General features: G+C 42.1%; 4 protein-coding genes and 1 long non-coding RNA gene across 15 annotated transcripts; 3 read left to right on the top strand and 2 right to left on the bottom strand.

Moving 5' to 3' along the window:
• Positions 1-21,879: 21,879 nt before the first annotated feature.
• Positions 21,880-54,285, top strand: NR1D2 (nuclear receptor subfamily 1 group D member 2). 2 transcript variants are annotated; one of them, XM_074945651.1, is made up of 8 exons: positions 21,880-22,242; positions 27,419-27,679; positions 37,640-37,728; positions 38,565-38,709; positions 40,267-40,895; positions 42,725-42,910; positions 47,871-48,081; positions 50,183-54,285. In XM_074945651.1, exons 1-8 carry the CDS (start codon positions 22,227-22,229, stop codon positions 50,377-50,379), a joined length of 1,734 nt encoding a protein of 577 aa, XP_074801752.1. In that variant the 5' UTR covers positions 21,880-22,226; the 3' UTR covers positions 50,380-54,285. The 2 variants fall into 2 exon arrangements, with proteins under 2 accessions (XP_074801752.1, XP_074801753.1); XM_074945652.1 differs by lacking the exon at positions 21,880-22,242 and adding an exon at positions 27,843-28,109 and having other exon boundaries at positions 27,563-27,679.
• A 34,185-nt stretch (positions 54,286-88,470) lies between these two features.
• On the bottom strand, positions 88,471-372,413 carry THRB (thyroid hormone receptor beta). Of its 4 annotated transcripts, XM_074945650.1 has the most exons (10): positions 372,322-372,413; positions 261,908-261,993; positions 260,901-260,991; positions 163,794-163,857; positions 121,490-121,590; positions 117,391-117,538; positions 113,209-113,414; positions 103,656-103,802; positions 96,685-96,943; positions 88,471-93,988 (listed from the first exon to the last, which is right to left on the bottom strand). In XM_074945650.1, exons 4-10 carry the CDS (start codon positions 163,798-163,800, stop codon positions 93,747-93,749), a joined length of 1,110 nt encoding a protein of 369 aa, XP_074801751.1. In that variant the 5' UTR covers positions 163,801-163,857; positions 260,901-260,991; positions 261,908-261,993; positions 372,322-372,413; the 3' UTR covers positions 88,471-93,746. The 4 variants fall into 4 exon arrangements, with proteins under 4 accessions (XP_074801751.1, XP_074801750.1, XP_074801748.1 ...); XM_074945649.1 differs by lacking the exons at positions 163,794-163,857; positions 260,901-260,991; positions 261,908-261,993; positions 372,322-372,413 and adding an exon at positions 162,897-162,983; XM_074945647.1 differs by lacking the exons at positions 163,794-163,857; positions 260,901-260,991; positions 261,908-261,993; positions 372,322-372,413 and adding an exon at positions 143,337-143,778.
• Positions 372,414-372,493: 80 nt separating this feature from the next.
• Positions 372,494-409,074, top strand: LOC141981674 (uncharacterized). 3 transcript variants are annotated; one of them, XR_012637877.1, is made up of 5 exons: positions 372,494-372,808; positions 398,393-398,493; positions 402,056-402,198; positions 402,297-402,347; positions 408,820-409,074. It is a non-coding gene; the product is annotated as an uncharacterized LOC141981674 (long non-coding RNA). The 3 variants fall into 3 exon arrangements; XR_012637878.1 differs by lacking the exon at positions 398,393-398,493; XR_012637876.1 differs by lacking the exons at positions 398,393-398,493; positions 402,056-402,198.
• A 98,555-nt stretch (positions 409,075-507,629) lies between these two features.
• On the top strand, positions 507,630-1,005,488 carry RARB (retinoic acid receptor beta). Of its 2 annotated transcripts, XM_074945645.1 has the most exons (12): positions 507,630-507,764; positions 520,936-521,030; positions 627,520-627,627; positions 718,318-718,831; positions 857,209-857,256; positions 907,857-908,005; positions 934,177-934,318; positions 978,402-978,562; positions 985,846-986,022; positions 996,474-996,678; positions 998,188-998,346; positions 1,004,154-1,005,488. In XM_074945645.1, exons 4-12 carry the CDS (start codon positions 718,654-718,656, stop codon positions 1,004,348-1,004,350), a joined length of 1,416 nt encoding a protein of 471 aa, XP_074801746.1. In that variant the 5' UTR covers positions 507,630-507,764; positions 520,936-521,030; positions 627,520-627,627; positions 718,318-718,653; the 3' UTR covers positions 1,004,351-1,005,488. The 2 variants fall into 2 exon arrangements, with proteins under 2 accessions (XP_074801746.1, XP_074801747.1); XM_074945646.1 differs by lacking the exons at positions 507,630-507,764; positions 520,936-521,030; positions 627,520-627,627; positions 718,318-718,831; positions 857,209-857,256 and adding an exon at positions 874,800-875,414.
• On the bottom strand, positions 1,004,444-1,132,709 carry TOP2B (DNA topoisomerase II beta). 4 transcript variants are annotated; one of them, XM_074945642.1, is made up of 36 exons: positions 1,132,303-1,132,512; positions 1,092,752-1,092,925; positions 1,087,754-1,087,844; positions 1,079,017-1,079,080; positions 1,077,493-1,077,638; positions 1,070,448-1,070,545; positions 1,069,029-1,069,241; positions 1,068,774-1,068,947; positions 1,055,289-1,055,390; positions 1,055,058-1,055,195; positions 1,052,857-1,052,995; positions 1,050,527-1,050,684; positions 1,049,965-1,050,090; positions 1,039,672-1,039,782; positions 1,039,476-1,039,581; positions 1,039,184-1,039,293; positions 1,036,771-1,036,863; positions 1,036,559-1,036,673; positions 1,034,253-1,034,374; positions 1,033,200-1,033,348; positions 1,031,516-1,031,747; positions 1,028,903-1,029,037; positions 1,028,184-1,028,384; positions 1,026,284-1,026,479; positions 1,026,046-1,026,137; positions 1,024,032-1,024,187; positions 1,023,805-1,023,888; positions 1,017,743-1,017,940; positions 1,017,231-1,017,378; positions 1,015,612-1,015,770; positions 1,013,693-1,013,897; positions 1,012,807-1,012,886; positions 1,012,266-1,012,376; positions 1,009,796-1,009,918; positions 1,006,257-1,006,354; positions 1,004,444-1,006,024 (listed from the first exon to the last, which is right to left on the bottom strand). In XM_074945642.1, exons 1-36 carry the CDS (start codon positions 1,132,351-1,132,353, stop codon positions 1,005,863-1,005,865), a joined length of 4,860 nt encoding a protein of 1,619 aa, XP_074801743.1. In that variant the 5' UTR covers positions 1,132,354-1,132,512; the 3' UTR covers positions 1,004,444-1,005,862. The 4 variants fall into 4 exon arrangements, 3 of the variants coding, with proteins under 3 accessions (XP_074801743.1, XP_074801742.1, XP_074801744.1); XM_074945641.1 differs by having other exon boundaries at positions 1,004,447-1,006,024; positions 1,012,807-1,012,889; positions 1,132,303-1,132,511; XM_074945643.1 differs by lacking the exon at positions 1,132,303-1,132,512 and adding an exon at positions 1,132,597-1,132,709 and having other exon boundaries at positions 1,004,488-1,006,024; positions 1,012,807-1,012,889.
• Positions 1,132,710-1,148,657: the final 15,948 nt, after the last annotated feature.

Here is a 1,148,657-nt window from a genome sequence, read left to right as displayed (position 1 = left end):
AGCTGCCTCCCTTCTGTGGCCTTAAGAGCGGCTGAGTAGGAAAGCAGGGACAAGAAACACTCCTGTATCTGGTGGGGGGGCTTGCAGAAGGATCTCTGTCTTCTGGAGTACGAAGGTCCAGCAGAACAAATTCTTGCTCCACAGGCATTTAGAAACCTTACATGCCAGATCTGCAGTCAATATAGGGGAGACAATGTTTCCTACTGGATAGAGCAGTGGACTTTAAGGAGTCCTGGGGTCTGTTCCTGGTTCTATCACTACCCTGGGGGGTGGCCTTGGGCAACTCACCTATTACCTCTGTGCCTTGGTTTTCTGGGGATAATACTATCCTCCTTTGTAAAGTGCTGTGCAAGAGTGAGGTATTTGACAGAAGCATGCCAGTTTCTGTGGCTAAAAAATGACCACTTCGCCAGATTAGCTGAATTTCAGTGCTGTGAGAGATGATAAATGGATTCATCTGAGAGTGGTTTGGTGGGATGTGTAAGTATCTTTTCCAGCAAAGTGAAGGCATGTTTCAAGATACTGCCTGTTCACCTCTAGCCTTCAGGAAGTCTTAATTGCCTTGAAAGCAGTCGTCTCACATCAGCAGTGTCTCTTACTCTGTTAAACCTTGTCATTATCTTGAATTGGAAAGGGAGAGGGAATTTAAATATTATAGGTATGTATGGGGCCAGGGGGAAGGTACGTGATCAATATTATGTGCTTTTTCTCTCTAGTATCATATTTACATACTGTTAAGGAATCACATGAATATAGTTTAAAAAAAGAAACTGGGATAGGAGTGTGAAAAATCTCAATCTTTTTAAAAAGAAAAGGAGTACTTGTGGCACCTTAGAGACTAACCAATTTATTTGAGCATAAGCTTTCGTGAGCTACAGCTCACTAGCTGTAGCTCACGAAAGCTTATGCTCAAATAAATTGGTTAGTCTCTAAGGTGCCACAAGTGCTCCTTTTCTTTTTGCAAATAGAGACTAACATGGCTGTTACTCTGAAACCAATCTTTTTAAGTCAGTCTGACTCTAAACAGATTTTTTTTTTCTTTTAAATGTAATTGAGAACAAACTGTCTGGTACTTTTTAGACCACAAAGAATGGGTACAGCAATTAAATTCCAGAACAATAGCGCTTTGTAGCAAAAAAATCTCTCAGCTGTTGCCAAGTGCCATCAAAAGCAGTCAGTTGTAAGCTTTTACCACCTGAAGTAGTATCAGATGCATTTTTAAGCCTCATGTATTAACCACTCACTTAGCATGAAGTTAAAGGTGAGTGCTAGAAATGCAACTTAATTTTAACTATGGTTCAGACTTAATTCATTCCTCTCTAAGGATGGTAAGTGTTTAAAAAAACAACAAAAAAACCTGTTAAAATTGATTAAATGGTGTAGTTTAGCTGGTGCTCTGACCAAGTTAGAAGAGCTTACTGGCTGCCCTACAGTTGATAGAGATGTTCATTACTTGGCAATGCTGGTTAGGCTGAAAACTGCAGGACACACTAATCAACAGTGAGTTTAAGTTATTGTTTCCATACATTGTTTTCTAATCACTGACAGCCTTTCTGTAATATAGTATGTAGAATGTAAGGCTTATAGATTTACATTTAATGGGGTCAAATGAGCTGATGTTTGGGAGAAGAGAATTGGGAACCAGCATTAAACCAATATTAAACTAGATACAGGGCAGACAGAATCAGCTTTGTGCAGTTGAGCAGACCTGTGGAAGTGTAATTCTCTGTTTCAGTACTGGCATTTGTGCAAGATGAGGCAACTGACTTGGGAGCAGGGTTGTCAGGGTTCCCTCCCCACTCTGAACTCTGGGGTATAGCAGTGGGGACCCTCATGAAAGACCCCCCTAAGCTTATTTTTACCTGCTTAGGTTAAAAACTTCCCCAAGACACAAATTCCTTTCCTTGTCCTTGGACGGTATTGCTGCCATCACCAAGTGATTTAGACAAAGATTCAGGAAAAGGACCATTTGGAGTCCCTATTTCCCCAAAATATTCCCCCAAGCCCCTTACCCCCTTTCCTGGGGAGGCTTGAGAATAATATACTAACCAATTGCTTTTAATAAAAATATAGACCAGACCCTTTATGTTTAGAACACTAAAATCAATCAGGTTCTTAAAAGAAGAACTTTATTATGAAGAAAAAAGTAAAAGAAGCACCTCTGTAAAATCAGAATGGAAGGTAATTTTACAGGGTAATAAAAAGATTTAAAACACAGAGGATTCCCCACTAGGCTCAACTTCAAAGTTACAAAAACAGGAATAAACCTCCCTCTTAGCATAGGGGAAAATTCACAAGATAAAACAAAAGATAATCTAACGCATTTCCTTGCTATTACATCTCAAATTACAGAAATTGTAAGTATCATTTCAGTAGGAGCTGGGTTACCTGCTTGGTCCCTCTCTCTTTGTCCCAAGAGGGAACAAAACAAAGAGCACTAACAAAACCTTCCCCTCCTCACCCCCCCCCCCCCCCAGATTTGAAAGTATCTTTCCCCATTGATCCTTCTGATCAGGTGCCAATTAGGTTAATTGAACTGATTAGCCCCTTACAGGTAAGTGATTCTGTACCTCTGGCCAGGAGGGATTTGATGTTACTCCATACATAAAGGTTGTTACCCTTCCCTTTATATTTATGACAAGGGTAATATCCTAACCTGTTCTCTCATCTCTCTCCTTTAATATACAATGAAACAGTCACTTGCCTGTCTAGTTGCTGCAACCCAGTGAGAAAAGCAAAAGCATACAATTAGTCCAGTTGATCCGTCTAATCAATCACAAATTCTCTTTTCTGCCCTTTGATTAAATTGGGAGAAATATAATCTCTGTCCTCCTGCAAATATTGTCTATTACATGGCCAGAGTGGTAATACATCAGGCTATCATATTGAAATATTTAGTTCTTTGGAAACTTTTCAGATCAAAACAACTTGGATCTGAAGCCAACCAGGTGCTGCGAGCGAATTTAGGGGCTGCTTGGACCCATTCTTGCAGACTAAGTTTTGAAAATTATAGCTCTCTAAAGGGATCCACGTTCTGTAGGTTGCTGTCCTCTTCCTAAGCCAGATGTTTCTGAATCAGGTTCAATTATATATATCTAATTACATACAGAATGTTAAGGTTGCAGAGTAAAACAAATTAAGAAATGCCTGAACTAAGCTGCTTGTGCAAATTTAATTCAGTCTTCTTGTACTTTATAATAGTATTGTTCAGCATCACATAGGAGGTCTGTAGCAGAGCCAGGAAGAGACCCTGGCTCTCCTGGGTCCTAGTTCAGTGCCTTATCATTAGGGGAACATCTTTTTCTCCTCCTGCAGACCTCCTGTCTTTATTGCATTGTGCAATGAATGAGGCAGGGGTCCCATGTAACAAATGGTTTGTTATCATGTAAGTAAAGACTGCTACATCAGGAATATGCACCATTTGTCTGAGATTTAAGCAGAATGAAATCTAGCTAATGACAACCAAAGCAGACTTGGCTGTGTATTTCATATTTCAGCTAGAAAGAGCCAAGCAGAACTACCTTAAGTATCAGCTCTGAGAATTGTGTGCTGCAAGATATACTATGCAAGTTATTTTGAGTGTACAGGTTCTGCCACGTCTTCATAGTTTTAATCAAATCTTGAGACATTTATATATTAATAAACAGTTGTATGCCAGTAGCTCCTAGAGGCCCAGTCAGGAATTAGGGTTCTAATATGCTAGGCAGTGTGTATTAAGCTGCTAGGCTATGCATAATGAGAAATTTCAGAGTAACAGCCGTGTTAGTCTGTATTCGCAAAAAGAAAAGGAGTACTTGTGGCACCTTAGAGACTAACCAATTTATTTGAGCATGAGCTTTCGTGAGCTACAGCTCACTTAATTAGCCCCTTACAGGTAATTAGCTCATGAAATTACCCTTACAGGTAATGTAGCTCACGAAAGCTTATGCTCAAATAAATTGGTTAGTCTCTAAGGTGCCACAAGTACTCCTTTTCTTTTTTCAATGAGAAAAGAGCTCCTTCCCCAAAGAGCTTACAACCTAACTACAGGAAGGAAGCAGCATCTTAGGTCCGTGTTCATTCATGCAATCATTTTTCTCTAATGTACATCATCTTCTGGCATTGTTCATTTTCATGACTAACAAGCAGTTGGTTGAGTCCCTTTTTCTCATAAGAAACAGTACACAGAGCCCCTGCTGTTATAATGCCTGTCTCTCACCAATGGCATCATTAACCAGCTAAATGGAGCTACTGAGTTACATGATCCTTATATTGTCTTTACTACCTGGATAAAAACCCAATGTTTATAACGAATGTCATTAATAAAATGAGAACTGTATCTAGAAAGGCTGAAATAAAATTCAAGAAGATGCTTTGGTGTTCACAAATATTTCACTGGGAATCAATGATTATTCAATGTACAGTGAAACAAGCTTATAATGAAACTTTATAGTGAAGTAGTACGCTCCAAATTATTTCAGCATAGTTTATTACAGTGGACCTGCTGCTGTTTGGGTTATAGAGAACCTGCTTACAGTTAACTTTTTCTTTGAGGGGCGGTAGGGGAAAGCCTTTGTTAGAAAAAGGAGTAAACTATATGTAATAAAAGATCAGAATAGTTTTAGAAATAAATTAATTCATATTTCTACAAAGCTTTAGGAATTCATATGTTAAGCAAAACAACTTCCTTAATTACTTGGAAGAATGAAACAGACACATTTTTATTGATTTGGAGATGGTGGGTTCCCATAGCAGTTTAAGCAGATGCATCTGATTGATGTCTAGATGTCCATTCTCAATAGAACAAAGTGAGGTCAGTTTAAAAACTGATCTCATTTGGTAAGAGGATACTAAATTCTCGGTGTTTTGGTCGTTGATTTGAATTTGGAACATGGTGTGCCTACAACTGAACAAATATTGCAAAATTTTAAAACAAATTTGCCAGGCTTGGATTAGTGTCCTTTTATGTTCACTTTCTCTGAATATTCACAGGGCTGTTCACCAAAGCAGCAAATTTTAAGCAGTCATTTTAGAATAGCCATGGGAAACACATCAGATTTATTATTGTGAATATTTACACTAGTAACTGGATTCTAAGAGTCACACTCATCCAATCACTAAACAAAAATGTGTCCAACTGAAACAGCTTGATATCTGTACGGATTTAATTTTTTTTATTAAAGCTAATGTTAAAAAACTATATAATAGGTTAAGAAAAGAGTTGTCTGTACATCTGGGTATAGTGCTTAGAGATTATCCACAAATACAAAGTTTGTTTTAAGAGTCATAAGATACATATAGTACACAATCAGCAATCACCCAAATTTAGGTGAATAAATGTAACAATACAATTTAGATATTAGCATCCAAGTATTTGGGTACATCACTAATGGAAAATTATACAGAGAGTTAGTTGTAGAAAGTATTACAGCAAAAACCACTGTAATATGGGTACTGCCACAGGATATCTCAGTGAACAGGCAAAGATTATATAAGTCTGGAGACCGAATGACCATTTGTTGCTAGTGACAGTCCCACTATATCAGGGTTGAGGCACCTTAGAAGATGGTATAAGGAAGCTTACACTGCCACTGCTCTTACTCAATAGAAGATTTTGCTTTTCAGTGGGAGTCATTCTGGCAATCTTCATGAGTCCTAAAAATGCACTTAAAGGAGAAAAAATTATTTCAATCTAAGGAAATGAGAGATGTTTCAGTCACAGGAGTGATTTTTGAGCCAAATTTAGCCTGAAAGCTACTACTAGATAGGAATGAGCTGGATGGGAAATTGGGATTAAAGCCCAGATGATACCAAGGCCCAGACCCGCAAAGGAACTTAAGTGCCTGTGTCCCCATTTTAGGCATCAGTGCAATCCACAAAATCTCTGCTTAGCTGATGCCCAGACTCACTCTGTGACTACATTTTGTTGTAAGAATTCCATAGGCACCTACGTTTCTGCCTCTAGGCATGCATGCTGCAGCTTCCCTCGAAGGGTCCAGGCACCTATCTCCTGCCTAAGCCCCAGTGGATCCCCAAAGCAGGAGAAGACAGGTGTTCCTCCCCCTTCCCCCAGGGACTGATCCTGAAGGTTGTCTGAGCACACCTAGCACCACACAAAATGGTGGGGGGTGGAGGAAGAGGAGGCCTCTCACAACCTTTAGCCTAGTGGTTAGGGTACACACCTGGGATGTGGGAAATCCCAGTTCTTTTCTCTCCCTTTCCTTGATGAGGAGAAGGGATTTAAACAGGGTTTCCCCACATCACAGGTAAGTACCCTAACCACTGGGATAAAGATTAAGATGGAGGCTGTCTCCTTCTTCCTCCACCTCTTGCCCCAATCTGTTTTGTGTGGAGTTAGGCAGGTGCCTAACTCATTCACACAAGAAACACCTTCGTGCCTATGCCGCCTAATTCTAGGAGGGGGTTCTTGATTTGGGGCTCACTAACAAAGATTCATAGATATTTAGGTCAGAAGGGACATTATGATCATCTAGTCTGACCTCCTGCACAACGCAGGCACTTTGCTGCAGCCCTGATTTAGGTGCCAACCTCTGAGAGGGGGTGGGGGTTAGGACACACCCCTTTTGTCAGCATCTCCCAATAGTTAGCTCAGGCAGCTCCGGGCCTAGCTTCCTGGCTTTTGTGGATCCCATTCTAAGGTATCTATCTGTCCTTGTGCATTGTATAGGTGCCTAAGTCATGCTTAGTAAATTATGTTGTTCCAGTGATTTTCTAGGCACCTTGAAGTTAGGTATTGCAGTGCCTAAGTCCTTTTGTGGATCCAGGCTCAAATACTGGAACGTATGGAAGTGGGCAGGCAAGCTGTCCATAATCCTTTAAAAAGCTGTTATGTGTCCCAGTAAAAAAAAATCACTTTGACACTGACATTCTTGCTAACTACTGATGTTATCAAATATCCCATTTTGGGAGAAATTAATTGAGAAGATTGTGGCAGATCAGATCTGGCAATGTTGGGAATCTTTGGAGTTGTTTTAGACCCTGATTTTGAGCAGAAACTGTGGTTATTTGCATTGATTGATCTCCTAGCAGTGAACAAAGAGTCCATGATGATTTTATTAGAGCCGTCACCTGCCTTCAGTACCAGTGACAGTGAGGTTCTGTTGGGCTGCCTGTGGTCACCAGTAAGAGTGAATGAAGTTGCTCTTGAATAGTTCCATTCGTTCTTAGTTAGGAGATCTCAAAGGGAGCAATTGCCCCAAGCCACCCTTTATCTGGGATGTTGCAGGGCTCAGTTTTCCCAGAGCTGAGGCTGCTCGGTGAATGGGTGGGGAAATGTGTGCTATACTGAATTTAATAAGATACTGATACCCAACACTGTTTCTATCACATCAACCAAGTCTGGTCCAGTTGCATGAATAGCCTGATGTAGGAGATGAAAGAGGACAAGTTGGCTAAGGGCTAATCCAGAGAGGACTGAAGTGGTGATGTGGCCTGGAAGATGCCCCCAGAAGAATTGTTGAGGGTGGTATCTGCACTCCTGGGGAAGGGAGTGCAACTTTGGATTTGTTTGGACCCAGAGCTTCTTTCGGAAGATCAAATAACAGACGTAGCCAAAAACGTATTTTCAGGCTCTATGAGTGTAAGTCGGATCTCTCACTGGTCTTACACCATTGTAACTCCACTGATTTCAGTGGAATTATTCCTGATTTATACTCACCCAAATGAGATGAGAATTGGGCTCTATATTTGCAAAATAGTTCGTTGCATAGCTAGGAAGTATTTCTAACAAGCTTAGGCTCATACCAACAAAGTCTTTTGCATGCTTTCATAAGGGATGTTACATGGTTTTAATAGGTAAGGTTTTATAGATGGAAGCAATTTTCTTTAGCATTTCAGAGGCTCTTTGTGACTAGAGAATATTTGATTGAATAACTAAATATTTGAGACCTGCATGACATAATCATTTATAAAGCTTCTTCTCTGACAGTTTGGTGCATATCAGGCTTATTTATTTAAAAGGTCACACAATCATATTTTACCACTGGTAATGGCATTTTTATCCATTTAAAAGGCATATCCTAAATCATATAAATTTCTAATGCATTTTACTCTGAAGAAACAGAAGCAAATTAATTCTTTTAACTCTTAGTTGCTTTTAATAGGCTGGAGAGCAAACCAAATAGAGTCTCTGGACTTTGATTTCATCAATCCTGTGAAGTGCCAAGTATCTTCAATTCCTGATGATGGATGGCACTCACCCCCTGGCAGCTTCAGGTCTTAAATTCTCTGTTCTCATTTAGACTTCTTATTTCCCAGGTTAGCCACATTCAGAGGGAATTCACATGAAAATGACACAGTAAATAGAGATGCTAAGAAACTGAAGCAATTACAATTCCTGTATTGCCAACTAATCACCTCACTGACTTTTAAGGCAGTGGTTTTCAAACTTTCTAGGCTGCGTACCCTTTTCCAAATAATGAGTCTACTGCGTACCCCCACCTGAGATAGGGTCATAATATACCCATGATTAGCTTGCCAAGTCTTACTAAATAAAGTGCGTTGTCTGCCATTACAGGATTTTTATCGCGTACCCCGACAAGAGCTCGCATACCCTTAGGGGTACGCGTAACCCAGTTTGAAAACTACTGCTTTAAGGCATTCATTTATAGGAACTCTCTGGGCTAAATTAAGCTCTCTTACACTGGTGTAAATCTCAGAGTAACTCCACTGACTTCAATATATCTGCTTTGGGCTTACGATGGTGTAAAGGAGCAGAATTTGACCTACCTGGCCTGACCTGGAGATATGCTGATTAACACCAGCTGAGGAGCTGGGCCATTCTATTTAACTGTAACGGGGGGAAAAATTCAACAATAATATAAATAACAACATCATCATCAGTTGAAACATTAGTTTCTTGCAGTCTCAAGAACAGCCCTTGGATTTCTTTGGATCAGAGCTATGTAGACAGATTGTCTCACAAACACCATCCCTTCCTCATGGGAGTGTGCAGACCACCTCTCTTCCCAGTCAAAATCACATGACCTCCCTGAATGTATTTTTAGCTTCTTTTAATCTACTTCAGCACTGGAACCAAGGAGGAGAGCCAGCACCATATGACCGGCCTGCTCTCCATGGGTGGGACCCCAGCAAGTGTGCCGCGGACCACAGTTTGGGGACCACTGGTGTACAGAATTGGGGGGGCTGTGCTTTCTGCCTTATTAAGCCATTTTCAGCCCAGGTGTGAATGAGAGTTTCATCTGTTTTAGACTGGACTGAATTTCGTCTATTGACTCTCTAGTAGATTACACGAATCAAGGTTCTCAAACTTCTTGTACTGCGACCCCCTTCTAACAACAAAAGTTACTACGTGACCCCAGGAAGGGGGGGGACCAAAGCCTGAGCCCGCCTGAGTCCCGCAGCACCAGGTGGGCGGGGGCCAAAGCCCAAGGGGTTCAGCCCCAAACAGAGGCCTGTAACCTGAGCCCCACCACCCATGGCTGAAACCTTCGGGCTTTGCCCTGGGCGGTGGGGCTCAGGCTTTGGCCCCAGGCCTCAGCAAGTCTAATACCAGCCCTGGCGACCCACAGTTTGAGAACCACTGTACTAGCATGATAGTGCTGCATGGCTCCAGAAGGGAAAAGTACAGATGATATGCAGGAATAATAGAAACCTGTGAGGAACTTCGGCAAAATGTGGGGATTTCCCCCCAAATCTGCAGAAGGATATTTATTTTTATTTTCGTTCTACTTAGGCCTTGAGCTAATATTATTGTACGATGTTGCCCTTCTGTAGGTACCTCACCCAAGGATCAACCAGGTTAACAAAGAAGAGAAACAAAATGAATTTAAACTGGTGGCAGCCAGACCTGAGGAGGGAAATACCTCAGGGCAGTTGAAAAGAATTAATGTAATTGGGCAACAATTATTTTGCCCCTATGACAACACTACTACTGCATGGGTTTCCATGGAGTCCATCTCAGGTTTTATCCTGAGCCCAGTTGCATGTTGGGACAGGACTTTGGGAGATTTAGTGAGTACTTGCGTGCATACTCATGCAGTGCAGTAGTGATCAATAAAGCCTATAGTTTATGTACTTCACTGGTGAGTCTCAGTGCTTTAAGACTCTCTCCAGCAATCTGTGACAGTTTTAAGTCAGTTTGAAAAAAATCAAAGGAGAAGAGGACATATGAGGAATGTTTATTGTTTCACAAATTATATTACATGGAGGCCTCTCCTGGAGAGAATTCAGTGAAGGAGGAGAAAAGAAATGCAGCTGTTCTACACATAGAGCAGCATCAGCATCAGCATCACCTGGTTGTGTACTGACTGTATGACTTCATTAAAACTGTTGTGATATTTCTCAGGGAAAGCAAAATGTATTGTTAGAAATCAGCTGTTGTAAGAAATGCAAATATTGGTGCAATAGTGCATGAGAGAAAGTTAGGGGTAGTTTATTGTGCTTGTGTAATCCATTATGTTGCTCCCCAGGAAACCACAATCCACATAATTAAATTATAATAGCATTATTTCTCTCTTACAAAGCAATAATTCAGTTCTCTGGTACATAAATTGAGTTTGGAGGCCAAGTAATTTATTACAATGAAAGAAAAATATGGCTGAAAAAAACTGAGCCATGATGACGTTGTTATAACACAGGATTAATTAATAAAAAATTAATATATCTTGTCTTTAACGCCTAAAAATAGAGGCCCATGTCCTGGTCTTCCATTGAAATCCGCAGTGACAGCTGAGGCTACTTGTATTGTTCAGGAACTTGGTGATCTTACCTGAGTCTTTTTATTGTGGCTAAAGTAGATGGGAGTAATTTTAGCACAATATAAAATGATTTGTACCCTTCATTTTGATTGGCCTAGTGAGTCCATTTGCATTAGATGTTTATATGAGTCACAACATAGTAACATTACATAGGATAAAAATGTCGGAGGGATATAAACTCTCATGGTTCAGGCCACAAACAAACCACTAGTCATGTGGATTAGGAAGAAACTTCTCTTATATGCCTGTTAGTACATAACTGAGAGACAAGGTGGGCGAGGTAATATCTTTTATAGGACACACTTCTGTTGGTGAGAGAGACAAGCTTTTGAGCTTCCACAGAGCTCTTCTGCAGGTCTGGGAAACTCAGAGTGTCACAACTAAAACAAGATGGAATAGAATGTTTAGCATAAGTAATAAACACATTTGTCTCTTTCACCAACAAAAGTTAGTCAGCCATTTGTCTCTTTCACCAATAAAAGATATTAGCTCACCAACCTTGTCTTTTTAATATCCTGGGACCGACGCAGCTACAACTATACTGCATACGTTAGTACATAACTGTCCATTAAAGGGTTTTACACCTTCCTGTGAAGCATCTGGTTCACTGGGCACTGTGAGACATGGGATATGGGACTAGATGGATTATAGGGCAATTCCTGTGTTATAATTCCTATTAGAATACTCATATTCTGTATTTATCTCAAGCTTCTTCCTAAAGCATTCTGGATACACACAGGGATGCAGTGACAGGAGAAAGAGCAGAGGGAACTCTTATTAAGGTTTCTCTTCACTAAGAAAATGAGGTGCAACAATTCTAAAAAAATTAGACATAAACATAAAATCCAATTGGAAAATAAGCGAGCAAGCAGTACAGTGCACTTGCAGGGACTGATCCAAAGCCCATTGTACTCAATGGAAAGATTCCTTTTGTCTTCAATGATTGGTACTTAGCTACACCATTAATTTAGGAAAGCAGTCATGGTTATAGTTCAATTGTATTAGAGCCTGCCATTATCTGAATTATAGAGGACAATATTTAAGCTGATAGCTGAAAATATTAAACAGATTAGTCTTTTTTTTAGATTAGCTATAAATATAATACAGGGATAGAAGTTTTTTTACTTCAGTAGCCTTGTCCATAGTTAGGGCCCTACCAAATTCACAGTCGTGAAAAACATGTCACGGACCGTGAAATCTACTCAGAGTTCGTCTCAGAAGAGCCCACACTGACACCAAAACCACAGGTTTTAACAGATCTTTCAACCCTTCTAAACGATGTTCACCTGAAAGGAAGTTCAGTTTGTTGCCAAGAATGCCACAGGACTGATGGATTTAATCACTTGGTTCAAATCTCGACATGTCACAATCCACGAAGCTTACAACAAAGTAATGGATGTACTGTTCTGGGCGGACACACAGTCAAACAAAAATCACTCTGACAACGCTGAGTTAAATGTCAGGGCTCAGCAGGTGTTTTCTTGCATGGCAAAGAAGCTTAGACAATATTACTGCCACGAGGAAGAGTCAAGCGATGCAGAAAAAAACACCTCAAAAGTTTCATCAACCTGTAGCAGGGTTCCTAAAGCTGTGCATATTTTGACCCTGCACAAATGCACCTGTTGACAGTGGATTAACCTCGCTTAATGCAGCTCCTGGCTTCAACAAGAATTGTAGGCTGGAGACTCCTTCTTACAAAAATATTGTGAAAGAAGCGGATTGTACTTTGCCTGTGCCACAGCTTTGGAACTCAGTGGAAGGCAGAATCCCTCACCTCTCAAGGCTAGCTTGGCCGCTCTCTGACAATTCCAATGAACTCCGTGGATGCAGTGAGAGGTGTATCTAAACACAGACAGGTACTTTCAGCGCAGAGACAGGGAATGAAGAAAGACACAGTTGCAGGATGCTTCACGCTCACATTCAACCACTGACTTCAGTAAGTAAAGAGTGTGACAGACAGCTTTTCACAATAGTTTTTGAGTTATTGTCAGACAATGAATGACAACTGAAACCAGAATTTTTTTTAACCTGCTTTCATTAACTTAAGCGCTTTACATGTTTATATTTTGCCGTTTTAAAATACATGTTCATGCTTTGTTGTAACACTGTGAAATTTAAGATTTAAATATATGAAACTGTGAAATTCAAGATTTTTAAAATGCTTTGACTGTGAAATTTATGAAAATGGACTGTGACTTTGGTAGGGCCCTATCAATACTAGAGAATTGCATCAGTGCGATTGAACTTGTGCTATCTGGAACTATGCAGCCCAGCTACATTAATATGTTTTGGGTGCACTATAACCACATAAAACACTCCCTGAAAGCATTGCATCTATCCCACAATTCCTGGCACAGACAGTTCCCCAGAGAATTGCATACTGTCCACGGTATAGACTGACTTTTTGCACCTGTTCCCATTTTTGGTTTGCTCTATTGCCAGTTTTGAAAGGTTCTGTCCTGCATGAGGATCATCATGAGAGACAGGTTTCAGAGTAGCAGCCGTGTTAGTCTGTATCTGCAAAAAGAATAGGAGGACTTGTGGCACCTTAGAGACTAACAAATTTATTTGAGCATAAGCTTTCGTGGGCTACAGCCCACTTCATCGGATGCATAAAATGTAACATATAGTAAGAAGATATAGATATACATACAGATAAGTTGGAAGTTGCCATACAAACTGTGAGAGGCTAATTAGTTAAGATGAGTGATTATAAGCAGGAGAAAAAAACTTTTGTAGTGATAATCAAGATGGCCCATTTAGACAGTTGACAAGAAGGTGTGAGGATACTTAACATGGGGAAATAGATTCAATATGTGTCGGACAGAGCAGGAGAGCAGCTGGGTGTTGCAGTCCTCCTGCAGAGAAGGTGCCAAGGCTCCCAAAGCCAGGACCACACCCTATGGTCAAGCCACAGCAGACCCTTCAGCCATGGGGGCTGAGGACAACGAACCGCAGCAGATAGAGGGAGACCTGCTGGAGAGTCACCTGAGAGAACGTCAAGTGATACCAGCAGAGGACCAAAGCTGGGGTAGGAAGTGGCCCGGGGAGCAGGGTAGGGGCACCCATCTCCTAGACTGTGCATTTTGAATGACTGTTTCTTTGGGCCCTGGGTTTGAACCAAGTGGAGCAAGGAGGGCTGAGTTCCTCTACCCCCTGGCTCCTGAGTGCCACTCGGTGACACAGCTGCTGAATCCACCCACTAGGCAAAGCAGCCACTGACTCTCACCACCGGGTGACACAGTCTGGGGTATCGCCACTAGGCGGTACTGCTAGCCTTGGACTCAAACCCCACCCCCCCCCCCCCCCGCCCCTATGACATGTGGTGGAGACTGTGGTCATTTCCCAGGTCTTGTTAAAAGGACTACCACAACAGCAAGGGAACGACTCTAAAGAGAATCATGGATATGGAAAAACTGCTGAAATGGATGCTCAAGAACCAGCAACAACAGAGGCAGATATTGCAAGAGATTGCAACCGAGCAACAACAGCAAGCGGCCCAACAGCAACAATACCAGCAACAGCTAATTCGGGAGCTGGCGGCTCAACACCAGGCACAACGAGAACGCCTGAGCCAGGAGGTAGTGGCACTACTACAGCCCCTTGGGGGCATCCAGCGCTACGGCGCCTGGACCTATGGGAGATCCCAGTCTGCCAGGCTGCCCATATGGCTCAAGAAAATGGGCCCTGGAGATGACCCCAAGGCCTTTCTTGTCACCTTTGAACAGATGGCTACCATGGCACGTTGGCCACCAGAACAGTGGGCTACCCCGATAGCCCCATACCTGTCCAGCCCTGCATAAGCTGCATATGGAAGCTTGGGCCCTGTTGAGGCACTGGAGTACACCAAAGTAAAAACTGGCCTACTTGACTCCCTAGGTATCAGCCCTGAGATGTTCTGTCAGAGGTTTTGCCAGGAGAGATACCCGCCAGGAGCTTGACCTTGGGTAGTGGCTCAATGTCTGTGGGACCAGTGTTGGAACTGGTTAGACCCGTAAAAGCAGACCAGAGTGCAAGTGGCGGAAGTGACCGTATTAGAGCAATTCACCCAGATTCTCCCAGCCACAGGAAAGGGGTGGGTGAGGTGCCACAGACCATCAGTCTTGTCAGAGGCCGTGACCCTCGTGGTGAACTATGTGTCTGCCAAGGATCTGGCCTCAATAACGCTGAAATCAAGTGCCCCTGGAAGCAAGACTCCAACCCTTAGCGGAGGCTCAGCAAGGAGGGAAGATCGAGAACCGCTAAACAAGCTGACACCACAAGAAGTGCCCCTAGCCGGAGGGCAAAACCTGATTGCCAAAGTGGAATGGAAGGGGGACTAGGGTCCCTGAAGAGGGGAACATACTCCACCCAGAAGACTCACTCCCTAAGAAGTGAGCCAGCCAACTGTGATGTCAAAGAGCCCGTGCTTTGAGTGTGGGCAAGAGAGATACTTCAGGCAAGAAGGCCTCTTCATGGACTGTAGTTATGAATAGGCATGGGCGGTAGGCTCCTGAGTCTGTAAACAAGGCCCATCCAAGCTGCTGCTGCCAATATGGGTTAACGGCACCCAAGTGATGGGCCTAGTGGATTCCGGATGTAGCCAGACAATTGTCCCGACAAGTCTGGTAAAGTCCCCTGACACAGTGGGTACTCCTATCTACCTCCAGTGCATCCATGGTGATGTGTGGCCCTACCCAGTGACCAAAGTATGACTGAAAGTAGAGGGCCACATGGAAATTTGCCAAGTTGGCTTAGCAACCACCCTGGCCTACCCTCTGATATTGGGGTGAGGCTGCAAGTGGGTGGGGGAGCTCCTGCAGCAGAAACCACCCCATAGAAACTAACTGAGAGGGGATGGAAGATCCGGGTAAAGACCCCTCAGGTCAGGCAAGAACACTGACTCAACATCCCACGAGGCTATTGGAAAATGGGGACCTCATGCAGGAACAACAGGAGGACCAAACCCTGAGCTGTGCTTGGGAGCAGATAGGGCAAGAGGGTGGCACCCAACAGATCAAGCAGGGTCCCCATTTTGAGCTCTGGAGTGAGTGGCTGTACCAAGTGATGAAAGATCCCCAAACTCAGAAGACATTGTGACAACTGCTGGTACCCAAAAAGTTCCAGTGGAGACTACTACATCTAGCTCTCTCAGTACCATGTGCCAGACGCTTGGGGAGGGAGAAGATACTGCAACGGATGGTCCTCAGATTCTTCTGGCTGGGCATTCATGAGGTGCACGATTTCTGTGCCTTGTGTCCTGAATGCCAGCTAATAGGGCCCAAAAGGACACCCAGGGCCCCCCGATCCCACTCCCAGTGGTTGGAGTACCCTTCGAATGAATAGGGATGGATCTGATGGGACCCCTAGAGAACAGCACATTTGGGTTCTGATATATACTGGTGATAGTGGACTATGCTACATGGTACCTCAAAGCCATCCTCCTACATACAACAAACGCACCCACCCTAGCGGGTGAACTCGTGAAGGTCTTTGCCAGGGTTGGGATACTGAAGGAAATATGGACAAACAGGGGATCCAACTTCTCATCCAAAACGATGAGAGAACTGTGCGAGTTGCTGAAGATCAACACTCTCAAAATGTCTGTCTACCACCCACAGACCATTGAGCTGCTGGTGCAGTTCAATAGGACCTTGAAGTCCATGTTGAAGAAACTCATTGACACTGATCCATTGGACTAGGACTGGTTGCTGTCATCATTGTTGTTCGCCACATGTGAGGTTCCCCAAGCCTTCACCGGGCTTTCCCTTTTAAGGAGGCAACTCAGGGGGATCTTGGACATCCTCTGAGAGACCTGGGAAGAACAAGAGTCCTGAGTCATGGGCACAATGTTGTACGTGCTTCAATTATGGAAGCGACTCAAAATGCTAGGGGATTTGCTAAAGAAAACCTGTTGAGAGCCCTGCAGACACAGGAGAGCACATATAACCACAGAGCCCGATTGCGAATATTCAAACTGGGTGACAGGGTGTTACTGCTGCTCCCATCCTCCAAATAAAAGCTCTTGGCCCAATGGAAAGCTCTGTGTGAGGTGGTCAGGAGGGTAGCTAGGACCTCTTGACTATGAGATCCAACAGCCTAGGAGACAGAAAGAGACTCAAATCTATCACATCAACTTCCTGGAGGCCTGGAAGGCACAGGAGACCTTGCTGATAGCCCCGTGCCCCCTAGAACCAAAAACTGAGGCCCAGGACCGGCTCTAGGCACCAGCAAAGCAAGCACATGCTTGGGGCGGCACAATTCCAGGCACGTGCTTGGGCAGTCGCGCTCTCGGAGCTTGGGGCGGCAAAAAACCTAGAGCCGGCCCTGCTTAGGCCTCAGGCATTGGTCCCTCCCAGATCCAACCCCACAACTGATGGGGCCAGAGCTCAGCCTGAAACAACAAGCCCAAATAATACAAATGACTCAGGCCATCCCTGAAGTGTTCTCGTCTCTCACAGGGTGGACACACTTAGCCCACCACCACATTGCCATGACACTTGAACAGAAGGTTCAAGACAACCATTGACCCCTGCCAAGGAAAATGTGGGAGGTCATCCATGAAGAACTTCAGGCTATGCTGGCTCTGGGGGGACGTTATCGAAGAATCTCTCAGTGAATGAAGGAGCCTTATCATACTGGTGCCAAAGCCTGATGGATCAACTAAGTTCAGCACTGATTTTAGAAAGGTCAATGTGACATTGTGGTTTGACACCTACCTTATGCCCTGGATGGATGAGTTACTGGAGAGACTGGGAAATGCCAAATACATATCCATGTTGGACCTTACCAAAGGATACTGGCAAATCCCTCTAACGAGAGCATCCCTGGAGAAGACGTCTTTCCCTACTACCTATGGCCTCTACCAATGTGTAACCATGCCATTCGGCCTGCATGGAGAGACCACCACCTTCCAGTGACTGATGGATCAACTACTGTGACCCCACAAAGAGTATGCTGCTGCATACATTAATGACATAGGTCATCCTCCCAGTTGGCACTAGAGATGACTATGTCACTTCTCAGCGGTTACCCGAGCCCTCGAGAAGGCAGGACTGACTGAAAACCTGGCCAAATGCTGCCTGGGCCAGAAGGGAGTAACATTCTGTGGGTACACCGTAGGGCAGGATACACCCTGGGGGATGAATTCCAGGTGAAAACTAACTGCCCAGCCCCTCAACCAAGAGACAGGTGAGGTGGTTCCTCGGGCTGGCAGGCTAGTATAGGTGCTTTGTTCCTGGCTTTGCTGCAACAGCCGATCCCCTTTCTAACCGTGTGAAAAGTACCCGACCCATGAAGGTGCAATGGACCAAGGCATGTGAGGTGTGACAGAGCTTTCCAGGCTTTGAAGGTCCGGCAAACTCGGGGACCTGTTCTCTTTCACCCTGATTTTGCAAAACCATTTATCCTTTAGATCAGTGGTTCCCAAACTTTAACAACCTGTGAACCCCTTTCATTAAAATGTCAAGTCTCATGAACCCCTCCTAAAAATGAATATTTCCAGGGATTTTCTCATTTACCTGAGTATAAATTATAAAAACAGTGATCTTGGAAATATAAAATTTGTTTTTATGACATGCTTATTACACACTATTTATTATTAATTATTATTTATCATTATTTTTATTACACTATGAAAACGGCAACACTTTTCCAAGATCTCACTTTCGTAGCTTGTATCACTTTGAATAAGCCTGTTATGAGACAAGGCTCTTATGTTTCATCAAGTTGCATACAGGAGGCCATGCCCCACCCCTTCTGGGCATGCTCACAGTGGAGACAGAGTTCAACAGGGAGCAGCTCAGCTCAGTCTGCCAGACAGAGCAGGAGAGCTCTTGGGTGTTGTAGCTTCCTGCAGAGAAGCTGTCGAGGCACTCCTAAGATGAAATATCACATCAGATGTGAAACAGCATGAAGGTATTTAAGAAGCCAGCTCAAAGAGTTCCTCCTACGCAAGCATTCAGGTCTTGAGCAGTCCAAGCAAACAATGCATGTTACCACAAAGCTTAAACTTGTTCTTCATAATAATTTTAAAAACAATACTAGCTGCCTATTTAGTTTTAAAAACAGCAAAAAATATCCACCTCCCTTTCCATTTCTTATAAAGAGTCTTGAAGTTTAAATCTCCTGAGTGTGATAGATATGCTTGCTTTGACCTGCTTAGCTCTTGGAAGTCCAGGGGCTCCAGGCTGCTGGCCCTGTGCTGCCCGGGGTCCCTAGGGACAGCTCTGTCTGCCATTAGGGATTTTTTCCCCGAGAACCCACTGTAACATTTTGCGAACCCCCAGGGGTTGATAAACCCCAGTTTGGGAACCACTGCTTTAGATGGACACCTCAGACGTGGGTCTTGGGACCATATTATCCCAAGAGGTAGATTGTGAAGAACACTGGTGTTGTTTTTGAGTAGGAAGCTGTTCCCCAGGGAAACAAACTACTCAACGATTTGAGGAGGAGGAACTGGCAGTGAAGTGGGCCAGAGAGGCCCTACGTTACTACCTGTTAGGAAAACCCCTTTTACTCCTCACGGGCCACACCCCTCTACACTGGCTAAACCTGATGAAAGACACCAACACCTGGATTCAGAGGTGGTACCTCTCCCTGCAACCTTATGACTTTCAAGTGCTCCACTGCCCAGGAAAGGCGCACGCCAACACTGATTTCTTCTTGTGGGAGGGAGGAAGAGAGCAGAAGGAATGCTCACTGCCCGGTTCTAGCCGGAGCGGGAGGGAGTGCGATGGGGTGTATGAACTCCACACCATTGAAGTGAGGGTTAAGAGGTTGCTCTGGACACAAGAGGCCATGCCCCACCCCTTCTGGGCATGATCACAGTGGAGACAGAGTTCAACAGGGAGCAGCTCAGCTCAGTCTCCAAGACAGAGCAGGAGAGCTCTTGCATGTTGTAGCTTCCTCCAGAGAAGCTGTCAAGGCACTCCTAAGCCAGGACCAGACCCTACATTCAAGCCACAACAGACCCTTCAGATGCAGGGGCTGTGTATGACAAACCACCACAGATAGAGGGAGATCCTCCAGAGAGTGGCCTGTGAGAACTCCAAGGGGGACTCCAAGACAGACTAGTGGCACCAGCAGAGGATCCGAAGCTGGGGATGGAAGTGGCCCACGGAGCAGGCATAGGGGTACCTGTCTCCTAGGCCAGCAGTTTTCAAAGTTCAGGTCGCGACCCAACTGGGCATGTCAGGCACTGGGTCCTCTGGTTGTTAAAAAGTCACGTTGGCGGTGCTGTCCAGCTAAGGCAGGCTAGTGCCTACCTGTTTCGACACCGCACTGTGCCCTGGAAGCGGCCAGCAGCGGGTCTGGCTTCTAGGCAGGGGAGCCGTTGGAGGTAAGTCCGCACCCCAACCCCATGCCCCAATCCCCTGCCCCAGCCCTGAGCCCCCCCAAACCTGGAACCCATTCCTGCACCCCAAACCCCTCATCCCTGGCTCCACCCCAGAGCCTGTACCCCCAGCCCAGACCCTCTCCCGTATCCCAACCCCCAGTCCTCAGCCCCCCAAATCCAGAGCCCCCTCCTGCATTCCAAACCCCTCATCCCTGGCCCCACCCCAGAGCCTGCACCCCCAGCCCAGAACCCTGACCCCCTCCTGCACTCCAACCCCCTGCCCCAGCCCAGAGCCCCCTCCCACACTCTGAACCCCTCATTCCTGGCTCCACCCTGCAGCCCTCACCCCTGTACCACAACCCTCTGCCCCAGCCCTGAGCCCCTCCCACACACAAAACCCCTCATCCCCAGCTCCCTTGGGACACGGGCATCAATAATTTTCTTCAACTGCGTCCCCAGAAAAAAAGTTTGAAAACCACTGTCCAAGACCAAAGGTTTTGAATGATTATTTCTTTGGGTCCTGGACTGGACCCTGGTGGAGCAGGGAGGGCTTGAGTTCCCCTGCCTCCTGGCCACTGACTCTTGCCACTAGGCGACATTGTCCAGAGTATTGCCCCTAGGTGGTAGTGCTGGCCTTGGACTCAGTCTCCCCCGATAAGCCCCCAGATGTCCACTTTCCCACCTAATACAATGCAGCCACAAAGGATACTTCACTCCTTAAAGGGAACAGGGGTGATGAATGGGTGGTGGGGGCAGCATAGGGAAAGAAAGTAAGTGGTTTATTTCAGGGTAGGGGGGTCATGTAACCTATCTAAACCTTTTCTGATTTTTCCATCTACATGTGACTGGCAGGGGAGTGGCTTAACAGGGAGGAGAACCAGTGGGAAGGATTGCACAGGGAGGACTAAGTGCACTCTTGCAGTCCCAGTATTCACATTTCCATTCACTCTGCTGCACTGCAGTAGTCCAGTGACACGGTGGCAGATGACACAGCGCTTAGCTTTGCTGCACTCTTGCAAGTACTGTTGTGTGTGGACACATGCTTTGCGATGGAGGCTGGCACTGCCGGTTGCAACAACAATATGCTCTGATGTAGCCACGCTTACTGAGAGTCTAGGTGCTCTCGTGTGGGGGCCTAATTTGACGACCTGATACAGGCAAAGGACGGAAAGGCTCCAACACCATTTATTTACCCCGGCCTCTTGTGTTAACCCTTGGGCTGCTGTTCCAAATATCAACAAGGGATGGGACTTCTTACTACGTCACAGGGAAGGGGCAAAACGAACATTACCTTTCAGTTTGGCGTCAGGCCACGCAGGGAAAGCATGGCAGATGCTCTGCGTGTGTGTGTTGTGTGCAAACAGCGGGAGTGAGGCCACCAGTACTTCTGCTCTCCCCTCTCAGCGGCTGCCAGGACTCTGAGTGCTGGTGGCTGCTCCCTGGCCTGATCCCTTCCCCCAGCCGCGACCGCATGTAACAAGTTGGGGATGGGGCGAGCACGAGTGCACGAAGTCCTGCAGCCGCGCTGAGGGGCAGGAAAGGGCTGCAGGTCGGCGAGGGTAACACCCCCCCAGCCATTGCTGGCCCCTATGCACCCCCACAAGCACGTGCGCACCACCCACGCACGTGGGTGCGGCCCGCGCCCCCCTCTAGCCCCCAACTCGGGACTGCAGGGCAGTGTGTCCCTGGGTAAAGCGGCCGGGCCAGGGAAGGAGTGGGGAGGCAGCGGCCGGGGGAGGAGCGGGGCCGGCACTGCCCAGAGCACGAGGAGAGAGGGGGGCCCGCGCAGGGAGGGAAGGGAGGCGGTGGAGGTGAGTCACATGGTCAGTGCCGCACTCTGGCTCTCCCCTGTCTCAATCGCTTTTGTTGTAAAGGGGAGGCAGCCGAGGAGCAAAGCAGCAGCAGCAGCAGCCGCCCTGCCAGTGGCCAGCCCAGCCGGAAACCTCCCCAGCCAGGCTCTGCTGCTGCTGCTTTGCAGAGGGGCGCGCAGCCAGGGCTGGGGCAGGAGCGCCCGCGCCGCAGAGACAGCCGCGGCACCGTGCCGACTGGCGGGCAGCCTGGGGGCACATGTAGAGGGGCAGCGGCAGCGAGCAGGAGAGTCGGGGGTGTTAGTCCTGCTTGGGCGCAGAGTGGCGCGCCCGCCAATCCGGAGTTTCGCGGTCCTTGGTGCCGTCTCGCCGGAGGAGGAAACTATGGAGGTCAATGCAGGTAAGAGACTTGCTAAGCTGCTAGTACGGGGTGCTGAGGTGTGGGGGGGGGGGAGCCGCAGGGCGGGTGCTTTGGGGTTAAGCGGGAGGGCGCTGTGTTGGTCACTGTGGGGCGATCTGTGGATTTGGGGGTGGGTGATCAGCGAGCCCCATGTTAGCGTCGGGTGGGTGAGTGCCGGAATGGGGGCACTGGAGGACGGCTGCCGCTGTCAGGGTAGCGTCTCGCGTCAGCAGAGCGCCTCGCGGGTGGGCTGGGCAGCTGCCCCCATGTTGTGGGGGCTGGGATCCCCCTGGGGTGGGTGGGGTTTGATCCCCGCTTGGGGGGGGGTGCTAAGTCACCCCTCCCCCCACTCCTCGGATGCTCTTGTCCCCTTTGTGTGGCGGATGTTGGGGAGCCTGGGTTGCTGCTGCTGCCCCCCACGGCCTGATGCCCGTTCCCCGCCCCCCTTCCTTGCGGATCCCGTGGCCGGCGCCTGCCCTTCCTCACATGGACCCACTTGCGGAGCCATGTGTGTCTTCTGTTTACGTTCCGCGCTGCGTGCCCGCTTATTGGCCGTGCGGGGCTGTGACGTAGCGATTGCATAATAGGGCCGGGGCGGGCCAGCTGGGTGGCTGCCGGCGCGGACACGTGAGGCCCGCCAGAGGCCGCTGTTTTGGTGACCTACATTCATCGAGTGTGATGGGACAGGCGTGCGCAGGGGACACGTGGGGCGGAGGAGGCCCGATCCCTGCGGCGCTTCTGACCACGCCCACCGGAGCGCCAGGCGGGGCGGGGTTTGCACCGTTCTGACCCCGCCCCCACAGGTGTTCCAAGGTTCTGACCGCTCGCCTTTTGGAGTGGGAGGCGCCCTCTCTAGGCGTTGTATTGCGGGCGGGGGCAGGTATTCTTTTTCCCTTCGGAAGGGGGCGTGGCTAGAACCTTGGAACACGGAGGGCGGCTCCTTCCGCATGGGACGTGGTTAGAACGCTTGCAGAGTGGGGTTGGGGGGTCTGTCCTGCCGTGGGGGTAGGGGATTGCTGCCCCCTCCCATTCACCTGGTTTATACTCCAGGGGTCGGGTGTGCAGGTGATGGTGGCTGGGCAGGGGAGAAGTGCTGCCCTTGCTCCCCCGCCCACCCCTAGTGCTTGGAGGTTGCCCAGAGCTCTGGCGAGTAAAAGCCATAGGTACTTAGGGTCCCTGAAGTACGGTGACCAGATAGTAAGCGTGAAAAATCAGGAGGGGGTAATAGGTGCTTATGTAAGACAAAGCCCCAAATATCAGGACTGTCCCTATAAAATCAGGACATCTGGTCACCCTCCCCTGGCATAGGGCTGGCCCCCGGGCGGCAGTCTTACTGGCTTGTTGCAGCATAGCGTGTTGTATTTGTGTGCCTGCCCATGTGATTGGAATGAAGACACATTTAAAATTCTTCTCACGTGGACAGGCTCTTGCAACAGCAGGACTGTAACAGGTGAAAGAGGGGGGCAGACCCGCCTTCGATGATGGTTGCGCTCATGTAATGAGCCCAGCAAGTCAGATGGCTGGACACGTCCAGATTACAGCGTGTTACACAAAAGGATCTTGGGTCCCGCCTGACCGTATGGGAATTAGAATGTCTGTCTGGGCTTTATGGGAAGGTGGGGGAATTACAGCTTTACAAAAATAGCAGAAAAGTAATTGCTAAGTAAGGACGCAATGGTTCCTGCATCTTCCCTTAAAATAAATTGAGTGAAAAGGCGGGGTTTTATTATTCTGTATATAATAGTGGCTGATTATGTAACAGTTCCTGTGGCTCTAGTGAAAAACATCGGGCAGTGCTTTATGAAACAGAATTGACTTTGGAAGGACGCATTTGCTGTGCCAGCAGCTAAATAGCCATTGGTGTGACTGTTTAGAAATTATTTCAGCAAGAGCTGATAATTTAATGTGCCGGTTTTGCTATTTTAAAGAGTGTTCCTTTGTCCTAGAATGGGATGATTCCCTTTTATTGAACCTAAATGTGATAATCTTGTACAGTAGAAAATTCTTTATAGCAGAAAGACCAGTTAGCTTTCCTTCTCTTGCCTAAAGTCTTCTCTTTTTACCCTATGTCATTTCAACTATTTTCATTGTTAAACTTTTATGTCAAAGGTGAAAGGAAAATAATCTAAACTATTGCAACAACAATAGAGGCTGATACTAAAATAGCATCTAGGTAGGCTGAACTCTGTTTTTTGCAAAGATTTAATAATCTGCTGAAATATAAATAACAGGGTTGTCATCATTAATAAGTTATATAACTTCCTGCTCAAAATACATGTTCGCATATGAGCTGGTGGTAGTATATCATTTGGAATTCTAAATTTATTTGAGAATCCTTTGTGGATATGTCTAAATAAGCATCCAGAACTAGTTTCACATCACAACAATTCAGTTTAGGATAAAATAAAATTCCTTTGTCTTCTATGTTAGCAAATTCTATTTTAAGAGTCAAGAAGTTTATGTCTGCAGCGCTGACTCGCCGATACAATATCAGGACCTGCTGCTTCTGGGAAATGTTTTTTTCTGTACCGCATACGTGGGTTTTTCTGAAATGCAGGTATAACCTAGTACTTACAGTTAAATAGGAAAGAATATTAAAATCTGAACAGAGGATTTCTGAGGAGCCACAGAATCTTCCAAGATAGTCTCAATTTTAATATATTTCTCAATAATATGACAAGTAACCAAAAAGTCCCTAGTATACAGAAATAGTTAGTATACCTAGTGGGCCTTAGATTCACAAGGGGGACTCAGGCGCCTAACTGCCCAAGTCCAACATTTACGCACAACTGGCTTTCACAGAACTAGGGCTCAGCTGCCACCCGATCCTGTAGCTGCCAAAGTCCCAAGGCATTCAAGTCCCACTGGTAAAGTCCTTAAGTCTGTGGGTGGGGATGCACAAATCTGCCTAAGGCCTGGCATTGCCAAGCAGCTCAACGCCTAACTCGGGCCAAAGCTCCAGCAGCATTCACAAACGAGGAATTCCCTTGCCTTTCTCAGCTGCTGAGCCCAATCTGGTAGCTCTGTTCTGAGTACACCTGCCCCACACAGAAGACCATGGAGGAGGTGTCCTTATATTCGCCTGGTTCAAATCCCCACTCTGCCTGCTGTGGAGCAGGGACCAGGCCTCCCCCTGCCCAGGTGAGTTCCTGAACAACTGGGCTACTGAGTATTCTGGGGTGGCTGTCTTTCAATCTGTCCTAGTGAAGCAGTTCCACCTTGTATAAATAATTAAATAGTCATTGGGCCAGAGAAAGCATGAGGATGACCGGCCTAGTGGTTAGGGCACTCACCTGGCTTCAAGTCCCTGCTCGAGATCATGGCTTTTGTTCAGTGTGCTGGTGTCTGTGAATCTCTTTTTAAGTGCCTCTCACCATGCGTGTACAGGGAACCTGTGCGCCTAACTTGAGCCTGTGAATTCTACTAGGCAATAGGGTGCATAAGTTAGGCTCAGCATGGCAAGGCCTAGGCCCCCCCCTTGTGAATCTAGCCCTGGGTCTTTTGGTTTTGAAAACCTCATTAGGAGGGGAAAAGTTAAAATGAATTTGCTGTACAGTACTCCTCAGTTAGGTCCTGTCTTCCACCTGTTCAGGGGAGAAGGAGCAGCTCAGTACCCTCTATCCTATAGGGCAGTAGTGGGCAACCTGCGGCCCGTCAGGGTAATCCGGTGGTGGGCTGTGAGACAGTTTGTTTACAATGACTGTCTGTAGACATGGCCGCCTGCAGCTCCCAGTGGCTGCGGTTCGCCGTTCCCAGCCAATGGAAGCTGCGGGAAGTGGTGGCCAGCATGTCCCTGTGGGAAGCAGAGGTTTAATTAAATTTACAAAAGCAGTGAAATTCCGAGTTACTATCTGTCTTTGATTGTTGTGCCAAGTATTGCAATTTTTATGTTGTATAGGATCACTCAGTGTTCTAGAAATTATTTATGTATCACAAGGGTATAAAAGAGTAGTGTAGGACAGAGTGGCAGCATTTATCTTCAAGTGTGCTATAATTAACATAAGACACTATGACCCAGGACCTGCTGTACTGACTTAATCTGTTGAGCAAGCATTCCTTGTCATTTGTAGCTTTTACTGGTTTAAGGCATATGCATCATCTTATTCTGGTATGTAATAAGTCATATGTAAAGGGATCTGCCACATCAGTACAAAGGGAGCAGATAAGGAATTAAACACAGTTTTTAAATTGCTTGGCTTTTGCCAATGAGCTTTTTACACTTACTAATTTTAGTGTGAAATAGCAAATGCTTTGTAGTGGCTTTTAAAATATCAGGTCTTGGAGATGGCAACTGACTTGGTTCTCAAAAGAAGAGTAAAGAATTGTTTGTGTCCTTTGCAAGATCATTCTTTTGGCACATAACCTGGGGAAGGGGCCCTATGAAAAACAAATCCATTTCCATGCCTGAAAGAGAGCAGGTAGCTGTTTTCTCCAAAAGTATCTCAAGAGTTTAAGACTAAACAGCTTCCCTGTCCCGCAAGTGGGAGTGCAGTGCCTTGCAAAGAGCCTGGCAACTGAAACTATATTTAAATGAGCTACAAAGACTTGTAATGTGTCAAGTGGTACTTAAGGAGTTCAGTTCTGGTTTGTTTTTATATTATTTTCATGCTCCATCCCCTTGATCCATTGCTGTGAATACCACCAATCTCCTCCCTATCTCAGGCCTGTATCCTGGGTGTCATCTTTCACTTTGCCCTTTGTCTTATCCTAATCTAAATGATCTCTGCTTCTGTCTCCATAACACCTCTAAGATCTAGTCTTTTCTCCCCATCCAGTTTGTACCTCCTACCCTGAACTCCCTTCAGAACAGGTTTTGATCAGGTTATATCCTCCCAGCTTTGAGTCCCTCCAGTGACTCCCCACCATCCACCACCTCAGATGCAAGCTTTTTACACTTGCTGTTGATCCCATCCCCTGCTCCCTCTTTTATCTAATCTCATTTTCCATTCTAGGAGGTCAGGTGTGAGGGCAAGAGAAGATGGGGTGGAAGGGGAGGTCAATCGTTGGAAAGCTAATGGAAAGAAATGAGCTTGGGGGAGGGGTTTGAAAGAGGCACATGTAAGGACAACTTGGCATGCTGTGTCAGGTAGTGCCAGCTCAGGAAGTGGATCATTTGCAAGCTGTGTAAGGACATTTGGTATTTCGTCATTACAGTCTTTTCTTTTCCTTCCACCAGGGGGTGTGATTGCTTACATCAGCTCTTCAAGCTCAGCGTCTAGCCCAGCCTCTTGTCACAGTGAGAGCTCAGAGAGTAGTTTCCAGTCATCCTCTTCGCCTGTACCATCTTCACCAAACAGTTCCACCTCTGAGAGCAGCTGTAACAGTAGGAGCAGCGAGGGTTCTGACTGCGCACCAAAGAATGATCAGCTAGATGATGCCGTTAAAACAAGTCGGTCGAGTGCTGCTGGATTGACCAAGGGCCATGGTGGACTTACAAGTATGTATGTTTTGAAGTATCATCAGGCAGATAAACATGCACTGTCATGCTCCACTGTCTCAAACTGATGGCTGGTCTTACCGGGCCTGAGGACACCCCCAGCCTTCATTCTGGAGACCACAATTTTCTCTCCACTCTTAATCTCTAACTTCCTTCCTTCTAGACAGCGGTAGCTATGGTGCTCATTCTCTGGCCAAGATGTTGAGCAAACAGCCTCTTGCTAGACAGAAGCCACAACTTCAGCCTGAATCAGCCATCTTTCCAATCTTTTTTCAACCCTACTCCTTGAGCTCAAGCTCATCACCTCTGCTATGTGCCTGAGTTTTACTGATCCAGGATATGAAATGCACTGATGCCGCTCCCAGACCTGGAACTGCTTGCTCACAGTGCAAAGTGGTGCCAACAGGCCATATTGTCCTTTGGCCCACAAGTAAGTTTAAATCAAGAACTCTCACTAATTTTTTATTTTTTTTATAAAAAGCCCCAACAGTTTTGAAATTATGTTAAGTGCTAAAACAAAGTCTACTACAAGTCTCTCTTTGTCCTCCTTTCACTGAAACGTGGCCAAATACCATTTTAAAAGACAGTTTAGTCCACAGTCTCAAACCTAGGAACAAATTCTTATTTAACTCAATGTTTATCTTTAATTACTACAGAGATCAGTGGAATCATTTTATAAGTTTATATTGTGGTAGCAGTTAGGAGTCCCAGTCAGGGCCCAGGACCTCATTGCGCTAGCCACTATACGTGCACACAAGTTTCTTCTCCAGGAACTACACCAGACTTACACCAGTAAAAATGGGTTCAGAACGTGTGCACTAAGTTCCAGCTACAAGTGATTTTATTTTTTTTAAACCACGAATAAAATAAAATTAAAAGTTGGTATGGTCAGAACTACAGGGGTGCTGATCGTTTCAACTATATTGTAGGCTTCGACTTGCTTTAGTTACTGTGTTTCTGCATTATATATTCTTTGATAATCAGAAGTTCAGCAATAAAGGAATTTTTTTAAGCAATCTTTGCAAGCTAAAAGTGATCCCCAGTTGTTTTTTGTTTTTTTTACAAGAATGTTGACATTGAATAGTGAGTGCAGCGATATATGGGTCGGAAGATATTTCAATAAGCTTTTAATTTGAATTTAGATGTTTTTCTTCTGCCCGAGACACACAATTTTTTGCAAGTCAAGCTTTCTGGACAACCCTCCTATTAAGGGGTGCTGGAACAATTTTTATAGTGGGGGTGCTGAGAGACATTGAACCAAACTGTAAACCCTGTATACCCTTCAAGCCAGGGGATGCAGCAGCACCCCTAGTTCCAGCACTTATGCTCATATTTTGTGTTTTGAGGGCATTATGAAGCCAAGCCTAAAGTCTGATCATTGTACTTCAAAAAACCTTCAGATTATTTTAAAAAATATTTCTCTCCCACCCAACCCCCACCCAAAATAAATAAATCCAAGATCTTAGTAAGACCTTTCCCCTCCTCTTCTGCTTTGTACATTGTTTGGCAAACATGGAAGCACTCAACGGGACTGCTCATGTACAGAAAGCTGCTGTTTGCAAAATCAGGGCATAAGAACCTGAAAGTGAAATTGGCTGTAAACAAAATTGAGATTGATTTAACTGATTTTTAGGGTGGGATTTTTAAAAGCGCTTAGTAGAGATATGCAGAGGACAGAAATTCCCTTTCGCAAAGGATTTCAGGATTGACATTTGTTCGTGTTCTGTTTAGGGACTAAATATTGTAGCAGGATTAACCTGCTTGCTTGCATATATATCTTTTCTAATAGTTTAAGTATTTTGTCTGTTGTAATAGGTTTATAGATTTATATTGAAATAAGTTTGGCTGTAATGCTATATCCTGTATGTTAAGTTAAGGCAAAGTTAGTATATCTATGTCTGGGACCTTTCACCCAGATAGCAAAGTTGGCCTACATCTTGAGATCTTTTATCTAAATAGTAAGCCACCCATGCATGTCTAGGACCTTTATCTAGACAGATAGACAATGGAAGAATGGTAGGGGTTTTTTCTTGTAGCCACAGACTTAACAGGTACACCACAAGGAAAGAATTGAAATGACTAAAAGAACAGAAATAGTATATGTGCGTATGTACATGTCGTCAATTTGCATGAACGTATTAGCCTATGGAGTAAGGGTACCCTAACATTTTTGAGGCATATTTGGGCATAGGAGGAAGGATTCCCTGCACTTGAGCCCTATAAAAGAGGTGACCCACCTCACTAGCTTATGCTATCTATCCACTACGACTACTAACTATTAGTAGGTTGTACTCATTTTCTTTTCAAACTTTTAAGTTCCAAGGGTAGGCTAAGCTTGGTTTCCCTAAACTTTTGTTCTTAGTTTTGTTTATTAGGTTTTAAGTTTAAGTTAGTTAAGTAAACTCTAAGTTCGCTTTGATAGCTCTTAGCATTAGTTTCTCCGAAGCTCTGCACCACTCACGCAAGAGTTGAGAAACCTGAACTGTTAGAGGTGAGGCTGGTCCTGTGTCTCTCACCACCAGGTCATCAAGGAAGGTTGTGAGTATATTAACCAAAGCTTTGTAGCATATAATACTGTATTACCATATGTATCTTTCGAATAACAGTAATACAATTGTAACTTTGTAACTCTGATTATTTTACCATTTACTTACTATTTCATTGATTTTAATAAAAAGTCTTTACGGCTGTATCTGTCTCAGTGTGAGCTTCCTGTCACACCCCCGAGGGTCCTTTGTAAATTCTGTGGAGCCTGATTTGGGACAAGAACTTTTAACTTCTGATCAAATAGATTGGCGAGTCAAACCCCATACTATCCAAATTAATAATATTAACACACCCTAGATCAGGCTACAGACTGGCAAGCCAGCCAGGAGACTCGAGAAGTATGTGACAGGAATTTTCAGGGATTCCAGGCATCCTTAGACTCCTAAAAATCTCACCGGAGGCATAAGTAAATGGTTAAAGTTACAGAAAGTTAGAGAGCAACATTGTGTGTCTCAGTCACTCACTCTTAAGAGAACAGGAGCCTGATTTCCTGTGACTGTGGCTTGGCAGCAGTCCCAGTATTTCCGGTTCTGTATTGTGGTTTGATTTAGAGTTTTACTTTAGAAGGTTTAAATTTAATCTTGCAAGATAGAGTAATATTATAAACAGTAAATCGTGTTATTATTTAAAGTGATATGTGCTTTTAAGTGGCTTTGTTAAAGGTTGAAGTTATAATGAATGGTACTGATAAGATATTAGCAGTAGCACTGGATCCAATGACCCACACTAGTGGTGGCGGGGGAGTTGATAAACCTAGGTATTAATTGCCACCAAGAGGCTGCAATAATTCAGAACTTGAACGGTTCGAGCTACCTTATTTCAGTCCCCTCAACTCTCCTGGGCTGCACCTCTGATCCATCTGCCTCAGTATTCCCCAGCTGTTTGGCAGGTCCCGACAGAGGGAAAAGACCTCTTGATCAGCTACGAGCCATCAAGGGAAGAAAGGGCACGTACCCCACCTCTCTACTATTTATTTGGGACTTATTGAACTAAGTGTAAAAACCGGTTTGGGATGTTGTTTCTGTGAAGGGACTCCTTCAGTTTCAGATTAAAAACAGCAGAGTATTCATTATAGTTTATTACATAAGCTAGTGAAGTTTTAGAATTAAAGTGAGTTCTGTGTTACGTATTAAGGTGAGTGGAGCAAGGGCAAGAGTAGAGTCTGTTGGAGTTGCCCGTACTATGGCTTTAGAAAACTTTGCCAGAAAAAATACATTCAGCAACATGGAGGAGGTTTAGAACAGTTGAGAAATAGCGAGATGATCTCTGAGCATTGTAACCCATGGGGTTTTGTGAGTGAGGTATTTGATGTAGAAACAGAGCAGAAAAAAAGAACGACTAAACTGGTAAAGGGAATAGCTGTTGAATGTCTGCTCGTGGCTTGTAGTTTGCTGGGAAAGAAATTGAATAAAAAATTAGAGTTACTCAGGAAAGCCCAGCAAACTTTGGATGGCAGCTTAAAATCGCTGGAGGGCTATAAATCAGACCACGGACAGCTGTTGGAAAGAATCAGAGAATTGGAAAAAAGAGAAGATGTGTTAGAGGAGGATAAAGAATCGATTCCCATCCCTATTGGCATGGTAGAACCAACGGAGATAGAAAAACCTGCAGGGCCAATTTCTAGAAGTAGGCCAAGAGAATTAGCTTAGGCTGATACAGTACCTTTAGGAGCAGAGTTGGAGATTGAATCTGAGGAGCCACTGGGAGAGTCAGAAGAGGAAGGTAGCAGTGCAGAAGCTAACAGCAGTCTGCAGATAGAAAAAGGAAGTCCCAGGGTGGCACCACAGGAGGTGGAGTTGAGTGGCATCATAGAGGAGGCGACTAGTGATGTAAAGAATGAGATGAGCAGAGCAAAGGGGGAGGAAATATCCTCTCCTCTGTTAGTGTCCTCCCCTGATAGTGAAGAGGGAGTGCCTTTAGAGTCTGTGATTGTTCAGGGACTAGAAGATGCAGTGTCACAAGTGACACGAGTAGCTAATGCATGTGATGTAGTAATCTCTAAGTTACAACAGAGAGATATACAACAACCAAGGAATGTAATTCCTGCTCCTCCGCCCAGTGTTACACTAGCACCATATAGATCAGGAGATCCAGCCCCTTTGGGTGGACATTTATTGGCATTTGAGCAATCATCAACATTGCCTAGGTCCTGAGAATTTCGTGGCCCCTCTACACTCCCTTGGTATATGCTAGTATCACCTGGTTTACGGGTAGAACACCCTACTACACCAGACCTTAACAGACTAAGAGATGTCCTGCGTCAGTGTGGAGATGCCTTGAGTATAGGACATAGAGGTTATATGGAAAATTATCCTGCTCATCCAGGATTATCTCCATTGGAAAGTGCTGATAGCTCAGATGAGGAAAACGTGAATTTGGGTAGAAGAAGTCAAAACAGAGAAGTTATAGATTCAAGCTCAGATAGAAGTCCAGATCCTGATCTGGAGAGAAGATCGTCAGATTCTAATTCTGATTTTCCTGAAGCAGTTGTTACAGACATTAAGACCCTAGATCTGGTAGCTAAGCAAGTAGGGATGATGGAGGATTCTTCAGTTGCAATGCATGCACAACGTGTACAAGAAACAGCAGAAGTGTTTGGCTTACCAAGGGAAGATAGAGTTAAAATCTTACAACTCACAGTAAATCGAGCATTATGGAGTACTTTGCCACCTGAGTTTAGGGTAGGGGAGAGATCTTTTAAAGACACAGTAGCCTTATTGGAACACAATCAACATCCAGGGAAAGCTGGTGTGGCCATCCTGTCGAACCTAAAGCAGAGATCTAATGAGTCCCCACATCAGTTTCACCTGCGGTTAAGTGCAGCATGGCACAGTCACATGAAAGAGGAAACAGATGAGCCACCATACGTTAGTTTGTTGGTTAGTAACTCTCTTCCCTATTTATGGGAAATGGTGAACATGCATATAACTGATGATATTTCTTTAAAGAGGCATTAGCCTTGCTGGCCAAGGCATATTCTCAGGGAGGCCCTAAAATAGGTTGGCGGGGAGCTCCTGTTGCAGTACTTCACAAACCACGAACGAATCCCACTGTGAGGATTGAGGGACCTCAACCAGGGTTAGGTCGAGGGGTTCCTAAATTCCCTAGGTACCAGCGTTGGTAAAATGACCCTAATCCACATAATAATCCTGGACCTTCGAGTGAGCGTGCCCCTCAACAGGGTTATGCATTTGGATCCTATCTAGGGGCCCGGGACCATGTTCCTTTCTTTTCAGATGCCACACAGAATACTTCTCGCCTGCAGAGACCCAAGTCACCGCCTCCCCACAAAGATGAGGACTCAGTTGTAATGATGTTTAAAACAGTGCAGCAGACGCTTGAGGCTCAACGACGGGATATTCGAGAACTCCAAGCATGCGTGAATGAGCTGATGATGGAAGGCCAAGGCGCAGCACCCTAAAACCGTCCAGTGGCCTCCGTTGACCCATTTCCTTTTCTCCGGTGGACAGCCTCTCCTCCAGAGTTGGCTGCCTCCGAAGAGATAGAAGGAGAGCCTGTAGATTATTTGTCTGCATACTCTACAAAGTATTCGGCATGATGCCAATCAACCCCGAGCGTAGTCATAGCCCCTTTAGACAGAGATGCAAGCGGGAGACCCACAGTATCTGCAGTGGTAGGGGGCCAGCACAGGGATTTTATTGTAGATACTGAGGCAGCAATCAGTATTATCCATTTTAAGGATCCTAGATCCTCTTTTCTGTCATCAGGGCGTACAAAAACACTTGCAACTTTTGCAAGTAATCAGGTTGTTACCACACTTTCTATACCCATTGAAGTACAGATAGGTCACCTAAGAAAGGTTCATACCTTTGCGTTGATGAAATTAGCAGACCCAAGGAATTGCCTGTTGGGAACTAATTTCCTATACAAACGGATGTGTTCTTAATTTGGGTAACCAATTGTTGTGCCTTACCGTAGAACAGGAAAAGAATAACTCACCAGTGATCATACCTGACTGTGGCATGGTATCTCCAGTGGTGGACTCTGAACCTGAGGGTTATGATTTAAACAAAATAGCGGCTAATCATGCAGACCAACCTGAGTTACGGGAGTCAGATGCCTGTTGATGAGTTACAGTTACATGCAGATGCCTTTGCTAAACACAAACATAATTGTGAATGTATGGCAGTCACTATTGTTGTAGAAGGAGAAGATATGTCAGCCCAAAGACAATATCCTTACCCAGAACAGGCAAACCCATACATAGAAAAGACTATCAAGTCTTTACTGACACAGGGAATACTATGTAGATGTACTTCAACTGCCAATTCCCCTATTTGGCCCATGAAGAAACCAAATGGTTCTTGGCATCTCAAAATTAACTATAGACGCCTGAATCAGGTCACACCCACTTGTGCCCCTACAGTGGTCAAGATGCCAGATTTAATCAAGTCCTTTGATCCAGAGGCTGTGTGGTTTACTTTCCTTGACATCAGTAACAGCTTTTGGACATTGCCGTTGGCCCACATTTCACAGTACCCTTTTGCATTTCGTTTCCAGGGAGTCCAATATTCCTGGACACGTTTACCTCGGGGGTATAAAAGTTCTCCAGCTTTATTCCATGCGCAAATAAGGCAGGCACTGTCTCAATTTTCTAAACCAACTGTTCTGTTTCAATATGTAGATGACCTGTGTTTAGCAACACGGACTAAAAAGAGCATCTAGAAAGGCTTGATGAGCTCCTACAGATCCTAAAGGAAGCAGGGTTAAAGTGCAATCTGGCCAAGGCACAGCTAATGGCTAACTGTGTCTCTTTCTTGGGTCTCACCCTGACAAAATGGGGTAGAACCCCAGCACAACAGAAAGTAGATGCAATCCAAACATTGCCGTTACCACAGGACCCAACGGCTTTAAGATCCTTTTTGGGTTTAACTGGGTATTACAGGGATTTCATTCCCAATTTTGCTTCCATTGCAGGTCCCTTGTACCAAGTATTAAAGAAAAGTGTCCGATGGAAATGGTCTGAGCAACACACGGAAGCAGTATCCCAGCTAAAACAGGCCATTTCAAGGCTCCGGTGTTGATCACTCCAAATCCTGAAATACCCTATCATCTGGAGGTAGCAGTGAGTGGGAAAATCGGACGTGGGGCCTGTGCCTCATGTTTAAATGTCATCAATTGAACTTAAGTATAACAATTGTGAAAAGTACCTATTGGCAACCAGTTGGGCCATACAACACTTTTCTTTTCTAATTGGCCTCAGCCCGATCGTACTACACTTATCACACACTCCCCTTCAGTTCTTACTGTCCAATGGGGTAAAAGATGGGCAAGTCTCAAATGCTCAGCTAGCCCACTGGGCATTACTGCTGCAAGGGAAAGATATTACAGTAAAACCTATTAGGACACCATTTTTGTTACCAACTGCCCTACTATATGAAGGAGAGCCACACGTGTCCCGATCTTGATCGATTGGATCTAAGGGGGGAGGAAAAACAAAAGCTTTTCCAACCATTGATACAGAAGACAGAGTCCATTATTAGGTATCATTTCTTTGTTGACGGTTCTAGTTATTACCATCAAGGCAAACCTTGTACCGGATTTGGAATCTATGCAGTTCCTCCCGAGGAGAAAGGAGAGCATTGGGAGAAGGCATATTCATGTATTCCACATTTGGCTTAATATGCTGAATTAGCAGCAGTGGCTTGTGTTTTGGAGTACTATGTGCAGTTCTCCATCACCACCACATACCGAAGTATCCGTTTTCAGACTCTGCATGAGTATGCAATTCTCTCACAGAGTTTCTACCATGTTGGGAGATAAATGGGTTCACATCTTCAGATGGCACGCCTATTAAGTGTGCATCGCTGATGAAATACATCTGCTGGTTATCAGTAACAATCACTGTTCCAAGGTGGACGATTAAAGTGTAAAAAAAAAAAAAAAAAAAAAGCTCACTGGAAATTAGACCCCTATGCTACAGAAAATGGGAAGGCTGATAAATTAACCCGAGAAGGAGCCCGATCAGGGGAATTCTGGAAAGAAAAAGATCAGGAATGTTCTGTTACTGCCCTAGTCCCAGATGCCCTATAGCGACAACTAAATTTGTACAGGCTGACATACTGGATTTAAAAGACACGCAGAAATTGGATAGGGACTTAGTGAGAGTAATCCTAGAGCTTTCCAAAACAAAAAAGAGAAGGGTTGCTAACAGTAGATCCTTTGTACAAAAGATATATATGCAAGCAAGCAGGTTAATCGTTTAGGCTACAATATGAACTTTAATGAAACTGCAGTCTCAGGTGGAAAATGGGTTCCACTGAAATTTTTCCAACTGGCTCTAGCGCTCAGCATTAGTCCAACTCTGCTCCCCTGAAGTCACTGGCAGAGTTGGCAATGCTGAACACTTCACAACGTCCCATTCTTTATTATCCAAGCTGGAACAAAACATGCAAAATATAAAGAAAGAGCATAAAAAGTGGCAAGCAAATTGGACTTAGAAAATCCTTTCACCTTTAAGAATGTAAGGTCCTGTTTCTGCAAGTGCATCTCAATGGGGAGGCTCTGTGTGGCTATGGAGGACTGCCTGCATGGAGTCAATTGTAGGATGGGGCCAAAGTTTTTATTAGTAAAAAGGGTAAAATAACTTATTTGTTTGCTACATGTGATTTTGAAGTTAACGGTGTCTTTTAATATTTCTGTTTTTAAGAAAAGATCTTTATTCTCAGTTGGGGAAACTGCAACATTTATATGGGCTTCCTTGTCCTGATGGGAAGACAGATTGAGCCCAAACTTTGGTGACCTAGTTTCCTAAATGATCCTTTTAAAAATTCATAAATGTAAGCAGACTTTTTTTTTCTACCATTGAGTGCAATGCTACTTTTATTAAAAATTCAGTGTTAGCCCAGTGTATGTGTGTTCTCCCCATTCTATCCAGCGATTGTTCCTAAATTAATCCCTGCTGAGTCGTGCAGGGTTTTCCTGTGTTCTTGTTTTTGTCTCCTCTCTTTCTTGTTCATTGAACTGATTTGCAGTATCTCATTTGCAGAGCGCATTTTAAGGGGCAGAAGCGTGTTCTGTGGGTAGGTCTGCACTTGCAGTGGCATGTAGAATACATACATTGCACACCCAGCTAGCGCAGGTATAAATAGCAGTGGAGACAATGAGGTACTGCTTAGGCAAGAAGACTAGAGACCTGGCTGAACCCTAGGGTATATACCCTCTGCGGCTCTCTATGTGCCCAAGCAGTGCTCCCTATTTATGTTGCAATGTAGTGTCCCACTGTCAGAGCCTTTCCTCCCTGCAGGGAAAGGCTCCAGCAGGACCATGCTCTCTTTCATTGGGGTGTGTAGCTACATGTACCATAAGTACCGCCACCAGCATAGACAAGGCCTGTGAGGGAGAATGTTACCGTTGGATTTTCATGCTCACTGTCTTCTGTTCTATTTCTAGAATTTAATGGCATGATCCTCCTGTGTAAAGTCTGTGGGGATGTTGCTTCAGGATTTCACTACGGTGTGCATGCTTGTGAGGGTTGTAAGGTAAAGTATAATAGTCTCCTTTCTGTTGTGGATGCTGGCTAGTTTTCAGATCACTGGGTAGTTAACAACTGGAATCATAGGGTAAGCAGGTGATGATGTTGAAAAGTTAAATTTATACTAATCTATTAAAACATTAATCTGAGAAAGTTCAAAATATACACAGGTTGCTTTAAAAAGACAAGCTGCTTGGGAGTACACCATTCCTTCCCATGGGAACAACTAAACTAGTTGCCTGCGTGTCCTCTGATTGATCAAAGGTCTGTTCTCAGACAGTGGAACACCATGAATGGTCCATTCTGTGAAGGAGCTTTTGGCAATAATGGCGTTATATGAAAGCTATTTTCTTGAACGGAGGAGGCTAGACATTGTGCAAGAGGTGGTCTTGTGGCTAAAATACGGGGCTGGGAGTCAGGAGAGCTGGATTCTATTTCTATCCCTGCCACAGGTATCCTGTGTGATCTTGAGTAAGTCACTTAACCTCTCAGCTCTGCTGGTTCCCTGTCAGTATAATGAGGATAATAATACTGAAGATCCTTGGATCATAAGTTCTGACTGCTGGGGAAACTTTTAGAATTTATTAGTTAGAAACAAGCAGTTATATATAGTTAGAAACAACCAGTTTATTGTATTAATCCTACCGTGTTCTTCCTTACACGTTATGCTTCACTATGCTAGCAAAACTGTCTGAGAGAAAACCAGTCATGAGAAGCTACGAGTGGCGCCTACTTCTTATGGCTCCGAAAGTAAATATGAGGAAGTGAAGCTTACTTGCAAATGTCCGGATCTTCATAGAAGATTTGACATGTACGGTAATAGGCTGTGGTTTTTATCTGCAGGGTTTTTTCAGAAGAAGCATTCAGCAAAACATTCAGTATAAGAAGTGCTTGAAGAATAACAACTGCTCTATAATGAGAATGAATAGGAACAGATGCCAGCAGTGCCGCTTCAAAAAATGTTTGTCTGTTGGAATGTCAAGAGATGGTATGTTCCTAAATTGAATAACGACATTGTAAAAGTGAATTGTGCTGCGTACGCCACCCATCTCAAAAGAGCATGTGTCAAAGATCGTAAGGAGGCAGAAACGGACAGCTGAATCCTGTTGTACTCTGACACTACTGTTGTCTCTTACATGTGGATTAGCTAGTCTTCTCACTGTGTGGCTATGCTGAGCGCCATATATAAAGTAGCTAAGAAAGCCCTCCCTTCTCTGAGCATCTGGAGTTGAGATTAATACAATAGGATGCACTGCAGCTGCTAGATGGACGGACTTGATGTAACAGTCTTAGTTTATTTTACTGAGTTAAACAATATTTTAAGCTCCTCTGTGGGTATTAGGCTAGGTTTTGATCTCAGTTACGCTGGTGTAAATCCAAAATAACATTCTTGGTGGCAGTGGGGTTATTGTGGAGTTACACTGGTGTAACTGAGATAAGAATCTGAACCATCCTGTCCAGTGTATTGCATACATTTCCTCGGTTTTATTTTTAAACAAAAGGAAATGTTGCCCAATCTAGCTCTCACTGAAGTCAATGGAAAGACTTTAATAGGAGCTATGTCAGGCCCATAGCACACTATCTTTTTATTGTCACTTAACGTAAGGCTATTACAGAGAGTAGAGTTTCAGGAGTAAGTTTTCAGTGCAAGGAGAAAGCACAGAGCTGCAGTACTTTAATGGTAACTGAAACTGCACTGCTAAATCACCGTATGCCTCACTGAAAGTCTGCCTTGTGCCATGATTTTTAGTGAGGTGCTGAAAATGTAGATTGTTTGTTTGGCTTCCAAAGCACAAAATTTCATTGAGCTGAGAACAGCTCCCCCCCCCACCCCACCCCCACATTTCACTTTTTATTTCCCTCAGATTCATACTGAACAGGAACAAATTTAACACTCATTGGGCAGGGGGAATTAACCTAGAACTTTATTTAAAAGAATTGTGCTGTCATTCTGAGTATCATTGACTACAACCCATATGGGGCTGTCTATACACAGGCTGGTACCCGATTGATTTAAGTAAACCAGTTTAATTAAATGCCAAACTCCTGGGCAAGCACACGTATGTCGGTTTAAAACTAACTATGTCGGGTGAACTAGCCCTACAAATGTAAGCTAGCGCGATATAAACCAGGTTTAAAGCAATTTCAGAGTGTCCACAGACAAAGTTGCACTGATTTAACTACATCAGTTTTAAAGCACACATTTGGGTGCAACTGTGTGTATAGACCAGGCCTGGTTTGGAATAACCAAGAAAAGGGACATACAGATACTTTTGTTATATTTTTTGTTGCCTTCATTTTACATATAAACAGTGGTGCATAACAAGATGATCTTGGACCCGATTCTAATGTGACACCAGCTTTACACTGGGTTAACTTTACTGACATCAGTGGAGTTACTGCTGATATACAGCCATGCCAATGAGATCAGGATTAGTGTCTGAGCGTAAAAAGGCAAGATTATCCGTTTTGTGTGTAGTGGTTTTCATGACTGAATTTGGTGTGCCCGTGGGTAACTAAACCCTTTTTTTTCCCCCTTCCTTAGCTGTTCGATTTGGCCGCATTCCTAAACGTGAAAAACAGAGGATGCTGATTGAAATGCAAAGTGCCATGAAGACCATGATGAACAGCCAGTTCAATGGTCACTTGCCAAATGAAACATTAACAGAACATCAGGAGCAAGCGCTGCCATCGTCTCAAGAAGAGCTTACATCCAAACCCCAACAAGAGCTGGAAAACATCAGAAGTCCATCTCCTCCTCCTCCCTCTGACATTGCGAAGGAAGAAGTGATTGGTTTGGTGACCAGAGCCCACAAGGACACCTTCATGTACAACCAGGAGCAATCAGAAAACCCAGCTGAGGCCAGGCAGCCCCAGAGCGGGGAAAGAATTCCAAAGAACCCTGAGCAATATAGTTTGAATAGCGACTATTGTAGCAGTGGGCTTAGTGACACCCATTATACCGAGAGTGAGCAACTTCTTGCTGGACAATACAAAGGGAGACATGTAATGCATTATCCAAATGGGCGCACCGTTTGTTTCACAAATGGCCACTGTATGAACTTTACCAATGGTTATACTCAAAGAATGTGTGAAAAGATCCCAGAAGATGGGTTTTCGGCAAATGAGAACATACATATATACTCATGCAACACTGGAGGGAGAATGCACCTGGTACAGTAATGTCTGTTGTTGCTGGTTCAGGGAGACTTTTTTGCCATGTTTTTTAATGATCTGTCAATACAGATGGGGCCAAATGTAGCTTCAGAATCAGTGAAGTTGCACACAGATGAATTTGGTCCATAGTGGAGACCCAGATAGCACCAAACAGAGTTTAGGGGCAAAGAACTACTAGATAGAGATCAACGGCTTACACTGTGTATGGGATTTGAAATCAAGCAATTGATAAGGTTCTTCTAACAACACTTTTAGCTGCCAGATCATCTTTTATGTACTTTAGTTGAAAATAGACTTAGTTGAAAATTGGGTTACAGTAGGTTTCTTGGAAAAGTGAGCCCTATGAATCATTAAGTCCTTTTCCACCCTTTTCCTCTTGGGGATAAAACCTCTAAAATAATTTACAAAGTTAGATACACTAACTTGAAATATATTTTTAAAAAGTATACAAGCACAAGTTCTGAGGTGCAACTTTGGCCTCCTGGAAGTCAGTGAGGACTTCAATGGGGTCAGGATTTCATCCTTAGAGACAATTTAGTTGATTTAAGTCTGTTTTTACCAGGGTCTTTTAGTACTTGCTCACCTTGTCAGGCAGGTCATTTTTTAATTTAATTTTATTGTTATTAGGACTAGATTTATTGATTTATTTATTTGAGAGCAGGTGTTTTTATGGAAACTACTTAAAACATTTGGATTTGGAGGGTTCTAGGCTGTCCACAGCAAACCTATCCTTCTACCCCTACAACAAGTTAAACTCTGAGCCAGTGATAGGATTTACAGGTATGGGTCCTCCCTTTCTTTATCCCTGTTCATCTAGGAGTGTCCAGTAGCAGCATCATACCAGAAAGCATTTCCTTATCGCAGCCTCTTTGATCACCCTAACTGATTTAAGTCAAGCAACAATGCTGCATATTTCCCTCCCTTTGCCCCATTTTTAAATCCCCCCCACCCCTCTTTACCTTGCAGTAGCTGCCTCTTTTCCTTAAAGTAGACTCTCTCTCCCTTTCTAGATGGAACAGACTGGGAGGGGGAACATAGGAAATACTCCAGTTCTTGTTCTGTGATGCTCCATAATTGCAAACCCTCAAGTACAAATTGGCTACATTTTTCCACCTCCTAGTTTTTGACAATCCTTCAAGCTTTTCTCAGCTTCCTGAGAATCCCCTTATTTGTAAGCTGCTACTTTATTGTATGTGGCCAGTGCCTAGTCCAGTGGGGTTCAGACCTCCAGTTGTGGCTGTAGGCCCTACAGCGTTACTTATCATTCTCAGTCTTGTTAGTCTGCCTAGATTTCAGACAAGCCTGGTGTATCATGATTACTCTCCTAAACTCTGAGCAGAGCTTGCTTGACACTGGGGTTTGTCTTTGTCACAGCTGTCCCTGAAATGACAACAGGATGACAGCCAGGGTCTGAACATGCTTTCCCACCAGCATTCTCTTCCCCGCCCATTCCAGCAGTAAAAGAGCAGTTTAGATTCTTTGATCCTCGTTTACAGTGGAGTAAGTGAGGGCAGATTCAGGGATAACTATAGAAGACAAAGAGAGTGAGATCAGAAATGGGGTGTTCAGTTTCGATTCCCTGCATGGTAGCAGCTTTCCCTAATTACATTGTTGGAGCAGTCAAAGTTAGGAAAATTTTAAACTGATATTTAATGGAGCTGCATGAAATATCCTTGTTACTTAACTAATGAATATTCCTATTTTATCTGTTGTATCATTAGCGCGATGATTTCCTCAACGAGTCTGCTTCTTTCAAAGACTGGTTAAAATGTGGAATATAATTTGAAGAGGGTTTTTGTGTGTGTGTGTGTGTGTGGAAATTCTAGGTTTGTCCAATGAGCAAGACTCCCTTTGTGGACCCAAGTAAGTCTGGCCATGAAGTCTGGGAAGAATTTTCGATGAGCTTCACCCCTGCAGTGAAAGAAGTGGTGGAGTTCGCAAAACGCATTCCAGGGTTCCGAGATCTTTCCCAGCACGACCAGGTCAATCTTCTAAAGGCTGGGACATTTGAGGTGAGAATCACAGTAAATGCCTTGCCAGCATCCTTCATGCTTTAGATGTTGAGCTGACTGTGCAGCAATCTTATGCCTTATTAACAGAGATGCATGTGTCTCGATCTAGAATCAAACTTCCCCCAGGATATGCGATTGCTCCGTTAGAGAGATGGAGCCAGATTCTCAATGGGTATAATGGCATATAACCATTAAGGTCAATAAAGCTATAACAGGTAACACCAGCTGAGGATCTTGTTCGCATCTGGAGCCTATTAACTTAATTTAAGCCCCAGCAGGGTTCATGGTTTTGTGTTAGCTCAGCAAAACTTTTCAACGAGAAACCCTTTTCCCAAACTTAGACAGCTGAGAACCCTACTCCACCTCCTCCCTCACCCCAGAACTCATCATTTATTTCTTTTAAATAGCTACCTGCAGGCAGCAACCTTGCTTCTGTGGGTCTAATCTGAATTATTCGCCGCACAGAGGCTCAGTTCCCTGTTCTGCACCTGTTCCCTCTGCTGCCTGAACTCTCTCCTGCAGAAAGACCTGATGGGGCTAGAGTGATTCCATCTGTGCAGGAGTCCCTCCAGTGGTAACTGGGGGTACTGCAGTCACTGGAGCCTCCAGTATCCCCTGGTGTCAGTAGCTGGAACTTTACTCAGCAATACAGTAGCTACACTGTAGATCAGAGGTGGGCAAACTACGGCCCGGGGGCCGCATCCGGTCCTCCAGACGTTTTAACTCGGCCCTCAAGCTCCTGCTGGGGAGCAGGGTCCAGGGCTTGCCCTGCTCCAGCCGGGGAGCAGGATCAGGGGCTTGTCCCGCTCCACGCGGCTCCCAGAAGCAGCAGCATGCCCCCCTCCAGCTCATAAGCATAGTGGCAGCCAGGGGGCTCCGCACACTGCCCGCTGCTCCAAGTGTTGCCTCTGCAGCTCCCATTGGCCAGGAATCACGGCCAATGGGAGCTGCGGGGCAGTGTTTGAGGACTGGGCGGTGCCTGTGGACAGGGCGGTGACTGCAGACAGGGCAGCTCACAGAGCCAGAGGGGGGACATTCTGCTACTTCTGGGAGCTGCTTGAGATAAGCACCACCCAGATTCTGCACCCCTGACCCCCTCCCACCCCAACCTCCTGCCCCAGCCCTGATCCCCCTCCCACCCACTGAGCCCCTCAGTCCCAGCCCGGAGCACCCTCCTGCACTCCTAACCCGTCGTCCCCAGCCCCACCCCAGAGCCCACACCTCCAGCCGGAGCTCTCGCCTCCCCCACTGCATCCCAACCCCCTGCTGCAGTCTGGAGCCCCCTCCAGCATCCTGAATGCCTCATTTCTGGCCCCACCCTAGAGCCCGCATCCCCAGCCAGAGCCCTCACCCCATCCCGCACCCCAGCCACCAATTTCGTGAGCGTTCATGGCCCGCCATACAATTTCCATACCTAGATGTGGCCCTCGGGCCAAAAAGTTTGCCCACCCCTGCTGTAGATACTACATAGTGTCTGCAGTGTGGCTGATAGTTGGGTCATTAGTAGTGGGCCTTAGCACCGCCAGCTCTTTATTACAAGACATACTTACATATGGTCATTATGTACTGTACGTAAATTGGTAGCAGCTGGTTAATAATGCAAGGATTCCTGATGTGGTGTTACAACTAGTCAGTGTCTCTCACTTGATGACCTTTATTTAGGGGCCTGGCCTCCTGTGTGTGTGATGCACACTATTATTAGTGGAGTTAAAGCTTGCATGACTGGAGGAAACCTGACCCCACAGAATTCAAGGTCTCATTCAGACAGGTCTGGTTTCTGTAACACTTATTTTTAAGCAGGGATATAGGACTGTGTGTTTACTTGCACTGAAGAAATTATTTTCTCCTGAAAGTTGTTGGGTCCCTTGCTTTCTTCACTGATAATGCATTAAATTATACAGCTCTAGAATGGTCAGTTGTTGGAGTGAGAGGTACCTGTTACACTGTGAAACTCAGACCCAGGTCCTGGCCTCCTCTGTGCTAGTTTCTCTTTGCTTCTGACTGCTCCTCCTTCCAGTGCCCTGCCTTATGTTTTCATTGCCATATTTGTACTTAGCCTACACTATCACCTCTCCCCAGCACATCTTTGCCTGCAGTAACCATTAAAACTCTTGCTCGAATTACACAAAAAGACGGATTCCTGTCTGAAAAATTCTACACGTTTTAGACTCTGCTCAGGTTCCACAGAGCGGAGACCTTCATCAAGCAGGGGGATAACTTAAAACAGAACCACCACATTAGCAAATTTAAACCTTCCCTCTGGCACTGGAGCTGTGGTTAACATAGATTGAAACACTGGGGAGCCAAATTTTCTAAGTACAGCCTCTCTTTGTACCTGTACCGTCACTTGTGTGTAGTTTTGTGCGTGAGTACTTGTACATGAGTACAAATGAGATGCCTTCCAAGACACAGTCATGCACAAGCACAAATGGTTGAGGCCCCTTTTGAAAACACCAGTTTGACATACTGTCTAAAATTCCTATCTGGAGTCTAGATTTTATTTTACTCTCTGGATTTTAGCTCTAGCTCCTCCTCTGGTGTCAACAAGCATAGCCTCAAGCGCTTCAGTTGAACTGTGCTGGTTTACAGCAGCTGAGGAGTGGGCCATATGGTTTGAAGACCAGAATTAATATCCTGTTCACCTAGAAGAGTCATTATTTTAGGCCAGTGACTCCACGCTTCTGGAGCTCAATCCTGTGAAGTTCTGAGCATTTTCAGTTTCCAGAGAAAATGGTGGCGGCAGGGGGTGTTCAGCACCTTGCAGTGAAATTCCCCCCTGCAGAAGGCCAGCCCCAGACCTGTCCACTGTTTATGTCCTATTTAAACTGTAGTTTGCAGGCTTCATTGGTGCATAGGCTTCTGCATGGTGCTAAAATTCACCACAGCATATATTTCTCTGTTGAAAGTGAACCCATAATGTTATAGTGCTCATGGGCCAGATCCATAAGGGTATTTAGGTGCCTTACTGCCTCTATAGGCACCTGAGTCCACCATTTAGGTGCCAGTTACAACTTGTCAAAGTCAGTGCTCAGCTGTTGCCTAACCACATAGAGTTTCCACCTGCAGGCATGCACAGAGCCACCTAGGTCCTGATGCTGTCCCACAGCTAATAAGCTGCACCAAACCCTTGCTTAAACAGAAGCCTCTAGACTGCCCCTCCTTCCCCATGTCCCCAGCAAGGCCCACTCCTAGAGGCATTCTCAGAGCACGCTTAAGATCCGCTGCTTGTCATAAGAGACAACCGGGATGGGATTAAGTTGTGTGAGTAGGGCACACCCCTGGGATGTGGGAGACCCAGGTTCAGGTTTCTGCTCCAATTAATAGCTGATAAATGGAATAACTTCAAGAGGAGAGATTGACCAAGCCCCCAGAAAAGCCAGGAGCCTGGTGGTTAGGGCAAGCACCTGGGATGTGGGTCATGTTGGTTCATGCCCCTGCTCCAAATCAGACAAAGCAGAGGCTTGAAATCAGGCCTCCCGTAGCACAGATAAGAGCTCTAACAACTGGGCAATCAGCTGTGTGCGTGTGTGTCTCGTTTTCTATGAGAAAGGTCTTGGGTTTGGGCTGCTGGGGCATGGGCTGACCTGGCTTAGGTGCTTAACTCCAAGAGAGGGTCCAGCTGAGAATCGTGAGCCGAAGGACATGCCTAGTTCTAGCCTGTCAGTCAGTTGCCTAAGGCCCAGATCAATAGGAGTTAGGCACTCAAATGCCTTTGTGGATCTGGTCCTAATCTCCCTCCTATTCAGCATTTCACACCAGGTGGCTCCCCCCACAACTTACTGGCCTTCAAGGATCCCTTTCCTAAGCACCTAATCTTGCATTATACAGGTGCCCTGGTGCTACCAAGAGTCCCTGCCCAAAGAACTTACACTCTGACGGTCAGACAAGAGATGACAGGTAGATACAGACAGATAGGGGAGTGCAAGTAAACAGTAAGACAGTACTGGTCAGGGTGACAGGCAGTCTCTGCACACCAGCAGCCTGTTTTGATTTTCAGAGGGGAAAAAAATCAAGGCCATAACAAAAAGCAAGAAGTTAGACATTTTAAAATGAAGTTTGTTTTAGTTTATCCAAATCAGAAAGTAGCAGTTTTGCACATCATATTTAAACAATGGAACATGTCGGGGGTTGTTAAACATTGAGCAAATGGAACCTTACTAGCCATTCCACATGGAAAAAATTCACAGTGCAGCTGAGAACAAGGAGGCGAAGTTTGACAGTTGTAAATGCTCAGAAAGAGGTGCCTATATCAAAAAATATATCCCCAATTGGTAGCTACAGACAAGGTGTAATTTCAAGCTCTGTTGTGTTAGCCTTTCCAAGGACACACATTCTGTTCTTTTCCACCGGGGCTCACTAACATTGCCTGTAAAAACCCAGCAGTGGCATGGTGCTTCTACAGACAACACACCATGGGCTAGATCCTCAGCTGTTATAAGTCACCATAGCATCATTGAAATCAATGGAGCTATTCCAGTTTACTCGAGAAGAGGATCCATCCGATGAAGTGAGCTGTAGCTCACGAAAGCTTATGCTCAAATAAATTTGTTAGTCTCTAAGGTGCCACAAGTCCTCCTTTTCTTTTAGCTTGATACTGTTACTTGCTACCCACAAACACAGGGCGAAGAAAACGTTTCTTCTAATATCATGAATTTTTTGTTTGCTCCGTAACTATAAACAAGTCCTCATACCAATGCATTTGTGAACAGTGTTTTCTTTATGGCTCAGGGTGTCTGAGGCTTAAGTTTTACTTCTGCTATCCCTTCTACCCCCAAACAGCAGCTAATTTTCCTTATTCTCCCAGATTTCAGGGACGTAGCTTGCATCATTCTTTAGAGCTAAGTGGGGTATTGTCTATTTCTAATCAAAATAAGTGATAGGAATGAACTATTACATAGTTGTAAAATTAGTTTATTTTCTCATAGATCTATACAAATCTGCCTATATTTTCTTTTGCCAGGTTTTAATGGTACGGTTTGCATCTTTATTTGATGCAAAGGAACGTACTGTCACCTTCCTTAGTGGAAAGAAGTACAGTGTGGATGATCTGCATTCAATGGGAGCTGGCGATCTACTCAACTCCATGTTTGAATTTAGCGAGAAACTAAGTGGCCTGCAACTTAATGATGAGGAAATGAGTTTGTTTACAGCAGTTGTCCTGGTCTCTGCTGGTAAGGAAAGAAAGTTAATCTATACCTTTGCCAAACTTTGAATACAGTTGTCATTAGAGTGAAGGCCTCTGTAAAATATATATATTAAGCCTAATTAAGTTGGCTTGAAGGATTTAATGGGCCTCTTCTAAATTCCTGGCGGCCTGTAGTTTAAACTTCTGTAGCTCTGGACAGGGGGAAATTGCATACGTGAAAAACAGTTCTGATTTGCAGATATTTAGGACTTTTCTGCTATTACTATGGAACCCAAACTTCTGTTTAAAAGAAAAGAAAAATATCTGGCTTTTTCTGCTGCTGTCTCACTGCTGTAGTAAAATACCCTTTCCAAAAAGTGTCAGAAGCCAGACAAGTAATAGGTCGAGAGTGGGAACTATGGGCCCGATTTTCCCCTCGCTTATGCCAGTTTTACACAGGTGTAACTTGACTTCTGGGAAGTTAATTCTGACTTACACCAGTGTGGGTAATTGGAGAACCAGGTCCTTTTTACCTCAGAGATATCTTCAAAGCCTGGTACATAGCTTAGTAGTTTCACTTTTTTTGGTAAAGTCTCTATCCTGCAATTGGATCGGAACCTCTATTAGCAATAGGGTTGTCTACATCATGAACCATACCTTATGCAGTTGAAGAGCCCATCAAGTCTTTAAAATGATGACCAGCCTTAACTATTGAAATCAGTGGGAATTGATGACACTCAATTCTTTGCTGGAACTGACCCAGTTTTCCTAAAATGGTCACTTTTAGTCTATCTGGAACTTGATAAAATACTTTAAAGACCATCAAATTGTGTTTTCTGCTGCCATAAAATGTTAAAATATCGGAGTTGAGATTTGGGCCCCAAGTTGCATTCCTGCCACATCCCAAACTCCCAATGTGGTTCCTAGTATCACTGGGAGTTTCCAGGGTGTAAGGAATGCAGGACTGGCCCTTAAACAGTTCCCAGGTTATTGATTTTTGAGTACACCATCAGACCTAGCAATTCATTTTCTAAGGGTCACATGGGTGAGCAGTTATTCACTTGAATAGTCCCACTGGTGAGTAATCCCATTCTCTCCAGTGTTGCTGCTGTGATACATTAAGTGTTTAAAAAACCAAAACAGCACCAGCAGGTGGAGGCTGCTGGCCACCTTCTACAGCTGTTTGGGAATGCAGCTTATTCTCTCCTTGTCCCCCATTTTGCTAGCCAATACGTAAGAGACGCTGGAGCAGTGGCCATGCCTCCGTTCCCATCCGCCTTTGGGATTCCACGTGCCCAAGGAGCGTAGGGAGGGGATCAGTCCCTGTGCTCCCAAGTGTACAAGGGCTGCATTTCTGCCTGAGCCATGTGAGTGTGGGGAGAAGGCTCCTTAGACGCTCTCACAAACTGCACCCATGTTCTGTGTTTGAGACAGGCAGAATCTGAGTGGAATATTTTTTCTTGAAAAAGGGAAGGATGTTGAGAGCTTTATATAGTAAACATGTCTAGTGCAGCAGTCTCCCGGGAGGTGTTCTGTTCTCAGTGCTGGCTAACTAACTATAACTTGAGATAGGGCCCAGTCCTGTAAAGTGTTGAACTGGCTCTGCTTCCATTCATCAGTGGCTGCTGAGCCAAACACTTGGCTCAGATAGCTTCCCCAAGATGATGGTCAAAAACAGGACTTTAGAGCTAGGCTCTTAAATTCTTTCTTAGACCTGATTTTCTGCAGTGCTGAGCACTTGCGGTTCCTGTTGAAGTCAGTGGAAGCTGCTGGCTGTGCAGCACCTCCAAACTGTTAGGCTACTTTCATTATGCAGCTAAGGCCCTGATTCAGCAAAGCACTTTAGCCCATACTTTCCTTCAAGCATGTGCTTAAATCCATCTCTCTTCAGTAAAGTACATAAGTGCTTTGCTTTGCTGAATAGAGATGGGACTGCCTGCCTGTGTCTGAGCTTTGCTGAATCCGGGCCTAAATAAGGATGTGGGAGACTTGCTTGAGCCACCCAGGTTTGAAAGTCTTGGCTCACATTTTTTCCTATATTGGTTGATGTGGACAACTGACTCGTACTGCTTTTTATCTGCAAGCTATGTCTGCCTGCCTTTTCTCCCACTCTTTTTTTTTTTTTTTCCCCCTCTCTTTCCCTTTAGATCGATCTGGAATAGAAAATGTTAACTCTGTGGAGGCGCTGCAGGAGACACTAATTCGTGCACTAAGGACCTTAATTATGAAAAACCATCCAAACGAAGCCTCTATTTTTACAAAACTTCTTTTGAAATTACCTGACTTGCGTTCCTTAAACAACATGCACTCTGAGGAACTCTTGGCCTTTAAAGTTCACCCATAGGCCTTTAGCTCTTATTTATACATGAACTTGCCTCATGTTAAGCTGTATATTTTGTGCTAAAATACTTATTTATATGTTTGTACCACTTGTTGGAGAAGAAAACCTCATTGACTCTTAGTGATTGGTTGATACGCCGTAACCTTGCAATAACATTTCAGAGTGAGTACGTCCAGTGGTTAGCAACGTGGCATTCAGAGTTCATCAAAATATCCAGAGTCATCAGTATGTTGACTGTAAAGTTTTTCACTCAACAGAAAGACCTGTCAGCTTCCTCTGGTGAAAATCAAAAGCATAGTGGCTGTGTGGGAAATGAGAGAAATGACAGTTGGGCTTTCCCATATCTAACGCATGTAGTCTTGCTTGTCTGGAAAGCTCTTACTAATTAACTAATGACCTATATAAAGTACAGAATTGTGTGTGTGTGTGTGTGTGTGTATATATATATATATATATATATATTTGTGTATGTATATAAATTGTTCTACATAAAAATATAGACATAATTTCTTCACAATATTTTAAACTGTGAAGGAGTTAAACTTGCAAAAGCAGATTATCTATGGAAAGAACCAAAATAGGTGCACTTTGTGTATTGCTGAACTAATTATCTGACCATTTATAATTTTTAGAAAACAGCAAATTTGCATTGATATGCTATATTTGTTAATAAAAGAAATCCTGTGACACCAAAATTGCAGTCAGGTCCAACTTTATAACGAGAGCTATTAACTGAAAGAGAATTGTTCAGGGTACTAGTTAGATTGATTATTTGTTGCAGCTAAGGTTCTTACCTTGTGTTGATAGTGGTTAAAAAGCTGTTGGACACTAGCATAGCTGATGAGCAACAGAATCCATCAATTCCTCCTAAAGAATCAAGGAAAATTTTCAGGAAAAGTGTATCCATCTAATATCCAGATTGCAGGTTTGTTTGTTTTTTCTTTTGGGTTTTTTTTTTTTTTTTTGGCATGTACATTTCTGTGTCCATTTCTTTCTTACGCTACACCAATTTGCTACTTGACTGCTCAATAAGATTTGAATACAGAGCTGAGAGAGACACCTTGGTCTTTTCCTGTTGTTTTACCGCCAACCTTAATATGTATATAAATATTGGAGCTGTATGCTTTTTAAAGAACATTTTTTGTGTACGGAAAACAAGTGCACTCGATTGTTGGATATCATGACTCGCTTAACAAAACAGAGAGTTTTGGGGGTTTGGGGCTCTGTTTATTCCAGACAGAAAAATTCCCAGACTTGAGGGTCTGTTTTGTATTCTGCTGCTTTCCACCCTAAAAGGGGGGAGGGGGAATGTTCCTCATGGAGTTGAATTTCTTCTGTTATAGCAGGAAGTGACACCACAGACTCGTGATTTAAAAAGCCAAAGCAGTAATGTTATAAATAGTCATGTTACTGTCATATACTGTGGGAGCAGAAAATGCTCTTTTTACCTTCATGTTTAGTTGACTGATGTTCAAGTTTGACCCTCTAAGGTCTTAAAATTGTGTAACACTAACTGTTGTCAACTGATAGAGGGTTGTTGCTAAAGGGTTAATGTGATGTGTAAGGGCACAGTCCCTCAAACTTTCTGATGGCAGAACTCCCATTAACCTTGCAGGTTCAAAACGCTATGGACTTCTGCAAAGCCAGTTGAAGTCAGTATGAGTCTTCCCAATGACTTCAGTAGGATTTGGATCAGGCCCTGGAGATCCGATCCTGCACCATGCAAGTCAATGGCAGTTCTGCCGCTAACGGTAGTGGTGGGGGTGAGAGGAGGTTTGGGCTGCACTGTAGCATGAACATGGGGCCATCAGTTTTTAAGCAGAAATCTCAGTTGAAAGGGATGAGTTCTGCCCAAAAGTGAATGGCAAGGGAGTCAAACTGAAGGGGATCTGGAAAGAGTGCAGCTATGTCCTTGCTTTGCCAAAAAGCAGAGGGGCACAGCCTTTCCCAATAGCTCCCCCTCCTCCTCAGCTGGTGGGGTGAGAGCTCTCCTCCTGCTTCAGACTACTTCAACCACTGGAAAACAGCCCCCCTTTTTTAAATGTTTTCAGCAGATTACATTTCTAGGGCATTTCCCCCTCATTTCAGTAAACACTGCATTCAACCAATATTATTAGTTTTAAAGCTTCACTGACGTGTATTCTAAAATGCACATTTATGAAAGGACACAATTGCATCATTTGTTTCTGCAAGGAGTCAAGGTGGCTCTTTAATATACCCTGTTTCAAAAGTGACGGTCAAACTGACCCCTGATTTTTGGCTTCTTATAGAGGCCTCCTCACCATCTCTCTCTCTCTCTCTCTCTTTCTTTCTTTCTTTCTTTCTTTCTTTCTTTCTTTCTTTTCTTTTAAAACTTTTATTATTAAGCCTTTAGGAATGTATAACCAGGACTGTGTAAGGATTGCTTATTAAAATTTTAGTTAGATTCAATATATATGCAATAGATAAATATTCTGATGTGTGCAATTTCATTTGAATGAAATCTTCCTACATGTAATGCAAATCGAACTTATATCAGCTGAAAAACCCCCAGATTCATGCCAAAAGGTTTAATGAAAAAGAAAAAGCTATTCAAAATGGCTCATATTTCGTGAACTCCATAACTGAACTTCAGAAAGAAGTTACTTTAGCCATGTATTGTGAGCTCACTCTTTTACTGTGTCACTGGTTATACACTTGTTAAATGCTGAGATAATAGTCTTCATGCAAGACATTTATGAGTACTGTAGATGGGACTTTGCGGAACGATTAATATAACGTACTCTATGAATTTATTGAAATGTTATTGATTGTACAGGTTTGAAAAGATTAAATATGGGCATTATGTTAGCAAACAAAGCTGTTTCCATACTGTTGTGTATCTCTATACATATAAAGTCTACATGGGGGAGGGACAGTACATATGCTGAGGCACAATGAATCAGAATGCCAGTTGGTGTAAGGTCAGTGGAGCTGCGCTGATTTGCAGTGGTATAAGATACTGATTTTTTCCTGCAAGGTGGATGAATGCTTGGTTAGTTGAAGATGATTTATGATTACCAGCAGGGTAGGAGTAGATTTCTATCCTTTTAATACCATTTTAAAACCTCTTCACTGCATTGTAACTGAGTAGGGTACATGGTTTGTTTTCCGTAAAGCTAGTCTCAGGGAGACAAATGTGCCCAAAAGCAACCGATGAGCTTTCATTTTTCCAATTTAAAATTTGCGGATTGTCAGTGAAGGGTTTGTCATTTCAAGCTGTCGGTTCTGGAGAGCTGGGAACACAATTTAAAGGGGCACTGTCAAACTTCCCTGAAAATTGTGTAGCTGCTGCTGCTAAACAAAATCATCCACACCAGAGCCCCCATTGTTGAAAGAAAATAGAGAAACCTCTTGCCATTTTGCTTTGTGTATTGGCCTGCTTTAGTCCTGCCATGAGCGCCTCATGGTCTGAAACCCATGCCCACGCAGAACCTTTGTGACTCCAGCGGTGTTCTGTGCAGGGAGCTCATTGCAGAATCCCAGCTTTAGGCAGAGCACTTAAGCATTGGCCTTGGGAAGTTTCCCACTTTGTGGGAATCTCTCACACAGCATCCTACGGAGGCGGGGTGGGAAGTGACACAAAGTCCTCCAAAATAGGCAGGGAGCCAGGTGAGAAACAACTTTTAACTCATTTGGAGAAACTAACTAGATTTCAAGTTGACAGTGCCCCTTCAAATGAGGATCTTGCCTTGACTTGGTCCCAAATTCTGATTTCCTGTTGTTCGTGCACTAACAGAAATAAATGGTACCTTTTACAAGGAAAACGGATCTAATATTGTAGTCAATATCTGGGTACAATTTATTATTAAAGTATAAATGGACATGGGCATAGACTGCATCTCATCCTGTTTCTGAATCATCATCTGAAAACTGTATTGGAGGTACAGAGAATAAAGATCATTTCTAACCAACTGTTTTGTGGTTTAATTGTTAAACACTTTCTAAAAGTAAGTGGAAGTAATCATTACATCCTTCCCTTGAAGAGCTTTCCAAGCCCTTAATCTTTGAATTTCTGTTTAGGTTGAAGTGAACACAGATGGTGACTCTCCTGAGAGTCTCCTGTCTTAATAAATTGTTCTCAAGTAACATCACCAGGGTCCACTTATATGCTGGTAAACAGGAGGAGAGGCAAATGAAATGTGTTAAAAGCCTCTCTGATTCATAGAAGTTGCAGCTAACATGTACAGAAGTCCTGCATCAGGGTGGGTCACACTGTAGTTAAGGTTGAGATAGGTACTCCTTTCTGAGCCCCTGTTTTCAAACACTCGAGTTATTCCCCAGTTTACCTTTTGTGTTGTAATAGGTCATGCTTATGCTCAGCTCAAAGCCAATTTGTGTGTATTTATATATGGGAAAATCATAAAGGCATTTTTTAGTTATTTTTAACATAGGAAAAAAGTATGTTACATTTTTGAATTGGGGAGGGAGGGAAGGGGTAAAAGGGGCCCTCTCAGGCCTCAAAACTGGCTTTGTTTAAAAAAATCACATTTAGCAAAATGCCCACCACTTGACTGTGGACCTTGTTAGGGTTACCAAAAAATTGGTTAAGATGTCCAAGTTGACATCACCTTCCATTTACCAGTAGCAGTTTAGGGTCAGCTTCAGTGCTCATGTGTAACTGTAAACACACAGCAGTGAGACCTTGCACAAGTTTGAAGTTAGGCCTCACGCTTTAGACTTCCTCATGGTATGACAGGAATTCTTCTGTCCTGAAGAAGACAGGGTGGGTTCCTAACATCATCTTCTTGCATCAGGAAAACTCTACAAGCTGCCCTCAACTTCAGTTTCTGCTACTTACGTCTGTCAGGTGATACTAATAGGCAAGGTGTCAGAAAGCTATTTTTAAAATGCTGTAAAGTGTTAGCCATTTTCCTTGGCCGGCCACCATTTACAGGCCATGTTCTGTGAGCCAAGGACAGGGAGCACTAGAGCCGTTTGCTGCATAGGATAATTGATACCTTCTTCCTGTTACAGTTTTAAATGTAGCACACTTTACATACAGGAAACTTTTTTTTTTAATGAGACAAGCACCATAATTCTCAATTACATGAATGCCTCTTTATGCCATTCTGGAAGTTTAAATGCACTTCAAATTCAGCAGATATGGCCCTACTGCAAACTGGTGTAGAAAAGCTCTGCAGTGGCCCTGCTCCCAGCCTCTGGCGTGCTGGATGGGATGGAGGCGTCAGCCAAGCACAATATGGCTACTCGCGGGGGCCACTCATCTTATTTTAGGGGCTAGGGTAGGCCTCTGTATGGCCCCAGAACAGTGGCAGCACAAAGGTGGTTTAAAGGGGCCTCCTTCCCCCCAATCCTGCTCCAAGTGCAGGAGCAGCATCACGTCCAAAGGGCATAGTGCTCCAGCTAGCTTGTAAAGCCTGTGCGGTGCAGGTGTCCAGGCAGGGAAGAGGCCTAAGCGAGTGTCTGGCTAAGGCGCTGCTTACCTAGCATGCTGTCCTGTACCCCGGGCCCACAGTTCAGATGCACCTCATTTAAAGGGCTGCACTTCCCAGTGCCCGAGCAGGTTCTTCTGAGGCAAACCCTCACTTGTGGCTGGGACTTGGAGCAGGGGCTGTTTCCAAACAGATGTATGCTCTTCACCTTTCACCCACTTCCCCTCCCCCTCCCCCATTGCTCAACTCCACTCCCTTGTTCATCTCTTCCCCTTAGCTCAGGACTTTCTTCTGTGGTTGCTCTAGTTCTGTCTTCCTATCAGCCCTTTTCTGTCCTGTCCCTTATACAAAGTCACCAGCGTAATCCATACTGGTGCCCTGCCACTATCCCCCGTACCTTTGTAGCCCTTTCTCATTGCACGGCTGAGCTATTCAGTGGCATGTCTGAGCCCCCTCTAGTGGCTAGTTTGATGCATGGCCCTCAAAGTGCAAACTGGTGCCGCTCTGCTATGGTTGGTTTCAGAGTAGCAGCCGTGTTAGTCTGTATTCGCAAAAAGAAAAGGAGTACTTGTGGCACCTTAGAGACTAACCAATTTATTTGAGCATAAGCTTGTTAGTCTCTAAGGTGCCACAAGTACTCCTTTTCTTTTTGCTATGGTTGATTATATATGCGCTTCAGGGCAGGGACTGGCTCTGCCTCTGTATTTGGCAGCACCTAATTCACAGTGAGCACTACCACTACCTAAAGCATTAATTAGCATTTGGCAGTCGTTAATTTCCTGGGTGGTCTAGCTCAGTGCTGCTCTTCCAGTGAGCCCGGCATGCACACAAGTGCCCGCTGTGATACAGCACTGGTGCTAGTTGCAGAGGGACCAGCTGGCAGAAACCTGGCACCTGAGAGCACAGGACCAAGCCAGGCACTCTTTTCCAAGGCTCTTTCCCTGGACGTGCAATTAGCCTGTCAGGATGGGGCTTGCTCCTTGCTGAACAAACCACAGGTCTGGGAACTACACTCTTGGGAAGCCTTGGCGTCAGCAGGAGACCAGCTATACCAGGGCAGATCTGTGCCACCGTTCCTGAACCGCCCATGCCATGGCAGCACCATTCCTGGTAGCTTTTGTATAACTCAGTGATTGAGGCTTCCCGCCCCCATCTTTTAATAAATAAACTCACTTATCCCTGGCTGCTACTCATGTACCTGCCCATCTGAGTTTCCTGAAACCACTTGAGAGCCCTGCAGCTGCAGGTTGTCTGAACCAGCCCGCTAACAACCTATGCTCATGTTTCTGCATGAAAGGCTTCAGTTTCCCAAAGAAGAGCGAGCCCCACAACCTGATGTTGCCATGAAACAGTCATTTGCTGAGGTTCCTGCATTTTAATGACCAGCAGGAGCTCATCACGGTACCCTTACTTGGGCTGGCTAGGTGCTGGGCTTGGTCTGTGCTCAACACCTTCAGCCAGCCAGGAGCGCCATCTTAGCTCCCCCAGTCTTCGGCAGCCCTGCCCGCACTGAGCTGTTTGTGGTCCTGCTGCTCTTCCACCCAGCCAGGCATCCCAGTTCCTGCTTTTCCAGATCCAGGCAGGCTGCACCTGCACATGGCACCTGATTGGTTGCTCCAGCAGCCCCCTCTGATTGACTGCTTCCTTTGCAGCCACGCTAGGCTGCCTGGAGGATTTCTCCTCTGCTTTTTTTCTGGGGCTGGGTAAGGCAGGGACACAACTCCAGTAGTGGGGCCTCGGGATCTAGCCCACCCCACCACCCTCCCATTGAAATCTGGGCCCGTGTCAAGCAGTTACAGGAGAGAATGGTCATCTCACAGCACTACCCTTTTCTATTTTATGGCTTTTCTGCTGTAGTTTATCATTTGCGAGGCTGTACAATTGCTATGGCAGACTGCACTGCCTCACGCTCAAAGCCAAGTTCACGCAGTGACAATAGCATTATGCCAGGGGTCAATTCCTCTTAGTATGACATAATTTACTGTTTAAACCTACAATTAACATAAAACACAAAGAAATTGTCCATGCACATTATGATAGTGACACTTTAACTGTGAGCATGAATTATCTCATTGCAGAAGCACGCATAGTTCAGTCTCGTACTCTTTCCAGCAAACTCCCAAACGCTGATACTTTGCACTTACGACGTACCTTTCACTGACCTCCGGGTGTCACCCTAACTGAAATGACAATGAACAGGGCTTGTCCTTGTATAGACTGACCACAAACTGACCAGGGTCTGCCTCAGTACAACTCTTTGATGATGTGTTCTCTCATGATAAAACTGTAAAGACAAGGCTTGAAGTAGAAGAGCTGGCTCTATCACTGAATTGCTGTGGGACCTTGGGTCAAGTCACTTAACCTTACTGTTCCTCAGTTTCGCTGTCTGTATAACAGGAAGGTAAATACCATAATATCTGCTATGAGACTTCACTGAAAAACATTTCTAAATTGCTTTGAGATTCTCATGTAGAAGGTGTTGTAGAGATGCAAATTGTTACAAAGGTGTCTAGGAGTATGTCTCCACTACAAAATTAGGTCAAATTTATAGAAGTTGGTTTTTTTAGACATTGTTTTTATATAGTCGATTGTGTGTGTCCCCACACAAAATGCTCTAAGTGCATTAACTCGGCGGAGTGCTTCCACAGTACCGAGGCTAGCGTTGACTTCCAGAGTGTTGCACTGTGGGTAGCTATCCCACAGTTCCCACAGTCTCCGCCGCCCATTGGAATTCTGGGTTGAGATCCCAATGCCTGATGGGGCAAAAAGCAGTGTCGCGGGTGGTTCTGGGTACATGTTGTCAGGCCCTCCCTCCCTCCGTGAAAGCAAGGGCAGATAATTGTTTCGCGCCTTTTTTCCTGAGTTACCTGTGCAGTAGCGATACCACAGCAAGGATGGAGCCCACTCAGCTCACTGTCACCGTATGTCTCCTGGGTGCTGGCAGACGTGGTACTGCATTGCTACACAGCAGCAGCAACAACCACCCATTGCCTTGTGGTAGCAGCTGGTGCAATAGGCCTGAAAACCATTGTCATTGTGTCCGAGGTGCTCCTGGTCTCCTCAGTAAGGTCGGTCAGGAGCGCCTGGGCAGACATGGGCACAGGGGCTAAATTAGGAGTGACTCGATCAGGTCATTCTCTTTAGTCCTGTAAGCAGTCCTATTGCACCATCTTCCGCCGAGCAGCCAGGAGATGTGGATGGCTTGCAGTCCTACTGCACTGTCTGCTGCCAGCCAAAGATGTAAAAGATAGATGGAGTGGATCAAAACAACAAACAGACCAGATTTGTTTTGTATTCATTTGCTCCCCTCTCCCTCCCTCCGTGAAATCAACAGCTGACAGTTGGTCTGTCTGGGGCACCTTGAAAACTTTAATGGAAATTCAGTCCTGCCTGAAATACCAGAGGGAGGGATAGTTTAGTGGGTTGAGCATTGGCCTGCTAAACCCAGGGTTTTGAGTTCAATCCTTGAGGAGGCCATTCTGTGTGACAGTTGTTTTTGTTTCTCCTTGATGTAAAGCCACCTCCCTTTGTTGATTTTAATTCCCTGTAAGCAAACCCTGTAAGCCATGTCGTCAGTCGCCCCTCCCTCCATCAGAGCAACGGCAGACAATCGTTCCGCGCCTTTTTTCTGTGCAGACACCATACCACGGCAAGCATGGAGCCTGCTCAGATCACTTTGGCAATTAGGAGCACATTAAACACCACACGCATTATCCAGCAGTATATGCAGGACCAGAACCTGGCAAAGTGAAACCGGGCAAGTAGGCGACATCAGCACGGTGACGAGAGTGATGAGGACATGGACACAGACTTCTCTCAAAGCACGGGCCCTGGCAATGTGGGCAGCATGGTGCTAATGGGGCAGGTTCATCTGGTGGAACGCTGATTCTGGGCCCGGGAAACAAGCACAGACTGGTGGGACCGCATAGTGTTGCATGCGTAATGGCACTTTCATGGAACTTTATGACTTGCTTTTCCCTGCCCTGAAGTGCATGAATAACAAGATGAGAGCAGCCCTCACAGTTGAGAAGCGAGTGGCAATAGTCCTGTGGAAACTTGCAATGCCTGACAGCTACCGGTCAGTTGGGGATCAATTTGGAGTGGGCAAATCTACTGTGGGGCCTGCTGTGATGCAAGTAGCCAACACAATCAAAGATCTGCTGCTATCAAGGGCAGTGACCCTGGGAAATGTGCAGGTCATAGTGGATGGCTTTGCGGCAATGGGATTCCCTAACTGTGGTGGGGCCATAGACGGAACCCATATCCCTATCTTGGCACCAGACCACCAAGCTGGCGAGTACATAAACCGCAAGGGGTATTTCTCAATAGTGCTGCAAGCACTGGTGGATCACAAGGGACGTTTCACCAACATCAACGTGGGATGGCCGGGAAAGGTACATGACGCTCGCATCTTCAGGAACTCTGGTCTGTTTCAAAAGCTGCAGGAAGGGACTTTATTCCCAGACCAGAAAATAACCGTTGGGGATGTTGAAATGCCTACAGTTATCCTTGGGGACCCTGCCTACCCCTTAATGCCATGGCTCATGAAGCGATACACAGGCACCCTGGACAGTAGTCAGGAGCTGTTCAACTACAGGCTGAGCAAGTGCAGAATGGTGGTAGAATGTGCATTTGGACATTTAAAAGCGTGCTGGCGCAGTTTACTGACTAGCTTAGACCTCAGCGAAACCAATATTCCCACTGTTATTACTGCTTGCTGTGCTCTCCACAATATCTGTGAGAGTAAGGGGGGGCATTTATGGTGGGGTGGGAGGTTGAGGCAAATTGCCTGGCCTCTGGTTACGCGCAGCCAGACACCAGGGCAGTTAGAAGAGCACAGGAGGGTGCAGTGTGCATCAGAGAAGCTTTGAAAACCAGTTTCATGACTGGCCAGGCTACGATGTGAAAGTTCTGTTTGAAACCCCCCGTCCCTTGGTTCACTCTACTTCCCTGTAAGCTAACCACCCTCCCCTCCTCCCTTCGATCACCACTTACAGAGGCAATAAAGTCATTGTTGCTTCACATTCATGCATTCTTTATTCATTCATCACACAAATAGGGGGATAACTGCCAAGGTAGTCTGGGAGGGATGGTGGAGGAGAGAAGCACCAGGAGGGGTGGTGGAGGAGGGAAGGACAAGGCCACACAGCACTTTAAAAGTTTAAAACTTTAAAACTTATTGAATGCCAGCCTTCTGTTGCTTGGGCAATCCTCTGGGGTGGAGTGGCTGGGTGGCCGGAGGCCCCCGCACCGGGCTCTTGGGTGTCTGGGTGAGGAGGCTATGGAACTTGGGGAGGAGGGAGGTTGGTTACACAGGGGCTGTAGCGGCGGTCTGTGCTCCAGCGCCTTTCCTGCAGCTCAACCATATTTGATCCTCCAGTAGCCTCAGCATTGAATCCTGCCTCCTCTCATCACACTGTCGCCACCTTTCAGCTTCAGCCCTCCGCTTACTCTCTTCAGCGCACCACTTATTCTCTTCAGCCTGCCACCTCTCCTCCCGGTCATTTTGTGCTTTCCTGCACTCTGACATTGTCTGCCTCCACGCATTCGTCTGTGCTCTGTCAGTGTGGGAGGACAGAATGAGCTCAGAGAACATTTCATCGCAAGTGCGTTTTTTTCGCCTTCTAATCTTCACTAGCCTCTGGGAAGGAGAAGATCCTGTGATCCTTGAAACACATGCAGCTGGTGGAGAAAAAAAAGGGACAGTGGTATTTAAAAAGACACATTTTATAGAACAATGGGTACACTCTTTCACGGTAAACCTTGCTGTTAACATTTCATACATAGCAAATGTGCTTTCGTTACAAGGTCACATTTTGCCTCCCCCCACCACGTGGCTAGCCCCTCCCCCCTCTCTGTGGCTAATAGCAGGGAACATTTCTGTTCAGCCACAGGCAAACAGCCCAGCCCAGCAGGAACGGGCACCTCTGAATGTCCCCTTAAGAAAAGCACCCTATTTCAACCAGGTGGCCATGAATGATATCACTCTCCTGAGGATAACACAGAGAGATAAAGAATGGATGTTGTTTGAATGCCAGCAAACATACACTGCAATGCTTTGTTCTACAATGATTCCCGAGTACATGCTACTGGCCTGGAGTGGTAAAGTGTCCTACCATGGTAGACGCAATAAGGCTGCCCTCCCCAGAAACCTTTTGCAAAGGCTTTGGGAGTACATCCAGGAGAGCCGCAAATGCCAGGGCAAATTAATCATTAAACACGCTTGCTTTTAAACCATGTATACTTTTTTAAAAGGTACACTCACCAGAGGTCCGTTCTCCACCTGGCGAGTCCGGGAGGCAGCCTTGGGTGGGTTCGGGGGATACTGGCTCCAGGTCCAGGGTGAGAAACCGTTCCTGGCTGTCGGGAAAACTGGTTTCTCCGCTTGCTTGCTGTGAGCTATCTACAACCTCATCATCATCATCTTCCTTGTCCCCATAACCTGCTTCCTTGTTGCCTCCATCTCCATTGAAGGAGTCAAACAGCATGGCTGGCGTAGTGGTGGCTGAACCCCCTAAAATGGCATGAGGCTCATCATAGAAGCAGCATGTTTTGGGCTCTGACCCAGAGCAGCCGTTCGCCTCTCTGGTTTTCTGTTAGGCTTGCCTCAGCTCCTTAAGTTTCACACGGCACTGCTGTGGGTCCCTGTTATGGCCTCTGTCCTTCATGCCCTGGGAGATTTTGACAAATGTTTTGGCATTTCGAAAACTGGAACGTAGTTCTGATAGCACGGATTCCTCTCCCCATACGGCGATCAGATCCCGTACCTCCCGTTCAGTCCAGGCTGGAGCTCTTTTGCATTCTGGGACTCCATCATGGTCACCTCTGCTGATGAGCTCTGCATGGTCACCCCTGCTGATGAGCTCTGCATTCACCTGCAGCTTGCCACGCTGGCCAAACAGGAAATTGAATTTCAAAAGTTCACGGGCCTTTTCCTGTCTACCTGGCCAGTGCATCTGAGTTGAGAGTGCTGTCCAGAGCGGTCACACCGGAGCACTTTGGGATAGCTCCCGGAGGCCAATACCATCTAATTGCATCCACAGTACCCCAAATTCGACCCGGCAAGGCCGATTTCAGCGCTAATCCCCTTGTCGGGGGTGGAGTAAGGAAATCGATTTTAAGAGCCCTTTAAGTCAAAAAAAAGGGCTTCGTCATGTGGACGGGTGCAGGGTTAAATCGATTTAACGCTGCTAAATTCGACCGCAACTCCTAGTGTAAACCAGGGCTAGAACAAACAAGGAATGTAACCAAACTGATTAGCTACTAGATGTTTTTTCCTAAGGACCAGAAATGAGCATTGAGAGTCCATCAGTTCAATCTATTTATTATGCTAATAGAATCTGTGACACACTGTATAAAAATGTACTACAGACATAATATTATTTTCTTACATGAAGAAAGTCATAATTAAGCACAACATTAAAAAAAACACAACACAACACGTTCTGTAATTTTCTAACTTCACCTTATTCACAAAAAGAAAAGGAATACTTGTGGCACCTTAGAGACTAACCAATTTATTTTAGCATAAGCTTTTGTGAGCTACAGCTCACTTCATCGGATGTAGCTCACGAAAGCTTATGCTCAAATAAATTGGTTAGTCTCTAAGGTGCCACAAGTACTCCTTTTCTTTTTGCAAATACAGACTAACACGGCTGTTACTCTGAAACCTTATCCACAGTGCCTTGGAATTGGAAGGAACAATGTAATGATGGTTTCAGGATCCCAGGCAATTTATATTACCCTTAACACAGTCCTTCTGTATTGTCCTTTCTCCTGAAGACTAGTTCAGAGCTATATAGCTCACATTCTAGTTTCCATGGGATAAATGTCTCAAAATAAAGAACCGGTTTCGCGGAGGGTCCCTGTACTGAAGTCACAGATCACACCATAACTCAAATTCTCAGGCAGTTTGATGGTGCAGGAATCTATCTATGCTTCAGCATTCTATTGTAGACACAGTCTGGACCAAGTACCTAGAAAATGTCAATGTTAGGGTTTTAATAAACCATTGCAAAGGATAAACCTTGTTTGCACAGTTGGGGCCAAATGCGCTGCATACATTTTTTTGAGTACTAACTAGAATTCACTGGCGCAGAACCCATTTTCCCCAGACAGAACGTATACAGATACAGCCCACTGCCCATGAGCCGGTGTTAGAATCTAGCCACTGTGCGGGCAGACAAAGTGTGGGTGCAAAGTTGTTTGCGCAAAGATAAGGGCTAGATTGAAGCCCTTTGAGTTCTAAACCTTAAAATGTTGACTATGATAACTGGTTCCCCACTAACCTTTAAATACAGTCCTCTTGTAAAGCCTCACCCTCCATGCAAGGGAACTAATACACATCCAACATCCTATTTTAACAACTTTCTTTATAGCTGGAAAAAAAAAGGGGACATGATGTTTCCAGTATCAGAGGGATAGTGGTGTTAGTCTGGATCTGTAAAAGTGGCAAAGAGTCCTATGGCACCTTATAGACTAACATACATATTGGAGCATGAGCTTGCGTGGGTGAATACCCACTTTGTCAGATGCATGATGTTTCCAGTTATCTCCACAAGGGGGCACTCTACCACAAGGAATGCCATCAACTGGGCCAATTTATGGCTGCAAGGACATTTTCTGCTGTCTGTATCGCAGCCCAAAAGGAAAGCTATTAGGAAAAATAAACAGATTATCAGGCTTTGAGGCAGAGACATTAGACAAGAGGGATTAAAGTGCAGCTCTGGGGACAAGATAATGAAGCATGCATTTATAGAAATGTCAGGACAAATGAGAATGACATAACCAAATAATCAAAAGCAGGGAGCAGGGGGAAAGCAGCAGCAATGAGAAAAAATTAAAATCACAAGCACATCACAAAGAGCAGCAATTATCCCAGACTGGAGGAAGAGAAAATGCATAGCAGAAAGCGAGCGCGTGAGAGAGGTACAGAGCAGGAGTGGAAGAGCTCTGCTCACAATGAAAACAATACAAACAAAATAATTCAAACCACCCAGATGCACTTAGAGTTCGGCTCAGATACCAAATTCCCAGAATAATTGGTTCCAGCTGCTCATCCATTTCTTGCTGCACTTGTAAGCTTTTGTATGGGGAGGGGATGGCAGCCAGTCTTATGCCGCATACCTGGGGGGGGGGGGGGCTGGTCCCGAGGTATGGAAGGGAGGACAGGAGCAGGGGAAAAAGGATGGAAAAAGTTCAGGCAGAGAGCAGTGAGTCTACAATGTAAACCACCCCCCCCCCCATTCCTACCATGCCATTGAGAATCCCTTCCATGTGAACACAGAGCCTTCGGGTGGCTGATGGGAGGTGCTTCAGGGAAGAGCCAGGCAGACAGCACTGAGTTGGTCAACAGTGTACTCTCTCTCAACGCTCGGATATCAGACATTATTTGAAAGCTTATTATGGCTACTTTAAGATGAGGTGTGATGTGGAGCTCTCAAGTGCTGCTGTTATCATAGGAACAGGGACACACAACGACAATCAATCAACACATTAAAATGACAGGTTTCAGAGTAGCAGCCGTGTTAGTCTGTATTCGCAAAAAGAACAGGAGGGCTAGTGGCACCTTAGAGACTAACCAATTTATTTGAGCATAAGCTTTCGTGAGCTACAGCTCACTTCATCGGATGCATCTGTAGCTCATGAAAGCTTATGCTCAAATAAATTGGTTAGTCTCTAAGGTGCCACTAGTACTCCTTTTCTTTTTGCACATTAAAATGGCCACTCTGAAATATTTGCATTTGTTTCTGTTAGTTTAACAACTCTATGCATTATTTCAAGACATAAAACTGGATTGGTTTGTGACCTCAAAGCATCACAACAATCTAAAGGGTAAAAGAAAAATCTAGTAATAAATTTGTATAGGTGTAATTTACAAAATGCACACTCCCAGGTGCATTTTGAACCATACATTCACAGAGGAATTTTACAAGTGACTGCTGGTTGGATGCCATGTTTAAGAAACTTTCCATGGAGGCACAAGGCATCCACCGATCAGCTGGTATTTCTTGCATCTGACCTTAGATCCTGTCCAGCCCTGTCTTTCTGAAGTTATCATAGTTTACTGTTGTTGTACCTGTCATAGACTTTGATGACAGAATTAGCGTTGTCAAATCCTTTTAGGACCTGCCTCAAATACACAGCGGACAATTCAGCCAACGTGTGGAATTAATCTCCAGCCATCATTGGTGTGATAACTATGGCATCTCTGATCTACACTATGGTTTCTTTGTTGCATGCTCTTAGCTCATGGATTTTTTTTAGATTGAGTTTCCAGCTGATGCTCTAATTCAGCTTTGTCTGTTCTTCTTCTTGTTCCATCAGCATGGAAGAGGGACATAGACACAGGTCCTATTGGGTGACTAAGAAGAGTTGCCATTGAAACATCATCTCTGCATCTTGCTAAGGACAGGGCTCTGCGGAAAACAATTTCTAGATTGATAGCTGCTGTGATGGTCCTTCCCTTGCCAGACTTAAGTTTGGTTTCTTGCTGATGTCAGCAAATATTTTGATGCCAGATTTCTTATCTGGGCTGACGAACCTACATGTCCCATCACAATAAAATGCACCTCTCACAGATCTCTCCAACAATCTGCTATTTTCAGCACAGACTCTTGTACATCTGATATTACATATGGTCCAATAGATACATTGATGTGATGTGATCAGAGTCAAATGGGTTTGTCATATTGTTGATGACATGGTTGGTAAGAGCTGTAACATGCTCTTCAGTGCAGGGGCAAGGACTTGTTTGTGGACTTTGTCTTCACTACTTCTTGTTAGGCCACATCTTTCAGAGCTTTTGCTATTCATAATATGAAGTTATGCATTGTCATCTCTAACACTAGTACTGACCTGTGCATAAGTGTCATTGAATTAAAAAGCTAGTTTCTAGAATATTTCAAAGGCTAGTACTGCATGCATTGGCAATCACAAATTAAAACCTTCTACCAGGCAGACTAGATGCTACACTGTATGTACAAAAGGAGAAACATTACATTAGGAAAGCACATACATTCATATCTACCCACTATGCAGCACCAACTATGGGCACGCAATCTACTGGTACTGATGCACGACCTTCAGTGAGAGACTGATCTGGGGAGGTGGTGGTCCTATACTGGCAGAAAAAGCCCTTCTGTCAACATACACTGCGCCTACACTAGGAGGCTATGCTGGCATAGTCTCTTTAGTGTAGACATAGCCCCACTCCACAAGGTCAGGAATAATAAGGGTGCAAAGGTGTCTTCCAGCTGGGGAACTCAAAGTACTTTACCACCTTGAATGCAGCCTCGACCCCTTTAGCCTTGGACAGGCTTCCATAAACATACACTAGGCCTCTCCTTCCTTAAATAGCTGCTTCTACAATCATTCCACCTCCAAGGACAACAGACCATACTTTGGTGGACTACATGGTATGTGTTCCATGTTGTTAGAGCCTGCATAGTAGTCATGTTTGCCTGGGGTGTCTGTACCCTAATTAGGAGCAGTATTTGTGCTCTTTTGTGTGGCACACTCAACCTGTGGAAAGGTCCATCTGCACACAAGGCCCCAAATCCTGACTTTCTTACATGTGCAAAAAAATGAGCACAAAAGTTTGTGCTTGCATGTGTATGTGCAGTTACCTCTCTCCAATGTTCATGCACAAATACCCAGTGTGAACAAAGGTGCTAATCAAACATATAAATGGCTATTTATTTGCATGTGTAAAGGTGCAGACAATCCATGCACACCCCCTTGCAGCCCGGTTTGGTGCTGCAGGTGTGCCCCGCCTTAATTTCTCCTGGTTGGGGTGGTAATAAGTTTGCTTTAACAACTTGGGAGGGTGAGAGAAGAAGCCAACATATGCCAACACAAATAACATGTCCTTTTTTTATAAGGCCTCAGGCCAGGACCAGCTTAAATAAACAGTTCATAAGGCTCTCCTCTCAGAGCCTTGGTTCAGCTCCCAAACTTCAATGGATTCACCCTGACTAGTGCTGATGTACTGAAGCATTTGTGTTTAAACTGTTTCAATACAACCAGTTCAATACTCTAGAATGCACAAGGTCTAAGGGAAAGGTCAGGTGAATACTGTGAACACATGAAGTGAGTGAACAATGCTGCATTTATGTTGCTAACATGGGTGGAGCTGCTCCAATAAGTGTGTGCACTGATGGCAGATTTTAACAAAAGGGCCAAAGAACTATGAGCGAAGTAGGCCAATATTCCAGCAATGACTGAATCAAAAATGTGATACAGAACATGAAAGAGTCTCCGTAGCCATCCCTGGGATTCTGTACTGGCTTGTCATAGTAGAGATTGCCAAGCATTCTTTTTTCTTTGTGACTGGAGTTCTTCTTTGGGACTTGAACAATGTTTTCACTTTGAATTATGGTCTGCCAGGTTCTCAAAAGCTCCTGTACCGTACAGCTATTTTAGTGATTAAAGCAGTAAAGCTGGCAGTGGACAAACACAGTAAAGAACTTTGAAATCCCAAATCGCAAAGGACTTGTATATGGCTAGGAATACAGAAGGTCTCAATAGAGTCTACTGACAATTGTGTCTCTGACTTGAGTTCTGCCAAACCAGCACTGAGAACCAGTTCCTCAAGAGTACTCGATTGTGTCAAAGAAAATATTAATTATTCTTATGACTGCTGCTTTTACTAATCAATTTGATGCAGTTTGCACTCACGAGGTCAAACGGAAAAATAAAACACAACAGTAAGGAAAACCTTGAGGGGAAAAAAAAAAGTGGCCCTGAAGAGATGTGTGCCAAACTTTGCCAGTGAGTCGCTTTCCTTGTGCTGTATTCCATTACCTTTCTTCACTCAGACCATTTCTATATACACTGCAAGTCTTTCAGGGCAGGGACCTGTAACCCTTATTGCTGAGACTGTTTATGCGAATAAGGGCCGAAGAATCACATCCCTTGTCTTCTTACCTCTCTATAAAGTGCCTAGAATGCTTTGGGAGCTGGTCCTACATACATGAAAAGAATTTCAAGAACAGACTTGAACATTTGATTTAAAAACAATCCTCAAAAGTTCAGATGCTTCTCTGAACCTCCTGACCCTCTGAACAAAGTTGTGCTGGAACCATGCCCAGTCATGTTTTAAATGACTTAGGAACCTAGGGAGGCCCACTGACTTTCACTGAGACTTAGACTCCAAAATTACTTAGGCACTTTTGAAAATTTTACCCCTTGTCTAAATGAGACAAAGACTGAACTGATTTAACTAAACTGGTTTAGAAACAGGTTTAGTTAAATTAGTGCAACCCCTTGTACGGAACATTTGGTTCAGTTCAAGAGTGACTTGTATCAACTTAGCTTAAGTCAGGAAGGAATTAGCTTAAGGAGAGATCAGCCTCTTTCATGATCTGACAGCACTTCAGACTTCTGGTGAGGTCTGGAAACGGTATGTCTACACAGCACAGAGAAGCAAGTCTCCCAGCCTAGCTTGACAGACTTGGGTTAGTGGGACTCACACTAGTGCTCTAAATAGCTGTATAGCTGTAAAAATGGCTAGGGCTCTAAACCCTAGGGATGGGGGGCATGTACAAACACCTATAGACGCTAATGAAATGAAATGAAATACAGTGCAGAACTCGTACAAGCTTTTGGAATGGTTTGGTTCAGGTTCAGCTTGGGTTTTAGGGGATGTTTGGGTCCCTTCTTTGACATGTATACATTCAGCCATCCCCAAGGCCTATTTATTTTATTATAAGCATCCAAATATGTGCTGAATATTTTACAGGACAAACATCAGTCAAAATAAACCAGTGGTGTAGTTTGGATTGCTAGAATCCTACCATGCGCTGGATATGGTGTGTAAGTAGCCAATGTATTTTTCTGGAATGTGCGTTCTGCTCATATACCTTTGCTCTTTTTGGCATCCTTTAAATCTCCTCATTCATTCACGACAGTTATGCTATACCCATCTGTCTTGTTCCCAGTGGACAGGATTTAATGTGCTAACTCCTCTGAGAGTTGTCAGGCAACAAGAGATGACCAGTATACAGCTTCACAATCTCTCCCTTCAGAATTCCACTCAGCATTTCAATGGCTGTATTTATGCACTGCCCAGTATGACACAGTTCCTTCCTACATGAAGCATGAGGACTGCAGTCCAGCATCGGGTGGATAATACTTGCCTGGCCTAATGTCAGGGATAACAATTTACCTGACGATGAATGAGAGGATGCATGAACTCATTCTGAGATGAGTGTGCAGTCTACCAGGGCTGTCTGCAGTCATACACCAAATCAAGACAGGCTCATTCTGAGCCTCATACTTCCATTATAAACATTCTTTCCTGAGCATTTGTATGAGCTTGTAAAGCAAACGCTTCAGGAAGCAACAAACAAAATATCCTGTTACCTCGTACGTTCAGCTTTCACTTGACCCTGGGAAGACCATTTAATGAGTGCAGCAGAACGATGAGCAAAGATTCCGATTACCCACTGTCATCATTTTAACTGACGCATGCTTCCTGCTCAGACACATTGAGGTGTGTACTCATGAAGCGTGCAGCAAGAACCCATGTGCTGCAGACACATTTACTACGCAAGTCACAGGCAAAGAGCTAGGCCTAGAAACACGTCTCTCAGACAACAAAGGCCTCGGCTACCTTAGCTTAAGGAGAGCTCATCTAGTTTGCACTGCTAGTAATTCCCTTAGCCTCTCACAGGCACCACCACTCACTCACACACACACCACCAAGAAATTAGAGCAGGAACGTTTTTGCACTTCCTGAGGGCCTGATTCATCACAATGGTCTGTCAGTTATACTAACTTTACCATGGTGACTCAGGTCCCAGATCTTTGAGAGAGGTTATTCAGTCAGAACAATTGATTCATTTGGAACAGGAAAGACAAGGAACACAGTAAAAGGTTTTGGAGTGTTGCTGTAAATTAGCTCTGAAGAATCTGATAAAAGGAGCCATGTTTAGCACACCTTCCGGGGCTATTCATTGAAACAAACCAATCAGATTCTGAAGCTTAGCTCAACACATTATACACAAAGGGTGATGTTCATATGTGGTGAGCCTGGCTGGTGAGAGGATCTTCTGCACCATGCAGAGGGGCTGTGTGTGGGCTCTGCAGACAGAGTGGCTGCACAGAGGTGCTTGTGCATTCCTTATGCCTCACACAGAGGGGATCTGGGACAGCCTACATCAGCTAAACAGAACCAGTGCTGCCAATATCCTACTAACCTGGTACAGAGGGGCTGAGGTTACCTTTCTAGGTACGTACATGTCCCTCATCACTGCAGTATCCGAGCACCTCACAATCATCAGTGCCCCCATGAGGTAGGGAAGTATTCTCTCCATTTTACAGGCTGGGAACTGAGGCACTGATTTACAGTAGAACCTCAGAGTTACGAGAACCTCAGGAATGGAGGTTGTGTGTAACTCTGAAATGTTCGTAACTGAACAAAACATTATGGTTGTTCTTTCTAAAGTTTACAACTGGACATTGACATAATACAGCTTTGAAACTTTACTATGCAGAAGAAAAATGCTGCTTTTAACCATCTTAATCTAAATGAAACAAGCACAGAGACAGTTTCCTTACCTTGTCAAATCTTATTTAAAAAAACAAACCAAAAAAATCCTTTCCCTTTGTTTTTTAGTAGTACTGTCTTTGCGCTTTTTTGATCTCTGCTACCTGATTGTGTACTTCCAGTGTCAAATGAGGTGCGTGGCTGACCGGTCAGTTCATAACTCTGCTGTTCATAACTCTGAAGTTCTACTTTAATTAAGTGATTCGCACAAGCTCACACTGGGATTCTCCGTCTGTGCTAGAAATTCAACCCCGACCTTCTGAGTTCCAGTTCAGTACCCCATCCACTACAACATCCTTCCCACCTCTGTGCTAGTCCAGACTATGTTGCATAGGTGGATACAGCAGTCACAGGAGTCTGTGCAGCATGACTCAGGGTTGGGACTTCGCCTCCCCATCTGCTCCACACTCTCTCTGCAGAGAGCCAGGACACTGAGCTGTAGGTGGGTGGAGTGAATTCCACCCACAGAGAATTGCTTATCGCCACACCACAATGAGCCTTGGGCAACAAAGCATTCATCTGGCGCCTTCAACACATGAAGAGGAACCTGTGCTTTATTTATGTTGTATAGGACATAGAGTGTGTTTCGCAAAGGCCAAAAGTCCTCTGCGTTAGTGAACCAAATAGGCAAGGCAATGAGTAATCCCCAGTACCAAGATTATTTTAATGTACAGAGTATTATTTACCTTGAATGGGGCATTTGAAATGGGAACAATTCACAACAAATACATTAAAAAAAGCTGATTGGGGTTCGAGAATGTGTTCCAGGTTTGATGCTGATCAGATTGTTCCCTAGTCTTTCTATTTCAGTCTCCACTGAGAATGACGTAGGAGGAAGCAAATACTCATTTACGCTACCCCGGGAGGCTTTTCTTCATGGCAATCAGCACACCTCTTTGGGAGAGGTGCTAGGATTCAGAGTGCATTCTGCTGATCATCACCACGCTCAATTAACTCCATCCTGCTGGGTTGTTAGAGGGGTAGACGAATGGATGATTGCAGAGGCAACTTGCTTCCAAAATGTGATCTACCAGCACAGAAGTGCAATTATAGGACTCAAAGAAATGAAGCTCTTATTATTGCCCTTACAGACTTGACCTTACCAGGGGGAAATCTAAACGAGGAGCTTTGAGGGAAACAATGGCCATTAACATTTAAAACACTGAGTCTTGGAGGTCTTGTTTCTCAGCGAGGCTCTGTTATGGGCTGATCATTGCTTTGTTAAATGCATGAGTCTGAAGGGAAACATTTGGATAGTTAAGCATCTCACAAGACCCCATGAAGGAGGGGGAAAGAAGTACTATTATCTCCACTTTGGAACTGAGGCACAAAGAGATTAAGACCCAGATCCTCACAAGGTATTTATTTGATTTCAGTGGAAGTTAGGAGCCTGAATGCTTGTGAGGATCTGGGCCTAACTGACTTGCCCAAGGGCACACACAAAGTCTATGGAAAAGCAGAGAACTGAACATCTCAGCCCATATCCTAGGTCCTCTGTCTCTACAGAGCCACTCTACAGAGCCACTCTCATTTTCTTTACATCCAGGTGGGTTAACAAGATACCTGCAAATGTGAGTCAGAAAAATACACAACACTTTTCAGCAGGTTAATCACAAGAGGTTCCCAAGCCAGCAGTATCAGCCTGTTACAAAGTTAACCAAACTTTTGCTTCTTGAAAAAGTTTTGAGTTTTAAAACCTAAGAATAGCCGTACTGGGTCATATCAATGGTCCATCTCTCCCAAAAATGGACTAATATGGTGATGGACCTAATCTCCATACATTTATCTCATTCTTTTGTGACTCCAGTTGTACTTTTGGCCTTCACAACATCCCCTGGCAATGAGTTCCGCAGGTTGACTGTGTGTTGTGTGAAGAAGTACTTCCTTATGTTTGCTTTAAACCAGCTGTCTAGTAATTTAATTGCATGGCCCCTAATTCTTGTGTTATGTGAAGGGGTAAATAACACTACCTTATTCACTTTCTCCACACCAGTCATGATGTTATAGACCTCTATCATATCCCCCCCTTCAGTCGTCTCTTTTAAAAGCTGAACAGTCCCAGTCTTTATAATCTCTCCACAGATGGAAGCTGTTCTATATTACTTAGGCAGAGGTTCACATCAGTTCTTTCCTCATCTTTATACAGTGTAAGTGGAACAATTCTTCTTGGCTCCCCCCTAGCCCCCAAACAATAATCATTACAACGTCCTTCTTGGACCAGATTCTGAGGCCTTTACTCACACTGAATAGTACCTTACTCCATGTGTTGCTGCATCACCTTCAATAGGACTATTTGTGGAGTAAGGTGTTACAAAACTGGAGCAAGGCTACCAGAATTTGGCCCTATACTTTTGGTTTCCCAAACACCTATTGCATCCTCTCCGCTATATCTAATGCAAGAATGCGTATGTCCTGCAAAATCAGAGAGGATAATTGCTAGGGCTGGCAATGCAAGATCTAGCTATACGTATCTTCAAGAAATATTTAGGGCCCAGTCCTGCCACCAACATCTACTACAGGACTCGGAGCCCAATTCATGTTGCCTTGCACCTTGTATTGTCATTTATACCAGTGCCCAGCGAATGCAAAGTGGGTGTTTAATGCTACCGTTAGGAGCTGGTAGTGTTTTACACTCATCTTGCACTGGTTCAGGGCAAGACAGAATGGGACCTTTGCATTGTTTAGGCCTTATCTACAGGGAAATTTGCACTGGTGTAGTTAAACCCCTGAGTGGACAGTCTTATTCTGGTTTAAGAGCAGCTTATCTGGGGTTAGCTTAACCCTGTTCCTAATCAATTTCAGCTAAATAAGCCTGGGGTTTAAACCAAAATGGAATGTCCACACAGCCTTTTGCACTGGTTTCATGTCACACCTTAAGGTACATTGGTGCTCCTTTGAAAATAGTCAAGCCCTTAGTATCATGCGCAGTTCCAGTGGGACTAAGTACATTTTTGCAGGATTGGGCCCTTCATTTCTTCCACATATTTCATGTGCTCCAGAAAACTACGGATGCAACGCAGGCAAAAATGCCAATGTTCTGTTAGTCATTAAGAAAAAAAACGCTACTTTTCAATGCTATTAAAAACATTTTAGAAAAAAAAATCACTTCCCTCAGAACTATGCTCATGGCAATAATTTATGGAGACTGCAGTCTATCTGATGCAAGGAACATATTTTTCTACACACCAGCTTTATACCCAGTGCCATGCTATTGTGCTAGCAGCTTTTAGACCTGACCCCAACTCCATTATCCACTCGTCAGGTCAATGCTGGAACCAGATGGATCTTCAGCCATCACTTGCCTCCAGGCTTGCTTGATCCAGTGTGTAATTTTAATTCAATAACTATAATCTTGGCATTATAAAAAGCTTTAAAGTAATAATTCCCCATTTAAGTAGTCTGACTGTGTATCTGCATAATAAAATGAGGCATTTTATATTGACAGTCAAGGGAATGGAAAGATTTTTCTAAAGCCTCCTTGGCACGAACCTTAAGAGGGAGACTGAGGCTCCAATTCTTTACATTGGGGTCTCCTTTCATTAATCAGCAGTTAACTTGGAGTCTTTAATATTCATCACTCTTAAACTCACTGTATGCCATCCTCCCATGCCCCTCTACTGCACGGACTCCCTATTCTCCCCCTATACCAGTTGCTCTGTGTGCATCTCCATTCCCACTTCCCCCTCATTCCCTCCGTTTCCCCTTTCCCCCATGGCAGGGGTTCTGTGTGCCCCCTTTCCCTATATCAGGGTCCCCAGTTCCCCCCCCCAGGGTTCTGCTCCCCCCCATGGTACCCTATTCCCCCTCCATGACAGGGGTTCCATGTGTACCCACACACCCCCATGCTTCCCCTTTCCCCCTAGCAAAGTCCCCCGTTCCCTCCACAGGGGTTCTGTGTGCCTCCAGTCCTCCTCCCCCCTTAACAAGGTCCTGCATTCTCTCCCTATGCCAGGGGCTCTGTCTGCCCCATCTGTCCCCTGCCCCCAGCCAGGGGCAGTATTCCACATACCCCTTCAATCAACAGCATGAGGACAGTTTGACTACAATGGTGATCTGTACAAATGTAGCAGTGGGGCTACATGTGGGTGTAGCAGTTCACCTGCTGTCAGCTGCTGGACCAGGGCCTGGATTGCCTGATTTTCAGAGGTATTTAGCATCCACATTGAAAATCAGCTCATAAGGACTTTAATTCAGGTGTGGCTCAGAAAATCTCAACCTATTCACAGTAGAAATTTTTCAGATCAATTGGATTGGCCCTAAATTTTAGCATTGTACTTTGAGTGCAGGCTTGATATACAAACACAAAATCTCCACTAAGACCAAATTTCTATTCCTGTGGCTCTAAGTGAGATAGTTCTCCCTGAGTCTTCCCTCATAATGTATGTCTAAAACATTGACCAGAATATTCAGCACTTGTTAATAATTTTTAAGTGCTCTCAGGATGTATCTGAATGAATGAAGAACAAGGGAAGAGCACTATGTTTCTAGTAACTAGTAATTAGTAACTAGACGCATATGTTAATACTGTAGTAATACTTTGCACTTATAGAGAAGAATACTTTGTATTTATGCTTTTAAAAATGTCTCCAGTCAGAAGATGTGCATTCTATTCCTGGCATTGCCACATATTTCCACTGTGCAGTTACAACTGCTTATATGTTTATACCTATATGTAGCACAGATATAGTTTTACTCTGACAACAACCATATGTTACACGTAATTGTATACATACATTACTAGTAGGGCTGTCAAGCGATTAAAAAAAATTAATTGTGATGAATCGCACTGTTAAACTATAATAGAATACCATTTATTTAAATATTTTTTGGACGTTTTCTACATTTTCAAATAGATTGATTTCAATTATAACACAGAATACAAAGTGTACAGGGCTCACTTTAAATGTATGTTTGATTACAAATATTTGCACTGTAAAAAACAAAAGAAATAGTATTTTTCAATTCATTTAATACAAGTACTGTAGTGAAATCTCTTTATCATGAAAATTGAACTTACAAATGTAGAATTATGTACAAAAAATAACTGCTTTCAAAAATAAAACAATGTAAAACTTTAGAGCCTATAAGTCCACTCAGTCCTACTTCTTGTTCAGCCTCTCAGACTAACAAGTTTGTTTACATTTGCAGGAGATAATGCTGCTTGCTTCTTGTTTACGATGTCACCTGAAAGTGAGAACAAGCATGTTCATGGCACTGTTGTAGCTCATGTTGCAAGATATTTACACGCCAAAGGTGCTAAAGATTCATATGTCCCTTCATACTTTAATCACCATTCCACAGGACATGCGTCTATGCTGATGACGGGTTCTCCTTGATAACAATCCAAAGCAGCGTGGACCGATGCATGTTCATTTTCATCATCTGAGTCAGATGCCACCAGCAGAAGGTTGGTTTTCTTTTTTGGTGGTTTGGGGTCTGTAGTTTCCACATCGGAGTGATGCTCTTTTAAGACTTCTGAAAGCATGCTCCACCTCATCCCTCTTAGATTTTGGAAGGCACTTCATATTCTTAAACCTTGGGTCGATTGCTATAGCTAGCTTTAGAAATCTCACATTGGTACCTTCTTTGCGTTTTGTCAAATCTGCAGCGAAAGTGTTCTTAAAACGAACAACATGTGCTGTGTCATCATCCCAGACTGCTATAACATGAAATACATGACAGAATGAAGGGAAAATGGAGCCAGAGACATACAATTCTCCCCCAAAGGAGTTCGGTCACAAATTTAATTAACACATTATTTTTTTAATGAATGTCATCAGCATGGAAGCATGTTCTCTGGAATGGTGGCCGAAGCATGAAGGGGCACATGAATGTTTAGCCTACCTGGCATGTAAATACCTTGCAATGCCAGCTACAAAGTCCCATGCAAATGCGTGTTCTCACTTTCTGGTGACATTGTAAATAAGAAGTGGGCAGCATTATCTCCTGTAATTGTAAACAAACTTATTTCTCTTAGCGACTGGCTGAACAAGAAGTAGGACTGAGTAGACTTGTAGGCGCTAAAGTTTTGTATTGTTTGTTTTTGAGTGCAGTTATGTAACAAAAATCTACATTTGTAAATTGCACTTTCACGATAAAGAGATTGCACTACAATACTGGTATGAAAAATACTGTTTCTTTTGTTTATCATTTTTACAGTGCAAATATTTAATAAAAAATAATAATATAAAGTGAGCACTATACACTTTGTATTCTGTGTTGTAATTGTAATCAATATATTTTAAAATATAGAAAAACATCCAAAATATTTAATAAATTTCAATTGGTATTCTATTGTTTAACAATGCGATTAAAACTGCGATTAATTGTGATTAATTTTTTTAATCACGATTAATTTTTTTGAGTTAATTGCATGAGTTAACTGCGATTGACAGTCCTAATTACTAGATTCTTCAGCAAAAATGACTTCCACAAAATGGGCTTGTCTTGTTTGAACTTCAGCACATCTACTATATACAAGACACATTGAAATGGACTCACAAGGCACCGGAACATATTACAGCAAAAATGCATCCATCATTTCACTGTTAAAGACAAAATAATCTATAATGAGACATGTTGTAAGAATTTATATTAGTCATTCACTTAAAAAACACATTGTCTTTTGAGTCACATCCATCACGTGCTGAATTGCGAGTTCCACTTAAATCAAGTGCACCAGTATAATCATGAATCACATTAATTGTTCCTAGGAGCTGTGCACTCATGTTGCCTTCCACTCTTATACTTTGCCTTACTGATCTTCTCTTAGCAACATGCAAAATTTGAGGCCACGTTTATGGGTTGCTCTTATCTGCACAGCTGTCAATAGATCTCTAATTGTGTGTACCATTACCGTAGTATCTGATATTCTCTGTCACAATACACAGGGAAGCTCTACCAAGAGTGTCAATGATGGCAATTTTTTATTGGGATATTTCTTGTGTATCTACAATGGCTTATTACAACAATCTGTAGCCCACTAACCTCCTCTTTTGTCCTATGACTACAGGGGTAGTTCACCTTGAATGGTCCCTTAGAATATGAGCTAACTACTTATGCTAAACTATCTGTTCCACCTTGTATTTAGCTACCTTTCCCAGATCTGACCTGAAGAGCTCTGTGTAGCTCAAAAGCTTGTCTCTCTCACCAACAGAAGTTGGTCCAATAAACGATATTACCTCACCCACCTTGTCTTTCTAATATCTCTTGTACAGAATTTGACAGGATAGCTCAACGCACCTATACTATTCAATTCTACAGGGTTTTAGATGATTTCTATAGCACTCTATTGGTTCATTAAATTCTATAGGACTGGTCTATAATGGGGGGTATTTAGTTCCTCTGAAAGATACTGGAACAAAAAAGGAAGAAACTAAAGACCTCTGTTTTTCTACAGAATAGGTACAGAATTTGCAGTGGCAAAGAGGAAGTCACCCCACCGTGCCAATGTGATTTAACCTTGTTTGAAAGGGAACATTTTTAGGAACATGTTTAAATCCAAGTGAGTAAGTAGGTCCAAAGGAGTCTCATTGAATGTAAAGGGGTCTAATTTATGTGTCATCTCTGTGTTAGAAATATGGCCTTCGGCTCTAATGAGCCTTTACAGTTCAGAGGAGGAAGTGCCCAAGTGCTCCCTCTTATAAGCCTCAGGTGTAAACACAACAAACGAAAGTTGGACAGGATTAAATAAGAAGTGGCTGCTTTAGGAGAAAGGGTACTAACCCAGAATGCAGGAGATCCAGGTTCAATTCCTTACTCCATCACAGACTTCCTGTGTGACCTTGGTCAAGTCACTTAGGGCATGTCTACACTACTGTCTTAAATTGACTATGTTAGACTGACATATAGCCACCACAGTAATTACTGGGAGCCCAGCGAAGCCATGAAATTGACAAGACAGCCAAGAGCCAATGTAAGGAATGCAATGTCTACTCTGCATCGGAGCAGGACACTGCGTCGCCCTAACTACACCGATGTAAGCCTTACGCCTCTCGTAGAGATGGAATTATTCTGTCAGTGTTGTAGGGCACTTACATCAGCGGGACCAAGGCTGCAGGGTGTACACTGACATAATTAGGTCGATGTAAGCTATTTTACGCTGACCTAACTGTGTAGTGTAGACAAGGCCTTAATCTCTCTGTGCCCCATTTCCCCATCTGTAGGTTGGGGACAATAGTACTTCTCTACCTTACAGGAGGATTGTGAGGATAGATACGTTGATGACTGGGAGTTGCTCAGGTACTATAGTAATGGAGGGCCACAGAAATACCTTAGATAGATCTGCTTAGGTGCGTTCTACAGAAGATAACATCCCTTGTCCAAGACTTATTTGCATCTCATTCACCTGAAGAAAGGCAGCAAGAAAGAGTAATTTCACTGACAACCCATTATTCTATCACCCCTCCAAACTTTTGGTCAGTCCCTGTCTCCATCTTGGAACTGGTTTCCTTTCACATTCCCTTGACCTGCTTTGACAACTCCAGTTGGCTCCTTCTCTGACAAACATCGTTGGGCCTTCTTCCATGCTGGAAGACCCTACACCACAGGTACCAACTTTCTAATATACTGGTGGTGCTTCCCCCAGGTACTCCCCAGGGGTGCTCCCCCTGGCTCTGCCCCAGGCCCCATGCCTACTCCACCCATTCCAACAAGCCCCACCCCTTCCCGCCCTGCCCTGACCCCACATACCTCTTCCCACCCCTCCCCCGAGCATGCAACCATTCCCCAAACATATTGGGTCAGTTATTCAGCTGGTGTAAACTGATGTAAGTGGAGAAACCTCAGTTTATACCAGCTAGGATCTGACCCATTGCCTTAACTGAGCCTACTGATGTGAATGAGGATTACTCTCATGGAATAGGGGTTGCAGGCTCAGGCCTATTGTCTGTCAATACATGGACTATTCATGGGCAAATAGCACAAGATTTCTCTTCTGTCCACTAATTTAGGTCCATTTAGGACAAAAGAATATCCGAGCATGTGATGGATGGCTGCTGCTTGGCAGGTTGCTGTGGTGTAGCCGAAGGCGCAAATGCTGCTTTTGCTGATGTTTGGCAAAGCGCTCCTGCTTGAAAGCGTTGGCTCCAGGATATGGTTGATGTAATTCTTCCAGGGCTCCTCTGATAGATTTAGAATGGCTTCCTTAGCAAGGCCAGCCTAATGGGTGAATGCCATTTGTTCAGTGCTAGCAAGCTGTTTGAGGAGGAGGATCTGGTTCATTCCAAGGAAATAGTTAGATTTAGGAAAGAACATGAGCCAGTAGTCTGGGTTAGGGAACTGTTTTCCATCTTCAGCAATGGCATGGTTAAGGACTTGATCGATTACAATTGGTCCTGAGAGCATTGGTATCTCAGTATCAGACCTATGCCAAATTGCTTCTCACAACACTGAATATCCTAGAGGATTTTCTTGACATTAACTTACACTCACCACAAACACTACTTCCAGAATGGTTCTTTGCATCTGCAGAAGCCCTGATTTCTGCATTCGCTCAAAGGAAATTAGCACCCTTCTACATCTGAATGGTAACTTCAGTCACAATGGAGACAAGAAAATGACAATTCAGAATTTCAGAAGCTGCCTTCAAAATAAAATACCTTCACCATGGAAACAAGACCTCTGAGGCTGGTCCTGTAGAAGCCCCTTCCTGGGATAAATGGAGGTCTCCAGCGTTGTCACGCCTCAGAAGGCAGTCATGAGTAAGAAGTAAACTGCTTAATTCAGCTTTACAAATTTTATATACTTGAATCAATTTCCAGGAGCACTAATTTCACTTCCAGCTGTCTCAGTTGCCTTTTCTTCTCATAAAACAGCCTCACCATAATGCTTTGATGTGGTGTGCTTCCCAAACCCCTCATAACACTGGAGAATAGCTAGTGCTATTAAAAAGCCTGCCAGTGAAAGTTGAATCCTTTTTATTAGGCTGGAGGAACACACAGCATGGATAACAAATGACTGAGACTTGGAAACAGAATATTCAAGCCACATGTGACTGAGCCCTTATTGGTCTGGACACACTGCAGCTACTTTCTGCAAAATGCGCCTTGCCTCATTTTGGGCTACAAAAATTTGCCAGCTTATTTTATGGCTCCGGGGGTGACTATGGAACTCTGGGAAAGTGGCTCTGGTTTGGGTTGGCCTAATGTGCCCTGCTCCCCAGTGTGCTATGAATTTTGTCTATTACGGACAATAAATTCTAAGGTTAATCTGTCAAAGCAGTGCACAGAAAATATAGGGACAGAACATGCTAACAAATATGACGGCTTGTCTCAGCCACCCAGAACCAAACAGAGAAAGAAAAAGCAACTGAATTCTTTTGTGTAGAGAACCACCTGAATGCAGTATATGAGCACACTGGGGGCTGCGAAGAACAGGCGTATATACCACCCTCTAAAGTCTTACTCTTCTGATAGAGCATTTCCGGGCTTTGGGGGAGTAAGACGGATTCCTAGTATTAATTCTGAAGAGTTTGGGGGTCATTAAATCCCTTTTTAATGGCTTTATGGGGACACTTCCACATGGGCAAAACTTACTTTGACCCATATGTTGCAGTAGCAACTCTATGTTGGCTACTACTATGGGCCTGACTCTGCAGCAAATGAATAGACTTAATTAAGTAAGGACTATTCCTATGAGTAAGGTTTTCAGGCATGTGCCTATGGGCTCTGTAACCCTCTGGTGAGTGTTGTTACAGGTCCCTCCCTTGTGCCCAATCCACAGAGGATATGATTGTCACAGCCTTACCTAAGGAGTTTGGAGTCTTTCAGTTGCTCCTGCTTTTAGCTCCACAGATCTCTGGTTCATTTCGCAGTGTGTCAGTCAGGACGTCAGCCATCTCATCTTTACACAGTATCATGTAAAAAGAAAAGGAGGACTTGTGGCACCTTAGAGGCTAACCAATTTATTTGAGCATAAGCTTTCGTGAGCTACAGCTCATTTCACTGGATGCATCCGATGAAGTGAGCTGTAGCTCACAAAAGCTTATGCTCAAATAAATTGGTTAATCTCTAAGGTGCCACAAGTACTCCTTTTCTTCTTGTGGATACAGACTAACACGGCTGCTGCTCTGAAACCCGTCACAATATCATGTGTTAGTCTTTTTATGGAAACTCTCTTGAACTCAGTGGGGTAGGCACTGTTTTCATTCGGAAACAAGATCTAGCATAGTCAAAATAATATACACAATACTACTGTGCGGATTGCACAGGAGAGCAGTCTTGCCTCCATGGCTCCAGAAGGTCCACCAGGGCCCAGACAGTGAGTGAATGCAGGTCATGGGTGGGCCCAGAGAGTGGCAAAGCCAAAGCCAGATTCTCCCATCTTCCTGGCTGCTGCAGGTGGACAGGTAAGGGATAGCTGAAGTGACTCCAGCAGAGGCCACTCACCTCTGTCCGGTTTGCCCTCACAACTGCCTTGCCCCAGAAAGGTGTTATGATCACAGACAACAGCCCAGCTACTATTTCATTCTTTACCCAGTCTGGGCCTGATTCTGCTCTCATTTACCCCAGAGGAAATCAGGTGTAACTAACTTCATCAGAAGCAGTGCATTTACACTGCAGTAAAATTGCTAGACCTGTGATAAGGACCAGCCTCTAGTTGTTTAGGTAACAGTGTTTAGGTTTTAGTTTAAACACAACGGGCCTGAGAGCAATGGAGTAGAGAATGAAACAGTAGCTGGGAAAAAAGGGCTGCTTATAACTCAGACATTATTTGAGGTTGCCAAAAATTTTATGCAAAACCCAAACATTTTTGGCAGAAAATGGCATTTTTTCCTTAACTGAAAATGTTAATGTTTTTCAACAAAAACACACACACAAAACCTTCTTTTCTTTCCCCGCTTTGACTGCCCTTTTCCATGGGGGAGGGGGGAAGGAGGACTAAAATCCACAGTGATTTTTATGGGAACATTACAAAAAAAAAAAAAAGAGAGAGAGCGCGAGACTCTTAACATTTCAGGGAAAACAATTAACTTTTTCCAAACAGCTCTAGCACTATTATTATTTTTATTACTATTTACATTAAAATAGGGCTTAAAATACCCTGATATTTGGGGTTGTTCAATTACTGTGTGTATTTTTTTTTTAATACACGGGTAGCAAATGACCAGACATGCCCAGATTCAGCTCAGTGTAATGTGGAAATGTCAAGCTCTAAACATTAATATTTTTGCTGAACATTTTGCTCCAGCAGTTGTGTGAACCCACAGCTGCTGTTTTTCAAAGGTTAACAGCTAGCCACTTTAAACTGTTTCTCCCCTATCCATTACCCGCCCCATCCCCCCATCTGTTAACATATGGAAAACCATTTTGAACCCAGTTGTGTGTGGTGCTAAACGGAGATATTCTCACTCAGGTCATGTCTAGCTGAAGAAGACGGGGCCTGTTTTAAAATGCTTTAGCTTCTAGCTGACATGATTTTAAACAGGACCTTTAGACAGGGCACGGTATCTTTAAAAATGTTAGCTGGTTGTGGTCAACCCTGGGGGACAGGACCCGATGTTCTGAGCCTAGACATGGTCACAGTGGGAGTTGAGGATGCTCAACGCCTCAAAGTAACTGCTCAGCACCATGGCAGAGTTGGCCTTTAGGGACAGATTCTGCCAACCTTACTGAGAGTGCATAGTGATTCCACTGGAACCACTGGGAATACTCAGGAAGTAAATCACTGCTGAACGTGAGCAAGGATGGCAGAAAGTGACCCTTAGTGTACGTACAAGAGTATAATCTTCTAAAAATTATTCTAAGAACCATAGTTTTAAAAAAATCTAGATTTGGTTTAAGAGCATCGAAATCTGCTCAAAATACAATCTTTATATGTTGACTTTATGACTTCAAAACTGAGCTGATTAAAACTAATCTTCATCAAAACAACAATAAAAATTGGCATGTGGATAGATACCCTATGTGTGCAGCATTCCAGCCAGATGCAATTAAATTAGGATTTATTTTAAATTGGAAACTCTTAACTAGGGCTGTGCTGCTGGGCATGGCTCTAATAAAATGATTGCAATGTTAATATACCAAGTGAGTCATACGGTTATATAATTTATTTGCTATATTTTGCCCTCACTCAAAAATTTCTCTTTGATTCTGGCAAATGGACATGTTATTCCTGGCAAATCCTTTGCTTCTGTGAAAGTTTCTGTTAAGGCAGCTAGCGTCAACAACAGCAGGGTAAATGCTCTCCCCAATGACAGAGATGTTACTGTGAGATCTGTTTTGAAAGGGAATCCACTTTTATGAAAAACAAACCAAACAACCCATTCACTTAATTTTCAGAATAAAGAATTAATGTGAGATGATGAATATATTGGAGAAAAACATTTCCCTCTCTCATTTCCTAGAAAACCCAGGCACCTTAAGACTCACAGAATACAGTCTGTGTTGCTCCCAATCCGATTAAAATGATAACAGCCTTCCCTGGCTGTCCACTGGTACGGTGTTGCTCAAAGCAATGTATACACTGTATGGATACTGGAACCAAAATACCCGAATCAGTTGTAATGTACACCTAGTTAGTGTGGTGAAAGTCTGTGTGTAGACACTCTTATTTTGGAGTAAGAGTGAGGTGTTTGATGCAACTTATGTCACTAAAGATATTGGCCTATATATATATATATACACACACACAAGACCAAGATTAAAGAAAAAAGATGCCTGAAGTTAGGCTTCCAACTCCATATTTAGATAGAAACATAAGTGGCCCCGTGTTCAAAAGGGAGGAGCACCCAGCCAGTTCCATTGAAGTTAATGTACAAAAAAGGATGTGATCATGTAGTTCAAGACTGCCTCCTAGTGCAAACACTCATAAAGGCTGAATTAAGGTTGCACAGGCACCCTTAATACTGACATTTCCTAACCTCTAGGTGGTGAATTTGCAACTTTAACATGCTTTTAATTTTTTAATGTAATTATTTATATATATAATCACACGTGCACGCACATGAACACACACACACACACAAGTAACAATTTTGACCGCACATGAACATCACACTCCTATTTGCTGGTGTTGGTATTTGATCCAATTTGACCTCTCTTTGTGACAAACAGAGAATTCACCAGCTAAAACAACAAAGCTCAAGGCAGCAGAACCCACTGAAATAAGCTCTGTAAATAGCAGCAACTTTATCTTGAGCATAATTCTATTTTAGATACATATAACCAAGGTGTTAGGCAGCAAATAATTCAGTCGCTGCTGGTAAAAGGTTACCTTTATTTCCCCTTCATGCATGGTCTGATCCTGTGAGGTGCTGAGCACCCTCCTTCGTTATTGATGTCACCTCAGCGCTTCAGAGGATCTTGGCCAAAATTTTCAAAACTTGGGTACCTAAAATTAGATGCTTAAATATAGATTTAGATGCTTAACTTTAGGTACCAAATTTGAAAATGTCCTTTTACTTAAGGGCCAGCTCCTGTTCTCATAGATGGCAATGGGAGCAGGTGCAGACCCTTTAGGTGCACATGGGCATGAAAGACCTGACCCTGCAAAGTGCTGAGCACCTACATCAGTGAAAGTTGACAAAGCTCAGCATCTTGCTGGAGATTCTTGGCACCAGGGATGCTGTTGGGGTCGGGTGGACCCAGGACCATTATCCTGGGCACAGGCTCAGCCAGTGGAAAGCCTGTGACAAGCACCCTGAACCTACCTCCTAACACATAGGTTTCATCAGAAAGTATTGGGAAACTATATCCACTACAGGCTCCAGATCTAGCCCATCCCCATGAGATAGATAAGAGAGAGATAGAGAAGGGAAAGACAGAAGGCCTGTGAAAGGGGAAGGATGGAGAAAGAGAGAGAGAGTGAAAGAAGAGAAACAGCACCAAGAGGGAAGAGAGGGAGTGTGTGCATGTGAGAGAGAAATGGGGCATGTGAGAAGACAGGGGACCTCATTCTCCCCTCACACTTGCACTGTCTAGACTTGGAATGTGGTATACTGAGGATTGACTTGAAATTGCAAGCTAGCAATTTAAGAATTGGGGTGGGAGTGTTCCTGTTAGTGCTTGCAGGTGAGGGGGCTTTGTAGGGAGTGTAGGATCAGTTTGCAGCTACCCATCCTAGAGTAAGATGGGGTGAATTGTGCCTCTTTGGTTTTTAGAGAGCAGCCTGTTTTGTCTTTCTCTGGTTTTGGGATCTTGCATTTAATTAGGGCTGCCAAACAATTAAAAAATAATTGCAATTAATTGCAAGATTAAAAAAAAGTTGTGCTTCATTGCATTTTTAATTGTACTGTTGAACAATAATAAGATACCAATTTAAATTTATTATAAATATTTTTGGAGATTTTGCTACATTTTCAAATATATTGATTTCAATTACAACACAGAATACGAAGTGAAGAGTGCTCACTTTATATTATTTTTGATTACAAATATTTGCACTGTAAACCCCTCCCAAAAGAAACAGTATTTTTCAATTCACCTCATACAAGTACTGTATTGCAATCTCTTTATCGTGAAAGTGCAAATTACAAATGTAGAATTATGTTTAAAAAATAACTGCATTCAAAAACAAAACAATGTAAAACTTTAGCGCCTACAAGTCCACTCAGTCCTACTTCTTGTTCAGCCAATCGCTCAAACAAGTTTGTTTACATTTACAGGAGATAATGCTGCCTGCTTCTTATTTACAATGTCACCTGAAAGTGAGACAGTCTGGTTCTGTTTGATAACAAACCAAAGCAGTATAGACCAATGCACCTTTATTTTCATCATCTGGGGTCACATGCCACCAGCAGAAGGTTGTTTTTCTTTTTTGGTGGTTCAGATTCTGTAGTTTCCACATTGGAGTGATGCTCTTTTAAGACTTCTGATAGCATATTCCACACCTCGTCCCTCTCAGATTTTGGAAGGCATTTCAGACTCTTAAACCTTGGGCGGAGTGCTGTAGCTGTCTTTAGAAATCTCATATTGGTACCTTCTTTGTGTTTTGTCAAATCTGATTATAGCAGAATGTGGGTAAAACCACAGAGCAGAAGACATACAATTCTCCCACAAGGAGTTCAGTCACAGATTTAATCAACGCATTATATTTTAACCAACATCATCAGCATGGAATCATGTTCTCTGGAATGGTGGTCAAAGCATGAAGGGGCATACGAATGTTTAGCATATCTAGCACATAGATACCTTGAAACATTGGCTACAACAGTGCCATGTGAATGCCTATTCTCACTTTCAGGTGACACTGTAAATAAGAAGCAGGCAGCATTATCTCCTGTAAATGTAAACAAACTTGTTTGAGCGATTGGCTGAACAAGAAGTAGGACTGAGTGGACTTGTAGGCTCTAAAGTTTTACATTGTTTTGTTTCTGAGTGCAGTTATATTAAAAAAATAATTCAACATTTGTAAATTGCACTTTCATGATAGAGATTGCACTACAGTACTTGTATGTGGTGAATTGAATAATATTATTTATAATAAAAATAATATAAAGTGAGCACTGTATAGTTGGTATTCAGTATTGTAATTGAAATAAATATATTTGAAACTAGCAAAACCTCCAAAAATATTTATTATAAATTTAAACTAGTATTCTATTATTGTTTAACAGTACAATTAAAACTGTGATTAATCACAATCAATTTTTTTAATCTAGTTAATTTGTTTTGTGTTAATTGCTTGAGTTAACTATGATTAATTGACAGCCCTATGTGTAATTGGTCTGAATTCTCCGAAATACAGTAGTGTTACATTGCGGCCTTCCAGCAAGAGTATTTATGTTTTTAATCTAACTCTTCTGGGTGTATGCTTCCAACATAACAAGGAAAAAAGGTGTTCATTTAAAAACATAACTAAGGTAAATCAGAAGTAAATCCACTGAAGTAAATTAAGTTAATCTGGTATGAACAAGAGGAGAATCAGAACCATTGTAGGAGAGAGTGTATTTGAGAGGAGAGATGATATATGATGGGAAGAGCCTAAAAGAACAGAAGTGTGAACAGGTCGGGGAGCAACATAAGGCTCGTCTCAAGCCCCATCATTCCCAGTGTAGTACTGCATAGTACTTTACAACTATGTAGCAGCCCAGATTAAATGTTCTGGAAGAAAAAAGAGAGAGACTGAAAACATAGTTCAGTTATAAGCTTTTTCATTTTAGAATTCAAGCTTACACAGTTATCTAGGCCCACTATATTCATAATTACATTTTAATATCTGCATACAAAAGCTATGTAAAAATTATTTCCCCCCCAAATATACAAATTTTCTCTTCGGATAGTTTAAAACATTTGTGGTCACAGATTTTTAATATATATATATTTTAGGCTGAAAAAATATTACTGATATAGCATATCACTTACTCCTGTTTGCAAAAAAATACATCATCCAAAGTACGGTCTTTCATTACATCATGTAATGTTTGTCTTACCCTCAGGGCATGAAACCAATAGTAACAATAAAAAAAGTCAACCTTTTGTCTCTTTTAAACAAATGGCATGAAAGACTAATTTGATGTAGTTGCGAACAAATTAAAAATGAAGAGTTAAGAAAGTATGAAAAGATAAAAAGAAATTACAGTGTGTCAGCTAGTTCATGCCCTGATATTATCTATACCAACATTAAATGTGTAATTAAATAAAGTGTCTTTTAATGTTTTACATTGTGCTCAGTAATTTAAACAAATTTAATCTACACCCTCTGGCTGATGCAGATTTATATGTGATTGTCTTGTGCATAAATAGGGTTAGCTTTTAAGTAGGTAAACTGTGCAATGGGCAGTCACAAAAAACTTATTACCTGCACAATATTGCTTTTGAAGGCGACGGCAGTCAATGTGGATACACACAAGAAATGCATACTCTTTGCATTTGCTAAACATTTATACAACACGGTAAACCTTTGTGATAAGGCCAGACCTTTTGTGTGTGTTTTTTTAAACAAGATTATTCTGTTGCAAAAAAATGTGCTCACTTTATTTTGAATCTTTAGGTGGAAAATAAATCTCTATTGCACTAGAATAAAATTTCTATCAAGTTTAAAGAGGGATCATATCATAGCAATATCAAAAGGAAACGTCTGGTAATCAGTTCCATATTATTACAACAGGACAAATTAAGAGCTTGTTTAGGTCCTGGAGGCTCTATGTCAGTGAAAAGACAAGTGTTAGACACTTTTAACTGCTCTCACAGTGAGAGAGAGAAGAATGTTCCTTGGTTGCTGATTTTAATTCTGTCACTGAAAAAGGTTTAGCCTTATAAATGTTGGCTACGTCTCAAAACCATAAGACTGATTTTTATAGTGTATGATTCATGCAGCAAAACGTCAATATGACACATACAGGTTAGAGTTCCATAGCATAAAAATACATCACTAACAATGACATGCTCTGCTTGTGATCAACAGCCCTACCTAGGCCGATTTCTGATTTCTCCCTCTGGTCATTTTTTTTTCTTTTTTCTTTCTGAAACCAACCCCTGAAGGAGCAAGCATTTACCTCAAAGATGATTTTGGATCTTAGAGCTCTAATTCTAAAGTCTACATTTTGGCAGAGTGTAAACAAAAATCATTATCACGCTGTATATACGTTATTTTAAATATCGGAACTAAGTTGGGATGCCAGATGAAAGGAATAGGGCAAAAAACAGTGAGGATGACAATGAAAGAGCTAGGTTGACAGAAAGAATCATGAATAAAAGACCCCACTTGCTATACCTCTAGACCACAGAGCAAAAATGAGAGTTATGTGGCACTATCAAACACAAGAGTATGGACTGCACTGAAAAGTTCAGTTCTGTTGCACTCAGTCAGAAGGCCTTATTCTACAAATACTACAGGGTGTAGTGCTTACTTCTGGGAACAGTCAGTCACACTAAAGTCTGTTACTCACAGTAGCAAGCACTATGTTCTTGAGCCTGCAAAGACTTGGGACTACGCATGTATGCAAATTTAAGCATGTGCATAAGTCATTGCAGGACGGGGGGCTGAGTCCAGTAGCAAGCGTTCGCAAGATCAGAGCCTAATATAGGTTCTAATTCTGCACTGGTGTAAATCAGGAGTAATATCACTGAAGTAAATGAAGTCAGACAATGTAAAACTGGTATGGAAGCAGGGCCTTAGATGTCACTAAGATCACATCTGTTAAACTAAGAAATGGATATTGGTTTTGGATTGATAAATACTGGTAATTCACCGCAATGAATTGCTGCCACATCCCATACCTTTAATATAAAAAAGGTTAAAAAAATACTGCTATATGTACTCTTTGCTAAAAACACTGACCAACATTTTCTGGCTTGTTTTCCTAACGTTAGGCACCGAAATCCATGTTCAGTCACTTAAATAGAGGTGAACTGATTTTTCGGGATACTGAGTAGTCACAGCTCCCAATTAAGTCAACATCTTGGAAATTCAGCCACTTATTCAGACATTTAAATACAAATTAGGTGCCTAATTCCAGGCACTCATTCATGTAATCTACTAAATCTAACACTTTTAAACCTCAGTGTTTTGCTTGTTTCATTTAATGGGGACAGGTTCCCGTACCAGTAGCTATTTTAACAGCAGCCAGCCTGTGAAGTGTTTATTCTCAGCGCTGGATCAGACTGATGAAGCTTTCCTGAGTCAGATGACTAATCTTTTTTGTTTTTGTTTTTTGTACAACTCTTACCTTTTCTACGCTATTTACTTTGAATATCTCAGTGTTGCCAATCCCAAGGCTTCAAAAATCATGAGCCAGGCCCCCAAAATCACAAGATTGGCTTAAAAATCGCGAGAGTTCTAAATTGTCAATTTTGAGTTCTTATTTGCCTTCTAAGTTTTGAATATTTGGGGTTCACATTTTCAAGCTTTTTTCTACAACCAAAAGCACCAAAAACTTTTTTTTTAAAATCACGTAACAACATGATTTCCAGGGCGGGGGCTATAAGAAAAACAGCAGATATCTGAAGACTGGCAATAAAATTGTGAGTTGCCAATATTGATAGCTGCCAGGAAGAAGAATGTTTTTCTCTCTCTTTCACCTGCAGCATGATCAAATTTTTGTACACTAATTTAGTCATAAATAGCCTTAGGAGCATGTGTGGGGTTCTCACTGGCATCAGTGGGAGTTTCCCATGAAGATTAAGGGCAGAATACAGCTCTAAAAGGTTTGTACATTTCATTTATTTTTGCTTAGCAGATCTGGAAAACAGAAGCAAGATATGGATCAACTATTTTATTTAATTTCTACAGGTATCTGTCATTTTAACTAATTTGATTTTAAAATGTGTGCAATTATTTTTCTTTTAATGTATGCAGTTAGGATCTGCTTATGCAAGCCCTGACTCGCGTAAGCAGTTCTCACACTACGGAGTGACTTTCTTGAGACTGCACATCTGAGGAAGAGTTTGCAGGACCAAACCCATAATTCTCATTATTTTGTATGGGCTTTGTTTCTAAGTATAACCCCCAGTATTCTGGATGATGTCCCTGACCCCATGACGTACTCTGGGTTTTCCTGCAAAACAATCTGGAAAATGGTGACATTCAAACATTTGCCTTGGGGTGAGGTGGTTTTTTTTTTTAACCTCATACAAAAACCAAACATTCAAGAACAAGTTTCCAGTAGCCTGGCTTCCCTTGTGCCTGCAAAAAATTCAGCTGGGTGTTTTACACCCACAAGGAATTGTGGGCACAAATATTAGAAGTCCAATATGTAACTACTAAGATTAATGCTCACAACCCATTGCAAGTCTAGATGCAAATTGCACCAAAAAACATGGAGGCAGGGATTCAGCCTGGCTGAAAATGTGGCCCTTAGTATTCCAAATGCTTTCTTCCCATTGCAGCAGGAGTGAAAATCATTTCAAAATTCCCCTGGAGTTTTGCCCACAATGAAAGTTTTCCTAGTACCACATTTTCATGAGTCAAACACTTAGGGCTAGATTAGGGCCTTTAGCTTTGAATGTCCAGCTATAAGAATGCCTGTCCAGTTGGGCAGGAAAAGATACTTCCTTCTGTCTTTATGTATTGATATGTGAATGAACTATGCAACAGAGGGAGGCTGTACTAAATCTTTTCTGTTGCCAGGAAGAGGATGATCCTTCTGATGTATCCCACTTATAGATAAACCAGGAGACTTACCTGGCCTGGAGTTTATAAAACTTCAGAGACAATCACCCTGTGATGAGGATGGAGGAAACAGAGGACTCTCTACTCATAATGCCCTTGAAAAAGGCCCACATGAGTGCCAGGAGTGCTGACTGGCAGATTTCAGCAGCAAGACATCCTGTTGTTGCTCAGTTCAGCTCCTACTAATGCAGTCAATAAAAATAAATGATTTCAGGGAATTGAGAGAGAATCTAGCCAATCAAAATAAAAAATGCACCAAAAAAGGTACAAAAAGATGGCAACATGTTTAAGACAGATGCTGAAGTTTCCTTTGTATTTATCTATCAGAAATTACTCTCAAGACATACTCTACATGTTACTGGGATAAAGTTGTACAGTCTGGAGCATAACTAGTAATAGGGTAGGTTTCTATCTTATTTGGAGATCATCATAATCATTTTTTTCTCCCTGTGATCATTTGTATCTTTGCATAACCCTAAGCAAATCCTGCAGTCAGGATAAAAGACCCATTCCTGCAGAGTGCTGAGTGCATATCGAGACCTGCCGAGTGCCCACCCCTTCCAGTGCCACTTGGATGTTGATGTGACATCCCCCTTCACTTCCTCTCCTGAAACCAACCTGAGTTGAGGGCTCCCAGCACCTGTTGGAAGAGCTCAACACCTCACAGGATCAAGCCCAAAGTCTCTATTCCAGTAGACCTGCCACTGAAGTCATCTAGAGTTTTAATTGAGCAAGGGCTGAAGGATTTTGCCTTCATTTCGTACAAATGAAAAAAATATATCAACCCCTCCTTCCCACTGGGTATTTGAAAAAAGATTTGATTGTAGAGGATACAGATATTTATGATCCATGTAATAATCCCAAAGACGTGATGCAATCACAGTGATGATGGTATTCTTAGGTCACAATGGTAATGGTTACACTTAGAATGACCATGGAAAACTAGACACTGTATCTCACTTGTGGCTTGCAAAATGAGGTAATACTGGGAAAAAGGCAGGGCAAAGTGCTTTGCCTTGGAGGCCTGTTTATTTTCTGCCACTTCAATTTTAACTCCCCATTTCCCCAAGCAGTTATAGATGTGAGCTGGTGACCACTTAAGTGCTGGTGATCGAGATTGGTTTGTTTGTGTTTTCACTGTTAAGCTGTCAAAGCATTCACATCAAGGGACTGAAGGACAAAATGCAATAGTCACAAGTACCCGCATAAAAGGGACATTTTCATCCATGTCTATGCAAAAAAAAAAAGAAACAAACAAACCAAACCAAAACAAAAAGAACAGAAGAAGAGCTAGGCAATGGAATGAAATGACAGCCAGTAGTGCTATAGGAATTCTGAGAACCACTCCAGTCTTTCTAATCCTCAAACACTTCCAAGAACAAAGGGGGAAAGAGTTCCGTGGGGCATTCCACCTTCATGTGCAGGAAGCGGCTGGCGTGGCAGGCTCCAATCATTCGTAGATCTGTCACTTTCATCAGCAGTTTTGGCCAAAAGTGTGCAACGTGGTGTTTTCTGTAATTAATGTAGTGTTCAAAGGCCAGGAGGAAACCTTCTTGACATTTTTCTATCCTCTCCACACTGAGGAGACCTGGACGATCTGTAGGTAAAAAGAAACAGGACGAATGCATTCATTTACAATAATAAATTCCTAATCACAATCAAGAGAGGAAGGACGGCCATATAATAAAGGCACTGGACTGAGACTCAGGACACCTGTGTTCAAATCCTGCCTCTGTCATAGACTTCCCATGTGACCTTGCTCACTTAATCTCTCTGTACCTCAAAGATAGTAATGGTTCCTTCCTCCAACCCTCCAATGGTTCCTTCCTCCAACCCTTTGTCTGTCTCATCCACTTAGAACGTAAGTTATTCAGGCAGGTACAGTCTCTTATTATTGGAATGTTCATTGCATAATGGAGACCTGATCTCAGCTGGGGCCTCCAAGTGTTACTGTATTACAAATAATTATGAATAAAAACTTCCTTCATCAAAAATCCCACCCCCGCACCTCTAAATTTCGATTCTCTCCTGTCTTTGTTTTCCCTTTCAATGGCAGCCCTACAACTGTGACCCAGGAAGCCCTCAATGCCAACGGGCAAGAAGGATACAGGAATGTCCTGATTCTGCTGTGTACATTCGAGTTCACCAAAGAACGTCACTTCAGATCTTAAATGAAACTCGAGTCACATGGTCTTTAATGACGTTGTGAAATGTATGCACAGATACTAGGTAAGGAGTTCTGTACAGATACTGAAGGTACGCTTATCTGCAGTCTGCAGCAAGGTATTAGCCACCAGCAGAGATGAAAAAATTGGTTTTCTGTTAGACAAAGAGATGTTTATTCACTGGTCTCTCTGTCAGGATGTAAATCAAGCATTATAAACCAACACAATGGATGCCCATTTACATACGAGTCAACGAAGAGAGGTGAAACCAACGGCGAAGCAGCAGAGACACAAAACAAGCCACAGCTGGTTAGCCTGTACTCTGACTACTGACAATGAACTTTGGGGATTTATGTAGAAGGCAAAGAAGACAGCCCCTCATCCTGCTGACTACATCACTGTGACAATTCTTGGGGTACCTAGGACTGTGAGTCACCTTGTTCCCCCTGCATCCAGTGTCAGGGAGTCTTGCTTGTGCTTAGCTGGATGTTAGTTTTCTAACATCACCAGCCTTGTAGCCCCCCAAGCACTCTCCTCTGTGCCATGCCAGCCCTTACTGTGCCTTACAGGTTAACAATAGGGGCACCCCAGTCCCCTAGACACTTTGAAGCATTCCCCTGTGATATCCAGCCCCTGACTACTTACAGAAATATTATGTCCGCTGTCCCCAAAGGAATAATATGTACACCAGCTTATAAGATTCAGCTCAGGACCAGTATTTTACTTAACACCACAGCACTGAGATATATTTACAGTGAAAACAAGAATAAGTTTATTATCAAAGTCTAGAGATTCAGGAGATGGTGAGTAAGAATATTGGAAACACATGGTTACATAAAAACCAAAATCCTAACATGCTTTCTAGAGACTAAACTTAACTATCAGATTAACCTCCTATCTAACGAAGTTTATCTCACCCAAAGTCTTCTGCAGCTTTTCAACCAAGATTGGCTGAGATCTTGGGTTTACAGGCAGTGAGTTTACATTCATGAAAATGGGATGGAGGATCCCATGGGAAGGCACAAGGTGAGCAGGCCTCTAGGAACACCTATGAACTGCACTCAGTGGTGCTGGCAATTCAGCAGACAGTGCTCCTCCCTCCAAATCAGCACTGAAGCAATGCGCCAGCCTGGCTGTGAAAATGCTTCCTTTATGAGAAAACATTTAAAGGTCACTTTCAGGAAAGAAGTTCCTATGGAAATGCCTTCTGAAACAACTGTTTTACAAGCCAAGGCTTTGGAAAATAAACAGAGACCCAGACGTTTTCAGTGGAAATGTCAAATGAATGCAAATGATCAGGAAGGTCAATGTAAACCCCTGTCCTATGTATTGTTTACTACTCAGGGATTAAAGCACTCTCAACCCCTCCTCCCCCTCAAGTTGCCAGGTCTGTCATTGCCCAAGAACCACATTCTCAGTCCTGTATGTTACAGCACCCTGGGCTAGAGCAAAAGAGCACCTCGGGCTTGTCTTCAGTACGGGGTAAGTTGACCTAAGTTACGCTACTCCATGACGTAGCTGGAGTCGACATAGCTTAGGTCGACTTACTCCGGTGTCTTCACTGCGCTGCGTCGACAGGAGATGATCTCCAGTCGACTTCGCTTACTCTTCTCTGAGAGCTGGCATGCTGGCATGGACTGGAGAGCACTCTGCCATCGATTTAGCAGGTCTTCAGGAGACCTGCTAAATCGATCACAGCAGCATTGATCTCCCAGTAGTGAAGCCCAGCCCTTAGAGAATTTACCCTGAGGATGGCTGATGCTGAGCGCTCTATTTGTAAGCCAGGGAATGTTGGCCCAGACTCAGCTACATCACTGATCCCTTTCCAGCAACCAATCCACCTCAGACCTCTACACTGTTTGCACATGGTCTGAAACCAAGACCATTGTTATCTATCATAAAGGTTTTTTTGTGTGTGCTTATCCACACAGTTTCTAAGCCCCAATGTGATGCAGAAACCAAGAATTTCAGCTGCATCATTCTAGTGACGCCTTAGCCAGTGCTCCTATATTTAAAATACCCTCTGTTTTCTTTTAGAGAGAGATTTGCTGCAGATACAATGAACCAGAACTTCACACAGGAATGGTTATAAAAGCTCCGGTGGTGCCCAATATGTTCTCATTCTCACCTGATGACATGAGCAGCACAGCCTGGAGCAGGGCGACCTCTGTGTCATCCAGGTTAAATGAAGACAGCGACATGCCCAGGTCGAAGATGGCATCAGACACTACGCCGAGACCCCCGTTTTTCAGCTGGCCCCTTGTCACTGCCATCTCCCCATTTAGTGTTAAAGTCTCACTCTCGGGGTCGTAGCGCACTGCTGCTCGGAGGGACATAATCTCCATACAGCAGCCTTTCAAAAGGATTATCTGGTCTTCACATGGCAGCTGCAGAGATTACACATGATAATGAAACAGTCTGCACTAACTAGGGTTTTCAAGCAAACTTAGTTTTGAAATACAATAAAATCCATGTTACTCTCAATAAACATCAAGGGCTGCTAAATGTACTATTAACGCTGTTACACACCATACAGCTGATAGACTAAATACTCCCAAGTATGAATGACACACCCTAAAAGCTAACAACCCTGTGTAGTATATGCTGCGCCATCCCTCTGAGTGGGTTCATTCCACCCAATTTCTGTTGGAGATTAAGACACCATATCGTTATAAGGAAGTACTAATGGGTTCGAATTTCAGAAGACCTCAGCTCCCGTTAAGGCACTAAAATGAAGGGATCAGATTTTCAGAAGTGCCGTTCTGAGTGGGGACTGCTGGGGGCTGAGCAGGTTTGAAAAGCTAGCCCAATACATTTTCATAATATCACTTTCCATTTGAAAAGCATTTTGCAAGCTTTAATCGACAAATTAATACTATCAATTGTTTCTTTGGTTACAACAATACTGCACCTCTTACTTTTCTGACCTAGGAATGGGGGGGAAATGATCACACATGGGAAGAACTATAATTGTGGGCTGGTTTTTAGTAAAAGTAGTAAAACAAATATTGTCTCTGGAGAAGATTTTAAAAAATGCCTAAGTGATTGGGATTTGTGCTCTTTCTTCCCTTAATCACTTTTGAAATCTCCCCCTGTAATATTTTGGAAACCATCAAGAATCAGCATTTAATAAGAGACAATGAGCCAGATTCTGCTTTCAGCTTTAGAAATGTAACTCAGTAGCCTTTAGTGGCACTACTCCAATGTTATGCTGGTGTGACTGACAGCAGAATTTGGATCATTATCTTCAAGGCATGTTGCAAGGCTCATCTTTTTCCCAGGGTTTGAAAATGGTAGGAGGGAGTGTAGGGAGTGAGAGGGAATTGTAATGCCAAAGATGGGGAACTATTTGAGCAGGATTTGCTGGAGGGTAGTTCCTGAATTATTGTACTTAGGTTGTATTTATACGTTATTTCTAAGGTGTCTGCATAATAGGAATAGGTGCCCTTTTTAGCATTTCTATAAAGCTATCTAGCTACATAAATAAATGATAACGAAAGAAGAGTGAAATCTCCAAGACTGTTTTGAAGATGTCACTGTAAGTCAACATGAGCAGCTACGATGACAGACATAATCATGTGAAGACGAAGCTAAATCCTAATTGGGTTCTAGAATGAAGAAAATCTGTTTCATTTTGGGTTCATGTTAAGATATGATTTTTTTACTTTGACTCTCAAGTGAAGTAAACGTGTGTGGTTTTGGCAGTCGTGCACTCACTCGCATAATGATTACATTTAATCTGGTAGAAAAACGTACAGCATGGATGATGGACAATTGGCTGACAGAGGCAAAAGCAGTGTTCTGTGGGAGAAGAGTTTTAAACATGGAGCCAGCGGAAAAGAGAAATTGACTAGGATTGCACAGTTATTTTTGATGTGTCGCCAGTGTCAGGTCTGAAATGTTAGATACATAAGGAAAACGACACCTTCCAGTCAGGGCAAGTCAGCTTCCTTCTGCATCAAGCTCAATGGTTGCACATAGATGGGCTGAATGGGGAAATTGGCAGTTTAACTTCCCAAAGGAAGTGCTGCTGTTTGGCTGCTGAGATCCAGTGAGAGGGGAGAGAAGGTGAAAGAAAAAAAAAAGGAGAAAGGAAGCAATTATAAAAAGGTGGCAAATGGGAAATAAATGCAGAGAAAAAGGAGAGAGAGAAAGAAAGGGGGGGGAAACAGAGGGGGAATAAAGAGAAAAATGAGAACTGTATGGAGAGACAAGGAAGGAGGAAAGAAACAGAGACAAAGAGAAAAAAGAGCGGCATAGTGAGATACATAGCAAAAAAAGTCAATAGTGGGATATAACGTGAGCAAATAACTCATTATTTTTTCCACTGATCTAATAAACATAAAGAAATTCCTTTACTTTCCCACCTCTCCCAGACCCCCCTTGTAACTTCTTTATGGTGCACCTTTTCCCATAATGCTGAAGGAAACACTGCACAGGCCATGGTTCAAGGGACACTGCTAGGTTAAATTGTGTCCAAAGTGTAGGCTTTGTAAAAAATAAGGTTTTACCAAACTGAAGACCAATAGAAATGGTTCCTTGACTTAATTTGTTTAAAAAATACCACAATTTTATTTTTCTTAAAGAAACAAACACCCTCAGTGCTTGCAGTAGCCTGCACACTGTAGCACACCATGGCTGGGTCTGGTGGAAGTTGAGTGGGCATTCTGGCAAGTTTTAGGGACTTGTTTCTTTTAGCCTTTTTCCCCCTTAAAAAGGCGAGAGAGATGGACATAGAAAATAACCTGTAATTCATCAGAAAGCATGTAACCTCCTGGCGGCTGGAGCCCAGCCCCCGACAATGAAAAATAATTCCTTGTCTATCACAAACATTCCCTTCCCCTACTCCCTCCCAGCTCTATTCGTCCCCTCTATATCTTCCCGGTCTCTACTCTTCTTTGCCTGTCCATTGCTCCCCTGTTTTAACCCTCTCCAGTTCTTCTTCTTTTCCATCCGTAATTGCTCCCCTATTTTCTCACCTATCTCCTTATTTCTGGACAGGACTTGGATCCTACCTCTGTATGCAATTAGCCAGCCTGACAGACCAGGCAGGATCCTGCCAGCCAGGGCCAAGACTGGCTTCCTCCTAGCCTGCATGGAGTCCGGGCTGTCCAGGCTACAGTTGATGTTGGCACTGGCATCAGGACTCTCATCTTCTAGCAGCAACACATGCCCACCAGAGACTGGGGCTGCAGCTCCAGTTGACTGTGAAGGATGAGCTCATCTCACTGGGCCCCTTGCTGGCCACAGATATGAACTCGGCTGCTCACAATTTAATTTTGAGACTGAAATGACCTAAAACTGCATTGGCAAAACTCAGTACAGCCTTAGGCAAACTGGGACCGCTGACAACTGTGATACCATGCCACTAAACCATGAGCCTTTGAAACTGGAATGGTCTAGCAGCTGTGATGAATGTGATGGATGAAGTGAGCTGTAGCTCACGAAAGCTTATGCTCAAATAAATTTGTTAGTCTCTAAGGTGCACAAGTACTCCTTTTCTTTTTGTGAATACAGACTAACACAGCTGCTACTCTGAAACAAATAAAAATACAGTGTGTATCCCCTCTTGCAGCAGGCAGGGCACTGGGGAAAAGGGCCATAGTCCTTCCCTGCTCTGTCTCTTTTGCAGAGGTTAGCTGCACTGTCAGCTCTGGTCCCATGACAGCAGGGACTGTGATTGTGTCTGAATTTTGTGAAGGGGCGTACAGGGGAAGGGAAGGGCTTTTCCTCCCAAACTGATTCACAGCCGGAGTCTGGCCCAGGCAGGATTATTTGTAACCGAAGTAAAGACACCTGCATTTTTTAAAAAGTGAATCATTTTAGCCAGACTGTGTCCCTTTCAAATAAGTACTAACGTTTGCCATTCCCATTCCTTTATTTCACAACTGCGGCCACATGAGAAGGCAGCTCTCCCGACCCTTTGTATTCACTGTGAATTGTTTCTCATTCTATTGTCAGATATTGGTGTCTGTAGGAGCAAAGTTTAAAAGGTGGCTCAGCTGCGGGGGAGGCCTGACCTAGCCAAAACGAGTAACATACAAAGGTCATGCCCCACAACTCCTGACTCATTTGCTTCATGCTTTCCACTCGCTTAAATTGTGGAGCATGTGGTCCTTGTGTGGCCAGGAGGGATAGGAGATGTCAGATAGGCATTGCAGCCTGTTATCTGATGGACCAGGTTTTTTAATTAAAAAGACTGCCTTGGAATGTCACTGCAATTTCCCACCACAAACAGTAAATCGATGCAGACAGCTCCCCTCAGACACTGGAGTGCTACAGGGGCCTCTCAATCTCTTTGGATTTTTAAATCTTCATACTTGGCCATTGTTTCATCCTTTCTTCGCTGACAGAGCCAGGGAGAGCTATTTACAGTGCACCAGCTATTGACACTTACTGCACCCTCTTTTGTAGGTGCCAGGGGAGGCAAAGGGCATTACCTGATGTAACAGCTCTCCTTGACTAACCTTAGAGATTGAGCTATCAGCCAGGGAAAAGCACAATGGTGCGCCTGCCTTAAGCTTCTTCCCTGACTGATGTTCAGTCAGTGGGGGGAAGAAGTGGTTCCCATGTCTGGATTTCGGATCATCTCCCTGAGCATGCTCACAGTCATTTCCAAGGTCATTCTCTTGCCATATAACCAGTGGGTCAAGTGCAGTTCTGCAGGAGGAGATAGTAGGGCGGCAGTCCACCGCTGCTGCAGAACTTCCATGGCTGTGGATTCCAGGAGACTCTCAGGTGTCAAGGTTAGTTTCCAGTCGATTCAGCCCAGAATTTAAGTTAACATTTTTTTAAGTCAAGAGAACAATCATCATCATTATCTACTGCTCTCAAATTTACATTCATTCCCAATTTGCACCAGTGTGAGTGAGATCAGAATAGGGCCCATGCACATCCTAATTACACTAAAATTTAATTTTAAATATTCCTCTTATAGTATATCTCACATTTGAATATCCTTCTGGAGCGAAGTGTTATTAGTTGCCTCCACATCTAACTTACATTTCACTCGTGGTGATGTCTGAGGGGCAGATTGTGGCCTGGGTTTTTGCTGACATCCCATCCACTATAGATGAGCCAGTGAGGGAGGTATCTTAGTCCTGGATTCAGGAAGGCACTTAACTCCATTCCTACGTAGGAAAGCATTTAAGTAAATGCTTAACTTTAAGCATGTACTTAAGTCCCAGGGGGTTAATGGGCCTTAAGCATTTTCTTAAAGTTATGCAAGTGATAGGGAAGACTTATTGATTTTGCCACTGGTATAGGCCCATACAAAAATCACAAAAAAGGGATTTGGTTGATCATAGGAAACAGGAAATTAAATGACAGGTTTCAGAGTAACAGCCGTGTTAGTCTGTATTCGTAAAAAGAAAAAAGAAAAGGAGTACTTGTGGCACCTTAGAGACTAACCAGTTTATTTGAGCATGAGCTTTCGTGAGCTACAGCTCACTTCATCGGATGCATAGCATATCGTGGAAACTGCAGAAGACATTATATACACACAGAGACCATGAAACAAAACTTCCTCCCACCCCACTGTCCTGCTGCTAACAGCTTATCTAAAGTGATCATCAAGTGATCATCAAGGAAGGCCATTTCCAGCACAAATCTAGGTTTTCTCACTCTTCCCCCCCCCCCCCACACACACACAGACACACATACAAACTCACTCTCCTGCTGGTAATAGCCCATCCCTCTTTGAAACCTCTCTTTATAATGCGCATGATAATCAAGGTGGGTCATTTCCAGCACTAATCCAGGTTTTCTCACCCCCCCCCCCCACACCCCCCCTCCAAAAACCACACACACAAACTCACTCTCCTGCTGGCAATAGCTCATCTTACAATGTGCACAGCAATAATCCAAGTTTAACCAGAACGTCTTGGGGGGGGGGGGGGGTTTGTAGGAAACAAACAAGGGGAGATAGGCTACCTTGCATAATGACTTAGCCACTCCCAGTCTCTATTCAAGCCCAAATTAATAGTATCCAATTTACAAATGAATTCCAATTCAGCAGTTTCTCGCTGGAGTCTGGATTTGAAGTTTTTTTGCTTTAAGATAGCGACCCTCATGTCTGTGATTGCGTGACCAGAGAGATTGAAGTGTTCTCCGACTGGTTTATGAATGTTATAATTCTTAACATCTGATTTGTGTCCATTTATTCTTTTACGTAGAGACTGTCCAGTTTGACCAATGTACATGGCAGAGGGGCATTGCTGGCACATGATGGCATATATCACATTGGTGGATGTGCAGGTGAACGAGCCTCTGATAGTGTGGCTGATGTTGTTAGGCCCTGTGATGGTGTTCCCTGAATAGATATGTGGGCACAGTTGGCAACGGGCTTTGTTGCAAGGATAGTGAGTTTGTATGTGTGGTTTTTGGAGGGGGTGTGTGTGTGTGTGGGGGGGGTGGTGGTGAGAAAACCTGGATTAGTGCTGGAAATGACCCACTTTGATTATCATGCGCATTATAAAGAGAGGTTTCAAAGAGGGATGGGCTATTACCAGCAGGAGAGTGAGTTTGTATGTGTGTCTGTGTGTGTGTGTGTGTGGGGGGAAGAGTGAGAAAACCTTGATTTGTGCTGGAAATGGCCTTCCTTGATGATCACTTGATGATCACTTTAGATAAGCTGTTAGCAGCAGGACAGTGGGGTGGGAGGAAGTTTTGTTTCATGGTCTCTGTGTGTATATAATGTCTTCTGCAGTTTCCACGATATGCTATGCATCCGATGAAGTGAGCTGTAGCTCACGAAAGCTCATGCTCAAATAAACTGGTTAGTCTCTAAGGTGCCACAAGTACTCCTTTTCTTTTTTCTTTTTAGGAAATTAAATGATACTGAGATTATTTTTAGCCTATTTTTTTATTTTTAATTCTTTTAAGCCATCTGATTTAAAACAAAGTGAACTGATTAGTAAGGTCTAACCTCTTCACTTCATTCTTGCATGATTCAAGTCAACAGGAAGTGGAGGGATTTTATGAGGCTCAGATATAATTTTGTGTGTTTTCATGTCACAATGACACTACTTTCTATTGTTTCTCTTGACAGGTCCATTTAGAATAGCATGAAGCAAACAAAAAGAAAAAAGAAATTCTTACCTCACAAAACATAGGCAACTTTTTGGCAAAATCCACCACTCTTGTAATTGCTGGTGTGATAATTTTTGTAAACTGGCTGAAGGCTTCTAAATCCACTTTCCCACTTTCTGGGGCATTAACCATTGGTGCTTGCCCAATATCTTCAGGCTAAGGATATTAAGAAATACATTAAAAGGGAAAATTTGTTTCATTCAAGTCATCTTTCATAAATGTTTATAATATGGTCGGGATTATATATAAAGTCCACCACTCTGTTCCTATGAAATTAAACAATAACATTAACCATTATTTATGCAGGACCTATAGGGGCAATTTTTCTAAAACAAGCCATAAAATGTGCAGCTGTCTGTAAAATAGGTGATTACATAAAGAAATGGGTGATCAATGTGCCATTACACCCATTTTGTGTGAGCAGCTGCATATTTTACACATGCATTTATCTGTTTGTGTCTATGCATATTTCGTGGGAGAAGTTTAGGTGTTTCTGCTTGGAAATTTAGGGCTGATCCTGCCTCCTTCCACTGCTCAGCACCCTCAAGGGTTAGTTGAAGATACTCATTACCTCTTACCTAGAAGATGCTCAGCACACTGTAGGATTGGGCTCCTTGGCCTACCCAGTGTTATAATGTTATAATATCACAAAGACCACAAGCCAACTGCCAAGACCTATTTACAGAGGTGAGCTAACATGACTGAGACTAGGGATGGGCTGAAATCGGAGGTCGTTTGGATCAAATAAGAACTCCCTAAACATTTGCTCATTTAGGTTGAAATTTGTTCCTCTGCAGGGCTTCAGCACAAGGTTTATGCAACATGTAAGTCCTATTTTGAGGATTTAAGTGGGGCTTATATGATGTATAAGCTTTATCCTGAAACCCTGCAGAGGGGTGAATTTCACCGCAGTTGAATTTAGACTTGCATACTTTCTAGACTTGCATACTTCTGTTTTTTAAAAAACCCACACATATCCAAAGCTGTTCTTCCGTGTTCAAAGTAAGGCTTTGCAATTGCAAAAGACCTGCCAAACACTATGTGGAGGGAGCATTTTGTTCAATTACTAAGTATAAAACTGCTCAGGAGTCAGAGAAGAACTCCTTCAAGACAGCTGAGGTGTATGAAGTTTACAGAAGTACCTTTGAACAGTGATGCTGAAACTGCTGTTTGAATAATATAAATAACATAGGCTTAATAGGTTTTTTTTAAAGCAAAATGTCAAAGATTTTCCTACAGTTCTGCCATCAGTCAAAATCAAAATCTAACTTCTTTCAGAAGAAAACTGGTGCTCTGTATAAAGCACATAAGCATCTGATTTGGAAAGAATTGGGAAAACCACATGCTATGTAACCCAACATACTAATCCAACTGAGGTTAGGGAAAAAAATTTAGTACACAGGATCCATGTTCTTGCCCTTTTAAACCAAACCAAACAGCAAACTTTGCTAGATAGTAATTTCAAAAACAACTACATCACTCTTTGCAATATTCACTGACTTTGTGAATATTGTCTTTGTGTTATCTTCTTTATGTCCTGACACAACAGTGTGTGACTGTACATATAGAAATGTGTGATCCAAGGTTGGAACTGAGTAAACATTGTGACAGAGTCAGGCCAGATGGCTATAGGAGAATAATTTTTATTTTTTTAAAGCAGAAAAAAATTTTATTTGTATAACACTTACAAAGAATCACCAAAAAGGAAAAAACAAAACTATGCAACAAAACAAAAGCAAACGCAAGGTATAGCACAGCAGCCTTCAGGAGGGAGAAGTGTTCAGGCTAGCCTGGGCCCAGAGCCGGGGGGCTTCCTCGACACTCGTGGTCTTCCATCCTCCTGAGTTACCTGGTGGCCTAGAGCGGGGGGGCTTCCTCGACACTCGTGGTCTTCCACCCCCTCGAGTTACCTAGTGCCATGCCTAGTGCCTCTCCTGAGAGTGCCCGACAAGATGGGCACAGCTGCGGGGTGGGCAGTTTGGGGGGATGGACGGATGTACACCCACGTGTGATAGGACCCCTCCTAGGTGACAGTAATGATGGTATACACAGCGGCAATGGCTGGGGCTGGGGTCTCTCTCTCTTCCCCTCAATCAAAGGGTCAGATGGAGGGAACCGGACGGGGTCACAGAGCAGAGAACCTCGGACAGCGCCCACCACTCCTCGAAGGCGTCAAGGGAGTCGTTGGACGCTGCCCAGAGGAACTCCGCCCGGATACGTGAATGTACTGAGGATCGGAAAACGGCCCTACAGACGCAGGACGCTTCATTGGCCAACCTCCTCTCTCTGGTTTTATAGATGGCTGTTTTAGCTAGGGCTAGGAGGAGGTTAACCAGGAGATCCTGCGACTTTGTGGGGCCACGGATGGGGAGTGTGTAAATAAAAAGGTGAGGGGAAAAGTGCAGCCAAAAGCGTAATAAAATATTCGTGAGGAGCTGAAAAAGGGGCTGCAGCCTGGCACACTCTAAATATATGTGTGCCAGGGTTTCCCTCACATTGCAAAAAGGGCAAGTATCCGAGATGGGGGTGAACCGCGTCAAAAAAACGCCCGTGCTCACAGCTCCGTGAAGGAGCCGCCAACTAATGTCCCCGATGGGCCTCGGGACCAAGGTGGAATACAGGCTGGCCCACTGGGGCTGCTCACCCTCCAAAGGTGGCAGGAGGTCCCGCCACTTTGTATCGGGGAGGGACACCAGGGTGAGGGCGTGAAGGGTGTGATGCGTGAGTGTGTATAGATGTTTCCTTGGCGCGGTTTGGAAGCTGACCGGCTGCAGTTCATGCAGCCGGCTCGCAGTGAAAGGGTGAGGGGTTTGCTGGGATCTACGGGGTAGGGGCCCAATTGAAAGGTCCGGCGGGCCTGGGGTAGAGGGTGGGCAGGGTGCGCCCTCGCGCAGGGCTCGACTGAGATAAGCCTGAGCAGCAGGCGTCAAAACGGCCTTCACCTCCTGAAGTACGCGCCGGGGGGTACGAGGTCTGGAGAGCCCCATGCGCCGAGCAAGCGTCAGGGGATCCAGCCAGTCTCCCCGGTCGTAGTCCAGGCGGTCTCCGACTCTTGTGACTTCCACCAGGACCAAACTCTGGTGCACCGAGCGGGACTCCGCCACCTGCACACGGAGCTGGGGGTTGTGTAGCAGGGGCTCCGCGAGGAGATCTGCCCCCACGGTGGCCGCCACGGACCTGGTCGTTGAAAACAGTTTCCAGGTCCGGAGGAGGTCCTGGTAGAAGACCGGCAGCCCAGAGAGGTCTCGCGGAAAACCGCTTGGACAGAGATAAAAGAGCTGCCGGTCGTATCGGAGACCTTGGAAGCGGTGCAGGAAGGCGTGCGCTAGTATGCTCCACGTCGAACTACCTGCACTATAGAGGAGCCTCTGCAGGGTCTGGAGGCGGAAGACACGGACCTGAGTGTGCATTCACTTCAGGCCCTGTCCTCCTTCCTTCAGGGGTAGATGAGGAACCCCAACAGGGATCCAGTGCATTCCTGACCAAAAGAACTCTAGATTCGATGTCCGGAGGTTGGTCAGGAAACCCGGGGCCGGGACCAGGGTGTTGAGCCGGTACCAGAGCATGGACAGGACTAGTTGGTTAAGCATCAGCGCTCTCCCTCGGAGGGAGAGACATCGGAGTAGCCTCGTCCATTTCCAGAGCCGCTCTATCACCCCGCCTTCTAAATTTTGCCAGTTCTCCGGCGGAGAAGGGTGCGTGGCAGAAAGGTAAATGCCTAGGTAGAGCAGCGGACCCATGCTCCACCGGATGGCCTGAAGCGCGGGTGGGAAGGAGCTCACCTGCCACCAGTCCCCTACCACCAAGCCAGAGCTCTTGACCCAGTTGACTTGGGTGGAGGAGGCTGCCGAACAGATGGCCTGGCAAGCCTCCACCCGCGGCAAGTCGCCCGGGTCCTGGACCACGAGGAGTACGTCATCGGCGTACGTCGACAGGACCAGCCGCAGCTCCAGCTCCCACAGCACCAACCCTGTCAACCTCCTTCGGAGGAGACAGAGGAAGACTCCATCGCCAGAGTGTACAGACTGGCCCGAGAGGGGGCACCACTGCCGTACTCCTCGCCCGAAGCTGATCGGTTCGGTCAGGGTCCAGTTGAGCCTAACCAGACACTCCGCAGAAGCATACAGTACCTGGACAAAACTCACAAACTGAGGTCTGAATCCAAACGCCTGCAGAGTGCCCAGGAGGTACCCATCGTCCACTCTATCGAACGTCTCCTCCTGATCAAGAGACAGGAAGGCGAACGACGACCGTCTCTACGCCCGAGTTCCAAAAGGTCTCGGACTAGAAATAGGTTGTCAAAAATGCTGCGGCCCGGGACAGTGTAGATCTGGTCTGGGTGGATCACGACTGCCATCACGGACCCTAGCCGCAGCGAGATTGCTTTCGCTACGATTTTGTAATCTGTGCTAAGGAGTGAGACGGGGTGCCAATTTCGTAAATCGCGGAGGTCCCCCTTCTTCGGCAAAAAGGCGAGCACCGCTTGCCTGCACGAAAGAGGAAGGACCCCGCCCTGCAAGGACTCGGCCCAGACAGTGGCTAGGTCTGGGCCAAGGATGTCCCAGAACGCGCGGTAGAACTCCACGGTCAGCCCGTCCATGCCCGGAGATTTATTGGTGGGCGTGCGGCGGAGGGCTTCCGAGAACTCGGCCAGGGTGAGAGGCCGCTCTAGTCGGTCTCGGTCGCCCACGCTGACTGTAGGGAGTTCCTTCCAGAGCACCCTGCAAGCACCAGGATGGGTCAGATCCGGGGAGAAAAGGCTTGTATAGAAGTCATGGGCCCTCCCACACATCTCCACCGGATCCGTGAGGTGGGTGCCGTCTTCTGCTAGAAGGCAGGTGACGTGTTTCTTGGCCCCCCTCATTTTCTCCAGGGCGTAGAAGAAACGGGAGCCGCGATCCATCTCCCGAAGGAGGCGGATGCGGGATCGAACAAAGGCACCTCGGGCGCGATGGTCCTTGAGGGCCCAGAGCTCCTCCCGCTTCTCCCGGCACGCTCCGCAGAGGAATGGGTCCTCGGGGCTGGTGGCCAAACGCCTCTCCATCTCTAAGACCTCCCTTTCCAACTGCTCTATCGCCGCATTTCTCCGTCGGCTGGTGCCCCGGGTGTAGTCACGGCAGAAGAGCTTGCCGCGCACCTTTCCTAGATCCCACCATCGCCGCGCCGAGGGAAAGGCACGCCGCTGCTCTCGCCAGGCCAACCAGAACTCCCGGAAGGACGTCACGAAGCCCTCATCCTCCAACAGGCTGTTGTTAAAATACCAATAGGCCGGCCCCGGCCTCTCTGCACGGAGGGAGGCTGTTATGGTGGCTAGATGATGGTCGGAAAATGGGGCCGGCCGAATGTTGGAGGAGTGGGCTCGTGAAAGATGGAAACGGGATAAGTAAATATGGTCCAACCGAGAGTGGTGTGACCGATGGGCCTCCACCCAGACAAAGGTAAACGTGGAAGTGTCATCCGGGTGGTGGTCACGCCAGATGTCAACTAGGGAGTGATATTCGACTATTTCTCGGAGAATGTTCGCGGCGGCCGGGCTCAGCTCGGCCCCCGAGCGGTCCTGCTCCTCAAGGGTGGTGTTAAAGTCCCCTCCCAGGACTAGGCACTCGTGAGAATCTAGGGTGCTGAGGAAGTCGGACACCCGCTGGTCGAATTGCGGCCGCTTCGGGCTCGTTGTCGGGGCATAGATGTTAATGAGGTTGATCACGAGCCCCTCCATACGGGCCCAGAGATGCAGCAGGTGGCCCGGCACAGCCTCAGTGACTCCTAGCACCTCGGGTCGTAGGTCGGGGGAGAACAGGGTCGCCACTCCAGCCTGTCGAACCGTGAAATGGCTAAAGTAGACCCCGTCCCCCCACTCCAGCTGCCAGCTGTCCTCGGCGGTCGGATCCGTATGGGTCTCCTGCAGGAAAACCACAGAGTACCTCTCCTCCCGAAGGAAAGAGAGCACCTGGGACCTGCGGAGAGCCATCCTACAGCCCCTGGTGTTCAAAGTTGTGATAATGAGAGGCGTCATGCGGAGGGCTGGGGGGGTGGGGGTTCCTTGTTGGCGGGGGTGTTCGCGGCCCCCAGCGGGTTGTGCAACAATCCGTGACCAGTCCTGTAAGTGAGTAATTTATCATGGAAGCTGCGGACCCGCCCGTAGGCCACGGCACCTTGCCTTCCTGTCCCTCTATCCTCTCTTATAAGGGCCCTTGTGGCTTGGAGGATTTGGTCAAAGTCCCCCCATCACTGGAGAGCTAGCTGTACCTTGTTTCAGGAGCCACAGGCGTCTTCTAAAAACTCCCGCAACGCTTTTCGCAGCTCATGGGGGGGGGTTTTGCGATTTCTCGGTTATTCCCTGGTGGGGCTCTTGGTGCAGCCTCGTGGTCCGCTGAGGCGGGCAGGCAGGGTGCGGACCACCGACGGGGCGTCTGACAGGCTAAAGTTATTAGGTCCGTCTCAAGCCTTGGGGTAGAAGGGGATGGCGGAGGGAAAATTGCAGCTCCTAATGGGTCGCGGCAGGAAAATGCAGAGGCTGCTCCTTGGGGGGGATCCGCAAAAAACGGGAAGGAAATAACCCCAGGGGTGGCAATAGCATTGCAGGAGGAGGTGGACTGGGCAGGGCACCAGGAGGCAACGGACGCCGTCATGGTAGGAAAGGGGCCCCAGCCGCTATTGATGGTAGCGGAGGTGGTGGGTGCTGCGAGATGACGAGGTGGCAGGCGGGGGGGCTACCGCCGCCCAGGCATACGCCCTGGGGGCCGGGGAAGGGTCGCTCGCAGAGCTGGTGGAGGGAACAGCGGGGAGGGACGCCATGGTCGATGAGGAGGCCACAGCGGTGGGGGCAGCCCCTGCCATGGAGGGCCCGGTGGTTGTAGCAGGGCCCTTTCCCTTCTTCACACCCTGGCCTTTCCGGCCAACTGGGGGGGCTCTCCTAGAATCTGGGGGGGCGGTGGGCGTGGCAGAGGCGATAATCGCCCCAGTGCCTCCTGCTGCCGATGCCCCAGCGGGGGCGGTGGCAGGTGTTTTGGCAGCAGTGGTGGGGGGAGAGGCTTGGGGGTTGGGCAGGGGGGTAGGTGGGGGAGGGGCAGATGAGGTTGTTAGAGGGGCCTCACCCCCTCACTCCCCGCCATCGTGAGCAGGGAGAGACGGGGAGACACCAGAAGGAGGTGGGGGGAGGGGGAAGCAGATTAACCACTTCTCCCTGTTGGGCTGCAGGTGTGTGGGGGGGAATGGATCGGACTGGACAGGGGGAGGAAACAGGAGTTGGGGTCAGGTAGTAGGGGCAAACTGTGGGGTGGACAGTCCGGGGGGGGGGACGACGGACGTGAACCCACGCGCGTTTGTCCAAAGAGTCTCGTTTGGTCGGCTGTTGTTTCTGGTCCGGACGGTGGAATCAGAGTGAGCAGCTGAATCCAGAGGCAGATGGCAGGCTGCCAGCAAGGACGGACGGCGCGGGGGCCGTGACGGTTGTAGTAGTGTTGGGGGGGGCACCGATGGATCGGGGGCAGCTCCGTGCCACACCCCCTGTGCCCTAACAAACGCAGTCAAGACACAGTCAAACCTCCCCCCACACGAGAGTACAGTTCAAAAGTTACTCAGTCTTACGGCCCCCTCTACGATGGTTCGTAGCTTCCCTGGGTGGTTTTTCTGCCAGCTATCTTCTCTTCTGGCTTTGTAGCTTTAGACAGCGAGGCTTTCAGCAGACCAGGAATGTCGAGTAGATAAGAAGATTCCTCTCGGCCCGGTACGGGTCCAGAAACAAACAGCAAAACGGTTGGGACTGGGGGCTTCCACTCCCCTCCTCCAGGGAGTGGGTCGGCAGTCCCCCTCCCCCCCCGAGGGTTTCAGCCAGAGCAGTAGCAGCGTCCAAGGGCAGGTGTGGGGGGGGCTGGCAGCTAGCTGGCAGCCGACCAGCACTCAAATTGCAGCAGAAAAACAGCAAAAAAAACAAAACGAAGAAAAAGCGTCTGGCCCGGTCGGGGGGGAAGCTGAAGCAGGGGCAAAAAGTAAGAAAAGCCCAGGCCAGGGGGCTACAGGAGAGGAATAGAAAGCAGATAGATTAGCAGTAAGCGAAGGAGGTCCCTTTTCCCTGGGTAAGGGAGCAGGGAAGGTTCGAGAACAATCAGGAACCTTCTGGAGACAATTAAGACAGGCTGATTAGAACACCTGCAGCCAATCAAGAAGCTGCTAGAATCAATTAAGGCAGGCTAATCAGGGCACCGGGATTTTAAAAAGGAGCTCACTTCAGTTTGTGGTTGTGTGTGAGGAGCTGGGAGCAAGAGGCACTAGGAGCTGAGAGTGAGAACGCGGACTGTTGGAGGACTGAGGTGTACAAGCATTATCAGACACCAGGAGGAAGGTCCTATGGTGAGGATAAAGAAGGTGTTGGGAGGAGGCCATGGGGAAGTAGCCCAGGGAGTTGTAGCTGTCGCACAGCTGTTCCCGGAGGCACTCTAGACAGCTGCATTCCACAGGGCCCTGGGTTGGAACCCGGAGTAGAGGGCGGGCCCGGGTTCCCCCCAAATCCTCCCAAGTCCTGGTCAGACACAGGAGGAGTCGACCTGGACTGTGAATTCAGAAAAATGGCCAAGCTGAGGGCTGCCATGAAGCTCTAAGGTGAGTAAATCCGCCAATAAGCGCAAGACCCACCAAGGTAGAGCAGGAACTTTGTCACAACGTCAAAAAACTGATCAGCTGACTCAAATGCAAAACTTCCTGTAGTGGGCTTAACAATGGCTCAAGGGTGGAGTACGCTGCAGGTGTCTGTGCATATAGATATGAGAATTTCCACCTGGAGGTCATCCTATGGTCTGGTGCACCTTGGACTGAAGTAGGTTTCACTTTCCTTTGAGGCCCTTTGGTATTTGTGTGCTGCAGGAGCATTTGGTATTCTGCATTAAGTTCCTTTACAAATCAAATTTAGAAAAATAATCAGAAATGAAACAAACCCTTTTTAGGGGCTGAGCCTTTTATTTTCTAGGCTGAACCTCAGTTATCACTTATTCAATAGTTAGACCTTTCCCCTGAAAAGGTCCCCAGGGTCCTTCTATATTTTGCAATCCCAGTGATGTACTATCCTGTTTTTGCTGAGCTTAATTCCTCCTCCCAGAATTTTTTTTTTGGTTTAAATAAATGTATCCATTTTTGAACAAAGGGGCAATAAAAACACAATTTAACAAAAATCTGATTTTTGTGTTATTACCTGAAAAAAAGGTTTTTATTCACAACATGAAGCCGTGCTGGATATTAGTCCATACATGGACAAATGTGTCTGAATACACATGCACACACATAACCATTATTTATATTATGGGCTGACATCAGCATATAAGGAGTAAGATGTACTTTTTATTTTTCCTTACTCTACCAGAACAGGGGGTTCCCGTTTTAGCTGCATAGTTTGATCAGATGACCAGATTCACAGAAGTTGGCAACCACTAATTATGAAGTTCATGTGATTTTTCATACAGTTCACCAGTCAACATATAAACAAATTTGGGGGTGACAGTGCTGGGAAGGGGCTTATGAGGGAATAAAAGAAATTGGCAACAAAAGCAGAGTACAAGGCTTCAGTTCCTACCAGAAATTTCCTTTTTTGTTTCCAGTGACTTCCTTGTGCATTAGTGGCCACATGCGCTTCAGTGACAATTTTGATCAGCTCCCATTCCTCATCTGTTGGCTCGGGTCTGTGCCCAATTGTTTTTTGTAGCTCTTCCCGACGTCTCTTCTCTCGGTTTTCTTCTATCAGCTTCCTTTTTGCTAACCGCTTGCTGTCATCCAGCACCACTATCAGGAATAAAAACAAAATAAAAAGTAGCAAAATGGACACCTGCTCTTGGGAGTGTCTGAATTTTAGTCTGACTTATCTCAGATGTGCTGAGAGAACTAGAAACAACTTGACAAGGCAGTTGGTGAAGAGGTCTGTCAGCCAGCCTGGAAGGTAGCAGAGCTAGTCTTTCTTACCCCACACTTATTCTCTCTAGATCCTGAATGATTTACTTACACATGTGCTTAACTTTATTCATGGAGAGTAGTGCCATTGTCTTCAGTGGAGTCCCACTATGTTCAATGGAGTCCCATTATGTTCAATGGGACCACTCACAGAGTGTAAAACTATGCAAGACTGAGAGTAAATCGGACCCCCATCCACTTGTTAGTGTATTCCAAGCTAGAAAACGAGGGGTCTTTCTTTTTCATTAAGAAAGAAAAGAAAACAAAAAAACAGCCAAGCCAGTGCTCATGTTACAGTCTCCCACTGAAACTCATGTTGGGGCACTACATATTTTAGTGGTTTATTTCCCCCAATAGAAAATCCATTTCCCAACCACTTAATCCCTCCTCATACCCTCTAAAGACTCACATCTTAAATAGCATCCTCTAGTAAAGGAGACTGAATGGGGATCCCTTTGGAGCCCATCAAAACCAATCTTTATAATACAGAAACCAGAGTTGAGTAATGTGAGACATTCACTTTCCCACAAGGGCTAAGCTGGCTGCTTCTATGCCATTCTCAGTGGATCACATTACATTTGAAAAAGTTATCTATCACAATAATTATGAAATATGAGCCACATGACATGCAAATTCCTTCAACTTCCCTTTTTATAGTAATATAACAAGTTTTTTTTAAAGAGAGAGAGAAAAAGAGAAATAATTGTCATGTTTAAATGTCAAACCAAGGAGGGTTAAAATGCTGCATTACAGGGATTTCAACAGCTTAATTTTGGAAGGCATATGAGAGTCTCCAAAAAAGATTACTAATATGAAATAAACATCAACTTTCCCCCCAAAAAGTTAGTTTCAGTTGCATAATGCAAATGCAAAATGCATAATGCAGCAGTTCTCAAACTGTGGGTCAGGACCCCAAAGTGGGTTGCGACCCCATTTTAATGGAGTCGCCAGGGCTGGTGTTAGACTTGCTGAGGCCCAGGGCCAAAGTCCCATCACCCACCGCCCAGGGCCAAAGCTGAAGCTCATGCTTCAGCCCTGGGCAGTGGGACTCAGGCTACAGTCCCCTGCTCTGGGACTGAAGCCCTTGGGCTTTGGCTTTGGCCTCCTGCCTAGGGCGGCGAGGCTTGGGCGGGCTCAGACTTCGGCCCCTGCTCCTGGGGTCGCGTAGTCATTTTTGTTGTTAGAAGGGGATCATGGTGCAATGAAGTTTGAAAACCCCCGACCTATACCAATTAAATGAAATTGGTTGTGGGCAAACACAATTATGGAATGAGGCAGGGCTCCAGAGATTGCCTGCAGAAGTGTGGTGTGTATCTAGAGACCCAAGCAACATCTGAGCCAAGGTGCCGCAGGGTTTGAGGGTCATGGAGACACTATAGAGGAAATTTATTGTTGCCTTGATATAATCTAGCTTCTCTTCAGCCTCCCTATTTTGATCTCTATGAGACCTCACTTTCCTAGAGTACAAAAGGGAGAAAGTGATGACAGCAGTTCAAGTCTATACCATGGCAGAATGTAAAGTAATAAAATATTTAGAGTCCACTTCAAGAGGAGGTTGGGAGGCCAGTCTACATAGTACAGTCAGGCTCTCTAAAGGACTGTCGACCAGATCAAAATACACACCTCTTCCAAAGGGAACAGCCCTACTCTATATGGACAGCTCCAATGCCTTCCTCTGCTGTTGCTCCTAGCTTCCCCAAGCTGCAAGGTTAGATTAATCTGTTGCCTCATAAGTCTCACCATTGTCCACAGGACTCCAAATAGCCTCAGTTTAACTGATAGGAAATTAGACAATTTCCCACTGGTGCAACCTGGGAAAGCGACGAGCAGCAGTGGAGGCATTAAAGTCTGCAGAAAGAGTTCAGGAAGACAGTACTACCTCAGTTTCCATTTGTCTCATGTTCACAGGTTGCAGACAAAGAGCCAGAATCTTAAATTTTGTAAATGAGATTAAATTCTGCATAATTTGATGGCACTTGTCTGTGAAAGCTTTCTACTGACCATGAGCAAGGGTAGTTTTCAAACCCTGAATATAGGATTTCATTTCAAGGAAGTTACTGCAGAGAATGTATTTTAACTGTGAGTGCTGATTTTCCTATAACAAACTCCTAGTTGCCTCTAGACCAGCGGTTCTCAAACTATGGGTCAGGACCCCAAAGTGGGTCGGGACCCCATTTTAATGGGGTCACCAGGGCTGGTGTTAGACTTGCTAGGGCCCGGAGCCAAAGCCCAAGCCCCACAGCCCAGGGCCAAAGCTGAAGCTTGTGCCCCACTGCCCAGGGCCGAAGCCCAAGGGCTTCTGACCTGGGTGGCAGGGCTCAGACTATGGTCCCCCGCCCTGGGGCTGAAGCCCTTGGGCTTTGGCCCCCTACCCTGGGCAGTGGGGCTCAGTCTGGCTCAGACTTCAGCCTCCGCTTCTGGGGTCACATAGTAATTTTTATCGTCAGAAGGGGGTTGCGGTGCAATGAAGTTTGAGAACCCCTGGTGTAGAGGTTGACTAGGCTCTGTGACTACACAAAGATGATAAATGACCTGGAATATTATTTGGTCATATAAATTTCCACCACTAACAATTCCCCTCACCCTTATTCCTGTAGGCTTTTCTAATTTTTTCTGAGTCTAGTTCTAGTGACACATATCGCATTAGACAGCCCTAGAGATGGATCACCTCTGTTTATCCACAGAGAGAAAAATCCTCCTTGCCCTACTCACATGAGTTGTCCCATTTAAGTAGACTGAACTATTCAAGTCGGAAAAGAGAGCAGGTTTTGTCCATAACTGGTACTACATAGGGAGCACCAACGCTTCCTGTACCTTGTCCCAGTAATATGGATCAATTCTAAACTGGAAGGGTCACCTCTACTGGTAGAGGGAGAGTTTGGCTGTCATGCTCATTCACTCCTCTACTGGGACTGCCCATTAATGGTGGTGTTGACATCTTCTAACAGGAACCAAACTGAGATCAATATCTCATTTTAAATAGCCACTAAACAGCCAATGGTAGTAACTTTTGGTCACTGCCAGTCTGGGCTGCATTCGAACTGGTGGCCTAGAGCCACCCAGTCCCCTCTCATGCCATTTTCATTGGGAATGATGAAATGACAGATACTTCATTCTATTCAACGCTTCCGTGTATAAGTAAAACATTATAATTCCTATTAGGACAAACAAACTTAGCACATTTTAGTTGCGTAATTTCTCCTTAATGGGTCTTTTCTCACTTTGTTTTTCTGCCGGGGATTACACTGGTAACAATCATTAACTAATGCGGGGGGATTTATGTAAGTTACTCCCATTTATACTAATTGAAGTTATGGTGTAAATCCCCTGTGCAATGATGGGAAAACAAGACCCCTAAGGGTTAATCTTGCAGCCATATGTCCTGGTTCTCTAGAATTTGAGTAGCACTCTCTCTCAGTACATACGTCCTTTATGGCTAAAAATAAAACAAACTACAGGATGACTCATACAAACATACATTCAACTTCACATTCTCTAGAAATTTCTAAACAAGATGTTTTTCCAGCAAGGCATCTATCCAAATGGATTCCCTCTCCCACACTAGAAATTAACATCCTTCATGTTACATAATGTGGTTAAGGCCAAGAGAAGGTCCAATCTATTAAAAGTAAACAAAATATTACCACCCTATGACAGAAATAGTTTGGTATAATAATAAACATAATTTCCAAACACTACATTATAAAAGGGAAAATTTGCTGGTGTGTCTGTTCTGTTCAAGCAATCTTCACCAGTCAACACATTTTAAACAAAGAGCAAAATTAAAAGAAGAAAAAAGAAATCTACTTACAATCTGTTGCCATGCCAACATAGATGCATTTTTTGAAGCGACATTCCTGACACTGGTTTCTTGTCACTTTGTCTATCACACATTTTCCTTCATATTTACAGGAATAGGTTGGATGGAGATTTTTCTGAATGGTTCTTCGAAAAAATCCCTAAGTGGGAAAGAAAATTCAGGAGGCATTAGTGTTCTGTGTTTTTTTTTGGTGTTGAAAGGTACTTGGGCTTGGTACTGATGCAACCATGTATGCAAGATGGAATATTTTGTGTCATAAAGTTCTAGGATATTTAATGAGCACATCAATCCTTTAATATAGGCTCCTTACTTTTTTGGGTTGCAAGAAACATTTTGGGTTGCAAGAAACATTTTCCCCTAAAATTAAAACTAGAGATAGACCTGGGATGTCTAGATCCAAATGTGGGTGAGGTACTGTTCAGATGCAGGGTGCTAGTTTTGCCTCTTTTTGACAGAGGTACCAATTGCAGTATTTGCATCTAAACTCAGATTCTGAACCACCCACAAAGTGTGTTCAGAGCTGGTGTTTTCGAGGAGTCCTATTGTAAACACAGAGGCCAAGTAAGGAATTCTGATCTGCATCCAGGTTGAGATTCAGACCTCCCAAAAGCCCAAGAGCATTTGAATCTGGGGGTTTAATTCAGGCCCATCTCTAAATTAAAACATTTATTTCTGACTAAAGGGAAACATCTGCTTGTGTGCAAGATGCTTGCGTGAAAGTAATTAAGGCTACCGAGAGAATTAAAAACAAAAACACATGCAGCAGTAGCATTTTGCCAGAGCCAAACAAAACTTGCCCATCAGAAGTTTTGAGCTCAAGCCTAAATATTGAACCCACAATTTTCAAGTGGACTATAAATCTGAGGAAATGAGTACACCCTTACCTATGCCCACCTTTGTAGTCAGGACAAAATGTCACATGTAAGATTATCACCATGAATTGCAGTATGTATTTGGGGCCAGCTGGCATAAATTGATACAGCTCCACTGACGTCAATGATTTACATTAGTTGAGGATCTGATTTCTAGAGAAATCAGATACCGCCTTCTCTCTGAACGTTAAGGACCTGAATCTGCTATCATTAAAGTCAACAGGAGCTTTGCCATTGACGTTAGAGACAGCAGGATCAGGTCCTAAAAGGGTATGCAACTACGGTGGGGGCAATCAAGATGGGAGCAAAGCATGATGTTCAGATCTGTATTTGATTCCAAATCGCTCCATAGCCTGAGAACAGTTTCGGCCCACCTCTAGCTACCAAACACATTATGGACCTAAAAAACCTGAAGCACTGAGTCTCAGAGCCCCAGGCAATTGACTCAGTGTCACAGGGCTTGGGTGGTGGGGCTATAAATTGTAGTGTAGATGTTTGAGCTTGGACTAGAGCCTCAGCTCTGAGATCCACCTAGAACTCAGTCTCCATCCCAAACCCGAATGTCTACACTGCAATTTTTAGCCCTGCAGCCAAGACTTCCAAGTCTAAGTCAGCTGACCCAGAACAGCCGTGGCTGTGCCATGGATCTTTTAATGCTGTGTATACATAACCTAAGGCCCTGACCCTGCAAAGACCTGCACACATGCTTAACTTTATGTACAGTGGGTGAAATTCAGTGGAGTCAGGATGTCACTCAGTGAGTAGTCTTTTGGGTGTAACGTCACAAGGAAAAAGGTGCATTCTTAACTCAAGCTAGCTAACTCTAAGTAAAATCCTAGTGAAGAAAAGGCAGTTTAGCATTCACATGAGTTAACAGGTTGAGTTAAAGCTATAGGGGAGCCTAGTCTTTAACTCAACCTGTTAACTCATATGAACACTAAAAACTGCCTTGTCTCCATAGAATTTTACTTCAAGTTCAGTAGCGGATTAAAGATTTTGTCGCCCCTAGGCCCTGAAATAATTGCCCCCCACCCCAGCTCACCTCTGCTCTGCCTCAGCCTCCTCTACTGAGCGCGCCGCCGAGTCGTGCTTCTCCCTGCCAGTGCTTGTGCGTGAAACAGCTTTGCAAAGGAGGGGGGAAGAGCGGGGAATGCGGTGTGCTCAGGATAGGAGGCGGGGTCGGGGTGGGGATTTAGGGAAGGGGACCAATAGGGGCAGGGAGGGGGCGGGGAATGGGGGGTGGGGAAGGGGCGGAGTTGGGGTGGGGCCAGGGGCAGGAACCGGCACCAGGGGAAGCAGCCTCTGGCTGCTATTATAAATTTGCCGCCCCTGCAAATTTGTCGGCCTAGGCGTTAATATGCCACTATTCAAGTTAGTTAACTCGAGTTAGCTAGCTTGAGTTAAGAGCACACCTTTTTTTCCCTAGTGAAGATCAGGCTTTTGAGGTCAATGCAACTCTTCACAATGCATAACATTAAGCATGTCTGGAAGCCTTTGCAGCATCAGGGCCTGTGGGCATAAGCCAAAGCCCACTGACATCAATGGGAAGTCTTCCACTGTCTTCTTTGGGCTCGGGATCAGACCCCAAAACAATAACTGGATTTGAAAACTTTCTCAATCCCATAATGAATGCACATTTTAATAGGAACAGAGAGCCTGAATCTCTTTTTATTTATGCTGGTTTTGCTCTGGTGTAGCTCCATTGACTTAAGTGAAGCTACTCTTTCATTACAGTAGTATAAGTGAAGAGGGATGGAGGCCAAAGCGATAGAAAGCAGCTCTACAGATCAGCATACATTGGAACTCTGGGTAATTATGGTTAAAGCAGGAGATGGTATATGATCCCTGTGAGCCCTAGAATGCAGTGCTAAGGTTTAGCTTCCCCAAATGCTTCTTGTCCTTAGTGTGGCTTTGGCTTTATAATTTTTAACATTCTTACCCAAATAAGCTACTCAGATTCTGGTTTCTGATCCAGCCCCTTTGCACTGCTCAGAAACTTTTAGTTAAAAACATTCCCATCAGCTCTAGATTCCATAGGATGCAAACACCAGTCACAGTCTAGCCTGTTCTTCAATGCTGGCATTTTTTATTTTATTATTTACCTATGCTTTATAATATATGTGCAGATTGATACAGATAACTAGTTACACACACAGCCAAATTTTGCCCCTTTCAGATGTGTGGATCTTCCCTTGACTTCTATGGGAGTTGCTAACACATATACCAGAGGGCTGAATAGGGCCCAGGAACACATTACATTATAAGGCGATGGCTATACTAGAGAATTTACAGCGGCATAGCTGGACTAAATTGCGCCCTATCTCGTATTCTGGGTTTTGGGGAAATAAAGATCTGCATCTGATACCTGTGACTCAACCATCTCTTTGTATGACACCAGAGTATGTACTGTGTGGTCCTGTCTTCTTAAAATGCCTCCTTTTCTGCAGGAAGGAAATATCTTGTTTACAGGATCCCAGTGTTATTCAATTGAATTCACTGCAGCAAAGGAGTTCTTTTGAAAGGACGTGCCTGTATCATGCAGTTTTTTACATTTGTTTGTCTGAAACAACCCCTGTCTTCATTTAAAACAAACAAACAATTGTTCATATAATTTTAAAAATGCAGTTCATGGTTTAAAGTATATTTCATTAGTCATGATACAGAAGGTAAAATAGTAAAAGTAAAAAAAGCATAATGTATTAGTGGCAATAGATTCTAAAATACTTCATGTTGTGTTTGCAAGTGCCTGTGTGGGGGTTTTGTTTGTTTGTTTGTTTAAAACAATAATTATCAGAGACACAGGAATACTGGCATTTGTCAAAAATAGTTCATACCAACAGATGAGGTTCTTTCCTGGTGTGATTTAGCATAGCTCCATTGAAGTCAATGGAAGTATAGTGCTTTGCAACAGGTAAGAATCTAGTCAAAAATATTTTTAAAAATAGAAAACAGACTCCTAAAATTTAAGCTAGAAAAATATAATTGTATTGTCCTCTTTTCAGTTGTGAACTGTCTGCAAAAATACACCTTATTCGTGATGCATATAAGAATCAGTAACATAACCAAACACATGGATTATTATGTGTAACAGATGTTCTTGTTCTCTCCTAATCTGCCTTTATATTTTATGTGACAGCCAAGTACAGTAGCTTTTATGTGACTGGAACATGAACTAGAGGGCCATTTCCAGGTCCCAGCTTCCCGCCCTGGCTATTTACCTTGCATCCTTCACAAGTGATGCAGCGATAATGATACCCGGTGGCTTTGTCACCACATACTACACATAGCTCGTCCTTGTCTAAGTAACTGGGTATGTATCCTGTAAAGGAAAAGAGAAAGTGGCATGAAAACACCAACTACATTAAAATAATGCAGATCTTCTCTGCCTAGTCCCTACTTCTGACTTTTCATAGCAACTGATTGACACTCCGGGTTAAAAATGTTACACTAGAAATGTGACAGAAACATATAAAAATAATCTACAATTTCCAAAACTGCTGTTTCAGTATCTGCTTGTAACAAAAGTCTACAGAGGCAAGTCAGCAACTTGTTCTTTGAATGAACAAAATATTATTTGATACAAGTCAATATAGCATGTTTCACTTTTCAACTCAAAGTCTTAGGTAGGAAAAAATAAATGCAAGCAATACAACAATATTTAATTTTTCTCCATTTTGTTCTGTGTAATCTGATATGCTTGTAGCATAAAGTAAGATAGTTCCAGGTTACTTAAAAGACTCAATATCCTATCAATCAGAAAAGTTTATTTACATTGTATTCCTTTCCAACTATTTTTGCAGGCATGATTCAGCATATAGCCAAAATGATATCAATCCTACTTTACATAGGTGTGTACTAGAGTAACTTATTTAGTGTAGGTGGAATTTAAAACAGAACATAGTCACTCTCTATGTGAGAATCAAATATGAGTGTGTATCTCTCTCTATGAGTGGGAGAATGACACATTTTTTCTCATTCATGTGATTTACCATACATCCAACACCTGAAATTAACATGGATATTATTAAGTAAAACAGTTGCATTGATTGGTTCTTTTTCCATAATAACATATTAGATTTTAGTTTTATAAAAGTATTTAAAGAATTTAAAATTAACTTTAAAAACAACACAAAACATAATTCTAAAGGTAACAAAAATGTATTTTTAAACTAGGGAGAAATTTAAAACCAAAGTCAAACATAAGACAATTAGAACAAAAGTTTTGTTCAAACAATTTAGAATTAATGAAATTCAAAATGTGTTTCTTTAGGATGGTCTCTGCAAAAGGATAATCCCATACAGGGATTTCCAGGAGAGATTCACTTTGTGGGAGCTATGGGAAATTGTAATAATTTCCACATGACTCTGGAAGAATTATTAAAACAAAAACAAATACAAAACATATTGAACTTATACACATGATATGTATATATAGACAAAACAAGGAGTGGTTTTGGTTGTGCAAAAGGTTTGCAGTACCCAAACAAAATAAGGTTTTTATCCACATCCATTTTATCCAAGCTTGCAAAGTTCGGGGGGCAGGGAAGAGTTAGACGAAGGTTTTCAGTTTTATATTGTTTCTAATAATGTAAGGGATAGTGTATAGCAGTGGTTCTCTACCTTTTTTAATTTGCAGACCCCTAAAAATTTCAAATGGAGGTGTGGACCCCTTTTGAAATCTTAGACATAATCCGCAGAGTCCCTGGACTGCAGATTGAAAACCACTGTTTAATGTTAATGACAACTGCTTATGGACCCCTTAGACACAGTCTGCGGACCCCCACGGTCTGTAAATCACTGAAAAGCACTGCTCTATAGGATCCCCATTGAAGAGTCCCCGAGAGAGAAGATACTGTGCCACCTATAGGGGAAAAGGAGAAACTGAACAGAACGTTTACTAGTTTACTAATGCCTGGTATTGAAGTGGTTGCCCTGGTTTTTAGAAGGCAGGATTATTTCTAATGCAAAGGTTTGTAAATATATCTTTTTAAAAATCTTTCCTGTACTGGGCATTTTTAAGGCTGGGTTGTTACCAAAACCAGTCAATAAAACTGAAAAACAAATGCAATTAGAGGGATTCTTTTGGATGGAGACGTCTGTAAACATGACCCCTTCCACTTGTTTGTTGAGCCTCTTTGTGGTGTTTTGTCTTAGACTAGACTGTAAGCACTTCGAGGCAGGGGCTGTGTCACTTTGTGTGTTCATACAACACTCAGGGTATGGCTCCATAGCCGCCGGGAGGTGTAATTCCCAGACAAGTGCTAGTTCTCCTCGAGCTAGTGCACTAAAAAGAGCAGTGTGGCCATGGTGGCATGGGCAGCTGCTTCGGCTAGCTGCCCCAGTGCAAACTCACCTGATCCCCTGGATGTATATACAGGCAGCTAGCCCGAGCCACCACCTGTGCATGTTTACCCAGGCTCGGATTTAGTCCTCCCAGCTGCTGTGTGGAGGTACCCTCAGACCAATATGGCCTCAAACCTGAGCGGGGACTCAGCAGACCACCACAAGGCAAATAATAAACAATAATCATAAAACCAATAAAAGGCAACTACTGGGGCTATGCTACAAGGTGGACTGCTGTTGGTTTCTTGTGCCTAACGCATCAGAGGGGCAAGCCCCAGAAGGAGAGAAATGAACTAGGAACTAAAACTTCCCTTTGAAAGATGACTTTAGGAGAATGAGAAGGGATCTGTCCTGAGAAGAATGGGATCAGGATGGGAAGTAGGACTAAACTGAAGGCATATTGAGTGGAGATAGACCAAATGAGGGTGTTCGAGAGTTTCTGGCCAGCCCCAGGACAACTTGGGGTTACTGATATGCCACTTGGAGTGTGGAATTTGAGGAAGTTATCAATACCTTACATTATGAAGACACTGTTGAAAGTAACAGGTCCCAAGGGACCTAGTAAATTGCCAAGTATTTAGGTTTAGGCCATCATTCTCACTGTGTCCAAGCTGCACATACAAAGCTCATCATAGTTTCTTGATCTCTGGCTGCCTGCCTCAGAGACAGCAAGAGCAGCTGGGAGTGCATTCTAATTTATACCACAGACTCCTAATGGAGCTTCTTCCAGTGAAAGATTAAAAATAGTGGAGCTCTGTTCCACCACTCCTCCTCCCACTCACACCTGCCTCCACATACATCATGGTGGGCTAGACCAGGAGGACGCAGAGCTGGCAGAGAGTTCCCCTATGCAAGGCTACCTGTTTGAAATTGCTCCTTATATAAATGTATATATTAGGGCAGATAGGCGACCATTCTTGTTATCCTTCTCTGCCTTGGAATTCCCCACTTTTAAGGATCAGAGCAAACTTTTTCTTACATGGCAAGAAGGCAAATGAACAGCAAGCCCATGGCCCTAAAGACACACTCCAGTTTAGAAAATAAAAATGGCAATATTGAATGTGAGAACAGTCCAAAGTAAGATGGGTTTCAGAGTAACAGCCGCGTTAGTCTGTATTCGCAAAAAGAAAAGGAGTACTTGTGGCACCTTAGAGACTAACCAATTTATTTGAGCATGAGCTTTCGTGAGCTACAGCATCCGATGAAGTGAGCTGTAGCTCACGAAAGCTCATGCTCAAATAAATTGGTTAGTCTCTAAGGTGCCACAAGTACTCCTTTTCTTTTTGCAAAGTAAGATGGATTGTTTGCACCCAGTATTAAGTGTTCAGTGTACTGATCATAGACAAGTATAACCAGACCCTATGATGTGCTAAGTGCCCTCTACTCCCATTAATTTAAAATGTGAAATGGGGTGCTCAGCACTTTGCAGGATTATGCTCCTAGTCTACAATTCTGTGAATTCTGCAGTTAGGACTGGTGCTGCTCTTCTACTAAGTCAATAAGAAATATTGGCAGAGAATTCTTATAGCAGGCACTTGTGTGGATTGAACTTTTGGAGAAGTGAAAGAGATAAACTCTCTTTTTTATATTTCTGCTCCAAAATCTTTGTATTCAAAAAAATCTGAGAATCATATTCATTTTCTTATTTGGCTTTTAACCTTTCTCCCAGCAACTTATTGGCCCACCAGTTACTGGGGAGGAAGAAACAGGGCCCTGAGCAGTGTTTTAAAAAAATCCACATGCTCCAGGTAGGCAGGAATCTAGCCAAAGGGAATGAGGGGTCCTACTTAATGAATTCCTATAAATCTAAGTTTTTATTACATAAATACGTTTCTAGCCATTATGGGTGTGATGATAACCTTCCAACTGTGATCTGAGCATAAATCAATGAAGTGTTGTTTTCCAACAGCAGCCCCCGTGCTTTTTGCTATTGCTTATAGCTGGATCAAGCAGCAGGAGAGAGAAATTAATTGCTGCTACTCTAACTCTGTCAGGAGCATGGAAATTATGCGTTACTGCACAGTGCTGCTGCTTGGGAAAACTGTGGGCAGCAGTAGAATGGCATTAGATTTATTCCCAGGGAAAAATAACCCAAATAACTTAAACTGAGTTTCAGGAAGGGATAAAGAAGCAGACACCTCTTCCATTCCCTTCCAGCAGCAGCTGCCAGGAAAGAGACAGAGGAATGGTAGATGGAGACTTGTCCCTGGCTGAAAATATAATTTCCAACGTTGGAGAAGCAGACATTGTCTGGACAGGATAACCCAGGTGTTCTGCCACCAGCATATCCCGGCCAATGCAGAGTCCTCAGTGAAGTTTGCAGTCTCGGAACCTGATTATTTTTGCATTCCTTAGTCAGAATCTGTGCTCAACAGTCAAGCTGGAGCCATCCAGCACTAAGAAATTTGTAATGAAAACAACATCTATATCACTGCAAGGTATAATATTAACCAACTTTATTCCCTGGTCATTTCAACCCAGGTGTACTGTGAGCCTGGCAACCTCATCTGACAGACACAGCATGCTGCATTCCTCTTGGTGTCTGCTCCTCATTGTTCTCCATATATCCATCCGGTACAATTGACATTGTTCACCTTAAAACCCAACTGAAAACCTTTGTTCTGAATGGGAGCTCACAAATAAATGTTAATGACCTTGACCTGTCATATGTCTGGTATTTCTCTTGCAGTCTAAAAGATAACTCCGTTGCCTTCCAGCCTACCACCTGCCAGTCTGACTAATCTTACTCCCTTGGCAAGACTAAATGCTCAACAGAATAGTTGCCCTTACCTTGGAGGAATGTGTGTCATAATCCACTACGTGCAATCCTGTCTTCAATCCATAATACCTGAACAAATTGAGTTTTTCCCTATAGCATCTTTCTACAGGTATGGCAGGAAAAGTTTACTTCTCATAGGACACACTACCTGTAAAATGGTTATCATCCATAAGAGCGGCCACACTGGGTCAGATCAAAGGTCCATCTAGCCCAGTATCCTGTCTTCCGACAGTGGCCAATGCCACGTGCTTCAGAGGGATTGAACAGAACAGGTAATCATCAAGTGATCCATTCCCTGTCACTCATTCCCAGCTTCTGGCAATGCTGAAAGAGAACCAGATCTGTTGATCTATGGAGGATGACCCATGCTGTCATACTTTCTGGTCTGTTTTTGAATGCTACACGTGTAGCATAATCTGAAGAGCTGACAACTTGCAGCAGCACTCCTGGCCCATGACATTCTTTCAAGGTTGAGGGGAAATGGAACAGATAACAGCTTGCTATTCTTGCCACTCCCTCAAATACAGTTAGGAAAAAGAATAAAGAAAGAAAACTCAAAAATACTTTAGCGAAACCTGTCTACAACCACTCATAAAACCCAGGAGGATCTTATCGCCTATACATTTTGGCCGTGCCCTGCTTTTCAAATATACATCTGTTGGTAGGTGGTCTGTTTCTGCTTAGTCAGCTCTATGTGGGTGGAATTGTCTGTTTTATAGACTGTTAGATTGTCCTGCAGCTTTTAATTGCAATGGTCTTAATATTATGGGACCAATCTCACAAGGTGCAGAATGCCTCCTGTGAAAGGCCAATTGTCTTCAACATCCACTTACAGCCATTGGGAGCTCACAGAGCTTTATGCTCCATGAAAGGCACTCGGAACCTCATAGGATCAATCTCCTAATCAAAAGAAAATGCCTCCCCCCCTCCATAAAATGCCCTTGAACTCTTGCTGGGGAAAAGATATCTTTTCTAAATGTTTCTGTACTCCAGAGAAATTGGAAACCCATTTTGAGAGAGTCAAAGAACAAACTTCAGTTATAATAAAAGTTAAGAACTTCTCAAGTTGTGGGGGCACCAGGCCTTCAGGTTTGAGCCTCCCACTCTGCTGACAAATATGTCAGATGCTTTAATATTAGGCTAGCTAATAAACTGCAATTCAGAAAAACTCTATGACCACTTTCGCAACAGAAGAGTGGGATGTGTGACATAGATCTGAAAAAATAATTCCTACGTACCAATAGTTGTTTACTGTTACATTCTTGCTGCTGCAAAAGAGCCATCTTAGATTCATTGCTTACAAGCAGAAAAACCCATTTTAGCCTTTGCACAGGAAAAGAGATCTGTTTTTAACAAGATTAGTATTTTAGTGCATTTTCATTGTATCAATGTGCTACAGCATATGTAGGGCCCTACCAAATTCATAGTTCATTTGGGTAAACTTCACGGTCATAGGATTTTAAAAATCATAAATTTCATGATTTCAGCTATTCAAATCTGAAATTTCACAGTGTTGTAATTTTAGGGGTCCTGGCCCAAAAAGGTCACAAGGTTTTTGGAGAGGGGGTTGCGGTACTGCTACCCTTACTTCTTTGTTGCTGCTCGCGACGGCGCTGCCTTCAGAGCTGGGCAGCTGGAGAGTGGCAGCTGCGGGCCAGGAGTCCAGCTCTGAAGGCAGAGCCACCGCCAGCAGCAGCGCAGAAGTAAGGATGGCATTGTATGGCATTGCCACTCTTTCTTCTGCACTGCTGCCTGCAGAGCTGGGCCCTTAGTCAGCAGCTGCCACTCTCCAGCCGCCCAGCTCTGAAGGCAGCAGCATAGAAGTAAGGATGGCATGGTATGGTGTTGCCACCCTTACTTCTGCTCTGCTGCTGGTGGGATGCTGCCTTCAGAGCTGGGCACCTGGCCAACAGCCGCCGCTCTTCAGCTGCCCAGCTCTGAAGTCAGCACAAAAGTAAGGGTGGCAATACAGTGCCCCCTAAAATAACCTTGTGACCCCCCCCGCAACTCCCTTTTGGGTCAGGATCCCCAATTTGAGAAACACTGGACTCCCCCCATAAAATCTGTATAATATAGGGTAAAAGCACACAAAAGACCAGATTTCACTGGCTGTGATGCGTTTTTCATAGCCGCGAATTTGGTAGGGCCCTAAGCATATCCTTACTTCCCCCACTAGGACTAATTGCATAAGAAAGGGCTTCTCATTAATAGAAGTGTTCTGGGACTTGTCCCTAAGATAGTACTGACACACTCTGCATTGTACTGTGAAAATGAAGAAAGAAAATGTATTACTATATTGACCTATTTTGTACTGTATCAAACCTGAAAGATAAATTTACATTAATGTTGTGATGATTCAATCTGACACTAACATATTTTAACACCCGACAATTATAAAAAAGTGACCAGAATCAACCAAATGCAGAGAGAGGTTGTGTGTGTGTGCAAATGCATATTATATATAATCTCTTGAGATTTGCATGGGATAAGGCACAGGGCTGTGAGCCAGGGAAATTGAGTTCTATTCTGTTATGGGCACTGAATTGCTGTATTACAATAGGCAAGTCACTTCATCTTTCTGTCCCAAATGTTTCCCTTCTGAAAAATGTGAAAAGATACTATGGATTATTATTATTTATCTCCAGTTTTTTGTTTGATCAGTTTTGACTGGGACTCTCCAAAACTGTCTGTTTTCTCTTCCTCATTTATTCAAAAGTTATCTTTGAGAAACAGTGCTTCATGTTTTGTAAAGCACTGAAGTAGAGAAAATGTTATTAAACAAATTCACACTTCCCTGGACAGCTGATCAGCTTTCTGGCCTGCGTTTTTGACTTTTCTTTACATTATTCTTTGTCTCACAGTATGACTAAATTCTGGTAAGCGACTCTGCAAAGATGCCATTTCAGGGCCCACTGTTTATTTTCTTTACAGTGATTCCAACTGTGCTCAGTTTACAAGTAAAGATGTGACTTTTTTTAACAAGGGCTAGCCCTAAACACTTAGGCTGGGCTCAGCACCTTTATCGATAATATCACAGTTTGAGCAAGTGTTTTTGACATGGAACAGTTTAGCCCTATCTGCACTAATCACTTACACTGCTGCCAGCATTCGAGCAATTGCATCTGTTGCTAACTATAGATACAGAATGTGCTAGTGTAAATAATGCTAAAAAGTCAAGCCATGTTCTTTGTTACTTGGGCCTCATTACCAATATTAAGCATTCTGCATTTGGGACTTAAGGTATAATTTTCAGAGAAACATCTAAGTGACTTGGGAGCCTATGTCCTATTTTCAGAAGTGACTTAGGAGCCTAACTTTCACTGAAAGTGAATGAAACAGTATCTTAAGTCACTTAGGTGCTTTTGAAAATTGTACACTTAGTTAACAATTTTGCTGGTGATGTGCAAGGCAAATGTAGAATCCCTTTTGCTCTCCCAAAGCTGTTTTGGTTCTGGAGGGTAACAGTGGTAAAAGGTAATCAAAACTTTTTTTTGTCACTGCAAAAAAATCAAGCAGCTATGACTCCAAATGCACATTGATCTGTTCAGTTGCAAAGATGCCCCTTTTCTGATCACAATCATCCCTATATTACTCACTCGAGCCAGGAACACCTATTTTTTGTAAGCCCTGAAGATGACAGCTAAAATGCAGGCAGTTGTTTTATTGCAAAGGCCAGAGATGACAAAATGATCGGTCTCTATTTACTGTTTTGTTAATTGTGTGTATGTTAATTAATTAAATTATGTTATATTGCTCTTCTAAGGAGACATTTTGACAAATAATTCTCTACGTCACATTTTCTTGGTGATTCAGAAAATAACCCAATGACCTTCACACTGTTAGGAACTCAGTTTGGACTAATTAACTGGTATCCTGTGACAACTATACTGTATGCACTTTTAGTTGCATGCAAATTGGCAGAAAAGGTATAGAGAGAAATAATAAGAATAATACTTTAAAAATACACAGCACCTCTGATCCCACAATACTAAAGAGTTTTGCAAATATGGACTTTAACCTCATTGTAAAGATGGGGAAACTGAGACACAGATAGGTTGAATGTTTTGTTACCATCTGACCTTGGACTCAGAGAGTCCCAGCTTGCAAACCTTTATTGACATGCATAATTTTGACTCACATGGTGAAATTTACTCCGCACGCATAAAGTCTGAGGGTGAAACCCTGGCCCCATTGAAAATAATGGGAGTTTTGCCACTGATATCTCTGATGCCAGGATTTCACCCAAGTACATGAGCTTTATGCAGCTGGGGAGATGAAATCCAACCCCAAACCTAGATTCAGAGAGGGGGCTGTTCTGCAGTCCCATCCCCTGTTTCAACCTACAGGCGGGAATTGCATACACAGTTTCTTCAGACCAGTTTCATGGGATACTGGGGCTTCTGGACTTGTATAAACATATTTTCTATGGCCCCTCAACTGGTTCATCCCTACCTGCCCCAATGCATTTCTCCTCACTGGCCTACGCAAGGCTGGTGCAGAGATGGTACATGGACACCCCTGTCTAGGAACTCAGCTGCCTGACAGCCATGTAGCCCCTATGCAAGGCTTAAATGATAAGGAAGACCTTATGTTGGCCCCCTTCATCGGGCTGTACTAAGGTTGAAGTCCATGGAACAGAAAACTTGATATCAGCTGACTGGTGTTTTATTCTCAACTATGCCTCAAAGGCCTGATCCCGCAAAGCTTTACTTTATGTGAGTAGTCCACTGAAGTCAGTGAAACTGCTAGAGGGAATACAGTTTTGCAGGTTACGGCCCTTTTGCGAAGAGCACTCAGCTCTCTCTTCTAATGGCTAAAAATAGCTACTTCAGACAGAAGCAGAGCAAGTTATTGTGTCTGTGTCTGCCTTGCCTGTTACATCGGGTTGTGGCCTCTAAGCACGACCAACATACAAACAATAATTTCTCAGAATAATGTGCTGCCATCTTTCAATAATGTGCAGTACAGTACAGAAGTTACTGACTGCCACAAAAACTAGGAAGCAGACACCACCCAGCTGCCCCTGATTTTCAGGAACGTACACAATTTTTCCTTAATATTCACGTGTCTCATCAAGGACTGTGATTTAAAACAGACAATAATGGGATTGTTAGTGTGCAATGGTAGCTAGGAGTAGGATAAGGTGTTTTCTGATGTCTTAGATCATTTGGCTTAATTTTCTAAGAACTTATTATTCTCCTTTAGTAACTATCCCTCATGTCACATGGGCCTTTTGTTCTTGATTTTTATTAGTGAATCCCTCAATTTCTCTGTGAGGGGTTAAGAGGTAAGGAAGGCAGTAAGGACCCATTTATTAACATTGGCTTTCTTTAGCATCTGAAGGATTTGAACTTTTTAAATCTTTTAATAGGAAATAAACCGAAGACTAAAAGTTCAGACAGCTTTATTACTGGAGAACACAAAGTGAACAGCATGAACATTATTGAGACTAATAGGAATTTCATGGAACTAGCAGAAAGCTCAGTTGCAACAATAAGGACTGCTCAAGGTCACCTGCCTTGGGTCTTAATTTTGCCCTAATGAGCTATTACTAAGGCTTCACTAACAAACAAAAAAATCAATTTTGGATTAATACAGACACACACACGTCCTGTGCTGTGCCTTCTGTTGTCAGGACAGGATAAACAGATGTGTTAACTTTATGACAGTTTGGCTGAAAGCATCACATAAAAAAGAAATACAAACATGCCTGCAACTTCTTAGATTTCTTCTGTTTGGCAAACATAGCATTTGACTAGGTTTGATATTTTATTGCTGTCCACTGAGCTCAAGGTTTAAAGAACCCATAAAAACTGTGCATGTTCTCTGTAAATGATCAATTTGCAACAGGCACCAACATTCAAGTGTGATTGAAAGCCTGTTCCCAATGAAAATCTCTGAGACTTCTGATGAAATTGGTGCAATGTATTGCAAACACTGAACAGGGAGTTTTTAAAAATGATTACACTATATTCGGAAATTAAGCCCTACCAACAGGTGGGAAGATTGTTCATGGATTACTAAAAATATCACGTCTGTGTGCTAAAACAACTTGTTTTAAGCCTTGACATAGACAATTATTACTTAGGATCCTTTAACACAGTAAAATGACACATGAAGTGGTAAATCCCTATTTTATATGATAAATTCATCATGACTAGTATCTTACTGCTAAAGAGAAAGATATGAACAAAGTCTACAACAAAGTTGCAAATTTATCACTTAAAACCACCTAGTTTGAAAGACCTTTAAAATGTTACAAGTAGAAAAACATGCACTATTTAATCTTTAATATGATCACGTTCTCTTGGTTTTCTTTTCCTAGATTTCAAATACAGTACAGAGGTATTTTTTCTACTGAAGTGACAGATTTATTGCACCAAGTTCTAATGAATATTTCCTATAGGGTTTTCAGTGTTCCTAATAAGATGAAACAGACTACTTTTCGTTACAGAGCCACTTTAAAATAGCAAATAGTGTCTGTTCCCTAGCTAGTTACATCAGCTCCACTAGGCTTTTGATTAATTGCACACAAGTCTTAACAACTGAAGGGCACCATGTTGATACAAATGATATTGTCCTTATATTCTTTAATTAGACTAAGTGAAATATATCTTAATGCAGATATATTTAATGTATATTTCTAAAATGCCTGCATCAAGTTTTAAGCTAACTTCAAATACAATGCATAAGGTTAAAATATTTGCACACAGTTGCTGATATTCTGGGTTCTTTTTGAAAAATTATACATATTTTATCCATTTAAAAACAACAGGGGAAATTCTATAAAGCAATGTTACAGAAAATTTAAAAATGAACAGTGATTTAACCCGACGGGGAATGGATATTACAATTGGATTATATTCTACAAACATTTTGATTAGATCAACTTTTTGGAGGGGAAAATAAAGTATCATTATGGCATTATCTTTTATTCTTGAATTTCCAGTCTTTACTGCCTTAAATAATTAGAAACTACATGCTTTTCAGCTTTTCATTTTAAGCACATCAATTATATTAAATTAAATCATTAATTTTTTTAATGAACATTTACAGTTCTAGTTTCAACAAATTCTATTTGATATGGAGCTACTTAGTAATTAAACACTATTTACATTTAAAGATGTCAAGGAAAAACACAAATTATATTTATATAACCAGAAAATATGAAGCACATCCAAACTGAAGGACACACAGTAAACACATCTTGCAAGGGAAACTTTCTCAATCAGTCTGATAAAATACGGTAAATGAACATAATGAGCATGCGATACACAGAACTAGCGATATATTTGAAAATGGCTTTTACAGATTAAGAAAAAAGTGCTTGGAAATCCCCATCATTCACAGAAAATCTTTCAATCACCTAGCAACCTGCTGCTGCTTTCAATTTTGAACAGGCAGCCTTCACATTCACAGATGTATCTGAGCCAACGGATGCAACTGCAAGTTTAAAGCAAAACAAAAAAACAAAACCAGATCTTTTTGTGTGGTTATTTAAATAAATTGCCCCTACCTTTCTTCTGAGAGTATGATGGCGACTGCACTTGAGAAAAAGTAGCTTTTTCTTCTGTGAAATATTCAAGTTGGTTGTACGGATTCAGGGCCATGTCCATGCCAGAGTACTCGCTTTTAAACACGTTTCCAGGGTAACTACAGGTATATGGCTGATTCACCGCCCAGGCCTGTTCCATAGATATGTTGTTATTGTGCAGGACCTGAGCATCACAACTGCTGTAACCCTGACTATCTTCAATATATGTGCAATAATCGGCGGACTGCATGGAGCAATTGCTACCAGCAGCAGGATGCACTTCATATATTTCTTGCATACAGTAGCTCATTTTGTTATCCGATCTCAGCTTCTACTTTACATTCACACACACACACGCATACATGCACACACAGACATGCATACACATGGAATGGGAAAGGAGAAATGAATAAACAACGCCAACAAAGTCGATTGCAAAACAGTGTGTTTTACTTTGGGGCCGCACCTTGTGTGCTAAAATCCTATTTATATTGGGATGCCTTGTGAGCTTCCCTGCCAATCAAACATATTGGGAAGCAGATTTATAACAGTCAAAGGTCTTAATCTGTGATTGTAATTCCTGGGGAAGATGGCAGACAGGTAGCAATGACCACCAGACAAAGGCGGCTATGGCCAGACAACCCCCTCAACTGTTTGTTAGAAATAATCATTTGTAAACCATTTCAGCCCCTTCCAATATGATTAGACAATGATTACTAAGGCAAGGACACAGTTATGTCACTATAGTTGTCAATTTAAGTGTGAAGCATTATAAAGACCTCCTAAGAGGGGATATGCTGAAAATCCCTAAAATCAATAATCCTGTTTTTCAGCATTAACCCATAGAAAATCCAATAGTGCTGTGTTGTTGACCCAAACAGTAGTCTAATTTTACAAATTTTAGCATCTTAATCTGTCATCAGCTTTATTGATTTTGTTTTACAGAATTATCTGCATGAACCTCCCATGCCTCACACACATACATGAACTCCCTGCTGCTTGTTAATGCATTTACAGGAAAGCAGCCTTTTTTAAACTTCAGTGATTTTGGTAGGTAATTTCTATTAAGTTTAACAGGTGGGAAACTTCAAAATAATTTGTCTTGATCAGCAAATAGGATACTGCCAAAATAAGCTAATTGGTTTGCCGTTACATTTCATTCATCTTGTTTGCATGTTTCAGTAATGAAGTATTGAATGTATATTTGATCGCAAATAGAGTGTAATTACAGGCTTTCCCCAGTCATTTTATTCACACACTCAAGTTATAAACATATAACACCATTAGTTCAGAAACAGAGTTACTATATGATTTTATAATAATTCACCACCTCAAATGCTAGTACTAGTACACCCATTTTAATCTAATCTCTCTCCCCCCTTTTTCTTTACACCAAAAATAATTTCTGTTGTCTCTATTTTTACCTAGACAAAGAATTTTCCTTCAGTGGCATGCTACAATATGGCAAGATGTTTGTGAGAACAGGAGCATGATTGTATTATTCATTGGATCACTAAGTTCTTGTTACTGAGAAGCAAAAATAATATTAGCAATATTAACTAAAGAAGAAACTGTTTCTTACTGTTATTGTTTCACTGATGTTAAATAATATTCACCACTCTTAAATATGAACTGAAGTAAGGCACCCCCTTCAGCCATGAACTAAAACCTGGGCCTAACTACCTTGCTGAAATGAGGCCGAGGGTCTTAAAAAGTACTCTTGAAAGGCCAAAGAATGGGACTTGAGGAGGACACATTGTTCCTTAGTTGGTTTCATGGAACATTTTAGAAAGATTTAAAGAGTACATGAAGGAACACTCCCTCTTCTTCCAGACACAACTTACCTATTTTATTATGGGCCAAATCACTAAATCCTGAGCAGTGCAGAGCACTATCAACTCTCACTGACGCCAGGGCAGGTGCTCTTCACTTCTCAAGATTTGATGCATTCTGTTTCACCCGCTGATTACTTTACATTTGTTTTTCTAACTATAAATCAAAAACTGAAGTCAACAGAGTTGTTTCAGGAATGAATTGTTAACTCTCATCGTGGAAAGCATCAACACACTCCTTTTGGAGCAAGGAATGCTTACTAAAAACTTCAGAAATAAGTTCCAAAACACCATACACCTCTGTCCTCTGTTTTTCAATGTCTCAAACTCAACAAAATATAATTTAAAATTAACCTTTCAGTAATATACTTTATAAAAACACATTGCAATTGTAATTTTGGATTTAGCTGGAATTTATGCCATAAGTTTTCAAAACTAATGAGTGGTTTTGGGTGTCTAACTTGAGACACCTTAAATAGACTGCTTTTTTTAAGGATGGATGCAATTTCTGAAAAACAGTCCCCTTTTGGGTGTTTTAAGTAGGGTACTGAAAAGTGAGCCCCACACATTACTATGTTGATTTGCTTGTGTTTGATGTTTTTCCTGCCATATTATTAATTTCTTTAAAGGCAAAAAAAGCCCAGTTTCTCTTCGCCCTTGAGAACAAAAGCAACGTCTTTACCAAAAAGTATTAAACAGAGCCAAGGCCACAACTAAAGCTGAAAATGTACATTAGAAAGCAATCAAAAAAATTTTGGTGGAAACATTTTGGGAACTATTTTCCTTTATGATTTATTGTATGTAAAGATCAAATATGAGTGCACAAATATTTTAGTACTTGTCACAGTTTCCTTCTTTGACAATATCACTGACACAAAATGACCAGAGAACTTTGCAATTATTTATTTATGCAGAAACACATGAAACATATCAGGCTTTGTGACTAGTTTGTGTGTCTTACACAAACACACCTTTTAATCTACTGAGAATACAGTACCCTCATTGCCCAGAAACAAACCATTCCATACATGCAGTAGGGTATTTTCTTTTGATTGCCACACACAACTCCCGTTACCCCTAACGTGAATTTATGTAAAAGCTCACAACAAGATGAAACTATACACTACAGAATAACTGTTCAGGGTACCTAAGCATATTTTTTCCTCAAATGTCCAAATGTTATTCGTTGGTATGTCTCAAGCACTGTTTACCTGAATAAATCTTCAGTTATTTAATTTAATAACGAATTATATATATATATTAGAAGCTTGACATAATCTGAACTATGAAATTAATTATTAGCAAATGTTCAGTCTAATTTTTTTTTGAAAATATTGTCATTTTAAATACCATCACCACATACATCACTAATCCATTTACTTCTGTTTAGTTTGGTACTAACAAGGAAGTCATGAACTGACCTTTTAAAAAAGAGTTTAAATAGTCCTTTGCTTATCTAGTCAAGACAGAAAAGTTTTATTACTGTCTGTACAGGAGCCATTTCGAATACACCTTTCCTGCTATCAGCTTGGGTAGACCTGTAACATTGTGTGTATTTTATTCCATATATACCATGGATATAGAATCAACAGATTGTTAAGGATAAATTTTGCCATCAGATGCTTTTGTAATTTCAAGTAAAGTGAGCCTGAATCCGAGCTCCACTCAGATCCCGAGGCAACATTTGTCCCTAAGCAATTACTACCTCTTCTGAGTAAAGGTGTGTGTTAGTAATACATTTTATTCTGAAAAGACTAACAAGTGTATCTCAGTTAAATTATATTTAGCAAGTTGTAAAGATAACGATTATGTAAGTGTCAATCCTACTTTGACTAAATCTGCATGGAATTTAAGTTTTTCATTATTCTCGGAAAAACAAGCAGATACTTATTTCTTAAAAATGGAGAAAACTAACTGACATGGTGCACTGGTAACTGTTACAATATTCATATACCCAGAGTGAAATCCTGGCTTCACTGAAATCAATCTGAGTACATCTTAGACTTCAATGGGGTCAGGATTTCACCCCAACACTTTTCTTTAAAGTGAGTTTGGGGGAAAGACCTGAACAATACATGTTCAGAAACAGACTAATTTAGATTAGAAAATAAATAGGATAAAGTTTAAGGGATACAGACTTGAAATTAAACCTTTTATTTAGTGTGGAGTGGGGAACTGAGCAATCGCATCCATTCAAACTGAAAGACTAGGCGTGTTGTTGAAGATTTATGCAACATCTAGGTGGTTAGCACTACCTATTGTGTATTGGGTCTGTCATATATAATGTATAACATATATGTATTTTTGAAAACTGTGCTCCAGCAATTGGAAGAAAAATCTCGCCTAGAGCCAGAGAACAGATTGTTGTACTGAGAGAGAACAGACTGTTGCACTGAGAGACTCTGACATGCCAGAGAGGCCAGGTTTCATTTGCAAGACAACAAAGAAACTTGTGGGCCACACTGGTCTGCATCTACACAACAAATTTAGTTCCTGCATTCCCCCAGTGTAGTGGGTCAGTCCAAAAGCCACCTGGCCAAGTGGTCAGGCCATGGTTCCATAGTTCTTTTTAGTCTCTCTGTTCTGGAGGGGGCCCTGCCAGGTCATATATGGGAAGAATCAGCCCCTCTTGATTCCCTTCTCCTCAGGGCTGTCATGATAGGGGGGAGTCGGGAATAAGGAAGGGGGACCCGGGCTATCCTGATCCACCAGGACCCAACCCAGGGCTTAATGTCCAGACTACTTGTTGGTCCATCCCAAGTCACATACCTGCTGGGTCTCTTCCTTTAGGGAGTGGTCACAGTCTTAGTAGCAGCAGTTTAGTCTGCCCCGGGGATGGGGGCATCCTGCTCTTTGGGGCCTCTCGTGGGTTCCCAACTCTAAAGCAGGGGGTGGGAGGAATCTGGATCACTGCTTCCAGCATATTCTTACCAGTGTCATAGTCACACTGTCCAAAGCTCCAGGCACCGGCCTCATTCCTGGTGCACCCTGTAGCTCCTTCCGCCCTTTCCCTGGGCTGTCTGTCCCTTTTTAAACTATCCCTCCAACTGGAGTATGCCCCACAACCCCCGAAGGGTGGGGCCTCCCTACCCCAATACTGTGCCATGCCTTGCTCTGGTTTAGTGCGGGGTCTGTAAACCCCATCACACCCAGCCAGTGGTCGTAACTTTGGAGGCTGTAGTGTAGACAGGATTCAGACATTTTTAGCACTGGGTTGTCTGACCCTGGCAATTTGTCTTTCGCTTACTGAAGCACAGTTATCTGGCACTGTTTGGTTCTTACCGTGTTTAAACCACCAGTCACAAATATCCATGGGACAGTGGTAAAAATGGCTGCCTTGTCCACACTACAGCCTCCATGGGTGCTACTACCGGTGAAGCTACAGTTGTGAGGAATTATGGATCCTAAATGTGCCAGGGTAGATGCAGTCCCGATTCCATCTCTGAAAGGAAGGGCTTGGTATATGATCAAAAAAAGGACAGAATATTTTTGATGTGTAATATCTGTAGGGCGGGATACGCTGATGGAGGGGAGCAAAAAGCAAGCGGAAAAGTGGAAGGTTAGGCTGCAGTGTGGCATGCCAGGCTCCATGCATTACTGCTTTGGGATCTGCAGGGAAGCAGCCAGAATTTCGCACGAAGACTTAGAATTCCCTGGGGATTCCAGAATGTGGTGCTTCTTCCTAGAGAGAGGAGGGAACTATGTGAGGTGAAGCTTGAGAACCCAATCCTGTAACGTGGTGAATACCCTCAACAGCAGATACTTTCCCCTTCTGATTTTGTTTTGACAAATGAGGCAATCAGCTTCTTAGTAATTATCCTTCACCCATCTCTTTTCCTCACCCATTTAATTTAACTTTCTTGTCTGAAAATAAATAGACTTGATATAAAAAACCACTATGGAGAGATTGGTGCCAATACATAACCCCTAGGATAGAGAATCTATGGCTATGATATGGAGAACTCTGTTAAGAGACGTCTCTCTCTATTTTAAGATCAAGTCTCATTTTACTTGTTTTTTGTAATAATATCAATAATACTTATGCTACAGAATATGCACTGTTTTTCTGAGAGTAACTACCACAACACAAGGAAATCATGTCACAAAAGACTGGGGAGAGTGTGAAAAAGGGCCCAAATGGTAAAGGCCAGTTTTGACCAAAAAAAATGACAAGAAGTACCGGGGCATGAGTGTCTCCACTTGCAATACGCTAGTGTTTTAGCTGTCGACATAAAACTCAGGTTGATAGTCCTGCAGACACTTGTTTCCCTAGAAACAAATCAGATCATAAAACAGTGCCAAAAATTAACATCTCTATTAGAACTGAAATGTTGCTGAAGCATTTTCATTTGAATCTCTTAGGGCCTGATCCAACAGTCCTCACTCAGGTCCCAGAATGGGACTAATTACCTAAGGAAGTATCGCAGGACTGGGTCCGAAGAGTCTGGAAGCAGAGTTGAAAACAACACACACAATTTCTACTTCAGCCATTTCTTTTGTGTATTGTATCTGCATTTTGGTTTTTTGGTTTAAATGGATATTGGATTCTTTCATTCATGAATAAAAACAACAAAAAATAACTTACATAAACATTAACACAAAACACTTCTGTGATTGTTCCTACTTAGGCAATGGTTTCATCAGCACAGTGTCCAAGGCAACCCAGAACACTGACACATGCAGAAGCAGAGCCATTAAACACATTCAACACCTGTAGAGTATAATTTACTATTTGAGGGCCTTATTCCCCAGAAGAGTTATATTCTCTTGACTGTTTGCAAACTGAATGTGTCTGGCTATAGTCTATGTTATCTCAGTTCTGTGCACAACACCTCTATCCCTCTTTTTAAAAACATTCTGAATCACCATCATATGGATTACATCACACAGCATACGAATTATTCAGGACTCAATGGGGATCCCCCTCAGGACTATAGGGAAGGGTCTTATGATGTCTTTGGCGCTTCCCTACACAGAGGGAGAAAAATATTTATGTGGTCAAATACATTTTTGCACATTTGAACATTTAGCATGAAGGATTACAATATATTTCAGAATTCTAGTGTTGTTGTACAAAGTAATATTATCATCTCCTGGCCTTTGAATACAATTATATGCATTTTGTTTCTTTTGTGTTATTATGGCCATTATATTCCTTTCTTTGTGCCATCTTTATATGATTACGAGTGACAACACAGTATTGTATTTTAAAATACTAACCCACACATCACTCATTAGTCACACCAATTTGACGTACTTTTACCTTTAAAAGAATGCCAGCATACGTTCTCTATGCCAGCTCTGACAAAACCCACTATTCTGTACTACTCTTTGAAGAAATTACAATGCAAACTGCCTGCACGCTGTGGTCTCATACTGCACAGTTGATTCAGGACAATGTTGATCTTTGTGTACTGTAAAGAAAGTACAATTTACACCATCAACTGTTCTGTTTTGGCAGATCTATTAGTGTGGCTCTGGCTCTAGAAAAGGTTTCAACCATATCTGTCTCTGCCAAATACACCTATACCTATGCCCATATGGTGTAATGAGTCCCTACTTTTTTAAAAAATGTGTGTTTTTGATCTACTTGACTCTTTATTTTGTATTACAGTTATATCTATCCCACGCTTGAGGCTCAGGACACTGTTCAAAATACAAACTTTTATCACAGAACAAGTTTTAAAAGGAAAAAAAAACCAATTCTTAAACGCCAACCCAATGACAGATACAATCTCTGTTTGATGTGCCTAGATATCAGCTGACCATATTAGGTTCCTACTTCTGGCTCTCCAATTCCTATATTATGCTGGATAACACAGAAAACGAGATTTATTTCTTAAATAAAGATATGTTCAGCTCAAACTTCAGAGTCCAAACAACATATTCAACACTTACATGAGCAGAAAGTGCAATCTATATAGTACTTGCTCTATTTCTAACCACCAATGTGTGACTATTATAATCACAATGTACATATATCAGATACTACGCATGGTTGTCACATTTTGACATTAGCATTTGGTGGTTAGTGCCATGCATCTCAGTGGAATCAAAGGCCTATTAAAGTATAGCATTTTGGCTATGACATTCCACCAAGACTGTAGTAAGGTTTAGATAAAACACCAATATAATTTGTCTTTCATTCCAAGATTTAATATCCCTTTTTCTATTTGGTTACCTAAAACTAGTTAATTTTATACTGAAAGGTTCAGACTTGTCATGAACTTAGTCCTCAGTTAGAATAAGTGCCCTTGGTGAATTTGAAGAAATTTGGTTTACAAAGAATGAAGTTGTCTCTTTTCATAATCCAGAATTTTCTATAGGCTCACCCTGGCCATTATTTGATTATTTCCTTATAGCTCATTTCCAGTGTAGGATGTTCTCGTGTCTTGTCACAAATAAATTGCTTATTGATAGTTTGCTGACAAATTCTTTAACAGTTTTTGAAAACTTTTAAGACTAGTACTGAACAAACATTGGTAAGTACAATTATAGTCCTGTGACACAGGCAACCCAATTTCTTAAGTCCCCTCATGTCTCATAATCAGAAGACACTGTAAAAGACATTAGTTAATTAGACAGCTTATCTCTTGACGAAGCAACTACTGCTACTTAAAATGTGCAACTTTTTTCAAGTTCTCCCCCTTCAAGACAATTTTGAGGTAAAAAGTTCTTTTCATTCAAAAAGGAAGAAGAACGGATAATTGTATTAAAACTGTTTGACACACAACATAATTAATAGAACACTTGATGGAGCAGTCTGGATTCCGCAGACTTCAGACAGCAATTAGTAAGACGTTAAAGCGATCAACACCTGACATCTGTTAGCTAGAAGGCATTCTGAGGTAAAGAGCAGCTAAATCTAAAGAAATCAGGTACTTAGACCAGTTTAACTTTTTCATGAGGTGATATCCTTCCTGACACTATAATCTTTCCTTCTGGAGTGACGCAAGACTTTAAGTAAAAGAAAAGAACTTGTTGTCCCTCCCTCACAGCATAATGCACAAATATTTATTTCTTTGAGAGAAGAGCACTGACAAGCTATTTATTCAATTTAAAAAGGAATATAAACCACAGAAACACCAAATTTGTGGTGACAGTTACGCATTTACAAGGCATAACACCTCCCTCGCAACTCTGCTCTAGCTTGGACAAACAGGACTTCCTAAAACAGAACTTTCAATACTACTGCCTGCTCAAGAAAAACAATAGTCACTATACCAAAGTCCAGGCACAAAAAGAAATAATTTTGGTCAGGATACCAAGGGTGGGGGGGACCTTTTTAAAGGGACATCTGGAATTAGTTATATACTGTATATAGCAAAATTAATTTTTAAAATAAATTTCAAAATGTACATCACTTTAGCTCTTTACAAATATATTAAAACATACAAAGATGAAATACTCTCAGGATAAACTGAAAGCCACAACTATTGCCATGAAAAACATCTGTAGCTAGATTGCCCCATATTACAAAGCTGTTATCTATGGCCAAAGCCTGACCAACTCCACAGACACTCTGGCTTCTTTTCTTTTTAAATATTTGTTATGTTCTGAATAATAATTCTAATTACCTTTACATTTTTTTTCTTCTCTATCGTACTCCTGGGCACTTGACATGCCTTGAATATTCACTTCTGTATGACCTGGATGTAATATTGAGCTAGTCCAAACTGAAGCATGTAGAAACTGTGAAGACTGCTGTCCATTTCCCAGCATATCATTTCTGGAATGTCTTTTCCTACACAAGTGATTTTCTGCTATATCACAAATGGAATTTTGTAGATGTCTGTCACGAAGATGTACCAGCCTGTCCCAGGCTGGAAGGCCATTTTTTGGAGGGTTGATAAGCACTGGTTGACAAACTGTTGGCATTGTCAAGATCTTGCTGAGCTGTGGAGTTTTGGAAAGCAAGTGGTTTCCCAATTCTCTTGATCTGGTGGTATTCACAAGCATCTCCACTTGACCGCATTGATAAGATGCAGAGCTTTTCAGCCATGCACTTTCAGCCACCATAGTCAGTTTCCCTTCAGTGCAATTAAATGTAATGATTTCCCCCTCTATTAAGCCTGAAAAGACAGCTGGATCTACACGCACAGGTTACCACTAGATGCAACTTTCATCAACACCACAACTAGAACATGGGCCCGGGGCAAGTTACCATCAATTTATTGCCTCGCTCATATGATCATTTGAGGTCTTGTGGGTCGAGGCTGGTCGTGTACAATTTTCAGATACTTAAAACACAAAACATCAAGGATTCAGCCTTGCTTGACTTTGCTCTTAGCGTAGGCTGACCTGAGGGACACTCTGTTACCTAAGTATGACATTCTTATGTGGGCATGCTTAGCAGTTCCGCTCTTGCTACCACTACCTTTCTCTAGTTGAGGTTACCAGAGCAATATCAGAGAGACACATTTTATCTTGTGAGTTTTAACACTGTGGTCATAAGCAAATAACAACTACATGAATAATAATAAATAACAAGGCAACAATTATAGTTAATTAACAACAGTCCTCAAATGTGTTTGTTTTAGATAAAACATTTAAATACTGTCAGTTCATAAAACTACATGTCTAAAAATAACTCCTTTTTACTACTGGACAGCACAGCTAGATTCTACAGTAATGTCATTCCATAGCTGATGTTCCAAATATTCACAAATGTTTATATTTTAGATTATATGAATCAAAATTAAAATGTAAATTGTTTTATAACGTGTACTGAACATCTTAAGTCATTATCAGTGGATGTCAATTTGATATTCATTGCTACATTAATCATGATGAAATTCTGCTATTCTTATGGATTGAACAGGTAATTTTGCAGGAATTTCACTCAAGAGAATTCTCTGTATACATATCAATAATTGGATGCATATTAACTATGCAAGTGGGTAATAAAGCAGTTTTAAAACAATTATGAGAATCAGATTTTTCAGATTTCATATATTGTTAAAAGTTCTGAAAGTTATCTCTATATACTTTAGTAAATGGAATATTGCTATTGTAGGACTCTTGAAAATGCGAGTATAGTCAGAAAAGTGACTATTAAATACTGTTATCTCATGTTTGTTCTTATTCCCATATATTTCATTCCCAAATATCACATTTACTCAATTTGTAATTCAAAGCAATCCTTTTCTAATTGCTAACAATGCATACTCAGCCTAGTATTTGGAAATCAAGCTGCATTCTTTCTGTTCTGTGTATCTCTATTTGTTATCTACAAAAGTATTCTGAAACCAGAACCTGGCTAGCAACGTAGTGACTATGTCTGAGGTAGGAGAAACTAAAATACAGTTTTCTCCTGTGTACCTTTTCTAGCTCTATAGTTCTCACCATAGTTCAAACTTGATTTTGTCAGTAACTACAGCACATTAGACCAAAAAACACACAAAGAGCAGGTACAATGACAAGGCATCATTTGTATGACGCATGATATTCAGAAAATGTTAGACACAAATATATAAGAATTGAAATATTAAAACACAAATATTTCAGCTTTTATATTCTGAACATGTTTACACCTTGTAAATTTCAAAACTTGTTATAATCTAAAGGAAAAGATGTGTTTGTTATGACCACTATCTGTATGCACTTATTTGCAGCTATATGAAAATAAACACTATCTAGGGACATTCTGAAAATTTTTGAGGCCCTACCATACAGGAAACTGTAGGGAACAATGTGTTGTAATGCAGTTTTCCACAATTCCTTGCATAATCTCAAAAAATACAACCTGTTAAATTAATTTCACTTTCCAGTGGTCTCCCTGTATGGCTAGTACTGTATATCCACGCCAATTACAGGATCAAAAATTGGCAAGACTACACAAATACGCAGACCCACATACATATTTTTATATTTTGTTATTCATATTTCACGAACAGGCCACTGCAACCCTGGCAACCTCACACAACATGAAAAAAATCAGTTACATAACTTAGTAGTTGATTTAAGGACTGAAACTGAGATTCATAAGCTAAATAGTTGTACCTTTTCAGACTAAATTTCTGCCTTTTTCACCATTATTTTTAACACAAAAGTCCATCTACCATGTTACTCTACCATATACCATGCGGCTCCGGTTTAGTTCTGAAGTGCATTTAAAAATAAACAAGAAGGAAAAAGATGGGCTACTGAGCCACCACAGTTGGAGAGACCTGAGATGTTCTGAGAGAATGCTTTTCAATACCTCTGTATTATTAAATTTACCAAGGAATTGTCAAAGAAGTCTTTAAATTAAAAAAAAAAGATTAAAGGTATTTTTCTTTTTGTGTTTCTGAAGCATCCCAAGGACTTGTAGACTTGAATATTAACCTTTGTAGCCTTGCAAGCTTGTAAATGTGCGATGTCGCTATAATGGCTGTGTGAGCAGAGCTGTAATTCTTTGAAATTTGTCTGTGCAGTTTTGGATTTCATAACTCAGCATCAAAATGGTCTTTTCTTTTTTGACATATAAACTTTGAAAACTGTCTCATTCTGATGTCCATGGTGGTTGCAGTTTATTTAGTGTTGTAAGGTTCCTCTTTACTTAACTAAGGCTCCTGAGATGACAGTGGTTCTCGCCTAATGGCTGTTGCATTCAGCTTTTGTCAACACTTCTTTGAATTCAGCCTTAATTCAGCAATCTCAAAAGAAATTAAAAAGAAAACAAAATTGGAGAGGTGTATTCCCAGCTGAACTATATTAGTGAACAGGCTAGAGACTGGAAGCTAGAAGCAGTAATAGTGTGGAGGGCAGGCCACTGAGAATAGCTCAAGATGGAAGGTGAAACTATTCCCAGATTCTCCATAAAATAAAGCCTAACACAGAGCACGATACAGCTGATTGGAAATATTGGGCCAAATACATCCTTACATAATGCAACTCCATTAACCTTAGTGAAGTTAGACCATGGATAAATTTGGACCACTGTGTGTAGAAAGACATGAAAGGGGAAAAATTGCTTGAAAAAATTTGCATCTCAAAATCTCATTTCTAAAATAAAAGCTTTTGAAAAAAATGATTTGTTATAACTAACATCACAACAGGAAGCTTTCCATGTAAGATAATGTACCATTTTCAAATCATTTCTATGCATGGTTCTTTGGTTGTTGAGATTACTCATACACAAAGATGTGCCAGGGTGCAGCAACTTGCATGATCAGGAGTTTACCGTCTACAGCTAGCTGTTAACAGATAAGGCCAGTCTGTGATACCCTCACTTTTACTGAGTAGCATTGAATGAGCAGTGCCACTGAAGTCAACGGGACTGTTGTGGAGTAAGCTATTACTCAGCATGGGCAAAGGCATTACTTTCTGGCTCACAATGAGAGTCTGGTTTTGAAAACAACAAAAACCCAGAGCAATGTGCAAACAGAGCAATTATGATTCCATGACTGTGTGTGTGTTTGGTACCCAACTGGCCATTTGCATGCTTAAATACCAAATTTGCATTTGTCAATCACAGCACAGTAACTGTATGTGAAAATCAGCTGTGGAGCTGCACCCTTATTTTTGTGTATTGCTCCTGGGCTCTGACTGTTTGAAAATTTGCCTGTGAATGTTCAGTTAGAAAGGAAGTAGAATTTTGCTGTTGCTGCTGGGCCAAATCTTGCAATGTTTACTGAGGTAAAACTCCTATTAACTTCAGGGGAGGTTGTGCCCCAAGCACAAGCTAATGCAAGGCTGCAGAATATAGTCTAGTGAGCAGCCATTACAGATGGGCTCTTGCTGTGTTGGGGAAAATATTTAATTTATGGATTAGTTAATTTAGTAATCATCTTTTAAAGGGCCTGATATGTCTATCTTCTCTTATGAACATGTTGGCATTTCTCATACTTTCAAATTTCTACAAAGGGAAAGGACCTGCCACAGAGGGATCACTCATTTTGTCTTCTTTTCCCATGTTATTACGGTGTGGCCTTTTTCGATATTTCATTACGGTTTAGCTTGTTAAAATGTGGGTTCATTTCACCATTACAGAACATTATTATTTATCTTACACCCTTTTCTTCAACATGTTGTGCCTTAATTTGTCAGCAGCATTTCCTCCAATAAAGAGAACATTGTGAACTTCCTACATTTATGTGAATTCTTATTCTGGGTTATGCCAAACAAATAACCCTCGATAAGGGAGGACAGCAAGGTTAGTGTTATGCCAAGTTCCCAGTTATAAGACAAGAACCAGCATCCCCTTCCAGGTATTGTTAAAATGGCCATGCTCTGGGCAGAAAGCATGAAGGCATCTTGGGATGAACCATAAATAAAAAAGAGGCCCTATTTCAAAGTGAACAGAGCTTAATAAGAGGGCCTAGAGCATGGGTCCCAAACTTTTCAGGGTTGCACCCTCCCTTACCCCTGTCCTTCCCCCACTCCTCGGAGCCAGGGCTGCAACTGGGGGCAGGTCTGGGGCCAGTACTGGGAATGGAGCCCAAGCCAGGGGTTGAGGCTGAGTGTGGCGCCGTCAGGGGCTGCAGCTGGGGCCGGGGCCGGGGCCGGGGCCGGAGCAGAGCTGGGAGAGGAGCAGGGCTGGGTGGTGCTCCCTCCCCGACTCCTGTGGGGACTGGCCCGGACCCCACTGTACCCCCCTGAACGTTCCTCCATGCCCCCCTAGGGGGGCGCGCCCCACAGTTTGGGAATTCTGGCCTAGAGCTCTTTTTATGGTCTAGATGGAGGATTCATCTGGTCACTGCAGAGATGTTATAATAGCATATACTGATAATGAGTAATTACTGCTACCTGAGCAGTCAAGCGTTCAAAGGATTTTCTCAGATTCCTATCAAGAATGTCTCCAAGGGTAAAATTTCCCTAAAGAGGAAACAAAGTCTCAGCTAGGGAAGAGTCCATCAAATAAAAAAGTTGCCTTTTCTATGGAAAGTCTAGACAACCAGTCCAAATGGGTGTGAGATGAGAATTTGATGTCAGTGGGATGTAAGGGTAGAGCTATTATTGCCCACTCTTCCTTTTTATGCAATCAACAATGACTCTCCCCAATTACAGTTAGTAGCCCAGAAGGGTCAAAACAAAATTTTTGCCTGGTGTTTCCACAGGTATGGTGAATCTTCCATTATAATATGCTTGGCAGAATATAGTTTTGTCTCTGCACCTTCTTCCTAAGCTCCTCAAACTGGACCTGCAACAGAGGCACCGATAAACCTTCTCACAGGGAGACTGTCACTGCCTAAGCCATCCTCCTCACACTCTCCTACTTAGGATGGGGTCTGGTCTGGTGACCACATTTTGGGAGGGAGTTAGCGGGGTTGTTAATGAACAGCCCATATGAGATACAGCCTGGCCCATAGGAGTGAACATATCAGAATGTCTCGAATTGTATTCCCAGCTTTGTGGTGCCCTGAGTGAGTCACTTCATGTCTCTCTTCAGATTCCTCTGTAAAATGGGGACACTGCTATTCACATACATATCTAAGAGGGGAATACTGAGGATAAACTGGACGGAGCTGGAGTCCATGGACAGCTCTGCAAGAAGGGGTGGCTGCAAGGAGCTTTCCTTCCCTTCTGCCCTTATGTAGGGATCAGGCACTACCACAGTCCCTATTCTTTTGCCCTCTACTGAAGGGGAGGAGTATTTCCTTGAAATAAGAATCAGCTTCAACATCTGTAGCCCGGGGAATCTGCAGAGCTTTCTTGGTGCTTTTTCCTGGACACAGCCCAAAGTAAATGGCATTACAAATATTTGCAAACAGGATCTGTGACTAAAGGTGAAGGTGGAAAAAACAAGGAAAGAAGGTAAACAGAAAATATGTATATAAAACCAGATGCTATACACAGAGTTTTATTTGAACTTCAATATATACAGGGCTATCAAAGCCCCAGTGACTACAGCCATCATTCGTTTATTAACTTAAATAAACCTACTCACATTTTTTCCATTTCTCTATTTCAATGTACTAATGGGTACTAATGGGTGTGCTCGTGGAGAAGAGGGCACAGCAAGCTTCCACATTCTCCTTCCTCCTCCTTGGTGCATCTGGGCAGTAAGGAACCATAATATGGCTGCTACCAATAAATGGGAGGGGCAAGGCTGCCATCAGTGAGTACTGACTCCAAGAGGTGTTTCTGAGGGTGGGCTGAGGGGTGTGGTTATGGTCCTGATCCTGTGCACTGACAAGCATTGGAGGAGTGCAGGATGGTTTGAACAGCAGCTGCTCTTCAATGCACTCCTCACAGTGACCCTTAAAACACCGAGCCAGATCCTACACCAACTAAAGATCTAGCCCATTACACCTTATACAGGCATTTTATGACGATGATTATTAAACATCTATATTGTGGGAGCACCAGATGTTAACCAAATTGTTTCATTGTGCTAGGTGCTGTACAAGCATATAGTAAATAACAGTCCCTGCTCCAAAGATCTTACTCCATCGATACCACATTGGTGGTACAGGTATTTTCTTCCCTAAAAGAGGTGAGTAAGATGCAGACTGAGGTATATATATATATATATATATATATATATATATATATATACACACACACAAGATTGAATTGCTATTTTTACTGTTGCACAGCAATCTGCTCTCATTGAAAAAAATTATTTTAAACCTAAAAGGAGTTCAAAATCTATCACAGTTTCTGCTTGGACATGAACAATGCAGTTGCAGCAGACAAATAGATTAGTCTCTCTCTTGCATCTAACTGATTTGCTTGGAAAACAAATGACCCAAAACAGTGAATCTTTTACACAGCCTTACCTCCTCTGATTTGAACATTTTATAATAAACTGGGCAGCAAGTGCAATGGTGTTTTTTCAAACCCCCCCCCCCCTTAAACATACAAGCATCTAAGGGCACAAAAGTAGGCTGGTAGCAGAGAGATCAGCTAAGGCAAATGTAATCAGGATTACGACGAAGGGTACACGGTAGGTTGACCAAGTAGGCTAGATTTGCATGGACCCAATCCAGTATATCTGGATGATTTTTAAACAAGAAAGGCACAACTAAAGAACAAGGAAAATGAAAAAACAAAACAAATAAGCAAAATAAAACTAAAACCCAACTCATCTTATGTACTAATGTCTTGGGGCAGAAGGAGTTTACCAGTAGAAGGCTTTAATGTGTGTTACGCTCTAATTTGCTATGAGTGATAAAACTGTCTGTTCTAAGCAAGGTTGAAGTTTCTTTTCTTCCTGTGAGCTGCACTTCAGAGAACATTTTTTCTCTTCCACAGGGCATCATGGTAATGTTTCCTTCCCCAAGAAATATGAAGAAATTTCCTACTTGGAGTTTTCTGAATATTAAACTATCTGTTGTGTTTAATGTTTGCAAGGGGAAGAACTAGTACAGAAAGACCTGCTTTTTATGCATAACACCAGCTCTGTCGCTTCATTGGCCAGAGGTACATATGGTTTTCCACATAACAAATGTAAGCATATGAGTGTATATGTGGATTATAGTCTAATTTTCATACATATAAAAATGTCAAACTCAATACAGACAAAAATCTCTAATCTAGTGATGAAACGACTATAGCCTGGTGCCACCTCCATTGGCCTTCTGGTATTTCAGTAGAGAAAAATAAGGGCACGCCTACACTGCAAAAAAACAACCAACCAACCAAAAAACATGGCAGTGAGTGTCAGAGCCCGGGTCAACTGACTCGGGCTTGTGGGGCTCCAACTATATGGCTAAAAATAGCAGTGCAGGCATTCCTGCTTGGGCTGGAGGAATGGCTTGCATGGCTCTGAAATCTGGTGAGTGGGGAGGGTCTAGCTAGACTTTGCAACTTTAACAACATTCTTTTAACAGTTTTGGGGAGTGGATTTTCTTCAGGTTTAAAAAAAGAAAAGTGAAAAAACAAAGAAATTCCCCTGTGTGTAATGGTAATGAGCCACCCCCCCCCGGTCCATGTGGGTTGAAAGCAGGGCCTGAACTCAGGACCATCAGATCCATGTCACAGTCCTCTATGACTTGAGTTGAAGGAGTAACTCTATTATCTGACGGCACTAGTATAATATGTAAGCAGAGACCAAGTATGGGAAATTCTGGCTTGAATAAGTGAAGTTTGTCAAAATTACAAGCAACTGAAAACAGAGTTACAATGAAAACTGTTTGCCTACCTTAACTACAGGGATCACTACTGCTCCACCTATAATATACAACAACTTTTAATACAGAAAGTAATGCAGAATTTTCACTGCATACATTTAATCGAATAGTGAACACAATGAAAGATAATGTCCTTGAAAAAGAACAGAATCCTTCACAAAGATCAGTGGCGGAAAGTTTCATAATTCACATCATACTCAGCCTCAACAGCCTTTTTTTGCGGCTTACACTTAAAGGTAATTACATGACAGGAAAAACAGATTTCATTTTTGGAAGCAGTGACTGTTGCAAATGGTGTTCATATTAATGTGGAACAAACGCTGAAGATAAAGTCTGCAGCTGGCATTGTGACCTATCCAAAAGTACAGCACATACTGTATTACCTTTCTATCTGGTTGTTGTTGACAGATATCATAAAACAACAAGCTCTTCAGTACAAACCCATGCAGTTGCTTTTTTAATGGACTATATCAGTGCCAGCTACCATTTGCAGTGCAGATACACTGGGGATTAAGTTAGCTATGTATATCTCCTAAGGAACTCGGGCAGGATGATGCTCAAGTAAACAGAAGTTCCTAATTACTTACAGGGAAAAATGAATGAGAGGAAAATAATATCTAGAGGGATATGGTAACCCATTTGCAAGTTAACCAGCAGCAACGGCCTCATGTACTGAAGCACAGGGTCTGATGCTCTCACTTCTTGACAAAGAGGGGTAAAATTCTGGCCCCAATGAAGTCAACTGGAGTTCTGCAGTTGACCCAGGGCCCAGGATTTCAACCTAGATTTCAATGACTGAATATGTAGTGTTGTGACAGCTGATGAAAGAAAAAAATACTAAAGGAAAAATAAATGAAAAAATGGAGGTAAATGGGAAGGAGTGGCAAACTGTGATGATATGCAATACAACTGGAGAGTTGCCATAAAACAATCCAGGCACATAAAAAGTTAGTTTTATTGGATTCTTTCAGATTTCCATGAGGTAGATGAAATCCACATGAGGAAGAAGTTTAAAAAATGACACACCATATTAACGCATTATTATTACATTTATACTATGGTCAAAGGTATACTAGGTGCCTCTTTTCATTCTTGGTGACAGGCTGAAGGACCGTTAGCAAAGTAAAAGGAAGAAGCAAAAGCATCATTTGCAGAAAACTACATTTGAACTTGATCCGCTGTGGTCTTACAAATTTGTATGATACTTTACTGCAGCTGTGAGAAAAATGAAGTGATTTTTCTCCTTCTATGCCCTGGCTTTCTGGCCATGAGTCATTCAATTAATTCAGATTGTCTTTGTCCAGTCTCAGACTGGAATATCACTCACTGCAAGGAGCTGGCTTCTTTTCTAAAGCTTCTGAATTATTATGATACAATCTCTCTGATTCCACGAGTTAGCATGGAAGTCAGGAATGATCAAAAATGAAAGTAAAGAATATCTCACTTAGGCAAAATTTGGTCAAAACACTGGGGTTAACACTACTACTGTTTTGAAAAATGTCATAGGATCTTTGATGACCACAAAAAGTCAGGAGTTCAGTATGAGATCTCATCTGAAAGTAAACATTGCCAGCAGTACAACACCCAGTAACAGCGTGCTGGTTCCCTGGTTCATTACTGGCTGAAAGGGAAGCATGCTACCTACTGAACTGCCAATATCACTTCCTACAGTTGTAGGTTTTCCTTGAGATCCACCACTGAGGTTATGCTGGATTTAGTGATATGGGTACCACAGTGCAGGGGAAAAATCTGAGCCTCCAGTTTTTAAGGTATATCATTTCAATTCAGTGGTTAGAATACCAGATGAACACAGATAACAAAATAATAGAACCATAGAATATGAGGGTTGGAAGGGACCTCAGGAGGTCATCTAGTCCAACCCCCTGCTCAAAGCAGGACCAGTTCCCAACTAAACCATCCCAGCCAGGGCTTTGTCAAGCCTGACCTTAAAAACCTCTAAGGAAGACGATTCCACCACCTCCCTAGGTAACCCATTCCAGTGCTTCATCACCCTCCTAGTGAAAAAGTTCCTGCATGCCTGAGCAATATTTTTATACTCCTCCCTGGTCATTTGTCCAATCTTCCACTTCTTGTAAGCTTCTTTTTTGCACTTAAAATCAGCATGGATTTCACTGTTAAGCCAAGCTCGTCGCCTGACATATTTACTATTCTTTCTACACATCGGGATGGTGTGTTCCTGCAACCTCAATAAGGATTCTTTAAAATACAGCCAGCTCTCCTGGACTCCATTCCTCCTCATGCTATTCTCCCAGGGGATCCTGCCCATCCGTTCCCCGAGGGAGTCAAAGTCTGCTTTTCTGAAGTCCAGGGTCCATACTCTGCTGTTCTCCTTTCTTCCTTGTGTCAGGATCCTGAACTCAACCATCTCATGGTCACTGCCTCGCAGGTTCCACTTTTGCTTCCCCTACTAATTCTTCTCTGTTTGTGAGCAGCAGGTCAAGAAGAGCTCTGCCCCTGATTGGTTCCTCCAGGACTTGCACCAAGAAATTGTCCCCTACACTTTCCAAAAAATTCCTGGATTGTCTGTGCACTGCTGTATTGCTCTCCCAGCAGATATCGGGATGATTGAAGTCTCCCATGAGAACCAGGGCCTGTGATCTAGTAATGAACTAATTAGAAATGATTAATGAACATTGCATTCATTAATTATGTCCACTTTGAAGACACCTTTGTTCTTATAATTAGATTCTAGGACCAACACTTTCAATTCTGGAAAGTTAGGTTTCTGTGTCCATATTTAGGCACCTAATAAGAGGCCTTACTTTATTTAGGACCTTAAATATGGTCTTAGTGTTCTGCTTTTGGCACACAGGTTTGAAAATTCTAGGCTATAATATTTGTGTGTGTGCATGGGTGTTTGTATATAGAGAGAAAAATGCTGCCATTAAAAACAAACAAAACAAACAGATGACAAACCATCAATTATTTTACCAAAGCAAACAGTATGTGGGCGCAACATGGAACAGTAGTTGGTACATAACATCACCAACTTAAGAGGAATGGGCCATTTACATGGTGGCAAGAAGTGAACTATTTAGTAGTTTAAGAAAGCAAAGCAATAGAAGCATGTGAAAAAATCATGAATAGCTTTAAAAAGGCCAACAACAATTTTGCCAGTTGTAATTTTGGGTGGAGGAATTATATGTTATTGCTTTGTAAGAGGTATGCTAGGGTTACAAATTATATATACAGTGTGCACATATATAGTATATATTCTATGCTATCCACCTCCATTGATTATCACTCCAATCCAAATGTTCTGCAGCAGGAAGAGAAATTTTCATCCAATCTCTTCCAGAGTTTTAACCTCCATCCCCGTACAAGATAGGGAAACAATCATAGACACAGAAAGTGAAAAGCATTTAAACAGAATGAAAAACTTGATGCTGAAAGGCTTCACCACAAAGGCCTTCAGATCCAACCTATAGGGACGTGAAAAAGTGTGGAAAGATTTCCACATGACTGCTAATACACTTCTACTGTGAAAGTTGGGAACAATTAGAGAATGGCTTTTTGAGCAACTGAAAAGGGCATGAAGCTCTCATTAGCCAGTCATTCACACAGGGAAGGTGCCTGTCTTCTCTTCAGAGGTCTGAAGCTGTTTCTGTTGCTATCATGATCTTATGAAAATGTATGGAGTTGCGGCCTGGATTCAAGGAGGAAATTTGTAAGTGTTGAATCTCATCTTTAAATCTGTGGAATAGACAGATTATGTGGCCAAGGTCCACTGAGGCCTTATAGATGCCAAAGTCTGGGGCAACGTGTACACAGCTAAGCATTTTGTTCTTCAAGGTCTAATTTAAGATAACTTGGTTTAAGCCATTTTAGTTCTAAAATTTGAAAAAAACTAGTACCTTGAATGAAGCCCATGGAAAAGCTTTTGCTCAGGAATTTGATCTTGAGCTGTGATCATGCATGGCAAGGATAACCAACTTGTGGCCCGTGGGCCGTTCACAGCCCACCAGAGCATTTAATAAAGCCTGTGGCCTGCTTGAACACGATATACTAATGGCCAATTCATTAGCATTTTGTCGTCATGTTTACACCATTTTAATTTACACAAGGAAATATATAGAATCTGTTTGGCCCACACAAGGTTGTGTTTAGGTTTATGTGGTCTCCCGTGTAATAAGGTTGTGCACCACTGATGTAGGGTATTTCTACACAGCAATTAAACAGCCATGTTTGGCTGGTGTCAGCTGAGTTGGGCTTACGGGGCTTGACTTCTACTCATTAGCCTGAGTCAGCTGACACCAGCCAGCTGTGGGTGTTTAATTGCAGTGTAGATATGCCAGTAAAGGGCAACTGCTAAAACTAATAAGCTGTGGCAAAGCTTTAAGAAACCCATGAAAGAAAATATAGATAATACCGAGAATGCTTGTCCAAATAGGCCAACAACAAACATCTTTGGAAAGAATGTGTAATCAGGATGTGAAGAGAGGCTTCTTTTACACCTACAACTCTAAGAAGTTCCATTTAGAATTTTTAAAGGCCTTATGAATGTGTTCACATTCTGCAAAGCCAGAAGCAGCCCATAGCATCCTTTCTTTATCAACACAGTAAAATAATAATAATTCCAAGACAAAAACAAGCTAGAATTGAGTGGGTAAATAAATAGCCATTAATTTAGGACATTAATACAATTATCATTAGAATGGCCTACAGTAGTTATGAAAAATCCTAACTATTTGAGAATGAGGACATTTGTAGCTGAAGCTCAACAACGAACCTTAACTTTGTTGCCGATTCCCTGCCCATTATATATTTACATATCTACCAACATTTCTAAAGTGACTATCACTAATACTATTAGCCACCTACCTGGGGTGAAACTGTATTATAATTATAAAAAGAAAAGGAGAACTTGTGGCACCTTAGAGACTAACCAATTTATTTGAGAATAAGCTTTCGTGAGATGCGTCCAGTGAAGTGAGCTGTAGCTCACGAAAGCTTATGCTCAAATAAATTGGTTAGTCTCTAAGGTGCCACAAGTTCTCCTTTTCTCTTTGCGAATACAGACTAACACGGCTGTTACTCTGAAACCTGTCATTATAATTATACATTTTTTCAATTATTGACTGCAAATAAAAACAGTACGTTCTGAAGATCTGTCAACTCTTTTCTTCCCATGATAAATAAATGTTCATTGTTTTGGTGAATGAGATCTATCGCGTGAATCGGATAGAATTGGCTATGTTCTCTGTACCTGAAGGGTGGATTCTTTGACTCATGTGTGGAGGATAAGTATGAAAGGAAGATCTAGTGGGGTTTCCAGCCAGTACAGGGAGATGCATGGTTTAGATTGTTTTTGCTAGCTCCTAGTGAAATAGGAGATAGGGGAAGGAGTTAGTTTAGATATTATCTGGAGATTAAGATGGAGCTCTCTTGACTACAGTATCACAGAATCATAGAATATGAGGGTTGGAAGGGATCTCAGGAGGTCATCTAGTCCAACCCCCTGCTCAAAGCAGGACCAATTCCAAACTAAATCATCCCAGCCAGGGCTTTGTCAAGCCTGACCTTAAAAACCTCTAAGGAAGAAGATTCCACCACCTCCCTAGGTAACCCATTCCAGTGCTTCACCATCCTCCTAGTTAAAAAGTTTGTCCTAATATCCAACCTAAACCTTCCCCACTGCACCTTGAGACCATTACTCCTTGTTCTGTCATCTGCTACCACTGAGAACAGTCTAGATCCATCCCCTCTGGAACCCCCTTTCAGGTGTTTGAAAGCAGTTATCAAATCCCCCCCTTTCTTCTCTTCTGCAGACTAAATAATCCCAGTTCTCTCAGCCTCTCCTCATAAGTCATGTGCTCCAGCCCCCTAATCATTTTTGTTGCCCAGTAGGAAGTTGGAATTGGGTAGGATCAAATCCTTGGTGTATATATATGGAGGGTAAGTGATATTCTGGTGTCTCTGGACTGTAGTAGACATAAATAATGGTCTGTGGTTGGGTCTATGAAAAATTTGTGGTGGGTGGATAGTAGTTTTGAGGTCCTTTTAGAAATGGCTCTGTATTGGTTTCTGATCTGCTGGCTCAGGCTGGGAAAGAACGCAGAGAAATAGACTGATTTAGTTTGTTTTTTTAACCATTTCAAAATTGTTTTTCATTTGAAATTAACAAACAAACAATAATGTAGCTCAATCACTTCAATTTATGGGGGCAGAGTGACAGATATAACAGAATGACAACTAGCTAATGGCACAGCTGCAAATGGAATCCAGGACTCCCTACTCATAGTTCCATGCTCTAACCACAAGGCAATGTTTCAGGAAAACAAAGTTCCAAAAGAAAACAGCCTTTGTTCCAAATGAAACTGACCAGTCTAATTGTCGAGGAAGTGGCAGGCTGAACTATCCAACATTTTTGAAAATAAGAAAAGATTTTAGAAACAGACCCAAACATACTGTTTTGCTTATTGAGAGCACTAGAAAAGAAGAGAGCACCAAGACTCTAAAATAATGAACCATGCTTGAGAAAATGGCTAGCAGTCTTCATGGAGTTTAAAAAAAAAAAGATGCATTTGCTTCCCCCATTCATTATTAAAATTGACCTAAATGCGCTTTTATTTTTTGAAGACAAAAGTGCCTTTCGTCTGGAAAAGGGAATGGTTGTTTAAATGAGTTATGACAGCAATATTAAATAAAGCATCCAAATTGGGCACCTCCACGGGTGTACAGAGATAAGCCCTTCTTGTTTTGTGAACATGGAAGTGTTTTAGTAGAAACTTGTTTTCTATAAAGCAAAAACAATCCCAGTGCAGTGCCAAGAAATAGTATCTTTAAAGGTAAAAACCCTGGATAAATAAAAAAGCATCAGTTACACAAAAAGAATAAAAATTAACAACAGCTACCATGTCGACATAGTACCACCTATTAAATACGTTATTTTTAACTGCACATTAGAAAATACATCTTCCCAAGTAAAAAGGGCCTTTGTGGAGTGATTCACAGCTTCATGCAAAATCAGCCCACATTATAAATCTTGCTAACCTTTTGAAAATCCCCAAGAGCTTACTACAAAGCTGCTGAATCCTCGACTAACCAAACCTTACATTAAAGTATTTACTGTCCTTCTAAAAACTCCATTAGTTAAAGGAAGTAATACTTCTCAGTTGGTGGGCTTTTGTCATGGTCTGCTGGACAATAACAGGGAGACAACTTGCTGTGCCACACAGTGATATAGGTTAAATTAAGTTATCCTAAGAAAATCATTCGGGGAATTTATGAGAAATCACTCCTAAAACGATACTTGACAATCAGCTGTTTTCCATCTGAATTGTTGCAGAGTGCTACAGGTTAATGAGCATTACAGAGAAACGGACTACACAGAAAAGGTGACTGTTTTATCTGAAACTATTACGTTTCCCAGTTCTTTGAAATTACATAAATTAGTCTTGCAGTTACTCATTTGCAGATAGATTTGTTTTAATAAAAGCTGATTAATTTCCTTCTCCAAATGAGTGACCTATTACAAGAAATATTACATATTAAGTTCTGCTTTCTGAAAATATGCATTTATGACATTTAAATTCTATTCCCCAACATAAGCACTTAATTATATGCTAATACCTATCTTGATTCAACTTAATGGTCATTCTCAAACAGAACTGTATTAATATCTGGGAGTTGAAGCCGAATTTCTGGATACATTATGAAAACATATGCGCTCAGGGTGAAATCCTGGCCCCACTGAAGTTAATGGCAAAAAATCCCTGTGACTTCAACAGGACTTAGTATTTTACTTCAGTATATCGCAAGCAGAAATTAATGTGAATTTATGGTACACTGCAGCTGTTATTTACTTGCTCACACTTTGGCCCAGACTTGATTCCTTGCTCAGTTCACACTATAAGTGAAGTCAGTGTGAGTTTTGCCTGACTTGACCCTGCCTGCACCAATGGTGTCAATGGGTATTTCACCACTGACTTCAGTGGGAGCAGGATCAGACCACCAGTGAATATGTTACTGCTACTCAGGGGTGTTGCTTCAAGCATCAGCTCTGCTAGAATATTTGAACAAAGGAAAATTTTGTTATAGAGTGTGCTTCACATTCTTGCTTATTTATTGGAAAGTATATCGTCTCAAAGAGAGAGTACCAGTTCCAAGCCCATATTCTATTCTACATCTGTATTACAGTAGACAAAGTTATAGTTATAGCTGAAAAGGCAGTTTCTGTATAAGCCCTTGTTTCCAAGGCACTTATATCTTTCTGCAAATATTACTCTTTGAGTTGACATTTCTCACTGCAGCAGTTATGAAATTTTTTTGGGGGGTCGGGGTGGGTAAATACTCACTTGGGCATTTTCTAGCGATCTGTGCATAAATAAGACATTTAAGACATTTCTGGTGCAATTAGAACATGGCTTCTTTAAAAACATGTAATTTGCTATGGAGTTAATCAGAAATGAAAATAAGTGCCTTTAACATGTTTAAAAGAATTTGCTTTTGAAATAGCAAAGTTATAATTATACATGCATGTATATTTATACCAGGGATTGGCAACCTTTGGCATGTGGCCCATCAGGGAAATCCACTGGTGGGCCGGGACGGTTTGTTTACCTGCAGCATCCGCAGGTTCGGCCAATCGCAGCTCCCACTGGCCACAGTTCACCGTTCCAGGCCAATGGGGGCTGCGGGAAGTGGCAGCCAGCATATCTCTCGGCCCATGCTGCTTCCCACAGCCCCCATTGGCCTGGAACGGTGAACCGCAGCCAGTGGGAGTTGTGATCGGCTGAACCTGCCTATGCTGCAGGTAAACAAACCGTCCTGGCCTGCCAGCGGATTTCTCTGACTGGCCACGTGTCAAAGGTTGCCGAGCCATGATTTATACCGTCCATGCATCATACAGAATTTGTTATCATTTATTTATGTGCTACCAAGCTGAAGGCAGCTATTTGAAGGTACCAACGTGCATGTATTTGAAGCCACGCTCAACTCTGAATCCTACCTGCAGTGTGTGAAACTACCCCTCTTCTTGAATTTCCCCTTTATTTGAATGTGTGATCATTATAATCAGTACTAAAAATGTGTGTCTCTAAATGCATGCATCATATAGACTGCAAATTTGAGATTCACAACTGATAATGGTAGTAAAGATGTATAGACCAATGCAATGCATGCCTGACCTGCCGCAAGATGGCAGGGCCCTGCAGGTCTAGCTTTTCAGCTGACCCCTTCCCATAGCCAGAAATTACAAAATTTCAGGCACTCTGTAGGACTACTTAGATTCCTGTGGCTATGCTCCAGGGTGAATTAAATTTATTATGAGTCTGCATTCTAATAAATGCACATTCACATTTATGTAAGAATTTATTTTTTATTTTATTTTCACTTGGCTCTCACATAAAAGCACTGCACTATAGTGCCATTTTCAGTTTCTTATTTTATACATTTACATACAAAGGAGTCCTGCTTTCTGAAAATCAAGCCCCATAAAGTGTGTGTCACCAAGCCAACTGCCTCCTGTCCTGAACATCCCCTTGTGGCCTGAGGTCAATCTCCAGACTGCCTGCCTCAGTTTCTCCCTTTCAGGACACTTACTTATTAAATACACTCAGGCTTTTTGTCCAATAATGCCCCTTCTCCCAGGGTCTACTTTATTGACATAAGACAAAACAAAACTCAGTTCTGGGGCTTCTCTTCTTCCCCGGAGTCTGCTCTCTGCAGCATTTCCCTGCAATGGCAGGCCACTCTCAGCCATACCTGGCTGGAGATATTTCTTACTCCCATGGAGTCTGTTCTCCTGGCCACTTAGCCTTCTTCAACCCTCTGGCTCTGGCTTCCAGGCCCAAACCTCCCCCGTTCAAGGGTCTCCTGCAAGAGCCTCCTGCTCGGGGCAGTTCTGCACTCTCTGCCATACCTTTCTTTGACTGTTTCTCCCTGAGCATCCTCCTCTTTCTGCAGCTTCCTGCTGCTCTTGAAGTAGAATCACCTGATCCCTGCTCAGATGTGCCTCCTGAATAATTAGGGGTGACTGCCCTCAGGCTTTCAGCCCTTAAAGGAGCAAGCCACCTAAATTGGACATCCAAAGATTGAGGCACACAAAATCATTTTGGAAAATTTGGCATTTCTCTTTATCTTTATGTCTAGCTAGAGATACAACTAGAGAGACAGACAGATATACACAGCACACACACATGACATTCACTTCAAAATAATCACACTACTACAATGTTAAGGTTGAGATTTCGAATGCACCAGAATAAAATAATTCAAAAATAATGACTTGCACAGTAACTGTGACTTGGTTATACCACACAGAGTGTCAAATCCTGCAATCCTTTCTCAGGCAAATCTCCCACCGATTTCAGTAAGGACCAGAATGTTTGACCAATATCTACTAAGTAATCAACAGTAATAAAAAATGCAGCATACATGCGAGGGGGCCATATATAAAAAAGTAAGTAGATATACGTTCAGTATAATACAACATATAATTTGAGGCAATCTAACACATTCTGGGCAAGATTTTGCTCTCAGTCACATGGGTGTAAATGAATGGAAACTCCATGGACTTCAGAGAGCAGAATCTAGACCTTTATTTTAATTCATTAAGGATGACCTCCAATCTGGCTTTAGACCTTTCTCTAGCAATGCTGTAGCCAAAGATTTGAAAAGCTTTATATTCCAAGCATGCTCCTTTCTCCATTCTCAATCATGCAGGGGATTACAAGCTCTTTTAATAAGAAATGAAAAATTAAAATGGATTGGGATGAAAAACACTTGAAAGCGGCAGCTGCACTGACACTTTTAGTTTAAAATCAGTTTCTTTCACCTAGCCATTTTTGCTTTACACACACCTGTGGTGTTTACTCCTATTTATAAATGCTAAAGAGCCAGGTTATGCCATTTAAACCCTTCCCTGCATCCAGGGCAGTTCAGTCACCCTCCCCCTGGAGAAGCACAATGAGACATTTTGCTTTGGGGAGTCATAATGTCTCCAGGAGGTCCCAGTGCACAAGGCCAGAGTACTGGGTACTTTTGTGCCCATTGTGGATGCAGCTATCTACCCTCTGCTGCACAGTGCATGGGGGGAGGGACAAAGCCATGACCTACCTCTCCTTGCCCCCTTTGGGGCACTGGGCATTCCCAAGGGAGTAGAGATGGAATGCCCCCTGAGCACAGTGACCGGAATTCAGTCTGACCTGTGATGACTTCCCCAAACCAGCTCAAAATTTGCATCCTGCATCTCACATGGGAGCTTTTAAAATAAAACATGCAAGTTTTGAAATGATAAAAAGCTATTGACAAATACAGCAGAACCCACAGCTTCTTTTTGAAAATGCGAATTTAAAAAAAAACTAGAAATGTGCAGTGAAAGTGAGAGATTCTCTGGGATTCAACATCATTTCTGTATATTGCATCTTTGTAGACATCCCACTCTTGGATTACTATTTTTTTACACCCAAAATTCTAATGCTAAATGAACATTCCCATATTTTATATCTAAAAGGGGACAGGCTGGCCAAGGAGACTTGAAATGAAGTCCAGAGCCTTTCGCCTTGAGGGCCTCAGCCTCAGTTTAGCCCAGGTCAATAGTAATGAAAACCATTTTTACAGGATGATTGCTTGATGGTCTGAGTTTATTTCAGTCCAGTCCTTAGAGGACATGTCCTCATCAGACAAACCACCATGATCCATAACACAGTTGGTAGCAATTGCCACCCTGTTGGCAGTTTCAGCAGAGGAGTCCAGGAAGTAAAGGTCACAGAGAATGAACTACTCTCTCCCTCCCTGGAGCAGGCCCCTCCAGCAGGGGAGTTGAGGCATATCAGCAGGGTGGTGTGGGGGAAATCTTGCTACCCAACTTATACCTGTTCTGGGGGTACAAGGAGAACTTCTGTCTCCAGGACCAATTCATTTCAGAACCTTTGAGAAGCACTCAATGCCCATAAAATATTATATAGCATTTTATTTGACACTGTGTAGAGACTTCGTATGAAATATGGGTACCTGACATACTGCTGGGAGTTATGGATAAGTAATCATTCTCATTCTTCTTTTTCACCAATATCACCTGCCAAGAGGAGAAAAAAATATATATGTGATACATCCACAAATGCAAAATAGTTGGGCTAACATTAGTGTGTAAACAGGATAAGACATTTTTGGTACTGGATGCTACAGTCCATGTCTGCTGGCATTTCACATTGCACCGAAGCTGAGGTGACTTGCACCAATGCAGAGGGCAACAAATGTGAGCTACTGCCAGAATCCTGGCAGAGTTGTGGAAGACCAGGTCTCCAGATAGGTTCCTGGGTTAGTGTTTTTGTTGCGTGGTGTGTGGTTGCTGGAGGAACCTATCCTTGCAACAAAGCCCGTTGCCAACTCTGTCCACATATCTATTCAGGGGACACCATCATAGGGCCTAATCACATCAGCCACACTATCAGTGGCTCGTTCACTTGCACATCTACCAATGTGATGTATGCCATCATGTGCCAGTAACGCCCCTCTGCCAAACTGGACAGTCTCTACGTAAAAGAATAAATGGACACAAATCAGACATCAAGAATAACAACATTCAAAAACCAGTCGGAGAACACTTCAATCTCTCTGGTCACTCGATTACAGACCTAAAAGTGGCAATATTACAACAAAAAAACTTCAAAAACAGACTCCAACGAGAGACTGCTGAATTGGAATTAATTTGCAAACTGGACACCATTAAATTAGGCTTGAATAAAGACTGGGAGTGGATGTGTCATTACACAAAGTAAAACTATTTCCCCATGTTTATTTCCCCCGCCCCCACTGTTCCTCACACGTTCTTGTCAACTGCTAGAAATAGCCCACCTTGATTATCACTACAAAAGGTTTTTTTTCCCTCTCCTGCTGGTAATAGCTCACCTTACCTGATCACTCTTGTTACAGTGTGTATGGTAACACCCATTGTTTCATGTTCTCTGTGTATATAAAATCCCCCCACTGTATTTTCCACTGCATGCATCCGATGAAGTTAGCTGTAGCTCACGAAAGCTTATGCTCAGATAAATTTGTTAGTCTCTAAGGTGCCACAAGTACTCCTTTTCTTTTTATAGAATAGGGGTGTTATCTTAGTGCAACCTGCTTATTTTAAACTATATACTTCAGTTCTGGGACAGAGGTGCCACAAACAGCGCACAGGAATCTCAGCCCAAACACCAATGCCCAGTTCCTAAGGAGCAACTCTGCCCCAGCCTTGACTCTAGTTACTGACATGATGACAGAGGACAAATTCTTCTGCCTCTTGCAACAGACCCTCCAATGAGAAATGACATCACAAAAATAAAAACAGTGCAGCATTTCTTCCAAGACTGAACAGTGCTCAGATACTAAGGAAAAGAACCACAGGACTATATGTAACAGCACCATCCGGTGCCTTATCATTTATCTCCCTTGCTGTTTCTCCCACCACATCCATTTCTATCTACGTATTTCATTACATCTATCAGAGAATGTGTATGTTTCATCAGAAAGGAAAATGTGTGAATGTAAAGGTTTAAAAATGCAAAGATGCCTTTAGAAGTTCATAATATCTTGCAGGGACCATGTAAGTTACTTGCGCTTTCCTCCCACTATTCAATGAAAGCTTTTTGGACGTGTATTCTTATTTTCTTTAGATTTATTTGGGTTCTAGGGACACTTCCTCCCCTTCTTGAGAGACAGTGAGCCTGATCTCCAGCTAAGGTTCTGCCCATAAACTTTATAGTAAAGTTGTTAGCATTATTTCACAATAACCAATACATCCATTACTTAGCCCTGGTCTACACTGGAGGGTTGGGGGGATCGATCTAAGCTATGCGACTTCAGCTATGTGAATAACGTAGCTGAAGTCGAGGTACTTAGATCGACTTACTCTGGTGCCTTCACCATGGTGAGTCGACTGCTGCCGCTCCCCCGTCAACTCTGCCTGCGCCTCTCGTGGCGCTGGAGTTCAGGAGTCGACAGGAGAGCGCTCAGGGGTCGATTTATCGCGTCTAGACTAGAAGTGATAAATCGATCCCCGCTGGCTCGATCGCTGCCCGCGGATCCGGCGGGTAGTGAAGACATACTCTGAGTTCTTGTGTGGCGTCCTTCTTATAGACAAGTACTACAAAACATAAAATTTCCTTCAGTAATTAAATCAAATAACTTAATTGTAAAAGAAATGCAAGCTTTAGATATTGTAAGCAAGAAGATGCTATATGGACAGTATAATTACTTTAACTGAAAATCCCTTTAAAAATTAAACCAGAGGATACATTGTTAAAAGAAATACGCCTGTTTCCTATATTCTTTACCGCACCAGTTGCAGTGTGGGAAAGTAAATGCTTGGGGTAAATGTGGGCTCCTAACCCACAAAAGCCAGAGTAATCAATCAGGCTTTGAACATGGAACTCCATGGGGACTTGGAGGATCAGAATGCACCACCACCCAAACTGTGGCATAACTTCTCACTGTCTTTATTTCAACCTAGAACCTGGAACACCAGCTGTACACCATCTGCACCATCTATGTGGAAGGTTTGGGCCCTGGGTCTCTAGTAGCCCTCTGTGTTGGCCTACAGGGGCCTGGCATGGAACCCCCTCTGCAGGGTGTAGGGGGCACAAAGACCCCACTGCATGTCTGCTCCACCTGTGATCCCCTCATACTGGGCTACCATGGGTGTAAGGCAGTGGTATAAATTCATGTGATGTCACGCCAGCAAATATTGAAAATCAGCCAATCATATTTTGAGGACCCATGTCAGAGTCCCCAGATAAAGTCAGTCTGATGTGTTTTTTAAGGTAAAACAAGAAAAATCTTTTTCCATTTATCAGGCCCACCTGTCCACATTACCTCTTCTTGATTAATTATAGGTTTCAGAGTAACAGCCGTGTTAGTCTGTATTCGCAAAAAGAAAAGGAGTACTTGTGGCACCTTAGAGACTAACCAATTTATTTGAGCATAAGCTTATGCTCAAATAAATTGGTTAGTCTCTAAGGTGCCACAAGTACTCCTTTTCTTTTTTTGATTAATTATGTGGCTGGAACCCCTTACTATAATTTGGCTGGCATCACGTTATCCTCTAGCTCCCTCTAGTGCACCATTGATATCAACCATGAACAGGATGTCATACCCAGCTGTGAGTTATGAAACTGACCCAGTCAGATCCACTAAAGCACGGGTTCTCAAACTGGAGGTTGGGACCCCACAGAGGGTCACGAGGTTATTACATGGGGGGTCGCAAGCTGTCAGCCTTCACCCCAAACCCTGATTTGCCTCCAGCATTTATAATGGTGTTAAATATATAAACAAGTGTTTTTAATTTATAAGGGAGTTTGCACTCAGAGGCTTGCTGTGTGAAAGGGGCCACCAGTACAATAGTTTGAGAAACACTGCATTAAAGTGACAGGGGAAGTGTGCTCCAGCAAGGAAGAAAGTACAACAGTACTAATGTGTTAAAGGAGTGACACCCCGGGGGTAGAAAGCTAGCAAGAAACAGTCAGTAGTGGGAGAAAAAGGAGACGGGAGCCAAAAAAGGATTAGCAGGGACTCATGCAGAAGTGCATATGTAAGCAGGTGAAAGAAGCTCTCATTGGGAACCTGGGAAGGGTACACATCTGAATTTAGAGCCACACATGATACAAATAAGAAACAGCTGCATTTAATCTTTTGAGTCTCCTTGAGCTTCACTCTCATGATTTATGACACTGGCACAAACCCCTAATGAAATGATAGCCCTATCATTCTCTCTTGACATGATTAGAAACCTACTAGTCCAAGGTCAGGATTTTTCAATGTGAGTTTAGCCCTCATAACGTAATGTATTTGTATACTGTCTTCATTTTAACTTGTTCTTAATTTGTTTTCGTCATTTAACCTGACATATTTGATAAACTTAACAATAAATTAATTGTTATTCCAAAGTCTGGAATTGCTACACCACGTTCCCAAAGTATTTAAAGGATCTCAACTTTTGTGGTAATTATAACAGCAAGTAAGAAAATAAAACCTGCTGGGTGAAGGTTTTATGGGACAAAAGGTTAAAATAATCAGCCTTTTTGCATGTTCTGATGTGTCTCCTCTTTTCTTCCCTACAGGCTGCCTGAAAGCAAATCGGGACTCTTCTTAGAAATAACAGTATGTCCTTTAATCTTTAGGTGCAAAACAGATATTCTGTTTCACTTTTGCCATGTACAAACAAGTATAAACAGAGGCTACAAAGAAAACTTTATTCTCTTTCTATTGACATCTTGTGGAACTCTGAGGTATTTTATACTGTGCCAAACAACAAATTAAACAGGAGACTAGTAAACATAGATCAGGTCTGTTCCTACTTCCATTCAAATCAGGATCAGGCCCCTTCCAACATGCCAGTGGAACTAGTGAATCTCACCAATAAATCATTTGCCTGAATCTAACTGTGGTTAGGTGACTTACTGACAATCATATACAGTACTCTTAAAAACAAATAATCAAGTTTTGGAAATAAAGCTTGTCCCTCCTGTAAATAATTAGTTACTAGTCTTAAAACTATTGTCTACAGGCCAATTTAAAAAAAAAAAAGAAAAGAAAAGAAAAGAAAAGAGAGAAAAGTAAAAGCTTTTTCACCCAATTATGTTTTAAGGGCCAAAACTCCCCATTGGGAGTTTTGCCATTTTCCTCAATGAGACCAGTATTTGGCATGAAGTAGTCACTCGTGTAAAAATTCATGAGGAAATGAATGAAAGGAAAGATGGCCATTTGTGTAGGGCACTACACTGAGACTCGAGAGATCTGGCACTGCCACAGACCTCCTGTGTGATTTGGAGCGAGTCACTTAATCTTTCTGTGCCTCAGTTCCCTGTCTGTAAACCTGAGAGACTACTTTCTTCCTCTTCCTCTTGTGTGTGTAACTCACTGGGGCAGGGACTGCCTCCTGCTCTGAGTATATACAGCAACAAGCACATTTGGGCCCTGATTGGTTGAGGTTTCTAATTGCTGCTGTATTACAAATAATAAATGGAATGGGTTTTTATTAGTTGTTTTATAGATGACAATGATTTTAATAGTGTTTCTTGATTCAATTCTGGAATTAATAATTAACGTTTCATTCTGCATTTTATTTGCAGTAAATAAAATAACTTCCTTTTAAGGAATGTGGCAAGTTGCAGGGAACAGTTCAGTCTGTGCTGTTTATCTGTTTTGTTGTCCCAAAAGTCAAATGTCTTTGTCCACAGATCCACAAGGGCATGCTTCGCCTCCAACTTTTAGACAATCTCTGGAAAATACCCCTTTTAGTGCTGGGCCTTAGGTCTCCACTTTTGATAAGGAGGAGCCCACTGGCCCTGCTATACCACTGACTTAAGCACCTCCGTTTCTCACCATGGCTCTTCCAGGCAGTCCAAAAGAACAGGAACTCCGGTTACAGATTTTACCCCTTTGGGAAGCTATGCAATCAGCAGATACTTGAAGGGACACAGTGCAGCCTTTTCAAACCAAGGCAGCTTTTATTATGTCTACACTTAAACCTCAACGACGGCACCACCGCAGCTGCACTTCTGTAGCATTTCAGTGAAGACGCTCACTACAGCAATGAGGGGGGGCTCTCCCATTACTGAAGTTAATCCATCTCTGTGAGAGGTGATATTTGGTTGATGGAACAAACACTGGGTGTTAGGTCACTTAAATTATGTTGCTCAGGGCTGTGGATTTTTCACACTCCTGAGCAATGTAGCTGGGTCAACCTAACTTTTTAGTGTAGACCTGGCCTGAGACAACTGGAATATAGTATTGAAGTGTCCTTAGGCTAGGATGGAAAGAGTTCTGATACCCAAGTGCTCACACCTCAGTCCTTTGTTCCCAGTCCCAGTTAAGCGGCTTCCACATTTCCTTTCCCTTGGCTGCCAGTTATTAAAAGTTAATGTCCAGTCACTTGTCTTCCATTGTATCTCCAATGCAATCCTATCCATATGTAGACAATTCTTGGTAGTTCATTCATACCAGCTCAGACCCACCTACTTGACTCTTTTACCCATTCTCGATCCCAAGAAAAAAATTAGTCCCTTCATAACCAGTGGGTAACAATACAAAACGAGAGGGGAAAACTGAGCTACGCATATTTTTTTGTTAAAATAATGCCCAAATGCCCCACATTCTTCATAGTTTTCTCTGGATCTAGTTTTGTAAGCTGTTGGAAGGGTGGGTGGTGTCTAAATTAGCTACAGAACTTTCCTCCTTGGAGGCTGGTTAAGTGTGGAGGATCTTAGAGAAAATCTGGTCCCCAGTCAAAATCAGTTACTGATCTAAAAAGGTTGTAAAAGGGTACAAATAGCACCCAGGTGGGAGATTTATGGGGCAAATCCCTTCTCCACACCAGACCAGTAATGTATGGGATTCATACATTCTGAACATTGGTGCCTAACTTTCCCTTTCTGTACTCCACAAATGATACAACTTTTACATAAAAGAGAAAAGGTGGATGATGATTACGGTAATATCTTCTGGTCTGGGAAAGATAATCAGGTGGGTCACAGCTAAATACAAGGTAGAACAGATGGTATTTAGCTGTGACACTCTGATTACCTGTCCCAGACCTGAAGAGGAGCTCTGTGGAGCTCAAAAGCTTGTCTCTTTAACCAACAGAAATTGCTCTAATAAAAAATATTACCTCACCCACCTTCTCTTTCTCATATCCTGGGACCAACACAAATGCAAACAACTTTTAGATTTCCACTCTTAATGTTAGCACCCAGGAAGCAGTCTCTAGCAGATGAACTTCTGTGCCTTCAGCTCTCTGTCTAGTGTTTTTGCAAGACGGCTAGCCAAGGTCTCACTCTTTCTTTACAATCCAATCTTTCCATTCATGAAGGATTTCCCTAGACTACAATCTTGAGATAAGCCCCATCCCAAAGCATTAGTTGCAGACATATGACAGTTAAGGTTGCAAAAGATTTCTCCTGTCCTTTCAATGGAGATATTCTGAACCTTTTCCCCAGCCTCCAGATTTGCAGCCACATGCTGTGTGTATGATTCAGTGTCAGGAAAGGAAGATTCAGGGTTTTTCTTCACTTGATGTAGCGTACCTGGCGAAGATGCAATATGTCAACAGGAGAGCACGCTCCTATCAACTTAATTACTCCACCTCAACAAGAGGCAGAAGCTATGTCTGTACAGTGAAGATGGCACTTTAGGGCTTTGTCTACACTGGCAATTGAAAGACAAAACTTTTGTCATTCAAAGATGTTAAACACCTCCCCGAAAGACAAAAGTTTTGCTGACGAGAAGTGCTGGTGTGAACAGCGCTTTGTCGGCAGAAGCACTTTCCTACCAACAAAGCTAGCGCTGCTTGTTGAGGGAGCTCTCCTGCTGACAAACAGCAGCTACACTGCGCACCTTTTAGTGGCACAGCCAAGTTGCTAAAAGCTGCGTAGTGTAGATAAAGCCTAAGTCAATGTAACTTACGTTACTCAGGGGCGTGGCTTTTTCACACCCATGAGCGACGTAAATTGCATTGACTTAAGCGGTAGTGTAGACAAGCCCTCAGATTTGTCCAAACACAGAAGGAACACTAGAAATGGCTACATACTGTGCCTTGCCCCTTACCATATCTTCAGGACTCCTAGGGCTTGTCTACAGTACCTGCCGGATCAGAGGGCAGCAATTGACCGCTGAGTGCTCTCCCGTCGACTCCAATACTCCACCAGATCGAGGAGCGCAAGCGGAGTCGACGGGAGAGGGTCAGCTGTCGACTTACCACAGTGAAGATGCCACGGCAAGTAGATCTAAGTACGTCAACTTCAGCTACGCTATTCACGTAGCTGAAGTTGTGTATCTTAGATTGACCCCGTGCGGTAGTGTAGACAAGCCCCTAGTCTCCACTGGCCAGAGAAAGGCACATTTGGAATTCATTCCCAAATCTGGGTTTCCAATTTAGCAACACATCAGTCTGTTTGCCTGACAAGCCATGTGCCAGTTATTGTTCTTACCTTTTTTCATCATCACAAAAGGTGATTAACCAATTAACTTTAACCAGTCTGGTTAAACACACGCCTCACCAAACTCCTCCTCTCTCATACAAACTCATTGGATTAAACAACAAACCTGTGAGGGATCGAATGGCTCAAAAGATTAGGAATGGGGTACTGAGGCCTTTCACCTCTAAGCCACTGTTTCAGATCTAAGCAGTGGCTGATAGTCTTTAACATCTAATGGCTGTTTGGTGAGGTATGCCGAATGATTTTGCGGTTTGAGTTCAGTCCCCTGTGGACAAATGTTCGCATCACAAAAGAAAGTCTTACCGGAAAATGTCAGCAGAGATGCCAAGGACTGAAGTGGCTTCCATTAATGTACTGCCAACTATTTCTTGTGTATGTTGAATCAAAAGTGACCTTGACTCAACATATGACTTTATAACATGACAGACAACAGAAATGCCCATGCATTTCCCCATGGCTAAGCTGAATGTCGACCACACGGGAGCTAATAAAATGAGGTGCTGAGTCTTGGGAGGGTCTATGTATATTTAAATACCACTGATCAGAGGTCACTCAGCAGCACTTCCTAGTCCCAAGGGGTGTGCAGCAAATTAGATTATTGTGCCCTTTAAGAAAAATTGGGGGACTTGTCCATTCATTTTCAGCTAGAAGAAAAGGCAGTTCTGACTCGGCCACTCAGTTGCTATGTGACCAGAGGAAAGTTACGTATCCTTTCTGTTCCTCAGTTAGCCCATCTGATAAATGGGCATAATAATATATACCTCCGTCAGAGCGGTGTTATGATGCTTAAATAAGTAGCACAGGCCTGGATTATCTCCAGATATGATTCTTCCCATGTCAATAGGTGGGCTAGCAGTCTCCACAACACCATCCCTCCCTCTTCTATATCCCCCAGAGGGTGTTCTGTGAGTCTGGAGTCTGCAACAGGGGAGAAGGTGAAGGAAAGCAATGCGTGGGTTAAGGATGGTGCAGCGCAGTGCTCCACTTCTGTCCTAGGTTAGGATGGCTTCTCCTGAGTCTGGCTGCCCTGTGGCTCTGCTCACTCCCATCACCCATGCCGCACTCAAATGGTGTGGGCTAAATTTGAGAGACGAGTGGTGTTGCGACTGGGCACACTGGGTCCCAGCGCCACTCAGGTTTGGCCCAGCTGCCTGTCCATCATGAACCTGTGTGCCAAGTTGCAATGCCAGGCACAGAAATTTTGCCTGGCTGCCCCCGCAATCCTCCCATCATGATGGAAGAACAGCCAGGCCAAATCTGAGTGGCGTTGTGACATCTGAGTGCCCAGTCGCAGTGCCATTCAAATTTGGCACATCCAATATCACCGACCATATTTAAATCAAGATTGGATGTTGTTCTGAAAGATCTGCTCTAGGAATTACTTTGGGGAAGTTCTATGGCCTGTGTTACACAGGACGTCAGACTTCTGGCTTCCTTCTGGCATTGGAATCTCTACATCTTCTGTGTTGGAGAGGATGATCTGGTCTATTTCTACAGTTTTCATAAGAACATAAGACATAAGAACGGCCATACTGGATCAGACCAATGGTCCATCTAGCCCAGTATCCTGTCTTCTGACAATACATGGGTGAATCACGATATTGTGGAATCTGACCTTTGATTTTTGAAGGCTTGCAGCTGGCAATACTGCTTCTATCTCAGTCATTTCCAGAAGATCTGACTGTGATCACATAAACACAGGATTATGTCTTGAATGCAGGGTCAGTCAGAAGGGAAAACTGAGCTATGAGGTAGAATGTCCTTATTTAAAACATAAATATCCTAAGCAACAGGGAACACACAAAGGTAGTAGCTGTTGTTTTTGTTGTTTAAATATTTTTAGATTCATACAGTCAGAATGGGCCATCATGAGCCTCTAGTCTGACCTGCAAAACAAAGGCCATAGCATTTTACACAGTGATTCCTGGATAGAGCCCAATGTTCTCCCTTTCAACTTTGTTCTAATGTAAAAGTCCCTTCCAAAATGCAGTTCTTATGGTTCTGTAATTGGGAACTAGGGAAGTGAGGGGGAAAATGCCAGTTAATTTTGATCAGGTGTTCCAGGCGATGAGCCCTTACATTTTGTTTTGGCACAAGATATGGCAATTTTATTTTTCTTGGGGGCTATCTTGGCTTTGTGGTGAAGGATTTACTTGATGTATCATCTGAACATTTTGTTCTGTAAACTTTCTCCACAAAAGCTACTTTCATTTTAGCCTCCACTTTCTCTGAGAAAGTCTGAACTGGAGACGCCAACTGCTATTTATGAAAAACAGTCAGTAGTGCATGGGTAGCGCTTATTAGTAATCGAATATGCTTGAAATATATTTTTAATAGTAAACCAAAGTCAACATTTTTGGGGCTATGTTATGTGCGAGATTCTTTTTCACTGGCTGCTTTAGTGGAATATTCTTAGGCCACAGTTTATATTAGATGATACCTACAAAGTAAGCAAGCAGCATTCTCTTTTTTCAAAAACTGGACAACTTCGTGCCCTATGAGAAATGACATCAGTTCAATACCTGGCAAAGTTCAATACTATCACAAAAGCCACTATCACAATTACATTTTGAGGGGCCGTCTCTGCAGGGAGCTCGACTACTTCCCCAGTGAGATCATTTTGAGCGCCAGTTTCCTCACAAAATAATACTGTGTAGTAAATGATAATTGTATAAGTATGATTGATATACCTTTCACATAAACATTTTCATTCTCTTATCCTTCAGCATCTGATAATATTAGCAAAGAGACACTGTGCCCTACAATTAGGACATCTGCCAGTAGTACTTTCTATTCCTAGTCTTTCCTTTTTCACAGTGGCAGTATTCTAAAGTGACAGTCTTCTTTCCAGAGGGGTACTTTATTACCATTGAGCTTCAACTTTCCCTTATTTTATCTTGTCACTAATCTACCCTGTGAGGTGATGAGCACTCACAACTCAACATGAATGGTTGATCCTCTGCATCTCTCTGGTTCAAACCTTAAAATAGTTAATGTTCAGCTCTGTACTGAAAAGTACAGAAAGGCCCTGAGTTTCAGCAGGTCTTTTACAAGTCTGAAGTAAAAAGTAAAAGTCTGAAAATTGTTACATGCAGATAGTACTTTTAATAAGCTATTATTGTAACCTCAGCCCCAGCCTCCTCATGTGGATTTTTGAAAGCATTTGGATTTCAATTAGCACAATTGTAGAATGAACAGTGTTAGTTCAGATGGATAGAAATAAATTTTAAGAAGTACAGTGCCAATGAGGCTGCTATTCTTCTACATGGCTTTCTGTGCATGATGATGTCCGTGTGATACATGAATATTTCTAGAGATAGGTTAGATAGTCTGCAGCCTCCGGAAAGGTGGCATAATTCAATAAGGTTAGGGTTCCATTTGTGTTTATCAGAACCTGCTGTATGCAATTATTTTGGTATGTTTATTTGAATAAGACCTGTCACCGACTGGAAAATATCATTAATTAATCTGTCAGGCAGCAGGGGAATGCGGAAAGAGAGCTAAAATATGTTTTCCATTCCCCAAAGGTTCTAAAACACGAGTATCATCCCTTTGGCTTAACTGAGCAAAGAAAGAGCTGTAGGTTGTCTTTCAGCAGGATGGATAATAAGCCGAAAATGTAACAAGTCAGTACTAGCTATAAATTAAAGTCATGCTTGCCTTGCTTAATACGTGCTGCACAGATAAAGATACCACACTTACAGAATATATGATCTAATCATCATTTGGTATCACAGTTATGGATTTGATAACATTAGATATATAGCTCTAAAGGCTGTATATGTGCTGCTTAAACACCCCAGTAGGTTAGAAGACATATCCCTTTAGGGTTGTGGAGCACTAGGTGACATATCACCAGGATCAAAAAGCTCCACCATTATCACCTCTGAAAATGTGAGCAACAAAGAGCAGGATTTCATCAGTCATGCCACCTCCCTACAAAATTGTCCCTGGAAGCCCATAAAAACCCTCCTTACAATCCACAAAGAGTGTATGTGTGCCTTCACGTAGGCATACAGTAGGTGGTTAGAAGATGATCAGCAGTACTGGAGCTGGAAGCCTCACTTCACAGATAACTTTATTGTGCCAGGCAATTCATTTTTGAAAATTGGATTTTGTGCCTCTCTCTCATTGTTTACGAAGCATAAAGACTGGAAAGGGCCTTTTTGTTTTGTATGTTGTTTTACATATTTTTTTCTGCTTGTTTTTAGACTCAGAAATATCAGGAATGTCAAATCTTGTCATCCCTGGGTCTGCTTCTCAGAGATGTCTGTTGTGAGCCCAAAAGAGCAGGGGGGCTGAAACACTGACAAAGATGACCTTGCTTCCAATGCTCTTTGGCAAATGAAAACGTTTGGTAATGATTCCAAACTTTGAAAAAAATATTGATAAAAATGTCTCAGAAGTGGTCACAGAAAATGGGTCCATTTCAAACCCTGAAAGATGGAAACCAATTTATACATTTCTGTATTTCCCATTAAATGGTTTCTTCATTTTTCAGACAGCTCTGCCAAAAATCCTTTCCCCTCATAATAGCTCAGTCTCTTGAATCTTGTGATGTTGTAATGTCACTAGTTCACCAGTCACTACAGAGTGAAAGTAGATAAAACCTGAACTTATAACATATCCAAATAAATAAATAAAATAAAATAGTCACAACCCCCTCCACATCTTCTTATGAAAAAAAATCAATCAATCAATCAAACAAACAAAAACTTACGTGCTTTCTTTGTATATCTCATAGATCTAAAAAAGGGCATGAACCCTATATTTTACCTGTACAGGTCCCCTTTAACAGAAAGCATTTTAACCAAAGCTAGGTGCACTCACAAAAGTTCTAGCTGATTTGCAGTTGTGTATTAAAGATATTTATAAATTTAGTGATTTAGGCCTTGATTCAGAAAGGTAATTAAGCACATCCATAAGTATCTTGCTTAATAAGCATCCTAGTGGGGGGCTACTGGAGATGTAAAAACATAAATAAAATAAAAGAGTTTAAATGTAAGTGGTTATTCTCGTATATGTTTTAAATGTAAATGTATTTGTTTTAAGAGCACTGGAGATACCACATGGCTTTGACATAAATTTTTTCTTATTTTTGTTTTCTGTTCTACCAATTCACGACACATTAGCTCTCATTTAAATTTCAATAAGGGAGAGTTTATCTTCCATGTTAATTTTCATCACTGCTCATTGTGCAGTCTGTAAGTGATGAACTGTTCCCTGAAATTACTTGCAGGTCATCTTGAATTACCCAGTCACTCTGTACAAATGACTAATTACAGATAACCATAAAGATAGTAATTTTCAGACAGTTTTATCGAATGTGGTAAATTTTCCATCATTATTAACTGGATATTAAAAATTACATTTTCTAAACCTCTGGCAGGATGTGTCTGAATGAAAATTGTCAAAGGAAGACAAATTTTGTTCATGTGCCTCGTGTGTGTGCTGTGCCCATAAGTTTAGTGAAGCAGAAATAAATATGATTTGAACTGCAAATGTCACTTTATTGAATGGAGATGAGAAATACCTTAAAAACTTATATTGGCATTTGTTTTGAACTATTTCAGAGGTATTTCAGCAGGATTAATATAGCTTCAGGCTAGCTGCTTTCCTTAACCAAAGCTTTATAGATACCGAAGTTTGCTTTAAAAAGTAAATCTAACTACTGAAAAGTCATTTTCCATAACAAGGGTCTCAGAAATCTTTTATGGTGGCCAGCTAATTAGAGCTGCATAGAAAGCATTGGATGAACGAATGGAGGAGATTCAGTTATAGGCAGAAAATCAGACCCATGGTTTTGCACCAACTGAATTTGGGGAGGTTCAAGACCTGAATCTGCATCTGAATTTTCCACATGGTCCCCATCTTTATAACTGGACAAACTAAAACCTTAGATCCAGACGCCCATATACTTTGGAGTGTTCAACACCTGAGATTTGTGGGATGAGTGCATCTCTAATTATGGTTTGGGGAAAATTTCTGAGGTACTGTTTAATGTAAATAAAATTTAGATTGTAGGACCAGGACAATAATTAAGGTAGTAGAACCAGTTGCCTCTTCTCTTCTGAATGTTTACAGGCAGCAGAACTTAGTAAAGAGGGATGTAGGAAGGGTGAAAATCTGTCCAGCCCATTTCTGGGGACAAATTGGTTGCACGAATTCTGTAGCATATCAGCGTACTGCTGCATAAAGAGGGAGAGTGAGAATGCATATTGGCCATGAGCTTACCATGTAATAGGGCACCAAAGAAGGGTAATGAAATTTTGGGATGCATAAGCAGAAGCATCATGTAATGCAGCAAGGAGGCAATAATCTCTCTCTGTTTGGCTTTGGTGAATCCACAACTAGAATACTGCCTTCAGTTGTGGACATCTCAGTAGAAGAAAGATAGTCATGAATAGAGGAGAGTTGAGAAAAGAAAAATGATTATGGGGTTGGACAGACTGATTTCTGAGGAGAGAATAAGAGAGTTAACCCTGGCTTGACTAAGTGACAGCAAAGCACTTGATAACCATATAGCCATAAAGAACGAGAGCTGATGGCTGAATGCTCTTGCTATGGAGATTCCAATCAAATCGCTGCTTAGCGTTACTGGTGGGTATGTAACTACGTTAAAAGGGTAGGTATTTTTAAAAATGAAAATTCCCTCCTGTTTTTAACAGATATTTTGTAACAGAGCAAGCCCATACGGCCATTTTGGAAACTTAATCCAAAGCTTATTTTTCAACAGAACAACCCAACGAGTCCAATAATAATTAAAATTTCTTCCCCTTTCACAAACATACTGAAACTCACTTCCCAAAAACATCATGACATATGCCTCACTTGTTCATTAGAATGATGGTTACTAGTATTACTCACTGATGATTTCATTACCTCTCCCAAGGAAACAACACACATAGGGAACCTTTTAACCTGTTCCCTTCCTTCCTCTCCCTATTGAATTATTTATTCTGTAATTAACCAGTTAGGCATCCATCATGTTATTTTAAAGTGAATCACTATAATTGCTAGCAAGTAGGGTTTGTTTGATTCTCAGTACCGGTGTTATGGGCTCATGCAATGGGGCATTTTGGAACCACAGAGAGCTACAGGTGGCTCTCTGCAAACTGCTGATGGTTTTTTTTGGTAAGCTGCTTTTCTTTAACTGATTTGATTTTTAATTTTTTAGGCATATTTATAAGGTGCACAAGTTTACTACAAAAATACATTTTTTAAATTTTTCATTCCTTGTGTCTTGGTCACATGTGACACTACTTTATTCATCTCTGTCATTTTTTCAAGGTAAGATTTTAAAAAATAAAGTAATGAAGTTACCCCCACAAGAGCATCTAGGTTGCTGTATAATAAAAACTCTGTAAAACACAAACCCCTTTATAATAAAACTCACGCTACTTGAAAGTCAAATAAGGAAAACAAGTGGCAAGGATCTGACACATGGGAAAAAGGGAAAAAGTTATACGTATGGGGCCAATATCGATCACAATAAAAATTTTAAACAACATAAAAACTCAGGTATGATATAAAAGATTTTGCTCTCCATAAGCAGGTCCAGCTTACTTTGTCCATCAACTTGATTTAAAGAATCAGCATGAATGCAAGGTTAAAAAGAATTAGGTCTGATCTACACTAGAAAATTAAGTTCGCTTAACTATGGCGTTCAAGGACATGAAAAATCCACACTCCGATCAGCATAGTCAAGCCAACTGAACCCCCAGCACAAACAGAGTTCTTCCATCGACCTAGCTACCGCCTCTCAGGGGTGATTGCCTATGCAAACGGGATTACCTACAGCAGTGCAGTTCTGCTGCTGTAGCATTTCAAGTGTAGAAAACCCCGCAGACATTCCAATTATGAGTAATGACTTGGACATTAGACATTCCAAACCTGATTTTCAGAAAGGCTTACCATCCACAGCTCCCACTGGCATGAGTGCTGAGCACCTCTGAAAATCAGCCCATCGGCCTAATTATCAAAATGACAAGAGTGCAATGTTCGGCATCTAGATTGCATTAAATGAAATGAAATATCATTACTGAGTGCTAAAACCATGGGGATCTAGGGTATATACCTATGAAGTAAGCACATCCCTCCTATTCTACCATGTTGATCTTAATCAGCATGCAAGGGGAGCCTGCACAAAAGAGGCTTCTGATACTGTGACATGCTCTCTCCTTTTCCACCAAGAAGCATGCCAGTGGTGTTCCAGCTCCTGATTCAATCCCCCACTGAAATCAATGGCAAAATGCCCCTTGGCCTTGGGTCAGACCCTAGATTCCCTCACCTACCTGTGGGGGAACACAGCTCAGGTTTATACCTGCTTTTTTAACTTGGGTTGTTTCCTCTCTGTGCTTTGCAGCTGCCTTTTATTAGACAGTCAAAGCATGGTAATTTTTTATCTGCAGCGTGGATCTCTGTTGCATATTCTGCTCTTGTTGATCTCAATGGAAGTTCCATGCAGACACTGACTGCAAATTATCAGTTAAGGTTTCTGAAGTCCTTTGAGGATTGTAATCTTTAGCACTTAGGAACAACTCTGAGGTTTTGTTACTCAGACATTCCTCAAAGAGAGGCTTGGAATGTAACAGACCAAAGAACCACACACTTGATATTAATTATTAAAAAGACTGATGATCAAATCAAAATAATAATTTGTTCAGATATCAAATATGAGAAATAAATGGTAACAGTGTAATACAAATACAATGTCAAATCCAAGTCAGGCTAAACTTCTTTAATTAGAGAGTTTTACAGACTCTCATTGTCTAATCCCTTGTCCACACTAAAATTTACTTTGGTATAACTTATGTTGCTCAGGGATGTGAATAATCCACACCCCTGAGCAATGTAAGTTTTAGTAACATAAGTGCTGGTGTAGACAGCGCTATGTTGGCAGGAGAGCTTCTCCCGCCGACATAGCTACTGTGGGAGGTGGAGTAATTAAGCCAATGGGAGAGCTCCTGTTGGCTTAGAGCGTCTTCACCAGAAACGCTACAGCAGTCCAGCTGCAGTGCTTCTAGTGTAGATGTAGCCTAAGTCGATCAATGAAACTGTGAACTTTTTTCTGTCTTTTCATCATTTTACCCTAATGGAAGGCATTATGTAAGTCCTAAGTATTATTATTATGACTGTTATATGCACTGGACACCTCTAGTGTGAATTGGAAAAGAAAATCTTCCCCTTAGTACTGAATCAAGTCAGGAAACTGGTAATGGTGCCCGGGACATCAGAAGACATGTTCTGTCATGAGTCCTCATCTGTGCTCCAGGGATAGCTATTTATCAGAGAAACTAATCTGTATGGCCATAAGCATGAAGGCCAACAAACCTGGGTTGTTGGGTCTCCCATATAGACTAGAATCAGAGGTCTCATTAATGTTACCACAGTCTAAGTCTCAAGTTTTAGACATTGTCCTTCCTATTTCTTTAAAAAAATAAGTAAATTGAAACCATGGATGTTTGCTGAATGCATTAAATAAATGTATTTCCGAAGACAGTCTTTTCATCAAATTACATTAGGAAAAAATCACATTAAAACCCTGCTGCCGTATATATATAACCCAGCAGAAAATTTATGCATTCAGTGCACTTCTGCTGTCAGTGAAAACTGTTAATTACTATGAAAACATGTGGCTCCTGGATTTAGAGTTTGGTGCTCATTGCTGCATTTTGATGCTGCCAGACTTCTACTACCACAGTCATACCAATTTCTTCCTGACTAGCACAAATCCATGCTTCATCGAGCAGGATACCTGAGGAACATATTTTACCATCTTTCTATCTTTTCTTTTTCTGTAGTACCACTCACTACAGTATCTGATCACTGCATACACTTTACTAGTGCCTTCACAAAAGGACAGAACTCCTGGGTGCAGAGAGGAGGAGCAGATACTGCAGAATGATGCAAAGGAGAAAAGGAGACAAAGTGGGGCCAAGCAAAAAAGGGGGGAGAAAGGGACAGGAGAGAAACTGTGAAACAGGGCTAGAGGAGTAAGAAAACACCAAGAGGGAGGAAGGACAATCTTGTCATTAAGTTACTGGAATAAGATTCTGGAGATCTAGGTTCAATTCTTTGCTCTGCTACAAATTTCCTACATGATCTTGGGCAAGTCAAAGGGGGCTTGTTCTAATGCTCTTCCTCCCTCGCCCTCATTACTGCAGCCCCACCATACTCCCCTTCCTGGCCTCCTTTTCCGTTCCGGAAAGAGAATCCACGAACCTCCTCCGCATTCCTCTGGCTCCCTTAAAAGTATAGTATTAGGGTGTGTCCCCAAGTGGGAATTAATTATTTTTTTTTTATTATGGCAGCATCTAAGAACACCATTCAAGGATCACGGCTCCATTATGCTAAGCTTTGTATACACATGATTAAAGATGATGGCCCACAATCGAGACAGCTTGCAAACTAGGTCTCAGACAGGGCACAACAGGTGGATGAGACAGATGAGAGGAGGTGGAGTTGAGATGATGAATTAATAATAAAAAAGAGTAGCATAAAAGCCGAAATCTCAGCTCACTACTTGCTTAAAAAATGCCTCACAAAGATGATTTGTAGCCATCACCGCAGAGGGATGCGTGAAGGAGATATTAAAAAGGGACTATGAATTTAAGAATTTTGATGAGGAGCCCTGGCAGAAAGCATAGAGGTGCCTGTGGAAGAAGCAGATAAACAGGCAATTGAGGCTGGCTGCAATATTTGGCAGGCCTTGACAGCTCACTAAATTGATAGGTCTGTAAGACAGGGTGAGGTTAGATGATGTAAGATTTTAAAAGCAAAGACAAAGTTCATGTGTTTGGTGGGGTGGAGGAAAGGAGCCAGTGAAGGGATGCCAAGATGTGACTGGAGTGACTAGCCAGGCAGCTTACGTTTTAAGTGCATTTGAGGGAAATGGCGTGGCTGGTGTCAAGGCCAGAGAGGAGGAGATTACAGTCATAGTGCAAAAATGATGAGGGCATAAATGAGATCTGGGGCAGCCTGGACAAGTTGAAAAGGCCAAATATTTGGAATGTTACATAGGTAGAAGCAGCAAGATTTGGGCACCGCCTGTATATCTGGGCAGAGAGAAGGGCCACGTTGAAGAGGATGGACCTGAGTGACTGGGAGGATGGACCTTAGTGGTAGGTGAAGGAGAAAATGAGAAGAGCTTGAGGGGAAAGCCCCATGCTTACCCACTGCCTTACCTGGGTTGCTGGTTACTTCCCTGTGGCTCCCCTGCTCTCCCCACTTTGCCAGCAGTGCGTGTGTTTCTCCCCCTCCCAGCTTCAACAGTAGCTGTAATCTGCTCCTCCCCCATGCAATGCTTTATGACCTAAGGGACTACTGACTAGAGCAATGAGGGAGGTGTTCCTGGCAGGGAAAAGTGAGGTTGAGTTGGGACTAGTTCCTCTCTAGAGTCCTGACTAGTGTGACCAGGTGTCTGGTTTTGGACTGGAACACATGCAGCTGAACATCTGACGACAGTCGTCAGAGAGAGAAAGGCATTCTCTGCATTGCCCGGAACACTTACACAGAGGAACTTGAAAGTCAGGAATGAGACTTGGAATTTGACCTAGTGTTCTACAGAGCAGCCATTGCAGTGAGAAATGAACGAGAGGGACGTGATTTCAGCAATCAGTGTTGCATTTTGGACTCACTGTTTTAAAGTTCATACCTATGAAAACTGAATTGGATTAATCAAGCCTTGAAGTCACAAAGGTGTAGATTAACAAGGCCAAGTCATCAACATACAGGATGGGTGCAGTCTAGCTTCTCTTAGCTGGGGAAAAAGTATTGTGACCATCCTCCAAACAGTGAGGGCCCAAGGGCGTTTTGACAGTATGGGGAAGATTCACTCCCTAGATAGAAGGTGACGTGGTATAAGTTGCTACTTTTTCCAAGTGTTTCTTTCTTCCAGATGACATCACCTCCATCTACCCAACTTTCAGCTTCAGCCAGTTGTTCTTCATGCAGGTGCTAATTTCGGCCAGGCATTCAGAAAATTGTGACAGAGATGGTGCTATTTGCATCAGTGGTAAAGGAGATGCAGACCTGGGTACAATCTGCGTACTGCTGACATTAGAGACTAAGGCCTCTCACAATTTCCCCCAACAACTTCATGTAGATGTTACAAAGGACCCTGGAGATAACTGAGGAGAGACTCCTCCATAGGGGATAACTCTGGAAGTGAAGGTACAATCCATCATCTTAATCTGGGAGCATCTCAAAAGAAAGGATCAGAACCATTTCAGTCCTTTCTAGCTGACACCTGCAACATCTTGGAAATGGGACATAGCATACCATGGTCAGGAGTATAAAATTCCACAAACAGATCCCAAGTATAGGATGCACATCCTCCTTTTCAATGGACAGGAGGAGGTCACCTATTCCTGCTACTTTAGAACTAGCCAGTTTAATAAGAGTTAATATAGGGACCTAGTTTGTATTCTCCCCTATCCATACCCAGTTCTATAAAATGAAGAGAAACAAAAATGAGACACAGGAAAAATAAATTTTAGAGGATGACCAGTGGTGGCCCACTAAGTAGAGAACTGGACTGGGACCCAGGAAACCAGTTCCGCCTCTTACTTCTCATGTTTGTTTGGGAAGTCACTTATCTTTACTGCATCTCAGTTTCCCCACCTGTAAAGTGAAGATAATAATGCTCATCCCTACTTTCCTAAAACAATTGATGTACATCTATAAATAAAGTGCTAAGTATTGTTATAATTAATAACTTACTTAGGAGTTAGGAGTTGTTCTTGACTCAAAACATAACTTTATATCACGTCTGGGCTGTTTGGTCTATTTTCATTATTTGAGGAATTAGTTTCTCATAATTTGGCATAGATATTTTAAATTGATTTACTACATTTGGGCTTATTTCTTGCACTTAGATTTTACTGCACTGACTTTAATTCCATTTTACAGTTTATTAGTATTATGGGAGTTAGGTCTCTTTATGACACAGGAACAGAGCAGCATGACAATTCAGCAAACATCAGTTTTATGGACTAACCAAATACAACAAACTATTTTTTGTTGTCTCCCAGAACCACAACAAGCAGCCAATTTGATATTTAATAAGGAAAATCACAAATGGAGCTATTACTTCCTGGCAAGATACAGATGTAAAGATTGCAAAAGCCAATGGTGGAATTTTCCTGGAAAAGTCACTTTATGGAGGTTTCTGAACTGTTCCCGTGTGAGAGTCTGAAACAAACATGTTTACTATATAAACCAGATAAGCAGAACCATAAAAAGCAAGAAATAATACATAGAACTGAAGGTATTGACAAGATCACAGAATATATTTTTAAAATATATTAACCCCTTCATCTGTGGTAGATATGTGTAACCTCCTGTGCAAAAGGAATTTTGTGATCTTGGGACTTAACTTCTTCATAGCTCCATTATGGGGAGAAATGTTGTTTGGTGGGACAAGCAGGGAACTGTGAGTCAGGACTCATAGGTTCTACTTCTCATTCTGTCATTTACTGGTTATTTTGGTCATAATTCTGTAATCCTTTTGGCTCCATAAGATGGCCATAATACTCACTGATCTCTGAGGGGTGTGGTGATGCAAAATTAGTTAGTTTTTGTGAAGCAGTTTTGAGATCCAGATAGAAAAAGCTCTACAAAAGGGCTTCGTATTAGCATTTTCTTTGAGCTTTGTCCACAAACAATGTACTTTTTAGTAACTTTGGTTTTTAGATATCTTTACCGTTCTCTTCACAGTGGAGAGTTCAGTTACTGCATGCATCAGAAAAAAATATCAGTGCATGCACAACATCTATAGCTATATATTCCAGGATACATGTTGTGCGACTGCTCTAGTTTACACTCAGTAAAGTGTAGGTAAGTATAATCCAAAAGGCCGGGTCAAGAAAATCCTGACTAGAAAAGCAGGAAGCCCTAGCTCCTAGATTCATGTGAATATGTAAGAATCTCAGCTTTCATTTATAAAATCAAAAGTTTTTAGCCCTCATGGTGGTGGAGAAAAGCACACCCTCCGAAAGGTAAAAAAACAAAAAACAAAACCCAAAATTAATTATTTTAAAGAATATCGTTATTTTGAAACCAGTCTCATGATTTTTGTGGCTTCACTCATGATTTCTGAATGCCTGATGTTTAGAGTCCGGGAGCATTAACAGTGTTTTGGGTCCTACAGAAATCTCTTCTCCCATAACATATGTGATATTGTGATATCATTGCAATCAACCTACCTGCTGGAATTCACAACTGTACTGCCATTTATATTTCTTGTTATTTTACCAAAGTTACATGAAGGAACAATGCAAATTAATGAACTTTTCCCATATTCAGTGATATTAGTCCATGCTGAGGAAAGAGTAAGAGTCTGATCCTGCAAAGACTTAAGAACCTACTTTACTTTAAAGCTCCTGAGTAGTCACAGTTAATTAAGTATAACCTTAATGGATCTAGTCATGTACTTACAATTAAGCATCACGTTTAAGCATTTCCAGGCCTAAGGCCTAAGATACACTGTAATGCGGGGAGGTGAATTTTGCAACCAGGAAACCTGAGTTTAGAGTGGTTTTATCTGGGCAAAATTATCATTGCAAATGAGCTTATTTTCATTTTTTTCCAGGCGAAATAAAGATAATTACCGATTATTATTATTGTGAATCATAAAATGTGTGACTGAGTAACTCAGTGAACAAAACATTCTAGTTTAGAAATATAAGCTAAAGTGAGGTTTAATTTTCTTGTGCATAGTAGCAATCACAAACCGGGCATCAAATTTCAATATATATCTTGGCCAGAATTTCTCAGTATGGGCTTCCCCATGCTACTGCACTGGTTGATGCTAATAAATCCTGACCCACAAAAGCAAGGCCTTTGAGTTGATCTATTTAGCTTTTATTTAGTTTATATTTCTCTGTATTGATTCTATTCACCATTCAAAATGTTACTGTATGTCACATTGGGGAGGCAGGGTTGGGCTGGATAATTGTGGTGGTCTCTTCTGGCCTTGGAATCTGTTCCTCTCCTGTTCATCTCCTTATTTCACAAAACACAAGGAGAACAGAATTGCCTGCATTGCCCCCAACATGCTCATAACTCCCGCAACTCTGCCATAAGACAATGTCGATAATAAAATTTCATGCTTCAAGGCTTCAGCTGATCACCTGCAGGAGTCAGGAAGGAATTGTGTTCCCCAATGCACAACTTGACAGCTGTATTCTGGGATTTCCCCCTGCCCCCCACTTTTCTCCAAAGTATCAGAAATTGGCCACAGCTGGAGATGGGACATCGGACAGGCTGGACCAATTCTCTGAGGCCATATAGAAAATCCTCTTTTTTACATGCCTGTCTGGTGGCTCTTGCTCACATGCTCAGGGTCAAGCTGATTGTCACATCTGGGGTCGGAAGGAATTTTGCTCTAGTCACATTGGCAGGGCCCTTGGAGGTTTACCACCTTCCTCTGCAGCATGGGGTGTGGATCACCTGCTAGGACCCTCCCAGTGCATCTTACCTAATCAGTGGCCTGTCATTTCAGGAGCTCAACCTAGATGATCTAATGATGCCTTCTGTCCCTATTTTAGGGGTATGTCTATGTGCCAAAAATAACCCCAGAGGCAGTAAGTCTCAGAGCCCAGACTTAGGCTCATGCTACGGCACTAGAAATAGCTGTGTAGATGTTCTGGCTCAGGCTGGAGCTCAGGCTCTGAAACCCACTTACTTCCCTGGGCTTCATAGTCCAAGCCTGAATGTCTACACATCTGTTTTTAGCACCTGTAGACCTGGGCTGAGAGACTTGCTGTCATGTTTGTTTGTTTGCCAGGTAGACACACTCTGTGAAAGTGTATCTAACTGCTGCATCTCACAAGGCCATTTCTCTGGTTCATAATAACTCAGAAAGAAATAAAGAGAAAAAAAAATGTAAAAATTCAATTAATATGTGGGTTTGACCCATAGATTCTGCCACTCTTGCTTGTGTTGAGTAGTACCTCAACCCACAAGGAGACCCACTAAAATCTACTCTTTGAGTAAAGCATCGCTCAACATAAGTAAGCCTGGCAGAAAACGAGCCACAAGGAAGGATAGTCGAGAGGTTAGGGAGCTTGCCTAGGATTTGAGAGACGTGGGTTTAATTCCCTGTGTTGCCACAAACTTCCTGGGTGAGGCTGGCCATGTCATTTTAAGTCAGACTTTCAACAGTCAATAAGGCACCTAGTGGGATTTTCACAACTCCATAGGTGCCTAAGTCCCACTGAATTCAGTGGGAGTGAGGTGCTTTCACAAATTCCACTAGGTGCTTATCTGCACCATTAGGCATTTAAATACCACTAAAATGTGCCTCAGTTCCCATCTCTAAAATGGGCTTGGCAGGTTTCAGTGTAAATTGTTAGTCATCGGTAAACACCAGTTTCACTTGACACACAGAAAATGACCCAAAATATATATATCTATCAATAACAATCAGCAAGTGCAGGCTCCCTTGCACTTGCAGGGATCGGGTGTCATCAGCCCCATGGTTATGCACGGAGCCCACTGGCTCACTCCTGCGCAGGAGTGGGGGGCCCATCCCTGGACAGGAGCCATTCAGCAGCACGGTGGCCTCCTCCTTGCAAGCCCTGGCTGGGGGACTTGGTGCCGGTGGGCCAGGACTGTATGCTCCCCTGAACTTCCCGTCTGGGTGTCTTGGGCCTCACAACTATACAGAGAGCCCCCTGCAGCCCCATTTTCAGCACTGCCCTAGATCCAACCTAGCTCCACCTTAATTTCCTGCAACTAAATCGTTAAAAATAAAAAAACCCTAAAAATAAAAATTTCTATTAATGATTGAAATTACAAAACAATAAAAATTGAATTCCGCTAAGCCTAAAAATGATGATTATAGCACTGCACTTCCCTGCCCTAAAGGAGTGCAGTAAGGGTACATACATTAAAGTTTGTGAGGTATCCTTTCATGGGCAGTTATACGTGGGCAGGCACAAATCTGCACCTTTGCAAATATGCAAAACTGGAGTCTGGGTTGATGACTTTAAAAAAATAAAATTAGGTGCTCAGGGCCAGATGATACACAGTGCAGATGTGATGGTACAGTAGCTCCAGGATTTGGCTGAAATATATATTGGGCTGACAACAGCCTCCTTATCTAACTGAGGATCTTTTAGTAGGTTCCTGTCCTCCAAAAGGTCAAGTCTCTGGCTCTATGTCCTCCATTGGCATACTGTTAAGAAATGGTTCACAAGGAGTGTAGTATCACCAGACACGGGGAGAATCAACACAAAAACAAGCCAACCTTGTCACACCTTAGAAAAATGAGAATCTGATACATTTTGAGCATGACCATAGCTGGAATAATTTGCTTTGTTCAATATCTGCTGCACTTTAGTTACTAGGTACCAATTGGGCTACATTTGTTGCTTTTTCTGTCTATCAGCTAAATCAGATATCAAAATGTAAAGATTTAGCACTGAGGAACATCATGTACACCCCACACATGCCTGACTCGAGAGCCATAAACCACTGCATAAATTCAAGGAGACACAAATGCATTATTTAAATTTGAGAGAGCTAATCTTGGTTCAGTATTATTCATGTGTCCATCCTCCTTTGATCAGCACTCTGCCATTGTAAAATGTAAGAAGCATCTCTAGATATAAATAATGTTCTTTAGGCAATAATCTTGCACTGGTGGAGGGATGGTTAATATGAGCTAACAAAACTCAACAAATCTTTTTCGTCTCAGGCCCTGATTCAGTGTAGCCTTTAAGCATATGCTTCAGTCCATGCCTATTCAGAAAAGCATGTAAGCACGTTTAACCTTAAACATTATAGTAAAAAGGGCATAAGACATGTTGAAATGCTTTGTTGATAGGGATGGTATGCTGAACCTGGGCCTATATTCTGTGCTTTTTAATGAAACATACTATATTTGACAGTTAATCTGAAACTTTTAAAACTTTGTAGTTCTGGGGTGCACACACAGATATAGGTTTTCCCCTCCTCACTGTTTTACACCATACGTCACTGAACAAAATACACTGCTTATCCGAAAGCAAGATAGAATGGCATCATTTTGGAATACGATTCATGTATGAAAGTAAAGTGAAAAGCATGTTACACACACAATTTTGGGGGGCTCATGTCATACATCAGCAGTTTCATACCTGAAATTAGAAAAATGCAATAGCAGGTTAGGTGACATTCTACAGCCTAAAAGCATGTGTGACAAGCCTCTCACTTCACTTACGTATTTGTAACATGCTGCAGAATGTTTCATCATGACTGCATACCAGGGCCGGATTAACTTTTTGTGGGCTCGGCGCCAAACATATATGTGGGCCCCCATGGGGCAAGGTGCAGGGGGACAGGATGGTCAGTCTCCAGAGTGAAGGGCGGGCTGGGCGCAATGAGGCACAGTGCGGCGGGAGCAGCCCTGCTCTGCGCAGCCCAGCAGGAGGGCACTGTTTACGAACCTACAGCTGCCAGACGCACACTGGCCTGCCCAGCCCTGTAATGCCAGCATGCCCCTTCCCTTTGAGGGCGGGCCCGCACCTCACCACCCCCTGCCCAGTGCCCCACCCTTATGCCCAGCGCCCCCTCGCGCAGAGACCTCCACCACAGATCTCTATGCCCAGCCCTCACCCCTCCCAGAGATCTCCCCCGTTGGCCTCCCACCACACCCTGCACACCACACCGCTCGTCTCCCGCCCATAGACCTCCCCACTGCCCACCACCTTCCTCACAGTCCCATCATCACAGCTGCACCCCATATTCCTGAGGGGTGGGAAGAGGCCGGGCAGAAGCAGAGGCTTTGTGGAAGAGGCGGAGCAGGGACGGGGGCAGCTTTCCTGGTCGGCTCAGCTGGCCGGGGCCCCTTCTGACTCTGGGCCCGGTGCCATGGTGCCACTGGCGCCATGGTAAACCCAGTACTGCTGTATACTATTGCATATATGAAATTGCTGGACCATATAGTTTAGTTTTTGGATTACCCAGAACTGTCATACACTTGCAAGTTGACCAGCTGTCCCCATTTACCAGGACTGTCTTTGTTTCATGGGACTGTTCTGGTTGATTCTAATGAAACATTGCAATTCTTTATCCCTTCCCACTTTACTTTTGAAGTCAAGTTCATTGCTACCTCTCTCCTAGCCTGATGTGCCAGCCACAGTCCATCTCTCTCTTGGTGCCCAAAGGAAAACAATAATTGTGGGATTCACATACTAAAAACTCATTGGGATCCGTATTATATCAGAAATACCATTACATAAAAGTATTATTGTTAGAGAACCATATTGTAAATAGTGACAATACCTATATTTAGAGGAGGTTAAGAGGCAAGCAGCACGACTCACACACAATTGTACCGTATGTATATATAGCTATCTATCGTACATCATCACTATAATTTCATTACACAGAAAGTAAAATAAAATATCTCCATTGCTGCCCAAATGTATGTTAATAATACACAAGCTATTAGTAAGTATATTTCTGAGAGTTTTAATAGTCAATAGCTGTAGCCCAAACAAGAAATACGCATCCATTTTCTTTTTCTTTATTTTGCCAATATGATTTCTAATAGTAAAGGAAATTCTAACACAGTTCTAGAAACGAATTACAACTGATCTTCATCGACAAATTCAAAATAACTTCATTGATATTAGATAAATGTCATTTTTAGAACTCTCAGGGCTTGATTCAAAGCCCACTGAAGTTAGTGGGAGTCATTCCAATGACTCCAATTGATTCTGGATCTGACCCTTAGTGTGAGAATAGGCATATGTAACAAATAACTTCTAAGCCAAATTTTTGACTCATTTCCTGATGTTCAGTTCATATTCAAGCCAATGGAATTGGGTCTAAGACCAGAATTTTTTGTTTAATATGCAACAAATGAAACATTAATTGTGAAAAACTGTTATTTTAAAAAGTAACAAAGTGTTTTCCCTTCAATTTCTGTTTCTTCCATTACACAACATTCTTTTGTTTTTTAATCTATTCCTAGTTAGAATACTCAGAAAAACCAATGATCGCCTCACAGTTATTATCATTTATGTACTGCATAAATGTTTTTCCTGTGAAAGCTTAGGTAGCTCCTGATCAGAGAGACAGAGCTGCAGAAACAAATATCGCTTACAAAAAAGGAAGGTTGCTGACCTTGGTCAACAAACTGGCAAAGGCTTGGGTATGTTGCAGATAAGGGAGATGCTGTCTCCATAAGTCAGACAACCTATGAATGTGAATTAAAATATGGCAGTACATTAGGGGAAATAAAAAAAAAAAAGGAGCTATGCTAAAAGAGTCAACAACCTGGAAAAGAAAGGGGAATTCCTGTAATTTCTCAAGTGGAAGGAAAAGACAGGAGAAGAGGGACAGGGGCGTTGCTCCTTGTGGAAAGCATTTATTAAAACCCTCTGGAATCAACTTCTCACAACAAGAAGCTGTTGACCAAGACAACAGCTAATATAGCTTAAACCCATAAACAATGCCTAGCATACCTCCCCTGGCTCTCTTTAGGGTGTTTCTGAAAAAAAATTTTTCATCTAGACTCTGCTGGACTGATTCTCCACTGCCTTTCACTGTGTATGGTCATTTACATCCATGCAAAGTGGGCGTGAAATGCTACAAAAATCAAAAAGGTTGCACTTACACCCAGTTTGCACGGGTGCAAATAGCTACATGAGGCATACAGCCCTGGAGAATCAGACCCTTTATAAGAAGAATCTAGGGCAGTCTAATAACAGCATTTATTACCATTTTTCTTGTTTGATATAATGAGAGATTATAACAATTAACAACACAACAGACTCTTTGTAACACTCTCTCCTTATAAAGGAATATTTAATTATAATGCCAGCTTGTTACAAGAACATGGTAATAAGCTCTACTAGAGAGAAGACCATGCCTCAGAACTTTAAGAGATCTGTACATCATTCAAATAGCAAATAGGCAGAAAGAAGAACAAATTACTGCCGGAGTGAAAATCACATCTTCTAAGCTAAATAAAGGAGAATGCATTACAGGTATTGTATATTGGAATTTTACAGTTTTTGGGAGAATTTGTGACAAAGGAGTACACAGGTGAAATCATTTTGTTTCCTTTTTTAAAAAAGAGATTCTGAAATTAAACAAAGCAGATAGGAAGATATTGCACTGATTTCATGAAGTATATCATGATGCAATTCCACTGTAGGCCAGATCAGGGATAGTGCCTTTGCTTAAACCCTAGAAACAGAAATTATACTTCTCTGGATTTTGGATCCAAAACTCAAATCTCAGTTTGGATCCAGATATGACATTCTGTAACTGGACACCAACAAAGTTGAGGGATGTTCAAACCTGTTGTTCCTGTTCAGAATGATTATCCAGCTCCCAACCATTATATAAAATGTGTATGACTGTGAAACTGCTCTTGAAGGAAGTTACATTTCTGTGTATTTTACCACGAGCCCTTGATGAGCTGAGGATTATCTATTTCTCTCAATATTTGTTCACAGCTGATGCCATGTAAGCTAACTCTGAGATGACTTCTATTAAAGAGATGGGGAGTCAAACACACCAAGTGCAGAATGTCTCCTGGGAAAGACTGAGAACTCTGACCTTGTACTGAAGTCAAGGGAATCAAGGGAACATAGCCCCTCCCAGGAGGAGACAATTAAGGAGGGACTTGATTGAGGCAATTCTGCAAGGCACTGAGGGCTAGATTCATGAAAGGGCTTAAGTGCCAGGTACCTAAATACCAGAATAAGGCCCCACTGGGATTCCCAAACCCCTATTCAGCTGCCCCCAAACCTTATAAGCACCTAAACTCGCTCATCACCTACATTTTCATAGTAAAAGTTCCCTAGGCACCCATGTTTTTCCTTCTGAGCATGGGCGGTAGGTAATGGAGGCTGGGGGAGGCTAAACCTCCTCAAACCTCCACTAATGCTCCCTGCCACAGCTCCAGGGCCAGACTGTGACTAGGCTCAGAGCTCCTCTGGGTGGCTTAGGCTCAGGGCTCAGCCCCAGCTGGCTGGCTGGGGCTCGGGGCTCCTCCGGACTGCTCCGAGCGCCGGCAGGCCAGCTGGGATTTGGGGCTGCTCCGTGCTCAGGGCGGCCTGGGCTCAGGGCTTCACCCTGACAGTCTGGAGTTCGGGGCTGCTCCGGGCACCAGTGGGCTGGCCCGCTCTTGGGGCTGCTCTGGGTGGGGTTCAGGGGTACACTGATGGGCTGGCCAGCGAGAGCGGGGGGGCCCAGAAGGGCCAGAGTGGGGGTGGGCCTCAGACAGAGTGGGGCAGGGCAGGGGCTAGCCTCCTCAAACGGGGGGTGCACACACCGCCCATGCTTCTGAGCATGCATACTGCAGTACCATACAGACGCTTAAGCCTCAGAGCACTGCATGAACCGGGGAGGAGATAGGTGTCCCTCTGCCTAACCTGCCTGTGGGGACTAATTTGGTAAGTGTGCTTAGACCTCCCCTACTGGATGGGGCCGTCCTAGACAAGTTTACACAAAATCGCTGTGAGAGAGGGAGGAAAAGGACCTCCTGCACAACTTTTAGCCCAGTAATTAGGGTACTTCCCTGGCATGTGGGAGACTCCAGTTCAAGTCCCCAAGGGCACAAAGGGATTTGAAGAGGGATCTGCATAGGTGTCCGCCACCTCTCAGGTGAGTGCCCTAACCACTATGCTGTGGGATCTGGGGCTCCCGTAGTCTCTGCTGTTGAAGCAGTTCCACTGTGAATAAATCATTTTTTAAAAGTCATTGGGCAAAGCGGCTGGATCCTGGGTCTCCCAGGTCCTATGTGAGTGCTTGAACCTTCAGGCTACAGAATCATGCTCATGCTGTGTGTGCTCTTGCATTCTCTCTCACCCAATGATTCTTTCATTATTTAGTCACAGTGTAACTGCTTCAGTAAGAGAGACTGAGTGAGGCCAGCACCAGAAAACCCCATAACCTATCTTCTGTCAGTTCATGCATCACTCTGGAGCTTAGGCATCCAGGCACCAGGCTACAGTGTGCAGGCCCAGAGACAGATACATAGGTGCCTAAGGAACATTTACTGCTAAAGTGTAGGCAGCAAGCAAGTTTATGTTCCTAAAGCATTCTGGGGCAGCTGAGCAGCGGTGCTGTGAATCCCAGTGGGGCCTGATTCTGGGATTTAGATGCCTAAAGTGGCAGTTAGGTGCCCAAGTCCATTTGTGAGTCTAGCTCATCCTCTGTTACCTCTGCACTTGGATTGATTCTGAATTGCAAATAAATCTTTTAACTTTTTTTTAATAGAGATTTCTAGCCTTGGCCCTACAGTGGTTTGACTTTGGAATAGCACTGCATTACTCAATATGTTCTAGTTTTCTTACTCCCTTCCCAAATTTCCAGTACATGTCAGTCCTACCATTGAATATAACGGGTTCTCTAAATCTTTGCAATATTTTGTACCAGGTCATGTGTTACTGAACAAGACATACTGGCAACCTAGACAACTGTCTATAAAAGTTACAGTGTGTTGAGATGTCTTGCCCATTTCTCAGAGACTTAAGACATGAAGTCCACCACTATGTGATGTGGGTGCAAAGACTGAAAAGTAAATAAAAAAGCCTTTGGTGGTAGTGTAGTGCTAGGAAGTCACAATAAACATGCAAGTGGAAGGGAAAGGAAGCCTGCTTGAAGTTTCCCAGAAGCTATTACAACTGATGGAAAGATAACCATTCAATACCATAAAAATGGGCGATACTTTGCACATTATACCATCTCTGTGACCTACATAAGGATCTCTGCACCACTGAAGCCAAATTTAAGCCTTGTGCAAGGGCTTATGAGTGGCTTCATGGGGTATAGGGCTTTGTGGGGGCCCCGCTGCATTAGGGTGAATTTCATTCTCTGTATATAAACATTAGCTCTGATCCTCAAGGATTTGCTTGGTCCACCCATATGGACCCAATAGCAGGACAGGGGCAGTTGTAACTTTTGCAATTTGTGTTGGAGGGATGGCAGGTAGGCTTTTAGGGAAGGGATATGGTAGAAAATGAAAGTGAAAAGGGCCTACCAGCTCCTGGAGGAATCCTGGTATGTTCCTGAATATTTTGACCTGTCTAGTTTTAAATGACTCATGCACTGAGTCGTTCACTCCCCCGCACAGTGCGATAGATATAATGTAAGCTGAATACGAGGAGATATTTCCTTTGCTTAATTTCACCCCATTACCGATACTCCCTTCTTTCTATTTGCACTCTTTGAATACTAGCAGATGTCTGATTTCATCTCCACAATTTATGTCAGGATTTGTTGACATGGGGATATTGATCAATAGCTTTTCTGGAATAACTGTTCCATTATAGCTGCTCTGGAATAGCTCCCTGTTTGGACACTATATTCCAAATAAGTGACTATTCCAATATAAAATCCTTTTAATCTCAGAATACAGCATTCACATAGGATTTGGAAATTATTCCAAAACAGCGAACAGGGGCAACAAACAGGGGCGTTTGTGAGGGAACATGAGAGGCAGATACTCTATACTTAGGCCAATCATCCCAAAAAACCTGCAGGAATGAAAACAAATGCAGGCAGAAGCCCAGCAGCAGAGTCAGTGGAGGTTATCCAATTTGTTGCACTGAATGCAGTATGTACAATTACCTGCCTTGTGGACAGGTGCCGTGTGTGCATGCGGTGCAAGCAACTCATGACCTTCATAGACACAGTATAGTCTCCTAAGGCCAGCGTGGCTGAACTGGAGGAACTAAGACAGATAGGTTCATAGAGGAGACTTTCAGGGATACAACAGAGCAGTCTCACCTCCAGGCTGACAGCTGCTGTGCTGTTAGGGAGGATGAAAGTCTTAGGAAAGGAGAACATCAAGCTGGACTGGTGAGAAATAACCCAAGAATTGGGAATCCTCCTTCCAGATGATGTCATGGTATCATCTTATACTGAGGATACCCTCCTCAGATACACTGAGAGACCCAAAAAAATCACTAGAAAGAGCAAGATAATAGCAATGGGGGATTTGATTATAAAAATATAGATAGGTGGGTTTGTGATGAGCAGGAGAACTACATTGTAGATTGCCTGGGGGCAGCGAAGGCTGTGGATCTCACAAGACATCAAGACAGACCTATGTGCAATGCTGGGGAGGTACCCGTTGTTATGGTACATGTAGATACCAATGACATAGAGACAGATAGAACAGAACTGCTAGAGGCCAAATTTAGGCTGCTAGGTAAGAGATTAAAGCCCAAGACCTCTCTGGTAGCATTCTCTGAAATGCCTCCAGTTCCATGAGCAAGGCCAGAAAGACAAGCAAAACTACACAATCTCAATAGGTGGATGAGACGATGGTGTAGGGAGGAGGGGTTTAGGTTTATTAGGAACTGGGGAACCTTTTGGGAAAGGAGGAGCCTATATAGGAAGGATGGGCTCCACCTAAACCAAAATAGAACCAGACTGCTGGCATGTAAAATCAAAAATGTTGTAGAGGATATTTTAAACTTAAGTCTGTGGGGAAAGCTGACAGGTATTGAAGAGCTCATGATTGGCAGAGGCATCCTTTAGGGATGAATTTATTAAAAGGAGAACTTTATATCCTGGTAAAGAGGATAGGAGAGAAGATTGTAAAGTCCAGGTAGGAGTTAGTGAGGAACAGTCAAACACGAAAGTCCCATTTAAATATAATATGTGCAGGCAAGCAGCCAAATATTGACAAAATATATAAATGCTTACAAACAAATGTTAGAGGTCTACACACTAATATGGGTGAACTAGCATGCTAGGCATTAAATGAGGATGTTGATATAATAGGCAGTGCAAAAACTTGGTGGAATGAGGATAATCAACAGCCCATGGTAATACCAGAGTACAAAGTATATAGGAATCATAGAGTAGGTTGCGTTGATGGGGGATTGGCACTATAATCTGAAAGAAAGCATAGAATTAAATAAAGTAAAGAACTGTACCACAGAATCACTATGGAGAGAAACTCCATGCTTGAACAATAAGAGTACAGCAGTAGGAATTAATTGATCTTCGACTACTAGCGGTAGATATGCCCAATGGCCTGTGATGGGATGTTAGATGTGGAAGGATCTGAGTTACTACAGAGAATTCTTTCCTGGGTGTCTGGCTGGTGAGTCTTGCCCACATGCTCAGGGTTTAGCTGATCGCCATATTTGGGGTCAGGAAGGAATTTTCCCCCAGGGCAGATTGGCAGAGGCCCTGGGGGGTTTTCGCCTTCCTCTGCAGCGTGGGGCACGGGTCACTTGCTGGGGGATTCTCTGCACCTTGAAGTCTTTAAACCACAATTTTAGGACTTCAGTAGCTCAGACATAAGTTAGGGGTTTGTTACAGGAGTTGATGGGTGAGATTCCGTGGCCTGCGTTGTGCAGGAGGTCAGACTAGACGATCATAATAGTCCCTTCTGACCTTAAAGTCTATGATTCTGTGACTAGATTTAAAAATTTTATTAAAGCGAATGTTAAAAAATTATGTAATACATAGGTTGAGAAAAGAGTGTCTGTACATCTGGGTATAGTGCTTACATTATCCACAAATACAAAGTTTGTTTTTAAAGTCATAAGATACATATAGTGCATAATCAGCAATAACCCAAATTTACTGGCCACCTGACCAGGATGGTGACAGTGACTGAAATGCTCAGGGAGATTGGAGAGGCTACAGAAAACAGGGGATGTCATCTATCCCCATATTGACTGGGAACACGTCACCTCAGGAAGGGAGGCAGAGAGCAAATTTCTAGACACCATAACTGACTGCCTCTTGAAGCAGCTTGTTCTGGAACCCACAAGGAAAGAAGCAATTGTTGATTTTGTCCTAAGTGGAGCAAAGGATCTGGTCCAAGAGGTGAATATTGCTGAACTGCTCGGTACTAGCAACTATAATGTAATTAAACTTAACATCCTTGTAGGGGGGGGAAATCTCAAAGAATCCCTCCACACTAGCATTTTTCTTCAAAAAAGGGAACTAAACAAAAATGAGGAAGCTAGTTAAATGGAAATTAAAAGGAACAGTCACAAGGTTGTAATGCCTACACACTGCATTGAAACTATTCAAAAACACTAATACAGTGTCAAATTACATGTTTACCATTCACCCCTGCCAAATAAAAAATAAAAACACAAAACATTGTCAGAGGATCAACAAAATGCCACCATGGCTAAACAGCAAAATAAAGAAGGCTGTTGAGGCAAAAAGGCATCCTTTAAAAATTGAAAAATCAGATCCTACTGAGGAAAATAGAAAGGAACAAACTCTGGCAAGTCAAGTGTGAAAATATAATAAGGCAGGCCAAGAAAGAATTTGTAGAGCAACTAACTAAAGACACAAAAACTAAACAGAAAAAACAATTAAGTCCATCAGAAGCCAGAAGTCAGCCAAACAATCAGCAGGGCCACGGGACAACTGAGGTGCTAAAGGAGCACTCAAGGAAGACAAGGCCATTGCAGAGATGCAAAATTCTTTGCATTGGTCTTCACTGCAGAAGACATGGGAGAGATCCCCACACCTGAACCATATTTTTGAGGTGACAAATTTGAGGACCTCTCCCAGATTGAAATGTCAGAGAAGGTTTTGAAATAAATTGATAACTTATTACTGTTTAATTTATCTGGACTAGATGGTATTCACCTAAGAGTTCTGAAGGAACTCTGATTTGAAACTGCAGAACTATTAACTGTAATGTGTAACCTATGGCTTAAATCAGCCTCTGTACCAGATGACTGGAGGGTTGCTAATGTAACAATGATTTTTTAAAAGGCTCCAGAGGCGATTCTGGCAATTATCAGCTGGTAAGCCTAACTTCAGTACCATGTCTGAAGCTATAATAAAGAACAGAATTATCAGACACACATACAAAATGTTGGGTAAGAGTCAACATGAGTTTTGTAAAGGGAAATCATGCTTCACCAATCTATTAGAATTCTTTGACAGTGTCATCAAGCATGTGGGGAAGGGTGATCCAGTGGATATAGCATTCTCAGAGTTTTAAAAGCCTTTGACAAGGTCTTTCACCAGAGACTCTTGAGCAAATTTAGCAGTCATGGAATAAGAAGAAAAGTTCTCTCATGGATCAGTCACTGGTTAAAAAAAGGAGGTGGAAGGGTAGGAATAAATGGTCAGTTTTCACAGTGAAGGGAGGTAAATAGAGAGGCTCCCCAAGGATCTGTACTAGGACCTTTGCTGTTCAACTTTCATAAATGATCTGGAAAAGGGGGTGAACAGTGAGGTGGCAAAATTTGCAGATGATATAAATTACTCAAGATAGCTTTGAATTTAACTTACTTCAAAGACTTATAAAGGGATCTCATTAACTGGGTGACCGGGCAACAAAATGGCATATGAAATTCAATGTTGGTAAGTGCAAAGTAATGCACATTGGAAAAAATAATCCCAACTATACATACAAAATTATAGGGTCTAAATTATCTGTTACCATACAAGAAATATCTTGGTGTCATCGTGGACAGTTCTCTGAAAACAGCCACTCAACATGCAGTGGCAATCAAAAGTGCTAACAATGAACCATTAGGAAATGGATAGATAATAAAAACCAGAAAATATAATAATGTCACTGTATAAATCCCTGGTATGCCCACACCTTGAACTCTGCGTGCAGTTCTGCTCACCCCAGCTCAAAAAAGATAAATTGGAGTTGGAAAAAGTATAGAAAAAGACAACAAAAATTATTAGGGGTGTGGAAGATCTTCCATATGAGGAGAGATTAAAGAACTGGGACAGTTCAGTTTACAAAAAGAGATGACTAAGGTGGGGGGAGGGTGAGTCTGACAGCAGTCTATAAAATCATGACTAGTGTGAAGAAAGTCAATAAGGAAGTGTTATTTACCCCTTCACATAACACAAGAACTAGAAGTCACCTGATGGCATTAGTAGGCAAAAGGTTTAAGACAAACATAAGAACTTACTTCACAAAGCAAAGTCAACCTGTGGACCCATTGCCAGGGGATATTGTGAAGGCCAAAAGTACAACTTGGTTCAAAAAAGAATTAGATAAATTCCTGGAGAACTGACCATCTTGACCACTGATGGACCTGAGACTCAGCCTGCTCTGGATGTCTCTAAGTCTCCAACTGCCAGAAACTGGCACTGAACAACAGGGGATGGATCTCTGGAATTTGCCCTGTTCTGTTCATTGCCTCTGAAACATCTGGCACTGGTCACAGTTAGAGGACAGGATAATGGGCTAGATGGACTATTGGTCTTACCCAGTGTGGCTGTTCTTATATTCTTATGTAATAGCTAAATTATATTGGAATAGCTATTGTCAAATAGTTGTGCTGAAATAGCTATGATCAATTTGTCCCATGTAAACAAGGCTTATTCATCTCTCTTCCACGTCTCATGTCCTCTCTGTCAATCTTCATTTAGTCCACCTATATATGGATTTAATCACCCAAGTATGAAATGTATATATACACATGTCAAACTTAGGTGATTAAACACATATTTGGGAACCTGAATAAAAATAATCTAATGTTCAAAGGTTCTCAACATCAGTTACTCCTGCTGAAGTCAATAAGGAGGTGCAAGTATTCAGCACTTAGAATCATAAAATATTAGGGTTGGAAGGGACCTCAGGAGGTCATCTAGTCCAACCCCCTGCTCAAAGCAGGGCCAATCCCCAATTTTTGCCCCAGATCCCTAAATGGCCCCCTCAAGGATTGAACTCACAACCCTGGGTTTTAGCTTTGGAAAACAATTTTTTACTTGCAGGTAGAAGGTAAATATCACAATTTCATTAATGTTATGAATTGATATGTGCTGTTCTCTTAAAGATAAATAAGTTTAAATTCACTCAAATTTATTTGATGGGAACATTCATTCATAGCATATAAAAGGTCACAGTGGAAATGTACTATGTTAAATATGGACCCCGCCTCAGTAATAGCTACTCAACTGAATGAAACTGGATAATAAACACAAGTTTATCTCTATATTTTAACTTGGGAAATGTGTAGCTGTATTAAAATCTGAGGCTTGGTTCTAAGAGTAAGAGAGGTTGTGAACTGAAGTAATGGGGACATAACACTTTGGGTCATTAGGCATGTAACCTACTTGTATAAAATTGTACCATTTGTATTATACTTTTTCGTCCAGAAAAACAAACACTAGTGATTATAATCCAGATTATTTCACTTTTATTGAAATTGCAATCTATTTGAAAGGTTAAAAAACAAAACTTTTCCTTTTCCAAACAAGGCACAATAAAAAAAATTGTAAATGTATTCTATAAAGTTAAATGCGCACTAAAACAACATTTTCAAACTTATTTATTTGTATATGTGCCTGAAATGCCCACTGCATGAATAAATACAGAATTTGCTGAGCATAATAGTTGTGTGTATGCATTTTTGATGCACCCATCCACAAACCCCTTTAAGATCTCCAACCCTGAAATACAATACAGTCTAAGGTTAAAAGAAAAGGAGTACTTGTGGCACCTTAGAGACTAACAAATTTGAGCATAAGCTTTCGTGAGCTATAGCTCACTTCATCAGATGCATCCGATGAAGTGAGCTGTAGCTCACGAAAGCTTATGCTCAAATAAATTTGTTAGTCTCCAAGGTGCCACAAGTCCTCCTGTTCTTTTTGCGGATACAGACTAACACGGCTGCTACTCTGAAACCAGTCTAAGGTTCTGATCCTGCAACAGTTTACATGAGAGCAACTCTCCCCAGTTGAGCAGTCACAGATAATTCTGTAGGACTACTTTTTTGTGATAAAGTTATCCACAAGAATAACTCTTTCCAGAACAAGGTTCTATATAAATAGCAGCCTTATTGTTTTGGTTTTTTTAAATATTTGTGGCTCTATTTTTAAATACAATTGTCAATACAGAAAATTAACTGCTTACTTCTACCTCCAAGATATCAATTCTCGATATAAACATGATATTCAGAATCTGTCCTCAGTTGATTTTTTGTGCATAGATATTATAGAAGTCCCTAGATCATACCTAGGAAAAATAAAGTGAGTTCAGGGTGGCATAATATTTAGCTCTTCCATATTACCTTTTATCTGAGAATCACCACATCCTTTATACAAAAGTTACATAATTAAAACCTCAGACTATGAGTGTTAGGTACAGTAGTTCAGCTACAGATAAAGTTCCACCATCCACCACTGGAATGCAGCCACTTTTAGGGCGAAACATGGAAGTGCATCAAGTCTACACAATTTATAGCAAGAAGTAATTTAGAACGCCATATTCAATTACAATTGCAGGGGGAATTTAGTCGGTCAGACTGCAATTACCTGAGTTGGAATTTTGGCAGACCAGTAGGATTTTAAACACACCTGCACCTACTAAAAGTTCACTGACTGCATATGGTCGGGACCTAATTTTATGGAAGTCTCACCCAAAGATGGTACCTTGCCTCTACACCGAGCTGCGGCATTTGGTTGGTTCTAATTCAGATGGAAGAACATCACCTACTGAATCCCCAAAAATCACTTCCTGCAGTACCTAGAGCAGATATTCATTGGAGGTCTTTCACTCAAGTACACATATAGCCTAGCCTGTATGGTCAGAAAGGCAACTTTTATTCTTAATTTCCTTGGCTTGCCAATTTAACTTAGTCTTTTGGTGCTAGATCATCCAAGAATTGTGAAATTAATACATATATCATACATTACCATTCTAATGAACTCCTTGTGCAGCCATAAGAGTGACTTTTCTGCCTATATGCAGAACATGTTATGACTGGTAGCAGAGGTATTACATAAAAATTCCCCCTTCCCACTATTACTCACCTCTTTCTCCATTGCAATAAAAAAGAAAGAAGAAACAGTAGTTTATATGATGAGGGTACCTTTCTGAAGAGCTTATGTGGAAGAAAGTTCTTAGTTTGAAAAAAGCATATCCAATCCTATTATGAAGTTGTAACGTACTGCAACACATGCCAGCATACAGCCTTATGTTTATAAAGCACCACTTTTAGGTGGTGTACTTGCCACTGTAGTTCTACATACACTGATGATTTAAAACTAAATTTTCACTGTAATGGCTAAAGAATTTTGGCTGACTGGTAAGAAGATGGCACACAAATGCAACATTACAGCTATTCACACCCTGTTTTATTGTTTGCTTTCTCATGTTAAGACATGAAACATGATTATGTACCCAACCAGAGAAACATGAAACAACCTAATAAAGAAAAAGTAATCTGAAGAACGAAGATAATGTATATTTTCTTTGAGGTGCTCATATACATATTGCTCAGATATTTACTGTATAGGTAAACAAAATTAAAAATAATGTCAGACATAAATCTGAGAAGTCTTATTCCAGATGGTTGTAATATACTGAGAAATGGTACATTTGAAACCTATATTATGGTCAAACTAACGGGGGAGGCGAATAATTTGTTATTTTTTTATAGTTTCATCTTTGTCTAAAGAAAGAAATTACCAAGGAATGTACTGTTTGCAGTGTTGTTGCAGACGAGTTGGTCCCAGGATATTAGAGAGGCAAGGTGGGTGAGGTAATAACTTTTGCTGGACCAACTTCTGTTGGTAAGAAAGACCAACTTTTGAACTACAATGAGCTCTTCTTCTGCTAGTGTTTGTTTTCAGAAGAACTTTCCCCGATATGTTTTTTTACAGCTACAATTTTTTAAAATGATAATTTCTCAAAACACGTATTGTTCACAGTAAAAATGCCTGATGATCCATAACATTTCTGGTTTCAGCCCATCACTACAAACCATGCACGTCTTTTTAGGATGTTTTCTCCGCTCATGACCATGGTTTGTAGAGATGGGCCTCAAACCAAAACCCAGCTCCCAGGAATTCTGAAAAAATTCTATTCAGAATCCAGACTCAGATGTTTGTAGCTAGCTTCTATAATGTATTATTGCTTATGGGCTGATCAAAATCCCAAATCTGACGAGTAGCAAATTCTTGGAAAACTCAGGTCTAGATCAGAATGCTAGAATCCAGACCCATCTCTAGTAGTAATCATAATAATACCCTTTTGTAAGTTCAATTCTTTACATTTTAAAAGAAAACCAGAAAAGCTCTGACCAAATCAAAATATAGAATTAGGAAAAAACTAGCTTCCCATAAATCAAATTATTATACACAAAATTTTCCATGGTTTCACAACGTAAATCTGAAAGGAAGGAGGGGAAAGAAAGTCACATGAAACAGAAAAACAAAACAATAGTTAAAAACAAGAGCCAAGATTAATTCCTTTCTTTCCTTTGAAAGAAATTAGTACTCCAATATAAATATCACTTGGAGCAAGACAGATGCCACAATAAAAAGACGTAGTATGCACCAAAAATTGCTTAGTGCTCAAACAGGCATAATAAAAACTGAATAATGATCCTGAATAGAAATTTAATCCTCAGTGAATAATCCGTAGTTTAACTGGATAGAAACTAAATAAAAAAGTAGTTAAGTCATTTTGTCCACATACAGCTCACAATACTGTAATAAAATTTTGTCTTAGATTTTTTGTTGTTGTTGCTTATGATAGATCTAGATGGAAAATTATCTTTTTTTGCCAACGCATATTTTCTTCTCTGCTTAGGCAACCTGAAAGACGTCCTAATTCAAAAACTTTGTCCACTGTATAAAGGTCAGTCTAGCTTTTGGGGTTAAAATCATGGATGAAGTAGAACCTCATTTTAAAACCTGAATTATTGGTTTGGCATATCACGGTGATAAGGACAAACCTTTCAATATCCAAATGATGATAGATCATATATTTCTTACAAGTTTTAATCAAAATGTGTACACTTGAGTCCATAATGTCAACACCAGAGGGTAAACCAATGACGCAAAAGTCACCGCTTTAGCGTTGCCTGGTTTGCTACTAATAGGTTATACTGAATTATACTACTGGACTTTAGCTATGTTTGGGCATTAATTCTGTTGTACATTTAAACCATGCCATGAGTGCTGACAGCATATGGATAAGTGCTCTTTTTTCAGGTCTGGATAAATCTAAACAAATGGTTTTGGGTTTTTTTGCTCTGCTTTTCAGTGTGAGTTGCCATTCTCCTGAACTAGCACATCACTAACCGCACCATAACTCATTTACGCTGACTCACATCCATTGCCAGTTTCTCAGGATCTCTCATTTTGATGTCTACTGCCTCCTTTTTAGGGTAGTTTAAAGATCCATAACTCTCAGGGTAAATACATTCATACAAAATACATTTTATACAAAAAGCTGGCATAGCACTTCATATAGACTTTAATGAAATAGCTGTAATTCATAACTCTTGAGAACTTTTCTGAGCTGGGGAAAGGAGCAGTTACTTAATACAGAATTGCCTGTCTGTGTCCTTCTCTCCCCGTATCTGACCCGCTCTTGTTTAGGACCTAGGTTGAGGAAAACCCACCAGAAGCTGGCTGGCCTTCCTTTTTAAAAATAAAAACAACCCCCCCCCCAAAACCTACCCTATAATTACACCTTGAACAAGAAAAAGAGGAGAAACATACATGTGGAACTGAACCCACCGACTGGAATGGTGCCTGCAAACTAGCAACAGGGAAAAAAAAGTAAGAAATAACTCACCATGATAAATTGTTGTGAAGGGAAGACAATTTGATAGCACCTCTCAAGTCAACAGTCTTAGAGAGCCCATATTCTCTTCTCCAGTCTGTTCTTTACTCAGTCCTCCACCCCACATAGGGGAGAAAATAAGGAGGAAAAAGAAGCCAAGGGACTTCAGTGATTGTGAAATAAACAAACAATCAGATCTTCTTGTGCCAACACTTCTTTTAAAAATATTCACTAATAAAGCTCCCAGAGGCCAGCAAGAGGCAGAAACACCAGCACACCGTGCTGTTACAGCACATTTAATACAATGTTATGAGACACTTCATACCTTTCCCTTCATTGCTGAAACTCCACCCCTTTCCTCACCACAGTTGAGGCCAAATTCTGCTCTTTGTTACCCTCATACAATCCCATTAAGTCAATAGCTAAACGATGACAAAATCTGCCTCACTGTTATTAACAGCCTTGGCCCTTTTCAAAGTTTTAGCAGCATCTCACTTCTGCCCCTTTCCCATGCCTAATGCAAGGGGGACATCAATCTCCAGAATTGCTAATATGAGTTACCCCCTTAGTCTGTTTTGTAAAAAAACTATCAGTTAAGTGGGAACTGGACAGTGCTGGGATAATGAGCCTTTTAATGTCTAGGCTGCTGGTTTGAAACAGCCCAGGTCTGTAGGGACTGATTGAATTGTCATCAGATGGCAATGACTGTGATCTATATGAAATAAGCTGGTTGACTTAGTCCACTTCTTTAGTTCAGTTCTTAGTGGGCAAGTGTTGACAGTACAAAAACCACCACCAGTACTGGCATAAATTCATGATCACAGCAGAGGCCACCACCTGAATGAGTCTGGCGACTTAAGAGCCTCTCCTGGAGAGTAGTGAAGGAAGATTCCCTCCAATATGAAGAATTTTGGCTACCAGAGCTAAAGGATAAAGCTATTAATTAGCTCTGTTCTTCTATTTACCTAGAAACTCATTATTCAGCCACCCACTGGCATATTTTCTGACTCACTCACTCATGTTTTCACATGAATTTAATAATCCTGAAATGTGAAAAGTCATGCAAGACTTTTTATTAAGTAAGAATCCACATCCCCACACACAGACTTCCTCTTCATGCAATACAGAGGACTGGTCACCCCTGAAACCCTAATAGCAGTAGGGAGACCAACAATTAGCATTGTTCCTAACTCTCAGCTCTTTCACATATTTAACCCAAATTTCCATTTCCCTTATCCTCATGTTTATACATGTTAGTATGATTGGTTAATGCCAGATTATAAAACATGAAGGATATTCAAATGTATTCTTTACATATAATGGATTTTCTTGATTGGGGTGGGCAAACTTTTTGGCCTGAGGGCCACATCTAGGTGGGGAAATTGTATGCAGGGCCATGAATGTAGGGCTGGGGCTGGGGATTGGGGTGCGGGAGGGAGTGCGGTGTGCAGGAGGGGGCTCAGGGCAGGGGGTTGGGGTGCAGGAGGGGGTATGGAATGAGGAAGAGGGCTCAGGGCAGGGGGTTGGGGTGCAGGGTGCATCAGGGGGCTCAGGGCAGGGGGTTAGGGGGCTCAGGGCAGGGGATAGGGGTGCAAAGTGTGGACTCCAGCCTTGTACTGCTTACCTCGAGCGGCTCCCGGGTGGCAGTGGCACGCAGCGGGGCTAAGACAGGCTCCCTCCCTGCCCTGGCCCTGTGCCGCTCCTGGAAGTGGCCAGCATGTCTGGCAGTGGCTCCTGGGGTGGGGCAGAGCAGGCTACTCCGCCGTGTGCTGCCCTCGCCTGTGGGTACCATCCCCAAAGGTCCCATTGGCCGTGGTTCCCTGTTCTCAGCCAATGGGAGCTGTCAGGGGTGGTGCCTGAAGGCAAGGGCAGCACATGGGGCCCTCTGCCTCCCCTCCCCAGACGCTGCAGGGACATGGTGCCGGCTGCTTCCAGGAGTGGCATGGGGCCAGGGCAGGCAGGGAGCCTGCCTTATCCCTGCTGCGCCATGGGGCTGGCAATCCCATGGGCTGAATTGAAAGCCCTGATGGGCCAGATCTGGCCCATGGGCTGTAGTTTGACCTCCCCTGTTCTAGATCACGTCTTGTTAGTCCATCTCGTTTTGAGTAATTTTGTTGTGTTTTGACAAAGTATTTTCCCATTTGTGCCCTTAAGATATTTGACAACATGTAAAATAGATGTCACCAACCACAAAAAAGAAGATTATAAACCAGGGGTGGGCAAACTTTTTGGCCTGAGGGCCACATCTGGGTATGGAAATTGTACAGCGGGCCATGAATGCTCACAAAATTGGGGGTTGAGGTGTGGGAGGGAGTGACGGCTCTGGCTGTGGGTGCAGGCTCTGGGGTGGGGCCATAAATGAGGCGTTCAAGGTGTGGGAGGGGGCTCTGGGCTGGGGGACTGAGGGCTCCAGCTGCGGGCTCTGGGGTGCAGGAGAGTGGAACAGAGGGGTTTGGAGGGCAGGACATGGATCAGGGCTGGGGCATGGGCGCTTGAGGGGGTCAGGAGTGCAGGCTCTGGGCAGCACTTACCTCAAGCAGCTCCCGGAAGCAGCGGCATGTCCCCGCTCCATCTTCTACGTGGAGGCATGGCTAGGCAGCTCTGCACCCTGCCCCGTCCGCAGGTGCTGCCCCTGCAGCTCCCATTGGCCACAGTTGCTGGCCAATGGGAGCTGCAGGGGTGGCACTTGGGGCCGGGGCAGGGTGTGGAGCCCCCTGGCTTCCCCTACGCATAGGAGCCGGAGGAGGAGCAGAAGCTGCTGCTTCTGGGAGCTGCACAGAGCCATGGCACACGTGGAGCGGGGCAAGCCCTGGACCCCACACCCCAGCAGGAGCTCAAGGGCCAGATTAAAATGTCCGGAGGGCCGGATGCAGCCCCTGGGCTGTAGTTTGCCCACCCCTGTGATAAACCATTTAGAAATCAACCACATGTGCTCTTAGGCCAGGGGAGGGCAAACGATGGCCTGCGGGCTGGATCCAGCCCGTCAGAGCTTTCAATTTGGCCCGGGAGATTGCTAGCCCTGGGGCACAGCACACCCCTCCTGCACCCCAACCCCCTGCCCCGAGCTCCCTCCTGCACACCGCACCTCCTCCCATACCCTGCACTCCCTCCCGCACCCCAACCCCCTGCCCCAGACCTACATTCATGACTCTGCATGCAATTTCCCCACCCAGATGTGGCCCTTGGGCCAAAAAGTTTGCCCACCCCTGTCTTAGGCCAAGATGGTCACTGGCCCGAAATACAGCCATGCTGAGGAGCAAGGAGTCATCAGCAGCTCTCCTCCTACCTGCACCACCTGTTTGGATTGCCACTTTGGACGTAGGGGAGGCTCTGCAGGGCTGTTACTCTGCCCACGAGTGAGTGGGTGAGAAGCAGGCTTGGAGGAGAATGGGGGAAGGTGCTGGTAGAATAAGGGAAGTAAACTGTATCCTGTGAAGGGCTAAATAACTTCCTTTGCCCCAGTAGCAAGGGAGAACAGGGAAGGAACGGTGAGTCACAGTTCTTTCCTAGAGCTGGCTGCTCCTGAGGTGGTGCAGCTACGTGCTGCCACCCAATTCAGGGCTAGATGTTAAATCTCCATTTCAAGGGTGCAATTGGTATGTTTTGTTAAGAGCCTGATAGCTCAGGACACAAACAACTTTTCCTTTTATAAAAACTAAAACGAGAAGGCAGCTGAGTGAAAACATCCAGTTATTCACTATATATGTACAGGTACCTTTCCCCTTCTCACTAATTTAGCGAATTTTATAGCCTGAATTTCTAAGAAGGCAGAGCACCTTGCCAAATGTTCTTTACCGGGCTATTTTTGCATTCATCTCCCTCAAGCAGCACTGCTGTATCATGTATCAAAACAACCACTTGTGAGGATTTGAGAGCCTGCTAAAAAGTAAAGGTTACCCATAGCTACAGCAATTTGAGCCCTGACTGGAATTTACAGCTGATTTTCCTGGAGTACCTTTCACTTTTGAGTTTGCTATAAGGCTTTACTCTCCTTTCCCCATGAAAAACTCCCCTATACGCTGCCACCTGAACTCCAAGTCTGACTTCCTTTCCCTACACTCACACTGAGTGACCTTCCTTCTGGTGAACAGAGCTGAATAGGATTCCTTGACTGATCCTCCCCACTGGGGCTCAGTGTGGGTTTCTGAATCAAGCTAGCCCTGCAGTTGTAGGAGCTAGTTGTAGCAAAGTGAAGACTGACCGGCATGGTGCCTCCTGCTGGTCGTCTTGGGAATTAGCTATCTAGCCTACAGAGCGCCTCCTCCTGGCCAGTGACTCACCTGCCTTTGACTCCCATGTCCCTCCCAGACCCCAGTGCCCCTTTACCTTGGGGTGCTGCCCCCAGCAGTAACCCACAATCTGGGTCTCCCCTCCCAGGGGAATCCCCACCCTCTAGCCCCACCTTGCCTCAGTGGCTACTGCCAGTCATCATCTAGCCCCCACTCACTGGAATAGACTGCAATCTATAAACCACTTGTCACGGGCAAGGGGGGTTTGGATCTGCTGCCTTTCCGTGCAGCCCAGTACCTCTCTTTAGGCCTTGCACAAGGCCTGCAGCCTGGGGAGTTGCCAGGCTGGAGCTCCTCTTGCCTTTCCCCAGAACTTCTCTACCTCTAGTACCCTGCTCCCAGGTCCTTCTCTCTTCACCGCTAGAGAGAGACTGACTTAGCTTCTGGTTCACAGCCCTTTTATAGGGCCAGGTGTGGCCTGATTGGGGCATGGCCCCAGCTGTGGCTGCTTCCCCAATCAGCCTAGCCTTTTCTCTCCGGAGCAGGGTAACTGCCCCCCTACACTAGTGACCAGAGTTGAGAGTTAAACCAAGGTCTCTAGCACTGAGCCCTTGCCACATGGGCACTGGCCTGTTCAGCTTCCTCCTTTTTATTGTTAATTTCACTTGATATGATTCTGATATCATATTCCTATGCTTTCCCTGCCCAGCCCCCCCATTAACCTGTTTTTTCCCTGTTTCATCACTTTTATTTATTGCCCCTTAGCAAGTTTCCTGACACTCACTTAACTCAAGAGTATCTAGTAACTCAGCTGTTACCCTTTCTGACCACTTAGTACCATTTAAAGCGAATTACAGTGTACACAGCATATAATTCTCTTCTTCTTGTCCAAGATCTCAGAGGAGGGACAAAGTTACCACCCATTTGTTCTTAGATTTTGTTTTCATCAAAAACTGCCAAAAGATGTTTTTCCTGCAGTGACACCAAGCTAAGCAAGCAATACTCCTGACGATGTTCGCAAATCTATGGTAGGCTGTTAACTCTGAAATTCAGGGCTGGGCCAGGAACATTTAGAAGAATGCCAAAACAGCAGAAAGAACTGACTTGCTCAAGAAATTAAAGCTCTTCTATCTTCCAGAATTCTGGTGAAGAAAAGGAAGGGAACCAGAGAGACTCAAGAAAAATGGACAGAAGCCCAGCTTGAAGGTTTAAGCCAGAATGGTTGGCGAGTAAACAAATGAAGGCTTTATTACAGGCTTTCGTAAGCAACATTATAAATACTACATGAAAAAAGTCAAGCCATTTAGATTTCAAGCACCAAGATAGGATTTACTCTAGAAACAGAATTTTGTTGGTTGATATCTCTTCAAACATTTCAGCTGAACGTCAAAACTTTAGGACAACTTTACCAAGTGAGAATACAAGGAGCTATTGACAACTACAATATTCAAACATTTAATCAAATGTAGAGCACAATAGGGAAAGTGCTGCAGTCTGTCCACACTGACAGCTGCAAGCAAACTGGCGTGTCCACATTTGCGGCACTCGCAGCAGCATTGGGAGCGGTGCATTTTGGGCAGCTATGCCACAGAGCACCTCTTCCCATTCTGGCACTGTGGCTTGTGAGAAGGGGGTGGGGAGTGCGGGGCATTCTGGATCCTGTCCCAATGCCCCGTGATGCATCCGTTCGTATCCCAGCCATCCCTGTGCTTCCGTCCACAACTGGCGCCATCTTTCAACATTTTTTGTACTGCGCGCTCTGTCTTCCCTTTCGGTCTGCGGGAGTGGACCCCAAACTGCTGAGGAATATGCTGACGAGTCTCGCCAGCACATCACGTTTGGCAGTCGAGTTATTCCTTAAGCTCCAAAGTGACAGTGAGGACTCAGATGATGATATCGATGCGAGTAACGCATACGACACGAGATTGCTTGTGGCATTCACAAACATGCTCACCACTGTGGAATGGCGCTTTTGGACTTGGGAAACAAGCACTGAGTGGTGGAATCACATCGTCATGCAAGTCTGGGATGACGTGCAGTGGCTGCAGATCTTTCGGATGAGAAAAAACACTTTCATGGGACTGCGTGAGGAGTTCACCCCCCACCCTGCGGTGCAAGGACACGAGATTGAGAGCTGCCCTGATGGTGGAGAAGTGGATGGCTATTGCAATCTGGAAGCTGGCAACTCCAGACAGCTACCGATCGGTCTCTAACCAGTTTGGAGTGGGGAAGTCGACTGTTGGAATAGTGTTGATGCAAGTGTGCAGGGCTGTTAATAGCATCCTCCTCAGAAGAACCGTGACTCCGGGTAACAAATATGACATTGTGGATGGCTTTCCACAAATGGGTTTCCCTAACTGCGGAGGGGCGATAGATGGCACGCATATTCCAATTCTGGCACTCGCCCACATAGCCTCGGAGTACATTAATCAGAAGGGGTATTTCTCTATGGTTCTCCAGGCGCTTGTGGATCACCGTGGGCGTTTCATTGACATTAACGCAGGCTGGCCCGGAAAGGTGCATTAAACACGCATCTTTCGGAACACTGGCCTGTTCAGGAAGCTGCAAGCTGGGACTTTTTTCCCAGACCAGAAGATCACCGTAGGGGAAGTCAAAATGCCTATTGTGATCCTTGGAGACCCCGCTTACCATTTAATGCCATGGCTCATGAAACCCTACACAGGGAGCCTTGACAGCAGCAAGGAGTGGTTCAACAACAGGCTGAGCCGGTGCAGAATGACTGTGTAGTGTGCTTTTGGCCATTTAAAGGGCTGCTGGCGCTCTCTGTATGGGAAGCTGGACCTGGCCGATAACAGCATCCCTGTGGTTATATCCGCGTGCTGTACCCTCCATAACATTTGTGAAGGGAAGGGTGAAAGATTCACTCAGGCATGGAATTCAGAGGTTCAACACCTGGAGGCTGAATTTGAACAGCCAGAGAGCAGGGCTATTAGAGGGGCCCAACGCAGGGCTGCAAGGATTAGGGATGCCTTGAGGGAGCAATTTGAGGCTGAAAGCCACCAGTAATGTCTGGTGCCCTGCACGGGAATGAAGTGCAGTGGTTCCAATGTTAGTAGGAATCTGTTTGCGCTACACTGACTTGCAATGTCTGTTGCTTTCCTGGGCTAAGGTATCTTTTATGTTATGCAATAATAAAGAATGTTTTCAAAGCAAAAAAATCCATTTAATGAAAAGAAAATGCATTTATTGAAAAGAAACACAACTGCTTGGGAAACAGAAAGGGCAAGGGGGTGGGGTGGGGAATGGTATGCATATGTCCTGTTATCATACTCAGCCTTCCTGTCTGAAGTGCTTTGCAATGAGTACTGCACTTCAGGATGGCTATACTGCATGGTGATGGGGGTTGAGTGCAGTGGGTAAGGGTCGTAGTTTTTAGGGCTGGGTGGTGAAGCTTCAGGTGTTGGAGGCAGCTGGTGGAGATAAGAACCCGGATGTTGGGGAAAGTGGGTTGGAAGTGACATGGGGGCACAAGGGAAAGAGTTTTGGGACAACGGCTGGGGGAGGAAGAGGGGGAGGGATGCGGTAGTGCTCTGTCTGCATGGGCATGGCTACGAGAGTCTAGATCGAGTCGGCTTGGCGCTCCATGATGCTTATCAGCCATTCTGTGCTTTGGTGCCAATGATCCACATTCTGCTGGTGGACCCTCCTTTCACTCTCCCTCCACTCCTGCACTTTTTGATTTTCATTACTTGAATGCTGCATGACTTCATGCAACATGTCTTCCTTGCGTCTACGTGGCCTCTTTCTGATTCTTTGGAGTCTTTCGGCCAGTGATAACACGGACGGCTGAGATCTCAAGGTTGCATCTGTAAAGGCAAAATGCAACACTTAACAGAGGCAGCATTCTTCACACCAGACAGATCAATGATTCCCCTGTACTTAAGGGCAAGAACAGTCTACACAATCGCATAATTTGCCTGTCCCAAAGCAAGCGCACATAACCCGCGGAAGCCCCAAAATGGTGAGTAAGCATAGGGTCAAGGGGGACAGATTCTTTCATGGCTGTACTTTCCCTTGGGTTTCTGTGCCTTGGGAAGAGCCAACAGCTGCAGGGGGCCCCTATACTGAACACTGTCCCCACATTTTCCACAGGAGTTCATCCTGGAAGATATCTCGCTGCTGAGGGTGACCTGGGAAGCAAGGGAGGTCTTCTCCTGCAATGTGGATTCCACCCTGGCCCATATGCAGCTTGCCTATGTGCAGCAATGGTCCCCCTGCCCCTCACGCACAGTGGCGCGGACATGTTAGCCTGACTGGGACAAGGACCACAGTGGCTCGCCCACAAAACCTGCACAAGCGCATTGCCCAAGTTCTGGATGAGACCTTTGAAGAGATCACTGAGGCCGATTACCGTGATGTGAGAGAGCACATCAATGCCCTATTCCACATCTAGGCATGCATGCAGCCCTAACCCTCCTTGCCCCAAGAGCCTGCACTGAATAACTTCCTTCCCAAAATAAAAGCCACTTACCGGGAACCTCCTCTGGTGTTTGTCCTTCCCCAAGCACTGGCCACTGCGACTGGCTACCTTCCTCCTGGCTTGAGAACAGCTCCTGGCTGCATGCATCTAGGGATGCCAGGGTGTCTTCCTCCGCCTCGGCACCCTCGCTCCCGCTTTGCTCCTCCTCCTCCTGCCTTGTTGAACTGGGCTCTGAAGTGTCCATGGTGGTACTTGGAGTGGAGGTGGGGTTGCCCCAAGTATCACATCCAGCTCTTTGTAAAAACGGCAGGTCGAAGGGGCAGCATCGAAGTGGCTGTTTGCCTCGTGGGCGTTGCAGTAGGCATTTTGCAGCTTCTTCACTTTAACTCTGCACTGCAGTGCGTCCCGGTCATGGCCCCTTTCCATCATGTCCCTTGATATCTGTCCAAAGGGATCGTAAGTCCTATGGCTGGAGAACAGCTGGGACTGGACAGCTTCCTCCCCCCAGACATTGATGAGGTCCAGCACCTGGCCATTGCTCCATACTGGGGATCGCCTGGCACGTGGAGGCATGGTCACCTGGAAAGACTCGCTGAGAGCACTCCACGCCCAGCTGAGCAAACAGGAAGGGGATTTTCAAAATTCCCAGAGAATTTAAAGGGTGGGTCTGACGGTTGGTCACCTGAGGGAAGGGCAGTAGAGTTCAAAGTGATGACCAGAGTGGCTAGAAGAGGCACTTCTGGAGGCGGATCAGCGTGCACTAACAGACCAGGGCATCCACACTGGCACTGCGGCGCTCCAGCAGAGGCACACAAAATGTTATTCCACTCGCCGAGGTGGAGTACCAGCAGTGCTCTAGCTGTGGAGTCAGAGCGCTCTGCGTGCCTTGCCAGTGTGGATGGGTGGTGAGTTAGAGCACACTGGGCTGCTTTAATGCGCTGTAACTCACAAGTGTAGCCATGCCCTTAGTTTGCACCACTCTGGCAAGGTAAAGAGCCTTAATTGACTACGAATGGGAACAATTAACTGACAATTAGCAGCCTGCCTGCTTAGCTGTTATATTTCTGCTCTGCCTCTGGGACAGAGTCTGCTTCACGCAGCCCAGGTTACAGCAACAGCGAGCGAGAGGGACAGAGTGAGACTCTCTCACTCGTTGGTAACACAGGCATGGGCCCAGCCCCATCTGCTTAACGTCTCTCCACGGAAGCAGGCGTGCACACCCAGCCTCCCTCCTCTCCTCCATGGTGATCTGCTCTCTGCTGCCGGCTACTCCCAGCAGACGCACTAGAGCTGCCAGGGAAGGGGCACAGATTTCCCCACAGATTTCTTTGCTCTCCCATTTTTCTGCGGGGAGCCAAGAAATCTGCAGAAGGTATTAATTCTGTGCCCACAGGGGCACAGAATTCCCCCAGGAGTAAATGGAGTGGAGACTGTATGGGTTAGAGGACTGTGAACATCTTATTCCTCCTGCAGGCGGAATGTCCTATGTCCCCCATGCAAAGCCCACTTACCCTGCCTTTGTTGAGGGGAGGTGACTATCACACCCAAGCAGGGGCGGCCCTAGACTAGCTGCCAGCAAGGCGAACCATGCAATCGAAGCCCCGCACCACCAAACCCCAAGGGAAGATCTAAGCTGAGGTTTTTGATAAACTGGGAAACATTTTGCCCCTTTTTTCCTTTTAATGTTTTTTAAGCATTTTTTCTTAAACAGAGTTTTAATTATTCGGTTTGTCTATCTGTCCAACCAATGTTTCTGAGATCAGATAAAATAGAGACATGAAATTTTCAGAATAGATTTGTACACGACAGCTAGATGATATTTTAGTCCAATTTCAAATAAAATGCATTAAAATGTCAATTATAATTTTTATTATTACAAATCCAAAATCATCCATTACTCTATCCTGCTTTAACTGCCATTACCACCACATCAATGTAAAAAGAAATAAGAAAACTCTTCGATTAACTTTAACCTGTATTTACAAAACACTCTGAATAAAAAACACTCTGTGCTCTTAAAACATGACTTTTCTTGCTTTAAGTTTTGAAAATTCAGTCACTAGTTCTTTTAGATTCAGTTTTCCAGCTATTTCATGCTCTATTGACATTGTGGCAAGTCCAACAAGTCTCTCTTGCACCACTGTTGAACGCAGATATGTTTTTATCAATTTTAACTTTAAGAAGCTATGTTCCCCATTAGCTATGGAAACTAGCAAAGTTAAAAGAATGCGTAGAGCTATAAAAATGTTTGGAAAACTGTCTGTAAGTTTATTTTCACAAACAAACTTCAGTACTTCTTCAGGAGTGGAATGTTTCTTAAGTCGTCTTGAAAAAGCCTGAAGCTCACTACACAAATCTGTAGGATCAATGTCTTTTGAATTTTCATGAGTCAATGCCGACTCCAGTTTTATACAAAATTCTCTTATCTTTTTTACAAGCTGTGGATATCATATAGAAAGCCAAATACTGACTCTAGCTGCTGCGTCTGTTGAAATCTTTCATCAACCAATGAACAGCAGTATCAAGGACTGCGAAGTAGAAATTCGCTTCGAACCTTTGTTTTGGGTTCTGAATGGGTGTGTCTCGTCCTTCATACAAAAACTACTGTTTCTTTTGCAGAATGTGAACTGGCTCTGGGTCAAATTCTGTCAGAAAGTCTATTTCTTCAGCAAGCTCAAGAGAATCTACCAGTGTTCTTTCGAACCCTTCATCACTTCTGAATTCCTCCAGAATATTTTTAGTTTGCTGCAGTTTCTGAATAGCAGAATGTATGTTCAAGTTCTTTTCCTGAAGCTGCTTACTAGTGAGGTTAATCTCGAAAAGGAAATTATTCCATAAAATGAGTAAAGTCACAAATTTGAACTTGGAAAGGCCATTTGCAAGAGCTTCTGCATCTGAACGTGCCGTATTACCAGATGATCCAGTAAAGGTAGTATCATCAGAAATTTCAATTAGGGCATCATAAATGTTTCCAAGTTCATAGCAAAGAGGCTTCAAAGCATCAGTGTGACTCTCCCATCTGGTCTAAGTGGTTTCACAGTTAGAGAATTCACATGGCGAGTCAGAATCTCCCAACAGCGTGTTGAGCCTGAGAAAAACACATAAACACGTTGCACCGGGTCAAAGAAACTGCTTGCCTCCAAACAGCATCTAGCAGCATCATTGACAACCAAATTCAGAGAATGCGCACTGCAAAGAACAAAAAAGGCCCTAGGATTGATTTCCATCATTCTCCTTTGCACACCATTGTCTTTACCCTTCATATTACTCCCATTATCAAACCTTGGCCACATAATTTTTCAACCGTAATGACAGTGTTTCAAGCTCTTGTAGAATAGTTTCAGTCATAAATGCTCCAGTTGTCTTCTTCAGTGTCTTTTCTGTGGATGTGAGCTACCCTCATCTCAAAGTGATATACCTTCATCTTGATGTTCCAAACTGCTTTCCTGCATATGTGAGCTAACCTCCTCTCCAAGTAAAATTCCTTCATCTGGATGCTCTGAACTGCTTCCATCTTTATTTGGATTAAAGAGAAGATATTTCAGGAAGGATCCCTGTTGTTTTGTTTGGTCCTTTTCCTTCTCAGCCTTTCATTTACGATACTCAGCTCCTGAGGGTTTTCTTTTTCTTCTTTCTGCCATGGGGCATTTGAATATTGTTATGTACTGTGCTCCCAACTGCAACTATAACAGCATTATAGTGTTGAGGATGGCTGACACACCACATGGTTGGTGATTTAAACCACATTGCAGCCATCCCAACACGTCTTTTCACTGCTTAAAGTGACATACACTCACTTGCCTATTAAAACAGTTAGTTACAGAGTTTACACGGAAACAAAATTACCTTTTTTGACATTATAACTCAACACCGGTTGTTTGGAAAGTAACCCCCTTCCTCACGGTTAACTGCTTGGAGTGTGACATCATCACTTTTGTAGTCTATTAAGCTTTAATGCTGTTACTTTTCTTTTATGGACCTTATTTATTACATGTGAACCAGTTATAACAAAGAAAAGTTCATAATTATTGTCATAAATATAAAGGGAAGGGTAACAAACTTTATGTATGCAGTAAGATAAAATCCCTCCTGGCCAGAGGTACAGAATCACTTACCTGTAAGGGGTTAATCAATTCAATTAACCTAGTTGGCACCTGACCAGAAAGACCAATGGGGAAAGAAGATACTTTCAAATCTGCGGGGGTGGGGAGGTTTTGTTTGTGCTCTCTTTGTTTGTTCCCTCTCGGAAGAGAGAGAGAGACCACACAGGTAAACCATCTCTTGAAAAGATACCTTAAAATGATACATCTAAAATTACAGAAATTGTAAGTAAAGGCAAGGAAATGCATTAGATTATCTTTTGTTTTAGCTTGTGAATTTTCCCTATGCTAAGAGGTAGTTTTATTCCTGTTTTTTGTAACTGTGAAGTTGAGTCCAGAGGGGAGTCCTCTGTGTTTTAAATCTTTTATGACCCTGTAAAGTTACCTTCCATCCTGATTTTGCAGGTGTGATTCTTTTACTTTTTTCTTTTTAATAAAAGTTCTTCTTTTAAGAACCTGACTGATTTTTAATGTCCTAAAAACCCACGGGTTTGGTCTGTGCTCACTTTGTTAACCTATTGGTTAGTATATTATTCTCAAGCCTCCCCAGGAAAGGGGGTGAAGGGGCTTGGGGGGATATTTTAGGGAAATAGGAACTCCAACTGGTCCTTTTCCTGAATCTTTGTCTAAATCACTTGGTGGTGGCAGCAATACCATCCAAGGACAAGGAAAGGATTTGTGCCTTGGGGAAGTTTTTAACCTAAGCTAGTAGAAATAAGCTTAGGGGGTCTTTCATGCGGGTCCCCACATCTGTACCCCAGAATTCAGAGTGGGGAGGGAACCCTGACAATTATACAGCCCGATGATAATGCTAAGGTTTAATAACACTTAAAGATACTCACATTTTGGATGTATAATGCTGAAAGACATTATTCTTTATTCTTTGGCACAAAGAAACACAATTTTCCACCGTATTTGCACAATTCTTAACCATCTACCTGCGACATGTGTTAAAATGACCATTTGACATGTATCAACTCATGATATCTCCACTATACATGACTTTCCGGCTATGTGACCTTGATGTAAATTCGAGTTAGGTGTTACTAGCATTGCAGCTCTTGCCACTGGCAGATGTGTTTCATTGTGGCTGAGTTATTGCTTATCAAAATTGCGAAGTGGGTCATCTTGACCCTAAGTCACAAATTGGAAAAAAAATATCTAAAATATTATTTATTTCTGCAGTAAATGAAAGATTTGACATATTAATAAATTCTCAGAAATGTAGAGAAATGAATTATAATTCATATTCCCTCCGTATGTGCATGGGAATTGAAATAATGACATCTTCATTATTTTATTTGTATTTTTTTCATCTTTTTCATTTTTCTTCTTTTTTTTTTTAATTTGATTTTTTCCTCGAATTTGGCGCCCCATTTAACTTGGGACCCTAGGCGACTGCCTAGTTCGCCTATATGGACGGGCCCCTCCTGCACCCAAGGAGTAGTGCTGGGGGTCACTCACTATGAAACATCAAGCAAAAAGAGTCTGAAATATCTCTGTGCAGAGTGTTAGAAACATTCTGAGATTCAGCCTAGAATTTCTGAATATCTTCATTTTTAACAATGAAACATTAATGATTGCATCCTGTCTCCTGAATCTTCCTGCAGCCCAGGACACGCTCATTACTCTTCCAAGTTATATTTCCTAACAGCTAAAAATAAACAGACACCCTCAGCTATTCTGCCTGCTCATTTCCTCCAGTCACCCAGAAACACACCTGCAAAACAGGAACGCTTTCCACAGTGCCAAAAATAGAAAAAAAAATGAGCCAAGAAAAACCTCAAAATACAGAATTAAAAAAGGAGTAACTTCCTTTTGGCTAAATATAAAAAAACTAGTTTGAAGTTTAAAGAATCTGAATTTTTGTACCATTTTATACAAATGCAATAGACATAGCAAAATGTGAATTTTAAAATTCTTGTAGAACTCTTGGTCCCATAAATCACACCATGAGATCTGTTTACTGCATACTGGATATAACTGGAATGAAACAATGGTTTCATATTTTGAAATGACATACAAATAGCATATCTTCCACATTAGTTTTTATTTAAGTTAGCATTATATCTTAGACATATTTGCTCCAAAATTTTCTAGCTGTAGACTTTTTTATTTAAAGCTACCGGTCCATTACAGGCTCTGTGCTGTGCAATAAGCAGTTTAAACAGTCCATATAATCATATGTAAGTAGAAGCCATCAGCAAAATGCTGCTTGGCATGGGGTAGCTTAAACACTGATGTTGCAATATTATTTTGCTTTTCCTATATCAGGAATGAAACTATACTCAAACTAAGCATATGCTCATAGTTAGATAAATGTCAGTCATTATTTAGCATTATTAATCTAAGGACTCTTTAGCATTCAACAAACTATGGGTCTAATCCTAAAAGCTTTACTCACATACATAAGCCTTTCTCATTCATATATAGAGCTAAGTGAAGAACTGATTTTTGGTTTGCTGGCAGTTCTAATAAATAGGTGAAAAAAATGGTTTGACCCAAACCGAATGAGAAAAATTAAAATGTCAGTGAATTGAAAGAGGTGACAAAAGCTTTGTTTCGGGTCAAATTAAGCAACCCAAAATGAACTGTTTAATTTTATTTCCTAGCACTTGTTAACATAAAAGCAGAGGAAACAAAAGCCTACATTCCCAAAATGGCTGGAGGAAAAGGAGATGGTGGTGTTAGTGCTGCTTCCTGGTTATAGGCTATTCTGGGGTGGGGCTCTCTCAATCTCTCCTGTTGAAGCTGTGCCATATTGTATAAAATACTTGAATAGTCACGGGACCAGAGAGAGTGAAAATGACTCTATAACCCAGGGGCCAGGGCACTCCACTGCAATGTGGGAGACCCTGTTCCACAACAGACAGAGGGGGAAATTGAACTTGGGTCTCCCACATCCCAGGAGAGTACCCTCATCACTGGGATAAAGGTTATAAGGCTGGTGGTAGCACTACCACTGCCTTCTACTCCAGCCATTTTGTGAATGGCACCTAAGTCCCGAAAAAAAAAGTACTGGCCAAAACAATTAGCTGAATTTGTGACTAGTTTCAGGTTGACTGAAACTTCATTTTTCAGTGAATAAACCATTTGTCCAAAAAATTTCACTCAGCTCTACTCGCGTAATCCCACTGGGTTCAAATAGACTTCTTACATGAGCATGGATAACTCACAGAGGGTAATTGTTGCAGGATGGGAGTTTATGATTCTGGCTACAACCAGAGGTGGAAATATTAAAGTACACAGACAAAGCTATTTGGGCCATGATTGGAACCAAGGACAACTGGAAATCAAATAAAATCACTCTCAAAAGATTACCATCCCAACGTCTAGCTAAACCAAAGGGTGTTTGAACAAGCATCCAAAATGCTTGGCTGCTTATGTTGGACTGTTGACCTTTGGCTGATGCTAGTTAGAACATGGAACCAATGCATGCATCCATTTCCAGAGATTTACTATTACTTTGCACTTATATACAGCCTTCTATCCAAGGATCACAGAGTGCCTTACAATCTTTAATAAATTTAGCCTCAATATACCTACACACTTCTAAGATTAGAATTATTTTATATCTGAGAATATTCATGCAATGGGACTACTTGGTTATGTGTTTGCAGGGTTGAGCCCCCAGTGACTAGTGTTTGTAAAATCAGGTAGACTTGAGATTAAAACTCGGGTCTCATAATTCTCAGTTTTATACCTTAATCCTGCAACCAGCCTCCCGGGCAATAGCACACAAAGTATTGCCCTAATAAACAAAATGAATGGGAAAAAATTCTACAGATAAAAAAATTGGGGGGGGGGAGTGGGAGGAGGAGGAGGCAGGCAGAGATGTTTAAAATTATTGGTTTATTTCTACCTGTTTGTAGCACAAATCAATAGAAAATATGATGCAATGGAATTGGCAAATGAAAAGAGCTTCTGGTCCTGCCTTACATCTAGGTCTTAATATGCTTTGACCAAAGCAGCTACATGGTCCAGTGGTCTGATCACAGGGTTAGGGGCCAGGAATCCTTGAGTGAGCTTTCATTTCAGCTCTGCCACTGACTACCAGTGAGGCCTTGGGCAAATCATATAAGCAAACTGAGGCAGGGAAGTTATCTGTCAACTAAGGTCAATAAAACCTGCTTCAAATGGATGTTCATTAATGTTTCTACAGTCCTTGGAAAATAAAAAGCACTATTTGTTTGGGCTAGCTCTGAAAACATCCACTCAATGTGCAGCGTCAGTCAAAAAAGCAAACAGAATGTTGGGAATCATTAAGAAAGGGATAGATCAGTGGTTCTCAAACTGTGGGTCGGGACCCCAAAGCGAGTCATGGCCCTGTTTTAATGGGGTTGCCAGGGCTGGTGTTAGACTTGCTGGGGCACAGGGCTGAAGCCAAAATCTGAGCCCCACTGCCCAGGACTGAAGCTGAAGCCCAAAGGCTTCAGCCCCAGGTGGCAGGGCTCAGGTTACAGCCCCTCTGCCCAGGGCTTAAGCCCTTGAGCTTCGCCCCCATGCCCCACAGGAGGGCAGGGCTTGGGCTTTGACCCTCCTGCTCGGGGCAACGAGGCTCAGGCTTTGGTCCCCCTTCCTGGAGTCGTGTAGTAATTTTTGTTGTCAGAAGGGGTTGCGGTGCAACGACGTTTGAGAAACGCTGGTATAGATAATAGGACAGAAAATATCATATTGCCTCTATATAAATCCATGGTACGCCCACATCTTGAATACTGTGTGCAGATGTGATCGCCCCATCTCAAAAAAGATGTATTCGAATTGGAAAAGTTCAGAAAAGGGCAACAAAAATTATTAACTTCCATATGAGGAGATATTAATAAGACTGAGACTTTTCAGCTCAGAAGAAAGATGACTAAGGGGGAATATGCCTAGAGGTCTAGAAAATGATGACTGGCAGGGAGAAAGTGAATAAGGAAGTATTATTTACCCCTTCTCATAACACAAGAACTAGGGGCCACCAAATGAAAATGAATCGGCAGCAGGTTTAAAACAAACAAAAGGAAGTCTTTCTTCACACAACGCGCAGGCTGGGGAACTCTTTGCCAGAGGATGTTGTGAAGGCCAAGACTATAACCAGGTTTCAAAAAGAACTAGATAAATCCATGGAGGATAGGTCCATCAACGGCTATTAGCTAGGATGGGCCGGGATGGTGTCCCTAGCCTCTGTTTGCCAGAAGCTGGGAATGGGCGACAGGGGATGGATCACTTGATGATGACCTGTTCTGTTCATTCCCTCTGGGGCACCTGGCATTGGCCACTGTCGGAAGACAGGATATTAGGCTAAATAGACCTTTGGTCTGACCCAGTATGGCCATTATATGTTCTTATGATTGTTAATAATTAGCCTGTCTGGGATGACATGTACAAGAAAAGTCATTGTGTTACAGCAATTTGATCCTTTCCTTGATGCAAAGTTTAAATACTGGCTACACGACATTTTTCAATATTGTTTGCATGCCACATGATTTAGCTATACACTAGAAGGCATCATTTAACATCAGACAAAAAACAATGCAGAATGACATGTGACACTGCACCCCCTATTCTTCATAGAAATGTTACGATGATTATGATTATGGCATAATTCTGATGTATTTTGTGCACTATAGGTCATGAGATATCATTGGAAAGGTTATGATTTACTGAATATGGTTATCCTATTTGTATGCAAGTATCATTTTTGTATCTGAAGTTAGAAATATAGACTATGGGCATGGCTACACTTGCAGATGTAGAGCGCTTTGAATTAAACCTGCGTTCGGAGAGCGCAGTAGGGAAAGCGCTGCAGTCTGTCCACACTGACAGCTGCCAGCGCACCGGCGTGTCCACATTTGCGGCACTTGCAGTGGCATTGCGAGCGGTGCATTATGGGCAGCTATCCCACAGAGCACCTCTTCCCATTCTGGCGCTATGGCTTGTGGGAAGGAGGTGGGAGGGGCAGGGTATTCTGGGTCCTGTCCCAACGCCCCGTGATGCATTGGTTCACATCCCAGCAATCCCTGTGCTTCTGTACACATTTAGCACCATCTTTTAACGTTTTTCTACTGCGCGCTCTGTCTTCCCTTTCGGTTTGTAGGAATGGATCCCGAACTGCTGAGGAGTATGCTGACAAGTCTCGCCAGTGCATTGTGTTTGGCAGTCGAGTTGCTCCTTAAGATTCAAAGTGACAGTGAGGACTCTGACGATGGTATCGACGCAAGTAACGTATACGACACGAAATTGCTTGTGGCATTCACGGACATGCTCACCACCGTGGAACGGCATTTGGGGCTCGGGAAACAAGCACTGAGTGGTGGGATCACATCATCTTGCAAGTCTGGGATGACGTGCAGTGGCTGCAGAACTTTCAGATGAGAAAAAACACTTTCATGGGACTGTGTGAGGAGCTCGCCCCCACCCTGTGGCGCAAGAACACAAGATTGAGAGCTGCCCTGCCAGTGGAGAAGCAGGTGGCTTTTGCAATCTGGAAGCTGGCAACTCCAGACAGCTACTGATCGGTCGCTAACCAGTTTGGATGGGAAAGTCGACCGTTGGAATCATGTTCAGGAAGCTGCAAGCTGGGACTTTTCTCCCAGATCAGACCAGAAGATCACTGTAGGGGAAGTCAAAATGCCCACTGTGATCCTGGAAGACCCAGCTTAGCCTTTTATACCGTGGCTCATGAAACCCTACACAGGGAGCCTTGACAGCAAGGAGCCGTTCAACAACAGGCTGAGCCGGTGCAGAATGACTATGGAGTGTGCTTTATGCCGTTTAAAGGGCTGCTGGTGCTCTCTGTATGGGAAGCTGGACCTGGCCGATAACAGCATCCCCGCGGTTATATCCACGTGCTGTACCCTCCATAACATCTGTGAAGGGAAGGGTGAAAGATTCACTCAGGTATGGAACTCGGAGGTTCAACACCTGGAGGCTGAATCTGAACAGCCAGAGAGCAGGGCTATTAGAGGGGCCCAGCGCAGGGCTGCAAGGATTAGGGATGCCTTGAGGGAGCAATTTGAGGCTGAAAGCCACGAGTAATGTCTGGGGCCTTGCACGGGAGTGAAGTGCAGTGGTTCCAGTGTCAGTAGGAATCTGTGTTTGCTATGCTGACTTGCAGTGCCTGTTGCTTTCCTGGGCTAAGGTATCTTTTACGTTATGCAATAATAAAGAATGTTTTCAAAGCCAAAAAATCCATTTATTAAAAAGAAACACAAATACTTGGGAAACAGAAAGGGGTGGGGAATGGTACAATCACAGATTTGTGTATGTCCTGTTATCATACTCAGCCTTCCTGTCTAGAGTGCTGTGCAATGAGTGCTGCACTTCAGGATGGCTATACTGCATGGTGATGGAGGTTGAGTGCAGTGGGTAAGGGTCATAGTTTTCAGGGCTGGGTGGTGAAGCTACAGGTGTTGGAAGCAGCTGGTGGCGGAAAGAACCCGGATGTTGGGGAAAGTGGGTTGGAGGTGACATGGGGGCACAAGGGAAAGAGTTTTGGGACAAGGGCTGCGGGGGGGTGGGGTGGGGTGGGGACGGGGACGGTACTGCTACGAGCGCCTGGATAGAGTGCGCTTGGCACTCCATTATATTTATCAGCCAATCCGTGCTTTGATGCCAGAGCACCGCGCTTTTGTGCCAGCACTCCTCATTCTGCTGGCAGATCCTCCTTTCACTGTCCCGCCACTCCTGCACTTTTTGATTTTCATTACTTGAATGCTGCATGACTTCATGCAACATGTCTTCCTTGCTTCTACGTGGCCTCTTTCTGATTCTTTGGAGTCTTTCGGCTGGTGATAACACGGATGGCTGAGATCTCAAGGTTGCATCTGTAAAGGCAAAATGCAACACCAAACAGAGGCAGCATTGCTCACACCAGACAGAGCAATGATTGCCCCATACTTAAGGGCAAGAACAGTCTACACAATAGCATAATTTGCCCATCCCAAAGCAAGCGCACGTAACCCATGGGAGCCCCAAAATGGTGAGTAAGCACAGGGTCAAGCATGACTGATTGTTTCACGGCTGTACTGTCCTCTGGGTTTCTGTGCCTTGGGGAGAGCCAACAGTGGCAGGGGGCCCCTATACTGAACACTGTCCCCACATTTTCCACAGGAGTTCATCCTGGAAGATCTCTCACTGCTGAGGGTGACCTGGGAAGCAAGGGAGGGTCTTCTACTAAAATGTGGCTTCCGCCCTGGCACATATGCAGCTTGCCCGTGTGCAGCAATGGTCCCCCTACCCCTCACTGCACAGTGGCGTGGACAAGGACCACAGTGGCCTTACTGGGATAAGGAACACAGTGGCTCTCCATAGAAACCTGCGCAAGCGCATTGTCCAAGTTCTGGATGAGACCTTTGAAGAGATCACTGAGGCCAATTCACACGATTGAGAGAGCACATCAACGCCCTATTCCACATCTAGGCATGCATGCAGCCCTAACCCTCCTAGCCCCAAGAGCCCGCACTGTATAACTTCCTTCCCAAAATAAAACCCGCTTACCGGTAACCTCCTCTGGTGTTTGTCCTTCCCCAAGCACTGGCCGCTGCGACTGGCTACCTTCCTCCTGGCTTGAGAACAGCTCCTGGCTGCATGCATCTAGGGATGCCAGGGTGTCTTCCTCCGCCTCGGCACCCTCGCTCCCGCTTTGCTCCTCCTCCTCCTGCCTTGTTGAACTGGGCTCTGAAGTGTCCATGGTGGTACTTGGAGTGGAGGTGGGGTTGCCCCCAAGTATCGCGCCCAGCTCTTTGTAAAAACGGCAAGTCGCAGGGGCAGCACTGGAGTGGCTGTTTTCATCGTGGGCTTTGCGGTAGGCATTCCACAGCTTCTTCACTTTAACCCTGCGCTGCAGTGCATCCCGGTCATGGCCCCTTTCCATCATGTCCCTTGATATCTGCCCAAAGGGATCGTAAGTCCTACAGCTGGAGCGCAGCTGGGACTGGACAGCTTCCTCCCCCCAGACACTGATGAGGTCCAGCACCTGGCCATTGCTCCATACTGGGAATCACCTGGCGCGTGGAGGCGTGGTCACCTGGAAAAATTCACTGAGAGCACTCCACGCCCGGCTGAGCAAACAGGAAGGGGATTTTCAAAATTCCCAGAGAATTTAAAGGGTGGGTCTGACGGTTGGTCACCTGAGGGAAGGGCAGTAGAGTTCAAAGTGATGACCAGAGTGGCTAGAACAGACATTGTGGGACACTTCTGGAGCTCAATCAGAGTGCACTAACAGACCAGGGCATCCACATTGGTGCCACAGCGCTCCAGAGAGGGTGCACAAAATGTTATTCCACTCGCCAAGGTGGAGTACCAGGAGCGCTCTAGCCATGAAATCAGAGCGCTCTACGTGCCTTGCCAGTGTGGACGGGTAGTGAGCTAGAGCGCCCCAGGCTCCTTTAATGCGCTGTAACTCACAAGTGTAGCCAAGCCCTATATATCAGTATTACAAATATGTTTACACCTAAGGAATACCCCCTAGGCAAAAGGCAATCAGTGTAAATGGCTGGCTGGGAAGGGCCCATTCAGGTTAATGAATCATTAAGAAAATAATAGGCCTTAGAAGAAGCTTTTCTTCCGGAACCTGGGGAGTCTTCCTGAGGACACTACAAACAGCCTCCGACTCATGGCTGCTGTAACACTACAGAGACATGTGACCAGGTCACCTGGTGCTGGACTCCATCTTGGGATACCAGTGTTTTTCCAATGACTGGTGTGGGAACCAAGCTTTGAAACAAAGAGTTCCCGCCATATGCAAAAGCTATATAAGGCGGGGAGTGACATCATCAGAGTTCTTCACTGACTCCCCACCCAAAAAGACTCTTGGAAACACCTAAGGAACAGGGAGACAACTGGGGGAAGTGCTGGACCCAGGCTAAAGGGATTTTTAGCCTGTGAATAGAACACCTGGGGATTTTAAGCTGTAAATTAGTGTAAATTAAGCTGTAAGAATCTGCAGCCTGCTGGTATCATCACTTAGGGTGAGGATCTGCTATTCATATCCAATCCCTTTAGTATATTAATCTGAGTTTGCATGTTTTGTTTATTTGTTAGGTAGTCTGCTTTGATCTGTTTGATATCCCTTATAATAACTTAAAATCTATCTTTTGTAGTTAATAAACTTGTTTTTGCTTTGTCTAAAACCAGTGTGTGTTCAAATCATAACTCAGGGCAGAAAGTTGTTTTATATTTCCTCTCCACATTGAGAGAGGGGGTGAATTTCATGAGCTTATGCTGTACAGTTCCCTGTGCAGTGCAAACCAGTATAACTTTGTGTTTACACTCCAGAGGGGGGTGCCAGGAAGCTGACACCTGAGTAGCCAGGAAGCTCCTTCGTTGAAGCCTCCCCATGCGGAGCTGACTACAGCATCTGCATATAACTGCAGTTGGGTGTGCCCCTACCTATATGTGTGCTATTGTAAGTGCAGACTGGAGCCTGGGAGAGGGCTTAGCAGGCTGGGCACAGCAGTACAGTGTAAAGGGAGCCCAGGCTGATGGGTCGGGGGCTCAGTCATTCCCAAGTTCCAGGCAGCATCCCTTGGGGGGAACCCATCACAACATCTATTGCTGCATTGTCTGCAAAGTGTCTGTTAGTGCCTCAGTGAAATAGGGTTATTTCTCTCCCCGAGCTCCTGCTGACAGATCTATGAATTTCCAGGATTCATTCTTTTTAAAAGACCATAGTACTTGCCTGAACTAAGCACACTTCTGCCCTATATTGAAGATACTTTACTGCTATTAAGCCCGATACTGCAACCTTTACTGCCCAACTAGTCTCACAGAAGTCAAAGCGACTCTCGCGTGAATAATAACTACTCACATGAGCAAGAGTTGTAGGATTAGTTCCTTAAATAGGAAAAGGACACTTCTGCTCTTGTTAAGTGATACTGTTTATGGTTATGCACCTTTACTTGTGTTTAGACATTGGGCATACCCTTTTTTTTTCTTTACAGAATGCTATAGGAAGATTTTTATCATCTTAAATGGATTAAATTTACAACACATTTCGTACAAAACTAAAAGCACATGTTAAATTAAAGTGCATCATCTCCACTGGGCCATTTTCTGGGAGCAAGGCATTTGCCTATCAGTCAAAGGAATTCCCTAGCCCCCTGACAGAAAGACTTGTAGTGAGACAGTAAAGTAATACAGCAATGAACAAAGCCAGGCCATGGTTTCTGATGTGCAATTCTTGGTGTGTCATGTGCATTATTCCATGACTTAAAAAACCTGCCACAAAATAATTCAACATTTCATGCCCTGCGATGAATGTTACACACAAAACCAAGTAAGAGTAAATCCTGCCCTGTCTTGGGACAAGATGGCGGGGTGGGTGGGGGGGCGGAGATAAGGAAGTGGAAAAGATCTCCTGTTTACACAAGCAGGACAAAACCCCTCCATAGCACTCAACTAATCCCAAAGAGAGATAGCTGGCTAATATGCTAGCTTGCATATCATCAGCTGAGGGGTTTGTAATCACTCCCACCTGCCCCCTCCCCAAGCAAGGTTGTGTATATTCTGCCATCAGTAACAGCACCAGCTGGCAGTAGTAGGGAAACATGTTGTTCTATTCAGAAAAGCAGCAAAGTTGCTCTCCACAGCATATTCCTCCCAGTGTGCTGGCAGGATTTCTGTCAAAGATAAGATTGCAGGTAGCATCTCTACACCTTAATGCACTGGCCAGGGCAGAATTTCAGGATAGTCTACTGCAAATCCTCACCAGCCCCACTTCCTGCCCACATATTATGGAATGAAAAAGTTGCAGTGCTCTTGGAACACTGCAAATCTTTGATCTGAGAAAAACAAACCAGGAGCACCTATTCCCCACTGACTTGCAACCCACTCCCCTCCCCGTCATCTACCTCTTTCTCTATCCTACCCCACTTGCGAGGCACAGCTCATCTCGCTGCTGGCAGCACCACCTCGTCTCCCTGGCATCTCTCTGTATTGCCCCCTTCCCTCTCTGGCAGCCAGCCTGGGGAGTAGTCAGAAGTTGTCCTAGCCTAAACAGTACTCATTTTGTAAAGTGCTCAGATGTTATGGTGATGAGCACCACAGATATGCTTATAAATACAGAGACTCTGATTACTGTCCAGAAAAATGTTCTCCCCACAACTTAATAATCGGATGATGCTTATTCACAATAGAGTGAAATTCAACCCATGCATTGAGGCTGCATAGACCTTACACACCAATTAAGCCACACTTGAACTATTAATATGGGATTTGTGTGGGCTCTTTACACTGCAGTGAATTTCACCCAGTAGTGAATAATATAGTTAATTGAAGCGAAAATGAATATCTGCAAAACTAACTCATTATCCTTAAAATCCCTCTTTGAAAACTTTCCTTTCCCATAAAGCTTACAAAAAAACAAACTTGACAGTGGCAAGGCTGCCGATCTGTCCACAACCTATCATGCTGGCCAAGACTGTCTCATTGTTTCCTTGTACTCCTCTGTCTGTCTGCCTGCCTGTCTCCATCTATTGTTTCTTGCCTTATACTTAGATTGTAAGCTCTCTGCAGCAGGGACTGTCTTTTAGTCTGTTTGTACAGAACCTAGCACAGTGAGGTCCTTGCCATGACTTTGGCTCCTAGGCACTGTAATACTATCATCATAGGAACATTCTTTGCTGGGATTCTCTTTTTAAATAATTATTATACGATTACACAAAATATCCACAATAATACAAAATGCTACATACTTGCATCTGTGGTTGTCTTAAGTCTGAATTACTTAACTACTGTGTGATTAAGATCTCAGCCTGCTAAATTAACACAGGGTTTTTCATACTTTTTAAAAAAAAAGATAAAAATATCAAAATCAATACACCAATGTTTGTAAAAGCACTCTAGGAGCCCCAGATAAAATTGCTCTATAGAGCAAATGTAAAGTATTGTTATGAAACAAAGGTGACAAAGGTATGCAAACAGATGTGCAGGAAAAGGTTCTGTATGAGATGAAATAGCAGCCATAGTAAGATACACAAAAGTTACGTGTGTCATGGACTGGCTTTTTCCTTGGAAGTTTCCTATCTAATACTGACCTGGCCCAACATGGCTTATCTTGTGCTATTTAACGAAGGCACAATCTTCGGTGGTATGCTGCAGGGTTTTGTGTATGCATTCGCTATCTACTGTATTCACTAAAGTTCCAGGGACTGAGAAAACAGCAGCAGGAATCAAACATATAACACTGCAGAACACCAGAAAGGCCTTTGGTACATAAAGGGTGAAAATGTAGCCTCATTGAAGTCCATGGGAGGTTTACCATTGATTTCATAAGGCCAGCATTTCCCCTGAAATCTTTCAGTCTAATTTAAATATATATGATATCATTAAGCAAAGCCAATGCTACCAGCAACAAACCTAGAAATGGTGATGTTCTTAAGCAGTCACCATCCATTTACTGACCAGAATCAAACACTTTTAACTTTCAAAATTGGGCAAGGGTCCAATGCTGTTTTCATTGAAGTCAAGGAGAGTTTTGCTATTAAATTTACTGGGCAAAGGAACAGGCCTAAAAGAGACCTACACATTAAGGCTACTTGTTTTAAAGCAGTCATCAATTCCTAACCCTGAAGCTGTAAATTACTCTAACTCCCATAATTTATTCATCCCATGATTCATTTATAAATATGCAATATAATTATCATACCACTGGCTTTAAAATGTTATAAACTGCTGCTCTTGCTGCCATGAGAATGTGGTCTTTCAAATCTCTGTGAGTATAAATATTCTGGGCATTCGCCCTGGTATCGCTTTCTGAAGTTAAGGGGAAAGATGTATTTGTGCACAGTACAGATCAGTGGTTCATAACAAAAAAATAAATAACACCATCAGGGAACCTGAGTGTATTATCTTTTCTATGGAACACCCCTACTCTGTGGGTCTGAGAGGCCATCACACAAGGAAAAGATCATGGTAATGCAACCTCAGTGGAGTCACACTGCCAAGGAAGGGGAGGCATCAGAGGTCACAGCCAGTGCAGGGGCAAGGGGTCTCTGCACAGTAAACCCTGGCTCATGGAACTGTCTAGAGGTTCAGCAGGTTTGTGATGAGTCTGGTGGTCTACTCCATGGGGTGCAAACATTCTCCCTGATGGAACACTCAAGAAGAAATTCTGCCAGACAAACCTCAAAGACAGAGGTTCTCAACCTGTTCCATACAAAGAGCCCACTCCCAGCTAGCCAGGAGCCTCCTCCCATTTAACTATATGGGAAGAGCACGGTGGCTGTGACCCCTTGATCCCTGTTCTTGACCTGCTGCAGGTTGTGACTCCCTGGGATGAGAACTCATGGTCAAAGACATTTCATCTATTGAGCCCATTTTTTCATGGGTTTTTCACAATGGGAGAGGTAAATCTGGGCCAATAATAAATAAATAAATAGATAAATAAATAAATAAATAAATAATAAACCTTCCAGTTAGATTTGCGTTTATATATAAAAGTAAATGTTTAAGTTGAAGATGGAGCTTCAATAATGCATTGTTGCATAGCAGCATCATTTTTGAAGAGACTGGTGTAGGCATGGGACTGGATCAATGTGGGGGAAGGCCCATTGAAAGTGCAGGCAAAAGTCCAAGGAAAAATGTATTCTAATAAAATGGTTAACATGTTATGCAAACACTTACAAAACTATGCAGAGCCCGTTTTACGTCATCATCTTTGATACCAATTATTAATTAGAGACTATTCTATTTTGGCAGAAGGGATATCAAGAGAAGGATGTGTGCTGCATCAGCTCTTAGAACTGGCTTGTTTCCTTCTGGATGAGTACTGAAGCTTCAAACTACTTTGAAGAGCAAAGAGCAATGGGCCAAGAGGTGCATGTCAGACATGCCAAAGTGTAAGGGAGGAGTTTTGAAGCACTTTGCTATTTCCCAATTAACTTCATCAAATGATACAGGTTGATTGACAGGAAATAACAGGGGAAATGGTTCCAATGAAAAGGTAAATTGGCATCTGGGTGCTCTCCAGGAAGCAATTCTCTCCCCAGATAAAAAATGTACTACTGTTGAGAAAGGCCTTTCTGAGGTCAAGGACACAGTGGGAGGAACAGAGGTCTTCTCAGAGAGGCAGACCTCAATGGAGTTGAAAAATAAAGCAGATACTGGATTACCAACACTGTGAAGAAGGGATGGCCTCGTACTATGGTAGGGAATGCCCTTAAGAAATGTATCACTACATAGTCTATATGAATACCCTAGTGTCAGAGCCAGGCCATAGGCAGCCAGTGTGCCCTGGTCAGAGGCTAAGTTGTAATTGGGAGACGAGTCTCAGGGTCAGGAGCAAGCCAGGTCAGAATGCCAGGAAGTCAGGGTCAGGCATGAAGTTGCAGGCAGATAGAGTCAGAGTTGAGCCAGGTCAGGATATCAGGAAGCCGGAGTCAGGCACCAAGTTTTAAGCAGCAATCAAATAGGAAAGTCAAGGACAAACTGGGGTCACAAACCACAGTCTACCACAAGCACAGTCTGGAGCAGAAATCAACCACAAATGGACTTGAACCCTCAATCTTCTGATCTAAAGTCAGATGTCTTATCTATCTGGCCATGCGAAATAGGCAGGTAGCCTGCCTCGTTGCTCAGACAGCTCCTCTTGCTGACATCTGGATTTAAATACTGGGTGTTGGCCAATCAGTGGGTTGTGAGGTGTGCTGTGAGGCCCTGCTGTGTGATACTTCCTGCTAAACCTTGCTTCACAGATCTATTGTAGTGGCGCAGCTACTTCAGCAGCCTAGAGCCCCCCATAATCCCAATGTTCTTACACCTACTCACACAGATTTTTTTGAGACAAAGATCAAGTAGATTCTGTCAGACTGATGTCTCTAAACAAACTGAAATTTGGGACTAGAAAAAGAAAAGCAGTGGTCACCTGTTCAAGTACAAACTGCCAGCACAAGATTTTTACAGCTAGCCAGGAAAACCACAAAGCATTTATACCAAGCATCACAGATTTTATTTTATCCAGATTACATCAGTGTACTGAAGAGAAGAGAAGGAACAGGATGACTACAAAAAGGAACACAAAATCTGACTTATGTTCTATAAGTGAGACTGATTTTGAGGATGTTTTTGTGTGACCTTACTTTCCTTATAGAAACAGCTGTATCTTTCTTGCATTGAAGATCCTGAAAGAGAGATGAACTCAGACAATGGAGAATCAGATGGCTCAGAGATTCAGATTGCTTTTTTTTATGCTTTTCAATGTTTTATAAAGATTTGTCTGGTACATACCTAAAAATTATATAAAACAAATTAATGAAAATAACTGATAAAAATTATACCAATACACTAATGATCAGATACAGGTAATAGTAATAAGATATTTAAGAAATCATGAATATTGCTCTTGGAAAACATCCAAAACCAAGGATTTAATCAACTAAAAAAGTGTGACTTCCAGCTGCTTGAATGGAAGCAATGTTACCATTTATAAATTTTACTTGAGGATTATGCTAAGGTAGACAGTAGACATGCTTTATTACACTGATCCTACGCAGAGTTTGTATTTCTTCTCTACATTTACTGTTCTGATCATGAATTACTTTAGAAAGCAAGCAAAAATACCAGCATGTGGGCTGCAGAGAGTTTATGGGAAGATGATTGAGGACACCCAACGAGAGCCAGCACAATTTTGTGGGAAGGAAGGCTGCTGGAAGCCCACTCCTCCCATGAAGAGCAAGCGTCCCAGACTAAAAGAAAAGGAGTACTTGTGGCACCTTAGAGACTAACAAATTTATTTGAGCATAAGCTTTTGTGAGCTACAGCTCACTTCATCTGAAACCTCTCATTATGCAAGGCACTGAATTTAGCCGTCTGGAGTGGAAATCTATCAACTTCAGGAATGCATCTGATGAAGTGAGCTGTAGCTCATGAAAGCTTATGCTCAAATAAATTTGTTAGTCTCTAAGGTGCCACAAGTCCTCCTTTTCTTTTTGCGGATACAGACTAACACGGCTGCTACTCTGAAACCCGTCCCAGACTAGTGCTCCAGAGATCCATTAAGGAAAGCTTCTCCCAGTTTGAGATGCTGAGGCCTTCGCACAAAGAGCAGTTTCTCTATTAAGTCTGTGCTTTAGACACTCCTGAGACACACCATATAGAGACTTCTTCTGTCTCAGGCCCCAGAACCTTCACATAAAGCAGTTTCCCTATTTAATACCAAAGCCTCTTCTCCACAGATTCTGTCAGTCTAACCAGCATGCCTAAACACTGACTACAAGAATATTAGTAAATGAGGCCATCAGAAAACAATCTTGTTTGACCAGTGGCCAGTGGGTCATTTGTTTAGAAATGCAGTCACAAACAAGAAAGGAAAGATGTCTGAGTTTAACAACAAGATTAATATGTAACTCCCCAGTTCTAAGAGGTATGTCGGAACAATAGTGCTCCAAAGGCAATAAAAAGCATTTAGTTTTTGGATATGGCCACAGGACTACCCTCAGAATATACACCTAAGGGAAGTGTGGAGTTATCCAGTATTAGGTATTTAGAGGAATGAAGAGTTGAAGGCTTTCTGCCAAGCTATTGTTTTCTGCCTTCTTCATTCTTGTGAAGATTTTCATGTCATAACCATCTTTTTTATATGTCCCAGTGACATTTTCTGTTATGTTTTACTGCACAGTTTAAGAGATTGATGAATGGCAAACATCTTATAAATATTTAACAGTATCCTGGGTGTTTAGTTATAAGAGGCATTGAGCATCTGGACCTCAATTTGATATGATAAAAAAAAAAACCAAGTTAGGCAATTAGCTGATAAGCAATTAACAGGATTAACAACATATGCAATTAGCTACAGTCAGAGCAGGATGGCATGATTTTATGCACATAAGCAGATTATTTAGTTAAGTGATAGGCATTAAGTAGAGTGCACAGTATCAGAAGTGTGTATGTTTATTTGCAGCCTTGTCTAAAAGAAGGGTTTCTTGACTATCCAATAAACAAATTACAGTTATGTGTGGGGCTGGTTGCACCATCTATTTTGAAGATTGCTCAACACTTCCTACTATAAGACCCTATTTTCAGTTGCTTATAAAACTTTGCCAAATTGCAACCATTTGGGCTGAAATTGTCCATGCTGGGTGTCTGCCACAGCCTGAATTTTGGAAAGTTTCAGCCAAACCACTTGAGTCACTTCCAAGAACGCGGCTAGGAAATGTTGAGTTGGTTTACAATGTTAAAAAAAAAAATCTGGTCACCTTGTCTTTGGAAAGCTGTAGTTCCCTCCCGCTTTGGATCAGGACTTGAAATGACGGGGAAGGAGGGTGGGAGGAGGAGGCATGGCCTTTATGTGAGGGAAGTGCTTTGGCATCCCTGTGAAAATCCACCAAATTTGGCCAATTTATAAACCTTTGCAAAATCTCAGTTTGTGCATATTCATTAGACTTAGAGTTTAGCAGCTAAAGCCACCAAAACTTTTGTCCTCACTGAGCATACTCCATCCCCTCACAACTCCTAGCACTGACCAGTCTGGGCATACAGCATTCCCACAGAGAGATGGTACATAATCGTAATCTGGGGCTACAGGGGCTCACTAAGACTTCTTCTGTAATTGCTGCTCTGTGCAGGGGTGGGCCCAGGCACTGGAACAGAGAGCAGTTCTTCTGTGCTCCCTATGCTCCCTCTCTGCTGGCACCCAGGCAGCGTAGAGGAAGAAGTCACCTGACTCAAAGGAGACTAGTGAGACTGGAACTGGAGGGATATAGGGGAGATCCAGAAGCTGTGACTGGGAGTTTTTTTGGGGGGAGGAGGCTGTGACTGGGGGCTGGGTGGAAATTGGGACTGGCTGGGCAAGGAAACTGGGAGCTTGGTGTTGGGATGGGATGGAGAGGAAGCTGGGGCTGGTTGGGCAAGGAGGCTGGGACAAGGAACTGGGGAGAAGGTGGGGAGAGAGACTGAGATTGTATGAGGAACCTTTGGAAAGATCTTTCCTGTATACTGAATAAAGGCAGGGGTCCTGTGGAAAAAACAGAATCATAGAACTGGAAGGGACCTTGAGAGGTCATCTAGTCCTGTCCCCTGCACTCATGGCAGGACTAAGTATGATCTAGACCAGTGGTTCTTAACCTTTACTGCAGCCTGCACCCCTTTGGTTCTCAAAATATGTTCTCGCACCCCTTATCAAAAATCATTGAAATAGGTCAGTTCTTTAAACTTAGATATATTTTTGTTTGTGTATTACAGTAATCATTAAAAATGTATAACGTTAATAAATACAGAGGTTTGATGAAACAAAGTAGTTGTACTTACATGCCTGTGCTTAAATTTGTGTTTTCGATGATTTACCTTCTAAAAACTTCTGGCATGTCTCGCACCCCCAGAAAGGGCATCTCACACCCCCAGGGGGTGCATGCACCCCAGGTTAAGAACCACTGATCTAGACCATTCCTGACAGGTGTTTGTCTAACCTGCTCTTAAAAAACTCCAATGATGGAGATTCCACAACCTCCCTAGGCAATTTATTCCAGGGCTTAACTACTCTGACAGGAAATTTTTCCTAATATCCAACCTAAACCTCCCTTGCTGCAATTTAAGCCCATTGCTTCTTGTCCTATCCTCAAAGGTTAAGACCAATTTTTCTCTCTCCTTCTTGGAACAACCTTGTATGTGCTTGAAAACTGTTTTCGTGTCCCCTCTCAGTCTTTTCTTCTCCAGACTAAACAATAGTATAGGATCATGTAATTAAAGATAGTATAATAATGCGTAAATTCAAGGGAGCTGAATGAAGTTGAAAAAGCCCTGATCTTCAAAGGACTGATCACCCATAATTACAGTTGGAGATAGTGGGTCCTGAGCACCTCTGGTTATTAGGACCAAGGTCTTTTTAAAAGGATGACTAAAGTTAGGATCCCAAATCCATATTTATAACCCTATATAATGATTGGGGTTTGGGAGGGGAAAAGATTTTCAAAGGTACTTAAGTACCTAATTTCCATTGTCTTAGCCCTGGTCTACACTACGAGTTTAGGTCGGATTTAGCACCGTTAGATCAGTTTAGCCCTGCACCCATCCACACTACGAAGCCATTTTTTCCCGACTTTAAGGGCTCTTAAATCCGGTTTCTGTACTCCTCCCCAAAGAGTGGATTAGCACTGAAATCGACCTGGCTGGGTTGAATTTGGGGTAGTGTGGACACAATTCGACAGTATTGGCCTCCAGGAGCTATCCCAGAGTGCTCCATTGTGACCACTCTGGACACCACTCTCAACTCAGATGCACTGGCCAGGTAGACAGGAAAAGCCCCGGGAACTTTTGAATTTCATTTCCTGTTTGGCCAGTGTGGTGAGCTCATCAGCAGAGGTGACCATGATGGAGTCCCAGAATCACAAAAGAGCTCCAGCATAGACCGAACAGGAAGTACTGGATCTGATCGCTGCATGGGGAGATGAATCCGTGCTATCAGAACTCCATTCCAAAAGATGAAATGCCAAAATATTTGAAAAAATCTCCAAGGGCATGAAGGACAGAGGCTATCAGAGGGACCCGCAGCAGTGCCGAGTGAAACTTAAAGAGCTTAGGCAAGCCTACCAAAAAACCCAAGAGGCAAATGCCCACTCGGGGTCAGAGCCCCAGACATTCCGCTTCTATGATGAGTTGCATGCAATTCTAGGGGGTGCCCCTGCCACTGCCCCACCCCTGTACGTGGACTCCTGCAAAGGGGGAGTCTCACACAACAGGGATGAGGATTTTGGGGACGAGGAAGATGATGAGGAGGGGGAGGTTGAAGACAGCGCACACCAGGCAAGCGGAGAAACTGTTCTCCCCAACAGCCAGGAACTGTTTATCACCTTGGAGCCAATACCCTCCCAACCCGGACCTTGAAGGCAGAGAAGGCAGCTCCGGTGACTGTACCTTTGTAAATATAATACACGGTTTAAAAGCAAGCATGTTTAATGATTAATTTGCCCTGAAGACTTGGGATGCATTTGCGGCCAGTACAGCTACTGGAAAAGTCTGCTAATGTGTATGGGGATGGAGCGGAAATCCTCCAGGGAAATCTCAGTGAAGCTCTCCTGGATGTACTCCCAAAGCCTTTGCAAAAGTTTCTGCGGAGGGCAGCCTTATTCCGTCCTCCATGGTAGGACACTTTACCACGGCAGGCCAGCAGCACGTAGTCTGGAATCATTGCATAACAAAGCATGGCAGCGTACGGTCCCAGTATTTGCTGGCATTCAAGCAACATCCATTCTTTATCTCTCTGTGTTATCCTCAGGAGAGTGATAGCATTCATGGTCACCTGGTTGAAATAGTAACAGCAGTTGGCTTATAGGGAAGTAGAGTGAACCAAGGGCGTGGGTTTTCATCAAGGAGAAACAAACAGAACTGTCACACCATAGCCTGTTATGGAATTTTATTCAGGCGACATTCAGAGGTGGCCGTTCCTGCTGGGCTGTTTGCCTGTGGCCGAACAGAAATCATCCCCACTTTTCCCACGCGGTGGGGGGAGGTGTGAAGCAATCATCCCAGAGAATTGGGTGTGTGTGGGGGGGGGCGGGGGGTTAGTTGGGTTTGTGCTGCACGTTAACCTGAAAACCGCAGCCCCTCCTTTTAAATGGCCAAACCATTTTAAAGGGCCAATGCAAAGGGTGCTTGGTATGTGAAATGAGGGTGCTGCTGTTTGAAACCACTCCCACATGTTAGGAAGGTTAAAGAAGCCAAAAGACTGTAGCTTACTATGGCTGCCTGCAAGCCAAATTCTGTTGCCCGCCGGCCCTGCATGTGTGATCTCTCATACCAGACCGGCAGGCCCTCGATATAAGAGGCAAAATGAGACCTTGTAAAGAAACCACACCTGCTATGTAATGTTAACAGCTTGGTTCACCATGAAAGAGTCTACCCATTATTCTCTAAAATGTCTCTTTTTAAAGACTAATCTCCCTTTTTCCCCCTCCCGCATCTGCAAATGTTTCAACACTCCCCCTAACATCTCTGTCCCAGAGGCTATCAAAGATTAGAAGCCGAAAAAAAAGCACTTGCAATGAAATGTTCTCTGAGCTCATGCAGGCCTCCAACGCTGAAAGAGCCCAGCACAATGCATGGAGGCAGACAATGTCAGAGTCCAGGAAAGCACAAAATGAATGCAAAGACAGGAGGGACGAGCGAGAGGAGAGGAGGGACAAGCGAGAGGACAGAAGGGATGAGTGAGCGGAGAGGTGGCGTCAGCGTGATGAGAGGAGGCAGGATGCAATGCTGAGGCTACTGGAGGATCAAAATGATATGCTCCGGCATATGGTTGAGGTGCAGGAAAGGCAGTAGGAGCACAGACCGCCGTTGCAGCCCCTGTGTAACCAACCGCCCTCCTTCCCAAGTTCCATAGCCTCCTCACCCAGAAGCCCAAGAACGCAGTGGGGGGGCCTCCGCGCACCCAACCACTCCAACCCAGAGGATTGCCCAAGCAACAGAAGGCTGGCATTCAATAAATTTTGAAGCGCAGTGTGGCCTTGTCCTTTCCTCCTCCCCTACCCCACCCGGTGCTTCCCTCCTCCCCCACCCCCCTCGGGCTACCTTGGTAGTTATCCCCCCATTTATGTGACGAATTAATAAAGAATGCATGAATTTGAAACAACAATGACTTTATTGCCTCTGCAAGCGGTGATAGAACGGGGGAGGGGAGGGCGGTTGGCTTACAGGGAAGTGGAGTGAACCAAGGGCGTGGGTTTTCATCAAGGAGAAACAAACAGAACTGTCACAGCATAGCCTGGCCAGTCATGAAACCGGTTTTCAAAGCTTCTCTGATGCGCAGCGTGCCCTGCTGTGCTCTTCTAACTGCCCTGGTGTCTGGCTGTGAGTAATCGGCGGCCAGGCGATTTGCCTCAACCTCCCACCCCACCATAAACGTCTCCCCCTTACTCTCACAGATATTGTTATTACTGCTTGCTGTGTACTCCACAATGGGAATATTGGTTTCACTGAGGTCTAACCGAGTCAGTAAACTGTGCCAGCGTGCTTTTAAACATCCAAAGGCACATTCTACCACCATTCTGCACTTGCTCAGCCAAAAGTTGAAAAGCTCCTGACTACTGTCCAGGGTGCCTGTGTATGGCTTCATGAGCCTGGCATTAAGGGGTAGCCTGGGTCCCCAAGGATAACTATAGGCATTTCAACATCCCCAACAGTTATTTTCTGGTCTGGAAAGTAAGTCCCTTGCTGTAGCCGTTCCCACAGACCAGAGTTCCTAAAGATGCGAGCGTCATGTACCTTTCCCGGCCATCCCACATTGATGTTGGTGTAACGCCCCTTGTGATCCACCAGTGCTTGCAGCGCCATTGAAAAGTACCCCTTGCGGTTTATGTACTGGCTGCCTTGGTATTCCGGTCCCAAGATAGGGATATGGGTTCCGTCTATTGCCCCACCACAGTTAGGGAATCCCATTGCAGCAAACCCATCCACTATGACCTGCACATTTCCCAGAGTCACTACACTTGATAGCAGCAGCTCAGTGATTATGCTGGCTACTTGCAACACAGCAGCCCCCACAGTAGACTTGCCCACTCCAAACTGATTCCCGACTGACCAGTAGCTGTCTGGCATTACAAGCTTCCAGAGGGCTATCGCCACTCGCTTCTCAACTGTGAGGGCTGCTCTCATCTTGTATTCTTGCACTTCAGGGCAGGGGAAAGCAAGTCACAGAGTTCCATGAAAGTGCCCTTATGCATATGAAAGTTTCACAGCCACTGGGAATCGTCCCAGACCTGCAACACTATGCGGTCCCACCAGTCTGTGCTTGTTTCCCGGGCCCAGAATCGGCATTCCACAGCATGAGCCTGACCCATTGTCACCAGGATGGCCAAATTGCCAGGGCCCGTACTTTGAGAGAAGTCTGTGTCCATGTCTTCATCACTCTCCTCACCCTGCTGCCGTGGCCTACTTGCCTGCTTTTGCAGGTTCTGGTTCTGCACATACTGCATGATAATGCGCGTGGTGATCTGAGCAGGCTCCATGCTTGCTGTGGTATGGCGTGAGCAGGAGAGCAGAGTGGCAGCGGAAGCGGTGGGTGGATGACGTTGCTGACAGCAATATGGCGCCCGCATGGAAAAAGGCACAAAATGATTGTCAGTCGTTGCTTTCACAGAGGGAGGGAGGGGTAGGCTGGCAGCAGACAGTCCTGCTGGCTGGGAGAGCTATCCCTCTCTGCCAATATTCCAGGCAGGACTGAATCTCCATTAGACAAAACTTAAAGAAGAGATTGACCTGAGTCACTCCCATTTATGTGCAGGCGCCCTGACAGACCTTACCAAGGTCCGCCAGGAGCACCCATGTCTGCCCAGGCACCCCGACCGACCTGACCAAGGCCGGCCAGAGCACCCAGGAGATGACGAGGACAGCTACTAGTCGTACTGCTCTATCTGCTGCCACAAGGCAATGAGCTGCTGCTGTGTAGCAATGCAGTCCCATGTCTGCCAACACCCAGGAGACATACGGTGACGGTGAGCTGAGCAGGCTCCACCCTTGCCGTGGTATGGCGTCTGCACGGGTAACCCATGAAAAAAGGCGTGCAACGATTGTCTGCCGTTGCTTTCACAGAGGGAGGGAGGGAATGGGAGCCTGACGACATATACCCAGAACCACCCGCAACAATATTTTTTGCCCCATCAGGCATTGGGATCTCAACCCAGAATTCCAATGAGCGGTGGAGACTGCGGGAACTGTGGGATAGCTACCCACAGTGCAATGCTCTGGAAGTCGACGCTAGCCTCAGTACTGTGGATGCACTCCACCGACTTAATGGTTTTAAGTAAGGACACACACAATCGAGTGTATAAAATCACTTTCTAAAAATTCAACTTCAGTAAATTCAACCTAACTTGGTAGGGTAGACATACCCTTAGATATTGGTGATTTCAGCTCTGCAGCATGTAACAATACTCTCACTTGAGTCTAAATTAGCTCTTTTATTATACCATGGAGAGAGGAAGGGTCAAATGGTATCTAAGACCCTTACCTAGAGCCCACACCACCTGGTACACATACATCTCCCCATCCTCTCTCAAATCATTGGGCTTTGGAACCCATGTCCCCTGCCTAGCAAGTGCCATTAAGTTGAGGGTGAGTTCCTCCAATGTGGTATGCCAGGTTCAGTTCTGCTGCCCTGGGTTCACACAATAATGGTAATAACCCTTTATTACTCCTGCCCAAATAACAAGGAGACTGGGGATCCAACACCAGCCACAAGTGATCATTTGAGCAAGCAATCCCATCATGCTGAGCACCTAGGCAGGCTGGGTGTGTCCATGCAAATGAGATCTGTTCCTGAAGTCTTTTTCCACAGCTCATCACTAGATGTCAGGGGAGAGCTCATTAGGACTCTGCTTACATTAATATTAAATTAAACAGATACTAAGATTTAAACCTGACTGTTGCAAGGATTTGTTACTATGCATAGCATACGTTACGCTTAAATATGAATTTAATACCAGTTTAGTCTGTTGGGTAAAAGCAAAAGTCATTTGAAAATAGTATATGAATATAATTCTTAACCACACACACACACACACAAAAATCCTGTCCATGAGTTTCCTAAAATTACCTGACTCAATATTTTAATGGTGCCTCTACATTTCCACTGGGGAGAAAATTAGATCAAGATCAGTTTCTCTTGGAAAGGTGTATGGTGCTAATCACACCACATGACCTATATTCCTTAGTCTTTGCTAGGAGGATGGGCATGTAGAACTTGGCCTGCAAAGTTGATCAGGGCTAGACAGGCCAGGGAAAACCTGTTCTCATTTGCTTGGATGTGTTGCAATAAATGCCAACAACAAAAGGAAATACGTTAAAACTTGTCTGTAGTAGTGAGTTAGATGGGTAAATATTATCATCTTTGTGGTGCCCACTGCTTTATTCATATAGAATTGTGAACATTTTATCCCAGCCAGATGAAAAATATTTTGGAACATAATGAAAGATGGGCCAAAACTGGAATAATTGATTAAAGCCCCCAAAATTTTGGGGAGGAGGGGTGGTAAGATAAATGGGACTTAAATCTGAACCATTCCTGGCTTTGGTTTAGAATTTGAGGCAGTTTTAAAATAGAAAAATGAAATATGTTGCCACCATATGATGGTTTTTTTGCTTGCATGGGTATAACCTGTGGGCATCAGCTACACATAAGCAGTAAATCAGTGAGAGAGAGACTCTAAGACAGAACAGATGGAGGAAAGGAAAAGAGGTTTTACTGATGGTATCCTCAACATCCAAAAAGAACTCCACCACAGCTAAAAAATAGGAGCAATTTTTTCAAGAGCTAACAGAACTAGCAAGGCCATCTGCATGATTTGCAGTAATATCACACACAGAACCAAATAAAGTTTATCAAGTCTACTATTTACATAAACTTGACATTTGCTCTAAATAAATATTTCAGAACAGTGCTATTTAACTTCAGGCCACATTGTTCAACCATAGGCTTCATAACAAAATGGTTATAACTCCTGTCTCTCAAGTGATTTATTAACACAGCTAGCACAATAGTTATCCTTTCCTTTGTAGCCTACTAGCTTGTGGCTTGAGATACTGTTTTGCTTTAGGGGTTCCTGAAAGCATGGCGAGGCTTTAGCACTCTATACACTGCTCCCTCTTTAGATATGAATGTAGCTGGGCTGATGCTATTTCATGCGTTTTAGCAAGGTCTACTACTTTATTTAAATCAAACTTAGCTTCCTAAGTTATCAGCTTTTCCCAGACTTTTTCTGAATTTGTCCCAAGCACTCTCCTGTCCCATTCATGTCACGATCCTCAGACAGACACTATAGCTATATTGCAGACTGTCCTGTGGGTTCACTTATGCTTCATATTCTGTTTATAGAAATTGTAGCAAGCAAACATTGGGTAACTTGGGTTGACATACTCTTCAAACTTATTGTAATATACTCCTGGTTCTTTTGTGTCTTCAGCTGTCATCGCTGTCCAATTATTATAAATGTCTCTAACTTCTCTCCAATAAAGCTGCCAGCTTTCTCTGAGGCGGAACACAGTATCCATTTGCTATAGAAACACTAACAGCAGGTCTTTTATAGGAGGGAAAGCAAAAGAGTTATCTCTAAGTCAATCTACTGTGGGAATTTGGAGAAGCAAAATGTAATTAATTACCCAGTCTGAATTTTGGCCAATATACTACTTACCCAACAGTTGCATTTTATCAGTTTCTTTCATTCTTTGTTTTTTGTTTTGGTGAGAGAACAGGTGGGGGAAGGGGGGACACCAGAGCCTGATTGTATATTAAGACTCGGTAATTTTTATTTCTACTGTGTGAACATGACTCAGTTTTTTAGCTGTTATGATTTTTATATTGTAAATTGTGCTGCTTTATGTGACTTTTTCGGATGAAAAATTAGGAATACAATACAGCCCTGAGGCAGAAGTTATTTTCAGAAACGGAAAGATTAGTTAATTATACATAAAGCAACCTCACAAAAAATAACCAGAGCATGAAACAGCTACACTGCAGGTCCTCTGCCTTTCACCGACCATTTCCAACTCGCTTGGTGCTTTGTGTTGCCTTTCTGCAGCATTTTTTTTCACCACCTGTACGTGCACTGACAACATTTTCATTTTAATTTGTTGATAGTAACTTTGGGGCTGGATCTAGTGAGTCCCTTTGCAGTTATCTAGCAGCTAATTTAAAAAAATAAAACAAGGTGTCATGACATAATTGTGTTGTAAGGTTTTGCCATTCTTTTTCACTTTCTCTGTAACAAGAAATATGTTAGTGTTGTAGAAAGGAAATTACTTTTATGAACGCTTTTGCCTCCAAAATATTTCAGCTACTGGCTAAGATTAAGATGAAGAGAAGAAATTATCAAAGGCATCACCTTCTTTTGGATCTTCCTGGGTGCCTTCTCTTTATACATCTGTCTTCTAGATTGATATCTCTGACTTGTACAGCACCAAGTACTTTGTCAGTGCCTAAGAAATAATAATAATAATAGTAATATGCTGAGAATTAGGTTTTTGTGAATGAAATGATGGCTCCATTTTGGGAGGGGTTCTAACTTTGTTGGTTTGTTTTTGGGTGGTGTAGCTTTTATGATCTCATTTTTATGCACAACTCCCATGAAAATCAACGTGAGTTGCATATGTACATCTTATGCATGTTAAGTATGCATCTTCTTTTTTAAAAATTCCTATACTTACAGTTTGAGAGGAGAGTCAGTCAGGATTGGTTGGCTAATCAAAGGACGAGGTATACATGAAGGGTGAGGGTCTAGCTCTGGCAGTGAAATCACAGCTTCTTCTTTTCTTTTTTTGAGGGTGGGAAAGGCCAGGTATAGGCATCTTGGTGATATCATTCTGACTGTAGGCCTCATCCAAGGCCCCATTTGAAGTCAGTGGAAAGACTCCCATTGACTTCAGTTGACTCTCTAGCACTAGATTCTCTTGACCTGGTGCAACCACCACTTCGGAGAGGAATTTTATATTTAATTTTTTATTTCCTGGTCCATTTGTCCACTGTACTATATAAAATACAGAAGCTTTATAAAGTTATAAGGAAAAATGAACACCGACAAATCCTTGTCTACTTGGGAGACTCACTTTGACATGAATTAGGGTCAGAAGCAGTTTCCAAACAATCCATTTAAAATACTGCGTACAGGTCTACATACTGCAGTATGCTTTTCTGTATGTAAGTGACCGTGGATTATAAAACTCTAGTTGTTCATGTTCATATTGCCTTACCTGACGAGTTTAGAGCATTTTTCTATGCAACGGTTTACTGCTGACCTTTTAAAATAAGAATTGCTTTGCCCTTTTAAAATAAGTGCTTAGAAATACAACAATGATTATGAAATTGCAAACCATCTTTCTAATAAGAGAAGGTGATTTTCTTCACTGCAGAAAAGCTGGCATTAATAAGCTTATAATCAGTGATAAAAAAAATGGTCATAATGGGTATTTGAAGTTTACATCCAACCAGACCTCTCAACAAGCCAGAAAACTATAATGTGGAGATCAGGAACAAAAGAAGAAATGTAGGGCCTGCATAGCCTGTATGCCTTTCATATGCTTTATTATAGTCTGAAATGCTCTAAGACCAGTAAGTGGTGTAAGACGCATTCTCCGCTTTGTACTCTTTGGAAAAGAACAGGTAAACTGCACTGTCATGGAGAAAATGTCTCCAGTAATTGACTGAAGAATACAAAATATCTACAGATGGCAGCCATTTGTTTTAGTCAGTTACATACGGTTTTATTTGTACCCATAGGGCCTGATCCAAAGCCCAATGAAATCAACAGGGGAGACTTGAGTGGGTTTTGATTCAGGACATAAGAACATAAGAATGGCCATACTGGGTCAGACCAAAGATCCATCCAGCCCAGTATCCTGTCTACCGACAGTGGCCAATGCCAGGTGCCCCAGAGGGAGTGAACCTAACAGGTAAGGATCAAGTGACCATTCTCCTGCCATCCATTTCCATCCTCTGACAAACAGAGGCTAGGGACACCATTCCTTACCCATCCTGGCTAATAGCCATTAATGGACTTAACCTCCATGAATTTATCCAGTTGTCTTTTAAACCCTGTTATAGTCCTAGCCTTCACAACCTCCTCAGGCAAGGAGTTCCACAGGTTGACTGTTCGCTGAGTGAAGAAGAACTTCATTTTATTTGTTTTAAACCTGCTGCCCATTAATTTCATTTGGTGGCCCCTGGTTCTTATATTATGGGAACAAATAAATAGCTTTTCCTTATTCACTTTCTCTACACCACTCATGATTTTATACACCTCTCTCATATCCCCCCCTTAGTCTCCCCTTTTGCAAGCTGAAAAGTCCTAGCCTCTTTAATCTCTCTTCATATGGGACCTGTTCCAAACCCCTCATCATTTTAGTTGCCCTTTTCTGAACCTTTTTTAATGCCAGTATATCTTTTTTGAGATGAGGGGACCACATCTGTACGCAGTATTCACGATGTGGGCGTACCATGGATTTATCTAAGGGCAATAAGATATTCTCTGTCTTATTCTCTATCCCTTTTTTAATGATTCATAAGATCCTGTTTGCTTTTTTGACTGCCACTGCACACTGCGTGGATGTCTTCAGAGAACTATCCACAGTGACTCCAAGATCTTTCTCCTGATTAGTTGTGGCTAAATTAGCCCCCATCATATTGTATGTATAGTTGGGGTTATTTTTTCCAATGTGCATTACTTTACATTTATCCACATTAAATTTCATTTGCCATTTTGTTGCCCAATCACTTAGTTTTCTGAGATCTTTCCGAAGTTCTTCACAGTCTGCTTTGGTCTTAACTATCTTGAGCAGTTTAGTATCATCTGCAAACTTTGCCACCTCAATGTTTACTCCTTTCTCCAGATCATTTATGAATAAGTGGAATAGAACTGGTCCTAGGACTGACCCTTGGGGAACACCACTAGTTACCCTTCTCCATTCTGAAAATTTACCATTTATTCCTACCCTTTGTTCCCTGTCTTTTAACCAGTTCTCAATCCATGAAAGGATCTTCCCTCTTATCCCATGACAACTTAATTTATGTAAGAGTCTTTGGTGAGAGACCTTGTCAAAGGCTTTCTGGATATCTAAGTACACTATTGTCATAAATATAAAGGGAAGGGTATACCCCTTTAAAATCCCTCCTGGCCAGAGGAAAACTCCTCTCACCTGTAAAGGGTTAAGAAGCTAAAGGTAACCTCACTGGCACCTGACCAAAATGACCAATCAGGAGACAAGATACTTTCAAAAGCTGGGAGGAGGGAGAGAAACAAAGGGTCTGTGTCTGTCTATATGTTGCTTTGCCGGGGATAGAACAGGAATGGAGTCTAAGAACTTTTAGTAAGTAATCTAGCTAGGTATGCGTTAGATTATGATTTCTTTAAATGGCTGAGAAAAGAATTGTGCTGAATAGAATGACTATTTCTGTCTGTGTGTCTTTTTTGTAACTTAAGGTTTTGCCTAGAGGGATTCTCTGTGTTTTGAATCTAATTACCCTGTAAGGTATCTACCATCCTGATTTTACAGGGGTGATTCCTTTACTCCTATTTACTTCTATTTCTATTAAAAGTCTTCTTGTAAGAAAACTGAATGCTTTTTCATTGTTCTCAGATCCAAGGATTTGGGTCTGTGGTCACCTATGCAAATTGGTGAGGATTTTTACCAAACCTTTCCCAGGAAGTGGGGTGCAAGGGTTGGGAGGATTTTGGGGGGAAAGACGTGTCCAAACTACGTTTCCCAGTAAACCCAGTTAGAGTTTGGTGGTGGCAGTGGTTATTCCAAGGACAAAAGATAAAATTAATTTGTACCTTGGGGAAGTTTTAATGTAAGCTGGTAAAAGTAAGCTTAGGAGGTTTTCATGCAGGTCCCCACATCTGTACCCTAGAGTTCAGAGTGGGGGAGGAACCTTGACAACTATGTTCACTGGATTCCCCTTGTCCACACGTTTGTTGACCCCCTAAAAAAACTCTAATAGATTAATAAAACATGATCTCCCTTTACAGAAACCATGTTGACTTTTGCGCAAAAATTTATGTTCTTCTGTGTGTCTGACAATTTTATTCTTTACTATTGTTTCAACTAATTTGCCAGGTACTGACGTTAGACTTATCGGTCTGTAATTGCCAGGATCACCTCTAGAGCCCTTCTTAAATATTGGCGTTACATTAGCTATCTTCCAGACACTGGGTACAGTAGCTGATTTAAAGGTCAGGTTACAAACCAGAGTTAATAGTTCCGCAATTTCACATTTGAGTTCTGTCAGAACTCTTGGGTGAATGCCATCTGGTCCCGGTGACTTGTTACTGTTAAGTTTCTCAATTAATTCCAAAACCTCCTCTAGTGACACTTCAATCTGTGACAATTCCTCAGATTTGTCACCTACAAAAGACAGCTCAGGTTTGGGAATCTCCCTAACATCCTCAGCCGTGAAGACTGAAGCAAAGAATTCATTTAGTTTCTCTGGGATGACTTTATCGTCTTTAAGTGCTCCTTTTGTATCTCGATTGTCCGGGGGCCCCACTGGTTATTTAGCAGGCTTCCTGCTTCTGATGTACTTAAAATACATTTTGTTATTACCTTTTGAGTTTTTGGCTAGCTGTTCTTCAAACTCCTTTTTGGCTTTTCTTATTACATTTTTACATTTAATTTGGCAGCGTTTATGCTCTTTTCTATTTACCTCACTAGGATTTGACTTCCACTTTTTAAAAGATGCCTTTTTATCTCTCACCGCTTCTTTTACATGGTTGTTAAGCAAAGGTGGCTCTTTTTTTAGTTCTTTTACTGTGTTTTTTAATTTGGGGTATACCTTTAAGTTGAGCCTCTATTATGGTGTCTTTGAAAAGTGTCCATGCAGCTTGCAGGGATTTCACTTTAGTCACTGTACCTTTTAATTTCTGTTTAACTAACCTCTTCATTTTTGCATAGTTCCCCTTTCTGAAATTAAATGCCACAGTGTTGGGCTGTTGAGGTGTTCTTCCCACCACAGGAATGTTAAATGATATTGTATTATGGTCACTATTTCCAAGTGGTCCTGTTATAGTTACCTCTTGGACCAGATCCTGAGCTCCACTCAGGACTAGATCGAGAGTTGCCTCTCCCCTTGTGGATTCTTGTACCAGCTGCTCCAAGAAGCAGTCATTTAAAGTATCGAGAAATTTTGTCTCTGCATTTTGTCCTGAAGTGACATGTACCCAGTCAATATGGGGATAATTGAAATCCCCCACTATTATTGAGTTCTTTATTTTGATTGCCTCTCTAATCTCCCTTAGCATTTCATCCTCACTATCACTGTCCTGGTCAAGTGGCCGATAATAGATCCCTACTGTTATATTCTTATTAGAGCATGGAATTACTATCCATAGAGATTCAATGGAACATGTGCATTCATTTAAGATTTTTATTTCATTTGATTCTACATTTTCTTTCACATATGCCTGTCTACCTGGCCCTGCGCGTGGAACTAGAAGCATTTCTGAGAATGCCACCATAGAGGTCCTGGATTTCAGTCTCTTTCCTAGCAGCCTAAATTTGGCCTCCAGGACGCCTCTCCTACCCTTCCCTATGTCATTGGTACCTACATGTATCACGACCACCGGCTCCTCTCCAGCACTACACATAAGTCTATCTAGATGCCTCGAGAGATCCGCAACCTTTGCACCAGGCAGGCAAGTCACCATACAGTTCTCCCGGTCATCACAAACCCAGCTATCTATGTTTCTAATGATCAGCTCTCCCATTACTAACACCTGCCTTTTCCTAATGACTGGAGTTCCCTTCACCGGAGAGGTAACCTCAGTGAGATAGGGTACCCCATCATCATCTGGAAGGAGGGTCCCAACCATGGGAAGGTTTCCCTCTGCTCCGTTGACTGCTTTCCTTCTCTGGGCCTTTCATCCTCCTTAACAGCACTGGGACTGTCTGACCGGAGGTGGGACAAATCTACAGTGTCCCAGAAAGCCTCATCAACATACCTCTCTGCCTCCTTTAGCTCCTCCAGTTCCGCCACCCTGGCCTCCAAAGCCCGTACATGATCTCTGAGGGCCAGGAGCTCCTTGCACCGAATGCACACATACGCCACCTGCCCACAGGGCAGGTAATCATACATGCTACACTGAGTGCAATCAACAGGATAGCCCCCATTCTGCTGCTGGGCTTCTGCCTGCATTCTCTCCTACAGCTACCTAGGTTAATGATAGGGTTTTTGTTTAAATCAACAAGTTTTGATTATAGTTTAAAGGTTTTAAAGAACGGCAAGTGTACCTCGCCCCCTTTCCAAACTCCCTCTCGAAACTCCCTGTTAGCGGTCCCTGGTTGCTCGCTCACTGCTTTATAAAGCCTTGGCCTTCTTGATAGCCCCGCCCCCTGACTAAGGCTCAGCCAATGAACAGAGGCTTCTAGATTTCAAACCTTGTTTACACGCTCACAGCTTCCAACTGATGGCCACAGCACATGGTCCTTCAAACAAAACAAACAAACAAACAAACACACACACACAAGCTCAGCACACAGCAAGTAACCCCCAAACACAAACACACACTACAGACAGCCATTTACCCCAAGGGTCCCGTATTTGTTCCTCCTTCACCTGGAGAACTCCCTCTTGAAACTCCCTGTTAGCAGTCCCTGTTCGCAAAAGGGCCATAATGTATACAACAAAGAAGTTCACTCATTTCACCAGTAAATATAGCAAAGGTATAAATGATTTAAATTTCAACTCCATCTAGACACTTCCTCTCAAAGTACTGTGCTGGCTATCACCCAAAATGTAGAAAGTCAAATTTCAGAAAGTTAATGAAACTTGCAGAAATTCTCTCACTAGATCAGAGCATGTTTCCCATTTCTCAGCATACAGAGGACACATTAGGACTCCCCATTCTCTACTGGCTGGTGACTTTTTCTCTCAAAACTTTTATCTGGCTTTTGACGCTGAACTCTTACTCATTCTTTGAAGTCAGTTAATATAAATGTGCTAGTTCAGTTTCCTTTTTTAAAATTAACACACTACAGCCAGTGTTTTCAAATGCGGGCGACGTAAGTTAAAATCCTAGGCGAAGAATTCCAAAGGCAGAAATGGCAATTGGGTATCTAACTCCCTTGGGTTTGACAGAAAACCTAATAGGGATGTGACAGATGTAAGACCTAGGAATTCAAAAGGCTATACTGAAAATATGCCAGACACATATGGACTTTTGGAACAATAAATGTTAATGGATTTCCTGAGGAATCCTCAGTGAGAAATTAGTACAAATTCCCAAACTCCAGTTATGCAAAAACCCAGCCTTTTGAAGCTACGCCCTGAGGAGAGGGTCATTTTCTGCTGATTACCTATTACTGAAGGCCAAGATCAAAAGCCTAAGCTGTACAAAGAAACTGACGATCTGCCCAGCCATTGTCCTAGTTTGGATTTAAGATGGATATGCACTTGGAAAACCCAGTTGTGGGTTTTGAAGGACTAAAACCTACCAGAGCCCTAGGCTGGAGTTGGGGGTGACCTCTGGTAAGCTTTTCGCATGTGTGTAGAAACTTTTATTCTTTTTATATGTTTTCTCTGTAATGCTTTTACCTTAAGAATAAATGTGCGTGGTTAGAAGGAGCTATATAGTAACTTATACCTGTGGGCAATATACTTGGAAGGTAACTTGATTCCTCTTTGATACTGGCACGGGGAATACACCTCCCATAAATGACTCCATTTGCATTTTGGCTAACACAGTCTCTTGCAGGTCTGAAGCTAACTCATTGGGCCTGATTCACCCCCTCTGCTTTTAAAACCATAATATCATTCCTCAGAAGTAAACAATACAGAATATTTGACAGTACACCTACAACCAGCACCCCAACCCTTCCTGGTCTGTATAGAAATCTGTGATGTAGGTAGAGTGACGGCTTTTACTCCAGAAATTTTAATCCAGATTTTACAACGTGCAAGCATTAGATGGGGTTTCATGACGTGGGGCTTAATTACAGTTTTAGCAGTCCCAGAATTTATCCATCCAATGAATGTCTCTCCACTGACTACCATCTTCTGTTCTTACTAGCGATCCAATGGCTCTGCACCCAGGAGGTTGCAGCATGACATGTGGACAGTGGTTTGGGGAGTGAATGGCTCAGCATGAACGTTAGATGCCATCGGCAGACTCGCTGTTTGACTCCCTCCCTTTGGTGAATCAGGCACACAGTTAACTCTCTGAGGTTCGGGGTAGAACTGGCATTTCCATTTCCACTTCCACACTGGGCTTCAGCAGGTGGAGTAGGCAATCCCAGGCAAAAAGTGAGCCAGCTGGTCACAGATGAGACAGTGCTTTTCCCCACCTGTTCTGGGGCTTTTGGGAGGTGGCTTCCCTCCCCCCTGAGTGTGGTCTCCACTTGAGCCCATTCCCTGTCCTCTGATCCCTTTCCATCCCTACTAGGTTTTCTATCAAACCCAAGCTAACTATCCACACTAATGCTAAATAATTGATGGAAGTGATCTCTACGGGACTAAGTGCACATCCTGTGTCTCACTAGATGAAGGGATGCTGTCAATAGAGGTTTGACTCTAAATACAAAGGAAACTGGTTGATGCACACTTCAAGGTGCATAAAAATGAACTGGCCACTTGCTCCCCACGTATTATACTTCAAGAAAACAAATTCAAGAAGATTCTTAAAAATGTTAATAAAACAGTACTCAGGCAACTGTAAATCTGTGTTCTGGCACCGTCCAGAAAGTTGGGTTTTAATTCAATGCGTCCTAATGACAGTGAAGGAATTATGTTCTTAAATGTCCCAATCTGATACTCAGACTGATGCTCGCAAATGTCTCTTTAATGTGTCTCCTGCAGTTCTTTGGAGCACATGATATTAAAACACTGTGATTTAATTATTAACCCTCTAAGTTATTAACCAATCAGGATGCTTTTACTATGTTATTAGCCAAATGTAGTTGATAAACTAATAATACTTGGTAGGTCATTTTGCTGTGAGAATTAAATACACAAACACACACACACTAAACATTCCCCGTCACACTGTTTAAATATGACTAGATAGTACTATAGTAAATGAAACAATGAATTCACACTTCTATGGCTCTTTTGGGCAATACTGATCGCTAATTTGACTCCTGAACCACTGAAGTCTGAGTATCACTGGTCCAGATGATTGGCCAGATAGAAATCTATCAATAGTTCTTCTCAAGCTTTTAAGGTGTGCTGCTTCAATCCAGCTGCCAAGCATGTGCACTAAGCCAAAAATCTCACATGGAATTTTGCTTTATTAAGAAGTTTGTGTGTACAGAACAAAGTTCATTAATAAACAAAGCAAATAGGTCATATAGATAGATACATAGATAGATAGATATAGATATATATAGTGATGCAGTAGTAGGCGGCACTCTTTTTTCTGTGTTAATGTTAAGCCCATGGTCTGTCCAGCATATAGTGTTAGTGGTACTGTGAAGGCCTGCTGGGCTCTTTCAGATGGAACGTAAACCTAAGCCCCTGACTACTTGAGGTAATTGATGATCCAATGGCATATTTCATAAGAATAGAGGTGTTAATCCTGGTATCTTGGCCAATTCCCAGTACACAGTAGGTAATGCAACTGCTCTGCCTAAATAACTTCACCCTGCAGTTTCATATGAATACTGTTTAGAGTTGCTGTGAGCTGTTTTACAAATTGCTACATTAAAAGCCAGAGGTATGTAAATTTGGATAGATAGGGAAATACATAATGGTGTAATATAAAGGCTTTATTGGCATGAGTTTGGCATGCGTGCATTAATTATGATTGGAGAACCCATGTGTGAGTTACGTAGGTCATCTCAAATAAGTGCTAATAATATCTTTGTTCCACGTCCCAGAATTATGTGTTTTATATAAGCTGCATACAGTCTTGGCAATTTACAATTCAACATATCTTTCAATGGATATACTACCTTGCTGAGTGAATTCCACTGAGCTCCAGTAAATAAGACACTACCTTCCTTCAGAACAGGGGGAGTTTTAAGACTCCATGACTGGATGGTGCCAAAAAACTATTTTACAAATATTTCAGACCATTTAAAAAGATTTGATTGGGATTATTTTTTCTTATCCTTACACCTGTAAATCAAGGCTCCCCTTGTTACCATGAATCCTGCAGAACAAGGCTTGCAGGGAGAGAAATTCCGATACTGATAAATATAAAACACCTCTAGAAATACCTAAAATGGCTTATCTACACTTAAAAATGTCACACATGTATAGTTTGATATTACATGTACTAACTTGTGAATTTTAGAAAAGTTTAGCATTCTAATAGTCTTATTAATGTTGGTGTGGCTGTAAAGATGTGTATGTGTGTGACCATGCACGTGCAGCATGGACATAAAACATTTCATTAAAATAATTTGAACTGGGAATTATTTTTTAAGACTTTTTCCCCCTACACATTTGGGTATTTATTTATATTCATTAAATGTGTTGGATTGAAAGTTCTCTGCTTGGCTACAGATCAGGAGCAGCGAAAACTTCCTTGAACTGTTCCATCAATGGGCCTCAATCTTGCTTTGGAGGAAGCATCTCTTGAAGAGAGGCTGTTCAATCTCCATAGCTCATTCAGTCTCCAATAGCTCAGATTGCCAACAAGGACTCCAATCAGTGTCAACGGCAGTGATGATTTTTGTGATGTGGATGATTGTCCACTGGAAACCAGACAAAGACCAGACAGCACTAAGCTCATTTCATATGGACACCTGAACGGTCATTAGATGGTAACCATTTTTGATCACTACTGATCCAGTCTACATTCAAGCTTAGGATTTTTTTTTTCAACGTCCATTGTTCTTTTATGCAGTTCAAAAGGGAAAGTGAGCGGTGACACTGATATGGGTAGATATAAAAATGTGTTTTTAAAGTTTTCACTTTCCCTTTTATTTTCAGTTCTGTTGTGCTATGCTAAGAGTTTATTTCAACTTCTGTTTATAGTGCTTTTGTGTGTGGCCCATGCTTCACACCCATCTCATTCTCCTCCTCACTCTTTGCTGACAAGCCAAAGTTTCTACTTTTTGTTTCTTTTTTTTCCTTTTTTTTTAATAATCAGAGAATGAGTCACAACATGACTGCGCAAGAAGAAAAATTGAAACATGTGTAAATTGGTTCATCATTTTGAAAAATATGTGAATGACCAACGACAGAATACCATAGACTAGCTTTGGCTTTGAGGCTTCAAAAGGAGTATTGTACCTTCACTCCACAGCAAACCATGATAAAATGTACATAATACAACAAAAAGGGTAGAATTATTGACACATGTAGTGGCAAATAATACTGACTTTAAGAACAAATCTGTTACCTTTTATTATCTAGTAATGCTTGAAGTAACAGGCTTGATAATGAATAACAACATTTTTGAATGACTGACAAGGAATTTTTCCAAATTATTTTTTTTCTTTTTACTATTTCTTTTAAAAACCCCTTGAAAATTTGAAATGGAAGAGTGTACATACACACACTGACTTCTTATTGCAGTATTGCTCACGAACACCTAACTGCTGGCATTTGTTACAAAGTCACATATAAAGATACATATGGACTTTTCAAAAGATAAAAAACCCCAAACAAACACACACAAACAACAACAAACTGGGCAGGTCAAATGTTTGGTCTATCTGCTCTAAAAGAGTCACTTAGTAGCTTTTTTTCTGTTTTTCAAACCATGGACTCTAGGTATCATTACAGAGATCATGTAACAACTACAAATTTTTGCAGTTCTACAGTGGATTAAAAATGGAAGTAGAAAGTCAGTATGCACTTGACTCCCCACTGATTCACTGACTCACCATATGTTCCTTTTCTAGTCTATTCTGTTCTATATAGGTTCTTATACTGTGCTCATCACTGTTGTATCTGAGTGCCTTCCAGTCGTGCATTAAACAATATGACTACACGTCTGTCACAAAGGTTTGTCCTTTCATCCTCTTCCCATGGGGAGAATTGTGTGGAGTGGAGTGTTTTGGTCTGGAAAATCTTTATAACATACCCTACCCTCCAAACCCACCCCAGTATGTTTATGTTAGAGAAAGTAAGGTCAGAGAAATGCAACTTGCACTTGGAGCGGAAGGTGGTGAGGGTCGATACTTAGTTCCTATTGGAGCTCATGTCTCTTTGGTGGGCTGGCACCTGAGAAAGTTCTGTCTCTTGTTCTACAGTGAAACCAGCTCTAGGGACCACTTCTGTTCGGCCACTCATCTTAAATGGTCACTTTACAGTATACAAGGCTTTTAGGATACCTTTGTTTAAAGGCCATTGTTAGACCAATGAACTTTGCTAGTCCCTTGGTAAGTCCTTAATGATAGAAAAGTAGAGGAAGCCTGTTTTAAGATGCAGTGTTTGAATAATGTTAGAATACGCTTTAATTCTGAAAATATATTTTTTTAAAAAACAGAAGCTAGACCAGCACCAACAGAGGATGCACTCCACAAAGGCTCTACTACGCATCATATGTCAAAGCCAAAAAGCTGTAAGTAGAGGAATGTGATGCACGAGAGACAAAAGGATTTAGGGACCGTCAGTTAAAAAGTACCAGGGTAATCAAAGAAGGCCATTAAATCAGAGATATGAGCTAGTATAAAGTTCAAAGAAAGAAGACCTTAGAGGTGAAGAAGGGTGTGGGGAAGTTAGAAGGAAAATGAATCAGTGCCAATATGAAATATCTCCAATAGTGGATGAAAACAGAGCAATTGAAACAATGTCTCCTGCTCTTTAGTTGTATCTAGCTTTATTTCCAGATTAAATGAAAAGCAATGGTACACACATGCTTCAAAACCACACCTAACTAACAAGTAATTACCCACTATTGGCCATTCTGAAAGTTAGCTATTGATTTCTCAGTCACAGTACAAAGACATTAACCTAGATAATACTTAGTCCTGTCAGGAGAGCTAGGGACGGGACTCGATGACCTCTCAAGGTTCCTTTCAGTCCTACGACTCTATGATAATGAATATTAAAACAAATCTATGCTGCTGACTTCTCATTACAACAACAGAAGTTCTGGCTTTTTTTCTTTTTCTTGGTTCACTGAAAGACTACAGGATTTCAGGGCAAATTTGCTGTGTCAGGCAATTCACTGACAACAGGGTTCTCCAGCACTATGGCTATTCAGTAAAGGTATGCCCTTTCTTTTTTTTGTTTTCTGTTCAAAGAAAGATACACACAGTCTAGACAAACAGACAAATGTAACAATTTAATCAGTGAATACCAACTAATTCAGGACAAACAATAATATTAAGTACTGTTGCTGTTTCATTTTATCCCCAAATGAATCAACTGTAATCTGAATACAGCTTTAATTTAATAAAATTTAAAATTGTTCTCCACCTCAGATATCCAACCTGATTTTCTCAGGTAAGAAATTAACATAATAGAGTCATAGACTTTAAGGTCAGAAGGGACCATTATGATCATCTAGTCTGACCTCCTGCACAATGCAGGAGGCAGAATCTCACCCACCCACTCCTGCAATAAACCTCTCACCTATGTCTGAGCTATTGAAGTCCTCAAATCATGGTTTAAAGACTGTTTGTAAATTGATACTCCTGATAACCTTTTAATGACATCCGAATGTCTAAAATCAGCTTAAAAATGCTGATAATCTTTTGATCTCTGATGGCAAAATCAATGTCAATATTTTATCCTCAGTGATCAATATGAATAATTGCACCATATTTCTAACTGAGTGGGTACATTTAAATTAATCACATTATTCAGTCACTTGTTACAAGGGTCTATATTATATCTGTCTTCACAAACTCACTCACAGACACTTGTTATAATCAATATCTAAAACATGGTCCTTTTGTAGTCAAGTAGTGATATCATTCCAGAAATTAATGAATTTCTATGAAAATTATTAGATTGATTGTAAAGGGGTAGATGTAATGACAGATAAAATAAAGCAATGTTACTTTGCCAAGGTTGTTCTGAGGAAAATGTAATACAGACCCAGACTGCCTTAGTTTTTCCTAGTAAACTCTGCTGGGTACAGAAATATGGATCTGCATCATCCTGGCTCCACCTTGGCCTGCCTAGTCCGTACTGTGTCCCTCCACATGGACCCCTGACCAGCACCGAGGTCTCCATGGGATCAGAGGGCAAGGGGATACTGCCTCAGAGATGGCTGAGTTTGGGATGAAGAAAGAACTGCACATGGAGGATCTTTTCTACATGTGGCTCTAAGGGACACAATCCCCTTTTAGTTACAACATGGTTAAAATTTATAGTGTAGACAAGAACTATGTAGTAACTGGGCTACATGACCAAGGCTTTAACACAGGTATGGAGCACAATGGCCTGCTAACAGTAAAAAATTTAATCATGCTGCAACCAGCTTAGAGGACAAACAGTAATTTAGTGCCCTGACTGGGTTATTTTGTTAGGTTTAAGAGCCTTTAGACAAAACACAGTAAAAAAAAGTGCACATCAGCCCAAACTTACAGGAACTGCTCTCCCCCTCTCTCTCTTCCTTGGAACAAAATTATGTCATCCTCCAGGAGATAAAGGTCTTCATTGGATTTACATAAAACTCCTTAAAGAGAACAAAAGGCATGTTGTTCAGAAACGTTAGGAAGACCCATCTTAGACTGAGTATATAAGTCTATGTTTATTCAGCACCTCATAAGAGATTAAAATTATGGAGCTGGTCAAAAACCAGTTTTTTTCTCAACAGACAATTTTAATTTTTCAGCAGCAATTCGAATACTGAGAAATTACAATTTGGAGCTGCTGCCACAGTGCCTCATGAAAGTTGTAATTTGGGTGCCTAATGTGCCCATTTTCCTCAATAGGCCAAGCTTCCCAGTCAGACTACATCTCCCATAATGCACCCTGGGCTCCCACCTTGGAGAGATGTTATACATCATGTGAGATAGTTTTCAGCTGAAATTTTTCGGTTTGGGGCCACACGTTTTTGATTTCTCATTTTAAAATATCCATTTTTTTCATCAGACAGCAAACATTTTTCACAAAAAAATTCATTTGGTCAAACCTCCAATTTTATAGCAAAAAACAGTTTAGATAAAAAATGTTCCATCCAAACAGCCAGAAGCTGGGACTGGACAACAGGGATGGATCACTCAGTAAATCTTCCCCTCTTTCTTCATTCCCTATGAAGCACCTAGCACCAGCCACTCTCAGAAGAAAACGATACTGGGTTAGATGGGTCAGACCATTCTTATGTTTTTATGTGATGTTCAATTAGCCCTAGATGGCAACCATATTTAATAATAATTTGTCAGACACAAACAGATATATTATTCAATGGCAAAAACTATGTTAATGCAGAGTTAAGGTTGCATGGTGGTATGTCATTCCCTTGCAGAATGCTAAACTGAGCAAAACCTCAAACTTCTGAAAACCAGGGAATGCACGGTTAAAGTTGCCTGTGCAACCTTAACTCTGCCCTCTTACAGCAATGCCCCGAAATGCCCCATTTACCCACATACCTTTTTGCCAGCCCCACAGTTGCTGAAACATATAAGCTCTTCACCTCCTTTTCCATTCACTCTCATCCACAGGATTCCATCTAACACTATTAAATGACAAAAAGAAGAGTGAAGTTATTTGTGTTAACAGGACACACTGGGGCACTGCTGAAAGAGAGCAGAGTTAAGGTTATATTTTGACTCACATCTCAGCAATAGTTTTCTTGTTAGCTCTACACACATACACACACAAACCCTAGAAACTTTTTGAAAAATGGCTATTTTTTCCAAGGCTTATATTTCTGGTGTCCTTGGCGCAAATGACCCTACATATGGGTCAATAACTATACTCTGCACTCCCACAAGGTGTTGCTAATTTCAAGAATATCTGTGAAACTGTGGGGATTTTAGAGCATTTTGAAGTGTCATCCTTTAAACAAGAAGGATAGACGGACCGTGGAGGGAACAGGCTCTTCTACACATCCATGTGCAGCGCAGCAGTCTCTGAAAGAGATGAAATGGCCCATTCATCCCAATGTGATGTTCTCAGCTGAATGAGAACACCCTGTGGAGATGAACAGAACTGAAACAATATCGCTGAGGGCAAGTCTACATGACAAAATTAAGTTGACATAAGTTATGTCGATGTACAGCCACAGCAGTAACTGAATCACTTTTACACATCCACACTATGCTTCTTGTGTCAGTGTCCTCATCAGGAGCACTTGCAGGGCCTTGTAGGACAATTTAAGCAATGCAATTTAATGCAGTGTCTACACTGACACTGTGTCAACACTGTGTCTACACTGACACTGTGTCAACCTGACTACATCGACTTAAGTACTATGATTCTCGCAAAGGTGAAGTTATTAAGTAGGTATAGTGAGTGAATGACATTGGTGAGAGCTACATTTTAATGTAGATGCTTACAGAGTTAGGTCGACATAAGCTGCCTTACGTCGACCTAACTGTTCGTGCCAGTGGCCTCTGGCTCAGGCGCCTCTGAGGCATCCGTGGTCCACTGTTGGCCTCCCTGGGCTTCTGATGTGCCTGACACAGTTCCTTTGCTTTCATGTGGCACTGCTGCTGGTTCCTATTGTATCCCTTCTCCTGCATTCTCCATGCAATCTGCTCCTTGGGGTCCACGTTTCTACAGCTGGTCTGTAGCTGTTCTTGCACCTAGCTCTTCTCGCCTCCAAGTTGGAGCGCATCTGGAAATGCAGCTGGGCTGTTGCACACAACAATGGAGAGCTGCTAAAGTGTGCTTGCCAAGCTGGACAAGCAGGAGAAGGCATTTCAAAAATTTGCAGGGCCTTAAAGGGTAGTGGGGGGCTTCTGGTCTCTGGGACCCCTAGGCAGTGGACCAGAGTAGTCAGTGCCAGGCATTGTGGAAGAGCTGCTGGAGGGCTGTTAGTGTTAAGATAAGAAACGCAGTCTCTACACTCGCATCAGCCTCAGTACATCGATCATGGCTCAACGCCACTTGGGGAGGTGGTGCTACTGTATTGTTGTAATGGGGCGACACAGTGGGAGACAAATTTAACTGTAGACACATGCATGACTAGGTAGACACAAGGCAGCTTACATCAACCCAATTTTACAGTGTAGATCAGGCCAATGGTTAAGTAGCTAACCACCTTTTGCTCTGTTTAATTTCCCTTTAAAGCCACTTCAGTGCATCACTACTAAGTGAAGTCTATTTTAAGACTCAAGTGAATGGAGGTGCAGCAAGCTGAAGCATTGTAACAAAAAGACAGGGAGGCAGAGATCAGAATCAACAGCAATGAACATGGCAAATTATTGGTATTGATTTTTTATACATTTAGTTGGTCACTTAACTCCTGTGGTCCGGTTTTAATACCTTTATTGACTGTAACTTTTTCAGAATGGGAAAAATCAGAGTGATTTCAAGATGGCCATGCAAACATTTCTGGTGTGAACCTTCATGCGAATATGTATTTAGCAGACTTGTACTTTCTACAAACAAAACATAAAAATCACTTCTATAAATGTTTGCGGAAAACAAAAAGAATTGTAAATACCATCAAATCAAATTCATGTTTCTATTTTTTATCCTAATCTAACTGTCAAATCCTTTTAGTAGCATTTACCCAGATCAAATCAGCTGACTGGGTAAAAGATAGCAAAGGGGAGGAATGGGGGACTGTGACAGGTTTCAATCGGTCCACTGAGCCCCTAGGGGGCGATGGAGAGCTATGGTCCCACGGGCAGGCCCTAGTCACACCGTTCGGGCGCCCCTCGGGCCCCGGGGAGCGCCGGCCCCAGTCTGCGGCGCGCCCCTCGGGCCCCGGGGAGCGCCGGCCCGGGTTTGTAGCGCGCGATTCTGCTACCCAAGGCGGGTTGGCCGGGGTAGGGGAACGCAGGCCCACCCAACTCCACTGCGTTCCAGCCCAGGGCCCTGACAGTGGGTGCCATCCGCGCTCCGCTGACCAAATACACCCACCCCACGGTGCAGTTCTGCCCCTGGGCTACTTCCTACCCGGTCTCTCAAGCGGGCCTCTCCGGACCCTCCAGCTCGTCCGGGTATTCAGCTGCTGGCAGCTCCAGCTCCCCCTCCGTGTCGGGCTCACGCTGGCCCGGGTTACAGCCTGGCCCCTCCAGGCCCTCTGGGTACTCGGCGGCAAGCAGTCCTGGTCGCCACAGGCCTTCCTCCAGGTCAGGTTCCTCCTGGCCCAGGGGCCTCCCCTGGATTGCGAGGGAGCAGCCAGCAGCCTGTGTCTGTCTCCCTCCCTGATCCTCCTCTCACTGGGCAAAGGGCCCCTCCCTCTGTACTTCCTGTCCCATCTCTCCCCTTCCGGGGATTGGCGTAAGCTTGGTCTGGCCCCGCCCACTCAGGCTCAGAGGGTGGCTCTTTATCCTCTGGTTCGGAGGGAAGCCACCCTGGCTCCCTACAGGGACCCTGTAATCTGAATGAACTTCAGACTGATCGTTTGCAGTGTTGTTGTAGCCATGTTGGCTTCAGGATATTAAAGAGACAAGGTGGGTGAGGTAATTTATTTTATTTGACCAACTGCTGTTGGTGAAAGAGGCAAGCTTTTGAGCTTACACAGAACTTTTCAGCTCAAAAGCTTGTCTCTTTCAACAACTGATGTTGGTCCAATAAAAGAAGTTACCTCACTCACCCTGTCTTTCTTCATAATGATGGCACTTAACCTTAACTATGAACTTTTTAAAGTAATTGCAGCCCTGAGTAAATTCCACCCTAATTTAACCACTGACTTCCACTCTTTCTTCATCACTGAAATCCTATTTTCTTGCACAGAAGAAATGACTTACATTGGAAATGTGTATTCAATGCAGACTTAAAACAAAGGGCCACTGCAACATTGATGACACCACCTTGAATAATGTGATTATTGTAAGCGTGAATGCCCTGAACCTCGAAGAGTCTGAGGCAGAGGCTTCAAACTACGATCAATCACACATATACAAAGCACAGCTGACTATTGTCACTCAGATGGCAGTACACAAGCATTTAGTGACACTCAAATGTTCTGTAAAGGGAATTGCAATGTGAATAGTGTACAGAGAAATTGTGCAGCTAAATGGAAATTACTTCTGCTACCATAATATTTTATTAAATATATATTTTTCACTCTATTGCTTTGGACAGGCATGCACTCATTACCAGTATTACTGCTCATTATTTTAGGCATTAACTACTAGGACAAAGTATTTGAGATTATAAATGTAGAAAGCAACAGATCCAATCCTGCCAAATGCAGAGCACCCTGTAAAATACTCACATACTCAATTTCTACCAGGCTAAAGGCACAATGCTGAACAGACAGAGGAAGAGACAAGTTGACCAAGTAGATAATTCCAGTTTCTATGAATCTACAGATTTTACAGAGACACTTCCTGTTGCACTAAAACCTGGCAATGGCAAGCAAATAACCAGCAAAAATTCCAGGGAATCAACATTAAAAATATAATGTAATTGAACAGTGTAGTAGATCATTAAAACAAAAAACAGGAAAATGCTAAATTCAATAGGATGTCATCTGAAATTTATCAGAATATGTAATTATTCCTTAATAAGGTGAATGGATTTTCATTAATACCACACTCTCAATTCAAGCTGAACACACAATTTATTGTAAATTAAACAGGTTGCATTATGCAGATTCGTAGGGGCTTTTAAGCAACTTACTTAACCAAAGATGAAAGCTGTCATGTTTAAAAAAATATATTTGAAATATTTTATCATTATAATCTTTGAAATATTAACATAATTTATAGCATATTACAATAATTTAATTTATGCCAGCACAATCCATTTTAAAACACATTGCTTTCCCAGAAAGTAAGAAATAAGGCCCAATTTACCACTGCATTATCCCAATTTAGACTGCCATAACTCCATTGATTGCAGCCTGTTGACCTGTTCCAAAACCCACTGAAAGCAACTTCTGGGGGCTTTGGATCAGGTACTATGCCCTGCACTGGCAAGAGAACAAACTTGACAATATAATATTGATGGTGCCCTTTATCATGTGATGGTGAACATGAGTAAAGGATGCACAATTGGTTCCTATTCTTTTCTAAAATGCACTACATATATTCCTGTCACTTTTGGACTTCTTTACAACATGGATTTTTAATACAAACAAGAATTCAGTGTGTCATTCTATCCTGAATACAACTTCATGTTCTCATTACATTGCAAATGACAACTGTAAAAGAAGGAAGTTCTTTGTGGAGTTTTCTGTAGAAGAACATGATTTATTAGCCTCTTCTGAAAAAGAAACTTTCAGGTCTGAAGAATAATGGCAAAAAATTACCATTAACACTAAACAAATGTTAATGGTTCAAATGAGCCAGTGCCTAAGATTTCAGTGATTTTTAATTATATGGCAAGTTTGCAGTGTTTATATAATTCTGTTATTAACACAATTCAGGACAAATAAGTGGTGCAATGCAGGTTGCTATACTGCTTAAAGGACTCATTTGTAATTACCAGATTTACTTGTAAATTTTCAAATATTTCATTCTGTACTTAAAGAGTCAATGCTGTATTTTGGGGAATGGTATGCTGTATTCTTCATAAACAACAGAGTAGTTGAATCACTGCTTTAAGTGCAAATGTCATCTCAACCTTACCTATGGACCTGCAATCAGCACTTCCATATTATTATAAATAGAAGGTTAAATCTAGTCCCCACCGAAGTCATTAACAATGCTCCCATTGACATCAGTGGGGACAGGATTTCACCCAGGCACTTTTCAAAACAGTGATATAGACCTGATAGACTGTTCTGAATCAAATCACAGTTATCTTAATTCATTGTGCCAGTACAGCTCCAATATATGCACGTTCTAGTCCAAACTTAGCCCTGATGAAAACAGGTGCTGTAAGTAGGGTTGCCAACTGTGTAATTGCACAAAGCCAAACATCCTTGTCCTGCCCCTTCCCCTTCCCCTGCCCTGCCCCTTCTCTGAGGCCTCGACCCCTGCTCACTCCATCCCCCTCCCTCTGTCGCTCATTCTCCCCCACCCTCACTCACTTTCACCGGGCTGGGGCAGGGTGTTGGGGTGCAGGAGGGGGTGCGAGCTCTGGGCTGGGGGGTGGAGGTGAAGGGTTCAAAGTATGGGAGGAGGCTCTGGGCTGAGCCTAGGGCAGGGGGTTCAGGTACAGGAGGGGGTGAGGGCTCTGGGAGGAAGTTTGGGTGCGGAAGGGGGCTCAGGGCTGGGGTAGGGGTGCAGAAGGAGGTGTGGGCTTTGGGAGGGAGTTTGGGTATGGGAGAGGGCTCAGAGCTGGGGTAGGGGCTTTGGGGTGCAGGAGAGGGTGTGGGGTGCAGGCTCCAGGAGGCACTTACCTCGAGCGGCTCCCAGAAGCTACCAGCATGTCTGTCTCCTGGCTCAAAAGTGACCAGATGGCTCCTCGCACTGCACCAGGTAGGCACCGCCCCCGCAGCTCCCATTGGCCGCAGTTCCCGGCAAATGGGAGCTGAGGAGTCCCATGGCTGCCCCTGGGCTTAGGAGCCAGATATTCCGGCCACTTCCAGGAGCCGCTCAGAGCCAGGGCAGGCAGGGAGCCTGCCTTAGCCCCATTGCGCTGCCGACTGAACTTTTGGCTTATTAAAATCTTCCAGATTGCTTTTAATAGTCACCAGAAGATTGAGGTTGATTCTGGTAGACTCCTGGCCAAATTTGAGAGGGTTGGCAACCCGAGCTGTAATGGTGTCTCACCCTTAATGACTGGAGGGCCTGGGAGAAGCCAACCCTGACTACTAAAGGAGGCATACCTGTGTGAAAGAAGCTGATTCCCTATAAAGAGCAGCAAGTGCACACTGGGGTCAGGCTGGGCAAACCTAACCCTATCTTGAGAAGCTGTAGTTGGCTAGAGGAAGCAGAAGCTGCAGGGTGCAAGACTAGCTCTTGCAGAGATATTGAATTGTGCCCCACCTCTTGAAAAGAGGGCTGGGAAACCCCATCCCCCAACTAAGGGGAGAGAGACACTGAACTGGGGTTGGGGTCTGAAGCGCCAGTATATATCTGAGGACTAAATAAATTGGACCACAGGAAGGGAAATGTTTTCATTTCCTTTGGCCTGTGTTCCATTTGTTTGAGGAGCCCTAAAGAAGGGGAAAGCAGAGACAGGAGGCCATAGAGTGACCTCTGGCCATGGGAGAGTACTCAGCTGGTGGCTGACCCTGTTACAGGTGCAAAAACTGAAGTTAATGGAAGCTGCATTCATGCTAGGCTAGATTTGGTACTGTGGTTCTAGTGAAGTTGTGCAAGGTGCAAGTCAATACATAATTTGGCCTTTGTAGTATTACAGTACTCTACTGAATAGTAATCAATTTTAGCAACACTGGTTTGAAAAAACTTAGATATCTAATAAGCACAAATTTTTTTATACAAGATAACTTATCTAGACTTTGTTTCTTTATCCCAAAAGTGGTATTAGTATGCATTGTGGATTAACGGCATGGAGCATTTCAGTTTTAAAATAACCAGATTGTTTTTGAGTAATAAGAAAACAATGCATTTGAAAATCACTAATGGAGTATAATTCTACTTCTTAAAACTTTAAAATGAACCACATTTAAAAAAAAACAACTGTAGATGTTTTAGGTGGAGATTTTATATGTCAGGTTTCTACTAGGAGTAGAGAGAAGTTATAAATCCTTGCAAATCAGGGTTTATAAAAATGCTGACAAAACCTTAACTACTGTACAGTAGCATAATAGAATCATTTTAATAAAAAAAATCAAACTGTGATGAGTATTCTTGATCCAAGTTATTAGGAGTGGTAAGATATGAAGCACAGTGAGGGTATTAAGTAGAGCACATATTTATTTAACTGTAAAAGTTTGTGACTTTCCTCATATGACCTTCCTGGCACATAGCCAGAGCTCAGCTCCTGTTGACATTTAATCTGAACATAATCCCTGAAATCTCTCCACTATTGCTGGGTTGCTGGGGAACAATTCTTGGGCAATGCACAGAGGCTTATGTTGGCAAGTTTTATTTTCAGCTTGTGGCTAGTCTCTCTTTTTCTCCCAGATGTTGAAAATGATTTGTTTTAATAAAAAATGTATGTCCCTTATTTATTATAGAAGAATGGTATCTAAAAATAGAAAACAAAATCAGAGGAGAAGATTCAAACAGAAATAACTGTACCATTTCATTCCAGATGATTTTATTCTTAACGCTACAATAGTCTTTTAAATGTGCAAACACAACACAAAGCTCATGACCACCCAAGGAAATGAGCCAAAGTGACCAGAAACAGAATCAGATCTGTTTGAGAAAATATATTCACAAAACCTAACAAAATAGTTAAATAGCTTTTCTATATTTTCTCCCTAAAGCCTCTAATCTGGGTGCCCTGTCTTATGCCCAATTCTGCACCAGAGGTTCTGCATGGAGTTCTATTAACTCCCCACGGATATCAGTGTAAGATCAGGACCTTAGTGTGTGGAAGTAATAACAATTCCAATAGGAAATGTACACATTTAATTATCAGGTTTGCTCTTTGTATGAGAATGGAAAATGGTAAATATTACATTTTTATTACGAAGAAATATTACTTAAAACTCCAGTGAGCCAGCATCCCTGGAAGCTATTTTTGTCACTAGTACAGTGAGAGTCTCAAACTCAATGATTTTCATGTTTTTTTTAAATATATCCATGATTTTTTGCATTTCAGGATTTGTTTGCACAAGACTGGGGAAGCTTGTGGGTGAGGTGGATTGGATGGTAAACAGTTGAACAATATTAATAGAGGCTAAGAGAGAACATGACCTCTGTGACACCAAGGACTAGACCAGTGGACACTCAGGCTGAAATCCTGACTGCATTGAAGTCAATGGCAAAATTTCCATGGACTTCAGTGACACCACGATTTCACTCTAGTGAGAGCTCTAATTGCCCAAGTAATCATGAAATTCTCCCTTCCCTAAGACATACAAAATGAAAAGGGAAGATAAAATAATCTCCCCCAAATACTGAATGTATAGCAAAGTTACTATGGATCATGCATTTAAGTAAAACCTGTTTTACTTTTTAATCAGTGACCTCCAGCAAAGCCTTTCCCCAGCATCATACAAAATGGCACCAGACTCCCCTCTCTGTATTTAAACCTCTTCCTACAAACAAGACTTTCCAGGAAGTGAGTGTTGTGGGAGAAGAGGAAGCGTTCAAATCATTGTGGATACTTTTATAAACCCTTCTTTCTCTTCAAAGTCTGATGGGATTAGCTGTAAAATATTGTTAAATTCAGTGTTCAATTTGTAATGAAGAGGTGCTGGGGCTCAAGCAATTTTTTTTTACATTCATAACAGATGCAGCAAGCCCAGAGATATCGGGGCTATGAACTGTCAAGCCTAGAGGTGTCCAGGCTCAGCCCTGGTGAACCCTGGCACAAATTAAGCTCTGCTTATATTCAGCAGCAAGACCAAGGTTCTTGAGTCTATTTTCTACGGTCTCTGAAGTAGGAATGGTTTCATGTAAACTTCCTCTCTTGTCATCACCACTTTCCTCTGGTCTAGTGTCCCTCTAGAGCTTTTCAATACTACTTTTTTTCAAAGGTCACCTGCTCCTTGCAAGCAATATGTGCTAACCAGTGGCCTGATCCCACTTCCGCTGATGCCAATCAACAGGCAGATAGTTGGGTTAGATCCTCGTTGAGTGAGAAGCTGCACCCAGGATTTGAACCTCAGCTCTTTAGTACAGTACAGTATCATCACGAAGTCACTGGGTTGCCATAACGAAACCCTTTTAAAAGGAATATCTGAACAAGGAATTGATTAATTAAATACAAACACTTTCCACATGTCAAAGAGGGGAAAACTTGGCAGTTTTTTTCATGGCAATTTTTAGATGAAGGCATGGGAGGGTCAAGGCAAGAAAGTAATGGAAGAATCTTTAAAATTTTCAAAAGACTCACAGCTATTGAGCGTGATTCACCTCCATGGGCACCAGAAGATACAAACTGCCAGCAGAGGTCACTCTATCACAGGAAGAATCCACCCATGGTGAAAGGCAGAATTTGTTTGCACAGCCACCCATCCTTGGGAGTTACATCACTTAGGATCAGAGGTGGTTTCCTGCCAGAGCTTCCTAAGAGCTCCACCTGCAAGACTTGGGGGATGTGCTGAACCAAGGCATTCCCAGATACTTTGCTTATGTCCCCCTCCCTGGCCAGGACTGCTAACTTTTGCAGCTCTAGGTATCCTGCAGAGCAAAGGCTGTAAGCACCTCAGTCAGCGCAATCCCTCCAGATAGACTTTTCAGTGCCAAGGACTTTTAGTTGAGAGCCTTGTTTTTGTTCCCAAAGTAATCTTTCTTATAATTGTAATGCAAATAACAAGAACAGTGTGTATGCTGCGCTAACATTTTAAAACATATGTTATAAACGCAGCTCTCCACTTTTAGATTTTTATAAAGAAGATCTTATAAGTTACCTTAAAGCCTTTTCTTCTTTATAAAAATCTTTGCATCACTCTTATCAGCGGGACTCTTATGAGCCTCAAACGAAAACTGTTCACAAAATCTTCTCCTAACCCAGAGACCATCATTTCAGCCAGTGCTGACACAGTGAACCCTTTCTGCTCCACGTTTTCAATCCCTGAGATAACAGCACTGTGCACAAAACATAATAAATAAGAGTTAGATTGGTTTGTCTAGTGACTCAGCAACAGCTGCTTACATTGTTGCTTCAGAAACATACTCCAGAGCCTAGGTCTTGCTGCTGAATATAAGGATATTGTGCAGGCAATCCCATCAGGCTTTGAAGAGAAAGAAGGCTTTGCATAGCCTACAGCAATCACTCATACATGATCCAGGAAGAGATATCAGCAGTGACTATTTGAAGAAGGCTCTGTTCATCATTCATTCTCCATTTACAATGAGAAGGGGAGGTGTCAGAAAGCAAAAGTCAGGGACCCTAGAGAAATAAACACAAAGAATATTATACACAACAGACATTCAGCTACAAGCTGTTTTAATGTAACAAACTTGTGTTCAGTTAAAGCATTAATAATGCTCTACACCTATGTGGTACCTTCCATCTGATAATCTCAAAGTGCTTTATAAACAACAACTCTCACAACACTCCTGAGATGCAGACAGATATCACCCCAGTTTTATATATGGCTAAACTAAAGCAACACAGTGAGGATAACAGCCTGATCAAAAATGCATGTGTGTAGTGTGTGCCTGATTTGTTTGCATATACAATCACAGTAATTGTGCACATCAGGTACTCGTACACAAAAATGGAATGGTGTGTCTAACTGGTCAAGTGCATGTGCCAATACCTGGTTTACGTGTGCACCTGTGGTAACTGTGCATGCAAACTAAGTGCACACTGGAAAGTGAATGCAAACTACATGCATTCCTGAGAAATAAGTTTCTAGGCAAATTGATCAAGTTCACACAGAAATTATGGGGTAGAAAAGGGGCAGAGCCTACGGGCTTTGACTCCAAATCTCACGGGCCAGTAGCTACTAGATCACACTCTCGAAATACCATAATAGCAAAGGGGGGGGGAAACAAGTCATTTCTAAATGTAAAGTCCAGTACTTCTCTGCAAATTAAAAAACTGGGAGAGTAGAGCTATAATGCATATAGGAAAAAGCAAAGAAGAAATGTGAAATGGATGTTTTTCAAAATTTAGTTTGGTAAGACTAACATCATTTTACAAATTCATTGTGGGTGGACCTGTTCTTGTTTCTGGCTCAGACTTTGTGAGCATCCTGCTATATTTCCTTTACCGTGGTCAGAATCTTCTGTGCTAAATGTTGTTATTCCAGGTTCCAGTTTTCTCTCATTTAATCCTAGACTCCCCAATCTATAAACTCTGTACTTGACCCCTGGGTAGGAGTGAAGACAAGCAGATTAATGAGAAGCCAGAACAGCACACTAAGATATACCTATTTTAAGAAAAAAGAAAAGGAGTACTAGTGGCACCTTAGAGACTAACCAGTTTATTTGAGCATAAGCTTTCGTAAGCTACAGCTCACTTCATCGGATGCATAAAAGTGGAAAATACAGTGAGGAGATTTATATACATAGAGAACATGAAACAATGGGTGTTACCATACACACTGTAACGAGAGTGATCACTTAAGGTGAGCTATTACCAGTGGGAGAGCAGGGGGGAGGGGAGGGAGGAACCTTTTGTAGTGATAATCAAGGTGGGCCATTGCCAGCAGTTAACAGGAACGTTACCCATGGCAGTGCTGCTGATTTGAAGGTATACAGGGTACTCGCATGGCCCCACAGTATGCCAACATTTTAATGGCTGACGTAGAACAACGCTTCCTCAGCTCTCGTCCCCTATTGCCCCATCTCTACTTGCGCTTTATTGATGACATCTTCATCATCTGGACCCATGGAAAAGAAGCCCTTGAGGAATTCCACCATGATTTCAACAATTTCCATCCCACCATCAACCTCAGCCTGGACCAGTCCACACAAGAGATCCACTTCCTGGACACTACAGTGCTAATAAGCGATGGTCACATAAACACCACGCTATACCGGAAACCTACTGACCGCTATTCCTACCTACATGCCTCCAGCTTTCACCCAGACCACACCACACGATCCATTGTCTACAGCCAAGCTCTACGATACAACCGCATTTGCTCCAACCCCTCAGACAGAGACAAACACCTACAAGATCACTTCAGCAGGTGGGTATTGTAGTTGTAAGAATGCTTGATAGAGAAGAAACAAACTGACAGAGCCAGAAGAGTACCCAGAAGTCACCTACTACAGGACAGGCCCAACAAAGATAATAACAGAACACCATTAGCCATCACCGGCAGCCCCCAACTAAAACCTCTTCAACGCATCATCAAGGATCTACAACCTATCCTGAAGGATGACCCATCACTCTCACAAATCTTGGGAGACAGGCCAGTCCTTGCCTACAGACAGCCCCCCAACCTGAAGCAAATACTCACCAGCAACCACACACCATACAACAGAACCACTAACCCAGGAACCTATCCTTGCAACAAAGCCAGTTGCCAACTGTGTCCACATATCTATTCAGGGGACACCATCACAGGGCCTAATCACATCAGCCACACTATCAGAGGCTCGTTCACCTGCCCATCTACCAATGTGATATATGCCATCATGTGCCAGCAATGCCCCTCTGCCATGTACATTGGTCAAAGTGGACAGTCTCTACGTAAAAGAATAAATGGACACAAATCAGATGTCAAGAATTGTAACATTCATAAACCAGTCGGAGAACACTTCAATCTCTCTGGTCACTCGATCTCTGACCTAAAAGTCGCAATATTACAACAAAAAGACTTCAAAAACAGACTCCAACGAGAGACTGCTGAATTGGAATTAATTTGCAAATTGGATACAATTAACTTAGGCTTGAATAGAGACTGGGAGTGGATGAGTCATTACACAAAGTAAAACTATTCCCCCCCCCCATTCCTCAGACGTTCTTGTTAACTGCTGGAAATGGCTCACCTTAATTATCACTACAAAAGGTTTTCTCCCCCTCCCCACCCCCGCTCTCCTGCTAGTAATAGCTCATCTTAAGTGATCTCTCTGGTTACAGTGTGTATGGTAACACCCATTGTTTCATGTTCTCTGTGTATATAAATCTCCTCACTGTATTTTCCACTGAATGCATCCGATGAAGTGAGCTGTAGCTCACGAAAGCTTATGCTCAAATAAATTGGTTAGTCTCTAAGGTGCCACAAGTCCTCCTGTTCTTTTTGCGAATACAGACTAACACGGCTGCTACTCTGAAACCTATTTTAAGAGTGTTCCACTGTAAGTATCCCAAGGCACTATATAAAAATGAGTGTCTGCAAATCTCATTTGAGCCTAATCTCACAGAGACTGGAATGTCTTAGTTGCTTGTAAAAAGAAAAGGAGGACTTGTGGCACCTTAGAGATTAACCAATTTATTTGAGCATAAGCTTTCGTGAGCTACAGCTCACTTCATCGGATGCATAAAAGTGGAAAACGCAGTGAGGATGTTTTTATACACACAGACCATGAAAAAATGGGTGTTTATCACTTCAAAAGGTTTTCTCCCCCCACCCCACTCTCCTGCTGGTAATAGCTTATCTAAAGTGATTACTCTCCTAGTTGCTTGTAAACACAGATACAAAGATATATAATCAAATGTCATTTGGGAAAGATTTCCAAAGCTTAGGGGCTATGTTAATACAGGCCTTGTCACCTACCATCTCAGGTCCACATATAGCAATTTGCTTCAGCCTTAAAGCTGAAATGTCTTTGGCCAGGTCAACACTAAAAAGTTAGGTTGACAACTACATCGCTCAGAGGTTCAAAAGAGCCGGTGCAGCTGTACCACTATAGACATAGTCTTTGTGAGGACCTGCTGACAGGAAATATGTCCCTTTATACCCAGTAGGCAGACGAGGGAAAGAAGACAGCATGAGAATAGTTACAGCAATTGGTTGGTTCAGGTGGCCCCTGAGCCTTCCCCTAGCAGGTTAAAAGGAGTGTGCCATGCACCTTTTACATGTAGCTATCAAACTTGTTCCTGCTTGTTTCTTTGGCTCCACAGTTGCAAGAAGTTCAGGTAGAAGAGCTATCACCTGTAGTGACACGGGCTCAGCCTGGGAGCAGCAGCAGTAGGCTGGGGGACAAGGAGAGGGGAATAGAGGAAGGTGAGAGTGTGAGACCTCTGCCCACATACCACCCCGCAGACCCGCCACGCTTACTATAGAATGCCCAGCCAGAATGCCTCCTGCCATGCTCTGGCCCCTCGAGTCCTTTGCAGAAGGCCCACACTGAACACAGCCAAATGTTGCAACAACCCTAGCTGAGGCAGCAGCAAGCGACTCAGGGAAGGGAGAGGCAGAGCTACAGGGACAGGGCTTAGAGTTAGCGGAAGAGCTACTTGCACATGCACACCAGGCCCTGGGCTACCCTCTGTGTCAGTTTCTGTGTTGCCAGCTCTCACGATTTCTTTGTCAGTCATGTGAGTTTGGCTGGTCTCAGCATGGTGCGAAAAGTTCCAGTCCTCACTCAAATTTCAGTGCTGTCTAGGGAAAACCCCCTCTGATTGGCTGTCTTCTCCACTGCCCCACCTCTGGGTGGAAGAGTGGCCAATCAGAGCTGCTGGAAGCAGACAGAGCTCTCTCCTCCTCTCCTCAGGAGCTGACACCATTATTACAAGGGGGTGAAGGGGTGGAATGGAGCTGAAAGAGCCAGGCAGCTCAGCTCCATCCTTCCCCTTCCCCTCCTGTGAGCAACGGGATGGCTCCTCTGCCCTTCCTCCTCCGAGTCCTCCCCCTCCCTCCCTGCCAAACCCAGCCTGGAAAGGGGCAGAAGGGTGTGAAGAATTCCCAGAGCTGTGGGAGGAGCGGAGGGGAAGCTGGGGAGTAGAACTGGTGGGGGCTAGGAGAGAATTAATTGTTGGACCAACAGACTGGCAGATGTGGGGATGAGGGCTCCTACAGGGGAGGCCCAATTCACCTTAATGAATTTGGGTGCACTGACAACACGAACTGTTGCACACACAGTGTGTGTGTGGCGTGGGGGGGTGGAGGGGAAGTTAAAAAACCAGAAGGCAGATGAAGCCACAATATCATCTTTTTAAAAAAGAAATCTCAAGATTTGGGGGGCTGGACTCGCGATTTTTGAATCTTTAGGCTTGGCAGTACCTCCATTCTGGGCTCAGGAGCTGCCCTGGAAAAGGGTCTCAGGGATGATGATGGTGGAAGCAAGCAGGTGCACCTCCATCTGCTGGCTCAGCAGGACAGCACAGCTCTACTGCTGCTGCACTGGCTCTCCTAGCAGGCAAATGGCTTCAGTAGAATTTACAGTCCCCACTTCCTCAGCAAGGGCAGCAGTGCTCCTCAGGAGGCACCTTTCAGTACTTGGGAAAATTTGATGGCCAGGGTATAGAACAGCCACTCAGTCCGGGTTCTTCTAACTTGGCCTACTACTCTACTGACCTTGGGACCTCCAGATGTACCTCCCAGGAGGCAGAAATTCCATCCTGTCCATCTAACTAGGTGGTACTGACTAGCCACCAGCTACAGATTCCCCCATTTGACTACAGACAAACAAGGCAAAGCCCCTTGGTTACGCATGGATGTGCCTATTCCACCACTGTCATAAATATAAAGGGACGGGTAACCACCTTTCTGTATACAGTGCTATAAAATCCCTCCTGGCCAGAGACAAAACCCTTTCACCTGTAAAGGGTTAAGAACAGTGGTGAGCTGGAGCTGGTTCACTAGAACCGGTTGTTAAATTTAGAAGTCCTTTTAGAACCGGTTGTTCCGCGAGGGAGAACCGGTTCTAAAAGGGCTTCTAAATTTAACTGGCCAAAAGTGGCGCCTTAGACGCCACCTCCATGAGTGCTCCAGCCCTGGAGCACCCAAGGGGAAAATTTGGTGGGTGCAGAGCACCCACCGGCAGCTCCCCGCCCCACCCCCAGCCCCAGCTCACCTCCGCCTCCGCCTCCTCCCCTGAATGCGCTGCCCCGCTCTGCTTCTCCACCCCCCCCCAGGCTTCCCGCAAATCAGCTGTTCACTGGGAAGCTAGGGCAGGCTGAGAAGCAGGCCGCCAGCTTCCTGCTCAGGCCCAGGGATGCGCAGATGAGCTGGGGCGGGGGAGCGCGAGGAGGGCCACCTGCGCTGCAGCAGGTAACCCGGGGGGGGGGGGCGTGCAGGGGAACCACTCCCCGCCCCAGCTCACCTCTGCCACCCTTGGCCTGAGTATGAAGCCGCCGCCTGCTTCTCTGCCCCCCCGGCTTCCCGCTGAACAGCTGATTCTGCGCGGAGAAGCAGAGCGGGGCGGTGCTGTCAGGGGAGGAGTCGGAGTGGAGGTGAGCTGGGGCTGGGCGCGGGGTGGGGAGCTGCCGGTGGGAGCTCTGCACCCACCAATTTTCCCCGTGGGTGCTCCAGCCCCAGAGCACCCAGGGAGTTGGTGCCTAAGGCGCCACTTTTGATGTGATCAGTGGGGGAGCAGCCGCTCCCCCCATAGCTACGCTCTCCCGCCCCTAGGAGCCAGAGGGACCTGCTGGATGCTTCCTCTGGTAAGCATCTCCGGGACTCCCCACCTCACCCCCCGGCAGGTACCTCTGGCTCTTAGGGGTGGGGTGGGCACCCAGTATGATGGCCTACGAGACCCTCCTGCCCAGTTCTGGGGGCAGTCAGGGGACAGGGGAGAGGGGTGGATGGTGCAGGGGTCCTGGGGGGGCGGGCATCAAGGAACGCTGAGGGGTTGGATGGGGCAGGAGTCCCGGGGGGCGGGGGTGGGCAACGACCCCCTCGTGGGGCGAGGAGGGAACCCGTTGTTAAGATTTTGGCAGCTCATCACTGGTTAAGAAGCTACAGTAACCTAGCTGGCACCTGACCCAAAATGACCAATGAGAGGACAAGATACTTGCAAATATGGAGGGGGGGGGGCAAAGGGTTAGTCTGACTGTGTGATGCTTTTGCCAGGAACAGATCAGGAATGCAGACTTACAACTCCTGTTAAGTTAGTAAGTAATCTAGCTAGAAATACATTAGATTTCCTTTTGTTTAATGGCTGGTAAAATAAGCTGTGCTGGATGGAATGTATATTCCTGTTTTTGTGTCTTTTTGTAACTTAAGGTTTTGCCTAGAGGGATTCTCTGTGTTTTGAATCGGATTACCCTGTAAGGTATTTACCATCCGATTTTACAGAGGTGATTCTTTTACCTTTTCTTTAAATAAAATTCTTCTTTTAAGAACCTGATTGATTTTTCATTGTTCTTAAAATCCAAGGGTTTGGGTGTGTGTTCACCTGTACAATCTGGTGAGGATTCTTATCAAGCCTTCCCCAGGAAAGGGGGTGTAGGGCTTGCGGGGATATTTTGGGGGAAGACGTCTCCAAGTGGGATTTTTCCCTGTTCTTTGTTTAAAACGCCTGGTGGTGGCAGCATACAGTTCAAGGACAAGACAAAGTTTGTACCTTGGGGAAGTTTTTAACCTAAGCTGGTAAGAATAAGCTTAGGGGGTCTTTCATGCAGGTCCCCACATCTGTACCCTAGAGTTCAGAGTGGGGAAGGAACCTTGACAACCACCATCTGAGTCTGTGCTTTGGGTCTCCAGACTGTGAAAAGATCACAGTGGCTTAAGCAAGTGTTTGTCCATTGAGAACCTGGATTAATTTACAGCAGCCATTTCCAAGGATCGTGTGGTAGGGTGGGATGTCAGGAATCTGAATCAGGCCAGAAAGACCATCAACAAGGAGATGAAGACATCTGCCCATGGGAAGGAAGGCCCTGGTTACTGTTCAGCTGTCAGATTCTGAGGACTGGACACTATTGTTCCATACCTAAAACCCAGCTACTGGAATTACAGGATTATTATAGCAGAATCTCATCTTTCACTGAAAAAAAAAATAAAACCTCTAGTCCTCATGGCTGTGAAGAAAACATTGAAAACATGACCTGAAGGTAGACAATGAGCTTTGCCTGAACCTGCAAACAGCCTGAAATAATAGCTCTCAGAAGAGGGAACTGACTCACGTATTTCAATGGGTTGTTAATTTCAAGTCCCATTGCTCTCAAGGGCTCTGCCAACATCATGCCTGCAAAAGACTCTGTGTAGCAGGAGGATAAGAGTGCAGTAGGCCCATCCCATCCATCTACGTAGGTCAATGGTCTTCAACCTTTTTTCATTTGAGGACCCCCTAAAATATTTCAAATGGAGGTGCGGACCCCTTTGGAAATCTTAGACATAGTCTGCGGACCCCCAGGGGTCCGTGGACCACAGGTTGAAAACCACTGATATAGATACATCCTGGTCGCTGGCATAAGTACTGGGGCTTCTTCCCTGATGTCTCCTCTGCCTCTCCATGGAAGAGAGGGATCCTCAGGTGCCACCCCTGCTACTCCCAAGGGGAGGGGATCCTGCTGCTGCTACTCTGGGGAGATAACGTGCTGCCCATGCCCACCGTTAAGATTATCTTCAGGAGTGGAGTAGAGTTAGTACTGTGACTTGTGCATCCTTTCACAGTCTTGGCCATGTTTACGTAGCGGTTATTCAATATCCATTTCATATTTTGTGGTTCTTATTTCAAATGACATACTGGAATGAATTTTCAGTACCATTTGTGGAATATCAAAACAAAGTTTCAGGTTTCCACCATTTTACCGAAACATTCATTCCAGTAGGCCATCCAAAATTAGAACCACAAGGTATGAGACGGATACCAAATAACAGCTACATCAACATGACCAAGAGTGCGATAGGATGCAAAAGCCAAATGTTGAAACCCATTCAAGAACTTATGGGAGAGCAAGAAAGTGGATGAAGTTGGGATGAAATATGATCATATTTTATGCTGATAATTAACTTTGCTTCAGTGTCCTGGAGAGAAAAGGTTTCAGGCCTGTAATATTTCTGAAGTGATGAAAGGAAACTCTTTTTGTAGCCTCTGATTCAAGGGTGACTTAAAAAATAAATAGGATTTGAAGGTGGCTCCCTATCTTCCAGCAGCAGAGAAAAGAGCTATTCTAGGGTAGTCACAAGTAAAAGTAAAACGGGAGAAACAACAAAAGGAAGAAGAAAGTAGCCAGTGATAAATACAATATGGAGGTTTGGCTGTTTATATTTTAAACATCTGAAAAATTCCATGGCCTTCATCTAGTGATAGGTGGATCCCTTCTCTATGGATCTTTTTGATCTTACATGTTCACTTTGAAAAGTTGGCAGGCGGGCTTCCATACTCATCAGCATGGCACTCATTCCACTGAATGCTATTTATAGAAATGTACAAAAGACCAACAAAACCAAGACATTTGATAAAAAGGCACCACACTTTTATCACCTCATATTTAAATTCAATCATATCTAAAGCACAAAATATCTGTTAACTTAGCCACATCACTCAAAACACTGCACACAGAATGAGGAGATGCAGTTTGCCCCATGAATAAAAAAGCTGAAGAACCACTTCATCACTACTAGTTTTAGATCTGTCTGAGTAAGGAAAGTATCAAATAGTTACACATTTACTATTTATTTATATATTTTCCCAGTCAAAGGTGAAGTTAGTTTCCATCTTCAAGCCTGACTTTTCAACTCCACTGTAAAATACCACAAAGAATATCTGGAATTTCACAATGCCACATTTCAACCCAATGTAGAAATTTTGGAAACATTTTGGGGGGGCATGAGTGGGGGAATCAAGGCTGGAGTTTTAAAACTCCTTTGTTTTCAAAATTATCCTGTCCCTTTTTGTGGGGCAGGGGGCAGGGGGGGAATGTTCTTAATGCTTTTTGTTTCCTCATGTCTCCCAAATGGTTTATCTATAAATGCTAATTTATTTTCTCTATCCATCCATCCATGTATTTATATGGTCTCATTACAGTAGTATCTGAGCACCTCCCAAGTACTTAAAAACTGAAATAAGAAATAATCTCTTCTTTTTTGAGCTCAGCTAGTAGAAGAAATAGACTGATTAGTTTATAGGGGTATTTTAATATGTCGATGTGCATTAGTGTGTCCAAAGAATTTATTCAAATGTATTTTGTATTTAAATATGTAAGTGGCTCATGGTTTCATGGGCCAGACTGTACCACTCTGATCATCTAATTTGCTCCTGCATAACACATAGGCCATACAACTTCCCTGAATTAATTCTTGTTTGAACTAGAGCATAACTTTTAGAAGTGTTGAGGTCTGTCATCATTCTTTTCCTATGCATGAGCAAGTTCCATAGTCTAAAGTCCAGTTCCTGTGAAAGTTCTGTCTCCTGCACGCAAGAGTTCCCCCGACCCCTTGATCAACTGTATTGTTGTTCCAATGTAACAGTTGTTTTGGGAGGCCATGGTTATGGAACTAGCGCCTGTCCCATGGAGAGCTCTGAAAATCAAGACAGTGACTCTGAACAGGACTCTGTTCAATGGAGCGAGTGGAACAAATGGGGCGATGTGTTTGTACTTGGTTTTGTTAGACTGTCTGAAAAAAGGTGCCTTTAGTAATTTTTTCAGGGGTGAGATTGCCTAGTGGTAGAATCACAAACATATATCAGAGATCACAAAGACCCCTTTATCCAGTTCTCACTGCTCACCCAGCATTAAAGGGATACTGTTAACTTGAATTATAAAAAATGACTGGTATTTTAAAAATTCAAATTTCTTATAAGACACCCTGTAAGTAGCATATACAGACTTTTTAAAATTCCTTTTTAAAAAAACGAATCAGGTTTTTCCTGCACTCCTGCTGATATTTATAAGGATCTTTCCAGCACAGAAGAGAGGACAGACCCAAGAACAATGTCAAACATTCCCTTTCCTTCTCCAAGCACATATAGCGTGCGCCTCTTTAGTTTCAGTTTCAATTTATCCTTTAGATCTTGGAAAGAGTCTGTGGGGGATTACAGTGATGTAATCATGCTAGGTCATGATTCAGGAAGTGCAACTATGCAGAAACAAAAGACAATGAAACTGGCAGTACGCGATACATGGACGGCAAATTCAAAAAGTGAAACAAGAGAAAAAATACCAAAAACTACATTTTTTTCTAATCTTTTTCAGTTATACACAGTAATCTTGGGTTTTACTTGTGAACAATAGTAGGTTGCAAATTTTCAGACAGATAAGATGCTTTTTAAGTTGATGGCAGCCCTAACATTTTCACCTCCCTAAAATCTACAGAAAAAGTATGACTAGATTAAAATAGAAAATGGGATTTTATAATTTCCTATAAATTTGTTATTTTAAAGGGTCCACGCCCAACGTACCATAATACTAACATACGGAAAATTAATCATGACAAAAAAAACCTCTACATGTGCCAGTTGCTATACAATATAGCTAAAAACACAAACTTGAAAGCTTTAAATGTATTTACATAAATCTGGATGAATTCTCTTCATAAAGTTCTGCGTCACCAGCACATCAGACTTTGAGGAAGCTGACAGATCGCTGACATGACAATGTGCCAGGTGACTATGTCCTTTATGAAATCCTTACCAAGCAGTCAGGGCTTGATTTTTATAGGTTCTGATCACTGATGTTGCTGGGAGCTGGTGGATGCTCACACATTTGAAAGACAGGCCCTTAACAAACTATGTAGCATCAACAGTAAACAGCCAATAACACAGTCCCAGTAAAGAGCAAATCAGAGAGACAAAGTTAAAGTTGAGCGGATCTGTGTAGGTGGGGTGGGATGATACTGAGGGATGAAGGACTGAAAACATGGCAGAGGGGAACTGGCTAGATCCCCTAACCATTCATTTCCAGACATGTCAACATTTGGCTTTTTGGAAGCTGTAGAAGTTTTGCAAAGAAAATGTAATTTACTGTGGGGTGTCACCTGAACTCAACTGAACTACACCTTCTGTGCTAACTCTTTTTTAACAGAGTTAGTGTTTGGGAATAGATAATGTTCCTGAATCAGGTTTTGGAAAATCCAAGTGAGAGGTACTGCACTTCTCCAATAGGCCAATTGGTTTGCATAGCTTATTTTGATATTCAAGTGACCCTTTCCCATTACAATAAAAGGACATTTAATATACACTGCCATTTAAAAACAAAATAAATTAACTACTTGTTGGATGTTTAGAAGAAAAGAAGGATCATGTCTGCACCACTGGAAGAAAGGAGGATGAGACACTTGTAGGTTAGGTACCATATGTGATAAGAAGTCTGACAAATGTTATTTCACTGGACCTTAAATGGAAAATAGTAGTTATAGTGGGGATTTGATGTCAGCTCTTAGCCCCAGAGGGTCCAAAAATGACAGTTTGTATTATCTTCATTCTGTACTAAGATCTTGTATACTGAGAGATATCTCTGGATGCATGTGAAATAGGAAAAATAGTTCCGATGTTTATGTCTTTGATGAAAAACACGAAACAGACACACAAGGCAAATATTAATATTTTCTGCAGAATTACAATATAGCACAACAGTATCAACAAACAGTCCAACAAGAATTTGGGGCAGTCAATGGAGCAGTACTTACTTCTGTGAAACTATTACAATTTATACGAGCTGAGGATATTGCCTCATAATATTTTTAATCTTTTTTGCAAAGCAAAATGCTGAAAATAGTCACTCAGCTATTCTAAGGTTTCAGAGTAGCAGCTGTGTTAGTCTATATTCTTTCAGCTATTCTAAACAACTTATACAATTGGATTAAACCACTGGGATACAGAATCTAAAATACACTCATTGGATTTTTTTTTTTAATAAAAGTACCAGGATTTTATGGGGTAAGGGCTGAGAAAGGTGTAAAATATGAATTGCACACAAAGAATTTGTGGACACCCATGAAATAGACTATATAGGTTTGGGATCTAAAAAGGAATTTTACATCAGCTCCAAAAATATCACTGCACTTTACGATTTATGCTAGCAGGTCAATTTCTACCCACTGTCAGAGACTTCAATTTTTCCTATATCTAAAATAAATAAATATTTTTTAAAAATTAGTACACGTACAAGGCTGTCCCAAATTGTTTGGTTTATCTCCAAAATATAGAATTCAGCGCTGCTTCTATAAAGCAAGATATGAACTGCAAGAGCAGTCTGGGTATTTACATAGACATTAGAATCCATGTACCTCATTTTATTATAGGGGATATTTTCAAAGGGACAAATGGAAATCCGGTGCCTAATTCCCATAAACTTTCAGTGGGAGTTAGGTGTCTAACTACCATTTATGCTTTTGACAGCCTTTTCCATATCTCAGTTCGTATCTCCTATAGTGTGAAGCAGAGCAAAAATTTAATAACTAAACATATAATAAATTGCAAATAATGTATATTAGCAAAATGCAAGAAAAATGCTCATTGCTATGAATCCTCCCTTGTTAGACCTTCCCAGTAAATTAATTTCCAACCGTGGACTGAATGCCAGAATAATTTGACTTTATAACACCTCATAGGTAAAGATTTAAGTAATCTGTATACTCAAAGCCTTGTGAAGAGTTCCCAAAGGTGAACATCACCGGTATAAGAAAAAAAGATTTGGGGAATTACATTTCATGGAGCATGTGCACCCCCTCACTATTCAGACAAGCTACCCAGATAAGGAAGTATAATATATAACCAGTAACTGTGCAGACTCATTGCAGAGAAAGCAGTTGTCTCTCCACTGGAAGTGTAATACCATGTGGGACACATCCAGAAAGCTTGGTAGGCGAAAGGTTAATTCCTCTGTGGAAAAGTTGCTTCGCTACTCTTTGCTGGTGATGGAAGTCTCAGAACATGTACAACAGATGAAAATACAATGTAATCAGTAAAAGCTAATTATCCCTATCTAGCAATCGGCAACCAGGTGTTCTGAGTCAGAGAAAAGAAATGATAGAGAAAACAACTGGGGGAGTTTTCCTTTGGCTCCGCGAGTAGATGTGAGCAAGCACTCTTTGACTATACCCAAAGGCACTATCTACAAAAGCAGCCATTGTTAAACTCAGTTGTGGCTGAAGCAAGTTATAGCACATTTTGCTCCTGCCTGCATGGCCAAAGCCAAACCGTGAAATAATTTGGTTTTTAAAAAAAATCATCATGCTTTATGGTCTGATCCAAAGCTCACTGAAGTCAACAGGAGTCTTCCCCTTGATTTTAGTAGTCATTGAGTCTGACTCTTAGACCAGGTCTCAAGCGTATTATTAAATTGCTGAATTACAGAAGTGAGAGGTGGGAAAGACCTAATAGCTCTGCCAGCCCCTCTCTCACCATGCAGATTTGCTCCTTAGTCTTTAGAGTATATTTTCCAGCATGTTGCTCAGTCAAGTTTTAAATGTCCCAAGCAATGGGCCTTCCACCACTTTTCTTGGAAGATTAGTCCACCACTATCCTTGGGGGAAGACTTCAGCAGCCTAATACATCTCAACAGCATGCAGCTTTTGCTGATTCCTCATTTGCCCTGCTGTTTTCAGTTTCATATCACTTGTACTCCAACACATCATCCAAAATAATTCCCCTCCACCCTAGGTGTTTAGACTGTTATCAGGGCCTTGATCCCACCATTCTCTTAGATGAAATGTACTTATTTAGCTCTCTTAATCTGTCCTCAACAATGTCCTCAAGCCTACTGATCATTTTTGTTACTCTTCTCATGACTCCATTTGACTGTGCCATAGACTGGATAAAGAAGTATATTAGTAACACAAACACTAGTATAGCATGGGAAGACAGTAAACTCTTGAGCAGAGAGTGCCTGAGGACAGAATGAGAGAGCACAAGACAGAGCAAGCTACCAAAGTAAGTAGAATTTGGCTGCAGCAAAAAGTTGAATGACAGCAGGAAGAGGCTGAGGGATTATAATCATTATTACTCCTGGGGGAATTCCGCACCACTGTGTGTGCACAGAATTCATGTCCCCCTCAGATTTCTTTGCTTCCCCACAGAAAAATGACTTTCTGACAGGGAAGCAAAGAGACGCTGCAAGAGCAGTCATGCACCACTCCCTAGCTGTGCAGGTGCATCGTTTCAGGTACCTTGAACATCCGGACACCCCAGCCAGTGTCCCCTACTCTAAGCCAGGATCAGCTGCTAGTTGCGGCTGGGCTGGAGGCAAGAGAGGACGGGATTTCCTCTTCCCCTGCAAGAAGTGGCTGGGGCTGTGTCAGATCCACCCCAGAAACCTTCCCCAGCTGCAGGAAGTTCACCATCCTCCCCTGCTTCCTGCCCCCATCACTCCTCAGTGCAGGGGGAGGGGTCATTGTACGGGGAGCTGCTCCCCCATCTGCCCAAACCCTAACCCTGTGCATCTGGATCTCCCATACCCAGACACCCTTGCCAAGCCTGACCCTCACCCAGAACCCCCAAGCCCTCCATACCCAAACCCCATCCCACTGAACTTCAACTCCTGCATCTGGAGCCCTCCTGCACCCAGACCCCTTGCCTCCGGACCCCCATCCCTGCACCCAGACCACCCCCCACTGAGCTCCCTGCACTCAAACCCCCACCCTGAAAAGCCTGAGCCCCCACATCCAGACCCCTATGCAACTGACACCCAATTGACTGCACCAAGACCCCCACCCCACCAAGCCACACTTCCCCAGAACCCAGATTCCCGTGCTGAGACCCCCACACTCAGACCTCTCCACTGAGCCCCAACCACTTTCACTTGGAAGCCCCTGCCGAGTCCCATTGCCCCTGCACCTGGAAGCCCCCCAACGAGCCTCTGTGCATCCAGATCCCCCCATATCTAGACCGCCCCACTGAGCTGCCTGCACCCAGATTGTCCCACACAGAATCCTCTCACCCCACACCTGGATCCCCCCACACTGAGCCCCTCCACACTTGGATCCTGCCTGGTTGAGTCTGCCTACCCCACACCCAGTGCACCTGGGGCAGAGGGGCAGGGCCCCAGGGTATTTCTGGGACAGGCCCAGGCCTTGTGCTGTGTCAGGGTCGGGTGCAGCCTCATTGAGTCCGTGTCCCAGGAGTGGGGAGGCTGCAGGGTGATCTCCCACCTTCGTACAGCCAGTCGTCTGTGCTCCCCACTGCCATGCTGGAGCCTCTGCACTTATTTATTGACAAAACTTGCAAAATTTTAAAATATTGTGTGCAGAATTTTCAATTTTTTGGTGCAGAATGCCCTCAGGAGTAATATGCTAACTACTAGAAGGGCACCAGAAAACCCGCCTAGAAAAGAAACCGTGGGCTGCTGTGCGGGGTGGGGGGTTGGGTAGGAGAAAGAGAGAGAGAGAAGATGCAATGCACCTAACAAATATACTCTAAACGTAGGCCAATAACCCTTCCAAAGCCCAAAAACCAAACCCCGACAGGAGTAAAAATAATGCAGACAGAAGTTCAGCAGCAGAGTGGAGGCTATCCAGTTTGACGCACTGAATGCAGCATGTTTTATTACCTGCCTTGTGGGCAGTTGCCATATGTGCGCATGCGCCACAAGCAACTCATGGCCCTCAGAGACACAATATGGGCTCGTAAGGCCAGAGTGGCTAAACTGGAGGAACTAAATGAGACAGAGAAGTACACAGAAGAGACTTTCAGGGACACAATAGAGCGGTCCCACCCCCCAGGCTGACAGCCTCCATGCTGTTAGGGAGAATAAAAGTCTTGGGGAAAAAGAACATCAAGCTGGAATGGAAGCAAACAATCCCATGGTTGGGACCCTCCTTCCAAATGATGTCATGGTATCCTCTCACACTGCGGATACCACTCCTGGGGAGGGAACCCCAGTTTCTTTAGAAAGAACAAGGTAATAGTAATGGGGGAGTCAATTATTAGAAATATAGATAACTGGGTTTGTGATGGCTGGGAGAACTGCATGGTAAATTTCCTGCTGGGTGTGAAGGTTGCAGATATCACAGGACATCAAGAAAGACCAAGATGCAGTGCTGAGGGAGGAGCCAGTGGTCATGGTTCATGTTGGTACCAATGACAGAGACAGGTAGGAGAGAATCCTGCAGGTCAAATTTAGGCTGCTAAGTAAGAGATTAAAGTCCAAGACCTCCATGGTAGCATTTTCTGAAATGCCTCCAGTTCCATGCGCAGGGCCAGAAAAACAGGCCGAACTGCAGGGTCTCAATGTGTAAATGAGACGGCGGTGTGGGGAGGAGGGGTTTAGGTTCATTAGGAACTGAGAAAGGAGGAGCCTATACAGGAAGGATGGCCTACACATAAACCAAAACAGAACCAGACTGCTGGCATGTAACATTTAAAAGGTTGTAGAGGATATTTTAAACTAAGGGCTGGGGGTCGGGGGGAGGGAACCAACAGGTGCAGAGGAGCACATGGTTCAAGCAAGGACATCCCTTCATCATCAACAAAGAGAGCTGAGAAATTATCAACCAGCAGCTTGTTTCCACCAGCGTCTGAAGGAAGCACTGGACATATTTAGGGCATGTACTCCGATTTCCGACACACAGACTGCCACATAAAGCTGTCAAGTGAAAACCAACTGGTGTGAGGAAAGAAGGGCGTCCAAGAGAAACCTTAAGAAGAACCCTTAGGAGGGAGGGTAGAACAGTTGATCTCAACGCTCTAGAACTGAAGGAAGCAGCAGTAAATGACACAGAGGAATGTAAGAGACAAACGTGATCCTGAGGGTTCTCTCTCAACTTACCATACCCTATAACCTACAAACAAACTGCAATTTATGCTTTAATCAGGGACCTGTGATGTTTTGCAGAACTTCAGTGCTGCTTTCTGCATTAAGGTCAAAGGTTTTTGAGAAGGACTTGTTTCCTGGATTTCTATGTCACTTCAGTGCAGACCTGAAAACATGCTAACCTCTTACGATGCACACACAGGTTTAAAGGGTAGATATCTATTAGATTATTTTCTCTGCAATGTTATGTTTTTACCTTTACTAGGCAAATGAACATTCTGACTCTAGGAGAGGGTAGATTTTTTTTAAATTAACTGCCCAGAAAAGAGTTTCACAAAATGAGAGTAAAGCAAATGCTGCTCATGGTCTTATTCTGACCCAGGGGAGAGAAGGGAAAGTGTTTGTAACTGGGCAAAACTTTAACAGCTAGATCCAGCCAGTAAGATTGACTTAGACAAAAGCCCAATGATTGTCTCTGGACCACTAGTTCCAGGAAGAGATCCTCCTATCACACTACATAACAAACACAAGTTGTTATCAACCCTGGATTATACGATCACCTGTTTTTGTGCAGATGAGTAGGAAGGGAAAGCAGCGCAAGGATCCTCTCCCACATAAGGGCAAACATAACAGAGACTGCTCAAGCCTTGCTCCTTCGGAGGAGCAAATCACCAAAAAAAAAACAACACAAGGAAGGTTGGGTAGGATGAGAGTCCATGCCCTCCATCCTCACGCTGCTCAAATCCCTGGCACAGGGGAAGTGTTCTGTTGGGGAGCAATCTGCACTATGCTAATGGCAGTCTGCACTCCTGTTTGCACCAAGCAGCCCCAAAATAGTTTGTGTCTCCTGAAGTGGTGCTCCAATTAGAGTGGTGTGCACCTGCACTTACCCCTACTCACGGATCTGCGCATATTGTGCAACTGAACCCTCTCTGTATAGCAGTTAGTATATGATAAAAGGCTCAGGAATTTGAAATTGGCCCATCAGGGTGGCTAATGAAGGTCACTCACACCTTACAGTCCATCCTCTGAGGGAGAGGAGTGGAGATGGAGCTTTGAAGTTAAAAAGAAAAACACCCTTTTTAAAGGATCTTTTTTCTTTTTTTAATTGAATTTTAAACACCTTTTCCTTTTTTATTTCCTATTTTATTTTATCCTTGCCAAGATAAACCATCCATGTTCTGAAGGTACCTAAGCCTCCTTCTAACTACCTCTGGACACGCAGAGCAACAGTTTTCTTTAAGCTTATGCACATAAAGCTGCACATTTCTACATAATAGTTAATTAACTCTTACTTTGAATAAAAAGCTAAAACATCGGCACCTCTCACAACCGCTGGGGAGGGGAAAATATTATTATTGACTACATATTTCTTTTGTAGAAATATGCTATCCTATTACGCTAAGAAAATTATTTTTGACATCTACTTTTCCAATATGGTTGTGACTTACAGCTATATCTTTGCCTCTAGTAAGTTGCACACTCAGTAAAACTACATGTGGGTTGAGGAAGCTGTGTTTTCATTCTGGCAAAACATAAATCACTGTGTTCTGGTTTTGCCAGCACAGGTAGAGTCTTGCCCAGTTCTGAGTTGGTTTTGGATTCACTATCTATCAGTGACGTTTATTAACAAGCAGAGAAAGATTCTAAATTTTCCTATGCAAGTCTAGTAGAAGCTCACTGACTTGCACACCCCACAGTTTGAACACGAATAAATGGTTGTATTTTCTCACTGCTCAGAAAAGATATTGTAGCAAAAAGTTATAGTTGAATCTCATGTTTCTAAGACTTCAATCCTACTACAATATAACAAATAATTAACTACACCTGTCAAATGAGTGAATAATGTATATTTGGTGCTGGAGTATACACTTTTTACTGTTTGTTTGCTTACTTAATTTACAAAATTCAATAATTTGCAATGTGTCTCCCATGCAGTATTGCAAACTAGCGAGGTCCTAAATTATGAGAAGAGAGGGCTATCGGACTCCAAGAACCAGAGAACACAGGAAACTGATTAAAGGAAGAGTACTGTATAGAAGGTGAATTAAGCAAAGCCATAGAGGGGAAAATGGAAACAACAGAACAAAAGTTAGCTCCACGGATGATGATGATGATGATGATGATGATGATGATGATGATGATGATGATGAAGAACAAGAATGACTTAAAAGCATTTGTAGATTTCAGCACAAGATCAGCAGCAGTTTCTAGATAGCCCACCACTGAGGGTATGTATACACTGCAGTTAGACAACCATGGCTGGCCCGTGCCAGCTGCCTCGGGCTCACAGAGCATGGGTTGTGGGGCTGTTCAATTGCAATGTAGACATTCCAGCTCAGACTGCAGCCTAAGCTCTAGGACCCTCCCACCTCACAGAGTCCCAGAGCTCAGGCTGCAGCCCAAGCTCGGATGTCTACATTGCAATTAAACAGCCCCTTAGCTTGAGACAGCTTGTGCAGGCAGCTGCGGGTTTTAATTGCAGTTTAGACATACCCTCAGGGACCTGGGGTGGGGGCAGGAGGGTGAGGGAGTTGCTGAAGGTTGAATGGAACTAAGGACATTCAATGGGCAGTCAGTCACTTTCCCACAATCTCTAATCTACCCACTGGCCCACACATCTGTGGTTATCCGTACGCTTGAAACTGCACTTGACTTCAAGGCCTTTGCCACATTTTCATGCAGTTCAGTGAATGACTAGGGGACTGCATTTGTTCAGAAATGCTTTCTGGATAGTCGGGGTGCAGTAACCCGAAACGTTGCGGTAGAAAGGGCCCTTGCAGGTAGACAATAGCTGCGATGCTGAGGTCCCTGCTTTGTAAAATGAGAGGAACTGAAGCAGCACCACAGCCACTTGCCTTTCCAATGTGCCCATCAATTAAGAGCATGCTGACATTACGAGAGAAGAACAGGACTTCTCATATGCTCTGTTTCCCCGGTTCCTTCCCTCCTCCAATGGTTGACTTTATGTGCCCATATTGTACCCTGGAACGCATCAGATTAAAGGAGTCATGCTAAAATGGCATGCCACTCTCCCATGCTGACAGTAAGTTCATCTGTTTGGCTAACTTGGCAATTTTACAAAGTTGTGCTGTAAAACTCATTTAATAAAGAGCACTGCATAAATGCAAATCTCTCCCAGTGCCTGTAATACACACCCTGGATCATTACTGAAGCCAGATCCATCTTTCTAAAATGTGAATGAAGACAAACATGTCCCTGATGCACTGGAATTACTTCAGTACTTCCTTGCTACAACTACAGAGTTGGACTCAATGGCTAAATAGACTTAATAGCTTCTTATTTTTAAAAAATGAACCACAAAACGTGAATTTTCCATTCAGCAAAGAGAGAACATACCAGCTGATCTAGTTCTCTCAATGCAGCAAAACTCCACTGAATCATCAAGAGTTTGTGTTGTGCAACAGTGAACCCAATATTTTTAAATCTTATTTGAACAGACCTTCTAAATACAGTGTATGCATCAGAGTGTTCTTCCACCACTGAACTCAAGTCTAACCCAATATATGAACTAGAACGAAAGGCACATTTATTTTAAGATGCCAGTGTGCTCCCTAGACAAAGTACAGAATTGTCTATGGAGACTGGAAATAATTATGTAAACAAAGACCACAAAACAAGATTTTCAATAACTTTTGAACTCAGTTAGATATCTTCAGTCTTTTTAATATGAATACAAAATCCTGGCCCAGCAGTGCATTTACAATGAGTCACAAGAACACCCCTGACCACAACTCAACTGCATTTCGCTTTCATTTATTTTTGAGTGCTATCATGCTCCCATAGTAATGCTATTTGAAAACACCAAGAAATGCCATCTACGATCCTTCATGATTTTCTCAATTAACTGCCCCACATCTGATACCATTGTTCAGTAGAATAGTTTTTTCTTTCGTCCTGAAGACTATTTCATTTACATTAAGTTCCTGAGCTATGAACTTTCCTTCAGAAGGAAGCAGTAACAATTTGATGCCTCAAATAAATTTGATAATGGAGCCCGCAATTTTCTCTCACTGCACAAGAAAAAATGCTCGTTCAGAATTGAGATGCCATTCTTCAGAACTGAGATATCCTTTAACAGTGACTTTGTGGTAGTAGTTGATGATTTAAGGAGTCTATTCTGAACAATTGATTCTTTACCCCACAACCCTTTTCTTCCCATTTCTTTCTCTTTTGAGTGTTATGAATAGCGTTGCTACATTTTCCCATTTGAAGATCAATATACTAGAACGCTAAGAAATCTTCTAGTAAATCCTGAAAGTTTGGTTTTCCACCCAACATAGAAAACCCCTCAACCACATGCAGGAAGAAAGAACATCTAGAGTTAACCAAATGCAAACCAAACTGAACAGATCATCCACCTCCCTTGTTTATAAAATGCTGAAGTTGTGGCTGCCTACAAGTCCAAGTAGTTAAAAACACTATGAAGGCATGATCGAAAGCCCATTGAAGTCAAGGGGAGTTTTTCTACTGACTTCGCTCGTCTTTGGCTTATGCCCCACATTCAGAACTAAAATAATTTCTAGTTTGTTGTGAAATAATTCTGATAACTAGTATTGTGGCTATGTTACTGATAAAATCTTGAACATTTAACATACATTTTAAAAATGTACTGTGTCTGAGAAGAGAACGAATGACAAACAATACTCACCATTATACAGTGAAAAACTTGTCAGAAAATTAACATTTCTAAAACTAAGAGAGACAAGGTGGGTGCGGCAATCTCTTTTATTAAATCAATTGTTCATGGAAGATACAAGCTTTGAGCTACCCAAGAAAGCTGGTCTCTTCCATCAACAGATGTTGGTCCAATAAAAAAAATACTACCTCATCCACCTTGTCTCTCTCATATCCTGGGACCAACATGGCTACAGCACTGCAAACAACAATTTATAAAAATATATATTTTTAAAAGGTCCTTCTATTTTTGCCTTCATGAGATGCACCATATTTACACTTGAGTCACCACTAACCTGGAACTCTTCTCCACTTCTTTCCTCCCATCTCCTACCATGAAATCATGAATCTCATCTCTATGAATAAGAGCATCTCCATTCCTGAGCTCCCTCCAAGTTCTGTCAGTCTTAACCCAAAACTTTTTCTTCCTTTATGTGAAGTCTGCTAGTGGAAAGTTGCAAACCCCTTCTCCCCTATCCCCCGCCCTCCACACACATTCCAAATGTAGTTCATCTCACTAACGTTACTTTGTAATACCCATAGTGATGGTGCTTCAATGTCCTCTCTGAAAATTATTCCATTATCAAACTCAACTTGCTGTTAGACAGCTTTTCCTAATTTCTAATTTAAACTGCTGTGGTCACCATTAAAATATCAGCATTTACCAAACACTGGGTACCTGGTATAGCACAAAATGTTTCTGTATGTCTCTATACTTACAACAGTAAACAACTGCATTATCTCAGACACATGGAGTCCGGTGCTGCACCAAACCGACCCCATATTAAGCTCACGTTGCCACTGCAAAAACTCTGTTAATATGTGCTTTTATTCTAGATGACCATGGCCCCATTACTGAGGAAAATAATAGGCGTAATCTGTGTACAGAGCATGCTCAAAACCTATTGATGGTTCGAAGGGCATGCATGTTGAAATACAAGGATCAAGTCATCTCATCCCCTAGGCCTCCTTCTGGAATGCCCCTTTTATTAGGCTTTGAAGCATATCCAGAATTGGAGTAGAAAATTCTGTCTCTTGACATTTTTTGGCGGTCACATACTGCAACCCAACAGTCAGTATTTTACCCATAGCTTTAGGTCATTACTCCTCATTATAGCATGTTGTCCAAAATAATACCGATTCCTTCCATAGACGCTAGATCATCTAGGTTCAATAAGTGCATTAAGGATGGAGGATCTGATCCTAATCTCATTTAGACCTATTTTCCACCAGCATGACTTCACTGACTTCAGTGAAGTTACTCCTGGTTTAAGTGAGATCAGAATCAGGCTTACAGTGTCAGTCTTACTGTTGAATTTCCTTGCTTTTATTATTTAGGTCAAATTTTCAATATTGTAGAAAAGATTTTGTATGATATATAAATAACATTTAAGAAAGTGCTTGGATATTAAAGTTAATAATATAATGTACACTCATAGGAATGAGCCTACCATGTTAATAGAAAAGGATCAGAGCTCTATATATTTTTTCTGTACAATATATCAGGTTCCCTCTTGACAGTAAATAAAATTATTCTTCAATAAACCCTTTAAAAGCCATTTCTCCTCATTTGCTCACTGAAGGATCTGCTGTCTTCAGTCCAATAAAATTAGGATGCACTTTCTTGTAGCAGATAAGAATTGAAGAGCCTCTCCTCCTATACTATCCAAGGATTCAAATGCAGGGCCCCAAGCAAAGCTGTATATCTCCAAACATTTTCAATATTCTGCAAAGTGGTTTACAATTAATTGGGAGTTCTATCTTATCTGCTGAAAATTTACCCTATATGGTCTAATGGTATAGTAATTTCAGATACACCAGACCTGAAATAGCTCTTTTTCAAAGAATGGCATTTACAGGATATTGTCAGAATAACTGGAAAAAATTCTCACTGTATTTTAGGGAGAAATTAAGGATTTCCTAATTAGACCACACAGGCGGCTTGGTAACCATCACATATAAACTACTAAATAACTTTAGTATGAACTGCAAGTCATTGAATAAATTAGGCTAAATCATGAAGCCGTCATACGGACAGATAAGAGTTTTGTCTTGAGTAAGGACTGAGTAAAAACTGAGCAAGAACTTCGGGATCTGGCTATTTAAAATTATTATGTATTGCAAATGTGCATGTCACTTAATCAGCTGCATTCTGCCCACTGTCTAATCAATTTCTTCAGGGATTAATTCAAAGACTCTTCCTTTTTCAGATGATATCATTCAGTCACCATAAAACAATAGCAACCTACCTCAGTGACAGTATTGAAAATTCCATAGAATCATAGAAGATTAGGGTTGGAAGAGACCTCAGGAGGACATCTAGTCCAACCCCCTGCTCAAAGCAGGACCAACCCATGTCTGTGGCAGCCTATATTGTATAAGGCAGCGGTTCTCAAACTTTAACAACCCAAGGACCCCCATTTTGATTTTAAAATTTTCAGGGACCCCCAAGTCCCCTCGCTCAGCCTTGCCCTGCCCCCTTCCCTGAGGCCATGCCCCTGCCCGCCCCCTTCTCCAAGGCCATGCCCCCACTCACTCCATCCCCCCTCCCTCCATCACTCGCTCTTCCCACCCTCACTCACTTTCATCAGGCTGCAGCAGGGGGTTGGTGTGCAGGCTATGGGAAGGAGAAGATTAGGGTGCAGGAGGAGGGTATGGGCTCTGGGAGGGAGTTTGGGTGCGGGATGGGGTGAGGGGTCTGGGAGGGAATTTGGGTGCAGGCTCTGGGCTGGGGCAGGGGGTTGGGGTGCGGGAGGCAGTGAGGGGGGCGGCGCTTACCTTGGGTGACTCCCAAAAGCAACTGGCACATCCTTCTGGCAGCAGCTCATAGCTGAGGGGCATGGGGGGTCTCTGCACGCTGCCCCTGCCCGCAGGCACCACCCCCATAGCTCCCACTGGCTGCAGGGACATGCTGGCCACTTCCAGGAGTGGTGCGGACCCGAAGTCCCTGCTCCTCCCGCTCCCTCCTAGCACCTCCTTCAGGACAGGGAACAGCTGGAGGCGCTGGGAGGGAAGGAGAGGAGTTGATTAGCAGGGCCCACAGAACCTCTGGAGTACCCTCGGGGACCCCCAGGGGTCCATGGACCCCCATTTGAGAAACTCTGGTATAAGGACCTTTGTTCACAGATATTCAGATTTCTAATCCGACTTCCTGCATGGCACAGACCACAGAACCTCACACACTAATTTCTGTAAGAAGCCCAATAATTTGTGGTTGAACTAGGGAATATCTTTCAGAAAGATAGTCAATCTTGATTTAATAACTCGAAGTGATGAATAATCTACCACATTAATTGGTAAATTGTTCCAGTGGTTAATTACACTCACTGTTAAAAATGTGTGCTTTTTATTTCCCGCATGAATTTATCTTGCTTCAAATGTCAGCTATTGAATCTTCTTTAGTTTAGATTAAAGAGGCCTCTAATGTAAAATATCTTCTCCCTGTGTAGATACTCAGAGACAGACTTGGCAGAATTCAATATTTATATTTTTTGTAATTTTGACAAATAGTGTTTATTTTAAGCATTTTTTTCCCTATTTTTACCATTTTAAATTTCACATTGTGGGGAGGTGTCAATAATGGTGTAATACTGCCATTACAACACATTTTATGCACGTTAAGTTCTCAAACAGCATTTTTCTCATCTTGTCTATCTGTAAATTCCAACCATCATCTAAGGAAATATTTTTTCATTGGTTTGTGTGTTCATGGTGAAATTGATGTTTACTGACATTTACTGATGAAAAGTCTAATCCTTTCAAACCTATTTATAGACCATAATCAAGTTGCCTCTTAAAATTGTCTTCAGGAAATTAAATAGATTGAGTTCCTTAAGCCTGTTGGAGTTTCAAGCATGTTTAACAAGTTACAACTTGGAATGGAAGGACCAGGTTAGGCTGCTGCTGGTGTGGGACAGCTGCTGTGATGTGTTGTTACAGGGGGATTGTGTGGTGTTAGGCAACTGAAGAGGGATTACAACTCAGTACCCAGAATCCTCAATTCAAATAAATGTCAGAGAAAAGGTATTAAAAACATTTGTATCAAGTTTTCTAATATCTGAGTGTACTATTTCCCGTCCCCTTGCAGGCACAGATGTCTCTGGCTACCAGAAGTAATGGTATTTTACATTCCCAAGCCCTCGTATATTTGGGGAAATGAAAATGGGATACAGCGCCTTTTATCTTCAGTCTACCAGGTCAGTTCAAAATCAGCCCAGGATGGTAGTTACCAAAAATTGTTGTTGACCTCTAAAGGCTACTTGGTGTCCTGTGGCAAACACATTGGTGGTCTCACGGGAGTGTCCAATAATCGGATGTCAGCATCACAAAAACCATTATTAAACAGGACTAACAAGCTCTTTTCTTGGTTGTCCCAGGACAGATGCTCAGGAGTGAACAAAAGGGGGAGATTGAACCATTTCCATTCATGATCCCACCAGAAAACTGAGAAAATTTATTGGGTCAATGTGAGAAAACTTCCGCTGCTGTTGTAATGTCATATTAATTAGTGATTTCTATTTACATTACAGGAGCATACCAGAGCTTTCATCAAGGCCCTCTTGTGCTAGGTGCTGTACCACAAACACAAACACGCTTAATTCATGTTGGGCAATATTGTGCCCAGTCCTTGTGCAGGTGAAAAAGCAGGGCAAAAGGAGCCTTCTGCCTTGTATCCTCATTTAGAAGTCAGGCATGATGGCAGCTGTTGCACTCAGTGTACAAGGGCTGCTCAGGGCTAGGGCCACTGCTGGGACTAGTTCCTTGAAAGGAGGCAAGATGGAGTGGGTCCTGCCCCTCCACCCCAGCCAGCAAGTTGCCCAACACCCATGTTAGCACTGCACAAAGTACTTGTGATGGGAGTATTCCCTAGGGAGACTATCAGTCCCCTGGCAACCAATGGCTGGTGTGAAGGTGGCACAGTACAGCAGGGAATTCACCCCATTCTCTCTCAGAAGTCCCACCGGCACAAGCTGCTGCATACTACCCAGAAAATGGGGCTGTGATCAAAGGCACAATTCAACTGTCAACATTTAAAAAATAAATTAACTCCACGTAAAAGCACAGAGTAAGATGCTCCAGAGTGACACTGCTTAGAGATCTGCCGTTTGCATTTATTATAAACATTTTTTATATTTTCTACAACAACAACAAAATGTGTGTCGACACCTTGCTACTTTTTCACCACAGTTCTGATCGTGGGTTTTTTCATTAATATTTTGCACTACTGTTGACTTGAGATTTCAAAGAGTTTACACTTTGCACAGTTTTTTAATTTCTTCTCAACGTGCCCTCCTCCCTATTCCAGCTGAAACCAGAAGCATCAACTTATGTAAATACAGCAGCGTATCTTGGTTTTAGAAGTCAGCAGGTCTGACAAAGCTCATCATGATGCACTGCTAATTGGAGGAAGTTTGACTTTGAATCAGTGCAATGAATCCAGGTAGCTATTCTGAAAGCTTCTATAAATTAACAGTTGATAAGGGCTAAAATGGTTAACCTGGGGAGCAGTGTTAGGAAACAATAACAAACAGAAAAATCAGAACGTTTTGGATGTCTATGAAAATAAAACTGCTAACAGAAAAATAGCACTTGAAAGTACTTAGGTATTTCTCCAGCACTATAAAAAGGGTCATGCTCAGTTGCCTGTCAGAACAATTTACCATCAAATATTTGATTGTATGTGATTTGACTTTGCTGCTGCTTATATTTGTGCAGGTTTTCTGTAAATAGATCCCATAACATGGCACATGCATCTCAGCATCCTCATCAGTAAGTGAACAGATAAAAAAATTAAAAACATGCAACATTGTTCTTCCAGTTGGTAACATTTACCTTTTTTGTGCCTTCCTATCTACCTAGCAGACATATACAAAATCCATTTCCAAAACGTAATCTGACTTGTGTTGTAAGGCGAAGCCAAGGACAACGGTCTTAAGGAGAGTATTCTTGTTTGGATGCACACGGTCTATTTACTCATGTAACTTTCATTAGCATTCATGGATGTTATACACACTAGTAACCATGCAACAAGGCAAGTACATATAAACGTCTCAAAACACAAAGACTTTCTGGGCACAAAGACATATCTTTTAGTGGCAATAGCATTGGTATTTCATTTTCAGACTGCAAAACAACACTCTTTTCAGGCAAACAAGTTAACCGTCAAAATAGCAGACATTGTACCATACACTGGAAAAAATATTTTTCACTTGATGGCTTAGGACCAAACAAGTTTCAAAATCTGGGCAGTCAGCCTGCTGGGATTTAGAAACTTCACTAGGGAGGGGAACAAAACAAAAACATGCCGCAACATCTGAACCAAATCATCATATTAGTGGATGTAATGACTTCCCCTTTTCAATCTATACTTTAACATATTGACTCAATCTAACTAGTACCAACCCTAAAATGTTAGACAGTTTTGTTAAAAATCAGCAGAATTACCTGAATATTTCACTGGAAATAGTATAATGAAATGTTACCTCATTAGAACTTCATTTTCAATACCTTTGCTGAAAAGAGTAAAGAAATCCTGTATTAAAGATCCATTCTGTAAAAGGTCTTTTCTGAAACTATTCACTAAATGATTGTAACGTGTCTGGTGCAAAGAAAAAAAGGCAAATGAGAATGGCAATGAATTGTGAGCAAACCAAAGCTTCTCAGCCTCCAGCACCTACAGTATGTCTCATTAACCATCAATAATTCCATTTGTAATTTAATATGTAAAGAAAACACAAGTAAAAAATAATTCCCATCCCTTTTCTCAAGACTGAATTTGAAGCTTGGCCTCAAAGCATGGGATCAATGTAATATAATCACACTGTTCAACAACTGAAGTTCCATCTTCTTCTTCTGACTTTAATAATGTGATTCTTAGATGGCTGGGCTGAGCTTATCAATGTAAGGCATATTACCCTATACCAGAATCAGCTCCTGCCATAACTTATAGCCTGTTTAACTACTGCTTTGTAAAAGGCCTTTAAAAATCTATCTAGCACAGAAATAGAATGTTTAAACTTAAAGAAACAGATTCTTGAAGTGGAAGAATTCAGGAAGTCAAATATACAGTTTGAGAAAAGGTATAAGATCTCATTTTTATGGTCCAGATCCTCAGCTGGTGGAAACCAGTAATTTACATGTACACAAACCTTACAAATATTTCCAACACAGATCCCAAGGAAAAGGAGTAACAATAGGTCCATTTCTTTACTCAAGAAAGATTATAAAAATATTGTGGGTGTATTCCAGCAGCACTAAGCACCCACAGGTTTTTCTGAAAAACAGGCATGATACTTACAAAATTAACAGCTACCAGATTACTTGATTCACACTTCCCAGTAAGGCTTTAGGTCTGGGATACCAGCTATAGACACCTTAAGGAGGGTTTTGCACACATTACGGAAATCAAGAGATAAATTCAACAGTCACTGTATCACTGGATTCTACCCATAGCTTTGATAAGATTGAGTTGGATTTATTCTAGCATGAGCCAAATCCTGCTCTCCCTTCTCACGCAAAACACCCACTGAAGTCATGCACAGTGTAACTGAGGACATAACGCATCCCAGATTCTTTACAACTGGCTGACCAACCTTGATAAGAAAGTGGTCCCTCACACAGAGTAAACACAGAACATGTGCTGAATTCTCCTTTGTGGACAAGGAATGGAGTACCTTGCTGGATATACTATTTCAACTACTGGGCCAGTAAGGAAGCTAGCCTGGGGATGAAGGATGGTCTTTTAGTAAGACACGATGCTGGAAGTCAAAAGAATTGGGTTCTGTTCCAAGCTGTCACAGATTTCCTTTGTGACATGAGGGAAGTTGCTTTATTCTGTGCTTCAGTTTCCTAAGGGGTAATAATACCTACCTTATGTAGGTGTTACAAGGTGGGAGAACTTTGAGATCAGTGAATGGACTTTATTATTAATCATCATTATCATTTAACCCTTCCTGCACACTGCACCCCCTCCCACACTCCACATAAACTAGCTACATCAGATGCCAGAGGGATTTAGAAATTAATAATTAGAAGTACCAATTTATATTGGTATATGGTCACCCAGGAACTTATATCAATAGATTCTGGGCTTGTGGTGCGATCCATAGTTTTTGAAGCAAAGCTGTGATAAAAATGATTCCCACCATAAATACACTTACAGCCAGCAGTGCTTAAAGACACATCTAACTGATGCTGCATACTTTTAAAAGAGGAGTTAAAGTTGATTATGGATGGTTTTAGATCTACCAGAAAATATCCTAATGTACTGAAAGATAAAGCTAGGCTTACACTGAGTGAACAGATCCAGATAACAGACCTCATCTGATCCAGATGTTTATTAAAGGGCAGGCTGGATTAGGGCAACCTACGACCATACGTGCATCCCACTGTGCCCTCCCCCTCCCCTCTCCCCCCCAAACCCACTCCCTCCTTAGGCTGGTGAGGTCAGGAGCCACTCACACAAGAGCTATCTTCTGGAGGAGGGAAGGCCCCACAACTGCTCCTCTTGATGCAGGCTGGGGCCTCTCTGTCTTCAGATGAGAGACACGCTGTCTTCTACCCAGGTGCAAGGGATTTTCAGCTGCACCTCACCTGAAGGCTCTATGTGTGGGGGTTTCCACCAACCAACCACCACAGCAGAGGGTTGTGTGTGGGCCCTCCTGCTACCCCAGCAGAGGGCTCTGTGTGTGCAAACCTCCTGACAGCCCAGGAGAGGGCTACATGTGGGCATTTAAAAGTCACATGCAATATTAATTATAACAGTACACCATGCTCTCATGCTTGGCGATATTATGTTCCCTCATAGGGAGGGGAAGAATTCTACAACCAGAGCTCATAGATTTCCTTCAGATATTCAGATGTCACATTTCTTTGATCAACAAAGTACTTTTTCTTCTAACTGTATTCCAGGATACGCGCCATCAAATGTATTAACTTAGAATCATTCTGCCATGTATTGGGCTTCCAATTAAATATATCTTAAAAGTCCATTAAGTACTACTTAGAGAAACAAAAGCAATTGATTGCTGCCAACACTAAGCAACAAAGATTCTTTACATTCAGCAAGAATTTAATGTACAGCAAGGCGTTTGACATTGTCCTTTCAATTCATCTTAGGAAAATAATAAATCCCTTTATAAGCTCAGGGCTTTTCTGAACATCTCTTTATAAACCACTTTCATAAATTGTAAAACTCATTATTAGCAAAACAAATGCCAGAAATTGTTCCTATGAAGGCACTTTGCTACCTGCCCAGTTTACAAATTTACTTACAAAGAGCCCCATGATCCATCTTACTCCTGTTGAAATTAATGGGAGTTTTGCCATGGACTCCAGTTTGTGAGGAGCAAGCCCAAATAAAATATTACAGTATAACATTGTAAACATTGTTATTTTTATGCAGTTGGCAGAGGGAAGATCTTGATCTGTTGCAATTTTGTTGCTAGTCCTCCGGAGGATTAGCACTGCTAAACTAACCAGTTGCAGCCTTCTAATCATATCTATACTGCATGTAAATATGTTAGTGGTGCAGGAAAATTTGTTCCTTCTACCAGGTTGAGAAAATAAATTGAATTGCATTGAGATCTAAAAATATAAAGGCCATAGTCTTGTTTTAATCAGTATTGTTTCATGATTTTATGTTGTACATTAAATCCTGCGAAGGTGGAGGTACAACAACATAGCTCAGCAATAACCAGAACTTCCTATATAGCCACATAACAAATATACTCAAATCGCTAAAAATGGGGTTTTACTCTAGCATCTCTCTCAGCCATGTCCATCAAGTGATCACGGTGTGTTAACCATTTGCTAGGTGATAAAAGAAAAGGCATCAATGAAGACTTTACATAATGCAGATATTATTGCCACATTCTGCTTCAGAGGTCTTTGAGCAAAGAGCCAAGTGCATGTATCAGGGCAGTATTTTTCCATTTATACATACAAGGAAGCATCGCCTCCATTCTCACTCAAGTCCCCTCATTCCACATTCACTTCTGGATCCAATTAAAAAAATGCCTTCTTTGTTTTTGAAACCCTCCACTGACTACTCTCACTCTTTGTTTTCCTCTTGGTTCCTCCTCATGATCTCATCACATTGATGAGATCAATGCAAATCAATCCGGGGGCGGAGACACAATAAATCTCTCAAAGTTACTAAAACAGCTTAAAAGTCCTAGTCTTCTAGTCAGATTCATGTCATGTAGCATTTATGTTCATTTACTCTGGCACAAATCCTGGTTAAAGGCTCTCCTGGTGGAAAGACCAGGAGACTAGCTGAGCAAAGGGGCTGCACATGAGGCCACTGGAAGCCAACACAGCCCAAGAAGTGGATGATAGTAACTAGAAAAGGAGAATAGTCAGGGTGACTGAGAATGTACTAATTCAGGGACAAACTCCTGCTCCCAGTTAAGATTCCCACCAGTGGAAAATCCAAGGAAAGGCAGCAGTAGAAACCCCACCTAAGCTGCCTCAAGCTAATTCTCCCTTAAGATGCAAGGAACTTCTCTGGTACAGAGACATAATTTAATTCTTCCTGTTCCAGCTTTACTGAGTCGGGCCTATTAGATTTCACTGTTCCAGAATATGCATGGGAGAGAACACTACAGAATGAAGATTGCTCATACAGCACGTGAGAGGGGACTGCAGCAGTTTGCAAGCTGTGCCATGCCACTCTGTGAAGTGAAAAGCTCTGGGTTTAAAGCCCTGGCATGCCAAAAATCTAGATTGTGACATGCCTTTTACTTCTCTGAAATGCACACTGCAATCCACGAAATGCTCAAGCTTTTCTGAAAATGACACTGTCTATACTAGCACCGTATTGCTAGGCTGTATGCACATTTGTTTGAAACAATTATAAATATAAATATGTATGTTGGACTAAGCTCTTTGGATCCAGCAGATGCAACTGAAGAATGTTTACTTCTCATACAATGCTAATCACGATTATTATGCTGGTTTATGTTATCTCTAGGATCAAAAGCTGGAAAGCCCATTTTTGGATTAGGCTGTAAGGACAAGTTCATGACTAGAAGAGAAAAAACATATAAGAATCCGAACAAAGCATAGGTACGGATTAAAAAATAACCATCGTTGCCAGAAAGCGGAATATGGTAACCCAGCCCATAACTACATAGGTACATGCATCTCTGCCAACAGCAAGAACAGCATATGGTGTAAGTTCTGCTGCCCATCCAGCATGAGCAGCCAGAGTTCATGTTTCAAGTTATGCCATTTTCTTGAACAAAGAGCTGAATCAGACTCTGAGATGCACATACAAGGATTACACACATTTCTGTTCAACTCTGGTTTTCCTCTCTTCTCAATCTTTATTTATTTCCTTGATTAATCCTAACAAGTTATTTGGAATTCATTTGTTATGGCTTTGGCTGGTTGGCTATCATAGAAGTCACGAATTATGTGGCTTCTTGCTTTTTCAGGACCTCTATGAGTTCTTGCTATGTAGCTCTCTGCCGGGGTCTGAAGAAGCCACTGCTTCCATCTGAGCAGCCTGTGCCACCTGCAGAGGAATAAAGATGTCATCACTTTTGCTTTGCACATTGCCTGTGACCCCTGCAGGGAGCTGAAGACCTACTGTTGCGAGTGCCCAACCCTCTGCAGGGGGTGAAGATACCCATGTATGGCTGAGAATGTGTAGTCCAGTGCCACGCGCCCTGTGAGGAAGCAGAGGATCCACAGCCCCTAACGCTATTCTTCTGTTCCTGGTCCTTTAACCGTTTTTGCGCATTACATAATGTGACCTATAAATTCATTTTTTTTTTAAAAGCAAAATCATAACTTTCAAATTTTCCCCATGACAAAGCCTTCATTTTTCACATTCTTTGCCATGACAACCAATCAAGTGCAGAACAGAATCTCGTTGACCCTTTTTTCCTCCCTCTTCCTTCTCTTTTCCCTCAAAGACTCTACCGCGTTTTCTCTTTGACCATCTCCAAATCTTTCTGACCTATGCACGAGAACTGTACAATTGGTCCAGTGATTTCCCCTTTCCTGCACTCTTTGGTTTCAGTAACACATTCACACTGCATTGTAAATTACTTGCAGAATTTCTATTATAAACTCTATTTAAATTTATAGTTGAGGAGATGAAAAGGCATTTTTGCCACCATAATGCAGCTCAGACTTCAAGTTCATTTATGCAGAATTTCTCTATTTTATGCATTTTTAGTTTCTTTTTTTAAAGTTTTCTTTTTTACTTAAAAAAATTAAATTAAAGTAAGAGACAACCAGACATGCTTTGTTTTTAAAAGGAAAAATAAAATCTTACTACAAAAATAACTACATCTGTTAAATCCATGTCAATCTCATTTCTCTAATTTTGTTCATATAATTTGATTACTTTTGGCATTAAAATGAAGAGCAAAGGTAAGATTCTGATGCTGAGATTTCATCAGAAGTCAGCACTGCTAAACTGTGCTATTTTGGTCACTCACACAACATTTTTGAAAGCATGTTCTCAGCAGTGGGCATCCATTCTCTCTGGGGAGAACCATTACCATGTGTTCAGGAACCAGCTTTGTTCTTCTGAAACATTTACAAGAATTTCATGCATGTAGGGCCCAATCCAATACCCACTGAAGTCAATGGAAGGACTCCCATTGGACTGAGAAGAAATGCCCAAACTACAGATGGGCTCGGGATGCTAAATTCAAATCTGGATACAGATTTTCAACAACTCGGTGTTCACACTTTTTCTGATCTGGGTGTTTGCTAAGAAAGATGGGGACAATCAGGGCTAGTCTCAGGGGAAATGGTGCCCTTCCCCTGGCTGCACCTACCCAGGGGCCCAAAGCCCCCCACCCATAGTGTTCTGCTGCACCATTCCACACAGGGGAATCCTCCCCCACAGAGTGGGGCAGAACCAGGGGGCTGTGGCTCTCTACCAAGGCTCTCTCCTTCCTCCTCCCCTCCCCTACTCCTGCTCTGCAGTGATGTGTAGCTCTTCCCCCTCTCCCCCTGCCCCCCAATCACCTATCCCTCTAGATGAGCAAGCACAGGGACAAACCTTGGGACAGATGATTCTGTGGGGGAGGCCAAAGGGGGAAGATCTCCTGGAAATGGGCAGGCAGGCGTTAGCCCAGCTCTCTACTCAGGCAGCTTCCCCACTGCCATCTGGGCTGAAGTAGGTGAGAGAGACAGGGCAGGGCAGGGCAGAGCAGGGGACTGCCTGCAGCTTGCTCGGGCTGCAGGAACCAGCATGTGCTGGGGAGGGAGCAGGGATGTGCAGCCACATGCAGCCCCTGGCTGCCGGCCTGAGTGCATGGCAGCGGGGGCCGCAGGGAGGAGCAGGGAGCCTCACAGCAGCTCCACAGCCCTGCACCTTCTAAACCCCCCACAGCTGGGCCAGGCTGGGCGTGGCAGTCCCCCTCCATCACTCCCTGACTGTGTTAGACTCCGGCAGCTGCGCTTCACCCCAGCGAGCCAAGGGAGCTGCTGCTGCCACTGCTGCCATCACCGAGGTGACTTAAACCCTCTTGACCATGGCGCCCCCTGATCACGACGCCCTGGGCAGTCACCCACGTTGCCTACCTGTAGGTCCAGCCCTTGAGCCCTGGGGACAACTAGCAAAATTCACATCTAGATGCAGGTTTGCATTTTAAATGCAACATTTGGAAGTATTGAGATTGGAGGGTTTCTTTCTTTGTCCTTTCTTGATTCTGAATGAATGTTTTCAAGCAACATCCATGTGCCTGCCTAAGCATGCATTACAGCAGTGTTAAGACCAAGTTGTAAACTGGATTTCAGAGAAACCCCCCAACATAAGGCTACTTCTCTTTCATGGTTTTTAAATCATAGGCATGACATACATTTATCTTTGTATGTCTTCTTAACTCACATTAATAAACACATGACTTGATCAGTCGTAGTATTTTATGGTATGTAAAAAGAAGGATTGACATCTATGCACAGCTTCAAAATATCACATTCAGCTCTACGTATGAAATCATGAAAGAGATTGTGGGCTTGATTCCCATTTACACTAAGTTCCCTTTATATGAGTGACACCTCCTTGAAGGCTTTTTTACAGTGCCAGAGAAATGTAAAGGGGCCTCAGTCCCACAATCTAAGCAGGGTGACTTTCTTTTTAAAATTAGTTATGTGCTTTACATTTCCTGTTGTTGTTTCCTGGTGCCACCAGAGCCCCTCAGAATATTTATAGCTTTGTAACTCCCTATTATTAATTCTATATTTATAGCAAAAGACCTTTCCACTGAGTGACAGCTGTGATATTCCACAAACAGAATACAGAAGTAATACCTATAATATAATTGAAAAACAAAACCACATTTTCTTTAATTATACAGAAATTCCTAAAAGAATCATTTTAAATTGTGGAGTATCTGATTTGTGGAGGAAGACATTTTTTCCATGTTTCTCTCACACAAGAAAGATTTCAAAATAAAAACTGGCCATTAAAGAGAGAATAAGTCAATCATAATAAATCATGTAAATCAATGTTGGACTAAAACATAGTAGTTTGTGTTCCTATCTCCACTGATAAAAATAATGAAAAAAGACAAATACTAAAAAATAGCTTTGATACAGCACTGTATAGATACTTGAAGAAATGCAAAAGCACTAAACACACCATTTCAATTCCTAATCCAGTTTAGCTCAGTCATGCCTTTTAGTTTTCCAGAAGATCTTGGCATTAGCTCCAACAAGAAAGGTAAATATCAGTTCTGAGGGTTTTTATCTTGTTAGGCTACAACATCTTGCTGGAGGAGTTTAAATAAAAAATTGCCTGAGATTAGTCATATTTGGCCATCATCAGCAAATGTCACTGCAATCACTAGGAATGTTTACCACCTCCTCACAAACCACAGCGAGAAACTTAGACAGCTCTGAAAAGAAATTAAATGTTAAAAATGGCGAGTAAAGTTAAAATGGTCAGACTTGACAGTGAAACTAGGGCCTAAAAGAACTAGCTGCTCTGTTCATTCCCTCTGAGGCACCTGGCATTGGCTACTGTTGGAAGACAAGATACAGGGCTAGATGGACCTTTGGTCTGACCCAGCATGGCCATTCTTATGTAAAAATACTGTCATTGAGGTCTGACAAAGATGTCCAGTTATCCATGTGGCACCCTTTTAACCTTAATGTCTTTCAAAGAAAATTTCTGTGTGAGAATATATTCTATTATATATCAATGAATTTTCCAAAACTCTTTTTAAAAATACCTGTCACTATTTCAATATTTTCATTGTCACTAATAGTCTCAGCAAAAGCTACCATTTGAACAATATTTCCCAGTAGGAAAACCAGAGTGATGATAATATAACCTGCTTTAGAACAAATTTCATAGTCTGTAGCATTCCATATAGGTTCTAGTCTCCCTTAATCCCACTCTACATCATACTGTCAAATAGAAGCTTGGTATTTTATTAATTCTTAATAATTTATATAGTCCAGTAATACCCAAAATGTGCTAGGCACTTTACAGATCTATAAAAGCAATTCTGTACACAGATCATACTATCAATAAGAACATAAGAATGGCCATACTGGGTCAGACCAAAGGTGCACCTAGCCCAGTATCCTGTCTTCTGACAGTGGCCAATGCCAGGTGCCCCAGAGGGAATGAACAGAACAGGTAATCATCAAGTGATCCTTTCCCTGTCACTCATTCCCAGCTTCTGGCAAACAGAGGCTAGGGAAACCATCCCTGCACATCCTGCCTAATAGCCATTGATGGACCTATCCTCCATGAATTAATCTAGTTATTTTTTGAACCCCATTATAGTCTTGGCCTTCACAACATCCTCTGGCAAAGAGTTCCACGGATTGACAGTGTACTGTGTGAAGAAATACTTCCTTTTGTTTGTTTTAAACCTGCTGCCTATTAATTTCATTTGGTGACCCCCCAGTTCTTGTGTTATGAGAAGGAGTAAATAACACTTCCTTATTTATTTTCTCCACACCAGTCATGGCCATAACTCTCCAAGGTATGTAAGCACATGGGACTACAGTAAAACCTCAGGGTTACGAACACCAAAGTTATGAACTGACCAGTCAACCACACACCTCATTTGGAACTGGAAGTATGCAATCAGGCAGCAGAGACCAAAAAAAAAAAAAAGAAAGAAAGAAAGAAAGAAAGAAAGAAGCTAACACAACACAGTACTGTGTTAAATGTAAACTACTAAAAAAATAAAGGGAAAGTTTTTAAAAAAGATTTGACAAGGTAAGGAAACTGTTTCTGTGCTTGTTTCATTTACATTAAGATGGTTAAAACAGCATTTTTCTTCTGCATAATAAAGTTTCAAAGCTGTATTAAACAATGTTCAGTTGTAAAATTTTGAAAGAACAACCATAGCGTTTTGTTCAATTATGAACATTTCTGAATTATGAACAACCTCCATTTCCAAGGTGTTCCTAACTCTGAGGTTCTACTGTACTTATGTATTTAAAATTAGGCATGTGCTTTATAAGACAAAAAGAAATAGAAGGTGGGAGAAAGAGGTACAACATACAACCAGATTGGTCAGAATAATGATTGGCACACACATCTAAATTTCCATTTTATTTTAATAAACTATAAAACAATTTTAAGTGATTTTCTCATCTTTATAACTAGATGCATCAATCAGAATATCTTCTACATTACATGAGAGCTTTCCCTTAAACTTTGATTTGCAATCACCATGACAGCTGCACTCCACTGTGTAGGTGTTAGTGGTGTTTTCAGCTGTTCCAGGGAAAACAGAGAACCATGAACTCAGTTATTACAAAATGTATTTGAAAGTATGCATGTTGGACTTATCAGAGTTAGTGGAAGCAGCCAGGCCTTAGGATCTGGGACTGATGGCATGCAGATGACATCTTGGAAGAGACACCATGCCACAGCCTGTCATGTTTTGTTCCAAAGCCCACAATACACTAATGGTGATCATTGGCCAAGGGTATCATTCAGTGACATGTATCATGTGGTATTTCTTAAAGCTACTGAGCCAACTTCATTCCCCCATTCCATCAGAGATCAAGTAAGAGAAACTAAAAGACAAATGAAATAACCCTCAGTGCACTGGGGGTGGGCTGGGGGTGGAGGGTGGAATAGAAAGGCACAGCTTGAAGCACCTACCAATGCAAGGCATAAAGGCCCGGAAGAAAAGAATAGGTTTCATGCCAAAAATATGTAAAACAACTCCAAAGCTGGACGATGTACTCCAGCACAGCCAAAATGCATCCGTTGCATCAAGTCTTGACAATGAAAATGGAAGCAGAGCCCAAGAGGAAGTAGATAGTACCTGCAGCCTCCCACAGCATGCCCTGTCAAGCACCTGATGAGTCAACTGAAGCCAATGCAGTGACAAATCAGGAATTCATTAACTTACCCATCCCAACCAAAGGCAGCAATGGCTAGTGACCTGAGGTCTTAAAGATGTTGACCACACAAAAGATCTTGCAGCCAGCTTAGAGTCAGTATATCAATGGATCAACATTTATTTAAAAATAATAATTAAAGGCTGGGTTTTTGACCCTTTCACCAACCTAGCCTTTAATTATTATTTTTAAAAGGTATTCTAACAGGGAAGCTGCGGGCTCTGCAAAGCAGGGGAATCCCTGACTGACATAGCCAGCCTTCCTGGTCCTCTCTGCCAGAGAAGGAATGTTGAGGGTACAAGGGGGTGTGACAGGAGCATAGTGATTTCTGGAGATATCCTACTACATACTGTCACTTAGGGGACATTACCAGCCACTGTAGGGGCAGAACTGCCACCCAGGTGTTCCCAGGAACAGGGAAAGCCAGAGAAATCTTTAAAATTCACCATCTGAATTAAAAGACACATTCATTTTTCTAGCCTTCTGGCACTATATTTTATATAGGGAATTTAACAGAGAAATTGTTCCACAATATATGACCACAATCTTTATTTAATTTAATGAAGACTGTTATGATTTCTATTCTTGTAGAGTCAGCAAGAATTCCACATTTCCTCACATAATTAAAATATTAAGTAAGGGATCACAAACAAAATCAATACATTTTGTATAAAAATATATTGGGATCATCTGGTCCTAGAGACTCTTTCATTGTTAGCTGACTTTCCATTTGAGAGAGTCAGGGCAACATTAAGAAAGTTCACTACCAGAAGTAAAACAGGTACAAGAATGAGTTTTCTGACCTCTTTTCTAAGGTCATGATGCAAGATCTGGTCTAATTTCTGTAAGCAATTTCTTATTGGCAGGCAGGAGCATGCAGAATAAGTACTGGCTTTTAAGGTTAGCCTTAAACATTCAAAAACAATTATTAATGCTGCATGTGACTTAAAATCAACTGGATTATTATTAGCATATATTATTTATATTGTGATCCTGTAAGGACTGCAGCCCCATTCTGCTAGATACTGAGGGGTGCTGGAACAATTTTTATGGTGTGGGTACTGAGAGCCATTGAACCAACTGTAAACTCTGTATATGATGGAAACCACTTCAAGCCAGAGGGTGCAGGCAGCATCCCTAGTTCCAGCACCCTTGCAGATACTTTACAAATACACAGGATAACACAGTATTAAAGAGCTTACCGTCTAAGGCTCTGATCCTACAACTGGCTCCACATGGGCAAATCTTTATGCCAACAGGAACCTCACTGATTCCAACCACATGGATCCAGCTAGAGGATGAGGGCCTAATGCAAGATACCACAAACAACCAGAAAAGAAAAGTGGAGAGAAGGAGGAAGGATAAGGGCAGCAGAAGTAATATCATATAGTTACATAGACTAACCATGGTCCTGATTCACAGAACCATCTCTATGTATATCTGTACTATCCGCCGGATCGGCAGGCAACGATCGATCCAGTGGGGGTCGATTTATCACGTCTAGTCTAGACGCGATAAATCTACCCCCCAAGCGCTCTCCCATCAACTCCTGTACTCCACCGAAGCAAGAGGCGCAGGCAGAGTCAATGACTGAGCGTCAACAGTCGACTCACCGCAGTGAAGACATCGTGGTGAGTAGATCTAAGTATGTCGACTTCAGCTACGTTACTCATGTAGCTGAAGTTGCGTAACTTAGATCGATCTCCCTCCGCCCGCCCCCCCCCCCCCAGCGTAGACCAGGCCTATATAGGAAGGGTGCTTAAGCACAAACAGGTGCTTAAAGGTATGTGTTAGCATTTACCTTAATAGCACACCCTTACATGCTTTCCTGAATTGGGGCCAAAATGCACAACTTGATGATTTTGCATCATAGAAACAATTTTTATCAAAATTGTATACATTCCCTATCAAACTATAACCTCCTTGAGAGTTGCTTGCCCCAACTCCTGGAAATAGGACCATGGTCTATTATATTATTTATTGTCTGTTTCCCCCCATCTAAACAGATTATCCTCAACTGCCACTCTATCCATCATTCTTAATTCCATATTAATTTTTATATATGTTGTTGTGAGCTAGGTGAAACTTTGTTATGGGTTGAGTGAAAGCCCCACTGAGGTTGATATGTTAATTGAAGGATGAGTTCATACCTATCTGCAAACATAAGCCCCACCTAAGAATAACAGCATGTGTGAACCAACCCAGAAACTTTTGGGTGGAGTACTGATTTAGATCGGTGCATGTGGGAAAGTGAGAGAACACACAGGGTATGTCTACACTGCAGTAAAAATAACCTGAGGCCGGCCCATGTCAGCCGACATGGGCTTAGGCTGCAGGGCTCTAAAATTGCAGCATAGACATTCAGGCTCAGGCTGGAGCCTAGGTTCTGGGATCCCATGAGGAAGAGCTGTGTGTAGCTCAAAAGTTTCTCTCTCTCACCAGTAGCAGTTGGTGCAACAAAAGATACCATCTCACCCACCTTGTGTCTCTTTTATTAAGAAATTTAGTGTCCTTGTGCTTAAATTAATGGACATCACTAGCCACAATATTTTCTAGTTCCTCTTTCAAGCTTCCATTCTTTGGCAGAGAAGTCTTTAATGCTGGCGTTTGCTATTTAGCTGTCAGGAAGAAATTCTTTGTATGAGAAAATGTCAGAAGTGTAGGATGATAAAATCACTTGACTAGTGTGTTTAACTTGATATTTTCATTTCTCTGTGGAGCGTGCAGCAGCTGTTGCTTGATCATTCAAAAAATCTCAATGATAAAAAATGGTAATCATGCCTAGAATCAGTGCAGAACATTAACCAGAGATTTCTTATCCCAACCTGAGCATAAAGTGTTAATTTCAACCGTGTAAAATCAATCAAATATTTGAATTGGCAGTCTGCCACCTGCTGGGCTGTTAGCCTTGTCAGTCATAGGAGAAACGAGAACTCTCATTAGCGGCTGACTCAGATGAATCAGCATAATTAGGACAAAATGGCTCAGGCAAAGTATCATTAAAACATTGAAGTAGTTATGTTATAATTATGGTACTGAGCATTCTCATTCTGAGGTGTAGTTTTTAGAAGTACTTTCTGGAAAAATTGCCCTTTGGGGTGACATACTTGTTCTTAATCACAAAGGTAAAGGTTTTAGAACTTTGTTCAAGTTTCAGTCAGATTTTTTTTAATTATCCAAGCCGGGGGGGGGGGGGGGGAAGAGGAGATGTTTTCCAAGTTTTGAGAAATTTTCCAGACGCTTTTTTGGTTGCATAGATAAATCAAAAACAGTTCAATGTTAAAAGTGCATGCACTTGAGCCAATTTAGCAGCCCTCTAAGAATGTAGGACAATGTTAAGTCATTAAGTATGAAAGATTCTCATTCCCTGGAGACAACAAGAATTTATATTTTCATAGTCTTGACTTACTATCTAGTGTCTCTTTAAACAAGTATGACAGCAGTTGTAGAAATCTGTGGTGATTTTTTTTTAAAACTCTTTTTTTCCCCATTTGCCTTTCGATTATGTCACCGGCTATAAGACTTTCTTATATTTTGTACCTAAGTGATGGCTGGTGTTTTTGAACTTTTGTTTATTTTTATGTTATGGCCTGAATACATTATTGCATTTGGCTCATCCATAGTCACTTCACATGAAGAATCAGTGAAAAGTCTGCTGCTGCTTTTGAAAAGTGGCTCTGTAAAATGGAAACTGTAGGCTCATTCCTGAGCCTTTATTGGCTGCCAGTGATTTCCCTAAAATTACAAGGTGAGTGAGATAATATCATTTATTGGACCAACTTATGTTGCTGAGAGAGGTGTGTTCAATTTACAAGTAAAATTATTTTTTTCCCTTGACTGCCAGCCTTGCAGATTCAGTCTGAGCTCTGAGACCCAAAGCTGAGTTCTTTACCTCTGAACATTATCATCAGTAACAAAGGCTCTGCAGGCCAAATTAGGTGTTAAGTAACACTTATGCAATGCCATTGTCTGTAAATTTTGCCTTCAGTGATATATGTTTATCTTCATTAGTTTCAAGAGAGTAGAATTCTAGCTCTTGACTTTTAAACGTTAGGAGAGAAGGAAGGAACTCAGAAAAATGTTACATCAAACATATTTTAACCTCCCTTTACTATTTCAGGCTCAACCTATGACCTTTGTGTTTAAGATTAGTCATGTGGAACATGAAATGGAAACATTCCATAACTTCTCTGAATCATTTTTTAATTTTTGTCATAATGCTGTTTCAGTTCTTTGTTAAATTAGATCAGGACAGATTTTCTTGTTGTGCAAAATGCATATTTTAATCAAAGTCTTGTGCTCAGTGAAAATTTCAACATGTTTGTGGTAGCTGGATTCAAACATAGAGTCACAATCTTCCTAAGAATTCCACTGGGGATCGCTGGAAAGTTGCAACATCGATCCACCAGCTAAAGGACTGATAGAGGGTGCAGAAAGGTTTTTGACCTTTAACTTTCAGTACAGTGTTACTTCTTTCCCTGTGAGGTTAAATAGTGGGCTGAACACCTATATGTCAGAAGTTTAGGGTGATTGCCCCTGAGAATTTCCCTCAGCTTTTTCATTTTATTTTCAGTCTCTCAATAAGGGCAAAGACTTCCTTGTGATACTTTATTCTGCATTCTTGGGTGGCATCTTCAGTAATCTGGTGACAATATTATTTGGTTTTCTCAGATGTAGAATCAAAACTATTGAATATGAACACATTTTTCCCTGGGTGCTTGTAGCCATTATCAGGTGTTTCTGATCCTCTATCTACCAGTTTGCGCTAATAGCGAAGTTGATTATTTTTGTTCTTCCTTTAATTTTTCCTCTGTTTCTCCACTCATAACAGCTGGTAGTGACCCTACAAGTTTAAACCTGTCAGGAGGAGTACATCAAGGGTGAAGTGCCTCCAATTTAAAGACATTGCTCATTTGAAATGCTGTGTTGAAAATGATGTTGTTAACATCAAGGATAGTTGTGACGTTCTCATCAAGTTTAATTTTTTGTTTTTATGACTAATCAATCTGTGCCATTGTTTGGGTGTTGAAGACAAATAGAGACTGTTTCCAAATGAAGCTAATGTGAATCCCTGTCAGTAGTTCTTCAGCATTATCATCGTCAGCATTATCACCGTCAGCATTATCATCGTAGCTATTTATTGATGACAAAGATGGATTTAAAAATGTATCATTTGCAAGATCAGACTCGGTGTTCTGCTTTTCAATGTCAATAGACGAACTGTCATTCAATGGCACATTCGATCTTGAAGAATCTGAAGAAACAAATTTTCTTCACTTTCTATAAATTCTTAAATCTTGCTACTAAAAAACTCTTGACAATGCTTACATTTTACTTTAGAATAACTGCCTGTTGTCATTACTTCAATCCATTGAACAACTTGTTTCCTACTACTCCCTTCAACTTCTGGCTTGCATAATCATATAAACTCATACAAGGATGTTTGGTAAACACTGATCACTTAAAAGCAGCAAAGAGTCCTGTTTCAGAGTAGCAGCCGTGTTAGTCTGTATCCGCAAAAAGAACAGGAGTACTTGTGGCACCTTAGAGACTAACAAATTTATTAGAGCATAAGCTTTCGAGGGCTACAGCATCCGATGAAGTAGGCTGTAGCCCACGAAAGCTTATGCTCTAATAAATTTGTTAGTCTCTAAGGTGCCACAGGTACTCCTGTTCTTTTAGAGAGTCCTGTGGCACCTTATAAACTAACAGACGTATTGGAGCATAAGCTTGCGTCCGATGAAGTGGGTATTCACCCACGAAAGCTTATGCTCCAATACGTCTGTTAGTCTATAAGGTGTCACAGGACTCTTTGCCGCTTTTACAGATCCAGACTAACCCGGCTATCCCTCTGATACTGATCACTTAGTAAATTCAACACTATGAACACTGAAAAATAAGATGAGCAAGAAGAGTTACATTACCTATTAATGTTTTTGACCAATTAAAGTTTCCAGTCATGAAACCAGAGCCTAACAGCCTATATTTTCAAAAGCACCTAGTGAATTAGGGTGCCTTAACTTTTTGGTGCCCAAGTTGAGCCACCTTAAATGGGGCTAATTTTAAGAAAGTACTAAGCTCATGCGATCTGAAAATCAGGCCCACTTTAAGATGTCTCAAGTTGTTCACCCAAACATGGAGTCACCCAAGTCACCAGTTGCTTTTAAAATTTAAGACAATGTTTCCTGATCAAAAACCTGCAAAAATACAGTATGTTCATGTAAATACTTCAGTGACACAAAGGTTAAAAAAATAATGAAAAACCCACTGGGGTGGCTTTTTTTCTGAAAAACAAAAACAGGTTATTTCCAACTGGCAACTACAGAAAAACTTTATAGCCTTTCTTAGATAGAGAAAATAATCAGTCGTGCTTTCTTTTAATATTTTACATTTTGAGAACCCAAAAGGCATCTGCCTGTTTATTAGGAGATAAGACAAAACAGATGCAATATGTTGTCATCTTGTCATAAGTGAAAGAAAAGTAAAATGTCTTGTACATGTATTGGAATACACCAAAACTTCACTTAGGTTTAACAGGTTGAGCTCTGATCTCTGAAACAGAAGTGTGGAAGCTGCTTTTAGAAGACAGTGTTGACCTAAACAGTAAGGCTAATACTTTTGTCGATATAACTTCTGTCACTTGCGGGGGGGGGGGGGAAGAGAAGGGGTGAAAAATCACAACACCCCCTCCCCAAGCAATGTAAGTTACACCAACAGAAGTGCCGGTACGGAGAGCGCTATGAGCTTCTCCCGCCAACATAGCTATCGCCGCTCCTGGAGGTGGTTTTATTCAGGGGCGCTGGAACAGTTTATATAGTGGGGATGCTGAGAGCCATTGAACCAAACTGTAAATGTCAAAAACCACTTCAAGACAGGGGGTGCAGCAGGCACCTCCAGTTCCAGCACCTATGGTTTTATGATGTCGATGGAACAGCTCTCTCCCACTGGCATAAAGCAGCTACACGGGAGATCTTACAGCAGCGCTGCTGCATTGGTACAGCTGTGTCACTGTAAGCTCGCTACGAATACACATCCACCTATGTGAGATCAGAATTAAGTGCTAAACATAGTCCCTTCACGTCCCCACCCTATCATTTCTCATTAAGTAGTGAAATGTCCGCTCCTACCTTTGATGGACCCATTATGCCAGCCTCCATTGCCTACCAGTTAAATTTTCAAACAAGCACTTTTTTGCTTTCTTTCATGCTGCCCCTCACAAGTAATCAGAGCTCCCTACAACCACAGCAAAGCTACATCATTATCCACCTTCAAATTCTCCTTTGCTATGAGGCCTACAAAAACTTGACAATGGTTAGAAGTTGCTGTGGTGATACCACCAACTAGCATGCCGATCAATATTGTTGCACTGTTTCTTTGTACTCCTACAGCTATCTGTCTGTATCCATTTGTTGTCTCTTGTCTTATACTTAGATTGTAAGCTCTCTGGGGAGAGACTGTCTTTTTGTTCTGTGTTTGTACAGCACAATGGGGTCCTGGCCCATGAGTGGGGTGCCTATATGCTACAGTAAAAACAAAACAAAGTAATAATAAATATCAGATTTATAGCACTGAATGCACAGACTAATTGCCAAAACCTGAAGTATTTACCAAAACTCCCAAGCAAAAAGGAACACAATGGCAGTTTTGTCTGTATAGGAACTGAAGGATTTGGCTGTGCTTTTTTAATACTAGTAAATACTGCTTTGCCCTTGATCTGTATACACTGGTGCTTAAAAGCTGGCAATTTTCATTCAACTATGTAAGGTTTGTGATGTTCAAGCCATGTTCATAGGGAGTGTAAATCTGGCATATAGTTTCAAAAGATTTCTTCAGTAAGGTACCTGAATTAGTAAGAGAGTGGACAGAGCTACCAGGCAGGCACACAAAAAACCAAACCTTCAGAAACACTATGCTCAATGGCCACTGTCATTAGGCAACTCTAGAAGAACGAGACCTACACCTAGGACACATTACATTGTTTATATATGTAAAACATGTTTATGGTTTCTCCAGAACACATATTATACTGATAACAACCGACTAGGTTTGTGTCATATCAGTCTTCCAACAATGAGTATATGTAAACTTGCCCCCTACTAGTTAAAACATTGTGTTGTCTTTCCTCCTTCAGTGTGTACCGTGGCCTTCTACTGCTGTCCACAACATTCATATTCTAAAGCTCTAGAGCAGAGGTGGGCAAACTACGGCCCGCGGTCCACATGCAGCCCACAGGACCGTCCTGCCCAGCCCCTGAGCTCCCAGCCGGGGAGGCTAGCCCCCGGACCCTCCCCCACAGCCTCAGCGCACTGCGCCACCAGCACTCTGGCCCACCGCTCCTGCCGGGCAGCGCGGCAGTGTGGCTGGCTCTGGTATGGTAAGGGAGCGGGGAGTCCCAGCGGGCAGTCAGGGGACAGTGGGCGGTTGGATGGGGAGGAGGTTCTGGGGGGGGGGGCAGTCAGGGGACAGGGAGCAGGGGGAGTTGGGGCAGGGGAGTGGACAGGGGTCATGGCAGTCAGAAGACAGGGAGCGGGGGGCGGGTGTTGGATAGGGGGTGGGGTTCCAAGGGGCAGTTAAGGGCGGGGGGTTCTGGGAGGGGGCGGTCAGGGGACAAGGAGCAGGGGAGGTTGGATGGGTTGAGGGTTCTGAGGGGGGCGGGAAGTGGGAGGGGGTGGATGGGGGCAGGGGCCAGGCTGTTTGGGGAGGCACAGCCTTCCCTACCCAGCCCTCCATACAGTTGCGCAACCCCGATGTGGCCCTCGGGCCAAAAAGTTTACCCACCCCTGCTCTAGAGGCAAGACCATTAGGAGAAAATCCTGACTTTTTCACCTGATGTAGCAACATGCAGCCTACAGGCAAAGGAAGTGCTCCGTGGCTTAACAGCCTGCCTAACAGTATAAAAGAATGAAAGAAAGACACTCCAAGCAAATAGCCAGTTTTGTGGATTGCAATTCTCTGTCCTAAGAAGAATTCTTGGTGTGCTAGGAGAGCTACAAAGTCTAATGGGCACTAAGGTCCAACCACAGGTAGTTCTCAGTTTTGTGCCTGAGGCTCTATTGGTCCTCTAAATAGAGGCGTGACCTATGTTAAATCTGTATTCCCAGCTTTTCTGTTACAGTGAAAAGGTCCACAGCGTGATCAGAGTAGCCAAGTATGTCTGTGGACACAGATGCCATAGCAGAAGAAATGGTGGGCAATGGCAATACATATGCAGGAGAAACTGTTTACCTCTCCTATGTATGCAGAAATCCCATTATGTTCAAAGAGAGCTAATAATTAGGTGAATGACAGGGACTTCAAATGGGGTCTGTATGATGCCTATCCCAGAGCATACATTTCTCTTGATCTTAATCTCCAGCAAGGTATTTTTGTTTTAAATAAAAAAAGACTGATAAAAAGATTGAGGATGTCCACTGGATGTATAGGGTTACATAGAGGGAAGTGGCTGATACTCTGACTCTCTTTTTAAAATGCTGTTTAAATTTGAAAAACACAATGGAAAGCAAAAGAGCATTATGTTGTCTCAAAATAAAGGTGATGGTTTTCTCTTGCTAAAGCCACAAAGATGTAGTACTTATGGTGGTTCAAACATTTCTCAGGATTACAAGGGTGGGAGAAACTGGTCTCTTCCAGTGCAAACTCCAGGCCTGGGCAAGGTGCTAAAGGACTATCAACATTTTCCCCTTACCCAGTTCTCCATTCTAGAGGCTAAAAAGCAAGAAGATATATTCAAATCAATTGCTGGGATGCTTCTCCCAGTATGGAGAATTCTCCAGTATGAATTGGCTTCTCCAGGTAGGCTGCATAGGAGAGGTTTTCATTTACTAGATACCACAAAAGGCTTATCAGAAGTCTTAAAAATTGTTGGTCAAAAGGATAGCATGATTTTTAACATCACACCAAAGAAAACTGGGGAATGGCGCAGGTGCTGATGTGGAAAACAGGAAGAGTGGGGGTTGTCATAAATCTAAAACTTTAAAGGGACACTCACCTGAAAACCTAGTTAATTTCCATGAATGAGTTTAAAGTAGTTTCAAGTACTACACCTGCCCGAGTCCACTTTGTTGCACTGGCAGGTTCAAAAAGTGAAAGTAACTTTCTGGAAGTTAAAACTTTAGTCATAGACTTCTGGCTCAAAACACTAAAGACAGAAAGACAGTTTCATTAGTTAAGCTTTGTACTTCTGCTTTGGATTTAGTTTTTCCTGATGCTATTTGAAATATGGTACTTATTGACTGATGGGTGTAGCAGCCCCTAGTCCATGACTATGGTTTTAGTCTTGCTTCAGCACGGGCAGCTGCATGTTAGATTGGGAAAAGAACCTTTATTTCCTATCCATCTTATGATCTAAGTTTCCCTCCTTTTTTTTTTAAACCATTTGTGTGTAATTACATTATATATGTTTTGTATACACACACACACAATCTAACAAAATACTTAAGGCCCAATTCTGTCATGAAATACACTTATGCAGTTCCTATACTTCAACAGGAGACGCGCACAGATAAGAGAGGGCAGATTTTAGCACTAAATAGTAACAGGCTTCCTTTTCACAGAAGCCATTGATTGTGTGTTTTCATCTTTTTCAAGTACTGGACCAAATCATAAAGGCCCAAGACAACCAAAGAGGAGCAAGTACAATCCATAAGGTAAAGCTTGAGTCACATGTACTGAAGATACCATATCACAGAGACAAAAATATATGGATTTTAAGAAATCTACTTTTTTCTTCATAAATAGGATGGGGAACGGGGTCATCTTCTATTTTCTCATAATTATGTGTGGTGGATTTCTCTCTCTTTACATTCACAATTTTTTAAAATACATTAACTTCTCATTTTGTTATACCGTATTACTATACACCATGGTGCATTTCCTGGAAAGCAGAATTATGCAGTTTATTAGGGTTTGCGATTTGTAAGCTTTGTTGTTTCTTCAAAAACATGAATTATTCTGGCTCAATATCTGGGGTTGATCTTAGCTTGCAGAGGGCATTTTATTTGGGTAGGGATTTTGATTTTGAGGAATGAGGTCACTTCCCATCTTGTGAGACTAAGGTATTGTTACCTTGTGTGTTCGATGGATTGTGTGCAAAAGGTGATTACCCCTGAGTAAATAATGAGTCATGAGTCCCTTGAGATAAAAGGCAAATAGACAAGGGTTAAAGAACAATTTTTAAAAAGGGCAAACAGATAGCACTGAAAACCAAACCACACATTCAGAAAAATTGAATAGGAGGGGATAAATAATAGGAAAGGATAAAAACATCTGCTATTTCCCATCCAGCATCCCCCACCTGTCGTCTTGCGTGTACCTGTCTTCCCACATGTCTGTAAAGCACCATTCACACCAATGGTACTGTATAAATAATAATAAAATGAAAATACAAATGCATAGTGCAGGCTCATCTGCTTTTACCTTCTAAGACCTAAGTGCAGTTCTCCGCTTCCCCTGCAATAGCTGATACAGCTGATGATATTTCAAATACACACATTACACACAGTTAAATTCCTGACACATTACTGGTGTAATCCGCTTATGGAGGGCCTCATCCAAAGCTGACTGAAGTCAATGGAATTTTTTCCATCAGGCCCAGAGGTCCTAATCATCTAAGATGCTGAGCTCATTCAAGTCTCACTATGTCCTCAGTCCCCATTGAATTCACAATGGGAGTTGGAGATGCTTGGCATGTTACAAGATTTGGCCCTTCAGAAGACACCCCTTGAAAACAGGTCTTGCCACTTAAGCAAAGGAATATCTTATTTTCAATAATCAGATTTGATAATCTCTATCTATAATTTATGTACATATGCACTTAGTAAATGATTTGGACTCCTGAAGCAGAATTTACACCTAAGAAAATAAGGTTTTCAGTTCAGCTTTAAAAGGCCATCTGTACCTGGCCCGTGTTCCATGCATGCAAGTGTTACTTGGAAAAGGTTTGTTTTTAATATAGGGTTATCTATATCTATCCAGTACTGGAGTTCAGTTCTCACAACAATGTGGGGTTGAGGGGAGAAGAGGGAGACACTTATTTAGCATGACCTCACATTGAGAGACCTGCATTACTCAGGACTACTCCTTGAAAGGTGTTTCATTGGGAACACTGCAAAGGGATCTAGGCCAACATATTATCTAAATGCAATTAAATTTATTTTGCTTGCCTCACATTCTTAAATATATACAGGGAGAAACAGCATTGTTATCCTAGTGTCATTGTAAGCACATGGCTATTATAGCTTAGCACAAACTAATTTAGTCATCCCTCTCTCCATAGCTAAATAAATTACAATTGTAAACAAAATGGAATGTTGAAATTCTACATGCCTACTGGCTATTGTGCAAAGACCAGTATGGTAAATATAGTGTGTAACTTGTAATTTTCATTACATATAACTAGGTAGTTTTCTATTACACTGTTGTTACAATTACAAACCATGAAAATATAAACACTTGCAGGTTGGGCATTCACCACTAATTAATGACCAGCTGGGTTAAAGGTCTGAGGCAAAGTTTTGGGTCTTCAGCATCTCCAGCCAGTCCAAGTGCTGTGAAATGCCCTCACGCAGTCATTATTGCTTAACTCATCCCATATATTTTCTTTCTGATATCACTAGTGCAGACTATTGTAAGTCCACAATAAGGCTTCAATACCTTGCCCTATGGGAGAATCTAAGTCAGCGGTGGGCAACCTGCAACCTGTCAGGGTAATCTGCTGGCGGGCCGCAATACAGTGTTTACATTGACCGTCCGCAGGCATGGCCACCCGCAGCTCCCAGTGGCTGTGGTTCACCATTCCCTACCAATGGGAGCTGCGGAAAGCAGCGGCCAGCACGTCCTGGCCAACTGGAGCTGCGGGAAGCAGCGCAGGCCGCAGGGACGGGCTGGCAGCCGCTTTCCACGGCTCCCATTGGCTGGGAAAGGTGAACCGCAGCCACTGGGAGCTGCGGGAGGCCATGCCTGCAGACGGACAATGCAAACACTGTCTTGCGGCCTGCCAGTGGATTATCCTGATGGGCCGCGTGCGGGCCTCAGGCTGCCCACCACTGATTTAAGTGTTCAAACTACACTTTCATCTTATCCATTCCAAAATAAGGGAGAAGACATTTTGAACAGTTTACTCCCAGATATTCTGAATAGAAGACTGAAGATCTGTAAGAACAGTCTATAGTTTTAAATAAAAAATAAGGTGGATCTTGCTATTATAATGCCTCATCACAAGCTATTATAGTAGTTGTCCTGGAAGCAACTGCTACAGTTAAAGGTTGCAAATACTTTCTATTACAATCCCACATTTTCTCATAACTTTAACATTCTGAAATATTCACCTTTTGGGGCTGAAATTTACCAAACCTGGGCTTTGCTCAAAGGTGGTGTGTGGTGGGGGTTTTTTGTTGTTGTTGTTTTGGTTTGGTTTTTTTTAAAAAGTTTAAGGAAAATCCATTTCGCTACTTCTGAGTTATGGGGAAAGAAGAAAAAATAGTTACCCCACTTAAAAAAGACTGTGGTTAGAATTTTTAAACACAGATACACCAAAAAGAGATTTAAAGTTTGATAGCTGAAACTTAGCATGAACACCATTCAAACTTCAGGACTAGTGCTATTTTGCTTGACAAACAAAACTATTAACAATGCCAGGAGTATTTGAAAACTGAATTCTGAGCATGCAGAATGTTTTCATGAAACATTCACAGGAAGTTTCTTTTAAGGTTGAGAAATGCACTCAAATTTTCCAGGAGCTGTTCAGAGATTTCATCTTAACCTACAGTCTTTCATTCCCTGGCCAATCCTCCAACTTCTGCATCATCCTTCCAATTAAGGCTTGGGGGCTTTTAAAAAAAATAATAATAAAAATAAAACTATATAAGGCCTTAAAGCAGATTAAACAAAAAAACAAACCAAAACACAACAACAACAACCACCACCACCATGTAAACATTTCCAATAACACAATTAGGGAGGAGGACCCGATGTTGGCTGGAGGGCAGGCCATGAGATGGATAACACTTAACCTGCTTAAAAGTTTCTTAAACGACATACTTATAAGATGAACTGAAGTCATATGTAGGCACTAGTCACCTTTTGGCTGAATGGTGATTGCCAAATCATCAATTTACTAATGATGAAGCTATGCATTCATTTTGTTTAGCTGATTGTTGACAGTTCTAGAACAGGAGACATTGCTTCCCCCACCCCAATTTAAAAAAAAACTGGAAAAATGCAAAAAAACCTATCACTGTAATGTGAATGTTGCCTACTTGTGCTGGGATTTTCAAATGAACCCAATCCCCTTTAGGGCACTTTAACAATCCTAGCCTTAAGCACTCAGAAGTCAAGAAATATCAAACTTAAACATGCTACCTTAACTCCACATTACAATACAGCTTTTGAATTGGTGGTCATCTATCTTAGGAACAAATGTGTAACTAAGGTTCTGCAACTAAAATGTGCTGGCTGGGGCTCCAGATAAGTGTATGCTCCAGTAAGAAACTGTATGATGTGATCAAATAGTATTAATCAAATATTAAGTCAGCAATATACCGCATACACACAAGGGCAAAGATCAGGTGGTATATTCAATTTTAACTTCTGTATTTCCAGACTCTCGAGTAACGACTATGCAACTTTTTCATTGTGCTTCTTTCCATTTAATAACGTTGATTTAACCCACATTTACACAGTGTGTGTCTACCTCTAGTGGCTGGTTTGCCCTGCTTTGCAGAAAAATATGCTTTATATCGATGCATTCAATGATCTTTTGCAGCTTGAGGGACACTTTGTTACAGCAACAGTTTCATGTAAATGGACAGAGAAAATACTAGGTATTACCTTTACAAAATTGTTCTTTTATTCATAAAGAAACCATTCAAGATTGCAGATTACAAGCAATAATACAATCAAAATAGTTCACAGATATAGATCAGGCCAAAATAAAAATACAGTTTACTTTAAATAACTTCGACTCTATAGAGAACATTTTCCTGACAGGCTTTCCAACTGTAACACAGAATTGTTATAATAATATTAATCACATGCTATTAGATCCAAAACAATCTTTGTTAAAAGAACATAAGGTTGGAAAGAGAAACACTCAAAAATAAGGAAATGTCAGAATTACAGTTCCCTATATGCATTATCATAAGTTCTTTAATTACATGACCACATACTACCTTTTTCCACAGGATCCCTGCCTCATTTTGCATAAGATGGACCTGTTCTGGGAATTAATCAGGTTTTGTGCAGAGAATGAGTCCCTGTTACACCCCGGTCGCACTTGTTGCAGAAGATGTGTAGCGAACAAGACTGGAAAGATTATGAAAAAAAACAAGAAGTTGTGCCAACACATATATAATCACTTCTTAGAAAAAGAGGTTATTTCATAACAAAGAGAGCAGCTCTTCATGATGAAACAAATGCTCTGGGGCAAATTCTCCTAGATATGGAAGGGATACTGAAGGCCTCAAGCCAAGCAAACCATATGGTTTCATCATGCAGGAAGATGAGATGCTGCATAGCAGCATCATAAAACCCCCAAATGCTGTGGAACACAGCTCCATGATTTCCTCCGTATAGAACAGAGAGAGACGGAACAAATTCTAAAGTTTGCGGATGATACCAAGCTGGGAGGACATGCAAATGCTTTGGAGGATAGGATTAAAATTCAAAATGATCTGGACAAAATGGAGAAATGGTCTGAAATAAATAGGATGAAATTCAATAAGGACAAATGCAAAGTACTCCACTTAGGAAGAGACAATCAGTTGCACACATACAAAATGGAAAATGCCTAGGAAGAAATATTGCAGAAACGGATCTAGCGTGTCATAGTGGATCACAAGTTAAATATGAGTCAACAGTGTAACTCTGTTGCAAAAAAAAAAAAAAAAAAAAAAAAAGCATACATTATTCTGGGATGTATCAGCAGGAGTGTTGTAAGCAAAACACAAGTAATTCTTCCACTCTACTCTGCGCTGATTAGGCCTCAACTGGAATATTATGTCCAATTATGAGGGCCACATTTCAGGAAAGATTTGGAGAAAGTCCAGAGAAAAGCAACAGAAATTATTAAAGGTCTAGAAAATATGACCTATGACTGAAAAAACTGAGTTTGTTTAGTTTGGAAAAGAGAAAACTGAGGGGGGACATAACAGTTTTCAAATACATACAAGGTTGTTACAAGGAGGAGGGAGAAAAATTGTTGTCCTTAACCACTGATGATAGGACAAGAAGCAATGGGCTTAAATTGCAGCCAGGGAGATTTAGGTTGGACATTAGGAAAAACTCCTAGCTGTCAGGGTGGTTAAGCACTGAAATAAATTGCCTAGGGAGGTTGTGGAATCTCCATCATTGGAGATTTTTAAGAGCAGGTTAGACAAACACCTGTCATGGATGGTCTAGATCACAGGGCACCAAGCCGTCGATCGCAATCGACTGGTCGATCCTGGAGCTGCTGCCAGTCAATCATGATCTCCACGGCCGGCGGCGCAGCAGGGCTCAGGCAGGCTGCGTGCCTGCCGTGGCCCCATGCCACCCCCAGAGCGGCTGGCTGCTGGCATGTCTCTGTGGCCCCTGGGAGGAGGTGGTGGGAGGGAGAGGTGGCTCTGTGCGCTTCCCCTGCACCCAGCACCATCCCTGCAGCTCCCATTGGCCGGGGACCTGCCAATGGGAGCTGTGGGGGTGACACTTGTGGGTGCAGGCAGCACACGGAGACCCAGTGCCCCCCTCTCCCCCAGGGGCCGCAGAGACGTGCCAGCAGCCAGTCGCTTCTGGGAGAGGCGAGGGGTCCCACGGCAGGCACGCAGTGTGCCCGAGCCCCGCTGCGCCGCCGACCGGGAGCCACCTGTGGTAAGTTCCTCCCAGCCAAAGCCTGCGCTTGGCACCCCCTCTTACACCCCAACCCCCTGCCCCAGCCTGGAGCCCCCTCCTGCACCAAACTCCCTCCCAGAGCTTTCACCCCTCACTCCTGAACCCCAGCCCCCTGTCCCAGGCTCAGCCAATGCACACCCCACAGTTGAGAATGTTATACTGATTTGAGACAATCCCTAAAGGATTTTGAATCTATAAACCACAGATGACACTAATAAAAAGTAAAACTCATGAAATGTCCTATGGATTCTATGAGATTAGGTGCAGTGTGACCACATGACCCCTGCACCCAAACCCCCTCCCAGAGCTTGCACCCCTCACTCCTGCACCCCAACCCCAGGCTCAGCCTGGAGCTCCCTCCCATACTCTGAACCCCTTGGCCCCAGCCCAGAGTCTGCACCCCCTCCTACGCCCCAAGCCCCTGCCCAGTGAAAGTGAGTGAGGGTGGGGGAGAGCAAGCAACTGAGGGAGAGGGGAATAGAGGGAGCGGGCCAGGGCCTTGGGGAATAGGTGGGGGAGATCCTGGGTTGATCTTAAATACAAAAAGTGATCTTGTGCGTAAAAAGGTTGCAGACCACTGGTCTAAAGAATACCTAGTCCTGCCTTGAGTGCAGGGGACTGGACTAGAAGACCTCTCAAGGTCCCTTCTAGTCCTACCATTCTATGAAATAACAGGGCCCATTTTTAGCATGCTTAATTATCCTCAATGCAACTGAGGAAAGCTCAAAAGGAGAAGTCACCACAGGCCACCAAAATGAGTGAAAGTAGCTGATGGGTTCAAAGGGAACTTCAGACCACCTTCAATAGTAAACATATTTGGACTGCATCAAACTATTGGAATGGCAAGATGGGGTGGGGGGGGGGGGAAATTACATGCATGTTTTTTGCCAAAGCCTGTGCACGAAATTCAAGAATGCAGCTTTCACAGAAGTCAGTAGAGTTATATGCACATAGCCAGGGCCTTGCTTGTTTGGCCAGCTTAAAAAAATACTTGCCCTAAAGATCACTGCATTATACTAGTTTGTTCTATCATTCATTTGGCATTTTTATGTAATTAATATACTAATATATAGGCTAAGTTGTTGGTTTTTTAAGTGACTAGTGCTATTGGGTACTTCAATTTTTGGATGCTCAACTTCAGGTACCTTAAGGGGGCTCAATTTTTAGGAAGTACTGAGCAGCCGCCTTCTGAAAATCAGATTAGGCATCCAAACAGACAGGCACTAAATACCCTTGGTCACTGAGCTGCTATGTGACCTTGGGCAGTCACTTAACAACTCCATGACTCAGTTTCTCTGTCTGTTATATTAAGATAAGTTTTTTTTTTACAATGCATTTTGTGATCTACTGATGAAGAGCTAAGTATTGTTATTTTAAAAGTCCATTTGATATACTATTCCTATTTCATGTTGATTTTTAGCTCTTGAGTCAGTGAATCCAAATGCTACTTAAAATGTGAATAGATTTGTGTACAAGTCCAGGAGCAAATACTGCATTGGGATTCACTACTGCAGACCCGTGCAGTCATCCAGAGTTCCACCTGGAGTCAATGAATTTCACACTAGTGGATTTAGATGCAGAACTAGGGCCTTAAATGGAGTCAGGGATTTATCACATCTCTAATTCTGAAACAGTAGTTGAAAAAAAAATAACAGGTCTACTAGCAGGAAAGAAAAAAAAAATCACAGAATTCTGATATTTGTTTCTGGACAAATATGTCAAATTCTTAACGACTGATAAAAGGTAGAAAGTGAGGTTGCCAGGAAAAGCAACAAGAAATGGGAGGAAGAAATGAGAGAAAGTGAAACAACAAAAACTAAAGTGGCAGAGCAAGCTTTATATGTTTAATAAACATATATCTATATACCATGTTTATCATAATTGTATAAGCACAGTAGAAATACCTAATTAGATAGATATTATTTCTATGCCACTCAAGCATTGGTGCTCAGAAACCATAGTGATTAGAAAAAGTAGTGTCTTACATGACTGGTGGTTTGGGGTATCCAGCTGGAGGTATCTTAGAAGAGCTTGCTTTTTTGAAAATGCTGAGCAGCTGCCCCCTGAAAAAATCTGAAGGCGTCTCAAGTTGGGCAACAAAAATGGAGGCACCCAATATCTCTGGTCAGTTTTGAAAATATATACATCTAGATTGGAGCCCTGTTGGCTTTTTTGTATTGTAATGTTTTATTAAGAGAACTCAAAATATATATTTTAAATAGGAAAGTTAAAATTATTTAAATATTAATATTTCCCCCCCTTTTTTTTGGTCTTTAAATTAGTCTTCTGACATATAGGCCTCATTGTCTCAGTGCTACAATGACATTATATCACAGAGGATTCTGCTCTGGGCATGTTTTAAAGTTCAAACCATATTTCTTAAAGAGCCACCTCGCGGAGCCAGAGAAGTCAGAGATGGAAGAGGCCTGCTAGGTTATCTAGCCCACCTCCAGGCCAGTGTAATATCATTCCATATTCTCTGGTTGAAGGTGTTTTGTTCAATCTAGATTTAAATGTTTTCCACCACTTCTCTTAAAAGCTTCTTCCACAGCTTAATAGATCTCACGCTCAGGAAGACTTTCCTGGCATTCAGACTAAATTTCCCCCTTTCTTAATTTCATTCTATTACTGCTATTAATATCAACCTTTATTATGCTGAATAATTCCTTTCCCTCGAGTGTTGTTCCTTTCAAATATTTGCAGATAATTATGATGCCCTCTCCTCCCATCACCAATAGCTATCTATATACTTCCCTATAGTCTCTCCTCATGTCATTCTCTCCAGTCTCCTTATCATTTTTGTAACTCTTCTCAGAATGCAGAAAGTATATTTCCAAGACTGGTCACATCAGAGCCAGAGAAAGAGGGAGGAAGATAAAGGGAGACAGACTACAACATCCCTGTGCAATACTGTATACAGCCATAAGTTATACCAGCAAAAAGGTCAGGGTATTATATTACAAAGCATTGTCTAACTTGCTTTCTACTATTACCCTTAAGCTTCCTTCTACTCTACTGTTTCCAGTTTTCTCCCTCCAATTTAGTATCTCCGTTCAGGCCAAATACTTGTTCTCTCCTGTATTGTTAAACTATGGCTCAGAACAGATTCTGCCAGCAGTGCAACCAATGCCAAGCATCTGCCCTGTAATGGAAAAATCTAGGCCCGGATATCTAAACATGCCTGAATTTTATATTTAAATCAAACTGAACATAGGTTGTGTGAGAGCACAAAAAGTGTGTGTATAATATATACGAACAAAAATAACTAACAATTATTGATTTTGGGCAGAAAATAAAGATTATCAAATCAAACAATAGCATAATCGCTGAAGAATATAGAAACTGAAAGACAATATAATGATGCAATGTTATCAGGTGCTCAATATATAAAGATAAGTATATGTAATGTACCAAATACAACAATCATTTTAAAATACTGCATTCTGTATTATTGGTGATCATATGCTACATTTGTAGAATTTTCATAATGTTGACTAGAAAATATGAATGTGTATCAGAAAGGAAAGAACTCAATTATTTCCTTGAAATACCAGCATGACCAATTAACAAAAATTCAAGGGTTCACAAAGACATTATGTGTCACTTGTACCAACTTTTAATAAAGATAACAGTTACAAATGACATGGAAAAAAATTAACTAAATTTCCATATTACAGCAGTCACAAATGGCAAAATAAAAGTCTGAGGAGGACCAAGAAGAAGTTCAAAAACAAACATGCACATAAATCTCAGTTCCAATGTCAATATTTTAGGCTTAGTAGTCCTATATTTTGTAAAATCAACTACTGTGTTGACATGATACAGTTGCAGGTCACTTGAAATGGGAATCAAGTCCAAAACATGGAAGGAAGTGTGTTGGCTGATCAAAAACTATATTCTGATTTTGAGGGGGTAAAGAAAACTGCATAGCAAAAAAAGTTGTATTTGAATCAGGTAAAGAAGTAGATTGACAAACATCTGTTGCTGGGCCAAATGATGCTAAAAGCTATTTCAGTTTAAAACACAGCAATGGTTTGTTATTAAAATGAATGCTATGAAAAGTACTTGGCAAATCTATACAATTAAGTCAGCACAACTTTCTTTGGGGGGGGGGGGAGGAATTACTATTAGTAAATATTTATATTACCATAGTATACCGCTTGCCCCAATTAGGCCCAGGCCCCCTTTGTACTAGCCACTGAGCAAATACTTAAAAGACACTGTCTACTCAAACTCTTTCAATTTAATCCAAACATTAATCTCTTCTTTGTCATGATTAAATAACTAATGCTACACTTGTCTATACATCATCGTGGCATATTTTTTCTAATTAACCCATCTAAATTATTATTAAAAAGGATGGTGTCAATTTACAACTTAGATTGTAAGTAAAATGACACCGTCATCTTAAAAATATGTTGTAAACAAATAACTTGACCTGCAATACTGATAATGCTTTTTTTGCCTCTGTCTTCACGAACAAGGTCAGCTCCCAGACTACTGCACTGGGCAGCACAGCATGGGGAGGAGGTGACCAGCCCTCTGTGGAGAAAGAAGTGGTTTGGGACTATTTAGAAAAGCTGGACATGCACAAGTCCATGAGGCCGGATGCGTTGCATCTGAGAGTGCTAAAGGAGTTGGCGGATGTGATTGCAGAGCCATTGGCCATTATCTTTGAAAACTCATGGTGATCGGGGGAGGTCCCGGACGACTGGAAAAAGGCTAATGTAGTGCCCATCTTTAAAAAAGGGAAGGAGGAGGATCCGGGGAACTACAAGCCAGTCAGCCTCACCTCAGTCCCTGGAAAAATCATGGAGCAGGTCCTCAAGGAATCAATTCTGAAGCACTTAGAGGAGAGGAAAGTGATCAGGAACAGTCAGCATGGATTCACCAAGGGCAAGTCATGCCTGACTAATCTAATTGCCTTCTATGACTAGATAACTGGCTCTGTGGATGAAGGGAAAGCAGTGGACGTGTTGTTCCTTGACTTTAGCAAAGCTTTTGACACTGTCTCCCACAGTATTCTTGCCAGCAAGTTAAAGAAGTATGGGCTGGATGAATGGACTATAAGGTGGATAGAAAGCTGGCTAGATTGTCGGGCTCAACAGGTAGTGATCAATGGCTCCATGTCTAGTTGGCAGCCGGTATCAAGTGGAGTGCCCCAAGGGTCAGTCCTGGGGCTGGTTTTGTTCAATATCTTCATAAATGATCTGGAGGATGGTGTGGATTCCACCCTCAGCAAGTTTGCAGATGACACTAAACTGGGAGGAGAGGTAAATACGCTGGAGGGTAGGGATAGGATACAGAGGGACCTAGACAAATTGGAGGATTGGGCCAAAAGAAATCTGATGAAGTTCAGCAAGGACAAGTGCAGAGTCCTGCACTTAGGATGGAAGAATTCAATGCACCGCTACAGACTAGGGACCGAATGGCTAGGCAGCAGTTCTGCAGAAAAGGACCTTTACAGTGGGCGAGAAGCTGGATATGAGTCAACAGTGTGCCCTTGTTGCCAAGAAGGCCAATGGCATTTTGGGATGTATAAGTAGGGGCACTGCCAGCAGATCGAGGGATGTGATCGTTCCCCTCTATTTGACACTGGTGAGGCCTCATCTGGAGTACTGTGTCCAGTTTTGGGCCCCATACTACAAGAAGGATGTGGAAAAATTGGAAAGAGTCCAGCGGAGGGCAACAAAAATGATTAGGGGACTGGAAAACATGAGTTATGAGGAGAGGCTGAGGGAACTGGGGATGTTTAGTCTACAGAAGAGAAGAATGAGGGGGGATTTGATAGCTGCTTTCAACTACCTGAAAGGGAGTTCCAAAGAGGATGGCTCTAGACTGTTCTCAGTGGTAGCAGATGACAGAACAAGAAGTAATGGTCTCAAGTTGCAGTGGGGGAGATTTAGGTTGGATATTAGGAAAAACTTTTTCACTAGGAGGGTGGTGAAACACTGGAATGCGTTACCTAGGGAGGTGGTGGAATCTCCTTCCTTAGAAGTTTTTAAGGTCAGGCTTGACAAAGCCCTGGCTGGGATGATTTAATTGGGGATCGGTCCTGCTTTGAGCAGGGGGTTAGACTAGATGACCTCCTGAGGTCCCTTCCAACCCTGATATTCCATGATTCTATGATAACCCCTTAAAATTGTTAAATATCAATGATTGTCAACAGGCAATTTGTTACTATTTTCTATCCCTCCCCCATTTATCCCAGCTCAAACAATAAAAACCAGTGGGTACGTCTACACTCCATGCTTCTTTTGGCAATGTGTAGAGTACATACCTGGATACGACATACCAGCATAGGCAGTGATGCATGGGTTAGGCAAGTACAATAAAGGCATACCTGAATGGTGTGGACATACCTTACACGGCTCGCTACTCACTTAACCATGCCTTCCAATCTACAGTGCCTGTACTAGTCCCCAAGCTTAGCCTTTCCCTGCTGCCTCCTCCCTACCAGGGCCTTTCACTGACATACAGCTATACACCACAGTGCAGACAAAGCTTGCTTTTCACTGCTCTGTGTAGCTACACATACCCTACACACCTATGATGCCAGTGGGGCATAGTGTAGACGTATCCTGTGAAACGAGTTTCACTTGTGCTTACTGTGACTTTCTCTTTCAGGTTATCAGTGCAGCATTGTTTGAGTTTCTAACATTACTGGGAAATGTTTTTGTTTAAAAACAACTGTTTTTAATTGAATTTTAAAAATATATATTGGAAGCGTTTAAAAACTGTTTTCTCCCAATATTTCAATTTTAGGCCACATTGAAATTCACACTGTCCTTTTAAATATTTACTCTAACTGATTTTTAGCATTGAAATGAGAATAACTTCACCTCTCAGTCACTAGAGTGATTATTTATGTATTGTTATTAATAGCATTATTAGGAACTTGCTTGAAGAAATTATCTTCCAACTATTTATAATCAGAGAAGCTAAGTGATATCTCAAAGTCAGTTGGCATTTATCCATCACACATCCTCTTGGGACCTCGAGAATGCCATTCTAATATTGTCAAGGGAGGGATTAACACTGCTATTGCTTTATTTCCATGTGCCCCATTATATTTTCTAGGCTTAATTATAAAGCTCTAAATTTAAAAAATCCATTTGAAAATCTATCAAAAAGGCATAAATCAAACAAGATTCCTAAAAGAATTTCCCACTTCAGACTGGCTCTAAATCCTCCAAAGATGCAACATGAATAAGCTTCTCAACTATATCATGCTCTGTCCCATCAACCTGTCTTCCCCTGATTAACCCCACTACCCAGGTGGGAAGACAGGTGAGCCTTGCATTAGTCACATATAACTGTGCAATTTTCCGCCCACCTTTATCCACATAGAACTTCTTCCACATCATCACACACGTTGTGAAACTGGAATCACAGCTCTTGTTTTCCATAGAGGTGTCGGTCAACTTCAGTCATATTGTTAGCTTGAAAATGTCTGCAGTGATAGAGCTCTCAAACTCTTCATGGATGCTATTCTTATCAAGTTTAGATTTTAGAGCTTTGGAAAAAACTTATATATACACACACACACACACACACTTTAAGGTCTGAGTTTTCAGAATTCTAATTTGAAAACTTGTTTTTAAGAGTAGGTAGACATACAGCTAACACTGCAGGAACTCAATATTATTATTATTTCTTAAGCACTGGTTTGCTTGATACCGCACAGGACAGAAATAAAGACAATACCCTGGCCTGCTGTGCTCACAATGTAAAGCCATGATCCTGCACACTGCTCCATGCTGGTGCACCCCCAGTGCCCACATAGAGCACCACTGACTTCAATGGAACTATGCACAGGTGTGGGGTGTTCCCCCTATGCAAAGCAACTCACAGGAACAGGGCCTAAAGAAACACAGATCAGATAAAACAAGATGCATTGGGAAACCCATTAGAAAGCAAAATGCATGGCACCGAGATTATAGGTTTGATCTGATAGGTCTGGAGCTGTGACTGTTGCTTATTTGAAATACCTTTCTTGCACCACCAATTCATTTATTTGATTTTACTGCCATGATTGTTGGGAACAAATTAGTCTTTCCAACACAGTAACGCTCCCATATTGGTTAAGAAACACAAGGATGTGTTTTGAATTCTAATGCTCTGGAGATAATTTAAAAATCAAACACTAGTTTACATATCTAATTGACAATTAATTTATTATACACAAATAACAAGCATTTTAACATATCAAACTTTTATAAAGTAAATAATGGTAAGTTACTTGATAAGTTACACAAATTCTATTACTTTTTACAGCACACTTTTTAAACACAAACACTTCTATTATATGGCATTAAAAATGTGTTTTCTCCTAAACTGCCTCCTCTTGATTTGTCTCCCATTCATTCAACCCTAGCATACTTTAAAATTGAAAAACATTTTCCATAATGTGATGTGGCAACTTTTGCTCTCTGTTACACTGGTGTAAACTCCGAGTAAGTCCACTGATAGAGGCAGGAATGAGAAGCCTGAGTGGAGTCTGGGACTGTGTAGGCAAGGAAAATGGGACTGGAACAAGGAGTCAGTGGTGAGGCAAGAATAAGGATAAGTTGAAGGGGACAGGGCAGAAAGGGTCAAGTTTGTATGGAATCGACAGAAGAGTCTGTGCATGTTAGAACACATTCCCCTCCAAAGCCTGAAATGCAATCCAAGATTACCGCATCTCACCACTCCTGTGCTGTCGGAAACTGTGTCCATAAAAACCATTGGCAAAGTATGTGCCTCATCCCACTCCAGTTCTGGTACACATAGAAGATGACAACCTACTATTGCTATCAGTCCCTCCGTTAGCCCAAGAGGCAATGGTCTGTGCACTGGATCTACAGGTTCCAACCCCATCGTGACCCATGTGTTAATATGATGTCACATGATGGAATTCGTTTTTTCAGCTTGCTTTTTAAAAAAAACCTTGGAAATTATACACAAAAAACTATGTTAAAAAGATTATTATTAAAGTTGCAGTATCAAGAACTGAAAAGAAAATGAAAAGTAAGATTGCTTGTGAAACCTTAATTCAGCCCTGTTGTGCACATGCAATATGAGCCAGGCTTTAATTACACAATCACATACTATTTTTGCCACAGGAGATCTTGCCACAGTGAATCTTGGGTTACATTTCAGGCTCTGGAGGGGAATGCACTCTGAGCTGCACAGACTCCTCTGTCCATTCCACCCAAACTTGACCCTTTCTGCCCTCTCCCCTGCAACCTGTCCTTGTTCCTTCGCCATCCCTGGCTCCTTGTTCCAGTCCCATTTTCCTTGCTTACACAGTCCCAGACTCCACCCAGGCTTCTCATCCCTGCCTTTGGAGTTTTCTGAGGGTTGTATAATGAAGGAGCCTGTTGTCTGTAGGACCACTGCCTCAGTTACTGCAGAAGTTCATAGGTGTGTACTGAATGAGGCAAGGGTTTTCAGGAAGAGAAAGGATGGTCTCATGGTTAAGGCAGTTGAATACTATCCTGGAGAAGTGGATTCTATCCCTGCCTCTGCCACAGAGTTCACGTATGATGCTAGTCAAGTCACTTAAGCCAAACTTGTCACAAGTGGTCACTAGTTGTGTATTCCTCGTTGTCTGGGTGCCCAACATGATAACTTGGGGTCTGATTTGCAGAAATGCTGAGCACTCATAGTTGTAATAGAAGTTAGTGGGAGCTCTGCTTGAATATATAAAGTGCTATAGTACCTATAATGCTAGGTACTCTGAAAATGTATTAATTAAAATCTATTAATCTCAAATTTAAAACCCCAAATTAGTGGACACATCTGACCTTAATTTCTGTGCCTCTGCTCCACATATGTAAATGGGGGGTGGGGGGGGGGGGGTACTGCCACCTCCCCACCTCACAGGAATGTTGTAAAGATAAATTAGTTTGTGTTTGTGAAGCACTCAGTTACTATAGTGATGAGCACCATAGAAAAGCCCATGAGGAAATAAATTAATTTCTTCAGAGCAGGGTTTGACTAGTGTACAGTAAATAAGTCCTGGGGCCACACATTGAACAATCAGGAGCAAACAAAATATTGAACAGCTGCTCATTAAGTGAGCACTGTCTATCCTATGCACTGAATGAGGCAGACGTCCTGTGGAAAAGTAGTATGATTCTGCAAGTAAAGACTATCGGAGTGCATATGCACTCATAATTGTCTTCACGCTCAAGTCCCTTCACAACCTATCATCTCTCATTCAGTATCGAAAGGTCAGCTCCCTCCTTTAATCAGCCCCTAATGGCAGCTTCCATTGTCCATGTGTTACACTTTCAAACAAGCACCTTTGTGCTTTCTACCATGCTGCTACTCATGCCTGGGAGATCCTCCCAGAAATATGAGCAAAACTCTCTCATTATCTTTCAAATCTCTCCTTAAAACCATAATGCCTACAAAAAAATTGACAATAGTTAGGCTGCTGGTGTGCTGAGGCCACAGCAATATTGTCTCATTGTTTCCTTGTATTCCCCATCAGTCTGTCTGCATCCATCTGTTGTTTCTTGTCTTATACTTAGATTGTAAGGTCTTTGGGGCAGGGACTGTCTTTTTGCTCTGTTTGTACAGTTCCTAGCACAACATTCTCTTGATCCATGACTGGGGATCCTAGATGCTAGAGAAATACAAAGAAATAATAATAATAATAATAATTAATAATAAGGTTACAAAGACAACCTGAATCTGGCATTGCCTAACTTTTGAGTGCTTTGTGCAAATTAATAATGTTCTTTAAATTCCTTTTATTTTATGATAGTCTGGATTTATACTGTTGTAAGTGAGTACAGAAACTTGCTCTGTATGTCTGATATAATACTGTGCTGAAATGGTATATGTTCACACTCATGTTCATCACCTTACTTTCTTTAGCAACAAGCAGTCGGGGTGAGCACTAAGAAAAAGAATCCTTTTTGAGAAGATCAGGATAATCAAATATTTCTATAATATCTTCCAAATCCATGCAAAAGTTATACTAACTAATATAAAGGAATGGTACAGAGAGAGTCATGAACAGCCAGTGCCACTCTTAAGTGAACAAGCCAATGCTTCATTCAGAGAAGGAATCTTCCCTTCTTCCTTCAAATATGCAATAGTCGAAGTAACACTGGAGAAACCTACCCTACCCTGGACATTTCACTTCTAGCCAACTATCAACCAGTGTAAAATCTCCCATTCTCGTGCAAACTAACAGAGAATCTAGTAGAGCAGCCAGTTACAAACTCAGCTTATCGAAGGTGACATTCTAGACCCAGCACAATCTGGCTTCAGGCCAGGACACAAAACTGAAACTGCCTTAGTTCCACTGATGGACGATCTCCATTTGTCAATGGATAGAGGACAGACATCAATTCTCATCCTCCCATAGCATTCTGCACTGTTAATCACAAAATTCTACTGTCTCACCCGAGAGAGGTGGCAAGAATCCAGGGTAATGAATGAACATGGTTTGAGACCTTCCTGGAAGGATGCACCCAATGAGTAGTGATGGGTTGAGGTGCAGTTTCCCTCTCACTTGTGGAGTTCCACATGGATCAATTCTTTTCCTGTTCCTTTTTAATATCTACATGCAACCACTAGGTGAACTGGTTAGACAACATGAACTCAAGCACCAGCAGCATGCAGATGGTACGCTACTCTATATCCTTTACCACATATAACCACACCACTAATACCAACATGGTCCAGTGCTTGGATGAGATCAGCTCATGGATGAGGAACAGCTGGGGGAAGCTGAACCCAAACAAGACAGACAATGCTGGTAGGCATAGGAAAGTGCTTTTTGAAGAGCTTGCAACCACCGTACAGTCTCCATTGGTTGAAGAGACACATCCACAATTGGTCAATTCCATCCATTGTCTAGGAGTACTCTTGGATTCCTTGCTGATGCTAAGTTCCCACATAGCAGCATTTGTGAGTAGCACTTTCTACCATATCCATTTGGCTAGCAAACTCCATCCCATTCTGATGGATAAAGACTTGGCCTCAGTTATCATGCTTGTCACCTCTCAGCTGGATTACAGCAATGCAATATACCTGAGCCTGAAGCATTCAGCACTGTGGAAACTCCAAGTAGTACAGAACATTGCAGCAAGTCTCCTTAGCAACAGAGGCTCCCACTAACACATCAAACCCATCCTCTGCTCTCTGTGCTGGCTTCCCATAGAATTTTGAATCAAGTTTAAGATTTCAGTCCTTTTCTTCAAAGCACTCCACGGCCAGAGCACAGGATAGCTAAAAGGTCATCTAAAGCTCAGGCACAAAGACCACAGTTGACTAGACTCCTCTGCCACAATGGAATTCACTACAAGAAGAATAAAGTTTCTTTGCATGAGAGACAGAACTCTCCCCAGGGGCAGTCCAAGACTCTGAAATGAACTCTCCCAGGAATAAAAGGACCACAACAAACTTAATCACTTTCCACTCCAAGCGCAAAGCACATTTCTTTGACCTTGCCTTCTCTACCATAAACATATAGCAATAGGCATATTAATATTTAAACAAAACAAAAACCCCACACCCTACCAATCTAAGATATTATTGCACATGCTTCTCCCTATGAGGAAAGGTTGAGAGAACAAACAACATGACAGATGTGTAGTCATCCTGCTTAACACACTTCTGGAAGGTGCTCCAATATTATTGTGGTGAGCACAGTATAAGAACCTATATAGAATACAATAAAAATTTATTTAAGTAGCAGCTTTTATGCAAACTATATCCCTAAAATTTTAGTGTCAACATTTAAAAAATTAAAGCAGAGGGAAAGTGAAATGATGGGTAAGGGAAGGAAGATGTTTTGCAGATGAAACTTGAAACAAATGACAGGTTTCAGAGTAGCAGCCGTGTTAGTCTGTATTCGCAAAAAGAAAAGGAGTACTTGTGGCACCTTAGAGACTAACAAATTTATTTGAGCATAACCTTTCATGAGCTACAGCTCACTTCATCGGATACATTCAGTGGAAAAAAACAAATGGTGAATCAAGGAAGCAGAGGGCTGCATGAAAGCTATCCCAATGGCAAGAGTTACAAGGGAGAAGGCTCTCAAAGCAAGAGTGGTGACGTCACGTGAAGGGCCAGAGGGGAAGTGAACACCAGATAAGCAAAGATCTGTGAAGTAAGCTGGAACAAATCCAGATAGTTTTAAATTTTGAACTAGATCCTAAAATGAATGAAGAGTTGGAAGAATTATTTTAAGACAGGCGTGATAAAGTCACACTTCTTTGTATGGCTAAGAAGGTAAGCAGCCTTCTGCACAGTCTGAAGTCTGGAGAACTGGCTTGAATAAACTAGAGAAAGAAGTTGGCATAGTCTAGTCAAGAAGAGATAATGTAAATTCATTGAATATCAGTAGAGGTGGGGTAAAATCAGTAACATACTGAGAAGGACAAGATGCAGGGGTAGCAAAAATGGAGATGCATAGATTTGTAGATATAGAAGATGTGGGAGGAGAAACAAAAGCACAGAGTCCAGAAGTATTCTACAGTTGTAAAGAGGCAAGGCAAACGTAAGGCTTGACAATGGAATTGATCCACTACTAGATGGAAATGGCATCAATAATGATGCAGAAAAGGCAGAAGCGTTCAATTAATATTTCTGTTCTGTACTTGGGGAAATAAAAACAGATGGTGATAACACTCTTTACATTCAACCATCAGCATCTCTGGATGATGTTAAACAGAAGCTGCTAAAGGTAGATATCTTTAAGTCAGCAGGTACAGATAATTTGCACCCAAGAGTTTTAAAAGAGAAAGCTGAGGCGCTCGCTGGAGTGTTAATGTTGTCTTGGAGCACAGGGGAAGTTCCAGAAGACTGGACGAAAGCTAATATGCCAGATTTTAAAAAGGGTAAAACAGGATGACCCAGGCAATTACAAGCTTCTCAGCCTGACATCCGTCCCAGGTGAGATAAAGGGGGGTAATTTAATTAATACAAATAAACATAGGTTTATAGAAAATAGACCCTGTCAAACTAAGGTGATATCTTTTTTTTAAAATGAGATTACAAGTTTGGTTGATAAAGGTAATAATGCTGACGTAATATACTACTGTAAGGCGTTTGCCTTGGTACCACATAACATTTTGATTAAAAAGCTAGAATGATATAAAATTAATATGGAGTACATTAAAGGGATTAAAAACTAGCTAATTGATTGATGGGTCTCAGAATGTAATTGTAAATGGAGAATCATCACTGAGTGGGTGTGTTTGCAGTCGGGTCCTTCAGGGACCAGTTCTGGGTCCTATGCTATTTAACATTTTTATCAATGACGTGGAAGAAGACATAAAATCATCACTTACAAAGTTTGCAGATGACACAAAAATTGGGGAAATGGTAAATAATGAAGGGGACAGGTCACTGATTCAAAGCTGGATGCAAGCAAACAATGTGCATTTTAATATGACTAAGTGTAACTGTATACATCCAGCAACAAGGAATGTAAGCAATACTTACTTACAAGATGGGGGATTCCATCCATCCATCCATCCTGAAAAAAAGATTGGGGGTGTGTGGTGGATAATCAGCTGCACATGAGCTCCCAGTGTGACACTGTGCCAAAAGAGCTAATGCGATTCTGGGACGCATGCACAGGATACTATCAAGTAAGAGTAGAGGGGTTATTTTACCTCTCTATTTGGCACTAGTATGACTGCTGCTGGAATACTGAATCCAGTTCTGGTGTCCACAATTCAAGAGGAATGCTGATAAATTGGAGAGGGACCAAAGAAGAGCCACAGGAATGATTAAAGGATTAGAAAAAATGCCTTATAACGAAAGACTCAAAAAACACCATCTATTTCTCTTAACAAAGAGAATATTAAAGGGTGACTTGATTACAGTCCAAGTATCTACACAGGGCTCTTCAATCTAGCAGAGAAAGCACAATCCAGTGGCTAGAAGTTGAAGCTAGACAAATTCAGACTGGAAATAAGGCATACATTTTTAAAGTGAGGGTAATTAACAATGGGAACAATTTGCCAAGGGTCGTGATGGATTCTCCATCACTGACAATTTTTAAAATATGACTCATTTAAAAAAAAATCAGAGAGAGAGAGAGAGAGAGAGGGTGGGGCTCTAGGAATTATTTGGGGGAAGTTCTCTGGCCCACATTATACTAGATGATCACAGTAGTTCCTTCTGGCCTTGGAATCTACGAAGTATCAAGAAGGAAGACCGGAGAGTTTGGAATTGTGTTGCAAGATGCTGCTCTTGCCTAAAGAAACACTTGTGTCCTGTGAAAATCTTTTTTAAAATTCTTAACTAAGTACATACAATTATCTACAAATTTGCACTTGCCCTATAATTCACACTGGTGATCCAGTTCTAAATCAAAGCTAGAAGCTAGTTCACAAATATTTTCCTCTTTCCTCAATTACTCCTTTTTGAATAGTACCAAGTTCACGCTGAAGCATATTACAGGGTCAAATGGAGTTATTGTTGTACATGACCAAGTGCTCTATAATGAAATCTGTGTATCACTGTTCATTTATAGCACCATTCATTTCTACAAAGAAATCTGGGCTGCACTGAAGGTCACTTATGTTAAACAAGTCATGGATATCATTTTTAAAAAATCTGTTAGAATCAATGATCTTTTATCCGTGATTTTTAACAAATGTATTTCATCCATGCAACTTGATTCTACAAAGACTGTTACTCTTTATTCATGAAACAAATGGAAGTTTTGCATTTTGACTACACATTCACATCCTTCTTTCTACTTATCTTTTACATAGCTTGACTCTTAGGACACTTGATTCCTTTACTCCTCCCAATGGAAAACAAAACCCTACTTTATTGGTTTAGATTCACCTGAAGACACAGGACAACTTTGTGATCCAGAAACAGACTGCTTTCATCCATATACCCTACTTATATTATAACAGTGATTTTATTTTATGTGTGAAATTGATTAAGGATCTGCACTGTAGCTAACTATACATTCAGAGTTACTTGAGGATATACATTATGTCTTGCCTGCAATTTCACCCACACCATTGCGTTATAGCAAGCTAATTTATCCCGTAAATTGTAGAACAGTCTTATTTCCTAATAATCTACAGTGGGCTACTAAAGTAAAATTAGATAGGTCTTTATAATTAGTATGCTCAGAATCAGTCACTTATTTAAAAAGCACCCATCATCTTTTCTTACAATAGCAATTGGACAAGATTCAGTGTGTCAGATGCTTCTTGGTAGTATAACAAAAAATTGGAAGGGATAACAAAAGGACTGACTCTTTCCCCCAATCTTTCCACCTAATTTTTATTCCCCAATCATAAAGGAGCTTAAAGTAAAGAAGTCCTGATGAGCAATGGAAACAGACACATGAAAGAGACAGTTTATCTAAACCTCAGTAATGATTATTCAAAATGTCCCCTTGGGCAACATGTAACTAGTAGAACAACAGTCTTGAAAATATACCAAATATTCTTACACCGAGTTATCATATGGTCTGCTGCTTGAATGCATGACAGAGGGTTTTGTAATATGCACATTACTGGTGTATGACATAATGACATGACAGACTTAGCACTGCAGAATACACAGAAGTAAGAGTCTATCTGGAAGAGGATACAAACTGAGGTGTTAAGTCAGTAAACAGATATAATGACGACTATATTTCTAACCATGCTGAGTTCTATTGACATGGGCCTAAATGTTTACACTAGCACATCTGTTTGTGGGATTGGAACCCAAATGGAAGAGACTTGGGTATGTGGTCACTTGCAAAACTAGGAAAGGAGGCAGAAGGAAAAAATCATGGAAATCTACAAACATATTTTTGGTGGGTCCTTAAACACCTGGTCTGATGGCAGAGCACACCACAAATTGAGGTTTTCCAAATTTAGCACCAGAGCCAGCTCTAGGTTTTTTGCCTCCCCAAGCAAAAAATTTGCCACCCGAAGCTCTGAGAGTGAAATAAATAAATAAATAAAAGGGTGGCCGGAACACTGCCCCTGGAATTGTGCCGCCCCAAGCACGTGCTTGCTTTGCTGGTGCCTAGAGCCGGTCCTGTTTAGTACCTCACTGTATCATCTAGATTTGAAGGTAGAAAGGGCACTCCGCACACAGATTGCCCCATGCTGTGCAGAATGATAGGTGGGGGTGCTCAGCTGCAGCTCTAGCAATATTTCCTGTCTTCCTCCAGGTCCCACGAGGAGCTCCAGGGGTCCTGGGATACAGGCAGGGAGAGGGTCAAGCCAAGAAAGACAAGGTATCTACACTTTAATCCTCTGCCAAACCAGTGCAGATCAGGGTGAAAAAATAATATTCCCATCTATTTCCATGCCCTCTCCTTCCCTCACAGTGGAGATCCTACTTAAAGGACCACACTGCTTGGGTGGGGGAATTAGAGCTCCCAGAGACCTAGATGCAGCACTGAGGTATATGATTTCCACAAAGATGTCATTAGCCTTCCATAGATCCTTTTCAAAGCCTCAGCCTATTTATTCAATGCTGTGTCTTGCTTTTATATCCACTCTGCTTTTCTGTTCATACCCCTCTGTTATTATAATAACAAAGAAAAAACAAATGCAGTAAGTGAGACCCTGAAGTGGGACCTGCAGAAATCCCCTCCTTTAGAAGGACTACCCTGACTAGACACACCCTGCCATTAACAAACAAGATTCTGGCTCCAGGGAGTCCTGCTCCACGCCAGGGAGCTTTGTTGGGGTTTTAACCCCTTATTTCCTTCCAAAAAAAAAAAAAACAGAACTCAAATCCTGTTGTAGTAGACACAAAGTATAACAAACTTTTGAGATTTTTTTTTTTAAACTTCATTGAATTTTCTTCTCCCTCCTTTTCTCCCAAGCTGGAGAATAACTAAAAAGTTTTTACATGTAGCTGAGGGAATACTCTTGTTCATCATCAATAATTTATGCTGATACAGAGAGAGAGAGAGAGAGAAAGATTATGAGTAGAAGTCCCCAACACACTTTGGTTAGTATGAATTGCCAACTGCCACAATAATTTATATTCAAAATGTAGATGCTGCAATTAAATGAGCTTCTCCCACTCACAATAATGCACCACCTGGTCCCTACCCGATCACTTGATCACTTAATACGTTTCATACGAGTGGCTACAAACATCTTTAGAATGCCCTGTCACATAATTTACTCATCATGGAAACTTCCACTCTGTACCAGCATCGCACTGGTAATGATGCCAAAGACATTTTACAGTGATTTTGTCAATAACCCGGCACAGGCTGTGCGGAGCCATCACTCTCTTTAAATATTAAAAACAAGCCAACCATACAATGATGAAATAATCGCAAGGCTGGAAAAATCACCATTAACTGTGTAAGAGGCACACTCACACAGCTGTTGCCTTTCCCACTGATCAAGGCTAAACATAGTAGCTGCGAGGTAATGAAAACTATCTTTATTACACCCTCCCCCCACAACAAGAAATTATTATTTGAGAAATATCTCAAAATCCCATGCAGGAACCTCCCTGCCTTGCAAACCTGACTGCAATACTTGGGAGCCTGTTGTAATTTAATGAGACTTAATTGACCCAGGTTCTAAAAATACCCTTGATACAACCATTGAGCTTGGGTAACATCTGTCTACAGCTGCGCCCTTGGCCAAGCACCGAGGTCAAGTCTTGTCCATGTCCCCAGTTAATGTATATTTGTATTCTTCCCCACGGAGGACTGAGAGAGCCCGGAAATCACTTACCCAGAGATGAGGGTTTCCTTCGCAGCTATTTCACTCCTGAGCTTATAAAACGTGTCATCATGTTTTAAGGCGTACTCTCCCCCCCACCCCTCCTTCCCCGCCTGGTGCCCAACTCCTGAGTCAGTGTCACTCCTCGAGCCGGTCGCTGTCTCTGGATGTGACCTGGATTCCCCCCGCGCCCCTACCGGGAGCCGGAGACGCCGCAGCAGCAGCGTGGAAAGGAAAGGAAAGGAAAGTGGCAGCTCAGCTGAGCCTGCCCCAGCAGCCCCGTCACCCCGCAAGGCGGCACGAGAGTAGGGCAGAGAGGCGGTGTAAAGGGACCGCCAAGCGCGGCCAAATCAGGACCCTGGGAGCCTCTTCTGCTGGGGTCCCCCCCCCGACACCCCCACTCCCCGAGCACAGGCGGGCGGACAGAGCGGAGCCGCTTCCTTTTCTGACCTGCCGTAGGGGGCTGCGCGTCTCAGCGCCCAGCCTCTAGTCCTCGCCGCGAAGCAGCACAGCCCAAAACAAAGCGACACTGGATTATGCAACGCGCAGCCCCGCGCCTGGCTCAGCTCTCCCTCCCGGCGGGAGCAGTTTGCGTTTGCAATTCCCACCCAGTCGGCTCATCCCAAGTGGGGAGCTGTACACAGTACTGGCGAGCAGCGCGGGGAGAGAGGAGGGGAAAGGCCAGGTACTCCAAAGTCCCACTGCAAAACGCCTTGAGCCTCACCTACTGCAGATCCCGCCTGACAGCCACAGCCATGGTCAGAGCCTCCCAAGGCACACTGCAGACCACTTGTGGCTAGGCTAGCCCTGCTCTAACTCCCCCACGACAGCGGGGCTGCTCTCCAGCGTCCCGGTTTCCAGAGGAAAGGAAAATAACGACCTTATCTCCACCAGGGAGCCCATCACCTCCAGGGGGTTTGTTGTAAAGGGCAGAAAGGCGTTCACAGCACTACCCATCGTCTGCCTGCCAGTGGCCCTGTGGCTTTGGGCAAATCGCCTCCTCTCTCTACCACAGTCTAATCCTGCTCCCCCTGAAAATCAATGATAAGAAAAACTACCACGGCGAAGGATCCGGCCCCAGTTACGGCATCTTTAGAAATGGGGAAAATTAATACTTATTTCGCAGGATTTATTAGTCAATTCTTGCACTGCCCTTTCACCGTGCTACATAAGGGTATTCAAGTTTATTTAAAAAAACAACACCTTAATCAAGTATTTTAAAATAAAAAGTGAAAATGTAAACCAATTATAGCATTTTAAGCACTGAGAATTTCACAGATTCTCTCTGAGCTAAAATTTTGATTCTCATCAGAAATGTTAACTAATTTCAAAGAGAAAAGCTTTGTACGAAGTGTTTCAATGTGAAATTAAATTAAATATAAACTAAGAAATGTAGCTGTGGCTTAAATAAATATCAGGTCCGGAATTTAACTTTTTAAATGTTTCACAAATGAACAGAGATCAGGCTGGAAATGCCGATTAAGAGTTTTAGCCTGGCGTTAGGGGGAGAGCAAAAAAGACAGTTTAGTGACGATATCACAACTAAATAACTGCATAGATCTGCCAGCTACTCAGCAATCCCCTACACAAAACGGACAGAGTCCCACCAAAGGAGAATACAAATTCCTGAATATTCAGAGGCTACATACAGTTAGACAGCAGTACAATTAACCGCTGCAATTATTATTTGTAACTTTCCCCCAAAAAACATACGTCATGTATGGAACAGTAGCCATTAGCACGCCGTCATCCGATTTTATTTTAGTGCAAATATACAAGCTTAGGGCTGTCTATTTTACATACTGCTGGACTTTTCTGGTTTATTATAGTGAATTTCCGACCTATGTTTTACAAAGATCGAACATTTTCAGAGGTTCAATCAACTGCTTAGCAGCTTTGGCATCTCGTTGGCTCAGAATTAGTGCCACCGCTCTTGGCTGGCAAGCAGAGCATCCTACCTGAGTTTGAAGGTTGGACCTTTGTTTCAAGGCAGCCTGGAGGTGCACGATGAACGATAGAAGGGAGCGGGGGTGGGGGAGTCTGACTGCTGTACCAGTGTCCCCTTGCTGGCCAGCTGATGATGATGGGACTCTCCTCTCGGATGAGGAGAGAGTTGGAGGGTCTATCCCCAGGCTCTTTATGCAGGAAAGGCAAGGTAGCGCCCAGTCACGCAGTAGTACTCCAACACACCAAACCCGGCTAACTTCTTGTCATCTTCAATTGTGTGGCTCGTTTAGAGCAAGCCCTGCACATTATCCATGAGAACAATCACAAACCTGCTAGTTCTGCATGCTTATATACAAACACTTTCCAGAAATGTTCCTTTCATCATGCTATTATAATTTAATTGAACCAAAAGAACAATGAGTTTATGCTAACAAGTCCTTTGCCTCTAGTTGAGTTTGATAGTGACCAACAGGGCTATAAATAGAACACTGAATTTCTTTGACCAGAAGCTGAAAGATTCCAGGTTATTCTGACAGAACAGCTGGAAATTTTGTCTAAAAGAAACTTTATTGCAGGTTGTTTCACCACACAGATCCTCTGCCCAGTTTGTAATAAGGACACTGGGCTAATATGTTTTCCAAGTAACAACAAATAAGATTGCTTGAGGAGGCAGGACAGTGGCTTTCAGTTGTGCACAGAAGGAACTGCTACAGAGAAAATGACAAATACTGTACCAATACTGATTCCTTATGTACTCAAGAGCGAGGAGAGGAAGGTAAGAGTGAAAAAGGGTCTAGCATCCTCTGAATAAATACTAACTTCAGACAATTAGATGGCATCTAAAGTAATAGGTATGAAAAACAGCTATTTTAAAAAGTAAGACTGATTTGTTTTCCCTGAAGGAACTATAGGAATATTAAATGCTATTTGCAATTATAAATCATTTAATGCAAATCATTTAATCCAAATAGAAATTTACAGACTCACAAGGATCTCTCATTTTGCTAGGAATGAGTCATGTACAAATAAAATGAAATCAACCAAGAAAAGAACTCTCATACCATGTGTATGTGGGTGATGCTTTGAAGAACTCCTAATTTATTATTTAAATTCTACAGCATCCAGCAAGATATGTTTATGATGAACAGGCTAGAGTGCATTGATAATTGGACTGTAACCAATGTTCATTCTATCTATGCAATAGAACACCACCAGTTCCTTTACCAGCGGTGGGCAAACCATGGCCTGCAGACCGCATCTGGCCCACCAGCGGTTTTAATCCAGCCCTCGAGCTTCTGCTGGGGAGTGGGGTCTGGGGCTTGCCCTGCTCCAGCTGGGGAGCAGGATCTGGGGCTTGGTCTGCTCCGGCGCTCCAGCCAGGGAGCGGGGTCTGGGGCCTCTCCATGTGGCTCCCGGAAGCAGTGGCATATCCCCCTTCTGGCTCCAATGCATAGGGGCAGCCAGGGGCCTCCACTCTGCACGCTACCCCCACCCCAAGCGCTGCCCCCACAGCTCCCATTGGCCAGGAACCATGGCCAATGGGAGCTGCAGGGGCGGTGCCTGTAGATGGGGCAGTGCACAGCACAGGCGCCTGGCCGCACCTCTGTGGAGGAGCTGGAGAGAGGACATGCTGCTGCTTCTGGGAGCAGCTTGAGGTAAGCGCTGCCTGTAGCCTGCACTCCCGTGTCCCAACCCCCTACCCCAGCCCTGATCCCCCTCCCACCCTCCGAACCCCTCAGTCCCAGCCCGGAGCACCCTCCTATACCCCGAACTCCTCATCCCCAGCCCCTCCCCAGAGCCCGCACCCCCTGCCCCAGCCCAGAGCCTCCTCCTGCACCCTGAACTCCTCATTTCTGGCCCTACCCTGCACCCCCAGCCAGAGCCCTCACCCCCTCCCACACCACAACCCCAATTTCATGAGCATTCATGACCCGCCATACAATTTCCACACCCAGATGGGGCCCTTGGGCCAAAAAATTTTCCCACCCCTGCTTTAGACAGACAAGGTGGGTGAGGTAATATCTTTTATTGGACCAACTTCTGTTGGTGAGAGAGACAAGCTTTCCAGTTTACACAGAGTTCTTCTTCAGGTCTGGGAAACATACTCAGAGTGCCACAGCTAAATACAAGATGGAACAGATTGTTTAGTATAAGTAATTAACACATATTTCAAGGGACCATTCAAGGTGAAGTGGCCCACTAACACCCCTCCAGTCACAGGAGGGTAGGGAAAGGAGGGGAAAGGCAGAGGGTTGAGCTGTTAGTGGGTTATAGAATGTTGTAATAAACTCTAAATTCAGTTTCTATTCAGTCCATGATTTTTAGTGTCCAGCAGAGTTATGAATTTAAGCTCCCAGGCTCATCTTTTGAAAGTGTTGTGCAAATTACCTTTGAGTATGAAGACTAATATGATCAGATATAGACGATTGCTTTGTGAAAAGAGTTCACCCAAGAGTGATATGAGGTTTTTGTCTTTTATCATTTTGCTGAGAGAGTTCATTTGAGAGTGTAGTAATTGTCTGATTTCACCCACAAGTTAGGATTGGGACATTTAGTGCACTGGATGAGGTAAATCACATGTTGTGATAGGCATGTGTAGGGCTCAGGGATCTTGTAAAGTTTGTTGTTGGTAGTGTTGATTGTTGTAGAAGTGGAGATATATCTGCAGATTTTTGCATCTGTTCTGACAGAGTCTGGTGCTACTATGAGCTGGTATGTCCTGGTCTGTGGGGAAAATAGCTTCTGATGATGAGCTTGGAGAGGTTAGGGGGTTGTTTGAGGGCCAGAAAAGGGGGTTCAGGAAAGATTTCCTTCAGGATGGTGTCCCTAGCAAATATGGGTTGTAACTGTTTGATGATACCCTGTATGGATTCCAGGGTGGGCTGACAGATGGCAACTAGGGGTATGAGTTTGGAGGGGGATTTATTTCTGTATTGAAGCAGGTTCTCTCAGGGTATTTGTGTGGCCCAATCCACAATGTGATCTACTTCTCTAGTGGAGTGTCCTTGTCTAGTGAAGGTAGTTTTGAGTGTGTTAAGGTGTTTATCCCGGACTTTCTCCTCAGAACATATTCTGAGTACCTGGCTGTAGATAACAGATTTCTTGTTTGGGGTGATTACTGGATCTATGAAGGTAGGTTTGGTGATTCATGGGTTTCTTGTATAAACAACTGAAATTGGTCCAATAAAAGATATTACCTCACCCACCTTGTCTCTCTAATATCCAGGGATCGACATGGCTAAAATACCCTGAATATAAGAGCTACTTTGTCAGTCCAAGAACAATTGTAATGGTGACACTAACTTATATTTGCAAGAAAGAAAGCTGAGATTCTGGCCTTATCAAGGGACTTCAAGATCTGGCCCCAAAATGTCGATGTCTTAATCTGACTCTGAGATGAACCAGCAGAAGATTGGGGATTGTACAACTCCACTGCACTAGGTTTTTCCTTGGATGACATAAGGTTCCCATAGGTGTAACAGGTTTTTTCTTGCCCTCACCACCTAAAGAGAACACCTTAGGTGTTTTGTTTGTTTGTTTTTTACAAATTTGCACTCTGTTTGTGTAGCTCCCATGCCTGGTTTCTTTATGATAGGTCCATCCATTGGCACTATTTTCCCCCATTGCTCTTTGTCTGTTGCTTATTCTGGATTCTCACTCTTGGGTTTAGATCTGACCATGACTTGGATCGGAAAATAATTTCTTGCTAGGTTTTTCCTGCCAAATCTACCTCTGACGGGGGTTTTGACATAAGTGGGTTTGCATCTTCCTTACAGATACTACCCACCCCATATGTTTTGTTTTTTTCACTTGTTTGTTTGTAGTATGTCAAGGTTTCTCCCCCACTCTGAACTCTAGGGTACAGATGTGGGGACCTGCATGAAAACCTCCTAAGCTTACTTTTACCAGCTTAGGTTAAAACTTCCCCAAGGTACAAATTAATTTTATCCTTTGTCCTTGGAATATCCACTGCCATCACCAAACTCTAACTGTGTTTACTGGGAAACGTAGTTTGGACACGTCTTTCCCCCCAAAATCCTTCCAACCCTTGCACCCCACTTCCTGGGAAAGGTTTGGTAAAAATCCTCACCAATTTGCATAGGTGACCACAGACCCAAACCCTTGGATCTGAGAACAATGAAAAAGCATTCAGTTTTCTTACAAGAAGACTTTTAATAAAAATAGAAGTAGATCGAAGTAAAGTAATCACCTCTGTAAAATCAGGATGGTAGATACCTTACAGGGTAATTAGATTCAAAATACAGAGAATCCCTCTAGGCAAAACCTTAAGTTACAAAAAAGACACACAGACAGGAATAGTCATTCTATTCAGCACAATTCTTTTCTCAGCCATTTAAAGAAATCATAATTAACGCATACCTAGCTAGATTACTTACTAAAAGTTCTAAGACTCCATTCCTGGTCTATCCCCAGCAAAAGCAGCATACCGACAGACACAGACCCTTTGTTTCTCTCCCTCCTCCCAGCTTTTGAAAGTATCTTGTTCATTTTGGTCAGGTGCCAGCGAGGTTACCTTTAGCTTCTTAACCCTTTCCAGGTGAGAGGATTTTTCCTCTGGCCAGGAGGGATTTTAAAGGGGTTTACCCTTCCCTTTATATTTATGACACAGTACATGCAATAAAACATGAGCCAAGGAAGTAGCTGGGTCATGTGACCTGACATCTTAGTGCATATTTTCTGGAGGGGAGAGAGTCTTAAACCTAAAAGCATCTACAAGTTAAAGCCTTGTCATTCAATAAACAGTCCTTGTGCAGCACTCACACGATACACCAGCCAGTAGATCACTGCAGCTATCACACAACAGTGCTACCAATGAATGTTAGCCTGGGACGAGTTTAGCATGCATCTTTTAGCCTAGGTTAAGGCCTGTTTATTTTTAACGAAAGCTGTGGCCAATCTCATCCTAAAAGATGTGTAATAAAAGTAGAAAGGCTAAAAGCCATGCAACACTTTGAAAACATCATGGTGTTATTTGGAGGACCAAATCCTATTACTCTTACTTAGGCAAAATTTCCATTGTATCCTACAGTATTAGCCCTGAATGACATCCTGATGTTATTTTACTGCAACTCTTTCCATCTTCAAATCCCATTGTTCCATACATTGTAATGCATTTTATTTCAGAGTGGGCAATCTAAAAATAATTCAAGGTGATATTATGATTTTTGTTTTGCCCAGAGATTCACTTCTATTCTATCATCAAAAATTTCAGGGGGAAAACAAAGTGTGCATATGAGAGAGGGAGAGAAATGAATGAAAATGAATATTTAAAAAGTTAAATAATGGGAAAGAAACCAAGAGAGAAACAAACAAACCTAGAGGTACAGTCTAACCTCCAATGCACACTGCATATCACCATACATTTCAACAAAGATCAATTTTTGATCTTGCATCTAGACACACAGCAGGCGATTTTTCAAGTTATGCAAGGATGCACAAAGCAAATAGGTTAGTGTGTGGTCCTCAGAACTAAAAGAACAAAAACCTGAAAAAAAATATGTAGAAGGGAAGGTGAAAGGAGAAAAAACATTAAATTATTAATCAAATCAAAGCTGGGGTTTTCAAATTGTCATCATAAAGTAATCAGGTAGACAGTCTTTGCCTTGCTAGTATCTCCATTCAAACAGGCAACATTTCACCCTAAGTAATAACTTGCACATATTCTTGGGCAGTTGCACCTGTTTTACTGAAAGACTGTATGCCCCTCAGGCACCCATCCTGTTTCTGAATAGTGCTAGGAGATCAAATTAGACAGTCACCAGTCACGTATTTCTGAAGGGTCTTTGACTTATGGGCCTCATCTCAAGGACTATGGGCCTGTGTCTGATCTTACAGCATTGTGTAACAGGAATAACTCAGTTTATGTCAACAGAGTTAGTGTGTAGAATCAGCTAAGTAGAGATGTTGGGCCCATTTCTCTTAATGTGTATCTCTCCCTTAGTAATGGATTGCCAGTATCAGACTGGAGTCCATAAACTTGCACTGATAATCTTCTGAGCCACTAGCGAGAGAGCTCACAACTATGTGCAGGCAGCTGAAATTGTGTAAACTCTCCCACGGGAACTCTACCAGTCTGAGTACAGACTCAGCTCTCCAGGAGGCTGGATCAAAGTACACAAGAGACTAGATACTATTCAGGAAAATTTGCCAACTATGAAGAAAAGGAGTTGAACCAATCTCAAGTGAAGTCCACAAGACTGGGTGACTGACTGGACAACGTCAAGGGCTTTGGGCATGCTACCCCTTTTCTTAGGATGTATAAAAAGACAAAGGACATTACATTCCTTTCAAAAAAAGTCAAAGCAAGAGTGAATGAAGATCTCTGAAAAGGCAGATCGAGCAGATGAAAGCTGTTCTTTTACTGACTGGATAACAGTCTTGTTGGAACCAGATCCCTTGTCCCAAACCACTTTGGTGTCAACTGGAAGATTACTGCTTGGTAGGCCAGTTGCAGTTGTAATCTGGCCACTGTGGGGACAAAATAAAAAGTTATCAGGAAGAAATTTGATTTTTGAAGACCAGACAGAAGCTAGAACTTTCCTGGGAGTTAACATTAGGTTCCATTTTCAGTCTCTTGTCCCTAAGCTGTGAAGGCATCAGCTCAACAACTATCTGGGTAGACGTATTGTCTGAGAGATGGGGCAGCTCATATAACTCTGAATCAACCTGCTGTTCCCGAATGAGCATCAATATTGAAGGGGGGGGGGAGAAATATGGAGAGATCCCAGGTGATTTCCTCCATCTTCAGCTACAAAAGGTAGAGTTTTATCTAGTACTTAAGAATCAACAGGCTAAATTGGACATTTCCACTAAACCCAGACTGGAAAGTAGAGGACAGACATCTCTTCTCAGGACATGACTGCAGAGGAGGTAAATACTCATTACGGCAAGTAAAACCTGCAAGGAAAGCTGTTTGGTCTTTTAAAAAAAAAAAAAAAAAGAACCACCAGCACCACCACCAGACCTGGACCCAGTATCGTGTCATAGCAGTAGATTCAATTATCCTGAATCTACTGAATAGTTAATATCGCCATCTATTAGACGTGTATAGAGTTCATTGAAACATGTAGGCCTCTATCCTCTCTTCTGTGATGTGGAGCAGAACAGAAGCCCAGAGTTCACAGGCAAATAGAAGCCAGGAGATGCAGAAAGATGCAAGGTATCATGTAGCCACCTTCTGGCCTTCTGTAGAAACTGTGACTGAGTCTACACTCAACTTTTTGACAAGTTAATCCACCATTGCTGTAGCACTGGTGCTTGCAACAGTGTGAAAACGAATTCAGACCAGCTACATCCATTTTTACTACTGTATCGTATAGACCTACTTAAAGCAACAGCACTACATTAGTACTGCACTAGTACTGACATAGTTGCTTTCACTGGTGGAGTTACAACAGTGGAATCTTTCAGAAAAAGCTCAGTGTAAACAAGGCCTGTGTGTGGTTTCTGGGGGAAGGAGTCAGTTCTTGAATGCCACGTTGTCCCTCATACTAGGATACCTCAGTTGCATTTTGCAAATAGATCCTTTAAAAAAGGAATTAATTCCTTTGTGCTGTGGGACTGATGTTTTAATGTTGTACTGAACACCTCCTGTAAGATGTGGAGAACTTTCATTTCTCATTGACTTCTTTGCAGAACTGAGCCTTCCATGAACACAATCAGTGTGTTCCCAGAACTACTGTTACAACAGTGGGACTATCAGCTACGAAGTGTGGGAGCCCATATTCTGGGGAAGGAACACAAATAATGATCTCTGGGCCCAAGTCATCGCTGTCCTGCACCTAGTGTAGTCATCTATACTATTGCAGGGAGAAAGCAAAGTGGGTATAAAATGCTACCAAATGAAAATAGTTGCTTTTGTACACATTTTGCCTTAGTGTAAATGACTACATGAGGTGCAGGCAATGGTGAATTGGGACCTCTGTCCTTGGCCTAAGATCTACAAGGTCTCCATTGTCTAAGTCCCTGCAGCTTTGAGACCAGCATGCAATACAGAGATCTCCTCTTCTGCACTGTTTCCAGGAATCTGGTGATGAATCCAGATTGATGAAAAGCCAAGGGGCTTTGTGGATAGATTTTTCCCTTCAACCCCAATGGATCTGGGTGATTTTGAACTTGTAGGAAAGCTGATTCTAATGCCTAATGGGTTCATTATTTTATGGTACTGATTGCAGTACTAATTATCCCTTAAGATATCATTGAATATAATATCCATAATTAAAATGATATTCTTCTAAAATGTATTGGCTGTGTGGGGGTGTTTGTATACACATATCCAGCTTTTTAATTTTAAATGTAAAAGGTTAAATGTATTCTCTTTATTTTGTTGGCTATAAAACATATTTAAAAGCCATTATGTGTCCTATCAGCTAATATATCTGCCTAGCCCACTTCAATTTCTATTTTCTGTGCCTTACTTTTGGCCGCGATTTGTAACAGATTTCCAGGTTTAGCATGAGATTTGCTGACCTGCAAAATATTGAGACATTTTCTCCCCTTTTTATTTAACTGAAACAGCTTTTAAAGAAATCCACAGAGTGTGTCATCAGCCATTTATTTCACTATTTTGTAGCGGAGTAGAGAAAATGTTGTAGTTTATTAATGGAATGACAGTCCACCACATTACATAAGTGTATTTTATATTTTCCTAAGATTCCAATCCTTCCAAAATTTATGGACATGCTTAACTTTATGCATTAGAGTAATCCCACTGAAGTCAAGTTAATCTTCATAGGTCAGATTCAGTCACTAAACTAGTGAGTTTACAGTGGCACAGCTGTACCAATGCAGCTGCGCCGCTGTAAGATCACTCGTGTAGACAATTCTCCCATTGACATAACTAAACCACCTCCAACAAGCGGCAGTAGCTACGTGGGCGGGAGACCATCTCCCGCCAACATAGTGATATCCACACCGGCGCTTCTGTCAGTGTAACTTATTCATTCAGGGGTGTGTTTTTTTCACAACCCTGAGCAACATAAGTTATACTGACAAAAGTGCTAACATAGACATAGCCTAAGAGGCATAGCACTGAACTTGCAGCCCGAGGAGAGGGGCTATGGTGGCTTTAAGACACCTTTGTGCCCTCAAGCCTTGGCTTCTCTGAGAGCAGGAGAGGCTGCTGGAGTAATTTAAAAGTGTAAGGGCCTTTCTAATTTACTGCAGCCTCTCCTAGGTTGCCTTATGGGCCATAGCAATGCCTCAAATCTCTGCAATACCATGTGCTGCTGCCCCATCACTGGCACCCTCCCTACACCAAGGCATGTATGGGGGTCCTCAGAAGTCAGCCTTATGGAGTCTCTGCAGTGCCTGCAATGGGAGAATCCTTCTCCAGCTGAAACGGAGGCTTTTAGAGCCCCTTTATGCTGCTGTGGCCCTTTTACTTAGACTAAAGTGGCTGGAACACTGGGTAAGAATCTCACCCCACGTATGTGTTTGCAAAGGACAAAAATAGCTTGACAGAAGCCCTAATATTATCTTCAAAAGAGCAAGTATACCAGGTCCATGGCACTGCAAGTGAGGATAACCACATTTTCTGTGGTAATTCACAGATCCCTTTGTGATCATCTAGTCTGATCGACTGTCTGACACCGGCAACAGAACTTCCCCGAAGTAATTCCTAGAGCATGTCTTTTAGAAAAATATCCCAATCTTGATTTCAAAAATTGTCAGTGATGGAGAATCCACCACAACCCTAGGTGAATTGTTCCAATGGATAATTACTTACACCATTAAAATTTTACACCTTATTTCCAGTCTGAATTTGTCCAGCTGTAACTTCCAGGCATTGGATTGTGTTATACCTAAGGCTAAGATTATGTCACAGAGGTCACGAAAGTCATGGAATCCATAACTTCCGTGATCTGTGACATTTTCCGTTTCAGCCCCAGGGCGCCGGAGCTGGAGCTGTCAGCCAGTGTGGGCCTGGAGCTCTGAGCCAGCATGGGAGGCGGGGCCCTCATATCACTCAGCCATTGGAGGGGGATCTGGAGCCCTCCATCGCCATGAGAGGCAGGGGACCGTGGAGCTCTAAGCCGCTGGCCCCAGATCTACGAGCCACCAAGGGAGATAGGGGTCCCTACAATTCCAAGCCACCATGGGCAGTTGGGGGACCCCAGAGCTCCCAGCCACCACGGGGACCCCAGAGCAGTCAGCTGCAGCAGTGACAGGTGATGGACCCCCTGCCCGCAGCAAAGCTAGGGCTCAGCCCCATTTTGTCGAAGTTATTTTTAGTAAAAGTCAGGGTCAGGTCATGGGCTTCAATGAATTTTTGTTTATTGCCTATAACCTGTCCATGACTTTTACTAAAAATAACCATGACAAAATCTTAACCTTAGTTATACTTTTCTCTGCAGATTGAAGAGCCCATTATTAAATATTTGTTTCCCACATAGATACATAGAGACTGTAATCAAGTCACCCCTTAATTTTCTCTTTGTTAAATAGATTGGCTCCTTGAGTCTGTCACTATAAGGCATGTTTTCTAATCCTCTAATCATTATCCTGGCTCTTCTCTAAACCCTCTCCATCCTTCTTGAATTGTGGTCACCAGACTAGGACGCAGTATTCCAGTAGCAGACCCAATGCCAAATAGAGAGGTAAAATAACCTCTCTATTCCTACTCAAGATTCCCCTGTAATCATTTACTGCTAACAACAACTGTCTGAACAGGGGCAGCAGACAGCCATCAAATAAATGTAAACATATCTATTTACTCGTTTTTTGCATAGTGCAGTTTGCATACAGGAGTAATTTTGATTTTCACCTAACATAAATCATCTGAGGCTCCACTATTTTAGTTATTTGGTCATCTAAAACTCATTCGAACAAAAATTAAGAAAATACAAGAGGCAACTGCAATGACAGGTCAACACTAACACGTAAAGAACCCACCCACTGTATTCAAACCCACAACTGTGCCCTCCTTTCCTCTGTACTGAGAAATTACACACTGGAGTCATTGCAACAGTTGAATATTTTACTTCTTCAGGACACAGCTGCACCAGCAAAACATGATTAAAAAAAAAAAAAGATGACTGAGATAGAGAAGCAGCCCTTTCCCTGGGCAATTCACATAGTTGAGTGAACTTCAATGTGCCAGAGCCTTGTGACTGTGGACTCACTGACTACATTCAGCCAGCCCTTCCTCAGGGCAAAAAAACTGTCAGATGTGTACTTAGATACTATGGTGATGGACAAATCAGAAACATATACAAGTAGGCAGATCAACACACACACACACACACACACACCCCCACTTAGTTTTGGATTTGTTTCCATAAAGATGAAAAATGCGAAATAAAATCCAGGTTAGTAGTTTTGTGAGGATTTACGGGCTATGGAAATTGTGATGGGGTACACAACCTTATTTTTATTAACGGCATTTTTCAAAAACATATACTTTCATTTCTTCTCACTCAACTTCAGACATGTCAAAGGCACTCACTTGTTCTTAATAGAGACTAAATTTATAGAAAGTCCAAACTTAAACAAAGCCACTTTTGAGTAATACAAAAAGAAAAACCTTTGAAAAATTCTCAACTGATAAAATCACTTTTTATTGCTCAAATTTAAAAAATAATGAATTTAAAAAAAAAAACGTCATTGCAAAGTAGAATGAAAGTACTCGTTCAACCCTGACTATAAAAGTCACAGTAACAATACAATGATCATCTGCACTTTGGAAGGAAAAAGTTTCTCAAGAACAAATGGTTTATTTACTGTTAATTATAGTACCATGCTTCATCATTCAACATTAAACATGCATTTAGCAATTCTTTTATAACATTTCTGCTTCAATATCTTCTTTTCAGAACTCTAATAGATCCTCCAAATGAGCTTTATTAATCACTGATGGAAAATTGGCAAAACCCTACTGCATGCCTTGACCACCTTTCAAAATGTCCAATTAGGTCAAACCAAGAAAGCTCTAGAAACCAATTATAACATGAGTTCTAAGCCAAGAAACCTCATTGTACTTTGAAGCAAATGCAACTCTATAGCAAAGAAAAGCAAAATATGTAAGGTCATAAAAAGTATTGTGGCTGAAATCTCAGTTCTATGCACGATAGTTAACCACTCCTTGAATAATGTCATTTTATCACAGATTTTTGCCACTTTATTATGAGAAATGGAACTAAACAAACAGTTTCTTATTTATCTAAAAAGAAAGCATTGACTCTCCATTAACAGTTTCTTCAACATCCTAAATTTATTCCACTAATACCAAGAATTTACAAGTCTAGACCTTAAATTTCACAGGCGCCATACCTCACCTATTAACATCCAAATGTAGACTAACAACATTGCTGACAATATGATGCAACTAATCTTGGCTCAAACAATATTACCTACGTTTAGCTCTTCAATAAAGACTTAGAACTTACTCAGAAGTTTATGCAATATACCCCTAGATAGTGCAATAGGTATGTGATGAAGCAGAGAAGCTGCCCACCAGCACAGCAGGGGTTAAGGAGAATCTTTGGACCCAGTCGGTCCCGCCTCGTTATACCTGCAGCCAATGCCAGGCCTGGAGGGAGCAGAAAAGGAGAGAGCCTACCCCAGTTCAGGGCTCATGGGTGAAGAGGTAGGAGCTAACTACTTCCCTACCTGATTGGAAGGGCCACCATCTTGCCAGCCAAGGCAGACACCAGGGAGCACATTCTGTCTCCCAGGCAAGGGAGGCAGACCTAGGAGCTTCTGGCAACTGAGGTAACTGGGTGACTGGAGCCCAAAGATATTGTGGGGCTTGGCTCCAGCAAACTTATGGCTGCCCCACCCAAAAGAGCCTGGGACCACAGCAGGGTGCCATCCAAGATCCATGAGAGGGCACCACAGGAGGCAAGCCATTCCAGTAAATTGGACTACAGGGGCCATTCCCCAAATTGGAGAGACTCTGTTAGGAAGTAGCCCAGGGCAATGGATTTAGACTCCCTGCTTGAAGTGCCACCCATTCAGGGGTCAACTAACTAAGAGCCCTGGGCTGGGACTTGGTGAAGTGGAGGGCCTGGGTCCCCCTACCCCACTGCCTGAAAGACTGATGCACCTTGACCAGGGAAACAAAGAGCTGAAAGTCAGGTGCACCAACCACTAAGCCACCTGGCCCTATAAGCACCATGTTATTAGATGCGACTGGGTTGTTGGAGAACCCAAGTCTGAACTTGCACATCCACATTGCAATTTTATAGCTCTGTAGCCAGAGCCGTGTGAGCCCAAATCAGTTGAAATGGGTCAACTGCAGGTATCTTATTGCTGTGTAGTGCCAAAAGCAGAAGACCCTCACCCTTGCTCTAAAGAAGCACTCCTCTATCTGTGAAACAGTAATAAGCTTTATATAGTCACAACAATCAGCAACTAGAGGGAAACAAGGTCACACACACTAGCCCAGTGTATTATTTTAGCATTAATTAGTTTTGCCGCAATTAATACATATTCTGTCTCCCCATTCTGTCATTCTGCCCTTAGGTTAGCATTTGGTAAGATTTGTACATTCCTGCAATCACTGGATCTCAGCCTTTACCACAGCTGCTTTACCCTGCTTGGCAATATTTTCCTTGTAATTCCCTACCCATTCTTTGTTTCCTCCAAATTGTGTCTCTCTCCAGTGTCTCTTGCTGGAGTTTCAATTTTTGCTCTTTAACATTTTGTCCTTAGATCAGAGAAGATCGTCCCTCAAATAAGTCTGGATCAGCTATTTCCCCCCAGCTCGCAGCCTTTTTGGACTGCTTGACAACAGCCCTCAGCACCTTCAGTATTGCCTACATTAAGCTGTTTCACCATTCATCTGTGGTGATTTTCTCCTCCACATCTTCACTGGGCCAGAAAACATCATCCAGTTGAACTTGGATAGCCTGGCGACAGTCACCGTATGAGATTTTTTTTGAGTTTTGTTTTTGAAAATTAGCTGCCATCCATTTAGCATGGCTGAGTTCCATCTCCATATCATGGTGGTTCCACCTCATCTCTTGCAACTTCAGTACCTCAGCCCAGCTCCTGTATGTCTCCAGCAAGGCTTGCAAGGACTCCATTAAAGGCTTGTGTTTCTTCTTGGCTAGACCCATCTCCTATTCCTTTTCTATTATTATTATTTACTATATGTATTCTACAAGCTTCCTCATGGTTTCTGCCTTGATCTGGTTGATCTCCCATTGAGTCAAGATCATTTTACCTTTTTTTATGCCCAAGGCATATCTTGGTCTCTTGAAGGACACATTACAGCTCCATATTCTCAGCTTCCAGCTGCTTTCTGAATACTTCTGTCTTGTGAATCCTTTTTCAACTTGCCTAATGATGGACAATGAGATCAGAGATTTCCTTTTGAAATTCTTCTCTTTTTGGGATGCCTAGTAAGAGTTCTCCACCGTGCTCAAAGAAATTTCCTTGGATTTCATTTCTTTCCCAAAGTTCTTCCTCAAAGAGCCTTTCAGTTAATCTTTTACCATGAACTGTACTGCTGTATAATCATGTTCTCATTGTTCCCTTTCACTAGGCCAGCTTCTGCTTGCAAGAGGTTTCCTTCATAAACTAAGACAATTGTTCTTTCTACCATTTCCCTAATATTCCCCCATGCCATTTCTGATGTGTTCTTTCACATCTAACAATGGCTTTTCATTTATCTATCTTGTTCAAAGCTTCATGCCAATTGTCCCATATCACTGAATAGTGGAAGTAGCAGATTTTTCACTTTAAATTCATTGATACAATGACAGAAATCTTGAACTTTTCCTGCTCAACACACTTTTCTGCTTTAAGTTCTTAGCTATAGGAGCAATGAGTCTTATATCACAGAATCATAGAATATCAGGGTTGGAAGGGACCTCAGGAGGTCATCTAGTCCAACCCCCTGCTCAAAGCAGGACCAATCCCCAACTAAATCAAATATCCCTTTGGTAAAGCTTGGTTCTCCCTTTTAAAAGTTTCAAAATCTCTTATGTAAGAGGCTTATCAACCACACAGATGTAGAACCTGAAGATGTCCTGTTTTCCTCTGTAATTTTCATTCAGCCTCTCAGGGCTTGTCTTCGCATACAGCGCTACAGCGGTGCAACTGCGTGCTGTAGCGCTTTAGTAAAGATGCTACTACGCCAACTGGAGAGTTTCTCCCATTGGCTTAGTTAATCCACCCCTCTGAGAGGCAGTAGGTCTGCCAACAGGAAAAGCTCTCCCATCGACACAGCACTGTCTACACAGAGGGTTAGGCTGGTATAACTACATTGCTCAGGGAGGGTCACGGACAGGGCAGTATTTCCAATTAGGCACAGTAGGTACGTGCCTAGGGGCCCTGGCATTCTAGGAGCATCTAAAAGTTAAAAGTGGGTTAAAAGTTTCATTTTTTCAGAAAACATGAAGGTCGCTGAAGATGCTGCGCCTAGGGGCGTGTAAGGTGTAAATCTGGCCCTAGTCATGGATTTTTCTTTTTTTACACGCCTGAGAAACGTAGTTATGCTGATATAGGTCTGTAGTGCAGACCTAGCCTTAGTCCCTTGCTATATTCTTCCCTCCATTGTTTCTTTGAAAACAATTTTTCTTTAATATATAAGTCTCTGACCTCATACATTCCTACAAATGACATCCACATTGCCTCTCTTTATAAAGAATACATCCCACCTTCTATTCTGCAACACCTCATAGTTGCTGTAGTACAGGGGTGGCCAACCTGAGCCTGAGAACGTACCAGTGTATATTGCCAAAGAGCCACATTAATATGTAAGCAGCCCCCCCATCAGCTCCCGCTCCCAGTGCCTCCCGTCCACCGGAAGCCCCACTGATCAGCATCTCCCCCTCCCTCCCTGCACCTCCTGATCAGCTGTTTCGTGGCATGCAGGAGGCTCCGAGAGGGAGGGAGAGGAGCGAGGGCATAGCAGGCTCATGGTAGGGGGCAGAGCGGGGACAAGGCCTGTGGCAGAGCCAGGGGTTGAGCAGTGAGCACCCCCTGGCACATTGGAAAGTTGGCGCCTGTAGCTCCAGCCCCGGAGTCGGTGCCTATACAAGGAGTTGCATATTAACTTCTGAAGAGCCGCATGTGGCTCCGGAGCCACAGGTTGGCCACCCTTGCTGTAGTATGTACAATCTGACAATCAACTTTCCACCATTTAGCTAGATTTTCTCCTGTGGCACCAATATTCTCTCCAGAACACATGAGGACTATTTAGAACCTGAAAGCCTCCCTCCTCTAGTCTGAACACTGTTTTTCTAGTGTTCAAAGCCAGATGACTGGTATATTAAATTCTTTTTCAGATTTGTTTCCTCTTTCTGTTATATAGAAAACTCAGGTATTCATAAGCGTCTCTAGTGCATAAGGAGTGCCTTTACTGCATTTTGCTACTGACTTCAATAGGAGTAGGATCTGTCATTACTGAAGGGAGATTTCTTTTGTGGTAAAGACATATGACAGTCAGGGAATCTGATTTTTCTTCTCAGCTCTGCCATGGATTTCTGTGGGACCTTGAACAAGTTACGTCATTTCCCTGTGTCTTGAGTTTTCAATTTTTTTCCTTATTAAGTCTTATGTCAATTCTTCAGAAGTAATTACTAGAGAAACACATGACTCAAACATATATTGTTGCCAAAATGTACTGTCTTGGCCACCACACTCACCAGGAGGCCACTTGTACATATTTTTAATGGCATTGATTATCCTTCAAACCCAGAAGTGCCAGTGACATACTATGTCATTATAGAGATTGCACAGTACATTAATGATCACACAGTATTACCTTCAATTACACAACTCTACATTTACATGTTGGTTTGTGACATGAACTTAACACTTTTTCAAAATCTTTAAAATGATAGTCTTGTTCAGCTGCAACTTTTAGTTAAACTTAAGCTGCCACTCACACAACAAACAAACAAACAAACAAACAACAAAAGTATGGTCCTTTGGAAAGAAGCACTGCTATTCTACTAAATTATATACAGTATCACAGAATATACAGAAAGGGATACTCTTGTTTAAAAAAAAAGTAGCTCACATTTGAGCATTATTTTGTTTACAAAGACACGGTCACAAAAATAAAAAATATTTGCTAAACTAAGAGACTTGGAGAAACTAAACACAGAAGATCCTTACTCTAGCATTAACAAAACCACCTGACTGGTGATTTAAGAAATTTCTGGGGTGGAGGGAAGCCACACAATCATCAGGAAGCTGCTTGAAGTAAGCAGTGTCTCATGATACACTTAGCAAATGACAAAAGTCAGTGAAAAGCAGGGTTTGATTTTAAAAGAGGTGAAAGAGGAGTTTTCACTGGTTCCTGTGATGGGGTCTGTCAGGCCTTCTCTGCTTCTTGCTGGAGGCATCAGCACCTCAATACTCCCTACCCAAGAAAAATCTCCTAAGATGGGGCAGCTAACAAGATAGTCCTCCAGAGGCCTAGAAGAGGCAGGAGGAGAACCAGCAGGCCAGTTAAGAAGGCTTGACTGCTTTTGCTCAGGAGCACACCTAGGTGAGACTGAGACAGAGGAAGAACTCCTCCAGGCTAACCTAGAACTCAGGCCCAGGCCAAGGCCTTGCCTTAAGAGTGCTGCATTTGAGGGGAGAGGGGTTCCTCTTTGTTTAAAGGTTCAGCCAGCTGAATCCTGAGTTCCTGTTTTGTTACTTGATTGTTTGAAGACTGACACCAAGCTTACCCCACAAGTTATCCTGCCCTACGCAGACAGCCAAACCTTTCAGATTAAAGCAGGGAGCATCATGCACGGCCCTCAAAAGAGCACTATAGAGCAGCCGTGTCTCCCACAACTTGGTACAAGAGGTGGGGTCAACTCCCACTTTTCCTGTAAAGACGAACCATGGAGGAGACCATATGACTCCTAGCTCAGCAGCAGCAGGCCCAGCCAGAGGCCCAGGAGCTTTTCCTGGAAGAGCAGCAGGACACTCAGTAACCCAACCAACAGCATCAAAATATGTTCTTCAAGCTCTCGCAGCAGCAGTTTCAGGAAGCAATACTGGAGCACATCACTGGCCACCCGCCACTCTGAAGTGACTCTGTTGGCACCAGCTATCACCTTTTCCAAACTGGGCCTGCTGATGACCCCAGAGGCATATCTTGTTAGTTTGAGCAGGTAGCCCATGCTGCCCAATGGGAGAAGACCACCTGAGCTGCACAACTAGGCCCTTTTCTAACTAGGAAAAACCCAGAAGCCTACCGGGCCTTAGATTATGAAGCTGTGAAGGACTAGGATACCCTGGAAGCCGCCATCCTCAGCCAACTAGGGGTATCAGCTGTGATGTACTAGCACTGATTCTGGACAATTGCTCACCAGAGCCATGACCCTGGCTGTGGCTCCAGGGCTAAAAGTGAGTCATCATCTGGCTCTGGCCAGCTTCCTGCTCTCCAGCGGAGATTGTGGGGTCGATGGTACTCAAACTGTACCCAGATATTTTGCCGACCATCATTCAAACCTGTCAACCTGGGTATGTAAATACAATCCCAATACATTGAAGACTTTATGACAGCAGATTGGTCCAGCCAGGGTGGATGGCCCAGGTTGGTGAAGCAGGAGTTAATCCGGGGTACCAGAAAAGGGCCAGGGGGCTCCCAGGGAAGTCTCAAAATGACTGCCAGTGAAACCCAGAGGACACCCCACAACACCACCACAAGAACTACCAAAGAGGAACTGCATGGAGTCCCACGTGGGAGCAGGCCAAGGACCTGGCCAAGAAGCCTCCCGTATTTGGACCATCAGACAGGATACTAGTTTAGATGGACCATTGGTCTGACCAAGCATAGCCATTCTTATGTTCCCGCTGTGGGAAGCCAGGGCATGCCAGACACTTGTGCCCCTCATGGAGTGTGATTTTGTGAGCCTGTGGCTTTGCACTTGACAGTTGTAGCTCCAGTAGTACTTGGGGAGCTGAACAATGACAGGGCTAACAGACTCTGGGTGACCCCAAACCCTGATCCAAGAGATCCTATTGGATCCAGAAGAGTAGCGAGAGGATGACCAGGTGCATGTGATGTGTATCCACAGGGACACTCAGGCCTACCACCCAGCACAAATACATTTGAATACAGGGAAACAGGCTGTAAGATTTCAAGTTGGTATAACCCCCAACTTGCTGTGGGAAGTAATAATCAGAAGGGTTTGGCAACATTTGTCCTCATTACTACTGCATCACCCAGAGAACCCAGTTGCCACTTGAGTCTGATTGTCTGACATCTTTCCGATTCCTGTATCTGACCTTTGTGATGGCTCATTGTAAGCCAAGAAGACTCTGAAACAGTGACAACTAGACAGGAAGGACTGGTTGCAAACTGCCTTTGCATCTGATGAGCTGTCTGGCAGCCCAACAGAACCACCTGAGGGCAATGCTCTTCCTAACACTGACTCAAGAGTAGTAGCTAGGATCTTTGATCTGGTTCAGGAGTAACAAGGAGATGACAGCTTTAGAGAGGCGTACACTTGGCTTGCATTGGTTAACAGAATCATCGTGCGGAAGGCTCAGGTCTCCCAATTTCCCCCACTTTGAACAACAACAACAATTCACTTTACTGCGTGGAGAAGAACTCCCAGACAGGTGAGATATGCCTCCAGCTTCTGGTGCCCCAAAGAATTTGAAAAGAAGTATTGTGACTAACATGCTGAGCCCCCTTTGCTGGTCACTTGGGCAGAAATAAAACCCTAGAAAGGGTGCTAGATAAACTTTTGGCCACAAGGAGGTGGCAAACTTTTGTGCAATCTGTTCCAACTACCAACAAGTAGTATGTGAGGGACACCTCCTGGCTTCCTTCATCCCCTTACTACTCATAAGTACCCTGCTTTGAGCAGTGGGGATGGATGTAGCAGGGCCATTTGAAAAAAATGCAAGGGAGCACCAGTATGTCTTGGTAGTAGTAGATTATGCAACTTGCTACCCTGGAGGCAGTTCACCTCTGCTCAGTAACAGCCAAGACCTTAGCCAGGGAGTTAGTCCTGCCTTTTGCACAAGTAGGCTTGCCTACCAAAGTCCTCACAGGTCAAAGGCGTAGCTTCACCTCCCACCTAATGCAGGACATATGACAGCATCTTAAGGTTAGATCCCTCCAAACTTCAGCATACCATCCCCAGACTGATGGTTTGGTGGAAAGGTTTAACTAGACCATTAAGCAAATCCTGAAGAAATTTTATGATGATGGACCCCAATGCTTGGAATCAGCTACTTCCTTATCTTCTCTTTGCCATACAACTACCACCTCAGGCCTCAACAGGCTTCTTGCCCTTTGAATTGTTCTGTGGCTGACAGTCTCAAGGACTCCTGGACCTCCTTAAAGAGCCCTGGGAAGAGCAGCAATCATACTCTCAAAACATGTTACGTGTGACCCACACACCTCCTGGGTATGGTGTTCTGTCCCCTCTAGTGGAGGGCAGGGGGAGTGAGAGACTGCTCTACAGCCAGTTGCCTTTTAGCTCGTGCAGTAAAGGCTCACACACTAAGCTTTTTAGCTCATGCAGTAGAGGCTCATGCACTAAGCTCCAGAGGTCCCCAGTTCAATCCTGCCCGTCAACGACTGGGATCTGTTGGCCTTACAACAGCATATCCTCCTACAGATGTGCAAGCAGCTCAAACGAGTAGGACAATTTGTGAAGGAGACGCTCCTGTGGGCCCAAAAAACCCAGGCCCAACACTATAATAAAGGAATTTGGGAGGGTTTTTTCCAGCCAGGACACCATGTGCTGCTATGCCTCCCCACCCCAGACAGCAAACTCCTGGCCAAATGGCAAGGATCCTATGAGGCTGTCAGGCAAGTTGGAAAAGTTGATTATGAAATTCACTGTCCAGACAAAAAGAAGAAACACCAGATATTCCATGTAAATAGGTTAAAACCGTGGCAGGCACAGGAAAGCTTGTTCACAGATCCCAGGGGTCTCCCTGAGCATCTGGACCCCCAGATACAAGAGCCAGCAGGCGCTGAAGATGTGCAAATAGCAGAAAGTCTTACTCCTAAGCTTACGCTGGCAAGCCAGAAACATATTGACCCACTACGACACGGTATTCTCCACCCATTCTCAGCCAAGGTGAACACATCTACTGAAACACTGACTCTAAACCTGCCCAGAGGTAAGGCCTGATCATGTAACTTATTGCATTCCTGAGCAGGAGGTACAGGCCATATTGACCCTGGCATCATTGAGGAGTCCTATATGTAGCCTTGGTGTAGCCTGGTGGCTTTGGCTCCCAAACCCTATGGGATCACTTGATTTTGCATGGACTTCCTGAGGCTTAACTTAGCATCACAGTTTGATGCCTACTCAGTGCCACACATCGATGAACTCCTCAAACACCCTGGGAAGCCTAAATGTATCACCACACTTGATTTAACGAAGGGTACTGGCAAATACCCCAGATTCCAAACAAAAGATGGCATTTGCCACACATCTTGGGCTTTTTCAGTTTACGACCATGCCTTTTGGACTGCCTGGGCCCCTATCACATTCTAGAGGCTTATGGACTGAGTCCTACACCATCACAGCCAGTTTGTAGCAGCCTATTTGGATGATGTATTTAATTTTAGTATGACCTGGCAGTCACATCTGGTACAGGTGGCCTCTGCATTACAATCACTGCAGGAGGTGGAACTCACCACTAATCCAAAAGAATGTAAGTTTGGGATGCAGGTTTCCTGCTATCTTAGGTATTTCATAGATAGCCTCGATCAACAGCCTGACCTATGGTGTCTGGACTTCTCATTCATGTTTATATTACAAACTGATGCTTCCACAGTTGGACTGGGAGCAGCACTGTCACAAAACTTCCAGGGGGTGGAATATCCAATACTATACCTAAACTGGAAGCTGCAACATCAAGAGACCAGGTAGTCCACCACTGAGAAAATGTCTAGCCATCAAATGGGCTGTGGGGCATTACACTATTGCCTTTTAAGGGCTCCATTTGACCTTGTAACAGACTGTGCACCCCTTAAATGGTTGCAGGTGATGAAGGGCAATAACTTTCACATTACTCAGCGGTATTTGGCATTACAGCCTCATGCTTTTTGTGCACGACACCAACCGGGTTCACAGCACCAGAATACAAACTTATTTTCCCTGAATCGTGGCCTTATTGCGGAGTGGAAAGAACAGGCCCCTGGGCCTGTTCTATGGAGACTGGTGTGTAACAGGATCGGTCAGGCCTTCTCTGCTCCATGCTGGTGGCATCAGTACCCTGACACTCCCTGTCCAAGGAAAATCCACTTAGAGTGGGCAACCAACAAGACAGTCCTCCAGAGGCCTAGAGGAGCCAGGAGGAAATACTCAGTGACCAATCAAGAACCATCAGGCCAATTAAGAAGGCTTGCCTGCGTTATCTCAATAGCGCACCTGAGTGAGTCTGGGAGAGAGGAGGAGTAACTCAAGCACAGGCAAGAGCCTTGCCCTAGGGGCTGCAACTAAGTATTTGCATATGAAGGGTATTTTCCCCGTCTCTCTTTGTGTAAAGGTACAGACAGCCTGAATTGCTATTGATTGTTTAGAGACTGATGCCAAGCTTAGGGCATCCTTCCCCAAGCAGACAGCAAAAGCCTGCAAACTAAGTCAGGGAGCACCTGTAGTGCCACACGTAGTCCTGCACAGGGCACTGCAGAGCAGCCCTGCCGTCCGCCATTTCTCCCCCCTCCCCACCAAATCACCATGCAGGTATCCGAAGCCATCCTCCACTCCATATTCGACACTGCTCTACAAACTGAGTACTGTAGGGCCTAACGTTTCATGCAAGGACAAACTGAAGCAGCCCCTGAATGGGAAGCTGGGTGCCAAGATCGTGGGCTGGTCTCAGCACAACAGTTCACATTCAGCTGGGGCGGGTGCACCTTTGCTGTTTGTTTGCACCTTTGCTGCTGCAAAGTTCTGAGGAGTCCCCCAGGCCAGCACCAGCTACAGCTAGTGTAAACGGTAGTGAAATAAACAGGACTAGCAGTCTGCTGAACCTGCTGCCCCCCTCTTCAAGGCCTGTGCTACCCAGCACTCCCAGATCTCGGGGGCCCAAGCTCCCAGCACATTCTCTGCCTCCAGCCTTTGTAACCTGGGAGAGGCAGGGGGAGGCTGCACTTAAAGCCCCCAGCTGCAGGAGTCTAGCGCAGCAGCTGGGCAAAGGCAAAGTCAACCCTTCCCCCCCTGCACTTGAGATCCCAGAGCAGAAAACAAGGCAGCCCTGGAAGGGCCCTGCCCACCCCCGGGTACAGCGCTCGGCAGCATCCCGGGCCCCCCACCTTTCCAAGGGGCTTCTGAATCGAAACCACTTGTGGCGACTGGCAGCTCCCTCCGCCTCGCCTCCCCCCGCAAGCTCATTGCTGGCTTGTAAAGACTTCTTTGCACGCCGCCCGCCGCAGCCTCCCCCTGGTCTCTGCGGGGCGATTTCCTTGCAGGGAAAGGGCAGCCCCTAAGGAAGCGCGGAGGGGGAGCTCTCACCTGACAAACGCCAGTCTGAGCGCGGGAGACGCCGGGCAGGCTCCTGCAGCGCTTCGGAGCGAGAGAGGCGGGCGGTGTCCTGAAATAACCCTGGAACTAGGGCGGCGCGGGGGGGGGAGCGCGGCGGGGGGAAGTAACGCTAAGCACGGGCTGAGGGAGGCGAGGCGCAGCTAGAGAGCGGGAGCGAGGCCGGGCTCTGTTTCTCTTTCCATTCCCCCGGGGAGGAGACGCCCGGGCATTGCCCAGCCCCTGCAGATGCCTAGCACGCGCCCCGTGCCCCCACTCGGCGCTGCGGGACAAAGGTGGACGGGCACAGTGACCGCGCTGTCGTCGCCTGCTCCCCCAGCCGGGCAGAGGGCATGTTGAGAACGGGGCGGGGGTGGGGAGCCCGGGTGGCCTGTCCCTTTTTTGGCAGATTCCAAGACCGCCTCCTTGCTCCTGTTCGCTCCGTTACCATATTCGCTCTCTCTGTTCGCGGGCTGCAACAGTAAGTATAGGTTTCAGCGTAACAGCTGTGTTAGTCTGTATTTGCAAAAAGAAAAGGAGGACTTGTGGCAGCTTAGAGACTAACCCATTTATTTGAGCATAAGCTTTCCCGTGAGCTACAGCTCACTTTGTCGGATGCATGCAGTAAGTATGTGGCGTGGCCTCTGAACCTCATTTCTGCTGCGGACTAGCCAGGCTTGGGAGGCAGCCCTTTTTGAGGGTCCCTCCCTTTATGCCACGTGTCCCCAACATTACAGAAGTCGTCGGGCATCTACTCTAGATCATATTTGCTCTCTCTCAAGATAGAGCATGAATCCAGGGTCCTTGTTCATCCTGGTATTATAATTGTGCGCAATGGCCTATGGCTAAGATGCTATGTTGATTAACTTCTGTGTTCCAGTTATTATAGCACAATTATGTGTAGTTACCAGTTTATAGTCAGTGAGCATTTTCTTCATCTGTGAAATAGGGGTAATGATACCGACTTCCTTAGTAAAGCACTTTGAAATCTACTGCTGAAAAGTGCTATATAACAGCCAGGAATTAATTATTTTATTTAGAAGATGGCTAATGAGAGCAGTGATTTGTGATCTGCATATAGCTCAACTGCTTGCCACAGAGAGAGAGGAAGGTTGTAACTTGGAAAAGTAACTAGCACCCAGGGTCAAAGTGCAGAAAAGTCTGTGGAATTCTATTCATGCTGACTCACCATATCCTTTGCCTGATGGCTGCTGTGTCTTTTGTCCCTTCCCTCAGAGGCTGCACCTCTGTTCCCCTCCACTTTCCTTTGGTGACTGTCCCATTCCCCACCCCATCCCTGCTTCCCCTAGTGGCTGCTTCCCACTTTCCTCCTACTTTGGTGATTGCTTATTCCCTTTCACTTTCCTTTTGGCTTCTGGCCTTGTGTTCCCTTCCCTTTGGTAGCTGTTGCCTCTTCTGCCCATTTCCCCCTATGCCCATTTCCCCCTAACCCTGCCAGCTCCCACTTTACTTCCTTCTCTGGTGGCCGCTCCTGTGCCTCTTTGCCTCACTTCTCTGGTGACTGTTAACCACCACCACCACATTTCCTGCTGGCTCATTTAGAGCCCTGGACTATTGTCAGGAGTAATGGGAGTAAATTTGTAGAAGGCGCATTTAAACTGGAAAAATGGAGGAAAACATGCTAATGGAGATAATCATTAGACTGGGGTGTAACCTCCACAGGGAAGTGATGGAAGTCCCATCACTCTGAGCACTTTAAACCAGATAAAGCATTAAAAATGTACTGTAGGGAAGAGTCCTTCAGTGAGCCCATGGAATGGATAAAAAGGCCTGTTGTAAGGCTTTTCCCTTTCTAAATTCCTCAATATCCAACACATCAGATGGATGTTTCTGCTAAAATGATCAGAGGAGCAATTAAGAATGGTGGCAGTCAAATTGAAATCATTAGCCTTCAGATGTTGTGGTTAATAGAAGCTGTTCTAATATTTCAGGCTGTTTGCAGACTCCGGAAGAACCTGCTAGAAAATTAATTGTTTTTAAATGAAATCTTAAATTATTCAGAAAGCACTGGGGCTATTAGAGAAATGCCAGAATAGTGCTCTGGCCTATTTCTATTCACTTTGAGCTCTGACTGCAAATATATTTGAATGGGGGAAGCTATGACTGCATAATAATAGTCCTCTAGGCTTATGTTCCTTCTCGGTGGAGTCTTTTTTTTTTTTTTAAAGGACACTGAATTACATTTTTCTTCCAAACTGCAAAGAATGGATATTTTTCTCACAACAGTTAAAGAGAACTCAGTGGCATTTCAGCATTGGCTGGATGCAGGTGTTGATAAACACAGTAGCCAGTATATAACCACACACTCACCCACTTCACAAATGTCAGGGTTTAATTGACAGGAAGATGATAACACCTTACTTTCATTGTCAGCGTCATCACTGATGGCACTTTTAACACATAGGAACAAAAATAAGGACAAAGTAGTACCTAGATACCATGGTGATGCATGCATTAGAAAACCATAAATAAGATAAACATCAACATTACTCTTACTGACGGATACAATTAATTTGATTAGACATTGTAATAAGACGCCAGCTGAGACCCAAACACTGTTTGTTTGTTTTTTTTGAAGCAGAAAAGAATTAAAACAACATTACAGTTTTCATTTAAACCTTTAGAACTCGGCACCCTCATAGTGCAATTCTATTCTGAAAATGATTATACAAGTGGCTTCATGGGATTTTGTATTTATTGTGATGATTTCTGTATCATATGTGCTCAATTTACAAGTAAAAAAAGTTGGATCTACTAACTTCCACCCCTGCAAACTCACTCGGGAGCTGAAAGTCAACTGGAATCTTCTCAGGAATCACAGTAATCATGTTTTAAAAATCTAATTGAAAAAATATGTATCCCTTTATCTTCAAACAATTGTCTTACAGGACTTCCTTTTTCCAAAATAGACCATAGTGGGTTTAGAGTTTAGCAAAACTCAGATCATAAACCTTTTACTTTTTTCTGCTTACATCGAGAAAATCGCTGAAGAGGTAGAACTGTCATGGTGTTCGGCCCTAAATGTGACCAATTATTTGCAAAGACCATGTAATCTTTTGTGTTCTGTTTTTAAAAAAAGGTGTCAGGTTCTTTTTTTCCTTTGAATTAAAGAGCTACCTGAAAACTTTTTATGCGCTCTGTCTGCATTATACCATAAAACAAAACTATACAACTTCTACTTATTTAAAAAACCCTGCTAAAATTCCATATTTTAAACCAGGGGTGGGCAAACTTTTTGAGGGCTACATTTGGGCGGGGAAACTGTATGCAGGGAAGGGGGTTGGGGTGTGGGAGGGAGTGCGGAGTGTGGGAGGGGGTGCAGTGTGCAGGAACAGGCTTAGGCCAAGGGATTGGGGCAGAGGAGGTGTGTGGGGCGTATGAGGGGGCTCAGAGCAAGGGATTGGGGTGCAGGAGGGGTGTAGGGTGTGACGGGCTGGGAGTTGGGGTGCAGGGTGCAGCAGGGGGCTCAGGGCAGGGAGTTGAGGTGCAGGAGGGGTGCGAGATGCAGGCAGAGGGCTTAGGAAAGGGAGTTGGGGGCCGGGGTGCAGGAGGGGTTCGGGTTCCACCCTGGCGCCACTTACCTAAAGCAGCTCCAGGGTGGCAGCGGCGTGCACCAGGGCCAGGGCAGGCTGCCTGCGTGCCTGCCCGCCCTGGCCCCACGCTCTGGAAAGCGGCCGGAACCACGTCCCTGCGCAGCCCCTGGGGGAGGGGGGCACAGGGCTCCACCTGCTGCCCTTGCCGCGCCTCCAGGTACCTCCCCTGAAGCTCCCATTGGCTGCGGTTCCCCGTTCCCGGCCAATGGGAGCTGCGGGGGGCAGTGCCTGGAAGCAAGGGCAACGCACGGAGCCCTCTGCCCCTCCCCCCACAGCTCCCATTGGCCGGGAACGGGGAACCGCGGCCAATGGGAGCTTCAGGGGAGGTACCTGGAGGCGGGTTCCACTTACACTTACACTGTGTACCATCTCTGAGGAGAAAAGTAAAACAGGTTGACTTAGGAAGCTGGACTTTTCTGGGAAGGTCACAGTGTAGGCAGGGAGGTGTGCTGCAGGGAAATACAGCAAAGAGGAGGGAAAGACATGGCTCTCCACCCAACAGAAGTGATGACTGAGGAGCCTGGAGCCCAGTATGGGTCTCCTTGCTGGGACCACAGGGGGGAATACAGGTGCAGTTGCCCCCTACTGCGACAGGCATCATGGAGACAGATTTGACCTTATGGATCATCAGTTCAAAGAGATGTTCCATGCAGAAGGAACAATGTGGAAGACTACAAAGGAAATGTTTGTGTGAGCAGCCAACAAACAGATGGACAAAGTTGGTATTGTTGGTAGAGCAGAAGAAGTGGAGAGTGACTAAGAAAGAATCAATAGCTGGCAAAGATGGAGAGGCTTAGTTCTGAAGGCTCCTGTAGGTGAGGGCAACAACCTTCACCCTTATGGAGTGAAGTAAGGGAAACCAATTGAGAGACTCAGTTGGGGTGATGTGGTTGGAGGGATGGGCAAGGAAGATGATCATAGAGAAAGAAGAGAATGTGTTATTGGCATGATATATCATAAGAACCATACCTAGAAGTTTTCTTAATCTAGATTATTAGGCCATTTCTACATTGAGGATTTCCCCAATTCCAACCGCAGTGGCCTGCCACTAATGTAAACCTCTAGTATAAACAAAGTAATCGGCAATTTGTGCTGATGCAGTTTACCTTAGCTACACCAAAGGTTTGCAGCAGTGGCTGGGTACCGCTGACTGAAACTGGGACAAATTCCCAGTGTAGACGAGGCCTAGCTTTATGGAAAAAGAGTGTCTGTGTGTGGGCCTAAAGCCTCTGATACTTATGTCACTTTATACAGCGTCCTTGTCTTTTCCACAGAACATTACAAATAGCAATTTACTAAGTGTAGTACTAGAAAATGATTGAAAACACATTACTGTTATTTTGTATTTGTATTACCCTATGACCTGTCGTTCTACATGTTGTTAAAACACAAAGGTGCCCCAAGGAGTTTATAGCCTGCATGCCTTTCATTTTCAGTATTTCATTTTAAACGTCTGAATGAAAATATTTGTAATTGTTTTCTGAAATCAAACTTGTTTTTCAGTTTGAAAAGCAGACCTCTTGGCATGGGTACAGCAGACTAACCTGTAAACTAGGAGAGTCATGGAAGAAGTCAAGTTTCCAGGGCCCAAGTGAGAGCTGTCCTTGGTCACAAACTGGAAAGGGGATAATTCTTGCTCAGTTACATAGGGTAGCCTATATACCTACTATAGGGTATTCTTTGATATACTCTATATACCAGGGGTCCCCAACGCGGTGCCCGCGGGTGCAATGGCACCCACTGGGGCAGTTGTGTGCGCCCGCAGGACACCGCACTGCCGAAATGCCGCTGCCGAGTGCAGCCGCCTGAGAACCGCCCACCGAAATGCCACCAAGAAGCATTGCCGTTTCTCGGCGGCATTTCAGCGGCGAGGCTTCTTTCTGCTTCCACTTCTCGGCAGCATTTCGGTGGCAGAGTGTTTGGCGCCCGCCACAGTCTGTTGGGAATAGGAATGTGCTATTCCCACAGAAATGTTGGGGACCACTGCTATATACCATAAACTGGTAGTGGAGTTTCACACTTTCTCATGACGGAAACATCCATCCTACTTTCTATTGGCTGTCATTTATGTAAAAATAATTGAGGCAGAGAAAAGAAAGTGTATTGCTCATAGGACCAAGTTGAGAAATCCTTATTCTGAGTCAGCTCATTCTCTCCTGTGGGATTTATTCTGCAAAAGAGAGATAAAGGGTCTGGAAAACATTGTGAGGTTTAGTCTATGGAATTTCCTGGCATTTTTCCCTTAAGGGGGAGGGATTTGAGGGGCAATGGAGTTTGGGCAGGGCAAAGCCTCCCAGCCCTGAAGTTTCCCCAGATCTACGGAGGCAGGAATGGGCTGCCTGGATAGCTCCTGCCTTCACTGTTCTGCTGGCCCCTCCTTTCCCTTGTTGCATGGCTCCTACATTCTGCTAGTGGTGGGGTTCTCCAGTGACCATTCTTCCTCTTCTAGCTGTATTAACTCTCTCCCAGATTTCTGTATGTGGATCCTATGGGGAGAGAGGGGATGGTGTTGTGGAGAATGACCAGTCCCCTGATTCTCTGATTCCTACATCTCTCTCTCAAAAGGCTGAGCCTCCTGGCTTCCCACTCCCTCCCCTGCAGTGGGGAATCTGCAGTAAAGGGGTCGGGGGGTGGGGGGGAGGAAGAGAGGAAAGTGCACAGGTGGGAGGAAATCTGCTCAAGGAGATGGAGATGAGGGTGGGGGAGGGGGAGAGCGGCTAGGTCCTGGATAGGGTTTGCTGTTAACATGGTATATAAATACATTATGGACTTGGAACAGATTATGATTGTATGAGCATATGGCTGTGGAGTAAAATAATTTTGGTTTAACTAATGGTAGAAGCACCCAGAGCTTGGGGAATGTGCTTCTAGTATCCGGGTCTGATCCAAAGCTCACAGAAGTCAATGGAAAGACTCCCACCGACATCAGTGGGCTTTGGATCTGGCCCTTAAATGTCTTAGAAATCTAAATAAATAAATATCTTCCTTATAACATGCTATTATGGCTAGTAAGCCTGAAGAAAATTTCAGCAGCACAAACAAATTGTAAGCTTCACGGTACTATTATATTGCTGGCAGGAAGGGAATTAGCTTAGCAAATAGGAGGTTATTTTTCATTCTTTCATTCAAGGATCCTTTAATGAATAGAATCCCCTGGAACCGGAAAGATAGAGGGAAAGAAAACAGCCTTTTTCTGTTCTTTGTCTCCTTTAAGTACCCTAAAGTGTCCAAGTACAGAAATAATGCTTTAAACCAAACAGTAAAGGGAAATGTTAGTTATAGATTATAGTGGTGCGCCAGCCCCCTCCTCCTTCAAATCCCTCCTCAGAGCTCACAGCTGCTGTGAGGCCTACAAGAAATCAGCCAACTAATGATGGCTGGGCTGAGGGCAGGGCCGTCCTTAGGCATACACAGCATATGCGGCTGCATAGGGCACCCGAAAATTTGGGGCACCACTGGGACAGCAGATAAGAGCAGGTTGGCTCCTGCACACCCAGCGCACGCTGCAGTCTCCTTAGGCAGGGGCCATATTCCCTCAATATCCCCCCTCAGGAGCCCCCGCCTTCCCCTCCCCAGTCCCTCAATATCCCCCCCTCAGGTAACTTGGGGGTATACAAGACAAATTAGGTTCCTGAAAGGGGTCTGGAAAGCTTGAGAGCCCCCGCTGTAAATAGATCAGTGGCATTATCCAGTTTAATAAGCTGGGTTTCCAAGGAGCAGAGAAGTAGATATTGGTGAAGAAAGAAAAAAAGTCTGTGAAAAAGGATGCTGATGTTAAAGTTTTGGAGACTTTGTGGGATTTCATGGAGAGTTCATGCACAGCTCTAGAGTAGAAGGAAAAAAACCCAACCCTACTTCTAAAAAGTCTTTCTTCACCATTGGACAGTCATTGTAATGGCTAGCCAAACCTGGCATTATAATAAGAATATCATCTGCAAAAAGATTTTCAACAGTTACAATTTTAACATAGCGACCATGGGTATTAACGATTGGCAAATTCTTAGTCACACATTACCACAACATGAAAAGATACAACACCACATTGAAAGTATGCACAAATGGTGTGAGCTGAGTGTAAGGTTAAAAAATCAGACAAGTCTTGATGCCCAAAAACAAAGATTGCTGGAGTCAGAGAAGCAGCATTGGCGTTGTGTTCTTGAACGTCTGTTATCTATTGTTGAATATCTATCAACAAACAATCTTGCTTTTAGAGGAGGTGTTGAGAAATTATACCAACCCCAAAATGGCAATTTTGGGGGCCTTGTACAACTGCTGGGAAAATTTGACACAGTGATGAATGAACATCTCCAAAGAGTATCTGAAAATGAAATACATGACCAATATTTGGGACCAAGAATTCAAAATGAACTGATCATGCTAATGAGTGGTAAAGTGAGGGACAAAATTGTTTCATTGGTTTCTTTAGCAAAATATTTTGCCGTAATTCTAGATTGCACTTCAGACATAAATAATCAAGAACAGATGTCATTAGTAGTGAGATTTGTCGACATTAGTGATTCAGCACAGATTCTAGTTAAGGAATAATTTATCACATTTTTAGAAGTAGAGGACAGAACAGGTTTTGGACTTCTTCAAGCTCTCCTTGAACGACTGGGATTGTCCGTAATGAACATTGATAATGGTGCCAATATGAGAGGACACATTTCTGGCGTGCAAGCGGCGGAAAATCCACAAGCCTTTTTTTGTTCTGTGTGTATGCCACGGCCTTAATTTGATTTTGTGTGATATGGCAAAGTCTTCTGTAGAAGCTATTTCTTTTTTTGTCTTGCTGCAATGCATTTACATGCTCTTTTCAGCTTCCACTGAACAATGGCACATATTCAAAACACATGTCAGTAGTACTACCGTTAAGCCTCTATCTGAGACACTCTGGGAAAGCAGAGTAGAAAGTGTAAAAACGTTGAGATATCAATCTGAGGAAGTTTACGAAGCACTGGTTACTATTTCAGAAGAAGCCAAAGCGCCAAAAGCTAAAAGTGAAGCACCGTCATTGGCCTCTGAAATATCCAGCTTCAAGTGTCTAACATCTGTTGGAATCTGCTATGACATTCTTGTTAAAATCTCAAGTGTAAGCAAAATAATACATAGTCCAACAATGCAGCTTGATTCAACACTTACCTTACAAAGCAACACACAAGACTTTTTAGTGAAATACAGAGAAGCTGGCTTCAGAGAAGCATAGGTTATAGCAAGAGAGTTTGCAGAGGCACATGATGTAGAACCAAAATTTCCATGTCCAAACGTGACAAGAGTTTTGAGGAAAACACGGCAAGCAGAATATAAAGGAGCAGACGAGCCCATAGAAGATCCAGAAAAGAAATCTGAGGTTGAATTTTTTTTAATGGTGCGAAGGGTCAAGCAATATCTGCCATTGATGAAACGTTTAATACCTTACAAGCACACCATGAACAGTTTGAATTTTCGTATGTGTAGCGGGGTAGACACCCGATCCTGCCCGGAGGGGCTTAGAACAGCCCCAGAGAGGGCTGTGGCTGGGCACAAGAAGCCTGGGCTGATTGGGGAAGGCAGCAATAGCTGGGGCCACGCCCCAATCAGGGCCAGCTGGCCCCTGTAAGAGGCTGCAAGCCAGGAGTCCAAACAGACTTTCTCTGCCTGTAGAGAGAGAAGGGCCTGGCTGCTGGGGAGCCTAACCAAGTGCCTAGAGCGGAGCAGGGCTGGGGGAAGGCCAAGGGAGCTGGGGAGCTCCAGCCTGGAAACCCCCGAGGCTGCAGCCTAGTCGAAGGCCAGTTAGGTACTGGGGTTGCAGGGGGCAGCCTGCGGGTAGGCAGAGGCAGCAGGTCCAAACCCCACTTGCCTGTGATGAGTGGCTTATATACTGCAGTCAGCCCCAGTGAACGGGAGCTAGATAGTGACTGGGCAGTAGCCAAAGACTGAGGCGAGGTGGGGGTTGGGGTTCCCCTGGGTGGGGAGACCCTGCAAGTGAGGGGTTACTGCCAGGGGGCAGCACCCCGGTGTACAAGGGGCACCGGGTCTGGGAGGGTGCTCCAAGGCTGGAAGTAGAGCTGATTCCCAGGACACCAGCAGGAGGTGCCGCAGGGGTGAGTCCCACACGCTTACAGTATGACATAACTAAATTCAGCGAAATAGGAAAACAAGAGCAGCTAATGACAAAGTGCAAGAACCTAGAGAGCCTCCTGAAGCATGGTGATAGTTTTGATTTAAATGGACTTGAACTGTATGAAGAATTGAGTACACTGTCCTCAATGTTGCCACATACAAAGTCTGTGATGGACACTGTACAGTTTATTCATACCAACAAACTTGTTGACATATGTCCTAATTTGCACATTGCCACTCGTATTCTGCTGACAATTCCTGTAGCAGTAGCATCAGGAGAATGGAGTTTCTCAAAACTGAAGCTCATTAAAAACTATCTCCGCTCTACAATGAGTCAGGAACGCCTGTCTCGTCTGCTATTCTTGCAATCGAACAAGACATCACTTCATGTTTGCCATATGATGACATTATTACTGATTTTGCTGCCAAGAGAGCCAGAAAGATTGCTTTTAATTAAAAACAAATCTTTGTTTCAATACCTCTTTACAATAATTTCCAATAAAATGTTGACAAATTTAAAAAAAATTGCATCATTCTGTCAAAAAATCAGCATTTTTTCTATATCATTTCTTTAGTGCAAGTATAGTCCATCAGCATTATAGTGTGCTTAATTTATTTAAACTGTTCTTAATAAAGTGCACGTGGCAAGTTTTCCAATATTGTAAGCTTATGTTTGTGTTGCTAAGAGCAAGTCAGGCAAGGGGCACCAGGTAATAATACTGCGTAGGGCCCATAAATCCTAAGGAAGGCTCTGGCTGAGGAAGCAGTAATGGTTAAGCTAAGATTCTGTCAGAGATATTAAAATGTTTTAAATATATAAATAAAATAAGCTGATTTGGATCTAACTGTTACACTCACTTGTGGTCTTTTGAATTAGCTTGAAAACTCTTCAGAGCAGGGACTAGGTCGTGTGATTTGCACAGCACATGATGCAATGGAGTCCTGATCCTTACTGGGCACAACTGCAATACAAATAATATTTCACAGATGGGGAAAAGAGAGCAGAGAGAATTTAGTGACTTGCTAAGATTTTACAAGTCATTGTCGGAGATAGGAATAGAGAACCCGGGTCTCCTGGTGTCTGGTCTAGGGCCCTGTCCACTAAACATTGGGCTTTCAACCTGTGGTCACAACAAGTGCCAAGGGGTCACTATGATCCAGCCCTTCCCATATTATTATATGGAAGGGTGGTCTTACCTAGATAAGAGTGAGGTGCCAGGGGATCCAGGTACGGGAAAGGATAAGTAGCATTTTACTACACCACACTGCCTCCCTTCAAACATGTCTTGTTTTAATGTTCTGATTTCAGCGCAGCTATCATGATTAATGATGAAGCAATCATTACTTTCTATTTTTGTACCAATACAAATATATGTTCTGGCAAATGCTACCTTTTGTAGTTACTATTTTCATAGGTTACATGGACATTTAGTAAATGTTTCCATGGCAATGCAGCAACAATTTGTCACGGATGAAGGTTGGTTTTGGTATTCATAGACAAAGGTTCTGCATTTTCTTTTTGTTTTTAAAATCTTTTAAAATGTAACTGTGTAGGAGTGTGGTCTATTAAAATAACAATGCTCGCACAGGATATTTTTTATGCAAAAAAGTTTAGGTTTGGAGATACCTGTTAAAAATATTCTATTTAAAAGACATGTTGAAAACACATTGGGGTGAGATCCTCAGCTGGTGACTGGAGGCCCAATATGAGTAAGGCCAAGCAGGGAGGGTGTGGTTTTGGGACGGTGAGAAAGGGGAGAGGAGGGATTTATTCTCTCTCATTCCCCTGTGTGGCCAAAAATAAGAGCAGAGACAAACTAGCCCACTGAGAGTTACTCACCCAAACAAATGGGTCTTACAATCAGAGGACAGCTTCTGGATGCAATTATTTATAACCATGAAGGTACAGAGGAAACTATTTGCCCAGTTGCCCTGAGAAAAGAATGCAGGCTGCTGATATTCTTGGGGGCTCCTAAACAAAGTCATTAAGAATGTCTAGAACCTTCCAAACAAAGTCTTCTCACCCCCTGCCACTATCAGAGTTAATGTTCTTCTGAAAAGGAGGCTCCAAAGTAAAAAGCAAAAGGACAAAACAGGGATAAACTGTGGAGCTTTGAAGGCGATTAACAAAGTGAACCTTGGCACAGTTGCTGGTAGACTTGGCCAGCTTAATAGCTTAGCCATTTTATGTATTTCATTCACAACAGCCAACACACTGCTGTATGTTATACAGATAAACTGAGTGTATCTTTGGAAATGAACTTAGACATTCCACAGGAAATGTGTGGGAAATGAGAACTATAAAAAAAAAAAAACAAACAAAGGAGGGGGGAAAAAGTCAAGTCAGTTAAACTGCAAAAAGAAAGATGCCACTCACTTTTGTGGATCTGAAGAGACCTGTTAAGAAAATAGAGATACGTTCTGTTCCAATACCTTTATAATAATAATAATCCTTTACATTACTTTGTAAAACACCTAGACAACAAATGATTTTCTATTAGTCTAGTAAAACTGAATCAACTAGTGTTTAGTATTCACAGAACACAGCAGTCGGCTCATGTATTTTAGTCGCTCTACAATATTTATATCACTTCTTAGTCCAAACCACAAATTGTCATTGGCTTTTTTTGTGTATATGTGAGAGAAGAGAGAGAAAAGGAGATGTGGTCCACAGAGAAGATCAAAGTATAATTTATCTAGCAATTGTATCTAATGTCTGTAGCATATCAATTTGCTATAATGCTCCTTATTCTAGTCTGGGAGGCTCCTCATCAAATAACTCTAACTATGGCAAAGTTTGTGGTAGGTTTTGATGCAGCTGAACATCCAATTGGGACTCTACTGAAAACACTAAGAACTAACCTATCCCTAGGCCTAAAAAGGTCACTCAGTGGAGTAGGAAGAAATGAGGGCTTCCTTGTCTTGTGAAATTAGGGTTATCTGGATTGCAGCTCTGGGCACAGGAAGGAGTAGAGAGAACAGAGTCTGCTGTTATACCCCTTAGTAAGCAAATGAGTGGAGGGGCTGAAAAGTGAGGGGGGATGCACAGGATGTGCTGCTGGCTCTTACTCAAGACTTAGCCTAGAAGCTCAATCTATTTCTAAAATTATTAGAGATTTAGGACAAGCCTATATCTCCAGAATTGCAAGCCAAGCGCATTTTAAAACTAGATTACCTCCTCATCCATTACGTCATCTTAATTGTTCTCTCTCACTTACGAGTTCACATTTTTTAAAAAAATGTTGAAAACTGATCACTGGTCAGTATATCACTTTGTTAGTACTAATACTTGCCTATCACGATGGAGAGCTGAAAGGCTCAATTAATACTTGTAAAGCACTCTGAGATCCTCAGATGAAGGCATTATACAAATACATAAAATTATCTTGCTGTTTACAATTTCCTTCACATTTTAAAAATAGTCATAACATCATCATTTTGTAACTATTACAGATAACTGCCTTGGTTGGTTGCTTCCCACACTGAATGTATAATCTGAAGGGAAATATGAATCCTTTTTGAACTTATGTTGTAGTCTATTTGCCAGAAGTATTGCATTTTTTACAGCCCCGTAAGCTCAGCAAAGACCTTCAGGAGCTGTTTCTGCGCATCTCAAGACATGTTTGTGTTATACTATTAATTCAAGACCAATTCATGTTGTCTCCATAAGCTTCCAACCTCAGAGACGCTGGAGCAAGAGACAGAACTGGTGACATGCCAGAAACTGAGCTGCTTAAGAAAAACGTCCAGTTCTTCTACTCCTATAAACAAATAAAACTTGCCATGTTATTAATGCTGTTTCTTTGTTTTGGTCTGGTTTTTTCATTTGCTTTTTTTGCCTTCAGTAAACTTAAAGTAAGGCTCTAAAACTGGCAAAACTGTTTTTTAAAGGGGCTGGAGCAATGCATACCGCTGTATGTAGTCATAAGATCTTATTTGAAGCCTCATGCCGAGAAACTGGAGTAGTTTCAGATTTCATTACACAAGGCAATTTGGCTTCTTTTCAGGTCAGTTGCCCTCTTATTCAGTGCCAGCTTTGACTTAATTCCTTTACTAAAAGGAAATATGTTGCATCCTCTTTTCAAAGCAGTTTTTCACACCAAGTGAGTTATAGGTGCACGTGTTTCTATAAAAGGGGTGTTTATAGTTTTGTCGTCTCAAAATAGGAAGGAAAGTTTGCCAAACAATGGGATTTAGTTATTACATAACAAGATATTAGGTCTCAGACAACTTGTTTAAAAAATGTTACCTCACCAGTGGCAAACACCATAACCACTTGAAAAAGTCTCTCTTTATTGCTAGGTCTGCAAACCCAGCCCACTTTATAATTTGTGTGAGAGGCAGATATGTTTACCAGACTTCTAGGTTGCTCTGCAAGGCAGCATGATCAGTGTCTCATCATTGGATTGGGAGCCAGGAAACTTGGGTTCTATTAACAGCTCTACTATTGACTCACGCTGTAACTTTTGGGCAACTGGTTTAGTCCATCTGTGCCTTAGTTTCCCTAGGTGTAAAACTGTGGTAATAATGTTTGCACATCATTAAAGTCATTTGAAATCAACAGATAAAAAGTGCTAAAGTATTGTTCTTTTTACTAAACTTAGCTACAACTTCAGTGTAAAGCTAAAGATAATAGGTACGCTGATCATCTAAAAACAATTTAACAATATACTGCATTCTCTGTATAATTCAGAGTATTGAAATGAAACATTTTCAATTTTAGGTGGTTGGCACCCGAGTATTGTAGCAAAGAAAATCTTATAAGTCTGATAAAATGCCTTAAAACAAAGTACACGTGACTAGTAAAATACCAAACACAGATAGAGAAAAGATATGGAAGAAACTGGAGACTAATTTCTAACCCTAACTGTAATAGTCCCTCACTCTCCCGCTCAGAGGGAGGCCACTCAGGCTGGTCCTCTCTGGCCAAGACCAGATTCTGTAAGACAGCCAAGAGCCCACAAAAGGGCTGGGCAATTACTAGTCACTTTCAGACTTTAGCCTGGGTTTGGGTAGCTCAAGTGGTCAGCCCTTAAACAGAGTCTATCCGGGCTGGCTCTGGCCTGGGCGGAGCTCAGGCAGCCAGCAAACAAACATACTCTCAGGGCTGGCTTTGGCCTGAGCATGGAGCTCCTCTTCAGATGTAGAGCCTCCTTGCACAATGTAGGGGGTCAGCCACCCCGGAGTGGGGTGGCAGGGGGACATGGGCCTACCCTACTCCACCGCATCCCAGCCCAGGGCCCTGGCAGGGGCAGGATTGGCCACCCCTACATCAGCGGGGATCCAGCCGCAACACGCCAACTGAGCCACACCTGCCTTTGCAGCCGGCTGCTCCGTGGCTGCCCCTGGACTACTTCCTGCCACCCTGGGGTTCAGTACCTCTAGCCTCCAGGCCTCTTCCGGCTCCTCGGGGTACATGGCGGCAGGCACTCCAGGCCAGTCCTCATCAGTGTCTGTGGATTGGGCACCACCTGGGGAGGGTTCCTCTCGGGGACACAGATGAACCAGCACAGCATCCTTCTCCTCCACAGACTCCACTCCAACTGTGCTGCAGGGCCGGCCTTTTATACTTCTGGCCACGGCCTGGTATATCCGGCAAGGGGAGCGGGGCAATCTAGGCTCCACCCTCCAAGGCGCATGTAATGGTCCCTCGCTCTCCCACTCAGAGGAAGGCCACTCGGCCTCACTACACTAACCCTAAAATTAAGTGTGATTGATATAGCATTACAACTGTATTTTTTCTAACGAAAATAAAGGTTAGTCCTGACATTAAATGATTTTCCTAACATGCAAATGACTTTTGGATGTAAGTTGTTACTGCCGCCTCCATTTCTGAACCATTGTAGGTACCAGTCAGAAGACAGCTACACAGAAAGAGAGAAAGTCAGGGAGAAATTATGTTTTTATGTACTGTACATTTGTGGGGGCATCTTGAGCAGTTGTGACCATAGGTTGTAAACAAGTAGGTGGTTTCAGTCACTCTCCCCCAGCTTTATTTTTAACACATTATCTTCAGCATCTCTGTGTTTTTCCTCTCAACTAAGGGCTAAATTCAAGCCTAGTGTAAGAGGTCACATCTGCAGTGACTTCAGCAGGGTTGGGTTCGGCCCAAATATTTTTCTTTATATGTATCCTTGTTAGCAAAATATATATTGCTGAAATTCTGATTCCTCAGTCCTTACAAACACAAGTATTAATAGTGGGTCAAATCTTGGTCCCACTGAAGCTGGTGGCAAAACTCTCATTGACTTCAATGGGACTATTATTTGGTCCTATATTCATAAAAAGAAAACATGTGACTGAATTAGGTACTTCTGAAAATAAGGGAATAATATCACTGGCTTGATCTGGGCACAGGGCAAGTGGACATTGCCCAAGCTTTCCAATATGTTTCTGCAATGTACCACCACTTGAACTGCAAAACTCACAAGAACTGGTTCTCCTCTCATGCCAGTTCTACACTGGTGTAATTCTATTTATTTCAATGGCTTTAGTCCTGATTTACATTGGTGTAAGTGAGAGTGGAATCAGGCCTCTGTTGTTCAGGTTTTCTTCAAATGATGACCTGGCTCCCCATCTGCAGGCTACTCTATGATCAAAGGTTTTGTAGTGTTTCTGGAGAATTTCATACTCTTTGGTCTGGGAGAGCCTGTGTTAACCAGTGTCTCTTCCTCGCACCAAGGAGTAATGTTTCCTGCCTAGGTGAACTGAAAACCCATCCGCTGTGAGCAGCAGGGATAGGAGGTGGGTGGGCAGGGGACTCGCTAGGCAGGGCCAGCCCATAATATTTTGGCACCTGAGGCAGGGAGCTCAAATGACGCCCCCATGCCCCCTCACTTGGGACAAAACTTTGAAAGGTCTCAATTCCACCTTCTTCCTGTTCTACTCCTCTCATGGTACTGCTCTGCTACCTACCCCAATAAAGGAGAACTAACAACTTAAAATGCCTTGTTCAAAAATTTTAAGTAACACTTAACTTTCAAACTCCTGAACAGCAAAGGTAACTTTTCTTGTCTGCATAGTAAACACTGGCATTTTTATCTGTTTGAATAATCAAAGTGGTGCTTTCTGTGCCTTCTTGGTTGCAAAGATTTGAACTGCTTCCTGAAGGTCCACAGTCTGGGCCAGCTCATGCTTTATTGAGATGTTTGCAAGGCCGACCAGCCTCTCCTGTGTCATTGTGCAGCATAGATGTGTTTTTATTAACTTCAGCTTGGAGAAGCTGCGTTCTCCACTGGCAACGGTTACAGGAAGTCTTAGAAGTATGCGCAAGAGCAACAAAAGCATTTGAAAAGAGGGTGGTCATCTTATTTGTGCACATATGTTCCAGAACAGCCTTTGGAGTTGATCCTGCTGAAATGTATCTTGAAAAGGCTTTCAGTTCATCATCTAAATCACTCGCATCAATATCACGCATGTCATCATGTGTCAACACTGTCTCTAGTGCCCTGCATTGCTGGTGTAGGTCTTCTTCAGGTATAGTGAGGAGTTTCGGAATATCATACAACATCCCAAATATCCTGCTGTGTTCCTTGAGCTGCATGAAACGTTCTTCAACTGATTGTATTGCACAATCTAGCAGGTGTTTAAAGAATTCAACTTTGAATTGTTGGTTGGGGTCTCTTATGGGATTATCCCGTGCCTCGTAATCAAAATGTCTTCTTCTTTGGTGACTCCTGTATTCTTGAATGGGTGGGGAAATAGCTTCAGTGTGAAGTTCCTCTGCCAACTTCTGTGCACTCTTCAGAATGTTTTGAAATCCCTCATCTGACCAGTAAGACTGTAGGTATGACTTTGCTTTGTCCAGTTGTTCCATTGCTCCAGATATATCAAGGTCAACACCTTGGAGTCTCTTGCTTACAACATTTATTTCAAACAGTATGTCATGCCACAACACTAAGGCACACAGAAATTTGCAGTTATGTATGTTTCTGGTGATTCCATGTCCCTCTGCCACTGTTCTCCCACAAACAGTTCCTGTCATAGCATTATCTTCCATAATGGCAACTATGGCATCATCTATCTTTCCAATTTGGTGTTTGTTAGGCTTTATCGCCTCCACTCGACTTTCCCATTGTGTCTTGTGTGGCATTCAGTGGTTTCAGTGGCAGAGAGGATGTTCCCAGATTTTGCTTCAAAATTTGCCATCAATGAGTTGATGCAGAGAAAAATACATAGATGCTTTGAATTACATAAAATTCAGCAGCCTCACTAGAAGCTGATGCTGCATCACTGACCACCAAGTTCAATGAGAACTGCATGGGACAAAAAAAGCTCAAGGTTTTAACTCTCGGATCCGTGTCTGCACTCCGCTGTTCTTTCCTCTCATGTTGGCACCATTATTGTGGTCCTGACCTCTCATGTGAGCTATCGCAATTCCCATGTCTTCCAGCTTTTTAAGAAGCACATTTGTCATACCAGCTCCTGTAGCATCATCAATGTCAATAAATTCTAGAAAATGCTCTCTGATAGTCACCATTGCAGGGACATTTTCTGTAGGTTCTGTTGTTGTTACAAAATGCACCATTAAAGTCATTTGTTCTGTATGGCTGATGTCAGGTGTGCAGTCCAGAATAACAAAGTAATATCTTGCTGACTTCAGATCTGCCACAATCTTCTGTTTGACTTTTGTTGCCAGTAACTGTATGATCTCATTTTGAATTGTTTTTCCAAAGTAATGGTGTATGTACATTTGTTGGGTGGTGACTCTTCGTAGATGCTCCTGGAGTACAGCATCAAACTCAGCCATCAGCTCCACAATTTTAAGGAAGTTTCCATTGTTTGGCACATACACCTCATCTGAAGTGCCACAGAGTGCTAGGTTTTGGGTAGCAAACATTCTCACAATGACAATGAGCCTTTTCAGAACATTTTGCCAGTAAAGAGACTCTGATGCAATCTTCTCTTGATGCTGATCATCTATGGTGGCCTTTAACCTTAGTCTCATCTCAAGCTCTTTCCACCTATGGAATGCTCTGTGGTGATTTGCTGCCTTCTCATGGCATGCCAGATTTCTAGCCAGATTTTTCCAGTCCTTTGTTCCAGTAGAACCCAATGTGGCTGGAACATTAGACTGGAAGAGTTTGCAACAAAAACAGTATGCAGCATTCTGGGTTTTTGAGTACATAAGCCATAACCTCTCCACTTTGTCACCATTGAGGATTTCACGCCAGTAATGTATTGGATGGAAACTTCTATTTTTATTGTCTTTGGGGAACATGAAGTTTTTCACTTGCTGTGGCCCATGCAGTACAAGGAAGTCCCTCAGGCTACTGCTCAAGTGGGTCCACAGTCCTGGATCATCTAGACTTAAGTAACTAAACTCAGCAGAAGCTGTTTCTTGCACCTCCACCACACTCTTCTCTGATCTACACTTTTCTTCAGGAATGTGCGTGGTTACATCCATTTGAGGTGGAGATATGGATGCTGCAGTAGCTGCCAGGTCACCTGCACTCTCACTAACTGGAAGATCAGGCATCTCCTCACCACTCACATCCTCACTGGGGCCGGAAGGCTCACCGTGAACACTTGTGTCTATGTATCTCAGGAGAGTTCCTTCCTGCTTAGATAGAAAAGCTTCCTTTGCTTTCTTTCTTTTTCTGAATGCTGCCCGAGAGGGGCGTTTTCTTCTGTCACTCATGACTGCTGTTCTGTGCCAGCTGTAGTGGCTCTCAACACTCAGTTGAAGGGGACAAATAAGCAGGCTGGTAGAAGAGCCTGAGTGGGGGAAGCTATCAGCATCTTAAGGGCCTAACTGGCTCCTACTACTTCAGTTGACTGCCTGTTCTCCTCAAGTGGGTTCAGGGAAGCAGGAAACAGGAAGCTCCCTGAGAAGCTGGTGTTAATCAGTCCAGGCTCCTGGGGGTGCTAGAGAGGTACATAAGAGGCTCCTTCTCCTCCTCTCTCTCCCTGCAGCTGCTGCTGCTTTCTGTTATTCCCTCTCACCTTTTCTCCTGCCTGCCTGTTATGTCTCTTGTGCCCTCCTTCCTCCAGCACAGCACTCCATCATCTCTGTGCATCTAGAGCAGAGAGAATACATATGCGCCAGCAGCAGACACAATTTTCTACACTCAGGGTCCTACTGGCGTCCCCCCCACCCCCCAGAATCTGGTACCTGAGGCGGCTGCCTCAGTTCACCGCATGGTAAGGCCAGCACTGTTGCTCGGGGTCAAATGAAGATGAAGTGACTAAAAAGAACTTACTGGAGGTTGGAGGGAGGAGTGCATTGGGATATATTACTGGGGATATGTGTAGGATAGGGAAGCAGGAGAACCTCTTCCTCCGGGGGGGATGGGGTCAGAGTGGAGAAGACTGGCATAAAAGGATATAATTCCACTGATGTTAATGGAGTTACATCTGCCTACATCAATAATGATTTTACTCATACAGCATCTGTGTGTTTGCTAGTTAATTGCGGGAGGGGGTCTGTTCTCTCCTTGGCAGATAAGTGTAAGGCCCATTAATGGTCATGGGGTTCACAAGTCAGCATTGTGGGGAGAAGAGACCCTTAGCTATATGAGCTACTTCAGAATCCTGCTGGAGAATGTTCTCCATATGAATAGTTTGTAAATGTTACTGTTTGTAGAATGGGAAATATAAGACCAGAAGGAAACATGAGTTAATCTAAAGAAAGGCTAAGTTACTTCCTTCCCATCCCACAAGCACAAAGCTGCATCATGACTGAAATATACATGCTTGGTTGATAGGCTCCTTGAACTCCAGCACAGTGGTTAATTTTTTAACAATCTCCTTTAATGGATTTGAGACTTTAATACAGTGGAATCCACTAACAGTCAGTTCTCATTGTCACTTGCTAATGTTATGCTTTAGAGAAATTCCCATCTGTCTTCCAGGATGTTAATTTTTAGTTATGATTTCCTCTTCTCATTGCCCCAGTCAGCTTTTGAATAAATAGCAATTCACTTGTTATGTTTTGACAGCGAGCTACAAGGGTTCCTTTGACCAGCTCTGGGTGGATTTCTTTCAGTTCTCTTTTTGCTAGGGCCTGAACCTGAAAGATACTGATCACTCTCGATGTCCACTGACTGCAGCAGGAGTTGAGGGTGCTCAGCATCTTGTAGGATTGATCCCTAATTATACAACAGATGTCTGAAATGCAGTCCTTAGAATAATTTATTCTTCCTTGTTTACTGCATTATTATTCTAGAAGAATAAGAAAGTTAGACGGGAGCCACAGGGAACAGCCAAGACATTTTTCCATGAAAATTCTCCCCAGAGCCATAGAAAGGAAAAGCATAAATTAAATATACGTTGGATGAGTTGATGATTTACAAGACTGAAAATCCAAAATCCAGTCCAGGAGTGGATCCAGTCTATTAATGTGTGACTGATAGTTGTTACTACCTGACAGGCTATGTGAGTTAAGGTTTATCAAGGCTAATTCCCCACTCTGGCACTTCAAGTACAGAAGGTGGGGGCCTGCAAGGATTCTAAAAATTAATACTGGCCACTCCAGGCTTGTATTAAACTCCCAGGGTTACAGTTTTTCTCTGCCCTTGGATGGGTAGATGCTACCACCACTCAAGTGCAGAACCCCTTTGAGAGCCCAGGAAGCACACTTGGGAATTCCTTCCTGTGGGGTACCCTCAAGCCCTTTCACGCCCCCTCTGGGGAAGAGCTGAGACAGAGGGAGAGAAAACAGAAGGAAATCAGCTGTTGCCACCAGCTAATTAACCAACGTGCACAAATCTCTTAAGACACAAAAATCCAATTCTGTTCTTTAAAAGGTAAATTTTATTAATAAAAAAAAGAAAATACATCTGGAAACTCAGGCTATTGCTAGGTTTTAAAAGAGAAACTACAAGGATTAAGCACCAAGAGTAGCTTTCTTGAGGTCCAGCTTAAAGGTTATAAGCAAAACAAAAGCACCCAGGGTTAGCACTGAGGAGTCCCCAGGTCATAAAAAAATTAAAAGAGATAAACCTAATCGCGTCTTCCTAGACATTTCCTGATATACTTATATATGTGGGGTTTTAATGAGTAGTTTCTAGGTATGATACTGATGATTTTTCATACCTGGCTCAAGCTTCTTATAGCATAAGACAGATAGTTGCCCTGTCTGCCTCTCCCCGGGAGAACAACAGACAGACAGAAAGAGAGAAAGTCAGAGGGGACAAAGTCAGAGGAGACAAAAGGGGAGTCTTTGTTTCAATTTTAAAAAGTTCTAGCCTTCTCATTGGCTCTTTTGGCCAGGTGTCCACTCACTTCCTTTTACCTATGCATAGCAGTGAGACATTTAAACCCTTTATGATTACATTTGCCATTAATTGGCAATCTCAGAAGAAAGACTAAAGACTGAAAGGGTATGAAGGTGTAGGGCCACATGGTGTAGGGCCTGTGCTCCAAGGATAGAGATCAGATCCATCCTACTGAATGGAGAAGATTGCACTCACCGCCTATGTGCAAGGAGCAGCATGGAGAGTGATTGCATCTGCCTTAGGCACAATCTCTCTAGTGCAGAGGTGGGCAAACTACGGCCCGTGGGCCACATCCGGCCCGCGGGACTGTCCTGCTGGGCCCCTGAGCTCTCGGCCAGGGAGACTAAACCCCAGCCCCTCCCCTACTGTCCCCCCTCCCCCGCAGCCTCAGCGCACCATGCCGCCAGTGCTCTGGCCTGCTGCTCCTGCCAGGCAGCGTGGTGGCGTGGCTGGCTCCGGCATGGTAAGGGTTCTGTGTTCTGTGAAGGAGTACCTAACACTTCCTTATTTACTTTTTCCACACCAGCCCAAATTTATAGACCTCTGCAGTTGAAAAGTCCCAGTCTTTTTAATCTCTCCTCATACAGAAGTTATTCCATACCCCTAATCATTTTAGTTGCCCTTCTCTGTACCTTTTCCAATTCCAATATATCTTTTTTGAGATGGGGCGTCCAGACTGCACATAGTATTCAAGATGTGGGCATACCATGGATATATAGAGAGGCAATATAATATTTTCTGTCTTATTATCTGTCCCATTCCTAATGATTCCCAACCTTCTGCTAGCTTTTCTGACTGCTGCTGCACACTGAGCAGATGTTTTCAGAGAACTATCCACAATGACTCCAAGATCTCTTTCTAGAATGGTAACAGCTAATTTAGACCCCCATCATATTGTAAACATTAGTAAAAAAAAATTGTTTAAAAAAAAAAGGGGGGTAAGTTTTTACTGCTTTTTACTCCCAGTAGTCTTGCATAACTAACAGAGCCAAGAGGAAGCAAGCTGGATTCTATTTTTTTCTTGTACATCATCAAAATTGTTTACTGAGTTTCAATCCATTACATCTGTGCAAAACCGTTACAGACAATAGGACTGCACAGATGTAACTGAGGGCATAGTTTGACCTACTAGTGATAATGCATGAGAAAGACAGACAGAATCCAAACTGACTTTCAGATCCCAGGTTGAGTTTGGAGAGCTATAAATTGGGGCAGGAAAGGAACCTTTCTTCTTACTTGTAAACTCAGCATATATCATCTAACTGGTGAGACCTAATCTAATCTGGAATATTGTGTGCAGTTCTGGTCTCCCATGTTTAAGAAAGATGAATTCAAACTGGAACAGGTACAAAGAAGGGCTACTAGGATGATCCGAGGAAAGGAAAACCTGTCTTATGAAAACAACAAGGAGTCCAGTGGCACCTTAAAGACTAACAGATTTATTTGAGCATAAGCTTTCATGGGTAGAAACCTCACTTCTTCAGATGCATGGAGTGAAAGTTACAGATGCAGACATAAATATGACACATGAAGAGAAGGGACACAAGAACAAATGGATATAAACTGGCCATCAGGAAGTTTAGACTTGAAATTAGAGGAAGGTTTCTAACCAACAGAGTAGTGAAGTTCTGGAACAGCCTTCCAAGGGAAGCAGTGGGGGCAAAAGACATATCTGGCTTCAAGACTAAGCTTGATAAATGTATGGAAGGGATGATATGATGGAATAGCCTAATTTTGGCAATTAATTGATCTTCAGCTAGCGGTAGATATGCCCAATGGCCTGTGATGGGATGTTAGATGGGGTGGGATCTGAGTTACTACAGAGAATTCTTTCCCAGGTGTCTGGCTGGTGAGTCTTGCCCACATGCTCAGGGTTTAGCTGATCGCCATATTTGGGGTCGGGAAGGAATTTTCTTCCAGGGCAGATTGGCAGAGGCCCTGAGGTTTTTTTGCCTTCCTCTGCAGTGTGGGGCACGGGTCACTTGCTGGACGATTCTCTGCACCTCGATTTGAGGACTTCAATAGCTCAGACATAGGTTAGAGGTTTGTTACAGGAATGGGTGGGTGAGATTCTGTGGCCTGCGATGTGCAAGAGGTCAGACTAGACGAGTATAATGGTTCCTTCTGACAAACTCTATGATTCTATGAATAATTGGTATGCAATTAAAATATAACCCCATCATGTCATTTTCACAAGGTCACCTTTTAGCAAATAGATAGATCTGTACTTGAAAGAGATAGATAGGGTCTAATGCAGTTCCCGCTGACTTTAGTGGGAACTGGACCAGGCTGTTAAAAAGCTATTTCACACAAAGTTCAAGACAAGAAGTTCTTATTGACCTGGTTATCTTTAAAGCTTTATTTATTAATTTGTGTTATTTAAACTTAAGGTATACAAGACTGGACAATAGTTAAAGGAAAGTAGTAGCTGTTAGTTGCCTAATAAATACAAAATAACAGGGTAACTTCCGGCTCTAAATGGTTGATGCTGCAGCCTTCCCCATTCCACACAAATGGACCAGTTCATCCTTGTTCTAGTCAGTAGCATTTTTCTACCCTTAAGAAACAGGTTTTGAAAGGCAGCTGGTCAAACTACTTTTGAGGGGAAAACAGCCTCTGTAACTTTGTTTTTTCATAAAAATGTTTCTACAAGTAGAAAAACCTATCAAAATGCCTTACCCCGTTTTGTCTTGCACTTTCACTGCCTGTGTCGACTGAGCACTCCTCAGGACACCATATCTCTCCGCCTGCCAACAGCTCAATGAGTAACACAAATCACTGGAATGTAGAACAAAGGACCCAAAGGAGGAATTTAGCAGAGATGAATAGAAAAAGTGGCTGAGAAGATGTGGAAATTATTTATTTGGCAAAAATCAAGTTAAAGTTACATTACTCAGCTTTCCTGATGTTACTAAATACTTTTTCCAACAGGAAGAAACTAGAATAATGTTGGATGGAAGATAAACACAGCACAGGATAAAACTTCAGAATTGTAGAGTTCTTAAAACAGAATATTCCTTTTACTGAAATTGTTGGAAATCTCTTGAGTCTCATAAAGTTAACAGTGAACTTAGATTTACAGTTAAAATGAGGGCCATTCTTGCTAATGGATTTTAAAATATAACCCTCTGAAAAGTAGATAATGAAAGGATAAATAGTACAATAGCTAGCATGAGAGAACATTTTGTACCAGAAAGAAGTTTATTGCACAGACTAAGTACCATATAGAAAACCCATAAAGACAAATCACATTCAATTATATAAACCCAAACACAATAAAAGAAACTAAGTTCTGAAGAAATGCCTTTCTTCAGTGTTTCTCCATTTCAAATTTTGAAACATTAAAGCATTTTAGCTGAGACATTTGTTCAGTTTCTTTAAGTTTAGAGGATTAAGGGTTTTTTTACTTTTAGGGACAAATTCTTAGACTCTTGCACACATTTAGTTTCAGTGGGACTATTCATGGAGTGAAGTGAAACTCAGACTGAGTAAAGGTATCAGAATCTGGCCCTGAGCTGTATTGCAAAAAATGCAAGGCATATTTAGATGGCCCAATTTATTCTGCATTGATTGAAGTAAATGGGACTCCTCGTGTTCTTAAAGTTACACACATGCTTAAGTACCTTGCTGAATTAGACCCATCAATAGGATCCTCAGCACCTCCAACCATTACTCAGCAACTTGCAGGATCAGGCCATTACTATGGACCTAATTCTATAAACCATCTGTGTTTGACTCCCAGTTGAGTCAATGAAAGCTCTGCATGTGCAGAGGGTTTGTGGGGATGGGCTAGATCTTAGGGGAACCCCACGTAAAATGTGATTGTGAATTTCCGCTCTTCTTGAGAGCTGCTATTAATCTTGTAAATTGAGGTAATCCAACAGTAAGTATTGACACAGTTTTGGTTCTTGTAATACCATTAACATTCAGCCAGTAACACCTTTGTATTGTAATAATCAGAGCAGACAAGAGGAGAGAATGAATACATTCAAAAATCAAAAAAATCAAGGAAAAAAAATTCCAATACATGCTTTTTTCCCCTTTGTTCATTTAACAAAAGAAATCTGTCCTGAGCGTCAGCATATCAAAACTGCTAAATCTTTTTACAGTGTTTTACTCTTCCTGCTTATGTAGCAAGAAATCTTTGTGACACTCTGCAGCAATCTGGTGTCTGGGGAATGCAAAGAAAGACTTAGAAATCTTCCAGAAAAAAGACCTCTTACTGCAAGATCCAGGTCAGCATTAATTATAAATTAGTATTGTCATATAATGACTTTGCATGGGCTATGATAGTTACTATCTTTGTCAAGTTTCAAAGTAGCAGCCGTGTTAGTCTGTATCTGCAAAAAGAAAAGGAGGACTTGTGGCACCTTAGAGACTAATAAATTTATTTGAGCATAAGCTTTCGTGGGCTACAGCTCACTTCATCGGATGCATTCATTGGAAAATACAGTGCAGAGATTTATATACACAGAGAACATGAAACAATGGGTGTTACCATACAGACTGTAATGAGAGTGATCAGGTAAGGTGAGCTCTCTCGTTACAGTGTGTATGGTAACACCCATTGTTTCATGTTCTCTGTGTATATAAATCTCCCCGCTGTATTTTCCACTAAATGCATCCGATGAAGTGAGCTGTAGCTCACGAAAGCTTATGCTCAAATAAATTTGTTAGTCTCTAAGGTGCCAAAGTCCTCCTTTTCTTTTTATCTTTGTCAAGTTACACTTTAGCAATTCCCATATCCTCTATAGAGGATACTGGTGGGGTGGGGGAAGAGTCATATGCCCCTGTGATAGGGTATATAAACTCCACACTGTCCCACCAGGGGTTAAAGAGCTGCTCTGGGCACAGCCAGCCCCGTCTCACCAAACCTGCAAGAGATGCACAGGGTGTAGGAAGAGTTAAAAGGGAGCAGAACAGCTCACTTGTGGGCAGACCAGGGAAGAGAAAGGACCTCTACCTTTTAGCTCCTGAGAAAAGGGCTGAGGGAAGGCGGGATTTCTCCCTCAACAACCACCTGAAAGTCCCTCCCTGAGAGAAGGGAGGACCTGCTTCTGTGATACCTGGAGAGGGAGGCATTTCCCCCACTCACCTACTAGAGCAGTTTATTTGTGTTAATTCCCTGTGTGTTGTTTATGGACAACCCCTGAAGGGGAAAGACTTGGAACTGACCTGGCTGAAGGGCCAAGGCATGAGAGGAGGCAGCTGCTACCCCAAGAGAGTAAGAGCTACCATGCCACTCCCAGCTGTGAAGAGGCACCCAGTAGTGACTGAGTCCCTTCACAGCCTCCTGTGATAGACTGAGAACTTTGGACAATAGTGGGGAGGTAGGAAGTGGCCCAGGAAGAGCAGCCTTAAGGTCCTCCTGGGTGTCAGATCCTTGTGTTCCCCTCATGGGGCCCTGGGGGGCAGTCTGGTGGAGTGGGAGGGCCTGGGTTCCCCTACCAAAAAACCCGCTCTGCATGTTGAAGGGCCTAAAATCTGACCACTAGGCAGTGCTCCCCATGAGCAAAGACCATCACAGTCCCAATCAGGAAAAATGTTTATTATATTGTGAATCTGTACAGTAGAGCATTTTTCCCCCATATTCATAAGCTGTGGCTTCTAATTCCAATAATGTCTAATTCCTAAGAAACATGATTCATTTAACAGGTCTAATAACTACCAACTGTAAGATTTCATGATACAGTAGAACTTTGTTTGTGGGATTTGGCAACGAAAGTTGTAGACGTTGAAAATGGATTAAATCATTTACAGTACCAACACATCCAAAGTAAAAAAGTTATGGGAATGGAGTACAAATTTAGGCTCCTGTCTGGCAAACTCTTACACATGGGTATGTTTACACATGCAAGTAGTCCTGTGGGACTACTCACACGCATAGTTCTTCACATAAGAGTTTCAGGAGGAGGGCCTTCATTTCTTCTTCAATAAAAAGGCAAAATGTCTGTATTTTCCATGAAATAGAAACAATGGGACAAACTCTGAAGTCCTTAAACAGTGGGAATTTTGCCTGGATGAGTTTCAAGAAAAAGCTGAGTAAAGATTTCAAGATTTGGCCCAATGGGAGAAGGGCAAAAGGGCACAAATTGTTGGTGAAACAAGAAATGCAGCCAACTTTTTCTGGTATTATTACAGGTCCCAAAGAACCTAATGCAAAAGCTACTGTGTTAACTTTAATAGGAACAGGATCGGGGTTCTTTGGGTCCGGGGATTGACTCACAGACTAGAGGAAATAGCCAGTGAGAGATCTGAATATTTTAAGATTTAGAACCACAGAAACTGATGCACATAAAGTGATATCTCAGTCATTTTGTAGAAAAGGATTGTCAAGGTTCCTTCCCCACTCTGAACGCTAGGGTACAGATGTGGGGACCTGCATGAAAACCTCCTCAGCTTACTTTTACCAGCTTAGGTTAAAACTTCCCCATGGTACAAACTATTTTACCCTTTGCACTTGGACTTTCGCTGCCACCACCAAACGTCTAACAGCGGTATTATTATTATTATGAAAGAGTTCGTTTGGAAACGTCTTTCCCCCCAAAATCCTCCCAAATCTTAGCCCCTTTTTTCTGGGGAAGGTTTGATAAAAATCCTCACCAATTTGCATAGGTGAACACAGACCCAAACCCTTGGATCTTAAGAACAATGAAAAAAGCATTCAGTTTCTTAAAAGAAAAATTTTAATTGAAGAAAAAGTAAAAAAGAATCACCTCTGTAAAATCAGGATGGTAAATACCTTACAGGGTAATTAGATTCAAAACATAGAGAATCCCTCTAGGCAAAACCTTAAGTTACAAAAAGACACAAAAACAGGAATATCCATTTCATTCAGCACAGCTTATTTTCTCAGCCATTTAAATAAACAGAATCTAACGCATATCTAGCTAGATTACTTACTAAGTTCTAAGACTCCATTCCTGTTCTGTTCCTGGCAAAAGCATCACACAGACAGACCCAGACCTTTTGTTTCTCCCCCACTCCAGCTTTGAAAGGATCTTGTCTCCTCATTGGTCATTGTGGTCTGGTGCCAGCGAGGTTATCCTACCTTCTTAACCCTTTACAGGTGAAAGGGTTTTTCCTCTGGCCAGGAGGGATTTACCCTTTTAAAGGTGTTTACCCTTCCCTTTATATTTATGACAAGCCCCCCAAATCACAGATAGGGTGAAACACTGGCTGTGATTTCTTCCTGGAGCTCTAGGAGAAAACAGAGACACATGCACCTCTAAATATACTACCAAGTATATAAAGGCTAACAATATTTTCCACATCGCAAGGACACTTTTAACCAGTTGATTCTGGGAAATTTTCATGGGAGAGTGCATCAGCCATTTTGTTAGAAGCTCCTGAGATGTGTTGAATGTCGAAATCAAAATCTTGGAGAGCTAAACTCCACCGAATAAGTTTTTTGTTATTTCCCGTGGCGGTATGAAGCCACTGTAGCGCAGCATGGTCAGTTTGCAGGTGGAAACGCCGTCCCCAAGCATATGGGCGTAGCTTTTCCAGAGCGTAGACAATGGTGTAACATTCTTTTTCACTGACTGACCAGTTGCTTTCCCTCTCAGACAGCTTCTTGCTGAGAAACACTACAGGGTGGAATTCTTGATCCGGTCCTTCCTGCATTAAAACTGCTCCCACGCCATGCTCAGATGCATCTGTGGTTACTAGGAACGGTTTGTCAAAGTCTGGAGCCCTTAGCACAGGGTCAGACATGAGTGTCACTTTAAGCTGGTTAAAGGCCTTCTGATACTCTTCGGTCCACTGAACGGCATTTGGCTGTTTCTTTTTTATTAGGTCTGTCAGTGGGGCGGTGATTTGGCTGTATTGCCTAAGAAGGATTGGACCTGTTTCTTTGACTTTGGGACAGGCCACTTTTGGATAGCATCCACTTTGGCCTGTAGGGGGTTGATAGTTCCTTGACCCACCTGGTGTCCAAGGTAAGTCACTCTGTTTAGGCCTATTTGACACTTCTTAGCCTTAACAGTTAGTCCTGCCGCCCTTATGCGCTCAAAGACTTTTTGTTGATGTTTTGTAGATGTTCCAGGTGTTCTGCCCAGGAATCCGAAAATATGGCCACATTGTCAAGGTAAGCGACTGCATATTCTCCTAATCCCGCTAGGAGACCATCTACAAGTCTTTGGAAGGTGGCGGGTGCATTCCGCAGCCCAAAAGGGAGTACATTAAATTCATACAGCCCGACATGTATGGTGAAGGCTGACCTTTCCTTGGCGGATTCATCTAGCAGTACCTGCTAGTACTTGGTTAAGTCCAAGGTAGAGATGAACTGGGCCCATCCCAGTTTCTGTAATAGTTCATCTGTGCATGGCATTGGATAGTTGTCTGGGCGAGTTACAGCATTTAGCTTACGGTAGTCTATGCAAAAACGTATCTCCCCATCTGGTTTGGGAACTAGAACCACTGGAGATGCCCATGCACTGCCAGAGGGGCGGATTACACCCATCTATAGCATATCCTGGATCTCCCATTCTATAGCAGTTTTAGCTTGAGGAGACACCCGGTAAGGTTGGACTTTAATTGGGTGAGCATTACCTGTGTCAATGGAGTGGTATGCCCGTTCAGTCAGTCCCGGGGTGGCTGAGAACATCGGCGCGTAGCTAGTGCACAGCTCCTTGATCTGCTGTTGCTGCATATGCCGAAGGGTCATGGAGAGGTTCACCTCTTCCATGCTACCAGCACTTTTCCCTTCGTAGTAGACACATTCAGGCCACTCAGCATCATCTCCTCCCTGGGCTGTAAACTGACAAACCTTTAATTCTCTGGAATAAAAGGGTTTTAGAGAATTAATATGGTACACCTTAGGCTTTCAGTTGGAGGTGGGGAATGCTATGAGATAATTAACAGCTCCCAGGCGCTCCTGGACCGTGAATGGCCCTTCCCACGACGCTTCCATTTTATGGGCCTGGAGCGCCTTTAAGACCATGACCTGGTCCCCTACTTTGAAGGAACGCTCTCTGGCATGTTTATCATACCAGGCTTTTTGCTCTTTTTGAGCATCCTGTAGGTTTTCTTTAGCAGGGGCTAAAGAGGTTCGGAGGGTGTTTTGTAGGTTGGTTACAAAGTCCAGAATGTTAGTTCCTGGAGAAGGTGTAAACCCCTCCCATTGCTGCTTCACCAACTGCAATGGCCCCTTAACTTCGCGGCCATATTTTTCACAGGTAAGCTTTATAAAATTCAGCAACAACATGAGATCTTTGAGATATCTGAAGAGGCATTTGAAAAGGTGGAACACTACATTTCAGAAAACTAGAAATTAATTTGGCCCAGAAATTTTGATGTATGCTGAAGGGTTTGAAATATATAGGCAAATATATCAACAGAAGCTTTGGTAACATGGTCAGATTCAGTATCTACAAACACCCTTTGCCAAGTGAGGTAAACTAATATTTGCAATAAATAGTCAAGATTACCATCCTCATTTAAAATATAGGTGAAATTCTAGCCCTTTTGAAGTCAGTGGGAGTTTTGCCATTGACTTCAGTGGAGCCAGGATTTCACCCTTTGTGTTGTGTAAACTACAATATCTTAAAAATGCAAATTATGATCAAGATTTTTATATGGGATTGGAAAGACCCATAAAGATAGAACATGGGCTCACTAAAAGGAGCTTTGGACTTGCCATGCATATATTTGGTAGCCTCCGGCTTGACTTAGATGGGTCTGCTGTTCAATACTACAGTTACCACCTCTCTATGGTTTCCTTTTAAATTTATGGAGATGGTTCCTCTGACTCAGACTTGCCCAGTTGTTCCTATGAATCAATTAAAAACAATCTATCTAATTTTGAAGCATACCAGAGAAATTTGGATAATGGTATAAACTGGGTGATGTGATATTAAAACTATCTTCTCAACTGCCAATATGAAAGGAATTCTTTTTATTGGTTGGAGTGGGGAAGGGCTGGGATCAGCAGCCTTACTCAATGTATTTACCACAGGAGGACAATCTTATTAAAGGTTTCAGAGTAGCAGCCATGTTAGTCTGTATTCGCAAAAAGAAAAGGAGTACTTGTGGCACCTTAGAGACTAACAAATTTATTTGAGCATAAGCTTTCATGAGCTACAGCTCACTTCATCGGATGTGCTTCATTCCCTCCCAATTCACAGCCTGAACCATCAGATCTTCAGGCATTGTGGGCAAAAAAGAACACTGCATAGTAGCAGGAGAGAAGGCCAGGCTCCTCAGGGGTTCGAGGACTCGTTTCTGCCCACATAGCAAGAGGGCTGCAGCATGAACGACTATTTCAATCAGTGTCCCACTGGGGCTGAAGTGTTGGGGACTCACTGTCAGTGATGGGAGACTGTTGGTCACAAGAGATGCTGCAAATTGCTTCAGGGCTGGAGAATCCAGGGCTTTGGAGCATTGGATGAACTTGTTCATAGCATCACATTGCTCTTTTTTGGGGTGGAGGCTTGTGTTTCTGCATCCATACAGAGCAGTGAGTTCCCTGAAAATAGCCAAGAGCAGGTGAACAGCTTGTGCAGACGCAGAGCTGTTACATGCCTTCTGTGCTTCTGCAACGCCCTTCATCTTGCAGTCAATTACTGCTTTTCCCACAGCATCATGCAGGACTCTGTAGTTCTCGCCACATACCAAGTACCGATCAATCTGACTAGGTTGGTCCCTCTGTTGTTGAATGATTTCCACTGGGAATACCCAATGAAATTGACTCTCATCCGAAAGCTTCTGAGCAAACTCCATCCCATACTGGTTAGTCAGTTTTCGGACCAAGTAAACTCGGTACCAGTCATTCCCAGCCAGCCTACAGAAAGCAACACTTTCAGGAAGTACCAGAAATTTCAGCAATTATTATAGCCTTACTCATGCTAAAGAGCACAAGTACTTCCCATTGAAAGCCTGACCCTGCAAGGCACTGAGTATATCCTGGTCACTATAACCTGAAATGCTGGTTTCCACAGCCTGCTGCTTTTAAGGCTCCTTGTGAAAGATGGGAAAACAAAGTTTAAGCATGCTTCACAGTAATATGCACTGTTTAAATAATTTCACTAGAAGGGCAGCAAGGGAAGCAACATTTAATTTGATATAATTTAAAATTGGGAGTGTTAGGGCTTGTCTACACTTGAAATGAACATAACATAAGAGCGGCCCTACTGGGTCAGACCAAAGGTCCAGCTAGCCCAGTATCCTGTCTTCCGACAGCAGCCAATGCCAGGTTCCCCAGAGGGAATGAACAGGTAATCATCAAGTAATCCATGCTACAGCGGCACTGCTGTAGTACTTCAGCGTAGACCAGAGGTGGGCAAACTACAGCGGGACCCTCATGTCCGGCCCCTGAGCTCCTGGCCTGGGAGGCTACCCCCTGGCCCCTCACCCACTTTTCCCCCTTCCCCTCAGCCTCAGCTCACTGCGCCGCCGGGGCAATGCTCTGGGCGTCGGGGCTCTTGCTGCGCGGGGGGTGTGGCTGGCTCCAGCTGGGTGACACGGCTGCCTGTCCTGGTGCTCTGGGCGGCGTGGCTGTAATGCTGCCAGTCACCGGTGCTCCAGGCAGCGCAGTAAGGGGGCAGGTAGCAGGGGGGGGTTGGATATAGGGCAGAGGAGTTGGGGGTGGTGGTCAGGGCACGGGGGTGGATAGGGGTCGGGGCGGTCAGAGGGTGGGGAACAGGCGGGTTGAATGGGGGCAGGGGTCCCGGGGGGGCACTCAGGAAGGAGGGGGGGGTTGGATGGGGTGGCGGGGGACAGTCAGGGGCAGTTGTCCCAGGGGGGCCGTCAGGGGGCAGGGGCCGGGCCATGCCTGGCTGTCTGGGGAGGCACAGCCTCCTCAACTGGCCCTCCATACAATTTCAGAAACCCAATGTGGCCCTCAGGCCAAAAAGTTTACCCACCCCTGGTGTAGACACTACTTATGTCAACGGGTGGGTTCTCCCATCTTAGTAGGTAAGCCACCTCCCTGAAAGGTGGTAGTAGGATGAAGGAAGAATTCTTCCATTGACCTAGTTCTGTCTACAGAGGGACATAGGTTGGCTTAACTACGTAGCTCAGGGGTGTGGATTTTTCACACCCATGAGTGACAGCTGTGCTGATCTAATTTTCTAGTACAGACCAGCCCACAGATTACCTCAGTTGTGACAGTTCATTAGAATTAATAGCAGGGTAGCACCTAGGACTCCAGCCCCATTGCACTAGTTGCTAACCACCGCCCATGCCTCAAGAAGCTCACAATTTAAGTATAAGACGAAAGACAACAGGTGGATACAAAAGACAAGGGAGAGCACAAAAACAAAGAGACTATTATGATCAGCATGGTAAGAGGTCACAGCATACCAGATGCCTAACCACTGTCGATTTATATGTAAGGGGAAGACTCAGTGGGGGTGTTTTAGTTGCTAGCTCCCAGAACCAAAAGAAAGGGGAAGGATTGATGGGAAATCGGACCCTGAGACTGACAGTCCACAGGAACAATGGGGAGAGGTCAATGCTCCAGGTCAGCCTGAATGACAGGGCAGGCAGGCTAATCAGGAAGTCAGGAGGCTGGGGGGAGAGGGGTGTCCATCCTCTGTGTGAGCTTGATTTCCTGGGTCAGACAGAGTGGGGCCGAGCTAAGGTGAAAGCAGGGGCGCAAACTGAGCTGGGGAGTAGAGCTGTGCCAGATCCAGAGGAGCCAAAACAGAAGCCCAGGAAGCAGGTCAGTGCTGGGAGCAGACTCACAGAAGCAGCCCACAGAGCAGACCTGTCCTGGGAGCAGAGCTGCAGCAACCAGAGCCAGAGGGGCCAGAGACACAGCCCAGGGAGCTGGAGGCAGAGCAGCAGCAGCAGCCGTGCTGAGGCAGAGTGGAGCTGGAGCTGAGGCTGGACCAGTCCGGAGCTGGTGAGCATCTGGGGAGAGCGAGGGGAACCCTAGGTTGCGGGCCCAGTGCAGTGAGACGCCCCCAGCCAAGAGGCCTTGTAGGCCAGACTTGTAGGGGGATTGTAACCCCGATGGGACAGGGGCGATGCTGGGAAGAAGGATCCTGCCACCTAGAGCCTGAGAGCATGTGGCTCCTGCCAGAGCAAGTGTCCGACCCGCAGCATCTCTGCAGCACACCCAGGGCCTGAGAAGGAGGCCTGGGACTTTTGAGGAACAGACTGTGAACTGCCCTGACATTCCAGAGACAATGGTTGTGATGTCTCCGTGCCACAGAGTGGGGTGACGTGTTTTCCATTATTTTTCCCATTTTTCCCTTATTTTTTTAAATTGACTGCTGTTTAATAAATTGTATTTGCTTTGAACTGTATGTACTGATCAGTGGGTCAGGGAAGCATCCAGTGCAGAGAGAGCACCCCAGAGTGGGGACACCCTAGCCCCTGTCCTAAGTGACCACAACAAGGTTGGGGGTCGGGCCCCCCAGGAATCCTGGGCCCAGCCTTGTTGGGGTTACGAGGACTCTGCCTCACAGGAGAGTCAAAGGGGAGCCCTTGAGGTCAGGCAGGCCTCTGGGTAAAGGAAGTGGGAGCGAGGACTCAGATTCTTTCACTAACCCATGTCACCGTGGTAGCGTATAAGCTAGGAAAGTTCCCACAATAGCAGGACCATTCCCCCGCTTACATATACATCAGAGTAAAGGTGAGTTTTAAGGAGGTATTTGAACAAGGATTCATTCAATAGTACAAGTACAATCTAAGGCATTAAATATGGTTATTGTTGCTATATCTTTGACCAAAAGATTAGAAGGACACCAACAACCTGAAGTGAGTTTCATGTGCTATGTTTGCCTCTGAGACACCCTGCCCATTCCTGCAGTTTTACAGTCACACTTTCCTCTTTTAGAAACAATATTTTTCTCTTCCCTGTGCTGTGTGAAAGGCCTACACAAACAAAAAGGGAAACGGACTAACTGGGCTATGCTGGGGTGACGTTGAAACTGACTGCAAAATGCTGTGAAATGCACAAAGATAACTGGAAAAGATAGAAATTTTATTTTTCTTTAACATTTTCAGGATAGCAATTTTGCATACCATTCATAACAACACTAAGTAAACAATTTTCAGAGAGAAGTTTTAAAGAAAGTTTTAAGTTGACATTGTCCCTTAAAATAATGAGAAAGTGGAAAAATGGTACAGTTTTGCTACGGTATACAGAGGAGGCCAAGTTTGCTTTCTACAAACATCTTATTTACTAATGGCAACATTTTCAGATGTGTTCACTTAATCAATTAGCTTCAATGTGTATATAGGCTGTCTCCCATTAGATATTCAAATATTCACTTGAAAAAATTGGACAAATCAGTTACAATACCAAAGCTTTCTGATCCTTGTGGGAAGAGTTCATTAGTCCTATTGAAGAAAATACAGATGGATACAGGAAAGTTATCTGAAATCCAGAATTATATTGAGGGAAGGGATACAATAACAGTCTAGGTTTACATGTTCCTTTGTCAGCTGGGCTGTATTTATATTTTTATTGTATTGTTTAATGTTTTTGCATCTTGTTTTTTATCATTTCAAAATCTTTAACATAGGGTAATAGAAAATAAAATGAAGGTTTTATGTACTTTTAAGTGACATTCATTTAGTACTACTTTGTAATAGGTTTCTTTTTAAAGACAGATAAATCCATAATGCTACGAAAATCAGCAAGTAGCCAGCACTGGAGGCTGTGGACTCAGGAAGTGAACAAATAAATCAAAGTAAAGAGGACTGCCAAACTTGTACATGACATTGAAATGATCCTGGATGCCCTTCAGAATTTAAATCTATTTTTGTGTTTGCAGAATCCCCTTGATATTAGAATGATTCAGATAAATCTCTCTGTCAATGTCAACCAGTTCATACTTAACAATAATAAATCTTATTTCATTCCATAAAGAGTTCAGACACAAGCCTGGTAATTTTTTCCAGTGTAATTTCTTTCCCCAGTGCTGACTAAAAACCTAGCACAAATCACAAAGGTACCGCATTCTAGATTTTTGGTAGCAAGTTTTCAAACTCAAACTGGTGAGGAAGATAGTGTCCCAGCCATCTGAAGTTTTGTTGCTGTATTTACGAGTCCAGTTTGTCTTCCACATATGGCCCCAGAGCAGGGACAACAACTGAAACCAATATTCACTGTGTTTGTGAATTCATCTCTTAAAAAATATGGTCTCATTTAACAGGCAAGATTGCCTGCCAAAGACCATAGCTAAGTTACCTCACCACAAAGTTCCACATTCAGTCTCAGGAACAAGGGGGCTTAAACCTCTTAGAAACATCAATGACTGTATGGTTAAGATTTATTTTGAGGGTGTTTGACAAATAGCCCAATTTCACTGCTCTGCATGCCCTTCCATTTTAACTCTAGGCTTAGCATAAGTGCAAGCACTGTGTTACATGGACTAAAGTGACATCAGCCTGGGGATATTCAAAAAATCTTGTATATCTTTCCCTACATCTCAAGCTACATGAGTGCAGTTGCACAGCTACCACAGAACTCAGGGTTTATGTAAATACCAAACTTGCAAGGTACTTGTATCATCCTTTCAAAAAAAACCGGAAAACCCCCAAACACAACCAGACAAAATGTTCATTAATTGAGGGATGTCTTTTGAGATGTCCCGTTTAGCTCCAGCTTACTGGAAAATAACTAAATTCATAAGCAGCCCTGTGATACTAGTACCCATTTCTACACTTACATGGCTGGACTGTGACCACAGGCAAGGGGTGGTGTGTAAACTGCACTAATCCAGAAGTAACCTGGTGAGGCACTGTGATTTAAAACACATCTGGAAGTCACAATTTCTTCCCTGCATCCTTCTTGCTCTGGGTGCAAATAGTTTGCTAATGATCTCTTATGGCACCTCCTACATCAGCATAGCTATGCTGGCCAATGGAGCCAAAGCTCTGCTATTTCCTCTCCCTGCCCACCTTCTCTGAAGATGGGGCAGCGGGTTAGTAAGCAGACACTTAGGGTATTTCTTTACTGTAGGGTTAGCCCAGGATCTTACCGAACCCCGCCTTCTGTCCATATACAAAAAGCTTTTACCCAGGCTTACATGTGGTTTGAACCCAGGATTGCTTACCCAGTTGGGGGTACTGATTACAGCCTGGATTTTGCTTTCACATCAGCTCTAACCCACCTGCTTTGCAGTGTGGATGGAGGCTGTAACCTAGGTTCCAAAACTTGGATACTGCTAGTCCTCCAGTGCCTTCCCACAATCCCCCCACAGACTGTTTTTTCATGCCTTTCTACTGAGAGCCTTCTTCTGCACTGGAAGTCACCTACCAATTTACACACACCAGCTCAGCGTTTAAACCCCACATTCCACATGTTCTGCTCCATTTCTACACAGCACCTGACTGAACAGAGAGGCTGGCCAGGAGATCCTCATTCCAGAGCGCTGCTAGCTGGCCAGCCTTACACCAAGGTTCTGATGGATGTGAAGTCGGTAAGATACACAATTTAGGGAGATGTTCCCCAAATCATCCCCTGTACAGTAACATCTCCAAGAGTCTGTCAGAGGAGGGCACTGAGTGGACAGGAAGATAATAAAAAACCTGAAACCATGTTTCAGAAGGCAAAACATGCCAACAGCAAGTCTGGAAACTCACAGTCAACCTGCGCCCACTACAAGGAGCTTGATCAGGTACTCAGTCACAACCTGAGCATAGAGCGCAGCGTCAAGTTGCATGGGCTGTTGAGGGCAAACGGGTTTATTTTTGGAGTGGGGCCAGACAGACCTTGCTAGTAGGGGGACAGGAGAGGCTGGAACAGACTCCACAGCTGGAAAAGACCCTGTGAGCAGAGGGACTGAAGGATGTCCTCGGCCTGGAATTCATGCAGCTGTTTAGGGAAAGGGACAGGGAACAGAGTGGAGAGGAAGGGCCATCAGAACCACAGCATAAATGGGAGGGTTTTGCTGGTTTATGACCATTGCACTTACTGTTATGGAAGGTATCACATGCTGTGGCATGGACTTTGCTTTAGTTGAGGGTGGAAGCCAAGCCATTACATTGAACTGCCTTCCTCACTCCCCCCCCAGACACATGTGATCCCAGAGAGAGAGAGAGAGAGTGAGTGTGTGTGTGTGTAGGGTTGGGGGAATTAAACATGCACCTACAGATTTACTCTAGCATGCATGTTATGTGCACGGGTGTATGCATTCCAAACTGGGATTACAAACTGAGGTGGATCCATGCCTTGGCACCAGCATGCAGAGCCGTAAGTGTTTTAGTTTACTGTGTTTGCAGGACAAGAACACATCTGCACAGGACGTGAGAAAGACAGACCAGTTCTCCCACAGTACACTGTGAAACAATTTGTAGAGGAGCACATCTCAGTGCAGTATTAAGAACCATGGGATATACTCCCAGAAATCCTAGCACCTAACCCTGGTTACTGCAGTGCCAGCATGGACATGGCCATGCAGGTATGCTTTGAGTGTCGCTACGTAATGCGGATGCTCTCACTCAGGCTTGACTAACCTGGGTGCCCAGACCAGGATAAACTCTATTGTGAAGACACACCATCAGAAGCTACTTACTCTGAAACACAAGGCCAGATTTTCAAAGATCTTTATGTGTCTAAAGCTGCAGACAGGTGCCTAGGCAGATTTACAAAAATGTCCATATTAGTTAGGTACATAACCTGCTTAGGCATGTTTGTAAATCTCAGTAGGCACTTATATGCATTTTTAGGCATCTAAATACCTTTGAAAATCTGGTCCCTGGATCCAAAATCTGGGTAAACCCATACAGAGGAATTCCTACGCCGGCTTACTCCCATAGTCGTATAATCTCAGTCACAGTATGGATTTGTATTGATTTTGTTCATGCTGGCTAATTTCAGTATAAAATGTGGGATAGATTCTGTGAGGGTGCTCTCTTCTGTAGTTGTTCTACAGACAGAAAGCTGGAGGGCATTTTCAGTGAACACCAGAGGGAAGCAGAAGCACACTTACTGGGTCATGCAATACCAGTATTCACAACAGATTAAAGCATGTGCAAGGTAACACCATGATTCTAACGAGCTAGTCTCATGGTACTACCATGATAGTAGAGTTATGTAAATACCCTTGGCTCCAATTTATATTGTCCATTTCATGTTACCATAAGAAGGGGTTCAACTAAAACATAAATATAACTCCACTTAGGAGGTTTGCCATCTCATCCATAAGATAAACTAAAAATATATTACAGTAAAATACATGAGAAGAACTAAAACACAGCTTGATTCTTAACACATGCCAAATATACTATCTCCTGTCTAACTGCAGATAATAAGTATATCTCACTTTTGTTATTTGTACTCCCTTTTCATACCAATCTTCCATGGCCCTCAAAAGTACATTCTATAAAGCAAATCTGACATGCTCTAAATAAGCTTAACTATATATTTGTATGCTGATAAGGTAGTGTAAATGTATCTATTTTATGTTTGTCTGCAGGGCCCACCACCATATCTATTTACTCCTAAATGTTGTGGGTTGAATACAATCATTCAGAAAAAAAGAAAAGAAAAACTAAATCCACTATCTAATGAAAGAGATCATCCTGGCAGATTGTTTTCCATCTGTAGAAACGATGTACAGTAATATTGCTGTAAAGATGACAAATGACAAATTTGTCCTTTGCTAATAACAAGTTGAATTTTACATAATATCCAATTAATCATGGCAAACACAAGAGGTTGTTTCATTAGTCATATCTATTTCATTAAGAATGACCTAGCACAATTTTAATGAGTTATATTTATTACCATGATGTTAATACATTTTACTGAAGTAATTATAATAGCATGAAATTTAAAATAATCGTCTGAATACCGCACAGGAATTAAGCAGAACAGAGGACTCCTACTACCTTTAATTAGTGCCTTGGACTCAAACAGTCCCCTGAACTCTGGAGATTTACCTCCAGTTGTTTTCAAATGTACTGCATGTTAGAAAAAGAAACGATGGAATTTTGACACAACCAACTAAAGGAAGTCAATTACATATGCAATGAATCTTCTATCTTCCTGAATTTCATCATACATAATTAAGTCAGAGGACTGGATGAATACTCTGCATTGAATAAATTATTTAAGAGATGTCAGCTATATTGGTAAAATAATTTCCTTACTTTTTTCCCCTGGTATTCAACCAACTCTATCGGTTAGATAACTGTATATCCAAAGTCAAATATTATCATCAGTAAAGTGAGGAAAACAGTAGGAGGATATAATGGAAAACGACATTCTCTGGTGGGTGGATGAATTTCTCAGTGTAAAAAGCATTTTTCAGGTACTTTTTTTGTAATCGGACCTTAAATAAAACAGGCAATGGAGATTTCTTAGGATAGGCTCATTCCCAGTCCTGCAATCTTTTCTTATGTCAATCTTATCATAGAATCATAGAATATCAGGAGCAATCCCGAACTAAATCATCCCAGCCAGGGCTTTGTCAAGCCTGACCTTAAATACCTCAAATGAAGGAGATTCCACCACCTCCCTAGGTAACACATTCCAGTGCTTCACCACCCTCCTAGTGGAAAAAGTTTGTCTTAATATCCAACCTAAACCTCCCTCACTGCAACTTGAGACCATTACTCCTTGTTCTGTCTTCTGCTACCACTGAGAACAATCTAGATCCATCCTCTTTGGAACCCCCTTTCAGGTAGTCGAAAGCAGCTATCAAATCCCCCTTCATTCTTCTCTTCTGCAGACTAAACAATCCCAATTCCCTCAGCCTCTCCTCATAAGTCATGTGTTCCAGTCCCCTAATCATTGTTGTTGCCCTCTGTTGGACGCTTTCCAATTTTTTCACATCCTTCTTGTAGTGTGGGGCCCAAAACTGGACACAGTACTCCAGATGAGGCCTCACCAATGTCGAATAGAGGGGAACGATCACGTCCCTCGATCTGCTGGCAATGCCCCTACTTATACATCCCAAAATGCCGTGAGCCTTCTTGGCAACAAGGGCACAATGTTGACTCATATCCAGCTTCTCGTCCACTGTAACCCCTAGGTCCTTTTCTGCAGAACTGCTGCCTAGCCATTCGGTCCCTAGTCTGTAGCGGTGCATGGGATTCTTCCGTCCTAAGTGCAGGACTCTGCACTTCTCCTTGTTGAACCTCATCAGATTTCTTTTGGCCCAAGCCTCTAATTTGTCTGGGTCCCTCTGTATCCTATCCCTACCCTCCAGCATATCTACCACTCCTCCCAGTTTAGTGTTATCTGCAAACTTGCTGAGGGTGTAGTCCACACCATCCTCCAGATCATTAATAAAGATACATGGAGCCATTGATCATTACCCATTGAGCCTGACGATCTAGCCAGCTTTCTATCCACTTTATAGTCCATTCATCCAGCCCATACTTCTTTAACTTGCTGGCAAGAATACCGGGGGAGACCATGTCAAAAGCTTTGCTAAAGTCAAGGAATAACACATCCACTGCTTTCCCCTCATCCACAGAGCCAGTTATCTCGTCATAAAAGGCAATTAGATTAGTCAGGCATGACTTGCCCTTGGTGAATCCATGCTGACTGTTCCTGATCACTTTCCTCTCCTCTAAGTGCTTCAGAATTGATTCCTTGAGGACCTGCTCCATGATTTTTCCAGGGACTGAGGTGAGGCTGACTGGCCCGTAGTTCCCCAGATCCTCCTTCTTCCCATTTTTAAAGATGGGCACTACATTAGCCTTTTTCCAGTCATCCGGGACCTCCCACAATTGCCATGAGTTTTCAAAGATAAGGGCCAAAGGCTCTGCAATCACATCCGCCAACTCCTTTAGCACTCTCGGATGCAGCGCGTCCGGCCCCATGGACTTGTGCTCGTCCAGATTTTCTAAATAGTCTCGAACCACTCCTTTCTCCACAGAGGGCTGGTCACCTCCTCCCCGTGCTGTGCTGCCCAGTGAAGTAGTCTGGGAGCTGACCTTGTTCGTGAAGACAGAGGCAAAAAAAGCATTGAGTACACTAGCTTTTTCCACATCCTCTGTCACTAGGTTGCCTCCCTAATTCAGTAAGGGGCCCACACTTTCCTTGACTTTCTTCTTGTTGCTAACATACCTGAAGAAACCCTTCTTGTTACTCTTAGCATCTCTTGTTAACATCTTCATCAGCTGGAAGTGAAAACATGCACACAAAGATTCCTATTGACATCAGCGGGGTTTGGAGCAGAAAAGCTCCACAAAAGCTGCATAATCAGTAAATAATAAAAAGACTATTCTGCTAACATGCTCCTAAGTAGGGAGTTCATGGCATATTTTTCACTGTTCCCAAGTTATTTTGTACTCCATCATATTCTGCTGGATTGCTAACGTAGTATTTAATAACTACACTTTCTCTTTGCAAGAAAATTCTCCTTGGCATAGAGCTATAAACCCATAAGCCTTTCAAATGTATTGCCATTTGAAAAAGAAAAGTAAAACAAATTAGACAGGTGGAACAATAAGCCAAAAATCTGTGTGTGTGGAGCTGCCTTCTTTTATAATTACTATTTCACTCAACAAGGATCAGTATATATCATCATGACATCAGGAAGTACAAGTGTTTCCATTCTGTACATCAGCCATGGTTAAATATATTAAATATAATATATCAAACAAGAACAAAATGGAACTTAGAACATTTCCAATAATGCAGTTTTCTTATGAGTTTGGCTGTAGGTATAATTTTCAGAAACCAATGCTGTGTATTTTTAAAAATAGTCTACAATCAAGATTTCAGTAAATGAAGATTAATTTTTAGACAATCTATCGTTATTATATTTCCTTCTTGTTTTGACTCTAGCACCTACATAACTAAATAAAAAAAGCAATAACAGCAGATTATATTGTAACTTTGTTGAAATTCCTAGATAAGCAACGAACAGGTATCCAGGATAACTTTATCACAATTCATCCAATTTATCACACTGTGTCTTTAATACAATTAGTTATTGTCTTCTGGGCTACTCCTTTTCTATACCACTATACATCACCTTAAGTGTTCCAATATTACAGAAGATTTCATGATGCTGTTAGTTATGTAGTTTAGCTGGAGGCCAAGTCTATCATCATTTTTGCATGAGCTGCATAAATATAGGGATCTACATTGACAGTGAAGAACTGTATTTAATCAAACACAGATTTTTGTGGGGAACTGATGAAATGTTAGCCAATTCCAAATGTTATGTGTGATTCTCCAAAAAGATTTGACACGTAGGTCCATTTTTAAGCCTCTATTTTTGTGCAAACCTCTCCGGCTGCAGCAGACGTTCTGTGCATGTAGCAAAGGTAGCAGCACTGTCTATTTAGGTATACCCCATGCCTCATTCTGGTATCTGAGCACCTATTTGCTGTTTCATTAAAAATAAATGATGCAGCAAACAGGCAGGATTGTAGGAAAGAGAACTTTTGTCATACAGGCCTGTGTTTCATGCTCAGAGGCCTGTGGTTTTTTTGGTAGCAGCCTGGCCCCAACTTGCATTCTGGAACCCTTGGTGAAGTAGGTCCCTCCTAAAACTTGACACACTTTCTCTAGTTACATTCATCATACTACATTTAGTAGCAACAGAGAACAGTTTTGAAAAAAAACACACTGATGACCCTATTAACTGTGGGACAAATCTTAAAATCCTTTACTCAGTTTTTCTCAGTCTCATTGAAATTCATGGGAGTTTTATCTTAATAAGGACTGGTTAAAAACTGTGTGTCCAAGATTTCTTCTTCCTAGGAAAATCAGCTAGACAGGAAAATTCCATAAGGGTTCCCTGGTGGAATTTCTTCTGTATTGTTCTGTCCAGAGGCAGGGTTTGTTCTCTCCTATGGAACAGGGAGGCAGTTCCACTCCCCTGAGATCTGGCAATCTCAGGAGATCTGTCAGATACCACAGGCATCTGCCCCAGGGTCCCTTACTATCTTCCTCTGCTCCAGGGCAAACAGGGACTCTCCATAGAGTGTTTTCCCTGGAACCACCCTTTAGAGTGTTTCACAGCAGGGAAAGGTTGAACGGCAAAGTACATTCCTACAGGTTCCATGAAAGGGCACTGCACAGCACTGCCCCTCAACTCTTTCCCCTCCCCCACAGATGTGGATCCTCAACCCCATGGAGGGGCTTCCACAAGGATCTGGGGGATAATGAAGCAGAGTTGATGGAGGTCCAAAGGATTTTCATGTCCCCAGCCCAAAAAGGCAGAAGGGATGACACACATGTGGGCAAGGACTTCAAGGTGTGGCCTTTTCCTGGTGACACAGCGGATGAAAGGTAAAATCCCTTTGCATTATTAACAGCAGTCTACGTATATATAGCTAATTTCACCCTGCTCTCAGGGCAGGGCCCAGAGAGTAGTGCTTAGAACGACCATCACAGAATATGCTGTTCTGAGTATTGCAGCCTTCCCAGTCTCTGTTGTTGCACTGCAGCTCCCAAAAACCAACCAAACAAGTCAATTGGCAGAGTTTGTGGAACTTTGTAGGTTCAGAAAGGGCTGGCCATAGTCAGGATTCAAGAGAAACGGTAATTCAGGGACTCCCTGCCAACTATCATTGACTTTTAAATACATACTTAAGCTGCCTTTATGAGTCTATACTGTATTTATTTTGAGGGAGGAGAGTACAGTTTTCTCTTGTAACATTATATGTGAGCAAAGAAGCCAAAATTGAAAATTGCTTATCCAAAATTGTCAGATGGAGTTCTAGGATTTTGTCGTATGCCTGACATATGTCAATAATATAAGAGGCATATCACACACAAGCTGCTTTTTGGATGTGATATTGAACTTCAGCTGTGGCATGTCAGAAGCCTGTAATGTCAAGGCACTGGTCAAAGTAGACATCCCACTGACCCAAAATATTCCCCACAATATTAAACAACTGTAACAAACAAATCAACCAACCTAAACAACAAATTAAAAAAAAAATATGCCAAGCACCGTTTTTACCCCAAAAAGGAAAAAGAGCCAGAAACCCCATGAAGGCCAATAGGGACTTCACTATTGCTATTGAGTTCATGGGGGAAATGTGTAATACAGTGATGGGCAGTAGTATGAAACCGTAAGATAGACAATGGTTCTGTCAGGGAGTCACTATTGCTCGCAGTTGTTGCTGTGGCAGTTCCTGGGATGGGCAGGCTATGAGAGATATTAGCCTGAGTGTTTCCACAAAAAAAAGTCTCCTTGAGGATGTGGACACCTCAGACACAGAATGCCTCTTCTCTATTTGTTTGTCTTGCCTGTATTTAGATTGCTTGGGCTTTATTCTCTCTTCAATTGGTGCATAGGTGTGTGTGTAGATGCGTGCATGCTGGATTATTATTTTAGGTTTTCTCACATGTTTTATTTGGCAGTTGCTACTAATCTGGTCTTCACGGCACTGCTTTGTTTGGCTCAAGTAAGCCCTTGCAAACTGGACCTAAATTCTGTGGCATTCTAGTACTGGAGACCCAATGTTCCGGGGCAGTCTGATTTAGAAACCTCTTTTTTAAAAAAGTTGACTGAATTAAATATTACCATGAATCATGCAGTCAAGAGCTGGGAAGATGGAAGAGAATTTAGAACTGGGATGAGCACACCACTGGATATCTCTGCTAAAATTAGCAGTGGTGATGGAGTTGGCAAGAGGTGGAGTCTACGGAAAATTCCAAAGCTGCAGAATACACTGTCTCCTTTCTCTCATTTATATATGAACAGCCCTTGGTTCTGTTGAAGTCAAAGGCAAATCGCCCATTGACGTTAATAGGCCTGTGATTTGGCCCATAATGCATGTAGAATCATGTCTTATTTAGATACTCCTGCAGTATTTTTGTAAGTTTGGATTATCCTGGACTCAGTGCTCAATTTGCATTTTGGGGCTTTGTCAGTTTAAGCCAGATTCTTACCACTACTGGGACTGCCTAATAAAATTATTAATTTTAAAAGTATCCAGTCATGAACAAAATATATTCTCTTGTTAACAACAAATACTTATATTCCTGGCCCATATACATATTAGATTGAAAGAGAAAGTGAGATGTCAAACAAACCCAATACTCTCTGCAGCAGCCATCTGATTTTTCCATTTAGCCATCATTTTGTCCCACGATAGGATTAATTTCCTATTGTTACTAGTGATTAGGGAGCATCAGTTGTCATTCCACGGTTAAGGTTTAAGCAAATTCTGCATGATAAGCTTGTTTTTAAAGTGTCCGCTCCCCAACTTCTTCTCCAACAGTCTTTGAACTCTTGCCTGCAGCATTTCCTCCCAGGATAGAACCAGAGTTCTGGGGGGATGCCACAGCAGCGTGTCTGGGAAAATTCAGACAAAGGGGCAGATCTTGCTCTGGTGGAAATTGGCATAGTGCCTTTGGTTCAATGGGACTACACCAATATATACCAGCTGAGGATCTCACCCATTTTTTGTACATTTACTCTTTTGTACATTTACCTGTTATTAGTTGCTGTTGGTTTTGGTGGGGATGTGGGGGAGGGTTAGTGGTGGTGGTTCTAGGATATTAGACAGACAAGGTGGGTGGGGTAATATTTACTGGACTAATAGAAGTTGGTCCAACAAAATATATTACCTTTCCCACCTACTCTCATTTTTTTAACTTTTCCAACTGTGTCTATTGGCTCATCATATCTCCAGAATGACTTTGGCTAGAATCTCCTAACTGGTATTGTTCTCTTGGCCTCGCTCAGGAGAAGTGTTTTAATATCTTAGGGGGTTAGGGCTAGACTGAGCCTTGGTTTCAGCCTCAGCTGCGAAGTTGCTGTGTGACCCTAGCAGCCCTGAAAGGAATTTGACTCAGTTTTAGATCCACTTTGGATTCACTGGACCAGATTCTCCATTTGGGCCAACTTGTACTCAATGCAGCAACAGAGAGGTTAGGGAGGAAGGTGGCTTTAAGCCACCTTTGCTCCTCCCCTATTCTTGGCCCTGCTGAGAACCCCCAGTGTAAGATAAAGTTGCATCCGACTTCTAGCTTACATTCAACTGCAACAGTCCACAACGGGCCATGCTGGCAGCCAAGAACAGCTAGAGGCCAGAAGCATTCCAGCCACACACCCCTCCCTTTGGTCGTAGTATGTTCCCTATGCCAGGGGCTGCAAGGAAGACTGGCATAAATCCATATGCTGGCTTTGCGCCATCTGGGGAACCCCCTTATCCCAGGGGATTCCCCAGTTATACTCGCTTTCTGCTACAGAAGCGATGTAAGAATTAGATCTACTTGGCAGAGGTTTAAGTGACTGCACAAGTTGCGTTGCAGTGGAAAATCGTGCTTATAATCTCTGAATCACTTGACAAACATTAACTAACCTCTACCCAATGATTTATTTACAAGTTGCAGGCTCAGGTCAGAGGGCTCAAATAAATGTAGCAGAGTCAAATGACTGATGAATTTAGAAAATCATCATTATCCACATGTGGAATTTAGGACAACACATGTCCAGATGACTTGGCAGTAGGGGAAATCTTATAACAGTATAAAAATTAAAACCAGTGATTGAATCAGCTAACTACTTACAGTTTCTAAAACATGTGCGCTCAGACGTAGGGATAGCCACGCTACTATTTTTCACTGTATTTTCTTGAACATACAAACTTTAATCATTGTCCCTGATATTCTGAATTTTTTTTTTTTTTACTTACACATGGATTTCCAGCTGTTTCTATGTGGTTCAAAAGGTGTGTAGTATATGCTGTATGCCTTTCTATATAAACTATTGGTTGAAAGAGAGGAAAAACCCTCAGATTTTCAATATTAATAACATGATCAATTAAAGCACATTTAAAAACAAGATGTAGAGTATGTTCCAAGTGGCATTATGCCACTTACAGTAGAGAACTTTAAAAATAGGTAAATGCCCAAGATATTGATAGTAGAGGGGAATCTGAATTACTTCTAGTCTGTCTGCTTCTGCTGACAGGGGTGGCAGGTTTGTAGAAATGTTGGTGCTGCCCAGAATCCACCCCCCCAAACTCCGTCCCCCACCTGCCTAAGGCTCTGGGAGGGAGTTTGGGTGGGGGGAGGAGGTCTGGGGTGCAGGCCCTGGGCTGGGGCAGGGGATTGGGGTGCAGGATGGGTGAGATGGGCTCTGGGAGGGAGTTTGGGTGGGGGAGGGGGTCTGGGGTACATGCTCCTGGATGGAGTTTGGGTGCTGGGTGCAGGCTCTGGGGGTGCAGGAGGGGGATGAGGGGTTCAGGCTCTGGGATGGAGTTTGGGTGTAGGCTCTGGGCTTGGGCAGGGGGTGGGGGTGCAGGAGGAGGTGAGGGGTGCAGGCTCTGGGAGGGAGTTTGGGGGCAGGAGGGGGTGTGTGGGAAGGAGGGGTGCAGGCTCTGGGACGGAGTTTGGGTGCTGTGTGCAGGCTCCAGGCTGGGACAGGGCCTGGGGGTGCAGGAGGGGATGAGGAATGCAGGCACTGGGACTGAGTTTGGGTGCAGGCTGGGGGTGGGGGTGCAGGCTCTGGGAGGGAGCTTGGGGATAGGAGAGGGTCCAGAGGGAGGGGGTGCCAGCTCTGGGAGTTTGGGGATGGGAGGGGGTGCAGAGAGAGGGGGTGCAGGCCGAGGGAGTTTGGGGGCCAAAGGAGGGGTACAGGCTCTGGGAGGGGGTAGGGAGGTGTGGCGCTTACCTGGGACTCCTAGGCAGGGTGGGCCGGTAGTCTCCATGTGCTGCTACCCCCAGGCACTGCCCCCGCAGCTTCCCATTGGCTGCAGGGGCACTTGGGGCGGGACATAGACCCATCCCGCCCAGGGGCTGCAGGGAGCTGCCAGCAACCACATGGAACAAGTAGGCAGGAAGCCGCTCAGCTCCACTGCACTGCCAGTGGTGAGTGGGGCCCTGGGCTGTTTTAAATGGCCCCGGGGACGCGCGGGGCAGGGGCACCCGAGGCAGAAGGCAGGGCCGAGGGAGAGACCTGGCCTCAGATATTGCTGGAGCCAGGCCCTGGGCCAGGAATATTCCTGGTGTCCAGGCACCACGGGCCCACAGGACTTGCCGCCCATACCTGCTGATGCTCCTTATGCGGCAACTTCTGATGCCCAAAAAGATTCTGCTCAATGCATGTCCAGTGCCAATGCAAGCTGTCAAGTAATGGAGCAAGAACAACATTCTCGTTTCCACATGCCAAAATGCAGATAATTAATTTGAATCTCCCCAGGAAACAGAATGATGGTCAGAAAAGAACAACGTGCTGCCAGTTATTTTTTGGCACTGGAGTCTTGAAGAATTCTCCCCAAAAGACAGAAGATTGGAACAAAACCACATCCTCCACCTTTACACTGAAATACAGAATAGGCACAGACAGAAACTCACACACTATTAGGGGAAGTGGGCATTTTCCTTTAAGCGGCTAAATAACATAAGCTTGTTGAAGAAAGTAAGTTGGCAAGACAAGGCATGCATGCCTGCTGCTGAAGAAACTCCTGCTTGTGTCTAACATGGCAGAGAACTTGCTGGACAGTTTGCGTGTGTGAAAACAGAACCTCCATAATGTTCGCTGAGGAATCTGGTGATCTGCTTTATAATAATGACATAGTGCTTGGTACAAGCAGTGAGTACCGTCTTGCATGTGAGGATATCAAATCATGTTACAAACGTTGTGCGGGGGTTAATATTATTGTACAGATGAGAAAACTGAGGCAAAAGGGCAGATTGTGACAGGCTCCTACATGGGTGAAAGCAGGCAAGGTACCTAACCCTCCACTTCTGTGGCCTACACAAGGGCCTGTTGCTTTCCCCACCTCTTTGTGCCCTGGCAGCATTTATGGTCCTGAAGGAGGCAGGGACATGACTTTTTACAGGCCTGCAGAGCAGACTCCCCACAATGAGGGAACGGTCACAATGAAACTTGTGAGGGATTGGGCCCCTTAGGAAGGACATGCAGCTGCATACTCACCTCCGCTTCGGTTAGTGATCACATGATCACTTCACCCTAGATGACTTGCACATGCAGTCAGTTTCAAAGTTAGGAATATATAGGGTGACCAAATAGCAAGTGTGAAAAATCGGGACAGGGGATGGCGGGTAATAGGTCCCTATATAAGAAAAAGCCCTGAATATCTGGACTGTCCCTATAAAATTGGGACATCTGGTCACCCTAGGAATATAACGTACGTCTGCAGACCTCCCTGAGCCAAATTCTGCCCAATACTATCACTCTTCTGTGCCACTCTTGTGGTTCACTGTAAAATGAAGATTCCCCTGGCACTGGGTACTGAACAACTGGCATAGAGATAGCAGAGGGGACACGCTAACAGTGGGTTGCACCATAGCCAGAGCATACTGTTCTACAGTGAGTCTCATCTGGCATAGCAGCCCTTTGTAGCTAAGGCAACTCTAAATTCCAGCAAGAATCACACTGACCCCTGGCTATCCATGGGGTCAGGCAAGTGCAAAGGCGGCTTGGGTGCACTGGGTAACACTGTACTTTCTGCATTAGCAGGGCTTAGTCAGGCGCTGGAAATGCAAAAGTTAAGAAACCCATAGTGCATATATACGTGGTATTCCATGTTTATTACTTAACTAATGACAGGTTTACCTTAAACCAGTGGTTCTACAACCAGGAGTACACGTACCCCTGGGGTACACAGAAGTCTTCCAGGGGACACTCAACTCATCTAGATCAGTGTTTCTCAAGTTGAGGGTTGCAGCCTCCGGGAGATCACAGGATGGTTTAGGGGGATCACAAGTGCAGAGTCGCCATTAGGGAGTGGCAAGCAGGACAGTTGCCTGGGGCCCTTTGCCACAGAGGCCCCCCATGAAGCTAAGTTACATGCTTCAGCCCCGCTGCCTGGGGCTCGGGCTTCAGACAAGGCTCACAAGTGAAAAACAGGCTCAAGTATCTCACTGAACTGTAAGTGTAATATTTATATTCCAATTGATTTATTTTATAATTATATGGTAAAAATGAGAAAGTAAGCAGATTTTCAGTAATAGTGTGCTGTGACACTTTTGTGTCTGATTTTGTAAGCAAGTGGTTTTTAAGTGAGGTGAAAGTTGGAATACATAAGACTAATCAGACTCCTGAAAGGGGCACAGTAGCCTGGAAAAGTTGAGAACCACTACCTTAAGCTATATGGTGGGCCACATTTTTTTAAATGTGGGTGCTGATTGCAGGCTTACATGTCCACACACTATTACCACATTTGGGTGCACAAACAATGAGGCCTTGATCCTGATTGGAGTGTCTAGCCACTATTGTAATACAAATAATAATAAATTATGTATTTGCACACACAGATGGTTATATAGACATCCAAAAGCCTAGTTACAGATGCCAATATACAATTTGTGTCCATAGTTGCAGTAATAGAGCATGAAAATGAAAGCATGAGATTCTACATAGCTCTTGGGCCTCAGTGTATTAAAAATCTGTCCAGGTACGCTCAGCGTGGGAGAGTCAACATTACAGTCAGACCCTTAACTTTGGCATTTCCTGATTTGCCTGAATTTAAGTTTGCAAACCACATTGCATTCAAGATCATGTATCTAACACAATACTGAATTCTGTAACTGAAATCGGATATTCATTTCATTATAACATTCTTCTATAAATGTTTATACTTTCTAAAAAAAAAAAATTGCCCTCCCTTAATATGCAAATCCTCAGGATTTGAGAAACTGCGCTTCTGTTTTCAACTCTGCCCCGGTAAAAGTCCTAGGAAGTCTGTTCAGAACTAAGAGGGTTGTGACCAATTTGATCAGGATTAACCTAAATCAAACAAACAACCATCTATTAAATAAAAGGACATTATCGGCATTACAGATGCTGAATGTTGAAGGTTAATTTATTGAAGATTTATATGTGCTCAAGAAATTAATTCCAGTTCATTTCCAGTTCTAAATGGTCTTCTTGTATTTTTCATTTGGAACTTTGTCACCCTCTGGCAATATAACAATAGAAACAAAGACTTCTGAAAAAGGCAAGTTAAATTGTGTACAATAACCTGAAGCACAACACTACCAGCAAAGTCTTAGAATGAGTGAGTATTCAAAAAATTAATTATTTGGCACAGACAGATATTTTGGGACAAATTTTCAAATTATTTGTGCATGCAAAGTGGATATTTACATGTGCAAATGCCTACCTAATGTTCATGCATAAGGCAATTGTTGGCAGACATAAAACTTAGCTTATATTTGCCCTAATGTGGTCATGTTATTTTTTTAAATGTAAATGCCTAACAGTCATGAGTCAGATGTCATAATGGATTAATACTCTAAAATCTTGTTGGTCATTACATGGGCCACAGTGGCTCACAGACACATTTCCTGAAGCTTCCAGCCTGACCAGAAGTATCACAACATGTGTCTGATGCTGTTGCAGTAATAGTGGCACAGATGTTCTCTAGAAGTGCCTATAAAGCCTGTCCTTGCCAAGGATGACTTATTCATGGCTCATAAAGTTCTGGAGAGCAAGCTGTGACACTGTGCCCCATATTCTTCAGAGTGATATTATTATGATATGATTATAGCATAATTATGATGCATTTTGTACAAGACAGGTCATGTGTGGTGTCATTGGAAAAGTTATGTTTTGCTGAATATGATTATCCTATTTGTATGCATGTATCATTTTTGTATCTAAAGTTAGGAATATTGACTATGTATCTGTATTTCAATCATGCTTACTCTGGGTGACACCCACAACTAGCCTTTCTGGTACAATAGTGAAGAAGCCAGACAGTGCTGATGGCCCATCAGCAAAGACAATGGACTCTGGAAGAACTTAACCTTCCTGTGAACATTTTGGCCAGCCTGTAAACAATGGCTGCTATAACACTGCAAGGGCAGGTAACCAGACCGCATGACTCTGGACTCCATCTTGGGATGTCAGTGTTTTTCCAGTGGTTTGGGACAAAGGGTTCCCGCCATATGCTAAAGCTCTATAAGGCAGGGAGTGACATCATCAGTTGTTCTTCACTCTCCACATAAGATTCCTGGAAATACCCAAGGAACAAAGACTGAACTAGGGGAACTGCTGGACCTAGGCTAAAGGGATTTCTAGCCTGTGTATGAAAGACCTGGGGATTCTAAGCTATAAAGCAAGTGCAGGTAGTTCCTTAAGAATCTGCAGCCTGCCTATACCATCTCTCAGGGTGAGAATTTGCTAATTCATGTCCTATCTTTCTAGTATCTTAGGCTTAGTTTGTGTTTTTGTTTATTTGCTAGGTAATCTGCTTTGAGCTGTCTGCTATCACTTAAAATCTATCTTTTGTAGTTACTAAACTTGTTTTTGCTTTATCCAAACCAGTGAGTTGGAGTGAAGTGCATGGAAAATCATAGCTAAAGGGCAAAGGCTGTTGCATTTTCCTCTCCATATTGAGGGGGAGGTGAACTGGATAATAAATTCATACTGGTTGGGGTTTGGACCAGGGCAGGATGGTACCGCTCTGGGGTCCTAGGCTGGGAAGCTGGCAGTTATTTTGGCTGTAGCCTCTCTATTGTTGGTTCACATGTAGTGGCTGCTCAGAGAGCCTACATGTAGCTGCAACTGGGTGTGTCCCTACCTGTGTGTATGCTGGTGGAAGTGTAAGGCCAGGAGCGTGCCTGCAGCTTGTCAATGCATCACAATATGAGAGGGAGCCCAGGCTGGTGGGTCAGAGGGCTCAGTGGTACCCCAGTTTCAAGTGGCACCCCGGGGGGGGACCTGTCACACAAGCGTTTTTGCCTTTGAAATGCAGTGAAGACACGTATGTAAAGACACTTTCTGACAATGACTAATATAAAGCCTTCATGGTGTCCCAAGATTAGAGTTGGACCCTGGCCAATAGTTAGCGAGCACTAGGTTTCCAAATCAAGATCACGTTGTTTGAATCCGATTTAGGTGAAAAGGAAAAGAGTTCTGTGTCCTAACTCTTCCCTCTAGTCTGTCCAAAATAACATTGCTCAAATAATCTACCTGGTTCACCCCTCAGATCACAACTCCACTTCTCTGATTCCATTCATTGGCTTCCTGTCTCTGGCTGCATAAAAATCTCCTGAACTCCTGCCATCCAACACTGCACTCTTTTGCCAACATCTATATCCCAGTTCTTATTTTTGCCAACTCTTCCTCTCCCCCCCCATGCTCCTCCCAGTCTTGTTCCTTATTGTTCCCACACTCTTTTTTTACCTATTCTCCCCTTCTTTCATGCTGCTCCAACATCCTCCCTACTTCCTGCTCACCAGGTTCCCTCTCTCCCCTCCTTGAAACAACTGCTTCTTATAAAGGTGCCCTTCCCAAAGCAGTCTCCTGTGTTGAATGTATAAGCAGAGCTAATGGTCAAAAGAGTGAGCTAATTAAGTCTTCCTATCATTTCATAGAGTTTAAGGTCACAAGGGACCATTACATCATCTAATCTAATCTCCTGAACATCACAGGCCACTAAACTCTATCCAGTTTCCCATGCTTTGAGTCCAACAACCTGGATTAGGTTAAAGTATTATAACAGAGACTAACCTGTTGTGCACCACAGGCAGAGAACAGGAGGGACTGGGGTGCACCATTGCCTGAGGCCCTTGCAATGGCAGAGAATTGATTTGGTGAGATATACCTAGCGAGTGACTGTGCCTCATGCTGTAGAGGAAGGCAAAACAAACCCCAATGTCCCTTCCAATTTGACTCGGAGAAAGGTGGGGGGAATTGCCATTTTTGCAGTTTGGAAGTATTGCCATTTTTACGATATGACCCTGACATACGAGTGAGACACACCTGTCAAGTATCTACAGAAGCAAATTCTCTGTTCCACCTCAGGGCACGGCCCCACTTTATCCAGTGTCCCTTCTCCAGCTGTGGTCATCTCTGGTACTTCAGAGGAAGGAGGGGGAAAAGCAGAATATGTTGGGGCTGGGAGGAGAGAATATCCTTTCTGACTCCGGCCAGAGACTGGCTGACGCCTTGAAACGTGAGATTTAGGACATAAGACTGGAAGGGACACCTGGGTGACCAAGCCCAGCCCCCTGCAGGCAACTGTGTTACAAAATCTCACTCCAATTTATCAGCTCCATTTTAAAACTAATTCGGTTATTTGCCTCCACTACTCCTATTTGGGAGGTTGTTCCTGAAACTCACTCCTCTGATTATTAGAAACCTTCTAATTTCTAGCCTACATTTATTCCTGGCCAGTTTATACCCATTTGCTCTTGTGCCCCAACATTGTCCTTTAACTTAAATAGCTCTTCACCTCCTTGGTGCTTACTCCCTCCCCAATATATTTAAAGAGAGCAATCATATCCCCATCTTAGCCTTCATTTTACTAGGCTAAGCAAGCCAAGCTCCTTTAGTCTGCTCTTGTAAAAAGGCTCTCAATTCCTCCGATTTTCCTAATAACCTTTTTCTGTGTATGTCCCAGTTTGAATTCATCTTTCTTGAACATGAGTGATCAGAATTGCACCGGTGATTCTCAATCAGGGATCAGTGGTCCCGTGGGGGGCTGCAAGTAGGTTTCCGGGGTCTGCCAAGGAGAGCCAGCGTTAGACTCACTGGGGACCAGGGCAGAAAGCTGAAGCTGGAGCCCTGCAGCAGTGGGGTTAAAGCCTGAGCAACTTAGCTTCACAGGACCCCCTGCGGTGTGCAGCCACAGGCAACTGCCCTGCTTGCTACCAGCCCTGGTTTTTATATTCAGAAAAACAGTTGCGGTGGCACAGATGGGCCATAGAGTTTTTATAGCATGGGGGGGTGAGGGAGGAGTCTCAGAAAGGAAAAGTTTGAGAACCCCTGGATACAGTTTTCAGAGTAGCAGCTGTGTTAGTCTGGTATCCGCAAAAAGAACAGGAGTACTTACCATTGCCTTGTACAATGGCAGTAATACTTCCTGGTCTCTACTGGAAATCCCTCACCTGATATATTCCAAGATAGCATTTGTCTTTTCCACAGTCACATCACATTTTCAATCTGAGCAAGGATTTTTCTCTTCCTGTCTTGAACTGCCATGCAGATTTGCTGTTGAACATTGCCACATTTCACTCTAGAAGTGATTGCCGTTCAGTACTACAGTACTTCGTGATCCTTCCAAAGAAAGACAATATAGATTTGGGTTATTCAAAATAATCACAATGGGAAATTTAAGATCATGTTGTTTAAAAGAATTTTCCCCATAACATTAGACTTTAATATTGTGCTTGTGTGATCTAGCACAGTATTGATTTAATAGGTCAGGGTATTTTAAAATATACTTTATTTTATGTTACAATATGAAAATGATTATGTGTAAGTACATTTTCAAAACCTGTATTTTATTTGACATTGGATTTTCAGGAAAGCAATGGTATGAACCACACAAGTAGCATTTCATTAATCCACATCTGGTATGCAGGCAGTTCTGACCATATGCCTAATGCTAAACGTTTTTCTCTGATTCTTGGCAAATTTTTAAATGAGCAACAGAAACTGTGTCTGCAAAGTGAATGCATTAGTATATAAAGGTACAGTGACAAAAGACTGAGCTAAATAGACAAATCAGACTTTGTGCTATTGGGGCTCAATACTTCATGGAGCTGAGCACCTCCTACGAGGTCCTGAACTCCCTCTACTCCCATTGATTCATTGGGATTGGAGAGTGTTGCGCACCTCACAGCAGGCATTCAGTACCATGCAGGATCAGGCCCGTGGAGTAGGATGTTACAGGGTTTTTTCGGAGAGGAAAGAAAAAAGGCAAAGCAATTGCTGCACCTCCTTAGCACAGGCATCTAAGGGAACCTTGCTCAATGAAAGGCAAGAGAGTGGCAGAAATGGAAATCAGATGATAACCCAAATTCACCACTGGTGCGTAAGTTCTTCATTTTCTGGGTGCCCAAACTTGATACCCTGGGGTCTCATGTGCAGAAGAGCTGAGTCCTCGCAGAAGTCAATGGGAGTTCTGTTTGACTATGCAAGGTGCTGTATAACACTAAGTACTCTGACACATCAGGTCTTAGGTGTTTCAAATTGGGCACCTAAAATTGGACACCTAACAGCCCTTCTCTGCCTCATTTCCCCAGGTGTAAAATAAGGATAATATCAACCCCTCATCTCATGGGGGTATTGGGAAAATAAATCCAATGTTTGTGAGTCACTCAGATTCTCTCCTGATGACCACCCTAGAAAAGCCCCTGAGGAAATTAATAATTTTGTCATCAGAGTTTGAATAGTGCACAGTAAATAAGGCCTTGGACCATGCACTGAACAATGAACACAACAAAAGACTGAGTAGCTGCTCACTAACTGAGCATCATCCTTTCTGTGTATTGAAAGAGGCAGAAGTCCGGGGAGGGGAGGGGAAGGGGGGGAGTCTGTGACCATGTAATTAAAGACTGTATCATCATGCGTGTGCACAAAAGGGTCAAATTAAAGGCAACCTTAATCTGTCATTTAACTTTTGAGTGCTTTCTTTTACCACTCTGTGTGTGTGTGTGTGTGTGTGTGTGTGTGTGTGTGTGTGTGTGTGTGTGTGTAAAATGAGTTATACAGTTTTATTTGTAGCCCACTTCTGGATCTTAAACTCCACCTTGAGCAATACAAAGCAAATGTCACACAGTTTACATCTAGCATCCCAGCTGTCTTCTATTTTCTGAAATCACTCTCCATAGAATACCAAGGGTCCCAATCCTTCTCCCATTGGAAGAAGCAGTGACACGCTCATTGACTTCAGTGGGAGAAAGATCAGGCTCTAATCCAGCAAGAAATTTTTTTTTTATATCTCCCCTGTTCCAGATTAAAATGGTAACACTTAGTCCCATTCAAATCAACTCTCTTAAAAAACAGAAAAAGCCTTCGTAGAACGGGATTCACTAAAAATGACTCCTTCGCCGGGTGGTTGTTGTTGTTGAGCCCAGAAACCTTTTCTCAGCTACAACCTCAGTTTTCAGGGCAGCAGTGTTTGTTATCTAAATATATAGCCACTGTGCTAGCTGAGGCAGGTGTACATGGCCAGGCCACAAACGGAGTGCCTGAACCGATGAGGTTCTGAGTGCCAATCAGAAGGCATTTACCATGCAGGACTTGACTCTAACTGAGTGGCTCATACAACACTTGAATACAGGACTTCCTGGTTCCACATCTTCTGATGTAATTATTAAACACAAATGACATCACACTGCCTCCTCTCCTGTACTCTAGTGATGCATTCCCATGGTTCATTCGGAGATCACAAGCCAAATACACTTCTGGCCTACAGAAGCACAACTCCCAAATTCAGTGGGGTGTCCACCTGCTTTACATCACAGCTGAATTTGGTTCCCAGTCTCCAAGTACCATAATATAGCAGAACAGACTCTGCTTTTTCACTGTGCTAGTGGTTTCCCAAGTAGGTGCAGTATTACTCTCTCTAGCAGATTTAAAAGTCCTACCAACATGACCTGAAACTTTTTATAGGTAGCAGATATTGTTTGGAAAAATAAAACAAATTCATTTACAGTGGTTTATTAAAAGTAGTGGTTATGTCAAGACAACATAGAGGGGGAAATCTCAGTTGGTCTTTTGGAATATTGCAGGCTTGCTGCTTCAGTGAGCTTACTGCAGCATACCCAGTTACATAATGTAACACAAAGTATTGACACACTAATGTAACCAGGCACAGTTCCAAAAATGTGTGGTTTACTGAACACCATGGTTTAAAGAATGGAGGCTTAGTGAGCCCACTGAAAATGAACTTCAGCTTTACAAAGGGGAAAAAGTCTTTTCATTGTTCTTCCTTCAGAGACATGCAGATTGACCCTTGTAAAGCAGATACCATTAATGTTAACTCTGCATAGAAACAAGTTATTTTCCATTCCTCTTTCATCTCTCTAGAGAAATAACTAAATAACTTGATAATCCATGTCCGTCTGTCATGTCACCATTTCTTGTTTCTTTCACACGCTCACCTCCCTTTTTTCTATTTATTTGTGAGGCTTCTGCCCCCCACCCCCTTTGCTGCTTTTACCCCCATCTTTATTCTTCTTTTTAACGTCTCACTTTTTCCACCTGATCTTCTTCACTCCAGGCTTGCATAATACACAGGATATTGGTGTGATTATGTGGCATGCAAATGACCCCATGATTCTAAAACTACCACACGAGTCCCTGGCTGGGTCACATGGATGGCCACCCAGAAAGCTTAGTGCTTTGTGGAGAGAGGGTCAGGAAGCAGATAAAGAGACCAAAGATCATGCAGGAAAGAATGGGTGACTTTTGGAGATGCGCATGTCTTGCAGTCCTCCAGGAGCAGAAACTATGCTCCAGCGTAGCAAACAAGCTCTGCCAAAGCAGAATCAGGACAGATTGGATGGCTGTGATGGCAGAGCAGGATGGTCCTTCTCCTATGCACCATCTGAGTTTATCTCAGACAAATTAAGTTCTTAAGTCACACCAGAACAGGGGCTCTGCTTCAGTGGGGATTAAGTGTTCCACAGGACAGATACCCCCTCCAAAAATCTCCATCCTACTCAGCTTTCACTTGAACAGCTACCCAGATGCAACCTCCTGTCAGGCCTCCCCTATTTTAAGAGATGATTTAAAGGGCAGCCAGAGGAAACCATTTACAAAATCCGGGAATTATGCTACATATTCTTGAACGCCATGTGCTGGCACTTTAGTATTTAGATACAGACAGTCACAGGTTGTTACAGGAGTGCTCCATCACTTGAATGGCACCCAGGGAATGCCCACTTTCTGCTGGATGCTGCTGCACAGGCCCTGGGGAAACAAGGATAGTTTAGACAGAGCCAATTAGTGGCAGGGAAGCCAGGAAAGGAGCTTGGATCCAGACTATGTTGTAAATTAAGCAACCTTGCAGTTTGGTGTTCATTTAATGTACTTATTGTATGTAGCCTTCTATCTCCCCTGGTCCCACCAGAAAGTACGAATTCAATTAAAGATCAAACAAAGGGAAAATGCCAAACAGCAAAAATGTGGGGAAAAGATTTTCATTTAGATGACACGGGCTATGTCTTCACTGCAGAGTTAATTCAAATGATCTACATTTGAGTAAACTCCTCTTGAGTTAGCCTCGCTTGAATGAGAGTAGCACAGTAGGATTTCACTGCAGAGTGATTGCACTCACCGCACACTGACTGCATTCACAGCTGATGAGTTGTGGTAAATGAAGCTGTAGTCCCTACCCCTGATGAAGCAGCTAATCCAAGTTAAAAGCACAATCAAGTTAAGGAATTGTGTGAGAGAATGGGATTCAAGTTAGGACCAGCACTTTGATTTATAAAGTGAGTTAACTTCCCAAGTGAAGATGAACGCATGGTGATAAAAATGCCTGCAATGTATCTGCAGTAGGACTTCCACAGGCAGTAGCCCCCCATGGAACTGCACCAATGCAGAAAACCATTTTCCCCAGTACCGATGCACCTTGAAACTGAGAGTGAACTAATGTAAATTACAATTGTGCAGTGAGCCCATACTAAGCTCCTGTGTAAGGTGCACCCAGTGTTCCATGTCCACACACAACTGCTGGGCTTGTGGGTGGCACAGCTCCTGGGAGCAGCAGCCAGTCTGTGGTATATAGCGTGCATTCACATTTTGTTCATATTTAGGCAAAGGGTAGCCTAGCTGCACATCTTATACTAGCGTCCTTTCCTCTAGGTTCTCTTTCGCAGATCTCAGGCGAGTGGGAATTGCAGCTGGGGCAGCAGGCCGGGTGCCATGGAAACCCTTAATAAAGGAAGTACATTCTTGTGTTACACGGACACAGTTTAGATTGCTTGCTCATGGGGTAGGCACAGTGTCTTCCTATGTATCCAAAAAATGTCTTGTACAGTGGGACCCCGACTGTGATTCAGGCGCACCAATAGTACAAAAATTTATGAGGAGGGAGACACACATGCTTGCGTCTGCGGGTATGCAACCACATGTGCTAACTTTGGAGTTTATTATTTGTTTTCCAGGTGAAGGCACAGGGTGCAGAAGTTTTTAAATAAAGTTTGCGTTTTTCAGTCTACTTTAAAGTCCTCCTGTGCTGCTCTGGGCAAGCTACACTGAGAGAAGGACCAGGTAGAGGTAAGAGCAGCTGGTACAGCCTCAGCTGTTCTCAGCTTGGTCGGACCAGCATTGGGAAGCTGGGTAGAGCCATGAGTAACCAAGTCCCACGTCTGCTGTTCTCAGGCCTGCCCTGATCAGGGACTGGAGCAGAGCTGAGAGCAACCAAAGTACTGTCGTGAGTGTTTTCAGGCCAGTATGCAGCCAGTAGGTGTGCAATTTGACAGACACCAGGGCCAGATTGCACAGGGAGGACCAAATGCACAGTTGCAATTGCCTATACCAGCACTGTGAAGGTGCAGGGCAACAGTGATGGATGCAAGTTCTTATCTTTGCTCAGAGCTAGTGCAATCTCCAAGGAAACCTCCAATTTTGTTTGTGATTACGAAGTGTATTACAGGGGTGCTAGGGGACTGCAATGCTAACAGTCTCTAATGTCAACAAGGCCTCACGCTGGTGCAAATCCAAAGTAACACCATTGAAGGTGATGAAGTTAAAGCAATGTAAGCAAGATCAGAAACAGACCCTTAGGCTCAAATTCCACTCATCTGTGCAACTGAGGGCAGAATTACATTTGTGAAGTGTCACTGATTTATAGGGAAAGAAAGCACAAAGTAAAATCATTGCTGAAATTCTACCCATACAATCCCACGTTTCGTCTGGGTGTAGGCTGCTGAATATGCAGGAGGGGCCAAACTCAGATTTCAAGGACTTATTTTTCCCTCTAAAATAATGTCATCAAAACAAGCAAAATAAAAATACTACTAAGGACAAAAACTCCTTTAACAAAGGATAATCGTGTTTAAGGCAGTTGCATGTTCTGCCCCCAGTAGAGAGATAGAAGGAAAATATTAAGCCGATACTTCACCACTGACCACATAATAAATAAAAACAACTATGCTTGCCATATGTGTTCCCAGCCCTTGAAAGATCTTTTCTTTCTTTCTTTTTCCTGCACTGCCATCTGGTGGCGTTTTGTAGAAAAATGACTGAAACACAGTACCTTCTATAACTGCACTTCTATAAACTCAGTTTAAATAGCTTTCTAGGGACACAATGTTCAGAGTTTCAATTCTGTTACTCACAGGCTTATCTTTACTTAGTTTCAATGGCTGCTGTGGCATAATGTGATTCTTTTTGATCACTCATATGTTTTATTTCTGCTATCCATAAAGGCTCTGAAGTCTGATTCATTCATTGGTGGTGAGTTATTACGTGCAGGTAATTGTTAGAGTAAAGTGAAATCCATTTAGATTAGGATATATGAAATGTTTGTTTCCTAGTAGTCACTCGGGACCATAATTCTCCTATTTTAAAAAAAGCAATTTTTTGTCTATCAATTCACCCGGTAAAGTCCTAGCTGAAATCAATGGGAAAAAAAGAACATTGACTTTAATGAGACCACTCGTGAAGTTTCCTTTTCATCCAGCTAAAGGAGAAGATGGAAGGGGTTGTCCATCATGCTGTTGAATGGGCAGAGAAACAGAGCCCACATACAACTGTGGATGTCTTGTGTGCTGCATGGCTCTCATCACATTTGCCATGTTGCCATTGGCTGATTCCCAATACAGATAGCCAGCAAAAACCATTAAATGGACTTTAAGCAGCTTTAGGGGACCTGTAAAGGCAAGAACAAGGTTTGTGCCCTATGCTATTCTTTATGATATATTAAAAAGGCTTAAGAATGCAAGGGGAGGTGGTTCCTACTTAATAGTACTTTAGAAAGTCAGGTCTTGCCTATCCTGCAAGATTCTATGGATGACTGGAGAACTAGAAGAATGACATCTTGGAAGAGTAACCTGATTAAGAAGGTACATGGATTTTTAACTTGGGCTGTTTACAGCTCATTGGGTTTTGTCTAAGTTTTTGTAGACACACCACTATATTCAAAACCTGAGAAAAGCTCTCTTTGTTAAAGATTCAACACCACAGACTCACCCATTAAGAGAAGAGTAAACTCCCAACCCAGAGCTGAGTTATCCAAGAAGTCCTCCAACAAAAACAAAATGAAACAAGATTTGACATCCCTACTAGTTAGTGTAAATATCCAGATGGATCTAGACTTGTCTGCACACAAACTCATACTGAGATAACTACATTGCTTATTATTCATACCTTTTCTTATTTCAGTTCTAGTCTGTGTGCTCATATGAAGAATTATCATAGAATATCAGGGTTGGAAGGGAGCTCAGGAGGTCATCTAGTCCAACCCCCTGCTCAAAGCAGGACCAATCCCCAGTTTTTGCCCCAGATCCGTAAATGGCCCCGTCAAGGATTGAGCTTACAACCCTGGGTTTAGCAGGCCAATGCTCAAACCACTGAGCAAGAATGAGCTATTCTGATTTATCTCTGAAGGGTCCCTGCAACAGGACTGGCCAATGCCCGAGTCACAGGTCACTACAGTCCCCTCCTACCAATTTCTCCCCTCTTCTGGGCCCCTTAATAATTTCACAGTTCATAGGTAGTTAAAGCATTCCTCTCCAGTGGTCCCATTTATTGAGTTCTTACATACCAGCCCTCTAAGCCCCAGCTGCAGTTCAGTCACTCTTTCCCTTCAAGTAGGGAGTCCCTTCTTCAGAGAGCTATGTCCCAACTCAAAGTCTCTCAGGTTTTACTTGGGTAGAGCTCAGTCCTCTTCAGCCTCCTCATTTCCAGGCTCGCAAACCCTTCTCCCAATCAGGGTCTCTAGTATAAGCTGGGCTCAGTACTTCCAGGCTTTACCTGGGTGAAGCTCAGCCTTCCGGTTCTGGCTTCCAGAACTAAACCCTTCTCTTGGGCAGGAGCCTCCTGTTCTTCTCTAGCACCGCTCCCTTGTTCTTCTTTGTAGGAGCCTTTCACATCTCTGCAACCTCCCTCCTTCCTTCCTTTGCCCATCACCTCATTGCAGCCACCTTCTGCTCTTTATAGGGCAATCGCCTGATCTCTCAGGTTTGGTTAATTCTGAAATCAGGGTTGACTAGCCCTAGCCCTCCAGCCCTTAAAGGGCAAGCCACCCTCTTACAGCCCCCTTTGGTCCCAAGTACATTTACAATATGAACGTTATTGGTTCAATGCAGGAGTATACTGCACCGCTCAACCATAACCTAGCAGAACCCCATTCTGTTTCAGACCACCAAATCTCATAGAGCTTGTACCCCACCATGCTCCTATTATTATGACTTCCTTCCACTTACATTGCACTGGATCCATTGTATCTTATATTCTGACTGGCAGTTCTGCTCCTATTACTTCTATTCATAATGCTGTTTGAATTCCTAGTCATTCTGTGTATTTCCTTTGCATCGTTTGGTTAGCTGTAGTTTATATGGCTATAAGATAGACAGTTTTCATACCTCACTAGTCAAGCATAAAAGATTACAGCAAATCCTGTTATTTTCACAAGTCCGGTAACAAGTGTATGATGGCATCATCAGTGGTGGAAATAACACATTTATTTCTGCATTCCTGATTTCATCATTTACGTTTATTTCTTCAGGGGAGGAAGGGTGTGGGATGTCACTAAATATCACATTGGGGAGAGTCCTTCTTCTACTTGGAATTCCTAAATGGAGAGACAGTACTGTGTAAATTCAGAAGATTATAGTTAAACCTCTCTAGTATATATATACCACTCCCTATTTAATATTTATTTGACCCTAACATAATATTGTCCTGAGGTTCTCTGAGACCACAGGAGATAGTTGTTCAAGCACTGGGAAAAAAATTTTTGTACTGAACTTTAGTTTCCTCATATGTAATCTCTTTAAGATATTACATCATCCAAGGGTTGAGCCCAATTCTCATATCTATATAAAGACCATTTTACATTGCTCTGGCAGTGTAAAGGGGTCTTCAAGTGAGACTAGTATAATTTTCTCCCATATTAAGGCCTCTTTACACTGCCAGAACAGTGTAAAATAGCTTTATGCAAATGAGAGTTAGGCCCTTTATCTTAGGGAAGGGGAAGGAAGGGGGAGATGCAAACTTCAAGCAGTGTCAGTTCTTCTTTTTCATTTTTCTTCTACATTCATCATATAACCTCTCTGACCAAACACTGATACATTCATATATTTTAATACACGAGTGACAGTGGTCTATTCTTTATCAAATGTTTGTCTAAAAGGGCTCCATTCTGGCTATCGAAACAGGTTTTGGTTTCTTAGGCCAGCTTTTTCCCCACCCATTATACTTTCTATGGGTTTTTATTTTTGATATACTGGACTTTTTTTAAAGCAGGGTTACTCATTTCTAGGGTGCAGAACTCCCTCCATTTTGAAATGTTCCAGTGTCATCACATACGTGAGTGCTGGGAATTTATTCCCTAGCCTCTCTGGAAAACAGTGAATGATGCCATTTTGAATAATGTCAATGTAACATAGTGTATCTGAGTTTGGATTTATGGTGTACAACAAGCAGAATGCAAATTATTACCTAACAATTTAATTTTCCTCCAGGAAATAATGCTTTCCGGATCAGCAGCTGTCATCCAGGAAAGCGTTGTCTCTTCTGGAAGTAAATTTGGGTGCACACACTTACAGCATTTATGTTCCTCCATTAGCAAAGCTTCAGCAGTCTGTTCCATACTCTGACAGCTCATGCAGTTCTGGGGCTCTCTGAATATTGAAAGGACACAATTAGAAAAAGCAGCCCTTGCTCCCATGCCAACGTGCAGACAGTGCATGAAGCATATTTGTGGGGTACTTGGAGACAAAAGAGATTTTGGTACAGTGGTGACTCATGTTAATTGCACAGCTATCACAAGATAATGTGATAGTATTAACATAAATGACTATATATTACCATTATTCCTAGCACTCAGTATTAAGTGCTGGCATTTATGATGGTGTTCACTCCTTCTAGTTCATAAAACAAAATCTGAAAATATCCTGGTTGAGATTCTTTTCTAAGTATTTGAACAAGCTACAGAACCATGTGGGCAATGTAATACCATTAGCTGCCTCTACCCACAAGTAGCAAGTGAGTAACCTGATCTGCTAATTACCCACAAAGATGAGCACTGGCAGTCCTGTACTCAGTAAGTGAAGAAATGTCATTTTAAGAGGTATCGGTGTAGTTACCTTCAGAAACAGCTAGGCAGTCAGAGTACAACTAATTTACAATATTTGGCCAAACTGCACTGTGGTCGCCCGCGTTAGGTTCCTAAATTCTAACAGCTGTCTTTAAAGGACATGGGAGAGGGTAGGACTAGTGGAGATTCTGTTTGCAATTTTACCTGCTGTATGTGCATACTGGGTGTGAAGGTAGCTGGATAGAGTGGGAGTCACTGGGTGCTGAGGAAGGTGTGCTGGCTGATGGATGCTGGAGGTCTGTTAGGTGCTTCCTTCTCCTACCCCTTCCCCATCTCCTCCCTCTCCCCATCCCCCACTCCCACCCTACAGTCAGCTCTGGGGAAAGCTACTCCACAGCATTTTGAAGTGCTGCTTCTGATGGAGTTCAATCCTTGAGGGGGCCATTTGGGGCTTGGTCCTGCTTTGAGCAGGGGTTGGACTAGATGACCTCCTGAGGTCCCTTCCAACCCTGATATTCTATGATTCTAAATACTATTAATAATTTCTTAAGATAAAGATCCTCTTGAGGATCACCTACCCACTTACATCAGATCCCCATACCTTCCCTGCAGCACCTTTAGTGCTGGATTACATGAAAATGTGATAAAAGCAAGATTAAGGAGCCAGAGGAAAATAAACTCACTTTCATGCAATAAGTGCAGCTGCTTGGTAATATCTCCCCCTTTTGTATGAGTGCGGTTTAATTCCTGTCCCTGGGTATAGAGCTTTCCATTTATTATTACTGTTTGTTCTCTCCTCATTGCCTGCAATTCCAACTGCTCTGATCTTTTCTGGTCGCTTTGCCCTTAGGTTCTAGCCTCCTAGTTTGGTGCCCTCTGCAGATTTGATAAAACAGCAGTCATCAGATATAGAAAGACATGAAGCAGCTGTATAAAAGAAACTTGCTTTTTGCTGTTCTTTATTGTAGGTTCAGTTAGTCAAATAAAAGCTTTGGGAAATCCTGAGAGTTCTAGAACAGACTAAAATTAGCAGCAACTATCACTGGTTGAAGAGTGATGGTTGCTTCACCTTAGTGACAGAAGTAATGCTGCAGATCACGTGGAAGGGCTCTCTGGATCACCACTGGAGAGCTCAACTACAGGTCTAATAGAGCAGACTGCTGCATGTCAGGACTTGTGGCTCTGACTCTCAACTCTCCCTCTGACTCACTGTGTGGCCTACACATGTTTACCTACCATTCAGGGGTGTTATTAATTAATTGTTTGAGCAGAGTTTTAAGATCACATGGTGAAAGGTTTTCATATATGCTAAGGATTATAACTCTATCTCAGTGAAATGCAATCAGTTTATTACATATCTGCCTTTATTTCCAAACTAGCTTATCGATCCCTTGGTAACCATTACATTTTCTGGTTCCAGCATCTCTTGTTTGTAATTATGCAATAGTTTGTTAATAAATTCAAACATTTAAGATATTTTAAGATGTGCGTATTGATTTATTTTATGTGTTAGGCCTGAAGCTCTTTACTAAATGGCTACTGGTAGCAGCAAACAAAAGAGATGTATGTTTGGTTTAAGATATCTGATTGCTTAATGATTTTCATTACAGTTCAAGGTTATATATTTTTTTAAATGATATGCTAGGCATAATCCCGAGCAACATCACTCATTCTGGCTCCCCAAAATGTATAAAAATCAGTGTCATGACATTGACTGGTGCTGCAAAAATTTCATCACCAGAAGATGGCACTTGCTAGATGCGTTATAACACTCCTGCAACAATGAAGTTGTACAGTCTGCTGTAAGAGTTTTAAGAGAGCTGTTAAATCACTGATTTCATCCCATTTCTAGTCCAGGATTTAATCCCTAGATAGAGGATATATAAGGTATTAAACTGATAATACACTGGGCTCCCACTGGTTTCTGTGGGAACAGAACTGGGCCCTGGATCTCAAGCAAAAGGACAAGCTGAAGCACTATTTAATTTGTTACCACCTGTACATGTGTACGGAAGAGTATTTGAATTATTCTCTCTCATCCAGAGTTACTAGAGCTGGTCAAAATTTTCATTCAAAGCTTTTTTCCAAAGAAAATGGCCTTTTTTTTCAAAACTGAAAACTTTCACGAGAGTCTTTTAATTTTATTTTTTTAAAAAAACACCCTGTTTTTCCTTCAAAACCAAAAGATCTGAATGTTGAAATTTTGAATTTTTGCATTTCCTCCTTTTCCTTTCTGCCAATTATGCCAATAGAATGAAAGATGTTTGTTTGTTTTTAGGGGGATTTTCCCTTTTCCCCTTTTCTTTTTCCCCTGCTATCTGTAACTTTTCAAAACTTCCTCTACTTTGGAGCAGTTAGAGTGGCAAAAGGAAGAAAAAAGGCAGATGAAAAGAAGAAGAAAGGAAATTGAAAAAACTTGGACATCATTTATTTTATTGCAGAGTGGGAAAATAAAGGTGAAAAGCTATAGGTGGTAAGTTTCATTTGGTACTTAAAGTGTTTTAAATAGTTTGTGTATTATAGCAAGTTCCTAGCAGTGCCCACTTACATCTGTAAAATAGTTTCCATTCTAAGCCCACATTTCCACATGCTCATGACTCCCTGAAACATCGGTCTTTTGTGGTGAATTTTCCTTGTGAAGAGTATGCCCTTGGGGCTCCCTAAGCCTAAGAGTTCATGGCTGCAGAAGAAGGAGATAAAAATAGGGAAGTATGGCTGTATGTGGTATCATCCCCATGACAGACCCATGATAAACTACAGGAATTAATGCCAGAACTGCTAACACTAATTCCTGAAGATCCCCACATGTCAGCAAACCCACTCAATAGAGGAAAGACCATTTGCAGGTCAGGAAGTTTTGGCAACATGACTCCAGCTGAGTGCTGTCAGGAGGAAAGAGAGGGGACAGAGACTAACACACACACACACCCCTCTGGGAATATCCTGAGGTCCATGAGATTTTTCTATAAGGAGATCCATATGCTTGAGTGATGCATGAATAACAATACTTCTTGCTCACTTTCTAGGGAGGCAAACCCCATCCATCTGGGACAGTCTGTACCATCCCACATGTCCTAATGTCAGAATGTTCATACCTTGTTACATTGTGAGCAAAGGTAGCAAGAAGTAAAGGATGAGGAGAGTATCAATTGGCTTCCAGAAAGTCTTTGGGGACTTGTGCAGGGGGTATGCACTAACTTTCCTGTCAGGGGGGTATAAGTTTGCAAGGCCCTGTTAAGCTGGAGTCCAATCCAAGAGATGGCAGAGTCATGACTCCCTCTTTGCTTTCAGAGAGCTCTGGAGGAGAAGGCAAAAACTTGGGCCTGATTCTCCCACTTCTCACACGTGGCATAGCCATTTATAGCTATGTAAAGTGAGGTTTGTAATGCTAATAAGTATGGATACAATTTTGTCATGGTAAAATTAGGCAAAATTCACGGAACAATCATGGTAAAAATGTACAAAATGAGGGTATGGTCACAGCAACAAAAAATGTGTAACAATTGAACAATAAAGTATTACAGTGTAACGCAGAGGTGTTGACACTGACCCAAAGGCTGGGTGGCCTGCGGAGGTGAGTCGGGGTGGAAGTGGCACTCCCTCCCCAACCCCCGCCACCCAGGGCTAAAGCTGACCCCCGCCGCCTGGGGCTGAAGCCCAAGCCCAAGCCCTGCTGCTGGGACTGAAGCCGAAGGCCGAGCCCTGCCGCCCGGGGTTGAAGCACAAGCCTCACTGCCCAAGGGTGAAGCCCGAACTCACGGACATCTCTTAAAATCATGGATTCTGTGACCCCATGACAGACTCATAGCCTTACTAATAAGTGATTGCAGAATTTGGATTGGTAGCATTTTACACCTACATGGCACTTGGGGTGTACAGGTGTAAATGACTACACACTATGTCAGGCAGGAGAGAATCAGGCTCAGAGTTTGTGACAGAGGAGAGCCCTGGGCAACGTGCACACTCTACCGGGGTGTTCCTGGGCCCAGAACATTCTGTTACCTCAGTATAAATCAGGAGTAACTCTGGACCCAATTCCCCACTATCTTGCACCTTATGCATTTGTCTACACCTTGACAATGATGAATGGAAAGTGGATATGGAACAAAGCCAGACTAGAATGTTAGTGTTTCACACCCACTGTGCACAGGCATAAATAACTGGACAAAGTGGAAAGCAGTGAAGGATCAACACCAATGGAATTAAAATGATGTAAAAGAAGGAAAGGAAAAGTGTGCAACATCTCTTCAGACAAATAGAGACTCTCTCTCCTTCCTCCAGCAGTGGCAGTCACTTGGGGACAAGAAGCAGCTCTTTGGCAAAGCTGTTTCCTATCAGCTATTAAGGATCAGCTTTTAGAGATCATCACCTACAAACTGGGTTTATATCAGCCATAGAGTAGGAAGGCACAAACAACTAAATTTCCTATAATGATGCTAAACCAAATTTTATGGAATTACTGAGGAATAAGATATATTTTCATGGGATCATTTTAATCAAGATGAACTTTGCCTACACCATGCTGTTTGTAAATACACTTAACTAGGAACAGTTAACGTGGGTGCCGTAGAGAGACTTTTACTTAGACTAGTTTTATACGGTAACAGTTCTACAGAGGGAGAACAGACAGAGACTTGGTCCTAGGATAGCTGGACTGTGATTTAACTCAACTTTAACAGGAGCATCATGGTGGAAAGAGTTCATGAAGCTTCTTCCCAACAAGAGCACCTGTGCAGAACCCAGGCAGAATGCTGACCTAGCGCTCAGAGGTGGGTAAGGAGCTATTAAGTGTATTGCAACATACTATAATTTCACTATAACAAATGTTTTGCCTGGTCTGCTGCTCTCAAGAATCCCATCTTCAGCCTTCACACTTCTAGCAAACAGCTGCTCTCTCCAGGGACTGTGACCACTCCATGTATATTCTTCCTCTTGTGCATTTCTTCGTGCCCTCTTGTGCCTCCCTCCATCACCAGGTTTGATTTAACTGTTAGCGGCTGCTCTCCTGGACTGCTGTCCCAGCACTATATCCACAGCCAGACCTAATATAAATGTGTTATTTTCACTGATGCAACAATTCATTCTTTTTAACTCACTACTTTAAAATGTGTTAATTTCTTCAACATTAAAAATTATAACCTTAGGTGCTGACTTCAGTGGAAACAACCACAGGCCCCTTATTTATGTAGGAGGACCTGTAAACACATGCTTTTCACAATGCTTTTCATTTGAATCAATTTATTAAAAATCTATTAGGCTAAAAGCTTTAGAATACTTAAGTTGAAGAGAAAGTCAAACGTCGAGAAAAAAAATCAGTGCAAACATTAATTTGCTTTGAAAAACAACTAAGCAAGTGAAAATACCATCGGCTGAAATTTAACAATATACTGAAAATATATAAGCTCAACGTTTCATATTATTATAAATACACCAAATCTGAAAAAAAAACAACCTTAAGATATTTATGGACACTTTAATAGAAAACACACAATTTATTCTGAATTCTCAGATACAATATCAGAAAAAGCGTGTAGGACATTAAACTGTACAGATTAAGATTGCAAGTTTGAGCAGTGTGGACTGCTCATAACTTCCATTGAAAATGCCCAAGTCAGTTAGTGACAAAGCCAGGAAGAGAAACCAGATCTCCTGACACACAGTCTCCCATGTTAGACCACAATCCCACTCACAATTAATAATGGCATTTTGCATTTGTGTCTTCCATCCATGCCTCTCAAAGCATTTTATCATGATGAATAAGTATTATTGTCACCATTTTACTGATGGGGAAACTGAAGTGATTTGCCCCAGGTAACATGGTGAGTCATTGGTAGTTACCCAAATAGGACTGGCTTCCGACCTGCAGTCCCCTAATTAGGTGCCTGATCCAAAGCCCATTTGAAGTCAATGGGAGCAGTGGCGGATCTAGAGTTAGTGGGGCCCTGTGCTCAGCTTCATTTTTGCCCCCCCCCCAAGGGACCCAGCCAAGAAAAAGAACATTCTCTCTTATCTCCCCCACCTGCCATTTTTCATTCTTTTTTTTCTTCATCCTCCTTCTATATTATAAGTAACAGGAAGTAAATGAAAATAAAGTGAGGTACCTTGATTGTTTTCTTTTTCTTCACAGACCACTTGAAAAGTGCGGAGGGTCTCGGCGGACCACTTAATGATCTTTCCAAATGTTGTTTGTACCGTTAGCTAACTACTGTAAAGCGCTTTGGATAAGAGCGCTTTATAAAAAAACCATCATAACCTTTCCTTGGTCCACCTGAATGGAGTTCTCGGACCACAGTTTGAGAACTTCTGGTCTCGATGGGAGCTTGTATTTGCATTACGCTAACGTGAAAAACGTGTAAAAATAAAAAGTATAGATGATGCATGAATGGAAAAAATGAAAGTTAACTTCCTCTGAAGAAGCTTGTTCAATTTGAAAAAAAAAATTTATTCACAGATAGCATTTTTTTCTACACTTTTTCTTTACAAAATCATCAATTAAGACATCATAAGTAATATTTTGTAAAGAGGCACTTTCAGTTGTATCTAGCGAAACCACAGCTTGTGTAGTCGCGGCAGAGCGCTGGGAGATAGCTCTCCCAGTGCTCTAAAAAAACCACCTCCACGAGGGGAATAGCTACTGGTGCTGGGAGCCCGCAGCGCTCCCAGCCCTGGTGCACAGTGTACACTGGCGCTTGACGGCACTGAAACTTGCTGTGCTCGGGGGTGTTTTTTCACACCCCATAGCGAGAACGTTGCAGCGCTGTAAAGTGCCCGTGTAGACAAGCCCTACGACAATCGGTTTAGTCCTAGGAAGGCTGCACACTGTTCTCTGGAGAAACTGAAAGCATGGAATCAATGACTTTTGTTGTATCCTTCCCACATCAGGTATTTTCTTATGTTCAAATATTTGTCTGCATGAAGAGCTGCATTCTACTCTCTTGGGCTGCACTTGCAGGGGTGAATGAGAACAGCCGGGGGGAGCACAGTCCCTGCTGCCTCTGCGTGCTCATCTCTGCTCGCCTCCCTCGCCTGCGGGCTCTGCTCCGGCTCCTGTGGCCAGCCCCAGCCCCCGGCCGGCCCCCCCTGCCCACGGACTCTGTGCTGGTTCTGGTGGCCAGTCCCTGGTCCCTCGGCCGCCCCCCTCTCCCATGGGCTGCACCCAGCTGCCGCTCACCAGGCAGCAGCGAGTGGCGCGAACGCGGGCCAGAGGACTCTGGAGGAGCAGGGGGCAGCCACGCAGCTGGCGCCCGGAGAGAAGCAGCGGTTTCCCCTTCAAAGCGCCACTTCTCTCCGGCCAGCTGTGCTCCTCCTGCATCCTCTACCCTGCATTCGCAGCGCTCGCCACCACTCGTACCTCCTGCCTGCTCCCCTGTGGCTGCAGGTGAGCTTCCCTCCCTGCTCTCCTGCCCCCCACTGTCCCCCCCGCACGGAGTGGGCTGCCTGAGTGCCCGGCTCTGGGGCCCCCTGTCGTTGGGGGGCTCTGTGCCAGGGCACGGTATGTTTCACGGTAAATCTGCCCCTGAGTGGGAGTCTTGCCATTGACTTCCATGGGCTTTGAATCAAGCAATCATTGAGTTATTCTGCCTCCCTGTTTGTATGTGTGGATGTGAGCAGACCCCAGAGCACATTCTTCGGGTGCACCGCAGGCCTCGTTTTCAACCTCTTAAACACAACTGACTGCTGCAACCCCTGGTGTAGAGCAATATCTAACTTCTTACCACATAGCTCTCTTCTTGTTAAATGCTAATTAGAATACTTGTTAACTGATTATTCAAAATGTAATTACACATTTAGTGCTAATGTAATTTTGGGTTTCACTCTATACCAACCAGACTTACAATCTGCATATTCATGAGCCTCAGAGGGTGCTCTTTTAAAAGTCAACTGAATTTAATAAACATGACAAAAACTGGCTTACTGTATCCACATTAAAGCTCAAGGCACATCATTTAAAGTGTTTCCCTGTTTTATGTTCTTGGGTTACTGTATCAAGGATCATTTTTCTAAACAAGTCCACACGAAAGACTCCTAAACAAGATCCCAGCATGTAATATGGAAATGTGAGAATGAATATTACATCAGAGCAGTAATCAATGTGTCACTTAATATTAATGCTCAGTGAAATACTCAACTGCAAATACAATAGGCCAAATTCTCTTCTCAGACGCACGGGTGCAACTGGCCATATATGTCAATAATCAAAAGGGGTATTGTCTCAGTATAGGAATGCCAGAACCTAACCATTCCAGACAAAGTAGTAAACCTGCATATTCTCTAGCTGTATGATTGGATTAAGACTGGAAACAGTGATGCTAACAGGAAATTGCCAACTGATAAAGAGAAACAGTGCATTTATGCTTTTGAAGAAACTTATTCAGAACCATTGGCTGTGCCCATAAGTAATCGATGTAACCATGTGCTGCTATCACTATTACCCTTGTCTTCCCACACATCTGTGCTCTGATTGTGTGTTACACTCACTCCTTACAGCTTGTCTTAAAGTAGATAGTAAGTTCTCTGGGGAAAGGACAATGTGTTTGTACATTGTCAAGTACAGTGGAACCCCAGTCCTGCTTGGGGCCTTTGGGCACTACCACAGTCATAATGATAAGTAATTAGATTTAAGCCAGAAATCACCCTTGTTCACTTCTAAGGAGTTTTGCCTGGTTAAGGACTAATCAGGGCTCCGTAGCTCTCCAAAGGCAAGTTAAAAATCTCATGAGACATTTTTAAAAGAATGGTGGTAAGTGGTGTGTCTTGGCCAAAAATTCCCTCTCTCATTATAATGATTATTTCAAGGCGTTGTGAGCTTTTGGTGAGCACATGGTGAGTGCTTGTTTGCCTCCACAGTCACTGAATTACTCATTACTTTGGAAACAGTTCTGGGATACTTTGAGTGTGCAAGATGCCACATAAAACCAACTTCTATTATACTCAGTTTACTTGTTTGTACATCACAACCAATGAAATGGGGAAATCTGTAAGCTAAAGGAACATAAAACCCATTAAGGTGTCAATTCATCAAGATTAGTGCGGCATTTCTCAAGTGTTTGTTAGAGGAAGTTCATGTACGGCCTCAGGAGCGCTAGCGTGCATGCCTCGTCTGTTGGTGAGAGAGACAAGCTTTTTTTGAGCCACACAGAGCTCCTCTTCAGGTGATGCTCTGAGCAAAAGAAGAGCTCTGTGTGGCTCGAAAGCTTGTCTCTCTCACCAATAGAAGTTGGGCCAATAAAAGATACTACCTTATCCACCTTGTCTCTCTAATATCCTGGGACCAACATGGCTACAACTACGCTGCATGCCTCTTCACAGTAATTTTCACAGAATTGTTTTTTATTCTGTATGAAAACTATGTTAATAGAGTATTAAGGTTCTATGGTGACAGACCCAAAAGTCACGAAATGCCATAAAACAGAGGTCACCAACCTGTTGATCGCGATCTCCGGCTGCGGCAGTGCAGCGGGGCTGCCTGCTGCTAAGGCAGGCTTCCTGCCGGCTGTGGCCCCACACCACTCCGGAAGTGGCCATCATGCCCCTGCAGCCCTGTGGTGGGGGGGAGAAGGGGGGCACAGGGGTCTCCGCACGCTGCTCTTACCTGCAAGCACCACGCCCCGCAGCTCCCATTGGCTGGGAACAGGGAGCTGTGACCAATGGGAGCTGCAGCGAGGGGCAGCACATGGAGCCATGTGCCTCCCGCAGGGGATGCAGAGGCGTGTTGGCCCCTTCCGGGGGCGGCGTGGCCATGTGGTGCACTACTGGCTGGCAGAGTGGCCCGGTTCGTGATGGGGAGGAGGTGCTGATATGCCTGAGTGGGGCTGGGGCAGGCAGGGAGTGTGCCTTAGCCCCGCTGCACAGCCAACCAGGAGCCGACCGAGATAAGTTCCCCCCTCCCAGAGCCAGAACCCCATACCCCAGCCCTGAGCCCCCTCCCAGAGCCAGCACACCATACCCCCTCCTGCACCCCAACACTGCCTCAGCCCACAGCCCGCTCCTGCACCCATACTCCCTCCCAGAGCTTGCACCCCCTCACCCCTCCTGCACCCCAATCCCCTGCTCCAGGCTCAGCCCAGAGCCCTCTCCCACATTGCAAACCCTCGGCCTCAGCCCAGAGCCTGCACCCCCTCCCGAACCCCAAACCCTGCCCCAGCTCGAAGAAAGTGAGTGAGGGTGTGGGAGAGCGAGCAGGGGATGGAATGAGCAGGGCAGTGCTTTGGGGAAGGGGCGGGGCCTTGGGGAAGGGGCGGAGTAGATCCTGGGTTGCCCTTAAATTCAAAAAGTGATCTTGGGTGTAAAAAGATTGGAGACCACTGCCATAAAGGCTAATGATAGAGGTGGGGGTGGGAAATCATAAGGGAATTCAGTTTCTAGGAGTTCAAAAATCTATCGGCTTCCAACAATCACAAGTAGTATGTATGAATTCCATAGTCTGGAACTGTGTAGCTAGACACTACCTGAATGTTGACAATCTTGTCCAAAAACACTGGAACCCACCTGGGCACATATTGCTACACAGATGTCTACAGCATGTAGCTGAGTGGAACTCTATAGCTCCAGCCTTGACTGAGGCCTGCTGAGTAGTGAGGAAAATCTGCACCATAAACTTTACTTGTTTACGTGTATAGTGTGAAACAGACTAGGATCATGGTGAGCTGTGGTGCTGGGAGAAGAGGCAGTGACTTTATATCCTGCAGGGAGCATCAGGGAAGTTTTCAAAAGAAAGTGCCTAAGCTGAGCTCCTAAATCCTGCTAGGGTAAAACCCTAGAGCAAAGAATTTGTCAGCCATGTGCCTTCCCCAACTTTGAAGATCCTTAGATATGTTAAAGCAAAAATGGTGTGTGACCATGTAATTAAAGATTGAGTTGAGGCCTGGCCTGACATGAGTAATCAGCACCTGGAAGGAGGCCTCATTTATTGGCGAAAGGAAGTAGGGACATAAACAAATCATTAGATTGAAAATGACAGACTCTCTGAGCTAGCTAAGATAAGAGGGAGAACACTGCAGGGAACCATTTACGAATAATAGACAAGATAAATTAGGAATGTAAAGAGGAGGTTGGCTTGGACAATGCATAGACAGTGTGCTGTACAGGAATTTGTTCCTGCAAAGCAACCAAGCCAAGCCAAAAATGTGTGATGTGATATATAGTAAATGCAATGAGAGGTGTACATGTATATGAAGGTAGAGGGTTTCTGTGTAACTTTGGAGCTGTGGTACACCCAATACCCACCCCCTATGCCTGAATCTGATCAACTCAGCATAGCTTTGCTGTATGCCAAATAAAGGTACCTGAGCGATGAAATCTGGAGCTAAACTGAGTTTTCTGGATCCCAGAGAACAGGATAAAGTGTTCTCCCAGATCTGGACAAGGTGTTCTGGATAAGCTGAGGGGAGTGTTCTTGGAGGGAATCCTAAAAAAAGACCACACAAAAAGTAGAGTCCACGGCACTGCTCTCCTGGAACACTGCGGCCGATATGCCAGAGAACCTTCATATTCATATGCCCCCTCAGCTCCACACAGAAGAGGGCAGGTCTCCATGGCTGACTAACTGTTTCCTGTGAAGATCTTTAAGGGAGCTGCAAGGTCTCAGACAGCTCTGAAATGGAGCTGTCCGCTCGGCTGCATCTGGGCAGCTGTCATCTGGGTTCCTCCTTCTGGGGCAACTGGGAGGGCTCAAGGGATAGCACAATCCCCTGATAACCCCAGCCCTAAAATCAACAGAAAAACACTGTGCCCCTATCTCCGTCACACCCTTTCTCCCAGTCACAGAGTAGCTGGTACCTGTGAGTAGACCAGACCTAGTGTCCCTGTGCCAGAGCATATGAGACCCCCTTAAGCTAATTAAAGAGGGCAGGGCTATACCTGGGCCTATAAAGACCTGTCAGAGGGCAGGAAGGGGAGGATAAATTTATATATATATGTGATAAATGGCGCAAACATTGTCAAATATATACAGATGGGTATAAAGATAATAAAACCAGGGGAGTGGGGACAGCATTCTGCATCGCAACACTTGGAATAAAGACTATCAATTTTTGTAGTTGTTATGACAGCTGAATTGGAAGGGATAATGGTGGCATTATGTTGGATACTGAGTGTGCAGCCTGCCTCCCTTGTCATCTCATCAGATTCACTCTCAGGACTACTGAGCGTTAAAAATGGGACTTCAGATAGCAGAAAATATATAATTAATTAAATATTATTACTAACAACAGAATTGGCAGAGATGGGAAACAGCATGGATTCCAGCATAAGTTGGGTTGCCAGGAAACGAGGTGGCAGACAAAGTAGAAAAAATGCTGTAAAAATGAAAAAAGTGACCTAGAGATCCCTAAGTTAATAGGAGTTTAAAAACCTAATAAAAAATGAACTAAGAAAGGAGTAGCAGGAAGTATGGACAAAAGAAACAAGGGGAGGAAAGATTTCATGAGGTATGCCCTGGAATCGAAAATACTGGCATACTACAAGAACCTGAGACAGAAAGTGAGGTAGCTCTACTCCGAATACTTACCAGACACGGTGGCTTAAACAGTAACTTGGCCTTAATAAACACACAGGGCAATGGAGAGGGACCAGTTCCGCAGACACTTGATCAAGGGAGGCAGCAAGGAGCTCATTTATAGGTCCCTGCTCCAAAGTGCTTATAATAGTGGTGGGCAACCTGTGGCCCACAGGCCACACGTGGCCCATCAGGGTAATGCTCTGGCAGGCCTCCAGACAGTTTGTTTACATTTGCATGGGCGACCTCAGCTCCCAGTGGCTGCAGTTCACCATTCCCGGTCAATGGGAGCTGCGGGAAGCGGAGGCCAACATGTCCCTGCAGCCCGCGCCGCTTCCTACATCTCCCATTGGCCGGGAACGGCGAACCGTGGCCACTGGGAGCTGCGGGCGGCCATGCACATGTAAACAAACTGTCTGGCAGCCCGCCAGCGGATTACCCTGATGGGCTGCATGTTGCCCACCTCTGGCTTATAATATAAATAGACAAGACAGACAAAAGAAATATTATTAGCGCCATTTCGCGGTGGGGAACTGAAGTACAGAGAGACTTGACCAACATCACACAGGAAACCTGTGTAAGAGCCAGGAATTGAACCTAAATCTCTTGACACACACACACACCCAAGCTTGGTGTATTGACCAGAAAAACATCCTTCCTCTCTTTTTAGACTAATTTTCTCAGCAACAGGGATGATTGGTGAGTGATGCAAGGCAATTCCACCACCATCCCACTGCAACTGAGCATGTTGGGTCTGCAGTGCTCCCCGCCCTTACTGGCCCAGACAATATAAAGGCTGAGAACCAATCGTGTTTTTTGCACAACAATGCAGAGTGGCATAGCCCCAAATTTCTCTTGTACTCCAAGTGTGCAGATTTGATGGAGGTTGAATCCTCTGGAATAAAGTATTCCCGGGTACGGGCCTGACAACTGCTCCCATACAAGTCAATGGCAAAATTCTCACTGACCTCAGTGGAAACGAGATTGGGCTTCCTGTATGTAATACAGAACTGATCTCAGAGAGAGACTGACTCAGTGCAGGCTCCGAAATCCTACAGGCATTCTTTGAACACAAACTGTAATATTTCGTACTACGGAGAAGGGGTGTATATTTATCTAGTTATTTTTATGGTCACGTAGGCCAGCACCTAGCCAGCCTAAGAAGGTTTGCTCCCACTCACAAAGAGCATCACACTGATGGCTGGATTGAATGAGCGTTAAGGTTTTTCCCCCCACAATAGCTTTTATTTTGGGTCCCTATTATTTCTCTCATCCTTGCGTATGCTGTGGCAGGATGGGCTACCAGAACCAAGACTGATGTTGCTGTGTACAGTCCTTAAGAGGAAATCAGACAGAGGTGCTTATGATGCAATAGTGCACCCACTCATTCTCTCCTTCCAAAAAAACTTCTTCCCTTACATAGTAGCTTAGAACCTGATTCTACCATGCAGCAGCTTCATGTCATGCTATCCTCTGCTGCATCAGGCTGGCCTGGAGGGTGGAGGATGGGTGGTCTTTTAAAGCAAGAGCCCTCGGAGAGTTTTGACAGTGACACAGTAAGAAAGCTCCAGTTTTCATATTGTATCTCCTTACCAATTGTAAATCAGTCATTTAAAGGATGCTTTCCATTCTTGCTTCCCTTTAGGCGTCTCTTATTTCTCTCTGGAAAAAGATGTGGTTTATAGCTAACTGCAGGACTGAAATGACATATATAATGGCAACAGCAGGCAACAAATGTGTCCCTAAAGTGGCAATATGTGCTTTTTGTTTTGTTTTAAGACTTTGGTGTGATAGGTAGTTTTTCTTTTCAAGCCTTCATTTGAATATAAAAGGAGTACTTGTGGCACCTTAGAGACTAACAAATGTATTTGAGCATAAGCTTTCGTGAGCTACAGCTCACTGCATCGGATGTGAGCTGTAGCTCATGAAAGCTCATGCTCAAATAAATTGGTTAGTCTCTAAGGTGCCACAAGTACTCCTTTTCTTTTTGCGAATACAGACTAACACGGCTGCTACTCTGAAACCTGTCATTTGAATACAGTTAATTTAGAAAGTAACATTAGGTGTGTTCCATAATAGGAGCTGCATACTCCGACCCAGGCTGTTTGATAATATGAACAATAGGGCAAGACTGTCAGGCTAAAATACTACAGGGCAGAAGAAGATTATTTCTTTGTTATGCAATATTTTCTTACTAGAATTTTATAACAATTATTTAGGTACTGAAGATTACTTGACCTTTTTCTTTCTTTTCTTTTCCTGCCATCCCTTCTCTTCAAATAAAAAATAAACAAAAATCCCACCAAATAGACAATTCTGACTGCCAGGTTCTCGTACAGAATCTGAACTATTCACAATTATATTAAAATGGACAGACCATAAACCAGAGCGGTATTGTCTCTATTACAGATTGACTCAGTGTTCAGGAATCTAACCAACAGGAGAAGTTAGAAGTTTTTCACTATGGGAGAAAATAATTGTATGATAAAATAACACAAGACTGCAATTTAAAGAATGAATCTTGAAACCTTACCTATGTGAGTATGTCTGTTGACTTCACCATACTTCTCAACTTCCAGGATACCAGGAAGGGAATTCAGACCTGCACTGTGGCCGCACCCGTCCCTATGAATTCCACAGGCACACCCTGCCAGCCACAGAGGAGGCTCTGCAGTCTCTGCATGACCCCATGGCACAAAGGTCTGGGGTTAGGGGCGGGGTGGGAGGGAGCATGACTGGAATAGTCTATTAGCTACATATGTGACCCCACTGCTGTTTTCTCGGAGCACCTCAGTCTTTAATGTATTTATTCTCACAACACCACAGAGAGGTAGGGACAGAGGTGATGCATGGTGGGTGGGGGGGAGCATGTAGGATCATTGCTCCCCAAGATTTGCTGCTTGGCTTGTACTGAGCATGCTCACACGGACTGAGCATGCTCAGTAACACTGCTGAAGCCAGCTGCCCTCACTCTGCCCCCCCACCATCAGGCCGGCACTGGTTGTCTCTGGGTAGGGAAGTAGTTACCTCTCCATAAAATGGTGATAATAAGGCATACAGAGATTAAGTAAGGCATCTAAACCCCAAATGTACGTCTCTAAATCCCAGTTTTAAGCACTACAGCGATCCACAAAACCCGCTCTCAGCTACTGCCCGACCCCAGTAGGTGTCTAAACTCACTCAGCAGCCAAATGTCCACTGTAAAAGTTCCCTAGGTCCTTAAGTTACTGCCTCTGGGCATGCACACAGCTGCCTCGCTCTAGGCCTCCAGACACCTATCTAGTGACTAAGCTCCAGTGCAATCCACACACCAGAGGAAGATAGGTGGGGAAATGCCTATCTTGGCTGCAGGATCTGATCTGCTAGACTAGAGCCATACTCTGAGCACGCCTACTGGATCTGGTCCCATTCAAAATCCAGCACAAGGAGGAACCTCTTGTATAATTTTTAGGCTGGTGGTTAGAGCAGTCACTCAGGCTGTGGAAGATTCAGGTTCAATTCCCCTCTTTGCGTAAGGAGGAGAAAAGATTTGATTGGGGTCTCCCACCTCTTAAGAGAGTGCGTTAACCATTGGGCTAGGGGATATTGGAATGTCTCCCTCTCTTCTGTTGAAGCTGTTCCACACTGAATTAAATACTTGGATAGTCACTGGGCCAAAAAGAGAGACTGCAAGTGACTATGACTCCAGAGGCTGGTGGTTAGGACCGAGATGAGAGATCCAACATCCAGTCCCCCTGCTCTAGTCACTCTTTAATTATTTAATCCAAAGTGGAGCAGCTTCAACAGCGGAGACTGCGGGAGCCCTGCCTCCTTTCTCCCCATCAGGTAAAGAAGCGATTTGAACCCGGGTCTCCCACATCTTATGGGTATGGGTGCTCTAACCACTGAGCTAAAAGTTATAGGGAGGGGAGAGGGCAGCGCCACAGCTGCCACCACCACCTGCTCAGTTTCTTGCAAGAAATGGTTTAGACACCTAAGGTGCCTGACTCCAGAAGAGGGGTTCCTGGCTGAGCACTGCAAGCTGCGATAGGTGCCTAACTCCATTGGAGAGGGTGCTTATGACGTACCCCTCTAGTCAGCATTTTCCATTGGCTTGCTTAGGCAGGGAGCTGCCTAGCAAGCTGTTTTTTGTGGATCCCATTCTGAGGTGCCTATCTCTCCCCGTTCATTGTATCGGGAGCCTAGGCACCTGACTTAGGTTTTATAGATCATGTTCCAGTGATTTTCTAGGTTCCTAACAGTTAGGTGTTGCAATGTTCAGCTTTGCAACGACTAACTCCCTTTGTGGCTCTGGGCCAGAGGGATTCGCCCTAGATCACAGAGGAAGTCTGTGGGCAAGTCTACACTACAAAATTAAGTCAACCTAAGTTAAGTCGATGTACAGCCACCGCAGTAATTAAACTGCTTTTGCATGTCCACACTACGCTCCTTGAGTCGGCGGTGGGCGTCCTCACCAGGAGCGCTTGCACCAATTTCACTGTCAATGTGGGGCATTGTGGGACGGCTTCTGAAAGGCAGCAACAGTCGATGTAAGCAACTCAGTGTCTACACTAACACTGCATCGACCTAACTTACATCAGCTTAAGCACTACGCCTCTCACGGAGGTGGAGTTATTAAGTGAGTGCAGTGGGCAAGTTACATCAGCGGAAGCTGCATTTTAGTGTAGCAGACATTTAGAGGGTTTAGTGTAGCAGACATTTAGAGGGTTAGGTTGATGTAAATTGCCTTACGTCAACCTACTCTATAGTGCAGACCAGGGCTGTGACATGGCAGTGAATTGATCCTTCATCTTAAATCCGGGGCTAACATCCTAACCCCTGACCTGAATTCCTCACTAGTGCCAGGGAGACAGGAGTGGGCCACTATGAGCAGCAAGCCTCAAAAGCAGCAGCTGGTGGACACCCACCCTTCATGTCTTTATGGCCCCAGCTAACTTTTTCCCTTACAGTCTCTCTGCCCCTTATTTCCCTCCTCTCTCTGACACCAGTTTTGAGCTGGTCTCATTGGAAGTGTTTGTTAGAGAGCATAACCCAACATGACTGTTTAGTGTTAAGTTCTGAGCAGCTCCATGTCTGATATTTTACACAAGTTGTTGTTAATGTGCTTATTTGTAAATACTTGTGATTATCAGGGTCAAGACACCCCACAGGGAGAACAGAGGATCTGAACCACAAGAATAAGCACATGAGTGAACTAGTTGTATACAATGTTATTGTGTATAAATATATGTCAAATAATGTCTTTTTTTGAAATTTTGTGATGTTGATGGTCATTCGGAGATTTGTTCACAAGTTATGGGTATGAATGTATGCATATGTGTCGGTGCAGAGCTTGGTAATTGTAACTAGGACTATGGCTACACCACAGAGCTTACAGTGGCACAGCTACACCACTCTAGCGCTGCTAGTGCAGACAATCTAAGCCGACGGGAGAGAGCTCTCCTGTCGACTTAACTTCTCCAGCCCCCGTGAGCAGTGGTAGCTATGTTGGCAGCACACTGCTGTCCACACCGGTGCTTCGGTGGGGTAACTTATGTCGCTCCGGGCGGGGTTGGGGGGGTGGCTTATTCACACTCCTGAGTGACATAAGTTATGTCGACTTAAGGTGTAGTGTGTACATAGCTTGAGATGCAACTGCAGCAGCATCTCACAACAAGGGGTGAAGGAGTCAGGTAGGCAGGGTCTCCTCCCAGGCAAATTGATTACATAAAACTAATTGCAAGCACCTAGCATTGTGCAACTGAGTGAAAGACAATAGTGGACTATTAAAGTTAACAGAAACACAATGAAACTGAAAAGAAAACTCCAATCTTGAAAAACTAAGGCCATGTCTACACTATAGCTTAGGTCCCTATTAGTTATGTCACTGAGGGGTGTGGATAAGACACCCCCTGAGCGACATAAGTGACTTAAGTGCTGGTGTGGACAGTGCTATGTCAGTGGGAGAGCTCCTGCCAACATAGCTACCGCCTCTCATGGGGGCTGGAGTAATTAAATCGACAGGAGAGAGCTCTCCTGTTGGCTTAGAGCATCTGCACTGCGCTGTTATACGCTCTGCAGCGTAGCCATAACCTAAGGAAGGAGGGAGTTTCCCAATTCCATGTAACCATGAATTACCATAGTCTGAGAGAAAGGGGAAAAAATGCAAACCCTGTTAAAAGGGAAGGGATTTGAAGTGAAAGCTATCCAGACACTGAGGGCCAACATTGAAGCGGAGTGCTGTCGGTGGAACACTAGATCCCCCCCTAGGACAGAGGACATACTAGGAAACAGTTCAGAGGCACTAGCCATCAGAAAAGGGAATTTAGCTAATAGAGAAGTGTAAAGCCTCAGATTGAGTCTTTGTGTTTATTTTCTGTGTAACTTGGATACCTTTGCTTTTCCTTACTATTTCATCTTTGAATCTAGGGTTTATCTATTAAATAAACTGTGTTTATTTTTACCCCAAGCAGGTCTCTGTTGGGCAAATTGTGTGGAGTGTGTGTGCCAAACTGAGCTGATAATTGGGGGCAGGTTTCACTCTTCTGGGGTCACAAAACCAGAGGGCAAAAGTCCAAGTGTCTAGTAGTTAAGAACACAGGAAATGGACTTAGAACCAGAAGAGCTAGTGGGGTGTCCCTGCCAGGAATAAGTAGGCAGGTAGAAGCCACAGTTGAAGCCTTGATGCTTGTAGGCTGGCTACTGGTGTCAGAGCTGAGCCATAACATCATAGCATTAAGGCACCCAAAATTACAAGGCAGGTGGTGACAGCGAACCCCTTACTGGTCAAGATGATCCCCAGAACATCATAGTATTTTAAGGACTGCTCCCATTAACCAAAAAGCAGTACTAAAAATAGAAAACAAAAGAAATATTAACACCACTTCTACATTCATCTCAAAATACAATGTTTTACAATATAAAATAATTTCAACAGCTGTAGCTATTCCTTATACTAACATATATATTCCCAGACAAAAGTTACATTAAGATGGAGTGAAGGTTGACAATACATATCAGTAACATAGGGTAAAATAAATTAGTGGATGTTGCAATTATTCCAAAACCAAATGTGTTAAACCCGGGAAATTCAGAATAAAATGTTAAACTTAAAAGAAACCCGAACATCTTAAAGGATGAAAATGCAGTTAGGACACTGAAACAACACTACTTCTGCACTGTAGAGACACTATGCAATTGTAACACCGACAGACCCCAGTCGTTGGTGAGTAGGATTGAAGCTGGGACCTCTGGAGCTAAATGCATGAGCCTCTACTGCATGAGCTAAAAGCCACATGGCCCTTAGCTAAGGCTATAGCAGATTCATTAATCTCTAAGTGGCCTCAGTGCCGCCAGAGGGGACAGAACACCACACCTAGGAGGTGTAGGGGTTACACAATGCAATACCATACGGTTATGATCAAGGCACTTTAATGTTTATGGTCCCAGATTAGATTAAATTGATGTTGAAAGATCCATTTGATTTTCTTCTTTTCTTCCTGATGGCATCACTACTTCAGCACAAGCAGTCACCTCCTCCATCTGCCTACTTGCCTGTGCCTCAGACCGCAGCCTAAAATATGCAGTTACAGATCAGCTGCTCTGTGTCTGTTCGCTGGTCTTTGGCTGTACATAGGGTAGAGCGGTAGGTACTATAGCTCAGGGAAGAAAGCAAGCTAGGCAGTAACAAGCTAAAACTACTCAAGAGCGGGACAAAGAGATCAAACCCCCTCTTTTCACCTCTTCTTATGGCTTCCATGGTAATAAGGCAACCAATAAGGGCTGCCTCTAGGCTAGGGTGCCATACCACGTCCAATCAGGTAGAGGCATCTTACAGTGTCACAATCATGGTCCTGCTGCACCTTTCACCTGTTCTTCATTTTGAGGGACATCACTCAGTTCCAAAGTTACCTACATTCCACACAGGTTTGGTGTCCCCTCCGTTTTACTATTGAAAAAGTATTTACATTGGAAATAAAGACTCATGAGGTTGAAGGACCAATTTATCCGAGAGAGGTGCGTCCCACAGCATTTTGTCTCCTGCATGAATAATTTTTTTGTCCCCCTCATTCTGTGTCTTTGTCACATATTATGTGCCACATTCAGGTCTTGGCAGATTGTGCTAAATTCTCAGATCCACCTCCAGCCCATGAAGACCAGCAGGTTTACAGCAAGGAACGCAGTAGTACGAAGTATCACAATGTACGAAGTATCTGTAAAACAAAACAAAGATGCTGGGGAAAGCTACCCCTGGAACATCTACGAGGTCTTTCTTTACACCCTCTTTCAAATTACACAGAATTAATACTGTGCCATAGCATCCATGTATTCACTGTATTTTTCAGGAACAAATTACAAACATTTCAACCATAAGCATTTAATGTAAATTGTTTTGCCAAGTGCCAAGTTTTGCTTGCTGTGATTAGGATTATGAGCAAGATTTTATTATTTAAAATCAAATCAATAGATTCCATAGCCCTATCACTTTTTTTTAAACTAAATTTAATCACAAGCTAAGGGGAATTTTTTGTAGGATTCCCCTCCTAAAAATATTGACAGCATATCACTGCTTTACTATAATTTCACTGATGAATAGTTTTTTTCTTATTTCCCTTTGTGATGCAAATAAATGAGTGCAGACTATCACATGGCATTGTTCTGTTTTCTATCTAAATGCAATAATGGGTGACTTGCTCACTTTTCAGAATACCTTTGTACTGCCTCTGTGTAAGAAATCACAGAAACATTAATGTAAAACTAGTTCTGTGCCTATTATCATGTTATCATCACATTATGAAGCTTTCAACAGATGGTGTTTCCTATGTGCTTAAACAACCTTGACCTTCAGTTCCTTGCAATGTGAACAATATGACATCACATCTAAGAAGAACAATGTAATCATCTTTTCCATTTCCAGCACTAAGACAGTCAACAGTATTTGATACAATCAGCATGTGTCTTGATACTGAAGGCACATGGTGACAAGTCTAACTGAATGTAGTTATTCAGCTGTCATGAAATGCACCTTATGGTGATAGACTTCAGCCATAAAATTGGAAGACTATCACATAAACATGTTTCATGAAGAAATACACTAACAGAATTCACTGCAAGTTTATTGTTAGAAAACGGCATTCTATTTATTATGCTGCAATTTTTTACAGTAAGTGAGTATTCAAAACTCATTACACTTTACCATGAAGTAATTACTGGGTGTTCATTCCTCTACTTCGATCAACAATTCTATCTAATTAGTGTACAATAAATTGAAACGCTGAGATTGGGGAAATGTGAAAGGACTCACACCAGAGTAGGCACCTGCAGTCAGTTCATGCAGTACATGTTTAACCTGAGATTTACTTGACACAAAAATAGTATTTTATTTTAATGACTGGTCAGAATATTTGCCTTGCATATTGTTTCTTCTTCTTTCAATCATATACAGTCTTAAATGACACAGTGTACATGACAATCACTAAAGGGTTCGTCTGTAAAAAAAAAAAAAGTGTCCACAAGCTCAGAGAAAGTCTTATCTTCAACATAAGTCAGTCAGTGAGAGCATGCTCCAGCAATGTAATGCTTCTATCTTGGAATTTTATTGGTTGAGGAGATTTTCGAGGGCAGTTAGGTGCCCAGGTTCCATTGGAAGTCAATGGGAGGTGGGGGACCAACTCCCATTTGTGCCCTTGAAAATCTCCTATTGAGTGCTTTGTTAGTTGTCATCCTGGATGAGATTGTGTTCTATTCTGGTCCCTTAGGCTGCTCCAGGAGAATAAAGGGGCACAATTGGCCTCTGGGGAATATTACCAATGTAAGGGGTTTCCCTGGACAATGTGGAAACACTGGAACAGCTCTGATCCGGCCTCCCTTGTAGTCCCTTTTGTAGAGGGCATGCCAGGGGTGTGTTGGGATGGTGGAGAGAGAGTGGCTGGAACATGCTGTTTTCTGGCTATCCTTAGCTGCAGAGCAGTCCCTATTGCATTGTGGCAACTGAGCATGGATTTAAAAAAACAACAACAACAAAATCCATCCTACAGGTCAGAGTTCTGTCAAATTCCTATCAGGCATTCACACCATCAGACTGCCTTAGATAATAAAATAATAATAATAATAATATCTTGCTCTTATGTAAGACTTTTCAGGCACAGATCCCAAAGTGCTTGGGTTGCTGCCATGGAAAGACCCAATATGCCAGACTTTAATTGTGGACTCAGTGGACAAGGAGAGGTAGTCACCAAAGTCTCAAAGAAATGGGAAATATTTTAGGAGAGCCATTAAATGCACATAATCACTGACTTAGCCAGAGCTGCTCAATCTTGGCACAGGTGATTAATATAATTAAAATGGGATTTCTCCAATCTAAGATTTGACATTGCTGTATTATTTCTAGCCAAAAAGCAGGTCATATTAGATGAAGAAAAGTTCTTTTTTTTTAAATTTTGACAATGCACAGCCATTTTTGTTCATCCAGCTACAGAAATGGAAACTTTGTGCTGCCGATGAATTGGACAGTTTTATGAATTCTGATGAAGATCTACTCCTGAACTCAGTGATTCTAGATTTCTAGAAAGGATATTTATCTTCATGTTTTCATTTTTCTTATTATTGAGCCAAATGCTTTTATTAGTATGCCAAGATTGGGGCTACCGTTTCAAAAGTGGGAATTTCTGCATACTATCATTTGCACAGTGGCCAAAATCTGTAGTTTCGCTGATTACCTAACAATTAAGAAAAACTAGAGAAGCAAAATGTTTGAAAAATTGTACTGCTAGACAAGATGGCTACAAGTACCTTGTGCAGTAGCAAGAGCAAGCACAACTAAAACTGAATCTGAATCCTTCCCATACCATCAAACATTACTTATGCTACAACAAAGGCTCTGTAATCCCTGTCTATCCTGGGCCGCTCTTTGCATGTCCTCTATGTAGTTAAGTCCCTTATGTTTCCTGCTAAGTGATGTTCATTGGAGGGATTCTTTTGGTTGGCCCCTCTTACGTGTTCACAAAACTCTGCCTGGTCACAAAACAAAATGGCTCAATCTCCAGGCGATTTCAAAGCCACTCTATTGTTGTTGTAGCCATGTTGGACCCACTATATTATAAAACAAGATGGGTGAGGTAATATCTTTTATTGGACCAACCTCTGTTGGAGAGAGAGGCAAGCTTTCGAGCGTACACCAAGAAGAGCTGAAGAAGAACTCCAAGAGAAGTTGGTCCAATAAAATATTTTACCCTCCCCCCATTGTCTCTCTACTTTTGTATCAGAAGTTTTTCAAATATGAGATTGCCCTGACTGAGCATGGGATATTAGAGTGGAGAATGTCACTAGGAAAGTACAGATAAATATCATATTGGAGAGCAGTTGAGGATTATACTAACCTCATCATTCATCAGGAGCAGTGGGTGTTGGTGGTCACGTATATAGGGGATCTGGAGCACATTAGAGGCCTTTGTGTGAGACAGTACTTTGTGATGTTTCCTGTGGTCCATGTGAAGGAATAAACCCCCCATCCAACTTGGTTAACTCCTAAATATCAAAGAATTACATCTACAGGGCAAACCAAAGTGGGGACAAGGACCTGCTAGGAGAAAAGACCAACCACAGAAAATCATCCTATGCCCAGTCTCTCCCCCTCTGATAGATAAGGGTAGAATTGGACCATGTCATGGCAACTTGGTGAGAAGGTACTTGTTTTGGTGAGGTTGCCAGGCTATGGCTACACTGCAACACTGCACTACACTGTACCGCTGCAGCTGTGCCTCTGTAGGGCCTCCCGTGTAGCCACGCTGTGCCAGAGGGAGAAAGCTCTCCCCTTGGCATAATTAAACCACCCCTAATGAGCAGTGGTAGCTACGTCGGTGAGAGAGCATCTCCCACCGACAGAGCGTTGTCCACACCAGCGCTTTTGTTGATGAAACTTTTGTTGGTCGGGGTGAGTTTTTTTTCACACCCCTGACCAACAAATGTTTTACCGGCAAAACTGCCAGTGTAGACATAGCCCCAGTTTGTGCTCTAGAATTTAAGCTTTCACTAAAAATCACTTTAAAAATTCCCCAGCCTTATGGTTGTGAAGATAAACTTCAGAATGAACATAAGTAGTGCAAACTTGCACCTCAGTCAGTACACAACCTGAAACAATTACTCTGAGATCTTAAGCCTGTCTGTATTGTTTTATTATGGATCTAAGACTGGCTAGGAGACAGAAAGCAAACAGATTTAAACGGTCAATCTTCATCATGGTGGGAGGATAACAGTTGGGCATCCCAAGGATCCATACTGGATCCCATTTTATTATAATTTCATTATAGAAATCAGTGGTGCAACCTCTTCAGGAATACTGTATGCAGTTCTGGTCGCCTCATCTCAAAGAGGATATTGCAGAACTAAAGTGTGGCAGGGCGGGGGTGAGGGGAGTTAGAGAAGAGTGACATGGATGATCAAGGGCCTGGAAAAAACCTCATGTGAATAAAGACTGAAAAGACTGGAACTGATTATCTTACAAAAGTAATAGAAATATATAAAATAATGAATGCTACAGAGAAGGTAGATAGGGAGTTTCTGTTCTTGCCATCGCTAACACAAGCGTGACAGGGTGTACCAACCCCACAGTGGGCCAGTGGGGCCTGACCAATCATTGTGGGCTCAGAAGACCATGCCCCCTCACCCGTGCTGCTCATGATCCAGGTGGAAGGGACTGATAAAAGGAGGCAGCCCAGCTCAGTCTGGGCTTGCTATGGAGGGGGAAGGACGTGTGTGGCAGGCTCCTGCAGAACCACCTGCGACTCTCAGAGTGGTGTGGGCTGTGGACCCAGATTACGCTGCAGCCAACCAGCCAACCGTGGAGACTGATGGGGATGCCAAGCCACTGCCAGCTGAGGAGGTGCTCGAGATGAGCCTTGTGGTAGGAAGTTACCCAGGGAATGTATTAGAAGCTGGTGCTTGAACCCTTACCTGGGAATTTCCCAGCTTCACAGGGCCCTGGGTTGGCATCTGATGGTGTAGGGTGGGCCTGGGTTCCTCTACCCACCCCCCGCATTGGCCACTAGGTGTGGCTACTGTGGGCTCCAGCTACAGACTAACTGTTTGCTCTGCCCTGCCCAGAGGGTCAAAGCACCCCAGCTGCTATTGCCTGCCCCAGCCAGGAGACTCAGGGGCATAGACTCTTTGCTTTGCTCTGCCCTTCCCAGGAGTTGCAGATTGTTTGCTCTTGCCCAGAGAGTCAGAGCCTCCTAACTGCTATTGTTTGCCCTAGTCAGCAAGCTTAAGAGACTAGAGACTGAGCATTTGCTCTGCCCCACTGTGACGGGCTCCCCAGGGTAAAATCTGGAACTGGGGTACGACTGAGCCCTCTGTCTTACCAACCTGGGCTGCCTCTCACACTGTGATGCTGTGACAAACTGCAGACACCCTCCAGAGCCTGCACTCACACAAACATTCACAGGCAGGGACACACCCAGCTGAGTTACAGGAGTGCTTTCACCAGCCACCCATGAACCAACAATAGTCTCCAGCCAGTTCCCTCCAGCTCCCCAGCCTAGGGCCACAGAGCTGTGCCATCTTGCCCTGGTCAGAAGCCTGACCAGTGTAAGTTTATTACCTTGTCCTCCCGTCCCTCATTATGGAGAGAACATGCACCAGTTTTTGTTCACTGAGCAGATTCCACAAGCACTTCAAGCAGCATGCTGTTTTAGGTAAAAAATATAAAACAGATTTATTAACTATAGAAAGACAGATTTTACATGATTATAAGTAATAAGTGCACAGATCAAAGTAAATTACCTAAGAAATAAAACAAAATCACAATCTAAGTTCTGTAAACTAGACAGAATTTGAATCAAACAGTGTCTCACCCTGATGGTACAAACAGTTCACCAATCTTCCATACACAGGTTGGGATTCCTCTCCAGCCTGGGAGCACCTCCCCAGTTCAGTCTTTGTTCCTGAGGTGTTTCCAGGTGTTGAGTTGTGGGGGGAGTGAGGCCAAGTGTTGATGTCGCTTCCCCCTTTTATAGCTTCTGCCATGTGGAGGGAACTTAATTGTCCCAAATAACACCCCCAGCACAATTAGTGGAAAAGTACTGGCACAAGATGGAGTCGAGTGTCACATGAGCTGGTCACATGCCCTTGCATGCTTCAATAAGTCCTAGCAGGGGCCATTACCCATATTCTAGCTAGAACATCCACAGGGAAGTCCATCAGGTGGGGATAAGCATCTTCCATGGCCCATTGTGTTCACTGATACGCCATCAACTTGAATAGTTCATTCACAATGTGCTGGCTAGACTGGATGTAAACTACCTTGTGGGAGTTACCACAGAAGCAAACACATTTGAAATACAGGCACATAGTCAATATTCATAACTTCAGATACAAAAATGATACATGCATGCAAATAAGATAATCATATTAATCAAAACCATAACTTTTCCATTGACACCTCACATGACATATTTTGTACAAGATTTGTTGCAATTATATAACACTGGTGAATATGGGGGTGCCAGGCTGTTGCTTTGGGGATACAGAGTGTCACACCCGCCCCAGGGGCTGCAGACTATTTGTGGGCTTTACCCTGCCCAGAAGGTCAGAGTCGCAGCTGCAATTGTCTGTCTCAGCCAGGAGGGTTGGGAGGCATAATTGGAGTGTGTATCCGGCACCATCGGGGCCCTGAGTCCCTCCCCAATCAAAATTGCCTATCCAATAGGGAGTCCCAACGATTGTGTGATGGGACGTACCAACCCCGTATTGGGCCCATGGGGGTGGCCCTGCGTGACACACCAGGTCTCCACCCTGTGATATGTGGTGCAGGATGTGGGCAACATTTGGACCCTGTTAAGAGGACCAACAAGAGGAGGACTATGTGGGAAAACCCCACAGCCAGTATGGATACTGAAAAAGTACTAAAGTGGATGCTGCAAAGCCAGCAGCAGCAGGCTACGCAACAACAAGCAACAATAGACCCAGCTGCGATAGCAAATGGCCACTCAGCAACAACAACAGATGGCTCTGCACCAAGAACAACAGCAACAATTGATCAGGGAGCTAGCAGCACAACCCCAACCCCACCCCAAGTGTCTGGTTCAACACATGGCAGCACTCCTACAACCATCAGGATCACCTGGCACCGCTGGGGTGAGAAGGGGGACCGACAAGACCTGGACAGGGCTACCAGTGAGGCTGGGTAAGATGGGGCCCTGAGATGATCCAGAGGCCTTCTTGGTCACATTCGAATGGGCTACCACCACGGCCTGCTGGCCTCCTGAGCACTGGGCTACATTAGTGGCCCCATACTTGACCTGGCCTGCACAAACTACATACCAGAACCTAGACCCTACTGATGCCCTTGATTATGCCAAAGTGAAGGCTGCCATCTTAGACCATACACTGGAGTTAGCCCCGAACAATTTCAACAGGAGAGATATCCCCCAGGAGCTTGACCTCAAGCAGTTGCTTCGTGACTCCAGGACTATTGCTGCTGGCGGTTGGACCTTGAGAAGTTGACAGGACCTCAAGTGGTGGAAGCCATCATATTGAAACAGTTCACACAAATCCTTCCCACTGTGGGGAAGGAGTGGGTCTGTCGACACCACCCAATGACTCCTGCGAAGGTGGTGTCCCTGATGGAAGACTACTTAGTTGCAGAGGGTCCCAGGATACAGGCACCCAAACCAGGGAGTTCTGGAAGCCACAGGAGGGACCCATGTGACAGACAGCACAAATCCAAAGAAGGGGAGCCCCAGATTAGACCCAGGGCATAGGCAGTAGCCCCCAACCTGGGAGCTGCACAAGACCCTGGGGGCAGGAAACCCCATCTGGCGGGCCCAGGCCATCATGACAGAACTCCACAACAGAGACAATGGGGGACAGATGTTATGAGTACAGCCAGGAAGGGCACTTCAGATGTGATTGCTCCTTTATGGACTGTTACAAAGTTTCTGCTCTACCTTGGTGGGTCTTGTGCTTATTGGCAGATTTGCTCACCTTGGAGCTTCAAGGCAGCCCTCAGCTTGGTCGTTTTTCTGAATTCACAGTCCAGGTTGACTCCTCCTGTGTCTGACCAGGAGTTTGGAGGATTTGGGGGGAACCCGGGCCCGCCCTCTATTCCGGGTTCCAGCCCAGGGCCCTGTGGAATGCAGCTGTCTAGAGTGCCTCCTGGAACAGCTGTGCGACAGCTACAACTCCCTGGGCTACTTCCCCATGGCCTCCTCCCAACACCTTCTTTATCCTCATCATAGGAACTTCCTGCTGATGTCTGATAATGCTTGTACACCTCAGTCTTCCAACAGTCCGCGTTCTCACTCTCAGCTCCTAGTGCCTCTTGCTCCCAGCTCCTCACACGTGCACCACAAACTGAAGTGCGCTCCTTTTTAAAACCCAGGTGCCTGATTAGCCTGCCTTAATTGATTCTAGCAGCTTCTTGATTGGCTGCAGGTGTTCTAATCAGCCTGTCTTAATTGTCTCCAGAAGATTCCTGATTGTTCTGGAACCTTCCTGTTCCCTTACCCAGGGAAAAGGGACCTACTTAGCCTGGGGCTAATATATCTGCCTCCTATTACTCTCCTATAGCCATCTGGCCCGACCCTGTCACAGGACCTTAATTATGGTCTGACCTGGGTGGCAGACATGCAAGCCCAGAAGAGAGGTCCACCCAAACTTCTGGTCACTATGCGGGTTTTACACTAGTAAAATGTCTGGTCGAATCAGGGTGCAGCCAGGCACTCACACAGGCCAACCTAGTGAAGTCACCAGGCGGGACAGAAGCCCTTCTATATTGCCAGTGCTTCCAGAGTGACTTACAGCTGTACCCCACCACCAGGGTAAAGCTGGAGGTGGGCCCTCAGGAGGAGACATGCTCAGTCGGCCTGGCCAAGAAGCTGGTGTACCCCGTGGTCCTGGGACATGACTAGCGGTGTTCGTGCAGGAGAGGGGACACCAGCTGCTGGCAGAAATGAACCTGAGACTGTGGCTAAAGGGGCTCCTAAGCCAAGTGGAGGATGAAGGGCAGGAGGGAGAACCCCCTGACCAGGTGGAAGATCCCGGGCCTCACTCCATAGAGATGGAAGCGCCAGAGAGAGCTGGGCTCAAATGGCTGATGGTAGATGGGGACTTAATGAGGGAGCAGAGTGAAGACCCATAACTGAGTCATGCATGGGAGCAAGTGACCAACACCTAGGAGGAGGGGGGCACGAACCAACAAGTCCCAAAGGCCCCACTTTGAGATCCACAATAACTGCCTATACCGGGTAACCAAGGATCCATAAATCCAAGAGATACTCCAACAACTGCTGGTGCCATGGAACTTCCGACGGGGCCTACTGCATCTGGCTCACTTGGTACCCTGGGCCAGACACCTGGGGCAGTAGAAGACCTTTCAGCAGGTGGTTCTTAGGTTTTTCTGGGAAGGGGTGTGTGGGGGTGTACCAACCCCACACTAGGCCAATGCGGGTGGCCCCACCCAACACACAGGGCTCCCCATGACAAGGAGAACTAGGGGACAGTCAATGAAACTAAATGTCAGAAATTCAAAACCAATAAAAGAAAATACTTTTTCATACAATGTATGATTAGGCTGTGGAATTCATTGTCATAGTAAGTCACGGAGGACAAGAATTTCACAAGATTTCAAAAGAAGATAAATGACCTCCCAGGTAAGGGGGTCCTAGACCTATTTAACATTAAACGATGATAGTTTTTGTATAAACAGAAAAATCAGATTGTTGGGACTTTGAGAGAGAAAAGAACGGTAGCCCGAGAGAACTACTGGAGTGAATTAGATATGTCACGTCTATTCTGTGTCACTGTTTATGTTGCTGCATTTGGAAGTCTGAAAAAGGTTTCAGGTGCCATTTGGTTGAAAATAAATTTCATGTAAGCACCAGATAAGGACAAGTGATAGTGTTATGGGGACACGGGGGAAAGCAATGTTTCTTTAGTATCATCCTTTGATTTTTTGAAACAGCTTAAGCTGCACCAAGATGTCAGAAGTGTGAAAATGTCTTCTGTCCACTACTCTATAAAAGATGTGTGGCAAAAATCAAGGAATGCCTGTGTAAGTAATTTTATTTTTTATGATTCATGCCCCAAAAGGTCTTGAACTGTCAGATTTATTGTCCATCCAATTTTATGACTTTTAGTTGTGTTTATTTCTTGATATTTACCATCAACTTGTATCTATGTGAGCACTGGTCTGTAGACTTTCATATTGCTGTGTCATTTGTTAAGCTTTACATGTAGCTTCAGTTCAGCATCAATCCCCTGAGACATGCCATTAACATGAATCACTTTTGAAAGTATGTGGTACAATATGAACTTCTTGCTGAGTCAATCACTCATTGTGATGGAAAGAAGTGATGACCTTCACAGAAGTGCAGTATCACAGCTAAATATCCCAGGGCAGACCTCTTTATTGCTGACAATGGCGTCTGCTCACACAAACTTAATCCTAGCATAAAAAAATAGGCTGAAGATTTTTTTCCCCTTGTGGTGAGCAGTGTGGAATGATTTAAATCCAAGATATTTAAATCACCAATCCTAATCACTATTTAGATCAGCAAGCAGGAACTCTTGATTTAAATAATTGATTTAAATCATATTTTCTATTTGTACTTTTTAGTTATTTTCCCTAAAGATACGATGACTCTTATTTGTTGATAATAGGGCTGTCGATTAATCACAATTAACTCATGCGATTTAATCAAAAAAATTAATCATGATTTTAAAAGTTTACCCCAATTAATTGCAGTTTTAATCACACTGTTAAATAATAAAATACCAATTAAAATTTTTTACATATTTTTGGATGTTTTTCTACATTTTCAAATATATTGATTTCAATTACAACACCAAATCCAAATGTACAGTGCTCACTTTATATTATTATTTTTGATGATAAATATTTGCACTGTAAAAATGATAAACAAATTTAACAGTATTTTTCAATTCACTAAAAGTACTGTAGGGCAATCTCTTTATTGTGAAAGTGCAAATTACAAATGTAGATTTTTTTTATTACATAACTGCACTCAAAACTAAAACAATGCAAAACTTTAGAGCCTATGAGTCCACTCAGTCCTACTTCTTGTTCAGCCAATCTCTCAGACAAACAAGCTTATTTACATTTACGGGAGATAATGCTGCCCACTTCTTAGTTACAATGTTACCAGAAAGTCAGAACAGGCGTTCACATGGGACTTTTGTAGCTGGCATTGCAAGGTATTTACATGCCAGATATGCTAAACATTTATGTGCTCCTTCATGCTTCAGCCATCATTCCAGAGGACGTGCTTCCATGCTGATGATACTCGTTAAAGAAATAATGCGTCAATTAAATTTGTAACTGAACTCTTTGGGGGAGAATTGTATGCCTCCGGCTCTATTTTACCCACATTCTGCCATATATTTCATGTTATAGTAGTCTGGGATGATGACTCAGTTCATTTTAAGAACATTTTAGCTGCAGATTTGACAAAAACCAAAGAAGGTACCAATGTGAGATTTCTAAAGATAGCTACAGCACTTAGCCCAAGGTTTAAGAATCTGAAGTGCCTTCCAAAATCTGGAAAGGATGAGGTGTGGAGCATGTTTTCAGAAGTCTTAAAAGAGCAACATTCTGATGCAGAAACTACAGAACCCGAACCACCAAAAAAGAAAAACAACCATCTGCAGTTGGCATCTGACTCAGATGATGAAAATGAACATGCATTGGTCCGCACTGCTTTGGATTGTCATTGAGCAGAACCCGTCACCAGCATGGACACATGTCCTCTGGAATGGTCATTGAAGCATGAAGGATATGAATCTTTAGCACATCTGGCATGTAAATATCTTGCGACGCGAGCTACAACAGTGCCATGAGAGTGCCTGTTCTCACTTTCAGGTGACATTGTGAACAAGAAGGGCAGCATTATCTCCTGCAAATGTAAACAAACTTGTTTGTCTGAGCGATTGGCTGAACATGAAATAGGACTGAGTGGACTTGTAGGCTCTAAAGTTTTACTTTGTTTTAGTTTTGAATGAAATTATTTTTTGTACATAATTCTACGTTCGTAAGTTCCACTTTCATGATAAAGAGATTGCACTACAGTACTTGTATTAGGTGAATTGAAAAATACTATTTCTTTTGGTTTTTACAGTGACTATATTTGTAGCCAAAAATAAATATAAAGTGAGCACTGTATACTTTGTACTCTGTTATAACTGAAATCAATATATTTGAAAATGTAGAAAAACATCCAAAAATATTTAAATAAATGGTATTCTATTATTTTTAACAGTGCAATTAATTGTGTGATTAATTTTTTTAATCACTTGACAGCTGTAGTTGATAACCATTAAACATATTGATTTAAAGCTAAATACAGCCTTTATACTAAATTCTGGTGCTTTTTTGCTAACCTGGAGATAAACTGTATCTTTACACATTTATTTAAGCAATTATATAGCTTAACTTACATTTATTCAGTTTCTTAATTTTGTCATTTTAATTGTGTTAAAAATGGTGAATGATGCATTTCTTATTCACTAGATTAATTTTTTTATTTGTAATTTTTGTTAAACTCTGTTTGGATCAAAATTCAAATTAAATTAAATTCACAAAAACAGCATTTTAAAATGGTTATTAATTAACTAAAACTACCTTGAATGTGCTGGATACATAACAAAAAAGTATCATCAAGTTTAGCAAAACATGTTTTGTATTTAAAACTAACTGATTTCAGGATGTATTATCTGCAATTAGTGAAACTAACTGATTCTTTCTGGTCACTATGTACTTTCAAGATCTTAGAACTAGTATGTCTTATCCTTTCACATCCAGTTTTTATTTATAGTTTGGAAGTGGAAACAATCTCCCTTGCTTTTTTAACTCTTAATTGGTTTCTTAACTTAGAATGAACTAGTCATTGAACTGAACTAGTTGAATAAACTGAAATGAAGAAAAAAATTTCTCTTCACCTGCAGTAGAGGCTACTGCTGTCAAAAGCTGGTTTAGCACATCAACATATTCTGGTTCCAGGTGCTTAGCCAGTGACTTCTACCAGTTCAGTGGGTTGATGTTCTTTAAAACTTCAGCAGCACACATGGACTGCTTAATATTATTTTTAATGTAATTTAAATTATTTTAATATACTATAGTAAGTTTAGGCAATAACATGATTGTCATAATTTCAAATTTAATTTTAAGTAGGTTTATTTTTTTTTAAATTATTTCATTTAAATCAAAGCCCAATTTAAATGAAAAAAGGGGGTTTATATTAAAAATCATTTATTTTTATGCACCCCAACTATTGCCTCCCTCACTTTATTTAATATCTGTGTTATTTTCACAGTAGACATAAAGGGTTTGAGAAGATAAATGTCTGAGTTGTGCTTTGGTCAGTCATTCTCATCTTCTCCAATGTCCCTCAGATGAAATAATTATGAATATAATTTAGATAATTGGGAGGGAAGAAACAGTTTCTCTCTGTCTCTCCCCTTCACTTCCATCTACGCAGGCAAATCAAGCTACCTCATTGACTCAGTGACCAGTTAAAATAATCAGAAGGACTTAAAACCGTAGAGCCTCTGAAGATAAGACAACAGCAGACGTTGTTTGGTCCTCTTAATAACTATGGTCCTGATCATGCAGGCCACAACTGATAGCACACCTCTATTACAGGGGAAAGAATAGGTGGGTAACTTGATCTGCCCAATGATGAATCAAAATGCGTTTGGAACTTAGATTTTACTAAAATTTCCCCAAAATGAAGTTGTACCACATCTTGTCTCCTCAGCATTCTGTACAATTGCTATAAAGTAACTTGAAAGTAAAATAAGGACAGAGGAAGAAGCAGTTTTGTAGTTTAAGAGACCCGGATCTTAGAACCAAGAGTTCTGGGTTCTGTTCCCAGTTCTGCCGTGGGTTTCTTATGGCAGCTTGTGTAAGTCACTTAACCTTTCTATACTCCAGCTTCTCCTTGTGAAAAACCAGCATAATTGTATGTACCTGCTTCACAAAGATGGTGGGAGGCTTCATTCATTCATTAATGGTTGTAGAATCTGTGGATGAAAGGGGGCATAAAAGGGTATAATGGATTGTTAAACATGAGAAAGAGAATCCTTCTAAAAGAAGGTCAGTAAAAGCAGAGCAGTGGCACTTTTTACACCGTGATGTGGAGTTTCCGATGTTTTCTGTTAGATTTCCCTCCTAATGCACCCTGAGTCAAGCAATAGGCATGAGGCATACTCTGGAAATGAATCAGTATGATAGATATAACTCAGCTTAAATACACTTTCGATGTTTTATCTTGCATTAGGTTGCAGGGCAAACAGCTGCCAGATTTGTGGGAATTTTCCCCCATTTGTTGTACAGAAAAAAAGCTTCTTCCCTGGCACCAATAATAAAATTCCCTCCAATAAGAATTTGAATGGTTGGGCCAGAATCACTCCTGCCTCCAGAATATCTTGTCTCCTGGGCTGTTGAATCAATATCAGATTTACCCAACCATGCCCATACCTGTAAAGTAAATGGTACAGTTCAAATGGCTGGTCACAACAACAGTAGTTCATTTCCACTGTATGCAGTTTCTTTAGACCTTATTATAACAAAAGCTCTTAGTCATTATCTTTACAAAGGCTGTTTTCTGGAGCAAGAAGAGGAAGAACCACGGGATCATGGTTCAGCAGTCCCACCAGTCTTATGAGAGTAGCAACATCTTATAGTGGATAGAAGTGGTCAAGAATGTGAATTTGAAAACCTTGTTAGTTACATAAGACATCTTTTGTGTTGGTCAACGGGTGCAGCCATATTCTACTGCCATGTCTTTCAAATATAACCCAGCAATGTATTACCAAAGCTTTCACTAGCAGTGAAAACTATAATTAGGGTTGCAAAAGTTTCCATTATGAATCCCATTGGTAGTTCATAGATAGAGCTGGTTGAGAATTTTCCACTGAAATGATTCTTTGGCAGAAAACTTGGTTTCCAAAAAATCAAAATTTTCTTTGGAAAAATGTAGATTTTTGCTGATTTTTTTTCTATTGGGAAAATCAAAACACAACATTTTATTTCAGTTGGGGTTAGCCTAAATCAAAATATTTATTTTAGAGTTGGTTCAACATTTAATCTGCTTCCACCAGAGCCACTGCATTGCCTCACAGGACCTGTAGTGCAGGTGCCTCCTACATCCATTCTCCCTCGGAAACAGGTTTCCTGACCAGATTACATTTCTTAGGATGGACCGCAGTCCCGCCTCTGGCTGAGCCACAGTTTATATTACAGCGGGTGCCAACAAGACTGAATTGTAGCATGGAATCAAGGTCTGAAATTTAAATTGACACTGTGTGATAACTGCAAGTGCCTTCAGCTACAGTAGGGTTCTTTCTGCTTTTGTGTCTTTGGAAGAAGAGATCACCACATTGGGCCAAATGAAGGACACCATATGAGGCAAGTGAGGCGAGCAAGTATTAAAAGCACAGGAACATAGGACCTACTGCATCTGACTAATGGTCCATCTAGCTCACTGTCCTCAGTGTCCTATATAACAATGGCCAGTATCAGATACTTCAGAGGAAGAAGCAAAAAATGCTGAAGTAAGCAATTATGGAGTAACCTGCCCATATGGAAAGTTTCATCCTAGCCCCTTCTGTTGGTTTCTGCCCTGAAGCATAAGGCTTTATATCCCTTCCTAATTTTTTTTCTAAAAATCCTTATTAATTTAACTCTGGAAGTCCACATAGTTGGATAAATGGACCCAGGCAAAATCACGCTACTCCCAGCTAGACAAATACCGCAACATATTGCAACAATGGTTGGAAGCATCTTGTTATGTCTGCTGAGCTGGTAAAGGAAAATTATAGAAAAGATGAGAAGCTGGCGATTAAGAAAAACCACCATTGTAATGTTTAAAAACATAACAAATGAGTGCTAATTCCAAAAGGAAATGTCAAACCCAAATGTAATGATTTAGAATTCAGTTTGCAATACCCTTTGCTTCTGATTTAGTAAAGTACCTCAAAGCCAAGTTACGGATATAACCCAGCATCAGGCATGCTACTTATACCCACAGGCATTTTGATTTGTTCATGGCAGATATTGAAATGAGGGACATTCTATCTGGATCATCATTTGGGATTGTAGCATTTAAAGGTCATAAGAGAATGCATCTTCCTGAGAACTATTATCAACAGCCACCTCTTGGAGTATTGACTGATAATGATTATATATTGTTAAAAGCATTTTGTGTCAAATAGAAATAAAAGTGTTTGTTATCATTGTTTTCTGGTCCTTGTATATACATAAATATATCTATATAAAAGATAAGGTTTTTCAGTATTTATTCTACTGTCTGTTCATATATGTGAAAAGCCCCATCAGAGTTTAATCTTTATAGCAATATCTTCTTTATAGCCATGATAACCTGGATGTGAGATTTTAACTACAAATACAGTAAATTATAGTGCTCACAGCTGACTATAGTGATAATAACAAAGGATCCCAAAGGTGCTGTGGCAGCAAAGAAAAGTTTAGAAGCTAAGAAAATATACCACATGTTATCATAGCCAATTATTTCTTTACACCCCTTGAGCCTCTGCCATCATATTTATCAGATTACCCACTGAGACTAACAACAGGAGTCATGCTATGCAAATTGATAGACAGCAGCCACTTTCAGATGAACAGGGCAGCACTGAAAGGAAATTGAACGAGAGCAGGAACATTGGTGTATGTAGTGTTATTGTAGCTGTGCTGGTCCCAGGATATTAGAGAGACAAGGTGGGTGAGGCGATATCGTCTACTGGACCAACCTCTGTTGGTGAGAGAGACACGCTTTTGAGCTGACATGGGGACTACATCCTGAAAGAAATCTTTCCTGAAACCTCCCTTCTGGCCTTCAAACAACCCCCCAATTTCTCCTGGCAGCTTAAATTCATAACTTTGCTAGAGGCTAAAAATCATGGACTGAACAGAGACATTGGATTTATGGCTTATTACAATAGTCTGTAACCCACTTAACTCCCCCCCAGCTCCTGCCACATGACTGGGGAGGTGTAAATGGGCCACTTCCCTTTGAATGGTCCCTTGAAATATATCTTAACTATTTACGTGAAACAATCTATTCCACCTTGTATCTAGCTGTGACATTCTAAGGCCATGTCTACACTAGCACTTATGTCAGCAAAACTTTTGTCGCTCAGGGGTGTGAAAAAAACACACCTCTAAGTGACATAAGTTTTGCTGGCATAAGTGCTTATGTGCACAGCACTGTGTCAACAGGAGATGCTCTCCTGCTGACATAGCTACTGCCGCTCGTTCAGCTGGTTTTATTATGTCGACGGCAGAGTGCTCTCCCAGCTGCATAACTCAGCTACAAGAGCAATCTTACAGCAGCACAGCTATGCCACTGTAAGCTTGTAAGTGTAGACGTGGTGTAAGTACGTTTCCCAGACCTGAAGAGGAGCTTTGTGTAAGCTTGAAAGTTTATCTCTCTCACCAACGTAAGTTGGCCCAATAGAAGATATTACTTCTCCCACCTTGTCTCAGTAGGAACATTGTAATTTACTACTGTCTGTCTGTCCAGGAAGTGAATCTTTGACCTTTGGGCAGTCACAAACAACCTTGAAACTAGTGGGTGTAATAGCCACTTTCCATTACTCAAACTAAATGAGGGAGTAGTTAAATGCCCCATTCTTTAATAAGACCCAAAACAACAGACAACAACACCCAAATCACAGACCAGCATGTCAAGGCTGGAGTAGGAGTTGGACCATTTGTTCTGTGGGTTTTTCCTTTGGTCTGAATGCAAATGCCAGGACGAGGTATTATTTTTGTGGAGCTATGTGTATCTTTGAGCCAGAAGCAGACAGACAAGGCAGCAAGACAGTCAGAGAAGTACTGGTTGCTTGGCTCTGAGGGAACGTGAAGAGAGAGATTTTTGTGCAGAGTGCTTGCTGGAAAAAGGCTTGGATTTTTGAGCAAGGAAACTGCTTCCTGTTGTTTGATTCCTACTGTGTGTTTCCAGGGAAACAGAACTTTGTGTACATTCTTGGTAAATAGAGAGGATGGCATAAAAAAATAGCATCAATTTCTCCTCCTCATGGAAACAAGCAGCAAGACCCTGAATAGTGACTCACTGCTTGGGCCAAAAAGGGGTAACATTACTATATGCAGCAGAACTGACTGAGAAAGTATGGTTAGCCCATGGGTTTTTGGTTTTTTGCACTAAGCATTGACAGTGTGCTGGGCACTATACTGAGTATCTGCATCTCTTGTCTCCCATTGATTTTAGTGGAAGTTGAATGGGCTCAACCAGAGGCCATAAGGAAAAAAGCAAAACAATTCAGGCAGAAGATGTTTTGTTCCTCTAGATGCTTATATAGCTCTCATTACCATAATACATGAGCACCTTACAATCGTTAATAGAATTTATCCTTACAACACTGCTGTCAGGTAGGGAAGTAACATTCCCATTTTACAAATGGGAGACTGGCATACAACTGACTTGCCTGTTGTCACAGAGGAAGTCTGTGACAGACCTCGGCGTCAAACTCCAGAGGCCTAGTCCAATAGCTTAACCAATAAGCCATCCTTCCTCCCATGAGGCATACTGATATATTAAATGATGGCGTTATGACAGTATTTTATACATCAATGGGTTAACACATGGCTTCATTAACACAAAGATAGACTTCATGGAAGGTATGAAATTGAAGGAGCAATTAGAATGAAGAGAGGATGGTTGCCCTTTATATGAGAGGCAGAAGGAAGTTCCAGGCATATGGGGCAGCATGAAAGAAGGCACAAAGATGGGAGTGGGAGAATGCTGTAAAGAGAGGAGTGAGGTGGGAACTCTGTAGAGGTGCTAATTGAATAATAGTGGATATGACTCTTCACTCAAAACCAGAGTTCCATCCATTTCAACTCACTTATCTACTATTATCTGTACTAATAAAAATCTGATCTGAAACAACCTCCTCCCCTTTTGTAAGGATTTCTCTCGAGAAGCCACTGAAAGCTGTTCTTAGTGTTCAGAAGTTGAACGTAATGATTGATTCATGTTAACTTTTTTCTTTTAACATTTGGTTGCCACTTTTATATTTCCTTAACAGTCTAAAATCTGTTTTACAAGTTTAGCAGGACTCCTGCTACTGAAGGGGAAAAAAGATTTATAAAACTCAGTGAAAAGAGTTGCTCTGGCTCACCCATAAATGAAGATTCTTCCCCTCTCCATATCTCACTAATAGGAGCTATCGACAACTAAATGTTTCTGAGAGAACATTAAAGGTGTCATATTCTGTTATAGTTTACCCCAGGGAAACATCAGTATAATTGGTTGCCTGGAAGTAACTGAGAGCAGAATATGGCCCTTCAAGAATATGGCCCATATTGTCGTATATTGCATACAAAAAACTATGTTAATGTTGCAAAGTCAATTACTTAAAAGTTAGGAAATGACAGAATTTAGGTTACCTGTACAAATTTAATTTGGCCCCCTTGTGAATATGCACAATGAAAAAGTTTTGCCTAATATCCTATAAGAAGTCTGGAGCAGGGCCAGGTTTAGAACCCAGTATTCTTGGGTTCAAGTCTAGAGCCTTACCCACCACACACACACGCACACACACACACACAAAACAAAACAAAACAAAACAAAATCCTCTCTCTCTTGTCTCCTTACAGACCTCGGCCAGGAACAAATAGTATGTGTTGATGTAATGAATAACTGTATTCTAATGCATATGTATGAGCCATCTTAATTCTGCTATTTTCTAAATTTTGAGTATGTAACTTTGCAAGCTAACTGTTCTTAAGAGTAAGCATTTTATAGTTATTTGAAGAATTAACACTTTTGCTTGGTGAATTGAGAAACCAGGACTTTTCAGGCTTCCTGAAGGAAGTTCTTGCGAGGCAGCAGGTGTAATGAGCACTGCAGAGTGTTGCCAGCTGGGTTCCGTCTACATCTGCCCTGCAAGAATGCCTCAGAGCCCCTCAACTCACTTGACTGCAACAACTTCATGCAACCCTTGCACTCCAGAGAGAATCAAGGCCCAATATTTTCATTGACTCTACTATATGGTATGTGCCCGTTTACCTTTATTGTCATCAAATTAAAGATAAATCAAACATCAATACTGCTTTTCTGAAAGGCCGTTAAGATAAATTAAATACAGACTGGATTCCTCTTTCTGAATTCACACAATGGGGGAATTTCAAAAGGTGTAATTCTATCTCTCTCACCAAGGATTAGTAATTACATTGATCCATGTGCCATGTCTGCAAGAGCTGTGAAATTCACAGTATTTTTAATGTGAAATGTACTGTTTTATTGCATTATTTCACATTTAATGTGTACACAGTAATAACCATAAAGTATGATAACCAAAGTCACCATGTTTTCATCAGGACCTTCATTTAGAGAGCTTTCAAAAGAGTCCAAGGAAATTAAAATCAGTCAGTTTACCTGCAGGATATAGAGCTAAAGCAGAAAGCAGCATAATTTCTTTTACAAGCAGCACACTTTCCTGCACATGATGTCCCTGCCTCTGACTGATAAAATACAATAGTCATAACATTGAACATATTTTTAAGCTACTGTACACTGTGCACAAAACAAAGATCTCAGAACTGAAGAAAAATGCATCTCCATGGATAAAATGTTGTTACTTGTGAGATGCCAGGCATTGGGGTTGAGGAGAGGAATCGCCACAACGAAGATATGAAATTTCAATACTTCTTCCCCATAATGAACAAGAGGATGACATTGACATCCATAAAGCTGGGGTGTCAAACGTGTTATGGAACATAGTTGCTGAGGATGAGTAGCATAAATAAATTAATAGACACTAAAAATAGCCAAAATATTTGAAGCCCATAGAACAGGAGTAGCATTAAGACAACAGAGACATACTGTGTGATCTGTAAAAAGAGGATACTATGGTGTTTCTGCTTTCCTCTGAAGCACCTGGTCCAGCCCGCTGTCAGAGACAGAATACTGGACTGGATGGACAGCTTTAGGATTAAATATGCATTTAATTTGGGGAAAACTTCGGTATATCACAGGCTTCCTCACACTTCCACACTACAGAACCCACTTTTCTTTTATTAAAACTAGTCTTTGAAGCTTTGACCTGGATTGAAATGTGTCATATAACTGTGCATGGTTCAAAACTCCCTTCTATGTATTAATCTGTGGCACTGTATTGTAGATGATGATTGGATGAAATACTTGATACTTCATCATCTGGACCCATGGAAAAGAAGCCCTTGAGGATTCCACCATGATTTCAACAATTTCCATCCCACCATCAACCTCAGACTGGACCAGTCCACACAAGAGATCCACTTCCTGGACACTATGGTGCTAATAAGCGATGGTCACATAAACACCACCCTATACCGGAAACCTACTGACCACTATGCCTACCTACATGCCTCCAGCTTTCATCCAGACCACACCACACGATCCATTGTCTACAGCCAAGCTCTACGATACAACCGCATTTGCTCCAACCCTTCAGACAGAGACAAACACATACAAGATCTCTATCAAGCATTCTTACAACTACAATACCCACCTGCTGAAGTGAAAAAACAGATTGACAGAGCCAGAAGAGTACCCAGAAGTCACCTACTACAGGACAGGCCCAACAAAGAAAATAACAGAACGCCGCTAGCCATCACCGTCAGCCCCCAACTAAAACCTCTCCAACGCATCATCAAGGACCTACAACCTATCCTGAAGGACGACCCATCACTCTCACAGATCTTGGGAGACAGGCCAGTCCTTGCTTACAGACAGCCCCCCAACCTGAAGCAAATACTCACCAGCAACCACACACCACACAACAGAACCACTAACCCAGGAACCTATCCTTGCAACAAAGCCCGTTGCCAACTGTGTCCACATATCTATTCAGGGGACACCATCATAGGGCCTAATCACATCAGCCACACTATCAGAGGCTCGTTCACCTGCACATCTACCAATGTGATATATGCCATCATGTGCATATATCCAACGAGAGACTGCTGAATTGGAATTAATTTGCAAACTGGATACAATTAGCTTAGGCTTGAATAGAGACTGGAAGTGGATGGGTCATTACACAAAGTAAAACTATTTTCCCCTTGTTTAATCCGCCCCCCACCCACCACTATTCCTCAAACGTTCTTGTCAACTGCTGGAAATGGCCCACCTTGATTATCACTACAAAAGGTTCCCCCCGCGCCCCCACCTCCCCCCGCTCTTCGGCTGGTAATAGCTCACCTTAAGTGATCACTCTCGTTACAGTGTGTACGGTAATACCCATTGTTTCATGTTCTCTATGTATATAAATCTCCCCACTGTATTTTCCACTGAATACATCCGATGAAGTGAGCTGTAGCTCACGAAAGCTTGTGCTCAAATAAATTTGTTAGTCTCTAAGGTGCCACAAGTACTCCTGTTCTTTTTGCGAATACAGACTAACACGGCTGCTCCTCTGAAACTTGATACAGTATGCAAGTGAAGATTTATGTGCATTGGTGCAAAAGATCAGAAGAGGGCACTTAGTGCAAGATTGCAGGACAATGCCATAGATAAACGCCAGAGCTGAGCACAAACATCTCTTCTGCTTCCAGAGTACATTTTTAATCTCTTTGGAGTTTATTAGTCACCCCTGTTTTCAGTCGATTAAATTTGTTTGTAGATGTCCTGAAGATTATATTGACAGCTACTCCTACTTACATGTTAAATGGCAAGAAGTTGAAGAGCATGAGTTGACGTGATATGACAAATGGAAAAATTAAATGCACCACTGTGCAGTGCTCTTACTCACCGGTCATCCCCCCCACCCCACCAACCCGCCAGCATTTTTTGTGTTTGTTTGAGACTGGAAGTCAAACAAATGGGATGACATTTAGTTTTGCTAAAATAGCTGTGTTATCTGTGATTTATAGCTGCATTCCTTCGTAAGTACACAAATTAGCAGGGAAGGTGAAAGTTAGCTAGTCAGAAGATTTGTAGAGTTGCTGATTCTCAGTGGTAAGTTCATTGAGAAGTAAATCACGGAAGTCATAAATTTAAAGTAACTATGAAGGGGGAAAGCAGCTGGAATAATATGCTGCCTGAAAATGAGCACATAACAGATCTGTCTGTACTGGAATGAAATGCAATGTCTCTTTAGATATTTCTGCAGATTTAGGACCTGATTCTGATCTCATTTACACCATTGCATAACTGTATAATTCGGAGGTAACTCCATTGAAATAAACAGAGTCACATTGCTGCAAAACAGGCAGAATCATAGAATTGTAGGACTGGAAGGGACCTCAAGAAGTCTTCGAGTCCAGTCCCCTGAACTCAAGGCAGGACTAGGTATTATCTAGAACATCCCTGACAGGTTTTTGTCTAACCTGCTCTTAAAAATCTCCAAAGACAGGGATTCTACAACCTCCCTAAACAATTAATTCCAGTGCTTAAATACCAACAGTTAGGAAGTTTTTCCTAATGTCCAACCTAAACTGCCCTTGCTGCAATTTAAGCCCATTAGTTCTTGTCCTAGTCTCAAAGGTTAATGAGAATAATTTTTCTCCCTCTTCCTTGTAACAACCTTTTATGTACTTGAAAGCTGTTATCATGTCCCCCATCAGTCTTTTGTTCTCCAGATTAAACAAGCCCAATTTTTTCAATCTTCCCTCATAGGTCATGTTTTCTAGACTTTTAATCAATTTTGTTGCTCTTCTCTGGACTCTCTCCAATTTATCCACATCTTTCCTGAAATGTGGCACCCAGAACTGGACACAACACTCCAGTTGAGGCCTAATCAGCACAGAGTAGAGCGAAAGAATTACTTCTTGTGTCTTGTAGTGTTACCATACGTCCGTATTTTCCCGGTCATGGGCTTTTTGGTTCTTAAATCGCCGTCTGGGAGGGATTTTTAAATATCTAAAAATGTCCAGGATTTTGCCGTTATTATTTTTCCCCAAAGAAGAGTTGATCATTCAAGAAAGAGAGTGAATGTTGATCATTCGAGAAAGAAAGTGAATGTTGATCACTCAAGAGAGCGCCCGCTTTCCCCCCCTTGCTCCCAGCACTTGCGCCATGAAACAGCTGTTTGGAGTGGCTGGGAGGGAGGGGGAAAGAGGGAGAATGCGGTGCACTCAGGGGAGGAGGCGGGGCCCGGGCGGGGATTTGGGGAAGGGATCCAATGGGGTAGGGAGGGGGCTGAGTTGGGGCAGGGACTTTGGGGAAGCGATTGGAATGGGGGTGGGGAAGGGGCGGGGAAGGGGTGGAGTTGGGAGGGCTGGGGGGCACGAGCGAATACTCCCCCCCCATGGAGTACCCTCTTTTTTGAATGTTCAAATATGGTAACCCTAGTGTCTTGCTTACAACACTCCTGCTAAGACACCCCAGAATGATGTTTGCTTTCTTTGCAACAGTGTTACACTGTTGACTCATATTTATCTTGTGATCCACTATGGCCTCAAGATCCTTTTCTGCAGTATTCCTTCCTAGGTAGTCATTTCTCATGTTGTATATGTGCAACTGATTGTTCCTTCCTAGGTGGAGTACTTTGCATTTGTCCTTATTGAATTTCATCCTATTTACTTCAGACCATTTCTCCAGTTTGTTCAGATCATTTGGGAATTTTAGTCCTATCTTCCAAAGCCCTTGCAATCCCTCCCAGCTTTGTATCCTCCACAAACATTATAAGTATACTTTCTATTCCAGGGGTGGGCAAAATACGGCCCGCAGGCCACATCCAGCCCACCAGCTGATTTAATCCAGCCCGCGAGCTCCTGCTAGGGAGTGGGGTCTGGGGCTTGCCTTGCTCCCACACTCCAGCCAAGGAGTGGGGTCAGGGGCCGCCCAGCACGCATGTGCCGTGGCTCCGAGAGGCTCCTGGAAGCAGCGGCATGTCCCCGCTCTGGCTCCTACATGTAGGAGCAGCCAGGGGGCTCCACACACTGCTCCTGCCCTAAGTGTCGCCCCCATAGCTCCCATTGGCCAGGAACTGATACCAATGGGAGCTGCAGGGGTGGCACCCGCAGATGGGGCATGCTGCTGCTTCTGGGAACTGCTTGAGGTAAGCACCGCCCGGACCCTGCACCCCTGAGCCCCTACCGTGCCCCAATCCCCTGCCGCAGCCCCAATCCCCCTCCCACACTCCAAACCCCTCAGTCCCAGCCTGGAGCACCTTCCAACATCCCAAACCCCTCATCCCCAGCCCCACCCCAGAGCCCGCACCTCCAGCCAGAGCCCTCATCCCCCTGCACGCTAACCCCCTGCCCTGGTCTGGAGCCCACTCCCGCACCCTGAATGCCTCATTTCTGACTCCACCCCAGAGCCCACACCCCCAGCCAGAGCCCTCACCCTCTTCTGCATCCCAACCCCAATTTTGTGAGCATTCATGGCCCACCATACAATTTCCATACCCAAATGTGGCCCTCAGACCAAAAAGTTTTCCACCCCTGCTCTGTGCCATTATCAAAATCATTGATGAAGATAATGAACAGAACTAGACCCAGAACTGATTGCTGCAGGACCCCATTTGATAGGCCCTTCCAGCTTGACTGTGAACCACTGATACCTACTCTCGAATGGTTTTCCAACTAGTTATGCACCCACCTTGTAATAGCTCCATCTAGGTTGTATTGCCTTAGTTTGGTTATGAGAAGGTCATGCGAGACAGTATCAAAAGCCTTACTAAAGTTAAGATATACTACATATTGAAGTAAGATCAGAATCTGACCCAGAGTTTCAAACTCCAATACTCACACAATAAATGGTACAATTAAAAATCAGACTGTCAAGTAATATTATTTTACTGTATTCTGTACATCTAGCAAAGTATAAAGCTGTGGTAGCTTATTTATTACTAATTCTTTTCAGCAAGTGATAAAAGTATGTAAACCTGAAAATAATAGGGATTTTACTCTGGTCCTTGTACTTACCTGCAGTATTTTGACTTATGAGTACACCCTTATCTTTGGCAAAAACTAATTGACAGCAACTTACAGCGTAAAGCTTGTTTTGATATATACTTAGCTGTGTGGCGTTGATGGTGAGTTCTGAGGTATATCTTCAATCACGCATACTTGCCTTTTCTTCTACCTATTGCTTTCAATGTATACAATTAGCATGGGCTTAATGGGGGAAGAGCTTAGGTTGGTAGAGCTCTTATTATTTTTACTACCAGTTCCAATCCTGTAAAGTACTGAAAACCTTTCAGGAAGTGCTGAGTGAGAACAATTCTCTCTGATATCCACTAGAGCTGAAGGAGCTCAGCAACCTGCAGGAAAAGCTCAACGCCTCAAAAAACAAGGTTCACAGACCATGAATGTGTCTAACAAGTAGTGAAAGAACTGAAATGCATCTTGTTAAAAATGCATAAAGATAGGATGCCAGGATAAACATATGGCAAGGACCAGATTTGTTTCTAAAAATGTGGAGACAACCACAAATCCGTGCAAAGATGTCCAGCACTAAGGTTGGAATGTCATAATAAAAACAATGATTTTGCTAAAATTGTTGCTCTCAGCACGAACAGCAAAGAAATACAGAAGAAAAATATACCACAAACCTACAAATGATGATAATGAAGAAACAAAGTTAGATAATTTTCCGCATCTCATTTGTCAAATTTTGTTTTGGAAAGGACCTAAGTCATATTCACTTTAAACTCAAACAATAATGGAACACAAACTTCAGGCTAAGGCTTTTCTCCACACCCAATGGAACAGGATCTGTTCACAACTGATTGCTTTGAGACACTGGTACCGATTTTAAGTGAGTTTTGAGTGCAGTGGCCGGATAACAGACAAAGTGGTTACTGGTTTGTTATTTTCTGTTTGTTTATTTCGGGTGAGGGAAATAAGCACAAGTAAGCAGGAAAATGACTACCAGTGAGGCAGCTACAAAACTAGAGTTGGCCTGACTGGAAGCGGAAGAGAAGGCAAAGGACTGCGAGTTTCAAATGTGGCAGGCAGAAATGAGGGTCTAAGAAGCAGCTGTGGCCAAGGAAACCATGGAGGCCCAGAATCAGGCTCAAATTAAAGCACAAAAAGCTGCTCACGAAAGAGCCATGGAAGCCCAGAGATTAGCCCAACAATCTGCTCAAGAAGAGAGGCAGCAAACCCTGGAATTAAAAGACAGAGAAATACAGGCCAAATTGAGACCCAGAAGCATGAACTGACTGTAATGGAGTGGAAGAGACAGAGCCCTTCAGCAGATGGCTCCACTTCTCCAAAAATCCGTAAATGGGAGCGGTTATGTCCATCATATGATGAATCCAGTGATATTGCCGAATATTTCTTCATCTTAGAGAGACTGAGCACCCTCCATGTGATTCCTGAAGATCAAAAATTGACTATTTGGGTTGCAAAATTGACTGGGAGAGCTCTGGACATATTCAATAAGATGCCTATTGATGATGCTTCAAACTATGGTAGATTTAAGGAACTGGTTTTGAAACAGTTCCAGATTACACCTGAAACCTATAGGATAAAATTCAGGCGTCTTCAGAGGGGATCTGGATTGAGTGATGTGGCTTATGTGAATGAAATGAGGGATTTGTTAGACAAGGGAGTGAAGGGAAAAGGCATTACAAGCTTGGAAGAAATGTGTGATTTGGTTACTCAGGAACAGTTCCTGAATATGTGCAGTGATGATGTAAAACAGGAATTGTGGGACAAAAAGGTGGGTGCAGTGGGTGAATGAGCTGGGTTTGCAGGCTCTTTTGTGCAATCACAAGCTGCCATTAAACACAAACCACTGGCCGAGGGGGACACAGTGGGGGGAAAGCAGAATCACCGTTTTACCCCGGGGGAAAAGAAGGCTGAGCGTTCACCTCCACATTCCCCTGTTATTCCTCCCCAGTCTCCTGTACAAGGAGAGGAGCCCAGAAGGTGCTCTCATTGCAAGTCCACTGAGCACCTGAGGAATAAAGGTCCTGGGCTGAGTGGGAACAGGCAGCAAGTAACACAAGAAGCTGCTGCTTCTCAGAGCACAGGAGTATCCCAGGCTACTGCCTCTTACCACACAGGATTTGTAAAGGTTGCTTCTACACAACCAAACAGTGAGCGTATGCCTACTGTTAAGCTCCATGGTAGAGTGCTACAAGGTTGGAGGGATACTGGTGCAGAGATCTCTGTGGTCAGGAGGGACCTGATCCAGGAGAAGGATTTGTTATCAGGAAAAATGGCAGAATTAGAATTGTCGGGAGGTTACGAAGTCCTTGCACCTTTAGCTAAGGTACACATGGAAACTGGTGATTTGCAGGCTGAACTGACTGTTGCAGCGGTGGCACACAATTTTGCACCCTTTCTACTGGGGAATGATTTTTCTGATGTGGCAGATTCTTGTGCTGAATCTTGCAGGAATCTTGCGCTTGCAGGAATCTTGCGCTGATTCTTGCAGGAATCTTGCGCTGAAAGCCCCAGAGGGGATGGTAAAATCACATGTGCTACTGGGGAAATGGGAGAGTGTTTCTTTAATTCCTTGGTAGCAGTGGAAAATGGGCTCTATAGCCCCAGGGTTCAAAGCAGGTCCCTGTGGGAAGGGCTGGATAGAGCCAGCTCCTGTCCTGATCATCTCCCTGGGGGAAGGGGATGTTCCACCTTGTAACAGGGAGGCCTTCCCAGGTGCTGACTGCCAGGAGGTTGTAGTTCAGCAAGAGACAGGTCTAGCCCTAGGGTGCGCAGAGACAGGTATCCTGAAGATGGAAGTTGGGGTCCTGCGACCGCTGCAGTGGGAACAGACCCCAAGGACCCTGTAGCTAAAAGCAAGCCTAACCTGAGTGAAAGGGGAGGTATTTTGCTGACCAGTGAAGAGTCTGTCGTAGCTGTGAGCCCACAGCTGGTTCAGGGTCACCTTCCTTTTTGGAGGACACAGGGATGTCTGCCTTGGGGGGAACCCAGAGAGGAAAGTCCACACAGAAGGTGAGGGGGGACAGGAGGGTCTGACCACCTTTTCTAGGAAGGCTTTTCCCCAGGAGGAGGGTGAAGGATCTGCATCTGAAATGCCAGACCCCACACCTGCGGATCAGGTTTTAAGGGAAGATTGGGGGTCCAATTTCCTGGAGGGGAGAGTCCACCCAGCGTGACCTTTTGGGAACAGAGAGTGGGGTGACCAAGGGGATCTTACCAATCCAAAGCATTTCACTGAAAGAAGTTGCTCCTGCTACACTTGTAAGAGATAAAACCGTCTCTTCAAGATAGGAGGAAGAAAAACTTTGCATTTGGGAAGCTTCACAAGCGGGTGGGGCCCAGCACAAAGAGATTCCAGAGGGAGGGGCCAAGGGCAGGCATGGTTGCAGTGCACCCTTTCCTTTCCAGGACCCCAAACACATGCCTGAATTGAGAGCCTTCTCCAAAGAGGCAGGAGATTCTGTGTCTGAGCACCTACCATGGTACACAAAGGGATTGGGAAATACAGTGGATACTGGGCAAGCCGGGCTGTGTGAACGGAGTCTGTCCGTCATAAGTTGGCTGTTAATCTTGTGTCTTTTGCTACTTCATCTAGGGGTCCAGACAAAGGAGTTAATACTAATGGTAAACCCTTTAAAGATGTGTGACATACCTGATTTGTGGCAAAAATTTTTGTACATGATAGGGGTGGTGACAAGACAGTCCCACAAGCATGTTGCTTTTCGGTTTATATCTGTAAACAGTCTGGAAGCTTGGCACAGCAACAAAAGCATAACAGGTCTACACTGCTGAGTGGAAGGGGAAGCTGAGGCACACCATCTCATGGCATTGGTGGTTAAATGCCAAGACACCTACACTTTAACAGATATCGCTATCTGCATTCTGTGAGCAATACTACACCCAAACATGTTTTCAGGCACCCAGGGACCAGAACTTTGCTAGAACACTTATGGATAACATCATAGGGTTTAAAGGTATTGGAAGGGGATGTGACCAGAGACAAACAGGGATTTTAAATGTACTGCCTCTGCCATGGACAGTATCCAAGACTCTGGCAGTAGGTTCAGGAGGAGGGCCTGTGATGGGTTCGATCACAGACACCCACTTGTGACTGTCACCTGATGTGCTGAAATTACCTCTAAGCCCATTTTCCCTGCCATCTTGGGACTCTAGAACCCTGCCTTGTTGAGCCAGACACACTAGATTGCTGCAACACAGACCCAGGCCTGAACCATGCCCCAAAGCTGCAGGTTTTAACTGAAAACCACTCAGCAGGTTACCTATCTCCAGCACCCAGACACCCCGTTCCCAATGGAATCCAAACCCCAAATAAATCCATTTTACTCTGTGTAAAGCTTATACCGGGTAAACTCATGGACTGTCTGCCCTCTATAACATTGATAGAGAGATATGCACAGCTGTTTGCTCCCCCAGGTATTAATCACTTACTCTGGGTTTGTTAATAAACAAAAGTGATTTAATTAAGTATAAAAAGTAGGATTTAAGTGGTTTCAAGTAATAACAGACAGTACAAAGTAAGTCACCAAGCAAGATAAAGCAAAATCAAGCCTAATTCATTAAGAAACTGATACAGGTAATATCTCACAGTCAGAGATGATCCAATAGGCTTCTTTCACAAACTAGACTCCTTCCTAGTCTGGGCCCAATCCTTTCCCCGATACAGTCCTTGTTAGTTCCAGCTCAGGTGGTAACTAGGGGATTTCTCATGACTGGCAGCCCCTTTTCTTCTGTTCCACGCCCTTTTATATCTTTGGCACAAGGCGGGAATCTTTTGGCGCTCTCTGGGTCCCACCTCTCCTTCTAAATAGAAAAGCGCCAGGTTTAAGATGGATTCCAGTATCATGTGACATGGTCACATGTCCTGTGAGACCCCAGCCTTCATTCTTCCACGGCTGGCCTGCACATACCCCAGAAGGTTTGCAAGTAAACAGAGCCATTCACAACCAATTGTCCTAGTCAATGGGAGCCACCAAGATTCCAAGCCACCATTAATGGCCCACATTTTGCATAATTACAATAGGACTTCAGAGTTATACTTCATATTTCTAGTTTTAGATACAAGGATGATACATACATACAAATAGGATGAACACACTCAGTAGATTATAAGCATTGTAATAATACCTTACAAGAGAACTTTTGCATGAAGCATATTCCAGTTACATTATATTCACACTCATAAGCATATTTCCATGAACATATGGAGTGCAATGTCATACAGGATTCAACCACCTGATAGACTCAACAGAGGGAAGTCAGCATATTTCCATGAACATATGGAGTGCAACGTCATACAGGGTTCAACCACCTGATAGACTCAACAGAGGGAAGTCCATAAGCAGGACTTTAGAGAGTCTACCATTCTGTTACATAGACAGAGATTCCCAAATAGAGGAATGGGAATTCTCTACCAAGACTGGGTTAAACTAACAGACAATCCCTACAAAATTCTGAGCTGTAGGGACAGCGGATTTCCAAAAGTGAAGTGCATTATATTGCAGCATTTGACTTTGTTTCTCCCAAAGAAAGGGAGAAAAGCAGTGCAGAGAAGACATAGAATCACAGAATCATAGAATATCAGGGTTGGAAGGGACCTCAGGAGATCATCTAGTCCAACCTCCTGCTCAAAGCAGGACCAACCCCCAATTTTTGCCCCAGATCCCTAAATGGCCCCCTCAAGGATCTTAGCTAGAATACTGTGTGTCTCTGAACACAGCGCGGGGCAGGGGAACTCAGCTAGAAGGGCACAGAAACATCTAGAAATAGAGTGTGGCAGTTACTAGATATGGTTGTTAGCTGTTTCTGAAGCTTTATAGGATATTTTCATTGTCTGCAATACATCTGGCAGGTCACACACCATCACCCTCTGAGAGCTGAGCCACTCAGAATGCAAGGTGGGGGATTGTTATGAACATAAGAGTTAAAGACAGCCCTGTGGACTCAGTAGCTGATCTACCCAGAATCAAGAGCAATACCTGCTATAAGAGCTGGATTCCAATACCTGTGCCGTTTTTAACACGGGCTACAGGTTTCTGTTTCCCCAGCAACTGAGAGGACCAGTCACCTGTTAACTGGAATGTTGCTAGCTATGAAGCGCTAGACTGTTTGTTTGCTGATCAGCTTCTGAAATGTTTGATAGGACTGAGATGCTGCCATTTTTCTCAAGCACTGAAGAGCCCAGGTGACACAAAATACGTATCATAGCCACTCTATAAAGACTGACAAATCATCTCTAAGAGAGGATCAGAGAGGAATGTGTTGTGATGTTTGCACTAAAGTACAGAAAATGTTATGTTGAAACCTTATGTTTGAATATACAGTATGTAATAGCAGCAAAGTGGGGAAGTTTGTATAAGGCACACCACTAGATTTACCGTCCAACAGCTTTTGTGTAAAAGATATTCATAGTATTCCAAATACCATGTACAATGTTTTACACTATTTTTAGTGCTTACTCTGTGCATTAAATGTTTGTTTTACTAAGAAACTGTATGGCCCTCTTTGTTCAAAACTGACTGGAAACTATTAACATCTATTTATCAGGGTTTTTATGTCCGATAGCCCTGAAATTTAACTCTGTGCAATGCTTTCTGAAAAGTCTCGAGAAGACAGAACACTGGCATGTGTTTCAGCAAAGAATTACGCTGAGGTGCAGGAAGAAGGGAATTTGTGCTGGGGAATAAAGCCCTTCTATCCCACTTGAGGTTTAAAGGAGCAACTCTGAGGTCAAGGGATGCCTCCCCAAAGCACCTGCAAAGCCTGCTCTAGCTGGAGGAGGAGTCTGACAGGGTTGGACACTAGCTAGCATAGGGGGATGGATCTGTTCTGAGAGCTCCTGAGTTAGGATACAGTGGAGTTCTTGCTGCAGGAAAGCAAGATCCACAAGTTGTAGCTACCCCATGTCCCAGAGGAGGGACTAGTTTGTCCTTAAGGATTAAGAACCCCTTCACTTGGATTGTTTGTGCGACTGTGACCACACCCTGGATTGGGAGACTAAGGGTATGTCTACACTACGAAATTAGGTTGAATTTATAGAAGTCAGTTTTGTAGAAAGCGTTTTTATACAGTTGATTGTGTGGGTCCCCACACAAATGCTCTAAGTGCATGTAGTCGGCGGAGTGTGTCCACAGTACCGAGGCAACCATCAACTTCCGGAGCGTTGCACTGTGGGTAGCTATCCCACAGTTCCCGCAATCTCTGCCGCCCATTTGAATTCTGGGTAGAAATCCCAGTGCCTGATGGGGCTAAAACATTGTTGCGGGTGGTTCTGGGTACATATCGTCAGGCCCCCGTTCCCTCCCTCCTTCCGTGAAAGCAAGGGCCGACAATCGTTTTGCGCCTTTTTTCTTGAGTTACCTGTGCAGATGCCATACCACGGCAAGCATGGAGCCCGCTCCGCTAACCGTCACCATATGTCTCCTGGGTGCTGGCAGACGTCGTACTGCATTGCTACACAGCAGCAGTTTATTGCCTTTTGGCAGCAGACAGTGCAGTATAACTGGTAGCCGTCATCGACGTAGTCCAGGGTGCTCTTTTAACTGACCTCGATGAGGTCAGGGGTGCCTGGGCAAACGTGGGAGTGACTCAGCCAGGTCATTTCCCTTTTAAGTTTTATTTCATGGCGGTTCAGTCCTACCGGCAGTGCACTGTCTTTTAATCTGCAGCCAGCAGAAGATGATGGCCAGCAGTCATACTGCACCGTCTTCTGCCGAGCACCCAGGAGATGACGATGGCTAGCGGTCGTACTGCACAGTCTGCTGCCAGCAAGATGTATAAAGATAGATGAAGTGAATCAAAACAAGAAATAGACCAGATTTGTTTTGTATTCATTTTCTCCTCCCTCCCTCTGTGAAATCAACGGCTGCTAAACCCAGTTTCGAGTTCTATCCTTGAGGTTTTGAGTTCTATCCTTCAGGGGGCCATTCTGTTTCTCGCAAAGCCACCCCCTTTGTTGATTTTAATTCCCTGTAAGCCAACCCTGTAAGCCATATCGTCAGTCGCCCCTCCCTCCCTCTGTCAGAGCAATGGCAGACAATCGATCTGCGCCTTTTTTCTGTGCAGACGCCATACCACGGCAAGCATGGAGCCCGCTCAGATCACTTTGGCAATTAGGAGCACATTAAACACCACACGCATTATCCAGCAGTATATGCAGCACCAGAACCTGGCAAAGCGAAACCGGGCGAGTAGGCGACATCAGTGCGGTGATGAGAGTGATGAGGACATGGACACAGACTTCTCTCAAAGTACGGGCCCTGGCAATGTGGACATCATGGTGCTAATGGGGCAAGTTCATGCGGTGGAACACCAATTCTGGGCTCCGGAAACAAGCACAGACTGGTGGGACCGCATAGTGTTGCAGGTCTGGGACGATTCCCAGTGGCTGCGAAACTTTCGCATGCGTAAGGACACTGTAATGGAACTTTGTGACTTGCTTTCCCCTGCCCTGAGGCGCAAGAATACCAAGATGAGAGCAGCCCTCACAGTTGAGAAGCGAGTGGCAATAGCCCTGTGGAAGCTTGCAACGCCAGACAGCTACCGGTCAGTTGGGAATCAATTTGGAGTGTGCAAATCTACTGTGGGGGCTGCTGTGATGCAAGTAGCCAACACAATCAAAGATCTGCTGATATCAAGGGCAGTGACCCTGGGAAATGTGCAGGTCATAGTGGATGGCTTTGCTGCAATGGAATTCCCTAACTGTGGTGGGGCCATAGACGGAACCCATATCCCTATCTTGGCACTGGACCACCAAGCCGGTGAGTACATAAACCGCAAGGGGTACTTTTCAATAGTGCTGCAAGCACCGGTGGATCACAAGGGACATTTCACCAGCATCAACATGGGATGGCCGGGAAAGGTACATGACACTTGCATATTCAGGAACTCTGGTCTGTTTCAAAAGCTGCAGGAAGGGACTTTATTCCCAGACCAGAAAATAACCGTTGGGGATGTTGAAATGCCTATAGTTATCCTTGGGGACCCTGCCTACCCCTTAATGCCATGGCTTATGAAGCCATACACAGGCAGCCTGGACAGTAGTCAGGAGCTGTTCAACTACAGGCTGAGCAAGTGCAGAATGGTGGTAGAATGTACATTTGGACGTTTAAAAGCACGCTGGCGCAGTTTACTGACTTGGTTAGACCTCAGCAAAACCAATATTCCCACTGTTATTACTGTATGCTGTGCGCTCCACAATATCTGTGAGAGTAAGGGGGAGACGTTTATGGCAGGGTGGGAGGTTGAGGCAAATTGCCTGGCTGCTGGTTACGCACAGCCAGATACCAGGGCAGTTACAAGAGCACAGGAGGGCGCGGTGAGCATCAGAGAAGCTTTGAAAACCAGTTTGTGACTGGCCAGGCTACAGTGTGAAAGTTCTGTTTGTTTCTCCTTGATGAAACCCTCCACCCCTTGGTTCATTCTACTTCCCTGTAAGCTAACCACCCTCCCCTCCTCCCTTCAGTCACTGCTTGCAGAGGCAATACAGTCATTGTTGCCTCACATTCATGCATTCTTTATTCATTCATCACACAAATAGGGGGATAACTACCAAGGTACCCTAGGAGGGGTGGTGGAGGAGAGAAGCACCAGGAGGGGTGGTGGAGGAGGGAAGGACAAGGCCACACAGCACTTTAAAAGTTTAAAACTTTAAAACTTATTGAATGCCAGCCTTCTGTTGCTTGGGCAATCCTCTGGGGTGGAGTGGCCGGAGGGCCCCCCACCGCGTTCTTGGGCGTCTGGGTGAGGAGGCTATGGAACTTGGGGAGGAGAGCAGTTGGTCTGTGCTCCAGCTGCCTTTCCTGCAGCTCAACCATATGCTGGACCATATTAGTTTGATCCTCCAGCAGCCTCAGCACTGAATCCTGTCCACTCATCATGCTGTCGCCACCTTTCAGCTTCAGCCCTCTCTTCAGCCCTCCACTTACTCTCTTCAGCCCGCCACCTCTCCTCCAGGTCATTTTGTGCTTTCCTGCACTCTGACATTGTCTGCCTCCACGCATTCGTCTGTGCTCTGTCAGTGTGGGAGGACAGAATGAGCTCAGAGAACATTTCATCGCGAGTGCGTTTTTTTCGCCTTCTAATCTTCGCTAGCTTCTGGGAAGGAGAAGATCCTGTGATCCTTGAAACACATTCAGCTGGTGGAGAAAAAGAAAGGGACAGAGATATTTAAAAAGACACATTTTATAGAACAATGGGTACACTCTTTCACAGTAAACCTTGCTGTTAACATTACATACATAGCACATGTGCTTTCGTTACAAGGTCGCATTTTGCCTCCCCCCACTGCGTGGCTAGCCCCTCATCCCCCCCCCCGCTCCCCGTGGCTAACAGTGGGGAACATTTCTGTTCAGCTACAGGCAAACAGCCCAGCAGGAACGGGCACCTCTGAATGTCCCCTTAAGAAAAGCACCCTATTCAACCAGATGACCATGAATGATATCACTCTCCTGAGGATAACACAGAGAGATAAAGAACGGATGTTGTTTGAATGCCAGCAAACATACACTGCAATGCTTTGTTGTACAGTGATTCCCGAGTACATGCTACTGGCCTGGAGTGGTAAAATGTCCTACCATGGAGGACGCAATAAGGCTGCCCTCCCCAGAAACCTTTTGCAAAGGCTTTGGGAGTATATCCAGGAGAGCCGCGACTGCCAGGGCAAATTAATCCTTTCACATGCTTGCTTTTAAACCATGTATAGTATTTTAAAAGGTACACTCACCGGAGGTCCCTTCTCCGCCTGCCGGATCCAGGAGGCAGCCTTGGGTGGCTTCGGGGGGTGCTGGCTCCAGGTCCAGGGTGAGAAACAGTTTCTGGCTGTCAGGAAAACCGGTTTCTCCGCTTGCTTGCTGTGAGCTATCTTCCTCGTCCCCAAAACCTGCTTCCGTGTTGCCTCCATCTCCATTGAAGGAGTCAAACAACATGGCTGGGGTAGTGGTGGCTGAACCCCCTAAAATGGCATGCAGCTCATCATAGAAGCGGCATGTTCTGGGCTCTGACCAGGAGCGGCCATTTGCCTCTCTGGTTTTCTGTTAGGTTTCCCTCAGCTCCTTAAGTTTCACATGGCAGTGCTTCGGGTCCCTGTTATGGCCTCTGTCCTTCATGCCCTGGGAAATTTTGACAAATGTTTTGGCATTTTGAAAACTGGAACATAGTTCTGATAGCACGGATTCCTCTCCCCATACAGCGATCAGATCCTGTACCTCCCGTTCGGTCCATGCTGGAGCTCTTTTGTGATTCTGGGACTCCATCATGGTCACCACTTCTGATGAGCTCTGCACTCACCTGCAGCTTGCCATGCTGGCCAAACAGGAAACTGAAATTCAAAAGTTCGCGGGCCTTTTCCTGTCTACCTGGCCAGTGCATCTGAGTTGAGAGTGCTGTCCAGAGTGCTCACAATGGAGCATTCTGGGATAGCTCCCGGAGGCCAATACCATCTAATTGTGTCCACAATACCCCAAATTTGACCCGGCAAGGCCAATTTCAGCGCTAATCCCCTTGTTGGGGGTGGAGTAAGGAAATCGATTTTAAGTCGAAAAAAGGGCTTCATCGTGTGGACGGGTGCAGGGTTAAATCGATTTATCACTGCTAAATTTGACCTCAACTCTTAATGTAGACCAAGGCTACGTGGTAGAAATTGGCTTTAAGAGATGGTCTCTGAGCACTGCTGGCGGCTTGATATTGCTGCCTCTTATATGGCCCTGGGACAGAGCCAGGTGGAAAGGAAGGGCTTCAACTCCCCCTACCAACCACCCTCCTGCAGGGGTGCTGGAACAATTTGTATAGTGGGAGTGCTGAGAGCCATTGAACCAAACTGTAAACCCTGTACATGATGGAAACCACTTCAAGCCTGGGGGTGCAGCAGCACTGCATCACCCTAGTTCCAGCACATACGCTCTCCTGTGAAGTAGGAACAAACCCCTTCTTCTTTTCTTTTCCCCACCCAGAAATAAGTGTATCGTAAAACCTAAGGCAAGGACACACAGACCACAGGGGTGTGGAGGTGGGGACATTGGACATATGTATTTTCTTGAACTGGGTTACTAAATGAAGGGACTCAACTGGTGTCCCGTCAGGAATGCTGAGTCATCATGACCTATCAGAAGAGGGACTGCCACAGCACTGGAGTGACTGCTGAGAATGGATGCTGGAGACAGAGGAGAGCTGGGACGCAGTGACCTAACTGCTAGGTGGGACCACTGGGAAGTACAGCCCTATCACAAGAGTGTAATAGAGTTATACATAACATTGCTTCAGCATGCTCACACTGAGATACAGAGGCAAAAGAGGGTGGACAGAAAGCCTATTCATGCAGCAGTTTCAGTAGAAGCTCCATATAATGCACCTCAAAAGAGACTCCCTGCAAAGGTCCCCCTCCCAACATAAGGCAGGACAGAAGGAGAAACACTGCTTACCTCCTTATGGGTTAATTACTATTTTGGGAACATCAAGTTTCAGCAGGTATGCCATGTGGAGGAGCTTTGCATTTCCCTGCTTTCCTGAACCTAGCCTGGTTTGTGAACTTCTAGAACAAATTCTGTCCTGTATGCATGAAAACTATGACAGCTGATATGCTTTGTAGTAAAGGCGTGTGTGTGTGTGTGTGTGTGTGTAAAAAAACCCAAAAAACTAAGGGTGGATTTTGAGGCAGGATTTGCAAATATATCATGCAAGTGGTCCCACTGAAGTTAATGGGACTTCTTGAGTGAGGCGTGAATAGGATTTGGATCACTGGATCTTTTGTTTGTTCACTTTTAAAACAAAAATGTTACTATTTGATGACAACTAGAGTGAAGAATCTAGACCTTATGATATAAATATTTAAATGTAAAACACTGTGATTTAAAAAAATGCAACAAATTGAGGAGAGGCTGCCATAACAAGCAATTCAACTAGATAAAGTGCCCAAAAATAATAGTCTGGGCCCAGTTTGACACTCTATTCCAAATGTTATTGGTGTCAGGAGTGAACTCTTGCAGTCTTGATTTAATTCTATTCAAAACTCCTGTTGCTATGTGGACTGTCCTATCTGGCCCAATAGAAATTATGCAAGGGTATCTGAGAGTACAACTGATATATAGTATTTCACTCTATGTTCTGCTTCACAAGAAAATTTTAGAAAGCTAAATACATTTAAGAAATGGGAAATTAACCTATAATTTAACTATGATATGGGCTTAGGAATCAGTAGAGGTTCTACAGAACCAGAATGCAAGAGCAAGAATGAGAGCTACAACTTGTATTAGTTTCTGTTAGAATTAGCACAAACCTAAGTACTATATCCCCAGTAAGCCATTAGTTATCAGTGCTAATAAATGGTGGGAAAATGAGTGTAGCGCCCTTATAACTTAAAAATAAACAGTATGCATAATGGTGTGTCATAAATATAGTACATACTGTAAGACTTGTGCTTTAAATATTGTACACTTAACAGACTTTTGTTATTCTTACTTGCTATTGATACCCAAGTATGTTTTCTGAATGTATTTTGGTCTCACAAAAACATAGTTTGATGGTCCTGCAACGTTCCACATGCAAGTAGTTAAAAGATTATATGCCAGGCCACCGGCATTGTACAAGTCAAAAGTGATTTACCGCTGATGCATTTGTCTCTTGATGAATATTTCCAAGATCATACAGCTGTTGTTTATCAAGTATCATTTATAAAGCATTACATGACAGTAAGCTATAAAGAATGCACACACAATCTTGTTAAACGAAACATAATGCTTGGCAATCTAAAAAAATATATTCATTGTAGATTTAATTGTTGAATAGTTATCTTGATTTATACCACACAACTGGGTACTTTTTTATGGTTTACAGTGACTTTGGATACACTGAACTTCAGTGTGTCACTAAAATTGGTTTATGGGCTCAAGTTGCAAATTTTCTTCTTGAAGTGCACCCGTAAGGACCAGTCCAGCATTCCTTGCATACTGGAAATCTCCATTGACCACAGTTGTTCAAATAGCCTATATCACTGGATTGGTTCTAGCCCAGCCTAATTGTGGTGAAGAATTTATCTGATGGCTATTCAATGGCATCTGTGAAATGGCTCAGTGCTTTCCGTTCAGTTTCTAGTAATTGGTGGCCATGCTTTCTTCAGAAATTTGTTTATTTTTTTGGTTGAGATTCAAAATATTTCGATTCAGATATGCCGCTGTAGTGCTCCGTGGGAATTGTAGTTTGGTTGCCTCATGTCCCCACTCTCCTTTATAAGTGGGCTCCTCAGCTGGACTACATTTCCAAAGACTCACATGATGCACCAATTGGCTAGGGAGCCCAGTTTACAGAGGAGGATGAGAGCATGGGTAACCCAAACTACTGTGGCATTTCCAAATAAAACTATTTTGTTTTTCAGCCAAAATATTTTGGTCTTTGATTTTTTTTCTTGATGAGAAATCTAAAGTTTGCTCATCCCAGCTGAGATGCCAGCAGTTGTATATTGTTATTTCTAGAAGACTTTCCTCCAGAGCTCTGTTTAGCGGCAGTTTAGAAAACCTTCCACTACCACTGTTCATGCTGTACTTGATCTGCTGATGTGCATAGAGTATTTCAGTTCTCAAGGCTGGTATCTTCCATCCAAAATCACCAAATTCAAAGTAAATTAAAAGAATATATGTTTACCAACAAGTTTAAAGAGGACCTGTTAAGACTAGTATGCCTAAAATAGGTCCTACTGCACTTGTTGTGGTTTGGATCCCAGCTGTGCATGAGTGAAAGCTATTCTCTGCAGTGCTTGTCTTCTCTCTTGTAGAGAGCCAGTAAAATGAAATTTACCAGAATTCTGACTAAGTGAGCAATATCCTTGTAAATTTAATGCATCTGCCTGCATACACCATGAGAGTAAATATATACAGCAAGGAAAAGCATCCAGGCATAAGCTTTATCTTGAACATGCACACCTGTGATTATAGAGAGAAAGAAGGAGACTGCTGTTATTCTACTTTCAGAACCAATGCACAGTTTGTTTGTTTATCAGATAAACTCACAATGTAAAATTCCACCAGAAAACAAGGGAGTGGATTTCAGCAAGATATTTGGACCAGATCACTGGAGTTCTTATAACATGTCAGAGGCTAGCCTATCAGCTTTTCAGCGTTCCCTTAAGACGTGATCAAACCTTGATATAAAACCTGTGTAAACGACATGGCACATTTTATTAAATGTTTCCTTTGTCCCTGTGACAGGTGTCGGTCGGTCCTCCGAGCCCCTAGGGGCGATGGAGAGCTATGGTCTCCGTGGCAGGCCTCAGCCACACTTTCCAGGCATGGGGGAATTAGCGGGGAAGGTGTGCTGGCAAGAGTCAGTAGCGCACCCCTCAGGCAGGGGAGCGCCGGCAAGAGTCAGTAGCGCACCCCTCAGGCAGGGGAGCGCCGGGGTAGGGGAACGCAGGCCCACCCAACTCCACTGCGTTCCAGCCCAGGGCCCTGGCAGTGGCGGGAGGCAAAAGTCCCACCGCTGGGTCAGCGGGGCCATCTGCGCCCGCTGACCAAACACACCCACCCCACGGTGTAGTTGGGCCCCTGGGCTACTTCCTACCCGGTCTCTCAGGCAGGTCGCTCCAGTCCCTCCATCTCCTCCAGGTATTCCGCTGCAGGCAGCTCCGGTCCCTCCATCTCATCCGGGTATTCCGCTGCAGGCCACTCCGGTCCCTCCATCTCATCCGGGTATTCTGCTGCGGACCACTCCCGCTCCCCCTCGGTATCAGGCTCATGCTGGCCCGGGCTGCCGTCAGGCCCCTCCAGGTCCTCTGGGTATTCAGCGGCTGGCAGCCCTGGTTGCCACAGGCCTTCCTCTCGGTCAGGCTCCTCCTTGCCCAGGGCTTCGCCTGGGTCAGCAGCAGGATCGCAAGGGAGCAGCCTGTGTCTATCTCCCTCCCTGGTGCTCTCTTCACTGAGCAGAGGGCCCCGCCCTTTGTACTTCCTGTCCCACCCTTCCCCTTCCGGGGATTGGCGGAAGCTTGGCCTGGCCCCGCCCACTCAGGCTGAAAGGGTGGCTCTTTACCCTCTGGTTCGGAGGGGAGCCACCCTGGCTCCCTACAGTCCCTTTATTTATTTTGAGAGGCTGGGGTGATTATTTCTGCTCAGACATTTGGTATGTGCTTTGTGGGTTAATAAGTATGTTGGCATTTTTCCATCAGAATAATGCAATATGTACCCTGGCCCGGATCTCATACGAACTGTTTGTATGGAAAAATCAGAAGTACTGCAATTCCATTATTATGATAGTACAATTAACCTCTATTGAACAGATGTAGAAATTACATCTAATGATACATGTAGTTGACTTGAGACATTGGCCTGTGCCCACTGAGGACTAATCTGAGATCACCAAATTCCTTTTCACTTGGGACCTTTGCGCTCAGAGTTGAGAAGTGCAGTAAGTGATTTCACCATTAAACATCCCTGTGGCACTATAATCTTCCTAAAAGTCTGTTCTATGCTCACTTCTACCTGAAGAAATTTAATGTGATACCCCAAGTGATGCAACAGGAATTCTTAGCAGAAGGTCACTGATAAAAAGCACCTTTTTTTTTTTGACTATGGGTCTTACAGCTAAAAGGCTAGCAGGCTCTGGTTCCATAAGTTCAGACATCAACATAATCATTTACACCTCCAATTTTATTGTATCCTTATTTTGGTGGTTAAAAAGAGTTGTGAATTGTACAGGAATTGAGTAAAATATTCTCCTGGGGTGAGATTCATCCCTGTGCAGAAAGCCAGGGCAAGGTTGTATTCTGAACGTGGCACAAAGTCCTTGTGATAGCCCTCTGAAAAGTGGAGCATGTCATTAACCACAAGATACATATTTCTTCAACATTCAGCAAGTTTTCAGTCATTTCATACAACAGCACTTTGTTTCAGAATCATACATGATCCAACGGTGAACATAAGATATTTGTTAATCTTCTCTCGTCAAATATCAGCTGCATTTGTGTGCACTCATGTTAGAGTATAGTAGATGAGTGCAGAAGACAAAATGAACATGATTTACATGTGATTGCTGTTCCCCCCCCAACATCATTTGCCTTTACCATTCTCTTTTACATCAACATTATGTGATATTTAAGAGAAGATTCTTTACTTGTGAATATATTAAACTGAGATGATTCTCAGTCTTTTCATAGCGTGGATGTCATCTTAACAGAGAGAGAGAGAGAGTTGACTGGAACAACTCCACTTCGTTTGTGATCACACAAACCTCCTCATGCCCACCCCCCACCCCTTCACAAGTGTAAAACTGCCTTGTGGAAAGAAAGACAATTGCATGCATTCAACATTGAGAAAGTATTTAATGTCATTATAGCTTCTTTTGAAACAATTTAGTAGCAAGAAACAAAGAAGACCTTCCAGCACCAAGTGATCAACTGTGGATCACTGTGGATCACTATTTGAGAATTACTGCTATGTTATTGGTTTGGTTTTCCTACAATTTATCCCTTAATAACTAATAACTTTGCTACTGGTTTGATAGCAGAGTATGACATAGTTACTCTTCATTCCTGTTAACAAGAAGAAACATTCTCATATTGTACATAAATGAGAATTTATGTATTATACTTTGTAACTCACACTGAATGACTTTCTTCTGTTGTCCACAAGCAATTACACTTATTAATACTGCAAAAATCATTCTTTAATTCCTACTGTGAAAGTTTTGTTTTTTCTGTTAGTTTTTCAGAGGGCAGAGATGCCATGAGATCTTTAATGTCCAATGTGCTCAGGAACTATTTTCAAAAAGGCGTATGGCTTTATATATAGATGAGATTACAAGTTTGGTTTCTAAAAGTAATAGTGCTTATGTAATATACTTTGCCTTCTGTAAGGCATTTGACTTGGTACTGTACAACATTTTACCTTTTCCTCATTACAGCCTGGAGGAATAGTCTATCTTGATGTCTCCAGAACTGCATGGAAGACCAGAGTTTCTGGGACTGGATACATATAAAAATGGATACAAATGTTTCCATGGGACTTGATAGATAGAATTATCTCATTTAGAGATGGGAGGGATGTGTGGAAAGATTAGCCAGCAATATTTTGCTGGCTTTAGAATGTCTAACCTAGTTAGACTGGCTGCTTGGACTAAAGGATAGCAAAGAGAGAATAACCCAAGGGGTTAGTAATGTATAAAACTTTAGGAGCCCATGACCCTAGGAGGATTCCAAGGTGGAGCTGCTAAGGATCCCTGAAAAAGGTCCTTATGCTCATCTAAGCGAAGAGGGATGGGTAGCTTCGGAGGATAAGGGTTCCAGGAGTAAACCTTGAATGTCAGCCCAAATGATGGCAAGACTGACCCCAGAATCTCATGAACCCTCGACGTAATTTCCTCATGGCATGGGACAGAAGATAAGTGGAATGTGGAAACCAACAAAGTATACCTTACTTGAAGGCACAGGACAAGAGTCAAACTCACAGGTGCTAAATAAGGTACTGATGTTATAGGTACCCAGCTCTTGTCTATGACCAGAATTACCACAAAAGGTGATGTCAAAGAATTTGGTGCTAAGATACATGGCAAACCAAGGTCAAGGGGCCTGAATCTACAGCAAAATGCCAAATGATGAAGTAACCAATACTGAAGCATCCAAAGGCTAATGATGAAAATATCCCTGATAACTGTGTAATCATGGTTTGCATAGATTCACAGGCCTTGTGGCTCCATCTCTTTTTCTTCTTCCTTAGCTGTAAATGAGAGTCACAGTGCTGGGAAGAAGAGTCTCTTGAAGACCCCTTATACCTGCTCTGTGAGTTCAACACCAAAGCCTATATAGTGTTTGATCCTAGAGGTAACCCCTTCTAACCTTCACATATGCATTTAGAAGAGAGAGAGAGAGATCTAAGATTGAGGAGCCTGGTTTTGGTGGCTTGGATTGACCATCTTTACCGGAAGCTGAGTTTGTAGGCATTGGACCTTCCTTAGGCATCAAACTCAGTTGACTACCAGCACTGGAGTCAATGAACTAGGATCTTGATTGTGAGTCTGACAGAGACTTGGTCCCAGGGGTTTGAGGCTTATATAGCCACCTCTAGTAGAAGTAGTGGTTCTCTCAAGTTCCGCATGCATGGCTGGAGAAATCCCTGCATATGAAATGCGTAGCAGGACAAAAAAGACTTCTGGTATTTCCTCTGTCAAAGACATGGTGCCACTTCAGGAAGGAAACAGCATGAAAAAAATGGATGTGACCTCAATCATCCTAAATACAGAGAAAGGGACCTTCAGCAAAGCTGTGGGAAGCTTGGGTGTGCCTGAGTGGAAGATCCAACAAGGCCATAACATTTGCCAAAAAATAGCTAAACATTCTAACACTATGAAAGCAAACAAATACAATTTCCCTAAATCAGGGGATTGATGGGGAGGGATGAGTTTTTGCTCACTGCCTGTTGAACTCAAAAGGAAATGAGTGGCACTTTGGGGTGGGTCCCCTTATTTATGGCTGTGAGAGGATATGAGGTGAGAGACATGCAACCTCAAATGACATTGCAATCTGAATTGGTAAGGCGAGGGCATGCACACTATATGGAGTGGGGCTCCATCCAGGGAATGCACAAAAATACATATTTTAAAACTTCCTTTAGTATTTCACTTACATCTAGCAGCATTTAAATAACAACCTAGTATTACATGTTTGTTTCAATCTAAAAATATTTGCCTTTTGAGAAAACTCGATTCTTTTACAAAAATGTAAAATGACCCATTGTTTCCAAGAACTTTTATTTCCCAGATTCAAACTTCTTAGTCTCTCCCAGTGAAAAACTTTGCAGTCCTTCTGAATAAAATAAAATAAAATAATAATAATAATAATAAAAACATTAGGAAGGTAAAAAAGCAGAGCAAAGGACTTGTTGGGAAAGGTTTGATTATGACACATTATCGTAAAGATCTTTGCCTGGATTATAGTACAAACTGTTCCACTTTTTACTTTAGATTTGTTCAGACAGAAGGAGAAAGAAATTGCTGGTCCAGATTTGCACTATCGAGTTTTTGTATAAAGTGCAGTAAAAAGGACATTACCGATAGAATGCTGCTGAATGAATGATCAAATTTTATTTTATTTATTTTTGCTATTACAGCCAGATGTTGCCTCAGGAAGTTGAAACAAGAAGTCAGGAACTGACAGCTTAATAATTAAATTGGGAAAGTTGGCAGGCCTCCTGCTACTTCCTTCAATACACAGCATCTATGAAGGAAAGTGTACAGTATCCCAGTGGCACTCCTTCAGAACTGGCTCATCTATTAGTGGGGTAATGATTTTCCGTCAAGGCAACAGTGAAGCACAAGGCTTATTACACAGCTACATAAAGTTAAAAAGACATTATGAATAAAATGTTCATCATGGCTTTTACCAACATTTCTACACAAGATTGCCTAATGCTGACATGTGTTTATTACACTTAATAATGTTTACATAATTCTTCCTTGAACTCATTATAGCTGTCAAAAATTGGAATGGAGTATTTTTTTCCCCCTGAGTTTATCTCTAAAGACTTTGCAGTCACTAAACCAAGATAAATTGCAGTGATGAGAAGACAGAGGATTCTTGTGCAGAGCTGCTGGGATGGAAAGCCAACTGTAGCTTTTACACACTGCTTTGAGGAACTCAGGAATAGTTTGAACAGCATTATCTCCCTTATCCCTGTTATGCAACCACCCCCTAGAACAGGAAGAATCTGTTGCCTAGCAGAAGTTTGTTTTATCTAAGGCCTCCATCTACTGGGCTGAAAACTATGGGCCCCATTGCAATACAGCTGTTTTATGATGCTGCGGCAGCAAAAGGAGTTGTAAAGGCAGCATATTTTCTCACTGGGAACTGCCCCTGCTAGGGGCTTCATTAGATGCTATAGAGCTGGCATAACCAGCTCTATGCCACCTTCCAGTATCGTGGGTATGCTGAGGGAATGGCTGTTCTCAATGCCCTCAAGCTTCCCAGCATAAATTAAAATTGACTTGAGGATGCTCTAATTTACACCAGCAGCTGGACCCAGAATAGGGGCATTCCCCTCCCAATCTCTGGCTCTTCTGTGCTGTGCTTAACTCAGCCAGAATGGAATATCAGGCCCTGTGTTTGGAAAAACTGAGATTATACCCTTATTCCATCTGAAGTTTTCACCTGTGGGGCTAGAATCTGCCTTTCTGCTGGTAAAAATATGTTGGAGGGGTGCAGAGAAACATGATGCTGCTGCATTCCCCAGCAGGTATACTAGCTAGCTCAACCACAAGTCTGCCATATGTGTCACAAAGGGAGCAGCACACACTTCCTCTGTGACAAGGAGCTGTGCTGGCTGGTGCGAAGGGGTTGAAGGGCCATAGCAATACCCTTATGTGCTTTCAGGCAGCTACTACCCATGGCAGTGTTGCCAACTCCCATGATTTTGTCATGAGTCTCATGATAATTATTGTTTTCCTTGAAGCCCCAGCTCCTGGAGTCAGGTGGATATGTAATGATTTCAGCCTTCACTCTTAAAGAAAAAGTAAGTTTCTAGCCCTCCTGGCTGTGGAGAAAGCTTCAAAATATGACACCCCCCCCCACAGCGCACCCTAACAGCTCAAAAAGCACAACGCCAAGAAAAAGAACACCTAAGCTATTATTTTACATAATCTCATGATTTTTGGTGAACCTGACTCACAGTTTTTGAACATTTGGGGTTGGCAATACTGTTCAGGGCCATAGGGAGGACAAAGAAGGATGCTTGTGTCTTTCCCCTGTGCGCAGGCTACCTACAACGCTGCCCTGATGGTTTGGCAGGCCACTATCGACCAGGTGCACTTGGGGCGGGGATTTGGCTCTACCTAAATCGTACATGTAGCCCGGGGGGAGAAAGGGGGGCGCACAGGGGTGCCTGCCGAATGAAGGGTGAGCTTCAGAGTAGTGGCTGTCCCGCCGTATCAGCCACTGCTTGCACTTGGATTTTGAAGAGCTCCTCTCTCCTAGGCTCCTTGGGCCGGATCCTCTCCCCCGGACCTTGGAAGTCCCTGGAACAGCAGGGCGCTTGGGAGCGAGGGACCAGCTCCCCGGCTGCTTCTGGAGGGGTGGGGCGCCGCTCAGCAAGCCGAGGGGGGCCCGCGGCCCCCCGCCCGAGCTCGCCCCGCAGGCCGGCTACGCGCAGCCGGAGGCAGTCAGAAGCTGCGGAACCCGGACGGCTCCGGCACAGGGGCGGGGCGGAGAGGGCGGGAGAAGCGGCCGCAGGGGGGGTCCTGTTGCTGCTGCCGCCGCCGCCGCGCTCTCTCAGCTCGCGGGGCGGCAACGGGGAGAGGCGAGCGCTGGCCGGCGGCGGCAGTAGCAGCGCTCGGAGCAGGCGGCGGCTGGAGCGAGCGCAGAGGTAAAGGGCGGGCTGTGGGGATAGACCCGGCCGGGCGGGAGTGCCGGTAGGCGGGCCATGCGCATGCTGTGCGGGGGGCTGGGGGTGGGTGCGGAGCGCGTGGCACCCAGGGGCAGTGGGGGAAGAGCTGATGGGGGTGGGTGTAGCGGGCATGCATCGCTGCTCCACGCTAGGTCGTGGGGACTGGCCCCTGCAGCTGTACGCTGCACGGACAATTAAATACCCCCCCCCGTTACCCCCACAGGTCAGGGAACCTTTGGGCTGTGGTGGAGGCTGGTTCTGCATAGAAGCGCTGCGTTCTTCGGCACCCCTCCTCTCCCGCCGCCGCCCCCCCGGCCCGATCCGCTCAGGCCACGGGCCCCGGTGACTTCGATAGGAGTTTGCCCCGGCCTCAGTGAAAGCTGCGTGAGGGTCTCCCAGGCTCGGGCCCGCCGGCTTGAGTAAGTGCATGGTGTGACCCTGAGCGCGTCCCGGAGCCATTCCCCAGGCGCGCAGGCAGCCTGAAGGGCGGCCGCGGCAGCGTGCGGGGCAGAGGCGTGCGGCTGCGGGGATATCTGTCTTACGTGTGCCTCGCTGCTCTCTGCTGGAATCTTTGCAACCGTTGCATGGTTGTGCTAGAACAGTGGGTGAGGAGCAAAGTTTGCAGCCCAGCCCCAGCCGCCTGCTCCAGGTAGAAATGGGCTTCTCTGGGGCTCTGTGTTGAGAGAGACAAGGTGGGTGAGGCGATCTCTTTCTGTTGGTGAGAGAGACCCGCTTTGGAGCCGCACAGAGCTCTTCTTCAGGTCTGCTTCTAGGTTTAGGGCAGTAAATCTCCCCCCCCCCCTCCCCCCTTGTCTGAAGTATCAGACCTAGGGTGCAAGGTCCTTGGTATATAACTTCTCAAGCTCTTAGGTGCAAAGCTTTGTGGGGCAGAAAGGGTGGGAGAGCTACGTTTTTTAGTGGTACAGCAATGTACCTGAGCTCCTCTGAGTTTGTGATTGCTGTTCACTTCTTGCTGCTGTGCTGTGTGCATTAAAAAGAAGCTGGGAGAGCTGTTTTTGGTCCAGATGGGGAGGCATTCTGAGTTTTGCTTTGGCTTATTGGAAACGTGCGGGTGACTTCTTGGGACAGCAGGGAGTTGTAAATATGGCAGTGTGCTGCGTGTGTGCAGTTTTGTTGTGTGGGGAGGGATCCCTGCATTTGCGGAGCCGCGTGTGTGCCTAATTGCTGGTAAAACAGCTGGAGTTGAAGCAGAATCGATCAAAGCGATGAAAGCGTTAACCAGACAGAAGAAGGTCACAGGTTCAAGAGCACCGTGGCAGTTGTACTTTTAGCCATCAGCAGCAGCACCGCGCTTGTGTGGAAGTTGCAGTTTGTACTGGAGGGACAGAGAGAGAGAGAGAGAGAGGAGCAGAGGTAACAAAAAACATCTTGCTTGGCTAGCTACTGTAATAGTCTATATTTTGTGAAAGAGATGTAAGCATTGAAACTTGTAGGAGAATAATCAAGATACGCTGCAGTGGCAATTAGTTTGATTATTTTGCAGAACTACTGTATTTGAGAGAGGAGTGGCAAAACAGAGTTGTAAACCGTCTGTTATTTTATTGCTACTGGGTTTAGATAATCCCATTAGACAAGTGTTGCACCTATTCCTGTGTTGTTTTTGACTGTCAGGGCAGAAGTGAAAGCAGTTTCTGCACAAATAAGAAATAGCTAAAATGAAGCTTTAAACAGGATTAAATGGGTTGTGTAACTGTGAATGGTACTAAAGTACTGTCAAGGCTATAAAATAGCCAGACAAAAACAAAGAAAAAAATAATTGTAACAAGAAAATGAAGGCTTTATAAGAACTTCAGTAATGAACACATAACAATTGATTGTATGATGCAGTAATTATTTTGGTATTTACACCATTAACTATTGTAATTTAACGTTAATGCCTTGGTATTTTATTCCTTCTCATTTGCAGACAAAAGCACATTTGAGACATCATCAGGGAGTAATTTGATAATAAAGTCATGAATAGAAAACACTAAACTATGCTCAGAACTCTTGCAACATAAAGCGTGGGGCAAACTAACTTCATTTGCTGTTTATTTGTCTTTTATAATTCTGTCTACCATCGTTTGCATAAATGAATAATTAAATTGTATACCACATCACTTTTTGGTGAAAACATACTTGATGTTTACATTTGTTCAAAAACTAAGAGTTTTTAGCAATGTTATCTATAAAAAGTGTGCCAAAGTATAATTTTAGAGAGAGCATACACATTTCATTTTACAAAATGTACAAACAACCACAGTGGAAATTAAATTTCCTTTAACCAGCCACTTATTTTATTCTCACTAATTCTGAACAATTTCTTATTTTAGTAAAACTAATTAATGGACATCATACTTGTTTTTCTGAATGAGGAATGTTTTCTACTAATTTTGCAAAGAACAAGGCAGTTCTGCAGTTAGCACAGCTTGTAGTTCACTGCTTTTGCCTTCTGGGTACTGCTCACACTTCATCATCATGGTAAATTCCCTAGACCTTTCAGTGGGATCAATTGTGTGGATAAGCCTATTCGGATAAGGGTCTGTAGGATCAAGTCCACTATCTGTAACAATGACATATATTTAGCAAGTGTATTATCTAAAGGCTCAGCAGGATTTATATTTTTCTATTTTCAAGGCTCTATGCTAGGATATGAAAATGTTACAATTATTTATACATCAAAATATTAATTTCTTATTAGTAAGTTTTTATTTTGATCAGGGTGAAATCCTGCCCTTTGAAGTCAATGGCAAAAGTCCCTTGGTTGCAACACACTTTATAGGAACCATTTATAAGAATTTGGTCTAATACAAATCTTGTTAAAGTGTAAAGTGTAACTACTACTACACTTATTTAATCTGTGATATTTTATTTATTTCTCTCTAAAAAATTATTGTAAGTAATTCTGAAATAAAGACATCTTAAATCAAGATAAGAGACCCCTGTTTAATACTAACTCAAAACTTTTTTTATGCTAGCAGGAGTGTGTTGGGTTCAGGAAATTTACCATGATAGAGTACAGTTGATACCCAAAAGAGTAAAAGTCAATGAGACCACTTGGGTCTATAAGGACTATTTATGTAAGAGTTTGCAGGCGCATGCCTACTAGTCATAACGTAATGCAGTATATTTTTTGTTGGGACTACTTGTGTAAGGACTTGTCTACATAGGAGAGTTATGCTAGTGTAGGCTAAGGTGTCAGTGTAAACCAATGCATTTATACTGGTATAACCCCCTGTGTGGGCACTCTTATTGGAGTATAAGAGGGTCTTCACTTATGTTGCTTGGGCAGGGTATTTAAGCTAAACAGGAAAAAGCCACTCATATTGGAATAAGAATGCCCACATGGGGGCTTATAACTGATTTATCTATATTGGTTAACTATATATTGGTTTACAGTGTTATAATTATGGCGGTATAACTGGTACAATCTTCCTTTGTAGATAAACCCTAAGAGTATATGCATCAGATGCATTATGTACTGATCTGATAGCCACAAAAGGCTCATTCCTTGGGTACTTATGCAGGCAAAACTGCCAGTGATGTAAATTTAGTCTGAATAAAGACTGCAAGATTAGACCTATGGATGACAAAATGTGCTGCCATTAGTGGGTTAGGCATGATGATCAGGTTTGTGACAAATTACATATTGTGAACCAGATTTTCATTTAAACTAATCCTCCTTTACCTCATCCTGGCTGTGTGCTCAGATTCTCAAACTCCCTTTATGCTGCCCTGGTAATGTAAAGGTGCCTGAAAGTGGGTGTGAATTACACACTTTAGGACCTGTTTACCCTGCCAGAGTGGTGTAAAGCAGCCTTTGTATAAATGAGAATCCCATCCTGTCAACTTAGAATAAACCAGAAAGAATATCACGGGCCTGATTCATCACTGCGCTGCTGCCACAGGTTCCTCCTGCTGGTGACACAAGCTGGGTGAGGTAGAAACAAGCTTTTGAGCTTCACAGAGCTCTTCTTCAGGTTTGGGAAATGTACTGAGTGTGTCGCAGATAAACACAAGGTAGAACAGATTGTTTAGCATAAGTAGTTAACACATATTTCAAGGGCTCGTTCAAGGTGAAGTGGCCTGCTAACATCTCTCTAGTCAATGGTGTAGGGGGTGGTTAAGTGGGTTATAGATTGTTGTAGTAAGTGTTTGAGGATGAGAACTGAGAGGTCAGGTATAGAGTGATCGCTTTGTGAGATGTTTCAGAGTAGCAGCCGTGTTAGTCTGTATTCGCAAAAAGAAAAGGAGTACTTGTGGCACCTTAGAGACTAACCAATTTATTTGCACATAAGCTTTCATGAGCTACAGCTCACTTCATCAGATGCATTCAGTGGAAAATACAGTGAGGAGATTTATATACACACAGAACATGAAAAAATGGGTGTTCTCATACACACTGTAAGGAGAGTGATCACTTAAGATGAGCTATTTACCAGCAAAGGGGGGGGGACCTTTTGTAGTGATAATCAAGGTGGGCCATTTCCAGCAGTTAACAAGAACGTCGGCGGAATGCGGGGGGGGGGGAACATGAGGAAATAGTTTTACTTTTGTAATGACCCATCCACTCCCAGTCTCTATTCAAGCCTAAGTTAATTATATCCAGTTTGCAAATTAATTCCAATTCAGCAGTCTCTCATTGGAGTCTGTTTTTGAAGTCTTTTTGTTGTAATATTGCGACTTTTAGGTCTGTAATCGAGTGACCAGAGAGACTGAAATGTTCTCCGATTGGTTTATGATCGTTATAATTCTTGACATCTGATTTGTGTGCATTTATTCTTTTACGTAGAGACTGTCCAGTTTCCTCAGACGTTCTTATTAACTGCTGGAAATGGCCCACCTTGATTATGACTACAAAAGGTGTTCTTCTCCCCACCCCCCGCTCTCCTGCTGGTAAATAGCTCATCTTAAGTGATCACTCTCCTTACAGTGTGTATGAGAACACCCATTTTTTCATGTTCTGTGTGTATATAAATCTACTCACTTGTATTTTCCACTGAATGCATCCGATGAAGTGAGCTGTAGCTCACGAAAGCTTATGCGCAAATAAATTGGTTAGTCTCTAAGGTGCCACAAGTACTCCTTTTCTTTTTGTGAGATATGTTCTCCCACAGGTGAAATGGTGTTTTTGTTTTTGATCATGTTTCTGTGTGAGTTCAAGAGCATAGCGATTGTCTCAGTTCATCCATGTAGTTGTTACTGGGGCATTTAGTGCGCTGGATGAGGTGTATCACATGTTGTGATGGGTATGTGCATGATCCATGGATCTTGAAAGGTGCGTTTTGTGGGGTGTTGATCGTTGTAGAGCATCTCTCTAATATCCTGTTACCAACATGGCTACAACAACAATCCTCTTACTGGAGTCACTCTTGTTTTCCATGGATTTACAATAGTATAAAACTGTAGTAACACAGTAATGAATTAGGCCCATAGTGATATTTCAATTTCTTGTGTGAAATATTGATATTTCCTAGATTGTAAGGGTCTAATTCTCCCCTGCCTTGCACCCCATTTACACCTGGAAAATCATACCCTAAAGAATTAAAATGCTGCCACTTTCACATGTGATTCAGGAATATAGGAAATGCCCTAGTGAATCAGACCAGGTGGTTCATCTATTTTGGTATCCTCTCTCTACCACAGGAAGGTGTCCTGTAGTGGACAGTTATGGAATAATTTGAGCATTGGAGAAGTTTCTTTGTAGCCCCGTCAGTTGGTAGCTAGCTTATGCTTATGCCTTGAAGCATGAAGGTTTACGTCCCTTCTAAAAAAATCTTTGCTCACATTAGGTCTGTAAATGTCTACTCCTTTTCTGAATTCCTGTAAGCTCTTGGTCTCTTGGGACAATGAGTTCCATAAGTTACTTATCTGTGTTGAATTTCTTGCCTTTCAGTTCCACTGAATGTCCCCTTCTTTTTGTATTAAGAGACTGAATATATCTGAATGCCCTAATGTATCACAAAATGATTGAATTATTATAGTAAAATACATGCATATGCTTTGTATAAAAACAAACAGTATTTTAACCCGTAGTTGAAATTGGGAAAAGAGTCACAGTTTAATTTCAGTTGTTTGTTTGTTTCTGTGTTAAGTATTCTAATTAAACATTCTCTACTATGGAAAGCAATACTTAGGAGTCCCAAGGTGCTAGCAAAGTGTCAATGAAATTATCTCTTTCCTTCAAAGCAATGTGCAATATGCACTTTGCAGTATTTGGAACCCTTTAGAAATTGAAGACATTTAAATTTTTATTCATTACAATCCACACTTAATATTCAAAGTAGCTAGGCAAACTGGAAAAACATTGAACAATGTTAGCAGATACAGAAATAAAAAGAGAGACTGAGGCATACTGGAAACAAGCCAAATGGTTGTGAAATACAGTAAAGAGTAGAAAGTTTGTAGATTAGATAAAACATTAGATGCCATTTATTGTTTTGAAGCAAGAAATATTAATGAAAACAAAAGTAACTTAATCTCTGATAAATGATTTTGGTTGTTGAAGTAATAGTTTTATCTGTTTTCAGTTTGTTTTCTAAATTAAGTTAAATTTTCTATACAACTGACACCTTCTTTGAATTGTGTTGCAATGCGTTTAATATTGACCCATGCTTCTGTAGCCATGCATAAGTGAGTATGGCATTAGTGTACAACATTAATACTCTATTTCAGTGTCTTGATCAAGTTGTGTATTTTTCAAGTAGATTGTACAGCTCTGTGTACTCCATTTTCCAGAGTAACACAGTAATGTCCATAGGGCTTAGAAAAATTATGTGAAGAATATATATACATTTGGAAGTTTGTGTCTGTCATAACCAAACCAGAAACATACTATCTCAGACCCCAGTCCTGCAAACCTATGAGCGGTTCTTTACATTATGTGTCCCAGTGAAGACAATGGGACTACTCACAGTGGATAGGGGCCAAAATCTATTCTTTCGCCCCACAGGTTTATTTAACTGAAAGTTTCCTTTACAGGTAAATTGGTATGACCTAATTTACTAAGTGTCTATACATCCATGGGAATAAAGATTATAAATTAGACTAGGCTACTAGCTGTCTCCAGACAAAATAACTTAGATATAATTCAACATATGTCAGGTCTAAAGTGACACATGAAATGGACATGTGTTAATTCAGTATCTTTAATTTTTTTTCACTTGCTGGTTTTGGCTATTTCAGTTGTATGTGTAATATCAATATGAAGTGCCTGGTTACTATTCTGTGAATTAAAATGGCCCATTAGAGTTAGCCTTTGATGATAGTGAATGGCAAAAAAATGAGTGGAACGGGCAGAGAAAGGAGAAGAAAGAAAAAGACATGACAAAGTAAAAATGTCAGGCTGGACTAGAGAATCTTTAGCTTTCAGTATCATTGTAAGAGCTATATACACACAATGAGTTCTGTTTTCCATATTCTCACCCCATGTACTACATAATTGGCATCTAAGTATTTTAAATTATATTGCTAAAGATTTCTTTGAAGTTGGATGTGTCTGTAATATGCAGAGATTTTATCTATATCTCACACTGCATATGTTTGTGTATTATAGATGTAGACCTACAGATATATATTGTCTCCTACATTATTAGGTGGAATCCTACATCTGTTATAGAGAGAAATGTTGAACCTAAATAATAGAATCCCCTTCCTTCAGACCCTAGAGAATCCCCTGTGTGTAAACTCCATGTAGTCATGATTCTATGGGTTGTGGGGCACTGGCAGGGCAGATGCAACAGAACCGCTCTGTGCAGCAGCAATCTCTAGCAAAATAGCGGCACACACAGGTTACAGATAAACGCATGATCAAATCAATTTTCACGTATAGAGAATGCCCTGTAAAGCCTTGTTTCCCAGCTCCCATGGATCTCGCAGGCCGAGGTGAGGTTACTTTGTGCCTTGTACTGCTGGGTATAAGGCTCTGCTACTTATCCGAGGTTTCGTAGAATCATAGAATATCAGGGTTGGAAGGGACCTCAGGAGGTCATCTAGTCCAACCACCTGCTCAAAGCAGGACCAATCCCCAGCTAAATCATCCCAGCCAGGGCTTTGTCAAGCCTGACCTTAAAAACTTCAAAAGGAAGAAGATTCCACCACCTTCCTAGGTAACCCATTCCAGTGCTTCACCACCCTCCTAGTGAAAAAGTTTTTCCTAATATCCAACATAAACCTCCCCCACTGCAACTTGAGACCATTACTCCTCGTTCTGTCATCTGCTTACCACTGAGAACAGTCTAGAAGATCCATCCTCTTTGGAACCCCCTTTCAGGTAGCTGAAAGGAGCTATCAAATCCCCCCCTCATTCTTCTCTTCTGCAGACTAAACAATCCCAGTTCCCTCAGCCTCTCCTCATAAATCATGTATTCCAGTCCCCTAATCATTTTTGTTGCCCTCCGCTGGACGTTTTCCAATTTTTCCACATCCTTCTTGTAGTGTGGGGCCCAAAACTGGACACAGTACTCCAGATGAGGCCTCACCAGTGTCAAATAGAGGGGAAGGATCACGTCCCTCGATCTGCTGGCAATGCCCCTACTTATACAGCCCAAAATGCCGTTGGCCTTCTTGGCAACAAGGGCACTGTTGACTGGTTGATCAGGATGAGGCCAAAATGGACTTTAAAAACTTTGATCCAATGCAGCTAGGAGTACAATGACTGGGCAAAACATTACAGGGGAATCTGTTTTAGCCATTTGGAAGTTCAGCTGAATACAAAAGGCCACTACAATTTTTAATTTTTAATGCTTTTCTTCCACAGGGCAGCTTTGGCCCTTGGGCTGAAGCCCATTGAGATTCTGCAACAAAATATGCTTAGTTGACTATTTGCTTACATGAACTGGCACCGTCCTCTTTTTCCCATCTCTAATCCTCCTCCCTTTGCCTTCCCTCCCAACAGATGCACAAGTTTGCCTTGTCTCTAGATTCCCTGCAGTTCTCTGTCTATTCAGTGGACATGTAGAGGCCACTCCATCAGAATATTATTCAATCCATTCCTTGATACCATAATACCTTAGAAACCTGTTTGTCTTTCTGCAGGAGGGTATGATTGAGCCCATAATATCTGTGTATATATAGATAGATGTTATAAAATTAAAGATTATTAGGGAATTTCATTAAACAAACAAAAAACCCAGCCACAGCTAATAAGAAAGTCTGCTTTTTAAGTTTTCCATCCAGAGATCAAAGAAAACTCAGAGGAAGTTACAGATCATATGTCTTTTTTTATTCTTTATGAGGTCAAACACAGGAAGTTGTATGGCAACGTTCAAAACCACATTAATTTTCTTTTCTTTCTGCATGTTTTTCACTTCTTCACTTCAGTTTTAAAAATACTGTCCTGGAGAGATCTGTGCTTATGTACAAAATTTCTTGCCTTGGATGCTTGTATGGGGCTTCCATTGACTTCACTGGAAGTTAAATGCCCTAGACCAGTGGTTCTCAAACTTTTTTTTCGTGGACCACTTGAAAATTGCTGAGGGTCTTGGCGGACCACTTAATGATCTTTCCAAATGTTGTTTGTACCATTAGTTAACTATTGTAAAGCACTTTGGATAAAAGCGCCAAATTAAAAAAAATGTAATTAACTTTTTTTGTTCTACAAATAAAAGCACACAACTCATATTTTAATATTGGTAGTCTTACCTTTCTAATGCAATAGATGTGGGGTCTCTTCCCTGCTGCGGTAGCCCCCGAGCTGGGGCTGGGATGGAGGGGGGGGTGTCTCTCCCACGCCACAGTAGCCCTCGAGCTGGGGCTGGGACGGAGGGGGGTGGGTCTCTCCCCGGCTGCGGCAGCCCCTGAGCTGGGGAAAGTCACCTTTCTCTGGCCACCGTAGCCCTGCACGTCCCAAATTCCCCCCCACCCCCTCTTCTCACCCCACTGTCCTCTCCTGCCTACCCCCTATTCCTCCCAAGGCCGCCACCCTCCCCTTACATGTGCGTCTTCTCCAAGGTCCAGGAACCTAATTAGTAGAACCATGCCTGCATGTGGTGGGTGGGCCTTCATTCTCTCTTGTGCGGCCACCCAGGCGTGCACCTTAGAGGGAACTAGGACCACCTGAATGGAGCTCAGTGGTCCGTAGACCACTTTTGAGAACCTCTGCCCTAGAATGTCTTCATGAGTTAGAGATGACCAAATAGCTGATAAGCCATGAGAATAATGAACTTTATTATATTCAAACAAAAAAGTATCTGGATAATTGAAGGAGTGTGTACTGCATATATGGTCCATTCTCCAAAGATGCTGCAACACAAGGCAGTGTATAATGCTCCTGGGCAATGAGTGTGATTTTTCTTATAGTCTTCCCATTTAATTCAGTGTAAAATATATGTAGATGGGGGAAAATGCACACACAAACAATATCACACTTTTTAGTACATATAGTACGTGACACTGTACAGAATTACTGGAACATAGGTTAAGTATATTAGGCATCTTCTTAGAATATGCGCAACGTGCTCAGGTAGTACATGACCAGGATTCATCACCGAATTTGGTCGGCTGGTTGGATCATTAACTTCCCCATCCCGGGCCAGGTGCTGATTGGGAATGCAACGTGAACACTGATCTATGGCCCCGATGTTAGGTATGATTTGGGCTGAAAGGTTGGGAATCCAGGTCAGTTTTTCAGAAAGACCGAGAGTGACAAAGGAAGTTGTTACTCTCGCCTGATTGCATTGTAAGTAGGTGCCTTTCATGGGAGGCTGTCGTTTTAGCGTGATAAATCTTCTGTGCAGAGTTCCTCATTATCTATGGACCGGATCCTGCCAGGCCTTTCTGAGGATGTATGCTAGGCCCAGGGAGGGGGCTCAAGGATTCTTTCCAATGCCGTTCCTTCCCTTACATAGCCTTTATAAAGACTAGGGTGAACTGCAGTCTTTACTCTGAGGGATGCAGAAGCTTCAGTTTCTCTACTCCCCCAAACTGCTCTCCTGCCTTGGCTCATTGAATGGGACTGGCACATAAAGGGGAGCTGGCTGCATCCCATACTGGGATGTATTAGTGGGCATGTTTTTCCTATGTGCATGGGGAGTTCCCAAAGGAAAACTGACTTTTGGTGCCCCCTCTGGGAGGGGAGAAGGGGCTGAAGCTCTACACTGCCCCTTACTGTGAGCTGTGCTTCTTTAAAATTATTGTTATCCTTAACAGTATGTGTTCCAGAGCATTGCTGACCCCAGGTCAGTAATGCACATTGCAAAACATAATACCAACTGTACATATAAAATGATGGGGTCTCAATTAGCTGTGACCACTCAAAAAAGAGATCTTGGAGTCATTGTGGATAGTTCTCTGAAAACATCCACTCAATGTGCAGCGGCAGTCAAAAAAGCAAACAGAATGTTAGGAATCATTAAGAAAGGGATATATAATAAGACAGAAAATATCATATTGCCTCTATATAAATCCATGTTATGCCCACATCTTGAATACTGCTTGCAGATGTGGTTGCCCCATCTTAAAAAGGATACATTGGACTTGGAAAAGTTTCAGTAAAGGGCAACAAAAATGATTAAGGGAATGGAATGGCTGCCGTATGAGGAGAGATTAACAAGACTGGGACTTTTCAGCTTGGAAAAGAAACAACTAAGGGGAGATATGATAGAGGTCTATAAAATCATGACTGGTGTGAAGAAAATAAATAAGTAAGTGTTATTTACTCCTTCTCATAACACAAGAACTAGGGGCCGCCAAATGAAATTAATAGGCAGCAGGTTTAAAACAAACAAAAAAAGGAAGTATTTCTTCACACACCACACAGCCAACCTGTGGAACTCCTTGCCAGAGGATGTTATGAAGGCCAAGACTATAACAGGGTTCAAAAAAGAACTAGATAAATTCATGGAGGATAGGTCCATCAATGGCTACTAGCCAGGATGGGCAGGGATGGTGTCTCTAGCCTCTGTTTGCCAGAAGCTGGGAATGGGCAAAGGGATGGGTCACTTGGTGATTACCTGTTCTGTTCATTCCCTCTTGGGCACCTGGCATTGGCCACTGTTGGAAGACAGGATACTGGGCTAGATGGACCTTTTGTCTGGCCCAGTATGGCCGCTCTTATATTTTTAGGTGTTCAAAACCATGAGTCATGGCCCCCCAAATCATGAGACTGGCTTCAAAATCATGACATTGAAGAAATTTGGAATTCTTTTGAGTTACTTTCTGGCTTTTGAGTCTTGGGTTACTTTCCAGTCACATTTTCAAGTTTTTCTTCACAACCACAGGGGTTAGAAATGTGCTTTTCTTTTTAAATGAAAGCTGAGGTTTTCTTGTAATTACAACATTTGTGGAGCTGGGGCTTTAAGAGAAACACCAAATAGCGCTAGATTTACAATAAAATCATGGGAGTTGGCTGCACTGAGATTAACCAGATTTGTGGTTTTATGAACATCCTTCTGGGTTTTTTCTTTGTTGGCTGTTGTTGAACCTGGTGCCTTGTTGATATTATTAAATAGAATATCAGTGACTTGGTGTATTCTGTGGCATGTCAATAGAGAAGTGTTATCAAACCAATCTTGTCTGTCTCAAGAGGTGGGCTAGGAGGCAGAGCACTTCCGTTTGTTCAACACTCAGCTTAGTTTCTCAGGAAAAAGCCTATTTAAAGATAAGAGAGAGACCTTTGTGAATGCAATTGCTGAATGCGTAGTAAAGTCTGAGCTAAAGCGGTGAAGGTGCTGGCACGGACAGGAGTTTGGGACTAAAGAGAGGGAATGTACAGTTCTATTTACTTTTAGCCCGCTTGCCCTGTCTGTTGGCTGAGTCAGTGAAACAGCAGTGCATTTATTTATGTTGTTTAACTTCATTTTTTAAAAGGTGAAATTCTTTTATATCCTCGATTCTGCTGACAGGTACCTTGAAACCCCCTTCAGCTGTGGGGAAAGCAGCATGTGTTAATGTGGATTTTGATGATCGTTAACATGCGCTAAGATTTCCTGCGTGGTTCACAGGGCTATTCCTCTAGCCTGCTCCCTCCAAAATTGTGAAGGTGAAATTGCCTCAAACACCTGTAGAGGGTATTCTGAGGGGTCAGGAAGGAGAGGGGAGCAAGGGTACCACTGAGCTCTTCGTTTACTTTTACTGTGGGTATGTTGGACATGCTTAAAATCCCTGCCATATTTTGTTGGAGTTCAACTCTAACAGTTCTTTCCTTTTCCAGGATTTTAAACTCTCCCAAGTACAAGAAGTTAACTCCAGAGTCAACTTCCCAGGGACTTGCTTCCAGTTCCCAGGTGCGAAGGTAGAATTAAAGAGGTAAGTTAGGATTTATTTTCAAAATCCCTTGGAAATAGTTACAGTCATAATTGGTGACATGCCCTTTGCAAGGCAGCTCTTGGTACATTTCCTCCTGTAGAGCCATTCTGTCCGTGACAGGAAGCTGTCAGCCAGAAAGATACGGAAATCTAAAAGAGTGGATTTGTTTTGAAGAGTTAGCAAAAAGTTAACAAAAAAAGCACTGCACAGGGGAAACACCAATGCAAACTGTATCCGCTGAGCTCTCTAAAAGCAAAAAATGCCTCACTGTTGGTTTACACCCACTTTACATATTATACTTTGAAAATCAATAGGAAATAGTTGTACTGTATGTTGATAAGAGTGTGTTTTTTTCCCTACAGATAAAAGTAAGCTTGAAATAACTACACATTTAGCAACAGGTAATGTCACTGGAAATAAGAGAAACATTTCTGAATGTGAGAATTAACAAGAATCAACAAGAACTCCTATTGCCTATTACTCAGTAAGGCAAGTTCCCATTGCCTGTGCAAAACCCAGGGGACCTGCATAATGGTTGGAGGGGACAGAATCCCCCTCCCACCCAAACCACATCCAGTGCACAGAACAGTCAGCTACTCTGTAGCTGTTCTCCGCAGCCTCTGAGCTGTAGCAGTGGCTGTGGTTCTCTTCCACCCTCTACTCATGGGCATTACCTAGTGAAACAGTATAGTTTGTAGACCACTGGCCACCATCCTTGCCACTCCTATTCCCCATCATGAATCTTCATGGTGGGCAGGGGCCCAGGAGGCCACTGTTCGTGGGCTGTCTGTGTGCAATGGAATAGTTGTAGTTCTGCTGCCCTTTGAGACTCGGCTGACAGTACCGTTGTGGTCAGGGGGAAGAATATGATTTGCCCCAAAGATCTCTGTCGTGTATTGGTCCTGTTGCTTGGTGGAAAGAAGAGAGTAGGGAGCCTTCTCTTTCTTGCACTAGAAGGCAGGCAGGATTTCTTTGAGCTGGGAGGCGGGCTTGCATACACATCCCCATGGGAGCATGGTCGAGGGTTAAGATATACATCCAGTCCTCCAGGCTGCCTAGTGAATATTGTGCATTCAGCAGAGTGTGCCAGCTGGCAGTGGTTGAGGAATGCATGCTGGTCTTGCTCATGGTAGCGCAAACATGCTCCCTGCTCTGTGTTTTTGGCAACTTTGCACTAGCATTGTGTCTCAAGTGCCAGTTGCATGTCCTCCTTTCTTCTGCCTAAGCATGTCCCATAAGAGCGTGATTTAGCCTAAATGAAAACAAAGTAGTTTTACATGCCTCTATTTTTCTGTTAGATCAAATAACATGTGGACGGCAATAGACCTCTCGCTTTCAAAAATCAGTTTTCCTGAAATGTCTGTGATGTTATTGCCACAGTGGGGGGGGGGGGGGGAATGTTCTTTGATAATGATGTATATAAACAAGGTCCATTTACTACACGGCAAGTTGGACCTAAAGTCTGAAAGATCCCTAGGTTTTGGTGCCTGCTGGTAGAAATTCGGTGGGAGCTTCAGTGACATTTTAAAAATCGAGGCTTTATTAAATTAAAGCTGAAACGGAATAATACTGTCAGTAACAGCCTGAGAGTCATTTTTTGATATTAAATTCATTTCATTTAATACTGTACCCACAATTTCAGTTTCCAGTGTGCCACAGAACCCTTTGTGAAAAATACTTTACTGCACTGTAGCAGGCGTCAAGGGGGGAAGTTGGAGGGTTTGGCAGCTGGGAAGGCACAGTATCTGGACATATCTGAAAAATAACCTGCAGTGAAATTGTTAATCGTGTTAACTAATTTAATATTTGGAGTGTTGTTATAATCATGTCTGTCCCAGGATATGAAAGAGACAAGGTGGAGGAGGTAATATCTTTTATTGGACCAACTTCTGATGGTGGAAAACAAGATTCTGAGCTGCTCAGAGCTTTTCAGGTCTGGAAAATTTTGTCTAGAGCTGAAGAAGAGCTCTGTATAGCTCGAAAGCTTCTCTCTTCCACCAACAGAAGTTGGTCCAATAAAAGACATTACCTTCCCCACCTTGATATTTAATGGTCATCTTTAGGTTTCATAGTTAACATCCCTTTGTAATGAAGGGGGCAGCCCATGCCTGTGAGTTACTTTAGGCTTTCTGCAAACTCAGGAAGCCAACATTGCATCCTTGTATGCTCTGTTCTTATTTTCCAGGCTATTTTCACAACTATGAGGGCTAGAATCCAAAAACTTTCTAATTTTCATAATCAAAATATGATAGCTTATGTTCAATGGCAAAGAATGAATTCTACAAGCAAAGAACCATGGAGTGTATGGGCCGTTTATGAGCTTCATTTTTAGGATTTTCTAGTAATGTACATTCATTATACAAGGCTTTCATCTCATAACTAGAGGGGTTTTTTTTAAATTCCAGCCAATTTAAAAGCCAAAACAGTTTTGTTGTTAAGGCTTGTGGGGTTATGCACAGATTTTTACAGTAGGAAAACTGGAAGAGTTTTTATTGAATCTAATCCTAAAATATCAACATATGTTAAGCTCATTTTAATGGCTTATAATTCTACTCACATGATTCACTTGATAATTTAAAACTCTGAATTTGGTCTGAAGACAATCATCCCCTTCCAGTTTCCTATTTTCTCACAAACTGTTAAACTGTCTGGCTTGATAAAAGGCTAAAATAAAATCAGTGCTGCATTTATTGAAGAGACATTTACTCATCTTGTGTGGACACCCTGCCATTTAGAATCAAATATTACAAATTAGCTTAGCTGGATCCTCAGAAATGGTCAATGAGCTGTAACACCCTGGATCCAAATTCTCAAGAATACTAAGTAATAGAAACACAATCTACAATGCTTTGGGGTTTTTTTTGTTTTGTTTTTTACAGCCAACAGCAGTAAAACAATAAATAGGCTAAAGGAAATTTTCATCGTTAGAATGATGACAACATATTTTGGTCCAGATCCTTAACCACATTTAGGCCCTTAAGTCCCATTGAAGTCAATGGGAGTTAGGTGCCCAAATACCTTTGAGAATCTGGGCCATTGTCATCAGCACAGATGTACATAGTTCAGTACAGCTATATTAAATATGAAGGAAGCTAGTAGAGACTCCTGTACTTAAGTTGCCTAACTTTCTATTATAAAGGATTCTTGTGATCTTTTCTTTTGATGAGGCCTCATCCGTTGACTGTTTGCAGTAGTTCATGATATTTAGCAGGGGGAATCTCTTGAGTACAGAAGTGCCTATTCTTTGTCAAATGAATTTCCTCTGAGATTTGGCTAAGGTATAAAGAGTTTAAAAATCACCATTTTTGATCTTTTACTTGTGTTCTTTAGGAAAATTTCGGCAGCATCCCAAAGTCAATGACCATTCCAAAGCTGAGGTCACACTGTTGCTAAAATAGAAGATACTCTACCAGGTGTAATGGGCCAAGCATATGGGCTCATTTACTACCTCTTCCTTCCAAAGCACCATCCCATACTGGGGAGTTTGAGGTGGTGCCTTAAGAGAGCAAAGTAGACTGCTTTGCGTTTCCCCCACTGCTGCCCAGCCTAGCACTTGAACTCAGCAGTTTATCTTTCACTCTGGTAAGCAGCCTTCTCCTGCTGGTAGCTGATACTGCTAGTGTGGTAGTTTAGGTAGGACCTGTCCTGTGTTGAGGGTTCAAATTCTGGTGGTGATGTGCAATTAGGAAGCTGGGGTATTGTCACAGTTGTGCATAGTATAGTTTGTGCTTACCATGTTCTGTGAAACAATCTAGAAATACATACAAAATTACATTTAAAAACATTATTTAGGTTGCAAAGTCAAGCACTTAATAGTTGAGAAGTGTCAGATTTATGATTGCCTGGATAACCTCTACTCCATGTGCGTTACAATGCAGTCATCTTAGTTATGTAATCCCATGCTGCTGTTTCCACAGGACTCCGGCTGCATTTATTGCACAAGATGGTTGGATAACGGGGCAAAATTAAGATGGCACAGGCAACTGTAAATCTGACATTTCCTAACTGCTTGACTTTGCAACCTAAATATTTTTTAATGTAGCGTTTTGTCTGCAAGATGATTATATGATTAGTAAATAGCAAGATGTCTTCCTCAGAAATTTGCACAGAAGTCAATATTACTGTATTGTGGGCAATTATATTGAACCATTTTAAACATTTCTATGTTAGCAAAATGAAGTCGCACAATAGAAACTTTGGGCCAATTCAGCCCTGGAGGAAGTAAACAGGTGTGACACTACTGATTTTAGTGGAGTTGTGCCCATTTACGTCAGCGTAGACTTTAGCTTTTTATTTCTGCCCTCTAGTCTAAAAGCAGATGTTCTGAAAATTCTGTTCTGGAGATAGTCATACTGGCAGTTTTGAGAGTTGTCAACGGCATTAGTTCTACTGCATATAGAGCTGATATTTAATTGTATACAAAAGTAATATAGTCCATTTTTTAAAAATAGAAAAATAAATAATAACATAGCTTCAAATAGAAACCTCCCAAAGAGACAGATTGTGAACACTTCAGTCCCATTGGTAAGTAGTTACTCTTGTGAGTAGTCTCATAGGAGCCAGTAGACCCACTCTTCCAGCTAATTGCAACCTTGCATGCTTACGGGGTTCAGAATCTGGCCTTTATTCTGGATGTTGATGAATGCTGATAAAATGTTTTAAGGAACATTATAGGACAAGTCCACCCATACCCAAAACTTTTTACATGAGTTTTATAAACCACATGCTCTTATTTGCTGCCATGCAGTCATTCAGACTAATGAGATTTTATAGTTCCATAGATGAGACCGAGGAAAAAATCTGGGTGTTTTAAAATATTCTTGATATAATTGAACATTTAAGTTTTTAACATTATTTAAATATTTTATGTCAATAACTTTTTAAAAATTTTAGTTTTGATGGGTCATATTCAATAGACTTCAACTGAAATACATTATGGATGAATTTGGCTCAGTGTCTGTATCTCATGAAACATTCCAACAAATGTGCCTGATGGAGTATACTATAGTAGAGTATTAAACTTTCTAGTGTCCTGCATAAGGCTTAGAATGATTGATGTACAATTAAAATGAGTTATATAGCTTAGTCTACATAATTATAATGCTCTGAATATTATCATGCTGTCTAACATTATAATAATATTTTACAACTAATAGTATCCTTGAATGGGGCTCCATGTGCATCTTGTAAGCGTTAAAATTATTTTCTGAAAGTGGAGTTGATGTCAGATAGCTTTCATAGGATGGACTGATAAAGGAATCACAGAAGTCCATAAAGTTTTGTATGATTATGATGATTATTATAAATTTGAATTATGATTGTTCCTATGGGTCCCAACTGACCAGTAGAGCCCTGTGTGGATACAAAATTTGTATCTGCATCTGACCCATGTTCTGCAAAAATGGTTCATGGATATCCGCATCCGCGGATGCAGATATCAGTGGATATAAAGTGGATAGCTGCAGATTTGCAGGGCTCTACTAATCAGTACCCCATTGTTGTAGGCACTTTGCAAGCATATAGTCGCTACCCTGCAGAGTTTACAATCTAAATCAGTGTTTCTCAAACGTGTCCATCAGGGACTTTTCAGGTGGTCAGGGCCTCCTGGGCGGTGATTAGGCGGGGGCGGGAGAAGAAAGCAGTGTTAACAAACATACAAATATCACTTTTCACAGAAACAGACTTACTAGCTAGCAAGTCTTTTAAAAAAAAAAAAAAGGCAACCAAAAAAAGCAAAAGAAACAACAGCAAAAAGAGACAAGAACGTGCAAAGCACTTTAAAAAAACAAAAACGAGGAGTACTTGTGGCACCTTAGAGACTAACAAATTTATTTGGGCATAAGCTTTTGTGGGCTAAAACCCACTTCATCGAATGCATGCAGTGGAAAATACAGTAGGAAGATGTATATACCCAGAGAACATGAAAAAATGGGTGTTGCCATACCAACTCTAAGGAGACTAATCAATTAAGGTGGGCTATTATAAGCAGGAGAAAAAAAACTTTTGTAGTGATAATCAGGATGGCCCATTTCAAACGGTTGACAAGGTGTGAGTAACAGTAGGGGAAAAATTAGCATGGTGAAATAGTTTTTACTTTATGTAATGTCAAAGATTGACAGAGCCAGAAGTCACCTACTCCAGGACAGGCCCAACAAAGAAAATAACAGAATGCCACTAGCCCGCCCCTTCAGCCACCAATTAAAACCTCTCCAGCGCATCATCAAGGATCTACAACCTATCTGGAAGGACAATCCCTCACTCTCACAGATCTTGGGAGACAGGCCAGTCCTCGCTTACAGACAGCCCCCGAACCTGAAGCAAATACTCGTCAGCAGCCACGCAACAAAAACACTAACCCAGGAACCTATCCTTGCAACAAAGCCCATTGCCAACTCTGTCCACATATCTATTCAAGGGACACCATCACAGGACCTAATCACATCAGCTACACCATCAGAGGCTCGTTCACCTGCACATCTACCAATGTGATATGTGCCATCATGTGCCAGCAGTGCCCCTCTGCCATGTACATTGGCCAAAGATCCATAAACCTGGGAATCCTGGACGCCCCATCATCTCAGGCATTGGCACCCTGACAGCTGGATTGTCTGGCTACGTGGATTCTCTCCTGAGGCCCTGCGCTACCAGCACTCCCAGCTATGTTCGAGACGCCACTGACTTCCTGAGGAAACTACAATCCATTGGTGATCTTTCTGAAACACCCTCCTGGCCACTATGGATGTAGAAGCCCTCTACACCAACATTCCACACAAAGATGGACTACAAGCCGTCAGGAACAGTATCCCCGATTAATGTCACGGCAAACCTGGTGGCTGAACTTTGTGACTTTGTCCTCACCCACAACTACTTCACATTTGGGGACAATATATACCTTCAAGTCAGCGGCACTGCTATGGGTACCCACATGGCCCCACAGTATGCCAACATTTTTATGGCTGACTTAGAACAACGCTTCCTCAGCTCTCGTCCCCTAACACTCCTACTCTGTTTGCGCTACATTGATGACATCTTCATCCTCTGGACCCATGGAAAAGAAGCCCTTGAGGAATTCCACCATGATTTCAACAATTTCCATCCCACCATCAACCTCAGCCTAGACCAATGCACACAAGCAGTCCATTTCCTGGACACTACTGTGCTAATAAGCGATGGTCACATAAACATCACCCGATATTCGAAATGTACTGACTGCTGTACTTACCAACATGCCTCCAGCTTCCATCCAAGACACACCACACGATGCATTGTCTACAGCCGAGCTCTAAGATACAACCGCATTTGCTCCAATCTCTCAGACAAACACCTACAAGATCTCTATCAAGCGTTCTTAAAACTACAGTACCCACCTGCTGAAGTGACAAAACAGATTGACAGAGCCAGAAGAGTACCCAGAAGTCACCTACTACAGGACAGGCCCAACAAAGAAAACAACAGAACGCCACTAGCTGTCACCTTCAGCCCCCAACTAAAACGTCTCCAGCGCATCATCAAGGATCTACAACCTATCCTGAAGGATGACCCATCACTCTCACAGATCTTGGGAGATAGGCCAGTCCTTGCTTACAGACAGCCCCCCAACCTGAAGCAAATACTCACCAGCAACCGCACACCACACAACGGAACCACTAACCCAGGAACCTATCCTTGCAACAAAGCCCGTTGCCAACTGTGTCCACATATCTATTCAGGGGACACCATCATAGGGCCTAAATCACATCAGCCACACTATCAGAGGCTCGTTCACCTGCACATCTACCAATGTGATATATGCCATCATGTGCCAGCAATGCCCCTCTGCCATGTACATTGACCAAACCGGACAGTCTCTGCGTAAAAGAATAAATGGACACAAATCAGACATCAAGAATTATAACATTCAAAAACCAGTCGGAGAACACTTCAATCTCTTTGGTCACTCAATTACAAACCTAAAAGTGGCAATTCTTCAACAAAAAACTTCAAAAACAGATTCCATCGAGAAACTGCAGAATTGGAATTAATTTGCAAACTGGACGCCATTAAATTAGGCTTGAATAAAGACTGGGAGTGGATGGGTCATTACACAAAGTAAAAACTATTTCACCATGCTAATTTTCCCCCTACTGTTACTCGCACTGTCTTGTCAACTGTTTGAAATGGGCCATCCTGATTATCACTACAAAAGTTTTTTTTTCTCCTGCTGATAATAGCCCACCTTAATTGATTAGCCTCGTTACAGTTGGTATGGCAACACCCATTTTTTCATGTTCTCTGTGTGTGTGTATATATAATCTTCCTACTGTATTTTCCACTGCATGCATCCGATGAAGTGAGCTTTAGCTCATGAAAGCTTATGTCCAAATAAATTTGTTAGTCTCTAAGGTGCCACAAGGACTCCTCGTTTTTTTTTTGCGAATACAGACTAACACGGCTACCACTCTGAAACAAAGCGGTTTGTTTTTCTATTCTGTTTAGGTCCAGTAAAGAATAGACAACTGTACATTATTTTTATTATTGAGTCTGCAATAAAAACCTGCATACATTACAATGATTTGGACATGTATATGTGCATATGTATATGTTTTCCCTAAGGTTAATTAAGTATTTTAGGAAAAATTGTCAGAGCAGCCACCAGCAAGATTTGGTTGCTTCACTCTGAGGCTGCCAAAAAATTTCTTATGAGACCCCCCTGATAAATAGACAGACAAGGGTGGGAAGTATTATTATCCCTTTCTTTTGGATGGGGAATTGAGGCATAGAGAGATTAAGTGATTGCCCAAGTTCACAGAAGAAATCTGCAAGAAAACTGGAAATTCATGCCAGATCTCCTGACTCCCAGTCCTGTGCCTTTATCACAAAACCATTCTTCCTCCTTACTCAAAGACTTTTCTTCTCTATACGTAAGACCATCCTTCATCATCTTGTTATAAAATGAAAAATAATATATTTTCCGTGTTTTCAAGAAATCTAAGTACTGGACTGTAGAAACCCTGACAGCATTACATTTTGGTTCTCTGTGATGTTGGTCTTCTCGACTTGATCCTGGTACAGCTTGGGCAGGAGCAGCCATTGCCTTTAAATCGTAATCCCAAATACGGATTTTCAGTTCTACTGTCTAAACAGAGCACACAGATTTAAGTAACAGCAACTCATATCAAAGCCTCCTCATGCAATGTAAATATTTAACTATCTAATCCCCAGTACTGTGTATTAAACTGAAGTTCAAGTTGTTCAACAGGGTGGGAAAAATCGATTAAAATTTTTTAAAATTGGATATTTTAATTTAAATTAAATATATTTTTCTTTTAAAAATTAAACTATTTATAATTTAATTAGACATTGAGACAACCTGTATTAAGGCCCAAATTTACTATAATTAAGGTCCTACTTAATTCCATGATATTGCTGATCCCACGATATTAGGCTTTCACCCCAGTTTTGACAGCGCTGGGAGCCCTGACCTGCATGGGGCTGACAGTGGGAGCCCCTGTTCTCAGCCCTGGATGGCTGCTGTCGACCGCAGGTGGCCAACAGCAGGAGTCCCCACTGTCAGCCCGGGGCTCCCACACTCGGCCCCGGGTGTCTGAGAGCAGAAAATCATGGAAAAGTAATCGTGGACCTTATTACTGCAAGTAATAAAGTCCATTATTACTTTTCTGCGATTTTTCCATGGCTTGTCCACAACTCCGCCACACTTTTTGGACAGTCGTCCCGCTGTTCAAGTAGGGCATTAACTATAATCTATTAAAATAATTTAAATTAAATATTGTAATATTCTGGCAGTATGTAGTTGCTGCTGAAGTTTTAAAGAACGTCAAATCACTGAACTAGTGGAAATCACTGGCTAACAACCTGGAACCCCAGAGTTTGGTGAAGTGCTAAACCAGCTTTGGACATCAGTAGCCTCTCTTGTGCAGATGCAGAGAAAATATTTTCTTCAGATCCGTTAATTCAACTAGTTCAGTTCAAACTAGTTCATTCAGTATTGCGAAATGGATTGATTGGGAGTTTAAAAACCAGGAAAAAAGCTTGTTTTCCTCTTCTGATCTATGACTAAAAATGATAGTGAAAGGACTAGGTCTAAAATCTTGAAGGACATGGTGATCAGAAACAATCAGTTCACTTCATTAACTACAGATAATAAATACTTCCTTTGTTTAATAATTGGTTAGTTTTAAATGCAAAACATGTTCTTATAAACTTTTTTCTTAAGCACACTTAAGGTAGTTTTATTTAACTTAAAAAAAAATTTTAGAATACTGTTTTTGGTACATGTTTAATTGAATTCCTGTTTTTATCCAGATGCCACTTGACACAGTAAATAAAAAATGTGCCATTCACTATTTTGTAGTATAAAACTCTAAAAATTAAGAATCTGCATAAATGTATGTTAAGATACATCATTGCTTAAATAGCTGTGTACAGATAGCATATCCTCCTGGTTGGCAAAAATAAATCCCAAATTTAGTGGGAAAAGGTGTATTTAGTTGCAAGTCAACATGTTTTAGTGGTTAACAACCACTGATAATTAACCTTTTTTAAGGAAAATAACTAAATTGTACAAATGCAAAAGAAGATTTACAAGGCTTCCTGCTTGCTGGCTTAAATCATTATTAAAATTGATGATTTAAATCAATCCACCCTGTTCAACAATTAATTGAATCAATCGAGGGAATAATTCTTTGGTTCTCATCTCCTTAGGGAATTCTATATCTACCACACTTACAATATTTATGGTCAAGGAAATTTTTTGCCTTGTTTGTTGTCTGTCTGGTTTTTCTTTTTAGTGTGCTAGCCCTTTAGTGTGCTAGTACCTTCGTTTGTGTATAATAAAAATGGAACATCCCTAAAGAAAACCTAGTAACTCCAGGAGTTGACTCAGTAAATGCTTAGCGAAGGCGGCACCTTTCCCTCTGAATTAATATTGAATTCAACATTATGCTTTGATTATTATTACTGCACATATTTATAGTGTATCTGGGCACCCATGCAAGGCTTGGAACAGTTGGTGATTTTAATAAGAGAAACTAACATGATGATCTTCTGTTGCTTTAGAGTTTTTAATTTGATTAGTTAGTTAGGAGTTAAATCATTTGGGAAGGCCTCGGCAAAAGGTCTTGGCACTTTGCCTAGAGATGATTATGTTTGTCCTCATGTATAAAGAAAAGGAGTACTAGTGGCACCTTAGAGACTAACCAATTTATTTGAGCATAAGCTTTCGTGAGCTACAGCTCACTTCATCAGATGCATGCAGTGGAAAATACAGTGAGGAGATTTATATACACACAGAACATGAAAAAATGGGTGTTCTCATACATACTGTAAGGAGAGTGATCACTTAAGATGAGCTATTACCAGCAGGAGAGCGGGGGGGAGAAAACCTTTTGTAGTGATAATCAAGGTGGGTCATTTCCAGCAGTTAACAGGAATGTCTGAGGAGCAGTGGGGGGTGGGGGAAATAAACATGGGGAAATAGTTTTACTTTGTGTAATGACACATCCACTCCCAGTCTCTATTCAAGCCTAAGTTAATTGTATCCAGTTTGCAAATTAATTCCAATTCAGCAGTCTCTCATTGGAGTCTGTTTTTGAAGTCTTTTTGTTCTAATATTGCGACCTTTAGGTCTGAAATTGAGTGACCAGAGAGATTGAAGTGTTCTCCGACTGATTTATGAATGTTATAATTCTTGACATTAATAATTCTGATTTGTGTCCATTTATTCTTTTATGTAGAGACTGTCCAGTTTGACCAATGTACATGGCAGAGGGTAAGGTGCCACTAGTACTCCTTTTCTTTTTGCGAATGTAGACTAACACGGCTGCTACTCTGAAACCTGTCCTCAAGTATGTTTCCATAAGGCATGAATTCTAGAGGCAAAGGGCCACTCTCACAAATGCCTTGCGTCCAGCAACCTACAGACTTCAACCTTGAAGAACTGAATTCCGTTATTCTGTATGAGATTAGATCATATGGTGAGTTGAAGATGGTGACATGTCTTGCCATTTTGGGCTTTGGATGATGTAATTGGAATCTTTAAATTTCATCTAACAATTGTTTGGCTGCCTGTGAAGGAAATAGAGCACAGGTATGTTGTGATGTCATGCAGATGGCTGCATTCTGAACCAGCCAGTGTTTCTGGGTGGATTTCAGACATGAAGTCCCAAGTAGGGCTTTATGCAGTCGTCCATTTGAGAGATTATACAAAACCATGTACAATCAAAGTGGGTTCTGCATTTGGTAGGAAAATGTGGAGTCTCCTTTCTAGATTTAAGTGAAAGAATGGTTTTCTGGAGACTCATGCAACTTGTGAGTGTACAGTAGTGAGCAGTTGAGTAAGACCCTGAGCCGCATATTGCTTTTGGTGACTGGAGAGAACCTGACCCTCATGTCGGAAATCAACATGCGCAAATTTATGTACTTTGGTCACATCAGGTGTAGAGATGGAAATAACCTCGAAAAAGTTATCATGAAAGGAATGGTGATGGCTCACCGTAGTAGGGGACAGCCAGTGAGGAGATGGATAGCTGGTGTGTGGTAGATCACTGGGAGGTCAGCTGCTGAGTGCTTGAAGCTAGTGATGGATCAGGAAGGCTTCCGAAAATTCTGCAATGATGTCATCCATGTTCAGACATGAATAAATGGATTTTACTTACTTGCTTAGCAATGATGGGTTTTACTGGGTCCTTAAATCACCTCCCAGTGTCGAGAAGTGTGAACACATTGGCAGCTTCCGCCAACAGTTGCTGAATTTGTATCCCTGGAGTTGTTTATTCACAAAACAGCTACAGCAGAGGCTGGGTCAGTGCATGCTTCCTTTTGCTGACCTGGAGAGACCATCTTTAGGGAACTGATCTTTCTCCATATCTGCTTACTTCTTGGTCCCCTCTGTTAAGACTGTTGTTAAGGGTATTGTAACCTGGTGGAATGACACCCCCCCCCCCCAAAAAAAAATCATCTTCCTGGCCCCTCTCAGGAACCAAACTTCACCTTGTGGCATCATATAATCTTTGTTAGACTGAATAATGAGCGCAGTGAGTGCATTTTCTGAGTAGATGTCCTGTTAGCTCAGTTAGCATATCCCATCTATGAATTATAGTTTCTGTACGCATGGGGTTTTTGCATTTGCTAGTTATATTTTTGTCCAATATTTTCAAGTTAAATGTGAAATGGTTCAAAAGACAGTGATCTGTGTATTATATTTATAAAATAATTTTGAAAATAACTAGCAAACTTTCTTATCCTCTTTTGAGCTTAAATCTTCAACATCAGAAATCACATGCTCAATAATAAAAGGTAACATCCGCATAAACAAACATTTTTTTCTGAGCTTGAAATGCAGTGTCTCTTTGAATTTTGTGTATTAGGGGAGAGAGGTTTCAAAGGCACAAAGGACAAGTGGGTATCCAAATCCATTTTAAGTCAGTGCGAGTTTAGCACCTAACTCCCATTTCTGCTTTTGAAAATCTTCTCATTCATTGTTAGTTACTGGAAATGGTGTATCTCTTAAGGAGATGCTGAGAAGCTCTTTCAGTTGTTTTGGTTCTGTAATTGTAAATACAGTGGCTCTGGTGTGAGAAGCATCAAACAGTAAGTCTTAACGATGGTTGAGTTAATTCACTTCTAGAAGTTCAATAATTCATCTAAGAAGAGTGAGCAGCTGGCCCTTGTTAATGGTAAGCCTTTCATTTCTGTTAAATCAATTGTGAATAATAGAACCCTTCAGAGAAAAATGATGAAGTAAGCATTGATTTCCAAATTGGGTGTCTGATCTGGAGCATTAATAAAACACAGTGCAAGAAGGCAACAAGTACCTTATACATTTTGATCATCTAAGCAGTAATCAGAAAAAAAAAATCAATAATTTTTGTGTATGGTGCTAGATCTTTTAACATTTCACCTGTCTCCATTCATCATTGTGTCTATAATTTCATTTTTATAATTATTTTGATTTTTGTTTTGTTTTCTAGTTTGCATTGAAGTAAGCAACTTACTATCAAGCTTTTGTGAAACAGACATGGCTTGGGGAATAACTGGCTGGGCTAGTTGTACTGTGGTAAAGAATCTGAGGTTTATTGTGCATCACAATTGAATGTGAGCCAGCAATATGATGCAGTTGTGAAAAAGGCTAATACCATTCTGGGGTGCACTAACAAGAGTGTTATATGTAAGACACGCAAGGTAATTGTTCTACTCCTCTTGGCACTGGTGTGGCCTCAGCTGGAATACTGTGTCCAATTGTGGGCACCACACTTTAGGAAAGATGTGGACAAATTGGAGAGAGTCCAGAGACCAACAAAAACAGTAAAAGATTTAGCAAACCTGGTCTAGAAGGAAAGGTTGAAAAAATTGGGCAAGTTTAGTTTTAAGAAAAAAAGACTGAGGAGGACCTGACAACAGTCTTCAAATACATTAAGGGCTGTTATAGAAAGAATGGTGATCAATTCTATTCCATGTCCACTGAAGATTGGGACAAGAAGTAAAGGGTTTAAGCTGCAGCATGGGAGATTCAGGTTAGATCGTTAGAAAGCTTTTCCTAATATAAGGATAGTTACACTCTGGAATAGGCTTCCAAGGGAGGTTGTGGAATTCCCGTTATTGGAGGTTTTTAAGAATAGGTTCGATAAAGACCTGTCAGGTATAGGCGAGGTACTCTTGGTCCTCCCTTAGTCAGCCGCGTAGCCCGGTGGAGGGAACAGGGGGAACAATCCAGAAAAAAGGCGCCACCCGCTGCGGCAGTTTTACTCACACAGCGGCACCCCGGCAGCAGGCCCTCACTCGCTCCGGGTGTCTTCGGCACTGAAGGTCCCGCCTCCGAAGACCTGGAGCGAGTGAAGGTCCTGCCGCTGAAGTGCCACTGAAGACCCAGAGCGCTGCCGGGTGAGTAAAAGTGCCGCAGCGGGAGGCCCCCCTTTTTTTTTTTTTTTGGATCACTCCCCCTGTTCCCTCAAGAGGGGAAAATTTAAAAGGCGCCAAGACATTGACAAAGCGCCACTTGTGCTCAGTGTGGGAGTGGCCACTCCCCCCCAGCTACGCCACTGCCCTTCGTGCAGGGGGCAGGACTAGATGACTTCTTGAGGTCCCTTCCAACCCTACATTTCTATGATTCTGTGTTGCTATTCTGACAGGTTTCAGAGTAACAGCCGTGTTAGTCTGTATTCGTAAAAAGAAAAAGAAAAGGAGTACTTGTGGCACCTTAGAGACTAACCAGTTTATTTGAGCATGAGCTTTCGTGAGCTACAGCTCACTTCATCGGATGCATAGCATATCGTGGAAACTGCAGAAGACCTATGCATCCGATGAAGTGAGCTGTAGCTCACGAAAGCTCATGCTCAAATAAACTGGTTAGTCTCTAAGGTGCCACAAGTACTCCTTTTCTTTTTCTTGTTGCTATTCTGTTAGGTTTGGGAGAATTTTTTTTTTATATAATTTTGACAGATAATGTCAATGTTTATTTTAAGCATTTCAATTTGTTTTATCCACTGAAATTTTCACCTTTGCACAAAATTATGGGTTGTAAGTATTTTTTTTATTTTTTATAAATTTAAATTTTCACACTTGTGGGAAATTATGGTGGGGGGTGTCAGGCAGTAATTATTTAATCACAGTAGATGCTGAGATTCAAAAAGTTGATTTTGTTTTAACGGAAAGCTTTATCACCATCACTTGTCAAAATATATGAAGTAAATAACCTTAAATCAAACTCTAATACATTTGCAAGTGGCATTTTTTCTTTCTTTGCCTATTTGGAAGTGTTTTGTCATAAATTTGTGTGTGTACATTCAAATCTGCGTTTACTGACATTTACTAATAAAAATTTAATCCTTCCAAGTGTGAATACAGTTTATTGTCTGTGTATCTAGCTAAACATTTTAGGGTTTTCTATCGTGGCCATTAGCATAATATCTAAATATTTCCAAGTTAAATTAAATCTTCTTAGAGAAGTCCTAGTGGACTTTACAGTGTCATCTATACTTCTTTCTTTCCTGGTTATAGGAAGCTCTGTTGGTATATATATATAATATATATTATGTGTGTGCTTACTTTAAAAAATATAAATATTTCTGGTTCTGATGAGAAGGCTCAAAGGGAAGGGTCTTTCAGAGTGCCCTTAAAGTGATTATACTTTTAATTGCTGTAATCTCCTCTCTAAGATCATTGCACAGCTGAAGTCCCTTCACCGAGAATGCTTTCACATACTTTGTTCTGCACTGTGCTGCATTTTTGTAGAGGAGCACAGCTGTCTTGGTGTGTCAGGGTTGGAGAGATGGGCACTGATCCATTGACTTTAGAAATCAAGACCTTGAACTGGCAACAGAAGCATCTGTGAGAGAACTGAGCCCAGGGGTAGTGTGTGCTCATGGTAGCACGCCCATTGAGAAGGTGGATTTCTATGTTTTTGTACAACCTGAAACCTCTATATTGCTTCCACTTCGTTGCATTAATCTAGTCTGGAGATGACAAAAGCTTGGGTCACTGTGGCCAGATCCCAATCTCGGAGGAAGGGCCAGGTTTCCTGTCTAGCTAAAGCAGGAAGAAGGTATTTTCACCACCTGTTCATTTACACTAGTGGTCCCCAAACTGTATTTGGGGTGGGGTGTGGCAGGGCCAGGTCCAGCCCTCACAGTGGCAAGGGGAGTGAGCACCATGCTTCCAGCCCACTTCTGCCCCCAGACCAGCTCCTCCCCAACCCCATTCAGAATGCCAGTCCTGCTCCGTATCCAGCTGGGCTCTGCCCTCATTCCGTCTCTTCCCCCAGACCAGGTCTGACCCCAGGCGCAGCTCCATTTCAACCAGCCCAGCTTTGCCCTCATTCCCTCTCCACCCCCAGATCAGCTCTGCCTCTAGCCCCATGCCCGGTTCCGACCCCAGTTCCACCTTCAGCCCAAGCTGCTCTGCTGAGGAAGACTTGGCTGTGCAGTAATGGAGAGTGGGGGGCATGGAACAGATTCTGTTACTGGTAAGGGGAGATGGGGCGCGACTGAAAAAGTTTGAGCACCACTGATGAGTTGGACTTCGCAGAAATTTAAAGAATGGAGGGGTAGATTCCTTTCATGGGAAGGCAGATCAGTGTCTTGACTGGTTCTTTGAAACATTTGCCCTTTCAGTCCGGCATTGGCTACAGGTTACCAATGATTTTGCGTTGTTTAAAACTAGTCAACACTTACAGCAAGTCATGTGGGCCCAGGATTGTGATGAAAGTTAAGTGCCTAAATACCTTTTAGGATGTGGGCCTTAGAGCCAAATCTGGGTCCTACTGAAGTCAATGGGAGATTAGACTAAAATAAAGCTATGATTTGGCCCATAAAGCATAGTAAGAAAATGTAATAGTTTTAATAAAACTTTTAAGGCAAATAAAACGTTTCAGCAGGTGTTCATAAATGTGCTTTATGCCCATAGACTCTGTTAAATGTTAATGCTAAGGTCCTGCAGAAACTGCACATACGGTCTATCTGAAGGAAGAAAATGTCTGTTAAATGTGCTGTGCAATATTGTAGCAAAGGTGGGTGGCAGTGCAATACCATGATACCTATTAGACTGAAATATGAAAGCTATTAAAGATTTTGCTGAATTTTCATTTTGTGAAGGAATAGTTTTCAAGAGAGAACATATCAAATAAAAAGCCATATGTTGGGCAAAACCAGAAGCATTCTGTTTGTTGGTGTATGCAGTTTTCACAGTTGTGTACAAAGCATATTAAAGACATCTGCTAACACACCATACTAACAATAAATTGAAAGTAAGGCAATGTTTGTGAAGGAAAATAATAGAAGGAAAGCAGGCTATGTTTTCTATGTATTTCAATTTTCCTGTCTTGTATTCCAGATCTTATACTTAATCTGCAGACAGAAATTCCAAAACAACCCTAAAAAAGTTCCTGATGATAATATGCATTGGTAGATTTTAGATGTAGATCTCTATCTTCTGCTAGTTATTAATTGTCTGTAGTATCTAGCACATAATATTGAAGCACTGCAAGGGTAAATTAGATTGGCATGGTGAGATCCATAGTGGACTTCATGGACCATTCTACTCTTCTCCTTCCTTAGTTCTAGGAAGCATTTCTTGGCAGCTTTGGTGGAAAAGTTTGATCAAGAATCTGGATTTTTGCAGCATGTTCTAAAAGCAATTAGATATGACACTAGCCTGATTTGCTCTGGTAGATCTTTCTACAGATGTCGGCCAAGTCCTCTTGTGTACTTACATGTGTACTAGAGTTGCTTCCTAAAACAATACTCTTCGTGTCATTGCTATGACAATGCTATAAATTGTGTTTAGTGATGGTGTGAACTCAGTCTATTAGTCCCGAACAGCCTGGCCTGAATTGCTGTTTCGTTAATTTAATGAGCCATATTTTTCTCTCTGTCCCATCAGCCTGAGTATATGAGATTGTTCTATCTTTTCCGACTAATTCCTTAGTTATTTCTGCTTAAACGGAGGGTTTAAAGCAGTTCATTTGCCTTAGAGCACCTCAGAATTGTTAAAAATCTGATTAGGGAGCCATACAACTTTTTAAATACCAAGTTGTAAAATCTAAAAATGTCCTTGTGTTGCATATTATTGTAATTGTCCAGCATACTGTCAGCAAGACTCTGCTACTGGTGCCCCAGCCTTGCAGTGAGTGAAGCAGTTCTGCAGCTGTTCTCAAGGAAGTTTAAGATATTGGTGTAGGTCTTTTTTACTCCACAGTGTAGCTGGAGCACATTTGAAATAACTTCCTTTTACTGATAGGAGCACTAAAGGGGCCCACCCTTAAATCCTTGGATCAGTTTCTTAACACATAATAGGGCTGCATTAATACCAACATGCTTATAGACTTCCAGGGATATGGCTGGGCATCAGTGTTCAGTAGGAGAACAAGTGCTACAATACATGGAATAGTTACAAAAAAGGATTTAAAATAATAAGGCACTAGCACTAGATGCTGAGAAAAATGAAGCAACAGGAAACACTTTAAAATGTGTGGGAAAATGGTAATCTTTTTCTTCAAAAAGAAAAGGAGTACTTGTGGCACCTTAGACTAAAAAAATTATTAAAATCCTGTTCTTTTTGCGGATACAGACTAACATGGCTGCTACTTTGAAACCTGTCAATTTTTTTTGGTTACTGCATTTGTATAACAGTGACAGTCATGCATAACTTTTAATACTTGAAATAAATGTTAAATGAGGCCATTTATTTCAGTGGACTATTTATATAGTAAAGTTTTATGTGAAGTAATGGGCCATGAATGTGTTTTGTTTATTAACGTCACCATTGCTGGTTCTTCTATATCTTTTCTATCACAGAGCTATATTTTTGAAATGTAATAGTATCCTCTGACACCAAGAACAGCAACATATTAGGGATGTTGTTTATCAAATAAATAAATGAAGGTCTCTCTCTCTCTCTCTCTCTCTCTCTCGCTCATCAGTTATTCACTGTGTTCTCTGTGTCCACTGAAGGTAGGACAAAAGAAGTAATGGGCTTACTCTGCAGCAAGGAAGATTTAGGTTAGATATTAGGAAAAACATTCTAACTAAAGGGTAGTTAAGCTCTGGAATAGGCTTCCAATGGAGGTTGCGAAATACCCATCATCTGAGGTTTTAAAAAACATGTTGGACAAACACCTGTCAGGGATGGTCTAGTTTACCTGGTCCTGCCACAGCATGAGGGGGCTGCACTTGATGACTTCTCGAGCTCCCTTCTAGCCCTACATTTCTATGATTCTGTGGTTTAAAAATATATAATATTGGGAAGCTTGAACTATATGTGATTTTTTTCACCTGAGCAGGGAAGAAGATTTTTATTTTGTAAAAAAGCAAAACAGCAAAAAAGGAGATTTTTTTTCCTTTGCTTAAAATTGCTGTATTGATTTATGTACTTAAATGGTCCCCACTTTACAGATGGGGAATTGATGTACAGAAGATAAATTACTTTGCCCAAGGTGACGCAGGAAGTCTGTATCAGAAGCAGGAATTAAACCCAGATCTCCTGATTCATAGAACAGTGCCCAAACCACAAGACTGTCCTTCCTATCTTTTCTGTAATGTCTAATGTAAGATCTATTATGGCGAAACTGACAATATTTCATAGGGCTTCTACCGAACTACATAGAGACTTTGCAGTCCTAAGGGTATGAATTCCCACAATTTGTACAAATTCATCATCCTTTGCAGTTGATAGTACTGTATCTGTTGTTTAATCTCAAAAAGTAACTGTCAAGCCAACATCCTCTTAGCAGTATTGTGGATTTCCTTCTCTAATTGTTTAATGTAATTATCATGAACATTTTAGCTATAAAGTTGGACAGCTGCAGCAGGATACAATATAACTGGCTCTTTTGCTTTCAGCATATTCTGGCAAACTTTACAACAGGTAATGTTTTATCAAAATCCCATTTAAGTGTCATGCAGTTTTCCAGTACTTCCTTCTTTTCCATTTATTTATCCAGTGTTTTTTAAAGGCTAAATCCAATCACTCCTCAGCCTTTTGGCTAAGAGCAATTTTGCCTGAGTGAGGGCTGTAGGACATGGACCATGTGATGAGTTGCAGAACTGCATGATACATTGTGGAACCATTCAAAAGCCCTCACATTATTGTGCAAAGTATATCAAATCCACTAACTGGTTATTTCCGTGTGCACTCTTTGATCTGATTCGTGCAGTCCTGTCAAAATTCCAGCTTCAATGGGAATTTTGCCCGAATAAGGAAGACTTGACGATTTGCCAGCCAATCCAGACCAAATTGCCCTCTTTTCTAGCAAGTCTGTAGCAGGCAAGAAAAAGCATTCTTATGATATTATAAATCAACAGTTGTTTCCATGATGATGAATGATGATGCATTTAGGTTCTGGATTTTCCAGCATCACTGCACATATCAAGCCAAAGGAGCTGCCTGATTATAAAGGGCAAAGCTTTTATTTATACACTAATAGTCTGGTAATAAGCAATGATGGGGAAGGAAATACAGAAGGAGTACATGACAATTTAATGGGGTTTAAGTATAAGTACTGAAGAGTGGCCTGGATTTTACCGAGTTCCGTGACACCTGCCACATCATGGCCGTTATCTTGTATAATCCTAAGTATACCAGTTAGGGAAGAACCCATGACATCTTTCCTGCGAATCCAGTCCCTGCATATGGCAACTGGGTTGGGCTGAGATGTAGACTCTGCCTCTGGACGGGGTCGGGTGGGCATATGGTAATGAATACAACATTTGCATCTGCTTATGAGATAGATGTTCTTATTTGGATTAGTGTACAGTGTCAATGGTTGCTTAGCCCAGGAGGTCTGTTGGATTTCTGCAGCTGCAGAATCTAGACAGAGCCTACACTAGTAAGTGAGGAACTGTGGTAAGTGATCATCTTGGAAAAAATGAAGCATGTGAGTCCTGAATGAAAAAAAACATTCAAATGATTTATTTGTTGTTCTTCAAAAATATCAGCATTTACCATTTTAAAAGAAAATACAATAAACTTGACTTATAAAGATACAAACCATCAGCCATGAGATTGTGGCGTTACAGTACAAATACCAATGACCGTGGTCTCTTAATGTGCTCATGGGTTTTTGTTGTTTCATGTTAATTAAATATTTAGATGTTTGAATGTAGATATTTTTAATAAAAATCAGAATTTTCTCCCGAAATGGCTGATTACATCATTTGCACACTTCTATTGTTCAGATGTCCTCTCATGTAAGCATTTTTTCATTTAGACAGCAATCATAATAAATTGAAATAAAATTTAGTCTTGACTGATGTTGAGAGTGTCATGTAAAGGGCAAGCCCCATCTATTAAATGTGGTTTGCCAAGGTAGCAATATTAGCAGCATTTGAATGTTTTTCTTATTAAGAAGAAAAATTGTCAGCAACATCAATGTGGTCTGCTCCAAAGATCACTATCAATGGAAACTGCTTGCAGCACATTTGAATTCCTCACTGTGTTTAGGACGACGGTACTATAAAGGCAGCAAGATTTTTTTTTTCTTTCTGAAAATTAGGATAGACTATTACATTTCTTAGGATGAAAGTGAGAGGCTGATTACAACATAATGGAGTGTACCATATTCATCTCTTTGAAATATAACCTTACTCGGCCTTTTCCATTTTACAATCGATTCTCTCATTCCCTTAATGAACCTGTGCATTCATGAGTCTTCCTTGGAAGTATGCACATGAAGTATTACAGTTGCAAAGAGTAATTGTCTGCCAACCAAGTGCAAGCAAAGTGTCTCTCTTGTAGTCTTGTTCAATAACATTATGGTGTGTTAATGCATCATATCGGGCACCATATTGTTGTTTAATAATTGTTACTATATTCCTTCAAACTTGCTCATAGTTTTTTCTAAAATAGCAGCTTTTGAAAATTGGCATGACGTTATCTCTTCTGCATTTCTGTGCTGAAGTGTTTATGTGAGGGACCGTAATAGAGATACTATTGTAAATATTAAGCATACTTGAAGGAAAAATGATTTCTGAAATTAATAATTGCAGTGGTTTTTAATATTAATCCTGGAATCTAACACTCTAAAGTAGAAAAAACTATAATATTGTGATAAGGATCAGGGAGGCTTTGAAGAGAGAAATATAGAAAATGCACAAAATTACTTAGAGAGCTGCTGTCTGCTTTCTAATATTGGATGTATTACTCCTTTAAAGATGTATTGCAATTTTAAAACAAACTAAATATTAGTGAATGATTGTAAACACATGGGGACTTTTGTATCTCTTGACCTTTTTAGCTGTATGTTGTATCAGGTATTATATTGTTTGATATTTTTGTTTCATTTATTATCTTACCCCTAACTATTCACTGTCTATTCACCATTCCAACTTATTATCAACAACATAGTCTCCCACTAGACTAGACTCAGAAATATAGAACAGTGTGGATTGCACCCAAGACCACAGCATAAGCACAAGCTGACTACATCATATGCCAAAAACACCTAAAAGAGGTTAAAATCACAAAAGCATTGTAGGACAGACTCTGTTTCTTGCCCCTAACTTGTCTTGGTCATAACATTACAAAGAAGATTAGGCGCATAAATGAACTACCCAGAAGAGTCAGTATATATCCCTTTGGCATTATTACTATCCAGGAAGAATTTAAGGAAAAAAGTCAAGACTAAACTGGGGGGCAAATAGATCACAGACAGAGGAGACAGTGAATTTGCAGAAGTTTGAAAACACTGGCAATCAAAACTCCATAGAAATGCTAAACTTTTCAAATGTCACCACCAAGAATGGTTTGGTGAAAATGGCTATCATATACAGAATGAGCTGAAAGAGAAGCACCAGCAAATCTTCCAAACCCCCAGCCTTGGACCCCAGAACTGTACCATTCTACCTTGGTCAGAAGTCTGACCAGTGTAAGTTTGTTACCCAGTCCGCCCCTCCCTCAATGTGGAGAGAACGTACTCTAGCCTTTGTAACCTGAGCTGAGATTTCCCAAGTACTTCAGCCAAAACACATTGTTTTAGGTAAAATATAAAACAGACTTATTAACTACAGAAAGATAGATTTTAAGTGATTATAAGTGATAGACACAAAAGGTCAGAGGTAGTTATCAAAGGAAATAAAAGGTAAGCGAACAGTCTAATTCTTAAACCTTATTAGAATAGGCAGTATTTGGATCAAGCAGTTTTCTCACCCTACTAGATGTTACAGTTCTTAATACACATTTCCCATTTAAGCCTGGGAGCAGTCTCCTCAGTTCAAGTCTTTGTCTTCCCAGCATTCTTCTTGCTTCCAGCATAAGTGGGGAAAGAGAAAAGCAAAGGCATGATGCCACTGTCCCCTATTTTATGTCCTCAGTTCATGCGCCTGGAAAACACTAACCCACACATCTCCTGGTGGGCTTTGCCGAGTCACAGAGTTGAGAAATCCCCCATTGTGTGATGCTTGCACAATTCTATTACAGAATTGTAAATCCTTTGTTTACAACTGCCCTGCTGATTAATGGTCGCTTAACACTCTCCTGGGGGTGGATCGCCGCCTAGTCGTGGTGGTGATCTCAAACTTACAACATATTTCAGTAACAACCATGTAGCATGTGATAAATGAAGGGGCTGGGGGGGGGAGGAGCTTCCTTTTATGGATGCCCAACCAGCCAGTTAGCTATAAAATCCCTCTTGGTAGCTGTTCTCTACTTGGTTTACCTGTAAAGGGTTAAAAAGTCTGACTGCATTCATAGGTAAAAGGAAGTGAGTGGGCACCTGGCCAGAAGAGCCAATGGGAAGGCTAGAACTTTTTAAAATTGAAACAGGACTCCCCTTTTGTCTGTCTGTCCATCTTTCGCTCTCCAGAGAGACGCAGAGCAGGAACAGGGCTGAACTATGTTGTCGGAAGCTTTAAGCCAGGTATGAAAAACCATTAAATCATACCTAGGAATTGCTTATCTGAAACCCCAGATATGTAAGTAAATCAGGGAATGTCTAGGAAGATGTGATTAGGGTTATTTCTTTATTTCTTTATGGCTTGTGGACTTCTCTGTACTAACCCCCAAATGCTTTTGGGGTTTTTTGTAACCTTTAAGCTGAACCTCAAGAAAGCTATCTTGATGCTTAATTTTTGTAATTTTTTTTTAAGATCTAGCAAAAAGCCTAAATTCCAGATGTATTTTCTTTCTTTTTGTTTTAATAAAATTTACCTTTTTTAAGAACAGGATTGGGTTTTTTGTGTCCTAAAATGTTTGTGCATATGTTGTTTATTTAGCTGGTGGCAACAGCTGATTTCCTTTGTTTTCTTTCTCAACTCTTCCCCAGAGGGGGTGGGTGGGTGGGTGAAAGGGCTTGAGGGTACCCCACAGGAAGGAATTCCCAAGTGCTCCTTCCTGGGTTCTCAAAAGGGTGGGTTTTTTTTTTTTTGGTTTTTTTTTTTTTTGTACTTGGGTGGTGGCAGCATCTACCCATCCAAGGTCAGAGAGAAGCTCTAACCTTGGGAGTTTAGTACAAGCCTGGAGTGTCCAGTATTAATTTTTAGCATCCTTGCAGGCCCCCACCTTCTGCACTCGAAGTGCCAGAGTGGGGAATCAGCCTTGACACAGCAAAATCTCATAACTTCATGCACACTAACAATATACATGTTTGGATAGAACACTGGATTTCATCAGATCATGACCTTTCATATGATTTCTTACATGGTATGCTTTGTATGAAATATATCATAATTATATGATGGTTGAATATGGGGGTTGCAGGGTGCTGCTTTGAGGTGCAGGGTGCCACAAGCAGTGAGTAACAAGTACATTTACAGTATTTCCAATCCCAAGCATTCAAAAATAATGAGTCAGGTTCCAAAAAATCATGAGTGAGGCTTAACAATAAAAATAATACACTATGTATTCTTTTGATTTGCTCTCTGATTTTTGAGCCCTAAGGGTTTACATTTTTAACCTTTCTTGCCCAACCACGAGGACTAGAAACTTACTTAATTTTTGAAGTGGAAGCTGATATACTTAGGGAATTACATCACTGTAGGACATCTAGGGTTTGTGGATTTAGGAAAAACACCAGTACTTGTGATAAAATCATGTGATAAAATCATTTGGCACCAGTGAATTTACTACTATATTATGCAAGATCAGGCTAAATAACTAAAACTAAACTACTGTTGTCAAAAAAAGAAAAAAGAACATATAGCTGCATTTTAAAAAGTGATTGGCAATTTTGGATGTCTCAGCTATTGGGTATCCAACTTAAATGCATAAAAGAAACCTGATTTTTTAAGCAATGTACAATACTGAGCACCTACCTTAAGAAAATCAAACCTCTTTTTGTTGTCTTAAAATCTACAATCTCCCCACCGCTTTGAAAAATGTAAAGAACGTAATTATAAACATAGGTTTCACAGTAGCAGCCGTGTTAGTCTGTATCCGCAAAAAGAACAGGAGTACTTGTGGCACCTTAGAGACTAACAAATTTATTAGAGCATAAGCTTTCGTGGGCTGTTACAGCCCATTTCATCGGATGCATAGAATGGAAAATATAGTTAGATATAGATATATATACAGATAAGTTGGAAGTTAGCATACAAACTGCGAGAGGCTAATTAGTTAAGATGAGCTATTATCAGCAGGAGGGAAGAAAACTTTTGTAGTGATAATCAAGGTGGCCCATTTAGACAGTTGACAAGAAGGTGTGAGGATACTTAAGGAAATAGATTCAATATGTGTAATGACCCAGCCACTCCCAGTCCCTATTCAAACCCAAGTTAATGGTATCTAGTTTGCATATTAATTCAAGCTCAGCAGTTTCTCCTTGGAGTCTGTTTTTGAAGCTTTTGTGTTGCAAAATTGCCAGCCTTAAATCTTTTACTGAGTGGCCAGAGAGGTTGAAGTGTTCTCCTACTGGTTTTTGAATGTTATGATTCCTGATGTCAGATTTGTGTCCATTTATTCTTTTGCGTAGAGACTGTCCGGTTTGGCCAATGTACATGGTAGAGGGGCATTGCTGGCACATGATGGCATATATCACATTGGTAGATGTGCAGGTGAACGAGCCCCTGATGGGGCGGCTAATGTGATTAGGTCCTATGATGGTGTCACTTGAACAAATATGTGGACAGAGTTGGCATTGGGCTTTGTTGCAAGGATAGGTTCCTGGGTTAGTGTTTTTGTTGTGTGGTGTGTGGTTGCTGGTGAGTATTTGCTTCAGGTTTGGGGGCTGTCTCTAAATGAGGACTGGTCTGTCTCTCAAGATCTGTGAGAGTGAGGGATCATTTTTCAGGATAGGTTGTAGATCTTTGATGTTGCGCTGGAGAGGTTTTAGTTGGGGGCTGAAGGTGACAGCTAGTGGCGTTCTGTTATTTTCTTTGTTGGGCCTGTCCTGTAGTAGGTGACTTCTGGGTACTCTTCTGGCTCTGTCAATCTGTTTTTTCACTTCAGCAGGTGGGTACTGTAGTTTTAAGAAGAAAAGGAGTACCTGTGGCACCTTAGAGACTAACCAATTTATTTGAGCATAAGCTTTCGTGAGCTACAGCTCACTTCATCGGATGCGTGAAGTGAGCTGTAGCTCATGAAAGCTTATGCTCAGATAAATTGGTTAGTCTCTAAGGTGCCACAAGTATTCCTTTTCTTTTTGCGAATACAGACTAACACGGCTGTTACTCTGAAACCTGTAGTTTTAAGAACGCTTGATAGAGATCTTGTAGGTGTTTGTCTGAGGGATTGGAGCAAATGCGGTTGTATCTTAGAGCTTGGCTGTAGACAATGCATCATATGGTGTGTCTTGGATGGAAGCTGGAGACATGTAGGTAGGCATAGCAGTCAGTAGGTTTCCGGTATAGGGTGGTGTTTATGCGATCATCGCTTATTAGCACCGTAGTGTCCAGGAAGTGGATCTCTTGTGTGGACTGGTCTAGGCTGAGGTTGATGGTGGGATGGAAATAGTTGAAATCATGGTGGAATTCCTCAAGGGCTTCTTTTCCATGGGTCCAGATGATGAAAATGTCATCAATATAGCGCAAGTAGAGTAGGGGCATTAGGGGACGAGAGCTGAGGAAGCGTTGTTCTAAGTCAGCCATAAAAATGTTGGCATACTGTGGGGCCATGCGGGTACCCATAGCGGTGCCGCTGACTTGAAGGTATATATTGTCCCCAAATGTGAAGTAGTTGTGGGTGAGGACAAAGTCACAAAGTTCAGCCACCAGGTTTGCCGTGACGTTATCAGGGATACTGTTCCTGACGGCTTGTAGTCCATCTTTGTGTGGAATGTTGGTGTAGAGGGCTTCTACATCCATAGTGGCCAGGAGGGTGTTTTCAGGAAGATCACCGATGGATTGTAGTTTCCTCAGGAAGTCAGTGGTGTCTCGAAGATAGCTGGGAGTGCTGATAGCATAGGGCCTCAGGAGAGAGTCCACATAGCCAGACAATCCAGCTGTCAGGGTGCCAATGCCTGAGATGATGGGGCATCCAGGATTCCCAGGTTTATGGATCTTGGGTAACAGATAGAATACCCCTGGTTGGGGTTCTAGACATGTGTCTACACAGATCTGTTCCTGTGCTTTTTCAGGGAGTTTCTTGAGCAGATGGTGTAGTTTCTTTTGGTAATCCTCAGTGGGATCAGAGGATAATGGCCTGTAGAATGTGGAGTTAGACAGCTGCCTAGCAGCCTCTTGTTCATATTCCAACTTATTCATGATGACGACAGCACCTCCTTTGTCAGTGTCATAAATATAAAGGGAAGGGTAAACCCCTTTAAAATCCCTCCTGGCCAGAGGAAAACTCCTCTCACCTGGAAAGGGTTAAGAAGCTAAAGGTAACCTTGCTGGCACCTGACCAAAATGACCAATGAGGAGACAAGATACTTTCAAAAGCTGGGAGGAGGGAGAGAAACAAAGGGTCTCTGTCTGTCTATATGCTGTTTTTGCCGGGGATAGACCAGGAATGGAGTCTTAGAACTTTTAGTAAGTAATCTAGCTAGGTATGTGTTAGATTATGATTTCTTTAAATGGCTGAGAAAAGAATTGTTCTGAATAGAATAACTATTTCTGTCTGTGTATCTTTTTTGTAACTTAAGGTTTTGCCTAGAGGGATTCTCTATGTTTTGAATCTAATTACCCTATAAGGTATCTACCATCCTGATTTTACAGAGGGGATTTCTTTACTTCTATTTACTCCTATTTCTATTAAAAGTCTTCTTGTAAGAATACTGAATGCTTTTTCATTGTTCTCAGATCCAAGGGTTTGGGTCTGTGGTCACCTATGCAAACTGGTGAGGCTTTTTATCCAACATTTCCCAGGAGAGGGGGGGTGCAAGTGTTGGGAGGATTGTTCATTGTTCTTAAGATCCAAGGGTCTGGGTCTGTAGTCACCTAGGCAAATTGGTGAGGCTTTTTACCAAACCTTGTCCAGGAAGTGGGGTGCAAGGTTTTGGGAAGTATTTGGGGGGGAAAGACGTTTCCAAACAGCTCTTCCCCAGTAACCAGTATTTGTTTGGTGGTGGTAGCGGCCAATCCAAGGACAAAGGGTGGAATATTTTGTACCTTGGGGAAGTTTTGACCTAAGCTGGTAAAGATAAGCTTAGGAGGTTTTCATGCAGGTCCCCACATCTGTACCCTAGCGTTCAGAGTGGGGGAGGAACCTTGACAGTCAGCCTTTTTGATTATGATGTCAGAGTTGTTCCTGAATCTGTGGATAGCGTTGTGTTCTGCACGGCTGAGGTTATGGGACAAGTGTTGCTGCTTTTCCACAATTTCAGCCCGTGCACATCGGTTTGTGTTTGTTCCCTCTTGGAGCCTGCTTCAGAGCCTGTTTGAAGTGAATGGGAAAAAATTTCCATTGATTTTCAGTAGGGTTTGAATTAGACCCTTGATTCAGAGTTAGCCTTAACTTTTTGGGTGACTTTTGCTGGAATTAGAGTAAAAGTCATCATCACTCCTTAGAGCTATTGATCTGCTAGTTTGTTGTTGTTTTAGTGTAACTGGCCAACTAAACTAGTAGTCGGTGTCAATTCCTAGGACTCATGGGACATACATACCATATCACACATTTTTAGTTGAAGAGCAAATGCAAACAACACTCTCTTCACAGAGTATGAGTAAACAATATCTCATTGTAGAACAGTAGTCCAGTGGATTACATGCAGCATTTAGCAAATTAATACATTTCAGGAAGAAGTCATTCACCAGGTCTCTATTTTAATGTGCTTGACTCAAAGCCATATTCTTGAGCGCTTTATGATGAATTGGTCTGTGTCCTAAGCTGTTGGAGTACGCATTTGCTCACCCAGATACAATAATGAATCATTACATTCTGTAGCTTCAATACTTTAAAGTTTACGGTGCTGGTAAAGGTATGGGGAAGCAAACTCTTTTTCTCTCTCCCTGATGGACTTAGACATTGTTCTTGTCACTATGGAGATCAATGTTCTTTTTGGTTTGGAAAGTTGTTTCTTAAAATAGAAATGACCATTTGATATTGTGCACTTAGAAAAAAACTTCCATAAGAGAGATTTCCGAACCATTGAGTCTAATGGTTTTAGATGGGAGACTCTACAGCTGAAGTAAACAACAACAAACTACTCTAAAATATGGAAGGAATTCTTAAAAACAAAAAAAAACCATCAAAAAAGCACTCAGCTGAGAATGGAATCTAAATGTAATACTCTGTGAGTGTTAGAAAATCATGTCTGATGCACTGGAACCATTTCTTACTGAAGGATGAATGCAACTCCAGTGTACAAAAGTACTTACTAAAACCTCAGAAATGGAGGTGCTTTTTTTTTTTATACATTTGTCAGCTGGAATTGGAAAGGGGGAATGTATTCTATGGGTTGTGTGAGCGGTTAAAAGCTTGTTGTTTGCTGGCTTTTGGGGTTGTACTACTGTCTTTTTTGGACATAGTGCTCTGCAGACAGCAGCATTGAATCTTACTAATACACATACTTCAAGCTGACCTGCTGTCTTGCTTCTGCCTGCAAGATTTGAAAAGAGAGAGAACATATTTATTGGTTACAATGACCAAGCAAATTTAGTGAAATATTTTAACATTGATTTTCTGCCTGTATGTTGCCTATCACACTAGTAGTATCTGAGCATCTCCCATGTACAATTCTTCATGGGGAGTTTTTAGGGAAATTAAATAATGATGGCGTGAGAGGAAAAAGTACTGTAACCAACCCCACTGCAGGGAGTCACAGTGAGTTTGTGGTATGTTAGTCCCTTAGATTTTTGGTAGCATGCTGGGTATGCCACATGCTGAGAGTCAAGAGTTGCAGGTGCTCCATGCTCTAGGTCCCCTTTAGGCCCCAGCCCTTGGTGGGCTCCTGTAAATAATCCCAGTGTTTAGAGTGGTCTGAGAAAATGGGGGGGGGGGCGGTTTCTGTCATTTTTTTGCTAAAATGAAAGTGATATCACATGTGCCTGTCCTCCCTCTTTATCAGTTCTGCCCCCTGCATCAGCTGTGTGCCTCCAACTTTATTTCTGTTCTTCCTGCAGCTTCTGGGTTTTTTCACTCCCCTCTTCCAGGCTTCGGGCGGCAGCTGCAGGGGGTGCTCTCTCCCCTGGCCAGGAGTTAAAGGGTGGGGAGCAGAAGATCTATCCCCATTGCTCACCGGAGGGTAGGGAAGAGTGGGGAGGACGTAGCAGAGCTGCCCTGGGCTGCTGGGCTTCTTTCTGCCCACTCTTCCCCGTCCTGTGAGAATGTCTTTGCTCGTACGGGGCGGGGAGAGAGCTCAGCCTATTTCTGGTGCAGCTCTTATTGGCTGCTTATACCCCAGGGCGTGGGGAAATCAGGAAAGCAGCCAACCAGAGGGGAGGTTTCCACTAGGCAGGGCTGAAATGTGTATCCCCAGCTTGAGATGTAGAAATTGTACTTATCGGGTCTGTTCAGAGTCTGTTGAGGAGCAGAGGGTTGTTTGCCCGGGTGCCAGACATAAACAGAGCAGTTGCCCTCGCCATGATGGTTTTAAGTCACAAACAAAAGATGAACCTGCACATGCTAACTCAGCCCCCCAGGGCAGTTTAGTACAGGGGAGGTATGAAGGTGGGGCCTAGTAGGAAGATTACTGACTCCCAAGCCACCCCTCTCCCAGGGGCAGTCACATATAGGCCCCTTTGCAGGTGACTAGCTGCTTCCTAGCCTGATTCTAAGCCTTTCAGGCCCCCCGCCTAAGATGCTTGGCCTTCTCTCCACAGCCAGCTCCCCGACTCCTGCTTCTGGCCTGCTGCTCCTCCACAACCACCTTCTGGCAGTACTTCCCTTTTCTGTGCTGTTTATGAAGTGTTTTTCCAATTGGATGTTGCGCTGGGGGTTAACACAGTTCCCAGTAAGGAGTTAGCAGGTTCATTATAGTATTCTCATGGATTAGAAATTAGCTAAGAGACAGGACGCATAAAAGGAAGGTAAGAGTACATGGTGAATTTTCAATATGGCAGAAGTTAACAGCGAGGTGCTCAGAGTTTGTGTAGTAGAGTGGGTGTTGTTGATATATCCATTAATGAGCTAGAAAAGGTGGTGAAGAAAGAGGTAACAAGATTTGCAGATGACACAACGTTTGTTAGTCTCTAAGGTGCCACAAGTCCTCCTTTTCTTTTTGCAGATACAGACTAACACGGCTGCTACTCTGAAACCTAACATTTTTTAGGGAGGTCAGGACTAGAAAAGAATGTGAGGCGCATCCGGCCTAACAAATATAGATGAATAGGCAGCACTATGGCAGATGAAATGTAGTGTTGACCAATGTAAGGAAAAGTACTTCAGAAGGAATAATTTGACCTTTAACTATGACCACTTAGGAAAAGACCTGGGCATTATCAAGGAAGGGGAGGAGTATCTTTGGATACAGACTGGCTAACCTAGTGAGGTGGGCTGTAAAGTAGGTTTGATGAGGGTGAGAGGCAAAAGCCCACAGGTGAGTTCAGAACATGGAGACCTGGGTGAAGGGTTGGAGTCTGGGAGGTAAAGAGCAATCATAGCAGGGACAAAGGAGAGACAAGAGGGAACATAGAGGGGAAATCTAATGAACATCTTAGTGGTGCCCCTTGGCTTCATTCTCCAACTTGGATGCCTGCTCTGTCCACTAGACCTGACTCTGACTACTAGGTCAGACTGCCTGCGTCCTGGTCTATAACAGTCTTGTTGATGGGGGGAAGCAGTAGATGTGATCTATCTCGACTTTAATAATACTTTTGACTTTTTCACATGACCTTCTTTTAAGCAAATGAGGAAAATGTAGCCTAGATGAACCTACTGTAAGGTTGGGTGCACAGCTGGTTGGAAAACCATACTTAGAGAGTGGTCATCCATGGTTTACAGGCCCTTCCAGCTTGACTATCAAGCAGGATCTGTCAGGGATCTGTCTTGGGTCGAGTTCTGTTCAGTATCTTCATAAATAATTTGGATAATGGTATAGAGATACATGTATAGTCTGTGGATGATACCAAGCTGGGAGGGATTTGAGTTCTTCGGAGGACAGGATTAGAATTCAAAATGATCTTGACATACTGGAGAAATGGTCTGAGATAAATAGGATGAAATTCAGTAACGACAAATGCGAAGTACTACACTTAGGAAGGAATAATCAATTGCACATATAACATGGGCAATGACTGCCTAGGAAGGAGTACTGAAGAAAGGATCTGGGGGTTATAGTTGATCACAAACTAAATATGAGTCAACAATGTAATACTGTTGTTGGGGGGAAAAAAAAGGCAAAAAATGTTCTGGGATGCATCAGTAGGAGTGTAGTAAGCAAGGCACCAGAAGTATTTCTTCCGCTCTACTCAGCACTGATAAGGCCTCAACTGCAGTACCCTGTCCAGTTCTGGGCACCACACTTTAGGAATGGTATGGACAAATTGGAGAAAGTCCATAGCAGAGCAACAAAAATGATTAAAGGTCTAGTAAGCATGACATACCAGGAAAGACTGACAAAATTGGGTTTGTTTAGTGTGGAGGAGAGAAGACTGAGGTGGGATATAACTCTTCAAGTACAGAAAAGGTTGCTATAAAGCGGAGGGTGATGTATTGTTCTCCTTAATAACTGAGGACAGGACAAGAAGTAATGGGGTTAACTCTAAGCCCATTAAATTGAAACAAGGAAGATTTAGGTTAGACCTGAGAAAAAACTTCCTAACTGTAAGGTTTGAGTAAGCACTAGAACAAATTACCTTTTGTCTTTGGAAGTTTTTAAGAACAGTTTTTAGACAGACAACTGTCCGGGGTGGTCTAGGTAATACTTTATCCTACTTCAGTGCAGGATCTGGACTAGATAACCTGTTGAGGTCCCTTCCAGTCCTACATTTCTCTGATTTCATGTTTTTTGTGGAGAGCTCACAAATACATCTGTCAATATGCAGTGTTGCAACATAACACACAATATCATTATATAAATCAGTGGTATGTCCTAGTCATGAATGGTACATTCTGTTCTAGTCACCTAGTCTCAAAAATCTATAGAAGACAGAGTTCAGAGATGGGCAATAAAAATGTTTAGAGGCTCTGGAGAGACTTGTTTATGAAAAGATATTGAAAGGATTAGAACTATATTAGTTTAAAGAAGAGAGTAATAGGGTAGATGTATATAAAATAATGAATGATGCAGAGAAGATAAATCATGTGCTACTGTTTACCCTTTCTCTCAATGCAAAATCAAGGAAATATCAATGAAATTTGAAGTCAATAGATGTAAATAGCCAATCAAAGGACAAGTATTTTACACAATGCATAATTAACCTGTGGAATTTTCAGCCAAAATGCATCAAACCCAAGAGCATGGAATTCAAAAAAGGATTAGACATTTATATAGATGATTACAACATTCAGTTACATTAGATGGGATTAAAAAAATTAGATATTAACCCTCATGTTTCAGGGTATAAACCAACCAATAGTTGCCTGGGTTAGAAAGAAACTTTCATTATGCACAGATTATTCTATAATTATACATTATGGGATTTCTTGCATTTTCTTGCATCTTCCTCATAAACAGCTGGTTCTGGTCACTATCAGGGACTAAATATTGGATTAGATAGGCCACTGGACTGATCCAGTATAGCAGTTCAGTCTCGGTTGCTGGGTGTTTCTAAGGTCCTGATCTGTTTGGTTGTTTGTTTTAACACACTTCCAACTATTTCCGAGTTATTTGTATTTTTGTCTTCAATACAGAAACAACCAAGATCTCAAGTTTCTCATCATTCAAACTTTGTTCTGAAAGTGGGAAGATCTTGTTCTTTATTTTTGCAGAGTTTATTCACAGGAGGAGAGCTATTTCTTAGTAAAGGAAGTTTTTTATAGGTTTTCAGTGATCTGTGTTTATTAAATTTAGATGATATTCATGGAAAAATTCCCAATAAAGGCAGGTATTGAGTCATGTTAAATGAGTGTTAATCTGACCAGGGATTATGTACGCCATAGTCAAAAAGGTCATATGGAATAGTGTATATACTTGTATGTGTTTAGGAACCAGCTACATGGATTTTTCCTCTCAATAGAATCAAGTACCGATTTGGAGAAACCTCCTAACCCTGTGCACTGTTGTGGCCTGCACATTCTCTTGAAACAAGGTAAATAGGTGGAATTTACATTGGGATTCATTCACGGGCACTAGCTGTTATCAATATATGTCTCTCTTAAGATAGTGAGCATTAAAAAATGGCTGCTGCTTCATATATATCCCCTTCTACATTTATGTAATGAGGCTCAAAAGAGAACAATCACCTGTTCTTGATTGGTTTTGCATTTGTAGCAAGAAAACTGTTTACAGTTATAATTTATTAAATTTGATTTTGTTAGTGTTTCAGTTTATCAGATTCCAGTCGTAATACTCCTTTATTTAGGAAAAGCATTCTTAATATGAAGGATGTGACTTTTCAGTCAGAAAAAGAGGGGAATCACACATAGGTCTGTGTAGAACGAGTCAAACAAATTGTCCCATAAAAATGTCTCAATAAAAAAATGTATACATAAGACTAGAGGCAAAGCAAATATGATTTTTTTATTCCCAAATATTTGTACATTATTTCTCAGAAATGTGTATGTTAATATAATATTTTGTGTATGTGGAGTCGTATTCATATAGGGTAGATTTTACCACTGTACATAGTGACAACACAACACCTACACACCATATTAGTTTTGAAAATAGGCCTTAGGTGGAGTTTAACTGTTGCATGGGTCTTCTGCTGTTTCAGTGCAATGAGTGAATTTCACCTCATGTGTATGAAATCTAAGACTCCTGTTTCCTTTTCATTTGTTCATACAATGATTATATACAGAGTTTGAGAGCGAGACTGCTGAGGTTTATTTGGATAGGCCTGGACCCTGGTGTTGATTACCTTCGGCAGCATGCCTTATGCAGTTACTTGCTTAGGTGCATTGGATTCATTTTAACTTTTAACTGTGCTTTTTTTTTCCTTTTGCAAATGTAGGCTCTTGGTGGAAAGCTGTGTTTCAACTGGAGGATGGTATTACAAGAGATTATGGGCATATTCTCTCCGTGATGTACATGTGGAACTTGGCTTTTATTATCAATGGAAATTATGTGCGCACACTAATAATAAAATAGAACCCTTTGTTGATATCAAAAAGCCAATCAAGATAGAATTCTTTTTTTACAGAGAGCCTCCTGCCGCTTCCCAATGAAGTTCCCCTTTGCAAAAGCACAATGACAAATAATGGTGCTGCTTCGGTCATTGCATCACTAAAGGGTATTGTTTGAACTGTCACATTAATTGTGACTCATGAAACTCAGCTGTGCGATATTATACAGGCCAGTAAAAATGAAAAAGCCAGCATAGCACCTGGCCTCTTTCCCGAGTAAAAACTCAGATGCTTCAGTTTGATAGTTTTCTAACATCTGGCACTGCTGACCAGCCATTCCAGCTGCGCAGCAGGAAGAGTGGCAAAGGATGCACTTCAGAGGCAGTGTAAATATAAAGGAGAAATTATTTGACAGATCTTCCTGGCTAGTGTAACAATTTCTTTTGCGGTTTATAGAGTAGATTTAAAGATTAAAAATTTCTCACCTTTGCTGGCTATGCATTCAGTGAAGGAACTGTGTCAGATAATGATTTTTTTTATTAAATTGTATTTTGTCTTTTTAAACTCTACGGGTAACATTTTCAAAAGCACCTAAATAACTTAGGCACTTTTGAAAATATTACCCTGCATGAATAGACAAGAAATCCATATTGATAAAAATCCTTGTTCCTTAAATTGATGTCTGTATCAAGTTATTTTTTCACAACAATTTGTCCATCTTGTTGTTGTGTATAATAGAGGCATGTATTTTTGGACCCCAGTCTTTTGTATTAAAATCTGTAAGATATTGGCATGTAGTTTTATTTTAAAGAAATTTACACTGTAGTTTAGGGTTTTCTTTTGACAGTCCTAAACAGATGCCATTCTGTCTTCTTATAGCCGAGTTCCCAATATACTCATTTTTCTTAAGGCTTTGGTGGGGGTAGAGTTTGTTGAAGAGAAGCACTGTAACCACTGATACTACCTGGTAAAAGAATGAGATTTATTTTGCAGGACAGAGGAACTGACTGGTGAACTGACCCATGTGTTGAACTGCCTCGTGAATGTACAGTGGTGTGTTGTGGCATTTGTGTATGTTGTTGCTGGGTAAAAGTTGTGTTAACTGATAGACTTACAGTGAATTCTTCAAATGTAGCACCAAAGCTGTTTCCAGGAAAGTGTAAAGAGTGCAGTCGCATGGGGGGGCATGGACAAGAGGAGGCCCACAACTTGGTGGAAATTGGAGCTGTGACAAAATGCATTTACATTTTTTGAACGGTAAAAAATAGAGCTGTGGGAATTTCCTAAGGAGGGGCTGAGCATAGGGGTCTCTCCTGAGAGATCACTGGGTGCTCATAGGATAGCAGTGGGACTCACCTGGAGCGGGAAGGGCAGGAGAGGGGTAAAAGAAACTGGTGCCCCTATTCAATTCTCATGCATCCTCTACATATCTGTCAGATCAGCAGTGCATAGCATGAAAAGGTGTTGTCATTCATGTTCATGAAACAGTTTATACACAATAAAAGATTAATTTAGTCTACAAGGTGCTTCCAGACAATGCTACTGAGTTTTAGAAAAGGACTGAATTGCTTTTGGAAGACAGTGATGGTCTGAATGATCATGTATTCATATATTGCACAGTCTAACCTCGTCTCCCAGATTGTATCATTAGCTTTGTAAGGTATTGTTTATGCTCTTTGAACATTCTGCAGGTACTAACAGTGTAGGAAAGCAAAGTACAAGGTGATCCTAACTGTTAGGCTGTAGGTGAGATTTGATAAATCAAGTTTTTGTTCTGTACTTTATTTTTCTACCATAGGTTTCATGAGCCAGAATTTGAACTGGTGTACATTGGTGCAGCCTCACTGAAGAAAGTTGGTTTGTCTGGGATGTGATCAAAATCCCATGTATTTTTTGCTTGTCTGTTGTTACTAATAACTTACCTGATTGAAAGTGGAAAACATTGTAAAAATGTAATTTACTTTTTCATTCACTCTCCTTCTTCATTGAAGCTAGTCACTATTATTTTTAGCCAGTTTCACTCTCTATTCTAATACATTATGCAATTATATTTGTATGGCTTCATAACCCTGCAGGACACTCTTTAAATGAAAAAAAAGAACCGTTTTCATTAAAAGATTTACAGATATTTTATGAGTTTTTAATCAGGCTCTGTAAACATACTCCTTTTCTGCAAAGCCTAAATTTGGGGCTTTAATATTTATTGACAAGGCTCTTTAAACACCTTGTCTGGAGTTAGCTGTGGTGGGCCTTTAATGCTGCTAAAACATATCTTCTTTTCACAAAATGAGCTGTTAATTGTTAGTCTTGCTGTGAGATGGTTCAACCAATGTAAGTGATATTGGTCTAGACTTTTTTATGATGTATATAGCCAGCATAGTAACATGGTCCATTACTTAAGTATGCACTAGTCCTGCTAATTAAATGTTGTTTGTTATGTGAGCTGGGCCATTCCAAAATTGTTAAGAAAATTCCAGGTCAAATGTGTGAAATGTTCTTTAAATGAATTGGGAAACAATGGGAAGTAGGTGGTAATGAGAGACTAAAAGAAAAGGAGTACTTGTGGCACCTTAGAGACTAACCAATTTATTTGAGCATAAGCTTTCGTGAGCTACAGCTCACTTCGTCGGATGCATACTGTTAAGGATGGAAGGAGCAACAAAATTAATCTTGCAAAGTAATTTTTAGTGTCCTGTAAAACCACAAATTTAAGTTGTAGTTGTATTATCCTAAATTAGGTCTGTAACCCTGATGTTACACAGATTTCAGACTGAAATATGGAAAGGTCTTGCTCTGCTCTTGAGATTTAAAAAAAGAATCAAACAGAGGCTGTCGGCTACCTGCATCCCTAATGTCTCCTATGACCATACGTGGTTGTGTATATATATGCACCTAAATTTGAATCACGATAGGCCTGAGTCTCATTTACACTGAGGATGCTTTATTCCATTCTGACAGTATAAAGTGTTGTAAATTACACCCACTTTAAGTCCTCTTTGCATCCTTAGTGTAAATGAGAATCAGGGCCTGATGTTCTGGGTTGCGACCTCCTTTGTAGTTAAAAGTCCTTGCAAACTTTCTCATGCTTTGTCTTTACTAAAGAGTAGTTTAACTGTGGGAAGGATGCTCATCATTCACTTACTCTAAGGCTAATGTCACCTTCCCCTGTGATGATGTCAGTTGTGTCACTGCATATTGTACTCCTGAGTAATATTTAATTCTGTGACCTCAGTTCGACATGGCTTCCAAATTGTCCATTAACCCTCTTTTCGAAGCAGAGTCAATCTTGTTTTCTGGATGGAAGCTAGAAAGAATGCATGGTGAAGCAGCTGAAGTTGATTAAAAGTGGTTTTGATTTCAAAGTTATGGTATCTTTGTAGCTTCACTTCATATTATACTATTAGTTCCTTGTAATAATAATAACTGGTGTCATGGAACAGAAGTAGAAGTCAAAGAAAAAAAGAAAGATGAGGAAGAAGGAAAAACAAAACTTACCCAGATATGTATGCCACAAACAGGGAAGTCTGTGAGAATATTATGCCAGAGTCTGACATCTTTGCTTCCTCTGAATCAAAGGGAGTAAATGTGTAGTAATTAAATAAGAGTATGAACATCTGGATCTGGCCACTCCTGTTTTATAGCACACTCAGTTCTGTGTTGGATTGTTGCACATGGTTAGATAAAACAGTGATAGTCATCTCAGAAAAATCTCATATAAACAGACTAAAGCACAATTCCTCAGCATATTTCTTCTACTTTTGTAAAAGACTGTATAAAACAGAGCTTTCAATATCAAGCGGGTTATCATGAAAATTTGAATAAAGTAAACAGATCATTTGACTGTGGTTAAAAGTATAAGGAAAGACCATTGCATTTGAACATTGTAAACAAGAACAGTTTTTGCATCATAAAGACTTGCTCCCACCTCTGTTGGTTTATCCCTCTCTCTTCTCCTAGTCCATTATGACTCTCTAGCCTCAGTGCCCATTGTGAATTTCATTAATAATGGCAGTGCTAGCTATTGTCGTAACTGCAGCTACCAGCTCAGTCTAAATCATTCCTTCCTCGATCTTCTTCCTTCCCTGATGATGCCTGAGGCCTCTGAATGCATTTTGACATATATAAAATGTAATACATGTTTTTTTGAATACCTGTTAACACATTCTCACAACTGTCAGATTACCAGCTTTGTGCAGCTCTAATTGTAGGCAAATGTTGCACATTTAGGGCTTTAAGACTCAAATTAAATTTTATGTCACCACACTGCTGTTCACGCATTTGAAACACATTTTATTCTACTCTGTTTTTAAGGCTATAGAATGCACCTAACAATAAATGATGATAAACATGTAAAGAGCCAAATTTATAGCTGATGTGAGCAAGTGGCACTTAGTGAAGTCAGGGGAGTTTCAGCTGCTTATGTCAGGTCAGCATTTGCCCCATATCTTCAGATTTTCTCAGCATTTGTTTTACTTTTAAATTCCGTACAAGTAAAAGGATGATTAATATTCTTATCAACTCTTGTAAACCAGTGGTGTCAAATTCCAGCCCTGCTTGGTGAATTTATCTGGCCTACTTGACAGATTCATAATCTGCACAGTGCAAACTTTCATTTTATGTAAAAAGTAAACTGCTAACCATAAAAGAAGTGAAGATGTTCTTTTGAACATGACTCAATGAAGCCCTTTCTTACACAGCTTGAAGCAACAGCTCTGAGTGGTGTGACCTGCCTTATTGATCTCAGTGGGGTAGTAACTCTGAAACCTAACAACGATACTTTTAGTACTAGATTTTCAAATCACTGAAGTGCACAGCTATGCACCTAACATGCACTTGCCTTTTTTTTTTTTTTTTTTTTTTGCAAATCACATACTATTGCAGTTATTTTGTACACCGAATAGTATTGAACTCAACAGTAACTTTATAGCTAATGACCAGTTTCTGTTCTCAGTTTCAGCTCCTGATGAGGTTAATTTGAGATGCATTAAGGAGGTGAGCTAAGAATTTGGTCTTAACATTTTAATTACTAGTATATCTTTGATCTTTGTGAAAATCTACCAGTGTGTCTAAGCCTGAGACTCTGAGCACCTACCTGCAACTCTATTGAAGCTCTCTTTGGATGAAATCCATTGTTATCACTGGAGGATCTTCTATGTATTGAAGGTAGTCTATTAGCCTAACTTTGTACATTTGACGTATTGAACATGAGTAAAACTGCAACATAACTCTGTCCACAGAATAAATATGACAGTACGGTTGATTCAGAAGGTTTATTTCAGGGAAGTGGCAAATAATCTGTTCGTATATAAATGACAGCTGCGATTCTCCTCTCATTTACATCATTTTTGTGCTGGAGTAACTCCACTGACTTCAAAGGAGTTATACCAGTGTAAAATTAGTGTAACAGAGTGGAAAATCAGGTCAGAGATTTTTGGGGCCGGTGCACTCTCTGAATGAAAAGTTATCATGAATCTGTTCCTTTACTATTGAGTGAGCTCATATACAAATACCCAGTACCAGAGAATAGGTCTGCTGCGTGCTGTATTACATCTTTCAGTGGAGATGTTAAAGTGACATCTCTGTCCATCTCTGACTAGGAGAGAATATCTATAAAAAATTTTTTTCAGAAAGAATAAGGATTAATAAAATCTCTCTCATTAGGATTTATCCGAATGCGAACCATTGCAATTCTAACTGTTGCTAACTAATAGTGGACTTGGGTTTACCTACTCTGTACATTTCTGTTGCTCTACCAGTAGCCAACTCATTTTTTAACAATAAACTTGGATACATGAAAGGCACTCTATAAAACCAATTATATTTGATTCTGTTCTGTATAAGTTAGTAACAAAGTAATTTTCTGCGTTTGTGATAAGCAGCCACACCTTTTGGGGTAATTTTCCATTTCTATGCTCCTGTTATTGAAAATGGGATTTCCATGCTTAATTCCCTTTACTCAGTGTTGAAAATAGACCCCTCTAGGTCTGACGGCTTGCTAAAAATTGTTCTAAATTTTTTATATTGATTATGGGCCATATGTTAGTACTAATTATATAAATGAGAGATGGTGGAAATGTGACACACTTAAACATTTAGTGGTTTAAAGAATTATACAAATGAATGCTAACTTGAATAAGTGCTGGAAGAAGAAAAGGAGAACTGCAGGTTTTTAGCAGATGTTAATAGGTTCGCATGGCTATCCATTGTTTTTATTTGTCTAACTATAAGAAGTGCTGACACTTTGAACGTTTTGTCAGACTATTTCAAGTTGCCATCTTGCAGGAAAATAAGAATTGCAGTTTGCACCTACGGATATACTAGGGATTCATTATATGAATGGGCTATGTTGAATCATACCAAGTGAAGTGTTAAACTCAGTTAGCATCATTGTACCTTTGGAACTATAAACATTAAGCTTGGGGCTGTAGTCATATGTGTTGCTGCAGTTGTATAGGTGATATGGCTATTACTGTGTAGTGGGGGCATTATATTTCACTTTGGCTCATGTACATTTTAGCCTTTGCATAATAGTTAAGAATTTAATGTGATAACTAGGGGTATGTCTACACAGCAATTAAACACCTGCAGCTGGCCCGAGTCAACTGACTCGGGCTCGCAGAGCTTGGCTGTGCGGCTGTAAAATTTCTGTGTAGACGTTTGGGGTCGAGCTCTGGGACCCCGCAAGGGGGAAGGGTCCCTGATCCCAAGATCCAGCCTGAGCCTGAATGTCTACACAGCAGTTTTTAGCCCTGTGGCCTGAGCCCTGCGAGCCTGAGTCGGTTCACCTTGGCTAGCCATGGCCATGCCTTGGGTCTTTTATTCCAATGTAGACATACCCAATAGAACAGGAAGAGAACAAGGGAAATAGTGGGAGGGTAGGAGTTGTAGGCTGAGATTTTCAAAGCCATTTAGGAGATTTGGCCCTGTATCTTTCATTCATATTAATTGAAGACGTGTCTAAATCTCTTAGAGGGCTTTGAAAAATTTCACCCATAGTCTTTAGGAAAGTATTGGCTAATGCTAGCAAAGAGTAGCTATATTTTATAAGAAGTTTCTGGTAAAAATAATACAGGTGTGGTTTCTAGTAAAGCTAATACAGGTGTGTATGTGTGTGTTTATTGTTGTGAAATGGTACAGAGCACACATTTTGTAAAGATAGGCTGGTTACAAAATATAATATACAAAGGTTTTGTTGTCATGGTTAAAACTGAAATCTGTATTTAGAATAGGCTATTCAGAGGCAGTGGGCCAAATTTAGATCTGATATGAGTGAATGCTTTTGACCCAGTGTGGCCAGTAGTTAAACCAGAAGACAGAAACCCTGGTCTCCATTCCTAGCTCTGTCATTTTCTCATTCTGTGACTTGAGGCAAAACACAGCTTCTCCATGCATCAGTCTATTGACCAGTGAAGTGGATATGATATACTTATCTCAAGGTTTTTGTGAGGCTTAATGAATGTTCCAGAAGCATTTTTAGCATCTGGATGAAAATTGCTACATTCGGCAAATGTGTTCCGATCACTTTTTTTTTTTTTTTTTTAACAAAAAGTGGGTTCTGATTTGTTTCTTCTTGCAGGTTGACTGAAATGGTGAAGATTCCAAGACAAAATGAAAGTGACTTCTTACTTGAATTTGACAATAAAAAAGGAAGCAAGACATCAGTTTTTCTTTATCTCCTATTTCTGTTCTTTATCTGGTCAGTCATGTCTACAGTTTGAGCGTTGTTTAAACAAACATTTGTTTATAGCAGTTTTGAAAACAGCTGCCGGCTGGCTAAGCTAAAACGTATAGCTTTCTACTCTAACGCATGCAGTGGACTAGAATTAACAAAACATGAGTTCCCACTATCTTTGTAGACCAGGTACTTGCAAATTCACCAACATTCTCATACGAACCTGGGCTCACTCTTCTCGTTATTTAATTCCTGTCCCTAGTACACATACATCACTGGAGCATTTTCACCCTTAGGCCTTTAACCATTAGATAGTTTCACTATCGTAAGTGTAACAAGGTAACAGATTCTAGGACTGTTAATGGAGAAGTGAAGTCTTCTTGATGTCGCAAGGTGCAAGCATCTCTTAGAGATGCAGATATTGTTGCATTCACTCTACGTTTAGACATTTATGCCTAGTTAGTTTCAGCATAGGAGTGCTGAAAGGCAGTTCTTTCTTCCTTCTGACTGCAGGGAGATGCCATGTATTATCTCCTTTGATAAAAGGAAATGATGGTAAAACAATGTATTTGTTATACTATGTTGCTGATCTGCTTAAATGAGCTTGGAAGGATATTCATTTTATATATTGAATAGTTTCTTAATTATAACTGTACATTCTGCGTCCAGAACTAGGATTAGAACTACAGTAGTCATTCATGCAGAGTAATCTTTCAGTAAAATTATTACTAATCATTTCACAATTCCATTTTCAAAACATGTTCTGATAAGAAATAATAAACTAAGAGACTTCGTCTGTGAAAGATGAGTATCGTTTAATTATGAAAGGGGAAGCACCTGTAGTTTCACACATACAACACAAGCAGGTAATTATTTCATAGGAAATCTTTTTTCAATTTACTTGAATTTAATTTCAAGTATTAGATCACTTCAATCTGTAAAACAGGGTGGGGAGCAGTAGAAAACAGCTTGGAGCTGTTATGTCAGCATAGAGATGTGGGTGAACAATATTAGAACGTTGCTTCATACCTCCGACCCTATTAATTAGCATTCTCTAGTCAACTAAAGCAATTCTTTAACGTTTGTAATGGATGCCACATTTTACACTGGTTCATGCCCAATCTTGATGTTCTGTATAATTGGGCACATAATATAAGTGGATATTGTTTTGTCAAGCATTGGTGGTGGTTTTATTTTTTTTAGAGGAAGGAACCCCTGCAGATGGTAAAACTTCTGCACTGCTTTAGGTTAACAGACCCATCCAGCCTTAATATTAAGGTGCATTACCAGAAGATAATTTGTTCCCTCTGTGCCACAGTCATGCTTATTAACTTTATTTTATTATATACTCTAGCTTGTGAAATGATTTTTTTAATGCCACTTAGTGGTGGCTTCTGTAGACAGCAAAATTACTGTTCCTGCCCTCGGGATCAATTTGTAATATGCTGTTATCATATAAATATATGTGCTGTACTTTAATAACGTTGATAGTCCAAAAGATTACTTCAGTGTTGTTGAGTCTTCTTTAAAAAGCGTGATGAAAATTGAATCCACAGGGACTTTCAAGGAAAAGGTCCTTAATTACTTGTGATCTAACGCTGTAGTCCTTACTCTGGCATAACTCCCAGTGCCTATAAGGCTCACTCTAGTGCATATGGAAATGATGTTCCTGGTGTGGCTGTTTATTAAAGACATACTGTTTTTTCCAGTGCAGTTGACAACTTTATAAAATGTGAATTCTAAATAACTGATATCTGGTTGACTCTTTTGGCTTGGGACCACGGAACAAAGGAGCAAACAGATAATTCCCTCTGTAGTTCGTCTTTACACACTGATACCAGGTAACCTGATTTATTGAAAACACTCTCCTTCTTAATAAGAAAAGGAGTACTTGTGGCACCTTAGAGACTAACCAATTTATCTGAGCATAAGATTTCGTGAGCTACAGCTCACTTCAAGTGCCACAAGTACTCCTTTTCTTTTTGAGAATACAGATTAACATGGCTGGTACTCAAAAACATCTCCTTCTTAATGTATGTATTTGCATTCTGCCTTGGAAAGTTCTTAGTCTTTCTTAAACCTCTCATCTCCAAACTTCTTCTTCTCCTTATACTTAACACCATGTCTCAGTTTTACAAACTTTGGGCCAGTGTTGATTGGAGCCATCACCTAATATGTAAATGTAGTGCTAAAGGTTGTAGCACTTTGATGCTCTACAGAAGGTAGGGCTCCTTCTTAGCCAATAATCAGCTCTTGCTCCTCCTTAGCCAATAATCAGCTCTTGCTCCTCCCTCTCCCTTCAAGGGTTGATTCTGTCCTTACCCCAGAGCTTTGTTCAGGCTCACGTCTCTCCTCTCACTTTCCTAGCTCCATCCACAGCAACCACCCTCAAGCTAACAGGAGAGGGATACTGAGCTGCTACATTTGTCAGGATTCCCTTTTCCCTCGTGGGAGCAGGGGAATTTGGGGTAAGAGAAAGTCAGGAAGAGAAAATGGGGACAGGGTTGCATAATGTAAGGGACGGAATAGAGGGAGTTGTAGGAGGGACACTATTGTGAATGTCTTGGGGGCAGGGGAAAAATTTTTTTTGGGGGGTGGGGGCAGAGAAAGAAAGGAAGGGTCCAGCAACTTGGACAGGGAGGAGCTGGGGCCGGGGGAGAGACTGAATACCCAGGAGGGCAAGAGAACTGGAGGCAGAGAACGTGAGGAACCCAGACATGGGGGTAGATTTACGGAAGAGAATCAGAGTTGGGATTGCAGAAGAGATAAGGGAGATTTGTAGGGATGGTAGAGAACTTTGGGGAAGAGATTATAAAATGGTACTAGGTAGAGACTGGTCTCCTAGAATAGGAGGTGGGGAAGATAATTGGATGGGAAGAGAATACAGAGGAAAGAGTCTGTGTTTGTACAGCATCTAGTCCAATGGAGTCCTGGTCCATGCCCAGGGTTGTAGGTACTGTGGTAATACAAATAATAATTAATAAAGTGGGGCTGTAAGGGAGTGGGGAGGAGATTCTGAAGTAGGAGCCTGGTAGTGATGCAAGAAGAGCCAAGAGAGAAGGGAGGTATGTTTAGGTGAGGAGAGGGCATTCAGAAACAGTGTCTGTTTAGGGAGTGGCCAACAACAAGGCAATTACACTTATTAGTTTGTGCATAGAGCTTGGGATGAAGTCACATAGTGGAGTTGTTAGTGGCGGGCTTCCTCTTCAAGTACCAGGAGGTGCCAGCATCAGTTTCATTCCTATCCTTTCAGGTGAATGGTGGTGGAATGAGAAGGCAAGGAAGTGAGATGAGGGACTTGAGAAGGGAATAGATTTCATCAAGGGAGAGCTAAGATGAGAGGGAAAAGGATTGGTGGGCCTTACTGGAAAGGAAGGGAGTGGGAAAGAAAAGAAAAAAGCAGCCTTTGCTGGGAATAGAGACACGACAGATAACAGAAAAGAATTGGTGAAGACACAGAAGAAAAAAATATCGGGAAAAGGGGAGGATGGGTGAAATAAAGAAGAGAAATGGTTATGGGGCAAATAGCCAAAAAAACTGTGAAGAAAGGACTTTGGTATTGCTCTGTACCTCTGAAAATCAGGCTATGTGTATTTTAAAGATGAGGTTACTATTCATTCATGTTACTATTCATTAAATCTTCCTGACTCAGTAGGGTTTCATATTTCCTTTTTTGCTGCTGACACCCATATTGGAAAGTATTAAAATTAGAAGTTGGAAAGACCGAGCACTGCATCTGTAAAATTTAAGCCATTAGTAGTCTATTTTAACACATGTTGGCAGCGTATGTACAGATACCACAGTCATCAGCAGGGTTTGAAACCATGGAGACATGCACTGAACTAGTACATTACATACTTTGCCTATTATATACATTTACCCCAAGTGTCTAGGGTCTACAAGAGCTCAAGTCCCATGTGGGTTACCATTCTGTATCATATTCACATGCATCCATGCTGCATGTATATAGGCACCACATTCATTAATGCATGTTAATCTTGGGACCCCCAGCACAAAAAACCTCTGTCACTTGAGCTAAATGAAACTTATTTAGCTGAAAGAGTAAGCTTTTATAGTCACTGGAGCCAGCCTCTAGAGAGAGACATGATTATATACACTAAGCTATGTGACAGACCCAGACCAGTGGGGTACAGGAGTCTGGTAGAAGGCAAATATACTGGCCACTGGATGAACAGTTTTCTGTTCCCTGAGTGACGAGAGCAGGGGCTGCACTAGAGCAATCAAGAACCTACTAGAACCAGTTAAGACAGGCAAGCTAATTAAGACACCTGGAGCCAATTAAGAACATACTAGAATCAATTATGGCAGGCAGACTAATCAGGACACCTGGTTTAAAAAGTTTCAGAGTAACAGCCGTGTTAGTCTGTATTCGCAAAAAGAAAAGGAGTACTTGTGGCACCTTAGAGACTAACCAATTTATTTGAGCATGAGCTTTCGTGAGCTACAGCTCACTTCATCGGATGCATCCGATGAAGTGAGCTGTAGCTCACGAAAGCTCATGCTCAAATAAATTGGTTAGTCTCTAAGGTGCCACAAGTACTCCTTTGGTTTAAAAAGGATGTCCCATCAGTTAGGGGTGTGTGTGTAAGGAGCAGGGAGTGAGAAGACATGCTGCTGGAGGACTGAGGAGCACAAGTGTGATCAGGCTTAAGGAGGAAGATCCTGCAGTGAGGATAAAGAAGGTGTTGGGAGGAGACCATGGGGAAGTAGCCCAGGGTGTTGTAGCTGTCACGCAGCTGTTACAAGAGACACTGTCGACAGTTGCAATCCACAGGGCCCTGGGCTGGAACCCGGAGTAGAGGGCAGGACTGGGTTTCCCCCCATCCCCCTCAACTCCCTATTTGAGACAAGAGGAGGTGACCTGGACTGTGGGTCCCACCAGAGGGGAAGTCCCTGGCCTATCCCCTGACCCACTAGGTGGGTCAACAGAGACTGTGGGGATTGTTCTTCTCCCTTTCCCCATGCTGGCCAGTGATGAGGTTAGCTGAGTGAGCGGCAGGTTTGAGCCACTAGCAGAAGTGGCCAAACTGAGGGCTTCCGTGAATCTCTGAGGCAAGCAAATCCACCAATAACTGCAGGACCCACCAAGGCAGAGGAGGAACTTTGTCACAGCTAACACAGCATGATGTACCCTTAGCTCCAAAATAAAAAACATCATCTGTAACCAAATATTTGTTTAAGATAATAACAATAAAAACAAAGGGACTTGCCCAATCTTATGTTTTAGTTAGGAACCAGACCCCAAACTCTTTTGTATGTGACAAAAATGGTAATTTCTTTTTTCTTTTCACATAGGTTTAAAACAAAAAGATAAAATCCCAGAAGTATCTTTACTATTTTTTTTTTTTTTAACCAAGACACTCTGACCCAGATTCTCCCTTACACTAAGGCCAGCCTATGCTGTTTTGCAGATCTGAGGTGTCTGAAAGTGGGCAAAAATTCCACTCAAAGGGCACTTTTCACTGCTACTGTGGTGTGAAGAGACCTTTGTGTATATGAAAACCATGCCCACTGTCTTTATAGAGGTTTGTGGGCCTGATTCTTTTTTACTTTAAGGTCACTTTACAATGTTTCCCTTTATTCCTCTGAGGGGGTATTTAGTCAGAGTCACAGCTAGTCCATGCTGAATGTATACTTGTGTGTGTATATACACAGACTTTTATAATTTCATGTCTTTTCAGGACAGGGAGCCTGTCTAACTCTGTAAAGTGCTATGTAAATTTAGGATGCTGGATATGATTCGTTAGTAACTATCCTCAATGTCAGGTTTCAGAGTAGCAGCCGTGTTAGTCTGTATCCACAAAAACAAAAGGAGGACTTGTGGCACCTTAGAGACTAGCAAATTTATTTGAGCATAAGCTTTCATGAGCTACAGCTTACTTCATCGGATGCATGCAGTGGAAAATACAGTGGGGAGATTTATATACACAGAGAACATGAAACAATGGGTGTTACCACTCACGCTAACAAGAGTGATCAGGTAAGGTGAGCTATTACCAGCAGGAGAGTGGGGCGGGGACAGGACCTCTTGTAATGATAATCAAGGTGGGCCATTTCCAGCAATTGACAAGAATGTCTGAGGAACAGCGGAGGGGGAGGGGGGAAAATAAACATGAGGAAATAGTTTTACTTTGTGTAATGACCCATCCACTCCCAGTCTTTATTCAAGCCTAAGTTAATTGTATCCAGTTTGCAAATTAATTCCAATTCAGCAGTCTCTCATTGGAGTCTGTTTTTGAACTTTTTTTTGTTGAAGAATTGCCACTTTTAGGTCTGTAATCGAGTTCTCCAACTGGTTTTTTAATGTTATCATTCTTGACTCTGATTTGTGTCCATTTATTCTTTTACGTAGAGACTGTCCAGTTTGGCCAGTGTACGTGGCAGAGGGGCATTGCTGGCACATGATGGCATATATCACATTGGTAGATGTGCAGGTGAACGAGCCTCTGATAGTGTGGCTGATGTGATTTAGGCCCTATGATGGTGTCCCCTGAATAGATATGTGGACACAGTTGGCAACGGGCTTTGTTGCAAGGATAGGTTCCTGGGTTAGTGGTTCCGTTGTGTGGTGTGCGGTTGCTGGTGAGTATTTGCTTCAGGTTGGGGGGCTGTCTGTAAGCAAGGACTGGCCTATCTCCCAAGATCTGTGAGAGTGATGGGTCATCCTTCAGGATAGGTTGTAGATCCTTGATGATGTGTTGGAGACGTTTTAGTTGGGGGCTGAAGGTGATGGCTAGTGGCATTCTGTTATTTTCTTTGTTGGGCCTGTCCTGTAGTAGGTGACTTCTGGGTACTCTTCTGGCTCTGTCAATCTGTTTTTTCACTTCAGCAGGTGGGTATTGTAGTTGTAAGAATGCTTGATAGAGATCTTGTATGTGTTTGTCTCTGTCTGAAGGGTTGGAGCAAATGCGGTTGTATCGTAGAGCTTGGCTGTAGACAATGCATCGTGTGGTGTGGTCTGGATGAAAGCTGGAGGCATGTAGGTAGGCATAGCAGTCAGTAGGTTTCCGGTATAGGGTGGTGTTTATGCGATCATCGCTTATTAGCACCGTAGTGTCCAGGAAGTGGATCTCTTGTGTGGACTGGTCTAGGCTGAGGTTGATGGTGGGATGGAAATAGTTGAAATCATGGTGGAATTCCTCAAGGGCTTCTTTTCCATGGGTCCAGATGATGAAAATGTCATCAATATAGCGCAAGTAGAGTAGGGGCATTAGGGGACGAGAGCTGAGGAAGCGTTGTTCTAAGTCAGCCATAAAAATGTTGGCATACTGTGAGGCCTTGCGGGTATCCATAGCAGTGCCGCTGATTCTGTGAACCAATGTCATGTTAGTCTTAGAACTAAGAAGAGTGACTGTGATTAATAATTAAACATAATAAATGGCTTTGATTAGTGTGTAGATAAAGGGCCTTACATTTATGCCCACTTTTGGCCCCTTTTACAAAGCCAGAATACTGTATGTGTAAATGAAAATTAGGCCTCTTCAAAACTCAGTAGTGGATTAGCTGCACTTTTTTATTTATTTATAAAACTAGGATTTCTAAGGCATTGCTTCATTCTTGTAAATCACTACATGACATCTGTTGTATCATATTCTAAAGGTACTGTGCCAGATCCATTAAGGGATGAGCTATGTGGAACATGCAAAGTCAGTATGCCCTAGTTAAGTGTCAAGGACTGTATTATATAGCAGTGACCATCTAAAGCTTTTTAGTTAATTGTGTCATTGTTTTTCACCAAATTGTAGGATGCATGACCAAAGCGACATTTTGAAGTGGAATGACTTGAAGTGGCTAATTGCCCTTTATGTGAAATTAATTAGGATCCAATCCTCCTGCATGGTGCTGAGTGCCCTTAACTCCCATTGACTTCCCATGGGAATTGAAGGAGCTTAGCACATAAGGGAGTTGATGAAGGAGAAGATTTACTTAAGGAAATGCGGTGTAGTTTGGGTGATCCTGGACAACCCTACAAATTCTGGCCAAGTCATCTGTGAAGTGGGCTGTGTGCTCTTGAAAGTCACAACGTAGAGGTATTTTATTTGTTCTGGATCTACTAGGGAGGCTAAGGATACTGTCAAACAGGACTATGTGAAGGCGAATTTGGTACCTTGTTGTTTGTGCCAGTAGTGTCCACACAGGACAATTAGTGTGCAAAACGTGGGTGTGATCTGCAGTTCATACCACTGTAGCCTGCATTGCAGCTCAGTGTAGATATAATTCAAGTTAACAAAGTCGGTGAGTGTGTATTATTGGTGGATCTGGTAACATTCACCTAGTATTTAGGTTGTCTGACACTTCCTATTACACCGGACCCTTGCTAGAACGCGGGGTTCGGGATCCATGCGCGGTACCACGTTAACACAGGGACCGCGTTACCATGGATCCCAATTTAAATATTTAAATTTAGTATCCACCGCCGCGACTGCGCTATATGCGAATCCGTGCTCTAGTGACGTGCGCTCTAGCGAGGGTCCGCTGTATAAGATTCTGTTTTCCGTTTGTAACTTTGCAAAATGTTAATTGTTTGGGCTGGAATTTTCCATGCTGGGCATCTCAGGCTGAATTTTTTGGGGAAAATTTCAGCCAAAACAGGCCAACTGTTTCTGAGAGTGAGGCTAGTGAAAAATGCATGGTTTTGTCCTTGTTAAAAACTGGTGGCCTTTTCTTTGTAGAGCTCTAGTTCCTGCATGCTTTGGAGCAGGGACTTGAACTTTGGTAGGGAGGTGGCCTTTGTGTTAGGGATGTATGTGTCTGTTGCTGTTCCTGTGAAAATCAGCCCAAATTAGGCTAAGGTGTAAATCTTTTTAAAAATTGCAGTTTGCACATGCTCAGTAGAGACTTGCTCAAACTTTACAGCTAAAATCTCTGAAGATTCCATCCGTGCTAAGCATGCTGCACCATGGACCTGAGCAGGACTTTCCCTGCAATTGCAGCTCTTGGTGCTGTGGGCCATATTGGACCAGACATTGAAACTGAAAGCAAAGAGCCTCTCTCCTGTTTCTCAGAGACACCCTTCCCTCCCTCTTCCCTCCCCCCTCCCCAGTTGCACTGCCACTGATAGGCAGGCAGGAGGAGGAGGAAGCTACCTCAGCGCAGTGAGGACAAGAACTGGATGGGATGAACTGTGGGGTGAGAGGAGGGAGCAGATTGGGATAAAGAGAAAGGGAGGATGCAGGGGAATAAATACATGACAGGCACTGGACGCTGGCAGGGGTCCTGGAAAAAATTATATGGGATCAGGTAATTAAAAACTGTGTCATAATGCATATGCACAAGGGGTTGAATTAAGGTTTAACGCAGTGAACCATAATTCTGGCATTTCCTAACTTTTGAGTGCTTGATTTTGCAACCTTAATAATGTTGTTTTACTGTAGTTTTTGTGAGTTACATATATAATGTATGTGTAACTCACAAAAGCTATGGTAAAAGAACATTTGTATATATAAAACACTAAGATATGTACCTTTGACAGTCTGCTTATTTGGTGTCTTTGTATTACTGTTTAGATTGTCAGTTCTTTGGTGCAAAGAAAGTGTCATCTTATGTGTTTGCATAGCAGATAATAAAATGGGGCATCTATCCTGAGAGGGGGTGTTCGGTGCTCCTGAAATATAAATAGTACCAATAATCATAGATAGTACACTGTATAGAAGAAATAGATGGATTAGAAGTTTTTTCATAGTTATATTTGAAATGTGAAGATAGAGTGTTATATTTTCTTCATTTTGGGCTGATTGAGATAGATAACAGCCTGTAGTAATACAGTTATTGATTGCACTGCAAACAACTTTCCGATACCTTGGAAAGCATTGATACCTGACAGTCTGAAGCACTGCAGTGGATTGATAAACATTCTGTCTGTCTGTCTTTGGTATTTTATAGAAGCTGTTCCTAGATGGCTGTGTAAAGTGTACATGGGGGGGCCTTGATGAAGCAATGACTTCAGTTGGACTACTCACATGCTTAAAGTTAAGCATGCACTTAAGTGTTTTGCTGGATCAACCTAGATTCTTTTTTGCAGCTGGGGTTTTCGATCCTTGAATTAATGTATGGATTAAATTAATCTAATTTCAAAATACCTTATCTTACATTTTAAAATGGAGATAAGAAAAAAGAAAGTCTTCAATATTCTTTTAATGGGGAGCTTAATTTTTTGTACACTTACAATACTCCATTGATTTACTGTTAAGTTGTTAGTGTTGCTTTAGAAATATACAGCTTCTGCTAGAGGTTGGAATTTGTGTATGTGGAACTTGATAATTTATTGGATATCTTTTATTTATACATTTGTATTGATTCCTTTACACTGGGTGGATTTAAAGATGCCAAATGCTAATGAACCTAGCAGCAGAGCTCTGGATCAAAGTGAGTAAAGAAAATAAAATATCCATGCATCTTCTTAGAACTTGGAGCCTGATCTTGTACTGAGAATTACATGTATCCAGTGATGAGCTGCCAAAATCTGAAGAACCGGTTCCTTCAGTCACTCCGGGTCTTTGGCGGCACTTCGGCGGCATGTCCTTCACTCGCTCCGGGTCTTCGGTGGCACTGAGGGACCCGCTGCCGAAGACCCGGAGCGCTGCCGGGGGAGTAAAAAGGGATTCTCAAAGGGAGCCTCCCCAGCCAGGAGCTCAGGCGGGCCTGTTGGGATGGTCCTGCGGGCCAGATGTGGCCCATGGGCCGGAGTTTGCCCAACCCTTTAACAACCCGTTCTAAACCAGCTTCTAAATTTAACAACCGGTTCGTGCGAACTGGCTCCAGCTCACCGCTGCATGTATCCAGGGGTCTACCTGCATTGTTCTCCTTGCAGGACTAGAGAAGAGAACTAGATTGTAAGCTCTGATTCTTGAATGGTGTCCCTGGGCACTACTGCTGTAAAAATAATTAATAATAATTGCATTTGAAGGAGTGGGGTTTTGTGTGTTTGGTGAAATCTGTGTGTCCTGGGGCAGCCTTAGGGTGTGTCTATATGTACAGCACTGTAGTGGTGCAGCTTAACCGATACAGCTGTGCTGCTGCAGCGCATCTGGTCAAGGCGCGGAAAGGACAGAGCTCTCCCGTTGGCATAATAAAACCACCTTTGCGAGCTGTGTAAGCTGTGTTGGTGGGAGAAGCTCTCCTGCCGACATAGCCCTGTGCACATGAATGCTTATGTCGGTGTAACTTATGTCGCTCGGGGGTGGAATATTTACATCCCTGAGTGACATGCATTTTGCTGACATAGGTTGTAGTGTAGACATAGCCTCAGTCACAGACCCTATCCAGCGAGAACAGGCACCTGAGCTGTCTGTCCTGAATTCCCTGCACAAGCTCAGACTGAATCAGGCCCGTTGCATTGAAGAGAAATTGTGAGTTGAAAAGTGTGTGTGTGTGTGTGCGTATGTGTGAAAATCTCATTTCTGAACAGGTACTAGAAATAACCATTCTTGTCCTTGATTAGTTATTTGGGGTGCTATAAGAGACCTTAATGTTATAGCTCTTGAGCCTGACTGCTACAGTAGTCAGCTTCTGAATGTGGCTTGCTTTGCAGGAATTAGATACTCTAGCATCTTGGGAAGACGAGATCATTTATTGTAATGTTGCTAATCATAAACAGAATTCTGGAATGCTGAATACACTGTAAACATGAAATAACAAAATACCAGTGTTTGAGAAACAAACCTGCCTGAATACTGACTGAAGGATGACTGCCTTCTTGAGTTGCTTTTCCCATCCTTTGTAGGGATGGGTGCAGACATGTCCACTATAATATATTTGTGTCCAAGACTGTTTAGATCTAGGGGATTTTTTTTTTCAAAAAGTAAAGTGCATGCAAATTTTACTAGTGGATGGTTAGTATTTTTTGAAAAAGAAAAAGGTAAGGAACTGTCCAGCTAATACTAATACAAACCAGCCCACTTATTCCCTTTAGTGATTAGCTAGTTAACATTTCCATAATCTATTTGTTTACTTTTCTTCATAAGCAATATCAAATGTATTTTTTTCATATTTAATGCATGGCTTATTTCAACATAAGAAAAACCACAGTATCTCACAGTAATCTTTGTGCATGTAGATGCTCTCTAAATCACCTTGTAAAAAATTGTGACCAGCAGAGGGGGCCTATCCCTGGAAAATGATCCCTTACGTAGTATATTATAAGTGTGAGAAGCAGATACCAAACACATTTTTACCATGGCTTCCCTTTCTGCTTTTGATTTTTAGACATTTTTGCTCAATGCTTAAGTTTCTCAAAGGTATGGAACTGACAGCACTGGGAAGATCAGTCCTTTGGTCCTGATCCAGAAAGGCACTGAACACATGGTGGGTGCTAAGCACCTCTGTGGTGCCTTTACATATCTTCTGGCCATATATGATGCACTGAGCTTCCCTACTTAGGACAGGGCAAATACATTTGGTTCTTAGTAGAAAGCTTTTTATTAGGAACTGGGCTATGGTATGCAGATATCATTCATTCCCAGCAGGGGCTAGTGATGAATCTCAGGATAAATGCAAGCTCAAAGGTAAATACTATATGGTGGGCCACTTTTACAAGGGCCTATTAGGGCTGTCTGCATTGCGGGGAAAAAATTAAAAATTGCACTAGTGTCACTACATTGATGTCATGCTAACGCAAAGCCCTAAAGTAGAGGTGCTGCCATGTCACAAAGCAGTTTATCTGGTAAATTGCTGGAATAAGCTGCAAGCCCCATTTTATGTTGATGCAGCAAGCCTACATAAGAGGGTTTGTCCTAGTGTAACTACACCAAAGCACTTACACTGGTGTGACTGATTTTCTAGTTAGAAACTGCCTTGCTGCTCCCTGCAGGGTATACTGATTTGCATTTCAGCTGGCTGACTTCTTTGCTTTCCTTTTCCTGAGTCGTTCCCCCCCCCCCCCCACCGAGTCTTTTCTGGCTTATTTTATGGTGGCTTAGCACTTTGTGGCTACATGTCTGATGTTGCTACAAACACATTCCTTTCACATGTCACTGCTTTGCTCATCCAGTCAGAATGGATAGGACCCAGCTCTTTCAACTGAATGACTTGCAATGTATGGAAAGAACCCCCTTTTGGACATGTTTCATGAAAATACAGCTCTTGTTCAGCAGTGACTTTTTTTTAAAAAGAATTGGAAGATAATAGGATTTTAAAGGGTGAGCAATTCACCAACAATCACTTTATGTTGAGCATTTTCCTTCATTTTCTGTGGCCTGAATGCTAAGGTGAAGTTTACTTCTGCAGCTCACTGCATCGCTATTGGGATGGACATTCTGCAGCAGAGAAGGATAAACAGAAAGAAGTTTAATTGATTCTTTTAATTAAAAGAGTCACATGCATAATCGAATATCAAAGTTAACATAAGGGCTGGAATATTGCTTTTATTAGTAATACTAATATTTCATTTGGTCATAACATCCTGCTTTTGAATAGTTAATAATTATTTCCAGAAATAAGTTTATTTTTGTGATTTGCTGTAGACTTTAGTGTTAACCTTACATAACTGCACTGTAACAATGTTGGGGCTGGAAGGATCAGAGCTCTTGGTAGCTAGGTTGTTGGGGGGTTAATAAGGGCTTTTATTGCAGATGGAAATGTTTGATAGCGGGAGGGAGATGCTAGGTGTAGGCTAAAGTCGGGAGGGCCCAGGTGTTGATTGCTTAGAGGAGGATTTGGTACCACCAAGGCGAATTGAGGATTTTAGTCACGGGGAGGGAACATATCCTTCTCTTGCTTTGATGAGGATGTACTACATTTACTTGAAGGGATACTCTTTAGTCTTAGATAACTAATCTCCTCTTCCTTCTCTGTGCTCACCAATGCCATGGGCCAAGACTTTATTTCCTTCCCATCTTTCTTCTCCCTCCCTACCCACTTGGGACTGAATGTCTCCCTCAGTAAGGACCATTTAATTAATATCTCCCACTCCCCCAGGAGGGCTCCTGAGATAATTGGAGGCTCATCGACTTCAGGAGGGTTCTGTATGGGTGAGGCAGTCCAACCATACACTGTTAATTGCAGGATCATAGACTAAGGCCTTGTCTACAATACACAGTTTTGTCGACAGAAGTCAGCTTTCATCAACAAAACTGTGGAGGTGTACATGCTACAATGTTCCTCCTGCCAATTTAACTCTCCTGTTATGCTCACAAAATAAAACCACCTCAACGAGAGGCATAGAGCTTTTTGTGACAAAGTTAGATTGACGAAGTGTCAGTGTAGACACTACGCTTGGTTATGTCACCATAAATGGCTTCCAGAAGATTTTGCACAATGCCCATCTTGACTGCTCTGGGCAGCAGTTTGAACTCCGTTGCCCCTGCACCTGGTGCACAGGCATCCATCCCTCCCCGTTTAAAGGACCGAGAATTTTTGAAATTGCACTTCCTTTGTGCTCAGTGTGGAGAGCTCACATCACATAACGATTTCCTGCTTGGAATATGCTGGTGGTGTTGGATCTGCTGGCTCTGTGGGGAGAGGGGGCTGTGCAGACCCACCTTTGCTCCAGCTGTGGGAACATCAATACCTACGGGAAGATTTCTCATGACATGTTGGATAGGGGCTGTGAATGGGACATGCATCAGTGCCGTGCGAAGATAAAGGAGCTGAGGCAGGCATACCAGAAGGCAAGGGAGAAGGCAGGATTCAAACTATCACTCTGGTGCTGCGCCGAAGTCCTGCCGCTTCTATAAGGAGCTGGACGCCATCCTTGGCGGCGATCCTACCTCCACTGCCAACAGCCCATGGATACTTTGGGGCGGGGGGGGGGGGAGCGGGGGCTGGAGACAGCGGACAGCAGACTGAACCCTGAGGACGAAGTGGTGGACGAGGCGGGTCGAGTTTGAGGATGAGATGGGATGAGTGACAGGGTCGTCTGGTTCTGTGGCAAGCCAGGATGTCTTCTCGACCGCAGAGGGTTCAAGCCAGTCTCAGCACTCCGGCTCTGGCACTCATGATACAGGAGAGGGAAGCTCTGGTAAGTGCTCATTTTGAGTTGATACTGCTCAGTTACAGGTGGTAGAGCTTTCCTTTGTTTTGTTATGTGCTAGAAGTTGGTTAAGGGATAGACATATACAAGACTAGCTGTGTTTGCGTCTGCTTCACGTTCTCCTCTGCAGCTATGCAGTGTGGGCCCTGTGGAAGAGTGTGTTAATAAACACCAAGATTTCACAGGAATCCTCCAGCGAGATCCCTAGGAAACTTTTCTAGAGGTACTCACCAATCCTCTGCTGAAGGTTCCTTGGCAGAGCTGCTTTGTTCCCTCCCGCATTGTAGGAAACTTTCCCATGCCAATCAGCAATCGCTTGTGCAGGAACCAAAGCAGCACTCAAGCGAGCAGCATAGGGACCCAGTCTGAAGCTACATACATGCAGGAGATGCACCTTGTATCCTTGCTTATCTTCAGGAGTGAGATATCAGCTGTAATGACCACTGTGTGTGATAAATGGTGGCAGAATTTACCATATTGTCCCTCGTCGTTTGCAGTGATCCTCTTAAAAAAACAAAACAAAAAACAAAAAAAACCTTTGCCTCATCTTGAAACCCCCCAGGCCAAACTCACCCTGTTTAGGGTGTTTGCCGAACTGTGCTTGCGAAGGGACAATGAGAAAGAGGTGTATTTTACTATTACGATTCAATGCTGTGAGTACACTAACAATCATTCTTCTTTTTATTGTTTGTTATGCTTCTGCAGATGTGGCCTTGCAGGGAACCCTCTACACGCTGGTGGAGCGCCTCCACCAGATAAGGAAGCAACCCAGGAGGAGCAAGGAGGACATGTTTCGGGAGGTGCTCTAGTTCTCTGACACTACAAATCAAGAACACAGGCCTTGGAGAGAGAGAGAGAATTAATAAAAAAATTATAAATAGCCAGGAGAGGAAGCAGGACCAGGAGTGAATTTCAGTAGGCCAGGAGTGAATGATAAAAAGTGATGGAGGACCAAATGGAGATGTTGAAGTCCCTAATTGTGCTGCAGGCAGAACACATGCATGCTCCCCCCACCTCCCAGCCCATACAGAACTACGTGCCATGCCTTCCACAAACTCCTCCCACACATTCCTTACATCTTCCTGGCCTGTCACAGTACTCTGTTCGCTCAAACCCTGTGGACAATTTCCCAAATGATAGCTGGAGTTGCACTTAGCTATGAGAGCTTCCATCAGGAGAGTGCTCCTCTCGCTGTTATGTCCCTTTCAACAAAGTGTTTTCTGTGTTTTGTTTGTTGCTGTTTCATAAAAAAAAAATACTCTGAAAGATAATCTTTATTTGTCTCCTACATATGGTGGTTTCTGCTAGAATTAATACACAGTGGCAATTGGCACATTTGCAGACTACAAATCATGGTCAGGAAGCAATCATCAAAATTTTCATGCAAGGTAGCAAGTTAACAAAGCATGGCAGAATGCTTTATAGAAAGACTCATTACTGGTGCTCATTGTCAAAATGATGCCTCAAAGCCTCCCTGATTTGAATAGCCCACTATTGCGCCCCTCTATTAGCCATGGTATCTGGCTGCTCAAAATCAATCCCAGGTGATCTACCTCCATAAGCCACTCCTGGGGAAGTTTTCACCCTTAACTTCACAAATATTATGCAGTGCACAGCAGGCTGCTATGATCATGGGAATATTTTGCTCATAGAGATCTAACCTGTCAAAAAGACAGTGCCAGCGAGCCTTTAATCTGCCAAATGCACATTCAACAGTCATTCTGCACCTGCTCAGCCTGTTGCTGAAGTGCTCCTTGCTGCTATCCATGTTTTCCATGTATGGCTTCATGAGCCATGGGAGTAAGGGGTATGCTGGGTCTCCCAGGATCACTGTGGGCGTTTCAACATCCCCCATTGGAATCTTCTGTTCTGGAGAGACCGTCCTTGCTTGCAGCTTTCTGTACATCTCAGAGTTCCTGAAGATTTGTGGGTCATGCACTTTCCTGTACCATCCTGCATTGATATCCGTGAAATGACTCCGGTGATCCACAAGCTTCTGCAATACTATAGAGAAGTACCCCTTTCTATTGATGTACTACATCGCAAGATGTTCCAGGGCCAAAATTGGAATGTGTGCCATCTATCGCTCTGCTGCAGTTAGGGAATCCCGCGAAGCCATCCACTATTTCATGCACATTTCCAAGAGTCACAGTCCTGCATAGCAGGATGCGATTAATGGCCTTACACACTTGCGTGAACGTAACCCCCGGAGTGGACTTCCCGACTCCAAACTGATTTGTCTGGAATTGCCAGTTTCCACACAGCGATAGCCACACACTTCACCACCAAAAGGGAAGCTCTCATTTTGATGTCCTTGCATCGCAGTGCTGGGGCGAGCTCTGCACACAGTTCCAAGAAGGTGGCTTTGCACATGTGAAGTTCTGCAGCCACTGCTCGTCATCCCAGACCTGCATAATGATGCAGTCCCACCACTAAATGCTTGTTTCCCAAGCCCAAAAGCAACAGTTCACCGTGTGCAGTTGCTCCATGAATGCAAAAGGTAATCTGGAATTGTTTCATTCCATGGTACGCAGCAGGGCAGGCACCATGGATTCCTGTTCAGATTCAAAGCTCATGAGATACTGCATGATCAGCCATGTTGTGTTCGAAGCATTGACCTCAAGAGTAGAGAACAGTGCAGGATCCATGCTTTCAGGCACAGATGGCAGGTGCACAGTAAACTGGAGTTGCTGAAAAATGGTGCGAAACATATTCAGAAGCCTATGGAATGATGGGACAGAAATTGCATCATGGCATGTTGAATCCCGCTCCCATGATGCACTGTGTCCACGCCTTCTTCCCACAAATCTTAGCTGCAGAAGGTGGTGGGATAGCTATCCACAGTGCACTGCTCTCACTGTCGATGCTAGAGCAGCAACTGTGGCTGCGCTCCGCTGACAGCAGGAGTGTTGTGTGCACATGCACAAGCAATGTAATTATAGCAGTTTATGATCATCGGCGTAACTTGTGTTGACTTAACTCTATAGTGTAGACGTAGCCTAAGAGCTTGTCTTCACAAATAGATTTAAAAACTTAGTTAAACTGATGCAAAACCCTACATGGACTCTTATTTCAGTTTATGAGTTCAGTATATCTTAAGTCAATAAGGAATCTACTTAAACTACATTGATATAAGCTACCCTTATACGAAACCTTATTTCGTAGGGTATGTCTACACTACGAAATTAGGTCGAATTTATAGAAGTCGGTTTTTTCGAAATCGTTTTTATATATTCGAGTGTGTGTGTCCCCACAGAAAATGCTCTAAGTGCATTAAGTGCATTAACTCGGTGGAGTGCTTCCACAGTACTGAGGCAAGCGTCAACTTCCGGAGTGTTGCACTGTGGGTAGCTATCCCACAGTTCCCGCAGTCTCCGCTGCCCATTGGAATTCTGGGTTGAGATCCCAATGCCTGATGGGGCTAAAACATTGTCGCGGGTGGTTCTGGGTACATATCGTCAGGCCCCCGTTCCCTCCCTCCCTCCGTGAAAGCAGCAGCAGACAATCGTTTCGCGCCTTTTTTCTTGAGTTACCTGTGCAGATGCCATACCACGGCAAGCATGGAGCCCGCTCAGCTAACCGTCACCGTATGTCTCCTGGGTGCTGGCAGACATGGTACTGCATTGCTACACAGCAGCAGCAACCCCTTGCCTTGTGGCAGCAGACGGTGCAGTAGGACTGGTAGCTGTCATCGTCATGTCCGAGGTGCTCCTGGCCGCACATGGGTGCAGGGACTACATTAGAAGGGACTTGACCAGGTCATTCTCTTTAGTCCTGCAGTCAGTCCTATTGAACCATCTTATGGTGAGCAGGCAGGTGATACGGATTGCTAGCAGTCCTACTGTACCATCTTCTGCTAGGCAGGCAAGAGATGAGGATGGCTAGCAGTCCTTCTGCACCGTCTGCTGCCAGCCAAAGATGTAAAAGATAGATGGAGTGAATCAAAACAAGAAATAGACCAGATTTGTTTTGTACTCATTTGTTTCTCCCCCTCCCCCGTCTAGGGGACTCATTCCTCTAGGTCACACTGCAGTCACTCACAGAGAAGGTGCAGTGAGGTAAACCTAGCCATGTATCAATCAGAGGCCAGACCAACCTGCTTGTTCCAATAAGAACAATTACTTAGGTGCACCATTTCTTATTGGAACCCTCCGTGAAGTCCTGCCTGAAATACTCATTGATGTAAAGCCACCCCCTTTGTTGATTTTAATTCCCTGTAAGCGAACCCTGTAAGCCATGTCGTCAGTCGCCCCTCCCTCCGTCAGAGCAACGGCAGACAATCGTTCCGCGCCTTTTTTCTGTGCGGACGCCATACCAAGGCAAGCATGGAGCCCGCTCAGATCACTTTGGCAATTAGGAGCACATTAAACACCACACGCATTATCCAGCAGTATATGCAGCACCAGAACCTGGCAGAGCGATACTGGGCGAGGAGGTGACATCAGCGCGGTCACGTGAGTGATCAGTACATGAACACAGATTTCTCTGAAAGCATGGGCCCTGCCAATGCATGCATCATGGTGCTAATGGGACAGGTTCATGCTGTGGAACGCCGATTCTGGGCTCGGGAAACAAGCACAGACTGTTGGGACCGCATAGTGTTGCAGGTCTGGGACGATTCCCAGTGGCTGCGAAACTTTCGCATGCGTAAGGGCACTTTCATGGAACTTTGTGACTTGCTTTCCCCTGCCCTGAAGCTCATGAATACCAAGATGAGAGCAGCCCTCACAGTTGAGAAGCGAGTGGCGATAGCCCTGTGGAAGCTTGCAACGCCAGACAGCTACTGGTCAGTCGGGAATCAATTTGGAGTGGGCAAATCTACTGTGGGGGCTGCTGTGATGCAAGTAGCCCACACAATCAAAGATCTGCTGATATCAAGGGTAGTGACCCTGGGAAATGTGCAGGTCATAGTGGATGGCTTTGCTGCAATGGGATTCCCTAACTGTGGTGGGGCGATAGACGTAACCCATATCCCTATCTTGGCACCGGAGCACCAAGCCAGCGAGTATATAAACCGCAAGTGAAAAACACTTTTCAATAGTGCTGCAAGCTCTGGTGGATCACAAAGGACGTTTCACGAACATCAACGTGGGATGGCTGGAAAAGGTACATGGTGCTTGCATCTTCAGGAACTCTGGTCTGTTTCAAAAGCTGCAGGAAGGGACTTTATTCCCAGACCAGAAAATAACTGTTGGGGATGTTGAAATGCCTATAGTTATCCTTGGGGACCCAGCCTGCCCTTAATGCCATGGCTCATGAAGCCGTACACAGGCAGCCTGGACAGTAGTCAGGAGCTGTTCAACTACAGGCTGAGCAAGTGCAGGATGGTGTAGAATGTGCATTTGGATGTTTAAAGGCGCGTTGGCGCAGTTTACTGACTCGCTTAGACCTCAGCGAAACCAATATTCCCACTGTTATTACTGCTTGCTGTGCGCTCCACAATATCTGTGAGAGTAAGGGGGAGACGTTTATGGCAGGGTGGGAGGTTGAGGCAAATCGCCTGGCTGCTGGTTACGCACAGCCAGACACCAGGGCGGTTAGTTACAGGAGGGCGCGGTACGCATCAGAGAAGGTTTGAAAACCAACTTCATGACTGGCCAGGCTACGGTGTGAAAGTTCTGTTTGTTTCTCCTTGATGAAACCCCCCGCCCCTTGGTTCACTCTACTTCCCTGTAAGCTAACCACCCTCCCCTCCTCCCTTCGATCACCGCTTGCAGAGGCAATAAAGTCATTGTTGCTTCACATTCATCGATTCTTTATTCATTCATCACACAAATAGGGGGATGACTACCAAGGTAGCCCAGGAGGGGTGGTGGAGGAGGGAAGGAAAATGCCACACAGCACTTTAAAAGTTTACAACTTTAAAATTTATTGAATGCCAGCCTTCTGTTTTTTGGGCAGTCCTCTGTGGTGGAGTGGCTGGTTGGCCGGAGGCCCCCCCCCCGCGTTCTTGGGCGTCTGGGTGAGGAGGCTATGGAACTTGGGGAGGAGGGCGGTTGGTTACAAAGGGGCTGTAGTGGCAGTCTGTGCTCCAGCTGCCTTTCCTGCAGCTCAACCATACACTGGAGCATACTGGTTTGATCCTCCAGCAGCCTCAGCATTGAATCCTGCCTCCTCTCATCACGCTGCCGCCACATTTGAGCTTCAGCCCTGTCTTCAGCCTGCCACCTCTCCTCCCGGTCATTTTGTGCTTTCCTGCACTCTGACATTATTTGCCTCCACGCATTCGTCTGTGCTCTGTCAGTGTGGGAGGACAGCATGAGCTCAGAGAACATTTCATGAGGAGTGCGTTTTTTTTTTCTTTCTAATCTTCACTAGTCTCTGGGAAGGAGAAGATCCTGTGATCCTTGAAACACATGCAGCGGGTGGAGAAAAAAAAGGGACAGCGGTATTTAAAAAGACACATTTTATAAAACAGTGGCTACACTCTTTCAGGGTAAACATTGCTGTTAACATTACATACATAGCACATGTGCTTTCGTTACAAGGTCGCATTTTGCCTCCCCCCACCGCGTGGCTAGCCCCTCAACCCTTTCCCCTCCCCGTGGCTAACAGCGGGGAACATTTCTGTTCAGCCACAGGCAAACAGCCCAGCAGGAACTGGCACCTCTGAGTGTCCCCTGAAGAAAAGCACCCTATTTCAACCAGGTGACCATGAAAGATATCTCACTCTCCTGAGGATAACACAGAGAGAGAAAGAACGGATGTTGTTTGAACGCCAGCAAACATACACTGCAATGCTTTGTTGTACAGTGATTCCCGAGTACATGCTACTGGCCTGGAGTGATAAAGTGTCCTACCATGGAGGACGCAATAAGGCTGCCCTCCCCAGAAACCTTTTGGAGTATATCCAGGAGAGCCGCGAATGCCAGGGCAAAGTAATCCTTTCACATGCTTGCTTTTAAACCATGTATAGTATTTTAAAAGGTACACTCACCGGAGGTCCCTTCTCTGCCTGCCGGGTCCAGGAGGCAGCCTTGGGTGGGTTCGGGGGGGTGCTGGCTCCAGGTCCAGGGTGAGAAACAGTTTCTGGCTGTCGGGAAAACCGGTTTCTCCGCTTGCTTGCTGTGAGCTATCTACAACCTCCTCCTCATCGTCATCTTCTTCATCTCCAAAACCTGCTTCCATGTTGCCTCCATCTCCATTGAAGGAGTCAAACAACACGGCTGGGGTAGTGGTGGCTGAACCCCCTAAAATGGCATGCAGCTCATCATAGAAGCGGCATGTTCTGGGCTCTGACCTGGAGCAGCCGTTCGCCTCTCTGGTTTTCTAGTAGGCTTGCCTCAGCTCCCTAAGTTTCACGCGGCACTGCTTCGGGTCCCTGTTATGGCCTCTGTCCTTCATGCCCTGGGAGATTTTGACAAAGGTTTTGGAGTTCTGATAGCACGGATTCCTCTCCCCATACAGCGATCAGATCCCGTACCTCCCGTTCAGTCCATGCTGGAGCTCTTTTGCGATTCTGGGACTCCATCATGGTCACCTCTGCTGATGAGCTCTGCGTGGTCACCACTTCTGATGAGCTCTGCACTCACCTGCAGCTTGCCATGCTGGCCAAACAGGAAACTGAAATTCAAAAGTTCGCGGGCCTTTTCCTGTCTACCTGGCCAGTGCGTCTGAGTTGAGAGTGCTGTCCAGAGCGGTCACAATGGAGCACTCTGGGATAGCTCCCGGAGGCCAATACCGTCTAATTGTGTCCACAGTACCCCAAACTCGACCCGTCAAGGCTGATTTAAGCGCTAGTCTACTTGTCAGGGGTAGAGTAAGGAAATCGATTTTAAGAGCCCTTTAAGTCGAAAGAAAGGGCTTCATCGTGTGGACGGGTGCAGGTTTACATCGATTTAACGCTGCTAAATTCGACCTAAAGTCCTAGTGTAGACCAGGGCTTAGGATCAAAATAAGACAGTCTATAGAGGGTTTTGCATTGGTTTAATTAACTCAATTTTAAAATACATCTTTAGTAAAGTGGTGCGAGTTTGTGTCTAGACCAGGCATAAGATTGTATTTTTAATTACTGGCCAGGGTACCTAAAGCTTTGGGTAGGCATTCTTTTACATGAGTTATATCTGTATGAATAAATGCTTTCAGAATTTAATACATTGTTTTATATTCATTTAGGGTTTTTAGGTTGTGGTCTTTATTTTCCTTGTTTTTGCTGCTCCTTCTGCAAGTGCATTTAAACGCTAGAAAAATGTGTAAAATTTGGAGTAATTTTAGTATATCTGTTCTAAAAACTTATTCTCAGATTCTTTCTTTGGTGGCGTTTTATGAGTTTTAAAACCAGAACGATGATGTGGTTGTTTTTACATAAATTTTACATATTTATGTTAAATAGAGTATGAGAGTATTTTATTTATTCTGAATTGCTTCAGAACAGCCTCTGAACTAATAGGCTTGCTCTTTTGGCAAAAAAAAACAACCCAAAAGCCTGATATTGCAAAAATGTATGCCAATGGTGATCTCTTGTTTGATGTACATCTTCTACCTTAATATGTTAGTTGCTTATTTATCAGGTCAAATAAATTTTAAAAAACAAATTAACGTTATCTTGCTGGTGAGCTACTTACTGATTTTAATTGTAACTGTAAAAAGATACCCAGAGGGAGATATAAGCAGTAGCAACTAACATTGTTATGATAGCCCCAGGAAACAAGTGTAGAAGACAGGATGTTTTGTAATAAAACTGTAAAACAATTAAAATAGCTTCACAAAGCATGCTGGTTTCTAAGCTGTCCAAAGGAAAAGACTGTGAAGGGAGTGCCAGACAGTCACAGCGTCACAGTTATTATAAATTACCATCTCCTTTTGGGGAGGGGGCAGTGGAGGGAGGTGGAAGATGGATAACAAAGGTGACAAGTAAATACATGCTACATAAATATGCATAAATCCATTACCATCTGCCACATTGTCCAATTTGACTGGGTTGTCTTTCGATGTCTACCACATAAATCAGTTTAAAGCAGTTTCCCTCGAGCAGTATTTTCTGTAATGGATGGGTCACATTCTTGGGTTTGTGACTGAAGACCTGGCAAATAATATAGCAAATGCAGTATTTACCTTTTAAAAAAAATGTTGCAGTCATAGGATTTATTTTGCTGTGCAGCCATTAAACATTGTATTAGTTACTAGAAACCAGACTGTGAAGTTAAACTACCATAAATTTTGCTTGGCTAGTGCTTTTTGGTACACAGTTTTGTGTACAATTGGTGAGGCATACAGCAAAAGAAGTTCAAAATGTCTGTTTTTGTGCTAGAGCCCTATGACTGTTTTAAATAGTAATTTTCATAAAGCTGCATCTCAGCTTTTGATGGTAGGCAGATGTGGTTCACCATTACTGGTGGCTATTCTTTATATCATCACTATGATGTGTTTCAGCCCCTCTTCTCAGTGTTGCTCAATTATTATTTTCTTCGTTGTTCCTTAATTCTTTGCCATGGCACTTCTACAGATAGTAATCTCATATTCAGATGAGGATTCTCTCTCTCTATGTTCAGTTCCTGAAATATTCCAACATCCTGTTCTGGATTTCTCTTAATAGCTACCACTTATCACTTTGCGGTGGTACACACTCATCTCAGCATGAGTTTCCTTTACCAAAAAGTCTGCGTTACACCATTCTGACAGTGAAAAGGGGCCTTCGTGTCAATGAGAATCAGGCCCCATCTGCCTTTTCCCTTTATGATTTTCTAGATATATCACAGCAGGATGGATAAGAATCATGATTATTTTTTAATCATTGATTTAAAAATCTAAATGATTTTTTAATATACAGTAAATGGATTTTTTTATTTACATGTTGCTAGTTCTTTCTCTATTTTGTAGTCTTAAATTGTTAATGTGGGTGCTTAGTACCTTTTTCAGTACTGAGTTTCCTAATAATTGCTAGACTTTCAGATTTTATGTAGATTTCTTGTACGAAGAAGTTTCACACTGAGAATTGTCATCTCTGCTGACAAAGACAAGTCAAGAGTCTTCTTACTGTGAGAACAACACAAACCCAAACCCAAAATTGGTAAGCAAATAGCGCATCCTGTTATTTGCAGCCTACACTAGCTGCCAACATAGCAAACTTCCGCAGGTCAAGAAAGCCAAAATACTTCAACCTGACTATGTTCCTCCATCAGTTTGCAGTTTGAAATCAAGGGGACTTGTGCTCCTAAGTCACTTAAGTGCTTTTAAAAATCTCAAACTTAGTGGCTTAAATATGGATTTAGGAGTCTAATTTTAGACTCCTGTTTTAAAAAAACTTTGGCCTATGTGTATAAAAAAGTTCCCAATAACACATTAAAAAAGTTGAAAATATCAATAACTTTACATTATTAGCACTGAAGCAACTTATGTGACAGACATTTTAGCCCACAAGAGAAAATCTTTTAATAAAAATACAAATTCAAGCCTTGATGCTGCAAATAGTTAAGCACATGCTTAACTTTAAGTACATTAGTAGTCCAATAGAAGTCAATAGGTCTATTAATGTGAATAAGGTTACATGTCTACTTCAGTGTGTAGGTGATTGTGGCTTTAATTTTCAGTGTTTCATTTTTTGCATACAGAAGTTCTGTAAAATTCAGATGAGATACCCCACTAATAGTGGTATTTAAAAAAAAATCTGTAATTTAGACCATCATTCATTTTAATCTAAAATTGCAATAGCACATATTTTCAGATTAGTTTTACAGAGCCTTAGCCTGATTTAAATCAACAAAAACAAAATCAAGTTTGATTTAAATAACTTTAATTTAAATCACTCCGGTCTGTCTCACAGGAGCCCCATATTTTAGAAGATTCTATATCTTTCTCATCCACTGATTTGAGGCTCTGCCTTTGATAGCCACATAGAGTAATAAGCCACATCATACAGGCTTGCTGAAGATTGAACGACATGATGACTAGCACATCCTTTTCTGGCCAAGTAACCTCCAGTTTCATGAATACTATATATGCCTTAGCTCAAGGGTTCTCAACCTTTTCCCTTCTGAGTCCCCCCCCTCCCAGCATGCTGTAAAAATGTGCTACAAAAAATGTTTTTCTGCATATCCAGTAGATTAAAAGCCAGGGCCAGCGTTAGGGGATAGCAAGCAGGGCAATTGTCCAAGGCCCCACGTCACAGGGGGTTCCTCATAGCTAAGTTGGCTTCATCCCCATGCAGCAGGGTTCAGGCTTCAGCTTCGGCCCTAGGCAGCGGGGCTCAGGCTTTGGCTTTCTTCCCTGGGCCTCAGTGACTCTAGCGCCAGCCCTGCTCTCTGGTTTATTTTGGAGGACCCCCTGAAACCTGCTTGCGGCGCACGAGGGGGCCTTGGACCCCTGGTTGTGAACCATTGCCTTAGCTAACTTTTTGTTGTCATCTGCTATGCTCATATGAAGGAGGAAAGATGATCTTGTGGTTAAAGAACAGGACTGGAAATCAGAAAATCTAGATTCTACTTCTAGCACTGCCACAGGCTTCTTGTATGACTTATGGCCCTGATTCTACAGACTCTTACTCATCATGTGTAAGGTACTTTGATAAATAAAGATTTTAAAATTGGGCCTTTAATTTCCTGGTCCTCAATTTCCTCATTTATAAAATAAAGGATAGGTAAGCATTACTATCTGACAGAGATGTATGAAGATAAATTAATTAATGTCTATGGAGAATCTTGAAATCCTTGGATAGAAGATGCTGTATAAATGCAGACAATAATTGTATATACTACAGATATAATCTAGCAGAACTCAAATGCAATATGTCCAAGGGAAGGTAGTTCTGAAACTGCTGTCCTGCTCTGTGCTCCAGGTAATGTGGTAAAGAAATAAAACCCACACTAGAAATGAGGTAATTTGTTGTTATTTTAAAGCTAGGATGGCAGGGAACAGGAACAAAACAATTGCTCTGAAACCAATTTGAATGTTGTTCAGACAAATAAAAGACTGAGGCAGTTGCTGACCTCTCTTGACAAACAGCTGGACCCAAAAATGGCCATTGAGTTGTCGCTTAAGGACTTAATGGAGGAGATCTTTCAAATAAGAGAAACAGTAAATAAGGTAGATGGAGCTTTTACACACGTTAAAATTGAGATAGCTCAAATGAAAGCCAACCTAAATGAAATTAAAGAAAATGTGAATGAAGCTGAAAGAACATGTCTGTGTATGTGAGGATGAATTGCTTACGTTAAAAGACTCATAATCAAATCAAGCTTCTGGAAATGATCTTTGGAGAATCAAGAGAGTAGGAGCAGCAGAAAGAAAATTTAAGACTGTCTGGACATCCAGAAATAGCTTGAAGGAGATCACCCAGGGAATGGTATTGAAAATATGGTAACAGAACTGATGAAACTGAATACTAAAAGTTTTTTTAAATGGAAAGGGCACATAGATTTACCAGTGCTTCCCAGAATATGCACAGTAAACCCCAGTCTTTTATATTAAAAATATTGAGTTTTGAGCATGTCCTGCAGATGATAGTGGTTCAGTCTCTTTCTTATTAGCCACTAACAGAAGTTGGTTCAGTAAAAGATATTACCTCACCTTCTATGTTTCATTCGTATTCTGGGACCAACATGGTGGCAACAACACTGAAAATAGTGGAAAATCTTCTACTTAATGTTGTTTTGTCAGTTTTTAAGTAATTCTCTTTTGATTTTTGCTTGATGTGACTCATCTGTGATTGACAGCTCAACTGCTTCTGTGCTTCATGAAGACAGGACCTAATCCATAATAACCTAGTATTAAGGGAATAGGTTATTATTACATCTCTAATACAGTGACAAAGCAGCAGTAATTGGAGTAACCAAACTCAGGTTACCTCAGGATTTAGGAGGGGTTAGTTTCCCAAACACCGATAGATGGACAAGTTTATGCGTTGCCAAAATGTTATTTCCTTTAAAATTTAACATCTTGTTTAGGGATCATTGTGAGGGCCAGATTTTCTGGGTAAAGGGCTGGATTCTCTCGTCTGCCATATAAATGACACAAGTTAAACCTGACACAAACCTGCTACTGACTGAGCCAAATTTGTACAACTGATCTAGAGGTGAAAAGCTCCATATTTATTACAAATCCCCAAGTCAGTCAATTGCATGATTAAAATAAACGTTGTTTAATCAGATTATTGTCTTTTACATTGTTGCATTTTATTTGCTCTTACTTTGGATGTAGCACTTCACGAATAATCCTATTTAGAGAAGAATGTTACTGAGTAGTTTTCATTATCTTCTGACAATGATCAGTAAGTCAAAGACATTCAACTTTAATAAAAATGTTTATTTGGGAACAAAACTTCAATTAATGAAGACATAGTTGTGAACAAAAATCTTTATTTCAATAGGCATAAATACAAAATACATGTTCCTGTAATGGTAATGCACATCTGTTCTTCTGCCTCATCCGTTTATTTGTCTTAGAATTATTACCCCTGATACTACTATTATAGCTGGGGAACTGGCAACAACTATAGTTTAGCCTGCAGGAACTTTTCCATTCTAAGCCCCTGTATGTTAGCTTTGCAATCAGCTCAGCCAGAATAAATTCTCATTCTATGTCGAAATCCCTCTTGGGTTCCAGAATGCAGATATCTGAAAAATAACCAATTTTTCTTTTTCAGCTAACCAGTCTCTCTAGTGGTAAAAAAATATAGATAATTCAACTTAAAAGTAGGGAGGGACCAGTTAACTTCCCACAGAAATTTTGTCTGCTGATGTGATTTGTGAAAAGTAAACCCCAAAGAAGTGTGGCTTATTCTCCAAGGTTATCAACAGTCTTTTACCCTACATTCTAGACACACTCTTACTTCTGATACACGCTCTCAAAGCTAGAGATTTTTTTTTCTGTATCACAGCATTCCTGGCAGTATCAAGGGCGTTTATTATCCGTTGCTGATACCCTAGAATATTAATTTAAATCTGGGATAAATGTTTATTTTCTTCGGATTTCTACAAATTAAAAATGCACCTATCCAGCCATTCTCTATGCCTTTGACATAACTTAAATACACAAATAGTACCTTAAATCTCTCATAATCAGGGCAAGCCTCAGCAATCAGGGTAGCTGTAATGAATGTTCAGTAGAATGTGATCCTTTAATAATTCATCGCCATACGTCCTTTTCTAGACATATTTCTATAGACCTAAGAATATTAGTTTTTTATGGTTCCTGAATGTGGTGTGTTAAGATGGTTAACATCCTCTGCCTGAAACTTTAGATTCTGTTAGTTAATGTAGTTAACTATTGAAGTTGTGTTTTCCATGGAAATAACCCTGAACCAGTGGTTGGGTGAGGCAGCTATACCTTCCTTTCAGTACCTTTTTATTTTTATTTTATAATGACAAGGTGTCATTGAAGACCAGTTCTAGTTTTATCTCTAAAGTGGATTCAAGTTTAGAGAGGAGCCAACAAATAAATCTTCAAAGCATTTGTCTAAATTACCGTGTCTCAGAGAAGAGCTACAAAGCATACCTTGGATTTGGTAAGGGCTCTAATGTTCATAAAACCAAAAAAATTACAAATTTCATCCTTCTTAAAAGAGTCAAAGGAAAGGTCAGTGCATTTCTAGGTCTGCAGTTGCAGGTTCGAACAGCTCCTCGCATTAAAGAATCTTACAGTTTGTATCTTACCATCACCTGTACCATTAAGAACTCATAATATGACTGCCTCTTGGATGTATTGAGAACCTATTTCAGTTAGAAAGATTTTCTATTCTGCTACTTGGCTTTCCATTCATTGCTTCACTTTGTACTGGGAAGTTGGATCTTTCTTGAACACTGGTTTCTGGACGCATATACTAAATGCAATATTCTAAGGCTCCTCTGTTCAGGTTACCTCTCTGTCATTGATCAGAGACTTCTATTTTATTTTCAGTGCTAAAGATGAACAGAAAAATACCTTTTATTCCTCCAGTTAATTGGATTTCCGCAAGTCAACTCCAACTATCCAGAAATGCCACCAGGTAGCAAGTTTACCTAACGGGATTGCTATTTTTTTTAATGTTCTGTATGCTTTAAAATAGCCAGTGTCTGGTCCTAAGGAAGTATCAGCTGGATCTTGAATATAATTAAGATAAGACATGGTTAGTGTGCAGAAATTTTCAAGTGTACGCTGTCCAACTATGTCAGGTATTTGCAAGCATTTACAGGAAAAGAGGATAGTTCATGTGCTCTGCGTTGATGGAACTGACTCCCAGGGATTTAATTCACATGGTTTTCAGGAAACATATTTTCTAGTTGTCTTTACTTTCCCTTTATCACTCCTGTGTAGTGAACCTGTGCAATTCAATTTATTAAAGCCTTGCCTATTATTTATTTTATTATTAAAGCTGATACTGCAAAACAATAGGTTCGAAACTAAACCAGTGTTCAGAATTAACAGGAAAAAGATGTACATCTATTAATTTTTTTTTTTTTTACTAAAGAATATCTTCCATGAAGCAGTGCTCAATATACTGGTGTCAAACTAGGCCGTATTCCTAGATCATGTGCTATGCTTCAAATATCTAGAGGCACAATGGTATGCTAAATAGATGGATTAGCCTACATCTACATTGCAATAAAAACCCCACAGTACTGAATCTCAGAGCCCGGATCAATCAACTTGGGTTGCAGGGCTAAAAATTGCAATGTAGATGTTTGGGCTTGGGCTGCAGCCTGGGGTCTGAAACCCCATGACGGGAATGGGTCTCAGACCTGGGCCAGCCGTGGCCATGCCATGGGTCTTTTATTGCAGTGGAGATGTACAAAATATTTGTAAATATATTATAAAAAGCACTAAGGATTGCTGATGATCTTCCTCATGTTGTTTCAGGGTAAATCCTTTATTTTTGTGTGTATGTTGATGAGAGTCTTAATGAAGACAAGGGAGATGGATTTAGAATATCAGATAATACCTTTTTTTTTCATCCTTTTACAATATCCAAAGAGATCTGATTTCACGGAGGGATACTTGGAAAACATAAAACACATTTATCCAGTTTTTTAAAGCACAATTTCCTGGTGTTTCATTTTTCAAGTTGCTTTGTACATTTTTTTTCTTTTTATGAATCACGATTTCCAATATGTCTCCATTGCTTATTGCTTCACACAGTAGCTAGAACAGCTGTGTTAATTAAATAGATATGTCACGGCACTGAAGCAAGTGCCTGCTGCTAGCGTACATGGGCAGTCAAGACTTACAACAAACTGAGCTTTGCAGAGGCATTAGCAGCATAACACCAAGTCTAGTTTAAAACAAAACATTGCAAAACCCAGATGCTTCTCAAACCTAATATTAAGCGCAAGTACAAATTCAAAATTATGTATATTCTTTAAATGATAGCATAGGACAAGAAAATACATAGGAACTAAAAGCATCTCATTCTGTAGATGTCAGACCGAATAATGCATTTTCCTTGTAGCTGAACCACCTTTGTTGTGATCTTGTTAGATCTCTCAAGATAAACTGGGTCAAGCTAGAGTCTTATTTTAATGGAAGACCTCAAAGAAACATCTAGTTGATGCAGGGAGTTGATTTTTTTTTTTTCATTTAATAGGTGGCTAGTTCCTTTGACTCAGTAATGAACCAATGCCTGTGTGCAATGTTTACAATATCAGCAAGGGAACTTTTATAGAAATGACTTTCCCCTGACCACCCTCTGTAGGTTTTCCCATATAAGCTGATGTCCAGGCCGAGCTCATTACAGATTTTGTAGAACTTCCCTGAGGCTGAGTGTTAACCCGAGCATCCTGACCAAATTTGAATGAGTAAATAACATTCTTATCAGTTCACTGCCTGCTGGGACAGTTGCATACTGTAGTCTTCACTTCCTGTCTTACACAGCAACATTCATCAACAGTCTGTTTCTAAATGGCTGCATTTCAGTGATGGATAAAGTGTTCCCTTTATATTTTATTATTTACTCTTACACAAGGGTGTTGTGAGTCATAGCTACTGAGGACAAATTGTTCTGATGAACTAGGACTCAAGCTTAGACCTGGCTCTGTCATATGGACTTCTTGTGGGAGAGGAGATGAGGAAGTTTCATGAAGTGCTCCCTTTTTCAGTCAGTTTTTCTACCCTTGTGAAAATGGTTAGTGGATTATGGAAGCCCTATCATAAGAGGTCAAGTTTCCATCTACTGGTGCTGGGAAGCAGGGGACAGCAGAAAATACAGACTCTCCAACAGGGGATGAAAGTGGAGTAAATCCCAAAACAATCTTTTCTCTGTGGTTTTCCCGCTGATTGGCAAGCTTCCATGTAGCAAATAGTGCCAGCAGTTACTCATGTGAGTAAATTCATGCATGCGAGTCCTCTGAACGTAATAAATAATTATGAACAGTTAGTAAAGTTTGTACTTTTAGATATTATTTCCATTGTGCTATTTTTATTCTGCTTGGCTCGCAAAGAGTGTCAAACAGGAGAATAAAAATCTGCTTTTCAGTTCAATGTGATTTGATTTAATTTCTGAGGATTCAGAATATTCGCTGTTATTTCACAGAAAATAAACTGCACATTAACTTAATTGAAAAGAAATATGGTAATACACATTGTAGCTTTGCCACATTCTCTATTGATAACTAAGGGCCAGCTTGTATTTTGTCCTGCATGGAGGAGTAAGGAAAGATAAGGTACTTCCTCAACAGTATGCAGGCGTGCAATGTTCCTATCTATTCAAATGTTCAGAGAATAGTTGGAAAGGTGCAGAGAATGGACAGAGCCTAAACTCCTGTCCCATGCACTGGGCAACACACATGTTTTGATGCACTTCAAATATCCAGTTCCCCAAGTAAAGGGCTGGTGAATGGTACTTCCCACTAGAGAAGAAAGGAACTGGGAAGAAGATTCATGCTCAAATAAATTGGTTAGTCTCTAAGGTGCCACAAGTACTCCTTTTCTTTTTGCGAATACAGACTAACACGGCTGTTACTCTGAAACCTGGGAAGAAGATTGTGACTCATGCAGCCTTTCTCCTTAATACTACTTATTTTCACATCACTCATTATCCGTAGAGCAGCCTGTCAGTTAATTAAGCCAAAAACCTTCTGAAGAACTCCTTATAATGACCGGTCATTGCTCTGCATTTGTACTGCACTGTCTTGAGCCTTTAGAATGGATGATCTTTGGGACAGGGATCGTCTTCTTTGTTTTACACATTCTGACTAATGCAAAGCATCCTGTACCCTTATGGTACTATTTGTAAATGTACTAATTTAACTACATTAAAGATTGAGGCACTCAGATACTGCGGTAATGGGGGGCCCATAAAAGTACCATGTAAGATGGATGGGTGGATAGATTTTTTCCTGAGGGAACAATGCTGCCATTGGGGAAATTGGACCCAGGGAATAAGATGGAGGAACTAGGGCCAGCACATTCAAATTTGGTTAACTGAGTTTGGGCGCCTGATTCAGTATTTAGGCACTTGATTAGGTGCCTTGAATTTCAGAAGTGCTGAGCATGTGTAGCCTCCATTGATTTAAAAGGTGCTTAAATATGGATTTAGGTGCTCAACTTTAGGCGCTCAACTTTAGGCACTCAACTTGGAAGATGTTGGTCTAGGGCTCTGAATCTGCCTCTCAAATGATCAAATCTATAACAATCTTCTTGGCCCAGAAGCAGTTTGTGAGTTGTTTGGTACAGGAGAGCCTCTGGGTCAAAGTGTCTTTTTGTTCAAGTTTTTCCCTTGTTTGCTCCTGCTACTAAAGTAGTTTTTGCCAATGTCCCCCACTTCCTTCACAATGAGATGCTAGTGTCTGCTGTCTCCTGTTATGGGAAGATAGTTTCTGCTGTTAGGATGATTCCGTTAGGCTGCAAGGACCTACCTATGAGGCATGTTATGTCGTTCTGGTGCCAGGTTTATGCGGTTCTAAATAACCGTGAAAAGCCCTTGAATCTGGTTTTAAAGCACTACATAGCTCAGGTGGATTATACAGTGTTTGCTACCTCTGAAAACATGAAACATTGCCTGTGAGGGGTTCCTGGTAGGAATGTAGGACCCCAGGGTAGTTGGACTGGGACATCAAGGGGCCAACAGGAGGCAGAGCCTGCATCTGCACTGCCAGATTCTATCTCTCTCCCTCACCTTGTGTGGTCTGCCATTGTCCAGGAAGCAACCCTCCAGAGGTTGTGATCCCGTCACTTCTGCCTGGAGGTCAAGGAGCACTTGCCCATGGAGGAAGCAGAGACAGGTTCTAGAGATGGGTGTGAAGAACAGACTGACAAGATGGATTTATGCCGGACTGTTTCTAAAAGGGCTAAGACTTCGGAGACCACTGAGCTTCTGGCAGTGGCTGAGGATGGAGTTGTGTGCTCTGAGTAGGAGGATAGTGTTGGGTGATAGGTCCATGCCTGAAGCTCTCAGTGAAGTATGGTGAGTCCTCAAGCCCCTGATTCTGCATGCTGTGGAGATGGTGCTGGGTTCCAGCCTGGGGCTGCACTACCCACTGCTATTGGGAAAATATATGCGCCAGCTGCTCCCACTACATTTATTTCCTTTGTGAATGATGAGAATGTTACAATAGCAGCTCAGTGTTTTTGTGAGCTGGCACAATTTGAGGGAGATGAAGAGGAGGAGGATGATGATCTCTCTGACTCCTCACTGGTTCCTGATGTCACAGCAAGTCAGCTAAGTAGGAAGGGTGGGTACAGTGTGAAGGAGATTATTGACTCTTTGGATAGCACTCAAGGGAAGCAGGAAGTTGAGGCCCGTTTTCCTGATTTACAGTGCTTTGTTCATTCCTCTGCCCTTGTCTTGAGAGAGACCTTGGTTGATTGTAGGAAACATTTGTCTCAAAAAGTTGTTGAATATGGTGAGAAAGTGTGCGGGGATTGTTCAAGTTATATAGGCCGCCACATTGCGCGTTTTGTTCAACATACTTCCACTTCCCATTGTTTGTCTCTGTTGCTTGGCTCTCTCCTTTTAGTCTCTATGGTGCTGCTGAACTTCAGCTCTGTAAATACTAATGGATGTTAGAATGGTCATAAAAGGGCACAACTCTGAATTTCTCAGCAAACACAGACTGATGATGTCCTTTTGCAAGAGATGCACTTAGACCCTAAGAATCAGGGGATCTGGTTGAAGGAATGGGAAAGGGAAGCTTTCTTGAGCTATGGGCTCCAGTGTCACTGCTGGGATAGCTGTTCTCTTTTCCTTGGATGCAGGGGCACAAATCGTCCTTCTGAAGGAGACTGTGCCAGGCTGGGTCCTCCAGGTGGACACACATATTGGCATTATTGCTTTTAATCTTTTTCCGGTGTGTGCCCCTACTCTGGGGTTAGACTGTGTCTCCTTCTGCAGAAACTTGCCCATGCTGTGCTTGGCTGTGGCCGTGATACTATTGTTATCCTGTAGATCATGTTTTAGACAGGAACCATGAGGATCCACACCCCCAGTCAGCCAAGTAACTGTATTGGTTCTGTAGACCGTTGGGCTGGTGGGTGTTTGGAGGTTCTCTCACCCCGCTGTTAGGCAGTACTCTTGTCTGAAGGCTATTCCCAACCAAGTCTCAGGGAGTAGATTGGATCACTTTTATACCATGAAGACCAGTATGAATATGTTTTTTTGGTTTTCCATATCTCCCACTGACTTGTCTTATCATTATTATATCTCTGTCAGTGTCTCTCTCCCTCTTCTTGCCTATGCTTCCCCCTGGCACTTTAATATCAAATTATTACATGACTTGAATTTCACCCAGATGTTTGCTATGTTTTGGGAGCGCTGGTGGCAGCGCAAGCCTCTGTATGAGTCCCTGAGACAGTGGTGGGATGTCAGAAAGGCCCAGATCTAACTGTTCTGCTAGGGTTGCTAGGTGTCCAGTTTCCAGTGGAATGCCCGGTCGAAAGGAGACCCTGGTGGCTCCGGTCAGCACTGCTGACGGGGCCATTAAAAGTCTGGCTGGTGGCTCAGTGGGGCTAAGGCAGGCTCCCTGTGGCTCCTGGAAGCAGTGTCATGTCCCTCCTACAGCTCCTAGGTGTAGGAGCAGCCGGGGGGTTCCACACGCTGCATCCACCCTAAGCACTGGCTCTGCAGCTCCCATTGGCTGGGAACTGTGGCCAATGGGAACTGCAGGGGCGGCGCCTGCAAACAGGGCAGTGCGCAGAGCCGTCTAGCCGTGCCTCCGCGTAGGAGCCGGGGGGGGGGGGGGGACGACGACATGCCAATGCTTCTGGGAGCTGCTTCAGGTAAGCACCGCCTAGAGCCTGCATCCCTGACCCCCTCCCATTGTTATGCTTATAAGAAGCGCCTGGGATTTTTTTTCAGGGAAGAAGGCAATACACCGCGTTTATTGAAAATACAACAGTTAGCATATGCATTCAGGTACACCCCCCACCCCCATACACACACACAAGTCCTGCAGATGGTCTTTATAGTTACCAGTCTGTCGTAGCTCGAGTCAATCTAATAGCGAGTTAGATTGAGCATGAGTGGGGAGCTGGGCTCTGTCAGTCACGATCTGATGTTCCGAGGTTTTGCAGGACTGAACCCAGAGTTTCATGGCAAAACACCCCATCTTTATAGTTGTAAATTCCCATTTGAGTCCATTCATTTTGCAATGTCATCCTGTAATCATTAGTCCTTAAACAGTGTTAATCTTGCTGTTTTCTGTTATCATTAGATGGTTATTGTCGGGCTTCCCATCGTTATCTCCTATTTGTTGTCTCTGCTTCGGAGGTGCCTGCCTCACCTCTGAGGTCGTCAGTGTTGCTAACATGTTTAGCATAGGATTCAGTGGATGTTTTCTGATTGTCTCCTGGTGTTTCCAGAGTCTCTCACTTTCTTTTGACCGTCTGGATATTTGTGATGGGCTTTTCACTTATTTTTAACTATGCACACACTCCTCACTCACACCAAACAATTTTAGAGAGACTTTCAGACAGGATAACATTTTGGAAAGGAATATATGGTTACTAAGGGCATTACAAAAGAACCTTACACAACTTAGTTTGCAATGCAGACAAGAAACACAACTTAATTGGCAATGCATACAAGAAGCAAGACCTTATAGCAAATACTGTAATGAAATCTTATCCTAAAACAAAAGGTGACTATAATCAGCCATAAGGACTGTTCTGGTTTGTTCCTGCCTTGAAATCAAAAAGGGTGGCTGGCAGGATGAAATCAAATCATACATTAATATATTTAATACATACTACATTTATTATAACCGTCAATCATTATAACTTCTAATTCAAATATAAAATCCTACTCCTACACCATGCCCCAGCCCTGATCCCCCTCCGAACCCTCGGTCCCAGCCGGGAGCACCCTCCTACACCCCAAACCCCTCATCCCCAGCCCTACCCCAGAGTCTGCACCCCCAGCTGGAGCCCCCGCCTCCACCCCAACTCCCTGCCCCATCTTGGAGCCCTGCATCCTGAACCCCTCATTTCTGGCCCCACCCCAGAATCTGCATCTCCATCCCAGAGCCCGTACCCCCTGCTCTGCAATGAGAGATCTTGGGCATTCATGGCAACCTTGATATGGGAAATCCGGTGCTGATTTACCAAACCTTAACTGAGAAATACTGGCTCCAGAGGTGCCTGTTGGAAGAGAAGGTACAAGGAGCCCTCGTCTGGGCCTGTTTTACTCAGCTGCATGAAAATGATGCTCCCACAAGGTTCTTTATGGGGCTGGAGAAAGTCTACAGTAGATTTTTTGCCTACAGCTTCTGGATGGCCATCTGATGACTGGCCCTGCTGAGATCTAGGGAAAGCAGCTGTCTCTTTTAACAGTATTTTGTACTTGCCTAAAGCCTGTGACGTGCTGGCAATGGAGGAACTTCACCAGCGGTTATGACATTTGACTGGTGAGGAACAGTGGAGCCTGGATGCCCCACTGAGCAGGAGATATGATTGCTCTCTATAAATACATTGGAGGGATAAATATCACAGAGGGAGAATTATTATTTAAGGTCAGTGTGGACACAAGAACAAATGGATATAAACTGGCCATCAGGAAGTTTAGGCTTGAAATTAGACAAAGGTTTCTAACCATCAGAGGAGCGAAGTTCTGGAACAACCTCCAAGGGAAGCAGGGGGGCAAAAGACATATCTGGCTTCAAGACTAAGCTTGATAAGTTTATGGAGGGGATGGTACGATGGGATAGCCTAATTTTGGCAATTAATTGATCTTCAACTATTAGCAGTAGATATGCCCAATGGCCTGTGATGGGATGTTAGACGGGGGTGGGATCTGAGTTCCTACAGAGAATTCTTTCTTGGGTGTCTGGCTGGTGAGTCTTGCCCACATGCTCAGGGTTTAGCTGATCGCCATATTTGGGGTCAGGAAGGAATTTTCCTCCAGAGCAGATCGGAAGAGGCTCTGGGGGTTTTTTGCCTTCCTCTGCAGCGTGGGGCACGGGTCACTTGCTGGAGGATTCTCTGCATCTTGAAGTCTTTAAACCACGATTTGAGAACTTCAGTAGCTCAGACGTAAGTTAGAGGTTTGTTACCAGAGTGGGTGAGATTCTGTGGCCTGCGCTGTGCAGGAGGTCAGACTAGACGATCATAATGGTCCCTTCTGACCTTAAAGTCTATGATTCTATGTTGCAGTCCAGGAACAGGCCAGGCCTCAGGTATTGGCTGTCTGTTGTCTGGATTTTGAGTATTTCTGGCATTGTATCAGTCCTGACTTGAAAGTCTAGTAGTGCTGGAGTGTATCCAGGAGAATGAGCTGCCCTTAATTGCTGCTGGGCAGCGATCACCCTGCTACACAAAAAAGGGGGTTGCTGTGACTTATGGAACTGGAGATCTATTTCTCGGCTCTGTTCTAATTATAAGATTTTATCTAGGGCCTTAGCTAGCTGGCTGAAGGACTGTCTGGACTCTGATACAGGCTGATCAAACATATTGTATTCCTACCCACTGTATTTTTGATCATTTGTTTTTAATTTGTGATGTTTTTTACTGTTAGCAGATTTCATGGGGCATATTTCAATGGATCAAGAGAAAGCCTACAGTAAACCATAGTTATCTTTTGAAAAGTTGGATGCTTTCAGGTTTGGGCCAGTGTTCTGTTTATATATAGTCGGGTGACTTCCCTCCTTTCATTAAAAGTTTCTTTTCTACACTCCGACTCTGTGCGTGCGAGTGGGGAAGTATTTCCTCTCAGGCACCCCAAGGTGATGTGTAATTTCCCAGGTTACTGGGTGGGGGCTAGAGCTGGTTCTGTGTTGTATTCTTGAAAAGGAACCCCTAGATGTTTAACCCAGCCCTGGTTGCTGCCAGCTCCACCTGGCGGAAGGGTTACACAACCATGATCAAGAAGCAGGTCTGTGGGATGTGTTTCAAGATGGGGGCACTGTGCCACTCTCTCTGATGTCCCTGATACAGCCTGGAGGATGCCTCTGTCCCTGGGTGACTCTGTCCCCAACTTATAGGACATTGTACAAACCTTCTTTTCCTAAGCGCTCAGATGACTTGCAGTGGAGTATCCTTCTTAACATTGTCACAAACAATTGTTTTGTGTACCATATTAGCCCTCAGGTGTCTGCGCAGTGCCCCTTTTCTTTGGCTTCACACATTTTGTTTTATTTTTTTCCTACATTGCCCCCGTTTGATTCCTCTTTTCTTGTTTATTATTTTTTTTCTTTTTCGGCAGCAGTTTTTCAGCGGTTTGGTACTGGTTTTCTCCAGGTCCCTGTTTATTCTCGGAGTGACAAACAGTGCTCATATTCAGCCAGTTTGTGACATGGCTAACTTTTTGCTGGGTCAGGAAAACTAACCATTTTGAAATCTCACCAGAACAGAATGGCCAGGGTCAAGAAGTATAAAGTGCTAGGGCAAGTCTGTGCATTGATTGTCACCTTGCTGCAGATTGATTATACTTTTTAGAAATAGACTTGGAACCTGGACGCTTTTTGGTTGACTTGGTGTGTTAATATATTAAGTGAACTTGGTGATGATGCTTTAGTGATCCATGGATAATGTTTGCTGAAGACATGTTTTGCTTTATTTTATTCGTCTTTTTATGTATATATTGTAATTTTATAACATTATTAATATATAACATAATTTTATAACATTATTAATAGCTTTTAATGTGATTTTGTGTTCATGTCATCTCTCTCTCTTCACTGAGTAGTGATGATGCTGAATTTTTTAGCCACTAATCACTGCTCCTGATTGATTTTTTTGTTGATTCAGGTAGGAAGATAACAGACAGACACACAAAGTAGATGGAGGCAAGTGTAGTAAATTTTGAGCAACTTCTATTTCTGTAAAAACACAGTTTGAAATGTAAAAACTCTAAAATATTTTGTGGCTATTACGCTAAGAAGTACCACAGGTTTCACCATCCCCAAACTCATCCTGATTCTGTCATGCTGACTGCAAAACTATAGTAAACTTCAGTGCATTGTCCTACATGTTACATTGAGTTGTCTTTGAATGTGTGATATAGAATGAGATTATTCAGTGTGACAACACTTAACCTAACATAATCCAGTTCAGTGCACTGAGAAGTAGAATGATGGATTATTTTACTAGAATGGGTACCCATCTATTGTCACTCTAGTTACCACAGAGTACCTGGATAGGAGTATAAGAACAAAGGAATTGTCCTATGAGACAGACCAATGGTCCATTTAGCCCAGTATCCTGTCTGTGACAGTGGCCAGAACCAGATCTTTCAGATGAAGATACAGTATTTTCCATCCTATTTCTTAGCATTTTAACAATTAGTTGCTTGCATTTGTATTGGTAAGAGGAGGTACTTATATAGAGTGAAACAATGGACTGTGTACATAAAGAGAATTTATAGTTTAAAAAAAAGAAGCCTAAGCAAAATGCACAAAAGTATGCAAATAAACAGTTAAGGGAAAGTAGGAACAGTTAATAGAATCTATTAACTATATTATGTTAATGGGCACCTGAGACACTGATATGTGGAGGTATATGAAGAACAGTTACCAACTATAAGAATCATCTTAACTTTTTTCTCTGTTAGAATTTTTTATAGTTTATAATTTTGACCCTCTGTAGCTTAGGGTCTGCATTTCTTCTCCTTGTTCTTCATCCTAAGTGGGACTTTTGCTTACATGAGGAATTATTCTTTTCTAAACTTTGGAGTTTGTTTTTTCCATTGGCTCAACAGGCACATTGCAGAAACTATGCTTTTGTCCGAAGGGATGAGAATTTTTACCATTATTATTTGATTCTGTATCCATCCAAGTGGTTTAATGCAGTGGATTTATATCTTTTAAATACGTAGATTTAGAGGATGCAATAGGTATATTTTATAAACTGAATCAGTTGGTAAGTATTGTACTTATTGAGCCTGCATGCTCCAGTGATGTGCAGTGAGTAATTTTTGGTTGAAATGAAGATATGTGTTGAAATGTCTTTTTATTCTGATTGCTTGGGGCAACTATTTTTAAAGCTCCAGTCTTGTATCTGATAGTGCTCTGGCAGACCCCTGCACCTGTGGGGAGCCCAGTTGCTTTAGGCCCAGTCCACTCACTTGCTATCAGTTGTAGTATTGGGGCCTAAAATTATAAAACTGATAATATGCGGACATTTTAAGGGAAATCCTTAATTTATTATGATCCCCAGTCATTTCATTTATTGGGATATATTTTTCTTTGTTGTTTTATAGTTTTCGATCTCTAGATCCTATGACTTTCTTTTTTGTTATTTGATTGTTTTTATCAAAAATTCATAGCAGACATTGTCCACTTTCTTAGGTCCTAAAATAAGTAATGAAAACCATCATAAAACCAGGACTTGAAATTGATTTCTTGAGTTTAAGATATCTGAGGTCTTCAGGGATCAGTATCCTTTACTCTGTCATACACACATGTATGCTGCTGCCATAAAAATAAATAACTAAAGCTCTTTTTAAGGTCTAGTTTGTGAAAAAAGATGAAACATTTATTGGCTAATGTATTTTGGACATTATATTTTTGAAGCTTTATTTGATGCCTTGTGTCTCATAAAATAAAAATTACGAGACTGAAGTCCGTAATCAAAAGAAAAAGGGCTCAGTGTGTCACTCTATTGCCAAGAATACATGCTTCTGGTTAAAATCGGCCTGCTCTCTAATGTGCTTCTGTTAATTTTGAATGATAGCTAATGAATCAAAAATTGATAGGCCCAAAAGATGGATTTTTCATCTGGCTCTCCTTTGTGGTTCAGTGCTTCAGTGCATGGATAATCTTTTAGAGCCCAGTGGTTGGAATCTAATGCTCAGGTGTGGATTACAAATCACAAGCTGTTCTCTGAATTCTTTAACTTGCAGCGGCTATGTATCTTCAGTGAATGCTAGAATAATGCTCAAGGACACAAATTTTGGATTTTACATATGAATAGGATGTTCTAAAGAGGGACAGAAAAATGATAGAATTTTTTTTCCATTATGAATATCATAGGGTTTCCTGAAGGTAAGTCACTTTCAGTCCTGGGTCAGCTTGCTTGCTACATTGCATTTTCAGCTCCCGCCAATCCCACCAGGTGCCGCTGTAATGCAGTGATGGTTAAGAGACCTAAAAGGAAATGTAAAGATATACAATCCAAAATTACGGAATAATACAAATCAAAGGGCAAAGGAAATTGCAGCGTGTGCTCTGTGACCTGACCAAGTCAATGTGAGTCACAAAGGGAACCTTGATTAATCTGGAGTGATCTCCTAAATATGAGAGGTAATACTGCACAACAGAATATTGTACCTGCTCAGATACAGATTGGTGCAGTGTAGCCATATCACAGCAGCGGTTTGATGAGAAGGGAAAGGAAACTGAAGATTCAAGCCACCGCAATAGATCAGAAATGATTTACAAAGGACTGGCTAAGTGGCCTAGAGATAAAGTTATGCCTCTCCAAGTATGAGGTTCATATTTAAATCCCAAAGGTCATACATTGTGTTGTCTGACTGAGGATGGTGGAGAAGAGGCAAGGATGTTCTTCATTATTCAGCATCAGAAATGACAATTAGGCAGGAAGGAAACTGCATAAGGAGAAATCATGGCATAAATTGAAAGATGGCGTTCTACCAGGCACCCCACTGATTTCATGTGGGCTCCTGATTTCATGGCTCTGCCAGATTGCTCCTGCATAGCAATGCCCCATCCTTTATCTGTGTGGTGAGAGAGGAGGTTGTATGGCACAGTTGAGGAAGATGTCATATACTGCATGTGGGGTTAGACACACCTGGTGCTGCATTGCCATGGCCAAAGAAGGAAGAAAAAAAGAGAGAAACAGTTATGTGTTGATGTAATATACTTGTGTTTCTCCAAGGCATGTAACTTAGCACTGCGTGACATTTTATTTAAAAAAAAAAATAACAACTTGCATTGTATGGAATTAACAGGGCACATATAAGATTAAAAACTGGCTGGCTGAGAGATCTCAAAATGTTGTTGCTAATGGGGAAATATCATTGAGTGGGGCTTTTTCTAGTGGGGTCCACCAGGGATCTTAGTCCAATGGTATTTAATATCTTCAGATCTAGATTATGATGGCAGATGACATAAAGATTGGTGGGGTAGTAAATAATTAGGAGGACAGGTTGCTGTTTGCAGAGTGGTCTAAATCACCTAGTGTAACAAGTCTGGCCTTCTCCCTAGTTGATAATGGACCCACAGCCATGCCCAGAGTAGGGTAGCCAGCTGTCTAATTCTAGAAAACCGAACCCCCCTGCCCCACCCACTGCCCCCCCATCCCTGAGGCCCCACCCTGCACTGCCCCTTCCAGAGGCCCCGCCCCCACTCACTCCATCCCCCCTCTCTCCATCACTTGCTCTCCCCCACCCTTACTCATGTACTCATTTTCACTGCAAGGCCCAAACAGGTATATTTATTGTTTTGACAGATGTATTATGCTAATTTCAGGTTTTGTTTGTTACAGGAAGCTAGAGCTGGCAGCAAAATAGTCAAAAAGGGTAATTTAAAAAAAAAAAGAAATTTCACAAAGGTTTTCATGATTCTTTCCCACCCTCTTCCCATTTTTCGTAACCAGCTCCATGCTTTTTGTTCCCTAACATTATTTGTAATTTTATGTGTGGAATTAGGACCACACATTATCACAGCTGCAGTGGGTTCATTGAAGGCCCACTCCTGAAGCCCAAATACAAATCCATAGAGCACAACTACAGAAATGCATACCAGTCCAGATACCTATATAAATAAATCGGTAGAAACTGATTCCCACAGCTACATGCAAATACATGTGTGTTCATGTGTACACATCTAGCATGCACTAACACGTATACTTATTTATTATTTATTTATTATTACATTTATTATTACATTTATTTATTATTACAATTATTGTTTTGTGCCTAGAGACCGCAACTAAGATCAGGGCTCCAGGGTGATAGGTGCTGGACATATACATAAAAAGAGAGAGTCTGCAACAAAGAGTTGATAACGCTGCTAGACAAAGGTGGGGAGAAATGTATGATACATTGGCTCTTCTGCAATTACTAGTCGTCTACATTCACTTTTTAAGAAATAATACATTTCTTTTAGAGTTCCCTTCTCTTTTAAAAACTTGTTAGGAATTGAATACACACATTTTATGTCATCAGTTTTTTTGTGCACAAGCCAGCAAAAGGAACAAAAGTCAGAGTTAGGCTGAAAATTTTATTCACACAGGTATACACACATGTGGCAATACATGCACCTCCTTACACAGAGATGGGGATACATACCTCCAACTCCTGGGTGCTGGTGCTTTGGCGACAGACCTTGAGCCCAGTCACAGAACGAGCGTGAGGAGGAGAAGCAGGCTGGCAGCAGCGGGAGAGGCGCGTGCCACAACCCCTCAACAGCCACCTGCTAGGCGTGCTAGTTTGTCCCCTGCCCTGGCCAATGGGAGCTGCGCCTGTGGGCGGGGGGCAGCACGCTTACCCCCCTGGTTGCCCCTAAGCGTAGGAGCCGGAGGTGGGACATGCTGGCTGCTTCCTGGGAGCCATGCGGCGGCTAGCAGGGAGCCTGCCAGCCCTGCTGTGTGGCATTGCCAGCCGGACAGTCAACGGCCTGGTCTGTGGTGCTTCACTGGAGCTGCCAGGGTCCCTTTTCGACCGGGTATTCTGGTTGAAAACCGTACACCTGGTCACCCTAACCCAGAGTGTCTTTCCAGACAATTTTATTTTCTTAAATATAATCAAAACCAAAACCAGTTCCTAACCCCGCAGGGTACAGCCCCTATGGGGTTTTCTCCTTTACCTTTCAACCCTTCCTGTTTTCAGGCTTCTGCAGGAATCTTTCATGCTCTGTTCCCTGAGTACCACCACCCAGGTCTTTCTCCTTGGTGGGCCCTTTTTCCCCAGCAGGTTCCTACTGCTTCCTCTCCTAGAAACTTCTTGTAGCTCCCTTGCATTGCTTCATCAAATGTCTCCCAGCAGGTTGAGATGGCGTTCTGCCCAGGGGACTCAGTCACTTCTTCTTTTTTAGCATATGCGTAATGTGCCTCAGGTGGCACGTGACCAGGATTCATCACCGAATTTGGTCTGCTGAGTTGGATCATTAGCTTCCCCGGGCCAGGCTGGATGCTGGTGGGGAGCGCAATATGAACGCCGATCCATGCCCCCCACCCAGAGAGCTTCCTGCTTCTGGTCTGTCTCCCAATTCCCTGGGAGCTGGCAGTGAGAGGCCCATGTCTGCTTTCTTTGCCTAGGGAGGCTACTGATATTAAACTGGACAGTCTTCTTTTTGAGAGGTTTGTCCTCTGTGCTGTACTCGGAAACAACTGGACGTAGTTTTGTCTGGTATCAGATGGGAGATGCTGCTTTGCCCCCTCCAGCTCTTAAAAATGGCACCCATCCAATGTGACATGACCTCACACACACCATGCGTATGACATCATACTAGTGGAGGTGGGGTGCTCTTAAAGATGGTGTCCCTTGTGTAGCGTGACCTCACTGTGAGGGCAGGGTCCTGCCATTCATGGAAGAAGCAGACTGTCCAATATTCTGGGAACATGTGAGTAGCCATCTTATCTCTTACCCCTTTTTGTCTGACTCTCCAGCCTGGTTCACGCTGGCTTCTCCCTCTCTATCATCCAGGTACCTTTTCTTATAGCCCTAGTGATGGTCAGCTGATGATCAGGCACAGGTGCACTGGCCTTGCTACCTCTTAAAGGGCCAGTGCCAACCTGTGATACTGGTTAAATGGTCACAATCCAACAAAATATGTTTTAATATAGCCAAATAAGATCATACGTATGGGAACAAAGAATGCAGATTATACCTACAGGGTAGGAGACTCTATCTTGAAAGCAGTGTCTCAGAGAAGGACCTAGAGGTCATTGTAGATAATCACCTTAGCATGTGCTGTCAGTGCAGGGCTGTGACAAAAAGGGCTAATGCAATCCTTAGATGTATAAAGAGAGTATCAAGCATCAGTGGAAGTCATCTTGTCTCTGCACACAGCAGTGGTAAGACCTCTGCTAGAATATTGTGTCCAGTTCTGATGTCCATGCTTCAAGAAGGATGTATAAATACTGGAGATAATTTAAAGGCGGGCCATAAAAATGATCTAGGGGGCTGGAAAATAAGCCTCATAATGTGAGGCTTAAGGAGCTCCAATTACTCCGTTTATCAAAGAGAAGGTTGAGAGATGACAATCTCTGGTCATTATAAGTACTTACAGATAGAAAAGATAACTTCTTCAAGTGCTGGTCTCTAGGTCTATTCCACTGCGGGTGTGCATGCACTCCAAGCACCTGAAGTCTGAGAATTCTTGGAAGCAGTGTCCCTTATGTGCCCTTGATCACCTCGTGTTTTTAACCAAGGAGTGGACCAACTGTCTTTCCAGTTCTCAATAGGGCAGAGAAAAACACTATTTCATTCCAGCTAAGGGAGTGGAATTTCTCTTTACCCACCTTGTGCCGAACTCTCTGAACATCCAGGCTGCCACAGAGAGATCTAGACATAATCATCCTAAATCCACTCCTGACAAAAAAGCTAAATGTCTAGACCTGTTGAGAAGAAAAGTCTTTACATCTGCTAGCCTTCGTTTTCTTACAGCGAATTATCAAGTGCTGCTGGCTAAATATGACTGTCTAAATTATTCCAAATTCTCTTGGTGTGATAGCTTGTCTAACAGTCTGTGAATTTGGAATTTGAAAACTACTTGTTGTTCCTTGGGAATCTAACAAGTAGCAGATTCAAGCTGTCTGATTCCTGAGGTAAAATAGTAAGGGAGGGGAGACAATAACTGGTTGGAGGAAAGAATGGGCTTTGTATTAGTTATGAGCAACCCCCCAAAAGGTTTGGGTCCACCTCTTGTGCAGCCTATGCCAAGATATAGCATCTTCCCAACTTGCCTTTCCTATGTAGGTCTGACCCTTTACCTTTAATGAACAACCACATGCCCAGCAGATCACTTGTTTCTCTACTGGGCCCAGAATGTTTTCTCCTTTCAAAGATGGTAATAATCTGGGATTCCTCCATTAGTTATGTCCCAGAATATATTATTCAGCTTTAGCAGAAGCAAAATTCCAGAGATGCAGATGAAGTGAGAAACTAGCCTGTGTCCACCAGCAAAACTGGAGATGTGCTAGTCTGTGATATATTTCATCAACAAGAATGGGGTTAGTGTCATGGCTATGGAAGTAGTAGAAAGGATTGAAGAAAGCTTAAATCAACTGGATTGAACTGGAGTCTCTGATAGTTCAGTTTGGCAGGAGGGTTAAGATTGAAGTTAATTCTTTCTTGAGAGAAGCAGGATTTAAATGTTCCTGGAGCACTGCTCCCATTGAGGGTTTTTTGGGGGGGGATCTATTTTCAAGTCCAAGTCCAAGACTTGCCAACTCTGCTTTTTCAACTTGCTTACTCCGGTCTGAAACACCCAAACACAGTGGAGTCCCTGTGGAGGAACTGGATCTAAGATCTGCAGAACAAGAATTCTGGAGTCCTTAAGAATTTATTGAAACTAAATTTTTCTCACACACCCTCGTAAAGCCTCTTTATATCACCCTTCGCAGGAGCTATCTCCATGTATCCAGTTTATGGTTATGTCTACACTTTGAGATGGGAGTGTGAGTGTAACACACTCATGATAGCTCTCTCATCAAGCTAGTGCACTAAAAATAGAGAGTAGCTGTGGCAGTGCAAGTTGCAGGAGGGTCTAGTCGCTCCAAGTATGTATACATCCATGTATCCTACATACTTTGTTGGGCTGGCTAGACCCTCCCATGTCTACATTCCGTTTTTAGTGCTCTGGCTTGATGACCGCTAAAGTGAGTGTGTCTCCTTGATCTGGGAATCACTCACCAAGTTCAAAGTGTAGGCACGCTCTATGGGTGATGGCTTTGTCTTTACATACAGCAGATAGTTTTTGGCAGATAATATAAACTATCATGTGAACTCAAATATTAACAAACTCAGAAATTATCCATTGTGACCGGGTTGGGCCAGATGGCTATAGGAGATTGATAGAAGGCAGATATATTAGCCCCAGGTTAAGTAGGTCCCTTTTCCCTGGGTAAGGTAACAGGGAAGATTCCAGAACAATCAGGAACCTTCTGGAAACAATTAAGACAGACAGGCTGATTAGAACTCCTGCAGCCAATCAAGAGGCTGCTAGAATCAATTAAGGCAGGCTAATCAGGGCACCTGGGTTTAAATAGGAGCTCACTTCAGTTTGTGGTGCGCGTGTGAGGAGCTGGGAGCAAGAGGCACTAGGAGCTGAGAGTGAGAACACATACTGTTGGAGGACTGAGGAGTACAAGCATTATCAGACACCAGGAGGAAGGTCCTATGATGAGGATAAAGAAGGTGTTGGGAGGAGGCCATGGGGAAGTAGCCCAGGGAGTTGTAGCTGTCGCACAGCTGTTCCAGGAGGCACTCTAGACAGCTGCATTCCACAGGGCCCTGGGCTGGAACCCGGAATAGAGGGCGGGCCCGGGTTCCCCCCAAATCCTCCAAACTCCTGGTCAGACACAGGAGGAGTCAACCTGGACTGTGAATTCAGAAAAACGACCAAGCTGAGGGCTGCCTTGAAGCTCCAAGGTGAGCAAATCTGCCAATAAGCACAAGACCCACCAAGGTAGAGCAGAAACTTTGTCACACCATGCACTGGTCTGAAACTAGTGAATTTGCACCTTGTTAATTAATGTTGGATATTTACAGCTTGCAAAATGCCCAGTGCATTGGGAATTTCATTAAACTTCAGTAGACGTACTTTCTCACATTGCCTTGCCCATTTTCATAGAATTGCAAATCTTAATGCACCCTCCAGTCCTTATATATGTATCAGACAGCTGCACTTGAAACTATGAGCCTGTGTGTAACATCTTTTCCCATAATTCTATTTAGTATACAGTATTTTGACAAAATTATCTGTGACGAACCACCCCATCAGTGAATTTAACTGCTTACATGTTAACAGTTCATGTCCTTAGACTTGGAAGATCCTCCATAGTATTAGTAACTGGATTGAAGTTGGCTTGAAAAATGGTTAGTTCTCACTGGGATTTCTAGGGCCATGGCTTCTAGGCTATTGACATAATGCAATAATCAAATCATTGCTTTTTGGAGACTCGAGTTCTCATACGCACACTGTACATTAAAAAGAAAACATCACGTGTTCATTTTAACGGTTAAGAATGGTGGTTAAGCTTTATACTGGAAGCCTGACAATGGGGCATGCAGAACTTAAAAAACTTTAAAGCTGAAAGCAAAATTGAGTTAGAACCTAGGAGTATGTAATAAATGTAGCCTGCTAAACAGAATAGGTGGGATATTTGCATGAACACATTTTAAATAAAAATGTTTAAAAAAATTATTTTTTTGCCCTGATGAAAGACTACTAGTGTTCTCGATTTGCTAATGATGCTTCAGAACGTGTTCAGATGCCAGACATTCATGACTGTGTGCAGAAACTGGGGCCAGATCCTCATCTGGTGTGAATCAGCATGGCTTCTTCTTCAGTGGAGCACCAGCTGAGGAACTAGCCTATAAGATCTGTGATGTTATAGAATATATTCTGTGGCCTGTCTAGGGAACTTGGAAGAGCCAGTGGACTTCGCAAAGGTTTTTTTTTGACGGTTGATTGGACCTCACTATATCTAACTAATGCCTGATTAGCAGGGAGCATTCATTACATATCTCTGGAATTAACTCAAGTTTGTTTTCATCAGTGATTTTTCTTTTAAGAAATCATGTGGCTTTGGTATCATTCCTTATTGCCCTTTGAATACCTAGTTCTCTTTATCTTTTCTGTTTCTGTCTTTCTTTTTTGTTGTCAGTAAGTGAGTAGAAGTTGCAGCATCTGGGTGCATATATATATATATACATATACAAATATAAATATACATATTTACTTCAGTATGTTAATGTATATAGAATTTACTTTATATATATTTACTTCAGTATGTTAATGTATATAGAATTGTAATAAAAATATTTTCTGAAATAATTTTATGACAGAATCCTTCTAATTAATTATAATCTCTCTGCTAAAGAAAGTCCCATTCTTTGCCTTCCAGCTACCGCAAACATCTTTTAGACACCATAACTTAAATGAAAAATTACTGTTGTATTGTAACACGCAAAAGGCCTGGCTAGGGAAGATCCCTGGTAAAGCATCCTTTGGGTGATGTTTGCCTCTACAGTTCTTGAACTTTTAAAAGTAAAATGGTTTGAGTTCCTAGATTACTATTAAAGGCACTAGGTCACATTCATCCATGGTATTAAATGAGTGCAGCTGCATCCACTTATACTAGGGCTGCATTTGTCCCATGGTTGGCAAATACTAAGCCAAAAATATGCCTAGCTTTATGTGCATGGGGAAAAGCTCTCTCACTCACAGGGGTCAGAGAGCCTCCACATTACCCTACACACTACTCTGAATAGGTCATCCATTGGGGTGCATTTGGGACAGTTGTAGAAAGTGGATACAGTGGCCCCACACATACCTCCTGCAGTTATGGAAAGGAATTAGCTGTGTTTAGTTTCCTGAACAAAGCCTATTTACTTACACTTTGTGAGGAGATAAACAAATCTCACCGACTGAAAGATGAGGCCCAAGAATGTTGCAGTTCTCACTTCAGCAAAACTCAAATGTGGATTCAGTGGAGGTTTTGCCTCAGAAGGGTCTGCAGATTATGGCCTGTAGAACCTAACAACTTTTCTGATTTTATTTTCTGAAGCCAATGATGTCCATAACTTCAGTATTCGTGAATCTAAAGTATTTGATGGGGTTTGCCATAGGATTCCAACTAAGCTACCTAATGGAGAAGCTATGGAAAATGTATATTAATGAGAATATTAATGTGCCCACTTCATACTGAAACCAGGTTTGACAATGTTTATGTAGCCTAAGGCCTGAAGGATGATGATAGAAAGAACAGATTGTTTAGCTGAGAGCAAAGTTAAAACATGTCATGCCTGTGTTTCTGTTCACTGGTTTTAACATTTTGTGCAGTCACTGTGCTATAGGAATCATATTGTGCATCTATAGGTGGATAATTTCTTATCCACAATCTCTCTGTATGGAAGTATAACTGTACAGAAAACACAAGGTCGCTCTTCATTGCAGAGAAACCAATTAGAGCACAGCTTATTACACACCTGAGATTCTAAATGAAAAATGTTCAGATAAAAGGTTCTTGATCAACAAAATGTGAAAAAACCTTTCAGTTTTAGTCCACTTGGATTTGGGTAATGTGACTCTCCTTAGTTCAGAGAGGGTGTAATCTTTTCATAGAATCATAGAATATCAGGGTTGGAAGGGACCTCAGGAGGTCATCTAGTCCAACCCCCTGCTCAAAGCAGGACCAATCCCCAATCAAATCATCCCAGCCAAGGCTTTGTCAAGCCTGACCTTAAAAACTTCCAAGGAAGGAGATTCTACCACCTCCCTAGGTAACGCATTCCAGTGTTTCACCACCCTCCTAGTGAAAGTTTTTCCTAATATCCAATCTAAACCTCCCCCACTGCAACTTGAGACCATTACTCCTTGTCCTGTCCTCTTCTACCACTGAGAATAGTCTAGAACCATCCTCTCTGGAACCACCTCTCAGGTAGTTGAAAGCAGCTATCAAATCCCCCCTCATTCTTCTCTTCTGCAGACTAAACAATCCCAGTTCCCTCAGCCTCTCCTCATAAGTCATGTGTTCCAGACCCCTAATCATTTTTGTTGCCCTTCGCTGGACTCTCTCCAATTTATCCACATCCTTCTTGTAGTGTGGGGCCCAAAACTGGACACAGTACTCCAGATGAGGCCTCACCAATATCGAATAGAGGGGAACGATCACGTCCTTCGATCTGCTGGCAATGCCCCTACTTATACATCCCAAAATGCCGTGAGCCTTCTTGGCAACAAGGGCACACTGCTGACTCATATCCAGCTTCTCGTCCACTGTAACCTCTAGGTCCTTTTCCGCAGAACTGCTGCCTAGCCATTCGGTCCCTAGTCTGTAGCTGTGCATTGGGTTCTTCCGTCCTAAGTGCAGGACCCTGCACTTATCCTTATTGAACCTCATCAGATTTCTTTTGGCCCAATCCTCCAATTTGTCTAGGTCCCTCTGTATCCTATCTCTGCCCTCCAGCGTATCTACCACTCCTCCCAGTTTAGTATCATCCGCAAATTTGCTGAGAGTGCAATCCACACCATCCTCCAGATCATTTATGAAGATATTGAACAAAACCGGCCTGAGGACCGACCCCTGGGGCACTCCACTTGACACCGGCTGCCAACTAGACATGGAGCCATTGATCACTACCCGTTGAGCCCGACAATCTAGCCAACTTTCTACCCACCTTATAGTACATTCATCCAGCCCATACTTCTTTAACTTGCTAACAAGAATACTGTGGGAGACCGTGTCAAAAGCTTTGCTAAAGTCAAGAAACAATACATCCACTGCTTTCCCTTCATCCACAGAATCAGTAATCTCATCATAGAAGGCGATTAGATTAGTCAGGCATGACCTTCCCTTGGTGAATCCATGCTGACTGTTCCTGATCACTTTCCTGTCGTGTAAGTGCTTCAGGATTGATTCCTTGAGGACCTGCTCCATGATTTTTCCGGGGACTGAGGTGAGGCTGACTGGCCTGTAGTTCCCAGGATCCTCCTTCTTCCCTTTTTTAAAGATTGGCACTACATTAGCCTTTTTCCAGTCATCTGGGACTTCCCCCGTTCGCCATGAGTTTTCAAAGATAATGGCCAATGGCTCTGCAATCACATCCGCCAATTCCTTTAGCACTCTCGGATGCAACTCGTCCGGCCCCATGGACTTGTGCACGTCCAGCTTTTCTAAATAGTCCCTAACCACCTCTTTCTCCACAGAGGGCTGGCCATCTACTCCCCATGTTGCGATGCCCAGTGCAGCAGTCTGGGAGCTGTCCTTGTTCGTGAAGACAGAGGCAAAAAAACCATTGAGCACATTAGCTTTTTCCACATCCTCTGTCACTAGGTTGCCTCCCTCATTCAGTAAGGGGCCCACACTTTCCTTGGCTTTCTTCTTGTTGCCAACATACCTGAAGAAACCCTTCTTGTTACTCTTGACATCTCTTGCTAGCTGCAGCTCCAGGTGCGATTTGGCCCTCCTGATTTCATTCGTACATGCCCGAGCAATATTTTTATACTCTTCCCTGGTCATATGTCCAACCTTCCACTTCTTGTAAGCTTCTTTTTTCCACCAGAGTACTCTCTGTTTGGCATGAGGACTACACCTACTCTATCATGTGAAAAGGCAACTGTGAAATAAGTTTTTTTCTCTTTCTTTCAGGATTGAGGGGGAGGTTCACTTCACTATGGGCTATATCATAGCCTCATCTCCCAAGCAGCTGCATAGTGTGAATGGCAGGAGTACAGAGACTCTACATCTCTCTTCTGCAGCCTATGTAAGGGCTAGCCAGAATGGAATCTTTGCGCTTGGGGCTGATAATGGAAGTAAACTCATAAAAAATATGCTTAGAAAGGAGCAGGCAGTAGCTGGAGCTGGGGCTTAACCTTCTTAGCATCAGGCAATGTAGCTGTGGCTCTATATCATTCCTAGTTCATAACGGTGGCTCGATGCCCCGATCTAGGCCTATAAGAGATCGTTCCATTCTCAGCATGGTTTAGTAGGTTTCTTCAAAGCAGGGGGTGGGAGTTGTCCTGAATTTGTTTGCAGTGTTTTGTTCTGAAACTGCAAAACTGATTGCATTTAGGATTTTGATCTTGGCCACCAGACATGTCAGTGCACAGCCAAGCCCTTAATTCTAATCCATAATTACTTGTTATGTAGCTTTCTTCAGTAGTTCCATGCCCCTCCGATTAAAGCATATTTATCTTGCTCTGTAAGACCAATGCATTGGAGAAATAGATCTAGTTACTGTAAAAATATTTTTTGTAATAATTCTGATTGGGTTTCTCCTTCCTTCAAGAGATGCTAACTGTAATATGTATCCCTCAAAATGAATAATTTCCACATCTTGTAGTAAGGAGAATGAGTCCAAACTCTGGGAGCTTCTATTAGAGTTTTTTTCAGTGCCAGAAGTGACATAAATTTATTTGCACATGCATACATTTACACAGAAATAAATGGATTAATAGATAGTGTAGATAGAATGAAAGAACGCTGCTCTTTTAAATTGAAGTGCTTGTCACGGACGTTAATTTAGATGTAGTATTAGCAAGGCTCTTTAAAGGTCAGGTTTCCCCTGGAGCATTAGTTTACCCAGGACATTTTTACAGATGATGTGCTACAGATGTAATGCATCTAATAACTACATTTTGGCTTCATCTACTTGATTAATCAAATACCTTTCTTCTCAAAACTGAGCATTCTATGACATGTCATACGTGTGATGTGGGAAGACAGCCTGTTAATACTGTGTCAACCAGAACTGATATTTTGTTAGAGGTGTGTTAAAAGGGTGGAGGAAAAAAAGCTACAGGTCATTTATTGTATAAGAGTGGACTACTGCTCCTGAAAATAGGAGAGAGACAAGGTAGGTAAGGTAATATCTTTTATTGGTCCTACCTGTCTTGTTTCTCACATATCCTGGGACCAACACAGCTACAACTCTGAAAATAGGGTCTATCCATTGCTTAATGAAGGGGAAAATGGTTATGAATGGCAGTTTCTCTCTGTGTGGAAAGTGGCAGTCTCAGGATGCCTGGTGCTTGGTGTTTTCAGTGGATGAACAGCATGAATACTATAGGGACAGATGGGTTGCAAACTGATCACATTGGGCACAAAAGCATACTGTATACCGCCAAATTATATCTTCTGGATTCATGCAAAGTCATAGGTGGTTAAGTGCATTGTTATCACAAAGAGAGAGCATAATTCCTGCAATTATCTTCTGTCCTCCTGCTAACAAGGATCCTTAACATGTTTTGCTGGCTCTTACAGGCTGAATGTGAATACGGTAGTTGACTGGAAACCAGAAAGGGTCCATTCCTGTGATTAGTAGGATTGTTTTCCTCATAAGAAATGGTTTGTTTTCCCTATTTTACATGGACACGACTATGTTGTAACACCACTCTGGGCTCTAAGCTATTGCTGTTTGAACATATTCTACCCTTGTCAATGGAAATTTTACTTAAAGATCCAGAGTAAAATATGACCTATTCTCAGTAATGAATCAGAATCTGAATTCTTGGTCAAATTGCAGCAGCATGGGCCCATAGATAGGGCACTGGATGGGGAGTCAGGAAACCTGGGTTCTCCTCTTCTTTCTGCCATGGTCTCTCTGTGTGACCTTGGGCATATTGCTTGCCCTTTTTGTATCTAGGTTTTCCATCTGTAGAATAGGCTTATTGACACTTACCAACCTTTTGTAAGGCCCTCTCAGATCTTTTGATAAAACGTTCTATAGAAGTGCTCTGTATTTGTTATCAGTTTTGTGCTTTTTGTGGGGCAAATGCTATCCATGGCTGTAACCTCTGCTGCAATGTGAGGTCTGAAAGGCAGGAGAATGGGTGTGAATCCACTGGATTGGGAGTGGGTTCTGTGTACTTGACAAAAGGGATCTGCATCCTCTTCTGAGTTGTGACACTGTTCTTGGTCAGGTACTATAGTAGAACCTCAGTTACGAACACTAAAGTAACGAACTGACCAGTCAACCACACACCTCATTTGGAACTGGCAGTATGCAATCAAGCAGCAGCAGAGACAAGGGGGGGCAGGAAAAAATGCAAACACAGTACAGTGTTAAATGCAAACTACTAAAACAATAAAGGGACAGCAGCATTTTTTTCTGCATAGTAAAATTTCGAAGCTGTATTAAGTCAATGATCAGTTGTAAACTTTTGAAAGAACTATAACATTTTGTTCAGTTACGAACATTTCAGAGTTACACACAACCTCCATTCCCAAGGTGTTTGTAACTCTGAGGTTCTACTGTATCATTGATTCAATCAGTGGGTTTTTGGCAGGTCAAGTTGGTTGCTCTGTCAGCACCGATCCCACTGGCCAGTTTCCCTCACCCACGTGCCCTGTGTAGGGATGTAAGTTCAGAGACTGTTGCATCTCTGAGGCTATGTCTACACTACAGCTGGGATAGATGCTCTGAGATAGATCCACTGGCGGTCGATTTAGCGGGTCTCATGAAGACCCGCCAGATCGACAACAGATCACTCTGCAGTCGACGCCTGTACTCTAGCCCCAATGAGAAGAGTAAGGTAAATCAATGGGAGAGTTTCTCCCGTCGACCCCCAGCAGTGTAGACCCCGCAGTAACTTGACTCCAGCTACGTTTTCACGTAGCTGGAGTGGCGTAGTGTAGGTCGATTTACCACGGTATCATAGACGTAGCCTATGTTTGTGGGATAACATGGGATTAGGATTTTGTGCTCTGAAAAGCACTCCTGCACCAACCCCGTTTATTCAGGTATGCTGTAGTGGAGAGGATTTGACTGTCTCTCTCCTTTGTCCAAACTGCATTCTTAGAAATCAGAGGCAAAATACAAACTTTCCTTTATGTTTATTCCTGTAATTGCCTCTTGTGTGTGTATAACCGTAAAACAGCATCATGCTTGAAGATCTTTAAGCAGTTCTGCTCCTGCAGCCTAGGAGCTGTTGGTATAAAAACCCATTTAAATACTGAAACTGTTTCCGAATTTAAAGAGTTTTGAACTTATGATTGATTTTAAAAGTGATCCTCATTTTAAACATCAAAAGGGAATAAACAGTGTCTTGTTCTGATATTGAACTAGTTTTAAAGTTAAATGACTTGAACAGTCTCATAGGAAACTGTATTCTCATTTCAACCCCTAAATTCTCATGCACGTTTTAGTGTGCCTCATTTGAGCATGGTGCTGCAGTGTTTCCTTAGCCTGCACACTGAGCGAGAGGTTCTGTGCCCGTACTGTAGTCTGATATGATTTCTATTAGCTGATTTAAAAGAAAATGCATTGAAAATACTGAATCCAATCTAATATTTTTTCAGGCTAATGGAAGTTCAGCAGAAAGATATCATAAGAAAAGAATTAGGATAGCTATCTTAAGAGGGAGGGAGAGATTTAAAAAAAAATTGACATAAAGATATGGTAAATGAAGTATGGGATGAAGAGAGAGCGCTATATAATTGGTGAAGACTGGTCTGTGGGATTGGCTTATCCACACATGAACCATTATTTAGAATTGCTCGCCAAACTCCTTTTAATTTTTTTGGTGGTTTTCTTTCTTTGGCTTATATGCCTCAAAAATTGACTATTTGTGTAATTCATGTAACGTACACACTGTCCTATATTAGTAAATGCTGTTTAGCCTGTGCACTTGGGTTTGTCCTGGTGTTCTGGCTCAGTCCTCTCATTAAATAATATACAGCCAATGGAAAGTCTTACATTGGAAGCACCAAGAGCTACATTTGAGGACTAGATAAAGTATAAAATGAGTAATGTGTGCGCTCCTGTCTTACTGACCTTAACATTAACATTCCTTGTATGGCTTATCTTCAAGCTTGCTTTTCACTTTACTGACACTTGAAGGCATAATTACTTTAATTGAATAATTGATAGCCACTTGAGCATATTCTCTGTATTCCTTTTTCTTTAGCATGGGCCCAGAATAATGGATCAACATGACATTGCTGTTACTCTAAGCTTGACCCAGTCCACTTGGAGTTTGGCTTAGGTAAGGAGTAGGAGAAACTGTAGATGATGTCCCAATGCTGGTATTTCTGTTCAGATAGGGCTTATGAAGCAAGGGTTTTCAGCAAACAGAAACTGATTTATTATAGCTGGGACTTTCCTGTAGTGAAAAATATTTTTGGTGAAGCCACTATTATTATTGGAATGTATCATTAGGACTACTGGTGCAAGAGTTGAAGCTAAATTGTACATGTAATATTAGGTGGGAGTCTGGACTAATTCATCTCTATTTGTTTCCATTTCTTGAACACACAATGGACTTGGTTTTCATGGAAATTTACTCTGTTGCCTCTAGTTTAAGTCTGAACCAGTCACTAAAACGTATTAACATTCCCTTAAGAAAAGGATTGTGACTTTTTGGGGCCCTGTGACATTTTTTTCAAGGTCACTAGGGCACTTATTTGAAATATTTGTTTCGAGATGAGTGGATCACTAGTTGACGCAATCAAAAAACAAACAAACCCCATAGCCTTAGTGCACACAGAAAGGTCAGGTTTCAGAGTAGCAGCCGTGTTAGTCTGTATCCTCAAAAAGAAAAGGAGTACTTGTGGCACCTTAGAGACTAACAAATTTATTTGAGCGTAAGCTTTCGTGAGCTACAACTCACTGCATCGGATGCATGTAGTGGGAAATACAGTGGGGAGATTAATATACACAGAGAACATGAAACAGTGGGTGTTACCGTACACACTGTAACAAGAGTGATCAGGTAAGGTGAGCTATTATCAGCAGGAGAGCGGGATGGGGTGGGGGGAAACTTTTGTATTGATAATCAAGGTGGGCCATTTCCAAGAAACAGTGGGGGGGGGAATAAACATGGGGAAATAGAACTATTTCCCCATGTTTATTCCCCCGCCCCCTCCCCCCCCACTGTTTCTCACACGTTCTTGTCAACTGCTGGAAATGGCCCACCTTGATAATCAATACAAAAGTTTCCCCCCACCCCATCCCGCTCTCCTGCTGATAATAGCTCACCTTACCTGATCACTCTTGTTACAGTGTGTACGGTAACACCCACTGTTTCATGTTCTCTGTGTATATTAATCTCCCCACTGTATTTTCCACTACATGCATCCGATGCAGTGAGTTGTAGCTCACGAAAGCTTACGCTCAAATAAATTTGTTAGTCTCTAAGGTGCCACAAGTACTCCTTTTCTTTTTACAGACAGGTCACTTGCTTTTGAATGTTACCATCATATACAAACTAGTAGGGAATTGGTAGAGCCTTTCTCAGGAGAGTCTTAATTTAATTCAGACAGACTTGGGAAATTGTGATAGATATGGAAATTTGAGTAACAGGCATTTTCTAAAAGAATAATTTGATTGGCTGAAATAAGTTGCAGTTGTGAGGCTCTCTGTTAAAACACCCATGATAAGGACTCAATAGCCAATTAGTCCAAAATAATTATGGCATTTTTTTTCATAAAAGCAATAACTTCAGAAAACTATTAGACGGAACAGCCAAACAGCTTCTGTGGTTGAAGGTGTACAGCAAATAGGTATCAAGTGACTATCACTTGTGAATTATTACATATTTTCCTGTCTGTTAGCTACATCCTCTCCCTGGTGCAAAATCAGTAAATGGGCTTTTTGCCGGAAGGTTACACACAAGTCAGGAGAAAAGGGGGCTGAACTCTGCCCTTTGCTCAGTGACTGATATTGCTGCGTTGTGGCAGCTGAGGGGGCTGCTGGCAAATGAATCTACAAGTATGTGCTATGCCCTAGCACTTCTTCTGGCCCAACTGTAGCCTCTCTCAAAAACTCCTGTACGATTAAAATGATTTAGCCCTGTGGACTTCTTACAGGTTGTTGATCCCCTGGACAGTTCTGTAGATTTTGCTTCTCCAGTGCTGAGAAGAATTGTGCCATTTCTTTTGTAATCAGGCATTGCACAACCCTTATCTTGACTAAAGGATGTGATCCTATGAGCCTTGCAGCTACTATTAGTGTTAGTGACAATAAACTGCAGAAACAGAAGGTGGAGACTTACATCAACAGCACTGCAGCTAGTCTTTTCCAACAAATTTACAGGACATGAGTGTGACATTCAGTGAATGCAGAGAGCACTGTATTTGTTACTGTTATTTTTTTTCTTTTACTGGGTTGGTCTTTAGAAATACTCAGTTTGTTTTTAGGTATACTGATCTATGAGAGTATTGAGCACATAATCCTATAGATCATGGACACTGAGGTGCACCATAAAAGGCTGGATCCTCAGCTGCAGTAAATCAGCACAGCTCTGTAGGCTTCACTGGAGTTCTGCTGATATCCGCTGAAGAACTGGCCTGAAGTGTTACTTTACCAGTCAGAATACCTAGGGTAGATAAAAATGATAGTGAGAGAGACTTTGTTCCTAGCAAGCTCAGGAATGAATAAGGAGTAGCTTGAAATTCTAGAGAGGGTATAATTGAGGACATTTTAAGGAAAGATCAGCACAGCTTTGCCAAAATGGAACATCAGTTGTGTTGAGTGCAGTCTCTAAGTAAGGCCTGGGGGCCCTGGTAAATCACACACGACCATGCTGCATGTCACTGAGTCTTGGAGCTCAGTTCAGGCCCAGGGGCTGTTTGGAAAGATGGATCTGTTTGTGATAACCAAACAACAGTGACATGTTGTTCTAATGAAGTCTATGAAAGAAAATGCAGAAATATGATGTATGGATCTTGCAACCTTAATTTAACCTTAGTGAAGTTTTTTTTGTGTGTGTGGGAATATATATCATATTGTATGGCTGAATGTGATCCATTGAATGGTTTATGGATATGCTCCTCCAGGGGGTGTTACACACTCACTACTGAATGCTACATTTTGCATTTGGATCTCTGATTTAACGGAAAACGTGCAAAAACTGATTCATCCAGCCAATTCTCTACTGGTTATACATCTGAGGCTCAGGATCTTCATTTGTTACTTTAATATTATTGTAAATGTTGTAGACATATGGCTTGTTTTTTTTTTTAAATGTAAAGGTCTCCATTTCAAATAAGCAATGAAAAATCTAAAGAAACAAAACAAAGAATTACAAGGTTCTGACAGAAATTTTGATTGTACTAGTGGCTGCAGAACTGCCTGCTTGAAACAGTAGCCTATGAAGAATTTATGTAGTTTGCAAAATCCACTTACTTTTGCTCTCATTTTCCCTCTTTTTTGTGGACCAGCCACTTCAAGTGCAGGAGCTATGCATATCTAGAGATATGGTGCTTTTTGTTGGATGCTGGAATGGGATGGATTAATAGTTTAGTTTAATTTCTCGTTGTCCCTTTCATGCTTTAGGAGATTCACAACAGAAGGCCGAATAGACCCCTAGTGTCTAATGCTGGCCAGTGGTGATTATCATCATTGTCCAAATTATGACGTTTTATAATGCCCACAAGTGTGCTACGTGCTTCACAGAAAGTGTGTAAATGATAAGTTCCTGATTCAGAGAGTTTACAGTTGAAGTGGTAGGACTGACAAACAAGTAAGGCTATAACCCACCGAGAAAAGAAAGAACATTGAGGAGGAACATGGGTTGTCGATAAAGGATAAGGCCGTTACTCAGGTCACACATCTTAGAGGGTAAAATGTGGTGTGTATGAAATACTCACTTTTTTTTTTTTTTGTACAGTGCTGCAGAGTGATTGGAGTGAGAGAGAGACTTGACAAATAGTATTGGCAGTCCAAAAATAAAAAGCATTGTGTAGTAAACATGGAGATGTCTGAGAGAAAGAGATTAAAAGGTGTACCAAGGTTGACATCATTGGCAAAGTGGAAAGGGCAAGGGAAATGTAAAAGGAGACCGGGTCAGAAATATATACTGGAACTACTATAGTGTGGCACTTGCTTCTCTGCATTGCCTTAGGCAGCTCCCTTAGCTTTCACTGGAAGATTTAATTATTGCTGTATTGGCGCAGTGTGATCACCGTAGAAAAATCCCATTGTCTGATATAAACACTGAATAAAGCAAGGTAGAGTGGGAGTGTAATCCTTAACAGGTGCAGAGAAGAGCTACTAGATGATCAGAGTAATGGAAAACCTACCTTATAAAATAGAGTCAAAGAGCTTGGCTTGTTCAGCTTAACCAAAAAATAAACTGAGGGGAGATATGATTACTCTCTATAAATACATCAGAGGGCTAAATACGAGGGAGGGAGAAGAGTTATTTAAATTAAGCCCCAATGCTGACACAAAAACAAATGGATATAAACTGACCATCAACATGTTTAAGCTTGAAATTAGATGAAGATTTCTAACCATCAGAGGAGTAAAGTTCTGGAACAGCCTTCCAAGGGGAGCAGTGGGGGCAAAAAACCTAACTGGCTTCAAGACTGAGCTTGATAAATTTGCGGAGGGGATGGCATGATGAGAGTGCTTACAATGGCATCTAGCTGATCTGCGACTGCTAGCAGCAAATGTCTCCAATGGCTGGTGATGGGATGCTAGATGGGCTGGGCTCTGAGTTACTACAGATGAGTCTTTCCCAGGTGTCTGGCTGGTGGGTCTTGCCCACGTGTTCAGGGTCTAACTGATCATCATGTTTGAGTTTGGGAAGGAATTTCTCCCTGGGTCAGATTGGCAGACACCCTGTAGTTTTTGTTTTTTTTTTTGCCTTCCTCTGCAGCACTGGACATGGGTCACTTGTAGGTTTAAACTGGTGTAAATGGTGGATTCTCTGTAACTTGAAGTCTTTAAGTCATGATTTGAGTTCTTCAGTAATTCAGCCAAAGGTTGTGGGTCTATCACAGGAGTGGGTGGGTGAGGTTCTGTGGCCTGCAATGTGCAGGAGGTCAGACTAAGTGATCATGATGGTCCCTTAATGTCTGAGAGTCTAATTATGAGTTTCCATGGTCTCTTCTGGATTTGTATCTAAAACGTAACATTACTCAAACATATTTTTCTTTTTTCTTTTTACCAGTTTTTTAAAAATAAAAGCAAAGAAAGAAGAAAATAGTTTGAATGGAAGGGTCCAAGATTCCTTTGTTGTGTGAATCATTGAGACCAGAGTGGGCAATCACTGATTCAGGTATGTTATAGTTGATCATATCAATTTGTATTATTGGGAATCATTAATACATGTATAATTGACAGTGGAAACCATGAGGGCTGTAAGTGTGAGGTGCTTATTTATAAGAAAGGATTAAGCACTGTTTGGATAATACAGCTGAGAGCTCCATGCTGAGCCAACAGGCTAGGCTCTCGGCACTGGGCAGCCGGGCTCCCCGCTGGGAGCTCTATGCCGAGCTCGCAGCCCCCCACACTATCCCACTTAAATTGGTACAAGCACTTCTTGGTGAGGGTGTGCACCATTGGCAGAAGGAGCGTTGTATGGACATGAAAAATCGCAGTAATTAGTGCAGGGGATTTATGTCGACCTAACACAGGTTGACTTAATTGTGTAGTGTAGACAAGACCTTAGTGTTAAGGCTCCACCTAGAAGGAAGCAAAGGCCTTGTAAGGAATTGTCCTGCCCTTGGGAAGGGCAAAAAATAGTGGAAGAAAAGGGAAAACTGGAGGAGGGGATGAAAAAGCAGAGGAAAGGAAAATAAAGGACAAGGAAGTTGCAGAATAACAGTACTTGCAGGGTCATTACTTATCATGTCTTTCCTAAACATTTTAAACCCTTCAAACTACAAGCAAAAGGTGAGAAAATTCCCCACCTCCCTATACAGATAAAATCCCAAAATTAAAACTCTGAACATTTCTACAGAGATCAAACTATAGATTCAGATTTCTAGAAAAAATGTTTCATAATGAAGCCTAGGAAACCAACCAGAAAATTCTGTGCAAAATATACATAAATTATATACTTTTCTGAAATAGTGTGGAATAATATTGTAGGTCATCGTTTCATCTGAATGTTGGTTATATAATTTTCCCAGGTGAGGAACACTGACTATTTTGCATGCAAAACAATTGATTAGGACAGTGGTTCCCAAACTTGTTCCACTGCTTGTGCAGGGAAAGCTCCTGGCGGGCCCGGCCGGTTTGTTTACCTGCCGCGTCCGCAGGTTCGGCCGATCACGGCTCCCAGTGGCTGCGGTTCGCTGCTCCAGGCCAATGAGAGCCGCTGGAAGCGGCGCAGGCCGAGGGACATACTGGCCATTTCCTCACTGCCTTTTTTTTGTAGCGAGAGGAGATGCTTTTTCCCATATTTTGGAAGCTTCTTGAGTAGAAGTAGTATTAGAGTGAGATTGTGTCGCTTCATTGTACTGTAGTTCATTTAGTCCCAGGTGTACTATGTGTGTGTTCGGTCTAAGAGAGGGCATGGGAGTCCTGCCAAGTGCTTCAGTTTTTCTTGGCTCCCTGCCTGAGTGCTACATTTTTCTAACTTGTGAAATGAATTTCAACTTGTAACCTGTGGCACTTTCAAGGTCATAATTGGAAGGTGTCAGGTGTGCTTTAAGAATTGCTCAACAAGTACAGGGTCTATTAAAAAAAAGTTCCTTTTTTTAAAATTGCTGGCTTACAAATAGCTCAAAAGCAAACTAGCATGAACTCTTCAACACCTCTCCAAATTCAACAAAACTGACATTTATAGCTTTATTGTAGCGGAGACATGGCATTTGGATTCAGATTGTTTGGACTGCAGAGCGTCAGTGTAAATAGCTATGATTGACTTTTGTATGGAGCACATCTGGAAGCAATTTATGGCATTCCAGCTAGATTAAAGCATGTTTTAAAGGAATTTCACCGGCTCTTTTTTTCTAGCTATGGTGAATAAAGTTTCAAAGAAGGTTTAGCTGCTGTTCCTGTTAATGTGGACTGTAGTGAAGTCAAACTAAGGGCAAATGGAACCCCCCATCCCCCAGTTAGTGTATTTTTTTTTCAAAATAGAAAAACATTGAAGTGAGTAGTATTGGATCATTTTCTTCTTACTGAAAAGCATCTGGGATAAGATAAAGCATCTGACACCAGGATGCTGTTATACACTGAAAATAAGTAAACTAAACCTTGATTAATGGGCTGGAGGAATTGACTTACGAGGAAAGATTTATTAAAAAAAAACAAAAAAAAAAAAACCCCTAAATATTGGCTAATGACGACTAATTGTTTATCTACATCTGAATGATGTAAATACCAAAAAGGGAGAGGAATTGTTTAGTGTATTTCAATGAGGCATAATTAGTATAATATGAAAAAATTATACTAAAGAAAATTTAAGCTGAATATGAAGGAAAGTTTCTTAATGGCTTAATCTATTGCACTTTGTCACACAAGGGAACTGGGAGAAGCCTCATTTATTGAGTCACTGAAAACCGCACTAACTGCTGTAGGATACAGTAGATTGTCAGGAAAGTCTGGCAACAAAATAGGCCAGTTGACCTCATAAATCTTTTCCGGTTCTGATACCTGTAAAAATGTATTTTAAAATGTAACTTGCCCGTTTCGTTAAAACATTTTTCTTAACTGATGAGCTGTAAATTGCACCACCAAAAATTGCTAAAATGTGTAATATAGCATGCAAGATTCAGCCGAGGAAAATTAGCTGTCCATGGAATTCTAATTCACAGGGATTTCCCCCTCCTCCCCCCCATGTTGTATGTGTGCATTGAAACTGTTGGCCTATGTTTGCTTGTGCTTTCGATTAACAGAGTGAGTGTGGCAGATTGTTTTTTGCTCCATCACATTTAATATAAAACATAACGTCAAATGAGAAGTCTAAGAATTATGAACCCCATCTCTTCAAATATTATAAGCAAAGGAGACCTGAGCTGTCTGTAAGGTTAACACCATTGGTGGGGGAGAGCAGAGGATGGGGGATTGTAAATGTGAACTGAAAGTACTCCATTCTTTGGACCTACCTTCAAGGGTTATAAGATGCAGGAACAAGAAAACAGAAACTGAACCTGCTTAGCCATATTGAATATAATCCTGAATGAATCCGGGGACAGATTCTGCGGGAACACACTTTGTGGTGGGGCGGGGGCCTAGTACGAGAATTAAGGCAATGAAGTCAAAGGCACCTGAGTGGCAGAGCAAGGTGGAATGTAGCTTTGACACACTGGATCAGCTGGGAGACTAGGTGAAAGTACTCTGTAGTTGTTTCCGTTTTTTAAAAATTCACTGTAACTATAATTTAGGGCCTGTCTACCTACGGATATTCAGAAAAGTTAACATGAATCTACTGAAAGTGTGAAGTTAATGCTTAGAAATTCAGGTTTGTTAAACCCTCATGTAGATGCTTAGGAGTAATATGGCCTTAATTCTCTGTAATTTAAGCCTCCTTCAAGGATTCTAGATGATCAGATTCAGAACCTTTTTTGGCCTTTAAATCTATGAACATCCTTTTGTGGTCAAGTTCGTACTACAAATGGATGCAACAATGTGCCATCCACAGAGACTGTATCCAGAATTTTGCTGCACAGTTGCACAGAATGAGAGCATTCACATAGGATTTTAACTCACTTTAATTTATATGCATTGATGTCACACCTTTAGTTGATTTGCCTTAAGTTTCTTGAGTGTCCCCATGTAGACTTGACCTTAATGTGTACTGCACCTATCTTATTTTATGCCAAATATAAGATTACATACGTTATACAAACAGTTTCTCATGTTTTGATCTGGTTTAATAATCTTGTTTTTGATTAGATTACTTAAGACTTAAACTGCTATTTGGGAATTTCATGCAGACTGTTCAAAGAGTCTTTCAACCTTTAAGAAGAGGTAGTGAAAAAAGAATTCCTAGAGCCTAACCTGCTTTGGATTTTCACTCAAAAAGGCATAGACTAAGGAGTCCTCTCTTGTAAGGTAGTCTGTAGTCTGATAGATGCACAAAAAATGTCTGATTACCTGGGCAAGAACTAAATAAGGAAATACTTAGATTATTTTGAGATTGAATCTTGTCTGTCCCACTGTTATGCATCTAGTCAATTATGTCTGCCTTTTCCGGAGCCCTGTGTATTTTCTGATTCTGCAGCTGTAGAATTTGCTATGGAATCCCACATTTTCCCATAGAATGGTGCTTCAGACTTTAAGCTTTATTTGTTTTTTATAAATCTTTCTAGCTTCTGTATTTATGAAGATAACCATAAAACTGTAAACTAAATGTAAACCAAATGTAGTATTGTATTGTAAGTAATGCAGTATTGTAAGTTACTGAAACTTCAGACAGTCGGAAACTGTAGCTGTGAGATATTTAAATTGCCCCGATCATCTAAGGGTTAAATCTGAAGCCTTTGGATGAAAATTCATACGGCAATATTGTTAATTTATTTCCATTGCTGATCATGTTAGTAGACATAACACCAACAACAGATGGTCTCACTTGCTAACGCATAAGCTGTGGTCTTCGAACTAGTCTGTTGAAACACAAGAAGAAAATAGACTGTTGCTCACTCTATCTGAATTGTGTTGACTCTGCAGTGCTCATAGTAGTAAAAAGCGGTAAAACTTTTTTCACTAAATTTTATCCGAAGATATTGGTTCTGAGACTGGCAGTGTTAGAGTCCGTGGGAAATTTTTTAAAGAGAGCCTAGGTGACTTAGGAGTTAAGTTCCTCTAACTTTCAGTGGGATGTAGGCTCTAAGTCACGTAGGTGCTTCGGAAAATGGGACTTAATGTGCTTGCTTTGTCTGTGAAAAAAGATGGATTTGGGTGAGGGAGGGAGACTGGGTCAGATTTTGAAAGAGATTTAGGTGCTTAAAGGTACAGGTAAGCGCCTAGGATGATTTTTAAAAATGTCTCTGCAGGTAAGTGTCTTGTTCCCGTTGAATTGATTTCAGTATGAGTTAAGTGCCTAACCTGCTTAGGCACCTTTGAAAATCTCATTAGGCACTGGAGTCTCTAGATGCCTAAATACCTTTGAAAATCTAGCTACTGTTCCTTAAATAATTCGTGTACTGACCTCTGCTGATGAAACAAGATAGGGAACTGCATCTTGTTCTTCTGACCAATTCAAGTTACTAATCATGTGCTACCATGGGATGTGGCACTGGCTTTTTCTTGTCACATGGGGAACAGAGTGTTGGAATATGTGCATTCATTACATCATATTCCACCCTTGATATTTACACTGGACTTTCATTGATGGCAACAGTATTTGCGCATATAGAAAAATGGTAGGCTGTCACCCTGAAAGTCTGAGCAGTGAATTTGTTCACGAAAATGTGATTGTCACAGGGCATCTCTATTTTAAATGTTACGACGTTCTAGCAAATAAACACAGAAAACCAAGGTCCCAGTCTACGGAATGCTTAGGGTGAAATCTTGTCTCTATTGACATCAATGGCAAAACTCCCATTTACTTGAACGTTGTCAGGTTTCACCTCTACCTCTAGTACAGTAGTAGTGTTTGTTGCCAGCTGTAGTCCCATTAAACCCAGTGGGACTCACCATCGTAGTAAGTACTACAGCTAGTATCATTTCCAGGGTTAGGCCCTAAAAGAATAACACACAACAAACGACTGTAATTGATTTACGTTGCCTGGTTATTTCATTACTTTTTTCTTGACAAGTTCATTGAAATGTAATTTTCTGAGAGGTGATAATGTCCACAGAATAAAATATGTTGGACTGAACAAGTTCAGAATACTAAATCACGAACAGTATTGCTGCAAGGAGACTTTCTTCAGCTTTTCATTAGAGACTGTATTCTGTCATTATATGGCATCATTAGTTATGCTGATTGAGGCAGGGGAAACTTTAATGACCACTACAGTAGACATTGGGAGCATATTTTAACTTATGGATGTAAAATACAAAAATAATTGCTAGTACCATATTACCAGGATTAATAGAGGTACTGTAGATTTATATTTTTTATTACTCTTGTACATAGATCTCGGGAATTATTCTTGGCAGGCATAGCACTGGTAACATTATTTTTCTGTATTTTGGGTGGAAAAGTTTTGACAAGATATATTTAATATTATTTGTAACAATTTTCTTCTTTAGTGTTACAGTCATAATCTATCGTTGTAATATAATTATTTAGCAGTCCCATAAAAAGGATATCTGGTCATCTCTTAACAGGCTCATTTAGTCAAAGATGCATAAAATTTGCATTCTTACACAAGTGCCTAATTTATAAATAGCAATAAACATGCCAGGCAATGTGCCAGATACACTTCAGAGGCTTGTAATCTGGTAATAGTTAGAGTAGGCAAAGGTTGTGAAAATTCCTTTTTTAATAATTAAAATATTGAGGGTTTTTTTTTGTTTTTTGTTGTTTTTTTTTTTTGCCTGATCCAAAACCACTATTGGAAGTGAGTGGGAGTCTCTTCTCTGTCTTCAGTGGTCTTTGAATCTGGCCCTTTATAATTGGTCCATGGGGCAACTTCTTTGAGATCTCACAATTATCCCTTATTCTATTGATTTTTTTTTTTAATGGCCACGTTTATTGGGATTGAATTTAGCCCACTGCATGTATGTTTTATAGATAAATTAACAGAAAATATTGTTTTAGTATGTGTTACTGATGCACTATGATATGGAAATGTAAATGATGCCTGTTCCTTTAAAGAAAGTGTAATGTAAATTAGAGGCAACATTTTACAAGGGAGTAGTTGAGGGAGGATGTGGGAGTTTTCTTAGTAACAGCCAGATTATATTTTAATATTTCAGAGAGGTTATATAAATGGCAGCCAAGAAGCTTTATAAATAAATGAGACATTAGACTTATAACAAAGCAGTATAAATTATAATGATGATGATAATTACCCTTTACACTGACAGGCATATGTAATGTTTTATTTGTGTTTGAACTGAAGGAGTTTGATGATGTATTTTAGAAACAGGTAATGAAGAATTAATTGTTTCTTTATTAATATTAGTGAAGTTTAATGTTAATATATCCTCTAGCTCTTAGTGTGGATGTGTGGGTGACATTGTTCAGAAGTACTTTTCAATTATTTCAACAGGAACCATATGTACAAAGGGTAGTTGAAGTGCAAGATATCAAGTCAAAGTAATTGATGCTATGCAGACCTTATAGACTTTTCCATTTCTTTTTTAATTAAAGTTTCAGTCCAATGAAATCTTTTAAAGTAAATTAAAATTAATCAGAGGGTAAAGCTGTTCTGTGGAGAGCATAAAACAGCTAAAACTGTTTTTCATATTGTGCATATATTGGTCTTTCAGACAATATTAATTGATTTATTTGTAAATGTACCATGTGAACTATTCGTGAAACTTAAAAAATGTTAGATGTGAATCTTATTAGGGCAACAGTATTCAGTCATTGATTTGAATCAATATTGGCTTAAGCAAATTACAGATATGTTATTGTATTGGTTTTAGCTATGTAATTAAACTTCAAAAACTCTATATTTTTATCTTTAAGAGGGAAATTTTAATTACTTTCCCCCTATTTACTAAAGTTTCACCATACCATTTTATTTTGATGACTTTCTAGATGAAAATATACTGCTTGGAAAACATTAACAAAAAACATAGACTTGGCTTTATTATACATATGAATAAATTTTGATGAGAGAAAGAAATGCTATTTACAACAGTCATTAAAGCCCTCTAATAATATATTTTTCTCTGTTATTGAAAATCTGTAATGTTTCCCTGAATGAGTCTCTGGCACTGTTTAAATATAGTGGCGAAACAAGTAATCTTTTATGTTACTTAGTGATTTATCACAAAATACTGTTGCTTGTCATCCATGCAAGGACTATTGAAGTCTGAGGCTGAAGTCTTAGACCTATGGAAGTCAATGGAAAACTCCCATTGAGTTCAGTGGGGTCAGAAATTGACCAATAGAGGTCTGTCTGAGTAGGAATGGGAGTAAGACGGTGGGAGTTAAGACTTGGTGGACCTCCACTATATCAGGTAGACTTGATGGCTGATGATGATTTTAAAAAGTCCTAATTATGGACAGACTTTGGGGAGTTGGGAAAGGGAAAAAATGTTAATGCATGGGACTGGGACTCGTGAAATCTTGGTTCAGTTCCTGATTCTGCCACAGACTCCCTGTGTCAAATTGGGAATGCTATTCAGGCTACAATTTTCAAAGGGCCCTTAGGAAATGAGGCTTCCAATTTGCAGTAGCCATCACTGGCAGCTGGGCACCTAAATCCCTTGGCCCCTTTTGAAAATTTCAGCTATAATCTGTGCCTCGACTCCCCATATCTCACCCCGAGGGGGTTGTGAGGATGTACATTAAAGATTGCTAGTTGTTCAGATTCTACAGTGATAGAAGCCATATGAAGCTGTATAAATATCTTGTCTGGGTTCAACAAGTGATTACTACCTCAACATTTACATGTTCTTTAAGACCTTAGAAAGCAGATTTTTTGCCTTTGGGTAAGGAGCTAATTCTAGGGAAAATACAGCGATCATTTCATACTTGGGAGATTGACATGGCACTCGCTAAGTGTTATGATTTTATTGAGTAATCTATAGTTATTACTGAGGGCTTGTCTACACGGTACGTTAGTCCACACCAGAGGGGTGTAAATTCGAGTGCACATTAATATGTCCTACACTAACTGGACTGTGTGGACCCTGCTGGCGTGCACTAAGTTTCCTAGTGCACATTAATGTAGTAGTGTTTGAAACTGTACTTCGATAATGGCAGCACCACAGTGACACTCCTTCTTCACTCTCAATCAAGGAGGAAAAGGAGGATGTTTACACATCTATATATCTCTTCTGCTCTTTGTTTATTTACGTGTAATGGTTGGTTTTTTGAGTTAGTTTGCTGTGATCTGTCAGAAGAATCGGAAAGGTTGGATACTTGGATACAGCAAGGCTTTTGACACAGTCTGTGATATGGTAACTTCACTAGTTGCCCAGTCAAAGTTGGAGCTGTGGATGTACTTTGATCCCTTTTTCTTAAGCTTTTCTAATCATGCTCTTTGCCACAGTAATATAGTTGCTGAAAGAAGGACCATCTAGGGCAGTAGACATCATCACTCAACTGGTAAGTTGATCTGGTTAGGCTGGGGGAACTGAAGTGTACTCCTGCATGCTTTCCCAGTCGGAGGACCATTCACTTGACTACTTCTATAGAATCATAGGATTAGAAGGGACCACAAGGGTCATCTAGTCTAACCCTCTGCCAAGATGCAGGATTTGTTGTGTCTAAACCATCCAAGAGAGATGACTATCAAGCCTTCTTTTGAAAACCTCCGGTGAAGAAGCTTCCACAACCTCCCGAGGCAGTCTGTTCCATTGTCATACTGTTCTTTACAGTTAGGAAATTTTTCCTGAGATTTAATCTAAATCTGCTATGCCTTAGTTTGAACCCATTGCATATTGTTCTGGCCTCTGTGGTAAAAGAGAACAACTTTTCTCCATCTTTTTTATGGTAGCCTTTCAAGTATCTGAAGACTGCTGTCATGTGTCCTCTTAATTTCCTCTTTTCCAAACTAAACATATCCAGTTCCTTGAGCCTTTGCTTATAGGGCTTGCATTCCATCCCTTTGATCATCTTTGTCGCTCACCTTTGGATCCTTTCCATTTTCTCTACATCTGTTCTATATATTTGTTACCACAATTGGGCACAGTACTCCAGCTGAGGCCTAACCAGCACTGAGTAGAGCGGTACTCTCCCCTGCTGTAACTTGCATGCGAGATGTCTGTTAATGCAACCTAAAATTTCATTTGCTTTTTTTGCAACAGCTGACTCATGGTGAGGTAGTGATCCACCACAACTTCCAGATCCTTCTCAGCAGTGCTGCTGCCAAGCCAGTTTTTCCCCATTCTGTATTTGTGCATTTGGTTTTTCTTCCCTAAGTGTACTTTTGTCTTAGTTGAATTTCATTTGGTTGTCTATAGCCGAGTAACCAATTTATCTAGATCCCTCTGAATTTTAGCTCTATCCTCCAAAGTATTGGCAACCCTCCTTGCTTTCTGTCATCTGCAAACTTGATCAGTATGCTCTCTATACCAACATCCGGGTCATTAATAAAGATGTTAACACCCGAACCCAGAACAAATACCTGTGGAACTCTACTTGAGACCTCCCTCCAATCCAACATCATTCCATTAATAAGTTATTCTTTGTTTGTGGTTGTTTAACCAATTTTTTATCCATTTAATGGCAGTTCTGTCAAGTCCTCATTTCCCAGCTTACTTATCAGAATGTCATGTGAGACTGTGTCAAAAGCCTTGCTGAAGTCCAAGTATATTATGTCCATCACATTTCCCCTAGCCACCAGATCAGTTACCCTGTCAAAGAAGGAAATCAAGCTGGTTTGGCATGATTTGTTCTTGGTAAATCCATGCTGGCTCCTAGTGATTACCCTTTCATCCTCGAGTTATTAGCAAATTGAATGTTTTATACATTACTCTAGTAGCTTCCCAGGTATTGAAGTCAGGCTGACAGGTCTGTAGTTCCTCGGCTCTTCCTTCTTAAAGATGGGCACTATGTTAGCCCTTCTCCAGTCTTCCGGGACCTCTCCTGTCATCCATGAGTTTGTAAATATTATTGCCAGTAGCGCCGAGATTTCTTCAGCTAACTCCTTCAGTACCGTCGGGAGAATAGCATCCAGCTCGACTGATTGGAATTCATTCAGATTTATCAGAAGATCTCTGACATGTTCTTTACTTATCCCAGTCTGCATCCCTTCCCTTTTAATGTCTATGGTAACTTCACTAGTTGTGCAATCAAAGTTTATCTTTTGTGAGAAGACTGAAGCAAAGTAGGCTTTGAGCAGCTCTGCTTGCCTATCATCTTCTGTTACCAGCTCACCTTCTCCATTGTACAGCGGACCCACACTGTCCTGGATCTTTCTTTTTTTTGTCTGACATATTTGAAGAACCCCTTCTTGTCTCTAATGTTTCTTGACAGCTGTAACTCATTCTTGGCCTTGGCTTTCCTGATGTTCTCCCTACACACTCGTGCTATTCCCATATATACTTCCTTGGTGACATGTCCCTCCTTCCATTTCCTGTATGTATTCCTTTTGGTTTTTAGATAGCTAAAAAGCTCCTTGTGCAGCCACATTGGCTTCCTGTGGCTCTTGTTATCTTTCCTCTGCATCAGAATAGCTTGATGTTAAGCCTCTATATTACATCTTTTAAGAACTGCCAGCCCCCTTCAGCTCCTTTTCTTCCTAGTTGGTCTTTCCATGGGACTTTGCCTAGTATTTCTCTGAGCCTTTTTGAAGTCTAGTCTCCTTGTTCTGCTGTTCCTGTGTCCTCCTTTCCAGAGGATCTTGAAATCTGTCAGATCATGATCACTTCCTCCCAAGTTCCTGACAACCTTCATGTTTGTAACTAAGGGCTGGTCACCACTATTGGGGAGATTCATGCTGCTGCAATCGATGCAGCAGGGATCGATTTATCAGCTCTAGTGAAGACCCGCTAAATTGATGGCACAGTGCTCTCCTGTCAACCCCAGTACTCCAGCTCTCCAAGAAGTGTAAGGGAAGTCGACTGGAGAGCGTCTCCCATCGACTCAGTGTCATGAAGACACCAGGGTAAGTTGACTTAAGCTACGTTGACTCCAGCTATGTTATTCACATAGTTGGAGTCACACAATTTAGGTCAACTTACCCATGTAGTGACTACAAGCTCTAATTCATCCTGGTTGGTCAAAATCAGATCTAAAATGGGTGAGCCCCCTAGTTGTTTCCTCAACTTTCAGAATCAGAAAGCTGTCCCCTACATATGCTAAGAATTTGCAGGATGTATTATGTATTGCTGCAATAGTCTTCCAATAGATATCAGGGAAGTTAAAATCCTCCATTTAATAGTGGCTCGTGTGTTAGCTAATCTTGTTACCTACTTGTAGAATGACTCATCTACTTCCTCTTCCTGATTTGGTGGTCTGTAATACACCTCCCACCATAACATTGCTTCTGTTCTTTTCCCTTGTTATCCTCACCCAGAGACACTCAGTAGGTCTGTCGCTCACGTCCCCTTGGACCTGAGAGCAAGTGTATAGATTCTTGATGTACAGCGGAACACCATCTCCTTTTCCTCCCATACCTATCCTTTCAGAACAAGCTATATCCCTCAGTGCTGGTACCCCAATCATGGGAGTTGTCCCATCAAGTCTCTGTGATGCCAGTTAAGTCCTAATTTTCTTCATATACCATGACTTTGAGTTCATCCTGTTTGTTCCCCATATTCCTTGCATTTGTATCCAGGCATAGAAGATATTTTGCAGACTGACCTGTTGCTTTTATTTTTGCCTTTTTAATGCACTTGTGATTTCTAGACACTTCTCCACAAATTAGCCCCTTCCCCTTATCTTCATTACTTGAGCCTAGATGCGCATTGACTGGATTTTTGTCACCATCCCCCATAGAACCTAGTTTAAAGCTCCCCTTATCAGGTTAGCCAGATGACGTCCAAAGATGCTCTTCCCAGTGTTTGATAAATGGAGCCCATCCCAGCACAATAATTGTCTTTCCTGGAACATCAGCTCGTTGTCTAAGAAGCCAAAGTCCTCTCGCCAACATCACCTGCGTAGCCACATGTCATAAATATAAAGGGAAGGGTAAACCCCTTTAAAATCCCTCCTGGCCAGAGGAAATCTCCTCTCACCTGTAAAGGGTTAAGAAGCTAAAGGTAACCTCGCTGGCACCTGATCAAAATGACCAATGAGGAGACAAGATACTTTCAAAAGCTGGGAGGAGGGAGAGAAACAAAGGGTATATGTGGTCTGTCTATATTTTGTCTTTGCTGGGGATAGACCAGGAATGAAGCCTTAGAACTTTTAGTAAGTAATCTAGCTAGGTACGTGTTAGATTATGATTTCTTTAAATGGCTGAGAAAAGAATTGTGCTGAATAGAATAACTGTTTCTGTCTGTGTATCTTTTTTGTAACTTAAGGTTTTTGCCTACAGGGGTTCTCTATGTTTTGAATCTAATTACCCTGTAAAGTATCTACCATTCTGACTTTACAGGGGGGATTTTTTTTTATTTCTATTTACTTCTATTTCTATTAAAAGTCTTTTTGTAAGAAAACTGAATGCTTTTTCATTGTTCTCAGATCCAAGGGTTTGGGTCTGTAGTCACCTAGGCAAATTGGTGAGGCTTTTTACCAAACCTTGTCCAGGAAGTGGGGTGCAAGGTTTTGGGAAGTATTTTGGGGGGAAAGACGTGTCCAAACAGCTCTTCCCCAGTAACCAGTATTTGTTTGGTGGTGGTAGCGGCCAATCCAAGGACAAAAGGGTGGAATATTTTGTACCTTGGGGAAGTTTTGACCTAAGCTGGTAAAGATAAGCTTAGGAGGTTTTTCATGCAGGTCCCCACATCTGTACCCTAGAGTTCAGAGTGGGGGAGGAACCTTGACACCACACATTTACTTCCACTGTTCGACAGCCTGTGTACTTCAAGGGTACGTTAGTGAAGTGAGTGTCCCCAAAGGTGCTGCGGGACTGGGGTCATATGCCAATGATAAAAGCAGAGTGTCTTGTTCACAGAGGAAATGGAGTTCTACCTTGCCTTGCTTTTAAGACTATTTACCTGTACTATGAATCTACTCACTCACCTCTGAATAAGCCTGTAGACCCGTTCATGGGGATGTGGCTGTCTCTTAGACAGCTCAAGCAGACTTATGTCATAGCAGAGTTGTGTCCTGCCTTGCCTCCCTGTGTGTCAGGGGTGGCAGGGGAGAATGAGATAGAGTGGAGGAACTGAAAAAGTTGAGAAGAAAGGGAAATCTCCTGGTAAAATCCCTGAATCTCATGAGTGAAATCCTGGCCCCATTGATGTCAGTGGGAGTCAACTTCAGTGGAGCCAGGATTTTACCCGATGTCGATAGACTGAGAAGCAGGAACCTTTTTTGAGCATCTTTCACAACAGATTGGGAGTTGAGTTAGATGAGTGATCCCAGTAGGGCCCCAATTCAGCAAAGCACATAAGTATATTCTGAACTTTTAAGCATGTAATTAAGTCCCATTGACTTTAGTGGGACTTAAGCAGGAGTTTAAATAGATGTTTAAAGTGCTTTGCTAATTTGAGGCCTAAGGCTGCCCCTTGTTTGCTGGAGCTGTTGAACTTCATCACAATGCGAAAGAGATTAAACCAATAAGACTGGGATCAGGTGACAGGCCCTTTTCAGAGAAGATAAATTGTCAGACAAGGCAAAACATTTCTGTGCAAGCCAATAGTTTTTCCTTTGTCATATGAATAAGTGCTCTTTGGAAATGGTAAAATCTCCCCTTTTTGTTCCGTGCACTCTGAGGGGTTTAGTTCAGGTTAGAGAGCTTGGTGGGGTTTTAGGTTTAATGTTACACAAAACACAGATAACCTGCACAGTTTTGTGAAAACATGAAGGGCATGTAGAGTGCATGTGAATGAGTGAGTTAGGCTGAAAGTGTTTTTAATGATGCCAAATGAATAAAATAATCTTTTACTTTCTCCAGGCAACCATTAATCAGTCAGTAAGAACAATTAAATATAGGAAATAAAATCGAATGGTCTTTTAAGCAATCAATGTGAACTTCTGTTCTAAATTACTGAAGAGAAAAAATATACTGTGTCATCAGTCTTTAAATACTTTGCTCATTAAAAGGTTGTGCACTAACCTCTGATCCGTAATCCTTTGGATTATTACTATTAATTTATTTTTTTAAAGAACAGTGGAAATCAATTTCAGCATTGAACAAATTAGAGTATGACTTTCAGAAAACAAGTGTTTAAATTACATCTCTTGTTTAAAAAAATATTTTCTATTAAAAAACTTGCATGTCACAAAAACAAAATTTTAATTATGTTTAACAATTTTATGCAATTATTTATTTTAAAAAACAGACACATGACTCACATTGTGCTGTCTAAGAACTGTTTGCTCACTGTAGAAATTACTTAAGAATTGAGGGATTAATTCTGTCCCTGTTTTCTTGGCTGCAGAAGCTCTAGGCAGTGGAATTGGTGTGGTTCACTGCTCCAAGGCGGGGATTCAGGAGTAGGGGCAGCAGCCTCAGATAGACAATACTTCTCCTATGTGCATCTGCTTACTACCTGACCCAGCTACTTGACTCCTTAGCGAGCTATGGGATGGCAGTTCATAACACAGTAAATAATCTATGTTGGGCCCCTACCAGATATAAGCTGCTTCCTGGAATGTTGCTCTGGTTGACTGAATTTCTGCTTGCTTTCAAAGTTGTATGGAACCATGTTGATTGCTTCTGACTCCAAAGAGGTCCTTCCCCTTCACTAATTGCTATATAATGCCATTCAGCGGTTACATAACTGCCTATGAACACTATTGGCTTGTTGTATATAGCAATTGGGTCAGGGAAATAAACTTAGCAGTGCAGGCCCCTCTAATACTGGGGGCATGGGCCTGACTTATTCTGTGGATGAATTGTATAGGGATCATGATCTCCTGAAGATGGCACTTATTTCTCTTGCAGCTTAATTCTGTTGCTCAGGGAGAAAAAGAAGGGTCCGTTGGGGGCTAACAGGCACCCATTTTCACCATAACAAAAAAGGTGATCTGGGGAATGGGAAGCCCTGTCACTATAACATTGTGTTAGGAGTGCCAAAGGTAATCCAACCTCTCACTTAGAACAGAGAATGTCTGAGCCAACTAAGATAAGAGGGACAACATGCAGGGAACTATTTACTATGAACTAGATAACAAGGGACAAAATAAGGTAGGAATGTAGAGATGAGGAAAAGAGGAAGTTGAAGCATGGACAGCACATGCTGCACAGGGATTGGTTCCTGAAAAGTAGCCAAGCCAAGCCAAAAAAGTTGATGCAGTGTATTGTAAATTCAGTTGGAGGTGTAATTTATATAAAGGGAGAAGGTTTCTGTGTAATTTTGCAGCTGTGATGCACCCTGCATCAATCCCCCCTGCGTTTGAATCTGATCAACTCAGCGTAGCACTACTGTATGCCAAATAAAGATACCTGAGTGACGAAGGCTGGAGCTGAGCTGAGTTCTTGGAAAGTTGACTGGAAAGCGGTCTCAGAAGGAGTCCCAACACTAAGGAGACAAGGCTTTGAGCTGTGGGAATTCCTATCAGGTATGTGGCTCCAAGGTAGACTGACCTTAAGTTCAGCATGCAGTAGACCACATCCTTCTACAGTCTGCTTGGCTCAGAAGGCTGCAGATATACCAGGCTCACTGTTGCCCTTATTTTTTTAAAATGTTTTTGTGACCATCACTTTGCTGTTCATGTTTTACTTATTGCACAAAAATAAAAGTAGACATTGTTTGCGGTTGCAAATATTGACACCACCTGCGAACATTTATCCCCTATAGAGTAAAAACCATACAGGTATCTTTCTGTTGACTTCAGTGGGTATTGAAGCAGGTCATACCGTACACTTAAAAAGATAAAACTTTACAATAATAAAGTAATATTCACTGATTCTTCTGGTATTTATTGTAATGCCATTACTTACACTGACCTTAGTTAGTATTAATGTGAATGTCATAAGCACTTCTACAGAATTTTCCATCATTGATTAACTGGAGTATTACTTTGAAACCCTTTAGCTCAGAGGGGAACCAGGAATGGTCTTTTAAACATAACAAGTGTGCCTGCCTGACGAGACAATTTTCCCATTGAAATACTAAACTTGATATGAGAAGCACATGTCAAAACTCGAGACCAGACCATACAATAAAAATGTACATTCTGTCTGCAGCTATTAAAGTGGTAAATAACAAATTTAAAGGTGGTTTCTCAGGAAAATGTGAATGAACTGATTATAAATTCAAATAAGATATATCACTCTTAAAAGGGACACTATTATATTAGTAATTTCAACTTTCAGACTGTATATTTTAGTTTTGCATTAACATTTTTAAATTTTTTTCTTTATCTCTTTTAAAATGTTTCTGAAGATTGATGATTTCATGGTAGTTAATACTTGAGAACTTCATTAAAACACAAGGCTAAGAAGATAAGCAATACAGTTTCTTCTAACTTGTTTTCCTTTCAAAGGTGATGCCTAAATGTTTAAAAAATGTCTAGCACCATATTTCATATAATATATAATTTTAATTTCTGTTTGTAAAATTATTGGAAATTTGAAAGTAAATATTCTTCCCTGGGTGCTTGTTCTTTTTCTAATTTGCAAACAGATTTATTTGCTACCTGAGTAATTTTCACTCAGTTTTTTGCTTGTGAAAGGGTGATGAATTGGCAATCCTATATTCTTTAGTCTTCCGTCACTCTATAGAACATATGGATATCATGGGTAAAATCCTGGCCCAGCTGAAGTCAGTGACAGAACTCACATTGACTTCAGTAGGGTCTGGATTTCACCACACATCACTTTCTTTAATCATATAGTGGATTCTCATACAGGATCTGATTCAAAGCCCATTGAAATAAAAAGAAAGACTACCATTGATTTCAGTGAGCTTTAGATCAGGCCCACAGTAAATTGTTTGGGTTTTTTTTTTCCATTCACAAAAACTTCACTGTAAATGCAATTTCACTGTAATAAAACTATTGCCTACTTGACATGCTTCTCTGTAGAATGGCAGGGTCTCTTTTCACCCTATACAGTACAGTATACAGCAGCCTTGTAGTGTAATGTCATTTTCCTTCATTTTCCATTGGCAGAAGCACTTGTGTGACTAATATTGTGCTGTGCTGACCTCCAGTTGTTTTTGAGCTCATACCAATAGGTACTATGCAGAACTAAAAGTATGATACAAAGAGGACTTACTTCAAACCATTTAGGTCATGTTTTCTTACAATTGCAGTTTAAGATGAAGAAGTAAAGTGTTGACAGGATTTTACATTTCAGTGCTTAGCTGAGGATCACCGAGTGGAATGAAAATGGGCAGACATTACATTTAAGTCCATGTGATTTGAAAAGATATAATTTAGATTCCATTAAAAATAAATTGAAATGCAGTTGTATTTAAAAAAAAACATGTTCACAGTATATCTTTATTTTAAACTAATGTTTTATTTGGTAGGAGCGAAATTCATTCTATAGCAGAGGAGGCTTCCTGCACCAACACAGCAGCACGTATGGATTTAAGGCCCCAATTCAGTACAGTCCTTAAGGGTGTGTAGGCATGGTTAAGTACGTGCTAAAGTTCTGTTGACTTTAATGCAACCTAAGCACATTTTGAAAGAGAAAATTTCCTAAGGCACCTAAGTCAGTTAGGACCTTAAATCCCATTTTCAAAAGTGACATGGGATCCCCCTTGAAATAGCATGACTGTCAGTGAGACAAAGACTCTTAAGGGCCAAATTTTTAAAGGTATTTAAGCACCTAAAGATGGCAGTAGATACTTAGTGGGATTTTTAAAAGCACCTCAGTGCCTAACTCCTCTTGATTTCAATGGGAATTTAAATAGTATGGGAAGCTTTGTGTAAGCTCTCTTCACTGGAGTAAATTTAACCCTAACTAAAAAAAATATAGCCATGTGAATTTTGTACACGCTAGAAATCAGTTAAAGCAATGAACTCCATGGGTTATTACAACCTTGTATACATTTATGTAAATTCAATGGGTTATGGTCTACAGCTGAATTCCACAATGTTTCTGTGTTCTTTCAGCTACGTATCATTCAAAATTCAGAGCTCCTTTATGAGATTACTTTTACTGGGTGGGGGGGGGAAAGGGGGGTAATGTATATTTATTCGTGTGCTATTCGGTAATGTGTGTAGATTTAAGTAGCACATACCTAGATTTACATAGGTCTGCTATATTTCATATCTCATTATGTTTGTCCTATATGTTTTATTTTCTCACAAGACCAAATGGTCTCTAGCTTTTGCATAAGTTTGTAGGGGGTGCAGATAAGGGCAAGAAGAACGTTCAACCCTCAGTAGCCCACTGTATTCAGTTCAAAGGATCAAGAAAAATATTTTTATGAAAGAAAACATTTAGAGTAATATTTTCAAAAGTGCTTGGCATTGACTTGACTGCTGCCCCTGGAGAGACTTCATTGGGAGCAGAGATAGGCCAACACTGAGTGCTTTTGAAAATCCCACCCTTACAATCCATATTGAGGTACACTTATGAATGTGCTATTTAATTCTCAGCATTTTATTCCTGTACAGGGAACCACATGATAAAACTGATTGGGGTTCAATTTAGCTTTAGTGCCTTGCCTGTGTGGTTCTCTCTGCAAGGTCATGGTCTTAGGTCTTGTCCACACACACACACACTCAACTTGTACAGACTTTTATATCAGTTTAGAAACTGTTTAAGTAAAATTGGTGGAATCCCTCTGAGTGGACACTCTTAAAGTTGGATTAAAAGTGCTTTGAGCAAAATCAATATAAATCAATTCCTTACCATTAAATTGGTACAACTTCCTTGTGTAGATGATCCTTAAATGTACGTATTGATAATGCCTGAGAATCAGATCTGGTTGAAAGTAGATGTCAACAGGAAGAAGATGGGAAAGGAGGGCAATTTTTTGAGTTTTCCTATTAAATCTGATTTTAGTGGTTACAATATTTAGCTTAAAAAATTACAATACCAAAACAAAACAACTAAATGCTTATTTTGGATTAATTTTGGGATTTTAGATTCTATTACAGGGATATTTTGATACATGTCTGTACATTATCTAGCACAGTGGGATCCTGCCCTTTGATCCTGTTCCCTCAGTACAAATAGGTAAATAATAATAATGATGGCTATATCCTCAAATTGTAGTACAAAGCCTATATTTGTTTTAATTGATTTTTGATTAAATATGCTTGTGTGTTTTTCTTTAATATGCATAAAGCTGATAATTGAACACATGTTAGTTATTGTATTTATTGGCTAGTATACCTTAAAAAGTGTCATTTTGATACATAGCTTGTGAACATGTGTATATCAAATAAATTAAGTATAAGACATCACATTATTTGTTGAAAAATGGATTTTAATTTTTAAACATTAAATGAAGCTGAGCCTGATGCATGTACAAATATCTGCAGACTTTTTATTCGTGTAAGCAGTTGAAGGTAGGATAGAAGGAACAGACGTGGCTCCATGCATATTTCATACCTGCTTATGTGTGGGATTTTGGAGGGCAATAGATACTATTATTCCGCGGAAAGCTCAAGTTGGGACATAAACAGACATCAGACCTTTATCCCTCCAGATTCTAGTTGTGGAATCAACAGGAATGCAGGGAGTTCATGCAAAGCATTTCCCAACCTCTCGTGCTCTATTATTGCCAGTTCTATGAGTGGTTGCATTGTTAATGAAGCTCTAGGGTTGAATTAAGTCTTTTGTGTTTGTGGGTGGAGGGAACTGGTGTGTTCTCCTATCAGCCAGGTTTAAAAAATTGTGGTTAATGGAAACTTTTTGCACACCCTGTCATCGGTTTGCTACCTGTCATTTCACTCCTCACTGCCAATTTGCTGCAGGGTGCTTTCTCTCCTACACTGTTCTGCTGCATGGAGACTCTCATCAATCACCAGTCTGCTATTGAGGGCTCTCCCATTCATCATCAATCTGCTGTAGGGTGCCCTTGTAGTTTAGACTTCTTATATGGACACTTTCACCCACATCTGCTTTTATTCTTTTCTGGGCTTTTAGACGATGTGGAGAGGAGGTGGTGAAATTGTAATTGTTTTTCATTTCCAAGCTACCTGGTTCCCTAGTTTCATAGCCCCTTTCTCCGTCTCTCTTGCTGATTTCTGGAACAAAATTATCAGCCAGAGAGAGCCTAATAACTGCGGTCTGCAGTGTCTGTAAAATTCTTGCTTACCGGACTGAGGTTGAGGAAAGAAACTGCTATTGTCTCCTTTATACCACAGAGACTGATTGCCCCATATGATGATCAAATTTCCAGATTCAGGGCTATGAAACACATCCTTGCCAACCTCAGACATTCAAAAAATCTGTGTCCGACTCCTAAAAATCCTGTGGTTGGCTTAAAAATTACACATTTTCTTTGAGCCAACATCTATACTGTGAATGAACATCTCAGGTGCAAAATTCAACCTCAAAATGTATATGCTAACGTATGGACCTGCTCACTGGCTATTAAGAGGTGATCTCCACTGTCTCCTAACTGCTGAGGTGGGGTTAAAGACATAGGGTCAGATCCTTACCTGGTCTAATTTGGCATAGCTCCATTGAAATCAGTGGAGCTAGACCAGTTTATGCAAGCTGAAGACCTGGCCTAAAGGGTTTTTTAACTAAGGACTTTACAGTTTCATAGCATGAACTTTCAAACACTAATGTGACTAATTGCGCTGTTCATGTGAATAGGGATTGCTTGTGTGAGTTGTTGCAGGATCAGGCCTAACTGAATTATGACTTGACGCATGGAAATTGATACTGAATGAGGGAGAGGCAGGCTTACACGAAATAAGGTTCTGGTATTGCTTGTGTCACAGAGTTGTTGGTTGCTTTTGTTTTTAAAGTTAGATTTTATTAGCACGCTGTGGGAGTTAGGGTCATAACTGTAGGACTATGTAGGTTTTGAGTACGGATGTACAGTAAAGGGAGGAGTTTGCATTCAGGAGGACATTCCAGGCATAGGGGAAAACATGGCAGAGAATGTGGTATTGAGTAAGATGCATGTAGCGTTATACTGTGTGGATTCTGGTTGGGTGGGATGGAGTAGGATGAGGGGGTTGAAATTATGGATGCTTGTGGATAAAACAGAAACGGGAAAAATCTATTCATTTTTCCCCAAGTCAGTTGTGCTGGCTGTTGATATATGTTACTAAATCTATCTCTGAAGTATTTGTACAAAAGTGTTGTTAAAGTTCTGGTTGAATATTTTATATTGTATTATAAAGACAGTTAAGTATGATTTACAAATATTCTTTATTCAAACAAAAACATTTTAGTGCTACTGGAGGTAGTATCAGCAGTTTGTGTTTGAAAGCTTCAGAAACTACAACCTGCTTCAGTTATAAATAATCCTAATGAAGATAAATAGTCTTACACTGATTAAAACACTGGACATATATTTTAACAACTCCTGAGACATACCAACTCAAACGTCTCAATGGCATGATTCAATATTTAATATCCTCCCATGCATGTAGTTGGATTGTGAAAGTGACTTTTCCCCAAAGCATGACAAAGATTCATAGCCACCTCTGGTATTATTAGAATTGACAAGAAGTAAAAACTTCTCAAATATTAAATGTGTAGGTGTTTTTAATATATTACAATTTGTGAGAGAGGCTGGTGAAGATGACAAATTATGCAGATGTGTTAACACTATATTCAAAATCTAATAAAAACCTACAAGTTATAAACTGTATCTCACACATCCACTTGGTGGGGAGGGCATTAACGATGCTTAGCTCAACTCCACTGACTCCTGCAGGAGTAGTAAGTCATTGCTGTGATGATGTGCCTCAGTGATTTTACTGTCTCTGAAATAGAGACCATCTTCATATGAACTTTTAGGGGTTCTTTGTAATAATATTGTATTTTTTAAAAATGGCACTACCTCTCTACATAATCTCCACTAATCGGTACATAAACTCTGTTTGGCAGTTTAAACTGTATGCACACAATATGAGATTTGGCTCTGCCTATGCCAGTAGTTAAAAGATTTACTCCAGTGTGAACCAGTGATTTCATTTTTTTCATTGTACAGTACACAGGCTTGTCTCTCTCTTTATGCCCGGTACCTAATTTCCCTATTTTGTAATATCTCCTAGAACAGCAGTTCTCAACCAGGGGTCCTGGGCCCCCTGAGGGACCGTGAGCAGGTTTCAGGGGGTCCACCAAAATAAACCAGAGAGCAGGGCCAGCGTTAGACTCACTGGGGACCAGGGCAGAAAGCCGAATCCCGAGCCCCATTGCCTGGGGCTCCAGCCGAGCAATTTAACTTTGCCCTATGGTGTGGGGCCCTGGCCAATTGCTCTGCTTGCTACTTCCTAATGCCAGCCCTGTCTTTTAATCTATTGAAAAACATTTGTTGTGGCACAGGTGGGTCATGGAATTTTTATAACGTGGGGAGAGGGGAGCTCAGAAAGAAAAAGATTGAGAACTCCGTCCTAGAAAACAAATTTTTTGATAAATGAAAGGATTACTTTTTGAAATACAAAGCTTTGATCTGTAGCGTTTGAATAAAATGTTCTAATCTCCTTTCTTATTTGGAGTTGATCACATTCCACATCCATTATTCTTGCACTTTCATCAAGTTATCTTGTGTCCAGAGCCAGTTTTCTTCTATTATTAATAAATATTTCACTGGTGGATGAGTTTATTTTCTATCAAAATCTGACAAAAAGTGTATAGTATTTAAGCAAATTACCTGCTAGCCCATGAAAAAAAGCACTTACGTTTAATCTGTTTTTAGGATCCTGACATAAGAAATTTCTCTTCCTTTACACAAGTAATAAGAGGTAGGTTGTCGATTAAATAACCTGCTTCAAGACAGACTGGAATGGAGAAGAAGGACTTTAAGAGCTGGCTCCATATAGATGGGATTGAGGTTAGAAGAAGGATGACTTGTCAATTAAATAACCTACTGGAAGCAGAGAAGGACTTTAAGACTGTGTCTTGTGGTTTCAAGGCTTTGTACTGTTCAGAAAGGCACAAAAGCCTGAAGGAGTTCTGGAAAGAAGCTATTGGTCTTTGCTTGGCCATCTTTTATCTCAGTATTGCACTTCGCATTAGTAATGGAAGCAGGACTCAAATGTCACACTGGCTTCAAAGCAACTTTTCTTTGTATCTTAGCTTTTTTTTAGACTTCTTTGATGTTTTTGTAAAATATTAGATTTCAAAAAAGCTTGTTTAATTATGAATTATGTTGAATGAGAGAGGCAAGTAGACCATTTCTACCATTCTCCTTTAATTTCTACTATTTCTACCATTCTTCTTTAATAATTGATGTTATAAACCACATTATTTTTCACATATGCCCTTTAAATATTGTCAGGTGGCGAAAGCTGAAGTTCATACCAAAAATAATGTAATTGGAATCCGTTAGAGATAGGGCTTCGCTTCTCCTCACTGACTCTTTTTGTCTGAACTCCATAACTAGTGGGTAAATGGAGAGAGCTCCTTCTTTTTACAGTGCAGTCTGTATCTGTATGTTCCCAACTACAGCTGCCTTGCAGATTTCCTTCACTTCATGGAAAAAGTGGCATTGGCTGACTGCTTTGCCTTTAACCCAAACTCCATGTCCAGTCACATCTCTGATAATGAGTAGATCCAGTCATGGAAGACCCAATGGAGAGAGGGTCTTCCTCCTTTCTACAGAAACTCCTTGCCCTTTTGGCTCTTGCTTCAGGAATGTGATAAGACCTTCTCCATTTAGTAGCACTGCCAGCTCCCAAACTGTCCACATAATGCCTGTTAGGTACACTTTCATTGCCCCTCCATCTCCTACCAGGAAAGATTTCTCCCGAGGCTTACTTAATCTCACTTGAGCCCTTTCTTGCAAACTTGAGGTGGACAAGTTTAAGGAGCCCTCTGGTGATTCACAGCCTCTGAGGGAGAGCTAGTTAAACCATTATTCAAGTTTATACCAAACATAAATTGTCCATAGTAAGCTTAGAATGGATTTGATATTCATTTAAGGAAGACCCCCACCCCAGTTTAGCCCCTAGTGAAGGAAAACCTACTTGTTCTGTTTCTAAACTGGTTTCAGAGTAACAGCCGTGTTAGTCTGTATTCGTAAAAAGAAAAAAGAAAAGGAGTACTTGTGGCACCTTAGAGACTAACCAGTTTATTTGAGCATGAGCTTTCGTGAGCTACAGCTCACTTCATCGGATGCATAGCATATCGTGGAAACTGCAGAAGACATTATATACACACAGAGACCATGAAACAAAACTTCCTCCCACCCCACTCTCCTGCTGGTAACCAGGAGGTACCAGCCTGCTGGTAACCAGCAGGAGAGTGGGGTGGGAGGAAGTTTTGTTTCATGGTCTCTGTGTGTATATAATGTCTTCTGCAGTTTCCACGATATGCTATGCATCCGATGAAGTGAGCTGTAGCTCACGAAAGCTCATGCTCAAATAAACTGGTTAGTCTCTAAGGTGCCACAAGTACTCCTTTTCTTTTTTCTTGTTTCTAAACTGCTGCCTTCCATCTTCTTTAATTCCATGTTAGAGAATCCTTAAGAACAAGAGAGAAGTAGTGGGGGAAAACCCTAATTTATAGACTCTCCTGTCACCTCACACCTGGAAGAGCCATTAATTAGTTTCCTTATGGGAAGGAAATCTACTCTGAAGAAGAGGGAGATTGCTACAAGCATGAGGATCAAGACAGTGGTAGAACTGCAGTAAGTACATTGTGACATTTTATGTCCAGTGTTCATTGTCTTGCTGTTGTAGAATGAGACCTCTGATATCTGTCTGTAACTAGTGAATGCAAAGCCACAATTTGTTCCTGAGATTGGATCATCTGCATGACGGTATATAGTAGTGGCACCTTGTCATCACCAGGAGAGCCCTTCTGTTTCTCCTTCTCCAGGACATCTGTCACAGGCTGTGTGTTGCATGGCACAGTGAGCAGTTTGCACCTTGATTCCACAGTTGTTGTAAAAGATGCATGGATACAGACGTATAAACATATAGTTGCTCTGTTAATTCTTGTCATTTTCCTGTGGTAGAATGGCAGCAGGTGGTCTTACAGGCAAATAGGTGTTCTTTAAAAAATGAAACACATTTTTCAGTAGAAGCTTGGGTTCATTGAAGCAGTCCCAAAGATGGGCTGCACATCTGCTGAATTTCCATTACCTGTACAAAAATCTGTCAGACACTGGGTCATGGCTAATAAGCAGGGATGAAGATAGGAGACTGTAGGGGGAGAAATAATGATTACTCAAATGATTCCTCTTCTGAAGAATGACAGTGCAAAAACTTATTTCTTGTCAGACCATCTCGAAATCCTGGCCTGCTTCTCATTAGGAAGCCAGCCTGAAAGGAGCTCAGTCACAGCTGGTTAAGATTATATAGAGGATAAAACTCCTATTTATTTTTATTTATTTAATTTTGTAAAGGCAGTTAAAGTGACTCCATCTATGGTCTGGGTACCCTTACAATAAATTAACAAATGTTACAAATAGCAGTAGATTACTGTATAAAGGATGGTTCATCCCACCATGACAGAAACATATATATTCATGAGAAAAAATAATGAGGATAACCCCAAATGTTTCCAATCCTCAGCTTGTGGAGTAAGGTGGGCTTCATGTGCCTGGAGGATTCACAAATGCAGGCTCCAGTGGACCAAGGCAGGCAGTGAGGTGCAATATAGAGGACTGCAAATGGAGAATACCCTGCCTGCAGCTCTCTCTGATCTGCAACAAGAGAGTTTCAGCTTGAGCACCTCACCTGATCACAACTGGAGTAATGTGGCAGAGAGAGGGTGTCTATCCAGTAAATAGGGCCCAACACAATTAAGGTTTTACTAGACAAAACCAAGAAATTCCGCCTGGAAACCTATTGGCGGCCGGCACAGAACATCGGGGGAAATTCCACATAATACTCCATTTTCTAAGTAAGTGGCAGAATTCTTCACTCATGGTCTCCAGCTGTGGCCCATATATAGTGCATCTCTAGGTGACAAAGGAGACAGTAATTGGGGGTCAGGGTCTGCATTGGAGAAGAATGGTCACACACTTCTTTCCAGGCACAAGGGGAAAAAAGTACCCATGACCGCAGCTGCTACTTGGACATCCTGGAGTAGCCCAAGATCTAAATAACCTAGAATTGTGCATCTGTGTTATAAATAGTGGCTACACTACAAAATAGGTTACAAGGATTCTTTTCCCAACCTACCAACATTATCTCAGGCTTATTTGGACTGAGTCAGTCAGCTTAGTCATCAAACAATAACCAAGTTCATAAAGGATATGTATACATTAGAGGTTTTTTCTCTAGTTTAGTGGTTTTCAACCTTTTTTTTATTTGCAGACCCCTAAAAAATTTCAAATGGAGGTGTGGACCCCTTTGGAAATCTTAGACATAGTCTGCAGACCCCCAGGGGTCGGCACACCACAGGTTGAAAACCACTGTTCTGTGATAACGGCAACCATTTGCGGACTCCTTAGACATAATCTGCAGACTTTCAAGGGTCCACAGACCACAGGTTGAAAACCATTGTTCTAGTTAATTGATTTTCAGTAAACTAGAGGTAGTTAACATGTTTGTAAAGACTGTTCGGGACACTCCTCTAGTGTTTATTTCAGGAAATTTACCCTATGGCTTACCCATAAGAGGGAGTTCTTCCCTGGCTGAATGACCTATCTGATTCTGAAAGCATGAGCGGAGAAGAACACTACAGTCCGGAGATATGCCTCTACTTCTTGCAACACTTTAGTTTAACTACAAGAATAATGTATTTGCTGTCATTTCTTCCTCCCCCTTCTCTGGCTGATATCCAGAATGAGCCTATCATTTAGTCAGGTGAGTGCTGTAAACAGCAAAAGACTCTCATTCTGGAGGGGAAAAAAACCCTAAAAAACAAAGGCCATAGCTTAATGAAACATTTGTGTCTGAGGCAAGATCATTTTAATTTTACCAAGAGTTATTGTGGTCTTAAAAATTGCTAAGTTCTTAAAGATTCCAGTTCTTGATTATGGGCTCTTCTACAAGTTGGACAAAGGAAAGTATTACTGTTGATGAATCTGTAACTCCTGTGCTCCTAACTTGAAAAGCGTCCTGTTCTATTTATGTTGATTTACACATCTTGCTTCATAATTTTTTGCATGAGAACTTACTTCGCCTTACCAACCCCCTTGTGTTACCAACTACTTATGAAGATGATCTTGAGGTCACAATGGGTAAATACTTTTTTCTTTATATGTCTCCCTCTGATTGCCTCTTGGCCTTTTGTCCATTCACTATATGTTATCTTCTGTGTCAGCCCAATAACCTCCATATGGGTGTGTCCTCTCCAGTATGACTCTGCTTTTATAAATACTGCTTCAGTGCTGGTTTTGGAACTCTTTACATGCGTACATTTTCTCATAGTGCAAAGCACCTTAGCAATTAACAATAAACACGGCACATGGGCATCATTGGCCAGCAAACTTCTGGAACATCTTTACAGTTTCTTACTCTTATTAACAAAAGTATTTATTTGTATAGCATCAACAGTGTTGTCTTCTGACATATCTGTAAAAAAAAAAAAAGACGAATTTCCTTTCCTGTTTATTTTTTGTTGTACGACTTCCTCTTGCCACAAAGATTAACATAAAACATAGCTTGAAAACAAGGTAGGAAGAATCCTGTTGTCTGATGGTTTTGATTTACCATAAACTATCCTACATCAGTGAAATTTAGGACCTGATTTTCAGAGATGGGCATATGGATAATTGCATAGAAAAAACAGAATCATGGGCAAATGTTCTATTAAGCATCTAATTTGCTATTTACATGTACCGATAGTACAGTTCCATGCAAAATTGGGTATTGTCTCCATGGGGACACGGCGGACAGTTAAGGCAAACCAACAATGTGCATAAATTAAAGCATGTTAAGCCCTGTATGTGGGAGTAAAGTGGTCTTAATTTGCTGTAACTTAATCCTTCTACCTCAGCTTTCTTGAGATTGCTGCTGGAGGATAGAAGACACAGATATACATGACTGAACTGTTTTCTTTAATTCTACTTCGGGCATCCACTAGTATTCCCTATTGCACATTGCTAATCATGTATCACTACAAAAAATTGTGAAAACTCCATATTGTTGTTAAAAACCCCAGAGTTGGGGTTCACGTTGTCCTGGGACAAGTCACATTTTAAAAAAATCATAGTATGCTTAAATAGTATTGATTCCTTTTTTACTTACTTCTTTGATGTGTCAACGATAACTTGTGCATATTTAACAGTTATAAAGGAAAGTGGAATGCACTGTAGCATGGTTAATATATTGTTATACCAATAAAATAAAAACCAGCAGGATCTTATTAAAGGGAAAAAGGCAAAATACCACATTTATTGTGACTACAGAAAGAATCATAGTAAGCAGTTAGTTATAGCTATAACATTCCATTCAATCTCATATTTATTCACACATTCATTCATACAAACACACACACACAGGTTCTGCAAGGTTGTTATCATAGTTACCAGCCTTAGAGTTGCTCATGCCAAGCAACTGGCCAGGTGGCCTGGACATGAGGAGGGAGCAGGGCCTTGTCAGATGCTCATCTGATGCTCCTGGAAGTTGGTTTGCAGAATCAGACCCCAAAGTTCTCACTTTTTAGAGTCTATTTTTATAGGAATTTCTTCCTATGCCAGTGTATGGGAATTGCTTCATCATGCTGTTGCTGAATCAATCAGCAGATAGCACATTCCTGACGGCTCCATGCTGCTAGATGTTATCTTGTTCTTTGGTTCTCCCATTCTTGAGGCTGTTGGGTGGATTCCAGTCTGCCCTCCGGGGGTCCTCTGGTTATTTCCACTTGACGCCTTCTTCAGCCGATGGACACTGGATTCTTAGGCTGGCACCTCCCTGATCATTCAGTTATTATCCACACCAAGCATCCATCCACATACATCCTCTATCTCTATTTTAATCACAATTGTTAATACAACAAAAGGGCGGGGAGTCCCTGGGTGCTGTTTCTGTTGTTAGAGTATTGCTTTGAGTGTCTCTCTCTGTGAATTGCTTTGAGAACAGACTCTGTCTTAGAATGTACTAACACAATTAGCAGCTTGCAAGTTTCACACGTAGAGGGAGAGAAACAGTACCAAAAACCAAGAGACCTCTTAATTAGTAATACCCTGGAATTTAAACTACGGAGAATCAAACTCATTTGTGATTTTAATACAGAACTTCTTTAATATGATCCAACAATATAAATACTGTTCTTGTTCACATTAAATAATAAAGTTGCCTATAGAAGGTTGTAGGTGCCCTAATGCATCATTAATAATAAATAATTAATAGTGTATTTTATATGATATTGTGCTGGTTCCAGACGCAGTGTGTCAATCTGCTGAATGCCGAATACACCTTTCAAATTTGAATAATGACTTCTTGATCACTAAAGGCAGTATTTTAACAAAGCCCTTACAAGTAAGTGAAATCCATTATTCCACTGAGTTCATCTCCATTAATTGTCATGCTAGGGCTTGTATATCCTTTCTCAGATGTAGGCTGGTACATTATCTCATTTTTTTTCAGACTGATGGTTAATCCATAGTTTTTTAACTGCCTCAGCACACTTATTGGTAATGATCTTGAAGTAGGCAGTAGTGTGCAAACCAAAAGTCCAGTCATACGCATACTGTTGATTTGAGACTGTTGATTTGTTCAAGGTAAAGATCTTCTCAAATGTTTAAAATGTAATAAAAATATTCCTGGCACCATTGTTGTAAAGAAAAGTCCAGAGAGAATAGATATTGAAATACAATAGCCTGTATTATGCAGGAAGTTGGTCTAGCTAATCAGAAAGGTCCCTTTTGGTTTTTAAATCGACGAACATCCTTGCTTGATTCATTTCATACTACAAATGGATACAACAAAGTGCCATCCACAGAGATTGTATCCATAATTCTGTTGTACAGTTGACAGATGAGCTAAGAAATTTCTCTAGGCATTTAAACTTTTGCAGGACTTTCTATAATTCAATACAGCAGATCTCAATAACATTTTTAAGATCATGCAGCTACATATAGACACACGTTCTGTTACCTACATTTTTCCTGTTACTGTCAAGCACCAATTACTGTTTAAAGCCACATTGTGTCTCTGGGAAGATTTGACTAGCTATTGTCATCAACGTGTCAAGGAGTACCGAGAAAAATATTTTTTCCTGCAGCTCAGATTAAGAGGAGCACAATAATTGCCAGACAATTTTGTTCCCTTTACATTTAGAGATGATAGTGATGGCTACATCCACGAGGTAGACAAGATTATGTTGCCTTAAAGATATGTTGCTCACTAGCAAATATACTGGCAACCGTATTTGTAGATTTTTTTTTTTTTTTTAGGGTATTGGCGTCAAGACCTGAGAATTTTTCTGCTTTACAGCTTCATCCAGAATGCTTTAGGTGCATCCATGTCTTCCAGCAAAATATGTTAATACTGTGGTAATCTATGAAAGGCTTTGTTCTTGTTGTCTGTTAGAAACTTAAGGAAATACCTGAAGGGCCAGATTTTCCTTTTAGTTACAATGCGGCACTTTACTGACATCAGTGGACTTAGTCTAGGTTTGCACTAATGTAACTGAGAGAAGAATTTGGCTCAGAAAACTCAGAGAAGGAAATTGTTGTCAGAGATATTACCATTCTATAGTGGAGTGGGTTTCAATGTATATACAATATATGTAATGCATACAAATGTAAAATTAATATATGTACATACAGTAGCTCCTCAGAGTTATGAACACCTTGGGAACGGAGGTTGTTTGTAATTCTGAAATGTTCGTAACTCTGAACAAAAAGTTATGGTGGTTCTTTCAAAAGTTTACAGCTAAACATTGACTTAATACAGCTTCGCAACTTTACTTCGCAGGAAAAAAATACTGCTTTCCCATTATTTTTTAGAAGTTTACATTTAATACAGGACTGTGCTGTATTTGCTTTTTTTTTTTAATCTCTGCTGCTGCCTGACTGCGTACTTCCGTTTCCAAATGAGGTGTGTGTTTGACTGGTCAGTTCGTAACTCTGGTGTTTGTAACTCTAAGGTTCTACTGTACACGTATAACACACATACACTTTATTATATGCATGTAGATATATAAAAAGTGTGTACATACATAGGGCCAAACGTTCAACTGATGTAAGTTGTCATAGCTCTGTTGCTTCAGTGGAGCTATGACAATTTATACCAGCTGAGAATCTGGCCCATAATTTAGATAGATTCTTTTTAAAAAGATTGTGTATTTAGCTTTCTGAGATATTAAGGACCTAAACAGTATTGCTTTTAACTGAAATTTTTTTTTATATATACATGTGAGCCAGGGTCTGAATGAGCTGTCCCCAGCCATCTTTTAATGAACTGGAGGAAAAGATCTCAGGAGCAGACTGTATTTGTACAGATACATCTACTTTGCCTAGGTGACCAACAGACTGAGCTGCTTTCTCAAAGTGATTGGCTGTTTTGGGTTAAAATGCACTTTACTCATGGATTCAGAGAGCATGAAATGTTGTTAAACTTATTCTATGATTGAAAGGCAGAAGAACGGTCCTTAATATGCCCTAATTGAGAGGCTTATCCTCATTTTAACTGCATTCACTAAGCAAGGGGTAATAATGCCAAATCCAAGTGAAAGAGAGGGTGCGGACAGGTGTTCCTACCTGGTGGTGTGGACTCTGTTTAAAGAGTCCTAGATACTGTATGACCCTCCCGCTCCAATGTTTAAAGACAAAACTGATCAGATTCACTTCAGAGTCCTTGTTTCTGCTTAGTGATCATTAGAGTTGAAATGACTGATAAAGATGGTCTGGGGGGCTGAATGCAGTGAAAGAGAGTGCAGGGGATGAAGCCAATGCAGCAGCAGTGAGGTTCCCCATTACCCAGTGAACTCATTAAGAGCTAAAGTCACTAAAAATATGGTTAAGGGGTGGAACCTCACAACACAGGACTGCAGCTGGAGGCAAAGGTGGCAGCGATCGCAGTAAGCCGCAGCGGAGATGACAGCGACGGCAGTGAGCAGTGGCAGCAGAGGCACTGCTTAACCCTCCCCTCCTTCAGGAGTGGGAGGTGAACCCAGATGAATACAGCTGTGAATTCTGGGACTTAGCTGACCTTGGACAACCAACTGAGAGTGGGATGAAGTGGAGGGAAGGGAGAGTAGCATGTTCATCCATCTGACTTTCATACCGCAAGCTGGGAAACGGAGGCAAATGACTAGTGCCCAAGATACTGTCGGGTGGGTGTTTACTTAATGTTGCATTCTTTTGAATCATTGTGATGTTTCCCCATATTAATGCTGAGTTCCCTCTCCTTTTTAATAGAAATTTTATTTAATTATACATAGTTTCAGTGCTTATGAGTGGGGAAGTATTGCCTCTTAAATGCACCCATGGTTGGTGTTTACTTTTCCCAAATTACTGGGTGAGGGTTTGAGCTGGATTTATGTAATATTAAGAGGAATCCCTAGATATTGAATCTGGCCCTTGTTGCTGCCGACACCATCAGGCAGAAGGGTTACAATATCATTAAAAGACATTCTCAAGGCATGCTGTGCTGGATACTTTATTTGCAGGGAAGTATATCCACTCTGTTTTTAAAATATATAGTGATTAAATTAAGGTGAGAAGCTGGAAAGATAGTTGGCTCATTTTTCAGCTTCACATCACGTCTTCATATTTAATTTTGGACATTTTCTATCCTCAAAAAATGAGGTTATGCTTCATTAAAATAAAGTTAGATAAGCTAAACATTAGGTGTAGTATGTACAATATGTTTCAGTAGCATTCTAACTTATGGAACTCCGTATTCTAGTGAAAGACATCGGGGTGCCTGCTTCCTTCTGCCATGTTTTGCTCACATATGCATTCAATAATTTCAGGATTTTAGTTACACTCTTGGAATGCCTCTCTGCTCTCAGATCAATATGAAATAGTTTAATATTTATAAACATATAAATATACCTACAGCATTTCATGCTGACCTTAATTGAATAAAATATTATTTGAGAAGAGTTACCTCCATGTAGAACAAAAATCCTATCATTTTTAGTTCTGATATAGCTAAAGTTGGAGATCTGGCAACAGGTAGCTGAAAATAAAACTGCTGGCCTGGTGATGCCATAAAGAGAGAAAATTGTGTTGCCAAAAATAGGACTGATATTTTCTCCTACACTAGAGGATAATTTTCAGCATGATAGGTGCAGATTTAGCTCTCTGGCTCCCATGGATTATTCTCACTATTAGTCCTGCTTGTAATGTTTTCACATTTTTATTCATGCATGACAGAATATTGATCAGTAGTTTAACAGTTATTCAACAGCATCATGACATACAATCATACTGAACCTGAAACAGCACTGTCAACTCATGCCTTTATTTAGATAAGCCTACAAGTGCTCATTGCTTTTGGCTTCTGACATAATTGTTCACTGAAGAAGGCAAATGTAAACAGGAGGCTGCTACTTCAGAAAATCACTCCTTCAGCTTCCTGTCCACCCCAAAAGGTTGTCACTAAAAACAACTGCTTAGCAATGGTGACAATGAAAAACAACAGTGTTGAGACTTCTGGTATGGATAAGAAGTTCCGGTTCAAAGTTATAGCCGAGAAATGTCCTTTCAGCATCATTCTCCTAACTTTTATAAATAATTAGAAAACTAGAAGGGGTTCTTCATAAATGCCTACAGTAAAGAAATTTACAATGATTGTTCCTTTATTTTTTTTGTTCTTGATGTACTAAGATGTTTTCTAGGAGAGGGTAATCTTTTCCTAGTAATGCCCAGTTTGTACCACTTATATTTTACTATGTATTTAAGGTGCCGCTCATTACCATTGTACCTGAACTCCTCACCGCCTTGAATGCATTTATCCTCACATCACTCGTGGGAGGTAGGGAAGTATTATTATCCCCCTGTTACAGATGGGGGACTGAGGCCCAGATCCTCAAAGGTATTAAGGTGCCCGAGTCTCATTGATTTCACTGGGATTTAGGCAGCTAAATACGTTTGAGAATCTGAGTCTAAGTGACTTGCTCAAGGTCACACAGGAAGTGTGACACAGAGCAGGGACCTGAACCCAGGTCTTAGTCCAAGACTAGCACCCAAACCACTGGACCATCTTTCCTGTCTACTATTCTCAGCTATCAGACAGTTTTCTGTTTCATACTTATTAATCATCTAATTTTCTGTGGAAAATATTGGATTAATTCCTGTTTATAAAGGAACAAATTCTGAGCCTAATATCCAGCCCAGGTTCCCAGGCTGGGGCCTGGGCAGGTCACGAGTTAGGAAAGAGGAATCCATATACCCCCAGCTCTAGCAGTAGAGTGGCTGTGATGCTGCTCAGTGGAGGTTTCTTCAGTCCAATGGCTTGGAGTATCCTCCATGGCATTGTTGTGAGAGAGAGAACAAAGGAAGCCAGTAGCAGCAGATCCTCCTGCCCCAGCCATCCACCAGAAGCGCTGCCAAAGCTCTTGTGGAGTAGGTCTCTGCACTGCATGGTGGTACGTGCCCCAACTCAGTGCTGTACCCCTCTCCCCCACATTCCTGCCTCCGCTTTGCACAGTTGAAGCACACCAGTTCTTCTTCGAGTAGTGTCCCTATGGGTGCTCCGCTTTAGGTATCTGTGCGCCCCTGCACCTCTAATCGGAGATTTTTGGTAGCAGTGTCCCTTTGAGTCCGCGCATGTGCTCTCCCTCCCTCGTGGTCTGCCTCAAGATTATTTAGCACTGCACAGGCGAACCCCCCTCTCTTCTTCTCTACTGTCTTTGGCCTCTGATGGAATGAGCAGTTGTCCCTTCCTTATCTGTATCATTAGCATAAGTAGTGTTTGTTTTGTTCTCTTTAAAAGTAATTAGACTAGTGTTTCTCCTCTCAAACTGCCTTTTATAAGCACCTTTGATGAGCTGGTCGAGGGCCTGAACAATGATACCTTATAGCATCAGCTGCCATCTATACATCTGTCACGCCACTCAGAAGTCACCTTGCCCTACTTCACAGCAGTTAGGACCAGCTCTAGAGCAAAGAGATTGATTTCTAGCCCTGAACCTGCAGGGTGTCTACTTCCATATCTCAATACAGCCATTGTTGTATAGGAGATTTCCTACTGCTTACCTTTGGGGCACAAGCATTATCAGTACAGAGTGCTCCACACAACTAAACATTAGGTGTAGTATCTCCAAGGTTCTCTTCATTGTAGTGGCATACTAACCCCGGTACAGTGACTGGACTTTATCAGAACCAACCTGATGCAGTATGAACGAGAGCGCTCCTCTCACTACCCACATTCACCACCCTGGGACACATATCTCCCTAATACACTGGGGAGCTCACTTACACAACAACAAGGTTCAGGACAAATGGCCTTCCACAGAAATGACCTTCCATATCACTCTTTTGGGGCTAAAGGTTGTCAGGAGTGCCTGTGCGCACACTCTGCCTTTCATCAAAAACAACACACAAAGGTCATGATGGACTTAACGTGACATGTATGTTTTGTATAAACCACCAAGGAGCTGCCAGATCTCCCTCCCTCTACAAGACAGCACTCAAACTTTGGAATTGATGCACCCATCACAATATGCTCATCTCAGCTGTCTATCTACCAGGGATACAGAACGTGACAACCAACAGTCTCCGTTGGAATTTTTTCACGACAGTGAGTGTGTACTGAATTCAGAGGTGCTTCAAGATATATCCGCCCTTTGGGGAACCCTGCCTATGGATCTCTTTGCTATTTAATAGAATAAGAAAGGTCCTTGTTACTGCTCCAGGGCTGGCCTGGGGAAACCTTCACTGGCAGTTGCCCTCATTTTCCCATGGGACAGGGCCCACTTGTATGTCTTTTCCCAGTGTTCTACTGTATTCAAGATTCTGTTGAAAATTCAACGAGACAAACCGAGAGTTATTCTGATTGCCCCTCTTGACCATGACAAATCTGGCTCTTTACCTGACACAGATGGCAATATGCCCTCCAGTTTCTCTTCAGCCCATTCCTCACCCGCTCTCTCAAAACAATGGGCTGACCCTTCACCCCAACCCGTGGGTCCTCCGCCTCCAGGCTTGGCTCCTTGTTAGTTCCAAGGCTTAGAGGCAGAATGCTCTGACAAGCTGAAAGATGTGTTGCAACACAACCGCAAGTTGACCACTCAACTTACTTATCTACAAAATGGAAATGACTGCAAGTTTGTGTCATTCCAAACACACAGACCCAACCTCATCTTTCCTCCCTCTGATTTTGCACTACATTTTAAACTCTCAGTCAGCTCCCTTAAGGTACATCTTGTGGCGAAAACGGCTTCCCACTTGGTCTTTGCTCATCCACTAACGTATAGATTCTTTAAGGGCATTGGGAATCTCTTCCCCTGTGTGACACCACCCACTCCAGCCTGGGACTTTAACCTAGTTCTCAGGGCTTGGACTAGACCTCCCTCCGAGTCCAGGGCAACTTGTTCTCTCTTACACATGTCCATGAAGACAGCATTTCTAATTGCCATCACCTCAGCTAGGCACATAGGAGAAATAGCGGCCCTGGTGGCACATCCATCATTCATGGCCTTTTTTTTTTTTTTTTTTAGACAAAGTAACTCTAAGGCCATATCCCAAGTTTCTCCGAACTTTTTCTGCACTTTCCATATGAATCAACAGATCCATCTCCATCCATCTGTTTTTTCCCAAAACCATATTGTGACAACCGGGAGACAATTGTGCATATGCTAGATATTAGAAGGACATTAGCATTCTACTTGGGCAGCACTAAGGACTTCAGGAAATCCCCTAACTCTTCCTTTTGTCCACAGAAAGATCCAAAAGCTCTGTGATATCCCCTCAAAGACTATCCAAATGGGTCTCTAGTTGCATTAATCACTTATCAAGGGCACAACTTGCTTCCGTTCAGAGTCCATATGCACTCCACGAGGTCAGTTTCTACATCAATTACATTCCTTAGGGATACCCCTATCTCCGCAATCTATAGAGCAACGACTTGGGCCTCTACACATACTTTCGCAGAACATTGTGATCACTGAAGATTTGGCCTCTGACACCATCTTCAACTCCACAGTACTCTCTGTAGTAAAAGACTCCACTCTGAAGTCCCAGCCTCCAGTGGTGGGTACTGCTCGGGAGTCCCCTGAAGTGGAGCACCCTCAGGGACACTACTCGAAGAAGAAGAAGAAGAAGAAGAGGAAGTTACTTACCTTGTGCAGTAATGATGGTTCTTCGAGATGTGTGTCCCTATGGATGCTCCACAACCAGCCCTTCTCCTCTCTGCTTCGGAGTTCTCTATAGGGCTCTGTAGCAGAGACGGAAGTGAGCGGGGTTCGCCCGTACAGTGCTAAATAGCCTCCAGGCAGACCACGAGGGAGGGAGAGTACATGCATGGGCTCAGCGGGACACTACTACCAAAAATCTCTGATTAGAGGTGCAGGGGCATACAGACACCTGAAGTGGAGCACCGATAGGGAAACATATCTCAAAGAACCATCGTTACTGCACAAGGTGAGTAACTTCCTCTTCTGCTCCCAAGGAATTTCCCACTGCCATGTAGTAGGGGTCAGGATTTATCCTTACGGGCATTAATGCTAATCAAAAAACTGAGGGGTTGTAGCACCAATTCTTCTTTTTTTTTTTTAATACAGGGTGTTTTGTAATTCTGAAAAATTAGACAGGATGGTTCACTGTGCAGTTTACTTGTAAATAATTGTGTTTAATCCACTCCCCCAACCCCGATTTTCATAAATTCTAGCTGTGTGTATGTGAGAGTTGGAAAAGCAAGAGGTGTCTTCAGTAAACTGACTTGTCTTTTGAAAAAGAAGGGCTGACCTGACACACTTTTTAAGGGATGTGGTTTTTTCAAAAGGGGCGGGGCTAATGACAGCAGATGGAGAGAATGATGCATCCTTGCAGTGGTTTCTAGTCACACTAATTAGAATGTTGAGTGCTCTTGGTATGGTGGATGAAGAGGGACAGGGTGCTGTCCATCAACTACAGAAGGCATCATAGTAGGCATATTATAGGATGTTAATCTAGAATATGTCAACAGCTGATCTTGAGAATGGGAAGAGATCCTACCAGAACCTGGCTCTTTCAACAGAGAGCAAAAGTGTGCTAGCTTTGGAGAAGGAAGTCAACAAAGGAAAAAATAAACACACAGGATTGCAGGTATGGAGAATGAATGAATTAAATGTGAGAGAGAATCAGAGCAACAACATATAAGGGTCTGTTGGTATTTCTCATGAAAAGGAATGGCAAGTAGAGAAGATGCTTCTACTTTTTTGTTTAGCCTTTGTTTATAAAAAAAAAAATCAAAGGACCTGTGTTCCTTGTGGCAGACGGTCAGGTGAATCTGATGCTACTATATGAATATTTAAGACTTTACCACATTAAAGGACAACAATAAAAAATACTTACCACAACAGCATACCAGCTAGTGACCCACATGCTTCAAAAGGTATTCTAGTAAGGCTAGGAATGTACACTAAATCAGTTAATTCTCATTGGGGGTAACAGTGGCAGTTAAAACCTTTTTTTATGAAGATTAGAACAGAACTCATTATTATGATTAAAGATGTACTTACTAGTCATGACATGCTAGCTACATGCTGGTAGCAGAAAATACCTGCTGTTTGTGGGTTATTATCAACTTCCTTTGAAGAAAATCAGCCTTTCTTTACATTTGCAATGCAATGCACCCCCAGGCTTTGCTTTGCATGTATAATTTAAATATGTTTTTCAAAGGCAGGTACACAGCTGCAGTAAGCAGCAAAATACCCATCTCATCAGCATAGGGTAGACAGGCACTACATATTTTCTGCCATCCAGATTAATAGCTGGTAATTTTACAGATTTCCATGTTGAGCTTTTAGTAGTGTGGTAGCAACCCCAAGGATTCTACAGTACTATGGTATGAACCAATAAAACAAAGGAAAAATTGCTAATGTTGCAGTGTACAGTATTAGGAGACGTTTTGCACAATAATTGTGAATATTGTTGTTCATGTGAGACAGTGTACTAAATAATGTTACAGAAAATTGTCAATATGAAAAAAGTCACTAATAGGTACGGTGCTCTGTAGAAGTCCCTGGTTTCAAAATATAACTTACCTGTTATAGAGCTTGATGACAAATAACAGTGCAAACAAAATGCAAGTTCAGATGTATTCAAAGCTGCTCCAAAAGGAGCTTATTCTGGGTGCTTGCTATAATTATTTTGGTGGAGAACTGCATATTAAATGTCAGCTCAAACTCAAGTTGCTCCATTAGAGAGATGCTGTGCAATACCAAACTGACTGCTTTGTTTGTGAACCAGCAGATATATCATTCTTCCTCCTATCTATATTATTTTTTAAATTATTCAGTATGTCTGTTGGACTGGCACTATAACATGAACAGTCCCACGCTGAGGATTTTATTTTGCCCAAGAATAAATTGAGTATTGTGATTTGAAAGGATGTTGATAACACATTGTCTTTTATGACCAGCTTTTTTCCCCTCTTTAGAAAGGAAAACATTGTAATGCATAGCTTGCCAATATGAATATTGCAGGAACAGAAAGTTACTCTGTTTGTAAGTGTAGATATGTAGAGGCAGTAGCCTTGCCAGCAAAGATAGAAACTCAAGACCATGGTTCCCCATATTCCAAGAGTTCAGTTTGTGGCTGCCATCTGACAAAATGATTAAAGCACAATTATATTTCTCCTTTCTGTGTAGTTTTCTTTTTGCTGTTTTTCCTACTTCCCTACCTCCACATATTCCTCCACTCCCCAACCCCACTCCAGACAGGTGACATAAATGCAGCTTTCCATCTCCTATGCCCCTCACTGTTAAAACCTACCTTGAGTGGTAGGTTATTGCTTACTGCCTACAGGAGCCTTTTCCATGAGCTAATTTAGCTGTCAGTCTGAAATTGGTAAAAAGGATGAAAGATGGATCATAGGCCTAGGGCGTGCCTAGACTAATATCTAGTATAGTCATATTTGGAAGTATGCTTATTAAAGCGGATTTGAAAAATATTTTTTCCAATCTTGCCCTGCCATCACTTCATCCAGCTAAGAAAAACAGTTTTACACTGACACTGCTGATTCTGCGGCAACTCTTTTTCCAAGAGAGAGAAAACAATATTTAGATACAAGATCAATAGAAAAACAAATAGACTCTTACATTCCCTGGAGAAGCCCCTAGAGAGAAGACTGATGCATGGAAATTTAATATTCTTGTAGGCAAAGATCACAAACATGGGGGCTCCATGCAGCTGAAATGAACTAGAAAAAAACTAGAAGCTTTCATGCCAGGCTGCTTGAGTTTCTTCCTTGATGAGCTGCTTGTTTATGACTTGGTAACTCTTTCAGAAAGGCATTTTGTGACCATAGATGATGTATGTTAAATTTAAATGAATCAGGCTTAACTTTGTTGGGTAAAAGGCGTTTTCCACCCTCCCTATTTTTGTAGACTTCCACATCCAGGTGCCAAGTTCCCATAGAGAAGTACATTTTTTAACATCTGTTTTAGCTATCTTACGTAGCTACTTATATATGCCTCCATGACATAGAACCTAGTACTGCGAAAACCAGAGATAGTGTCCATATTGGTGTTTTTTACATGAAAGCTGTGAAAATAGAGAAACAAAATGTGATTTTCATTTTTATTGGAAAGTTAAATATGTCTGGCCAAATTCTGTCCTTTGAGGTTCCTGTTTTCTTAAATGGATTCCTTTTATGCATGTCCACAGACAGAATTTGCCCACTGTTAGAAGGGGAGCAGCTCCCATGTTTGAGGTTGAGATTGTGATAATACAAACGTATCTGCTTTACAGATACCAGGAACTAGCAAAAAATAAACTTAGTTTTAAAATCGATACAAAAAATTAATGTTAATGCAATGTTAAAGTGGAGAAATCAAGCACTGAAGTCAGGAAATACAGATATATGGCTGAGGTAGGAATTCTCTATCTGATTGTCTATGGAAAAATGACTGCTGCTTCAGTTTCCCCTTTTGGGTGTATTCTTTTAACACTCCTACTAAATCAAAATTCCAGCCCAAAAGTCCAGTCTGAGGCCAGATCTTCTTCAGTTCTTAGCCAGGGATGAAGAAGAGTGTCTGCCATCCAAGTCTCAGGAGATCCAGAATGGGGGTTGTTAGTAGTAGTCTGTACTGCAGTAGCAGCTAGAGGCCTCAACCATGTTGGGCCCCATTGTTCTGGGTGCTTAACAAATGTAGTAAATAAGAGTACCTTATTTACTCCCAAAGAACAGTTTGAAAGACAATACATAATAGGTGGATGAGACAAACAAACTGTTTGGGGTGAGGTTAGCACAGAAGGGGAAATAAAAATATGTGCGTAGCGTAGATCTTATGCAGAATGTTTTCGAAAGTGATGAGAATGTTGAGTCAGTGGATTAGGATGGAAACTCTTTTGCAACCTTAAGTTCAGCTGTTACTACAGTGACTAGTATAATATTCAAAATTGTATTTTATCTTTGTTTGTGTTGACTACACAGATTAACCCAAAAGGGAACTCTGTGTTAAAAGACATTGTTTGTGAACAGTAATTTTAAACAAACCAGTGTCAGTTCCTCTGCAGGTAGTCATTGTCATAGCTCCATTGCAGTCAGTTTTGCTACATGAATTTACACCAACTCTGGCGTTGGAAACCTATTTGTCTGTTTCTAACAAGTCCATGGAAGTTTAAAATTGAAATCTACTTTCTCAGAAAGTATTTTTTTATTGAATTCTCTCTTTCACTCTCTCACTCACATGCATGCGCAGACACACAGATTTTGTAGCTCATGACTGTTGGCTGTGTTGGGTTTTTTAAAGGAAAAATAGTACTGAAATAAATCTAGGCTCTAAGTCTGAATATTCTTTTACTTGTAAGTAACTTTACATATAAAGGTATTCTGTTTGAATTCAGAGGAATTTATTGACATGAATAAAGTTACTCACATAGAATCATAGAATATCAGGGTTGGAAGGGAATTCAGGAGGTCATCTAGTCCAATCCCCTGCTTAAAGCAGGACCAATCCCCAATTTTTGCCCCAGATCCCTAAATGGCCCCCTCAAGGATTGAACTCACAACCCTGGGTTTAGTAGGCCAATGCTCAAACCACTGAGCTATCCCTTCCCCCCAAACACATATGTAAGTGTTTGTTGGATTATGGTTTTAGGTAGGGTAGAAGTGAATCTGACATACTAAAAATTATTCAGGATTAGTTTATTTTTAAATATGCACTAGTAATAGAGAAAAGAAATGACATAATGTGGAAACTGGGAAGGAACAATACACCTTTCCGGTGGATTTTTGTGCATTTTTACAAGTGCTTTTTTTATTCACACGTGAAAGCACATGGGAAGGGAAGCCCATTTTTGCAGAAACATCATGGGCATTGCTCATTTGAATGTATTACTTATGAAACAAATCACATAACTGCTGGAGAGGGAATTTCATTGTGTAAAACTAGGAGATTATATTGAAAGAACTGTATTATATATAGTAAACTTTGTTGCAGTTTGAGACACCCTTTAGTAGCCTGAAAGAAACTAGTGATGACCAAAAATAATACTTATCCCATTGTGTTTACAAATACTAAGTAATTAATCTTTACAACCCTCCTGTGAGGTAGATAGGTATATATTATTATTCCATGGGACAAATGAGACCCAGAGAGCGTTAAGTCCAAAATGAAACCTTGAGGTTTCAAGGTTGGCAGACCTAAATACCTATTTGGGCACCTAAACAATTGGTTTGGTTTTCAGAGGGGGAATATCTGCAGTTTTCATTGATTTCATATGGATTTAGGACAAGTTTGACATTTGGATTAGAATTCAGGATTTCCCAGAGGTCAGCACCATTCTCTATTTATGACCATTCAGCTTTTGTATTGAAAAAAGAATATGCACTAATTAATAATAGTAACACTGAATACAGCACAACAAAAGTTAATTGAAATGAACCAGGACATTGCCTTGTGCATGGTACATTTTCTTAAAGGACAAAGAGATTAGTTATATCAAGGTGCTTTTGAATGAATTAGAAAAGGATGTAAATTCATCGTCTTGTTTTTCAATTTTAGATTCCCCCTTCCCCCTGCTTCCTTCCCAGATCTGATTGTGTGTCTTAATTGTTTTCTTTTATCTTTGTCCTCCAGAATCCTGGTTATGAGAGAAACCCAAAAGTATGTATAGTATTTGGATCTCAGGCCTCAAGCAAGCTCAGGGAAGCTGTGACATACTGTATTGATATTTGGGGAGTTAGTTGCTTTGCATATATTTATCATTTTCTAGCCAGGTAGGAATCAGTCTGTTGTTGAGGTGAATACAACACTGGTGTTTGCTTTGGTGACACAAGAAAAACAGTATGTGTTTGCTGGTAATCAGTGGTTGAGGGGAATATTCAAGGGGGAAAATAGAAGAGTAAATTATTTGGAAAATCACTTTGTCTTTGGCAGTTTTTTAAACTGTATTCTGTGTAGAAAAAATATTTTAAATGGAAATGATCAGCTCTCCTGTTCCTGTCCAGGTGCTTCCAGTTGGGCAAATTAAGAGGGTGGGGCAGCATCCAGGGCTATAAGGGTGGGTCTGTTGTGTAATTAGACACCCATAGTTGGCCTGTGCCAGCTGACTCAGGCTCGCAGGGCTTGGGCTGTTTAATTGTGGTGTAGACATTTGGGCTTGGGCTGAAGCCTGAGCTCTGGGACCATGGTGGCGGGCAGGCCTGGTGTTAGAGCAGACTGAGTCAGTCAGGGGACTTGAACAGGAGAGGAAAGCTGCTAAGTGGTTCCTGTGAGAAGACTGAAGGCAGGAAATCAGCAAGAGGGGTTTGCTTGCTTGCATGCATGCCTCCTTCCCTCTCCTCTCTTGTCTGACTCCTGACTGACTTAGTCTGTTCTGCCTTCCTGGGTGTCTTTCTTACCTGCCCCAACCTTATTAAGTAGGATGAAATTCAGTAAGGACAAATGCAGAGTACTCTACTTAGGAAGGAACAATCAGTTGCACACATAACAAAATGGGAAATACTGCCTAGGAAGGAGTACTGCGGAAAGGGATCTGGGAGTCATAGTGGACCACAAGCTAAATATGAGTCAACAGTGTAATGCTGTTGCAAAAAAAAGCAAACATCATTCTGGAATGTATTAGCAGGAATGTTGTAAGCAAGACATGAGAAGTAATTCTTCCGCTCTACTCCACACTGATTAGGCCTCAACTGGAGTATTTTTTCCAGTTCTGGGTGCCACACTTCAGGAAAGATGTGCAACAAAAGAGAAGAGCAACAAAAATGATTAAAGGTCTAGAAAACATGACCTATGAGGGAAGATTGAAAAAATTGGGTTTGTTTAGTCTGGAGCAGAGAAGACTGAGAGGAGACATGGTTTTTAAGAGCAGGTTAGACAAACACATGTCACAGATGGTCTAGATAATACTTAGTGCTGCCTTGAGTGCTGGGGACGGGACTAGATGACCTCTCAAGGTTCCTTCCAAGTCCTATGATTCTGTGATTATCTCTAGCCTGACTCCTTCTCCAGGCTCTCTGCATAGGGTATGCATTGAGGGGGCTGCAGAGATGTCCTTCCCTTCGTGTAACACTGGGTAGATCTGCATAGAGGATCCTTTCCTTACTCTTGCCTTTAGGGGAACAATAAGGCCCTCTGTATTTACATGTGTGATACAGGAGCTCTTCAGCTGTCACTTCGTTACGCCTTTAAAAAGGAAGCTTTTTAGCATGTGCTGCATATCTTCGCATGTGGTCTAAATGGGTTGGAGGGACTGGCCACATTTTTTTTAGCCAGAAGACTTAGTGGGTTGGTGGTGTGCTGGCTGGCACAGAAATTAGGTCTTCCTTTTAGCTCTTTCCCAGATGGTAGGTAGCACTGTGTCCTGCTGCAGGCTGAAGAGGCTCATAACACTGGGCAGGACACATGCAAATGTAGCATAGGCAGGATTTGACCCATAGACAAATACAATACTGCTTCGAGCTCTTTGGACAGTGGCTGTACAGAGTTCCTCAGAAGTTGTCTAATGGAATGCTTAACAAATATCTGCAGAAAATTAATTTCTTGCTGAAGACTGCTGAACCCTTTTCACATCACAAAACAATTACTGATTCACGCTTGTTGCTCAAGAGAAGGATAGGACTTGAATTAAATGTCTGTGGGGGTCAGGACTGGGCTCAGCAGCAGAGCTCCATGGGGTTACCTTGGACAGCAGTTCTCCACAGTAGGACTGATCCTGTGTTCTTTGTGTACCCCAAAAGTGAATTGGAGTTCTTGGTGCCCAGGGAAAGCAGGATCTGCCCCTTATGTGTAGGTTTGGCAGAATTTGATTTTTATTATAATTTCAACATATAACATTTTGTTTATTTTTAAGTATCTTTTCTATTTGTCGTAATTTAGATTGTGGGGAATTATGGGGGTGCGGCATTTGACAGTAATTAGTGGCAATAGATGAGGAGGTTCAAAAAGTTAAAGCTTGTAACTAGTACAGTACAAATTGTCAGTATCACATGGCAAGAGACACAATGTAAATATCCTTACATCAAACTTCAATACGTTCTCTGGCGGCATTTTTCTTACTTTGTAAATTTCAATTGTTATAGATGGAAATTTTTTTTGTCACTTCATGTGTATGGTCAAATTTACATTTACCAACATTTATTGATAAACTCTAACTTACCAAGCCTACTTATATGTGACTCAAGCCAGTGTTACCAGTCCATCACTTTCATGAGCACCTAATTCATGCATAAATTTTAAAACAGACCAACCCCCCCCCCCCCCCCAAAAAAAAAAAAAAAGAATAATTAAAGCAGCAGGGTCTTGAAAAGGAAGAAAATAATCAAGGAAAACCCTGACATTACTTTTCTTCCCATATCCCTAGGGTTTTCTCCAGTTTCTCTTTTAAAGATCGATTTTGTGTGAAAGTTATTTTAAATATAGCTGAAACAAGAGCAAAATCATCTGTAGTACAGAGGCAAAAATAGGAAAGAAAGCAAACAGGCAAGAAGATGAAATATGAATGAGATACATATACCACTGTTTCATGAAAGAGAGCGCTTCAACTCCAAAGCCAAGAATCACAAATACAAAGTAGTAAAAGACAGTTGGACACTTTTTTGATTCGTGTTACAGTATTCAACTAGATACAATATGGAATTGCTTAACTATTTTTCTTTAAAAAAATGAGAGGGAAAGAGAAAGAAAGAAAGAGAAGGAAAACCAGCTCACTGCTTATTTCTTTTTTCCCACTTGCTGCTTTCTGTTTCAGTTAATTCAGCAGTAATTGGATACACTGTGTCTAATTTTTAATAAATCAACAGAACTTTATAGTGATATTGACAGTGGCTTTACTAGCCCCATTGTTTCTGTTAAGAGTTTTATTCTGCTTCAAAACAATTTGCTGTGAACGCCCTTGTTTGTTTGCCACACTAGTCTTTGTTCTGGCTCAAACTTTGATTTATAACTATATATAATTGATGGCTGTGGGGTAGGTGGACTATAGCTATTGCTCCTCCTCTTTTAATCTAGCTTTGCCTAGAAATCCATGTAGTGGCGCATTCTCAAGGGAACCAGGCTGGGAAATTTTCTGTATACCCAATGGGAGGCCATTAATCATAGTGAAGAGTCTCTTACTGGCTGCAAGCATGTTTGTGAAAGTAAGGAAAACAAAAGTGGACCACCTCAAAATGACTTATCAAAAGAATAGATGTTAAAGCTAATGTATTCATTGTGATACATCAAAAAAGAATAGTTTATGCATTGCTAATTGCATTGAAGCATATTTATTCAAATAGATTTTGCACTTTAAAGTTATTTGAACCTAGTGGCCAGTATAATTTCAGAAATCAGAGATTAGAGTCGTAGTAGAAAAGAATATATGAGATATTACTGCTTTAAAACAGAAGCTTTTAAAGCAATAGATAAGAAATGAAGAGTACGTTTGTTTAATATTTGTCAGAGCAAAGCCTTTATAAAGATTTATTCTAAAATTAAAAGTGCAGTTGCTGAGGCTCAGGTGGGATTGCTGACAAAGATGTCAGATTAAAACTAAAAAAAAAAAAAAGCCTAGGTAACTTTTTAGGTTCACAGAGAGATTTTAAATCACAAAGATTGATCACAGGATTCTGAAATCAACTATAAGTAACCTCTACAAATAGGAAAAAGGTGCTCAATTCTTCACTACGGGCTCAGGGTGCTGAGCACTCTGACCCTTATCCAGCAAGGCACTTTAGCATGGGCTTAATTTAAAGCATGTGAGAAGTCAGTGGGGCTACTCAAATGCTTACAGTAAGCACATGCATAAGTGTTTGCAGAATTGATGCCTAATGGATTCTGCAGGCTGATATATTTTTGTATTCTTCATACAAATTAGCTTGTCAGCAGCAAACCTTTTATAAGGGATCCGGGTTGTGACTGCTCAGAAAATATTTTTACAACACGGCGGTTGTGCCAGATTTTGAATATAAGTAAATTGGATTTAAGATGGATTTACATGACGTATTTTTGTGATTAGAAATTTCTGTCCAGTATGGAGAAATAAAGGAAGTCAAGAGGCAATCAAAGTTTTTAAGCACTGACATCCTGGACCTTATCCCATATAAATAACCACACAGCATGGGAAGTAAGCTGTTTTCATACTACATAACGTTCACTTTATTTACTAAACAACAGCTTATAATTTAGAAGCTAAATTTTAATGCAGTCAAAGAGTGCAAGAATGCTACAGTTTATTTTCTCGCGAACCTCTGATGCAGCAGCATATTTAAGCTGTTTTTTTTTTTACTTTGAATTGTTTTACTTCAAAAGCTCTTTAACTGAAGCTTGCTACCAGGAAGGCTAGCCAGTAACAATTTCAGTCTATTTTATATACTTTAAAGAAGCTACTAGAACTGATGCATAGTTTCCATGAATGATGCTGAAATCCAAAATGGAAGTAGTACTTTTCATAGTTTATACTCTGTTGTTTGAAATTCTGTGAAGTAAGGAGAACTGAATTCCCAGAAGCTGGTACGTTAACACCACAGCTCATATGGTTAACAACAGAATCTATTAGTCTGGGTAACGATACCTTCAAACTGGCTTGTTATGGGCACAGATTCAGTCATGTTCTACTGATGTATGTCATCACAAAAATACCTTAAAAGAAACACTGCAAGCAATAATTAAAATCCATAATATTAGCCTGATTTATTGCACAAAATATGAACACTGGTACAGCAGTAGAAGAATGAATGCGCAGTTTAGCACATTAGAACCTCATTTAAAGTAATTCGAGAGGAAAAGAAAAATGTAACATTTTTGACACTTCTACAGATCATCCAAAAAAAAAAAAATCCGAATAAATTCAGCTGTGATGGCAACAGACGTGTCTTGGTTTGTCCTTTTCACTGTTTATGGAGAGAGATTTATTTTAGTTGTGTACACACTGTTATTTACAATGTCTTTATTCCTTCACATCTGTTACACTTTGGATACCTGATCCAGCAAAGTACTTAAGCCCATGCTTAACTTTAAGCAAGCGTGGGCTTAAGTTATACTGACTTCAAGTTATTCATGTGCATAAGCGTTTTCCTGAAAACGGATTCTTTTCTGATTTAGGGGCTATGAAACATGTGCTTAAGCACTTTCCTAATTAGGCTATCGTTAGTTAACAATATTTTCTTTGATTTAGAAAAAAGAAAACAAACCTGTTCTTTCTGTGCATTATATAGGTGATGGTCTACATATCGACATAATGCTGCCTGTAATCTTAAATCCCTTTCAGCTAGGACCCTTTCCCTTGTGTTCTTGTTTCTAAGCTTGATTGAAGTCCAAATGAAATAAAGTTCAAAAATAAGTGTTCATCTTAACTAGAATAAATGTGTATTTTTTTTCTTATTACAGGACATTTATTTGGAGTTTTATTGGACTCATGGGATCAAAATATAGTCCCTGGGGTCCATAAATTAATAGTCTTTGTACTGTCCTTCATATTTAAACCAAACATAACATATATTAAAAATGTTTTTCAACAACTAAAAAAATGCAGCTATATGTTCTAAATACAAATCATCAGTTTATCATCAGCAGAAAGAGGTCAAAAGCAATCCATGTGCTTGAATAATATAAATTACATTTTGGGTGCAAAATATATTTCCTGTCCAAATAAACACAGTTAGCAATATAAGTGAAAAAGGTGCATCTCACCAAATAGATGTTTAAAACATGTTCTGTATACGTTATATGGAATGCTCTTTGTTTTTGAAAAATGTGAAGTGTGATGGATATGTTCCAGAACAGCTGAACTATGTTGAAAGGCATAATAAACAGTCAAAGCTTTATATCCAATTATTGAATTGGCAAATAGATTTTTCTGTCACTGTCACTGGCAATAGCAGCCATTTGAAACCAGGGCTTGGATTAAATGTTTCATCAGTAGTGCCTATTTAAAGATCTTTATGGAACAACAAGTTAGTCCCCTGGGCAAGCCTGTGTCAACTGCAATAAAGAGATCCCAGCAAGTGAATGAGTTGCATTTTTGCTGGATTTACAGGGAGGCTAAGATTTTCTGTGCTACCTGGATGCTTTCTAAGGCTGCTTCCTATTTTGTTTAAGTGCAGTGTCTACTGGTGGCCAGGGTTGAATGCTGGGCTTTGCACATTCAAGGGGTTTTTATAATTTCCTTATCAAAGTGGATTTGCAAGGCACTGTCCTCTATCTGGAAGCAGGTGAGTTTCTGATAAAAAATCAGACGCTGCAGGAATTGTATAGTTTTTATTATCCAGTAAATATTCTACAGCACAACTAAACCCTGAACTGGTAATGAAGCAGCAGTGCCTTGTTTTTTTTCTGCTTGATTCAAAATACAGTCTTCTCTTTAACACAGAGAAAATGGGATGTCTGTAGTTTTCAAGAGTACTTGACTTCTAATTCACCATCTCTGATCCCTGTTGTCTCATGTACTTAATTGTTGCTGCAGTGTTTTATAATTGTCGCACATAGTCTATGCATTTTTCACTTGATAGCACGTTGGCTGAATCGAGAAGCAGTTTACAAAATTCAGTTTTGGGAATATATATTCATTTTGAACTGAATCTGTTGTTCTTCTCGTCAGAAAACAGACAGCCTAATTTTCCTGTTGTTGATTTTGATCTCAGGCTTGTGTTTAGATACATGTTTTCCATACATTCTTTAAAAACAAAAATACGTAATGTGAACTAAATTAATTACAGCCAAAGATTCATTTTCAGATTTTTACAAACACAAAATTAAATTTCCACTGAAATGACATTAGTGTGTGTTGGCCCGCTTTTGATTGGGCAGTAAACTGATGATATGCCTCACCTCCTTAGCTAGTGTACTGCTTCTGAGATTGGAAAAAATGAGAGCAATTCTGTGGTTCAGCTGCAATGAGCTATTTGCAGCAGATTCAAACTAATGAACAAGCATCCTTTGGGCTCACTTGTAACAGTTTAAACTTTTATTCACTCACTGCTCTTGGATGAAGAACCAAGCCTAAATGCTGCCATTATTTAACCAACTGGTTCTGTAGCTTTAGCTGAGAGCGAGACCAGCCAAGGGGGACACACCTTGCTTCCTGATCTGAAAAAAAAATAAAATAGCCATTTTTAGATTGCGTGTTCAGTTTTCTTTGCGAGTGCTCCCTTAACTTTAATAAATATTTCTCTAGGTTTTAGATCATTCTCATGCAAAAAACTGTGCCCATCTAAAGGGCCTGAGTCTCATTAATACTAAGACCCTTTTACACCATTCTGGCAGTGGGGTGGCACATTAGAGTGGGAGAGAGTTATATTTGCACCCACTTTGATGCCCTTCACGCTCACAGAAAAGTGTAACGGAACTCAGTATAAATGAGAATCAGGTCCAAAGTTGCTAGCCTGCATATTCCACCAATGAACAATGTAAAAAGGAAGGAAAATAATCAGGTAAGTCACTCAGCCACCCTATGTGCACTCCTCTCATCAATTTCCTATTTCAACTTCGTCTGTCTCCTTTGCTTCATTCTGAGCTCTGGTATCTCCAGTCTCATCCTGAACAACTGATGGGCAGCCTTAACTCAGAGCGTGTTTGTTGGTTATATGTGCATATATTACAATGATTGATAACAGGGTTGCTCTGGCTTTCATAAATTACGTTGTCTGTAGTTCTGTATGTGGTTTTGATTTGGTGTAAGTAAGTGGGCTGTGCTTTCCGGTTCCAGTTCATGGCTGGCTGAGAGAGTTGTTTCTCTGTAATATTTAGGTAATGTTGTGCAAATGTGTGGGCTGTGTTCTTTGTGATTTGTTTTAAATGTGGTTTTATTTTTGGTTGAGATTACAGAATTAAAATCTGCATGTGCCTTTCAGTATTATATTTATATTTGTAGTTTTAAAGCTGCACATTAGTTATGGTGGAGATATGTGGCTGTTGAGGATGGAAGGCAGGTATCTGAAGTTAAAAGGAACTAATGCGTGAACAACTGAACCCTAAATCACACTCTCTCCACTCTGATGGGCATTCAAGTCTGATGTCACTATGTGTCCATTTCTCCCGCAAATGTGTCTGTGCTTTCTTCCACACTGCCACTTACAGATGGAACCTCGAGCTACTCTGATAGGCCACTAACCTGGCCTTGAAATCACTGCTCAAAACCTACTGTACCACAAGGCCATCTCATTGCTGGGTGTTTGTGTGCATGGAGCAGAATGGGTTTCTGGTCCACGACTGAGACTCCTAGGTGCTTCAATAATGCAAACAATAAGTAATGGTAAGGCCTATAAGAAATAAATCAACTAATAAAGGTTAGGATGAACAGCAGTCAGGGCTTGATGATTTTATTTATATATAAACAGCACAAATTTAGAATGACCAAGTTAAGCTCATGCCTCACCTGGGAAGCTGTGTGTACTTATTACCATAGTCCTTCATTCCATGCTGGAGTCCTACTGACTTCTGGGGAATGTGTGTATGAAATAACTACAGAATCTGGCTCAAGGTCTCTCCTGACAGTGTTTACTCAGACCCTTGTTCTGGCTCAGAGTATCTGGGCTTTGCACAAAGGATCCATCCGGGGGCTGGGGAGAAGGCATCCTCACCCCAGCCTGCTGGCAGGGAATTTTCCTGCATACTGAATGATACCTGTCCGCGTGAGTATTTTGCATAATGGATCTGTTTAGTTATGGACCCACTGATTATCTCTCAAACAGTCCTCCATGCTGCCAAAGATTGGGTAGCTGTGAAATCTTGCTCTGTGGACTGCTCTGCATGGCCTTTCTGCTGTCTGTCACCTATGGAGCACAACCACCTTATCTTCTTAATAACGTGTAGGTTATTTATCCCAAGAGACTTGCTAAGTGTGTTTGAGCAATAAGGGTGCATTGTATAAACATCTCCAAAAGGACAGAGAAAATGGGGAAGGGGCAGAAAGGGGAGGGCTATCACAAATCAACAAATAACATTCTCTTTTCTGCAATGTTTTGCAGTTTGGGCATGACTCTTGAAGATATTATCAGGCTTCCTTAATAAAGAGCCTGGCTGTATTTATGTGTGGCTCCCCCTCTCTCCTTCATGCAGTATGGTAGAGATAAAGTGCTCTCCTGCATCCTTTTCCTTTTATGGACTCTGTTAAGGGCTCTGTGGGATAGGGGAGGACATTAGGTAGGGGAAGGGGTGGGCTAGACAGTGGTAAGGCTGGAACAGCTGCACATGGTACCTCTGTCAGTGTGATGGACTTCCTTATGGAAAGCCTATGGCTGTACTGCTTATCCCATACTCCCCATCATCATCTGCACTGAACAAGCTCACACCCTTATGTGGATCTGGGGGTCAGCCACCATCTGGGAAATTAACATGAAGGCTCCCACTTCTAATTCTGCTGAATTGCAAGTTAGCAGACTTTAAATCTCTCCTGGCTTCTTGCTTATATATTTTGAGAGACATTTTTCTTTTGTGGGGGAAGAAGGAAAATTTTCATTGGCTATATAAACAAAAGGTAGTGGGTTGAAGTTGCTCAGAGATTTGTAATGTTAGAAGTAATGCTAGAAGGTGAAGATGGATTAGGGGGCAGATTGCAGGTACATATTAAAGGCAATTTATCACATGGATACCACCACTACGTATGTCGGTGGATGAATGGGTACAGATATCCCAACATACAGCTTTAGCTTGCTCAGTCATCACCTATTCAGTAGATTTCCACAGTTCTCACTGCTCCTAGAAGCATTACTGGGGTCATAGTGTCACACAGATTTCCTATTCTTGAACAGTTTTTCCATTGTGCTATGTGCAAGCTTGTTTCTCTTCAGCGTCACTCAGGCATGCATGCTTTTTGTTTCCGTCTGTTTTTTTTTCAACAACCATATTTATTGTGACCACTGAAGGATTATCACTCTCTGGTAGTATTAAGATTTTCCCTGTGTCCCTCATTTCGGATCTCAGGAAAATGCTGGACTTTGTGTTCTTGATTCACGCTTCTTTATATGAAGTTTTCTTGAAGGCTCCAATGTCAATAGATTTATTCCTTATTTACACTGGTGGAAGTGAAATCAGAAACAATCCTTGAGAGTGGTTGTCCCCATTTTCTGAATTTCTTTTTCTCTTGTGCCATCTCCCAAGAACACGTGTTTGCACAACAGAGTTCAGAGGCAGCATCTTTTCAGAACATTAGCAAATAGTTTGTATCAGGAGAACTAAAAGACACTAAGAAAAGGTTTATTCCACAGGTAGCCTCCAACTGCATATCGCCAGTCAGCAAGTTTGCTGGGGAGATACGATTTTAATCTATGGGACTCCCTGAATAAATTCAAAGACTCCCTGTCCCAAGAGTTGAGACAAGAATTCACAGTCCTCTTAGAAGAGGGTAAGGACCGGGACAGGACCTCTCTCCAGGAGGCTCTGGATGCTGCAGACTTGGCAGCCTGGACAATGGCCTCCACAGTCCCCATGAGGCACTGTTCCTGGCTCCAGTCCTCTGGCCTTCCCCAAGAGGTTCAAGAGTCAATCTAGAACCTCCACTTGAAACGTCCTCCCTTTTCTCGGAGCAGACAGAACAACGGCTTCATAAGTTGGATGATAGGCGAGCTCTTGCCTTTTATATTGAGAGGACTAAGCCCTTCTGCAAATCCATGCACCTCTTTGTAGCAATAGCAGAAAGGATGAGAGGTTGACCTGTGTCAACCCAAAGAATCTCATTTTGGATAACCGCTTATATTCGGGCTTGCAACAAGCAGGCGAATGTCCCTGCCACCAGCCATCATGATCGCTCATTCCACAAGAGCCCAGGCTTTGTCAGCAGCGTTCCTTGCACAGGTACCAATCCAGGACATCTGCAGAGCTGCAGTCTGGTTGTCAGGACACACCTTCGCGTCGCACTATGCCATCACCCCAACTGGCCCTAGATGATGCCAGTTTTGGGAGAGCAGTGTTGCTGTCAGCACATCCATGAACTCTGAGCCCACCTCCTGGGGTACTGTTTGTCAGTCACCTAGCGTGGAATGGACACGTGCAAGCACTTGAAGAAGAAAAAATGGTTACTAACCTTTCGTAACAGTTGCTCTTCGAGATGTATGGCTCATGTCCATTCCATGACCCATCCTCTTACCTTTCTGGTGGAGTTACCGGGCAAGAAGGAACTGAGAGGGTGTGAGGCCAGCTGCACTTCTCATACTGGCACATATGTGCGTGGCTCTCGAGGATGCTAGACTTCGCTAAGGGAAAAATCTCTGGAACAATGCACGTGGTTCAGACACACCTAGTATGGAATGGACATGAGCAAAACATCGCAAAGAGCAACAGTTATGAAGGGCTAGTAACTGTTTTTTCTGAATAAAGTCTGAACTGAAAAACTGAATACCAAATCCAGCTTCATCACACCAAATTAGGATCCAAGCTCCAAGTCTCAGGTTCGTCTCTACTTGTAAATGGATCCAGGTTCATTTTCAAGCAAGCCTGGCTGATTAATGGTGTCATATCTGTACTGTGGGGAGTTCAGTTTTGCATATGAGTTCTATGTGAAGCCAAGAAAAACTGTGGTTTAAAGTGAATTTTCCTTAAATGTTGTAGTTAGTGTGAACCTTAAAATTCAAAACAAATCAATGGTTCAAGGCCAGATAAACTAAAACTGAAGCAAACAATTTGCACAAAGCTCTATGTACAGAAAATGACACCATTTGTGCAGCTCTGCTTGCATTGTTGCTTCCAGACAGAGGCAACTGGAAGTCTGCAACTCAGATTTCTCAAGGTTTTAGGGAGTGAACACTTATCTTCAGTGTTGTTAAAAGCAGTGCTAATGAAATGTTTTAATGGCTAGATATAGGTATTTTTTCTTTTCCTTTTTTTTGGTGAGGGAGGAAACAGGAGGAATCAAACAACTTTCAAGTCAAAAAGAAAAAATTTTCACTAGTCTTAATAAGAATATGTGTGTGACACTTAGGCCCTGTCTACACTACCGGGGTAAGTCAACCTAAATTACACTACTCCAGCTATGTGAATAACATAACTGGAGTCAACGTAGCTTAGGTTGACTTACTGCGGTGTCTTCACTGTCTCCCGTCAACTTACCTTATTCTTCTCGGGGAGTTGGAGTACCAGAGTCGACCAGAGTGCTCTGCCATCGATTTAGCGAGTCTTCACTAGACCCGCTAAATTGACACCCGCTGCCTCAATTGTAGCAGCATCTCCCCAGTAGTGAAGACAAGCCCTTAGATAGGGATGAATTGTTTCTCCTTCAAGTATTAATAACCTTAACATAGGACTTATTGTCCACCAGATGCAAAGCCCATTGCAGTTAACGAACAGAACATAAGGTTACTGTAGTACTATTTGTCATACACGGCATAGCCTCTGTTTCAAAACATTGTGGTTTATTAGTTGTAGTGTGGCCAAAAGTTACACCAAGTTGAAATCCTGGACCCACTGAAGTCATAGGGAGTTTTGCCATTGACTGCTGTGGGGTCAGGATTTCACCCTTTGATTTTAACATGACACAAAGTGAGGATGAGGCCAAACCGAGGGGGTGAGGGGCCCAGAAAGGCAATGTGACAAGGTGAGGTAAATAGGGTGTGTTGGTGACTTGGTTCATGTGCACTTCTTAGCCAATGAAAAAAATGTAGACTCTTTGGAATCTTCTGTTGGTTGCTTTACATGTAAGAGCAGTATCGTATTGCAACACAATTACTTCTTATAACATTTATAGCATAGTCCTTAGTGGAGATTGGGAGTCATTTTTTTAACTCTTCATTCATCAGTTTGTCCAGAGTGACCATATTTTGTATTTATTCAGGACTTATTGCAGGGCAATACAAGGCAAAATTTTTGTTATGATGTGTAATAAATTCATCTGGTGGCCAGTTGATCTGGTGGCCAAGCTATGCAGAGAAGCAGTTAAGATGTCACTTTCCTCCTAGCTGTTTGCATTAGTTTTATATCCAGATGCTTTACTTCAGCTAGTGCCCAGCTTTGCTATGCCTGATTCAGTAAATCATGGTTAATAAACAGCAATTTGTTAATGTAAGGGCACACTAAAAATAACAATGTGCATATGGTTTTACATGATGATAAGCTTTCCACTCTGTTTCCTATTGTGTCATTCTACTTCGGTGCCTTTCTTGATAGAATTGCTCTGTTCACAGTTTCTACTATGAGAATGTCCCCATGGAGATCATGTGCTCTGTGTGCCTGTGTGTGCTATTTTGCATTTAATAAGATTCTAGATGTGAACTGAGGCTTCTTTGAGACACATATTATAAAAAGATACCTGTAAAATGAGTACTTAGCTAGATTTAAAAAAAAATCGTATCTGATATAAAAATAGCAACAGATCTTTTTTTGGGTTTTCTGGAGGAGGGAATTTGGAGGGACAGAAGTATAAACTCAAACAGCAGACATTCAATCAAATATAATTGCATGACGAGGATGTCCTTCTGATAGTTCTGTTTGCATTCTTTTTCTTCATAGCTTTGATTTCTTTTTGTTAAAGGAGGATGTTGTATACCTCACCAGGAAGCAATGCCTTACAATAAGTGCTAAGTTTGCAGTTCTTGTGAAAGCTTCTTGTTACTGATTGTATCCAATTCAATCTGTTTCTACAGCATGGTCTCCTTTCCTATTTACTGTTGTGCCTCTTTATTTATAAATATCTTTTTTGTGCACTTTTTTTGGATGTCTGGCTCATAACATCACAGCTAGAAATACAAGCATTATCATTAGAAAACAAGTCAGTCCTACCTTGTAGTCAGTGTCATCAGCTGTGATGTTGTATTCTATGTATTATCAATTTTACAGTAAGAGGAAAATAAGAGCATGCATTTTCCACATGAAGAAATCAAATGTAACCTAAATGCAAACCACAGATTTTATTGCACAGTAATATTTGATAGCAGTGCTATTACTAATCCCAGCATGACAAGAAACACAATATAATTATCAAGTTCATAACACAAAGTTTTGTTGTTTGGTTGGGAAAAGCCACAAAGTCAGAAACCAGTGTGTGAAAGATTATTTTCCAATCTATGGTTTTAAACATACCAAAATATTAGAGTATTATAGTTTACACAAATTAATTCAGATATGGTAGGAGTAAATGTTTATTCTTTATAATGTCAGTGAAAACACTGCTGAGTTAGTATACTTAAACTGGGATAATTAACTACACAGTGGACACCTGATCATTGACACAATCTTCTTTATAACATATTTCATTTGGGATGTTGATTTGTTTTTATTTGGTATTTTAACTTTCTTAATCAGTGAAATGACAACATGATTACATTTGACAAAATGATTACATTTACATTACAGTAAACACCAAATATTTCCCAAGAGGAGAGTATATTGCGGTTGGTCTCATGGATCATACAAAGCAATTAAGAGGAGGCTGGATGAACTTTTTTTAGTGTCCTATTGGACACATTACACTCCTATAACAATGAATTTTCAGTCTGGTTCAGTAAAAATGTCGTAATATTTAATATTGTGAGAAATGTGGATATGAGACAGTCCCACTAATTGGGTTTGTTAAGTATATTAACTGATACAGACCAGGTTGGGATACATTTTGTATTGGTTTCCTCAGATGTGAATTGTCCCTTGAAAAATATATCCTAGATTTTATTAAACAATTATTTTCTGTAGGTATGGGATATAAAGACTGAGTCAGTCTGACGGCAATTGTGATTATAGCAGTTGCCATTAAAAGGAAGATCGGTAAATTAGTCTTGTTTGTTTTCCCTTTTCAAGTCCAATACAGCAGTTACCATATATAGTTTTCTTTATAATGTATTATTTCCATAGCATGTTTTTATACAAGTTATAATAATAGCCCTACTTGGCAATTTCAAAATAGCTATCATCTAATGATCTCAAAGCACTGTAAAAACATTAAATTCACTGAGTCTCACAACAATCATTTGAGATACAGATTAGGATTTATTCACCCATAATGCACATGAGGTAGGACACAACAGCTATTTAAGAGCACAGAGCATCACTATACAACAGGTTCTGACAACAGGTTCCGGCACCAGTAATACTATGCACAATTGAAACTGCAGGGAGAATTTAGGCAGGCAAAATGTAATTGCCAGAGCAGAAATTTGACTAGGATGCTAGGGCTAATTCCCATACTCAAATGAAAAATACAATAGAATAATGAAAAAAGGTAATCAGGATCTCAGTTTTACGTATCATCTGAAGGGGATGGTACCTTTGGCACCAAAGTGCCCTGTTAATACCCTGCTGGGGCATTAGAGCTTACTCAGAGTGAAGAATGCCACCTATTTGAATAATTGACACCACTTCCTCCAGCAATTGGAATTTTCATGGAGGTCTCCTATTGAAGAACTCAGCCCAGCATTATTCAGCATGTCAGATTTGAAGGATCTCATCACATGGCTGCAAGCTCTCAGAGTCCTTGTACTCAAGGCCAGTCTTCTAACATATGGGCTTAAAGTCTCTAGCTATCTCATGACTTGTTCAGTGTAACCATGGGTAAGCACAACACGTCTTGAAAGCTACAAAGGAGTGCAGTGGGAATTTTAACAGAATACTATATTGTGTATCAAGAGGGTGACATACACAGAAGCCTTACTGTTGGTCACACTTTCTGTCTCCTAGTACTTTTCTGAATAGTGATAACAAAGTCAATTTTCCAGCCTTTAACAGGGAGGGTTATTTTGTTGCCCTTTAGTTTCCTTAAAAACCCATTGAAGACTAAGGACCAGGCCCCTCCCTGAACCTTGTCCCTCAGCATTCCTTCCCCTTTGACTAGAAGATGGAGTCTCTGGTCCTTTCATCTGAAAATTTAGCATCACATGGGAGAATACTGATAGATGGGCTACAAATTGTATTAAGTGTTTTTAGCATATCACCTATTTGTTGTGGAAAAACTTCCTTAAATTCTATACTTCTATTGGTTGCAAAAATCTGATTGTTTTGCCTGGGGAGAGAACAAGAAGGACAAGGAAATAGTTTAATAATAATTCTTATAACAGTTACAGAATTGACATCACAATCAAAAAGGAAGATTGACCTATAGGAGTCTTCCGTACCTCTTAGTTTGTGTATGAATAACTATCTCCATTGTATAAGGCTGTATTAATATTAAAAGTTCTGTTAGCCATAATATTAAAATTTTAGCTATTACCAAGTCAGATTCCCTACCTAGTGCCTTTCTGGCTAATTGGATTTTGGGCATCTTTTCATTTGTGTTTGAGCTAGTGATGTCTGGGCATCCACGTCTGTTTTCATTGAAGAGTTATTAGCAAGATATCCAGTTTGTTTACAGATACTTCTGTGGAATATACTGTAACTTAATATAAAATTAATCAAATTCAAAAGTGGTGTCTGTGGTAATTGTATATATGTTACTGTGGTTTTTTTTAGCATATCCGTTCTGTTCATTGCTGTTTTTCCATCATTGATAATGGTTTGTCTGCTTTATCTCCCCTCCTGGTAGTTTTGCCTGTGTCTCTATTCAGTTGTCTCAATTAATAAAGTTTTTAGTTCTCTGTTTTAGTTTCCAGCTGCCTGTACTTGAGCTTGCCCACTTCCTTTGTGCAGTTTTTCTAAATTGTCCTTGCAGTTGTTCACTCTTTGCTTCTTCTGAGAAGCGGATAAGGAAATTAAATTACCTCGGAGCAAAACATCTGATCAGAGGACCAGAGAGATTTTTTTAAGAAAGTTAAGTTCTAAGTTTTCTGTTACAACACTTTCCATTTCCAAAGGAGAGAGTTTATTTTTAAGCAGGCCACAGTTGTATCAATCTTGAGTCTTTCTCACTCTACCTGGTTCTCTGATCGTACTGATAGGGATGTGATGATTGATACTGTATTTTCATTTACAGCTTTTGGTATTAAAACAGAAGCGAATAGGAAGTGTGTGTGTGCATGTGTGTTGACTTTTAATCAATGATTTTAATTCACACCAAGAGTTCTTCAATCATATGCCTTCCATAGATTGTATGTTACATTTAGTTTTGTTGATGAAAAATCAGAACTGTCTGAACTACCATTTATTGAGCTGTTGAAATGCCTTCCTTAGGCCTTCCCCAGTGGCTACCTTTCTGTGCCCCCAACTAAGACATTCTCCCAAATCTGCTCCTTCTTAGAGTGTATGTCCCTGCTCTGCACAGGCGTGGCTTGACTGGAGAATGCAAAGCAGTGTCCATGGGCCTGAACTTGTGCAGAGCGGCACTTTGTGCTTCTAAATGAGGGCATATAAGGTAGCATGGACCTGCCGGCACTCATTTCCTTCTCGGTGACCTGTGGCTCGAGATGGAGTGACTGTGTGTCCGTTGGTCTCAGCTTCCCGCCTTTCTTCATGTAGCGATTTATTCTTAGTTTTTTTTCCTTTATTTTGTTCAGTTATTTTATTTATTATTAATTTCAGCACCATTTTGTTTGGAAGAGAAGTTATTCCCCACCCCCCTTTTCTTTGGCCCTCTGGTTTTTGTCCTTTAGCACTCTGGGATATGCCAAAGACTCTGGAATCTAAGCCCTGCCAGACCTGCTACAGGTCTTGTCCTCATAGTGACAGGCATTCGAGTGGCCTCTGCTGCCTTGGAGATACCCATGTTCCATCCAAGTGTAAGGTCTGTATAGGGTATAAAGGCAGGTCCTGCAAAGATAGAGAGGTTAGACTGAAGCTTCTAAGGGAATGCTCACCAGCCCCAAAGAGGTCAGCTGCCCCACTTCTACATCAGCCTCAACTTCCCAGGCTGCTTCAATGGCTGTTGCAGCTCCAGCAGCACCTTCAGAGGCTAGGATAGCTAAGAAGCCTCTTTCCCCTATCAGGGAAAGAAGAAACAGGGGTAGGTCACCCCCTAAATCCTACTCTGAGATTTCCTGTCCCTCAAGGGGTGCAGCTGAGGCTGCATCTGATTCTAGTACTGAGCTGCGGGTACCACACAAGAAGTAGTGTGTGGAGAAGTCTTCTAATAAACAGCAAAAGCCACCGTCTGCCTTGGTACGGGCCAACACCTCTCAGCACCAAGATGCGTACAGGCCTCCTGCTCACGCTGTGGTACTCTTACCTTCCCTATGCCAGAGCTCTGGGGTTAGAGAACTTCCTCTACAACCCTCTGCAGTACCACACTTACCATCTTGACACCATTTTCCAGACCTCAGAACTGACTCAGATTTCTGAATGCCAAAGCCCTCCAGCATTCTCCACATTTCTTTCCCTGGAGAACCTTTTCATATGGGAGGAACTGGAGTTTCCCCTGTTATAGACCTCTAGGAGAGCCCCTTTCCTAGTACTGTTCAGACATCTGCAACCATAATCCTCCTAAATTGAATCCTGTTTGGACCTCCAACCTTTGCTACCAGCACCTATACGTGCTGCTCCCCCTTTAAGCCCATGGGGTGATACCTCTTTCAACTCTGAGGTCTCGGTACATGGCTCTCCTTAGGCACCATACCATCACACCCCAATGAGTCAGCATACAGAAGAGGATCTTCCGGACCCCACCGGATACCCTAGATCCAGGGTGCATGAGTAAGGCTAAGATTTTGGCTGAGGTATTTTTAGTAAAAGTCACATACAGGATGTGGGCAATAAATAAATCATGGAAACTGGAGCCCTGCCACCAGGGTCTGAAGTTGTGGTGGTCACATAAAATCATGGAATCTGTGACCAACTCATAGCCTTAGTTATGAGTATCTGCAGGGACCCTTCCCTTGCCCACCAGCTCAGTGGACTTACTGAAATCCCCAGGGTCACCTTGGTGAAAAACTTTATAGGGTACTAGCCAGAAAGAGCCCCCAAAGACCACCAGTACCACATCACTCACAGGCACCGACTAAACAAACTTTGGTACCGCACGATTGCCCTCTGGTACTTTATGTTCCTTTGGCACCGGGAGACACTCAAGGACAGCAGGATCTACCGGATGAAGGAAGATCTCCCCCATCAGTGAAGTCCTCTTCGTCCCCAATGAGGCGGCAATGCCCCCCACCATCCTCTTCCATTGATGATTTTCAGGCCTTCCAAGACCTCATGGAATATCTGACACCCTTCGTATCCCTTTAGAAGAGGTACAGGAGTCTCAACACTTCTTAGGGGACATTTTAGATATTGCTCCTTGGGAAAATTGCCCTCCCAATCAATGAGGATCTGCTATCATCTGCTTGCATAGCCTGGCAAACACCTGACACTACCCAGCCCACCTATAAGTGGGCAGATAAAATGGATTATATTCTGTCTAAAGGAATGGAGCACTTTTCCTACTCCATTCCCAATTCACTGGTGGTGGATGTTGCTAATGAAAGAAACTGACAAATCCATTTTAGACTCTCTCCTTATGATGAGGAGTCCAAACACTTAGACCTCCTGGGTAGGAAAAAGCTATTTCTTGGCAGCTCTCCTGTTTTGGGTGGCAAACTACCCAAGCCCTGTTGGCAAAGTATGATTTAACACTTATTCCAAATGTACATGTTTTATTGAACATCTGCCATAGCACCAAAAGGAACAATTTCAGGTCCTCATTTTGCAGGGTAAGTTGATAGCAAAAACCTCCATTTAGGCTGCCCTCAATGCCACCAACACAACTTCTAGATGCTTAGCCGTGACTGTGATCGTGCAGAGAGCATCCTGGCTCCAGTCTTCTGGTTTCCTATGAGAGGTGCAGAATACAGTTGAAGACACCCCCTCTTTGAAGGACTTAAGCTCTGCAGTACAGACATGGACTCCTCCCTCCTCATTCTGAAGGACTTGAGGATGACCTTTCTGTACTGGGACTTTATGGTCCTGCAACAAAGAGACGGTTTAGTAGTTCCCAAATATCACAGTACTCTAACTGTTTTGGTACCATCTGCAACAGATTTTTCCCAATCCTTCTGACTTTCAGAGAAGGAGATCTAGACCTCAAAAAAGGGGACTGCCCCCTTCTATGACAACATTGTCTGCACCGCCGTCTAAGAAATAGTTTTGACATCTCAGTCTAGGGCCTTGAGTAACCTAATTTCCCAGATTCTGCACTGAATGATTCCATCCACCACCCCTTTTGAGACCAACTGTACAACTTCTTCCCTGCCTGGGAACCTCAGACAAATGGATCTTGGAGGTGATCCACGTGGGATATTCCATCCACCTCCACTCCCCTTCCTTGTCCTCTTCAGTGATCCCTTTCCTAAAGAGCTCTTAAAACAAGAGGTCCAGTTTCTCCTGATTTTGGTGGTGATCGAACTGGTTCCCCATGAGTTCATTGGAGGAAGGTTCTATTCCAGCTATTTACTAGTTCTCAAGAGGCGCAGAGGATGAAGATTGACCCAAGAAGGGAGAAAATGGAAACCTGAATACCTGTATCCTTTCACAGTACTTCAGGATGGTGATATTAGCCACTGTAATCCCATCCCTAGATCTGGGAGACTGGTTTGCCACCCTCAACCTTCAGGACACCTGCTTTCATGCAGCCTATCCACCCATCCCACAAATATTTCCTATGTTTCATAATTGCCTCAGAACACTACCAGTACAGAGTCCTTCCTTTTGGGCTTTCCACAGCCCCGAGGGACTTTACAAAGCTTTTCTCAGGAGTGGTAGCCCATTTATGTCAGTGGGACATAGCGGTATTCCCATACCTGGACGATTGGCTCTGCCGACGTCAATAAGCTCTGGACATCCAGTTTGTAACCTCCAAGGCTCCAGCCTTATTTCAGTTCCTTTGCATCAGTTGAAAGAAGTCTTCATTGACCTTAGTGCAAAGAATAGAGTTCATCGAACCACTCTGGACTCCCAACTGCCAGAACCTACCTCCCCAAGGATAGATTCTCTGTGTGGCTCGAAAGCTTGTCTCTCTCACCAACAGAAGTTTGTCCAATAAAATATATTACCTCCACCTTGTCTCTCGAATATCCTGGGACTGACATGGCTACAATTACACTGCATACAGTCTGATCTCGACAGTACAGCGCAGCCTGCAAACAACTGCAAGGACCTGCCTACAATTCATGCAAGACTTCACCTCAGGTGCCTTCAGACATGGTTGAGGACTGTTTACGCCCCAAATAGACACAGTCTCTCCAAATGCATCACAGTACCTCAGAATGTTCTGGTCTCTCTCAGGTGGTGGAAGGACCCACTGGAAGTCTGTGTGGGAACCCCATTCTCACATCGCCCACCCTCAAAGATCCTCACAACAAAAAATTCTCTTGGGGGATGGGACACTCAGTTCCAAGGGCAGCCAAGGGCAAGTGGTCCACACAAGAGATCACCCTCCACATCAACATCCTGGAGCTGAGAGCAGTTCAGTTTGCTTCTCAACACATCCTTCACACTGTACAGGGCCACTCCATCAGGATAATGCTGGACAACAGGATAGCAATATAGTATATCAGCAAATGGGTCAAGCAAGATCCCTGTTATTACCTATTACTGTAATTCACCATGAGAAGTAGGAAGCATATCAGACAAATAAAAATAGGCTTCTCCGAATGCTACCTCATTTTTCACAGAATGTTTCTATTTTGTATACAAAATTGAACTGGATAATGTAATTCACTTGGGAGGTCATAAATATCCCTTTTCTGAATATCAGTTCAAATCAAATAGTAGTTCATAGTGAACTATACATCTTCCCCACCACCCTCCAGAAAGTCACTGGAAAGAGTAATAACATTTAAAGAAATAATAGCAACACTGATCTAGGGCTTTTCACTCATAGATCTCAAAATGCTCTTCAAAACTGGATAAGCCTTATCTCCATTTTACAGATAGAAAAACTGGGGCATCGAGAGGTTAAGTGACTTGCCTAAAGTCACAAGCAAGTCAGTTTCAGATCCAGGAATAGAATTTAGCAGCCTTATTCTCCACTGCATCGTGCTTTATGTAGTCATTTATACCTCTACAAAGCAGGAGTAAAATGCTACTATTCTGACTTGGTAATAATTTATACTCAATTTGGACTTGTGTAAGCAACTACACAAGGTACAGGGCAGTGGAGAATCACATCCCAGCTCTCCTCACTCTCAATTCATTCTCCTATCCACAGTGGAACTACTCAGGTGAATAAATACTATTCAAGGTGAGTTAAGGGTCTTAAGGTTTTGATTGTCCCCAGCACTGTCATGGGTGGAAGTGAATAGGACCCAGATCAGGTGCAGAGGGTAGCTGGTCATGCCAGATCCATAGCATCACCATCTTCCCTCTTTCTGATCTCGCAGAAGACCCTTGTTGGGTACAGCATGAAATTTAGATTCTGGACTGGAAGGAGTGGCACTGCATTGATCTAGGGGGGACAGATACTTTGCATCAGTCCCCTCCGACAAATCTACAGTGATTCCAAGGGTAAGGTAAGGCAGAAAAAATCAGCATTGTATTGTGCTTTCTGCCCCTCTGGTGAGTTAATTACTGTGGGGAAGTTAGTAAAATCATGCAAGAAAATAATCAAGGATGCAAAATGCGAGCCCAGAATGGAAAGTGTTGGCAAGAACTAGTAGGAGCAACGTTATTGGATAGGGAAGGAAGTTATGGAAAAATAGATGCCGTAAGTGGTAAATCTGCAGTTCAGCTAAAAGAGGACACTACAACTCCAGAGGAACTGAACAAGTGCAACAGTTTGTTGGAGTATTCAAAACAAATCTCCTTTCTAAGGAGAAAAACAGCAGCAGGCAAACGATAGCCATTCATCACAGTAAAAGTGCAGAGATGTAGAGAGCTTTGGATAAATTGGACGTTAACAAATCGCCCATATTGGATAGGATACACTCTATGATTCTGCGGGAGTTGAATAAAGAACTGGCAGGGCCAATGTCTTTTTGAAATATCACATCTCACATCAATGAGAGATCCCTTGATGACAAGAAAGCGGCAAAATTAAATGTTATGTGAAATGAGGACGTATTAATTTAAGGAGAAAAGCAAGTGAAGAAGAGAGGCAGGATAATATAACCCTGTTAAGTCTAACTTATGAGTCAGAATGCTTTTTGTAAAAATCTTATTAGGGACAAGCTAGCTGTGAGAGGGCCAGGGTTAGAGCAGCTAGCAAGACTGTTCTTGGAAAAATCCTCTCTGAGATTTGGGGTTTTTTTATTATTATTTCCTAGTTCTAATTTAATCAAAGTACAAATCTGGCAACCAGGTCTCTGGCTGAATTCTTGTCATACGGTTAGCGATAACCTACCAGCAGAACAGTACACAGGAAATGAGGTAGCTCTTGTTTCCCCACCGCTTCTAGCCTTGTCTTTTGATCAGCAAGACACCCATCTTTCTCTGTCATGGGAATAATCCAGCCCCTCATGAGGATCAGGTGGTCCTGATTAGCTCCCAGATACGAGTTCCTCCCTTTCCATCTGCTGCTGCCATCAACAGTTTGTGCCCCAGTGGTGCTGGCACCCTCCTCCTTGCTGCCAGCGTAGGAAAGGAGCTGTGCCTGGAAACACATGGGATACAGCTGGGGTTTCTCACTTCTGGATCCTATTGTCTGCTACACACTAATGGAAGAGGGCCATCTTGTTGATACTGTTACAGAAAGTGTCTGATTGTATGTTCAATCTCTCTCTCTTCACATTTCCCGCGGTGCTTGTTGTCTTATTATATGAACTCTGTGGGGCAGGGACTTGCCTTGCTATGCGTTTGGAAAGCCCTGGCATACTTTGGGTGCTACCAGAAAGTGAATCACATTTGTGATGCCTCTGCTGCATGTGTTCTGCATGCGTTATGCTTCCCTTTCCAACCCTCTCAGCCCGGAACCGTTCCTCAGCACTAAATTTACTTCAAACATAGTTAAAATTTTAAAACATAAAAATATTGATGCCTTCCAACTTTGACAGACATCCCATACTGTAAATCTTAATACTAATTGCATAATGAATGGATTAAAATGTTTTTGTTGTTAATAGCTTCCTAATAAGTTGAAAATGAAATATGTGGATTTTAGCGTAACTTTTTCCAGCTAAGTTTGTCTTAGTGAAATACTGAGTCCTTGATTATTCCATAAAGAAAATCATAAAATATTTAGGTTCTCTGCAATTTGTGATGACCTCTATTTATAAAAGAAGAAAGCTATTCTTCCTTTAAAGTATAACTGAGACTGTTCCTGACTGTGAGACATTGAAAGCTGCTAACTAGATTTGTGTAGAATCTAGTTCTCGTGTGTACAGTTAATTAAAAAGCAATGAAACTAAGGCTATCCTGCAAGGAAACACATGGGACAGCTCTGAGGAAATAAATGTGATTTCAACAGAGTCTAAAATGATTGGTTCTTGGTGTCAGTGAAAGAAAATAGCAAAATAGCTCTTGCAAAATAGCTCAGCTGTTGAAGAAATGTGTATGTGTACTTTCACATACTTCTTGGAAGATTGGATGCTGTTTCTTGAGCTGCTATATGTTTCCTTTAATTGACTGGCCCAATAGCCTGGTAGTAGTAATCTACAGTGGTATGCAAGAGACTTGGATTTGATTGCTGGTTTGGGGGATTCCCATGCCAGGATGGTGGGGGCTAGGACAACTGCAGAAAGAGCATGCTGAGCCTATCATGGGGGGAGTAGAGAGTACTGGCACTAGTGAGTGACCTGGTCAGCCAGTCTTCCATGATGCAGGAATCCATCTGCCAGTGAAGTTGTTGGAAGTTTATTGACTTGAGTGGGAGCTGGATCAGCTCATGAAAGCTTAGGGCTCTGAGAGATGGAAAAGGACTCTGAACTAGACTGTTGTTTGGCCTATGCAGCTGTGCAGGGGACTAAGAGTTCTAAGACTGCTGAATTGGAATTAATTTGCAAACTGGATACAATTAACTTGGGCTTGAATAAAGACTGGGAGTGGATGTGTCATTACACAAAATAAAACTATTTCCCCATGTTTATCCCCCCCCCCCCCCACTGTTCCTCACACGTTCTTGTCAACTGCTGGAAATGGCCCACCTTGATTATCACTACAAAAGGTTTCCGACCCCGCCCCTGCTCTCCTGCTGGTAATAGCTCACCTTACCTGATCACTCTTGTTACAGTGTGTATGGTAACACCCATTGTTTCATGTTCTCTGTGTATATAAAATCTCCCCACTGTATTTTCCACTGAATGCATCCGATGAAGTGAGCTGTAGCTCACAAAAGCTTATGCTCAAATAAATATTAGTCTCTAAGGTGCCACAAGTACTCTCTTTCTTTTTTGCGAATACAGACTAACACGGCTGCTAGTCCGAAACCCCGTACAACTCTGTGGCTCCAACCAAGAGCTCAGACTCACAGGAGTAGGCATGCACTGCTTAGCTGCTACTACTCCCATTCCCCCCAGCAGCCTGGAGATGACAGAGAAGGAATTGTACCTCAAAGAGGTATGAGTGGGAGTGTCCTCTGGTGCTGCACCTGGGGTGGGGAAATGTATTACTTTATGTATCTTCTGTATGATTACTAAGCTTTTCTAACCTACGCAGTGAATCCTGCCATGTTAGGAAAAACGTAATGCTGCCATGATTATCTAAACAGGAGCTCAGCTTCACAAGCAAGTGTGAATGATATATGAGCATACTGTCTTCAGTCATCCACACTTTATTTCCCTTTTGTGCTTCTGTGCACACCTGTTCACTTTAGCATGAGATATAATAATCATTTGTAAATGCATTTGCTATGAGTGCAAAGTTCCAGAGTAAAAAGTCAAGGGGGAAAATATTTTGAAAAAGCTGTACATGTATGTCACGGGGTGCACCACTCCCCTCTGCGCTGGCATCTCCTCCTGGTCAGTCTGGGGATTAGCTCTTGAGATTGATGCTCCCTTCTGTGGTTTGCATGCTGTTGCTCTGACTCTCTCCCTGGTCTGCAGCTCCTCTCTCGCTCCAGGACCTGCAGCATCTCCTTTGTGACTCAGCCCTCCAGCTAGATCACTCAGCATTCCTCCTTCCAGGGTACCAAAGTCTTTCAAAGTTGCTCTCTCTGCATTAGCAGTCTCAGGCAAGTTTTTCCTTTCACTGCCCCGCTGGTCTATCCTATGCCTTCAGTGGCTGGTCGGGGAACCCGGCTCCACCCTTTACTCCGAGTTCCAGTCCAGAGACCCTGAACCCAGCAGTTCTAGCTTTCCTCTCTCTGCCCTCATTGCTCCTTCCCTAGGCTGCTTCCTACCACTCTGGTTTCCCTCTTTTCTCTGGGCATACAGCTCCAAACTCTCCTCCTCCTTCCCAGGGAGTGACTATAGCGTACATGCCTCTGCAGCCTTCCAACACTTCTCCCTCTTTCCAGGAAGTGACTGCTCCTTCCCAGCAGCAGCAGCAGCCCCATTCTATTACTAGCTACCTGGCTTTATAGGCACTGCCTGTTCCTGCCCAACTGAGCCTGCTTTCAGGTAGTTACCTTCTCCCTGGCTTCTCCATAGCTTCTGCCAATCTCTGCCCGGAGGATCCTAAGCAAATCCTGTTGCTGTTTGGCCAACATTGCATTGCCAACATTGCATTTGTATAATTGCATTTCCCATTGTCTCTGTTGGATCTCTAAGACCTGACTAATAAGCGCCTGAATCCCCATTAGTTGTTTCTCGGCCCCCTTTGATGGGAGTGGCAACTCTGGGGTCCAGCTTGGGAAAGTACACTTACCTTCTGCAGAAAAGGCTTCCACATGTGGCGGCTCCATTGTCCCTTGTCTTCTTTGCTATTTCAGTCTCTTCACTCTCCCTGGTATCTGGGGTGACTGGCTGATAAAGTCCTTTGCAGTTTCTTAGATGCCGCTTCTATCGGGTAATCACATGCCCAGTCTTTCACCCTCCACTTGTATAAGGAACGACCAAGTGCCTGTGTCAAGGTTCCTTCCCCACTCCGAACTCCAGGGTACAGATGTGGGGACCTGCATGAAAGACCCCCTAAGCTTATTCTTACCAGTTTAGGTTAAAAATTTCCCCAAGGTACAAACTTTGCCTTGTCCTTGAACCGCATGCTGCCACCACCAAGCGTTTAAACAAACAACAGGGAAAGAGCCCACTTGGAGACGTCTTCCTCCAAGCCCTACACCCCCTTTCCTGGGGAGGGCTTGATAAGAATCCTCACCAATTTGCATAGGTGAACACAGACCCAAACCCTTGGATCTTAAGAACAATGAAAAATCAATCAGGTTCTTAAAAGAAGAATTTTAATTAAAGAAAAGGTAAAAGAATCACCTCTTGTAAAATCAGGATTGTAAATACCTTACAGGGTAATCAGATTCAAAACGTAGAGAATCTCTCTAGGCAAAGCCTTAAGTTACAAAAAGACACAAAAACAGGAATATGCATTCCATTCAGCACAGCTTATTTTACCAGCCATTAAACAAAAGGAAATCTAACGCATTACTAGCTAGATTACTTAGTAACTTAACAGGAGTTGTGAGGCTGCATTCCTGATCTGTTCCCGGCAAAAGCATCACACAGACAGACCAAACCGTTTGTTTCTACCGCCCCCCCCCTCCAGATTTGAAAGAATCTTGTCCCCTCGTTGGTCGTTTTGGGTCAGGTGCCAGCGGGGTTACCTTAGCTTCTTAACCCTTTACAGGTGAAAGGGTTTTGCCTCTGGCTAGGAGGGATTTTATAGCACTGTATACAGAAAGGTGGTTACCCTTCCCTTTATATTTATGACAATTCTCCACCACATTGTCATGGCGTGCAAACCATGGAAGGAGGAGTCTGCCTTGAAGGCTAATCACAAGAGTGATCAGAAGGGGGTGCCAGAGCAGCGGTGAGTGGTGCACCCTGTGACAACATAGTAAATGGTGTCTGATTTTCAGAAAATACCATCACAGGTACAGAGAAGGGCTACTAGAATGATCCGAGGAATGGAAAACTTGTCTTATGAAAGGAGACTCAAGGAGCTTGGCTTGTTTAGCCTAACTAAAAGAAGGTTGAGGGGAGATATGATTGCTCTCTATAAATATATCAGAGGGATAAATACTGGAGAGGGAGAGGAATTAATTAAGCTCAGTACCAATGTGGACACAAGAACAAATTGCTATAAACTGGCCACCAGGAAGTTTAGACTTGAAATTAGACGAAGGTTTCTAACCATCAGAGGAGTGAAGTTTTGGAATAGCCTTCCAAGGGAAGCAGTGGGGGCAAAAGATCTGTCTGGCTTCAAGATTAAACTCGATAAGTTTATGGAGGAGACGGTATGATGGGATAACATGATTTTGGTAATTAAATATTCATGGTAAATAGTCCTAATGGCCTGTGACGTGATGTTAGATGGGGTGGGATCTGAGTTACCCAGGAAAGAATTTTCTCTAATATCTGGCAGGTGAATCTTGCCCATATGCTCAGGGTTTAGCTGATCGCCATATTTGGGGTCGGGAAGGAATTTTCCTCCAGGGCAGATTGGAAGAGGCCCTGGAGGTTTTTTGCCTTCCTCTGTAGCATGGGGCACGGGTCGCTTGCTGGAGGATTCTCTGCTCCTTGAAGTCTTTAAACCACGATTTGAGGACTTCAATAGCTCAGACATAGGTGAGAGGTTTTTCGCAGGAGTGGGTGGGTGAAATTCTGTGGCCTGAGTTGTGCAGGAGGTCAGACTAGATGATCATAATGGTCCCTTCTGACCTTAGTATCTATGAATCTGCATAGAAAGACTGGTGTGAACTAAAGCACGTACCTCGTTCAGCCCTGTTACTCTTCCATAACATTTTAAATAAATGTTTAATTGTTAGAGTCAATGTTTCTGTTGTATTGATGGGCTTGTTTATACCCTCTGGATAGTTTATCCCTTGAATTTTTCTTTGATATTAAGCAAAAATGTAGCCTATAATGAAACAGGTCCTGACTTTGGTTCATAAGTTTTTGGGTCCAAATCCTGTTATAGAAGATTTGCAAAGGATTTTTAAAATTATGCTGCTTGTGTTGTATTTTACTTTGATGTATTATGAAGTCCTGAAAGAGGTTTTAAGTTTAGAAATAGGAATTTCAATCCTGCTCTTCTCTGGTGTTGCTAGAAAACCTCTGGGAGGTTTTGTGGATGTTAACTGTGATTGCCAACATATTAATTGAAAGGGTGAGGGTGTTAATCTTTAACAATGGCTACCTTTTATTTAAAATGTTAAATAGTCCGTGAAAATAAATAGGATTTAGCAAAAAAACAAAAAAAGTTTTGTCACCTTGTTTGGAAATCCCTTCAGTTATTCAACTTTCACTCTTGTCATGTTACCATTTTATAATGCTCCAGTCCGTCTTCCAGCCTAGGTAAGACATTGAATTTCCAATATGAAAAAAATTGAAAAAACATTTTTCCTGATAAATTAACAAACAAAAAGTACCAAAATCATGCCAGGAAGTTATTTAAAGGTGCAGAGCTTAATGAGAGAATAGTAACAAGATGCAGTTGAGGCTCACTCTGAAAGTTCCCACTTGCATCTTGTTTTACTGGGCCATTCATCACCAAATTTTAAAATTTTGATTTGGTATATTCTTTCTTTTTTAAACAGTTTCAGTTGGATACAAGAGTACACCAACTTGTTGGTGTTCATAAGGAGATGTCCCACTCATTGTGTACCTCTATATTCCATGTGTGTGTTGAGGGTGTGACTGGCTAGATATTCCAGTCTCATGACTTGAGTCAGTCTGACCTTAATTTTGCAAATGTCAGCTGTGAAGGATATATTCCGAAAAACTTTGTAGTTTAGAACCTCTGAGTTTGGTTCCTGTTCATTAAAGAATCATCATTTGTCCATATCACACAATCTATAACTATAATTTGCAGTGTTGCTGGCATTCTTAGTGTAGGAGAACAAGGAATGAAAATGGGCCATAGACCCTAACCATTCATCTCGGAGGTGGTTAGTCCAGAAGAGCACAGAGGTACAGCTGCATGGCAGAGTTGGGAAGCTTGCAGTGATGGTACCCAGGCTTTTCATGTTTTGTGGAGTCAATCACACACTTCTCACAGTATTCTTTGAAGTTCTCAGCTCAGAGTTTCTTGCGGGCACCCTTTTCCAGAACCTTTAACCTCACTCACATTATCGGTCTTTTGTAATTGTCCCAAGTCATGTAGTTGACCTGCATGTTCCCAAGGCCCCTCCCAGTTATTGAGGGGAGACCATTGCTGTTTTTTTGTGGGTAGTTCTTCAGGAGTTCTTTTCATTTCACAGAGATCAAATAGGACCACAATTCTCACAGCCTACTCTGAGATTCTCTGCTCAGTGTTTGCCTCTGGTACTCTTTTGACCTCACTTTTATTCTTGCACTTTAAGTTGCCCCAAGTAAAGAGTAAAAAATTCTTCTGTTGACCTAACTGCCACTTCTTGAGAGAGTGGATTTAACTATAGCAATGGCAAAACCCTTTCTGTTGCTGTGGCAAGAGTCTACACTATGGTGCTACAGCTGTGTCGCTCCAGCACTTGGAGTGTAGACGTAGCTTGAACCGGAATATATGTTTTGCTTTTTGCAAAATCTGATTCATAAAATTGACTATAATTGTTCAAGTGGTTTAGGGAAATTGGTGTAACAGTCCCACTGTGCCCTCCTCGTTTTCATGATTGAGCTAATTTGCAAATCAAGACATATGGACATAAAAATATGTGAAGCAAGTACTAATGATTGCAAAGATATATTCGTCTCCAAAGTCACAGAGCCAGCTCCCACTTTTCAGCCAATATCAACAAAGTAGAAATGTAACAAAAGCCATCCAAAGAAAAACAGGGGAGAGCTGTCTCAGAGCTTGAATCTGCATAGTCGCCTGGTACTCCTCATTCTATTAGCGCTTCTCATTGTATAGATTGGTTAAGAAACTTCAAGGCAGACTGATAATTAGTTGGTATTTACAGAAGTGTTTATGAGCAAACAAACTTTTTTTCTCACGACCTCCTCTCTCTTCATCTATAGACTGACATTGCATTTGCTTTGAAGACTATTACTTGTACTCTTTGTATCATATTTCTGATGATTTTGTTATATCCTTACTGATATTTTTCTAGCACTTTGGTATTAAAGTAACTGTATAGATAAATCTAGTGTAACCTTAGAAGAACGTCAGTGCCCTAATTAGAGAAATGACTCACTGCTCTTGATTTACTGATTCAAAAATTGATTTTCCAGCCATCAAAAGTACTCAAGTTGAAACCTAAGGAGGTTGTTAACTAGAAGAGTAGTATTCAGAAAACTGTATCAGAATAACAACTGAACCAAACGTCTGCTTATCTGCTTAAGCAAACTGGAAACTCTTGTCAGGTTCAGATACTCTTGTATCCCTCGCCCCACCTCCGCATGTGTTATAAAATAACAATAGTCACTGTGTTCAGGAAAGTCATCTACTCTAATTACAAAAATAGAGTAGTAAAGCTCCACAGAGAAGGTCAGTCAGGCACTATAACAGGGTGGTACACATCTCTCTTGTCCAAGTGCATGTGCCTGCACTCTCTCAGCTTGTTGTGAGTCTTCAGCAACTGCTCTCTGGCGGAGTCTCTCACAGTGCACCTGTGAAATACAAATCAAACCCCCTCTGCGGTAAACAGTCCAACAGGGTCCTTTCCCTGTACTCCTCAGTTGGCCTTTCTCTTCCTGTAGCCCTCCCTGGGCTCAGGTCTTTATTTAGTCCAGCAGTCTTTAAATGGTCTCGGTCCTGGGATCAAGCCATACCCCCAGGTATGGGCCACTGGGGGCAGTATCTTTGCCCACTCTGGACCTTTCTGATCCCAGCTCTCCAGCTGGACCACTAAACAGTTAATTTTCTCTTGCGGGGGTGCATCAAAGTCCAGGACACTTCCCCAGTGGCTAATGAGGGGCGGGGGAACTCGGGCCTGCCCACTACTCCAGGTCCCAACCCAGGGACTCTATAGATTAGAGCCATCTACCAAGTCCCTTTAACTAAACAACATCACTGCTATGAATCCCTGGCCACTTCCCTGTGGCTCCAGCGCATTCTTCATCCTTACCTCAGGGCCTTGCTCTGGTTGTGTCCCAGCAGCCAGCCAGGAGCTCCTTCTTGCTCCCCCGGTCCCTGCCAGCAACTGCTCTGTCTGAGGTTCTGGAGGTCCTTCAGCCAGCCAGGAACACCACCCTCACGTCTCTGGTTCCAGGAAGCAACTGCCCCCTGCTCTGCACTTCAACTCCTTTTACATGGTGCTGCTGGGCCCAGATTGGCAGCTCCCTGTAGCCCCTTTCTGTTTGGCTGCATCCCATGCAGTCTCTCTAGGCCACTTGGAGGACTCATTTCCACTGCTGTTTTCTGGGACTGAGTGTGGTACGATCCTGAAGCCTCCAGCAGCCTGGTACACTCTGTCACAGGTACTATATTTACCCTCTCATCATTAAAGAACAAGGGATCAGTCAATGAAACTGAAAGGCAACTAGATATACACAAATAGGAAATTATTTTTATACAATGCATAAGTAAACTGTAAAATTCATTGCTACTAGGTTTCATTGAGGCAAAGAGACTTGTAGGATTCAGAACAATAGTTTGTAGGGTTGAATCCCAGAGTGCTTTCAGTCACCAGCGCATAAGCCAACCACTACTTGATGGGAATTAGGAAGAAATTTTTCTTTTAGGCAGCCTATTCCATAATTGCTCAATTTGAGGTTTCTTACTTCTTCTTCAGAAGTATCTTGGATGATCTCTGTCACAAAGATGATGCTGTATTAAATGGACCACTGATCTAACTCATTAAGGCAATTCCTATTATCCTGTATTCACAAGTAAACTTTTGTCCATTGGGAATTTTTCTCCTGGAAAAAGTCCCACATGCAGGAGTAGAAAGGGGAATGTGGCTGAAAGATTTTTACAATATTACTGAATTATTTTGTAGGTTATTTGAAAATGTGCATTCTTCTTCTTGAATGTCAGTCTTTTTTGTTAAATTATAGAATCTCATATCCTGTTCAAGAGATCCATTTTCAGTAATCTTTGAGTCATGAGTTTATTTAAAACTTTGTGCTTTTGGAAATCATAGGGGGTAGCGTTAAGGTTCAGTGGGTGGCATAAGAGTGAGTGATGAAGGATTATATGGCAGCAGTCTCTTAACTGTTCATTGCCAGACATTATAATGTTTGTTTGTTCTTTAAAAGTGTAGAGTTTTTGAAAAGAAAGTTTAATATTATTCTTGGGTGTTAGCTGGACTCCATTGAAGCATACTTTCCACGTTAACTCCATTTTAGCAAAGAGCTTTTGTTTAGGAATGTATTTAGTTAGACTGAAAGAGGTGTAGTGACTAATAGTACTGAGGAACGTGAGGTGGGGGTGTAATGCTGACGAACTGTATGTCTTGGATTTTCTGTTAATCCCAAATTGGATTTACTTGTTTTTCTAAAGTTTAGGAGTGGATGAGACAGTCAAGCTGTTTAAGACAGGTCTTTTTAGCACCTCAAACAAAATTGCTCCATGTAGAGGATGCTCAGTTCTCTGTACCTCTTAAAGGTTCCTTAGAGTCATGGGATGGGAGTTTGCTTTGTTATACCCAGAAAAATGTGAACCTCATATAGAGAGGATCCATTTCATTTGCTCACCATATGCCAACAGAAAATTCCTGGACCAGTGTTTATGAGATGCAGAGTTGCTTTTTGGAAACGCTGGACTGGAGCTTAGGATCTAGCTATAGTATTTCTCACATTTTGCCATTACTCTTCTCTCTGACCATTTCGTCTTTAACTCTCAGCTCCAACTTTCAGATGCTGCAGTGTTTTCATGTTCGTTATTATAAAAGAGAGTAAAGAGATTGTCACAGACAATCCTATTTCCTCATAATAAAGACAGCGGGACTGATTCTCTTTTACACTACGGCCCCTTAATGTCTCCCTGGCAGTGTAAAGGGGCCTAAAAGCCATGTCTACACTGGAAAAAAGGTGTGTTTTTAATATGTTAGCTAACACATGTTGCAATCCTAGTGTAGACAAGGCAGTTGTACTTTTAACTTGTGTTAACCGTGGGGCAGGGACATACACAAGGTTTACCTTAATAACTATGTTGCAATCATTACCTTAATCACCATGTTTACCTTAATGCATCATGTTAGTTAACATGTTTTAGCTAAAACATATTAAAATACATTTTTCCCCCTAGTGAAGATGAGGCCAAAGTCAGTATAGATGAGAATCAGTGTAGCACAAAAGGCTCCTTAGGAAAAGGAGTTTCTCATAATGTTAGTGTCCTTTCTCAAGCCTCCGAGGAATCTTGCAGTATGTAATCACTTTTCTCATGAACATACCCCTCAAATATTACTTATTTTGAGGGGAATTACTTATTTTTGCCCTGATGTTCCACGCAATTTTCCACACAACATTAGTGTTCTCTCATTTTCATTTTTAAAAATTATTTGATCAAAAATTAAAAAATCATGACACTGAGGCCGTTCTTCGGGTCTTTGTCCATGTGGGTCTCACTTACGGTGCACATGTGCCTTATGTGTGGAAGACTGGAGTCTTTAGCAGCTCTGCCTCTGTCCAGCATGTCCTTGTGCCCCTCCATCTGAGGATATACAATGCCAAATAACTCCAGCTGCTTCTCAATTTCCTCTCCAATTCAGAACCCCAGCAAGCATGGACCCCAAAGGAGTGGGGATGGGACTGCAGGTCATGGGATTCACATGGACAAGTCCTCTTGAAGAGCCACAGTTACTGCAAGGTAGCAGACCATTGTATAGAGAAAGAGTCACATACACTAAAGGAAAGACTTCTGTAACATTTTAAAATTCCTGCATAAATAATTGTGTCCTCATTTTGAGTCTTTGTCACAGACTGTATTCCACACTTGGGATTGGCAGGTTGAGAGGTATACTCATGTACCAGCATGTTCTTTCCAGCATACTCTGGTTGGGCTACCTCTGTTCAATTCATATTCAAATTGTTTTGGATCACATAGGTCAATATTTGGATGTTTGATTAGCTCCATGCATTTCCAGTTCATATCCCTCTCTCTCTGATGAACTGAGAAACTGATTGTCTCATTTGGTTTATGCACCATTGCCTGTTTGAAGAAACTTTAATTACAATCAAAAAGCAGTGTCTGCTTTAACATCTTTCCTGTGACATTTCCACTCAAATATTTGTTCTACCTGACCACTAACATTTACACAGACTGTTAAAGCAGATTGTCTCATCAGCCTTTGATATTACTCCTGGGGAATTCTGCGCCACTGAGCAATGCAGAACTTTGCTGAATTCCCTGTTTCGCCTGCCAAATTTCTGGCCTCCATTAGGGGCTGCTGAACTCTGCAGAGCCCAGCTTGCAATGAGTGAAGCGCCCAGCCTGGCGGAGCTGGAGGCTGCACACTCTTTGATCCCCATTCTCCGGAGGACAGGAAAGGGCCTGGGAGACCCAGCCAGTTCTGGCAAAGGGGAGGAAGGGCACAGTCGCCCCACACCATGTGCCCCGGCGGGACAGTAAAGACGCTGCAGGGAGTAAAGGCTCTGGGGGTGCTGGTGCCTGGGGGTTTCCCAACTCTTGTGTATTTTTAAGTATACAAAAGGCCAGATTCCGCAGGCTGATTAAGAATCCCAGGATGGAAATTCTGGCAGGGGACAAGCCTGTGCTCTAAGAAAACTTAGTTAATTTCCCACCTACTTGGTGGCCTGTAATTGAGCGACACTGACTAGTGCTGGCAGGAAAGAGGCATGGGTGAAGATATGTTGATTTACTATATCTCCCTATATTCCCTAGGAGCAACATTATGCCTCTTTGCGCCTTCTTCAGTGAACCCAAGCCCAATGGCTGTTAAAGTAGATTCAGACCACAATGTATAACAGCTCTTCACATTGAAATTTCTTCCTGTGAATCATCCTAACAAATAGATTGACTTAAGTTGCCTTTAAAATTAAAAGGATTCAAATGCTATTAATAGCTTCTCGTAACAGTTGCATGATGTGCCATGGTGTCTTTGAGGGAGTGATGTTAGAAATGTGTGTGTTCCTGTGAGTGAGCAGCCTGTGCCTTGAGGTGAGCTTGCCCGGCCTGCAGTGTACTTGATGCAGTGATAAGGGGGCAAGGTTCCTTTTGATGATGGTTAGAGATGTGCAAATCCACATGATTTGATTACCCCCATAACCCCTGGCTGAGTTACTGAATTCTTCATGGGTACCAGGGAGCTGTCCTCCCAGCAGTTTTTTGGCGGGGGATGGTGGAGAATTACCTAGCGTGGCCAACAGATCCTAGTACAGCAGGGCCATAGAAATAGTCTGGCTGCAGTTGCTGGCTATTTACTGAGTTGGAACATAGGTGCATATATTATCCTGAGGAGGGTCATTAGGGAACCCATGGGACTGCTGTCAATATTAGAAGCAGTACTCCATTGTCTTTTGAAAAGGGTGGTTCTGTGTTTGTACAGTGCCAAGTGTAATGGGGCCCTAATCCATGACTGGCTCCCCAAGGTGCTACTGCAATAATAATAAATTGTTCCTAGCACACACATGCCAGACAATGCTAGGGCATTTTATATTGAACTGGCTGGCAGCAGTATTACTTCCCTTCTCCTGTTGAACTATGCAAGGAAGTTTATCCTTCCCCATCCCAAACTCTCTCTGGGCTCTGAGGGGCAGTGAACCCCATTCAGGGGAGCAGAAGAGGGCAGGCACCAGGTTGCCTCTAAATCCACTGAGCATGGCTAAGTGGGGATTTAGAGAGGCAGCTGAGGGAACTGGGTCAGGAATATTAAGGCTCAAACCTCGAATGTACATTATGGTCTCATAGGCAAGAAGTCCAGGGGGACTGTTTTGCATAGCTCTGGCCCTTTCCTCAGTTAGTATTGCTTATGATACAAATATGAAAATGCTTTATTTTCTATTATTTTACAGAACTCTGTTCATATTAAGAGTTGTAGCTATGCTCTAGCTAGTGACGTTCAATGATGTATTCACAAGTTTAGTCCTACCCTGTTGTATGCTCTGTTTAATCTAGTTAGAATTAACTAAAGATAGGGTCCTAAGTGCCTAAGTCCCTTTTGAAAATGGGACTTAGGCTCTTTAGTCCCATACCATTTTCAAAAGCATCTAAGTCTCATTGGTTTTTAATGAGACTTGGGCTCCTAAGCGCTTACCTCATTTTAAAAAATGGAATTTAGGCTCCTAAATTACATAGGTCCTTTTGAAAATGTTATTTGTCATCTAGCCTATATCTCAGAACTTTTCCAAGGAGATAGCCCTTCTTAATGCATCATGATATGGCAAAGCTTCTGCTGCTTTTGTGGCTTCCAGGATTGATGGTTGTAACTCTGTCCTTATGACCTGACCAATAAGGTTTTGCAGCATTTGCAGATGATTCAGAACACTACTCCCAAGGTGCTTACATGTGCTATGTTATCTCAGCAGATTATTTGCGTTTCGCAGTTGCTTTATTGGCTCCCCATTAAGCACAATATTGACAATAAAATTGCTATTTTTGTCCTACAAGCCATTGCATCGTTTTGTCCCCTCCTAGTTATTGCCTATGCTGTTGCCTAGTGTTGCTACCTTATGATTACTTTGACAAGAAGCCACAGAAAACGTAAGTTTCAAAATAAATGTTCATAATTTCCACCAGCTCAGTGGCATATCATGCTTACCCTATGGGATTCTTACTTAGAATACACTAAAATTCACAACTCATTATACATGAAGGCTCAAGAGCTTAAAACAGGAGATGGAAATGTCATCTTTTCAATACAGGATGGTTAAGGAGCCTTTAATGACTCAGAAGAATTATACTGCCTTTCAGCTGGGTATTACTGAATATAATATATTTAAGGAAAGATATAAGCCAAAGCAGCTGTGTTCAATATTCCTTGATAGCACATTTTCCATACTTCCTAGATATTAGGGGCCTAGAGCTACTTCTGGTCATATGGTTGAGATTCATGGCTTGAACATTAGCATATGGTCATGATAGATTCCTGAACCAGTTATCCCAGCCCACTCCTCTCTTCCCAGTTGTCACCCTCATTGTCATTGGTGCCTTCATGAAAGCGCCAAGTATGTGACCTAAATCCAAATACTCCTGAACTTTGAGGATCCAATTTTGCAGCTAGTTAGCCCCTCTCTTTTTAATGGGCCAGTCTAAAATCCTGGATTCAACACCCTCCCACTCCCCTCAACTTTGGTAAAGCCAGATCTGGAGCTGGATCAGAACTTCAAAGCTTAGGCCCACCCCTAAGCTTTGTAAGCTTGTTTCGGGTTTCTGTTAGATAAACATTATTATCAGTTTTGCCTCAGAACTAATACACAAGTCTTTAAGTAGAAATCACACAAAATTAAAGACAGTCTGAAACCAGAATAAGATAATATGAAAGTACAAGTAATAATGAACTTGTTTAAGTAGCACGTGGAGCAGGCATTAGTTAAGTACCTAGCAGATAAGGAAAACAAATGGGAGAAAGAACTTCTGTGAGATCAAGATACCTGCTCACCACATATGCTGCCACCATCAAAAATGTCATCTCATGTGAGAGCAATTAGGTCAATCATCAGTAGGCAATGTTGTGACATTTTGGGAATTATGGCAAGTCAGTTACCTGTATACTGCAAAAAGGTATTAAAATAAACGGTGTAGGGCAAATTAAAGCATATAGAGTCAAGATGAAAATGTAGCAGTTGGCTTGATAACAGTTCCTTGTCATTGAACATTTTGTGTGGCACCTTGGTTTGGGAAGGTGAGAGCTCCTGATTAGGTGTGTTCAGCATAGTCTTCATGAAGAGCTAGTTTTGATAGCAGGGTCCATTATGTAGCCCTCTATTGGTTAAATAGTGAAGCAACTCAATTACAACTGAGAAGAGAAATTACAAACTGGAGTATGGGAAAACATTAGGGTTCATTTTTAATGGGATAAAAATGGTGTCTTTAAATACTGGGCTGGACACTTTGCTCTTTTAAACCTATACAAGCCATTAACACTTACGGTAGTCCTGTTTTCTGGGACCTCCTCACTATGGAATGATTCCAACAGAGTCAGCAGCAAAAGAACAGAAATGCTGCTGCAAGTGAAATATTTGAAATAATAAATATACCTTTCAATATTAAGAAATTAACTCTAAAAGATTCTTGGGGAAATTAATTTAGTGCCATCTAAATTCAGGGTACAGGACGCTCATCTAGCCCCCTTTTACTTACCAAGGTGTTGACTCCTCTCATCTCTACTAGAAGTGTTCATCTTAATGGGAATTTTGGATGTGGGAAGTACATTTGGGGAAGAAATAGCGTGTCCCATGTACCAGGACAAAAAGTCTCCAGAGCCCCTTATATTCTGTGCAGAAACTGCAGCAGATTCTCTGGCAGAGTGATTGAAAAGTGGCTGCACAGGAAATTCAACTTCTTATCCCATAAACATGAGCCAGTTCTACCATATTTGTCTTCTCAGGACATACACAGTAAATTGTTAACCCCACCTGACCTAACCGTTTATCTTTCTCCTCAGTACAGATTTGACAACTGCTGAGTAATGAAAGAAATATGGAATGCAGATAGCTTAAAAATCCAACCCAAACACACCCCCAAAAAAGGAAGAGCAAGGGGAAGTGAGAGAGACATGAATAGTATAATGTGGTGTGAGGTTCTTAAATATAGCTAAGAGAGAATGACAAATGATATTCTGTAGCATCTCTGCAGTACAACAGCAACTCTGACTGCAAAGCCCCCATGTCTTTTTTTTTCAGTTATGTGTCACTTATTTATTTGCCAACATTGTACAGATTAAGCTTATTTGAGCAACTCTGAGGACATAGGCATTGTGCCTTTCAATCCTTCAATGTAAGGGGTGTGCATTTCTGAATGTTGTCTTACAAATAAAGGCTGTCTGAAACAAAGGTTACCCCCTTGAAATAGAGTATCATGCTTATGGAGGCTATATACTTGTAGATGCTGCTTTCCAGCCTGGACTCTCAGTTCGATTAAAATCAATAGCTGGTCCAGCAGGGCACTGTTGTATAGTATGTAAATAAATGGGTCCTGTTGTGTCTCTCACTCTTCCTCCCCCTCCCCTTTCAAATTTAGATATGCAGTTTTCCTGGAGTGTATCAGGGCGTGTTTGAGACACAAGGCATATGAAGCTTGAGCGCTTAGGAAAAAATTAGAAAGTTTTTCAATGCATTCCCCAGCAACTTCTTTATATTAACCACCAGTTCCATTAATTGGGTTAATAATTGCACTCAGGCGAAAGAAATAAAACAAACCCACATAGCAAGAATTAACAATTTGTCAAGAAAAATTCTTTGTCTCACAAAGACAGCCTCACAAACTCAGAGACAGGGGAAAGGTCTCAATGCTAGACAATATGTATTCTCTAATTTTGTTTCTGCAATTTATTGTATCTTTTTCACAATTTATCCTGCACCTATAGCTTCAAGTATTTGATAATTTTGGTTATTTGGGCCATATGAACTGCAGATCTGCTTTTCAATAAATTGGCCTGAAAGGCCTATTTCATATACCTTTCCTTATATTAATACATCTGGTCATATGCAGTAGTTTACTTTTTTTGGCTGAAGACTTGGCAGATACAAAATGCAGATGTTGTTCTTGTGACATAATCTGCTATATTAAGATTTTTAGCTATTGGTTGAAAAGTGTAGAACTCAGTTGTTTATTTGCTTATCCAACTATTAGCTTCCTATGTTTACTTCCATAGTTTGAGATTAACAGCATGGTCCGTTTTTCACCATCATGGTTTTTTGATTAATAGCACAGTAGAGGATGTTATGCCTGAAAGAGCTCTTATTTGCCAAAATAAAAACAGAGCTGTAGCACTTTCCCTTTAAGAAAACCATATCTCCCTCCAGATGTCTGCCTCTCTTTGATACAGAAGGGTACACTAAGTTCCATCTATAAACAGAATCCACTAATTAAGAATAATTGCTTAGGAGATTGGTACAGACTATTCAGAATCAGATGCATGTTCCTCTGAGATATCCATTAGCCTCTAATAAGATAATGTAGATGTGCCAGGCTGTTTCCTGTTTCCTTCTATTGTACCTTTATTGCCATATATGGACCAATGGGATGGGCTGAACAATAAGTGGATGTCCTTTTGCTCCCTGAACAGTTCTCAAAGGAATGTTTGTTATTAGATTGCTTCTTCTGTTTAGTTTCACATCACTATGCTAATAAAGGAAACATAACACTCTGAAGGCTTTTTTACTTCTGCCATTGTAATGAGTTTATTGTTTAATTAAATCTCTTTATATAGGTAAGGAAACAAAATGCAACATCTCACACTCAAAGATGATCTATGGAAAACTAAACATGTTCCTTTTTGAAAGATGACGTTTCCATCTACATGTTTTAAATAGTTGTAAACGCAGCACGAATATCATGTTACTATATCTGACAGATTTACCAGGAGTCAACTGTACATCAGTTGAATTATTCAATTCTATTTAGTGTGATACTATCTAGAAAGCATATGCATAACCAAGGATTTCAGCATAAACTACAAACTCTTTATACATTAGATATATCGTAGTTTGTTTAACCTGTCAGATCTTGATTTATTTTGAAAACAGAATTTAAATATGTCTTAAAGCTGCGTAATAGCCAAGGGCTTGATCAACACCCTCCCCTCTGTTAAGTGAGAAGAAATCACTGAAAGGTTTCTTTTGTGAGATTTCTCCTGATTTGCTCTGTTGAGTAAGGAGAGGTTTGCCTCTCTATGGACCATACAGAACAGCCCCAGCAAAGAAGAGCCAGACTTTCCCCTCGGAAAGGAAGGGTGGCCCAGTGGTTAGGGTGCTAGCCAGGGATTTAGGAGACTCAGGTTCCATTTCCTGCTCTACCGCAGACTTCCTGTGAGATCTGAGGCACTTAGGCATTACTACATTCAGCATTGCAATGCCTAACTGCTTTAGGAGCCTGTCTCATTTTCAAAAGGGATTTAGGCACATAAGCATTGCAACACTGAGCACAGCAGCACCTAAATACCTTTTAAAATCTGGGACTTTGAGACTGTCTCTCAGCTCCCTGTCTATAAAATAGGAGCAGTAGCACTCCCCTACCTCACAGGAGTGTTGAGAGGACAAAGAGATTAAAGACACTGAAGTGCTTATCTACTACAGTAATGGGGGCCTTATAAGTACCTGAGAATTTCAGTGGGAGCTGTGGGTAAGGTAGAACCCCACAATGCTGTTTTTAGAGTCCATAGTAGAAACCACTTTTGATAATGTTGTTTTTGGGGAAAGGGAAAACAGAGTAAAGGAGAACAAAGGCCCTGATGTTGAGACTCTGTACATGTTGGCTGAAGAAGAGAGAAGAATGCTAGCCTGGTGCTGCATCCCAGCATGGCAGACGGAGCACAGTCTCCTCTGCTGGTCGCTTGCTGTCGACCAGGCCACCTGCCCTGGCTCCCTCACCAAGATCTCTTCCTGCTGTTGATATGTAGGCCAAGTCAATGGCATACACAGTCGCCCGTGGCTATGAAAGGATTTCGTGAACTGAATTCAGATCTTGTTTAAGTGAAAGCAGCTTCACCAAAGTCAGTAGCATCAAATGATAGTAAAAAAAAATGGAAGCAAATGAGAGTAAAGTAAATTAATAAACTCTAGGAGGATCAGCAGATGCTCAGAAAACAAAGTTGCTTTCCAAGACTGATCTTACACAAAATGTATATAGAATTAAAATAATGAGAAAACAGTAAGAAAAACCGGCCCACTCCCTCCTCCCAGTCACAGATGTTTTTGTGTATAAGAAAACAGTAGATTAAAACTACTGTTCAATTATATAAAACGCAAGAAGAAATGGAAAAGAGGCAGGTACACCTTGTATGTTAACTATAGCTGGTAAATATGCTATTAGGCTTTGCATCTGTTCTAGCCTTCTCTCTTCATACTTCGGTGGCCTTCTGCTGTATCACTATAGTCAAGCCAATAAAACATCTATAGAATCCAAAAAAGGAAATATACGTTCTGTCAAAGAAGAGTCACTGGTTGGTGCTCAGTGTACTGCACAGTATGGGCATCTTTTAGTGTTTGAAAAGGCCTTCCATACAATCCCCTTTGTCCTTGCTCTTCCTATGCAGGGGTTCTATTGTGCAACCCTTAGGCTGCTGAACTCCCATTCATGATAATAGTCTCATGGAAGTTGATTTTATTTATTGAATGAATTTTCAGAAGCTTCTAAGTGACTTGGACATTTTTGAAAATCCCACCCATCGTGCATAGGATTGAAGCCAATGGGACTGCCTGCATGAGGGAGAGCTGCAGTCAGGCACTATAGCCACTAATGGCATGCTGCCCATGCTGGCAGTATTCCTTTGCCAGTGAGTGTTTGTTCATTTTAACAGCAGCAAATGGGCAGTGAGATGGAGCGCCTCTCCTTACAGCTGGTGAAGGTAGTGTTGCCTTTACTGTCATAGAAAACTTTGATTCAGCCTTAGCTGAGAAAAAGAAAATGTCACTGTGGAACTGTAAACACCACTGGCTCCTGGGAGCCTTGTTCCTCCACATCTGAGACTGATGTCTAATGTCAGTCTCAGACACCACAGTAGTAAGGTCTGGATATGAATCCAATGATACTTGCAGTCCTTCCTAATAATTTCCTCTACAATCTTTTGGGTATCTTATAAGCGTTGACCCACTCATACTTCATGCGAGTGCTAATTGCCTGTGGAGACCCAGTTTTCGAACCACCACTATCTTCCTTATTATACCATGTTGCTTGTCTGCGCATATCTACAGAACAAGACAGTGAATGAAGCTTAAAATCCTTCCTATTCTGCAGGAGATTTTCTTCCCTGAAGACTGAAATCTAATGAATAGCAGTGAGTTTTTGGAAAGGCAGGAAAAGATTTAATGTTCCAGGAGTGTGTAATTTGTATATAATAATGGCTTATATATAGACTGACAATGTTTATGATTATATGATAATCCATAGTTTGGAGCTATAATATTTGCATGAACATGCACATTAAGATTTTTATGAAAATGCTGATGCATTTTCAAGTCACTAGAAAATGTATTATAGAAAGTATTCTAGCATTGTTTGGGAAATGACTAGATGACCTTATTTTCATTTCCAATTTTTATTTTTCTACAAAAAGTAGTTATTTTTCATAAAAAATAAGCTAACATTCAAGTGTACAGGTATGTCTCTCTTTAGTAATTCTGGAAAGAGCGATGTAGCTGAAGTTTAAACATTAGTGTCTTGAACTAATGTTTGAATATTTCAACTCTAATCCATTGCTTCCATCTGAAACTAGCCTTCCATAAGGCTAGTTGTTTGGATAAGTGTTGGAAGAATTGGGCCTTGTATTTTTTTTTTAAATGGAAATCAAAATATCTAGTCCACCTTTATGGACTAATATGCTGCAATTTTTCATTTTAGACCAAAAAGGCAAAAAGTAACATGAAATTCCACTTTTTTTCCCCTCACATTTGCGCTTTTACATGATAAGTTTAAAAACTTGCTAGTGGGTACTTTATAATAAGTGAATTGAAGATAAAAGAAAGGCAGTAAAAATCATGTGTGTAATATGTTGCCTGCTTAGCTCATCACATAGTCGTATTTCTGCTCTGTCTGAAATATTAGCAAAGACCACTGCTGTGCACATTTTGATAATGTGTGCTGAGCTCTGCATGATTGAGCTAACAGAAATATAGTTGAAAGTATCTGATAGCTTTATAAGCTGTATTTTATTTCTGCAGGCCTTATTTAAAAATAGGTGACCTTGACCTAAAAATCATTGACTAAATAATTAAAAAGGGCCTCATTTATCCCTGGTCCAAGTCCCTTGACTTCAGGGTAAATTTGTTCTTTGTACCTCCCCAACTTATAAGCACCTGAGTTTTAGGAAGTTACTGGTGCATGGGATCCTCCCATACTCTCGCTAAATTGCTCCTGGAAATTCCGTTAGATTTTATTTTTGTCCCTTCTTTGTGGGATTCTTTAATATCTAACTTCCCCCATCTCTTAACTTTCAGTTTTCTCTTGATGTCATTGTGACCCATTATTTTGGCTATGAGTAGTTTCCTCCAAGACCAGTATCGTTTCACTGATCTCCTGGAAGATGGTCCTCAAAAGCAACAAGATCAGTGCTCTTTCTGCCTTCCCCCAAATCTGTGTTTAGTGCAATATACCAGTCATTATATTCTCCTCCCCATGCATGTCTAGCTTCATCTGTGTTAACGCTATTCACACATAAGTTACACAGTTATCAAGTACTTGCAACTACATTTGTTACCCTTAAACATGTTGTGCTCAGCACAAATTGCTGTGTCAAAATGTGCACAGCTAGTAGCCTTTCCTCCTATTCCACATATAGTAGAAATATTCCATTTCTGTGTGACTTGCCAGGCGGGCAAACATATGAATTTGGTTTTTATTTCTCATTTTAATTCTTAATGCCAATCCATGGCCTGACTAGCAGCAACTACCCTTAAAAGCTGTGTTGTCACCATTTTCCCACCTCTGCCACTGATCTGTTCCGTCGCCTTGAGCAAGTCACTTCACTTCTGTGGCTTAGTTTCCCCATATCTAAAAAGGAGATAATGATACTCACCCTCCATTGTAAATCGCTTGGTGATCTGTGGATGAAAAGCACTATATAACAGGGAAATCTTATTTTTTGTTCTCTGCAGCTGCTAATGATTTCTGGGCTGACACCCTTCTGCATTGAAGCCTTTATACATCTGAGGATTTCACTGCATGAAAGCAGGAAATGTCAGGGATGCCTACTGACTATTTGCTGATGCGAAAGGCTAAGATTGCCATGTGGCTCCTCCTCCCCTTACCCCAGTCAGAGATGTTGGGGGCGCCTACTGACTCCTTTTGTGGGAGAACTTGAGGAGCCATCCCTATTCCATTTGCTGACTTCTCATGCTTTTGCCCGCTTAAGAGTCCAGTGTTGTGGTTAATGGTTCATATTTTGGTCCTTTTTTTAAGGTCATGGATATATATGGACTTGGGGCTTTGGTCCATCATTAAGCAAATGAAAATGAACTGTACTCATTCTGATTGCTATAACTCCTAGTGACAGGAGTTCAGCACAGAGTCCATAAAATTATTACGCACCCAACGCCATGACATAAGTTAAAAACAAACATCAACTAGTAGTGTTCACAGTCAGCAATAATAGCAGCCTGTCACTAGATTTCAAAATCTGTTAAGCCTTGGAAAAGGCCAAGCAAATGATTGGCGGAAAAGATGAGCCATACATCATACCCTGAAATCTAATGAGATAAATTAGACATTCAGAGGGAGCAAATTTCACTGTTTAGGATGCCGCCAAAAATGCCCCTCCTCCAGTTCAAGACTTTGAATCTAGAGACTAGCACAAAGAGGAGCATCTCAGTTATTTTGATGAGGCATGGAGGGAGGAAGCTAAGTCCCTATTGATATAGGCCTTTAAAAATTGTATCCACCACCTTCCCTTGCACCTGAAAGCAGAAGAGAAGTCCACAGCAGAGCACAAGTATAGTTTACTATTATACCAGCCTGAAATAGCTGAAACTTCTGAGTGTTCTTCAAGGGAAGCCCCAAGTAAAATGCATTATATAAAACCCTATAATTATTCACACTAATAGATAACCTTGTTGGCAGTCTAAGGGCTTGTTTACACTGTCTTTGTGTTAGGTAATATATGTTCCCAGTATAGACAATACCCTAAGACAAGAGGCCAAGGGTTGAATGGGCTATCGACAATGAACCACAGAGGTGGTTCTTCTGGACCAGAACTGAGGCACTCTGGTGAAGTAGAGTGGGGAGCTTGCATTCCAGCCACTCACTCTGTATCTGTTATGGGGATGAGTCTTCAGGACTGAAACTGGAATGATTTGTATTTGCTAAACACACTTTAAAAAAATACACCCCAAATATATTTATAGGATTTGACTTGTGCTGATATATTGTATCTTCAAGAACATTTAATCTTTACTTGATCCCCCCCCCCCATCAGGATTTCAGAATTTGGCAGTTTCTAAAACAGAAGTTGTGTCTGATTAGCAATAAAACATTCAGTGCTGAAATCTTGATTGTCAGGCCCATGTTATGGGACAATGGTAAATACCTCTCTTTACAAAGTAAGCACAGAACAGAAAGATTTTCAGCTTTGGTGCGTAATATACCAATCTATTTTGTTTTTTTCCCTCCAGAATAAATCAGCATGCATCTGTAGAGTGAAGCTATCTTTCCAGAAAAAAAGTTATTTAAATAAGCAGCTGCGCTGCACACCACATGCACAGTGTAGGAAAAGAAGATTTTCTATTCTCAATCTGCACAGCAAGAATGTACTGGAAAAAACAGTAGAAAGCAGCAATGAAATAAAAGATTGTTATCTAGTGAATTATCTTCTCATCTTCACACAATCCAGCTCAAGCAGCACCTGCAGGTTTGTCAGCCTCTTCCATTCACAAGTTGAGATATTCATTTGCTGGCCTGGAGTAATGCAACATAGTATTTGTACACTGCGTAGCCTTTGAGGTATTAACATGACAACCAGCAGCCACACGTGTCCAGTACCAACTGTGAATGGACATATGAATCACTATCCAACAGCACCATATCCATTACTTTTTCCTCCAGTCATCGGTGGACTTTCACTTCCTTCTCTTCATGGACTCCAGGGTAACCCACCAACAAGTGGATGCAGCACCCCATCACCTGCAAGTAAGTGCCCAGTTATTGATTCTTATGGCTGTTATTTACTACAGTAGAACCTCAGAGTTACGAACATCTCAGGAGTGGAGGTTGTTCGTAACTCTGAAATGTTCGTAACTCTGAACAAAACGTTATGGTTGTTCTTTCAAAAATTTACAACTGAACATTGACTTAATACAGCTTTGAAACTTTACTATGCAGAAGAAAAATGCTGCTTTCCCTTTATTTTTTTTAGCAGTTTACAGTACTGTACTGTATTTGCTTTTTTTTTGTTTCTGCTGCTCCCTGATTGTGTACTTGCAGTTCCAAATGAGGTATGTGGTTGACTGTTCATTTCATAACTCTGATGTTCATAACTCTGAGGCTTTACTGTAATTTCCTTTATTAAAGAATGAACACGTTGATTATTGTAAGGTTAATTACAGCTGTTCATTGGCCACTAGCCTCCCTTTCTTTAAAAACAAATTTATTTTGAAATATGATTTTTATTTTTCTCTTCCTTTTAAAAAAAAAATAATAAACATGCAATAGTATGAAATATCACTGATGATTTTCATAGCTGGGATAAAACCTGCTAGATGACATGAGGAAATCTTACATTGTTGTTCGTTAGTAGCTGTGGCGATACCCTATAATACCACCATAGGTCAGACCATACATGTGTTTTTAACAAATCACACAGAAAAATAATTTCATCTCTCATTAGCAAATAGCTATTGCTTATGTTAGTACATAATTAATAGTGCTTTTTTGTTTTGCTTCCCTGTTGCATGCCATACTAAGGTCCTGATTCTGTAGCTGCACACAGAACCCCCACTAGAATCAGTAGGTATTTTGTGGCTGCACTATTAGGACCTGCGTATGCATCTGAAACTCATATGCAGTAATATGGTGCTCTGTTGTCTGGTATATCCTCTTTAAAATGCTGGAGTTCAATATTACTAAGTGTACTAGCCAAAGTGATTTGTTTTCAGTGCTTTTTAATGAACACTGCCATGTTTCTTGCTAGGACTTACTTTCAAATGCATTGAAAGGAATGGCCATGGGTCCAAATGATATTCTCAATTACACTAGTGTAAACCCAGTGTAACATCATTTAAGGAAAGTGAGTTACTCCATATTTTCAGTGGTGTAACAGTGCAGAGTTAGGCCCTACATGAGGAAAAGCAGTGCATGCTCGGTGGGATATTGGGGGAGTATTCTTTTTCATTTCACAGCTCACATTTATTGTACAGATGTTTGTTAAAGGATTTTGCTGTGAATGCTCCATATTAAGAAGTCTCTTGACTAAACAGAAAGCTACAAAGTGCTTGCAGAGTATTGATATTACCTATTAAAATATGTGCTGGAGTGAAAAAGCATACAAAGTTTTGAGTTCCAGACAAGGAAGGGGAACAAAAAAGAAGAAAACCATAGAGACGAAGAAGGAAAGCAACATTTTAACATGATACAGAGGGAATGAAGAAATTCAAATGCTTGTTAATGTCGCTTGCATGTGAAGCCCCTCCTTTATTCACTTACACATTATGGGTGAACTCCTGGCCTCACTGAAATAAATGAGTTTTGCTCTTAACTTCAAGAGGGGTGTGATTTCCCCATACATGTAGACTTAGGTGAGACCACATGCAGGCATATTAAGTGTTTTCAGGGTCAGGCTCTTAGTTTCTTCTGTTTTATTGCACTACGTGATTTCTTTTATAGGACGTAAAGAAGAAACAGCTACAAGTTAGAAAACATTTTAAGCATTTGATTTCCCAGTCCCTTTAGAAGTGATCAGAATACTGAACTGAGTTTTTGCTCTGATATTGTAAGAAAGTTCTTTAGTCACATGGACCAGACAGATGATTAGTCCACAGCACCTTTTTAAAGACATGTATTGGTAAATATCCAAGATATATAGGACTGTATATGCACAATTGTTCTTCACAACAATCATGTTCTTATTACATTAAGATTGTATTGAAATCAAATCAGTGGGAGTTGTGACTGTTCATCACTTCTAAAAATCAAGCCAATTGTCTATTGTAGGCACTTAAAACAAATGGCCAGTTCTGAAAATTTGGGAATGTCTTTTAAGTCTCCACTATCATGGTCTGATCCTCCAGTTTTCAGTATTTTCAAAGGTGCTTGCCTTAAGTCAGACACTTTTATCCATATTTACATATGTAAGTAAAATTAGCTTGATTCTTTAGAGGTGCGGAGTACCAACAGTTCCCATTGACTTCACTGACCATAAAAATCTGGTCACTTCAGAGCCTAGCACTGGGTACCTGTGTCTGAAAATTATGATCTCTTTGTGAAATGTTGAGGGGGCTCAATGGGACAAAAATTTCTTGCAGGAAGAGATCCCTGCAAGACAGCTGGCACTTTTGGTTGATATTTCTCACTTATTTTGTTTTCCGATCTTATAGAAGTGGCAGCCTCTTTTGAATTTAGGCCTTTAGAGTTCTGGTAAGTTATTTATAAATCATTCAGGAGCCCTGAGACAGGAACCTAGTGCATTGACTTTATATCTCAAGAGGCCTGGATTCAGATTCTTGAAAGTAGTCAGAGTGGCCTATTCTAACTAATTTTTCCATGTCACAAAACTACCACGCAGTTTAGTACAGTTTAGCATGGTCAGCAGTCTTTCTATTAAAATGAGAGCCAGAACTGGACACTGGGGGAATACGGTTCTGTAGTGAGAAGCTATATGAGTGAGAAGAAACTTGCCCAGTATCTGCCTGAAGCCCTGCGCTATATCTGACTGTATCCTCTGTGCTATTTATCTTTCAACTGCATGAGTTCAATATTCACAGGAAGTAATATTTTAGATAATAGGAACACTGTCAGGAATAAAGACCTCTGGTCCCTTTAGTTTTTTTAAAACAATGTAATTTATCAGCTTTTGTTCAGAGGTATCAAGGTTGGTACAGTTTATGCTGAAAGACTTCATATTATTTAACTGTATTATTTTTTGTTCTGTCTTGACTTCAGACTTTTTCCATTATACCAAGTACCTGTAAATTCAGCCATCTTGTATCTACAGTTGGAACTGACATGTCATAGAAATAAGAGGCCTCATCATCAGCCCCTTCTCCTATTAAAGAGACAAAAGGCTTTTAGACAGATTAATTTTATGGGCATAAGTGGCCTACAGTAAGAGAACGGTGTTATAGTGAATTAATTTCACTGATGTTGATAATGGTGTTGACTCCTTCACCTCTGACTTGACTTCTGTTTTTAGACTGAGATACATAGTGCAAAATACTTAATAATTATAAGGTTGGTCACAATGCTAAAAAGGTCAGTAACAAAAGAAAAAATATTACCTTTACACATAGGTGAACTGTATATTAACACTGAATGAATAAAAGAGAGACTGTGGTTAAGAAGATAATTACTTTTATAAGCATGATTGATTCACTTAGTGCTGTACTAACTCTGGGCAGCACAAAGGAGAGATTTTCAGTAGTCCCATTTGGGAGTACTCATTGTGCACGCGCATGCAATAGCATTCATAATGACGAATCACAAACCTTTTCCACTTCAAAAAAATTAACTGAGATAGTTACAGGATGGTTGGTTTAGTAATGGTATTTCGTGCTTCAGTGGGTCATTTCGTTCTCAGTTCCTGTGGCTATGAATCCATGAAAAAATGTGCACTGATAGTACTCTGGACAAGGAAGTTCTTCTTGGGACCTAAGCAGGGACAAAGACAACATGGAAGAAAATGGAGCTCAGAGCCACTTTAATATCTTTTAAGTCAGAGTCATGCACCAGCAACTGTTGGACTAGTTCTTCGAGTGATGTCCCTATGGGTGCTCAACTTGTTGGTGCGGCAATGTCCCCTGTGCCTGGGACTAGAAATCTTCATTAGCAGTGTCTGTTGGACCACACGTGCACCTTCCCCCCTTGTGCTGTCCGCCGGACGTATATATAGTGCTGTGCAGTCCGACTGCCCCCAGTTCCTTCTTTACCCCCTTTGGTCTGGAATGGAATCCACAGCAGAGTAGTTAGTATTTTCTTCTTTTTCTTCTCCTTTCCTCTTCTATAAAAATAATAATATTTTTTTTTATTTTCTCTTTCCCTTTACAGTTCTTTCATAGCTTGAGTTTCTGTTTGCCCCACTTCCTGCCCTTCCCAGTTGGGAAGCTTTTCCCTCTACTCTTATGCCCAGATCCCCTGGGTTTAAGAGGTTCATTTCTTGCGGAGCCACCTTCCTGGTAAGGGATGGCCACATGCAGTGTATCCGCTCTCTGGGAGAGGGACACGTCCCACAAAAGTGTTCCACTGTCTTGGCCTCACACCCATGGCCAGAAAGGACTGGGACATTAGATTGAAACTCCTTACGAAGAAGTCGCTTTGACTGGCATCAGGAGCAGGCCCAGACTCTTCCCCAGAGAGACCCTCATGCCAGGGGCAGTGGAGTCATCCCAAAAGCGGGGGGCCCCGCCCCTGCCCCCCCCTATACCTGAAGCCCCATCCCTGGCCAAACCAAAAGCAGGAGCTGCGGATCCTCCACCTGCCCGGGGATGGGGAGCAAAGAGCAGGCCCCAGCCCATGTCTCTACTCTGTGGGCCCCCTTCCCAGACAGGAGAGTCTGTGGCTTCCCATAGCTGCCTGCGCAGCTCTTACCCCAACCCGACTCCAGTTGGGGGCACTGGGTGGGGCAGCCTGGCCATGGATAGAGCTGTGTCAGTAGCTGTGGGGAGCCACACACCCTCCACCTGCCCTGAGCGGGGGGGCTGCAGGGCTGGGCCAGGGGCCAAGACTGCTCTCGCTCCCCCTCCACCACCCACAGGTACGTGGAGGAGGGTCCGTGGCATGGTGCCCCACAGCTGTCTGGGTTCCCTGGTCAGGCTCCAGCTGCCAGCCTGGCTGGTGAGGGCAGGTCTTTGAGGGGCGGGGAAGAAATAAGGAGGGGGGCATGGCAAAAAATGGATGGGCCAGACCCCTGACCTCCCCCTCTCCAGCACCCCATCTCACGCTCTGCCAGGTCATCTGCCAGTCCTTATTTTCCCTGTCTCCCTTGTTCGTTCGGATGACAAGAAATGGGCTTCCTCCTCACACTCTGAGGCACAGCCCACCAGAATGCCGTCCCCAGCGATGTCGATTACTACAGCCTCATCTGACGGGATACATAGCTCCAGGGCTCATCCGAGCACCTCCAGTACTGGTTCAAAGAAAGGGTCAAAAGACTCTAACCGAGCAGACCTACATCCCTTGGCACCATTTACCAGCTCTGAGGACCAAGCCGGGCCACCTTCAGGAGCTATGGCACGGATGCCATTTCTGGCACCGATGAAACCATCAACGTTGATTAAGACCTTGTGTGGCAAATTGCCGGTACGATTATGGTGGGTCTTCCTCTTCGGGGGGGAGGGGTTTGGGGCGCAGTTTCCTGCCCCTGAACTAGGGTATCTACTGTCCCACTAGTAACCCAGAGAAGGGTAGTGGAGAGGGAGGGACCCGGGCCCGCCCTCTACTCCGGGTCCCAGCCCAGGGGCCCTAGGCATAGTGATAAACCACTTGAACTAGTGCTTCCTTCCCCTGGGCTACTTCGCTCTCCTGCTCTTCAGCTTGTGGGGCTTCCTGCCCTCTTTCTCTCTCTCTGCACAAGCCGGGTGTCTCTTTACCTAGGGTCTTGGTCTTCTAGCCAGCCAGGGCACTTCTCCAAACTCTCCTCTACTTCAACTCCTCCAAATTGCACTCTGCTCCAACTCCAAACCACTCTGCTCCAACTCCTTTCCTTGGCAGATTGAAGCAGGGGGTTTTTATCAGGGGGCTAGCTTCAGGTGCTGTAATTGGCTTCAGGTGCTTTTATTAATCTATAGAAACCTTTCTTCCCTCTACAGGGAATAAGGATTCTCCTCATCCTGGACTTACATATCTCTCCTGTATCACTCTCCTGCTGCCTTCTGGCCATGCTGTATCATACTTGGCACCAGCAAAATTGTCAGCACCGACCTAGTCTCAGAGACCCTGCCTTCGGTGCCATGTCTGTCTTCGGTGCCATGTCTTCCATCAACACTGATGAGGCTTTTCCCCCGTCCACGTGACTTCAGATACCCAACAGATCTGCTGGTCTCTGACACTCCTGAGTCTCCTCTTCTGTGATGTGACCTCTCCCTGCCACTTCCACTTTTTTCTCCAGATTCATTCTCTCTCTCCACCAAGAACGGTACCTCTCTTCCCTACTGATGATGATGATGATGAAGACGAGGGCTCTATTGGTCTCTCGACTATGGGGCAATTCATACTTGCCCATCCTCATTATATGCAGTCTCCTGCTGGTCCTCAAGCCTGGCAGGGACCACCATGGATGTAGCCATATGTGCCACTCCCACCAAACTGGCTGTATTGGGAACCCTTGTATAGGGAGCATTGATGTATACCTACACTTCTCCCTTCTCTGTCAGTTTCTTGCCCTCAGGAGGTCAAACCACTGCTGGCATTAACTGAACAGGAGGAGGAAGAGTCTCCACCAACTTTACATTTTTCATCCTCCTCACCTGATGATGCCCTAACCCTCCACATCTGCCGACAACTTCAGACACTTTCAGGAGTTATTCTGCTGGGTTACAGAATCTTTAGAGCTCCTCTTGGAGGAGGCTAAAGACCAGCAGCGTAAACTGCTGGATATACTGCATACAATCTCTTCTGCCAAGATCACTTTGCCAATCAATGAGGCTCTTCTTGACCCCATGAAGGTGCTGTGGCAGTCCCCGGCGTCTATCCCTCCAACCAACAAACATGCGAACAGAAAATATTCTGTTCTGGCGAAGGATGAGGATTCTTATTTTTGCACCCCACTCCAAATTCTCTAGTGGTCAGTGCAGTGCAACAGAGAGACAGTCAGTTCCAATCCTATTCTAATAAACGAGACAGAGATTGGAAACATCTGGACCTATTTGAATGCAAGGCATATTCATCAACCACACTCCAATTTAGGATTTCAAACTATGACAAAGTATAACTACGTAAAAAGAACAGGAGTACTTGTGACACCTTAGAGACTAACAAATTTATTTGAGCATAAGCTTTCATGGGCTACAGCCCACTTCATCGGCTGCATAGAATGGAACATATAGTAAGAAGATATATATACCTATCCTTGCAACAAAGTGTGATGCCAACTCTGTCCACATATTTATTCAAGTGACACCATCATAGGACCTAATCACATTAGCCACGCCATCAGGCTGCACATCTACCAATGTGATATATGCCATCATGTGCCAGCAATGCCCCTCTGCCATGTACCTTGGCCAAACCGGACTGTCTCTATGCAAAAGAATAAATGGACACAAATCTGACATCAGGAATCATAACATTCAAAAACCGGTAGGAGAACACTTCAACCTCTCTGGCCACTCAGTAACAGACTTAAAGGTGGCAATTTTGCAACAGAAAAACTTCAAAAACAGACTCCAATGAGAAACTGCTGAGCTTGAATTAATATGCAAACTAGATACCATTAACTTGGGTTTGAATAGAGACTGGGAGTGGCTGGGTCATTACGCATATTGAATCTATTTCCCCATGTTAAGTATCCTCACACTTTCTTGTCAACTGTCTAAATGGGCCATATTGATTATCACTACAAAACTTTTTTTCTCCTGCTGATAATAGCTCATCTTAATTAATTAGCCTCTTACTCCACCTTTTCATGTTCTCTGTATGTGTATATATATATATATCTTCTTACTATATGTTCCATTCTATGCATCTGATGAAGTGAGCTGTAGCCCACGAAAGTTTATGCTCCAATAAATGTGTTCGTTTCTAAGGTGCCACAAGTACTCCTGTTCTTTTTGCGGATACAGACTAACGTGGCTGCTACTCTGAAACCTATAACTACATAAACTACTCCAAATTGGAGGAACTTTTTCATGATCTACTGGAGACCAAGAGGGAGCAATTCCAAGCCTTCATATTGGAAGGACACCTCCTAGCCTGTACAGCCCTACAAGCCTCACTAGACTCCACAGTCACTGCTGTTTGATTCTTTGGTACTGCTGTGGTCAAGAGGCATGCATTGGGACTGCTGTAGTCAAGAGGCACGCATTGTGGCTCCACTCTTGGGTTTTCCTACGGAGGTACAAAGCACAGTAGAGGACTTACTGTTTGAAGGCCGGAAACTTTTCTTGGAGGTCATGGATAATTCTCTGCACTCCCTTAAAGATTCCCAAGCACACTGAGTTTGCTCAGGATATACATGCCGACACCAAAGAGATGCTTGGGGAAGTACCAACTCCCCTTACGATTCAGTACACAACAGTACACTCCTCAATGGCAATATGACATCCAGCACCGACGACTAAGGCCTCCTAATAAACGTAGACAGTCCACTCCTCAGGGGTCTACCTCTCACATATCACCACCAAAGCAACAATTTTGATGGTGCGGTCGAGGCCCCGAGAAGCACTCCCCTTTTCCAGGCATGCCCACTATCTTCAACATTCCATCTGTTTGACAACTGACTGGCTCCATTCCTATTATCGTGGGAGTCTCATCACCTTGGACAAGTAGGTCCTAGAGATAATCAGGGAAGGATACTCCATCCCCTTCCTATCTATCCTTCCACTCCCTCCTCCCCATCCCTTTTCCGGGACCCCTCTCATGATTCCATTCTATGGGGAGGAAATAAAACATCTTCTGCTATTGGGAGCCATAGAACAAGTCCCTGCCCTCCCAGGGGACAGGGCTTCTACTCCCACTATTTTCTGATTCAGAAAAACTCCTGTGGATGGTGTTCCATCACGGACCTTCACAACCTAAACAAATTTGTCAAACTGCAACGCTTCAAGGTGGTTACCCTCTCCACTATTCTCCCAGCAATGGAACAGGGGGACTGGTTCTCAGCCCTTGACCTCCAAGATGCATACTTTCATATTTTCACACACCCTGCAGACAGATGATTCCTCCGATTTGTTGTGGGCACAGACTACTGCCAGTACAAAGTACTGCCCTTTGGACTATCTGCAGTGCCTCTGGTGTTCTCCAAGGTCTTCATGGTAGTCACTGCCTATCTGAGAAAACAAGGAGTCCTCATTTTTCCATACTTGGACGACTGTCTTCTCAAGGCCCCATCCAAACATGATGCTGCCCGTTCCTGTTGCGGTCTGAATTAGAACTCAATATAGAAATAGAAACATATTTTTAAAAATGTATCAGAAAGTGACACAAAAGCCAAAGAGATCAGTTGTTGCCAATACATATTTGTACCAGAGTTGAAAGGGCAAATTCTCTCTTAATATAATATTGAGTGGACTGGCAACATAAATAGCAATGTCTTCACAATGCAGTCTGAATACAAATACCACTAAAGTATGTTATGAAGTAGTTGTGCACCTTTTGGGATTTTTAATAGAGATTTAAATAATTCCACACAGACAGAAATGGCCTGGATTAATTCTAAATGAGGGCTAGATGCACAAACAAATGAAGCCCACTTTTTTTTTAAAAAAAATCCCTAACTTGGGACAGTCTGCTTTCTCCTGAGATGGCCTCTTGTCATCCTCCTAATGAAGCAGGCCACAGAGCAGTTAGCTAGTAACAATCGTCTGATGATACACTTGTTATTCTCCCTATGACTCACTGCTCCAATCTGATCCACAAGCCCTTGACCATAAGACTTGGATCCCAAGGATCTTGCCTTTATTTGTCCCAGGAACATATAGGCAGGGATTGGGAGGTGTGAACGTATCATTATAAAGGACTTTGACAGAAAGTCAATAAGGTGAGTAACTGATCCACTTATTAGATAATCATAACCATTTTACATGGAGAGTCTGTGGGGTGGCAAGAATAGAGTTAAGGTAATTTAACTGCACATTTCCATAATTTCCAGTGTTTGCAGTTTTAAAAGTGTAATCTTAAAATAGAATGCCCCATCTATTCTGTTCTGTATATGTCTTTTGGACTTGTGTAGATGTCTGGAAAATAAAATCATTCAAGAATGTGGGAGAGGCAGGGAATAGAATCCACTCTGACCATGCTATGTGAACCCTTATTACTATATTTAGTAGCTAGATACTGTGGTTTTGAAATAGCCTTTTTGAGATACTCAAGTGAGGCAGATTGTTGTTTTAAAACATTATGTTCTATTAGGATTGTTTTCTCTTACATTATTGCTGGCTATTTACAACCTGGACTCCATCTCAAAGGTGGTTGTTGGTCTGTTTTTTTTTTTTCTGGGAATAGATATGGACTGACTGACATCATTAAACTAATACAGTAGAATGCAGTATCTTTAGTGTATTACAACATAGTTTCCCCAGCTCCACTCCTTGTAGGCATTCATTTGCTTTTCCAGTTCACTTGTTAATCATTGTATTGACACAAAAAGTCCTCCCAAAAGCACTCTTTGGTAGATTGCATTAAATATGAATAGCGGATATTCATTACGATGTGTTGCCCCCAAGAGAGCGCTAAACTATCCGCACTACTCAGGAACAGGCAAATACAGTCAAATTCTTCAGCTATTCAAATAGTTCAGTGTCTCTCTGAATCTCTAATAAAACAAGAATATATCTTTATTCCCTTAATTACTTAGAAGGTCAAGGACTCCCAGTTCCCACTGTATCTTACAGTGCTACAAGAGGGGAATGTTTCCAGTGGTGGTTGAATCACAGTTAATATATGATCGATTTTTTCACTCAGTGTAGTTATAGTTTTCAACAGCTGCGCATAAGTCTAATAATATTGCTATATCTGTAATGAATTAGGGAAAAAATCTGATATGAATTAAAACTTTAAAGGACTTCATCTGTTTTGTGTTTTTCAGTAGTTACAGCTTTCTGAGTATTCTGCTTTTCACCTTTATTGCCTCCTCTTCCTTTAAATCCCATGTCACACTGAAGACTTGCCATATACTCTTTACCATTTGCACATCTCTGCAATTGCCAGCTGTCTTCAGACATCGCCTTTTATCATCACCTGTGCCCTTTTTATTTTTACACATAGTTTTTCTATTCAGAAGGTGGGATAGGCAGTATTTGAATATTAATTTCTTTACGTACAGGCAATGTGGTATCATGCTAGCAATTCTGATAAGAGTTCCCCAATACAATATCCTGCTAATGACATCAGCCCTAACCTTAAAAGACTCCCTGCTTTTGGAACAAGCTGCCTTCAATTCTTGATGGATTCATTTAGTCTGAGACTTCTAAAACAATCAGACTGTTGGATTCACAAAAGAATCAGACTGTTGGATTCTAATATGTTCTGTGATGGTTTCATGATAGGAACTATCTTAACTTATGAACAATTTTAAAGTACAGTTGAGAAATTTTGGAACTCTGTTATGGTATTTGCAAAAAGAAAAGGAGTACTTGTGGCACCTTAGAGACTAACAAATTTATTTGAGCATAAGCTTTCGTGAGCTACAGCTCACTTCATCGGATGCATTCAGTGGAAAATGCAGTGGGGAGATTTATATACATAGAGAACATGAAACAATGGGTGTTACTGTACACACTGTAACCAGAGTGATCACTTAATGTGAGCTATTACCAGCAGGAGAGCGGGGGGGACGACGGAGTTTTTGTAGTGATAATCAAGGTGGGCCATTTCCAGCAGTTGACAAGAACCTCTGAGGAACTGTGGGGGGTGGAGGGGGGGAATAAACATGGGGAAACAGTTTTACTTTGTGTAATGACCTATCCACTCCCAGTCTCTATTACTTGATTATCACTACAAAAAGTTTTCCCTCCCCGCTCTCCTGCTAGTAATAGCTCACCTTAAGTGATCACTCTGGTTACAGCATGTACAGTAACACCCATTGTTTCATGTTCTCTATGTATATAAATCTCCCCACTGTATTTTCCACTGAATGCATCCGATGAAGTGAGCTGTAGCTCACGAAAGCTTATGCTCAAATAAATTTGTTAGTCTCTAAGGTGCCACAAGTACTCCTTTTCTTTTTGCGAATACAGACTAACACGGCTGCTACTCTGAAACCTGTTATGGTATAGTCATCTCCTAATGTGCTCTATGAAGCATAACACTTTTACATGTGTTCCCCCTAAAAGTTATTCAAATTAAACTACTCAGTAATAGCTCTTCCCTCAGATTAAATGCCCATGACTCCTTTTGTAACTATCAGAGTGATTCCTGGGAGTCCCATAGGTGTAAGCCAGTTAAGAAACTAGCAACAAGCTTTCCTGGACTTAGAGAATCAATTCTGCAGGTAGAGGGACAGAGTAGATCTGCTTTCAGATAAGAACCAATTTTAAGAAATTCTCTAAGCCTGTTAACATACAGATGGATGACTCATACTGATTCTAGTACTTACCCCCATAAATTCTCTTCCCATGGACTTGCTAATGTCTACAAGTGGTAGGTATCATTAGTTCTATCACAGAATTGTTCCCCCACTCATGGACCTTGAAACAAGGAAATTCTGGAACAAAACATTGTTAAAAAGAATCTATAATTGAAACTAACAACCTACCCCTTTTCCTACCCTCCTCTCGAAATAAAATATAAAAATCAACAACACCAAATGTTAGGAAGTCAGGAATATATAGTTAAGGGATCTCTCTACTTCTCTGTTGCTGCAGAGATCTCCATCACTCACTATTACCCCAGCTGACTTAACCCACTTATCCAACTTTAACCTTGGCCTCTTACTTGGTTCTTTGAAAGAAATATTCTGTTGATGTAAACTGCTGATTTTATATATTGCCAATGAAATATGTTGTAAATCTTTCAAAAGGAATATAATCCTGAGGCCATGCGGCCGTAAGTTTTGTCAGAATTCTCTAAATTGTCTCACAGTATGATGTGTTGTTGGAGTGGAAGAATATCTTTTTGGCTCAAATTGGAATGATGGAGTTATGTATTGTTATGAAGCACGTTGGTCATGCGGTGCTGCACACTTTTGAAAGTAGACATAAAGCTTTCAAGTTTGTATTCTTCAAGTGCTGGTCCCTATGTGTATTCCACACATAGGTACAAATGCGCACCATGAGCCCAAATCTGGAAATGCTTCAGAGCAGTGTCTGTTGGCCTGCACATGTGCAGTAGCCCTCCTCATGCTCCCAACCAAGGATACAAGAGGCAGTGAGGATTGACGGCTCTCCAGTTCCTTCTTACCATAACATGGCCTGAGTCGGAATTGTGTCCTCTTTCATTCTGTTGTTTAACCAGTGAAGAAAGAAAATGTTTGTAAATAATTATATATCTTAGCTTAATAGTTAGTAGTTAAAGTTTATAGTTAGTATAGGTATTTCTTTTCACCAGTTGGGGAGCCTTTTCCCGGCTCCGGGACTATTCCTGGGTCCTGGGATTCAAGAATTGCGTCTCTTGCCTTTTCTTCTTCGCCATCAGTGACGAACGTCAGTGGTGCCTGTACTAGGTCTGAGTGAGGCACATATCTCTGCAAAGTGCAGTATCTGTGGCTCCTTCTCACCCAGAACTTGAGAAGCCCGGGAGCTTTGCCTACAAAACCCCCTGATGGAGAAGATTATGAGGTCCCTGTCCGATCTGGGCCAGAGAAACCACCTCTCTTTATTGGCCGCAATTGACCAGCAGTACCCCTCCAAGCATGTGCTTTGAAGCTTTCAGGATCTAAGCCCAAGGTCTTTTCTTCTAGGGCTCCCCATGAGAGTAGTGGGCACTCTCATGGTATCAAGGACAGATCCCCTTCAAAGACTGCCCATTAGAAACACGCTTCCTCCCTGAGCCTGTCCAGGTTCGGTGAGATATCACCCCTGGAACTGGCTCTACTGAAGACCCCCAGATTGGAGGGCAAAAGCGTGTAAAAAGAAAATCCACTGGTTTCATCAGTCACCTTGGTACCAAAGTGTAAGGATAGATGTTCACTGGTTCTGTCTGAGTGCCGCCTCATTTGTCTAAAGACCATCCAGCTGCCACAGATGTACCGAGTTCTTCAGACTTGACTGCTTGAACCTCTAGGTCACCAGAGTGCATGGAGACATACGTAACACCAAAGGATATATTCTTTCCTTATCCACAGTCTCCACTTCTTTCCAGTCCTGCTCTCCTGAGGGATGTCCTTACTTTGGTGGAAGAGTCTATATCAGTATCCCAGGAGCAGTCCCATCTCCAGCCGTCTGGCAGGCGTGCCCTGGTACCGACAGCACTGACGCTACTGATGGAACAGTTCTTAGATGCGGATAAGTCAGAGAAGGTAGCCACGCAGTATCTACATGGAGAAACTCAAGCCCCATCAGACAGTCGAGGAGTTACGCTCACCATTCCTGTGGGTATGACCTCCCCCCACGGACCACTGGTAGAAATTCCCTTGGGGTCCCGCACAATTAATTAATCCCTCTTTCTGGCCTTATTGGTATCCATATGGCAGGTGTCTGTGCTGTTCTCAGGAGTCAGACCTCTCTCTCTCTCTCTCTCTCTCTCTCTCTCTCGCCAGTTCCATCAGTGTATGAGAGAGCAGAGCCGGAACCGGATCTGCAGGAATACGACTGCCTTCACAGCATTCTGGTCAAATGTCCCACTGCAGGACATCTGCTGGGCAAGCCACATATTCGCAACCGATTACGCTCTAGTTCAGCGGTCAGATTGGCAAACAGTGTCAGACTGGGGGCAGGTACAAGGAAGCCGGTAGCACAGATGCTTGCAATACTGCCAGTCACCCACATGTGGAATACACATAGGGCTCAGCTCTCAAAAATGAAGATTACTTAGTGTAATTGGGGATTCTTCAAGATGCGTGGTCCCTATCTGTATATCACTACCCACCCTCCATCCCCTCTGCTTTGAATCCTGTTGGATTTGTGGTAAACAGAGGAACTGCAGAGGCGTCAACCTGCACTGCTTGTTATACCTTGGGTTGGGAGCATGAGGAGAGCTACTGTGCGTATCTGAGCCTATGGATGCTGCGGTGAAGAATTTCTGGACTTGGGTGCATGGCATACATATGTGCTGATATGTGATGTACAGACTGGGACCACACATCTCGAAGATCCTCCAGTTGCAGTAAGTAACCTCCACATTTGAGCTGTATGTATAGCAACTAAAATGAGCAGATTTTTTTTTTAGAGTGAATAATATTATATGGACTGATCTTACAGAGGATGCACTCAAGCACATTCCTGTAATTATATGGAGCTCCATTGTAGAATTCTGTATAGAAAGTAACTTTGGGACACAGAAGTGTGAGTTTTTGGGAGGAGTTGTTAGTGGAATGACCTTAATAAATTTCATTCTTTACTATTTTTATGTTTTTGGGCGTGTGTGATGTTCTGAACCGCATGTGACTTTTAATCAGAAAGCTTTATTTCAGATTAATATATCCCACTTTTTTATTAAGAGAGCTTTAACTTTTTCCTCAGCTGGGGATTACTGTCCCCTTTTGGGAATACTGGAAATAATTCTTGCGTTACACATGCTTAATTATTTTCAGCTATGTTAAAGGCAGCACATTTCCAATTTAAAATGATAAATACCCATCCAAACTGTTGAGTCCTGAAAGTGTATAGAATCTATTTTCCTTTTCTTTATCCTTGAGTACTGTTTCCCTTTCTTACTGCCTAGAATAGGCTTACATCAGTAATATTCATAAATGATTTACAAAAGTAATTCCTGTGTAATAGCTTGGGACTTAAAGATTTTATGGTGCTGCCTGATGTGCTATCAAACAAAATTATCTGATTCAAAAAGCTTGATAAATCTAGTCAGAATAAATTCCCTGAAGCAAACACAAACTCCCACCCTCCCTCAAGAAAAGTAACATAAAATTGTTAGGTTCTCTTTTGCCACATGTATGAAATTAGACTTAATGTTGTGTGTGAATAATATTGATGCTTTATGTTTGAAAAAAGAAACAAACATTAAGCTCTTACCTTTATTAAGTACCCCTTTCCCTCTGTGACACCACACATGATAAGAGTACATTTCAGAGATTTAAACTTCACTCATGGGACAACTGCTGTGTAGTCTAAATATTACACTCTTAATATATTGCATGACTCCTGAACATTATAGACCAGGTTTTCAAAAAAGGCTCAGCATGTTGGCTGCTGTTCAAGAAGAGGTTGGCTTATAGATGGAATTTAAAAGGAAGTCAGTAGGAGGTGCATGCAAACAATACATGTAGAAACAAAGGTACAATTTGTTCTTTTGGTATTCTGCAATAATGAAATGTAATCAAGTAAGTCTAGCCTTTGCCCTAAATTTCCTGAGTTTTGTCTGTTTAAGTTGGAGTTGAGACTTAATTTTAGCAAAGTTTTATGTATGTACATTCCTTTCCTAAAATGTCTGGAATGCAAGAAGACAAGACAATAGAAAATCCATCTTCAAAGGAAGGGAAATTAACTTGAAATATTCATGATATGGTCTTCCCATGTAAATATGTGTTTAAGGCAGTATTCTGACCTCAAACATACATGCACAACTCTCATAGAAGTTCTGGAGCCTATTTTGAGGGCAGAATTTGGCCCTTAGACAGTTTTATGTATGTGCATTATTTACTGAAATGTCTTTCACTGCTTCTTAGAAAGTCTTAGGGTATGTCTACACTACGAAATTAGGGCGATATTATAGAAGTCTATTTTTAGAAATCGATTTTATACAGTCGATTGTGTATGTCCACACTAAGCGCATTAAGTTGATGGAGTGTGTCCTCACTACCGTGGCTAGCATCGACTTATGGAGTGGTGCACTGTGGGTAGCTATCCCACAGTTCCCGCAGTCTCCGCCACCCATTGTAGTTGTGGGTTAAGCTCCCAATGCCTGATGGGGCAAAAACATTGTGGCGGGTGGTTAGTCGCCCCTCCCTCCATGAAACCAATGGCAGACAATCGTTTCACACCTTTTTTCCACGCAGACGCCATACCACGGCAAGCATGCAGCCCGCTCAGCTCACTGACACCGCCGCTGTTGTGTCCTGGGTGCTGCTGGCAGCAGATGGTGCAGTAGGTCTGCTAACCATCGTTATCCACCGTTTCCGCTGCAATTCTGCTCTACTGCAGCTCGGGGGATCCATTCTGGTCCTCCTGGATGCTGCTAATCGTCGTCATACACCACTTCTGCTGCAACTCTGTTCTGCTGCTATTGTCTCAATAGCGAATTTCTCCATGTTGTCTGTCATGGGCTCCCGGGTACGTGTGTTCTTCCTTGGGAAATGTGTGTGGTGCTAACCGTCGTCCTCCACCGCTTCTGCTGCAACTCTGCTCTCATGAATCCACCTCGCAGGTCCTCTCGTTGTTCTCTATGAATATCTATTCTCATGGCATCTGTCTTTAGCCACCGCTTCCGCTGCAGCTCTGCTCTCCTGCAGACGCCATATCGTGGCAAGCATGGAGCTCGCTTAGATCACTGCGGCAGTTATGAGCATTGTAAACACCTCACACATCATCCTGCAGTATGTGCAGAACCAGAACCTGCAAAAGCAGGTGAGGAGGTGACGGCAGCGCCAAGGAGGACATGGACACAGACTTCTCTCAAAGCATGGGCCCCAGCAATTTGGACATCCTGGTGGCAATGGGGCAGACTCATGCCGTGGAACACCGATTCTGGGCCTGGGAAACAAGCACAGACTGGTGGGACCGCATAGTGTTACAGGTCTGGGACGATTCCCAGTGGCTGCGAAATGTTTGCATGCGTAAGGGCACTTTCATGGAACTTTGTGACTTGCTTTCCCCTGCCCTGAAACGCAAGAATACCAAGATGAGAGCAGCCCTCACAGTTCACAAGCGAGTGGCGATAGCCTTCTGGAAGCTTGCAATGCCAGCCAACCACTGGTCGGTTGGTAATCAATTTGGAGTGGGAAAATCTACTGTGGGGGCTGCTGTGATCCAAGTAGCCAACACAGTCACTGAGCTACTGCTATCAAGGGTAGTGACTCTGGGAAATGTGCAGGTCATAGTGGATGGCTTTGCTGCAGTGGAATTCCCTAACTGTGGTGGGGCAATAGACGTAATGCATATCCCTGTCTTGGGACTGGACCACGTTGGCAGCCAGTACATATACCGCAAGGGGTACTTTTCAATGGTGCTGCAAGCACTGATAGATCACAAGGGACGTTTCACCAACATCAGCGTGGGATGGCCAAGAAAGGTACATGATGCTTTCATCTTCAGGAACTCTGGTCTGTGGGAACGGCTGCAGCAAGGGACTTACTTTCCAGACCAGAAAATAACCATTGGGGATGTTGAAATGCCTATAGTTATTCTTGTGGACCCAGCCTACCCCTTAATGCCATGCCTCATGAAGCCATACACAGGCACCCTGGACAGTAGTTAGGAGCTGTTCAACTTTTGGCTGAGCAAGTGCAGAATGGTGGTAGAATGTGCCTTTGGATGTTTAAAAGCACGCTGGCACAGTTTACTGACTCGGTTAGACCTCAGTGAAACCAATATTCCCATTGTGGAGCACACAGCAAGCAGTAATAACAATATCTGTGAGAGTAAGGGGGAGACGTTTATGGTGGGGTGGGAGGTTGAGGCAAATCGCCTGGCCGCCGATTACGCACAGCCAGACACCGGGCGGTTAGAAGAGCACAGCAGGGCACACTGCGCATCAGAGAAGCTTTGAAAACCAGTTTCATGACTGTCCAGGCTATGGTGTGACAGTTCTGTTTGTTTCTCCTTGATGAAAACCTGCACCCTTGGTTCACTCTACTTCCCTATAAGCCAACCGCCCTCCCCGCTTCGATCACCGCTTGCAGAGGCAATAAAGTCATTGTTGTTTCAAAATCATGCATTCTTTATTAATTCATCACACAAATAGGGGGATAACTGCCAAGGTATCCTGGGAGGGGTGGGGGAGGAGGGAAGCACTGGGTGGGTTGGTGGATGAGGGGAGGAGGGAAGGACAAGGCCACACTGCACTTCAGAACTTCTTGAATGCCAGCTTTCTGTTTCTTGGGCAGTGCTCTGGTGTGGAGTGGTTGGGTGCCTGGAGGCCTCCTCCCGCATTCTTGGGCATCTGGGTGAGGAGGCTATGGAACTTGGGGAGGAGGGTGGGCGGTTGGACAGGGGCTGCAGCGGCAGTCTGTGCTCCTGCTGCCTTTCCTGCAGCTCCACCAGATGCCAGAGCATATCAGTTTGATCCCCCAGTAACCTCAGCATTGCATCCTGCCTCCTCTCATCACGCTGCCGCCACCTCTCCTCTTGCTTGTCCCTCCTGTCCTCACGTTCATTTTCTGCTTTCCTGGACTCTGCCATTGTTTGCCTCCATGCATTCTGCTGAGCTCTTTCAGTGCGGGAGGACTGCATGAGCTCAGAGAACATTTCACTGCAAGTGCGTTTTTTTCGCCTTCATATCTGCGCTAGCCTCTGGGATGGAGATGATGGGGGAGCGTTGAAACATTTGCAGCTGCGGGAGGAAAAAAAGGGAGAGTAGTATTTAAAAGGGCACATTTTAGAGAACAATGGGTAGACTCTTTCCCGGTGAACCAAGCTGTTAACATTACATAGCACGTGTGCTTTCAGTACAAGGTTGCATTTTGCCTTTTATATTGAGGGCCTGCCTGTTTGGTGTGAGAGATCACCCATGCATGGCCGGGCAACGGAATTTGGCTTGAAGGCAGCCATGGTAAGCCACAGTCTTTCGGCTTCTTCAACCTTCATAACGTGGGAATAGTTTCAAACAGCAGCACCCTCCTTTCCCATACCAAGCATCCATTGGGTTGGCCATTTAAAAGGAGGGGCTGTACTGGCCGCGAATGCATCCGAAGACTTCAGGGCAAATTAATCATTAAACACGCTTGCTTTTAAACCATGCATTATGTACAAAGGTACCTTTTAAACCATGTATTATGTACAACCATGTACAAAGGTACACTTACCAGAGGTGCCTTCTCCGGCTTCATGGTTCGGTAGCCCGCCTTGGGAGGGTTGGGAGGGTATTGGCTTCAGGGTGATAAACAGTTCCTGGCTGTCGAGGAGAAAGGTTTCTCTGCTTGCCTGCTGTGCGCTCTCCTCCTCCTCCTCCTCATCTTCCTCGTCCCCAAAATCCTCATGCCTGTTGCGTGAGACTCCCCCCTTGCAGGTGTCCATGGACAGGGGTGGGGTAGTAGTAGGGGCGGTCCCTAGAATTGCATGCAGCTCATCATAGAAGCGGCATGTCTGACCCGGAGCGGCCGTTTGCCTCTTTGTTTTTTTAATAGGCTTGCCTGAGCTCCTTAATTTTCACGCGGCACTGCTGCAGGTCCCTGGTGTAGGCTCTGTCCATCATGCCCTTGGAGATTTTGACAAATATATTGGCATTTTGTCTTTTGGAACGGAGTTCTGATAGCACAGATTCATCTCCCCATGCAGCGATCAGATCCAGTACCTCCCGTTTGGTCCATGCTGGAGCTCTTTTGCGATTCTGGGACTGCCTGGTCACCTGTGCTGATGAGCTCGCTTTGCTGGCCAAACAGGAAATAAAATTCAAAAGTTCCTGGGGCTTTTCCTGTGTACCTGGCTCGTGCATCTGAGTTGAAAGTGCTGTCCAGAGCGGTCACAATGGAGCACTCTGGGATAGCTCCCAGAGGCCAATACTGTCGAATTGCATCCACAGTACCTGAAATTCGACCTGGTAATGTCGATTTCAGCGCTAATCCCCTCATCAGGGAGGAGTACAGAAATCTATTTTAAGATCCCTTTAAGTCAACAAAACAGGTTCGGTCGTGTGGACGGATGCAGGATTAAATTGACCGAACGCTGCTAAATTCAACCTAAACTTGTAGTGTAGACCAGGGCTTAGAAAGCCCTGACCCTGCAGCTGGATCTGTGTGGGCGCTTAAGTGTGTATACCAGGAAGAATTAGTAGGGGAAGCAAAAGTGGATGGGAACCTGGGAGGCAGTGACCATGAGATGGTCGAGTTGAGGATCCTGACACAAGGAAGAAAGGAAAGCAGCAGAATACGGACCCTGGACTTCAGAAAAGCAGACTTTGACTCCCTCAGGGAACTGATGGGCAAGATCCCCTGGGAGAATAACATGAGGGGGAAAGGAGTCCAGGAGAGCTGGCTCTATTTTAAAGAATCCTTATTGAGGTTACAGGGACAAACCATCCCGATGTGTAGAAAGAATAGTAAATATGGCAGGCGACCAGCTTGGCTTAACAGTGAAATCTTGCTGATCTTAAATACAAAAAAGAAGCTTACAAGAAGTGGAAGATTGGACAAATGACCAGGGATGAGTATAAAAATATTGCTTGGGCATGCAGGAGTGAAATCAGGAAGGCCAAATCACACCTGGAGTTGTAGCTAGCAAGAGATGTTAAGAGTAACAGGAAGGGTTTCTTCAGGTATGTTAGCAACAAGAAGAAAGTCAAGGAAAGTGTAGGCCCCTTACTGAATGAGGGAGGCAACCTAGTGACAGAGGATGTGGAAAAAGCTAATGTACTCAATGCTTTTTTTGCCTCTGTCTTCACGAACAAGGTCAGCTCCCAGACTATTGCACTGGGCAGCACAGCATGGGGAGGAGGTGACCAGCCCTCTGTGAAGAAAGAAGTGGTTCGGGACTATTTAGAAAAGCTGGACGTGCACAAGTCTATGGGGCCAGATGCGTTGCATCCGAGAGTGCTAAAGGAATTGGCGGATGTGATTGCAGAGCCATTGGGTCATTATCTTTGAAAACTCATGGCGATCGGGGGAAGTCCCGGACGACTGGAAAAAGGATAATGTAGTGCCCATCTTTAAAAAAGGGAAGAAGGAGGATCCTGGGAACTACAGGCCAGTCAGCTTCACCTCAGTCCCCAGAAAAATCACGGAGCAGGTCCTCAAGGAATCAATTCTGAAGCATTTAGAGGAGAGGAAAGTGATCAGGAACAGTCAGCATGGATTCACCAAGGGCAAATCATGCCTGACTAATCTAATTGCCTTCTATGATGAGATAACTGGTTCTGTGGATGAGGGGAAAGCAGTGGATGTGTTGTTCCTTGACTTTAGCAAAGCTTTTGACACGGTCTCCCACAGTATTCTTGCCAGCAAGTTAAAGTAGTATGGGCTGGATGAATGGACGATAAGGTGGATAGAAAGCTGGCTAGATCCTTGGGCTCAACAGGTAGTGATCAATGGCTCCATGTCTAGTTGGCAGCCAGTGGCAAGTGGAGTGCCCCAAGGGTCGGACCTGGGGCCAGTTTTGTTCAATATCTTCATAAATGATCTGGAGGATGGTGTGGATTGCACCCTCAGCAAGTTTGCAGATGACACTAAACTGGGAGGAGAGGTAGATACGCTGGAGGGAAGGGATAGGATACAGAGGGACCTAGACAAATTGGAGGATTGGGCCAAAAGAAATCTGATGAGGTTCAACAAGGACAAGTGCAGAGTCCTGCACTTAGGACGGAAGAATCCAATGCACTGCTACAGACTAGGGACCGAATGGCTAGGCAGCAGTTCTGCAGAAAAGGACCTAGGGGTTACAGTGGGCCAGAAGCTGGATATGAGTCAACAGTGTGCCATTGTTGCCAAGAAGGCCAATGGCATTTTGGGATGTATAAGTAGGGGCATAGCCAGCAGATCGAGGGACGTGATCGTTCCCCTCTATTCGACACTGGTGAGGCCTCATCTGGAGTACTGTGTCCAGTTTTGGGCCCCACACTACAAGAAGGATGTGGAGAAATTGGAGAGAGTCCAGCGAAGGGCAGCAAAAATGATTAGGGGTCTGGAACACATGACTTATGAGGAGAGGCTGAGGGAACTGGGATTGTTTAGTCTGCAGAAGAGAAGAATGAGGGGGGATTTGATAGCTGCTTTCAACTACCTGAAAGGGGGTTCCAAAGAGGATGGATCTAGACTGTTCTCAGTGGTAGCAGATGACAGAACAAGGAGTAATGGTCTCAAGTTGCAGTGGGGGAGATTTAGGTTGGATATTAGGAAAAACTTTTTCACTAGGAGGGTGGTGAAACACTGGAATGCGTTACCTAGGGAGGAGGTGGAATCTCCTTCCTTAGAAGTTTTTAAGGTCAGGCTTGACAAAGCCCTGGCTGGGATGATTTAATTGGGGATCGGTCCTGCTTTGAGCAGGGGGTTGGACTAGATGACCTCCTGAGGTCCCTTCCAACCCTGATATTCTATGGTTCTATGAAATGTAATACTTAGAGACTTCTTCAAAAAATCAGATTTTTATTTGATGTGCATGTTGGCATGTGCACTGCTCAATAATTTGAGGATATAAATTATGCAATTTCTGTGAAAAAATCATTTATGTGCATACGTAGTCATCACTTTTGAAGGTTAAAGATTTAATCTATTTTTCAAAGTTTCATAACATAAATAACCCACTAAAACTATTGTGGAATGCTTGCTAGACAGATTTGTTTCATAAATCATAATCATTTTGAGTTGTTCAATCAATTTTAAGCATTTGGAACCAATAATATATGTCTGTGCGACTTTATATACTTGTGATTTAAAAACACCTAGGCTGATCTTTTAAAATATTTTTTAATATTCGTTCTCAGGCAAGAATACCCTGTAACCAAGTTACATCTTGGAACACACTTTTTACAGTCAATATATAAATCCCTACAAATTAGGTGTTATAAAGGAAATGCTGATGAGCCCTTTAAATATAGTCGCAATAGCACAACTTTGTTCTGGGTTAAAAGAAAGAAAGAAGGAGAAACTCACATTTTCCCAGTCTTCATTACAAAGTACGTATTTTAGCAAAGAAAACAAGCTATTGGTCACTCGAGTATACCAGTGCTGAAGGACCCAACCCTTAAATATTCTTCCATGGCATGCTCAACAGAGTCCATTGTTGCCATGGATGATGGCCATGTTACTCATAAGGCCATAGGGGTTGATGTAATTTAAACCTCTTTGCAATTATATGTGTGAGTAAAGCTTAGCTAGATGGCTTCTGTTTAGGCTCCAAAGTGTCCAAGCCTGGGGTGGAAATCCTGGTCCTATTAAAATCAATAAGGTAGCTCATCTCAGTGGCACTGAAAAAAGTCTTTAGTATTACAGCTACTCAAAACTGGCTCTGGTTTACAAAATGAAATGTGGCAAGCATATAGGTCATAATGTGCCCTAATCTTATTTCACTGTATTTTTTGAATGCTCAATTGATATAAGACACTGAGGCCCTTATCCTGTAAACTGCAATGGACGGGAAGCCCCTGTGCTTGTGTAGAGCCCAGCTGATTTTGTTTGGGCTCCATTCAAGTGATGAGGTTATGGTTGCATGGAGCACCTTGACAGATCAGGCCGCCACTTAGAGTTACAGTGGATTTCATGGAAATGTCATTTTTATTCTCATTCCTTCTTACCCTCATTCCTCCTAATCACTAAACAATGCTCTTTGATACACAATATGTAGAGAAGTGCATAGCCCTTAAGTCTAGAGTCCTGGAGCTAAGGTAAATCTACAGCCTTTTAAATAACTCATCTGCATACTGTGACAGGGTTGGGCTGGATGGCTACAGGAGAGTAATAGAAGGCAGATATATTAGCCCCAGGTTAAGTAGGTCCCTTTTCCCTGGGTAAGGTAACAGAGAAGGTTCCAGAACAATCAGGAACCTTCTGGAGACAATTAAGACAGACAGGCTGATTAGAACACCTGCAGCCAATCAAGAAGCTGCTAGAATCAATTAAGGCAGGCTAATCAGGGCACCTGGGTTTAAATAGGAGCTCACTTCAGTTTGTGGTGCGCATGTAAGGAGCTGGGAGCAAGAGGTGCTAGGAGCTGAGAGTGAGAATGCATGCTGTTGGAGGATTGAGGAGTACAAGCATTATCAGACACCAGGAGGAAGGTCCTATGGTGAGGATAAAGAAGGTGTTGGGAGGAGGCCATGGGGAAGTAGCCCAGGGAGTTGTAGCTATTGCACAGCTGTTCCAGGATGAACTCTAGCCAGCTGCGTTCCACAGGGCCATGGGCTGGAACCTGGAATAGAGAGCGGGCCCGGGTTCCCTCCAAACCTCCCGACTCCTGGTCAGACACAGGAGTTGACCTGGACTGTGGGTTCACAAAAACGGCCAAACTGAGGGCTGCCGTGAAGCTCCAAGGCGAGCAAATCCGCCAATCAGTGCAAGACCCACCAAGGTAGAGGAGGAACTTTGTCACAATACCTACTCTACTTAAAAGCTGTCGGTGAAGATGTTTGGTAGGAAATAAGGGTATATCTGGTAAAGAAAATTTTTTTTTCTTTCACATAGCAGTTCCAAAATCATGCTTTCTGTTGTTCAAGAAATTAAATTCTACCTGAGTCATTGCAGACTTAACTATCTGTAAATCCATGAGGTAAAATATTGATCATAAAGAGAATAGCAAAACATAATGCAGAGTACATCTGCTGCTTCAGTTTTATGCAGATGTATAAGTCTATTGGTATCTACATTTTAAATTGAACATCTTTAGAAGCACTTGAAAAAGCAGCATGAGAAACCATGCCACTGGTAAAACAGATTTTGCTGTGGTGGTATTCTCTGAATGGTAGTCTTACAAAAATTACTATAAATTCCTTTCAAGTCCCAGATCTTCCTGACATTTATTAAATAGCTACAGGATGAGTAAACCTGGGCTGTGGGACTGCTGAGTCCTCCAAACCCACCAGCCTGGGCTGTCCATCACAATGTGATGCTAATGTCAATGTCTTCCAGATTTTCTTCCAGGCATTGAGATTGTGGAGAGGAGGAGAGGCCTGGCGATGATGTCACTTTCCCTCTTTTATACTTTCTTCCAGCTGCTAGAAAGATCCTTGCTGTGACATGGGTTAGCTTGCCCCCTGGCCTGCTTGCCTTCTCCGAGAAACCTCTGGGATAATGGATTGCATATTGATGAGCCATTAACGGCAATGACTACTCCTTTGTTGAAACTTAAAGGCTGGTTGTGGGAGTTTCCAATCTCACAACATATTTCAGTAACACCTATAGCAATACTTCAGAACTTCACGCACAATGATAGCACATACGATCCAACTGTATAATGTTCAACAGATCAAGACTTTTACAATGATACCACACAAGGCATACTTTGTACAAAACATATCATCATTATATGCCAGTGGTGAATATGGGGGTTCCAGGGTGCTGCTTTGAGACACAGAGTACCACAACAGCATACAAACCAAATGATGAGGGTGAGAAAAGGCACAAATCCTTCAATTCAAACTGGATTCTGGTGCTTAAAAAAGGATTGTATTTTTTAAAATGAGATGGTCACTGAAGATTGACACTGTTATTTTAAACAGCAGCAATGAGATGCTGTAACTAATATTTCACAAAACCTGCCCGTTTAGTCAGTGATTGATTAAATATTGTAATTGAACTGCATCTTCATAACTCTAACTAAGCCAGTCAGTTTTGATTGGAGTTTTCCCCCTAACTGCATGGTTCATCGGGGACCAACTAATTGGCAATTTTCTTCTTTTTAACAAAGCAAAAATATAATTAAACTGCAAAGAAAGAAATGTTCGCTGTAGATTAACTGTGATGTTTTTTGCTCTGATGTTTGACAGTCATTTGGAATACATCAGTTGATTAATGCCGTGGCAGCCATACATTGTATCTTGGCCCAATCCACGTTTAATTATTTGCAGAAAAATCTAGCTTTGCTGGGATGTGATCTGAAGGGACATTTACCATTTTAATATATAGTTGCCTAGGTAATGGAAACACTTCGATAAAAACATCTTACAGTGCCTGTGATTTGAAAAACAGGTAATTTTGGTGGTTGTTCGAGTGCTTGCTCATGTCCATTTCAATGTAGGGTGTGTGCTCGCCCCGATCACTGACAGTGGTATCCATCAAGTCAGCTCTGGGGCCCCCTGGAGACATGCTGGCATAGCATCAGTATAAAGGGCCTTGCTTCCCTGCCACCCACTCAATTCCTTCTTACCGCCTGTGATGGTTGCTGGAACTGCGGCTCATCTTTGCGTTTTCCTGCAAGTAACCTCTCTCGGTGGACTTTGTTTATTAGCTGTACATAGTTCTTTTTGCAGTGCTTAAGTTTTTGTTAGTTAATTAGTTAGTAAGTATTTAGCAGACCCCGCTTAGCGGGCTTAGCCCTTCCCCGGCACCGGGATATGCCTCGGTGCGTGAGGTTTAAGCTGTGTGCGTTGTGCCATAAGCCGATGCTGGTTAGTGACCCGCATTCCAGTTACCTCAAGTGTCTGGGGGAGGCCCACGTGCAGGAGTGTTGCAGGATTTCCAAGGACTTTAGGCCCAGAACTAAGAAGGACAGCGACACCAGACTATCCTGGCGCTACCATCCATGCCGGAGGTGTTTGAGGCAGTGAGGGAGCTGTTGTCACTCCTGGTACCCCAGTTCCCCGCCATTTGGGAGCTGTCAGCAGCAGCACTGGAGACAAGGACTATCACAGCACCAAGATCTCAGGTGCCATCAAAAGGAAAGATGGCCATGATGTTGCGGCACCGCTCTCTGACACTAGTTGGCACAGTTCTGCCTTGGTTGCCGAGAAGCAACGACTTGGACTCTGAGGTGGAGTCATATGCCTCCCAAAGGAGCAGACACCACTCTGAGCAGTGATACCTGGAGGCTGAGATGAGCTAGGGCATTCCACTGATAGCCTGGCCAACAACACAGTGGCAGATGCCACAATAGTGGCTGTTCTGGAACCCCTGGGCTTTTAAGCCAGTCCAGGGTCCACAGTCCTTGGGAGGTCCTTCTCTGTTGTATTGGAGTCAAGGGCTCCCTTGGAATAGGGATCAGGCCCCAGTGCTGAACCTGGTACTGAAATTTGAGAAGCAGCCCCATGAGACCCATCTGGTGGAGATGGCGAAGAACAAGGACATGAGCTGGTAGTACAGGCTTCATTTTCCTCCTCTCCTGACCAGGTGGTGGCCGGAACAAGTATAGTTCCTTCCCAGAATGACTATAGGGCAGACCAGGAGCTCCTGAGGTTGCGAGCCCAGAACCTGGGTATCCAGGAGGAGTAAATCACCGAATCCTCCCACGCCCTAGTAGACATTCTAGTGGCATCAGGACCATTGCGGGTGGCTTTGCCTCTGAACAAAGCCATTTTGGACCCCATCAAGGCCTTTTGGCAGACCCCTGCGTCCCTTCAACCTACAGCAAAAGGTATGGAGAAGAAGTACTTTGTCTACCCCCAAGGGGTATGAATTCCTTTACACATACCCTCCACTGGGCTTGCTGGTAGTTTTAGCAACAAACGAGTGGGAGTGGCAAGGTCAGCAAGGGCTGACTCCCAAGACCAAAGATGCCAAAAAAACTAGACCTTTTTGGCAGGAAGGTGTACTCAGTTGTTGGCATCCAGCTCAGGATTGCAAACCAGCAAGTGCTCCTGAGCCAATATGATTTCAACTCCTGGAGTGCAGTGGCAAAATTCAAGGAGCTTTTGCTACAAGAGACCAGGGGTGAGTTCTTGGTCCTAGTTGAAGAGGGAAAATCAGTGACAGGAGCATCCGTCCAGGCAGCTTTGGACGTGGCAGACTCTGCAGCCTGATCCATGGTTTCAGCTGTGGTTATGAAGAGAAACGTGGCTTCAGTCCTTGGGGTTGCCTATAAGGTGCAGCAGACACTGCAGGACCTCCCATTTGAAGGCAAGTGGCTCTTTTCGGAGCAAACAGACTCCAAGCTGGACAGTCTGACAGACTCTAGAGCCACCCTGAAATCCCCGGGGTTGCAAACAGCTCCCATCAGGAAGCACAATAAGCCCCAACTGACGGCTGGCTTCTACCCACCAAAACCGAGGCAAGATTACAGCAGGATATAAGAGGAGGCCTCCATCCCAGTCTTCGTGTGCCCCAGTGCCTGCTCCCCAGAGACAATCAGCAGGGTTTAAGTAGGCCTTTTGATGGGACGCTCAGAGATGACATACCAGGAAAATGTTTGGATCCAATGTCCCCTATTTTTGTGGACTAGTTATCCCACTTCTATTGGGCGTGGGCCCATATTACCTCAGATCGCTGGGTGCTATACACAATAGCGCTGGGGTATACCCTTCAGTTCAGTTATTCCCCTCCTTCCCACCCTCCCTTCTCATCCCTCTTCAGGGATTCTTCTCATGAGCAACTTCTAGCCCAGGAGGTACAGTCACTCCTAAGGGTGAGAGCAGTGGAAGAGGTTCCACCAGAGTTAAGGGGCCATGGCTTCTTCTCCCATTATTTCCTAATCCCAAAGGCCAGTGGCAATCTCAGACTGATCTTGGAAACCTGCAAAACCTCAACAGATTCATGAAAAGACTGAAGTTCCACATGGTCTCCTTGGCCTCCATTATCCCTTCTCTGAATCCAGGGGACTAATATGCTGCCCTTGAGTTGAAGAACATATATTTTCATATTGAGATCTTTTAGGGACACAGAAGGTTCCTACGATTCGTCGTGAGCCACATGCACTACCACTTTACCATGCTCCCATTCTGCTTGTCAGCGGCCCCTTGGATGTTCACAAAGTGCATGGCAGTCATCGCAGCCTTCCTGAGGAAACAAGGGGTTCAGGTCTACTCTTACCTCAATCCAAGGCCCAGCTGGCGGCAGAAGTAGAGTTGATATAGTCAACCTTCCAGTTCAGTTGATAAATACTCAGAAATCTACCCTTTCCCCAGTTCAAAGGATAGAATTAATTGGGTGATCCTCAACTCGACCTCGGCCAGAGTCTTCCTCCTGGAAAACTGGTTCTAGGCTCTAGGGACACTCAGAGAGAGCCTGAGGAATCACCCTATCACAACCGCAAGAAACTGCTTAAAGCTCTGGGACATATGGCATCATGCGCCTATGTGGTGTAATATGCGAGACTACAGCTCAGGCCTCTCCAGACTTGGCTGGTATCCGTATACATTGGGCTGACACCATGGTGTCTTGCTTCCCTCGTCGGTGATTGCCACTTTCTTTGAAGTGGACATGAACAACACATCTCAAAGAACAACAGTTATGAAAGATTAGTAACTGTTTCCCCCCTTTCCCCCACAGGAAACACTGTGATAAATTATTTGGCTGTGTAAATGAAAATGTAATCTGCATACTGAATGTATTGTTCGTCACAATACAGGGCTGAGTGCTGTACTGATATTCACTGACTCCACATGTACCAAAGTTGTCTTCTGGAAGTTGCCCCACGTTGAAATTCATTAGTTATGCAAAAGACGTTAACTCCATGCAGTCACCAGGGGGCAGAATGAAGAGAAGGGGTATAGATTGAAAAAGAAGGGTTAGTCAGAAAGAAGGAATTTCAGGACATGTTAAGGGGAAAGTCCTACTAAGGCAATTCAGCAGTAGTGCAGTTTTACATATGAATTGGTAGGCATCTGGTGACACTGGAAATGTTATACCCTGGATGCACAATGTTTTTGACATAAAAAAACCAGAGAAGGATGCTGTCTAATCTTCTATCTAAACCTGTTTGCATTAAGCTCCTGTTCTGTGTCACACACCACATTTCCCCTGCTCTTGGGCCCACAAAACTTCCTCAGCTAGCCAGAAGTCTCCATAGTTGTAGATGACAGGAGGGAAGCAATTGGGAAGGAAGTAATTTATAGTGCTTGACATTTGTAGCTGCCAGCTGCCCTGGTCCATATTTAGCGGATCATTGGTAATGTTTAACAAAATTCTTGTTAAAAACGTAGTTATCTGAAGAACAGTTCAGTGGAAATTGACATATTGTCTCTCTGATATCCTGGTATCAACAGCTACAACACTGCATGTTACACCTCTTAGTATTTTTCTGCACGTTTGGGAGGTTTTTAGCAGTACTAATTCAGAATCACACAGGAGCAATGCAGTGTTAAGTAATATGTCTCTTTCTCTTTGATGTTGGAATCTTTGGTGTTGGAATAAGAAGCTTTAATTATCTTAAGTGAAAATAAAATGTTAATTTTTCAGTATGAATCACAGTCAAACTTCATAGGTGGCTCTGACTAGATATAGATTTTGGTTATTTCAAGGTGAAACAGGAGTCCATGCAGTGGTTTATATAGTAGCAGAGTAGTTACTGTCTGCCAGTCCTATTGGCTGCATAGTTAAATATCAGAGTTTTCTTTCTTGGACTCTGAAAATGAACGAATCAAACTCTCTATAAACTCTATGGGTAATGTATGGGTGGTGTTATCCATTCTGAAAACAGGAGTTAAACAAAAATTTCCTGAAGTTCTGCATTTTGTAAGGACTCTAATAATAACTTTACCCCTTTTTGATCCAAGAGTTTAGCCAATTTGGGGTCTAATGGATTGTTTCAATTAGGAGGAGAAAGTAATGATAAACAAGATTGCATCAAAGAAATATCTGACTTCATGTACAGAGAATGTAGAAAGTCCTGTTTCCCTGAACAGAGAAGGAATTAAACAAGAGATAATTTGTTCACAGTTCTAAGCTCCTTTCAGCCAACACTTTAACCAAAACCTCTCTCTCTCTCTCTTAGCTATTATTCTTAGGGTCACACTACTACGGCTTTGTGATGTCCTGTCCCTTTAAATGTTTGAGCATTCTCCCCCTCCCTCCTGCAAAGCATCATTTTTATGTTAGTTTCAGTTTTGATGCCAGAAGAACAATAAGGTCTCCACAGCAGACAGCTGTGTTTCTATCAGCTCCCACTGTCTGTGTCTTATCTCCTTCTCTGCTGGGTCCAAATATAAAAAGCTTTTCTGGCTATATCTGGGCTGCTTTACTCCTCCTATGTTTCCTGTGTGTTTTTGTTCCTTCTCTCGCACACAAACACAGCTCCACCAACCAATGACCCAGGCCCTTCATTTCCTGTATCAGTCCTCAGAGAAACCCTTTAGGCCAAAATGTTCAGTTTCTATTCAAAGCCTTGTCACATGCCTGTGTTTTGGGTGGTGGCGCCTCTTTTTTCAGTTAGCTTGTTCCGTAAAGGAGCTTAATTGTTTCTTACAATTTATCCTGAAGGAAGGTGGCAGTTATGCCCACCGGCTTCAGAGAGATTTTGCCCAGCCTCCCCGCCCCTTCCCAGCATAACGACATGGGATTATCTGGGAGTGCTTCAGAGAAACGTTGGATATAGTTCTCGATAGCCATTTTCAAAGCTTACTGGGAAAGGGGGAGGCATTGTTCAAGATGTATCTGGGTGACAGAGAAGGCATATATGTTTCCTGGAACTTGGTATACAAAGAAAGAAACAGACAAAAGGTTGTGAAAAACTGGGAGCTGACAAACAAGTCTGGTTCTTGAGTTTCCCAAGGGTGACAGCACCTAAGGAATATGACTATGGTGAGGGAGGCTTACTCCCTGGATCAGACATTAGCCTTCACATTCCCCTTTTACAGAAATGTATTGGTAGTAGACAACTTATGCCAAAGCAAGAGGTACCCATTGTGTTTTTGTTCATTGTGGTTTTTCTAAGGTGGTTATCTTTTCTAACCTGATTTCCCATATAAGACATCATGGGAGCATTGATTGAGAGTAGCTGCACATGTGTACCTGGCCAGAAGATGAAATTGTTTTCAGTTTGTTTCAAGTTCAAGTGGGGAGAGCTTTGTGATAGAACCCATGAGCTACTCTATGCAAGAATGCTCCCTGATCTCTTGAGGGATACCTGGGCCTTGTTCTCCATGCATTGCACCTTGTAATTTGCATCCATTTTGTGCAAAGAGTGTGTAAAATTCTGCTATTCTGTTTTGGTAGCTCTCTGCACTTTCTTTACACAGATTTAAAACGCTGCATGCTATGTAGGGCAATTTTTTTTGGTGCTCAAAGAATGCTCTGATAACTTCAGATTTCTTTCCCATCACATTAAGTCCGGGCAAGCAGCCTGTGACAGGCACACTCTTGCTTTCCAACTGGTTACCATTTCCCTTGCATTAGGCCAGGGGTTCTCAAACTGGGGGTCAGATCCCCACAGGGGGTCATGAGGTTATTACATGGGGGGGTCGCAAGCTGTGGGCCTCCATTCCAAACTCTGCTTTGGATCCAGCATTTATAATACACCTGTACCAATATAACGGGAGCCAAAAAATCTTACCACATTATAGGTGAAACCGCGTTGTATCGGGGTAGAGGGATTAGAGTGTACAAAGAAATAATGTGCTTTGAAATTTTACTAGGAAAGATATTTTTATTCCTTTACGATAAAAATGTTTGTAAACTTGCAAACTAAATCATTTTTGTTAGTAGGGGCAGAGGGTCTCGGGCGGGGGTGTGGGAGGGAGGCAGCAGCTGAGCGAAGCGGCAGCTGCGGCAAAACCGCCCAGTCTGGTGGAGCGCACAGCACGCCCTGGCCGGGGCGCGGGGCTGGGGCTGCAGCATGGACCCGCTCCCTCCAGCTGCAGGCACCAAGGCTGGGGCATGAACTTCCAGCCATGAGCTGCCCCCCGGGTCTCTGCAGCCTGGCCAAGCCCCGCCGCGCTGCCCCTGCACGTCTGAATTGACCCCTGTTCTCCCCCTCCCCCATGGCCCCATTATCCAACCCCTCGGCCCTGGTTCGGCACCCTTAACACGCCACTCAGAGCAGCGTGTGGGAGCCAGACATGCTGATATGCTGATCCGCCCCCCAGAGCGCTGCTTTACTGCATTATATCTGAATTCGTGTTATATTGGACCACGTTATATCGGGGTAGAGGTGTAGTGTTAAATATTTTAAAGGTGTTTTTAATTTATAAGTGGAGGGGTCACACTCAGTGGCTTGCTATGTGAAAGGGGTCACCAGTACAAAAGTTGGAGAACCACTGCATTAGGCAGATGCCACCAGATGCCTTTGTTTAGAGAGCAGCCACTGGGAATGCTGGGGGCTTTGCAGTCAGAGTCATTAATAGCCTTCCTAATTTTTCTGAGAGACAGAGGAGCAGACCTCACCTCTGGCATAAATTTGTTATAGATTCCCCTTTAAGATCAGGAAATGAGTAAGGTCAGTTCTTTATTATTAACTGTCAGCTGAAAATCTCTGGAGGGAGAAAGAGGGCTAAAATAGATTCATCCACTTATAGAAGAAACACCATGGCTTAACAGGTGTACAGTGCTGTAATATGCTACTTGGGAGCTCTTCAGGCTCTGCTGCAAACAAAATATTATCCAAGTATAATAACATTGTGAACCCAAAGACCTTAACTGCTTTCATTATCAAGTGAATGCCTTAGGGGAAATACACAGATGGAAAATCATTGCTTTCAGCTGGCATAATGCTCCTATGTGGGAGAATTTATGTCTAGACTGTAATTGTTCCTTATATGGGTGCATCATGGAGACAATGCATGGAGCCTTCCTCACCCATTTTGTATCCTGTTTAAGGGGCAGGTCTGCATCACAGCCGCTAGAGTTGGGGAGCGCCATGATTTTTCTCTTTGGGTGCGCGTTGCCCTAGAAGGAGGATGCAGGATCTGGTCCCACTCTCTGCCCACAGTAGCCTAAAGAGTATTCCCTGCGCAGGCACAGAGCTAGCCGTTACAAATTATAAAGGTAGGAAAGTTACAGAAATTTGTGCTTAAATTCATTTATACCCAGAGGTCTTGCGGTGCTGACTGAGCCCAGGTGATCTCCTCAAATTACACCCCTGGCTTTCAAGTACAAACTTTGTAGCTAGCTGGATCAAAATTTGGAATCCGAAGGAGTGGGTGTTGCTGCTGTGTTTCTAGGTTGCTCACTGAGGTGGCCAGAGGCCACATCTGGAAGGCAAAGCACATTTGTGGAGTCAGCCTGCAAGGCATCATGTGGAGGGGGAAAAAATAGTATCTGGCTGGATGTTAGCCCTTCATATAGAAAAATGGATTTTAATTCCATTGGCACTAAAGCCATATGAGCGTTCCTTTATCCGTGTAGAATATCAAGGAAAGATAGTTGCTCATTCATAAAAGTACCATGGCATTATTCAGTGGATGATAAATAAGTATTCTTGCTGCACTTGTGTCAGATTTAACAAAAGCTATCTGGTTTATCTGCTGCAGGAACCCAGAAGAGATTGTGAAAGCCAGTTTATGGAATTTCTGTAAACACAGAAGCTGCTGGTACTTAGCTAGAGCCTTCCATTATTGGGGTATTATTAGTGATGAGTGAACGTAATGAAGAAAGTTTCAGAGGAGTTCAGGTAATTGCCCGAAACACTGGATGTTTCTCAGAACCTTTTGAGCTTGAGGCAGAAATCTCACAGAAAACAGCTTTTTTTATATTTTAGCACTTCCACTACTACCAGATCCAGCCAGAACCACGGAGGTATAAAAATGAAAAGGAAGGAAATAAAGTTGTGGACTTCTTGAAACATACTAAAAGTTTGGTTCAGGTTTTGGTTACAGAGTCAGGGAGGGGTTCTTATGTTATCCAAACTGGTTTGTGTGTTCCTGGTTTATTATCATTTGTCCTTTCTTTGAATATTGTACATGATTTCACAACTCTTAAAATGATGGTTTCCTGCCAGTGACCTTGATCATAGTGCAAAGGTCTTTCTTTTAAATTTCATACCGGTCAAGTAGCTCTGTTTGTCATTTCCCCCACTACAAGGTGGAAGAGTTGACTTAAAAGGGGAGGGACGGCTTTTAGACGATGCCGTATACTGCCGACTTGAGACTAAGTTGCCATACAATATACAGTAGACTTGTTGGTAGTTGCGCACAGGTGCCAGCTTTTTCCTTTGCCCAGGGTGCTCAATCCCCACTCAACCCCAGGCCCCGCCCCCCCTCCACCTGTTCCCTCAAGGCCCCACCTCCACTCCGCCTTTTCTCATCCAGTTCTGCCCCCTCCCCCGAGCATGCCCCATCCCTGCTTCTTTCCACTCCCTGCAGTGACTCCTGCATATTATTTAATGTTGCAAACTTAAACACTCAAAAGTTAGGAAATGGAAGAATTAAAGGTGTCTGTGCTACCTTAATTCACTCCTTGATGATACAGTCTTTAATTATATGGTCACATACTATTTTTTCCACAGTATCCCTGCTTCTTTCAGGGGGCTTTCACAGGGTAGATGATGCACACTTAATGAGCAGCTATTAAATAGTTTGTGTTTTCCTCATTGTTCAGTGGGCGGCCCTAGGTCTTATTTACTGCGCACGATTCAAACCTTGCTCTGAAGACCAAATTATTCATTTTCTCTTGGCTCATCATTACATTATTTGAGTGCTTCACAAATATTAATTCATTAATCTTTACAACACCCTGTCAGGTGAGGGGGTGCATGGTTTGCAGAACATATGGCAGGGTTATAAGTAACTGAAAACAGCATTTTACGATGGGAAATGTCAGGCAACCTTCATAATAGGTGATGCTTCCAGCCCCACCATTAATAATTTCTCAATGATAGTGTGTAAATCTATTTTTCACGAGTGCCAGAAATGTGGCGCCTCAATACATCTTGACATTAGCATACTGCATATTGTATCCTCTAATTAAATTGTATCTGCTTGTAGGTTGGCTCTTCCCTGACTGTATCATCCTGTAAACAGTATATGACCAAGAATCTAATCCAACAAAGTATCTGGCCTCTTGAACTCCATAGGAAGCCAGTGAGATGCAGGCAGTGAGTGCCTGGCAGGATTGTACAACAAGTGAGCTATTGCTCTCATTAGGTTTCACAGTAATATATCATCAGTGTGACACGTCATCCTAATGATGCATTAGTGTAGTACATCATCAGGGGAGTCCCACTAATAACGTATCACTTAAGGTATGATGCTATCCCGTGAAGAAAGCATCCAGCAGTCAATGTGCAGCAATTTCAGGATAACATCAGGCAGGGTACATCATAATGGCAAAGACTGATATAGCTTGACAGTGTTGCAGTTGTTTTTAAGTGGGTGCCTGAGTGCTTTCTCTACCCAATGACTTCTTAGTTGCATTCCCAGAGAGAGTGTACCCTGATTTGCATTTCTGTGCTAGTCGTAGCCAGAATTGATTCTTTAGATTGATGGCTGGGTGCTTGAATGTAAAGCCATCAGTCTCTTTGTCAGGATGCCTGTTACATTACACAACTGTTCTTTAGTGATCGGGGTTCTTTTAAGTAAAACGCGGCCCAAAATTAACATTGCTTTAATAGTATTTTTTCTTTCAGCCATTGGAATGCATCTCCAGTTTCCTATTAGAACTCCCTGCGTACACTTAAAAAAAAAAAAAAAAAAAAAAGTACTGTCTCACCAAAGTTAAATAACATCCATTCACTGTATCAAAGCATTGATTTTCTTCAATCTGCGAGATCCTGTAGCAAAACAATCCACCTTCCCACAGGAGCTGTCTCTCATACTTGATTTACTTCAGTGTGCAGAGAAATCAGATGACTTTGCTTATGATTTTGAATCATAGCAGTGGTTTTAGTGAGGCACTCAATGTGGGATTACATCAGTTCCAGGGACCTGTGCATGGAGAAATATATTTGCAAGTTATCCAAGTAGTTTAGCATTAGGACAAACCTCTTGTATCACAAGATACAGTAAGATTGTAATGATATTGGAGGAATTCTTGTCATAAAGGAAATAATCACTGAAATGTAATTTTACATAGAGCCAGGATTTTCAAGAGTGACTTTTTGATTTTGGATGCATCTATTTTGGGATATCCAACATGAGAAACCTTAGAGAAGCCTGAATTTCAAAATGTGTTAAGTACACACACTCTGTAAATCAGATCCTTTCAGATGTTTGGTGCCCCAAAACTGAAGCATCCAAATTTAGAAGTCACTTTTGAAAATGTTGTTCAAGTGTATATATATATAAAATGCAGCGAGAATCATTGATGCGTTAGAACTGATTAAAAGACTAAGCAAGAAGTGACTTATACAAGCAATTCAGGATTTATTAGTTTATCCAAGAATGGTAAATAAAAACAAGGAAGGTAAAATTATAGCCTGTCATATGGTATGTGTGAGTGTTTTGAATGCAGTGAAATCTATCATACCAACACAGCCCTCACCTCAGCAGTACAGTGAAAATGCTATTTGAATTTCTCAACTCTACACATCTGTGAGAGAGTCCTAGATTGAAATGGCGCTTGAAGAGGAAGAAGATAAGCACCTATTGTATAAATAATAATTGGAATAAAACTAGATAAGTCTAAGTTCCATTGGTGATAATGAAACTGCAAGAGGGCAGAATTTTTGAGGGCCTTCTAGTACAGAACAGGAAAAGCATATCTGATGAAGCTCCTTGGAAGTCCATTAACCGCCCACCTTGGGCTATATTCTTCTCCTGTCACTTCTCAGTCAAGGCAATAGAAGTTTTTATTAGTGAGGCAAACAAGTTTTGAGCCCAGCAGCATTTTGTGTTCTCTTGCAGCATACTGGTAATTCAGTAAAATATGCCCTGTCTGAGCAGCACAATTCCAGCACTCTGGAAGACTGGAAATTTCTATGGTTATCTCTGATTTAAGTAATGGAAGCAACACTGCAATCCCAAATCATTTCTGCTGTAACTCTGTTGAAGCCATCTGAGCCACATCAGAACTGCCCTAAAAGACAGTAATTCAATTTTTAAAATGATGTTGGGTTAATTTCTTCAGCAATAGGTTAATTTCTTCATCAGAGGTCGCTTTTTTTTAACACTGGTTTATTTGTTCCTGCTATAAGTAATACACAGTAAATCAGTACACCCAATTCTGTTCCCTTTGATGTCACTACATGGGATTTGCCCAAGCTATCTGAGGTTCTACCTCACTCTCCAAGATCACAACCTGTCATAACAGCTAGGTTCCTCTGGGCTAATAAAACTCTCAACCTCAAGAATGAGATGAATGTATTGCAGGTAGATCTGGAGCAATGGAGGTTGGCTCATGGTTGCGTAATTTACTCCATTCCAGAAAAGATTAGAATTTCCACTAGTAAATCTTATAGCTTTTAGATAAAAATGTAAACTCCTTTCTTTGTCTTGCATGAGAAACAAAAAAATACTCACAAAACAAAATCAAGTTTGCAAGAGTGAGGGAGGGGGTTGAAAAGCCTGATCACTTAATGTGCTTGCTTTTAGAATTTCTAAGACTTAAAGCCGTTAAATTTGCAGTTGCTAAACTTTAATGTCCTTGGAAACTCTTCATGGAGCAAGTACCTTTCCCAATATGCTCAAAACTTGCTCCTTTCCAGTTTTATTAACAATTAAAAATAAGATCGTTCAGCTCAAATTTTTCTTCAGGGCTGCCTGATCCTAAAATACTCTCAGAACAACTTAGCCCACACCCTAGATCCTCTTTTCATAGAGCTACTGCCACTTCTTTTTATGTAGGTGGAGTAATGAGCCAACCGCCATAGCACTTTTCCAACAGAATTAACATAGTTGACAAGGTGAAGTATTTCAGCCAAACACTGCCAGCCTATCACATATTCATCTATGACATGTTATTACATTAACATATTAGGGAACATTATTTGAATACATTTTACCTTGTGTTCATCTTGATCATATGTTTTAGAAGGGATTACCTGAATTACTAGCAGATATTCAGTCAAAAACAGTATCTTTCTTCACCTTTCCAGCATGTGCTATTGCTCTGTGTTTTGCTTTGTCCTTTTACATCATGTTGCACTGTGACTCAGACACAACATGACATGTTAGAAATGTAATGCGATGTGACATGTCCAATAACAATACCACTAAAAGCAGATAGTTTAGAATTCTGTAGATAGTTTCAGTTCATGGATTATTCACTATCCATTCATGTGTTCATAAAAGGTACAGTAGCCTTCAATATACTGAATGTGAAATGAAAAAGAAAAAAGCAAGGAAATTATAGCTGCCTTCATCCTTCCCTGAATCAGCTTCAATGCATTCTACTCTGCCTGTGTTCTTTTGTTCCAGCTGGTGGTAGTTGGGACCTGTAAGTTAATTAAAAGGACAAATTTCTGCATCTAGCAATGTAGATGTTCTGGAAAAAAAAAAAAACATTGCCCTTGAGGAAGGATGAAATTTGAGCAGATTTATAGTGCTGTGAGTGTGCATATGAATTAGATGATGGCCATCAGTGTGGCTGACTGCTGTGGGGAAGTATGTCAGGTCTGCTCTGGTATAAGGAGGTCTATGGGGTAAAGTGGCTAAATCAAGGGAAAGAAATGACAAAAGTTAAATTGATTTATAATACTGGAATTAAAACTGTTAAAGCAAATGAAGAGACAGTTTCAAGAGAAAAAAATCCATATCTGCAAATAACACAGATTAAACCCTGCTAACTTTGGGATGAAATTCCCCTGAGTGCACAGGACTTGCTGAAAGCCTTCCATACTTGAGCACCATGTAAGCCCCATATGCCCTCTGCATTAGGGTGAATTTCACTCTTAAATAAAAATATAAAATATTCTGGTTTGTTCTGCTTTGCAATTTAAAAAAAAAATAGGGCTTGTTTTGCATTAGCAGGTGTATGGTCCCCATACTGTAATATGCTGAGCAAGGTACTGGGAGAAGGAATTTTCTCATCCCAGTTCTGCCACTAACTGTGTTTAGCCTTGGGCAAGTCTCTTAACTTCCCTGTGTCCTATATGTGTCTTTACCTATCTGTAAAATGGGAATAATCTTGCTTGTTTTGTTCACAGGATTTATGATGATTAATGATGATTAACTGACGTATACGGTCTGGATTATTTGCAAAGCATTCACTAATTGCACTTGTTTGATAAAAAGCATAAATTTTCTTCACATAACCCAACAGAACTCAAATATAACCTTTCATCATTTTCAACAATTGCTTTTGAATGAATGCCTTTTACTTGATTTTTCTTTCTGAAATTGAATAAATATCGAGACTATATTAATTGCCGCATGATTTATGTAGCACTTGAATGGTTGGCAACACATGTTAAGACTGCATTTCCATATCATTTGATGAATTTGTTGGGGAGGGAGTTTTTCGTTACTCATCTCTATTGTTCAAAGACTTTCTGTTTTAAATATTTGTCTATGCAGCCTGCTGCCTTTTACAGTGGGTCTTTGAAATCATTAAATGGAAAGTTTGATTAATTCCCTAGCAGGTCAAGAGGAGAAGGATAAATAACCAATCCTGCTTGGTGTTCTTTCTTAATGGCTTCAGCACAGTGTGAAAGAATAAACAGTTTTGACAAAAGATGTAATAGCTTGTTCAGGTGTGACTGATCACTCAAAAATGTAGCTTATCCTCACTCAGTAGATATTGTATAATGAAGTGAGGCTTGAAATTTAGGTCAACATAACTGTGTTGGTCAGGTATATGGAAAATCCATTTCCCTGAGCAACATAGCTTTGGTGACCTACCCCACGGTGTAGATGGAGCTATGTCAATGGAATAGTGCCCTTTGGTAGTTCTTGTTGCCATGGTTACCATCATTTGGGAAAGTGGTATCTCTATACCAACAGAAAAGCCCCTTCCGTTGGTGTAGGCTGCGTCTACGCTCTGGGGTCATGCTTGTAGAGCTACAGCAATGTAATTGTGCTGGTATCGTCTCTATAGTGTAGACATGCCCTGAGCTGTGGTACTGCTAGAGAACAGGGTTCCATGAAGACTGGTAGTAAAGAAGAGTCCCAAAGATAGACTTTCTGTAAACAAACCAGAGCAATGTTGTTTGATGCCAACAAAATAAAATAATAATAATAATAAATAAATAAATAATAAATAATAAACTACATCCGAGAACTGAAGTTACCACAGTGCTGTGGTTATCAGTAGGCTCACCGGGTTCTCCACATGCTACTGTTCTCCTGCTTCCCCAAACCCAGTTTGCCAGAAATGAAGAGGATCCTGTACATGAAGAGCTACATTCTCCTTCCCATGTAACAGGAACCTCAGCAGCCAGCTAATGAACATCAGAGGGTGGGTTAATAGACTCTTACAGCTCACCTTGTGTTTCCAAGAAGAGCTAGATTTAACCTTCTGGCCCATCTGGTACCTTAATCTAGTTCCCTTTAGTACAGTATTCTTATTGACCTATTAAAATGGCCATCTTCCCTTTCCGTTCTGAAACTAGAGCTGGCCATTCAAAGGGTTTCATCTCTTGAAAAAAGAAACCAAGCCTTTTCCCTTACACCCAATAGTCATCAACATGTTTTCACATGCCTAATCAGAAGGGAGTTCAAGTAAAGCAGCCATCTCGTCTCGAGAGAGCTCCTTGATTGCAAAGTTTTTTCCCTCCTTCACTCTGTGTCTTATTCATAGATGGCAAGGCCAGAAGGAGACCACTATGATCAACTAGTGGAACCTCCTGCATAACAGAGGCTATAGAATTTCATCCAGTAGTTCCTGCATCAAGCCCATAACTTCTAGCTAAGCAAGAGCCCATCTTTTTAGAAACATATCCAATATCTAATCTTGATTTAAAGTCTTCAAGTGAATACCCCAGATGACTTGGAAAATTGTTGCGATGATTAATTACCCTCACTGTTACAAATTTACACCTTATTTCTAGTCTAAATTTGTCTAGCTTCAGCTTCCAGCCACTGGATCTTGTAATGCCTTCATTTGCTAGATTAAAGAGCCCTCTACTATCAGAAATCATCTCCCAATGAAAGCACTTATAGACTTAGATCAAGTCACCTGTAACCTTCTTTCAGATAAATTAAACAGATTGAGCTTTCTAATTCACTCAATGTAAGGCAGGTTTGTAGACCTTTAATCATTCTTGTACTCTGACCCTTTCTAATTTTTCAGCATTCTTTTTAAAGTGTGTACACCCAAATTGGATGTAATATTCCAAAAACATGACTCACAAATGTCATATATGATGGTAATATCATCTCTCTTCTTCTACCTAACGTTTCTTGCTTAGCCAAATGTCTTACAGAAGTCTAAGTATATTGTCCCAATAGTTACCTTTATCAACTAAACTTGTAATTAGGGCTGTCGATTAATCGGAGTTAACTCATGCGATTAACTCAAAAAATTAATTGCAATTAATCACAGTTTTAATTGCACTGTTAAACAATAGAGTACCAATTGAAATTTATTAAATATTTTTGGATGTTTTTCTACATTTTCAAATATATTTATTTCAATTATAACACAGAATATAAAGTGTACAGTACTCACATTCTATTATTTTTATTACAAATATTTGCACTGTAAAAATGATAAACAAAAGTATATTTCAATTCACCTCATACAAGCACTGTGATAAATCTCTTTATTATGAAAGTGCAACTTACAAATGTAGTTTTTTTTTTGTTACATAACTGCACTCAAAAACAAAACAATGTAAAACTTTAGGACCTAAAAGTCCACTCACTCCTACTTCTTATTTAGCCGATCGCTAAGACAGACAAGTTTATTTACATTTGTGGGAGATAATGCTGCCGGCTTCTCATTTGCAATGTCACCTGAAAGTGAGAACAGGCATTCGCATGGCACTTTTGTAGCTGGCATTGCAAGGTATTTACATGTCAGATATGCTAAATATTTGTATGCCCCTTCATGCTTTGGCCACCATTTCAGAAGACATGCTTCCATGTTGATGATGCTTGTTAAAAAAAAATGTGTTAATTACATTTTGACTTAACTCCTTGGGGGGAGAATACTATGTCTCCTGCTCTGTTTTAATCGTATTCTGCCATGTATATCATATTATAGCAATCTTGGATGATGACCCAGCACACATTCTTTATTTTAAGAACACCTTCACTGCAGATTTCACAAAAGACAAAGAAGGTACCAATGTGAGATTTCTAAAGGTAGCTACAGCACTCAACCTAAGGTTTAAAAATTTGAAGGGCCTTCCAAAATCTGAGAGGAATGAGGTGTGGAGCATGCTTTCAGAAGTTTTAAAAGAGCAACGTTCTGATGTCATAGCTACAGAACCCAAACCACCAAAAAATAAAATCAGTCTTCTGCTGGTGGCATCTGATTCAGATGATGAAAGTGAACATGCATCGGTCTACACTGCTTTGGATTGTTATGGGGCAGAACCCATCATCAGCATGGACGCATGTCCTCCGGAATGGTGGTTAAAGATGAAGGGACATATGAATCTTAAGCACATCTGGCATGTAATTATCTTGCGGTGCCATGCAAACGCCTGTTCTCACTTTCAGGGGACATTGTAAACAAGAAGCGGGCGGCATTATCTCCTGCAAATGTAAACAGACTTCTTTGTCTTCGCAATTGGCTTAACAAGGAGGAGGACTGAGTGGACTTGTAGGCTCTAAAGTTTTACATTGTTTTATTTTTGAATGCAATTATTTTTGTACATAATTCAACGTTTGTAAGTTCAACTTTCATGATAAAAGAGATTGCATTGCAGTACTTGTATGAGGTGAATTGAAAAATACTATTTCTTTTGTTTTTTACAGCACAAATATTTGTAATAAAAAAAAGAGCACTGCACACTTTGTATTCTGTGTGGTAATTGAAATCAATATATTTGAAAATGTAGGAAACATCCACAAATGTTTAAATAAATGGTATTCTGTTATTGTTTAACAGTGTGATTAATGGTGATTAATTTTTTAATCACTTGACAGCCCTACTTGTAGTGATATCAAGTTTGTTGGACAAGACCTATTTTCCATAAAACCATGTTGATATGCTGCCACCCTTTAATTCTTTACCGATTATATCTTGCAATAGCCTTTCTGTGATTTTTCTCAGAATCAGTGTCAGGTTAAGTGATCTATAGATAACCAGCACTTCCTGTTTACCCTCTTAAATATTGGCAGAACATTAGCTTTTTCCAGATCTCTGGAACTTCTGCAGAAGGCTGGGGAAACATGATGGGGTTGCTGCTAAGCCACTACAATTTCCCATTGCAGCCTCCTGAGAACCGCCTCTTCTCCAAGGCAGTGTTTCCCAGTCACACATTCTTATTGGTTAAATAGCATGAGTTTCTCAGTGATATATTGCATTACAGTGTATAAATGAATACTGAACTAATATTTGTAAGCTACAGAAATACTGGCAAAGCCAGCAAACCAAAAAATTAGGCCCATCAAATGTGTGCATTTTCAAGCTATGTTTGTAGACATGAGCGAGCTCTCATATATGTCTATCTTCCCCTTTATCACACTACATGGGGAATTTCTTACCACAATGGTTTCATTGGGTTCGTACATCCTACAGTGGAAGACTTGCCCTTTTAGACATATATACAGCATATGGGATGAGATGTTCCTCTCCCACAGAGAAATTTTCAGGAGAGAGTCAGAACAACCAGGAAATTCCATGAGGTTCACTTTGTGCAGTTTCAGATAATACTTTTTCTCAGGTGCCACAAAATTCTTAAATCCACTGCAGAAACTAACCCTGGAGTGCCATAGGTGATATTACAAGATACAGTATAAGGAACTACCTGTTCATATTTGAGTGTTGGTCCCTATGTGTATTCCATACATGGGTACACATGCGCTCCATGCACCTGAGATCAGAGATTTGTAGCAAGCAGTATCTGTTAGTCTGTGCATGCCTAGTTGTTCTTGTGCTCTGATGCAAGGGTATAAGTGGCGGTGCAGACCGATGCATATAATGAGTGTAGCTCTCCCTGCCTTGGGGAATTTTACCCTGTGGAGATGGACTATGCCCAGAGTCTCATAGTTTAAGAATTGTAACTTCTGCCTCCGCTCATTCTCCATCCTCAGCGAACACCAGTGCTGCCTTTATTGTCTTCGAGAGCTCACATTGCTTCCAACTGCAGCATTTGCCACTCTTTCTTTCCCTGAATCTGTGAGGGCTGTGAGCTCAGCTTGAGGAAGTACCTCATGGAGAATGTCATGAGACCACAGCTCGAACCCAGGCCGGAGAGAACCTCCTTACAGTGTTCTCAGACTCTGGGCAGTGCCCCTCCGAGCACAAGCTCTGGAGTAGAAGTGGGATCTGTTAAGCGTATGAAACCCTCTCACTAGAGTCCGCAACATGGTCATAGGCACAAGGACAGATCCCATTCCAGATCTGCCTCTATAAAAAAGATGCATCCCCAGCTTGATCCAGCTCAGGCAAGTCCATGTGCGTGGGTCCTGAGGACATAGGCTCACCTAAATCTTCTGTTCAAAAAGGGAAGGTGAGAAAGGGGAAGGATCTGTTGGTACCTACTCCGGCTTCAACTCATAAACCGAAGGATCGGCATCCTACATCTTTGTCCGGGAGCTCCTTGTCGGACTCCCATTCTGTGGGACTGCCTCATTCTACGAAGGGTCAGTCCTCGGAATCACTGGATCTATCGGTACCAAATTCTGGAACTCTCCAAACTCTGGGACAAACTGAGATGCTTATTCCATTGCTGTACGCAAAGGAGGAAACTGAGCCAGATCCTCTGATTCCAGTGGGTGTGTCATCCTCCTCACCTGATGAGACAATTGCTCCATCATCCCCATCCTTACCTGAGGACCACAGGCAATACCAGGAGCTTTGGTAGAGAGTGGTAACCACATTTCAGGTCCCTCTTGAGAAGGTCCATGACACGCAGCATGGACTTCTTGACGTCCTACAACCCTCTGGCCCTAGCATGGTGGATTTCCCAGTGAACGAGGCTGTTATAGAACTTCCCAGGACAGCATGGCACACTCCTGCCTCCTGCTCCTACCCCTACCCCAAAAAGAGCCAAGAACAACACATCAAAAACATCCAGCTGAAGGGGCAGAGTTCCTGTTCACCAATCCAGCACCTAACTCCAGGCAGCCAGTGATCCCAGGGCAGCAGCACGTGACAAAGGTGCTAAGCGTCTTGACCTTTGAAAGAGGATATTTTCATCTGTCACCCTCCAGTTCAGAATTGCTAACTACCAGGCCCTGTTAGCAAAAATGATTTCACAAATTATACTAAATTTGTGGAATTCAGGGACAAACTTCCCCAGGAGGACAGGGCTCAATTCCAAGTCCTCATCAATGAAAGCTATCTGGTGGCTGATACTGCTACAGGTGGAAATGGACTCAGCCGATACTGCATCTAGGGCCATTTCCACAACCATAGTCATGAGATGTGAATCGTGGCTTCATTCTTCAGGACTGACACAGGGGAGGTCCAGAATACTACGGAGGACTTGTCTTTTGATAAGTCTATTTTCTTTAATGAAAAGATAGGCAAGTCACTACACTCTCTTAAGAACTCTAGAACATCGCTGTGCTCCTTGGGTATTTACATCCCGGCCCTGATGAGGAAACATCACAAACAAACTTACAGGCCCCGACCTTTCCCTAGACATTTTATTACAAGCAACCTTATGAACCCCCATGTAAACGACAGAGGGTGCAAAGACCCAGATACATGGTTTCCTCCACCTCAACTGCCGCTGCTCAACACAGTGTGTCAACCAGGGAATCCTTTTGATGGAATGCTCCAGGACCATGTACCTCTATTGATGTCTATCCACACTGGTCCCCCAAACTTTCAGTGGCCATCTCACCCTCTTTGTCCACACCTGGAGGGCAATAACAATGGACAAGTGGTTACTAGAGATCATCTACTTTGGCTACACTCCCAAGTTGCTCTCCCCTCCCCTTCACAAACTCCCTTTCTGGCCCCTCTTCTGGGACTACTCTCGTGAGAAGTTTCTCTGTTAGGAGGTGGACTTTCTCCTCCAGTGAGGGGCCATAGAGTAAATGTAACTCCTATAGAATCATAGAAATTTAGGGTTGGAAGGAACCTTGAGAAGTCATCTAGTCCAGCCCCCAGCATTGTGCCAGGACCATGTAAACCTGGACCATCCCTGACAGGTATTTGTCCAACTGGTTTTTAAAACCTCCAATGATGGGGATTCCACAACCTCCCTAGGAAGCTTATTCCAGAGTTTAACTCCCTGGTAGTTAGTAAATTATTCCTAATATCTAACTTAAATCTCCCTTGCTGTAGATTAAACCCATTACTTCTTGACCTACCTTCAGTGGACATGGAGAACATACTTCATAGTTTCCAAGAAAAACGGAAGCTGGAGACACATTCTCCACCTTAGACAGTTAAATATTTTTATTTGCAAATCAAAATTCCAAATGATTATGTTGGCATCAATAATCCCTTCCTTAGAGGAGGGCACATGGTTCACAGCTCTTGAAATGAAAGATGCTTACTTTCATGTGGACATTCATCCATCCCACAGAAAGATCCTCAGGTTTCTGGTAGGACAAGAACATTACCAGTTCATAGTACTTCCATTTGGGCTAGCAACAGGACCCAGGGTTTTCACGAAAGTATTTCTCAGTTGTGGTGGCCCAGATGAGACATAAGAGATACATAACATCTTCCCAAACCTGGACAATTGGCTACTACCGGGCAAATCCAGTCAGGAGATTCAGTCGGAAACCATATTCTTACTCAGTCTCCTGGCATCCGCGTAAACAAATAAAAGTCCACTTTGACTCACATGAAAACCATAGACGTTATAGAGGTGGCCCTAGACTTGACCTCAGCAAAGCCTATCTCCCTATGGAAAGATTCCAAACTATGAATAGCTTGATAAGAAAAGCCACACTCAAATCTCAAACCAGTTAATGTCCATCTTTCCCTATGAGGCCCCATGGCCTCACATACTTATGTAAAGCTATTCATTAGGCTACACCTCCATTGCCTGCACACCTGGCTCTGATCTGTTTACTCTCCAGACAGAGACAACATAAACACCGGAATAACCGTTCCTGCCAAGATCATGGCTTCTCCCGCCTGGTTGGACGAACCCAGAGCAAATTTGTGTGGGAGTCCCTTTTGCTGCACCCACAGCTGAAATGGCCATTATCATATATGCATCCCTCATAATAGTGGAGCTCACATAGGCAGTCATACCGTGCAAGGCCTCTAGACCCTTCGAGAAGCCAGGTTAAGTCCATTAATGGCTATTAGCCAGGATAGGTAAGGAATAGTGTCCTTCGCCTCTGTTTGTCAGAGGGTGGAGCTGGATGGCAAGAGAGAAATCACTTGATCATTACCTGTTAGGTTCACTCCCTCTGGGGCAACTGGCATTGGCCACTGTTGGCAGACAGGATACTGGGCTGGATGGACCTTTGGTCTGACCTAGTGTGGCCATTCTTATGTTACGTCCTTTTTCTTGTTTCTCGATCATTACTGAACTGGCATAAATTTGCCAAAGTGAAAAGCGAGAGAGAGAGATGTAGTTGCCTAAAGTTATTTTTCAGTAAAGTTATCATTTGCATTACATCATGTAAAACATCAAGAGTTAACTCATTCAAGAATATACCCATTAAGGCTCTTAACCACCATGGAAAATTTTCTGTCTTCCAGGCACCAGAGTTATGTAAATGAATCAATCATGGACTCCAGGGAGCAAATCAACCTTGATGTAATTTAATGGAGTTGCACCCATTTACACCATGATGGGGTGTCTGGGTGTCTGTCTGTCTGACCTAGAATTTTATACTGCAACCCATCACCATCTTTGAGCACCTTGCATGTAATAGCAATAGTGAAGTTCCCGGTGAACTTAGTGGAGTACTGTGGCACTTGTTTTCTGGGGTAAAAACTCTGCTGGTGGTAGGATTTTTGTTTTCTTTTCAATTGGAAAAAGAGCAATGTTTGAAAGACATAGATGCTTGACCGTTGTTATTTTAAAAAAATACTTCAGAGAAAAGTAAATATTAAGAGGCTATTTACCACCTTATAGGCAAAGCCTTATTTACTGCACGCTATTCAGACCCTGCTCTGAAAACCGAATTAATTTCCTCATGAGCTTTATTATGGTGCTAATCACTATAGTATCCAAGTGCTTCCCAAGTGTTAATGAATTTATTTTTACAACACTGTTGTGAGGTGAGGGAGTGGTATTATCCCTATTTTACAGATGGGAGTCTGAGGTCAAAAGTATCCATTAATTTTGGGTGTCCAATCTGTGATGCCTACTCTGATTTTTCAGATTAGTTAGCGCTATACAGCATGTTATAGGTTCACGCCACATGTCTGATTGACTTCAGTTGCTGAGAGTGCTCAGTATTTCTGCATATCAGACTCCAGGGTCTCAAGTCAGGTACCCAAAAAATGAGGAATACATAATTAGTGACCACCTGTGAAAAGTTTGATTTAAGTGACTTGCCCAGCATCACACTGGAACTCTGTGGCAGAGGTAGGGATAGAATCCAATCCTCCAGGGTGGCATTGACCAGCCTTATCATGAGACCCTCTTTTTTTTTCTGGCAATCCCCTGCCCCTCATTCACTACACACCTACCAACTTCTGCAACAAGTGAGACCAAACATACTGGGGACAACAGCCTCCTTCACTGTACAACCCTGATTCATCCCCAGAGCAAGTCCACTTATTATAATTTTGTATTGAATGCAGTATGTAAGGTGTGGGGCCACACGTTGATCAAAGAGGACAGAATAAAATATTGAATAGCTGCTTATTAGGTAAGTACCGTCCATCCTGTGTACTGAATGAGGAAGGCATCCTGTGGAAAAATATAATATGTCATCATGTAATTAAAGATGGTATCATACTGCATACTCAGAAGGGGGGCAAATTACTGTTGTACAGGAAACCTTAATTCTGACATTTCCTAAATTTGGAGTGCTTGACTTTGCAACCTTAATAATGTGTTTAATGTAGTTTTTTGTGTATAATCTATTATATAGAATAACTCAAATTATCTATTGCTGGTCAGAAAAGATCTTTATTATGCTGCTGAATTGATTGAATGTTTGATTGTACTATAGGATGGCCACAGAATTGGAATGTTGTTGCCTGCTCTCCATGTCTTGCATGGATCATAAAGCCCTTGTAATGGCAGTGTGGATAGAAGCTGGAGATTTTTACACCTGGGAAAGGGATGTAGTAGGATTATCTGTTCAGGGAATGTAGTTTAGGAATCAGATAGTCATGCTCCTGGTGCATTCGTTTGTGATTGTTATAATTATTTATGTGCATTCAGATGGAAATGAAGACATTTCCCCAAATGGGTAAATACTGTGATAAGAATATTTTCCATGTTTCTAGCATTCAATATAAAAGTTACTGAGAAATAAGAGAAAGGACAAGGATGAGGAGAGGGATCATTCTGTCAAAGGGCCAGATCTTGGGCACCAGCCCTACTGTGCCCAGCACAGATGTCGGGTGGTGGGCAGAAAAGGAGACTTATGCCACCTTTGTATTGTTCTGATCCCAGGTGCAAGGTACAGCAAGATAATTTGCAGATGTGGGGTGAACTAGCTCAAAGAACCCATTAGCTCTCCTGCTTGTGTAGTTTGAATAAATCTGTTTGTGCACATGACTGTAATATTTGTAATTCACCTCTGTACTCTTATTCTACTGCAACTGCAGTACTCCTCCCCATCTTATAAATATTACGTACATGTTGCAGACACAGTGGACCACTGTCTGCCTAGCCCTGAGTGGATGCACTAGAGGGAGGAGATGGTAGAGGTTTTTTCCCAGCCCCACACTCAGTGCACCTACACAGGAGACAGCCATAGTTTGGCTGGCTGCCATAGAAGCACAAGGGTTGTGAAGAAGTCACTAGTGGTGTCAGAAGTGCTCGTGGTGGTTGCATTTAAAGCATTTAGTCTATTTTGAAATGTGCTGCTGATCTGGGAGGCATTCCCTGTGCTTAAAGTGGGGGATACCACAAGAACTGGTGGTAGAGTTAGTACAGATGTTTTGAGTTCACAAACTGTAACAGTCCACAGGGAGTGAGTATGAACAGGACAAGGTCCTCACAAGCCTACACACTGCACTGTGTGGGAACAGTGGGATGTGGTGCAAGCCACACCTTTTCAAAGCAAGAGCTACCATCTAGCACAGTCAGACCCAGGAGGCATTGTAGAAGCACACAGGCCCATCAGTTGAACCAGAATATACAGTATTGGTGTGGAGTGCTGTTTGAAATATTGTCACTATGTACCCTTAAAGATGGTGTAAAGTTTAATGGTTTTAGGGTATGTATGGGGTGGGGGAGGGAACGGGGGACATTTCAAAACATTATCGTTTATGTATTTGTTACTGGTGAGTCATGTAAAGTCATCCATCACTTATGAAGAGATTTCCAATAACCCCACATCTTTATGGATTCTGTGTAGCTGCGTTATCTATTTTAATACCATTATTGGACTTTTTGTTGCTTCTGGTGTCATTTTTCAATGAGACACAGTTTAAAAAAAAAAACCCTGTACATGCTCAGGATTCAAGACAGTGTTTCTCCTTCTGTGCGGCATGTAAGCGAGGAAAAGGAAAGCTAACATTTTATCTCAGTGAGTAAGTACCAGCCCTTGTGCCTTAGAGCTGGGACAGTGCTGCTAGTACAACAGAAAAAGCAATTGTTTAGGTTGTTGGAGCATTGTAGCTTTACATCATGTAAAATCAATTTAAGCCCTAAGGTAAGGTTTTTATTTTGTCTTGGTTAAATTATTAAATGCTAAAGACACCCTAAAACTTCTAATTTTGAACTTTAAAAAAGTTCCATATGAGCGAGATGCAGGCTATATTTTAGAGGCAGAGGCTGTACTTCCCCCTAATACCAGCTAGAGCCCAGTGTCTTAATAGAGACAAACTCACTATTAAGATGTAATCTACATTCTGAAGAAGTTTGGGCGCCTCCTACTCTAGAACTCACTGAAGGCTTCTTGAGGTTTTGTGACACTTCTCTTCCTTCAGTGCCCCAAATTCTTTAGGTTTTGTATCTCATAATCCAAATCTTTCATTCTACTCAGGTTGATAACCCTTAATTTGGAGGTATTTTTATTACTTTTTTTTTTTTTAGAAATAATTTCATCATCTTGCTATTTTATACATTTACCTGAAGAAATAAAAGGGTCAGGTTTAAATGTGAACATTAATAATTTTATGCTGGACTGTGTCTGAGCAATGCTTTTGTGGAGCAGGAGAGTTGGACTAATCAGTGCTGTTGAGTGAGCATAGCATGATACCTTCAGCATTTAATATTTTCCTTGTTCAAAAGTCAGCTATAAATTTATTTCTCAAAAACACCCTGGTCTTTTGTGAAATCGTGTAAGCTTAATTTCAAGTCCATTACTGACCATTCTCTGTTTGATGTGAGATATTCTCGAAATGGCTGGCATCCTAGAATGCAGAGATGGAAGTGAGATCTGTTAAATCTGCTGTTGCATATGGTCTCTGTCTTTGATACTGTCTCAAGAGACTGCACTGATCTCTTCTTTTCACTCAACAGTCTGTATCTTCTTTGTGGTTTTGGTGGGAGATTCCTTTCAAGCATTTTTACTGACAGGGTTATGGTTTACGTGTGTTAGAGATTTTAACAGACACTAGGAAAGGAAGTAGCTATTACAGTGTTGCTTTGTACATTTGAGCTGAGTTCATATTGTTTAGGCTTTTTGTAAATTACCAAGAAATAAGTTATATCAGCAGTTTAATTAGCAGCAAGGTAAACTGAGAAGTGTGTTGCACTTCAGTGTTATCTTTATAAAAGCCCGAGTCTGTATATAAGAAGGAAATTACAGCTAGGAGAGCTGGCTCTGTTTTTCACTGAATGAGGCCCTTAGTGAGCAGACAGTCTGATCAGGTATTTGATTAGTATATTACAAAGGAAGAGAACAGGTACATTTTCAACAAATTATTTCAAATGCTTTTTAAACTTGCTTTGTAGATTTCGGCTATTGCTCATTCTCCTCTGAGGTCAAGGGTGTTGAAAAGTGAGCTAAAGCATTTTTTTCAACAGCTCTTAACTGAATGTTGTTGCTGAGCCAGGGATGACTTAGTTTTCCTTTTGAAGAAACTCCAAAAAGGTTTACCTCTTCAAAAAAACAAAAATGCAAACCAAAAGATGAGAGAAGCTTTTATTCAGTATTTTGCTACTGGCCTTCTATCAAGAGATCTTTTCGGGTGCTTAAAACATGAGTAGATAATGTTGCTTGACTTAAGAATAAATACAAATATCAATGATTCTGGATTAGGAAAAAGCAAAAGTCTCCTTTTTTGTCAAAAGTAATTGTTCTGGGATTTGGTTTGAGAGTCGACGGAAGTAACCCCTCTGGAGCACAGCTATCTTGTTTTTCCATTTTAGATATCCTGTATATGGGCCATAGGCTCTTTGAAAGCAGGCTTTCCTTTTCCATCAACATTAGGGGTATTTTTAAAACAAATTTGGTACACCTGAAAATTGCTTTACACATGACTAAAAGGAAGATGAAAACTGAGAAAATATTCTTTTAAATCACATGCACTTTTTGACATAGGATTTAGACATTTTCAGAATTGGTCTGTCTATCATACAGCCAGTTTGTTTCCTGCTTGAACATTTCCCCCCTGTTGCTGCATAAACTAGTAATAGAATTTGGCCTATGATAATGAATGATATTTCAGTATTTCTAGCAAGACTGATACCTGAAAATACTGAAAAATTGCACAAGAAGGCCCTGAAAATGTCCCAAAATCAGGCTAAGAGTGAGAACAGAAAGTAGCAAGGGATCAAATTCAGCCCTTGACATATGTGGGTGCACCTCCATTGAGATCAGTGAAATCACCCTGAATTATGCACGGGCTGAATTTGGCCCAACGAGAGGGATGGGAGACAGGAAGTAGGCTGATCAGGAAAGGAAAAAAAGCAGAGTAAGGGGAAAGCTGAAAGGGAAACAGGAAGCTTAAAAAAATTGTTAATGCTTTTAAATCCAGCAGGAGACTCATAGAAGTCAGTAGGGATATAAACAAACCAATCTAGAATCCTATTTTGGAATTCAACTGTCAGAGACATACGGTTCCAAAATATTGTATATCTTTTCCCCAAGCTTTTTCTTCCTATGAGTGATATCCTGGATAAAGGGTTTTTTGTGAAACTTCTTAAAAATTGTCAAACAAAACTGCGGTATTGACTGGGATGATTTCTCTGCATGTGGAATTTTATATGAATTTGGGTGCTGTGAAATTATTACCCAGGATGGAATATTTCTGAAGAGCAGTCTCTTGATGATACTTGATTTTTCCAAATGACAAATATTAAAAAAAAAAAAAAATCCCCATGGGAAAAACACACAAACACTAGTTGAGCACAGGCTGCGTTATCTGTATAGCTTGTTCAGGATAGGAACAAAGTATAAGTATTTCCAATAATTGCATATAAATGTTTCCCGAGTGGTGTTGCATCCGTCCTTAGTTAAAGCACTGCTTACATGGAGAAACAAATGAATATATTCCCCATCATCACGTTGCCTCTCCACTCTGCAACAATACAGCTAATTCACATGATTGTCACGGGGTAAGGAATTGGGGGGTATTTATGAGTAGAGCTTTTTTAAAATACTGACGACATACTACTGTAGTTCACATCTCGCAGGCACAAGGGAGTTGGGGTGTGGAGAATTTTGGAGTGAGATAGTCCCAAATAATAAACTACAGCATAGCAGCAAAAGCCAGGAGCTTCTCAGAGAGGCTGCCAGACGTACTGGGCCTTGCAACCAGATCCTGAAAACCAAGGACATGATACTGTGGGTTGCTGTAAGGAAAGGGGAAGCCAGTGGTCTTTTGGGGGAAGGAATATGAAAAGCCCAGCAGGAGCTCCTGTCTCACCCTTAGGTTGAAATCATAGACCTATTGAAGTTGATGGGAGTTTTGCCATTGACCTCAGTAGGGCCAGGATTGCTAGTCCTTTGCTACTAGTCCTTTGCTCTTATCTAGCAGAGAAGCACTTTTCACCTTTATTTTTATTTGAAAAGTTTTTTTAGGAGCAAATTTTTTAAAAATGTATATATCACCAGCAGCACAAAGTAGGTGTTGTTAAAGTCACAGCCAACCCAGTCTCTGGAAATTCAATATTAAGGAGGTTTAAAATCAAAAAGTTTTGTTAATAGTACAGCAGAGAAGTGTGATATCTCTATTTATTTGTTAATTAATAAGCTTTACAGTACACCCATCATTGTTATAGCAAGGGGTATAATACAAAGATCATCAGCTATAGTTAACTTATAGGTCTAACCTACACTGTGTTTCTACCACCTAATCCTCTGACTCAATTTTTGTCTTCCCCTCAGCTCCATGGCTGAAGGCCCAGATTTTCAAAAAGACCCAAACATTTGTAGATTCTGAGGCCAGAAGGGACCATTGTGATCATCTACTCTGACCTGTTTAGCACAAGTCATAGAACTTCCCCAAAACAATTCCTAGAGCAGATCTTTTAGAAAACATCTAATCTTGATTTTAAAATTGCTAGTGATGAAGAATCCACCACAATTCTTGGTAAATTGTTCCAATAGTTAATTACCCTTTCCGTTAAAAATTTGTACCTTATTTGCCGTCTGAATTTGCCTAGATTCAGCTTCCAGTCATTGACTGTTACACCTGTCTCTACTTATAGACTGTGATCAAATCATCACTTAACCTTCTCTTTGTTAAGCTAAATAGCTTGAGCTCCTTGAGTCTATCGCTATAAGGTATGTGAGAGGAAATGTTTTACATTTAAATTGTTTTACATCCTAAATATTCCTGCTTTCAGGTTATGTCAGGCCATGAGAAGAAGCAAATACCAGAGTCCAAATACCCAACTGCGAATGCTCTTTCTGCTAATCTCCTGGAGTTGAAATGTGGGGACAGATAACAAGAGAATTCCAGCCCATCACACCCACTGCAAAGGGGCAGAGGATAGTCATTCAACAGGTGCAAAATATCACAGAAATGCCACTGTCATGCTGGAAGGAGCTCTCGGGAGCTCCTGAGCCCTGTGTTAAAATGTTTGCACCCAATACAAAGGAAAGGCTGGGATGATTTCCCTGTCTCTGATGAAGTCACCTTGTCTCTAGAAATCAGTAAACCATCTCTGCCAGAGATGGTTTCTCAAAATACTTTTGAAAAGCAAACTTTTGCTTTTGGCGTTGACCAGACTGAACCGAATGACAAGAATTTTAACAAAATATCTCTTGGGGAAGATTCCACTCGTATGCGCTTATGATAAAGTTTTCATCCCATGGCCCATCTTCAGGTTATACAAATTGAACAATCTGCTGTACTGTCAGTGTACTCAGTATATTATTCTAGACCAAAGTGTGAACATTTCCAACAAAAGTTTGCCGCCCCCTCCATTGATTGGAGGAAGCTGTTTTTTCTTTAAATGGGAAAAGAAATTAAGAAATCCCTCAAGTGTCTCGTGCACTCATGCGCTCTGCAAATGCATGCACTCCTTTATACATGGGGTCTAACAAAAGATTTATTGCAGCCGCTAGGTTAAAATATTGGCAGCACATCACTGAGAAGTGCCACAGGAGCTACAGTATAAATTTTTTGCGCCCCACACTCCATATCTTGTTACAGAAATTATCACTGAAGTGACACAGGGTGTTCCACAGATTTCCAGTGGATTCTGATTAAAAAGTTTTCAAAAATAGGGACAAAGGTTGTCATGGAAATAGACAGATCTCTTTAATGATAGTATTACTGTCGGGTGCCAGGCTAATTTGTTCCTGGGGGGGAAATGCAAGTTGGGCTATTTACATCTGTGGTACAGGCTTGATCTAGCTCTTTATAGACACCCATGTCAGTTGACTGGATGTCTTTGAAATTGTTTAGATTTCTCCCATTGGGTATAAGATCTGATGATAGCTATTTTAAAGTACTAATTGAATAGTGATAGTTTTACTGATCTCTCCTTTATTTCAAAAAGAAATCCACATGAGAAGCTGCAGACTGTGTTGTGGAGGCATGTGGCAGACTGTGACAATGGGTTGATATGTAAACAATAAAGAATATGATACTATGCATGATGTTTCATTTCAGAATAGCTTGGAACAGTAATGCAGATGAGTGCATTAATCTCATTAACTATTTAGAAATGAAAGATCATGTACAATAACTTATTATTTATTGCTCTTCTGACATGTCTCTTCCATAAGATTTGTCATTAAAATTAAAATATAGACATTTAACAGCTAGTTTAAAAGAGTCTATGACTTTGCTGTTAGGTTTTAGTACATTTTTCACTGAAGATTCCAACAAACCTATTGCCATTCTACTATCTTATGGTGATTGATTAGTAGAATATTTAGATTGTAATGGTGCCAAGGATAATTTAAAAGATATCACAAAGATAGGGTTCAAAAACAGTAAATTGAGGGACACTGGTAACCCCATCAATGACTGAAATCTAAAAAAGGCAGTAGGCACAAATCACCCCTGTGGACAGTAGCTCCATTCAAACCAATATGCGACAGTTGCCTAGGTCATGTCTTGGTATAAATAAAATAGTAGGATTGTCATTTTATTTCTTCAGTAAATAAATGTATTATAGGCTCTTTGGAAGGATCATGCTTTTCACAGCAGTGAAATCAGAGTTGGGTATCTAGGCATTTTAATAGCTAGCCATGCCTGAACATGCCTTTTGTGCGTCATAGATTTTTATTACTAGTAAGACAAGTGACATTATTCATTGTTCCAGAATGGAATCTGTTACCAACAAGGGTTTAGTAAGGTTTGAATTTATTTTGTAATTAGAGACCTCAGGGTAAGTCATCTTCATTGGATTTATTAAGGTAATTAGTTAATTAGACAGAGCATAACAGAAAAAGAGAGACATCACCGCAGTCTGTGAGAATCCATTTCTCAACCACATAAACCCGAAATATAGCCAATAAGCCCATCTAAACTCTACAATTTTCTATTCCTAAAAACTCCTAATTATGGCACTGTTTCTTGCCTTGCCATTGGATCTTGACCTCTATCCTGACAGCGTGCAGTTACATCTATTAACAGGGAAACATACACAGTGATACATTTACTTGGACTCAGCCATATTTCAGTGAGAAAGATTGATGGCAACAGATATATGCATATATTCTATATTATTGTTCAGGTACTGAGATACTGAACCACTTATTGGTCCAGACTCTATGTGGGGCATCTTAAAGGAATGGAGATGGTCACAATCTTCTCTGGTATTGTAGCGGGTATTGGCAGTTCGGGAGTTGGAAGAACCCTTCCCATTAAGATGACTAATCTGTAAGCTGTCTAGGTGTCATTGGTTGGTCAACTGTCTGCTGCTATAAGCCTTGCTAAGGTTACATTATACCATTCTATATCTATAATGGTAATAGCTAAAACAAGGATTCTAACAATATATACAAAAAGTTTAACACTTCTCCCCCTTGGGTGCACAAATGAAAATAATATACAAATTAAAACAAAATAAAATAGAAATTTGTCAAGTTTGTATAAACACTTTGAGGATAATAAATGTTTGATATTTGCTTATTCTTGTGAAATAAAGGTAAAACAGCTTTTGCAATTTTTTAAAATGAGCTTTAACATCTTACAACATAAGTTACTAAACATTATATATTGTTGTTTTTAATCATTCTGGCTACAACATAATTATAGCTTTATTTTAATGTAATTATATTTTATTATAGCTTATTAATTGCTTTATATTAGGGCTGTGAAGCGATTAAAAATATTAATCGCATGATTAATCGCGTGATTAATCGCTCTGTTAAACAACAATAGAATACCATTTATTTTAAATATTTTGGAGATTTACTACATTTTCAAATATATTAATTTCAATTACAACACAGAATATAAAGTGTACAGTACTCACTTTATATTTATTTTTTATATTTGCACTGTAAAAAACAAAAAAAAATATTTTTCAATTCACCTCATATAAGTACTGTAGTGCAATCTCTTTATCATGAAAGTTGAACTTACAAATGTAGAATTATGTACAAAAATAAATGCATTCAAAAATAAAACTTTAGAGTCTAAAAGTTCATTCAGGCCTACTTCTTGGTCAGCCAATCACTCAGACAAACAAGGTTGGTTACAATTTGCAGGAGATAATGCTGCCTGCTTCTTGTTTACAATGTCACCTGAAAGTGGAAACAGGCATTCGCATGGCACTGTTGTAGCGGGCGTTGCAAGATATTTATGTGCCAGAGGTGCTAAAGATTCATATGTCCCTTCATGCTTCAACCACCATTCCAGAGGACATGTTTCCATGCTGATGATGGGTTCTGCTTGATAACGATCCAAAGCAGTGCAGACCAATGCATGTTCATTTTCATCATCTGAGTCAGATGCCACCAGCAGAAGGTTGATTTTCTTTTTTGGTGGTTTGGGTTCTATAGTTTCTGCGTCAGAGTGTTGCTCTTTTAAGACTTCTAAAAGCATGCTCCATACCTCATCCCTCTCAGATTTTGGATGGGACTTCAGATTCTTAAACCTTAGGTTGAGTGTCGTAGCTGTTTTTAGAAATCTCACATCAGTACCTTCTTTGCATTTTGTCAAGTCTGCTGTGAAAATGTTCTTAAAACAAACATGTGCTGGGTCATCATCCGAGACTGCTGTAACATGAAATATATTGCAGAATGTGGGTAAAACAGAAAAGGAGACATACAATTCTGCCCCCAAGGAGTTCAGTCACAAATTTAATTGACGCATTATTATTTTAACGAGTGTCATCTGCATGGAAGCATGTCCTCTGGTATGGTGGCCAAAGCATGAAGGGACATACGAATGTTTAGCATATCTGGCATGTAAATACCTTGCAATGCCTGCTACAAAAGTGCCATGTGAACGCCTGTTCTCACTTTCAGGTGACATTGTAAATAAGAAGCAGGCAGCAGTATCTCCCGTCAGTGTAAACAAACTTGTTTGTCTTAGCGATCGGCAGAGTAAGTAGGACTGAGTGGACTTATAGGCTCTAAAGTTTTAAACTGTTCTGTTTTTGAGTACAGTTATGTAACCAAAAAAAAATCTGTATTTGTAAGTTACACTTTCAGGATAGAGATTGCACTGCAGTACTAATATGAGGTGAATTGAAAAATACTATCTCTTTTGTTTATCATTTTTACAGTACATATATTTTTAATCAACAATAATATAAAGTGAGCACTGTGCACTTTGTATTCTGTGTTGTAATTGAAATCAATACTGAAAATGTAGAAAAATGTTCAAAAATATTTAATAAATTTCAGTTGGTGTTCTATTGTTATAAGTGCAATTAAAGCTGCGATTAATTTTTTATCATGATTAATTTTTTTGAGTTAATCGTGTGAGTTAACTGCGATTGACAGCCCTACTTAAAATATTACTATATATAACAATGAGAAAAAAACCGCCATATTTTATATATTCATTCATGGCTAGTAAAAAGGGGGTAAAAGTTTTAGTAGTTATGCCAGGATTAAAAGCAGTTAGCATTTTGTTGCTCTGCACCATATTTTAAACAAGTTAAGAAAAGTTAAAAGTTCCTTTAACTTTGGAATTCCTGAAGGGTTAAAATCATTAACTTTATTGAACTCATCCGATAGCAGTAATGATCAATGAAGCAGATGGGCATTGGAAACCTGTCCATCCTTAAACAGGGTGATACTTAGGGGAAAAAAACTATTTAAATTAATAACTGAGTTTTAGCTGGTTTACACGTCAGCCCTGCTTGTTGGAGTAATCAAGTAATTCTGTCAAAGCCGAAGGTGTTTTACTTGAGTGACTGTAGCAAGGCAAAAATTGTCAGCATATTGGAGGGAAAAAAGCAAATGATTTTAAAAATAACACACACTTTATTTGTCCTTTAAGTGAGGAAGAAAGGAATGGATTTACAACAGTTTCTAGCACTAAGGGTTTTCTTCATATCGGATAAAAATATCCATTCCTCTCCTATGTCTATTAAGAAATCAAGCCACCAACCTTCAGCTAATAACCTACATAACCCATAAGCAAACAACAAAACATTCTAGATGTATGCTTAATACTTTCATTTACCTAAGGGCTTTACTTTTGCTCTTTCTCCTACTCCTTTCCCAGCCCACCCCCTGCCACTGTACTTTGCAGGTCAGAGGGGTTATGTGAGCAGGGTTTTGGATTACTCTGTGTTCATTTACTAATTCACTTTTGACATTTACATCAGCTATAGCCTTGTTCAAACAGATGTTGAACTCTGTAGAAGCATTGATGTACCCAAAGAGGCACCTATTTCAAATGTATGGTTTAGCTGCTAAACAAAGAAGCCATTTGACATTAGTTATTTGTGTTCAGCTTCTCTTCTTAGCATGACATTCCCAAAGGTTCGTGGGGAAGTCTGGCTCATAGACAAGCTATAGGCCTTATAAAAGTCTGGTTCATAGGTCAACAGATCGCATACAAATAGTTTAGATTTTCATGATCTTTACAGATTTAGTACCTGATTTTGCAGTTCTTGCTCGGGCAGAACTCCCATTCAGTTTAAAAGGAGTTTTACCTAAATAAGAAATGAATTGGATCCTTCGGACATACAAATGATGTTGTGTACTTTTTTAAATTGATCTTTATTATTTATTTATATTTCACTGGTGCCTAGATGCACCAACCAATATCAGGCAGCGTTGTGCTAGGTGCTGAACGAATACATAGTGTAAGAGACAGTTCATGCTTTGACGATCTTACAATCTAAATAGAGAGGATGGACGAAGAATGAGAGGAAGAGAAAGTAGTAGTATCCCCATTTTACAGGCACAGAGATTTATTGGCTTGCCCAAAGCCACAGAGGGAATTGATCAGCTCCTGTGGGGATGTGGCTAAGCTGGTAACCTCTTGTGTTGTCTGGAAGTGCCATTTTCACAAAGGGGAGAAACTCCAATCAGTATTGGATCATGCTGTATTCAACTGTTGGAGGTACAGGGTCATGCCATGAAGGTTAGTTTTTAAAATATCTGAATTATTCCTGGGCCTTTATATACCTCTTTTTAGAACTACTCTTGTATTCAAATTGGCTTTGAAAATCAGTTCAAATTTAATTACAACACATGCACAGATCCAGTAGCAGGGAAAAATATGTAGTTTATGCTCTCTTGAATTTCATACTGTAGTTTCCAGTGGAAATGGCAGGTGCTCAGCACTGTTCAGGATTTGGACCCCAATGCCTGTCTTTTTTTGCGTGAAATAGTTTATCTTCTGTATATTTTTTTTTAAATTGTTCACTGAGATGAGTGCCAAGAGAGATCTGGGGGGATCTGACAACCACCTGTCATTTTTTCTCTCTGTTCAGTGAGGTTTTTCCCAGCTGTAGATTTGCTGCCACGCCAGCTCCACATCAAAAAGCTGGCATTTTTACCCTTGAATACTAAATTCTGTTCTGAGTATCTGTGCAAGCCTGTGTTTGATGTTAGTGTTGTGAGTGTTGTCTCCCAATCAGTCACACGCTGCAAAGGTTACCAGTATATCACCAGTTAAGGTGATAGAATTTGGAGGGTTGGGGGGGGAGGGGGCAGGTGGAACTTGGCCGAGGTAGCATGTAGTACTGTATGGTGTTTGTTTCATCAGTGAAACTCTTTACTGTTTAGATTCATTTATTAATCAGCTGGCATGGGTACTGGAAAAAAGAAAGCAGATGACAACCTCCCCATTACCTGAAATCGAATATTTCACCTTTCCAGCACACTCTCACTCCAGTGTCCACTGGCACAGAAGGTGACAATTCCTGTGTCTCTCTGACATTTGGGTTTTCTGCAGTGTTATTGTAGCTGTGTCAGTCCCAGGATATTAGACAGACAAGGTGCATTAGGTAGTATCTTTCATTGGAACAACTTCTGTTAGTGAGAGAGACAAGCTTTCAAGCTTACAGAGCTCTTCTTCAGTCTTCTTCTGTCTCTCTCACCAACAGAAGTTGGTCCAATCAAAGATATTACCTCACCCACCTTATCTGGGTTTTATGTATAGCAATAAAGGGCCTGATCCAAAGCCCACTGAGGTCAATGGAAATCTTTCCATCAACTTCATTGAGCGTTGGATCAGGCCAATATAGTGGTTATCAGTTTTGCTATTAAGATTAGGTATATCCTAATTTTTCTCTTTTTCTTTCCATGTGGGTTTATTTGCATTGACATCTGAGTTTGCCCTCTGTCCAAAGGAGAGTCCAGACACAAGTCTTAGCTATTTCTTTGGCCATGTCTACACTACAGATTTTTTCTGGCATAGTTATGTTGATCAGGAATGGGAAGTGGTGATATCCCTAACGGACATAGCTGTATCAGCAGAAGCCCTGATTACAGATGCAGTGACACTGTCAAGACTGCTTGTGATGGCACAGTTGTTTTTATTCAGGGTGTGTCTGTGTTGAATAAGTTAAACTGGCTGAAGTGCAGCTTTTCAATCTGAGACCTCCCTCAAATAGTCACGATAATTGCCCCTCTCTTTACTTCAGTTAGGCAGCTGCTGTTAGGGATTTACTTTCTCTGAAAGGTGAGTAAACAAACAACATTATCCAAGAATGGACACTGATACCATTCAGGTAAAAAGAGGAGGCAGGTAAAAGCTCTGTGAAGATCCAGAATTAACTCAGTCTCGTGAACAAGAATCCAGATGTGTCTTCTGAATCCGGGTCTCCTGTGTATGTCAGTGCTCATTTCCGTTCTGATCAGTAACATGCTGAATACATTTGAGTCTGTAGTGTTTAATGTTTTTGCTGCCAGCTTGCCATTTGTTGACACAGCATTGAATCAGATTTGCTAATACTCTCCCTAAGTCTGCAGGTCCTAAAAATAAACATTTTACACAGGTGGAAGCTTTGGCTGGAATTGTTGTTTGGCTTGACTTGCCAAATTCTTAGATCTCGTCTGATAAATGTAAATCAAGTCAGAAGTATTTGGCAAAGTGGGTCAGCACCTGATTCAAATTCAGATGCCTGAGTAGCTGTGTTGGGTATTTTGGCATGGCATGGCATTGCCTCTCTTAACTTGATGTGCCACATTGTTTGGTTATTAGAGGTTTGTCATATCCGTAGGAAGTACTGTACTGTCTACGCTTCTTCTACGAAATTCTTGCAGTAATTACATCATGTCATTCTAAATCATTAATTGGTAATTAGTCTACTTTCATCATCATGGTATTTGAGTTGCCTGGCTGACACTGTGGTATTAACATCAGAAGAATTGTCTTACGCAGCTGGCATCTCCGGGGATTGGAGAATCCACTAAGTTAGAAATGAAAAAGATCTATCAGATCTAATCTATCTCCCTGCCAATGCAGGATAGCTCCTTACAATGTTTCAGTACAGATGACACCACTCATAACATTACCGTTTCCCACAAAAGTAGCATGCTCACTTATCAATGTCCTTAGTGATTTAGTTGCCAAATTTTTAGTCTCCGTCTACGCTGAAAAGTTAACAGGTTTCAGAGCCGTAGCTGCGTTCGTCTGTATCAGTAAAAAGAACGAGGAGTCCTTGTGGCATCTTAGAGACTAACAAATTTATTTGAGCATAAGCTTTCGTGGGCTAAAACCCACTTCATTGGATGCATGCAGTGGAAAATACAGTAGGAAGATATATAAATATATATACATACACACACACACACACACACACACAGAAAATGAAAAAATGGGTGTTGCCATACACACTATAACGAGAGTGCTCAATTAAGGTGAACTATTATCAGCAGGAGAAAAAAACCTTTTGTAGTGATAATCAGGATGGCCCATTTCCAACAGTTGACAAGAAGGTGAGAGTAACAGTGGGGGGGGGGCGAATAAGAATGGGGCAATAGTTTTACTTTGTGTAATGACCCATCCACTCCCAGTCTTTATTCAAGCCTAATTTAATGGTGTCCAGTTTGCAAATTAATTCCAATTCTGCAGTTTCTCGATGGAATCTGTTTTTGAAGTTTTTTGTTGAAGAATTGCCACTTTTAGGTTTGTAATCGAGTGACCAAAGAGATTGAAGTGTTCTCCGACTGGTTTTTGAATGTTATAATTCTTGATGTCTGATTTGTGTCCATTTATTCTTTTACGCAGAGACTGTCCGGTTTGGTCAATGTACATGGCAGAGGGGCATTGCTGGCACATGATGGCATATATCACATTGGTAGATGTGCAGGTGAATGAGCCTCTATAGTACGGCTGATGTGATTAGGTCCTATGATGGTGTCCCCTGTATAGATATGTGGACAGAGTTGGCAATGGGCTTTGTTGCAAGGATAGGTTCCTGGGTTAGTGTTTCTGTTGTGTGGTGTGTGGTTGCTGGTGAGTATTTGCTTCAGGTTGGGGGGCTGTCTATAAGCAAGGACTGGCCTGTCTCCCAAGATCTGTGAGAGTGAGGGATCATCCTTCAGGATAGATTGTAGATCCTTGATGATGCTCTGGAGAGGTTTTAGTTGGGGGCTGAAGGTGATGGCTAGTGGCGTTCTGTTACTTTCTTTGTTGGGCCTGTCCTGTAGTAGGTGACTTCTGGGTTCATCAACCTCAGCCTGGACCAGTCCACACAAGAGATCCACTTCCTGGATGCTATGGTGCTAATAAGCGATGATCACATAAACACCACCCTATACCGGAAACCTACTGACCGCTATACTTACCTACATTCCTCCAGCTTTCATCCATACCACACCACACGATCCATTGTCTACAGCCAAGCTCTAAGATACAACCTCATTTGCTCCAACCCCTCAGACAGAGACAAACACCTACAAGATCTCTATCAAGCGTTCTTACAACTACAATACCCACCTGCTGAAGTGAAGAAACAGCTTGACAGAGCCAGAAGAGTACCCAGAACCACTAACCCAGGAACCTATCCTTGCAACAAAGCCCGTTGCCAACTCTGTCCACATATCTATTCAGGGGACACCATCACAGGACCTAATCACATCAGCTGCACTATCAGAGGCTCGTTCACCTGCACATCTACCACTGTGATATATGCCATCATGTGCCAGCAATGCCCCTCTGCCATAGGGGCATAGCTACACCAGTAAGAAAACTGAAGCCCCATCCAATATTGCTATGTCAACCTAACTACCAGTGTAGAAGCAACTACGTTGACGTGGCTGTCGATGTAGCTTCTATAACTCAGGGAGGTAGTATTCCAACACTGATGGAAAACCCCTTTTGTCAGTGTATGTTGATCTACACAATGGGGTTTTGCTGGCATAGCTACAGTGATGTTGCATGCCAGTGTAGTCTCCGTAGCATAAACCTACCCTTGGACAGAGAAGCCATAGAAGATCTGAAAGCTGAGGATCAAAATAAACAGAAAGTGAAAATGCAAACCACAGAAAAATATGCAGATGAAGGGGGACAGTGTTACCTGGCTGGGAGGAGATTGATGAGGCTTTAGTACCGAGGAATAGAGAGTTTAAAAGGGGATATAACTTTTAATTTCTTATCCCTACTCCCAAGCAAACAGCTTACCATCCGTAGGCATACTGGGTTTTTGCAACCCCATAGAGTTGGCGCAGTCCCGTGTTCTTTAGTGTACTTTTCTATATTATTGAAAGCAGCAGAAGAGTTTTGCAGTTTCAGTAAAAAGCATGAAGCAGAATTCAGCAGGTCAATATCCAAGATAAGCTTCTTACTTACAGTGACAGCATCCAATATAGATAAGAGGTGATTGAAAATGTTCATGAGATTTCTCTTATGTGCTCTAAAATGAATGAGGACATACAGAGACTTTGTTTCCTTCAGTATTGAGAATTCAACATATTCAATTACAATTTTAAAAAAATTCTCAAAGAAACCCTATTTTGTTTTTTCACTATAAAATGAAGTTAAGAAGCTATTCACTCTAACAGACTGTCTGGAACAAACTGGATGTGGGCAGTAGGATTTAATTTGTCTGTATTTGTGAAATGGCATCTTCAGTGTGAGATCTAATAGCCAGTTGAGTTGTAGGAAAATTGTATTTACCATTATAGATACTCGTCACTATAACTTCTTAAATTATGGTTTAATTTGAAGAGCTTTCTCCCTTTACTGTTGGACAACACGTTGAATTTCATTGTTCAGTAATCCAGTCCAGCTGTGCCAGCTGTTAAATATTCAAGCATACACTCTGTGTTTTTCTTAACAATTCGTTTGTATTTAGTTACCTTCCTCCATTACAGATTAGATACTGAATAACCAGGAGTTGGAATAAAAGATGGTAATTTTAGATGCTTCTGTGTGTACTTGGCTGAACAAGTTTCTTCTTCCTCTGAGGTTGTTCTCTTAGGTATTTTTGTCCATAATTATCCTATTACTGGCTAACTTCTAGAAACTAAAGCAGATTCTTTTTAGACATAAATATTCATCAGAACCTTTGGCTACTAGCTTGTTACTCACAAATTCCTTTTGCTATCCTGGTTTGTTTTGTTTGTAATGGGGTTGGAAAAATTGTCTTGCTTATTAAACTCGGATACTATTGAGGAGTGGATGGATTTAAATCTTGCATTGAAAATCAGCTATTGATTTTTAAAAGCTTGGATGTTGTAGTTAATTTCTTTTTCCAGGCGCATCACATCCTGTTCTAAGTTATTTTTTTCCAGTGGTAGTACAACAGATTTTATAGACTAGTTCTGTTGTTTCTTTCAGTTTCACAGCAAGATCATTTTCTGTAATGTGAGCATGGTCTGGTTTACTCTTGTGCTCTGTCTTCTTTTTTTTTCTGTCCTGTTTTGGTGGCCCTGAGTGATAATGTCATTCTTTGCTTGATGTTAAGAGAGCTCAGAAAAGGTCTCTTCAGTAAAACACAACCAAATCAAGCTGGTCTAAAAACCTTTTGGGATTGTGTTGAGGTTTGGTTAATATTAGTCAGAACCACTTTCTGTAACCTTTAATCTAAGGATTCCAAAGAAGTTTCGACATCCCTGTTGTGTTGAATGGTATGTATTATCTAGCATACCAAATGTTATAAATAAAATTTCCTTTGTGGAGTCATGACGACTTTAGTCCTAATATTTGAGTGATTCAGCAAAAGGATATTTCTGGCTTTAAGTTGTTGTTTAACTATTTCCACAGCAGCTTTTCTGTTGTTTTACACATGGCTGCTTAAATTAGGCCTTTCATAACTGTTTTCAATCTGTAAAAAGTCTTTTTTTGTTTTTAAAAAGTGGACTGCACTTTTTTATTCCTGCCCAAAATAATAAGATTTCCTTTCAGGGGACAGCAAGTTCACCCAAAAGAGGCTAAGTAGTTGAATTTTACAGTCTAGTTGCTGGTTTTGACCCTGGTGTTTTGCAGTCAAAGTGCTCTATAGTGACTCTAGAAGGTGAAGAAGGGGAGGCAGGACTCCATTCCCCAGAGGCAACCATCTTGCATGCACACAGAGAGGCAAAATGCCAATGCTGAGGATGTGCACATCACCCCTGGGCTGGTTCATTGTCATTGCAGCCCTTGAAGAGTGTCTAGATCCACTATCATGCTTCTTTGCCCTTGTGTTCCAATCATGCAAGGACCAGAATTAGCTACCCCCCTGTTCAGGTGTGTAAGCAGAGAAGCTTCTTTGTGTTATCTTTTCAGATCTGAATACTTCTTAATTTCAGTGAAGTGAAACTGTGCAGCTGGCCACTAACTCAGTACTGAGCCTAATCAGAACCTCAGATTCCAGCACCTCTGAACTCATAGAATTTCAGATCTAGTCCCTAGTGATGCCCATCAGGTATCACAAGCCCCAAATTCCTGTTATTGCCTTTTAAAGTCTACAAAGTAAATGGAAAGTAGAATGATTTTAAAAACTAGAAGATTTCTTTACAGAAAAAATGTTTGACATGTAAAACCCAATAAATCTTATTTATCCCTTGTGTTAACTCCATTGAGCTTGTTGGAGTTACACCAAAGGTGCACTCCCAAATACAACCTTCTATCAACATTTGGAAATTAGATATTAGATTTGCTTCACATATGCTTGTATAAATAAATCACCTCTAAATAATAGCCACATGTATATATGGAAGAAATGAGCAGAAAATTTACCTCCCAAAAAGGTATGGTGGAAGCAAAATTAGGAGTAATGCTTATTGAAGAGGAGGGTTGGACGGTACTTGTGCAATAGTACAGGTAATTTACAACACTGAGGCCTGATTCTGCCATCCTAACAAATGTTTAGTTGCACCTTTCTTACACAAGTCAGTTCATGGGAATAATTACATACCCACCAACATGACTGTAGGTGGCAGAATTAGATCCTCCCACAATCTTTATAATACTACAGTAAAGCCAAAGTAGGACTATGCTAACAATACAAGCAATTTTTAGAAATCTTTTGCCGAGGACAATAATGTCATACATATAGATCCCACTTCGACATCACTTAAGTATATGTTTTAGTGCATTGCGGAACTGGGGCCAAAAGTGGAACTATAGGAGAATGCCAAATTACTGGACATTTATTATGCAAACAGCAAACATTTTTAAATGGAAAGATGACCTCCTATTAGATCAGAAATTTGCTGTATTAACAACATTGCTGTAAGTTTGGGTAATTACCTCATAAACTAGGAAACATCTGAATGTATTCAGTCCTGTGCCCAAAGTGCACTATGTGAATATGTATCTGGAACAATGAACATCACAAGAATCGCTATAAAAGAATGGCAAGCCTTCCAAGGCAAAAAATCGGTGTGTGAACAAGCCAAAACTCTAAACATTGCTTCAGAGGGGAAACTGTGGTTCTTGATCTTACGCTGTAAAATGTCCCTGCATACATTAGGAGGAATTTATGACCTTATAGTAAAACCAAGGATTGGAAATTAGGAGATCTAGTCCTAATTTTTTTTTAAAGGGACTTTTTTAGGATCTTGACCAAGACATTTAGGGATAGTCTTTCAGTGGAGCTATGCTGAATCTTCATTGAGTGCTGTCCCTGTGGCACCGTTGATTGGAGATCTTCGGTAGCAGTGCCTGGTCGGGACGCATGTGCTCAGCTGCTGTCTCGCGATCTCGTTAGAGTCTGCCTGAGTGTGTGTCATAAATATAAAGGGAAGGGTAACCACCTTTCTGTATACAGTGCTATAAAATCCCTCCTGGCCAGAGGCAACATCCTGTTACCTGTAAAGGGTTAAGAAGCTCAGCTAACCTGGTTGGCACCTGACCCAAAGGACCAATAAGGGAACAAGATACTTTCAAATCTTTTGGGGGTGGGGGGGGGGAGGCTTTTGTTTGTGCTCTTTGTTTACGTGTATATTCTCTCTTGGGACTGAGAGAGGCCAGACAGAAATCCATCTTCTCCAACCCATCCTAATCCAAGTCTCCAATATTGCAACCAGTATAGGTAAGCCAGGCAAGGCAGATTAGTTTATCTTTTGTTTTATGTGAATTTTTCCTGTGTTAAGAGGGAGGTTTATTCCTGTTTTCCGTAACTTTAAGGTTTTGCCCAGAGGGGGATCCTCTGTGTTTTGAATCTGAATACCCTGTAAAGTATTTTCCATCCTGATTTTACAGAGATGATTTTTACCTTTCTTTTTTTTAATAAAATCCTTCTTTTAAGAACCTGACTGATTTTTCATTGGTTTTAAGAGCCAAGGGTTTGGGTCTGTGTTCACCTGTACAGATTGGTGAGGATTATTATCAAGCCTTCCCCAGGAAAGAGGGTGTAAGGCTTGGGCGGATATTTCGGGGGAAGAAGTCTCCAAGTGGTCTCTTTCCCTGTTCTTTGTTTAAAACGCTTGGTGGTGGCAGCATACTGTTCAAGGCCAAAGCAAAGTTTGTACCTTGGGGAAGTTTTTAACCTAAGCTGGTAAGAAAAAGCTTAGGGGGTCTTTCAAGTGGGTCCCCACATCTGTACCCTAGAGTTCAGAGTGGGGAAGGAACCCTTACAGCGCACGCATCCCGCACCCCCCCTCCTTCTTAACCATCCTCGGCTGAAGTTGGGACTTGGGGCAGTGCCAATCCTCTATCCTGGTTTCTGAAGGAAACAATTACAAAGAACATAGGAATAGTTCGTTAGTAACAACCCAGTTGTTTCCCTTCCTTTAGAATAGTTACTTAGTTTAAAAAAACAAAAACAAAAAAACCCCACCTTTTTTCTTCAAGTTTGTCTCCCGGTGAGACACTCTCCCCTGGCATTCCTAGCGCAATAATGCCAGGGGCTTCAGGATTCAAGAAATGTGCTTCCTGTCAGGATTCTATGCCAAAGTCCGATGGACACTCACGTTGTGTGTCCATTTTATGAGCCTCAAAACCAGGGCTCGTCGTGACAGGGACCTGCAGCTGAAAATCCTTCTCATGCAAAAATTGCGGCAGCCGCCTCTGGAGATGGGCAGTGGCAAACCCTCTCCCTCACTCTCCCCAGCCAGGTCCGAATGAATTGGGAGCATGGCTTCACCCTCTCAGGTGAAGAGGCAAGAAGTCCAACTGTCTCCCTGCAGAGACTTTCACAAGGGTAAAGGGTCTCCTGCGAGATCCTTACACTCAGTGCTGACAGCGCCGAAGACAGGCGCCTCCGACCGTCCCAGCACCTCAGCCACGGCTCCCGCGGAGCACAGAGGCAGGGACCCGACCTCTCATACTGGGAAGGTCCCCTTGGCACCGGTCCCCTCGGCACCAAAAACAGACCTGCTGCCGCCAGCGCGCTCTGCCCCGGTGCCAAAAAGAACATAGGCACTGAGCCTGCCTACCACTCAGGTAGCAGAACGGACCTCCCGCAGGGCACCTATAAGCAGCCCGCGGCACCAGGGAAAGTCAAACAAAACTCTGTGCACGCTTCTGAGCGCAGATCGCGCGCAGCAGAATTACATCCCAGGGAGCAGCAACAACAGTTCCTCAGTCAGGATGGCCTCTCAGTGGCACATGAGCCTAACTCTCCGCTCCTGGACACGCAGCGCTCACTGTTTGATCAGTCGCTCTCCCCACCTGATCTGACCACCTTTACTGACAGCGAGCCTGATATGCAGCAGCAGGTGGAGTTCTCCCCACCTGCCTCTCCTCCTCCACCGGAACCTTTTACACCTCAGATCACAGCTCACAACCACCAGCCTCAGTTTCCCTACTTCGCCCCCCCCCCCCCATGGGCATCACCTAACTTTTCTTATCCCATGCCTTGGCCTCACTGGTATGCTTGGCCAGCTCCTACTGCCACTAGTCCTCATGCTTCTTCCACCAGACCACAAGCTCCTTCTGTGCCTCCATCTCCAGCGCCATCTACTTCTAGAGCGCCTGAACCCCCCTCTGAAGAGGTGGGCTATGGACCATACCCTGATTTGCCGACTCCTAACTCTCCATCAGCTCCAGATAGAGCCCTCATGCCTCCGCCTCCACAGAATGTGAATGACCTCAAACAGTTCCAGGAACTTTGCAAGAGGGTGGCACTCAGCCAAGACATCACTTTAGAGGAGGTCCAGGAGACACAACACAGACTCCTCAAAATTCTCCAACCCTCTGCGCCCTTAAAGATCGCGCTTCCCATAAATGAAGCAGTCCTAGAACCAGCTGACACACTCTGGCAGATCCCAGCCTCTATCTTATCAACTTGCAAAAAGTCTGAACGTAAATATTATGTTCCTGCTGAGGACGTAGACTTCTTATTCTCTCATCCACAACCAAATTCTCTTGTAGTGGATGCAGCGACACACAGGACAAAACAGCCACACTACCGGCCCACCCCGCAAGACAAGGACCTCAAACGCCTTGATATCTTGGGCCACAAGGTTTATACGCCTTCCACTCTACAATTCAGAATTGCAAACGGTTCTGCCCTACTCGCAAGCTATGACTTCGATCATTACAATAAACTCTTCGATTTTACCTCCCATATCCTGGAGGACAGGAGAACAGACCTTAAGTCAGTCCTCATCGAGGGCCAGTTGGTCTCCAGAACGGCCCTACAAGCATCTCTAGACATGGCAGACACAGCAGCCCGCACTACTGCAACTGCAGTGGTTATGCGCAGATCTTCCTGGCTCTCTGCATCCAGTATCCCCAAAGACCTGCAGACCAAAGTGGAGGACCTCCCCTTTGATAAAGATAAACTCTTTTCCAAGAAAACCGATGAAGTTTTTCACACTCTAGAGCGCCCCTGCACACCCTGGTCATCTACCCATCCCAGGAGACAATGGTATCAACCTTATCAGAGGCCAGACACACAGCAGTATCACCGGCCTCAGGCCAGACCATACAATATACCCAGGAATTGCCCTAGACCACCTAGGCGCAGTCAAAACCAAGCGCAAACAGCCACCTCCCATCAGGAAATAAACAACAGTTTTGAAATGTTGGTCGAGGGTCTGCACAACCACCCTTGACTCCACTGCCTACTTGCCCATTTGGCCACCGCCTCCAGGTTTTCCACCATGCCTGGCAGCAGATTACACAGGAGCAGTGGGTCCTGGAAATAGTTCAGTCCAATTACTCTATCCCTTTTATATCCTACCTTCCTACCCTTCCCCATCCCTCTTCAGGGACCCCTCTCATGAGCACCTACTTCGCGAAGAAGTGGCTCACCTTCTACAGCTAGGTGCAGTGGAACCTGTGCCGACACAACATCGAGGGAAAGGGTTCTACTCCCACTACTTTCTGACCCAGAAAAAGACCGGGGGATGGAGGCCTATACTAGACCTACGCCAACTGAACAAATTCGTAAGGGACAGAAATTCAAGATGGTCACACTGGCCATAATAATACCTACCCTAAGTCCACGACCTACAGGACGCCTATTTTCATATATCCATTCATCCAGCCCAGAGATGCTTCCTATGATTCACAATCGGACACAACCATTGCCAATACAGGGTACTCCCTTTCGGACTCTCCACAGCACCAAGAGTATTCTCCAAGACCCTAGCTGTAGTTGTGGCCCACCTCCGCAGACATGGGATCATACTTTTCCCCTACCTAGACGATTGCTTCATCAAAGGCAACTCATACGATGAGACGCTACAAGCTACCCATTTCGCCATCTCCCTCTTCCACAGCTTAGGCCTGCAAATAAACGTCCAGAAAGCCACCCTGACACCTGCACAGCAAATTGAATTCATTGGCGCTCACCTGGACTCAATTCGAACCAGAGCCTCACTCCCACACAACAGATTCTTTGCTATCATACATCTCATACGCATGCTCTCTGTTCGTCCCAGGACACAGGCAAGAATTTGCCTACAGCTTCTTGGCCACATGGCAGCCACCACCTTCATGGTCAATTACACCAGGCTGCACATGAGATGTCTTCAGGGCTGGCTCAACTCCAACTACAAACCCAGCAGGCACAGCCTCTGCACGCTGCTAACTCCTCCAGCAAGCATACTAGCTTCCCTGCAATGCTGGACAAGACCAGAGAACCTCTGCATGGGCGTTCCCTTCCAACAACAATCCCCCATGCTCATGCTCACCATGGATGCTTCCCTGATCGGTTGGGGAGTGCATCTGGGGGGACACACGGCACAAGGCTGCTGGTCGCCACCAGAGACGCGTCTACACATAAATCTCCTAGACCTCAGAGCAGTGAGACAAGCCTACCTTCACTTTCTTCCCCTCATAAAGAACAAATCGGTCCGGGTCCTAACAGACAATATAGCATGTATGTTTTACATCAACAGACGGGGGAGCACGAACACACTCCCTATGCATGGGGGCCATCCGGTTATAGAATTGGTGCATACAACACCACATACAAATCATTGCTTTGTACCTACCTGGCTGTCACAACGCTACTGCTGACGCACTCAACAGCCACTCCTCCACAGAACACGGATGGGAATTGAACCCTGCGATACTACAACAGCTCTTCTCCCACTGGGGCAGCCCGTCGATAGACCTCTTTGCCACAACCCAGAATTGCAAATGCCATCTATTTTGCTCCAGAGTGGGATTTGGGATTGCATCCCTAGGAGACACGTTCCTGATCCTGTGGAACAACTCTCTCATGTACGCCTTTCCACCGATCCCTCTGATACACAGGGTCCTGCGCAAGATCAGAGACGACAAGGCCCGGGTCATGCTAATTGCCCCAGCTTGGCCGAGACAGACATGGTATCCTTACCTGTTCCACATGTCCGCCCATCTTCCACGGACTCTCCCCAACAGACCAGATCTGCTTTCTTAGGACAACGGACGGATTCTTCACCCTCAACTCTAGAAACTTCACCTGACAGCATGGTTCCAGACCCACAAACTAGCCTGTTCTGAGCAAGTCCGCTATGTCCTTCTGCATAGTAGAAAAGACTCCACTCGTAAAACTTACTGTAAAACTTGCAGAAGTCGAAGAGCTTCTCCCTGTGGTGCTCAAATAAACATTTAACACCCCATACTGTGACCCTCCCTGACATCCTAGACTACTTTTTGAAACTAAAACAGGACAGACTCTCACTCAGCTCCATCAGAGTACACCTTGCGGCCCTCACCACCTTCCATGATTCACTAGACGGCTATTCACTCTTTGCTCACCCCACCATAAAACGTTTTCTCACGGACCTACAAAATCTCTACCCTGAGATTTATGCATCGGCAGCTGCATGGAATCTCAATCTCTTTCTTCGCGATCTTATGAAACATCCATTTGAACCCTTAGTCACCTCATCTCTTCTTCACATGTCCATGAAGGTAGCTTTCTTGGTTGCTATAACATCAGCAAGGAGAGTAGGGGAAATAAGCTCCCTGATGGCTTACCCTCCCCACACAATCTTTTCTAAAGACAAAGTTACCCTGTGACCACACCCTAAATTTCTCCCTAAGGTGGTGTCCACTTTCCACCTTAACCAACCAATATACTTACCTACATTCTATCCCAAACCTCATGAGACTCCTCATGAGGCGACTCTGCATACCCTCGACGTCAGACGAGCAATTGCCTTCTATTTAGAGAGGACTAAACCATTTCATAAGTCCTCGCAACTATTTGTCTCCACTACCGAGAGATCGAAGCGTGCGGCTATCTCTAAGCAACACCTTTCCAAGTGGATCTCTGACTGCATTAGATCGTGTTAACGCATTCAGAATGCTCAACCGCCTGAAGGCGTTAGAACTCTTTCTACTCGAGCTATGTCAACATCCATTGCCTTCCTCCATAACGTACCCATTCCTGATATCTGTAAGGTGGCCACATGGTTATCTGAACATACATTTACCAAACATTATGCTGTCGGGCAGGATACCATGGCAGATACCATAGTAGGCCACACAGTACTGTCTACAGTACTCACTGCCGCAACTCCAAAGTCCCACCAGCCATAGTGTGTACTGCTCCCCATTCACCTGGAGTGGAGCACCCACAGGGACAGCACTCGAAGAAGAGAAAGTTACTCACCTTGCAGTAACTGAGGTTCTTTGAGATATGTGTCGCTGTGGGTGCTCCACTCCCCGCCCTCCTCCTCCCTACTTTGGAGTACTATTCTGACCTCTCCACGGTAGAGAAGGAACTAAGGGGGGTCCGTGCTCAGGAAGACTCTAACGAGACCGCGAGACAGTAGCTGAGCGCATGCCTCCTGACCAAGCACTGCTACCGAAGATCTCCGATCAATGGCACCGAGACGCACCGTCACCTGGAGTGGAGCACCCACAAGGACACACATCTCAAAGAACCTCTGTTACTGCAAGGTGAGTAACTTTCTCTTTATACCAGTTGAGGATCTAGCCCCCTCTTTCCATTTGCCTCATCTGCAAAATGGGAATAATACTTAGTAGCTCACAGGGGTTTTACAAATGAATTAATGTGGGTAAGGAGAAATCTTTCTATGGATGACATAACAAAAGCGTGAAGTGATATCACTGTCTGTTACAATCCTGTAACATCTGGTGCATGTTTAGTTCTTCCAGCTTCAGCAGAATTATACTTGATAACCTCTGCTTTACCATAATAAAGAAATGTTTTAGAAGGCTAGGAGACCAAGTACTTATAAAAGGTTCGGTCTCCTGGATAAGACAAAAAGAAAAGGAGGACTTGTGGCACCTTAGAGACTAACCAATTTATTTGAGCATAAGCTTTCGTGAGCTACAGCTCACTTCAAGTATCACTTACTGTGAAATTTTATTGTCCCTCCTACCTTTTTTCTTTCCAATACCCTTGATCTCCTTGTCACTATATGGAAATGACCCTCTGTCTTATGCAGCTCACATTGTTAAATTCACTGCCTGACTGATTAGCCAAGGACACAGTCAGCCGAAATACTGGTCAGGTAGCTCTTTTGCTTTCTCAAAAATGCTTTAGGAGAAGAAGGGGGGGTGAGAGCCCACTTACCAGTTTAAGCACAAAGCTTGTTTAGTATTAAAATTTTTACACGGTCAGCAAAAGCAATAGGGACTATGAAACTGAATTTGCATTTAAAGTACAAATATGAAAAATGAAGTCTACCACGAGCATGTCCTTATAGCGATAATAAATCCACTCACTTGACTTGAGTGCAGTGCTGTTTTCTGATTGTTATATCTAGATGTTTGTTGCACTTGAAAGTAAGGTATGTGGCATATTTGAGAGTGAGCCAATGTAGTTTTTTTTACAGTGGGAATAATTTTGTAATGGAGAGCTCTGTAGTGAGAACATCCCTACTAGTATCGTAATACCGTACAGTTTTATTATATAGCTATAAAATTTGGCATATGGTGGGTTAATAATTAGATACTCTTTGTGTATAGTTCAAGTGAAGGCCACCAGCTATGACTTCACTTTGGCTGGGGTTTCCCTGTAATCCATTTAGCAAATTAAAGAGATTACTTTGATTGGTGCCATTATCTCCTATTCTCTTGCGGTTGAACCACTTAACCTGTGCTTAATTGAAAGAGATAGAGAGGGTACAGTAACAAATACAATCAAATGAAAGGGGCAATAGGCTCTGTAGGCCAAACAAATGATCAGCAGTAGGCTAACAATAGCAGATTAGAGGTGAGATCAATTAATTAGAAGCTATTGTCGGCGTTGGGTGGCTGCCAAGCTTTCTAATAGCCTAAGCCATCATGCTGCTCTGTTTAGAAGGATTTTAATGACTGGGAGTTGATGTGCTTATTTCAATAATTATGTATTTTAATAATTACTTCATTAGAATACAAGATGTATTATTCTCCAGGCTCTGTTAGGAGGGTATATTTACAAACAATATACCTGGAACAGGAAATCTTACGTGCTTTTTCAAGAAATCTGTGACAGAATAGCATTCAATGCTATCTAGGCTAGAGCGTCCAATATAAAAGTCATCCTCCTCATTGGGGATCTATGGGACAGATACAAATAGGCTTTGGCCATATAGCTAAACATGTTTTTAAAAGTGATGTTTGATACAATTGACTGAGTAAGGTTTGCTATTTGGGGTACTTATATTAGTCTAATGGAAACAGGTTGAACAGTATCTATAGGTGAAGTTTCCACAGAGTATCATGGTAAGTTCCCATGTGAGTTTAGACCTCCTTTTCCCACCTTTTGACCCATTAGTTGTAATGCAGAGAAATGAAAGCTTTCAATGACAAGCTCCTACTGACTTGACATGTCTGCTTTGTGACAACACGCCTGAGCGTCTGCAGGTTGTGACGCCCATCCGCTGCCAAGTTCCCACTTCACTCTGAGTTGGCCCTTCATAGTCAGCCTTGGTTCAGTGCAGCAGGGGGAGATGACAGAGTAGCTGCAGTATCAGCTGAGTTTGCTGTCACTTTGGCAGAAGTAGAAATAATAGGTGGTAGGAGCCAACATTTTAACATGCAGAAATGTAGTGTCTTACCTTAGCCAGTTGGCAGGATAGGCCATAAAAAATTGTGTATGCCTAACTTAACTCTGGCTCTTTGGTCACTTTGTGTGCATTTGAAAAAGTTGGAAGCCTTGGCTTAACTTTTTTCTGGTATCTCAAACAAAGTTTCATGTCTTTGGCATGTTAATTCTCAAACGTTTGTATTGTGAATAATTAGTTGTTTAGCACCCAGAAGTATGGTATTTGTTGTATAATATTGTGTTTTGCATTTGCTGTTACAAATCAAGTCTGAGGTAAACCTTTTAGGAGTCATTGGGTTTGTCTTTAGTGGGAGTTGGGGCTGCAATGTGAAAAGTTTTTTAAAGTTAGACAACAGGGTTGGGAGCTAACTTAATACGTTTTGTGAAATCTCCTGACAGGATGCGGTGCTGGAAACAATGATTCATGGCTGTGATAAATAATATGACATACAGATTTGTGCACTGTCATGTGTGGTAGTAAATTAACTTGTTCCACCACAGAAGCCATTTGACTAGATCTTGCTGTTGGATACGCAAAAGTATCTCCTGTTGACCTTATATATACTTTTGTTGGGCTGCATAAACAACAAGTATATCTCTTTTGGAAATGTATTGAAGTCTAGAGAAAGTAAAATACATTATTTCACTGTAGTTTTAATTTTAGTGTATTACTGGTCATGTACATCACTAAAACATGGTAAATGGGGTTTTAGTTGTGTATGTGCATGCACATGATATTTGACACCAATCAGGATGCTAGATACCTTAGTGATGAGCACTATAGGTAACCTTTAAACTGATAAAGGATGCACTCAATAGAAACTTGAAAAGAACTAAAACACACAGACAGGTTACATTTGTGTGTATATATTTGCCACTCTTGGAGTCAGTAATTTTATTGATTTCAGCAGGATCAGTCTCTATCTACAGTAGTGGGACAGTATTGTGTAAAAAAAAGTGATCATGAAATGGTAGGTGGGAGAACAGCAAAATAAAGACAATGGATTTCAAGAAGGCAGACTTTAGCAAACTTAGGGAGTTGGTAGGTAAGATCCCACAGGAAGCAAGTCTAAGGGGAAAAACAATTGAAAACGGTTGGCAGTTTTTCAAAGAGACATTATTAAGGGCACAAAAGCAAACTACTCCACTGCGTAGGAAAGATAGGAAGCATGGCAAGAGACCACCCTGGCTTAACCAGGAGATCTTCAAGGATCTAAAAGTCAAAAAAGAGTCTTACAAAAAGTGGAAATAGGTCAAATTACAAAGGATGAATATAAACAAGTATGTAGGGACAAAATTAGAAAGGCCAAGGCACAAAACAAGATCAAACTAGCTAGAGACATAAAGGGTAATAAGAAAACATTCCACAAATACATTAGAAGCAAGAGGAAGACCAATGACAGGATAGGCCTGTTACTCAATGATGGGGGAAAAATAATAATAGAAAATGTGGAAATGACAGAGGTGCTTAATGACTTTTTTGTTTTGGTGTTCACCAAGAAGGTCGGTGGTGATTGGATGTCTAACATAATGAATGCCAGTGAAAATGAGGTATGATCAGAGGCTAAAATAGGGAAAGAATAAGTTAAAAATTACTTAGACAAGTTAGATGTCTTCAAGTCACCAGGGCCTGATGAAATGCATCCTAGAATACTTAAGGAGGTGACTGAGGAGATATCTGAGCCATTAGCAATTATCTTTGAAAAGTCATGGAAGACAGGAGAGATTCCAGGAGATTGGAAATGTAGTGTCAATCTATAGAAAGAGAAATAAGGACAACCCGGGGAATTACAGACCAGTCAGCTTAACTTCTGTACCCGGAAAGGTAATGGAGCAAATAATTAAGAAATCAATTTGCAAGCATCTAGAAGATAAGCAACAATCAGCATGGATATCTCAAGAACAAATCATGTCAAACCAACCTGATAGCTTTCTTTGAGAGGGTAAGAAGCCTAATGGATACAGGTGAAGTGGTAGACGTGGTATATCTTGACTTTAGTAAAGCTTTTGATAGGGTCTCCCATGACCTCATAAACAAACTAGGGAGATGCAGCCTCGATGGAGCTACTATAAGGTGGGTGCATAAATGGTTGGAAAACCATTCCTAGAGAGTAGTTATCAGTGGTTTACAGTCATGTTGGAAGGGTATAATGAGTGGGGTCCCACAGGGATCAGTTCTGGGTCCGGTTCTGTTCAATATCTTCTTCAATGATTTAGATCAGGGGTCGCCAACCTTTCAGAAGTGGTGTGCCGAGTCTTCATTTATTCACTTTTAATTTAAGGTTTCGCATGCCAGTAATACATTTTAACGTTTTTTAGAGGGTCTCTCTCTATAAGGCTATATATTATATAACTAAACTATTGTCGTATGTAAAGTAAACAAGGTTTGCAAAATGTTTAAGAAGCTTCATTTAAAATTAAATTAAAATGCTGATCTTACGCTGCTGGCCCGCTCAGCCCACTGCCAGCCTGGGGTTCCGTTCACCTAGGTTGGCAGCAGGCTGAGCGGGGCCTGCGGCTGGGAGCCTGGCTGGCAAGGGGCTGGCAGCCAGAACCTCAGACCGGCAGCGAGCTGAGTGGGATCGGTGGCTGGGACCCCAGACTGGCAGTGGGCTGAGCGCTGCTGGTCTGGGGTTCCGTCCGCCGGCTCCTGCCAGCCAGCGTTCCGGCTGCCAGCCCCGCTCAGCCCGCTGCCTGTCTGGGATCCCGGCCCTGCCCACATAGAGTGAGTACCTACCTTCTCCCTGGTTCTAGCTCTTTCTCTCTGCACTGAGCTGAGGGTGGGAGTGCACTGAGCACAGGGCTGGGGGTTGGGGTGCAGGGTCTGGCCCGGAACTAGAATGAGAGAGGGGGCTCAGGGTTGGGGCAAGAGGTTGGGTGTGAAGTGCTTACCTGGGCAGCTCCCATTTGGTGCGAGGGGTGCAGGTGGGGTGCAGGAGCTCCTGCAGCTGGGGTGTGTGGGAGGTGCAGGGGTCACGGCAGAGGGCCTGGGGTGTGTGAAGGGGGTTCAGGGATCAGGGCAGAGGGCTGGGGTCTGTGGGGGGTGCAGGATCAGGGCAGAGGGCTGGGTTTGTGTGAGGGGGGGTGCAGGGCTCAGGGCAGGGGGGCTGGGAGTGTGTGTGGGGGGGTGTAGGGGTCAGGGCAGAGGGCTGGGGGTCTGGGCTGGGGTTGTGGGGGTGCTCCCAGCCCCCTGCCCAGAGCAGCTCACAGCAGGGGGCTGGAGGGGATATGCCCTGACTCCACCCCCCATCCCCACTTTTTCTCCGCCTCCTACCCGGAGCAGCAAGCCCGCTGTGGCTCCGCTTCTCCCCCTCCCGCACAAGGGTCATCAGCTGATTGGCGGCAGGGAGAGGAGGAGGGGCAGGAACGCAGCACACTGGGGGGAGAGGCGGGGGAGCTTGCCTGCTCTGCAGCAGCAGCCGGCAGGACCAAGCTTCTTCACCCTGCCTGGGGGGCGGAGAGGAGGAGGCAGAGAAGAGCGGGCTGGGGCGGGCAGGATTTTTAATGGCACGCTGCGGCCTGCTGGGGTCCCGGCCTCGGTTCGGCAGCGGGCTGAGTGGGGCCGGCGGCTGGGACCCGGCAGGCAGCAGCGTGCCATTAAAAATCGGCTCGTGTGCCATCTTCGGCACGTGTGCCATAGGTTGCCGACCCCTGATTTAGATAATGGCATAGAGGGGCACTTATAAAGTTTGCAGACAATACCAAGCTGGGAGGGGTTGCAAGTACTTTGGGGGATAGGATTAAAATTCAAAATGATTTGGACAAACTGGAGAAAGGGTCTGAAGTAAATCAGATGAAATTCAAGAAGGACAAATTGCAGAGTATTCCACTTAGGAAGGAACAATCTGTTGCACACATACAAAATGGGAAATGACTGCCTAGGAAGGAGTACTGCGGAAAAGGATCTGGGGGTCATAGTAGACCACAAGCTAAATGAGAGTGAACAGTGTAATGCTGTTGCAAAAAAAGCGAACATCATTCTGGGATGTATTAGCAGGATGTAAGCAAGACATGAGGAGTAATTCTTTCGCTCTACTCTGTGCTGATTAGGCCTCAACTGGAACATTGTGTCCAGTACTCGGCACCACATTTCAAGACAGATGTGGACAAACTGGAGAAAGTCCAGAGAAGAGCAACAAAAATGACAGAAGGTCTAGAAAACATGACCTATGAGGGAAGACTGAAAAAAAGTGGAAAAGAGTCTGGAAAACTCTTTTAGTCTGGAAAAGAGAAGACCGAGATGGGACATAACAGTTTTCAAGCACATAAAAAGGTTGTTACAAGGAGCAGGGAGAAAAATTGTTCTCCTTAACCTCTGAGGATAGGACAAGAAGCAATGGACTTAAATTGCAGCAAGGTAGGTTTAGGTTGGACATTAGGAAAAAGTTCCTAACTGTCAAGGTGGTTAAGCACTGGAATAAATTGCCTAGGGAGATTGTGGAATCTCCATCATTGGAGATTTTTAAGAGCAGGTTAGACAAACATCTGTCAGGGATGGTCTAGATAATACTTAGTCCCATGAGTGCAGGGGACTGGACTAGATGACCTCTCGAGGTCCCTTCCAGTTCAATGATTCTATTAATCAACAAAGGGGAGGGCAGTAAGAAATAGTCTTCACTACACACAAATTCTGGTTGCATCATTACCATATATATGATCATTCTGCCATAATTAAGAAAATTATGGCAGGCAATATATTTTGCTAGTGATGGATGAAACTGAAAAGTTTGGGTTTGGATAAGCCCTCAGATGTTGAGATCTCTTCCACACTATTCCAATCTCTTGGAAAGTTAGACTGGAAATCTCACAAGAACAAGTTTAACCCCTAGATTTTTGTTAGGATTTCCTTCCACTTGGGCCAGGGAATACAGTGAACAGATCCTTTCTTTGTTACATTTTGGCATTTCAACCTCTGGTCTTGATCAGAACCAGGAAAAATAAACAGGTTTGTGTTAAAGGAAATTGTGAGAGTTAAAATATTAACTGAACTTCTTCAAACCTCAAGATGGGTTCAGTTTGAGTTTGGGGCAAAAGTTAGAGTAATTTTTTATTTTATGCCAACTGGTTTGATCATCCTAGATATTACTGGCATTTAATGAAGACAACTAGGCAGTACAGAGTTAAATACAGCAGTAAGGTCTCAAACCTGCCAAGACTTAAGAGCATGTTTTACTTTACACACTCTAAGTAGTGCCACTGAAGTCAAGTAACATCTAAAATAAAACATCTTCTTAAGTCTTTGTGAGATTGGGGCTTAATATACAACGGTTTGCATTGGCCGCTGTCATCATAAATATTAAAAACCACCCAGTTACAATAAAATATTAACATACTACATTGTGCATTATTTGGATCAGATTAACATTCAAAGAACCTGGCTAAAGATTCTGCCTTGCTGGCTGGGAAGCCCTCCTCCTCTGAGTACGCCAGAAAGGGTGACCAAATTTCCAAATACCTATCCTTTTTATGGCACTTCTCTTGTATACATTCTTGGTGTGAAAGCTTTCCATTACAAAGATATTTTACAATACCACAATTCCTTAGGAAGATAGGTCAAACTTTTCAAATAATATTGAATACAAAGTCTAGCTAATAACAGTAAAAAAAAATTGTTTTGTTTAAAACGTAGATCCTTTACTGGATCTCTAGGAAGCTCTTTAAGGAATCTCTGGGGAGCTGGCATTTTGTCATAAGGTGAATCGCTAATAATTGCTTCCGAAAACCGTCTAATTCCTGGATGCAGCTACCATATGTGCAAGTATGTTCCCCTTTCCTTGCAACCTCTCCAACAGAGTACCTCCCTAGTAATAAAAATATGATGAATTTAACTGGAGTCAAATACCATCTATACAATAATTTATTTTAAAAAATTGAGCTGGACAAATTGAAGGTATATATCGCCTTTCCCATATAGAAACCCACGCATGCAGAGCAATTCCGTTGTTCAAATCCCTCTCCCATCTTTTCATCTGAGTTGTTTTCTTATCAACAATTTATTCAACCAAAATTGTTATATATCTTAGCAATTAAGCTTTTTGTTCTACCTTGCTCCTAAGTCAATTTTTCAAATGTGGTAAAAGGTCTAGGTAGAGCTGCCTCATATCCAGATTTCACAAGAAAACATTTGACTTGTAATTATTGAAAATATGGCATCTTTTTCTTCTTCGTGCTTACCATTTATGTCTGAGCAAATAGGTCTTTCTGAAAAATTTTTATGTAACAGTTTAATTTTGCAGTGTAGGAGGCAATTTCTTCCAAGGGAGTCCCAGAGCTGAGTTAGCATTAGAGTTAAATGTCCTCTCACTCCAAGGGATACCCGTCCCCCTAGGCCAGGATTGAGGTCATTAGCAGGTCAATTTGGAAAAAGCATGTACTATTGCTATCTCCATCTATCCTGGCCTGAAGATAAACATAAAACTTCAGTTTCCATTGTTACCAGACCTGTAACCTTCACAAGCAGTAACAGTAGCTTAACAAATGTCAAGAACGTTTTTTGTTTTTTATTTTTTAACCAGTTCAAAAGCCTTGAGGTTTTGTCAATGATGGAGAAATTTACTACTGCTATACATATTTGTGCTACGTTTTCAGAAACAAAATCAATGAAATTAGTAAATCAGATTCTTTGAATAATCTCAAAGGTGTGTGTGTGTGACTTAATACATAATGGTGTAGTGTGTTAAAGGTTTTATCAGCATTAGGATGACTTACAGGATGACATAGCTCACTAAAAATGTAAATCATGTGGCCATACCAAATGAGTGTCGATAAAACTACAATGTCGTGTATTCTGTATATGCCGCATGGGTTATAGAAAAACAATGTAAGAGTGTTTTAGAGAGTTTTACATTTTATTGGAACTACCTTCCCCTGCTAAGTAAGGTGCCTTAGTTACCGTAAGTCCATCTGTGCAGGGGTCACAGAGAGAGAAATATAAAACTAACAAAAGCAAAACACCTCCAGAAATGACTCCAAAAACCCCCAAACTCCATCAGTGCTTTAAGGTCTGATATCTGATACTCTTTCAGGGTAAGAAGCAACTGCTGACTCCCATTAAGAACATTGGAATTTTCCTTTCCCAGTGGAAGGAAGGATTATTCTTTAACTTTGCAGAGATATGAAACCTTGAACACTAAAATTTGACTTTTTTGTATAGTAAAACTGTTCCTGGTTGAGGAATGAATCTTCCCGCATCCTGGTTGTTTCTATGGACATTTCATTAATAAAATATGGCAGCTATCTGAAAGTGCTTAGAGGGTTGGAACAGTAGAGTTAAGCCTGCAGAGATAGATTGATAAATAGACAGCAGGTGAAACACATGGTAAACTAATTTATCACCTGATTCAGCCATTTTCCACATGGATATCACCACCACATTGTGTATATTTACATGCTAAATATGAGAGTTGCATAACTTTTTTGTTTTGTTTTGTGAAATTACAGTTTGCCAAACAATGCATTTTTCTCAGTACCAAAACTATTCGTGAGTTTGGCTAAAATTCGGTAAATAGTTTTGGGAAAAAATGAAAAATAGAAATTTAGGAAAAATTGAAATATCGTGTTCTAACATTTTAGATATGAAGTGTTTTGAAATTTAGCTTCAAAATGACAGATTCAAATTAACAGTTTGTTTTGAAAATGATATTTTGTTTCCAATGGATGTTTAAAATGTTTTGTATGACTCAAATGACCTTTTTTGTTTTTGTTTGGTTGAGAAAAACCAAAAAATTCAGTTGCAGTTTGAAATGAGCAGAATTTTTTCCCAAATTTTTCCATTTGGTTGTTGAACCTAAAAAAATCAAGTATTCGCTCAGCTCTACTAAGGACCAAATTGTTCCTTAAGGGCATATCTTCACTGGAAACGTTAAAGCCCTGCTGCAGCCGCGCTTTAACATGGCTTTGTAGTCGCGGCATAGCGCTGGGCCACCTCCACAAGGGGCTTAGCTATCGGCGCTGGGAGCCCAGCTTACACTGGCACTTTACAGCACTGATACTTGCAGCACTCCAGGGGGTGTTTTTTTCACAGCACTAGGAGTACAATTCTGAGTGGCCTAATGTGTTGTTTGGGAGGCTGGCCTGGCATGACCCCTCTTGCCCGACATGTTCTGACTGACTCTTGCAAAACATGTGATCTGTGTATATAAGTGTGTATATTAACACATATTCATATATATTACAGCTAGTCAACACTTTTTGCAAGTAATATTTTTCTCTGCAAAAAATAACCTTTTATCAAAAACAGAATTTAGTGCTCAAAACTGTTGCCACCTTTGAAATATTCCATAATTTTGAACACAAATTCTGATAGTTTCCATGACATTTTATCAATAATTTTTGTTACCAACAATGGAAAATGAGTCAGTTTGAATTCTGGAAACCAAAAACAGTTTAGAAATTCAGGCACCCAAACCCACTGACATGTAAATAAAGAATAGCTTCACTTTGAAAGGTGTTGAGCATCCACAGCTTCCACTGAAGACAGTAGGGGGTGGGTGACTGTGATGTTCAGCACCTAAGAATAAGCATCAACAACAAGAAGTCCGGTGGCACCTTAAAGACTAACAGATTTATTTGGGCATAAGCTTTCGTGGGTAAAAAACCACTTTCATTTTTTTACCCACGAAAGCTTATGCCCAAATAAATCTGTTAGTCTTTAAGGTGCCATCGGACTCCTTGTTGTTTTTGTGGATACAGACTAACACGGCTACCCCCGATATAAGAATCAGCATATCTCTCTTTGGGTACCTAGTTCTGGGCACTGAAGTCTGAAATACTTTGCCAGAGAGTGTATATATTAATGTATTTTCTGAGCGTGTGGGGTGAAATCCTTGCCCCCACTGCAGTCAGTGGCAAAACTCCCATTGACTTCAGTGGGGCCAGGATTTATAACCTTACTGAAAAAAGCCAAGTTCAACACGGAAAACATGTGCGAGGCATAAAAACAAAATATGAACATACAAGCTGCCAGTAGAGTTTTATAGGCTGTTGTCCAATCTGAATAACAGGTATTGTGTAATACTTCTTTAGTGGTCATATCTGCCTTCATCGTAATCTTGATTTGGGGATAAAGGAAGGGGTTGGCTAAAATATTTTCAGTTATTTAAATGTTAGAAATAAATAACGACAAGTAAAATAATGTGTCAAGAACAGCTCTGAGACAGAGTGGATTTGATCGCTTTTGCCTTTGTTAGTCAGAGTCTTTGCATTCAGTGAGAATTACTGTAAGGTATTTGAGTAGAAGGGCCACAGCCAAAGTCCTGTATTTCTTTTTCAAAGTCTCTGATGCAGAACATTCGCCGTTCTCTTGCTGCCACGTGAGTTCAAATCCTGGCTTTGTTAGTCCAAATAAAATATAAATCCAGGAAATAGTTTAGTTTCATTTGCATGTGCTGGGTAATGTACGACAGGTGGAACCCATTTGTTGAATAATTACTGGGATGCAAACAGTTGGAAGCTTTGCAAGGAAATAGTCTCTCCATCACCATGCCAGTACTAAGGCCATATTTGCTCCTAATAATCAGCAAAATTCCACCACAAAACACTGAAATAACTTGGGGCCCTCTTCCTAAATGCCATATGTTCAAACAATAAGAGATTTGCTGTCCTTTCAGCACAAATTAGAGCAAATCCTTTGAAGATTAGTGCAATTATCCTCCTCCACCTCCACCTCCTTTTAAATGTGAGCAAGTTTTTCAGCTCTCCTGCCAAAGGGAAATAAAAAGGAGTGGTCTTTCCAGGAGAGGTGTAATTCTGAACATGTGTTCCAGGGGATCAGTCCTACACTCATTGAAATGGGTGGCAAAACTGCCATTGACATCAGTGGAGTGGGATCAGGCCTCAAAAGAGAAAAATTCACTTTGTCCTTAACAAAAGACTTGGCCTGTTCTTCTCCCCTTTTTAATGCCCTTTATCACTTTCATCTCCCTTAGCTCACAAAAGCTGGATGAGAACACTCTGTGCATATGAACATCTATCTGTAGCCCACTCCAAGGGACACTTCACCGTGATTTTCTCTCCCCTCTCCCCAGCAGCTAAAGCTGCTCTCTCCCCACAGCTTTCTCTTAGCCCAGCAAGTGATAGACATGTCCTAGGAACTGAAGTCAGACCTCTTTGGTGCCAGCCTGGAGCAGTAACCACAGTGCCAGTAAGCAACCTTTCTGCTTTCACTGTAGAGCAGTATAATTTTTTATTTTTGACCAGATAAACATGAAAAGAAATCCAGATAAGGAGGGGCTGGAACAGCCAGTTAAATTACCCCCATGACTACTGTTTCACTAGTCTATAAAAATTCTCTTTTAACCTTTATTATCAATGGGACTGTTTGAGTAGTTGATTTCTGCCTAACTGAAAATTTTTCCTGTAGCTTCAATTGGATAACATACTCTTCTTTCTTTTCTATTCTTAACTGTGGAATAGCATTTTATGCACAAGTAACATTTGCCATGTTTCACCCCGGTGGTAGCTGCATGTGGTGGTGATTTCTATCTATACACATATGAAAAAGGATGCCTCTATTTCCCTATTTCTACCTGTGTAAACACCCAGCTCTGTCACTCTGTGTGACCTGTATTCAAATAATTGAGGACCAGATCTACAAAGTGATTTAAGTGCCTCAACTCCAGATTTAGGTTCCTAAGGCCCAGTTTCAGGCATTACTGCATTCCACAAAAACCCCACTGACCTACTGCCTAGCCCTGTTCGCATGGGCGACTCATGCCTCCTCCTATTGGGGGGCACAATCTAAAGGGGAGGACATGTGACTGCCCCATGTGTCACCTCTGCCCAGTGACCCCCTCACCCTGCTCCCAGCCCGGAGCCACCACTCTCTCCCCACCCCACGTTACCTGCAGGGAGGGTGCTCTGTCCTCCTCCTGCTGTGCCTCCCTGCTGGCACGTTCAGCCGCTCTTCCTGGCAGCCAAGACTGGGTGGGGAATGGGGCGGAGCTGCTTCTCACGTGGCTGAAACTGGCCGGTCCAGGTTGCTGCTCTGTGCAGCGCGGCAGCTGCCTAAGTGAGCTTGGCTGGGGAGGTGGCAGTGGCCAGGCTTTCTCAGGCAGAAGTGGCTCTTCCCACTCCCCGCCCAGCTGCCAGGGAGAGTGGCCGAATGTGCCAGGGGGAGGCGCAGGAAGAGATGGACAGAACCCCCCTCCTCACAGGTATCGTGGGGCGGGGAGAGCGTGGTGGCCCTGGGCTGGGCGCAGGGCAGGGGAGTGACTGGGAAGGGGAGACATATGGGGCGGTCATATGTCCTCCCTTTTAGATTGTGCCCACCCAGTATGGGGAGACACCGGTCATCTGTGCTAGTGACACACGAAGGGGAGCGCAGTACCAGTGAGGAAATAGCAACTTGAATATACCTTTTCAATGTGGCTGCTCATACTCGAGCTAGGTTAACCCCTCAGGCCCAGGTTAACTCTGCAGTGAAGGCATACCTGCCTTACATTCAGCGTCTATAAAATGGAGTTGATACTTGCTCACCATTCCACAGCACTTTAAGATCTGCAGAGGAAAGGTGCTATTTAAATTTAAAATGTTGTTTTAATTTATTTACATTTTATTTTACACTTGATTTAATTACACTTTTAACAAGTAGTTACAGACAGTGAAGAGTGATGAGGATTAATGAGGTAATTATAAAGTACCTTTTCTCCAGAATGCTCCGCAGTTTCCCCCCAAAATGTATGGTACCTTTCTAATAAAAACCCATTTCCTGGCACTGAAATTCAGACTCTGTTGAGGTAAAACATGGCAATGAAAATTTCATGTTGAAATCATTGAGGTTGCATGGGTATAATTGAGAACTGAATTTGCCCCTCTGTTAAAAGCACAGTAAAAGGCAAGCTTTCCCTTCTGGAGTCATCTTATTTTATATCTGTTCTGTATAAGTCAGGAATTTTGATGCACCATGAACTAGCGAAGGAAAGGCCCAGATAGTAAAATGTAGCACATTTTAATTAATTAATTTATTTACTTGTAGCATAGAATGCTTAGCAAATTTGACATTCCCCTGAGTTGATTGTGGGTCTGTCCTACAGGCTGTTAATGGACTGTCTGTGTTGTGCTGACCTCTTTAAGGACACCAATTTCCATGTAACTATCTTTCGCAGAATTTTATGCTTAAGAGATGGTCTCACCAAATATAAAGTTCTCAGTATAAATCTTGCTTTGTGTGCGACCCACTGACATATATAAAGTTTTCCTTGCAACTCAGATACAACATTTTTAGTTTCAAGTTATATATACTCTTCCTTGAGTATTTTGTAGTTCATGGTGGCAGAGCAAGTGTCTTAAAAACAAAACACCACCCTAATGTTATAGTGCTGCTGTTAAAAACCAAGGACCACAGGCTTGTGAACATACTGTGTGCTGAGGGGAAAAATGGTCTCCTGATGCACTGGTATTCTACTAACCAGTAATTACCTACAGAGTAAAAAGTGTATCAATGACAAAATGTAGCAGAGCTGAAACAATTTCTTGTGATAAGATTTTTATGTGTAGAAAATGTTCATGTACAAAGATTGTGTAATAATTTCCACCATATACACAATACATTCTTGAAAAAGCTTAAATCTGACTTTTGATCCTGACATATGTGGCATGTTTATGCAGTGAATTTTACCTACTGTAGTTGCATGTCCTCTGGGTACAGCTATGGAAAACCTCTGAGATTGTTAAATGGAAGCTTCACCTGCCCGTCTGTACTGCAAGATCTCTATAGCAACCAAACATAAATCAAGAAAATGGCCCCTTTTGTAAGTTGGTTAATAGGCACAACATGCTTCTTTAGAAAATCCAACTATTCTCTCAATAGACTTTGATTGAAAGTCAGCCTTTTCTACAGACACATTCACATTCACATCTAGTAGCAGCTTGTATGGCTGTCCAAGGTCTAATTTATTACCCTTTAAAGATCAGGCAAAGAAAAAATGGTTCTTGGAACAATGTTTACATTCAGAGGCATAAGCACAGTGCCACAAAAGAGCATCCTTTTGTTCTGAAACCAGAATATTAATCTTTAACCTACTACTTATTTCAACTCCTCCCGCTGTTATTTGGTTAGCTACATTCTTTCCTGTAATTGAAATCTTAACGATTTAATACCTTATTTATTACTGGTGGTGGGAGTACAGATCTCTCTCTCTATTGTTTTTCTAAATCTTGATATGTATTGATTAATTTCTCAAGATCTTTTGCCAATTCTGTGAGCTGGCTATTTTCCTATAAAGATTTCTGATGAGGGAGATGGGCATTCTCACTACTAACCCTTCTGATGTAAACTTTGGTTAATTATCAGGAAATTCCAGTAATCCCCTTTCTATCCCATCTCCAGGCAGTCTGGTACAATCAAGAGCTTGACATTTTTGTGACTGATACATAGATTTCAGATGACTTAAAATATATAAATGGAAAACACTAAAATAAAATGCACTTGTTTTATCAAGGCATCAGGAATGCTATATAGTAGAAATGAAATGGAACTAGCCTAGACCTTTTGATGTGGGGGCTGGAGTTACATCCATAATTGAACAGCAAGATGCCCCTTAAAGGAAAAAGAAAATACAGTATATCCCCTTTATTTTTGGTAGAGAAGAAAAGTAGAAAGATAGATATAGATATAGCTTTAAGGTAAATAGCAACAGGACTTAACCTTTCTTCTTTAAAGTAAGAAGTTAAGTGACTTCATATGAGACACTTCTAATAGAAAAAAATTGATTAAAAGCATTCAGCTTGGATTGCACAATCACAGCAGAAGTGCTGCAATGAGGCATTCCTGAAAACAAAAAACAAAACAAAAAAGCCCTCAATCAACACTATAAATATATCAGAGCCTGCCTTTTCCCATGGATATGGCACCCTTCCTACGAGTTAAAGGAGAAGACTCCACTTAAGTATAGAGGGGGACTTTAGTCACTTTCAGCCTACAGTTTAAGGATTTGAGTAACTCTTTCTGAAAATGTAAGCAGGATGGAGTTTGGGAGTGAGGAGAAGAAGCACTTTGCTAAATCCAGCCCAAACTCTCGTCAGCAGGATTCTGATGCTGATGAGACGTTTTAAAAAAAAAATTCCCCTGAACAAAATTTCCCCAATGATTCACTGGAAAATTCAGACAGTTCCGCATGTGGATCTGCTAATATATATGTGAGTGTCCAAAAGAAGCTCTTTGATGCCTACTTTTAATTCTTCTTCTCTCTCTATATGGATCGAGTGAAAGGAGGGGTGGAAAATGTGTTTAAATGAGCTGTGTCTGTGGCTGAGACACTGGATTGAGACCCAACACAAACAGAATATGAATTCTTGGGTTTTTATTCCCTCCTTGAACTTTTGAAAAGCTCCCTGCAGTCTCAGTTTGAAGGGGGTGTTTTTCTCCTTGGAAGTAGCCACTCAGTGTAAGTTTAGGCTTTACATGGGAGATGGTACAGCAGGAACTCTGTAGCTACAAAACCAAGAGGCTCCAGTTTAATTTTTCCCTGGAGGCAGATTTTATGCATGGGAAAGGGATTATATTTATTTAGTTTGTTGTACAAAATATAATAATGGTGCCCACAGCATTATGTAATTCATTTAAAAACTAATATAAAAATGGACATCTCATCCCTCCAACAAATAACATATAATAAGACGCCTCCGTAGCAGATACAGTCATCAAAACTGTCCAACACTGAGTCCATTCTTTCCCCAAATACCTGGCAAAAAGATGAGCATCTCAGCATGCCCAAAAGGTGTACATATTTTGGCTATTTCAGGCCAAGGGTATGGGGAGTGAATTCCAAAATCAAGGAACCTTAAAGGATTATGTGCTGCCAAAAACTCCATCAATATGAAAGAGAGGAAGCCTCCAGCAACTCTGCTATATCAGCTGTGGTATAATGGGAGAGATGTGGTCTCCTCGCAATCGGCTCCCATTCCATTAAGACCAACAGTTTTCAAAAGTGGCCATGACATTCTGGGTGCCAAAATAGGTGTCAGTTTGTACACCCAAAATTAGAGGCCACCTTTGAAAAATGTTGATCTTAGGCTTTTACAGGTTAAAACACCTTGATTTCCACCAAGAATCCTGTTGACAGCTAGTGCAGAACCCTATGCACTAGGACAGTGTGTTCCTGACAGGAAACTCCACTACATGTATACACTGGGACAGAGGCTGAGATGGAAATAGGAGACAGACTTGTTGAAAGTCTCTGGGTAAGGATAAAAGGGATAAAAAACCATGGTGATGTCATGGTAATGACACCTAGGTACAGACCACCTAACCAGGAAAAAGAAGTGAATGAGACTTTAAAAAAAAAAAAACAACTAAGAAAATCATCCAAAGCACAGGACTTGTTGGTGATGGGGGACTTCAACTACCCAGACGGCTGTTGGGAAAATAACATAGCTGGGCACAAATTATCCAACAAGTTCTTCGAATGTAGTGGAGACAATTTTTTATTTCAGAAGGTGGAGAAAGCTACTGGGGAGAGGATGTTCTAGATTTGATTTTGACAAATAGGGAGGAGAATTTGAAGATGGGAGAGATTCTAGAGGACTGGAAAAGGGCAAATATAGTGATAACCTATAGTGACAACCCGGGAAACTAGAGACCAGTCAGCTTACCTTCAGTATCCAGAAAGATAATAGAGCAAATAATTAAGCAATCAATTTGCAAACACCTAAAAGATAATAAGGTGATAAGCACCAGTCAGCATGGATATGGCAAGAACAAATCATGTCAAACCAACCTAGTAACTTTCTTTGACAGGGTAACAAGCCTTGTGGCTGGGGGGAAAGTGGTAGATGTGGTATATCTTGACTTTAGTAAGGCTTTTGGTACTGTTTTACGTGACCTTCTCATAAACAAACTAGGGAAATACAACCTAGATGGAGCTACTATAAGATGAGTGCATAACTGGTTGGAAAACTGTTCCCAGAGAGTAGTTATCAATGGTTAACAGTCAAGCTGGAAGGGCATATCAAGTAGGGTCCTGCAGGGATCAGTCCTGGATCTGGTTCTGTACAATATTTTCATCAATTATTTAGATAACGGCATAGAGAATATATGTGGGGAGGGGTTTTAAGTGCTTTGGAGGGTAGGCTAAAAATTCAAAATGATCTGGAAAATGGGAGAAATGGTCTGATATAAATCAGATGAAATTCAATAAGGACAGATGCAGAGTATTCCACTTAGGAAGGAACAATCAGTTGCACACATACAAAATGGGAAATGACTACCTAGAAAGGAGTACTGCCGAAAGGGATCTGGGTGTCACAGCGAATCACAAGCTAAATATGTGTCAACATGTAACACTGGCAAAAAAAGCAAACATCATTATGGGGTGTATTAGCAGAAGTGTTGCAAGCAAGGCATGAGGAGTAATTCTGCCGCTCTATTCAATGCTCATTAGTCCTCAGCTGGAGTATTGTATTTGGTTCTGGGCACCACATTTCAGGAAAGATGTGGACAAATTGGAGAAAGTCCAGAGAAGAGCAACAAAAATGATTAAAAGTCTAGAAAACATGACCTATGAGGGAAGATTGGAAAAAATGGGTTTGTTTAGTCTGAAGAAGAGAAGACATAACAGTTTTCAAGTACATAAAATAATGTTACAAGGACGATGAGGAAAAATCGTTCTCCTTAACCTCTGAGAATAGGACAAGAAGTAATGGGTGGTTTAGGTTGGACATTAGGAAAAATTTCATAACTGTCAGGGTAGTTAAGCACTAGAATAAATTGCCTAGGGAGCTTGTGTAATCCCCATCATTGGAGATTTTTAAGAGCAGGTTAGACAAACACCTGTCATGGATGGTCTGGATAATATCTAGTCCTGCCATGAGTGCAGGGGTTTGGACTAGATCAGGGATTCTCAGGCTTCACTGCACCACAATCCCCTTCTGACAACAAAAATTACTACACGACCCCAGGAGGGTGGGACTGAAGTCTGAGCCCACCCGAGCCCCTCTGCCTCGAGGGGGAGGGCAAAGCCAAAGCTCCACCACCCTGCGTGGGGGTGGGGACCTGTAACCTGAGCCCCACTACCCAGGGCTGAAGTCCTCGGACTTCTGTCCCGGGTGGTGGGGCTCGGGCTTCGGCTTTGGTCCCGGGCTCCAGCAAGTCTAACACCAGCCCTGGCAACCCCATTAAAATGGGATCACAACCCACTTTGGGGTCCTGACCCACAGTCTGAGAACCACTGGACAAGATGACCTCTCCAGTACTTCCAGTACTACGATTCTATGATTCTAAATGGCGAGTAGCACATTCTGCAGTAGCTTCTGTGTTTTGTTTTGCTCTGTGTAGTTTGTTACAACAGAAGAATGTTGAGGTGACAAAAACATGGATGAACTATGGCAAGGTTTGCATTGAAGGAGTAGGTCATGTTCTTTTCACTAGGCTAGTTAGAAAAAATGCTCTTGGCCACAGCTACTACGTGGGAAGCTGAGAGTATTCCGCAATCTAATACCCAGATTGTTAGCCTGTTACAAACTGACACCCTGTCTTCTTCATAGGGGTAATTATATGATGGTAACCAATTCTTTCAACTCCTTTCCTTCCAGCCAATCTTTATCTTAGTAGCCACTAGACACCCTAAATTTAGAGGATGATTATATGTGAAAAATTGTTTTTAAACCCATATAGCACTGCTGGTTCCATTGTCCCTCTAATGTTTCCAAGTGAAAGTGGTATTTTGTATTTAATTTTTTTCTAATATTCCAGTCTAGTCCCACATGTGGGATTAATTAGACAAGACAAGTGGCTACAAGAAACCTCATCTTTTCTGGCAAGCTGTTTTCTGACGTTGTCATCCCATTATTTTCACTTTTTAGTTGCTTGTTTAAATGACTGATGGACTCAATCGCTTCTAATGTTTGATAGGCAAATACTGCACTCCATTTTGCTTGTGTGTATGTGTGTGCACTCCTATGATAAACAGTCATTTTTAATTTACTCTATTTACCTTGAGAGACTGCCAAGAAATGATTCAGATATTCCAGTGCAGCGGGTTTTCTATTGTGATATGGGACAAAGGACTGTTGAGCATATGCTGTTTCTTCAAAGAAAGGGGAATATTATTTATTTGTGCTTATACAAGAGCACTGTTTTTACTATGTAAACACTTGTTGAATTTTGTGCTTCACACGTACCAAATCTTTGCTTCTTTTGGGTGAAAAAGTAAGTTTTGCTGCATAATGACAAAGAATTACTGCACACTGTTCTAATGGTGTTTTCCTCTGCATACTATTGTGCAGCAAGTAGAGTTTACATCCATCTCCTGCTGCTGGCATTTTGCTTTTAGGTAAAAAATTTCCTAAGGGGCTCATTCATGAAAAAAGCCTTTTGCAGCAGCATTCAATCCCGTGGACACTTAATGTGGCAGTTGCATGGTGTGTGTGTCGATCCTGCCTCAAAAGATAACATTGAACACCTCGATGGTTACCTTCTGCATTTAGGCCAGTGAATTCAACATGAAAGACTATCTATTTGTCTAAGTATTAATATGGCCCAATATCACCATATTATCTGAACTCCTAGACGAGGCATATACTAGCAAAAGTATATGTTGCACTCCAAACAAAGGTTGGAGTTGGGAGGAATATATAGACACAGGAACACTTGCTTGGGAAGCTGAACGAAACCTTTTTTGATAAGACTGAAACCATAACTTATCCTGGTTTCTCTTTAAACTTCCCTGGACAGGGTTCTCCTCTTTGTACAGAACTCTTTTGAGGTGTGGCAGATTTCAGCCATGTTAGGAGATAAGTGATAGTCACTGTTCGGTAATCGAAGGTGACTAGAAAAATAGTCTGAGAATTACACCAATCCTTAAAAAGGTAGAAAGTGTGGTGAGTGATAGCCTGCCCATTGGTTGTATGCCAAGGAGAAAGAATGTTCGTGGGCTGTGTCTAAAGAGAAGATATAGAGGTCATATTGGATGAAAGCACTGTCAAGATCCAATACATCTTGTAAAACAAATCTCCTGAATATAAAGACTGGCTCTCCTCCAGATATGGTAATTTGGAACACAAACCTTTCATCAAATTCATCACATATTCTACAAATTAATGATAAATACATAATGTATGTGGTCTGGGATTGAGCTATGGTAAAGTCTGTCTCTTTTCCCAAGCTCCATCCCAGTAGCTGAGATCAGATGTGGCACACCTGATGAGATCCCTGAATGTGAATGTTCAGATTTTCTCTCCACAGGAAAGAGGTGGCGCCTCAACTCCAGAATTCTCTTCCTTGACTGGTCTGACAGAGACCAGGTTTTGCTGACCTTTTGGTCAAGTTACAGGGCTTTTTCCTGAGAAGGCAGGTTGAGTTTTTCTGAGGATTTAGAGAGGTGTTTGGAATTGTCTTGAATTGACATAATCATCTTGTTGTTTAATTTATATGGTATTGTGTGCTTAGAGGCTGCGATAAGCATAATTTATAAACTGGAAAAATTTAATTTTGGGACCACACCTGCCAATGTTCTGTACATGGAACCTTCATTGACTGTAATGGGTGTGTGTGAATATGGATTGATTATTGTTTATACTCAAATCAGTTGTGATTCTTTTGTGTTTTACTCTGCCCCCCTTTTGGGGGGGTGGGTGGGTTGCTTATCTGCCCACCAGGTGATACAAGAGATTTGTTTGGGCATATTGAAGAAGAGGATTTCTGAGTGGCAAGCATATAGACAGTAGATTTTCCAAAAAGGATTAATTCCACCTTCACCTAGTTAAGTTCCACAATACCTTAATTTGAATTGTGCATGAGTTTTTATGAGTTGTCCCCAAGTGTCTATAAAAATGTCATTACAAGTTGTTCAGCACAATTAGGAAGAAGCATCCCAAGAAAAATAAAAAAATGTACTGCTCAATAATGGCAAAATTGTAAAGCCAGGGCTGCTATATTTTAACATTGCTTTCGTAAGCAAGTAAAATGGTGGCCATTTGTTTTCATTTAAATTGACTAAAGAAAATGACTACACCAAACTTCTTCTTTATGGCAAACACTGGAACAGTACCCGTTGTAAAACTGAAGAATGCAGGTAATTGCAAAGCAAAATGATTAAAAAAAATTGTATGCAGAATACACGACAGTCATACAGTGAGAAAATGAGACTGAATTGCAGTTTGCTTTGTTTTTTGCCATATGCCAAAATTCTTTAAAGCTACCATACAGTACTGTAATTTTGTTCTGAGATGGACTAAAATATGAAGTCATATTTACTAAATTTTCCTTGCAGTACTCTGCTCAATAACAATTACAATTCAGTAAGTGTGAGCTCTAGGATTCCCATAGGTTATTCAGTCATCCAGATATCGGCTTATCCATAACACAAATTTTCGAATCTCTTCCATATGGTACTGGATATTAATTCATTGTTGTTATATCTTTCAATAGTTCAGTTAGTCAGGTTTCTCTTTTCTTAATAGCATGTTACTGTAGCCACAGGTCAAAGCAAACCTTTTATCTATCGAAGAGATGTCCTAGTTTGTCATATATATCTGAAGATGACTTTTTTTCCCCCAGAGGTTAGATTAACAGCATTGTTCTATTAGCTCTCTCCACCCTTTTAAATGAGAATATGAGTCTGAGCGGAGATCACTTTTCCCAGACATCTTTATACTGTCTAGTTTAATGTTAGCTTATGTGATGCGTATATATTTTAGAAAGTTTTTGATTGCAAATGCACTATAGTGTTTGCTTGTTAGTGAAAGCTGTAGTTGAGGTTGCAGTACAGTTTCAAGGATAAGCCTGCTTTCACATGCTCATATCTTTCCAGAGTCTTCTGGTCTTGTACTGGCCTTGTTTCTCTGGCCAATAGTAATTTAAAAAAAAAAAAAGTTGAGCAGAAAATCCTTTCAGCCATGTTTAGTTCTATGAGTGTGTCAAATATGTTTTTTCCTCATACTTAAAAAATTGCCACATTCTTTTCACACTGATGACTTGGAACATCTGCCCTTTTAAACTGGATATGTGACATGCAGATAGTCCACAGTGAGGACCGTCTGTTTGCAGCAATGTTTGGAAAAAACAGACTGAACATGAATAAAGTTATGAACAATTGAAACCTGGATACTGTGGGAGAATTCCCTAAGTCTCAGTGCACACACTTGCAGAGTTCTGTGCATGCATGTATTCCTTTTATGTGCTCTCACCAGTGTAAGTTGTTAGCATTTGACGTATTTATCCATTTTAAATCCTGATGGACTGAGGCACTGATTATGAAAAGGGAGACCTGTGTTGGCCCTTAGTGCCAATGGGATCCTCTGCAGGCTGAGTCTGCCTATGGGGTTTACATATTAAGGTCTTAAAGTAGTTTAAACATGCTTGCCTCCTGTAGATCTGGATCATGTGACCCTCTCCCTTCCCAAGAACTGAGGGTACCCTCTTTGTGCACACAGATCTCTTCCCTCATCTTTCCTCTAAAACTGCTTCTGTGTGACCTCCCTGTCCTTCGGATCTCTCCAGGGTTTGTGCTGGCGGGGGCAAAGACTCGGTGAGCTAGGGAAAGGAATAGGTAAGCTGGGCAGGAGTGGAGGTGGCACATATTATCTTTCCTCTGACCCCACAGAGCTTAGTCAGAAAAGATACCACAGCCTATTAAGGAACCTCTATGCTGTAGCCAGTTGTAATCCTTGGTCCCAGAGTACTTGGCTGAGGGAACTGGAGTGGCAGCTGCTGGCAGCCAGAGCTGGTGTGGGAGTAATGTGCCATATTTATTCAGTCAAAGTCTTAACTTTTGCATTTTCTGACTTTTAAAAACTTTAGCTCTACAATCCTAGCATTGCATTAGTGAAACTTTTTGCATATGGGGTACGTGAGTATGTGCAGAGAGAGACTGTGTGTGTGATAAATGCATGAAAGAATTTAATTGTCGTTTGTGTCTTTAAAAATAAAAATGGTACAGATAATTCATGTCACTACACATTAATTAGAGAAGTACATACAGGGAGAGAGAGACTCACTGCTCTGCATGTTAAATGATACTAAAGCAGATGTTTCACTAAGAGAGCCCATAGAAAAGGACTAAAAACTGATTAGTTAAAGAGAGAGAACTGTAAGTTCAATATAAATTGGTACCAAAAATCGGTTTGTATCAAATGTTTATTTTACTTGACTGACTTACTTTCGTGCCTGCATGCTTATTGATTGAAGTATGAATTCTTTATAAGGAGTTGGGAAAGGGAATTAGCCTCTGTTGTATTCCTAGTCATAATGGCTCCACTCCCGTTGGTAGAATCCCCACTGCACATCTGGCATCCAAGCTGGACTGCTGGTTTTCATTAGCACTCCAAACAAAGTTGTTAAAAAGAGTGCATAATATTCTACGTCAGATTGAAGCAGACTTTAATCTAAAGAAGGAAAACACTTCAGGCTGACTGAAACTGCACTCTTTTGTGAGGTTATCATTCAAGAAGAGTGGAAAGGAGAAAACAAAAGATAATCTGCTAACAAAAGTTCTGAGAGCCAATGCAAGAGTTTTGAACACTCTATTCCTTTTCTGCTATTTTTGTAGTGTCTGGTCTGTCCTGGGTGTGAAGCGGATTTGTTGACTCTGCAGCATGGGAAAGAACCAACAACAGATTTACTATAGAGATGGTTTAGCCATCCCCTTAAAGGATTATGAAAAAAGTTTAAATGTTTAGATTGGCCCCTCTGAGGTACAATAAATTGTTATCTGAAACAATTGAGAACAAAGGAGGAAAAAGTCATAATTACATATCAGGAAATGCAAAGCCTGTTTTTGTGTACAGAATGGAGAGGGCATTTGGTTTCATTGACTTGGTCTCTGTGGAAAGCAGTCAGCCCCACAGGAAGGCCCTGCATTCCTGTCCTTTCGGTGAACCTGCCTGAAAGGAATACAGGAGTTATTGGGTAATCAAGGCTTGTCAGCACCTTGGTTATGCAGCGTGGTTCAATCCGATAATGTGAATGGAACCTGTAATAGCACTGATGAAAAGCACACCAGTTTGGAAAGGGTCTTGAATGATTTTTTTGTTCATTTTCTGTTTACGTGTAATGTGTTATTGATGTCATTACCTTATAATACAGCTGCTTGTTTCATAGAAAAACTGGGAATTATTCATTATTTTAAAAAAAGAGAGAGAAAGAAAGAAAGAAAGAAAAACCCTGTTACGTGAAGAAAATTGCATTCGAATGCTGCAACTGAAACATATTGATTTTTCTGGCACAGACTTTTTAGATTAAAAATGCCAATACTAAATCCTTTCATGACCTATAGTTCATATGAAGTTCACGTGTCATTTACTATTATTCTGGAAAAAGCAGCATCTTTAATGAAAACCTGGTTTGAAGGAATGTCCTGCATTTCTGTCATTTGCATGCAATTGTAATAATGCTTGGCTAAGAATAGAACATGCTGACGTTGTGGTGTCTTATACGTACATATTTTAAATTGCAGCAGATTTATCTTTATTAATTGCTTGTTTGTCTTTATTTTAGTCTCATCTTGAGCTTTAGATCTGCCTTTTTAAAACTTCATTCATTCACTTCTATGTGCATTATGATACACGGTCAAAGAAACTCATTCCCTTTTTCCCTTCCCCCCCACTAAGCACAAGGATCTTGCTCCAGGTTTTATGGTGTTCAAGGGATCAATGAGTCAAAATGTTATTTTGATCTGCAGTACAGCAAACATTTCTAGTACCAATTCCCACAGCTGCTCCTGACTTTACCAGATGTTTTCACCCATTTTTACTGAAGTCTTTAAAGGTGCTGATGTTATGCTAGCAGATTCTTGATTGGCAGGTTGGGAAATTTAAGGCCAAATTCAGCCCTGGCTTAAGTGCATTAAAGTCAGTAGACTATTTCCGGCTTCCAATATGGCAAAATTTCTCTCTTAAACAGGGACTTTCACATTGAGACAAATTAAGACAGAGAGAATAGGAAAATGGTGTATATCATTGAATTGAACCAGGGATGAATTTGTCCCAGTATTATTTTATTTGTAACATTTTGTATTTGCTTGTCATTGTGCTAAATACTTGCACTTCGTTTTGAGTGCTGCCTGACTGGCTGTTTCTTTTTTGCTTATCCTGGAGAGAAGTCATGTAGTCCTGTATTTATGCCTGTAGTTCCTGAAATGAACATATCACATCACAAATATTTAGTATGATGACTTCAATACAGTGTAATACTCCAATAAGAGAAGATGGGGCTTTTGTTTTAAAAATGGTAAGAGAAATGTATATGGTAAGTACTTCTTCCTCTATTTACTTTTCACAAGTTTGTCAGATAGCTTTGTTAGCCTTCCCCACTACGGAAGTCTCTCTTTACACACAATGGATAAAATTTTGCTCAGTTACAGCAGAGTAAAGAGTTACTCTGGATTCCAGTGGTGTAACTGAGCTCAGAATCTAGCCCACTCTCTCTCCTTTGCCCATAGCCTCAAACAATTATGAAAAGTCGCTGCGTATACTTTAATTGGGCATGAAATGCTGGTTCAAGGCACCAGCACAGGGAGATTCAGGCGTCTGGTTACCATACTTCTGAAAAGTCAGTGCACATTTTTTTAGGCTCTGCTTTACCCAATCCAAAACCAGCATTTGTTTTCCTCTTAGGGACTTGAGATTCCTCAGGCTTTTGTATCAGTCTACGCAGATCTTTAGCTTTGTCTCTGCTCATTTTGGAGAAGTTGCCTTAGCATTTAAATCCAGTGGTACTGTGTGAAAGTAACAGCATTCTAGCTTTACTAAAAGGTTCACTTGGTAGATAAGACAATTAGACAACTCAGGTTCCAGGTCTTCCAATATGGCTTTCAGAGAATTTGTCAGTGGCAATATTTTAAAATTATATATTATTTCACATGCAAGTAATTGTAGAGGCACCCTAGCAAAACTCTGTTGCAATTGCATTGAGATTTGCACATAAATCATTCTTAAGGAATTTAAAAAATTCCTCTGTTTCTCCCTTATGAACGTTTGCATAAAGCTAGGATTATCAGGCTTTCACAATGTGGCATGAGCCATAATAAAGATTATCTTGTAGATCGCATACATTTACAATGTCATGGAAGTTCTTTTCTCCCATTCCCAGTTGTTCAACATCCTTGCAAGCTATCGCTGTAGCTGCTACATGGAAAAGTTACATTAGGAAAGTATCTGTGTATTTTAGCTGTCTAATAAATACAGTAAGCACTTTGGCCCAAATTTTTAAACGTATTTATTTAGGCATTGCTCTGCTCAGTGTTATAATCCTGCCTAATTTAGGAGCCCAAGAGCTTGTCTACATGGTAGCTACTGTGCATCAAGCCAGGGTGTGAATCTACAGCACACCAACTGGCTGGGCAGTAATGTCCATGTGGACACTGCTACAGCATAGTGCACTGTAGCAGTGTCCACATGGGACACCCACCACTATGTGGCAAGCTGGTTTCATACCCTGGCTTGCTGTGCAGTGTCTTGCCATGTAGACAAGCCCTAAATCTCTTGAAAATTAGACATAGACTCCTATATCAGTTATGTGTTGCAACGTTGAGCAGAGCAATGCCTAAACATAGGATTGCCAATTTTATGATCACAGAAAACTGAACACCCTTGCCCCATTCCTGAGACCCTGCCCCTTCCCTGAGACCCCTTCCCTTCCCTGAGGCCCTGCCCCTGCTCACTCCATCCCTCCTCCCACCTTTGCTCATTTTCACCAGGCTGGGGCAGGGGTTTGGGGTATGGGAGGGGGCTGGAGTGCAGGTTGGGTGATGGCTCCGGCTAGGGGTGTGGGCTCTGGTGTAGGGCTGGCGGTGAGGGGTTTTGGATTCCGGAGGGGGCTCTGGGCTGGGACGAAGGGGTTTGGATTGTGGGAGAGGGCTCAGGGATGGGGCAGGGGGTTGGGGTGCAGGAGGGGGTGAGGGGTGCGGGCTCTGGCCAGGAGGCACTTACCTCAGGTGGCTCCCGGAAGCAGCGACATGTCCGGCTCCTAGGCAGAAGGGCCACAGGGGCTCTGAGCACTGCCTGCAGGATCTGCCCCCGCAGCTCCCATTGCTTGCACTTCCTGGCCATTGGGAGCTGTGGAGCTGGCAGTCGGGATTGGGGCAATGCACTGAGCCCCCTGTGCCTAGGAGCCAGAGGAACAAGCTGGCCACTTCCGGGAGCCGCATGGAGCCAGGGAGCCTGCTTTAGCCCTGCTGTGTCACCGACCAGACTTTTAACGGCCTGAGCAATGGTGCTGACCAGAGCTGCCAGGAGCCCTTTTTGACCGGGTGCTCCAGTCAAAACCGGATGCCTGGCAACCCTACCTAAACACCTTTAAAATCTGGGCCTTTGTCTTGTTTTGAGCTAAGTGAGATGTTCTACCTTCTTTTGCTATCTTTACTTTCATCTCCCTCTCCCCTTCCCGCCTGTTTTGTTTCTCTCAGAGAACAAGGAGAATGGCCAGTATCACGTGATCACATCTCTTTGAACACATCCGATATATAGAATGCATGCAGGGGTGGTGTGTAAAGTTTGTATTGGTATGAGTTTAGGATGACAAATTGCCCAAAGAATTATACAGGTCAACCAGGGTGGTGGTAAAACTGAAATAAATATGTACCATTGTGTATTTCAGTGCCATATTTTTACTGAAGAAAAGTATTTCAGAAATGTTTGATAGTGTAAAAAAATATTGGGATTATTTTTCATATCCCTCCACCTGTAAAACCAGGTTGTTTTATGTAACTGTGTAGGCTTTGGAGAGAGGGAAATATTGTAAGTAATAAATTTTAGACACTTTAAAAAAGATCTAAAATAGCTTTTCTATAAATCATGATGTCCTGATTTTAAGGTCCAATGTCTTGTGCTAGAGAAAAGGGCTCTATGCCAGTGGATAAGGGAATTTTGGTCTCTTCAGCTGAATAAAGAAAGCATTTCTAGTTGTGGTTGCTCGTGACATGTGGTCATAACTCTATCCCTGGGATAAGACTGAACCCGACCAGTCATGGCTCTTGGGCCACAGTAATTTTGAGGGGAAATTCAACATATGAAGAAAATGAAGCAGATATATTTTGCAGATTGTTTTTAAAATACTGGCTGCTCATAGGGTTGAATTGCTCGAAATAGTTATGACAGAGATGGATTAATGAACAGAGTGCAAATGAGATTGTCAAAGGTGCACAATAGTTGGAATTTATCACATGATTCTACAGTTCATCACACAAGGCCAAATCCTGCAGTCCTACCTCAGGCAAAATTGCCATTGACTTCATTGATCATCATCATCATCACATAACTTGCTCTTGTGTGTTCATTTTATACAGATGTAGTATGTGTTTGTGTGTCCATTTAAGAATGATATGAAAGAATGCAAAGTAAATGCTCAAGGCAAAAGCTGGCTCCATATTACTGGGAGACTATCTAATGTTCTCTATACAGTTCAAGCTCTTGTTACAGTACATGGTCAGACTCCCACAGTTTAAGACCACCTTGGGGATTTTAATTCCTTCATAATATATACAGAATCTCAATGTTTGTTTACCAGAAAAATTTCTTATTTGTTCAACAATAACTGTTGTGCAAAATATTTCATTTTTGTTCCAAAACACACACAGCTCAGCGAGTTGTTCTCATCTCGGTGGCACCATGACAGCTACGTTCAAGGAAAAAAGCAAATAAAGGGCAGAGACTCCAAAATGAAAATAGATAGGTCATTTGGGGGATTTCTAGTTTGCAGAGAGCTGGAAAAGGTTACAGCTGATATAAAGCTTATTATACAAAGCATATGCCTTGGCTTTTGTTGGGGTGATGTTACAAAGGATACAACAATAACATTTGAAAAGCAGCACCGCTCTGACTGGTTTGGATTCCCTGGCTTGAATGAATAAATGAATGTGCTTGTTTTTAAGAAAAAGCCCAGTTTTCTTCTGTGTGTTAGTGTAATTTGTAATTGAGATCTGGACATTTTCTCTTGCTTATATTAGTTCTCCTGAAAGGTGCCTGGCTGACAGCACTGGAGACTGAAGTCTGATTATCCATAGACCAGGCAGCAGCCATGTCCTTTATTCTATGCTGCCCTGCCAATGTGCTTCAGCTTTGACCTGGAGGGATCACCTCTAGGAACTGAGTGAATCGTTCAGTCTCCATGTCCAGTGAGACCGTGGCCCTCTAAGGAAGAGAGGTATGAGCAGTGAGGAAGTAATGAAGACTATGTAAACACCGCTTTTAATTAAAAAAAAAAAATAGGTAAGAGAATAGGTGGAAAAATAGAGCATTTAGTAGAATGATACTGGCCTCCTTTGAAAAGTGTTTTGAGATCTATAGATGTTAAGGCCTATATAAGAGCTAGGTATTGTTGTACAAATCAGCTGATCTAAATAATAATATTCCCTGGGTTTTAAGGAAATCACTTAATGAACTGAACTTAGTGGCATTTATTTTGGAAACATCATGGAAAACTAGTGGGTACCAGAGGAGTTAGAGTAGTAAATGGGGTACCTTCAGTTAGAGCCTTGCAACTAAACTTTGGGGGGAGGGATAGCGCAGTGGTTTGAGCATTGGCCTGCTTAACCCAGGGTTGTGAGTTCAATATCTGAGGGGGCCATTTAGGGATCTGGGGCAAAAAAAAATTGGGGATTGGTCCTGCTTTGAGCAGGGGGTTGGACTAGATGGCCTCCTGAGGTCCCTTCCAACCCTCATATTCTATGATTTCTATGATTTAAACGGATGGGATCCAACTACAAGTATTAGGGCCAGGTCAGGTGGTAAAACTATTGGACCCCTATCAGGCTTGGATAAGGTCACCTCTCCTCTTGCTCGTGAGGTCGGTGCAGGAATGGCTGTATGCCCTGCTCCTGTCATCTTTCATGGAGCTCAAGGGGAGGAAGACGGCAAGTGCAGGGACTAAAGCCACCACCGCACCAACCCCAAGTAGGAGGAGAGCCAACTCCAGGGGCAGGAGGTGGCTTTGGCTCAGGTCTGGGGGAAGGGTCTAGGTCAGGTTGGAAAATGACTTCATCACTCTCGGGATTGGGTCCAGATGAGGCCAAAAATTAGGGCTGAGCAGACCTCTAGCTGCTGCTTCTCTAAAAAAGGAAGAGAGTGCTTCTAGTGATGGCATTCTAATTTCAGTCCCAAGTAAATAACGGAGTGTGTAGTATGAGGAAAATATCTAGAGGAGAGTGGAACTGGAGAAATAAGCAGCATGGTATTTTTTTAAAGAATAAAAAAAAAGTTTGTAAGGGTGAGGCCACCTGTACTCCTATTCACGTTCACATAATTTCTCTGTGGTAAGCACAGCAATTGCCTATCTGGAAAAGTAACGTTAGGAAAATATTGAACATGTACATAATTTTATTTTACTTGGATTTAGCACAGGAAATGAGAGAAAATCAGCCCTGTGTCACGAGGCAGCTCTGCAGACCACCAGTGGTTCAAAGAGTACAGTCTGAGAGAGTACTCTATGCAGTTTGCAAAATACTTGGGGGTCTTTCAGGATAAGTGGTGCTATAAAAGAGCCTGATCCAAAGCCCACTAAAGTCAATGGAAAGACTTCCATTGACTTTGATGGTCTTTGGACCCAGGCCTTCTATGTAAAGTTAATTTGATTTATTTCTTTTTTATTTTTGAATGTCTGGAAAGCAGTAATTTTGAAAGAGACTAAAATGTATTAATAAACAACAGATTAAATATGAGATTGCATAATGGTGTGGTGGTTAAAAAATGCGAATACCCTTTTGTGCTCCATACAGAGAGAGGCATTATATCATGGAACATGGAGGCCGGTGGCCATTTCTCTACAGTGCTGGTCAGACCAGACCTTAAATACCGTACACAATTTGAGGCACCGAGTACCAGAATGATGGTGACAAATTGGAGGGAGTTTAGAGCAGATGAACAATAATGATAAAGTGTTTAGTGATGAACATTTAAGAGAAATTAAATATTTTGGCCAAACAACAGCTAAAGAAAAAGAGAACTATTTAAGAACATAAGCAGAATATAAACACCAGGAAAGAAGAGTAATTGTTTAATATGATCCAGAAAGGGTATTCAAAACATTAATTAATTAAGCCTTACAACACCCCTTTATATAAGAATTTTTGAGCCTTGTGAACAAGGTATCTAGAGAAGGTTCTGCTTTTCCTTTGTTGCTTGTTTATTTCAGGTCAGTTATCCTCCCTAAATTTTATTTAAAGTTCACAGCAGTCTATGCGGCTAGTGCAGTTTTAGGTTAAGCATATTTTATCCATAATTGGTATATTTGGTTCTCAAGTTATTATTGCAGTTCCTTGGGGTACATTTAAATCCACCTTATCGTAATAGATTATGGAATATAGTGGCTAATGTGTCTAATGTAAAATAAATGACTATAATGATTTATGATGCGGCACTTCAGTTTTATTGAACATAAGGATCATTGTACTAAAATGGATGGTGTATTGCTGGTTTAGCATAAAATACTGAATAACATAGTCAAGGAAATGAATGGATTGGCCAGTTCATAATATTCTGCCCCTTCAGTTGAGAGGTCTTTAATAAGCAAGAGTGTCATTACACTTGAAAATGTATGTGCAGGTAATCCATTATCTAGAACAATGACAGTGATCGGATGAAGCTCTTATTAAAGAAGGGCCTTCTTTAGAAGAAAATGCGTAGCACTTTGATCTCTGTGAAAGGATGTTTTGTGCTACACAGGCTATAGCAGTATTTAAAAAGCTTGAGTGTGAAAATATCTACAGGTTTGAAGATCATCTGTTTGGGATAGATTGTGGTTTTAAAGGTGGAAAGGAATTTATCTAAGATTATGATTTGCATAAGATCATACTCAAGTGCATCCTTACTAGGCTTTATTACCATAAGCTACATGTACCCTTGATGTAAATTTCTCAGCCCCTCATTTGGAACTCATTTGAAGCCCAGTATAATTTATATCTTAATGTGCACCTTGCTACTGTTAACATCCAGACGTGACTCCCTGAGATTGTAGAAAAGAATTCAGTAAAGGTCCAATTCTTCTTGTTAATAGGCAACATATAAATGTGTGCGTCTATATAATTATGTATATCTGTATACAATGTATATTTACACAAGTATGTGCGTATATATAAATTATGTAAAATGTGTACATATAAATTGATTACTTTAAATATGAGGAAGTTGATTCCTTTGGTTTCTATAATATAAGTTTATTTACGTTCTTCTCAACCTGGCGGAGGGAGGAGGGGGTCAGGTTAAAAATGTATTGCCAGATAGAGGGCTACGTTTTTTACCTCTTGTTACAGCTCGCCCAGGTTGCTTCTACCTCAAGTTAAGGATATTTGTTATTTTCATCTTACCTTCTTATCAGCGCTGAATGTGTGACCACAAAACATATTGTGAGACAGTTAGTCATTGTGTGCCCCCCTGCACAGTTAAAGCCAGCATGTGGAACCAGAGTACACATGCCATCCTGGGAGAAAAAAAAAACACTTCTCTTTCTAAAGTTTGAGTGTTGCACTGGGAAAGTACAAAGCTCTGATTTCATGGTGTTGGCTGCGCTGTGGATTGTAGAGAGCTTTACTTGCACCACCACATCCTGAATCTTTGCAATTGCTAGTATTTAACCTCAGTCGGAGCCACTCTCCATCTCGTTCAAAAGAAAGAAAATTCAATATATTGTTAAAAGAATGTTCAAAATTCTCTCTGATTCAATGTGCAAATGAGATCTTTATTCCATGCTATTTTTTTTAATGTGAAATGGTTTGAGGAAGTTTGCATGTACACCTTACCATTAAGATTCCACAGCCAGACTAACAACATAGACAGACAGTTCTGTTCCACATGGACCATGATATGTAGCACAGTGTGTTCATAGAGTTAAAGAATTTTACATTCCTGAACAGAAAAATGTTTTTACAATGGAATCTGCTTTGTGTACATTACAGAGGTTTATTTACTGAGGCTAAACTCCTTGGACAGTTTTTGCTTGTTTGTTTGCTTGGTTTCTGTTTTTGTCTTGAAGAGGAGATGACATACCATAAAAATATTCACTATAGTATTTAGAGGAGTCATAATTAAAGCTGGTTGGAAAAATTAAAAACAAGAAAATTTTGATGAAAAAGAGAGAGAGAAATTTTTGTGACATTTTGTCCTCCCTATTTTCTGACCAGATCTGGTTGTGATAGAGCTTCAAACAGCTGTCTTTAGAAGGCAGTGTTTGCCAATAGATACCAAGCATTTACTGTAGTATTTCCTGTTTAAAGTACAAGTGTAAACTCTGGTATTTCAGTTACTGCTCTGTGTATGTGGCAAATGACATTTTAATAGCACCCACTACACACTTAATTTAGATAGCATGTGGAGTATGCTGCTTTTTGTAGCAATGTTTTGTTCCATTTCATCTGCAACTAGAAATTAAGGTAGAGTAATTCCTGCCTCAGTTGTTTAGTGGATATTCCCGTGATGGATGTAGTTTTTGGATCACATATTTACTTTATGAACAGATTCAGACAAAGCTACTAAGATTCCCAATGGTAGAATCGTAACTGCAAAGAGGGCAACTCTGCCTATACTTCTAATACAATGTTATTGTTCCTGGGATTCTTCCAATACTTAGAATTTCTGTCTCTGGGGTCTTTGAGATGTTTTTCCAACCAAAATTTACTGGAGATTTATGGATAAAAAGCACTATCTAAAGCTAAATATTATTGTTTATTTGATTATTTACTTATGGGGGTTACTATGTGATGAGCACGTTGCGGCACTTCATCATGCATCATTAGCCACATATGAGGTGGCTGTGCACGGAAGTGATATTAATTTTTTTTCGTAGCAATACACTGGTAGGAACAAATTCTGCCCTCAGATGTGTTCTCCCATTGATTTCAGTGGGATGTATGTGCACTCATCCATGAATGGAATTCAGCTTATAGTTTCTATTGGTGTATCATTACTCTGTATACTCAGAACCAGTGTAAATCAGTGGCACTCCATTGATTTCAGTGGAGTGGGTATTCACATATAGTAGGCCTCAGATTCTTTACTGAGCGGAGCTAAAGGTGTAACGTTGACAAGTTTATGAACCTAAGTGCAAATTCCAATGTACGTTGCTTCAATGCTGACATGGCACAGCTAAAGTATATAATCAGGGCTGGATAAAAGCTATTCAGTGTCATAACAACACCCACATGTGGGGCTCCAAGTGCTCTACTCCCACCATGACTTCTGCTTGAGTTGGTAATGGCAAGAACTATGCACAGCAGCCCTCAGGCTTGGATCAGGATGGGACAAGTGAGCAACACAGATCATTAGGCAAGGCCCTCTCTCCTGGCCTGCAGCTCCCTGTCTTCAGATCATTTGGGGTCTGATCCATAAAGAAGTCCTCTGCTGGGGTGGGATGAGGCTGGGACCCTCCTCATCTTGGCCTGGACGCCAGCCCACCTGAATATTGGAATGGCAGGCCAGGGAAGTGTTGTAGCAGCAGAGGTGTGACAGGGATCCCTTTTTTCCTCCATGCGTATGAGTGTCAATAGATTTTCCCATTGTGCCCAAAGATGAGTGAGTGTTGGTGGGCCAAAGAGGAGGGAATCCACCCTGGAAGAGAATGAGCAGTGGCAGCTGTCTCCTTCAATCTCCCAAAGATGAGAGCAGTTGTGGGCCAGGGCGCACCCTTCTCTCAAAGCCTACACAAAGACTGGGAGTTAGCAAGTAGGTTGTCAGCTCCCAATGTATTTACCTGAGCCAGGGTTCCAATGGTGGTGGCGGTGGAGGAGGAGAGAAAGTGTGCGCCTCTTCTTCCTTGCTTTGTAGATGGAAGTGTGGGAGATGTTCCTCTGTTGGAGAAGAGCTCCACAGAAAAAGAACTCATGCAGGAACTCTGCTCCTCATGGGCTCAGACTTGTACGTGATGTGCCATGTTATTGCACACATCCTGTAAATGTGTGATTCCAGAGACGAGGCCTTAGGTGCAAGCCTGTTGTGCTTGACGCTTAATCCCAGGTATGCTAAATATGGCTATGCAGTGCCTGAACTGGAGAAAACAGCGATCTGTATCTAGGGTGAGCAGATAGCAAGTGTGAAAAATCGGGACGGGGGTGGAGGGTAATAGGCACCTATATAAGACACAGTCCCAAATATCGGGACTGCCCCTATAAAATTGGGACATCTGGTCACCCTATCTGTATCACCAACGTTTCCAACTTAAATTTTATTCACATTTTTAAGGCCGTAAGAGTGAGAGGTGAAGCTGTGATGTAACCTTTTACATCATCCAGTTTTGCGCACCAGAACAATGAAATGAACTATTTAGATATGACCTGAATAAAGCTGATGAGCTACAAAGTGACGTCTTTGTTTGACTGCCCTCTCATGCACTGTGTAAACATATTGAAAAATAAAATGGGGTGTTTTTTTGTGTTGCTGTAGCATACTAGGTCTGTTGTATCTCAGAGGCCTTAGTAAGCTGGGTACCTGAGAAAGGCCATGTTGGACTTCAAATTGTTCACCTGACTAGTGACTGTTTTACATTTCAACATGTTTGATGTCCAAGGAAGCCAACTTCCTGTCTGAGTTTGTATACTGTATCTTCCCTGAGAATAGGATTTTATAGGCTGTAAATTATTTTCTGTTCGTGATCTGGTAGCAGACTGTATGTAAACATATGGCCTGTTTTTCAGAAGCGACAAGCTGTGGGTGCTCAGCATTTTTGAATGTTGGGTCAGGAATCTAAATTGTGTACAGCAGAGGATTTGAAGATTACAGTGAAGTAGTAGGAGAGTACCAGAGTTCATTTTACCCTCGTTAAATGGCACACAAAAATATTCAGGTTATTCTCCTCCTTATACCAAATGAATTAACAGACTGAAGGAGCCTGACACAATAGATATTATTAGCACATTCTTCTTATCTGCGTAATAGACTTTACAAGACAAGAGGCAAGGAGAAGGTCGTTGACACGTGTGTTACCTTTGAAGAGAAATCTCCTCCTCCAGAAGCATTTTTAATTTACTAGGAGGAGGGGAGTGAAAATGGAAAGGGGATAATAAAGCCCTTTTTCATTTAAAAAATAAATGCCAGCACATTCTTTTCAGGCCAGGAGATGATGTTGCTTTGTTCTTACATCGGTTGTTCTATGCAGGAATATCGGCATAGCTGGGAAAGGACAGACCACATTGCAATGCTATAGGCTACTGTACAGCACAAGTTTGGGCCAAAGAAACTGTGTTTTAAAATGTGTCGGATCCACACAGCATTTCCATGCCCCACTCACTGCATGGATAGAGCCAAGACTAGAGTTTAATGTCTGCATCTTCATGTTCCCATGTAATTTTTCTGAATTGCCTTGAACTGTTCCTGAATTATAGCACCAGTTACCTAAAGGTTAATGTTAGTACTATGATAACTGGGCTTTTTGTGGGTTTCCCCCCCCCCCCCAGAAAAGATGCACGCCACAGCATGTAAAGTGAGAGAGAACACTTTTAGCATTATGAAACCGCTTGTGTACCGGATATTAGCACCTAAGTGTTCTCTGATGAAGCGCAAAGGCTATATGGTTCTGCTCAGCCAAACTGAGAATGCGAAGGCACTTAGAAAGAAAGATGCTGACAAATTTAGCATCATCAGATGTTCTCAACTTGTCTTTTATAAAAATTGTATAAGCTTTCCCCACAACATTAACTAAGGGTTTGCCTACCTGGTCCTGCAGTTTAGATTACGGCGATGTGAATTGTAGCGTGCACTACCAGGGTGTGCCGAAACTGGACGCTGCAGGTGCAAACTAAAAGGTACTTAGTTTGCATTAACTTAGTCCTGTTTGAAAGAGTACTGCATTAACGTGAACTGGGTATGTTTTAGTATGCACCAGCAGTGTGCTGCAGTTCACCCTCCCGTAGTCCGAACAGCAGGGCCATGTAGACATAGCTATTTATGCATATGGCAACACAGCAATTCTTTTTAATGGAGAGGTCATATTTCTTCCTCTGTCAAGTTGTAGCCTGGAGCAAAATTTGACATCACATTATACAGTTAGTGAGGTAATGGCTGCATAACGTAGGGGGATTGTATATTAGGTTCTACACTAGATATATGTTCCCCTCGCTGGCAGGAAGTACTTCAGCTGTACTTGGCCTCGTCACTGTGGGGAGGGAGAGACTTGCATTGATCCATAGTTATACCCTCTCGTTGACCAAACGAATGATGATGAGTTTCAAAGGGGGCTGCAGCTCATTCTTTTTGCTGTAGGAATGGTCACTGAAATATGGAGCAGATTAAGGAGGGAATGGGAAAATGTGAGGGCTCCTCAGGGAGCAAAGGGGGAGGATACAAGGAGTATTGGTGATCTTTCTGAACTAGATTAGATTGCTGGTCTTTGTATTTAGGGTGCATAAGTCACAATGAGGATATGGGAACTGGGGAAAATGATAATATATTGGATTTTTATTATATCTGGTACATATACTGGATAAAAAGTTTGGACTGTGGCATTTCTACCAAACTTCCTTTGCTTCGCTTATTTCCCAAAAGGCAGAACTAAGAAATCAATTCTGGATTTCACAGGAATATTAAAGCAATACGGGAGACACAAAAACATGAACTAGACACCTCTGCATGGGTAAAACACTAACCATATTTGTCCTCAGCCATATCTCTGGAAACTGTATGGCAGAATCAAGTGCCCTTAGAGCAGGCAGAGAGCTGCCAACATTTTTCTTCAAAAGGGCAGCATGTGACCCTTTACACTTTGAGACGGCACTGTGCTGCCTGTCTGTGGAATCCTCATTGTGGTTGGAATCAGAAGGGGCACTGTACGTACTAGTGCTGATGTAATTTCTCTGTTGAAGCCTGTTTTGTGCATAAATTCAAGGTCCATACCTCTCATTGCAGGAAAAACAAACAAAACTGTCATCCAGCTCAGTTAAAAAATCCAAGCTCTCATACATATTCATGCGTCACGTTTCATATTTTACAAATACTTTACACACACTAAAATAAAAGCAGCGTCTGTGGAAATCGAAATCTGAGGGGCACTTGTTCTTACATCAAGCATATGGCTCTGCAGATGACAAGCACATTGAGCCAAATTCGGCTCTGGTGTAACCGTGTGCAGCTTTATTGAATTTAGTGCCTACATCCGCACCATGTTTGGTTCAGTATTCCCCAAATCATTATAAATGACACTTCTTGAAAAAGTGTACAACTTGAAAGCAGGTGGAAGCTGATCCTTGTCTGTGGTGTATGCTGGACATCCAAAGGAATAGTGCGTATAGCTTCCCCATTATCATACAGAAGCCTCCGCAAACTTTCTAACCTAGGCTTCCTGGTTACAGTTGCAGTTGATTAGTATGAATGCCAGTATTGTGTAACATGAAGAAACTTTACAATGACAAATGACTTAGAGCCATTTTCAAGGTGACATTTTGAACAGGGAGCTTGTGCCAAGTGTTTTGTATTAAACATTTCATTTCACTACATGCTTAATCAGTAAAAGATTCTTCCAAAAACCCATGTCATATATAATATGTCAGCTTCTTCTTGCTAAAACGAAGGGGGTCCCATTTATTTTTGAAAAATAACAAGTCTTTTTTTTCTGCTGACATTTTTAAAAGTAAAAAAATAAACATAAGTTTCCTTTTGACCTCATTTGAAAGCTGTCTAGATGAAAAACCCAAAAATATAAAGGTTTACACAGCTTGGCATGTTATTCATTATGAAATGCTTGTAAAAACAACTCTAGCCTGGGTATTATTATGCTATTTGATAAAATCAGGATTAACTATGTGTGTCTTTTGAAGCTCAAATCAGACTGGGTCATTTTATATGACTGCAAAGACCTTTTGGAGTACAGTTCAAATCCCAGCATGTTTTTCTTTCTTACTCAAACTTTTTTGTACATTTAGGGGGCTCAAGTACGAAGAAGTCACTCAAGCTTCAATCAAAATTGGTATTCTTTTTTCCTCCTTCACACTTTCTATAGAAAAGTGTGTGTGTGTGTTTTGACCAACATATATATAATTATGTGTGAGAAACAAAATAGTGGTAGAATATTAGCTAGCTAGGGTTCACTTGGACAAGTTCACACCTAGGAAAGGCTACATATGTTCAGACACTTTAACCCAGTTGCTGACTCAAGCACAAATGCAGAAAATGGGTTCATACCAAAAATCATTAATACTGAAATCCTTCAGTGTTAAAAAGCTTCAGCAAACTGAGAGCTTATCAAAGCTGCTTGAACCATCAAGAGTCAACTCCTCCCCATCTGTTTTCTTAGTTGTGTACATAAGTAACACAAGGGGAAATCTGATAGCAGCTCACAATGCAAGTTTTTGTTTGTTTAGGTTTTGTGTGAAAAATATGTAATTTTGGCAGTAACGATGTTTCAGAATCAATTATTTGAAGCTCTGCTGTTCTCTTAATGAAGAGAAAAGCTGACTAGGAACTGTGATGGTACAGTAGTCACCATCAGAGTTGGCACTGATTGATTAAAGCCCACTGAGCAGAAAGGCCAAGCATAACTGGCATAAAAATGAAACTGTCCTCAGACCTGCAGAAATAGATGTTCCAGAGCAGGTTTGAGGTACATCAGTGGGTAGCATAGAGAAGTTCGCACGGCTACTTGCTGTGTTGTACATGTTTGTAGTTGGCCAGATGGTCTGTTGTGCCAAGCTTTTGTTGGCTGCTGCTACCTTCACCCGCTAACAACAGAGCTGGACAGTGAGGGTATGTCTACATGGCAGCCGAGAGGTGTGATTTCCAGCTTGGGTGGACGTACACACATGAGTTTTGCTCAAATTAGCACCTTAAAATAGCAATGTGGTCACAGCAGCTTTGGCTAGCTGCCCAAGTACAATCCCGCTTAACCCCCCGGGTATGAACTGGTCGGCTACCTGAGCGCTGCCTGTGCGACGCTGCTGTTTTTAAGCCCTAGCTCAAGAAGGGTCAGCACATGGACGTCTACCAGTTCTGGGAATCACACCTCCGAGCTGCAGTTGAGACGTACCTGGAGAGACAAAGAAAGTGGTCCTGGGGTAACTGGGAAGCTGGTGTCTTAAACACTCCCATGCTACTGTTCCTTTTTGGGGTAGGGCCAGTGGTGCCAGAACAGGAGAGGTTAGGGAACCATGGCCCTCCCACTGTTTCAAAGTGGATGAGCCTGCCCTGTCCACTTTTTACCAGAGTGGACCCCGCCCTTTCCCCTCCTCTTCCCCACGAGGCCCCTCCCACCACCCAGGCCAGCAGCTAGGCTCCCCACCCAGGGCAGGGGGAGGGTCTGCACTGCGGCTCCCCACAGCTGCCCGCGCAGCTCTTACCAGGGCCAGGCTGCGTCTCCAAGGCCCTGCCCCCTGTCTGGAGCCAGGTTGGGGGTAAGAGCCACCCCACGGGGAGCTTGGGTTCCCCCACCTGCCCTGGGTAGGGAGCCCCAGGGGCCTGCTTTTGGCCCCTCTGCCCTGGGTGAAGGGGGTGCCGGGCTCCCCATCCCTGCTCCGGCTTCTGGCTTGGCTGAGGGTGGGGCCTCTGGGTGGGGCACCTGACCCCCCTCCCACTTTTGAGAAGGCTCTGCCACCCCTGCGTAGGGCTCCCCTCTTTCTCAGCAAATCAGACAGGTTCTGGGAAGGAGAGCAGCATATTAATCTGCCCCTTCCCTTGTAAGAGGGAGAATGAGGCTCTGCCTCAAAACTATGAAGTATCCTAGGGAAAATTGCACCCCAGAAGGGTCCCCTGGGAGAAAAGGATGTTCTTTTGAAAGTTTTTGATGCAATTTTGTTTATTTGAGAGATTTCTTAGCCAGCCTGGCCAACACTGGGTGGAAGTAATTGAAAGGGCCAGCTGGGAGAAGCCAGCTCAGAGTCACAGCCTGCTACAAAGACCTTGCACAAGCACTAAAAATTAAGAGAAATGGTAGCCAGAGTTTAGATTTAGGAAGAATGAAATAAAAAGAATGTTCTCAATGGGGTTCAAAATACGGAAAGGAAAGAGAGAGGCTCACAGACGAAGGAAGGAAGGAAATCTAGTGGGGCGGGGAGGGTGAGAGAGAGAATACAACTGAATTTTTCAACTACCAAGGAGGTTCAGCAGTTTTGAAGTGCTTGTAGCACAATTCTTCTTTGGGGATGATTATTCTAGAGAATGACTTCATTCTCTGATTGTACCTTCCTCTCTCATAAAGTAGGGGTAAATTTATGGAATTACATTTTTGACTAAGGCATTGCTGCAATGTTCTTTTGTAGAGAGGGCCAGCAAGATACCTTAATGCCTAAAGATGATAATATCAAAGATCTGTAGGGTATAGGACCTAAGCCTTATTACTACAATCTACAGAATTTAGTAGCAGTTCAACTTCTCATGGGTCAGCCAAAATGCATTCTTATTTTCCCTAAGTACCCCATTTCAAGTCTTGTAGTCAGGATTTGTTTGCTTTCAGATTGATTCCTATGCTATTCATAAAAAACACTGCTAGAACAGGACGAAATGATTTATCTGACAGCTGAAAATATATGAAAGAGTTGTAGCCATCAAGTCCACACAAAGGCCAGTAAATATTATACATTCAAAACTCCCTTTGGCTTCAGTGGGTGCATTGACCTTGCTGTCAGAATAATTCATTATGTTTTGGAGTTTAGGGCACCAACAGCAGCTTTCTAACTACCCTGATCCTGCTATGTTCGGCCACCTTGGAAGTACTCAGCAGCTTGTAGGATGGCTCCTAACTGAGCTGCCCATGACAGCAGCACAGCCACTCCTAATATTACTGCCGTGTTCTTGGCCCCTACCCCTCATTGTGCACATGCTCTCAGCCCAACAGTGCCACCCCACAAAGTTCTTCCCCAGTGTGTAGGGTTGCCAGGTGTCTGGTTTTTGACCGGAATGCCCGGTCAAAAAGGAACTGTGCTGGCTCTGGTCAGCACCGCCGTCAGGACTGGTAAAAGCTAACGGGAGCTTGGGGGCCAGTGCCTATGGGCGAGAGCAGTGCATGAAGCCTCCTGGCCCCCCCGCCGCAGAGCCAGGACAGGCGGGGAGCCTGCCTTAGCCCCACTGCGCTGGAGTTGCCCGAGGTAAGTCCATGCCCCAACCTTGAGCCCCAACTCCCTTCCCCAGCCCTGAGCCCCCCCAAACCTGGAGCCCCCTCCTACACCCCAAACACCTCATCCCTGGGCCCACACCAGAGCCTGCACTGCCACCTGGAGCCTTGCCGCTCCCCTGCGTCCGTCCCCCAACCCTGATCCCCCTCCTGCCCTCCAAACCCCTCGATCCCAGCCTGAAGCCCCCTCCTGCATCCGTGGCCCCACCTCGGAGTCCTCACCTCCCCCCCCCCCCCGCATCCCAACCCACTGCCTCAGCCCGGAGCCCCCACCCACTCCCTGAATTCCTCATTTCTAGCCCCACCTCGGAGCCTGCAGCCAGAGCCCTCACCCTCTCCTGCACCCTAACCCACTGAGCCAGCCCGGTGAAAATGAGCAAGTGAGTGAGAGTGGGGAGAGCAAGCCACAGAGGGATGGGGGATGGAGTGAGTGGGGGCGGAGCCGTGCAGGGGGCGGGGCAAGGTGTTCGGTTTTGTGCGAGTAGAAAGTTGGTAACCCTACCAGCGTGATTATGGGCGGTGGGGGAAGGGACCTCTTTCATATGATCCAGAGTAAGTAATTTTAAAACAGTTAAAAATAACACTGGAGTCATAAATATATTTTATTAGCAAAAAGCCTTCTCCATGTGCAGTTTGAAACGTCAATGCTTGTCCATCAGCTGTCTTGCACTCCATCCCTGGGCACCAAAGCACTGGCTAGAAGACTGCCTTTCACAGTTTGTGAGATGGGGTGGACGATGACATGCATGGAGTGCAGGCCAACCACCTAGCATCCCTGTGAGAACTGTAGCAGTTGCAGGGGTGCATGGTCCTATTAGAAAAAAAGCTAACCACACTGTGTTCCTCCCTGTTTCATCTCCCTCTCCCACATATTCAATTCTTCTTTCATCCTTCCTTCTCTTCTGCCCCCCACATGCAACTCCGCTGCTTGGTTCTCTTCTCCATGAATGTTTCCCTCCCTTAGTTCTTTGATCTCTGTATACTTTGCCTAAACTGCCTCATTTTTCTCCCCATGGACTTCTCTCTTCCTCTGGTAGCTTGTAGCCTCCGTGCCACTGCTGGTTTTGATCCATCCTTTTTATGTGGCATCTTGGATGGCTCCTCCGCCCTGTTTGCAGCTGCTGTTACAAACCTCCAGGCCTTTGCAATGAAGAGCCTGGATTCTGTAGAAACGCCTGGAATTAAGGAGGCAAACCAGCACCATGTCACCTTCCAGCTCTCTGGACCACTGTTAAGGGTTCCATGGACTGATTTAGTGAATGGTTTCTCAGGAATAATGCCCCAGTGGAACCAGACGATATTTCCATTTAAAACCCATCTAATACTGTGCCTAAAGCTTGACTGGAGGCATCTGATGTAAAAATTTCCAAACTAAGGCGTATACAGTTCTCTCTTCCAGTGTGCTTTGCCTTCCTCTTGGGTGTTGCACAGAGGCGGAATGAGTTTTTTCTTTCTTCTCCATTAGGCTGTTAGCTGCATTCCCTCATATATTCTCCAGCATGTCATCTCTTCTTGCTTATCCTTCTGTTCATTTGCTCTTTTGAGTGTTTATCAGCTGCAGAGAAACAAATCAGATTTTCTTAATGAGTTTTGTGTGCTTGCATCTGTATTCGGAGATGGGTCATCTGTATTCCTCAGTTTTGGTGAATTTAATTTTAATGCTCTATCTATTGCTTCTCTCTAACAATCTTGGTTTTAAAACATTTGAATTCTTTTGGTTACACTTATTTGTGTTCGAGGTCACGCACTAGGAATTTTTTTTTAAGCTTCAAGTTCAAATGTTACCGTCCCTAGGCCATTTTCTCACCACTGTTTTTTCTCATTTTTTCTTATTAGTCCCCAGTTATCACCACATTTCTTCAAAATACTTCCTACTTGTTGATCCTCCGACTTTATAAACTTTTGGGGGTTCTGGTGAGCTATCTTATGTGCCTGCACAAGGGAGTAAAGGCATGTGGCATTCCCTCACTCCCATATGTGGGCTAGCTAGGCTGAGGGGGAGGAGAGCAGCCTATGTGGGTCTGCTATTCCTCCTTGCCATGGGGTGCATCAGTCACCACCGAACTGGCGCCTCCTCGTGGTACGCTGGGGATTAGCTCGAGGCTGATGCCCCCTGTCCACGGTTCACACACTATCACTGCTGTCCTGCAAGAACCTCTCGCACCCTCAGCAACCACAGCGTCCTCTTTGTGGCTTGGCTCTCCAGCTGTGTCACTGTCTGTGTTCTGCCCTCCTGAGGTGGGGAGTTTGTTCCTCATAGTCCTAGGTAGTCTTCCTGCTCACTGCCTCTGTGCCATGCGCCTAGTGGCTGGAAGGAGAACTTGCATCCACCCTCTTCTCGGGGTGCCAGCCCAGGGATCCTCAGCTCAGCAGTCTGAGCCTTCTCTCTGGCCTCATTGCTCTATCTTTGCTCTATACCACTGGTTCCCCTTTTCTTCCTGGGCCTACCAGTTCTCAAAGCCTCTTCCCAGGCAGTGACTGCAGCCTGCAGTCTCCACTCATTTCTCCCTTTCTCCTGGGAGTGTCTGCCTTTCCCTAGCCACCCCTTCTGCTTTCAGCTCCTGGGCTTTATAGGCCCTGCCTATTCCTGCCCAGCTGAGCTTCCTTAATCAGCTGCCTAATGAGTTAATTGGTCCATCTGGCCTGCATTAAACCCATCAGGGTGAGTGTGCAGTAGAGACCCCCTCACGCTCCTCCAGCATGTGTGGGTGGAGAGTGAGTAGAGCCTTGGCTTTGCCCCTCACTGTGCCAGCCCACACAACTGAGCTGGTTAGGGGAAGGAATCTGATTATTTCCTCCCCACCCGCAAAGCAAGAGGGGAACCGGATTAAGATGCATAATCTGGTTCCTGGTCTGTTCCTGTGGCAGAGCAGCTACACACCGCTGCGCCTTGCCTAGGGCTTCTGCAAGTCCACAACTGAGTCCTTGGAAAAGATCAAGTGACATCTTTATGACTGCCCCCTGCCAGAAACTATCCTGACTGGATTTTTATTTTGTCATTGACACAGTTTTCTGAAGAGCTCAGGGAAGTAAAGGCCAAAGATATGGCTAGACTATCTTTGAGATGACTACACAAGGTTAACATCCAGTTAGCCTCTTCAATTAGTCTCTTAGCAGGATTGTTCACTTTCGTCAGTCTGTATATTCTAAAGTTTCCTTAATGGACTATTTCCCAGAAAACAGTTGAGAAGGAGTGTTTCTGGATTTTTTGAGATGTTATGGACATTGCTGTTCTATCCTCTAGTAAAAGCTGCCTTCTATAATGTCTGAAGAACGCTTGGGCTTGCTGGGGAACATCTGATATATCAGTGGTCTCTTTCTGGTTTCCCTCTCTTCTTAAAAAGATATCATAGCAGATTCACGCGGCTAATATACAGCCATGGTGGTGCAGAGAATGTCATTCCATCTTGAACAGTCCCTTGGAAGTCGTCTTCCTTTGGCAAAAATCAGTATGGGAGTATTTAAATTTCTTCAATTTCTCAAAAGATGCAAGAAGGTAATTAGTTGATGGGTGAGAAGGTGGTTGAGGTAAACTTTAAAATTCCTCTCTAAAAAATTATTTGACAAATAGTAGTCTGACTTTCATGCTTTATTCTTTAATATTCTGTGTATAGCTGCTGAACAGACCAGTTTTGAAAATTATTGCTGCTGTTCAGCCTTATAGTGGTGACCTGTGGATGTTTTTGTTATCCTTTTGTTGCCACCGGTGAGTGTTTGTATTGGCCTTCTTGTGGAACACTTGCTTGGATTGTATCTGACTTCTACACTAAAAACTAACTTTCAGTTGCTTTTGGTATTGTCCAAATTATTTTGATTTCTTCTAGTAGTCAACATTCGCACCTTTATTGTTTTGTATGCTCTCATCAATATTATTTATACTGTTGTCTTCGGTGTCAGCTGCACGGTATGCTAAATGCACCCAGATGCCACTAGTAATGGCCCTGTTTCTGGTACTTTTTTTTTTTTGGATGCTCAGGTTTTCATATCTGCTGAGAGATCACTTACTGGCAAGGCCCTTCCCATTTCCTTCCATTCCCTTTTACCTTCCTGACAGTTTACTTTGATGGTAGTTCTGTTTTTCCAGTTTCAAAGTCTTTTCTCAGTCTGAGCTTTCTTCGGAAACTCATGTTAATCAGATTATTTGTGAAACAGTCTTAGTATCATCTCAATAGGCTTTCCAGGTTTTGAGTGAGGAAGTTGTGTGGTCTCATGAGGAAGTTGAGCTGTGTATACCTCTCTTTATCACAGCTATCCTGATCATTCATTATCTACAAGTTGCTCCCTTTATTGCTACTTCTGGCAAGTATTGCAGTTTGCATAGGACTCTCTTTCTTTAGTGCTCATCACAGCAAAAACTCTTGAGCACCGTACGCCTCTGCTGAGAGAAACCCAATTGTGTTTGAAGTAAAAGATTTTTCATGCATGCAACCCATTACTTTAAACTTTTGCTGTTTATTAGAGGGAAGACTGTAGCATATGCATAAAAACAACAAAAAGAGCTAGACCAGAGACTGAAAGAACCCAGTTTTTAGGTTCCAACGGCTCATATTTGCCAGTGCAGCTTCTGTAGAAAGCCTAAGGGATTTATAGTAAATATCTGGTTTTGCATCCAGAGCTGCTGACAAACAAGCCTTCTCTTGATAGATGGATTCATTATCACCTCCTAATTACAAGCAGATTTCCAGGTGTGTAAACTACATTATATATATGAAACCTGCCTAGTGTTATACAATGCTGATCTAAGGGTCAGCCATAAGGGATCTATTGCTCCTCTTCTGTCATTGGGCCATATCAATCAGCTGTAGTTTTAACAGATAACCTTTAAAAAACCAACTTGAGTCATCACCTGGTAATGCTGACTGCTGTCAAGTTCAGCATCTCCAAATAAAGGAAGAAACTCAGCAAGTCTACAATATGTCATACTCATCAGTGCCAGTGTGTTAAAATACTTAAGGCCAGATGCTGCTCTTTTGAAAGAAAAGAAATCTGCTACATCAAACATTTAGGTGTTTTTCCAGCAAGAACATTCTGCCCTGGGATTCCTGGGGCTTCCATTGACTTGCAGTCAGAGAGAGCTCCATATACATCCGAGTCAGAATTTGACCCTTAAAAAGTAGTAAAATTTCTACCAGATTCTGCCCTTTGATTTTGCAGACCTGGCAGTAATAGGGGTTGGTAAGCCCTATGCATAAAAACTCCAACAACAAAAAACAACCAACACCACCACAGTCCTCCTTCAACTAATTCTGTATTCAAGGACAGATTTAAACATACTTTTCTGTGTTCCAGTCACTCCTTTTGAAGCTGGAATGGACTCCCTATTAATTTCCTAAGTAAAAATACACTCAGCGTCTTTCAAATGGGGACTAATGTTGGCTGATACACATTCATGTTTGTGTTGGAAAAGTAAAATCGGGTCCTAATTGTCAGAAGAGTATCCATGACGCTTGTCCAGGGCAGTATACAAAACTTATCACACATGGCAAATACTGACCAAGTGTCCGTTCTAGGGAGTATACCTTGTGGCAGTGTAGTAACAGGGGCAGCACAATGTCAGTATCTAGGCTGTTAGTCTTGCATAGATTCTGTCCATTCTGCAGTATAGTGCTCCTTTCGTAGTCTCATGATCTCACAATTAGGATACTTCTATATACATATAGCTCACTAACGCAATATGCCAAACCTGATTTTATTATGCATTGCAACACAATGTGTTGGCATGCTGGCTCTAAAGATCTTTTTGGGCACAGCCCTGCTCCCTTTGAAGTTAATAGGAGTTTGGCCATTGATTTCAGTGGGAGCGAGGATGGGCCTTTGATGTCCTGCAAACCTAGTGGAACAGCCCTTCAATATCAGCACTTTCCTGTATAAATCAACAGAGGTAGCAATCTCAAGCCTGTTTTGTATGAACAATCTGTTGAGTTTTGCTTGTGTGCTTAAATATAGCATTAGAAACTTATTCAGAGAGAAGTTTACCTCTATTGTTTATCCCAGAAGTGTGGGGATGATGCAGAATTTTATCTCATACAATTCCTAATCCATTCATTCTCAGAGGTGCTTCTTGTCCTTTGACTTGCAAAGTTCCAGCCTGTAGAAAAGGGATACTCCTTTTCTCTTGGTGTCTGTGTATATAATAATGTCTTCTGCAATTTCCACAGTATGCATCCGATGAAGTGAGCTGTAGCTCACGAAAGCTCATGCTCAAATAAATTGGTTAGTCTCTAAGGTGCCACAAGTACTCCTTTTCTCTTTGCATAACAGAAACAATAATGGACCAAGTTATAGCTGCCACAGATTAAAATAAATGTTGGGCCCACTTTTGTTCTCAGTCACTACTTCGTGACACCATTGAGTCAGTGGGGTTGAATGGGTAAAACTGAGATCAGAAGTTTGCCCATTATATTTATGATTCCCAGGCCATTCATTGCTTTATGGACTGAGAATTCCCCAGGGATATCAGCAAATTAACATAAAGTTCCTGAGTGCTACACTTCGTATTAGGATCTGTGATTTACAGCTGACAGATATGTAACATCACATTTAGTCAGAAAACTCCCTCACAGAAGCACACAGCTGTATATAGAGATGAATCAGAGTTATTCCAGTTAAGATTGGCATTAATTTTTCTGTGAAAAATTCCCTCCAGATTTGCATTCCTAATGATGTAATATCACTGAGTATGATTTTGAGTTCATTCCACCTACTTTGGGTCAAATGACATGCTTTGGGGGCATTCAAGAGAAAGACTTGTACTTCTGGAGAGCTGCTTTTTATGTAGGATACCATCAGACTCTCATTCAGGTGTGGACTCCGACGTCATTTACTTAATTTTATAAATAAAGGCAAAATTCTGTAATCTGGATTGGACTGTATTGTGTGGCCCCCTGAAAAATATTAAATGAACTGTGTGTTTCTGTTTCTCATGAATCCCCTTTTATAACCCATTATGCTGTTTGATTATTTCCTCTGGGTTGTACAGGAAACAGTGAGTGGGTGATTAATAACCTGCCTCAATTTTACTTTCCCCTCTTGCTGCCTTGTCAAGAAATAATGTGACCTGCAGATGTTTGAACAAAGTAATACATTGTGTTATGACAGATGTTGTTGGGACTTGCTCAATGAAAGTCAGCTTATCAGCAGTGGTGGAAACTCAGGTATTTTTGTGACTTTGATCTTCCTTTGTCTTTTGCTTAAATTTTGAGTGTGCTGAAAACTCCAGCAAAACAAGACATCACCCCCCCCCCCCCGCAAACAGCGTAGAGATGACTGAGTATTAGCCCCACAGATCCAGGAGACAGCCAAGAAACAAGTTTGTTGAAGTAAGAGGCAGAATTAACTCTAAAAATTAGCCTTCACAGATGGTAGAAGTGGCATAATGTACGTAAGAGGCACTGTATACGTAAATCCCCTCTTTTGTTTCTACTTTAAAAGGAGGATAGTGAAAATAGAGCCTTGCGCTTGAGCAAATGAAAACTGTCAGTCATAGCTAATTATATCAACCACGTCAGTCTTCACAATGCTTAACATTGTTTGGAGTAGGTGAGTAATGGAAATTAAAATCATTATTATAATCAGTTAGTTGGAAGGCTGGTGGAGAGGGGTAGGTGACAAGAGACTGTTTCCAAGCAGTAATACTCACTCCGTGTGGAAGATTCAGACTGACAGTAGTACCTCAGAGCAAGAGGTCTGACTGAATGAAATTACAAGCAGACTGAATCTTAAGAATTGTAAAACCTTTGTTGCTAGTAATTTCTAAGGAGCCAGCCTTCAGCATGCTCTTGAATCATCAGTTAGTGCAGTTGGATTGGATATGTTTGTACTTGGAAAGCAGTTGGTCATGTTGCATAGCACTGAATGCACACTTGCATCACAGTGTCTAATTGGGAATGCCACCCACCCACATCCATGTCGTTTGTTCTCTCAAATCATTTTATGTCATGTTTGAACAGTATACAGTATCACAGTGAGGTATTACAACGTTTGTTAGGAATAGAAGACAAAAGCAAAAGCAGTTATGCTGTACGTAAGAGCACACAGATACCCAACTATTGGAAGAAAATATGCTCCATTTTTGATGTTGGCTGTTCTTTTATAAACTCATAAGAGAAAAGACAAACCATGCACACAAACTGCTATAACACAAGTTCTGGAACTTAGAATTAGTGGTCATGGGCTGGGGTAGAATATAGACATGTGCTGGATAGGTGTCTAAACATGGAAAATGACTTAAAAGCTCAGTACTCTATCTGTTCAGCAAAAGAGTGAAATGGGGACTGTACAATTATGCAATCTACACACATGCCTGCTGTTACTACACACGCTTAATCTTTCAATATTTCGTTCATCCCAGACGCCTGGTATCATTCAGAGCACATCAGTGTGTAGTTTCTGATTGCTGTGTTTCAAATCAACGTGTAAAAATATCAAGTTTGAGGAAGAAAAAATAGACATATATAGAGAAGATAAATGATTGAAAGGCTCTCTTGGCAGCAGAGTGATACCTCATCCACATACCAAGCAGACACTAGTTACTCTCTCCTTCTTGTAAGGTCACCTTTAGATGAACCTTGTTAAAATAGTCACAGGGATTCTTTTCACAGACTGGCACTCTTGAAAATAATCATTATAGTTCATATCTGTATAACTGCTCATGAGGAAGTGTCCTTGGTTTTGCTTGGTGAAAAGCAACAGATAAATTGATACCAGTGAGAGACTGCACATTCAGTGATGTTCGTTTTGATGTGGTGGTTATTGTTACACTGCTCTAGATCTGCATGTGCAACTCCCAGTGATGGAAATGGGAGTTCTACAGTGGACCAAAAGCTGTATATTACTCTTTGTCTCGTGCACAATGATATCATACACTGAGTGAGTCCCATTTCTTTACTCAAGGAACCAAATTCTTTCTCTCGTCACTTTTGACTCCAAAATACCGAGAGCCTCCAATAAAGTGCTGAGAATTGTGCAAAGCTCAGTGGGAGTGGAGGATGCTCAGCATATCACAGGGTCAGCTCCTCTCTCTCTGCTCTTTACTTTCCCTTACACTAAAGTGCATCATCTTACAATAATATTAAGAAATCTGAGAACAATGGTAGAGAATGAACATCAAGGACTTTAAAAAAAAAATCTGCTAAGGAGAGGTTTCTGTAGAACATCTGATTTAAGCAATGACAATTAAAAAGAAACTGAAGTGGTCTTCCTTTAAAATCACATAGGCACCACATTGCCTTATCACAAGAATTCGCATGCAAGAACAGTTTGCAGATGGTTTGCATTGGCATAAGTTATGTAGATGCTTTAGGGAACAGATGGCATCATGGATTCTGATGGCAAATGTGAATTTATAGTACCCACAACATGTTTAGGTCTTTTGCCTGTAGCTGAAAAAGCAACAAAAATGATGTGGAAGCTGAGCACTGTAAATCAATGTTCCCGTGCCTTTGCCACTTTAGCTCCAGATAAGATTTAGTTTGGTCTTACTGAAATTGGAGATCTTTTGAGTACCACATTGATTCCATCCACTTGCCCATGACTCTGTGTGTATGCACCCTTTATAATTAATAGACCTGCTTGACACGTAAGGGTCAGAGAGTTAAGAGATCAAGCAGCATTTAATCTAAATGTTCTTAATTTGTGACATAAAATTGAATGTGGAAAATTTTGATTTTCTGGGCATATTTATAGATTGCTCAATGTCAGTTGATTGATTTTTTTATACAGTAGACTTCCTAAATATTTCTAGAAAGGATAAAAATAATAGCATGTGTTCACAGCATGAATTGATTCTGGATACCATTTGCACTTATATGCTCAGTAAAATATGTATTAGCACACATTAATTAGTATAGACTACAATAACTGCTACTTATTTGGGACACAAGTTGGAATTTCTGCAGTTCCCTTAAAGATTCAAGGAAATATTTAAAAAACAAGAACCTTGGGGGAAAAACAAAAGCAAATAAGCAATGGGGTCAGTTAGATTACTGTGTAACTATTGTATTGAATTCACAATATAATTATTATTGTGGTGTACTCCCTAATTATTTAAATGCTTGTAAAATTGATTTTATGTAAACACAGCGTGTTCTAAAACAGCCAGCTCTTTGCAGTGAACATAAGTTGTTTAAAATTTATTGACCTGTCGTTCACATGTGTTACTTTACTAGCACTTAATGGTCTGTTTAGATAGTCTTGGTGTGTATGAACTCCCTGTGCGCTACTCCAAGCACCACACGTTGACAGGTAGCTGCCATGTAGATAAAATAAGAGGCCCCATTCCACAACATACAGGGACACACAATCATTAGTTATTTTCTAATCTAAAGCAGGGATTTCCTCAGCAGCCAGAGGAAAAGAAAAGTGTTCTGCCTTTGCATTGTCTTTGCGTCTAACTGAACTCAACCCTAGGTACAACACACAGGAAGCCTGAAAGCAAACAAATAGGAAATTCAACTGTTGTGCTGAGTGAAATTGATTGTAGGGGCTTGATTTTTAAGCATATGATTTTGTTGGCACCCGAGATTAAAATTAATTCTTAATTAATTATTTCTTTGAAGTTGCACCAACTAATGCCCTAAAAAAATTACTGAAAGGTGCTGGGGAGGAGGGAGATTACTTTGGCAATAAACAGCGATCACTGTGAAAACCCAGTTGTATTTAAATTTACTGTGGTATCTTTCATTCTGAGGAAATACTGTAAACACTAGAATAGTGGTAAATACTTTGAAATAGAAGGCATCAGTTTTAATGATGCCCACTGTACACACACATTTGTCATACCCAAATTACCATTTCTTAATTTCTAGAGTAAGAGTGGTTTTTGAAAGTGTTCAGATTGTATTTTGTTGGCATAGGGAGGAATGATTATAGTATATCCAAATAATTGTCACCAACTATCATATCCTTTTGCTGTTCTATTCATACACATACGAGAGGTCTCATGTGTTTTCGGTTTTTAGGGCTATTTCTGTTGAAGTGGACGAAAACAAAAATTGCCTGAGTTGGGGGGACTAGAGTTAAGCAGCTAAATTCATATTTATGATCTTAAATAAATGAATGGCCTGATTTTCAGTGGTGCTTAGCACTTGTAGCACTCAATGAAGTGTGCGAGGACTGTGAATGCTCAGAAACTCTGAAAATGGTACTTACATATGGATTCATGGATCCAATTTTAAACAGCCGAGTTTGAAAATGTTGGCCTAAATTGATGTGAAGTGTTGTGTCATGTCTCTAATCCAGTCTTTAGATGTTGGAATGAGAATTTAAAACCAAGAACAAAAGAAAACTAACTTGATCAATCCATCTGTGCAGTATGTGGATCTGTGTATCTATATACATATTTTATAGGGTTTTAAAGGAAAAATTAATGTAATTTTACTGTTTACTCAGCTTCTGCAGTTGCATATCATGTAACGGGTACATTATATTTGTATTCACACACACAGGGCCAAATTCTGTTTTGTCACACTGGTAGAAATACAGAGTTACTCTGTTGTCTCCAGTGGATTTACACCTATGTAATTTGTCTAGGTGTATGCAGTACAGTAGGTAAGGAAAAATCTGTGTCATGTTTCACTTGCTGTATCAGTAAAGACATGTATCCATGTACATTTGAAACGGCCCTGAATTCCCTGTGGATTGCAAAATTCCAAAATCCCTGGCCTTTTGAAAACTCCACAGATATTAAATCATTCACTGTCCTGGAATGCACTTGGGTTTGCAATGCAGATGGCTATAAACCATAAATAATTATGAACAATTATAAAAAAGAGGTGGCCAAGAAAGTTCTGGCTGGCCCATGTAGATCTAGAGTGCTCTGGGTTTGTGTGATGGGGTATGCATACTCCATCCTGGACAAAAGGGGGTTAACCCCACACTATGGGTGGCGGAAGTCCCACCCCTCAGACCGTGCTGGACATGTTCCAACTACTGCCTCAGTATAAAAGGGAGCAGCCCAGCTCATTCTAGGCTGACAGCTGGAGGGGAAGGACCTGGGGCGGAAGTTCCAGCCGAAGAGCCATCACAGCCTTTGTCTGTGGGAACTGGAGACCCTGAAAGCCAGACCAGAGAGCTGCAGATGAGGAGCCCGGGAGCCCCAGTGCTCAATGGACTACAACGCCTGGAAACGCAGTAGGAAGTGACCCAGGGAGGGTGCGCAAGTGGTACCTCCCACGCGAGGTTAGGTCAGCATGTTTCAGTGGGAGTCCCCGCTGACCCAGTGGCTGTTACAACTCTGATGGCGGCCCCTTCCTCCTCCCCGGATACTGGTCATTGGGCCTTACTGCCCAGGGGCTGTGACATTGACTCCGGCCATTAGGCCTCATTAGCCCGTACCAGAGGGCTATTACGTGGACCCTGGCCTCTAGGCCACATTGCCCTATGCCTGTGGGCGATTATATTGACTCTAGTCCCTAGACTGCATTGCCCTGAATGTAAGGGGCACCATAACCGACTCTGGCCACTAGGCTGCGCTGTTTCAAACACAGGGGCTGCAGGAAGGGACTCTGGCCACTTTTGGCCTCGAGGCTGTTGGGGAGACTGTAATGGTGGTGGTATCACAACCCCGCCCCAAAAGAGGGATGAGGTGTGCATACTCAGTGGCACGTGGTGGAGAATGCAGGCAGCGATCAGCGACGTACTGAGAGGCCCCAGGGGGAGGAGATTATTATTAGAGTAATCCTCCGTCACCTGCCTACTTGTCGCTTTGCCCAAGATGGAGACCGAGAAGATTTTAAAACGGATGCTGGAAAGTCGGCAGCAGCAGGCAACCCAGCAACAGCAGGCTCAGCTGATGCAACAGATCACCAGTCAATGCCAGCTCCAGAAGGCCCAGCATCAGGAGCAGCAGCAGCTTCTCCAAGAGTTGGCTATTCAGAACAAGACCCAGCAAGAACACCCAGCTTTGTTGATGTGCCCGACCGATGTGTCGAACCCAAGCCCAACTGGACAGGACCCGGGGGCTCTTCCCCCTGGCCTGGTAATACGACTCTCAAAAATGAGACCTAGTGATGACCCTGAGACATTTTTGGTGACTTTCAAACGGGTAGCCACGGCTGCCAGGTGGCCACCAGAGCACTGGGCAACCCTATTAATGCCCTATCTGATAGGGCCAGCTCAGGCGGCCTACTGGGGGTTAAATCCACACGATGCCCTAGTATATGAGAGCGTGAACACCGCCATCCTGGACCAGACCGGAATTAATCCTAACACTGAACCGATGGCACTTCCGCCAAGAAAGGTACCCGCAGAGAGCTAGGCCCCGGGCAGTAGGCCGTTTGAGGGACAACACCTGGTGATGGTTGGAGCCAGAGAAATGATCGGCTGCATAGCATGAAGGACACCAATCCTAGGATTATATGTTGGTACCTCTCCCTCCAACCTTATGATTTCCACATCTGTCACTGACCGGGTAAGGCTCATGCCAATGCGGACTTCCAGCCAAAGAGCCATCACAGCCTTTGCCTGTGGGAATTGGAGACCCTGAGAGCTAGCCTGGAGGGCTACAGTTGACGGAGCCGCAGGGAATCACCCACGCTGAGGAGCCCAGGAGCCCTGGTCCTCAATGGACTAAACGCCTGAAAAAGCGTTAGGAAGTGACTCAGGGAAAGTGCGCGAGTAGTACCTCCCACATGAGTGAGGTCAGCATATTTCGGTGGGAGTCCCTGCTGACCCCCACCGAAGGCTCGGTGCAGTTGGGTAGGCCCGGGCCTCCCTACCCGGGCTGCCATCCACCTGGTGGCGGCCCATTCCTCCTCTCCAGATACGGGCCATTGGGCCACACTGCCCCGCACCTAGGGGCTGCGACGTTGACTGCAGCCATTCGGCCGCATTAGCTCATAACCAGAGGGCTATTATATGGACCCTGTCTGATAGGCTGCATTGCCCTGTGCCTGAGGGCGGTTATATTGACTCTAGGCACTAGACCGCGTTGCCCTTTACATAAGGGCTGCTGGAATTGACTTGGGCCACTAGGCTGCGCTGTGCTGAACACAGGGGCTGCCGGAGGTGACTCTGGCCTCTTTTGGCCTCGAGGCTTTTGGAGAGACGGTAACAGCGGTGGTATCACAACTCCGCCCCACCCCAGAAGGGGGACATACCCAGGGACAGTTTGGGTTTGTTTTTTTCCATTTAAAAGGGGTTCAGAATCATCCTACTAGCTTACACATTAAATGTAAAAATGGGTACTTTAAACAAGCAGGGCAAAATTTTAATTTCTAGTAGCATCAGAAATATCACCAGGATCCTGACAGGTACATGCCATGAGGCCAGTGTTAGTTTCAAAAGCACTATTTGTGAAGAGGACTTTTAAACAATTCTGTCCTGCCCAGTTGTGCAACACATCTCTCAGTGGTTTTCCACCTTGCTTTTACCGAGAAACAGCAAAATGAGTTAAGGAGAGAATTCCTGCCGATGTTCTCTGCCTTCAAAACTGCCATGTTGTATTTTTAATGTATTTTTGTCACTATTTCTTTTTACTAATAATTGGCCTGATTTTTAATGGTGTTGATCACCTGCAACTCCCTTTGTATTCGTAGGAGCTGTAAGAGTTTGGCACCCTTGAAAATCAAGCTCAGGGATACAAACTATTGAAAATATTGAAATTCTTCAGGTCATTAACACTTCAGAGCAAGGCACTGTGCCAAAAATATTGTCGGTTCAAAGCAAATAATACTGTGCAGAACTGTCGCAATTAAATGCTTTCTTAATAGTTATGTTTGTTTTAACAGATAGCTCTAATGCTAATTTCCAACCGTTAATTTGTTAGAAAACTAGTAACCTTTAAGAGGCTTCATCAGTAATAGTTGCAAGCAGAAAAGTAATAGTTGCAAGCTGAGAGGCACAGCAAAGAACTCACAGCTCATGAGGATGGGAATGGCTGTAATGGCTTTAAGCCATCTTTGCTTTCTCCTCATTCTGGGCTGTTCTGCAGCCTCTGGCCTAACTCAGGATATGTCTATGCTGCCGCTGGGAGGTGTAATTCCAAGCTTGGGTAGCTCTGCTCAAACTAGCATGCTGAAAATAGCAGCGCGGCTCAGCCACCTGAGTACACATATAGGATTTCAGACAGGATTGTACTCGGGGTGGCTAGCCCAAGCCACCCACATTGCTATGGCCATACTGTTACTTTTAGCACTCTAGCTCAAGCAGAGCTAGTGCGTGTACATCTGTCAGAGTTGAGAATTATATCTCTTAGCCGTGGTGTAGACATATCCTTAGGGCATGTCTACATTGCAAATAAAACGTATTCTTACCTGGGGTTAGCTTTTCATGTTAGCTAACTCAGGTTATAATAGCGGTGAAGATATGGCAACTCTGCTTTTAACTTGGGTTAGCAGCTCAAGTTGAACCCTGAGTTCTCCCATAGGCTTTAACTTGATTTGTTAATCCAAGTTTCCGTGTCTTCACTGGTATTTTAATCCAAGTTAGCTAATTAGTTAACCTTAGTTAAGAGTTCTTTTTAAGTGTAGATGTACCCTTAGATATCTCTGGGGCCCATCTGAATTATGGCAGCCTGCCAGGCTGCCTTGTGGGCTGTATCATTACCCAGAATCTCTGTGGTGCTGTGACACTGGCCCAGCCCCAAACCCACCTTTCTCATTTAGGATTACATTTAAGAGTAGTAAATTGAGGATAAAGTGAGGGATTTTTGCAATCATCCAGATTTATAGTCACCACCGTATTACATGCTTGACCAGGGTTAAAATAACAAATGGAGTTGGATTGAGGGGGGGGGAGAACCTTATTTTCCATGCTGTTTCCTAGTAAACTGAAATGTGCAGGACTGCATAGTTGGGCGGGGGAAGGGGGTAATTCTTAATAATAAATAGAGCCTTTCATCAGTCACCAGTTTGAAATTAACCCAGGTCTATAGTGACCAAAGTCATTACTATCTAATGGCTGTTTGGTCCATGTGAAATAAGTTCAGTCCCATATGTAGGAGAGAGATGTTGCCACCACAAATCATTACCACTATACATTTGTTCAAACTAATACCTTTGGTGGAATTGGCTTTAGAGAGGCCAGGAGTTGAATCAACATGGAGATTCCACCAGTTTCTCATCGCTGGCGGTGGTATTGCTGTGTATTGGCTAGGGAAGTAGGGAACCTGTGCTGCCATTGTATGTGCTATGTTTGTTCTGTCAGTAAGCTGGGCACCTCAGTTTCCAGTACTTTCTGTCTAGCTTATTTCATGGATCCTGAATTCACTTTGACATTAATAAATGGATAATATGTAATATTTCTGGCTTACGCACTCAGTTTCGTTCAAAAATCATGAGATTTAAAAATAACACCACCAATTGTTGTTTGTTTGCCTTTCTGTTTCTGAGCCTTTAGGGTGCACCACTCTAATCGTAGGTTTCAGAGTAGCAGCCTTGTTAGTCTGTATTCACAAAAAGAAAAGGAGGACTTGTGGCACCAGTCTCTAAGGTGCCACAAGTACTCCTTTTTTTTCCCACTCTAATCATGTTTACAAGCTTTTCTCCCATGAAGAGGGCTAGAAACTTGCTATTTTTTTAAAGTGAAAACTGAGATCCTCACATAATCTCTTCACTTCAAGAGTTGGGCTTGAACAAGTATTGTCAGTCTCCTTATAAATTTGAGAGTCAGCAACATCGTTTAACATTCTCTTAATACTTTGTATTCTTTTGCAACAAATGCATTGTTAGCAAGTGTTATCTGTTAAAATGATGACCATATCCCACTTTGATTTAACTTTGCTAAACCTAGTATATCTTCCCAGAATCAACAGTTTGAAGTACAGTCACGCATGGTAAGAAATCATGTGAAACTGGATGCCACTTCATGGCGAGGCAGAGCCTGCATTTCACCACTGTACAGTGCTAATGCAGATTACAAAAGCTCTCTGTATGATCTACCATGCTAAAACACTTAAGATATTCAGTCACCAAGAATTGTTCTATAATGAGGTGGGAGTGCATCAGCTCGTACTTCAGATTTCTCTGTACCCTTGTGTAAAAATAGAGCTGTAAGCTGTCAGCATTCTTTCTCCTTTGAGAATGTGGTTTGCTTTATAAGGATTGGCACCACAATAGTGGGTGGGTTGGTACACTGTACATTCAACACTACAGATGCACAGTTGTTGTAGTCATGTAGATATGGCTTAGCAAGGAGTAATGGTTGGAAATGTGGTGTTTCCTGAAGCACAATACAAACTCTACGCAAAAATATTACTAAATAATTATTAAAATATTAACATGAGTGCCAAGCATATCCAAGATCATATTGGCCCAAGAGGGGTGGGGGAAGAATATTTGGGTATTACAAATTTGAACTGAAAAAGCTTTTGGTTTTATACTGAAGAGTTAACTTTAAAAAGTTAGTGTTATATTGGAAAATAGCAAAAGTGTGTGTCAGGTGGTTTGGGTTTTGCAAAACTTCATTAATCAGATTTTGATTTTGCAAAATAGAAACAAAAGATCAGAACATTGGTATTTCCACTGCTTCCACTATCATCTGAACACCTAAATGTTTCCAATGTTGGCTCTTCTCTATTTTAAATTAAAGGTGTGTCCAAGCTAGCAGTTTCAGATCCAGATTTCATATACACCTAAGTTCTGGGACTTTGGGGTCCAGAGTTGATTTTGATTCAGCCAGTGAGATAGAAAAACTTAAAAAATCTGATGTGGTGGTGGGTTCAGAGTTTGAATATCCCTTCAAAGCTCCATTAAATGAGAATCCAGGGCTTTGAGGAAAGTTGGCCCTGTTTCTATTTTAAGTACCATAAAACAAATGAAAATTGAAATCTAGTTTTAGATTTTTATGAAGGGCATTGGAGGATGTTTTACTTAGGAGCCTGTACAATCCCCTATTAAAGCTTTTTCCTCTCAATGCCTAATATCTTAAAGAGGCCTATTAATTACATAAAAACCTCTTCTTTATCAATTTACCCTGTATTGTTCCATTTTTACTCCACCTGCTGTTTTCTTACTTGTGATCTTTGCTTCCTCTTTCAGTTGGGTATGTGTTAGAAGCTGGTTTTGTAGAAATAAAATGACTCTCATTTATTTACACAGCAGCTGTCAAAGCATGATATTCTGTCCTGTAGAAGTAAGCAAAAAACAAAACAAAAACAGTTGAGACCTGGCTTGCTGTCTGCAAATTACAGAGATTTGGAGATTTCACAGACCATCTTTTTATGAGAATTAGTAAAAGGAAAAATCCTGCCACAAATGCAAATACTTCTCAGTTCTTGTCACACTTTTGTAACTTATAAAGTAATAGGTTCAGAATAAAGAAAGGTCTCTGTATCTTCCAATGATATATTTCAATCTCCATCTTTAGAGGTTTTTAAGGCCTGGCTTGACAAAGCCCTGGCTGGGATGATTTAGTGGGGGATTGGTCCTGCTTTGAGCAGGGGGTTGGACTAGATGACCTCCTGAGGTCCCTTCCAACCCTGATATTCTATGATTCTATGAATGAGAACTCAAAAGAGGGAAGCTGTTGCTTACCTCCTTGTGGTGTCTGTTTCATACAAGCCCTACGCAACTAATATTCAGGCTGGAAAAATTGGTTTCTTAAAAAAAAAAAATAAAAAAATCCCAACTATATTTTTCTTTTGGCAGTGAGAACAGGCTGCTTAGGAAAAGAGAAATCTAAGACCAGGACTCAAGGTAAGACTGGGTCATCTCTCATTTCTTCAGCAGCTACATAATGCGTGCAGCTGAGAGCTGCCATTTGGATCATAGCAAGGGAGAAACCACATCAGTTTATTTTCTTGCCTTGGAATACTTGTTTGTCATCAGTCTCCCTTCATATCTGTGTTCTGCTTGGAAGTAGTCTTTGTGCTGTATATGCATTTGCCAAGATGTTCATACAAACAATATTCCATTATGGCCTGCTCTGCATATCTCTTATCTGCACCATATATATTCAGAAGCAAATTTGTTTGAGAGTGACAAGGAGCAAACTCTTCTGCCCCCTTCCCCCCCCCCTTTTTTTTTTTTAGTTAGTCTGGACTTGCTACCATATATTTATTAAGGTCCCACTTCTATTCATGTTTTTATTAGGGAGGGGGGGAAAAGTCCAGATGCCTAACAAAGAAGCTTCTGTGTTCTCTGTTTAAAAAAATAAATAAATACTAGTTTCCTATGAAATGTTGATAGATGTACTCAGAGCTATTGTGGGGGGTGAAGAATTTGAATAGTCTTGTGGTTAAAGCACAGGAGTGGAAATGAGGAGAAGTGGAGTATACTTTCAGCTGTCATATACTCCTTGTGTGATCTTGGGGCATGTCACTTTACATCCCTGTGCCTCATTTTCCTATTAGCAAAACCGGGATCAAAATATCTAACTTGCATGGTTGTTGAAGGCTACATTTATTAATGCCTGTAAAATGTTTTGAGAACTTTGGCTGGAAGACACTGCAGAAATGCAAAATACTGTTATTTAGTGTGGCAAAACTATGAAAGTTTGATGTGGAATATATGCCGTTTAGTAGAACTGTAGAGCCAGGGTAAAAGTTTTACAGTGGTATAAATCACATTTAGTGACTCTGAACTCTAAAATGGTCAGATTAGTTCTTTTTCTCATTGATTTTGTATTTGGTTAATGATTCCAGTCCTGAGATCATAAAGCTTTGTAAGATGTAAAAGATACGGGAAGATATCTTTAACCTCTAATTTGAACTATGTGTTGATTTTGACATTGAAATAGTGCAATGACCCAGTAATGTTTTCCAATATTTTAATTTTTGCTGATGTACAAAAATATTGCAGAAGAGCTGATTCCTAATTATTACATGCGGTATTGCATACATTTCTTCCTAATTAAAAAGCTCCTAAATTCTGAATAATCAATTTGTGAAGGCATGTGGTTTTGACAAATTATACATTTAATTTCTAAAGATTTATTAGTAATTTGACCTGCAGCTAGTTAATTATGGTTATGGTACTGATGCAGTAATACTGGAGATTGATATAATGATATGGTTGCAAATTTATTTTGATATTTCTGTCTTAATACCAGAACATGACAGTACACTTGTATTTTGTAGCCTTGTCTTCATTATGCTGGAAAGCATTAGTTTAATGAAATTAAGGTTTGATAGGAACCCACTGCATTTATTTGAAAAGATATTTTCAACACAATATAAACATATTAAACTGAATCCTTTAGTCTTTACTTTACACTGGCAAAACTCCCGGTGATATCACTAGTATTTCTGCAGAGTTTGAGCCAAAACTTTTACCCACAATGAAGTTTAAAAGTATTCTTGGTAATGAATTTGCAGGTAGCAAGCCTTCCTTAACGTACCTTTTCTTTTTACATATGCAAAACTGCCACAGGTAAGACAGATACTTCTAATTTTTTTTTCTTATATGAAGAAAACGGATAGGCTGTCCGAGGAGAACCTTTTAGTTTGAATGCATGAAACTGAATGTTACTGTATTGTAAATACAATTTGAAAATGTCTTTTTTCTCAGTGCCTTGTGGTTTCTCAGGCAAGCTGTTCAAACTCTACTGAGGAAAACAGACTTTTTTTAAAGAGTAGAAAAAGTGCTGTATTTACTAACAAAGACATGTACACAATCCATTCCAATTGGTTTTAAAAGAAAACATATGATGCAGTGGTCAAGTGGTTAGTAGTGACAAAAAACTGGACTGGTAAGAGTTAGTTACCAACAACAAAATAGGGCTAGGTTCACAGATGGTGTAAATGGCATAGCTCCAATGACTTCAGTGGAACTAAGCCAGTTTATAGCAGCTGAGAATCTGGCCCAGATTCTATATTCTGTGCTGCATGAAATGTGTCCTTTGTGGTTGGAAACAAAGCCTTCTGTATATTATAAGGCCAGATTCATCTCTGGCTTATACTAGTTTCTGCTAGCATAAGCAAGGATACAAGGCCACCAAAAGGCAGTGGAGGTCTTCAGTGAAAGGGCATTGCATCAGCACAAGGTAGCTACAAGATCTCTTCCACCAACTGAGTGGGTGATATGGCTGGGGATGGCGTGTGGCCAAGAGTATAGAGGAGTGTGCTGTTTCAGGGCATCTCCTCTGCATCTTCCACGTGGGGATTTCCAGAGCATCTTTCAGAGGAAACTAAAGTTGTCCTTATGTAATACATGAGAGAGGGACGTGTTGATAACAATGCCAACCCTCTCCTACATTAGCAAGCCTTCCTCTGTACCACGAGTCTAACTAGGGAGGCCTCAATGAGGGAGGAAAATCATAATGAATAAATCTTAGTAACATCTAAAAATGACCAAAGAATAACTTTTATATACACATGTAACCCTTCTGCCTGTCAGAGTTGGCAGCAACAAGGGCCGGATTCAGTATCTAGGGGTTCCATTCCAATAACACAATGCAAAACCGGCTCGTGCTCCCACCCAGTGACCTGGGACAAATATATACCACCCCCGCTGGGCGCCTCCAAGAGGCAATACTTCCCCTCTCGCAAGCACCCCTATAGTCTGAGTGTAGCAAAAAGCCTTTTAATAACAGAGAGAAACAATGTGGCATTATGTTGGGGAAACACTACCAACAGGATTCATAACACAACCCATGAGCAAAACCCACCCCAAGCAAATTGGGGCATGTCCTTTCCCTTTGGTTCTTGAGTCCAGCAACCCAAAATCACCCAAAGTCCCAAAAGTCCAACGACCCAAAAGTCTCTGTCCTTGGTCAGGGCAGCCCCAGAGTTCAAAAGTTTATCTGCAGAGTTTTACCTCCCAACCTGGGTGGAGATGAGAGGAAGGGGGGTTAAGGGGCACCTTACGTGGTCCAAAGCTGATGGCCCCACTTCTCCATGGGGCTCCGCTCTGCCAGCCACCCATGAGCTGCTCTAGGCATCCAACAAACTGCTCTGCTCGCCGTCCCGCAAACTGCAATGCTCTGCAGTCGCTCCGCTCGCTGTCCCGCAAACTGCTCTGCTCCACCAGCCGCTCTGCTCGCCGTCCCGAAAACTGCTCCACCATATAGCTTCAGGCTCCCCCACTACTTAACACAACACTCAGTGATTTCAGCTCTTAGTAAGTTTAGCTCTTTTGTGATTTCAGCTTGTAGTAGGGGAGCCTCAGTGCTGGTGCACCATTAGCCCAAAGTGAATTCAGCTCAGCAGCCTGTAACTAGACTCCTAATGGAATCAAAATTAGCTCTGATATTCCACAGTGGAGAGAGGAGGAAGTGCAATTAGCATGTAAGGCCCTCACCAGGGGGCCCATGCCACCAAGTATTGATACCTGTCCCCAGCCTCTCTCAATTCAGAGTTTTGGAACCCATGTCCCTTGCCTAGAGAGTGCTACTTAGTTGATGGCGAGTCCCTCCATCATAACAAAAGGCCAAGTACAGTTCCACTGTCCCTGATTCCCATAATCAGGGTAATAACAATTTATTCTTCCTGCCCCAATAACAGAGACACTGGGGATCCCACAGCAGCCAAAGTGACCATTTGGGCAGCTATGGCCTCATTCTAGGCAGGGTGGGTGTGCCTATGCAAATGAGATCGGCCCCTGAAGTTCTTTTCCACAACTTGCCACACCTCACCACCAGATGTCAGGGTGGAGCTCATCCTGACTCTGCTTACACACATAATGACAACCTGATCTCTTGGTATTGTTTTCCCCATTGGAAAGCTCGGTAGCTCCACTTTCTAGTGGTATAAAACTCCTGTTTTTAGCTGTGAAATGTTACAAACCATCTGACAATCATTCTGTTACTGATTTAGGACTGGATACCTACACTGCCCCTCAGACCTGCAGTATTGCCACCCCCACACATTCAAAACTCATGAGAGCAGCTTAAAAATCATAAGATTTAAAAAATAATGAACTTTGGAGTCTTTTTATTTGTTTTCTGATTTTTGAGCTTATAGTATTCACATTTTCAAGCTCTTCCCTGTAACCATGGAGGCTACAAACTTTTTTTTAAATGGAAGTGGAGATTCTCTCATAATCACTTGGTGCTTGGAGCTGGAGCTTTAAAAGAAACCAAACAGACAAATATAATGAGACTCTTAATGGTATAGCCCGAGTTGACAACACTGGACATGTTATTTTGAGGGGAAATTCTACATTTGGCAGGGGGAAGAAACATTTTTCTTCTAGGTTCCTTTTTTTTTATGTGCTATATGTTTGAGTCTGCTCAGGCATGTGGAATGTTAATAGTAGTCCTGGTGGACATAGATTAGTGGGCAGAGTGCAGGTGAGATGCACAATATATGCAATTCATCACATGGATCTGACCACACCATGATATGTGTACAATACTTTATGAAAAATACATTTTATTTTTAGTAAATATGATATTTGACCAGAGTCAATAAAGCCCGTGCCAGTTTTAACTCCCTGCATTGTTTATGGTCCTTGCACTGTAAGGGGCAGTCTTTTGATTCTTTTGCTACCCCTTTAAGAGCACAGGATTTTTTTGTTATTTTAAACAAATAGTACACATTTGCATAATTAGTTAGCATTGGAAGAGGAAAAAGGTCTTCTGAGCCATATGGCATATGATGCAACCAGAAAAGGGTTAATCTGTTGTGAGGAGTAATGTAACAATATCCTGCTGTAAATGTCAGAGATTTTCAGCCAATGAGATTTTTTTCTGACAATATAATGCTTCTGTCATATGATTCATTGGTTATTTGTTGTCATTGAAGTTTTTCTGAACTGGAATTAAACTTCAGCTTCTTTCAAACTCTCCGTGGAGTCTTAAATAATTTTATTCCAAACACAAGGCAGAAAAAAGATGAGTTCAAATGCTTATTTCCCCCCCTAAAAGTGTTACATTTGATAACTGTTAGTGTCAGATAAAAAAATGATTTTTAGCAATGAAGTTAATTTTTTGTTTAAAAACTGGAAAATATTTTTTAAATTTGAGACTCCAAAAAACGCCTTTGTAAATATACAAGAATAAAAGAAAACCTGATACTTAGTGGGTCCTCAATCCAGCGCTCTGTTGTGCATGCACAGTTTTCTAGCACTGTCATTTGCATTTTCTGGTTTCAGTGCTCACAAATTTGCTTGTGCATGAGGGAGAACTATCTTTTTAGGGGTGATTTTTTTTTAAAAAAAGAGCCAGGTGTGTTTTTCCAAAGTCTCACAGCTGTCACAAAGGCTTTGTTAGAGCCATATTCACCATATTCTGTTTATGGGGGTGGGTTTCTGGAAGAAATTCATCTGGAGGCCTTTGAAAGCTACTGATAAGATGAGGGAGAAGCCAAGCCTGGCCTGTGAAAACACCACTTAGAAATCTCTGCTTCGGCTGTTAGGTTTTGATAGGGAGAAAAAGAGTGGAGTGGTATTTGTCAACATGTGGTTGAATTCTCAATATGTTTTACACTTCACTTAGATCTCCTTGCCTCATTCTTACCAGTGAGGTTTTCTGTCTGATGATTAGTATTGGCAAAGCTCTTAACTTTTCTGACATGCTTACAAGGCACTGGCTGCCAGTGACATAACATTGCAGCATTGTTAGGTTAGTTGAACTCAGTGCGGTATCACAATAGCGTGCATCAGTCCTGCTACACAGCTCACTTTTTCTCATACACATAATTATGAAAAGGGCAGGGTTAGGAATCAAGCAGACAGAGTTTTAACTTTTGCAAGAGTTTAAAATGTGTATTAATAAATCATTCATTGAGGCCTCAGTTCTGCCATTTAGCCCATAGTAAGGGGGTCCAGGATGCTGTAATGCCCCAGGAGAACAGCAGGAGCCTGGGCACACAACTGCTGCACAACTGTTCTATGCCCTTTATGGGATGAGGCTTATTTGTGCCCCATGCAGCCAGCCAGCTCCATGGGGATTTCGGCAATGGCCCTGCTTCCTTTCCCCTATCTAACTCCCTTTGGGATGCTGTGCACGCCAGGGCAGGAGGGAGGGATCAGTTCATGCACTCCCTCCTGGAATTCTGCTGGACCCCTTATACAGAATGCTCAGAGCGCTCAGGTTCCTTAGCCCGATCCCCATGCTCCTCACCTCCAGGTAAGTGCTTGGCAGATCCTGATCCTAAAGTAACCTGTAGTCACCTTCAGGTGGCTCCAGAGTTTAATGTCCCACTCACTTGATGTCTTTTCACATGGCAATTTGCCCGGAGCAAATGGGATGGAATAAAGGGAACTCTTTTCTCTGTGGGATGGCAAGGGCTGTGTTGAAGAGTTCAGCCAGAGTCTCAATGGATTGAAAACTCCAGCTGAAATGCAGCCTCTCTGTGTAAGAAACCAAGATGAAATGGCTTCTCCTGAGCAGGGCTGATATTCCTGATCAGCCAATCAGAGGCGTGAGGTAATACCACGTAATTTGTATCATGTGGACTTGCCCAAAGGAATCAAGTAGAAGTTGAAATGCACTACAAAGAACAGCATGGAAGTTGTGAGGATCCAGAGAGAGTAAAATTGATTTGGAAAAGCTTCTACAGATGATTCAGACACAGCACAATTGATACTGTTGCTAGTTCATGGATGCAACAGGAACATAAGAATGGCCATACTGGGTCAGGACAATGGTCCATCCAGCCCAATATCCTGTCTTCTTACATTGGCTAGTGCCAGATGCTTCAGACGGAATGAACAGAACAGGGCAATTATTACGTATACATTCCACCAGCAGAAGTTCTCCAATAGAATATATTACCTTACCTACCTTGTTTCTCTCCTGTCTTGGGGCCAACATAGCTACAGCAACACTACTGTTTAAAATGGAAACTTGACAACATGAATAAACAGATTAAATAGTGACACCTGCTTCCTTTGCAAATGCAAGAAACAAAAATCATCCCCAGAGGACTTAACATCTATAACCCTCTGACCACTACATACAATTCCAAATAAGCTGAAGAGCTCTGCAGAAGGGGCAAACAAAAATTGAGGAACCATCTCCTACACCTTACACACATAAATCCATCACATGGTCTCGCACAATAGAAGAAAAAAATCAGATAATCTACCTAGAGCTTATACAGGAAATGCAAAACAACTATAAAAATACCTCCTGATGATAGCTATCAAACACAAAGACAAAAAATGGAACCAACTACAACTCCTTCACAACCCATAGAACACCACCACCTCTGGGAGAAACCAAGACACCATGACCCACCCACATGGATGGACACAACACAACACCCCAACATCAACAATCTATCAAGACCACCCCAACTGGAACTAAAGTATATGTGCTCTCCAAAGCACTGAACTTTTGCCCTGCTTCAGAATCTGATCACATACAAATGTGAAAAACTAGAAGAATTCTTCTGCCGACTCCGCCTTTCAGAACCAAATCCCCACTGACAGTAGTAAAAAAAAAAAAAAAAGAATCATTTGACTGGACATCCCCCAGTGGCAAAACCACACACTGGATCATTACATCGATTGCTTCAGGAAAAAAATGTACTATGAAATCCTCAATTAAACACCTTCATCACAATCTTTTTACCATTGAGAGGACAGCTATACAGTCCTTGAAAGCCAACTACCAGATAGTGATAAAACCAGCAGATAAAGAAGGCACTGTCATAGTCCTTAATCTTGATGACCACGTCAACGAGGCCAACAGACAACTCTCTGAGGCTGCCCCCTATAAAGAACTGAAAGAAGATCCCACACCACAATTCACAAAGGAATTAAAAGAGACCATCAAATCCTTTCCCAAACAACTCCAGGAAAAACACTACAACTTCATACCTCACGAAACCCACCCCAAGGACTTTCTACATGCTTCCCAAGATACACAAACAAGAGGAACCCAGGCAAATCCTTCATATCTGACCAGGATACTCTTACTGAGGGAATATCAGAACACACAGCTACCATCCTTAAACCACTCATCACACAGTGGACTAGCTTCCTTCAATACACTAATGACTTCCTTCAGTAACTCCACAACTTTAAAAATCTCCCCAAAACACCATTCTTGACACCAAAGTGCCTATATACCAACAACCCTTACCATGACATCATCGCTGCCTGCCTTGTATACCTACAAGATAATGCACAGTGCTTGGAAATCCACCCAAAACACATCACCAAATTCATCCATTTCATCCTTCATGTTTAACAGCAAGCACTTTGTCCAAACTGTGGGAACAGCCATGGGTACTGGAATGGCTCCCTGGTACATCAGCGTGTTCATGGGCCACCTCAAGGAAGAATGTCTGGAGATTTTTTACGAAACAATCACTTCTTATCTGACCTTTCAATCCTCCTTGTCAAAGGAAATCTGCATAACACTATCCAAAGGCAAGTCTGGGAACCTAAATTCATAACTCTACTAGACTCCAAAAATCATGGACTCAACAGGGACACTGGTTTTATGGCTCATTACAACAATTAGTAACACACCACACTGTCTGCTACCCTTAATTGCCGACTTCAAACCCCGTAGGCTTAACAGTTTAAACCCTCAATTGCCCACTTAATTTCAAGTTACCACCTATAATATGCATTATCCCTTTTGCGTAACAGTGTGTCCCAACTTGTATTTAGCTCAGACATTCTCATTTCCTTCCTGAAGAAGAGCTCTGTATAGCTCAAAAGCTTATACCTTCCCTCAGCAGAAGTTATCCCCCACCTCACCTAACTTGTCTCTCTTGGACCCTCAACGAACATTCAAAAATGACTATTCACCTTATTGTGTTATTTCCTCTTCTCTGGATTTATACAGCTTATTTTCACCAGGCATAAAGCATCTGCTAGCTTGGTGAGCAGACTATAAGAATCCTGTTTCATGTCATCAGTAAGGTTAAGATTTTGTCAGTTATTTTTAGTAAAAGTCACTGACAGGTTGCAACTGTGGAAAAATTTTAACCTGCTCTAGTGGTGACTCTTGACAAGTTGATAAGGGACGTAGATGTCTTTGAGGGGGTTTTTCACTGAGATTTCCTTCCCCTGAAGTCCCCTCCTACTAACTTCTCCATCAGAGGGGATGACTAGAACCTATGAAATGGAATTAGCTGACTCAACACTTTTGTTGTTTCACAAACAAAACCTTTCAAAATGAAAAAATGTTCCATCAAAAAATTACCTGTTTTGAAAACAAATTTTCAGGAAACCATTTTAGTGTTTCTAAAAATGTTCAAGATCTTTGGACATAAATGAATGACAAATGTAAGGCTGAGAGAAGCTTGTTGACATGCTTTGTCTTGTCATTTGTCTGCCTTATGGCCTATGTGCTCCATGAGGCCCATTTCTGCATTGCTCATTTTTCATTTTTGTTTTTTTTTCCCAGGTGAGTTTGTCATTTTTATTACATTATCTAGTATATTTTGTATTAGCATATTGGTATATTTAGTATATTATCTACTTTGATTGGTCAGTTTAGTCACCTGGTGAGATTTTTTCAATACTGAAGCATCTTTTCAAAATTTCAGTTTCAAAAGGGGGATACACATTTCTGTAAATTTTGCAGAAATTTTCAAAAAACAAAAAAATCAGTCTGTTTAGAAAATGAGTAGAACAAAAACATTTCAACTTTCAGATTCCCACAGAATCGCAATTGATTTACTATAAATCAATATGAAAAGCTATGCTGTTGGGGTAATATGCCAAAAATTATAAGACCACATTCGACAGTGATGTCTAAAGAGGGAAAGATGCAGTCAACCTTTTCTGTCATTGACCTAGAACCAAAATTAAATAAAAATATAGTAGCTGCCATTTAAAAGTAAGAATCTGAGAGACGTCCCCTTCATTACTTATATTAAATAGAGGGGATTACTGAGCTTTCTCAGATAGCAAAGTGTAGTAACTCTTGGTGAATGTTTATTCTTTACTGGAGGCCAATGTATGTTCTCAATGCCTTTTCCTGTTCACTGTAGCACTCTTACTTCAGTTCACTGGGGTTTTTCTTTGGCATTCTTTGTTCAGCAAGTATAAATCAGAAGAATGTCACTACCCATTAAACTGATTTTTATCACCTTTAACAAGCCAAGGGACACCACAACTATTCCACCACCAGGCCATCTTGACTATCTTTTATATGGATCGTTAGTTTTTGGGTTTTTTGCCCATTTGCAGCTAAAAATCTTTTTCATTGCTCCCTAACAAGAGATACCGTATATAGCACTACTCTTCTTTGTGAAATAATTAAGGAAGACGCGCATGTCATAAATACATGTGTAAATCTTTTGAAGTCGGTGGATCTATGCCAATTTACACCAGCTGAGAATCTGGCCCCTTGCCTTTATATTAGGTTTTCCACCATCATAATCTTCTAGAAATTTGTTTCTCGTGTTCAGTCCACGATGAATTCTAAGCTAAATCTGTGTGAAATTCTCCCTTGTGCAGAGGACCACCACAAGGTCTGTGCACCACTTAACTACCTCTTAAACTTTCAAAATACTTGTTACGTCAGGGATAGCCCTTGTTATGTTCTTATGCACAGGGCTGAATTTCACAATCATTTGCCAAATACTGTGGCATTTGTTTAAGCAATGCTGCTATGTGTATGCAGTCCCCAGGAATCTGATCTGTCAACAGAGAGCTTCTAAATATACTAGCTCTCGCTAATTTCTGCCCTCATTTCCTTTAACGCTTGTATGTTATCTGGGCCTGGTACTTTGACTATTTTAAATTGTCCAGTCTTTCCACAGCTATGTCTATTGTTTTGTACACATTATCTTCCTCCTCTGTACACATTATCTTACTCCTCCCCAGTCGTACCAGGAAATGTAATAATCCCTTTCTTAGGCAAGTCTCCATCCTCTTCCTCCTTAGAAAAGTCAGAAACAAAACAATTATTCAAACAGCCTCTTGGTTTCTCTACCATTATTTTTAGTGGATCATTATGCACTTGTACCTTCAATCAACGGTGAGCATATTGAGCATGAAAAATGCTTATTATTAGCAGAAATATTCTCTGCAGTTCAGTGTTCAATATTTCTACTTGCTTTTCTATTCCTTGTTTTATCTTGCTTCTGCTTACATTTTATAGATCTCCCAAGCCACACTCTCACCAGATTATATAATACAGTATGTCAGAGCCATTCATGACTCCATAGCTAAGGTTGCCTCAGCATTTCCATTAAAACTGTGTATTTCGGGAGATTTATAATCTAGCTGTAAAAATCTCTTTCTAGGTAAAACTTGAAACACCGGTTCTCAATCCATTTAAAAAAATAGTTATTTGCCAATAGCGTTTAGTGGAAGACACTTAGTAATTGCAGTGTTCTGGATCCCTCCCCCCCCCCCCCCCAATAGCAAGCAGGGAGAGGCCCACTCAGTATGTAGCTAATTTCATATGTCCTATCTTTTCTTTTTGGGTGCCTCAAAATTTCAGGTCACCTTCTCCCTATCCATGTGCTATGCTGGTGATGTGACAAGCACTACTGAATTCTGCTGGAGTCTACAGCTAGCCTATTGGGCTTCAAGGAGGTGTTTTTGGTTGTTTTTTTTTTTTATTTATTTACCATATAGATTAGTATTACAGTTTTTTTTAAAGTATTATCCCTCTCTGTTTCAAAGGCCAATAATGTATTATCCCTCTCAGTGATAGAGGCCAATAATTTAACAGGACTCAAAAAAGGACTGGACATTGATGTGGCTATCAAGAATATCCAGTTATCATAGTTAATGACAAAATTTGTGGAAAGGCTATTGAGCCGATCTCTACTAGAGATCAGTAGGAGGCCTGTTCTGGGGAGCACATTATCTCACTTGTGCCCACTTCAAGGTTTTACAGCTTCCTCAGAAGCACCAGAGCCAAGGTACTGGGGTAGGTGGACTTTGGATCCGACCCACCATCGCTATTCCTAAAGCCACAGGCATCAGGAGAATAAAGTGCAACTACCCAACTTATAAAATGTAAATTATGCCCAGATATTGTTGTGTTGGTTAGCTTTATATGTACGTAATTGTATTAATAGTAATATCCTTTAGGTTATAAAATATTTTTTTCAAAAATACCTTTGAAAATACGTACCTAATGGTAAAACAAGCAAATAAAAAGCCATGTGCAGTGACAGACTCATGGGCTAGCTGTATGCTTCAGGAGCATTTTATGGTGGTGCACCTGAAACCAGACCCACTTTCCCGCTTTTACCTATTGCTAGTAAACCATCTGGCACATCATCCTGGAGTTAAGGCTTGATATTGCGTGTTATGTGGAAATCCACATTAAAGCCTCTGAGAGTTCTGGAGCACAGCAACCAAGTATCACTACTGTGAGTGCTTTTTTATTGTACTTCACATCTATCAAAGTTGTCTCTCCTGTGCCAGTCAAAATATTTGTACTCTGATATTCTCTCTGTAGGTTCAATATTGTTCTAGTCCGATTCCTGCTATGTGTTTCATATCCTTTCAATAGTATCTTGATATTTTAAATATTCAGCCATTCCCCTGGGTCAGCCTTCTTTTCCCTAATTCGTTAACATCATTCTTACTCTTCAAGCATGTGAAAACATCCTACAATATTAACAAGTAAATACAGTAAACTACAGTGGGATTTGGATATCCACATTTTAAACCCCACATCATTAAACTTAAAAAAAGAAAAGAGAAGAAAAGGCAGGTAATATTTCATATTAGCATCTATTCTGAATAAAGAGGTAAAAATCAAAGCCTCTGTCTGTGAGTGATGGCAGTGATTTAACTGCCAGTGATTCTCCCAGCAACTGACACAAAGGAATCTCTGAGTATCAGAGTTGAGGCGGCAAGCTCAGTGTCAGCACTTGCCTAGGGAGTAGAAGAAACCTCACTTTGTCTCTGCTTTTACTGCTTAAACACACACATCACTCACTAGTAACCATTTACTCTGCTGTCAAAACTGTTTCAAGGGAGAGTTACATGTGATTAATAGTAAAATGCATGTAAAAAGGTAGGCTTCTGTCAACATGCTTTCTTTTAAAGATTTTTCTGTGTGCGCACATTTGTTCTTTTTCTGTCCTTCACATAAGGCTGTAACAGTCTGCCAATAATATGTTGGTGCTAGTAAAAGCTTTTTTATTTAGACAGCACACAGCATTCAACCTAATTCTGGACAACTCTCTGTGAAGCACATTATGGCATCTTCAGACTCTTGTTCTTTACAAAAAGTGACCAGCACAAACATGTGTGCAGAACATGATTCATGGTGCTTCAGTCTGATTTGTCCAGTGGGTAATTGCTGTACAAAAACCAGAGAAACAGATGTAGACCCTAAACCTTAGCTGTAAATTTTTGTTTTATGATTATGGGTTTCAAGTGTGCTATGTAACACTGACAAATATACAGTAATGCTGAAAAAAATGGATTTCCAACTTGAACTTTTTATTTCATTTGTGGATAAGAATATGTTTATTGTTAAGTTTCTTGCCACCACAGATTGAGAAAAAACAGATCAAGGTGATGGCATGAAATCAAATTTTTGTTGTTGTATGATCTAATGGGAAAATTTTTGAGAGTTCTTTTCCACTTGAATCTTTCAAGAACTGGATAAGAGTTAAAAATGTGTGTCAATAATTCAAGCTTTATTACATTTGAATTAGCCAATTTATTAATTATGCCTTCAATGTATATTCAAAATCGTTGTAGTTAGTGCTGGTCTGATATACACTATATGAATATTATTTTTTGCAAAAATTCTCCCAATTTATGAAAGTACATTTTCTTTGTATTATGTTTTTTTAAAAAGCATAAATTGTACAATTTACAGAGGAACAAAACCTTGGAAGAGATAAATAAACTAAATAAATTCTAGAACTGAGAAGAAATACTATAGAGGTGAACTGTTAAATTATTTGAGGAATTCGTTAATTCACATGGTTCAGTAATAACTGTAATCATTAGCACAACTATAATTCATAATAAAACATGATGAACTACCTGGCCCATTTAGATATGGTATAAAAAAGCCATCTTATTCCATTCATATGCAATTAAGCATGAATTACTGACAGTTATTTTGAGAAGTTGCCCAGGACTTATCTGTAATTAAAAGCACCCCAAATAGGTTTTATATTAAATAAAATTTTATGAGAACAGTTAAAAAATAAACATAATCATGTTTTGTCAGTATGATTTTGTTCACTAAAAAAAACGAGGAGTCTTTGTGGCACCTTAGAGACTAACAAATTTGGGCATAAGCTTTCGTGGGCTAGAACCCACTGTTCACTGTAATTCATCAGGGTACCTTCTTGGTCTAAACTTCCACCATTTCCAGAACTCTGGGGGCTGTAGAGAGCCGCCTTTCTTCCTACCTTGGAAACTGGCAAAAGATGTTTTGTTCTGTGTGTATCTTTCCAATCATCTTAATGATGACACACTACATGTTCCTAATTTTTCTTGAATTCTCATCATGAGAAAACAAGTTTTATCTGGCTATAAAATAGTGTCTTTTAATGAAGCTGTGTTATCCACCATAAATGAACAAACAAACAAACAAAACAAAAAAGCAATAGCCACATGATAAAATCAGATTTTAGTAAAATGTCACCGCTTCTTTTTTCTTGTTAAGAGTGAGAACTCTGCTTGCTGTGCTGAAAATTGTTGTAATGTACTTAGGCAAAAGGATCTTTTGCTTGGGTAAGTGTGTATTATGCATACTTTTCATATTACAGTGTAAGTATCACTGAGCCACTTTTTAAGTTGGAGCAATTTCAGCATGGGGTAAGTTTCCCCTGACAGACTCTGAAAGCCCCGGATGCCAGTGTTGCATTCCAGCCCTATAATTCTTCTATCAGGATAGGCGATGAAGTGAGACTGTGTCTACTGTAGGGGCAGCTAAATCTCTTTTGTCTGAGAGGGAAAAAAATTAAGAAAAGCTTTTGTTTGTGTGTCTTCAAAGGGATTTTGCTTCTAGATTACATCAGGGCTTTTTGTTCAGTGGTTTGTTTTCAGTATAGACCTATCCGTTTCAAGGGACAATGCTGTTTTGTTTAACTTCTTGAATCTTTACAGAAAGTTTTGTTAACACAATCTACAGGTATTGTCACAGAGCTTTTAACGCATCAAAGGACTTTCTTCAGAGAAAGAACATCACATCCATTAAGCAAGTTGGTCAGGTCCCAGAGTGAATCTCTCCTTAGCATTTCTTGTCTTTTCTTGTGTGCATTTCCCACCCACCATGTTCCCAGGTTCATCAGATGTTATGGGTGAAGTTTTCAAAAGGTATCCGCTAATTCTGTGTTTTTCTGGTTTTGGGTGCCCAGTCTGAGACACATTGGATCTGATTTTCAGAAATGCTGAGTATCTGCAATATTGACCTGAAGGGGCAGATATTGAAAGGCATGAAAGGAAATTAAGTGCCCAACTTCCATTGAAACTTGATGAAAGTTGGGCTCCTCTCTTCCCTTTGTGCCTTAGAAAATCTAACCCAAAGCCAATATAAGATGCAAGTTCTCAGCACCTATGATCCAAGGTGTCTCAAGTCAAGCTCCTGAAATAAGAGGCCACTTTTGAAAATTTCTTTTTTTTTTTAAGAGGGAAAACAGTGTCTCAGAACTTGATATTACATTTCCCTTTTCATTATTAAAATACTTATAGCAATCCATCCAGGTCAAGAGTTGACAGGAGTCAGATCCATAAGCAAGATTGTATAGGAAGGAGACTATTTATACAAAAATATGGAATTTTGTGACCTGCTTGACCCCTGAGATGCAGATGAGAGTTGAGAGAGAGAGAGAGAGAGAGAGCACACTGAACCACCAGTGAGACAGCTGAGCTTGGTACTTTTTTAGTTATGGTCTCACCCCTTGCTTTCAGCTGTCTTACTGACCAAACTCTGTAGGTCACGGCCCCTCCCCCAGAGTCCAACACCTCTTTCCCCTGTCTCTTCAGGTGCAGTGAATGCGATGGGCAGGGAAAGAGAGAGGGGTGTCTTGGGGTGTTCGTCCCTCCTTTTTTATAATTCCAGTCCCCTTCTTGAAAAATATTTCCAGCTGAGAGCCAGGAGCCAAAGAGTCTATGTGGAAGAATGTTCCCTGCTGGTTTTTATTCATGTGTTTGAACTTCCTGTGTCCATAGGTGCTGGAACTGGGGGTGATGCCGCACCCCTTGGCTTGAAGTAACTTCCATTATATACAGGGTTTACAGTTTGGTTAAATGGCTGTCAGCACCCCCACTATACAAATTGTTCCAGCACCCCACCTGTGTCTCCCCTTCCTCTGTTTACTGTTTAAATGCCAATCAAGCAGATCACACATTCCTTTGTTGAGTATGTACCTGTTTGCCAACTTCTGTTTGGGCAGGGCTGTGGGGTTAATAACACCATACAGGGGAATCTGATAACTTCACATATAATGTTGCCACACATATTTTAACAAGACAATACTGACCAGCAAATTATGAGTTTTCAGATGATACCTTACAAGGCATACTTTGTACAAAGATCTTTGCAATAGTGTGTAGGGTGTGAACATAGGGGTCACAGTCTGATTCTGGGAGATGCTTGGCAGCTTGCAGAACCGGGCCCCCATACATACTAACTTCTCTGCACTGATGCTGAGCAAATGCTGAGTGCCAAATGCTGTCACTTAGGCTCTCTACACTTCTTTCAGCAGCCTGAGTAGTCTGCAGGATTCAGGCTGTAATGATTCATCTGCTGTGTTTAATTACATGTATATGGATGTCTGGAGGGGGTGGACGTGGGGTGGATTTTGAAGCACCTAACGTTCTCCTAGTTATGGGCCTATGAAAATTCTCAACTGAGTGGATGCTGGCATCGAGAGATTTAGCTCCAGACTGTTAGGGATATTGTGTTACAAATATCAGCCAAAACATTAAATAGATTTGAACAGGGAGGAGTGTAGTCTGTGATGTTCTTTAGTAGCTGTCTTCCCAAGATGAGAAGCTGGTGTCTGTAGCCGTGTCCCTGTAAAGTGGCAAATTGTGCCCGTGTGTTGCTGATTCTTTCTACAAAGGGCATAGGGAATGTGCAGGGGATTTAGGAAATAGACTGGCACTTAAAATAATCCACACACCTAGAATAAGCTGATATGTATACAAGTTCTGCTGTTGTGCAGACAGAACCCAGAAGCAGCCTTTTTGCAATTTAATCTTCCTCTTTATTTTTTTATTTATTTTATTATTTAAAAATAAGAAAGTATAAAGGCAATGGCTAATAGTTGCCTGCTTCTCTGCCTGTCCGCTTTTGCAGGGCTGCTGGGAGTTTTTAAGCAGTGTGAGAATCCTGGGAGTTGGTGATGTCAGACTGGTTTGGGTCATTTGAAGGTTAGCAGCCTGGGAAGGGTTCATGGAAAGTTCACTCGCATATATTAGGCAATTCAATCTTTCTTTCTGTGTGACACAAATAGTAGGAAGTGAGCTGTTCAGAGGCAGAAGGATCTATTCACTGGTGAGGGGGATCCAGAGTTACTATCAAAGGTCTTTTATTACTGGGACTTTGATGATGTGTGTGATGTGAAAAAGATCATATCTTCAGCAACAATCTATGAGGCAGGACTGATTCTAAAGGATTTTTTGAATAATTTGATTGAAACTAAAACTTGGAATGTTGCTTGTTTCCCCCTATCTTGCTGGATTGGCTGAGCAGCCTGGAAAATGGTAAATGATCATTTGGATCAATTACAGGCTTTTAGCTGTGTTGTCTGTCATAATTCATGATTCTGGTCTGGGAAAAAGACGAACAGCCTACGTGCCAAAAAAGGGGTAGAGTTTGATGGAGTTGGGTGTACTTTTATATGCCATTTTCCTCCACACCTAGAGGAAAGCACTTTTGCAGACGTTCTGCAGAGGGGGAATCATGTTTGACTGTATGGATGTTCTAGCAGTGAGCCCTGGTCAAATTCTGGATTTCTACACTGCAAGTCCGTCTTCTTGCATGCTCCAGGAGAAGGCTCTGAAAGCATGCTTCAGTGGATTGGCACAAACAGACTGGCAACACCGGCACAGTGCTCAATGTAGGTCCCATTATTTTTTCCAGATTTAAAAAAAATTATTTGCATGCAGTTAAAAAAAAACAAAAATCTCAACTACTTTTAATTTGTGATAGGGACTGTAAGGACTTTTTCTTGTGCGAAATGTGGTTGTGTAAGTATTTATTTTCTTTTGCAGAAAAAAATATTTAAAATATGTTTTATGTTTCTACCTTTTTACACAGCATATCAACCCTTCAACCAGGTTTTTAGCAAACAGGAATAAGCAAAACAATAATACAGTACAGCACGACTTTTTAAACTCCGTCCAATGAAGGACAAATTACACAGAATCTCTGTTTGTAATTTTCTTTCCTTTGCCCCCCTGCTCTAATTTCCGATCACACTTGATAATTGATTGCATATTTTCTTGATGTACACTTCAACAGTGCAGCCAAGCAATTAAAATTGTATTCTGTACATTCCTTACAAAGAATTTAAACTGCATAGTGTAGGTGATGTTCTTGAAATCAGGCGATAGTTTTAGGCTTCCATTAATATTTCCCGTGCTAAGAAAAAGCAATATTTCTTTGTACTGACCTTGCTGCCACCTTTCTTCTTCACTTTGTTGCTATAAGAAGTTGCTGTTTTGCTAGAAAACTACTAACTGTGAACTCCCCTTGTGTTTAGCCATCAATTATTTTCATACCTTCAGATTCAGTCAGAGTCTTGGACTAGTAGGGGAGGAAGCATAGATACTGTAATGTAGTTTAAAAAAAAATACTGTTTTGTTATCTGATCTTGACATAGTGCTGAGAAACATAGATGGTAAACAGTGGCAGTGTTTTACCGCTGTAGTTTCAAGTCTGAGAAATTACAAGTACCAGTACTTATCCCCTATACTCTGCATTAAAGAGCCCGCAGGATGCTTCTCTGCTCTGACACTGATTAAGATAAATGACTTGGCTATCTATCAAAATGTTTTTAACACACTCTTTGACACTTCAGTGCAGCATTAGCTATAGAATTATGTCTGAAATCTTTGTTTTCCAAAGAGTTCAAAGCTGCATAAGAATAAATGTAGCTTTCCCTTCAAAGTTGTTTATCCAGAGGGAATTAAAGACAAAAAAGTTCTTAAAAGAAGTGCCTGGTGGATTATCATATTTATGACTCTCCGCAAAACTTTTTCTCAGAATATGTATGGCATTAGTTCTTGACCTAGTAAACCATTGAGAAACGACTTGTAAAATCAGTAACAATTTGCATATGGGTTCAAATGTTTAACATCTTAACAATTTAAAAGAATTAAACTAAGTAAAAAAAAATCAATATATTTTATTTATTTTCCCTTAGCTACTTTCAAAATATTTCTACGTTTGAGGTCTCCAGATATGAAAGAAAACCTATTACTTGAAAGTTCTTCCATAACCGTAAGAAACTAAAGACATTTCACTAAAAATGTATTCTCTGGTTACCATGATTTAAACAGAAATATAAGTTTAACTATGGTAATAAAAATGCTTTGAATCTTAGAAATTTTGCCTCATTAATAAGCAAGTCCCATAATACAAAACTTTCACTGGAAAAATATTGTTCATCACATTCTGATAATTGTTCAAACAATTTTTAGATAAAGTGTAGCTTTTATCTGCACTTTCCTATACTTTTGTTATTAACTAGAAACATGTTCTAAAAAATGAAAAATGTCGTGTTTGTTCTTGAACAAGTTAAACGTAGGATTACCCTTATCAGAGTGGAAGAGTGGTAAATATGTCATTTGCCTAGGGCCAACCGATAAGAGACAAGTATTGATAACAGAAAAGGTCAGCTAATCAAAGAAACTCATATTAACAAGAGTAAATAAAAAATACAGAAAAGTACTTTCAGGAATTGAGTCTTGTAATTTTGTAAGGAAGACAATTAAATTTTACTGCAAGGCAACTTAAAATCGGGCTGAACCTGAATTATAATTTGTTTGGCTGTAATTTGAACTGACTGTTAATGACACTCATGCTGGAAAGCAGGTTAGCTGGTTACTTTCTAAAGAATGTTCAGTTTAATTTAAGTAGCATTTTTTTTATTCTGGAAAAATGAGCAAGTACCCTAAATATGTGTTTGTGTGTACATATGAAACTATGCACACATTTAAATTTATTAAAATTCTGTTGAAATATAAACTGCTTTATTACTTATATGAGGTGCTGACAAAGAGCAATTTTGGAGTGGAGGGGGGTAGATACAAAGAGCACAATGACTAAAGTTTGCTCCGGTGCTGTAAATCTAACAATGACAATGGTTAATTCCAACCACAAGTATTTCCTGACTCTCTCTTCCTATTTAGACCTCTGTGGTTTTGTGTAAAGTAATCATAGCCAAGATTCAAAAGTATTAGGCACTTGGTAGGATGCTTTTTGGGGGGTGGGGGAGTTTAGCAATACCAATGATGCACCTGCAGCAGTTGATTTAGGCCTTATAAATGCTACTTTGATAGAGATGAGGAGTCTGGAGTACAAGTGAATAATGCATGCATATTGCAGACTCAAAAGAGCCCAGTAACAATCCTGACAGCATCAGTGCTGCAGCTGAGATGCTGGAAGAATTAATCCTTGTTGCACTTAATTATAGAGTACTGTATGTCCCCAACTTCAGCACATTAATTCCATTGCAGTTTAATGTGCAGAATGCAATCTTGTAATATTATGAATTGTCCTAGCCTGTGGAAGGTCTGGAAATTGAAATAGAAGGTAAGATGCAGTCCAAACATGACTTGTGTTTGTACACTATTTTTCTTTCCCCCATTGGGTAGGTTTGCAAATCAAGCATAAACCATATGTATTACACATGTGTGTATGTAAGAATATATGTTTACACACACACACACGCACACATATTATAATGCGTATATATGCATTGAGTGCTTACTAATTTTTTCAGAATTAAAATGTATGTATATTGTCCATGTGGATTTAATTTTATGATTGTAATGGATTAAAGAGAAGAAATAATTCATTTACAAAGAAAGTAATGGACTCAAAGAAAGGGAATAAAACTGATTGATTGAATTTTTAAACATTAGTAGTGAGCACTCCTCTTAACTCTCTCTTGAGAGAAATCAGGCCAGTATATCAAAATCAGACAAGACTAGATTTGAAGAGGAAATATAGACATTTAAAGAGGAAAATATAGACTAAAATTAAGATTATAAAAACGCCTCATTTGTATTTTAAAGTACAATATAATTTTCAGCTTCCCTGTTGCACAGCTTCAGTAATTAGCGCAAAAAAACCCAGTAGATGTTGAAACATGAAACAGCTGAATGGCATGGAAGCATAGGTGCACTCAGGATTGGACCAGACAGGACATGAAAAAGGTGGAATGGCTGATTTCCCCTTGTCCTAGAAGATCCTATTTAAAAAAAATCTTTGTATGATTCATTTAATAGGTGACCTCAAATGAGAAGGCCCAAAATAGGAATAAACCTAAGCATTCATATGAAAGCAGTGTTTCAACAAGTAATATAGAAAACCACTATTAGTGTAGCACATTTTGTTACATTTACAAAAATAGAGAACTCAATAAAGATAAAATTATGGTGTACGCATAGGCTCTAAATACGATCAGTATAATCCCTGTAGTATATAGCCTTTACGATCAGTATAATCCCTGTAGTATATAGCCCTTATAGTAAATTCCCTGGGAGTTGGCTTCCCTGGGAGGTTTGTCTGAATAAGAACTGGAGGTGTTAACCTTCAAAAGTCTTGTTAAAAATTAAATCCAGGAGCATAAAATTTACTTCTAAATCCCAGGTTGTTGTGAAGTGTAGACTGGGGGGAGGTTCTTGTTCTCAGCGGGCACTGGAAATCCTAGAAACATCTGTGCCCAACAAAGAGCTCAGTTCCTTATTTTCTTTCATCTTTCTGAATTTAAAAACAAACATTTTGAAGTGTGGGACTTGAAATCTGTATTCCCAAGTATCAGATTGCTGCAGGTGCATTTAGTAAATCACATACTGGCACCAGAGAAGGCAAGGTCTGTTTGAAACAGGTTATTTTCTTTAATGTTTGTTATAAACTTTACAGCGAGATGGTTATGAAGGAGTTGTTAAGTACTGTATTTAAAATATCTGCGCTTGATCTCCTATGGTTTAATCAGTCTACAAAGATAACAAGTAAAAGCATCTGTAAGATGTAATGAAATCTGTCACAGTGTCCCTGAATTTTACTTCAAGCATCACAGAAGATAAAATTCTATCTCATCCTCTGTGTTATTCATTACCTTCTCTTGAAAAAGCATGGCATGAATATTTTTTCTGAATGAACTGAAACTAGAATAACTGATCCTGTATTTTAGCGTCTGATACAGCAGGCCCTATTCAGTCCCCAGCATGCAAACTATGGCTGAAGTGCACTGCTGTTAAAAATTCTTGAGGGTGCAAAATCTGAGAGGGGTTCATTGGTGTTACTGGTGTAGAATAAGCTTGGAGCAAAAGTGAAATATCTGTGGGTGGTTTTCTATTTGTGTAATGGGCCTGTGTAGTAAAGGCTCCGCCAGACAGGGCAAATCTGAGTTTGTGCACTGTTGCCAGGCAGTTCTAAACAAAAATGGGAGGGAGAAGGAGACTATGTTTTAGAAACTGGAGTTAGTCATCCTTACATCTAGCCACATCACCACTTACCACTATGTGAGTACACTTTCCAGAAGCCGTTTACACAAGCCATGTCTCTTAACCATGTCTGGCTCATGCCTGTGCTCCCACCCTCCAGCCAACCTCTGCTAAGGGTCTTTACACTAGTAATGAAATGCACCAGCCTGCAAATTACTTCCATCTAACTTACATGGCCTAGGTGACTACATTGCTCATGTCTAAGTTACACACCACCCTCTCTGCAGGTGATGAAATGAACCTGCATTATACAGTAGGATTTTAGATCTTCTAGAATAGTGTTGAAAGAATAATGGTGGTTAGGCCCAGTGCAATGTCTGCATGCTCTGAAGCACTGTGTGCTATAGGGCTCCTCTGCCTTCTGCTCTGTGACACGACATCCAGTCGTATTGAAAGCTCCAACTGAAGCATGGAACTGTGGTGAGTTTCTGCATCGCAGTCTCATCGATCATAGGGATCAGTTTTGTTGAAAAATGTGGTCTCCCTCGCCCAAGCCCTGCATGGAAGGAGGGAATCAAGAATTGGTGTCAGCTTGGGAACACTGAATTTGAACATGCAACTGATAGGGGCTAAAATTAGTCATGGCTTCAAAGGGGTTTCCATATCTCCACTAGCTGTTGTGCATTGAGGACACCAGTGTATGTATAAAATGGCCAGGAAACTGGAACTTCAGTAAATAGATTTTACTCTATAGAATCCAAAGGCTCTGGCAGGAAGGTGAAAGGAAGGTGGGGCTGCATTTTCCCCTTCCTGTGCTTGGATATTTTTTATTATCCAGACTTTCTGGGACTGAGGAGGGCTGCCTAATAACAAAGCCTGCATAATACAAATGCCTAAACAGGCACACCGTCTCGCATGGGCTACTGTACTGTGAAATCTCCAAACTTTGCACTAAGTGTTTTGCTCCTGTACATCACAGGAAGGTAAGTGAATGCCTAATACAAAAGATAGAGCACTTTGCCTCTTCCCCTCCCCCCCATTTCTATATTACTGTGTGGTTGGAAAGCCAGACCACCCTCTCTCTTCTTATCAATGTTTACTCCTCAGGGAAGCCAATATTATAACCACTTCTGCCAGGATACACTGCTCAAAGTTATAATCCTGTGAAGTACCAAATCTGAATTGATTTTGACCTGTGCTCATACTTAGACAGTCCATATCCATGCAGCGGGACCCATACCACTGATTGCTGAAAGCCAAAACCTCCTCAACCAAATGGAATTGCAAAAATATAAGATGTGAAATGCATGAGATTATTATAACCACACAATGGGCAATCCATCTAACAGGACAATATTGTGCTGTAGGCACTAATATAGGCAGGAGAATGGGCACAATTTGATATAGTGGTGGGTAAAGCAGGAAGAGTGACTTTCCTTTGGCTTTGCCCTTTCTTGAGTAGAACCATGCTCCCAGCCAGGCAGCCTCAGAACCTGATAAGGGCACATAATAGATCAATGGCATATACTTTAATAAAGGCAACCAACATGGTCTGGTGATGCCATGATATCATCTTGAAGGGTGGGTCTGTTAATCTGGCAAATAATTTAGGATTGGAGAGGGGGCAGTTACTTGATGAAAAATGCCCATAGGAATGCATTAACAGTATCATTTTGTAAAAGGGAGGGGGAAAAGTTGGAGACACATCATTACATTTATATCTAATTCATTTCAAAACAGCTAAATGTAGTTTCAAATTCTTCCCCCGGCCAGTTTTTGTTGTTTTACAATCAGATTTTCCTATTTTTTTTTTTAAAAAAAAATCTCCATGCTATTGTGTGTGAAAGCCCCACTCAAACAGCAGGCAAGTGCTGTTTAGCAAGAGCCCTATTTTGTCACTTTATTGGCATTGAGTAGTACCTTTACACCAGGAGTAGTTCCAGTGAACTCTTTTGTGAAATAAGCAACTGTGCAGGTGAAACAATGCAACTGACTACAGGTATCCAGAAGGGGCTGTCACATGCACAAAGTAAACTTGCAAAATAGAGATGACTTTTCTCTGTGTTCTCGTAAGTTAGTTATCTTCGTTGTTAATAAAACATTTTTGAGACAGAAATGTAAATTTTAAAGTGTCTCTTTAAAAATAGTCTAAATACTGTGGATGGTCCTATTATCTGGCATGACATGCTTTCACATATTTCAGTGGCTTTTCAAAAACAGGAGCCTAAAGTTAGGCTCCTAAATCCATATTTGGGTATCTTAGTAAGTGGCCTGATTTTAAAATTTACTGAGCATCCAACAACTACCATTGTTCTCAGCACTTTTGAAAATAGACCACTTATTTGGGTGTCCAAATATGGATTTAGGATCTTGATTTCAGGCTTTTATTTTTAAAACTCTTGGTTAAAGGGCTTTCCAAAGCACATTAAAAAAGAAACTGATATACAAACCAGCCGCTGAGATGACTTCATCCACCAAGGAAAGGCAGCCACTTCTGGGGCAATACATGGGCTCTGTTTAATAGCACGTCGTAAATTGAGAAGACAAGAATACCTTGTCCAAACACAACTGCAGATTTCAACAGCAGAAATCTCAATTTGAGTCCCCCAGGCCATTTCTCTAATAATTTACATTCACTTCCTAGCATTTGTCATCTCATGAGTGTCTCTATATCAGCGAGTTTCAAAGTTTTTCATTGTGGTTTGCATTTTAATATAGACGTTATTTTCTGCACACATTCTGCCCTTCCATTCACAACTGAATTTACCACTCCTCCATTGGCAATGAAGTAAAATCCCTGTGGTGACAGCAGCCGTTGTTTACTTGGAAAAGTAATTGTAGGAAAATGATGTGTGTTTAGCTGCCTTCAGTACGTTTTAGCAGTTCGATATAAGAGAGAGGAACCAGCACCATGTGACTAACCAGCCCTTTGCAGACCACCAGCAAGTATTCCACAAACTATACTGTGAGAATTTTTGTGCTGTACATGACAGTCTGATAAAGACATCATGTAGTTTAGGGACACTTGCCCACAAAGTTAACTTAGTTGTGCCTTTATTTTAGAAGTGGGCAGGGAGAAATGTAATTTCCTAATACAAGCCCTTATAACTAACCCTACTTTGTTTTAACATTCTGTTTGAGTTTTACAGCCTCTTAAAATACTTCTGTTAAAAGAGGAAATTATCAATCAGCATGTCAATATGAAGAATCTTGGATGCGGGCTATTTATACTTCTCTTTGACCAAATGATTCCTCCCCACCACCCCGATTTATGGCATATGTAAAACTGAAGGCAACTAAATATATACATGCAAATGAAAGTTGTATAGATTTAATTAGGTTAAAGCTGAATGAGCATTTATAAATATAGATTGTTTTGGATCTTCACCAGTAAGGACACATTGTTAAAGTCCATCCATAGTTTGAAGGATTTTCCATTTTATGCACTTTTAGTGCATAAAACCCTACCACCTGGCAGGATCCTAGAGCCCAGGCTGCAGCCCAAGCCTGGAAGTCAACACTGCAGTGAAGCAGCCCCTTAGCCCGAGCCCCATGAAACTGAGTAAGCTGGCACGGGCCAGACGCAAGTTTTTAATTGCAGTATATACATACCCTTAGATAAGATTTTTTTTTCTTTTAGAGCCTGATCCTGTAAGCAGTCCATACACATAGATCCCATTGACTTTAATAGGAGTTCTGTGCATGGAGTGCTTGAGCAACTGAGTCATTAATAATAGGCTTATGTATTTTGGTTATTTATATTAAGTAGTGCTCAGAGCCCCCTAACAGGATCGGAGTCCCATTGTGCAAGATATTGTACAAACAGGCAGGAAGAGATAATCCCTGCCCAGAAGGGCTTAAAATCTAATATACAAGATATACATGGTGTAGGAGGAAAGAAGGAAGAATTATCCCCATTTAAAAAATAAGGAACTGAGGCAGAAAGAGTTTGTGACTTGACCAGTGTCATACAAAAAGTCCCTGCTAGAGCCAGGAATTAAACCCAGATTTCTTTGAATCCTAATCCAGTGCTTTAACCACAAAACCATCTTTAATATGCAATTAAAGTTGTACATCATTCAGCGAGCATATAAGCAAATAAATAACCAAATTAAAAATTTATTGATTCCCATCATTCAATATCTGAATCCAAGTGGTCAAGGTTGCAAAAGTTCCTGCAACAGTCTTTCCATTAAATTAGTGGCCCAGAATAAAACAGTTTTATTCTTTCTCACCACGTCTCGCTCGCTGGAAGCTTAGCAGAATGTCAAATAGAGGCATCAGTATCTTATGGAAAAGTAGACAGTTGATCTTTCTTCAAAACCAGTGTTTCATTCTGACACCAGAGTCACACTTTTGCTAAGTGGGAGCAGTTGTCCTGGGCCTTGCAAGTCAGCTTCAGTGTTTTGGGCTCTGGATATATTGTAAATGTAACTTTTTGTATTTACACACATACACCAGTCCCAGAGGTGTTCAAACAGCATGGAGGCAATCCCTTCTTTCTGGAATCTCAGCCCAACATCAATACCCAGTTTCCAAAGAGCACCTCTGTCTCAGGAATTGACTCTAATCAGGAACGAAGAGAGCAAACTTTCCTGCTGCTTGCACAGCTCCTTCTCCAAGGTCCACTGCCTCTTCACACAAATATGCATAACAAAAACTAAGAACACCACACCATGTCTTCCCAAGATTGAACATTTGCTCGCACGCTAACACTAGGAAGCTTGCAAGGCTGTATAACAGTGCCACCTAGTGATGTTTAGCATAGCCAGACCATTTTTGGGTACCATTGAAATAGGCATCTTAGAAAAAGATGGATGCTTTCCGAATAGTAGTCTCCAATTTTAGCTTGGGACAGAGAGCAAAGCTAAAAGAGAAAAGTCTTGCAAGTATGTGTCTTCTTTTGACTTTTAAGATTGAGATCCTTAAATTTTTTAGCAGTTGCTCTTACTTTTCTCACTGAGGCCTGAGAAAAAGGAGATCTTTGACTTTTAATTCTATTTTTTTTTTGTAGAAATCTCCTTAGCCACCCAATAGGTTAAATAAATATTATAGGATCCTCTTTAGTGTCCAGTTTGAATATTATATTATAGGATCCTCTTTGGGACCCAGTTTTCAAGCATGGCTAAAGTTCCTTCTACCCCATCACACAGATGTTTTGCTATAATTTGTTCTGTCTGTGTTTGAAATCTTTGTGCTCAAAATATTATTTTATTTTTTGTTTTCATAAATGAAGTCTTTTCCTCAAGTCCCCACCCCCAATGCAATTTGAGAGCATCTTTGACCTGCGTTGTTCTAGTCGCATATTGTCACGTGTTCTCCATGCTAGTTATGTGAGTTGCCACACAACTTGTCTTTATTTTTGCTTTTATTACCACACTCACTTCTCTGAGACCCTGTAGATTTATCATCTCTCTAAAGTTTAAAAGCAAAGAATTACTCTTCACTCAGCAGCAGGACATCTGGGCTGACTCAGATCCTGCTGTGTCCTCTCCTTAGCCACATCCTTTCCTTTCCCCATGTTTTGGGCCAGATCCTGCAAGCATTCTGTGTACACAACACTTTGTGACTGAAGCATGAGCACACAGAGGGCTTGTTAGGAGGTAGCTTCAAATCCCCATGCATGATTTTGGAAGTTCTGAAGTGGCTGTATGACTCTTATATAATGTATACGTGGAGTTCAATCGCAGAATACCTTCTCTGCTCTGTAGCTCCATCCTCCCTTGCCCTCTAACTCATCCTAATTACTGTGCATTGAAACGTGCAAATTGAAACGTTTCAGAATTAGAATATAATCTGAAAACAAGAGCGGTGGTGGAAATGATGCAGGTGAAATATGTTTCGATTAAATCAGAATATCATTTACTTGGAACACAAACATTTGCGTACAGTCACCCCAGTTTTGCCCCAGTTTTCATAGCAGATGAAGATTTCACATGATGACCTTTCTGTGAATATTAAAGCTTCCAGGGCTGAATTACCTATGTTTCTTCATCAAAGTACATAATTATAAAAGGCTGCCTTTCCTTAGGCCATTTCAGCTTCAAAAAGATTTTTAGGGCCTGGTCTATTGGAAAGCTTGGGGGCATAATTAGCTAAAATGGAAATAGATGCAAGTGAAATTTAGTTCCTGATGTTTTAATTTAGTGCAGTACTGCCATGTGTTATTGAAGAGAATTCTTAAAGGCAAACATAATTATTTCATTATGGTCTTCAGAATGCTTTCATTGGCCTTAATAACAAGAAGCTGCATAAGGAGTCATACATTATAATTATCCCCTTTTATATTTACATCAGATAAATAACAAATAATTGATGAAAAACAAGTCATCTGAATGGATGATTTCACACAGAGCTCTGGTTACAGTTTAATGATAAAACATTTCTCTTATTGCTTTGCATTTTAATTATCTAGAATTATTACTCTAGCAGAGATGTTGAAATATTGTTGTTTCCATGTATTTCATTAGATTCACAACTAATTTATATGAATCTGAAGCCAAGGAAAGGTGTCTTTAGACGTACATCACATACAACAAATTGCCAGCTCTATTAATTTTAGTAAGTTTTAATTACAAACATTTATCTCCAATTTGTAGATGGATTTTGCTTCAGTTGAAATAAATGGGAGTGGAATTGTGACTTTTTTGTATACTTTCATTTCCTGATTTAGGACCAAAACCGTGCTGTTCTTACCAGTTGGAGTCAGGGAGTGAGTGTGAACTGCGGGATTTGGGTTGGTCTTTTCAAAAGAGCCCAAGAGGGAGTTAGGAGAACAATTGCCATTGACTTCACTGACCATCAGTGGGATTGGTGTTCCTAAATCTCCCCAGGAATTTGTGACAGTCCCCCCCTCCTTGGCCCTCAGAACCATGCCCTGAAATGCACATCATGTTGTTGTTTTTTAACCACCTGCATTTACTGATCCATGTTTTACCTTTTTCTTTATTCTTTTCATTGTCCATTTCACAGTGTTATGTGAAAATTACTTCAGAGTTTTTCCTGCGTCTTTTTGAAGCGTCTTATATGTTTATAAGAGCTTTTATGTTTCATTTTTGTAGCGAAACATATTTCACATGATTCATCCGTCAGAATGTACAGAACACTAATTGTTGTTATTGATTTTGAATTTCACAACCATTACAAGTAACCCAGATGAGTGGCAGATAAAGAGTAATAATCCATGGAGTTCTGGAAGTGTTTCATGTTTGTCTGGAGTACTTTGTGTGATCAATATTAACTGCCCCATTGAAACTAACTGCTGTATCAAATAACAGTAAATCAAATGAATGTGCTTACAGATTATTTATTGAAAGCTTTAATTGTTCACTGGGGCCTTGCTTATCTGAGGGAACAATAGAAGCTAGTGATCAGACAAACTAGTTTGCAGAGCCTGGGGATACCATCAGACAACAAGATGGCTCCTGTCTATAGGTTAAGTGAGAGCTTTCTAAATCATGCACCAGCCCACATGACAGTTATCCATCCTGGCCATCCCTGGATCAATTGTGTGGGGAGGATTTTTCCAAAGAGCTTCCCTTTGTTTCGTGGGGCACTCCTTTCCTTGCTAGCAGCCATTTCAATCTGTCTAGGTGACAGGCAACATCTTGTCTGGAAAAAGAACAAAAATAATTTTGTAAAATTTTCAAAAGTTGTAGTGACAGAAACCCCCAAATAAAGGGCTCAGTGGGAGATTTGCCTGCACTAGGATTGTAGGATCAGATCCCTGGTGAGGAAATCAATGGAAAATATACAGGGCTTTTATGAAAATTCTGTGTGGGTAAATCAGAAGAATGCTTGGCACTTACAACAGTGCTTCGCATTTGCCAGAGTTGTGCAAGAATTAGCTAATTAAAGGGCACTTCTGTTCTGTTTAATTACTCTTAAATAATTAAAGAGCAGTTCTGACAAATGACTCTAAAAAGGCTGTCATGTGATCTCCTATTTATTGTATCTTAATTTCTTATCAAAATTGCTCAGATTACAAGTAAAAAGATGTTTTTATTTCTGTCAGCCCCGAGACCCTTCATCTTTGCTAGTTCAAAAACCTTGGCGTGGTTGTTGTGGGGAGGTTGTCTGTGCTTCTCTACCCTCCTCGTTCTTCCCTGTGAATAACTGCATTAAAGACCTCAATCACTTTTCAGAGTTTTACTGAGCTGCACAGTGAAATTGGCACGATTCTTGACAAATTGACCACTTTCCAAAATGTTCTGAATAGCAGTAGTGAAATTCACTGTAGTTTTATCAATTATACTTCTCTGTAGTTTTGGAATGCTTTCAGCTTCAGCAGAGGCACTAAGGGTATTGTTCTGCAAACTCAGGAAGACATTACTGAATTGATTCGTGTTCAAAAAACTCTCTTTCCAACCACGAGAATTAGAAAAGTACTTTTAAAAATAAGCTTAATTTCTGCAGAAAGTGATGGCGTAGGTCCATGGTCCATGCTGAGAAAAGCTTCCTACTAAAGAGAGTCAAGTTTTGTGTTTGTGCTTTTAGTATATAACACTATATTACAATACACATAGAAGCAGTAATGTAGTATAGGATAATAATACATTTTAGAAACACCTAAAATTACTTCACATGGCTTTTCTGTATATAATATCATAGTTAAAAATCTATATTTAGGGATATTCTAGGACTAGAAGCATGTGCATCCCATTTGAAAGAGTAAATCTCCCATTTCCAATGTCATAAATCATCCTGGTTTTATTCTTAAGTTTCCCAAGACATTGGACCTTAAACTTGTCACTAATCCAGGACTGTATGTTGCTGGTCTTGGTTGGGCCAATGGAATTTTTTAAGGAAATTCCACATTTAACGGGCAAGAAAATATATCTCTGTCACAATATTTTGTCAAAAGTGTAGTGGCAATGTGAAGTTATTCAGAGATTTGGAATATTGTAGGAGATTCTCAGGAGATGGACTAGTGGACAAAGAAAAAGTGGGGCAGGGTCAAAGGTGCATGATGAATAATAAATACCAGTTATCTCATGGACATCACCATCTTATACGTGGTACAGTGAATGTATGTGTGCGTACACTGTACTCTCTTCCCGCCTACATGACACTGATACTGGCAGGCTAGAAAAGCCATTTTAGACCATATGCTGCAGATTGTATAGAGTGCTGCTGGTCAGCTTTTTGATGCAGGGTGGGTGGACAGAAGAATCCATTGCAGAGAGAGAGCGGGAGAGAATAGTCCCTCTTGTGTGTCTGTCTTTTTTTCTTACTTTGTCTGTTAGATTGAAAAAGTAGTTAGGAGCTGATGTTCTAATACCAGTATTGTCACAGATTTACTTTGGAACTCCGGATAAGTCACGTGTAGCTCTCTGTGCCTTCATTACACCGTCTGTAAAATGGGGATAATAATACTTAGCTATTTGATGGGGTTGTTGTGAAAAATACGTAATGTCTATAAAATACTTTGAAATGTAATGTGCTATATAAATACAATGACAGTGGTGCTCAATTTTGATGAGAAAAAATTTGGTAGAATCCTAGCTAGTCATTTTTCAGGTGACTTCCCCAACACATTATCAATCTTTTGTATAATAAGTATGTTATTCAAAAGTTTCAAGTGGTCTGAGTGCATATCCACTTGAGTTGTATGAAACTGAGTTCTGCATTTGCTCCATAGCATGAATATTGGTGCTATTCAGTTCATAAATATTCACCCATCCTGGCTGTTTCTGTCAGCATCATCAAGCTTGGAGTGCAGTACTATGGCTAATGTGCTTCTAATTCTTGGCCTGGTGACTGACCAAAGACACCCCCTCTTCTTAGTAAAGCATATGAAGGCATAGAGAACAACAGCAGCTTTTTCTGCCTCAGGGTGTGTGGTGGTATGTGTGACTGTGTGAGAGTTAATTTTTCCCAGTATGCTTCCGATGCCTTTGAAGTCTAGGGATAGCAGGGGAATTTCTGGAGATCACACCAGAAAGAGATCACACCCTGCCTCCTCTCACTTCCTCAAGGAGAAAGAATTCCCTTATATATGCTGTGGATTCTCTAATAGAAAGGTGTCCTTTCTTCCCACTGCACTTTGCTGCTTCTCTCAGAGTTCAGAACCTGTGCAGCTACACGGATTTCTGACCACCATTGACTGAAGTGGGGCTATTTCCACATTCAGACATGACCAGCTGGTTAAACAATTCCTTTATTTTACCAAGGTCTTGTTTACATGCAAAAGTTGTACTGCTTTAACTATTATCCATATAGCTAAGCTGTACAACCTCCTCTCCCCAGCGTGGATGCAATTATACTGATATAAACGTCCTTATACTGGCATACCTTATTGCTACTGGTATAACTGTGTCCACATTAGGGGTTATATTGGTATAACTATATCATTAAAAAAATTACACCCTTAACATATTTACACTGGTAACTATGTGTAGACAAGGCTTACTGTTAATAAAACCCGAACATTATAACACTCCTGAGCAATGAGTTATATTGAACAATGGGCTGTTGCCTGATAAACAGTCCTTTCTTTTGCAAATGAGTATGGGCTGTCAGCAAAAGAGCAAACTGCAGAGTGAAGGGGACTTACTCAGGGAAGGAACTCAGAATGGGGAAAATTGCAGAAAACTGTAAGTCTTTTCAAGTGAAAGCTGGAAACAATATATTTTTAATAAAAGGACAGTTACTCTAATTGCTGCACTCTACTGTTCAATTTCTTTTTATGCCCCCGTTCGTTAAGTTCTGCGTACTTACACTTACTGTTTGCAGATGTATTCATTTTCAACTTGCTTATGCAAAACATGCTCTGCAAAAGGTAGCGAATGCCACTACACTCACGCATTGGTAAGTGTTTATTGCTGCTATAATATGCAATTTTTAAAGCAAAACAAAAAAAAAACCCAGTTCAGTTCATCAACGGAGGCAAGCCCTATATTCCCTGTGAAAAGGGAAGTAATCTTACTGCAGCCTGACTTTAAAGGTAATAGGCCATTTGTAGTGGATTGATGTCATACAGTGTAATGAGGCATGTATCTGCACTTAAACATTTTAATTTAAGGATCTAAAGGTGCAGCAGTTCAGCTTCTGCCGTAACCCATTTAAACAGCTGTGATGCAGTTTCTAATTACCCTTGAATGGACATGCAAAAGAAGGTATATGTAACAGTGTGGCTCACCCCTTAAGGGCTGGAGCTAGCCAACCCTGCTTACAGAACGAGTCACACCTGGGAGAGAGCAGGGTAGCTCTGTAAGGAGCAGCAGGAAGCTACAAGGAGGAAGTGGGCACCTGAGCTCAGGAAATTGAAGAGAAATTGTAGGGTAGGGAGTATGAAAGGGTCTTGCTGGGAAGACCCTGAGACCAAGGGAGCTGTGACTGAGGGGAATCCAGGGAGCAGGAAGTTCCTGTGGGGAAGGCTGCAGTTAGAAGGCTAAGTTGCAGCTAGGAAGCACTGGGAGGATGGACTGTGACAAGAGTGGGACCGAAGAAGAGCTCTGCCTATGCAAGAAGACACCAGAGCTAAGTATTGGCTTTTATGTGGTGATGGGCAGTAGTTTGGGACCCTGAGGACCGTTAAGAACTATTTCTGTTACTAAACTGGCCCCAGCAGAGGTGGTCTTAATGCAGAAAAGAATTGCTTCTGTTACTAAACTGACCACAGGCATGGGGGTGTTGTACACATGGAAGCTGTGTGCAGTTCTTGGAGCCCATTAAAGGGGGCAGGGTGCCCGTAAAGCAACCCCTTGGTTGGGAGGGGTGCTCAGTAAATGGCCACCCTGCTACTGTATGTAAATCCGTGTCATCCAGCAGAGTCCCTGTAATCCAAAGGATGATCCGCTTTTTAGATGCTCTGTCTACCTGTAATACTACTTTGATCACAGCATTAGCATTGGTTGAGTCAGTGTTTTGATTTCAGGATTAAAAAATACCCCAATGTTTAACACTTCCTACAGTAAACAGTCATAACATGTGAGAAGTAAAATGGTGTGAAATGTTACCTAACAAGTCCATTTTACTACTTTTATGATAAGAACATTACAGTTTTATTTTTGTCTATGTGATACTGGACAACTATGTAATGAATTAAAGATATTAAAATTCCCATATTCTCTCTGGCTCCAAGCCAGGATAACAGGCATTATAAATAATGTTATATGAGGACTATCTAGGAAGGAATTTAAACTATATTTATGGTACACATGTTAACACCCAAAACTAATAAAAACTTATATTGGATATTCGATCGGAAGAATATATCACTGGTTTACAGTAGTACTCCAGATTATTCTGTTCAATGCTTAAAATATGTAGCCTTCTTAGGAAGAACTATACAGATACAGAGCTTCTGAAGATAAAAGAAAAAGGCTCCAAATATTATAAAACATTTGTGTTTAATATAAAGAGACATTCTTACATGGCGGGGGGAGGTGAGATGGGGAATATGCACCCTCTAGTCACAAGTCCATTTCCCTTGTGATTTTAGTTTATCATCAAAGATATTGTCCAGATTCTTCTCTCATTTAGATGGTTGCAAATCAGGAGTAACTCATCAAAGACAGTGGAGCTATGACTGTATAAAACAGGTGTGAGAAGATAATTGGACCCATTTTATGTTTTAAATGTCTTGTCCCTTATTACCCATCATCTTCTTGTAATTGATCCTGCAGGGAAATCATGCTGAATTTGGGACATCATAATCCTATAAAGGCCATTGCAGTAGGCTCTAATGTTTTAAAGTACAAAAAGGCCAGATTCTCAGCTGCTGTAAATCATTATAGCTCCTTTGACTTCTCTGGAGCTTCGCACTTTATTCCAGTTGAGGATTTGGCCCTATGAGGTCACCAGCAAGACCAAGCAAGAGAAACTGGGTTGTGGGCTTCTTATTAAAAAATAAAATCTGATATATCAAAAACAACCCCACAAGATTGCTTTTGATAAGATATCTTGTTTTCAACTTTGTACGGGTTTAGAATTAACACTTCTGAATTGTGGCACCTTTTGTGATCGGAGCCAAGGTAAAATCACTGGGGGTGGCAACACCCCTCAGAGCCAATATGTTCAGGATTTTTTTCTGCTATTTTCCATAAAATCTGAACTTTCACTTCAGTTTTTTTTTCCCCTCTGTGAAGATAGACCCCTAGTGCAAACTGATGAGCTGCTGCCCTATAAGCTTAGCTTTACCTGCCAGACCATTGGCTCATAGGCTGGTGACCTCAGTGATGAACCCTTGTTGTTTACTTGACCATTTAAATAGCAAGAGCCACATTCTGACTTCTGTTAAAATCCCATGCAACCCCATTAACTCCCCCGTGATGGGCTGCCCTGGTATAACTGAATGCAGATTTTGTCCCTATTATTGGCAAGCCATGCCTACCTTAGAGAAATGTGTTCGAGTGTAACTGCATCCGTGTACTTACACAGGGACAAAGCCCAAATGGAGATCTGCTGCACCATTGTAAATGTAGAAAACTGCTGTGGAATGTTACACTGGTATTAGCTCTGTTTTAGGCCAGGTTTACCCTGAAAAGTTAGGTTGACCCAGCTACATCATGTGGGGTGTGAAAAATCTACACCCCGGAGTGATGTAGTTAAGCCAGCGTAACCCCTGGTTTATAGAGTGCTAGGTCGATGGAAGAACTGCCTCTCAGGGAGGTGGATTAACTACCACAGCGGGAACTCCTCCTCTCTCTATAGTGAGTGTCTATGCTGAAGCGTTACAGAAGCACAGCTGCTACTGTGCAGCTGCAGCATTTCTAGTGAAGGCTCTGTTTACGCTACAAAGTTAGTTGACGTAAGTTGTGCGTGTCTCTACACTTAGATTTGTCTCCCATCTATGTAAACGCTCCATTACAGCAATGCAGTAACACCACTTCCCCGAGCAGCTTTGAGTCATGGTTGTTGTACTGAGGTTGATGCAATACAAGTGCAGATACTGCGTTACTTATGTTGATCCTAACAGTGCTCCAGGAGCTGTCCCACAATGCCAAACACTGATCGCTCTGGTCATAATTATGAACTCCACTGCCCATGGGTCCCAGAGACCTGAAGGCCCCACTCCCTTTTAAAGCCCCATACATTTTGTAAATGCCTTTTCCTGATTGTCCAGCTTGGCGAGCACACCTAGCAACTCTCCACTGTTGCCTGCAACCACGCTGCTGACCGTGCCAGCTCCAAGCTCCAGACTCTCTCTGGCATTGAGTACACAGGAGATACTGGATCTCCTGGGCCTGTGGGGAGAAGAGGCTATGCAAACACAACTCTGCACCAGCCATAGAAATGTGGATAGCTATGAGCAGATTGCACGCGGGATGCAGGAGAAGGGGAATGACAGGGACCAGCAGCAGTGCCGTGTGAAAGCGACGGAACTGCGGCAGGAATATTGGAAGGCCAGTTCTGCCAACAGTCAATCTGGTGCTGAGCCACAGACCTGGTGCTTTTACAAAGAACTGCATGCTGTAGATGGTGGAGACCCCACCACCGTCCTGGAGACCACCGTGGTTATCTCCCAGGAGCCCAAAACACAGGACCTGGCATGAACAGTGAGGAAGAGGTGGAGGACGACGAGGAGGGACATGTGATCAGGGGTTCCAGCTATGCTGCAAGTCAGGACCTGTTTGAGACTCCACCACAGTCCGGTCAGTCGAGTATGGATGAGCCCTGTGCAGTGGAAGGATCCTCTGGTAAGTCTGTAAATTTATTTGCCGTTATCGTGATGGCATCCCCAACTTGACAGGGAAGGAAATTCTGAACCTTAACTTTAATTTACTTGTACTATAAGAGGTAGTGGTACAACAAAGAGAGGTAGCATTACCTGCTTTTCATTCCACTCCATTGCTCGGCACGGGGGAGGGGATGTGGAGCAAGGTTTTTTTGTTTGTTTTGTTTGTTTTTTGCATAAACAGGGGTGTCCCTTGAATCCTTCTGAGCGATCTTGATGACGCCTTCATGGAGGTACTGGGTAATCCTCTGCTGAAGGTTTCTAGGGATGTCAGCCTTATTTCTTTCCCACGCCAGTCAGCCATAACTTCAGCAGGCATCATACAGGCTAGCAGCATATGGGCCTGGGCAGCTTGGGGATGCCAGGAGCAGCTGTACTCTCTGTGCCCTCTGTGCCTTTGTTACCCTCAGGAATGAGATATCAGCTAAAATTACCACCACCTGTAAAAAAATGGTGCCTGTATACTCCTAGTTTTGTGCAACCAAGCAATTCCCTCCTCATTTCCCTCACGTCTGGCGGGCCAGGCTCACCATGGTGAAGCAGAAGTGTCAATACACATGTCTTGTTTAAAACCGTAAGGGAGGAAGGGAAGGGAATTCTGAACCTTAACTTTCACTTTCTGTTGTCACTATTGACAGTGGTACCTCTGTGTTTTATCTGCAGCTACTGCCGTTGCGGCCTTCAGAGGTTCCCCCTCCACATCCACAGAACGCCTGAGCTAGATGAGGAGGAGAAAGAGGAGGACTCTGGATGACATGTTCAGTAAGATCCTGTAGCCAGTGCTTCATCAGACCGTGAACAAAGGGCCTGGAGGGTGAATGTTACAGACAGTCTGGAGAAGGAAAGATCAGTCTCAGCAGGAAGAGGAGAGAAAGATGCACCAGGACATAATGGGGCTTCTCTGGCAGCAAACACAGATGCTGTGAGCTCTTGTGGGCGTACAGGTTCAACTATCACAGGCTTGCCTCCGTTTGCAGTCCATGGAGAACTCCACTATAGCACCTCCCTACACCCCTCCCCTCAATATTCCACGTGGCATCAGGGGTGGCATCCCTACCACTCCACCCCCTGGGGGGACATTAAGGACAATCACAGCTTCATATACACAGATCTGTGAAAGCCACAGTTACTGTATGTGCAGGTAAAATGGACATGGATGATTTTCCCCTTGTTAAGTCCTGTTCCATTAATATATTAAGTTTTTAATGTATTTGCTTTTAAATTGCACAGATTTTTTTTTATGCTGGTTTTGTTACTGAATAAAATTCTATTTATTTGGAAAATAATTCGTCTTTATTAGTTCACAACATATGCTGCAGAGTGCCTAGCAGTTCAGAAAGTACCTATTTGTTACTGTACTTTGTGATACAACTCAAAGATCAGTGACAAACACAGTGTGTGGGAATCATAATTTTGCAGTGCTTGTTGTACATTTAATAGATGCATAGACATAGTCATTCACAGACGTACACCAACCAGTGCACAATTCCTAACAAGGCCCAAAACAGCAGGGCCAGCCAGAGCACAGTACACCACAATGCATTACTGTGGCTCATTGGTAAAGTGCTCTTTCAAAGCCTCCCTGAGACACATAGCTCCACAGTGAGCTCTTCTAATAGCCCTTGTGCCTGGCTGTTCAAACTCAGCAGACAGCTGCTCCACCTCAGCCATCCACCCCAGCATCAGCTTCCCCCCGCCCTTTGCTTCACAGCTATTATACAGGACACAGCAGGCAGCTATAACCATTGTGATGTTCTTTTCACTGAAATCCAATCTTGTGAGTAAACAACACCAGTGTCCCTTCAATCTACAGAAAGCACATTTAATTCTCATTCTCCACCAGCCGAGCTGGTAGTTGAATCTTTCTGTGGTGCAGTCAAGGTGGCTGGTGTATGCTTCACAGGCCAAGGGAGCCAGGGGTAGGCTGGGTCCCCCAGGGTCACTGCTGGTATTTCAACATTGACAATGGTAATCCAGCAGTTGGGAAAGAAAGTCGCTGTTTGTAGCTTTCTGAAGAGTCCTGTTTTCTTAAAGATGCAAGTGTCGTGAACCTTCCCCAACCAGCAAACGCTGATTGAGTGAAGCGTCCCTGGTGATCCACGGATGCTTGCATAACCATAGAAAAGCAGTGCTTTCTGTTGGTGTTCTCTGTGGCAAGGTGGTCTGGTGTCAGAATAGGGATATACGTGCCATCTATTGCTCCACCACAGTTGGGGAATCCTACTGCTGCAAATCCATCCACTACATCCTGCACATTGCTGAGAGTCAATTCTGCTCACCAGGAGACTATTAATGGCCCTGCACACTTGTGTGACAGCAGCCCCCGCAGGGATTTTCCAGTTCCAAAATGATTTCCCTCTGATGGATAGAAATCCAGCGTTGCAAGTTTCCACAGTGCAGTCGCCACTCACTTCTCCGCTGTCAGTGCAGCTCTCATTCCGGTGTCCTGGCGCTGCAGGGCGGGATGAGCTCGGCACACAGATCCAGGAATGTGGCCTTCTACACCTGAAAGTTCTGCCACCACAACTCTCCTTCCCAAGCTTGCACTACAATGCGATCCCGCCAGTCAGGGCTGGATTCTTGGGCCCAGAATCGGCGCTCCACCATCTGCAGTTGCTTTGCGAATGCCACCAACAACCTTGATTGGTTCTTGCCAGGTCCCACAGCAGTCTGCCCTCCAGGAAATCAACATGGTCGGTTCCTCTTACAGCTCTGCAAATACCGGAGGATCATGCATCCTGTACTTGCAACACTCATGACAATAATGCAGAGCTGTGCAGGGTCCATTCTTTTGTCAGGCCTGGTGGACAGCGAGGAGGGCTACATGGGTTATGGTATTTTTAGAAAAGGTATGAAAATTAGGGCTATTGATAACATTATGGGATGGAGACAGTTGCACACTGGAAAATTAACCTCTTGCTCCCAGTCACCACTGTGTGGCTCGTTTCTGCCCCACCATGCATTGCCAAAACTTCCCAAAAGACAGTGTACTGGATGGTTGCACATGGTACACCACATTGACACAATCACTCCTGGTGAGTCTGCAGGGCAGCCCAGTATGCATGCGCACAAATGATATAGTAACTGTGGTGGCTTTATGCTGACATAACTTGTCAACCAAAGTCTGTAGTGTAGACATTGCCTCAGTTACGCAACTGTAAATTTTTCTCTAATCTAGACAAGGCCTGAGGGCTTGTCTACTCTTAAAATGTTACAGTGGTATAGCTTCAGTGCTGCAACTGCGCTGCTTTAGTGTAGACACTATCTACACCGATGGGAACGGTTCTCCTGTTGGCGCAGGTAAATCACCTCCCTGGGTGGGGGTAGTTAGGCTGACAGAAGATTTCTTCCATTGACCTAGCACTTTCTAGGTCGGGGGTTAGGTTGGCATAGCTACATCTCTTAGGAGGTGTGGATTTTTCAGGCCCCTGAGAGCCGTACCTATGCCATTGTAAATTTTCCGTGTAGTCTAGCCCTCTCAAAGAAGCAGCCGTGTCTCTCACTACCTTGGAGTAACTGCCAAACTTTGCTTCTGGATGAAAATGTCCCCCTAAACAGGCTTAGAGGTACACAATATTAATGTGCACCCAAAGGCTGGCTGGAAGCAGTCTCCTACTCATCCTGTCTCCCGGCATCACCATCTTGCGCCAGTTAGGACCCCGTTATGCTAGGTGCTGTGCAAATGCTTAGGGAGGCACAAATGCTTAGGGAGGAGCAGAGGTGAGGTGATCTGGAGCCAGGCATGGGGTGGGGAGCTGCCGGTGGGTGCTCTGCACCCACCAAATTTTCCCTGTGGGTGGTCCAGCCCCGGAGCACCCAGGGAGTCAACGCCTAAGGCGCCACTTTTGATGTGATCAGTGGGGGAGCAGCCGCTCCCCCTGCTCCCCCCCAGCTACGCTCCCCCGCCCCTAAGAGCCAGGGGGACCTGCCGGATGCTTCCTGGGAGCTGCCCCAGGTAAGCATCTCTGGGACTCCCCACCTCACCCCCCGGCAGGTGGCTCTGGCTCTTAGGGGTGGGGTGGGCACCCACTACAGTGGCCCACGAGACCTTCCTGTCCGGTTCTGGGGGCAGTCAGGGGACAGGGAGAGGGGTGGATGGCGCAGGGGGCGTCAAGGAATGCGGGGGGGTTGGATGGGGCAGGAGTCCTGGGGGGCGGGCATGGGCAACAACCCCCTCGTGGGGTGAGGAGGGAACCCGTTAAGATTTTGGCAGCTCATCAGTGCGTACATATCAACGGGTTGTGCAGTCAGGAGAAGCTCTTCATTTACTGCCAGAGACACAACAGATACAGTTGCAATAATGGACAGTCCCAGAAATGCTTCAACACTGAACCCAAAAAGCCAATGGTTTTTAAAAATGGATTTAAGCATGGCTCACTTCTGCTCTCAAAATTAACTCTGAAAATGGCATTTTGGCCTCCCTGTTCAGTGTATCTCTGTGCTTGCTAGATCACACGTGCTTAATTTACAAGGAAAAAGTTTCTTTGCTAAGCTAGCCCTGCAACCTCAGCCTTGAATCTCGAAAGCAAGCTGGGCTTTTTGTGGCTTGTGCATCCCACTCACAAATAAAGATTCTGCAGTACAAATTATGCTGTCTCTTACACCTGTGTCAACCCCACTGATCTTAATAGGGTTTGTACAGATCTTGCAGCTTTGCCTTTGTAACAGAAATCAGTGCATATTGACCTCTACCATGTGACAGGGATGTAACCTTATATAAGCTGACCTATATCAGGTTACTGAGGCCAGGAAATAAAGTTCAGTCTCTTACTAGCACTTTCTTTTATTTGTGTCTGAATTAAACTAAATTTTTAGCAAAAATGGAGCAAATGAAGGCTCCTGAATCCCAGTCTAGAAGTAACAGTGGCAGAGAACTGGAGAAAGGTGACTGCAGTGTTTATACATTTTCCTAAAAGCAAGTGGTAATGAAGAGAGATCAGGGTTCTATTCCTTACTCTAAATCTTGCAAATCACTTAGCCAGATTATGGAAAGATATTTAAGAGCCTAAGGAAGCAGTTGGGTGCCACGGTGCTTTTGAAAATCCCACTAGGCACCTATTTGCATCTTTAGACACCTAAATACCTTTATCAGTCTGGCCCTTACTTTCTCTGTGCCTCGGTTCTTCCTCTGTGAAATTGGGATAAAACTTTCCTATTTCACTGGGGGGTTGTGGAGATGAACACAGTAAAGATTATTAGGTACTCAGGCCCAGATCCACATTGAAATAAATGGAAATTAGGAACCTAAATACTTGTGGGGATCTGGGCCTCTGATAGTACAGTACTGGAGGCCATATAAGTGCAGGGTTAGACAGGAGAGGGTGAAAGGTGAATTTCCCCACACTGCTGCGTATGGTGTGCCCAGAGACGACGTAGATCTACAGTACATTGCAGTAAAAGTCTTAAGGAGACTTCAGAATCCTAGACAGTCCGTGTCGAGAATGCTTTGATCATGCAAGAATGTCCTTTGAGAAGATCAGCTGCCAGGTGGTCAGTTAAAGATTTTTATTTCCTGGCTCCACTCACATGATATGGGTCAGTGTTACAAAAGGTTATCCTTCCGTCACATGGTTGGGGCCATTGAGTATCCACTGATTCTCCTGGCTACTGCTATATGAGTCCACTGGCTAATGTTACAGCTTCGTAATTGGAACTTAGCAGTTTTGTTGATGAAAGGTGAGACGCAATAAGATGCACTATCTCATAGCTCTGTTAGCTTTACTGGGTTGAAAAGAGTGGACAGAAATGAACACTTATTTTTACCACTAAAGGCAGCAGATATGACTTGGATTACACGCAGATGGCAAACTTGTTGAGTAAGAAGAAGTCGTTTTTCCAGGCTCACTTAGAGTAGAACTGTAATCTTTTAAAATTAAGCTTTTTTACTGATCTTTTTTCTGTACCATGATGCCCTAGATCTACGCACTCTCCCTAGATTCAAAGACAGTTATCACACAGTGTAAGACAGGTAATGCGGGCCCATATGTTATGTCACTTAAAAAAATTGTAAAATTATCTTGTTAGTAATGAGCCTTTCATACTTCTGTCAGATCTGGTCTATACCTAAAATTCACACCCCCTGAAAGACGTAGTTAAGATGACCTAAGCTCCAGTGTAGACTGTAGAACCATCTGTAGAATTCTTCTGTCCACCTAGCCACCGCCTCTGGAGGAGGTGGATATGATCCAGCGGCATAGCTGCACCTATGCTGCTCCTGTGCTTGTAGTGTAGACATACCCTAAGGCCGTGTCTACACTATAAAATTATGTTGACCTAACTTACATCAGCATACAGCCACTGCAGTTATTAAATTGCTTGTGTGTGTGCACACTTGGCTCCTTGTGTCAGCGGTGCACATCCGCACCAGGAGCGCTTGTATTGTTAATAGGGGGCATTGTGGGATGGCTCCTGAAAACCAGTAACAGTCGACATAAGCAATGCAGTGTCTGCCTAATTGCATTGACCACGACTCTACACCGGTCAGGGAGGTGGTGTTACTAAATTGGCATCGAGAGGCACTTACGTCGGCGGGAACCAAATTTGACTGAAGACAGTTCCACAGATAGGTTGATGTAAGGCAGCTTATGACAACCTAACCGTGTAGTGTGAACCAGGCCTAAGGCCTGGGCTATACTGGGGTGGGGGGTTTTCAAACTAAGATATGCAACTTTCACTATGCTATTCGCCGAAGTCGAAGTATCTTAGTTCGAGTTACCTGGCCATCACCAGGTGGCAAGTCGACTGCGGTTGCTCCCCCGTGAACTCCACTTACTCCTCCTGCCAAGGTGGAGTACAGGCATCGATTCGGGGATCAATTTATCGCGTCTAGACGAGACACGATAAATCGATCCCCGATAGATCGCAGCCTTAGGGTACGCCTTCACTACCCGAGCCGGCGGGTAGTGAAGGCGTACCCTAAGGCTGCGGTCAGAGTTTAGCATGGGGTTCCCACTTTTCTGCCAGATGTACTGACATGGAAACCATCTGCACTCTTAATTGCTGCTTTGTTGAGGCAATTGTTGCCTGAGTGTATCTGCGTATGCTAATTTAAAAGAGACAGTAGGCCAATTCAGTTCTGTCGTCAGTTAAAACAAAACTAACACTTGAACAACCTCACTATTCATTTGTAAATCAAGCTAGTTGTATTGCAATATCTCGGACAAACTGAGAAGTTTAACCACAGAGTGATGAATCACTTATGTGACCCATCACCATAGTACCCAGTCACCAGTTGTTAAGTTTCATAGTTTCTTTTTGGTGACCATTACACTGACAAATTTGTTTACATATTGGATTGAAAACTGGGTTTACAATGTTCACCTTTGAATTTTGGTTTAAAACACGTATAAAACAATGGTGTAATCCTGATTAGTAGAAAATTGAGAAAAAAATGTAAAGTTTATAGAATAGTCTGGAAGATTTTCCTGAGTGATATAACTTGTGGCACAGAAACTTGCCAGCGTAGACAGACGCTGAGTAAGTTTCCCAGACCTGAAGAAGAGCTCCGTGTAAATTCAAAAGCTTGTCTCTCTCACCAAGAGAAGTTGGCCCAATAAAAGAGATACTACCTCACCTATCTTCTCTGTCTACTATTTAAATAGACCAGAGACACATAGGGTTGGAGAAAGGAAATATTATCATCTCCATTTTACATATGGCTAATTGAGTTTCGGACAAATTAAGTGACTTGCCCAAGGAAATCAGTGTCAGGGCTGGGAATTGAGCACGGATCTTCAGTGTCGCAGTTTTGTTCCTCATTCACAATAGCATTTTTCTTCTCCAAGTGTGCTGCTTTTTGGGTCTAATCTTGTCCCCCTTAGACTAATAAGAATTGCTAGACCTGGTTCCTTATTTTCAATTTGATGGCTGTGAGTTGGGCTTATTATTAAGTGTTCAGTGATGTTGTTACGTTAAGTGATTTTGACAGATATATTATTTGAAGCATGCTGTAGGAATTCGACATGGTATATAATAATGATCTAATGCAGGGGTTCTCAACCTTTTTCTTTCTGAGGCCTCCCCCAACATGCTATAAAAATTCCACGGCCCACCTGTGCCACAATTACTGGTTTTCTGCATATCCAGTTGATTAGCAAGCAGGGGAATGGCCTGGGTCCCAACACTGCAGGTGGCTCCATGAAGCTAAGTTGCTCAGGCTTCGGGGTGGCAGGGTTTGGACGTGAGCTTCAGCTTCCTGCTGTGGGCTCCAGTGAATCTAATGCCAGCCCCGCTCTCTGGTTTATTTTGACGGACCCCCCTGAAACCTGCTCAGGGCCCCCTTGGGGCCCTGGACCCCTGGTTGAGAACCACTGATTTAAAGAATCATGTTTAGCTTTTCAACAAACAGACAAGGATAGCTTTGGCTCTCTGAAGTAGAAAACCACATTATAAAAATTTAATGTAGATATTTAATCTTCTGGTGTCCCTTATGAAAATGCAAGGCCTCTTCCCATAATAAAAGTCAGCCTGAGGACTATTTTTTTTTGTTTTTTGGCCTTCAGCCCAGGTCATGTAGTTACAATATACGGTGATTAGTTGATTCTGAATTCCCCCTCCCCTTTTTTTGAGACCTAAGCTGTCTTGTAGAGCTGTACTATGTCATGAATAAAATCAGTGCTCGAAAAATTATGACCATGAGTTAAAATGAAATAAGTAATGTAACGTTCTAGATTAAAGACAGATGTGTGCAGCTGACAAGACGTGAGCTCATTAGAAGGGGGAGGGAAAAAAGGAGGACCTGGAAAGTAAAAAATAAATAAATAAAAGTACTTCTAGACATCTAAACATTTAGATGTATTGTCTCCATACGGGCCAATCCTAGTAGCTTTTATTTCAACCCCAGTGCATTGTGTTCATGCATAAAATATACAGAAGAAATGAGGATGGTGATAGTACTGGTGCCCCAGTTTATGAACAAAAATTTAAGCTGATGGATCACAACCTGGTTTTTTTTTTCTTTTTAAACCGAGCATGTTTTGCCTGGTTTGAGTTAATTATGGTGCTGTGTAAATGGAATATGCGTGATTTGCTGTGTATTTAAAATCCTCATTCACTGTAATGGTCAAGCAGACAGCTTCAGGGACTGAGAGGGGAACAGATCTGCAAGAGTTTTTTTTTTTTTCTAACAAAACATCTTTGTTTAAAAAAAGCAAACAAAATCAAAGTCTTTACCTATGGTATCTCCCTTTGTTTTCATCCCATTGTCCGTGGTCGGCACCTGTTGTCTATATGGTAAGAATAGCAGGGATTCATAGCCCAGCAACAGTACTCAGCCAGAATCCCGTGTGACCGGGTCAAACACATACTCCCTCTCGGGTCATGGCCAGGTTACTAAGTCAAGGCTGGCAAGTCTCCGTGATAATGTTTTCTTTTTCTCTCACTCTTTTTTTTGTCTTCCAAACCAGATTTTTTTCTTAACCGCTCCCCCCTCATAACAATGCAAACTATTTGTTTAAGTATGACAGATTCAAAGCACTTTATTATTAAACAAAATTGGGAGGGGGGCAGGAGTCAGTGATATTTTGAATTTAATTTGATGATATAGTTTTGAACGGCATATGAAAGAAATAAATTTGTATGGAAACAAATGAAACCCACTTTTCCACTGCCTAGATTTTTACTGGAAGATGATTAAAGGCAGACTCTTTTTCCAGACTAGACATAAAAATTAAATGATCTATGGTATATAGTTATTTTTGCAAATGTTTGGAGGCTTATAAATAACGTCTACAATGAAATGCACACATACAAGCGGCAGAGAATCTGTTTCTAATTACTTGTACTTTAGCTGAACTTTGGCGTTTCCTTTGACTTTCTGCCTAATGTATGTGAGCTGTGTGCCTTGCACTCCAGCAGTGAATTCACACAAAAAGAAAAAAGAAAAAAAGAAATACAGACTGACTCTTCTTGGTGCCAACAAAAATGAGGGTTAACAGAATGTTTTGACCAAATGCAACACTTTTCTATTCACCCCTAATTAGCTGAAATTGCTCCTTCCCACCAGGGACTCAGAACCCAGTGTTCAAAGTTCCCTTGGGGCTATCCAGGAAATGCCATTTGCTTTACAACTTCTTATTCTTTTAAGACTCAGCTGTCCAAAGTGTGCATTAAAATACAGTCTTAATAATCTAAGTTTCTAGTAAAATGAAAGGGGCTTCATAATGCTTGTCTGCTTTTAATCAGCCACAAAATAAAATACCTCTATCTGTCAACATGGTTTAGCTAGCAGTAAATTAGCTCTTATACACTCTCTTAAGGATCTTATCTGCTACTTTATCTAACCTTTAGAAAAAATTTCAAACATGTTAGGAATCATGAAGTAACCTTTTGTATGAGAATCCCTGGATGCTTAAGTGGAACTTGTGTGTTTTGTAACTTCTTTTATGCTGTATTTTCTCAGGTGAGTTGAGATTCCCAAGTGTCACATCCTCTGCTAACAGCAAGACATTAAAAATCAAGTTTTGTTTTGTTTTCCCCCACTTTGGGAAAATTGTAGGATTACTTTAAAATTGCCTTAGCTGGGACTCTACCTTCCTGTCTGTAACACACACACACCTACATACAGAATGCCTTTTTCCCTCCTGCTCGTGCCCAAACAACCTATGTGAAGTAATAATAATAGTACTTTGTTCCTATACATAACATCTTTCATCCATACGGGTTTCAGAGTAGCAGCCGTGTTAGTCTGTATCCACAAAAAGAAAAGGAGGACTTGTGGCACCTTAGAGAATAACAAATTTATTTGAGCATAAGCTTTCGTGAGCTACAGCTCACTTCATCAGGTGCAACATCCTTATCTTTCATCCAGTGACTGAAAAGTGGTTTACGAACATGAATCGATTAAGTCTCTGACACCATTCCTGGGAGTTGCCAGCATACCATTTTACAGATAGCCTCCTTGCCTCAGTTTACCTAAGTCCAAGGATCCACAGTAAGTCAGTAACAGACAGAAATAGAGCCCATGTGATCTGAATCCAGGCCCTCTGTGAAACTACAATTCTTGTCTATAACCAAAAATAAACAAGCCCTGTAATTGTTTTCTTGTGACAAATAAAACTCACTCGGTGTTTGTTCTTGTGATACATATTTCCAGTGTATGGGCTAAGCCAAGTTTAATAGCAGATATAGCTGAGCTGGTTTGGGAGGTTTATTTCTTGTTCTTGTTGTTCTTTGATTGTTGTATCCATTTTCAAATTGTCTACCTTGGCAATTCTATAGTAGCCTCCTCAGCATCTTCAGTTGCTGACTCTGCTTTGTGCATTTATGAACAGAGCAGGTGTCTCATCTCGTCTAAGTAACACAAGTTCCTGTGGCTTGGCCAGAGTCTGACAGAGCTTTGTTGCGCATATGGTTAGCAATTTGAACACCACCATTGGATGCTGCTTCTTGTTTGGAATAAAACCATCAAAAAAGTAGAAGCAGATCAGAATTATTCCTAAAAGACTGCTTTCTCCAATCTAAAATCATATAAGGATGGCAAGAGTGCTGCTGTTTTACCAAATAACACAACCCTTGTTCCCCATGGGATGTCTAAAAACTGGTTTTTACACTGAGTGAGATAGCTGAATGAGCTAATATAGAACACGTTGTCTGCTGAGATTGCAGCATTTTAGAGCTAAATTTTTATCATTCCAGATACTGATTGGGAGCCACTAAGACGCATGTACTAGCATGAAATAAGGAACAGATTGTTTGAGACCTCTCAAGGGCATTTGATAAATCTAACTTTAATTTAAAAGGACTAATAGATTATTGATTTAAGCAGGATGACTGTGCACAAATCAATAACAGAGTGCTCTGTGTCTATCTTAAATGCTAAAAATGACTATTAAAAGAAAGAATATAGTGGATTTTGTCTCCCTCTTTTTTTTATTAAGAAAAAACTTAAACTTTGCTCTGTAGAGTTGGAACCTGTAGCATGTTGCTTGTAACAGGTTTTGCTAAGGTGTCAGTGAATTCTGAAGAATGCGGGTTGGGAATGAATCCAGATGTAATACAAATGTAACATTTTAAAAATGTGGAAACCATCTTGGACAGTAAATCTTGTCCAAAAAGTTCTGTTGACTAATATTCTTTAGTGTTCACTTTTAAGACTCTTGAGAGTTAGCTCTGTGGATAATGTCTAATGTTTCTGGATGGATACAAGTTCATAGGTTACATCATTTCTATGTATCTGTTGAAAAATTAGAGGTATTTGTCCGAGAAGCCGCAGAACAACTTACTGAAACAAGGAAACGTATTGCACATCTACAGTAAATATGAATGATGATGATGGTGTATCAGAGAAAACTAATGCAGATGCTTTGAAAAGATCAAATTCACATCTTTTATCCTGCTTCACAGAGCCTTCATGTTGTTTCACAGGAAGGAGTAACTAATGCCTCAACAGATTCAAAATAAATGTCCATCCAGAAATATTAAGGCAGTAAAGTGACAAGATGTCATAATACTTAAATGGCCCCTTTACAAAGTGGTTTACAAACATTAATATCCCATAAGGCAGATAAATAAGTGTTACTGCATTATGTCAGTTGTACAGATAGTAGAAACTGTAAGATTAGAACTTGCTGTGCTCCCAGTCCTATGCTTAAATCATCAATCTCTTAACGCACATTGATGACTTTCTATATCCTTCCATGACAAACTTGCATCCTGAAAATGCTATCTCTGTTGTGGAAGTAGGTGAGAGACTTCATAGCATGTTTAGCTAAAAGATAGATGTTGAATGGATAGATATTTCACAAGTCATTTTGCATCAAAGACCAAATTCTGTGCTCAGATGTGCGCACCCATAGCTCATGTTTAATTCCAAGGGCAGAATCTAGAATATGATCTAAATTCTGTCCTCTGATGCCCAAATTAATTTCCTAGTCTAGTCTAAAGGATTTGTGTTGGGGGTATCTTAGCGTGGAATTTGGCCCAGCATGTGGATCTGATGCCATGTGCCTTTTGGAATATGGGATGGCAAGATTATGGAAGGGTCTGAATTTATGCATCCTATTCATTTAAAAAAATACATCTTTGTTTAGGGAGACAGGGTGTGGATCTGATGGCATCTCTTCTTAAATTTTGCGAAGAAAGCCAAACATATGCTTGTGATACACAATTATAGTAGCTGTAAAGGGATAAATAATAGAGTATATAAAAGTCAAAGGTAATGTACTAAAATGGTGTTTTTTCTTTTCTTTTCTTTTCTCTTTTGTAGCTATCGAAACTCAGAGCACCAGTTCTGAAGAACTTGTCCCAAGCCCACCTTCCCCGCTTCCTCCCCCTCGTGTTTACAAGCCCTGTTTTGTCTGTCAAGACAAGTCATCTGGATATCATTATGGCGTCAGTGCCTGTGAGGGATGCAAGGTGAGTACCAAAACCCCACTGGTATTTTGTTAGAAAGCCCTACGTTTCTTTTAGAGATGGGCTAAGCAGATTAGTTTCAAACTGGATAGTTTGCCTGCTTGAATTAACTCTGACTTACTGAGTAAGGCCAGACAAGTGGTTGTCATTCCTGGAGTAACCTGTCCTCTCCACCCTTACAGCAGTATATGATTGGCTGACATGAGGATGTAATTGGAAGTACATCTTTTTAGATGTGGTGCTTTGCAGAATGATGTAAAAACACACAATGGCTCCTTCTCTTAATGCGTTGTGTTCACCGGTAAATTAAGTATTGCACTGGGAGGTGGGGTTCACATGTTTATTTGTTGTCCTTAGTTCGTCCTCTCTGTTATACTTTTATGTAGTATATTGCCTATAGTAAGTTTAGAGATGTGAAGGTCAAATATGGATCTGAACCTTCCCAGAGTTCAGCAGAATTGAGATCTTTGGTGTTGGCTCAACCCTTTACACAGTTAAGGGCCAGCATGAAGTTAAAATATGAATATGCTTCCAAACTTTCCAAAAATGTATCAGTGGTCAGATCTGGGGTCTGGTTATGGAACACAGACAAAGCAGAATGGCAGCTGTAAAACTAACTTTGACAGACTACAAAGTAGAAATAAGGATGTGTTTGCCAGCTACTTTTCAACATTGTGATTGTCAGTATTTTAGTTGAATCGCCGTGAATATTTTTATATACACAGTTTGTGGTGAATCCATGGCATCTGGGAATTGGAGTACTAGAGTATATACTTGCAGAGACTGAACGTGCATCCGAGAGGTTATGTGAGCTGAACCCGGTGTGTGTTTGAGAGAGAATACATAGAACAGTTAGACGAGGGTATTGTGCAACATGATCATCTGATAGCCACATTTTTTTCTAGCAATGTTAGAGGGACATATGAAAATACATTGGGGGAAATTATGAAGAAAAGGTGCCTACGTAGGAGTTATATGGGTTTTGGTTTTATTAGTGATCGGTACCTACTGTGCAATACCTGTTTTGGTGCATGAGAATGGTTATAGAGCAGAAGTACTCTCAGCATTATTGTATTTTGAAATCTGGTTCTGTAGTCCACACGAGTGTGCTTCCACCTCCTACACAAGTGCATGTACATGTGCTCGTACACACATACAGAGCTAAGTTTAGTGATGTTTTTAGGCAAATAGTCTAGTCAAGTCCTGCCAGATATGAGCAGCCAGTGTGGCAAGAGCAACAGCGTGCAGGCACGGACAGTGGTGGGTGCTACTGTACAAAAGGTTTGAGTTTAGGGTTGATGTTTGTTGCACAGAACAGTCTCAGTCTTGCAGCATGATTGTCCCACAAATGCAGTGGGAGGACCTGAGTGCAGGACAAGGAATGATATTAGTTTAGGATAACACACCTTGCAATCATTCTCTTCTCTACTAACACACACTAATTATGGTATCTGGAGGTAACACACTATAAAAATGATAAAATATTTTAACCTTCCATTTAAAACATCTGCATTTATTAAAAGAAATTAATAAAATCTATATTTTGGTGTATTCATATGAAACATTGGAATTTGTTATGATTTTGTTATTAGTCAACCACACATTTAGGCCCCAGTTCTGCAGCTTCTTGCATGCAGGGGGTCTGCTGCACCCATAAGGACCCTCTCTCCCCACCCCAGTTGGTTTGCATTATTGTGATTTTGAATTCAGTGATGCTCTGACTTCTTCGGGAAAGAGGTTACAGGATCTCAGTCTGATATTTTTGCCCCATAAATATACCATAAATAGGTATTTGAAAGTTAGCATATAAGATCATCTGTGTTTTAAATTCTCCTTCCAGTGTTGAATTTTTGCTTGTATTCCCTGGCCATGTTCTCAGATATTGTAGTGCTGTGGTTGTTGTCATGCTGCTGAAATTTCCCTTTCTGTTTGAAAAAGTACAATAGAAACTTGTAAATCTCACTTCACTTAATTGCGAATTTGCTCTTCTTGAGACGCGCACACAAAAATGATGGTATCCCTCCCCTTTTTCAGCAAGAATGTAATTGCAGAATGCAAGAGAGAGGTCACATGTTTTGAAGACTTCATTATTTTTGAAAAATATGTTCAAGTGTACTTATGACATACCAGGGTACAATCCAGACCAATGAATGTCTGTGTCACTTCTGCCCTGTAACCTGCAGTATCTCTCTTTGTTTTCCTTTACAAGGTTTTGCGGATGCAGCCTCTAGCATATTAGTCACTCCCAGCTATGTCTCTACGTGTGCTGCAGCCACACCTTGGCTCTTACCAGCCTTAAAGATTACCACAGAGTGTCCACAACACACTCCCAGTACCAGATTTCACGCCCCCAGAAACATATGTCCTGTACTGCCCAGCCCTCTCCTATTGATCGCTGTACTTTAAAACAAACAAAAGGAAGTATTTTTCACACAACGCAGTCAACCTGTGGAATTCCTTGCCAGAGGATGTTGTGAAGGCCAAGACTATAACACCGTTCAAAAAAAGAGCTAGATAAGTTCATGGAGGATAGGTCCATCAATGGATATTAGCCAGAATGGGCAGAGATGGTGTCCCTAGCCTCTGTTTGCCAGAAGCTGGGAATGGGCGACAGGGGATGAATCACTTGATGATTACCTGTTCTGTTCATTCCCTCTGGGGCACCTGGCATCGGCCACTGTCAGAAGACAGGATACTGGGCTAGATGGACCTTTGGTCTGACCCAGTATGGCCGTTCTTATGTTCCTTTGCCATTTTCTCTGTCTTGGCTTCCATGACTGTATCCTCATATCTTGCTGACTGCTTGTTCAGTGTCCATGTAAATAGCTCCTCATGTCTCTACCTCTCCCATCCGTTATCACCCAAAGGTCCAGTCTTGGTGCTCTCCTCTCCCTCATCTCTAGATAATCTTATGTCCTCCCATGGTTTCAGTTACTGCCTTCCCATGAATGATTCCCAAATTGACCCTTCTTCCCCTTCTGTCCTTATTTAAATGACATGTCCTCTTTCTTGTCTAACTGCCAGCTCAGACTTAGTCTCTTGAAAACTGAACTCTTCATCCCTGTTCCTTTTTGATCTCCACAGACAACTCCACTATCTTTTCTATTTCCCAGGCTTGCTACCATGGTGTCACATTTGACTCTTTACCATATTGATTCTCACTAAGTGCTGTCATTTCTTCACCAGAATCCACCTTCAACCCTCCTTGTCTTCCTTGCCAAAACCCTTGTAAATGCACCGGTCATCTTTCATCTTGATTAACTTGCCCTCTTGCTCCCTCTTCCATTTCTCTCCCTCCCAGCCCCCACTCTCTATTTCAGATTCAACTTTCATCATGCTGTCTTCTAAGATGGGAAATAATTTGCCATCCTCCTCTGTCGAGCTTTCTTTCTTCATCCCTTCTTTACACAGCCTTTTCAAGCAATCCTTTTTCTTCCTTCTCATCCCTAATTCCCAAACCCTCCCTCACCTGAATGGTTGGTCTGTATATTTTAAGCTCTTCCGGACATGGAGTGAGTCGTAATCTCTGCTCATAAAATATCATGTAAACATATGTTGCTGTATAAATGATTTTAAATAATAACAACTTCCCCTCACTTTTTTTCCCTAACCCAAATGCACTAATATGGCCAGTATTTGCCCAAGATTTTCCTAATTGAGAAGTGATTCGGAATGCCTAGATTTTTTTGAGTTCTCTACTTGAGACATCATAAGGGGGGGGTGATTTTCAGAATGTGGGCATTCAGCACTTTCTGAAAAGCAGGCCTCTTTTAGATGTTACAGGTTTGGCACCCAAAATCGTGGCATTTTGTTTTATTTCTGGGTAGTCCACTGCAAGAGCCACAACTATGAAGTCTGCATTATGTCTTGTCTATCCCTTCTTATATTAGATTCTCACAAATGAACTGAAAAGCAAACGTGTTCGTAAGGGAAATTTCAGAGCTAACTAATTTTTTTCTATATAAAATAACACATACACAGAACCACATTGTGCAGTGTTCATGTTCTCACGTTTAAGTTCTCAATTATGTAAACTGCACAGTATTTCAGGAAATCCTTTGGAACTTACTGATGTATTTCATGACCTTCAAATTACAGGATATTATTAAAGGAAAATTGCACTAGTCTCAGAGTGTTGCTACAGAGCACGCTAAGAAATTCTTTGCAAAATGAGCAACTCTGATCCACCCAGCTGGGGCAAGTGGTTGTAAGGCTCTTACTGAAAGCTCCACTCTTTGGTACTGACTTCACTCTTCATTGTAGCGAGATCTGCAGAAAAGGGGGATTGAGTGTAGTGAGCTGCTTTCCCAAACAATGTCAGCATTGTGTGGATGAAGAGGAGAAACTGGTGCTCTGGCAGATTCTGCTGTCTGTTAGAGCCTTGTCCCTTGTTCTAAGCATTTAAAAGGCGACATTCCTTTGCTCCCAATACACTGCATGGATTTCTGGCACAAACTTGGTGGGTAGCAAAAGCTGCTGAGAGCAATTTGGATGGGGCGGGGGCGGGGAGGAGGGAGAGTAGACTGCAAAGTGTATAAAGGAGAGTAGTATTTTTGTACTACATGCTGGCAAATTTGTTTGTACCATCAAAGTGTCTGTCTATTGTTCATGTTCATGAACAAAATGTAAATAAATCTGTTTCACAGAGTATTCCCCAAGTCAGCTCTTATCTCAGAAGAAGAGTATCTTCCCCATGTTAGTATTTGTATATAAAACTTCATACATTATGGGGATCAGCAAATTAAAAAAGTAGCTACGTCAATAAATTCCACTGAACTTTGGCTGTGGAAATATTACGCCCACTTGTTTTGCTTCTTTCGTACATCCGAATAAGTAGTTTTATTGCAAAGAGGTCAGACTTTCAGACTGTAGAAAAGAGGCATGTATATGTACAGTGAAGCAAGACTGCAACTTCAGAGGACCAAATCTCACAAAGACAAGATAAGAAATACCCATGGGACCAGGGGAAAAAGAAAAAAAAGAAATATGGAGAAAATTAAACAGTTCTTGCTTTCTTCCAGGTTGTTGATTCATGAGGAGGTCCAGCTGAGTAGAAAACCTGAACAGAAAAATATCCTAATACATATGCTCATGGGTGCACAGTTCTGCTCGCGTGAATAGTCTGCCCCAAAGCTTGTAGCACAGTCTGAGTCTCTGGATCCACAGTCCTGTAACTTCTTCCTAAACTAGCATTTCATAACCCTCCTGGAGTTGCCTATATATTCATTATGTTCTCCATGGACGTGTCACTGTGGACACTGAGGCTAACACAGCATTCCCTTTGCAGGGTAATGCCCTTCATGACAAATGCCTTTTTTAAAAATAGGTAACTATTCTCTTTGTCTTTTAAATCAAATTGAGCCAGATTCTCATTTACACTAAGGCTCCTTTAGTTAGTTCTGGGAGTGGAGTGGAGCCTTAAAGTGGTGGATGTATGGGATGACACCAATCCTCCACATGTTCGCCTCCAGCTGTAATGCAATGACATTCGGACCTACTTTAAGGGCCCTTTTACACTGAAAGGTTGGTATACAAGGGTGAATGACAGGTTTCAGAGTAGCAGCCATGTTAGTCTGTATCTACAAAAAGAAAAGGAGTACTTATGGCACCTTAGAGACCAACAAATTTATTTGAGCATAAGCTTTCGTGAGCTACAGCTCACTTCATTGGATGCATGCAGTGGAAAATACAGTGGGGAGATTTTATATTTACAGAGAACATGAAACAATGGGTGTTACCATACACACTGTAACAAGAGTGATCAGGTAAGGTGAGCTATTACCAGCAGGAGAGAAAAAAAACCTTTTGTAGTGATAATCAAGGTGGGCCATTTCCAGCAGTTGACAAGAACGTGTGAGGAACAGTGGGGGGAGGGGGGGAAATAAACATGGGGAAATAGTTTTACATTGTGTAATGACACATCCACTCCCAGTCTTTATTCAAGCCTAAGTTAATGCTGTCCAGTTTTCAAATTAATTCCAATTCAGCAGTCTCTCATTGGAGTCTGTTTTTGAAGTTTTTTTGTTGAAGAATTGCCACTTTTAGGTCTGTATTCAAGTGACCAGAGAGATTGAAGTGTTCCCCAACTGGTTTTTGAATGTTATAATTCTTGACATCTGATTTGTGTCCGTTTATTCTTTTATGTACAGACTGTCCGGTTTGGCCAATGTACATGGCAGAGGGGCAATGCTGGCACATGATGGCACATATCACATTGGTAGATGTGCAGGTGAACGAGCCTCTGATAGTGTGGCTGATGTGATTAGGCCCTATGATGGTGTCCCCTGAATAGATATGTGGGCACAGTTGGCAACGGGCTTTGTTGCAAGGATAGGTTCCTGGGTTAGTGTTTGTTGTGTGGTATGTAGACTCCCTCCGCAGGCCCTACACTACAAGCACTCCTAGCTATCTTCGAGACATCACTGACTTCCTGAGGAAACTACAATCCATCGGTGATCTTCCTGAAAACACCATCCTAGCCACTATGGATGTAGAAGCCCTCTACACCAACATTCCACACAAAGGTGGACTACAAGCCGTCAGGAACAGTGGGGACAATGTATACCTTCATATCAGTGGCACTGCTATGGGTACCCGCATGGCCCCACTGTATGCCAACATTTTTATGGCTGACTTAGAACAACGCTTCCTCAGCTCTCGTCCCCTAATGCCTCTACTCTACTTGCGCTACATTGATGACATTTTCATCATCTGGACCCATGGAAAAGAAGCCCTTCAGGAATTCCACCATGATTTCAACTATTTCCATCCCAACATCAACCTCAGCCTGGACCAGTCTACACAAGAGATCCTCTTCCTGGACACTACGGTGCTAATAAGCGATGGTCACATAAACACCACCCTATACTGGAAACCTACTGACCGCTATACTTACCTACATGCCTCCAGCTTTCACCCAGACCACACCACACGATCCATCGTCTACAGCCAAGCTCTACGATACAACCGCATTTGCTCCAACCCCTCAGACAGAGACAAACACATACAAGATCTCTATCAAGCATTCTTACAACTACAATACTCACCTGCTGAAGTGAAGAAACAGATTGACAGAGCCAGAAGAGTACCCAGAAGTCACCTACTACAGTACAGGCCCAAAAAAGAAAATAACAGAACTCCACTAGCCATCACCGTCAGCCCCCAACTAAAACCTCTCCAACGCATCATCAAGGATCTACAACCTATCCTGAAGGACGACCCATCACTCTCACAGATCTTGGGAGACAGGCCAGTCCTTGCTTACAGACAGGCCCCCAACCTGAAGCAAATACTCACCAGCAACCACACAACAAAAACACTAACCCAGGAACCTATCCTTGCAACAAAGCTCGTTGTCTACTGTGTCCTCATATCTATTCAGGGGACACCATCATAGGGCCTAATCACATCAGCCACACTATCAGAGGCTTGTTCACCTGCACATTTACCAATGTGATATATGCCATCATGTGCCAGCAATGCCCCTCTGCCATGTACATTGGTCAAACTGGACAGTCTCTACGTAAAAGAATAAAGGGACACAAATCTGAAGTCAGGAATTATAACATTCAAAAACCAATCGGAGAACACTTCAGTCTCTCTGGTCACTCGATTACAGACCTAAAAGTGGCAATTCTTCAAGAGAAAAACTTCAAAAACAGACTCCAACGAGAGACTGCTGAATTGGAATTAATTTGAAAACTGGACAGCATTAACTTAGGCTTGAATAAAGACTGGGAGTGGATGTGTCATTACACAAAGTAAAACTATTTCCCCATGTTTATTCCCCCCCCCCCCCGACACACACACACACACACTGTTCCTCACATGTTCTTGTCAACTGCTGGAAATGGCTCACCTTGATTATCACTACAAAAGGTTTTTTTTTCTCCTGCTGGTTATAGCTCACCTTACCTGATCACTCTCGTTACAGTGTGTATGGTAACACCCATTGTTCCATGTTCTCTGTAAATATAAAATCTCCCCACTGTGTTTTCCACTGCATGCATCCGATGAAATGAGCTGTAGCTCACGAAAGCTTGTGCTCGAATAAATTTGTTCGTCTCTAAGGTGCCACAAGTAGTCCTTTTCTTTTTAAGGGTGAATGAGAATCTTTCCCATTATCTTCTCTCAAGCCATGTAATATATAATTGTCAAAACTATTATTGGGAAAACAAACAAAATAAAACCTTCAGAAAACAAATGAACAAATATGGCATGTTTGTTTACAGATGAATGAGAAAACTGAAGCTCACCCCAGATCAGTAAAGTATGCATAATTTGCAACAACTTCAGGAGAGAGGGGGAAAAAGTAAATAATATGTTTGTATACAAGCATAGTCTGTACAGAGCTATGAAGACATACTGACATGTGATGTCAGAAGGAAGTGAACTGCGGTTCAATCTGTTATACTTTTCCTTCAAAGACTTCTTTTAACACGATTTTTATGTAGTTGATTCCAAGCCATTCTGAGTTAATTTGTTATTTTTTACTTAATATGAGTTCCAGTGAGTTACATGCAGCCCAGGGTTGTGTTACCTCTCGTCACTGTGGAGCACACACTACTTTTGTTCCACACACTCAACTCCCATTGAAGTCAACAGGGAGTTGTGGCATAACTCAAGGGCAGTATATGGCCTTTTAATTATAGCCGTGAGCAGAAATGGTCATTTGAGCTAAATGTAAATACATTCCTGTGCATAATTCCAAAGCTGTGACACAGTGAACAAAAAAGCAGTTTTTGCTGTATTTAATATGATGTTTCAAAATGTGATCTTGAAAAATACTTTGCAGAGATACTTCAGTGAGTGCTTAAACTCAGAAATCCCAATGAAATACATTTGGGTTTTTGTAGGTGGTTTAGTATGAATGATGAGTTTGTTGAGAGCATGCTATAAAGATAGCTTCAGCTTATCCTGATGCTATAGGATGCAATGGCTGTGTTTGTACCTCACTTTTGTGTTTACTACATGGGCAACAACATGTAGAATTAAATGAAAATGAACAATGAATTACATCTCAGACAGTTTTAAAGTTGAAATTCTGTAGAAAATAGTTCACAACAAAGAATATACAGCCAATCAGTGCATAAGCTTAGATTTGATGACCTGCAGGGCACAACATCAAGTGCATATGTTTTCCAGAGCTTTTTCTGGAGCTGTGTGGTGGGTACTTAATAGGAAGGCAGGTTACATTCTGGGTGAGTACTGAGGATGGATGTTGATAAGATGGCTGGGAAGACTGATCCACTGAGCCATTATTGTATTTTTGAATTGTGGCTTTAGTTTTATTAAATGTGCTTAGCTACTGTGTGATTGGCACATTTTAGAAAGTAGAGTAATCAAATAAATGGTTGAGGGTCTTCTAAAAGCACAAAAATATAGAATTATTTGATGACTAATTCCACTTATGTACATGTTAAGTTTATACAAATGCTATTTATTATTTAATTATATTTATTTAGAAAATACACCTATCCCTTGTGCCTGTTTCCATTGGTTATTTGTGACTTATTACCTCCACTCCAGCCAGTGAACATTGTCTGCTCCCTAGTGTGCAGAAATACTCTGACTTGCCTAAGAATGTGACCTCGTGCTGTTCTTGGTGCCCATTGACTGAATGGCTGATGGGAACAGAAGCTCTTTTTAATCCCAAATGAAATGTTCCTTTGAGGAGATTTTCTAAAGGGGTGCTTCTTATGCAATAGGAGTGCTATCTCATTTGTGGTGTGGGTTGTGGTATGGGCCATCTCATGTGTGGTGTGTTTATTCTAAATAGCTGGTGAAACATCAGTTTTGCATTGTAGCAAAAACTCAGTGGTTCCTAATTTTTAGGAGACTTGGTATCTGAGTTTGACTTTAATGGTGGATTATTTCTCTCTGAGTATTTTGTTCTACAAAGGCTGCTATTTACAGACTTCAAAAAGATTAGAAGAAGGTACAGTTGAATGGATAAGCACTCAAAAGTTAGGAAGTGTCAAAGATTGCACCTACAGGTTTATTTCTCCCTCTCATGTTTGCATAGTCTTTGACTGAATGATCACTTACTGTTTCTCAAATAAAACACAACCATAAATCCACATGTGCAGCGTCTTGTAGTAATAATAATAATAATATCCAGCTCTTATATATCACTTTTCATCAGTATATCTCAAAGTGCTTTAAAAAGGAGGTCAGTATTATTAGCTCTGCTTCACAGATGGGGAAACTAAGGCACAAGGAGGTGACGTGACATGCCCAAGGTCACCCAAGCAGGCCAGTGGCAAAACTGGGAATAGGACCTGGGCTTCTGAATCACAGTCCAGTGCAAAATACTCTTTGCCACGTGGTATGCTTTTCTGTTTATTCCAAACCAGTGGTTTTCTGGCCTCTTTTGTACCAATCAGCACATAGCTGCAGCCCATGTGACATCCTCAGGGCCATACAGGTAGTGTATATGTGTGTGTGTATGTGTATATATATGTGGGTCACATCCACACTATATCTATATCTATATCTATTTATCTATCTAGCTAGCTAGCTAGCTATAGTGTGGATGTGGCCCACATATCACTTGGAGAGCTGCGTATATGGCCCACAATGGTAAATAGGTTGAGAACCACTGATCTAAACAGAACCTACAATAAGTCACTTATATACAAGATGTGCAGTGAAAAAGGAAGAGCGCTGAGGAAGCTCACGGCTCACTTTAAAGTGCATTTTTTACAAGATTATAGAAATCATGTGCTTAATCTATTTTACTATTTCAGAAATAGAATACGATCATGATATTAAAGACTGTATCCTCATGCATATGCTCAGGGGTGCACGGTTATGCATGTGTGTGTGCAGTCTGCAGCAAAACTTGTAGCACAGTCCAAGCCTCTGGATCCTCAGTCCTGTAACTTCTCCCTAACTATATTGGTACTTTGTCTGGAATAAAACAGACAAAACCTACAAAGCAAAGCATCAGACTAAAGCTATGCCAAATGTGCATGTCATGTATTATGCCGAGTGTTTCCACTTGAATCAGGCACTGATGAACCTCCAAGGGAACACATTCCAGCACTGAGACCCAACTAGTCCTAGGGTGGAATGTCAGGATCTTCCTAGCCAGTCTCAACAACCATGAGGAGTGAGCAATAACTGGAATATAAGCATATAGAGGCAATATCAAAAATGACTGGTTGAGTACATTCTTGTTTAGTATGTACGTGTTTTCATTGCAAATACTCTTCAGTAGGGAAATTTACTAGGAGACAATATTGTCAAAAGGAGACTGGTCCCCATGCCATCTATTGTAAACACAGGGTACTATAACCCTGGGATCAAAAGACAGTCAGCTCAGCTCCTCCTTCTCTTCATTACTTCTTTGATCCTTCTAGCTGGCCCAGTTCCTCCCTCTGGTCATTGTAGGCTGCTCTTCCTTACAAGCTGCCTGCCTTTCCCGAGAGGGGCTGTGTGTGTGAGAGAGAAGGTGTCACTGTATAGTTTTGTGTTCTGTCATGATTCTAGGAGTTTATACTAATGAAACATATTTATTTAGAGACAACAAAACTGTGAGGAACAAATGAAAAGAGTAGAGCTGTTGATTAATCTCAGTTTACTCACGCAATTAACTCAGAAATATTAATCATGATTTTAAAAAATTAATCACAATTAATTGCACTGTTAAACAATAGAATACCAATTGAAATCTATTAAATATTTTTGGATGTTTTCTACATTTTAAAATAAATTGATTTAGATTACAACACAGAATACGAAGTGTACAGTGCTCACTTTCTATTATTTTTTATTAGAAATATTTGCACTGTAAAAATAATAAACAAAAGATATAGTAAAAAGAAAAAAGAAAAGGAGTACTTGTGGCACCTTAGAGACTAACCAGTTTATTTGAGCATGAGCTTTCGTGAGCTACAGCTCATTTCACTGGATGCATCCGATGAAGTGAGCTGTAGCTCACGAAAGCTCATGCTCAAATAAACTGGTTAGTCTCTAAGGTGCCACAAGTACTCCTTTTCTTTTTTCTTTTTACGAATACAGACTAACACGGCTGTTACTCTAAAAGATATAGTATTTTTCAATTCACCTCAGACAAGTACTGTAGTGCAATCTCTTTATCATGAAAGTGCAACTTACAAATGTAGGGTTTTTGTTACATGATTGCACTAAAAAACAAAACAATGTTAAACTTTAGAGCCTACAAGTCCACTCAGTCCTACTACTTGTGCAGCCAGTCGCTAAAAGAAACAAATTTGTTTACATTTACGGGAGATAATGCTGCCCTCTTATTAATTACAATATCACCTGAAAGTGAGAACAGTCGTTCGCATGGCACTGTTATAGCTGGCATCGCAAGATATTTACGTGCCGGATATGCTAAACATTTGTATGCCCCTTCATGCTTTGGCCATCGTTCCAGGGGATATGCTTCCATGCAGATGTTGCTCATTAAAAAAGTTATGCGGTAATTAAAATTGTGACTGAACTCCTTGGGGGAGAATTGTATGTCTCCCTGCTCTGTTTTACACACATTCTGTTATATATTTCATGTTATAGCAGTCTTGGATGATGACCCAGCACATGTTGTTCGTTTTAAGAACACTTTCACTGCAAATCTGATAAAATGCACAGAAGGTACCAATGTGAGATTTCTAAAGATAGCTACAGCACTCGACCCAAGATTTAAGAATCTGAAGTGCTTTACAAAATCTGATTGGGATGGGGTGTGGAGCATGCTTTCAGAAGTCTTAAAAGAGAAACACTCTGATCTGGAAATTACAGAACCCGAACCACCAAAAAAGAAAATCAGCCTTCTGGTGCTGGTATCTGACTTAGATAATGAAAATGAACATGCGTCGGTTCGCACTGCTTTAGATTGTTATCGAGCAGAACCCGTCATCAGCATGGACACACGTCCTCTGGAAGCAGCAAGAGGCATATGAATCCTTAGCATATCTGGCACTTAAATATCTTTCAACCCTGGCTATAACAGTGTCATGCAAAAGCCTGTTCTCACTTTCAGGTGATGTAAACAAGAAGCAGGCAGCATTATCTTCTGCAAATGTAAACAAACTTGCTTGTCTGAGCGATTGGCTGAACAAGAAGTAGGACTGATTGGACTTGTAGGATCTAAAGATTTACATTGTTTTATTTTTGAATGCAAGTCTTTTTTGTACATAATTCTACATTTGTATATTCAATTTTCATGATAAAGGGATTGCACTACAGTCCTTGTATGAGGTGGATTGAAAAGTACTATTTCTTTTGTTTATTATTTTTACAGTGCAAATATTTGTAATAAAAATAATATAAAGTGAGCACTGTGCACTTTGTAGTCTGTTGTAATTGAAATCAACATATTTGAAAATGTAGAAAATATCCAAAAATATTTAAGTGAATGGTATTCTATTATTGTTGAACAGCGCGATTAATCATGATTAATTTTTTTAATCGCTTGATGGCCCTAGAAAAGAAATAATGAATGTGTTTTGAAGAGTCATCACTCGGGGGCCTAGTCTAGAAAGCTTCTCAGGGGTTATAAATCTGAAAAGGCTTTTGGGGGGGGGGGGGGGGGCGGCGGCGTATATCACCAAAACCCTCTGGAAAAAAACCAGTGAATTTGTGTGTCTAGTGACTGGCTGATCGGATGCTGTTTAAAATACCAGCTTATCTTTAGCCTGACTAGGGGCTCTTATGTTGGATAAAGAGTGAAGCATGTTCGTAAAACGCCAGTTGTTTTAAAATGTGCGTTGGGCTCTGACAGAGAGTGGCAGGATCGTATTGTTGGCTCATTTGGTTAGCTGGTAGGGTGACCAGACAGCAAGTGTGAAAAATCGGGACGGGGGTGAGGGGGTAATAGGAGCCGATATAAGAAAAAGACCCAAAAATCGGGACTGTCCCTATAAAATCGGGACATCTGGTCACCCTATTAGCAGGTGTTGTAACCTTGCAGGAATCTCTGCTGACTCACTGGGGCACCTTAATTGGTGTCAGTCATTAAACTCCACCCTGAATACAAGGGTTGTGGAACAGCCCTCTAGAGAGGGAGGTGAAATCTGGGACAGAGGGGACCTAAACTAAGAACCTAGGGCAGTCAAGATTTGAGAGAAAGTTTAATCTGGAGTTAACTGTGTTTGTTAGTCTTGAAGCCAAATCCCAGTTATACAAACTGCAGCCTTTTGTTGGGGTGACTCCATCAACGTACAGGCATATATGAATATTTGCAGTCTAATCGGATTTCTTATTTCAGCTACATTATAAATACTCAATGGCACATGGTATGTTAGCAATTTGCAAGCTATAAAGTTCTTTGGGGAGGCTAGTATTGTCTACCAAAATGACAGAAGTCCAAAAAATCCTCCTAGCTCTTTAGTGTTAAATACATTAAATTCCAAATATGCAATTGAAACCATTTAATAAGGGGTGTGGGCATAAAACCTAATTCATACTGAAGAATCTCTTTTTCAGAAGGGGATGGATATATATTTCTCCCTGTACTGTAGTTCTTGTTTCAGCATATTCTTCTTTTTCCTTTCTCCGTAACTGCCATGGAGATATCACTCCAAAAGATCCGTAGCGGTAGTTTTGGAATAGTGGTTTTATATAGATAATATGGAAGTTAAACTTCCTTACTTTAATCTATTTGTATTCCCTGGCTTAGGCATGTTGGGGGTCTGCATTAGTATACCTAGTCTGTTTTCCTGGGTGGAGAATAATCTGTTATGATAACTCCTGTTCATTTTGCCTTTTTATGGGAGCTAAAAAACCCTATATTATGCCCATCAGTTATTTTCTGTTTCTAGTAAGCTGGTCACAAAGGTGCCTGAAATGTGAAATACATAGGGGGCAAGGGGAGCAATCAATAAAGCAAAAAAAGTATGCTGAGCTGCTGAACGTACTGGAAAACATAAACAAAGACCCGTTATGCATTCTGGCATTAGCAGCCGGCAGTCTTGCATGGAGAAGCAATAATATCAGAAAAGAGAGCAGCTACATAAATGGTTTGGAAAACTGTCATTCTTTACTAAGAAATACTGTGCTTAATTAATTCTTGCTCCTGGGAGGTCAACCTGGAGCACTCATTATGGTCTTAATTGGTGGTATAAATCCTGAGGTGGTGGGGGGAGGGGGGGGGGGGAAGAAAAATCAGTAGCTAACAGTGTATGGCCTTTTGGTAAGTGTTAGCCCGTTGTATTACCATCTCAAATAGTGACAGTTTATGGTTTTAGTGGGTTATAGGTCTGGTCCTACCCAAATTAGGTTAGAGGGCATTAAATTGTGCAAAAAAAATTTGCAATAATTCATCCCTGTGTTTTGCATCACACAGTGTGAAGCAACCCTATACATGCCAACTCAGAAAAATGTGTTTCTGTGATATCCTGTTACTCATATTCAATTATGTTCATTACACTTCCCATCTGGAGTTTCCTACCAGAACAAAAATCATTTTACAGACATTACTGAAAGGAAGTTAACGGTAATTTTTTTAATTGTATACTTTTCATTTCCATTTTTTAATTGAAGAAACCAGATGGAAATGCACCCAGACTGGTGATATTATTGAAGAGCAGAAGCAGAAAATTCCAAACACATTGGTTTAAGGTGATGATTGTTCTGTCAGGAGGCTTTGTGGCATGTTTACTAGAAGGATCAGAAGTTCTATTTAAATCTCAATTGGAGAGGGGCGGGGGGGAATAAGAATAGTCTTACAAATGCTTTAACTTATGACAACCAACTTTAGTCTACATTTGACGAGGCAGGAGTGAAACCCCAAACTTCATGTGTGATGCCATTCATTTTCATTCTCTCCTGTTAGTAGTTGTCCTTTTGCCAGCTGGCAAACAGAAAAGTCTATCTCTAGTTCATTGTAAAAATGATTCATATTCTGGGTTTTGACTATTCTAGAGCATATCATTTGCATCACCTTTGGAGAGCTGACGCATCACACCGAGCGTACAAGTATGCTCCATCGGCCGGGATGTTGAACTGGTATTCAGAAAAGCTGGGTTCTGTTCCCAGCTCTCTTATTGACTTGCTGTATGACCACAGGCAAGGCACTTATAGGTGGTCTGCAAAAAGAATTCTTAATGGGTTCTTTTTCCCCCCTCTTTGATGTTTAATGAAGGTCTAGCGAAGGATTTTTTTTAAAAAGACATTTTCCCCACCTTTAGAAATGTTACGAACATCAAATCTGGCCTTTTCTGATTTTGGTGGAGTACTCTTTGAGGTTGCAGATATGCACTGTGAGTTTACACCTTAATTCAATTTCTCCCAAGAGTACATTAGGCATTTGATATTAAATAGGTTTCGTCTCAACAAAATGCGGAGCGGTAAACAGTCTGACTAAAAATCCATCTCCCCTTCCCTCAGGGATCAACTTTCAGTCCCTTGTTGCTTGTGACAATTTCAATATCTATCCAGTCATTTTAGAGGGCCAGATCTTTAACTTGTTTAAATTCCCACAGCTCTATAGGAGTTATGACAACTAACACAAGTTGAAGATCTGGTCCAGAGTCTTTCAGGGCGGACAAAACCAGAATTTCTTGTGGTTAAATATATATATTTAACCAAAACCTTCCAGTCCTTTGTATACCATATAGGAGGGAAAAGGGCATTAGCCCAATTTCTTTCCTTCATGGATCCTGTAACCTCCCATGTCTCCCTTTTTCCATCTGTAAAAGGGAGCTAATATTTACTTACGTTTGTAAAGTGCAATGAACTCTACAGATGAAAAGTTCTGAGTAAGTACCAAGTATTGTTATAAAAGTGTGAAAAAAACAATTGCCATTAAGCTCAAGAATAAATGGCAATATATGTACAGAGTGGGCTGGACAAGGTGAAATGAAAAGGAAGGTGGGGAGTTATGCTGAAAATCACTGTGGAAAATAGCGAGCCACTTTTTGCCACAGTCTGACATTGAAACTACGCACGCAACCATTGTTCTGTCAGGTGGTTGGCTATTGCCAAAGCTATGTGCATGTGCTGCGTTCTTTGAAAAGAGTCTACTATCTTGCACGGACATGTGTCTCCTCTGCCTCTTTTTGGCAACATATGTTGTCCTGCTCTATTATTGTACCTGGCTCTGGGGTCAAGGTCGGTGCGGGCGGGGACACGGGGGGAGGAGGAGCTTTTTGTCGTTTATGCGGGCACTGGGCCACAGAAGCTTTTGACTTGCTGTCACTGATCCAGCGGATTGGTGCTAAACCCCAGCTTTTGTAGTCTTTTGGAGGAACCTTCAGTGTGCCAGACTCCTAAGGAGTCTCACTCTTCTTTCAGGGTACGCTACTGAGCTACGGGGCGTCAGCACTGTGAGCTCTGCCCAGCGAGTCCAACTGAGGTAGACTCCTGGTAGAGTTGTACACTCTTCAGTGACTAATGCATTCCAGCCAGTATTTGCAGTGACACCTCAAATAGTGTTTTCAAAATCAAGTAGGATTTATTAGTCAACTGGAACACAGCATTGAAGTCCTTAGGTTGGCACAGAGAAATGAGGATTAAAGCACTGTCCATTCTAGTCACACCAAGCTGCAGTGAACTCCATTTTCAGGCTAGCGTGCCCCCGCGCTCAGACTCTGTCTCTTTGATTTCCTTCCTTAGTCAGTTCCCAGGTGAGAGAGCCCCCACTCTCAGTCCTTTGTTCTCAAGCTGGGGTCTCTGCTCAGCTTCCCTGCTGAGAGTGTTGATGCATGAGTCCTTGGCTTGCATTGTCTGTCTGGACCCGTTGTTGATCTGGGTCAGTTTCAACCAGTTTCTTAACAACTCTATTTGTTTCACCCATACAATGAAGTGACACACACACCTATGTCTCCTGTGTTGCCCCAGGAGTGTTGTTAACCCTTTTGCTCTATTGGGTAGCAAATGCAAAGCGTAGCAGGAAACTCAGGCACACATCGGATTCATAAAAATATTACAAAAAATTCCACTTTGTCACACTTGTGCTTTTGGCCCATTCACCATATGACTGAGGCAGACTGAGGCATCTCACATTCTGGCTGCCCTGAGTTGCCTTTACTTGCAATTTTTTAAAAGAAATCTCCAGTTTGCACAGGGTGGTAGACAATGCAAGCATCTTGGAAAAGAAATACCTTCTCACACTTTTAACTAAGAATGCCCTCATTTCAGCCTTCTGTGATTGTACTACCTTTTGGGGTTTTAACTACTCATGGTGTCAAACTGTTCAAACATACATGTTTTGTGTACAACCATTTTTCATTGTATCTTCTGATATATACTACACCTAACTCAATGGCGTGTTTCATGGGGCAGCAGCATGGCCCAATATTAAAGTACAGTTTTATTCTGAAAAATGACTGGGTAAGACTGCCGTTATGGAGTTCCATGTTCATCAATGACTTTAGGATCAAATGTGCCTGGCTTACAACTAAAGGTTGCTTTCTCTTAACTGCCAGCCTTGCAAACTCAACCTGGAATGTGAGACTCAAGCTGGATTCTTTTTTCCTCAAACATCATCACAAGGACTCGAGATTTTTTCAAGCCAAATTCAGCTCTCACTGACGCCTGTTTAGGCCCCTTTACGATGCTAACAGAATGAGTTTGCACAGGTGTAACTAACTGCAACATAACAATTCTGATGTGGAATTCTGACATCACAGAATTCAGCTCTTTCTTATCTTAGTGGTGTAAATTCTGTACGGTTAACAAGAGTAAACGTTTATTTTAGTAATTAAAGGAAAAAGATACAACTGAGAAAGGCGTCGTATTCCCTGTGGTCCAGTTTAAAAACAGAGCCACACGTTAATAAGGTCTAGGGCTCAGCATTTTTTCTGGTACAAAAACCAGCGAATCTGAATTTAGAAATGGCTTGATAAATGGGGTTGTAGAAAAGCCTGTCCTACTCCATTTTTATTTTCCTTTTACTAATATCCTAGGAAGACGCTTGATTTAGAAGCTCATTTTAAAGTCCATTCTTTGGTGCACCTGTAGAGCCGCTAAATTCATAGTGACTGTATTTGTGGGGAATCACCGTTAATTCAAATGAGCTGAGCAGGCAACTTCTGAAGTGTGAGTTTGTACCTAGTCTTTCTCAGTTGCTTACCACTTCAGCCACTTGTAAGTCAGTTTTTCAACCTGTAAGCTATTTGCTGCTGTAAATGAGACTTGACATACAGTAGGGTAGCAGAACATGTTTAGTAAAACTTCTGGATCAGGTAATCCTCCTCCTCCTCAGACAGAAAGTATGTGTAACATTTGGCTTTAAATCATGTGACTTGGGAAAATAATCGGTTTGTGAAGAGAGAGAGCTCTGTTGCATTGTGTGGACTCATCCAACATTTTATTGGTGTTATATCAGGATAACCATCCCATAGGATTTTATGAGTTTATAATTCCTCTAAGAATTGAGTGAGAGCATGTTCAGCTTAACATTATCTAAGGTTTCGTATACACAATGACTTCCTTTGTATCCAACTGTCATTCTGAAGTCCTTTATGTCACTGGTTATTAAATCGGTTCAGATGTTCTTTAAGCAGCCTAGCCCTGTACTAAACTCTTTCATGTTTGACATAGTAATAGACAAGTACTACAAAAGTAAATAGCATCTAGAGTTGGGGTGGGGTTCATCTGGCATTGTGTTAAAGTTACATAGATTACTTTGGCTTTAGTAACAGGCTTTATTTGCTCCTCCGTACATGTGGTTTCACGTACCACACTCTACTTTCAACAGAGCAGATAAAGTATCGACACAATTAAAAGTGAAAAATAATCTGTCTACTTTGCCAGTGGTGAATGTTCAGAAACACACACTGATACAATAGGTTTTGAATAATTTATGCCCAACCCTTTTTTTCCCTTGCAATCTGTAAATGAGGACACCTAATGCAGTATGGCCAGCATGATACTCTATCCATCACCCATTAAGATAACAAGATTGTGGTGGAGGGGAAAAGGAGAAGGTATGCTTTGGACTACTATATTTCTGGAGCACAGAAAGGGTAAAAATTTTAAAATGAGATGTTTGTCCAGTACTCTTTGTGTAAGAGAGTTGTTAAGAGACTCTTTGAAAATTGAAATGCTAAATTAATTCCAAGTCTGTGGGACTCCTGTATACTTTTCATTTTTCATCACTAAACTAAAAACACAGGTTTTGTGTTCCTTTCCCAAGATGTGGGCATAAAGCACATTAGAACAATTAGCACCTTGATGTGTCTTTAGCAGCTTCCCTGACTCTTATGCAAGTGTGCTACAGATGCTATTGGAAACAAAGAGAAGTTGTGTGTTGCAGAATGTTTTTCTCCATGGAATTAACATATTAAATTCACAAAGATAATATCATTTCTGCTTACTTTTTGTGCTGAGGTCTCTGTTCTCCCCATCACAGGGGATGTATGCAGTATTGTAATGCCCATTAACAATAATGGAAACTGTCCATGTAAATGCCCCATGCCTCACAGACACAACAGATTCCTAGCAATGATATTCAGTACTAATAAAACAAAACATGAATTATGTTAAGTCAGCTTCTAACTCTGTTTTTTGTTCACTTCTAATAAGTGATTCACAGCCTGGCTGATGAGTATTAATTATGAACCCTAGTGGGTGAAAATGCCCTGTCTTTGCTCTTTATTAAATACTGTATATGGCAAAGCTGAATGGTTTGAAGAGGTTTTATTATGGGAATAAACTGATTGGGTTTGCAAGCCAAAGTGAAAGTCTCAGTCTGCTCAAAGGCTGTGAATTTCCAGAAAACGTAACCCAACACCTGCCTTTGTTTGTGCTGGTGCACAAGGGGCAAAAAATGGAAGCAGGTCCAGCGTTCCATGAAATCAGTGCTAAAAAGCGTCAGCTTTCCGCCAGAATCTCTCCCAAGCAAAGAAGAGCATCCTAGGTGGTGTAGGGCCTACGAACATGTCAAGACAGGCAAGACTTGCCCCTTACTGATAGCTGAGTGTACTTGCCAAAAGCAGCAAAAAGGATCATGGTATGTTATAGCTAGCCCAGCATTTGGAATCCAGCTTTCAGGTGGTGAAAACACCTCCAGATTTATATAGAGTAATGGTTCTGGCTATAACTGAGCACTGGGCCTTATCAAATATGCACTGTGTACGTGAGAATATTTCTCTGCACCATGTGACCTCTGGTGATCAGATACTATGGTGACTTGCTATAAATACCTGGAATTCAATAGAGAGACAAGAACCTATCCCTCATCCCCACCCCCAAACTCTTCTGCTGTGCACTATAAAATGGGATAGGTGGGAAAACACGGAACCCCTGAGACGGTGTATCAAGTCCCTAGCTATGCAGTAGATCAAGGAATAAACATTAAATGAACAAGGGGAGGTCTAATAGTCAAGGTCAAGCCTTCCAGATACCATGTGGTGAGGTGAGCTGTAGAATCCAAGATAGTCTGGGTGCTCATGGCCTAGATATAATTGTTGCATCTTGAATTTATCACTTAATATAAGTAAATATCTAAATGAAATGATGTCCCTCTTTGTAGGGGAAGAAGAGGAGATAGGGAAAGTGTAGCTGCCATTCAGGAAACAAAATAAAAGTAGAATCTTCCCACTTGGGTAATTAAGAAGTGTTTTTGACACTTAGGATCAACAGCTAGTTGGTAAAACAAGAGCTATGGGTGAGATTCTGCAACCGCTGAGTGAAGCTATATCACTCTGGGGAGGGTGTGTAGAATGGAGAAGGTGATTGGCACCATTTTCAGACTTTCCTGGAAGCAAGTGTTGAAGAGATATTGTAGAGGATAAATCTTCCACCATGCTGTATGTGCCAGGCCAAGAACACACTGGAGAGCTACAGTATTTTCCAAAGGGGACATAAAAAGGGAATGCAGATGTCTTGATAGTCACATAAGCATATAATTTGCATAAGGTACATTTTCTTTGCTAGAAAGCAGCGCCAGGTGAGACCATTGACCATCCTGTTACATACTGATGTCACAAAGCTGAATCATATGAATTTGAACGGTTAATAGATGATGGACTAATTAGATACAGAACTAGTTTAGTAAATTGATGACCTACTTGAGACAAAGTTATTCTGAGAGTTGGATGTGATTTTTACCAGGAATATCGAATATTTACAGTGCTGGTGAAAACAGCTTTCCAGATGAAAGTGATCACAAGCAGTGAAGAAACAGAAGTGCATCTAATCAAAAATGCATATCGAGGGTGAAATTCTGATCAAAGTGGAAACAATAAGAGTTTTGTTACGGATTTCAATGGGGCCAAGGTTTGACCCCAATTGGCTGAAAACAGACCATACTGGTAACTAAACAGCAAAGTTTAGATTTGTTTGCCATAAATATGGAGGCCATCACTTCAACGTGACAAAATATCCCACACAGTGGGAGGATGCGTTATAAATGGAATAAAAGTACTCCTGTTGGAAAGGGTATGTCACTTTCAAGAAATACTTCAGGAAATTCCATATGCAAACTGTATTTGGTGTCCAAATATTTAAACTAGTTCACCGTAAGACCTCCCAAAAAACTGTGGGCTCAATTCTGCCTGTATTCATACCCAAAAACTTGTGGCTGCAAAATCAGAGGCCTACTTGAAGCAGCTTTCAAAATCAGGTCACAAAAATGTAATTTCTGATTGCCAGTTTATAATTAGGAAAACTTCTCTTATCAAAGTAGCAGTACTGTTGTGGAATTTACCAAGAAAGCAAGCAAAATAACATACTGGTTGTCTGGACATCTTTGTCAGTGCCTGTTGAGAGGAAATTCTAAAAACCAAATATTTTCAAATGCAATTTTTTGAGCTTTTTAAGTAAATCAGTTTGCACAAACATTTGTATAAATGGTATTGCTTTATTGCCTTACAGAACAGTATTAGCATGTGGATGATATTCCTCAACAGCATTTCAATAAGTTAATTTTGGGTCAGGACCAGTGTGATAAATTTCAAAATATCCAGTCTATGAAAGCTAAGAGGTCTGGTTTATTTCTGCATTTTTGTGCTAAATTCAGAATGAAAGGAAACATGACCTTTAAAGAATTTGTACAGAGTATTTTCTTAAGAAATTTTGCAGTTAATCTTCTCTTACACAGAATTTGTCCCATGAAAGAAACTCGTGTTTTGGGAGAGTTGTATTTTGTTTGTTTGGGGTTTTTTTAACCTAAATACCAATTTTTTCTTTAAGCTTTCTCCAATATTACTAATGGACACATGAACTTATGGATGCTCGTGGTGTGTTTCTCCCTTCTGGAGTTGAATCTCCGTGTTCTGTTTCACTGTAAGGTTACAATCTCTCTGCTAAGGAGTGAGAGAACGTTTCTGCTAGGCCACCAGATCTAAGCAACCCTTTTAACCTGGGATTTTATTACAATCCATCAGGGAGGAAAAAGAGAAGGCGATCAGAACAAGTGACCTGTTAATGAGTGTCAAGTGGGTATAATGACCCATGTACTGCTGATATATTTTGGGTTTTGTTTCCTCTGTTATCAGGGTTGGGGTGATTTTGTTGGTTGTTTTAATTCCAGCAGTACCCACAATGTACTAGATGCTATCTAGTTCCTGCCCCCAAAGAATTTGCAATTTAAGAAAGAACTGACAGTCTTTTGGGTTTTTTTTTTTGTGGCATCTTGCAATGTTGATTACTGTTTTGTTAAATTATTCTAGTATCTCATTCCTTCTGAGGGGATGGGAGATTCAGGGGCAGCATTAGAGACTTCTTGTGGTGTTTGTTCATTCAGGGCAACTTGCTGCTTGGTTTGTATGATGGATGTAAGCAATACAGTTCCCTTAGTAGCTAAGATGAAATTTCACCAGAGATTCAATTTACAGTCATAATGTCCTAGAGTCGGGGGAAATGTTGACTGTCACTGAGCTATGGACAGGTCATGTGGCACAATAGAAGCTGAAAATGTTAAATGTACATCTTGGGGAAACGGGACAGGTAGCTCAGTGCAGCACATGCCAGCTGTGAACTGATTTGTAGTGATAGTCCGCTGCGTTCATCATTTCTGCATTTGGAAGTTGGTAAATACCCTCTGTACTTGGGCAAGTCACTTAATCTCCCCAGACAAGTGACTGTTGCTCTGCTTAGTGTTGCAATGCCTAACTGACTTGGGCTCCAAAGTGCCTATGTCACTCTTGAAAAGGAGACGTAGGTTAGTTAGGCATTGCAACGCTGAGCAACGCAACATCTAAATGACTTAAAAATCTGGGTCTTCAGTCTACCCAGCACATTGGCAAAACTGAGAATAATAGTTCCCTCCATCAGCAGGCTATGATGAGGATCAAATGCATGAATAATTGTGAGGTGTTCAGATACTACTATATGGAAGGTTGTCTAAGTACCTAAATAATAGAGTTAGGTTGTAAATATAATTATTGTACAGTCATTAAGCTAAGGGACACATGTTTTCCCTTAGCAAGTAAATAAAACAGACAGACATGTTTGTACTATTTTTCTCTTGAAAGGTTTCAAGCAATAGGTGTAACTCATAGCATGAACACCCAGTGTTGACTTCAGTACACCCGTAATGGGGGTCTCAATAGTGCGGAAATTTTTTCTTTGGCTTTTGTAATGTGATGTTGGATAACTTAAAGAAACAAAATTTTTCTACCACTTGACCGTACTGACAAACGTCTTCTAAATTCAGTCAAAAGAACTAGCCCCAAAGGAGGCTTTGATTCCACAAGGGCCCAAGAAATATTGCACAAGGGGCATGATGAAGAAAACACTCTTCAATTCTTCTGACTGAATGAGAGATGTTCATAGCATTGATATAAAAAAAGCTCTGGGGGTGCAAGGGATTCATGATTAGCCTTCATCTGCATCCTTCTCCATGGTGATACTACTTGGAAGTCATGGCTAGCTGTTAAGAAGCTAAAAGACTATAAAATTATCTACTTACATATCTATAAAATTGCTATTAAGAAACCCTTTCATACAGTCTATAATGACTGCATCTTGGGACAAATGAATTATGGATGCAGAACTATTATTATATCCCTTGTCAGCAAACATTGTGCTGCTCTATAGGGTGTACACCTGTGGTTTGTTGAACACATTTTCAAAACCTCTAAAACCCCTCCAGATATTGAATCGGCAAGTGTTCCTACACAGTAGAGTGGTGTTGACTGAGATTTGATCCTGCTGGATGGTGAAACACTGTTGAAAATTTTAGTAGTAATATGAAACTTTCTAATAGAGCTCAGTTACAGAACTACTTTTGCTGAATATCTGTGGGCTGATCTGTAAAAATTCTTAAGGCACTGTGTCTTGTTTTGGTTTTTGTTGTTGTTGTTGTTTTTAAGGTTGGCCAATATTTTCTCACCCAATGCACGCACAATTTCCATTAACTCCCTGACTCTCATTTCTCTCATTCCTCTGTGAACTAACTCTCTTTCTCTTGATATAGATAGTGGACTTATATTTTTGGGAAGGTGTTCAGGTTCACAAATCAATAATGACCCTGATGCTGGAAATCTTCCATGTGTGGAAGTCTGGCTAATTTCAGTGGGGATTCTGAGTACTCTCAAGATTTGGCCCACTGTACAGTTATTTCACCTCTAACCACAAAATAAAAATAGAAATCCTTCCAAAAACAAATGGAGAAGGGATAACTGAGGCTGGAAGAAAGTGTGCCAAACTGGGTTAGGGAGTTTGATTTTAAAGTGAATCAGTCAGGAGGGAACAGTGTTTACAGTGTTGATAACTAAATCCATAAACCCAAGCTCACATGTTTTATTTTAGCCTGGATGTTATAACATAACCTAACAGTGGTTCTCAGACTTTTGTACTGGTGAACCCTTTCACATAGCAAGCCTCTGAGTGTGACCCCCCCCCCCCCCCGCCTTATAAATTATAAATTTATATATTAAAAAATGCTGGAGGTGAAGCTGGGTTTGGGGTGGAGGTTGGCAGCTCATGACCCCCCCGTAATAACCTTGTGACCCCCTGTGGGGTCCTGACCCCCAGTTTGAGAACCCGTGACCTCGAGCCTCATTTTCTGAATGCTTCTACTTACCTCAGTCTTCTTTACCCTGACAGTAAAATAGTTTCCTTTATTTTTGATGAAAAGATACTCTTTATGTTGCAAGAAAACAATATTCAACTTTTAATATTTATAAGGGCAGTAAGATTATCATAATCTTGCCATAATGTTGCATTCATATTATTAACTTAAAAGAATAGGAGACTGGCTATGATTTATGTGTGAAGCCCAGGGATTTTATTTCATTATTTTTTCTGCTTAATTGCAGGGTTTTTTCCGCAGAAGCATTCAGAAGAACATGGTTTACACGTGTCACAGAGACAAAAACTGCGTTATTAATAAAGTCACCAGAAATCGCTGCCAGTACTGCAGACTACAGAAGTGCTTTGAAGTGGGAATGTCCAAAGAATGTAAGTGGTTTCTAGAAACAGTTCTTCTCCTTTGTGTGACCCCGTATGTATGGAGATCACGTGGGAAATAATAATATATTGTCATATAATTAAAGAAGTGTATCATAATGCATATGCACAAAGGCGACAGAACTTCAGTTTCACAGGCAACCTTAAATCTGGCATTTCTTAACTTCCGAGGGCTTGACCCTGCAACCTAAATAACGCTGTTTTAATGTGGGGTTTTTTAGGTAACATACCAGATGTGCAATATGGGCAAGCAAATGTAGATGTGAAAACATTAAAGGGACACTTTCAACTTTTGTTTTTTGTAATTAGTTCATTTTTGATAAGGGATTCCTTTCAGTAGTAATGTCCTAAACTTAAAACAAAATCCTTCAAACAGATTCCCTGTTTTTAAAAAAAATATTGTGTGTGTCAGTTTCAGGGTGCTGCACCTGTATCCTCCCCTCTGTGGTCCACTCCAGGAGTTCCCAGTCTCCAGCAGTCCCACTACCTCCTGACCAGGGCTTTTAAGGCTGCACAGCTGTCTGCCTTACACTGTGATATCCCCAGCTAGCCAGTCTGCCTAACAGCCAGCACCTGGGCTTTGCTTCCACTCTGGGGCTATGACCAGTGTCTTGACAGCAGTTATAAGTCACCACACCTCTCTTTCTAAGCAAGCACCTTTATTCTGAAGGTAAAAGCATTACAGAGAAAACACATACAACCAATAAAAAGAACCTACTACACAGATGCTTATCAGAGGTCACCCACAACTCCAAGAAGGGCAGTGGTAGGTATCAGTCTTTTGCAAGGGTTGAGCTCCCCCTAGGATCCAAGGTCCTGTCCATTTGCTGGATCAGAAAGAAGGTCTTGTGTCAGTGCACATAGAATCATAGAATATTAGGGTTGGAAGGGACCTCAGAAGGTCATCTAGTCCAACCCCCTGCTCAAAGCAGGGCCAATCCCCAACTAAATCATCCCAGCCAGGGCTTTGTCAAGCCTGACCTTAAAAACCTCTAAGGAAGGAGATTCCTCCACCTCCCTAGGTAACCCATTCCAGTGCTTCACCACCATCCTAGTGAAAAATTTTTTCCTAATATCCAACCTAAACCTCCCCCACTGCAACTTGAGACCATTACTCCTTGTTCTGTCCTCTGGTACCACTGAGAACAGTCTAGATTCATCCTCTTTGGAACCCCCTTTTAGTTGAAAGCAGCTATCAAATCCCCCCTCGGTCTTCTCTTCTGCAGACTAAATAATCCCAGTTCCCTCAGCTTCTCCTCATAAGTCATGTGCTCCAGCCCCCTAATCATTTGTTGCCTTCCGCTGTACTCTTTCCATGTACCCTTTGTGTCCCAAAAGCCCTTTCTGTGTGTGTCTCTGAAAATCTAGTTTGAACCAGTGTATGTAAGCTTCCTTTCCTATATGGAGGGGTGCCTCTCTGGAGGGGTTTACAGCCTAAGTGATTCACTTTAATGACCCCCCCCCATGCGCACACACGCTGGTTTTGGTTCCTGGAGGCGTTGTGGTAGCCCTTGCCACTGGCGTCGCATACAATCCCTGGCCCACAGTGATCCATAAACTTAAAACGGGATGTTCACCAAAGATATTGCAGGGGATTGCAGTTATCTGTCACAATAAGGATTTTTCTTTTCCCCGTTTTATAGTTTAGAATTGTTTTTGGGTAGGCATAAGAGCAAGGTGACCACCCATCCCTTATTTTAAGGGATGGTCCTTGACCACTTTAAACATTAAATTGAAGTTTATGATGATTGCATTGTATACTTGAAGCAGTACAAATGTACACTTGAGAGAAAAATACATGCTATGCTAAGAGAAATGGTGTTTCCCTAAAATGTTCCTTAAAATAAAGCATTGTCCCTTACTTTTCATGATTTCCCCCCCCCCTTATTTCCATCCAACAAAGGTGTTAGTTTCAGCTCTGTTGCTACAATTAGATAGTACTCCTCCCCACCCACCTTTGACTGGAATCTGACATGAATCTGATTGGAACACGAAGAAGGTGCTGACAATGAGCAAAGTAAGCACACAAAAGACAAAAAAGAAGTATTTGCATATCTCTGTGTTCTAGTAATCTTTGGGGTTACTTGTGACATTTGTTGGTGCAAAATGTTCAGATGGAAATGTGATTTGACTTATTTTTCTTTCAAGTGGATGGTGTCCCATTACTTTCTATCATGAAAGTTTTCATACTTATTCTGCGATCTCTAGGGGTGATTTTAAAAAAAGTTCACTTATTTTTGAGTCATGTAATGGTGGCAAAAATACTTTTTTTTTCTTTTCATTTTTTTAAATTAAGATTATTTTTATTTTATTTTTTGTACATGGAACACTCAACAATGGCTGAAATTTAGAAGCTGGAACTTTCCAGGTGCCTCATACTTACTGAAGGCTAGTGTGCAAACCAATCTGTGTGTGAGAAATTAATTGATAAATGAAAGCAATGTAGTAATAAGTGTTTGTAAAATAAATTTTACATATGCACAATGGTGCAGTTAAAGTATCAGTGATAAGGATGACTATGTATGTACGCACACACCAGATAATGGACTAGTCCTGTTGTCCTTCCTCAGTCAAATCTCCCATTGACTCCAGTAGCTTCAGTCCAGCATGCGGTCATAACCATTTCAGAAATCCTGGGAGAGGAAAAAATAAACATGAAGTTTCCATTCTTAGATTCTCCCACAGAAGTCCCCCTAGAGACACTTAAACTTGATGAAAGAATCATAACACTGAAGAAAGAATGATGACCATGCTCTAAGGGCTTGTCTACACTACCGCACGGGGTTGATCTAAGATACGCAACTTCAGCTATGCGAATAGCATAGCTGAAGTTGATGTACTTAGATCTACTTACCGCGGTGTTTTTACTGCAGTAAGTCGACAGCTGATGCTCTCCTGTCGACTCCACTTGCGCTCCTCGTTCTGGTGGAGTACCGGAGTAGACTGAAGAGTGCTCAGCGGTCGATTTATCGCGTCTATACTAGACGTGATAAATCGACCCCCGCTGGATCGATCACTGCACGCCGATCCGGCGGGTAGTGTAGACAAGCCCTTACTTAAGCTAGAGAACTAATTCAAGCAACTATCCTTCTTAAATTACATGAAACTTCCCAAATAGAGTACAAAGTGACAAACTGTTTATGAGAGAGCTGAAAAGATCCTAGAGTCTACTATTGGCCAGGCTCCAGTATAAGGAATCTGATAAACAATCTGCCTTGCATGTAATGAGATCTTTCTGATACCCACATTAAGTAACATTAGCACTGCAAGAGTCACTATAGTTAAGAAGGTGAGTGACTGAACATTTCTAAAATACACCATTATCTTCCTGAAAACAAGAGAGGAGAGTGATAATGTACTCATTGCAAGAGTCACTATAGTTAAGAAGGTGAGTGACTGAACATTTCTAAAATACACCATTATCTTCCTGAAAACAAGAGAGGAGAGTGATAATGTACTCACTGCAAGAGTCACTATAGTTAAGAAGGTGAGTGACTGAACATTTCTAAAATACACCATTATCTTCCTAAAAACAAGAGAGGAGAGTGATAATGTACTCATTGCCCCTCTCAGCCCACGTGTTGAGGGCACTCAGCACATATTGCTAAGGGCAAATTAATTATTACAATACTCTTTGCCAATCACCTTCAATTAACTTGTACTCCTGCTAATTTTCAACAGCAGGCTGCAACATACTGTAGGCCATACATAAACATGCTGTATTTCTTTAAAATTGCCTTGCAACTGAACAGAGAAATTCTTTTAAATAAGAGCAGTTAGAATGCAGAGTGTCTTTCCCACAATATTAATATGAGACCTAAACTATGTAGTATTTTCCCTTTAAAAGCAGTAGTATTTCAGAACTGAAAGACCTTAAAGCCTTCTTTCTAATCTGTTCTTAAACAAATGTCTGCAGTTTTCAATGTATTTCTTGATATGTTTGTGTAAACAAAGGCACATTTACTAGAGGTTTGTTAGGATTTAATTTTTTTAAACTACCCTTTTCCCCATTTTGCCTCCTTTCTGGCTGCAGCTACTTTACTCCATGGCATTCGTGCCATGAACAAAGGACAGTAAAAGGTACTTCAGGAGACATGTAGGAAAACAAACCTACAATATTTAACCAGCCCCAAATGGAAAAATTAATCACGGTGGACAACTGCAAATGGGAACCCAAATGCCTATTCCTGGGGGCAAAGGAAGAATGAATACACTTCAACTGTGCAGAATTCTGTATGCACGCATGTGTACTTCTGTAGCTCTCTTACAGAAACACAGAAGAGAAATCCCTGTATTTTCTTTTAAAGAAAATGCAAAAATACTTGCCTTCACATGCAGCTTCCAGTGAGTTCAATGGAAGTTATGCGTAGACATCTGAGGGCAGAACTGCAGTCAGTGCCATTGATAGGATTTTAAAGATATAGGCACAGTATTTTGGAAGACAACAGGCCTTTCTTGCATATTTGAAAATAAAAATCAGTGAATGGCAAAGTGCAATGAATTTATATTTCCTTACTACCTTATTCTCTTTCAACCGCAACTTACTTTGTGGTCTGATTCATTGAGAGAGGTTAGTGGCAGACCTGCCCCCAGTGCAGCTACATGATTATTTATTGGTGTTATGATAGTGACTGTCAGGCCCAAGTGAGATTGGGCTTCATTGTGCTAGCAAATATATAGTGAAAGATGGCCCAGGCCCCAAAGAACTTACTATCTAAACAGACAGCATGTGGGAGGGGAAACAGAGGCACAGAAAAGATAAATTATTTGCTCATTGTCATACAGCAGGTCAGGGAACAGAGCCCAGAATAGAACCCAGATCTCATGACTCCCATCCCAGTATCTTTATCTAGTGGACCATGCCGACTTGGGAAGATATGAGCTCAGATCTTTGGATTCAGACTCTCAAGTGCCAAAAGCTACACAATAGAACCAAGCAGGCCTTCCTAGTATGCGGTACATTAGGGATTGGCTATGTTGTGTGAGCCTGCTATTGCAAGATCACATGGTACATGCACAGAGGCTTATGCTGTCGTGATGTGTGAGCAAGCGGGGTTATAACCCAAACACCAGCAGGAAGTATCATTCGAGGAATTTCTTTTAGGTCTTCTTAAAAACAAAGATCTCAACAATTTTTTTAAATGTAACACTTAGAGACTGTAATCACGTACCTAACACAGGACTGTGAGCTGCTGCTGAATGAGGAGGACTGATGTGGTTGACAGGGTCTCATTATCTGATGAAACCTCTGGAAACTAAGGAAGAAAACTCTGTCTTTTATTACATTTGTGTTAGTGTTGAGGCATCATCCTGCTCTGCCCTCAGTTGTTGGAAACAAGGCACACTCTGTCTGCATTCGTGGGCTGGTATTGCCCTAAAACTAACACAGGTGCGCAGTGAGGCCTTGTACAGTTATAGAATAGGCAGGAAATGGAGTAGAATTGCTTCAACAATGGGCTTTTTCAAGCAGGATACTGGAGAAACCATGTTAATAGGGTGAAAGTTATCCCTCTTAGTACAAATCCAGAGTATCCTGAACTCCTTCCATCCCCATTTTGTGGGGAGCCGCCTTTCATGCCATCCTTCTCAGCTCTGCATGGCAGCTGCTGTCCTTCCCAGACCTCTTTGTGTGAAGGCTTTAGACCACAGGATTCAAGAGTTGTAGTTGCTGATACCGTGGCCCTGTCCAGACTTGCCCCATGCATAGATCTGTGATTCTGCTTACAATTAACTTCCCTTGTGCGGAAACATTACGATAAAGTGGGGAATCTACTGCATTTAAAAACACAACCCACCCCCTCTTTACTCACATTATTTTAGAATTCTGTGCCTTGGAATATTTAGGGGTACATGCTTCTCTGGGCACATGGTCAAAAGCTGCTTCAGAACGAAGTTGACTTCTAAAGTGGTGGGGAAGGGCTGCAGACTAAACAAAGCATTTTATCAACAAGAATGGGATCTCTATTCAGATCTCGAAAGAGATGTGATCTAAGCCCTGGAATGGGAGCCAAGAACTCCTGAATTCCTACCTCAGCTGACAATGTCTGTTTCCTCTGTCCTCTTTGGCCAGCCAGTTTCCCCATGTGTAAAATGTGGCTGATAACCTGACTCTGCAGTTTTGGGAGAATTAATTTATGTTTGTAAAGTGCTTTGAAGATGAAAAATCCTAACTGTGATAATTCCACTGAAGGGAAGAATTTGAGGAAAAGAAAAGCAGGGAAACTCTGAAACCAAGCCACACAAATCAGGTTCTTCAATTTGTGAAATTGCATAGGCTCAGAAGATCAAGCCCCAAACATTCTTGTATCCCAATGTAGAGCTGTTTTGGGAAGAGAGAGAGCAAAATGGGCATAAGGGTGCTTCATTTGTTTGAGAACACAGTATGTTAGTTTTCATGGGATTAAAAACACAGTAGTCTAATGTTAAGGTCAGTCACATACTTTATGTGTATTCTTTATGATGTGGTGCTGAAAATGAATAATGGAATGTTTTATATTAAATTAAAATTTGATTGTAGAGAGCAGGTTCTGCTGGCTGCACAATGTTTCCTATGGTTAATCAAACATCTTTGCTATTGAGGTGTTTTAATATCTTCAGAGAAGCAGATCCCTTTATTTTCTCTGAGATCTGTCTTTTTTTTTTATAAGCCTTTCCTTCTGATTTTACACTGCTTTTAATGCCAGTTTTAATGTTTAAAGGAGCAACTTAGATAGAGTAAATTATGAATAATAACATTCAATGTTCTGTGAAGATGGTTATGTAATAGCAATAATTGCATCAACTCATCCAATGCGCTTTCCTCCAGTGCCATGTACAGCAGATTAATAGCCCATGAATTCATTTGCAGCTCGTTGTGTTTCAGAAAGTATTTCAGGAGGCAATTAATAAACTGCTAAAGAAAATAGCAAAAATGATTTTTTTATCTATTATGTTAACTCTCCAGCTGAACTGTTTACTGGCACCTTTTGTTGTGTGACCTAAGGAAATTCTCTTCTAATTTCTGACTCAATCATACCGTGACTCTTGAATCGTGCTCAAGTCAAGGCAGTTTGATCGTTAGTCTGATCATTATTTTCTTAAATGTTGAGAGAAAAAATAAATTGTGCTCTAAGCTTCTGCGACTTCATTCATTGCTTTTTAAGTATTACATAAATATTTGTAACTGTAAACCATCATGTGATCATGTTGCAATATTTAAAGAGAGAAAATATAGTTGTGTATGAACTATGAATTGAAGGCCCAATACCACTTGGCACAATTCCCGTGTTTCTTTTTGTCAGCTGCCAGGCTGAGCTTTTTGTAGTCGTTACCCCTATGATGTCTACTTAAGTCCGCGGTAGAAAGTGGGTCAGGGGAAGGGTGAGGAGGTGTTACTGGAGCAATAAAAATCAGTCGTTTGCATCACAGCACCAATGGGAAAAGAAAAAAGTGAGGGAAATCTTCTAATGCTGCTGAGCAAAACACAGGGAAAGTCAAGTTCTTACTGTTTCACTGGGACAAGAAGGAATGATAGAGACTGTAAAAATTGAGAACAGAGCTAGGGTTCAGAACCCAGGGGGAAATGAGAGAACAGTGAGATTTCTGTAATGCAGGCCAGACCTCAGGAGCAAAGCCCCAAGGTAAAGCATAGTACATGCTGGAATGCATGCCAGTCTGGTTCTAGAACTACCTTTTCTTTCTCTTCTCCTTTAACACTGAGTTTCCTTTAATTTTCTGTTTCAATTTTTCCAGTCTCTATCATTTCTTGTCAAAGTGAAACAGTAAGAACCATTTATTTTAAAATACAAGGGGAAATGCTAGGCCTTGGCTCCCTCTCTTTTAATAATAACAATATTTTTAAAAACAGTTTGCCTCCTCTGAGCTCTTGCTTTTTTTTGAGAACTGGGTAAGCATAAGGGAAACATTTCTGATAGACTCACATAAAGATTGATTACAGGTCCTCACCTGGAAGTTACACTAAAGCATAGCTACTATGGTGATCCTTTCAGTGCTCTCTGCTTCAGTCTCTGCATTGTCACAGAGACCAAACTTATTTGATCTTGTACATTGTGTCTGCAGCATTCATTTGCATCCATAAATCCTAGTCCTTGCCAACAATAAATGTGAACCTTTCTCATATTTTGTTTAATAAGATTTTTTATTAAATTTGTGGCACTGAGAATGATCACATAGAATTGTAACTTCTTCACTCTGCCGTATCCAGTTTACATCTGAAGTACCCACTGGTCTTTGAGGAGGGAGGGCAGAGGATGTGGTGTCTGGATGTTTTGTATTATAAAGACTGCCTTTGGCCTTTGTACAGGGTTTCCTGTTGTACAGGGTAAATTGCATTGAATAACACTGAGTTCCTGTAAAAATTATGCTTTTTTTCTGCGGTATAGGTGAAATTTTAATAGACACTTTGCACTTTCAAAAAACCTTCTATCTAATTATCTCAAAGTGCTTTGCAAACATTAATGAATTAAGCTGTAATATGCTCCTGTGAGGTATTACTGTTCCTGTTTTTGCAGAAGGGAAACTTAAGGCGCAGAAAGGGGAGTTACTTATCCAAGGTGACGCAGCAAGTGTTTGGCAGAGTAAAGAATAGAGCTGAATTTGCTGAACTCCAAAGACCATCCTTTCTTAGGGGAATTACGTTTGATCAGGGCACATACATAGGTTTTTTCCCCCTACACTTAATAACGTTATTCTAACCATACTTTTTCCTTTCACTACACTTTTTAACCATTTCTTTTAAAATCAGTAATTTGTGGTACCAAATGGACATTTTTTAGCTGCATGCAACGCTTGTGGAGTTTTTTGGTTTGTTTGTTGTAGGGTTGTTGTTTTTTTACTTTGGAGACAAAGCTCATGCCCTCCTTGAGGTCTGCTATGTAAAAATGAAGTTGCATTTCAAGTTTGAACCTCCATAAATCCATCACAAAAATTGACACAATTGGAAGTCTCTCCAGGTGAATCCCATGCCTGAGTCAGCAGAGGCTGAGCTAACTCCAGCCCTTGGATAGACTCAATGTTGCCTCAGGGTCAGGATCATTAGTGGCTAGCAACAAAGGAAAGCCACCTAGGTATACATCATCTCTGAGTAAGACAGGTTCCATGTGAGACAGGGCAGAACTCCCAAGTTTCTTGATCTTCTGAGTGGTGACCAGTATGCAAGATTTCTCCTACTGTCCAGCCGCATTCCTTAGTGGAAGATTCTGGAGGTTCAGGTATTTTCAGTGAAGGAATTCTCAACAGGAAGTGACTTGGATTTCTTTGGCTGTCCATCCACTTTTATGTCAACCCACAATTTTGTGCTCTCAGTATCCTTGTGGTTGATCTACCTTATCAGTCAGTTCCCTACTAAAATGTATTAAATTAGTTCAATCTGGGATATCTCTTGCAGTGCTTCTTCAACATGGCCTTGAAATGCTAGCCTAGTTTCCTCTGGCTTCCCTGTTGCTCCTTTAGGACCTGGCCCTTTTTGCTCTGACTTGTGTGAATTTGTTTTGTTTTAAGCATTGCATCAAACCTTGCTCCCTCGGGTCTGTTAGCATCCAATCCCATTACTTTCTCAGCCGTCTTTCAGTGCTCACATGCTTCCTTTTTATGCTTAGCTCAGTGCTTTGGCACTCTCTCAAGCCTTTGATGTTTGCTCAGGTGCTTGGGGTAACTTTGATTAATTGACACAGCTCTTCTTTCTTGGCCCCACAGTGTCATGTAATGGTGTTTTCCCGTACCGATTCACTGGATTTTCCTGCCAATTTTCTGCATCTGCATTCTTTGTGCTCCTGTGTATTTTTTTTTCTTTGCACGCATTTATTTCAGGATGTGGTCCTCTCAGAACCTGGAGGAGGAAGAAAAGTAGATGTTGCAGAAATATGTCAATTTGGGATTAATGGCTGGCTGTATCCTCTGCCTTGGAGCTGATTGCGCGGTTGTCAGGTCGGCCTAAAAAACATTACCTGGAGCTGCCAGTTTCATGGGAATGCATAAGTTGTTCCTGGAGCCATTCCCAAAAGTCTCCTGCAAATCTGGCTTGCAGCTATCCCACATTGCTTTAAGGACTTGTTCTCAGAGGATACGCCCCTCTGCTTTGAGGAAGCCTATGTCAACACACACCCAACTTCCCGCTGGTATGCTTGGATGTACTTAATCATTCCTTGGCTGTCTCAACAATCTTTATCGTTCATTCCCCAAGGCTGAGTTCTCCTAACTGCGCTGATATTTTGCTCTTTGATGAAGTCCCCTGAGAGAAGTGATAGAAGATGTGTGCTATTTGGATAATGGTGATATTTGGAAGATGCAAAATGTGATTGGCTAAATATCACTCTACAGCAGAACAGCTCTGCTCTAAGGATCTGTTTTTTTCTCTGTTTTTAAAGAATCTGGCTAGGTCATTTGGATTTGACTTCACTCCTGTTCAGGAATCCTCAAAGGCCAAGATAAACAGCTCCCTAAATCAGAACACCTTTCAAATAGCATTGCTGTGTCCTCGTGTAACCCACACACCTTCTGGGTATGGTGTTCTGTCCCAACTAGTGACACAGAGACCACTTAAAGAGAGAGATAAAGTGAGTCAGCTCTACAGCCTTAGTTAACAGCCAGTTGGCTTTTAGCTCATGCGGTAGAGGCTCATCACTAAGCTCCAGAGATCCCAGGTTTGATCCTGCCCACCAATGACCGGGATCTGTCGGTGATACACTTGCACCCTGTTGTTGTGAGGAATCACCCTCACCTTCAACACTTTCTCCTTTTTCCTAGGGTGGTCAAGACAATGTATATCTTACATGAAGATTCCACTGGCTGTGCCTTCCAACGTAGAGGTTTAGGCAATTATGTTTAGTAGGAAGACAAACCAAATCTTAGTACTGAACCCCTGAACTTTGTCACTGGATTCACTTGGTAAGTCGGTTCACCGCTCCATAGCTGGAGGGTGAAGACCGGAAGGCAGGCTACATTATAGCAGAAGGCTCAATGCCTGGCTAAATCTCTTTCCAGAAGATGCACAAGCTTGTGTGGATGTAGACATGAGAGCATAGAACTGGCCCTGCCTGAGGCACAGGTGACCTTTGATATGTGTGATTCAGTGGTAAGGGAGATGGCCTCAGTACTAGGTGTGTCTACAAGTTCACTTGGCTGCAGGCATTCAGATTCCGTTCAGAGGTCCATATACAATATAAAAACTCCTTGAGGTCCTTTTGATGACTGGAGAGAACCTTTTGAGTGAATTAGGGGGAGACCTCTGCAGAAGGCGAAGAGACAGGGTGGCCTTTGTCTCATCTGCTGAGCCCAGTGCTTCATACACTAATCTTCTAGAGGCAGGAAGTGGAAAGGCAGCTGCTGGGAAGTCAGCATCCTCTTCAGAGACTGTATATTGAAAGGTTCCAACATATATGTGGAAAAGACCACCGAATCTCCCATAGGTGCTGGGACTGGGGGTGCTGCAGCACCCTCTGGCTTCAAGTGGATTCCATTATTTACAAGGTTTACAGTTTGGTTCAAAGGCTCTCAGCACCCGCACTATACAAATTGTTCTAGCGCCCTCTCTCTGTTAAACCCACATGATTTTTATCCAATGAATTGTTGTATAGGGAGTTTCCCAAAGCCTTGGCCATAAAGAACTGTGACCACTCACTGCATTACAGCTCCTTCTGACAGGCTGCCAGTCTTATGGTTGTGCTACAAAAATAACCTCAAGTTGGGTGTATTTCGACTTGGTGTATTACATGCCTGACTTAAAGCCCATTGGAACAAATCACCTTCATTTCTTCAGCTTTCCTGAGGAAAATTTGAGGGATAATTTTAATTTTTTAACCTTAATAGCCACATAGGGAGTAGCATAATTTAATGCATTTATGATAGAAATGTAGGTAGCATTTTGCTGCTAGCACAACATGAGTGATAAGATCACAAGACAATGGATTCTTTTTCACCCTGTTAAAACCTAAAATTAACTGAAGCAATTTTGCCCCTCCTTTTTTTCCAGAATACTTGTTGTCATGTTTGCATATTTATGAAAACTATCAATTTTAGCTCAAGATGTAATGAAAAGTCTATTGCTCTCATACAAAGAAGGTTCTGAAACTGACTTTAAAAAGCTGTAGCTTAAAGTCCTACAGGCAGTGCCTAAGGCTGATAAGTATTTCATTATCTGTGGGATTCTGTCTGTGTCCTGAATACATAACATGTTGTTTATTGCAGATATAAATGGATTTGTTTAAATAAGTACGAGGAAATTCTTTCTTTCAGTTTTCAAGGCGCATACCTAAATTTCAGAGTTAAAGCTAAATGGAATTCTGCCTTTCCCCTAGCAAAAAGTGCAACTGAATGCAAACGTGCTTTTACTGTGGATTACAGGGTTGGTTAATCATCTGACAGACACTTTTAATGGAGTCAGAAAGACATGCAAAGGGAAACACACTGACCTTTTCTTTCTTTCTTTCTTTCTTTCTTTCTTTCTTTCTTTCTTTCTTTCTTTCTTTCTTTCTTTCTTTCTTTCTTTCTTTCTTTCTACCACTGCAAGCAAATGAAATGTTAATTTAAAACTCCTCAGAAAATTAGGTTTCAGAGTAGCGGCCGTGTTAGTCTGTATCCGCAAAAAGAAAAGGAGTACTTGTGGCACCTTAGAGACTAACCAATTTATTTGAGCATAAGCTTTCGTGAGCTACAGCTCACTTCATCGAATGCATGTTGTGGAAAATACTGTATTTTCCACTACATGCATCTGATGAAGCTCACGAAAGCTTATGCTCAAATAAATTGGTTAGTCTCTAAGGTGCCACAAGTACTCCTTTTCTTTTTTTCAGAAAATTAGCTTTCACTTAAAGGAGCTTTTTATTTTACACTTCTTTGGGAGAGTTGAAGGTTGCCGGGAAAGCATTTCCAGTCTAAACTTCATTGGGATATTCTGTTTTCCATAGGAAATTGGGTTGTTTGAGAATCTCATCTCAATCGTCTATTTCAACACTTTCTTCTATGTCCCCTTCCCTGGTAGAAGACGATCAGCTTTAAGATTAGTGAATGATTTAGTGTAAATCCTCTAAGGCAAAGCTTTAGGAACCATTTAAAATGATAGACTAACAAATTCTGTTATACTTGCATCATTTTTATCCCATTGTGTCTTTGTTTTTGTTTTTTGGCCTTTAAACTCTTTTAAAAATTACTAGCACCTACTGAGATGCATTTTTGCACTTGAGATTCTTTTATTAAAATATTACAGGTATTTGAGCTTGTGCCTTTAAGTATTTTGTTGAAATCAGAATTTAAAACTGGGAAAAGCTCACCAGAAAAGCTTGCTCATCTTGAGGGCCTGGGATGGGGGAGATACTTAAAATAAATGGGGAAATTTAGAACTGGGGAGTAAACAATTAGGACATAAAAGTAGAAACTAGAAATGAGATGGAATAAGCAGAGGGCAGTGAAAAGACAAAGCATGATAAGGGGGCTGTGTTCTTTCACTAGCAGCGATTCCCAAGGTACCATCCTACACCTAGCAAAGCAGCTAGCACATGGTGTATTCTACACATGGATCAGATATGCCATATACTGTTGTATCTCTTGCAGAGAGATGTACTTTTATTTGCTAGCCAGCAGCAGACAGATTGGAGAGCAGATCAGAGCTGCAGTTCCGAGAGAGAAAGATCATAGACCTTTGGTTTGTTGCTAGATCCAGACATACTTTTCTCAGAATCTGAGTCACTAGTGTATTCTCCACTGTCCTCCACAGCTTAGTTTGATTTGAGGCACAGGAGGTGAGTAAGCCTTTAGACCTTGAACCAATAAACCCTGCTACAAATTCTTCAATTATCTGTCCTGTGCAAAAGCTTTTGTTTTAAAACCAGTTTACTCATTAAAGTTTTTAACCACACTTTGAATATGTGTGGGGCAATGTAAATGATACATTGTTCAATGGGGGGCCAGTAGGGGCAGCAGGTTTGTATACATTTTGGTGATGCCCAGAATGGGTCCAAGTTTGCCCCCCACCCCCACCACACACACACTCCCTGGGAGGAGTTTGGGTGCAGGAGGGTGTGATGGGTATGGGCTCTGAGAGAGAGTTTGGGTGTGGGAGGGGTGTGGGCTCTGGGAGGGAGTTTGCGTGCTGGGTGCGGGCTCTGGACTGGGTCGGGGTTGGGGTCCAGGCGGGGGTGTGGGAAGAGGTTTAGGGGCTGGCTGCAGGATCTGAGCTGGGACAGAGGGTTGGGATGTGGGATGGGGTGCGGGGCATGGGGCTGGGCTGGGGATGAGGAGTTTGGGGTGCAGCAGGCAGGCTGCCCTGAGGCGGGGGGCCAGAGAGGAGGACTCCCTCAAGCCCTCTCCCCACTGGAAGCAGCAAGGTCCAGGGGAGCCCCTTCCCCCCCTCTCCCCAACCTCCCCGGCACGACACTCACCCAAGCCCCACCCCCAACCCCCGGCTGCTGCTCAGGAGGTCCAGCCAGGATAAGCGCCCCCACCCGCTCCCGGAGTCAACTTGGAGTTGCCTGCTGCGGGGGTTGCCATGCGCTTCCTCCCTCCGCAGGTGCAGCAGCCGTCTCACCCTGCTCCCGGCACCACTCCCTTGTTGCCGGCAGCAGCAGGCGAGGGAGCGCAGTGCGGCGCTGCAAGGGGCAGCTGCCCAGGGCAGGCAGGGATGCTCGGGGAGGCGCGGAGGGGCGGCAGGCAGGGCCATGAGATGCTCCGGGGGAGAGACCTGGCCCTGAATATTGGTGGAGCCAGGTCCCCAGGGCCCTGAATTTGCTGGAGCCTGGGCACCACAGGCCCATATAACTCGCTGCTCCTGGGGGCAGGGACAAATCCTTGGAACATTTCATGGAGCTGGTTGCTTGTCTTTAAAGTTTCCGAAGTTTGCATAGATATTTTTACGGAGCATAGCACTTCTTCTAACCTTGTATATTAGTTGTATAGAAACCTCTCTATGCCTTAGGGTTAGACTGAGCCTAATAGCACATGTGGCCATTTGATGCTAAGCTTGTTCTTCCTGGTTTGTGGTCTCACCAGTGTATAGGGGCTCCATTTCTAGTATACTTGACTCACTGGAGAATACGTTGTGCAACTAGAGATAGCATGAACTATCACAGTGCTTGTGAAATACCTACACACACTCAAGGTGAATACAGAGTACAAGCAAATGTGAACACAAATAACAAATAAACAATAAAGTCAGCTATATGGGGGAAGGGCAGTATCAAAAGAAAGATGGCTTTGAGCAGCTTGGACCTCTCCAGCTCTTACCTCCACAGACTTAACCTTAGCAAACTACTCTGAGCCAGTGTGTGAGGGCTTTTTTTGTTTGTTTTGTTTTTTAAAAAGCTGTTGTCTGCCCTTTTTTAGAGTTAGCATAGTCCTACCTGTGGCAGGAGCTTACTCTAAAAATTACTGGTCTTCTGTTTTGGATTTTTCTTCAAATAAACATAGTCCTTGAGGCAGAGCGGCTAGACACAAGTAAGTTTTAAATGGGACTGTTGAGTAATTGCAGTTAACTCACACGATTAACTAAAAAAAATTAATCGTGATTAACAAAATTAATTGCAGTTAATTGCAGTTTTAATCGCACTGCTAAACAATTGAAATTTATTAAATATTTCTGGATGTGTTTCTATATTTTCAAATATATCGATTTCAGTTACAACACAGAATACAAAGTGTACACTGCTCACTTTATATTACTTTTGCTTGCACTGTAAAAATAATAAAAGAAATAGCATTTTTCAGTTCAACGTATACAAGTACTGTAGTGTGATCTCTTTATCATGAAAGTGCAACTTACAGATGTAGCGTTTTTTGTTACATAACTGCGCTCAATAACATAACAATGTAAAATTTTAGAGCCTACAAGTCCACTTAGTCCTACTGCTTGTTCAGAGAAACAAGTTTGTTCACAGTTGCAGGAGATACTGCTGCCTGCCTCTTATTTACAGTGTCACCTGAAAATGAGAACAGGCCATTCGCATGGCACTTTTGTAGCAGGCATTACGAGGTGTTTACGTGCCAGATATGCTAAATATTCGTATGCCCCTTCATGCTTTGGCCACCATTCCAGAGGACATGCTTCCATGCTGATGACACTCATTAAAAATAATGCATTAGTTAAATTTGTGACTGAACTCCTTGGGGGAGAATTGTATGTCTCCAACTCTGTTTTACCCACATTCTGCCATATATATCATGTCATAGCTGTCTTGGATGATGGCCCAGCACATGTTGTTCATTTTAAGAACACTTTCACTGCAGAGAAGGTACCAATGTGAGCTTTCTAAAGATAGCTACAGCACTCGACCCGAGATTTAAGAATCTGAAGTGCCTTCTAGAATCTGAGGGATGACGTGTTGAGCATGCTTTCAGAAGTCTTAAAAGAGCAACACTCCGATGTGAAAACTACAGAACTTGAACCACCCAAAAAGAAAATCACCTTCTGCTGCTGGCATCTGACTCAGATGATGAAAATGAACATGTGTCGGTCCGCACTGCTTTGGATCGTTATCGAGCAGAACCTGTCATCAGCATGGATGCATGTCCTCTGGAATGGTGGTAAAAGCATGAAGGGATAAATGAATCTTCAGAGCATCCGGCATGTAAATATCTTGTGATGCTGGCTATAACAATGCCATGTGAACACCCGTTCTCACTTTCAGATGATATTGTAAACAAGAAGCTGGCAGCATTATCTCCTGCAAATGTAAAGAAATCATAGAATATCAGGGTTAGAAGGGACCTCAGGAGGTCATCTAGTCCAACCCCCTGCTCAAAGCAGGACCAATCCCCAATTTTTGCCCCAGATCCCTAAATGGCCCCCCCAAGGATTGAACTCACAACCCTGGGTTTAGCAGGCCAATGCTCAAACCACTGAGCTATGGGTTTGTCTTAGAGATTGGCTGACCAAGAAGTAGGACTGAATGGACTTGTAGGCTCTAAAGTTTTACACTGTTCTATTTTTGAATGTAGCTATTTTTTTGTACATAATTCTACATTTGTAAGTTCAACTTTCATGATAAAGAGACTTCATTACAGTACTTGTATTAGGTGAATAGAAAAATACTATTTCTTTTGTTTTTTACAGTGCAAATATTTGTAATAAAAATAAATATAAAGCGAACACTACACTTTGTATGCTGTATAGCAATTGAAATCAATATATTTGAAAATGTAGAAAATATAAAAAAAAATTAAATAAACGCTATTCTGTTATTGTTTAACAGTGCGATTAATCATCTGATTAATCATGATTAATTTTTTTAATCGCTTGACAGCTCTAGTGTTAAACTGAAAAGGAAAGTAAAGGTGAAGAGAAATAACAAATAAAAGAAGAAGAGAGATGGCAAATAGTAGCACAGCGTGCACCCTGCTCTCACCTTGCCCTCTACAAAAGTAAAAATTTGGGAAGCGAAGAGGAAAAGATGAAATACCTTTATTCCTTAAATTCTCCGGGATGAAGTACTTACGGCTTCTTTGTCTCACAGAAAAAGTAGAAATCTGTCTGGAGTTACATTTGGACAAACAGATTCCAGAGTCAGAGAGAATTTAAAAGCTGCATTGTCTTGTCTGTTAGTATTAAATTTTAAAGTAAAGATTTGGATGGGATTTGAGTTGTTTAGAACAAAGTATATTTTTGTGATACTTTGTTAATTAATTAAATGCTTAAGACTGATGTCAACCTTGCATAAACTTTCAATTTCATGTATTGTATTTCAAATGAGTTTCTCAGAAGACTTACAGTTTTGGCAGTGTACTGAAAATAAGATAGGAAACATTGTTGCCAGGACTTGGATATAATTTAAATGTGGCATATGTACGTGTTCCATAATTATCATGTGGTATTATTGGTGTAGTAATGTGACGATCTAAGGCATTTATTGTGGCTTCTGATTTGAAATATATTTTCACTAAACATTTATTCAGTAGTGCTTACACTTGGCAAGCTATAAACACACACAATCATGCAATTACTTTTTTCTTTCTACTTAAATATAAGTGCACAAGGAGTGATTCTTATTTTTAGTTCAAGAAATACAGTTGTGGTCCCTTTTTCCCCTCAGCTGACTGTGTCTGTTTGTGAAGTCACTTTGCCTTACTAACCAGTGTTTATAGCCTTATACTAAGAAACTGTTATGTAAGCCTACTGGTATGATTGGGATTTTCTGGCAAAATTCAACCTGAAGGAAATATGGTCAAGTAATCTGTGTCCGAATTGTGTAAAATGTCAAAATTGTAGCTGCTTTTGAGAGACCTTTAGTAACCAGATATGAAATTAATGTTTCAGTGGGCCCAGAATTTGGTGCCAAGGCAAGAGAGCTTTCACAGTGACTTCAGTGAAACCTGGATTTGGCCCTCAGACTTGCTAATTACTTATACAAAGGCAGGTCCATCACTTCCCCCAGCAATAATAATAAAAATGTTCCAAATGGACAATGTAGTTGGACATGATGTAATGTGTAAATAAGCTTGTTCCAGTGAGAGCAGTGTTTCAGTGGGATTTGGGCTCTGAAATTAAATTATTTCACAAATTGTGGAACTCTGTCACTGCATGCAGGGAAGGATTTTGGCTTCTTGCGAAGTTATCTTTGGGTGGGGAATGTTGAGGCTAAAAGTGCAGGAATCAGACTTGACAGGGTACTTTAGAGAAGCTTGCATCAGTCTTTCAGTAGCTTTTTCCTCAATGGACTTCTGAAGAACTCAAAAGATATTAAGTAATTAGTGGCAAGTAGTGAGACTCACAGACTCGATACAAGTGGGAAACAAAGTAGGACATTGAGTGCCCAGTGACAATTAGGCAAGCTCAGTTGTTTCAGCATCACTAAAACAAATACATTAGTTCTGCTTCGTCTCTTCCCAGGAAAATAAATCCTGTTTGAAGATGTTTCATAGGCTGTTATTAATTTGTATTGAGGTAGCACCTAGTGGCCTCTCTCAGGGCTTGGGACCCTCTGCGAGGCACTGTCCACACACCAAAAAGTGTTGCTTCAGTATTTTGTGTTGACTTCTTGAACATCCTGTGGTTTAGGGATAAAGTATCTCTTTGGCCCAACTGAGATCAAGGCCCCATTGCCCTTGGCATTATACAAACACCCAGGGCGAGACAGCCCCTGCCCTGAAGAGCTTGCAGTCTAAGCAGATAAGACCGACAATAGAATAGAAACCAGATCTCCTGGTCCAGTGCCCTGTCCACTAACACACTGACTCCCATAAGACCTGCAATGTTAAACTAGATAGTAAACATGGGTGTTTTTGTATTAAGAAAAAACTGTGTTTTATGGGCTTTACAAAGTCTGAAATAACGCTGCAAAATGTTTTAGTCCCAAGAAACAGTGTGAAGAAAAAAAATATAATGGAAAGGAATCACGCGATATCATGAACTATTAAGTCCAGTATATAAAAAGGTTGCCTAGTGGTTAGGATGAGGACTCCTGGGTTAAAGTCCTGGCTCTTGACTGAATATGTACCAAGAGGAAGTCACTTAGTCTCCCCGTGTCTCAGTTTACCCATCTAGGGTGGAGCTGAGAATTAATTACATGTAAAAGGTTTTGAGATCCTCTTATAAAAAATGTTGTATAAGTGCATCATGTTACTGTAGTTGTTCATCTGCCAGGTGACGCAACCTTACAGGGGGGCCACTCTGACTGAAGGGGAAAGAGAGTCAGTGCCCACTTGGGCTCAGGGCTCAATCCTACGTTGTTGAAGGCAATGAGTGTTTTGCTGTTGACCTCAATGCGAGCAGGATCAGGTCCTTATTCCTCTCTCTGGTATGAGAAGCTGCTTGTTCTGCCAAATTATGCCATTCTCTGTGTGATCGTTTGTGATGTAAATTTCTATCAGCTGGGGACTTATCATGGACCACCAACCTCATTTAATTAAAGACCACATGTTGAATTCAGACAGTGGCCCAGAGGTGAAAGAGACAGACAGAGAACACCCAGCCCTTTGACCACATTTCAGACATCATCTGATGTCCAAGTTGCATCCTTTGTTTCCACACAGGAATCTGGGAAAACTGGGTCAGTTTATCCGAGTAGAAAGTATTATTTTATTGAGTTAACTCTGTGATGAACTGCTGCTTCTTTGCCCTTATCGAAATGAATTCCCTTGTGTGCCTTAAGTCTTGCAGTGGAAGTTTCTGGAGCCTCCAGTAATCACTCTGATTTCAAACCAACAATAAAGAGGCTTCTTTTTTTAGGCTGACGTTTCCTGGAAACAAGTGTCTGCTCTGTTCCTTGCTTGATCACTAAATCAGGCTGTCCTTTCTTATTGTGAACGTACTTCATGTAAAAGGTTTTGTGCTAGTACAGCTGCAGAATATTAGAAAACAGTGTAAAGAATAGGGCAGAGCTACAGGTCAAATCAGCATTTGGAGCCGTTTGACCTTACCTGACAGAATGATATCATTTAAATCAAGTTTATAATTACTAGCTAGCCTTATAATTCAGTAATCCACTCCAATTATTCCCATTAAATCAAAACTGAGTCACAGATCTTTTTAATGAAGGGAAACTCATTTTAAAGAATTTGCACTGGCCCTATATATGAAAAGTAAAATATGTCCAACTAGTCTATTTGGTGTGGGGTTATGGACTCATGTCATAATCCAAAAGGGAAAAATATTTTAAAAGTTCTGGTTTCTGCAGACACTTCGGAGGATTCCAGCCGCATATATACAATCCCATTCTCGCTATGTAAGGCAGAGATGTGGCTTTCCAGAAAGAGGTGGAGTTTGCCTCATGCTTGGGGAATTATTATTACATTTACATATGCAGAGGCTCATATTCATGAATGGAATGGAATAATATACCCAACTGAGGGACTAGCAACTTTCTCTTAAAATGCCAGTTAAGTCTCATGTACTCCTGCACTCAGCAATCCCAAACATGAGGTGTGGTTTGACCTAAAGTGGTACAAACTAGTCTCTGCATTTTTAGTGGATCTGCAAATAGTATTCCTGCTACACCCCCTAGTCCGCACCACTTACTCCTGTCCATCATGATCATTCACACCACTTAGCCCAAGGCTGGATGAGCGTTTTTATGAGGGTCAGTGTGTTGGTTCTTTAAGATATAGTTGTTTTTTTTTTAATGTAAAATGAGTCTTAACTTTGGAGGTGAGGGTGGGAAATATGATTTCTGAGGGGGAGGAGAAGTGATATTTAAGTGTCTTCTACCTCCTGCTGCAGAAGTGGTTCCCCAGCTCTTTGTGCTGTCTTGTATAATTATCAGTATTTCAAATAAAGATTTTGTAGATGTCAGTAGAAGTTGGGGTTTTAGTGGCTACTCAGGCCCCAGTCTAGGCCCCTACGGGGATTTGTCTGCTCCTAAGTTTTAGCATGTTGTCTTGTTTATTTATTGAATATTATGGTAGCACTCAGAAGCCCCTCACAGACTAAGGGCTCCAGTGTGTGGGCAGTGTGCAAACACACAGTAAGACTATCCCTACATCTTAGAAGCTCTTCTGTAAGCATATGTAGCACTTACAGACATTTAACTATTTAATCATCTCCACTGTGCCTGCGTGGTACAGCAGATGGATGTTATCCCCATTTTACAGATTGGAAGGCTAAGGTTTGTAGGTTAAGTGACTTGACTAACCCACAATGGGAGTTGGGCTTGAAGCTGAGATTAGAAAGCAGGAGACCTCGCTCAGTCCTGTCCTTAGTCCTACTCCACCCTCCCTTTGGTACTATTGAGCTTCCCCTCCTGGTGGCCAGAGGTCACTGAGCAGTAGGCCCTTGTTCGGCTGCAGCCAGAAGGGGAGGGGCATTGCAGTAGCTGTAGTGCCTCCCTTCAGTATCATTTTTTGCAGCACTGCCTTCCCACAGAGGCAAACTGGTTGGCAATCCTCCCAAAACGGAGGGCCTATGACTCACCTATTCACTGATCCCTGTGCCCGGCCCTGGGTGACTGAAAAGGAAACTGTGAATCTTTAAGAAAAAACAGTGACATACCTTTGTCCTTCACTTCGAAAACAAATCAGTATGAATCAACATAACCCCATTGTTATCCCACAAGGAAAAGATAAATAATAGCTGAGCTTTTCCTTTGTCCTGCTTGTCCCCCGCTCAGAGGAAGTCCATGGCTGCAGTTTTATGAATCAAAAAATTGGCTCTGCAAACCAAGAGGTTGCAGGTCCCATTGATAAATCATTTATGTATCACTCTCTGAAGCAAGTGTATCACTGGCCACGTGAGATTTTAGAAAATTGCTCAAGTAACTCAGAGGTACAACTGCAGAATCTAGCACTCAGAGACACTATATACGGATGACGCTTCTCTATATATGTAGTATTTTCCATCTGCAGATGAAGGTACTGGGCCTGATTCACCACTCTGTTACTCCAGTTTTACACTGGTGTGAATCTGTTGAAATTCATGGAGTTAAACCAGTGTAAAACTGGAGTAACAGTGCGTGAATTGGGCCCATTATTCCTCATTGAATAAAACAAGTATAATATGGTACAAGTTAGTGATTAAAGAGAGGCCTGGAACTGACCCTGGGTGAAAAAGAGGCAGAGGGAGATGGAAGGAGCCACCCCACCCCTCACTGCACAGGGCCAGACTCAGTAATAACAGGGAGAAGGGCAAGCATTCCAGTGCTGCCAACACAAGATTCCACCAAGTTCCCCACTCTCCTTCACACTGGCTAGCAGAGCTGAATGCAAGCAAGGAAGAGGGAGTATGCATGCTGCGCCCTTTCAAAGGATGGCACCTCCAGCACATGCTTCCCCAGAGAAGCTCCTCCTGGCTCCACACACAATGCTAGCAGTGGTTTGAAACCGTGACTTGCTCCATTCTTTGGAAATAGTCTTAATTTTATTTCTTATGAGGGAGAAGACACAGGAGAGTATGAATTGTAAATTGCAACTACTCAGGGCACCTGGCTTTTCAGTGAAGTCAAAGGCAAGTCACACTCTTTTATTCTTGGAATGAGGTCTAGATTAACCTAGGCACACTAAAGGCCATTAAATGCTACTGCATGCCCTACATGCAACTATTGAGCAGATGTACAGCACAATATCTTGTTTTAGCTGACAGCAGTCCACCTGTGGGGCAGCACACTTACTCATTGTCAATTTTCTTGGGTAAAATCCAGTAAATAGAATTGATGACCTGCGTTTCTCCAAAGTGGGAGGCATGACTGTCTCATAGAAGAAATTAATGTAACGTTTGTAACTTGCTCGGAATTGACCTTTTGGTGCCCTATGATAGAACGGTCAAATTCTAGATATTTTTCCCATAATCATCTGTCCATAAAGAATTAGTGTACCAAATTTCAAGAATCTAGTTCAGTGGAACCATGGAAATTAAATATCAGTTGCTCCATTAGAAGTGTTTGTTGAACTGTTTTATATTGGTGATTGCAACTGTGTGGAATATAACATGAGAAACGAATGCCTTATATGTTGTGGGTTTTTTGTTAATGCATATGTTCGACTAATCTGTTTAGATACTGCAGTTGCATCCAAACCACTTTATTCCTCAGATAATGTTAATCTGAATTATTATTATTATGCTGGTTGGTTTTGCCTGGTAAGGAAATGACTAGAAAATCTATTAGGAATTGGACAGACAGAAGGACATGCAAAAATGCTTAAGTAGATGCCCACGTAGTTATAGCTTAACTCTGACTATATACACCAGAATCACAGATCTGGACACTAGTAATTGGTGCATTTCAGAAGTTCTGAAAGTTCAAATAAGTGTTCAAAAGTGTGAATGATTATCTACAATTAATTCAGATTAGACCGCAAAAAGTGAGAAGGGTGACTGGTAACATCAATGAGATTGTATGGTTACTCTATCTACAAGGGCTGGTGCATGACAGGATAAAGTTGATAAGGCTTGGAAGGCTTTTTTTTTAATTCAGAATAAGTAACTGATTGATTTGTGTATTGCAGTGTTTGTTGTAACCATGTTGGTCCCAGGATATGAGCGACACGACATACGTGAAGTAATATCTTTTACTCAACCAACTTCTGTTGGTGAAAGAGACAAGCTAGCTCTGTGCAAGCTTGAAAGCAGGCCCAATAAAAGATATTACCTCACCCACCTTGTCGCTCTGATTTTGATTGTGGCAGAAGTGGGTCTTCAGAAGGCACTTGAATAAGGAGAGAGTGGTAGCTTTATAGATCTGCTTAGAAAGGGCATTCCATGCCTAGGGTCAGGATGGAGTCCTGCTCTAGTTAGGTGCAGAAGCCCCGTCCCATAGTAGAAAAACTTTGTTTATAGTACATCACCTGAGGCTGTAATAATGTGGGATACAGTTAGAGATGCTTCTGTGAATAAGATCTTTCTTTGTGCTCTTAGGTTCTTTCCATCTCTGTGGTGTTGGGCTTGGACATAGCAGCTTACTGTATGTCCTTCAATTGTTACCTCTCCCTTCTTCTATGTTTTGAATGCCGGGCTCTCCCTATCACAGACTTGGGGTAAAATGTGGGACACCCTGCTTCATGATGACAATTAGTTAATGTTGGTAAAGTACTTTTTGAAGATAAAAATCTCAGTGAGTGCAATTTAATTATCATTTCTCATTAAATACATTCCCATTTCAACTTTGGTGGAATCTGATAGCAATGCTTAGCATTTGTTTTTTTTCTCCTTTATATCAATGCCTAGATACTGCAGTGATGATGGCAGTTAGATCAAGGCGTAGATGGACAGGAATTTTATTATCAGTTCAGCCAATGTCATAGACTCTCTCCTTTGGTGCACCGGCATCTGACTGCTCCTGACTTTGACCAGATTGTGCCAGCTTTCTCTCCTCCTGCCCACCCACACCTTTTTTCATTAATTTCTTTTTACCCATCTGCTGCCATTCTATCCTGTGACTTCATAGTGTCTGATTTGCTATCCAACCCCAGAAGTTTAGAGGCGAAAATTTTTATCTTATTTCTGAGGTCTGGAATATTTCTTCTCTCCTTGCTCTTCAGGGCTTCCTCCAGTTCCCAGTGAACTGATGAGGTCGCTGTATGGGTAGGTTCTGCACATTCCCTTCCTACTACAAGTGACTTTTATAAAATTATTCATGCTGGCCTTGCCTTTAGAAGTCTCTTTATTGGCATATCTCCTTCTAAGGGTGTTACAGCTCTGGAAGAGGCAATCAACTTTGTAGGTTTTTTTGTATCTGAACCACTTTGTGGAGTTCTCTATGAGAATAATGGTTTTCTTCAGTAGTCAGGCAAATCAGCCTTTTGGACCAGGATTCTCCTTTAACATTGGATTTGGGTCTAAGTCTTGGATCAGCAGTTTTAGAAAACCAAAGTAACAGAGGGCACTATATCCTATGCAAACTGTTAAGTTCACCTGAAACTTGTGGGCAATTAAGAAGAGATTGATGTAAAAGCAAGAAAACAAAAAAGATTTGTTTACACTATTTCATTTTATACTTTATTTGGTTTTTCATCATTGTTTCTTTTAACTTTAAAATGACAGGGAAGGTAGATTAAAGAAAACTTCAAGGACTTTTTTTTTTTTTTTTTTTTTTGCTTTTCTGCTTTCTTCTAATATATGTCTTTTCCATTCTGAAAGTATCTTTTGTACCGGCTTCCCAGCTCAAGTACTGCTTGTTACTTATCAGTCACATAAACAAAAAGGACATAGAACCCTTCTTGCTAGCTTTTTTTTCGTTTTAGTAACTTTTAAGGATTACTTGTGACACAGGCACAAAATTTCCTGGCAGAAATGTGCCTTTTCAGGTTGACAAAATCCCTTAAACCACAAATTAGGTCTTAGACCATTAAATAAAGCTGTATTAGTACACCCATTTATATCAGTCATAATGAAATCTACTCTTTTTACTCACACCCTGATATATTAAGCATACAGCCCCCCCCACACACAAGGGATATAGATGTGTGGCTCTCATTAGTTGTAATGGGAGATACCATATAAATCCCCCACGCACAAATGGAAGAATAGAGCCCCCAGTGCTACTGATAACAAGGTACTCCCCTGTACTTACAATGGTTTAATAAGGATGGTTTGGAGGGCCGGGCAGTTATTCATAGATAGTTATAGCAAGCAATTTGTTAGTCTTTAATTGAAAACTTGTAAAGGAATTTTATTTTAAACAAGCAAAATCCGTGTCCTTGTTATATGAAGAAAAATATGAAGTTTAGTGGACGGTGTTTGTCGCTTTTCTAGGTGTCAATGGTAAACTGCCAGTGAAAATACATTAGTTAGAATCTGACCTATTTAAATTTAAGAATCTTATTTCTCTCCATTTGGTGACACAAATTTATAGCACTCCGACAAAATTCACATTTTGATGAAAATATATAGTTATTACTGTGATTAATTTGATATTTAGAAAAAATGTGGACCAAAGAGTTTCAGTGCAGTAGATGAAACATTTGGAGTGACTGACTATCCCTGGGGACAGAATCAATCACTGTTGTAGAAGAGGGTGACATTTAAGAAAGAAACTTGGAGGAAAATGTCATGCTTAAAAAATTAGATTTAAAGGCACTAACTCCTGATTGATTTTTATTGCACTCAGATGGATACACTGATTGATTATCAGTTGTACGAATGTTTAGTACCTTTCTCACGTCTCTCATAATCAGAATAATCTAATTTTCAATATCATTTAATATACTGTATTCAAGGTTATAATAGATCATATTTCTAATAAAACACAGCAATTACGTAATGAATAATGCAAAGGTACCAGGCAGAGTTCAGATTCACCTGATTTTTAAAACCATTACCGCCGATGCCTGGAACAGCTAATTTACATGGATGCAACATGCTATATGATGTCTTTTGAATGCTGGACCGTATTTTTCATTGCTTTTGGACTGCATGGAATAATGTCAGAAGATTCTGGCGATAGGTCAGGGGAGACTTGCTAGAGCAGAACAAGAACCTGTCTGCAGGTTTGAATCCTTTAAAATATATTATGTTCACTTCACACCTGGAGAAAAAAGAGAGCATGCCAAGTTCTTTATCAAATTTCTCCAATAATGTGTCTCTACCCCCCTGATTTTGATACACTACCATAGAGATACTATCACACTTGATTCTAGATATTTTCCTGGATCTATTGAAGTGGACAGCTAACATGTTGATTTCTCTGATAAACTACAGGATAATCAATTTGCAGTATTTTTTTGCTTTTATGCTTGTAGCCATGTGGCTAATACTAAAGTGACTATTTTTACTCTGATATTTTCGGTTGACATGTTAGACCCGCAGCAGGAGTCTCCTTACAAGATGGGGGAGCAGGCAGATACCGGACATAGTGTTGGTATATTATTCACAAATACTCTTTATTGCTTACAAAATGAACCACTCACTCCACATTCATAACCCGAGCATACAACACCAGAGTCTGAAGATCAGAAATGAAGTCCCGAGGGCCAGTCAACATTCAATCCCATCACCAGATGCGGGGAGCCAGCATTACCACATCTTAATCCAAACAGGGCTCTGGATCCACAAATGACTCCAAATTGCGCGTGTATCTAGGGTGACCAGATGTCCCAATTTTATAGGGACAGTCCTGATTTTTGGGTCTTTTTCTTATGTAGGCTCCTATTACCCCCCACCCCCTGTCCTGATTTTTCACATTTGCTGTCTGGTCACCCTAAGTGTTTCGAACATCTTTTATAATCTACTCCATCATGTCATCAGTTGTCTGGGCAATTTCAAAGAGACAGTTCTGGGCAAATTGCCAAAACCCAAGATGTTTAGAAACAGTCTCAGGCCCAAGATGTTCTTCTTTCTCCAGTTCTTGTTCACAACTGCAGCAGATACATTGCAACAGGTACATTGTCATGGCAGTGCCCATTGTTTCCTTATCTGATATTTCTCCATCTTTCTCATAACAAAGTTATTTTTCACAAACAGCTCTTGACCACTTAAAACCTCAAATTCTTGCTTCGGTTATCAACATGCAACTCACATCAAGCACATTTCATCCACACTTGGCCTATAACATATTACATGGATATATGGATTATGTATGGAGATATATATATGTATGTATCCCAACAGACTCTGTCCATAAAGATTGGATTAGGCAGTTGACATTTTTACTGCCGCCAATCATTCCAAATATGTCAAAACCCAAGTTTTGGCGTATGAATTTATTTAAGATGGTTTCCTGCTCAGTTTAAAGATTGTGCAGGTACATGTTCAGCCAAATATTGTATAATCTGAAAATCATTGCTTTGGAAAGCCAGTTTATTTATACTTGCCTAGAGTTTGGCAGACTTTCGATGGCATATATGGTTATATTTGCACTGCTGTTAAGACATCAATGGGATTCTTAGTAATCTGTATTTCTGGCAAACCTGCCTACAGCCGATTGGTCAAGTACAACTATATTATTTTCAGGAGTATTACATTGTTTCTTTTTGATATTAGAGCATTTTTGGAATTTATAGAACATTCATGAAATTCAGTCCCATAGAGATAACTTCCTTATGACATAGGAACGAGGCTACATTCACACAGGAAATTAAATGCAGTGTTAATTTTGGCTGTAGGGTATTTTTTCCCCCAGCTTGAATGCCTATAGGTAAGCACTAAAATCCACATTAGGTACCTGAATATGACTGAGGGCCTGGGCAACCAAGTTTGAAAATGTTGATCTGTGCATAGGACAGTAAATAATGTGTCCAGAGCTAGAGCTAGTCGAAAATGGGAAGGTTTTTTTTTAAATCTTTGTAAAAAGTGTCCTTTTTTTGTAAAATGTTTGAAATTTTTCAGTCAGTTTATCTAGAACCTTTCTGTAGGTCCCATCTGCATGGGGCTCTGAGTTGTATTTAAACATTGACTTCAACGTGATTTATACAGAGCTGGTTGAAAAATGAAAACCTAGCTTTATGAAAAATGTTGACAATGTTTTCGTCTTGACACACAGTTCAGTCATAACTGACCAGTTCTGGTGTAGATATAAAAGTGAGAGCTGATTGGTTGTGACTCGACCAACACCCATGCAGTTATAACCCAATTTAGATGCAGCTGACCAGCTTGGCTGGTTGGTGCAGATGGTAACCAAACCAGGATATAACCGGGTTATAAAACCATTTGTTAGCCCAGATAGAAACCTAGAGATCCGAATTTGGGGGCAATACGCATGGCAAGAGTATGCTGCCTGTCAGTACAATAAGCATAAGGGAGTCTGTGGCCTTGTCTACCCTTGGAATAGTCACAGTTCAGTGTAGCTGTGCTGATGCTTGACCTCCAAGTGTAGATAAAGAGGTGCAGGGTTTGCACTGATTTAAGCAAGGCCTAGGGCATGTCTACATGAGCGCTTACTGCAGTTTAAATCTACCGCACTCCAACTTGCCAAGGACCGTGCATTAAATGTCTGTTTGGACCTTGCTGATGCCCACTGAAAGTTCCTACTGTGCAGGAGGGAGCTTTTAGCACACATCAGCAGGGTCCACACGGACAGTATGTGATGTGCTGGGGCACTGTAGATTTGCACCCCAGCTTGCCACACACAAAGTGCTCGTGTAGACAAGCCCTGCTCACACTAACATAACCATATTTAAACATAAACATGAGACACACTTGTGGCCATGCTATTTTATAACCTGATTTATTCTTGTCTGTCTCAGTGTTGCCAACTGCCATGAATTAATAGTGAATCATCTAATTTTGGGGCCTGAAGCAGGAGCTTTCATGATGACACAAAAAGCTTCTCCTGTGTTTCTGCTCCCTTTAGTATTTGGGAACATGTGCAGGGTTCTGGGCAGGAGTCTGCAGGACAGAGGAGGCATATAATCCTTGCCATGGCCCTACTATAGGGCCCACATGTAGGTATAAAGGATCAGGGGGTCAGAGCAGTGGAAGGAAGGGGCCAGGGAGAGCGGATAAAAATCCTGTAGCTGGGTCTTGGGAGGGGGGTCCCAGGGCAGTGGGAGAGAAGGATCATTATAATTGTGCAAATAATTATCATTATTTGCACAATTATAATTACAATGAGAATTATTTTTATAAAAATATTAAATGTATTGTAATTGGGGAAGTTATGCGCATTTGATCAAGTTTTCTTAGAGTAATTTTAAAACATTTTTATATGCTTTGAATATGAGAGAACTGATTTCTTTTTTAGAATACGTTTTTGAAGAATTATAAATATTACTGCACTTGTACTGGGAAGTGTAGTTAAGTCAACCTCTGGCCTAAATCAAATAAATCTGGCTTGTCTAAAATCTGACTGAGGCAAGTATCAGTCTTTAATTCAGTACACATTATCTATCTTGGGGTTATGTACTGCAGCCCATCAGAAGTAATGTGTAAGTGCCTTATGCATAAAATAGGGAGTTGCAAAGTATGGTCTGGCTCCTCTCCCTTTCTACGATAAAAAGATAGGTTTGGATTTGGGTATTTCCTGGTGATTAGTAGGGTGGTAGATGTGAAGCTATTCTTGCATGTCAAGATCACTGCTGCTCACATAATTCTTTATTGAAAGATAATTGGAAAAACTTGACATATGGGTGGGGAGTAAGGGGAAGTTAAAAAGTTAAGACAGACCAAAACATGGAATTTATTTGGCCAAAAAACTCATAAGAATAAGAGCTTGTCTACATGGGAGGATAGGGGTTGTGTGTTAAACCTGATTGATTTGATGCACGTTATTTAACTCGCAGTATGAAAGCCTCACTAATAGTGTGCACATGGGATGGCTGTGCCTCTTTCAGTTTGCATCATTGTGTTCATATGGCTGTGGCTTGGTGCTTATTAAGCGTGTGGCATTCTCAGAGGGGATCCCATGGTTCTTTGCGGCACTGCTGAGTAGGGTGCATTCTGGGACTTTTCTCACTCTGTATTGTAGAATGAATACCTGAAACAAGGCAGGTTAAAAAAATTTTAAAATCCCATGTTTCCACTGTCTCCATCCCATGCTTCCTTTTGTGGGCAGGTCGGTGCCATTTTCAAATTGCTGTCAGCCAGCATAGACCCAACAATGTTCCGCACTGCTATGCTGACGTCTGCAAATAGACAGAAGCTGCTTGGGCTGTATTTCAGCACTCAATGCCAGATAGATTTCATTTTGGACTTTACCGCACCATTGAGCAGATGATTTGTCAGCAGTAGCAGCTTCTGCAGTAGCTTCAGTGGTGGTGAAGGAAGCAAGATGAGGGTGAGGAAGTGGAGAAGGAGACCAAGCAACTGATACTAGAAGAGCTGTTCCCAGAGCAGCTTCACACCATGCAGTGCCATTTCTGGGTTGAGAAACAAGCCTGGATTGATGGGAAAAGATCATTCTGTAGACCTGGGATGACCAGGAATGGTGAGAGAATTTCAGGATGATGAAGGCAACCTCTTTTGAGATATGGGCTAAATTAGCCCTGAAGCTGCACTGGCCAGCATACCAACATGCATACCATACAAGGAAAGAATAAAAAGACTGAGAGTGTTCACCTTAGAAAAGATATGGCTAAGGGGGCAAATGATAGAGGTCTATAAAATCATGAATGGTGGGGAGAAAGTGAATAGGGATGGGCTGTTTACCCCTTCACATAATACAAGAACCAGGGATTGCCCGATGAAATTACTAGGCAGCAGGTTTCAAACAAACAAGCATAATATAAGTTAAGGGAGGATAGTCCATCAATGGTTATTAGCCAAGATGGGCAGGAATGCAACCCCATGTTCCAGGTGTCCGTAAACCTCCAACTCCAGAAGCATCTGGCAATGGCCACTGTCAAAGACAAGAATCTGGGCTACATGGACCGTTGGTCTGACCCAGTGAGGCTTATGTGCCCATACCTGTGGAGAAGCAGGTCGGATCAGCTGTTGGGGCCATTGCCAGGCAGATGTGTGATATCATGGAAAAGGTACCGTTGCACGAGGTTATAAAGCTTGGTAATGCCCAGGACAGTATTGATGACTTTGGACACATGAGGTTCCCAAACTTTGTTGGGGCAACTGATGGGACTCATGTGCCCATTATTCCCTCCCCCTGCCCCACCCCCTGGGCTCAGAATTTATAAACAGAAAGAGTTATTTCTTCATGATGCTCCAAGGGCTGGTGGACCACTGTGGCAGATTGACAGGCATAAGTGCAGGGTGGTCTGGAAGGATCCATGGTTCTAGAATCTTTCAGAACTCAGTTCTGTGCCTTAATGAATAAAGGGCAGTTTGTCCACAGGATCACTATGGACACGAATGGTGTGGAGATTGGGCGTTTCCTCTGCTTCCCTAGTTAGTGAAGCTGTTGAGTGGCCACTTGAACAGAAGGAAGGAACTGTTCAGGTACCGCCTCAGTAGTTGCAGAATGGCAGTGGAGTGTGCATTTGGCCATTTGAAAGGAAGGTGGCACTGTTTGTGTAGTAGGCTGGAAGCTATAGAAAAAAAAATGTCCCTAAGATGATGGCTACGTGCTGCATTTTGTATCGTATTTGCGAGTAAGGCAGAAAACCCTTATGGATGGGTGGGAGGCTGAGGTGCGGAGGTTTTGCTCAGGGGTTGAGCAGCCAGGAAGGGGTCCAACAGAAAATGGAAACAGTTAGGGACATGTTGTCAGGGATCCCTGTTGCTCTTACTTTGAGTCTCAGGCCTGAAAAAGTTCACCTGTACAGCCAGCCATTAACCTGGGAGGCGGAGGGGTGGAGGGAGATTGGGAGCAGTGCAGTGTTGTTTGTGGGTGGTAGAGGTGAAGTGAAATGCTGTGGCAACCCTTATTTTGCCTTGTGCTATGCCTCGATACTTCTGTGAAACCATATGAATTAATTAAAGTCCATGGATTTTCTGTGCAAAGTTCATTGATGACTCTTTGTAAATTATTTTTCCCTTATTTGAATATGCTTCAAGAGGGGGATGGGGTGCAGGCTATGCTGCCAGCTACCATTCTGAGCTGGCGAAATGGGTTTTGGTTTGGTTTTTGGCAGTGGAGTTAGCTGGATAGAGCAGAATCAGGGCGGGGACAGGAAAATAGGTAGAGGGCATATGCCCTCCATGATATGGGCTTGAAAAGGATCAGTAGTTGGGGCTTTAACATGACATAGGCTGATTGCACTGCCAAAGCAGCTGCCATTTTGAAAATGTGTGTGAGGGGGCCAAACAGACAATGGGGGCAGACTAAGGGAGGCCTGGAGGCCAGTTGTTGGAGACTCATAAAGGTTGCTAGCTCACATCAGCCTAAAATGGCTGTGGCCATGGGGCATCCAGAACAGAAGCTAGCACAGAGCTGGATATCAAAGTAATAACAATACATTGTAAAGGTAGATAGATACATGCCGAGGTTCCCTTGAGAAGATCTGCCTCCTCAATCCCAGTCTGGGTTTCTGGTTGGGAATTGGGGTTGGTTGCTGCTCAGCAGGAATCTGGCTCACCTTCTACATGGCCACCATCAGAGTCCGGAGTCCCAAAGAGATACTGGTTTTCTGGGCACAGCTCTTCACTAGTCTCCTCACCTTCATCCTCTGATAAGTCTTGCTGTTTGTCCATGGGAGTGGGGGAGACAGAGCGGGCATCAGGGTCCACAACCTTCCTGGATTGGGTGGTCATGTAATTGATCAAAATCCAGTCCAGCTCCTCAAAAAATAAAAAAACACATTTCCACTCCCAGATTTTTTCCTGGCATCTGTGGCTTGAATGCAAGTCCTGAGCTGTTTGTTCTTTATCCCGAACAGTTCGTTATCCCAGTTGTGGCCCCTCGTGGACGTCTGCCTAGCAATGTCTCCAAAAAGTTCTTTATTCCATGGGCTGGCCACAAGAGCTTCCTGTACTGATGCTTCTCCCCAGGTGGCAGTGAGATCCAGGGTCTCAGCCTGGCTCCAAGCAGCTGCTCAAGACATGTAGGACTTCTGGAGTAACATCACAGCAACACTGATGTACTTGAATCCAGGCGCAAATGGGCAAATTATGGCCCCGTGCCTGCTTTTAAATTGGGGAGAGGACACTTGGTCATCTTGACACCAGAGCAATGGAGGGCAGGCAGGTAAACAAGCAAGACAGGTCAGTCATTGCCTGCAGAACTGTTTGGGTTAGTTGCTGGGGGACTGTCAAAGTAGCGTGCAGCAATTTTACATGCACACAAACAATAAACCAAACTAACTTAAATAATGCAGCAACTGAGCCCTCAAAATTTAGTGCACAAAAAAAAAATGAATTGAGATTTCCTACAATAACATTAACTCTGTCACATTAAAGATTATAGGCAAGATTCATAGCTGGTGTAACTTTAATAAAGTCAGTGGAGTTACACCAGGGATTAATGTGATCATGTACATGTACATAGCAAGATATAGAAAGGTATCACTTATAAAATACAGCATAGGCTGTAATCCAAAATCCTACACATGCACAAAGTGACAGTGTTTCCACAGTATGTCTTTTGAATGGACTGATTTGTGTGTGTGTGTGTGTGTGTATTTAATACCTTTAAACGTAACCGTGCCTTACCTTCAACTTTTGCACTGAATCACAGATGTAGTTGAACATGTGCAGTGCTTTGTGGTATTGAAAGTCTGTACCATTTCTGAATCAGATGCTACATTGCAGCGTTTTATGTTGTTATCTTATATGGCATGTAGACTCACCACTGGATCTGATTTGACTTGTTTAGCCCTAGTTGAGACAAATGTGGAAGGTAGGGTAGAATATCTGATTTAAGTGCGGTGGGGTGGGAGGGCTTAAGTCACCAAAAATTAAATCAAAGAAACTGGAGTGAATGAAGACTGTTTTATTTTTCAGCACAATTTAATTCCCCCTCCTTCCCCCAGTTCCAGCCATAGGATCTCTAGAGGCTTCAAAAGAAACAGGACAGAACAGGATCTATTTGGTGATGTGGTCTGGGCCAGCTGGTGTCCTGCTAAGAGGCCTTCAGAAGACTGACAACTGTGTGTAAAACTAAACTGAAGAGCTGGAGCAGCAAGAGCCACACACTAGTAGCAAAGAAGCAGTAAAGTGATTCCCGTGTGAATCATCTCCTTATATCTGCAAGTTCTTGGCAGCAGTTCCTAAGACAGCTTAAATAATGTGTTTGTGTTCTACAGGCAGTTCACAGCTATTGAGCTAAGTCGTTGCTGAGACCGTATGTTTAGAAAATTTGTCAATCAGCTCAGGGAATTATAAGTAAATGGGGCTTTATTACAAAAGGTTTATTGCTCTTTGCAACTGTGTGGGAGTTTATATAATTTTCTAAGGAGCCCTTTTATCTCTAAGTGCAGCAATGATTAAAATTTACTTCTGGAGTGCAGTAAGTTTGAAAGCAGTCATGATGTAAGGTAGGCCCTGAACGTTTATTCAGTGGCTAAGAATGTTCTTAAATTCTGTCCTAAAATCCAAGAAACAAATCATATTTTTTGGCCGTAAGGTGTTATTTGGAAAGAAGGAGGGTGGGGGAACAGGCAGCCTTTACAAGCAGGGCTGCTTCTTTGCCTTCCCTGCCACATCTTCCCAGCTCCATGATGATCTTTTTGGACTGGCATCAAGATAGAATCTAACAATTGTGGCAGTCCAAGTCATGGCTCAGCTCCACGAGGTGCTGAGCCCTCTGACCTTGGTCCCCAAAAGCACTTATGCAACGTGCTTGCCTTTAAGCATGCAAGCAGTTCTGCTGAAGTTAATGGGATCCTTTAAAGCCAAGCTTCTGCTTAAGTGCTTTGCTGGAACATGGTCAAGCTCTCAGTGTGGACCTCAGTGCATCTTGCTGCTATGTTGGTTATAGTAAAAAATGCCTTATGAATTAATGTGTTATGTCATTATGGAATGATCGCTGTTCCACAGTTAAGATTGCAACTCATTTTCTGTTACAAGCCAGATTTATTTTTGTTTGTTTGTTTGTTTGTTACTCCTTTTCTCCACACCTTAACTTATATTGGCCTCAGTTTGGCCTTGGTAGCAATACCCTGAGAAAATCAAACTGTATGTTATCCATTCTTCCAAAAAGGTTCATCTCTCCAGTGACCACAAAAACTAGAATAGGGGTTCTCAAACTTCATTGCAACACGACCCCCTTCTGAGAATAAAAATTACTAGAGAACCCCACGATGGGGCACTGAAGCCTTAGCCCTCCCGAGCCCCACTGACCCGGGGGAAGAGGGAGCAAAGTTGAAGCCCAGGCAGGGGGCCTGTAACCTAAGTCCCAACACGGGCTGAAACCCGGGGGTTGGCACCACCATGTTGCACGATGGACACTTGACAAAATTACCGTACTTAGTGACGGACATTGTGGGAGTTATGTCATTCAGTCATTCAATGTTTCTTGAAAAATTACCACGGACCTCAACATTTTTACCCCTGACACTTGTGTCCATGCACGGACATGTTGCCGACCCCGCTGAAACCCTCAGGCTTCGCCCTTGGGTGATGGGGCTTGGGCTTTGGCTTTGGCCCTGGGCCTCAGCAAGTCTAAGCCAGCCCTGGCGACCCTATTTTAATTGGGTCGGGAGCCCATGTTTGAGAAGAGTAAACGTCTATGTGGTGGTGAGGCATCCAGCACTTTTTCTTATCAGACAGAAGGTATATGGGAAACCAGTTATAGACTTGATGTTGTACGATGCACATTTTCAGTACTAAACCAGCAAGGAAAGGAAGATAGGAGGCTGGCATCAGTTTAGAGCAAAAGTTAAAGAAGTTTAGTGAAGGTACCTATGAATTTTCATATTTCAAATTTTGTTGTTGTTTTTTTAAATTCAACCCTAACTCCTGAATTCCTGGGCTGTGTGTTTCTTTTTAAAGGCATATTTTGATTTACTGCTTTCAAACTTCACCTTAACAAAGGTTGTTTTATTTGTTTTTTGATTTGGTTTGGTTTGGCTTTGGTTTGGGTATTTTATATTAATGTGGATTTTGCTACCAGTCCATACAATGTGATTCAGAAGGAAGAATATAATTCTTCTCTTTCTTTACTGCGTTATTTAAAATCAATGAAATGTAACATAAAGTCTTGAAGATAATTTCTCCATTACATTTCTTCTGTGCTTAGTTATAAATTTAATTGGTCTCTGAAAACAAAGCTGTTCATAAAATTAAAATCTGATGCTATTAGCTAGAGGGAATGGCATTTTCTTTTCAGGCTTAAAGCTTCCCTTTCACAAAGACTTCACTATACATGAACATAATAATGGCCATACTGGGTTAAACCAATGGTCCATCTAGCCCAGTATCCTGTCTTCTGACAATGGCCAATGCCAGATGCTTCAGAGGGAATGAACAGAACAGGCAATCAAGTGATCCATCCCCTATTGTCCACTCCTGGCTTCTGGCAGTCAGAGGCTAGGGACATTCAGAACATGGGGTTGCATCCCCGACCATCTTGGTTAATAGCCATCGTTGGACCTATTCTCCATGATTGTATCTAGTTCTTTTTTGAACGCTGTTATAGTTTTGGCCTTTACAGCATCCCATGGCAACAAGTTCCAAAGATTTGACTGTTCATTATGTGAAGAAATACTTCCTTTTGTTTGTTTTAAACCTGTCTGTTAATTTAATTGGGTCACCTGTGGTTCTTGTGTTATGAAAAGGAGTAAATAACACTTCCTTATTTACTTTCTCCCCACCAGTCAAGATTTTATAGACCTCTATCATATCCCCTCATAATAGTCTCTTTTCCAATCTGAAAAGTCCCAGTCTTTTTAATCTCTCCTCATACGGAAGCCATTCCATACCTCTAATCATTTTTGTTGCCCTTCTCTGTACCTTTCCCAATTCTAACATATCTTTTAAAAGAGGGGATGACCAGAACTGTACAGAGAATTCAAGATGGGGGTGTACCATGGATTTACTTAGAGACAATATAATATTTTTGTCTTATTATCTATCCCTTTCCTAATGGTTCCTAACATTCTGTTAGCGTTTTTGATTTCGTCTGTTCATTGAGCGGATGTTTTCAGAGAACTATCCACAATGACTCCAAGATCTCTCTTGAGTGGTAACAGCCAATTTAGATCCCATCATTTTGTATGTGCAGTTGGGATTACGTTTTCCAGTGAGTATTACTTTGCATTCTTCTTCGAGTTGTGTCCCTATGGTTGGTTCACTGTAGGTGTCTGCGTCCCTACGCTGGTAATTGGAGAATTTTGGTAGCAGTGTCTGTTCAGTCTGCATGTGCTTTGCCCCCTTCCCATGCTTTGCCCTGAGGCTAACCAATGCTGTGTCGGTGAACCCCTCCTCAGTTCCTGCTTAACCGTCCCGGCTAGAAACAGAGCTTTATCTGTCTGTTAGCGGATCATTAACATCTTCAGATTTGTTAATTTTAGCTACCTTTTTGGAGCTTCCCTTTTCTTTACTCCTTTATCTTTTATTACCAGAACAAAACAAAAACAAAACCCAAACTTTATTTTAGACTTCATTTTTCTTCCATTCTCTCCCTTCCTCCCTCCCCCCGTCTGAGACCCCTTCGGACTGGGTATGTCCATTTAACCAGGCTTCTAGAAGTGTCTCAGTTGCAAGGAATCTATTCCTCGCAGTGTGTCTGCTGTCTGGGAGAGAACCACATACCACAGAAGTATAGTTTGTGCCAACAACTGTGAAGCCTAGATCCAGAAAGGAGAGAGAACTGAGACTCAAGCTTCTCCTAATGGAGGTGGCCTTTCAACCACCTTCAGCTGCTCCAAGACCCCACACAGTGGGAAACCTCACCGCAACCCTCTATTTCTAAAGGAGGTGAGCCCAAGAAGTACGCCCATGAGCCACTCACACAAGGCCTCTAAGAAAAGGGCCATGAGTCCCCAAAGCAAGCCCCGACCAAGTCGAAAACAATCTCCAGTTCATTCGGTATCTTGTTACCGATGGCATTGAGCTATCTAAGTCTGGTACCAAGGTCTCACGTGGTACTGCCCTGATGGAGAATGTTGGGCTGTCTAAGGACCCAGTGGGCACAGGCAAGGAATCATCAATACCGACTGGGCACGAGAAATCCAGAGAATCTACCCTGGAGAAGGCTCCTGTGGTATGGACATCAGTGTCAGTACTGTCTTCAGCATATCAGGTACCGGTGGACTACACTATCAGGTCCACATCACCGACTCCTTGGTGCAGACATCTCAGCGTGGACAACCACCACTGGTACTGACGCCTTTGGCACTGCTGGACTTTCGGTATGCAACAGACTTTTCAGTGTCTGATGCACCAGAATTGCCTCTACTCAGTACCGGGGCAAGCCTGGAGTTCCAGACTTGCTGGCAACATCATGCCATGCACCCCCATTTTTGTCCACTGAGTCAGATAGTGTGTAAGAGGAAGTGGTCTTCTGCTGCTCTTCTCACCCACCCTATGGTGCCCAATTCCAGTATGAACCTCAGCCATATCGTCCCTCTGATCCGCAGCTTCCCTAGTATGGGCAACCATAATACCTTTAGGTCCCTTCACACCCTCTCAGTAGCCCTACTGGGACCCTTGGCAGGCACACAGACACCATGCTTTCTGTACCTCTAGCATGGCTTATTGAGCCAAGGAGGCATCAATTTTTTCCCACCCGATTACCAAGAGGTTTCTCAAAGGCATAGTGGACCTCTTCCCCCAACCCAAGCTTCCTACCCCAAAATGGGACCTCAATCTAGTATTAAAAGAACTTACTAGATTACCCTTTGAACCCATGGACACTGGTTCTTTAACTCACATTTCCATGAAGACGGCATTCCTGATTACCATTACCTCAGCAGGAAGGATAGGGGAGATAGCGGCCCTGATGGCACATCCTCCGTTCACAGTAGTCACTCTTAGACCACACCCAAAGTTCACCCCCAGTGTGAGTTCCGTATTTCATGTGAACCAACTCTTTCACCTTCCAATCTTTTATCCTAAGCCTCACCAGGATAATAGGGAAGCCATCCTCCATACACTTGATGTAAGGAGATCCTTGGCCTTTTATTTGGACAGGACAGGACAAGAGCTTTTAACTGTGGTGGCACTTTTTTGGTCCTCTTCTGATGTTTTTGAGTTTGGGGTATACAATTAATTTGAGCCTCTATTGTGTTTTTAAAATGTTTCCAGACAGCTTGCAGGCATTTCACTTTACCTTTTCATTTCTGTTTAACTAGCTTCTTCATTTTTGTATAGTTCTCCTTACTGAAGTTAAATGCTATTGTGGTGAGATTCTTTGGTGTTTTCCGCCCCCTACGAGGATGTTAAATTATATTATGGTCACTATTACCAATTAGTTCAGCTTTTTTGACTCTTGTACCAGATCCTGTGCTCCACCTTGGCCTAAATCAAGAATCACCTCTCCTCTTGTGGGTTCCACAATTAGCTGCTCCAAGAAGCAGTCATTTTTGGTGTCAAGAAACTTCATTTCTTCATCCCATTTTGAAGTGACATGTACCCAGTCAATATGGGGATAGTTGAAAACCCTCTTATTATTGAGTTTTGTATTTTTATAGCCTCTCTAATCTCCTGAAGCATTTCACAGTCACCATCCTGGTCAGATGGTCGGCTATATTCTTCTTTTTCAAGCATGGAATTACTATCTGTAGAGATTCTATGGTACAGTTTGATTCATTTAAGATCTTTATTATATTTGACTCTATGCTTTCTTTCATATATAGTCTCACTCTCCTACACCACCTACTCTGTCATTTCTATACATGAATAAACAAGTATTGCTTTTAGAATTGTGATCATTTTAACATGCAAGAATTTGGAACAATACGGAAATATATCAATTTTTGAACTAAACAAACACGAAACCTACAGCAACCAGTGAGCGCATCGGGCAGAAGTTGCATATCCTCTCTTGGCCTCTTCTATATGTTTTGGGAAATGCCACACTTCAGAACCTCAAGATAAGAGCCACTGAGGTACATTATGGCTCACATGTTTTGTATGTACGCTCCCTAGTCTGATACAGGGCCTTTGTGCATTCATGCGCACACACATATCATTTAATTGCTACTCCCAACAAGAATATATTATGCAAAATAGGGGAAGCTAGCTGAATTAGGCCATGTATTGGTATTGCTGTTAGTATGTATGTGTGCCTGTTTGGGAGAGCTTTATTTTTATTTCCCATTAGAATCCTCCATCTGGCTGAGGAGCTCGGTGGACCATTAATGTTAATTTTCAATAAGTTGTGGAGCACTGGGGAAGTTCTAGAAGACTGGTAGAAAGTTAATGTTGTGCAAATTTTTAAAAAGCGTAAATGTGATGACCAGGGTAATTATAGGCCTGTCAGCCTGACATTGATCCTGAGCAAAATAATGGAGCAGCTGACATGGGACTTGATTAACCAAGAATTAAAGGAGGGTAATGTAATTAATGCAAATAAGCATGGGTTAATGGAAAATAGAACCTGTCAAATTAACTTGATATCTGTTTTTGAGGAGATTGCAAGTTTGGTTGATAAAGGTGTGACAGTGTTGACGTTATAGACTTCTGAAAGGTGTTTGACTTGGTACCGCATGACATTTTGATTAAATAACTAGAATGATATAAAGTTAGCATGGCGCACATTAAATGGATTAAAAACTGGCTAACTGATAGGTCTCAAAATGTAACTTTAAATGTGGAATTGTCATTGAGTGGATGTGTTTTCAGTGGGGTCATGCAGGGATTGGTTTTTGGCCCTAGGCTAATTAACTTTTTAACCAATGACTTGGAAACACCATAAAATCCTCACTGATAAAGTTTGCAGATGACAAAAACATTGAGGGAGTGGTAAATAATAAAGAGGACAGGTCACTGATTCAGAATGATTTGGATCACTTGGTAAACTGGGTGCAATCAAATAATATGTATTTTAATATGGCAAAATGTGAGCAAATACATAAGAGGAACAAAGAATGTAGGCATACTTACAGGATGGGGGACTCTATCCTGAGAAGCAGTGACTCTGCAAACGATTTGGGGTGGATAATCATTTGAATGTCAGCTCCCATTGGGATGCTCTGGCCAAATTCTGTGATGCATAAGCAGGAAATCTCAAGTAAGAGTAAAGAGATTATTTTGTCTCTCTTTTGGCCCTGGTGAGACCACTGCTGGAATACTGTGTCCAGTTCTGGTGCTCATAATTCAAGAGGGATGTTGATAAAGTGGAGAGGGTTCAGAGAAGAGACACGAGAAGCCAGACAAATTTCACCTGGTAATAAGGTGTAAATTTTTAACAGTGAGAGTAATTAATGATTGGAACAGTTTATCAAGTGTCATGACACATGGTGGATTCTCCCTCACTGACAATTTTTAAATCAAGATTGGATGTTTCTAAAAGATCTGCTCTAGGAATTATTTTGGGGAAGTTCTATGGCCTGTATTACACAGGAGGTCAGAATAGATAATCACAATAGTCCCTTCTGGCCTTGGAACCTATAAGGATTTTTTTTAATTGGAATTTTTACTATTGATTTCAAAATGCCTGCCATACCAGAATTTGCCCATTGTCTACATGCTTTTACAGAGTTAAGTTTATACTGTTTGTAAAACAATGGATTCATAAAAGATATATCTTTTGAATAGTACTGTGATGGGTTCGGTCACAGAGAACCCATTGGGACTGTCATTTGATGTGCTGAAACTATCTCTGAGCCCGTTTTCTTTGTCCGCTTGGGACTCCAGAGCCCTGTCTCGTTGAGCCAGATACGCTAGCCTACTGCAGCAGAGACCCAGGGTCTGAACTACACCCCCAAAGCTGCGAACTTAACTGAAAACAGCTCAGCAAGTGCTCCTTTCTCCAGCACCGAGACACCCAGTTCCCAATGGGATTCAAACCCCAAATAAATCCGTTTTACTCTGTATAAAGCTTATACAGGGTAAACTCATAAATTGTCTGCCCTCTGTAACACTGATAGAGAGAGATGCACAGCTGTTTGTTCCCCCAGGTATTAATTACTTACTCTGGGTTAATTAATAAACAAAAGTGATTTTATTAAGTATAAAAGTAGGATTTAAGTGGTTTCAAGTAATAACAGACAGAACAAAGTAAGTTACCAAGCAAAATAAAACAAAACACGCAAGTCTAAGCCTAATACTTTTAAGAACCTGAATACAGGTAAATCTCACCCTCAGAGATGTTCCAGTAAGCTTCTTTCACAGACTAGACTCCTTCTTAGTCTGGGCCCAATCCTTTCCCCGGTACAATCCTTGTGAGTTCCAGCTCAGGTGGTAACTCGGGGATTTCCCATGACTGGCAGCACCCTTTGTTCTATTCCACCCCCTTTTATAGCTTTGGCACAAGGCAGGAATCTTTTGTCTCTCTGGATCCCCACTCCTCCTTCTAAATGGAAAAGCACCATGTTTAAGATGGATTGCAGTTCAGATGACATAATCACATGTCCCTGTAAGACCTTCTTCTTCATTACCTAGTAGCTGGAAGACAGGTACATAGGAAGGCTTGTGGGTAAACAAACCCATTCGCAGGTCATTGATTCTGAAGCACCCTTAATGGCTTCCACTTAACATGTTTACATCAGTAACACAAGTTTATATCTTATTCTCCCAACTCCAGACATAGAAATAATACATGCAAACAAATGGGATGAACACACTCAGTAGATCATAAGCTTTGTAATGATACCTTACAGGCGACCTTTTACATGAAGCATATTCCAGTTACATAATATTCACACTCATTAGCATATTTCCATGAAACATATGGAGTGGAACGTCACAAGTCCTATTTTGAGAGAGAGTTTCCTATGAGGAAGAAATGGTTTTAGGGTTAAAATACAGGACATGGACCCAGGAGACGTGGGTTCTGTTCCCAGCTCTGCCACTGACTTTGTTAGCTTAAGCAAATCACATCAACTCTCAGTGCATTAATTTCCTCATCTGTAAAAATAATAATAATAATAATAATACAGGGTTATTAACTCTTGCCTCACAAAGCTATTGTGAGACATTTCATTAATGTGGGTACTGCTGTGGTTGGGCTCCTCAGGGGGCAGACACCATAGAAATTTAAAGTACGTTATTTAAAATGAGATACCTCCAGAAGGTCTCAAGCTTGCTATGGAAAGTTGGCTTTTACTTTCTGTATGTGTACATGAGAAATTGGTGCATTGGCCCATCTCAGTGTAATATTTCCTGATAGTATTTTAACAAACAAAAATACTTTTCTTCTACACTTATGCAACATTTTCTATCCAAATTAGCTTCTTCAAAGTTTAAAGTAAAAAAAAAAAAAAAAAATTCTGTGGCACTAATTTTAAGAAGAGCTGTGAAAGCAATATGAAGTAGTCTCATTAACCACACCTGACCTGCCTCCTTTCTTGTCTCTAGCTGTCAGAAATGACAGGAACAAAAAGAAGAAAGAGCCTTCAAAGCAAGAGTTTACTGAAAACTATGAAATGACAGCAGAGTTGGATGATCTGACTGAGAAAATTCGGAAAGCTCACCAGGAAACCTTCCCCTCTCTCTGCCAGCTGGGGAAATACACTACGGTAAGTGCTGTTTGTAAAGAACACACTTGGAAAGGTACACAGGTGACAGTAGTGTTGGAATGGATATGTTAGACATTTTCTAAAAATTACAGTAAAGTAGATCAATTTCTTGAATCTCGTGCCTGCTTCCAGAGCTGACACGGCATTCGGTGATGCTGTTCTACGGTCTGTACTGAATCTGTAGTTGAGGTACTGCTCGGGAATCCCCTGAAACGGAGAACCCATATGGACACGACTTGAAGAAGAAGGAGAGGTTACTTACTTTGTACAGTAACTGGAGTTCTTTGAGATGTGTGTTCCTAGGGGTGCTCTACTACCCGCCCTCCTTCCCCTGTGCCTCAGAGTCTTCTTGCTGGACTTTTGAGAAGGAATTGAAGCACCAGTGGGTCTGCCCTCATAATATACCCTCACAGCAGAGCATGAGGTTATCTAGGGCGCATGGACACTGCAAATAAAATCTCCGATCAAGAGTGCACAGGCAAGTGCCCATCCTGAAGTGGGATATGCATCTCAAAGAACTCCAGTTACAGTACAAGGTAAGGGATCTCTTTTTTTAGAAAACACATCCAATCTTAATTTAAAAGATGGAAAGATTAAAGTATTGACCTAGCAAATAAATGGATGTATAGTCCATGGGACTACTTGCATTCGTAAAGTTAAGCACATGCATTTGTTTTTGCAAGAGGTGTCTTGTTAAATTCCTTCACAAGGCTACAAACCATGTTTGGGCTCCAGAAGACTAAAGTCTCATGGATGAGGTGCTCTTAAACATTACTGGATTATAGCTACAAATCTTGCCTAATGCCAATCTCAAAACTAGTGAAGATTAGCTATTGGGACCAGGAAGAATGCAGATGTTATGTTCTCCATTTTAATTCATAAATAAACCAAATTCCAAAATGCCAGTTTGTAATTTAGGCTACCACCTCCACACCTCCAAATAGTTTATACTATATATACAATTCTATGTAGAAAGGTTAAGAGGTAGATTTCATCCCTCAGAATTTTCCTGTGTACATCTATATGTAGTGTGTGTTGGTAAATGGATAAGAGACTGCAGCACATACAGATGGCAGTGAAGAAACACGTCAAGCTTTTCAAATGCAGTAGTTAAAGATATGCTCGATACGGATAAAGTCACCGTGAAAGTCATAGGAACATAGTAATTTCTGTACTGGAACTGACCTGTGCTCTATCTAATCCAGTGGTTTGTCACGAACAGCGGCAAGTACCAGATGTTTGAGGAAGGTGCAAAATACCCTGCAGCAGGCACTGTATAAGACTGAGCGTGTGTTCTCGCTTGTTTGGCCATGAGATCAGAGACAGCTTAAATGGACAAAGGGGTTGGATAGATGATGCGATACTTGTGCTGTGCAGCCAAGATTGAGGGATCCACCCTGGGTCTGTGCATGAGAAGCTCTGTCCTGTAGTGCTTTGTCAGACGTGAAATTTTTCAATTATTCAAACCTTAATCAAGGAAAATTGGCATTGACGGACTTACTATGTACAGTATACTCTTTTTTTTTTTTTCTTTCTTTACCAAGTGGGGGGGAAGTCAGGTTAAAGCTCTTAGATCCCTGTTTATAAGATCTCAAAATGAAATTGCAAGAAAGCAAGTGTAAATATTGTGCACAGGGTTGAAAAATAAGAAAAATGTAATATTTTCACAAACCTTTTACACATTTGATTTTGAGAACAACATAGAATTGTTTGTCCTGGAAAAAGCTTATACAGCTACGTGCTTCTCTGGCAGTATCTCCATACTCCTGCTCGTGTTAGACTTAGTCAAAACAATCAATGCAGGCATGCCGTTAAATAACAGGAATTACTGAAGTGGCCAAGCACGTTCAACTCTCCTGGGACCGGTGCACTGTGCTGGGCTGTAAAGTTGATAACAGCCAGCTGGTGACATAATTGGAAGTTCTTAACTTCAGGCATCAAGACTGTGGGATTTGTGGGGAGGCTTTTCAGTGAATCTCCTGTGTTAGGTTCCTACCGAAAAGAAAGGTTGTGACTTAAGTCATCTTAAACGAAATGGCACATAAATAGACTCGCAGTTCAGTAAACATAAGGCCATTTCTGAAAGATACGTGTGGAAAACGTTTCTGGGCTTAGGGGAAACCACGTTTTGTCCATGTCAGAGCTGATCATATGTCCACAGCTGGAATGTATGTCCTCAGACAGGAATGCGTTCCAGAGTTTTATGCTCACAGACTGTGTGGCAAACAGACTGTATCCATCTGATATGAATATGTTGTTGTGTTAGATTTATGTTAGGCTGATACAGTAGCTCTATTGTACTGGTATTTTGTGTGGCTAATGTGTTGTCAAAACATAAACAGAGGCCCCTGTATTTTTGCATTGTAAGTTGGATGCTAAGGTAGAATTATATTATTTTTTTTGTTCTTGGAACAATATAAATAGAGGTGCCGTATCTGAGAATATTGCTCATTCAGTGCTGCCTGTAATGCTGCTCCTACCGCATCCCACTCCAGTGGTGTCTCCGAGCATGAGCCGCCACTGAGTCAGACAGCGGGGTTCAATGCCAGCAGGGATCTCAGATGCCAGCTGGGAGTCCCTCCCTGAGCTGAGTAACCCAGTGAAGCTGGACCTAGTTTGACTTAGAGACTTGATTTGATCGTTCCTCATGGGAGGCCTAGTCAAGTGGTTGCTGATATGGAGTCAGAGGACCAACCCCTATTTGCCTGGTTTTGTAATGCTTATGGCATTCACTGACTGTTTAGCTCAGCGGTTCTCAAATGTCGTTGCACTGTGACCCTTTCTGACAACAAAAATTACAGCACAACCCCCCCGCCACAGGGGGCCCCGCAAAAAAAGCTACGTTGCTCGGGCTTCGGCTTCAGCCCCATGCGGTGGAGCTCAGGCTTCAGCATGGCCGGTATTAGACTCGCTGGGGCCCAGGGCAGAAAGCACAAGCCCGAACCAGAGCACTGCCACCTGGCGTCAGCTTCCGCCCCGTGAGACGGGACTTGGGCTTCGGCTTTCGGCCCTGGGCCCCAGCAAGTCTAACGCCGGGCTGAATGAAGAGAATGTGGCTAGCAGCTCTGCTAGTTTATGGTTCTTGGATTAAATAAGAGTCTTGTTTATTTACACTCCCCCACCTCAAGAGTGCTGTTTTGGCTTAACCAGGATCTTATGGCCCTGCAACTGCAGGAAAACGTTCACAGGCTCTGAGCCATAGATACATAAAAACTGATTGAATACCACTTTAATACCACTACTGTCTTCAGGTTCACAGACAGCTTCACCCCTATATCTGAATTGTAGACTGTTTAAATCACTGGTCTGACTACGCTCTGGTTATCAGCTTAGCGTTTTAGATGGGAATCTGTTTTATTAACTCATCATTACTATGTCATGCCCCTGCCTATATCTTAACGGTTAGACCCATAAGCACTGGGTTTGGGCTTTCACAGCTGCTTGCCCCTGATTATAGAACTTGGGGATAAGAATGATCACAAACATCACTGTTCTGAACAAAATGCAATCTCACTTCTTTAGCTTAGTAGTTTTCTAATGCCAAAGATTAAAAAAGTTCTTACCTTACTGGGATGGAAGGGAGAAATGGAAGAGTTGTAAATTGGTTAAAATTTGTACGCTGCTCATGCCATGTTGATTAATCAATTTGCAGGGTTTGGTAATACAATAAGCTGTCCTTTATGAGCCACATGAAATTGAAATATGGAAATCAGAGAAGTGCTAAGAAATTAGAAATAAACCATCGTTTGAAAAATTATGAGGCCAAAGAAAGCTAGAAGTGCATAAAGTTTTTTACTCCACTTAATTGATGGTAACAATATATTGCAGCAAGATGATTACCTAGTCATGCTTTAATTGGGGGCCTTATTTATCATTTAGTAGAACAGTGAATCTAGACATCTTGTGAAAGACCGTTTTGCTACCAAGTGCAGTGGGTGGATTGGTTCTGTAAACTGCTTCACAATTTAAAAAACAACAGCAACCCTAGAGATGTTTAATTAACGTATTGAAATAAAGTGTAGAACTGCTCAGACCTCGTGAGCTTACTGGCCTGGACCTCTTGAAAGAGGAAACTCTGCTCCATCAGTAGGATTCTTTTACATTTTTAGTAGCATTGCGTTTGACACCGATTTTGGTATTCTTGTTTCTAACGAGAGCAAAAGGCTCTAGAATCTGTAACAACAGAAAACAAAGGGGCAAAATGGCTAAGACCAAAAAAGCACTGCAGAGGGATGCAACCCTAGGAAATCTATCTAAGCATTTGGAGTGCAAGTATCAGAATATTCTTATTTATTCTTGAGCACTGCAAGGAGCAGTTTATTTAGGAACCCAAGACTTTTTATACTAGGTGTTCTGTCCTGGAGGAAATATATTTTCCCCTTTTAAAAATTGTTTGTGTTTTGTGAAAAATAAGTTTTAGACAATTTTATATCCATCCTTTCTATAAGGTATCCCCATTGCTAACAGTTACAACAAGAAGAAAAAAGAGTCTACTTACAATAATTGAAGAATAATTCTCTCATATTAAATTCCCCAGGTCATTTGAATTAGCAGGTACATTTGCTGGGCAAGTGTAGCTCTTTTTATGATGAGAATCAGCAAGCAGTTTAAAGATAATGGATTTCAAAAGTCCATCATAAATAGATCTGTTTTATTACTGTCATCCAGCTAAGAGAAAGTGCATTAGTAATTTCTGTAGCGATGTCATACTTCATAATATAATTGAGTGTAACTATGCTTCTTATCCCTTGAGACTGATATTATTTGTAAGTCTACAGCTGTGTTGCATCCAGCCTCAAGATAGAGGGAGAAATTAAACAGAAAATACTCTGTGGACCCTGCTTCGGGTTGTCCCAAACAGTGCTTTGCTAGCTGAGAGCGTACAAATAGGTATCCTTTGGGTATTTTGTTCTTTGTAGCTGTTCTACTTTAAAGTTACATGACAACTGTTCTGTACTGTTACAGAGATAATATATTAATATATCATGACACTGGCATTCAGCAAAGGTATGTGCTGAATTCCTTGATCACCACAGTTGCATTAGAATTAGTGCATTGCTGCTTTTGCTAAGGAAGGATAGCCAGGGTCCTTGATTAAACCATAGTGGTACCTATGAGCCTTGTTCCATTTGTAAAGTGGATTTTAAAGACAGTAGGGATTCCAGTACGGGGTGTATATTTTCCTGAATACATTGTTCTGTATTGTTATGTGGAGATAGAGCGGATTGCAATGGAGAATAAAAATGAACTGAAAAAACGGGATCAACTTATGGGGCAAAAATGACTATTTAATTGGATTTCATAGCATGGTTGGACTTTGCCACTGATAAAGATGTCACTAGTGAGCATTAAGTATGGTTCCGCCATATGTTCACTAGAATGGGATTACAGGAAGCACAGTCCTTAAACTTATGCATGTACTGCTCTTGGAAAAGGCACCCAAAAAACATGCTTCTGCAGAACTGCTCATGTTTGAAGTTTTTTCATAGCGTGGATAGAGAAGATCCCCAAGCATTGCTAATCAGTTTCTATTTCCAAGAGGCATTTTATTAACCCTGTGTTTTATTGTTCAGCCTCTACATTGATGATGCAGAATCAATTTTATGCAGGACTGCTGCTAAAAACATAGCTGTTTTCAATGAGACTTATCACTGTGTTCATTAACAAATAAAATGTTAAAAGGCTTTCTGTTTGCAGCATTTGGAAAATAATGCATTCGCAATTTTAGATCCAATGCCTATGAATCTGGCAACTAGTATAATTAAACACCAAATTATTGTGTTTTATTAACTGCCTCTTCTCTTCAGTTTGCATAATGGGGAGTTAGATTTACATCTTGTGAAGACTGCAATGCATTATTTTTAATAGACGACATGTCAAAATTCCCTTTGCCGGAAGTGTAGCATGATAAAATAACCTTATCTGATACTGATGAAGACTTTGTTCACATTTGCTGGTTTCATGCAACATCTTTTTTTCCAGCTGGATACCCTATTGTAAAATGATTTCCTGCTTTAGGATCTGCTTTGTGTAGCTCTGTCCTATGCCATCTTTCTATGAACTGGATAAACTGCTTATTAAATTTAATTACAGCCTGAATGACTGCACATCTTGATCTTATTTTTCCCCTGATGTACTGTATTTCACCAAGGTCCTTGAGGATGAAATAAAATAAATCTGAAGGCTGCATACTCAGTAGCTGCAAGAAATATTTCAAAGGGCATTACAGTGACTGTTAACCCATTAGTTTTGGTCCATTTTGAAGGGAATTCTTTATGTTTAGAGTTATAGAGACGTTTCCTCTTGTCTTCTCTTGTGTCATTAAAAAATCAAGTTGATTTTAATAGCTCTGCAGGATAGATTGTAAATAGAAATGATGGGGTATCGTTTCTGTCTTTTTAAAAAGAGAGCACATTTAAACATAGAGATGACTATTAGAGGTATGGATTCATGTAAATGTTACAGACTTGATTCTCCACTCCAACACAGATTTGGATTTTAAAATTGTGAAAACATAAACTCCATCACTTCAACATGGATCTTGCAAGGAGGCATCTTAATCCAAAGTACATCTGTGTGTTCAAATATAGGCACAACTAGTGAGGGAATATGTCTTTTTAGAATGTCTTCATAATACCCGAAGTTTGATAGGCAAACATGATGTAAAATGCTGAACTCTGTACTCTCAGATGAATGTACTACCTTCAACATTGTGCATAGTGCTTTCATAGTCAGAGGGAGAGTTGTAGCATTATGTGAAGAATGACTCTTCAATTCATGAGGGACAGTGTTTTGAGAGAGCTGTAAAACCTTCATAGAGCCACAGAGAGATAAATTAAGTAGAACTAATTTTCTAAGACCTTAAGAATGTGAAACTATGTTCCAAAATATTTTGCTGCTTTTTCCAGATGAGGAGCCAATATTCAAGATCCGCTGTTCATTTTATTTTCAGGGGTTCAAATGTAAATTGTCTGTCTCAATGCACTCATTATATAATGACAGGGAAGAATGATGATAGTGGCATTTGGAAATGTTTAAGGTCATTTGTATTCTGTGTACAGATGGCCTCTGTAATCATAAGTAACAGAAACATTCAAAGAATTTTTAGGAGACTAATCCAAGTTTAAAAACAGCAGCATCACAACAGCAAACTTTTCAGAAAATGCCTGGAATGCTAATAGAAAGCGCTTCTAGCAGAAATACTGAGTTATTATATTACTAGCAAATCAGTCTCTTCACTGAACAGGAGATTGCTGATTTATGATGCCTTCTCTTCTTTCCAGAACTCTAGCGCAGACCATCGGGTTCGACTGGACCTTGGGCTTTGGGACAAATTCAGTGAACTTGCTACAAAGTGCATTATTAAAATAGTGGAATTTGCAAAACGATTGCCTGGCTTTACAAGTTTGACCATTGCAGATCAGATCACTCTGCTTAAAGCAGCCTGCCTGGACATCTTGGTATGTATCTGTACCTTACAATCTATTGTTGCGTTACAGATGTATTTTATACTGCACTGTGTTGCAGACAGAAGTCATGAGTGAGATAGAACCAGGTTTTGTGACAGTTCTACTGGTACAAATGAATCAATGGGATAGTTAGAGAGCAGACATTAGTGCATCCATACAGATATATTACTTAGAATGATCTTACCCTTTTAGAAACCTTCGTCACCAGTAACGTGGCAATGGATAATGTGAGAGAAGAGAAGGGAAAATAAAGGTTACCCTTTCAAAGCCTGGAATCTGTCCTCAGGCTCTGTTGATTTTAGCCTGGCTGCATGAAGAGCAGAATTTGGCCCTATGTATCTACTCGAATGTGTTTAAATTGTGGTGAAAACAGTTTGTTCCTCCCCCTCCCCCGTTGTTAATGTGAAACTGAGGTTTCATTATGAACACTACACTTATGGGTCTACGTAGGGGATGCCTAGAAAGACAGTTCACTATATAATAGCCTTGGGATGGCTTGTACCTCTGATGCCATGGATGTGATAAAAGAGTACAATGAATAAACCACGATTAGAGGACTTCAGGAGCTCAGACATAGGTTAGGGGTTTGTTACAGGAGTGGGTGGGTGAGATTCTGTGGCCTGCGTTGTGCAGGAGGTCAGACTAGACGATCATAATGGTCCCTTCTGACCTTAAGGTCCATGATTCTATGATAAATCTTTAGATCAAGATTTTCCCAAGTTGTCATGATGGAATCTGCTGAACCTAAAGGTGGAAGCAGGTGCAGAGCCAACACTTAAATGCACCATATGTCAATACAGAAAACTTCTGGTAGTGCTAAAATTCACTATAGAGAAGTACTTTCAAATTAACACCATTAAATTTTAGCAAAATGCCAAGTTTAATTTTAAAATCAAATGTGAGGGAGTGTACTCAAGAGCTGGGAACTGGACCAATAGAACTTTGGGGTTTGACTCCTGACTCTGCAATGATTTTCACTTTGTCTGTTCGGGCAAGTCACTTAACTTCCCTTGGCCTCAGTTTCCCCATCTGGCAAATGGGGGTAACAACACTGACCTAATGTTCTTCAACAGAGTACAGTGAGGATGAATTATTTTTTTGCAGAGAGATCAGAGATCCTCAGATGAAAGGTGCTCTATAAATGCAAATGAACTATTATTATTCACTATAGTAATTTATAATAAAACTGAAATTGCGACAAGAACAAAATGTGTTTTGGGGAAAAATAATGATCTTCTCAGCTGGTTTTCTGATAAGCAGAACTATTCTTGTCTTTAGTAAACCCCAAAGTGTATGCAATGCCTCCATGGGCCTGAAAAGCCTTCTGTTGGATGGCTATACTGTATGTATTTTGTTTGGCCTCAGCCAGAAGTTTATCTTAGAGAATTTTCAGTTAAAGTAATTAATCATGGAATCCCTAACAAATGCACAACTTCAAATGAAATCATATTGAGGGGAATATTAACTGCTCTGACCTTTTCTTCTTGTTTTGTCAAAAGCCGTTTTGAAGGATCTCTTCTAGGTGACATTGATATATGGGAGAAACAGAGAGAGAGAGGGAGAGAGATTATTCTCTGGCTCATAAAAAAGGGAAAGTTGAGGTTTCCCTACAGTTTCCAAGATTCACCTCTCATTGGCCCCTTGCTTATAGGCTTTCATTCATACTGGACTGTCTCGTCGTTATTGTGTGTGGTCTCTCCACAAGGCAGAACCATTTATTCCCAACTGCATGCCTGTCGTTGTTAGCACTGTTATGATAAGACCCAGCTAAGTTCTTCTTACACCAGAAGGCATACAGTAATTTATAAAGTATGACATGTCTCAAGCGTATTCTGCCTGAGTTACGGGTAGAGAATTGATTTATAATTGTGAAGTTGAAGTGACAAATGGTTAATATATTGCTGCAGAACGGTATGGGGAGAGTATACGTATCTTAATTTTTCACCCCTGAACCTTAGCTCTTAAGATGCCTCCCTTCTATTTGGGGCCTCTCGTTCCATAGGAATGCTCATCAGCTGTAATTCTGATTGGTTAAAATCCAAATTTTAACTCTGCCTCAGCATTGAATGCTATCTTAGCTTTGAGGATATGCTCTCTCTCTATTTTGTGTCTCTCTCTAATGGCTATACTAGTTGCACATATTCCTGAGGTTTCTGTAGGTTATTAAAATTTTTAAAATTGTGAGGTGTAGACTTTGTAGCTGGTGCTTTATCTTAAATTTTCAAATGCTCCTAGCTTATGGTCAAAGTGACTGAATGAAAATTTATTTGGTAGATTTCACAAAAATATAAGTGGTCTTTGTCTTAGTAATAGCAAAATGATTGATGTTTAACTCTGCAAGTACATAGCAAAGACTGATTCTTGAGAAAGTGATGCACCATATCACAGAAAATATGGCAACCTTCAAGCCATACTTCAAAAGTTTATCAAAGCACGTCCCTCCTCATTATCTGCCCACCTTTCCTCTGCTCCTCTCAAAAAGGGAAAGCAGCAAAACTGCACGTGAGTTACAGCAAAAAACTTAAATTATCAATAAAGGGAAAAAAACCTGAAATTTGTCAAAAATAAGCTCAGGCTTCTATATAGTGGAGAGACATAACTTTTTCTTTTGACATTTATGCAGGTTTTATGTGACTATTTTATGTGCTGCTTAAAAAGAAGAAAAAGACAATTACCATAACAACCACAGAATCATGTGGCACATCTTCTGTCTGTGAAATGCCCAGCACATTAACTAAACCTGCGCTACCTGTATCTAATCTGAATAGGAATGCAATTACATATTTTTATTTAAGTTAAATGTCAGTCATTTTAGCAGTGTATTAATAATGCATGTTTTTTTCCTGCAGTAGTCTATTTCCCATAATTATAAGGATGTATTTCAAACCCTTGATTTGGTTTTACATTTGTACACAGGATACACACTCTATACACAAATGCTGCACATACATCTGCATGATGCATACATACCACACGTACTACATGCACATTGCACTTACATGTACACACCACGCAGTGCCTGTACGTGCATATTGCTGAGATCATAATGCACACACACTGAATATGCACCACACATGTATTGCTCCCACACACACACTCACAGCTATTTTTTTCCTTGTTTTGTGAACAGGGGAAATGAATCTTGCTGGTGGCCTAAGGGAATGGTGCATGCTGAAGGCAGCTGGAGGGCATGCCCGATGAGTCAATTCCTCTCATGACACCATTTCTGTTTCTGCCTTGGGAACTCAGCAAATGGTGTCTACTGTTACTTGTCTAATGTGGACATGGGCATGTTTTCACAGCTGGAATAGACCTGCATTCTAATGGGGGGACATATAGTGTTGAAATATACACGCTAATCTGGTCAGCTAAACAATAAAGGTTTTGTAGGGTGCTCAACACAAACTCAGATCCGGTAAGAATTTCAGGTGTTGTGATTGATGTAATCTCCTCCTCATGTCTGGAAGCCACTCCTCCATAATTGTATTCCTCCACTTTGCTACTGCTTTTGACACTATGGACCATCCACTTGGTCTCTTCCTGGGGCTTCTGTGATTTGAATGTTTCCTGGCTCTTCTCTTACCTTCCCAGGTGCTCTTTCCCAGTTGCTTTTGGCGGATTCTCCTCTTTCTCCACCCCCCTCTCTCGGTTGGGGTTCCACCAGCTCTCTGTCCTGGGACCATGACTTTTTTCTTCTCTTCACTTGTGCTCCTGGTGACTTCCCTCTTCCTCTCCTATGGGTCTCTATTCTTACCTCCCTATTAAGGAGTGTCGAATCTGTTGTTATTTATGTGCGGGCAGTGTGCATCTCATTCAGTCTCTTACTCCCTGCCACATCTTTCTGTCTTTCGTGTATCACTTCTTGGATTCCCCACTGCTTCCACAGACTAAACAGATGAAAAACATATCCTCACAACTTTCTGCATGACGTTTCCCCAGCCTGGTGAATGGGCTGTTTTTTGCTCCTCTCTATACAGCTAGACTGACTGACTCCAGGATAGTCCCGTGTCTGGAGCAGCCTGTCCTAAACACGCCAGTCTTCCTTCTACATTCAGTTCAGCAGGATATGGTGTGTTTTTTCCTGCATCAATGGTGGTGTGCCCTCCCAGGGGAAGGAGGGAGGAAGAGCCTGATTTGTGGCACTGGATTCCCCAATCTGAGGTGAACTTGTTCAACTTCTCCTGCCACCAGCCTCTGAAAAACTTATTTTATGGGAAAACAGAACAGTATTGCCCTGTATATTCTCACATGCTGACACAACCTCATGTAAGTGCAAATAATTACGTGTGTGGATACACACACTAGTTATGAGCCAGGGAGTCCTTCCCAGGCAGCTCCACCTCTGAACAGACAAGGATGTGCTGCCTGGGCATATGGAAGTTTCCTTGAAGTTTCTGCCATTTACTCAACTCTGCACGCCCCTCTGCTCCTAGAAAGTTGGTGAACTCTGCAGGAGTGTTTGTCCGGCTGCTCTCTGGTTCTACAGGCAGGGTGTATATACCCTGCAGGCCTCAAGAGCCATGGATACTGGGACACACCAGATCTGGGAAGCCTGCAGAGCTTTTTAACTGCAGGGCCAGAAGGATGCTTGGCCCTGGAAACATGCCCTTCAGTTCTGTGGAACTTTCAGGAGTGCAGGATTGCCGTGTGTGGCCACCTCTCTCCACAATGGAAATTCATCCCCCACCCTGTCCTGGCGAGTAGGGGATGCTGCCACTTCTCAGCTTTGGGTCACTAGGCAGGAGGAGATTAGAAGCAGTAGGCTCACAATCCGCACTGTCCTGCGGTTGCTAATCCTCTTCCTGTGGGCTGGGGGCTTCCTCTTCCCTGGCACTCCACTGATTCTTGTTTTGAGGCAGGCTGGGACCTCCTGTTATTCTTTGGGTACCCCAGGGAAAAGGGGTTTCCTAGTCCATCACCTTGCTGCCACTGCTGCCTCCATGTTGGATTGACCAGGAAGAAGGGGACCACAGCTAGACTCTGATTTTCTTCCTCCCTGGCCTGCTGCCACTCTTTAGGTTGCCCTACCATAGCCACCAGCCAAGCAGTTGGGCCCCTGTGGGACCCTCACCACCAGCCCGAGAGCAGTAAACCCTGTGGGGCTGCTGTGGTCCATTCCCTGTGGAGACTCCTGCCCAAGTAGCACATATAGGTGGTGCCACTAGGAATGGAGCTGTGGAGGTCAGGGACCCACATTTTTTTTTTTTACATGCCTAGGGTCCCAGTTTGCCTTAGTTCAGCCCTGATAACATGAGTTCTGCCCAGGGTTCCTTTAGAGTTTATAAATTATCAGCCTTGTGGACTTTATATGGTAACTAACTACCACTGTGAACTCTTAAAATCCTTTATACCCTGGCAGTTTGACTGTGGCTATGAACTTCATAAAATGCATCCAGTGTGGGCTGTGGAATTCTTTTAAACTCAGAAAAATTATAGTGAATAATGCCAAGCTTTGGAGAACAGTTAGAAGCATCTGTCCTCGCTGAGAATTGTAGACTTGTAGAGATAAAATGCTACTAAAAATAAAAAGAATTCAGAAATCTTTGCGGAAGTGACTGCTTCTTATTTTACAAGTCGCCATGTCTGGATTTCCTCTCTGCTTATCCACAAATGAACAGAAAAATTCCACACAAATTGGTTTAATGTTGGCAAAGTTAGTAGAGAAAAGGTTTGTTGAAAAATTGGTCACAGCCTTAAAAATGGAGAGATTACTGTCACTTCATAGTTCTATCTATTGTTGTCTGTAGGTGAGAAGGAAAGTTCAATCTGTCTTCATTCCTTTGGTACAAGAAGTAAGAATTTCTCAGCTCTAATCCCTAAAATTATCATTCTTATTTTGCGTGTTGTAAAACTCATGCAGTGACACTAAGCAGGCATTCTTGTGTGCAAAATAATAGGTGCTAACTGACAATTATTTGGACATGCCACTGCTGGATTTTTGCGAGAGCACCTGCTGTGGCTTCTGTTTCCAGGAATTCGAACTGTCTATCAAACCGGTTAAAAAAAGTGAAAACAATATTATTGAAAGAAAGTCAAGACTGCCTTTATAAATCTGTTTAAAAGAGACTGCTTAACAGCAGTGAGAGCTTTGTAAATTTAGCTTTCTGAATGTGTTCCTTTTCCTTTTGTGTAACATGTTTTTTTGCTATTTGTTCTTCCTTCATGAGGAATCCAGATATTTGAAGATAAAAATATTCCTTAAAACAAAGGATGCTTTAATCCTTTGCATAAGAACTTTATTTATGGCTGCAAGTGGCATTTCACTGCAGTGTGACAATTAAAACACTTGGCTGCACTCCGGAATCTAAACAATATTAAAGACGTTAGGGGAGGATGTTTCTAGACAGTGGTTCAGCTTAAAACAAAAATATCAGTGTATCTGTTGCTCTTCAATGTACTGATATTCCCCGTGTGTTCTGCAGTGAATCTAAACTTGATATTTACTTGACAAGGAGTTTGCTTAAGAAAGGGCTTAGTAATGATTATGTAAGGCCATTGTGTTTTTCCGTTCTGCATGAAGGGAACAAGTACCACACAGTTCAGAATGTTTTAGATGACCTGTCCCATGGTTTAATCATAAGGTGGTGTGGGAGGAGACACTTGAAAGAAATCTGGGAACTGATTGCTCCAGTCAAGTTCAGGTGCACTGCAGAAGAGAGACATCCAAGCTTCTGCTGTGCCAGTGTTTTAGTGCCCCTTCTCTGTCACATGGTCAACAGCACTGCTGACAAAGGCATCGCCATGGCCATTCTGGCAAAAATTGGGTGCATAATGCTCTACTGGGGCGGCTCCCTGGCACCTATGATGGAAGCTGTAATGTAGACAGTGTTCAGGTATTTTTAGCACTGTGTCATTTAACCCTACTGTGAGTCCCACCCGTATGCATTATTGAGGAAGAATGGGGGTGGGGGCGTGAATGGTACTAGCATAAAGGTCTCTACACTTGGGCTATGGCTTAATTTTGCAAATTATCTTGCAACTTCAAATTAAAAAGAACTGAAATCCAAGAATTGCCAGTCAGAAAGTTGGAAATCTGACCAGCATTGGCTACTGTCATATTGGGATACCACTGTTGTCGCTGTGGTTCTCATAGCGAAGGAGTTACACCCTTAGAGGTTTTATAGAAGGAGGCTCGGTGTTCCCAAATAGCACCAACAGAGGAGTACATCAGACAACCTGCACAGGGTTCTCCAGCTCTGAGTTCCACGATAGAAGAAGCAAAGCAAATCACGTTGTTCACAACAAACAGCATGCTCTGCTAAGTGATAGATGTTTGTTTTCTCTACAGTCCATTGGGTTAAAGTGTATCGAGATTCTTGCTCTTGCAGTTCATTTTATCTCTTCTTTTATTATAATTTTTAAAAAATGATTTAAGAAAACAAATCATTGACAAATAAGCTGCAGGAAACTGTAAGGTCCCTAAAGTGCAAAACATGGTATTATAAATTCATGGGGAATGAAAGTGGAAGAGATGCTTTGCCCACCTTTACTTATTGGCAATATAAGTATGTAGTTTGTTAAAATCTGCTAATAATCCTGAAATATACATTGGGCTAGTACCCATTCTTCTGTAAAGATTCAGGACATCTGACCTATCACCACTGTCTTAAACAAGAACATTTATGCTGGAGGGCATTTGTGTGTACAAAGTGTTAGAAGTACCATGAATTAATCAGAATTGTTCATGTTGCTGCCAGTTATATTTGCCTCTTTTGATCATTGATTAAAAAGGAATTTTGAGAGCATATTCTAATTCAAAGAAAAATATATTTAATTCTGACACACACATCCCCTCAGCCCAAATTCTTAATACTTTGATGTATGCCCAGACTATGGGCTAAGACAGAAAATAGGGGAGGTGCCTTATACAGAAATATACCATATTCGGGCTTTTACGGAGGTTTAAAAAGAGAGAGAAAAGCTTCCCTGTAGGTCTCTTAATGCCATTCCCTTTGATTCTCCTCCCCTCTCATTTGGAACATTGTTGCCAGGCAAAGATGAAAGAACCAACCACAGATTGGTCAGCAGCCAAGTATTTGAGGGCTTCTGAGTAAGAGCTTCTGTAGCTATAGAAATAATTAAAATTCTCTCTGTGCTAGGTTGTATTTGTGTAAATCTTTTTTTGTTGAGTCTCTTAAACAAAGTAAGCTAGCTGTACAGGAAATAGATGGAGTCAAACCCTGATAAAGTAGCATTGTGAAGGCAAAGAATATGAATGTGAGCTTAGCCAGCTAATCAATTATATTTTGTGTGTTCTTTCAAAGTAAAACCTGAAATTTTATAAACTGTTTTTCACCATAGGTAACCTGAATGTATGTGATGGGCTGTGTCAGTTTTACTTACATCCTTGTACCCATGTTCTTCATTAACCCAACAACTGTATAAATTAATCCATGCCATCCAGGAAACCTTTACATATAATGGTTTTGTCTTAATTGGCATAAGAGTTCTTTCTATCTCTTAAGAAATGCCTGGCACCTACATACTGAATGCATCACTGTGGTACCATAGAGCTTCCCCTGGCAACACTTACTAATCGAATGCAGAGCATTCTAAATGTGTTATCTGTGCATTTTCTCCGCTATGTCGAGTCCTCCCCATCCTATAATGGAACGTTCTACTTTGCTGAGGGTCAGGCCTGACTGGTTTTACACACACGAGTAAACCTACTGAAATCTACGCTGCCTCAACTCGTAAAACAATGTAAGATGCTTTCAATGGCAGGAAAAGGAACCTCTTCCCCAGCCAACAGGGTTCCCAGTGTTCTGATTGCTGAACAGGACCAAGTAAAGGAGCAGGCTGTAACTTAGAACAGGCAGAAAATATTATAAACGAAGAAGAAGAAGAAGTTGGGCCAGCTCTGCAGACAGTCTGTCACAAGCTTGGAAGTGAGTTCCCAGGCTGGCAAAGGAAAGGAGCAGTTGCAGAGGTGTTAAACTCAGCCACTGGGGGATGGAGAACTTTTTGTGTTGATCTCTAGAGATCCTTCTACCAGCTTGAGGGAGTGGGTGCTGGTGTGCCTTCAAGACCAGTAAGAGTCACCAGGACAGAAGGTCTTTGATGGCAAAGGATGTGAAGGGGGAAAAACTGGGATAACTTTAGTCTCTGTGGAGCTGGGTCCTTACACACCAAGAGAAAAATGAAATAGCATAGGTTCAGATCCTTCCCCTATTAAAGTCAGAGGCAAAAATCCCACTGACTTGAAATGGAGGCATGAGCAAGCTCAACGTGTGCATCTGTAGCAAAGCTTTATGGGAACAGAGATATTTAGATCAACAAAAGATGAAAAGCACACATAATCAAAATACAGTCACTGTATCAGATTATGATTTTTCACTGAAGTGACCGCCCAAAACTAGAATGCTCTCAAATGTGAGCCTCACACCCCGTTGCATGCTGTCAGGAAACAGTAGTGAAATGCAGTATTTGTTACAGGTGAAAAATGCTTTTATGCTTCAATAGAACTATCCCCTCTGTGCTGCCTGCTCACTTACGAGCTACCAGCCCTCACCATCTCCCAGGAAGTGCAGCAATCTCAGAGAGGCGGTAGGGACCAACCAGAGTGATGGTGGAAGAACACTTCAGAATGTATTGGGTACTGATTAAAAGTGTATTGTTCTGCGGTGATCTGTTCATCTGAAAAATCACAACTGTGAATTTGCCTTTGCTTCTTTACGTGTCCTACCACTCCCAGTTAGACCCTCTTCCGACTAGATCTGCTGACTCCTACAGAGCTGATTGTGTACAGATGGTAGCACAGTCCCGTTTGCTATGAAGTCTGCCTCTGGTCCCTGCAGTTCCACTCAGTTCTGTTACTTCTCTGACGCACACGCAGAGGGGACAGGCTCAGGAAAGTTTTTGTATTTCCTTATTCATAATATTTTTGAGACTTTACTCGGAATTGGAGCAGTTATATAGAACAGATCCACAAAAATCACTAAAATGTGTGTAAGCCCAAACACAAGGCTGGTGTGCTGTTACTGATAGGACCAAGGACTGTATGTTAGGGGCTAGAGTTACAAGGCTAGAGTTACAAGGAAACACCACTGTAGATTTAGACTGATAGTGGGTACTAGCGGCTTGTTGTGTATCTATCAGGATAATATTCACGACTTACACAAACCTTGGGAACAGAAGTCTTGTGATCATTTTGGCTAAATGGGAGTTCATGGGAGAAGTTGACTGGCCTAGAAAATTGCCAACTTTTTAAACATTTAGCAGAGAGAAGACTGGGCATTTTCAGTTTGTCTCCATGCACTTTGTAATAATGAATTTTGGCAGCAATAGCATAAATCTTAACTTTATGTAATCAATATTCTGGGCTCTGTGTACTGTGGCCTCAGGAGTAGTTTGCTGTGTCACAAAAGCTGTCTGGACTCTTCATGACAAATCTTTTCTCGGATGAACATATCAAATTTCATTCTTTTTCCCTCCTCCCACAGATCCTTAGAATTTGCACAAGATACACACCAGAGCAAGACACTATGACATTTTCAGATGGCCTTACCCTAAACCGAACTCAGATGCACAATGCTGGATTTGGTCCACTAACTGACCTTGTGTTCACATTTGCCAACCAACTCCTGCCTTTGGAAATGGATGACACAGAAACAGGCCTACTTAGTGCCATCTGCTTAATTTGTGGAGGTATTGTACAGCGTGAACTTGGATACTTTAAAAACAAATCCATTAGGATCTCTCCTTTCTTAATAATTTACATTGCTAAAATATATAATAATTAGATATTTAAATAATAGATATTTAAATAAATATAGTATATATTTATTATATATAGATAGATCTATGTAATATATTAATTTCTATATGCAAGTTACATTCAGGGCTTTTCATTTGGCCAAAGTTTGTAGTCCTTATACAAGTAAAATTGTCATGGAAATCAGTCAGCTAGATCACTAGGAGTTTTGCCTCAGAGAGGAATGCAGGATTTATCCTATTGGGTCTTTTTTTTTTTATTGTAAACTATATATGGTATTATGTGCACACAATTTCTTTTGTACAAGAGGGATTTTTAATTTTTTTATCCAACTGCTCTCCATAAATATGTGTGCACATACACGTGGATGTGTGTATACACATATGCACACACACACACACACATATATAGACAGAGAGATCCTGGGCTCAATCCTCCTTTCCAAAATTGTCGTTATGAACAAGATTTTAGTCCAACAAATACACCAGTAGTGCTGACTTGATTTCTTGGGTTTGATCATGACTTATGTAAACAGACACTCGCAAGTTAAACTCTAGTCAATTTCAAAAAGTTGTTTCAGCTGCACCTGAGTGTCTCTGCCGAATTTTACTGCTCTTTTTAAAATAATGCTTCTCTTTCACCTTTTATGTGCAAAACTCTGACACAAGCAGGAGAAACTGACCTAAATTCGAAGTAGACGCTTAGGTGCTGTCAAATGCGCATAGCAAGCAACTTTGTTCTCTCTAATTTCTTTCAGCTATAATACTCTTAGGCGTTACCCCCAGCAATAGCTAGCCAAAAATGTAGAGACAGAAGTGTGATTGTTAAACTAGTGGTATACCTTTAATATAACTTTTATTTAAATATTTTTCTAAGCAGAACCCATCGGAATAACTGGGTTTCTTAATGTGAGACATCAGCATTAGTGTGAGTGGCAGATCAGAACCCTGAATGTTTCCAGTGACATTTGTTGTAGTTCAGGCTAGTGCTGCCATCTGCTGATAGGCAAAGGTAATTGACTTGCTCGTGGAACTCCTGATCCAATAACCAAATGTGGCCTTTTAACTTAGTTGAGTCTCATTATAAAAATAAACACAAACAAAATTAATTTCAAAATGTTACATTTAGCATCATGCTCATCCCCTGGGGAGGGAGAGACAGGAAGCAGGGTAGTAAGGGTTTTGCATTGCTCGTATTGTAATGCCTCCAAGTAACTGAGGAACAGCATGGGTAAGATAGGAGGAGACTCGCAGCTTGTTCTCTTCCGGCAGAAGGATGATGACCGAGAGAAGAGAGACAGAGGGGTGGGCGTGAAAGAGGAATGAACTAAAAATCGGGAGACCTACAGAGTTTCATTCAAGAACACGGAGGAACCTCTTGTTGTTTGAAGGTTGTGAAAAACATTAGATTTATACCAATGGCAGAATTTTTATTCTCTCCAGACCGCCAGGACCTTGAAGAACCAGCAAAAGTGGATAAGCTACAGGAGCCATTGCTGGAAGCACTGAAAATTTATATCAGAAAGAGACGACCCAACAAGCCTCACATGTTTCCAAAGATCTTAATGAAAATCACAGATCTTCGCAGTATCAGTGCGAAAGGTATGGTGTGCGGTGGCCTCTTCACCATCACAGTGTCAGGAGACAGCTGGCGTGTAGAACTGGATTTATGCAAAAACAAAACCCACCTTCTTTTATTTTTCTTTGCTGGGAAATCTTTGTTTAATTCTTTTTATCTATGTTTGTACCGCACCCCCCTGTAGATATGCACCGTGCTTTAACAGCACCATGCCGTGTATACAGAAAATGAGATTTTGGGCAAAGATGGGTTAGGAATGAAATTATGCATCACCAGGAACTGTCTTACCAATTATTTTAACATCAGAATCAACCTCTGAATTGGCCTTTGTTAATCTTCTTTTGTATGCAACGTGTGGTTGATATTTGGTGGTCAACCATCTAACTGCTGCATCGAGGGTGACAAGGTGTTGCAGTCCCCCTCCAGTCTTCTAATTGTGCACTCTCCCCACCACGTTTGACCACCTGCATTGCTGCCCTGTAGTTGAACTCTGAAGATTGGGCTGAGCCAAATTTCTGCATTGTGGTGACCACTCTGTGACACTCGAGTCCAGGATCTGTGTCCAAGGTTGCAAACAGGTGGATGTAAGTTAGAGCTTCTGAAATTCATCAGCATGTCTTGTCCAGAGTTGCTGTCACACTGTGAGGTGTAGCTGTTGGCCTGGATATGCCATTGTTCATCTGAAATTGGCACTAGGCCAGCAGCACTGAACATGGGTGTATGAACAGCTGCTGAAAAAGGATGTCACAAAGTCAGTCGTTGCAAGTCAGCAGGTGTAGGTTTTCCTTCTGGAGGTAGGCAGATACTCATCTCATCAGCTTTACATATGTGTAACTGCATTGGCTTCAGTGGAGTTACACCCGACTTACACCAGTGTGAGAGCAGAGGCAGGCCATGAATCTCCAGTTGAATAGTTAGTGCACTGATCCATTGTATCACCTGTCCCCTGTTTTTAATGGTCAGTATTCTACTTTCTTGAAAGTTTCCAGCCTCTCTCTTCTCCCCTGCAGATATCAAAAGCAATGTTAGGTTTCCTTCAGCTGCTAGATTTGTCAGATTTCTGTATGTAAACTAATGGAATCTGTTATACTGATTTAAAAAAAAAAACAACTGACTGCATTTGTATTTGACAGCATGCCTCAAAACTGTTCCCAGTCAGATCCCAGAAAAGAAGTCAGCATCTTAGTATAGTTGCTTTCAATTAAAATCTAAGTTGTCATAGCTTTAAGACCACAGGGATCTAGGTTAAGAGGTTAGAATTCAATTTATATGGTGACGTGAGATTTATACGCTGAAGTGAAAAGTTAGCCTTAAGGCTTGATGTAAATTAAAAGATCATTCTAGAGGGAAGTTCCAGAACTGGAGTAGAAAGCAAAAGTGGTCCTCAAAGATCTAAATATCATACATAGTTTAATAAAGCTCATCATTTGTTCATCAGGGTGAAGTTCAGAAAGTTGATTGTCTCTCTATCGGGCTAAATTTACAAAGTCAACCTGTAACAACATAAGGCTATAAAAATGTTTAGGAAAGGTCACCCAGTCTACCAATCGTGCTTCTGGGAAATTTTGTCTTATTTCCACTTTCCTGGGTTTTTTTTACCATAGCTCTTCTTATTGTAAGCGGGGGAATAGTCCCACTATTGTGGGGAACTTTCCTGGCTTCTGCACTACCCCGGTGAAGTGGGCTAGCGAAAGGATCTGAGTCCTTGCTCCCACTTCCTTTACCCAGTGGCCTCCCTGCCCTTGAGGACTCCCCTTCCCCTTCCACTCTCCTGTCTGGCAAAGTCCTCGTAACCCCAACAAGGCTGGGCCCAGGATTCCTGGGGGGCTCTCAACCCCCAACCCTGCTGCGGTCACCTAAGACAGGGGCTAGGGTGTCCCCACTCCGGGGTACTCTCTCTGCACTGGGCACTTCTCTGACCCACTGATCATTACATACAATTTAAAGCAAATGCAAGTTATTTAACCAACAATTAATTTTAAAAAGAATAAGGAAAAATGGGAAAGGTTAAAGGAAACATCACAGTGTCTCTGGAATGTCAGGGCAGTTCACAGTCTGTTCCTTGTAGGTTCCAGGCCGCCTTCTCAGGCTCTCGCTGTGCTCCAGGGTTGCTGTGGGTTGGACGCTCACTCTGGTGGTGGCCACACACTCTCAGGCTCTAGGTGGCAGGGCCCTTCTTCCCAACGTTACCCCCGCCCTGTCAGGGTTACCAGTCCCCCTCTGAGTCTGGCCTGCAGAGCCTCCTGGCTGAGGCATCTCCCTGTGCTGGGCCCACCCTCAGCTGCTCACGACACCCGGCCCCAGCTCCAGCCCCACTCTGCCTCCAGCTCCCTCAGCTGCTTCAGCTCTCCTCCCAGCACAGGTCTGCTCTGTGGGCTGCTTCTGTGAGTCTGGCTCCCAGCACTGACCTGCTTCCTGGGCTGTTTTTCTGGCCCCTCTGGATCTGGCACAGCTCTGCTCCCCAGCTCAGCTTGGGCCCCTGCTTTCACCTTAGCTCAGCCCCACTCTGTCTGACCCAGGCAATTCCAGCTCACACTGAGGACAGGACCTTCCTGGCCTCCTGACTCCCTGATTAGCCTGCTCGCCCTGTCATTCAGGCTGACCTGGAGTATTGGCCTTTCTCCATTGTTCCTGGGGACGAAGTCTCAGGGTCCTGATTTCCCATCAACCCTTCCCTCTTTTAGTACTGGAAGCTAGCAACTAAAACACCCCCACTGAATGTTAGTAAGGGGGCAACAGTCCCCTTACATTATCCATGCAAATTGCATCCAGGCACCTATATCCAAAATGCAGATGTTCAAAATACCTGCTCAGCTCCCCCCTAAGCCTGTAGGTGCCTCACTTTCCACTGGTAAAGTCCCCTTAGGGCCTAAATTTCTCCCACAGGGCATGCACCCAGCTGCCTGAGTCCTAGCATGACTGAGCAGCTTACTGGTTAAGGCCCCGTAGGGTTCATAAGGTAGGTATTTGGCCCACCTTGCCCGCTGGGCCCAGTCTGGTAGGCATACTCTCAGGCTAACATGTCTATTGGATTGAGTCCTGCATAAAATATCCACCACCATTTATCCCAGTGATTAGAGCAATAGCTGTGTTCAAATTCCCAGTCTGCCTGTTCCTGTGTAGCAGGAACTTGGGTCTCCCATGACCCAGGAGAGAGTCCTAACCTCTCTCTGTGGCCCAATGAATATTTAATTATTGACACAGAAGTGGAAAGTCTTCAACAGGAGACACAGAGATCCAGCTCATCCAGTGCTGCCTGCTCAGTTTTTTAAAAGGACTGATCTGACTTCAGCACCGAACTCCAGGGGAGGGTTCTCAGTCGTGACTCCTGAGTGGTCCAGAGGGAGGCACCTCCCTCTCAAGTTAGATGCCTAACTCCCTTTGATGGGCAGGTCTTAGGATACGCTCCCCCCTCCCCCTGTCTGCTTTTTCCTATGAGTTAGCTTATGCAGTTCCCTGCTCAGAATCCTGCTGCTTCTTCAACCCTTAGCTGAACAGTTGGCCAGAGCGACTGTTCGCCATTTGGTCTGTTCCTGTACGACCACAAGGGCTTGAAAGCCCAAGAGGTCAACTTTGGAACAGACTTGATGAATCCATGTAATAGCAGGTCTGCCTCCATCCCTCGGTTGGTGGAATTTTATCCTGGATGTTACAAGCTGTCCGGAGAACGGCATTCTCGTGATATGTCTGAAAAGTGGAATACCCTGTGGACAATGGCCCCAGTAGTCTGTAGACCAGAGCAACTGTAAAATCTGCATTACAAATTAAATAATTCCACTTGATACCCAATGTACAACGGTGGCATTTTATGTGGAAAGCCTCCAGCTTTCCCCAGTCTGAGTGGCATAGTCGTCCATGTTTCACAATCGTACAACGGTACAGAGAGGACACAGCTCAAATAGATTCTGAACTTGGCTGTTGTGCTGAGATTACATTGCTTCCATATTCATGGTAAACGACCCATGGCAGACGCTGCAATGTGAATCCGATGAAGAACCTCCATGTGCAAGTCAGAGCATGCTGGCTTTTATAAAACCCATTCTTAGGCACCTAACTCTCCCTTTCCATTGTAGAGGGCACCTGAATGCCTAACTTGGGGATGTGAATTTGACTTGATGCCTAAGTCCCCCTGATGAATCCCACCCTCTGAATACCTATGAGCAACAGAAATGCATTACTGTGGTAACTGAAAAGGAAAGGGATTTTTCAAAGGAGCCTAATTCCCTTACGTGCCAACAAAATCTCCACCATGCTAGCTATTTAAACCCAGTGCATTGTTATCAGTTTCTTGAATTCAGGGTAGTTCTAAGGTTTATTTGGGGGTTATACAAGCAGTGAGGGAAAGTAAATCCCTTGTTAAGCTGCAGGCATGGAGAACTTTCCACATACGAAATGTCATACTGGATAAAACAGAGGCCTCTTTAGTTAATTGTCTTGTCTGATAGTGGCCAATACTAGATACTTTAGAGGAAGGTATAAAGAAACATCAGTATATAATTATGGAACAACTTCTACAAGAATACGGTAAATTTCTTCCTATCCCATTAGTAATTGCTGGCTCATGCTCTGAAGCATATGAGCCCTTTTTTATTGTAATGCATTCATTCTAGAGTGCCATTTCTACATAAAAATACAATTAGTTCAGAGGAAACTGGTGCTATTACCTATAAAGTTTCCAAATACTTTAAACTACATTTTATTGCTTAGTGGAGTACAATCCTTTTGTTAGGAGGGATATGATGACATGTTAAAATAGTTTCTGTTTCATGGCATATAATGACTTTAGGTTGGAAAGAAGTCCGTGCTTAACCTGTGTTGTTCACATTTACCGTTTCTAGCACTGCATTTTGTAGTCTTTCATACGTATATTTAAAATGTCAAAAAGCCTGTGTCTGTTTATCAGCCTGTTGCAGAGGTTGCTGTAGTGTTGAAGGGATTAGAAACAAAACCTTAGAGTAAGCAGGGAGTGATGTTTTCTTATTTATTTTTGTAATCAGCTATAGAACATCCCTAGGAACAGACTAGTGGAATACTGGGAGTGAGTGTGTGTGTAAAGCAACTCCAGCAAAAATATCAGAGTGCACTCTACTGCTAAACAAATAAGATTTTCTGAAATTTCAAAATTAGAAGCCTTATTCTGATCTCATATTGTTGTAAATCAAAAGTAAATGGCGTAACCACAAAGGAACCAGGCCCTGTACATTAAGGCAAATTCTACCCTAACTTATATTTTATATCCTTTGCTGCTCCAGTACATGCAGTGGAGCTAAACTGATTATGAGTCAGGACCTTCTCCCAGTCCTTTAATTAAATTTGGTATTTTGTAAAGTTTTACCAGTATGGATGATTCTGAAGAGAAGTTGAAAATGGTTTTCTTTCACTAAAAAGAAAGTTACTGGTCAGTCCCTTTACCCATACTGTAGCTTGTAGCTTTTATTTTGAAACTTCACAAAATGTTCAAAAGGAATTGATCTAATATTGCTTTTTAGTGACAAATAATTCTGACGAGTTTATGTGTACACTCAAGTACTGCTTTTTTTACACTACTACAATTTATGAAATATGTTGCTTATAGAACCTTGTGCAACTCTGAAGGACATAAACAAACCACTGACCCCAAAATCTTGTAAGCAAAATATTTCATAAATTGATTACAGGCAAGGAGTTTAAACTATCAAACAGAGAAAAAAATCAAAATGAAAGGTTTCACTGTATCCCATCTCAATGGGAATACTTTGTCTTGAACTGAGATTTCTAAAAGTAATGCTTAATATTAATATGAACAGCCACGCTACTGTTAACCAAAAGGGTTTTTCTGTTGTTTTTAAAGGTGCAGAACGTGTCATTACATTGAAAATGGAAATCCCTGGATCAATGCCACCTCTTATTCAGGAAATGTTGGAGAACTCAGAGGGACATGAACCACTGACACCAAGCTCCAGTGGAAATACAGCAGAGCACAGTCCTAGCATCTCACCCAGCTCAGTGGATAATAGCAGTGTCAGTCAATCTCCACTTTTGCAATAAGACATTTTACAGCTACTTTAGACATTCCTAATACCTTATGTACAGGGATGAAAAAAGCAAGAAAAACATTTTTACTTCTGCTTAGTTTCTGGACTTAATATATATATTATATTAAAACTCAACAAGGACCAAGAAGTTTTCATATGTATCCGTATATTACTCCTTGCTGTTTAAATCTGTAAAACTAGAAAACGTTTGAAACTCTAAATCAGCCATTTCAATCAGCAACAAGAAACTAGTTAAGCTTCTATTTTCTCTTCTGAACAACCAAGACTGCATGGTGACAAGACCAAGCTCAAACTTTAAATTCTGGTTACATTTCTGATGACTTTGTACATACAAATGTATGGCTCTACTGGCTGTTTGGTGCTTTCCTTTTTTGTCTTGCATATCTAAAAGGATCAGGACATCAAGTTTATAAAAAATGGACTACTTGTACATGTCCAGCTAAGAACATTTAAAAAGACATTCTGATTTAGTTAGTATGAAAACGTGTCATTGCTCTTTTTGATGCCCTCAGTTTCTATCTCCTTCCCCAAAAAAGTATTCAAAAAATCTGCATCAGTGTAACTACCAGATCAGTTATTCAGATGTCAATTGTTCCACTGTTAATGTCACTTTAAAAGGTGGTTTATTACTTGGCTGATGACATATCTACACATTTTTTTCAGTGCTAGCCTCCAAGGCAGAAACACTTTTTAGTGTTACCATGTTTTTGTTTACAAGCCATTAGGGAAACTTCATGGGATAACCAACAGGCTTATTCACTACTTTTGAACTGGTGTTTATTTCCTTAAGAAACTGGGGCCAGGAGTTGGGCTTTCCCAACATGCCTGATGCCAATGGGCTACCACAAGGACTTCCAAAATACATGGGGGAGAGAATCTGGCTTCTTGACCTTGTTAAATCACCATGAATCAGAGTGAAAACAGTGGTAGAAGGGTTAACTGATTTAAAAAATGTCAGTTTCTTACGTTTCATTTAAAGCACTAGTGGATTTTTTTGATAATAGCAAGTCTGTGATGTACTTTCACTGGCTCTGTTTGTACATTGAGATTGTTTAACAATGCTTTCTATGTTCATATACTGTTTACCTTTTTCCATGGAGTCTCCTGGCAAAGAATAAAATATATTTATTTTAAAACTGTGTAGAAGCAGTACCTGTAGTCCGAATCTTCACACAAGAGTGACAGTTTTCCATTTTTAATGTTTAAACTTCATTTCAAAAAGCAGGTCTGCAGTTTGCAACCATGACAATTAAAATATGTGCTTTAGCACAGCTGACTAAAACATTTCTACGAGCCAGTCAGACAAATACATGACATTTCAATGAGTAAAAAAGATCATAAAACTGTAGGTGTAAGAACAAAATGTTAAAATGCCTACACACAATAAAAACCATCAATTACATCATCACATAAAATAAGTCAAATGTACAAAAGTCTGCGACAGAAGGGACAAAAGGACAACACAAGATATTTGTTGGAAAATGTTTGTGTGCTCTTTGGGCACTTAATTAAACATAGTAAAATCATCATCTTCATCAGACTCTGCAAAATATTTCACTTCTTTTCTAGCCCGACCCATCCGTGGCTTAGATGCTGGTTCAGAAGCAAAGTCTGACTGAAAGATGTCTACATCAGAATCCTGGTCAAAGGAGGCTTTCTTGGATTTCTTAAAAAGAAAAAGAAAAAACCCATGATGCGATAAAAATACAGAATTCTGACATTCACACTGGAAACAAACATTTCTATAACATCTAGATTCTAGACCTATCTAAAATCCCAGATCAGATTTAGACATTTTAAAATATTGTAAAAATGCTTCATGTGATACAGAAAATAATAGCCGGATATCAAGAAGCCAAACCTTGTCCTTTTCATGCAACAACAGACCCTGAACTGACCTTGCTTGGGGCTGACTTGGGTGTTTTCTTCCCAGGGTTGTATTCACCTTCATTTTCAGAACCAGATGCTTTCCTTTTCTTTGATCCTCTACCCTTTCCTGGTTGAGAAAAAATAAAATAATTTTACTGATATTAAAAAAGTGAAATTTCTTGGTGTTCTGAATGTTAGCAGATAGATTTCTAAAACAGCTTAATTTCATCCAAAGGCTAAAACATTCTACAGTTTCACTTCTATCTATGCAAAATGTAAGTAAAATGCTACCATTCTGCCACTCCAGTGTGTCTCACTTTCTGTTTCATACCTTTATTTTGCTTCTTTGAAACTATCATCTTGTCATAGGAATCTCACTCTTGCATTTCATGCACTCAGTTCAGGACAGGGCAGTGCTCTACTAGATCTATAGCTGTTGGATCTCTGAGGCGGTGGTAGTTAAATGAGATCTCCACTTTCCTTACAGGCTATCCATGACCAACTGTCATCATCATCTATTCAGAGGAATTAGCCTGATGTCTCATCACTGAGGCATTCTTTCCATGTAGTTTCTGGCTATTCTGTTCAGTCTGCTGTGTTGTATCTACTTAGGAGCTCTCAACTGTCAGGGAGTGGACCTACTATGAAATTCAGCTGTGGCCACAGTGTGAGGGATGAAAGCTGGTTTCCCACTGAACTGATTCAAAGGGCCAAAACCTCCTACACTAGGATATCTTTACTCTTTTACTGGGAACATGAGACCCAAGAGTGAAAATGGTATCTGAAGAATAAAGGTTCCTATAAGAAACATGAGTAATAATGAAGAAAGAGGTTTTGTACCATTAAATGAATTTCCATAAAGTACAGTTCACTTAGCAGTTTTACAACATTGTCTATTGTGGGAGATACCAAGTCAATGTGTAATGCTGTACCAATGAGAAACATCTCCTGGTGCAAGTGCTGGAGAAACAAGTAGGGGCAGAGCTGCTCTTGACCTGCTGCTCACAAACCGGGAAGAATTAGTAGGGGAAGCAAAAGTGGATGGGAACCTGGGAGGCAGTGACCATGAGATGGTCGAGTTCAGGATCCTGACACAAGGAAGAAAGGAGAGCAGCAGAATACGGACCCTGGACTTCAGAAAAGCAGACTTTGACTCCCTCAGGGAACTGATGGGCAGGATCCCCTGGGAGAACAACATGAGGGGGAAAGGAGTCCAGGAGAGCTGGCTGTATTTTAAAGAATCATTATTGAGGTTACAGGGACAAACCATCCCGATGTGTAGAAAGAATAGTAAATATGGCAGGCGACCAGCTTGGCTTAACAGTGAAATGCTTGCTGATCTTAAACACAAAAAAAGAAGCTTACAAGAAGTGGAAGATTGGACAAATGACCAGGGAAGAGTATAAAAATATTGCTTGGGCATGCAGGAGTGAAATCAGGAAGGCCAAATCACACTTGGAGTTGCAGCTAGCAAGAGATCTTAAGAGTAACAAGAAGGGTTTCTTTAGGTATGTTAGCAACAAGAAGAAAGTCAAGGAAAGTGTGTGCCCCTTACTGAATTAGGCAGGCAACCTAGTGACAGAGGATGTGGAAAAAGCTAATGTACTCAATGCTTTTTTTGCCTCTGTCTTCACGAACAAGGTCAGCTCCCAGACTACTGCACTGGGCAACACAGCATGGGGAGAAGGTGACCAGCCCTCTGTGGAGAAAGAAGTGGTTCGGGACTATTTAGAAAAGCTGGACGAGCACAAGTCCATGGGGCCGGATGCGCTGCATCCGAGAGTGCTAAAGGAGTTGGCGGATGTGATTGCAGAGCCATTGGCTATTATCTTTGAAAACTCATGGCGATCGGGGGAGGTCCTGGACGACTGGAAAAAGACTAATATAGTGCCCATCTTTAAAAAAGGGAAGGAGGAGGATCCGGGGGAACTACAGGCCAGTCAGCCTCACCTCAGTCCCTGGAAAAATCACAGAGCAGGTCCTCAAGGAATCAATTCTGAGGCACTTAGAGGAAAGGAAAGTGATCAGGAACAGTCAGCATGGATTCACCAAGGGCAAGTCATGCTTGACTAATCTAATTGCCTTCTATGACGAGATAACTGGCTCTGTGGATGAGGGGAAAGCAGTGGATATGTTATTCCTTGACTTTAGCAAAGCTTTGGATATGGTCTCCCATGGTATTCTTGCCAGCAAGTTAAAGTATGGGCTGGATAAATGGAAGATAAGGTCGATAGAAAACTGGCTAGATTGTTGGGCTCAACAGATAGTGATCAATGGCTCCATGTCTAGTTGGCAGCCGGTATCAAGTGGAATGCCCCAAGGGTCGGTCCAAGGGCCGGTTTTGTTCAATATCTTCATTAATGATCTAGAGGATGGCGTGGATTGCACCTTCAGCAAGTTTGCAGATGACACTAAACTGGGAGGAGTGGTAGATATGCTGGAGGGTAGGAATAGGATACAAAGGGACCTAGATAAATTAGAGGATTGGGCCAAAAGAAATCTGATGAGGTTCAATAAGGACAAGTGCAGAGTCCTGCACTTAGGACAGAAGAATCCCATGCACCACTACAGACTAGGGATCGAATGGCTAGGCAGCAGTTCTGCAGAAAAGGACCTAGGGGTGACAGTGGACGAGAAGCTGGATATGAGTCAACAGTGTGCCCTTGTTGCCAAGAAGGCCAATGGCATTTTGGGATGTATAAGTAGGGGCACTGCCAGCAGATCGAGGGACGTGATCGTTCCCCTCTATTCGACATTGGTGAGGCCTCACCTGGAGTACTGTGTCCAGTTTTGGGCCCCACACTACAAGAAGGATGTGGAAAAATTGGAAAACGTCCAGCGGAGGGCAACAAAAATGATTAGGGGACTGGAACACATGACTTATGAGGAGAGGCTGAGGGAACTGGAATTGTTTAGTCTGCGGAAGAGAAGAATGAGGGGGGATTTGATAGCTGCTTTCAACTACCTGAAAGGGGGTTCCAAAGAGGATGGATCTAGACTGTTCTCAGTGGTAGCAGTTGACGGACCGAGGAGCAATGGTCTCAAGTTGCAGTGGGGGAGGTTTAGGTTGGATATTAGGAAAAACTTTTTCACTAGGAAGGTGGTGAAACACTGGAATGCGTTACCTAGGGAGGTGGTGGAATCTCCTTCCTCAGAAGTTTTTAAGGTCAGGCTTGACAAAGCCCTGGCTGAGATGATTTAGTTGGGGATTGGTCCTGCTTTGAGCAGGGGGTTAGACAAGATGACCTCCTGAGGTCCCTTCCAACCCTGATATTCTATGATCTCATGGCTGCCTAGTTCATATTAGGAAATGAACAGTTTTCATGACACTCAGTTCTAGTTTTAGGAACAGTGCTGTTTTTTCATTCACAAAACTCAATTTGACCCTGTGTTATACAGAGAAGCTGAGAAAATCAGACAATTCACTTAATACAACATGCTTGGAAGTGTAAGCTTTAGTGGTGATGGGGTAACATTAGTAAGATATAATGTAGTAAAATTCTACAGATATGTATCTATAGTAGAATAATACACTAATCCTAACAATGCAGTGCACCAAAATCCTTACCTTTGGGTGGTGCAGTCTTCTTTGGAATGCCAAATTCTGAATCTGAATCAGAGTTTATAATTTCCATCTTCTTCCGCTTGGGAGATCTTTTAGGTTTAGACTGTATGTCTGAAGCTGGTTTTGCTGTTCACAAAATCAGAGATACTAAAGATGCTGAATTCACATATTAGGTTAATAAATCTTATAGTTAAATAAGAAGATACTAGGCACTCTGATTATAGTATAATTATCATGTAGCATGGGGTAATTAATTATTTTTTGTCAAGGTCCAGATTTTTTGGTCAAGGTATTGTCAAGGTCCAGACTCCAGAGAAAATAATACAAAAACAATAACAATACTGATGATAAGTAAATAAAAAGATGTCACAGTCCATTCAAAAGCATCTGGCAGTCCGGATTTGGCCCATGGTCTGCCTATTAACTACCTCTGATGTAGCAAATGAGTAGGCGAGAAGAGTTTTCTGTACTTGGGAAAATTATGCCCCTTATACTCAGGCTGAAGCTTTCTCTCTGTTGCATTAGCTGGAGGTCAATATTTGTCGTTTACGGAATTAACTGCATCAATGAGGTTGGAGCGCAAAAACTGAAATGTTTTATTTAAGACTCTTGTGTTTTGTGCGCAAATAACTCAAACACAGCTTTGTTTTAAAGTCTAAAAATGGGTATTTGTTTTTAAAAACAATGCATCACTTCAGTTTTGAAAAAAGTTAAATTGTCTGCATCCACATAGAGAGACTTCAAGTGTGCATATTTCTTTTTCACATTTATGACAGCTGAGAATGTTAACCTCAAAATGGAAAAACGTTCTATTCGAGTAAACATTTTTCTTTCAATGATCAGTTTTATGGTTTTAGACTTACATAATAAATTAATAATAGTTACTATATTGCACAAAGCCCAACTGTTTGTGAAGTGTGTCCCAAAAAAACAACATTCACTGCCCTGAAAAGTTTATAGCTGCTATCAGACATGACAGTTACTTTGTGGGGGGGGGGAGGAGGAGGAGGAGAAGGATGGGATAACAGCAGTAAGATATAGTGAGGCTAGTGAACAGCACAGCAGAGAAACGTTTTTCTGTTTGAAGAAGGATATGAAAAAGGAGGGGTAGCAGGAAAGAAAGCCTACGAAACTACTGGGGGTGAAACAGAGGAGGCAGGATACAGAGGCCGGTGTCATGAAGGAGTAGACGAGCTGGGTGCAGGAGAGGGGAAGGGAAACATGAAAGAGACAAGGGCAGAAAGGTATGGAGGGGCAGAGTTGTGCAGTGACTTAAAGGTAAAGGCCAACTAGTTTGAACACCATGTGGAGGAGAACCATATTTTTCACCATTTTAAGTTAAGGTGTGTGGTAAGAAAAACAAGTATCTCATCATTCACTAAGAGCTAGCAAAGCACTTAAGTATGCATTTATAATTGCTTTGTTAGAGTGGGATCTAAGTCTCTTATCCTTAAAAGACAGATCCTCTCTCACTGCGTTAGCAGTCCACAGGCCAGTACGCCACGAGATGGAACCCATAAGGAAGGATTTGCCCAGGAGAAGAAATAGCCCGTGGAAAGACAGATCAAAATGAAAATGGGAAGCATTTACACAAACACCACGATCAGAGGGTTGCCCACAAAGATCAGTAGCTTTGTGCCTCACTTTCTCTTCAGAACCATGACTGATAGAGTTGAACCTCCTGATGAGTCTTGGCGCTGGCTAACAGGTCTAAAAAAAATCCGAACATCACTGCGGGACCAGATTCAGCCAATGAACAATACACTTACATGGGGACAATTCACCCATTCTAATTCTCTCTGCAGCACATGCAAAGGCCTTCCTTGTGAGAGAGACCAATTCTGTCATCCCCACTGAAACAAATAGGGGACCCCCAAAGCTTCAAGGAGGGCCTCTTATCCTCAGGATTCCTAGTATCCAAGAAAGACAACTACGCTAAGTGAAATTGACCTTAATCTCCAATTCCCTACCAGATTCAGAGAATCCTGGTGATTTCTCCTCAGTGCTCATGTTATCTTTTATTTCTCTTAAGAACAGCCGTAAGAGATCCAAGAAGTGCTCTGAGCCTTTAGATTAGTTGTTTGCTCAACCCACTGGAGAAAACTTCAAAGCATGAGCACCTTGGAGTGACTACTTCAGTTTAAAAGTGCCTCCTGGAGCTGTCCAATATGGACCTAGAGTTTCACTCAGGTCATGGAGCCTCTAATGGCCAAAAAAAAAAGTTCATGAAGACCAATCTAAATTTTAACACTAATCTCAGATATGGAAAGAATTAGGATCTGTGATCACAGTGGCCAGTGAAGAGAGACAGACTAATATAATTAAGAAGCTGGAAGGGGTTTGTACCCTTTGTTCCACACCACTGGGTCCCAAGGAAAGGAACTCCCACTATGGGGATCTGTAGAAGTAATGTTATTTAGGAGAACTACTCTTTCAGTAAATAGGTTGATTTACTACAAATACAGCTAATTACCTTTTTTAGCAGCTACTGTTTTACTCTGAGTTTTTTCTGTTTGTTTCAGGGTAAATGAAGATGAGAAAACTGGAGCAGAATCCTCTTCATCACTGTCTAATTTTGTTGCATCTAAAAGCAAACAGACAAACGAAAAAAGAGTTCAGGACATGATGTAAGCATATACATTGACTGCATGATTTAATTCTACTAGATATAAAATGTATTTGATTCCAGTTAAAATTAAGGTTATGAAGAAAGTACACCTGACATTCTAGGGAGTCAATAAGGACATTGCAAATTCTTCTTATCTGTGATAATCTGACAACTACAAAACTTTTGGCATATGCTTTGTTTTTCTAGCATTATTCTTTCCAGATTTACAGAGATTTTTCTGATTTGACCAAATAACCTACAAAGTCTGGTGTGTGTGTGTGTGTGTGTGTGTGTGTGTGTGTGTGTGTGTGTGTGTGTGTGTGTGTGTGTGTGTGTGTGTGTGTGTGTGTGTGTGTGTGTGTGTGTGTGTGTGTGTGTGTGTGTGTGTGTGTGTGTGTAAACATACCATCATCTGTCTTCTGAGAATAAGATGGAAATGAGAACAGGTTTCCAAAATCTTGATTCTTCTTGTCGTGAGATGTTTTTCTACTTTAAAAAAAATGAAAAAAAGAAACTGTATATGCATTGTGCTATATACATTGTACTGTACAGGCACTGTACTAAACACTTCAGAGATTAAACTAGTATTGTAAAATATATAGCACTTTTGCCACCTCTTTGCAAAAATTTACCACTATATAACTATTTCTCAGCCAAATTCTTTGACCATTTGACATTATTGGAAATTTTCAGTTTTGCTATTTTTGTCAACCTATTTTGTATACTAAAACTGAGGCAGGGGGCATGGTGAGAAGCAGAGAAACTTAGCAATGCCATTTGGCAAGCAGCACCTTCAAAACTATAGTACTACTTGGGCCACACTATGCTTGCTTCCACACAGGTGCATTGGAAAGGTGAGAATATGCTGAGAATCCCTTCCCTCCAATCTACTCGTACAGGAGGCACTCATAAGGAGGTTGCAGATGCTGTTTAGGAAATATGGGGGAGGATAAGGTTAAGCTAAATCTAGGTTCCAAAGCTGGCATGTCCGTATGAGGCTATCCCTCCCCAGTCTCCAAACTCCGGGAAGGAGGGGGTCAGGAAGTATTCCTAGAACACATTATGTTTCATTGACACACACAAGTGAAATGCACCTCCACCCCTCCCCAGCAAGTATAATTTGGCCTTTAATACGATCATTTTGTGTATGCATATTATTAACTTGTTAATCCATTGCCCAATTGTCCCCAAAATGATCTCCATGTTTCTGATTCGAGATGGACCAAAATCACTAAAGAGTTATCTTAAATTAAAAAATAATATTAAAGAAACTATTTGGTTACTGTACTTACTCTGGTGAAGGTTTTGATTTGACTGGAGAGAAGTCATATTCATCTTTATCTAAACTGTCTGATGGGACAAACTCATCCTCTCGATCATTTATGACCGGAGATGCTTTTACTTTCAGTTCATCTAAATCATTATTATTGTTGGCATCATCGTCATCAGCATCATCTTCCTCTTCTGAGAAATCGAAAGTATACTTGGGTCTTTCAGCTAAGAAAAATGGAAAGCATTTCAATGTAGTTATTATTTTTATTATTGTAGCATATAGAATCATAGAAGATTAGGGTTGGAAGAGACCTCAGGAGGTCATACAGTGCAACCCCCTGCTCAAAGCAGGACCAACCCCAACTAAATCATCCCAGCCAGGGCTTTGTCAAGCAAGGCCTTAAAAACCTCTAAGGATAGAGATTCCACCACCTCCCTAAGTAACCCATTCCAGTGTTTCACCAGCTTCCTAGTGAAATAGTTTTTCCTAATACCCAGCCTAGACCGCCCCCACTGCAAATTGAGACCATTGCTCCTTGTTCTGTCACCACTGAGAACAGCCTAGCTCCATCCTCTTTGGAACCCCCCTTCAGGTAGTTGAAGGCTGCTATCAAATCCCCCCTCACTCTTCTCTTCTGCAAACTAAATAAGCCCAGTTCCTCAGTCTCTCCTCGTAAGTCATGTGCCCCAGCCTCCTAATAATTTTTGCCCTCCACTGGACTCTCTCCGGTTTGTCCACATCCTTTCCATAGTGGTGGCCCCAAAACTGGCCTCACCGGTGCCGAATAGAGGGGAATAATCATTTCCCTTGATCTGCTGGCAGTGCTCCTACTAATGCGGCCCAATATGCTGTTAGCCTTCTTGGCAACAAGGGCACACTGTTGACTCATATCCAGCTTCTCATCCACTGTAATCCCCAGATCCTTTTCTGCAGAATTTTGGATTTTGTTATATCTTTGCTTGCTAGATTGAAGAGCCTTCTATCAGTGTCCCAATGTGCTAGCCACTTCACAAACAAATAATAAAATGCAATCTATGTTTATGACAAGATGCAACAGGTAGAAAAAGCAAACAAATGGTGATTTGGGGGTTGAAAGGACAAGGTAATAAAATTAACAAATTTTGCATAAAAAGCAGAAATCACAGATTGCCAATGCCTAGCCATTGTCAGATGGCAGTGTTCTGTAGACACTAATCAATGCCATCTACATTCATCTCTTAAGGAAGGATGTGAAATCTCTCTCTTAAGAGGGAACATAAATGACTGAACCCATCTCCATTCTTTATTATTATAAAGCTTGAGCAAACTGTTCCTAAGTCCCTAAATTTATGAACAATTTTCAGGATACATTTCTCAGATGCTGTCTACCTCAGACTGTAGTATGTTCATATAGCAGGAGCTAAATATTTTAGAACAGATTGTTGTTTTTCTTTTGGTAGTTTTATAGTAGTCTGCCTCTGTTACCTAGTTAAAAATATATAATGTAGCTGCTTTGTAATAGCTGAATCTTGTTTCCATTTACCTATTTCATGAGTCTTTTTTTTTTCCTGTTAACTAGGAAGTATGGAGTTCTAGCAGCTGCCAGTCCACACTGCAAAACCTACTATTATAAAGAGTTAATTCCAAGAAACATTCATCTCTTAAGGAAGGATGTGAAACCTACCTCTTATGAGGGAACATAAATAACTGAATGTATCTTCTACTTTAATATAAAGCTTAGTGTTTTAAGCAGAATTTTAGCAGTATTTTAGAGCAGAATTGACAACACAAGCTATATGCAGGTTATCAAGTCCCCTATTCAAAGTAAGGAAAGATCAGGATTAAAGATATTCTGAGAGGCATATTTAAGATTAAGTTTGCATATTCTGTTCATACAGTAGTTCACCTACAGTCATTCTATAATACACAGTGCTTCTTTTACAAAAAAACTGGGAGTACCTGCAGCTCTTCTAAGCAAAGAGTCCCTTGGAATAATCACAGGTTCATTTTCTTCTAAATCACTTTCAGACTTGGATTCATCATCTGACCAAGGGTTTCGTTTCTTCACTTTTTTTGCAGTGGATTTTGTGGAAGATGGTGTTCTTCTCACCCTGGTACCTACAATAAAATGAAATACTTAGAACGGGGTAGGGGAGGGAGGGTGTGAAGGGGGTCGGGGGGGGGGGTCGGGGAAGGGGCACAGTGTTTTTTCTTATTCTTTATAATGCCTAAAATTGGCTTCCTACATTTCTGTAAAAGCTTTTCTGAAAGGAGTATCAAGTTCTCATTTCCCTTTTCTTCCTGAAGGACATTTACCAATCTTTGAAGGTCCAGGTAATACAACTTTACGGAAGAATGAAGCCCCTTCTCTTATACACACACCTCTCCCTCTTTGTCTTTTACTTTCTCATTTTGCATCCTCTTTTTTGTTTGTTTGTTTAGTTTTTTGCAATCTATTTTTATTTTCTCTTTTTTGCTTTCCTCACCTATTTCTTGTATCACTAGAAGGTTACATGCTGCTCAGGACACAGACATCCATTGGTTATTCTGTGGTGCCAGGATACAAGTTCTGGCAACTGAGTTATATGTTCTGAGAACAGACATGCATAGCCTGGACACTGAGCTACTTCATGACGCTGTAGCTCTGTATGCATGAGCTATGGCCAGTGGTACTGGGGACCACTTCAAGAATATGACAGATATCCAAAAGCTGCCTTTTACTACTCACAGCAGCACATTTGTTCTTGCGAGTCGGGGGCTTGTCTAGACTCTGGAAACCCACAGCTGTTCTAAGTGCAGCCTTGCCTCCCTGCTTTCACCTCTACCTCAGCAGTAATCTAACAACCCCAAAGACTATTAAAAAGAAGTTCTTTTTTTATAATTAAATAAATGTATTTTTTCATTCTATTTATACTCCCAAAACTTAAGCATTCTGGCACAATTTTTTTTAAATCGTCTTTGGAAAGAGACAAAACCTGGAAAAACTCAGCACAATAGTGGTATTTTTAGTCAATTACTAGTTACTAAAACCAGGAGGTTAGAATGGATATGATTATGCAACTAACTACAGCATTTACTACCTCGCCTACTGTCATTGCTACTTTGCTACTAAACTATGGTATAGCTTTTCTAAAGCACTTGGACATAACCTTAGCATGAGAAGGATTATATAAAGCTACATAGTGGTAATTATTATGGTATGTTTCTCCTGTGGCAATGCTTTTAAAAATGCATATGGTCCCTTCTGGTACACTAATATAGTATAAAGCAAAAACGGTATGCTTAAGATTCCTACAGCCTCTAACAAACTAAAGGTACAAAAAAAAGTTGATAATATAATGAACATAAATATAGTACAAAGAAAAGGAGGACTTGTGGCACCTTAGAGACTAACAAATTTATTTGAGCATAAACTTTCTTGAGCTAGAGCTCACTTCATCGGATGACTATATATAAAAATATAAAAAATATATATTATAATATAAAAAAATATATATAGTACGTAGCTTTGGCCAGCTGTGTATCTTAATCTTATACAATATGTAACGAGTTTAATTACCAGTGTGCAAGTAACTTACCAGGCTCCTTTTTCTCCCTCTTGGTTTTAGGAGTTTTAGACACTGAGACAGATGTATTCAGTGAGTCCTCGCCGCCACCACCCTCTGCCGTGGTTACACCAAATTCCTCATCAAATTCCATTTTTATTGCTAGAGAATCAAGATCACCCTAAAAATTAAAAAGGAGGTGGATAAATCTGTAGTGAAAAGAAATAGCAATACTGTGTGCTTCAGGACCAAACTGTAATATATTTATTAGTCTTTGCCAAAGAATAAACAGGCCAATACTGAGACTTGGTGGTGAAAAAAACAGCAGTAAGTAATTACAGTAAGCTTGCCAATATAAAGCAACCAGAAATTTAGTGCTGTCCTTTTTGTAGACTGTGGGCAATAAAAAGCAAAAGTGTCTTTATAGTTCCACTGGTCTAGTGGCTTGGATTCTTCAAACTTCTTCTGCAAACTGCTAACGTAAAAAGCAGTAGCACTTCCTACAGAACTAGCATGAAAATGATAAATTAAATATTTTGACTTGCCTTCTTCTTCTTTAGCAATTTCTTACTAGCATCAGCTTTCATGGCAGATGTAACCTGTGGAACTATTCTTCTACCAAATGGGGATGGCATGGTCTCTTCTAACTGAAGTTTCTTCATCTTGGGTTTACCAACTTTACCCTTTATTGGTTTGCCAGCCATGCCAGCCAAAATATCTTCTCTTTCTTGAGCTTCTACTTTCTAATGAGCAATAAAGGGAAAAACAGATATAAGTAACTTGTTAAACACAATTCATAGACTATAAGGACAGCAGGGACCATTGGGACCACCTAGTTTAGATGTTCTCAATGGACTTCTCTGAATTAATTTCTGCTTGAACTAAAGCATCTCTTTTAGAAAAACATCCAATCTTGATTTTAAAACTTCCAGTGATGGAGAATCCACCATAACACTTGGCAAGTTATTCAACAGTCAGTGACCCTCACTGTTAAAAAACTGCACATTATTTCTAGTTTGAAGTTGCCTAGCTTTGACTTCCAGGCATTGGATTTTGTTATATCTTTGCTTGCTAGATTGAAGAGCCTTCTATTATTCAATTTTGGTTCCCCACATAGGTACATATAGCCTGTGGTCAAGTCAACCCTTAACCTTCTCTTTGATAAGCTAAATAGATTGAGATTCTTGAGTCTTTCACTATAAAGGAATGTTTTCCAATTATTTAACCATTCTTGTGATCTTCTCTGAACCCTCTCCAATTTATCAACGTCCTTCTTGAATTGTGGACACCAGAACTGGACACAGCTGTTGTACCAAATACAGATGTAATATAACGTCCCTACTTCTACTCAGTATTTCCCTTTTTATACATTGAAGGATTTCATTAGTCTTTTTGGTCACACTGGGAGCTCATGTTCAGCTGATTTTTCCACCATGATGCCCAAGTCCTTTTCAGGTTACTGTTCCCAGGACAGAGGTCCCCAACTTGTATGTATGGAATATATTCTTTGTTCCTAGTTGTATGACTACATTTGGCTGTATTAAAATGCACATTGTTTGCTTGCACCCAAAATACCAAGTGATCCAGATTGCTCTTTTTCAGTGCCATTTCTTCTTCATTATTCACCACTCCCGCAAACTTTGTAACATCTTTATCAGTAATATTTTTGTTTTCTTCCAGGTAATTAATAAAAATGTAAATAGTGCAGGGCCAAAAAACAATCCCTGCAGAACCCCACTAGAAACACACCCATTCAATGATGATTTCCTGTTTTCAATACAATTTGAGACCTATTGCTTAACCAGTTTTTACTCAGTTTAAGGTGTGCCATGTTAATTTTGCATCATTCTAGTTTCTTAATCAAAATGTTGTGCAGTAGCAAGTCAAATGCATGACAGAAGTCTTAAGTATATTACATCAACATGATTATCTTTATCAACCAAACTCATGATCTCATCAAAAATGATATAGTTTGACAAAATTAATTTTCCATAAACTCATGTGACTGGCATAATTATATTACAATGTATTAGACCTATTTGGGAACTAGCTCAATTCTATAGACATTAAAATTTTGAGCATGTGAGGATTTTCTGTGCATTACAGTTAAGCTCAATTGTCTTTTTAACTTTTGGAATTACAGATTTCATCTAATTCTGGTCAGACTGATCCAAGTGTAGCCTGGAACTACTTTGGACAGACTGATCCAAGTGTAGCCTGGAACCACTTGAAACTTGACTTTACATTCAATATTCAAAGGTAATTATGCACAGTAATTATTCCAAAAATCACTTCTTTAAGTTTGTTCTTATTGCCACAGGTATGAGGAACAGAAGAAAGACACGCTGAGCAGACAGTATTTTGCATGAAAAAGGAAACCTGGGATAGGATCTGCAATTAACATGTAAGTAAAGAATCACAGAATCATAGACTTTAAGGTCAGAAGGGCCCATTATGATAGTCTAGTCTGACCTCCTGCACAATGTGGGCCACAGAATCTCACCCACCCACGCCGGTAACAAACCCCTAACCTATGTCTGAGCTATTGAAGTTCTCAAATCATGGTTTAAAGACTTCAAGGTGCAGAGAATCCTCCAGCAAGTGACCCGTGCCCCACGCTGCAGAAGAAGGTGAACACCCCTCAGGGACTGTGCCAATCTGCCCTGGAGGAAAATTCCTTCCCAACCCCAAATATGGTGATCAGCTAAACCCTGAGCATGTGGGCAAGACTTACCAGCCAGACACCCAAGAAAGAATTCTCTGTAGTAACTCAGATCCCACACCATCTAACATCCCATCACAGTCATTGGGCATATTCACCACTATTAGTCAAAGATCAATTAATTGCCAAAATTAGGCTATCCCATCATACCATCTCCTCCATAAACTTATCAAGCATAGTCTCGAAGCCAGATATGTCTTTTGCCACCACTGCTCCCCTTGGAAGGCTGTTCCAGAACTTCACTCCTCTGATGGTTAGAAACCTTCATCTAATTTCAAGTCTAAATTTCCTGATGGCCAGTTTATATCCATTTGTTCTTGTGTCCACACTGGTACTGAGCTTAAATAATTTCTCTCCCTCCCTGGTATTTATCCCTCTGATATATTTATAGAGAGCAATCATATCTCCCCTCAGCCTCCTTTTGGTTAGGCTAAACAAGCCAAGAATCGTATATTGTGATCTATACCTAGCAAGGGACATAACAGGCAATAAGAAGAGCTTCTATAAATGCATTAGGAACAAGAGAAATACTAAGGAAAGTGTAGGTCCACTACTTATCAGGGAAGGGGAGCTCATAATAGACAACAGCAAGAAGCCAGAGGTGTTTAATGCCTATTTTGCTTTAGCCTTCACTAAAAAGAGTAATTGTGATTTTGTAATTGTAATATTAGTAACATAGAGGACAGAACACAAGACAGAACAGATTAAACATTCAGATAGGTTAGATGTATTCAAGTCGGCAGGGCCTGATGAAAGTAGACCTCGGGTACTTAAGCTGAAGCAATCTTGGAATCATTAGTGATTATCATAGAGAACTCATGGAGGACAGGTTGAGGGCCCAGAGGACTGGAAAAGGCCAAATAGTATCTATCTTTAAAAAAGAGAAAAGGACCCAGAGAATCATGCACCAGTAAGCCTAACTTTGATAACTGGAAAGGTATTGGAACAAACTATTAAACAACTAATTTGTAAGCACCTAAAGGATAACAGGGTTATAAATAATAGCGAGCAAAGATCCGTCAAGAACAAATCATGCCAAACCAACCTAATCTCATTCTTTGACAGAGTTACTGGCCTCCTGGATAAGTGATATATCTTGATTTTTGTAAGACTTTTGTAAGACAGTCCCCCAAGACATTCTCATAAGAAAACCAGGGAAATGTGGCCTAGATGAAATTACTACAAGGTGGATACACAACTGGTTGAAAGACCATATTCAGAGAGAGTTATCATCAATGGCTCACTTTCAACCTCGGAGGACATAGCTAGTGGGGTCCAGTGAGGATGTGTCCTGGATCAGGTACTTTGCAACATTTTCATTACTGCCTCAGATAATGGAGTGGAGAGTATGCTTATAAGATTTGCAGATGACACCAAGCTGGGAGGTGTTGCAAGCACACTGGGAAAACAGGATTAGAATTCAAAATGACCTTGACAAACTGGAGAATTGGTCTGAAATCAACAAATGAAATTCAATAAAGACAAGTGGAAAGTAGTACACTTGGGAAGGAAAAATCATATGCACAAATTCAAAATAGTTAGAACTGGCTAAGGCCAGGCAGTAGTACTACTGAAAAGGATGTGGGGATTAAAGTGGATCACAAATTGAATACGAGTCAACAATGTGAGACAGCTGCAAAAAAGGCTAATATTCTGGGGTGTATTAACAGAAATATTGCATATAAGACACGGGAGGTAAATGACCCACTCTACTTGCACTAGTGAGGCCTCAGCTTAAGTATTGCATCCAGTTTTGGGCACATTTAAAAAAAGATGTGGACAAATTGGAGACAGTCCAAAGAGCAACAAAAATGATAAAAGGTTTAGAAAACCTGAACTATGTGAAAAGGTTAAATAAATGGGAATGTCTAGTACTGAGAAAAGAAGATTGAGAGGGGGACTGGATAACAGTCTTCAAATACATTAAGAGCTGTTATAAAGAGGATGGTAATCAATTGTTCTTCATGTCCACTGAAGGTAGAAGAAGAATGGACTTAATCTGCAGCAAGGGAGATTTAGGTTAGATATTAGGAAAAATGTTTTAACTATAAGGACAGTTAAATACTGGAACAGGTTTCCAAGGGAAGTTATGAAATCCCTGTCACTGGAGGTTTTTAAGAACAGATAAGACAAACACCTATCAGGGATGGTCTCGGTATACCTGGTCCTGCCTGAGCATGGGGGGGGGCGGGAATAGATGACCTCTTGAGGTCCCTTCCAGCCCTACCTTTCTATGATTATATGTAAGGCTGTCAAGCGATTAAAAAAATTAATCGTGATTAATCATGCTATTAAACAATATCAGAATACCATTTATTTAAATATTTTTGGATGTTTTCTACATTTTCAAATATAGTAATTTCAATTACAACACAGAATCCAAAGTGTACAGTGCTCACTTTATATTTATTTTTTATTACAAATATTTGCACTGTAAAAAATAAAATAAATAGTATTTACAAGTACTGTACTGCAATCTCTTTATCATGAAATCTGAACTTCAGGAGATACTGCTGTTCGCTTCTTGTTTACAATGTCACCTGAAAGTCAGAAAAGGCATTCGCATGGCATTGCTGTAGCCAGTGTCGCCAGATATTTGAGACAGATGCGCTAAAGATTCATATGACCCTTCATGCTTCAACCACCATTCCAGAGGACATGCGTCCCTGCTGATGGCGGGTTCTGCTTGATAATAATCCATAGCAGTACAGACTGATGTGTGTTCATTTTCATCATCTGAGTCAGATGCCACCAGCATCCACGGTTGATTTTCTTTTTTGGTGGTTCAGGTTCTGTAGTTTTCGCATCAGAGTGTTGCTCTTTTAAGACTTCTGAAAGCATGCTCCACACCTCATCCCTCTCAGATTTTGGAAGGTACTTCAGATTCTTAAACCTTGGGCTGAGTGCTGTATCTATTTTTAGAAATCGGTACCCTCTTTGCATTTTGTCAAATCTGCAGTGAATGTTTCTTAAAACATGTGCTGGGTCATCATCTAAGACTGCTATAACATGAAATATATGACAGAATGCGGGTAAAACAGAGCAGGAGACATACAATTCCCTCCCCCCCCCAAGGAGTTCAGTCACAAATTTAATTAATACATCATTTTTTAACAAGCGTCATCAGCATCAAAGCATATCCTCTGGAATGGTGACCAAAGCATGAAGGGGCATACAAATGTTTAGCATATCTGGCATGTAAATACCTTGCAATGCCGACTACAAAAGTGCCATGCAAACACCTCACTTTCTGATGACATTGTAAATAAGAAGCGGACAGCATTATCTCCCATAACTGTAAACAAACTTGTTTGTCTTAGCAATTGGCTGAACAAGAAGCAGGACTGAGTGGACTTGTAGACGCTAAAGTTTTACATTGTTTTATTTTTGAGTGCAGTTATGTAATTAAAAAAAATCTACATTTGTAAGTTCATGATAAAGAGATTGCACTACAGTACTGGTATGAGGTGAACTGAAAAATACTATTTCTTTATCATTTTTACAGTGTAAACATTTGTAATAAAAAATAATATAAAGTGAGCACTGTACATTTCATATTCTACGCTCTAATTGAAATCAATATATTTGAAAATGTAGAAAAACATCCAAAAATATTTAATACATTTCAAGTGGTATTCTATTATTAACAGTGTGATTAAAGCTGCGATTAATTTTTTTAATCAATCACATGAGTTAACTGCGATTAATTGACAGCCCCTATTATATGTTGATGAAAGAAAACAGCCATCCTGGCACGACATATCAAAAGATTTCCTGCTCCCAATTTATTGTACATTATTTCTATAACTGCTTTTTAAGGAAAACAATAACAATTAAAATGTTAATTCTTAATAAAAACTTATTCATAAATGTATTTAAACATACATCAAGCTCTTCAATGAAAGCTGCTAAATCTTCTTTCCAGAGATCTGAAGGAGACTTCCTCCGGAGGTCAGTGAGTTCTCTCCCCTAAAACATAAAGGTAGTATGTAGCAATTTAGGTTACTATATGAAGAATTCCAAATTTGAACATTCACGATATAAATGCTTTATATTAGATCTAATGGTGCTGATGAAATGGTTTCAAAATGGTTTTTCCACAACATTCAAACCTTTGAATCTCTCTGTTTAATTAGATCTTCTACTTTCTCCTTAGTAAGACACCACAGAGACATGTTTAGGATGTAGTTAAAATCAGGGCCTGAGGTAGAGCCTGAAGAAGAGGAGGCATCATCATTCAGATTCTGTGTTTCTTCCTCTTCTGCTGCCTGCAATGAAATTGTATTCAAACTGTAATTTCAAATTATGATTTTACACATAATTTAGAACTATAAAAGAGACTGAATTAGATGACAGTAAATTCCAATCACATTATACAACTGTCTCTTTCAGGAAAGGACACTAATTTTTAGTTGTTATCTGGAACTGCTTCCATAACCAAGGGTGTTATGAATTTTAGTTTTGGAGGGAATCAACATTTCTCCTTCTCTTACCAGAAATTCTATTATTAAATACCAAACACAAGATGTGTAATGGTAACATGATGATACATTATATATAATTAAAATATGGTAGCAATAAGAAAATAATTAAAACACACACACACACACACACACACACACACACACACACAATATAAAACAAATAAAATTAAAATTAAAAATATTTAGATAAGTAAATAATTAAACAGCCGAATTCAATAGCAGCATTAAAAAAATAACTGATTAAAATTAAAAACCTTTTTCATAAGTATTTCTAACATTTAAAAGTTGGAAGATAAAAGTGAAATCGACTATGAATCAGTTTAGGTCAAAAAGAGCTCTTAATCTTCTTACTCAAAGAAGTTACTTCAAATAAAACACTTCTAAAAATGAAATATTCTAGTAAATTTGACTGTCTTATACATAACTAAAAAGAACAAAGGTAATATTTATTCTGTATTCCAAAGGTCAATCTCTCATATGCAAATAAATATCATACTGTATGCTCAAAAGAACATAGTGTCAGAGAATGATCAGTCATGCACATATGGGTTGCATCAGTAAATTGAAGTGTAATACTCTGCAAACAATGTCTGAGGCGGCCAAATTATTGTTCCTCTGAACATGATTATTTTCACACAGGATTGGAAGGGGTTAAGATGGCCAGGCAGGCCAATTAATTCCACAGGCTGCACCAGGAGGACTCAGGAACCAGGGAACTAATTAGAAACAGGTTCAGCTGTGCAGAAATAGGCAGGTTGCTGGCAAGAGAAGGGGGCTGCTGGGAAAGGCTGCAAGAAGGCAGGTAGCAAGAGGGATGAGGGTTTGGAGCTAGAATACCCAGAGTAAGAAGATGAACCAGGTGTGGTAGGAAGCCATCCAGGGAAGGAGCAGTGAGGGCTGAAAGAGGAAAGCCCAGTACTCCTGAGCTGAAGGCCCTTGGCCTGGAATATGGAGCAGAGGGCAGGCCCAAGTTCCCCTTCCAGCCACTGAGAGTGGCATCATGGGGCAGTGAGAGGGAAGACTGCCTACGACTACTAGAGAAAAGGGACTGCACCCTGGAAGGGGGGAACATTGGGTGACCTGGCCAGAAGGCTGAGTCACAAAGAGGACACTGTGGGACAAATGAGGATGAAAGAGCTGCAGACCTGTGTGAGAGAGATATGACAGCATTCAAGCTGCGGAAGGGGGCGTTGACCTCAAGAGCTAATCCCTAGAGTGACCAGGAGGCAGCGCCAGAACAGCAGTGAGCGGTGTGCCCTATGACAGATAACTGTTTACATTTCAACCTTGAATTAGCCCAGTTTGGGGTTTTTAAATGTACCTATATGCAGGAGAGTGATATGTGGCAATGTTCTTACTTAGTTAATTTCTCTTCAAGATATTAATTTAAATGGTAAACTGGCAAAGGGAAGGAGAGAGAGAGAGACTATTTTTTTATTGTCATTAACATACATGGACAAAAAATATAACCATTTAAATTATACAGATGTTTATAGTTCTTAACACTAACCTAATAAATATTCATAATTCCACACAAGAATAATAAATCTTATCCATAACTATAAAACAATTTCCACATCTCTCCCCTACAAATACCACAATATTTAATCTGCAAAGAATCAAGAGGGACTCAGATCATTACCTTTTCTTGCGCTTCCTTCCAGGCTTTCACTGGGTCAGATTCAAAACCTCTCTGGACTAACATTTGAATCAAATCTCTCTTTGACCTATTCTCTGTGTGTGAGAGACAAAATAAAAGTTTGGGTCAAGAAAACGGATGCCTTTTTGTCTATATGTTATTTTGATCTAAATTACTTCTCAAAATGTTTTTTCTACATTTATCAGTTCTAACTTGTAAGTTTAGAAATTTTTCTTCTTACCTATGGTAATTTTCCCCTGTATCTTCTCTAGAATGAAGCGAGCTTGATTGTTAAGCTTGGTAGATTCTGCCCCCAACATTCCTACAAGCCACTCTTTGCGTAAACTATAGTAATTTAATCGTAAATCAAAGAATTCTTTCAGAATATCTTGCACAGTTTCATACTTCTTCAGACATCCCATATGATCAAATAGCACCTACAGAAGATCCAAACAAAATAATATTTTTTAAGTTAAACACCACATAAGTGAGTTTATATATATTCTAATGTTACATATACACATACAATGTATATAGAATTGGATTTTTAAAAAGTTTCTTACAGAGGTGTAAATCAAGATTAACTGCATTGACATCACTGTAGTTTTACCTATGTACAACTGGTATGAGATCAAAATCAGTCCCTAATGTACAATCATACAGCACATGAACATGCACAGTGATAGAAACAAATACCATCCAGCTAATGCACTAATACTTTCAAACACTATTTGAAATATTTATGAACATCCCTGAATTTAGCAGAGGCATTCAGGGCCTAATATTAATATATATAAAGTAGTGCAGTCAATTAATCGCAGTTAACTCAAGGGATTAACTCAAAACAAACTCAATTTAAAAAATTAACCGTGATTAATCAGTTTTAATCAAACTGTTAAACAATAATAGAATACTAATTGAAATTTATTATAAATATTTTGGATGTTTTTCTACATTTTCAAATATATTGATTTCAATTACAACACAAAATACAAAGTGTGCAGTGCTCACTTTATTATTATTTTTTATTACAAATATTTGCACTGTAAAAAAGATAGTTTTTTTCAATTCACCTCATACAAGTACCGAAGTGCAATCTCTTTATCATGAAAGTGTAACTTATAAACGTAGAATATTTTTTTTACGTAATTTTTGCACTCAAAAACAAAACAATGTAAAACTTTTGAGCCTACAAATCTACTCAGTCCAACTTCTTGTTCACCCAATCGCTAAGACAAACAAGTTGGTTTACATTTATGGGCGATGCTGCTGCCCACTTCTTATTTACAGTGTCACCCGAAAGTGAGAACAGGTGTTCGCATGGCACTGTTGTGGCTGGCTTTGCAAGGTATTTACATGCCAGATATGCTAAACATTTGTATGCCCCTTCATGCTTCGACTTGTAGATTGCACTATTATATTAAACCCAGTTTCAGTTGAGTTTGTACTTGGCACAGATCAGCTGTGCCTCCACTGCCACTACCAGTGCTACGGAGACAACACTGCTATTTATACTCATGCTAGCTCACTGAGAGCTAGTGCAAGTATATATGGACAAGCAGGGGAATCGCCCTCTCGCTCATAGTGTACAGATGTAGTGTAAGGTATGGCGGAAAATAAGTTTTCATATGAAGAATATATTTTATATTTAAATGTTATTGCCTAGCTGCCCAGCTTTTGGGTGAAAAGAAATTTAAATTGTCTAGCTGGCAGAAAAAAAAATGCAGTTACTTCAGGCTGAAAGATACCTGAGCCCTACAATGGATGTGCTTCTTCTGAGATCTACTGCATATTTTAAAGCCATCGAACCAAATTATTACTGTCATTCTATAATTACAATACGATATTAAATATTTTTTTAAGTATACAACATTGTCCAATGCACCAGATTTTTCTGATGAAGCTTCAAAATTTAAGTTTCGCTGCCCAAAATGAATGAATAAGCCAGAGACAAATCTGTTGTATCACAGAACTAACAACTTAAATGCTCAGTAATTCTTTTTGTTAGTAACAAAACATGAAAGAGATGTGCTATGTCATGTACTGGACCAATAAAGTGCCACCAGCAGGCCATCACAAAAACAGGTGAGCTCACAACAAGCTACCGTAATGATTCTGGTAGTCAAACATAGAAAAGTTACCATAGAATTACAAGTAAGACTTGTTTGAAGTTTAAAGACTTTGTGCAATCCAGCAGCTTCTGCTTGAGCAAGTTTTTCTTCCGTCATTTTCACAACAAATTTCACAGTTGTATCAGTGTGGTACTCTTTGTAATCGGAAATTAATGCTGGAGTTTTTTCGGTCCCATTCAACATAGGTTCTAGCACTTGTTCTTTGTATACCTACAAGAAAGATAGCAAACAGTAGAAATGAACAACATAAAGCAAAAATTGTAATTCCTCAACATGACTGAACAATGCAAATGGATATGCTCCAAAATCACACAATGTTAAAGGATTATAATGCCCGATGTCACCAAGAGTCACTCATAGAGCCACTTGGTAAAAAAAATTAGTATCTGAACCTTTTGACAAGACAATCTGCAGAATGCAGACCAGAACTGGCACCAGTCGTGCAGGCATTTGACATCCCTAAGCAAAGAATGGATGGCATGTTTGACGACATACAGAGAAGAAAAGGGATAGCAGATTAATTCAAGAAGAAAAAATGGTATTCCTTACAGTAAAACACAGTAGGTAGCATGACAATAAACATACCTTCTACTGAGGCCAAGCAAAAGGAAACCCATGCTTTGTTTCCTGAAATGCATACTAACATCAGCCTAAAGAATTCATCTGAATATGTGATTAAGTAGCCTAGGAAAGTTGTTTTAAACTAAATTTATTTCATTGTAACTAACCTGGGTCCATGTTCTCACTGGAAGCTCTGTAATCTCTACTGTATTCCTGTCCACTACAAATATTTCACCACTAACTGCATACTGATTCTGACCAAGTTCCTGGATAGTTCCTTTAAAGTTTTTGTAGTTTGGAAGCTGCAAGTGCAAGTAATAATACAGATTAATGATGTTCTTCAAAACAAAAAGTTGGGAAGAATTATTTGTTTCACATAAAAGTGTAAGTTTGCAACACACTTTACAATACACTGCAGATATATTACAGTACAAACGAAAACAAACACATAAAATGGTGAGAACATATAATTAGAACCCTTTGTGAATAGGTGATACTTATTTGGAAGATGGAATTGCACCAGTAACCGTGAGTTTTTTAGAAAAATGCTAGTGTAGATGTGACATTATCTGATTAATATATGACCACAGATCATTGTTGCAATCACTGTTATAGATTTGCAGCAAATATTGTACAAAGGTTGTCAAGTGAGGCGTCTATGAAAAGGTTATGTTTTGCTATCTGTATTCATGTATCATTTTTGTATGTGAAGTTTTAAGTATTGGAATATCCACCAGCTTTATGGGGATTGTCTGCCCTATTCTTTGCAGTTCACCCTAATTGAGTGACCATAGCTATCCCAACTGGGACACCGGTCACAGCCAGATATACCATGTACGATATCTGCAAAAATGTTATAATTTGCCAGATATGATAATCTTGTTTATATGTTTGTATCATCTTTGTATTATGAGTTATAGGTATGTATGTATGTCTGTATTTCAAACTTGTGCTGTGCTTCTGGGTGACATCCCCAGACAGTTTGGCATCAGCACTGCCTAGCCTGCTTGATGGCCCATTAAGGACCATCAGCTATACAACTGACCCATTGAGAGAAGGCAGATACACCTTCTGACTCAGCAAGGCATGTCCCTACATGCCTATGGACAGACGTCTAAGGCTTCCAAGCCATGTGCTGGGCAGCTTGTGTTTGAAACAAAGGAAGCACAGGCTGCATGGCGAAAGACTATAAAAGGCAGCTGCATCTTCTCCATTTTGTCTTCAATCCTGCTTCTTACATCTGAAGGAACTTTGCTACAAACTGAAGCTCTGAACAATGGACTGAATAACCCATCCAACCTGTAGATGTACTCCAGAGACTTGACTTAAGCCAGCACTCGATTCCATCACTGTTACAAACCTGAACCAAAAACTTTGCCATTACTGTATATAAGTGAGTCCTTTAACCAATTTGAACGCTCACCTTTTTCTTTCTTTTTATAAATAAACCTTTAGATTTTAGATACTAAAGGACTGGCATCAGCATGATTTAGGGATCATATCAAAGTTATATATTGACCTGGATGTGTGGCTGGTCCTTTGGGATCAGGAGAACCTATTATTTGATGAGACTGGTTGTAAAGAACCACTCATCTCTGAATCCAGTGGTTTTGGTGGTGATATAAGAACTGAAATGTCTGAGGAAACTGCCTTTATGTTAGCCAGTGTGGTGAAACAGGAGTTTACTTTTGTGGCTGGTTTGGTATATCTTATAAAAGAATAACCACCAGTTTTGGGTTGTGTTTGCCCTATTTCTAAGCAGTTCGTCCTGAATTTGGCATCCTCAGTTGTGACCCACTAAGGCACAGTTACAGTAGACAAGGTCCCTTTGGCCAAACAGGACAGAATGCAGGTTAAATACACTGAATTCTCAGGCTATCCTAAAAGGAAGGCCAACAGATTCCAATTAGTGAAAATTTTCATTTATGTGGCATTCCCAGCAGTTGGTGAGAGGAAATCCTGTGTTGTAAAAGCTGAAGCTGCTTTCTCAAACAAAGGCAGTGAACTGGGATCGAAGTGCAGAAGTCCAGCAAGTGGAATCTGAACTGAAAAATAAAATTTAAAAAATAAAACTTTGTTCTATGGAACGGGCAAATCTAACCCAGCACTCATGTCCAAACTAGTAATAAACATGAAAGGGTTGTTTCTGCTGTCTAGATTTCAGCTGAATTTATGCCAAAATGATTTCAGACTGAGCTGGGCTCTTCTTTTCTTCTAGCATTTGGAGCCTTTTCAGGTACGTGGCAGCACTGAGAGCTTCCCCAAAAAAACTTTAAACAAATGAACACACAAGAGTTATGATTTGGAAATTGTTGGGTTTCCTGTTTAATAACAATATTTTTCTTCTAGCTATAGAGGAACATAAAAGGGAACATAGTTTAGTCGAGACAAAGGATGCTTTAGAGATTCCAATGCAAGCCATAGAGGCTTTAAGGTTGGCTGAAGATGTACTGTAACTTATCTTAAAGAAATGATTGATACAGCTTTTTAGCTACCAGATCGCAATATTCAATAGATCTTTCCACAACAACTGCGATTTTGAGAGCCCACTGACAAATCAACGAGTAGAATGGAGGAAAAAACCATTAAAAGAATCAGTAAAATTACAATATACTGGTTTCAATGGGAATAAGACATAAGACAATAAATTCCTCTCCAGAGGTGATAATCATTTGGCAGTGATGTGTTTCTAAAGTGATATAAGATGCTCTTTATAAATGCAAAACTCCGGTTTGTTTAGAAAACATAAAAATAGCAGCATACGCTGTGAGTTACATTACCATAGGATGGGGATCCAAGCCATCCAGCATTCGTCTGACATTGTTCACAATCTCTCTGGTATCATAGTTAGGAAGTTTACATGCCCATCCTGTACCAATTCCCTCAGCACCATTTACTAAAACCATGGGAATGATGGGAATATACCACTCTGGTTCTACACGCTGGTTATCATCATAAAGGAATTTAAGCAGATTGTCATCCACTGCAGGAAAAAGCAGCCGTGCTAAAGAGCTTTGAAAAAAAGAAGAAAACAACATACTTTAACAAGAGTCCAGTAAGTCAAAAAATGTGTTACACAATGAAGATTAATGGGCCCAAATTTCATCTCATTAAAAAAAATTGTATTTTCTCTCTTTTTAATTGTCATTATGAAGCTGAAAATTCTGTTTTCTGAAACAAGGACAGAGGTATTATTGAACCTTCACAGTGGAACAATCAGTTCATAATAAATACAGGGAGCTTGGGGTTTTTTTTGTTATTTTTGGGGGGGGGGTTCGGGGGGGGTTCTGACCATGTGTGCATATATCTTACCATCCTATGTTTAAAACATACAGAAATCCAGTACACTAAAGTACTCAGGACTCATATATTTCAATACCTTTCCTCAAAAGACTAGAGATAAGTCAAGCAGACAGTTAGAAAACAGCAATGTTCACAGTTTCATACCAAACCAAAAAAGCCAAGCTTAACTGTAGGCATAAAAGCCTCAACAGTCCATGAGACACTTTGCAAACAGAGGTTTCATCAGTGGGCCCTTTACCAATTATGCACAATAAACTAGGCAAATCAGTCTTCTAGCATATGATCAAATGAACAGGAGAACATATTAAATCTATTAAAGTACTGTACCATAGAAACATTTATATGTGGAAGGAATCAAAAACTGATATTCATGCAGAAGGGGATATAACTAGAATAATCCAATGAAATTAACAAAAGGAAATTAAGGCTCAATATCAATGTGAAATAATTTATTAAGGGAAATGGTAGAAGCCATATAACGTAACATTTACAATCAGACTGGACAAAATACTAGAATTTACTATAGGGAGAAAATTCTGCCTGCCAAACTACACTCTAACTTACTTCCAGGCCACTCCACTGTCTTTGAATTATACTCTCAATTATACCTAGGAAATCCCATTAGTTTACATTGTGGTTGCACAGGTGCAACTGAGATCATAATTTTGTTTGCAGAATCTAAATACTGGCCATATGGAAGAGGGAAACAACACAGCTTGACTTTCAAAGCCTATACTGAGTTGTAAGGCTGCCATATAGAAATACATTCATGGGTAAAAGGATTCTAACACATTTTATGTGGAATCAAAAGACAACATGAAATCGCACAGTTCCATTTTTGAAGACTGATAGTTGAACTGGATGATCTGCCTTTTCAATCTGTAACCTTATGATTCAAAGTAAAATTTGTACAGCTAACTTTTTTTTAAGTCCACAAGTACTACTCTCACAAAATTAGCAGGAAAATCTGTGCGCACGAAAAACGTATCTGCACATATGAATCAGGAATTTGAGCATACCCAGCTACTTGGTTTCTTCGTCTCTTACATACATCCTCACAAACAAATACATACTTGCAAATCTTGTAGTGCAGTAACAAAGGCAATTTGAAAATTTGACTCTATGTGTTTTTAGTTTAATTTGTTTTGAACAAGCTTTTACCTTAACATTGTGAAAATATAACGAGGGCTGGCAGCATCCTTCCCGCCATGAAGCCTGGTACCAAACTGACCGATAGGCTGCAGCAGATTAACATTGTTACTTCCAACAAAGTTCTGAGCCAAGTTGACAATAGTCATCATTAATGCTTGCTGGAAGAAAATACATAGGCATGGTTACTATTCACTATAAGAAATTGTACTCTTTCCTAATCAGCTAGTATAACAGGTTTCCATTGCCAGATAATCCATAACTCATTCTACCCTGATTTCAAACATGGTCTCTCTGAAAAATGGACGGCTATAATTTATTACAGAAATAGGGAATCTGTAGTTCAACTGTTAAAATATTGTATTCTCTCTCATTGTCCTTCTGTACAAGGAAGTTTACATATGTATTACTTTCTCATCCCCTACCCTCACACAAATGTTTTGAGTTTTCAAACACTCACTTCTGTGTACAGGAGAGAATAACCTCTGCTGATTGTGCATCATCCCTCCTCTCCCACAAAATGATGATGGTGGCTTTTTGAACGTATATTTTTATATTTATATTTTGACAATTCTATTTTTTGGCAGTATTGATAATATTCCAGATAAATACCAGAAAGGCTGGAAAACAAATACTTTAATCTTATTAAATGCAAGAAACTGTATCAGACAATTTCAAAACGTTCTGGAAAGAGATCACAGAATCCCATTTTAACTTTCTTTACTTTTACATAAAAACAATTTGTCTTTCCTGCCTAAGTCTAAAACATGGTCAGGTATACAGCTGGCATGACTGAGGACCTGGTCCAAATCCACTAACTAGCTGCCCCAGCATAATTTCCCACAGCCTAGAATCCTTGTTTGGGACATGGCTGTGCATGAAGGAATATAACTAACTAACTGTCTTCTTACCAAAATGGATTCCATTTAGTTCACTTTCTTAAAAAGGTTCTGAACACTTCTACTCGAAGGACTCTTGGTCAATTGTTAAGTGCTTTTGACGAAATAAAAAATTCACCTATATTCTATATAGAAAAAATACATCCTTCCCATTTTTCATACTCACCTCTCCATGATGATAAGCTGACATTTCAGCAACAGAACCAGCCAGCTGAGCAACTTTAACCTCACGTTTATCGTTTCTCTTAAAGCAGGTGAACAAAACTTTGCGCTGCCCTGGCTTAAAACCTGTTTAGAAGAATAATGCTTTTTAAATATATATACCCCCACACACACCCCTTTTTGAAATTATAAATTCTGTCTCTCTCTCTAAGAGAACACATTTCTAATCTCTTTTGAAAGGGAGATAAAATTTATGTTGAATGAAAATAAATCTATACAATATTTAGCAAATTCATAAACAAACACATTTATATTAACCAACTGTAAGCGAAAATTGTGCTGATGAAAAGAGACAGTGATATAAACTGAAGTTTTCTAGCTCATTAACTTAATATTAACATGCAGCATTCAATAATTCCCCACACGATCCAGCTAAATCTCAATCCTGTCACTGCATTCAGAAACGTGCCTTTTGTGTTCTCGATGAAAATCCACCCAAATATGGCTGAGTTACTTCTGAAAATGACATAGTTTGCTAGTGGATTTTATAGTTACCTACTAGATAGCAAAAGAGTGTTTGGCACTCAGAAAACCTGGGTTCTGTTCCAGGTTCTGGATGGGAGTGTGTTTTAATGGTTACAGACCCTTCTGCACCTGTCCCCACCCTACTCCTGTTCCCACTGTAGGGTGGCCCTTTACCTATTCTAGCCTTTGCCACTCTCTGCTCCTAACCCCTCTTTGTTTGAGTCTGCCTATGTCCTGCTCTCAGGCTGTTTGGACACCAACAGGAGAACACTGAGAGCACAGGGGAGACCCGGCTCTTAGTACTGGTGCCCAGCGCCACCATAGACCTGAGCAGTTGTGAGCAACAATTGCAGGGAAAGTATTGCCTAGCCTTGGGCTGGAGGATGCTCAGCCCATATGAAATGTAAAATTTAGCTGCCAGCCTCTAACAACAGATGTATGCAGAGCATGTGCAAAGGGTGATTCCTCTCTAGTGACCCATCTACATAAAGGTCACCAGCCTACTATTTCTACCAGTTTTCTGTTTCTCAGGCAGTAGAGGTTTTTGCTATGGATATAAAAGTTCCAACCCCACTGATAACCTATGTGGGGATGAATATGGTTCCACATGAAGGAATTTCTTTCAGTTTGCTTTATTTAAAAACTGTGAAAATTGCATACAAAAGTTATATTAAAAGAACATTAAGGTTGCAAAATCAAGCACGCAAAAGTTAAGAAATGCCAGAATTAATGTGATCCATTCAACCCCTTGTGCAGATGCACATTACAGTCTTTATTTACATGATCAAATACTCTTCTTTTCGACCCTTAAGGGAGTTTTGAGATTTTTGCATATGCTTTCCCTGGATGCTTTTGGTTGGGAGCTTGTATGCTGTTCTTCCTCATCTGAGAAGAGGTCAATAGAGAAGGGGCAGTAGAAGGTTTACCTTTCCATGAAGGGAGAAGATATCTGTCTTTCCCCCAGGCTGGCTAGTCCCCATTTAAGTACTATGAGCAAGGAACCTTAGGCTTCTCACCTAAATTAGACGTAGTCTGATTAAGGGTTCTTCTCTATTGCAGCTGGATGAGAATGGCAGTCTTTGTGTACCTCTCTCTGGGTATCATCTGTCTTAAGTACACCTTGTGCTTTGTTGTGAAGTCTATGTTGTTGAGGGAAAGGGGGAATCCCATCCCACCTATGAGACTCCAATCCCCTTTTTCCTGGATGAGCAAGAGTACCTGGGCTGAAAACAGGATAGGCATATATCTCCCCTTCTCCTGCTGTGAGCTTTACAAATGGAGCATGCTTTGTGTCTGGGGTGCTTCTTTGCATGTCCATGCTGCTCCATGGGAGAAAAGGTGATAAACCTGAAAGATCCCAGCATGGGTCCAATGCCTCCAAAACACTGTCCTTGATGTGAGAAGGGGAGAGGACAGGACTTTCACTGTAATCCGCTCCCTATTGCTAATGTGAATTGCATGTTGATGAATATGAGCACTGAAAGAAAGGAACGCTTGTAACAGAAGTAGAGCACCTGCATAGTCCAGGGATGAGGTTTGGCCAAGTGGAGAGGTTGTTAAGCTACAACTTGAGCTGCCTCTAGTTTCACTTCAGAGAGGAGACAACTCAGTACTGTACATTAGAGGCAACGTAATGAAGCAGAAACATACAGGTTCTCAATTTCTCTCACTAATTCCAAAATTTCATTCTCAGAGTACCAACTTCTTTTCAAATACAGTCATCTCCTTCAAAATGATATGGATAAAAAGGTACATCCTCATAAATCACCATGAATATCTACTTACCATCAACCAGGGATGGAATGGATCTCTCATTGTCTGAGTTTGAGAAGAGAATCAACTCCTTGTTAATGAAGTCATTGTAAGTCAAATGCTTTGTTGCTGTACCATACAGAAATTGCTAAAAGAAAATGTATATATCAGTATAATTTCAACATTGAAACCGCATTAATTTTAGCCATCATTCTCCAGGCCTCTTCTCCTCATTTACAACTAACCTCTGGAAGGCCATGTAACCGACGCTGTCGTCTGTCTTCCATGAAGTTTGTTAACCACTCTTTTCGGTCATCAATTTTCTTTTTACTGAAGGCCTGCAAATATTTCAGATCATATTATTAGCATATACAGCATTATACATGTGTAATTTTAATAATTATTGTAAAATATTGCATGGTTCTTGTAAATATACAGTAACCTTTATTAAAGGTAAAAATTATAAAAACAATCTGTATAAATTGCTGCTCTCATAGAGGAATTATTTAAATACATATCCTCTTGTATACCCGCTCACAACAAACTACTCTCATTACAGTCAGAACAATTATTGTTGGTAGGTTTTCAAATGGGCAGTTCTCTGATCAGCAGGTTCTTGAGCTTTGCAATACTTTTTGAGATCCACACATAGTGGGCCAAATCTTGCAGGCCTTACTGAAGAAAAAAACTCGCACTTTTCAGAGTAGAACTGGACTTTCAAGTCAAACCTTAAGTAGCTGTGAGCTTCTCTCACATACAGATTGCAAGGTAGGGCCCAATGAACCACAGCCTAATACCAATATGAAGCTTAAATAAATGGCTTTGGAACTAGAGAATTCTGTAGCTGTCAGAAGAGATATTCTCTCTCTCCCCTGTCAGCTTATATCCCAAGTCTGTTCCACAGCCACAGGGCTGCAATACCGCCATCCATAACTGCTAGCCACTCACTCCATATTTGGGGGTGAGAGTGGATCCGCACACTTGCAAATCTACCAGATGCACTGTTCCCCAGCTAACCACCAACCAACCAACCAACCACCTACTATAGAACACAGGAAAAACCCAGAGTGCAGGCTCCATGCATCCTGCCCTCGTTATTTCACACAGTAGAATGACTTTGATTATACTATCTTTCACACTCACATGGGTGAGGGAGGGATTGGGTAAGATTTGTCCCGAAGAGTGAATGATTCAGAAACACAGAAATAATGGTGTTCTAATAATTATGAAAAGTAAATGACAACCATGCAGTATGGCCACTAGTAACTTTGAGCTCAATTCTAACTGAGATATGCAGGTGCATATTAATAAATTATGTGAAAATTCCCTACTCCTTATTCAACTACAAAAGTGGATTTTGTATATGGGGTTGTAATAATGCATGTATATCTGAGATTAGAACTGCCACTCAGTGGTTACCCTAGGTGAAAAAATATATTCAGAAAAGCATATAATTTCTTTTTCTGGAATTTAAATTTACCAACTACCTGGTTCAAACAGTTGCCACCACATTCATTTCTGTGACCAGACCAAATCTTAGCACACTGTCTTGACAATGACCCTCATGATCCAACCATATATAATTCAGTCCAGGATGTAGCCACAGTCAAGAACAGTTCCTGGTAGCACAGCTTCATTGGAATTAAGCTGCTAAGGAGCAGGAAGATGCCAGGGATACAAATCCAGTTCAGCAGTATAGGCCTCTTGTGGATCCCAATGGCCGCACAGACCATTCTGTGAGGGGAGAGGGAAGTGGCCAAATCTGTCCCCCTTTCCAACTAGACCAATGGAGGAGAACCTTTGTAGGTTACGGTCATGAACTTTTCCTTCCCCCTTAACTAATTGCCTTCAAGTTTTACTGTAGAAAGCAGCAATCTGGTCCTTGGTTTTCACACAGATTGAGTAGAGACAGAGTAAAGAGCTAGGATTTGGTCGTGTGTTTTGGGACGAGCAATTCCGGCTCACAGACTGTCTGTTTATCTGTGCCATCTAGGTGTATCATGCTTCTCCAGCACAGAGTAAAAATGTTTTAAAAGACAATGTATGTGGCAATTATTTTCTGTATGCTATTCTATTTCTATTTTATAAACCATTCAGTAAACTCCCCTAAAAAATTATCTGAACTTTAAAAATTCATTTTATTCTGCTCTGATACAATCCAGTACAACTCTTTTTAGTAGTCCAACCATACAAGCCCTAGAAGGTCCCACTTCCATCCTCCAAAAAACCGACTCCTAAAGAGATATGTGAAGCTGCCAGGGTGGAGTCTGAAAGAGAGATTAAATAAGTATATATGAGTTTGCTGCCTTCCACCTCCTACAACTCCAGATTTTCAGGCCCCTTCACCAAAAGACACTAACAGAGCTAAAAAAAACTTTTTGTTGAAATTAGTTCATTTAAAAAATCATATTGTCAGTATCCCTTCAAGAGCTGTTGTAAAGTCCTTGCACAATGTCAGGTGGTGAGAAAGATGTTCACGAGGCGCAGCCTCTGAATGTGAATTGTAATATTGTTCAAACATCAACAAAATAACCTGAAAAATGAAGAAATAAAGTAAGTAACCACTGTACACTAAGAGTCAGGATTTCTTGACCCAATACTTGCTGCAAGTAATGGCATTCATAAAACATGGCACACAGTAGTTTTAAAAGTTCTTACTAGTGTAATGGCAGCATCATCTTCAGGACCAGCATATCTGAATAAGATTCGATGCCTCTCCATGTCAGCAAAGTATTCCTTTGCTTCTTTAGCAGTGCTGGTACCCAAACCTGCAAGATGAGGAGAAAACAATTATTACATAATCACAGTATTTGAATTATCATGTTTTCCTAACAATTTACGGTGACTGACTTTGAAATAACTTCCGAAACTATTCTACAAGTGCTTACTAAAACAGACACCACCCAATTATTGCTTTTTCAAGTCCATGAGTGTTTTTTTAAAAACAAACCTTTGTAGTATTTTATCTTCCATGCTTTATGATTCTCCATATGTTTCTTCCACTCATCAAATTCAGGGATACTGTAGAAGGCAAGTTCCTGCTTACTTTTGCTTGCCTTAAAAATAACAAAAATATACCTAGTCAGCCTTTTTTATAATGTTATCTACAATACATCCAAACTTTATATTGTCAGTATAAGCTGTACCTTTACAATGGGAGTAATGAATTCCTCAAGAAAACCATGTTTCAAAAGAGATGGCCAATTGTGATGAATAAAATTGATTAACAGGCCTTTTATGTGAGATCCATCCTGATCCTAAATATGAAAAAGGAACACTATCAGTGAATATGGCATATTAGCTCCAGTGCAAGTGAACTGACAAAAACAAAGACAATATATGATTAAGGAGTCAACGTGTCAATAGTTACAAATCTCACTGACCTGGATAAGAATGAAGCAATGTTTTTTTTAGTGGGAAACATTTAATCAAATGGGTAGTTTCAGTTCTGGGTTGTACAAGCATAGCCCAGGGGATAAGACTTCCCGTAGAAGAAGTCCTCAGAGTGTGGTTGCCAAAGCACAAAGTACCTACAACCTTCTTTTCATCAGCAGCAAGACAGCAGAGATGCAGAAGTGTACAGCTTGAACTGAAAGGGGAGATGCAGAAGTGTACAGCTTGAACTGCAAGGGGAGTGGCTGAATGGATCCCCTGGACCGGTTCTGTTGATAGGGCTCTTCAGCAACTCAGCAGCAATTTAACGAAATGGTTACTCACCCTGTGCAGTAACTGTGGTTCTTCGAGATGTGTCCCCCTATGTGTGCTTCACTCTGGGTGTGCTTGTGCCCCCTGGTGCCTTTGATCAGAGACTTCTCATAGCAGTATCCTTTCGGCCCGTGCATGCATGTTACTCAGCCTCATGCTCCATGCTAGTTATATAGCACTCCACAGGTGAACCACCCTCAGTTTCTTCTCAACCACGATGCTCCACAGCAGAGAACTCCGAAGCAGAGAGGAATGAGGGTGAGCAATGGAGCACCCATAGGGACAGACATCTCAAAGAACCACAGTTACTGCACATGGTGAGTAACCATTTCTTTTTCTTTCAAACAGTGTCCCTGTGGGTGCTTTACCAGGTGACTACTAAGCAGTTCCTCCTAAGGAAGAGGGGGCTTTGGAGTTGAGTCCAATATAGAGGAAAGCACAGCTGATCCGAATGCTGCATCGGAAGCAGAATTCTGAGTTACTGCATAGTGCTCAACAAACGTAAGTATAGAAGTCCAAGTCGCAGCTCTACATATTTCAATGATGGGAACCATTTTTGAGAAAGACTGTAGAGGTGTGTAGCAAGGAGGTGCGGCCTCCCTCAGGGAGTGACAGGAAGGAACCATAACATGCCTCCTGATGGGCAGAACCAGGAGAGCCATGTCCACTCTGCTGGAAGCAGAAGGGCAGGACAGGAAGCAGAAGTACAAAAGACGGGCCCTGCAGCTCAGTTGGGCTGGAGCCACCACAGGAGACAGACGCATCCCACCTGTTGCTGGAGCCTGCAGATGTGCTGCCAGGGCTACCTCCTGAGGACTGGCCAGAGCTTCCTGAGATGGCAGACAACCCCCACAGTATAGAGGTACCAAACCCTGGGGATGTAGGAAGTAGCCCAAGAGAACTAAACGCCCGTCTGGTTGACTGTTGGTCTGATTCAAGGTCACCGTGTTGCAGGGGGATCCCCCGCTGACACAGTGGCGGACTACTCCGCCACTGTTAGGGCCCTGGGCTGGTATGCAGTGGAGTTGGGCAGGCCCATGTCCCCCTACCACCCCACCCCTCAGGTGGCAGCACCCCCATCTTAGGCCAGGAAGCCTGTGGTACCCTACCATCCTCTGCTGCCTGAGCCCCTAGACTGTGCTGGTGCTCGCCCTTCCCTGTGGCTCAGACTGCTTAGCCGCTCTGCCCTGATTGCAGGCCAGAGCCTACTAACTGTTCGCTGCCCTGCCCTGACCAAGGGCCCGGGGCTCATACACTGACGTACTGCTCTGCCTGGCTGGAGGGCCGCAGTACTAGGTGCAGCTAATTCCACCCTTCTGAACTCATCTTTAGAGGTATGTGACAGTGAGGAGGCATGGCCTCCCTCAGAGATTAATAGGGAGAGATGGCTATGCACCCTACAAGGTGAAAATAGACCTCATAGAGTGAGTTCATATGTCTCAGGGTATTTGCAGATTACAAGATTGGTACAACAACTATACAGTTGGCTATCCACTTGGAAAGTCTTTGTTTAGAGATTGTGGACCCTTTGGATCTGTCTGTGATCAAAACAAATAATTTGGAAGTTTTTCTGAAAGGCTTAGTCCTGTCAAGATAGAAGACCAGGGCTGTCCTGACCTCAGGTGTGTGTAAGAGCACCTCTTCTTTGCCTAGGTGAGGTTCAGGGTGGAAGATTAGGAGGTGAATGGGTTGGTTGATAAGGAACACCCTGTACTGAAAGTAGTCCTGAACAAGAGCAAAGCGTAGGCATTTTTGTGTAGCTGGTAGATCTGTAGGGCCTTATCAAATTCACGGCCATGAAAAATGTGTCACGGACCATGAAATCTGGTCTTTTGTGTACTTTTACCCTATAGTATACAGATTTCACGGGGGAGACCAGTTTTCTCAAACTGGGGTACCGACCCAAAAGAGGGCTGGGGGAGAGGGAGGTGTCATAAGGTTATTGTAGGGTGATTGCAGTATTGCCACCCTTACTTTTGCGCTGCCTTCAGAGTTGAGTCAGGACCCCTACAGTTAAAAGACCGTGAAAGTTCAGATTTAAATATCTGAAATCATGGACATTTATTATTTTTAAAATCCTATGACTATGAAATTGACTAAAATGGACCGTGAATTTGGTAGGGCCCTACCTATATGTAAATATGCCTCCTGAAGATCTAGGGCCGAGATCTAATCTCCTTGGTCCAGTGATGGAATTATTGCTGCAACATCATTTTGAATTTTTGCCTTCACAAAGATGTTGAGTAGCCTTAAATCTAGGATGGGTCTCCCAAATGCTGTTCTTTTTTGAACCATGAAATACCTGGAATAAAACCCCTTCCCTCTGTGTTGCTATAGAACCAGTTCTATAGTACCCAACAGTAGGAGAGAGCCTTATTTTCTGTTGTAGAAGGTTTTCATGAGGGGGTTCCTGAAGAGGGACAGGGAAGGGATGTCAGGAGCCACAAGAGAAGTACAGTGAATGGAGTACGCTGCAGATATAGTCTGCCAAACCCATTTGTCTGTACTGATTGACTCCCAAGCCCACTGGAAGTGGGAAGAAAGGCAGGTGAATCAGTGCAGCTGGTAAGAATGAGGATGGTAACTCAGGACTCGACCACTCTGTCAAAACTGGAGCTTGGTGGTAGAAGGCTATGAGGTCAAAGGTTGAGAAGTTGGTGGTTTTCTTCTCTGGAACCTCTGTCTCTTGTGTTGAGGTTCTTCTGATCTCTGGGAGCTTGAGAACTGTGCAGGATGGGATCTCTGTGCCTTCTGGGACTTATTAAACTTTCTCTTTTGGGCAGGTGTATAGATCCTGAGAGAACACAAAGTAGCCCTGGAGTCCTTTAAAAAGTGCAGAGATTGGTCCATACTGTCAGCGAACACTTTACCGCCATCCACCGGGTGGCAGTATCAACAGTCAAAGGAGGCCTACAGGGATCTTCTGGCGAGGAGCTGGCCTTCTGCAACAATTGCCTGGAATTGCTCTCTAATGTTCTGCTGATAGATGCTCAATAAATGAGTTCCGCTTGGTATAATTTGTATGATTATATTTTGCCTTTAAAGCTTGGTAGCTGGCAATTCTGAATTGTAAAGTAGCCGACTGAGTGTTGTCAGTAGAATGTCCATGCATGCGCTGAAGTGATAGTAGCTGAAGGAGCTGACGTTACCGTGAACCTCAACTGCTCCGAGGGGTGTGCAGATGGAGCCCAGGCAGCGCTCTTCTTGCCGCCTTGCTCTGTTGACAGTAACCGACAACAGTAACCGAGCCCAGAACTTTACAGTCTTTGAATTTGACAGTGCCCTTGGTACCCGAGGAACCAGCAGCCTCATGGGTACCAGATTGGAGAGCAGTGCGTGCCAAAGTAGATGGAATCATCAGAGACCACAACTTCTTTGAGGTAGATTCCCTATGTGAAGAACTTAGGGGACAGCCTTTGGGAGTCTTATGAGAGGAATCTTGGGTCCTCCTCTTAGATGCCATCAAGGAGTGTGGTTTGGAGACAGGGGAGGCAGCAGATTACTCAGAGACCATCATATGGGGGGATTCCCCTGGCCATGGACAGAGGCTGGGCGCAGTAAGATCTCCATCATGAAGAGTCAAAGTTTGATCTCCTTGGTTTTTTTTCTGGCTCTTGATTTTAATGCCAGACATAAGTTGCACTTCTGGGAAATATGAGATTCCCAGAGGTAATGGATGCACCAGGAGTGTCCGTCACTCACTGGGATTGCCTCCCAGCACAACAGGCAACCTTTGAAACCAGGAGAACCGGGTATGTCCTCCCAGTAAAGTAAAAATCTCTCAGGAGGGTAGAAACTAATATCCTGTTTTTAAAAAGTTTTTGTTTTTAAACTAGTACTGCTAAAACTAGTACTAAGTACTGCTAAGGACAACTACAATAAAATAACTACTAAAAGAACTAAGGGGACACAGTTGAGGTAAAACTAAACATAGACAATGTTAAGGCTCCATCTCAAGCCAAGGCGGTTGAGAAGGAAATGAAGGCGGTTCACCCATGCAGTGCTATATACCAACAGCACATAGCAGGAGATGGTGTAACATACATGCATTGGCTGAACTAACATTGCTATGAGAAATCTCCGATCAAAGGCACAAGGCAGCATAAGCATACCTACAGTGAAGCATCCACAGGCACACTGCTACAAGAAGCAGCTTCCCTTCCCAATGGAATCCTGTACACTTTCTTGTGGTGAATACACCAAGGGATACATCATTCTCCGGTGACTCAACAAGTTGTGATTAGCCCAATATAAAACCACAGACTTTCAAATGATGATTGCCTTTCACCATAGCAGTATGTAGTCCCAGATGACTACTGAAACCATTGGTGCACCTAGATTCTCAGGTAGCAGCAACAGACAACTGTCTTTCATCATCTATGACTGGCTGAAAAAATTGCAACTATTCTTCGCTAAATTGCAATAGTCATCCATGCTTTTGTTAATTCCATGCTAGACTATTGAATTGTAGTTCTTATGTCTATCCTTGAAGTCCACCCAGAAGCTTTAGCTGGTAGAAAATGTAGCCTCCCATAATCTGAGACTGATGAGTCACCACAACCATAAAACACCTGTACTGCTATATCTGTGCTGACTTCATATTCACTTCAAGTTGTAATCACAAGTGTTGGTGATAATCTTCAGAACCCAGAGTCATCTGGGACTCAACTTTGACATCACCTTTCATTCTATATCCCATTGCTGCAGTTCACATTAATATGGAAGATTTTGCTTTCAGTTCCAGGTGGCCAGGTGTTAAGCACTTTGGACAAGATTTTCAACAGTATTTAGACATCTAAAGATGCAGATAGGTGACTAATGGGATTTTCTTAGGTGTCTATGAACCTAACTCTCATTGAAATCAATGAGGGGGCATTGGATCAGTGTCCTCGTCGTGCCACCCGCCAGTACCTGACAGCAGTCAGGGAAGCTAATGATCCAACCAGTGAGCCGAATTCCATGAGCACCAGCTCAACGAATCCCAGCACTGTCATCACCAACAACCCGAACGTGCAGCCCGGGGACTTCTATGGAGTTGGTCCAGCTCTATGCATGTTACAACTCAACGTGCAGGGTTTGTCGGCTGCCAAGTGTGATTTACTTGGCATTCTTGCTCATCGACATACTATCGATATCATTTGCTTGCAAGAGACACATGTGGCAACTGCAGAAGTCAGGCGTTACAGTATCGATGGCTTCAACCTGCTGTGCCATGAGGCATATCCGAAGCATGGTCGAGCCACATACATTCAGTCCGATACTGCAGATGCCATTCAGCTGATGTCTACTGAATTCCGTGATACCATACAGGTTGGCGGTTTCTGGCTGGCAAATGTATACAAGCCTCTAAGCGTCAGCTGGAACCAACAGGTTCTACCAAGCCTACCACACCCAACTGACTATGTCGGAGACTTACAGCCATCACACAGACTGGAGGTATAACGAGGCTACACTGACGGTGAACAGCTTGCAGACTGGGCATCTTGAAATGACCTCGCCCTTATCCATGATGCTAAGGAGCGAGACACGTTCCATTCTTCTAGATGGGATCATGACTACTGTCCTGACTTGTGCTGGATCAGTTCAGTTGATGGCCACCCTCAGCCAGCAACATGCCAATCTTGGATAACTTCCTACGCAGCCAACACAGACCACTGATCCATATCGAGCTTCCAGTTGTCAAGAGTTCCAAAAAGACTTGGTGGAACTTCCAAAAGATACCGGGAAGCGTTGGAGAAGAGTGTGGTGACAAATCAGCCCGGCATATCTCAGTAAATGAGACCTACCGTCGCTTCTGTGTGCTATCTACAAAGCAGCCTGCAGAGCCATCCCATGCGGTTGCCGCCCGGTCTACATCCTGTCTCGACGCAGACAGCACTGCCTTGTTCAAGCGGTATGAGGCATCTGGTGATCCAGATGTCGCTGACCATCTGATCGAACCATTGGACACTGCTTGCCGAGCCAGATGGGAGGAGACAACCAAGAGGATGAGCTTTACCCGCTCCAGCCGCAAGTGTTGGAGTCTACTCTGACGCCTTGGAGCAGCACAACAGCCTACTGCATTCTGCCAACCCTCAGTGACACCCAACCAGGTAGCTGGACACCTACTTAAAGTGGCCAGAGAACCTCTGGAGAAACAGGTGCAAAGACAAATGAGGAACGAATGGCGTATGTTTAAACATGTAAACCAGATCAGATACTAACCACAACCATTCACTGTAACAGACACTGGGTAGCAGCAAGTGTGGAACAACTGTGGGCTATGACAACATATCTCCAGAATTCCTGAAAAACCTTGGCTCCCATGCTTGACTTTGGCTTGTGAAATTCTTCACAAGGGTCATCAGTGAAGGAAGGCTACCAAAGATATGGCACACCGCAAAAGTCATTGGCCTCCTAAAGCCTGGAAAGGACCCAAGTCAAGCATCAAGCTATCGTCCCATATCATTATTGTCGGTGTGCTTCAAGGCACTGGAACGCTTGGTCCTACCACGCATATTACCCGACATGGAGAGAATTTTGAGCCCTGACCGAGCCGGCTTTCGCCGAAGCCGTAGCACATGCGACCAAGTTCTTGAGCTGACCACATTTGTTGAAAATGGCTTCCAGAGAAACTTGAAAACAGGCACTGTTTTCATCACTCTAACAGCGGTGTACAATACGGTATGGCACACTGGTCTGCTTGTGAGGGTATCACGGGTCCTGCTACCTTGGGTCACAGGCGTCGCTAAACTGTTCCCCCGCGATAGGCAGTTCAGAGTCCATATGTGGGAGGAGACGAGTGCTTGGCGACGACAGAGCAATGGGTTACCCCAGGGCTCTGTTCTTTTGCCAACCCTGTTCAACCTTTACATCAATGACCTGCCAACAACAAAGTCACGGAATTTCGTTTACGCAGATGACATCTGTTGCGGTACCCAGGCCCAGATGTTCCACGAGCTTGATGCCACCTTAAACCGGGACATGGCAAAGTTAGCCCACTACTGTAAGACTTGGCGCCTTCAGCCAAACGTCATAAAAACAGTCTCCAGTTTGTTCCATTTTCATCACACCAGCACAACCTGAAAACTGAATGTTTATCTGAATGGTCAGAAGGTGAAGCATGAAGTAGAACCAGTATATCTAGCTGTGACCTTAGACTGCACACTGAGTTACCATGCCCGCCTGAAGAAGACAGCAGCTAAAGTTAAGACGCGCAACAACCTTCTTAGCACACTGGCAGGTTCGTCATGGGGTGCTCGTGCTCAAACTCTGCGGACATCAGCTCTTGCCACCTCGTATTTAGTGGTGGAGTACCGAGCCGATCACCACACACCAAACCAGTGGATACGCAGTTACATGCCGCTATGCGTATCATCTCCAGCACCCTGTGTCCAACTCCACTCCCATGGCTCCCAGTTCTGAGCAATATTGCTCCTCCTCATATCAGACGAGAGGTTGCCACTAGCAAGTTACTGGAGAAAGTAGGTGTCAACTCAAGCCTGCCGCTGCATAATGACCTTTTTAAGCCACCGGCTGCACCTCTGCCATCACTCCACCCATTATGGTCTCATCCACCATGCCAGGACGTTAGGGCGGAAACACTCTGGTGAGAGGAATGGATATCTATTATAATCCCCAGCCAGGCCCTCGTCGCCGACCTCACAAGTTGCCCGCCTGGTTTTGACCTGCCCTGTCGCCAATGGTCTCTGTTAAACAGGTCCTGGACTGGACAAGGTTTCTGTGCAGCCAACCAGTATTTCTGGGGCCTTCATGACAGCCCTTTGTGCAGCTGTGGCGCAACACAGACGATGACGCACATTGTCAATGAATGCCTGCTGATTAGGTTCAGTGGTGGCCTAGAAGAACTGCATCATGCCACTGAAGACGCTATCGCTTGGCTAGACGACTATGCACACACTAAATAAATTGAAATCAAGCAAAAGAGTTCACTCAGTTGAGGACCCTACCTCTGGAATTTGTTCCCTGCGGCTATCTAACAGACAGATTGTCTCGTAAAACAGCATAATCTAGTTGATATGGCACAAGTTTAGGAATCAAACACTCCTGAATTCTAATCCCCGTTCTATCACTTATTCACTGTGTGGCCTTGGGAAAATAACTAAAGCCTAATTATTCAAAATTGTCTACTTTTGTGTGTATGTCCAACTTTAGACTCTGGAGCCTGATTTTCAGGGCCAATGAGAACCCACAACTAACTTCAATTAGTGTTGTGGTAGTTCAGCACCTTTGACAAAAATCAGATCAGGTGGACTTTTGAAATTTTGGATATCAGCTTCCCCCTCAGTTTCACATCTGTAAAATGGGGATAGTACATAGATACGTCAGAGGGGTATATGAGGATTGTTTGTGAAGTGTTTTCGAAAAGGGAGGTACTAATTATTATCAGTGAATTTCAAAACACAATGTATAAGAAACCTTGTTTGATTTAGTTTGTCTGTGTTTTGTTTTTATTATTCCTAACAAAAGGACACTGGTTTTAATACCAGTCATTTTGGAGAGGATCCATACAATATTTTCCCCTAACATTTATCTCTTTTTTAAAAACGACACTACTAATAGTATATTTACTATCCCCTGAGCCACTTTCTACTGTCATTTCTCCTAAAACTTGGCCTTTGTCCCATTTTTTCCACTCGTGCCCCAACATATTTACGTGTGCTAGGTCAGATATGTTCTCATTCACACCAATGGAACAAAGATTTGAAATCAGATGGGTTGCTCTGGTATAGCAAAGCAGAATTTGGTTATCTGTTTGATACCTGTTGTAACCTATACAGTGGTTATAGGGAGTCGGGGAATTTCCTCTTTGACGTGGTCTTGGGAGGGGGAGTGTTAGCTCTCCTTTTTCCACGTCCTTTAGGAGACAGGTCCCTTCCTTTCGGGATGGAGGAGAGGGGTCTGTCGGAAGCTGCCTGCCATGATAGGGTGGCAGGAGAAGTTTGCGAGCCAGTCTGAAATGGGACAGAGGGACTTCTCCATTAGGATGAGCTTCAGTTTAAGATCCCTGGCTTTCCTAGTCTGGGTCTTAAGATTGTGGCAATATGTGCACTTTTGGGGCACGTGAGTTTCCCCCAGGCGCTGGACACACTGTGAGTGTCTGTCAGAAAGCGGAATTGCCTTGCGACAGGAACGGCAGTGTTTAAAGCCAGACGACCCTGGCATTCTGAGGAAAATAATGTCCCTTAAGGGGACGAAAGGAGAAAAAAGTTTTTGGTCCTTTTTTTTTTAAAATGAGGAGAAAAAGAAATAAAAGGTTCTTAACCAACTAAGCTAACTACACTAAACTACTTGACTAATCTAACTAAGATAAGTCTGAGGCGAGGAAGCGCACTGCTGGAGCTCCGACTCAGACCAGGGATGGGTGTGAAGGAACTGGGGGGCAAGGGGTCCGCACAGCACCAGTTAATTGCCACTGCAGGCCTGAGACGGGAGAGTGCATGTGCAGCCCAGCCAGGTACTGCTCTCAAAATTCTCCAACTAGAGGCACAGGGCACACAATCACCTAAAGTGGAGCACCCACAGGAACGCCACTCGAAGAAGAAACAGTAGTTATAGGGAAATCATCCCCCCAAAGAACATTAAGCAGTGGGGAACTTCCCTACACAGACTTGTGCCCTCCTTCTGCAAAGGCTAGGTAAAAGTGATACCTACAAAACTAGCAAAAATGAAAAACCAAAGACTCTAAAATATCTTAGTTTTGTGTTTTTTAAACCTGTATATCTCAAACTAACCTGATCAGTCATGATCATAATCTTTCCATATCTCAGGGATTTTAGAGATTCTGGATCTTCATAGCTTTTCTTGTACTGCAGACCAACTATTTTGATAATGTTGTTGATTTCTGCATTTTCCATAATCTGTGTAAAAAGCAGAGATTCAGCACGGGGTAAAAAAGCACCATGAGTTGATACCTTGATATTTGTATAATATTACATCAGCTATACCAAAACCTCCCCATATTTAAGAGTCTCTTAGTTCAGGTGCTGTTCTTCCTTACCCAATGTTGCCAACTCTTATTATTTTTATCACAACTTTTGCAATATTTTATATATTCTGGAAGCCCCATCTCCAAATGTCATTTTATTAGGTGGGAATCTCAAATTTCAATAAAAAGTAAGTTTCTAGCCCTCACATCTGCTGAGAACCTTTTGAAAATGTGAACTCTGAAAGCTCAAACATCAAATAAAGACACATTAAAAATCATTATTTTTAAAATTTCACAATTTTTAAGCCATTATATACACTGAAGCTAACAAGATTTTTTTAACATTGGGGGTTGGCAGTACTGCTTACCTGCTTGTGAGAAGCTTCCCGAACATTGAGGATTTTACCCCTGAGTGGGAATACCCCATATCTGTCTCGTCCAATGACCCCTAAGCCAGATACAGCTAAAGATTTAGCAGAGTCTCCTTCTGTTAAAATCAATGTGCAGTCCAAAGAATGTTTGCCACCTGGGGAGGGGTGGGAAAGAGGCAGGAAAGAAAGCAAACCAGAAAATATGTTTGTACTAAATTACTGGTTTTCTCCCTAAACCAAAATGATAGATAATTCTTTAATACAGGGTGAATTTCACTCAGAATGTGAGACCGTCCATACCACTTAAGCTCCACAGAGGGAGCGAAGCAACCTCCCCACCCACTCCTCCTTTGAGGAGGTCCTCATCCCAGCAATGGGCTGGTGTGGAGGGGAAGATGGATGCAATGGAAGACGGTGGAGGTGTCTCACACAAATCCAGGGACCTAAAACTCCTGCATAAGGAAAACAGAGGAGCACTGGCTGTTATATCTTTGAGTGAATAGCCACTTCTGGGTGGCTGTCTTGCAGCCCTACACTGTCTACAAATGACATACACTTATATATGCATATATACACTAAAGATGGGTTTTTCATCCCCCCACCCATATATCTGCATAATTTTTATACAAGTAACTTCATCTTCCACTGGACCTCATTATGTCTGGTTTTCTCATACATGCAGAATCCACAAGTCTGGACTGGGTAACCACATGCAAAAGCACACACACATGGAAGCTGCTCAATGGATCAAAGTATTGGTACCCCCTCTATCTTCTCTGGAACCAAGCCATAATCCAAGTGTTCTGCCTCCATCTGACAGAAGCAGAACAACAAGACAAGAATACTTGTTTGCCTAGGGAAAAGGCTAAGATTTGGGACTTCTCCACAAGCAGTTCTCATTCGTCCTAAAACATTAACGTATTAAAACAAGATGATTCTCTCTTGTTCCTCCCTCATTGCTAGGGCTGCAGACAGTCTATATATTCATAGGAATCCTTCCTGGAAGAAAAGCCAGATATTAGCTCCACTCTTCTGGAGCCTACTCCATTCTTCAAATACCAATGACCCTCTCAGAGGCTGGAAAAAATGACTAATACTAAACCTCAAAAAAAGGCATATATAACTTCCTCAGAAAAGAGAGAAGTCTTGTGTTCTCCAGATTCCTCACAGTAATAGGAGTCTCTCCCCGACTTAGCAGGTTGCCTTTTTGAATCTGATGATTTGAACAGTCGTATTTCAGAAATGAACAAGGCTCTGAAAATTTAAGAAATGGACTTTAAGAGTATGTCTACATTGCAATTAGAAACCGACAGCTGGCCCGTGCCAGCTGACTCAGGCTCATGGGGCTCAGGCTAAGGGGCTGTTTAATTGTGGTGTAGACATTCAGGCTTGGGCTGCAGCACAAGTTCTGGGACACTCCCACCTCGCAGGGTTCTAAAACCTGGGCTCGAACCCGAGCCCTGATGTCACTGCAATTAAACAGCCCCTTATCCTGAGCCCCAGAAACCGCAGGTTTTTAATTGGGTTGTGGACATATCCTACATTCTCAGAAAACCCCATATGAAAATGAAAACGCTTAAAATGAAAATGCTTAAAGAGGGCTACTCCTTTCAAATTCTTAATTTTTTGGAAGCTAAAGTGTATGCAAAATGGTTTTCTTCCTGGTGCAAAGAGATCAGTTATCAAATTATACTAAATGCGCAAAGGTCAGACTGTTTCTCTGTCCCTAAGATCTCATCCCTACCTAAAAAACACTAATCCCAGGTGATGGAACAGTTTCTCCCCAGGTTTCTGTGGCTAAAAAACTAGAAAATGTTCAGAAAAGATTACAAAGCCTCCTCAGCTGTCTTACATGGTGCTACCTAATCACAATGAATTATTATTTCTATATATTCAGTGAATATTGACATATATTATAAAAAACCTAACAGAATATTGGACACATTACTTATTGTGATGTATCTCTCTAAATAAAAACCAGACCCTAAGTCAGAACTATTAACTCCTTACTGTAAAGCATCTGGTAGTCTTAGCATCAGACTGACAGCTACAACACTAAGGGGTTCACCTTTCTTTCACTGATCATTAAAAATTTGCATAGAGAAGTATGCAGTTCAAGATGATAAAGTCTGAACAGAAATATACTTTGAATAGTTTGAACAGTTAAAGTTTGAACAGAAATATATCATTAACATAACAATAAACTATCTTAAACTTGTGCACAACAGATTTAGAGCTTCTAACAGTCATTTAACAATTGTTGATAAAATTAAAGATATAAACATAATAAACTTCTTGGCATGAAGTAATCATATTAAAGCTCTTACCAGCATCATTAGCATCATCTAGTTTTGGAATGCCCTTGATTTTACTGTGCTTCACTGATGAACATTTTTTGTTCAGCTGAGTCTGTGCCTTGAATTTGACCCAGTTCAGAATACTCTCTACGATACCACAATTAGAGGCCTATAAATGATAGATTAGAGTTGTGCATGACCACAGAAGTAGAGCTTCACACACTCACTTAAAATAATACAGTAAAATGTAAGAATCCAATCTAAGATCCATCAGTGGTTTTCAAATTCCCCTAAACAATTTCAAAAAAGCATGATTAAAAAAACATTCAAGCAACTAACACTATATGTACGTTAGCATCCAAACAACCCCCAACCTACTCTATGTATTCCTTTCTTTTCTTTTATATCCCCCACATGTATGTTATTATGCTTCTCCCTAATTCCTGCTTCCCTTCCCCACGTCTTTATTAGTATTTTGTCTAGGAGTTCTCTATTAAATTGTAAACTTTTAAAGTAAGGGACCTGTCTTATACTAGGTTTATGAAATGCATAGCACATTTTAGGTACCATGATCCTGATTCTATTTACACCAAGGCCAGTTTACACCTCTCCGGCAGTGAGCTACATTTACACTCACTTTAAAGACCTCTTTATATGTTCAGAATGGTATAAAATGGCCTGAGTATAAATGAGAATTGGGTCCTATATCAGCTAACCACCAGAACTCTACCCAGGAATTCTATACCAATGCAAGACAAATTTATGCAGCATGAGTAACACATTTCTATAGCAAATATTTCCACATAGTAACTAGTTGTAGAGATAATTTCACGTCAAAAGAAACCACCACTGGAGGCAAATACCACATGCTTTGGCTTTTCACTATTCCCTCGTCATAAAAAATTCACTGGTTAGCGATTTCACTGCACATTTAATACCCTTAAATATAAAATGCACACTTCTAGCAAAGAGTACACACACTGCAAATAAAAAAAAATACTGCCAGAAATGGAAAAGACATAATAAAGTGCAATTTTGGAGGTTGCATCCAGTCTCACATTATTATGATTTGTTGCTTTTCCCTTACGTACTAAAAGGTTAGGAAAATGCGGCTGATTCCATGCGATGAAACTGGTTTTTTTTTTTATTTGTTATTAAGGCAAAGTTATAAAAAAAATCTTAACATACTACATTGTATATTACCTATTCAACATCAAGTTAATCTTCAAAGAACCTGGCTAATGATTCTGGCCTGCTGGGTGGGAGGCCTTCCTCCTCTGAATTTGATAAAAAAAAGGTAGCCAAATTTCTAAATACCTTCCTCTTTTTGGAGCGTCTCTTGTGTACAAACTTGGCTATGGTACAGTTTAACACAGTACGGTATAGTTTAATACTGTCCTTGTAATGGAAAAGCTTTCACAACAAGTCTGGAACTAGTATTTTAAGACCAAGAGATTGCATTTTTTTATTTATTCAGTGTAAATCTGTTTGATGTTAGGAGTACAAGCTGTAAATCTCCTACTCACATGCTGCTACATTTCCATTTACGTTACTGGCACTAAAGAGGACGCAGTTGAATGAATTCTGGCTGAAATTTAATTCTACTTTTTCTTATTTAATAGAGCCTTATAAAGAGGCACCGGTGAGGGGGAACCTGCATTTACACCAGTGCATCTGTTTAAAAAAGGCTTTATCTGAACTGTCTGAATTAGAACATAAACCCGTATTTTCAAATTATATTACTGGAGGAGAGTATATATTTTTGAATGGCATATTAATAGTTATATGTTACTTGATTCACAGAAGAAAAGACAAGTTCTTCTATGCACCCTTTGCTAAATAGTATAAGACACATTTTAAAGGACAAATTAGCGAAGATAATAATCCTCCACTCAAAAGGTACTGTTACAACCAAAATTTGAAAATGCCTGTCTTTGTATTAGAAATTTACTAGCATAAATAGTATGTAATCTACCATAGGCGGGTGAGCCATGGAAATGAAATCCACATGCAAATCAGGCAAGGGCACAGTGCAGCCTATTACCTCCACTACTCAGACTAGAAGGGCAGCAGAAATCCCTCCATGCCATTTGCAGTTTGTTGAAGTCTCTGGATTCATAAAAATGCAGATTCTATAACCCAATTAATCTTGTACTTCATTTGGGAGCACATGAAAACCTGATCCAGCATGGAATTCCTGTGTTCCCATCATAAAATCATATCATACTTACTGCTTTGAAAAATTTCTCTGATAACTGGCACTTGGACCCAAAACTTTTAGGCTGAAGGGTCATGTTTTCCTTTGTCTGAGAATCAAAAGTTGGATTTTCAATCAGGCAATTCACAAAAACCCATATATGATTCTTCACCTGTTGAAAAAACAGAGAAATCAATTCACTTACCAAAACTGTTGCCTCCATTCTTTTTCAGTATTTGTTTTTAATATACATGAAACTACTTGCCTGAAACGGTTTCACTGAAACTCCAGCTTTGTTTTTCTTCTTCACCACCTCTATCAATTTACCAACAATCTGATCCACTACATAATCAACATGCCTACCACCCTTAATGAAAAAAAAAAAGAAAAAGAAAACCACTGAAATTCCAAACATCTTGCAACTGTGTTACCAAAAATTACTGTATTCATGTTGAGGTTGAATAAACTATATACAGTATGCCATCACTTATTCAAGAATATTTATCATTATATTATAACGTAATGCTAGAAAAATTAGTTTAAAGCTTTTATTATACCATATAGTAGTCATCATCTGTGTGGATGCACAGATGCAGTCTCAGGCAAAAGGAGCTTTATCTTTTGCACACTCTGCGCAATGGCAGTCCACAAATATAATCCATGACTTCACAATATAGGAGCATGCATGCCATCCCTGTTTGCCTGACAGCTCTGAAGACAGCTCAGAGACCCTGAAGATCAGTAATGGTATATACAACTCCACATGACCCTCAGCAGGGACCTTTGCCTAACAGGCAAAACTGGTTTTAGCATATGTTAACACAAGCATGAGAGTGTGTGTTCTTTCTCATCAAGTCAAATTCTTCTCATTGCAGGGATTTAGGCCCAGATCCACAAAGGCAATTAAGCTCCTAACTTCTACTGAAACTTTTGTAGATCCAGGCCTGAGTGTATAAAATCTGGCCTGCACGTGCATCCTCAGATTTACACCATCCATCACTATCCCTTCCTTCACCTATGCAATCCATCTCTGTTTTTCTTAGCAGAACTTCTAAAACACTCCTGAAAAACACTGACAGCTATTTGTGTGCTGCTAATTTGAAGCAAAACCTTTTCCTTGCTACTCTGTGCCTTATATTAGTACTTAGGAGGAGGAGCAGACCAGTAATGACCTAGCAGAGGATCCAAGAAACATCCCACCAGCACAGAGCAGGAGGACTTGGGGAAGGTCAGCAGCCTTCTTACCACTGCTCAGGCGCTACACGCACTCCTTATTCAATGTCTGCTGCTATGGCACCATAGACTCAGGGGTAGAGTTACTATATTTGAACATTCAAAAAAAGAGGACACTCCAGGGGGGTTGGGGGGAGTATTTGCTCACGCCCCCCCCCATTCCAACCCCACCCCTTCCCGCCCCCATTCCAACCCCTTCCCCAAAGTCCCTACCCCAACTCCACCCCCTCCCTGCCCCATTGAACCCCTTCCCCAAATCCCCGCCCCCTCCCCTGAGCACGCCGCATTCCCCCTCTTCCCCCCTCCCTCCCAGCTGTGTGAAACAGCTGTTTTGCGGTACAAGCGCTGGGAGCTAGGGGGGGAAAGCGGGCACTCTCTTGAGTGATCAACATTCACTTTCTTTCTCAAATGATCAACATTCACTCTCTTTCTTGAATGATCAACCTTTCTTTGGGGAAAAATAATAATGGCAAAATCCTGGACATTTTTAGATATTTAAAAATTCCTCCCGAACGACGATTTAAGAACCAAAAAGCCGGACATGTTGGGAAAATACGGACGTATGGTAACCCCACACAGGGGGGCAAATACCTCACCATATCACAAAAGCCAGCTGACTTACCCGCTCTTGGGACAATGGAGCAGTTAATTTTGGGTGCATTAGCATGCAGCCATTTGTCTAGCACTCAATAGCAGTCTGTTGGAATCCTGTCCATATACTGCCTGGATGCAGGAGAAAAGGAAAGTGGTTCTCTGTACCCTCTACCCCATCCAAACACATCAATGCAAGACCAAACAGGATTTTTTCTTTATTCCACCACAAAAGCTGAGAGTGCAGAATCCACAATGCCTGTCAGCTCCCCCCATCCACAAATGGTAGCTCACAAAGCTTGTTCTTCTACCTTATAGAGAATTCTTCAATTAGCTACTCTGTCTTCAGATGGGCCAGAATTATTATTTTACATTAATGAACTGAGACAACGTATTTAACTCCCAACTAAGATTTCTACCTTCCAACCTTGGTACAATGGAAACTGAATATAGGACACCGTCTACAACCCTAAACTTCGGAGAAGTTCAAACAGAAAGAATACTCAGCTACCATTTGTATATCACTAAATAAACTGTATACTGTACCACTAAAAAAAACCAAATCTATAAGATGTAGGATCAGACACACCCATTTGGAATTAAACTGGTTAGGGATATAAAGGCAATTCACACAAGCTTTATGCAGGAAAAAAAAAATCAAATTACATCCTAACAGTGATTGTCCTTAAAAGAGGCACATGAAAGAAATATGACAGATATAAGATATATACTAAAATAGATAACTATAATTAAAATAAAACCACCACAAAGAGAGAGGCAGTAAAAAAATGTTCTTATCCATCAGGTAAGAAAAACTGTCCATTATCTGGGAGAACAAATTTAGTCTGTTGTTAGATGGGTTCTACGTGTTCTCTTAACACAGTCGGACAGAATTATTTTACCAAACACTGCATGTGCAGCAACATATGTATTTATTCTATTTCAGATAACGTCTAATTAAAGCATGCATGGAGGACCACACAGGAGCTCTGCAGATCTGTTCTAGGAAAATATTGCCTCAGCCCTACTCCCAACAGCGAGCCCTAACCCTTGTAAGCATCACAGTACCAGAGGTACTGCTTATGGCGTGCAGTACATGCAGGCACGCATCCTGCAGGTCTGCAACAGTAAATAGTTCCCTGAGACAATAGTTAGTAAGACTGATCAAACTGATGGTGATGAATCTGTTTAAACAGTTCAAGCCCAAGGTAGGACAATCTCCCCATAGAGTGAATGGGAATCTTTATCTAGGAAGAACATCACTCTTCTTATGGCAAAGAGGTGCTGGGCTATTTTTCATGCCCTGGATATCTTTTCTGGGAGTTGTGAGGAGGGACTGGAGAACGGGGAAGCTCGTAGAAGTATGTAGTAACCATCTGCAACAACCAATATTCTCTATAACGACCCTGTACTTTGCAGCCTTGCAGGATGATCCTCTCATCTTGTAAGTATGGTAAATCTCTTATTTCCATTGCTCATAAAAAGGGGATGAATACCTGAAGTTAGGTTTGGGGAAAGAGTAAAACCTGCAGGTTGAGGCTTCCATCCCCCCACCCATTAAATGGAGGTCATGAGAGATTTTATTCTTTAAGGCTTAAGTGCTTGATTTAAGGGTTCCCCAAACAGATGTCTGCTGCCATAGGGAAGTTGTATTTTGCTGAAAATTCTCCTCCAGATCAGGATCTCTGTCTAAGTGCACTGTAGGCTAGAATTAGCATAGCCTCTAATCTAGTTGAACCTGACAGATTCATGCAGTACCGGTCCCAGAATATTAGAGAGACAAGGTGGATGAGGTAATATATTTTACTGGACCAATTTCTGTTGGTGAGAGAGACAAGCTTTCAAGCCATACAGAGCTCTCTGAAGAGCTCCATGTGTCCCGAAAGCGTGCCTCTCTCACCAACAGAAATTGGTCCAATAAAAGATTTTACCTCACCCACCTTGTCTTTTTAATAGAGTCATGGTAGCCATTGTCCAAATATTCTGACATCTTATCTAACAATATGAAAATCCTTCTGGGAGGGTGGGAGAGGAGACTTTTATACAGTATTGGAAAGCTGGTGAACAGAAACCTTCAGCCAAGAATAGAATTTATGGAAGCACTTCAAAAGGCCATTTGTTTGACTAGGATCTCAAGGGATGATGCCAATCTTTATCAGGAGAGAGCATATCTTCATCTTTTCAATAACTAAACTGTAGAATTATACTCTTGTTGATTTGTTTAGAGTTTGCTCCAGGTTCCCTTGTCTTGGAGTTATGATTGTTTGGGTTAGACAAACTGCTGGAAAATTCTGGAAGGACAGCTGTAAAGTTTTTTTTACAAACTAAGAAATATAAAAGCCAGCAGGACCAAAAAAGAATAACCCAAAAGAGGGGCTCAGCTTGGCTGCTCTGTGTCTTTGCTTTTGTTGGATTTGTATTGTGCATGTCTTTTTTCTTTTTTTTATTTTACACCCCAAATTGTAGGTGTCAAGCCCATTGAATCTCAGGCCATAGTGTTTCTTGGATGTTGGCACCGTATCTCAACTGGTTCCAGGATTTAGTTTTGCCTCCTCACCGACACTATCTTCACTAGTTCCTATCACTAAGAGAGAGAGGAAACTTCATTAAGCCTTGAGCCTATGTTTCCAAACCACGCCTTCCAACTTGTCCTAAACAACTTGGACCAGAGACTGCCTCCCTGAGGAGAAATCCATGACTTCATCCTGAAGCTGACAATAGTCAACCAAAACTGTAGAGGAGGATCTATTCTTTTCCTTTTCCCTTCTTATATCTTTTTTTGTATGTATTTGTTTGTCTGAATTTGTTGGGGAAAATTACTAAACAAAATTCTTACTTTCATAAGTAACATTCTATCATTTAAAGAAAACAAGTTAAAACAATGCTGGTTTTGTAACTTGCAATTTTTTTGGACACTTAGGGTAACAACGTAGAAGTGTTAACAACCAAGACCATTAAAAAGAATCCTAGCACACCATGCTAGCTGTGGGGTATAAAAATAATATTTAAATAATTCTTATCACTATGCCAGGTGACATTAGAATAAAGTACAACCCACATATCAACATTTGTTTCTGTACAGTTAGGAAAAGGGAACAGCATCATCTGGCTGGTTCTCAAAACTTATATAACAGCTCTGCCTCATCTGAGGAAAGAAGGATTAGCTTCAGCAAGTAAATAATACTTCAGAATAAGAGATAAATCTTGAAGTGCAAAACACCAAAGCTAATCACCAAGTTCATCCTGAAGGTTTCACAGAAGTCAGGTTCAGATAAGTATATCTGTCAAACCAATTGGAGAGAAATGAAGAGTATCTGAAAGGACAGAAAGCAAACTCCTCTGCATCAACTGTTTGCAGTTTGTTTAAAGGCTCAGTATCAGACTGGAGAGAAGAAGGAGGACAACTTAGCCCTGATTGGTGGGTCTGAAGAAGCTTAATATTGGCCGTCTCTTTAATTTATTTTTAGCTTTCCAATTATCAAGCTAAACTCTGGCAGGTACAAACTCATTGGTCAAAAGAACACATAAGTCTGGGAGAAAAGGGGAGACTTCATTCATACCTCAACATCTGAATATGTTTTAAACGTCTCTGGAGCATGCCTAGGGCTCTTCAACTGCTGAGCTGATCCTCTCCAGTTGCCATTGTGGCTAAGAGGCTCATCATTACCTCAAACACCATCAACAACCACAAAGATTACAAAGTTTCGTACAAGAAGCAGAGAGACTACATCACACAATAGCACCCCTCGAGGCATTTACTGATTTTCTTATTAGCATTCCGCAATTTTTCAATCATTTAAGTGGGTCACAGGCCTAACTAAAATCAGAGTAAGTGAGGCAAAAATGAAAGTTTAGAAATGAAGAATGAGAGCAAAACATTCATGCTGTTTACTCTCCGCAAAACAGTGTATAACTAAGAAAGCTGACAGGAGTCTTGAGACAATCTCTACTGGTGCTCCAAAACTGAATGCCTGGTCAAGGCTGTGTTAAACAAAACCCCATCTAGACAGAGAAGAACTTTGTCTACTTGGAAAAATTCTTTACCAAAAGCACTGAAACAGATAAAACATATAGCAATGTCTTTAAAATCAAGGGGGTGAGGTGGGGATGAAAGTTGAATCTAAAATGTGAATACAAGAACTTTTAAAAATAAATATTTTGATTTAGTACTACTTGATCATAATTCACATAAAAAATGTGTTTGAATATAGTGATTGTGAAATTTTCCACACTGACAATACTGTAGATTGAAATCCTCAGTTATTACAAAAAAGGTACAAAGAAAGCAGAAATGTAAGCTTCCCTTCTGCAGCTGACTAATGTGCCTCTAACTCAGTGCCCACTAACTCTGTCAGGGTGAATCATCTCTATTGTAGATATGTACAACAACAGATATTTGGTATGTTACAAAACACTAAATCAAGGTCCCTACCTCAAAGAGTTTACAATCTAACAGACATTAAAATAAATAAAACAGTTAAGTTGTATAGAGACATCATTGATGAGTAGACCAATGAAAGCACACTTTCCTGCTTCAAAGAACACAGGGAATTTGACTAACATTTTAAACACAGGAAGTCAGTGATGGGACTGGAGAAGGGGTAATGTAACGCCCCTACTCTACTTGCGCTACGTTGATGACATCTTCATCATCTGGACCCCTGGGAAGGAGGCCCTTGAGGAATTCCACCAGGATTTCAACAATTTCCACCCCACCATCAACCTCAGCCTGGACCAGTCCACACAAGAGGTCCACTTCCTAGACACTACAGTGCTAATAAGCGATGGTCACATAAACACCACCCTATACCGGAAACCTACTGACTACTATACTTACTACATGCCTACAGCTTTCATCCAGACCACATCACATGATCCTGCACTTAGGACGGAAGAATCCAATGCACCGCTACAGACTAGGGACCGAATGGCTAGGCAGCAGTTCTGCAGAAAAGGACCTAGGGGTGACAGTGGACGAGAAGCTGGATATGAGTCAACAGTGTGCCCTTGTTGCCAAGAAGGCCAATGGCATTTTGGGATGTATAAGTAGGGGCACAGCCAGCAGATCGAGGGACGTGATCGTTCCCCTCTATTCGACATTGGTGAGGCCTCATCTGGAGTACTGTGTCCAGTTTTGGGCCCCACACTACAAGAAGGATGTGGATAAATTGGAGAGAGTCCAGCGAAGGGCAGCAAAAATGATTAGGGGTCTGGAACACATGACTTATGAGGAGAGGCTGAGGGAACTGGGATTGTTTAGTCTGCAGAAGAGAAGAATGAGGGGGGATTTGATAGCTGCTTTCAACTACCTGAGACGTGGTTCCAAAGAGGATGGTTCTAGACTATTCTCAGTGGTAGAAGAGGACAGGACAAGGAGTAATGGTCTCAAGTTGCAGTGGGGGAGGTTTAGGTTGGATATTAGGAAAAACTTTTTCACTAGGAAGGTGGTGAAACACTGGAATGCGTTACCTCGGGAGGTGGTAGAATCTCCTTCCTTAGAAGTTTTTAAGGTCAGGCTTGACAAAGCCCCGGCTGGGATGATTTAATTGGGGATTGGTCCTGCTTTGAGCAGGGGGTTGGACTAGATGACCTCCTGAGGTCCCTTCCAACCCTGATATTCTATGATTCTATGATTCTATCCATTGTCTACAGCCAAGCTCTAAGATACAACCTCATTTGCTCCGATCCCTCAGACAGAGACAAACACCTATAGGATCTCTATCAAGCGTTCTTAAAACTACAGTACCCATCTACTGAAGTGAAGAAATGGATTGACAGAGCCAGAAGGGTACCCAGAAGTCACCTACTACAAGACAGGCCCAACAAAGAAAGTAACAGAACACCACTAGCCATCATCTACAGCCCCCAACTAAAACCTCTCCAACGCATCATCAAGGATCTACAACCTATCCTGAAGGATGATCCCTCACTCTCACAGATCTTGGGAGACAGGCCAATCCTCGCTTACAGACAGCCCCCAACCTGAAGCAAATACTCACCAGCAACTACACACCACACAACAGGAACCAAACCCTGCAACAAACCCTGGTGCCAGCTCTGTCCACATATCTATTCAAAGGACACCATCATAGGACCTAACCACATCAGCCACACCATGAGGGGCTCGTTCACCTGCACATCTACCAATATAATATATGCCATCATGTGCCAGTAATGCCCCTCTGCCACGTACACTGGCCAAACCGGACAGTCTCTACGCAAAAGAATAAACGGACACAAATCTGACATCAGGAATCATACATTCAAAAACCAGTAGGAGAACACTTCAATCTCCCTGGTCACCAAATAACAGACCTAAAAGTGGCAATTCTTCAACAAAAAAACTTCAAAAACAGACTCCAACATGAAACTGCAGAACCGGAATTAATTTGCAAACTGGACACCATCAAATTAGGCCTGAATAAAGACTGGGAGTGGCTGGGTCATTACAAAATCTAATTTCCCCCTACTTTTACTCACACCTTCTTATCAACTGTTTGAAATGGGCCACTCTCATTACCACTACAAAAGTGATTTTTCCTCCCTTGGTATCCTGTTAATTGAATTGTCTCGTTAGACTGACCTCCCAATTGGTAAGGCAACTCCCATCTTTTCATGGGCTGTGTATTTATACCTGCTACTGTATTTTCCACTCCATGCATCTGATGAAGCGGGTTCTAGCTCACGGAAGCTTATGCCCAAATAAATTTGTTAGTCTCTAAGGTGCCACAAGGACTCCTCGTTGTTTTTGCTAATACAGACTAACATGGCTACCACCCTGAAAGAAATAGTAGCTGTGTTTTGAAAGTACTGTAGGGGAAATAAATTAAAAGAAAGAAGGCCACAGAAGAGAAGGGTACAGTAACAATGGCAAGAAATGATTAAGGAGTGACCAAAGGTTTTACTATAAGGGATGGACGTTGATGATATCAGAGAAAGAAATGGCTGGATTTAGTGTGAGACAAGATATGGTGGAAGATGATAGATCAATATCCATTCCCATTCAGTCCTTGATCTCTGCTGAAACTGCAGGTAACTGTTTCAATTAGTTCCACTACTCAGTCTGGACCTTTTGATATGAACACCTGAACTGAACTGAGGCCACCAAACTCACTCAACAGAGACTCATAGAGGTCATAAAACAGAGAGGTCATAAAACAGCCATAAGACGATAATGACTTTTGGTCATTACCAAACTGGGCTGGCAACCTAGATGTCAAGGAATCTATATACATTACCAATCCTCTGGGCCATCTAGTTCCCCTTTCATTTTATATGATAATTTATCTCAGGAGAGGTAGGAACACAGAAATTTGAAATGTGTACTCTATTTGTCAAGATTCTGTAAAAGAGAAGAGTAATGGGAACATTTACTCTAAGACTATGCCTACACTTGAAGATGGGGGTATGATTCCCAGCTTGAGGAGACATACTCACGCTACCAGTCAGAGCTAGCATACTAAAAACAGAATGTAGCTGCATCAGTCTGAGCAGTGGGAGGGGCAAGCCATCCCAAGTACATACGTAGGGTCTCAGAATAGCATGCACACTGGGTGTCTAACCTTTCCCACTGCTCGTGCTATCTCAGTTACATTCTATTTACAAACATGCTAGCTCAATGAGAACTAGTGCGAATATGTCTCCTAAAGCTGGGAATCACACCCTCAACTTGAAGTGCAGACATACCCTAAGGCTCCAATCCTGCCATCTGGCCAAGTCAGGCAGATCGCTGCATCCATTCAGAGCCTCTCAACTTAAATAGTAACATGAACCAACCATACTTTTCAAAAAGTAATAATAGTGATTTTTTTAAAAAAAAATCTACCCATTATTTGTTTCTTTATAAAATACTAGACTCCAGTTTTATTCACAGTAAGAAAGTACTACCTCTCTAACAATGCAGGATAGTTCAATTTACTGAAATTTAAATTTGTGCCCTGATATTTTAAGGAAAGAAAACCATAATACATTTTTCAGTCTGTAAAAAGAACTATTTATGACAAATGTCTACTGACCTCTATGTTCAAAATGTCCAGAAAACATTGGCAGAATAATTTTTTTTAAAAAAGTATTTAACTAGTTTTGTTACAGTTTTACTCACCACATCACTATAGTTCAGACTGTGTCAATATCTCTATTATAAATCCTATTTCAAATGTTTATAGCTAGGTTATAAAAATCTGTTTTTACCACTTTTAATATTTTGTAAAAATTGTAGTTGTTGATATATCAAAAAATTATAACTACTTACCTGAAATTCTTGGTCTCAGAAGATAATAGTTATAATAGTTCCCCACTCTTGGGTCCATTCCTAGTGTGCATAATTGAGTGAGGGATGTTGAGAGCTCGAAGTTAGGAGCCTTTAAACCATCTCACCAGTAGGTGGCATACTTACCCAATAACTTACAGCCTGTAACTGCCCCAACTGTCAGTACACTTTAATGAAAGTTCACAAGACTGAAAAGCTAGCTCTATCTTGCAACTCTGAGGGGATGTGGAGGGGTAACTATTATAACTACCACCTTCTGAGAAAGATAATTACAAGCACATAATTTTCTTTTCCCAAAAGGTAAGTGTTATAATTTAACCCCACTCTTGGACACTCAAGGCTGCAGGGATGCGTCTAATAAAATGGTAACTGGTCAGTTCCTACACTGTGGCCCGGTCTATACTTAAAAGTTAGGTCAACATAGCTATGGCCCTGAGTACCATAGTTATGCTGATCTAACCCCTGGCATAGACATGGCTATGTTGATGGAAGATTCTTCCGTCAACCTTGCTACCGCCACTCAGAGAGTTAGATTACCTAGAGCAATGGAAACCCCCTTTTGTTGCTGTAGGAAGTATCTACACTATAGCACTACAGCCGCATAGCTGTAGTGCTGTAGCTACAACACCACCGAATATGTAGACATGGCCTAAAAGTACCATTAGCAGCCACAATACCCAGTATTTTGTGGCAAACTAGACCTAAATTCTAAGGAAAGGCCAACAGTTTGCGTGGCAAACTGAAATTTCTATAACTTATATAAATGAATTGCAAAGTGGAGGTTTTCTATGAATTAAATATGTAAATACAATTGTTACAGGATCCCTTGTGGTGTTTATTTTTCTATTAATATTAAATTCAATTTATTTTAAACTGTCACCAATTTCTAATTTTCAATATGCAAGGTCTGGGCCATTGGTTGGATAACAACTGAGACTTTGATGATCTAAGAAGCTGTGGAAGATGGAATTCATCTCCTCCTCCTCCTCTCTTGTGGATGGGGTTAACATGTTATTTTAAATTCTGGGAGGGCCTTGAATTTCTCACTACCAACACCAACGAATCTTAACAGCACACAGAAGAGTCCCTGCACCCTCCCTTAAATTCACAGCATCTTTATTAGAATGTTTCTGCTAAAATGATCAGTAGTGAAACATTAACATATTTAAAATCATCATTTGACTTCAGAGCTAACAACTGAGCTGATTAATACAGTTTATACCTCTATTACAGCTATTATTGAAGCTGTTTGAGAAATCAGGAAGACAACATTTAATAAGTTTACAAGTGTTTCATGTTTGGAAGGTTAGCTACATAACCAAAATAGCTAGAAACATTCTTTTAAATGAAATCTTAGATTCCCAAGTAGAATTCTGTAGCAAGTGGTAGATTCTGAAGAACTGTGAATGCACAGGGACCTGACCATTATAGACACGACAACAAATTTACAAAAAACAGGGATTGGTACCTCAATATGCTACCTGAAGAAAACTTATTTTTAACTGACAGGTTTTTTTTTAAAAGAAAAGTAGGGAAAAGAATTACCACTGGCTGAAATGTATCTAGAAACAGAAAATGAAAGGATTTTGGCAAACAGAGCGATATACAACCAAAAAACAGCTGAAATGAGCTCCTCACCTGTTAGCAGATTAAAGGGAACAGGCAGTTGACGCAGTTAGTTACTAGCCATTATGTCTCATCAGTGGGTAGTTGCACATCAATTGCTGGTGAGGTGGATTACCGGCTCCGAACACTCCACATCCAGTCACATACATAAGGCATGGATCCAAGAGTGGGAGAAACTAGAAATTACAACACTTACCTTTGAAGAATACACAGTACTTTTTTCTATGAATTTTCATAAAGAATTTCTGATAGTACACGTGTATGTGCATGATAGATGAAAACTGGACCAAAGGAGTCATTCTCAAGTCTCTTTCAGTAAAGTGATATATTTACTTAAGATTGAACAATTGCTCTTCCCCCCCCCCCAGATAAATAATATATGTAATAACTTTCTATCAGAGACATTTATTTATATTCTGTATGTGAAATCAGCTGTAGATATGCTTTCCCCTTGATTCTTAACTTTTTTCACAAACTTAATATTAAAAGGTAACCTGTGACAGACTTTTAAAAATGGGATTTGCACACTTTTTTTGCCTCTATGTTGTACAAAAAAGGCCTGAATAAATACAGGGGTTCTACTTGGGTTTTTTCATTATTATTTCAGAAATACCAAGAATATCAAGTCTGTTTTCCCCCCATTTTGACAAGCATTAGTTAGGAATTAATATTAAATAGATGGTTTTTTTAAAATAACCATGTCTGTACTATGGATTTTTAGCAAAATATTCCCACCATTCTGTCACTCATTCAACTGCACTGAAGACATCACTGGTATGAACTGTGTAGTAAAAATGACAAAAGCCACCAGAGACATGTCTACACTTATGCTCCCACCAATACTACCACTGATTTCACTGGAGCCTTGACTACAATAGTGCTCTTACTATGTGCTACCACCGGTGCTGCTGAACCAGTGGCAGCAGGTCACTGGTAGAATTAGTATTAATATTTTTTTGTACAGTTACCTAGCATAGACCTGATTAAAGAGTTTTAAACTGTCTTATTAAAAATCCATTTCCTTCTCAATAGTTCACCTTTCAGGGACACTCATAGTTAAGCTTCCCTAAAAATGATTTAAACAGTCTCCAGAGAATTTTCCCTTCCTTACGTGATCCTTGAATTGAATAAGAACTGCTGTAGCAGCTCTTACATCACTCACCCCTGCAACTTGTGCAGTGGATATCGCCAGGATATTCTTGCAACTTGGTGATCCCTGGAAGCCATATGTAGCTGGTACAAGTTAAGGTTGTTCTAATTTGTGCCAGACAACTGGCCTGGTGCAGGGTGACCCCAGGACCAGGGGAAGTACAAAGGTGGCCTAATGTGAATTTTGCACTGTTGTGAGGTGAGCAGACTGCTTCTTGGCCATGGCCGTTGATTTGGCTCTTATCAATGTGTGACTTCTTTAGTCAACATTGAGCCTTCTAGTGTAGACAACACTTGGATATCTCATGTAAAAACACAAGCAGGGGAAAAAATAACCCCAGCATTTTAGGCCTGCTTTATATCTCAGAAAGAAGTAACAGGAAAGTAAGAAAAAGGTGCAGAAAGAGAAGGGGGGGGGGGGGTGGGGACCTCAAGCTCATTTTTTTCACCACTTTGCAGGTTACTTTTTGTACATAATCTAATTTCCAAACAAGTATCAGTAATATTTTATTGCAGTATGTGTTTTAAAAGGTAAATATAAAAATGCTGTGAATGCTAAACAATAGTTGCAGTTCATTTCACATCCTTACCCAATATCATCAGGTGTATTCATACGTTATTTGCATCACTGCAAATGACTACTAGTATTTTAAAATAAATCAAAAAAATGTATTTAGAAATACAGTTCTGCCATGAAGAGATTTTGATTGCACTCAATTGCCTTGGCAGACTATTATATTTCATGTAATAGGATTAATTCACCCATTTTAATTTTCTGTATAAAAAAGATTTATTTATAAAATAGCTAAGTAAGCATAACTTTATCGTACATTTTTTATCCCTTACATTCCGCTCATTTAAAATATACATAAAACTACTCACTTTTGTGGTAGCGATGCTGTTTACAAAGCTGATTTGCTGAAACCCTTTTTCACTTAAAGTGAGACACACATCCCATCGTTCATTCACAAGTTCATGAATAACTTTGAGCGCAACTCCAGTTTCATCCAACTTGTCCTTTACGTAAAGATCTACGTAACTCCGGAATCCATTTACCTATGGGTTCAAAAACATAAGCAATTACTGTCCTCCTACTTACCTATGCAATTTATAAAATATTTTAAATAGAATTCTTACAGGTAGTTTCTTCCCATTAAACATAACTTTGACCCCTTTGCATGACCCAGCCAAATCATAAGCTCTTCTTGTCATGAGGGCCATAATATCCTTGTCAAGCTTTTCCATCTTAAATTTAGAAAGATCTGGTTGGAATGTGATGCATGTGAAGTCATCGCCTTCAAAATGCTTAATCTTGGGATCAGAAGTCTTCATCATATTGTTCAGCCAAGTCTTTGGAAACAAATTTTAGATGTTAATTACAATCGTCTCTAGTTTACAACAAAACAAAAAAAAGAAAAAAAACATAACTAAAAAACCCCTTTTTTCAGTTTCCAGTTATTCTAACTTAGCACTAAACTGTAGCATAAAAAATTTGCATATTTGACCTTACAGATTTCTCTGCTAACACAGTAAACACAGAATCAACTGTTGTCCCATGTTTCTGCATGAGTATTAATATGGTGATAGGCTCAAGGGCTTTGTGGAAGGGTAATTATGCAGGGAGATCATGACATCTAAGTGAACAAGAAAAACCAAGCGTCTGGCTGATTGTCCATGTTCTCTGCTGGGGGGTGGGGTGAGTAAACACGAAACAAAACAGCTCACTTGTGCAAACTTTTTTCTTACATAATTTTTCTTGAAAATGCCCAATTTCTTGAAAATGCCCAATGCTAAACTGTGAAAAATTTTAAAACAAACTCTACAGAAATCTACATTCATGCCATTGTTAATATGATTTTTAGCAGTTCTGCAGAAAATATAAAAAATTTAAAAGCCTGGTAAACAACAGCTTTTTACAAATCATTTACTGCTCATTACAGCGCTACATGAAATAGTTGGAAACTGAAGATTTATCCACCAAAGAGACACAGTAAAAGCAGCAAGATTCAAACAGAATACCCCTAACCAAAGTGCCTCAAACCTATGTCAAAGTGACCACCTCTAAGAGTGAGAAGGTAGATCAATTTACATGCCCATTCAATCCCTGGTCTGTGCGCTGAGAATGTCGACAATGGACTAGACAGGTTGGTGTGTTTTACAGGTTGCTGGTCCATTAGAGTTAAGGATATTAATAAGAAACATACACAGAAAAAAAACTGTTTAATATACGATTGAAAAGGTTTTGTTTTATTTAGATTTTTATATAAGGAGCAGGACAATCTTTAAGAAACTACTAGGATTCTCAGACTACTGCAGTTCCTATCTATTTTTAACATATTAGTAAGATTATCAAGAACAAATATAAAATTCTTACTCGAGAAAAATTCTTCAACTCTAACGAGTACCAACAGTAATTTTACTCAATTAACCTTGTTGCCTACATAATTGTTACTGCTGGATTTTCAATAATTTATTTTATGAGCTCAGAAAATGTGTTAAAAATTAAGTTTCTAATTACAAAAATGTAGAAGAGAAAGATCAAAAACACCTGCATACCTGTTTGAAACTGTGTTTGTATTCTTTGCAAGCAGTTTCAACTGTAAATTTTGTACTGAATATATTACAAAGTTTTGCACCATAACCATTACGACCACCTGGAACAATAATTAAATGTGGTAAGTTTTTAAAAGCAGAAATTACCTGTATCATATTACAAATTACTTCAATGAAATAAAATATTCCCATATCAGGGACTTCTACCAGGTGCAAGGGACCATGCTAACAGACATCAGTGAAGGACTGGGACCTAATTTAATAACTTTTTGCCCTGGAAGTTCACAGGGAAGTTGCACACACAGTTTTCATTTTACAATCTGACTGGGTATCAACCTGGGACTCAATGTTACTAATCCATGGGGGACAGCTTTGCAGAAGAGGTAAAGAGGTGCAGTCCTGGAATTCCCATGGATGCACTAACTCCATGGGCAACTCCTGGCAAAATCCCATGCAACCATGCCAAATTATTATACTTTAGTGGCACAAACAGATGCACTAGAAGGAAACAAAACTTACTTTCATTTATGACCTAAATCAGGATTTATTATGTGTTTAAGTACTGAATCGGGGCCTGTCTGCATCATTTAGTCCACTAAACTTTTCCTTCCATTTTGCCAGTTTAACATTTTTAATATTTGTACGTGCATATAAACTACTATTTTAGATTAACCTTATATGATGTATTACATGTAAAAAACCGGTTACTCACTTTCTCGTAACTGTTGATCTTCGAGATGTGTTGTTCATGTCCATTCCAAGCAGGTGTGTGCGTGCTGCGTGCACACCAGCCGGAAGATTTTTTCCCCTAGCAGCGTCCGTAGGGTCGGCCTGGGTGCCCCCTGGAGTGGCGCCTTCAACTCACTTCCTTCTTGCCGACTATTCCGACAGAGGGGTAGGAGGGTGGGTATTGGCATGGACATGAACAACACATCTCGAAGAACAACAGTTACGAGAATGTGAGTAACCGTTTTTTCTTCTTCAAGTGATTGTTCATGTCCATTCCAAGCAGGTGATTCACAAGCTAGAGCTCAGGAGGCGGGGTCGGAGTTATCCACAGAAAAGAGCACGGCTTGCCCAAAAGCCGCATCATCCCTGGACTGTTGTATAAATTGCATAGTGAGATGTAAATGTATGTATCGAGGACCACGTGGCTGCTCTGCAAATTTCCTGAATAGGGACTTGTGCCAAGAACGCTGCAGAGGAGGTCTGGGCCCTGGTAAAGTGAGCGGTTATCTGCGGAGCGGGCTCCTTTGCCAGGGTATAGCACTCCCTAATGCAGGACGCTATCCATGACGATATGCATTGACAGGATACAGGGAGGCACTTCATTTTGTCCGCCACGGCTACAAAGAGTTGGACGGACTTCCGGAACGATTTAGTTCTCTCTGTGTAAAAGGCGAAGGCCCTACGCATGTCCAGTGAGTGCAGCCTGCGCTCCCTATAGGAGGAGTGCGGCTTGAGATAAAAACACTGGGAGGAAGATGTCCTGGGTCATGTGAAAATGGGAGATGACCTTTGGGAGAAAAGCCGGATGAGGCCTGAGCTGGACCTTATCCTTATTAAAAACTGTGTAAGGGGGCTCAGACGTGAGGGCCCTGAGCCCCGAAACCCGTCGATTCAAGGTAATTGCCACGAGGAACGCGACCTTGAATGAGAGATATAACAGGGAGCAGGTGGCCAGAGGTTCAAATGGCGGGCCTGTAAGCCTGGAGAGGACTAAATTGAGGTCCCAGGCAGGGACAGGCTGACGCTTGTGTGGGAAGAGCCTGTCCAAACCCTTGAGAAAACGACTGACCATAGGGTTTGCAAAGACCGAGAGACCATCTGAGCCCGGATGGAAGGCGGAGACAGCCGCCAAGTGGACCCCTATTGATGACCGGGACAAGTCTTGATGCTTTAGGTGAAGGAGATAGTCCAGTATAAATGGTATGGAGGCGAGGAGCGGCGACTGACTATGTTGCTCCGCCCAAATGGAAAACCTTTTTCCACTTGGCCAGGTACGTAGCCCTGGTGGAGGGCTTTCTACTATCCAGGAGGACTTGTCTGACCTGGTCCGAACAAGACAGCTCTGTAGCACTTAGCTATGGAGCATCCAGGCGGTAAGGTGGAGCGACTCCAGATTCGGGTGCCAGAGACGGCCCTGGTCCTGCGTGATCAGGTCGGGGACTAGCGGTAAGGTGAGTGGGGCCGCTATGGACATTTCCAGGAGCGAGGTGAACCACTGATGCGGCCACGCCAGCGCTATTGGTATGACTCGGTCCCGGTCCCTGTGGATCTTGAGAAGCACCCCGTGGACTAGGGGAATGGGTGGGAAAACATATAGCAGGCAGCCCTCCCATGAGAGAAGGAAGGCATCCCCGATGGACCCCGAGCTGTGGCTCCCAAGGGAACAAAATGTCTCACATTTCCTGTTGCCCAGAATGATCTATCTGGGGAGACCCCAGAACCGGAAGATTGAGCTCACCACGTCTGGCCAAAGGGACCACTTGTGGCCATTGAAGGTCCAGCTGAGGCTGTCCACCAGAGTGTTTTGCACCCCGGGAGGGTGAAGCCTGCAGGTGGATTGAGTGCTCTATGCAGAAGTCCCACAGCGCAAGGGCTTCTCAGCACAGGGGAGAGGAGCGTGCACCCTCCTGTTTGTTGATATAAAACAACGCCGAGGTATTGTCTGTGAGGATTGAAACACATCTGCCCATTATGCGCGTTCTGAAAGCATAGCATGCCAGACGCACTGCCCTCAGCTCTTTGACACTGATGTGAAGAGCGAGGTCCACCGGAGACCAGAGGCCTTGGGTCTTGAGGTCCCCTAGGTGAGCCCCCCAACTCAGATCCGAGGCATCTGACACCTAGGTGAGTGAGGGCTGGCAAAAGGCACCCCTGTGCAAACCATTCGAGGGTCAAGTCACCATAGGAGGGAGTCCAGTACCAGGCAGGGCAGGGTTACAACCCTGTCCAACGCTTCTCTGGCTGGTCGGTACACCGACGCCAGCCAAGACTGGAGTGGGCGCAGCCTGAGCCTGGCATGACCTCCTGCACATACATGGTGCAGCAGGTCATGTGTCCCAGCAGCTCTAGACGGTTTCTTGCCAATGTCATGGGGAACCGTCTGAGACTCTGTAATGATGTCCTGAAGTGAGCGAGACCTGGCCTCTGGGAGGTACGCCCTGGCTTGGGTAGAATCCAGGACCACACCTATGAACTCTATCCTCTGCTCCGGGGACAGAGCAGATTTCTCCTCGTTCAGGAGGAGACCTAAGACAAGGAAGGTTCTCCTTTTAAACTCGACCTGAGCCTCCACCTGGGCTCTCGAGCGACCTTTGATCAGCCAGTCATCGAGGTATGGAAAAACTTGTATCTGGCGCTTGCGCAGGAACTCTGCGACGACTGCCATGCATTTCGTGAATACTCAGGGGGCAGCCGACAGTCCAAACGGGAGGACGGCAAACTGGTAGTGGCCTCTGTTCACCACGAATCTGAGGTAGCATCTGTGATGTGGGACTATTGCGATATGAAAATACGTGTCCTTCAAGTCAAGGGCGGCGTACCAGTCTCCTGGATCCAGTGAGGGGATAATGGAGGTTAGTGAGACCATGCAAAACTGGAGTTTCTTTACGTACTTGTTGAGCTGTCACAGATCCAGTATGGGTCTAAGGCCCCCCTTGGCCTTTGGTATGAGGAAATACTGGGAGTAGAAACCCTTTGCCCCTTAGCTCCTGAGGAACCTCCTCCAGCCCCTACCGAGAGGAGGGACTGCACCTCTTGAATTAGAAGTTTCTAGTGAGAGGGGTCCCTGAAGTTGGACGGGAAGGTACAGAATTGGATGGAATATCCCCTCTCTACCGTGCGGAGCACCCATCGGTCTGAAGTAATTCGAGACCAGGCACGGTAGAAAGGGGATAGACGGGACGAGAAAGTAAGATGGGAAGGATCCAAAGGTCATACTGGCAAGCCGTCCTCGACCGTACCCTCAAAAGGGTGGTCTAGAGCCCGGTGGGGCCCTGGGCTGGCCAGAGCTTTGTCTAGAGGGAGGGCGTTGCCTCCTCCGAGTACTCCTGTTCCGCCTATGTGGAGCATCCTGGCGGTTTTGGGGTTGGCAAGGATGAGGAGCAAGTTGAGTCCTAAAATGTCTGCGCTGGGTAGCAGGCGTATGAAGCCCCAGCGAACGAAGGGTAGACCTCAAGTCCTTCAAGCTGTGAAGTCTCTTATCCATCTTCTCGGAGAAGAGAGCTACACCCTCAAAGGGAAGGTCTTGAATGGTCTGCTGGACCTCGTGGGGAAGACCAGAGAGCTGTAGCCAGGAGCCTCTCCTTATAACTACCCCTGTGGCCAAAGTGCAGGAGGCTGCATCCACCGCGTCCTAGGCCGCTTGCAAAGATGCTCAGAAGACCAGTTTCCCCTCCTCCATGAGCGCAGAGAACTCGCCCTGAGCTTCCTGGGGCAGAAGTTCTGTAAACTTAGCCATAGACGAGCAGGTGTTATGCCCGTAGCGGCTTACTATGGCCTGCTGGTTGGCTACACGAAGTTGCAGACCTCCTGTCAGGTAGACCTTCCGGCCAAACAGGTCCAGTTTCTCGGCATCCCTGTTTTTAGGGCTGGATCACTGAAACCCTTGACATTCTCTCTGATTGGCCGCGTCGACCACCAAGTCGTCCAGAGGAGGGTGGGTATAAAGATGTTCATACGCTCTAGAGGGAACAAAGTAGCAGCACTCGGATTTCTTGGCTGTAGGAGCCAGAGAAGCAGGAGTTAACCGAAACATCTAAGAACTTGTGGCAATCGACTTGATAAATGGCAATACAACCCTGGATGGGCCGGAGGGAGCCAGGATGTCTATGACAGGGTCTAAATTCTCTTCCACCTCCTCTTCCTGAATCCCCAGGCTTTGGGAGGCCCGCCTCAAAAGTTGTTGAAGAACCCGGTTGTCGAAGAACCCGGTTGTCCTCCAAAGCTGGGGCCGTCGAAGTCCCCACGACCGCTTCATCGGGTGAGGACGAGGAAGAGAGAACAGGAGGTGGGCCCAGTTCACTAACTTCGGCCCCTCCCCAGGGTCCCTCGGCACACGGTACTCAGGCTGTGGAGCAGGTACCAATGAAGAACTCTGCGCCGCAGCTGGTGCCGGGGCAGATAAATCGGCAGGACCGAGACCGCTGGGGTCAGTACGGACGGAGCTGAGGCTTCCACCGGTGCCGTCACCTGGAGAGCTGGTGCCGGAACTGGCTGAGGTATCGGTGCTGAAACCATGTGAGTCGGCGGGGCCACTCCGCCTGAGGGTGGCACCGTCATCGGCGGTGCCGGCGCTGATTGTGGCACGGATGACACCGACACCATTCTGGAGCATGGACCATGGACTTGACCCTGGCTCTGATGGTATGCCCAGGGTGTCCAGAAGGGCCATCGAGCAGGTGGTTGCCACTGTTGCTGCCACGGTGCCGGGTATGGTTGGTGACTGCGCAGAGACCTGGACCTTCTGCTCCGCGATCTGCTAGATCGAGCTGAGTCCACCTCCGACTCCGAAGTCTCTGAATAAGAAGACCACGGAGGAGCAGTCCCCTGGGTCGCCAACAAATGACGACGCGATTCCGGGGAATGGTGCGCTTCTTGTGCCTGTGCAGGAAGTGCCGGAGATGGAGACCGACAAGCCATCATGGTTGGCTTACCCCTGGAGTGGAACAGGGGCCATGCAGTCACCAGAGATTTGTCCCTCCTTTGGGGGGGAGGACGGCACAGGGAGGTGCATCAGGTCCGTTGCCGCCTCGAATGCCTCCAGCATCAACGGTGGTTGTATGTCCACCAGATGGTCCGGGGACCGACGAGGGTTCGGACTCGACTGGACCTGGCTGGGGCAGGAGTCGACGAAACCCTGGGCGGAAGCGAGACGGAGGCAGTCTGTCCCAAGCCACTCACGGACAGCGCGGGACCCTTCGGTTTCAAGGGGGGTGATCGGTCCCCCACCAGCCTCTTCTTCTTTACCAGCACCGGAGATGGAGAACGGTGCCGAACTGAGGCAGACGCCCTATGGCCCGAGTAGTGGCGGTGCCAATGGGCTTTAGAGTCCTTAGCCAGGTCCGTTTCACGCGCCGTTGGCGCCGGAACACTGCACACCAAAGAGGACGTGCTCGGGGCCGGGTTGTTGGGTCCCGGGTCGGATTGCAGTCTCAGAGCCACCTCCATGGGCAGGAATTTTAGTCTTTGCTCTCTGTCCTTAAGGGTTCTTGGGCAGAAACCTTTGCAAATGCAGCACTTGTCCTTTTCATGAGTCTCACCAAGGCACCGCGGGCAAGACGAGCGAAGATCACTCTTGGGGATAAACTTTCCACAGGACTCACAGAGTTTAAACCCCAGAGACCCGGGCATACCCCCGAAGGAGAAATGTACTATCTAACATACCACTACTAACCATATGAAAAAGTATAACTATAGAGAATAACTATTGAACTATGTACACTAAGAACAAAGACACCGCTAAGGTGCTCGCTGTAAGAGCGAGCAAAGTTCCAGCTAGCCATCACGGGCAGTAAGAAGGAACTGAGTGGGTGGGGAGGTCAGTGGGGCCCAATACTGGGAGCCATGAAGGCGCTACTCCAGGGGGAGCCCAGGCCGACCCTACGGACGCTGCTAGGGGAAAAATCTTCCAGCTGGTGTGCACGCGGCGCGCACACGCCTGCTTGGAATGGACATGAACAATCACTTGAAGAAAAATTTGTATTTTATAATATATTTTGAATCCTGAGATTATACAAAAGAGAAGACATATTTAAATAGGGATTTTCTTTGTCAGGACAATGCTAAGGGGACAGCTACATATAAATGGGTGCTGTACTTGCAAGAGTACAGTTCTCTCTAAACAGTATTTGTGTAAAAAACAAAAAAAACCCATGCAAACAAAGTTTGTTTTCAGATAATTTTATAGAAACAGAAAAACTGGCAAATAATGACTAGGAAATACACAAATAGTCATCTCTCACCAAGGCTCAAGAAAAGAAAACTCAGAAAATAATTAACTGTTTAACCAGCCAAAAACAAAGCATATTAATAAGAGTCTTGCCTGTAACTTTTTTCTCATCATCATCATAGTTGCTAGATGTTAACAGCTGTCCAAAAATTAAAGCAGGAACATACACTTTTTCTACTTTGTGTTCCACAACTGGAATTCCTTTCCCATTATTCCAGATACTAATAATGTTTGATTCACTGCAAAAAAACAAATAGTGACATCCATTCAAATGATTTATTAGTACCAAAACACGCCTACAGAAGTTTTTACACAAATTTAATTAATATAAATCAAGAATATACTATCAAGGACTGTACCTAGCAATTTAAAACCATTTTTATTGTGTTTACTCGCATCCTTTTGTCAATTTTATTTATCAAGAAACATCTGTTTAAAATGCTAGTATATGAAGGACATCTATTATTATTAAATTTGTCTAAAAACGTTCCTTTACAAAAATAATTCTTGTGGGGTTTTTTTTGGTTTTTTTTTGAGAACTCTAATGTCTCCCTGGTGTAAAGCAGGTCTTTGAAATCTACCCAACTGATAGTCCTGAGGTCAGGGAGATGGCTTTTGCTGGCCTCATGAAAATCCACTGAGATCTGACCCAGTGATAACCTGCTGAAAAATCACCATTTCCCATCTACAATTTGCCTGCTAGTTCCTTTTTGGCAGCATGCCAAAATCCCTCAACATTCCATATGACTGCACATACACCCATTGCCTTGGTTTCTTACTTCAGCATTTCACATAGTTCAAACTCCTGATGGGAGATAGCCAAAATGATAATCATCTTCATTCTTCTCCCATTCCCTGTGAAAAATTTTCTTTATCCAATGAGTGTGCGCAACGCACTGGAAACCAGAAGATAGTGAGTTTTTTTACTCACTTGTCCTCCTGACTGGTATTAATAATTCTGTGCCCTTCACAATTCTTATCATTAAGTTAATGCCTGTTAATGCCTATTGAGAGATTAGATAAAATGGGAACAGAATCCAGATCTCTAATATGGCAATCCGAAATGCCAGCCACACAGCTACGATGCCTCTCAGAAAGAACCTGCCATATTCTTATCCTTAGCTATGCTGTTTATAAAATGGTGCTACTCACTGGTTCAGTGTGTTATGCATCCTCGCCTAGTAAATGGTTTACATAAAATAGCTGTATGCTGTTGCCAGCTAAAATAGTTAGTCTGGTAGCTCAAGAGGTAGAAGTCTATGCTGCAGAGCTCAAGATTCAGCATTCAAACCCCATTTGTGATCTACACTGATGGGCTATTAAAGTTGTACACTGTCTAACTTGCCTCAACTTTGAATGTTTAGATTATTTCAGGTTTTATCAGCTCTGTATACAAAATTTATTAAAGGGTAGTTTAGATAAGCAAGTTACTTTAAATTCAAAATGGTGATAATTATTCATCACATTTTCAGAACAATTTCTCCTTCAAATATAAAGAGTAAATACTTTCAGTACAATATAAGAAAATGGTAAATTTCATTGAATATAATCTGTTGTAAGAAGTTCAAGTCCAATTTCCCCGACAGAGAAGGGCAGCTAGGAAGTTCTTGTACTTACGGATCAATGGAAATTTTAATACAGGTCATATTCTTGTCCCTCTGCTTATTGTCAGCGGCATTTACTACAAAACAAATTAACACTTTTTAGGGGCAAAAAATAACAATCAGTTATTTGATGTACAAAGCTAATTATATACACACTCCACGACAAGTTACAATGTACTGAAAATGTTTGAGAAACTCCCCTTTTGACATTTTCTTTACCTTCTTACTGAACTCAGGAAATATAACCAGGTATCTACAACAATCTGAAGGAAACGATTTGATTCCTTCAATCAGACTTTCTGGGATTAATTTTTCTATTTCAAACAACTAAGCTAGAGGTTAGAGGTAATCAATGCCATGGAATCTTACTTCAAGTTGTATTATACTTTCACTCACTATTACCTATTTCTCCCTGGCCTCAAATCCCTAAATGATCTCTTAGAGAAGAATATTTCTAAAGATAAACATAAATTAAAAATTCATCAGCTCTAACAGATTGCTCTTATTATTAGTAGTATTACAGTAGTGCCTTATCTAGTTTCAAGGCCCCACTGTGATAGGAATTATACAAACACATATCAAAAAGATCGTCCCAACTCAAATAGTATAAGGAGTTAAATTTACAATTAATTAGTATTCTAGGTGACTACAGCACAAAGCAGCCATTCATACCAGCATGTCAATTTTGGTTCTAGACTAACCCTCATTCAATGGTGTTTTGGATAGATAATTAATTACATCTATTATATTAAAATTACTGTTTTCCAAGTAGAGAGACACGGTGGATAAAGGGTAAAGATAAAAGAGTATTATCTTTTATTGAACCAAGCAGTTGAATACAATAGAGGGTGGTAGGGAGGAAATTCAGTTTATGATGTTCTGAATTTTCTTAACAGAAGTTATAATAACTAAAAAAACAACACATAGTATGGATCACCAAATTAGTTTCTCTCTCACAGTGTACTCATATACCCATTCCTCACTGAGAGTCCAATCCTGCAAGTTACCGTAAGTGGAACTTGTGCTGAAGTTAAAGGGAAATTCCTTTTAAAGAGCTTGAATGATTGATTCCAAATAGTGTTAACTCAGAATAGCTATAAAAGCCAGGTTATAAAGAAGTTAAAATTTGATCAGGAATTTAATTAAACTACATTTGAATTTGTGTGAACTACAAGCAACTGAACTCAGAAATTCTAAGGTTGCCATCGAACATGAAAATGTATTACAGTAATTTTCAGAATATGCCTCATCAGACAAAATATGGGTTAAAATAAACACCCCAAGGACAGAAAGATAAACTCTGAGAAAAATAAAACACATTTTAACGGATGGAAAGAGAATACAGTATATCCCAGTGCAATATGAAATCAGACGCATTTCAAATGCTCTTGTTAAAGATCATTAAGCAAGACGTTTCGTTAAAAAGAATGCACAATTACAACAACTGTAATCTTATGACGCTTTTATATAGGCCAGCGGTTCTCAAACAATTGTCTATGAAGCACAAGATGGCAATCTGCAGAGAGGTGACAAGCTATATGGTGCTAACTTCTCTCATAAACCCCTGTTGGGCACCTTCCTTTTGAAAGAGGCAGGCTGGAAATGGCTTTCTTTTAAAGCCTGTAAATTATATCACTGAGTCAGCAGCAGGAACATAGAAAAAGTGATGCAAGGTACTCATTTTCATACCACTCACTGTTTATAAGATATTTATAAATCTGAAAGTAAAATCTCTCCCTTTCTCTATATAGCCAAAAGAAGAGGTTACTCACCTTGTACAGTAACTGCGGTTCTTTGAGATGCGTGTCCATATGGATGCTCTACTCTAGATGTCTTTGTGTCCCTGCACCGAAGATCAGAGATTATTGGTAGCAATGTCAGTTTGGGATGCACATGTACTCTCCCCATCTCACACTGTGTTTGATTGCTATATAGTGCTGTGTGGCAAACCACCCTCAGTTTCTTCTCTACCGCAGAGCTCAGAAGAACTCCGAAGCAGAAGGGGGGAAGGCGGGTGGTGGAGCACCCATAGAGGGACACATCTCAAAGAACTGCAGTTAAAGCACAAGGCAAGTAACCTCTTCTTTGAATAGTGTCCTTGTGGGTGCTCCACTCTCAAGTGACTAAAAAGCAGTGCCCCTGCTATTAGGATGGGACTTCGGAATTGAGTCCATTACTAATGCTAATGCAGTCAAACCAAATAATGCATCAGATGCTGAGTCATAAGTGACTGCATAATGTATGGCAAATGTGTGAGCAGATGCCCAGGTTGCTAGTCTGTAAATTTCTGTGATTGGACTGCTGAGAAAGGCTAGGGAACTGGAGATCTTGTAGAATGTGTTCGAGCCCTGAATGTGGGTTGTAGATCATGCTTGCGATAGCAATAGTTTATGCATTCGGATATCCATCTAGACAGTCTTTGCACCAATGCAGCTGTGCCACTGCAGCGTGGGTAGTGAAGACGCGCTATGCCGATGGGAGAGCGCCCTCCCGTTGGCATTACTCCACGTCAATGAGAGGCGGAAGCTTTGTCGGCAGGAGAATGACTCCTGCCGACACAACGCAGTATGGACTTGAGCTGATGTAACTTGCATCACTCAGGTGTGTGTGGCTTTTGCACACCTTTGAGAGACATAACTTTTAAGCGGTAGTGTAGACAAGCCCTTTGTTTAGATACTGGGGATTCCTTATATCTGTCTGTGTTGGAGGGGAATCATCTCATAGATTTTTGGAATGGCTTGATCCTTTCCAGATAAAAAGCTAATGCTCTCCTGATGTCGAGTGTGTGCAGTGTTGCCTCCCTTTTATCCCAGTGAAGTCTGGGAAAGAATGATGGAAGGTGGATAAGTTAATTCATGTGGAAGGCTGAAGGTATTTTTGGTAGGAACTTGGGGTGCAGCTGTCATGTGACCCTGTCCTTGAAAAAAATGGTAAAGGAGGGGTATGCCATTAGGGCCTCTATCTCTCCACTCGCGGAGCAGACGTGATGGCTACCAGGAATGCAGTTTTCGTAGAGAGATGCAGAAGTGCGCAAGTGGCCATGAGCTCAAAGATTAAGGTCCCACAGTGGTGCAGGATCTCTGATTAGAGGGTAGAGGTTACTCATGCCTTTAAGAAATCTTTTTGTTATGAGCTGAGCAAATACCAAATGACCATCTATCTTTTGATGGAAGGCACTAATGGCTGTGAGGTGCACTTTCACCCAGCATAGAGATAGCCCTGATTTCCTCAATTCTAGAATGTAGTCTAGCACAATTGGTAAAGGAGAGCATACAGTGATAACCTGTCTTGTGTCACACCAGATTTGGAATCTCTTCTATTTCTGCATGTACGTGTGACAAGTAGTTGTTTTTCTGCTATGTAACAGAATTTCATTTACCTCATCAGAACAGTTCCTTTCTACATTCTGGAACCATCAAGGAGCCATACTTTCAGGTGGAGAACTTTCAGGTCTGGGTGATGGATCTGGCCCACATATTGAGAGAGAAGATGTGGAACACGGTGGAGAATGACTGGTGGTCACACCACCAGCTGAAGAAGGTATGAAATCATGTCTGTCTTGGCCATGTTGGAGCTATAAGAATAACTCTGACCTTTTCTTTCTTTATTTTGTATATTGCTTTGGATATTAACAGAATTGGAGGATATGCATATAAAAGAGGTCTATTCCATTTGAGGAGAAAAGCATCTTCAAGAGAGCGATGGCCCCATCCTGCTCTGGAGCAGAACTGAGGGTATTTCTTCTTCTTGACTGTGGTGAAGAGGTCTATCTTTGGAGTTTCCAAGCGTGTGAATATGCTGTGAAGGATCATAGTGTCTATTTCCCATTTGTGATTTTGAGAGAACTTCCTGCTGTGCATATCTGCTGTCATGTTCTGAATGCCTGAGAGGTAAATTGCTGAGATACTGATCTGGTGACAAATGCACCAATTCCATAACGTCACTGCCTTGGCTCACAGGGAAGGTGACTTTGCCCCTCCTTGGCGTTTTATGTAGAACATACATGCAATGTTGTCTGTCATTTTCTGACTGCTCTGAGCGCTAGTAGATTGACAGGTATTATGGATTCCAACAAGGACCATTTGCCCTAAACTGTGTAGGTGTTCAAGTGGTTACCCCACACAAATAGGAATGCATCCGACATTAAAATTAGCAACGGGTGGTTGGATGAAGTGAACCCCCACATACATGTTGTGAGGATATGCCCACCAGTCAAGAAAGTTTTTGACGGTCAAGGGCATTCATAGAAGTTTGTTTAGCTTGTGTCTTCTCAGAACATATATCGTTCTGAGCCATCCTTGACAACAACACATGTGGAGTCTCGCTTGCTGTACAACAAAGGTGCTCGCCGCCGTGTGCCCCGGTAGTTGGAGGCAGCTTCTGACCAAGAGCTGAAGACTGCCTTGATCTGTCGAGATTAAGCTGTCTAAAATGTTAAATCTGTGTGATGGGAGGAAAGCTTTGGCTTCCACTGTATCTAGGTAGGCTCATATGAACTCTAGTTGCTGTACTGGGGTCAAAGTGGATTTTTGAGTATTTAGTTGAAGTCCCAGCTGTAAAAATAGGTCCACGGTCTTTTGTGTGGTTGCCAATGCATCATCAAAGGAAAGTGCTTTGAGCAGGTAATTATCTAAATATGGAAATATCATGATTCCTTGTTTGCGAAGGTATGCCACCACCACAGAGAGGACTTTGGAGAAGACCCTGGGTGCCAATGACAGGCCAAATGGGAGCACTTTATATTGGAAATTATCCTGCCCCAGAATGAATCTCAGAAACCTCCTGTGGGATGGATGAATCATGACATGAAAGTAAGCATCTTGTAGTTCGATGGCCAGGAACCTGGTCCAGAGATGTGATTATTGCTGCCGAGATAACCATCTTGAAATGTACTTTTACAAATCTGTTGAGCACCCTTAGCTCTAGAATGGGTCTCCAACCACCGCTCTTTTTCTGTATCAGGAAATATTTGAAATAGAAACCCTCCCCTCTGTGTTGGTTCGGAACTGGTTCTATAGCACCTCGTTTTAGGAGGTAGTTTGTTCCTCACATAAAAGGTACTCATGAGAGAGGTCCCTGAAGAGGGACGGGACGCGAGAGTGGGGATGAGGTAAAGTGGACTGACTATCATGTGGTGATAATCTCTAGTACTCACTTGTCTGGGTTATACACTTCCAAGATTGATGGAAAGGGGTAAGGTGGTCGCCGAACTGATGGAGATGTTCTGGCTGTTGCAGCAAATGAAACTGGGGGTGGTAACTCAGAGCCTGACCAAGATCTCAAAATTGCTGTTTAGATGTAGATAGCTGGGATTTTGATGATTGTGGGGAAGACGCTCTACGTTTTTGTACCCTCTGTCTCTTCCTTTGGAGCTCATAATATCTGTTAGGAGGAATAAAGTGTGATCTCTGTGTCATCTAGTATTTACTGGGTCTTCTCTTTTGGGCAGGAGTGTAAATACCCAGAGAGCATAACAATTCCCTGGCATCTTTTAATGAGTAGAGGGATTTCTCACTTTTGTCCGTGAACAATTTTGATCCCTCAAATGGGAGGTCCTCCACTGTGGCTTGCACCTTCTTTAGAAAGCAGACAGATGAAGCCATGACGCTCTCCTCATGACAACTAGTGTAGCAATTTAGCTGTGTCTGCAGCATATAGAGAAACCTGCAATGCTGTCCTCTCCAGGAGCTGACCCTCAGTAATAATTGCTTGAAATTGGTGTTTTTCATCTGACAGAAGGTATTCAATAAACTCATTTAATTTAGAGTAAAGTGTGATTTTACTTTGTCATAAGGGCTTGATAGTTAGTGATCCTAATTTGTAGGGTCACTTAGGAATACATTTTGCATCCAAATAAATTCAGTCATTTCCAGTCTTTGTCACATGGTGTTGTTTTAGCATGGTACCATCTGCCACTTTCATTAACAGCATAGACGACCAGTGAATCTGGGGAAGGATGAGAAAACAAAAAGTCCACGTGCTAGAGGGCATATAACATTTCTTGTCTGCCCTTTTGCACATCGGGAGTATAGTGGCCGGTATTTTCCAAATAGCTTTTGCTGGGTCCAGCAGTGCCTCGTTGATAGGGAGTGCAATTTTTGCTGATGCCGACGTCTGCAGGATCTCATGCAGTTTGTATTGTGACTGTTTAACTTCAAGTGGGATTTGAAGAAGTCTTGGAACTGCCTGAAATCATTTGCTGTTGGTGGTGGGGGACGCATGATCACCTCGTCAGATGAGGACAAAGAAATATTGGTCACCAGAGTGGTTTCTTTGTCTAGTCTTTCCTCCTGTTCTTCAAAGATCTCCTTTTGAGGATCAGGAAGTCTGGCTACGGAAACTGACAGGGATTTTCTTACTCTCTCTCTCTGGGTGACACTAGAGGACCTGGAGAATTGTTGCCTATATCCAGCCCACAGGTCCCAGTATGGCCACTGAGGTGGTGGAAAAGGCATGGGTGGTGCCCCAACACGGTCCATACCAACCATGTGGGTCTCATCTACTCTGTGGTGGTAGCTTGGAGGAGTACAGATTTCTATTTGGGTAGCACCCTGTTGCTGCGGTGGAGAACCATGAGCCGACCCAGAATATGAATCATCCCCCTCCTCCTCTTCATCATCGCTGGAGAGGGGTGGAGCAATCATGGACAGCAGAGTAGCCTGTCTTGATACTGCATGGTAAGCCCAGGAACCTGGGTGTAATGCATTCCGCAATTATGTAGATACCCAGTAATGGTGAATCAGGCATCTCTGAGACCAGCAAGTCTTTAGGGAAGCAAAATTCCCAAAGTACCGGAACAGTCATTGGTATTACTGAGAGCAGCAGCATCAGTGCCATTGAAGCAGAAATAGTTGTCAGTACCATAGGCACTCTGTGCTCCAAAGAACAGCCAGAAGGCGGTACTCTGGCTTTTTGCATTCCCTGTGTACTTGGTACTTACTGACTGTATGACTCCATCGTGCTGTTTTAGAGAGCTGGGTCTTTCTTTGCCTCTCCTTTCCCCAGACAGTGCCATTCTGTCAGAGCCTGCCCTCTTAGGATCTTTGGTCTTACTGATGGCAGCCTCATAGGTACTTAATCATGCAATGGTTGATACCGAAGTAATAGACCACGCCAGGGATTTAGTTCTTTTAGCCAGTTCCCTGCTCGGCAAGCTTGTGGCCCATTTCTTTGTGGCTTTCTGAGAGGAAGCTAAGGATTCCCTCTTTTAAGTCATTGGAGAATGCTGCTCAGATGCTGCTGTCAGTCTTAATGGGGACTGTTCTCGCGGGGCGGGGTGGGGGGGCTGAGGGAACACAGATGGACGTGGCATCCCCAGGACCAGGGTCAGAGGCTGGTCAGAATGAGCTTTCCATTATTAATAGTCTTAATTTCAGCTCATGACCCAGATTCTTGCTTTTAATTTGACGCAAAATGTGCACTTCTGAGGCACGTGTGTCTCTCCGAGGCAGCAAATGCAGAGGGAATGGCTGTCGCTGACAGGAATGGCTTCCTGACAGGCAAGACAATGTTTATACCCAGGGGAGCTGGAAATACCCTTTTTAGGGTTCAATTCCCTAACAGGAAGAACTAGGGAAGTTTAATATATACTATTCTACAATTGAAAGAGAAAAATAAAAATAATATTTTTTAAGGAAATGAAATAAGAAGAAGGAAAGAGAGAGAGTATTAACACTAACCAACCAAAGAGCTATTGCTACTAACAAAAGGAATTATTAAGAGGAAACACCAAGAGAAATCTCTCTGAACAGGCTCTGCTAAGACTTCATGTCAAGCCAAGGGCAGCGGAGAAGGAATTGAGGGCGGTTGGGCTGCTCAGCACTATATAGTGATTGAATGTGGCGCAAGACATGGAGAGCACATGTGTGGCCCAAACAGACACTGCTACCAAAAATTTCCAATCTTAGGTGCAAGGACACAAAGATACCTAGAGTGGAGCATCCACAGGGACACTACTCAAAAGAAGAATGTATTCTTTCCTTTTCATTTCAGATGTCACCACAGCTTTAGAGATATAGGGTAAAATTCTGACCTCAATGAAGTAAACAGCAAAACTCCCACTGACTTCTATTCACACATGGTATGTGGAAGGATCACTGCCAACCTCAAGACCTTAAAAATCACCTACCAGCCAAAGGATTAACTCTATTAAGACTAATACCTCAGCAGAGTCAAGGGAAATTGGGAAATTACACCCTCCCGCTGCTCAAAGCCTGCAATTTCTGTGCCTGTTACAAAGCCAAATGTCTCAGGATGAGAAAGGTCATGCCGAGTCAAATGTTTGCATATGAAATTTCCAAGAGACACCTTTGTACTGTAGGAGGCAGCGCTGGTGATTCAGGAGGTGGTACCCTTTCATCTCAGTCAAGACTGAATCAACTTCCCACCATGGTGTTAGGTGTGCAGGGCTGCTGGAGGATTCTTCTTTCAAATCAGTTGTAAAACTGAAGTCATGACCACTTTTTCTTATTAAAAAAATCCATAGTAACTGATTCTAGTGTCATGGTAAAAAGTTAAACTTGGGTATTTATACTCTGCCTTCTTGAAACTGCCCTGCAGTTTCAACTGGAGATAGTACCTCTTCCTAAGCTGCTTCACCTCCTTTTCTAAACTGCTTCATTTCAGTAGCGGATCAAAGTATCCCTGTGTGTAGTTTGTATATCTGTTTAATATGTTAAGTGCTTGCAGAACCTTCAGGAGGAAACGTGCTGCATAACTGTAAAAACATTATCCTTATTAAAAACACTTACCAAGAATTTCATCAAAGATCTTGTACAAGCCTGGGACAAAGGTAACTTCTCTGCAATTCATTCCGACCTCTTCATCATAAACCCACATTAACTACATATAAACAAAATAAAATAAAAATATTTATTGTCTTGGATTCAAAAGGAAATGTTCATGTTGATATAATACGGATTATTTCACATTTCAAGAATTTGATATAAAATTTTATTTTACTCCCTTCGCCACATATCTTATTTGATATTAAGCCAATCAGTCCGCCCTTCAAAGTAACAAAAAAATAAAATAAAAAAATAAAGAGTGGTAATTACTTCTATTTTTATCTTAGGCATTTGTAACCATTTGATTGGCATATTATGTTAGGTGGATCTACACTTCCCCACAGGGTAAGCTATTGCAGCTATTTACTTTCCAGTTACTTCAAATTCAGTTATGGGGACAGATTCTATCTACGTCTCTGGCCTCTGCATGCCACTCTGGAAGCATAAAGAGGCAGTACAGCCCATAGGAAATATAGTGCAGGCTGTTCTAACGTATAATGAGGACCATTTCAACCTCTAGAGCAGCCCAGAATTCAGAAGATACAAAGGTGGCATGCAATAACTTCTCACTTTCCCTAGGTTCATAGTCAAATCCATAGTCAGAAATAGTATTATGTACAAATTTTACCTTAGCAGGATAAATAACAAATCATAATAGGTTACATTTCAGCAGCTGGATATACTAAAAATACCAACACACACACTCTAAATCTGATAATCTTGCACAGATACACAACATTTTTGTCTTTACATCACATTAACATAACACTTTTCCTAGCTAGCTAGCTATAAATCTAGCTTTGGTAACAAGCCCCTAAGTTCCACTGGGGACTTATAAATGCCTCCTCCTATATTGGTGTATGTACTATTCAATCACAAATACAAAATCAAGCTGAAAGAGAAGGAGGCCAAATTTCTGCTCTAAGTTGCACCACTGCCCAAATAACATTGTTCAGATACTACATGGATAAAAGCTATGTAAATATTTAGGAATAGTAAATAAGAAAACAACTTTTCTTAATCAGACTCATTTCCCATTCCCTTGGTTTGAACTTATGCCACAATTATCTGTCTCAGTTGCATTTTCCACAAAAAATGTTTTTACTACAAATGGACGATCTGCTGGTTTTGAGCTCTCAGAAATGCACAGCACAGAGTAAGTGAAAAACTTATCTTGCTTAATTTCTTTCCTAGTTTTCAGGTTTAACAATACTATTGTGAGTTTTACTTTTCCATGCAGCTAACAGGTAGACCCAAACCAATCAATCTGGCTCAGGTTAAGTCACATCTGCTGTAAGAAACCCCATGTGACATTATTCCCAAAGCTGTAAAATATTGAGAAGTGTGTTAAACATGGAATTAATTCACTTGTATCTGTAGCGATTCAAATGGAATATATACATAGGTATACAAACATTTATATTGTATGTACTGATACACATACATAAATATACACAAGTATCTGCAGGATAGGCAAGCATAAAAGATGTAGAACTATCTAGGGATATCTATTCCACACATTACACTTTTCAGGATTGTCAGGCTCAGAAACTAGAAGAAAAGAGATATAGCGGGTGAGACAAATGCTCGCTCCCTCTCTCTCTCTCTCCCTCCTGTTTTCATGTTTGAAAATTCTTTTGCAAGTTATAAATAGTGGTAAAGATCTCAGGGAGAAGAAAACAACTCTGAGATAACAATATACTGTACTTTTGAGTAGTTCTGCAGGAGGAACTAAACTGCTGAGGCAGATGCTGCTCTACCTCCCCCACACACCCAGGTTGACAGGACTCTTCTTCCAAAGGAGAAGGGAAGGATTTTTTTGTCGACAGGGAAGGATTTATTTATTTATTTATTAGTACCCGACAAAAGAATCAGTATTGAAACATATGGCAGTTTTATATATCTTCATACAATGCTTGTCTAGATTAGGAGAAGAATGTGGCTTCTCAGGGCCCCTCTTATCCAATGACATGCACTTTGAAAAGTAAAGCATCAGCCCAGGGAGCAAAAGACACTCTCCCAGCAGTATCCTGGCAGTAACACTGGTGGCAGAGGCAAAATCCAACTGGACTCCTCCTGAACCCTCCAGACCATACTGTTTGGTTGGTTGTTTTTGTTTTTTGGGGGGGGGGAAGCGGGCGGGAGGGAAATCTTCCTGGGGCATCAGGCCCTATACAGCCCTAGCTCCAGGCCTTTGAGCTTGGAGAAAGTATAGCAGCATCTACTGGGGACAAAGACTCCCATGGCAGGAGCCTGCCCTCACATTCCCCAGACTCTTGTGATATCACCAGACTGCTCTCTTCAGTTTAGAATTAGGATGTTATTCTAACATCCTCTTACCCAATCCCTCACAATCTTCCAGCTACTAGGCTCAATCCCATTCTCCAGGCCTTTCTACAGCCTTCCTTCCTCTCCCCCACTCAATGTCTTTTTTCCCTTTCCTCTGTCTTGTCTATTCCCTTGCTATTTATTCATCTTAATTACCCATTAAAAACCAAAACAAAAAAGTAATTAACATGACCTTTACCAACAGTCACTCTGCTTTTATGTTCCATCCCTTTGTCCTGCCACTTGTCCATCTTGTCTATTTAGATTGTAAGGTCTCCACAACAGGGGTAGTCTCTTACTATGTGTTTGTAAAATAGGGCCAGATCTGAGTGGGGCCTTTAAGCATTACTGTACTACAAATAATTAATAAAAACATGAAATCTCTCTGCTCACCAAGTAGACGTCAACCTGGTTGTGTGAGCTGTAATTCTATTAGCACCTTTGGATAATTCGGTGTTAGGTTTCAGAAAAACCATTTTAAAAAGGAACTGGCTACCATAATATGAATAAATAAGTATTACATAACAAATCTGGGATGCCAAAAAGAACTTGTATGACTTGTCTTGCTGTACCTAGTATAATTTAATGGCGGCCCTGTTAATGCTGCTCCTTCTGAGTTTAATCATTTTGTGTCCACAGTTTTCTCTAGAGCAGGGGTTCTCAAACTTCATTGCACCGCAACCCCCTTCTGACAACAAACATTACTGCATAACCCTGAGGGGGGGGGAAGGGGGGGCAGCAAAGCCTTAGCCCGCCCAAGCCCCACCACCCTGGGGTGGAAAAGCAGAGCCAAAGCCCCACCTCCCCAGGCTAGGGGCAAAGCCAAAGCCCAAGGGCTTCAGCCCCAGGCAGGGGGCCTGGAACCTGAGCCCTGCCGTCCAGGGCTGAAGCCCTTGGGCTTGGGCCCCGAGCACCATCAAGTCTAAGCCAGTCCTGGCAACACCATTAAAATGGGGTTGTGACCCACTTTGGGGTCCCAACCCACAGTTTGAGAACCGCTGCTCTAGAGACTCAAGGATGAGACAGATTTGACCTATTTGTATCTCTTCCTAACTACTGAGATCTTTTTTCAGTGTGAATGAATGAGTTTCACCACCTTTTCCACTTCACCATAGAGTTCTGGATCTGTCCAAATGAGAGTACTTTGAGAGGAAGCTGAAAGTCTCCTCATCCTCACAGGAGAGCAGAGACAATAGCTTATGATGCCTCCTTAGAGCCCTCGGGAAGGAGGGGCTGCACCTCTTAACTTTGTAGAGCTTCATATGTTTCTTAATTTTAGACCCTGTAGCAGCTACGCTATGCTCCTTTGATTTTTGGAACTCTTCAAGGAGGAATAAATAATTCTAGACCATGTAAAGCTATGCAGTTTAACTTTTTAAAGATAACTGCTGAGAAATTTGTCACAAATCGGGACCATTAGGGTGGGGGTGTTTCCCCAGTAGGAAAATGGAGAACTGATCCTCCTCCAAATCAGCAGCATGTTTAGATAATGAATCACTTTAAATTTCAGAGCTGGTTGGATGAGTTCCTGTCTGTACATCTTCCTTGTGTTCTTCTTAGAATGTATCCGTTTTGAATGTGATAGCGAACATGTGGATATTAATGTTAAGGCCCTCCCTGGGCACTTGAGGCAAAAGGAATGAACCACCAGAGTCATTTCAGGGGTTCCAATTGGTACATTTTATCCCCCATGTAGTGAAGGCTGAAGCTGGCCACTCAGGGTAGGATCTGTGGTGGCAGAGCCTGGCTTCCAATGGTGTCCAAATGCCAAGAGATGACCCACAAATGCTGAAATTCTCCCCAAACTATGTGGTTGTCTGCTGCGGCGAGAGCTGCTAGCTCTGCTGCTCAAGTTATGAGGGCAAAACAATGGCCCTTTGAATCCCCTACTGCTGCAACCCACAATGATAGAATAAAGTTGCTGCTTCTATCCATCTCCCCAGCTTTGCGCCCTATTTCAGTAAAGTCCTTCTCCCAACCAGACTGCTGCTGCTATGCTAGGGGAGAGAGAGAAACCAAAACATTTGGCAAAAATTAAAGAGTTTTTTTAAAAGGAGAAATCACAGCTGAGCTCAGGAGAGCTTCATGATGAACATCCATAGCTTCCTGCTTCCTGGCAGGATCCTAGGGTGTGCAACATTGTTTAAAGAACTCAAGACATCAGTAAGAGGAGTCTGCTAGCCAATACATTATATATATATATATATATATATATATATATATATATACACACACATACACACACATACATATACACACACACACTCCTCTTGCTGATGTCTTGAGTTCTTTAAACAATGTTGCACATATATAGATATATCCCATGATGAGTCTTCTCTCTATTCTCTATCTAAAAATGAGGCAGGTAAACCCATCAAGTATTGAATATGAAATAGTAGGCACCCAAAGAAGACAACAACATAAATAAATAAAGACTATCAGTATACTAGATTTGAGCATATGTTGTTCCAAAATGTTGCTAAAAAATGCTTCTCCTGACCTATTTCAACGCATGCATGAACAAACTATAAAAGCTTTCAACATGATATTCTGGAATAAAACAGCCACAACAGTAATTTCATCATTGAAATGACAGAACACCAGGAAAACTGTAAATTTAATAGAAAAACTCACCTGAGTTAAAGGTTCCACTGATCCAATGTACGTATCAGGACGGAGGAGGATATGCTCAAGTTGAGTCTTTTTCTGATAAACTCTCTCAACTGACATCTTCTTTGAACTATCATTTTTACTAATGTTTTCTGACTCTTCTTTTTTTGAAGCATTGTTCTGATTATCAAATAGAGTCTAAAAAAGAGAATGAGGCATATTACTAACAATCTAGTTCATAAAGCTAACAATTCATCTTTATAACTCTCTAAAGCTGTAACCAAATCTTGACTGCGGTTTAAATTAATTTAGAGATTCATTTCAAATTCAATTCTTGAACTCTGAACACCGGTTACAGAAATAATTCAGCATATTACTAGATGGTTTGCATACTAATTCCCACAGCTTTTATACCTCTTTCAACATACTCATCGTGTGATATATTAAGGTAAAACAGCATTTACAAAAGGAATACTTTAAATTAGGCTTCTTTCTGTTTCTGAGATAAGGACACTGAATTTCAATTGTATGTTTAAATGTATTAACTCTGAACTCATTCAACTAACACTACTCTAAACAACGAAAATCATAGAATCATAGGACTGGAAGGGACCTTGAGAAGTCACCTAGTCCAGTCCCCTGCACTCAAAGCAGGACAAAGTATTATCTAAACCAGAGGTGGGCAAACTACGGCCCGCGGGACCGTTCTGCCTGGCTCCTGAGCTCCTGGCCTGGGAGACTGTTCCCCCTCCCCTGCAGCCATGCTGCCGCACGGGCAGTGAGGCTGCGAGCTCCTGCCGCTCTGAGCGGCATGGTAAAGGGGTGGCAGTGGTGCATGCGCAGTGGTAAACACATTCGGTAGGCGGTCCCGGGGGGCAGTCAGGGGACAGGGAGCAGGGGGCGGCTGGATGGGGCCGAGTTTCTGGAGCGGTCAGGGGTTGGGGAACAGGGGGGGTTGGATAGAGCGTGGGAGTCCCGGGGGAGGGGGGGCGGTTTGCGGCATGGGGTCCCAGGAGGGGGCAGTCAGGGGAAAAGGAGCAGGGGGGGTTAGATGGGGGGCAGTCAAAGGGCGGGAAGTGGGAGGGGGCAAATAGGGAGCTGGGGGCCAGGCTGTTTTTGGGGGGGGCGGGGAAAAACAGCCTTCCCTACCCAGCCCTCCATACAGTTTCGCACCCCGATGTGGTCCTCAGGCCAAAAAGTTTGCCCACCCTGATCTAAACCATTCCTGACAGGTGTTTGTCTAACCTGCTCTTAATCTCCCATGATGGAGATTCCACAACCTCCCTAGGCAATTTATTCCAGTGCTTAACCACGCTGACAGTTAGGAAGTTTTTCGTGATGTCCAACCTAAACCTCCCTGGCTGCAATTTAAGCCCATTGCTTCTTGTCCTATCCTCAGAGTTAAAGAAGAACAATTTTTCTCCCTCCTCCTTGTAACAAGCTTTTATGTACTTGAAAACTGTTATAATGTCCCCTCTCAGTCTTCTCTTTTCCAGACTAAACAAACCCAATTTTTTCAATCTTCCCTCACAGGTCATATTTTCTAGACCTTTACTCATTTTTGTCACTCTTCTCTGGACTCTCTCCAATTGTCCACATACTTCCTAATATGAAGTGCCCAGAACTGGACACAATACTCCAGTTGAGACCTAATCAGCGCAGAGTAGAGCAGAAGAATTACTTCTCATGTCTTGCTTACAACACTGCTGCTAATACATCCCAGAATGATGTTCGCTGTTTTTGCAACAGCATTACACTGTTGACTCATATTTAGCTTGTGGTCCATATGACCCCCAGATCCCTTTCTGCAGTACTCCTTCCTAGGCAGTCATTTCCCATTTGTATGTGTGCAACTGATTATTCCTTCCTAAATGGAGTACTTTCCATTTGTCCTTACTGAATTTCATCTTATTTACTTCAGACCATTTCTCCAGTTTGTCCAGATCATTTTGAATTTTAATCCTCCAAAGCACTTGCAACTGCTCCCAGATTGGTATCATCTGCCAACTTTATAAGTGTACTATGCTATTATCTAAACCATTGATGAAGATATTGAACAGAACCGGACCCAGAACTGATCCCTGAAGGACCCCACTCGTTATGTCCTTCCAGCATGACTGTAAACCACTGATAACTACTCTCTGGGAATGGTTTTCCAACCAGATCAATACACGTATTCCTTTAAATTTTGGTGTGGACTGTTAGGCCCTGATCAATTTCAGTGGGGCTTAAGAACAGGTAAAAGTGCTGTCCTGAACAGGAATGCCTTCTGGAATTTAGGCCTTAAAGCACACCAAACATAAATTTACACATCCTGTTTAGCTCACTGAGTAATTAACGCTGGATTCAACCCTGGTTTACATTGGGTTTACGAAGAAGCTAAGCTGGATGCAGGACTGTCAGCAGTAAAATAGGTGGTGTGGCTCCAATGACAGAAAACAGACACAACCTCCAATCCGTTGGCATAAGGAGAGGACAATCAAATCATAGTTGTAACTTGAACAATTCACAGTACTGGGAGGGAGTGGGAGGAAGAGAAGTATGGCCAAGTCTTCCAGTAATGTGCTAATTAAGGGCATCTACCAAAGACCAACCCCTGGTTAAAGCTAAACATTTCCTTCCCACAACATAAACTCCAAAGGAGAGGTTAAATCCTTTTAGAGCAGCAGCTTTAGTGAAGCACCTCTCTGAGTCAGCCAGGGCAAATCTAGTGAATGATCAGACACAGATATTGTATGGTGTTTATCCTTATTTGTACATAAGGATTATTTTAATTGGAATCATCCACAAAGATATCTGGGGCCTTATTACACATTTGCCTGACTGGCAGAGAAGTTAATAGGAGACATAATTCTGGCAATATTCTCCTGTATATGAAACAGTCCTCTCTCACAGCCAATTCACTGATTTAGAAGCAACTGTTGATATAAATATTAAAAGTATCAATAAACCAACAGGGCCAACAACATGTTTTCTGAAAAGGGAAGGGAAGGAAGAAAGAAGGGAGTAGGACTGTGTGATTCCAGAAAGGAAGTTTACATAAAAGGAAGCAAACACATTTCTCTCTAACCGGTTTGCCAATACAGACACCTGGGCTCCGATTCTAAACTCAGTGCAGCTGTGGGAGAACAGACCAGGTGAGAGTACACTACCTTTGTGCCCTTTCCCACCCATGATTCTGCAGCCACATGAGCTATAAAATAATGCAGCCCAACAGCTGCTCTAACTTACACTCAACTATCCTAAACCCAAAGAGTCAAATACAATGGCTCTCCAGCCATGCCCCCAAGCCAAAGGCAGTGAAAGAGGATGGCATGCAGGTATTCTGCTATCTCTATGCCATCCAGGGAATCCTCCTATGTCAAAGGAATTCCCAGTTGGCTCGTTCAGCTAGCTTTATGTAGAACCAGTTTAAAGTGATCCCAGTAAAACCCAGCAGCAGGACCCTAAGTGCTGAATCACAGTACCCAATAAGACTCTGTATTTGACTACATCAATTACTTAATACTTTATGGACATACCCTATAATAGCCTGTGACAGGGTGCTGGGAAAAGGGTTGAAGTTTCAGCCCTCCATCACACCTGCTCCTCGTTAGGAGAATAAATTACAGCGGGCTGGAGGTAACCTAGCCCTAACTGGGGAGGCAGAGACAGCTGCTACCTAATTAGCTTGGGGCTGCATAAAAGTCTCAGGGGAAGGAAACCAAGGAAGAGCAGGACTAAAGGGGAAAGGCAAGGAATGGAAGCAGGGAGGTAGCTCTCCCCTCCCTCCTGCTGATAGTGAAGGGTTACTTGTATGTGGTGAAATGGTGGTGGGAACAAGCCTGAGAATAAAGTGCACCAGTGGTTAAAAAACCCAGGGTGACTTTATGAGCCTAACAGAGGCAGAAGCCAAGGGGGCCCTGCCACACTCTGTTACATAGCCCAACAAAAGAGATGTGATTTCTAAAGGTGGTGTAGCTAGTGCCTATACTGAAGTGTTCCAGCAGCACTACTGTAGCTCTGCTGCTGTAGTATTTCAAGCATAGATATGCCCTCAGAGGCCATGGCTGGCACTCCTTTATGTTCCAGTGATCTCTGGCTGCAGGACTGGGACCTTGAGACTCTTGCCAATCAGCATAAGGGCTTGTCTATATGCGAAACTATTACCCATTGTATTGGCATAGTTAAACCTATAAACAGTAGATTTTGCTTAATCATTATCCCAATATTAACAATTGTCGCTTAATAGCAACATTTGCCAGGAACTGATCCCATCCCATTGACTTTACTGTTCATGGGATTCTGATATTGGCAACAGGCACGCTGCTTACTAACACCTTTTTTTGGAAAGTGCAGGTTTGCAGGGCTGCAGCTAGGGAAGGAAACACTAGGGCTGCACAGTACTTCACCCTGTGCTCTCCAACCTATATCCTGCCCTGGCACTGGGGCGGGATCAGTACTTTCCAGCACCTCTTTCCCTGGCTGCAGCAACCTCCTCAGGTTGGGGACCCACTGCTGACACAGAAGGTAACAGGCTGGGGTGCGCGTATCTGTGCCCAACAAGGGAGCCCCTGCCGGAGTCCTGGGGCTGCAGGCAGGGAGGGGAGGCTGTGGCCTGCGCAGCAATGGTGAGGGGGGCTGTAGCTCAGACACCAGGACTTTCCATGGGGAATGGGGATCCTGGGGGCCCACAGAGCTGCACAGTACCTTTCCCTGTGCTCTCCAGGCTATGTCCTGCCCTTGCATCAGGAGCCCAGGTTCTGCATGTCACAGTCCTTCCTTCTCTGACTTCAGCCCTACAGGCAGGTTTGCTGGGCTGAAGCCAGAGAAGGAAGTGCTGGAACATGCTGAACAATGGTCACCTGGCACTTTGTAGAGATGCAGCCAGAAAAGGCATGTCCCAGCACTTCCCAAGCTGCAGCCCCAACTAGCCTTCCACTTATTGGCAATTTACAGATAATAGTAACCTTTTGCTGGAAAGCAAGAGGTTGCTAATAAACAGAATCCATTGTAGTTATATCAGCATAACTTCCTGTGTGAATGCTCTTATTCCAGAACAAAAATGGTTTTTTTGGATCATCTTAAATCCCTTCCAAAAAGAGATGATTATCCCCTCCCGCCCTCCTCCAAAAAGGTACACATACTGAAATAAGATGTCAAGATGGTGAATTATAACAATATAACTATATTGGTTTAAATTCACACCTTATCTTGTACCAGCATAACCTTCCCATGTAGATGGACCCTAAATTAAGTAAGCTAGTTTACTGTGGGGACTGGATTAACTTCAGGGGATGCTTAAATTTGCACCGTCCTTCCTGAATTGGGCCAAAGTGCAGGGAGGACAAAACTCAATGATTTTTTTTAGAAAATTGGATTTTTTTTATTTAAATCAGATTTTTTTATAAAATGCTTTTTGAGGAAAAAACCTATCTAAAGATAGCTTTAATTAAGATACTTTATAGCTCAAAGATATCTCATCATGGAATAGTGATTATAAATCATATAGTATGAGACAATATATTCATGTAATGTTTAAAAAAAGTTTTGTAAATGAATTCCAACAATTCATGGATTAGGGACCCAATATTATGGGGTTTCAGGGGCTTCTGTATAGATTATTTAGGTTCATCTTTCTATCTACCCAATGGAACTCAGTGCTCAGCCTAGAAGAGACCATCAGAGATGCTTAGTTTTGCAGTTCTCAAACTGTGGATTTGTGTCTCCAGAGATAACATGCTTGTTAACAGCAAAAATGTTTTAAATAAATAAATACAGAGAGGTGAGAAATAACAGACCCCAACCCTATTGTCCCTCTGCAAATTTGTGTACACAGAGTCAATCCCTTACCTCTCTCTAAAAATGCAAAGTTTCAAAAAGTTCAATGAATAGAAGATTGTTGGGGGCGGAATAGATCTGGACAAGGAGAAGAAGTCTGGAGATAAATGTGAGAAGGGAGGGACAGGCAAAAATGAAACTGTTTGAGCAGCATATTCTAGAAGTCTTGAGGTCTTTCTGAGTGTGTAGCCTTCACTGACTTGAGATCTACCATACCATTCTCTCATTAGAAGGGAAAACCTATAATGGCAGCAGGCCGTAAAAGAGACCCAGTTTGGGAATATTTTAATGAAGTTCCTCTACCTGGGGGGTAAGACAGGGATGTGTGCAAACTGCAAACAGTGCAACAAAGAAATGCAAGGCCTGGTTGCCCGAATGAAACAACATCATGAGAAGTGTTCCTTCTCAGGAGGAAGCTACGTTGAAGATGATGAAAAGAACATGTCTGAACACGTAGGATCTTCTGGTTGGTAAACTTTTTTATTTCATACTTCTTTCTTAAGGACTGCCTGTCTTCCTTCTGGACTATTCTTGAATTCTCATGTTTGAGCAAAAAATATAGTTGTTACTCTATGGTACTACCATTTTAGATGCAGTTGTGATAAAAAATAAATAGCTGAAATAGGCAGATCTTCCTTTTACAATTTCACCTTTAAAGTAGTACCGAGTGTCAGTGAATGCAATGAGCAATACTAAATGAGCAGTATGGTAATAATAATTAAATAACTGCATTGACTTATTTTGTTTAGGAGAATCCATCCTCAACATACAGGATTCTGAAGACTCCTTCGAGAGCACCTTCATTTTCTATGGTTTCAGAGTTATCTGCCAATGATAGTGTTTCAGTCACATCATGTATATCACATAGCCACAGTATATCACCTGTAGCAAAAAGAAAGAAAAATCTCCATCATCCAGAAACAACCACAGATCAGTTTGTGGTAAGAACCAGCAGATTACAAAAAAAGGTAATTGATGAAAAAATTGCCCAGTTTGTTTATGCAACAAACTCTCCTGTCTGATTGAGAACCCACACTTCATTAACATGGTTCAGTTATTAAGACCAGGATACAGTCCACCCAACAGAGTAGATGTGGCAGGCAAATTGCTGGATAGAGTGTATGAAAGAGAATTAAGCAGTGTGCAAAAGGTCTAGCAGTTAAAATTGTTAAACCTGAGTCTTGATGGGTGGAGCAATGTCCACAATGATCTTGTTGTATAAGCTTGTGCGACAACAGAAGAAGTGAACGACTTCCTTACAGAAACAATTGATACATCAGGAAATGCACACACAACAGAATACTTACAAGAAGTAGCAGTAAATGCTATAACAAACTGTGAAAAAAAATTCAAATCTCTAGTACGCAACTTGGTCACCGACAATGCTGCAAATGTATCCAAGATGAGAAAAAAATATTTAGAAGAGAGTCCCAAGCTAACAACATATAGTTGCAGTGCTCATTTGATGCACCTCCTAGACAAAGACTTCAGTGTTCCAGAAATAAAGGCTAATGTTGTTGAAATTGCAAAATACTTCCGTAACAGCCACTTTGCAGCAGCTGCTCTGAAAAAAGTGGGAGGAACCAAGCTAACTCCCCCACAAGACGTGTGATGGAACTCAGTAGTGGACTGTTTTGAGCACTAATCAAGAACTGGCCTAATCTGATGACAGTTTGTGAACAAAATCGTGAAAAAACAGATGGCACTGTCACAGCCAAAGTTCTCAACATTGGGCTTAAGAGAAATGCTGAACACATGCTGAGTACCCTGAAGCCTATTTCTGTAGCCTTGAACAAAATGCAGGGAAATAGCTGTTTTACTGCTAAAAGAAAAGGAGTACTTGTGGCACCTTAGAGACTAACAAATTTATTTGAGCATAAGCTTTCGTTAGCTACAGCTCACTTCATCGGATGCATTTTATTGCTGACGCTGTTGAAATCTGGAAGGAACTGAGTGAGATCTTAAAAAGAGAAATATGCAATGAAAGAGTTAAATTACAAGCATTAAAAAACCAAATGGGACAAGAACGATCTCCAGCTCATTTTCTTGCAAATATTCCCCAATACTTGGTAACAGGGTCAAATCTTAACTGCTGAAGAAGAGGAGTTGGCTATGACATGGACATCCAGCAATCATCCCTCCATAATGCCAACTATAATAAACTTCAGGGCTAAGTGTGAACCATTCAAAAAATATGTTTGCTGATGATGATTTAAAGAAAGTCACACCAGTGAACTGGTGGAAGTCACTTAAGCACTTGGATTCAGAGACTGTTGAAGTGATGATCTCACTTTCAACAGCAGTAGATTCTTCTGCCAGTGTAGAAAGAATATTTTCTTCCTTTGGACTAATTCATTCCAAACTGAGAAATTGTTTGGGACCTGAAAAAGCAGGAAAGCTTGTTTTTCTTTTCCAGATTATGAACAAACAGGAAAATGAAGGTGAAGACTACTGAGTTAGCTGCAGAAGCCAATATTTTAAGTTTCTCATGTTGACCTGGCTGACAGTCAATTGAATTTTTATTTTAAAAAAAAATTAACTATTTTAGTTAAAAACAATTTTAACAAAAACAAACCTGATTTTAAAAAACTTGAATGTTTAACTACATTCAAAAATTCATATGCTTGTTTTGTTAAAATATTACGTTTGCTGCTGAAGAAAAAAATCCAGAATACATAAACATTGTTTTAGTTAAATAAAACAATTTAAATGTCTGTCTGGTGATGTTCTCCTAATACAGCATGGCAAGAAAATCCTCCAAATATTAATGATTAACCTGTTGAATTGCAGATGGTTCACCTTCCAATGACTTCATAAATATCTGCTTCAATTACCTTTGCTAAATGAAATAACCAAGCAATCATTCATTTTCTGATATAGCTGTAAAACTAATCTGAAAAGCTTTCAAAATAAATCACTTTAAAAATGTATAGTGTGTACCTTCTAAAAATGAAACCTACATCTGTCTCTGAATTGTGAAGAATATGTATTAAGGTTATAACAACCAACAAGAATTCACTTTTAACGTAGAAATCCATGATTAAATAGAGTCTTCCTGACTAGTGATTTAAATCAAATCCACCCTGCCAAAATGTGAAGAAATTCCATTTCCAAAGGCCTGTGTCTACGACAGGCTAATGTCAATTTTCCTTGGATAGTCTAGAATCCACCCAAGCCATTGCTTCTAGAAAAGTAATTGCTATGTAATTCTAGAAAATCTATTTTCATATCTGCATTTCCCTGGATGCCTCCTTCTATTGTACTTCAAGTGAAAAGATGTTGCAATGCTGTTTTTTCTTTATTCACGTCAGGCAGTACTAAAGACCAGTCAACATCTTTCAATGCTGCATCCAATTGTTCCCAAGAAGCCAATGGTCACTCTTCAATAAGGAAATCAGATTTGTTTTGGAAGCTACACTGCTTGTTGTTAAAGGATTAAATCACAAGATTTATCTCTTGAAGAATCTAGTTGTACTGCATAACGTACTTCTAAACTAAAAACTAACTAATGGGGGGGGAGGGGGGGAGAGTTGGCTTTTCTGGCCCTTTCTTCTGTACTTTTTCCTAAGCTTCTACCTAGGCCACAATCACTCAGGAAGCATAAGTGCAATGAATGGCTAGATACAAGGCCTTAACTGAGGTTTTGTAGACTTTAGGTCTACAAAGGGACTATAGCTAGTCTTCTCTCTTATATCTGTACAGGACACAGAATCTTCTCTGGGGTGGTACAAGACTTTGGAATGAACTCCCCTAGGAACTAAGGACTATCACAAATCTTACCATTCTGCTCCAAGTGAAGGCACATTTCTTTGACCTTCCTTTCGGTAATACAAACACATGGCATCAGTATATTATAAAACACCTTACCAAACCAAGACACTTCACTCATCTCTCCCTCTGAGGATGAAAGAACACACAACATGTGACAGACGTGTAGTCATGCTGCTTAATGCACAACTAGACGGCACTCAGATACTATCTGATATAACAAACGTATACAGAACAGAATATCACCAATTAGTCTTTTAAGCAGGCATTAAGGGACTGATTTTCCAAATTCTTTGTTGTCCTGGGGTCCAAAGATCCATTACAATGAGGTTTTTACAGCAGTGTTCCTTCAAGGTGAGAAGCAGGATCACTTTTAAAAAAGGGCACCCAAAATTAGGTAAATTATATGACCTTCATTTTATCTTCCCCTGGGCACTGCCGTATGGAGAAGACATCTATTGAAAAAAACCTGTCATGGATAAAGACTGAGTGATCAATATGTAGATTCTGAGTAATGTAAATCCTGGCAGCCACATGGCCACCTAGCGGATCTCATTACAGGACACATGACTTCTCTCCTCTGAGACTGTCAGTGCTTCTACAGATTGGATTTTGACATTTCACAGAGGGAAGGATTTGCTTTAGGAATAAATGTTATGATAGTTATGAGGACTTCATGTCTGAATCAGAAATACAATATGACGTGTCATTAGAGAAAGCTCCCAGGTTCAAAATTCACCATACTGAAGAAAGTAATTATCAGGAAGTCTATTTTAATTAATGGAAAATACACTGACACCTGCCACAAGGGTTCAATTGGGTAGCAACCTACAGGACGAGAATGAGAATCCAAGGATGTGCACTCAATTCCTATGGGGTTGGAATTAGAAATGATACCATCAAGGAGTACTTAATGTTGCGCTTTGTACAAAATTTCTTTTTCTTGAACATTCTGAGAACACTATAATACAAAGATTTGATCTTTTACTTGGACTTCTTCATATATCCTCTTGGAGGAATGCAAGGCTATGGTTCAGTTGTTTAATATGGTAGTTAAACCATGGACTTTGCTTCACCCAGTAGAATATGTTTTTTTGTTGACTTCGACTGGTGCTGATTTCTATTGCTGGCATGGTCCTGGGAAGCAGTGAAAGAGGTTGGAAGAGACACAGAAGTGACATTATCCAAGTCTGCAGTAGTGTTGTAGCCAGGTCAGTCCCAGGTTATGAGAGAGACAAGGTGGGTGAGGTAGTATCTTTAAATGAACCAACTTTTGTTGGTGGAGACAAAAAAGGCTTTCAAGCTACACACCCACCTTGTCTCTCTCATTACCCAAGTTTGTAGGAGATCATTCAGGGAGAAGCCATAGGGCACTTTATTGCTTTTTCAAATGCAAAGAGGTCAATCATCAATTCATCAAACTGACTCACCAAGAATGAAGATACTTGAGTGTACAGATTCCATTCTGCTTAATGCAATATGCCATGTAAGCCTGGGTGTTCATCTTTCCCTTGATGGGCACTGCAGAGAGATAAGAAACTTGGCTCTGCCCAGAACAGGAGAAGCTGACTTTCTCTCTGGAGTGAGCTGATCATGTTCTTCCTCATGAAAACACCATCAGAGATATTGACTGTCATGACCAGAACAAGCCTTACCCATAGAAATAAGAGTACTCCCAGATCTCAATAAATTCCACCAACAGGTACGGTTTTCTTTCTGGTACCTATTCCCTGAAATTAATCGGGAACTGAATGAGCCCTCTCCATTACCTTCAGTTAGCATCTGACATAAGGATTGTTCACTAATGAGAGGATCCCTTCAAAAATCTGCTTCTCTGCATTCACCAGCTAACAAAGCGAAGAATAGACAAAAGGACCTCTGCAAACCAATGTGATAGGGTGAGGTGTGAAGGAGATAATTATTGGGAGGGAATAATTACTGGAAAGGAGTTACTGGGTTTATTGGGAGGGAATAATTACTGGAAAGGAGTTACTGGGTGGGCTTCATATGAATTCTTAATAATTATCATCAGTCATGTTTATTATGGTAGTGCCTAAGGGACAACAAGAATGGGTCCCCATTGTGCTAGGCACAGTATGAACAGAGACAGTCCCTATCCTGAAAAGCTTACACTCAATATAGACAAGGCAGACATAGGGTAGGGAAGGGGTATTAACACACAAGCAGAGTTAATAACAGGACATTTGCTTCCATCACAATAGTTCTATAATTTTTTTTCAGGGGGAGAGGGTGTTACTTAGGAGGCGATAAGCTAAATGGCAAGAAAAAGGTTAGGGAAGGGTGACATAGAGGTCAGGGAAGGGGAGAAGAAAGGAATGGCAGGTGTGGAGTGAACCTGAGGTGAAGAGATGGGGGGGGGGGTTGGTGCGAACAGCTAATCAGCACAGCGCAGAGAAAATCCCGTCAAAAACTATAGAAAGTTCTCTGAAATGTCTAAAGTTTCCTGCTTTGGCTGCTTCTGCAGATGCTACTCCCAGCTGGAGTCTGTGGCTGGCTCCTATCTGCTGTTTTCCCCCAAAGGTCCCATGAGGGAAGGGAACCAGGCACCACCTCAGTCCCACTAGTGGGGGAAGGAGGGTGTCTTCCCTGCACAGGTCTGGGTCCAGTGGGATGCTGGGAGAAAAGACAATGAGATCAGCATTCCCCCCAAGAGGCTTCACTAAGAACTGTACTTTCGTTTCTGTGACATCACTTGTTCCCTTTATGACTATCTTCATCTTTTGTTAACATTCTTATGAGATAAGATCTTATACCTAATAGGGGTCATCCTCAGCATACATCCATGATTTACTTCGCAGGTGCCCTGTTTGTGTTTGTCAGGAATACACCACACTCCAGAAACTGTCTCACACTGTATTTTTCAGCTTTCTGCAGAGCCCTGATCAGCAGAACATCAATTTCCTTTTTCCTTGAAGTCAATATTAATACTACCATGATCCTGGAAAAGACCCTGGGAGTATTTGTCAGATCAAGTGGTAATGATATCCTGGCATTTTCCTGGGCTGTTTGAGATTATAAGTGGGATAAAACTGTGCTTGTGATTCTTGCACAGCTCCATAAAGTACTACTCCAGGCGATGTCCGGTGACCTCATTTTAACCCAAGATGCAGGTAGCCATTTGCTCCAAAACTGGGGTCTAACTCCAGACAACACTGGGTGGGAGTCATGTAGATTGCACTGAGGCACCTGAAGACCACTACTGACCTCACCACACCACCTGATATATTCAAGCTGCTACTCAGGCAATGTACACACTACAGCTTAGGTCAGTATAAGTTATGTCACTCAGGGGTGTGTATAAGCCACCCCACTAGAGCGACATGAGTTACACCGACCTAAGCGCTGGTGTGGACAGCACTATGTCACTGGAAGAGCTCCTGCCAACATAGCTGCCACTCGCAGGGGCTGGAGTAATTAAGTTGACAGGAGAGCTCTCTCCGGTCAGCTTAGAGCGTCTGTACTAGCAGCAGCGCAATTGTACAGCTGCATCAGTACAGCTGTGCTGCTGTAAACTCTGTAGTGTAGCCATAGCAGTATTCTCTCTTGTACTTGCAGGACTTCAACTTGCTGTGTGATCTGTATTTCTTTGTACTGTATCTGGTAAGAGCCAGGATTGTAAATCTACTTTTCCAGTGATCCATGAATAGCCTCAACCTTCAATAAAGTTTCAGCATGAAGGGAGCTGAGCTGCCTGAGCATCTGATCTCAAGACAAAGGATTGCATGAAACAGATGTGTCCCACTATCTTTTTCAGGGAGAAGTATTTCAGCTCCAAGATTTGTTTAGGTTGAGAGAGAGAATACTTGCAATAGTAACCACCCACGTTAGCACTGCCTGTGAAGCCCTTTGGCAGAGGCCTGCACATGAAATCTCTTAACATGGGGAAACCAGTATGCAGGCAGTGACCACACGAGACTTGACAGGAGGAAAACCCTGACCCAGTGACTGTGCTGCAGCCCTCATCTGCCTTCACAGCTGCAGAATACTAAAAGGTCCTCTATATGCACCTGATCAACAGTTGGGGTCTTGTGAAGTTTAGACCACAGTTAGTCGAGCCTGCCCTCAGACCTCCTCACCAAGGTGGACCCTACCAGGAGTATTAAAGCTCCAGACAATGTAGTTCTTAGGGTCTTTAGTCCACGCAAGCCTCTCCTCCATGCCAACAACTACATCTCCTCCAAGGTTACACCTGTCACTTCTGTAGGAAAATCTGCAGGGCATGAATTGGGCTCCTCAGCCACTTAAAAACCCACCAATGAACCCCCTTGGCAAACATTATCCTCGCACTGAGGGATAGCCAAAGAAGAAGAGCTTGTAAAAGCATGTGGAGCACATCAAAGTTTTTATTTTTGTTGATGTTATTCTGATGTCACCAGACAGTGTTTACACCCAGGGAAGGGAGCTGAAATGAAAACTCCTATACAGTAAGGAGGCCACTTTCAGAGAAACAATATGCTTCATTAGAAACACCAAAGATAGCAGTGTTTACAGTTGGTAGTGACACCAGGTTGAATCTGAACCAGTGCACAATGGGGCCTTATAAAATAGATATCAAGGGCCTAGAAATAATTAAATAATGGGCCAAAAAGATCGATCGATCTCTCTCTTTGCCTCTTGTTGTTTTACATCTGGGCTACCCTCCCTCGTGTTATTCCTTGGTGAGCTGTGGCACGGAGGAGAGTGAGGTGGTGGTGAGGCACAGCAACAGATGGAAACAATCTGGATATTACAGCATAGCTACCTACCACGGCAACCAGAGTAACAGCCCAATACCTCCCTAGTCTTTGAGGTATGGCAGGAAATTCCTATTCATCTACTGTATCTTCCCAGGGAAGATGGGGAAGGATAAATAGCTACAGTTAGACTAGCCACAGAGCTGCTAAGCATACTTTCTCAGTACTCTACCTGAATAAGTCTGTCTTCTGTTTCGTTTTTAATATTATATATAAGGCCCTATTTAACTTGTGATATTGCAGATTCTGCAATATTAGGTTTCCACTGTAATTTTGACAGCAGAAGCCCTGCCATACTTGAGGCTGACAGTAGGAGCCCCAGCTGTACCAGGGCTGAGAACAAGAACCCCCACTGTCAGCCCCAGGACCCTACTCTAAGCTCCGGGCGGCTGACAGCAGGAGCCCCCCCAACCCCAGGCGGCCGAGAGCAGAAAATCACAGAAAAATAATAATGGACTTTATTACCGCAAATAATAAAGTCCATTATTACTTTTCTGCTATTTTCCTGGCTTGTCTGCAACTCAAACAATTTTTTGACAATCATCCCGCAATTCAAGTAGGACCTTAATTATATATTACTTGATCCCCTAACTGTAATTCAGACAGCTGGACTTGCTTGCCTGCAGAGGAAGAATTTCCTTTTTTTTAGCAAGTGCATGCATCGAGACAAATCAGCACAGATCTTTGGCTTAGTCTTTTCTGCATTAATCCACCATGATGCACTCCATGAAGATGAGCAGGGGAACCAGTGCTGATTTTATTAATATCCCCTTTGGGTGCTTGTCCCAATGATTCCGCTTCAGAGAGAGGAGCAAAACTGGGCTCAAACATTGCTCAAAAAATATTTCAAGTGTTTAGCAATCGCCCTGTCCTCAGAGAGGCTGGACTTACTGTCTTTCCTCCTCAAAAGGGACCCATTATGGGTCTGTCATGGAAGGTACTGGGGTTCAAAAATGGAATCCTCACACTCTTTCCCCCTCTTTTTACAGTACACTTATTGATCCGCATTTCTTTGGGGGGCCACGGCCTGGGGTATCAGTAAGGAGTCCCTGGTGGGCCTACTATAGAGGATGGAGTGGGGGGGGGGGCAAGGTGGACTGAGCTAGGAATTTTATTGCATTCTTTGGTGTTGGCAGCTTCTTTGTTGTGTCCAGTGCCTTCCATCACATCCTGAGGGGAAGACGCAGCAGACCTCCACTGTCAGTGGCTGCTGAGGTACAGTCTGGGCCCTTAGATGTGATTTTCCATCTGGCTAGCTACCCCTCTGATGTTATTCTGTTCACATACATGGGAGAAGGGGAACTGCTTGCCCCTGAAGTCAGCTATTCCAAACCTGCCTGCCTCTTTGAATGGTGTGTGGGGACGGAAGGAGCAACCTTGTGTTGACTGGGCTAAGGCTTTCTTGGCCTAGCTCTCTCCCTAAGCTGCTGCAAACACATCAGAAGAAAAGTAGAGAACCAGGAAAGTCTCCCCAAAAGGCAACTGTAGCCCTAGGAGGCCCCAGGGAGAATCAGTCATATTACTGAGCCAAATTGTTCACCAGAAATTTGAAATAAAAAGTTTGGAATTTTCCTCAAAAAAACCTCTGCATAGAAGTCTGATTGGGCACACCTGCCACTGCGCAGACAGATAAAACTGCAGATAATTTCAGGAAATTGTCCATTTCACTGCTGTCAGTGACTGACAGGTCTGGTTCTTCTCCAAGTTCCAAGCCGGCTAAAGCACTCATTGTAACACAGCTGCAGACCTTAATACAATGAAGAATATCTTTGCCGTCTGTTCCCCCAAACTAATCAAAGGCACCAGTTCTCATCAGAATCAATTAGAATTAGTTTGGAGTTTTCAGCCCAAACTATTCTGGAGCTAGGGAAGTTAGGGGGAAAAACAGATCAAGCATTGAGCAGCTTTTTTTTTTTTTTTTTTAAGACCCATTTCTCCCTACTGTTGTGTAGTATTTGCCTCATATTCAGAGGGGGAACACTCTATTTTATTCCCATAAAGTTTCTATGATACTGGTTTAGATTTAGCAAAGTTTAGTAAAGGGGGCTAGGCATCAAAGTCAGACTTAAAATACTAGCCTAGCCTCCCCTTCCCTGGGAGACCCACTGTAAATTACTAAATTTTATGAAGTAGCAAGTAAAACAAACATGACAAGAATAAGGCATCACACCATCTTTGAGAAGTGAAAAGAGACCACCCTTTTGTACAAATTAGCATGGTTCTACTAGAACTGTTTTCAAACTGAAGAGTGTCATGTATATTACAAGCAATTACATGCCACAGGTACTTTATAAAGAAGTTATTGAAGCAACAGCTCCACTACGATTTGGCACACATTTCAACAGACAATCATAACACTTTTCACGTTCTACTCCTTTGAGTAAAATAATGTGAAGCATGTGGCTAATGTCTCTTCTGGACAGGATCATCACAAAACATATTTTAAGGTCAGTTGTGGGCACTTATGAAATTACGTTGATAATTCACAAATGGTAGATTTAAAACAATCAGTAGCTAAACTGTATCCAAAAAAGAAAGTTTATTGTGACCACTAGAAACACAGGTCACTCAATATTAAGGTGCCATTCAGGTCACGGATCATTAGGTAAGGATTTAATGAGGATTCCATTAGAATTTATTTTTTCCTCCCATATAATTAAATCTCTTTGGAAACTAGCACTCATGTTAATTTGAAGGACTTAAGCTGTACTCAAGCAAAGTTATTAACAGCCCTGGTCTACACTACGAGTTTAGGTCGAATTTAGCAGCATTAGATCGATTTAACCCTGCACCTGTCCACACAATGAAACCATTTTTGTCGACTTAATGGGCTCTTAAAATCGATTTCTGTACTCCTCCCTGACGAGGGGATTAGCACTTAAATCAACATCGCCGGGTCAAATTTGGGGTAGGGTGGATGCAATTCAACGGTATTGGTCTCCAGGAGCTATCCCACAGTGCTCCATTGTGACCGCTCTGGACAGCACTCTCAACTCAGATGCACTGGCCAGGTAAACAGGAAAAGCCCCGCGAACTTCTGAATTTCATTTCCTGTTTGGCCAGTGTGGCAAACTGATCAGCACAGGTGACTGTGCAGATCTCATTAGCAGAGGTGACCATGGAGTCCCAGAATCGCAAAAGAGCTCCAGCATGGACCGAACGGGAGGTACTGGATCTGATCGCTGTACAGGGAGACGAATCCGTGCTATCAGAACTCCATTCCAAAAGACGAAATGCCAAAATATTTGAAAAAAATCTCCAAGGGCATGAAGGACAGAGGCTATCACAGGGACCTGCAGCAGTGCCGCGTGAAACTTAAGGAGCTTAGGCAAGCCTACCAAAAAACCCAAGAGGCAAATGCCCCCTCAAGGTCAGAGCCCCAGACATGCAGCTTCTATGATAAGTTGCATGCAATTCTAGGGGGTGCCCCTACCACTGCCCCACCCCTGTACGTGGACTCCTGCGGGGAGGGGGGGGGAGTTTCACGCAACAGGGATGAGGATTTTGGGGACAGGAAGATGAGGAGGAGAAGGAGGAGGAGGTTGAAGATAGCGCACACCAGGCAAGCGGAGAAACCGTTCTGACAGCCAGGAACTGCTGATCACCCTGGATCCAATATCCTCCCAACCCAGGCTTCCGGACCTTGAAGGCGGAGAAGGCACCTCTGGTGAGTGTACCTTTGTAAATATAATACACGGTTTAAAAGCAAGCGTGTTTAATGATTAATTTGCCCTGAAGACTTGGGATGCATTCGCGGCCTGTACAGCTACTGGAAAAGTCTATTAACATGTCTCGGAATGGTGCGGAAATCCTCCAGGGACATCTCAATGAAGCTGTCCTGGAGGTACTCCCAAAGCCTTTGCAAAAGGTTTCTGGGGAGGGCAGCCTTATTGCGTCCTCCATGGTAGGACACTTTACCATGCCAGGCCAGTAGCACGTAGTCTGGAATCACTGCATAAGAAAGCATGGCAGCGTATGGTCCCGGTGTTTGCTGGCATTCAAGCAACAACTGTTTTTTATCTCTCTGTGTTATCCTCAGGAGAGTGATATCATTCATGGTCACCTGGCTGAAACAGGGGAATTTTATTCAGGGGACATTCAGAGGTGGCCATTCCTGCTGGGCTGTTTGCCTGTGGCAGAAAAGAAATCATCCCTACTGTTAGCCACGCGGTGGGGTGAAGGGTAAAGCGATCATCCCAGAGAATGGGGGGGGGACAGGTGGTTAGTTGGGTTTGTGCTGCATATTAATCCAAAAAATCAGCCCCTCCTTTTAAATGGCCAATGTCCCTTTTTTTCCTCCCACAGCTGCACGTTTCAACGCTGCAACTAGCATGTCCGTCCCAGAGGCTAGCGCAGATAAGAAAGCGAAAAAAACACACTCGCACTGAAATGTTCTATGAGCTCATGCAGTCCACCCGCACTGAAAGAGCCCAGCAGAATGCATGGAGGTAGACAATGGCAGAGTCCAAGAAAGCACAAAATGAACGCGAGGACAGATGGCTGGAGCAACAGGAGAGGTGGCGGCAGCATGATGAAAGGAGGCAGGATGCAATGCTGAAGCTACTGGAGGATCAAACTGATATGCTCCGGCATATGGTTGAGGTGCAGGAAAGGCACAGACCGCCACTGCAGCCCCTGTGTAATCAACCGCCCTCCTCCCCCAGTTCAATAGCCTCCACACCCAGACACCCAAAAACGATCCCCCCCCCCGCTCCAGGCACCCAACTACTCCACCCCAGAGGACTGCCCAAGCAACAGAAGGCTGGCATTCAATAAGTTTTGAAGTGCAGTGTGGCCTTGTACTTCCCTCCTCCCCCAGTCCTCCCGGGCTACCTTGCCAGTTATTCCCCTATTTGTGTGATGAATTAATAAAGAATGCATGAATTTGAAACAACAATGACTTTATTGCCTCTGCAAGCGGTGATCGAAGGGGGAAGGGGAGAGCGGTTGGCTTACAGGGAAGTAGAGTGAACCACGGGGGCGGGTTTTCATCAAGGAGAAACAAACAGAACTGTCACACCATAGCCTCGTTTTCAAAGCTTCTCTGATGTGCAGCACGCCCTGCTGTGCTCTTCTAACCGCCCTGGTATCTGGCTGCGCATAATCAGCGGCCAGGCGATTTGCCTCAACTTCCCACCCCGCCATAAATGTCTCCCCCTTACTCTCACAGATATTATTACTGCTTGCTGTGTGCTCCACAATGGGAATATTGGTTTCGCTGAGGTCTAACCAAGTCAGTAAACTGCACCAGCGCGCTTTTAAACATCCAAATGCACATTCTACCACCATTCTGCACTTGCTCAGCCTATAGTTGAACAGCTCCTGACTGCTGTCCAGGCTGCCTGTGTATGGCTTCATGAGCCATGTCATTAAGGGGCAGGCTGGGTCCCCAAGGATAACTATACGTTTTTCAACATCCCCAATGGTTATTTTCTGGTCTGGAAAGTAAGTCCCTTGCTGCAGCTGTTCATACAGACCAGAGTTCCTGAAGATGTGAGCGTAATGTACCTTTCCCAGCCATCCCATGTTGATGTTGGTGAAATGTCCCTTGTGATCCACCAGTGCTTGCAGCACCATAGAAAAGTACCCCTCTCGGTTTACGTACTGGCTGCCTTGGCGGTCCGGTCCCAAGATAGGGATATGCGTTTTGTCTATGGCCCCACCACAGTTAGGGAATCCCATTGCAGCAAAGCCATCCACTATGACCTGCACATTTCCCAGAGTCACTACCCTTGATAGCAGAAGCTCAGTGATTGCGTTGATTACTTGGATCACAGCAGCCCCCACAGTAAATTTTCCCACTCCAAATTGATTACCGACTGACTGGTAGCTGTCTGGAATTGCAAGCTTCCACAGGGCTATCACCACTCGCTTGTGAACTGTGAGGGCTGCTCTCATCTTGGTATTCTTGCGCTTCAGGGCAGGGGAAAGCAAGTCACAAAGTTCCATGAAAGTGCCCTTACGCATGCGAAAGTTTCGCAGCCACTGGGAATTGTCCCAGACCTGCAACACTATGTGGTTCCACCAGTCTGTGCTTGTTTCCCGGGCCCAGAATCGGCGTTCCACGGCATGAGCCTGCCCCACTGCCACTAGGATGGCCAAACTGCCGGGGCCCGTGCTTTGAGAGAAGTCTGTGTCCATGTCCTCATCACTCTCGTCACCACACTGCTATCGCCTCCTCACCTGCTTTTGCAGGTTCTGGTTCTGCATATACTGCACGATAACGCGCGAGGTGTTTACAACGCTCATAACTGCCGCGGTGATCTGAGCGGGCTCCATGCTTGCCGTGGTATGGCGTCTGCAGGAGAGCAGAGTGACAGCAGAAGCGGTCGTTCAATGACGATGGTTTGCAGACCTACTGCACCATCTGCTGCCAGGACACAACAGCTGAGCTTGCTGTGTTATTGCGAGGCAAGAGCAGCCAAGCAGAGTTGCAGCGGAAGCGGCTCTGTGAGACCACCAGGAGAACAGAGTGGCAGCAAAAGCGGTAGCTGACGACCTGCGAGGTGGATTCATGAAAGCAGGAGAGCAGAGTTGCAGCGGAAGCGGGAGCCCTTGAGAGACAACATGGAGAAATTCGCTATGGAGACAAGAGCAGGAGAGCAGAGTGGCTTCGGAAGCGGTGGTTCAATGATGACAGTTAGCAGTCCTACTGCACCGTCTGCTGAAAGCAATATGGCGCCCACAGGGAAAAAAGGCGCAAAATGATTGTCTGCCGTTGCTTTCACGGAGGGAGGGGCGACTGATGACATGTACCAAAACCACCCACAACAATGTTTTTGCCCCATCAGGCATTGAGAGCTTAACCCAGAATTCCAATGGGCGGCGGAGACTGCGGGAACTGTGGGATAGCTACCCACAGTGCAATACTCCGAAAATTGACACTAGCCTTGGTACTGTGGACGCACTCCGCCGACTTAATCCGCTTAGTGGGGACACACACAATCGTGACTGTATAAAATCGCTTTCTAAAAATCAACTTCTATAAATTCAACCTAATTTTGTAGTGTAGTCATACCCACAGTTGTATCTAATTCTAAAAGTAATTGCAAGAACGTATGTGCAATATACATGTCAGGTTTTAGAACCCTGTGTGAATGTGCAGTAGTTCAAAGACTAACCCTGGAAGGGAGAGACAAAAGTTCTGCAGTGATACACCTTAGCAATAAGCCAGCCAGAGAGCAAGCTTAAGGAAGAGTCTGGGCTTGTCTACACTACAAGTTATGTCGGTATAACTTATGTTGCTCAGGGGTGTGAATAAGCCACCCTGCTGAGTGACACAAGTTACACCGACCTAAGCACTATTGTGGATACTGCTGTCGGTGGGAGAGCTTCCGACATGCCGCTGACATAGCTACCGCCTTTCACGGAGGTGGTTTTATTATGCCAACAGGAGAGCTCTCTCCCATCGGCATAGAGAACATCTTCACCAGATGTGCTTCAGTTCTCCTGAGGGCTAGTCTATACTGTAAGGGAGTGGTGCTGCTTTCAAGGCTTTATTACTGATGTTTCTGAAGACACAGAATAAAGGAAAATATCAGGGGAGGGATGTAATTGTGGACAAGAATATTGTGTGTGGCATGCAGGGGAATGGCATACCTGCTTACAAAAGCTAACTTTTCATTTAAGTGGTAAAGGTCTTTTTTTTTTTTTTTTTTGACACTGAAAGCAGCACTCCAGTCCTGGTTTTGCACACTGATGCGTATTATTTAATAACTCTGTTTGTTCATTCATTGTTGAGTGAAAGCCAACCATTTGATTTTGAAGCATGAAAGTGTGGGGTTATGCAGAAACAGAAGCAGTGACATCACTGGGATCTTTCTTCTGTTTCAACTGGGCATTTTTTCTACGTAACTAGTTGACCCCCCAACCCCTCTATGATGGTCTGCTGCAGCAATTCCCTCACCCTCATATCTTCCCATCTCACTCGCTGTTGCCCATCACTTATTTCCCCTACTCCCATGCTTTGGGAATTCATCTCTACTTTCTTCTTTTGTCAAATCCCTCATTATATAATCAACAACCAAACCACCCACAGAAAATAGTATTTGCCACACATCACTCTCTTGCAGCCTTCCGCGCCCTCCTCCCCAAATCTTTTCTTTTTCTTGTTATTTAGACTGTAATATCTTCAGGGCAGGAAATTAAGATCTACAGTCTTCAATTGTTATTCTTTGTCCACACTATGGAAATTTTTGAACAATTTTGTATTGCTGACATTACCCATTCACCTTAACTGGTACCAGCACCAGAGTGCTGTTTGCACATGTACCACCTAGCCCTACTTTTGAGCAAGACTAATCACAGTATTGAAGACAGCATCAACCAATGACAGATTGTCTTCAGTAGCACTCGAGAGTGCCAACACTGGTTTATGTAAACTGGTGTTAGCATTAAGAAACCTTAGAACTAAGAGCATTCATGACTTTGCAGTAGGCACTTAGCATCTTGCTGGACTAGGCCCATTAATTATTTTGTCTGGTAATCTAACGTGTGTGACAAAACTGTTAAGGATCATTTACTTTTATAAATATAGACTGCTGCAGAGGTGGGCCACATCAGGTCCACGGGACTGTCCTGCCTGGCCCTTGAGCTCCTGGCCGGGGAGGCTAGCCCCCGACCCCTCCCCTGCAGTCCCCCCTCCCCTGCAGCCTCAGCTCACCGTGCCGCCAGCATTCTGGGCGGCGGGGCTGCGAGCTCCTGCAGGGCAACGTGGCTGCAAGAGCCGCCGACCTGCCCCGGTGCTCTGGACTGCGTGGCTGGCTCCGGCCAGGTGGCACGGCTGCCGGTCCTGGTGCTCCGAGCAGCATGGTAAGGGGGCAGGGAGCAGTCAGGGGACAGGAAGCAGGGGCGGTTGGATAGGTGTGGGGGTTCCGGGGGCCCGTCAGGGGGCAGGGGTGTGGATAGGGGGTGGGGTTCCGGGGGGGACAGTTAGGGGAAAAAGGAGTGGGGGGGTTGGATGGGTCGGAGGTTCTGAGGGGGGCAGTGAGGGGCAGGAAGGGGGAAGGGGCCAATAGGGGGCGGGGGGCCAAGCTGTTTGGGGAGGCACAGCCTTCCCTACCCGGCCCTCCAAACAGTTTCAGAACTCCAATGTGGCCCTCAGGCCAAAACCTTTACCCACCCTTAGACTGTATCCTACCTCTTTAATATACAAGTTTAACCTCAAACCTTCTTGAAAAAAAATATTCACACTGTTTCCTGCTCTTAAGTGAAAACTGTATTAATTTTATAGAAACATAGGACTGGAAGGGGCCTCGAGAGGTTATCTAGTCCAGTCTCTTGCACTCATGGCAGGACTAAGTATTATGTGCACCATCTCTGACAGGATATCTGAGGAGCAGTTGCAAATGTAGCTGCCTCTATGAAAGGTCAGTTTTATAAACCAATGAATGGGTTATCCACATTATTCTAAACAACCACATAACTCTTAGCCTCCTTTGACCTGCCTCCCCATGTTTTCCTTGTATTGATTTCCTATATTATGTCTTTATTTAGTCCAATCTTGCAAAATGATCCACATAGATGTACCCTTTCAGCCACAGCAGAGTCCCTCTGAAGTCCATTATTACAGGGTCCTATTGTCACCCCCAGAGATTACCTTAAAGGATCAGGACCTTAGACTATTAACTCTTTGGGAATGGGATCATGGTTGCTGTATAGGGACTAGCATGTTTTGGGGAGTTACACAACAAAAAAGGAAAATGATATAATTAGGTGTGATCTTTATCATACAGAAGCCAAAGTCTATACAGAGTACATATTATTTTTGTAACATTATATTGAAATAGATTTTGTTCAAAGACAAAGAAAGCAAATCACAAATTCTGCCCAGGCATCCTTGATAAAGACTTTGCATGGTGAAAATACTGGATTAATCCACTTAACTACATTTCAAATGAGAGGAAAGCTATACCCAATGATTGCTGATTCTATGTTAAGTTATTAATACAGTGTAGTGAGACTGATGCTGTATTTGATTTATTGGATTTCCAAAACAAACAATATACTTGGCAATATTATTAATTTAAAAGTCTGGATACAGGGAATATCCTAATTTTTATGTGCATATATTAGACACTGTGCTGCTACCTAAACGTTTTAACAAATACAGATTTAATAGTCTCACCTCATCACTGCACATACTGGTGGAATAGTTTGATGGCAGTATGATAATAAGCATTCTTTAACTAGAGAGCTTTGAACCACTCTTAAAGGAAAGTTAAGGGGTAAAGACCAATATGAATATTCAAAACTTAAACCTCATAACTACGTAGCTTTGTAAGATCCATGACCTCTGATACGGAGAAAGAAGGAGAAATGGCATGGAGTCGAATTGGATTAGGTAGATAAATTTCCTATCTTCCAGAACTGAATTATTTGTGGGAATTCCATACAGTAATACAAGGAATTGGGATAAATGTCACTAAAAAGGAATGAGAGGAAGGAGAAATAACTGGAATGCTAATAACTTTGAGCTCTCAGATGGTGCCCCATTAAATTTGTGGTGTCAGTGACAAAAGTGCCCTGCTGAGTAGAGATGAGTCAGACCACAGTTTGCTGAACTTGAATTTGTACAGCTTCCTCTGATAAGCTGAGATCTACCCTAGGCCAAATCAGGAAGCATACTGTTGCAGGCACCTGAAGTATGACAACATTTGGAATGGTCTTTTTTAGGGCAGTTACACAAAGAGTGAGCAATAACTTCCCTTTTCACTGAATAGGCCCTCTCCACTGAGGTATTACCCTGACCTGAGTACGTGATAAAAGGCCTGGAAACTTGAGCCACACATACTGCCATAGAGATATTCAAAGTGCTGAAACCCTTGCAAACAAATCTGAGATACCAAGTGAGGCTTGTAGAGTGTTGTTACAGAATGATGTTCACGTGTCATCTTTGGCCTGTTTTTTCCTTGCTCCTCCAGCATTGGTTCCATGGGTTGTACACTGTCTACTAATTTTAAAACACAATTTTTATATCTCAAAAGGAGATGTTTCTGGACAAACCATTTATCTTCTCTGTCTCTCAGAAGATGCAAACATAAAGGATGTTGGTGATAGGTGCGTAAAAGAATGCACAAAACCTATTGAGGCACTTGGTAAAGCTTATCAGACTTTGATACAGAAGGTAGAAGTACCATACAGCTATACCTGACTGCCTCAAGAAGGCATTAATTCACATGTAAAGTAATGAGCCTTCTGAGCTGCCAGAGTCCCAAAATTCAGAGCAGTGACTCTCAACCTTTCCAGACTACTGTACTTTCAGCAGTCTGATTTACCTTGCGTACCCCCAAGTTTCATCTCACTTAAAATCTACTTGCTTACAAAAATCAGACAAAAAATACAAAAGTGATACAGCACACTATTACTGAAAAATTGCTTACTTTCTCATTTTTACCATACAATTTTAAAATAAATCAATTGGAACAAATATTGTACTTACATTTCAGTGTATAGTATATAGAGCAGTATAAACAAGCCATTGTCTGTATGAAATTTTAGTTTGTACTGACTTTGCTAGTGCTTTTTATGTAGCCTGTTGTAAAACTAGGCAAATAACTAGATGACCTGATATACCTCCCGGAAGATCTCTGCATACCCCTGGTTCAGAGCATCTGCCATTAGAGGGACATGTAGAAGAAACCACCACATTCTCAGCCTAGCTTAATATTTCATCAGCTATCTTGGTCTGCACAGTATCATCTCTCATATCCTGCCTGTGATGTTACCCTTCAGATTTAGACAGATCCTATGAAGGAACACGTGTTTCAGCTGCTGAAGGAAGGAGGCAAGAGACTTCTAAGGATCATGATTCTGCAAGAGGCTGGAAGAGTAGCCTGGACTGCAGACTTGGCCTTCCTCCTGTGGTCTGAATAATACCTGACATAAGGGCTTGTCAGTGAGGCCAAATTCATTTAATAGCAACCAGAAGGAGGGTGCTGGATGAAGTCACCACATGAGATTTTAAAGTCTCCTAACCAAGGCAAGAAACAGAATAGATCGTATCACAGCTTGGGTTAGTTTATTCCAGGAGGTGCCCAGGTGAACCTCCAAATATATCCCAGACGATACCAAAGTCAATTCAAACAACTCCTGGAAAAGCAGCATCAACAGAGGGAACGTGAGAAGAAAGATTGATCAGATCCAATCAATGGATATGCAGTGTCCCCTGGTACCAAAGGATCCAATCTCTTCTCTTTAACAGATAGGGACAAAAATCCAGAAAATTGGTAGCACAGCAAGGGCTAGATACACCCTTTGTTCTGAGGGAGACTGAACCATGATTTCTGAGCAGCTCCTTTGATATATGTCTGTACAAATGTTTCTTTGGAGATCAAGATTCCTTTGGCACCAACTGGATCACAGAACTCCTTTTCCTCTTGCCCACATACTTGAAGGTAGGGGACAGAGGACTCAGGCCATCTGGAAATTCAGGTTTAACTCTACTGCCGGCATGGCACTAGTGGCAGAGCAAGGGTCAACAGATACCTTTAAGGCCAAGAACACCCCGTGCACTAAGGTGCTGACAGTAACAGCAGAAGCAGACATGCAGACAGCATAGGCTCAGCAGTAGCATTCACCAACAATGCCTTTGTTGCATTACATGCCAAAGTTATCATCATTGATCCTTTGCTGTGGTTCCAGAGGATGGTGCTGGTCCCATAAGAGTCCAAGTCTGCTTCCAGAGGAGGACCTTAGCCCTGAACAATTCCCAGACCTTTAGCCTCATCCAGGCCTGGTCTACATTATATGGAGTTTTAGTGTCACAAAAAACTTTCCTTCTGGCAGCACAGGCATCTACACAATTTTGAGTCCTAGCAACAATGCCTTCAGCTTTCACTGGCAAAATTTTACCAGTCCCCCAAGCAAATTAAGCCCTCTATCAAAATGCTGGTGTGGACGTAGAAGTACCTATACAGATATAAGCAGTCCTCCAGCAACGAGCCCACAATGTAGCTGTTCCTACAGCCATGACCTCTATGGTCCAGTTTTTCTAACTTGCTGCACAGGAGTCAGTGGCCAGCAGTCCTGTACAGGCATGGCTCCAGTTCACCCTTGTCCTGCTGCATGGACACCTCTCCTGGATTTCTCAGAACATGCAGGGAGAAACATGTGTGGGCACAAACTCCCACAATTTTCTGGGAGGAATGATGGCATCTCATAAATACAATACAAAAATATCCCACAGCTGGAGACTAACAGCTGGGGCCTTTGGCAGCCAGGGAGTGGTGAGAAGTTGTTGGGGATTGTGGTAAAAAGTACACCTCTACCCAGATATAATGCTGTCCTCGGAAGCCAAAAAAATCTTACCGTGTTATAGGTGAAACCGCGTTATATCGAACTTAAATTGATCCACCAGAGCGCGCAGTCCCGCTCCCCTGGAGCGCTGCTTTACCGCGTTATATCCGAATTTGTGTTATATCAGGTCGTGTTACATCGGGGTAGAGGTGTATATTATTTGGACTTTTACAAAAAGTAATCAGCAGTGAAATAGTTTATTCATATTGCCAATGAAATTGATCCGAACTCAAAATTTACAACAACTCATGGAAACGAATAGGGAAGTTCATACCTCTAAGAGCTATTGTTTCAGGCTATGTGCATGCTCAGGAAGACAACAACGCATCAGTTCAGGTTTTCAAGTTTTCTTCTAACTGTACAGGTTACACTTCTTTTTTAAAAAATTAAACCTTAGATTCTACAGCACAATTCTGCAGGAAAAGTGAATTCTGCAACAAATTCCAAGACCTCAGAACTCAAGGCCATGCCTGAACCAGATACTCTTCCCTCTCACAGCTAAGTTTACAGATATTTTCACCTTTCTAAACACAGGCGTGCATATTAACTTATCCATAGGCTACCATAAGAAGTTTTATGAATTCTGCATGGGAGTATGTACAGTTTGCCATGCTTTTACGTGGAAAAAACATCAGTTACGGGCTCCTAAAAATATAAAACTAGGCTCATGCATCAGTTTTTAAATGGAGGTGAAAATGTTGAAAGCTTCAGGCTTACGAGAAAAAAAATGCACGTTTGAGTGTAAGTGAAACACACTGGTCCAGATTCTCATCTGGTGTGAAGTGGCCTGGCTCCACTGAATTCACTGATTTACACGACGTGAGGATCTGGATCACTTAAAAAAAAAAAAAACCACCCTAAAAATATATTTTGTGCTGAGCTGTGCTTCAGAGGGAAGATCTCCTCCACCTAGAATCAGGACTCTTATGGTTTCTTTATGATGCTGCCATGCTGGGAAGGAGATTATCCAAACAGATTCCATCCTTTACTCCCCTAATAAAAAAGAAGAGGAGAATGGCAAAAGAGGGTCCATGCAAAATTTCTGGCTTTTCCCCTGCAAATTTTACAAAAGTACAAAAATCAGGCTTTTAATACGAACAGCCTTATAATCCTAACTATGGAATTGCTGCTGGTACTTTAGGATTGGTATAGTTTTATGTTTGCTGAGTAGTGACTTTATAGTAGAGTACAATTGCTGAACATGCATTTATATTATAGTGTATTTTAACAGTTCTTTTGCAGAACAGCACTGTAAGACTTATATGATATAGCCCTATAAAAGAATTCAGTATTTGATTAATTACAGCCATTACAATAGATTAAGATTCTAGGGGGCAAACAAACAGCAGCAGTATATTTCACTTAATACTATGGACCAGATAACAACCAGAAATTAATGAGACAAGTGTCATTTTCATGTTTTTTCACATGGAACAGTTAGAAATTTAAAAGCAATCATAGTCTCAGACCTCTTCCTTTGAGAGAGCAAAACCATAGGATATTATATGCCTTAACACTTTCATCTTAAGTGACTATGCTAACACAACTATTTTTTTAATCAACAAAATATTTTAGAACTATTAAAAGTTTGTCTTCATGTTACAGATTAAAATAGCACACTAATTTATTTTTAACTGTTTGAATCTTGTTGCATAGCTAATGATATTTTGTTGACATTTTACAGATAATGAGTTTTTCACAAATCCAATAAATTTGATTAAAAACTCTGACCCCAATCCTGCAGAGAACTCCATGAAGAGGCTCACAGGAGTTTCAAATAGATTCATAGCAACTTAGAGAAACAGAAGGATGAGAGAAAAATCAAAGCCTTTCATATCAGGAAGAACCCTTAACCATGGGTATTTGAAATCCATGGCTGTTCTCTACATCCTCCTCTACCATCATTCCCACAGAAATTAATGGGAAAGTCTTCTGGATGTGGCTCATTATGTGTACCGCTGCTTTAAAAAGGGAGTCCCACCAGAACTTTAAACCTGCCTGTTGATTCAAGATGGAGCATCATGTTTCAGTAGGCAAGTATAAGAATTTTTTTCCCAAAAGTAAATTACTATTGACATAAATGATTACTCTGACAAAAATCTACTTTTCAAGAGAAATTTAAACAGAGTGCAATGCAATTTGTTTTAACTTCCAACAAAGTTTCTGAATTCTACTTTTTAAACTGTTCAGCATAAATACGTGCAATACTTTCATGCTCTGATTACCTCCTGTTCTCTTGTCCATTCGTGAAACCTCTCAGCTAGCAAGAGGAGAAACCTACATTTTATTCTGACACTGAAAGTTTTGCAACATGTTATAGGTTATAATTCAATGTTCTGGATGAGGACAGCCATAAGCTGACTGTTACACTTTGCTGCCTAGTTCCCCTCTCCCACATATCTGGGGTCATCTTTTCTTCCCTGCAAAGCCCAGAAGTCTTCCCTCTTCGCAGCTACCTCTTTGTTCTTCACGTGCCTACTCAAACAAATTTGGAAATCTAACAGCCATCCTCCCATCCAACTTTGTTTGGTAATGGGAATGGGTGTTGGTGAGCTCTTTCTCCCAAGGTGTAAGCTCGTCCATTCTTATGGCTACTTATTGACTGAAAATATCAGCTGATACTCTGAGCAACTACTAGCGCTAGTACCTATATGAACAAAAGCAGATGGACAATTCAATTGCAGTATGCAGAGACTATTTTGTAAATTAAAGAGACCTTGCTCCCTACAAAGCCAAGAATACCCGATGTTATTAGATAAGGGACAGTGAGGTGAGAAGATGAGACCTATTAACTTCTAAAATCTTGAGGAAGATGGTCAACAGAAACAATGAGTTTAGTTCACTAACTGGAAGTACTACTTTTGTTTAATAAATCAGTTTTAAATGCAAAACATGTTCTGGTAAACTTACTTTTTTCTTACTTTATACATTAAAGATAGTATTCTTTAACTAAAAAATTCTAGGATGCTGCTTTTGTGCATTTAATTGAATTCCAATTTCCATCCAAATGCAGCTTGATACAAATCATGAGTATTACATCATTGAAGCGATAAGAAATGTATCATTTGCCATTTTCTAATATGATAGAAAATGTAAAAATTAAGAATTTCAATAAGTGTATGTTAAACCATATAATTGCTTAAATGTACAGACAGTGTATCCTCCTGGTTAGCAAAAAGTACAGAATTTAGCACAAAGGCTGTATTTAGTTGCCAGTCAACACGTTTTAATGGTTTCCAACTAATGAGAATCAAACTCTGTCTAGGCAAATAACTAAAAAAGAAATGCAAAACGAGATTAGAATCAAGTATTTAAGTCAATCCATCGTGGTACAAACAGAAAAGTGAACACAAGGAAACAATGAAATCATACTGGTCACCAGGATAGCAGTGGTCACAGCACAACAGCCACTTAACCACTGTCTTTTTTGTAGACACTGCAGAGAAGAATTTTAAGGAGGGGCTTGAAGGAGAACAAAATGGCTTGGAACAAGAGTGTTCTAGACCAGGGGTTATGAACCAGGGGTACATGTACCTCTGGGAGTTCACCAAGATCTTTCAGGGGGTACATCAACTCATCTGGATATTTGCCTACTTTTACAACAGGCTACATAAAAAACACGAGCAAAGTCAGTACAAACTAAAATTTCATACAGACAAAATGAGAAAGCAAGCAATTTTTCAGTAATAGTATGCTATGACATTTTTGTATTTTTATGTCTGATTTTGTAAGCAAGTAGTTTTTAGGTGAGGTGAAACTTTGGGGTACGCAAGACAAGTTAGACTCCTGACAGGGGTACAGTTGTCTGGAAAGGTTGAGAACCGCTGTTCTAGGCCTGGCCTCAGCTGGCCAAGAAGTAAGGTGAAAACAGGCTTAATGCAGATGGGGAGTGGAAGAAACATGAAGATGCTGATCTTCAGTCCCCATCCTCACATGCCCAGGATAGGAGGAACCTGGAGGATTCAGCAGGGGTCACCGTAGCTCCTCCTCCACTTGCTCTGCTCTTGAACACAAGAAGTGTTAGTGGATGTCTGCCTACAAACCTGATAGTAAGAAAAGAAGCAACAGCATTACATAGGCCTGGTTCACGTATTAAAAGGGGTTTTTTTTTGTGTCATATGGGATAAGCTTTTTAAAAAAGCATAACCTTAAATTATTCAGAAGTTAATGGTACTGAACATACATACTTAGAAAGTGTTCCTACTTGCTTTTGATAATCAGAATTTTTCCAAGGTTGATTTAAAGGCTTCTCATCCATTGTATATAATACAACAGCACCCAAAAGTCCCAATCAATCAGATCAAAACCCTCTTATTTCAGGCATTATACAAATGTGAAGGATGGTCCCTGCCCGATGAGTTTACAAAGCAATAAACAAGGCCAACGCAGAATGAATAATTAAGGCAGGCAATGGGTTTTTTACCCACGAAAGCTTATACACAAATAAATCTGTTAGTCTTTAAGGTGCCACCGGACTCCTCATTGTTTTTGTGGATACAGAGTAACACAGCTACCCCTCTGATATAAGGCAGGCAAGTGTCATGTACTTTCTACAATTAGCCATATATAGGGCCCTACCAAATTCACAATCCATTTTGGTCAATTTCAGAGTCATAGGATTTTAAAATCATAAATTTCATGATTTCAGCTATTTAAATCTAAAATTTCACAGTGTTGTAATTGTATTGGTCTTGACCCAAAAAGGAATTGTGGGGGTGTTGTGGTACCGCTACCCTTACTTCTGCGCTGCCGCTCGTGTTGGCGCTGCCTTCAGAGCTGAGTTGCTGGAGAGTGGCAGCTGCGGGCCAGGAGTCCAGCTCTGAAGGCAGAGCCGCCACTAGCAGCAGCCCAAAAGTAAGGATGGCATAGTACGATAGTTGCAAAAAGAAAAGGAGTACTTGTGGCACCTTAGAGACTAACCAATTTATTTGAGCATAAGCTTTTGTGAGCTATAGCTCACTTCATCGGATACATTCGGATGCTGTAGCTCACGAAAGCTTATGCTCAAATAAATTGGTTAGTCTCTAAGGTGCCACAAGTACTCCTTTTCTTTTTGCAAATACAAACTAAAACGGCTGCTACTCTGAAACCTGATAGTATGATATTGCCACTCTTACTTCTGTGCTGCTGCCTGCAGACCTGGGCCCTCAGTCAGCAACGCCACTGTCCAGCCACCCAGCTCTGAAGGCAGCAGCACAGAAGTAAGAGGGCATGGTATGCTATTGCCACCCTTCTGCGCTGCTGCTGACAGGGTGCTCCCTTCAGAGCTGGGTGCCCAGCCAACAGCCGCCACTCTCCAGCTTCCCAACTCTGAAGCCAGCACAGAAGTAAGAGTGGCAATACCATGACCGCCGCCTAAAATAACCTTGTGACCCCACTGCAACTCCCTTTTGGGTCAGGACCCCCAATTTGAAAAACACTTGTCTCCCCATGAAAATTGTACAGTATAGTGTAAAAGCACATAAGAGACCAGATTTCATCGTGGGAGACCAGATTTCACAATCCATAACGCGTTTTTCATGGCCGTGAATTTGGTAGGGCCCTAGCCATATACAAAATGGAACAAGAAGGTCAAGAAAGACTAGTTAAATATAGATTTCTCAAAGCAAGTTTCAGTGAATTATGTAGATTACTGGACATTGTTTCAAAGAGCTACTTGTCTTTCTCCTGCTATAGCAGAACAGCAGACTTGTTTAAACAATCAAAACTGAAAGCTATCCCTTCATTTTCAATGTAATCAACTAAAAAGGGTCTGATTCAGTCTGTTTATTCCATTTACTTTTAAATGGACTGATTAAATGAGGGGAAGACAAGCTCCCTCTAATGGAGACTGTCAAGTCTAACTAAAGACAGTTCATGCTCCAATGTTTGATTCCAAATAACTGATCCCCACTCATTATACACATGCCAACTTTCACACAAGAAATAAATCAACTTCAAGCCTGTCCTTTAAAACTGCTGAGAGAAACATATGGCTTAAAATTCAGTTTTACTAAAACAATATTTTCTATCTTTTCACCTAGCCACACACCGCTAAGGCAACACACATTTGATTAGGCACAAACTATGCTATAATCTGTCACGTTCATTTGTCTATACTTCAAGAAATCCTCAGATACAGAGACAGAACATTTTAGTATTCATCAATATGATTCGCTTAACTAGAAACAGCAGTGATACTAGGCAAGTATTTCATTTTACACTAGCATTTCCCAAGATGTGGAGCACGCCTCTTTAGGGGGATGAGAAGGAACAAGGGAGGTAGGAAGAGACCCGAGTTATTTTCCAGAGTCTCAACTTTAAGAAGTCTCAAGCTATTATGGTTATGAAGAAACACTCAGGTAATATTTTCAAGGTTAAATGATGCAGACAACCGTTAACAACAGCTCCAAAAGAAATGACCATTTATTTTGATGGGTACTAACTCTCATGCTATGTTACTTCAAATGTTACTTAACTATTTCACTGTCCCAAGGCACGTAAGATAGGACCAGTAGCATTATGAACAGCTACGCAATCTGAGTGACGTATCATTTTGGGTAGGTAACAGAAAGCAAGGTTGAAGGTGAACGTGACCAGTTTCTTTTTCCTGAAGTGGGAGCGTGAGCAGGCCTCAGGTTTCAAAAGCATGGGAAATTCTGCAGTAATCCAGAAGTGACCATCCTTAGTTTTAACAGTTTCATTATAAATTGATACTTTGAGATTAATGCCTAAAATCCTTCCTAAAAAGCTAACTCTTTAACATGATCCTTTGAAGTCTGTTCCAAATCATGTACTAATTGTTTGCTTTACATAAAATCTAACAGTCATATCTGACGCCACCTTTGGGGGAGGGCTCTGTGTGTGTGTCTCTCCTCCACCCCTCCCCCCTTACTGAAGTGCCATTTGAAAAATGGTTTCATTTGGAAATCAGACACAGAATTAATCACTGACATTTTTTAAGAATGTAGAAGTAAACAATATAACAAAAAGTTTAGACTTACTCAAGTGACATGCTTCAGACTAATTTTATCCATAAGGACTCCTAATTGAAGTAATGCCAAGCAACAAGTAGAACAAAAACATTGATTTTTGAGGGAAATTTCATGATTGCTACCCTCCTAATATTAGTTTGTAAAAATATAATCATCATCACAGGTCATGAATCCCAACCTCAAAAAAAAAAATATTTGCTTGTTTCCCTGCCAGTTAATAAAAATGTATATTTATCAACTAATCCTGGTTATTCAAACATATCGAAGTAAAGCCAAGAAATTATCTTGGAAAATGTTAATATTGTCACCGCACCAAAAAGGTAGCTTAACACATGGGATGATCAGATTCTAGTCAAAAGTGATGAGACTTACCACAGAACCATAGAAATGTAGAGCTGGAAGGAACCTCAAGAAGTCATCAAGCCCACTGTGGCAGAACCAAGTAAACCTAGATCATCCCTGATGGGTGTTTGTCCAACCAGTTTTTAAAAGCTTTCAATGATGGGCACTCCGTGACCTCCCATGGAACTTAGGCTTTTGTTTTACTAGATCTTAGATGGCCAGGGGGAAAAAGTCCACTTTGGTATCCTGCTTTTGGCAGTGGCCATTACTACATGCCTTATCACAGGATGTTCTCACACTTTCACAGACGCATGGACCTCCTGCCTTTCCATTTGCAATTGTGGAGAACTCCTTCCCCAATTCCATTCACTATCACAAAATATCTATGGCAACTACAGCTGTAAAGTATCTAATACCCACTGCCAACAAGACAACAATCAAAAGCTCTCTTTTAATCCTGTTGTGTATTATAATATTTTGTAGATTTAGTATGTCTGAAACATATTTGATTGACAAGTCCTATTTCTGCAGAGAACAAGTACAAGATACAGTACCAGTTCCTTCACAATTAAATGCAATGGGCCTCTCTAATTTGTGACCATTTCTAGGAGCGAGAAGGTTGTTCAGTATTCATTTTTTTTCCAATCACTGGGTTTTTGGCTGGAGATTACCAATAAGAGTGGAATGAATACCAACTCTGGTGGTGGCTTGATGTACGCAGCTCTCCACTATAAACTTATAGTGAGGACTTGTCTACGTGCAAATGTAATTTAAAGTGTAAATTTAAACAGATTTATTTAAACTGGTGCTAAACTTGGGGTCATACATTTTGGTTTACACCAGGCTTTTTCCTGTTTATGTTAAATCGACTAGGACAAGATTTAACTAAACAGAAATAAGCCAAACTGAAATAAGTGTCACCAAAATAATTTAGCCCAAAGCAAGGCCTAAGACCAAACTAATTTCAAACCACCATAAAATGATAACTTCTCAGGACTGGTCTCCACTGTGGGAAGATCGACGCTGCTGCAATCGATGCAGCAGGGATCGATTTAGAGGATCTAGTGAAGACCTGCTACATCAATGGCAGAGCGCTCGCTGGTCGACCCTGGCACTCCAGCTCTCCAAGAAGAATAAGGGAAGTCGACCGGAGAGCACAATGAAGACACTGGGGTACGTCGACTCCAGCTACATAATTCACGTAGCTAAACTAGTGTAACTTAGGTCGACTAACCCCAGTTGGAAGGGCAAACAAATAAAACCGTAAGCTGTACAGTGATCTGAAGAGGATAAAGCAGTGTGAGTTTCAAGTAGATAGGGAAGATTAGGTACTAAAATACAAACCCTTTACTCAGAGAAAGACAACTATATCAATTGTGCGTGAGGAAATGGGGACGAGATTATAAGTAACCTGCTGATTAAAAAGAATTGTCTCCTTATATGCCTTTCAGGTACCTACCCACTACAATTGCCACTAGAAAGGTGTGGTTTTCAGAGATGAGCTCTCTATTTTCAATGATTTGAAGCACAAAACAGGGAGGACCACAGCCTTAAATTGTTCACTGAACTCAGTTAAAACTTTATAACGTTTATATCCTTATCCTGACATAAGAGGAACAAAGATTCATACATTTTTAAATGTAGTATTTAAAACAGGAGAAAAAACAAAGGGTCCCGTAGGCGGTAGTGCCTTCCCTTCTTTAAAAAAAATCTTTTTAAATCTAAAGTAAAAATTGAAAAAAGAAATTGTTCTGTTGCAAAATGAATTGTCAAGTTCACCCAAGCTACTTAAGTCTTCTCTCATAAGGAAGGTTCTTCAGTCCTCTGATCATCCTAGTAGCCCTTCTCTGCACTTTTTCCAGTTTGAATTCATTTAATCTTTCTTAAACATAGGAAATCAGAACTGCACACAGTATTCCAGATGAGGTCTCATCAGTGCCTTGTACCACGGTAGTAACACTTCCCTCTCTCAACTAACGTATTTTAAGATTGAATTAGCCTTTTTCATTGCCACATTATACTGGCAGCTCATAGGCATCTTGTGATTGACCAATACACCCAGGTCCTCCTCCTCCTCTGTCATTTCCAACTGGTAAATCCCCAGTTTATAGCAAAAACTATTGTTGTTAGTCCCTAACAGCATGAACTCGCACTTTGCAATATTAAATTTCATCCCATTTCCATTACTCCAGTCTTCATGGACATCCAAATCTTCATGTATGATATTCCAATCCTCCTCCGTATTGACGGATCCTTGAGAAACTCCACTAGTAACCTACCTCCAGCTGACAGTTCACCTTTCAGTATGACCCACTGTAGACTCTCCTTTAACCAGTTCCTTACCCACCTTTCAATTCTTGTATTAATCCCCATCTTCTCCAATTTAACTAATAACTGTATCAAATGCTTTACTGAAATCCAGGTAGGCTACATCTACTACATTTCCTTTGTCTCAAAAATTGGTTATTCTCTCATAGAAAGAGATTAGGTTGGTATGGCACAATTTATCTTTTGTAAAACCATGTTGTATTTTATCTGAATTACCATTTACCTCTCTGTTTTTGATTACTCTCTTCCAAGATTTGTTCTAAGGTCTTGCAAAACAACCGAGGACAAACTAACAGGTCTGTAGCTTCCTAGATCACTTTTTTTTCCCCTCCTTTCTTAAATATAGGCACTATATTTACAACTGTGTAGTCATAGGATATGACCTCCAAGTTTATGAACTCATTAAAAATCCTTATTAGGTTTCCAACTGCATATGCCAGTTCCTTTAATATTCTTGGATGGAGGTTATCCAAACTCCCTATTGAAGGGGAATATTATTACACTGACAATCCCTAGTAAAACAGAGTGTGCCTGTTCGATAAAGATGCTGCTACTTTACTACTCATTCAACTATGCTGCCTTTTTTTGTTAGCTATATTAAGGAAATGACCCTACTGTGAACTCTATGCTTAGAAAGACAAATGCAAGTGAATTACTGATAGTCTGTGGGAACTGCGCCCCTTCAGGTCTTCTCTCCTCTGTCCTGGGGCCTTTCCAGAACCAGAGAGACATACTGTTAACAGGCCAGGAAGGCATTTCTCTCCACCCTCCCTGGATATGAGTCAACAGTGTGCCCTTGTTGCCAAGAAGGCCAATGGCATTTTGGGTTGTACAAGTAGGGGCATTGCCAGGAGATTGAGGGACGTGATCGTTCCCCTCTATTCGACATTGGTGAGGCGTCATCTGGAGTACTGTGTCCAGTTTTGGGCCCCACACTACAAGAAGGATGTGGAAATATTGGAAAGCGTTCAGCAGAGGGCAACAAAAATGATTAGGGGACTGGAACACGTGACTTATGAGGAGAGCCTGAGGGAACTGAGATTGTTTAGTCTGCAGAAGAGAAGAAAGCAGCTATGAATCCCCCCCTCATTCAACTACCTGAAAGGGGGTTCCAAAGAAGATGGATCTAGACTGTTCTCAGTGGTAGCAGATGACAGAACAAGGAGTAATGGTCTCAAGTTGCAGTTGGGGGAGGTTTAGGTTGGATATTAGGAAAAACTTTTTCATTAGGAGGTTGGTGAAGCACTGGAATGCATTACCTAGGGAGGTGGTAGAATCTCCTTTCTTAGAAGTTTTTAAGATCAGGCTTGACAAAACCCTGGCTGGGATGATTTAGTTAGGTTGGACAAAGGTTGGACCTTTGTCGCAAATGGTCCTGCTTTGAACAGGTGGTTGGACTAGATGACCTCCTGAGATCCCTTCCAACTCTGATAGTCTATGATTCCATTCCTCACACTGCCAAAAGCTTTTAAACTTCTCAAAAGCATTCACCAGTTCCAGAGTCACTTAATATCACCAGAATGCCAAATTTAGTTCTGTTTGCTCATCTTAAAAAGAGAAGCCAAGAACAGGAAGGAAAACTTTAAGAAGGTTGTAAAGTTTAATTCCTGGGTTACATTGTGAAGCATGTAACATCCCAGCTGAGCAGTCTCCTCTCCCCTTACTCCTAGGTTATGAGATATGAATACGCCAATGACTATAGCTAAACTGATTAAAATGAATCTGTCATAAAGCTTAACTTGAAACATTTTAGACAGCTGAGAATGGAGGATGTCAGTTTGGGACTGACGTTCACCTGCATAACTCTTTTGTAGCCCTGAAAACATTTCATTCTAACTGAAATCTAGCAGCACAAAACTCTAAAGACCATAAAGAGGGTGATGGATGCCCCCTCACTCTGGAGAAAGGTATCTGTAGACATACTCTATCCCTGGCTTTCCAACACCCTCCAGGGCACCAATTTACTAATCAAACAACCTGCCCTCAATTCTGGATGAAACACAGCAGCTTCCCTCCCACAAACTTCCCCCATAAACACCCCAAACCCACCCAATGCCACCATCTACCTACAGTGCCAAACTCAGTACCAAGCCCTCTATCGCTGTAACCTTTCCCCTACATTCTCAGCTTCCATCGGAGCACTATCTGCACTGCTGGAACTTGTCCACACATGGGAGATATTAAGCAACCGCCACATACATAATTCAATGTGCAGACAAGACCTTCATCCCTAAATTCGCAATCTCCCCTCTGAGCCAAGCCTCATAAGGGAACAGTGGGGAAAATAACTTACCACCCAGGTTAGTCCCCCGCTGCCACCGCCACCGCCTCCGGATTTAGCCATTTTCTCCCCGTTGCCTCAATATAAATAAGGAAGAGCTAAAAGGACTGGGGCCGAGACTGGGCTTCACCCCTGACCTCAAACAATACACACACACAGCTGGCTCAGGCTCTTCCAGCCCCTACACACACACACACACACACACAGCTGGCTCAGGCTCTTCCCCCCCTTGCGCGCGCGCGGACACACACACACACACACACACACACACAGCTGGCTCAAGATCCCACTTGCACGCACACCCACCGCCTTAGCACCAGGCTCCCACTCCCCTCGGTCCCGGCCCGGCGTCTATGTCATGCTGAGGAGGGCAGCCGAGTATTACAAAGTCGCGAATCACCCCCCGCTCCGCGTGCGCGGGGCCGGGCCGCCCCGGCGCGCCGAGCCCGCACAAGGAGCTCGTCCGCCGGCCGCTCTCAAACTCGAGGCTGGGCGGCGGCGGCTCAGGCAGGCCCGGCCTGCGGGTCTCGCTCACACCGAGGCGGCGGGTGGATGCGGTTGGTCCCTCGGCGGTGGCGCGCCGACCCCCGCGCCCGCGACGGCCCCGAGGAACACGGTAAAAACGGGATTAAAGGTCCGTCTCCAGCCCAACCCCCACGCGGAACCGCCGCTTCCCCGCCCCCCGCGCCGCCGAGGCCCAGCTCTCAGACAATAACTGCGCTGCCCCCGTCCGGCATAACCGCCGCGGCCGCCGCCGAACACCGCCGGCCCGGCCCCTAGCCAGCCCGCCAATCACAGGCCAGGGGCAGGCACACCGCGCCCACAGCCAGCCAATCAGAAAAAAGAACAAAGCGCCAAGGTAGGCCTAGTGGACGTCACTGCGGGTGGCAACAAGGAAGAAGAATCCCGCCGAACGGGGGCGCTCCAACGGGGCGCGGAAGCCGCCGTCGTGGGAACGGTCCGTGGTGCTGATGCAAGGATGATGCGGGGCGGGGGATGGGGAGCCAATGAGAAACTAACAATATTGCTGCATTTCGTGAAGTAATTAAGGCCTTACTTAATGTGTCTTAAGTCAGAGCAAAAATGGCAGTTAACGTGTATGTACGCCACTGCCCTCTACTGGCAGTCTCACCTGTGTTGATAGGAGGATAGAGCAGGGGTGGCCAAACTTACTGACCCTCTGAGCCGCATATGATAATCTTCAGAAGTTTGAGAGCCGAGGCGCACCTGCCCGGGCTCAGGGCTTCTGCCCCACAGGAAGCACCTGCCAGGGCTCAGGGCGTGAGCCCCAAAACCCAGCAGGCATGCGAGCCACAGTTTGGCGACCCCGGGTTAGAGAGACAAGTCGGTGAGGTAATATCTTTTATTGGACCAACTTCTGTTGGTGAGAGAGACAAGCTTTCGAGCCACACAGAGCTCTTCTTCATGTCTGGGAAAGGTACTGAGCATCACAGTTAAATGCAAAATGGAACAGATTGTTTAGTATAAGTTGTTAGCACATATTCTAAAGGGACCATTCAACGTAGAGAGGCCTGTTAACACCCCTGCAGTCATAGAACAATAAGAGCGGGTTAATGGGTTACAAATTGCTATAATAAACCATACATCCAGTGAATTTATCTATAAGGTGCCACAAGTCCTTCTTTTCTTTTTGCGGATACAGACTAACATGGCTGCTACTCTGAAACCTGTCATAAATCCAGTGACTATATTCAGTCCATGATTTTTAGTGTTTAGCAGAGTTATGAATTTAAGCTCCCAGGCTTGTCTTTTGAAAGTGTTGTGCAGGTTTCCTTTGAGGATGAGGACTGATAGGTCAGACTGGGTGAACACTTTTCACAAAGCAATCACTCTCATTGTTTTTATCTTTTATCATTTTTCTGTGTGGGCTCATTCAAGAGCGTCGTGATTGTCTGGCTTCACCCACATCGTAATTATTGGGGCATTAAGTATACTAGATGAGGTATACCATGCCAGAACAACAGATGCAAAAGCTGCAGACATTTCTCCACTGCTACAATGATCAGCACCCTCACAACACACCATTCACGATCCAGGGATCCTACACGTGCCTCTTAAAACATGTGGTATACTTGATAAATATTTTTAGCCAGAGATTTGTTGCTATGTTAAAGGATGACATAATAAGACACCTTTTTATAGTGTCTTAATTTCAGGTATTTGTCACATTTGAAAAATTTTGATTTATGATGTAACAGACCAACCTTCTTCTAAGCCCAGATAGCTGGTGTATAATGTTTAAAACTCAGTTATTTTAGATATGACTATGAAAAATGTACAATAAGATATTGTCTTATTCTGCCAAGCAAATTCGGAGGTTTAAACTTAAAAAATATTATGGTCACAGGCCTTAGACAAACTTGAAGAAATAAGGCCAGCTCTACACTACAAACTACATCAGTATAACTATGTCACCGAGGGGTGTGAAAAATCCACACCCCTGAGAACCGCAATTTTACCAACCTCACCCCCACTCTAGACAGCACTATGGCAACAAGAGGGCTTCTCCTGTTGATATAGCTACCACCTCCCGCAGAAGTAGATTAACTACGCTAATGGGAGAAGCTCTCCTGTCAGCGTTGTAGCATCTTCACTGAAATGCTACAGTGGCACAGCTGCAGCTTTTAAAGTGAAGATCTGCCCTAATTGTTTGCATAGTATATAACTTCTAAATTAGTAACTATTACTTTTAGCTTTTTATAAGAGAAGCAGAGACCTGACTACAACCGTATCCAGCCCTTTCCCCTTGAGTTATTAACACAAAAGGTGGGATTGATAGTACAATGGCATCAGAGTTAGTAGACAAATTAGTATGTAAAGAGAATAAGTAGTTTAAACTGAATAGTAGTAACCTTTTCCTTAATTCATTTCCTAGTAAGTAAAGGAATTAAAAATTGAGCAGCTGCTTGTGAAAAATCAATAGTAATGTTCAATTATCCCTCAGGGAAGCATCAGAAGAATTTATATTAAATTTTGCTAAATAAGCAATGTTTACATCTGCCAATTTCTGAAGAGCCTATGAGCATGATATCTAAAAGTGCTACAGCAGGATTATATGAAATAGTGGGTCTGTCCAAAGGTGACAGTAAATTAGGTCTGGTCTATACCTAAAAATTAGATCCACCTGCCTACGTCACGCAGGGCTCTGAAAAATGTTGTCCCGTGTACAATGTAGTTAGGTCAATGTAAACTCCACTGTAGATGCAGCTAGGTTGACAGACAAATTCTTCCATTAGCCTAGCTAGCACCTGTCCAAGAGGTGGATTACTTACATTGAAGGAAAAAAAACCTTTCCATTGATGTAGGAAGCAGCCACAGTACAGCAGCACAGCTGCAGCACCGTAGCTATGCTGCTGTAGTTGCTGTAGTGTAGACATACGCTTATTTATTATTATTTTATCTGCAACCTTATACCTCTGAGTATGCTGCTGGGGTTTCTTCTGCGGTTGCTTCGAGCAAGGCTCTTGAGAAGTGTGTCTTGCTGAGCAGCCTAATTTTTTATTTTAATTTTTTTAATTTTCCTGATCTCCTTCTGGATGGGGTTCCAGAATCTTGGACCTGCTGTTAAGACTCTTTACAGCTCCTTACAGTGTATACCTCAACTCTGTTAGTTGTAGAAAGCCATACAAAGGGGGTCTTGAGAGGTCCAGAGATGGTCACTGAAGCAGCATGGGCCTATTTATTAAGGCTTTTGTAGATCAGTAGAGAACCTTGAAGTAGATCCAATAAATGAGCGGAATGAGTGCAGGTTGCAGAGCACTAGTGTACTATGCTCCCATCACTTCCTCTTGCTTAGGAGATGGGCTGCGCTGCGTGTAACAAATGTATCTTCATTAACTTATCTAGACTTGGGTATTAAGTTATAGTAGTCCAGGCTGGAGGTGGCAAACACCTGAACTACTACAGGCAGATCACTCTCCACACATAATAAAATCTTCTTGGTAGCCAGAAATAGAAGGTGATCTGGGCAACTGCTGCTATTTGAGTGAGCAGAGTCACAAGTGAGTGCACAGCCTCTGGGCCATTCAGAACTATCTTAACTACTGGAGGGGAGATGCCTCCAACTAAGGGGAGATGGTGGTTCCTCAGAGCATTTCTTTCTTCCTGTTAGCATTGGTTTTAGTCTTTCCTGGGGTAATCTTGTTCAAGTCGTTCTTCATCCAGGCTTCAGTTCCCTTCATGCACTGAGACAGCTGGAAGACAGTGCTGTCTGTGTTTGATGAAAGAGATATGTAGAGCTGCATGTCACTGGCATCACAGCTGGTTTGGCTCAGGATATCCCCCTTGGTACTACATATATGTAGGATATCCCCCTTGGTACCAGACTGAAGGGCAGGAAAACTAGTTTGATGTGTGCTGAATTTGCCTATATCTAGAGCTATGTACATTCAACTATTCTGAAAACACACATTCAAATACAGTCATTTATCTGAATGTGTAATCATAGTTCTTACTTTCTGAAGGCAGAAAAAGTTAGATGGCTAAAAACTGTATAAATACAATGTTGTTTGAAATTTTAATCCAGAAAAATCATGACGTTAAGTTATAACATCATGACAACTCTAAATCTACCATATTGTACATAGCTGCAATAAGGTATAAGTGAACACCATGCATAGTAATACAAAATACTTACATTTACAAAAGGGCAGAGTTATGTCCTGACTTTTTTGCATTTAAAAATCTCAATCAGAATGTATTAACATAGTTGCTAACTAACAGGTCTAATTTTATTGGATGAATGACAATACTGTGAAATGATGATTGCTTATTGTACCATTTTTGGCTTACCTCTGAATGGAATTTAGAGAACACACCTGTTATGTGCTTCAGACAACTATAAAGCAGTTTATCTATAAGAGAAAGGTTCAGGAAAGAATATCGTATTTGTGAGCATTGTTTTCTAGATGACTGCCGTTGTTTGACTCTTCACTGAATAATAATTTATCTTAAGCAAGCAAGAACTAGAAATGGCTGAATGTTAAACAGTTACGAACACTCTGCCATTAATCACTTTTTATACCGTTAAACATTCCTAGCCTCCTGAGTTTTGATACTGTGTCAGTCCTAGTTACCGTACCATTCTCCTGACAGTTGTATGTCAACTCAGATGATTGTCATATGCTGTTCTTGGGATGTTTCTTCTTTGTACTAATTCCTCTCATATTTACTGGGTGGAAAAGGTTAAATGTCTAAGCCAAGGGTTTTGTTTTAGGTTTTGTTCAGTTTTAGTCTGAATGCTCAGGCTCTGGTTCTCCTGTTCTGTTTTTACTGTAACATTCCTATCTTCTCTTTCTACTCACCACTTCATACTTCCCTCCTTTACCACCGTAGACACTTCATATTTTCTTAGTACCTTCTTTTCTTCTTAAGAGGAAAAAGAAATCAAATTACCTCAATCTTTTGCTGAAGCAAGAACATCTAGATCATCCTCAGTCCAGATTGACTGCCAGAAGCATCCCTCCCTCTGCCACTCACAAAGAGTGTTAACTCCTCAACATTCACCTATTGGTTTGGGAATGTTACCTATAGTTTCTCTTCTCCTCTGTAATGGGCAGATAAACTACTCCTTTAATCCTTAAAGTTAAGTATGTGCCTCAGTGCTTTGTTGAATTTGAGCCTATGTCACTTTGCCCTACCAGCAATTACCATTATACTTAGTGGATTTACTTCAAGTTAACTTACTATAAAAGATGGATAGCTATTTTCTTCAAAATAGATTGCCAAATGTTCCACATCTGCAGGATAGTCCCAGAATATTTCCCTCCATTCAGAAGTCCTGGTTTGGTAAGAGCTCATGGAATTGAGTTATTCTAAATATAATGTCCAGTGAGAAATGAGAGAAATTCTTTTCAATATTTAATATTCTGGAAGTTATGAATTTCTACTCACCTTTGCATATACCGTATGTGAAATAATATCTCCTACCTACTGCTGGAGAAACACTGCAATGTTAATATTAAGGAAAGGCCTGGATAAAATATACCAAAATGCTAGGACTACTCAGTCTTGCTTTTTCTACTTCAGTTTTATTTATATAGTCCAAACCAGTTTCTACAGGAAAGAAGTCAACAGACTCATTAATGTGGACAAACCTAGAAGAAATGTTGCCTTAATAGTTTAAATACTGTAGCTGAATTAATTCTGAAACACTTAAGTGCGGCTATTTGCCTCTATCCCTTCTGCATCTGTGCCATGTCTTAAATAAGCACCTTGGTTCTAGAAGAAAGCACACATTGCTTAACTCTAAACCCAAATTTTTGCAGCTTTCTTTCTATTTCTACCTGTTATTAGCATATCTCCTAAATAACCAACATAATATAAAACTAGGAGAATGTGACCCATAATACTCGGAATAGGTCATTGGCACAAGCTAAAAAATATAGTAGTTCTCATATCTGAATGTGTGCTCGCCATAAAGAGTTTTATATTCTAAAAGCTAGGGATTATTATTCCATTTGGTGAAAAGCCTGAGATAAGTCACTTTTTGTAATCTTCACACTTCCTACCAGTATGGCAAATAAGTCTTGTATTTTGGAATTATATACAGATGTATTTTCAGCCAGGAGAATATGGTTACTTACAAGTTTTCACAATTTCACATTTCCGTTAAGAAGATGCGCATCCACACAACTGGTGCATCCAATTTAATGAACTCTACAGATAAAACTATTCCCTGTGTCTTCAGTTCTTCTAGCTGCCTTTTTACAGATTCTTGCAAAAGATGGAGCATAGGATAAACCTTAACCAAAAAAAAAAAAGAAGAAGAAGATATGGTATTCAATTCTAAGTTTTGTTGTTTATGCTCCTCTTCAAACCCATGTTTGGATTGAAAAGAGTTTACATATATTTTTAAACTTCACCAAACTAATAAATGGTATACAATAAATAGATCCAGCTTTATCTTTTAAAACTAATTTCTACTTGTTAGTGAAGCATTATTTCCTTCTGTAGCCATTAATAATAACAAATAAGTACCATTTTACTCTGTATTGACTATCAAACATCATAAAGTCTTTATCTATGATAAAATGGCATATACAAACAACGGGCCCTTTTTTTTCATAGTTGGTCTTTAATAAGCCTTTCTTTTAGGCTCACTCTTTTATTGGAACTCTTTCTCAGCATGCCTTCAAGAAGTAGGAGTGGCTCTTTAAATTTGGTAGAAGAAGCACCTGCAGGTCTAAAGTGACCATTTTGCAAATGGCTGTTGTATCTTGCATCTCTGTATTTGTCATTTGGTAAGTATTAACTTTTGTTATGTTTTCCCATACTTTTTTCTGAGGAGGTGGTACATCTTAAACAGAATTGTTCAACACTGTATCAGTTTCTCTTTGTGTAATATTAATATGTTTTTTTCTGGTATACATCTTCAAAAGTTAGAAAATGCAGCACCTGTATCAATAGCTGTCCTAATATTTGTGGCTCTTTTATTTTTTAGTATCTCAGTACAGAGCATAAGAGTCACATTTATCCTTAATGACAAACAGTTCTGAAAAGTGGTAAGCCACCTCTTTAAGAAAAGGCACAGATCTTATGAGTTCCTCTATATTCACATCATTGTTGAGGTATGTCATACATCTTAGTGAATATGATTTTCCTTGTTTTGAATTCCTTTCTTTGCTGTGGTGGGTGGCAGGATGAGCCAAAGGTCCTCTTTTGCATCAGATCTTACATCTCAGCTGTTTGAAAAAACTTTGTGATGCTCTCAAATAATGTAAACAGAGGCAGCTCAAATTTGTTAATATCATCCCTGTGTGTTCTTTGTTTTCCACCCTATTCCGCCAGTATTCTATACTTATTCCCTTGGGAGATTAACAATAATCATTCAATAACTCAGGTGAAGGCAAAAAAATGACCGAGAAGGCAATGCAATAATTTAATTTAAGGTAACAAATCAACTCAAATTTGAAGATCAAGTTTATGCACTTTAGACTCTACTCGCTTTAAAATTTGCAATATACATATAGATTTTTCTTCAGCTCTTTAACCAGGGTTATTGGTCTCACAACTGTTGAGAACTATTCTCTAATTTTAATTTGCTGTACTGTATGGAAGAAACTCAAACCCAACAGAGAAACTTTCATTTGAAAGTTTTTGTTAAAGTGCAATAATAAACAGTATAAATTGTAAGGGGATAGTAAAGGTAGGGACACACTAATTACAGAGGATATGGTGAGATATACTCACAAACCCATGAGAACACAGCACAAGCTGCAGCAATCTAACATAACACAAGGTTCATACCAAGGTACGTGATTAGTTCCAAGTTGCTTCACAAAACCAACATTATAACTTTGTCATGTAAAGCAAATTGCTCTGTAGTGCTGCATGGAGTACAATTCCATACCAAAAGTTTCTGTGTAGTTTCTTTTTGATCTTTAAATCTTCCGTGCTTTGACAATTCTCAGGGTACCCAGGACTGTGAGTCATCCTGTTGCCCCCCTGTGGGCAAACTCTCAGTCAAACTAGGGCTGCTAGCTCAGGGTGCTGCAGTGATCATGGGTATCTAGTGGACTCTCTGCAGGTGTTTGGCTTTGGGCCCTGGTTTGTGGGCTTTCTCCAGTTGCTGTATGCCTCTGTGAAGTGTTTGGTCAAGCTCAGCTAAAGCCTCATCGAAACCATCATCTTTGGTTGAGGGGTGTGTCAGGGCTGCCTGCTGTCAGGCGAACTGTACACCCTGGTCATCGAGCTGTTCCTCCATCTCCTCCACCAGTGGTTAATGGGGTTGGTGCTCCAAGAGCCAGAGTTCTGGACAGTCCTGTCAGTGTATGCTGATGACATGCTCCTTGTGGTCCAGGACCCGGGTGACCTGGTGCAGCTGAAGGCCTGCCAAGCCATTTACGTGGCAGCCTCCTCCACCTGGGTCAACTGGGTCAAGAACTCTGGCCTGATGGTTGTGAATGGGTGACAGGCAAGATCCCTTCCACAAGCACTCCAGGTCATCCGGTGGAGCATGGGACTGCTGCTTTACATGGGCATCTAACTTTTTCTCACCCATCATTGCCTGCTGGAAAACTGGCATGATTTGGAGGGCAAAGTGGCTGAGCAGCTGTGGAGGTGGACAGGACTACTCCAGTGCCTTTCTGTGTGGGGGAAGGCGCTGGTGCTTAATCAGTTGTCCTTTCTGTGCTCTGGAACCAGCTCAACACCCTGAGTCTAAGTCCCAGCAGAGCTACAGGTCAGACTGAGCAACAGCATTATGTGGTCAGGAATCCTTTTAGTGCTTCACAGTGCACCAGACTCCAGTGATTCCAAGTTCCCCCTCCCACCCCCATCTTTGGACTCTGACTATCTGGTTTCAATCTTCAGTGTGTATCTGGACTCCAGCTTTGATATCAGCTTGTCTTGTCTTTGGACTCTGACCACTCAGCTTTAACCTCTGGCCTGCACCTGGACTCTGGTTACATTTCTGATTCTGGTTTGTCTACAGATTCTGATCTTGGTTTTGACCCTGGCCTGCTCCCAGATCTCAATTCTAGGACCAGCTGTGGCTCAGACCCAACCCTGTGCCCACCTAGGACCTGTGCTCCAACCACTGGGCCTGACTGTCAGAGGCAGTGCCTGACACCCCACTGCCTCCAGCATGAGGGAGACTGTCTTGTGCCTAATTGGGGGTCAGCTCCCTGGCACCAGCAGCCTGTGAGCCTCCCAAGCCTTTTCCTCTGGGCTATGCAAGCCCTTATTGTGTCTTGCAGGTTAACGGTACGTTCAGCTGAATCCCTGAACCCTTTTGAAGCATTCCTCTGTAGTGTCCAGCCACTTACCCACTGAACAGTCTCCCCCCCCCGCTACCAAGTTTTTCATTAGGGTTAACTGCTACATTTTTAAAGCACAGATTAAGATTTGACTCTTTAAGGCTTTTAAAACTGGCAATATCACATGGCACAATACCCATATATAAATGCAAGAGGTAGTCTCATTATCTTTTTCAAGGCCTCTGGAAACTGACTAAACTATCCTCATGGCATTATCTGGAATTCTTACAGAATCTGTTGAACAACCCTATCTCTCTGGCACAGTTACATCCTTGGAAACAACATCACACCTCTCATCAGTCATGTGAGATCCCTTTATGAACAGCATGAAAAATAACTATGTTTACTGGGAGTAGCACAGACTAAGGCAGGGGTGGGCAAACTACGGCCCGTGGGCTGGATCCGGCCCATGAGGGTTTTGGATCTGACCTGTGGGATTACCAGCCCCGTGGCGCAGCAGGGCTAAGGCAGGCTCCCTGCCTGCCCTGGCCCTGCGCCGATCCTGGAATCGGCTGGCACCATGTCCCTGCGGCCCCTGAGGGGGGCAGAGGGCTCCACATGCTGCCCTCGCCTGCAGGCACCGCCCCCCGCAGCTCCCATTGGCTGGGAATGGGGAACCGCAGCCAATGGGAGCTTCAGGGGAGGTACTCATAGGTGAGGGCAGCACACAGAGCCCTCTGCCCCCACTCCCCAAGGGGTCCCCTGCCCAGAGCCCCCTTCTGTACTCCCTGCACCCCAACCCACTGCCCTGAGCCCCCTCCTGCACTCCACACCCTCTCCTGAACCCAGCCCCCTGCCCTGAGCCACCCCCTGCCGAGCCCTCTCCTGCACCCACACCTCTTGCCATGAGCCCCTTCCTGCATACTACACCCCTTCCCACACCCCACACTCCCTCAACTTATGCTACATGTTCTGTATCAGCAAATCTACATGCTTCGCACACTGAATTATACGTTATTTCCTTTCCTTTCCCCTCCACCTACCCTATTTGTGAAATGATTTTTTAAATTTCTTTGAATCTGACTCACTCCTGTTTATTACCATATACATTGCCTGTGTGTCCTGCGGGAAGGTGGACTTTGTGCTAGTGTTTTGGCACTGAATATTCACAAATGGCTGAGCTACATATCATTTCCTTATGATCTGTTACCGATACTGCATGAAAAGTAAATGCAATAAAATACAAAAACTTTACAAAATATAGACAAATTGCCTCCGGCCAGTGTTTCTTTCTGTTTTTTTTCAATCATGTTTTTTTGGCTCTGGACAAATAATACAAGCAAAGCTTGTTATTCTCTGAAGGTTATTTATGCCAGGGGAGGCTGAATGCCTGTTACTTTGCCTCATTTTGTCATTCAATAATTCCTTATTTAGTAATAAAGAATTATCATATTATAAGACACATACCTTAAGTATTGCATTTTAAAAAGTGTCCTGGCAGCAAGAAATTTTTCAAGTAGACTATGTGATGGGGCAAGGCCAGGTGGCTATAGAAAAGTAGTAGGAGATAGATATATTAGCTCCAGGCTAAACAAATCCCTGGTACCAGGATAAGTGAAATGGCAGCTGCTCCAGGTCAATTAAGACACCTGGGGCCAATTAAGAACTTTCCAGAAGGCAGGGAGAATGCTACGTTGATTGGGACACCTGAAGCCAATCAGGGGCTGGCTGAAACTAGTTAAAAGCCTCCCAGTTAGTCAGGTGGGTGTGCATGTCAGGAGCTGTGGGAGGAAGTTGTGCTGTTGGAGAGACTGAGTAGTACACACCATATCAGACACAAGGAAGGAGGCCCTGAGGTAAGGGTGAAGTGGAGCTTGAGGAAGTGAGGGCTGCTGTTGGGGAAGTTGCCCAGGGAATTGTACCTGTCATGTTTCTAAAAGGTCAGCTACCATAGCAGATACTATTAGGGTCCCTGGGCTGGAGCCCGGAGTAGAGGGTGGGCGTGGGCTCCCCCCCCGCCCTACTTTTGCCCCCTGATTAATCACTGAGACTGGGAGACAACAGAGACTGTGCAAGGCAGGATAACTTCTCCTCACCTCCCTCGCTGGCTTATGATGAAAATGGCTCAGTAGACTGTGACCCTTGTCTCTAGAGAGAGAAGGGTTACGTGGAGGGTCACAGTGAGCCTCTGAGGCTAGCGAAATCCATCAGGAAACGCGGGACCCACGGAAGCAAGGACAGAGCTTTGTCACAACTATTATTGTCTAGTGGTAGGAGGTCAGGTAGCAAAGGAACTACATGTGGGAAAACAAAGTTCTGAACAGCTTGTGATTCATATGATATAGCAAAAGCAATAGTGTATCCTTAAAGCAAGGGAGTTGAGAACTGAAGAGGAACTTCACATTCTTTCCCTAAAGAATTCAGAATCTGTGATAGGTATCAAAATTCGAACAGTGTGAAATATAGGAGAAAAATATAGATAGTAACAGCAAGTATGTTATCAGTGTGGCAAATCCCAAGGGAAGGTGGCCTCCTATCAGATCGAGCACCACCAACATGGATTTCTGTCGGTGCTTAAGTGGTCTGTCTGGATATTCAGTTTATGTCCATCACTGGCAATCTTATCAGGCCACCAAAGCTTTTGATGCCCATTGGATAGCCAGCTATGTAGCTACATTCCCTGGTATGCATGCCCTGGAATCTGTTGGTCTTCCATTCTAATAATATGTCAATAGTGAGAAAGCTGCCAAAACTGAACCACTGCTGTTGGAGGCAGTTGCTGGGTTTAACTTTGACTATCCTAGTTTCTGATCTTGTCCAGCCACCTGATATGGAGCAGCTGACAAAGATGGCAAGAATAAAAAATGTTAATCCTTTAAAAAATGTTAAAAAATGTTCAGCCTTCCTCAGCATTCATATTTTGTTCCTGGGGGAATTCTGTGCCAAAAATTTAAAAATTCTGCTCCAAAAAAATTAAAAATTATGCACAAAATATTTTTAAATTCTTCAAAATTCTGCATATTTTATTTGTCAAAATAACACAATATAATAATGCTAGTTCCAGTTATTTTGGTAATTTATTTAAATTACAATACAATGGATGGAGAATGGGAGTGGGGAGCATTAGAGGAAATCCCCAAACCTCCTTTATCTAATAGTAATGTAGCTAAGTTTGATCTTTATTTCTAGTTATGGTTGCATATAATTGTTGACTAATATTCTCAATGTTGCATCATTGGTAAGTGAAGAGCAAGTGAGGCCTGGAGAATCAAACTCACAATTTATATTGGCTATTGACAGTCTCCAGAAAGGTCCATAGCATACAGTTCATGGAGCATATTTTGATAGGAAATGTTTTCAGTCCAAAAATTTAGACCAGTGATAATCACTAAAGCACCATAAGCCATTTATAAGCCATAGTCTTACAATAAGACTCCTTTACACCACTGTGGCAACGTAAAGGAACCTTACAATTTTTACACCTTGTTTATACTCCTGGGGGATTCGTAAAAACAATGGGAACAATTCACTAAGCAGGCAGGCTGCTACATTCGGCTCTGCCTGAGGGGACAGAGCCTGTCCCATGCCTACCTGCTCAGCAACACCCCACAGCCCTGCCCCTCCATGCCAAGCATGCTGCAATATCATGCGAGGGACAGAATGTCTTTTTCTCTCTCTCCTGCACGACTGTCCAGACCCACCCCCACCAGTGATTTACATCTCTACTGGCTGCTCCAGGCACCCAAACTGATGTGCCTGAGCTACCAGGGAGGGGCGTGTGACCACTCTTGAGGCTTCCCCATCATTTTTCTGCAGGGTAGCAAAGAAATCTGCAGGGTACATGAATTCTGTGCCTGTGCAGTGATGCAAAATTCCCCCAGTGGTGATATTTTCAGTTCTGTACAGTGGAGGTGGTATAACCATGGTTCTGTAGATTCACAGCAAGTAGGTAGTAAAAAACCAATCCTGAAGTCTTTACTCAGAAACTCCCATAGGTTTTGATTCTTGGTGAATGGTCAAATACTTTTACGTTGAATTACTGATTTCAGTCACAATATTGTTTGGAAACTAGGAGCTTTTCATACCAAAAACCATAAAAAGTTATTGGACATGAACTGTTTCATTGAGAGGTATATGGGTTTTCTTAGGGTGCCATGACATTAGTTTCCTTCTCTGCCTGAGAGAGTTGGAGTATTGATTTTGTTGAATAAAAGTCCTATCCGTCTACATTCAAAAGGTGTTGAAAATCGAATGGCAATCAGCTACAGGAACCAGTTGCCCAACGTCTTTTTCTCTGGTATTTCTTTTGGGAATTCCGGTCTGTCATTTTAGGTTTTGTTTACTCATGCTAGATCTGCATAAACCATTACTACCCTTATGGGAGTTGCTCTACAAAGACATATGCAGAAAGTTCTTCTCAACAAACAAAACAAAACACCCAAACCAAAAACACTTCAGAACATCATTAGTAAGATACATAAAACACTGTTTATTTTCATACTAGATGGCATAATCCACAATGGGCATTATGTGAGGTCCACCCCCTTGCGGCTGGATCTGGAAATTAACTCGTGCCACATAGGGCACCCCTTTCCAGTGGTTGCGTGTGCTGTGACCCTTCTCTGTGTGATGCAGGGTGTGCCCTCATGACTTGGCCCTCCACTCAGGTCATGATATAGTCCCCTCCTTCCAAGATAAAGTCCCACTGGATAAGCTGTCCAATGCTGTTTCAGGCAGGCTGTAGTTCTGAGTGCAGGTCCTGTGTCACTTTCCCAGTGACTGACAGGGGAACCCAGGCCTGCCTGCTAGTTTGGGTTCCAGCCCACGGACCTATGCCTAGCAACCTAGGTTTGCTTAGTCTCATTTGCTGTACCTTGGGCTCCTTCCTACCCCACAGCTGTCTCCTTGCCTATCTCTGGGATTACTACTGGTGCTTCCTCCACCCCGCCATGCCTACTGCACCTTCTAGGCCTCTTGTAAGACTCCCTATTCCAGGGCTTACTCTCCCCCGGTCATCCGGTATTCACTCTACACAACCAACTTTTTGTGTGTTGTCTTTTATCTTTAGGTAGGTTAGTGGTGAAATAGGGTGATTTCCTTTCTGTTTAAATGCCTTATCCTGCAAGCTTCTGACCAGGATAGTTCAGGGTGCTCAAGTCTAAAGGTTGTCTTTCTGGAATGACTTTTCTATGTCCCTCTGAATATCTTTTCTTGGTGTTCTCCTTTTCAGTGTGTGCTGGGTTTTTTTTGTTTTTTGTTTTTGTCCTTTGGGCTTCTGTCTTGATGCCTTAGTCCACTCAAGCTGGGGTGTAAATTTTAATGGGCACCATCGTATTGCACACCAAATGCCCTGTGTGGACCCTGTTGGCATGCACTAAAAAGAACTTATTGTGTATTAAAGGGTCCACAGAGGCCAGTTAGTGCACAACATTCTAGTGTGAATTAGAAATGTACATCCCGGCTCCTGTGGACTAAGACATAGGTTTTTTCCTACATAGTGCCTTTCTCCGATTTCTGTTCATTGTCAAATACCCTTCTATTTGCTGAAAGACAAAAAATTCAATCTAAGTGATACATACCAGGATGCAATCCAAGCTAATGTGTAGCTGTGTCACCCCTGCCCTATAACTGGGGGTGCTCTTTACAATGCCTTGCTACTGTAGCCTCCAACCTGGACTGCTCACAGCCTCTACCATGTAAGTCACTTCCAACTGTGACTATGCATGCTGCAGTCGCCCAGCCCCACCTCATCTCTTACCAGCCTACAAGATTACCACAGGGTGACCACAACACACTCTTAGTCCCAGATTTTCCCCCAGAAATTTATGTCTTGTACTGCCCAGCCCACTCCTGGACAGCATGAATATATTAAGTCCATTATTCCTTTAAGGGAGTAATATGCACACAACTTGTTACCCAGACACTCTAACTTGAACACACTGGATTAGATAAAACCATAAAGTTTATTTACTACAAAAAGAGAGATTTTAAGTGAGTACAAATAATGAGGCATAAAAGTCAGAACTGGTTACAAGAGAAATAAAGATAAAATGCTTACTTGTGCCTCACCTAACTATATTAGAGTCAAAGTAAAGTTTTTCACCACATGCTTTCAGCAGTCTTACTGACCAAACTCTTTAGGTCAGAATCCCTCCCCCAGAGTCCAACAACTGCTTTCTTTGTCTCTTTAGGTGCAGTGAATGTGATGGGCAGGGAGAGAGAAAGGGGTATTTGCCCCTTCTTTTTGTAGCCCCTTCTTTTCTCTGCCCCTCTGAGAAACATTTCCAGCTTGAAGCATGGCAACAGGCAGTCTGTGTGGAAGGGAACCCCAAGCTGTTTCTTTGCTAAGATGTAGATTTTTGCTTCTGCCCCCTTTCCCGCCAAAGAATGGCCACTTAGCAGGTAATGGCCCATCAGCCTTGTTTATACCTGGCTGAGGTGTCAGCTTGCCCTTTGTCTCTGAGAACTGGTTTAGCCACTCCCCAGACTTAGCTGAAAAACATACTTTTAGTCATGATTTCATCTTATTTTTATAACTTCACATATGATGCTGCTACATGCATTTTATCATGATATTACTGGTCAGCAATTTGAGTCTTTAAATGAGACCTCACAAGACATGGCTTTTACAAAATTTTTTACAATAGT

This window comes from Natator depressus, chromosome 2 (assembly GCF_965152275.1).
Source record: "Natator depressus isolate rNatDep1 chromosome 2, rNatDep2.hap1, whole genome shotgun sequence".
Taxonomy (NCBI): Eukaryota; Metazoa; Chordata; order Testudines; family Cheloniidae; genus Natator; species Natator depressus.
Note: the sequence above shows the minus strand (reverse complement) of the source record. Positions and strands in the feature narration are given on the sequence as shown.

Bases quoted from the DNA above. Each gene is read 5' to 3' on its own strand.
- NR1D2 (XM_074945651.1), top strand. The intron at 37,729-38,564 runs GTAAAGTATAAT...TTTTATCTGCAG, and splicing joins ATGCTTGTGAGGGTTGTAAG to GGTTTTTTCAGAAGAAGCAT. The intron at 40,896-42,724 runs GTACAGTAATGT...TGGAAATTCTAG, and splicing joins CTGGAGGGAGAATGCACCTG to GTTTGTCCAATGAGCAAGAC.
- RARB (XM_074945645.1), top strand. From the start codon at position 718,654: ATGACAACCAGCAGCCACACGTGTCCAGTACCAACTGTGAATGGACAT. The intron at 857,257-907,856 runs GTAAGACTGGGT...TCTCTTTTGTAG, and splicing joins ATCTAAGACCAGGACTCAAG to CTATCGAAACTCAGAGCACC. The intron at 986,023-996,473 runs GTATGTATCTGT...CTCCTCCCACAG, and splicing joins CAGCCTGCCTGGACATCTTG to ATCCTTAGAATTTGCACAAG.
- TOP2B (XM_074945641.1), bottom strand. From the start codon at position 1,132,353: ATGGCTAAATCCGGAGGCGGTGGCGGTGGCAGCGGGGGACTAACCTGG. The intron at 1,070,546-1,077,492 runs GCAAGACTCTTA...TTATTGTTCCAG, and splicing joins TGATGAGAAAAAAGTTACAG to GTGGTCGTAATGGTTATGGT. The intron at 1,036,674-1,036,770 runs GTTAGTTGTAAA...ATTTTCTTTTAG, and splicing joins GGTTACATGGCCTTCCAGAG to CAATTTCTGTATGGTACAGC.
- THRB (XM_074945647.1), bottom strand. From the start codon at position 143,778: ATGGTGGCTGAAAGTGCATGGCTGAAAAGCTCTGCATCTTATCAATGC. The intron at 121,591-143,336 runs GTAATTAGAATT...TTTCCTTTACAG, and splicing joins AGAAGAAAAAAAATGTAAAG to GATACATACCCAGTTACTTA. The intron at 103,803-113,208 runs GTAGGAACTGAA...TAATATCCTTAG, and splicing joins AACAAAAAAGGAAATTTCTG to CCTGAAGATATTGGGCAAGC.